This window comes from Manacus candei, unplaced genomic scaffold (assembly GCF_025592945.1).
Source record: "Manacus candei isolate 608988 ecotype Guabito, Panama unplaced genomic scaffold, ASM2559294v1 h1tg000019l, whole genome shotgun sequence".
NCBI lineage: Eukaryota > Metazoa > Chordata > Aves > Passeriformes > Pipridae > Manacus > Manacus candei.
In genome coordinates, this window is record NW_026138067.1 from 5,247,730 (window position 1) to 6,401,162 (window position 1,153,433).

A 1,153,433-nucleotide genomic window follows, 5' to 3' on the forward strand; every position below is an offset into this window, starting at 1 on the left:
CATGAACACATATGTCAAAACAGGCAAACGTAGCCTTTTCTATGATTTCTAAACAGCTATTCAAGAAAAGAACAAAAGCTTCATTTAGGAGGAAAACAAGAGAGCAAAGGGATACATTAGGACTTTTCTCCCCCTTCTCACTTCCCTCCTAATCTATTGTCCATACACTGAACCCTCTATCTAAAGCTATATAAACCAGCTACAGACACTCTTCATTGATAATGCAATGCTACAAATACAGAGCCAGCCCTGTATTTCTCATCATTTTTTTGGATATATGATGCATTGTAACATTCCGTTTCATGAAGGTTTAATGCAGTTTGCCTCTCCTTATGATCTTCCAAGCGTGCTTACTATGTCCTTCTTGTGAAACTCACATTTGAGATGTTCCATTTAGTTCCACAGAAATTTCTCCAGCCTTTTAAATCGGTTTCACCATCTCCATTGCAAACACCTGGAAATTTTTGGCATGTGTTTTCTTCAGGACTATGAGAACTGAAAGAAATATTGTAGATGAAGTTGTCCCATGAATTTATGGGTTGGCATGATGATATGGAGGTTTTTTAAACTCTTTAGTGCAGAATTTTACTTACTTTCCTGTATCTCTTTTTTTCCCATTAAGAGCTAGCTAGATCAATTCCAGTTCTATTAGTGGGAATATTTATAAACTACAGAAATTGCTTAATCATTCTTACTAATGTGCAGTCCTACATATGTGCATGCCCACCCCATGGTTAGTAACTTCTGGGACAGCAGTATTTCACCTATTCAAAGGCTAAACTGGCACACCCTTGGTTACCCTTTCATGATTATTATTGTTGAGGTGGAGTGGAGATAAGAAGCTACAATAATCATTTTGAGGAAACTCACACTGTCAGATCATCCTTCCTTCCAGGAGAAGTCATCCATGCCAACATGTATATGCTCTATCTTCACCTTTAGCAGCCATGAATAGCCATGCCCACCCAAAACTCAAATGGTAAACTTTTAGGTAGGTTTTAGAACCTACCTATACTACTAGCAAAGGGAAGATACATGAAAAGTCCATCATAAATCTGCTTTATAGCCATTCAGAAAGGATATTATTTTTCTTTTCTTTTGTTAAAATGTTACTAGAAATTTAAAATCAAATTACTATTCAATTTGCCAGATTTTAGAACACAAAATATCACAATCACATGACAACCCTTCTAGATACAGGGAAGTTTATACTGAAGTATAAAAATTAATAGATATTTCACTTCAATAACATTTTTGCTTAACTGATATTTTGATAGGACTTGCACACAATTTTTTGTGCTGTAAAATGCCCGCTAATCACCACGGGCCCAAGCCTTCTCCAGAATAATCTGTGAGACTGAGAGATCAGCACCATTTGTATATGTCAGAAACTAATCTCATGTGTCTGGACATTTTGTAACATGTGCTCTTTACAACTGCTTCTGTGGAGAGAGGGGGAATGACTAAGATATAAGCCTTGTAGAAACCTTAGAGTGCTTCACCTTCCTTGGGAGACTGTACTTGGAAGTTCCAAGCTGTCAAGGTAGAATCTGAAATTTTTCCTACATTTAAATTGGGGCAGACAGGACTTACAGCATCAGTACTATTGAAATGTTGGGATTTGAGCACAAAAGGAACAAACTTCTTGGTGTTTTTGTTAGGAAATCACTGTAAGGAATTATTGCAATTTTATGAAATTTTGGATTAAAACTGTGAATGTTTCTTATGTTATTTACCGATCTTGGTAAACTCCCGAATGCCTTGAAATCTTATTAAAATGATGGCAGTTTAGACTTTCTTAGCATGAGTCAGGATCACTTCATACTTTGGCCTGGAAACACAAAGCCGTTTTCATAAAAAACAGCTGGAGCAATCCCAAATATGGTTCTTATGTTGATTATAGCAAGAGTTCAGTCAAAGACTTAATGAAAACCAGTTGGAACAAGTAAAATCTCATATTCAAATATACCATTTCTTTTTCAGAATAAATAAATCTAAAAACCCAATATCACGTATCAGATAGCTATAAGAAAAAAATATCTGAAAACCACCTGCCTGTGCTAAAATGTTAAAAAAAGAGATGCATAACTCACTTTGGATTAGCCACACACTGCTGGGGACTGGGTTGAAATACTAATGAAGGCAACATCCCCTGGCTTTTATTCAGGCGACCATTTCGAGTTTAACCCCAGTCTATACAATATTTTTAATAAGAGCTGTTACCACACGCCAAAAATACCCGCTTCCCTGCCTTCACCATCACCAATCATCTTTGCTGTTGTGCAGTGAGGAATCCCCATTTCAGCAGCAGGCCACATTCATGAGCAGATTGAAATCTTCCAGTAGATCCTGCTTCTAGGTTTGTCCAGAACCCAATGAACATTTTCTATCAGCATTTTAATTCTACTGAAATTCCTTCCAAGGCTTCATGTCCACTCTATCTGAAACAGCAACCAGAAGGGAAAAAATCACAAGGCACCAGCACAAGCTCGTGTGAAACAGCATTTCATCTTTAGCAACCAGGATAAGATATGATCAAGAGCTGCAAAGAGTAAAGGTTAAGACAGGTAGGGAAAAAGTCAAGAAAAGCAGCCGCAGAAGGAAAAAGCTACCCTGCACAGCAGGCACACCAGTTTGCTGTGTGTTGCTTGGGGGAACACAAGGAGAACTGCATGAGCCCCTAACCATGCTGCTGAATATTTTTGCTGCTGGACTTCCCACTCCAAATGTATCCAACACGCTGTCCAGTAAAACTCTGCCTTGCTGGCTTTTGCTATAAACACAATCAGAGTTATGTCTTCATTTTTCTGTTTGGCTGAAGTAGGACTCCAGAGCAGCCTGTTCCTGCAGGCAGGACTCCCAAAAAACATTCTCTACCATCCCTCCCCTTGCATCCTCCATTTGCCACCCACAGCCCCTTCTCTCCCCTCATTCTGTCTCTTGGCAATAAATCATTAACTGTGTCAACCTGTGAAACAGTTTTGTAAAGGCTGAGCAGTAGTACTGTCATGCTGGAAAGTCCTAATTAGCACCATCACCTCCTGCAGACAGCAGGAATGATGCTGGAAGAATTGGTGCTGCTGTGCACTGGTGGGGGGCACAGGGCACTTTTCTCCCCATTTCTGGCTTTCTGATGTGTTGCCATGAGCAGCTCCTGCAGGGGAGGGAAGGTGCCTGACCCTCCACAAACTGCCATCCTGCCCAGAGACAGCCAGAGCTTTCATCATGTTGGAGGTTTGTATAAAATCAGTGGCCAATGACCAGTTCTGTAAAAAGTGCTGGAGGAGAGGCCCAAGGGAACTGGTAAGCAAGCATGGCATGGGCTGCCAGCAACAGATCCCTCAGTGTGTGAAAATCAACAGCCAAAAAAAGAAAAAAAAAAAAAAAAGAACAAACAGATGAAGGAAAGAGGAGAACACCAAGAAATTGTGGGAAATGAAAGACACCAAGACAAACAAGGCAAATGTTAATTTACCAGAGGAAGGCAAGAAGAAAAAGAGAAGAGAACACACACTTGGAAGAGGAGGTTGACAGCATAAATTTTCAGGGGCACACAGAAAAGAGTGGAAAGATATAGCACATAAAGATAGGGAGAAAGGAAGAATGTCGGAGAAAGTAATGGATGGGCAAGTGTGTGGTGCAAAAAGAAAACAGCCTGAGTACAGTAACCCAGGACTAGCACAATGTAAGAACTGGTGCTCCTGCTGGAATAATTTCAGCTCTCCCAGAGACCAAATATTCTGTCATGTATGGCAGGCAGAAAAATCACGTAACAGCAGCAGGTCAGTCTTATTCTAGCTCATGATATTGTAGCCTTGAGAAGCATTTCCAGGCAAAAATTGTGTGGAGTGTAGGAGAGGAATAACTTACGTTTACAAGATCATGACACACGCTGTGAGCCAGGCAGCACAATAAGCAGCTTATCAGAGTAGACATCAGCCTGTTTAATATCTATGCTTCTCTGGTAATTTAGATCCCAATGAGAGCAGGAACTGAGTCCATATTGGGTAGTGCAGTGGAAAACTGACTTCAGTAACCACTGTTTTTTCAGTTACTCAGCAGCACTATGTCTCCAGCAAGTACAATCTTTTCCACAGAGAGGGTTGAGGAAATGCACAACTGAACAGGAATTACAGCCTAGGTCTCCTGAATTCGAAGACTGATCCAGCAGTTAAATTGCAGTGTTTGGTAGCTTCTCAAAATAGAGTTTAGTATCTCTTCCATGGCATGAAAATCTCTCACAGTAGAAGGGCTTTGTGGGCACAAAAGAACCTTGAAAAACATTGGCACCAAATATCAGACCGAGCACAACAGCATTCCAAGATGACAACTGAGTGCCAGGAAACCAAGCAGGAGATTGGCCTGTTCCAAGTGTAACATGTAGGCAATGGTCTTTGCCATCACTACCACTTTGGTTGTTCATCAACAACACTTCCTTGTTCATCAACATCAAACCCATCTTCCATGCAGTGGATGGAAGGGGTCCATAGCTGCATGACCAAGTGGTAGGTGGCAAGGACAGGTAGCTGGGCATTGGGCAGCAGGGCCAAGCAGCAGGAAAGGAGGTGTCAGAGCATACAGTGCTGGGCAGTGGTGAGCATCTGGCCATGGTGCTGTACCTTCAGAGCTTGGTACATGACACGCTAGAGGGCTTTCCAAAAACATGTATCCATGGCAAAGGACAGTTTGGTCTTGCTTGATCTTTGCAGCTTTCCCTTTGGATCAGGGCACAGTGAGCCACTGTATGAGGGCAGAGCCCAGTAATGCTGACAAGAGTTCTGACATTTGCAGTGTTGTCACTGGGGAACAAGACTGGATGGGTCTGTGACAGATCTTTGCCTTACCAGTTATTGACCTGGGAAGGTTGCCTTATGCTACTGACCCACACAGAGGAAGAAACACTGGAGTTGTCCTGTGTTAAGAGCTGGATTTTCTGAGCTCTGGGTCTTCCAGGCAGGCTTGCACATCCTGTTTGCTTATCAAGTGCATTACACAAGGGTTGCTCATCAGGGTGGGGATTTCTGAAAATTTTTTTGCAAAATCCGAGGGCTCCAAGATGTTTATGTGAAGTTCTGCTTGTGTCAGCAGTATTATATCTTTTTTTCTTCTCTCCCCTATCCAATAATCGAGATGGATGAATCTGCCTCAGAGCAGTGAGTGGGGCTATTTATTCCCACAGCACTCTTGTTGTTACATGCACAACAGGCTTCAAAGTAAATAGACAGCTCTAGCAGACAGATCTTAAATCAAGCTCTCCTCAATCTACAGCAGCTCAGATAATAAGCTGCTGCTGATCAGGTTCATCAGCCATATCCGAGAAGAAGAGTTCACACAGGAAGAGGTGCAGGAAAAGGGCTACCAGAATTGTCAGAGGAGATTGAGATGTCCTTGCTCAGCCTATAACTAAGCAAAAGCTGAAAGGTGATAGGATAGCTTTTCATAAATATTCCTCCAGGAAGGGGAATACCAGGGAGTGAAAAGAACTATTCAAACTGGAAGACAGCTTTGGAACAAGAACAAATGGTTATAAATTGGCCTCAAATAGTTCTATGATGGAAATTGAGTTTTTAACCACTGAACCGATGAGGGTCTGGGACTAGTAATCAGTGTACGGAGGCAAAGATAATCTCACAGCCTGCATGTTTAGGAATATCCTTTCTGTCCTTAATTCAAGAGGGGGGAGATGAAGCTCTCCCTCTAAGTCAGTTGAGGAAAAAGTCCAACAGTCCTCAAACAATATAAATTAATCTCTGATAAACCACATGCACTGACAGCTCCTCAAGGCAGAACTGAAGGAGGCGGTGACCATCAGCTCTTCATGCCCATGGGAGCATGAAGAGCCATGAGATGCAGACATTTCCTCAGTGGGCACTGCTGTCCAAAAAAGCTCATCCTGAACCATGTTGAGAGAGCCAAGTACCTTCCACTCGCATTCAAAGCAAAACAAAAACAGCTCTGAAAAATCTGCATGTGAAATGGGAAGCAGGTAATTCTCACTTCCTTTATTCACAGTGCAAAGTCTATGAAAGAGAAAACAACTGCAAGACATCCACAGTACAATTGGCAGACAGACCTCTGGGTTGCCAAGTTGTGTACAGGTTAGCATAGCATGGCCAGAACAACACAATGAGCCCTCATGTTGGCTCAGGACAGACCTGCCTCACCTGCGCTTTCAAAAAGGCACACTGAAATGCCTCTGACATCTGGGGGAATAGCTCACCACAAGGCAAAATAATAAAGTAGAATCAGGCAAACTGTTGCTGTCTGTAAACAAAAGCAACAAATGAATTGCTGGAAGTAAAATGTTGAATAACTAAGACCAGAAAACAAATCTCCCCCAGTCCGTTCTGGCCTCATGGAGAAAGTATCCTGCTTTCTGTCCATCAGCAGTTTTGTCCTCATGATTCCCTAAGAAAGTCTCTTCCTTTCCATCATCTCAGAGGCTGAACTGTGGGTCTGCTCTGCCCCAAAGTCCCCTGATCCATCCACATACTGCGAGTTCCCTGTTAGTTGATTCTCCCCCCTCCTCTCTGCCCTGTCCTAAACTACCTGCACTTTTCCCAGGTGAACCATCTCTTCTGATCCCCAGGCATGGAAACTCAACCTGTTCAGACACTCCTCTTTTCTGAACTGCCATGCCTTTTTAATAAAATGTGTAGCACATGTTGTCCACAGATAGGTGTGAACATTCCTAACCCATTTTTCACTCATGTTTACTAACTCAATGACTTCTCCCTCGGGCACATAATCTTCCTAAACCAAAGAAACTGAAAGGGTAATATTGAATAATGTGACTGCAGATCCAGAAATTGTTTGGCATTTGTTGCATTTAAATCCTTTTTTTCTTCATAGTTACATTCATATTTTCAGGATTAACTATTCTTGCAAAGTCGTTTTTTCAGCCCAAGAATAATAAGCTTGCATGAAGATACTCATTACTGTTTCCAATCCTTCTGCCAACTGCTCTTGAATTTGCCTTCATTCTTTGTAAATATTTGAAGGGCAGCTATCTCTTTGTAAACAAAACACTAGGCTTTCCCTGTTTGCCTTGGCTAGGATATTTGTGTTAATGAATGTAGCTAAACTTCTGCTTTAGGACTATAAAATACCCTCGATATCTTTCTGCTGATAAACTCATTTTTTTATACTGGGAAGTACATAAGAAAGACAATGCAAAACCCCAAATCCAAAGTAGCATCTTTTCATAATATTATAGAATGATTTAAGTTTGAAAAGACCTTTAAGATCATTGAGTACAACTGTTAATCTAACACTGCCAAATCTACCACTAAATCATGTCCCCAGATGCTATAGCCACAGGTTTTTTGAATAACTCCAAGGATAGTGACTCAATGACTTCCCTGGACAGCCTGTTCCAGTGCTTGACAACACTTTCCACGAATAAATTTTTCCCAATATCCAATCTAAACCTTCCCTGGTTTGGGGCCATTTCCTCTTGTCCTATCACTTGTTATCTGGGAGAAGAAACTCATCCCCACCAGACTATAACCTCCTTTCAGGGAGTTGTGGAGGGTGATACGGTCCCCCCTGAACCTCCTTTTCTGCAGGCTAAACACTACCATTTCCCTTAACCTTACTCCTCATAAGTCTGTTCATTCCTCATAAGACTGGTGCTTGAGTCCCTTCACCAGCTCTGTTGGCCTTCTCTGGACTTGCTCCAGCACCTCAATGTCATTCCTCTAGTGAGGAGCCCAGAACTGAACACAAGACTCGAGGTGTGGCCTCACCAGTGTCGAGTACAGAGGGACAATCACTGCCCTGGTCCTGCTGGCCACATTATTTCTGATACAAGGCAGGATGCCACTGTTCTTCTTGGCTACCTGAGCACATTGCTGACCATTTCTCTTTGGATTATGAGGGCTTCAATCTGCTTCCTGTCCCTGTCTTCTGGCTCGGGGAGCTGGTTATCTGGAGAACAACTGGTTTTGTTACTGAAAACTGAGAAAAAGAAGACATCAGTCTTGTAGTAAAGGCAAACATTAACAGATTGATTATATTAATTCTGGATGTTTCTATGGTCTTGAAAAACAAAATTCAGTGTCCCATTAGCTGCAAAACATATGACTGAAAGGTATGAAATCACAATCGTTCAATATTGTGGGACAGAGTTGCAGAAATGGACACATTACAAACATTTTTTAAAGATGCCTCTCAGCACATCCCTCTGTGTATCCATGGACAAGATTATAACAAGAGCATCAGTGACAGATTGATGTTTATTCATGTGAACTCCTGCCAGCCTCCAAAGTGTGATAACTACTGGCTGACTTTTATGATGAACAACGCACCTACAGAGAATGGAACCAGTTTATCTCCAGAGGCTTACTCAGTTAGATGTAGGGTATTTGTGTGTTATTTACATGTTCAACATCTGAATATGCCAAGGCTCTGTGTGAATATGTGACAACCTTAGAAGTTACTCAAATGTGGAATTTAGTATCCATGCTTCTCTTGGTAGGAGCTTGGTTTCCACACACCCCGGGAGCAATCCTTTCCCCACAGAGTTCCTGTCACCTCTGAATTTTTCCCCAGACAGATCATGTCTGTTTCATTCCAGAACAGAGCTATGATTTTATGATGCTCTTTCTGACAGTGTATTGTACTGAGGCAAGAAAGGCTTCCTTGGAAACCAACATCAGATTATTAACACAGTCAGCTGGATAATTCGTTAGGGCACTTTTGTCACCTCTAACAGTGTTCTGCTGCTCAAGACTTGTATTGTCTGATCAAAGACTACAAAATACCAGTGTTTCAAATGGACCTTCTATTTTCAGCCAGTAGTGCACCTGTCAGCCTTCTTTGCATTTATCCTGCCTTCCACCTTCATCAAATTCAGTAGCATCTGCAGCCAACACCCACTGGGTGCTGCACAACCTCTTGGGCAGCATTCCACAGGAAATACTGAATGGAAAATGTCCTTGCAAATATTTTAAAAGTGAAAAAGTAGGGTCTCTGCAAACAGAGATATGGAGCAATAAAGTTTTTTTGTTTGTTTGTTTTATTGGGTTTTTGTGGGTTTGTTGAGTTTTTTTCTGCTTAAACACTACAGTTGCAATTATTTTGTGAGTGCACAGAACAGTCAACATTAGGAGCTAATTTTATATGGAAAAGCCTTTAATCAACAATTTTGGATTCACATTTTTACTAGCAACTGAATGCATATGAGCTAAGACAAAAACCTCACAGACAAGACAGCAGACATTAAATTTTATTGTAGTAGCTTTGACTCATTACCATCTAGGGAAGGGGAGATGCTTAATCTAAGAACTGAAATTAATTTGTTCTATATTAGCCTTCAAACTGGAAAAGTACTTTAGAGTACCGAGATTATTATCACACTCCCAGAGCGCATATAAATGTCACTTTCTGAAAGTCAAAGTTGAAACTGTAAACCACAAAAATCTAATATTGTTACCACAACATTTATTACATACACAGATATTTATATTCTAACTATTACTGTTACAGTATTAGTTTGTTACTTTCTAAGCATCTGCTGTGTGTTCAAGATACAAAAGAAGATGAGGTGTCTGCCTAGGGGGGTGGGGGGAGGCTGTATATTTAGACAGATAATAAATCACACTGGGAATAGAAAGGAAGTGTTTTTAAGTCTTGTTATGAGGGGAAAGAATGCCCTGCTGTATTTTAGCTGTTCGGTTATAACCCACTGGTATAAACACTATTTTGAAATAAAAGTTAACAGAGGAAATTATTCCAGAACGCATTTGAGAAATGGCTATTCATAAAGAGGCAGCATGTCAGTTCACTTCTGCAAGCTGCTTCTCAGTGTCTTTGTGTATCTGCGCGTATTTTAAAGGAGAATGAGACTTCTTTTTTATCCATGGTATCCAGAGAGAATAGATACTGAGAATGGGAGCAAAACCCTGAACTCAAAAGGCCATTAACACCCTGCATGTTCTTTCGCTAAAAGTTGACACATAAATATTTTTAATTCCTGTACCAAATATCAAAGCTCATGTGTGATGACAGGAGATTTAAAATAAGTTTTTGGGCTTGAAGTGTGGAAATGTCACAAGGGCTTTAAAAGCACTGCTCCTCACTGCGAGACAGGTAACAGTTAAATGTTTTTTTCATGTAGTGATTAAGAGCTCTCCCTGTCACCCGTCTTTATGTAATCCTACCACTACACAGGGGTGGGCTGTAGCACAGAAGTACATAAATCACTGCTACAATGCTGGGAGAGTGAATTTGAAGTGTGTGGGAAGAAGTGCTATGGAAAGTGTATCCCACAGACAAGCAGAAGAAGGCAGCACAGGGAGGTAGAGGCAGGCTAATGCTACCAGTGCTCCAGAATCCCAAAGTACACTAGTGAACTGCCATCCCAGCCTCTGCAGCATGAGAAGAGAGAGACAATAAAGCAAAGGGCACTTCCTAATGGTTAAGATCTGCTTTTAATAACAGCTACTTTGTCAAGACAAAAGGGAAGTAAATTGCAAGCAATTTGCTTTAGGCTGGAGTGAGGGGAGAACTTTCATCTACCCAGACAGAGTTACATAAGGCTTCAGGTTTTTTCAGATCACTTGCCAGCTTCAGACAACAAATATTATTTAAAAAGGTCTTACTAGCCCTCACTATTAAATTGAGGGCTTCAGATTCTGGGACCACAGTGCCCCACAGCCCATATCTCTCCCAAGGGTGATGCCCAAGCACTTATCCCCCAGATTAAGTGGGGAAAGAGGTGAGAATGGATGACTGTTCTAGGCACTTAAGGTGGCACACTCTTTAGTTGTGCCACAGCCCCCACACAGATCCCCAGCAGTTTCACTGTTCTCACTTAGTAGCAGGGGGTCTAATCTACCTTGCAGCAAAGGTCCCCTCCTCTTGTTTGCAGCCCCTGGAATGCACCAAGGTGCATCCTCATAAAACTTCAACACATCCACCACGGAGGTTTGCAGCATCACATTTGCTGTGAGAAGGAAGGAGATCCTCCTGCCCAAGCCCATGCCCATGCCCATGCCTACATCCTCCCTTCATTCCCCCAGACCACCTGCACAGTTGTTTCAAGCTCCAGCAGGGAAAGGCTTCACTTGTGAGGATGTTGTTTTCATGGCACTGAAACATTTTTGAGCTGGCAGAGCAGCTGTGTGGTAGTCTTCATTTTCCACTTTCTAAAGCATTCTCTCTGACATTTTCTTTCTACTTTAGAAACAAACTGTGGCTTGTTTCTCAACGAGGCCTTGTGAGGAGGGAAGGCACAGCCAAGGCGAGCAGGTGTGCCCCATCCCTGGCATGAGTTTTGGTGAGGTGGGGATGGTCCACAGCCCTTGTGTTCACCCCAACACCCCATGCATGGAGACTCTCCCTCCCCCTAATGTTTTGCAATAGGAAGAGCTACCACTCGGCTCCTCCCTGTAACTCATATGAGCCTGCTTTCCAGTGGGGATGGGGAAACTGGCCAGCAGCACTGCAGAGAACTATATAACCAAGGAACACTTTAAATCTGGAGCCAAAGCTGACTTCTAAAGGCTTTTGTTGCTGTCTGTGGTGTATTCAGCAGGCTTCAAACCACCATGGGATCTTCTGTGGCTGTTTGTCATGCCTGCTTCTTATGATGGATTTTTGGAGGCCAGATGATGTAATAGACTTAAAGAAGGCAATTTGCATTTCTTTAAATGCTATGGCATAAAATGTAAATACTATTAACATTTCCCATATTAAACTATCATTTTTGCATGAATGTCTTAACACTGTGTGCAGTTTTGGTCACCACAGTATAAGAAAGATATTAAGCTATTAGAAAGTGTCCAAAGGAAGGCAATAGATACAGTGAAGGGCCTTGGGGGGAAGCCATATGAAGAGCAAATGAAGTCACTTGGTCTGTTCAGCTTGGAGGAGACTGAGGGGGAGAGGAGGGGCAAGCACTGATCTCTTCTCTGTGGTGACCAGTGACAGGACTCAAGGGAATGGCTGAAGTCGTGTCAGGGGAGGTTTAGGTTGGACATTAGAAAAAGGTTCTTTACCCAGAGGGTGGTTGGGCACTGAACTGGTTCACCAGGGAAGTGGCCACAGCACCAAGCCTGACAGAGTTCAAGAAGCATTTGGACAATGCTCTCAGGCACATGGTGTGACTCTTGGGGATGGTCCTGTGCAGGGCTAGGAGTTGGATTTGATGATCTTTGTAGGTCCCTTCCAACTCAGGATATTCAGTGATTCTGTTCTGTGATTTGGAGATCTGGCTCTTCCAATGTCATTTCTTGGCTGGGGAGTGTCTATCTGTGGGTTATATGGGTTGTCTCTGCCAGGAACAACAGCAGGTCCTTGAGCTCAGCAGCTGTTTACTGAAGGCAGATCACCTTGGGAAAATCAAGCTGGAAGAAGGGAAGGACAGAAGAAAAGCAGAAAAACTTCCAAGAGCAAAATGAAGAGATTCAAGGACAGGGTGAGAGTAGGAGGTAGGAAGACTGAGGGAAAGGCTGTTAGCACAGAAAAGAGAGAGAAGAGAAAGCAAATCACAATCTGCTTATGTACCTACTCAGAGACAGAGGGGCAGGGACTTCCAAGGGAAGAGCAATACCTGACCCCTCCAGGTCCAGCCTGACCTTCTTCACTATCCTTAGCTTTGGCTTGTTGTGCAAATATAGAAATCTGTCTTAATCCAGAGGCCTGGGACGTTTCTGAGGATACTTTTATCTGTAAAACCCATAGCAAGAGTTCACGCATTAGTGAGACTTCATGGGAAAACTCTCTCTTAGGTTTGTTCCCTATGCATTAATTATAACTGAAATCTACTTCCCTGCTAAGCTTCAAATTACACTTGTCAATAGAGGTTTGTGGGTAGGTAGAGAAAACCATTAAGAGAGGCAGGAGCTACAGAGTATGCAGTTTTTTATATATAAGGAGTGGGCCATGCATGGACAAGTTACAGAGCTGCAGCATAAGCACCCAAACTCTGCATGAAAAGGAAAATTGAAGGTTTATTGAGAAAAAGAGAGAGAAAAAGAGGCCTACAATTTTGGCATAGAGCCCTGTTTTGTCCCTGTTTCTCCCATTCTGAGTGTTCTCTGGGTGGAAGGATGGAGGGGTCAGTGGCATGGCACAATAGCCCCTGTCCTCACTGCACCCCCATCAGCCCCTGAAGAAGTCATGTGAGGAGGATGCTGGAAAGGAAATAATGAGTCTGAGGACATAGAGAACTAATAGTACAGGAAATTTCCTGGAAAGCATGAGGTGATTATTTGAAGAAAAGCACTGAGTTACCTCCCACTCTCAGCAACTCAAGAGCTATAACATGCAGTAATTTACTTCCTCAGCTTCATTTAGGATTCGCATGACAGAGTCTTATCAAAATAGAGCTACTGGGACTGCAAAACAAACAATCAAAGCTGAGTGTTTCTAATTAAATTCTGTGGGATGAACACATTACGATGAATGTCATTTCCAATAGCTTCCCCAGAATGACAAAACAAAGCAGCTGTGAGGGGCATCCACCACAGAGCACCACCACGTGTATTCACATGGTGGTTTTCCTGAGAAACATCTCCAGAAGCTGCTGGCAAACCACGAGCAGCGTGGCCTGCTGGAGCAGCATCCCTGAGCTGTCACTGCAGCACGGTGGCAATGGTCACAGCTGGCACTGTTTTACAAGACAACTGTATGAAGCAAAGAGAAAAAAAAGGGGAAGCAATGTGAGGACACCTTGCAGCTCCAGCTGAATTCAGTAAAGATAACTGCATGTCAGTGGGAACACAGTATGACTCTAGTAATCAAGATGTTTTGGTTAAAGTGGTAGGGAACAACAGTTAAGGTTATCCAAGTGTCCTTGCATGAGTGCTTATTTTCTGGAAGGCTGACCATTTAGACTGTACTTTAGGGCCACACCAGGTACAAAAGTTTATCTTGCATGAAAACTTAGGGCAAAGACCAGAAAATTGTTTGCCCTTATGGAAATTACATAAACTTTTCTGAGATGTTTCATAACTCATTTGAATAACTGTAAGACATTGGTTTCATTTAGGTTGGAAAATACCTCTGAGATCATTGAGTCCAACCATTAGCCCAGCACTGCCAAGTCTACCACTAAACCATATCCCTAAGGTTTTGTCTGTGTGTCTTTTAAATCCCTCGAGGGAAGGTAACTCAACCACTTCCCTGGGCAGTCTGTTCCAATGCTTGACAACCCTTTCAGTGAAGAAATAACCAATCTGAACCTCCCTGGCACAACTTGAGTCTATCTCCTCTTGTCCCATGTTGTTAATAATCTCGTTGTCTGAAAATAAACAATAATATAACAGGATGGTCCCAAAACCTACTTTCAAGAGGTGATTCTTGTTGCCAAACCTGACCAGAGGCTGGTCCCTGACAGCTCATACCTGGCCTTGGCAGCCCTACACACGGGGAGTGCGTGACACTGTCCAAAACAACCACTTCCCAAGTTTAGTAAATTAAATCTCTGCAGCCTGTACTAAGGAAAAATGCAAAACCAGGAGTAAAACAACAAACCTATTTTAGTGCTCTCAGGTGGAACCATATATATACCTTGCTCTCAGAGAGTAGAAGTGTGTTCATAGACTAAAAGAGATCATCACCTGCAGAGATGGGAACAAAGGAAGGTCTTTGAGGGTTTTCCTTCAGGAATCCTTCCAGAAAAATACCTGAAATTATGTTTTCAAAAAAAAAAGTCTGGTTCTGTTTGTGTAGTACCAATGGCTGAGCCAGCATTAGGAGGAATGAGTTAGCAGTGAGTAGCCAGTAACAGCAGGATGGTAATTTCAACTCCCAAACAGGATCTCAACAGAGGGCACTTGAAGCTGCCTCCCTTACCCAGAAAATCACGTATTTAGGAGAAAAACAGCCCAAGGTGCCAGGTGCTCCACTAGGACCAGCATTAGACCACTTGTAATCATGGAGGAACTCATTCTGGGCAGTTTGAACTTCAGATGCTTTTTGTCCTCTGTCCCTGTTGATTTTTGTCTTCTTCATTGTTTTGTGGTGAAAATTCCCCATCCTTTTCTCCTGTTGCAAGGCTTCTTCTGGTAATGGCCAACAGAGAATATGTCCCAACTGCCAAGGCCAGAGCATGTGGTGCAGAGCACTGCCAGTGCTGATGAGAGGAGCCAGATGTCTTAAGAAATGACATCTGTGACATTTGTCCCTAAGACTTATGGCTTGTGAGGTACCAAATATTGAGAGGCATGGCCAGGGGACTGGGAAGGATGGCTGAGGGAAAGGCAAGAAAGCCAAGGCTGGACAGCTTATTTGGAATATTCTTCAAACTTAAAAACCACAGTGACAATGAGTTAAATTATTATTATTATTGTTGTTGTTGTTGTTGTTATTGGGAGGGGGTTGCATTCCTGATGAGAAGAAAGTAAAGGAATTCAAAAATAGTGTGAAGGAAGGCTTGCGCTGGACTGGCTAAAGTGAGACACTGGACTTCACTGCCTGAGATGATGGTGGAATTCAGCACTGGAGACTGGAATATCCTGCCAAGTACAGGCTTGACTATCATGTAAGGATTGACAGAAGTATGATTCATCCTGCCTTAGCCAACAGGAATGACTAAGGTGATCTCTTGAGACCCCTACCAGTCCTATTCTTCCATGCCTCACAATTGTTATTTCCTTCTCTTTTGCCCAATTACAATAATGACAATCCTACTCCTCACTGTTCACCTTAAGCTGCCATATTTCTCTGTGCTGTATCTGAACTCCACTAAAATCAAGCCTCTGCTGATCACAAACCTGCTGGCATACTGATGTATTTGTACTGCAGAAAACACTTGTAGCAAGGTATTATAGGACATCCATATGTACAAGAATATTGTTACTGGAATATTGCACTGGAAACAGATTGCATTCTAGAGTAAAACAAAAATCACAGAGAAACAGTAATTATTCACATAAATTTATATATATATATATAGCATAATCACTCACAAGGCTGTCAAATGAGGCCAAATCCTGTTGCATTTTTGGCAATCAGTAGGCAGTGATGCCATGCATCCCTAGCAGGAAGACAAGATTTGACCTACAACAGCCCTTGGATCAGCATGAGATGAGCCTGATGGGAACTGGGCTACTTTCAACACTTTCCATGACCATTTCCCCAGAATGTGTTGATCCATGACCTTTATCAGCCATGGCAAATCTGGGGGAGTGGTAATGCAGTTTGACCCCACACACACCCATTCCCTCACAGACTCACAGAATGGTTGAGGTGGGAAGGGATCTTAGGAGTCAGCTGGTCCAAGTCCCCCTGCTCAACCAGGACCATCCAGTGCAGGCTGCCCTAACCATGTCCGGATGAGCTCTTCTTTCTCATATCTTTATTAATTAAATATATTTTTTATTATGTTTGAGTAGTATGCTAAGCCAATCAAAGTGTCTGGGGAAAATGTGCAGTGATGAAAACTTAACAAGATTAAAGAGAAAATGGCATAAATACTTTTTCCTATCCAATCACATGGAAAACATCAGAAAACATCTGATAGGCAGCAAATCAAACAAAAAAAGGCACAAACACATATGCAAATACACAAATATATAAAACATGGAGGGGGGAGGAAAGCCTTAAATACAATCCAAACCTGACTTTCATTGGGTAGAAACTGAAAACATCATTGATGAAACACTGGGCCTTGTTTCTCCTCAGGTGGGTTTGACCATTCTCTGACTTTTACCTTGCTTCAGAATACTCTCTTTCAGACTAACATGCTGTTGCTTTATTTGGAAATCAAAAGAGCATCAAGATACTTTCCTGGAGGACGCCTTGTGGACATTATTTTAGGAATTCCTGGCAGGGCTTGGCCCAACCAAGAGATGTTCTCCCAAACATGTTCCCTGACATGGGAATTAGTGTTGTCTGACAAGATGCTCTGGATGCAGCCCCACTCTGGAGGTGAGATGTTAAAACTGCACGTCCAGGCTGCCCTGTACCACTTGATCTCACAGAAGCTGCCCTGGGCACCACCCTGCAGCACCAGTGACTGATTAGTGCTGATGATGTAGCCAAAGCCAAAATTTTACTCACCATATAATTTCCCTTATGAGGTACAAACCTGCTTATAATGAAAATGTAACATTCTGTGACTCACAGCTTCACTGAAGTTTATAGAAATCTTTGTGGTCATGACATTTATTAGCAAAATAACAGGTACACTCTTGGTTATTCAGAGCCAGCTAGAATTATCTTAATGAGTCCTCTTGTTAGGAGTTCTCAAATAATCTTATCTTCTCTACAGAACAAGAGCAGTTCACACTTACAGACCAAAATAGGTCCCAATCAACATACAAATTCCAATTATAGACTTAATGGGTTTGGGCATTGCCTTGAGACTAAGCTATTGAATAATATATTAGCAAATTGCAGTGATAATCCTACAACAGTGTTCAAAGTTATTTCCTTTTATGTATTTCTTTCCCACCATGTTATTTCCTTCAAAATACAAGGTGCAATTTTGTCTCCTCTTTCTCAGTATATTATTGTAGTTCAAGACTGTTTATCTTTCCTGTCATCTATTTGCACCTCAGAACATTACTAAAAACAAAAACCTTTGGGGTTTCTTTAAAAGATGGTAATTGACAGAGAAGATTTTTAATATAACCACAGAATTATTAGTTTTGGGCAAGACAGCATCAACAACAGCATGTTCTTATTCAGAAGGGTTGTTACAGACTCAGTGGAAACTTGGCAAAACCAAGGAAACATAGATTTAATACTATGAAATTGTGTCTAAGGCCCTCCTTACTGAACCTCTCTAAATTTCCTGCAGGCAACTAAAGTTCAGATCAACACTAAACTGTTGAATTGTCTTTCTGGACACTTCTAATATTTTTGCCATATTTTACCAATGACATTACTTTTCAACTAACATAGTTTTACTTTAAAATACTTTTTTTGAGCCTGTTAGTAAGATATTTCAGAAACAACTTAGGCGAAAGGGATAATATAAATAAACATTTTTGCTCAGGTTAACTAAAAGATTTTCCTTTTGGCATATGTTCTTTTGCAAACAAGTCAAAATTCTATGCCTTTTTAAGAAAGATGCTGAAGGGAATTACTTCATACTTTTCTTGTCCCATGGTTTGTGAAATATGTTTCTACACTAACCTCAAAAAGAAGGAACTCTTGGAAGATGAAGCATAACAACTTTGAAATTTGTTTCACGTGAGTAGAAAATTAGTTTGAAGTCTGATGAGAAATTAAATTATGGATGTTAATGCAATTTCTTCTTGTTATCCAGTACACACAGTTCTTTGAAACTTAATCAAGAACAGGTATTGAATTTTTTAAAATGGATGTAATTTGTTAACAACTAAATAGAGATTTTGCTTTAAGTTACAGTGATTTTGCTACCTTAAAACAACCATGAAAAGAACTCTTTGATGTACTTTATTTTATCTAATATATTTTCACATGGCTTAGTCTGTGTGAATGGTAATGAGGATGACCCTAAAAGCAGAACTAAACTGTCTTGTCCCAGCCTAAAGGCACTGAGGAAACAACCAGCTGAGGCAGCCAATTCCTCACTGTTAGAGAAAACTTCCACTTCCCAGAGACCCTTTTCAATTTACTGAAGTAGATACACTCCTGCAAACATCACAATAATGTCAGAATCTTTGTGCCTTCCCATGGTGTCCTCCTAGTGCTTGCTTTGCCAGGCAGCAATATTAGGAGCAAGGAGTGGAGCTGGGAAGGAAAAGGGACATGAAGTGACAGGAAAAACATTGTTTGGAAAAAGGATATTTTAGAGGAAAAGAAGGCACACTGAGACCTAATAACAATCCTCCGAAAATTCAAATACATAACTACAAAGTTGCAGTTTTGTAATATGACCCTGTAGTAGTGTATGTGGTCTTTTAAAAAAACCTGGGGTTGAGTTTTGTTATATGAATGGAAGCTCCACATGGAAGAAATCAGTCCCTTCCAGTAACATCCCCGGCATTCATGACCTTCTTCCCCAGTTTACACTGGTGTAACAAGAGATGATCAGGTCCCAGCTGATATCTCTTATATGCATTTAAATTCTTTTGCAATAGCATACCAACATCTCCACCTTCCAAAGAGGCGGGAGGATGGAGCTTTTTTCCTCTAGATGGATGTGACAATTTGAAATAGGGATAGGTAAATAGTATGTGCCAGTTCCCCTCCCAGCTCCAGAGGAGCAAACCAGAACACAGAAGCCACTGAAAACACTATGCTAAAATGTAGGGAGAAAGATCAAGATTAAGAACTGTTACTAATACCACAGAGTGAGACATGCTTCACACGGGAAAAGATCAGATACACAGTAGGCTTCTTGGTGCTGAAGTCCATGCAAGCTAAAAATAAATCCCCTGAGCACTTTTCACCATGCAGAGGCAAATCTGTCATCCCAAGCAGTGGGCCTGACAGATCAGATAAGGCAGATATGACAGAGCTAATGAATCAAGATATGAAGCAGGTAACTGAGGAGTGAGGCCTGGCCTTGAGTGGCCCAGGTTAGAAAACCAAAAAGAGCTTTCATGGTGCTTTTTTTTCTTCTTTCTTGAAAAGCATCTTTTGTTTTATGAGGCCTGAACAATTATCTGCCTCCCAAGCAAAGCCATGAGATGTCTATAGTAGAAACAGACTTCCCCCAGGTACTACTCCCTGAGAGACGTGAGACTGCATTCAAAATCTGCTAATCCTCAGAAGCAACCTGCAGTTGAGGATCTATCAAGCGTTTGCTCAGCTGTGATAGCTTTGGAATAATCATCATGAACCATTTCTGTTTCTGGAGGAAGCCAATATATTTTAATGCCAGATGTTCATCATCTGCTCCAATTTCCAGGATGATTTAGGACTAAAACTGCACCCCAGAGGTCTCAAATCAAGTCCAGTGTCTTGTGGTTAAACCCGAGTTGTTTCTCAGAAAGCCACCTCCACAGGTCTAGAGGCAAGATTTGATGTTGAGCTAATGCCAGATGCATGGGTGATATGTCCCTATGTATACAGGGGATGAAACAATTTCAAGTACTGTCTTGTAGCCATGCACAGAGTTTAATCATCAGCATGCTCCCCACCATGGATAAAGTCCCTGTTAGCCACACCAGCCCCTTTCTAGCTGGTGCTCTGGTATAGCCCAGGGACCAGCATTGACCAGAGCTGATAGAGACAGACTGATAGAGTCTCTATCTCCTGATAGAGACACACAAATCCTACCAGCATAGTTTGTGGAGGTGCAGGAGAGAAGACTGTAGCCACATGGGCACAAGCTATGTTGTCTCATGACTTCAGAAGAAAAGAAAGAGAATGAACATGCTAAACAAATGACAGGAATGCAGTGGCTACAGAGCAACCATGACTGTAGTTGCCTGTTACCCTTAATACCTACAGATCCTACTCAACAGTGTGCTTGGGAAATATGTTGGGAGCTTTTAGCACAAAAAGTGAATGATTGAACTTCTCCCACCTGCCACTTTGAGGAATGGCAGAAGTTCACCCAGGGGACCCCAAGGACTTTGAAAACTCAATAGTATCTCCTTTCTTCTGGCTTCAGTGTTGGACGACACAGGTCTGGCAGCAAACCCCAGGAGATTTATGGGGTAAAACTTGCTGTGCATCCATCAATGTCCCAGTCTCCATCACATTTTTTGAGGACTTCTTACTTTGGGGCTACAGTCCTGTACAATGCACTTTATTTGGAGCTGCAGTCTGGATGTTAGCCAGAAGCCCAGGAGAAGGATATTGTGTATCCCCAGGGAACATAAGTTAATGAAGTGCAATCTTCTCCTGATTTCTTCACATAACAGGTTCCATGAATTTTATTAATCAACAGCCAAAACTTGTGTGGCTGACACTCTGCGGGTTTGGGAAAGCTTCATGGATGCAAGGAAGGTTTAAATTAAACTAGGTCACATCAAGATTATTCTAATTTACTTCTTCCGGTGCTTGCAGAGTTGGCTTCCACTTCAGTTTCTACCTCAAGCACCCCAGTTCATAGCTTACACTAATTAGGCTCCTAAAGCAAGATTCATGCTAATGTGTAGGTAGAAATACAAATGCAATTTGAGTGCATTACCGTACAGCTGCCCATCAGAGATGGTCCACTCTACCTCATAGCCCAGTGTCCCTGCAAAGCAAAAAGTGGTGCATAAAACACCCCAGTGCAATGGCACCAGCACCCTTCTGTGTCCTCAGGGAGCTGTCCTGGGCAAAAAGCATTTCATTGGCCCCAAAACAGGAAGGGGATGGTCAGTACCCACCCAAGGGGCCATAGGAACACAGGTCTGGTTTCCATCCAGGGCAGGAGCAGAGAGCCCTGCTCAAGGGGATGAAGGGAGGGAAGGAGATGCCAGGTTTCTTGGTGGCATTTCCCTCCCATGGGCACAACTCATCACTGCCCATGCCAGCCTCTGAGCAGGAAGAGCCACTGGCACCCTGGGGCAGCTGGCCTCCACCTCCATATGGGAGGGTGCTGCATCATGCTGGCCATTGGCCTTGGGAAAAATAACTCATCAGTCACTAATGGAGAGTCACAGGAGATGCTCCTACTATGTAGGAGTAGATGCCAAAGAACAGCTGAGCAGGGGGCTGGGGCTTATTTTTAATTTTGTAAAGTATATTTGCTTCCACATGATCCTCTCATTCTTCCTCTCACAGCACATGTAAATAGAGAGACAGTAAATGGCATACTTAGGTCCCAACAGACTGAGCCACAGCACAGAGCTGCTGCAGATCTCACTGCTTGCTGTAGCTGTCTTCACAGATGTGCCTGCATTTCATGGAGACAATATCTTCCTTTTCCTTAAACCCCAGGGCAAGGGCAGCCTGCGCTGCTTATCTCTGCTGACAGATCCATGCACGGTACAATCCCAGACCACCACACATTTGGCCACTGAGAAAAACCTCTGGATGTAAAAACCCTTTGTGGGTGGAATCATGTTTCACTCCTGTAAAGTTTATTGGCTTATCTACAAGGGCTCTCAAATATAGTTTATGAGCCTGTAAATGCTCCCTGCCATGAAATGGCCCCAGGAGCCAAGGGATAACCTATGTGATCTTTACCACAAGCCTTTTAACAGGAGAAGCACCGGGATGTGGTGCAGACTGCTCCAAAGGGGCTGTAGGGAGGGTAGCTGTGAGTGCAGGGAGGCTGAGCACCTTCCTACAAACACCACCACCTGCCTCCAGCCCAAGACTGCCATGGTGGTACTCAGGCCAGCTGGCAGCTGGGCTGCCCTGCAGTTTTGGACATGGCCCTAGAGGTACTTCTGCCCCTGCATCAAAATCTCTCACCCTCTCATGGTCTTATGTTCTTGCCTTTCATTGAAAGTGAATTTTTCATTGCAGTTGTGATAAAATTAGGACAGCTGCTGCTGACAATTAATTAGCTTCAGATAAGGTCTTTAGGGTGGCCATTGGGAAATGAATGAATGCTGTTTAAGCCAGCACTGTAAATTCCCCCTTAGAAATCTCTGCCAACCTTCACCCTGCTAGCAGGCACCAGGCTGTTGAGGAAGGGGCACTGCTGGGCTCTGCTTGTAGGGCTGGATCCCCACCAGCCCAGCACAGCACAGCACAGCACAGCCCAGCCGAGCAGAGCAGAGCAGAGCAGAGCAGAGCAGAGCAGAGCACAGCATTGCTTCTGGGCATGTTCTGTTAATGGACTGCAGCTTCATGTGTTTATGGTTTGGTTTTGTTTTAAATGCGTGTTTGTTCTAGGGTAGTCCGAAACACTGCTGGCCCTCAGGAAAGGTGAATACCTGCCCAGGATGGTGCAAACTCCAACTTCATCCTAACTTATTCTCCACCTCACCTGTGTATAAGTATTACTTCATGCAGAAAGAGCAGAGAATGGGAATTTATAGCTGCTTAGCACACCAAAGCCACACTTCCAGTCTCACATCTATCAGACATTGACAGGGTTCAGTGCTTCCAGTGGCTCCACATGATAATGAAAGAGAGTAGACTTGGATTTGATATTAGGAAGAAATTGTTTACTGTGAGAGTGTTGAGGCACTGAAACTGGTTGCCCAGGGAACAGTGGATGCCACATCCCTGGAAGTGTTCAGGGCCAGGTTGGATGAGGCTTTGAGCCATCTGGTCTAGTGGAAAATGTCCCAGCCCAGAGCAGGGGGTTGGAACTAGATGATCTTTCAGATCCCTCCAAACCCAAACAATTCTGTGATTCTATGCTTCTGTATTTGCCAGCAGCCTGGGTAAGGATCTGCCTTGCCATCTTCAAGGTCTGTGGAAAGTGCTTCTCACCCCAGCCACAGCCCTCACTCTGCACAAGCAGCATTTGTGTTGAACATCCCTGATGCATGTGCAATTGTGGTAACCTTCATTTTTTCAGGCCCACAAGCAAGAGTAAATGTTTGAGGGAAAAATTGCCTTTCCTACTCCCAGGCAAAAATTGACCTTTTTACGCAGTTGATGTGAAAATAACCAGACCCTGTCAATTCAGACCTACGTGTAGCAGCAACAGGGAAATACATCAGCATCCATGACACAAATGAAACAGAAGTGGGAGTGATTGGTCTCTGCTTTACAGGCTTTGGGTAAGACCATTTTAGCTTAAAATACAGCCAGCATGTGCTAATGCTGTCACTTCCATCTGATCGATGTGGGAGAGAAAGAGATTTGCTTAGGCAGGTATCATACCACAAAGTGCAGCAGCACCGAGAGTGCATGTAGGATGTTATAAGCAACAGAAGAGGTTTAACACCCAGCAAGAAACTCAAGTTTTTAATGCGTGCAAATCTAATGGGCCCAAAGTGAATACAGCCAGACAGTGGGGAAAAAAAAATTGAAAAAATCGAGTTAAAAATACAATTATTTTCCAATTATACAGAGGAATTCTTATCCAGTGACTTTGTGTTGCAAACAGACATTGCAGTAGGCCATGTCCTACTGTGACAATGTCTGTGTTTATCTCAGCAGCAGCATGTAATGTTTCTCCATGAGTTTTGTCTGGCCTCAGCACCCTATCGAGAGCCATAAAGCATCCTGCCTGTGCCAGGTGCAGGATATGCACCCCATGGATGTGACTGCTACCTAATAGCTCAAGAGGACTGGGGGGCACAAGGAGGAAAGTTCAGCAGCTCAACCCTCTATCTGGCTGCAGAGTTTGTGGCATTGGCCAGCTGCTGTGCTTTCAAAGTGGCTCTAAAGGCAGGTGACATCCTTGCTCTGCCCTCAAACCATGCTCAGTGCAGGAGAAGGCGGGAAAACATTTTTGGGCCCTAAGCCTTGCTCAGCTAACAAGATAAGTTAAACAGATGGGACCAGATGCATGGAAGGGGCTTGTAACAACAGGAATTGTGGAGAAACGAACCAAGAAATGCTTTTTTCCCAATGTGTTAATCAAAAAACATGCACATAGGGTAGTGGCTATAGGATGGAGTAGCTGCAGTACCCCTCAGGCATGGTCCCATTAACCCACAGAGGGATGACTAAGCACCATGGGTTTTATCACCGCCCTGTGACTCTGCAGCCAGCACTGGAACAGCCTTTACTCACTAACCTGGCTTAAATTCATTAATGAAAACTCTTTTCCACAGCTAGCTAGACAAAAGGAACTCACCAGCTGAGGTAAATTTCAAAGAAACCCTCCTGCTTTCCTGCAGCCTTTATTTAATGCCCATTCTCCCTACAGTTCCAACAACTCAGATTTCCTCCCACCTGCAGAGCTGAGAAGTCTGAGAGATAGGAAGGTGTTGGGAGAGTTTCCATGCTCCAGATGTCCTTAGACTCAGCTCTGGTCTGAAGGAGTTGTCCCACAGCTGCCACTCTCCCAAGGGACACCCCAAGTCCTGCTCCATGCTATGAGGAACAAAGCAAGCCTGTGCTCAGAAAAAGTTAACACAGGAGCAAATAAACCAGTAAAGTCTCATAGAAATGCTTTTAAATGCTAGAGACCTAGTAATGGAACATTCAGTTTGGTAGAAAATTATATTTTTTTCAAAGCTGTAAATTATCCTATCTATGATGGTTTCACTCTAGGCCTTCCTGGAGACCAGCTTGTAACCAGGAAGGAACTAGGAAGGCGATCATGGAAGTATTCCATGCTATTCCTTTACGTAACTTGAGGTATAAATAAAGCCAGCAGGAGGGACCTCGCTCTCTTCCTTTCCGGCGAGGTTCGAGAACGGTGGGTCCCTGTCTCAGTCTGGCTTATCTGGAGCTGAGGCCTGCAGTGACTGCTGTTATCTGCCACGCGTGAGGGGAGAGCGCTGGGCCGTGTCCAGCCATCCTGCTTCTCATCAAGGGAAGTGGTGAGAATTTGGCTAGTTCTTCAGTTTGCTGGTTACTGGGTTTTTAGATTGTGTAGACTTGTTTGGTTTTTGTCCTTTTTGTCCTATTTTGTCCTTTTCCCTTCTCCCTCCTCCTCTTCCCTTTTAGGGAGCTGTTTAGGATTTCTGGAGTTATAGTATATAATATTCTCATTGTATATATCTGTGTTATATGTAAAATATATATATTTTTTGCTATAGCTTTGGCTGCTTAAGTAGTTTGGTTTTTTTTTTTCTTCCCTCTCTGGGAAGCAGGTCCTTGTTGTCAAGTTTCGGGGACTTGGCGGGAAGCCAGCTTGAAACTTGCACACTATCAAAGAGATCTAAGCCTTCTGTGACCTGCCTCTGCCCAGGCTTGCCCACATGCACAGGCCCTGTTTTGGGGAACAAGGGTCTCTCCACTGATGGGGGCTGTAGCTCAGAGCAGAGGGATCTTGGTGCTTTGCATTGATACTACCAAGGTCAGAGTGGCAACAGCCATGGTGGGACTGAAACTCTCCGGCCTCAGGCCTCCTCAGGTCTGCTCTGGGCTCCTTGTGTTGCATGCTAGCAGTAAATCTTCCCAGCACTTGTGATTTTCCAGGCCCCCAAAGCTGCTTCTGCTATGACTTCCAAGAGAGCAGATGGTATCACTGGTGTTACTATTCAGCACTATTATTAGACATTTATTAGCCAATATTTGTGCTACTCACCATCAGGTTCATTTCCCCAGAATTGGGGTGATGGGGCTTTTGCAGGACATAAGTGACCATACGAGTCTGCGTATGATGATCATTTCTGTCACACAACTGCTGGCAAGGAGAAGTGAACCAGCTGCCACTCTCACTGTCACCAGCACATCTTTTGCCTGTCATACTTTTCCCACTCAAAGCATGTCACTGCTTTCAGGATCCCCCAGCCCTTCCCTGGGTGGTCCCAGTTTCCCAGGAGTTGACAGACGTGCCTCAATCTGCATTCAAAGCTGCCTGTGAAGCAGCAAACAACCCAACCCACTCTGGAGAACTCCCATGGCAGAGGCCACTGACGGTGGCCACCATCAGCACACAATGGACCTGGACAGGCTATTTGGTAACAGATCTGCAGACACAGCACAGGTGGAGAGCCTGGACAACCTCCTGCATACTAAGGCCACTGGTTGGGGAAAGGGTTCTTGCATGTCCTCATAAAAAAAACTGAGTATAATCTCTTCTATAAACACATCTGCGGGCTAGGGAACAGTGATGGGGAGACAGACTTTCCCTGTAACTCTCAAGTTCAGCTTAGACTGCAGTGCCAGAGACTTTCATCAGATCAGTAAAACTTACTTGGATGTTAAGACTTGTTCTTAACATTTCTCCTGGATCTGCCAATAGACAAGAAAAAAAAAATTTCACCAACTACTCTGCTGTCTACCCAGAGCCTGCAGTGTGACTTTGGGAGCCTCCTCGCTAAAAAGGAGTGACTTAGGGATGAGCTGCAACAAGACCTTGTTTGAGAGGCTTGAAGAAATCACACCAGCCACATGAGCATGCAGCCTGCTCTGAGCCCAGGCTGGAGCCAGCAAACATGGTTCTTATCAGCATCTGTCCCCAGTTTGTCAGCCCTGTGCTTTGCTGTAGGCCTTTCCTCAGGCACTGGTCCTGCACACAGGGCTCAGTGAGAGCAGTATCTGCTGGTGAGGACCTCCTCTTGCCTCTGCACAGAGACACTCACTGAAGGAACAGGCACCACCAAAGCCCAAAGATGGCCTGTCCCCATGGCAGGAGTCACCACCTCACCCTTGATGCCAGGCTGGTCCACGCAGCTCACTGTGGCAGTTCTCCTAATGCCATTAGAAGCTTACTAGAGATGCTGCAGCAGTTACATGAGGCCATTCCCAGAGTAACATTAACCAAACTGTGGACTACAGCAACAAAAGGGATTGAAGATGTGGATTTGTGAACCCATCAGCAGCCACACTAGAGCCAATGCAGTGATGAATGGTGCTGGCAAAGCAGCGGCAGTCCTGGGGAAGGACTTTTCCCATGTATATCCTTCAAGCAAATTTGTGAAGAAGGATCTGCAGGGCAGGAGCCCCTGGTCAGCAGCACTCCAGTGCGATATTGGCAGCACTGCTGCCTGTCATAGAAATCTCATGCCTGTCACTCACAAATGCTCTTATTTCAATAGAAGGATCAAAATTCAACAGGGAATTCCTGAGCCTGTCCATGTGACTACACTCACACAGCCAAATACCAAAGCTACTGTTGAAAGCAGGCATGTGTGCTCCACACTGGCCAAAAACAACCATTCATTTTACCTTCATTTAAAGTTCAAAAAACTTTAGCTTAAGATTTCGGTTAGCAGAGCACAGTTCTATCCTCAGGGCCTGGTTTCTAGAGCCAGATTACACGCACTGTGGTGAGAGAAGTCTCTGGCTGTGCTGCTGCCATCATCTGTGCCCAAGTAGTGAAGAGCAGGGCAAGGCAGGCATCTGCAGGTAAACCAGGAATACCATCTCATAATAGCAATATTAGAGTGCCCATCTTGCCCTTCTGCTTTAGGGAGAGGGTTTGCTAAAACCTGACGTTTGACAGCCTCTCTCCTCGACTCTGCTGCTGCGTACATGTCGTGCATACACACATCTCTGTGTGCCAGACATGCACACCCGTATGAACGTACATGGTTTGTACCTGCACATGTGTATTTCTGCTCAGTGCAGTGCAGACAGTGGTCCCCAGGCACACAAGCATCCTCCTGGCAAACACATACTCGGCACACATAATATTAACACATCAGCATCTCCGGCGACTGACTCCCAGAAGGAGCTCTACCTAATATAGCGACAGAAACATTAATATTTGCTGACTCAAGGGCTCCACCAGGAGGAAAAAACAGTTCGGATCATCCCCTAGGAAAGGCTTAGAAGGAAGGTGCTCCTCCAGCAGGCTGGGGGGGGTGACTGGCAGGGAGGCCACACTTCCCCTTTCAAAGCTTTCATCATTCAAAGACAAGGATGAGAAATGTGGCTGAAGTGGGTTAGCACAGTGTCAACCGGCCAGGGGCTGGCCACAGATCCAAGGGTGCTGCCACGCACACAGTATCCTCATCTGCTGCTAAAATCTTTACCAATCCAGAAACACTAAGAAAGAGGTTGCTAATTGCCCTGCTTTCACCCACTTTCTTTCCTTTTCCAGCAAGGTCTGGGAGTAGTCACTGACCTACCGCACTCCGCAGTGCTTTCGTGGCCAGAGTGCAGGGCTGGGAGCACACTGTCGGCTTGTGGCTACTGACAATCAAGTCAAATGGCCTCTTGTTTCAATTGGAATTTAAAAGGTGTGACTGTACCCATGAGCCTTGGCTCCTATTGTAGCCCCCAGACAGGTTTCTGCTCATCTGACCATTGCAGATATGTTCTTCACCGTGAGACAACCCCTCCAGAAGCACCTTCTTTGTCCCGTTGACTATAATGGAAGTCACACGTCAGTCTTACTCCAACCCAGAGCACACAGACCACATATACTGAAGCGACAAATCACAACTTCCCTCACACGCCCCCATCAGGCTTTTTTGACTGCGATGGCCACAGCATGAGCCAGACACACAGAGCCAGACCCACCTTGTCCACCAGAGCCCTCACAGGCACATTAGGTTTCTGTCCAAGACCCAGCTCTCCAGACTCTCTCCCACTAGTGGGAGAGGAAGGGATCTTGTGCCCTTCGTGCCTCTGAAGGAGGCACAAAGGGGCAGCAGGAGTAAGACTTTTGACCTGACAGCCTTGAGGGCACCGATACCAGCAGGTGTGAAGTTCTGACAGCTCAGCCCCAGCTGCCCAGTGCTGGGTGCCTAGCCAGCCCCAGCTCAGGGGGCTGAACCCTGCAATGCTGTGCCCAGGCAGTAAGGGTGCCTGCCCCGAGGGCATGATGCCCTTGATATATCAGGGGCCACCCACTCAAAATATATTTTAGCAATCTTTCTTCTTTGAATCTTAGGGACTCCTAGGAGATTTCTCCTTGAGACAAAAAATTTCAGAAAAAAAACCAAACAAACAAAAAACCAACCAACCAACCAAAAAAACCCAACTCAAAACATCTGTTTTCTCTCTGGACTGCAAACCCCATTCCCAGAAACAAGAAATAGCAAGTCAAGAGCTCTCAAACCACAAGACAATGTATGGAGCACTCATAACTTTCTCCCACAACCCAAAAGGTGTGAATACCGACTGTCACAGCCCAATTCTATTTTTGGATTTCACAAGGAAGCATGAAACTTGTAAGTAAAGGCACGGTTCTCTCCACGCTCACATTTTATTGAAACTATACACATATTTTACACACAATTTGAGTGGGAGCTGTTGTACCAGACTTTGGTATCTCATATACATTTACAGAACCTGAGGACATTGCAGTTTCATATTTGAATACTCTCTATACTCTCATCTTAATTAACAACACTCAAAACAAATGCTTTTTAGTACGTTCAGTGACATAACAGGTTCCATTACTCAACAACAGACCCATTTACAATATTTTCTCTTTCTCCCTATCCACACAGTATTTCCAAAAGGCGCTTGATTTTCCTCTCTGAGTCCACAGTTCTCTTGCAGCTGCAGGACATTAGTTAGGGACACTGGTTCCATCTTTTCTCTGTATTCTCCAGGCTGCCCTCTGCCCTCCTCCAAGTAGCTTATGTCAAATGATGCAGGCTCCTCTCTAGGAAAAAAAAAGCTGTCCCATTTCCATGATCAGTATATCCTCCTGATCTTTTACAGAGACCAAACAGAGTCAGTTTTACTGCTTATTTTTACAGCAGGGACAATTGTTCACTAAGAACTATGCTAAGGCAGTGAACCTGTTTATGAAACTCAGGTACCCAGGGCTATGGCTGATGTGGGCTGACAGGGAAATAACACTTAGACCATCCCATCACCGATAACCCTGGGCTGTCAGCTCACCTCATGCCAGGCCTATCGAAAGCAGCAAAAGATGTTTGCAATGATAAGACTTATAAAAGCTCTCACACAAAATGCTGAACATTATGAAAAACTCTTGGGTTTAATAAAGCTTTGTCTAGCTTGTGTAAACACTCACTTCACCTTTGAAAAGAAATGAGCGTGTCTATTCGCAGATAAACCATCTACAACTGAATAGTATTCCTTCCACCCCAAGTATCACTGCAGCACGTGAGCCATTCTTCAGTTGCTCCATTCTCTGCATGTGATGTCAAAAAATTACAAACAGCTTTCAGGCACACACTGGAACACACCAAAAACCAAACAACAGTCCTTCGTAAAATACTGCTAATCCATACTACTTCAAGGTTTGTTTTTGAAAGGTTTAATACCTTCTTCTTCTTCTGTGACAACGGTTCCAATGGTTCACATTAAACCCACAACTTGGTTTACCTTCATACATTATTGGTGCTTCCTTACTGCCCAAGCAGTATGTTTGTAGCACCTCAAGGGAAAATCCCTTGGAGGGATATGTCTTCTCACCCCATCAATGCACAAGTGAAACTGAAGTTTCCCCCAGCATGTCAGAGAAAGATGGACAACACCCAGAGGTGGCTGTTCCAGTGTCAGATGCCGATTACAACTCAGCACAACTACAGACTGCTTAATAAGGCACTTAATCAGTGAAGCAGGGAAAAACAGACTGCACAAGCCAAAGAACTACAGGATGTGGTTTTTCTCCTCTGTTAAGAGGTATGCCTTTTCAAGGATCATTCAAAGTCCACTGACTTGCTCAGTAACAGCTGTAAGACAAATTTTGCATGTATTTGAATTAAACACTTACCAAGACCCATCACCTTTTCAACCAGAGTAAAACTTTTTTCAGACAAAACCCAGGTTAGAGGGGAGATCAAACTTTATTCCTGGGTTTATAGTTCCGACCTGAATAATGTCTTCCCCCATTCAATTATTACTTTATCTGCAGCAGGATGAAAGAGAAGAGCTTTTACTCAAGACCAAATCTATAAACATGAAAATAATTTATTGCAACATTTATACAGAGTGATACCTCATCTGGTTTTCAGATTAAAATACCATAACATGAGGTAAATATGCAGTTTGCTTTCTTAAAACACTACCAAAGTCTTAAAAAAGTAGTAGTATCCAGGTAATTTTTAAAGACAGCAATGACAGCAGATGAGTCAGGGGAATCTTAAAAAGGCCATCTTTTTACAAAGCCATATAAATTCTTTAAAAATGATCCCCCTCCTTTTTTTTTTTTCAAATGACACAGAGAGAAATATATTTACTCCTCTGACAAACAACACGAAAACTCAGAAAAAAAAATCCCAGTAGACTCTGATTCCAGGAGATGAAATTAAGTCAACTTCACAGTAGAAAGGGAAACGAGGAGCAGGAAGCAGTCACTATTTATTTATCAAAAATCTGCATCCAGAGTGAAGACATTGTCCATTGTTTCTGCCATAACAGCAAAACGTTGATATTCCGAAACGCGCTTCTCAAAGAAATTTGTTTTTCCTTCCAGAGAAATATTCTCCATGAAATCAAAAGGATTTTCTGCATGAAAGACCTGGGGAAGGAAAAAACTACTACAGTGCTGATTCTGATAAGGAAATAATGCTTTAAAAATAAAAACAAAAAACCAACAAACAAAACAGTAAAATCCCTTCAAACTAGACCATCCCTGCTGCAATATGCTGTCGGATCTATGGACACCTATCTAAGCAAATTCAGTACTGCCACTCCCAGGGGTTTGGTCTGTGGTGAAGTTCACCAGTACAAGTTGCCTGTTATTCTTTGAGGACTGCAGCACTTGAGCACAGCTTACTCTTTCCATTACAAACCTGCCAAGCAGCTGAAGAGAAACAATGGCCTAAACTGTTCTTATTCTTTTAAACAGTGAAGCAGATATATTAATACCATGGTTTCAGCTGTCACCCACAGAAAGTCCATGTGCTAAATATGACCTGCTCCCAGGCATGATAAGAGAGTGCTTTGTGGTGACAGCTTTCCTGGGCTGCACTGGCAGGCCAGCATTCGGGGCAATTGCTTCTCTTACCTTTGAGAATCCGAGCTCCATTAGTAACCGGTCTGCGACAAATTCAATATATTGCTTCATCAAGGTGCAATTCATTCCAATCAGACCTACAGGTAATGCCTCTGTCAGAAACTCCTAGAAGTTAAAATACAGGTGACATTTAGATAAACGAAATTTAAGAAGAGAAAGGAGAGAAGACAGCTGTGCTTCACAGTAACACAATTTATGATGTCCCAGGCTCCCCAGGCAGTTGTCTTGCATCACTAAATTCAAAAAGTGTCTTCTGTTTTCAGTAGTTGTTTGTATCTTCCTTTATTTTTAGTATGTTGTTCTGGAAAAGGCACAAGGATTTTTATTACTGCTCTCTCATCTGCTTTTCCCCACCCCCCAGCTTAAGCTTCAGTATAAGCTTAAGCTCTAACTTCAATAACACCTACAGACCATAGTAGTGGGACCAGGAATAGATCCAGAAATCACCAGTTTTCCTTGGCTTCCAGACATTAGAGAATGAGAGATCAGAGAAGTAGTGATATACATGTGAGCTGAACCCAGTCATGTATATGTTTAGGCACCTGTCAGTGTTGTTGAGATAAAGCTGGGGAATTTGTCATCATCACAGTAGTTGGATGACAACAGAAAAGAAAGACCAAACTAAAATCCTGCCAAACACTCAGCAGTGCAGAAACTTGTACCTGTGGATGGGTAGCACTTCACATGAAAGAACTCGACATGAGTCTCAGAGGGAGTTAAAACCCAGCATGGTACACATGGCCAGAACAGACCCTGCCTTTTCCCAAGGACAAGCAGAAGAAACAAAGATCCTTAAAGGCCCAAGATAAGCAAACTCTTCTCTAAGAGACAGTTGCAGTTGGACTACATAATTGTTTGTAGGTTCCTTCCAACTGGAACTATTCTATTCAATATCAAATAAGACACCCTTTCTTCCCTACTGTCATTAGGGAAGAAACCAGCTACCAGCTTCAGCTTCTCCCAGTTCCCTGACAACTGAATGACAGAATCACAGAATCAATTTGGTTGGAAAAGACCTCTGAGATCATCAAGTCCAACCTATGACCAAACACCACCCTGTCAACTAGACTATGGTACTGAGTGCCCTGTCCAGTCTTTCCTTAAACACCTCTTGGGAGAGTGACTCCACCACCTCCCCGAGCAGCCCATTCCAACGTCTTATCACCCCTTCTGTGACAAAATTCTTCTTCCTGTTCAACCTAATCATCCCCTGGCACAGCTAAAGACCATGTCCTCTTGTCCTGTTGCTGGTCACCTGTGAGAACAGACTGACCCCCACCAGGCTACAACCTCCTTTCAGGCAGTTGTCGAGAGTGATGAGGTCTCCCCTGAGCCTGCTCTTCTCCAGGCTAAACACCCCCAGCTCCCTCAGCCACTCCTCACAGGACTTGTGCTCCAGACCCTTCACCAGCTTTGTTGCCCTTCTCTGGGCCCACTCCAGCACCTCAATGTCCTTCCTGAAGTGACAGACCCAGAACTGGACACAGGTCTTAAAGTGTGGTCTCACCAGTACCAAGTACAGGAGGACAATAACTGCCCTGGTCCTGCTGGCCACAGTATTCCTGATACAAGACAGGATGCCACTGGCATTCTTGGCCAGCTGGGCACACTGCTGGCTCACGTTCAGAAAGTCTCTGGCTCTTACTGTTACCATTAAGGAAGACAGAAAGTATAGTATGATGCATCAGGGACTCAGGCCTAAGCCAAGGATTAAATATGGAATCCCAAAAGTTGGAAGAGTAATTTATTTATTTTCACACATCAGATTGGTCCTGCACTGCCCATAATGCTGTCATAGTCAGACTTACCTGCTCAATTTCAACAGCATTAATGATGATCTCACGGACTCGCTCTTCTGATGGTCTGTTCACTAAATAATGGAACATTAGACAAGCAAAATCACAGTGTAGACCCTGAAATAAGAGAACAATGAAAAAAATAAGTCAGTTTTACCCTCCTTCTCATAGTTTGCTCTTACCCTGAGGCAGCCTCATTTGGATTGAAGCTTCCTAGCCTCCTGCTTCTTTGACAGTCTTGTTGTTATCACATGTAGTGCATTATTTTCAGTTTACAATTAAGTAACATCTCAAATCCAGTACATGCCACCTACACCAAAATAATGCTCAGCATACATGTTTCTCAGGTAAAATTTTGTTGAGGGCTGCTCTGTTGTGAGGGATCCTACACAGAGCCTTGCTAGGTCTCTGCCTCCCATAAGAGATGATTTTGCAGAAAGACTCCTACATCAAGACCTGCACAACTACCTGCAAGTTAAAATAGACTGTTTACCTACTCTTCGCTTCAAAATACTTGGTTTAAGTTCTTTCAGTATCATTTCTTCCCTTGATTCTCCTAACAGTATTTTAAGAAAGAAAAATTCAGATTAGAGTCACCAAATCCAAGACTAACAAATCATCTCTGCCCCAACTAATCCCACCTTCACGTTTCACTCAGTTATTCTGCACAGAGCCTCATAAACTGTGCTCTTTTCCAGGATTTCCATAAAAGCCTCCAGCCAAGATAAGCTAACATTAGGAGATAAGCAACCCCTCACAATACCAGACAGCTACTCCAAGAGGTGCCTCGGTTGCCATTTGACTTGCACGGCTACAGCTTGAGCCTCTGGCTTCAGCCATATCCACCACTGCCAGACTAAAGGAGCACTGTGCTACTGTCTTTCCTCTCAACAGCAAGGTGGTCATTACAGCCAATAAGCACCATGATGGCACATCCGGAGTGAAAACCAGTCAGAAGGATTTGGTAGACTATGGGCTACGAGACAATCCAGTACTACCATTAACAAGGGTCAAAACAAAACCAAGAAGTGAAAATTTTTTTGAAAAGGCTATAAAACCCTTGTGATTCAGGTCATGAAACAGCCCTGAAATACCACAATTTGGGAAATATCCTGCCTCTAGGGACAGCCTTAGCTGCCTGCTGCTGTCATGTCCAGGGCAACATCACTAGCAGGATGCAGGATATGCCTGGCTTCTCCAATGAACCAATGTGCTCTGCTGACTGGTGCTCCCACCAGCTTTGCACCTTTCAGAATCAGAGATGTACCAGCTCAAGAACAGACTGAGAACAGAGCCTCCAGCTCAAAAAACATACTGAGTGTTAATCATTTATCTGTTCAGGTGCATCAAAAAACAGTTTGTGCAGCTTTCCACTGTGGATTCTTTTTACTGCTATTGCTTTTGTAACAGCATTTCCTGGTTTTCGGCGCAGGTACTGTGTGCACCAAGCCTTGCCCTTCATAACAGCACTGCAGTTGGAATTATGCCAGCAGAGCCCAAGAAAAATTCAGTCTTTTGGTGCTCAACTCCGCAGAGAAGCACAGTTACACTCGTTCACCTGTAAGTGATCCTTCTAACAAACAAGTCCTTCCTCACTCAAATGGATCCGTTCATAATAACTCAAGGAAGGTCAAGGCTGGAGAACTGTTTGGTTTTACTTACTGATCATATCACTTTCTTCAAGTGTCTTTTAAAGACATACTGTAAGATGTCTCCTTTCAAATCAGTTTATCTAACCCATGAAAATTACTTCCATTACGATAAAGTTCTTTACTCTTTCAGACCAACTCTTTTAAGTTACAACCACTAGCATGCTTATACTGCATACAAAACCGGTCTTTCCACTTTTTCAGTGCTGACAGCAATGTCAGTAGTGTGGTGCACAAGCCTCAACCACAAGCAACAGCTGCCAACTGGCAGGAAGCAGAGAAAGAAAGGGGCACTTGTCAGCACACGGCTTGCCATGTTTGGTGTGATCACACGCAGCCCCTCAGACCCCTCACATCTTAAGCTAAGAAGCACTCCCCTCTAAGGCAGATCTGTAGCTGCCCCTTCCCAGGAGATTCTATTGCTGTGCAGCAACACAAGAACATGGAGAGGGTCAGTATCTGCTGCTTCTGCAGCGACCTGCCACAGCTGGCCTAGTGACAGAGGCAGGCGGTTGTCTGCAACCGTCGGAACCCACAACTAGGAGCAAGTGGGGAGTGGTACAAGGAGACCATCTGAACTTGCCTGAAGGTTCAGAGTCATACACTAGCCAGGTTCTTGCTTCAGCCAGCACCCACTACAGTTGGGGACCATGCAATTCCACCCCAGTCCTTGAGCAGCCAGGCCTTTGCCTCCCTTCACAGTAGAGGAAAACAAACATCCCCTTCAATCTAAGAAGTTCACCTTTTTAATAATACTATATGCATTAGTGTGCTGGGTTTGGCTGTGATAGAGTTCGTTTTTATTCACAGGAATTAATTCCTTGTTTTGCTTTCCTTGTGTGCACAGCTTTTGCTTTCCCTGTTAAACTCTCTTCATCTCAACCAACAAGTTTTCCAGCTTTTACCCTTCTGATTCTCTCCCCGATCCTAACAGTGGGGGAAGGGAGTGATGGATGGCCAGGCCAAACAAGTGGTGGTGAATGGAGTTAAACCCAGTTGGTGGCCAGTAACAGGTGGTATTCCCCAGGGCTCAGTTATGTTATGTTATATATGCTATATATATGTTACTGGCCCCAATGGCCAGTCCTGTTTAACATCTTTATCCATAATCTGGGAAAGGGGATCGAGTGCACCCTCAGTCAGTTTGCAGAAGACACCAAGTTTGGTGGGAGTGTTGATCTGCTGGAGGGTAGGAAGGCAGAGGGATATGGACAGGCTGAATCAATGGACTGAGAACAACTGCATGAGGATCAATAAGGCCAAGTGCTGGGTCCTGCACTTGGGTCACAACAAGCCCATGCAATGCTACAGACTTGGGGAACAGTGGCTGGAAAGTGGTCTGGTGGAAAAGGACCTGGGGGTGCTGGTTCAGAGTGGCTGAACAGGAAGCAGCAGAGTGCCCAGCTGACCAAGAAGGCCAATGGAATCCTGGTCTGTGTCAGAAACAGTGTGGCCAGCAGGACCAGGCAGTGACTGTCCCCCTGTACTCAGCACTGGTGAGGCTGTACATTGAATCCTGCGCTCAGTTTTGGGCCTCTCACTACAAGGAGGACATTGAGGTGCTGGAGCATGTCCAGGGAAAGGCAACAAATCCGGTGAAGGGTCTGGAGCAAAAGTCTGATGAGGAGTGGCTAAGGGAGCTGGGGGTGTTCAGCCTGGAGAAAAGGAGGCTCAGGGGTGACCTTATTGCTCTCTACAACCTCTGAAAGGAGGTTGTAGCCAGGTGAGGGTCAGCCTCTCCTCCCAGGTAACAAGCAACAGAACAAGAGGAAATGGCCCCAAGTTCCATCAGACAGGGTGTTAGATCAAAACAACTTCATGGAAATTGCTGTCAAGAATTGGAACAGGCTGTCCAGGGAAGTGGTTGAGTCACCATCCCTGGAGGTATTTAAAAGACATGTGGATGTGGCACTTAGGGACATGGTTTAGAGGTGAACTTGGCAGTGTTAACAGTTAGACTCAGCAATCTTAGAGGTTTTTTCCAACCTAAATGATTTTATGATTCTATAATTATAGCTAGAAGTCTGCTTCTTTCCCCTTTCTCTGTCAACACTATGCATTCTTCATGAATATAATCCTGCCCTTCCCCTGGAAACTCACTTTTCCCAAACAGTATGTAGGACATGCCACATTACCTCATCTCTGCTAATAAGTTCATTGGAGAAAGTCAGTCCAGGCATCAGGCCCCTCTTCTTCAGCCAAAATATAGCAGCAAAGGAACCCGAAAAGAAGATGCCTTCCACTGCAGCAAAGGCAACCACTCTCTCACCTGTTTAACATAACATGGTTTTTGTTAGACACAAATTACTGTATTGCTCATCAGCAAGATACACCCTCAGACAGACTAATGCCAGAGAGGAACAATCCCCTTTGCAGCACTAGGTGCTGTTTTTGAGCACATCCTTCAGTAGATCCCGAGGCATACAGGGTCTACAAACCCAACAGGACTCAACCACAGGCAACCCCAGCAGAACTGAAGAACGAGGGCACCCACTGAAACTGCTGCGGGTCAGAAGTGAAAGAACATAATTGTGGCCAAGACATTAGTACTCCATTATCTCTTTCTCCTAAAAGGCAGGAAAACGGCTGTGTAACTGACAGACAACCTGAGACAAGACCCAATCTCCTATAAATTAAACAAAAAACCTAACACCTTCTGCTTGTTGAGAATCTAGATAAAACCATATTCTTACAAGAGTAGGAGACAGAACATAATTCATCAAGACACAAAAAACTATTTATGTTATCCCACCCTTCATCCAAGGAAAGCATAGCATTTTTGGTTCCAGTTCTCCCTGTTTTCTACAGGTGTGTGTTTCTTCAGACTATAAGACCATCTGACTGCTTAAAGACACACCATTCCATGTACACTACTTTAAAAAACTTCACAAGATCCTTGGGTATATTCTAACATGAAGGGCTTTTGCACTAAGTGCTGGTGCCTTTTCCCAGTGAGAACTGCACAGAATTTTGTGTAAAAAAGAAAATAACTGCAAAATAGCCAGACGTCCCACTTCCTCTATGAGATACATATGCCAACTACTGGTTCATTTGAAGAAAGTTAGGAAAAAAGCATGGAGAGCAACACAAAAGTATCACAGAAGTTATTACAGAAAGAATTTTTCTGGCAACACTAAAAATCTCCCAGTTTACTTCTATAGAGAAGGGGAGAAAGGTTCCTCATACAATATAGTTTAATGATGCACGAGACTGAGTATGAGTGTGGATGGAATGCACGAAGTTTGGGGGCAGGGAGCAGGGGGAGTGTAGTTTTTGAGTTAGGGAATGTTCTGATTCCTGGCACACCCCACACTGCTGGGAGCCAAATGAAGGAGATGATGAAGGAGCTCCACACACAGCAAGCAAAGCGAGACTGAGGAAGGAGTGGGACACTCCAGGACAGGACAATGTACAGCAACAAAAAATAACCCCACTCAAGCAACAGTGTGAACAACAGATGCTGCAAAAGAATGATATTCAGATTTGTTTTGCTTGTCAGGCTGAATCTCTCCATCTCCTATACTTTCTTGAAATACAGAGGATGTTTGGTTTAAAAAATTCACCAGTCCACCCATTATGCATTTCAGCTACAGTTGGCCCTTCAGAGTCGACCTTGTAAGCTGAATGCAGAACACTGGAAAGGATGCCCTGTATTGTGCTGATGGAAGCTGAGCCAGTGTCACAGCTCTGAAATGAGATACAAAAATTAGAAACCTGGTTCCAATAGCAAACCAGAAACACCAGCAACAGATGGTTCTTCAGTCTTTTTGTCCAGCCTCAGTTACAAAAAAAACCCCATGGATTTGTCTATGTGGAATGAACACAGAACACAGAAAATGCCTGGACTTCAGCTGCCCAGTTCTGAACACTGGAGTACAAAATCGGAGCCAAGTGGAAGAAATAATCAAAACTAAAAAATAAGGTCTACAAGGAAAAACTGAAGAAACCAGGGTTGTTCGGTACAAAAAAAAAAAAAAAGACAGAGAATTCCATAAGCATTTTTCATAACACAATTTCAGGGGGTACTGCCACTACTATATTTCATTAGCTGAAGATAAAAACATACATGCTCACTAGAAGTTCCTTCTAGTTCTTTAGTTAAACCAGAGACCCAGAAACCACTACATCTGTGGAGAACTTCATTTCATGTTCCAAGGGTGCAGCTTACTCACAGAGGATTAGTTTGCAATACGCAACGGAAAAAAGTTTTTAAGAAGCTACACACCAAAAGTGGATTCTCGGTCTTCAATCCACTTCAGAGCCCAGTCTGCTTTCTTCTTGATACAGGGCATTGTTTCAATAGCATTAAATAAGAAATCCCTACAGAAGAAAATAGAGGTAAAACATCAAAACAGTGATTTATGCAAATCTGCCCTGGTTGTCCCTTCTGGCTCAACCAGACAGAGGATCCCATTATGCAAGGCTCTGAACTAACCCAAGTTAAGAGATTATTCCCACCCCAAAGGAGTGATGATCTGTCCTGCATTTGGCTAGGATAGAATTAATTTTCTTCCTAGTTGCTGGTACAGTGCTCTGTTTTGGATTTAGGATGAGAATAATGTTGATAACACACTGATGTTTTAGTTGTTGCTAAGCAGTGTTTACACTAAGCCAAGGACTTTACAGCTTCCAACACCACCCCACCAGCAAGTAGGCTGGGGGGCATAAGAAGCTGGGCAGGGACACAGCCAGGACAGCTGACCCCAACTGGCCAGAGGGATATTCCATACCATATGATGTCAAGCTCAGAACATGAACTAAGAGGAAAGCTGGCTGGGAGCTGCTGTTTGGGAACTGGCTGGGTATCAGTCAGCAGGTGATGGACAACTGCATTGTGCATCACTTGTTTTGTACATTATTATTATTTTATTTTTCCATCCTATTGAACTGCCTTTATCTCAAACCATGAATTTTAGCTTTTCCCTCAGTTCTCTCCCCATACCACTGGGTGAGGGCAGGCAGTGTGGTGATTAGCTGTGTGGTGTTTAGCTGCCTGACAGGTTAAATCACGACATGATATCTGACAGCAAGGGCAGAGAGAGGCAGATGTGCAGAAAGAACAAACCCAAGGGCTCAGAGGAGGCGAGATGCAGAGAGGGGAAGGGAACTCAAACCCATCCCAGGAGTGCTCACCCACCATACCACACTGCCTCTCAGACTTGAAGCCAGTCACTTCAAGCCTACCCACTGAGCAAAACCTCATTTTGCCCAGCTTAACAAAAGGAACTGGATTCCCACACACAGAGACTCTGTTCCCACGATGAAGGGAAACTTTACAGTTCTCCCACTGTCACCACACAGGATGCCACCATGGAAAACCAAGCTCTGGCTGACCATCACCATGGTGGAGTCTCTGAGGGAAAGTGTTACTTTTCAAATGTATTACTGTTTGGACTAGCAAGTTCTTCAGACAACAAAGGTGACTGGGCTATCCAAAGAACCCAATCCTTCAAAAATAAGCAGTTCAAGTTGTATGAAAAAGCACCGACAACAAAAATGTCACAAGGATGCAATACATTGATCACAGTATATTACAAACACCAGCTGGATCATGAGCACTCAATTTCCTCAGGCTAATCCTTTGCTGATATGAGAGCAAGAACCACATCAGCATAATAACCATTAGGAGTTTGTCTAACTTTTAACAACATTTCACAGAGTCTGCAATTCTTGCAAAGATTTGTACAAATATTAACTAACCTTGTGACACTCTCACATAAGTCTTTTGGTCAGTAATTCTCCTCTATATTTTGGGGGTCAGGCATGCAGGCCTTGAAAACTTTAAGGAACCTTCCCCAACTCCCCCAGTAAGTCAGTATGAAACAGGAGACAGATGCTGCTGCCCAAATACGGTGCCATTGGCCTAAGTGACAGATTTCCCATGGGTCTGTAACACATTCAGAGGTTTACCTTTTCTTGGGATCTTTGATGTAGGTGTCTATGAGCAAGCTGTACATCTCTGAGTGAACATTCTCAATGAGAATCTGAAAGCCATAGAAACAACGAGCTTCTGGGATCTGCACCTCCTGACTAAAGCGTGCCACCTATCAAAACCAGAAACATGACAATGAGTACAGTAAAACAGTCCTGCATGACACTACTCTGAGCTTAAGGAGAGACAAAAGATCTCTGCCACAAAGACAAGATGGGAGCAGTTCAGTCCTACTTTGTTCAGAGGTATGTCAATAGCACAGGTGTAGTGCAGAGGAAAATAAAGCAAGCTAACTAGAAGTAAATACATCTCTTACATGTATTGGATAGAAAGCTGAAGCATGAGAGCATACATATACAGGAGTAGAATAGCAAAATATTGCAATGCTAAACATTTCATACTGAACAAAGCCTCAGACTTTTTGTTGGTCTTTAAAAAAATAAACAATATGACATAAGACATGTTCGTGCAATATGTGCACGTATATTCTACGCATTATAAACATTCGAGATTTAAACTGGGCCTTTGCAGACAGATACCACTGCTAACCTGTGGTGAGATATTCTCCAGCCCAGAACAGACTGCAGCAGAAAGATTTCCCCACCTTTCTAACAGCACTCACCTGCAGCCCTGAAAGGTCCTAGGATGCCATTCAGTGAGAGCAAAATGGATTTTACCAAAATGGGCCGTACAGATCATGGCACAGCCATGGTCTGTATTCGCTACTTCCCATTTGACATGAGTACAGGAAAAAATGTGGGGTTCTATTAAGTCATTCAGAAATGTGCATCAACACAGACAAGCAGGGGCTGAACCTAAAAACAGTACCCAGAGTAATGTGATTTGGAGTCCTGATGACCCCAGTTGACCCAATTTAAATCAAATACTGCTCCCAGAAGAACAAGCTGCTTGTTCCCCTTGGCAAAGGTGATGTGGAAAGGAAAAAAAGTACACATCTAATAAAGCTATGCATTAATGTGAGAAAGCTAAAATGAAAAGTCAATTTGCCAATAAAATGAGTAAGCATTCAATCCTTCTGTAAATCTTTCTCACCAGGTTTTCATTTACAATTCCATCACTGGCTGCAAAAAATGCCAGAACATGAGAGATAAAGTATTTTTCATCTGCTTTGAGCTTGTTCCAGTGAGGAAGGTCCTTTGACAAATCAACCTAATGAAAAAAAAAGAAAAACATTATTGGACTTCTGACTTTGTCATTCTGTAAGAACAGAAGCAGCCCAGTCAAATAACCGAGGCAGAGTTTTGGCATTTGCTCTCAAATCTTTACATGCAGAGAATTTAAATACATGTGACTGTAAAAGACAACAGACACACTGAAGTACTGCTGTCTCTCTCTGCAACAGTAATATCATGTGCTTGTTTCACAGCTTGTATTTTTGTAACATGGAATAAAAATCAGTGTCTATTAAATAAATAAATCAGATTTTGAAAAATATTACTATCTTTTTGTCATGAGTATGAACATGCACCAATAAGCAGAGCTCACTCTGAGGCATTTAAACTTTACTTGAAATAAATGCTGATACTCCAAGCAAGCTATACCCAAGTGTGCCAAAAGATGGCGGCCTGAGGGGACTTTTGCCTTTGGCAGGTGTTCAGCCTCCATCCTGTTGAAGAACGGCATGGAGCAAAAGCTGTGCAACTGCTCTTGTCTACCAGACCAAACTCTAGACATAGCAGAAAACCACAGCTTCCTTCCCATGGGCCTTTTTTGTTTGTTTGTTTGTTTGAGGGATTTCTGAACCACAGCAACAGTTAAGTAGGGCCAGGTGTGAAAAATACAGAGGCCTAAAAACATATATATATATGTACACATGTGTGAATATAAACATGTACACTTATACATGTGTCTAAAAACACATATAAACCAGTTTTACAGTTAACTTTCCAGTTCGTTTGGAAATGCACTCACAGATGGTAGGACAGTGTAAGAAGGAACCAGTAACATAGTAAAAGGGAAATGCTGGTGAGGCAGGAGTTCAAATGCCTTTTCTTTAATGCTTTAAATCAACGTTTGCTGCAACAGGGCAGCAAGCCTTCCAGGCAGGCAATGGAATAGTACCTCTATGAACCACTGCTCCTCATCATCCCAGGACACTTTCTGGACTATTTAGAGCCTTTCACTTCACTTCTCTGCAGTTGCAGATCACTGCTCACAAACGAGCAAAGGCTGCATAAGCTTAGAGTTACAACAAACAGCTCCCCTTGCAGATAATCTCTCCAAAGCAAAGCAGTGTTCAGAAGTCTCCACTGCTGCAAGGACAGCAAACCAAGTATTGCTAAGGTCTGGCTGACCAGCAGTCTCAGGGAAGAACTTACAGCTGGCATTGTAACACAGGGCAAGCATCTCACCAGAACAATCAGGAGTCATTTTTAGCAAGTGTCTCTGATTAACACAATCTTTCTGGAAATTAGATGCCTAACATTAAAAACCAGAATTCACCTGAAATTGCCCAGAACATCTTACAGGGGAAGGAGTTAGTTGCAGGCTCAGACATCACAGCAGGGTAGGAGCTATGTGACCACAGTTCACAGCTATCCAGCTTAGGGTCACTCTATAACCAGAGGAACAACCCAGGATACAACTCCACCTCATCTTAAACCAAACACCTAAATCAGCTCTGCTGAATTGCCCTGTGGAAGCAGCTTGCTTTCCACTGTCCATGAAGGGAGTTCTGTTTTGGTGCTGGCATCCCTTGTTCTATGCCATTAACTCCAATCCTTACAACACAGAAGCCAGCAGCAGAGCTGGGAAAGGAGCACCAGGACACCAGTGGTCTGAGTGCCTTGTGCCAACCCACTGGGCCCAGGGCTCACCTCTTCTGCTGTCCAAAAGGAGGCCTGAGCCTGCTTATACATCTTCCATATGTCTGGGTACTGGATGGGGAAGATGACAAAGCGGCGGTGATTCTTCCTGAGAAGAGGCTCCTCATCAAGGTCCGAGCCATTTTCAGCAGCACTCGGTGGGGAGCTCTGAAAATAAAGCACAGTTCTGGTTAAAGTTACCATGACCTATTCCTCTTCTTCCCCACATCTCAGAGGTGTGGTTCAAAGGCCACCCGTGTCACACAGACACTCACCTGCCCTGTCCCTGGGGTACCTGCCCCCTTGCCCTCCATCCGTGCTCCTGGGGCAGCAGCACTGCCTGTCCACCGGCTCTTTCCAGCACAGCTCACACCAAACACCCTCTCCCAGCTGTGCCTGTGCCAGGAAGTGCCTGACACCTGTGTGCCAAAGACAAAGCCTTTCTGCAACATGAGGAGGAAACCTGCCCTGGGAGACAACATCAGCTGCAGTGGTACTCACACGTGTGAGGTCACCGCTCAGAGCTGCAGCCCACAGCCAGCACAGCTCCACCAGGCTCATCGCCCAGGGTATCCCACAGACATCTGCTTTACACTGAGCCACTGGGGCCTGGATGGACTTGCTTAAAAATGCCATGAGATCACAGAAACTAATCCCAACTGATAGAGGACAGCCCTGTGCCACGGCGAGTCTCAGCATGGAGGTTTGTGTATGCAACCCTGTAGTGTGCAGAGGGCAGCCCGCACACCGCTGTAGGCTGCTCTGGAGGCTCTCCCTCAAGGGCCAATATGCAGCTATGTGACTCTCTTTCCAACAGCTGGTAGCAGGAAAACCTCTGCCTGGAGTCACTCATCTCCACCCTGATCCTTCTGTGGGCTCCCAGAGAACACATGAGCACAGCTCTTCCTCAGAGAGCTCCCAGCCTGGCCAAAGAGGGGACAGCTGACATTTAGGAGGCAGCACAGAGAGGGCACTCTATGAGCAGGGCCTTCACCTCACCTCCAGCTGAGGACATCTACTGCCAGGACCAATTCCAGGCAGCATTCTACCAGGCACATCAGCAAGCACCTACTGAAGACAACAATTGTGAAGAGCTGTCAGGACAGCATACTGCAACCTCTCCAGAGGGGCTGGTGACTGATCAGAAGTTTAGCCAGCAGGATGCCTTTCTGGGTCAGTTCCAAGATCCCACTGACACTGCTGTAGAGGATAACCAACCACAGGCAGTATATGAAGTATTACACATAATACAGCAGGAAAGGGGAGCTAAAGGTTTTGAATACCATTGTTACTACCCTCCTAGGAGGTGCCAAAGTCTTTTCCCTACCCATCTGCTTGTAACAACTCACATAATAAAAAGTAATCCTGTAGTTCAACTTGGAAAATACTCTACTTACTTTTTTTTTATTTACATAGCTACTTACATTTTAAGAAAACAAATAAAACCCAGACACACATTGCAAAACTGGCATAGGCACCACAGATTCCCAAAGAAAACATATCAGGAAGCATATTCTGGGTTACAATTTTACCACTTTATTATATTTTTAAGTATTATTCAACTACATGAGACAAATTCCCAGCATCATCTTGCCAAGTCTCTGCTGAAGACCATGAGAGTGCAAGACCTTTTGTATTTCCCAGGACACAGAGATGATTTCAGTAACCCACTGGAAGAATTTAGGCTCAGCGGGGATGGCACCTTGTCTTAGCACACACCTTCTCAGGGCCTGCCAGGCAGCCAACATCTCGATCTGCTTCTGCATCTATCATCATCCTTAAAAATGGAAACGCTGCAAAAGTCTTCCTTGTTAGCCCAGCCACTGCTGGCTCATAGACAGCAGTGGTCCACCAGGACCCCCAGATCCTCCTCCACAGTGGCCCCAGCCTGTACTGGTGAAGGGGGTTATTCCTCCCCAGGTGCAGGACCCAGCGCTTGCCTTTGTTGAATTTCAGATAGTTCTGCTCTGCCCATCTCTCCAGCCTGTCGAGGTCCTTCTGAAGGACTGCACAGCCCTCTGGGGAGTCAGCCACTCCTCTCAGTCATGTGATGTCAATGAACTTGCTGGGGAGGCATCTGCCCCTTCATGCAAGTCATTGATGAATAAGTCAAACAATACTGGGCCCAGTATCAACCCTTGGGAGACACTACTAATTATAGGCCTCCAACCCTGTGCCACTGATCACAACCCTTCAAGTTCTGCCATTCAGCCAGTGCTCAATGGCACTCACCATCCACTCATCCAGCTCACGCTTCCTGAGCTTGCCTATGAGGATATCACGGGAGACACTGTCAAAAGCCTCACTGAAGTCTAGGCAGACAAAATCCAATGCTCTCCCCTTGTCTTACAGCCACTTGTCCCATCATAGAAAGCATTCAGGTTGCTTAAGCTTGATTTCCATTTGGTGAATTCCCACTGACTGCTCATGATAACTGTCTTCCACGTGCTTAGAGGTGGCCTGAAGATTCCATCACCTTTCCAGGAATTCAGATCAGGCTGACTGGCCTGTAGTTTTACAAACTGTATAAAAAAATTTTTTTAATTACATGGTTTTAGTTGTTTTGGGCTTTTAATTTTGAAAAAGGACAGATCAGCCACAGAAACTACACCATACTGAAACCTCCCACTCAGCCTACATCTGACCTCCACTATCCCCCTCCGGGGTAGAGAGGAGTTTCACAGGCAGGTTCCAAGTTGGCAGGCTGCTAGTTACAGGACAGTCCCATCTCTCTCCATTTTGGTTTCCATTCCTCTCAGCAAAAGTTTTACCAGAGTAATACTCGTTACCTAGCCTGTTTGTTAACACAGGCATGTACCAACATGTCTTGGCACAACTCAGCTGAAAATTCAGGGAAGATCTTCTCTAACTCGATTTCAGATGCACTGCACATTCTGGTCACTGCTGGGAATTCTGAGCAGCCACCACCTCGTGCTGAAGGAGCAAAATGGTTTCCCAGCCCTGCCTTCCTGGCTCCACAGGGCACTGGCAGGGGTATGAGGAGCAGGAGAAAGTAACAGCCACTAGGTCAACACTGCCCTCAATCTGCACCCCAGATCTTTTACTTAATCCTATGATGGCACATAAAACAGTCAACACTTACCACAGTAACAAAGGGCATCCAGTTTATTATGTGTATGTGCTTCACCCTGTTCAGACAATGTGACTCAAACACATAAAAGAGCTGAAGCTGGTGGGCACAGGCCAACCCACGCTCTAGCAAGATCAGCCACAGCACATTGCTCAGGACCACATCCAGATGAGGTTTCACTATCTCCCCCTTCAGAATAAACAACTCTTTTCTTACATGGAAATGGAACCTCCCGTGTTTCAGTGTGTGACCAATGCCCCTAGTCCCATCATGGGACACCACTGAGAAGCACCTGGCTCTGTTTCCTTTATTCCCTCCATCAGCTATTTACACACTCACAAGAGCCTCTGGAGTCTTTTCTTCTCCAGGCTGAAGAGACCAAGCACTCACAGACTCTCTTCATATGACAGATGCTGCAGTCTCTTAATCATCAGCTCTTTGCTGGACACACTCCAATACGTCATATCCCACTTATTCCGCAACTGCTAGAAACAACTCTTCTGCTGATGTCAATAAAGCAAATGGACAACAAAGACTGCTTAGTGGTACCAAAATTTCTTCCATTAATTTCAGAATCAGCAAACTAGGAAATAATTAACAAATTTACAAACATACAACCATCACCCCACAGCAAGAGCTGTTGGGCTACATGTGCAAGTATCACAGTTACATGCTGCGTATCAGCTGTAGCCAAGGAAAAAGCTAAAGGTGCTGGCAGAGCCAGCACTGTCATGTGGCACATACTATGAACCCTAGTAAGAGACTGCACATACATCCCATGAGCTCCCAAAGCATTCAGGCTAGCTGTAGGCAGTGCAAGCCATGCTAGCAGGGAGACTGGGAAGACCACCAGCATTCGTGAGAGAGACGGCTTGCGCTGTACAGCCTCTGAGGAGCACAACACCCGCTGGTTCCACACATCCAAGGGCATGCACAGGACTGACTGCCATGTGCCTCTCCACTGTGGGTACAGCATGTCACTGTTCAGGGAGAAACATTAAGGGGCTTCTTAGGCTTGTATTTAACATGGTACACCTGTTTTTGGAAATGAGTACTGATGAGACACAAGGGTTTCAGAAGACCACACGGTTTCCCCTGACCGTCGCACACCGCGGCCCGGCTTAGCACGGTTATACTGGGGAGACACCAGAACGGAGCTGAGACACCTCCCAGGGGCAGACCCTCCTGGTACACAGGGCCTGGGAAGCCAGGTCCGCCACCAACATCCACACCTGCCGCCGTGGCAGCTCAGGGCAGAGGGGGCGAGCTCTGCCTTCCCGGCTCCCGGCAGGCGCAGCTCTGCAAGCCCAGACGCTCCGGGGCGGCAGGACCGGCGCTGCCCCGTCCTGTGCCGAGAAACCCGTGGCCTCCCGGGGCAGGTCCGCATCCCCCGCAGATGCTGCCAGCGCTCCCTGCTCCCGATCCCGGCTAGCGGTCCGCATCCCCCGCAGGCGCCGCCAGCGAGGTGCCCGAAGGCTCCGGCCCTCCCGAGCCCGGGCGGGACAAGGGCGCGGGGGCGGCCCCGTGCCCCTTCCAGGGCTGTCCGTGCCAGCAGATCGCCGGGGCGGGCGGGAGTGCCCTGGGTCCCCCCGAGGCGGCCCGGCCCGGCCCTCCCCTGCGGGAGGCAGCGCAGCGCCCGGCGGTGCGGGAGGCCGCGGGCCCGGCTAGGCCGGGCCGGGGCTGTCGCCGCTCCCGGAGCCCCCGCCCGCCCGCGGCCCCGCTCACGGCCCGGCCCGGCCTCACCTGCTCCGGCCCCGCCGGTTCCCGCAGCGCCGCCGGCCCTCGGCACTCGCCCATGGCCGGCGGGACTGCACCACAAGGGGCGGTGGAAGGGGAATGGCCGCGGCCGCTCCGCCCCCGGGGACTGCGTAACACACAGGCAGCTTCTCAAGGGCCTGTGAGCGTGCGTATGATTAATATTTGTTTCTGTCCCTTCTTGCAAGCTGAGAGATCTCATCCAGAGCTGGGAACCATCAGAGTTCCCTGGTTTCCTCTTCCCTCCTCATCCCGAAGGTGGCCAGGCCCTCGGGCACCTTTTTTGTAGACATGTGAGTCCTGTACCAAAATAACCAGTCCTATAGGAGAGAAGAAAGGCCCCACCGAATGGATACAGCAGAGTTTGTCACAGAGACCTGAAATCAAAGATACAAACCTAAAAACAAACACCAGTGAGAACTAAAAGGTTTTCAGCATCAAGACAGGCAGCACATAAGCAGGACTGACCCACTCTTTGGAGGCCAGTCCTCTGGAGCCCAGGGTGGTCCCTTGAAGAGGAGGAGAAGGAAGACATGGAAGCCTGGTGATCCTCAGTGGAAATGAGTCCGTAAAGACTGTTCACTCTCCCTGTGACTGCTGCCCAGTGCTCCCCAGTCCAAGTGTGGGCCAAACATCCTCAGCCCCCCTGCAGCCAGGGAAGGGACACAGTGCACAGGTAGGGACTTCAAGGGATTCTGGTGTCCCTCTCTGCAAAGGTAACCTTTGGTTTTGTTAGTTCTCTGTCATTAGGAATTTGGTTTGCTTTTTGTTGTTTTTTTTGTAAGGGTACCTGGCTGCCACAGTGACTGAGGCCTCCCCTTTCTCCCTTCCCAAGCATGGGAAGTGGGAGTTGGGCCAGCTGGGCTCCTCTGGACTGCATCTGCTTCCTACATGTTTTTTATGCCTTGTGAGAGTAAGTCAAGCCTCACCAGGGCAGGAGATAAGGAAAGTGGTGAAATCTGTGCAGCACACCTGAATAAGCATGAGAACAGCTCTGGTTTTCTTACATGGGAGTTTTCTGAGGTGCAGAAACACCTGCCTAAGCAGCAAGTTACTAAAGAGCGCACCAGAACACAGAAACAGTAAATGACAAAAGGTGGTTTCACACTAACAACATCCGCTGTTACCTGAGTACTGCTCTGAGACAGCCTTTAAGTTTTATTACCCAGAGATACCTGTACAAGTTGTTTAATCTTCGTATCCAAAACCACTCCACTTGTGTATTGAATACCAGAGATTTCAGCTTTTTGTCCAGAGCACAAAATTAGAGGGACACTGATGCAGAGCAAACCTGACTCATTTACACTGGCAAAGTCTACTGGTGTGTGTAATAGAGCACGATGGTGGTAAGAGGGAGAGGCATGAATTTCTGGGCCAAAAACAACAAGCGGCAGACTATTCATATTAAATGACATCAACATGCCTGGCAGTTGTCTTTGTCCCCTAACCTGATTATCTTGGCTGCTGTTTCAGAATTCCCCAAATGATGGAATGTCCTGTTCTAACAAGGTTTAAGCACCACCACAAATTAATATAATTAGCAAAAGATAGGAATTAAATTATTTGGAGATAACTTCTTAAACTCACACCTGCCCTTTTACCAACACACAGCAAAAGTCTATTTACATGGTGTCTAAAGATTCATATACAAAGGAAAAATACTGCAAAGGAAATGTACCTCAAGGATTAACAAAAGAGTAGTTGGCTGTTCTTGCACCTCCACAAAAATTCACCAACTTCTGTTAGCTTTGTTTTATATAAATTAATTAAATCATGTACACAACACTGAAAAGCACTTGAACTATAGAAGAGTTTACAGGCCGAATAAACATACATATGCAATATTGCATTATGCTCAGTTTTGCAAAATTCCACATTACTCAGCTGTACCTACAATGCCCTGTTTAGAACAAGCTCCCTGCTGGGGGCATGGAAGCTGTAGTCCTTCCTTAGCTCCCAAATGCCAGGTGTCATGGCAGTGGTCCTGCCCCGGCCCTCACGGCCCAGTACCTGCACTGATCACAACAAGCACATGTGCTGGGAATTGTGGAGGTGTTTCTGCATGGAGAGGGACTCTGATCCACAGGACCACGTCCACCGTTACGTCCGGAAAGCACGGCACAACTCTTGGAGATGCAGGACACTCCACAGCAGGGAGGGAAGAAGACCCATGAGAACAGGCCCTCCCAAGGGTGGCCTGAGGCTCCACAACAGCTCTCTCACTCCGGTAATTGCAATTAATGAAGGTGCAGCAGCAGCACACATTGTTAGGACACTACTGGACAGACACAGACCTAACAGGCTCACTAGCACAGCTTTGCATGCCCAAAGCTTGCACTTTCACAGAAAGGCTAAGTCCCCAAATTTTATCTAAGGCATTCCAAATGCAGTCATTGCTGCTTTAACTATAATGCCTCTTCCCTTCCTCCCCCAAAAACTGTTACTTTTTTGGGGAATACTTAGCTGCCTTTTAAAAATGGTTTATAAAATTCTTTTTTTTATATGAAAATACCATTTCAGTCAAATTGAAAATTTTTCATTTACAAATTAGAGTCAAATCTGTTTTTCAGCTTAGTACTGTTTACTGTAGGAAAATCAATTTCTGAATAATTTCAGTATGTCTAAAGCATAAAATTCCCCTAAATCTCCTAGCAGAGAAACCTTATCATAGGTTGTGGCAACAAGCTATTTTCCAATAGGTTCACATGACTACAGTATTCAAGCATAGGCATTTGTGTTAGCTGCCACAGCCACTGGACAAAGGGATACTGAAAAGTTTCACCATTATAGAAAAAAAGTCCTGAAACACCTGGGAGCAACCAAGTGCCTTGTTATACTAAAGTCTATTACTATGATAGTAACTCACGGTGATAACAGACAAAAAATACCTTTATATTAAGCCATTGGCAAAGGGAGGAAAATAGTCTTTCACAGGATTGTGTTTCAAGCAAGACATCCTCTCAAGTTATCCTCTTGGACAACTCCACAAAAAAATCCTTAGGAGATATAAAAAATTTAAAAGCCCTTCATGCTTCTCAATTTAGCAAATCTGCTGAGAGCTGCAAAGAACTGCAAAGAGCTGCAAATGAAAACCACGAAAGCAATTTTCAACTAGCAAAGGATGCATCAGAGCTCCTGATGATGCTAAGAAGTCCTGTCAGGCAAGGACTACACTGTGATGGAGGCCAGATTCCAGCTGTGAAGCCTGTTGGCATCCTCCCCACACACACCATGTGGGAACTTCCAGCACTGTGAGTTCAAGGACTGTAGTCACTGAAGCTTTCACATGACCCATTCACCTACCCATTTTAAATGTGTGTGGACATTCATTCCACCTCAGGGTAAGTTAATGCTACAAGTGCTGAAATGCAGTTAATCCAAACTTGCAGAATTTTCTATTTGACTTTGGCAGACCTGTTATTAAACAGGCAAACTGAGGAGTTCAGAAAAAAGGTAAAATCCTACAAAGCTTGAAAAGAGAATCAGAGCTACTGAGCAAGGTATCTGTAGTTTGCCCTACAGAGTGGAAGCCAGAGAAATTCAAGTGTCAGTGAAGCAAGGAGTACAAATGCAGAAGCAGCTCAGAGTGGCATTTACAGATGCGCACACAAGAGACATGGTCCACAGGTCATAGGACACTATAAAAAGGGAGTTAGGGCACAGCAATGAGCATCTGAAGAGGTTACTACAAACCTACTGAACAATTTTTCATGTGGTGTTAAGAGTGACCAAGAGCCATGCTGAATTTGGGCTCCCCTGAGAAACCAACTCATGGGAGGTGGTGGTGGTGACTGGGGAACTTCTCCCACCTGCACAGCAACTACCTGCTCCCTACACACTTCTCTTCAGATCCACATGTGGAAGTAAGCTTTTGAAAAACAGCAGGTCTCTATAATTTGCACAATTGCAAAGATAAACATAGCTTAAGAGATGAGGAAAATTTCCTTTCCTCTGCTTCCCTGAATGCTGCTGTACAAGGGTATTGCTTTGGATTCACAAATTTACCAGTTTACCAGTTATCTAATGACCAAATGACTAACTGGCAGGAAGAAAAGGCACTCCCAAATCAAACAGATGAGAAAGGCCACATGATGTCAAGTAAGTCTATACAATTTTTCACTCCTGGAAAATTATCAAAGCTGGAGCAAGCAATTACCTTCTGTATTGGATACAGCTAAAACCAGAAACCAACGCCCAGAATTAGCCATGGAAGTTAGAACTACAGTGTCAGTTTTCCCTAGATTCAGATTAGGAACTACTCTAGTAGTTGATCATAACATTTTATTAGTAGCTACCTTTATCTCCTCTTTCAGCAGTTATGAACAGCTGGGGATTTAGACTATTAAAAAAGTCTAAACATTACAAAATTTTCCTTTAGCTAGTTTCTTTACCACATTTTAAGTGAACTAACAGAAGGGCTTAAGTCAAAGGGAAAGGAGGTGTATGATTTTAATAAACATTTTTCTTATTAAAATCTTGATATAGTTTAAATATACCATACAGAGGAAAAAAAGCTATTTATAAAGCTACATACACATTTCAAGTCAATGATGACAGCATAAATCATTCTAAATTCCCTCTCTGCTTATCAGAATGCCTTGTGTGTGTATATATGGTGAGCTACTGTGCTATCTGCATAACTTTTGTCTAGCTATACATTACAGGACTTAAAAAATGTTTAAGCTATATACAGAAATATATATACATATAACATATATTTATATGTTATACATACACATACACTTATATACATATACACACAATACATATATATATATACACAGTACTTTACATGTATATATGGCCTTTCATCCAAGGGCATTGGATACTTTTTAGTACATCAAGCCTCACAAAGCTTTGTGAGGGAGGGAGCTTTATTTTACAGACTGTAGATTTGATGCCTATTCTAAACAGTTTCTTTTGTTGCTTTCCACTAAGTTTACACATTTCAGTTAGAGGCGGTTTTGGTAGTAGAAATAATCACACCAGTTTGAAATCCTGGCATAAGGTGTATGTTGCTCTGTACCTTTGTAACTCACCCTCCTTAGTATTAGAGAGCAGCCATACCAAACACCTCTGTCTAGATTTGTGAGGCTGTACTGCTTTTTATTTTTAATTGATACTAACATAGTAAAATCTGATAAGTTTTGAACTTAAGGTACACTGGAAAGGTACAACAGGAAATCTCGAACAGCCTCCAATCCTCATATATTGAAACTATCCTTTTCTAGGATGATTGATTTAGAGGAACTATTAGTACCTGCAGAAATAATTCTACATCTATTTATTTAATTTATCTGCAGTTTAACTACACAAGCCCAAAACAGCCTTACTTAGAAAACAGGATTTTTAGCAACAATTTGGCAACTGGTGATGAGACTGTTGTACTGTACTCCATATCTCTAGCAACTAAATAAATGATGAAAACAGACATTTTTGAAAATCAGATGTAGGTAACTTCTGGTCATCCTCAGACTAGCTGACAGAAAGGAAGACCCAGTGGAGCTCTGGCAAAGGTGAGTTCAACTCGGATTTTGATGAAACATTATTTTAGCTCTTCCCAACAAAAGGAAATAAAAAAACCCACTAACATGGACTCATGGGGTTGGAAAAGCAAGAAAGAGGGAGAACATCAGCACCACAAAAGCTCTTACCCCTTCAATACTTCAGTCTGCTAAGCTTTCAGAAATTTGTTTTGACACAGAAAAAGTATCTCCTTCCTTTATTAATCAGTTCCTATCTCTCAAAAATCTCTCAAGCCTTAGGGAAAAGAAGTCATAGGTCAAAGACTGCCCTCCCCAAAAGCAACCAACCACTTCAAAAGTGAACATAAAATGCAGTTTGAGAATTTTATTCTAACCTAATTACCTTGAGATTTTTCAGAACAAGCCACTTTTCCTTCAAATCAGTTCTGTGAAAAGAAGGGGTTGCCTGGCCCATTTCTTTCAGGATTCTCTGCTAACTGTAAAATGTGGGCTGAATGTCTTCTGCATGTCAATTTTTCAGCTACAAAATTCAGATTTTTAATGAACAACTATGTTTAGTGTATGCTGTTAGCTGAAGTATAAATGGCTAAATAAATAAAAACTATTGTTTCCTCAGTATGACTTGGTATTTTGTCTGTAATTTCTTTATTAAAAAACTGTAACAAGATACTTAAAAAAAGGCTAGATACAAAAGAAGTTAAGCGGCTCACGAACATTGAAGTTTTCCAAAAAAATGTATCTTCAATAATCATGATCTTATAAACATTTTACAGTTACCAGAAAGTGCCCAGGCTGAGTTTACATAGTTAGATAATGGAGTACAAGTGTTGGGTTAGAACTGGTAGTGGAACAATCTCCTGACTGTCTGTTCACTGTAACAAGGATACAAAAATTTTGATTGTGAACTATGAAATACTGTGCATTGGCCTCATCATATATGTACAGGGGAAAAAAAACCCAAAAACACTAAAGGTACAGGTTACATGCAAAATATTAGGGATGGTATCTGATGCGCCAGAGTTCAATGCAATAGAACAAAAATTGCAATGAAAGTGGTTTCATAAGTGAACGATCCCAACTCCAGGATCTGAGCTGTCAGGAACTTTTTACAAGTTCAATATACATGATACACAACTGCAGCCAACCACAAATTAAACACCATAAAAAAAAAGTTAAAAACACAGAACATACTTAATTTTTTATTTTGAAATTCCCTACTCCCTCTATACAAGAACCTTTGCTGAAACACTTTCCACAAAGGCAGCAGTGAATTTTCAGAACATTTTACATATTTTCCCTCAGCAAAAAGATAAATCACAGTGTAAATTATATTGTTCTGCTGTCATCTTTGGCTGGGGTTAGGCAAAGGAGTTATTGACTAGCAAACTGTTGCAATCACAAATTGCTAGTGCTCCTTAGGCCTTTACGTTACAAATTTAGTACAGGAATGTTTGCATTTAAATCTTTGAAGTACCACCAGGGGTATGACAGCATTAACTTTCATAAACTTTTATAGACAAATGGAAAAATCTACAAAACTTAGCTAGTAATATTACACAGCAATACACACTTTTTATACTCTACACAAAACCAAAATTCTTGGTCTTAATGGCGAGTAACAATTTTTGTTTCAAAATCTGCTTAGAGGAATAGAGTGGGACATAAAGGCGAGAAATGCAAGTGTTTGCTGTAGGAAGATGTTGGTCATCTGGTGGCCTTATTGTGATGGATGGCATAGGCTGGAATCCCTCCTCACTGGCAGGCAATGATGGACTTGAGGTCCAAAAGTAAACCTGGAAAAAGAAGATGGCATTTAAAATTATGCTGTACAAGGCTGAAATTCATACTGCCCACATGCTGCGTAGGGAATAGGTTAAAAAAGAACTGCACAGTCACAGCAAGTTTGATCACACTACATTCTCTTCAATATGCCAACTAGACTCCGTAGTCATGCTCCAGGCTTCTGTAGTAGCTTCCTTCACATTCCTTCCTCAACTGCTCATTGTTAAAACTAATAAAAGCAGCACTCAACATTATCCTGTATCAACAAATCCTCAGTAAATGAAATCTCCCCAAATCATCTGGGAAGGGGGTGACTGCCATCCATATAAAATGTATCAGAAATCTCTTGCAAACCAATTAGTGACTACAGAATGTAGTACTGGTACAGACAAAAGGTGGCAACAGGGAGTATTTGGTTTATTGTCTCAGGTGTGAAATACTGACTTGCAGAGCTGAGTCACCACCAAAGAGTAACCACAGATACTCCTTAAAATATATGCTTTAGAGTTTCCAGTTTTCAGAGCAGTCCTTGTTCCTATTTAGTAGACTGTAAGGGAGAGATAGTACTTTAAGTAGTAGAAAGTTAAAATCAAACAGTTTTAGGAAGCGTACAATTAATACAATTTACAGGCAAGTTTTAAAAAATTAAGCTCCCTGAACAGTATCTTGTTCTTTCATGCTTCTCATCAGCCTTTTCCCAGAGGCCTTTGAGAAGGACATAGTGTCATTACTGACATCTTCCAGGGAGGACACACATATTGCCCTTGGGAGACACAGAAGTCAGATGAGTAGATGATCCATAAAGAGAACTCAACCTCAAAACCCTACTAGCCCACAACACAGTTGAGTAACCACAGTTAGTCAGCTTAAGAACAACTGTGCAGACTAAAACTGTGCTTCCATAAGAGACCAATAATTATGGATAAGGACACACCACGCTTACTTCCAGTTGCAAGAAGGTTTAGGATTCACACCTCATTTCCAGGACTAACAGTCTAACCCAACCCTACCACTCTGCTCTGCTAAATTAACTCTTCTTGTAAAAAATCTCTAATTACAGTTAAAAACAGTAATGATGTCACAGTTACTCCAATTTTCCTGCATGTTTCCATTGGGAATGAGCAACTTACTAGATCTTGTCTTTCTGTCATACTCATCTTCTCAACTATGGACCAAAACCAACGCTTGAATTGCAAAAGCTTCTCAGCATTTTCTCCTATGTGAAATAAAAAAGATACAATACACAATTCAGCTGGTACACTGGACAATAACATTAAGAGATACATTTTACATGTGCTGCAAGTTGGATCTCAGCTACAAGCACATTCACAAAGTCCTTATATTGGAGACACTAATAATTTCAAAGCTGATACACATACCTTTGAATGCCAGGCTAACTCTGACATACCTCAGTACAGCTCCCACCTCTCCCTCCCAAAAAGCCTAACTACAGCTAAATGCAGTTTAAAAATTATGTAAGAAATATTAGACTTGCATCCATCCCATTTATAGTCCTAAAGTTAGGTCATAATTTTCACAAGAAAGATATACTACCAATAATACAATCCTTCTATTTAACATCATGTGACAGCAAAGCTGGAAAATGTGCTTTCCCCACCCTCTCCTAATTGACAGTAAATATTTTCAAAGGACTGTTAAAAAAAAAAAAGTAATAATTTTATCACAAGTTTCATTGACTTACTAACTAATGTCAAATTTGAAGAAGTAGTTTAATGCCGGTAACTACTCCACACAGAACAAACAGTGTTAAGTTATCCGTGCAACTCTATTTATGAGTAAGTTATTTCATACCTGACTCATCGTTGAAAGAGGTAAAGCTGATTAGCATTTGCACATTTACTTCACCACAGCCATTTACCAAAAGTCTGAAATCTTCTGCTGTCAGATCTTCTAATGAATTCTTTGGAAGTACATCCAGGAGACCCTTCCTCATTGCCTTAAGTGAAAACCACAGGATGCACGTTGTAAACATATAACTTTAGGACTGACTTCAAATGCATTACTGAAAAGTTTCATGTGAAATCTGCCATTAACTCAAAACTCATTCTCTGAGCTGTTCTTTTCTTTCAAAGCTTTATCATCTGTGATGCAAATTTTCTGAAACAAAGAACTGCACCACTCTGTTAAACCCTATGTACTACAGCAAAAGAAAGCAGTAATGGTTTGAGCTAATATTTCACCAGGAGCAGAAGCACATGCACTCTCTAATGCTAAAAGTTCAGGTATTTTGCTGAGCTGTGCTGAATCTCATAAGAATTCAAAACAAAAATGCATCTTGAATGTCCTTTCTTCTTCAGACCTATATGCCAACTCTGCTTTAAAAATGTTACACACACTTATGTTCTATATTAATAAGTAATATCCTGAAAAGACTGGAAATTCCATTTTCAAAATGGAATATTATGAGTAAATTTGCTTTAGTAAATTCCAAGTTGAATACAGGTGTAATGGTTTCCAACTCTTAAAATAAAAAAAAAGAGTCAAACTATTAATACAGACAGACATGGAAATCAAGTAGCTTAATTCCAGGAACATGTTCTGTCTGTGAAAATTCTGGACCTCAACTGTACAGAGGTAATCTGTTCACTGCACAGAGGCAGTCTGCTCACTTATCTCAGATGTGCAGCAGGAAACCCCAATCAGTACAAGTGACCAAGTTTACATGTAGCATCATAGGACAGACTAGACCTTCATTAACTGTCAACAAAGATGTATTATTCCTTAAGTTTTATTTTAAAGGAGTTTCAAAAAGAAAATTATTTTAATACGGTTTCCTAGCCAATTTTTAGGTTTCCTGCCAGGCTAGTAATATAAGAACAAAGTTGTCTGCATCATAACTGATTTTTGCTTTTAAAACAAAGATGCAAATCAAAAGTTCAAGGCGATTTATGTAAATATTTTGAATTTTAATTTCTATCTTTGTTTATAAGTATAAACAAATCAAAGGTGATACATTATTAGAACAAAGTAGCTGCCAAATACAAAGCCAAAGTTCCAAGAGCATACATGCCATTTGAGCTCAAAAAATGAACATATATACTTAACCAATGAGATCTATCATAAAAGAAATTATCTTTCACTCTATAAGAAAAAGAAATTGCTCAAAGTACTTGGTCTTCACAGTACTCCATAAATAGCTATACAATTAAGAAAAAAATAGGAAATTAAATACTTTTAATCAAGTTGAAAAGACTTCAAAAAAACCTGATTAGCAATACCTAATAAAAATAATTAACTAACTGAAATCTTACAGGGTTTTTTTCTTCTTTTTAAAAACATTCCACCAAAGACTTACATGTAGAGGCTGTTCTGCTACTACCAACATTCGGTGTTCTGCATATTCCCGGACATACTCATATACATTCTGAGGAGTGACTGGTATATTTACACCATTGGAAATAAGTTCAACCTATGGAAAAGAAGCAAGGACCATTTAAAAGGGGGGGGAGGGAAGGAAATGAGATTATTATAACCACCACAGTACACTACACAGTGATTTATTGATTAATATAACTCTAAAAACAAGCAAATTTACTAGTACAGGTTAGTTTTAAAGATTCCTTAGGATTGATTGTGCTAGCCAGGCTTTATGGTAGGCTTTACATCACCTTCAAGAAAAAAACTCCATGCTTCAATGTCTGTGGAGAACACCGTATTTGAATCTAGAAAAAGTGTTGTGACTGCCATCTGAGAAGAGCATGGATCATGTGTACACTGCAGCCTGCATAAACTGTTAAATTCTGAAACTACAGAGACACAGATTTAGCTGTGCTTACCTGCCCTCCACCCTCCTCCTTACACAGGTCTATTGCAAAGGCCAAGTCCATTGCTGCAAACACTGCATCAGCATCTGCACTCTGGGAAGCAAGGATAAGTTGCCGAAGGCTTTCATACATAACCGGATCGAAAAAAGCAAAGTCGTGCCAGTTCACCTGTAGAAAAAAGACAGATGTTTGAAACATATCAGTTGTTTAAGAGTAGATTCAAAATTATGTGATCTGTGCCTGGTTTATGCACTAGCATACAGCAGTGCATAGCCCATGCAACAAAGCATACAAACACACAGAAATAAATGCAGTCAAACTCCTATTTTCAGCCCATTTTAGAATTTACTTTAGAATACTGGAAGGAATATATATTCAACATGAAAAACCTGAAGAAAAGATTTAGAAGGGAATCGCTCTTGGAAGATACAAGGGGATATTCAGAGATCATTTCTGCCATTAACCCTTTTCCATTAAAGATTATACCTGTGTTGTATAACTGATTATGTGATCCAAATTGTTTTTAAGGAAAGACCTGCAGTAATAAATCTTGGTTTAAGTTTGTTACATCAGACAGAATTAACAGTGCCATTGACTAACACATGAGATGTGCAGCACAGTATTAGAGTTTAATGGGGCGGGGAAACATTTTTGTCAAAAGTTTAGGTAATTATTGCTCTGAATTAAATTATACCTACACCTGAGGCAAAATTTTAATTACAAATTAATGAGTTCTCTCAAATATCCAGAAAAATACTTTTCTATAAGCTAAGATACTATTGTCTACTAATGTCTGTCTAACAGTGTCTCTCCTGATTCTCTCAGGAATAGAAAAAGGGAGACAACAAGCAGTTTCTGGAGAGAGTCAAAGGCTAACGTATTACAAGCCATTACATCTTAGTCAAATACCTGAATTCTAGTACATCTACTCTGTTCAAAATCTAGGAAATGAAAGAATTAGTACTCCTCAAATTAAAGACAACTCCTCAAATTAAAGATATCAGTACAGTTCCAGTATCAACTTTGATAGTTAATACATAAGTGGTTAAGGAAAAAAACCCAATTTTTAAAGATGAGATTTTAAGTAACTACAGGAAATTAAAACTTATATGTTCAACTTACCTTTCTGCTAAGTAGAAATTTGATTACGTGTCTATTTAACGTGATGGGACATAGTTCATTCTGCAACAAGCACAGTCCTAGGATTCTGAAAATAAATGTTTGGGATTTGTTTTGAATACAGCAGAAATGACACTAAAGATCTATCAGAAAACTCACATTAAAATGTCCATATATATTTTAAGAATTAAGCTGCAGCTAGCTTTCCAGCCATATCAGTCCACAAAAGAAAATCATGGACATACATAATTAAAAATAAATACATGAAAAATTAAAATTTAACAGGAAAAGAAACCTCAAGTTGATGTATGCAAATTCCCCTATTTAGCTCAGGCTGAGAAATACAGAGCATAAAAAGAAAGTGTTTGCACTTGGACTATTGGTACTCTCCCTGCTCTTGTGTATGTTTGTCTTTTAAATTTTTTCAGACCAGAGAGTTAATAGGAGCATACCTGCCAATGTTTCGGAAACAATTCAGCCTTGCATCTGTGTTTTTACCAGGTCTCGGTGTATAAAACCCTCGTTTTCCAGGCTGGTAGAAAAGTGGTGCATTATCATCCCCATCATCTGTATCATCTAATTCCATATCTACTACACTGCGGCTGGATCCATGTCGCTTTCTGTTTTCCTGGTTTGAAAGTCAGAATGGCAATTAGCAAGCTTACCTCTAGTTACTGACACACATCAACAAGCTATTTGCTACTAGACCCAAAGATTCAAGTTCCATTCGTTAAAAATTTCCATATTTCTCAATGGTAATTTTATACTTTTGACTAATTACTGTTTAATCTTTTCAAAAGAAAATAAAAAAGATAACTCCACAAGATGATTAAACAGAACTTTGTCTTGCATGATAAAGAAAGTTGCTTGCATTTTTAAAATTAACTCATACAACTGAATTGTGTGTAAATTTCATTTGTTGTTACCTGCACTTTATCTGAAGAGTCTAGCAATCCAAGATCCAATATGCTGTCAGCACCATTCTCCCTTGAAAAGGAAATAAAAAGGTAGATTTAATTTCACAGAATCATAGAATCACAGAATGGTCTGGGTTGGAAGGGACCTTAAAGATCATCTATTTCCAACACCCCTGCTGTGGGCAGGGACACTTTCCACTAGACCAGGCTTCTCAGAGCTCCATCCAGCCTGGCCTTGAATGTTTCCAGGTACTGAGCATCCACAACTTCTCTGGGCAACCTGTTCCAGTGCCTCACCACCCTCACAGCAAAGAATTTTTTCCTAATATCTAATCTAAACCTACTCTCTTTCATTTTGAAGCCATTCCCCCTTGTCCTGTCACTGCATGCCCTTGTAGGGTCCCTTCAGGTACTGGAAGGCTGCAATTAGATCACCTCTAAGCCTTCTCTTTTCCAGGCTGTACAATCCAATTCTCTCAGCCTTTCCTTGCAGGAGAGGTGCTCTGTCCCTCTGATCAACTTGGTGGCCCTCCTCTGGACTCAGTCCAACAGGTCAATGTCCTTCCCATGCTGAGGACCCCAGAGTTGGATGCAGCACTCCAGGTAGGGTCTCACCAAGAGAAGGGGCAGAATTTCCTCCCTCGCCCTGCTGGCCACACTGCTTTTGATGCAGCCCAGGACACAACTGGCTTTCTGGGCTGTGAGCACATATTGCTGGGTCATGTCCAGCCTCCCATCCACCAGCACCCTCAAGTCCTTTTTCAGCAGGGCTGCTCTTGAGAAGGAATTGTCGTATTTTGAAACCAGTCACAGTAGATTAAACTGAAGCCAATAAGTTACTCGTCCAAAGAAAAATATGTAGAATATCAAGGAATAAGCTGCATTTATCGGAGTAGATGTAGAACAGTACTGGTTCTTTGGCCACAAAATCAGTTCTCACTTCTTATCTAAATTCTTAATACTTTACCTGCCATGCGCAATAATGAGTTCCATTGCTTCATCAACTCTTGCTCTAAGGGAATCTTCACTAGCTAGTAACAGAAGCAGCTGAGCAGGAGACAATTCCAACAACATTCCTGTGATTTTACTTGCAAATGCCTAGGGATAAAGGAATGATAGGTTTTACTGTTCTCCTCCAATTCTCTCATTTTCAAATACCACTTTACAAAAGTTTGGGTATTTTAAATACAGATTGCATTAAATATAATTCTATTAAATACAGAATGCATTACAAGATACCTTCTAAGCTAAACAACAAATTACAAAACCAAAACCTTAAGAAAATGACAAAGAATATAAAATCAGTCCTATGTGTTCAAATATTTTCAGTTATGTTAAACATTCATGGATAAGGAAATCAACTTTTACATTAAAAGATGACAAGAACAATCATTAAGTGTATTAGAGAAGTCTTACTGGTTGCATTGCTTGCACTCGAGGGTAGAGCCGTTCTCCAAGGGCTTGTCTGTGTGCTGGAAGAGGGTCAGGGTCATCACTAGGATTTCCTTCTGATGCTGGTCTAAAAGGCCGTGTGTCAATGGACAGTTGTCTTCTGAAGTCCCTTAAGAAAATCAGAGCAGTTTGTATTTCAGAGGAAATATGCAAAAATCCTCTGGAACAATATCATTTGCACACAGATTCAGATTAGTGTTAGCTCTAATGCTGGAATAGTAGTGTTGCTCACAGCTGCTTGGAGAGAATGAATCAGAAACACAGAACCAAAATGAACCGGAGATTTTAATATTACTAGTATTTTGGATACAGCAGTCAGACATGCCACCAATGGCAACATTGTTTCTAAACCACCTCACAATTTCATTCTAGTATGCAAGGTTTTGTTATTGTTTTGGCAGTAAAACTGATGGCCTATGGTTAAGACATCATCTATCAATGCTAAAGTAAGCATAATTATTCTTTAAAGAACTAGAAGTATATACTGAATTTCAAGAAATTACCCAGCAAATTGCTCCTGAAAATGAAAAAGGCTCCCTTAACTGGAGGAAGTGAAGTATTTTTCCTGAAGATATCCAAGGCAATTATTCTATTTGACAAAGTATCTTCAACAAATTAAAATTTATCACTTACCTATCCCTATCTCTCCGAGAACCAGTTCGCAAGCCACTACTTCTCCGCATTTCTCTCTCTCGCTCCCTTTCCCGATCTCTCTCTCCCCTATTTCGCAATCTCTGCATCAGACCTGAAGGGCAAAAAACCTCATAAACTTAAACATCTTTATATTTCTCTCCCCTACTTAAGTTTCAGTGTAAGGAAAGTTTCAGTTTTGGAAGAGCTTGACAGACATCAATGAGACAAAACCACTTCACTCGAAGCAGTGATTGGGGTTGAGCCAAACTTAATAAAGGAACCTGAAATGTTTTTACCAACTTAAAAATGACAAAATACTTTGAGAGTTTATATATACTTTCAAAAACATAAAAATATACTTGTGAAAAGTCAGATGGAGCAGCCATATTAAAATGTGTAAGCTCTTAATAGCTAAAATCTTGACAATTATTACCAACTGGAGAAAAAGATGCTCAAAAAAAGCTGAGCGCATCTAAAGCAGACTCTTGTTTTGAGAAAAACAAGAGCTTCCTGTTTCTGAAAGCAGGGGGAAAAAAGCAATTTCCTTGCCTCAGAGACATCTCTGACACAATGCCAAGTATTTCAGTGTAAAAAAGTACCCAAGGCTTGTATGAATGTTTTCTGTAGATTAACTGTTGTGCATCACTTACTTGTATGGGTACCCTTGTTGGCATTCTGAATACAATCTAGATTTGGCAGTTTCTCGTTTGACAGAAAAGCCTGTGCAATAGCAGTATAAAAGCTTCGTGCCACACCGCTGCCTTCTCCGGGCTCATCTTTAAAAGTAACTTTCACCCTGTGTACAGCCATCGGAGTGGTGGCACACCTGCGACCAAAATGATTGTTGAGCTGCCTCATGGTCTGCTGAATTAGAAGGTCTCTGTCTCGATCAACCTAGTAAGAAATCAAAAAAAAATAGTTTTCTTTTCTTTACCAATCATCATAGAGAAAGCATTACAGCTTCATGACAAATTTCTGAACACTTCTGCATAGACTCAGAAAATACCAGTCAGACTGTGAAAAAACACAGAATAATTGGAACACAGCTCCCAAAGTTAGGTTTAAGACACCTCTTTGCAGACTCTGAAATACAACTTTTCCTATCAAGTTACTGCAATAATTCAACTCTTAATGAAAACAAATTCAGAAGATAAACTAACATTTTTTACCTCCAACGTCAAATCCCTTGATTGCTGGTTTCTAAGTTTTTCCATCTCCCTGCGGAATTTCGACTCCTTTACTTCAAAACCACCTAATTCAGTCAAGATCTTAAAATAAAAAAAACAAACAAAACACAAAACCCAAAATCAGAATAATGAGAGAGGATCATAACTTAGCTGCAAGAGGAACTGTCCTTACACAGAGAAGTACATACCGATCCAGGCTCTGCTCCGACATCTTCCATGAATACTCTACCGAACAACTCCAAAGAAAGGCGCCAACGTCCCAGCAACATGTCATGAGATATAACCATGCCCATGAAGCTACACTGCGGCCTGACAGGAGGAGGGAGAAATGACAGACGTGAAATCAAGTCAAATTTCAGACTCATTTTGTGTACTTCACCTTTTTCTTACCCTCTGACTTCAACTAAGTTTTTTTTCCTGATAAACAACACAGTACACTAAGTTTGTGGACAGAAGCATATGAAACTGCTTAGTTTCAGCTGAAACGCATGTTTTGCATCCAAAACTGTTATTGGTCTTCCTTCAATCAAGACTTTAATTTATTTTAAAAAGCTGTAATTCAACATGAGTGCAGTTCAACCCCTAAGTGCATAAAGTTTGGTCAGCCCCATCAGATACAGATGGTTGTCAATTACAAATGTTAAACTTAGCTACCCAGGACATCACAGTAGGTCTGCAGCAGGAAGTCAGGGAGTAAAGGATTTTGTCTACAGTTTCCACAAATCTCTTCGAAGACTGTTCTACTCTTCACTTCAGAAACAATCATCATTTACAAACTACAAATTCAAACTAAATTAAGCTACCCTTTTTAATTTAAAAATACTTTTTCAGAGTCCCAAATATCTGTTTATCAGTTCAGAAATATATTTCATAGATTAATTTCTAACTCAACTACCTGAAAGATGTGAGAGGTGGCCCTTCGCTTTCTGTCAGTCCTATCTCTGCCAACAAGCTGCTTTTCAGTTGTGCTGCAAGGTCATGAGCTGAAGGCCCTGGTTTTGAACTCTCAGATTCTTCTGTAGGCACATTTTGTTCCTCCCCTTCCTTCTTTTGCCGATTTTGCATGCTCATAACATTTTTTAAGTTGGCTGCATAAGACATTTTAGTTGGAAGGACCTAAACAAGAAGAAGTAAAATTTAATTGCACTTTCAAAGCATTCTAGACAGCTTTTTTAGCACATCTATACATACATGTGTATTTTAAACCACACTAAACTGAGCACAGTAATTGACCTGTTAAAACAAAGTAATCTCCGTAATTTCAAAAATTTAAAAAAAATAAAAAAAAAACCCAAAACATTTTCCCCACTTTATGTTTGCATTTAATTTGCTTGCCATTTAATGCTCAGTCTGTAGGCAACTCAAATCTACTGGGCTACAGGGAGATTTAAATCTTTTTATCACAAATAATTATATAATTGGTGTTTCAAAATTAACTCGGGATTGTACCACAGCATTTAAAAAATTACTTGACATTTGCTATAAATCAATGACCATAAAAGTTTCTGTATTTAAAAAAAATAAGCATACTTTACATAAAAAAAAATCCAAGTTTTCACATGCACTGGGCTTTGAAATTATCATTGTGAAAGCTACTTGGAATTCTCTCTGAAAACATTCAAGTGTCTTTTTAAGGAATGAAGGTACTAGTTTAAACTACCATATTGTTTAAAATAAAAAAAGCTTTACATTTACCTCAAGACAGTTTCTATCCACTGTAACTTCCATTAAGCATTTCCCACTATTGGCAGAAGATGAATATAGACCTTGACTGGGTCGGCCAAACAGATCTTCTTTGCGAGCATTTGGCTGAAAAGTAACAAAAGCATTCTGGGTAAATAATATACTTCAGTTAGGAATGAAAAAGCGAACTGCAGCTTTCTTCCAGAACACCCTCTCTGATATCACCTGTAGTAGGTGGGGCTGGTCTGCCAGGGGGATGGCCTCTGCCAGAGGAACCTCAAAAGGATTGGGTGGAATGCAGCCAAGGAACGTCATCGAGTCTGATCGCCTGAAAAATGGATGGTTTTGGCCAGTCTCTGCTGGGAGGGAGTCCTCATCTTTGTCATTGAGCGTAGCACCTAAATATCAGAGAAGATTTCAAATCAGTTTTCACAATTATAAAAGAAAAGGATTTAAAATGCTGAAAATTAATATCCTTCCCTCTTAGCTATCTGACTGGAGGAGTATCTCTGCAAATTTACTTCTACAGGATGCTTCCACAAATGCTGTACCTTTATTAAGTTGTTTAGTCATCACTTTCATCCTTTTTACTATACCTAGCATTACTGAACAGGCACCCTTACACTGCATATACTTCGTTTAGGGTACACATTCTACCATTTTCAGTAGCAGTTTCACCAGATTAAAAGAGATCAGTTTAAATTCAAATTTTAAATTTTGTCATTGTGTAGAATGATAAGTAAGGACACAAATGCTGCAGTTTAGACAGAAAGGAGACAAAAAAAGAGGGCCCTGAACTGAGGGGAAATAAAACAGGCAATGGCAGAAGAAATTCGGGGAAGTAACAAAGGTAAGAAAAATAACTTTGGAAAAAAAACAACTTAAATGTAACATACACAAGTAGCAAAATTTATTCAAAGTCTCAGCTAGGTAAAGGGGAAAAAACACAAAGACAGTCTGGCATTTTGGTATGCTATTCTAGGTGTTTCTGTATACTAACTTTGATTGGTGTCATCATCATTTTCGTGTTCTGAATCTTCATTGTCAAGACCCAGTTCCAAAAGTTCTCGAGTTCTTGAAAAAAAAAATAAAAAAATAAAAAAGAGTCCATCGCCTTGAAGAAATTATTAGCCAAAACATTTACATCTGTAGCATAATCAGGAAGTGTACTTAAAGAATTATAAATAACAAGAACAAACTCATTCTAAAATCGAAGTACTGTAGAGAACTTCTCATTATATACTCACTCACTGTGTCACTAGCACAGTTACCCTTAGAGCCACTTGGCCACCTACCAAGTTTGATCTTAAAGGTTACAGCTTCAGGCAGTGATGGATATGCTTGTTTTCAAAGACTATATCAATATAAAAATCCTAGGAACCCTGCATTAGCAGAAGAAATATGCAAGTGAATACTATTCCAAAATTTAATAATAATGTCATTGATCACATTTCAGCAGGTGAATCTGCAATCTGCACATTAAAAAAATTGACTTCCTTGTATTATTAAAAAGGATCAAGAACTTTAATTAGTATTCATTTCTGGCAGCTTATGCATTGTGAAATGAGTTCTGAAACTTGATGAAGACCAACAAAATTTCATTTGACCCAGACTACTAAAATGTCATGTAACAGAAGCAACTGACTGACTGAACCATTTATTTTTTATTAAAAAGGTCTAGGCCTTCACAGTTTTAGAAGTATTTCATGTGAATTTCACAGTTCTTTGATGATCAGTTATTTGACAGATTTCAATATGTCAGTTTTTTGGGGAAAAGCGGCTTCCAGAAGCATCATATTGCCTGGAAAAGGCTTAAAGCTGTGGCTCTAACAAATTAAGTTGGACAGTACAAAAACTTGGTTATTGTATTATATCATTCTTACTTGTGAGGAAAATCCTGTTGACCACAGCACCCTCTGGTATACATTTTGAGGTCATAACCAACCTTACATTACCAAGATAACACTGAAACTAAAGTAGCAGTCCAATATATATCTAAAATACACCTTGTATTTTAGTTACTAAATCTGTAGAGAAAATTAAAAGTTAAAGTTTGACCTGCAGTATTGAAAATTAGGAACAGGAAGGGGCAAAGAGCTGCATTTATCTAACTGTTGACTAGGACTGTTCAGGTGCATTACCTAAAAGCCCAGTAAGAGATGAGAACAGATGTGGACATTTCTATGATCCTTAATTGCCATTTGAAATTTAAAAGAAATTATAAAAAGAAATCTTAAAACATCTTAAAAATTAATAAATGCACCTCATGAAATGCTGTAGTTGAAGTGCAGAGTTTTTCAACTCAAGGACATTTTCAGTCATTGATTTCCCTACTGTGCTTTAAATACCAGGTAAATCTCAAATACACACAACCAAAAGGAAAACAAAATCACTAAGGCTCATTATACCAGACACTGACATTTTCTCCAATGTCATCTTTAACTTGTCTGACAGACAGCTAAATAAGTTGTTATTATGTCAAATGTTAGGAGCAGATTGCATTTTTCAGCTGAGAAATTTTCCTAAGTATGTCTTTTAGAGGCACTGCCATGGAGTTAAAAATCCAGCTCAAGTTTCAACAGTAAGAAAACCTTTTAAAGCGATGAGCAGAAAAAGATCTGAACAGGGTTCTGCAACAGGCTTATCAAACACAGGCACATTACACACATGCATATTCTTTCTGTAATATGCATGTTTTACACACACACAAAGATTTGTAGATTGATGTATATATTTATATGAGCTGCTGAGTAACAACGCAAATGACTGAAACTAAAGGGCAAACACCACTTTTGCGCAAGTTTTTCTTTCTAGTAGTCAGCCTCAATACCTTTTTCTTTCCAGCTGAGGAGTATCCAATGTTGTCTGTTGATTCATTGCTTTAATCCAATAAATAAGGGCTTGAAAAACATATGCTACATGCTTTAGTGAACAGACATCTAGAACAGGAAGGACATCTGAATGCTCATCATTGTGAGAACGCATCAAGGACAGTGCGTAGTTCAGGAAATCGCCACGTGCTGACATCATTCCCTGACGGGCACTGAGTAAAGTAGCACGTCTAGTGAAAGAAAAGGATTGAATACAGAGAGATCAGGCATCACAGGAGAATGAAACCTTTATGTATTAGTCTCTATATCTGAAATATGGATGTAAAACCTCAGTAAACCACACACAAAAACAGTCTGATAGTTACAATCACACAACAAGCAGTTCAGATGCAGTGTATTGTAAACAACATTGAGAGGAGTTTAGTGCATCCCAATAAACCAAACAGCAGCAATGACACAGGAAGCCTACTTCAATCAAAACAGTAACTACACTGTTGCACTACAAAATCAAATTCATAAAATGTCAGTGAATAAGATTTGACTGTAAAATTGGTAATTCATATTACATGCAATAATCAAACTATTTTTATACCTTCTTCCCTCAAGTGTTCTTAAGCTGGCTTCCTCACGGGCTGTCATCCTTTCCCTTCTAGCTGAGTTCTGAGAAGCATGGAGAGGATGATTTGGATGCCCAGGATCACCAGCAGATGATAACGCAGAACCATAACGCAGCTGAGCTTCAGTAGAGTCCATGATACTAACCATCCAATTCCAAGTAGGAATAAGCTTTTCTTCTACGTAATTCTATAGAAAATGAGATTTAATTAGCTTTGCAAACAATAGAACTAGAAGATGATAATGCAATCTAAACATAAGCAATCTAAACCTGATTCCCTACAAAGAGGTTGAAAACCATGTTCAAGAATGACCAATGATCAGGTTTTGAAAGCTCTTCTGAGACTGTTGATTTACTGTCATGGTATGCAGCTCTCTTCACTTAATATTTTGATATCTGTAAAGCATTCTCACCATCCCCTCTCTCTCTTTTGGGAATCTCTTCTACTCCTCACCTTACGACCACTCAGCATCTCCCAGGTGCACACATCCTGGGGGTTTTAGCTCAGTTCCTGAATTCCTAGTAGCTTTAACACCCCTCATCCTGCTATGGCATTCACCAGCCAGATCTTTCACCATTCTTCATGCCTTGCAACTTACTCAGTGAAGATGACAAAGTTAATACCTGCACAGAGAACTATGTCTGCATACAACTTCTCCTTCTGATCTAGTCTTCTCTTCACGTGTACCCAACACAGGCTCTGCAAACCTGCATTTCTTGTCATTTTTGCTAACTCCATTGACCTGTTAGGTTTTTTGATCCAAATCAGATTGCTTTCTTCATTCCTCTACAAACTGGTCTTCAAAAACAACTCCCACACTCTTAAATGTTCTTGTGTCCGCTAAACTAACAAAATGCTGTCTCAACCCCATTTCTGTATCCAAACAAAACCCCTACTGTCAAACTTTCACATGCTAATAACAAATATCTTGGTGCCTCAGTTGGACAGATCTCCTCTTCACTTTTACTGTTAAGAATCTCCTGAACAGAAAATTATTTTAGCTTTCTCCATAGTAAAATTACACTCCCTTATCTCTTTCCCTGTGTATTTACCCCAGTGTTTGATACCAGAATATCTTTCTAACCTTCCTCTCTCAAATCAGAAGCCTTTTCCTCCCAACACACTGTGAAAATAGAGCCATAAAAATACCATGTGACTCAATTACAAGGAAATATACTGTCATCGGGTTTTCACATCCCAGCACGCAGCACTATTAACAGAAAACAGCATCATTTGATTACTTGGCCCCCCCCGAAGCAGCTATGTTATTCTGACAATTGATTTTTTGTACTAAATTCAGCACAGATTATTTCACTCTATACACACAGCTCACATACAAGTTGATACATATTTCCTGAACACACTGGAGTTCCTCCTGGGTTGTCAAGTCTTTGAAACTTAATCCTCTACACGTCAGACACCAGCCTTCCCCTTCAAGTATTTTCTCTAGAGAGGCATTTTACATATACTTTCAAAAAACTACAGTCAAGAGCACTGTACCAAAAAATATGCACATAACACAGAAAAGATGTATTGAAATTATGTTCCTTTACAAAAACTGGCATGCTCTTACCTGCAAGTTAACTGCATCTTGGTAAGTCAGCTTCACTGCAGCTGGGATCTGGGAGTATACTAAATGATTGTACTTGGGAATCAGACCCATCAGGTCAGATATCTGCCGTATCACAATACTGTATGCTCTTGCCAAACTGCTTGCAGATGTCAAATAGCTGCTTGCATTGCTGGCTTCAAGTGCTGCAGCTGCTGCTGCAGCACTTGTACTGATGGTACCACTTCGACGGAGGTTTGATGGGTCAATATAAATCAAGCCTGCTGAACTTGCTAAACATAAAAGATGATATGATATTAATAAATTCATTTAATCTCTGCTATATGTTTTGTGTATTGACTGATATAATGAAGATTTCCAGAAATAAACTTGTAAATATTACTGACATCCCAACTGTAACTAGCAAAAAATTACTAGCTACAGTAAGTATACACAGATCTTCTTAAGAACTGTAGCAGATCCTTTCCTTTTTTTAAAATTCAAAACTAGAACTGGAACAGTCAAGATAGGTCAGCACTAAGACAAAGAGATAAGATTTCATCCTTGAGAGAATAAACAAAAACAGAGGAAGGAACAAAGCCAGAGCTAACTGACACTCATGCATGCAATTTACTCAGACTTGCCTGCTGGGGTTGATGTACTAGAAGGAGCTGTGCTAGTGGTCCTCTGGTTTTGGGTATTCCGTACAGCCCACTGCATGGAACGGGGAGCCTGGGCAGCACCATTGGCGTGCGAGCTATTTGTGGTTCGTTCCAGAGGCTCATCAAGCATGAAGGTCTCCTGCTCTATGTCGTCACTCTGACTGCTGCTGCTATCAGAGTCACTGGAATCATTTGACTGAGAGTCATCTTCAGAAAAAAAGGCTGGCACACTGCTTGCTCCTGTTGAGAAAATAAGCAATAAACAATAACTGACAACTGCACATCTGTGCACATATACATGTCGGCATTGTAAACTTTTTCCATGAGAAAAAACTACATATACTAAAAGGATTCAAGTACGACTACTGAAAATGTTAAATAAGTTATCCCCCTAACATACTGCTAATTGTCTCCAGGTTTCATGAATAAGCAGACTCCTTACATTTCAAAATATAAATAAAGAAGTAATTTGATTTTAAAATTCTTTGCTGACTCTAACCCCAGGGCAGTGAATTCTAAAAACTATGCTTTCAAACTGGACAATAAAGCAGTTGCTCTCAAAAAGCTGTACAATGTTTGCTCAGGTTTTGTGTATTGTTTTAAACCATAAACCATTGTTTTAAACTTCTATGCTAAAAAGTGAGAACATTTGATTTCATTTCATAAGAGTACAAGGTGACCTCTAACACATGCAGAAGCTCCTTAAGAGCAAGAAAGATAGATCACATCTTAACGCATATCTTGTCCAAAAAGTCTGCATAGTACCTTACTATTACTATCAGAACAAAGGAAAAAGAGGAAATGTGGGGAAGGAGGACAGAACTTAATCCTAATATCTAAATTTAAACAGCTAGATTAAACAAAAAAAGATGTGGTGTACCTGCTTCTGACCCAGCAGTAGCTGCAGTGACAACACTTCTGCGCCCACTGGCATTGTCCTGGTTACTGTGGTTACTCTCACTGTCACTTTCTGTTTCAGCAGCAGCTAACAAATCCAACTCCATATCACTGCCTATAAAAACAATATACAAAACATCCCATGTTTAGAAAGAGAGAAAAATAAGAATTACTATAGTGACTCAGGTAACACATATTAAACAAAACCCAGAGCCTCTCACTATAGCAGAAGTTAACAGACATGCAGGGAGGTCATAAAAGCAGTGCAGAGAGGCAACAACACTTGGAGCATGTTTTCTTATTTTCCAGAAATTAGCGACCCCCAGCCCTCTCACTGTGCACTGCACATGTACATTCAACACACACTGAAAAGAAAGACTTTAAGGATTCAGAATTAGTCACTCAAGCCAAAAGACTCCAAAACTCTTCATACACATGTATTAGGACAATTAACCATATGCTGTTTCAAACGAGTATCTAAGGAATATCTGAAAACTTTAAAAAGATCTGACTAAATATAAAGGTTCTATTCCAGTTTAAGTTTTGAGAATGAAATGTTTAAATACTCAGCAAATAATTAAACAGATTTACTGTACTATAAATGGGTTGACTGGAAACACAAAGCACAGTCAGAAAGAGAAGATAATTTTTTTTTAATCATAGCTTTGGGTTGTCTAATTCCAAACTAAGTAATACAAGTGGTATTACATTTTCATAGAGAATTGAATAATTTTATCTACAAAATATTGAACCATAACTTAATATTCCGTGATTAGTTTAAGAACTAGTTCACATGATTCAGATCCCTTCTGAGAACACATCTACCACAACTACGATTGTATCATCAGCCATACAAGAGCTAGGCTATTTTTTTAGTTCTTCAAGTACTCTATGTCAACATTTTACAGTAGCAAATACACAGAGCAAAATACATATTGTTAACCAAGAACATGGTAACATTTGATGCCTTTGGTTTGTTTAATCCTTTGGGACCTTAATATTTTTTCCTCATGCAGAAAGAGAAAAATAAAAATGTTCTTGTACTTGCCTACTGCAAGTTATCTATAATTTTACCTCCTTCTCTAAGATGTGTAGTCTGAAACCCTTGGAGTCTCTCTACTCATGCAAGTCTCCCAAATTTTATAACTGGTGAATTCAAAGATGCCTTTACTTTTTGATGAAGTTTTCTCATTCAACCAGTAGTGTGTAGGATGTACATTATACATACCATCCTCATCATGCTCATCATGCTGTCCTTCTGCTTCAGCATTTTCTTCACCGCGTTCTTCCTGTTCATCATGATGGTCTTCTTCACCAGCCACCCCCTCAACCACTTCAACCTGGAAAGGGCATTGTAATTTTATGCTAGAATATCTTCCATATCAGAGATAATCTATGTGTTTTCAGAAACACAGTGCAAAATTTAATTTAGAAACTAAGGAACAAAAATCAAGTATTAGAAAGATGACATCAAAACTGAATTGATGAAAATTCAGTTATCATCATGAAATGAAAAAAAATGAACTTACAGTCACAGTAGTTGTACATGGCTGTACAGTCTACAGTGTTGTGGAGAAAAAAAAATCAGATCTACAAATAAAACAGCCTTGAACATTAGATTTTAATGTTGAAAGGGGAGAACTGACTACAAAACCTAGTGTTAGTTTCTAAATACTGAAGAGGTACCATCCTGCTAATAGACTCTTTTGCTCTCCAATAGAACCTACATAAGAGCAGCTGTGTGCTGAAAGACCTTAAAACTTTTTTAACAGGGAGTTATAATAGAAATAGAATAGAAAACAACCATTACAAATGTCTATCAAAAAATGCTTACAGCATAGTAGGATTTCATGAGGTACTACTCAGTATCTTGAGGTCTTGATGCATGGATTTCTGGTTCAGATGTTAAAGGTGTTAAAGATGTGCCATATTGACAAGAAAAACCAAATACAAAAAAAGAAAACTGACCTCTTCCACATCTGCTGAAACAATATCATCTTGTTCTTCATCCCTGCCACGAACTGGTTGGGACTGGCTGATTCGTCTTTGCTGAGGATTCCTTATGATGTAAGATGACTGAGATTGACTAGAACTTAAAAAAAAAAAAAAAAATAAAACTGACCAAAAAAGTAGATTTGGAGCTCTGGATGTCACTTAATGTAAAGCTAACAAAAACTCCAAAATAAAATCACCTTTCAAAGACATTGAGAAAAATGAATAGTGGGCATTAACAAATTTTACCTGCTAGACTGGTCAGACGATGGTCTGGGTGGCAGAGGTTCCACAGAAAACAGTTCTTCACTTCCCTGCATAGCGTCTATACTAGTGCTAGCAAGAGTAAATGGTGCAGTAGGACGTGCAATTCCCATCCTGACTGGAATAATTAGAGATTCTGCTACATTGCACAACTCTTCAACAGCATAGGGCAACAATGCCTGGAATACACGTTTACATTTTCCAATTGGCTGTGGAATAAAATTGCTAGGGGAAAAAAGAAAAATAAAGGTCAAATATGCTTTTTTTTCCAAAAAAAAACTTCATGGTAATATTATTTGTCTTGACTTTTTGAGAAAAAAAATATCTTTAACAGATACATCCATTTGTGTGGATAATAACAATATGCACAGCTATCCATGGTAGTTAAAAAGTTGCATCATTCCGTAATTCAAGACTAAGGTTTGGTATCTAAATCTACTACTGACAAACAACAATAGATTCCAATTTTAGCATGTCAAAAAACCCTACTTCCAAAAATCCTAACACTGTAAACAGAAAGGTTCAGTATGAACATGTAAGTTTAACAAGCATTGCATTAAAAAGCTATATGACATATCATCAGCTATTGTGCCATCCTGAGGTTTGAATCTTTCCACATCTGTCTACAGACCACAAATTAATTCAGATGTTTCTGCCTATTGTTGAATTATATCAACTCATTTAACAAGAGAATAAATATTTAAATAAAGAAAAAAAGGCAAAACCCCACCACCACAATCAATACACACATCTCCACCCCTTACTTTTTCTTTTTGGAGGAAGCCATTTCCACACTAAGAATGACAAACACTCTTGCCACAGAACGCAGAAATCTCATTGTAACAGCAATAGCTTCTTCTCTGCGTCCTGGCGTATACTTGTTTTGTAATTCCTTTACCAGAGTACCCAGCAAAGTATCTAAGAGCTGAAGAAACAGGTCATTACAACCCAGTTTAGATGCATGAAACAAGACAGATTAAGATTCAAAGGGAGATCACAGTCATTGCAGTATGAATTCACAAAACCAAGACTAACTTGAAGTTAGTTTCAAATTAGTCCCCAAGCATATGATCCAAGACACACTATAGCATCATATTATTCAGAAAATCTATGTAAAACATAACTAAGAGTGCTTACCAAAATGTCTGCTGTACACTTGACAATAAGGCAGTGTGTAAAACAGTCCAAGCGAATAGTTCCACTTTGCTGATTAAGGTAAACTTGCTCTTCAGGCAGAAGATGACCTATCCTACTGCTTGCACTAAGACTTGGAAAAAACAAAAGGAAAGGAAATAAATTTATGTAAGTCAGCAGGTCTCATATATCAGATTAAACTTTACAATGACAACTATGTGTAAATACACACGGGTCTTTATTTTCCTGGGAGCCAAACATGATCATGGACTTCAGTGCATTCCAGTCCTGCAAAACACGTTCCAAAGCAAGCTGGGCAAAACGAGGAGGTTCTAAATCATGATCAGGCATATCAGAATCTAAAAAAAACCAAATCAAAACAAAAAAAAAGCAATATAAGAAAGAGGTACTGAAATATGGAATTTGCCATTTATTTCACTGAAATGGCTCTTACCTTCAGGATTTGCAGTTTTACGATTACGATCTTCCCTAATTCTAGGTGGTCTGTACTGGCAATGTTCTACAGTTTGCCTGGCAACTGTCTGTACTAAAAACAACAGCAGATGTTCTCCCCTGCAATGAAAAAATTATTAGTAGCAGTATGATATACCACATATTTAAAAAGAATAAATTTTTTCTGCCCTAGCCATTGCAGATATGAACTTACCTGCTATTTGGCATGGTGACAAGATTTGTGGTGGTAAGCAGGCGGTAAAGGAGATCAAGGCGAGCAGACTTCTGTCCAGCAATTAGTGTTTTACACTTGCACTTCTCCCAGCAATCGCAGTAGGCCGTTGGAGATGTTCGTTTGAGCCTACAAGAAATGGAAAAGGTGAGGTGCAACTCTGTTCAGTAATATACCAATCTTCTCTGAACAAGCTGAGGGGGGTTAAGTGTACACCTTAAGATTCCTGCTGGAGTTTGTTTCTTACAGTAGCAAGATGACAAAACCTAGTTTAAAGGAGAAACAGAGTCTATATGTGGCAGCACTTGACGTTTGCTATTCACGTTTCTTACACTCTTAAGAGGGCAGTTTCACTACAGAGCTTTTCATAGTTCCTTAGTAAAACTCATCCAAGACAATTTATTCTTCTCTCGAATAGCCTCCACTCAAGAAAGTTAAGTTGGAAATACTCATGACATGCAGTAAAATCTCAGTAACTGTTACAGCGCTGAGAATATCTTTATAATTGTATCTTATTGTAGCTTATTATAGCGAGGATATTAATGCTGTAAGATTCACAGCCTGTAACAGCAGCACGAAACATGTGTAGCTTCAAAGTTTTAGGCCAGGTTGATCTGACACTTCTTGATTGCTTGCTCATTTTTCCCTTTATTACAGTTATCTTAAGAGATTAATATGCTACACTTCTTTAAGAAAATTCACAAGAATGATCAGTCATCAGGATTCACTGGCTCCAGAGAACTCCTGGGAGCACCCAAAATGAAAACAGTATTATTTAGATACAATATTCTTAGAACATTAGGCACTTTGTGGGTGTCAGAATTACTCATTTATTCTCAATTCTAAAAAGTGAAAAGTAGAAGACTGCTTCAGGTTACTCTTTTAATTCTGACTCATAAAATAAATCTTACAGAGTAGAATGAAAAGAAGGTATTTGAAGTATTAATCTTCTTTGTCTGAGACTGGAACACTTTGGACAAGGAAAAAACTTATTAACTATCAGTAAACAAAGGGAACAACAAAATATTGCTTTAATTGTAAGAAACAGAACACAAATACTTACTTGCAGTCATGCCCTTTGTGACAGACCCTTGCACATTCTGTGCAACAACAAAGTGATTCCAATAGGCCACATGTTCGGCATTCAAATATATCCTAAAAAAAATTACCAAAAATATTGTGTATAGTTTTCTTCCTACTTGCAATTTCACAGTATTTCAGGATACAATAACATTGCACTTATTCAAACTCATGTCTTTGCTTAGAAGGAGGTCAGTTCTAGAGAGTGAACCTTTGTTGTGAGTTAGAGTGTTCAGTGTTTTCAAAGAGCTGTGTCCACCCAACTTCTTGCCAAAGTTAAGCAGAGGGGGAAAAGCCACACCCGTTAATAGCCATGTTCTGAGGAACTTAATCAGCTTTGAAAGCATAAAGGAATTCAGGGAGGCAGTAACTACACCAGATGTAAAAGTCACAGTAATTTAAACAATGCAATTAATAATTTAAGAGTCGGATTAGTAGACTGACACAATACATGATCTAAACATATTCCTATTTACTTTAAAAGAAAAAAAAACACCCAAACTTACTTGGTTAATATGTTCTGCACCAGTCCAGGTAAAACTGCATGTATCATTACAACACAACACATACAAAGGAGAATCATCTGGATTTGTACCAGAAGGACAAACCATTCCCATGAACACATCATCTTCTTTTTCACTGGAAGCTGCCTCAGCTAAAACGATCAATATAACACCGGTGTTAAAAACAACACCCCAAAAATAACCAAAACCTACCAACAGAATCCATACCCAGCAGATGTTTGCCATTACAAAATCTCATACAGAATTAGAAGTTAAAATAAAATCTGTTACAGCTTTTTGAGAAAACTTTCTGATTGTCACATTATTTCTTATAGAAGCTGCTGAAAACCCCTAACTGAAAATTGCAACAACCATCAACTCTTCCCTAGTTTTAAATTCACTGATACATTAATCAATTCTATCAATTCAGTGAGCCACCATTCTGAAGGATTATGGACAATATTCTTAAAAGGAATGTCCTTGTACCACACATAGTCCTATAGAACTGTGGTGTGACAATGTCAAATCCACTTAAGTTTCTCCTTAAGTTCAATTTCACATATTTCTCTCAAACAATTAAATATCAACATTGAAAAATAGACACAAAACATTTGTTTGTATGTAAGTTTTTTCAGGAACAGGATCTAGCTTGGCATATTGCTTTATCATATCAGGTTTTTTTCAACTCAAAGAAATAAATTCCAGGTGATACCTGGTGATACCAGGTGATACCTATTTTTTGGTGCTACCAAAAAATAGTACCTTAATCCACTGGTTTGAAAAGCAATGAAATGCTGAAAAGACTATAAAGAACACAAAAGCAATAAACTCAAAGAAATCTATTGTAATATACACACTAAAGAGGAAGATACTCCATAACAACAAAATGTCCAAAGCATGAAGCAATATACAGTTTTAATAATGATTCTGCATACATGTTAAACTTCAGAAAACTTTAGGAAACCACATGCTAATAATTACTGAAACTGTTGTACCTTTGGCAATTTTCTGTGCAGTTTCTAGAATTGTAATTGCAGCAGGATATGCCCGGCCACTAACTGCTGACATAAACGGTGTCATGCCTCTTGCATCCCTAGGGGAAAAAAACAACAGACAAGTTAAAACACTGAATTTTTTTGTTATAACAGGCAATGTAGGACACAAATATAGGAAAACTTTGCACTGCTAATCTTGTGCAAACAGAAAAGCCACAGAGTGAATAAGCACTCTTATTTGTTTTACTTCTGTGAAACAGACCTATTTTTAAAGGATGGCAGGACACAAATACAGTTGATATTCTAACTCCTGTCATTTTAACTAACAGGCTTTTAAATAAGTTTTTTAAAAAGGCTTCTACATAATATATTTCAGATGATATAACATTACAAAGGAGAGCAAGAATTCATATGAAAATCCTTACTTAGCTGACAGCAATTCTCGTAGATAAGGTTGCAGAACAACACTATCACACAGCAATTTCAGTATGAAATGAGCATTTGCCTTCCGATCCTTTGATTCTACTACAGATGGTTCGGTAGAAGGACCTGTAATGAGAAAAAAAAAAATTGAAGAGAAACAGTTTTTCCTCAAAAAAATTACTACCTGTTAAAAGTAAATAATTCAATGATTCACTGGGGTGATTAATTAGTAGCTTGACTATTCAGTGCTTTCAGCAATACTTCACTGAAGTATTGTAAATTTCAGTTCCAAATTACATTCTGAAATACACAGAGCAATCCCAATTTCATACTGATTACCACGGCTTTACATATTTTTCATTCCCCAGGTAAAAATAAATTTTTACATAAAACATAACATGGTGCTTCATTTACTTTCTGCACACTTGTGAAATTCTGCTTCAATCCAATCTTCATCTGATAAGAGCCATTTTCATATGCAGAAAGTCTGTGCAAGCAAAGACAGCTTTTGAGATAATTTTCCTTCTAAAGCATAATTAAATAAGCAGTATGTCCTCACCTGGTATTGTGGAGGTGCTAGGTCCTTGGCCGGTGCCAGTCGCTGCTGTGGTAAGAGATCCCACAGCGGGGGCCAGGATAAAATCAATGTCACCATCTTTCAGTAAACAGAACAGCAGGATGTATATCAATACATAAAAACATCCCTAACAACATGCTCTTGCTGCAGTGTCTAACACACTGCAGGTTTTCTGTATTTAACTGGTACTCTTTCCTACAAACGGCCACATTCCTAGATCAGTAATGTAACTCAGCATTACAAAGAGCACTTGCCAGAAGTTTAACACCAGGGTTAGAAAGACACAAACTGGATTTGAAAACAGCTGTTAAGTCTTCAGTAAACTCTTAAAGTTACCTCAATGGCATTAGAGAGACTTCAGAGTGAGACTAAAATAAGTTGTTCACCTTAATAGCCATCAGTTCCTCGATCAACTCTCTCCTTCTACAGTATAATGTGATACATGAGCAGACTTACCTGGATCCATTGCAGGAGGATCTGGAACCCAGCTGGGAGGAGCAATTGGTGGAGAAACTGGGTCCTGGTGATCACTGGATGAAGCACCAGCTTCATGTCTGCCCAATCCAGCAGCTCTCAAGGATCTTCTCATCATTTCCCTTAATCTCAAACTGAATACAAAACCAAGGCAAAAATACTCTCATTTTCATTTATAATTAGAACATTTTAAAACAGAATTTCATACTGGGAAAGGAAACCATTTTATTTCAGCATAAAGTAGAACTACCCTAGAGGTATTTTTCATTACCATATTCATCTGCTGCAACAGAATATAATGGCCTTGGAAGAACAGTCAGCCAGCAATGCATCAAGACAGATTTGAGCCCAGAATGCATCCCAAGTCACCACAGCACTGCCTCTTGTAGGTAGCAGCTGGTGGGCATTATCACCACTATTTGACATTCCTTTCACCCCAAGCTCACTGCCAGGGGTGTTAAGCTTGTGCAAGGATTTGCTGCTGCTTTTTAAAATCTAACTACAAGAGGTTAATGAAAGAATAAAAAAATAGGTCTTGAAAAAACTTATTTTCAGAGGAGTTATTTGTTTATTTAACACAGAAGTACTACTTCACTGAGGACAGTCAGTAAACAATTTCAAGAAATTCTCTATCATCTTCCTAAAGGAAAAGGTGTAGGAATAGGTGGTGGTGTTGGGTTTTTTTACTAAGCACTTCCTCTTAAGATTAATGTCTCCTAAGCACGTCAGAAGGAAGCTTCAACCCTTACCCTTATCCTCCATATCAAAAAGATCATGGTGATGAGGACTGTAGCTTGGGAAGGATTAAGGCATCACTTCATGTCAGTTGTTCTGAATAGAGAGCTAAGTAAAAGAATTGTACTATGCTCTCAGCCAGAGTTCTCTGAACTGACTAGAACTCAGTATTATAGATACTGTCAAATTCCCTCCAAGTGAGCACCACTCAGTTCCATCACAAAAAGAGGAGGAACATAAATGTCATCAGAAATTACAATTCTGTCAGGGTCAGAAACATCCTTTAGAGTACCCTCGATACAAAGGACTCTCACTATGACAATGATTGCTTAGGATAAAAAGAATCAACTTAAGTTCTTCCCCACTGGTGTTGGTCTCAGTATTTATCTGCATAAGTGACCACTTCTCTCAGAAATTCTCTTAAAACAAGCCTGGGCACCCGTACAATACTTCCATGATACTTAATATTCCTTGGTAAAGAACACTAGAGCTTATCCTCAAATTCCCTCTCCCCACAAAAAGGAGCATTTTCACTTCACAACTGAGGAGACAAAGCACCAATCCCAGAAAACAGAATTAATTTAGAAATATCCCACCATTATTTCTCACACCAGAAAAAGCTTAAATAAAACCCACTAGAGTTGTAGTTTGGTGCTTGAAGAAGTGAAATCCAACTTAAGGCTAGTAGTAGAGCCCATTCTTAAACTAAAAGGAAAGAATTAATAACAGATTGGTAATTAATACGGAAATTAGCATACAGAAAACAAGAAGGAAGCATTACTGCATTTACCTTCTGCTGCTTGATGATCCTGCCCTATTTCCTGGACCATTACTTGACACAACAGAGATTGCATTTGCAATAGCTTCCACAGCTGAGAGCCTTTCAGCAAATGTATTCCTTTCAGAGCGCTCTGCTTCTGAAAAATCAAGAAAAGTGTCAGTGCTAAAATTTCGCTTGGGAAAATTATAAGAAAGGAGTATAAAATATGAAATGTCACTAGTCAGAAAATGTTCCCTGTATATTATTATTTTTTTTTTTACATTTAGAGGGACAGAACTTAACAATGATTCTGACTGGGTTTGGATTATAAAAGGCCATTAAGGAAGTAAATTCGAGGCACCCAAGCTCCAGTAGAAGCTTTCAGTTTTCAGTATCAAGAGACAAGGACCTAACATGTAGCTGGTTCTAGATACTTGTTGAGTCGAGGCTTCAAAAACAATGACAACAACAACAACAAGAAAAAAAAAGCCAAAACCAAACCAAACAAAAAAAATCAACCAACCAACCAAAAAAAAACCCAGACCACTATGAGAAAACAAGCATACAAACCACACTTCACAATGAGCATCCATGAACCACAATGCAAAGTTGTAGGCTTGTACGATACACACTGTACATACAAACATGCTTCGGAAAACCCCCCTGATGGTTATGAGTACAATAAGGCAGCACAAACAGTTTGCATGAGAAAGAATGAGCATTTCTTCTAACATCTACAACCCTAAGCACAGTAACACCAAAGGTTTTATTCGTAACGAGGACTCAATTGTGTCAAGTGCAATACAAAAAAAAAAAAGCAAAAGCTTCATTGTACAGTTACAATACAGCTTGAAGCAACCACCTGAATCAAAGACCTAATGTAGATTTATTTATCTGCAAGATAAATACACAGATAAAGCAGTAAAGTCAGATGTATAAGGTTTGCACAGAGTAACAGTCATTGCTTCTTTAGGAACTACTGACAATTAAAGATCGCATAACCACTACACAGCAAATTGAAATGAATCACTAGCACCACGGATCCAGAAACAACTGAAAGAGAAGTCACTTTCAGCACAACACAGGCCAGGAAAGGGATAATTTTCCTTTCAGTGGAGTGAAGGACAATTTTTGGTACAAACTAGAAGGAAAAGCTGTATTTCTGAACACAGAAAAATATTTCCTTAAAGTGACTCTGATAATTCTTTCAGGACACGTTTCAAAGATGCTAGAGCTAGTGCTCACCTTCCACTTAAAGACTTTTCGAACTGGCAGTCATCTTATACACTTATTTTCACACTGACAGCACTAAGAGAATTCCTTTTTTTTTTTTTTTTAAACAGGAAAGTGCCATTAATACCTGTCATTCAAAGAATGAAAAAGACAAACCAATGGTGTTTGTCAGCTTTTACTGTATGTTTGTTCTTTAGATCTTTCTACTCATCACAACCTGAAGGAGCAAAGATCTTAGATTTTGCTTGTTCACAAGCATGTGCAGGCTTCTTAGACAAAAATCACCTACTCCCCACAGCAGACGACCAAGCACTTACAGAATACTATTCATGTGCCCCTGGCTCTACACAAGTTGACCTGTAGCTGACAATGAATTGCCACTGTATTTGTGCTGTACTCCTTTCTCAGATCCACTAGTTCTCCTAACTCATCACTTAGTACTTCTAGACCCCTCACGCAGCAAATCACAGCTCTTGACAGTGATCTCTCCAGCAATACAACCATTCTCTGCAACAGGTTTCACTTGTTCTAGTGAAAGTAAACTGTAACTGAATTTTCGCTGTTCCACTTACACAGTTCATTTTTGGAGACCCATCAATTGTAAATGCTTTGGTCCTAATGGTAATTTGCTGTTCTGTTGGCTAATTAAACCTGTCCCAATTCCCTACACAAAACCCCTCAGATTTCATGTGTTCAGTGATGTTGGCTGAAATTCACATCATAACTCTTCAATGATTTCACATCCTTTGGACACTTCTTTTGGACACGTTTCTTCCAAGATCTTTTCTATTGGCAAGACTGAGGAGATACCAAAACATAGAAACAGAGCAGCCTTCCCCCAGCTTTGTATATCTGGGGCCACTTTTCCTGCAATTCATTTACCCAACATTGCAGGAGCTATGGCAAAACTAGGCACAGGATCTGAGAGAAAAGGCGAAAAAAAGCTTATCCCTGCCCTCAAAATTTCCTGTCACTTAGGGAAGAATCTAAATAAAGAAGAGTGAAGAATCTCAGGCAGGTACTAGCTGGGAAGGGGTACTATGTTCTGAAATTGTTAAGAAACATCATATCTGTAGTCTGGAATTGAAGCCTTTACTCACAAATCAAACTTCTCTTACAGTTTAAGAGATGGCCATATAACTCTCAGACAGTAACATTAGTCACCACTGCCCTCCACATGATGCAACAAAAATAAGCTTGCCCTAATACCCATCACTAACAGTTACAGTAGAAGCTAAATGTGACATGAATCTAAAGATATTAATCCTCTTCAAGAACAAGTTTTATGAGGGGAAAGAGAGAGGCAGAGGAGTGTTACAAGTCTATCAGGTTCATGTTTTTCATTTTTCATAAAGTTAAATTACATCCAAATGAAGATACTGGAAAAAAACCGTCAAGGTTGCAAAGACAAGCACTCAAATTAGGAAAAGTCAGATTAAGTTTGCCTATGCATCCTCATTTCAAATTCGTTGTGTGCTTACAGTAAACCAATCTTCAGTTACATGGTTGGGGTTTGTTTATTTTGGGTTGTTTTTTTGTTTTGAATTTTTTTGTCACGTTACCCACCCTGCCCCAGGCAACAAGACCCCTGCCTCAATCAGTGCACAGGATGGACGACACACTAAAGATGAAGGGTTATACAATGAGCAAGTTGTTTATGCCTTATTTGCTGCAACATTTGGAAGGGGTGAATAAGGCAGCAACAGCTTGACAAGGAGAGGGAGAAACATTGTCTTGTGTTTAATGCCACTGAACATCACTCTGGAGAACTGGAACCTATTTCTGCCACGTCTAACAGCACACAGAACTTTGCAAAACAAGTTTATACAGATGATTGTGATACATTTTACTAATTTCTCGACACCTAAAAGGTGCCTGACTCACAGAAATAATTAATATTCACGAATCAACTAAAACTACTATTATACAGCTCTAGAATAAAGTGTTTTGAAATTATACCTTTTCAAAAAAATGAGATCAGGCCCTAGGCTTCTCAAACAAAACCCTCAAAATTAGTTAATACTTTGAATATAGAAAAACTTCAAGCAAGAGATGAGAAAGCTGCAGCATTACCCCTATTCTATAAATAGGGATATGAGGAACAATTAAGGTCTATAAATGACTAAAATTCAATGACAGCACCATACAAAAATCCCACAAGGAAGTTCATTCATTATTCAGTGCAGGGTTTGTATGGTGTGCAATAGTAAGGAATGGGGCCACACACTGAATGATGAGGATAAAAAGAAATATTGAATAGCTACCCATTCGGTGAGCACCGTCCATCTTGTGCACTGAATGAGGTAGTCCTGTGGAAAAAATAGTATGATGGTGTAATTAAAGACCATTTCACAATGCATACCCATGTATAGCACATGGGTAAACTTAATTCTGGCATTTCCTAATTTTTGAGTGCTTGACTTAGCAACCTTTTTCTGTTAACATGCTTTTTACATATCAGTATTTAATAGATTTTTTAAATGGTGTCAGTAACTGGCATTAATAGGTCATTCTTTTGCATTTCTTGCTACATGTCAATGGCAAGTAGCATTTCTTATTGGAGGCATTAATATACACTATAGCACTTGAAAAATATTAAATACTGTTTCTCATAAAAGTTTATTAGTGATATAATGGGGATACTAGTGATATAACAGTAGAAAAATACTTTCTTCGTCTAAAATTAACATGTGAATGTCAAAAGTTTGTCTTTTATAATCAATCAACTTTTGAATTCTTATAAAACCTTATGAGAGCGATAAAAATGTCTCAGCACCTTTGAAAGGCTAGGACACATTTTAGGTGCTAAATTATAATATACCCAAATATGAAGAGAGCAACCTTTATTTCAGATTTCTTGAAAATGTATAAAAAGTTTATCTTCAGTATATTTTCATGATATTGTTGAGCTCACCCTCTTCCTCTTTTGTTTCTTTGTTGCTGGTTGGAAAGCATACAGATACACAAGCATGCAGAATATTACGGTTTCCGTCACATCTATGGCCAAGGAACGTCTGCAGCATTTGTGGATTCTGATCCAAAACAACTGCTTGTTCAAGATTCATCAGGTATTGTCTGCAAGCTTCATAGTCACATCGAAGAATGTGCTGCATTAATGTTTGTTTCTGTACTCAAAAGAACAAAATATTTTAGAAATGAAAGTACAAACAGCAGGCATATAACCAACCTTCATACATACTTCTAAGTTTCCATTTTTGAAGTTAATAGAAAAGTCTTTATCTAGGATAATGGCTGGAAGTCAGTGCAGGAACCGTTGGAAATATGCATGATCTCAACTATAGCACTGTTAAAAACAACTGCGTGCATTCAGCTACAGACAAGCGAAAGGAACAGAGAGGCTTAAGCAGCAGAAGCTGTGAGGCTCACAAAAGCATTCCTTTGGCTTCACAGCTGGATTCCTAAGGTAGCTTACTTCTATTTCATGGTTACATGTAACATGGGGAAAGTGGTACCATGGAAAAAATCTAAGGGGGCTACATGAACTAGCTCTTACAAATTTCTTTTTAAACAAGTGATATATGCACTGAGAAGTGAATGATTAGAAGCTGTTGAAGGTCTGGGAGGTTCACCCCATATATAAGGAGCTTTTCCACAATTATGGAGTAGTACTACACTCTGCAATCCATCTCAGTCTAACAGGCACACAGTACCTCGGGGTGGCAGCAGAGCAAACGGCAGATCTAACCACAGTGCCCCAAATCACTGAGGAGTTTTTACAAGTATGACATATAGAGGTTCTACAGGCGATTCAAGGGAGAAAACCTTCGCTTGACTCTCATAGTTTCCTAGTGTATGGTCCAAATATATGATTAAAAAAAAAAAAGGCAACTTAAAATGTATTGCATTCTCAAGAAAACACGTTGCTGGATCCCTCAGAAAAACTGTGCACCCATGAGACAAATAAGACTGTACAGTTTTGGTAGACATTTTAAAACAGTAATAATTTTAAAATCAATGCCTGAAAGAAACTTACTAATTAAAAGCCTGATACAGAAATCATGCACCCCAAAATGGATCTTTCATTTTACTTGGTAAACGTGTTTGTGTTTTCATGTTTCTAAGAGAATCTTCTGCTGAAAGTAGCTTGTTCAAAATAGTGAAAATACAAATCAATATCTAAACACAAAACTGCTGTAAGCATAACTTTTTAACACCAAAGGGAAAAAAGCACGTAATTGGGTAGTAAAGAAAATATTTACCTCGACAGCCATAATGATAATAGCAGCTTTCTTTTTGATGGTCGAGTTAGCAGGAAGATTTGTTAAGGAATGAACACCCATTCCAAGACTACTAATAGGTGGAAGATCAAGCCAGTCAGGGTCTCGTATTCCACCCATACAATCTTTTGCCATTGGATAGATTGTACCATTTCCATCTCTAAGAATAATAGGTGATTCCTACATTTGGGAAAAAAAGGTTTTATCAATAAGTCTCCATAGTTTATAAATATTGTCCTTCCAAAAAGGTCCAGTTCTTCTTGACTGCCAACAATGACAAGAGTTTACCTAAGATTCTCATTTATGTCACTGTCTCCTATCATTACAAGTGGTGCAGCATAAGACACAAGATTCCCCTTTACAAATACCCAAAATGTGCTTAATATAGTAAATACTATTAGAAGTATCTTTCTCATCATATACATACATTATGAAATGTTACTAGTGAAATGTATAGTACCTATACTTTCAGCTTACTTAAATGCTCCAAATAAATTTGAATACATTGAAATTCAAATTCAGTTATTTTGACAAAAATGTTTCTTTCAATTATCCTAAACAAAATATATTGTGTTTATGCAAGAGTTGCACAAAACCTTAATATATATTTTTAATGTCAAATACAGGGGTTTTTTCTGTTAATACTTCCATATATTATCAAGAGTGGATCTTTATCTGATCCAGTTCCAAAGCATAGCTAGATAACAAGCTTACACTAACCCAGGAACCATTCTGTCAAGTTTTTTCTCCCTTTTTTTACATTCAAGGTAGAATCTGAGTGAGATGTGCTTAGGTGAATTGATTGCTATTCCCCTTGTGCCTTCAGAATATTAATGGCAGCATCAAGTCTTTCACAACCTGTCTGAAAAACTATTTCTCTGCCAGACTTCAGAAAAGCCTTACAGAAGGCTGTACCATCTCATTCAAAGATGATGGAAGTGAATTGCAATGAGGTTAAATGACTGAGACAGAAAACCACAAACCTGTCCAGCTGTAAAAATAGCAACACTTCTCTCATTCTGACCCAGGAATGCAATGCTGCTGGTAGGGAAATTATTTTCCTGTTCAGCCTTTCCTGTGGCGAGGTCAAATATGCAGTACCGAACCCAGTTCCCAGTTTTCAGCACAGCATGCACTCCTTCAAAAACACACAAAGAAAAAAGTTAGTGTCTTACTGATGGCATCCAGTAAAAGAACTTCTAACTAAAGCACTTTCAAGGAATTACTAATATCAATGGAAACAACTGTGCATGTTCTTTTGACAGTAGGTGTTTTCCACTAGGACAAGAGACAGATAATAAATAATAAACAGAGCTGGACTTATGGGGTAAGTCCTACTTACCTTTTGAATCTACATTTACTGCTAGGATCTCTGTTTTTTCAGGAATACACAGTTTTTTAGGTGTCCTTTGGAAACAGTCAGGAACTTTTGGAGTTCCACCAGTTTTTACAACCTGAAAACATACGTAAAATTTTACACAGCAATTAAGCACACACAGTGCTGACATTTCAAAATACTGATTGCTTCCTCAGTGTTTTACAAACACATACCTGCAGTTCATCTATTCTGAGCAGCCTACAGTCTTGGAGAAGAGAAGAAGGATCGGGGTCTGAATTAGAACTGCTCTGACAGTTTGCATTACTGGAGGTGCCCGGAAATTTCACAGCAACGTATGCACCATCCACTTTTAGCACCTACGGGCAGAACACATTGCAGTTCTATCAAAAGCTTTGAACAGAATCTGATTTGCTTTAAAATAAACTAGACCTTTGTCAGGAAAAAAAAAAACATTTACCATTTAAATTACCATTGTTAAATTCTACAGCTCTTGGTCAGTAGCCTTGTCATTTTGCTAAAATTACTGAAATATTAAAAACTTGGATTTCTTATTGACTACATAAGCACCCTGAATCAGATCAAAGGTCCCTCCATTTCAACATCCTACATCCAACAGGAACCAACATCAACTGACTAGAAAAGCTCCTACTGATACTCCCAGCTTCTGCCTTCTGAAAACAGCAGGACAACTTCATGTTTAATAGCCTGGATAGATCCTTCTCTTAGTAATTTGTCCAATCACATTTGGAAATAAACACCATCCTTGTGGCAATGAAGTCCAAACATCAGTTTACCAAAAAAAAAAATCTACACTGAGCATCTTAGCTCTTATACTACAAGACAAAGGAAATACCTTGGTTTTGGTTGGATTCTTGTTGGCCCCCTGAGACTTTTTAAAGCCTCTGTCACAGAGTCTTAGTGCTTCTTCCTCAAGAGGAATGTGTATAGTGGAAAAAAGAACTGTTGGTTTATGGTCTATTACCTGTTCTGTACACTCAATGATAAAGTTCTCTGCTCAGTCCTTAAAACTGAAGGATACAGACAAGTCTATCCAGACATTCTTCATGCATCTGTGTCTTTCTCTGGCCCCCAAGGAAATGGAAGTTATTCAACCCCACATTCACACAGTCATTTCTAAGACTGTAAGCCTCTCCAAAGAGTTGCTACCATGTATATCTAATCAGAACTGTCAAAACAGGCTTCCTTGATATAGAAACTTCTTATGCTATCAACAAACAGCAAGGCCCTTCAAGTTTCCAGGTGAGACCGTAATTTTCTAAAAAGGAAAACAAAGCTAAGAAAGAAGGGAATGAGGGAAGGATTTACAGTGTTTTAATTTTGAATAGAAATAAGAACTTTGTGTGCTCTCTGTCTTGATCAAAACTAGATATAAGCAACCATCAATCTTGATTAGGCCCCAATTTCAGTAATGTCTACAGAGAAAGTGCTTACCAAGCAATATTAAAGACCTAAATGTAATCAACTTTATCTAAAAAGGCCCCAACAAAAGAAAACATCTCTCAAATTTTCAATATACTGTAATAAAAATTCAGGCATTTCCATGTTTTCTCCCAATTTCTTTATCTAAGTGTACCCTCTCAAGTGCACTAGAGAAAATGATATATTGACAAACATTAAAGCATTAGTAGATTTTTTGTTACAAAAATTACTGTGGATAGGCACAGCTCTTGCTCCTCACATGCTGAAACTTCTCTCTAGAAGCAGAATTACTAGTTCTAGTAGTAGAGCATCACTAATGGTTGTAAGAATACTACTCAAAAATTTCAAAATTCAGACCAGTCAACACATTCACAAGCATTAACTGTCATCTGGACTATAAAAAGACAGATTTCTATTGAGATTGGAACACTAAACAAAAGCTGTGATTTAGTCAGAAAATTTATTCAATGAAAATCTGGCTGTTTTTAAGATAATCAGACTAATGTACAAGCCTGAAATTGCATGCCAATGGTGCAACCACAGCTTCTAGACAACATGTAGAATATTTTTTTTTTTTTAATGACTAAATGTTCCTACAACAGCTTTGTACATTTGGGCTGCTTTCTGAAAGAAACACACCTTAAGAAAAGGCACAATTCCCAAATATTTAACATATCCTATCTCCATAACTGAAAGTTTTTTCCAACATGCTTTCTGGCTGCTCTTAGTGTTATCAACTACATCAATTCTCACATCACTTTTGATGTATTCAATGAAATGCTGGCAGCTTTTAAAGTGCTGGAACTCTGTGGTGACTCTTTCAGAGTCCACATGGCAAATATTTTTTTTCTTTCTCATTCAAGAAGAAAATCATGTATCTTTAAAAAATGATTTGGCTGAGAAGATATTCACAGCATTTGAAGATTCTTCAAAGGGTAACTCAAATCAGTTCTTTAGTTGAAGTTACTACTACTAGGTTACCACTGTTGGCTGGTACACAGGAAGAAAATAAAACTATCCATTGATGTAGCGAGCAAGGAGCTTGAGAGAAGCACTTGACAGCAACTGTACACAGAAAGCTCCAAAGCAGAAATGTGGTATAATGAGCTGGCAGCAAACAAAGTAAATATGCAACAAACATTCCTCTTTAATTGAAATTATGTAAGTCTGAGATAATTGAAAAACTCGTTAACAAAAATAAAATGCAAAAGCTTAAAGGATTTAGATGCTTTAGCTTCCAGAACTAAGGTACTTACACTGTTGATACTGCTGATGCAGAAGTTTCACCAATTAGAAACAAGCATTTTACAGAACTACATATACAATGTTTGCCTTATTAGGCCTTAATTAAAAGAACGGAATCAAATGAATGAAAAAAGCAAGCAACAACATGGAAGTTTAAAGATTTTTTTCTAAAAGCAGAATACCTTTTTAGTGCATTTTCAACTACAGGATAATAAGATCCAATCTTTCTTTTTAATGGAAGAAGAAAAATGATCTGACAAACTGAAAGATGAACATAGTTGTTATCTCCTTTACCCTTACCATCAACCTACTGCCACACTCCTTGACACCACAATGCCACAGGTAATCGTAGAATCTTTCCCTCTCCAGAACCACCACATTCCCTCTCAAGACACAGCAGCAGAAGACATGGGAAAATACACTTTTTATTTCTTATCCAATCTCCTTCTTGGAATGGAAGAAATTTTAACATCACAGAAAAGGCTTCTACCTCTACTCGCAAAGTACAATGAGCACTTTCTAAGAAATACTGAGACAATTTGTAAAATATTCAACTTTGAAGGATTAAAATCAGACTCCTAATAGGGACTGGGTAACTTTTCTGGGACAATAACCAGCCTGACCTCTTTCAATTTATCATTCTCATTGCAAGGCTTCAATCTCAGACAGAAATTAAAAAAAAAAAAAAAATTCAAGTGACTGACTGAAATAATGCAATAGAAAGTATAGGTTAAAGAACAAACTACTCAATCCAAATTAATGTTTCACAAAATACCTAGGAGCTGATAAGCTTTCTGGGCATAGGAACTGCAAAACTGGTAACACACAGGAGTCTCACCTGCTTGAGGACAACTTTGATGACCAGAAGCAGTTTGGGGAGACCTTGGTCACTGCCAGTGGAAAGCCTCAGACCAAAATGAACCACAGCTGCCAAAGAAAAAGGCAGCTCCAACTCAGGTTCCCTACCCCTCTGTTCTAACAGGGGTTCCAGACACCATCTAAGCCATTTCAGAAAAGAGATCCAGAAGCTAATGTGGTTAAGCAGAATATCCCAAAGTGCATGGGATTGACAAAAAAAGCTTCTATTCCTCTGATACCAGTGAGCTGTAAAAAGGCTTATTTTAGTCCATATCTTTTCTTAATGACACTGAAAGACTCCATCAGACCTCTCACTAACACAGACAAGAGACAAGTGCCAGGTTTTTTCATTCCATCAGTCTTCCATTAGGTGGACAATCTTGTAATGACTACCTTCTGCATCTAATGACAGACTTGGATGAATAAAGGCTTAGTTTTGTTCCAAGCCATAAAGGATTTAAACTGAAACAAGATCGGAAGGTAATAAATTCCAAGGAGCAAGATGACTAAACACAAGAGTACATCTAGCAGACATGCTTTCCTAATTTCTTTCAAGACTACCCCAATGTAAGAACTTTTGTTCTCTCTGGTCATTTGCTGCTTTGGCATCATATGTAATACACACTTACAAAGTGTGTGTAAAATGCTGGTTGTAAGATCTACTGGCATCAAGATGATCACAAGCACTCAGGGGAGAGCTGTTACATAATCAATAAGTGCCCAGAGAGAAAAAGGCGTATTAGAAGTTGACACCATCTACATGCCCACCATTGTACAAACAGAACACAGCAGGGGGCTTGGAAGGATTTCAGTCAATCAGTTTTTAGAGACATCATGAAGTTGCTGTGTGTATCTGAAAGCACAGGGATCTAAATTTTGTAAAAACAAAACTATTTCAGGAACACAGGCTGAGCATCAGTAAATTTGAAACTTTTTCCTATCTCTAAATTCCACCTCCTGAAGACTAAATGAAAATTCTTTTATACCCTTGTCATAAACTGTATTTCTTTCTTTAACCTGGACACCACCAGGCAAAATTTGTTATGATTTTATCTGCTGGATTTGATCTAAACACTAAAGTGTTACAAAACTGTAAAAGGAAAAACATGAATGACACTACACATCACTGGAAAAGGACAGCATGCTTTATGAACTAAAAAAAGCATCTCTGCCAATAGATTCAGCAATAGTAACAGAAGACAGACCACTTACTCGTTTTAGCAATTTAATGAAAATATTAAAGTAAAAATTCACGGTCATCTATATTTATGATAGTAGTTCTTGATGCAAAGCACAGATACCTTTGCAACTGTACACAGAAATAGGAGAACAGTCTGCCTTGAAAATCCTGGGGTCTAAAACAGGAAGGACAGAGAAGGACAAGAGGAACTTCCTCAAAGGTGGTATCAGAGGAAACAATGGTTTCAGTGACTTCAACTAGCTCTCAAAACTTCATTTTTTTTGAAGTTTCAATGGATTAAGTTGCTCCATGGTCCCTTCTGCAGAAATGATCTAAACATGATAATGAAAATTCATTGCAGGTCTCCTCCTTTCCAAGATACTGCTCAAGGCAAATCTTTCTTACTCTGCTGCACAAGTAAACCTATTAGGGATGCAAGTAAAAATAACTCTTACTAAACCCAACTGCCTTCTGTTGGACAGTTATTTCTCTTCTGGTAACTTTTTTTTTTTCATTTTTTGTTAATCAAATAGAAAGCAGCCCAATCATTTCCTCTTGTGGAAAACCTTTATTGGCTTTCTTGTTGCTCTTATTTTTGAAAAGCATACCAGAGAACTGTCTAGAGGCCCTAATCTCCCCTAACATGGCACAACAGTGCAAAAGGAGAAATTAAGTATTTTCCTCTATAGGACTCTGAGTCACAGCAAAGCTTTATTAGAGAGAAAATGAAAAAAATTACAAGGACTAAACAGATTTTCTGCAGTAATAAATCAAATAACTTTATAGTCATATTAAGGAAGCATGTAATTTCTAATCAAAATATTTCTGTTCTTTGGTCGCCAGAACCTGAGATTCACCCAAACATTCCACCATGTGTGTGCAAAAGTCAGTCACAACAGGTGAAACTCTTTGCAGTCTCACTGGACACATGGGAGCTATTGCTCAATACACCAGAAATAATATTTCGGATAAAACCACATCTGCTTTTCTTAATGTTGTGGTTCAACTTAAAGTACCAGAATCTTACTGTTTAAGATTCAGCATGTTTTGTTCACAACACATTCATTCTACTATTATCATTGCTTTATGGACAAATAAAAATGCAACAAAAGTCATACTCATGAGAAATACTCTTAAGCATCCCAAAAAGTATGATTCTTTTAACAGTTAGCTTATCTGAAAGAAAAAAACTTTTTTTCTCCTCCCCAAATACAGTGGGACAGTGCATTTTAGACAAACCTTGCCAACGGGAACATTCTTAACATCTTCCACAAACACAACTTCCCTCAGAGACCACTGTTCTTCATTCACTTTCTCCTCCTCTTTTGGGGCAGGAGTAGATCGTCGTCGCTCTGAGACAAAAAAGTTATTACCAAAAAGAAAGACTTTAGATATTTAATCAAAGTATCAAAATGTAAAGTTCAGTAAAATACCAAACTTTTCCCCGCATAATATTATCAAATCTAGAAATCAACAAGAGATTAAGAGATTAAGAGATACCTAACAGTGTATCATGTTTTTCTATGCACTTAGAACTAATAAAGTCTATATGATAAACAAAGCAATTGTTAAGCACATTTAAGCAAAGTAATTAGAGTAAAATAATTTTTTTTAATTTTTAAATTTTAAGTAATGCAATAATAAGAATACAATAAAATTAAAATACAAGAAACAAGCCCTGTTTTCAAAGGGCTCAGATACTGTAAGTAAAACGTCTGACACTGTAAGACCCTTCATTCAGCCCTGCTGCAGTGCTTTATATCAACCTTACAAAAAGTCTGCTTGTCTACCACATATGTATTATTTTGTAAACTTCTAGAAGAATAGCAAATGAAGCAGAAAATAGCCATTTGGGCAAATAGCAATTGCAATACAGTTAGATTCACTGCAAAGACATTATCTGAACTGTAACTGTAGTATACTCAGAATCAAAATTAAATACATAACATGGTTAAATTAACATTGACAAGAACCTTTAATCTTCTGCATTGAATATAGTGTAACTAATACTATAAACACATTTGAAATAAGAAGCAGAGAACTTCCAAGTTAATTGCACAGTTAACTTCAAACACTAGTTCAAAATCCCAAGCAAAGTTGTAGCCAGTGAAAATTACAGTTGAATGAACTGCAAAAAAGATCAGCAGTAAAAGACTAATAGTAAAATTAATTAGTTCTGAAGATCTGAACATACAAGATTCTCAGTCACTGCACGAGGTCATTTAAGTCTTGAACTGAACATGTCTTAAAATTGCAGTATGTGAACAATCAGAAGGAAAAGAGGTAGAGAGAAGATTTCTTCAAATGATGGCACTGTAATTAACACTTTATAAATTTATGTGTTTAAATGGAGAGAAAAAAAATACTTAAGGAGTCCAGTTACATGAATTCTGAGGTAGCCTTTCAGGTTTTTAAACACAACTTGTACCACAAAACTTCTCTGCTTTTATATGTTAGTAAAGAATGCCTAATTTTAGACATTTTTTGTAAGAGATGACAAACTGCTGCTTTATGCATTGAAATTCAACTGCAAGGCAAGCTGTGCAACAACAGCTTAATCTTAAAAGGAGTTTTCCAAAACAAGTTCAAATTCTGGGTTGTAAAGAAACTCATTATCACATTGCAATTAAACATAAACAGCTTTATCTTAAGACTTCCTCTCACCTGCTGAAAAATACTTTTGATTCTGAGAACCATTATGCTTGCACAGATACACCTGACATCAAGTAGTCACTGTTTATACTAATATATTCAAATTTAACACTGACAATTCACTGATTATCCAAAATCTATTACAAAAGCCTTACTCTATATTGTAGACTGAAAGACCGAAGGATTCTGAAATTAGCACAGAATCATTGTAGAACTGCCTTTTATGGAAACTTCCTATCTACACAAATATTTCATGTTACTCTGAGCTACACATCACTTACTATATGGCATTGATGCACTGCTTGCTATTGAAGATGCATCACTACAAGTGGAAGCCGGGGATGGTGGAGGACCCATCTCAGTTTTCACTGGTTCCTGTTTGCTTTCAGGTCTAGAATAAAAGGTAGTACTTAGAATAAAGAAAGAAAAAACTGAAAACTTTTTCTTGACAATAGACAAAGTGTCAGTGTGTCCCAGCCACACTCCTTTAATAATACCTTAATGAAACAACTCCACACTTGCAAACTATCATCCTAACTGACAAGGCTATAAATCTTGATGTTGGGAACAGTGCAATGCTGCTTAATCAGAGATTAACTTTTTAGTATTAACTGAGCATAGATAAAATATTACATAAAATAAACACGATGAGTTTCATTTGAAGACAGGAAGAATTATTAGCTTTATACAGCAATCTGAAACTCCAGAACTGCTAAATGTTTACAAGCTTTACTTGAAATTGTTTAAATGTGTTTTAAGAAACATTTAAATAGCGATTGTCAACCTTTTTTTTTTCCCCAAACTATGGAGGGGCTGAAACAGATTTGCTAATCTCATGAAGGGCTGGAAAACAGTTGGTTCCAGTTTCAGCTACTAAAATATAAAGTCTTGAAAACTTTATGAAATACTGTAGGCAAGTCTCCATTTGATATTCCTTCTGTATTTCACATGTCCATAGTGGTTTCACACAACTGAGACACCTTCCCTGCAGTGAGCATTTCTGCACATTTAGCACAGTTTACAAGGAACACAGTCTCTTATAAAGAAGGCAAAAATTTCAAAATTATAAAAACCTGACCTTCCTTCTTTTCAATTTTTAATCACTCACCAATTCATGAGAACATCAAATAAATGTTCTGTGTGTGTGCATATGTGTGTTCTCCACACTTACTTTGCCTCAGTAGTTTTGCTGGCTTTCTCCATGTTTTTCAAGCTCTCGGGGGACCGAAGCTGAAAGCGACAGCTGTCATTCATGTTCCAAACAGATTCCATTAACACACCCACTTTAGGAATTCCAGCACTGATTGAAAAAGCAACTGCTCCAGCATGATAGAGAGGGTTATTTCTTAAACACACCTACAGACAGAAGCATTTATCTATGAGAACAATGGATTATACTGAGGGAAATCGTATGTACATGCATTTTTTCTTGGTGGAATATGTAGTAGTCAAAACAGAAAATTTATGGAATTAAGTGAAGAGGAAGGTCAGCAAGATGTACGGAAAAAGAGGCTGTCATGCAATTCACAGCTGGAAGCAGTGAAACTGTTTAATATATATTGAGCTGTTCAACCACAAAAGGAAAATTAATCCGGCAACAGAGACTCATCCCAATGTCCATTAGAATGGATTCGGAATCAAAAGAAATGTGCTCCCTGGGAAGGAGCTGCTTTGTCTTATATTAGATCTAGTACTAATCAAAGAAGAGTTCTACACCTCCATATCAGCTATTAGCCTTTCTGGTAAAGGCTTCAAACTAAGGTCTATCCTACTGCATAAATAAACCCAACCAAGACATTAATACTGCAGGTACTTAAATGCTAAATCATTTACAACGCTATGTGTTCTATCAAGAATTGTATTTCTACAGTTACTTTCACTCAAAATGCAGAACCAGTAGGTAAGTTAAAACAGAAGTACTTTGGATGAGTACAGCTTGTTCTTCCATGTGTGCAGCAATAATCAGACTTGTAAAACAATAAAATCACTAACAAGACACATCCATTTACAGCCATATAATTAAAACATACTATGTTAATTCCATGTTATTGATACCACTTTTTTGCATAAGAAGAACAGAACCTAATTCATTTTGTTGTGGGGTTTTTTTTAAGAGTAGGTTGTAAATTCATCATACAGCAGATTAAAAATGCCACTGCTGAGAGCTGCACTTGCCTGGGTTCCAACAGTTATGTTTGGCATAGAGGAGATACCAGCACTGGACTTGGGCTTCTTATTTTTTGCTCTGGCCTTTTCTAGCATTTTCTTCCTTTGGCTGAAAGGAACTACACCCCTGTGGAAAAATGCATATTATTTAAAGAAAGGCTATGAAAGAAAAGCTTTGTTCAGAACTTCAAACAGTTTATTCCTGCTGCTTAATCACGATAAAACATGCAAGTGTCTGTGCCACCTTTTCCAAAATCTCAAAGCACTGTAGAAATGTCATCTTTTTCTATATTGACCCCCACCTTCCAAATTCATCTCAACTGGCCAATTTATTAGGAGGAGAAGAGGCAGAGCACACCAGTTATTTCAAATGGCTTTCCTTCCCATCTGAAGTGCTGCAAGACCTCTGTCCCAAAGTGGTAAGCTCCAGTCACAGCCTCCAAGTCGTGGGTTGTCTCTCCAAACTTCAGGATATCTTTCCCACAACTAGTGATAATTCTCAGAATTTGCAGTCACTGGGGAACAAGATAAGCTTTTTTGTTTCTAAATTCCAAAAACCTCACTTTCTCTCTGGGAATGCAGCTGAAGGAGTCTAAGACTCTTACGACAGACTTCTGCTGCAAGAGGGGGAAAAAAGGACACTTCTTCTGTAATTGGATCCACTCGGTTTAACTGGAAGTAATGCCTACATACACAGTTAGGCATGCTTATTATTTTGATACTTCATGTTTTAATAAGTAGGTTATAGAGTCAGATGCTTTGATTTGGAAAGCTCCCTCAGGTTAAGTGAAACATGAAAAGCATTAGTCCCATGCAACACTGGAAGTTGAAATCCTGCCTGGTGTACTACAGACCACTGTAACTAAGGGTATCAGTAGGAACAGAAGCTTCTGTCTACATCCATCTGGTAACATAAAATTACCACAGCCCATATCTAACCCCTTCCAGAAAGGACATGTTAGTTAATAAATTGCTTCCAAAGACTACATATAAATACTAACAAGTCTTTTTATATATTGCACTGATTATTCTAAAAGCAGTAAAGATGACACGTTGTAATAGCCAGGTATCTCCAACGTTACGGCTTAGTAGGTTCTATATTAAGAGTAATTAAGTGTGGTATGTCAGCTGTGACATAATGAAAGGGCCAAGAACCAGAGAGGTCTAATTTTGAGATCTAGGACTAGAAGTTAAAATAAAATACATCTGTCTTTTTAAGTTTACAAGTCTAGTTATAATTCTACTTAAATATTTTCTAAAGAGTTGATAGAATTTAATGAGAAAGCTGTTTCATAGAATTAATTTTCAATGTTCTGATTTCCAGCTCATCATCAAGTATGTAACTCATCCATGCCTCAAAGGTACTTGAACTTTGGGCATGATATAGAATGCAATGACTCCTGACACACTGAAAAATAATGCATGCCAACAATCCATTAGTATTATTCAATGAATTCACTCAAATTAGAAATTCATTTCAGAGCCTTTAGGGAGTATTATTTTTGAGGGTGTTTTTTTTTTTGCTTGGTTTTGTTTGTTTGTTTTAAACATAGGCTTCTTAATTATCAACTTCCTTGTTAAAATATTTTAACCAGCATTTCATGTTTTGTTTAGAAGTGTTATATTTTAACAACAAACTCCAGAGGGAGTATCTGATGTTATCTCTCTCTTCTTTAAGATTTGGACTACAAACTAACAGATGAGATTTTCTAAGAGCCAGACAGAAGAACATCGACTTCATATGTAAGTTTGTTCCACATTTATAATCTGAAAAGGCCCGAAAGGCATAGATAGAGAAGGTTATTCTCTGACCCCCATTAGTTTTGATACATCTGAGTGCTAAAGCATTTACACACATCTCCTAAAAGAATGACCTTATTCTGTTAAAGATGTTATAATTGGATCCAAAAGCTATAGGCATTAAAAAAGAGAATAAATATACTTTAAAAAGGGAACCTAAGCTCAAGTGCAGTTACAGAACTCAGAGCAATGATGCTTCAGTAGTTTCTCAATGCTTCTCAGAACCAAAGACATGAAGACATCCAGGGTATCTACCCTGTTGTACACAAACACAGTATTTACTTACCACCAATACAAGTTGTTCTCTAGCTGAGCACACGTATAAAGAGCACAACAGTGTAAAGAAACAATCCGTTCTCCCTGAAGCTCCGAGTATGTCTGTGCAGTGTGTTCTAACTTAGAAGCTACAGAGCTTAAAGTTTCATCTACCCATGTAGCAACCTAAGGGAGAAGGGAAGAAAGGAACAGAGAAGGTGGAGGAAAAAAAAGACAAGTTGAACCTCAATTGCACCTTTAATTTTTTACCGGTTTTGAAAGGGAAAAAAAAAAAAAATCACACAGCAAAAACCAATTATTTCCTTGGGAAATTTTTCCCCTACCATCTTTTCTTTCCCCAAAAAAGTTTTTCAGGATTTTTTCCCCCTCTATTTCCAGTCTTCAACATTAACAAAAAGGTTAAAAAAAAAAAAAAGAGAAAGCTGTCATAAAGTATATGGATGTGTTGGTGTCTTTAGCAAGTAAGTTTCAAGTTCACTCTTAACTGGGCAGAAAAGCATATTTAGATAACTTACTTAATATCACTGACAGCTTCAATGCCCTTAGTTTTTCTAGTAAACCTATACAGAACAAACTTCTCTATTCTCAAAACAGTGTCAGTTTCTACTGTAACAGCAAAAAGTCAAATGTTTTAGATAATTAGGTAAACCAAGTATCTTTTCATTGTTTCAGCTGTAAATCTGACAGTTTGGGGTTTTTTTTGTTTTGGTGGTTTTTTTAACTTTTTGCATTTCTAGAAAACACCAGTTGGGGAAGAAAAGAAATGAATGAATACATGAATTAAACACTTTCTACTACAGATGAAGCTGAAAAATCAACTTCTCTATAATATACTGGAATTAACTGAAAGAAACCAGCTTTGTCAAATTCAGCAACCAGCAGACTTCTCATACCTTGTTATTTTCCGTGGCAACAGTTGCTCTAATACTATTTGCAGAAAGGAGCACTATCTTTTCGTTGGTTAACCCCAAGAACATGGCTCGTGGATGATGTAGCGAAGGATTCTTTGGAAACAAAGACATATTTTAGATATTCAAAGCATATAAATGATTCTGAAGGTAAGCATTTAAAGCTGTACAGTACCTGTGCATTTCTGTATGGTTCTGATTCACTCCACTTCCATTGATAGAGTTCTCCTTTACTGCTAACAGCAACAAGCTCAGAATACAGAGCTCCAATACAAATAAACTTTGTTCCATCCTACAAACACAGAAATACAAAGCCTAAGACAGCAATAGTATAAATACATATAGAAAAACATATAAATGCCAAAAAATAAACTTGGAATTGTTGATTTTTTTTTTAGAGCATCCATGAATGTTGAACCTGAAAATAAAGATATATCCAGCTTGTCTGAAGCTCAGCATATCCTCAGACACACAAAGGCACTGTTCTTTCTGACGGAGTGAGGTAAGAAAGAAATAGATATTATTTCCCAGAAGTTTAACAATAGCATATACCTGGCAATTAACTTGGACTGTTTACTAAAAGCTTCCACAGTATTTTAAGAATAAAACACTGCTCATAAAATTAAAGATGAGAAGATCTCTTTGACTTGTGGCATTAAAAAAAAAGTTTCTGCTTAAAATTCTGGCTTTTTGAAATTAACAAAAAAGCAACATAATTCCATTATTCCATTGCTAAGTATACTCAGGAAGGTATCTTCCAGTTACCCAGGAAATTAATTATCAAACTCACTGTCTCATCAATTAAACAGCGCTTAGCTTTCACTTCTGAAGGTAAGTAACTGCAAAGAAGATCAAGTTTTAAAAAAAAAAAAAATTAGTATGCTACATGTGACATTAATGCATCATTATAACCTGATATGCCGAAAAAGACCTGTTTTCCTCCCTCTTAGATTGGGTTTTATATCAACGTTGCAGCAACTACACAATGTTACAATCTCACTTCTGCCAAATTCCCGTTCCCCCTTGCATTGAAATGGGTCTTAAACTACAGAGAATTCGAGTGATTTCACAAAACATCTCACTCTGCTTCCTGAGAAACATTTGTAATGTTTTGCTGCTCCTCAGCAAGTGCAGTTACAGGACAAACATTGTGTTTCTGAGTTCTTTACCAGTAACAACTAAAAGTTTCCTTCCACTTATGGGAGAATCCAGTTTCACCAAAAAAACAAAACAAAACAAAACAAACAAAAAAAATTAAATGCTGTGTTCTATAGCTACAAATCTGAAAGACAGGTACATGATAACCACTACAGAAAGGAATATTTATCTCCCAGATCAACAGGTTTAACTGCCTCTCTCAGATTACAATATAACTCACATTTAAGTACTTCCCCCATCTGAGAGGAAGCTGAACTCTGTCAGCCATGAAGAAAGTCCCATCATCCAGCGCATTTATCTGTCCACTAAATTAACAGATTTTTCTTTCCACCACAGAAGTTTAACAGGATTGACACTTTTTCTACTGTTTCCATACCCAGAAGTGCACATTTCAAAAGGTGTGAGTGTCCTTGAATAACAGAGGATTCAGTACAGCTCTTTACCAATATTTGTGGAAAAAGAGAAAGGTAGCAGCAGCAAAAGACAAAAGCAATCACAAGCAATTCTCTTTTACACCCTGATAACAGACTCCAGAATTAGTTAAATCATTAGAGAACTATTTTGCTCTAGAGGCCATCTACCAACACAGTACAGAAGTAACACAAATGTTAATCCATGTCATGATTAATAGATGCCATGGTGTAAACATTGCATATTCTGAGAAAGAACTGCCATCAGAACCTACTCTAATCTGATGAGATGCATCTCTACTTCATCAGCACAGAAGAACCTTCCAAAGTTATTTGGCCTAATGCCTGAGTCAAGTATGGAAAGCAATTAATTTTTGCTCCAAGACACTCTCATTATCTTTATCACTTTTAATCTTGCTAACATATTTTAAAACTTTTTATAAACAAACAGTTTTGTACCAGAAGCTGAACAGTAGAGAGACCTGTCACTCAAAATTTTTCTCTCTCTTCCATCAAAATATTAGCAGTTGTGGTCAAAATATTCCAGGACCAATACTACATTTACCTCCATGAGACCATTCAATAGACTAACTGCCCAGAGACACCCAAACAAAATGACAGCTCTGCTTCTGTAACCCGAGACTCGTGTGTTTAACTATAAATTCTGATTTCAGACCAGCAAAATTACATACCTGAAGATGATGCAGATTGCTGACAAAATCTTAATATCTCAACAGGTAAACAGAACATAGCTACTCGAACAAACCAAAGGCTTGGCTTGCACCTAACTACAGTCTAGCAGGGAAAAAACAGCTATACTTGTCATGCTACAGTGGCTCTGATACACAATGCTACACAGCAGTGTAGACTAATAGTACAACAATCCAACAGGATTTGAGGTCTCAGCAGAATGTAGTCATTGACTTGGGTTCTGGAGCAGTTGCCGCCTGGTGGGAGAAAACTCAGTACCTGTGCAACATGTTTATACACCAGTCTCAGATTGTGGGTGAAACTGATACATTTGGGAACACTATCAGCTTTCCAAAAGTTTCATCCATTCCTCTCAGGGTGGTACTTCACCTCCCACAAACAAAAGCTAACCATCCTCATCACAAACTACTACAGTTCTGTCTCAAATACAAAAGGTCAAAATAATGAAAAATAAAGAAAAATATTTGCAAACAAGCCTGGTTCTTTTGTAGCAATTTCTCATGTGCTTTGACTTGCCCCCTAGCTTACAGTCTTCAACATTTCAAGACCTCCTTCCATTTTTCAAAATGGAAGAAATGTTTGAACTGGCCTCTCCTCTAGACCATCTCCCTCAGGATTTTCACCTTGAAGAATTTCTGTTGGAAAACACCACCACCAAAACTTCATAGTGGGGCTATAGCAAGAAAGATGCAGAACCATCTTATGAATGTACAGCTGAAACACAGGATGAAAGGTTTAACTACTTTTGGATAAAGATGGAAGGCCTTCACAATAAGACATCTTCATTGATCTGGAAGCTAAGGTTTATATGAGTGCATGTGCAAAGAGGTATCTGAGAAGCAGTTCTGTGAGTGAGTGAATGTTACAAGTCTAAACTACATTTATTCTTTGATGTTAAACCCCTGAAATATCTCTCTACCCAAGCTAGATTCTCTCATTCTAAGCAAGGGGGACTAAAGTTACACCAAAATTTTCACTGACAAATAAGTTCAGTGTTACTGGATGAAACAAACAAACCCAAACAAAAACAAACCAACAACCACCCTAACAAACAATAAAATACTTTGGACATAAAACATCTGGTAGAGAGAGCAACTATTAGACAAATGTTCTTTTTAGGTCTCTTCATGTCTCAGTTTAAATGCCCAAATGAAGATGATAGCAGCTAAAGACATGCTGCTCTAAGCAGAAATAAGTCTCTATATTCACCTCCCTCTTCAATCTATCTATCTAGATTTACTCTGAAATGAACAGACACAGAAAAAGAAGCATTACAGATCAAAACAGCAACCTCACAGATATTGCAGACAGACAGAAATATAGTCTTATTAACACAGATTATCACTTCCTTTCTTAGGAAGCTTTTTAGTTTGTTTGGTTGCTTTGGGGTTCTTTTCGCGTGGGTTTTTCTAAAAGTCATTTCCCTAAGCATCCAGGTAATCCACAAAGACAATGACTACAGACACCCAATCAGCAACATAGAGCTGGTGTTCCTGTTACTTTTACCTCACGTGGGAATTACTTCTTGCCTTGAAAATCAAATTAAGGTTACAAAGAAAACCAGCTAATCAAAGCAAAGGAGACTATGACGGAGCAACCAACACAAGTTATTGATCAACTCAAAACACAACTGCAAATAAATGTCAACTTTCACCGTTGTCATTTAAAAGCCCAATTCACACGAACTGAAAGTATCTCTAGGAATAATAATCCTTATCACAAAAAGGTTTCCTTGATGAAGGATAGTTTAAATTGTTCCATGAGTTTCCTATCTATTAAATGCTTTGAGTGTCTAGGTAAGTAAAAGAAGAAAAAAGAAAAAACACAAACCTTATGATCACCAACAGCATCTTGAAAACACAGAGGAGAAAGTTAAAACAGTAATAACAGAAATGTAGCTTCTAAGGGTGTAATTATGTATAATTTAACTAAGTGCACAATAAAGAATATGCTTTATTACATTATCTCACATAAACTGACATGTGACAGTCAAAAAGGAAACACACAGTATTTATTTGGAAAAAACAAACAGATCAACTGCAGAGCATGCAAATAAAAGATTAAAAAAAATCCATACCTTATCTGGCCACCACTGCAAGTCTTCTCCTAAAGAAACAGGACTTTGAACAGGTGTATTCTTCTTGTCCAGGTTTGGCTCCCCTTCCTTACTTGTAGAGCCTCTTTCATTATCAAATGAGGCTCCATCAAGCCACCTTCGTTCACGCAAACGTAAAACGGACTCACGTTCACGCAACAGCTCAGAGTCTCTCTCTAAGGGAAGAAGGAGAACTGGTATGCAATTGGGTCACACCAGTGGGATAAAAGTAAGCCACTCTCTAGTAAAGACCCTTCAGGATGCAACTAACAGCAGTTAAATCTACTCACACAGATTAAAAATATACTCCTGACATGCAACATTCAATATATTAAACCTTTCAAGCATACGTACTTTAGAATTACTAAACACGAAATAAGCAAAAGTCTTACAGTTTTGTGCACTATAAAAAATTGCTAGAGCATTTGCAATTACATCATAAGAGGCCAAATGCACTTAACATTGCCATTTAAAGTTTTCTAGTACGATATGCAGTTTCGTAGTACTGTTTTATCAATGTCTTTAGTAACAACTACAAAAAAACCCCTTAAGTCTATACAGATTGTCAGATATCTTTATGCAAACCAAAACAGAGTATTTATTAGAGAGTTTCATAACTACTTTCCCAGGAAAACAGTAATTTGAAAAGGTTAAAGAAAGCAAGCATTAAAAAAAGCTCTCATATACATGTTTGATAATCCAACCACTTTTGTTTAAAGCAATATTCCATAGGAGTGGATTTAATAAATTAAAGTGTATCTGCTTTGAGTAGATCAAATGAAAACTTTTCAAGATTCAGACAAGTTTTTAAAAAGATCCTCATAGGAAAATGTTCCTTACCAAAATGCTTCCCCTCCAATTGGCCTACAAACTGTCTAAAGCCAGTACTCTGCAGTTCGCTCATGCAGAAAAATTTTTTAAATCAAGGAATCAAACTAACTTTCCAAGAGTCAACTATGCATGGAAAATAAGGATTATAAAATTCGTGGTAACGTCTTATATAGAATAACCTTAGGAAAGGAAAAAAAAGGAGTAATTCAGAAGGAGTTACGTCAGATGCTGAATATTCGCACATGCACATAAATGCATTTAACCTATGAAGTACCTCACTTAGGCTCACAAAAATCAACAGGAATTACATATATGAGATGACTGCATTATTATATCAGTTTCAATGAATTACACCAAGTCTTGGGTCTTTTGCTGTATTAGACAAATGGGAAAGTTTTTACATAAGCCAAACACAACAGCGTGTCTTACAGATGCATTCCATAAAGTACTGTACTTATTTTCTAGCAAACATCACACTGACCCCTGACTAATAATTTTGAAACAGGAGCTTACATGTTCAGCAATTAATATACTAAAACATGTTCATGAAAGGCAACAAAGCTGTACTAAACAAACAATCACAGCAGAGGTTGGATTAACAGTTTGGAAATACTCTAGGCATTGCACAACAGCTTCAAAAAAGATAGGAAATTGCTGCGTGGTCTGTTATAAATGTTTTAAGTGTAATATGTTTAAAAAAAAATGCCCTAACACTGCTCAAGGAGTTTTTATTATCAGCTGCCAATAGTTCTCCTTATCCAACTATAAATATCCTTTCAAACAATAAAATTTAGATTTCTTCTCCCTCTTTAGTATCTAAAGTTCCTCATTCCATAAAGGTAACTTCTGTCATGGAACAACTAAGGAAACGTGAAGAATAGTGTACAAAGAGCAATCCAAAAGAAAGAAAGAAGGGAAAAAAAAACATTAAGAATGCTGCATGTCATCAATTGTTACTCATTTTTGAGCCAAATTAAATATTTTTAATGCAACCTATGTATTAGTAGGTACATACACTACCGTTTAAAATAAACTTAACATGCAAAATTTTATAACACTTTGCAACACCAATGATCAACAATTAGATTTAAAATAATTGACTACCAAGGTTCTTGCAGAACTTACCTGCTAATAGTCAGAATTCATTAATAATTTTGATGACTAACAGTCTATTTGTCTACTCTATATTTGACAACATATCATAGTCTACTTTTGCATTAAATCAGAATCTAAACCACGAGTGTGTACTATCACTAGCTTTTTCCACAGCAAACTACTTATTACAAAGAAAAAAGGTGCAAAATTACCTCTGGATGAGCCTAGCCTGGAAAGTGATGAGCGCCGAAAGGATGGATAACCAAAGTAACTAATATCTTCTGAAAACATAGCATCAGCATCAATAATGACACTTGGGTGAGCAGAATGTATGTCAGCATCCAGAAGAGACATAAGATCCTCTATAAGAGGAGACAAGGGTCTTAAGTGAATAATCAGCTACTTAAAACATCAGCTAGAGAGACCATCAACTAAACAAATATCAAAACAAAAAAAATATCCTATCTATTAATTGAATTTCTGCTCTTCAGATTCACCAGTGCAAACTCATGTGCCTCCTATACAACCGCATTTGCAATCAGCTTGGCGAACTAGTGAACAAAACCATTTTCCCTACAAGAGCTGCTCTGTCACTTATCTAACCACATTTCCCAAACAAGACTTGCCCAAAACATACTTTTCCGTATCCCAGAAATTCAGATTTTTGCCTATCACTTGAAAGAACAAAGCCCCAGGATAAGATGGATACATATACATACATGTGCACACACACTCATGCATGTAATGCAGAACTCCAAAGATGACCTAGAATGAAGGGAGGACAGAGCCGATGGAGAGAGCCGGCCTTCACACAGCCATGTCTTGGAGCGTTTCTCCATGAACGCTTCCTTCAGAGAATGACATACTTGTTTAATTCATAAGCTAGTAACTTGCAGGTCTCAGTACAAAGCTTTAAATGGTAGCTACATTAAGAACAACAAGTTATCTGGAAAAAGCACAATGTTTTAATACTATGCAGTCAAAAAAAAAAAACAAAACAAACAACCCAAAAGTTCCACGACTGCCCTAGTTTCTATGTTAGAAAACTTGAGTTTCCCTGAAGTAATAACAATCATTAAAGTGTAAAACAATCTCTTTCCACTTACTAAAGCTACTATCCAAATACAAAAGAGGCTACTGGAAATTCAGGTAACTTATTGAAGTCCAGCAATATGGACTGACAAGACAACTGAACCTGACTACCATCTTGCTGCCACAGAAAGGACAGTCCTACTTCCCCCCTTCATCCCTGTGGCAGGCACCTCCTTGGGGCAAGGTGGGATTTCTAAATCTACAACTAGCACATTCACCTGGCTTGAAACAGAAGTTAAAAGAGTATAGAAGTAAGGTGGGAAGGGACCTTCAGACTGACTTAATTGGGTAGTCAGAGCCCCAGAGGCAGTGCCTCACCATATGCAGGAAAGCTGACCATACCCTACTGCTGCCAAAGAAGATAGTTTCGTCCCTTCCCAAACATTCAGGCAACTCTGACTAGTAAAAATCAGGCTCCCCAAATTAGGTTTCACTGGCCCATACAGGCCCACAAACCTCACCACCATGTGAGGGAATGACAGGATAGCACCTTCTGGCAGCAGGACCATCTGCTTAAACCATCCGTGAAGCCAACATGAGGCTGCACACACACACTCCCTTCAGGAAACGTGGAAGGAGCACACAGAATTTCAGCACATCCAGTTCTCAGCCTCTTTCTCATCCCAAGCATAAAACAAAATAGTGGCTAGAAAACAAAGTCTGAAGTCAAATAACAGCACTCATAACAGTAGGAACTGATTATTATGGGTGTTTTGCTCAGTGTCTGGAATAAAAGGAGGGGAGGGAGAAAAACAAAGTAGACACAAAGTAGAAGATATCCAAAAACTGAAAAGGAGCCAAAAGTCCATACTTAGAGCTAGTATTAATTCATGTAAGACTTTGACATCCCTGCATAGCAGATCATTTATCCTTATACATCTAAACTCTCATCTCCAGGAAACGTAACACATACCAAGTACAACCAGCTGTCCCCAGAAAAACAGCACTGTAAGTAGTGAGCGCTGTGGATTTCAAAGCAAGACCCACATGAATGCTTCTTGCATTAATTAAGTAATCCACTCAAGTGTAGACTGTGCTTCTAAAAGCACACCATTTGGGACTCTGTGGTTCACACAGTACATTTTAGGAAGTCATCCTTGACAGACTGCTTGGAAATCCTAGGAAAAAAATTCACATTTGGCAAACAGGTTCTGTCTTACTAAAACAATTCAGATCACTCAGAGTACCCTTACCCGGCCTCATACTTTTCACTGACTTTCCACAGCATCAAAGCTGCAGTACACTTCACCTTCAGAGTGTCAATTTGTACATAACAGACTTCAAGAGCTGGAAACACAGCTGAGATTCTGTTGTATCTCTCAAGATCGACATGCTGCTCCCTTTTCCCTCATCCCACACCACGACGATCTCTTCCTAGGTATGTTCCAACCTCTCTATAGTCTAGTAATTCATTCTGACTTTTTTTTGGTCATTATGCAGGAAAAAACTGCAAAGAACTTTGATCTCTTTGTAGGAAAAGAATTGGTCAGTACAGAAAAGAACTCTGCACCCTTGTTCAAAATGGACAATAATGGTTTTTTTAAGGCAAGCTGAGCAGGAAATCCTCTTGACAGAAAACACACACTACCTTGTGACACACACACATACACACACTTTCCACCATGTCAGGCATCTTGAGTTTAGCTGTGTTTCCAAAAAGGAAAGTAAAAGTTCAAGCCATCAGACTTAAGAACCAAAACATGTTTTTTGCAAAGTATGCATTAAGATGAGTAAGGAAATGAAGCCTTTTCTTACCCTCTTATTTCAGCTTCAAATCAGATTTTAATTTTCTTCCAGTATTTCTGAAAGAGATTCCCCTTCTTCCATTTTCTATACCACCAAAGAAAGGTGCTAAAACCAGTAGGGATAGGACCCAAATCCACTCCCCTTCAAACATCACTGGAATTTTTTTAGCACTGTGAAAACACAGATACTGCAAGGCTACATCCAGTTTAAGAATCATGGGGGGAAAAAAAAAAAAAGACATTCTCTATGACTTTATTTTCCTGCTCTTCAGCTAAATCCCATGGGATTATATCATTCATCTCTTATGCTGCGTTAGACCAAAATTAGACTGCACTCTTCACATTTAGATGTGACAATTCTGACCAACCTATTTAGGTAATGAAATACCCAGGATTCACCAGTAAATACTACAGCAAATTGGAAGGAAAAGGATATCCAGTTCAGAGGAAAGAAACAAAACAAGAAAAATACCAAACCCCCACCAATTAAAAAACCCTAAGTTTCAGTATACACATAAGCAGCAATTTGAGTACTAAGAAAATTTTTGTTTTCAATAGCTCCATGCGTAGCATTATCACTGAATTTATTAACTGAAGGCATTGCTTAGATCAACTCCCATCTCAAGTTGAGCTCACTTTAAATGTTTTCCCTTAAGGGGGCAACCGTAAGTTCTCTCCCCGCTTCTCAGCTGCATATTTTTATGAAATATTCAACATTTCAATGTGTTCAGTATCTCCTCCTCTTTCAAGTTTGGATTAAATTGGCAAAACTGTGACAGTGAAGGGAGAGAAACATGTATTTTGGTTTCCTAGGAAACCAGACTAAAACAGAACTCCAGAATTCATTTAATAGTATTTATTCAAAATATTACCCAACTTGAAGTCCAGAAAAAACCAAAAACAAAAAAACCAACCCAACAACAAAGCAAACCAAACCACAACAACAAAACCACAAAAAACCCAACCCCATTATCTAATTGTTTTCCCCCAAGGCAAGCCATTGCACCGATCCTACGCTATGTTCCAGTTCCCATGACCCCTCACTGCAAGCCAGCACAGTCAGTCCTGCTGTGATACCAGCCCATGTCTCTTCTCTCCAGAGCAGCCTGGATGTTCTCAAACCCACGTTCCACAAGTCCCACTAGCAAGAACCCACTGTACCATGCAAAACTTACTCAGCAAACATGCACACATCGAACTATACAAACAACAAAACATTTTAACTTCTACAGAATCTCTATTCAGAAAATTAACAGAACATAAAGCCCAGAAGAAGGCTCTAATACAACTTGAGATGAGCTGGAAAATTAATCTAGAGGCCCTCAAGTCTTTTCTATGCTAGATGATCATGTTCTATGTAGTTTTTACCTTGATTATTTTCCTTATGTATTTGTTATGAATCAAATGAACCCACGTTCCTCTCTGCTAACTATCATAAAACAAAAGAAACAGGACTAGATTAGAGAAGCCAAAAATCAAAGTACACTAGGGTCCAAAAATAAATATTTAAGAGACAATCGTTGATGGCAATATGTACAGAAAAGTTAAAGTTCTGCTCTTCACTTATGAAATTTTGAAGAATTTAGGAAGAATTGAGACCTGTTTTTTATTACCTCAAAAAAATTCAGATGCATAACCTTCACAGTACTAACTGGAATTATCACAACTGATATATTAATGGAATTATGATGTATTAAACAAGAATTTATTAATTTCACATACTTGGAAAGTATCTTAGCTTTTTAATTATTTTATTATCCTTTTTTAAATTAAATGTAAATTACTCTTAGCACTTTAAAAAAACTTCTTCTGTCTTGGAAGGTTTAGAGAGTAACCCCTAAATTTAAGGGTCACAAAGCATCAGACATGCAGAAGGGAGAAAGAAAAAATTAGCATATGCTTTTAATCAAAATGCAAGAGCCTCAAAAATCCCGAGGCAAAAGCTCTCTTGTCACTTGCTTTTTTTGTGCTTGGAATGAATGAAATCAAAAAGCTTTAAAGCATAATTTGACAATTTAAAAAAAAAAAAAAAAGATTCTCTCTCTTTCAGAATCCTAAAAATAGTCTAACAATTGACCACATATAGCATTTATCAGTTATCTACAGTTTTCCTTTATGAAATTAAATGTTATAGTTCCAAAAGGGCATCCAGAGGCAAGATGAGAAGTGAAAGCAGGAAGAGTGCTAAGTTTCTAGAGCAAAACACTTTCAGAAAGAGCTATATGCAAGTTTCCCTGGCCTCAGGTTTTCCTGAAAATTAGCTTGCATGACCATGTGACAAATGCAAGGACTGGTAATTTTTACTATGTAATGTACCAACAGTAGAGTCATGACAGCACTGACTAGTGTTCAGCAAGACTCCTTCTCATCAGATTCAAATTCATTTCTGTGCAAGACTGATTCTGTCTCGTAAAACTTAAGACGGAGAGAGAAGGCATAGCACATTCTACAATTCATGAATTACATCTTTGAAGACTAGAGCTAAAACACATCAAGTTTCATTTCAGTTGTCATTTCCAGATCTTTTCCCACAAAAACTGGGAAAGAACTGGCGCAATTTCTATGTGGAGTAAAAGAAAATAGGAGAAAAAAACCCTAATATTAGGAGGTTGCAATCCCTTATAGGAAATTTTAGTCTAAACAGGGAAGAAGCTTTAAAAATTAAGCCAAGGACAAAATTGTTTTGTGGACATCTAGTGAGGACAGTGAAATTCTGCATATTACTTGAACCTCTCTCAAGTACACAGGACTCACAGACTGTAATTGGAGGCATCTTCAAATAAAGGTTACCAGTCACAGGTTGTTGGACGGTCCCTATTAACTGATCCTTATGATCACAAGAGGTACTAAGAGAACAGTTAATGCTGTAGAAAGCTGGTTAGTATGGTTAAAAGTAATAATTTACAGCAGAAGTTCCTAACTCTGATTTATCTTCTGAAGGTCAGTTCCAGAGAAATGCATTTGGACATGCTTAAAACTAAGACCTCCTGCACTGAATACTCAGAAAGACTTTAGAGAATTTACTTCCTCCAGTGCATGTCTAATGCTATTAAGCTAAAAAACAAGACTCAGATTAAAGATTTTTCACCCTTCCACCAGAATATTCTTGATTCTACAGCAAAATAAAGATGTTTGACAGATGCAACTAAAACTAGAAGAGGCAAAATGAAACACAAAGCCTTTGTTGCAGAAATTAAAAAAACCTTTTGTCTAATCACATGATTGACAAGATAAAGATGAAGGAAGCCCATGAACCTTCCTGGTGAACCAGATGAGCAGAAAAAAAACCAAAAAACATTTATTAGAAAAATATCAAAACGTCATTTTGACACAAAGAAAGAAAAGCTACTATGTAGTCAGAGTTTAGATGCGCTCTTTTCATGCCGTGCACCTAAGACGAATATTAGATTTGGCTGCTATGTTTCCAAATCTGTTTACTGAGCAAACAAAGATTGCCTAAATTAGTTAGCCAGTGCAAAAGAAGATTCAAAGTCTCTTATAAAAAGCTATTGTGTGGGAGAGACAGTATTTCAAAAATAGCTGCACGTCAATTAAAGCATTTTGCTGGTATAGCCAGAATACTACAGCTTTTATAAGGGGAACTTGAGATGAAGAATAAATTCTCAGTCTAACTGTAACTGCTGTACACTGTTTTGCCCTCAATTGAGGCATTTTGATTTTAAAAAAGCTGTATAATTTTTGCTCTAAGAACTTGAAAAATATTAAGAATATATGTTAGTAGGAAAAAAACATGCAAGTCACTAGAAGGTTTTAGAATTAGCTTTCATGAGCAAGCCACACAGCAGTCTCAGGATATTATTGAGCAGCAAAACAGACTTAAGTAATGCTGATGTTACAAAGCCTGAGATCCTAAAACAAAAAATAACTTTCATGCCACCACAAACAGTATCAACAGTTATTCTTCAATGGCTAACCTAATCCCTCAAGACATTCCAATGCATCTTTTGTTTTTTGCATCTTTAGACTTTGCTTCTATAAGCAAGAATTGTCTTCACTGCATCTCTTGCACAGCACACAGCTCGCTGTCAGTACTTAAATACAGAAAAATAAGAACACATCAGCTTTTTCTTAATCAAAAGTTGCAGGATACAAACCTCCAGGAAGATATGATTCACTTGCTGTGTCATCCCCATCATCCCCATCTTCATCATCACGACTCAATAAATTATTTACAGCAAGGTTTACATCAAGATTTGTTCGCTGGAGTTCCCGAATAATAATACTTCTGGACTTTCCTTGTAAAACGACTTGTGCCTGTAAGAGCAGAGTATCACTGGTTACTGGTCATTCATGAGAAAGAATGCTTAGTTCTAAAAGAAGTCCAGTAAAACCCAAAAGTCAATCACAGTACGTACAGACAAAGGATCATATAAATTTTTCACAGTATTTTGTACTAGATAGGCAGCCTTCTCTCAGTTTCAGTTAGGCTACTGAATTCCAACTTTGGTGCTGAATTTCTTAATGGAATCTTAGAATCTACTGCTTGGAATGCTTAATGCTGTAGTTAAAGGATAAGCGAAATCTACAGAAACATATAGAACACTCTGAAACCCAGGAGTATTTAAACTTAGTATGACAATCAACAGAGTTTGCAATCAAACTGTAGTTTTTGTTCCAAAACTACACCTCAATCCCTGTCTTTTACACTTTTACTTACTGCCTCTATTTTTCTCATCATTCTGCTTCTAAAGGCTTATCTTCAGCAGTTTCTGCAACATTTAAGATTTTACTAACAAAACGCAAATGTTCCAAATGTTAAACAGAGAACCCCAGAGAATTCTGGTCTATTCCACTAAGCCTAGGACTCAGGGCACTTTGTTTTTCCAGATTACCCTCTACTGAAAGTCAGAGAAGATGAGAGTTCTGCAAGATTGCAAACTGTGTGAAGAACATAAGGAACGAGTACTGAGTATTTTCGTAACACAGTAAAAATGAGGTACCAACTAAAATTGTCAGCTGACAAGCCAAAAAAAAAAAAGAAAGGGACATTCTAACAGCACACAAAGGTAAACTTTTTGTCATAACATGCTATGCCAGAAGTTTACAGATATTTGAGACCCCCTAAAATGTATGTCATATAGACCATCTGTAAAGATCTTTCCCATTGACCTGCTTTAGAGTTAACTCAAAAATGTTTTAAACGCTTCCCGTTTTAAAGGTAGACAAAGTACACTATTAAAAAAAAAAAAGGTAAGCAAAACACCACAGCAAGGGAAGCAAAGCTGATTATCTTAGGCCTAGCAACTAACGTCTGTATTTCAAATGTAGACCAGAAACTAGTTTTAAACTAATAGTTAAAATGCATTAACTAGTCACATATTTTGAATATCTCGTTTTCTTCAAATATGGAGAAAAATGTTTTAACAGACTCCATTTAACCACACAATGCAAAGTCCATCAGCTTCTTCAGGCTTTAGTGCATTAAGAGGCAAAAGTGGAGACATTTATATCCAATATTCATCAGTTACATTTATAAAAAATTAAGTAGAGGTGTCTAGGAAGAAAAATTATTAGTATTTTAAAGAGATTAAATATGTTTAATGTCTTCTATTTAAATCTAAAACAGATCACTTCTATCCAACGAGAAAAAAAGAAGTCAACCTGCCCCCCTCTGTTACACTCCTTCAAGAAACTTAACGCTTTTACTTTCTCACTAAATCTCCCATCTGCAACTGAACATGGCCTTCCTCATCCAGATTAAATATATACCTTATCTAGGGGAAGTCTGGGAAATGAAAATTCTAGAATCCAAAAGTCTATCACTCCCACTACATATTTAAGAATAAAACCAATTCATCTAGAGAAAGTCAATCTCTTCAATTATATACCATCACTCCTTGGAGAAAGTGCACTACTACAACACATTCCTGTACATATGCTGTGAGAAGCTATCCAAGTTTTCGGCAACAAGCAGTTTCTAGTTCATGTACCTGTGAAATGAGTTCCTCTGGAATGACTGATGCTGGAATCACTGGTTGTGGTTGACTCCCCAGCAGTCCAGATCCTCTATCACGTCCTGTGCGTATAACTCGGGTCTGCCTTCGAGAATCTCGAGCTCCAGCAGATGATCTACCAGAAGATCCTCCTCCACTTCCACCAACCCCTGAACTCCAGCGACTTCTAGAAGATTTGGATTATTTATCTTATTAATACAGCAGCATCCTTTGGGGACTACTTGAAGAAGTCTTTAGGTTTATTAGTAATAACTTGTAAACAGCCTCTGAAAAACACTGCAGCTTGACTTCATAGACAAAAAGTATCTCTCAAAACCAGTATGAACAAGAGCACCACGCAATTAATAAACTTCTGAAATACAAAGAAGTAATAAAAAAACAGGACTGCAACAGGAAGTTGCACTCTTTCCTACTCATATAGTTGTGTGGATGTATACATACATAAATACATACATGGATCAACTCCCAGATTTTTTAAAAGCAACAGTAGCAGCAGTGTAACATCTAACACTCAGTTGTCAACTCCCTGCTATAAAAGCACACATGCAGCAGCTTCATGGTCAGTGGCCCTGACAGCAGGTCACTCTACTCAGAGGGGTCTTCTAAAGATTCTGATACTTGATTTACATTAAGAAATTCATTAAGATTTCACTGGAAAAATCAAGCAATCTTCTTTACTGCAAAAGAAATCTTACACTAGATAGTTCTCTGATCCTCATGGATGGTTTTCAAGAGATATTCTACTTTGTATCTACTCCTATTTCAGAAATCAACATCAACTCTCTACATTGCAAAAACATGCCTGAACTGACTGAACAGCTTTTTCATTTGTATGAATCAGTATCAAAACAAGGGAGTAAAAAGGTCCTGATTCATAGAAATAGACTACTCACCATCATTACAATTATCCACTAATCTTAATTATCACCACAGAACTGTGTAAACTGAATCTAGTTTGGACTTAAGATACTCTGCTGCAATGAAAGGCAAGAGCCTCTAGTTTATTCTTTAAGGTTAACTTTATCTTGCAATCTGCTTTAAAGGATATTGCATATGGTGTTATTGCTATTTAATAATCAGTATCAGCAGAACTTTCCTGCTACCAATCACTTTAAACCTCAATCTCCTTTCAAGAAAAACATTTCAAATTAGATGTGAAAAAAGTATGTTCTCTGAAACAGTATCTAATAAATTTATGTTAAAAGTCTATCACATCTAGCTATTAAAAGCTAATTAGGTAAGAATACTTGTCTTACATTTTATGGCTTAAGTTGATTACTAACACCCTTCTCTTGTTTGGTTGGGTTTTCTTTTTCCTCCTGGTAAGACCATGCAACCACAGAGTAACTTGAGTGTCTGCCTAAGACAAGGCCCTGTCAGACATATCCACATTTTCAAGATTCTAGCCAGCGACCACACAGACAATGACAAGACAAAAAGCAATTCAACAATGGCTTTAGGAAAAGTCTTGTCTCATGAGTTAGAAAGAGAATTCTAAAAAAAAAGATACTACTGAAAATGGAAAAACCCCTCAAAAATCAAGAGTAATGTGACATTTTAAATAAAATGAGCCAGTTAATCTGTTCTAGAGGTGGGAAGGCGGTTGACGGGAAAAGAATGGGGCTGAGGAGAAATCAGATTCTACCTACAAAGGAATTCTTAATTCAACTCTCAGCAGGGAGGTGTGGGTTTAAAGAAAATGTTCCATATTAGATATTAATACTTACTACAGATGCATTTTCTACTTGAAGTTATAAACTAACAATGACATAGTTTAGACATCTAACAGTTAAAACCATCTCTATTCATATAATAATGAAAATATTCCCAGTGTGTCCTAACTTGGTCTTGTTCTAATAAAGTTGTCTAAACCTAAAATAAATATTAATATAGAATGGAAATCTTTCAGCTCATTTCTGTTTGCCTGCTAGTTTACCACATCTCTCTACTGTCCAGCAGCATGCTAGCAATTTTCCAAATCCAGTTATCTAATCTAAGGGCTCTACAGTTTGAATGTTTTCAGACTCAATTTATTAAGTTAATTATTCCCTTTATTTAACAGACTAGTTATAGTGCCTACTACTTTTCCACTAGTTCAGTGACTTTCAACTACCTAGTTCTGAAACATGCAAGGGAAGACATACCAACTCTTCAGGGTTGGTCTCCTAAGCACATAGCTTCAAACAATTGTAACCAGCTGTACTCAGCTAAAATAACAAGGCAAAAAATGTCTCACACTTCCAACAATAAGTTTTTAAACATGACAATACCAGTTTGCCTTTAACGTTTAACACATGGATTTTTACGTTCAAATGCACAATGTTTGCACAAAAAGTTTGGAGAGGTAATGGGGGTTATTTTTCATTCAAATAAGGCCCAAAGGAAATTAGTTTATTTGGTAATATAAACAACAAATTTGCTATCACGGAAAAGCTATAGTTCCTCCCTCTTAAACCATTCACATGCAGAAACCACAGCTTGTAAACACAGTTCTCCTTGCTATAGTTAGTAACCTTAGGAAGCAGCACAGTTCGACACATCTTACAAAAACAAAGCGATCACTGTGATTATGTAATGAAGATTAATTTACATTTCTACAAAAAGGGACACCATCAATTTTAAAGCTAATGGTAAGAAAACTGAATCTGTACATTTAGCATATGGTACAATTTTAAAGGTTTTGAGCAACGATCTTTTTCAAACGTTCCCTTCCTATCACTATGTATAGGACTCCAGCTATCAAAACACTGGTCATGACTTGGGGAAGGAGGGCACAATGCAGTGGAGCACACAAAGATAATGAAGGTCCTTCCTGTATAAATGCACTCATTTTCTTTATGCTTCTAGCCTACCACAGTTTAAATTGATAGTGTCCCTCTAAAAATCTGCTTTTCAAAAATCAAGGAACTAAAAAAACATTAAAAAAAAGACAACACAGCCAAAACCAGTTATTCTTCACACATATAAGAAAACCCTCTGTATCCTAGATGCTGAAGGGTCACTTAAATGTCTGTTATTTTAAACAAATTAAGTATTTTTTTATTATACCCTACCTAGACAACTGCTGTAATTATACGTTCCCTTATACATACTGCATACAATTTATATATGTGTATACACATATACTCAAATATGGAACAAACAGATTGCAGCCTCAATCCTATCAAAACTTACCCAAGGGTGTTGCCTGCCAGTCTGCCCAGAGTTTCAGAACCAGACAGAAACCATGGGGAGTCACTAGATCTGCCTGGCCTGGATGTCCTTCCTGCCCCTGAGCCACTGCTCAACTTTGAACTGAAAGTAAAAGATGGTAAATCAGTCACAAAACAATCCCAAATGGGTTAAGAACAAAACCTGGAATCCCAGGTTGAAATTCTCAGGGACTTAATCTGGTAACATACCAGCTTAAGCAACACCCTTGGGGAATATTCCAAACTAATCTAACTGTATATTAAGAGGTACACTGGAAAAAGAAAGTGGAAAGCATGCCTAACAGACCTTATGTACATGGGCAATCCATAATAGCACAGTTGCAAATACATATTAAGCTAATTAGTGATTTGAGGTAGCAACTGTGCTAAGTCTTCTGTTAGCATATATGTATAAATTGTAATCAGGTGTTCTATCCATAAACCTGACCCTGAGTACCCTACTTCAGTATTAAGTGGTTTACATTCAAATAGGAATCATTCAATAGTCCTACTAAGGGGGACTTACCTGGACTGAAGACCACAGGTCTAGAAAGTGAGCCTTGCCAGATGGGACCACTTTTAGAGTGGATTCTACATGAAGCTTAATAATTTAAGAGAGCTTCTTTCTTATTTTTGGAGGAATTTGTTTCTTGAAGTTAAAGAGACCCTGTCTCATTTCTTTTAGAATCACATCTACTATTTCTTCCTACGCCAGTTTGTCAAGCTAGGCTGTTTGGCTGCATCACCAATAACCATTGTGTCTCTACTCAAAGTATCCATTCCTAAAGCAATCTACTTTGAAAACAAACAAATAAAAACAAAACCAAAAAAGCAGCCAAGCTGCTTATCAAGTTCAAAAGAATGTTTTAGAAGAAAAGCATTTCTTACCCATCACTATTCTCAGGTTTACCCAATTCCAATCTGTCTGGTTGGACTGAAAAACCAATCCTGCAGACTCTGCCATCCTGTATTTAGAACAAGAAAAGCAAACACTCAAAATTGAAATGTAAGACAAGTTACAAAAAAAATACAAACACAAGTCTTCAGTTACTGAAGAATACTGATCAATTTAATGTTAAAAGAACTAATTTTAACTGTATGGTTTCAAGTTTATTATCTGAGATTTCAGTAATTTACCTCAAGAAGAAATGCAGCGTGATTTGGTCCCACCACACACTGTTTAATAGTGGCCTGTTCCAATACATTCAAAGGAGGGTGGCTGAAAATAAAAAGTGAGAATGTATAACATTTTAAAACATTTGAAATCTGAAAAAAAAAATAAAAACCTAGTTGTATATGAAAGGAAAGATGTGCAGTGATGGTTACCAATATGAAAAACATTCAAGAATGACTAAACACGCATTAGTTGAAGCAACTATAATATATTTTTGATCATTAACCACACAAAATGCAGGGGACAAAAACCTTAAAAGGTGATGTTTTCGTTTAATGTGATCAGCAATAAAAAACAGGTTTATACTTTAAAGTAAGGAGTCATTTCATAAGGAGGATATTTAATAATATATTTTACCATAACTGAAAACCTCCCATTTTCTTCCTGCGTTATCTGAAGCATTTCTGGACTTTAGTATTAGTAGGACTTCAGTATTAGCAGTATTGAGGATTTCTAAGGCTATATCTACAAAACAATCACCTGCTTTGTGTTGCTGTTAGAGAAACTGTACTTTCCCAAATGATTTACAGCAGCATGTGACGTGCCTTACCTGTTTAAATTATATTTGTTCAGCTTCTCTGAAACTTCCCTCAATCTGAAACAAAAAGAAATGAAGTTGTTATATGACAACATATTCCACAGGACATGACAACCACTTATACAGCATATTTATGACATTAGGGGGACAATTAACCACATTCAATGAAGCTTGATATAAATACTACTTGGAGCTGGGAGCCTGTATAAGAACTGGATAGTGTTCAGCTTCAAATCAGGTTTTTGTTCTGGAGGGGTTTTGCTTTGGAGTTTTACCCTTGCCAAAGAACCAACGTTTGATTACATTTCTGTGTGTTTTGCAAGCCACTATCAAAAAACTCTACTCCTGTCTTGTTACAACCATTTACAACTTCACACATAAAATAAGCAGATGATGCAATCAGCATTAACTGTAGATATACTTGAATTTCCTTGTATAAGCTTGAATACAGTATCCCAGAGCAGACAGGATTATCATTTTCTAGGAAATCCAAATATGTGGGATATTAGAGACAAAACTATGACAGTAAGTTCCCCAAAACAGAAAAGACAGGAAAACAGATGCACAAAAGCCAACATCAACAAATGGTGAACAACAAATTCAGGCTAGTAGAAGAAACAATCCAGAGAAACATCACTATTTATAGGGTTATGCAAAACATTACCTTTACTAGAAGGTAAAGAATGTTTCCAAAAGTACTTCCATCTCACTTTCATTGTACCTCACCAAATGGAAGAGAACACAAAAAAAAGTGCCAATCCACAGACCACTCCTGCTTAGAGGATAGTATCCAAAAGTGGAAAGCAACAGAGGTAATTTCTAATTCACTTAGAAAAGATCCTAAAGATCCTCTACAGGTAGCAAAGATTCTCTTGTAATATCAGGTAGGCACTTCAGTTAAAGCTTGGGCTCCTTTGTTCCCAAAGGACACAAACAATCTGAAAAAGACCCCAGAGAGCTTCCAGTTGTATTCAGAGTATTCGCATTGTATCAAGATACAAAATCTAGATGAACCCTGTAAAAATTATGCAAGGTCTTCTGAATTAAGAAAAACCATCTCAGCTTTGGTATCATATTCATCCTAGCATAAATCAGCAACACCTTTCTAAACCTAACAAAAAGACATGCACAACAGCACTGCTTTCCTCTACTTGAATCCATGTCTTTAAATCCTTTATTTTCACTTGCTTCATTTCACTTTCTACACACAGACTATTATGGACAACAGACTTCAGCTACTTGCAAACCCTGAGCATGAGAAAGAATACCAATTAGAGGTACAAACAGTCAAATCTTAACATTATCAAGTGTTTAACTCTAAAGCATTTGTTCTGAGGGAAAACATAGGGAAAAAAATGTATGTCTGCTTGAGAAACAAGGTGATTTATACTGATAGAAATAACTTCCATGCCCAAGAAGAAAGGACCACAGTGAAAAGACAGCAGGAAGGAAGTGAACGTGCTTGGAATTGCCTTTTGCTATCCAAGCCAAGCTGCTGGTTTGTAAGTAGGCGATCTCACACTCCCAATTTCCAGCCACAACTACTTCACACAGGCAAAGAGTACATAGCCAGATAAGGTTTAGGAAGAAAGCCCACAAAAGGAAAAGAGAAAAAGCACACCTCATATGCAATCTGCGTGAAAAGTACCCCACAAGAGTGAACTACTGTGGGAGACTATGGAATGAACCCTGAAGATGAATGGCACACACTCCACAGCTTACCATATGGTTTTACAAAGCCAACAGGGATCTGCTGCGTCATATATGACAAGTTAAACATTCCTGAAGTTTCATGTCTTAAGTGTATCACCTAACAGGTTCCCACAGGAATCCTGAGCAGTTTCCCACTAACATTTCTCCCATGAGTTATAATTCTAGAATAGGAAAACCTGCCTTTAAATTCACTGCACTGACTATAAGAAAAGCTGACATCAAAAAAAGTAGTGCTTTATTGGAGATGGTTACTAAAATAATCTATGAGCAACATTTAAAGCTTCCTTATCTGAGCCTTGTGTCACAAGATCTGAGCACTACCAAAGAAACAGACATCTTTCAATTTGAAAAACACCATCATAAACCTTTTATACCAGTAAAAAAAATAATGACATAATAGGAAAGAAATATGCACAGAAAGCTAAGACTTGAATACTCAGGGAATCCATGAGTAACATCAGCCTCAAGAGAGTAGGTCTATCTGCAACAAGCACAGGTCAAAAGAGATCTAACACTGTCAAAAAAAGGCTGCTGTCAACCTTTAAGGGGAGGGAGCAGAGCAGGACATAAATGACAATGCTGAAAGTACTAAACTCATCTAGGGAAAGAAAAAAAAAAGTAAAAACGATCTCACACCCCAAACATCTCATATGCAGCTGCTGTAACAGCAAAACTACTGAGTACCACCAATAAACTTAAAAGATCCATGAGGAGTGAAAAAGGAGTTGTTCTTTAGCTCCATGTCCCTGTTGGGCTGCTGGTTTCACCCCCTCTCCTCCCATTCCTTGTGCTGGCACCAGCATCCACATGAACACCAGTCACAAAACTAAACCAGCAGGAAAACAAGAACAAGGCAGAAAGATGTGTTTGTATACTCTGTATGGAGAATATGTCTGTGCAAATAAAAACTCTAAATAATTTCACAAAAACATTTCCTGCAGCAATCTAAGCCTTTCTACCTGCACAATTGCAGGGTACTGTAGCATTGACCCTCTGAAGGAAAAACCTTTATTTTAACAATACAATGCAATCATTTCAACTGATGGTGCACTGGAGGAAGAGGTACAGGCAGAGATGATTTAATCAATTCTCACATTAAGGAAGGTCAACATTTCCACTAAGACCTTCCTGTGGTAAAACAATCTCCAATACAAATGGCTCAACAGGCTATGCTTTGAAAAATTCTCATTAAAGGTAGTTAAACTATTTCAAAGGACCAAGTTAGAAGCAACATGTATTTTGATCACAAAGAGATCTTTGGGGAAATCCACTATCTTTGCAATGCTATTAGACAAAAAGGTTAGTGATGATAGCTCCTGTATCAAGACACACATTCTTTAAATATTCTTAATTAATTCTTAATCCAAAAACTCTTGCAAGGAAAACAAAGTCAGTTTGTCCAAGCCAAGTATGGATTTTTTTCATTCTACAAACTAATCAGAATAGAAGGGAACTATGCTCACACTAAGCAACTGAAGCTCTAGGTCAGGACCACAGCAGCTCAGATTTCCCACATGACACTTTTATTCATCACAAGATATTACTTCTTTCAAAGTACATTTCTATTTCCAGACAAGTTTAGCTCAGGACCCATCCTTTCACCAGATCTTGCTTTATAAAACCAAGTTAGGCTCAAAAATGCAAGAGTTGCAGAGAAACTCCATTTTAAAGTACTAAGTATGTGACAGAAAAACTGGACTTCAGTATATTTATAATAACTGTACCCTATTTAAACAATTGCTTAAATCCACATAAGCAAAATACTGTTTTACAATTTGTGCTTCTACTCAATTTCTAATAATAAAAATCTTCTGTTTTAAAGCAGGCAGGTTGTCCCAAGAATTAATTTTCTTAAGACACTACAGACTTCTATAGCACATGTTCACTATACTCAATTCCCTGCACCAGCAACAGCCCTACCTTGCCAGTCATCCTGCAGGAATACTCAACCTTTTTGAGTAATTCCATCATGTCAGCAACAGCTGACCAACAGACAAGACATAAGACATAAGGAGAACCTCCTTATTGCTTTAAGATTTTAGAATAGTTCAATTAATGTATGCTCATCTTTCTCCCTGCATGTTAGGAAACTAAGTTACATCATCTGCAAGACCATCTCAGGTAACTTAACATGAAAAGTGCACTGTAAATAGAAATCATATATAGCAAGATGTAAATAATTTTCCCCTCAAAAACTTACTTGCTGTTGAACAGAAACAGTATTTACAGGTGCTAATATCTACTCTGACATTTTGCAGCTTTGATCAAATAACAGTACATCTAGCACATGTTTTTAAGTATTAAAGCAATTTCTATCATAAGGAAAGCTATTTTTCATTTTTCGCTGCAACTTTAGACTACATTTTTAAATGTCAGCTACGTCCTTAAAGAACACACAGTAAAAATCACTGCAGCTAAGCAATCCAAACAAAGGATTTAACCACAGAGATGTAAAATACAATGTTCACATACTGCCTGTCTCCAGAAGAATGCAAGTCTTTCTGTACTCGGCAATTAACACTCAGAATCCCACACACAATATTCAGAACATTCTCTTGGATTTTTCCTGAAGCTGCACTTTCATAGCTTTAAAAAGTTATTTGTACACTTTAAAGTTAAAATATCAGGCAGGGCCACACAAGAGCTTTCATCACTTCAGCACCACATGGTGACGGTAACAGTTGCAGAGGAAGAAAATAAAAGGTACTTTAAAACAAACAAACAAACCAACCAACAAACAAAAAACACTGTTTGGTATGATGAACAACTTTGAGTAGGGAAATTTTTTCTAAGTATCAGGTCTCTTTAAGACAACTTAATATATTGTCAATGAAGTCTGTAAGGCAACAAACGAGACACACCAGAGCAGACAGAAGGACACAAGTACTGCTCCACTGCTTTTCCAAGGGAAGGCTAATAATAATAATAATAATAATAATAATAATAATAATAATAATAATAATAAGCAGATATCCAAGGGGACATACATATGAAAAATCAATTCAAGCACTGGAAAACAGTACTGAGTAACATACCTATCACCACTTATCGCCATCTCCATCCCTCAGTTGAGCCCCTGAAGTGCTCTGAGCACAGTGAGCCAGACCCAAGGAGGTACCTTCGTGGCCAGTTTGCAGGTTTTGGCCCAGCAGAGTTGCACAGCCTCCAGATCAAAGCCCTCTCACACCTGCCTGTCTTGAATCACATGGAAATGAGCTCCTGTGCCTGTCTATCAGTGTCACGAAAACAGAGTCTCAGAAATGCAGAAAATGAACACCAATGAAAAGCTTAGGCAAATATGTTGCCTTTGTTTCCTAATGCCAGCATGTCCTGGACACCAGACACTGACATGGATGTAAAGTCACATCCAGCTACCTTCCATGACACAATACAGCATGCAAAAGGATCCTGTCCTCGACTGCCACATCAAACATCAGAGAGCAGCCTCCAAAGAGGCAGCCTTCCACAGTTACACCTTTCTCCTACTGGAATTAATGAAATTTAGAGTGTGTTTTAAGTCATTCTGGGTACTAAGGGGGGAGTCCATAAACACCCATATGCTGAAGTACCTTCAAAAGCAAGCAATAAGATTATCTGTACAAAACAAAGTAATGTACATAAGAAAAAAAAAAAAAAAAGACATTCCCAAGGCAAGTACAAAATGACAGGCTCCAAGGTAACCAGTACTACTCAGCAGGAGAGTGGGACAACATGTTTAGACTATAATACACAGATCACTGAAACAAACTAGATGACAAAGAAACTCAGTGCTCCACTCAGTAATCAGGGGTACCAGGGCTTACCCTGTGTCCTTCTCTACCTTTCAAGAAATATAAATTAGGACTATTTGGTTATTACATACTAAACCAACACATACAGCTCAGGAAATCCCTGAGCTGCAAATCCATAGAAGCTAGAAAAGCATCACTGTATGTTTGCCCTGTTCTAACACTTTTCCTGTCACCAAGCACTGTGGTCTGCCACAAAGAGGAGGAAAACAAGGTGGACTTGATTTGAACAGCTTCAACATCTCTTGTATTTCATGGTATCAACCCACACAGGTTGACAGAATATGGCTCCCAAACTTTATTTCCTATTTTGCAGGACTATTAGTTTGGCTGATAAATGTAGTTCTGACCATTTAATAATCCTCTCTGGAACAATGGTAACATGCTGTGCTGGATCAGTAAGCTGCAGCAGAAAGCTAATATGGCAAAGATCAAACAAATTAATCTCTTAAAAACAGCTTTCTGCAATATCACTGAAAAGTCTTCAGATAATACAGTAATTGCAGAACGAAAATTCCCTTAGAGCAGACCATCAGTATTTAATGATATCACAACACTGATGTAGACAAGGACATAAGTCAGGTATAAACTAGCCCACAAGAAGGTTAAAGCAGGACAAGAAAAATTAGCAAAGACAGGATAGAAGCAAAGACATTAGAAGGTTAACAACAGATACCCACCAATATCTAATATTCAGAGTTAAATACGCACTACAGAGGTAGGTAAAATGACTTAAACATCTTCTTCACCTTTATAGAGTGTAAGCATGTATTTTAGTTCTAGTTTTAAGAAAACAAGGCAGATTTCACATCACTGTATAGAAGAAAAAGGGGAGAGCAGTGGATATGGTCTACCTAGAGCCTTTAGCAAGGCTTTTGACAGTCTCCCATAAGGTCCCCACAGAGGAGTTGTTGATGTTCAGGTTGAATGAGCAAACAGTGGGATGAACCGAAAACTGTCTGAACAGCTGGGCCCAGAGGGGGGTGCTCAGTGGCACAAGGTCTGGTTGGAGGCCAGTGACTAGCAGTGTATCCCAGGGGTCAGTGCTGGGTCCACTCCTGCTCAACATCCTCATTAATGATGTGGATGACGGGGCAGTGTGTATCCTTGGCAAGTTTGCTGACGACGCCAGACTGGAAGGAGCCACACTGCCATCCAGAGCACAGCAACCTCATGACCTCCAGCAAGGGAAGGTGCAAAGCTTTGCACCTGGGGAGGAATAACTCCATGCACCAGTACATGATGGGGACTGCCCAGCTGGAAAGCAACTTGGCAGAAAAGGACCTGGGAGTCCTGGTGGACACCAGGTTGAACATGAGCCAACATGCCTTGCATTCTGGCTGCGATAGACAAAGTATTGCCAGTATGCTGAAGGAGGAGAGCCTTCCTTTTATTCAGCACTCGTGAGGCCACATCTGGAGTTCCGGACTCTCCAGCACAAGAGACATGAACATACTGCACAGAGCCCAGCAAAGGGACACAAAGAGGATTAAGGCACTAGAGCACCTCTCAGATGAAGAAAGGCTAAAAGAGCAGAGACTTCACCCTAGGGAAGAGAAGGTTCTGGGGGGATCTTATCAACACATATGAACACCTAATACAAGGGTAGTAAAGGGGACAGACCAGGTTCTTTGCAGTGGCACCCAGTGAAAGGACCAGAGGCAGTGAACACACATTGAAACACAGGAAGTCCTGTCCGAATATGAGGAAACACTTCTTTTGCTGTGAGGGTGACCCAGCACTGGCACAGGTTGCCCAGGGAGGTTGTGGATTCTCCATCCTTGAGAGTTATTCAAAAGCCATCTAAATATAGTTCTGAGCTACAGACGGCCCTGCCTGAGAACAGGAGTTGGACCAGACCATACCCAGAGGTCCCTTCCAACCTCAGCCATCCTGTGATTGATATTGAGCACTTACTGATTTCAGAAGGTGATCTCCACGCATTTGACTTGAAGGCATGGCAACAGAAGGAAGGGTTTTGCCATTGAAATGCTAGGAGTTCATGCTTTGCTATAGAATCCCTGTAAGATCAGTGGCACAGAAAAAAAGTTATGCCACAGAGTGAGGAAAGTGTCTGAGACATTAGACATTCACTAAAAGCATTTGTGGGTATTCAAATACCCAGATGGAAGAACTCTGTTTCTCTAGCAGGAACAGCAAGATGAGGGACAGCCACTAGTAGGACTTGTGAAATGCAGCACTAGATGCCTCTGATTAGCAATGAATTTTTAAGCTGGCTGACTGGTTTCTTTAGCTCAAAATCTACTTACACCCTTTCTTCAGATTTATCATTTAAGTGACACTGAAAACATCCTCTTCTGAATAGAGAAAAACCCCAAAGAGTAACCCCACACCACAGTGCAAAGCACAGCCATAGCCCAGCTCAAGAGAAATACAAAGTCAATTACGTCTTTTAAATAAGCAAACACCACAAGCTATGAAACAGCACAGTCCCTTTTTTGAAAGAAAGCTGTAATGAAAAGTCTGAATATGAACAGAAAGAAACCACAAATGGCATGATCCTGACAGGACTACCACAGAGCAGTTACAGCACACCTACATGTTCTTTAGCACATTACCTAGAGGATTCGGTAGTAATGTACAGCTACAAGTTGCCTAAATGCCTAGTGGTGTTTCTGTGGAAAAAAGAAAAACACTACAGGAGAATGAGTCACTCTCAATCTGATGCCCTTCTATGGCAGCAGACTTCCAAAAGTATGGGTCGCAAATTCAGGCAATACAAGACAGAAATCTGTTCTCTGGTGCAAAATGCATCAAATCGTCATTTTGTGTTCACAGATTCCATTCAACTGTACAGATTCCTTGCAGCTGCAAAAAAATGTTTTGTTTAACATTTAGCAGAAGGCTATTTCTTCAGCCAGAACACCACAACAGCTAAACAACTGCATCAACCAACTCAGTTGGGCGAGAGTTCTGAATCTGAAAACAACTGAGGTTGTAAACTATTTAACTATCCATCACTTCAGTAAGTACATCCTCTTGTGACAATGAAATGTGTATAATGGGAATTTAGAACCCCATGGTTCTAAATTCAAGGATACTTGAAGAACACACATGATAATAACATGAGCCAGCATTACTACATGAACAACACACGTATGTTAGCCACCAAATGTAGCTACGAAGCTGTACACTTGTTTAACTAGAATGAGTAAAACTTAAAGACCACATTTAGGCAAAGAAGGAAAAACATCTTATTTTTTGCTGTCAGAGCATTGCTGTAGTGATTCCACTAAAAAAAATTGCTATCAAAATAAAAATCCAGTCATGGAAAATCTTAAAACCTTTTTGTGTCCCATCATGAAAAGATTGTTAATGCTCCTTCAGGAGTTAATTATGAGCCACGAGGGAGGCTGTGAATCTACCAGCATACCAGCTTAAAACCTGGAGACAGGTTCTGGTCCCAGCTGAGGCTACTGCAAGAACCTACACCATAATCTCTCCACCATTTTCCTTTGCTCTAAGCTTTTGGAAGCCACGACCACTTTGTGCAAAGTTGGAAAATGGCCTTTGATTTGAGCATTCAGATGCTATAAAAATATTTTTAAAAGTAAGAACTGTCACATTATTAAATACTTTGTGTCATGGCTAGAGAAAAGCAACTGTATATTTTGTACAAGTGATTTTATTAAAAACAAAGCACAAACAAGAACTGAATTCTAATTGCTTTGCAATGAAGTCCAATGAGCTTATTCTCATGCTGAATTAGTTTTAGCAACAGGGAAAGATCATTTAGCATGTCCAGTCCTTTACTTGCCAACTCCTCCAATTCCAAGCCTTGAAGTATTCAACAAAAACTCTGACATCACAGTGTCATCTGCATGTCACTTTTTCAAACTTGTTAAAAACTGCCTTTTAAATACCACAGACTCCCCTCCTCACACTGTCTTCCACTAAACACACATCTTCAAAACGCTCCTCTCAAGACACTATATCTTTGATTTAGACAGGAATGGAATGAGGCCTGGCATAAGGAGTAGAGAGCAAGCACCACGCCAGAAAAACAAGCGGCCAAATCACTTTGTCAGATGCACAGTACAGGCAAAATAACTCGAAAGCAAGCCCAGCTTCTGAGGTGCACAGCTCATCACAACACTTTTGTGCACTGCTGAAAAGAGATTCTCTTTCCCATCTGTCCGTACCCCAGCCACGAAACTCCAGGTGCTTCCCCTCAGATTAACCAGTGTTTGGTTCCTCTACAAGACCTCGTGAAGCAGCAGCTTTAGTACCTCCTGCTTCACATTTTGCCTACGGCCATCATATTTCAGGTAACAACCTTGCCAGATACAGATTCTGCACCATGAGAGAAAGAAACAAAGCTTCGGCCATTCCAGCAAACGGCCTGTTATTCCCCAGCCTCCCCATGAGGAGCAGGGCAATAATTGCCAGATTACCTTCTGCCTACCCAATCTGCCCCACAATGACAGGAATATGGGATGATCCCTATCACTGGAACACTTTATTAAGTACCTTTAAATTACTGCTCTAGAGACAGATGCATTTTGTCAAAGTCAGCGAATTGTGTATACAATGCCTTATTAAAAAAAAATATAGAAAATGAGAAAAGAAAAACTGCTGTTACTAATGTATTAAGAGTGGTCAAAGACAAAGGAAAGAGAGTTCCGACAACCTAAGAGGTCTTCATTAAAGGTCAGACAACAATAACTCATTTATATTAAAAAATATACAATAGATTAAAAGCCATAAATCCTCTTTAGAATAACATCTCTTGATATTTACTAGAAAGAGAAAAAAATGCAGCCCTGATCATTTTCAGGCTGCATAGAGTACAGCAAAATTTCATACCATAAATGACAGAATAAACACTGAGAGACACATTCAAGAAAATTAATTTTGCAAAATGAACAAGAGATTAAAATTATGCCACACTTATTGAAGGAAGTGACAGATTCCAATGGCTTCAAATGACAACAGAGTAAGGCCTACATTCAACTTCATTCACATGTGCAAGTATTCATTTTCCAGTCAAGCTTTTGGTAAAGACCCTGCAGCACAAACATTTGTCTATGCTAAGTCAACTCAGATTCCACATTGAAAACTACATAGTGAAATTACAATTTTTAGTATAATCCAGAGATCCCAATCAAAAAACATCTCACTGTATCAGAACTATCTACATATATAGAGATAACCTACTCCAAAGGTGAAAAAGGTGAGTTTAGGGAAACCTAATGGACAATAGATTATGAAGTATAATGTAAGATGGTAAGCAAATTTTTAAAATGCTGTTTTAACACAGGCTTGTCTTAAACTAATCAACTATGACATCTACAGTGCATAGAAAATACGACAAAATTAGCATCCATCTTAACTAGAGATGAGGGCAAACATAGCTGCACAAAGTAACACCACCAAGACCTGGTACAGAGCCCAGAGTTTCTTTCTGGGCTATCTTCTAGGGAACAGGCAAACTACAGTTGCATGGGTATAATCACCCTCAATTACTAGAGATATTTCCAACTGATCCCTTTGACAAACAAAAAAACACACCCTCCTGAATGTGGGTTGTTTTTTGGAGTTTTTGTTTTGCTGAAGACAAATTTCCTTAGATTACTGAAGTCTCCAGCAGCCTTGGTACCTTCATCTGTTGAGTTACACTACTGCTGTCTCAAACTAAACCGGCAGATCTCATGGCTGGCAATAAAACAGTGACAGTGAGAAGTTCCAACACAGTTAATGCTGGCTGTAGCAGTGAGACTCGGGAGATGAAGACAAAATTTTAAAAGACTGCAAATTCTACAGTCACGTTGCTTCTCAAGCGGAACCAAATCAGCAGAGGAGCAGTGCTCCCACCTTACACCTTCTACTCAGTTTTACAATGTCTTTCAACTGTTTAGAATTGTCAAACTTCATACCTTTGTATCACTGAGTACATGTTCTCTCCCAAATAAAACAAAAAACTCTTTAAATTGAAACAAAATGCTAATTTTCCTTGGAGGGGAAGGGTAAGAGAAAAGGAAGAAAGGTTGGTTGACTGCTTTTTTTAAGGACAGAAAGACTTTAAGAAATAGAGTACAGAGTTTATTGTCAAAATAGTTCTATGCCAGAAAGAGAAAATAAGATCTGAAGTCTGGATAATTATTCCTGTAGTGGAATAACTAATGTTGTGCTCATCCTCATTTAAACTGTCAGGCTTACAGTTTCGGAAAAAATACACGTGCACCCTGAAAATTACATTTGCACATTTATTTCAGTATTTTTTTCTCCAAATGATTCCTCTTGATTTACAATCCTCTTGCCACTACAACCAGGCCTTGCCTTCATGTTCTCTCTGGGGCGTATACAGACACCAACCACTGCAATCTTCTATGTGAAGTTGGTTTTCAGAGACAAATTCTTAGTGGACTTCAGTGAATCCAAGCTTAAAAAAAATGCAAAAGCACAAGTAGTTTTTGTTTATTTTTTTTCCTGCATAAGTGGCTGTTGAGTTGATGCAGAGAAAAAACAGCAGCTTTTACAAGAAGCATCTTGCAAATTTAACTACCTAGATTGCTGCTAGTGTAATCACTACAACAAAATACCTCGAACCCCCTTCTCTTCTTTATGTAACTTTCAGATACCTACTACCATCAATTTAAGTCACCAGTGATTAACTGTGCCATAACTGTGAAAAAGCAGGTACAACACACTGCAGAGTTTGCCAAGCTTAGGTACATCCTTGGTTGTTTTTCTTCAACTGTCATTTTTCATGTAGATATAATTGTATATTGAATAGTTATGTACTTTAGACAGTTCAAGAAGGATGTTTTTTACAAACATTCTACATGGCAATTAGAAAATTTAATAAATAATACTATACAAAAAACTACCTCAAATGTATGTTATTGTTTATAGTTTTTAGCTTTTACAAATATATAGCACATAACTGTTTTGACCTTACTGTTGTTAGAATTTTAAAAGTTGTTTTCTGACAGCTCTGACTTTCAGTGCCAACCTTAAAACATGGCTATTGATATCTTAGTCCATTAATCTTACTTTATCATTGGTCTAACAACAGATATGCTCAAACCTCACATATGATTTGAGAACACAAAAAGAAGTAACATTTGTGCCTCAATTACTATTTTACTAAATTCCTTGTGACAGATCACAACTACTCTCAGCCCAGATCACATTCACAGTACAGTTTCACATTACAGTAGCCAAAATAAACTTGCTGCTTTCAAAATGGAAGGAACTCAACCGTGCTTCCTCTTCCCTGTTCTTCATTCCCAACTCTCCCTCTTGCAGCACCTTTTAAAATCTCCCCTTTCTTATGCATCTCTTCTGACGCTCACCCAACCAGAGATAAAGCAGGGCTATCTTTATATCATTTCAGCAAATTCAGTCAGTTTCCTGCGGGATCAGACACTTACAATTAGTGCAAGGTAAGAGATGGGGAAAATAAACCTCCGCCTTCAGAAGGGAGCAATTGCTTTGAATTACAACATCTCAGGAAAGTTTCAGCAAGAACATTCACAGACTATTACATATATACTCTCTAAAAAGCAGCATGTGGGGCATGACAAACAATTGTAACCAGAAGAGGACCTTGGCAGAGCAAAGTCCAAAAAGGCCTAGAATATTGCCCTGCGTATAAGTAACCTTTCATATTCAACCAGACATGAAATGATGCTTATGTGTAAATTCTGATTTACACATAATTTCCCAAATTATTGTTCATAAATAACAATAGTAAAGTAAAATCAAATCTTAATGCGCTGCTGCTGCATGTATGAATCCTATAACACTCTGTATAACCACAGTGGTGGTGCAAACCTTTTGATGCAGCCAGAACAGTTTTTGTAAAAATGTTTTTCCAGCTTAGAGTCTGATGACGATAATAATAATGCCATGACAGTCATACCCTATCCCTCACTCTCTTCTGAAAGAAGTCAATTTAAATTTGGTTATGCTTTAAAGAAATTAATCTTAAAACCAAAGTCAATGCTTCTCTTCTCCCATTAGTAAATTTTCATCAAGCAGCTGTAACTTAGGGAATTCAAGTACAACATCAGTTATGTTTTCCCATTAATTAAACCATCTATTCCTGTTTGTGGCAGGCTACCTGCACTTATGCTAAAGTAGATTAGGAAACAGTTTAAAGCATACCAAAATAAATCACTTGAGCTAAAAGGAGTACTGTATTATCTGCACAAAACTTGCAGATTTTCCATTTAGGAACACATCAGTCAATCCCTTTTTTCCCCCAGCTTTGGGTAGCAATGCAGATCACACATGAGAAACAGCAGAGAAGTTCATGCTGGGGTTGCCTTCCTCTCCCCAAGAGCACAGGTACTCTCCCAGCACACCTGTAGATGTACAAGAGGGAGTTCAAGGCTAAACAAACACTTTCATTATCAGGAGCTCTCTCTCCCTCTCTGTGCACAGCCGAGACATCAGCTCCACATCCCTGCTGGCTCCCTGCACAGCCACACCACACCCTCCACCAGCTCCTGCCAGCAACATCTGCTTGAGATTTTTAACAGATTTGCTCATCAGTAAATGCAAGAGGGGGTGTCTGCCAGAGTAGCAGCCACATATCCACTGATCACTCACAGTACCCTGAAATGATGTACAGACTAAAAAGGTATGTTCTTGCAAAGGACTTTTTTCCACAGAAACAGATTATCAGAGAATGCAAACAACACAGGCAATGCAAAGTACACTACTTCATTTTTCAGTTCAGGCACAGGCCTAAAGTAAGTAATATTCAAATAACAGAGAAAGGCATTGAATATATTAGTAAGGGAAAACAAAGTCACGTAAGAGCCAGATCCCCCTTTCTCCCCCCAAAGATGACTGTGCATAACAGACTCAGTGAAGCTTCAAATGAACTTTTCTTGGCTGCACTAATGGTTTCAAAGACCTTACTGCCAGAAAACCTACTACATGGCACTTCTTCACACTTATTTTAAACTCAGAATACCCTCTATTTAACCAAATTCATTACACCTCATCTTTAAGAGGAGAGAAAAAAGCACATTAACATTGTGTCAATGACCACTTCAAAAATTATATCTTACTCTACATTAGGACTTAAATGGCTTAGCTGACAAGAATTTTCTTAGTACAAGGTAAAGACAAAGTCAAAGCTTTGAGATGAACCTTGTCCCTGAAGGTTAGTTGATGTATGGAGAGCTGTTTATGCAAGGTGAAAGACTCCCCTTCTCCTACAGAGTAGCAAGTTAAACTGCTACTCTGAGGTTTCCTAATAGCCAAGAAAAGGCTATTTGTCATGGTTACACCCACTTCCTAATAAATGTAAAATTAAGAAATATACTAAGAAGAATTTACTGAGATTAACTTATTTACGAAATTGCACCAAACTTCCTTAACAAAGCACAAAGTCTCCTGTCCTAAAAGAGGTGGATTATCCACAAAATATACTTGACACCCAATGCAACAGAAGCTGGACATCTCTTTCTCAAATATTAAAGCCATTAATTATTTACATAGCAAATACTCTATGGAGTTGTTTTTCAAACTGCAGGCCATACCCAATTTTTCTCCCACTAAACTTTTCATATTCAGTTTACAGAGAACAAATTGCTCGGGGGAAAAATTCCAAGTTACCTATCTTCCTAAATAAACTTACCAGAAAAAGCTTAATTACTTCAGTTCATCATAAACAAAAGCTTAGCCTACTATTCATTTCAAAAAATGAATCCTAACACAACTGCAAAATTAAGTATGACCTTGTCCTCTGTGAACTCTCTTCAGTGTCACCAGCTCCCTGACATCTGAGTGAAGAAGCCTACACAGCTTCAGCTTATTTGAGAGAGGACTAATAACTACCATCGAGGTACAATATTAACCAGCATTTGTAAAAACACTAGTTAAGAAGTACTTTCAGATGATGAGTAGGCATGCTCAGGAGTCCTCCAATTATTTGTGGTTCTACAGTTCCTTTTTCTTTTTTTCTTTGAAGTGTTTTACCATTCTCTGAGTTGCTGCATGAATAGGAGGGATAGCAAATTAAACAGAAAACCGAATAAAAGCTGTAGAATAGAATGAGAGAAACTGCACCAAACCACACTGGAAAAAACTACTTGGAGACTACTTAAGAGCAGAGCAATACTACAGGAGAGGACGCTTTCCGAACACACTTCACTCTCTTCACACATCTACACTGATAATGTTAAACATAATGTATCAAATACTTGATTATAAAAATTCCAAAGTGTCCTGTATCCTGAACACACAGGGACTGCACCAATAAATGCCTTGTGCTTTAAGATGCGATTATTCTTTAGATACAGAACACAGATCCATTACTGAAAGCAATCTAATTGATGTTTTACGTACACTAGAGATGAAAGCATATAATGCAGAATTATGATCCCAAAATCAGATTTTGAGAAACAATTATCATTCAGAATACAGACAGGAAAAAAAAACCCTAACTGACCACTGTCAGGGGCTACTGACCACTGTCTGCAGCAGAGACTCAAAAAAGAGAGGAAAGAAAGATCCTAGAGACATGAGACATTTCAAGATCCTAACATCTGTGAGTATGTATACAAGAATTTATTAAGCTATCTGGAGCCTAATCTACATTGACAGAATAGTAATAAGCAGCAACGCTACTGATAAAATTGAACTGGCATTTCCAGCACATATGTGTGTGCCTCAACCCTACTTATGAATCATTCTGATTTCACTGCATTACAAGTTCTGATACACAGCTACTGCATTTTTAGTAAAATTACATTTATGAAGTGGAAATTTCTAACTTGCAGATCAGATCAAGGAGCTGCTTGATTTTTCAGAATAAGTCACTACTTAACAGCACTTCTGCAGCTTTCTCCACATATTAATTACCACACATTAGGAAGCTTCCTCTATCAAATAGTAGTCTTAAGAAGTGCTGCTGTGGTAAGAAGGGAAAAAAAGAAATTAAAAAAAAAAACGAGGAAGCATTAGGAAGACTGAAAGGGCATCATATTTTACATCAATAAGTCAAAAGAACAGGTGACATTAAAGAAAAAACAGATGAGCTCTCTCACTCTGAGCAAAGTGTGATAATTACATGTTAAATATTTTCTAAGGGTCTATCAACATTAAAAAAAAAAAAAAGAAAATCCACTGGAGTCTTTTCAAGTTCAAAGTCCTACATCTTACTCCAAATCAAAACAGTGCAACCAGTAAAAGATCTCCTAGTACAGCATCACCTCTCAGTTTGTCACTAAAGGAAGATGGTGTATGTCAAATTTGAATGTAGTACTGTAGACAAAGCCAATCAATCCCCTAGGAATGCAGAGGCCGCCAAGGAAACAGAATTCTGTAAAATATATTATCAGGTTAAGAGGAAAAAAATACACTCCACACTAAAACACTTCAGGTTTTGGACCTATTTTATCTTTATAAGTTTCTTTTCCTCCTCTAAGGGCATGGATGAGGTAGCTAGGCCAAAATTTTGGTTTTAAAACGACCTATTTTCCTCACTATACACTCTCAAACCTCATCTGTTTCAAGAGGCAGCTCAGCAAAGACTGGTCTAGGAGAAGTGACCTAACTACAAACAACTGTGAAGTGAGCTGGACTCTGGCCTACTCTGAAACCTGGTAGGATCAAAACCAGAACAGTATAACCAAAAGCTCATACTTTTTAAGGCTTATAAATATTTAAATAATGTCTACGTCCATTAAATAACATTTATATGTAGTGTAAAAAATTTAGGTTTCTATCCAGCAACGATTAAAAATATCGATTTACTCACACATAAATTTGAAAGAATTAAAAATTAAGCTTCAGATTTTTTAAGAATCCCTGTATAAAAGAACACAAGTAAAATTTACAAGCTACTACACGTACCATTAGCAGGTGCTATGGAAGAAATATTTGACAGCCACACAGAGCTGTCAAAAATACATGTCAAGCAGTGAAGAAAATTTGGTTCATAGATTCATTTTCTCCCAAGCACTCCAGTTTCTCCCCAGCCTGCAATTTCTCTCCCCCAGTGGTACATAAAGTTGGCTGCGATGTTTTCAGGCAGGCAGCGGTCATTCCCACCTCAGCTAAAGCCGCACAGCACTGCTGATGTGGAGACCGGGCCTGCTTTTGTGCCCAGTCCCGGCCCGCGAGCGGGGCAGGCAGCGCACACCGCGGTGTGTGTGACAGCGCTGCCGCCTTTATCCCGCTCCCGTCACTCCCTCACACACCGCGATCCCCCGCCCGCATTGTCTGCCTCGCTCCATCCCCGATTAACATGGACACGTTCTCGCTCCTCCGCCAGGGATCCCCGGGAACCTACTTCCTCGGCCACGGATCCCCAGGAACCCCCCTGCCGGGCCAGGGATCCCCGGGATTCCCCAGGCCGGCCGGAGCCCTCGTCGGGCCCACGGCGAAGGTCGCGGCCCCTCAGCCCCGCGGGGGGCGAAGCCGCCGCCGGGAGAGGCCGCTCGGGGCGGGCGGGACGCGCGGGGACCCTGTGGGGGGGCCGGGCCGGCCGCGCTGCCCCCGCCGCCCCGGGGCCCCTCCCCACACCCCCGGGGGGCCCCTCCCCTCCCCTCCGCCCCCCGCCGCCCCTCACCGGTCGTTGAGCTGGTCCTCGGTGCCCGGCAGCGGGTGCACCACGAAGTGGATCGAGGTCATGTTCCGCGCCGGTGCCCTCCCCGGCGACGGCGGCGGGAGGCGGGCGGGCGGGGGCCGGGCACACAATGGGGGCGGCGGGGGAGGGGGCGCTTGGCCTCCGTCCCTCCGCCGGGGTGGTTCGCGGCCGCCCCGGCGGGGTCGCGGGCTCTCGGCGGCCGCGGCGCTGCAGGCGCGGGTCGGGGCGGAACGGCCGCAACGGCGGCGCTCGGAGCTGGGCCCGGCCGCGCTCACGCACGCGCCGCCATCTTGGCTCCAGCGGGCCCTTCCCCCCCCGCCCCTCCCCCGCCCTCCGTGCGCCGCGCCGGGCAGAAGGCGGGGCCTGGCCGGCGCGCGGCGGCGGCGCGCGTGCGAGCCCCGCGCTCACTGGCGCGCGCTGCTCCCCCCCCCCCGCCACTAAGCGCGTCGCCGATTGGCTCGGCGCGGGGGCCTCGCGGCGGGGCGCGGTGACGTCATTGCGCGCGAGGGACGTAAAGCACCACGTGCCTCCCCCTCCCCCCCGCGCCGAGCGGGTCCCGCGGACGTCGCGCGCCGCTCCCCTGAGGCGCCGAGCGGGAGGGGCGCCGGGAAGGAAGGAAGGAAGGAAGCGGGGCACGGGTTGTGCTGTGAGGCTGTGCTGGCCCCCGGGGGTACCGTGGGGGGGAACAGGGTTTTACCCCGCTACCCGTAGCTGCTCCAAACCTACCGCCCGTCGGTACCTGCACGCGGGGACTGGCCCTGTCCTTTCCTTTCTACTTGCGTTTATAGTCAGTCCTCCTTGCGCAGCCGGCATTATTCACCTTCCTTTAGGGAGGTTCACAGAATAGCCGGAGTTGGAAGGGACTTCTGGAGATCATCCAGTCCAACCCCCCTGCCAGGGCAGGGTCACCCAGAGCAGGTGACACAGGAATGCGTCCCGGGGGCTTTGGAATGTCCCCAGAGAGGGAGACTTCACAACCTCCCTAGGCAGCCTGTTCCAGTGTGCTGCCACCCTCAACGTAAGGAAGTTCTTCCTCATGTTGAGGTGGGACATGGGTTTTAGTTTATGGCCATTACCCCTCGTCTTATCGTTGGGCTCCGCTGAAAAGAGTCTGGCACCATCCTCTTGGCACCTGCCTGTGAGATCTTTATATGTATTGATGGGATCCCCTCTCGGTCATCTCTTCTCTAGGTTAACCACTAGGTTGGTAGTATATCAAAATAAGAAGGTGTCTGCCCCCGTGGAGCTCTCAATGCCGCAGTCCTGCGCACCTCCCTCGGGACAGGGTTTAACTGAACTGTTCCAAAAGATCACACCTTGCCGATGGAGCTGCTTTTAACAAATTAACATCTCAATGTGCCGAAGGTTGAGTGGCAAAGTCAATAAAACAGCCATTTGTTTCTATAGAAACTGAACACCTTAGCAGAGATTGTACCAAGCCCTGATTTTGATGGTTTCTTCCACCCCCCACCCCGGAATTTGCTGCTTTTGCAGCCTGCTCTTGCCTGTTTTCAGGAAATCAGAAATTTGGAAAACTGGCTTGGAATTTTTTAGCATGTGAGGAATGCTGGCAATCACATGATAACGGTACCAAAAAACCTCTAGAACCTAGTTCAGTGAGTTAGAATTAATTTCTGATGCTGCATAATCATGCACCCTGAAAATCTCAGTTTGTTCCTCCACTTTCAGATCGTAAGGACCTTTGCAACTCCCCATCTTCCATTCCCCCTTCTCCTAAGATCTTTTTCCAGTACAGCCGAAAGGAGCTAATCCAAGAATCAGCTGATGCAGCTGCTTGCTGCCCAGAGATTTGGGGAGTTTCTGCGGGTTTTTTTTCCAACACGACTATCATTAACATGAGGAAATGTAGTAAGAAAAGAAATATTCAATTGGTGCGTTCCAGATTTCTTGTTCTCGGATGAAGTTTCCCTGTTTGTTCTGTTCTCAAGTGACAGGGATATTGAAATGGCTTCAGGAATACAAATAAGTAATTTAGCTTATCCTGGGACGAAAATCCTAACAGGTTTCTGGAAATACACAAGGCATGAAATGGGACTCATTCTGTTTGGTAGTGCAACAGTGCAGTAGCTGTGCTTTTAAAAACTAGTAGGTCCATGAATATCTTTTTTTTTTTCCTGATAGGACAGAGAGTTTCTGGATTACTTAGTTCTGAGTCTGGTTGTACCAAAGTTTGTTAGCTTTGCTCTGCTTTTCCCTTCTCCTTTTTTTGTTCTCAGCATCAGTCTTTATGCTTCCCCTGAAAACATGGTGTTTATTGTAGTGAGAGTCTTCTAAGTTGTCTTGACCTCAGTCATTTTATCAGAATCACTTGAATGTTTTGATAACCACCTGAAAAGTCTTGCTTCTCAGTTCAATTTTTTTTTCCCAGACAAAAAATAGAGGATTTTCCTTTGACAGTCATTCTTCTTTTCCATTGAATAGTAGGAAGACGGGTCACATGAATTCCTGCAGAGCCCTTGAAAATGTTGTCAAGAATTTTTTGTAAGGTTTGGGAAGTTCCAGGTATTTATGTTTGGTTTTGTGTCCAAGATCTAGTTCTCCAAAGCATTTACATTTCCAAATGCTGTAATTTGTGCATTGGAATTCTCTTAAGAACTGGGCATAAAGAAGAGATTTTCATTACTCACTTCCTTCCAACATTAATACACAAACTTTAAAACTTAATGGGTTATGGAAACCTCTTAGATACAGGAAGGGAGCTGGGAAGGCCCAAAGAGGGCACACATCTGTTACACCTCAGCAGTCTGCTGCTGGCATTGCCAGGTAGTCCTTTTCTGTAGCTTTATTTACATTATGTCTGAATCCCAGTTTTAGCCATTGCTTGTGGCTTTGCCAATGCAAACACTCAGCATGAGCAAAAATGAAAAAAAAAATTTAAAATGGATTCCACTGGAACTTGGGTTCAGAGCCAGAATAAACTTGAGTAGTGCAAATGTCAGCTTTTATGCACACTCAGAGTTTGTATTGCTGTCTAAAATGGCAACTAACCTTAAGCATAGGTGAGAGGACACAAACCCAAGTGCTCAGCTGATGATGTTGTTAGTCTAACAGGACTTTGGAACATGGAAGAAGTTCTAGCACACCATCAGAAGCGCCCATACTTCCCTAACAGGGATGTGAGACTGCATCTTGCTGCTTGACTTTTGGAATACCAGGAAGTGGCAGCTCATTGAACGCCTGCCTTGTCTACTGCTGCAGTTCTTGGAAGATAATTTGGCAGGTAACAGCTTGATGGTCCTTTAATTATCTGAAACAGCTCCAAATAGAATTGCTTTCTGATAGCAGAACTGCTCCTTCTTACATCCTGTGTTTTTTAGGAACTTCAAAATAAAAGACTTTTTCTAAGTCCTCTGGATTGTCCCAATCTCTTGGATGACAGCATCTGATACTGCAATGGTATTTAAAAATTCATATTTGCCAAGTCATGAAAATCCCCTCAAGAACCAAACTAGATTTGCTCTCTTTACAAAATGTATCTTTAAGACAACGTTGTTTGTCTTGGCCTAAGTAATTTCACTCCCTGCATTGCACAGTTCTTCGGTGTATAGATGGTGCTATTCTCAGGTCTACTGGTAAAGCAGCACCTTCCTTGTGAAGGTGCAGCTATAAATACACCAACACCCAACCAGCAGAGCAAGTTCCCTGCTGGTATACTTGTCTGTGCGGGAGTTTTTGCCAGCTTGGAAATACCACACAAAATAACTTCTGTGGGATCACTGCTGTCATGTCTGAAATTGAGTTTTGATGAGAGTCAGCATTTCCTGAAGTTTTCAGACTGGTAGAAGTGCATGGATTAGCAGAGACCTCTGGGGATCATCTCATCCAGCCTCCTGCTCCACAAGTGTCCATTTCCAGTAGATCAAGAACTTTCCCATCAGAAACAGCTTGTGAATAATATGCACTGGGACACCGGGACAGATTTGCTCCTGACTGCTCCCTAAATCCACTTGGCAGCTGCAGGCCTGGTGGATTGCATGGGAATTTGTTAGTCCTGGAGGGAGGAGACCTACTGGAGATGGAAGGATTGGGGTAAGAGGACTGCAAGGGACTTTGCTCTGTAAACAGTGTGAGCAGATGCCAGCAGTTGTACCACAGCAGCCATGCCTGCGGCTGGTGGGGCGTGGAGAAGTCAGGGAGGAGGCCCTGAGCAGAAGTAAAGGCTTCAGGCAGTGAAGGAGAGCTCCAGTATGCACTTTCCAGGCTGTTAATTCCAGATGTCAACAGACATGACATCAGGCTGGCAGCATAAGATGGTATTTTGCTGTGGAAGAAATGAGGCCAACATTTCTGGAAATGTCAGCAAGAATGCTGTGCAGAAAACTATAGCTTCTAGATCGTTCCCAAGGCTGAGAAGAACTACAATGAGCAGCAAAGTACATTGCAAGGTTTCCAGCACCTTGTGCCACAAACTGAAGCAATGCAGGTCCCTCATTCTGCTGCAGTCTTTCCCTTAGCTGCAGTACCAGAAAGAGACTCAGATGTCAAAGCTGAGCTTTGACACACTTTGACAGGCAGTCTGCAGATACACTTGCATGACTGAAATGCATACACGTGGACTGAAGTACATCTTTTGAAATCAGGCAGTACTTCAGCTGCCTGATCTCCCTTTCTCTCTCTTGTCTGAGCTACTCTGCATTTTTTCACCTCAGCTCTGCAGTGAAGGAATCCTGGGCCAGAAATGAGGATTCTGCAAGAAATTTGGCCTACAAGAAAGCCGAAGAGGGTCTTTTTACAAAGGCATGTAGTAATAGGATGTACACTGAGAGAGGTTAGATTTAGATAAGATGTAGGGAAGAAATTATTCACTGTGAAGGTAGTGAGGCACTGGAGCAGGTTACCCAGAGAAGCTGTGGATGTTTTATCCCTGGAAGTGTTCAAGACCAGGTTGGGTGGGGCTTTGAGCAAACTGGTATAGTGGAAGGTGTCCCTGCCCATGGCAGGGGGATTGGAGCCTGCTGTGATCTTTAAGGTCCCTTATAACACAAAACATTCAATGAATCTGTGATTTGTTTCTCCGTTCTTTACTATACAGTTAGGTTTACTTTTTCTGTTTAGGGAAGTTGGCACAGTATGTCTGGGATTGAGGTGAAGTGTCCACTGAGTACTTAGTGGAGTTTGTAGATCCACTGGTATCTGGCAGACGGAGATTTTGTTTTGTCACATCCCTCACTTGACTTTGCTCCTCACCTTTGTTGCAGCCCCTTACTTGAGTCCTTCTCTTCCAGCTCCCACAGAGGCACTTATGAACACCTCTTCCTTCTGACTGGGCATCCAGGACATCTCTTCTTGTCCAGTCCCCACCACAAAGTTTACATGATCACTTTTATGTGCGTATACCAGACCTGTCCACTGACAAATGCAGCTGAGCATGGCAAGAGGAGCTCACCAGCCATCCCGGGCACTGTACAGGAGCCAAATGTCCTGGGAAGAGAGGCTGTGGGCAGCCACCTTGTGCAACTGTCCCTGTAAGAAGGTGTGAGCAGAGCTGGTGTGCACAGTGTACACGGTGGGTGCATGGCTGAGACTTTGTGTCACCTGGGCTGGTGTTCTTGTGCACACAGCAGAGTTGTACTGTTTTACGTCAGAGTGGCTTCCTGTTGGTTTCTGGTAAGAAAAGACACAATTTGTTTGAACTTTAGCAACCTAAAAGGTGGGCATGTGTCCCTATCAGGTTGTCTGGGTTCCCTGTGGAATTGCTGTCTCCTTCTTATCTGTCTGCAGGCTGTCAAGGGAGTCCAGATGATTAAGTGGGACGAAAAAAGATTTTTTATTGTCCTGTTGGTTCCATTTGATTGGGTTAGTTACTCTTGTCTTAACCATATTTACCTTCAAAAGTGGCAGTTTGAAAAAAAAAATGCCTTTATAAATTGTGAGGGTGAAATGCATTCACAGCAATAGTTTTGTATGGCCTTGATTCATGTACTGCCATCTGGAATTATTGCTGAGTAAATTTGTTTCTGGCAGGGAAAGGAGTGGAGACCTTCCAGGTCAAAAGCAAGTGAATTATTCCATAGTCTCCAGTGGGGCCAGGATTTACCTTTCAGTGTATGTACTTCCAGCATACTCTTTAACTGCTGTTCCTCTGTCATCAAATAGCCATGTGTCATGGATGGCTATTTATAATACAGAAAGAAATAGTAGATGGCTCTTGCATTTGGCTTTAATTCCCTTTGAAAAAAATACTGAAATTAAGAAATTTCCTGAAGAGTCCAGTGTAGTGCAGAGCAGTTGGTGGTGAGTGTCCAGCCAACCCCCTTTTGAGGGGGGTTGTGTTGGCCAGCTCTGGGTGTGCTCATGGACTGAGCACCCACAGCTTCCCCAAAGATCATGCTGCACTTTGGGAGCGCAGGTTTCCTTTTGATTTCACCCCAAAGGAGCCCAGGGTGTGTGCTCTCAGGCTGCTCCACAAAGTGAACTGGAGGGTGGTGAGGGGGTGATGAGTTTCAAGCCCAAACTGCTGATTTGAACGACAGCACAGGCACACAGAGAAAACTGAGCTGCTCATGAAAGAGCTCCAAAGCAGCCTCCGTTTACAGCTGGCATTTTAAGCAAACCAGAGGCTGTGTCACTTGAGAAGCGATAAACAGTGGCTGTTCAGGAGAAATCTGGCCTGTGCAAAATGAGTGTACGCAGAGGTTGCAAATTCACCACCCCTTCTGAAATAGTTCCTCCACGTTTCAGCAGTCAGGATTACCATCATTAGTGGGCAGGCAGGTTTCAGACACCACCCATTCCTTTTAAATGGTGGTCTTTGCTTTCAGGGAAGATTGCACCATTCTGCTAAAAATCTTGTGAGCTTTTTTCTTCTTTGTTTCCCCTCCTCCTTAAATCACTAAGGGCATTCACACTGAACAGGATGGCTGTTTTTCAGCTGTGTTTCCAAGTCCCTGTAGGATATTCCCAAACTGGGAACATAAATGCAATGGGTCATCAAAACCAGTACTGGAAGTGATTAAATGTAAGAAAAGTAGATGTTGACTTCGTGTGAAGAGAGGCAGCTCTAACAGCTGGAAGTCCCATGAAATAAGGATTTTTATGGTGATGGAGCCTCAGTGCTGAAAGGGAGAAAAAAAAAATTGCAATGGGAATAGTGGTCAATAGGAGATGGAGCACAGGGAGACTGTGCTGGGAACTGCTTTGGTAGTTAACATTTAGCTTTATTGAAACTAATGGAGGAAAAACAATACGAATAGATAGTCTGGGAGGTTTTTTTCCATTGCAGTGTAAGAGAAAAGGGACACAGTTAACTGATGGACGAACATTTTATTGTGAATAACAGCAATTGCAACACTCAGTTGTATATGCCTGCATATGTGTTGGTGAGCATATTTCTATAGATAGGTAGTTAACAAAAAACTGCAGGCAGATTGCAAATTCAGAATTACTTGCTACTAACTGAACATAAAAGTAGTTTCACTTGCAGTGAATGTTGCCTTCTGCTGTGAACTGACACTAATTATTTAGGCTTAAATGTTTAATACTGTGTATCTGCTTTGTCTGGTTTCTAACAGAAGTGTCAAGTTTAGCTGTTTGCAAAATGTGAAGTTAGAAAAAAGATAGCCTTAAGTCATCTTTGAAACATTTTCTTGAAAACTGTAATGCCACTAGAGTCTGAAGGAGGGCAATCAGTATATTATCACTTGCAGGGAACTTCAAAGTTCACCTGAATTTGGGTTATGAGCACTGGGCAAAAGAAAAACTGAGCTAAACAAGCCAGGTAGAAACTTGTTAGCATTTGACAGATCTATTCACTCTGTAAGTGGGATTACCTACTTACACTTGTCCTGTTCCCCATACAGCTTGTACAAGCTACATTTGCCTAAAGCTTTCCCTGTTGGTGCCTTCCCACTGGCAGGGGAGGAGGTGGCAAGCCGTCCTACCCCTTGGCTGCTCCTCTGGGCAGAATGCCTGCCAGGCACGTTGCTGGAGGGGAGCTGGCATGAGTGGGAAATGTCTTCTGATGTCACCTGACTTTTGGGACTACAAAGTGAGGAGCGCAAGTGCATTGGTTTGTGAAGTCCCATTTAGAAATGCTGGACATTTTTATGCACAATTTATGGGTCTTTGCCTGAGGAGTGTACAGAAGTTTATAGTATATGAGTTCAGATAGGCTTCAGTCATAACAACAGGCAATTTATCCATTTGGCTTATTTCCTAGGATTTATTCTGCTGCTCTGATAAGCTATGATTTAAAACACGCTGAAGTGCCAGTGCAGGCTAAGAGCCCCTTCTCCTACACTGAAACACATCACTGAGAGTAGAAGACACTGCGCTTTGTATCTGTCTCCCAAGGAGAGGGAGAGAACAGCTGAGAGCCATGAGACTCAGCCCACAAAGAGCACCTCATGGGCGGGAGCGGGAATCAGATCCAGAAAACAGATCCCTTAATTTAGGCATCTAATCTCCCACACTAGTCAGTGGAGACTTAGTTACAGGAGTCAATGGGCTGGGAACGTGATTCAGCTGATGAAACGTAGATATCTATCCTCTGGTGAACCGAATCCCTCCTGGCAGTAGGAGGTGGGACACTGAGCTGATACCAGTGTGTCCACACCTCTAGGCACACATCTACCATCTACAGCCTGGAAGCCCATCACTGGTAAGGATGTGCTGATGAAAGAGATCCAGTCTCCAGCTGCTGCATTGTTTCTCCAAATGAGAGGGGTGGGCTGGAACCCCGTGGCAAAGGCTGAAGCTGCTGAGCCCTCCGGAGGGTCTGAGCATGCGTAGGGCAGCTTCAGGCTCTCGGTGAGGGGTGTGTGAGCACATTAGACCTTATGTAGGTAGTTAAAATGGCACCAGGAAAGAACACTCAAGGCTCTGCAATAAAGAAACAACATTGCTCTGTTAAAATTATTCTTACAAACTCAATTGACCAGTTCAGACAAATGGACTTAAACGAGCCTTCTTAGGATACGAAACATTAGTATCTACCACTTATATTTGAAGCTATGTTTTAGATTTTATTTTCCAGACAAAAGAGTAATTTAAAATTATGCAAATGAGCTGCCAAAGCAAGGCATAATGCAGATTTGTGGAGGCAGGCAGCGGTGTTAACCCTTGGTGCTGCAGCTCACTGTGGAGGGAGTGCTGCTGCATTGGGTCTGGGTGAATTCCTCCTGAGTTCAGTGCTCCTGAGTCGGGGTCTGAAGTGTGAGACTCACCCTCCTGCACATACCCATTGCCAAGTGTATTGTATTTGCTGCGGTGTTCACCTCACAGCCCTGCCTGGCACAAATTGTACCCAAATCCAGCCTGGACATCTGAGAAAAGACAAGCATCGTGACTGTTGTCCACAGTGTCATACAGTTTGTTTCCAGAGTATTTGAAGTGACTGTCATGGGGGAAATATTAAATTACTTTTCAAATGTCAGCTGTGCAGTAACACTTTATAAACAATTGACGCTGTCAGCTAGAAGTCCTCTAGCTTGCTGGGCTGGCTGGTGTACACAAGATGCAGTGGCATCTTGTGGAGAGGAAGGCTATCAAAAGAACTCCATGTTGTGCTAATTTGAGGGTTCAATAGCTTGTTATCCCACCCAGTGATAAAGGTGGAGGGAATAACTCTTCAGCCAGGAACAGATGGGTTTTGGTAGAAATCCAGGGTCTGATCTGCTCTGGAAGTTTGCCCTGATCTCTGCAACCAATGCCAACAGCTGACATAGCCACACTGTCAGTACTAGTGCTGAGCAAGAAATCCAGTGTTTTATAGCAGTGGAAATGCAAATGGTAGGAGCAGGCAAATCCCCAACATGCTATGAGGGTGTAAGAGCAGATAATCTCTAAGGGAGGTGCGTGATGCTGGGTTAAAATAGTGGCAGCCAAGCCTGGGAAGAGAGGGAGAGAGTTCACGTTGGGTGGTTTGTGCCTCAGTCATGCCCGTGTGGGAAGTCAAGCCGTGTGAGTATGGGGTTTGTTCAGTGTCAGGCGGGAATGGATCCTGCTGAGGGCAGGAAGGACTCTGGCTGCAGCATGGAGGGACTTGAATCCACATTTCCTCCTGCACTTCAGTTCATAGAATAGAACAATACAATCACAGTTGTTCATGGCTCTCTATGAGAGACCTCACAGAGCAGTGCAGGTTCCAAGGAAAACACCAAGGCACTTGGCATTTGCTTTCCAGTTGCTAAATGTGTGTGTGTGAGATTTTTTTTCCCCATCTTTGAAGAAATATATATTTGTGTAGTGAACTACTTTAGTAACAAACAATGTCTCAGTGCTGCTCTAGGAGATGGAGGTAATCCAGGTTTGTCTCTTGCACCCTCTTACACCCAAACCCTTTACAATTTTCTTCACTCACCAAATTACTCCCTCACTTTCTAGTTAAGGGTGTTATTTCAGGCTTCTTGTCAGAAGCTGCCTGTCTGAGCCAGTACACAATACTGAATAAACGCTTCAGTGTGTTCAAACATGGACACTACCAGTGAATTTACAGACTTAAAACCTATGGCCATTTTTAAAATGGATACATATGCGTGCACACAAAGGTTAGCTCTGTTTAGCTGCTTTGGTTTTGCATGTTCTTAAGAGCATTTTTGGCTCAAAAATGTGATGTCTCTCATGTATTTGGAAAGACTTGTCCAAAGCACATGATCAACATCTGTTGGTTTCGATGTGGCAGAGGAGCACAAAACATTGCTGCTGTTTATATTTGATTTTAAATACGGATTTGGAGTTTTACTATTGCTCAGCAATTTGAGAAATGGACTGGTGGTCTCGTTAGTAAAAAAAAAGCAAGAAACCCACCTACATTGGCTCAGGTTTTTGTTAATTTTGAAGGAAATAGCTGAAAAGGATATAAATCAGACACTGCTGCTGTACTGCGCATGCCTGGCCAGCTTAAAAGAACTAAACTAGTTTAAATAGGCAGAAATACTGTTCTATGATGGCCCGCATCTCAAAACAAATTTGAGCACAAAGACCATGGAAGGAAGTTGCTAGGAAACCTCTACAGTGTGCAGGAGAAGTTTTGCAGCGCAGGCACCTGTAAGAGAGTCATCACCACCTGTCAGCCTGGGCATTTCCTAAAAACTGGGGTGTAAAATTGTAGACCACATTGATTTCTATAAATGCAGCATCAGGAAATGCCTTACAGCTCATTTTAAATCAGTGTAGCTCCAGGGGACTGTAAACTATTCCCAGAACCATCCCTGAAGGCTTGACACTAAGGTCCTGTCTACAGTAACACTGAAGCTCTGACTTCTGTGATCAGGCAAGGTCTGCCCAGGCTGCTTTGCTAGCACATGCCTGCGCTCATCCTAATTATGTTCTTAGCAAAGATCTTTGCTTTTGTGGGCTCCAACTTTGCCCATACTGAGATTGCAATAAAGTAACTGTAAACCAGACTAACCCCCTGGAGGCTGCTGTGTCTCTTCTCTTTTGCACGGAGTCTCAGGGTGGTTTTGCCAGCAGAGATTTCCTGAGGGATGCAGGAAACCCACCTTAGGTGGGTTCTCTGTGGGGGGATGCTCCAGAAAGTTGAAGTGCATCAGTCAAAAATGTTACAGCTGCAGGTCCACAGTGTAAACGTGCACATATTAAAGCCCCAATTTCTGTACTAAGTAGTTGTAATTATGATGATGTCTTAATCCTCTTAACACACGATTTCTTTACTATGGCTACTTCATAGCTGAACCTTTTAAGCCCGTTTCTATGAGGAAACTGGTAGCTGAAAGATTGGGGAATCACCAAGGACATGCTTTTCTTTCATCATGAAGTCATCTGTCAGTGCTGCTCATGACTGGGATAAGACAGGTAATGACTATCAGGTGTTGCTAGGATTGCTTGTCTGCACACTTCCTTAGTAGCTTTTTCCAAAAATGGGCAATGTGAGGCACGGGGATGGAGGAGTGGCTGCCATGAGCACAATGAACAGAACATGGTTTAAGAGTGTCCATGAAATTCCCTTTGTGTAGGAACCCCCTGAAGGTGTGTCACCAGCAAATTTCTGCCTGCCACCACTCCTCCCTGTTACACAGCACATTGCCCACTCCTCTCCGCCCACCTGACCCATCACTGATAAAAGCCATTAGCACTCAGAGGGTGGACAATGGGATCTTCCCTCCTTCAAAGATAAGCAATAAATGAAGAGAAACCAGGAATACCTGTTAAGCCTGAGGATGCTTCTTTAAAGAAAGATTCCTTTTAAAACAAAGGGATTCATTCCACAACAAAGAAGGCACTCCAGAGAAGGTGTGATGTTGATATGCAGTGCTGATAACATGAAATGTGGCTCCAACAGGATTTTCCATTCTGGTTTATCTAGTCCCTTGACACATAAAAAAGGTAGGATCCAGATCTTCAGTTTAACTTAAAAAATCCCAAACCTCTTAGGAAATTCTTTTTTACACAACATATAATTAATGTATGGAATCAGCACTGGTTATTCCTGACAGGTTTAGACTAGTTCTGCACTTGATGGTCTAGCAGTGTTTGTGATCTCTGTCCCTGTGAGATGCTGTGGGAGGAAGGGCTCCAAAACAGTCAGTAATGGCAGGAACTCAGTTGTTAATTTAAAGAAAAGCCCTCTCCTCCAGTATAGTTTCTGGAGCAAGAAAACTGTGCAAGAGCTATAGCAACATCTGGAGCTTTCCTGGTTTGGAACAGGTTTTCTGTGTTTCAGAAAGGATTACACACAAGGACAGAAAGCATTTTCAGTGGTGTTGCTGGAATAAGGTCACATTCAAAGACTCTCATATCCCAAGCTTTGTGACTCAGAAAACAGCACCCACCTCACATGCTTTTATAGTGGTGATGCCCACACCTGAGCGAGTTCCCTGCACCTTCCTTATGGCAACTGGGGAGAAACGGGGATCCAGCTGTACAGCTGCTGATGGGAATAGCCATGCCCTGGGAGCACCTCTCTCCTTCAGTGGCTGCAGAGAAAATTTAGAGGGGAGTGGATGTGTTTGCTGTAGAGGTTTGAAGAGAGTGAAGCCCATCGAGGCACCTGCTGGCTGCAGCTGGGGAACATCTGCCCGACCCTGCTCTGAAGGCAGTGCCACCTCAGGTGGGGATGCTGGGAGGCTTGCAGGTCCCACTCGGTGTTGGGTGATGAAGGAGTTGCCTCTTGCGGTTGTCCATCCTGCCCCTTTGGTAGACATAGTTGCCCCAAAGCAAGGATGTGCTCCTCCTGTAAATCATCTCCTCACCCACAGACGTTAACATGTCACTACATGTCTGTTGGTCCCTGCGCTCACCACAGCCATGGGCATGACACTGATGCAGAGCAGAGCAGGGCCCAGGCAGAGCAGCTGAGTAGTGAGGACAAACAGGAAAGGCAAGTTCAAAGGCAGGTGTGACACAAAGGAAAAAGTGATGTTAGTAACACCAAGCCAGCAGCAATAGCAGCTGCTGCACATGGCAGGCACAGCCCCGTGCGGCCCACTCGTGTCCACTGGACAGAACATCAGGATATGCCATGGCAGCACCATATCTCCAGCTGGAAATGAGAAAGGGTCTTCCCCAAAGCAACCAGCACAGGCAGGACTGTTAGAGGCAGGATGTCAGAGTAAACCTAAGCCTTGCTCATGGCCACAACATCCATGTGCCTCTCCCAAAACAGCAGCCCTCAGAGACCTGAGCCCGGGAACTACAAAGCACCTGCCTGATGCATGTGGGCCATCTCAGTGATCAATGCTTCTGAAACAGGGTGTGATCGTTACAGTTCATCAAAACACAGGCTTAATTTTAAACTCCTCAGTAATACCAGAAGTTGCTGTCTGACCCTGTCTCACACCCTCACAGTGCTGCCAAAGGAGGAGGGAAAGAATTGCAAATTTACACGGTGGCATATGGAGCGATTCAGAATTCATCCAAAATGAAGATGATGAGAACAACATTTTTGTCAGGTCTTTGATCCCTTTCAAAAATACAACCCTCTGGATGTGTTTAGAGAGGGCTCATGCTGTGTGCTGGGGTTTTTGTAATCACTGCTGACTAGAAGTGCCTGTCATCTGATTTGTGCATTTTTCCAATCTGTTTTATAGTACAATCAAATTACTGTTCCCACATCGTAAGAGATGCTTCACAAGTTTCTTGGGAGAGGACGACAAGTTCCAAGACTAAGGTTTTTGTCCTCTAGAAAAAGAACTTTTCCATTTTTCCTTCCTAAACCATTTAAGTTGATAATTACCCACAGAGACTGAAAATCAATTCAAACAAATCTTGGCTCATCTCCAGGTATTCCCCAAAACTGGAAACCAGCAGTTCAAAAGAGATAAAAATAGAATGAAAGAAAAGTCCATAAATTGAGGAACTTCATATTTCACAATACTTAAGTGGTGAAAACATTTCTTGTATAGTGGCATGTCAGGATGTACCTGATGCTTAGAGGTATTTCCAGGTAGAGGTTCAAATCCCTGTGACTGGCCCTAAACCACTGCAGGAACAAGATAACAGAAGCCCTTTGATTTTAGCCACCAAGTTATTTACATCTGCTCTGAGGATACTGTAGATAATACCTTTGAGGCCCTAGGATAAACTCACTGAAGAATATAAGGCTGCCACAGCTCCTGTTTCACCACGCTTAGTGCCATGAGGTGGGACCTGTAAGCTGCACAGCTCATCCTTCTAGGCCAGTGCTATGGCTGCACCTTGCCAGGGAGACCCTCATTGCAATCAAGAAGTGCTCATCCTTCTTTAAACAGGAAAGAACGCAAAGGAAGGCAAAATTAGGGTTGGTGTTTTCTTGTCATTCCCAGAACCTGTGCCTTGTTCCATCCGTGTGGAGAGAAGCTGTCACAGAAATGATGGGAGGCTGGCAAAGAGACCTGACTGCCAAAGGAAGACACTGTTAGTAGCCTGGAGTGTGCAGCCAGTGTTGAAGAGTGGTATAAATTTAATTGGTAACTCATTTCTTATTAAAACTGACAGATTTTTTTCTTCCTAGCAGAACAGACAAGAGTGGAAAGGTTTCACATAATCACTGATTTCACTGAAACTTGACAGCATTATCAAGCCCTTTAAATCTTTTTCAATTTTATATGAATCCCGTAAAATATCAAAACACCGGCATGTAAACAAAGGACTTCAATCAGCTTTGTTTGGTATTTCTATTATATTCCAATTTGGAATGAAAGGAGATGTGAAATAATCAACTTTCCCAAGAAAATGTGATATCTGAAACTGTCAAGGAGTCCAGTGACCCCTGCTGATGGACAAGTCACCTCCTGAAAAGTATCCTCCTGCTGCAACAAATCCAGCACACCTGCCACAAAGGGAATTCTTGTTCACATCCTATCGGATGCTCGGGATCACCCTCCAGGGTGGCAGCTCCAATTGCTAATACTGTGTTTTGGAGAGGTACTTTCTGAAGCACACTTATGGAAATGTAGAGGTCTTCACTGATGCTTGAGTAACACAGGCACATCTCTGACAAGTGGGCAGGCCTTAGCTTCATCGTGCAGAAGAGAAAACAAAAGACATATGCAAACTCTTTTCTGCTGAAGAGAACATGGATACTGGAGAAATGAGAGTTCTCATTTAAAAAGTTCTCTCTCACACTGCACTAGCACATTGATTTCTACTCCTGCAGCAAAGCTGGGTTTCATTTGCAGGGGACTGACCTGGACAGAAGCAGATGTCAGACTGAAAACTAACAACATCAAATGCACTTTTTCATACCAAACAACATTCTGTTTATTTACACTTGAGTGGACAAGATACCTGCAACAGAAGAACAAGACCCAGCAAATACACTACATACTGAACTGCACAGGCACCAGTGGCTTTTGGTACTTGTTCTCAGATGGGGGTTTGTACCCCGTGGGTGTTGTGCACAGCTGGATAATACCCACCTCTCCCATTCATCCACCTGAGAGCTGGAAGGCACAGTCTTCAGCTGCTCCACAATTTACATCTCTTCTGAGTGCTCAGTTTGCTGAGCTATTTGAACTAAATGGGAGCAGTAGGAATACAGTAATGTTGGCTGAAAACAAAAGCTGAAGCAAGGGGATTTTCAGAGCAGCTTTAGGGCCTGAAAACTGCTGCAATCCTGTTTGTGGTAGGTGATGTGGAGTCCTGTAAATGACTCTGGTTGTGACAGAGAGAAAAAAAATTCAATTCATCAGCAGGCCGTTCTTTTTAAGCATTCCAACAGCTTTCAGATACTACCTTTGGGAAGAGCGGATTGGCTTGATGGAGGGAGTGAGGAGCTCTGCCATAGCATCACCCCCTCCAAATGTGCATGATAGCAAGCAACCGCTGCAAGTGCATCTTCCAAGTGGTCTGCACAGCCCCACCAGTGTGAGAGCAATGGCAGGGGGCACAGCCAGGCCAGGCCCCCCACATCAGAGGGGCAATGAGCAGGCAAAAAGCCAGATCTAGTGGGGAGAATTTGGAACATTTTGGGGTTAGAAGAGGCTCAAGAAAGGGCAAGCTTGATGAATGAACACAACTGACATGACATGGAAGGCACACCATGGGCTTTTGCTCTCCAAGGCATGATGCTGCAGGATGTTTTGGTCAAGATCCTGTGTACTTATGGGATAAAGCATCTTTAGCAACAGTGCTGAGTACCATGGTGCCCTGAAATGTGCTGGCAAAAGACCTGTCACTGCTTTAATTGTATTCAAACATGCAGAGTTAAAGTGAATAATACCATGAGCAGGTAAGGAATTGATTAACTAGTTTACTATGAAAAGGAGGGGTGACACTCATTTTCTTCCACCTGGACTGTTTAGACAAACCTTGTTATGAAGAAGGACATTTGTTCATTTAGGTGTAAGAAAGCATAGTCCTGCCTCTCAGATCCTTGCCACTATGTGCTAGTGGGAGAGCAGGAGTGGAAGAGAGCCCAGGATGATGAAGGAGAACAAGAAAAAGACAACTTTTTAAAAGTTGACTAGGCATCAGTGTGTCTGAACAGCAGTGTGAGGAGTCAGTGCAAAAACATTCAATGAATCATTTAAATTTGCACTGGAGGAATTCAATCGCTTCATTATGAATTTCAAGTGGAGAAAGGATTCCTTGAAGAAATACATAAAAAGCAGTTATTGATATGACACAAATATTTTTTCCCATGAAGGTTAAAGAGTGTTAAATATGTCAGTAAAACCAAGAGAACATCACAGGATATCTCATTTGCATAAACAGTGTGTTGGCAATCCAGAAATACCATTTCCAGGAGTTAATTCCTCAGGTTTGTATGGGAAGTCAATGCTGCTCCAAGGAGCAGGAGGCTGAGCTGGAGCCTGTCGCCCTGGGTCTGCTCTAAGGCTTTCAGCAATACTTGGCTGGACACCTAGGTGCACAGTTACATGGCTAATTACTTCTGTTCCATATGGAAATTAGGAGAGGGGAAAATGATCATTATTATCCATTTGAGCACGTGGTTACCTGATTGCAGTGTGTGGCTGAAGTGCTCTGTGTGCAATTGCACTCTCATCATTTAAACAGCATCTGACTGGTCCAAACTGGGCTTAAAGTGATATCCTTACACCCTACTTAAGAAGGCATTTGGAGTGTTAAGAGATTCTGGATGATACCTGTAAATCAGTACATCAGACACTGTCAAAACTTGACAGGTATGAAAATATATTGACCAAACTCTGAATTGATCAGTTCTTGCTGAACTTGATCTGTTCTTGCTCAAAAGAAATCAAGAGAAACTTTGAAAGAATGGTCAATTCAGCCGCTATGTCTGAAAGGACAATGAAGGCAGCAGTGCTCCAGCCCTGGGAGTTAGATTTCGGGGGTTTGGGATTGGGTTTTTTGGTTGTGAGGGGCTCTGGAGGGGGTGTTTTTTGTTTTGGGTTGTTTTTTCAAGTTTCAGATCATTGGAGTATCCTAAAGCCCATCTCTATGGACTCCCCTGACAAGGCAGATTCTGAGCAGACAGCTCCCTGGCTCTGCACCATGGGCAAGAAGAGGCAGTCACACCTGACATAAGCAGTGAAGGACATCTTCCAGTTTCCATCTCTTCACTCTGCTTTTACATTTTAGGAGCTTCTCAGCTTCATGGGTTTTGAGAAGACCTTGACAACCACAGATGCTAAAGGGATCAGAAACAATGAGCCAAAGAATCTATACTGTGTTTAACTTGTCTGTGTTGGGATGTTGCCTTTAAGGTCACTGTGGGAGTAGTTTCAAGACAACCTGAGACTGACAAGGACTGGATCAGAGACGGATGCTGTAGTATATGCAGTCCTTCATCCTCCTCCTCATGCCAGGTCAGAGCTGACTGTGCAGGATCCTTAGGAGTGCAGCAGACTTTAAGCAGTAGGATTTCCTATTCCATTGATAAGTAAAGAACATTTCAAAACAGTCCTTGCAAGTTAGGCTTATTAGTGGACTCACTTCCTTGACAGCCCCAAATTTGTTTCATTGCCTGATCTTACTAGAAGTCAAAATTCACCTTGACTTCTCAGGGCAAGGACCTGATTAAGCTGAAGCCTTCATCATACCACAGTGGTTTTACCCTGCTGATTCTCCATGTCCCAGTAATATGGAGCATCCACGCATCAGCATGTCACCAGCAATTCCACATTGCATTTATGGCACCGGCTGACTTGCAGTGAAGGAGAACCACTAAGAGATCCTCTTTGCCTGAGGGAGTACTGGAACTATCCCACCGGCAGCTGGAGTAACACTAGGGCAGAAGTCCCTCCTTCCCCTAGGGAAATGGAGCTGAGTTGGTTCTTGAAATGACGGACAGCATACCTTCAAGGCGGAGTTGATCTGTACTCAAAACAATTCCCATTCATCCACATACCTCCTCAGAAGTGTTTGGTGCCTCTTTCAAGTGAGGCCAGCTAGTCAGACCCACAGAAACGTGAGTGCCACTTCCCCATGCCTGAGAAGTCCCCAGCTCCACAGGGATGACGTTGGCCAAGTCACCTGCACGAGGCTGGTTACTCCTCCAGTGTGTGTCCATAATTACCTCTCCATGCCCAGAAGGGCAGGCAAGCTCTCCCACAGCTCACAGGAAATAATTACAGAACTGCTCATCTTCCTGCAGCATGAAGCTCTTCCTGTTACATCCCAGAGGCACCAGCAACATTACTCATAGTGGGTGATGTTTCCCAGCGTGATTCTCTCACCCCGGGTCAGCCATCCAGCCCACTCCCTCCTGGGGCTAGCCAAGCCCAGGACAGCACACTGATGCAGGGGAGCTGGGGAAGAAGGGGAGTAGAGAACATGGCTCTGGCTGTGGGAAGCAGCCTGTCAATAAATGCTTGTTTAATGCACAGCAGATTAGCCTGCCTCAGGAATGAACTGTTTCTGTAAATCAAATGGCTTCTCATGAGTCAGGAGCCCAACCCTTTATTACAGCGTTGCATATTTTCAGAAACGGATGAAAAAGTAGCAGGCATTTTGGAGAAGCTGTTTCACACTGCTGTGGGTCTACTTCCAATTTATTTGGCTGGTTGCTGTGCCACATCCACAGCTCCCCAGCTTCACGTGTGGAGTAGCTGGAGGTGGTGCAGCATGGTGCTGCCGTGGAAGAGGTACCCTCCCATCCTGATCCTTCCTTGATAAAGGAGTTAAAGGCAAAGGCAGGTGACTTCTTGGGCCAGCTTTGCTGAAGAGATGCCTTCTTAGCAGCTCCACCTGCAGTACTCCTCATTCTCCTGATCTGGAGGTGCCTTGAGTCTCCCTTGTTTTCTGCAGGAGTGAATGTTGGTCTCTGGTGGAGACCCAACAGCCTCAGAAAGTCTTTTTACCTGCTTATGGTGGTGCCTTAAGACAAAATACCTGCCTTCAGGAAGTGGGCCTCACAGCCATGGCAGAGAGCGAGCTTGTGTGTCATTGTGTGTTGTCCTTGTCTGGTGACATATGGTGGTAGCTGAGGGACTACCCTCACCCCAGACCATAGGTAGGCTGGAAGAAGCTGGGAAGTGGGACCCTCATTCTTCACTTCCCTATAACTCTGCTTTGTGGAGAGAGGTGACTCCCCACCACCACCGATGGAGTCTGTGGCCACCATGTCTCTCACAAGGCACCATACAGGCTATTTTTGTTTGGGTAGTTTAGCACAACAAGCACTATGGAGAGTGGAGTGGAGTAGCCCATAGCCTGGAGGCTCGGGAAGACCCTGTGTCCCTGCAAGCTGATGCACTCTCAATGATGAGTCCAGAGTGTGGGCCTAGCAGGCTTTTCGGGGCTGGGAAAGTCTGAATGAGTACTGAGTTGTTCAAAATAGCTTTAGCTGCCTCATCATTCATCTACTCTCAGTGATGTTGCAGACGATACCAAGTATACCATGATCTTTTCAGAAAGAAGCAAGACTATGAGAGAAGGCTGGGAGAAAAGGCAGAGAGAAAATAGAGTGTGGCAAGACAGACATTCTGGATTGTTTGAAGTGTGTAGCCAAAACCTGAAGTCAGTTTATGGATCATCTGTGTACCTCTCTCCCACCAACTGAGCTATGTCAAGCCTGGGCTCAAAAGGATTCACCAGCACAGAGGGGCCCAGGTGGTTGCTTTGGCATCTCTAAGGAAAAAACTTGCTCCATCCAGCCTGTCACTGCTGTGGTATCAATATCAGGCCACACATTTTTCCCCCAAAGGGTGGTGGGTGATAAACCTTGTCTTTATCTACCTGAGCAGGTCTATCACTTCCCCACCTGTCCCCCATTTCTCTCACTGTAAAAGGAGCAGGTAACATCAGTAATTCAGGGATTTTTATTGTTAACATTTGTTGGTTTTTGTGTACCAGGCTGAGGGGGGATCTGAGTTCTCAAAACCTTTAAGACCATGGGTTTCTGTGTAATGCCAGCACCCAAAGGGAGTGAAAGCCTGGAAAGGGATACCAGACAATCCATCCACTGCCATTGTTTGCCAAGAGAACCAAATCAGTCTTTCTCCTCTGAATGCTTTTGAGGTCTATTTCCTAAGAATGACATCCACAGATGTCCTCTGTGGGGGCACTACTGGAAATGATCATGTAGGGCTGAGAATGCTGAAACTAAATTTTTAATACTCAGCTGCTGTAATCTGCAAACAGTGCTAAGTGCTAGAAAGAGGCAGCAGCCGCCCTCCAAAGCTGTTTTCAAGTACCTATGATCAAGAGAGTCACTTGTCAGCCACAGCAGGTGCCCACTTCTGCTCAGACTCAAGGGAGTCATGAGGGTGATCACCATGCAGATCTTTACAGAAATACCATAAAACATGAGATGAAAAATAACTATTGAGTTGTCTAGTCTAGGCACTTATCCATCCCTTATAAGTACAAAGTGAATGATTGGCACCAGAAGACCAAAGGTTTAAAGTAGGGGTGTTTAACTAAAAACAGCAATAAAGGTATGAAGAAAGCAACTCTGCTAGCTGCTAGCATACAATTCTGGCTTAGCTGCTGCAGTAACAGGAAACAAGGCTACAAATTACTTTCATAGCTCTGTATTTCCATTTGGTTTAAAAACTACAGCCCAGTTTTCAGAAAAAATACATTACAAAACTCATTACAAAAATGAGTTTTTATTATTTTTAAGCGCTGATTGCAAATATAAATGCAGGTATGCAGCTGGTGTGAAAGGGCCCCCGGGGATGAACAGCTCCACACAGAAGTGTTTTGGGAAGGCTCTGTAAACAGGTGTTGCTACCCCTGGGTTCACTGATTCCACAGAGGGCACTCACTGACACAGTGTTTCATCCTCCTGCAGGATTTTCTGGGAGGTTTTGGGACATAGTAAGATAAGGCAAAGCCTGTGCTGTTCCCAACACATGGCAGTGGACACCAGGAGCACTATTGGATGCCGTGCTTCTGCCTGTGGTGATGGGATGGGAAACAGGGCAGAGGAGAAGAGCAGCAGCTTGGCAGATATCTGTTTGAGTGATACGTGTCCACAGACACCTAGTTATTCTATGTAAGATGTGTGGTGACACCCTCCAAGGTTATTTTGCCTGCAGGTCCCTCTGCTCAGTGCTCTGCTTGTGGGTCATGCTGATGATCTCCAGGTCTGGGAACAGTCTCCCTGGGTGCGAATGCCTACAGGGAAAAGCTCTCATCCCCCAGTATAAAGATGCAACCCAAAGGAGTCAGCACCCTATGGGCACCCCTGCCTGCAGACCTTTCTCAGTCTCCTGAGGTGCTCGTGGTGAATCCTCAACCCCCCCAGTTTCGCGTGTCAGGAAGGTTTAACTTCAAATTATTTTCAAGCTGTTGTTTTCCCTGCAGAAATTTTGCATTGCTACACATCCTTGTTTTCAGCATCTTTGCTTTGTAGTGGCTCTCGTGGTCCGTACTCTGTCAGGATGCTCAGTTTGAGTGGTTTTCTCCAGACCTCATCTCTTCAGATGAGGCTTGGCAAACAAAACTCCCTCTGGGAAATAAAGGGTTCAGATTCACCAGGCAAGAGAGACCTCCTAAAGGACTCTTTCATGTATAGCCAAAGAAACTAGAGAGTGTCAGATTTCAAGGCAAAACACTGCCATCAGAAAGGTGTACAAGCTCCATACAGAAGGGACCCTTCACAACTTGGCAGCCTTTGAATTCAGCTTTTAAATAAAATCACTGAAAAACTGATGCAAAAGTAATAACACATAAGGAAGGGGATTTTTTTTATGGATGAAACTACATTTCAATATAAAATAAGCTGTCTCTTTTGATTTAATGATAAGCCAAACTCATATTTTGTCTTGGGAAAATAACACATCATCCAGCTCACCACTGGGCAGATGCCTGAGAGACGAGGGTGTTGGTTCTGCTGAGGCTGGGATTAGCTTCTGTATCACTGGCAGATGTGGAGGGAATACGGTTCATGTCTTGGGCTCCAGCACTTCATCAGAGATGATGGGGTGGAAAGCTGATGGTGAATGTAATTCCTGGGAATTGTGGACAGCCACACCGAAGCAACATTGTGCATGAAACCACATCCAAGTTATGCTCCCATGTGGCTCTGTGGCTCTGCTGCCTGGCCACTGTGCACATCCCCCCACTGTGCCCCAACCCCCTGGGCTGTGTCCCTGGGCTCCCCTGGTCCATGGGGGGATGGCAGCAGCAGGTGTGCACAGGCTGGGCTGCAGTTCCCATGGCGACTGTGGAACTGTGACCCTTGATGTCATAGGGTGCCTGCTGGAAGGCTGCAGGAGCACCTGTGGCTCTGCTCACGCGCTCACCACCAAATGAAAGTCTCGAGGCACCTGAGTTCATTCATGCCCTGACACACTTTGCAGCGTGGCAATGTCGGCGCGCGGTTGCTTTCCGGAAGACACCAGCCAGCACCTGAGGCGGATACAGCGGCAGGTGAGGCTGCTGGACCTGCGCCTGCAGCTGCTCCGTGAGAAGCTGCTTGCAGCCCGCCTGCAGAGGATGATGACCCGTCACCGCTGCTGCCTGCAACTGCCCGAACCCCGGCCCCCGGCAAGAAGAGCCCTCCCCGCAAGGCTGGATGTGGAGCGACGGGTCAACAGGTAACAGTTGCCAGCTTTCTGCAAGCATCAGCACCCTTTAAGGTAGGATAAGGGAAGTTTGGCACTGCTATCAGGAGCAAAGGTTGAAACAGATAAGTGGGATGGGAGAGAAATAGCCATTTTGGAGAAGTAAGTTGGAAGGGGAATGGGAAGGTAAAGGCTATCCTCTTCTTTTAATTCCAGAATACAAAGATTTAGCAGGACATTGAATTCGTCTCATAGTCAGTGTCATTTGGCTTTGATCGACATGAAGGATTTTGAGCCCAGGGATGTCAGTGTGGAGGTGAAGGATGGGAAGGTGACGGTGTTAGCAGAGCACAGGGAGGAGCGCAACACCCCAGTATTAAAGACATGTAACTACAGAAAATTCATGAAGGAGTTCAACCTGCCACCAGGGGTGAGCGACGACGAGGTGACCTACTCTCTGGAATCCAACAGCGTCATGAAGATTGAAACGGCACCCAAGGGCTGCCCTCAGCTCCAGGACTACTGAGCTGAACCCAGGCACAGTCATTCCTCTGCCACATCCCTTCTACCCACCAGCTTTAAGTCTGTCCTGCTAACTGTGTGCTAACAACTTCTCTCACCTCTTCCAAAAAAGAAGACAGCACTCTGAGCAGATGTGTGTGAGCCTCATTTGAAGGGGTTTGGTGGGCAAACATAGGGGTGCCAGAAGGGAAACATGAAGATGTTTTTGGACATACGTGGCTGTGGTCACTTGCTGGGCACTGAAGGCAGGGCTGGAGGTGGTAGGTTTAGGGCTTACAATCTCATGGATTTTAAAGGCTGAGAGGCACCACCTATGGTCAGTCACATTTCTGTAAGGACACTTCTCTCAGTCCAACCTCTTCCATTTGAGCTGCAGGATGTTTCTAGAAAGAAAACCTTGATGATAAACACATTGAGGAGAGAAGCCTTCTCCCAAAAAAACCCGACTTGTGCTCTTTGTCCCCTTGGTTTCATTCTTGCAGGGACTGCCTGGCTGGAAAATAACAGCTGATAATAATTTTTAAGCTTTATGGGCTTAGTGTGTAGCTGGGTCAGTAGAGAACCATACAACCATGGAATGATTTTGGTTGGAAGGGACTTTCTGAAGGTCATTTACTCTAGCCTCCCCCCCCTCTCCGTGAGCAGGAACATCTTTCACTAGAGCAGTTTGCTCAAAGCCCCATCCAACCTGGCCTCTGGGCAACCTGTTACAATGTCTCATCACCCTCGATATAAAAAAATCCTTCCTTATGTCCAATTTAAATCTACCCTTTTTCAGTTTAAACCCCCTTGTCCTGTCACTACGGGCCTTAGTAAAAAGTCTCTCTCTTTCTTATATGCTTCCTTCATATATTGAGAGGCTGCCCATGCACGGGTAACCTGATTCTGCTGATGTTGACCAAGGATGTTTAGACCTAACACACCTCACCAGGGAGGCTGCAAGGGAGACTCCTGTGAGAGCAGGTGGCAGGGATGGGGACTGGGGTGCTGCAGAAGACTGTCTTCCTACAAAGCAACCCACTGAGTAATAAAACTGAACCCCTTTTGGGATACGGTCTTCGCACTTTGTAATGATTTCTACAGAAGCTGTCTAAGTGTGCAGAAGGGAAACGTATTTCAACACCTCTCCTTTACCCATGATTTGCAGAATGTATCGAGTGCCACAGCAATCACAGGGCTAGCTATGACTGCTCCTATCTTTATAGCTTATCCTTTAACACATGCTCATCATACTTGTCCCTAAATTAGGCTTCTTAGGCTCCTAACACCAAATTACACTCCTGAGCACTTTACTGACAGATGTGACTTTCTGAAAAAAAATTTGAATTTGTTTTATATCCTGTGAAATGCTAGTCTGGGCTGGTAGGACAACCTTTAGGACTTTTTCCATAACAGAAGCAAATCACTGAATAGTCACTTGGTTTTGTGAATACCTACATGCTGTTAACAACTTGGGCCATACCCCAAAATCTGTACCCTCCAAACACTGCTAACCTGAGACTTTGCAAAGAGAAAATACCTTTGGAAAACCATCGTTAACAAGCAAGCCATGCTCACAGCAGCATCTCTCATAAAACAAATTCATTTGCCACTAGGTGGCAGATACTATTTTTTTTTAAATTTTTCATGGCACAACTATTTTATTCTAAGCAAACCTGCTGAAGGTGGTGTCACAAAATGATAAGTCTGGGACGCACTGCAGCTGGTATTTTTCTTTGTTATGCAAATAGCAAATGAAGAGGAAGGCAAGAGACAGAGCTGTGTTTTGTGATCCTGAATGTGCAGGAGCCCTCAGGACAGACCACCACCACATTAGGTTCCTACACTGGATTATATCGACCTCAGATCCTGCAGCTCTCCCCCTTGGAGTACAGCTCCTAGATAAGGCAACTTTCATTTGCTTCAGCAGCCCAGCTCTACTCCAGTTATCAGCCCAGCAAGGGCTTCCAGGAGTTCATGTATTCTTCAGTGTGTTGCTGCAACAAATTATTTTGGGGGCTAATCTTAACAATTCTCATGTAGCAGATACCCTCTCTGAATTCCCTGGCATGAGGAGGATGCCAGAGATAGTGAATTGGCTCTGTAGTTCTAAATGTTAGTGCATTCTTGAACTCTAGTCTTATGGAGGCATTTATAAATAGCCAAGGAATTTGTAACGAGAGGTCATCTGAGGATGCTAAATCCAGACTTCTCCTCAGTCATCGATTTCTAGGGGATTTCCTGCAGCCAAGCAGTGCTCTGCAAGCTTAGGCTGTGTAGAACTGCTGTTTCTCTCCTAGCTATTGAAAACCTGGAGAGAGCAGTCCCTTCCCGGGAAGGTGCGAAGTGATGCCAATTTTCCTCTCCCAACACTCCTGTGTGCTGCTGCTTGGGCAGGTGGCCAGTGCCAGTCTGGCAGGGTAAGTTGATGCCTGTTGCAGGGGCCAGCTCTGCTTCTCACATCTCCTTTCCCTGTCCTTGGAGCATTGGGGTGGCCAGTCTGTTGGGATCATGCCAGCCAAGTGGGGCCGACACAGCCACCCTCCACTGCACCTCCACATGAGGTGAGAAGCTTCATCCATCCATCCATCCGTCGTGTTTGTGCTTAAAGTTAAATTTAACCATTGTCTCTGTTAAGCTGTTTGGCACCTCAGTCTCTTAGATAAACTTTCCAAGTCTGTTTTCCTTCATCTCCCCTAGAGAAAGCCCTAAGAGTTTAGAAGACAGACCAGGATCCATGGCTTGAAGTCTGCCTCTGTACTGAAAACTCAGTAGATTTGTTGTCATTCTGGACCCTGCACTTGTCACCTCATTAATAATCCTGCACTGAATTTAGGTTATGAGTAAGCTGATCCTTCCAGCATGCTCAGTGTGACTGTCGGGAAGCTGCCACCTCCACGAGCATGGGGTGCTGGCCCGTGTTTCTCCCCTTTTGCCTTGCAAGTCCCTTCGTTGGTCTCTGGAATAAAAAGTTATTTTTTCATCTCCATCTGTCTTCTAATTCCTCCTGGCATCCCATTTGTCCCCCTCCACCTCAGTTGCTGTAGGTTGGACCTTTCTTTTAACAGGCGATGTGTGGGGTTTTCTTATTCTCTTGAAACCTCAGCCAAGGTGAAAAAAGCTTTGCTGTCCCAAAGGTTATCCTCTCAATTGCCCTGTTATGTGTAGATGGTGTGAATCATCCCCATCCTATTGTCCTTCTATATTTCAGCATTAATAATAAATAAATAATAGGAAGTGTCTCAGCTCTTTGGTCCCTTGTGCTAGTCCCTACCTTGGGTGTTGCATGTAGTTTTTAAAGGTCTGCAGGTGACAATAATGTTATAATTAAAAAACTGAAAACCAAAAATCATCATCCCCTGTGCCTCACTAAAACAGTTTTTAACTTGCCAGAAAAATAAAATGCAGCTTCTTTTTGTTTGTTTCTTTTGTTGGTTTTATTTTTGCCATAGCTTTTTGCAGCTACACCTGGATGTGCAGAGAAGCCTGCATAAGGGAGAGCTGCCAGGGCTCTGCCTCACAGTCACACAAGTGCACATGGCACTTTAAAACTTATCAAAAGAGAAAACAAAATCTCCTCCCTGTTGAGATCTGGACCCCAAAGCTTTGGAGGTTCCCAGGTCTGAACTGAGCCAGGGCCCACAGCAGCCAGAGTACAGGACTGGGTGGTGACAGCACTCGCCCCATCCCTCACAGTCCCCCTTGCCCTAGGGTTGTTGGCTGGGGGTCACCGGCCACCACGTGCCCGTGTTTGTGGGGTGTGGGGTTGAGTGCCTGCAAGCACAGAACTGGGAACACCACCCAGAGCATCTGGCTATGGACCAACAAACATTTCAAGAAGGCTTAGAGCCAAAAGTCACGTCAGTGGGAAGACAGAGGGGCTGGAAGTACTCATCAGTGTGCTCACAGCCCAGTGATGAGCAGCCCCACACCAGGCAAAGCACTGGATCCAGCGGGATCCAGCACTTTGGGCTGCCACCGGGACAGACTCTGCCAGAGCCCAACGTTTGTGAGCAGGGAGGGAAAGCAGGACACTGAAAAGAGAGAAATAAATTCTAATTCCAGCACTTGGGCCCCATTCATGGCAGGTCCTGAGCACTTTCTATTCCCTCTAAATTCCCTGGACAACAACTTTACACAGCAGAACTGCACTGTTACTGTGAACAGCTACACAGCTAATCTCCTTGGAGAAACGCAGAGATATTTACATGCCCAGGAGTGTGAGTCACTGTGCAGAGACAAGAGGAAAACTCCATCATCTTGGGGAAAGTGTCAAAAATCCACCTTCCCTGACCAGGTCCCCGTCCCTCCTTGGCTGCTCAGTGTGCCTGGAGAGACAGGCAGTTAGTTTGAAATCCAGGGCTGGCACCCCAAGAGATTTATGCATGTTAGTGCACCAGTGTAATGTAATCCTTGCCCCAATATTTAAAAATAGCCCAAGGGACTGGCCTACATAAACTCCAAGCCATGCAGTCTTGCCTGGGTGCCCAGTTGGCATGATGACATTTCAAACATGGTGCAGCTGACTTCATAGCAGTATCATAGGTTTCATCTGGGAGAGGCATGCAAAGTGTGCACAGGGAATGATACTTCACATTGGATGAAAGCACCTAAACAACCTGGAGGAAGCACTCACTGTTTACTCTCCAGAGCAGCTACTAAATGAGCAGGAGCAACGCCTGTACTGTAATATTATTCAGCCATTTATGTGTGCTTGTTTTTCCTGGAAAACAGAGGAAAAGCAAGCCCTGGCAAAGCAGAGGATTACTGCACACATGAAGGGAGAAGCAGTAAATAGGTCAGTAAACACTGGCCAGACTGGGGCCCTTGGGGCTGGGCATCCTGCTGGCTCCCAAAGCTTTGCACAGGCTGCCTACAATCCCCAGAGGCAGAGATCAGTCCTGCGGCCTTCAGCTTGAGCCCTGTCTTCACGGCAGCTCCTGGAAACTGACCTCTGTCCTCCTGGCTCCCAGCCAGGGACAGTGCAGGGATGCAGGTTTTGCACTCTCAGTGTTGTCAATCTCCTTCAGCGCTGGCCCACCCAGGGGCATTAGTGATGAGAAGAGCAAGTTTCCTTCTCCTGGGTACCCACTTTGTGTGGCTGTAGGATTGGATATCACACCAGACCCCACTTAGCCTCTGCTACCAGAATGCCTGCAGCCTACTGTGGAAGTGGGATAAACTACCTCAATCTCACCAGGCACACCCAGAGCCCTTGCAGAGAGGAACCATCAAGGGCAAATGTGCCCCCATATGTTTGGGAGGAATGTTCCAAAGCGCAGGCAAACCCTTAGAGAGGTTCTCCATCACCCTGACAGCAAACGGAGAGGACTGAGCCAGAAGCCAATGCGGTTCTTGGTGCCAGCACGTGCTTCTGGGAACCACAGCACACTGGGCATAGTGCATGGGATGCAGCCAGATGTTTTGCCACACTTGCTTTGCTTTGCACAAGCCCTTGGGCTGTATAGGAGAAAACACATGCACAGCTCACTAGGGCTGCACACCCACTTCTCAGCCCTGGCCCTGTGCCCTTGGGTGCCACGTGCTGCCAGGGAGCAGGAAAGCCAGAGTAGCAGAGCTTGGCTTCAGCCAGAGGCTCAGTTTGGTAAGATTTACATGCAAGATAAAATCTGGTCTAAAAGAGATTTAAACATGAACTTGTGAAGGACTATGGGGCCGGGAAGTGGAGCAATGCCTTGTCTGTGGGTCTGTCAGTCAGCAACCAAAACTTGCCCTCTAACAGCCTCTGAGACAGGAATTTATCCGTCTGGCCTCTGGGTGCTGGTGACCCCTCAGGAAAAGCTGCACCTTGTTTGCAGCCAGATTATCATGGCCCCTGCTCCATGCCAGGTAGCACCCTGTGCCTGTGCCATTCCACATGCCTGGCTGCTGGAGGCAGGAGTCACCTGAGATGAGGAACCATGACACCCGGGCTGTGCACAGTCATGGGACAATGCTGGGACTTTCCTGCTTTTCTGACTGTCTGTTTGGGAATGTTTTAATGACAGAACAAGGGTAACGTTGCCTAATGGTGTAAGAAAAAGAATTCAGATTAGAATTCCCATAGAAAAGCCAAGCACAGGTTTGAGGATGTTGGAGTCCATGTGTTGGGAGATGCTGCACCCTCAGACTGCCCGAGGACTACATTCAGTACCTAATTGTTTTGGCAAAAGGCTCGTATGTCTGAGACCCAGCATGGCATGGTACAGAGAGGACTCAAGTCTGTATTTCACCTGAATAAAAAAAAACATGGACAAAATATAAAGGAGGAAAGAGTAGAGGTTCCAAACAATGTCAGAAGAAATCATAGTGAGGGACAAATTTAAAGCAAGAACATTAAACTGCATGTTAGGAGGAGAGCTGACTTAGGAACGATGCAAACAGGAAAAGATTGAGCAGGGCTGCACAAATAGCCAAAACAGGGAGAGGCACAGGCATTGGGATACATCTGATGGGCCAACAGATTTGGTGGGATTTTCCCCTGCTGATTGGTATGTCATGGCAGTAGTGGATTCCCCTCAACAAATGCTGGAGTAAAGTACAAAATTTAGGTCAGCTCAAGAATAGCCTTTGAGATGTAATGATCTGAAATACAGTGTATTGAACTGGATGGCCTGACAGTGCCTGCTAGTCTGAAAGGCTCATTAGCTTCTCCAGAGCACCCATCCACTCTGGGGAAGTCTCACTGCAGGGTGTAAGAAGGAGTTCCTATCCCTCTCCCACCAATGAGAGCAGTAGCTCGAATCCCAGCACACTTCATGTTCTGTAAGGGAAATTTTATCTTTCAAACCAGAAATAAACACTCACATTCTTGCACAACAGGAATCTCCACACAAGAAAGCTTAATTGGTTCTTAATTTGAAAATCACCTCAATACATCCTGAGAAAGCCTCTGGTTTCTCCAGGACTTGAATTTCAGTCCCTGAGCTCCTTTCTTCCAGCAATATTGGGTCAGTCCTGGGGCATCCATGTTTTGGAGCAATGTAAATCTGAGGCTTGGGTTCTGTGCAGAAGTGTCTCCTGATGACACCCCAGAGACCTGACTTCATCCCTTCCATCGTGGGGGGCTGGCTTAGAAGAGAAACACTCTGCAGCACCTTTCCATTTCATCCACTTTATTTCACCTCAGGGGGGCCCAGACTTTCCACTTAAATTCAGGTGGCTTTCTAGACCTCAGCTTATTCTTTCTGGCCTACTAACAGCTTTCTAGCCATCAACATCTTTGACTTCCAATTTAGAAATGAAGTTTGCTTCCAATATTTTGTGTGGGAAGACCCATGAGATCTGGCAGAAACAGCAGCTCATAATTCAGGTTCATTACAACCAGAGCAGAATATCACAAATAGCAAGTAGGGAGATGATCTTACCTCTAATAATCTAACATTTTTAGAATATTCCTTTGATTATTACAGAAGGAAAGGTAAGTAAATGTGTTTGAAAAGCCAGAGGCTCTCTCCTTTGCTTAGCATTAGCATCAGTTTCTTTGACATTATTTGTGCTAATTTTCTCCTGGGTGTAGAGGTTTAACTGGACTTCAAACTTTATCAAGAACACTCAAAAGGTAAAGGCTAGATATTTTTATGTTTACTGGCTGAAATGGTTTTTATTCCATCTCCTTGACTGTGATTATAGAGACGCTTCTTGCTCCTTGAAAACAGTGTTAAATTCACGAAGCCATATAAAAGCAATTTATTGCACATCACTGAACACCCTCAAGAGGCCTGAGGCAGCATTAGCATTTTTATTTGGAAGTGCTGGTATATCCTTTTGCACATACCCTACCTTTTTTTTTTCCTACATGATGTCTATGAAAGGCATATAAATGCTTCTAAAGATGTGCCCAGCTTGGTGTAAAAGATAGGAAAGTTTCCACTGGGATGCAGCAGCTGCAGTGAGACATTTTAACTCCATGAAGTGCTGAGAGGTGAAAGCACACGATGACAAATCCATCCACGCTGTCCACATAAGGCTTGTCACTCCTGACCAGACAAGCCTTGACTCATGTGACGTCCGGCTGGGGTGGGGACACCAGGCTGTGGCAGGTGGCACACGGAGGGCCCAAGAGGAGAAGTGACTCAGGCTGCCAAACAGTAGTTTTAAGACACTCACATTTCAGCTGAAATAAAGGTGACCATCACCAGTGTCACTGACTGGACAAAGAAGTAATCTTAAAATATCCAAATAAAGAAAAATAAAGAATAGAAGCAAGCTCATGTGTTCAGCCAGCTACACTGGTAAATGCCACAGTAATTCAAATGTAAAACATCAAGATAGTTGGGCTTTAAAATCAACAAAGCAGTAGTAAAGGAGTTTCATATGAGTTAATACAGATAGTGCAGATTGAAAGTCACTTGGCACCGGAGAAAAGTATGGGAATTGCTCAATTTTTGGCTGCAGTTCTAAGGGGTTGTAAAAGTTATGTGAGCAAATAGCTTTGTTGCTTTATTAGCTGACATTCCTTCTGATCAAGCTTCTTCTTTTTCTCTTCCCCCCTTTTTTTACTTGTTTTTTTAAGGCACTCATTCTAGGTACAGAAGGGCAGCAGATGCTGTTTGTGGACTATTTTTGGCACAGAGAAGCTGCAGTTTGGATCTTGGAAGCAGGTATATTTACAGAGAAGAAGCATTCAAAAACATCTGCAGTACAGGATGATTTTCTGCTTAGTCCATAGGCCTAAAAGAAAAAGAAAAAAAAAAATAATTGTCCTTTGCCTGGGCCACTGCTGCACCTGGCTCCAATTCCAGCTCTGCAGAGAGCCAGACTTTGCAGCAGGCGGCTGCCCACGCGGAAGGGACGTGCTTGCTCAGCACACTGAGGGCACCCACATGTCAGGGAGCACCAAGTTTACCAGGAACTCCTTCATGAATTCCAGCGTTTGCTTACAAAGCGCCATGGTTTGTGATGCTCCGCTCCCAGCTCAGTTCTCCCAGGACTTCAAGATGTCTGGGATAGGGCTGAAATTTGCAGAAAGGCTATTTTAGCCATACCCTGCAGAGCACTGGCCACAGCCAGATAAAGTAAGTTTCTCTCTAAAGCTCTGCTGCAGGTGCTGTCAGGGCTCTTTCTGCAGCAATGCCTCAATATCAGACAGAGAGGAGGTTGCAGATTTGGTCCTAGGTCACCTCCTGCCCCAAAAGGACCAGCCTTGCAGCCCACATTTCTCAGGAAATCTCAGCAGGCAATAGCTGACAGTAGGCAAACCTAGAGCAATTCTTCTCCATGGCAGGAAGGGCAGAGCTGGGCAAGAAAAGCCCATAGCAGGGAATGGGCAATGTGCTCCTGACTGTGTTTGCCATTTAGGAGCATCTGCACCAGATGCAGAGTTGCCATCATTAGGGTGTTCTGGCTAAGTCAGGTTCACTCCCACCCTCCAGAGCTGGCCCTTCCAGGTATAGAGTGACCAATGTGAACAGGAGAGAGCAAGAGTGTATTCCTCATGGCCACTCCTACAGCTTCAATGTTTACCTGGACAATGAAATCCATGGGCTGGGGTTCAGGCATGCGTGGAGCAATGTCCCAGACCCTAGGCAGGGTGTGTCTGTCCCCCATGCTGTTCACTGCTGACCTAGCCCAGCCATCTCCGATCCCAAGTGCCTGACACCAGGGACAAGATTATCCCACACCAGTTCCTGCTGAAGAATCATAGAATGGTTTGGGTTTTAAGGGATCTTAAAGATCATCTAGCTGCAGCTCCCCAACCACAGGCAGGGATGCCACCCACCAGAACAGGTTGATCAGAGCCCCATCCAACACAGCCTTGAACACTTGGAGGAATGGGGCATCCAGAACTTCTCGGGGTAATCTGTTCCAGTGCCTCACCATCCCCAGGCTCAGCATCAGGAGCTGCAAATAGCAAGTGTGGTGACCTGTGTTGTATACTGGGAGAGGGCAGCCCTCCCTGCGGGGGTCTGGGTTTTCCTGGAGATACCCACTGTCCCCACAGGTGGCACCACTTAAAGACCCTTCCTGCTGCTTATGTGCTGCCTTAAATTTGTTCCAGCAGTGCAATGGCAGGGAAGCCAGTGTGTCATTGGGGTGTGTGAAGTTCTGCCTGTTCATCTTTTACTAGCACAGACTTTACTAGAGAACTAACTCCCTAAAATCAGGCTTCCATACAGTTATCAGTGCTCTTCATGCCTCTGGAGGGTCAACCATAGCTTAAAAACTTCCTTTGTAACAAACTTTCCTCAAGGATCTTATTGTGTTTATGATCCTCTAAATGCCCTTGGAAACTCCAGGAGAACGATAAGAATCAGGCCAGAGGCTTTTTGTCAGCTTGACTAATGAAAAACCCACTAAATGAAACAGTGACCTTCTTTCCAAAATACCATGTCAATGTCCCAGACACTAAGGTCTAGGGATGGGTTCATAGTTTATGGCTTTGTTTGCAGATCAGCATATTCATACTCAAAAAGGGCTTTGAGTTGGTTTTGGTTGGTTGGTTGGTTTATTTTTTAAAAAGAATGTATTCTTAGAGCAGCTGCATGGACTGAAAAGTAAAGCTCCCAGATTTCTCAGTAAAGCAGTATTTTTTTAGTTTGCCACCAAGTTACCTCGAGTGCTGCCATCAGCACAGGAACCACTCGGAATTAAATCAGATCAGTCCAATCTGCTGAGGATTGCAATTTGCCTTTCTAATGCCAAAACAAAAATTATTAGAAGCAGATTTTATCTGGTTTTCTTCTAAATTGCAAAAAGGGCCATTACATGGCAAGCAGAAGGCAGAAGGGGAAAAGGGTGGCTGGCTGGTATCCAAGCCCCACACTCAGAGCAGGAGGAGGTCTGAGCACTGGGGAGGCCCCTTCTCCACAAGACATGACAAACACTGTTCTGTCTCACCACAACAGCTCCCAGGGACTAACACGCAGGCAGAGGCAGCTCCAGCAAGGATGGGGAGCAAAGCCTTGGCAGCACAACCTGTCACCTGCTTTGCATGGATACTGTGTGTTACAAAAGCCCCTCTCGGCCCCTCTTTGTTTAATTTTGGGACTACCTGCAGGAGGGGGAATAATTTGGCATTACCTGAGGGGTGGGGGAAGAAAAAAAGAGGGATATAGAAGACATTGCCAAGATGAAATTTCCAGCTGCAGGTTCTGCCTCAAAGCTGGGAGGTAGGAGGTTGCAGGTGATTGTTGCAGGAGCCACAGGCAGCAGCTTTCCATGCTCAGCGAAAGCAGAAAAGAAGCTGCTTGTCTTGCCTTTGTTGTTCTCTGCTTCCTTCTGGACAGGCATATTCAGCCCTTCTTCCCCATCATTCCCTATGCCAAGGACATGCAGATGTTCCTCTTAAAGGGTCTTAGATCCCTGCTGGAAGAGTTCATGCCCTTGATTTCATAACTTGGAGAGGGGGAAAAGGAAGAACAGCTACAAGAAAAACAATCTCTGAACAACGATTCTTTTCTACGCTTCACTCCAGAGTGTGTGATGGGCAGGAGCAGGGATGGGATGGCCCCAAACTGCATCCCTGGAATGCAGTGCCAGCCTTTGCCTCTGCTGAGTGTGGACACGGCAGCGGGACCTCTGCACTGCCAAACTGGAGATGGTGCAGCCCTTGCCCCGGGTCCGGCCCTTGCATGCTCTCTGTCCCAGGGGTCTGAGTCAACGAGAGGAATGTGTGGGGAATGCCAACATGCTGCAGTAGAGGAGGAGAAGAAAACAGCAAAAGAAAAACACTGTTCGGGCTTATGTTTCACAGGAAGCTAATTAAAAATGCTCAAATTAAAGAGGGGAGCAGAGTTACAGCTAAATTTGTCATTTCTGCGTTTTTTGTGCTTTGCATACTCCTCAGGAACCACGTTTTTGTACCCCATGAGGTGCCACTACAAACTATCAGCATGCCTGGAGAAAACTCTCCATAACCACACCGTGCACTCCTCAGGGACCCATTGCAGCTCCTGCCCCCCCTCCACCCCCCCGCCTCACAGTCTTGCCTTCCTCTTTGGGGCAGCAATCCTCCTGCACCACGATTAGACCTCTGGCATTCCCAGAAGCTCCCTGTGGAGCCTCTCCTCCAGAGCAGCTGTTGAGCTGGGGCTGGGGGCTGCTGTGCCCAGCCACCACCACCCAGTGCCCACTACCCACGGCACAGGTGTTGCCCAATGGAACACAGTGCCAAAGTGGTCCTTCTGCAACAGCCTTCTCCTGACTGCTGTCTCCTTCCAGAAGGCCTCCCCTGTTGCTCAACCCTCAGCAGGCCCTGTGGCCCTAAGTGACCCAAAGATGGGGACTATGCTGGGGACAAAGCCCAGAAGGAAACGAGGGGACCTAAGATCTACCACCCCACATTACCTTGCCACTCCACTGGCAAGGAGCCCCAGCTGCAGCCACATGCTCATCAGCATCTCCCAGGGCAGAGTTCAGGCTCCAATCCCCACGTTCCCAGCAGTGGTTAACACAAGCTTGATCTCTTTTAACCCTGCATTAAAAATTGCAAATTCCCTGAAGCTACACCTACAAAGGCAGGTCTGCAAGGTCTTAGAAGACACATAGTGTGACCTACACTGTCATGTAGGAAATCTGCCCCTTTCAGGAACCTCTCAACCAGCAGCTGTGTAAGTGCTTGTTCATAATAAAATATGAGGAACAAACATTTTTGCACATTCTTAAAAAAAAAGAGTGGGGGCACACACACACACAGCTATATGTTTCTCTCTGAAACACTGAAATACAAGGTGTCTCAGTGTGCTGGGAATACAAGAGATTGAGGGATTTAATTTTCTTCCTGTGGCCTTAGGATCAGGAGGGTTTTCCAAGATGTCTTTAGAAATTTGATGCAATGAAAATGGCATGCTGTGGTTGCATTTCCAGCCCTGGCAAGCCAGGAGGCAAACCAAGGCCAGAGAGGTAGGCTGCAGCTGGATGAGCCCAGGTGGCTCCATGGTGGCACATCCTGGGCTGCCTCGAAAATCCCTTGTCAGACAGGTGTTCAGTTTACTACATCAACATCTCAGGCAGCAAGCGCTGGGATCTGGAACACACTGGCATACACCTTGGGGGCAGCAGTTCCTGCTGCCTGGTGGGACCCAGAAGGGTGCCAGAGCAAGGTGGACTTTCTGGAGGAGGTTTTTGCACCAACTACTGTCCTAGCAAAAGCCACAAATCTTCTTTTTGCAGAGTTTCAGGTCACATCCAGTAAATTTTGGTGATTAATTTTGTTGTATCCAACATATCTCTGGGGCTCCCCCCACCCTGCCCAAGCCCCAGGACCTCATTTCAGGTCCCATCTGCAATTAAACAGAAAGCAGTCAACACTGCAGAGCTGCATTGGTTTCTGCAAGAGCAAGGTTTGTGCTGGGTTTTGTATAGGGGTTGTTGCCATGGGAAATATAAGTGTTTGTCAAAACTTCAAAATCCAACCCAGCATATCAAAGCATCCTGCTTCCTCTTGTGCACCCACAAGGCCGGGGACAAATTTCAGTGGTGGCAAAGCAACTGCAGAGAGGATGTGGAATTAAATTTGCTCAATACATATTAAAGAGAGAAAAAAGTAGACAGCAGCAAGGAAAACAGAAAGGAGAGCATCAGTGAGTAAAGAAAAAGTACCAGGAAAAAACAGGCCAAAAGGAAAAAGAATTAATTAACAGCAACATTTTGTTTTAATAAAATTTGGTGACACTTAGAGAGAGTCCTGTGATGTCAAGCCCAACCCTGAAATTACATTGCAAACAGCACTCAGGGTTGCAAAGTGTTCCTGTTACATGGGCATTGCATTAATGACACTCACTAGTGACAAGGCCATGCCTTGACTGTGTAGGTGGGTGTGGGGTTGTGTGTACCTCCTCTCTTCTGCCTGGTTTTCTCCTCCCCAAGCCCTGCTTCTGAGGTACCAGTACCTTCTGTACCAGTACACAGGCTCAGAATGGGAAGGGAAAAGAGCAGCTCCCTCTCCCCAGCTGGTCAACACGTAGCAGAGCGAAAATGAGAGGAAGTGAAAACTACCCTGAGCCCTTGAGCCCGAGTAATGCTTGGCCCTCCTGACTCCCCTCCAACACAGCGCAGGCAATCAGCTCTGCCAGGCACATCCAGCAGAGCTGCCAATAAGACAAGGACCAAAGCTTTCATTCTGTACCAAAAGTTCTGAGCTCCAGACAGGCAGGTGAGAGTCCAGGAGGAAGACGCCCAAAATCACTGCCAGCCAGTAGCGCTTTCAGGAGGCAGGGTCTGTATTTCTCAGGTACAATGTGATGAACCCAAGACAGCACCGTGCCATGCTGCTGAGGAATTCTCTTCCCTAGCAGCAGGGCTGCAAAACTTCAGTTCCTCAATATCACACAAAGAGGAGGTGAAAACGTTGTTGCAAAGTTGCCATTGATGGTGGTGGTAAGAGCCACTGAAATACACTCGCAGGAACACATTTCTTTTTCTTTTCTTGTTACCTACTAACACCAAAAATACTTTAAGCACATCCGAATTGTTTATCTTTTTTTCTTAAAGGTTGTGTGTAATGAAGGCAGACACTTTTCTTGACTTTAGCAAACAAAACTAGTTTTCCTTCAGTGAGGCGCCGCTTCGATTTCCCCCTAGAAACATTCTGATTTGAGTGATTTCTTTAAAGATGCACTAGGTGAGGATCTGTCACCTAGCTCACACTATTCACTCACCGAACTGCTGCCCATTCAAAGCCTGAAGCAGTGTTCAAATAGCACTGACCATTTTTTCCCTTTGTGTACACTCAGTCAAGAGAAATCATCACTTAAATAGCAAAAATCTGTCCTTCTTCCCCAGATCCAGTTTTATGAAACTAGAGCCTAAATAAACTCCTAAAGATGTTAATCTCATTAGGTGTGCAGGTGTCCAACAAACTGGGATGTGTGCTGCACATCAGCACCAAGCTGTGTCTTGGTGAACTGTGACCACTGGATCAAGCCACCAGCACATAATCCGTGCCTAAAGCGATAAAGGAAGCTCATCACCTTCTAGCTCCTCTGTCCTGTTTAAACACCTGTTTGATTGTGCCATGACACAGTTTTGTGACAGGCTTTTGGATTCTGATCCAGTGCTGGAAGTAGGGACAATGTGAGCATACATCAGGAATGTGAGGGCAAAGCAGTGCTGGCCACCCTAGTGACTTGTGCTGAGGACCCCTCTGCATCCCAAGTATCAGATACTGGTGCAGTCTAACCCCTTCTGGCAGATATTGATTACGTTTTGCAGGTGGGACTTTTAAGCCCTCAGGCACTCTTTGCCTTCTTGGCAATGGGTCCTTCCCTCCTCCCATGCCCAACTGCATCCCACAGCAATTATACATAATTAACTGTCAAAACCTGGGGACATGCGTGAATATCTGCTGTGTGAGGAGGCCATGACACACTGCTTGTGTGTGCCCTTGGTGACAGCTCAGGCAGTGCTTGGTGGAGGCGAGGCTTTTGTTGTTTTACACTGCCCAAACCCTATGTCAGGCAGTGGTATCTCCAGTCTGTGGGACCACCTAGGACAGTTTGCACACTCAGTCATGCCCTTGCAGCCATGACAACACTGCACAATTATTGCCAAAGAGCTCTTTAGTTTGTTTGTTCTTCCCATGGCACCTCTGTATCCCACCTTGTGGTACGGTGGTGTGAGCCGGATGAGCCAAGGGGCTGAACCATGGAAAGGGTTCTGTTCAGGGCTCAGTGTATCTGGGCAGAGGAGTTGGCAGAGAGCGAAGTGGAGGAATCCCCTCCATCCACCTCCAGCCACTGCTCCAGCAGAGCCCCACGGCTGTGCCGCCCCCGGCAGTCCATCATACGGCAGTACCTGACCTTGCTGGGATGAGCTGCCTTGGCACACACAGCCAACACTTGTGCCGTGATGGCAGAGAGCTCGGGCTGTCCGACCTCCCCTCCCGGCATGAGGAGCCAGAGCAAAGGCGATGGATGAGGGGGATCCTGGCTGCACGGCCGTGCCCCTCCGAGGACACTGCAGAGCTCTCTGCACAGGGCAGTGGCCAGCAGGCTCTGTGGTGTCTGCTGCTCCACACAATGCCAATGAATCCTTCCTGAAAACCGTGTACGCCCCACTAGCGTCCCCCCCCCCACCTCCTGGGAGGTTTGTTGTCTGGCGCCTGGGAATATGCTATCCCACAAGAGAAGTTGGAGTCACTTTCCAAATCTAACTGCTTCTAGAATGTATTTCCTTTCTTTCTCTTACATTTTATAAATAGTCCAGCCTTCCTGCAGCTTTTTTCCTGGCCTGGTGACTCATCATCGACTCATCATACTTATTGCTTCACTTAAATAGGGCATTGAAAAGCCTTTTGCATAAATAAAAAAAAATTAATAAACAGATCCCCCCCAGCTGCAGATTAGCAACTGACCGCTTCAGATGGGAAGACCTGAAACAATTCCTGCTGTCCCATGGTTGGGAGGGTCATGTTAGGATTAATCAGTGTGAGACAGCAGCAACGCTGTCCAGGCCAGCCAGTCTGTAAGTGCTCGCCCTTTCCACCCGCCCTGCTTCCCTTTGGGTACTTCCAGACCATAACAATTTCTTTCTCTTTCTTAGTTCAATGACGGGTATTTTTGCCTCGTGTACTGCATTGAGAATTTCACAGGGATCCCACAGTTTCCCTTTTATTTCAAAAAATGGCAAGACTCTTTTGCCAGCATGGTTTCCCAGCAAAAGGAGATGGAGGTGACCACACCAAGCAGCCGCCAGCTTTGCTGGCAGCATGGGATGCTTGTGGGTCACCTCAGCTGGAGCTGAGTGAGGAGGTGAGGTCTCAAAGATACTAACAATCTCCCAGGCTCCATGAGAAGAAGAACCCCCATTTTTGGACTGCTGCCAATCAGGGCTGGGGGTTCTGTGAGTGCCAGTGCTGGAAGGGCAGGTGAGCCCATGAGTCAGGGCCAGGGTGTGATGCAGCCAGCAGCATCACAGTTCAAATGCAGGGTTCAAGCTGCTCCAGTGCCCCCAGCAAAGGCTCCCATGCAGCAAGGTTGCTTCTGGTTTTCCATTTCCCAAGCTCTGCTCTGTGCTGCAGAAGGCAGTGAAAAACCAGGAGCAGTGTGGTGCCAGGAGATGGAGTGACAAGGTGACTGTCACCAGGTGACACACCTGGAAGGGCTGTGATGCCAGTGGGAAGCATGTGGCCTAATTCACTGTGGTGGGAGCTCCCAATAAGGCACTGCACAGGCTGAGGGTGTGGGGGAGCCCCTCTCCTGAGGACAGCATGGAGCCTCTTGCAGGTAGGAACAGGTGTTCTCATCTCCAAGAGGGCAGGGACCTTGACATCTCTTTGGACCTCAAAAGCCCCAGAGCAACTACATGGTGCTGCGAAGGCAGGTAATGGTGGGGAGAAGAAAAGGAAATAAAACCACTTATGCTCAACCAAGAGCGTTAAAGGCAACTGCTCCCTAAACCTGCATAGCAACCAGATGCCAGCAGGAGCACAGCACACACATGTGCTCCATGGCAGGAGGAGCTCTCTGGCCATCCCTGCCACCCTCCCGGACCAGAGCTCTGTGCTGCAGCTGAAAAGGGGGAAATCCCTTTGTTTTTCCCAGCCTTTGCTTCTGCCTTTGCAGTCCCTACCCCCTTAGTCAGGATTACCTGGGCAATACTGATTACAGCTGGTAAAGAATTTGGTCTTCATTAAGCTGATTGCATATCTTGTTTGAAGATGGCTTCTCTGTCCTCTTGTGCTGTGGCTCCTAAATGCCTTTTCACTTAGTGGCTGCTCCTCTGGTGTGCAGCAACTGGTGATATTACCTTGTGGCTGAGGGGTGGTCAGGGGACTTGCTTTTTTGTCTGCTGGATGGGGGTTTCATTAACATTTTGACCACTCTGCATTTTAGGCCATTAAGGTACTTTCTGTATCCTGCCAGGGAACTGAACATTAAAAGCTCCCTTTCCCAAGCAGAAGTGTTTAAAGTACCTGAGGCTGCTGTTCACAATAAGTACCCCACACCAGTCTCCCGGCTATCCCTGAGAAAATCTCAGCCTTCACCATTAAATGGTGACTGTATGGCATTCAGCTCAGATGGCACTAATGAGAAGTTTGTGAAGGTTTTTAAAAAAAGGTAGATTTGACAAATGTCAGATCCTCTTTCATGTGTTGGAAGCAGTCAGGAGATGAGCTGGGCAGGGAGGAGACTCTATATGCCTCAGCTATTCAAAGCCATCTAAGTTCTGTTGAGGCTCTGGGGAATATTTAGCCAAGGCAGGGGGTGCTTTTGCCTCTCCACATGTTAGCACATGGGCAGTCCCTGCCACAGCTGCTTCCTTTTTTTTGGGAAGTTGTTTCCATTCAAGTACCTTGACATCTACTGAAACCTTTTGAGTATTTGAAGCCATGGTAACAGCAGATTTTTTTTCCCCCAGACAACTACTTTGACTTTCAGAGAAGAATACACAATCAAGTATAAAGTTTTATCAGAACTGTGTTATCCTAAAAAATCTTCTGAATTATTTAATGCATTTTATATGATGATTACCTGATTTATATTACTGCACACCAAGTGAGTTAGCAAGTTTAGCTCCTGTCTTCTCACAAATGTAATAAGACAGCTAAAGATGTGTTTTGCTCTTGTTTTACTGTTAAAGTATCACATTTTCTTTTGGTGACAACAGAAAACATTCCAGATCCTCATATCCTCAGACATGGAAGCTCTGTGTGACATGTTAAATTACATTGTAAGACATATTCCAAAAACATTTGTTCTAGCTGATTATTACCCCCCCACACTCTCCCCCTGCCCTGTCCACATGCTCCAGGAGAAACAAAGTTTTCTGCAGAAAACTTTGTGATACAGAACTGGAAGCTTGAGCCCTTAATGCACATATTCATTCATCATTTCTCTTGACCTGATTTTGTGCGCTAACTTTTCTGACAGACTGTGTCTCCTTGGTGATCGAAGTTTGTTGCCAAAGCAGACAAATGAATCATCTATTTACAGTAAAAGTGTGGAGCTGCCAGGGGAATACCTGATGCCACCGCATGTGGCGTGCAAGTCTCAGGCCAGCGGATGATCAAGTCCTTCCTCTCATCTCTTTGGGTACAGGCCACATCTGCACTGTGGCACCCACGCCAGCACAGAGGCTGAACAGACCCTCTGCCAGGATCACAGGACTGGCTGGTTAAGGGTATCTTGAAATAGCACTGCTGGATGGTACAGGTCAAGAGGAAAAACCTCAGAAAGCCAAGCTCACCAGGCAGGATGGGTGGAGAGGCTGCCCTGGTTCTTGTCTCAGCTGTGTCTGTGATTCCAGACAAGCTGACCCAGCTCAGGACCCCTCTTCTTTTAAAATACATTCGTTCACTCATAGAGCATCTAAGCCTCCCGCAAATACTCCTGCTGTAATGGAAATCAGTCTTTTCCAAACCATAAGGGAAAATGCTTGCTTTTTCCAACCTTCTCTTCATCCTCTCTGAAGATTAAAATCCCTGAGAACTGGCAGAGTGCTCAGGGCATATGCAGGGTGCACTACAGTTCCCTATCACTGGTCTGTCTGGGTTGAGGCTGAGGGTGGGATAACCAGACCCCAGATGCCCTAACCCACCCAGCTTGGTCCTGCTGCTCCTCCTGTGGCCAGAACGAGCTGCCTGCACCACACCCAGGGCAGGCAGGCACCCTCAGCCTCCCTTTCCTCCTCTCCTCCAGCGCCAAGGTAGGCATACCAAGCATGGGGCTGTATCACTTTACTTTGGACACAGAGGCTTGCTCCCTCCTTTCCCAAGAGAATTTGTTGTGACACCCCAGCTGCTCTTCCCTGCTGCCTGCTAGGATAGGGAATGTCTTTCACTCCAGCTCGTGTAATCTATGTCACCATTGCAGCATTGGCTTTCATGTGCATGCATCACTTCAGAGCACAGTGCTAAGCAGCAAGCTGGAGGGTTTATAGATACTTCAAAAATCTTCTTCCAAGAATATATGCTATCTCTTGGATCCCTTCAGCTCGACCCCCCAGAGCCAGGTGTCTGCACAGCAAATGACAGCAGTGGCCACCCTGGCAAGACCCACTGCAGCCAGCAACAGCCACTGTTGGCATCCAAGTACTAATTGTGGGAGTTGTTGAGAGCGTCTTGGTTTGCATTTCTGTTCGGCTTCACCATTGAACCCAAACAGGAGGACAAAATATGAGGTGTGCCTTTGGTTTATCTACAGGATAGTTCTAAATATTTACAGAAATCTGTAGAAAAATCATAAAAATTAAGCTTTCTACTATGCAGCCAAATTTGATTGCACAATAAAGTCAGCATGGAAAAGATGTCTAATAATGCCCTTTTGACTACATTTTTCAGGTTAGCCTTAGATTAAACCCCAAAATAGCTAATTTAATTTCCAGCTGGCTTCCACGGTTAAGCTTTAAAAATTGTGTATAAGGTAAATTCACAATTATAGCTCTGCCTTTGGCTGGAACCAGTCAAAGTGCACTTCTTGCTGTTAAATTCTGTATTTAGAGGGAGAAGCAGTATTTTATTTAGCTCCCAACAATGCCAGAAACAGGCAGCCTCCTGGCAGTGCAGCCAGTGGGTGCTCCCAGGGCAAACCCCACGCACACCTTGGGAGTGGAATGCTACACAAAAAGCACCAGCAGCTGCTTTTTCTTCAGAAAACACAGGCAGTGGAGACGGCCAAGGCATGGAAACACACTTTCTTCCTCTTCTACTGCATGGCACCATGAGACTGCTCACTTGGAAAGTCAGATTTAAGTTCAGTTCCATGCTGAGCTCGAGGGGCTTTGAAGCCCACTGAATGGGCTGCTGAGGAGAGCCATAGGGTCAGCTCAGCATGGGCAGGATACCGATGGGAGGGGGCACTTTATGCCCTCCTTCTGTAGGGTTGGGGCACTAAAGAGGATTCAAGGTTCAGCATGCCAGGCAGAGCTGGTGAGAGGACCAAAAGAGCTGTTTCCTTGTCCAAAAGCTACTTGCAGATGTGGAAGGGTTTGAGATCCAGAGCTGTTACAATATTTTCTCTCATGCTCGTGAAATGAAAAGTACGTTGAAACAAGATGGTGTGCAGGACTCACATTCCTGGGGAAGAAGCCTCTCTTTTGCATTGGCCTATGACAGTGTATTCCCCGTGGAACAAGAAAGGATCATGACTCAGGTGTTCCCTATGCAGAGCCCTGCGTCAAACAGGATAAGGTAAGGAGTGCTCCTGCCTCAAACGAACGCCTGGCAGGGAAGGGCAGTGAGTCAACACCCACGATTGTGAAATCTGGGGATCCCTGCAGGCAGGGGAGGCAGGAGAGCAGCACTAATGGCCACCCCTGGCACAAAGGGGCAGCAGGCAGAGAAGCCGTGTTGTCTGCCCACTGCAATGAGACACGAGAACCCCAATTCCCTGCCGTCCTCCCAGCAGGGGACTCCCACAGGGACAGCTTTAATGGGGGTGGGCAAACCCCTGGCCTGGAGCCCATCTCCAGCCCATCTCAGTGCCAGCCCTGCCTGCCCACTGGCCCTGTTCAAGGCCATAGGGGACCTGGATCCCACACTGCGGGGGTGGCAGCCAGCTGCCACCACCTCTGCCTGACAGCCGAGCCATCAGGAACAGAGGCTGGGTTCCTTCCTGGGGAAGACAGTGCAATCACCAACAAAAAGGAAATGCTTTTCATCAGTGTTATAATGGCCCACATAAGCATGTTTAGTTTTGGGTGCTGAAGAAAAGGAGGGAGACAAAGAGCTGAAAGAAAAAACCCCAAACCACAACAAAATAGAGATGCAGAGTAGTAAGCGCAGACTTGAAATTCCACTCCTTTATAGTGCTTCAAAAAAATAAAAAATTAGGAGAGGTTCTGCTATGAATTAAAAAAAAAACCAGAGAGGTCTATATTAAAGAAAATTGGTTTATTGTAAACAAAGTAAGAAGTACAACATAAGAAATGTGCAAATCTTTGAAGTAGTCACAAAAAGCATATCTAATACACTATTTTCAAACCATCGCTTTCTGATGTGTCCTCAACATAATATGACAAAATAGAAATAGCAAAAATTGATGCATTGTCACAAAAGCTAGTTTAAATTCTAGGCCGGCGTCTTTGCTGCCTTGTTTTGCTTTTCAAATCACAACTTTCGAATTTAATACAATACACAATATATCCATTTTATTTTTAGCATAAAATGCCTTTCAAAGAATAACAATCAAGAAGCCTAAGATTCTTGGTTTTCTTCCTTAATCAAACCGAGTACTCTACAGTTACCATGTTTCTCTTCAAAGTGCCCTGTATCCGCTCATAAGAAGCGCAGTGAGAAGGTGGAAACTGTAAGCAACACAAAAGCAGAAGCATCGTGCAATGCCCAGGTATAACCAGCTGAAACAATCACAAAGCTTGCCAAAGCAGCTGGGAAAATATTACAAAGCTAATGAGAATTCAGAAACGTTCCTGCCCTTTGGCTGCCCATGTGGTGGCCCCGCACATCCCTCCCAAGCCGCTCTGGACAGCAGTGTAAAGCTGAGTGTGTTAAGCACCCCATGCAGGTGGAGAGGCCTAAAATCTCCAGGACTCTGGCACCAAATCATTAGTTATGATGGGGTTGGATAATGGTTAGGAGGAAAAGATTCCTACCAAGAAAAGGCGGCAGAGGTAGGAAAACCTGTTTAGATTATCTTACGCAGGTGGTTTCTGGGCTTTCGAGACTGTGCCCGTACACTGCCGCTGTCCTAGTCTGCGCCTACGGAAGACTGACAACTGGTAGCTAAAATCAGAGTTGGTCTCAGGTGTCAGCAGCAAACCCTCAGGAATGCTTGTGTTTGACTGATCTAGAGTATACACGAGTAATTTGCAAATTTCAAAACTGGCACAACGTGGCTGCTCTGCTCTAGAACCTTCTCTTTCTCTCTGTCCCTATCAGTGCAAAGGACACCCGCTATTCCAGTCAGCCACTGGTTCTCCCAGCAACTTTTTCTGAGGCTGAGTGCAGGCTGCCTTTCCCTCTCTCCACTGGCCTCAGCAGCCAGCGCAGGAGAACCACAGACCGGGAGCAAAAGCCTTTTTTCAGCCGGCCTATCCCAGCAAAAACAGTTAATTTCACCATCTTCAGAGCAAGTCCTGTCACTGAGCAGTCGCAGACGTTGGTGGCACAGCAACATCGTTCAACTTGCTCACTTCCATCTGCCAGTTCGGTAACTTCTTTGCTGACAAGTGGCGACGCGCGTGCTTCGTTAGGTGGTCGCTGCGCATGAACCGCCGCTCACACATCGGGCAGGCAAACTTCTTCTCCCCAGTGTGTGTTCTGCGGTGGCGAGACAGTTCATCAGACCGCGCAAACCTCCTCTCACAGCCCTTCCAACTGCAACTAAACGGCTTCTCTCCTAAAAGAAAAAAACAACAAAGGGAAAAACACAGTGAATACAAACTGAGCAACAAACACTACTGCCTTGATTGGCAGGACCTGACTTTTTCAAAAGAAAGTTTCTACTATGACAGTTGATCCAAAAATCTACATAAATATTACACACACAAAATGTGGAAAATTGTTTATATACCAATATTTAAATACCTAGATTCCCTATCCTCAAGGCTATGCAGTACAAAGAGTTAAAAATTCCCTGGAACCAAATATTTTGAAATGGTCTTTACATCTCAAGACAGATGATCTTAACTCAGCTCCACATGAACTGCAGATAACGATGACTCAGCGTGCCCAAAACTCCTCTCTGAAGTGCAGCCTGCAGTGATGTTTTATGTAACAAGCTCTGGTACTGCACTGTGAGCCTACGTGAAAATAGAGAGGACTCTTTCTGCTACTCCAATTAAGGGCTGAGGCATGGAAAAGTTACTCTAAAATAACCAAGGTAGGAATAGTTTGGAATGGATCCTTACATTGTTTCATAAAAGAATCTCCGAGTTTTACCCATTTCTGACAAGGGCATTCCTGAGGAGAAGCCCTAATAAGGCATCTTTAACTCTGTATTGGGCAAGGCCTTGCTTCCACAGAGGCATTACTGAACACCTTCTGACACAAAGTGAGTCCAGCACAAACTGCTGAGTCACCTTCCCCTCTGGGAGATTTCCTGTCAGAGATTAGGCAGCATTATAATGCACGCTGGCAAAAAAAAAATATTTCATTGCTGCCCCACAATTTGCTCCATGAACAAATCCAGTAATCACTATAACTATAACAAGCTGTGTACAAAACCACAATTTTTTAAATTAAATTTTAATGTGCAGCAGCAGTGACTGACCTGTGTGTGTTCTGACGTGAGCCTTCAAATGAGAGCTCTTGAAGTATGTTTTCCCACATCCTGGGTAGCTGCAAATGTGACTTCTTATTCTCGAAGAATCAGCCTGAGGAGTGGTTTTTGCTGTGGAAGGTACAAAGCCAGGAGCAGGGGCAATGGGAGAGAGTCTCGTGCCATTTGGACTAACAGTGGGAGCCTTTGTGCCCTGCACGACTGGCTGGGGCACAACAAACATGACAGCACCTTTGGGAACCTGGGTGCCCATGAAGACCATGGGCTGGCAGAAAGCCGGCTGCTGGCTTGGCACGGTGTTGGGCACTACGGCCGTCACAATGTTGTTGTTTGAGGGCAGTGGGACCATCTGGCAAATCACTGGCACGGAGGGGGCTCCGCTGCCTTGGGCAGGGGATGGTGGTGCTGCTGCCTCTGGTTGCTGTGTTGGTTCAGGGACAGGCTCATCCCTGCTGACTGAGGGCACCGGACCAACAGCTGGTTCCATGGTTCTTCCTTCTGCCACCGACAGTCCACCGCCCTCAGCACTGGCTCCACTCGGCATCACAGCGGAACACATGGAGCGCTCTGCTGTGGCCTTCTGTTTACTGTTTCCTTCCCTGGAAGCACCATCCTGGTATTTGAGCACACTGGCTGTTCTCACCGGGCAGGTTTTGTGATCGCAGAGTTGGGCATCGGCCGTGTGGCGGATAACACTCGTCACCTGAGCTTTCAGAGGCCTGGCTGCTGGAGACCTCTCCGCCTCTCTCCGAGGTGTGGCCAGAGGAGGCTTGGTGGCCTCAGACAGTGACTTGCTGAGCGGATGGATCACCTGTGACATCTCGAAGTCGGAAGGGCTGTAGGGCGGTGTCAGGCACTGTGCAGGGGGAGAGACACAGTAAAGGGGGCATGTTAACAACACATCGCCACACTAATCATTAAAAACAGGCACACGCACATATAAATTCAAAAACTTACAAATGCTGGTATCACACTGAAGTCTGCTGCTCCAGGAAGCAAAGCCTCATCACTTTCCTCTGACATGTCAGATGCTGGAGTTATGGGTCTCATTTCTGCATGTTTCTTGAAGTCTGATTTCCAATTGCAACTCATAGAAATAAGGGCTTCTACAGCCTCATAATCACTTTTTTCCGGTGTATTGTTCCAGAAATACCTTGTATCTCTCTGTTTCTCAGTCATCATCTCCATTTCTTACTCCTGTTTCAGTTAAAGGGAAAAAGGAAACTTTAAACTCGATGAGAAGTTCAAGTATTTTGCAGTTACATATATTTTTTGCAATTATATATTTTGCAGTTTGCTTATAAGAAGGCATCGTAAAAAACAAACAGAACAACCTGTGCAAGATAAATATACTTGGTGTGCCTGTATTTCCCTGCCTTCTTTCTTATTTATACAATATTTTTATGAAGTTGTTAGTGGGGAAATCTGGCCATCAGGTGAAAACTACATATTTTCTTGGGACAAAAGAACTCCTTTGAATTTAAGCATGCTAAAGTTATTCCACTTTACAAGAACTGTGTCTGAGATCTTAAGGAAAATCTTTATCCCCTCCAAAAAAAGGAAATCAAAACTTTCCTTCCTTCCATTTTTGCTTTGGACACAGCTTTCAGCACTGTGCTTATTTTGGCATGTGAGAAAGGATTGCATTGGGATTAATTTTGACCAGTCAAACAATCAAATGATGGACATTCTTTTTCAAAAGCTACCAAAAATATTCTGGAAAATACTCAAAGGGTCTCTCTCACACATGCATACATGCAAAGAAATCACCAGCTTGGAGAGATGAAATACATATATATATTTCACAGAATATATATATCTCTCTCACAGAATCACAGAAACAATTAGGTTGGAAAAGACCTCCAAGTCCAATCTGCGCCCTACTGTGTATGTATGTTCTATATGATACTTCCTGTGAATACATAGATATATTCATCTACACACATAAGTGTGTCCCCTCAGAGGGCACAGTGGGCGTGGCTCAGGCGCGAGCCCCGCCCCCGGCTGTTGGGCGCGCACCACCCTCACCTCAGCGCACCCCGCCGACCGCCCCCGCGCGCACCGCCCCCGCCCGCTCCTTATTGGTTGTCCGCGAGCCGCGCTAGGCGCCCATTGGCTGCCGCAGAGAGAGGCGCGGCCCGGGGCGGGGCACGTGAACAAAGCGTGATCGGGCGCCGCCGCGCGCCGACCTTTCCCCCAGTTCCCCCGCGAGGCGCCCCCGCCCCCGGCGCGCGGCGCCGGCCGGCGAGGAGGGCGGGAGGGAGGAGCCGTCACAGCGGGCGGGGGCCGGGCTGGGGTCAGCGCCGCCACACCCGGCGCCTCCCGCAGCGGGGGAAGGGAAGGGAAGAGAAGCGGCGTCCCCGCTGGGAGCGGGTGCGGGGGCGGTAGCCGGCTCTTCCCGCAGCGCCGCTCCGCTTCCCGGCCCCCGCACCGCCCACCCCGCGTGGCGCTGGGATCCCCCCGGCTCCCTCCTTCACCGCCGCCACCTGGCACATGCAGCCGCCGAGCCCGACGCCCACGCCCGGGCGGGCACGCGGGCACAGGGGCTGCACGGCGCCGCACCGGCGCTGCCAACAGGTTCCCGGCGGCTCCTCTCCTTCCCTCCCTCCCCCCCGCGGCTTTCCTCGCCAACCTGCCCCGTGGAGGGCTCTCCCCGCGGGCGGCTCTCCGACATCACCCCCAGCAGCCCCAGCCGCCCGCCGCGGCTCCCTCCGTCCAGCCGCCACCTCAGCCCGGTCTCCCGCCGGTGCCACCGCCCGCGGCCCCTCCTCTCGCCCGGGTCGCCCCAGCACGTGCCCTGGGGATCCCCCTGCCGTGCCATCCCCGGGGACTCCCTCCGCGCCATCCCCGGGACTCCCTCCTTCCCCACCCGCGCAGCCTGCCCGGGGTGCCCAGGTCGCTCACCAGCCGAGCCTGCCCCGCGGTGCCGCCGCTCTCCCGGTTTTCCTCTTTTTGTTCGCCGCTTGCGCTCGGGCGGCGGCGCCCCCGGGCCCGCGCGCGGGGGGGTGGGTGGGGTCCCGGGCCGCCCTCCGCCAATCACCGGCAAAGGTGTGTGGGGCGGCGGCCAATGAGCGCCGGGCGCCCGCGCGTGATCGGCGGCCGCGCGGCGGCGTGTCCGGAGTGTCAGCGCGGCGTGTCCGCGGCGGCTGAGTCAGGGCGGCCCCCCCGGCAGCCCTGTGGGAGCGGCGGGGGCGGCCCGGCGCTTCCTCCCCGCATGAGGTCACACGGCGGCGGGGGAGGGAGCGGGAGCAGCCTCCCCGGCGCGGCCCCCGCTCCCCGCCGGGCTGAGGTGAAGCGGGGCCGCGGGTGGGGGGAGAGGCAGGGGAGGGCGGCGCGGTCCGTCCGACCTCCTCGAGCCTTCTCGGCCCATCCCCTCGGCTGCGCGCCCGGGGACACGCGGCTGTGTCCTGGCAGCACCCCCGGGCTGGGGTGGGGTGTGTGGTCGCTGCCGCGCGTCGGGACACCCCAGGTCTGCACTGGGCTCCCGGCGCTGTCCACGTCAGGCCAAGACACTGTTGCCACCGGGCGCTCCGAGAGAGAGCCCAGCCCGAGGGAGACCTGGGCAGGTCGGACCCGCGGCTCCCCCGCCCGCTCCCGCAGCTGCCGCCAGGCTGGTTCGGGAGCAGCTGCGGCTCCGCCGGGTGACCGCTAATCGCGATACCCCGCCGGGTGACCGCTAATCGCGATACCCCGCCGGGTGACCGCTAATCGCGATACCCCGCCGGCTGCGGCGCGACAGGAGGGCGAGAGCCGTGCGATACATTCTGCTCGGTGCAGGGTTTAAGGCGGGTTCTTTTTCCCGTCGGAAAGTTTTAATGAGAGCAGAAAGGGCGGTGGTGTGTGTCAGGGACCTGGGAAGCCGGATTCGAGCCAGGCTGCAGCTGTGAATGGTGCTCTGCCCTAGAAATGCTACTGATGCTTCGTTATGGTTGAATTCCATTTCTCCTGCTTATTCAGATTCACTTAAGAGATCTCCCCTCCTCCTCCTAGGCAGTTCAGCCTCATTCAATCATTCGGGTTTTTCTTGTTTTTTCTTTTTTTTTCTTTTTTTCAGACACATTCTTTGCCTCAGTCTTCAATAGTAGGACCTGTTATCCTCAGGACAGCTGGCTCTTGAGCTGATGGACAGGGATGGGAGCAGAATGGACCCCCTGTAATCCAGGAGGAAATAGTTAGGGACTTGCTGTGCCACTTAGATTCTCACAAGTCTATGGGACCGGATGGGATCCATCCTAGGGTGATGAGGGAGCTGTCAGAAGAGCTTGCCAAGCCGCTCTGCATCATTTACCATCAGTCCTGGCTGATCAGGGAGGTTCCAGATGATTGGAGGTTGGCCAGTGTGATTCTCATCCACAAGAAGTGCCGGAAGGAGGATGTGGAGAACTACAGGGTTGTCAGCCTGACCTCGGTCCCCGGCAGGGTTATGGAGCAGATCATCTTTAGTGCCATCATGCAGCACATATAGGACAATCAAGAGATCAAACCCAGCCAGGATAGGTTTAGGAAAGGCAGGTCCTGCCTGACCAACCTCATCTCATTTTATGACAGGTGACCTGCCTGGTGGATGAGGGTAAGGCTGTGGATGTGTCTACCTGGACTTCAGCAAAGCCTTTGACACCGTCTCCCACAGCACACTCCTTAGAAAGCTGCAGCCCACAGCTTGGACAGGGACACTCTCTGCTGGGTTAGGAACTGACTGGAGGGCCGGGCCCAGAGAGTGGTGGTGAGTGGAGTTACATCTGGTTGCCAGCCAGTCACTAGTGGTGTCCCCCAGGGATCAGTGTTGGGCCCAGTCCTGTTTAATATCTTTATTGATGATCTGGATGAGGAAATCAAGTAAATTTGCGGATGACACCAAGTTGGGTGCAAGTATTGATCTGCAGAGGGGTAGGAAGGCTCTGCAGAGGGATCTGGACAGACTGGATCTTTGGGCTGAAGCCAGCGGTATGAGGTTCAGTAAGGCAAAGTGCCGGGTCCTACACTTTGGTCACAACAACCCCAGGCAGGACTACAGACTTGGGGAAGAGTGGCTGGAAAGTGGCCTGGTGGAAAAGGACCTGGAGGTGCTGATTGACAGCAGCTGAACATGAGCCAGCAGTGTGCCCAGGTGGCCAAGAAGGCCAATGGCATCCTGGCCTGTGTCAGGAATAGTGTGGCCAGCAGGACCAGGGAAGTGATCGTCCCCCTGTACTCAGCACTGGTGAGGCCACACCTCGAGTGCTGTGTCCAGTTCTGGGCCCCTCAGTTCAGAAAGGATGTTGAGGTGCCGGAGTGAGTCCAGAGAAGGGCAGTGAAGCTGGTGAAAGGTCTAGAGAGTAAATCCTATGAGGAGAGGCTGAGGGAGATGGGGTTGTTTAGCCTGGAGAAGAGGAGGCTCAGGGGAGACCTCATCACTCTCTACAACTACCTGAAAGGAGGTTGTAGCCAGGTGAGGGTGGCCTCCCAGGTAACAAGCAACAGGATGACAGGACACAGCCATAAGCTGTGCCAGAGGAGGTTTAGGTTGGACATTAGGAGGAATTTCTTCTCAGAAAGGGTGATTAGACACTGGAATGGGCTGCCCAGGGAGGTGGTGTTGGAGATGTTTAAGAAAAGACTGGACATGGCACTCAGTGCCATGGTCTAGTTGTCATGGTGATGTTCGGTCATAGGTTGTAATCAATGATCTTAGAGATCTTTTCCAACCTAATTGATTCTGTGACTTCTTGTCCTTCCCCTTTCCAATGGTGTCATGGTCCAGGATTCTTTCATTGTGTTTAATTCTTCCCCTTGTCAACCAATCCCAATTGACAGAAGGAGTCTGACAGCAGGTGATGTCCTCCTACGTGTCCCACTTGCCTGGAAGTCTTCCAGAGTGTTTAATTGTGTTGGAAAGTGGAAAAAAAAAACCTGTAAGAAATGAGCAGTTTCTTCAGCCTAAAGTTAGAATGAGGATATAAACATTGCAAAACATGACCATAAATGTATGTAATTTAAAGTAATACTTAACCAATTCAAAGATGACTATTGACAGAAGAGTGATAATTTTATTCTCAGGAAGACACTTTTTTTTGGTATTGCTTTAATTCCTGTATTTCCACTGATACATTGTACAGCTGAAATCTCTGTTATTTGGCTTCACATTGGTATTCTGGACACATCAGGTGGGATGTGCCTTCCTGCTATGCCCCCTTGCACCAGGCTGCCTGTGGTAGGATCCCTTTCTCCTTACTCCTACAGCTTCCATGATTGTCACCTCTAGGAAAACGTGCCACTTGGCAGAGGGAAATCTGCATCTCCCATCTTTTCTTTCTGTTATGCAGCCTATGGTTATCTGCATGCCTTTTGGACAGATGTCATAAGATCCCTGCAGGCACAGATTGGCTTGACTGCCTTATCTAGAGGGAATTCCCAGAAGAAAATTCACTTCAGGGTGATCCAAATCCCTTTCACTACTAGTAGCAAACAGTTGTTTACAAATTATTCTACTGGATCCCAAATCTCTGGGTGTCTTAACAGGAGAAGGTGTGTTTACTGTGTGTTTCACACTGAAATCAACAGGGAAAAAATGTTGATAAAATGGTTGCTTGGCTCCCAGAACTTGCTGTCGTTTGCCAAAAGGTGTTACTGTCACATGAGGCACGTGAGCTCTTGGCTCACAAGTGCATCTGTCTGCATCCACTCTAGCTGAAATAGAAGTCATGGAACTAATGCACAATACTTCTTGGTGAAATTCTGTATTTTCTGTTTATGGTAAGTTCTATGATGTTTTTTGTGATTATAATTGGTTTTTTTAAAACATTTTGAATTCTCGCTTGAAACATATTATTTCCCCTAAAACTAAATCTGTAAAAGTTGCACCAGCATTACAGTTTAAGCTTGTGTGATAAATTCACTCACAAAACTAATAGCTTCCTCCTGTACATTCAGCAGAAAACTCACCTTTTTCACCCTTACCTGTATGTAATGCAAAGGTTTTACTGATACAGTGAGAACTTTATAGTGTTAAAAATCCAGTTGCCCACATGAACAAATACTGAAATACTGTTGCCATTTTTAGTTTGCTTGCTATGGCAAGGTATTGGAGGTATGTGCCGGACTGTTTGAGGAAGTTATGATGATTCTGCAATAATGTTCCAGAAGTGCTCTTTGGAGGGAATACAATTATTTCATATAAAATGGAAAGATGAAGAAATTAGCATAGCAATGTTTGAGCTGGATCATGTGCCTTTTAGATTTGTCAGAAGGGTGAGTTTCAGGGGACACTGAGCAAAGCTGTTGTAAGTATTTTGGAGTTTTGGCCATATCTCCCCCAGTTTATATGAAGTGAACTAGGATGTGCCCCAATGCTGACAGGTACTTCTGCACTCCACTATAGTGTAACTGTGAGAAAATAAGAAAGGACTGTCTTGCAATAGCAGCTCATGCTTAGGGGGTGGCCTGTTATGTTTTGTCCTTTTCCCATTACTTCTCTCTCCCCCTGTCCTTGCTTTACCTCCTTGTCCATCCTCGCTTTGGCTTCCCAGTAACCCCTATCAGCTTTTCTTTGCTGAGGGTCCTGCAGGATTGCCCTTGCTGCCTGTGGCACTGCTTCCAGCAGCGATTCTCCACAGGTCCTGACAGCTCTTTCCCACTTGCCAATGTCACGTGCCCTAGCACACTTACTGCTTCTTAATACTTCTTAATGCACCTTCCTTCCCATGACATCTCTACTGCTTTTGCTCCATGAAAGCCTCTCCCTGTGGCCATTCCCATAACCTGCACCTGACAGAGCCTGCTCCGCACCACCTATGGCCATTCATATCCTGCCACCTCCTCAGACATTTCTGGATCCTCCCTAATATATTTCTCCTACACGGACACCTCCAGCCACTCCATCCCATGGTGTTCCCAGCCCTGCCTCCCCAACTGCCCTCTTTCTTTGCATCTTTAAACCAGTTTGTTTCAACTTTAATTTCCAGAGCAGCTGTGCCTCTCTTCAGTCTGCAGGTCTGGTTACTCAGGAAGCCTCCTGCTCGTTCTCCCTGTGTGAGAGTCTCCTCTCAGCCCTGGGCTTTGTTTCCACCATGTCAGTGCTTGTCTGCTGCTACTGCTATCCTGGTGCACAGGACCTCCTGTCCCTGCAGGTTTTGCATTTTGCACTGACCAGCTGCAGTCAAAGGGCACAGAAAGGCTGGGGTTGGACTGGTAGGTCAAAATCCTGTTCCATTTCCCCTCCTCAGGACCTTTAGGCCAGATCTTCCGATGAGGTCTGAGTTTGGCAGGAAATATGGGCTCTGTAAAAGGCTGCCTGGTGGTGTGGGGCATCGGGATGCAGGTGGGGTGAGGGATTTCTTGTGAGAGGGTGGAGAGGGGCTTTGCTGTGCCTGTCCTCCATAAGCAGGCTCAACTGTCATCTCGGTGACAGCTGGCCTGGGGTTGGGAAAGAGCAGCCCTTGGAAGTGAGGAGACTTATCTGTTCCTTGACTCCCATAGTCCATGGCAGCTTTGTGTCCCCCCAGAGACCTTCGGTCCCTTCTGAGTGCACTGCCAGGAGCCCTGCATGTTCAACTGCTGTACCTCCCCTCCTCTTCTTCCCCTGCCCTGTGCTCTGCCTGTGAACTGCAGGGCAGAACTGTGAAAACCACCTCTCCCAAAAATAATCTCTTGCTTCAGAGGCTGGAAAATGTGACGGCTCATTTTCATATGCAGAGCAATGCGGTGGGTGTCTGAAAGCAGCTGAAGCTGAGGGGGTGGCCAGGGAAAGGCAGCTCTGAAATGGCAGCTGGGGAACATGAGAGGAAGGACGGAAGGAAGGGAGAAAACGGAGAATGCAGAGGGGGTGGAAGGAGGGCTGGAGGCAGCAGACGGCAAGTCCAGGGCAAGAGAGGGTTGTACAGTGTGGGGCTGTTATCTTTTCCTGGCATGCCTACTACTACTCCTGTTCATTTATTGATAAGTAGGAAAATATCCCTGCTGTTACAGACAGCAGTTGCAGAGCTTTATATATCAAACAACTGGGGAGAGGGAGCGTATAATCAGCAACAAGGTGGATTGTCTCCTTTTTCATCTCCAAGTTCTTTTCCCTTCTTCATGCCCTATTTTCCTCACATATCCCAACCTCAGGGAAAAACTGTTTTGTCCTGGTTCTGCAATTGCTTATTAGAGTACCAAGTGAAAAACAGAACTTTGTCATTAAGATTTCAGGTCATGGGTTTTAGTTTGCTTTGCCAGTCTGATTGATTGCCAGATGGAGCAATTCCTGTTTTCCTGGCAGTGCCATGTTCCTTCCCAGCCATACATGATACTCACCCCAGTTTTTGTGTACGTGCATTTTACACAGTATTGCTCATGGCTCTTTGTCTCTGGAGCATTTGTGGCTGTTCCTGAGTCACCACAGTTCCAGCCCTGCCGTGCCTGCTCAGTGGAAAGCTTCAGAGGCTGTTAGCAGTACTGATGTTTGCACTGCTACCATAGGAGACAGCCTGGTGGGGTGAGGGGAAACCTCAAACACCCCTAATGTTGCCAAGGGCAGGTAAGAGAAACTCCTTTTTGGCAAGTGAGCTGTTTTCAGCGAAGCTGATTTTCTCTGGCAATCACTGGAAGCAGCTAAAGGATCACTGTCAATTCACAAGTATTTTCCATTCAGTTTCCCAGAGAAGCTGGGGATGTGGTTTTATGCTGTCCAGGAGAAAAATGGACGTGTCTGGGTTGTTTGGGTTTTTTTGCGAAGACATTTAGGATTTTGACCATTAAGCACTTTTGGGTTATTTGTGTGTGCTTATTATACTATATCTTAAGTTTAAATTTTCCCCGAAAAACACTTTGTCCAGCCTGCAGGTCATAGGATGATTTGGGTTGGAAGGGACCTTAAAGATCATCTAGTTCCAACCCCCCTGCCATGGACATGGACACCTTCCACTAGACCAGGTTGCTCAAAGCCCCATCCAGTCTGGCGGTGAACACTTTCAGGGATGCAGCATCTTATTCTTCTGATGTGGAAAGCTAAATTGTCATGGGATTAGGACAATAAGTTAGAGAAGAAAATTGGCAACATAGCAGGTAAATTACTGGCCAACTTTGTAACTGCAGTCTAAGGACTGAGGCTAAGTCAGGTGAAACTCCAGTCTGCTGAATTTCACCCTGCTCTTAACAAACACAGCTCTGTTATCTGTGGCTTATCTTGGCTTTGGCACGCGGAACTAAGATGGTGTTTTAAGTTGCTCCTTTATCCTAAACTCTCTGGCTTCTATATACTAGTGAACAAGAGACATGATGTATTTTTAACCTCTAATTTGTACCTGTTTCACGTTAAGACTGTGGGATAGGTGGCTGTTTTATTCAGGGCAGAAAGTGTCTAGGTGAGTAAATGATCACTTCAATACACACTAAAAATTGTGAGAGGTTTTATATTCAGTTCCTTAAGTTAAGAGTTAGGTTGTATGCCAGCTAGAACTTTCCTCAGGTCCTGTGGCTGTGTTTCTTCTCAGGACAGGATGTACAGGATGGTGGTACCAGCTATAGCCCTGCTTCCCATCTGTCTTTCTGGAAGGTCAGCCAGAACAGGTGTCTGGTCAGCTCAAGCCAGCCAAGTCACATACTTATTGCATGTCTTGGTCCAAGAAATCCTGTGAATCCCCTGTAGTGGAAATCAGGAATTAAAATTGGAATGATTTGTTGATTCTTTCAATGTGGAGTATGCTTCCTATTTCACTTCACGTCGTATAACCATGTGTTCACTTTTGTTTAGTATCTTGTGTGGTCTTTCTTCACTTGTGCAATGCTCGTGGTTCTAGTGATACCTCCAGTAAAAGGCAACATTGTTGTGTTATGTGGGGATCGTCATTTCACAACAACATGGATACCTTTGGAGAGCTAAGGAAGAGTGTGGCAAAGTGACAAGTGACATTGTTTGCAGACAGAACTTGGAAAATATCAGAAAACACAACTGAGAATGTTTTCTGCTTGTGAGGATAACATACAGGTCTGTGTGTTCCATCCCTTGGAACGGTGTATTTATTATATTTAGAGTTTTTCTGGTGTTATGATTTATTAAAACTATTCAGTATAAAAACCTAACTGATCAGTTTGAATTTCTGCTATCAAAATCGGCTACTTAGGAGCTGAACTGTCATCCAGTAAGATGAGAAGCAAACAGCCTCTAAGCATTGTAGAATGAGCTTGTGTAGCTAACAAAGGCACCTGTCAAATAAATGTTTTTCCCAATGAAAGCCTTAGAAACACATTTGTGTGCTTTTTCATGCCAGAACAGAATTTGCTTGTTACACAGTGACCTAATGGCTGCTGCATTTCAAAAATTCCTCTGATGGGCTAAATCCTGGAGATATGAAGGAGATGAGATGGTGGTGTTATGTGGCATTATAATATAATGGACAAGTCAGCAGGGACAGCTTTACCTTTCCTCCTAACACAGGTAAAAGCATTTCCATACCTCCCATTAAAGATATTGTCCTGGTTTTGACTGGGATAGAGTTAATTTTCTTACCAGTGGCTGGTACAGTGCTGTGTTATGGATTCAGTATGAGAATAATGTTGATAACACGTTGATGTTTTAGTTGGTGCTAAGTAGTGCTTACCCTAAGTCAAGGACTTTTCAGTTTCCCATGCTCTGCCAGTGAGGAGCTGCACAGAAGCCTGGAGGGAGCACAGCCAGGACAACTGACCAAACTGGCCAAAGGAACATTCCATACTATAGAATGTCATGGTCAGGTCCCCACATAGTGTAGGGAGAAAGTGCTGGTTTTGGTTGGAATAGATTTAGTTTTCTTCATAGTAGCAGAGTTGGGGCTGTGTTTTGGATTTGTGCTGAAAGCAGTGTTGATAACAGAGGGATGTTTTTGTTATCACTGAGCAGCACTAACACAGAGTCAAGACCTTTTCTGCTTCTCCCCTCACCCCACCAGCGAGGGTGCTGGAGGTGCACAAGGAGTTGGGAGGGGACACAGCCAGGACAGCTGACCCCAACTGACCAAAGAGATATTCCAGACCATACAGCATCATGTCCAGCATATGAAACTGGGGGATGAAGAAGAAAAGGAGGATGGTTGAAGTGGTGGCATTTGTCTTCCCAAGTCACCATCACATGGAATGGAACCCTGCTTTCCTGGAGATGGCTGAACACCTGCCTGCCCATGGGGAAGGATGAATGAATTCCTTGTTTTGCTTTGCTTGTGTGCATAGCTTTTGCTTTTCCTATTAGAATGTCTTTATCACAATCTCTGGGCTTTGTCACTTTTCTGATTCTCTTCCCATCCCACTGCTTGGGGATTAAGCAAGCAGCTGTGTGGTGCTTAGTTGCTGGCAGGGTTTAAACCATGACAGGTCTTTTGACAGAAGACCTGTGATTGAAGGTCCTTCTTTTCTTTAAATCTACCTTTAATTATTTTTGACCTATAGACTAGTTTCAGCTCCATATGACAGATGAGACAGAGGTGTTAATAGCTCCTGCAGTGTTAATTTGTTGATACTAATATTTGATCCTACTGCATACCTCTTACAAGCAAACAATTTCTAGATAGGAAAATGAAGGTGAAAAAAATGCAGGTAGAATGTCCTACATATGATACAGACTAAACTGCATCCAGTTGGCTCCCTGTACCCAATACGCTCCTCCTGTATGTGCTGGCAGGCCTTGAGCTCTCCCATATTCCACTGCTGTCTCTTGCCAAATGCCTCTCTCGTATATTACACCCTTGGCATCGTGGTACAAAACACAACACTGGCATGCTGTTAAGCAATCCACTTGCTATTAGTAATTGATTTCTTTAATTTTCTTAAGATTTCACAGGAACTAAGGGCAGGGGACAGACACGCTTGTGGGACCGTGGACATCAAGGCCTTGTGTTTCATTTAGAGACGGAAGAGCCACATGCTGCTCATGTAGTCTCTTGGCAGCAATATAAGGATTAAGCAATTCTACTTTAAATCTTTAAAACGGGAGCCTTCCTGAAAGCCAGCTTTGGTGTTCCTCAGTGCAAGTAACCTCACTGTGTTCTCAGATTGACATGAGGGGCTGCAAGAAGATCTCTGTTTACTCTCTGAATGCACAATGTGCAGGGACGGTGTTGGCTTTGCCAGAAACCATAGAGAGGGAATCCCCGTCAGTGGGGTTGCCCTCATGAGCAGAAAAACTTGCTCAAAGATTTTCATCAAATGTTCCCAACCCCTGGACTTCAAAGATCCCAGCTGTAGCTGTAGATTGTGCAGGTTATGCAATGTGCCATGCATACCAACCACCTGCATGGCAGCATGGTACCAGAATCCAGCTGCTCCCTGAATTCTTCTCTGTGTGTCTCACTTTGCTCTTGCAGCTTGATTTTAGGGACATGCACTTCATTCCTGCAGCTCTCTCTAGGAGACATGCACTTGGGGCTTGAAGCTCACTGTTGGAGAGTCATCTCTGTCCCACAGCTCATCCTTGGTCCTACGGACATTCACTCTGCAGGAGCCACAATGTCCTGGTTTTGGCTGTTATAGTTAATTTTCTTCCCAGTAGCTGGTATAGTGATGTGTTATGGATTTAGGATGAGAATAATGTTGACAACACCCTGATGTTTTAATTGTTGCTAGTAGTTCATACCCAAAATCAAGGGTAGTTCATACCCAAAATCAAGGGTAGTTCATACCCAAAATCCCCTGCCCTGCCAGTGAGGAGCTGCACAAGAAGCTCAAAGGGAGCATAGACAGGACAGCTGTCCTGGACTGGCCAAGGTATGTTCCATACCAGAGGACGTCGTGTTCAGTACATAAACTGTGAGGATTTGGCTGGAAGCTGCCTGGGGATAGTTTGGGCATTGGACAGGGGTCGTGAGAAATTGTATTGTACATCACTTGTCTTTCTTGGGGTTTATTTATAACTCTTTTTGTTCTCTCCCTACAATTATTATTATTGATTTTTTAATTATTATTATTATTAGCATCATCATAATAGTTTACTTTATTTCAATTATTAAACTGTTCTTAACTAACAGGTTTTACCTTTTTTCCTGATTCTCTTCCTCATCCTAGTGGGCAGGGGGAGCAGTGAGCAAGTGTCTGCGTGGTCCTTAGTTGCCAGGTGGGGTTAAACTACGACACACAGTAAGAAGGAGAGAGACAGTGGACTTGTTTGAGGTGATGTGCAGAGTGGCACCCTGACTTCAGGGAATCTCTTCTAGAAGAGGGCTTGTCCATTGTAAACAGGACATGCTTTCCCAATAGAATCTGTGGTGCAGACTGAGCCTGTGTAGCTGGTTATGGTACCCATGATTCCGCAGGGCCTGCCAGCCTCCAAGGGGTGATTCCCTGGTCTGTTGAGATGGGGACCCAGGGAGTGATGTGCTGTAGTTAAAGGGCTGGCAGGTAGCCTTGTAAAGGCCTTATCAATCTGAACCTGCCTCTGACTGCTGCCTCCGTTGTCCAATGTCTCCTCTCCGTGACTGGAAGAAGGGGCAGCGGATGAGGTCAGTGTTCGGAAGGGTGTAAATGTGTAGGCACATGTCTGTTGCAAAATAGCCTTGAAAGGCTGTGGAGCATGATGAGTGCACAGGCATGGGAGGCTGAGGAGGCCTGGGGAGGTGGGCCATGGGCTGACATGCTCCTGTTCATCTTTTCTCTGGGTGCAAATCATCTGCCCCAAAGGACTCCAGCAGGAAATGGAGCCAGTTTGCACTGTTTGACCCTGGGCCCAAGGTTGTTCTTGGGTTCCAACAGCAAAGCATATGTAAATGTAGCCAGAATCACTATGGGTGGAGTTCATTGAAGATTAACACAAACATCTGTTTTTATAGCTCTTCTTATAGTCAGTGAAGTGCTAATAAATGTAAACCACAGGGTTCAAGCATGTTACGTTTTTCCGTGATGTGGAATGAATTGCATTCTGAGCTCTGTTGACTCTTATCTGCCATGCCAGTAATGGGAGCCTGGGCAGCTACCCCAGTGAGGGACTACAAAGCAGGCAAGGTGAGGTGGATTCCACCATGAGTGCCCACAAGGCCCACAAGAACCATCAGCTGGGCAGAGGAGAGTTTCGTGGACGGACAGACAGAGCAAGCTCGGGCCTGCCTGTTTGCTGGCTGCTTGGCATGCAGATGTTCACTGGTGTGTCTGCAGCTCCAACATAGCACAGACTGTCCTTTGCTGCCAGGAGACCTGGGTAAAAACTGCAGGGAGAGAGGAGATACTGTGGTGGGGACTCAAGCTGAAAAAGGCTGAGGGTCTTGCAAGGGCACAAAGGAAGTGGATAAGAAGGTATGCTGTAGCTTTGAGATGGGGGACAGAGAGGACAATTTCAGACCCTGGGAACCAGGCTCTCCCAGAGGAGCTGCCTCAGGGAACAGCTTGGTTGCCTTTATCCTGCAGCTGACTGTTACCATCTCTCAGAGGTTTGCTCTGCGCAGGGGCAGTGGCTCTGTTCCTGTGTACAAGTACAGAAATGTACTTGTCCATCTAGAATCTATTCTTTGGCCCCTGGGTCTGTTTAGTTCTGTGAAATGTTTTTTTCCCTTTCACTTTCAGTATTTTTCTGGTCTCTTCCTGTTGCTGAGTTAGCTTGAGGTGGGTTTTGCAAGTAAGCTCTATTTCTACACAAAGAGGAATGGCTGAAGCTTGACTGATGTGTTCATTTCCATCATGAACTTCCAGGAAGCCTTTTCACAGGTGCTGGTGAAAAAAACCTGTCTGGGTTGCCATAGTGGAAAGATAAAATGATTCTTGCGAAATACTATTTCATCTTCCTTTGTTTAGGGACTGAAAATGCAGATACTGGGCAGAAATAAAAAGAGCGTGATTCTACAGTTGCTGATCCCAGTGCAGTGAGCTGTTTTGAGCAAGGACTGAAAGGCAGAATGGGAGAGAGATGTCTACCAGAAGAAAGTTTGCATCTAGTGGTTCGTTTCAAGAAGTTAACAAGATGCTTCAGTTAAAGATGCTTTAGTTAGTTTTAAGAGGCTTTGAAGACCCTTTTCATTTATTTGATGGCACCAGTTGTAAAAAAAACCACTGGTGGTGTAATGTCTGTGTGTGTACATGTGTTTGTTTTGCAGCTGGAACAGTTTTCACTACCAGAAAACAGCCACGTCCTGCCCTGCACAATCAGGGTTGTGTGCTTACCAGGAACTGTCTTCAGGGCCCTCCCAAAAAAGGACATTTCCAGCATCAGTGTGAGTGTGGGAGAAAGAGAAAGCAGCAAGTGAGGGTTCTTGTGCCTATGAAAGGCTTTTTCAGATAAAGTGGATCATATTTTCCACACTTCTCTTCTGCTTGTGTGTTCAGCCTTCACTGCGCAAACCTGGATGCACTGGTGGTGGATGCCACCCTTGTGGGTCCTGTTCACAATCAGTGAGTACTGGCTGGAACTGGTGTTAGAACATGAGTACAGAAAAAAGGAGGAAGCCTTTGGTTTCCTTTTTCTTCATGAGGCTTTGATGTTCACCTCAAATGCAGGTCAGCCCCATGAGACAGTGTACGATATAAGCTTTAATGTCTAGTGCTCTGGAACACATAACATCTGTAACAATTCTCCAGAAAGCTTTGCCTGCTCCTTGATCAGGCAGAGGACTTCAGGTTCCCAGGACTTCTCACTTCTGGCAAAGTCCTGGGAATTCCTAAAGCTGGTGTGACATCCCCTTCTTCTCCACCCCTATATTTTGTGCTCCATGGGAGCTGCATTATTGTCAACCTGTCACAGTTTGGATCTGTTTCCTTATGAGCAGTGAATTAAAGGCTCCAGTTTCATGTAAGAGCAACTGGAGGTGTTGTGAATGCTTGCAGTCAAAACACAGCGGAGCAACCTGTGCTGAAGGAAGCTTTATGGATCGGAATTAGGATGATGCAGATGATACAGTAAAGTCATGTTTTTTAGGAGCAGATCTGTGTGTGGCCCTGCTTGCTCAGACCCCTCTCCCCTCTTTAGGATGGCTATTATTAGCACAGGGCCTGGCCAGCCCAAACTCAAATGGTGTGTGAGTCCTTTTGATTACTGCAGGGCTATTTGGTAAGTCTGGGTGAATGCCCTTAAATAATCCTGCTGGCACTGGGTGTTGGAGAGCTTGAGACTTTAGAAATTTTTGGGTCAAATTTACTCTTGTTAAATAAACAATGAGTATTGATTAGATCATATGACAGACCAACAGAGCACTCTTTCAAATACCGCAACTCACTGGAGTTAATTTTTATGTATTTATGTTCTCAGAATCCCTTGAAACGGTTGCTTTGGTGAAAGACATGCCAAGTCTTTTACTTGTGCAACTCTGTGTAATTTATAGTGTGGCCCTGTGCACACGGATAGAAGGATTTTTGAGGCTGCTCAAAGGATTTGGGTGCTCACTTTGTTTGTTTTAGTTGGAGACTTGAATCCCTTAGGCAGATTTGAAAATCTCAGCCATAATTCTTTGCTTATTTTAGTACATTGGGGTAAGACCTTTTCCCCGTTAAAATAATTTTAAGTGCTCCTTTCTTGCTGCTATAAAATAAAAATGTGTTTAAGTGGAATTTTAAGAAGCATTTGTTTTTCTAGATATATTAGTTTATTTTACTCATTTGCTGTTTTGTTTACTGAGGAAGCTCTTAAGTCACAGTCTGTCTATACTTTGTACTGAGTAGAGTAGCAAGGAGCTTGTCAGGACAAAACCTGCACATTTAAGAAGGCCTCTTATTATGATTATTTTTACAGCTTAAATGTCCTGGAAAAGTTTTCTCATCTTAAATCTCTCAGCAGCACAGTTACATATCTGGCCTCAAATGTATGTCAGGAGAACACCACATGGCCCTGCCAAGTGCAACACCCGCACACACTCAGGTATTGGTTTGCAGGGGTGGGAAAAAAGCAAGGAGTGAAATCTGTAAACAGAGTTGAGTAGGTGAAAGGCTGCAGGGGCCGTGGGTGCTCTGTTTACGTGCGTCTTGAGCGGGAAGCTCTCGTGTTGCACAGGCAGTTTTGTCCAGGCAGGAAGAGGAAAGCACAGCCTGTCTCATTTTTGCTTCCCAAGGCGGCTTGTTGCGCCACTCTCCATATCTGGCAAGGTGCTGCAGGAAGCCTGGAGGAGCTGCAGCCGTGGGTGTTCCATCCCAGTGCCCTCCCAGCTGCTCTGCTGCAAGTAAACTATCAACCCCCACTGTGGGGGAGGCCAGTGTGAGCAGTGGAAGCAGCTCTGGTCAGGTAGACACTTGCAGCGTTAGCAGGGCTACCCAGCATAGTTCTGGCTGCACAGGGTCAGTGTTGTCTTTCTGAGCTGCCTGAGTGATGGAAGGAGGTGAGCTGATGCACTACCTTGTGCTGGAGCAGGCCTAAGTGTGGGGAAAACAAGCCCATCCTCAGACCTGACTTGGATCTCATTGCCACTCTTTAGGGTTTGACTTCTGGTTTAGGGTAACATTTTTCAGTTTCATTCCTGCCAAGGAGAGGATTTCCTTGGGAATAACATGCTGAAATAAACAGAACTTGAGAATTCGCTTATTCTCAGAGTGAGCAAGGGACAGGCTGTGCTTTAGGCACATACAAAGGAAAATGCTGAAAAGTTTTAGATGGGTTTTTGAACATTACCTTGCATTACTTCTGTGTGTTGAAATGCCATGGACCTCAGATTTTGTTTTGCTTGCAAGTGCTGGAAATGGTGCAGGTGTTTTGTTAAAGAAAATACTCACTCATCCCCAGCAGTTTATTGAAGGTGCTTTCCCCACTGTTTCCTCTTGGCTTCAAAAATGAGAGAAACAGGTCAGACTCCGAGCCCTGGAAGGACCGCTTGCCCCCCAGCTGTCCCTGTGACCAAAGGAGCTGAGTATTCATGAGGAGCACCAGCACCTTCTCCTGCACTCCTTTTTGGTTCTTTAATTGTAGCCAGGCACGTGGCCCCAGTGATGCTCAGGAGAGGAGCCTGTGGCTGTCCCGGATGTCTGTGGTCCCTGCTGTGGGTGTAAGCAGGGCAGGGCTTGCTCTGCCAGGCTGAGGACATGCTCCCGTTGCATGCTCACAGACATGCTCTGGTTTAACTTTAGTTGAACAGAAGTGGCCATGGAGCAGCCTGGAGGCATCATCCCTTCCCCAAGGCCCTGCTCCTTCTGTGCCCACCACAATACCAGCCCTGCATTCTGCCAGAGGAGAGCGTGCAGCAGCTCCACTATGGGTGGGAGAACCCTGGCACTAGCTCAGTTGGTTAGGACAGGGTGCTAATTACAAGGTGGAGGGTTCAATCCCCATATGGGCCATTCACTTAGGAGTTGGACTCGATGATCCTTGTGAGTCCCTTCCAACTTGGAATATTCTGTGATACTGTGACAAGTCTCTGCTGTGGGCTGAAAGCACCTACCGCACATGCAGGGAGGGACAGCTCGTGGCTGCATTCCAGAAGCTGGAATCATTTAACAGGCCTGTCTCTGCTCATCCTATCCTGCCAGTTATAGACAGCATAGACACCCTATGTGAATTACGGACTAGGTACCAAGCCAAATACTGTGCTTCCATCTGGAGCATTACAGTTCTGCTCCTTGTTTTTACCAGTTTGCTGAACCAGGCAAGAGATCCTCGTGCAGAAACTGAATTTCTTTGAAAAGTATTAACAAACTACTTAATGCTGAAACAATGCCTTCTGACTCGGTGTCAGAGCTGGTTTGAGTGAGTTTATTCCAGACCAGGCTGCTTTATATGTCATGGTGCATGTCCTCAGCTTCACCCTTCCATTGTGCACCTTAACTGAAACCCTCCTCCTGGGACTTGCAGTCATTCATTTGGAATTAAAAGTGAAACAAATCATCATCGATCTCATTTGTGGCAACAGTCAGCGTGAAGCTGGAAACTGTACTGGGTAAAGAAATAAGTTATTTATTGAATGTTCTGGACATATGCTGCAGAAGTGTCCCAAAGCCCAGCACTGTGTGTATAAAACACAGGTGCAAATAGAGAGCTTTCAAGATAACATGTTTTAAGGTGAAATTGCTACAGTATGAGACAAACCCCAGGAGCTTGAAGGCACAACATCAGTCTGAGTTTGGTGGATTGTAAGTAGTCACTGGAAAGGCAAAAGAAGCTCACAGATAGAAATAAAATGTGATCATATGGGAACAGGCAGGTGCAGCGAGCCCAGCCCTGCCCTCTCCGTGCCCAGAGCAGCATGCCAGGCAGACAGGTTGTCCATGGCACAGGGAGCCTGCACCAGCTTCTGGGAAACCCAGTGCTGCTGGTGGGGAAGGTGCCATAATGAACTGTGGGAGGCTGTGGTGTGACAGGGTACTCCAGTGGCATCACATCCCCTCTTTCCTCTCCCTGCTGTCCCTGTCACATCCTAAGTGGTCTCCTGCTGTGCCCTGGCAGGTGCATGGCTCTGGCTGGTAGGTGTGGAGGACGTGGGTGCCTGCACGGCTGGGCTGCTTGGCTGTGGCTGCGGTGCTGGGCCCCGGCATGTGGCTGTCTGAATTCCTGCACCATCTCATCCTGGGGGCTTTAGTCTTCAGTGAGTGCATGTTGGGGCCCTTGGCACGTGAGACAGAAGTACCTCCTCTGAAACTTCCCTAGCTCTGGCATCCTCCAGACACAGGGGCCAGGACTTTGTTCCTGCTCAAACTGCATCCACTGTGGATGCCAGTGACTGCTTGGGCCAGGAGCAGCTTTGTATGGCTGTGCAGGGCTGGTGCCCAGAGCCACAGCCCTATGTGCCTGCCCCCAGGGGATTGGCACCTGCAGGTCGAGTCCTGAGCACTGAGGTCTGGAGCCAGACCTATGTGTGAGCAGTGAGCTGCAGGGCTTTATGTGCCTGCCCTTTTGATTCCAGGCTGCAAGTGACTCGTCTTGACTTGCTAACAGCCTTGTTGGAGGTTTGAAATGACTGAACCCCACAGGAATGCCCGAGCAGGTGTCATCCTTCAAGGCCTTTAGGCTCAGTGGACAGCAGCTGCACCCCAACCATGCAGGCAGAGCAGCAGCAGCCCACGGAGGTGAGTGTGTGCCATGGGCACAGCAGGGCTGGGGCTGTGGGCTGCCTGCCACCACTGGAAAGAGGCTCCAGCCGTTTGGCAGCACCAGCAGTGGGAGAGCCCCTGCTCCAGGGAGGTTGCAAAATGGATTTGGCAGAAGCAGAAGCACAGCGTGCTAAATGCGCTAAGCTAAACCAGCTTTGCTCTGCAGATTGGGGGTTTTTTTTAATCACAAGCCACCAAACAAAACGCTGCTTTGGGAGCTGAGCTGAAGCTGGGAATCCCTCTTCTGTTCCTGCCTTTCCCCTGCCTGTGGCAGCCCAGGCACCCCCAACTTGTCCATACCCCTGCAGGATCTCACATGGCCCCCACAGCTGCTGCAGCAGCACTGTGGAAAAATTCATTGTGTCTCCATAGAACTTGGGTCAATGGTCCCAAGGGATGAAGGGCTGAGACTGCCAAGGCAGTAGTGGCCAAGCCAGTGCCCCCAGCCTGACACCCTGGAGCCTCAGGGGCTCTCCCTGTGGGGCTGTCCATGCCGTGGGGACTCCCTAAAGCCTTCTGGAGGGCGTTTTAAAAGCAAACATTACAAAGTGTGTCCTGGTCTTCCTCTAGCTAGTGAGGGAAAAAAGAATACCCTGGAAATCTATTCTGGTCTTGTGTGCGTCTCAAGTGGAAAATTTCAGCTGTACTGATTTCGGCTGGCGGGGTTAAGGGAGGTGAGGCCCAGCTGCCGCTGGCTCTGCAGCAGGGAGGGCCGGCCGGCTCCGCACGCACCCGTGCCTGCCACGCGGGCAGGGCTGGGGCTGGCAACGGCTCCACAGGGAGAAAGGAAACCTGAACTCAGGGGAGCGCAGGGGGTACCCAGCCTTAAAGCAGCGTGGCAGCTGCCGCCGCTGTTACACCTTCCAGTCCCCAGCTATCTGGATGTTGAGGGCTGTCTGTCCCCCGTCCCCTGGCTGCAGTCACTCCTCTCGGTGCAGCCCATGGACGGGGTGTAGCGGCAGGAATGTTGGGTGCGGTGGCTGACGGAGCCAATCCCGGTCCTGCAGGAATAACATGAAGCGTGTCACCAGCCCTGCTGACGGCACAGGCCTTGAGCACTGGCCTTGAAACCGTGCCAGGGCAGCTCACCTCGTGCCAGGGACTGCGGGATGGAGCCGGCGGGAGAGAGCACCTCGGGGTCAGGCACAGCTGGAGAAGGAGGTGGCTCCTCAGCCTTCCCGTCAGTGCCGGTGTCCCAGGGACGTGCACTTTGGGACTGAGAGCTGGCTGGGAAGTTGCCGTTGAGGCGTTTGTTGTTGGCAAATACTAGTATTTTGTTGAAATTGAAACCTTCAATGGGAATGTTCATGTGTCCGTGGGGAGACCGAGTCCCCGGTCATATGTCTCAGAGTCTGTCTCCCACCTCTGCCCCCCCAGCTGGTATTAGAATGGGTAGGTTAATCCCCGTCCCCATCCCCATGTGGAACAGGAAGGTCTTGGATCCCCAGACAGCTCAAAGAGGAATGGCTTTTTCAGCCAGTCCTGCTCATGTCACCTGCTAACAGAGCTCCAGCAGCACCCAGCCAGGGTGGTGGCACAGCTCAAACTGGAAGGAGGGTTTGTGATCCGGTGTCACAGGATCACAGGATAATTCTGTGGGAAAGGGGCCCCGGGAGGCCTCCGGTCCAGCCACTGGCTCCGGGCAGGTTCAGCCATTAGGTCAGACCGGGCTGTCCAGGTCTTCATTCCGTCGGGGCTGGAAAAGCCTGCGGGAAAGGATCCCGACAGCCTGTCTGCACAGGCCTAACGCATCCGGGCGGCTTCCCCCGTCTGCATTTCCAGGGGCATTCGAGGAGCGCGTTGGGCGGTGACGTGGCGGCTCGGGCCGTGTCCCTTGAGGCCGTGAGTCCCCGCGCCGGGACACGGGAGCGGCCGGGACACGGCCCCGGGATGGGGCGGGGAAGGGAGCGGAGAACGGGGCAGGGCTTCCCCTCCGCCCCCGCCGCAGCGGCCTCGGGCGGGCGCTGGAGCTCCCTGCTGGCCGCGGGACCGCCCGGCGCCGCCTGAGGAACCGGGAGCAGCTGAGGCGGCGTCGCTGCTTCCAAGCAGCAATGCCCGCGGTGGGGCTCACTCAGTATTCCTATTCCTGGGAGGAGGGTGTCAGTGTCAGACCACAGCGCTGGAGCCCAGCACTTCTGCTCACACATACGCTGCTGCCCGGCACAGCCTCTGCCGCCTCTGCATTCCCCGAACCGGCTGCAGCGAGCGAGGGACGAGTGTACTGCACAGCTCCCACCTTCACAGCAGGGATTGCCATTGGAGAGGTGTAACAAACTTGTGACACAAAGAGAGGAGTAGTTTTCTTAACGGGATGAAGAAGGGGCATGGTCAGAGGCTGTGCAGTTGAGCAAAATACTACAATTGGGATCTAAAATCATGCAGGTAACTCAGTAAATCAAATTCTCGAGCCTGACAGTGTTCCCTCCCATTTTTGACTGAAACCAAGTAGCTGCCCTAGTTGACACAGTACAGTAGGACACGTTATTACGTGATACACACCACCGGGTGGTCTGCACCACTGCCCACTGCAGCATTTCAATCAGAGAACATTAAAATAAAATACTGTGTTCAACTGAACTTATAGGAAGCAGCAGATCAGATTGAAGGGGGTGGGGACCAGCTCCTGCTGCCACATCCCAGTTCAGGCTGGCTTTGCCCTACAAAGCCAACAGGGTAATCCTATTAATGTCCCTAATTCAGCTCAAAGACTGTGCAGCTGCAAAAAGCTGAAAATGTAGAGAGAAAGCTTGTTACTCCAAGTATAATAGGGCCTGTAATAGGGTAGGTACCCACCAGTCCCACCCCTGCAGAGCAGACAGGTTCTTGGGGAACAGCCCTGGATTAGAGACCTTCACCTGCCTTCCCTGGGCAGCCCCAGTGCCACAGACCCCTCCACTCCCCTCAGCAGCATATCCTGGGGGGTGGGGGCTGCTGGCAGCAATGGATTATGCTTTTCCCTAAACCTCAGGGCAAGTACTTGATGCACACAACACTCATGTTTTAAAGCCATAAATAGTAGTAAACTGTTGTAGTGAATTACGTGCCACTACTTCCTTGAAAGTTTAATAAAGGGAGGAAATAAGAGCTCAGAGAATGAGCTAGAAGCCTGCACTCAGTGCAGTGCTTCCAGCACAAGGAAAAATTAAATGTGTGATGTCTAATACCCTTCTGTAGCACACATAGCAGTCACAGAAACAATTTTTTCCTTTGGTTATGATCAGGTCAGGTAAACTATCTTTGGCACATACCCTGTTTCTTCTCCTGGCTCCTTGCAGCCAGCACCCATGGTGGGTAGAGCACAACAGATCCCCTCCTTTGGGCAGCCCCTGCCAGCCTGCTGCTCCTGAAGGCTGCATTTGCTTTCCAGCTGTTGTCCAAAGCCTTGGCAAAGCCCTAAGAGCATCTCCTCCTCCTCATAGAAGAGGAGACTCAAGGTATAGTCCCTGGTCAGCAAAGGCAGTTACCCAGCTATCAAGGATTAAAAGGTCATGGTTTTTTCCTCACATGGTAAGTTTTGAGGGTTTTTTTAGAAAAGAAAAAAAAAAAAGCAGGCTTCAAACCTGAAACATACTGACAAACATCTCCACCCCATCTAAAAAAAAAAGAACCCACCCAAAAAAACCAAAAACAAAACCCGAAAAAGCAGAATGAAGAATACATAGGAAGTGGCAACACATCCAGTGATGGATCCAGGGCACCCACTTTTATTCTGATCCAAATGCAAGCCAGCTGTGCAGCTGCTCAGGCACAACAAAAAGCTGGAACCATTTTCCCATTCCTGAGGAAGTAACTGACACCACCAGTACCACCAGTCTGGGGCCACAACCCTGGATCTTCCTCGGGAAACAAGGCAGGCTGAAGGGCTGTCTTAGGGAAGCTTTCAGGCCAAAGCAGCTGGGGGGCGTTTGCCATGCACAACCAGCAATGGCAAACAGGAGGGGCTGCAGCTGTCTAGGGAGCACAACAGAGCTACATTAGTTCCAAGTACTACATAGAAATCATCCAGCTTTCATATTTTGTAAAAATTCCGAACTGCAGTTACAATATGAACAGTAGCACTTAGCAAATCAAACTGAAATACATACTGTGTTCAGACTCCAGGTTGGCTTTAATGGCAGACTGTCTTCAAGTACAGCGAGTATTTCTGCTCTGACCACATCATTTAGAGAGAAACTTTTTTCAATTGATCTGTAAGTTAACATAAAATAACTCTCCTTAAGACTGCATGACAGAGTCCTGTTGAGTTCTCATCTTAGGCAACTGTAACTTGTATTTAGTTGAAAACCATGCAGCAGTCTGTCTTGTCTAGAGAAAAACCTCAACAGGTAGACTGCAGTCCATACCACTTTCTTGACACATACTGACAGTTAGTAACCACAGGTTAAAAACAAACAGAAAACCAACCCAAAACACAGGTTTCCCCACTATTATTTACTCCCTTTCCTACTTCCACATTTAAATACAGTAATAAATATTTCTTAGACTGCATCTTCAAAAACATAAGCCATTTTGTACATCTCAGCTGGCCTGTAAACTGTTCTCACAAGTCCAAATTGAGAATTTTCTTTACTTCCAAGTAAAAGCTCATCAAGTTTTATAAAAATCTTTTTAACAGAAGTTAAAGTTTCCTACCAGCTGGCACTTGTGTAAGATACACTTGCAACCCAAGGGCAGAAATTTTTCTTCCAACTAAAAGGTTTTAAAAAGTCTGACCTCAGGATCCAGATCTCAGTGCATCGTTTCTGACAATCCTCCTCCTCCTTCCCCCAGTTTTCAAGAAGGGAAAGTTAAGACAAGAAAGTAAGGACCTTGAGGAAATCAAGAGGCTCCAGTAACACAATACATAAATTATGACCAGTTCATTACTCGATGCAGTTGGCACATGTACTTGCAGCAGTCTGCTCTACCTTTACATTGTGGATGTATCTAAATGAAATCCAGTGCAAGAAAGCATTGAGGTTTCTGAAGACTTGTGCAGCCATTCCTTTAGGAGTCAGCACTATACAGAACTAGCTGAAGTTGAAAGTTAAGATTTTTCAAATAAACACCATTAAAAAAAAGGAGCCAAAGGTTCTGTGACAACGTGCAGAGTTGGACTTACCCATGCTGACTCAGGGCACTGCATGCACACGAGCTAAGAGACTAAACCTCTTCTGTGCACACCCATGCCTAGTGCAGGTTTGCTGTTTGGTGTTAAGAACTGAATCTAAGGTCATGCTCTAAAAACACCACAAATTGCATTTTAGCCTTCCAGCAACTTACATGACTTTCACCTCATACAGATTTATCAATCTTAAAATTTTACTGTTTAACAAAAAGCTGAACCTAGAGAAAAGAAGGCTTCTCAATGCAATCACGTATACATCTATTTTACAGCTACCTGCCTAGTCCCTCCCAAAGTTAGCCTGAAAAACAGTAAAATCTACACAAAGTTTTATTGCAATCATACAAGGGATACATCAAGGGTCAAATACAACAAATACTATGATGCAATTTTACATTTATTAAACTACAGTTCAAAGCACAAATTTACACATTCTAAATACACTAAAACATCTAATGAAGTCACACTGGTCTCCCACTGACATTTGATATATCTGGGCGAAAGACAATAACTTTACAAGACTTTTCTAACAGGAATCCTTAGTATAAAAACTGTGTACTTGTATGTAAACTGTTGAAGAACCCAAGTGATGGGTTTCCATCTCCACTAAGTCATCCATTTTGTTGCATATTTAACGCTCAGGGGTTGAATGAACTTGATTTTAAATTTGGACGCCATTATCTAACCCTCCCACCCCCCACTGAATTGTAGCTGTAGCTTGTTTTGCCTGGTCCCCATTAGCTATTACTATTTTTTCAAGTTTTGAAGAGAATGAATTGAATTCAAGATTGTTCCATTTCTTCCACACTGGAATGTTGACCAGACAAACTACAGACTTGCAACTGCAGGTCTAAATGAAGCGTTAATGCCTGTTTAAGCTGCAGTGGAAAAGCGGTCTTCCAGGCTCAGCTGAATGCAAGAAGGCACAAAGAAGAAATTCTTCATCAATGTGTCTGAAGCAATTCCAGCGTCTTGCATCTCATCCCTGCAGCAGAGAAGGTTGAGAGTTGTAATAACATTTTCAGGTACAACTTCACATCAGAAACCAGCCTCAATACAGCACTTGAAGCCAAGTGCCCCTGCACAGCTTGGCCCGAGCCGTGGCAGGAGGGAGACCAGCTGTGCCAGTGCTTGGCAGAACAGAAATGCCCCCACCCTCCACGGGCACAGCACAGGTTCCTGCCTACCTCAGCACAGAAACAGGCTACCAAACTCACCATCACCACAACAGCATTACTGCCCTTTCTGCCTGCAGCGATGGTGCCAATATCATACACAGGCTGCAGTTACTGGTGCTAGGAAAGCTCAAAGGTTGATGTCAAACAGGAAAAGGCTTTACAGCTACCACTGAACTCACAGGAGATATTAGGTATTTTGCTTTCCTTTGTAATCCTTAAAGCAAAGTGGGTTTTATCACAGCTCTCAGTTTGGTCTTAGGAAAGTCAGAAAATAGAGACAAATCCACAAACTAAAAAGGCACATTCTTGCATTTTCCTACATTTGCCATTAAATGAATTGATATTTGGCTGTAAGTATACACTCCTGAAGGAAGAAAAAGCAATCTCAACACTACCAAGACAGTTTTCTTACCAGTCACTGAAAGACATCATGTAGTAAATCAGTGGCCTCTGATAGTCGTTAAAGGTAGACTGTTCACCTAAGGTACCAGAACCCATATTATCGAAGATCAGCCAATCTCCAACGCTCAACTCAGGAAGAAGACAGTTTTCCACAATTTGATCAAGCTCATCACAGGATGGACCCCAAAGGCTGCTTGCAAAGAGAGGCTCATCGTCCTTGTATTTCTGTATGGAAATGATCAAGTTAATTCAGGCTTCAGTTTATTAAATAAGAAAATTTTCAAATATAGAGAAGGATAATTTAGTAAGTGATATGTAATTATATATGTACAAAGTTTTACATATATATTAAATAGACAAGGATAAGGACCATCTCTGAAGAATATGGAAAGACTCACCTTGTGAACCTCTGGGATAGTATTCAGTTTCTCAGACAATTTACTCGCAAAAGAACCATAAACACCATCATTTATGTAATATGTAAATACTGGTTCATCATCATTCCTGGTTTGCTCCACTGGAAGTAAAAAAAGAAGTTGTCTTGCATGCATAAGTAGTCCTTTTGCAATCTAACTTAAGTCAGCTGCTTTTTCCTGACAAGGGGTTCCATACACACTGGAATGGGAGAATTACAAGTATAATAATCTGTATGAAACTAGATTATAAATTCAGTTATAACTTTAAATGTGAAGCTTAATAAAATTAACACTTTCAGTAATAATCACTGCTAAGAATACAAGCCTAGAGAAGCAGCTTGCTCAGTGACATGGGTTTTCTTATGTTCTTCTAATACACAACCTTCTAACACACCACCTGTGAAGCACCCAATAGAGGTTTAACCACTGAGAAGCCAAACCCAGTAAGAATACAAGTACCACCACATAAAAGTAACAGTGATAAGCACAGATAACATATGGTCAGAACCTGGAAGGCAGAAGGATAAGGGAATGCATTAAATATACGCTGAGACAAACTAGTCTGTCCCAGCTAGTAGTGGGCAGTTACACGTACTGATTCATAACAGACACTGTAAATCCAATAAATCCTTACCTCCAGAAGGAAGAAGTTTATCATACTCAACAGTCTTCTTTGCAATGATGTTCACTGCCAGCGTAAATGCAGATGAAACATAGTAACATCCAGGCTCTGCAATCACATTAACACCAGATTCCTTAGGAAAGTAGACATCCAGCAATGGCCTGATGACATGATTAACCTAGGAAATTGAAGTCAGAGGTAAGACCAATGAACTCAGCTTATGGATATATCAGATACACAACCACTTTCAGTCAGCAACTGTCAGTTCCAGTCAGCACACCAAATGGTTACTCTGGTCCTCTATTCTCTGAGAACTGTCTTTACTGGAGGTCCACAATATATGAAAAAGATTTAAGAAAACTGGTCATTCTGCTAAACACTGAAGATTGAGTGCCATGAGTCTGAGTATGACAGTCCCTCCTCCCCACCAAAGGTCAAGCTGTGGTACACTCAAGACTGCAGCAGTAATTTCAACATCTGTCCAGCACAACAGATAATGTAAAATTACATACGAACCCAGAACAACAAGGAAAGGGTCTTTCCATGATCAGTTCCAAAGAGCGTCACATTAGAAACAGAATTCATTATCTAATACTGATGCTCATATCTTAAGCCACATATTGGAAAATAGGAGGTATTTTAGACAAGTAACAGAACTGTGAGAACTAAGAAAGAAAGGCCCTGTTTGCTGTTAGTAACTTCTCACTGCATCACTTCCACTGTCCTGCCTTCAAGGAGTTGGTCTCTAAGACAACATAGCAGTGAAAACAGGTTATCCTGTTTTATGTGCCACTGCATACTAAAGATGGCATTTAGGCCAAATCAGAGGCTAGCCAAAGCAAAGACAAAACCAAGACCTTTAGCCTTCAGTTCTAAAGCAAAATATCACAAGTTTTCATCCAGTAGAAACAGGGTTTATGATCCAAAGCATGCTAAGCCTCCCTGGTCCAAACCATGCAACAGTCATCAGTTGGACAACCACAGTCAGCTGCCAAAAAACTTGAATTACTACTGCTAAGGTTGCTTTAGATAGTAACTTAATCTGCAACATGCTTAAATCAGCATTAACCCAGTGTGAACAGGATTAAAAGAAATAATCACCTCCAAGGACTGATTACACTATCCACAATAAAGAATACAAACCCAACTATTTGGATCTTATGAAGTACAGTCTAACATGGAATTTAGATTAGGTTTCAGCTATCAATGTTAGTTGCAGTTTGAAGGTAAACACTTCTTCAAAATTAAGAGTTTCAACTTCCAAAATATTGCATACCTCTTCCAGCTGAAGTTCTGAGCCTGTGAAGCCGCCACCAATATCCAACATGTTCATCTTAAAGCCAAATTCTTCCTAAAATGCATAAGCAGAATGTAAGTACATGAACAACTAACTGCAAAAATATTTGTTGCTCCTTACTGTGGTTGTTTTCTATGTATTTATACTTTTGAACATATTTAGCAGATTATGTCTAGTGAGAGAATAAGGGCATAGTACAGCTCCATTAAATCTCATAGCAACAGCATTGGGATGTCAAGAGTGCCTGGTTACACAATTCTCTGCAAGTCCAACAGCAACATCAACTCCCATCTTGTGGCTTTTGTTATATTCAGACAGTATTTGCTGAACAGGGTGGTGCATTCTGACAAAAGACTGTTTTAGGAATTCAGTGTAGCAGTCTTGTCACGTAATCTGTGAATCTGCACAAAGATCAGCAAGATCCTCAATTTCATTGCCCCCATCTGTGCATTACCAGTCACAGCTAATGCACTAACTGCAGTAATAGGAGTAAAAAGACTCCCAGTCTTCTCTGTTTAGTTTACAAGCTTCTCATACCACAGTAAATGCCAGCATACAATTGTTCAATATTTTAGCCTAACAAAAATGTCAGCTACATATTTGCAGGACAGATTCAAATGTTAAAAAGCCTTTACCAAAACTGGGAAACTAATTTTTTATTTGAAAACAGCACACAAGGCTACTGCCTGTCAGTGGGAAGTATTCCTTAACTTTTGTCCACAATTAGTACATAAAATTTGTTTTACCTTTACCACATCTCAAAATGGAGTACGTGGTCCCTTACTGCAAGTTCCATCTCCTACTATGGATTTATTTTGAAAACATTATAGTTGGCTTGCTAATATGATTAGAAGGGGTCTGCTACTGTAGCAATTGCATTTGTGTATAGATCTACTTACAGCCATGTCAAACACACACCGGGCATCAGATATAGCATGAATGTACGTTTGCAGATCCTTGCAAGAGCCTGAAACATGAAATCTGAAAGAAATAAAAACACAATTAATACACTGAACCATATAGCTTTCAGACCAAATTGTTTCACCATGTAAAACAGCAATGGAAGCAACTGATTCCCAAGTGGCTCAAAATAAGCTTGCATGATAATAGAGCAACTGTGCAAAGAATAAGCTCAGGAACTACTGCCTTCTATGCCACTGGATTTCTACTTGAGACCTGTCTCACTCTTAATGTATGAGAATATCCCACAATATTCTCATCTTTAGGAAACAACATTTACTGAACTTTTCAGTCTTCACTACCAAAGTGGCTAAAACTTGTTCTTCAGTGGGTGCCAGTGCCGCAGAGAAGTCCTGATGCCTCCCACAAGCTCCTGAATCCCCTCTGGTTCCATGCCCAAAAGGTTTAAGTACTGCCATACGTAGTTAGTCACTGAGATGCTAAAACTAGTGCCAACATGCCCCATGAGCTTCCTCAAGAGGAACATGGCTAACTGGTTCTTGACAGACCACAAACACATCTGTACCACAATGCTCACTACTCCAAGTCTACTCCTCTAAGGAATACCATTTTTAAGGCAAAGGTCCGTTTTCAAACTTATTTGCATGAATCTACATTTCTTTAAAATAAAAATAACACACAAGAGCCATATGATTTTTGTTAAAGTTGGTTAAGGCATTATAAGAGGCAGCATATTTTCTCAGTAGGATCCTCTAATATTCTAGTTTACATTTGTCATTTGTAATGATTATAGTATGTTTATGCTTTAACATCAATTTCAAGCAGATACACATCAAAACAATTGTGGTTTAAGTCATCAAGATCTGGCTTAAATTTTCTTTTTTTACTGTCTCAATGACCCACCCTGTTTTATTCGTTTGGTTGCTTTCTTAAAACATTCATGAGTATTTGATACATTAGTAGCTGAGGGCAGACAGAACAATGCATGTATTTTTCTTCCATATAGTAAAATATCTGTCAAAATTCCAACTAAAATATCACAGATCATTTGAAAGATCTTGGAACACTAGGATTCATTCCTGCCACGAGCAAGTCAAAAACTTAGCTATTTTGCCTTGATATGGTCAGAGTGACAGAGGACCCTAACTCTTAGAAAATCCAACCCCATGCTGATCTTGTTCAAACTCTGTCCAACCTATTCCATGCTATACTAGCTCTTATCCAATATGCTGTTTATTGCTGGAAAAATACAAATCAAATTACCACAAAAATTCAAGAATACAGTCAGAGAATAGGAGAGGCTTCTAAAGTTAGTTTTCATGCTGACAGAGGATTTCTGATGCGCCATTTAAAATTGCTTTGATGTCTGTAAAAGTTACTTTGTTTAATACTAGTTTTTGCTTTTATATTAGCAAGCAAAAATTCATGATTCAAAGTTAGTTTGTTGTTGTTTGGGGGGTTTGTTGCCTTTTATTTTTAACCCTGGAAAAGTGTCAAAGAGGGAAAAAATTATTTTCTATTCTACATCTTGAGTACATTGTACAAACATCTGCTCAGCCAGCAGAGAACAAAGAAGTTACTCACTTGACACCAATTATTTGGACTCCCAGCTCCTTAGCACATTCCATGAGGTGCCTACAGTTCTTCAGGGTGGTGCCAAACTTCATATTCATCTCCTCATCAGCAGTAATGTCTTCTGTGGCAATGTGCAGTAAGAGCCTAAGAGAAGGGGAAGATGATTGGGGCAGTTGGTTTACATCATCAGCACATGTGAAGCCTGAAGACTGTCAGAAGTGTGTTGATTATGTTGTCAATACTCCAACTCCATCGATGGATGAATCAAGGAAACCTAATAAAAACAATCCTGTACAGAGAAAAAACTAGCAATTAGGGGCTAAAACATGGAGCCAACAAGGACAAGGGATTTCGAAATGCAGCAATTAAGACTCTAGTAGCAGCAAGAGTCTGTTGAGTGCTGTAATAAAAGAGAATGTTACCTTCTAATATAGTTTCTCATAAAATCAGTAAGACTGTAATATGATTTTTTCCCATCTCTGACCTCCTTCCTAGCCAAGAGGAGAATGTGGAGATTACCCTTAGGTCAGCCACGTATCAGATTTAGTTTAAATCAGCATCTGGAGAACACCAGGCTGACAAACTGAAAGCATACCCCAGCCATATCCCTCCACCTCCTCTTCTGACTGAGCACATGGACTGGGGATGGGGTAGGGATGTCAGCCCATTCCCTGCCCCTTCTTCCAGGACACTGTGGAACAGAGAGGAAGCAAGTACCATCTCTTACATTCTTATGCAGTGAGACATCTTCCTCCCTCCAGTGAAAGCCTCATCCTGGGTATATCTGGCAAACTGCAGTGCCAGTGTTGACAGTTTTCTATGTTAAATTAACTCTTGAGTGGCAAAGGCATGTCTGCATCAAAACCTCTAGAGGTATACCCCCAAAACTCACCAATTCAAACTGCTGTCCACTAAGGCAGTCACCCCCACACCCCCAAAAGATCAGTTAGTTAGTCATGCAGTAAAGTGAAGTTGTCACATACATGCACACATGACAGACTGCACAGAGCAGTTAGCCAGCGTGGGGAGCACAAACAAGCAGCAGAAGCTCTGCAGACAAGTGAAATAGCTCTTTTTAAGACATGAAACAAACAGAACTCAGCCTAGTCACTGCAGAACACATGTTGGCCTAACAGCTACCCATGACTTCCACAAGTAGTTTCCAAATGTCTTATAAGGTGTTTAAAATGCATTTTGTAAACAGCAACAAAATCCTAAATTCTCACACTGGTTGCCCAGCAATCCTTGTTAATTTTAATTTATACCATTTCATCTTGGGAAACTGTGACTAGCCTTTCATTTCCTACTTCTCCACTAGCACAGACAATTCAAGTTAAAGAGTTTAACTTCTTGAAATGTAAAAAAAAAAAAAAAAAAGGTCCATAATACTAAGGTTTGTAACCTCACATTAAGATTAGTCAAAATCCCTTTTTAAAAAGACATCCAATGTTAAATTTCATTGATTAATGGTTATGGCAGCACTACAAGTGAATCAAGGTACTTTTTTAGTGCAAACCACTGAAAAAAATGTAATTCTGACTTCTAGAAATCTAGTAGGATTCTTCTTCTTGGGTTTCAGCCAGTCAGAGCAGGGCTAGAAGGGTGATATGTTTAGGGTTTCGGGTTTTTTATTTTTTAAGGAAGCATTTTCTTTTATCAGCTTTGCCTCTACTGAAGCTCTCAGGACAGCAAAAACCTTATCAGTTAAACTTTGCCCGGAAAAACCTAAAGGTATAAAGAAATGCAATGCTAAGCACTCCTTTCTGACATCTCTTCTTCCTTTAAAAAAAAATTGCAATCATTTCAGTGACTAAGACTTCGAAAGGCAGAAACATCAGTTACAAAAGAAGACCCACCCATTTACCAAGTTTAGTGCAAAGTTACAGATTTTAAGAAAGTGAGAAGGAGAATCACATCTTTCCTCAGCCAAAGTGTATTGGCTTCATCTATGCAAGCATAATTCAGCTCTAAGAACCACACACAGGAAGAACAAGGCTATACAGTGGCTTTGACTTCTTGAACTATGCCAAGGAAGAGAAAGAAAACTCATTGTCACTTCAGCATCAACATTAAAATGACCTGAATAAGGTACTTCTAATAAAATGAGAAAAAAGCACTTCTGTCCAGTGAGAAATCAGACTTCTAGGAAATTTATGACAGCAAATTGCAGTTCTTTTGTAGAAATTGAGCTTCTTGTCCTTGTTAAATGGGAATTTTTGCAAGTATTAGACTATAGGCTCCTTGAAAAGAAGTAAAGAGTTTGTTGTTTTTCTGTAGCTTATGAAATTTCTCTGTTCTGTCTCCCCATTTTACAGTTGCTCTGGCTCAAGAAAAGTAGGTATCCTAACTTCTCTTGCTGTGGATGTTACCACAGACAAGGTTGTCTGAAGTCAGCTGTTAGAATCATGGAAATAAATCAACATGAAAGCTAACAAAACACTAAATGCACCAGTGAATAACTGGTAAAGCACTAACAATGTAAGAGTCAGCTTCAGCATTGCCAAGGCTTTCAAATGCACTAAGTATGCCAAGGCCAGCACTTTACAGAAAAAAATATTTATTATACATTTAACATTCTTTGCACAGGAAGTCCTCTCCAGGATGCAAAGCACTGACAGGTTTCCATGAGGTTTAAGTGGAATCACTACCAATAGCAATATTAACAGCAATATTAAATCTTGAGGTAGCCTTGAACAACCGGAACTCCCTCAAATAAACACCCTGTCCTCCCTCCCCCCCCCAAAAACCCACTCCACCCCCCCCCCCGAAAAACAACTAGTGAGATGACCAGAGTCTTCAGATTCTCAATTTAGTAGAATCTTCCCAATTCTACAACTACGGTCTCAGTTTTGGGAGAAGACATAACAGTTTAATAATGACTGTTCAGAACCAAGGGCTTTGTAAAGGATGTCAGGAATTCAGTTTCTCCAATGATATTTGTGGGAAGCTATACCCCATTAATCACTGGAAAGGACTGTAACATTCACTTGGGCTCTGACTCCAAATTACTTAAAGGTATGGTCCATAGCCAAAGTATCCATGTGAGGGATGTGATGTTTAATGACTGGAGTGCCTATCAGTCCAAGAGACCATGACACATCGGCAGCAATAAAATTCTCATATTTAACAACTAGAATATCAGCTTTGATCACTTCTTTACAGAAAACAGCTGAGCTAATACTGAAGTGACTGAAAATAGAACTGGAGTCAAATTTCTCACTGCTTTAGTGGTGCAGAAATACCTGCAGGTGTATTTAATAGACTTGCAGAGTGTACCCAAACCCAAGATAGGATTCAGAGCACATGGGCATTTGCTGATAGTCTCAGCCCTGACTTCAGCTGGAGCCACTACTATCCAAACAGAACTTCCTGAAAAATAACAGTGAAGACACAACAGAGCAGGAGGAAGATGTACCTGCAGATGATGAAATGCCAGACTTCTAAACTTTAATCACTGAAACCTTTACATCAAGGTTGCCCTATGAAATCAGTTTCTCCCAAGATTTCTCCCAAAACAAGGGTCTTACTATTATATGAGGAAGTTGAGACTCAGTAGGGAAAGCTGCAAAAAAGCTACCTTCAAAGGAGACAAAGAGAGGAGAAAACCAGATACAAGTGATTTATATTAAAGAAGCCGTGTACTTGCTTGCAAATCAAACAACCCAGAATGTAGGCAAAATTAAGCCTCCCCCACATTAAAAGCAAAGCCAGAATTGACACTTACTTGGCATTTGGATGATTACGTGAAATTTTCTTCAGCTCAATATCACTGTCACAAGTCATGATGTTTATCCCAGCTTTCGCTGCATACTTGAGCTGAGAAGCTTGCTTGCAAGGATTTGTATATATGATGTTTTCAGGAGAAATGCCCAAGTCTTGTACCAATGCCATTTCAGACTGAAAAAACAGGAGAATACCAGAGCTTGACAAAGTCCAGGGCATTATCTTTCCTGAATTTTTATTCCACAAAGAAAAAACTATCCACTGTTTCTAGGGCAGAAGCATAGATTTTCAACAGCCAGTTACAAAGGAGTTCACAAATTATATTATTTATAATCATGGCACTTAACACCAAAAAGATGATTTTAAAACAGCAGGCATATGGAAGAAAATAAGGCACACAGGTAAGAAAAACTTACTTTACTGGAACATGCAAAACCAATGCCAAGGGTTCCCAGAATTTCGAGTACACCTGGAGTAGAATTGCATCTTACAGGATAAAATGGCTTTATTGGTGCCATCACGTTCTGCCATTGTATGTTATTCCTTACAAGCTTTCCAAGATCACCAACATAAAATGCCTTTTTTCCAGTCTGAAAAAGGAAGATTAGGAAAATAAAATGTCTGAAATTGTGGGTTTGCTGCCAAACAAACAACCCAAAGTCTTAAAGGATTATGTACCTTTTTACCCTGCTCTTAACTTTTAGATTTGACCTTGAATGTTGCTTTTGTTTTTACTTTCACCTAGCAATTTGAACTATTTAAAAAAAAAAGAAAAAAAATCAGAGGGAATACCTACCACTTCAGAGATATTATGAATGCTATTTAGACAATATTCTGAGATTCCTGAATAAAAGATTCTACTTAAATGCCAAATGCTCATTTTATCTAAAAATACAAATCTCTTCCAACTTTTTATTTTCAGAAGTCTGTAACTATTTAGAGGAAAAAAATCCACTGCAATAAAAGCTTCCACAGTCTCAACATAATTTATAGCTTATTATACAAGGAATAAAATCTAATGCACTAACATTATTTTAACATCTAGCTAATAGCTCATTTTCCTGAAAATTTGTTTGGTAGTATTTTAGTTCAGGAAGTCAAGTTTGAGACTGTTCTCCACATCTTGTGAAGCATTTAGTTCCAACAGGATTTTAAGAACTAAACTCACTGTGCTAAAGGTTGCAGAATCAAGTACATAATCTTTAAGAAAATGCACAGATACTCTTCTGGAACTGTTAAGCCCCTCTTGTGCACCTGTTATATCACAGTCTTTCTCAATATCAAGTCATGATGTGTGTATAGTGGATCAAAATCCAAACAGATTACTCTATATTTGTTTATAATGTGCACTCAGTAAAATTCCTGCAAATGAATGGCCTACTGCATATCTATTAAGGACTATTACAAAATATATGATCGATCTGAATTAAGACTGTACATCAAATGTTAATTCTAGCACTTGACTTTCACAGATATGAAACTATGTATGTTGTGGCTTATTGTATACAAAGTCTTTTTCTGTTTAAAAAACACAAATAGAAATTCCATCGGGTGGAAGCATACTGACCCCCTGTACGGGTCACCAGCAGGAATGGGATCTGGAGCTTTAGATCCATGGCACAGGCCTCTACCCCTTGAGCTAAAGGAGTAAATGAAAGCAGCAGGAGGCAGCTATCCTCTGTGAGCCAGCCAGTGGTTGGAGACATGACATGTTGCCAGTAGTTTACCTATTTATTTGCTAGACAGAAAAAGAATATTAGGAATCAGGATTTGGGAATCCTACACCTGAGTTCAGAAGGCCATGGAATTTAGCTATTTGCTGTACTATAGTTGAGCACTTGCACTTGAACATTAGTCCTGATAAACCAAGGGAAAAGTGAACAACTCTAGGTATGGCATACTAAGGATACAGTATTTGCTTAATGAAACTTTTTTTAAAGCTTGCTCTTTCTACAACCTCATCTACAAAACAAAGGCTACATCTGCCTGCCTCCTAAGAAATGAGTGAAGTCTTATTCAATAGAATTATTGTAATCACAGAATTATTCAAATTTCTTTCCAGTTGGTTGCTAAACCTTAGTAGCTTTTAGACTAGTTTGTCTTGAAAGGTAGCACCTCACAATGTGCTCATACCCAAGTTTCCAATGGGGAGAAGGCTAATGGGAAGATGTATAACTATAAACCACAATGGCCCACAGAACTTTTAAACGTGGCTTTAAACTGGCTCAGCACACATATTTGTCTGAACTTTGCCATATTTTCAGGGAAAGAACAAAAACAACAAAAAGGGTTCTAACTCAATATATCCACTTGCCCAATTTCACGTTCCTGGTCTAAAACCCATTGCTATAAAAGCTCTTGAAACAAAGAGATGGGAACCCGTATTTAATTACATCAGCAAGATTACTTTCCTGCTAGCCATGCTCAGGGAGTTGTTGCCCAAGTTTCCCCAACAGAATTCTGCCCAAAGCAAGCAAACAGCAAAGAAGCAGAATTAGAAGAGCAAACCACTTTATAAGGTGAGTGAAGCTTAGCTGACTCTTCCTCTGTTGCTGTCAGTTCACCAGTCCTAAATGCCTTGACCTACTTTGAAGACTTATGGAACTGAACCAGAAAATTTGGAAAGCCAACTTACATGAGTATGTTCATAAATACAGTTGTCAATAACATCTGCAAGAGTTGCTCCTTCATCCAACAGACCAATGGAGTAATTTGCATCCTCAAGAAATCCTTTCATCTCAGCCGTATTCCACAAAGCCGACAGTCATAAACCAAGAAACACAAGGGATGGGCTTCCAAGCCTTAAATCCGGGTCCTTAAATTATGCAACAAACTGTACAAAGAAAACAAAAGTCAGTGGAAAACTAGGCACAAAGCATACTAGGCCACTATTTAAACATTAGAGCTTTCTACATCTGATGTCCCACAAACAGGAACACACACGCCCTCTACAAAAAACCAAATATTTTTTTACTCTGTTCACCCTCCATTTGCCAGGGATAAGGATAAGCCACACACGTTTGGCTTTAAAATAGAATTATTTTTCTAATTAGAAGTGTTGATAGAAACCAGAAACATTAAAGCTGAAAGTCAAAAGCAGTTCATTAGCTAAGAAGAAAATTTTGGCTTCAAATGGTCACAAGGCCACAGTATTAATTCCGTCTCATATTTCATCTACCACCTCCAGGCAGTTAAAAAAATCCACAATTTGTATCATTAAGTTTGGTTAATGTTGTCGGCAATATGAACAAAGTTACTTTTGCTCAAGCTAGTACTAAGATAACTAAGCAGCAGTTGCTCCTGCTTTTTATTACACCAAATAATGGGAAAGGAGCCATCAGGGTTTTATGTGCTTTCTGCACAACTCAAACATGCCCCCTATGTTTCCTAAGTGAGGAATTTACTGCCGGGTGAATTGAATTTAGTGGCAGCAAGAATCTTCAGTTCTACTCAGAAGCTGAATGATAAAGAAAAGTATGCTGGGTAAGAAATACTCGTCTCACAGGTATAATGAGTCATATGCTTATTTAAGTGAATCCTGGAGATCCAAAACAATCACAAAAGAGCAAGATAATTATCACATTGATGTAAGGATTTAATTACAGTTACAAAAACAATGGCTAGGTGGCAGACACTAAAATAACAAGAAAAAATTCTTTAGACGGTCATATCTCAGTGTGAGAGTAACAGCTAAAATTCCTTAAAAATAAGACCACCAAACAAAAGACAAGCTTGTGAACTAAGTTTCACTTAGAATCAGTGAAACAAACATGAGCACTGCAGTCATGTTCATAAAATATCCATGATTTTCAGAAGTAGGTTTAGATAGGTTTAGATATTTTTTTCCCCCCAGGAAAGAAAGGCTGGCATCAGCATTTTACTGATAATTTGGTAGAGCTCTGGAATATTCAAACCATGAAGATACAAAGAAGAATAAAGCCTAACAGCAGAGTTTGATTATTTTTCCATTTTTTTTTACATACTATGACCTAAACAGTCTAATGCTTAAAGATAGTTTAAAGTACTTTATGCACCCTTAGGAACTTGTTGGTTGTGTAATAAACACCTTAAACTTTCCTTCTACAAGAACAATAACAATTCTTTTACTGTCTTGCAAAAATAGTAATACTAAGGAGAGGAATAAGCACAACCATGGTGGACACATGCAAGAGTGAAGTGATTTCTATTTTCAGCAGGTTATTCGAAAGTAGTTGATCTGTTAAACATTCAAAACCCCCAAGTTTTTTAATCCTTTCATGACACAGAGCAATGCTAAAGAAAAATTTTCAAATATGTTTTCTGCTGCATCTAAATCTACAGGATTCTTTCCTCTCCCCACTCACACCTCACCAACATATATTATAAGTATCTGTAACTGTTTGCATGTTAGAAGCCACTGGGCTGGGAGAAGCTTCACATCTGAGCTTTTCATTCAAGTTGGACAATTTCTGTGTTTCTGATCTCTTATTAATAAGCTCTCAATTCCCCAATACATTGTATAAACCTGTCAAAAAGCCTGCAAGCAAAATTAAAGTATTTTAAGGAATTACTGTACATACAAGGGTGCTACTCAGCTGATTTTTTTTTTTTAATGCTATAAGCCACTCCCTACTTTCTAAAGTGTAAAGACAGACAAGAGTCCCTTCCATCCTGATCTACCCTACTGGAAGGTCTCAGAACACCCACTGGAACCAACTGCAGCACTGAATAGATTTTCAGGCTCACCAGACACCCATCCACCCAGCAGGCTAATTGCTTGTACCTTGTATTTCAAATCAAGCAGCTCAATCTAAGCAACTGCATGCACGCTTTTCCTCTGGGTGTTCATCTGAGTTACAGTGGAATAGAGTTAAGCTAATTGTGTAGTATTCTTAAAAGAAAGCTTTTTTTCATAGTTAATGACTGTGGTGTCTATAGCTTTCAGACAGAGATGGTGTAGAAGAATACTCTCCTCCAAAAGCTGCCCTTTTACTTTTGGGGACACTGTGTGGTAAGGACAGGGAGAATTGGTTTAAGTAAAGCATAAGGAGAGAGGCTCTTTACCACTAACTCACCAAATCCAAAAAGAACACTTGTCTAGTAAGTCAGTTTGGATGAAGATTATTTCCTAAACCAGACTTGTCTCCTGCTCATTCATCCAAAAGCATCTTAAGGGTCAAGAGGCAGGGACCAAAGGGAATATATACTAGTAGAAATTTAATGAAATAACTTGCAACAAACCATCAACAATTGGTATAACCTCTCCCAAGCTGCTAAATGGCAATTGCTTTTTCTAAGCACATCCAAGACATAGAAGCTTTTCCATTTAGGGAAATTAATATAGTAAAAAAGCTAACATTAGCCTAATGACTACTATCCAATTTTCCCTTTCTGGAAGAAATTACATTGTCTTGTTGAGAACAGGATAGGAAGAATATTGTACAAAGAAAAAAACGAATTCCTAGGAGCACTGCTACAGCACCACTACAAAAGAGTGGATATTTGAGAAATGTTTTTTTAAGGGGTTAATACCTTACAGCACAATTTGGGACTGTGCTGTCATCTCATTCTGTTCTGACTGGCACCCCTCCTGAAGGGGAGGGAGGAGAATCAGTGATAAAATTCGCAGAAGGAAATCTAAAGGGTGGTTTAGGACTTTTTTTTATGTCTGCAAGATGAGTCAGAAATCATTACAGTACAGAGTTCAGTCCTTGCTGGAAGTGCTGACTTGCTGCAAGTCATTATTTGACAGACTTGGTGTGGTAACACCACCCATTTTCGCACCTGAAATGTTAGTTTGCACAGTGCTCCAGGACATATATTTTAAGGCAAACAAAAGCTGTCAAGTGGTATGAGACTTCTACACAGGCATGTAATTGCTTTCTTTGAAGTAAGCGTTACATCCTCAGGCTCTTTATGGTTTAACACAATGACTTCCCAGATGAAGAACTCTTAAGATAAAAGTGTACATATTTAAACACTGCAATTAATGCAGACATCTGGAATAAAACAAAATGAAAATGCTCTGAAAATAGACTAAACACATGCTTGTCATATGCAAGCATCCATAACACATAACGCATACAATTTTCCTTTTTTCTTTACATTGTCATAACTACATACTCTTTGGCCTAAAAAACACACACAAAAAAAATCCCAAACACCCTTGGGGGTTTGTTTCTTTCATTAAAAATTTCCTCTGCAAATGACAAAGTCTCTGCATCCCAAACAGGCTCCCAGTAGCACCTTTCAACTCCATGTCTTATTAAAGAAAATAAATATTTACAAGATTAACAATTATACTGATGTAAAAATCATAAAGAGGTAAAAATACATTAATCTCACATTCATTACAATAGCAGTTCTTCAGGGGTAGCAGATCAAAGAAGCAGCAGCATTTTGTCACTGACACTGGCAATTAAGTACAGAACAGGTAAATTAGAAAAGTAGAAACATGAGTCCTATGTTCTCAGTGCAGGAAATGCCTATTTATAATGGGAGCATCTTTTTCAAAAAATATTCCAAGATGCCATTTCACCAACTTGCATCCCTATAAGTCAGTTAGCTGAATGAAGCCACTGAGGTCAACTGATGGCAATGCTGAAACAGGTGTCTTTTTGCACTATTCAAGTTACCTGTCAGTAGAAATCCACTGAGGGTCATAGAGTACCTGTACAGTTTAGGTTAGCTGCATCCTACCATTCCCTCAGGAGCATTCCACACAGTTAAACGAGCAATGTAACTGAGCAATTATGCTGAAGTAAGCAAGCAAAGGGGGTAGATACTAAAAATAATGCCCCATCCTATATCTTCTATAGGAACCAAGCTTTCAGGAACCTTCCGTATTCTTGAAGTTTGAATACATTATTCAGAGCCAATAAGCTCACAAAGCTTACAAAAAATGAGTACTCGTGTACATACATTTCCATGGTGTACCAGACCACCACTTCTCTTTCACAACAGTACAGTCACTTCCCTACCCTTTCCTCTTACTTGCTTAGTCAGTATTAGTATTTGGGCTCCCCCACTGCACCCTAACACTCCAAACTCCCAGCTCTCCTGTTCCCCAGTTGCCACCCAGCTTCATTTAAACAAAGTCAAGAGAGCTTTAAAGGTTAGCCAGTCCAGATAGCTACTGCTTCCACTTGGCTCGCTAATAGATCAGATTTCCATGGCTAATTCCCATCATTTCCGATAAACCAGATGTGGCAATACATAAAACAGATTTTTAAAGGAGCAAGACTTCAGGCCACAGTTGCTAGACTGCTCAGGGAGTCAGTGCATGAAGAGCAAGACAGAACTAAACCCCAAGTTCTTCCTTAGCCAGTGTCATACAAGGACAAGAGTGGGATAGAGAAAATTATAAAAAGGAAGCAAGATTAATGGGAATGTAAGTACACCTTTAGACAGAAGATTTTTATTTGAGTTCCATCAGAACATAACATTACAGTTGTATTTAAAAGTTCAATTGACTTTTCTCCCACTAAATCACTTTGCAATTTGAGCAAGACTCAAAAGTACCAATCAGATGGCTAACTTGCATCTTAGCTGCTTTTGGGGCAATTACCTCTGCTTCAGCACACCAAAACAGGTACAGATTCCCTGACAAACGCTACTGCTACCTGCATCACCACTACACTCAATACTGATCTACTCATTTTTGTGTACAGTACATTATTACTGAACACATAATAGATCCAAGTTCAAAATTAACACACATCATCTCAGCATTCAGTTGCAAATACTGCAAATCCAGTGGCATTTCTGTTCTAGGACAAGCTATACCTTGCGCTATTTGCCACAGCACGTGACTACCAGTTAGAGAAGGAATATCTCAATGAAAGTATCAGAACAGTTTCTCTTCCAAGAGTAAAAACTTCTGTCATGGACAAAATTCCCTCCAGAATAGCTTTATAAGTTAAAATGCATTTACAGTACATTAAGATTTTCAACTTTATTCACTCCTTTCTAACAATTCTTCTGCCTTTCCTGTCTAACTACCTTACTTTATTCCCGTTGAAGTGCAAAATGCAAGAGTTCTACCCACATACAAGAGCGAGCCAAAACTCAGAAGTTGAACAGGAGAAAAAAATTTCTCAATATTTTGCTTATAAAAATCACACCTAAAAATTAAGAGCGACATTCAGAAAATTTTCAGTGTTAACTGAATTCACTTGAATAGAGTATTTGACTAAAACCAACCAGATATATGCAGCTAATTCAGTAAGTTCCAAACAAAACAAAAGGAATACACCCTCTGGAGATACAGCGAAAAGTCATGATAAACCAAGCTCATACTTCACCTCTGCTACTGCGGTTTTTTTTCAAAGAGCAAGTTTATCTACATTAAGTACCTTATTAGGAGGCATACTAACACAACTGGCATTTGGAATCCTTGTGGTCTGTAAGAAAAGTACCTGGCCCAGTAGTATGTACTTAACCATCCTCAAATTCTACATTAAAAAGCATTATATAATTTATGGGTACTAAGCCAAATAAAAACGCCTTCAGCTAGACAGGAAAAAAGTAATACTGTACAAATATTGTAAAGTCAGCTTAACTCAAATATTACAAATGCATTTAAGACTATTGTTAAAAACTACATAAAGCTATTTTAACGTAACAGAACATGAAACCACACACATTCCAAAGTCTTCCGTGCTCCTTAAGATCAGCTAAGTGAACTCATTTGTTTTCAGTTATCATGGTCTGGTTCTTCTTTAATAATTATTTGCCACTTCAAAATATAAAGGCATTTGTAATCGGTACACAATTTCCATCCAACTCTAATTTACACATTCTACTATAGCTCAACTAAAACTATTTGTGAAAGTGGATGCTAATTAGCAAATAATAGAGATAAGCACTTGGGAAGGCACACCCTTCATGATCAGCATTAGTTACTGTTTATATGAGCAAATTTTAACTATTTCAGTATAAACTACCCTGAGAAATCATACCATCTTCAGCAAGTCATAATTTGATGTTAACAGTCATACAGTCCAATTCATTACTTCAGAATTACCACTGAGAGACTGAACTTACAGCACTTCATTTTAGGATTTCTGAAGCCAACAGCCCAAATTCAGAAAAGTAACTCTATTCACCTACTTTACTCACATATGGTTAAGTCTCTCAGAACTTTATCAGATAATTATATTGAGAAAAGTGTTAGATTAATAACATTTATAGTCCCCCACCAAATGAAAGCCCCATGTAATTTTGATAATCTACATCCAGACAGTTATCTTGCTTACCAAAAAACCAATACAAGCTGTATTTTTGGAAGTGATTATCCTCCCTGCATACAGACAAAGAGAGACTTACATGGACAAGTTAGGAGATGGAACCCTACTATCATCAGCTAGGTTCCCAAGGTGGCTCAGCGTTGAAGTCGAACTGTTCTCTATAAAGCACTTCTCCTAAGCCCTCTGGATAGTTGTAAACTTGATCAGAGATTTTGCCCTGTAGGAAAAAAAGTGCACACAAAAATAAATTTCACAGCCAGAACAGAATAAAAGCTTTATCTTAAAACATTTAACAAATGCCTTATCAGTGCTTTTAAGAAGGCTTGCAACACCCCATCATGAAAGTTTATAATCACATCAAGCATACATTTTTCGAGTGAATGTAAACTCTGAGCCACAACAAGTCAGATATACTAAGAACTGCTAAAACACATGAAACTGCTTGTTTGTACTAATCTTTCACAGTCTGAACTGGAAAATTTTCAAAATTAATGGCAAAGAGATCCCGCTATAGGGTAGTACATCTTAATACTGGACTATCCTCCCAGAAGTGCTTTTAACGCTGTAACCACTGCATACTTCCCCTCCCCACTTCATTCCTATTTCAGAATTCCCTTGCCACGTTCTTTCTCCCTCTGCTGTGAATGAACACAGCATGTGGGTGAAAAATAGTGCTTTATATAGTGAAACTGAACACCAGGCAGACTAATCCAGAAAGGAGCGAGACCATGAGAAGAAAGAAACTTATGCTTGCCTTCAGGAATGAGGAAACATTTCAGCTGGCCCTTAAAGGCTATTACACACAACACCAAAGCAGCATTTTAAAGTACAAGGCTAGCTCATTCGAATTCAGGTAAAGCAATCACATAAATATGAACATAAAAAGGAAACATTTATTAACCCTGTTGAGAAGTTATTCCTCCTAAAAGGAAAGATAATTTTCATGGAAATAAATACACTACCAAACTGGTACCAAGCTACTGTAAAACTAAACTTTTGCTCATCTCATTACTTAAATACTACATGGACTGACTATAAAAACCTGACTTCTGGGAATCACCTGACCTAAATGATCATCTTCTCAACTGCATCAGTTAAGCAAACTGCTGAAGTGTACTTTTCCACTTATTCTTGCTCTTGGAAAACTAAACTAGCACACTCTATAAAGTACTGAATAACAAACAGAATTAATGCAACTTGAGGGTAACTCTTTCACAGCAACTCCACAGAGCAGTCCTTTCAGCTTCACCACATAAATTAGCATTTGGTAGCACACAGCACTAAAAATAAACCTCAATGCTTCAAAATTAATTGAGATATTAAGAAATTTTGCCAGCTAGAATTAATGTATATGCCTTTTATTCTTCTAAAGCAAGAGTTACTAAATGTTACTACATTTAGTTCTGAGTATGCACACAACAGTTTTACAAAAGGAGAGTGTTGCTAGTTTTTAAAATTAACTAAATAGCTCCACTATTTCCAGTGCTGTTCTGATTATACACAAGAATTTATATAAATTTTCCAATGACTGTGAATTAATTTACCTTCCAAGCCAAACAAGTCATTAAACACAGGTGCTTCTAGGGAGAGCACATGACCTTCAATACAAAACTTAAGAAGCCATGCTTTAGCCAAATATCACCTGCAGTATTATTCCAATAAATATTCTCACATGATCCAAGGAGAAAAGTGTACAGTGAAAGCTCCTGTGGAGCTGGAATGAAAACCAACCATTTTCTGTAGCAACAGACAACTATGAGCTCTGCTGAGTTCTAATTGTCCTTGAGAATTTCTTTTAAATGAGAATTACTTATCTAAAGGATCTACACAAACATATACAAAATAGTCTGACTGCTCTCTTTTGTGCAGGTTTGCCAATTCTAAACATTCAGAGAAAAATAGTGCAATTTGAGCCTTTCCAATCACAGTCATTTCAGTCTGCTTTAACCAGCACAAAGAGGGAGTTTGCTGTACTGTGGCAGAGCAGGGCTACCATTTTAAGTACCAGAAGTGTATTAAATGTCCATAACCCATAAGGACAAAGCCAGCTTTACAAGAATTGCGTGTCATCAGCAACAATGAAGCATCCATTGCTTAAGGGTCTTAAAGTAGGTATAAAAGCATTCTTTGCTAAGCAGTGAGCTTTGAGTTGTAGGAATAATCAGCAAGGCAGCTCTGCCTTTTAATACTCAAGTGACACCTACATGCATGCATTTATCTATCATCTCTTAGTATACTCTACTAGCAAGCACCTCAAGTTTGACTACACCTCAAGCAACAACAATAGTAGTAACCAAGGAAACCCAGGGAAAAAAAATAAATTACCCCCCATTGTCCACAGTGTATAGTTTTGCCAGAACAACTGCATCCCCACAGCAAGCCCTGAGTATTCAAGAGGCCAGCTAGGGCCAGGCTTTTTCCAGTTCACAGGCCCACTCAGCCCCCCTTATCTGATGCTGACCAGCCTACAAAACCAGGCATCAATTTATTTTCTTTGAAAAAAAATGATCACTGCATCCATTTCTGAAAAAGAGACCCTTTGGTGGCCTGAGCTAAAATATCCATGAACTGAACCCTAAAAATCTAGAATTATGATAACCTTGCACATTCACATGAAGTGACAGACTTGGAGGCAACAAAGTTACTCTGGTCCACAAAGAAACCAAACCAGGTATTTTTGCGTTACAGTAAGCCTTTTCCAGATCAGAGACAGGACATTGTGGCTAGGCAATCCCCAGGGGGGAGCAGGTCCTGAAGGAAGAACAGGTCCCCGAGGAATTCTCATCAACCACTCTCTTGCTCCTGCACTACAACAACATTATTTAGAACTGAAATTTACCATCATACTCAAATTAGTACATCACACAATTAAGCCTCGCTTTCAGGAAGGGACAGTCTTAGTTCTCTTCCAGAGCACTCTGTCTCTCCTTTAATTGGAGAGATGGAATCATTTCCAGAGCATACAGCCCAGCATTGCTGCAATGACACACCTGCAGCAGCCTTCCAGCACAGGGAACAAACAGTGAGAGGCACAGGCTGCTGGCCCGGGGGCAGGCTGCAGTGCTGAAAGGCAAGCCTGCCTCTTGCCTCCAGTAAAACTGTCCCCAAAGGAGAAACATTTCCACTGCTGTTCACCACCAAACGACACCCTTTCCCTCCAAGAGCTCCCCCACTCCCCCCTTTTTCTGTGATTTCACAATCTTTCCCTGGAGCTTAAAGCCCAGCAGGAGGGATGGGGGGCAGCAGGCTGGCTGGCTGCAGGGGGGTCTCAGCCCACAGCAGGCAGAGCAGGCAGGGAAGGGAGCTCACCACAGCCCGAGGCACACGGGGAGGGGGCTGCCTTGTCACAAGCATCAGCCACAGCAGCAGCAGCATTGTTCACACGGTGACAGGAAGGAAAGAACTAGACTGGACCAGTCCAGACTGGAACAAACCCCTCCTACCATCACCATTATTCACAACCCCCACCTCTTCCCCAGCTCCACTGCCTCCCACGTTTATCCAGGGAAGAATAGCGGGCAAGTGCAATATCCTCTGAGACAAAAATCCAGCAGCTGGGGAGGGCAGAAGTAGGACAGGTCTCCCCTGCAACCCACAGCCACACAAGACACACAGCCACGCATCTGACTAGGTGTGTAGCCAGGTCGACGTTGCTTTATTGGACGTCACACGGTGTTTTCATTTAGGGTGGCTATAATCGACTGGCACTACACAATCAAATCCTGCTCAGTCACCAGAGACGGCTGCAGAGGTCTGAAACGCAGCGCTTCTCCTGCCTACAGGCATATGTCAGCTGTGCAGGATTTTGCACTGCAGGAGATGCACTTCAGAAAGGCTTGAAAGATGATTCAAGCTCACTTTCTTTTCTCTTCACCACAACCAGGTTCCCCCCAGCAAAGATATACATCTTCTTGGGCTTGGAATAAGCCCAGACTGATGACTGAAAAAGACCTGCAGTGCTGTTTAGTAGAGAGCATTCTCTTCAGCCATGCCAGCTGCCCCATGATCCTGCACTTGCACCATCCCCCTTACACATGCATGAGTCCCCCAGTCTCTCACCGTGCTTTCAGCTCCCCTACCACCAGGAACATACACATATGCTGATCTGTCACCACTATAACCAATTATGGACACCTCTTCTGAGCTCTTACCAAGCAGGGAACAACACTGCAGCAAGCACACACACATACTCAGGATACCCCACTATCCGGTGCACACACTCTAGATATACACAGAGCCAGCAGCTGAGCAATGACTGGACTCTTGTCCATACTTTCCAAAAGCCACTGGTACAGCAGTGGCCAACTGGACGACAAAGTGCTGGCAGAGGCAGCCAAGCCAAGGAGGTTGAGGCTCAACTAAGAGACCTCTCGGACTGGCGGCACCAAACCTGCTACTGCTACACTAACAGACTGGCCAAGGGAAGGGGGAAAGCCCTTGAAATGACCAGCAAACACCCCTGGCAAACGCAGGAGACTGCTAACTGGAAGGAAGGGCTCCACTTTCACATTCCGGGGGACCCCACAGACCCTCTGCGTGAAGGCGACTTGTCCCATCATCCCAGCGTCTGTCCCGGAAAGCGTCACTTGTGCAATGCCCTTACAACTTGCGCGGTGCCCTGACAGCTCCTTGGCTGCCACCCTGGTCCTTGGCGTGCCCCCTTGTCCCCCAGTGCCGAGAGGGACAGGTGAGGCCTCGTGCAGGCGCAGCTCAGGTGAGGGGGGAAGCGGAGGGCGGCAGCGGGAGCCCGGATGGATAATCTCGCTTACAGAAGCACAACATGGCCCCTGAGAAGCAGGCGAGGAGACGCCGCAGCCGTGCCACCAGCACCTCTCCAGCCTATGCCCTCGTCACCCACCGCAGCGCCGAAGCCCGTCACACATACGGCCGCTCTCCCTAGGCCCAGGGGAGCTTCCAGCGTGCGGGTCATCCGCGGGGAAGGGACCCGCCGGCACCCGGGCCGCAGCCTGCGCTCCCCAGCCCGAGCAGCTGCCACAGGGCACCGGGGACTGGGCAGCCCCCTCCCTGAGGGGTTCAGGCGAGGACGCCCCTCGATCCCCGTCCCAGGCAGGGGCGCCCTGCGAGCGGCAGCAGCACCCGGCGGGCGCGGGTCTCCCGCCGCGGGTACTGCCCCGACTGTGAGGGGGAAGACACCGCGCAGCCCCCCTCCGCAGGAATCCGCCATGTTAGGGCGGCCGCCGAGCCCCCGCTGCCCGCGGAGCCGGCGGCCCCGCCGGCCTCCCGCGTCCCGGGGGCTGCGGGAGAAGGGGGCCGGCGGCGCCGCCGTAGCGCTCGCCCCAGTGCCCGGCCCCCGCTGCTACCCCGGCGCCGCTCGCACGCAGCGCTGTCCGCCATGTTAGCGCGCCGGCCGCTGACCCTCCGCCCGCCGCCAACGACACCGTCCGGGGCGCGGGGGTCCCGCTGTCCGCCCGCTGGGCCCCCGCACTGCGGCCCCGCACCGCCCGGCGCTCCGTGGGACAGGGGGAGCTCCGGCTCTGACTCATCCTGCCGCTCTCCATCTGCTGCCGCCGGTCGCAGCCGGTCTCGCCGCACGCCGCCGGGCGGAGAAAGGGCAGCTGCAGGAACCGGCCCCAGCCCCAGCGCTCCCCGCCAGGAACCGCCGAGGCGGCAATGCTGCCCGCCGGGCGCCCCTCTGCCCTCCCCGGGCGCCACGGCCACCGTTCCCCTTCCCTCCCTGCACTGCCCCCAGCCCCAGGTCGCGGGCAGGGGAAAGCCCCTGTTGCTCCCCCCAGTCGCCAGTGTCCAGGGACGCCCCCGCCCGCTCCGGAGCTCAGGGTGGGCGTCGCCGCCGCCCCCTCCCTCCCGCCGCCTTCCCCGCGGCCGGCGAGAGCCCCGGGACCCCCGCTCCGGTACTCACGTGAGATAACGGCCCGAAAGATTTGGTAAATCGTCTTCTCTTTTTAGGCGGAATTTTTAAAGAGGGATGTGGGAACCTACAGCAGAAATACAGGCGGCGGCAGCGGCGCCTTCCAGGGCCATAGGCTGCGGGGGCGGCCGGCGGGGAAAGCGCAGCGCGGCGCTGGGACTGGAGGGCACAGGCGGAGAGAGACAGAGCCGGAGCGGGCCGGGGGCTGCGGCAGCGGCGGGCGGAGGCGGGAGCGCGGTCGGCGAGCGGCGAACGAGCGACGAGACAGGGCGAGAAGAAGGGGACAACGCCGGCAGCGCTTTTATAGAGCGGGAGGGCGAGGCGGGACCAGCGACAGCGTCACCGCACCGGGGGCGGGACCCGCCACCGCCCCCCGCGGCCGCCGGGGCGCGATGGGCGCGGGGTGCGACCGCCCCGCGGGGCAGGTGTGGGTCCCCGGCGCGGCTCTTGGGTCCTCGGCGGCGGCTCGGCCCGGCCGGCACCGAGGCTGCTGCAGGAAAGGCCGGGTCTCTGGGGAGTTCCTGACAGAAGGCGGGGCATGGACACCGCTGGCGTCCCCTCAGGATCCCAGGCAGGCGGTTACCCACACGTGTCTTCATAGGGCATCTGGGGTCTGTGCTTCTGTCATGACTTCCACAAGCCAGAGACCTATCCTGTGTCGCTACGGCTTTGAGCAGGTGTGAAAAGAACCCAAGGCTTAATAGCCAGCCAGAAACCGCCTTCACAGAGTTAACAGCTCGCCCTGGTCCCCTGGGTATTGATAAACTGGTCATAACGCTCACCCGAGCAGACTAACCATGCTCCATAGCTGGCACCCTCAGTCTTCCAGCAATTTCAGGCCTTCAAGAGCCTTGTATGTAAATACATGAACGGAAGGATTTACCTGACCCTTATTATGATTCACACACAGTTTAACTGAAGCTCTGGAATGTCTTCAGCCCACCCCAAAGCCTTTAGTTCTTTCTTAACACCCTTGCGAGGAAGCGCTGCTCAGCTGCAAGTGGAAAAGAGCCATTTGGAGATGAGGTCCCTCAGTTAAAGGTCACAAAACTGTTCCACAGTGGAGCTGAGGATGAACCCTGATCTGCCAGCATGGCTCTGCTGTGTCAATTTTACCAAATCACACAGGGATGCTTTTTTAAAAGCTCATTCCAGTAGTCACAATTCTTTCCAAACACTAAAATATGTAGTTATGCAGTTCACTGAGACCCACCAAAAGATATACTTGTTCTGGAAAGTACTTCTTCCTCTCAGGGCACATTTATTTTCTTTTTAAAAGGTATGTTAGTACAGTTTGGATATTTTTTTCCAAAGGAAATTTGGGTTTGTTTAGTTTTATACCAGAGAGATTTTAGAAAAGCAGTGAATAGATACACACTGGTCATTTCTTTAGAAAAAAATGGGACTGAGGTACCACAAGAAAAAGGATGGAGTTTGTTTACTCTTTTCATCTGCTACACCTTCTTTTTAGCAAATAATTTTAAATTAAGAGGAAGTGAACTGACAAATATATGCAGTCTCATTACAGTGCCTCTTCTTTCCTGATAACAATGCTAGTGAGTTATGGATGCAGTCAGTAAAAGCAGGCACATCGATTAGGAAGTCAGAAGACCCCTTCCATACATTTTCAACAAACACTGTATTGAGGACTAAAAACAGAGTGGTTTACACTGCTGCTTTTTCAGGTGTGTTCAGTGCCACATCCTTTGTAGGTGACTTACCTGTTTGTTTGAGCTCCTATTTCAGAATACAAGTGGAGGAGGAGTCATCAGATTATATTAAAACAACAACAACAAGAAACTCCACAACCCCAAACAAAAACAAAAAATAAACAAACAAAACAAACACATACACCCCAAAACCAAAACAAACCCAAACCAGAAAAAACTGTAGAGAGATAGGAAGAGAAATTTAGACAGAGCTTGGTCATGGCACAATAAATGTGAATCATTAACAGGCAAAGAAAGGAGGAAGGGATAGAGGGGAGGACAAAGGTTGCAATGATATATACAGAAGAGCAATCCAGAAAGCTATATTCTTTGGGAAGGCAGATTTTTCAAATCACATCTTTGGAAGGGGTATAAACTAGGAAAAGGATTTGACTAGTTTGGAGGTGTTACTATGTATTAAATCTATATTCTTAGATATCTCTTGAAGGTAATATCTGAAGATATCCCAGTGATATATGGGTGATCTAAATGGCACATCAGTTACTGCCACCTCATCTACATTCATCTTCCCAGAAGAGTTTTTGTTTTGTGGTAGGTAGGGGATGTTTTTAATATTCTTACTGGGAGTTAGAAAACAGATGGACTATATAAGAGAAGAGAACAGTCACGTAGGACAGGAAAAAGAACTTCAGTCTGATATGCAATTAACTGGAGGCACTGTCAACTCTTTTTAAAATGTATGGAGGGAGGGAGGATTTCCTGCTCATGGAGGAAGCAACACTTGAAAACAGAAACATAAACTCCATCCTCTCAAATCTACTGGAAAAAAAAAAAAAGAGTGGCACACTGTTTGGAAGAGTACAAGACTGAACGATGTAGTTACTTTATACAAAATAGGAAAAAATGATGGATGAATTCTTTATACAGTGTTTCTGCTGCCACAGGTGATATTAATGCAGACCCAGAAAACTGATGCCGTGGCTCAATGTATATATATTTAGTACAGTGCTACACAAAACAGCAGTCCTGTTTCATCTGGAGAGGCAAAATGTAAAAAAGCTAACATCAAATTTCCTTCTGCCTCATTTCTCTCAGTTTTAATATTTGGATTTCTAACCTTGTATGGCTCCATACCCACATTTTGTAGATTACTAGAGTAACAACTCCCATTTTCTGCTCCAAAGATAGAAAAGCAACAGAGCACAAAATGCATCTCCAGCTCTGAGTTCCCCTTCCAAGTGTGAGGCACTTCTACCACATTTTGGATTTTTTTTTGCCTCCATGCTTTTTTTTTCAGCATGGTTCACAGTTGGATGTAGACAAAATCAGGTGTTATCCCTCTGACGCAGATAAACTGGAGCAGGAAAGACACCCTTCCCCCCCCTCCTCTTCTGGAGTGCAAAAAACACTCGCTAGTGAGGCAACGCCGTGGCCAGGAGCTCCAGATGTCTAAAGGCTGCACAGCCCAATGACCTTCCTTGCTGATCCCAAGTATTTCCTTCTCTTTATGTCTTCTAAAGGCTACCTTTTTTCTCCTCTGGTTCTTCAATTTCCTCTCCCTCTCGGATGTACCCTCTATCACCAGGCATCAGCAGCGGAGTCAGATTCCGCTCCTGCAGTGAGAGAATGAGATTATTTCCTCCTCCATCTCCTCTTCCTCTTCCCCTACTGCTGCCAACTCTTGCAGTGGTTAGTGTTTTTTCTTAAAGCCTCAGGTGCAGGAATTATGTGATTACACAAGAATTTCATCTTCCATTGAGAATAAAATGTTCCTAGCTACTGAAAACTCAGCACAACAGAAGAGAAATAAAAATAATGATCCACCTTCTGATGTAGGGAAAATGCTGCTTCAGTTTCTTAATGCTTGAACTCCTTTTATTAAAAGGAGCCCTGTTCTGGCTCCTGTTACATGCAGGGGCACTTGGTATATTAACTATACCTGTGCTAACACTGAGTACAGTTAATAATCTGTAGCCATCTAGCTGCAGCACTCGGCTGTTGGGGTGGGAGGAAAGAATCAGTCCAAACCACATTTTTGTCTGTGCAGCTCAGGGCAGGAATGGCTGTGCAAAGGGCAGAGGCACAACAAAAGGAAATGAAGGCTGTGACAGCTCTGGATCCCTCATGCCCACAATGCCATAGAAATGCTACAACTCCAGTAGTCCCTCTTTTTAGTAAAATAACCTGTATAAGTAAGACCTTGTAGAAGTAGAACCAATTGATACTCTGATCTTCAGACCTTTTTCATCACTGCACACTTGGGAGCTATGACTGCTCCAGGCCAGTTGACAGAAATGCTGATAACCGGCTGGAGGATGATTCAGGATTATTAAAAGCTCAGAGGTGACAGTAGGAAAGACATCTCTGCCTTAACTCACAGGGACCAGTCACCTCTCACCTATATTTACTCACTGTTTTGCTGGATCAAAACAAGTGGGGCAGAAATAAGGTTCCAGCTTTCTAATGTAGATTCCTTTCATTTCAGAAGAATGTAATTTCTGGGGAGAATAGTTATAGACTAGATCTCATACTCACGCCAAGTTGTTTACATGAAGTTAGTGGTAATATCAGCTCAAAATACTTCATAAAGACATCACAAGTAAGTAAAATTAAATTGAGGTTGTTTTACAAAGTCAAAGAAAAAGGAGGAAAGAGCAAGAGAAAAGTCAGTCTTGGTTTAGGAGTATCCAACAATATACCATAAGCTCATTTCAGTCCAATGCTAAAATGATTTCACCTCCAAAAAATCTAGACTGAATTGGCAGAAACTAAAAGAACTGTGAAGAAATGTCTGTTGTGGTTCAACCTCAGCCAGCCACCAAGCCCCATGCAGCCGCTCACTCATCCCCCCACTAGTGGGACTGGGGAGAGAATCAGAAGTGTAAAAGCTAGAAAACTCATGCGTTGAGGTAAAGACAATTTAATAGGAAAAGCAAAAGCCACACATACAAGCAAATCAAAACAAGGAATTAATTCACTGTGTCCCATGGGCAGGCAGGTGTTCAGCCATCTCCAGGAGAGCAGGGCCCGACATGTGTAACAGTTACTTGGGAAGATAAATGCCATCACTCCAGATATCTCCCTCCTCCTCTTTCTTCCCCCTACTTTATATACTGACCATGATGTAATATGATATGGAATATCCTTTTGGTCAGTTTGAATCACGTGTCCTGGTTGTGTCTCCTCTCAGCCACCCATGCACCCACAACTTCCTCGCCAGCATGGCAGTAGGAAAAGCAGAAAAGGCCCTGGCTCTGTGGAAGCACTGTTCAGCAATAACAAAAGCATCACTATATTACCAACCCTGTGTTCAGCACAAATCCAAAACACAGTCCCATACCAGCCACTGTGGAGAAAATTAACTCTACCCCAGCCAAAACCAGCACAATACCTAAGCTACTAAATAAGGACTATTTAAGAGAATATTCAGCTATGAGCATTACTTGAGAGTCTACCTACCTGCATGCCTACTACACATTAACTAGTAAAGAAAACTCAGAAGTTTTAAGTATCTACAACAGGATATGGACTTTTAGGAAATGTGCCCAAATCCAGTTCAGGTTAGAAGTTACTTGGGCTCTTTATGTGATAAATATTGAGTCATGTATTAATTACACCCATTCTAGTTCCTGTTATCCAGGTGCCATGGATCATCACTAATACCTGAAGGGTCAGCTGGAGACCAAAGTTTATGTCTCTGTGGAATTTATCAGTTTTCATTACAAATATCTCTGGATCAGAGAAGAGGCATGGGGTTCCCCTCTGTGGATGAACAGGAGGCAGTTGTTCCCAGAAAAGTGAACTGATCAGGAGTGATAAATCAACTTCTAAACACACAGTCCAAACACTAAAGCAGGAAAAAGTGGTCTGCGTACCATGCAAGGAGGTTAAAAATATGCATGTGCTGTGACTGGTGGTTACTGAATGGGGAAATTCTTTTTTATTAACTCTTTTGGAATGAATACTCCCTCTGTTGTTGGTTGCATTTCCAAGACGTTTTTGTTCCCAGATGTTTATTCTCAGCACTGTAGTTCTTGTGTAAGTAGTCTTCCCCAAATGTGGTCCTGACTTTATGCAATGATTAAGAGTGTTTTCAGGCTGCTTGGCTTGCTAGTTGTTCTTGTCAGTCACCTTCCCGTTTTCTGAACATGCACATGTTCCTCTCATGATTTTTAGACACAGTGTTCCCTGGCAGCCTCCAGTTTTGCTGATCTTCTCATGACTGGTAGGGCATTTTGTCAAGAGTGAAGACTCACAGTCTTCAGGAGAAAGATTTCCAGCTAACCCCTGGGGAAGCACTTCCCACTTGTCAATGTCTTTCATCACCCTCCTGGCTCTAAGAGGTGGTGATGATCTCCTCCTTGTCATCCAAGAGCAGTGAGAAGGGAAGTGGTCTCTTGAGATTGCACTCCGGCACCATCAGAGATGCCTCAAAATGTGTGTCTGCATTTTCTCTCTCATTGACAATGTTACCTCACACCTTTTGGAGCTGAAAGAACCACAAGTCAATGCAGAGGCCTTTCCCACCAGGGTGAAAGGGGCAGGATTGCTAGACAGACAAAACCCTAGCAAACTCTTCCACTGCTTTAAAAGCAAATAATAACATGTTTGAAAAGAAAAATTGACCCATTTTATATGAATCCTGTAACTCCTATTTACTTTGCTTGCATGATTAGAGTTGCTAATGTTAACAAGAGGAAGATGAGTAACATGTGGCACTACTCACTTCCCTCTGCATTTGAATGTTCTTTAATGTATGCATTTTTCACTTAGAAGTTGACTTTTTCAAAAAAGTGGGTTTTTTCCTTCTCCATGAAAAACAGAAAACCCAGAGATACAGGCTGGCAGTAGTGACCAGCATGGAATAATTACCCCTCTAACACTGTTAAGACCATACAGAAGGATCTGCAACATCACCAGAAGAAACAGGCTCTTGACCTGTGCATTTGGTAGTCAGACCACTGCAGTAGTGATGCTGCTGGTACTCAGGGCCTCCAAACAAGTTGTTTGTCAACATGCTTTTGAGTCCCTGTATTGCTCTCAATCAAGTTTAATCTCCAGCTCGAGGAAACTGTGTTCATGTACCTTCCACTCTTTCTCTCTAGGGACTAGGCCTTAACGCTAAGATTTGTAGCTTGCAATTTCTTTTTCCAGGCTCAGGCTTCTGTGTTCCTCAAAAATGAGGAAGGAAATCCCTTTTTAATTTTGCCGCCTTTCAGAACTCTGATCTTGCTTAGCACTTTAGACACTGTTGTTATCAAGAATGTGGGGCTGTGTCCTGGATCAGATGTAACATTGTTGGACATGAAACAGGAGCTATGGATATCATCTGCTCAGGATATTGTATCAGTGCTATCCCCTGGCTTTGCTATTTCCAACCAGATTTGCAGAGGCAAGAGGAAAGTTAGCAGAGCAAAGCAAACAGGGCTGGATTATTTTTATTACAGTCCTCGCAGCTGGTCAAAATAGTCAGTACCTTCCAAACTGACCAGATAGAAATGCAAGTGAAAGCTGAACTTGAGGTGAGCATCAGGCAAGGCTGGGGCAAGTGTCTTGTGTTTAGCACCTGATCCCCTTTGTCATGCCCCATTTCAGCAGCAAGGGCAACTGGCCCAGTGTGCACACTCAAATCAGAAGACAAAGTGCTCACCCAGAAGATCTCATCTAGTTTTGACACCTCCAAAGCCGCAGGACTAGACCCCGAGGAAGACATTGTGCAGGACAGTGGGGTCAAGCAGTCAGGAAGCCACCAGGACAGTGGGGGCTGCAGCTGGGGTCCCACAGGGTGGCTGCAGAGCAGGAGGGCCAAGGGGCAAAGAGCTTCTGAGCTGAGCTGAGCCTTCAGCTCTGGGCAGTGCTCAGGCGTCCCAGCCCTCTCCTTGCCATGGTGTTCTCCCATGCCTGTGCCTTTGCTGTTCACCTCTCCATAGAGAGCTCCCAGGCCAGGGGACAGCAAACTGCCCACCCCTGCAAGATCAATCTCTGCAAGGAGCAGGGAGGTGGTCTTATTTGAGGAGCTATTACTGGTACCAGTAAACACACTGCAGTGGCCACTCCCTGCCTACTTACCCTGCACCTACTCATGAAAAAGTAAACTTGGGCCATTGACTTTGCCTGGTGTTCCTAGACTGCAATTTGGGTTTTTTTATAAAAGACAGTTTTCCAAAGGGGCAGATAATTGCTGTTCCATCTTGAAATTAAAACGAACAAACCAAAAAACCTCAAGCAACTTTCTTGTAATATATAATTTTCTTGCATAATTTAGAATTTGTTTCCCTTCTCTGCTGCTAGAAGGTGTGGGGCGGGGACCCAACAAAGCATCTGGGAAGCTGCTACAGTCCCAAGGCTGAGCAGGATTCCCACATCAGCTCAGGTGCCACTGGAGCTGGTGGGAGAGATGGCTGCCCCTGTGTCATCCATCATGGGAAAGAAATGCCTAAAGCAGCATGTACTTAAGGTTACCACCTCCCAGATGGTCCTTTACTCAGAACATCCTAATATGTTACTAGTTATGGAGCAGGGCTTTGGGCTTAGGCTTACGGTGAGAAACCAAACGCATGTTTACCATTTTCTGTAATAGCAGCAGAGTTTAAAGGAATGATTATAATAGTATCTAGGGAGTGTGTTTCTCAGGTCTTACCACATGAAAACAGAATCATAAGTGTAATCAATGTCAATGACTTCCATTTAATTCTCAGACAAAGTTTGCTTTTAAATACCACACCAGATTTGACATGGCCAATGATAAATGGAATGCAATTAGTTCTACTATTTCCTTTGATGATATGCTAAATTATTTCTTACAACAGACCATTTATTATCCAAAGCTAATGATTATACTCTTCCAGTTAACAAGTGGCAAACTGATAAGTTTCAAATTGAGATTCTACAGTCTGGAAAAAAAGTCATCCCCTGAATGAGTTTCATCTAATAAATCCTTGTCAATGCCCAAGTAATAATTTTCAGAAAGAAATCTTAAACTGTAAGAATTTTGTATGTATTTCTCATAATTACACAAATAAAAAAATAATTATGCTGCCTCTTAGTGATTTACAGTCACTTAGTGAATATTTAATGTAAAGGAAAATGTCAAGATTTAAATATTCTTGTGGTATTTTTGACAAAATGCATCTTCTAATTGTTAACAAGACAATTTTTTTTTTTTTAACCTCCAGAACTTATTAGGATCTTACCATGGTAATTGAAAAAACAATGAACAGAGTGTGGTCCCTGAGAAGACAAAAGCAATTTCCTAATTTTTCACCTGTATTCAAATTTTCTCTTATCATCAAAGGGCAGGTCTGTACACCTTGATTGCTTTTATTCCAGGTTTCAAAATAATGCAGGCACAGTAAATTCTGGGTTTTATTAGAGAAAATTCTTTCATAACATCAGTGGTTACATAAGTAAGCAATTATTTCCCCTTTCTGTGGCTACCTTAATAACAGCGAGCCAGGGTGGTCTGCCACAGTCACTCCCCACACACTTGTTTTCCCCCTCCCAAACCTCCCTTGCTCTCCCAGTCCTTCCTCCCTTCCCATCCACCTCCACCTGGCTACAGCCCCACTAGGCACAGCTCTAAATCTTACACTCTTCTGCCATTTCCCTACTGTTTTTTTTCTTTCTATTTATCTAATTCCTCGGGGATTTTTTTTCCCATCCTAGTCCCCCTTCCCACATTTTCTGAGCTCCATGTTTTCTTGCTCCTTGTTGTGCAGGGGATTCTTCTCAGCAGCTCAATCTCCCTGAAGATGATAGGAAGAGGTGATCACTAGGGATAAAGGCAAACTCAGAAAACATACCAGTGTTTCATGAAATATCATACTATTCTCAGTAAAGTCTTAAAAATTAACAACCATGGATTGTCTCTTCTGCCAAGGATTATGTAGAAATGGAGAGGTGAGAGCATCTTAGCATTTTCCCTGAGGAGAAGAAGAAATACACTAGACATTCAAATCATCCTTCTTATTTTGCTGTCCATATGATGTCACCATAAATCTATCAATCTTAAATAAAAGCAGCTACAACAGAGAGACTTGATATGGGAAATTCCACTTGCAGGACCACAGCTAAGATGCTGCTGTGTTTGGTACCCTTTTCTCTAAGGTTCTGCCTCATTATTTTCACTGTAAACTGTCTGGTTTCTAAATTCTGATCAGAAGAATATTCCCATCATCCAGATTACATCCTGTCCCTTGCCAACCTTTTGGCTGGGATAACATTCCCTTGAGGTTTTCCGTGTAGATAAAAGAGCCCTCAACAAAATCTGCATGACTGGGCTAAGGCTGCCTGAAACAGCAAGCTCTGCTTCTCCCCCGCAAAACCCCAGAGTACATATTCATCACCCCTGCATTTATCACAGCAAGATTCATAAAGATTTTTGACAGATGATACATGACTTCTAAACTTTGGTTTCCCAACAGAAATATCAGAAAGTGGCAGAATGCTACTTCTTTTTCAGTTTGAGGGAAGACTGCAGATACCAATAATAGCAGTCTATCCTTGCAGCAAAGTCAATCCATCACACTCGCTATACCTTCCACTCATCTCTGGTCAGACACAGCTCTGTGATTTTAGCACTCCAAAATTTCTGCATTCTCCAGGGCAGCAGTCGTCTTTTTCTAGGGAGTCATGTTAAAATGACCCACCTGCAGCAGGTCTTCTGCTTTTTCTTCCAAGTAAAAAGGATTTATTTAGTAACTAGAATTGTCTTCTTTTGGGGGAGGGCACTGGGTAAAACTCACATTCTGCTTATAATTTTTTTTCTGCAGCAGGGTGGCTACTTGTACCGAGATGAAGTGTCAGCAGGAGTTCAGTGATCATCTGCTCTGTTCAGCCAAACAGCAATGGCCTGGACCAGCCTCAGCACGCACTGCCTCCTCCCTGGCCAGCCCTTGGCAGGCTACTGTGGGCAAGGGGATATGGAGGGAACCTGGGGCTGCAGAGAAGGAGAGAGATGGGGATGGGATAAGGTGAGATAGGGTTTCTGCAGGGCAAAAAATAAGGCAGAAATCATGGGAAGCAGACGTGGTTACTGCTGCTGTCCGTGGGGCAAATTGTCTCTTCCTACCACACCTCAGAGGAGCTTCCGTGGGACGGTGACACCACAAAGCCATGGGCCCCACATACTGTTACCATTTGCCAGAGTCCCATAAGGGAGATTTAAATCACACGGTCACATGTCATTCTTCATGACCGCATGAGTGAAGTATAAAATAAAGGTAATAATAAAGTGCTGCAGTGCAATCCCTTAGGACAGTGATGAGAAAGCATGCGGCTCTGCTTCCCGCAAGACAGGCACTGATTTCCTCTGATGGCAGTCCCAGGCTGTCACTGCGGCTTCTCCCTCCAGCGCGGGATGCCAGCTGCACGATGCCATTAGCATTCCTCATCAGCCGCAGCTTATGTCTCTCTGTGCACAACGTTGGGAAACCAGGTCATTCTCTTGGCTCATCCTCTGATAACTCCTCTTTTCTTTCACTGCCGGGAAGCTGAGGATGGTGTAATTAGTTTGCACTAATGTTCAGCTCTATGTGCGACTGCTTTTGGCTCAAGCCAAAAATGAAGTTTTCACATAGTTTGGATGCCCTAATAGGAGGGGAACTTGAGACAAATCTGGGAGGTAACTATTTTCCTTGGGTTACAATGATTCAGCTGATATTTTTCGAAATACCACAGAGAATGCAAAGGACATGTTAAACCTCCAGTACTCCAGTACTCACTGAGCAGAGAATACATGAGTGTGATTCCAATGAAAATACAGAGTTATACACCCGCCCATGCCAGGTAACAACTGGTACTGCAAGGCTATCATAACAAGCAACCCGAAATCATGCCCTTGTGTAGAAAAGCTGCCCAAAGTTTTATTTAACTCCTTTGGGTTTGCAGGCAGATCAGAGTTCTGATGTTCCAAAAAAGCTGCAGGGGGAAATAAAAAGGAAAAAGTCAACCCCGAGCCCAGATAAGAAGTTCAGGTTTTCATAATAAGACAGTGGAAGTGATGACTTCTAAACCTGAGAGGAATACATTTTGAGAGGACTGTGTGGAGCATGGTACAGAGAGATAAAGCAACAAACTTTATTAAAGGGTAAGTGATTTTAGTCTCTGAGTGAACACATAAACATAAATGCCCACAAAGAATTATCTGGTTGATATAGTGGTACTTGTATAGCAGTTGAGTAACCATAACGGCAATTAAAGCTGTATTAATGTGTTTGAGTGATGCTCTGTAAGTGTCACTGCAATGGCAGTCACAGCATCAACTGAAGCAGCTAAGCTTTGAGAGGTGGAGCTATGAATTACAGAGGCTCCTTGCCAGGAATGTGCTTGGAATTTGATACGTTGGAACACTATTAAAAATGATATGATTTAAATAATAATACACACAGCCCCACAGTATTTAGTATCCACTGCAATAACTGCAAAATCAACAAATTATATGCAGTATTTCAGGAGAAAAAAATATGTAGCAGAGAATGCATTAGCAGTCATTCATATCCCTTTACAACCAGCTGGGCTCTTCGGAAAAAAGCACACCAGGTTTCAAGGAACTACATAATGTTTTGGTAGGCTGAGAAAGAAATTACAGTTGAATCTGAAATTACAGTTGGAATTGATGACACTAGAAACATTTAAATTTCTCTTTTGCAATGATTTAGGTTAAGAAGTCCTAAACATTGGGTATAAGCTGTCCAGACCTCTGCAAACACAGATCTGTTAATTCAGTTAGATGAGAGTTACAGCTCACTAGGAGAAAAATATCAAACAGAAAAGTTTGCAATTGGATTTAATGGGAATACTTGACTCCTGGAGAGAGAGAAACATTTTCCAAAAAAATTCTTGCTCAAGCTTAGGTGATCCTAGCTGCCCAAATTCAGCAGAATAATTTTACAGAAGCTTCAGGTATATTCATTTTACTATCAACATTATCAAGATAAGATTTGGCCCAAAAGGCTACACATCCTTTAAACTTGTCATAACAACTCCAGGTATAATGGCAGCCCAAGCACAAGGTATGCTTCAGAGGTGTGGTGTTAGTTGCAGATACATTTGTGTAATTTTTCAGCTTCACCTCTTGCAAATCAACAGGTTTCAAATAGACCCTGAATAAATAAATGATTTTGGTAAGTCCAATGACATATTACTTCTTTCCTGAAGTGGTTGATTTAATAAAAGATATTTCAGTGTTATCCACAATCACTACCAATGTGATAATGAGTATCATCTCAATCCTCTATGTTGTGTGAAAACATTGCTTTGATTCACAATGCAGCAATCACAACTTCATATATATACAAGACCAATACTAAGGACTTAATGGTTATGATGATAACCAGCACAAAGAATTAATTCAAAGAACCCCAGGACAGAAATCCTTCCTTGAATTTTTTTCCAGATTTGAGCCTGGAACGTTAATTGTGCTTAAAATGCAATTTGCAGCAATGAGCATTTTACCGTGACTGAGTTTTTCTTATTCATTGCAAAAAGTGAAACAGAGGAAATTCTCTTACACCGTTAGGCGCAGATTCTTTCAGCCTACATACTTTGGTGATATTTAGACTATGGAAATATGGGCAGTATAAGTGGTGATCTTTTGTAAAGTGGCTACTGAGCTGTTAGGAAGAAACCCAAGCCTTGCAATTGCCTCCTTCCATAAATCAAACGGTGCCTTTGTTGGCACTAGAGGCAGAGAGTTATGTAGCCTCTAGTTAGATCTTGTACTGAAGAGAATCACTCTGCACTAGGAATGAACTCTGCAAATAAAAAATACAAGCTGCCACCATTTTTTTATGTTTTAGTACACATCTTCGGGGATGGGGAGAGAAAAAGAGATTTCCATGTTCACAACATATTAGAATAAATACCCCTTTAAAAATATTGCATAATATAGTGTAATAGCTCTGGTTTGATTCATTCATGCCTTAGGATTTTCTTTACAGATGGAGGGACACCTCTTCCTACTGCAAACCCTTGGCCAGCTGCTGCTGCTGGCACTTTGGGCTCATCCTGCAAATGGTTCACATCCGGGTTCTAGCAGGCCATTGATCAGTTCCTAACACTTTCAGTTGAGTAGAGACTTCCATGGCAGGATGAAGTGACAGTAGCAGCGGAGGCAGACTGTAAAAATCCTACCAGTCATTGTAATACACACTTCAGGACAGCTTGAGTTTGCGTAGTAGCTTCTTTCTTTGTCCTTCTCCAACAGACAATACTTCTGTTGCATAGTAAATGAGCAAAACTATTTGATATTCTCTGTATAATTAAAAGCTAAGAAAAAAAGGTTAAATCCTCTTATATTCTTATTTCTTGCAGCCAGTGATCTTAGAGTTTTCACCAAACTGTTGTGCCAACATTGTTGTAGTCACAAAGCAGGAAGTGGGAAAAGTAGGAAACACTAAAACATAGAATCACACAGTATGCTGAGTTGGGAGGGACCCTAGAAGATCATTAAATCCTACTCCTGACTCCACACAGGGCAATCTAGAAGGTAAACCACATATCTAAAAGCATTGTGCAAAGTCTTTGTGACCACTGACAGGCCTGGGGCCATGTCCACATCCCTGGGAACTTGCTCCAGTACAGATCTCTGAGCATTCAGCCCAAAAGTCGTATAAAGAGACCTTTTGTTGACAGCACTGTCATGGAGAGTGCAAACCTTTGCTATGGTTGTGCAACTGTGTTGCAAGGGTATGAGACCATAATAATTAGTTGTGTAGGAAAAGTAGTCTGCGGGACTGAGCTGAGGCCCCAGGCTCTGAACATGAGCCAGCATGGTGGAGCTGCTCAAGCAGAAGTCTGCTTAGAAGCTGGTAGAGACACTACCATGGTAACACCTTTGGTCATTGGATCTGGTCCAAAAGGTTTGGCTCCAGCACCTGTGGCCCATTAATGTTTATGCAGTGTAATGTATGTCAAACGAAAAACAGTTCTCTGGGGGTCCTTTATACTGCTGGTGATGAGGAGGTTACTTCCACAGTTTCATCCATGCTGGCATCTTTTATAGGAAGAATGGTTTCTAGACCATTCATGTCTCATGAAAAATGTTGCTGAAAAAGCCTGTGATCTTCTTTAGGATCCTAAAAATGTAGCTGTAACAGCAAGATCTGCTTTCCTTCATCTGCTTTTTCATTAAGAGAATATTTTGTATGCAGATCAGCTGAATTTGCCTCTGGCTTATCACAGTTATACATCTAAAGCATCACAGCCCTGAATGTTATCCATATATTGTAGTCTTCTACCCAGTTCCACAGGGCATACACAGCACTAACCTCATAGGTATAGCCAAACTGAGAAGGAAAATTCACGGTCTTACTTTTTAATAAAACAAAATTATGATGTCACTTCCCCCTGCCCTGGTATATTAAAAGTAAGAAAACAACCTGATGAAAATATTCTGAAAAATGTCAGAGCAACAAATGACCCAGTAAAGTGCCTGGCTCTTTGGGCAGTAATACTGCTGAGCAAAGAACTATCTTCTCACTGTGCATCATAAATCCTATCTTCAGTTCTTAAAATGTTCACAAATAATCTTTCAAAATAGAACATAAAACCAGTTCCTGCATATTCATGTTATAGGCTACAAACAAGGGCTTCCTCCAGAAGCCCGTTTCACTTCTCCAGCATCACCATAAACTACCATAATCTCCTACCCTTCATGGACCATGCCTGGTGCTGAAAACAAAAATTATTACTGAAAATAATTTTCTGAATATTACTGAAATTATTTTTAAATGCTATCCCAAAATAGTTACATGACATCTAAATATAATCCTAAAACATGTGTGGCTAGTACAAACTGCATGTGCATTTCTGTATTGGTGTGCTTTTAAGAGTGAAAAGGATTTAGACCAGCAGTTGTAAGTTCATTGCTGATTCTTTAAGGACAACGTAGTCCTTACAGAGCAGCTGCTCACAAACTGCTACGCACTTTTCCTCTGAAATTCAGGTCCCTTCAATGTTCCTCAAAGTCTCTTTAATGTTCAGAGATATGGTAATCACGGGTAGGCAGGCATGGAAACGTCACTGAAGCTGCTCATCTTGCAGAAACCTTGTGACGCCTTTGACTAGGGGGTGTTACAGCACAGATAGTTTCAGTCTTTCCTTTTATCTCTCTGACACCAGCATGACAGAGCAAACACTTCCAGGGCATTGGGGAATGTGACACAGAGCAGGACTGATGCTGTGTAGGTTCTTGCAAGTCCCAAATGGCCAGGGAGCTGCAGCCATCTCTGGCCTCCTCGGGCCTCGTGTGCTGCACTGAAGCTTACTACAGCTTTCCATCTTAGCTGGGTTCAAAGAAAGGCCAAGCTGAATACCAAACCAAACAAACAAGCTCTAAGTGCCTCTACAAGCTTATCATCATGGCTGAAGCTTTTCTTTAATTTCTTGTTTGCTTGTTTGCGGAAGAAATCTGCAGTCACTTAACAGGCTTGGCATTGTGTGTGAATCCCTGCATCAACAACTAGGTCAACCAGCAGGGTAAAGCACTGTACATGTGAGAGGCTCTCTCAGCTCAGCCGATGCCTGCTGATTATATTTTGGGAATTAGCTAGGTAGAAGAGAATGTCCTCCCAGGCATGTGCTACCCTGAAATTTTAGTCCATTTGCACAAGTCATTTGAAACCTTTTCTTGGCCCCAGCTGAAAGGAGTGCTAAACCCATGGCAGCTAAAGCAAGACTGAAATAGTGGAAAGTTCAGGGGGTTTGTCTTCTTCTACCCTCTTTCAGCACTTGTAACTACCCAGTAATTAGTTGCAGCACCCAACACTATATAGGGCTTGTGCTGTGTTCAGAGAGTATCAGCTTTCCAAAGTGATGCAGATAACTTTTGGGTAAGATAAAAGTGAGAGGATAAAGACCCAGGATATTTTTACTAAGACTATTTTTATTTACCATACGAACCTAATTCCTCTCACTGCCTTAGGCAAAGACAAATAAAACTGCAAAGATGACAGCTACCCTTAGGTCTAGGCAGGCAGAACTCCCCATCCTGCCAAAGCGTGGGTTTGCTTGCTTCGTCTCTAGTGGAGCTGCCTCTGTTGTAGTGCCATCAACTTGGAAACACTGTTGCAAGAACATATTTTTGGCTGTCACTCAGAAACTCCTGCCAGCCTTCCACAGAGCCTGGGAGACCTTTTGCGCTGTGAGCTTGCCTTTAAGGGAAAGGTCCTTACAGAATAAATGATTTCTACATTCTCTTGTAGCTCAAATGTTCAGAAAATCTGTAAATTACAAAAACCACAACAACCAACAAATAAAACAGATAGTTCTGCAGAGTCCCACCTGGGACATACTACTGCTCTAAAAGCTAAGAAATTACACCCAGCTTCCCTCCAAACTCACCCATACAATAAAATCCCCCTTGAACCAGAACACCAAAGAGTTTGTAGCTGCACAGCAAATGCAGATATGAAAAATGGAGGGACACTTCTGTCCTACCTTCTCCTTTTTATTGCTTTAAATCTAATCTATCATATTTCCCAGAATTTGTGAAATTGCAGCCAAGTAATCTATCCACAACCCTCTCTGCTCTTCCTTTTGCACTGTGCCCAGCCATGCCTACGCACATAATGACAGCACTTCACCCTATTTGAGGAACTATAGAGTCAGAGGGGCTTAAAGAAGGCTTTGGGGGAGGTAATCAACAACTTCCCGGAGAGCCTGCTTGCACAAGAATTGCAGTGAAGCTTGCCAGGGGACATTGTTGTCCTGCCCAGATGGTACAGCTGTGCAGTTGTGCTTCACTCAGCACATCTGCCCTGCCTGTTGAGGTATGGTGGGAAAGGATCTGACCTGTAGGGAGTAAGCTGGCACTTTTGCAACATGCTCCTTGTGTGCAGTAGAAGTAATCTGGAACAAGCCCTCCAAGTGCAGAGCAGGGATGGCCACACAAAAAGCTTGTGCAAAATGGTATCGACCTTCAATTTCACACTTGCTTGACAACAGCTTATTTTCAGGCAGAGAAAATGTGTAGTATGGATTTCCATTCTTCCTCCTGATGCAAGGAGAAATGGGCAGTTGAAGAAATTAAAATGTGACCCATTCAGAAGTAATGTGGAGTTAGGTTGTTTTCTCATGATGGATAGTTCACCTGTGGACTCCCAGATGCTTGATGTTACTGATGGCTAGAACTCTGTAGAGTCAGTAAGGGCATGGACACCAGTGTTCAGAATTGCAACACTTTGCAATTTTGAAAGCAGTCAGGGTTTACCCCAATCCTCAAATGATTAAGATTAGAACATTTCTTGCCCCTTCCTCTGCTGAATAGTGTCAGAGAAAGTATATAGGACCATGTGAGCCCTATGGCTCAGCAAAACAGCTGGTGTGACATGCACATGAATGTGGCATTAAAGAGCGGTGTGACTTTGTAATACTTATAGCCTTGGCGACAGTGGCATTCCTTTTATGGAGTTTCTCAGCCATTTGTGTATTTTACTTCTTGTATAAATCCATTAATAACTTGAAAATGAAAATCCCAAAAATGTCAAATCTAGAGAACAAACTACCTAGTGACTGGGTGGGAGACAGAGGTTCCCAGGAGTGTTTGTTCATTTCCCCTAAAACACAGATACATGTCTTGGATTACAGGTATGTTATGGCCTTAGATATATGCTAATTCTCAATCATAATTAGCTCTGCACACTTCCTTTCCACAAAGGGGCACTTCTAAGAAATCTATTTCTACATATATGACTCTGTAAAAACAGCCTACTTTGAGTAAGAAGTCAAATTTAAAATATAATCACACTAGCAGAAATAGCCAGCAGTCTGTGCACATCTCCAACACAGCAAAGGACATATCAAGTATTAGATCTCACTCCAATACCCCAGTTTCCCTACAAACATCAACTCTTATCAGATCACAAAGTCTGATAGACTGATAGTCCATCAGACTGGCAGCATGACATTAAGACCAACAGGATACACAAGCTACCAAGGCAAAAGGTCCCTCTGCAAACGTGGTGAGACAGACACAGTGTCGCAACGCTTGCTAAGGGATTGCGAGAGCCCCTGATGTTACTTTGGTTTCTGCCCAAATGCTGCAGTAAAGGGATCTGCACGTCCTTTAAAGGAAAGAAATCATGGGCTGTGCAGAAAAACTCAAAGGTGTGGACTGTTAGTGGCATCAGAAAGGAGTGAATATCTCTAAAATGCAATAATACAGGCTTTTAAAAAATTACTTATTTCATAGCTTTTATCAGCAGCAAACCAACATGGCAAAGCAAGCTGATGCACTGTGTGTACTCCAGACAGCAATCCTGGCCTCCTGGATACCTCCTGATGCTGCTGCACTTCTGAGCAGGGCACTGCAAAGCTGATCACCCCTAGGAGGTATAGCTATACCTGTTTATATGACCAGCAGTGGCTGTCTGTGGAGGATAGGGAAGGTAGGAGAGAAGAGCCATCCTACAGAAACACTCGATGGTTTTCCTTGGCCACTTCCCTGCTGAATCCCAAATTTCTACTCTCCTTCCTAACACTAGTTTGCTGCAGAAAATATACATCTCCTCAGGCCCATTGCTGAGGGCCAGATTTTTATGCGTGTTAAGCATTCATATTCCTAAATATGGGAATGGGAGCCATGGATGCTCCAGACATTGGGAAGTGCAATGTTAATCCCTCCCTGTCATAGGGCACCTATAATGGAAAAACTGCCCTACTTTAATTAGATTGATTTGAAAATGTGAGATTTTAATAGTGAGATTTTTGCAACTTGAGTAATTCAGACAAGGCCTCATTTTCCCTGTCTCTACCATATCCGTAAAAAGAAGTGTTTCTATTAAACAGGCCTAACTGTGTGTGAAGCCCCTGGATGAAGGGCACTGAGACCCAAGTGTTCCTGCTGTGTTTTTTACAACGGTGCTTCCTAAATGATTTGTGCAGGTTGCTGAAGGGCCACTGCATTCCAATTCCCACTCTTGGGTTGCAGACCTCCAGCCCCGATCCCCAGACCTCTCACTTCTGCTGCATCTCACCCCATACTGGCTTTGAGGAGGAGTCAGACCAGGGATACACAAAGGTCTCGTCCAACCTAAATTGTTCAGTGTTTCTCTCTGGATAACTGAGTGGGATTCAGAAACCAGGAGTGGAGGTAGGTCCGTGCTGAGCACTTTGGTCTGTGAGGTTAAGGTGGACTCAAAGTGAGACTGCCCTTTTCTTGCCAGGGGTTTCAGTGCAGGTCTGGCCCCTGTGAAACACAACTGCGGCACCTCATCCAGGGATGACCTATAGGCACATCCAGGCTTCCCCAACACACTCTGTCCTCATGGCCATAGCATATAGTAGCTCCTACTAAACTACTGGATAAATACAATTCCAGGTATTAACAGGTAACTCCTCTAAACCCAGCGATGCAACCAGAAGATCAGATCAGGATAAGTTGAACTCTTGCTCATAGTACCCTGGAAACCTGTGAACCTCTGGGCCAAAAGCTCCCAGGAGTCATTGCTATCAAAGAGGAGGGGTGAAAGAAACTCAAGAGCCATCTCCAAATCAGGGCTACCACATCACAGCAACAAGAGGACAGCATTGCCTTGGAGGGCTCATGGTGGAGAGGAGCAGATTGGTGTGCAGCATGGGAGGAAGAATCAGCAAACAGGAAAAGCATATCGAAAAGAAGAAAAGCAGATGAGAGTGAAGAAGTCAAGAGCAATTAACTTGCTCCAAGAAGAAATAAAACATGCATTAAAGAAAGGAAAAAGTAGCTACTTTCCTAATAATAGTTAAAAAATAAAGCAGTTGTTGCAGTTAGCATAGGGATCTCATTCAGTTGCAGAGGAAGGGAAGTGATCCACCAAACACTTCTGTGAGCAAGGCGTGCTCTGCATTGCCAGAAGTACTGTCTGCCAAAATGTCTCTTTTTTCCCGTATATATAATGTGAAGAATAAAGGCTTTCAATAGAATTATTGTCCAGCTAGATGTCCTTCTCCTCCATCATGGCCAAAGACAAGGCTATTTATTTCCCATAGGCAATTTATGTCCTTCCTGAACACATTTTCACCTGAAACACAGGTAAAATACAGCACTTATACAGTTGATTTCAAATATAACGATCCCAAGCTGAATTGTACCGAGTTTGTCCTTTTCGAAGCTCTACTGTGCTCACTTTCTTTACTGGGAAGTGCATCCTTTCAGACAGCCTTTGCATGGTAAGAAACAGCAGTCCTAGCAGTAGAGGTGCATTTCAAATATAGCTCTAGATTTTTGCTGTTGATGAGAAAAGCCTGGAGAAGGCAGCAATTGCCACGGTGGGGCCATTCTCACCCTGGGCTAGGGGCTGGAAGCCTGGGTTCAATCTCTGCTCTAATACTGCTTTAATGGGAGCAAGTCAGATCCCTTCCCAGTGCTCTGTTCTCCTCATCCATAAAATTAAGATACGAGTGACATATATTTGAGATTTATGAGTGAAAGTAGTATTAAAGAGATATTGCTGCTGTTGTTACCATTACTATTCACACTTTTATATCTTCCTTCTCACCTGCAATATGTTAGGCATTACCTCAAGTGAAACTTGCAACTGCATCTACCAAATTTGGTTGTTTGCCATCTAAGTTGTGCTTTAGGCAAGAAAAGATGCCTCCTTATCTTACCGCGGCTTCAAAATCACATAACAAGCATCAACAGTTCTTCCAGCTATCTCTCTTGTTCTCAATGCATGCCTTATCTTAAGAAGGTCATGTTTCACATTGTATTTTCCAAATTCAGGGAACTCAATGCAAGTTCATGTCTATCTTCATTGTTTAATTGAAACACAGTTGATCCCATTACTAATTCACCCAAGCAGAATAAATGTGATTCAAAGGAATTTGACATGGAAGAATCTAGTACCTCATTTAGCCTGAGTCCAGAAGACCCTGGTAAAAGGAGAGACCTTGAATACTTTTAGCTGCAGAACAAACAAAGGGCAAAAAGATGCAAAGGATGGTGATGGAATTAACTGAAAAACGTTTATTGTTTTTCTGTATTCCAAGTGTCAGAGAAAATAAAATGTACTCCTTGTCTGAACTTTAGAATACAATTGTAGAATAGACGCAAAGATAAAATATCCAAAATGCCACTTCTAGCTGGTCACTTATCTTCATAAATAAGGAGTAAGTGCTACAATAAACTCCAGTGCCTCCTGTGAGATCATTTCATTTTGTTAAAGAAATAGGGAATATATTCAAAGATCTAAATTTACCAGCAGGTAAATCACTGCCCTTTTGGTAAATTAAAAATAAACAGGCAGTGATATGTGTCACACAGTCCATGTGGCTGCCTTGGAGGTATGTGTGACAAAGTGAGACTTCAGCTCCCAGGAACCTTGAGTGCAATATTAGCTTTGCTGCACGTCTGTGCAGAGCCAGACATACCGTCCTTTTTAGACTGTGAGAAACCAGGGCAGAAGATAAGCTGTTCTAACATTGCCCTCTATCAGAAATTTTAAGTAAAGACAAAATTGACATGATTTATGAGTTTTGTATTTAGCAGATGTTATTTTTGTTGTTAGCAAAAGAAACATATACATAAACCATAAACATATACATAATTTTATTTATGTGACACCAAGATTCAGTGGAAGTGCAGCATGGATCTGCTGTACAGCTCTGTACAGCTCTTGTACCTTCTGAGCCCCTTGCTCTCCCACCAGGTCTCTCCTTCAAGCACTGACATATTTTCAGCCACTGAGAAGATTAGGTTAAAGAACTGATTTGACTGAAAAATAACAGAGGGGAGAGAAAAAAAGGTCTTTTTTCAGCCACGTGAGTCCACTGTGGTCACAGACTGCTTGTGCTGGGCAAAAGGGGAGGTAATGAAGAGCAGGACCAGCAGGCAAGGAATAGATGGGAGATGATGACATTATAAATCACTTTTGTAATCTGACATCAAGTAGTATCTTACCAGAATATGCCCTAAAGCCTTTTTTAATATAATGCTGTGATGAGGAAAATATTTGGCCAGGATTATAACCAAAGGATTTGAATGACAGGAAACTAAGGATTTATGATAATACAGTAAATTATTCAAAATGGGTTTTAAAAAATAATTTTAAAGGATAAATGTCTAGGAATTTATTGATTCCTAGGATTCAATAAATTCTCAGTTCTCAGTTCTAGGATTGAGACAGGGATATTCCTTTTCCTGTCAAAACCACTGTGGTGGTAGCCTGCATTATCTCTTCTTTAGCCAGTAAATTCTCTGTTCCAAAGTGTCATCTACAAAGGCATAAGGAACATCCTGCTAAGTTAAATGAGTGCTTCCTGAACCGGGTACCAAATATAACAGTTGGTTCTTTATTGTCACTACATCTTCATAATCTGCTATAAAATTTAAGCTGCCAATCCATTATTGCTATTAATGATGTGATTATATATTTCTTCCTTTTTTTTCAGAATATACAGACATATAACTCAATTAAATACTACTCTATGATACTGAAATTGCCTAAATTGAATTTTAATTTGGTGAGGATTCGCAGTGAGGTTCAGGCATTTAACTCCAGTAAAGTGACATCTGTCATTGCTGGTGTCCCCAGATCTTATTTATAGTTTCTCCCACAGCTCCCAAAGCATCTAGCCATTCTCCTGACAGACCCCTCTGGACTCTGAGATTTCTTCCACTGGACAAATTCATAACTGTGCACTGCTTCGCTGTGCACCCCGTGAAGTTCTGCTGTCATAGCCAGGCCAGCTGGGCTCTGCTTTAGAATCAGATGTGCTGGCCAAATCAGTTGCTTTAGAATCAGGTGTGTTGTGTTGCCTGACTTTGTGTTATTTGAGAGTGAGGCTAACATGAGACCTGGATACTGCAGCATGTGGATGGAAGTGCTGTGCAGCTACAAGGCTGAATGTGCTCCCAGGTGTTGCTGACTGTACAGGCTACAGCCTTCCCAGCCCCTTCTGAGCAGTGCAAGCCTGGGACTAGAGTCCCACAGGAAGCCCCCATGGCCTTATCTCTACATCAGAACTCTAAATCAGGGTCTCTGAAACACAGATTCATGAGAACACTGAGCTTCCCAGAGCCCCCTTCCATAAATTAGGTGCTCTTCCAAATATCTCGGCTCAGCTCAGTAGGGTACTTGAGGACTCCCTGTCACGTTTGGAACTGTGGAGGCCGTGATCTCTGCTGTCCATGTGGAGTGTGCAATTGGGATCACAAATGCTGCTCATGATTTCTCTCAGCTTGATTTAGAACAAGGCTTTGGACGTGGATTTCAAGTCTGTCAGAGTACAGCCTGCCCCAAAGCTTTTTAGGCATGATGGTTTAAGTCTTTCTGCACCTGTCCTGAACATGTCACCCATATTGTATAGAATAATTAAATGCTCATATGCATAAATACATACAAATGGGGACTTCAATGTCAATTGCGGTAATTTAGGAATTTAAAAAATTTTGTAAAATTCGAATTTATTATCTGCCTCAAGTCCTTGAAGTGAAGCTGAAAGTCAGAGATGCAGTTTTGAAACAGAAAACCACCTAGGAAAGAAACATTCTGTCTCCTTCACAAAGCTTCACCTGAAAAAAAAAATTTTTGTTACAGTTTGCAAACACTTTTTTTCAAAGACTTACATTTCAATCTTCAGGCTTGTGTCTCCTAGGCAACATCAAGAAAGATTAAAGTGCAATGTGTTTTGATAGGTATCTTTTATTAAAATGCTTCCAAAAAGCTGCCAGGGAAAATAAAAATAAATAACAAAGTAATATAAGTTCGTTTTTTCACTCCACTTTCTTTGAATAACTTTGGGTAAACGATAATATTTTTTCTCTCATTTTCCTATCATCCAAACCGATGGAGGCTGCAGGATGGGGTCTTATATTGCAGTTTACCCATGTTACACAGAACATCATGATCTTACCTAATTGTATTTATTTTTAAGATATTTGAATACCGTGGAACATGATACTGGGATATATATATAGCAATATTATTCTTTCCTTTCTTTTGATTTACAGATATTTTCCAGCTTTAGAAATTATAGCTTTCCAATTTTAGGGCTTTAGTTCTGCAAATTGTATAGAATCTTTATTTTAGAACCTTTATCACTAGAATAAAAAAAATCCCATTGACATACTAATAAAACTGTGAGTAAAATTATGATCATGTTAAAACTAATAATAATATACCCATTGTTTTCAGCAAGTCAGTTTGTCAGCTTTTGTTTGTATAGTATCTGAGGAACTGCAACCGGTCATGCCTGTCTCGTATTGGCCTTTTTAGCCACCAGTGCGCTTGCAACAAACGTGGGTAGAGCCCTTCCCAAATCTTCGTTCGCAAAGCCCAGCCATGATGATGATGATATGAGGAACAGCCTCAGAGGATGCCAAAAATTGAGGGAAATCTGTACCCTCTCTGCCAGTCTGTTTGTGCTGGTTTAAAGGTAAACTGGCAGGGGAAATGAACCCAACTCAAAAGAGAGAGTATAAGTTAGAATAATAATTTAATAAAATAATACAATAAGTACGACTATACAGACAAACAATTGGTTTTAACCCGCAAAACCCAAATGTATAACCCAGCACCCTGGGGCATGAACAGAGTGGTGTTCGTTGGGTCCCCTGAGTCCAAAGTAAAAGGAGAGGGGAAAACCTGTTGGTGAGAGTGCTGGTGCAGTCCGGTTGAGAGTGGTGGTCTGCAGTCTGGTTGAGAGTGGTGGTCTGCAGTCTTCCTCTGGATCTCACGAGTGGTTAAAAAGTCCCAAGACCCCAAGATTATATATCCTCCAGTTCAGGCAGGAATGCCCAGTACCTCCCTCAGGGCGAGGAGTTCCACAGTGGGCATGAGGACAGGAGCATCCTCCTGTCTCACAGGCCTCTTAACACCCAGTTTATAGCCTGAGTCGTCAGGCTGCTCTGGGCAGAGGGTGTAAATGGTCTATTGATACCAGTTTCTGGGAAATGGCATGGAAGGCTATAAAATACACAGTTTTGGGTTACAGCCATACAGTGATGAACTGGTCCCAGCTGTTCTAACTAGGACACTGTTGTATATGTCATCCACATGCCAAAGAACACATAGCTCTGCAGAGATTGTCAAAGAAAATTTGGCTACAAATCAATTATATAAATATAGAATGGGTGAATCACCAGAATTCAAATAAAATCTCTATTTCCCTCAGAAATGCTCAGAGATGTCAAGAGCCACTGCATTAGAATGAAAAACTAAAATCCTTTCACCATGTTCATTTTGGAAACATTTGTTGCTGTGAAAGAATGTGGAATGGCAGTCTTGGCTCACAAGGAGAGGGACTCCATGGGACAGAGTCCTTTGATGGCTCCTGACAGCAGCCTGCAATAGGTTTTTTGGCCAAGGTTCCTGTGCAGCAGGCGTGGATTCCCTCACTGGGGACTCCCCATTGCTGCCTGGGGCAGCACACATGCCTGGGGTCATATAAACCCTGTGGGACCCTTCTAGGCCTGGGTAGAGTTACTTTCATCACCAGGATTTTCAAACAGCAGCAGATACTCCATAGCCCATCTCATATGTTCTTATTTTTGCTCTCCAAATTTAAAAGAGCAACCACTTCATGCAGCTGGTAAAAGATCATATCCAAGGACAACTCTAAGCCCTGCCACCTCTTGCTAACCCCTACGTAAGCTTTCTCAATCCTAAGTAGTTTTACCTCAAACACCTCTGTGCACCCCAGTGTACACTCAAGTCAATCTGTGTTTAGCCTGTGCAGAAGAGTATTCATCAGCAAAGATGAGTCATTCAGATATTCAAAGCTGAATACAGGCCTATGTGGAGAGCTGATCAAAAGTCATCTTTGACATATATTCGGATTGTAGAATGAAACTTCTGTGCAATGATTTTGAGACTATTATTTTTCAAAAATTACAACAGAAAATAATTGAGATAAAAAAGACACATTACAGTTCTCTCCTCCCTGAATGGAATTTTAACAAATAGATTTCTCAAGATATAGGAAAAAAAAAAAACATATACTATTTTTTTTCAGGCTTCAGAGTCTTAATAAAAATATCCCTGTCAGGTCAAATGGGGCAATGGTACAGAAAAGCATGTTTATAAAAATATTAGTGAACATATTTGCTTAATCTACCATATACCCACTCCTATTGTAGCAGCTGTGGTTTTAGGTGTTACTGTTTACAGTTTTCTCCTTGACAGCATTTATTGTTACTGCACACCTGGCTTGAGTTTCTCACCAACTGCTTGCTTAAAGACCATGTTGCAGCTCACTGTTACTGTGCATTTATATCCCAGTTATTTGATTTGTATGTGTGGGGGGTAATTTTTGTTTGTTTTGTGGTGGTTTGTTTGTTTGTTGTTTTCTATTTTCTAGTGAAGAGTTATAGATTGCCTACAGGCCTGATTTGTACCTCATTGATCTCAGTTAACCAAATGGCAAATATCATTATAAAACCAACCACATTAGGCAATGGACTTTAAATGGCAGTTCATAGGTCCTTGTTCTCAGAAGCCCCTTCTGCAGTTCTACAAGCCTGTTGTCATTGTGCAGGTTACAAATGCTTGCTGTTCTTCTCTTAAGTACTGCTTTTATAGTATCATTTACTAACCACTCTGTTTATTTATAGAGGTTGATGCCAAGTTTCTGTCTGATAGCTTGGAGCTACAATGACTCAAAAAAATCTTCTCTTGTTCCAAAAATAACATAGATAATGTCTTGCATTTGCTGGTTAGTGTTGGCATATGGCATATATTGCCACATTTTGAGGAAATAGCTTGCAATAATAATGAGAAAATGTGTCCATTGTGAAGTTTTATAAGAATTTTCATTGAAGACTTACTTAGTAATTCCTCTATTAAGAAATTATTCTTGATGGAATTGTTAATGTGAGTATTTAAAAATAAGTTTGCCCACTTTTAAGGTAGGCAAGTTTCTATTTTACTGAATTCTTTTGGGGTAAGTTTTTTTATACTGATATGAAAAAAGTTTCTCTAACAAAATTGTACCAGTAGGAGCATGTCAAGAGTATTAAAAATGGCTGTGGGCAGTTCAGCAATGGGAACATTTTCAGCAGCCTCTGGTGGTTGAAGGACAACATAAATGGCTGAAGGAAGACTAACCTGTCCCATCAGGTGTTGTTTAACAACATTCATACTTTGAACTTGACTAAGCAGAGTTCAGAGCTTCTAAACCTAAAAATACTTAAGGGGGAGAAAAGCACTGGAGTAGAGGCCTGGAGTTGCTCCCAGAGACCTAAAGCCCCTTTCTTTGCTGGGCTGGAATTATATGAAGCCACCTTTCTGGTATCCCTGATGACATTTGTTCCTCCTCTGTGCTGCAGTTCCCCAGTAGCTGCCTGCAGCTATAAGAGGGCCCCAACTCTTGCGTATTTGAAACCACTCCCCCAAAAAAAGAAACATCAAACAACTAAGAAAAATAGGAACAAACCATTTGGTTCCCCAAAACCAGCAAACTAAAATTGTTTGCTTTTTGTGTACATTTCCTGCTTTCTCCAGATAATGTTGTGAATTAAGATGACGGGCAGTTTCACACAATAAAAACAACTGACTTTGTTAGTAATAGAGCAATTTACAACCGCTCTTTTTCACTCAGCATTTATAGTGCAAAGTAAGACAAATGGGGTTTGGTGCCAAAATAACACTGCAACAGTTTCTTTCCAAGTCCATGTTTTCCCACTCGTCACTTGCACCCTGGTGTCCTTCTCTCCCAAGCCTTTTGCTGCAGACTGACAGCAGTAAAGCATTGCAGCACACATGTTCCCGTAGTTGTGATCCCTGAACTACCTCTGCATATTCCAGCACTGTGTGTTTTCCAAGAGATGATCTTTCCCCCTGTACTTGGCACTGGTGAGGCCACACCTTGAGTCCCGTGTCCAGTTCTGGGCCCCTCAGTTGAGAATGGACACTGTGGTGTTGGAGGGGGCCCAGAGAAGATGTGAAGGGTCTGGAGCACGTCTGACCAGGAGCGGCTGAGGGAGCTGGGGTTGTTTAGCCTAGAGAAGAGACCTTATCGCTCTCTACAACTCCCTGAAAGGAGGATGTAGCCAGGTGGGGTTGGTGCATTCTCCCAGCTAACAAGTGATAGAACAAGAGGATACAGCCTCCAGCTGTGCTGTGGGAGGTTTAGGTTGCACATTAGGAGGAATTTCTTCAAAGGAAGGGTGATTAGATACTGGAATGGGCTGCCCAGGGAGGTGGTGGAGTCACCGTCCCTGGAAGCGTTTAAGGAAGGACTGGACGTGGCACTTTGTGCCATGGTCTAGTTGACATGGTGGTGTTCAGTCATAGGCTGGACTCGATGATCTCAGAGGTCTTTTCCAACCTAATTGATTCTGTGGTTCTGTGATCTGAAGAAAATCTACTGACTGCAGCCAAGAACAAACACACTCTTTCAAACCCGACCATCCTTCTCTGCAGAATCGTACAGAGCCTCCCCAACAACATCTGCTCCCCGCGGTGCGGGGGGCCGCCCTCAGCCGTACGCGGTTTTCACACGAATTCCTTCATCGAGCCCATATTTATTTATCAGAAGTGGGCGGGGCCCGCCGGGCCCTGAGGCAGTCGCTGTCCGCGGCGCAGACAAGAGGAGCGGCGATGACACCGAGCCGCGTCTCGAACCCGCGGCCCCCGCGCCCCCGTCAGTCCCCGCGCGGTCGCGTCACTGCCCCGCCCGCTGCTCCGCCCGCGCGCGCTCGGCGCTGCGGCGGCGTCAGCTGACCGCGGGTCACGTGACCCGCCGGCGGGTGTGCGGGCGGCGCGGCCGGGCCGGGCATGGGGCAGTGACGGTAACGGGGGAGCCGGGAATGGGATGGGGAGTGGGATGGGGAATGGGGATGGGGAATGGGGTGGGGCAGTGACGGTAACGGGGGGGCCGGGAATGGGGATGGGACGGGGGATGGGGCGGTGACGGTAACGGGGGGGCCGGGCCGGGCCGGGCTTAGGATGGAGCAGTGACGGTAACGGCGGGGCGAGGCCGGGAGCGGAAGGGGAACGGGGAAGGAGGGAAGGACAGGTGCCTGCGCTGCCCCGAGCGGCTGCCGCAGCGCCCCGGCCTCCCCCGGCGCCGGGCCTGGCGCGAAGGGCAGCGCCGGCCGGGCCCGGCGGTCCCGCGGCCCCCGAGGCTGTGCCGGGCCTGGGGCCGCCCGGCCGCGGCTCTGCGGGGGTTCACCTCGGGCAGGGCCAAGTGACAGCGCGGCCCCGGGAGCACCGGCGGCTGCGGGGCCAAGGGAACTGACGGCTAATCCCGGTGATCGAGGTCGGCGGCTCCGTGGGCAGCGAGGGCAGCGCCCACAGGCCGGCCCAGATCGCCTCCGCACGAGCGGGGGGACGACTCCTTGTGAAATCTCGAAATCTCCCCGGCTTCCTCGTTGTGGCCGCTTCTGTTTGTGAAACGTGGAGGCTGAGCGTCAGAAGTGATTTCTGAGAGCGAGCTTCACCCTGGGGACCTTAGCTGAGATTCTGTTTTGACATCACTATGTTTTTCCAGTAACGGCACTGAAAAAGCTGTTGAGAGGTTTTCTTTTAGATTGTAGTGTACTGCATGGAAAATTTTTCTTTGGAAGTCCATTTTTCCTAATAACGTAGGGATGAAGCAGTATAAATGATGGGTAGTAATGCAAAATACATTTTAAATAATATTTCAAACTTAGTTCAGGCATTAGAGTAGTGAAGATTCAGGGCCAGGTACTTCAGAGGAAAAGTTCAAGGGATGAAACAGTGCAAGCATTTTGGAGACGAGCAGTGCTTATTTGACTAGTAGAACATCTTGGTGATGTGTTTATGTTACTGAAGTCTCTTTGTAACTGCACATGGAAGAATTGTTAACACTTCAGTGTTACTTTATGGGAAACTCCCCCAAGGGATGGTGCCTAATTGTTGAATCTAAAATGATAAAAGAGCATTGTAATCAATTTCTTAAGCCCTTATAAGTGACAACTTGCATTCTTTAATAGTAGTGAATGAGATAGAGATGGGTTAGAGCACTGCTGGTCTTGCAAGGTTGAATTTATTTTTGTTTTTGAGATATGAAAGTTTTCATCATTCAGTGTTAAAATAGTTCAATGACCTGTAGAACTGTAAATATCAAGGTAGCTATCTCAGTGCTGTCCATAAAGTTGGAATTCTAGAACCTGTCACTGGAAGGCCTGAACTTTGGATCAGCATGGTCTGTAGAGAGATTCTTGTATAAACTTTGTTTCTCATTTTCCTAACTTTTTTTTCGGTTATATAGCAAACTCATTTTGCTGGTGTTGGCCAGAAATTGCTTACAGTGGCCTCTTGGAAGCAATTGCACCCATTAATGGGTGACTTTACCCACATTCAGCAGAACTAGGACCATGGTTTGTACTCAAAATATTTTAGTGTGGTAGGGTATGGAATGGACAATGTTTAGGAAAAAAACACCACCTTGAAAGCATCAGCTTGATTATCTGTACTTGTACTATGATATTGAATGTTTTAAAACTGAGAAATATATGTGTTGTGGGCCATTCCATTTATGTGTGGGGATATCCATTTGTGAATATTTCTAAAGTGTGTATGGCTGAAACAATTGAAACAGCAAAAATAGCGAAGAGCCACAGTGGAACTGTGCTATGACACGTTCTGCTCAGTACATTACAAAAAGGTGCTGGTCATAGAGTTGCATGGTGTGAGCAACAGCTTACTTATCCATTCTTTTCTGTATTTCCTGCTTTATCCTGTGGTCCCTTTCATTAAATTTCTTGGCTTTCATTTTATACTGGGTCTATATGTATTCTTTGTCCAACCAGCATTTGTTTCTGTTTTTCTAACCATTCTGTAGCACTTCTCCTTTCTTCACTTCTTGTTTGGTATTCCCCGTAGTTCTGATTTCAAGCCCTCTCACATAATACAAACACTTAAAACTCTTCTATCAAGCTTTTTTCTTTGTATGTATTTGATAAAACTCCATTGAGTAAGTACCTTGAATGGGAAATCATCTTCCTTTCCATGCCTATTAGAAATGGAGCAGAACTTCAGGAAAACCAATGACGCAGACATGGTGAGGAAGGGAACTTCATTGGGTTAATGATTCCTGGGAGCTACAACTGTTACACCTGTGCCATGTGACTTTAAGCAGGAGAGAAGGACCCTGGTTATTCAGATGAACAATTAATTTTTGCCTCACATATTAAGGAATCATAAAATGCTATAATTCATTGGGATGTTAGCATAAAAAAAAGATTTGCTGCAAGTCTGTTAGGTGTTTGTAACTTCAGGCTTGTTTATGGTAGATTTGGAGTCATCATATGAAGTCTGAAGAGTTGGTCTTGGAAAGCTAACTTTGAAAGGTTGGAAAACTTTACTTATTGAAAGCAATTTTTCTTTGCAATGGGTCTATTAATTTTTTTTTTTTTTCATGGGAAAAGACATTTAAAATTTTAATGGTGAGCTGATTTTCCCAGTCTGTAATGCAGGGAGTGAGACTGTGTCATTGTAAACACATAATTGTTTCCTTAGCCAGTATAATCTCTGGAAATTTTATACATATTCTTTAGAGGGTATTTATGTTTGAGGAAAACATGAGAATGCAGTGTTCCATCTCTCTTACTGAATAGGATTCTGGATTTCTGTGTTATGACTCTTCTGTCTTTTACTTGGTAGCTTGTTGCCCCTACAATGATAACACGGATGAAAGACCTATGTATGGTGTTTTGGGCAAAGTTTGCTACCACATTCTAATTCTTAAAAATGCAATATGTGATTTGTTCTTCCTCAAAAAGATTGAGTGCTGTAGTCTGTGCTCACGAAAGGTAGGTTAATCTCCACTCATTTAAAGCTGCTACAGAAGACATTGCAGATATCAAAATTTGACATTTAGATTCTGTCAAGGTGCACTTTGATTTTGTTCTTCACTCCCTTACTAAAAAAAATCCAGCAGCTGTCAACCAGCAACCTGTGTTTCTTAGTCACAGAACATATATGCTCCTAACTTCTTGAACTTGTCTGCAAAGTAACTCAACATCATTTATGTTTAGTACCAACACTCTCTTGACTAATGCCAGTACGTGTTACTTTACTGATGATCTACAATAGCAACAGAGACATCAAGGCTAGGAAACGTTCCCCTTTTCATTGAAATTTTTAGCTGCCAGGAGAACCTTAGTTGCATGAAAGAATAGACTAAATTTTTTTGCACTTAAGTAATTTTTGGCATTTATTTACTTTAAAAAACTGTCCTAATCTGAAAAATTATTGGAAAAGATATAATGTCAGAGTTGAAATTTGTTTGGTTTTTCCCTTTTTTTCTCTCTGATACATTCAGAAAAAGTTGTTGTACAGAAGCTGGAAAATACATGCAGCTGTGAAAATATGATTTGGGTCCTGTTTTTTGGATTTATTTTCAGTTAGATTGTTTGCTTGTAATCTTTCTGTGAAAGTACAATTGAAAGATGCTAATGTTGCAAACTCAGCCCACCTTAACTTGCAGCATGGGCAGTTTAAAAAGACTTTCCAACTGTGCAGATGTGATTTGGAAGATAGGAAAAATGAATTTGAAACCACATGATACTCTTGGGTAAAATCTCTTAAAGTGATTGGAACTGCACTTTAGTAACATGGAATGAGATATTTTTCTTCAGGCCAAGCTTTGAATGCTGCATTAATGGCAGATATTTTTTCTTCTCTCCCTTGCTTTCCTTTTAATAGTGTCCTGCCTTTATCTTCAGAAGCAGAAAGCATCAAGATAAAGGCAGAAAAATGACCGAGTTTTGGCTGATTTCTGCTCCTGGGGAAAAAACCTGTCAACAGACGTGGGAGAAACTACATGCAGCAACTACAAAACACAACAATCTTTCTACTAATTCCAAGTTCAACATTCCGGACTTGAAGGTATGTAAACCCTGTGTCATCTCCTAAGAAGTGTGTTTGTTTTGCATCATCTTTGTTTCTCTAGACTAAAACTGCAGGTGAGGAGTACTTGCAGATGCTTTAGGGAGTACAGCTGACTTCTTTTGATGTTTATGTGTGGATCTCAAAAAATAATTGAGACAACAGTTACCTTTTTTGTGAACTTTGCTCATTCTGTATGCTTTAAAGGTTCAGCAACCTGAGTTCTTTCAGCTAATACAGCAGTTTTTCCAAGGATGATCTTATGCTACTAGCAGTTAGTTGGGGAAGAAAAATGGAAACTTGTGATCTGAGTACTGAGATGATAGTTTGACTGTTTTGTTTTGCTTTTTTTGTTTTTTCCTTCTGCTTTGTCTGTTCCTTTTCTATCTGAGATGCAGTGGAAAGGCTCAGTTTAAAATACAGGGTAGTCAAACAGCTGCTGCCTTTTCTCTGTCCAGAAGTAACATTCTTCTGTTAAAGTAGTGGTTATCTCTAGCTGAGCATTCCAGTGTGACCTGCCAGTGTGTTATGGAAAATGGGAAAAAAACTGTTTAAATTATTCCTGTGAGAAACAAGTAGGAAGAAAATATTAAAGCAGTTTATTTTGGTTTAATATGATCATCAGCATATGGAAAAGTTACAAGCCAGTGTATTTGTTGAGAAAAGGTCTATCCTGACACCTGAATATTTATTGAACAAGAAGAATTGTGAGCTCAGTTTAGTGGAGTGAAAGTTCATCAAAGTTTATAAAAATGAAGAGAAAAAAAATGGCATTCATCTTTGTCTACATAGTGGATCAAGTTCTGGTGGTGTGATGCCTTCTTCCTGTCTCTGCTATGGAACAAGCCCAGGCACAAAGTGCTTCAGTGTGTCTTTTAAGAGGATCTTCCAACTGCCATGACTTCGGACTGTCCTGAGTTAGAATAGGGACTAAACAAATGTCTGTCTCCTCCCAGGGGATCCTTGGCATAAGTCAGGATGGCTACAGCACTTAGGGGAGTTGTCACTGAAAACTGATGGGGCCCATTAGGGCTAGAAACGATTGATTTTGCTTCTACTCCACTTCCTGTAGGGCAGAAGTTGAATATACCTTATATAAAGTTTGGCTTCTGTGGACCTGATAAAACTGTTTGACTGAGATCCTTTGGCTAAAACTCATTGAAACAGTGATTTAGTCTCCACTGAACAGCAACCTTATTGCTTGAAGACTTACTTGTCCTCTGGCTTGTAAGTGACTAGTTAAAACATGAGCTTCCTTATTCTGCATGTGGCTTAGAAGAAGGTGGGGCATAGAAAGTGATGTGGTTGTGGTGTTTCTTAAATAATTCTGCTCCTTTCTGCTTCAAGGCTAAAGAGAAAAGGAATAATGTGAATCTGAGTGCTCAAATGTATAGAACATAGATTTCTACAAATAATGTTATAGTGTCTTGGCTAGACAGAAGATTCACTTATGCCCTGTAATATTTCAGCAAGAAATGTGTACTCTAGATAACTACTTGAAATTAGGCAAGAAAGTGTTTTCTGGAGGAGAAGGGAAGAAAGAGTGAAAGCCAGACAAGCCAGATGTTCTGTTACCCCAGATGCAAAAAGTCCAGACTCTTGTTGGTCTGACTGCTGCACTACTCTTGTATCGTCAGGGTTTTCAATGTCCTCTGGTGGCCTCCAGCACTGACTCCTGATTAGAGAAATTTCAGATTTGATCTAAACTAGTAAATCAAATGCTGAAGCTAGTGCCTTGTGGGAAATACAGCCAATTCATAAATTAAATTTTGTTTTAACATGTTTTGGATGGCTGGATTGCTGGACTGAAACCATGTACCAAACTAGTGAGTTAATCTGATACTGTAGTGCTTTATGGGAGTCTCTTGAGCAAATGAAACACAGTGTGACTTTGGTAAATCGACAAGTCTGAAGTCTTAGAGTCCAGCATTTCATGTAGTTCTGCAAAGCTGCCTGTTGGGAAGATTTAAGTTTTATTGTTATTTGGTTTTACCTTTTATGTTTATATACAACTACTAATGCATTTTGATCTTTGCTTCTAGGTTGGCACACTGGATGTTTTGGTTGGTTTGTCAGATGAGCTGGCTAAACTGGATGCTTTTGTGGAGAGGTAACAGCTTATTTTGACTAGGATGCAAAATATTAATGATATGATGGTTTGCTGAGTCCTAATAATAGACAGGTTATTTTCAGCATTTTTTGTTCCATAGTGATCCTCTGCAGGCAGTCAGCAAGCTAAGATTTCAGAAAGCTAGGATGCTGGTTTTCCTAGTATCTGTTCTTGAAAAAAGTAAAACAATCTGAACTTCTTGTGGAATATGCATTGATGAAGGATGGTTGTCCCTACAGTAGTGCTATGTGCTGCTGGGTCCTGGAGAATGGTTAAGAATTGAGTCTGGCAGCTTCAGGAAGTGATGGTATAAAGGACTAAAAGCTTATTTTTTTAGCAAGAGTACAATTTACAGACTTTGAGAATGTACCAAATTATTTCCTAATCCACAGAAATGCTTAAACAGCATTAATATTAAAATGCAAGACCTGTTAATTTTGAAGTAACTACTGGCCCTTGGAAAATTATTTTGAGCAAAAGTAACAATATTTCACATAACCAGAACTTGTGGAGCCATCTTCTGTTTCAAGGAGAGAAGTTTTAAGTAGTTGTTTTAAGTAGAATAGGAAACTATTTATCATGGCCCATGTGAGTAATGTTATAAATGGCTTTTCTAGTCAGGTAAGCAGGTCTTGAGTATCGGATTTCCTTGTCAGAGTTGCCTTGTGTTTAATTTAGATTATTGATAATTTCTACCTCACTGTCTATTTTTAGAAAGAGTTAGGATTTTGAAAGTATTACAGACTTCCAAAAAGTTTGGAATTACATTTGAAGTCTACACCAATATGAGGGAGCTCACTTCACCTTGCTGAGAACTGATGAGTAGCAACACTAAAGAAGGTTTTCAATAAAGTTGTGGAATATTTTTGAGAAGTCAGTCTCCTCCAGATACTGAGCCCAGCTTGTGCTCTTGGAATGCTTGTATGTAAAGCAATCATCATTGTCCTTGTTTGACCCAATCACTTTGGATCCATCTCAGGCAATTTAAAATCAGTTTTGTGAATGATATTTTTCAAATGGCATATTTTGTTTTTGTTTTTTTACATATCTTTATCTTTCATTTTTCAGTGTTGTAAAGAAAGTGGCCCAGTATATGGCTGATGTTCTAGAAGACAGTAAAGATAAAGTTCAGGAGAATCTTCTGGCTAATGGAGGTAAAGTGTTAACCATGATTTGTGCATCCTAAAACTGTAGGAGGGAAGGCAGTGATCCTGAAACTTACTGAGGTTCTGTGAAGCCAAGTGCAAGGTGCTACACCTGGGTCAGGGCAACCCTCAAATGAACGGATTGAGAACAGCCCTGCTGAGAAGGATTTCGGGGCGCATTTTATTTTAGTAAAAAGCTGCACTTGTCTCTGAATCAGTACTTTGTTTTCAAAGCCATTTCATAGAATTTAACACAGCTCATATTGATGGAAGAGAGGCTGATATGAGTGATTAGCATGATTCTTAGGTAGGGGCTTGGAGTAGTGTCTCTCGTAAGTAGTTTTACAAAGCTGAGCCTTCAAGTGAGCCATGTAATCACTACCGCCTTTCTTGCCTTCGTAACCCTCCCTCCTCTAACCCATTTTTCTCACAGAGCAAAAAATAATTGCTCCTGTCTGTAGTTCTCCAGCGATCACTGAGTTGGTAGTAAATATCATTTAGGGTCTACAGAGGTGGAGAAACCAATATCTTGAAGGCAGAAGTCATGGATAACCTACAACTTGATTGTTTATTTTCAGATTTCTCTAAGCAACAGGGTCCACACTTGGCAAGGTCCACAAAGACTCTGTTACAGTTCTGTTCTGTTACAGCAATTCTACATGGAATATAATACCTCTATCTTTTTGTTGCCTATCTTAACAAAGTTCATTACAATTTTAGTTGACTTGGTCACCTACATAACAAGGTTCCAGTGGGATATGGCCAAATACCCAATCAAGCAATCCTTGAAGAATATTTCAGAAATTATTACAAAGGTAAGGTAATTTGTTTTATGAAAATTTCATATTTGAACTTGAGATATTTATGCACAACACTTGCTACTCAAAGCTATTTGTCTATTTTAGTCAGATAACAATAGTAGTGAACCTTGTAGCAGTTAGTAACAAAAGACATCCATAGGAGGCAGATAGGGTTTGGAGAGTGCTCCCTGAAAGCCATCACGCTGTCTTTCCTGATTTTTGTTTCCTAAGGTCACTGAGTTAACAAATAAATAGCTAGCAGATGATGTTGCTTACATTCAAATTTTGCTATACTAGCATGCTGTTTGTCTGATGTTCTCAGACCTTGTGGGCTATTAGTGAGCCAGGGAACTTATTTACCTTCTGAAAGCTGTGGCACTCAGTTGTGAGGAGAAAAATAAGCCTTCAGTGTTAGATGTAAGAAAAGCTCATTTGAGAGTTTTCATGCATTTTCCTCATCTTTACCTTGGCAAAATGTTTTGTACTTTGAGGGTTTCATTTGGTTTGTGTTTGCTGTGAGCCTAGACAGGGTCCTCAGCAGTGGCTGACTGTAGTCAAACAGTGAGAGAGTTCTCTGTAAGCAACTCTTGCTTTAATATCTTCACAGCTTTTTCTTTTTTTTTTTTTTGCTTTCCTGTTTTATGTAATCTGCAGACTGGCTCTTGGAATTGTCTGTCACTAGCTGGAAATACATAACCTGGAAAAAAAAAGCGGCTTCTTTGGATACCTATAGAGATAGACTCTGATGATGGCTAAGTAGGGACTATAATTGGGGTTGGGATGGACAGACTTGTGCTTTGCTATAACTGCAGATTCCTGAACCTATTAATTTAATTTTTTTTTTCAGAGATTACAAAATCTTAATATATGGTACAAAACTGAGAATGCAACTAACACTTTTAATTTTTGATATTTTCTTTGGGACTATCACTGCATCTTGAAGTTTTTCCACAAATTACAGTCAGTTACTATTCCTGGAAAACATCTGCAGTGTGGCATTTTGTTGGAGGAAGACTGTCTGTCTCATGGCTCTTAAGATTTGCACATTGAAAATATCTCACAGATATAATAATCTTAATATCTGACACTACTTTAGTACATATTCACTTCAGAAGAAGAAGGTATCAAAAATGAAGTTTCAATCTATTTCCAGCTGTTATAATACAGAGCTTGTTTCTGTTGCAGTTAAACTTCCTGAAAAAGAAACAAAGGACATGAAGGGACATGCCCTTTATTGAAAATTATCAAGGATTCAGTGCATGTTATTCTGTGTCCTGGAGTTTGCTAGATAAATAATCTGCTTGCAGCAAAGTTGAATACCAGAACCTGAAGTTTAAGTGTCTTACATTCTTCATCTGCATCAGGGACCTCATTGAATTATTAGGCAGCATATTGAATGCAGAGAAACAGCTCTGCTGTAGTTAGGCCTGAGTCATCCTGTTGAGGGTTTCCATTCCTCTTCATGTTTAGCTGTACTTGTATTATGTAGGGACAGAGAAGGAAGATGACTGAAGAAGCTGCCTTATGTTCTTGTAGAAGTGACTCTACAAGGAAATCATGTCGTGGGACTTCAAACAGTTTTGTCCCAAGGCAAAGAGAGTCCTGACATAGTTAAGGTCTTCACTTTGGCATGTGATTAACATGGTGATACAGAAAAAATGATAGAGCTACATTAATTAAAATCTATGAAGCCTTTTGACATGTTAAATAATTTGAAAAGCTTGTCACATCATGAGATTCTATTTTTCCTGTATGGTTTATATCCTCACTCACTGTGGCAGCAGGTTCTGATGTCTGCCAAAATGAGTAACAGCAATTGCAGTGGGGAGTTTGTCAGTTGAATAAAAATTACAGCAGTGCTAAAAACATTTGAAATAAAATGAAATCTGCTGAAAATATCCATCAAGTTTTTTCAGCTTATAATGTTCAGAAGTACCATGAACCCCAGTGTCAATAGTGAATACTTCAAAGATGACATCCCTGCCATGTGACAGCTGTCTTAATCTAGTCATTCTTTGAATTTGAAATTAGTCATAAGACTGTTATGCAAGGAGACAACCTTGATAGCCTTGGTGCCCTAATCCAACCGTTTCAGCAGCCCAGGCATCCAGTGATGTACAGTAGCTCAGTTGTATAGTTACAAGAGGACACTTGTGTATTGCCAACAACTTTGTAAGTGGTTTAAACATCTGGGTTTTCTATGTGTAGAAGTAGGCTCACTAAGTTAGATTGATACTTTCTTTAGCAATATCACAAGTCTGCCTCCTTTTGCAATGACCTTTGTGAGTTATTCACCAATTCTACTCCCCAAAGGAAGTTTATATTGTTGTTTCATTTGGTAATTTTACACAATTACATTTTCAAGAGCTCTGCTGTGACACTGAGGTTTGTGGTTCTGCATTCTCTAACATTCAATAGGAAGCAAAGCTGGTTGTTGTTTACAGTAAACTCTAGCCAGTGCCGCAGTAACAGGATTTTGTCTGAACAGTCTTCTTTTAAAAGGCTACTGACTTTACAAATGAGAGAAACTAGAGTGTTGCCAATTAGGAAATGGTGAATGGAATGGGTTTGTAAAGGCAGCGTTTGGTATCAATGGTTTTGGGGTTTTGTCATTAAGTAGTGCATAGTTAGACTGTTGTTGAAAGTCTTGAGCCTTGGAAAAGGCAGAGGGGAAGGTTGTCAGTCTGGGAAAAAGTCCAAGTGCACCAAGGCACTACCTTAGTAGCTTCTGATTAATTTTTCCCCTATGCTGATTTCTAGCTGTACAAAAAAAAAAGTGTTAGTGTTACTTCTTGTAGTGTAAAATAGTTTCCATGAAGGTACATGCCTTGTGTGACACCTGCTGAAATGTTCCACAAGTTTTGCTAAAGGTTATATCAGTCCAAGAATTTAAATAGCCTGAAATACTCATCTGTTTAAATCAATTTTTTTATTTTCAGAGAATTTTGTCTAAAGCATTGCTGTGTCTGTAATGGTGCAAGCTGTTAATGTGTGGCCAAGTAAAACTACCAGAATGGTCAGGATTTTGATGACTTTTTCCTGCTACAGACAAGCCAACTTAGGTGTTACCATAAACAAGGTCGCTATTTAACTAAGTGACCTTGCTTTTAAGAGATATTTATTTTGTGGAAACAAAATCATATCTGGATCTCCCAGATGAAGTGTTTTATACAAACAAAATGTTTTGTCAATGGCATAAATCCATATAAAGCCAGACTCCCTTGACTGTGTTCAGAAATTGTCCCTGGGAATTTTAATGTGCTTATACCTCCATACCATAGTGAGGAGGCAGTGAAGCAGACAGTAGGCAGCATTATTATGCCAGACCAACACTGTGCCACATTCTTTGTTACCCAACTGTTACTGGGTATATTGATTTAAAATACTTCCTTGTATAGGGTACACACAGATATGCGTATGGTCAGCTGTTTAAGACGTACTAATTGCTTCATTTGTTTTGTGTTCTTCCACTTACTGCCAAGTTACTTAGCTGGGAATGAATAGTTTTTGGTAATCATGCTAATTTATCCTGGAGGATGGATTTGAGAAGGATGTCTTGCAGAAATGGCAAGCCAAACATGAGTTCTCTTCTAGTTCTTTAGACACTGTTCCTTTTCTTTTTATCTTTAAGGGAGTAAACCAGATTGACAATGATCTAAAAGCAAGAGCCTCGGCATACAATAATCTGAAAGGGAATCTTCAGAATTTGGAAAGAAAGAATGCGTAAGTTACATTGTTTTTTGCTAATTTAGCACGGGGAAGTTATCTAAGCATGAAAACTTAAAAAATGTGGAGTGATACAGGCTCTAAGCTTAATGTATTTCTGAGGTATTTGTTGACCTTGAATAGCAGCTGTCATAAAAGAACATTTATTACCAGCTGACTGGTTGGTATTAGCTTACTTGTGAATGAAAAGCAATTACGAAATCACAAAAGCATGTACAAATAGTATAAACTGCTGGAGCTTTTGAGAGGAGCTTGCTGTTAGTGGTGTGTAACACTGCTCCGAAGTTGTCTCTCGTCTAAACAAGGAAGTCTTTCCTTCACTCCAATTTATGCTTTAAGCATATTAATATTACTGGGTTTCTTCCCCCATTATTAACCAGCAGAGACAGCAGTTGTGAGCACACAGATAACAAATTAAACAGGGACTGCATGTTGTCTTGTCACGTACGTGTGATGATTATCTGAAATACAGTTGAGGTACAGTAGTTCTTCTGTGCAAATATGGTTGATTAATTTGCCCCAACCCTGCCATTACAGTTAATGGTACAAGCCTGCTGGCTGATTCAGAAATATGGGTCATACTAATGATAATATGTGACAAGCTGTTTTAGGAGTGAGCCATAACTTCTGTGTTAAGCCATGGTAATTTGGGAGCTGAGCCCCATTAAATCTATGTATGTTCTTCGTCTTTTGTGAATATGAGGCAATAGGCTGCTCTGACGTTTTTATTGAGGTTCTATAAGTCTGTACTAGATTACTTGTAACTCTGAGGCTCCATGTAGTAGAATTCACAATTCATGGTTTTAATGCTTCTTGTGGTTTTAAATAACTTTTAAAAAGAAAAGTTGGCTGCCTAAGCATGTGAGGTATTTGGAATATGGAAATGACGCACAGCAGCGGAGCTACTGATAAAAACTTTCAGTGACTTTGGACAGTGCGATATAAAATGCACGTAAGGGCATTTTGTTTGCTCTGCTAATAGCAATTGGTTAGGTAAAATGTATTTTTGAAAATGTTATTATCAAGCACTGTAAACTTATCCAGACAAATTCAGTTCTTAAACATGTAATTGTTCTGGCTGTCTTTGTTTCTCTGCAGGGGAAGCTTGCTAACCAGAAGTCTTGCTGATATTGTAAAGAAAGAGGACTTTGTACTTGATTCAGAATATTTGGTCACATTATTAGTGATTGTACCAAAGTAAGTTTATTTTTCATCTTAAGAGCAGAATAAAATAAGAAATCTAAATCAAATAATAGATCTCACAACCCTATAATACTGTAAGAAAGGACATCTGAATTTGTTTAGGGCTTTCCTGGATGAGCAAACACAAACATTCAGATCCTTAGTAGAGGCAAATGAGCCTGTGTGCCTGTATTCCTTTGTTCATGAGAATTCATCATAAGGAATGCTAAGTGCTCATGAATTTCTTGAAGAAACAGGAGATTAGACTTAAATCTCTTATCTAGTGTCTTCTGTGACTAGTCATGTTGCAGAAGGCATCCTTATGAAAATAGTAAGTGCTGAGTAAAAACATGATTTGTTTTACATTAGAAGGCTTAATAATTAAATTATCCTGGTTAGAAGTATGTTGACTTTCACCACCTAGTGAGTGAACTCATTACTGCTTTGCTCTGTGTGTTTTTGGATTGCCAGAACACAGATTTTTTACTTAGATCTAAGTCTCTACCAATGGAACCCTGCTTATGTCATGCCAATGGCTTGCTGGGGGAACAGATGGTTCCTGTTTGAAATGTTTAAACAACAGAAACCCCATCTTTTCCCCTGGCCAAGGAAAGTGATGATACAGACACCCTCAAAACTCTTGTAAAATGAGTAAATGGCACTAGACTGTCTTTCTGGAGCTGGGAATAGAAAGAGCTTCCAACTTCTAAAAAGCCCACTGGCTTTCTTTCCGAAATGAAGCAGTAGAGTCTGTGGTGTAAAACTCTGGTGAAGGAAAAACAGTTTTGCAGTGACTACAACAGAAAGCAGCTGGTTAGTATATCTCAGCTGTTACTTGTCTTTGATTTTGTTTTTGGTGTTGAAAGGATGGAACCTCTTCACCACCAACTGCAGAAAGGCAGGGCTTCCAAAATTCTCAGTCCTTCAGGCAAGTGCAAGGACCATGGGGAACCTGTTTGTAATTGTGGAAAAAGTAGTCCTATTAGTAACTCAGAAGAGGAGAGTTGCATAAGGAGTTTCTGATCAACCTTGACAGTTAAGTCCATTTGGTGCTCTGAGATCTGTACTTAATGATGACTGATTTAATTTCATAGTTCTTTTATTTCAAAAATTTTACACTTTAAATTTACATGAAGACTGAAAATTTATTATTTTTGCTATCATTTTAGTTTATTTATCAGCAATTATAAAAACAGCAAGAGGAGTACTGTCCCTGATGTCCTGAGTATTTGTGACAACCTACACCTGAGTTGGAAGATGTGATGATTAAATACTTTTAACCCTTTTAAAAACACTTGATCCTTTAATCTCAGATTTCTTACTACAGTGCTAAAAGTCTAACCATAACCTGTGTATTCTCTAGGGTAAATTATAATGACTGGGTTAAGCAGTATGAAACACTAGCAGAGATGGTTGTACCACGTTCCAGCAAGTAAGTCTTTAAATGCTAAGTCTCATATTTGTGTGTGCTGTGTTTTAGGAGTGTTCTTTATCTGGAGTGACTTAGAATTTTAAAGATTGGTCAGAAACTTGTCAAAATGTGTTTATTGATCAAGCCTGATCATGTTGTAGTTGAGGAAAAATTCAAATGACCTCTAACTCTAGGATTAACAAAGTTATCAAACTCAATTTATGTGGGAAGAGTAAGAGAATTGAAAAGTTAATCCATTTCTGGTCAGGCATATTCAGCTTCAAACTGGGGCATTGTGGGGATTAGCAACAAGTACTGGCTGCTGGCCTGTATGCTTTATGTCTGTATTCGGAGGAACTTGAAACAAGTTGTAGATACTCTTCAAAAGCTTCTAAAGAATGAAGAACTGGAAGTGTAAATGGATTTCTTATGTGCAAAGAAAGGTAACTTGCCTCTTTAGATCCTTGGTACCAAGGTAGTGCTTGGTGTCTGCGATGGGCAAATTTGATAATACTGTAAAACCACTTTACCACAGTGAAAATAAAGTCAGTGCGTAGTACAAAGTGTTGATGTGGTTAATTTTAACTGACAGGCTGAGATTTTGATCAGACAGATCTGATATTACCAGCCAGTTACAAAATCTGAACTTGCTCTGGATGACTTCACATTTGAGTTGCATTAATTTAAGCCTAGTGGGAGATCTGCTAATGATTCTTAATTACTGGGAAACCACAACCTAGGGCTACTTGTTAAACTATTGGATAATGGTTGTGTTGAAGACAGTATGACATTGAGGAACAGACTAAATATCTTCAAGCTTTTTTCCTAAGATGAAAACTCAAAATAAGCAGTATTATTTTGAATTCTAAAATACTAAATCTACAGCCTAAGAAACACTTTCTCTTGCCAACCTATATTTTTTTTAATTTGTGTACTTTTCTATTTTAAATCCATTTAATTTTTCTTTAAAATACATACTTCTAATAAATCCCTAGTCCAAACTTTTCAGTACTGAGCCAGTTTCAGTTCCTTTTTTTGTAAAATGATTTTTATTTTGAACAAATATCATATGAAGTGTTTCTGAGTGGAGAAGTCTCTGTGAATTATAAGCTGCCATCCTTTACAAAGGAAGTAATTAAGAGCAGTTGGTTACTTTCTCTATAAGGTGTTTATTTCAGGAACTAAATCCCATAAGATTATCTACATTTATATTCTTGCCTTGTAGCAATAAAGTACAACATATGCTATTGTATGTCAGATCTGTGCTGACTTGAACCTTATTAATTCTGACACTTGGTTTGTTTTTTTCCTATGTAGTGTACTCTTTGAGGACCAAGACAGTTACCTTTGTAATGTCACCTTGTTCAGGAAGGCAGTGGATGACTTCAAGCACAAAGCCAGAGAGTATAAGTAAGGCTTATTTTATGTGTGTTCTGTCTCTCATGCTTTGAAGGATCTCCATAGCCACTTCTGATTTTATCCACTTCCAAACGCAGGTTTTTGGTCCGTGACTTCCAGTATAATGAAGAAGAGATGAAAGCTGATAAAGAAGAAATGAATAGACTGTCAACTGACAAGAAGAAACAGTTTGTAAGTCTTTATAAACTAGTTATTATAGAAATGTGAGAGACATCTAAGACTTGTTATTGGTACATAAAAATTTCATGAACTTGTGATTCTGAGAAAGCATTGCAAGGGTGACATGCTGTATCCAGCCTGCCACCCAGCTAATCTGCTCTAGGATAAGTGAGTATAAGTGCTCCCCACTGCATTGAACCAAGGGCTGGCATCACAGCTGATAATATATGAAGTTTGAAAATGGACAAGTATTTGAATGACATAATCAGATATTAGTAAAATGATCTTTAATATAGTTAGCTCATGAGAGCTGAGATGGTGAACTGAAGAGACAATGGGAAGTCTCATTAAATTTCTCTACTTAGTATCAAATTCCCTTGAGCCATTATGTCTATAGTGTAATCTGCCTTAAACTTGTCTTTATTATCATGGTACAGATATTGAGTAGCTGCTCAAACATGGATAATGGGCTGGATCTTCTTCTGATGTTTGAATAACCTAATTTTTTTTTCCTCTTCCCTTTCACAGGGGCCTCTAGTTCGGTGGCTGAAAGTTAATTTCAGTGAAGCTTTCATTGCATGGATCCATGTGAAAGCATTACGAGTTTTTGTTGAATCTGTTTTAAGGTAAGGAGGCAGATTTGAACAGTGCTTTTCTTCCTAGACTTTGTAGAACTTTATGTTTATCTTGGGATTACCAAGCTGAGGTATGTGAAGCTGCTCTTTTGGGAAGGAGGAAGCAAGAAGTAGAGCAGTAAGAACAGCTGATGGCAATACTCTTGTTGCCAGCTGTGGAATATTTGAGGAAGGTAATAATGTATCTTGTACTGTGGATAGTCTTTCCAATAGTGCTTTAGGAGTTAAACATGCTCTCTAAGTAGCAGGAAGGCATATTTGCTGATTTCTAGCTTGCTTCATGAGCTGCATGTAACAAGAGCCAAGTAGAGTAGTTCAGAGTAAAAAGTATTTGGGCTTTGAGTAAAATAGTTTGACATCATGAAATGTATGCTTTTTCTTGAAAATGTGCTTTTCTAAGAATTTTGTAGTTTAAACTTTTCAGTATTAAACCACTCAATTTTCTAACTGTAATTTTTCTCTGCTTTTTTTCTTCACACCTATCCACAAGTGAAGTTACTAGTTAAGAACAGCTGTAGTTGTTCTGCAGAAGGAAGGACCTTGATTTTTTTTTTTTTTTTAAGAGTTGAAAGGGCTCCTGCCTTAGTCAGGAAAGGGGAAGGTGTTTTTAGCCTTTTTGATAAGTTGTTATAAAGGAAACAACCAGAGGATAAAAAGAAAACAAATCACATTAACTTTCATTCTAGTCCACTAGATAGCTGCTATGGGCTTATTTTGAAGATAAAACTTGAGTAAGGAAGAAAGCTGAACTTGATTGGAATGTTGGCAAATGTTTCAAGCCCTCTAAGAAGGAGGATTGAGTAGAGACTGGATTCTCCACCAAGTGCATAAGCAAAGTCTTTCAAGTAAACTAATTGGAGTGTTCAAAACTTAGTGTGAGAGTTCAGGTAACTTAGAGGATTGTACTAAGTATTCAAAGATTTTAAATTATTTTAAAAGCACTTCTATTTTATTATTTTCAACTTGAAGAAAGAATTTCTGCTTTGGTGATGCCTCATGAATTGTAGAAACAGAATGGTTTTGCAGAAATGGTAATGAGCAGAATTTCCTCTTCAGCAATAGGATCCTTTCTCAAAATAAAATCAGATTTTGCTTTGAAATATAAAAGAAGGTTTATTTCAGCATTTTCATAGTTTTCTACTTGACTTTGTCAGGTATGGTTTGCCAGTTAACTTCCAGGCAATGCTGCTTCAGCCTAATAAGAAAACAATGAAGAAACTGAGGGAGGTTTTGTATGACTTATACAAACACCTTGACAGCAGCGCAGCAGCTATCATTGATGTAAGTATTTTTGTGACTGCTACTCCCCTTCAATATTAGTTTCAGTTTGTTTAAATGGAAAAAAAAGTCTTGGCTTTATTAAAAAGTTATACCTCTCCATATTCTCCATTCTCTCACGGTATAGCGAATTATGTCTCCTTATAAAAAATGTCTCTTCTATTTTACATTTTTGCAAGACAAATGATATTTAAAGTTGCAACCACTGTATTTGATGAGCTGTCTGGTTTAAAAGTCTCATGTAATTTCTTCTTACTATATTCTTTCCTACTACCAATGGACTGCATATTCATGTCCTCAAAGAATTTAAACCAAGTCAACTCTGATCTCAAACTAGGCTTAAGGAACTTGAACATGCTTTGTATCTTTTTTGAGCCCAGAGGAATGCATAAATTGTCCACAGTCTGTGACAACAGTGGCCTTAGTACCAAAACTTTTTGTTTGCATTGCTGTCTTTGTTTTTAAGTTAACATAGTTGTCCTTCTCTGCTGAAGGAGGCTGAATTGATGTCAAAATGGAGTCAGCCTTTCCATCTGTAGAGGTCTCATTTTCATGTTTAAAACTGGTTTGCTGGCAGGCTTATTCTACTAATTTGTTTTGTATTGAAAAGCAGTGATTTTCATAGTTAAAGATGAAATAAATATATATACCACACCATAAGTTTAGCTGGATTAAAAAAGATGAAAAATAATCTTTCTTAATGTAATATTGAATGTAATGTTTTTCCAGAGTATCTCCAGGCCCTTCTGGGGAACAAGGATGTGAGACAATTCAGGTGAAAATTAAAGGTGCTGAACTTTACATAACTTCCTGGATCGTTCAGCACCCTTATAACATTCTTATCAGAAACTGCCAGTGTTTCCACGTAATAAAGTGGGTGTTTACTGTAGCAACGGATACGGAACTACTTCGATGTTGAAAAAACACTTGTATTTAATTCTAAAAATACTGTTATTCATTTGTCAAAGTTCTAACTTTATCTGTTGTTAAACAGTTGCTTGATTGTGAAAATTTAAGCTTGCAGTCTTTGCCTGGCCTGTTTGCTTCAAAAACGTATGAATATTTCATCTGCTTCTGTATAGGAGTCTGAATTGTAAGGCTATAACTGGTTTCAAAACTTTATTTGCAGGCAACTATGGATATTCCTGGTTTAAACCTCAGTCAACAGGAGTACTACCCATACGTGTACTACAAGATCAACTGTAACTTGCTGGAATTCAAGTAAAAGTTCCCTAACATGACAATCTTCTCAGTGTCGATGTTAACAAACAGAAGTGAGGTTAAAGTACAGTAATACTTTTAACACTATACTAATCATATGCTTGCTTCTTATGTTAGGTGAATTTAACACACTGTGGTCCATCTCTAGACATTTTCTTTTTCAAGGACAGTGTAGGTAATCAGCTTTTAATCGACTATGTCTGTAAATGTATATTGAGAGAATTGAAGTATTTATAAACAGAGTGATTTATTTAAGGAAAAGTTTATCCCTCTTTCATATGGTGGTCTGTGTTAATTCAATTTACCATTGTTTATAAAAAAAACTTGTTTACAGAAGAATAGTGTAAATGTTCATGGCCATTTTGTTCATTTGATTTAGTATATACAACTGTGTTAACGTTGTTGAACTGTGATGTAAAGTATGTAAAATTGGTATGAAATTGTGCTTTCTGAATGGTTTAAAATTACAGTTGATGCACTGTAAACACAGGAAAAAATAAACATACCTGTGCAAAAGTGTCACTTTCTTGTACCACATATAACTGCAGGTACCTGTGTCTAAACTGAAGCAATGTATTAAGTCTTAACCAGTGCTGCATCCTGCATGCCCTGGTACAGAAATGAAATTGGCTTCAGCACAAATGCTTTAAAGAGATGCAGGAATTTATTTTGCTTTGTGCAGAAATGCTCAAGTGTGTTGTTTGGCTGCCAAACTTCTGTATGAATGTTTGTCATGTTTATATCTTTTTGACTCTAAAGAAAAGATGTGAGAATTACTGGGAAGATGGTGGTAAGCTGGGTTGTTGGCAAGCTAGGCTGAGCTGGGATTTTTTGATAATTCTTTGTTCTTTTCAATCAGTTGAAGCTTGAGACTACTTTATGGCTTTGAATACTGGGGACTGTTAAATGTGCTTTTTTTTTTTTTTGCAACATCTGTTCTACCACATAGGGAATATAAAATTCCCTTTAATGTGTATAGAGAGGGGCTGTTTAGTAGCAGCTATTACAAGTATTCTACCTATATGAGTAGCTAAATATGCAGTTAAAACTGCAGTACTGTTTAAAACTGACTTGAATCAAGAGTTAGGCTGGAGGAGCACTGATTTGTCAAAATTAGTATTTGAAGTATTTAGTCCCTAACTGAAAATACCGGTGCTGTGGCTCTAAGCAGTGTAGAGCTTTTAGCTGTGGATTCTATAATCATAACCCAGAAGCATTTTTGAGGAATTCACTAACTTTGATAAGACAACATTGAGATCCCTGATTATTAAAAGAGAAGTCTAGCTTTTGAGTGCAAGAGTTGCATCTAGCTCTTGATAGTGAAATGGGGTTTGACATCTATGAAAGTATTTGCTGTGTAAATTCATATTTGCTTTTCTTACTATTTTTACAGATAAAGGGGGAAAGAGTGAGGTCAAGTGTTCAGTTGTGCTCACGCTCCCATGCTCTGTCTCATTTCCTTACAGAAGATATTAGCTGCCTACTATCCAGGTTGCTAAAGTGTGTGACCAGATGGAAGGGGTTTTCCCTTTTATCACCCAGAAACTCCACTCTTTCCACTGTCTTTTGCTATTGCTACACATGAAGATGTGTAGCTAGGTCTTGGTTCTGAGCCCACTGTAACTGAAGTACTCAAAGAGGGGTTTTTGTCCTGCTTCTCTGATCAAAGGAGGAATCAGGCTAAACTGTTGCCTCTGTTCTTCACCTTAGTTCCCTTTTGATTTTGTTTTCAAAGCCTTCCTACAAGCAAGTATAGGTAAAGGCTCAAGTCTCCAGTAAACACTGTGTGAACTGCTTTGCTATGTACTTGGCCATGTTCAGGATAACTGGTGGCTGCTCAGTCAGCCCTTGATCATTCTGAAATGGGTGGATGTGAAGTGCAGGTGAACAGTAGAATGACACCAAGGTGAGGATAACAGTCAATGTGCTAAACATGAAGGGATGTGGGCATGCTGGAGAAATGGGCTGACAGGCACTGTGTGGACTTCAGCCAAGAGAATTGCCAAGTCCAGTGCTGGGGGAGGAATAACCCTCATGCCTCAGTACATGCTGGGGGCTGACTAGCCAGGAAGCAGCACTGCAGAGAAGGAGCTGGGACTGCTTGTGGGAAACTAGTTGCGCTTGTGGCAAAGGCCAGCTGTCTCCTGGGATGTTGTTAGTCAGAGGGTAGCCATCCTTCCCCAATATTGGGCACTTGTAAAGTCACATCTGGGCTCTCTAGTACGAGAAATAGAGTACCATAATGGAGAAACTCCAGTGGAAGCTACCCAAGCTTGTCAGGGGGCTGAAGCATATGACACTGTGGCTGGGAAAATCACATCTCTTCATGCTGGGGAAGAGACAGAGAAAGCAAAGAACAGATTTTACTGGTATTTACAACTGTCTGAGAAGAGGATACAGAGAAGATGGAGCCTTCTGAGGTGCCTGAGCACTTCTCAGAAGTACACGGCAATAAGAGGAGAGGCAAAGGATGCAAGTCTGAATGTGGGAAATTCTCTGGAGGCCGTGGTGGATTGACCTTGGCTGGGGACAGATACCCACCAGCTGCTCTCTCATTACCCCTGTTCAATGGGACAGGAGAGAAAACAAGGTGAATAAGCTCATAAGTTGAGATAAAGACATGGAGATTACTTAGCAGTTACCATCACAGGCACAACAGACTGGACTTGGGGAAGATTCACTTTATTGCCAGTTACAATAGATTTGGATGATGAAAAGCAAACAAAAAGTAAAACATCTTATTCTTTTTTTCTGAGGCCCAACTTCACTCCTTTATCCCTAACCTCTGTGCCCAGCAGCACAGAGGAATGGGGAGTGGGGGATTATGGTTGGTTCTCAACAGTTCTCTGCTTCACCTTCTCCTCACACTTTTCCTCTGCTCCAGCAAGGCTCCTTTCATGGGCTGCAGTCCTTCAGAGTAAACCTAGTCTAGCATGGGTCCTCTGTGGACCAGGTTTCTTTCAAGACATGTCCACCTGATCTGATTTGGGTCTTCCAGAGGCTACAGTGTGTATATGTGCTCTGGCATGGACCTCTCCAAAGGCTGCAGACAGTCCCTGCTCCACTGTGGGCTGCAGGGAAATACCTACAGTGCATTTCCTGTCAGTGATCTATCTAGACTGGAGTTACCTGTGGCTGAGCTGACTTAGAATTGTTGTTTGCATGGAAGGAAGCATTTTAGAGTATTGAATGTTAATGACCAGCCATAGAAGAGCTGACGTCTGATGCCATTGGGCCTTCCTAGTGTTGAAGAGGGATACTTTGGATACAGGGGCTGGGAGCTAGTCTGTGTTAGATTTGATTTACAGGGAAAGGCTAGAAACAGAACCTTCTCTTTTTATAGTTTATTTCTGTGGTTCTTCAAAGATTTCTGGCAAATGGAACAAGGTTAAAACTGTGTAGAAATGGAAAATTTTCATTTTGTTTCTGAGAAGGATGCCAGATGATTAAGTTAGAGAGTAATTTGTGGAAGAAATGAAAAACATAGTATACTCTGGAATGTGAGGAGTATGGGAATTTTATTTTTCTTATAATAAGTAATAGCAGATGATTTATGTCCTAATAGAAAAAGCAGACATAACTGGATTGTCACAGTTTACATGTCTGCAGTCAAAGTCTGAGAAGGGGAGACAGCTTCTGCACAACAGAAGTATCTAAAATAGCAATGTACTAGTATTTTAGTGAATTTAAGATAGATATTGAAATGCTGCTGATGGATGCCATTTGAAAGCTGACAAAATTTAGTAATAAAACTGTGTGAGAAAGCAATACCCGCAGTGGGTTCGAGGATCACCAGGACTGGGGAGAAGAAGGAGCAGAGAGCTGGGCAGAAGCAGAGGGAATGTGGTAGCTGGGAGCTTGTAGAAGGGGCAGTTAAGCAGACTTAGTAACTCGTTACTGAACAGGAAGGGGCACGGGGGAGCATCACCATATCTGAGGTCAGACGGGAGAGGATTTCAGTGAACTTAAGGAAAATGAACCACCACAAACTTGTTGGAAGAAGACAAACATCGCTCTGTCTTGAAGAAGGGCAAGAAGAGGATCTGGGGAAGTACTGTCTGGGCAGCCTGACCTTGATCCCAGGGAAGGATCAAGGAGCAAACTGTATTAAGGACAGGAAGGTGATTAGGGGTAGTCAGTGTGGATTTGTGCCTTACCAACCTGATAGCCTTCTGCAATGAGATGACTAGAGCAGTGGATGAGAGGAGAGCAGTGGGTGGTTGTTTACCTTGGCTCCAGCGAGGTCCTTGATGCTGTCTCCTGTAACATAATGGACATACTGATGGAGTACAAACTGGGTAAATGTACAGTGAGGTGGACTGGAAAGCAGGTGAATTGCTGGGCTCAAAGGCTTGTAATCAGTGGCATGACATCCACCCAGAGGCCCAGGGTAGTGGGGTGCCCCAGGGGTCAGTACTGAGGCCAGTATTTGTTAGCATTTTTATTAATGACTTGGATGGTAGGAACAGTGCAACTTCACCAAGTTTGCTGGTGATACAAAATTAGAAGGAATGGCTTATGTGCCAAATGGTCCCTGATCAGAGGCCCTCGATACACTGCAGAAGTGGGGACACAGGAACCTCCTGAAGTTCAACAGAGGGAAATGTGGAGTCCCACATCTGGGGAAGAATAACTCCACATACCAGTACAAAACTGACTGGGAAGCAGTTTTGCAGAAAAACGACCCAGGACTCCTTTTGGAAATGTTGAGCACAAGGCAGCAATGAGTCCTTGCAGCAGTGAAGGCCAACAGCCTTAGGAAGAACATTGCCAATGGGTTGAGGAGGGTGCTTGGGCTCCTCAGCTTGGCACTGAGAGACATCACAGCTTGGCAGTAGTTGAGATTGGCAGGCACCACTGAAGATTATCTAGTCCCCCCTGTTCAAGCAAGGTCAGGTAGAACAGATTGCTCCGGACTGTCCAGTAAGGTGTTGAAAATCTCCTAGACTGGAGGTTCCACAACGCTCTCTGGGCAACCTTCTCTGGTGTTCAAACACCCAAGTATTAAAACTGTGTTATGTTTAGACAGGATGTGATATATCTTGGTTTGTGCTCATTGGGCACCACTGAGAAGTCAGGTTCCCTCTTTACACCCTCCCAGCAGTTATTTGTAAACATTGATAAGATGCTCCTGAGACTAATTATTTGCTTGAGCAGAGGGTGGTGAGTGCCCCTGCAGTATTCAAGCACCTGCTTCTGGGTCTGCTTTTGTTGTAAGGAATATAGCTGTTAGATGGGGCAATCCACAGGGACCAGCAGATGTGAGATCTTTGCTTTGGTTTTTTGTTTGTTTGTTTTTAATATATAATAATATTTTGAAATGCTCAGTATTTAGACTTCTGTATTAATTCAGTTTTCGTAAAGATATTGATGATTTTGAAAGCTTTCTGGGAGATAAATGTACCTGTGGTCTGCTGAACTATTAGGTACAGAAAACCTTGCACACAGTGACAGAAGTGTTTAGAAAGTAACTTCTTCCCAGATAGCTTTGTATTTTAATTGTGATTTTCTGGCAGAATTCCCACTGTAGAAGGGATGTTTGAATTCTGCTCTATCACTTAATGTCAACAACTGCAATGTTTGTCTTCCACCCAACCAGGACTGGATTCTTAGAGTGAAAGACCCTAATATTTGCCAGCAGCTTAGTAGTTGTCTCCAGGAAGACAGTGTATAGTTTATCTTATACTGACTTAAATATCTTTAAGAGCACAATTGGTGAGATGAGTCATAAGCAAATGGCATCACGCTTCACTTCATGGGGATAGAATCCATGCCTGGGATCTTCTCATGTTTCTTCAGTGTAAACAAATGAACTCAGTCAGCTCTCTGTACTGTGGCATTAAGAGCAAGAATCACGGACAGACTAAATCACGAACGCTTCCTCTTGCCAAGGTCTGTGGGTTGTATTTCACCTAGAAGCTCACTTTCTGTAGGCTCTGGGAATATACAAGTATAATGTTTGAATTCCTGCAACTTCACTGAGTTTAATGTGGTTTTCCTGAGGTTCTTTTGAGCCCATAAGCAGATCATTGCAATGCTGTATTTCCCTGAAAGACTTATGTGAGGTGCTGGCGGGACCTGGGAAGCTGTGGCTCTGTGGGTACTTTTAGAGAGTCTTGCATTGGACAGAGCCAACGGGAAAACTACAGGCCTGTATTAGGCAAAAGTAGATGCTGGAGAGCCAGCTTTGAACAGACAACATCACTTTTATGTTAAAGACTTACAAAAAGCAGTGTGTGCATGCACACTGTTGTGCGCACACCTTTTTTTGGCTCCTGTATCTCTTCTTAAAAGGTGGTGGTTTTAGCTTTTGTCCTCTGTGGGCTTATCAAGGACCTCTCCTTTTTTTACAGTCTGGCCGGGTCTGTGCTTTCTGATGCGTTGTTTTGATTGAATCATCTGAAATGAAATCTGTATTTTCCACCTCTAGAGAGCAACCTCGGGCTGCTCCTGAGTAACTGCCGGGGTAAAGCTCTCCTGAAGCCTTTGCTGAATGATTTGAGTTTGAATTGAAGTGTTTGATCATTGAATGATCTCTTGGTCTCGTAGTACCAAGGAAATTCTTAATATTGTCCATAATTATTATGCTTTGCTCCCCTGTACTCCCTAGAGATTCATGTGATGCCAAGAACATATCCACCCTTTCACTGAAGAGATGAAAGAAGCCTGAAGAGGTCGGCATGTCCCAACAGTAGAATCCTGGTGGACTCAGAATTGCTCCTTAAAATGTTGTATGTCTAATTCAAGGTCCGTTATGGGATTTCAGTTTTTAAAAGTGGGTTCTTTGATTAACTCTTTACTATTTCTGTTGATATTAGCAAATATTGTGAATGAAGGAATTTCAGGGATCATGCATTCTCCATCAAAGTCCCCAGCTTTCAACCTTCTGTACCAATGTACAACCCTGCTTCACACCCATGGCAACAAAGAAAGAAAAGACAATGATCCTGCAGCTGAAGGCTGTAGAACCTTGATGCAGGCCTTTTTATCTTTGTCTCTTTTTAAATAGATTTATGAATTTTTTGATGTGTGAAAATATTCCTGTAGTTCCTGAGCTACCAAGTTTTCTTTCTATCACAAACTTCAATTTTAAGTCAAATGTTAAAATCTAAGGCTTTGATAACTTCTAGTAGAGCCTGGCAGAGGCTTGCCTTTCTCTGTCAGACTCTTCAGGAGGAATTCCAGGTCTCTTGGGACAGAGGCACTGTGGAAATCATTACACAGTTTCTTTATTCTTGTGCATGTCTGTTTTGCTATTCTCTACCTTGTGTCAGCAACAGTGCCAGCCCAAGGCAGATCTGCCATCTGGTCCAGCTGAAATCCACCTGTTTTCCCATGTACTGGTTACCTCCTTTGGCTAAGAGAGAACAGAAGAACTGTTTTCAAATGGACTTCACCTGTAAACATAATGGAGAAAGCAGCTGTAAGAACAAGTGTCCTTCTGGGTTACATGGAACACTCTCACTTGGTAAGGACACGCTTTCCACACCAAGCCCTGCTTGCTTCCCAGTCGTGTTCTGCTCTATCATATTACCCTGGCTAAACACTGTTGTAGGTCACTTACTGAACCTCTTAGTTCTCTGTCTTGCAACTCCAACTTCCTATCTTCCCCTTGCTTACACTCCTTTACATTCTCCCGTTCCTCACTTCCCTTGTTCCTCTTGGATTTGTAAACTGCCCTCTACCAAAGGCTGCAGTCTTTAATGGTTTCATGTTGCTAAGTGATATTCTTCCTCTCTTCTCAACAGCCTGGTTTTCTTAGAAGTATTCAGTGTCTGCAATCCCCATTCGGTTGCCCTGAATTCAGATGCATCCTTGTCTTTCTCTCTCATAGCTAAACAGCAGCTTAACTTGCCCCATTCACCCATGTGAAAGCTTGTAGTCATTAGTAAAACTATTTCCTGGACAATACTGTTTCAAACTGGTAATATTTCACAATGGACTTATTCACTGTATTTTGAGTGTTTTCACAAGAGACTTGTAATCTGCTCCTAAGGGCTTACCTGACCTGAACCAGGGGCTGGAGCACGTGGCTTGAGGCCCATCATGCTGCAGCAATAATCAATGCTCCAAAGCATCATGAAGCAAAGGACTGGTTGACCAATTATTTGGTCAATCTACTTATTATGCTCTATTGATTAAGGGTCTGGAAAAATTAAATTATATATGGATTTTCTATTACCAGTAGTACAGCAAATGTTTGAAAAAGCAAGATGAAAAGACAAAGTTTTCACCAGCTACAGAAGTCAACCTTCTGAAGTCAAATTCCAGCTGCCCCTGGAATTCTGATCTACAGTGAAACTGTGGGTCAGATTTACCTATATGAGTGCTTTTATGGCTCAGTTCAAGGTTAAATAGGTGTCAGAAAAGAACATGAAAACAAGCATCATGAACTTAGAGATGAATGCAATAGGAAATACACAGCAAATGCAACCAGAGAGAGGTTCATCCCAAAGTGTCAGGCCTGACTGCTCCTGGGACCATTGAGAGGTGTTAGTACCAGTATGGCATCACAGAAGCTTTATCCACCTGGCACTAATATACTGGGCATTGAGACAGCTTAGAATGCTTAGCACTTCTAGAGACACTCTAAGGCCTAAATTTAAATTTATTTTTTCAGACCATGATGGGTAATCTATGCACAGAGAGACATGTCTGTGATGCAGAGCCCCAGCCCATAGGAACTCCTTTCCATAGAGTTTGGTCCCACTCAAAAACACCCAGAGTTTCCACCCTGTGGAAAATTGATAATTAAACTATTTAGGAAGAATTAGCCCAGCTGATACCAGAATGGATTATGGTACATGCATTCTGGCATTTTTCTAAAAATTAATGTGATTTGTATGGCAAAGTAGTGGTTTCAAATACTCTTAGATTATTTTCTAATGGAAAATATATCAAGATAATTAATTATGTGAAAATAACTTTATGTTCTTTAAAAAAACTCCACACTTTGAATTCTTAAAAAACCAGCTTTAGATTTATTAAATACTTCAGCTGACCCTGTGAAAAGGTATCACTTAAGACAGGTAGAAAAGGATTCTCCTTTGTTTAGGTGAAAAAAGCTGTTGTAATAATAAAAGTGTATTTCTCATATAGATATTCAAACCCTTCAAACTTAAAAGCCTCAAAACTTGAAGCTAAAATGAGTGGCTTAAATATTGCCCCCATTTCAGTTAACACTGTCTTGCCACTTGTTTCTGTCAGACTTGGATTGCACTCAAAATGCTAAATCAAACCTGTGATTTTCCTGTTGCTCTGCTTTGCTAGAGGACAGTTCAGGCTCCTCATAGAGGCCTTTGTATCTCTTGTTGGCTCTCACACAACTGACCCCAAGGAATGTAATAGTCAAACTGGAATAATAATACAAAATCCATTTTTGTTTAAAATAATTATGTGGGTACATAGTTCAAGGGGAACAATTTTCTAATTAAAAAAAAAAACAAACAAAACCCCCCCACAAACCATATACACATACAAAAAACAAACCCACTCAAAAAACTTCCAAACAAATTAACAAAAAAGACCCTTAAGAAACCCACAGTAAGAAGATCCCCACATCAGTGAAATTTGAGTTTCAGAAGATAGTTGTGAATTCCACAACCCTTAGAAGTGGGTCAGCTGCTTCACAGAACTATTTTTTTTTTCATGTAGTTACTACGTGTCATATCTTAAATAAATCTTCACAAAGGATAATAAAGCAATAGATTTTGAAGTATCCAATCTTTTTGCATAGCATGTCAAAGAAATTAGGATGTATCATCATTTTCTGCAAAAGAATGGAAAGGGCAGAGTTAGCAGACAGAAGGCAGTTTAGCCAGGGTGTGAAATTCAGTTCTAGGCAGCAAAATTGTGTTGTCTGCCTGTAAGCTGGGTGTCTGAGCTCTCACTGGTGACAGCCTGAGCTGTCTTTTGTCACCACTGTGTGAACAGAGGTGTCCAGTGCCATTTCACACACCATAAGGCAGCTGAGATATCCTGGCAGAGTCACAGGATCATTTAGGTTGGAAAAGACTTTTAAGATCATGGAATCCAACAATAGGACTGATAGGTAAGACGTGGGGCGAACAGGAGGCCCATATCCTTCTGGATCCCACCTGGATCAGTAGTTGCTTGCTACCTGACTTGATCCTCTGTGGCTGGGCAGCTGAACTGCTCTCCAAGCTATTCCTTAGATCCCCACGGGCTGTAGTGGGCCACAGGCAGGGTGTGGTGGTTTTGAGCTGGCTCTCTGCCGAGTCTCCTAACCCCACCGCAAGAGCTCCCCCCTGCCAAAACCGAGGGAAAAGAAAAAAAACCAAGAGAACTGAAATAAGAGAGAGAGTGAGCTAGAGCAATATCTATAAATATATTTACACTTATATTACATTTATATACAATTACAAAAACTATATACACATAATAGAAAAAAAAAACCCGACACCCAAAAACAGAAAAGGGAAAGGGGACAAAACAAAAAAACCCACCAAAAATAGGTATACACACTCAATAAAGAACTAGCCAAAGAAAACCTTAATACTTTCTTTGAGGTAGCACAATAGCACAAAACGCCACCGCCACACTACCAGACCCCGGATCGGCAGAAACAACAGGCCCCGTAGGCCCGACCAGGCCTCAGCTGCCCCACAGGAGCGAGACCGACCTGTGGGAGTCTGCTGTCTCCAAACCCCGCCAGAAGGGAAGAGAGAAAGAGGCTTCTCTCCCCATCTATTTATATGCTGGGTTACGTAAAGGAATAGGATGGAATACTTCCTTCCTTCCTTTCTGGCAAACCAGGAAGGAAGGCCTAAACTCAAGAACCATTACAGTAAGGTCAAATATCTTTGTCTCTAACTGAATCCCAAGGGCTTAATTTCCGTACTGTGATGTTTCCAAACTCCTTAAGCTGCAGCTCTTACCTGAAGCTCTCTGCTAATCACTGTTTTGCAGAGCTGCTTTCTTTTTTTGCTGTTGCTTTTTAACTCTTCTTGAAGCTATTTAAATTTATGGGTTTTCTCCCTATCCTTATGATGGATTGCACCCACAGCACGGAACAAAGGTGCTACCATCCTGTCGAGTGTGAACCCAGCTGAACATTGAATGGAATGGTATTAGTGATACAGCTGTGGTCAGACACAGCAGGTCATGGCTTTGTCTCAGCCATCAGGCATGCAAAGAGCAAGCACTGATGCCTCCAGAGTTGTTGGTCTCCTCTCCTCTGAGGACAACTGACTCAGAATGCTTTGCTCGCACAGGTGTAGTACAATATACCCAGCCACAAAGTCAGGCTGCAGACTGAGACTGTGAATAAACACTCTGTGCACTGAAGGGATGTTGTGGATAGACTTTAAGGACAAGTGAGGTAATGCCCTCCAGCAGTGTTTTGGTCTGTAGCACAGCTCCATCTGGAAACAGCAGCTGAGTCAATGAAAAATTCAGGGAATGTTCTAAGCATGAGTGAGCCTATGCCTCCTCAAGAGCAGCTGGGATACTTCTCAGGATAGTAGACCTCTTGGTAGAGGTCTACCTCCTCCTGGTAGACCTCTTTGCTTTTATACCTTATGTCCTAGTTGATGTTCTGACATGGCATCCCATACAGTGTGTGTATATTTACTTTGCCAGTAACACAAAGGTTGGAATATCGCCTTTTTGTGGGTTAGAGAAATAAGGCACAGAGCTAAACTTCCAAATTTCCACACCTGTTGGGATTTGCAAATCCATCCAATCTTGATTTAATTTAAACCTAAACATTCAAGTGCACTTACATGTCACCTACTCACATTTAGACACAAAGTATGGCAGAGCAGAGAGCCACAAAATTCATAATTTAATTTAATTCCTTAAATAAATAAGAATGTATTTAGTTATTTACTATCATTACCAGGTGCTTCTGCAAGACTGAGATAGTGTGGTACCACTGGACAATAACTAGCTATTCTAAAAGAGGATTATCTTAGTTTTCCTTTACCAAATCAACTGACTTCCCACTACAGTTTATTTGACTAAGGTGTTAAAAGCTGTAGCAATTTTAAACTGAGGCAAATGAATCTGTCTCAACTTAAGGAGCCCTTGAGTCGTCTCCATTTACAGACACCACTTACAGACTGGCACATCACAGCAAGCTGAGATCAGTGCTACCTTACATTAATTCCCAGATGAGTCAACTCTTTAAGTTACAAATGAATGGAACTGCTTTTAACAGAGCCAAAAAATCTCAGCTGAAGAGGAAAACCTCCATCATAGGAACAGGGCTTGGTCATTCAATGAAGAGGAAAGATGCATACATTGCATCAGGGCATTTCTGCTCCGTCTGTTAAGCAAGAGGCTGTTGCTTCTGGCAAACTGAGCTGAACCAGCCAGGAGCAGCCACTGACCCTGCTCTGCTTCCGAGCGGAAAACACAAAGCCATGTTCTCGTCATTCAGAGAAGGAGTGGAAGGAAGAAATAAGTAATCTGCTAAGGTGGAAATTGGTAATGGAGATATATTTTGAAACTGATGTAAATCCTGTTTGGTGACGTGCTGGTGAGTCATAAGGGTGGGTGGAAGTGATTTTGCATAACAGTATCATCTGCTTTCTCCTCTTGCACTGACACACAACAGCAAACACAGACTCTGTGCAGCAGCCAGTGAGTCATATGCTGTGTACTAACCTAAAAAGGCTGTGTTACTGTTACTGTGTACTAACCTCAAAATATTTACAGTTGCATTTCACATCTCAGTGCAAAAAGGCATTGGGAGTGGACAAGAATGGTGTACCACTATTTTGGTTTCCCCTGGACTGACCACGTCAAAATCAGGAGTCAAAACTTTGGAGGAGTCTTAGGAAGAAGCTGCTCTAGACTTCACAGTGTTTAGACGGAATAAAAGGGGACAGACATGAACAGGAGGACAGGCTCTTTCAGAATTAACATTTGTAAAGAATGAGGATGAATTCAGAGTAGTTGTACTGAAGTAAGTTTTCAATGTAATTTTCAAATAAGGTCAGCAGAAGCACTGAAGATCAGAGGAAGACTCACGCAAAGGATTGTGCTGAAGTTTAGAAATGTTCAGAAGTACTTATTGAATGGAGATGAAAATTCAGCATGATTGCTCCTAATTGAGCTCTTACACACAGATAACACAAATGTCATCAGATCCTGCCAGTTTCCATCTCCTTTTTTCATCCTCTTGGCACTGTAGGGAACAGAAACAGAGCCTAGCAAAAGAAGAGTACAAAATATTGTATTTTGTCAGGTTGGAGTGGATCCTGTATGTGTAGAATTAGAAATTCCTCAGCTTACAGAGCTTTCCTAACACAGTACACAACTAATGGAGTGTCTGCCTACTTCCTTTTTAGTTGCATTTAGATTTCCCTGCACTGTTGCTTTAGGCTGTTAGAGCATCTAGTCTATAAAAAACAAATGAATCACCTATAAACAATTAAAACATAGCAGTACTTGCTTAATCTTGTAATACCCGCAGAGAGAAGACTGCATCTGAAGGAAAAAGTCAAAGATATTTTAATTAAGATTTAGGTATTAGGGCCATAAATTTCCAAGTCACTCTGCCAGGAACATCTGAAGTGATAAATGTTTACCCAGTGTGATACTTAGTTACATAAAATACTGGTTTCATAACTAGGTTTTATGATTTACCTTCTTAATTAGGGATGAAGTGTAGTCTTAGAACAGAGTCCAAGGTAAACAGATATTATGTGAAGGAGCTCCACAGAGACTGGGGTAAATGAGAATAAATCCATCACCGTTCTGTGTTACTGCTCTGTTTGCCATCTGAGGTTTCCAGAGACATTACAGCTGGTGCCAGTGCCGGCCTCTGCCAGGCAGCAGCGACTGATTTGCACCCTTTTAGGAATAAACCCAGTAGCTCTTTTCTCTGGAGAGTACCACCCAGAAATTCTCTGTGTGAGCAATTTTGAGCCTCTCTCTGCATTATCTTTTCTTACTTACACTTACTTACACTTACACATACACTTAATGCATGTGCTTTAGTCAGGCTCCTTAACCAACAGATATTTGAACACTCCCAAATAAAGCCTGGTGCACAGCTGACAATTTCTTTTCCTCAGAAAATAATTTCATTTCACTAGTTTATTTGGGTAAGTCTGGGACAGCTAAAGGGACTGGAGGAAGACCTTCTACCTTCTTTAAGAAGAAGATCTCAGCTGGGCTGTCATAGGGTAGCAATTCTTTGTAGGGTATGTTTCCATCGGTAGTTTTGGTGCCCTCCAAACACTCTGGTGAAGGGAATGGCTGTTTAGAACAACCAGCAACTCTTGGTGTTGCAAAGTAATATAGCCAAAGCTTCTTTATTGGGGCCATTTTCATACCTCCTTGTCTTCTGATCCTTTGAACTATTTGAATTGACAAGAAGGTACTTGAGAAGATATTTTCCATGATGACAAACACACCAAGCCATTAACAAGAATGCTATACCTGTAGTATCCCACCTTGCTGAAACCCCATTGTCCACCATCACCCAATACCACATCTCTGCTTCTGTGGAGTGGTTGCAATTTACTTTCCATCCCTGACTGCAAATGGAGTAACACTGCATTCTGAGTGCAGCAAAAGGCACTGCCTCAATTGAAAAATGAAGCAAACATTCTCATGTAACTTTGAAATGTTTAAACTCCCAGTGGGTCAGAAGATAGATGGAGGCAAACCTAAGATTTTGTCTTTCTACATACCAATATTGGAAATTTCTTTGCACACAGCACACAGAAAAAACACAATGGACACAGAGCAAACATGTACATCTGGCCCAATTTTCAGTCATAAAGTATCAGTAAGATGCCATGCAGTGAGGGCACTGATGCCTGCTATCTTCACTAGGAAATGTTCGCTATTCACAAGGGAAGGAGGTTGGACCCTGATGAGTACAGGTCAGCATTAAAGTCAAGCTGTGGTTCAAAGGCTGAGAAAGCTGGAAAGAATTGACTGAAATTTTCTTGATAGTTACATCATCACAGAAAACTTCTGTGCTGCCAGGGTACTGTTACTCACGATTAAGAATCTGGTAAACTGTTCCTCTGGGGTTTTTAATCCAATTTGAAACTAAATTAGCAGGCTGGGATGGAGGAATTCAAGGCCTTGCTCTCTATGTTAGAATCTGAGGTTGTGTTTCACAGTCATTTTCAAACATGAAAAAGATGCAGTGAAAGAGTGAGTTAATTAAATTCTTCCTATTTATGAGCTGTTTGGAGACATCTTACCAAACCTTCAACGGTAACTGAGTATCACCTACATATGTCCAGGAAGCTGTGACTGAAACTGAAAACCTTTTGAATGGCCAAGAATGAATGCTATCATTTCCTTGTTGAAAGAAATGCATAAATAATGCAGAGCAATGTGAAAATTAGATGGTATACATTTGAAAACTGTTTAAGAGAAATATTTGAGCAACCAAGGCAAGAAAATTATATTTTCTAAGTGCTCACAACAGTAAAGAGGAATGCTCAGTCATTTACTTGAAGTAAATATCTGCTGGCAGGAGGAGAGCTGACTCAAGTATGCAGTGTGAAAGCTTCAGAAGCAATCTTGCTTCCCGGCGTATTGCAAGCTTGGAGTGATGATGTCAAGTGGGTATAACACAGCTAAATAATTACATTTCTCCTCAGATACACAAAATACCTTACTAGAAAGAGCACATTTTAAACACAAATTCTTCTCTCCTCTCTAATGATGTCATACGGGTCCTGGGTAAGTGACAAAATTACCTCCTGTCTGTTTTCTGGAGTGAAGAGAACAGATTTGCAAAAAAAATCTGGGACCTAAAACCAAATTTAACCGGTGTCTTTGTTAAAACACCATCTAATAGAACAAGCAGAGATGCCAGACAAAAATCCAAAGAGAGGCAGGACATCTTTTCCTAAATAAATCTCCTACTGCATCTCTTGCACTTAGCATTGAAATGATCATTGAGATACAAAAGAATTGTAATCTGTGGGGAAAAATAATAATGGGTCTTACCACAATTTCATATGTGTTTTATGAGGAAAAGTATCTTTTAATTATTTTAACCCCATTTTAGAGAAACTAGATGTAAAATCCTTAAGATCCCCTTCCCTTGACCATCTCATTCCTTTACTTCCTACTCCCATTTTTGAAGTAGCATATCTTGAAAGCAGTATACACAGAGCGGACATCACTGTCAGTGGGAGGGGGAAAAGCATCACTGCACAGTGTGCATCAGACAGCACAAAACCAGAGGAAGCTAAAATGCAGTACAAGTTCCACTAATAGGATCTCTGGGAGGCCACCCTTTTTCTAACAATTAATGGAGAGAGATCAGATTTTACTGCATTAATCATCACCTGGCATGAGGCTAACAGCATGACAAGTTAAATTTGATCCCAAAAATTGCGTTCTTAATCCCTCTCCTGCCAGGCTACACCTCCTCAGGTGCTGAAGTAAAGAAAGAAAAACAAATTGTAAAGTTTCTCCCCTGAAGAGTTCCGCATATTTCAATTCTTCACTCATATATTGTCATCAACATCTTCCTGCCCTACACCAGCTGCTCTCCCCCCAGCTTCACCAGCAGATCAGCTCCCATCTGATTACACTACTGGACAAGATGGAGTCAGGCCAAGGATTCATCTGATCACGGGTATTTTCTGTATTTCTGAAGGCAGATTTCCTTTTCTGTCCACTTTCTTCCCCAATATGATTCTCAATGCACAATTAATATTATTGAATTCATATTCTTGTGTTGTTACCTTGCTGTATCAAAGCTGTCGTCACCTGTTTCATGCCAGCCAACATGCACTTCCCTGACACAGGTTGTGGTACTTTATAGCTACAGCAGATGCCCTCTCACACAATGACTGTGTTCTTCAGAGTTTGCTCTCTGGCTCAGAAGGGAATTAGAAGGGTGCAGATCCATGAACATTATGCCCTGCACACTCGGCAGTGAGAAGTAATTTTCTTAATTAATCAGAATGAATTCTGATACAAAGGTACCCACAATTGATTGCATTTGGCTCTTTTAACAAAACAATTAAAATCTCTTTTTTCCTCCTAGTCTCGTAAATTAATTTTTAACACAACAAAGAATAAAACATGAGTTGTCTCAAACCGAAGATTTAAGCAGGGTATTTTTAGGGTAGATTTAGATTAGGTATAAGGAAGAAATTCCCTACTGTGAGTGTGGTCATGTGCTGGAACAGGTGGTCCAGGGAAGTCATGGATGCCCTCTCCCTGGAAGTGTTCAAGGCCAGTTTGGATGAGTCCTTGAGCAACCTGGTCTAGTGGAACGTGTCCCTGCCCATGGCAGGGGTGTTGAGACTAAATGATCTTTAAGGTCCCTTCCAAACCAAACCACTCTATGATTCTATAAAAGTTCTTCTAGCTGTGGAAAAAAATTTCCCGTTTCAAAAAGTAGTTCTCAGTTCTGCTTGGAATTGATGAAAATAAAGTTAAGCCATTTACTTACAGAGCTAACAAACATCTTTTATTGGTGTTAGTCATATAAAAATTTTTATTTCAAAGTGTTTTTTAAATTCTAAATCACAATTACACCAGCAGCTTAAATACAAAAGCAGTAATAGTTACATTATTGTTTTTCTGCAGTAATTTTCTCCCTGTTCCACCAAAAGCAGAAATTTGAAAGGTGATGCAAAGTACTAGTGCAAAGCAGGCACTTCTGTAGGGCTCAAGGAAAATGAACATGGTTCAATATAATGCTTTAAGACTTCACTTTACATTTATGGTCTACTTCCTCTCTAGTGGTGGTGGTAATAATAGGAAAGAAAGAGAAGCCTTTTGTTCTCTTGCCAGTGGCTTTCAAAGGGTTTGAAAACTGTGCTAGGAAAAATAAGTGTCAGAAGATGAAGCACATCTAGAACTGAAATCGAAGTGATGTGAAAATACACATGCCAGCAGACCCTATCAGAGCCCCTCCAAATTTTAAGGCAAAATGAAACAAAATAAAAAGGCTCCCAAAAGGTTCTGTTCCAGCATGTACTTTGTCTAGTGCTCTCAACCTAGAAAGCTGTTTCACATAATTACAGCATGAGACATTGACTGTGTTGCTGAGGTTTTATTTGGAGTCAGGTATGTCTGGCAGTTTTTTCTGGGCCATGTCCTATGCCTACCCAGGGCACACACAACTCCTGGGAAGTGGGATATGTGTTAGACCTCATCATTGGCTTCAAACAGCACTATATTCTGTTGCTCTGGGGACAATATGCTGGTGGGGCAGTCTGATTGAAATACAATCTCTGTTGAAACCCTCTTTTTATAAATATAACACATTTTTAATCTACAAAACATTACCACAGTGATGAAAAAGCAGCTGCTTCCTTCCAAATCACTGCTCCTCTGATCCTGGGACCTTGGTAGCACAAGTATGGGGGCAATAACTGTCAGCAGCACCCCCATGGGTGAGGGATCTCATTACAGCTGGAAAGTAAGGTTGTTGTGAGTCAGTATTTGACTGGGAAGCTGCTTAGAAACGCTTGAACAGTCGTCTGCTTCAGGAAGCGTAATAAGTGATTCAGCAACTCAGACAGCAGCTTTCAACCTGAATCACTTCAGAACCAGAACACAGGACAGAGCAGCTGCGATGCAGAGCTAAGGCCTATGGGGTCCTCTTAAAAATCGTGTACCAGCCTTTAGAAACAAGATCTTTTAGCTCCAGAGAGTTCATGTTCCTACTTTCAGCTCCAATAACAGGACAGCCTGAGTTTCTCCAGATTTCAATGGATATATCTTTTTTAGCCAAGAGCCACACTGTGTAATGTTATGGAGTGTAGAACATAACTTCTGTATTGTCTTAGGGGACAGTCATTCCTACTGCTCTACTGCAAAATGATTCCAGGAGAGAAACATCCATCTGGGCTAAAGTCTCCTTCTCGTGACATGATCCCACAGTGCCTAGTGTTCATGGAGCTGGCTCGAACCCTGACAGGGACCTTGGCAAGCAGCTATTGCAATACTAATTGCAACCACCATCAGTGACTCAAAAAATCTCTGTGCCTGTTTAGATTACCCTGAGCATAAACCTAAATTATAGTCTGTTCTGCAGATACCTCATATTCTCTGTTGCCTCCCAAAGTGAGTATCCAAGAGGAAAGAGCGGAAGTATTTCTGGAGTTGAGCAGTCAGTATTGCACCTTTATACAGCAGCAAACCAGCTAACGCTAAAGGTGGAAGCAAGGCTCTCCCGGCTAAATCAGGGAAGGACAAATGGCTTAGTGAAACGGAGCACAAGACCCAGTCAGGGTACATGCGCTTGCTGCTAAGCGCAGGCCGGGAGGACTGCTGTGCCTTGCTAGCTGTGGCACGCTGGCATGTGCGAGTAAATCCTGCCCGTACAGATCCATAACCCGGGGAGAAGGGAGCGCTTCCCGCCCGAGGCGTGTCTGTCCCCGGCCGCGGGCAGCCGGAGGAATCTGGCGGGGCAGAGCCAGCGCCGCGGCGGAAGGAGCAATGCCTGCTTTTGGGGGACACCCGGGGATGGGGAGAGATCGGGGCCGAGGCGGGAGGGGGTGCGATGGGAGAGTGAAGCGGGAGGGGAAGGAACGGGGTAACAGCAGGAGAAGGGGAGGGGACAGCCAGGAGGGAGGGGGGGCAGCGGAGATAATAAAGCCGGAGAGAAGGGGGAGAAGGACGAGCGGAGCCGGGGAGAGCCGGACGAGCGGAGATGGGGCGGGGGGCGTGAGCGGGGCCGGCGGTGCCCGGCAGTGCGATGGTGCCCGGCAGTGCGATGGTGCCCGGGCGGCGGCTGTGACTGAGCCTGTGAGCGGGGCCTCGCCATGGGCTGCGGGGGCAGCCGGGCCGACGCCATCGAACCCCGGTACTACGAGAGCTGGACGCGGGAGACTGAGTCCACCTGGCTGACCAACACGGACTCCGAGAGCCCGCAGCAGGAGGGCGGCGGCGCCGAGCCCGGGCGGGAGCAGGGCGGGCCGCGCCCCGGTGAGTGCGGGCGGCGCGGGGGGTCCGCGGGATGGGGAGCGGCCGTGACACACATTGTATAGACACCTCACACACACGTGTGCGTGCACGGGGCTGTGTGTGTGCACCCCCTTCTTCTGCTGCGAGGGGAACGTATTCCGCTCCCGCCGAGAAATGCAGGCGCCCGAGTCTGCGCTAAAGCCGCGGAGCGCTCGGAGCGCCTGCCCTGCCCGGCCGGGAGCGGGCACTGCGCTAACAGAGCTGCTCAGGGTCCAGAGACCCGCTCACGGCCGCGCTCGGCTACGAGCGACAGAATTAAACGCCTGCAGCTGTGGGACAGCGTCACCAGAAGGGAAGAGAACTTGGTCTTGGAGGGTCTTGCTGTGGAATACGTGTCTTTTTCTTCTGCAAAACAAGTCATTTAGGAAATAGGTTTGAATTAAGGAAGAGGTGCGCAGCCTTCTTCCACACTACCTCTGATACCTTCTATCTGCAGAAAACTGGCCAGAGGGTGGGCTGCACAGAAGCTGACCTGCAAGTTTGAATTTCCCAGATCTTGTCAGTGTGACACATCCTGAGCTGTGAACCTGAGGTATTACAGTAGAGACGGATATGGGAAAGGGAATGAGGAGCTCTGATCTGATGTGGAGTCTTAAATGTTTTAAGAATTATTATGTATTGCAGCAATATCTAGAAATCTCAGCCTAGTTCCAGAAATTCATCATGCTTCATATTGTACACAGCGTGAAAGTGGTCACTGCTCCAGGTAGATTATAATTTCCATATGAAGTAGTAAATGCCTATAGGCAGCTTCAGAGGAAAAGCAGTAGCTTTACAGACATTTATAGCAAGTGACAAAGCACCAAAAAGAAATTATGGAAGTGCAGGAGTGAAAATTCACAAAAGTGGGCATCACAGGTCATCTGGAATAGAGAGATCATGACTCTCTGCTGACCAGAATACAACAGGGAGGGAGAAGTCACAAGTGGTCTGTTTTACTCCTGAAGGCTAAAGAAAGACTTTGTAGTAATCACATGTGAAATTATGAGAATTTGAAGGTGAATGGGTCTATAAAATGCCATATTAAAGATCATTTCAGGAATTTAAAGACGTTTAAGACAGTGCTGGCCAGTAAGTTCGAATGACAGGTGTCAGTCTCATCTCCAGCCATGAAGGCTAAACACAGTGAGTGTTACCTGTGTACCCACAATTAGTGTTATCTTAGCCATGTTTACTTTCAATTGGTGCCTGAACATAATAAACAGAAGCCAGAAAGTCCAAGACTTGATATTGAATAGGAAGTAATAAAGAGATAGACCAGTAAGTATTCTTCCCAGAAACATGTGATAGTTGAATTTGTATTTAGAGATGAGAATACCAGCAGTAAGGAGTCGAGGACAACACTCAAGTCCAACACAGATTGATTAGGGTAAGAGAAACTTTACAAGAAAGAAGAGATTAGAGGAAAGTGAATGAGGAGAGGACAGACTAGTAGGAGCAAAGGAACTGTAGGACTTAAGTAAGGGCAAGATTTACTCTTCAGCACAGCTCTGGTGGTGGCAGTTTAAGGAACCTGAGGAACACACACTGCTCCCAATTAGTGCCTTGAAAGTCATAAAGTACTTAATGGAAAGCTATAGTAGGGTAAGGTTTGAAGTAAGAAAGGAAAAGGAATAAGTAGAGGTACTCTAGGGAACTAGAAACAGCATGTTAAGTGAATTTACAGATGAAAGGGAGAAATTGGAGGGGCAAATGAGGTCAAGTATGAGTTTAAGACGTGAAGAGGAAAACATGCCTTTATTGTGAGAACTGAAAACCACCTAAGATTGAGAGACAAAAGGGAAGAGTAAGGGAGGGCACATGAGCAGGATGGGGGTCATGGGGAGATGGGACATGACATTGACATAAATCAAGGTAGGAAGACACTGTAACTAGGACATAGAAAGGGAGGCAGCCAGGGAAGGGGGCACCAAAGGAGGATGGGGAAAAGAGGATGAAGTTATATTTCATTTTTCACTTGGAATATATTGGTGAAATTCTGTGAAGAGAGAAGTAAAGATAAGATCAAAGAAGTATTTTGGGAAAAGGACAAAAACAGTAAGAGGTGGCTGTGATTGTCAACACGTTTCTTTTAAATGGAAAAAACAACAGACACTGGACATCAAAATGTAATGAGGAGTAAATCACTCAGGGATGAAAGAATGTAGTGTATGCAGGGATTAGCAAGTGTATCAATGAGGAAAAGGTAGGAACTATCCTATCTTAGTCTGAGTAATCTCACCCCCACAAATCGCACCACAAATTTCAGCCAGTACATTTAGCTTTCTGTGCCTTATTAGAATTGTACGTATTTCTGTGGCCAAATCTTTGTACCTTAAGCAAAGACATTTGAAAGTTAAAATATTATTCAATTAGGAAGGAAGTATTTTACCATTTCCTTTTCCATTTGCCCCATTTCAATTGATGCTTTCTTAGAATATTTGTTAACTTCCCTACTTGATTTTTTGCATCCATTTTAATAAAGTTTATCGTAATCTCCCTATTTTTTCAGGAATACTTTTAGGACAATGTTAGTTGTTATAATATAGCTAAAATAAAATAGATGGTTTTAAGTTCACAAGAAGTAACTTAGGTCACAAGAAGTCACTAACAGCCACAAATATAGATGGTTGCAACTTGTTGCAGTATGCTGCTGAGGTTTTGGTAATGATGAACAGGATAAATTGATAAAGATGAAGAGGGATAGAAAAGTACTAAATAGCTTCATGAAGCACTGCAGATGGTGAAATTGAAAGATACCTTCTAGAAGACAAGTGTACATACTGTTCATAGGGCAAGTGGCTTCCACAGGAGAGGAAAAAGAGTCACAATGAGCCCCTACAATAGAGCCATTTCTTGTAAGAACATCCATTGCTATGAGAGCAAAGAACTTTTCACAGGATTCAGCTATTGCGTAGGCCATAGCTGGGAAAAATAATGGACTGCATTTCTGCTTAGTAACCGTTCCTTGATCCTTGCAACTCTCAGCACAAATTGCCTTCTCTGTAGAGGGTCTGATTCAGCTAAGTGGAAGTGTTAGCACAAGTAATGACTTTCTGGGGAAGTAAGAATCTGTGGGTACAGGCGAGTTCCCAGGTCAGTCACCATGGGTTACAAGCAAACCACAGGGAAAAGAGTGATTTAACAAAAAACACACAAAAACCTTCAAGTATTTTGGAACACATTTGCACAGCCCTGACATGACATATGTGTAGCCTAGTAATTTAGGATGCACAATTTCCTACAAGAAACCAGTACTGTAAAAGTGTTTTATAAACCCGTTCAAAATCAACTATAAACAAAAATTAATTTCTTTTTTTTTTAAAGAAGGCTTTAAGTCATCATATTTCTATTTCTCTCCATTTTCATTGGCTAAGTTAGCTGCTGTGTTCAATTATTTTTTCCTTATTAGACTTGAAGGTGCTTAGAGTGGGTAAAGCAACATGTTGCTTTGTGGTCAGAGAGCCCTTACAATCAGGCTTTATCTCATAGGCTGCAAACGCCTTAGGACGGGATTTCTCCTTACTATTTTCCCACAGCAACCAGCACAGTAAGACCCCAGTCTTAGCTGGGGATTGTTACTGAAATGCAAATAAAAGTAATTAATTTTGAAATGGTGTACCAACCAAGTGAAAAATAATTCTCTTATATCAGAAATGAAAAGCTGCATAAAGCTCAGGACTCATACAGTTTCTCAACTAGTAAAACATATGTTGAATTTTAATCATTATGTGACTCACAGTATCAGCCAAAAAAAATTGTTTTTTATGCTTTCTACTTTTCACTATTTCTATAGAAAAGTCTTTTTTTCTTGAAGCATATTAAAGAAAAACATTATCCATGTTTGGCACAGACTCACTTCATGAATTCAGGAGAAAAACTTGCTCATGGGCATCAGTAAACATAACTGCAGTCAGTGGACTGTGAGGAATGAAATCTGTCCAGTGAAGATGTTTGGAAAATACCTATGAAATGAAAGAATTGAGTCCTTTGTAAAATAAATAGAGAAAACAAGAGGAATACAGGAGAAATTTTATCACTGTCTAGCAATCTGGCTGGCTAACAGTTTATCTTGTATAATTGCCCTCAATATACTTGAGTGTTTATGAATAATTCTTGCTCTGTTCTCTGAGGCTAAATGACTGGCTCATGCTGCTGCTCCACTGTTTTCTGATCGCTGACAACTGTGGGAAGTTTTATGGATCAGGCCCATATTTGTAGCTAGGCTCTGATCAAGACTCAGTGCGCAGAATATGGTGTTTTGGATGTAACCTTTGGTACAGAAGTTTTGGAAAATCTGTTTTCCGTCCTTTGCAGCAGAGGACTGGGAGCAGCGGCAGCCGAGGGCCGGGCTGTGCGAGCCCAGTTGTCATGACAACAGGGACTGGTGCTGGCTTGGCCCGCCCTGCCGTCATCCGCTCCTTCGTTTACCAGTTTACCCGGTATGCGCTAAGTTAAGAGCTCAACAGAGGTGGATAAGCATCGGTTTGTAAATTAAAAACTTGGTGCAGCAGAGGGTTTCTTGTGAATCGGACTGCAGAGAAGTATTTAATAAACAGTCTATTTTAGGTTAAGAGGGATCATTGTGTTATATGGGTATACCAGGATCTCTTTGTGCTCATGCATTTTTTTTAATGGGTTGGTTCAAAATCTGGTAGGTTTAATAAACAACTAAAGCAGTGACTCTGATGTGATATTTCCAGGAGATGATCTTATTACTGTTTGGAATGACAGTAAAAGTGAATAAATGCAGCCTCTTCCTGGACTGCAGACATATTACAGTAATTCCCTATTCCATATTAGTCCAGACGCTGGATATAGTAATATAATGCATTTGCATGGCGAGGTTTTGTAGCAGGTGACAGGGTACAGGGTTGGCTTCTGTGAGAAGATGGTGGAAGCTTCCCCCATGTCCAGTGGAGTCCATGCCAACCATCTCCAAGACAGACCCACCACTGGCCAAGGCTGAGCTCATCAGCAACAGTGGTAGCACCCCTGGGATAACATATTTAAGAAGTGATGGGGGGAGAACCTGCAGAACAGCAGCTGGAGAGAGGAGTGAGAATACATGAGGGAAACAACTCTACAGACGCCAAGGTTGGTGGAGAAGAAGGGGCAGGAGGTGTTCCAGGAACTAGAGCAAAGATTCCTCAGCAGCTCATGGTGAAAACCATGGAAGGCAGGCTGTCCCCCTGCAGCCCATGGAGGTCCACAGTGGAGCAGAGATCCACCTGCAGCCCCTGAAAAATCCCACACTGGAGCAGGTGGATGCCAAAAGGAGGCTGTCACCCCATGGCTGGAGCAGGCTCCTGGCAGGACCTGCAGACCCATGGGGAAAGGAGCCCATGATGGATCAGGTTTGCTGGCAGGACTTGTGACCCCATGGAGGAATCACACTGGAGCAGTTTGTGAAGAATTGTAGCCCATGGGGAGGACTCATGTTGGAGATGTTCATGGAGAACTGTGTCCTGTGGGAGGAACCCCATGCTGGAGCAGAGGAAGAGTGCAAGGAGTCCTTCTCCTGAGGAGGAAGGGTTGGAACAGACAACATGTGATAAACTGACCACAGCCCCCATTCCCTATCCCCCAGCACCGCTGGTGGGAGGAGGTAGAGAAACAGAGAGTGAAGCTGAGCCCAGGACGAAGGGAGGGGTGGAGGAAAGGTGTTTTAAGGTTTAGGGGTTTATATTTTCTCATTATCCTACTCTGATTTTGATGGGCAGTAAATTAAATTAATTTTCTCGAGTAGATTCTGTTTTGCCCATGATAGTAATTGCTGAGTGATCTCTTCCTGTCCTTATCTCAACCCATGAGCCTTTCATTATGTTTTCTCTCCCATGTCCATCTGAGGAGTAAGGAGAGAAAGCGCTTGCATCTAATTTTTACCATCTAGCTTTCAGAAAACAGCCTTCTTTCTGAAAATGTCTCCCCTACCTTGTACATCAACTTATGTGCTAACATTTATGAGGATCAATTTCTTAAACACAGAAAACACTTCTTGAGTGGTCCTTGAGTGGGTTTGTGTAGGTGGTTCCATTTGTACAACAAGAGGAAGATAAGTGGGTTCAAAGCCCTCTGAATTTCCTGAAAGCACGATTTGGTAGGGTTATTCAAAAGGTTTCCCTCTGAGTGGTACCGACTTCTGTGTCATTCCCCGCTACACCTCTGGAGGACCACAAAAACAGCAAACCTTGCTGTCAGTACTGAAGTACAAACTCAGTACCAAATGTGGAGACAAATCAAGACAACGGAAAAGCCCGGAGCCCCTGCTGCTTCAGAGGAGTTAACCATTCCCACATGCATTAAGGGTGGGAAGTGTTGCAGGACAAAGGGAATTAACATTGATGCACCACCCAGCTGTATGCCTCTCTTAGAAATTAAAAAAAAATTAATTTTGCCATTAAAAAAATAACAATTCTGCACCGGTCTATGGATCAGGAAATTATAAAGAGCACTGGATAGCAATAGAGGGAAATAATAGAATTAAATGGGTAATCTCTGCAATAAATGATTTTTGTCAATGCACTGACCTGAAAACACTCAACATTGACATTTCCCATTCAACACATGTACTTGGGGTTTGCTCAGCATAGAGCCCAGTCAAGGATTACAGTATTGGCCTCAAACAGTATTTATTGCACCACAAAACAGCATTGATATTATTGGAAAAATTGGACTCATATGATAAATAAAAATTTGACTGTATGATAAGTATAATCTTTTGTAATGACCATATTTTTCAGACTAACCCAAGCTGTTAATTCTTCCAATGCACACATTTTAATCTTTGCTGTCACATGAAAGTACAATACTGGCTTAATTTCACTTTTCAGTTAAAAAATATCACTGATACTTATTTGCCCCATTATTATGTACTAAGCAATCTCTCCCACCACCTCTAAAAGTATTTTTAAATTATTTTGTTTTTAATAAGTATCAATTCTCATATAAAAAGCTTGCATCCATAGCAAGTGAAGTTTTAATAAAAGTGTCAAGGATAATTGAGAGATGGGAAATTTTCTTCTATCATGAACCTTCAACTTGCTATTTTGTGAGATGTATCAGACTCAATTGCTCGAACAACTTTGATCTTGTTTAATGGTAGGTGGTTATTGTCATTCAGGTACCGCCTGAATCCTCCTGACAGGTCCTGGTGCCTCAGGTGGGAGCAGCTGCCTCATACTCCTGTGACAGGAGAGGAAGTCAGGAGCTGGGCAGGGTCCTCCAGCTGCCTCTTCTTTCCCCAGCAGGCTCTCTATTGCACTTTCTGACTCAAGAATTGTCTCAAAACACTGCAAAGGCTGTGAAAAAAAAACCCCGAAACAAACTTTTCCACAAAGCCTCTTACTCTTTGCTTCATGCCCATTTAGTTAATGGCCAAAAGTCTTGCTAAACCCCTCTACAATCTAAAGCAAACCTAGTAGGATTGATCACCCACACTTTACCCCATTATAGTAATTTACCCACTGATAAAATAAATTTACTAAAAACATGATGTGCATGAACACTTGAATTACATGAAAGGCTTTCCCAGCTGTCAGAAAGCAGAAAGGTTGTTGAGCATCAACAGAGATGATTTGCAGGAGAGATGACTTGGAACCATCTTTCCAAATTATTTTCCTGTGGAAAAATCTCTTGCAGCATTGAAATCTTAGAGCCAGAGGGCTGTCAGTAACTATGGGAAGAGCCTGCAGCAGGAGTAGGGATGGTGAGAGAGGGAGAGTGTCTGAAAGGATTTAGGCAGGAAATCTGAGTGGTGGCTTTTGTCAGTGACAGATCCTGCCTGCAAGATGCTCAGAAGTAAATTGCTCTGCAAAATTATTGTTCTTGTGGAAAATGCTCTCTCCCCATGACCACTCCCACCCCTTTATATGCTGATTCAGGACATTTAAACATTCATTTTCTTTTCCTTAGGAATGAATTTACACTTTCCAGCCAGTTCTAATCCTGTATTTTTCAGTTTAGGAATGTAGAGTTCACAGCAAACAGATAAAATTTGAATTAGCTTTAAGCAAAGACTCCTGCCAGTCTCAAAGCAGAGGTTCAATATGTTGCATACAGGAAATACAGTTCAGAGTGCAGTTTACCTCATTGCCTGTTGATTAAAATTTCCAAAATTCCCACATTAAGCATAAATTGCAGTAATCCAGCATTGAAGTGATAGAAATCTCTCTTGTCTTTATCTGTAGTCAGTTATAGAAATATATTTCTTCATAGAAGCAGAAATTATATTGCCAGTTCCACTTTTTTCCTCAGGTGTTCCTGTGATTTAAAACAGAAATAAATTGATTGCAGTTAAAAGAAATCTGGGAATGAAAGTTGGGCTTTACCTTAAATCAAAATACAGTAATAGTTAAGGCTCAGAAATGTAATGGTCGAAGCCATGCATTTATCATAAAGGTTTTTCTTTGAGCCACACAAAGCAGCCCTCTTTTCAGGAGTATGCAGATCAGATTTCGAAGGCTGTGTGGTGAGTGTGTACATTTTTCAGCAGTGGTCTCTCATGAAACAAGTGGCTTGGTCCTTTGCTATACACAAATCAATAGTGCAATTTTATTTAGTGATGAATACATGCATAATTGCTTCCCTAGACTGTCACACTGCCTTTTCTGTTTAGGAAAAATATGAGTTAAAAGTAAAACAAACAAGTAGATGGAGTGGTGTTTTACCAGTTAGCGTGGGCAACTGTAGATATGAGGCAGGATTTTACATTTTAAGGTTTTTCCTGGATCCACTGAACCCCTCTGCATTGCTGTTTGCTTAACTGAGCCTAAAATTTTAAGCTGATGAAAAAGAAGTAATGTTGAGCCTCTCATTCCACCTGGAAGAACATGGATTCAGGGTAGCCTGTTTGGGTGGATGCTAGAGATGCTAGAGAAAAATAATCAACCTATTCTTTACTGACTGACTGAAATATTTTGATTACCTTTTTTTTTTACCAGTCTCCTAACAATGTATATGGTTGTGTTTCTCTCTCTGCACATTTCATCTGAATATTGTCCTCATGTTGCAATTGTCATTCTTGTAAACTGCTAGCATTTCCTAGGTGGGCCATCTGAATTGTTTCAAGCACTTGCAGTACTAAAAGAATGAATTTCTACCACTTGCACAATGCTGGTGCCCGAGTGTTTTCTAAGTGCTCACACTGCCTGTGGAAAAGACGGAAAAAATGTCACAGATATATCTAAAGGATTGCTGCTGGCTGATGACATTAGGTTTTAACGTGGCAACGGCCCTCATTTTAGGGCGAACATTAGATGTGAGTGATGACTTTTTCACATGCATACAGATACTTTGAGCCAAAGCACTTTATGACTGTAGTCATAACGTGAGCCACTTAAGTCAGCAGTATCCTTTTGTATATTCATAGACTGTAAGGCTGGAATGTCAGCTGGCCATACAGCCCACTGGTCTGTCCTCTGTTAATTTCCATATGGAGCACATTTTTGGGACATTCAAACAGAATTTACAGCTTTCCAGTGGTTGACATTTTGCCTAAGCCTTTGTAAATTAGGCTACTAGTTAATCACTATTTGTTAAAATAAATGTGCAATGTATTACCTGGAACCTTTAGCTTCAATTTCCAGCAGTTGAACCTTGGTGAGCAAAACTGAAGAGTCCTTTCAGCTCAAATTTCATGTACATTTAAATGCTTTTCATAAGGATTTATGTTTAGTCTGCCTAAATATTTTTGCTGCTCCTCAGTGTAATTAATTGAAATGATACTATCTGCTCATCTTAAAATTCCATGCGTTATTAGCTAGGTAATAAGAATGATAGTAATACTTTCCATGTCTGTGTTGGAAATTAGCCTGAAACATTTTGAGTGATGTTTCATTATAACACATCAAAGAAGAATGAAAGACCATGTAAAGGAGAGGGAAAGGCCACGTGAACACCCACAGCTCTAAGCCACTGTTCAGAACCCATCTCTAAACTGGGTGGGCACCACTGGGGGAAGGATGATTGAGAGGGGCCAGCAGCCTACTGCTTGTTTTCCATTTCACACAGTGCTCTCCTGTGAGGGGAGCTTCTGTCTTGGCATTTTAAGGAGAGGGTCAGACAGGAACTGAGCCAAAAGCCAGCATCTTTGGAAAACAGGTTGATTGGCCGTAATTTGGACACCCATGACGTAAGGTATTGTGTGTGGAGGGTATAATTTTTAAGGTGTATTTTTCATAGGCAGTACTGAAACATAGGCCGTATATTTGCGTGTAGAGAAGCAGATGCCTGCACTGTCTGTCCTTCTAAAATGCAGTACTATGAAAAGCACTTCAGAGGTTTGCTATTTGTGTGTTAGTTTTTCACTGTGGAGGAATGAGTGATCTGTTTCTGGCACATCATGTGGCACTGGTTAGTTGTTTAATCCATTCTGCCTCATTATTTTCCCAGGAAAAAATGTACTCATCCTGCAATGCCTTTCAAAATGTAGCTGATCCGTATTCCACAATGTAGTGAAAATTCAGTTCTTCCATCTTGTTCCAGTTATCAAAACTTGTATCTTCATACATCAAACTCTGTTGTCTGTCTGCCATTAAGTCCTTGCCTAGCACCATGATTACAGTTCTCTTAAGTTAACCTTTCCTATCTTCCCTTCATGGTCAGACCAATTCCCTTTTATTCAGCTTCTGGAGTCTATTTGCCATGTAGAATCCTTTGTCTTGAGCTTTGAAATGATCACACATTGTTAAAGAGTGCTGCAGCATGCTTTTCCTATTTGGAATAAATATAACAATTAACCTTTGTTTCACAGATGTGATTCCAACATTTTTAGATTTGCTTATAAGATAGTTGTACCATGATTCCGAATCACAATTTGAAATCAAAACATACAATATGCAAAGATTTAGCATCGGCCTGTACCTGGAAAATCAGGCCATGTAAGGTTTGCAGCCTGATAGGCTGTTTGTGCTTTAGGGTGAGCTGACTTCAAATAAGCATCCCTGGAAGCAGGGAGGAAGGCACAGAGCTCCCTGCTGCCTCCCCACACCCGTGGTGTGCCTTGGCACAGCTCAGCCCTGCCTGGCTGGGGGCAGCTTCGGAGCCACCTCCAGAATTTGAGGAAGGCATTAATACATTCATTGTATTTTGCTTCACTGTCTAAAATTCATATCATGTTAGAGTTCAGATAAATCATTCTGGATTCTCTGAACATCTGAGCAGCAGATTTATTGCATTATTGTATTTGCTGATCCAAAACATTGTTTCTGATAACATTTCCCTGCTGCAGCAGGTTATCCCTCTGCAGATTTTCTGGATCCTTCATCCTGGCTTATAAACTCACTCTCTGCTATGCCTGAAAGTTTCTAAATTCTGTCTTATTAGGGAAAAGAGCTATTGCAGATTTCCTGAGCATCTGGCCTCATCGTCGAGGCTACTGCTTTGGAGGAAATGACTTAAACCTGACATTTTTCACAGCCTCCACTCCATTCATTTTTTATCAGATCCATGCTATGTGTTGTTTCTGAAGCAGGAGCACAAAGCAACCCTCAGGCCTGTAAACGCATGGCTTTCCCAAAAATATATAGCAATTCAGGAAAACAGCCAGAGGGAACAGGTATTTCTGTACTTACTGACAGTCTATAGCATTAAAAACAAGAAACTCAGTGATGATTACAAACACATATTTCCTCTGGAAGCAACTGCATGTGATGATAACACTCTTCATTTGTCTTCACTATGAGTTTTCTGAGAGTCCATCTTTACAGTGCAGCATCTTATTAGGCAGGCATTTTCTAAACCAGTGTCTTATGCATTATGCATGAGTTAACAGTCACGATAAATAAAAAGGGTGTTGCTGAACCAGAAAATTGAACCTCACTGGTTTGTGTTTGTAGTTGATTCCATAGATATAAACTTAGCGTACTAATCAACAGCTACCCACTTAAACAAATGTGTGCTTGTCATTCCCTAACAGAACACGACAGCACAGGGTCACACACAGTACTGAGTCAGATCTAGAGCATATTTGGGTGGGAATTCATGTCCAGATTTGGTCACTGCCTGTTGCTTTAAACTCAAGTGGGAGAATACCGTAAGAAAAAAACATGGAATAACTTTTTCCACAAAGATCTGATTTTTTGGCTAAGATTAACTTTGTCTCCTTGCTACAAGGCTTCACACCTCTCCCAAACTTCTTGACAGCATTAACTATTGCAGCATTGCTGATTTTGTTTGTCACAGGTCATCTTGAATCTTACTGAGATGTACTCTTTTGATGAAGTCTGGGCAAGAGATCCAGGCAGACCTACCTTTATCTGTGGTTTGAGAAGTTTCCTGTGGTCTTGATATTTAAGGGCTACAAAATCACTCCCCCTAGTTCTCTTTTGTCCCTGTCTCTCTGGGCCAGCTGTCAATCCATGTCACTACTTTGTTTTTTAGACCAGTTTTACTTTTGTAAACTGAATTAATCATGTAATTTCCCCCCTTCACATCATCTTTATTTCCACGCTAACATCAGGTTAGAAAGAGTTAAGAGTAAAAATTTCTTCACCTCTTTTTGAGATACTGTCATTAAGAATAGTTTAAATTCTTAGTTGTAACCAGGCTGTATGAACAACCAGAGCAGCATGTATGCAATGTTTGTCCTTGGTTTTGTGATCACTAGTGTTTTCCTTACAATAAAAGAAATCAGAAGAAATAAAAAATACAGATCTAATGTCTTAAATTTCCATTCCATATTTTACATTCTTTTTTTATTTCTGTGATGAACATCCTGTTTACTAAAAGGATTATTTTAAAAGCTTTCTTCCTCCCTCCCTATGTGAATGTGTGGGGTTTTTTTAGAGTTACATGATTTAACCATTTTGAATGAACATAAGCAGTTTTTCAGACTGCAATTTTGAATATGTATCTCCTAAACTACAAAATAAGGATGGTGCTGTCTGGCAGTTTATGAAAATTCATTCAAAATTTAAAAATTATTGGGAATGTAGACAAAAGAACACATGCTAGCACATGCTGAGAGGTTTCATAGAATATGCTTGGAGATGGGAATTGGTGACTCTTGCTCCTAGAAAACTGAGGTGCAGCCTGGCAGAAGGACAGTTGAGGTGGAGAGGGAAGTTATGATATAAATACACTACAGTCATCAGAGAAAAACAGGCATTATGGACAGAATCCTCTGAATCCATTGGTGAATTTGCATCAGATTTCCAAGTGGCATTAAAGAACTGAAAGGTGCCTTTGCACAATACAGAAGAGTTTACAGCCTACAATTCTGTTATGAAAAAAACTTCTGTTCTTTACAAAATGGCCATGTTCTACCTGGTATTAATACATGACTTAATAGTGTGAAATAAAAAGAATCATTATGATTATATCTATGAATAATTAATAAAGACAATTTTAGAGACTTAAGATAGGAGAAGCATTGATGTGTTCAAGCCTTCCTTCTAAAAACTAATTTTGGTGTTTGCTTGGACACACTGAATTTTTCATCACATTTACAGCAGAGAGAGTAAGAGGTTAATCTGGAAGGACTGGAAAAACTTGGTGTCCCACTGGCAACCTGAATAGTCAATGTTAGGATAAACTATTAATTATGAGTAGCAGCAGTTCTTGGAGAGTTAATTTTATTTATAGTGTTTATATGAGCTATATAAAAATCCCAATGCCTTTTTTTTGTGTTAGTAGTGACAATCAACATGTTCTGTTCTCTTTATCGTCTTCTAGGAGTTTATATTACCTTTAATATACCTGTTGTTCTCCACATAGAATACATATTTCAGACAAAATCATCCTAACTTTCTGATCTTCCTATTTATATTGAGATGCCTCTGATTTTAGGTGGCTTTATGTTCATTACATTTTGACATAATAGTAAAACTGTTCTTATATGTCCTTCTTGTGAACTGTGAAACAGCTAAAACATACCCAGATATCCAGAGGGATGGATTTTTAGTTTTGGTTTGTCAAAGGCAATGACTGGAGTTGATTATTGTGCATATCCAAATTTTCCCAAACTTTCATATTTTGGGAAGCTTGAACAAAATGCCAGTGTTTTAGTCGGGTAAAAAAACAGCCCAAACCCAAACTTGGGCAAATTTGGTTTTTCAAATCTATTCAAATTGTGCATGTGAAAATACACAAAACAAAAACTATTTGAACTGCCATCATTTGGTGTAAATCATCAGACTTTTTAGTGAAAGGTCATGGCTAGGCTTCACGAAGGAAGATTTGGGATTTAGTGAAAGATATTTTAGAAAAAACTCCTTTGTATCAGTCAGTTGTATCACATCCTGATCTGGATCATCGGCTCTGGGACGCTGTTTTTGCTGTAACACAGTGGGAAGCTTTGGTGAATCCAGGCTAAATGGACTAAACAAATACCCATCCCCTGACGTAGGTGTAGCTGGAAGCAATGTGAATATACCTCTGAAGATTTAGACAGCTCAGCAAGGCAGCTCAGTGAGAAGAACAAGTGTGGCTGGATGAGTGGGAGTCAGGTTTGTTTTGTTTTATTGCAGAGCTGCTTGTTTCGATTCCTGTGCTACCTCCCAAGTTGTGCCAGTCTGACTGCTTGCGTCATTCAGAGAAGAATAACTAGGGATTGATTTCAGTTTTAAAATAACCCATTTTTCCCCTGATGCTTCTCAAAAAAAGTTTGTCAAACTGCAGCCTAAAGGATTCTATTGGCCTGGTAAGAAAGGCGGGACTCGGCGCGCCTGTGCAGCCCAACAACCTAGCATAGAGGAAGCTGGCAGCGAGCATTGCCATGGGAGGACAAGTTCTTTTAAACACATTTTGTGCTGCAAAGATGGACTTGGATTTGTGAGCAATGGGGCTGCTGCAGGGGTGTTCTCCCTGCAACCATTGAGAGAGAACTCATGTACGCTCGTTATAAATAAATCTGATTACATGCAATGAAATACCTGCCGCTTGTCATCCATTCTTCTCCGTAGAGGGGACAGTTCCCCAAACGCTGACTAGCCATTCCTGATGGAAGGTTTGCCATCACATTGATGGATATTTAATAATCACCCAGAAACCCTGGTTTTGGGAATGGAGCCATAAGAATATTCTAGCCTTGCCAGTTCATTTGGAAATAAAATACTTGATGAGCATTGAGATGGAATCTGTGGTTTTCCCTGGCCTCAAGAGGCCCACAGACTTTTGGCAGGAGGGTGTTGTGGCAAAGAACATGACAATGAGAACAACATTACTGAACCCGTCCGTTTAAATCTCTACGGTGATTTAACAGCTGGTGTAAACTGAAGTTCTGCAGTGAAAGACCAAAGAGTTCATCGAACCCATGCTGTGAGGATGGCATAAATATCTCAACAGTTTTCTTGTTTTAGATGACACTGAGGCAAGACCCTTAGTATTGCCATCCTGCTGGCTTGTAAATTCCAGATAGTACAAAAGAAGAGAGTTAACTCTTCCATTTTTGTGTACTGTGGCAAACCCTAAATAACAGTGCAAAAGTATTTGCTATTTTAAGAACCACCATGTGTTCCTAATCCTTTCTTAACATCATCTCTGGTTTGCAATCAACATTTTGTGTTATGTATCTAGTCTATAAGAAGGTGCTCTGTAAGAGCAAACCTTGTGCTCTTAACTCCACTGCTCATGCATTCTCACTGTAATTTCTGCTCAGTGCTCATACATATAGAACAAGTCACTGAAATCTTTAAACTCTTCCCCAGTCTCTAAAGCATCTCTTTGCCAATGAAAAAAAATTTAAAATAGTTTCTTAACTTCAGAATAGCAAACATATTTCAAGATAAAATAAAAAAGCTTTTTACTTAGTATTGGTTACCACTAGGTCATCCATATAAAAATATAGTAGTGATAGTGGAAGGATCAGATACTGATACCTGGTTTATTTCTGACAAGTATTGCAAAAAAAGTCTTACCCCTGCAATGCAGAATGCAGCAAGGATGCTCAGGCCACATACTAAAAGAGACAAAAAATTAACCAGATATACCATTTTCAGGATCAAGATTTTCTAGCAGCCCTCAGAAATGGATTCATGCAAGAAAAATTGTTCTGTGTGAGACCAAAAGATGCAACACAGTCTGATAAATGAACAATTGTGTTTAATAACAAAATGGCTTTTCAGCCAACAGCTGTTTCACCAGACAATTTAGTCAGAGGCCAGATGGCCAAAGAGACACACAGTGGAAAGTAAATTCTAGGATGACTCCACAGAAGGATAAAACTCGTAATTCATATATGTTTGAAATGTCAAAGATTCAATTAATGGAATTAGTATGTAATGCCTAGTGCAGTTTGCCTGTTGGAAGCTGTGCTCAAGCTTGTTCTCCCAGCTCCTCTGCAAGGGGAAGCAGTGGACTCCTGGCTTAGAGCTCTGACTCACACATGGCTAATTGCCTTTCCATCTCTCTCCCTGATAACTGGTTTTGTCTACAATACCAGTCTGTATCACTTACTGCTCTGCACCAACTCATTTTTTTGCTTCTCATTTGGCACTGTGGAGTGATAGGAAGAGAGACCTAAAACAGAAGTAGGTGTGGACTCTTGGGAAATGCAGGAAAGGTGAGGTTTACTCTTTTATGGAAGTTGCATCTAAACTTAGATGGGAGAATGAAATTAGATTTTATACCTAGCAGAAAAGTTTCCAAACGCTGAAGTATATTTTAAAATAAACTATAATGTAATATTGTCAAATTTCAGCTCAATTTTTTTTCTATCAAAAACTAGATGACTTAGCATTATTAGTTACCACCACTGCAACTTAACTTGTCTTTGGAAAACTCCGACTCCATCTTCTGACTGCTCAGGGAAATGCAGTGACTAGTTTGTATTTAGACTTCTTAACTCAGAATCATAGAATGGTTTGGATCAGAAGGGACCTTAAAGATGATTTAATTCACAAAACTAAATATTTTCAATATCAAGGCTTTGAATATTTGGTTGAAGCTTTATTGATTTTAGTCATTGCCTTTGCTAGCTGCTACTGATGTTGCTTTCTACTGACAATGCAGCTTTTCTTACAGATTTCTGAGAAAGAATTCAGGACTTTGCTTCCCTTTTAATACCCTTAACACTGTGTTTGAATTCCCACCTGATTCGTGGAAGAAGATTTTGATGATACAATGTCACTTCAAATAGCAATGATTTGTCATTGGTTTTCCAGATAATTTTTTCTCATTTAGTGTCTGTGACCCCTTAATTCTTTCAGGTTTGATACCTGCATTGCCAGTTAGTAAATTTGCCTTTTTTTTTCTCTTTTAACATAAAGCTTTTAATAACTGAGCTTTGACAAAAGCTAAATTGAGAGCTACAGTCATGCATCCCCCTTGCTCTTTGTATTTGTATTTTAGACCCAGTGTTGCAACCAGATGTTTAGTGCTCTGTACTCACCATAAATGACAACTGATTTTTGTTAATGCAATAAGATGAGAAAATTAATTTATGCTGTCCAATATCATGTTGTGCAATGCACGCATATCCACACAGCTAGAGCAGAAAGCAAATCAGTCATTTATTTGATTGCTGATAGTCAAAACAGTAAGAAATTTATTTTTCCTGAATTTCTTTTCTCAACTTCTGATGAAAAAAATGTTCAAGGCCATGAATAGATCAACCTTCCCACCCATATTAGTCTGATTTGTCATCCTCACACCTAACCCCTTCATTTCCACCTAACTCCTTCATTTCCCAGAACTGCAACAGATTTAAGGGGAGCTTCTCCAGGTCCTAAGTTAAACTGTCGGTCATGCAAGGAGCTGTGTGTGTAGAGAAGCCAATGGAGGTCTGCAGATGACAAAAATCTACTGATGTGCTGCACTCATTGATCGTTTTTCCTTGTTTTCTGAGCCAGTGTTTCACAGAGCAGTGGACTATAGGGAAAAGGGCAAATAATGTCAAGTGTGAGGACAAGGGTGACACAAGGAGGTGGACTGTAGTACTGCACCACACCTGGCATCACAGTCTCACAAACACGTGATAAAATAAAGGGAAAGCCAGAGCCAGTTGCAAATTGCTCCTCGGTATTAATTGCCCAATTTCATGTGTCCCTACTAGGTCTTCTGGAGGATGGGAAGTTGGCTCAGACGGGTGTAACTACAGCATCAGCCCCATCTGGAACGCTGAACACTGAGAAGAGGAATAACTGTGGTTCTCAGTGTGCCAACCCCATGGTCCACAGCATGGGAGCCACGACACAGAGGCAGAATGGCTTCAGAACCACAGAGGTAGGAGTATAATTATGTCCCCCGGGTGCTCAGCACTAGCTTCAACCAGGTCTAATTCACTTTTGTGGCAATCTTCCTTGCTGTGGTGAAACTGTGTAAGAGATAAGAGAAAATGGTGCTGGGCTGCACCACAGCCACAACATGGTTGAGCCAAGCACCTCTGACAGTGCCTGAATGGCCACAGAGTTGATATTTTATTTGCCAATCAGAGTAACACACACATTGTTACAGTAAAAAAGCCCCCACACTCATTGCTTTCCAACTCAGTCCAGCTGTGGCATGTATTGTGCAAACTGTTTAGATTAATTACTTGAAAGGGAACAGATTTTTCCTTAATTGCTGTTCTGCTTAAACTACGTGAACTGCATAAACCCTGGTTCATTCAAAGCTGGATGTGAAGCCTGAAAAAGTCAATGAGAGTCTTTTCAATAACTTCAGTAAGTTTTGGATCAGATCCTCCCCCCTCCTCTACCTCACTTATATGTCATATGTTGTAGAAGAGTCATCCAGTGTAACAATAATGTAGGAACACCCAAGAATTTGGGGCTATACCAAAGACCAACTTTCTCCTGTTACACCTGCCTACCTGCCTGCCTCTCCCAGATTTCCACTTGCCCTGTTTGTGTAGCAGCTGCTGAGCTGCTGCAGATTAAAGAAATCCAAAAACTGCTTGGTTTACTGCTTCCTTGGTTTCTCATATGAGAAAGTATTAGGTAAAAATTTAGGAAAGGGAGACCTCCTTGCTTTCTGGCTCATCTGCAGATGTAGCAGATATAGTCCTTTACGTGGTCCTTGGCATTTCTCGGGTGGAATCTCAACTTCTACTTCATGTTGCTGCTTCCCCTACTTTTTCAGGGGAGTCTTCTCCTAACTGAATATCATATAATTTCACATCTAGAGGGAGTGAGACTGTCTGTAAAATTTTGGAAATTACAGATTGTTCAGTCGTGGGTGAATGTTTATACCCCTGTGGGAAGGTACATTGAACTGCCTTCAGGTGAGCACAAAGTTTGCTTTGATGTGTTCCCAGAGTGGAATCATAAATAACATATCTTTTGCATCTAGGTTGCCATCCATGCATAGGACGCTCCCTGAATTTGAGTTACCAGTTCTGCTAAATCTGGCAGAGCAGTAGATAGAGGTGTGATATTGGCTTTCCATCTCCTGCAGACAACAGTGAGCAGCCACTGACCCTTTGTCTTTTTCACCATTCCCCAGGGGATACAAATGCTTTCATTATCTGTACAATGCTGGGTGGATTGGCAGCCCACATAAGCACCATTTCTACCTTTTCTTCCAATTTTTGCTTTATCTCCTTTTCTTCCTGTAATCGTTTCTGCAGCTGCTCAGTTTCCAAAGATAGTAACAATTCAGTTCCTTTCCCGCCTCCTATTTCCTCTCTCAGACCTTGTTTCTCTCTACTGAGGCTCTTCCTACCTAATTTCTCCAATAATTGTCTTTCCCTGGGCTCTGCTGAAGCAAGTAGAATCCTAAAATTATCATTCTCAGTTATAAACTTGTTTCTTTTGGTTCTCAGTCTTTCTTTTATTTCCCTCTCAAAGGCCAATGATGACTTTAATATTTCATTTTCTGATTTTCAAGCAGCATATTCTGTATAGGACATTTTTGGGAAGGAAGGGACTCTCATTTCCTTTTGTGTGATAAGTGAGTCCCCAATATTGCACAAATAATTGCTTTGTCTTTCTAGAATTTTCAGGCCCATTCCTTGTCTGCCTGGGAAGGAGCACATTTATACTTTTGTAACTGTTTATCCATGGCAGTCTTGCTGACTACACCAATTTTTCTGTCACATAAAAATTTAGGGAAGGGAGACCCCCTTGCTTTCTGCATTGTCTGCTGTCCAAGTCCCCATGAGACCTTCACAGATAATATTTCAGAGTGACCAATTTGGCACTGTAAGTCTGGTAAGGTAGCAGAGGCACAGTGTGGTCACAATCGCAATCCCAGATGCACAAATGGCATAAGTTGCACTGTAAGTCTGGGTGAATTCAATAAGACTCCAGATTCACAAATTGTGCAGTTTACTGATTTTGTTGTGACAGAATAAGGTCCACAAATTGCTGTTGCTAAATGCACTGGTATCAGAAAGTACCTACAATAGTATTACCATGGAAAACTTACCTGACAGGTGTCCCTAAGGGGGAGTAGAGGGTACTGCCTGTTGACCAACCCAGGATACAAAGGTAGAGTCTCCTCTGACCTCCCTCCCCTCTTAAGTCATATTTGTATTGTTTTCTTTGAGGGTGGTGAAAAAAAAGTTTCAGTTGATGTAATTTCATGATTAGGTGGAGTTTGAGTGACTTTAATCATACATGTAAAGCATGTACAGGTTTTACATCATTAGCATATGTAGGGAATGAAAAGTAATATGCATTTTGAAGGTCATGATGTGTAATTCAGCTTTTGGTCACCATTTAGGTAATTCCTTTGGTTTAGCTTTCATTAGCTGCATTGTTTTAAACAGAGCGTGACTCCAACACCTCTACACCACCCTTTGTTTCATGCCTTTCTCAGGCATGAAACAAGTTCCCTCTGTGTCCTTGCTCCTCAGGCATGCACACTGTTTCTGGTGAATTACTGCCAAGATGGGCACTCCTCCTCACTGAGTTTTATCTTTTGACGTTTCTCGACAGAAAGTGCCTCAGCACAGCACGTGGTGTAACCATCACACCCTCCCCATATGAGGTGGTCCCATGTCAGGAGTCACATCACTGAGAGAGGCAAAATTAAACCCAAAGGGTCTGAGCAAATGAAAAAGGGAATTTGGATTGAACTTTGCTTTCCATTTGCTAACACACAACACATCAGTACACGTATTTTTATTTTATACCTTCATTGTATTACCTCTGTATTGCTGTACTACAAAGATATTCCCTGGTGACATGGATACTACTGTATTTTTTCACAAGATACTGCACCTCCAGATGTGCAGGGACACGTTCCACAGCAGCTTGATATCTAGAGCTATGAGTTTGTTGCAAATGAAAAACACAAACAGCTGTCATAGCCACTAGCCCGCAGAGAAAAATTAATTGGTGAGGTTGGATATGGTTGAACAGAACTACATAATTATTAATCCAATTTGAAAAAGACTTGGCTAAAATTGAGAATTACGGTGTTTACCCTGCATACTGCTGGAGAAAATGGTTTCCCTAATTTTGTAAGTGATTGGAAAATTACTTCTGCATTGGATTTAGTAGGAAGTATGGGCAAATTCCCACAACATATTAACAATGTGAGTGTTGACTCTGGGACTACTCAGTGAAGTGTGGGTTCCTGCCCTGAGGCCCTATGGCTTTAAAGATTTCCTCCTGCATTTTTTAGCTGAGGTACATTCAGTAACATACATCTGTACAGTTGCAGCTCAGTACAAAGAAAATTTGTGATGATAAGTAAGGCATTTACATTATTCTACACATCTAATGCAGATGCATAAGAAAGGACCATAAGTTGTCTTAAACTTCTTGTACTCAAAATAGAAATATATATTTCTTCAGAGAAAGTATAGTATCTAATTTAGGCTCCAGCTCTGGTTTGCCGCCATGAATCTCTGTTTCTCCACTGAAGGAAGCCTAGGAGGAGCAAGTTTCCAATTGGAACACTTTAAGTTTAGGTGCCTAGAGATGAGAATGTGACTACTGCCCCCCAATTCAAAATGTGCCTATTTTATTTATCTGAACATTCACATTGACTACAATTTTTCTTTTACCTCTACATGCTCTATAATACAATGCAATGCAGCACGCACTTCTCTCAGAGACTTGGGTTGTGCCATGAGCCTGCGAACAAGTAGGAGGTAAATGGCATTACCTCTCTGTTTCTCACTTTCTCCTGCATCAAGCTCTAAAGCAGCCTCCTGCCTTACCCCTCGGTTTTGTGACAATTTGTGTGTCAAAAGGGAAAGAGTTTGACACAGGCTGCATCTGGTAAACTTTGGATCCTCTCATGATGATAATGTCTGAACAACTTGAAAGTAAAAGATGATGATGATGATAAGAGGAGTCCTTACGCCAGTCAAGGCAATATAATTGTTGCAGTTTGTGAGGAAAGGACACAACAACCTTCAGGCTCAAACAGAGTTGAAGGTCTGTTTATTCAAAATGGTTCCCCTATTTATAGAGGGAGCAGAGAAGGTTCTGGAAAAAAGGGAGGAGCATGGGACTGACAGGAGTTACATCCAATTAGGGAGACCCAGGAGAGGAGTTACATAACATGGGGACTCTGCACTGCTGCAGATTTTAACCAATAGGAAAATAAGGAATAAACAGGAGGGAGAGAACATTATGGAATTCAATAAAAACATGGGGGTACAACAGATTTCAACATATATTAACAACAATTATTAACTTCTTCTAGTCAAACAGTCTCTGTGTCAGTAATGTTTTATTGGATCAGTTCACAACATGTTTTCTTCCTCTGCAGCCTCAGTCAGGTCATCCTGTAATTGCTGTTTCCACATTCGAAACTTCCCCTCTTCGCAGTAGATATCTTCCACAATAATGGTCAGGCATGCCAAAAGCAAGAGTTTTATCCAGATTATGTCCCTGACTGATAAGCACCTGCTTTGATTTTCATTATATATGTAGTCTTTGGAGAGTCCTTGCATGAACTGTAGCACTGGGGGAGTAGAAAACAAAAGAGCAGGTGTATTCAGGCTGCAGAAATGTGAAGTAATATACAGCAGCAAATAAATTCCAAGTGTTGCTCTGCAAATATATATGTACCTTCAACTCACGTCAGTGGAAGTTTATGAGACATTATTCTAGCTGGCACTCCTGCCATGTAAACAGTGCCTAATTTATCTGACATTCCTTACACTGACAAATAGTTTCATAGACTACTGGAAATGCAATAATCAGACCCACCTAACTCACCCCTGTGTCTCTATCAGCCCAGTTCTGAGTGCACTTTCTGAGTGCTAGACATATCCAGTTTACTGTGCATATAGTGTGTTGCTCATGGCAACAAGCCCTCTGTTTTAGAACAAGCAGCAGTCACAAGTATTGAGGCCATGTTGCTGAGAACACAGCTGTGCTGGGCAGGGCACGTCTCCAGGATGAAGGACCACCGCCTCCCTAAGATCTTGCTTTATGGTGAACTTGCCTCCAGCTGCTGCAAGAGAGGAGCCCCGAAGAGAAGATACAAGGACTCCCTGAAACAACATCTCAACCTCAGCCACATTGATCATCATAACTGGTCTACTCTGGCCTGGAGACACATCATCTTCAACGCTGCCGTTTCCTTTGAGAACACACGCAGGATCACTGTCAAGGAAAAAAGACAACGCAGAAAGAATTGTATCCTGCTGAATACACCACCTAAGGAGTCTTTCTGCTGTGCCTTTTGCAATCGGACATGTCTATCTCGTATTGGCCTCGTAAGTCACCAGCGTGCTTGTAACAAACGTGGACAGAGCCTTCCTAAATCTTCGTTCGTGAAGCCCAGCCATGACCATGGCAACAAGCAGATAGACAAGGAGATGGAGAAGAATAAATTTAAATTAGGGATGCACTTGGATGCCTCAGATGGACTGACTTTTTTGAATATTAGAAATTATCTGATGAAGCTCTGAAAGGTATATGTGTTGTGTTTGGGTCTTATACGCAGGCAGAAGTAAATGTTACTTTAAAACTGTATTTTCACTTAAGAAACACAAAATCAATTATAGAAAATTCTATCTCAGGCTAGTGATGCACAGCTCCCAGTGACATCAAAAGGAACCTCTAATTTTCAATTCTGGACTGAAACCAGATTTATTTGCTCTGCTTTTAGAGTACACACATGAAGAGATCATAATTATAGTCAAGAGGGTTGATCCAAAGTCTGCTGTCGTCCACAGCCTGTATAGCAGTTATAAAAACTTGTGTCCCTGCTGAATGAGAAAGTTGCTCTGCATCACAGTTCCGTGTGAAGGATGCTGGAGACATTCTGTTTATTAAGTAGAACTGTTTTCATAAGTTAGGAGGTAATTGCCAATGACTCTGCTGTCAGTGTGGAATTCACTGTACTGTTTAAATCTCTTACAGAGTAAATGGAACCCACAGAAAATGTCCACAAAAGAAGTTGCCATTAATGTTACAAAAAACATCAGACAAAGTGACAGAAGGAAAACAAAGAATTGTGCCAATTAACAAAGAAAATTGCAGGTGAGAATGGATTTAACAATGCTTCACTACACTTTAAATGTCATCTGTCGCTGAAGATGTGAAGATCTCCAGATGTTCCAGGTTGAATACAGCAGGCAGCTGCTGTTGAGTGCCTTCAGAAGCAGGTCTTGTGGAAACCAGCTACAGACACTGTAGGATCTTCAGACATCATTTATCTAAAGCAGTGGCACTACACAGACATACAACAAAATTCGTGCCATTTCTTTTTCACTAACTTCTGTGTTATCCCTTGGGTATGTCCTATTCTGCATTGCTATTAAGATCAGGCTGGATAATAAGAGGTACAGCTCATCACAATTAAAATCAGGAAATGAACAAATGAATCTGCATTTTTAGTCATAGAGATTTTTGAGTGTGCACATTCAAACCCATGGAGTTCTTTTAAAGCACTCACTTTCAAAAAACTCAAACCCAGACTTCTCAGAAAGTGACACACAGTTGACTTCCACTAAATCTGTTTTCAACTATATATATTGGTTATGTATAGTCAAGTCATACAGTAACCTTTTTATATATTAAACTTTCAATTACCTAGTTTTAATTTATTGTCTGTATTGACATAATTTTGGTCTTAAAAACAGTAACTTTCATGTTGACCAGCCTTACATGAAGTTCTTAGTCTTAGCTGGCAAGTAGAGCTATGGCTACTTAGTTTTTATATATGGCCCTTTAATTATGTTGAGGCTCAGACTGACTTAGAAAAAGATTGTCATTAACATTTCATGAAAATAACCATAATTCTTAAAGCCATATTGTAATATCAGCTCAAAAAATTAACTTTATTTCAAGATATAATTAATTTGCTCTTCAGAAATTATTTAATTGCATTGTAAGCATCCTGTATCACAGTACTCCACGATTATCATGAATATACATCTAAAAGGAATATAAACATTCATTGTAGTAAAGTCCAGGAATTAATTCAACATATTACTTCTCAATATAGAAATAATAATATATATTCTCAGTGAGTTTGCACGTTTATAAGACAAAAGAGGTAAATTTATTTGCCTCCCCCATAGACATATATATATATATATATATGGGTATCCTTAGAGGGCCATTTAGAAGAACTCTTTAAAAGTTGTTCATAACAAATAGATAGCATTGGGAAGAAAATCCATGTATGAATGGTAAAAAGTCCTTTTCATGAGCAAACAGGTATAAATAGAATTCTGGGACTGACCCCCAACTTATTCCATATTAGGATCATTTTAATGGCTTGCTGCTAGGTGTGTGAGTACTTATTACTTTCCATGTAGTACAAGTCTATGCAATTGGAATTGCTTATTAATTATTCTAACAAAAAGGCAAACTGAAATCCAGAACTAGTGCAAGACTTTTGCAGACCATAGCATATTTTTAAAGGATTTACTGGCAGAGAGAGTGCAGTATAAACCTGCATGATACAGGAAAACTACAGAAAGTGAATAATGATGCTGATGCATTAAAGGGTAGAGGGGATTTTATACACTCTCCTCATGTAATACATTACTGTTCTTATTCATTAGGCTGTAATTGAAATTATATTATTTCCCAGGTGGCTTTTTAGTTCTTAATGTGCAAGCTTCCAATGAGCTTAATAAAACTAAAAGTAGGTTCTAGAAATGTGTATTTATGTTTACTTTCCTTTTATTAGAGATAACCACTAGTAGAAACAAGCAATTTGTTTGTAAAATAATATACTAATCTGTGTAATTGGGGTGACAGGATCTAATCTATATTGCCTAAGACAATTTAAAGTCCTAAAAATAGGTTCCTGTCCTGGTTTTAGTGGAATAGGCAAGCTCAAAGAATCATCTGGGGTGACGGGTGGCCGTCTTGGGAATGAAGTCTTATTTACAGGGTCTGTTCTTTGAGTAGCAAATGGAATATCTTCCAAATATAAAAGGCTCAAATACATAAAATAAAGTAACCATGTTTAAAGACATGGATTTTCAGATAAAGGACCTGCAGGCATTTCTGTCTTCTTATGTGACAGGATTTTTGAAATACAATTTTCTCCCCAAAGACATTATGTCACATAATTTGTTCGAAGTCCCTTGGCTGCACATGAGGATTTCTACAGGTACACTGTAACAACACGCTTTCTGCTGAAATGATTTGCCAAAAGCTGGTGAGTTTTTAGGATTTACCTGAGTTCAGTTTTCAAACAGAAAGGAACTTTGCCATGTTTCCATAATTCCTATACAATGTATATATAGGGTTTTCCTTTGATGTTTGTATACCTGTAAAATACATCTTCTTCCACTATGTGAAAAATGGAATCACTCAAAAGAAAGTAAACATTTCCATTGACTAAAGAAGAGCAAGGATTTCCAGTTACCAATTCATCATTAGGCAAATTAATCTTCTCAAAGACTCAGTGCAATTTTGTCTTGCATTATTCCTTCAACTTCTCCCTTATACTTCCTTAATGTATTTCAGAATTTCAGCATTACTGCAGGACATTGACTGGAAGACACAAAATTTTACTGTGTGACTGAAATGATTTTGTACTGAAAAAATAGGAAAATATAATTATTGTGCAAGCAATATATGAATACTGGGTTAAACATGCATTCTTGTTAGTTAAATGACTGAGATTGCATAAAAAACAGAAAACAGGTATTTTTGATCTTCCTAGTATGTTCATATACATATGTGCATGTCTCTGCATGAGTACATTGTAATGTCTGTAGTGTGTACTTCTGCAGTTCAGGCACATTTTTTTGAGAACCTTTAATTTCTGTTTTAAATTCCGATGGTCAAGTGTGAAATATTTTAATGTATGAACTGAAATCTGTTCTACATGCCTTATGAAAAGAATGAGTTTTATAATTTGTGCACGTAAATGGTATTTGAAAAAAGCAGGCTTAGTTTTATTTGCAAATAATATGTCTAAATTCAAATTAGACTAATGGGAACATTTTTGTACTCTCATTTTAGCTGCATATTATTGAAGATTGACCTTGAACTTGAAAATGAAAATAAACAAAATTTTTAAAGTGTCTGTTTATTACTTCACTCATTTGACATTCCTGTGCTTGTGATTAATTTATCTTCCAGACCTGAGATCAAAGACTGCAAAGGTATAACGAATGGTTCCCACCTCCTCAGGGAATCAGAATATTTCTGTATCTGATGTCCTCATATTGTGACTCATGGACTGTGTGGTCATATCAAAGAAGGTAAAATACATGTATTCCCCATAAGAAATCCGTATATTTGCCAAGGAGGACTTGTGAGGTCAAAATGCAGTTGTACCTCTGTAATTATAGATTGAGAGTTTGTGGTTGCTGTCATAGCTAAAGTGGAAGACACTGGGAATCTGAGACATTTTCTCTAGTAAGATATCATAAGGCAACTATGAGGCAAATAGAATACATAAATAAAAAAATGTTCTTTACTCCTGCCTGAACCGGACAGCACAGGGTAGAAAAGCAGCTACGGTGTTGTTTGACCTGTGCCATAGAAATAAACTCACATCTTTTACACATAGCACTTTTTTTTTTCCAAAATTGCAGTAAATTTACATGATATTTTTCCTTAGTGCCAGAAAGGCTCTTGCTGAAATACCACCCCCATCCTAATTGCCTGTGCCCCGGGTGTTGCCCGACAAGTAGCTTGTTTCTTTGATTCCTGGCCAGGATGCTGACACAGGAACTGGTTTGTTTCCTGTGGAAAAGGAAGAATAGTATCAAAGGAATGGCTTTCAGATGTGCCAAAAGAAAAAGGATCTGGGGACATGAGGAAGCCACAGTCCCTCAGTCAGGCATGTAAGAGCCCATGGGAGCCCTGCAAGTGGGACGATTCCAGGGTCAGACTGTGCCTTAGAAGCAGAACCCTTGTTGGTGCAAGAAGTGACTGGCAGGGTGGGGGGAGGAGGCCTTGTTGCAAGTGAAGCTCCCAAAGCTGAGGTTTAATGGACTTGGTTTCTCTCTGCCTCTGGGAGAGGTGAGGTAGCATTTCTAAAATTAGTGCTTGGGAGGTGCTACATGAGCTACAACAATATGTACACAGTGAGTCCACAGTAGGTTTTCATTTCACAGTGAGGCAAATATTTTGAAGAACTTGATACACTGCAATGTTTCAAGAGTCCTCAGGCCAAGCATCCCCTGTTGCACTGGTGCCTTCCCAGGTGCCTCCTTTCCAGATTGTCTCAGTGAAGCATGTGAAAAAGGTACCAGCAATAAATAAGATGTGGTGGTCTAAGAAGCAGGGATGCCAGATCTCATTCTGTCCTGTTATCACCCTCATGTTTTCAAGTCCTCCAGTCTGATTTTCAGACTTTTTTTCAGGTAGCCTATGCATAATAACCAGAGTTAAAAGCTGTTCTCCTGCCCATCAGTAAACTAATGGCAAAGTTGGATCATTAATATAAGATAAAAAGTTAACTCGTTCACTAGAAAAGACATTTGTTGACATATGCCACTTGAAATAAAATCCAAGTTTATTTGCAACAGCTCCTTGCATAGAAGAACTCAGCAAACACTAAAATCTAGGAAATACTGTAATCTTACTGATAGAAGGGTGTTGATAAGCAAGAAGAAAGAAGGCATAATACAACAGCTTTTCTTTGCTTTCTAGAGGATTCAATATCATTTAAGTCCTGAGTGCAAAAAACTGGGATGCTGCTATAAATCTCTCCTTTCAAGATTGTTTAAAACAAGTAGTTTTAGGCTGCTGTAGGTACCTGCTTAGGGAAAAAATAAGATTGAGGGAGAAAGAAAGAGAGTGGTGTCACAGGCCAGGACTGAGCCATGCTTCCAGTTGTATTAATTAGCCTTGCTTGCACACTCTTGCATTATAGTCAGTATTACTCAGCTTTAATTTAGTTTCCATTAACCTTTGCAAAACATCCACATGTTTGGATATAGGGAAATATGTCATGGGTATTACTGTATCGACAGAAAAAACAGTTTGCTCACAGCAAAAAAAATGCTTAAGGAAAGGCACCATATCTAAGTAGCAGCCAATTCTTTATCAGCTGTGAGGAACTGTCAAATACAAAAGGCATGAAAATATTTATAGTCATCTATATCTGATTTTACAAGGAAATTAAACTATTGGGCTTGTTCATGCAAGGCAGATAGAACTTTCCAGGTCACATACAGTAAGTGGCTTAATGTTCAGTTTGCCTGACTAAAGGGCTGAAAGGTGATTTGAACCTAAAATGTTGGGTTCTGTGGCTTGTCCATGTCTTTAAAATAGACCTTCTGCAGTGCAGTGACATTTCCTTTGCCCTCAAATTAGTCCTCCTGAACAGTTTTTCCACTTCAGACTACTAATATGACATAATTTTTCAGCATGTTATTAGATACGTTACTATATTATTGAGAGCATAATTTTACCAATTCAGACATGGACCCTGTGAAGCTACAGTTCATGATCACAGCTGCTGACAAACTCAGGAGTAAAGTTCTCATTAATTCACTGAGTGGCCACAACTCCACCCAAGTAGTATCACCACCTTTGGGAACTGCTGGGATGTAGGGAGTTCAATATTAATGGCCACACATCATGTTCTATGCAAATGATATTCATTATTCATGTTTCCAATTAAAAAGCATCTTTCAGATGAATTAACATTTAAAATCATTGTGGAGGCAACCATTTTACACCTACTCCTGGAATGCAGTAGTTTACTAATCTAGCTGGGATTTCACACCTAATAAGGATTTTCTGTCCCTTGATCACGCCTGATATCATGGCAATCTTTTGACAATTTAGAAGATTAATTAACGAATACAACGGAACAACTTCCAGAATATATACTGGGCCACATTTTCCACTAGGAAATTGCTGTCATCATTGCTGTTTATCTGTCTGCCTGCTGTCTTTTCTTACAATGTATTAATTACTTGCATCTGTGGTAAGAAAGTAGCTTCTTATGCCTGCACTATACAGATATTTTTCAGTTCTGTCTAATAAGGTCTCACTGGTATTTCATGTTACAAATGCATATTTATCATGGGGTGAATTTCCACTGCCGAATCCCTTAGCTCCAATATTTGCTCCTGGATCCTAGTCCCAGACCATCTGTTCTGCACACAGGGCACACGTGCGTGTTCACTCCTGGTGAACACAAGAACAAAACAACCAGTTCCCTCTACGATAAAATCGAGCTGGCCCAGGAGCTGCTCTTTGCAGACAGCACCATTTTTGTCATGTCTCTGCCCTCTGCCCTACGGAGACCGGAGACCGGTACCACCCCACCGGCATCCCAGCACACCATGGACATGGATGCCTTTGCATTATGTCCCAGGGTACGTCTCACAAAGCAGTGGCATCGTGTTATAAACAGCTTCTGTGATCTGCAGAGCAATCCTTTAAGTGCTCTGGGGAAGGTGTTCTCACACATCGTGAAAGCCATTTCTTACCAGCTCCCCCTTTCCAGCTTTCTGGGCAATACCAACTAGGCAGCCTAACAGCAGCCCAAACCCCTAGATTTTATGTATCCATCCTCCTCCTTCTCCAGACAGAACGATACTGCACACATTCCTCATTCCACCCCTGGCTCAGCCCTCCTGGAACCTGCCATGTTTACCCCTTTCACTGCAATGCACCACTCTTTCCACATTTCTGGCCTTCTACATGCCGGCTGCTGTCCCCTCAGTTACACCGGGCATCGTGCTCAAGTTCAAGTACTTCTCCACTGCATTAGAAGCTACAGTCTGGGTAAAGGAAGTTGGTACCTTGTGTCTTTACTGCAGGCTCAGGTTGTTCACAAAAATGCCACAAGGCTCTCGGAAGGGCTGTCTGTATTGGTGGCTGTACCGAAGTGTAGCTGCCAGACCTCCAGGACAGTCAGTACATTTTACGGGGGCTAAAGAAACACGTTATTATATGCACAGCCAAGAATTTATTATTAGTCTAATAAAAATGCTAACAGTCCAATTAAGTAATTACTATCAGTCTGGTTATACAGCAGTTTACTAATACGGATAGTCCAAATTGTCCAGTTATTACAGCCTATTCCCAGGATGGAGACCCACTGCTCAGCACCCACCCCACTGTCTGGGGCTGTCCTCATCCTGCTTGGCTTCTCTGTGCACTTGGGACACGACTTGCAGAAACAAACCCCAAAACTCACAGAGTATTGAAGCAGGTATGTTTATTTACAGTGCCAGGTGCACAGGGAGTAATCTCGCCAAACATGCACACCTATTGCCTTGGTTCAGCCTTTTTTATGTGACACAATGTTACATATGCATTAGCTGTGTTACATATACATTTTTCATCATGGCTAGGCTTCACCAATGAAGATTTGGGAAGGCTCTATCCACATTTGTTGCAGGCACGCTGGTGGCTTATGAGGCCAATACGTGACAGACATATCCGATTGCAAAAGGCACAGCAGAAAGACTCCTTAGATGGTGTATTCTGCAAAACACGGTTCTTTCTGCGTTACCTTTTCTCCTCAAGGGTGATCCTGCGTGCTTTCTCAAAGGAGACAGCAGCGTTATAGATGGTGTGTCTCCAGGCCTCCCGATTGGAGGCCAGAGTAGACCAGTTATGGTGATCAATATGGCCAAGGCTGAGATGTTGTTTCAGGGAGTCCTTGTATCTTTTCTTCGGGGCTCCTCACATATACATTAGTAGTGTTACATATGCATTAGCTTTGTCAGCAAATTCCTGAAAATTGGGAGGGGAAATCAGTAACATACACCACACCTATAACTCTGCCTCAGAACACCCCTTGGTGTTTTTATGTTTTCCAACACATCTGCTAACTAGCTCCTTCCTCCTTGGTTTGCAATTCCATGATTTGTCTGAATTTGCTATATACAGCATATTTTACTGATTTTGGAGGCTCATTGTTCTCTTTTTTTATCCCTAAAACAGGTTTAATCCAATCCACAGGGTTGTTCTTCTCTAGTGACTGATAACTGACCATGTGTGACTTGTGCTTACAGTCCTGGCATCTTTAATATCCGTCTGCACTCGCACCTTGAAGGCCTCTACTCTTACCCTGCTACAATCTTGTTTCTCTTCAACCACTTTAAAGTTGTAGCCTTCTGATCACCTAATGAATGTTTTATCAGCACAACCTACTTGCATACACACCCTTGCTTTAGAGCCTACACTGTCACTTTCCAACTAGAACAACCCAGCAGAAGACACATAGACACAAACAGACACAGGCAAAATACTCCATATCTACTAGTTGTGGTAATATCACTGGTAAGTCACCAACTTACAAACACACTCAGTACACTTAAGGAGAAACAATCTGGATTATGGCTTCAAATACTTCCATCATGATCAGCAATAAATCAGCAGTCTTAAGGGTGATGAGGTTTCAGAGCACTGTCCTCTGCCATGGGCTTCTGCCAGCCACCTCCATCAACTGTTGGAGATGCTCCCCCATACAAGAACTTGGTATCCAACCCTGATCATCCCAGATGGCCCTAGCACATCTTGGTCCCATCAGCAACACCATTATCCTGGTCATTTGCCATACTTGGGCAGGAAAGTGCCATACACAGCACACCAGCAAAGGGCAGGGGTGAGCTGGTGGAAAGCCTGCTGGATACAGATCAAGCAAGCTCCATGGCTATGCAGTATGGATACAGCTTGCCTTCTCTAGAAGGGATTTTGAAGCATTTTGAAGATAAGCTACAATGGGGCTGATGCCTTCTGAAGTATAGCTGCCAGCTGCCCATGACTGAACTTGGATCTGGACAGAATTTGGACTAAGGAGAGTTCATATGGTACTCCTCACATGAAAGGCAAAGTTTTTCATTTATCTCCACCCCTATAAATTTCTAAAGTCTGAGATGCTTTTAATTGTATGCCTGGGAAAATCAATAATTTAATCCTTCCAGAACTGACCATGTGTTACCCCTTTTTAATCAAAGTGCACAGTTAACATTAATTTCATTTAGGAGGACATTTTGATGACAGATCCAGATATTTCTGAAGTAGTCCTGTTTATTTATAAGCAGCATACAAAGTCAGGTTGCAAGCAAAGGGAGATAATTTCTCAAATGTCTCCAAGCACTTCTGTGACCCACAATTGCTGAAAAGTTTTGTCTCAGCTCTTTTTCCCAGCCATGTCAGCACTGTTTCCCTGACTCAATGCCCTTCAAGTTAAGCATATCTCATGACAGAAGCAAGTGATCCACACTCACTCTATCCTCCATGGAAGATCCTGCAGTGATTCAAATTTGGCTTTTTCATGTATCAGAGAACCTTTCACTGGTGGTTTAAGCCCAGGAGTTACATTGCAAAGCAAGGAGAAGTTACCTCAGAGATGGTCAGTCACCCTCTGTCAGGTGGGGTGTCAATCATTCAAAATCAAGGAATGGTAATTTCTCAAATGCATGTGGTTACTTGTGATTATTCACTCAGATTAACAGAGAAATCTTTCCCACTGTCTCAAGCACATTGTGTCCTGCAAGTCCCTCTCATAGGTGTTAATAACTGAAGGCTTTTATTTTGCGTGCTTTTGAGGCAGCTGGAAGGCTGCTCTCCAAGAGGAGATACTGTTGTTTCTTATCCACCACATTTATCATCACTTTATGGACCTCTCCATTTGTAAATTTATGATCTTTTCTTATTAGCTCAGGATATTCTCTTTCACATCTGCTCAGTTCTTTGAACTGTTCCTCATCAAATTCAAATGGGGTTTATCCCACATACTTGAACAGTCAGTGCTACTGAATTCTTAGATATATTCCTGTCTTTTCAAAAAACCTGTTGGAGATTTGCTTGAGCAAGCCCAGATGACCACTTTTCTGACATGAGTAGTACAATGAAATATATCTTGACACTGCTTTTAGACCGCCTGTCTGACTCTTAGAAGAGTAATAGCACCTTCCATCCCTGCTGGCATGGATGTCTTTGAGGTCAAAAGAAATAATGACTTCCTTCTTCACATGACAGACAAGTTCAAGCTTTGCTTAGTCATACCAGTGCAATTTAGTATAAATTGTTTCTACTCTATGATTTTCTTCCATATATCTGAAATCGCAGTTTATAACTCAGTGGGGATAGGTTTGTGTGACATCTTTCTTCCTCCATTAGCCATTTCAGTTGCACCTACCAAAGGTAAGTTTTGATTCAAGTGACACTAATTTTCACTTCTAAGACCATTGCATAGCACGTTGTCTACTTTGTTAACAGAAAGACTTTAAAATGAGTGTGTGTTGCACATTCTCATTAATCCTTTTATATGAGAAATGTGATATAAAGTGACTTAACTGTGGGCAAAAATCAGTGTTTGTATTTTTGTTTATATAATTTATGCAATATAAAAATTAATTTTATATAATTTATACAATATAAAAAATTACTTTTGTGTGTTCACAAGTGAAAACAGCCTCTTTCTTCATTAAGTCAACATGTATTATGCTGCTGCTGTTCTGCCACAATAGTCCATAATCCAGAAGAAACGGTGCTGCTTTACCACAAATTAGTATGAAAGTAGAAAGCTCCAGTAATGGTTTAATTTTCTTCCCTTTTTATTGCTTTCAAATTCAGAAACAGCTTAAAACCAGCACTTGAACTGACACAGCTAGAGCTCCTGGATATAAAGCAACTTTAGATTCTTCCAAATTTGAGAGTTTGTTCCTTCATTCAACAGCTTCACTAACACAGTTCTCGTAGAGCTCAAACAAAAGCTTAGCTGAATCATTCACTTTACTCCCAGGAGAGTAGAAACCTTGTATTTGCTGGTGGCTGAAGGAAAAACACAACACAATTGGCAGAGATGCAGAAACTTTTATAGCTTGCCAGAAAAGGCACACAGAGAAAAATGGAACAAGGAAAACATATGGATTATGGAATTATGGAACTATGGGATTATCTCAGTCCATTGGATTAAATCCTAATGCTTGTTATATCTGTGTAAATCAATTAATACATTAAAATTTTGGATATGATAACAGAACTTGTTTTTTGTCTTCTATTAAAATTTAGTATCTGTTTTAGTATAAATTACTCCACAACACTTGCTTAAACACCTTCATTTGGGTTTTTCAAAGGAAGTTGAATTAATTTGGTGCAAAATATAATCACGCATGTGTTAGGATAATGCAAGTGCAAAGAGGAGAATAGAAACAAAACACTGTCTTTGTCTGTTATTTATTTTCATTCCCTTTGTGCAGGAGCAAATAACTGCTTGAGTGGTGAAGAGTGAAGTTCCTAGGTACTTATGTGAGCTGTTATGACATTTGATGCACAAAAAAGAGACAGCACAATTGGATTTATGAAGGATTTATGAATCCAAGGGCCAGACTGACAAATCTTAGTTACATTATTCCAATTGCATTTCCAGCAGAAATCGAGTTGGTTGAGTTAAACTGATTTTTATCTTGTCTAGTCTATCCATTTTGTTCTCCTGATATTTTAAAAAGGTCCCATGAGGTGCATTACAGTACCTTTAGTATGGAATTTCCTTCTTTTTTTGACCTCTGTAAACAGGGGTACCATTTGCCATCCCTGGATGGCTCTGTTCCCTTATTTAGAGACTTGGATGGATTTGCTGGCCTCTCCCTTAAGTGCTGTCAGTATCTTTAGGTCTGGAACAGCTCTGAGACATGATCAGCCTCTCCATCTAAATGCCCAGTAGACCTATGGCCTCTACTGTTATGCTGGGATAGTTTTGCTTATTTTCACTTTTCACCATGAAAGTTATCAGTTTTATCAGTTCCACAGCATGTTACCACTGCAAATGTTGGACCAGACTTACAGCCTTGTTCCAAACTTATCACTATATACAACCATGAAAAAGAGTGTTCCAAGAGAATGTGTACTTGCTGCATATTCCCAGCTGAACCTTTCAGATGGCTCTTAGACTGCCTGAAAGTTTGAGTAAAGGATCATCAGTGCATGGGGTGACAGCTGGTGGCACAGGGTGACTCGCAGTGGTCTTTTGTGCCCAGAAGGCCCAGCAGAGGTAGAATGCAACTTATAGCAGTGAAGTACTAAAATTAAAGCCCTGAGTCAGACTTGCAAAACAGTCAAACCTGATAATGAACACTTAGCCATTGCTAAGTCATTGTCCTCTGCTACTGGGAGGCTCTGAGCTGTGTTCTGTTACAGGACAAGGGCATCACACCGTGTACATCAGTGTCTCTGTGGAAGGAGACATGGACATCTCTGTCATTCAAGGACAGTTGGGTCCTCTGAGGACAAAGACAAACAATGGTGATTAGGCTTCTGTTGGCAAGGAAAGCCAGAGAAGTTTCCCATGAACCCCAAGTGTCTTTTTTTTCTCATGGAAGCTCTCCAGGAGCTGATGGTATGAGTGCTTTCCACCTTCCCTTTGTAAGAGGGAATGCTTTATGGATATTTCTCAGCTAAATTCCCAGTTTGCAAAGGAAGACCACAGGCCTTGAAAACCCGGTGCTGTGAGAAGGGTGGGTTAGGATTTCTGTCACAGGCATAAATCTCACATAGCATCAAAGGCTTCCCTTTTGTTGTTGCTTATATGCCACATATATGCTTTGCTTTGCCATTTTGGATGCTTTGTAAGATCCCTCCCCATCCTGAACCAGCAAATAAACTCTTACTCAGCCTCCTGTCCACCCTGCTCAGAGAATCAAAGAGCCTCCTGGCCTTTCTCCTCTGCTTCTCATCCCTTTGCTAGGAATAATCCTGTCCCTCTGTCCCTTCCCCCTTGCATTCTGGCCTTCCTTATCTATTTAAAGCTTTGCTTTTTGTGTTTTGTCCTCCTCTTTCCCGTTCAAGTTGAACACATGCAGTTACATGGCAGAAACTCCAAGAAAGAAAATGAAGGCACAAACATGAAACCAGGACACTTTGTACAAAAATCATGGAAACATACATAATGGAGTGGTGGTTAGCCCCTTCTCTGCCTCCTCCTCTCTTAAATCATCTGTCAGTCATAGTTGATGATATTTGTGAATTATTGAAACTGCTATGCCAGGTGAGAAGACAAATTTGAATGTTAACTAGATGTAGTAAAAAAAATGCATTTTTGTGCTTAGACTCAATCCCTTGCTAATGAAGCAATTTTTTCTGTTTATGACCTACTGAGATTACTACTGACACATCCTAAAACTTTTCCTTTCTCATTCATTATTGGCTTTGTCTGTTTTAATTGTTTTGTCTGACAATATTCCACATTCTCCATCCCTGGAAGTGTTCAAGTCCGGGTTCAGTGGGGGTCTGAGCAACCTGGTCTAGTGGAAGGTGTCCCTGTCCATGGCAGAAGGGTTGGAACTAGATGGTCTTCAAGGACTCCTTCTAACCCAAACCATTCTATGATTCTATGATTTTATTTTTATGCCATAATTTGTATTTGAAATGCTTTCACTCTCACAGAGTTGGCTCCATAATCTGACTATAAATTCCTGAATGGAAAGGCTTCATTTCCAGACATTAACTGGTGATATAATGGTTGATCTTAAACAGCAAGGATAAAAAGACACGGAAGAAGACTAAGAAAATGAGGTTCATATAATTTGGAAGTCTTAACAGTGGTCAGTACTATCTCCCAGAACATGGTATAACTGGTTCCAGAAGCATATATTGCAAATCCTAGTTTAAAACAGTAGAGCTGACACAAATCCTGGAGTGCAGCAGATTTTATTAACCTGAGAAATGAGTTCTTATGTGGTTACATTTACTGTAAGATGTAAAGTGTGACTCATTTTTGTATTCTGCATTGATCCTGGGCAAAACTGTATGTCTCAGCTGAAAACATATTTAGTATTCTGCATGATGCTTCCATTTGTAATAGCTCAGGAGCACCCATGAAGAGGCTTAGAAAAAGCATTATTATCATAAACAGTGACAAAAAAAAAAGACAGAAAACAACTTGCTCTATTTGTAAAGATAATGGATACAGTGATCATGACACTTTGTAAATAATTTCTTACTCTTAACAATAACTTTACTCCATGGGCTTTAAAAGAAATGCTATTAAAGAAATTGTGAAGCAAAGAAAACAAAAAATTTGTGCTTCCTATCTGAACTTCTTACTTCTCATTTTAGCAAATAGTGAACCTGCCACTCCAGAAATCTCAAGAGGAGAAGGTGTTGGGAGGATGTACTTACAGACAGATCTGGGTTTTTTGGTACAAGGTACTCTGTTATGTAGTTCCCAAGAACTTGGGAAGTCCCTGCAGCAGAGGATTGTTATGATGGGAAGAGAATATGCATTAGCTGGGTATGGGATGGGTGTAATTGCTAATACACAAGAACAGTGCTGTGAATGCTCATTACTCTGCCTTTAACAGGTTGACATGAACCACCTCATAGTAGTTAGTGCCTGAGCTTCCAAAACTAGTTTTCTTGTGTCCCCAGAATCCTCATGTTTCAATAAGTATCTTGAATTACCAGCTTAAAAAACTAGTACTTGAAATGTGTGTGAAGTCAATACTGCTTTGGTAATTGCACATAGTATTGACAAGGACAGTTCAACTCAAGTAAATGCATCAATGTTTTGGAGGGAGCAAAAAGCAAAGCTACAGCAGACCTCATCAAGCCAGGACTTTCTGTTTTGCTGTCAGCATCAACTACACCTTGTCTGTCCACTCTAACAGAGTGCTTGGTTTGTACCAGTGTTTTCCATAGGAAATGACTCATGCCCCAAAACACAGATTGCCTTTCCCCCAGCCTTTGTGACATTGCCTAAAGTAAGTACCACTCCAGCCACAGAAATGAGGAGATAGGAGTGAATCTGTCAAGAAGAACACTCGCTGTTGCTGCTACTGCTACTCTCACCGAAGCAGACAGGCTGCAGATTTATCAGAAGTGAAGGCAGCTGCTAAAAGTCCACAAAGAATGAAGTATCCTTGACAATTGTTAGGACACTTTAACCTTTACAAGTGTATTTCCTTTGTAGTTTACATTGTGCTTAATATCCAAGGCTAGGTGAGGTAACCTGTTGGGAAAGAAATACTATTAACATAATCACCATTTTAATTAAGTGATGCTGTGAAGGCACAGTGCTGTCATTTAGAGACAAATGAAAGATGATATCCTTCTAGCATAAAAGAATCAACATCTTATGTGTGGGTGCCACAACCCACACAGCCACAATATTTTGAAGGACTAAAGTCTAAACAGGTCATGCTTTTTTCAGGGAAGAAGATGACATGGGTTCCAAGAACCCAGTAATGCCGTTAGCACAAGGCATTGCATCAACATTCTGGCTTTCTCAATATGATTCCTTCTCCAGGCTTCATTGCTGTAGTGGGTTGAGGTGGGTGGGTTACAGTTTAAAGGCTTTATGGAAAAAATGTGTTAGAAACAAGGTTTAAGCTGACACAGCTGCATGAGACTGGAGAAGTACTCAGAAGGAATTAACTCATAAATGACTGGATTTTCTAAATACCTAGGAAATGACTGTAACACATCTGTGTGTTCTTTCTTGTGGGTTAATGTATTCAATTAAATGGTAGAGTTTTGACTTCGGAAAAACATTCTGTTTACAAACTGATTGCTTTCCCTAACTATTACTGTAAAGTAAAAAGTATAAATTATAACACTGTTTAGTCTAGTTTCTTTCATTTCCAAAATGCATTTGAGAAAAAGTCAAGAATTACACTTTTCAATTTTAAGCCTCACAACAGGATTTATTGGTGCCATCTACTGGCTATTTAGTCCTCTTAAATTTCAACAAATTATGAATAATGTGTTTTAAATGCAGAATACTAAGAACTTTATGAGCCTTACAACTGAATCAGCCAATATCAAACTATGTAATTGGAAAATCTGTAATATTTAAATTACATTAAGTCAAACTTTGGCACAATGTTCCAACAGTGTAACTCAGTTACAAAGCTTTTAGATGTGCCAAGAGGAGAAAGCTCGAGGCAGTGTACAACTGCTTGTATACAGACTCCAAACACGAAAGCCACAGATATACTCCTCGTGTCTCAGAGGAAGGCTTCCTCCTGACAACTGCCAACCATTTCAGATCCCTCCTTCCTAGTGTATGAGTATGTGGGGCACTAGCATGTTCAGGCAGCAGGTAAACATGGTCATATTGCTGTTTGCCTTTGCTGGAGGGATGTCCCCACAAAAATCTGAAGGAAAAAATGGTGCTTCAGCTCATAGCCCAGGCAAGCTGTGAATGTTTCTGCTGAGGATGGGTTTAAGCTAGTTGGAGGGAGCATGGGCACGGAGGGGATGGCACACGGCCTGTTCCACCACACCCATTGCAAGGGTAGCATGAGCAAGCAGAGCTTGGAAGGGACCTGCTGTCCAGGACTGCTGAATCCCCTTCTGCTATATTTGTTCAAAAACATCTGAAGATGACCTAGGCTTTAAATCACTTAAACTCGTTGTAATAAAAATTGCTAAATATTGAAGCAGTGCCAGGGAAAGATCAGTACATTAATATTACATTAACTGAGATGTTTACAATATCTCCAGTGACAGGTGAGAAAAGTACTTACACATCCAAGTAGTTGCATCCCTAATGAGCAATATATTTGAGCACATGCTTAAAATACTTAATCATACTTAAAAGTGCTTTGCTAGATACCAGTGAGAGTGCTCACATTCCCCACTCTCATTAGTCAAGACTTTAACAGAGCCAGAAACAAATGTATTTAGATTATGACTCTGAGAACCAACCTCTGGAATAACTTGCCTAGCAACTAGGTTGTAAGCAAAGAAAGTATATTAATAGTGTGCTTCCTTTTCTCTGTCTTTTCCCATCATCTAACAAAAACATGAAAGTCTTTAGGAAGGAAAAGAATGTTACTTAGCCATATCTGTTTTTCAGAGATTTATGTAAGAAAGTGCTTTCTGATGGAAGCACCTTATATAATGACATATTTATATGGTACTAGTAGAGCTCACAGCTAAGGCTGCAAAACTCCGCACAAGACCCTATTTTCAGGTGCTTGTTACTTCGACAGACTATCTTTGACAAATTTCTGTCGTTTGGCTGAAATTTGCACACCTTGGATTTTTATCTGGTTGTTTCACCAAAATTTCATATTAAGTTTTCTTTAAAATCATGCAAGACATACAGGTTTTCCCATATTAAAATTATAACAGAAGCTTGTCTGAGAATCTTTCAATGCTACATACTGGGAAGTAGAGACTTTTCCTTTGGTATAGATACCCTTGGTATAGATCCCTACATAGTTGTGCTGCCATTTCCATGAAATGGAAATGGCATGGAAATTGACTTAGTCAATGGAACTAGAAAGGAGAGAGTTCATTTGAAATTTGCTGGAGTGTGAATCTGCACTGAACATGTTTTGTTCCTGCAAGTTTTCAGTGTGTCTGATGGTGATTCCAGAGCTGAGAGCAACTCTGCAACTTTATCAAGGGCTGAGCAAGATCTTGAAGACCTTCTGCAGAAGTGGAGCAGGGAGACTTCCCGTTGCACAGTCCTGATGCTCTTGCTGCCAGACTCCTGGAGCTCCTGAAAAGAAAAATATAATATTTCTAGGATGGGAAGAGCTGCAAATTTAATTCCAGCTATCAAGTTACTCCATTTGCTCAAATGGCAAGGCTATGTGGATCTGCAGCAGGTAGGTATAATCCTTCTCATGATTCATAGAAGTGCTAAAATGGTTTTGGTAAGGGAATCTGAAGGAGTTTTGTGTTTCTGTAGAGTGACACCGGCAATGACACATAAAATATCTGCATGAAGAGAGAGCTTCTAGATGCTTGTTGTCTTCTGAATAACCAGGTGCAATTTCACACTCTCCATCATCCATGGATGGATTCTCTGGATAAACGCACCAGCCTGCACAGACTATCTCAGGGCTCATTAGCAGAGAGGCAGCGCTGCCTGAACGTTGTCAAACCATTTCTAAATCTGGTTTGCATGTCTCGGCATCTGGTGTTTCCTGTTCCAGTCCTGGAGCATGGAGCAAGTTGCATGGCTGAACAGCAGCCTGACGAGACCTTGGGTGGCTCCATGCTGAGAAATTTGGTTGCCTCTGCTTAGTAACCTTCAGCATTTCTATAGTTAGGTCTCATTAGCTCAGCTCTGTGTTTGCGAACACGGCTGAGTGCTACTGGACAGTCCTTTTGTGGTGTGTGTGGTCTCAGCCAGCAGATGTGGGTACAGGGGGAAGACAGTTCACACATCCTCGAGCCAGGCCTCTGGAAGATGGTGGTAGCCTGAGCACCACAGTCACTTTGGTTTAACAATCATTTCTCTTTGTTCTCGCCACAGCTTCCCTTTCCTCAGCAAACACTTCAGATCACTTCCCTGTCCTTCATTAAACTGAATCATTAAACATCGATTTCTAATATTAATCTCTTCCTCAGTCGTAACCTCATCTACTGAGTGCCCATACCCATCATGTGAGGATTTGGACCTTTTGCAGGACAGTGGCAGCGTGAGTGGCAGCGAAGGTGGCAGTGAAGGTGGCAGTGAAGGTGGCACTGCGGGTGGCAGTGAAGGTGGCACTGCGGGTGGCACTGAAGGTGGCAGTGAAGGTGGCACTGCGGGTGGCAGTGAAGGTGGCAGTGAAGGTGGCACTGCGGGTGGCACTGAAGGTGGCACTGCGGGTGGCACTGAAGGTGGCACTGCGGGTGGCAGTGAAGGTGGCAGTGCGGGTGGCAGTGCAGGTGGTACTGTGGGTGGCAGCGCAGGGCCGGCCACCCTCTGCCATGGAGCCCTCGCGTCCCCGCGCGTGGCAGCGGCCCCGGTGCGTTTGGAAACAATCCTCGGGATCGCTTCCACCGGCAGGACACGCTCCTGTTCCAACACTTGAAAGTCTGTAAGCTGCCTCAGCATTTATACAGTGCATTGCAGAATTTAATACCGAGATGTTCACGAGAAGCCAAGTGTCGGGTCTGTTTGAGGGGTTTTTCGCGCCATTTGTGTCTGTTCTACAGTCCCGGGGCCCTTCCCGGCCGGGGCTCCACCCGAGGGGGCACGGACCGCCCCGGGGCCGCGGCGGCACAGCCCAGGCGGATCGCTGGGCCCCGCAGCCCCGCGCAGCCCGGACGGGCCCTGCCCGCCGCCACCGGCTCCGGCCCCGCCGGGGCGGGAAGGTGCGGCCGCCCCGCCCCGCCCGTCAGACGCCACATCCTGCAGGTGCCGCGGGGCGGCCATCGCGGAGGGGCCGCCGCCGGTGAGTGCGGCGGGCACCGCGCCGGGCCCCGTCCCGTCCTGTCCCGGGGAGCGGCGGCTCCGACCGGGGGCGGCGCTGCGGGGTGGCCGCCGGGAGGCGGGTCCCGGTGAGGGGGCGGCGGGGGCGCGGCCCGGGCGTGGCGGGGATGTGGCGCCGGGGCCGCTCCCGCCGAGCCCCGGGTCCTGGGCCGACCGCTCCGCCGGGCCCGCGGGCGCCGCTTCCCAGGGCGGGGCTGGGAACGGGACGTTGGGTGCGGCGGTGGCTCCGGGGCCCGGCGGGAGCGGGGCTGTGCCGAGCCGCGGCCGCGCGTGTGTGCGGGGCCGGGCAGGGCTGCGGGAGCACCGGCCCGGCCCGAGCTGCCTCTCCCTGCGGGCCGGCGGGGAGGCCGGGCGGTCGCCCTCGGGTTGTTTCTGCTGTTCACTGCTCTGCTCCGTCTTTGCACGTACAGGCTCGAAGAAGAAGGGATTTAGTAAAATCGCGGTCAGCCAAAATGGGGCAACACCTAAAGCACCTGTGAGGAGTCTGTGTGTGCCTTACTGCCGTGTGCTGGAGCCAGCAGAGGAAGATGTGTGTTTTTATCCCTGTGAAAAGCCGGGCTGTCTAACTGCTGAACAAAGCCATGTACTGAAATTGGAGATCCTGACAAAATGGGAGCACTTGTGTTCTCTGCGACTTGCAGTTTACTTCTAGCCCTCGTGCGAGGGCACAGTTTATTTACATGTGAGCCAGTTACTATCTCCAGATGTTCAGGAATGCCTTACAATATGACTTTTTTCCCAAACATCATGGGACACTATGATCAGGACACAGCTGCTCGCAAAATGGAGGTAAGTTCTCTCCCTCCTACTGTAGTATGTAACAATTTTTTTTGTCGTTAAGAAGTTTTTTGGGATACCTGTTATGCTTAGTGACAAAGCAGATAATGTTTAGTTAGTAACGTTTCTTTAAGTGTTTCAGTGTGTGCTGGAGCTCCTTGGTTGTATAAGCTCTGTGTAAGGGAGCTACAGACTTCCTTCCCTCACCCCGCCTTGGATCCTGTATTAAGAGTGGAAGAGGAATGGGTGTAGCATAGCAATGTGGCTATTCAGAGCATTTTGGCACAGCTGATCACATAAGCCCAGGCACTTACTGTTTAACAGAGCAATTGTTGAAATTCTCTGGGGAAATAGCTAATGATATCCTGGCCTGCCTGAACTCAGTGCAAAAATCATATGTGGAAGTTGCTCATTGCACCTCTCAGCTTATATCTACTAAGGAGAGGCACCTAAACTTATTCTTAGTCCTATTGGCCATTGCAGGTTTTGCATTCTGTTGTCTTCTGATTGGATGCTGAAGCTTCTGACTGAAAGAGCAACTTTACTCTTTTTTTTTTTCCTCTGACTCAAAATAAGCACTTTTCTTACCTGAACTGTAAGTGTGGCTCCCTTGAGAATATGCTACCTTGTGGAAAGGCTTTGCCGATAGCAATACCTGTAAAGGGCAAGAGCCTCTCTGGGTGAGAGGCTTGTAAAACAAGTTTTAAACCTGTTTTAATAATGGCTTTTTCAGTGGTAAGAGAAAGGGGAAAATCTTAACACACATCTTGAAAAGCTCAGTGTCTTCTACTGTGTGGAAAGTGAAACACAAGTGAGTTGAAAATTAGGTTTCTGTTTTTTTTAAAAAAAATTATAGGTGGTATTGGAGGTGATTACAGTTACTAAAATCTTATTTGCATACTCTTTACTGAGCTTGGAGGAGGAGCTTGGTGCAGTTGCCAAAATATGTTTTTAGTGTTGCTTGGGATAATCAGGATTCCCTGTTTGGCCTCCAGCTGCCAGCCTGGAATGGCACAGGCTTTGGTCTTGCATTGGTTTTGTCGGCCTGGTGTAAATGTGTGGGAAATTCTGGTATCGAGTGTTAAGCCATCTGAATTTAGCTACAGATCTCTGACAAACTGTGGGCTTTTAAATTGGTAGTCAGGCTGTAGGCTTCGGTTGTGAACTGTGCAGTGCCTTCTCTAGTTGTCATTTGTCAGGAATGTTTCCTGCAATGTCTGCCACTTTATCTGCTCAGGTATGCTGCTGCTTTTTACTTGGTGTGTCTTAACTGCAACCATTGAGCCAGCATTTGTCAGTATTTGTGCCTTCCAGTCATGCTGTTGTTGGGACAGAGAGACCACAGAGCCATTTTTATTAGGTTGCTGTGACTGACTTTTCTGAACTGTCAGTAACTCATGCCTACTGCATGTGTGGAGCGAGCTCCTTCTGGAAAGGGTTCATGGCTCACCTGTCCTTATATAGCTACTTAATAAAAAGTTGTGAGGTAGTGAGAAGTTTTGTTGTTTTTCCTCTTTTTCCATCTTGTCACCCTTATAACCACTACTGCAGTGGTCAGTCACTGCTTAGCCAACTGACTGGGTGGCTGTGGGGAACAACGGTGTCTATTCGCACTTGATTTCCCTACCCTGTTTCATTTGCTTCCTGTCATTGCTACTACATGACCTCTAATTTGATATTCCTCACTACTGTAGTGCTGTGCAGACATTTCTAAACTGCCTAATGTGTAGTGGTGTGCCTGCCTTTATTTGTGATCCAGCAGTGCTGATGGACTACCTAGTCAAAGTGAATTTTTAAGACAGCTGCTATCCTGGTGAAAGGGTCAGGAAGTTTCCTCCCATTCTGTTTGTAGCTCGTGTTGAATCTGTTGCTAGCAGTTAGATTTGGAATGAAGGTGGTGAGCTTATGGTGGTTCATTGCTGGGCCTTTTTTCTGAGAGACCAGTGTGTACCAATGTCACTTACACATTTTGGTGTGATTCTACGCTGTGTCACTAACAGCACCAGCACAGTTTGTCCCTAGTTGATTGCAACAGAGGACCTTCTCAGGATTGTAACCGTGTTCTGCTTTTCTGGGGACTTGGTGTTGCAACAGGGGGAGAGGAGTTACTGACTTCGGGAATAGTGTTTCATTTCACTTTGCAGCCATAAGGAGGCAGTGGGTTGGGAGGTGGAGGAGACTTCTGTTGTTTCAAGAGCTTGAATTTTTCTATAATTGGCAGTTCAAACTTCATTCATACCAAAGAAAGAATTTTAATAGTACATTGGCTAAAACTTTCTTTTGATCCTCAGTAGGAATGCTTAAAGGCTTTGGTTTTTAGTTCTATCTTGCTCTTCCCCCTCTCCTCCTCTCCCCATGGCCTGTTCTCAAGACTGGGCATTAGACTTATACCTTAGGATGTAAGGTCTCACTGGGTTTTGAGGCTGATGCTTGCAGTATTTTGCTCACCGTATCTTAACTAACTCTGTGTAAGCTGCTTAATCATGCAATCTCAAGGAAAAGGGGAAAAGACTTCTTCAAGAAATCAAAAGTATTTTGTGCAGAAAGAGCTGTGATGTTAGGCCAGTTTATGTTCCTATTCCCTTTGAAAACTTCTGGGGAGTACTTACTCCCAAAAAGGATAAAGATTTGTCAAGGGGACAAGTGTCACCTCAAGGTGAAGTTCACTCTCCAGAACCATGGTAACTCGTGATGTCCCATTCTCAAGGCTCTACAGGTGTGTTCTGCTTCAGAGAGTGTTAGAGAGCACAACCAGGAGAGCTGTGCTTTCCATCTACTGGTGCGCAGAGTCTTCTGTATGGTTTCTCTGCTTTCTGGAAAGGTGTTAAATTGGTATTTCTGGATGGTGTCTTCATAGTAATCTTCCAGGAGAGGATGATGTGGAGCTACTGTCTCAGGTGGTGGTTGCCCTCCAGGAAATCAGCTGATACATGGTCTTTCAATTCTGCCTCATGTATCAGCTGTTTGTAATGATGTGCTATAAATCAGAACACTGAACCACTGAGAGCAGGAAAATTACTAACTCAGTGTTAGGGCCTCTGTTGTGGATGTTTTGGCTAGTGATGATAGTCCCTCTGGGATCTTATTTTCTGTAATAAAAAAGATGTAATTTCCAGTTGCTCCCTCCATTCACATATTTATTTATTTAGTTTAATTCTGAGCTTTCAATTTGGCAGGCTGAGTTTTAGCTTCTTGAGTTTTACTTTATATTTGGATTAGTTCTGTTTACACAACAAGTGGTGATTTTAGTAAAGTAAAACCACATGACTTTGTGGTGTGAAGTTTTGTGTATGTTGGCTAAACAGCTGCATCACAGTGGAATTGTTTGCAGATGTCTACCATATCTGTATCTCAAAGCAGTCTAACAGTAACACTGCTCATGTTACTACTAGTTCAGATTGGGAGGCAGAAGATCTAGGGTTTGTCCGATGAGGCAAATAGATGGACACAGCAGAAGATCTGGTTCATTACAGCTGTACTTAAATAGGTGTTAACTCCCCCTCGTGGTCATCCACAAAATCAAGTCACCTCTAATTCCAGAGTAATTCCTACTTTAACTATCCTGGTTGTCAACATAAGGAATTATTCCAGCAAGGCAAAGAATATTACTGTGTCGTAACTTATGTTCATATCTCTTAATCTGTTCTACTGCAGTTCTGGAATGTGTCCACAGGAGACAAACCCTTAAGATTTCCTGACATGGGTAAGATCCACAGGTCTATAGAAGTACAAAGGGAAAAGGCTTGCCAGTGACTTTTTAAAGCAGACTATGGAAAACACTGGAAACACAGAGAACAACAAAATACCTCAGAGAGACTGGAAAAATGATTCAGGACTGAGTTTTCCATTCACTTCTGAGTTCATGGTCATGTGCCAGAATATGTGTGTATCTATGGAGAATTAAGTGCAACCGGCTGCAGCAGTGGCAGAAATTTGTGTGAGAACTGGGATCAGTTTAAACAAAACCATTTATAGGGGTTTAAGAAGTACCTTCAAAAGCTCAATACTGAAATGGCATGAGTTAAAATTTGTAATGTAATGGCTTAATTTGCTTCCACTAAATACAAATTTACAGTTAATTCAATAAAACAATACTTAAAAAAACCTGAAAAACCGTTGTCTGCAAGCTTAAATTGGTACATGTGTGTGTCTGTGTGTATTTATATATATATACACAGGAAGGAGGAACCTGTCTACCTCTGTAGGTTGGGAATTTTGGGGAAATAAATACTGTTTTGTAAAAAGCTTATTACTGGGATATCCTACAAGGCAGCACAGGTGTGAATTTACTAAATTGTTTTCATTTTTTGTGCTCTCTTGCTCTCAAGTGTTCCCAAGAAACATCCACCATCTTTAGTTCTTACAGTGGTTCTTGCAGCAACACATTCATAAGCAGTTTTTGCTGATTCCTATGGGTGCAGTAAATTACAGCCATTAAAAAAGTGTTTGTTACCTTCAGTACTGAGGCCCATTATCAAGCATGGTTAGCTTGCGCAGATTGTCTGAAACCAGAGAGGTGAATGTGTGTAATCCTATTACACTGGCTTTAAGCGTATCAGTCATTCACAAAGTCTGCTGCTGCTTTCTCTGAGCAGCATTCCTTGTTGCTGGATAGTGTGACTAGCACTGCCTTGCTCTTTGTTCTGAAAGGATGTTGTTTAGAATGCACGGGGGTCCAAAGTGATGCGTGTTTGATGAAGAGATGGTAACTGGGGTTCATGGACATGGTGTTGACAGAGTGATTCCAAGAGCCTCCTCATTATCCATTTTAAGAGGCTATGTCTACACTGGCAAGTAATTTGTGTTACAGGTGTTACAGGAATGAATCACTACTTGAAGTTGTTAGCACATTTCTTACCTGTTGGCTGCATGAGACTGAGGAGTTTTACTCTGGGCTAGATTTAGGCCAGTCCCCCTGTGCAGGAGGTCTGAAGCTGGCCTACAGAAGGCTGTCTTCCAGATCTTTCTCAACACAGGACCTCTGGGAAATACCATGATATCCTGTTGTTGATCTCCTGCGCATGCCTGTCCCTTTCACGGTGCCCTGGCTAGTGTTCACGTGTAGCTGCTGTGATGGTTTCTTAGTCTCCCTGTCCAGACTGCATCTTGGATTCCCCCTGGTCCATACTCTTGTGTGAGATGTGGTCACTGGCTAAACCAAGGCACTCTAAGTGTGGAGTGATGGCCTTAGTCCTGTGGCTGTAACCTACTCCAGGAGGACACCTGTGGATGAATGGAGTCATGCAAGCTTCCCTGAAGCTATTTGTATTGAGAAGGAAAACAGAAACAGAGCTACTGAGTTTGGAATTTCTTTGCCTTCATCAATGGGAGGCGGTTAGGGCTTGGTAGCTGAGCTGATTGGGAGGAACACATCCTCCTTGGAAATGGGAAAAGCCAGCAGTGGGTTTAATTTTCCATATGGAGGATGGATGTGATGTTCAGGGTGACAGCTTGGCTACAAGGTGTTGCCTATGTCTTCACTGATAAAGACCACAAAAAGCAAATGGTCCAGGAAAGGGCCATATGAGATGGGGAATGTGGTCAAATGTCCATGCTTTTTTATTTCTAGTTTGACAGTGCAATGATTAAATACAACAATTTCTAAAACTAGTGTTGTGTCATCCCTTTAGTTCTCTACTCCATTCCAGAGGAGGGGATGGGAATATCTGCACCACAGAACTTGGTGGCTTTTTCTCTCTCTCACTGTTGACTGTTGATTCACCAGCCCTTAGGGGCAAGCATGGTTCCTTTATCCCACTTTGCCTTTTTGGGTCTTTTCTGTGTATTGTGTGCATCTGTGATTGCTGTAACACAGTCTTAATTTGCTTGCCAGAGGAAGAGGTGCATATGTCTGCCCTGTTCTTCTGAACCACGAAGTGGAGATGAGTGGAGACTTGCTTGCTTTCTGCTTAGCCATTAGAAGAAGGGGAGGTGTGCAGGTGTGCATAAGAGTGTGTAAGTAGCTACTGTAAATGGGGGGAGATAGGGCTGGATAATTGGTCTTTAGAGGACAAAAAGGATGTGCTTTTACCAAAGATACCTGCTTCTCTAGATGAGAGCTTCCTGGGAGAAAAAAAGATCACCCATCTTTCCTGTACTTAAACTTCTGGTAGATCAAGTTCTTTCAAAGAATAACCACATCCTTCCAAGTTTGGCCCATGCTGTATTCCCTGGAGGGCCTGCATAACCAGGTTTCTTTAGTCTCAGTAGCTACTGCCACAAAGCACTTAGTGGCCAAACTCTCCACATATTTATCCTGCATGCAGAAACTAAAAGCAGTTCTTTGGAGAGGGACTGTGCCCATCCAGCCTCATGGTGACTTAGCAATACCCATCTGTCCAGGCACCATGTCCCAGCTGCATATTGCTTCACATGAGATAATGCTCTTGCAAGGAAGGTACGAGGTGCACCGTTTTAAGAATCCAGTTGTGTGTGGGACCTCTCTGGGAGTATGAGTAGAGCTTGAAAGTAAACATTATATGCTGAAGGTTAACATAGACCACAGATCATAAGATGAGAGAGAGGAAGAAAAGGTGGCTTTGAGTTTTTAAAATGGGAGAAAGAGGGAAGATAATGGTGGGGAAGGGCACCAAAATAAGTACTGTGGGCTAACAATAAGGGAACACTGTCTAATACAAGCGTTCAGAACTGGGGAATATCTCAGAGTGTGACCAGCTGGAAACAGTGAAAGCAGAAGACAGAGGTAAGAACTGCAGGTGCTGTGGTAGATGACTGCAGCTTCATGGGCTTCAGCATAGTCAGATGACTTGTGCATGCCTGGCTACACATCTCCTACATCACAACAAAGCTGGTATTTTTTAAGGTGGTTTAAATTTTCATTTAAGACTGCTTAAAAATGCATGGAGTAGGCAAGAAAGAAATGGTGCAGGGTTGCTACTCCGGTAAGTTGGGTGGTGCTGTTCTGCTGAAGTGTGTCTCCACATTCACAGAGAGGAGTGGGAAGCATGAATCTGCCCTGACTCTTTTGGAACCAGAGCAGTAATGACTTCTACTGGAATTTATTTTAAATGGGGGGCTTTTTTAAAGATAATGGACAGTCTATAAACATTGTTATGGGAAATCCTCTTCATTGGATTCTGCACAGAAGGTTCAGCAATAAATCCATTTACTCCTGTAATGTATGGCACATAGGTGGAGAATTTAAGATTGACATTCTTCTGCTACCGCAGTCCAGATACAATGAAGCTCTGTCTAGACTTCAGATGTTTGAGGGCCTGCAGTATACTTTCCTTCAGTTAACATGTATTTATTTGTCTGTCTGTTATGCTCTGTATAGTATACTTTCTCATGTTTGTTATGGACTGTAGATTGCAGAGGCTGGAATATCTATAATTTAGGTCAAGCTATAATTTAGGTTAGGACCAAAAAGATGCAGTGAATTTTGGTAATAAGCTATTTTGGAAAGTATTGGGAATTCTTGTACTTTAGTTTGCTTCAGAATAACTTCTTAGTGAGATGTAATATTCCTGTTACATTGTTTATAACCATTTTACAGTTAAAAAAGACACAGATATATGTATTTTTATTTTGCACATGAAAATACTTAGAGGGGAAGCATGGAACTATGTTGTTTTACTACAGAAAGGAATTCTGTAGTTGCTAAATCCCTGTGTGGGCCATTCACTTAGGAGTTGGATCTGATGATCCTGTTGAGTCCCTTCCAACTCAGAATATTCTGACTGTATATAGTTAATGCAAAACAATACAGAGCTTATAAAAGTAAAAAGCAGAATAGCCTTCTTTATATTCCTTTGTCTGTGTTTGTTTATACTGTCAATGGCAAGTTTAGTGCCCAGGTGTGGTGTTGGAGTAGTTTTTTGGAGTTTGCTTAATTTTTTTCCTTAAAGTTCATGAGTGCCTTGCTATCCTACTGACCATTGAAAATCCTTCCCCCACATGTCTTATTCCTTACACTGTTTGGATTTCTGATTAATATTCCCTTCTACTTTGCAAAGCTAGTATGAAAGTTCAGACCTGAATATGTCTGTATATGCATACATATATATGTGTGTGTATATATATATATATATATATATATATATATATGTTTATTGCATGTGTAGGGGTGAAGACTTGCATGGTGAAGACTTTGCAGATACATTTGTTCTTATTGCCAGTACGTTGAACATGTAGGTGATGAGTAATTCAGCTCCCTCAGCAGTTGCACAGCCCGGGATCTGAACTGTTGCCTGGATAGTTCAGCTTGATGAAGTGATGAGGTTGAGGCCCACCAAGCAGGGACACCTGGCTGCTGGCTGGCCAGTCCCCGAGCCTCTGCAGTTTATAGCACAGGGGTTTTTTAAGATCAGCTGCCATCCTACTTTCGCCTTTTAAACAGCGATGCTTCAGGTGCTGACTGGTGGGCAGCTCCTGCCCCACATGGCTGTGGGAGGAGAGGACTGCTGGGAACAGTCTGGCTTATCAGCTGTTGCATGTTGAGCTGCTTTGTTCAGAGCCCTTTGAAAGTCCAAGTACATGTTTGGCCTTTGCTGTTCAGTTGAAGGACAAAAATAGGCTCATATCTTTGCAAACATTGCAGAGCAGCATTGTTTGGCCCACTTGCTTGTTTACTATCTTCTTTCTCTGCGTCATCCTCTGCCAGCTCCTTAAACTCTAGATTTAACTTGAGTAGGAAATTGAACTATTTTTTCTTTTAAACTATGAGGCAACCTACTTTGTACTTTAACAGAATACTTCATTCTTATTTATGTAAACGTTAAATTGCTTACGTCTTAAAAATGTTTGACAAGCTTTTAAATTAAACATGACTTCATATGCCTTTATTCTGTTGTAAAAGCTGCAGAAAGTATTGCTGCTTTGTTTAAAAGCAGCTTATTAAAATAAAAGTCAAATTCATGTGCTTTCAATGGTTTTTTTTTACTTCTGTCAAATTAGGATGCACTAATAATGTATATTAAACTTACATATATATTCAAATTTATAATGCATATATTTTATATATTCATATCTAAAATATTTTGTTCCTGTCAGTGAATTTTAGTCCTGAAAACTTACCCATGTAAAACACACATTATGACTGATACTTGCTGCTACCAGCAGTAGTTGATTATTACCCACAACTCAGGTAGGACATGGAATATATGCCCCCCCCCCCCCCCCGATGAGTTTATACCATGTTCCATGGTAATTTAAAGGATGGTTGACATTGCACTAACTTTCATGAACCGCACCATGTTTCTGTTTTGCAGTTCTGCTGTTAAGTAGCAACTTTTAGCAGACATGTAGCAACAAGACACTGACACTTAAACTGCCTTGGCCTCCTGCAAAATCCTTACATACGAAATTAAAAGTGTCTTTAACTTGCCTTTGATCTAAATCCATCAATGTAACTTCCAATGGGAAGAACCTACTCTTTTCTCAACCTTGCTTTGAATCTAATTGAACTTGAAAATTTCATCCTTCATTTAGTTTCATGTGTTGGGATGGATGTTTATTTATCATGACTTAGTTAATTGTGCATGAACTAGGAGTCAGAGATTCTTGGCAGGTGATTCACTGTGACCATCAGCAAATTGCCACCCTTGCCAGCCCATCTAGGAATACTATATGAAGGCATTAATCTCTCTGGGCATGATGCTAATCTTGTTTGCATCCAGTCCAGAATAACTCTGTTGTAACAACAGTGTAGGATTAAATCAACCGTGCCATACTTGTTCTGCTGTTTTTAATTGAAACAGATTATCATTGTAAAAGTGACTAAGGGTACTGTGAAGATTAATTGTTAGTATAGTTCTGTGAATATAAAGAGTAATTACTGTCTCTTATTCTGAGACCATTTATGTACACTATGATTGACAGTGGCTGTATTTCCTAACTATCACATCTGAAAACATATATGTATACACATATATTTGGGTTGGGGCTTGGGGCTGTACTTCAATTCTATAGTGACACTTCCTAGACAGTAAGCATGTTTGTACTGTAAATTATTAATAATTAATTTTTAATTATTAATCATGAAAGTGTCCTGTGAGGAGCAAAGGAGTTGAACTTGGTGATCCTTATGCATCCCTTCCAATTTGAGATACTCTATGACTCCATTATTTAGGTAGGTGTTATTTCCTGTAAAGCAGATACACAGTTTCATGAATAACAGTGTGTATCTTTAATATAGGTAGGAATCTCGGGTACACAGTGTAGTATAATTGTAGAAATACAGATTTAAGCCTGCCTTTGCTTCAGAGACTGAAATACACAGTTATGTAACCAACAAGGTTGTCATGCTGTTGCTTTAGGTCACAAGATTTGTATGAAACCAAGAAAGAGGTGACACTGCTTAACACTGAGACAGCTGGTGTTTGTCCTTGTTTAACTTAGTAAACCTCAGTGTTGACTGGGTTAACTAAGCTAAATGTTTTAACTTGTAGTTACACCTCAGTAGTTAGGAAAATAGGTTGTTACTCTCTTAGATACCTGGCTCCAGTGGCTGAACTAAGGCTCTAATCCTCTGTATATCTCAGCAATTCAAGATATTTCCTGTCTCTTACAATCAAGGTTTGCTGTGGCTGATTCTAACAAAGACCTTGATATTTCAATCCAATGTTTTCTATATTATCTGAATATCTCTGTGACATTAATCAGCAGAGTACAGAAGAATATTTTCCCTTACTTTTTTGACATATCTTGGTAGTTATTATACATCCCAACCCCAGAGACGTCTCATCATTTCTGGTAATGCTTTTCTCCAGGATAAAACTGAAATGAGGTACAAGAGAGCATTTTCAGTGTCTGCCTGGAATAATGAGCTTGTTTTTCTTGTGTCTTGGAATTGTAAGCCTGCTAAGCACAAAACAGAAGCATCCTGAGTACAAGATCCATGTACAGTTCTAGATTGCAATTTGCTTGTTGGTAAAGCTCGTTTAAGAACACGTTTGCACCTAGACCTTTATTCTGTATTTTGTAACATTTGTTTTTGCTTGTCTTAGTTGTGTCACTGTTTGTAGGACCACACTGGATTTCTGAAGTAATTGGGCTTTGCCTCTGGAGAAGATATAACATAGACACACCTCATAAGGAATCTAGAATTTACTAAGTCAGATGTTGGTGTTTTGTTAGTGGAAAGTTTGCATCCCACAGTCCTCAGTTCTTCACTAATACTGCTTGAGGCAGTGCCCCTCCTGCTGTTAAAGACTACATCATCATTGACTTTACAGTTGCTATTAGTTTGTTGGTTTGGATTTTGGGTCTTTGTTTGTTTGGGGTTTTGGTTGGTTGGTTGGTTTTAGATTGTTACTATATTCTAGTTTGCCTTATGTTTACTGAGTTTTGTTTCCCATTGTTAAGAAGATGAGAATTTTTATTTTAGGACTTACATTAGCCATGTTTCTGGTTTTTAAAGAGTCTGCCTTCACTCTATTTTTAGCATTGCCATCACCAAATCTGCAGATTTTCATCTCTCTTCTTCATATGACAGGGCAGTGGTTGCTAATGCTAGAAATGCCAAGTGCCCTAGTTTCCTGGAAGAGCCTGTGTTGTTTGATTGTGCCACGGGCAGACCCTGAACTTCCTGAAGAGGGGAGGACTATGGTACAAGATTCTGAGTTTAATCCCAGACTTGCATACTCAGGACACCAGTGTGTGCATACGTGCAGCTTACCCAACTAATCACTTGCATAAAAAATGGTTTGTTGTTGGGACGTCCATGGTTCAGATGAAGTGGTCTTGAAGCAACTGAATTTTACTGTCAGTGAGCTTGTGATCTTGGCTCTGCACTTTTTCCTTCCAGACAATGCAGCTGGGGGAGAAAATACTTTGGTTTTGGTAAGATTTTGCTTTTATGGTCCATCAGGAACTGCAGACATGCTATTTTCTCTGATGAAACTTTTCCAAATTGACCAACTGTAAGTGAAGCCCACATTTAAAGATACCTAATTGTTAGCAGAGTTCCAGACACAGTTCCCTACTACTTCTGCTGTTCTTAAATGGTAAAAGTAGGCTGTTGCTGAAAATAAATTTGTATTTTACAAATCCCATTTGTATGTGCTTGAGGCAAAGTTTTACATTTTATAGAGGTTTTTCGGTTGCGGGAACTCATTGGCTGTAAAATCTGTTAAGAGTTTTTTGAGGGACTCAATGTATTTGTTGAAAGGGGTAATTCAGACAGTATGTTATACTTCAGTTTTCAAAAAGGTTTTGACATGGTCATAACCTATGGTTTTTTTTAAAGAAACTGCTGGTAACCCATTGGGGACTTTATTTTCCAATGCCTCCCTGCCTAAGAAGCAAAGTATGAATAAATAAATGTTTTTTCACAGTAAGGGTTATTAAATCATGAACTGATGGTTTCATGCTATACCAAATAAGTAACTAGAGTGGTTCCCCCTACTTATCTGTACAGAAACCTCTGATACACAACTAATTCATAAATGGACCTAGAAGAGGGATAGATAATAAATTTGCTGAGAAAACAAAATCGATGAAAGAATTGCAGATTCTTTCAGCAGTTGAATCTGCTAGTTTCAGCTGGACAATAAAATGGTAGGTGGGATTTAGGGTTGGAAAATGCAGAGTAATGCATATGGGAAAAAAATTACTCCCAGAGTAATAAGTATGAGGAAAAATAACTCCCACTGTCTGTACAAGTGGGTGGGCACAGTATTAAATTGGTTGCTGTCACTCAGAAAGAGTTTTTGCCACTGTACAAATGTGAGGTCAGTGTTTGAATGTAGTCAAGGTAAATAGAAGGCAAAGTATAGTATGAAAGGAATAGAAATCAAAACTGAAAGTATTACTATACTAATGTATAAATATATGGAAAAAGTAGAGTGCAATCTGTTAGCTGTTTGTTAAAACACAAATTAGGTTGCAAAACCAAGAGTTACAATAAACAAAATGCAGTATCTTTCATCTTAAATTATGCAAGATAAGTTATGTAAGATAAGTTATTATATTTTACAAAATGTTTAAGCTTAAATGGTTGAAAAAGGGATTAGATGCATTTCAGGAAGAAAGGTTTGTGAATGTCTTTTCAACACAGTGGTCATGTTATAATCTGCAGCTTGTTTCCTAAACCATTGGTTGTAGGAAACTGGGAGAGATGTCAGATTGGTTACATCCCCCTTGTTACCAGTCAGGGTGAGAATGGGGTGTCCAGCTAAATGGTCTGACTTGTAAGGTTGGCTTGTGTTTTCAGAACATCAGACTTCTTGCTCTTGTGTTCATACTTTCAGGTGTCAAAAGGTAAGTATTTTTAGCTGAAAGAAACATTGTAACAACAATTACTTTTGGCAGCTGAGTCCTTGGAATTCTACTCTGATTACATTACAGGCTAAGCATAGCTTTCTTCCTAAAAATTTGCATTTTTCAACTTATCTGTTAAGGTGGTTTTGGGTTTAAATAAAATATGTTCTTTAAACAACAGTGTTTAGCCAATAACAACATGCTTTAGTAAAAGTCTTGGAAACATTTTATTTTTGCTTGTCATTGTCTACCTCTGATTTACAGTATCATTGTGTAGTGATTCTTGTGATATTTTAGCTTTTAAGTGGCTTTATACAGCAGAAACTCTGTTAAAATGGTAAAGGTTGGTTTTATGCCCTGACTTTCTTTACCACCCAATGATTTCATTATACTCATTTTCTATATCAAAGGAGTGAGCTTACAATACATAGCTGTATTAGTTATGTTGGAAAATTCTATTTAAAAACTGTTAGTTGCTTATCAAAAGAGCTGGTAAAATTGTTTGTATAGATAAAAATATTGTGTTTTTTAAAAATCCTTACTTTTCTAGAGAAGGTATTTCTGTTTTACTGAATTCTGTGAAAGTTTTTGACTGGCAGCCCAAAACTTGCTCTAGAGAATTACTTTTTATCAACTGAGATGAACTATGGGTGACAAAAAGGAAGAATTCAAAACAATCAAGACAATCTGTGCAAGACATAATGTCAAAAGTAAACACAATTTCTATAGGAGTTGAATATGACTACCTAGGCTATTGTCTTTATTTTATCCTAAGTGCCGGGAAGAACAGAGCAAATATAAATTAACAATTGAAAAGAAAAGAAGCATCATAATTATGCAGAGGGAATTTAATTCATTTAGGGTTAGCACCTGACTACTTTTTCCTGTGAAGCCATGCAGTGTTTAGGAAATAATCCAACTTACAGAACTGGAAGACAGTATACCAGGGCAACATTTCTCTCCTTGTCATGAAATACTCAGATCTTGGGTTCCTATACAAAGGCGGCTCCAGAGCAGACGTTCAGAGAGGGGATCAGACTTCTGTGTGCCTGCTGTCATGGTGTCTGCAGATGCAGAACACAGCTGGAGTGCTCTGAAGGGCAGTGCCAACAATTTTTTTGTCTTTTTTCATAAAGCACTTTTATGTCATTCTTGCTCTGCCTGATCTTTTCTTCTCCTCTCCCCACACATTCCTGTGTTTATTACCAAGGTCCTTTGAGGACTTGTAGATACTCCAGTTTGAAAGCGTAAATTTATTTGCCAATGTCTTTTCTTTTAAACTGCATGTTCATTAGTAAGACTTGCTCTTCAGGTAAGTGTATATTTGGGATACTGAAAAGCTGATGGAAGTGAGGATGCTGTTCTGAACTCAGAAGCACTTGCAAAAATGACCACCAACTCCTGGTTTGTCTGAAATTTAACCACATGGTAGTATTTTGCCTAAAACAATTTGCCCTAATAGTAAAACTGATAAAATGTAGAGCAGGAAGGTTGGCTTTTTTTTTTCCTTAAAAACCTCTCTGACTGTGAATAATGAATTGAATGCATTGGGCAGAAAAAGGTTGGGTTAAATTTCATTCTATGAATTCTCTAATAAGAACAGTCATCAGTTACTCACTGCAGTCATGTTGAGAGAGATTTGAAATGAGATGTTTCAAAAATGAGAAATAATGATATTTGGACCTCATTAATCAAAAAAGCCCCAAACTTCTCCAGCATGAGAGAAGATGAGTACAATGCAGCACTTAGGACTGAAAATGTAATCTAACAGGAACTACTGGAACAGACACACCTTTAAAAATCTCAGGGCACTTGTTTAGAAGCTGGCGTACAAAGGAGCTCAGTGTTTTACCCTATTTTTTAAAAATCCTGGGCTTTCGCAATACCTTTTAGATTTCTAACGTTGACAAGTAGGAAAAGTCAGGTTCGAATAGTCACAGATTGGCCAAGATTCCTGGGGCAAGGGCTGGGCTGGAAGTGCTAATGAAGCTTCTTGCTACTCAGACCAGCAGGTTTTGCTTTTTCGCAATTGCTGAACAAACACTATTTTCTAGTATCTTTTCAAACGTACAGGGGATCAAATGTGAGCCATAGTGATGAAAGTTAGTTTTAATGCCTTGAATTATCTTTTTTAGATTGCTAACCAAAGCCTTTTTCTTCCCTGTAGCCTTTTCTTATTCTTATGAATCTTCACTGTTCACCAGACGTCCACACATTTCTGTGTAGAGCCTTTGTCCCTGCCTGCCTGGATCAAATTCATGTGATTCACCCTTGTCGAAGCCTCTGTGAGAAAGTGTATTCCGACTGTAAGCAGTTGATGGACACTTTTGGAATTGCGTGGCCTGAAGAGCTGGAATGTGCCAGGTGGGGTATTTCTTGTATTGACAGGTGGTGGGAGTGATACTTTCATATTTGACCTGGACTGAGTTGAAAATCTGAGGCAGAATGTTAAATATCACCTTGCTGTAACTTCCTTATTACGCTGACCCTGCAGTGCTTATGCATGGGACCATTTCTTCAGTAAAACTTTTTCATTATTCAAATGATCACCTGCATTTTCTGCTTGTGACTTTTTTGGCAACAAAGCTCTGCAACAGTTCAGTATTCAGATCCCTGCAAAAGGAAGCTTTTTTACTGTAAATTTCTGAAAGTTTAAAATATTATATGTTACCGCCTAGATTTTGCTTTGGTTTCTGATCTCTAAACTAGGGATGATCATGCTTACTTGATTAGGGAGTTTAGAAGTAACTGCTCGTAAGATAATGAAATACAGAATATTCTGTATTTGAGCATTAAATAGTAGAAGCCTTATCTCATTCCTAACTGCTTAAATGTGCAAACTTAATCTTGTGTTGCTTTTCCTGTACTGCCTGCCCAAACTCTCTTTTAAAATTTCAGCTATTTCTCAAAGGTGTTCATGTGTCTTTTTCAGATAGATAATAAAATATTTGGTGAAAAGATGTCTATATATTTTAAATAGAAACCACTGAAAGCACCCCAGTGCAATTTTCTTGAGATTCTGACCTTCAACTGTGGATATTTATAAATTATCGAGGCCAGATTTTTTTTTTTAACACACATCAGGTCAAGAGGTACAGGAAAGGAGCAGAGACTGGAAACTCAAATAATTTTTCTAATCCCCATGCAGTTGCTAATCTGTGGTAAGGCTGAGGGAAAGCTGGGACAGTAGTCCTGTGCATGACCTGTGGTAGAAATCAGTATTGGAGTGAATATGACAAGTGGCATTAATGCCATTTCCCGTAATTCTGCAGAAAAATAGAAGTTGTGGGGTTTTAAAACAAGAAGGCATCAACTTTTCCCATCTAGTGTGAGCTTCTGTGCAACAGTACTGCCCTGAAGGGGCACAGCAAATATCTTCAAGGATTGTTTTGAAAAATCAGGAAAATTACAAATGAATCCAGTTACTCAAGATGTGATATTTTAAAATAAATTATGGGTTTTTGCTGGATTTACTACAGCTTTAAATTATTTTATTGCTGCTAGTATTTACTGAAAATGAAGCTTCTCTGTTCATATGTGAAGTGATGTCTCTCTGGTAGCCAATACTGAGAAGTCCGTGAAATGCAGGCTGTTACAGCAGCAGAGATTCTGCTGCTGGAGCCTTCTGGTATGAGGATGGGAAGTAACTGGAATAGTGAGATTCACACTTTTGTATTCTTACAATCATCATGGCTGGGCTTCGTGAACGAAGATTTGGGGGGGGCTCTACCCACGTTTGTTACAAGCACGTTGGTGGCTAAAAAGGCCAAAACTAGACAGGCACGTCTGGTTGCAAAAGGCACAGCAGAAAGACTCCTTAGGTGGTAAATTCTGCAAGGCACGATTCTTTCTGCGTTGTCTTTTCTCCTCGAGAGTGATCCTGTGTGCTTTCTCAAAAGAATCAGCAGCGTTATAGATGGTGTCTCCAGACCTCCCGATTGGAGGCCAGAGTAGACCAGTTATGGTGATCAATATGGCCAAGGCTGAGATGTTGTTTCAGGGAGTCCTTGTATCTTCTCTTCGGGGCTCCTCTCTTGCGGCAGCCAGTGGCAAATTCACCATAAAGCAGGATCATAGGGAGGCAGTGGTCCTTCATCCTTGAGACGTGCCCTGCCCATCGCAGCTGTGTTCTCAGCAACATGGCCTCAATACTTGTGACTGCTGCTTGTTCTAGAACAGATGTATTGGTCACATAATCTGACCAGTGGATGTTTAGGATTGTACGGAGACAGCGTTGATGGAAGTGTTCTAGGAGATGCAGATGACCCATGATTCGGAACCATATAAGAGAGCACTATGGCTCTGTAAACACTGATCTTTGTACTTTTCTTACAGACATACATAATGCCAATTAAGACATGGGTGAATGTGTCCATGCATCATGCTCTGGCCTGTGGTTAATGAAAGAGTCTGCCACAGAATCAGTTTTCTTCATTAGGCTGGATTTACTTGGACAGCATGATAATGCAGAGAAACAAAGAACTGACAGGGTTTTTAGCTCAAGCTGAGCTTGCAAACTGAATTGAGTCTTGTAATAGTGTTTGACAAAGACTGTTGAGATAACAGAATCTTACTTTAAAAGCTAGAATGCAAAACTTGTTCTTTTTAAACGTGCACTTAAGCTTGGAATGCATATGAGCATAAATCCCAGTGTGAGCAAATGCTGACCTGCTTGAGTTATATAATCTAGTCTGAATATAAGTCCAGCACTGCTAATATGATATTATCCATGTAAAAAGATCACCTCTTGTGTCAAATTAAACCGTGGAGCAATTGAGTCTTGAGCAGTTTTTAAAAGAACATCATAGAGCTATAAAATTGCTAAAATATTGTTAATTTTTTACAGTACTTGTATTTTCTGCTTGTATTTTTTTCAGTTGGATATTTTATTGTTGTTGACAATGAGATAGCAGTATAACACAAAAAATTATAATAATGATCACGTACTAGTCATCAATTAATGATGTCAACCTTCTTCCTTGATTGATTGCAGCTTGGGTTTTGACAAGATTTTTTGCTGTCTGCAACAGTCTATTGTTATCCAAATTTAAAAAAAACCCTACTGCATACATTTGATATAAGTATGTAGAAGTTCAGTAGAATTTAAAACTCTAAAAGAATGGTTGCAATTTGAGTAGTGGTTTTATAGCTTATGAAACAACAGCTACAGAGCAACAGTTAAATAAATGTGTTTGAAGTCTTCTGAATTTTAAGTTTGGTTTTTATAGTGCCATCTGATTTATTTTTTTATATAATGCACATTTGCATTATCTGTAAAATTTAACAATGCTTAGAATCAGATTTTTTTCATATTTCTAGAAAGTAATTCTAGTTGAGAATGAGGGGTATTGAGATATTTCCTCTTCTGTTTATTTATTCAGACTAACTAATTGTGATGAGACCGTTCCTGCCACTGTTGCTGTAACCACGAACGTACATGGAACTCGGAAGACCCCAGTCCAGATCCGAAGGGATTATGGATTCTGGTGTCCCCGGCACCTCCACACTACCAATGAACAAGGCTACAAGTTTCTAGGAATTGATCAGTGCGCACCCCCGTGTCCCAATATGTACTTCAAAAATTATGAATTGGATGTGGCAAAAAGCTTCATTGGAATAGTTTCAATCTTTTGTCTTTGTGCTACACTTTTCACATTCCTGACTTTTCTGATTGATGTTAAAAGGTTTAGGTACCCAGAGAGACCGATCATATATTACTCTGTCTGTTACAGCATAGTCTCTCTGATGTACTTTATTGGATTTTTACTTGGGAACAAAACTGCCTGTAATGAGGCAGATGATAAGTTAGAAATTGGTGAAACAGTTGTTCTTGGCTCCCAAAACAAAGCCTGTACTGTCCTTTTCATGGTTTTGTACTTTTTCACTATGGCAGGAACTATTTGGTGGGTGATTCTTACAATCACTTGGTTCCTTGCAGCGGGAAGAAAATGGAGCTGCGAAGCTATTGCACAAAAGGCCATGTGGTTCCATGCAGTTGCCTGGGGAATACCTGGTTTTCTAACCATTATGCTCCTTGCGATGAACAAAGTTGAAGGAGACAATATCAGTGGAGTTTGTTTTGTGGGTCTCTATGATCTGGACGCCTCTCTGTACTTTGTGCTTTTGCCGCTGTGCCTTTGTGTGTTTTTCGGTCTCTCTCTTCTCTTAGCTGGTATTATTTCTTTAAATCACGTGCGCCAAGTCATCCAACACGATGGCAGGAACCAGGAGAAGCTAAAGAAATTCATGATCAGAATTGGAGTTTTTAGTGGTTTGTACTTGGTGCCACTGGTAGCACTTCTTGGATGTTATGTTTATGAACTGGTGAACCGGAAAATCTGGGAAACGACTTGGGTGTTTGACCACTGTGACCAGTACCATATTCCTTGTCCTTATCAGGCAAGTAACAGTTTCCTTTATAAATAATACTGTAAAGTTAACTAACAAAACCCCTTATGCTTCACTGTATCTGCCATGCAATGAGTAAGTTATTTTCACATTAAGTAATCAGTTCAAGAACATAGAGCGATTAATTCTTTTTTAAGTCAAAATCAGTGGAATGATACTTTTGTTTTGAAAATTTTCACTAATTTGAGTTCGTAGCACTCAGCAAATAAATTCCAACTCACAGCTCTAACAGAATATATAACCTTTCTTTGAACTTCATGGTACAAATTTGCCTTGGAGGAGGATCATTCTTCACGATATTTGTTCCTAAATAGTTGCTCAGTACTTGGGTGCCTAGCTCAGTATCAAAGTGCATAAGTTGAATTTTCATCAATTTCCGTTGAAGCTGAAATAGTGATTCGTGAAGATCCAGACTAAATGGAATTTTAAATGCTGCTTATAACCAGAGATTTAAAATCACTTTTGTCTTTTTTTTTCTTCGAACTGTAGAAATGCGTTCAAGAACACTTGAAATTACAGAACAAATTTCCAGTATATTTTTTCCACAATAGTTGTCATTTGCAGACTGATTTTCAGAAATGCAAAGAATTCTTTATGAAAAACAACCAAACAAAAAGCAAATAAAGAAAAAAACCTCAGCAGCACTTTAAATTATGGAGGTGATTGTATTTAATATTTGACTCCTAAAAAACTTCCTTGGAAAAGCTTTTAAATTAAATCTGCCTGTGTTCAGTGCTCTCTGTGGATTAAATCTCTTGCAATTGCAAGGAGTTTTATATTACAAATTACCTACAAGTAATTTGTAATATTACTTACAAGTAATTTGTAGTTTGTTTCCTTCCATTTAAGAACAAACATACAAGCAAACATCCCTAAGAGAAATGCAAGTGTCTTATGTGATCTTTCTTTGCATTACACTTATTGTCTATGTTTTTGCTGCAGTAAAATGTCATTAAAATGAGGAATATAAACACAGGCATTATGAAATTATAAGGGTTGATCTCTTACATCCTTAAACATTATTTATTATCCTCTGGATTGAAGTCAGTGTAAGCTGAGAGTAGCACAGTTCACAGACAACTTGGTTATTTGTGCTTCCAATACTGTTTCTTAACAAGTATATTTTGACTTCAGTGGGTTTTATTCTGATTTCTGTATCAGCCTAAATGGTTTAGAATATACAAGGTTGAAAACAAGACACTTATGTTAAAAAAAATAAATCAACAACATTGTTTTGTAGTGCTTAAATATAAGAGCTTGGCATAATAACACAGGAAAGAGCATGTATTTTCATTGTTTAATTAGCCTATTGGAAAGAAGAAATAGCAACAGGAAATGTTAACAAAGATCTATTTTATGGGATCTGTCCCTATGGTAGACAGTGTGTGCTAATTGTGGAGTAGCTTAAAGTGGCATGCTCAGCATTGGCTTACCTGAGCTGGCTTGTAGACTCTTGTTACATTGGCCAGATCAAAACCAAATGAAAACAAACTTCAGTTTAAGCGGCTAATGTTACCTGCCTAACAAAAATAGTGACTTTCATAGATGGGCTGGCAGATAAGCCAGGTAACATAAATTAAATCTGCAGAATGGGAGCAGAAGATAATGATCTCTTACTGAGTTAAACGTCTCAGCTCCTATGATACAGTTCTGCAAATAGGTGGATTAATTTTGCAGTAAACAGAAAGCTACTGTGTAGTTCCCTGCGGCTCCTTGAAGATGCTGTCTAATCTGATTAACTCCCAACTAATCCTTCCACTACCTGAAGGGAGCCTACAGGAAGGATGGAGAGAGACTTTTTACAAGGGCATGCAGTGACAGGACAAGGTGGAATGGCTTTGAACTGAAAGAGAGTAGGTTTATGTTAGATATTAGGAAGAAATTCTTTACTTTGATGGTGGTGAGGCCCTGGAACAGGTTGCCCAGAGAAGTTGTGGATGCCTCATCCCTGGAAATGTTCAAGGCCAGGCTGGATGGGGCTTTGATCATCCTGGTCTAGTGGAAGGTGTCCCTGCCCATGGCAGGTGGTTGGAAGTAGATGGTGTTTAAGGTCCCCTCCTATCTGAACCATTCTGTGATTCTGTGATCCGCTGGCTGTTTCTTTTAAGTTGAAGGGATAAATCTTATATATACATACTTACCTCTGAAGAACAGGTTTATTAATATTATTGTTCCCCAAATTACCTTTCCTTTCAATTTAAAAGAAAAATATTTCCCTCTGAAAAATCTCTGTGTGTGTTCAGCTGTAGACATGAACCGTGTCTGACTTGACTGTACATGTCTAACATTTGCCCGCAGTACAAGCCTCAGCAAAGAACAACAGCCATAAGGAGAAGGTCTCTCATTTACGTCATTTGTTTTCTGCATTTAAAAAAGTAAATCAACAAGTGTATTTTTTTCTTTGCATTTATTAAACTTTATCTTCTAGGCAAAGGCACTAGCAAGACCAGAAATATTTTTGTTTCTGATGAAATATTTGCTGACATTAATTGTCGGCATATCTCCAGTGTTCTGGGTGGGAAGTAAAAAGACCTGTTCTGAATGGGCCAATTTCTTCAACAGAAACCGCAAAAGAGAGTAAGAAAAATTTTTTTTATTCCTGTTTGTTAAAGTGTATACTTATAAAGTTGGCTTTAAGGCATGTTTCTTTATTTGTAGCTCAGGTAATCAAAATGTTGTCCTGAGACTTCTTTTTCAGACTTTAAATTCTGCCTTTGGGCATCAGCAAAATTCCATTGGAGTCGGGGGAAGGTTTACACATGCAGTGACTTTTTGACATTCTCAGAAGATAGAAATTTTTTTCCTCTGCTGATTTCTCTTTTGTAGAGCAGAAGGCATGTTGCTGTGTTTAGCACTGGCTAATACATCTCTGGTTTCGAGTCGAAGGAGGGAAGATAATTTCAGTCATCAGTTTAGTTCCTTTCATGTGTTGTGACCACTTCATTTGACACAGTACTTTGTGGTGTTTACTGTCATGCAATAATAATATCATCTGCTTTTCTTCTCTGCCAGGCTTATCTTGTTTTAAAATTAATATTCATTGAACTCTCCTTACTATCACTTTTATTGCAAAAATCTAGTGTTCTCTATTTTTTTTCTGAAAGACAAGTATTCAGTTTTATTACTTAATTTTAGTAAATTTATATCTATGGATTTAAGCAGCTTATAAATTTCATCTCCATTTCTTTCATCTCCAATCTCCATTGTTGTAATTTTTCAATTCTTTCTTATTCCTTGATTATTTCTTTTTAGATTATCTTATAAATTATACTTATAAATTATACTGTGGGTTTAGATTGTTTTATTTCTTTGGATTTCCCAAGGCAGTAGTCCTTAAGCTCCTTTTATTTTACATTTACATTCTTCGATGGTCAGCTTATGGCTTCCTTTCCCTCTACCCTCTTTTTCCATTTCCTGCATAATTTTTTCTTGTATTTCAGATGTTAACTGCTTTCAGCTACAAGGATTTAAAAATAATGAAGTAATTTTTATAATGCTTACCTTTCTTCATTTGAATGAGGTTTACTTTATATAAAAAGTTAACTTGATAATGTAGCTGCTTTATGAGCTAATCCTTCTTTCCTCTCTTAGATCATTATTGTACTGAAGTCATTAAGACCAACTTGCAGAAGTAAGATATGTAGAAATCTGCTTTATTTAATTGTTCCACAAACATAATTACTTTGGTGCTATTATGATCAGACTTTTTTTTTCTTCTTTTCACATATAATTTCATTAACATCCGTCTCAGATTGCATCACTGGTTCCTGTTCTGTCAGAGTTTTATGTCTGAGTCTTTATCACATTATGGCCAAGGTTATCCTCTTCATTCAGTTACCTGCTTGTGTTCTCTTTTAGTCCAATAAGTGAGAGTCGAAGAGTGCTGCAAGAGTCATGTGAATTTTTCTTGAGACACAATTCCAAAGTTAAACACAAAAAGAAGCACTACAAGTCAACTTCACACAGACTTAAAGTCATTTCAAAGTCAATGGGTACCAGTACGGGTGGTGCAACAAATCATGGAACTTCTGCAGTAGCAATCACTAATCATGATTACTTAAGCCAAGAAACTGTTGCAGAAATTAAAACCTCTCCAGAGACATCTGAGAAAGAGATAGAGGCAGACGGAACACCAGCCCGGAGGGTCGAGGAAGGTGAAAACAGCGGAGATCAAATGTTATCTGGTTCTAAATTGACCATGGATCAGGTGGAAAGAAGAAACAAAGCAGATAGCACATGTCATATGAGTAGCTTGGCTGAGAGTATGAAGAAAGTAGGTGAAGGAAGGTAAGGCACCTGAACTCAATAATTTGGTTGTTTATGCACATTACCACTATTGTTGTAAGTTTTCTATTCCTTTTCTCTGAAGAATCAGTGTACTCTCAATATGCAGCTAACCCACAGTAGCTGTCAAGAGAACTTACAGGCTGCTCCACCTGGCCATGTATCTTTAGCATATGGGCTATTTTGTATATTTGTAGGATTCTCCTTTTCCATGTAAGTGCTGAGTGCTGGAGCTTCAGCTCCAAAAAATCTATGACTGCACTTCAATGGTGATGGATCTGAAAAACAACAATAGTGACCCTAAGCTTGGAAAAGTTTACAGAACTGTATTGCATTCTCTTGAAAAGAATACAACTGAAAATACATTATGATTTCATTGCTCAATTTTTTGCCATTGTAATGCACTGTGCTTAAAATTTACTGTGTTTTTTTTCATTACTTGCAGAATAATTCCTAAAAATGATTTTAGTGAATCTCCTCCACTACAAAGCAGCTGTTCCCAAATACCTGATGTCTCACACTCAGCTTCCATATCCCTACTTGTCTACTCAGCTTCAGACACCAGAAGAGAGTTGGATTCAGGAAACAGTTCAAATCCTTGAAAGATTGAAATTTTATATGAACATTTGCAGTTTATAAAACTGACATGAATTCTGTGTTACACTGGAAATAATGGATATTCTGTGCCTTATTAAAAAACACACATATCTTGCTTTGCACTTAAAAAATGTATATTTTGTTGTGGAAACAGCTAACAATAATGTACTGTATTTAATCCTATCCAGGAATAATGGAATTTGAAGTTCTGTAGGACATGGCAGTAATGTAAGAAAAAGATGAGAGACAAACATTTTATAATGAATTGCATTAAAGTAATGCTTAGAAAGAACTGTTACTTTTCAAGATACAAAAATTCTATCTGCCTCTTCAATATTTTTTAACACTTGTTAATTTTTTGTCTTTTTACTGTCTCTTAAACAATAATATCACTTAAATAAGGGATACACAAATTTATAAATACTCTCTAAATTGTGTCCTGTTGTATCAATTACAGCACTGGTTTATGGTAGCTTGTACACTGAATATGAAAGGGAATCTGGAATTATAGCAATTTATTTTGTACATAAAAATGAATTTTGTAAATAACTGACTGCATAAGGTCAATCTTTAGAACTGCTGTATTTGTATGTATTGTACAAACTTGGGAAAGTCCACGTGCTTCCATTAGGGGGTTGCTGAAGCCAAGTGTCCCCTGGTGATCAGACAACATGAGTCAGTTCTGAGTAAAGCAGGTTGTACCTCTATCTGTGACATGCACTGTTATCTGGGGTGAGACTGGTCAGGCACCTGTGTGTCCTGTCACAAGGATGGTGCAGCAGGGGCAGCACTGTTTCAGAAAAATGTCTCTTGGAGCCTCTGCTGGCCTGGTGTTCCAGAGCATTGTGCCGAAGGAACACTTCAGACCCCTGGCCTTGGTGGGCAGAATCTGAAGCACACACTTTGGGGTTTTGTACTGAGCAGTGAAAGCTCATTTCATGGTGTTTCTATGAGAGTAACTTAATTTTTTATATATTCTGTAGAGAAATATCTTGCAGAAAATAACGTGTTGCATTATTAATATGCAAACTTGTTTAACAATCTCTTTACTCGGAAGATGGCCTTAATACTTTTTCTACAAAGCTTAGTTTTCTATATGCTACAGCAATGTATTTTCTCTAAATCAAAAAGGCCTTAATACATGTAGCCTTTCTTATGATAGGGTGGTTCTCAAGAGCTACTGATGTGGATAACAATTTCATCATTTGGCTTCAATTGACTCAAGATTTCTTAAGAGCCAATGGGATTCATTACTTGAGATAATTTGGAAACAGGATTGTGCTGTTTTCAAAACATGTCAATGCATTTTGTAAGACTGTCCATCATCTTGCATTTGATAACTAAGAATATTTCTCAATATTTTGATATTATGCAGGGCAATTACTGTGTTTGAGTTTGGGCAGCATTCATGGTGATGCTTTGAACAATGAAAATTGCATGGTACAAAGGGCATGTAAATGCTGAAACAACAGGAACTATAGTTCTGATAAACCAAAGTTACTCATTTTATCCGTCATACATTAAAAATGGAATGTCTTTATATTACAGTGTCTGCATTTTAGCATTTGTAACTTATTGCCTTAAATGGGATATGCTCTTTCTTTTAGACTTTCTCCATTAAAAATACACAGAATTCTTGCTACTGAAAAGTACAAAGAGAAAGATGAAAAATCTCCTGTGAAAATGCACAATAAATACCCTTCATTTTTCTAATTCTGTTTGTAATCAGGTAACTTTATACACATGTTCAGTAGTTTTGTTATTACTGTATTTGTTAGTAATAAAATATACTGTTGTATAGTAAGAGCTTCTGAGTCGGTATTTCATAGTATCTAGGTGTAGATGTTTGTTACTCTACTACTGTAGTATTTTGCACCTAAAACACTAATGTATTTCTTAGTAGAGCTCTGTGGGTTAATAAGTATTGCAGTGCTTTTATTCCTCCTATGTGAGAAACTGAGACAGAACAACGCTGGGAATTGTTCACATGAACACAGAGTTATGAAGGAGTAAGAAACTTGAAGTTGTTCTTTCATCCTAATATTTAGAGCACTCTCTCTTACATGACCTCTAAAGACCTCCTTTAGGTTACATAGAATACATATTTCCACACTGTGCTTGTGCTGCCACCTTCTTTAAATAGTGATTTTTAATTTTTTTAATGTTATTCCCTTTTTTTAGGTAGTTCAGAAAAAAATCTTTTGTGGTCTCTTGCTCTAAAAAAGATAAATGCGAAGTGATTTTGAAGTTAAAGCAATACTGTGGGCTTAAAAATAGATACATTTTCAAAGAAGTGGGAAATGTGAAGCAGTGATCCTAACGTTCACCAGCAGTGAATTGCATCAGTGGTAGATAGAAACTGTAGCACCTTGTGTGCTCCACTGCTGCTGTACCAGAAATAACAGACTGAATTCCCAGGGTGATCCTTATCCTAAAGCGACTGTGATCTCTGGGTGCTTTACCCGTGAAGTACCCCGGCAGTAAATGGGAAGTTAAAGAGCGATTTGAACGCTCTCAGAAATGGTGGGGGGAAAGAAACTGCAAGAAAAGGGGCTCAGAGGAGAGTCAGGGCCCGGCAGACTGACTGCCTTACGGTGATGGGCAGTGGAGAACTCATAAACAGCTTCTCTAACAAAAGATACTGGGATTTTTTGCTTTCCTCTTGTTTTCTGACCAAAGTTAAAACTGAAAATAGACCATTCATATTAAAAGGGCTTTTCTTAACCTGTGACAATTACTTCTCCCTGGGACATCACCAGCTGTAGTCATTGAATCAAGGCTGACAATCTTCTGGAAGATGCACTATAAATCAAACTATTTACATGGCTACAGCTATTTCAGTATTTTTTTCTGCCATTATTTGCAGGATGCTAGAATAAAGGATACTGACAACTTTTGCAAACCTGGAACTGCGTGTGCCAAATGGTCTTTTTCTCTTATTGGAGCTGTCATAAACCACTTCAAACTATGCTTTGCACTGAGTTTTCAAGTTGCATATAAAATCTTTCAAAGGACAAGATAAATTTAATATATCAAATCATATTTGATTTGTGATATAAACAGCACCTGAAATTGGCAGTATGGTAGTTTCATGGTACCTATTGTTTATACTGCATTTTACTGTCCTATTTTGCTAAATGTTTTTAGTGAAAACTGGATAAGATTTACCTGGAGTATAAATCTATGCACAAATTTGAAAAAAAAAAAGTTGTCCAAGCTTGCAAATCTGACCCAGAGCATGGCAAATATAAACAAAATAATGCTTGTAACCTTTAGAAGGTACTATTAATACAGAATCACAGAATATGCTGAGTTGGAAGAGACCCATAAGGATTATCAAGTCCAACTCTGACATGACTCCTTGATAACTGTTCAACAGATTCAAGAGGATTGTATCTCCTTTTTCCTTACAGGATGCAGAATATATTTGGTTTAGAGACAGTCAAATCCAGTCAAAATTCAGAGCAAAATAGAAAAAGAAATCAAATATGAAAAGTTGGGCTTCTTTAATGAAAATAAGTTTAGCATTCTGCAAAACACTGAAAATTGCAGTAGCTGAATAGGATGAAGAATCCTGTTTTCCTGTGAAGTCTGACCACCCAGTCTCAACGTGCAGTTTCAGAAGGCTGCATATCAAAGGAGAAATGCCACATCCCTCCCTTCACACTGCCTGCTTGTTGGATCAGTCTTTGAAGGCATCTGGCGCTCTCTTCACTGGTAAAGTTCACTGCCAGTATTAACCAGTGGTATTTGCAGTAATTGAGGTGGCTGGCACCAAAGGTATTTGAGAGTGTCATGGGAATAAATGTTATTTCCTGGGCATTACCTTTTTTTTTCACTTATTCTTTCACTCTTTGTTGCTTATCATACTTAAATTTTTTAATGGACTAGAGTTTAATTAAAGCAACCTATGCCACATGTTCATGAGCTCTCTGCTTTCTATATCTGGAAGTGAAGCTCAGAGTATACTTCTGATGTACAACTATGAAATCCATTTCTGTTTATTAAGCGGATTTTAATTCCTACTGAAAACCATTTGAGATGCAAAGTATAATTAAAAGATTAAAAACATGCCAGGACATTTATATCCAAGCTCTTCATTAATGTTTATTCCCTGTATTTCAACTTTGTTCACAGAAACAAAATCTAAAATAAAAGTTTGCTTTATTTCAGGTCTTACTTTTCAAAATAAAGTGATGGCCAATGAGATCTTTAAACGCACAGATCTACCTTCATTAAATGGGTCACAGCTGGTTTCTTAGCACAGACAGGAGCTGGAGAGGGGAATAGTTCCTGCTGTTTGGAAGAAGGCAGTTTTTGTGGAAGGGAAGTGCTAAACAGGCCCTTGGTACTGGGTGGAGGGGGTGTGGAGGGACACCGATCTGCCGCCCTCAGGTACAGCAGGACAGTCATGAGAGAACATCAGGTATTTTAAGGGAAGAGGAAAACACTGGTAGTTTGGGCCTCACTATCAACATCCAAGGTGAAGAGAAACAGTAAGAAGCAATTTTACTTCCATTGAGTAGGTTTGTCAGTTACAGAGGTGAGGGTGGGACGATGAGACACAGCCACCCAAGGGGCCTTAACAGGAAAAGCATGTTCCGTGTTGGTCGTATATGAAGGATGATGAAGAGAATGTGCAGTTTATCCTCCTGATGTTTTACCTGATCATATGAAACTGGATCACAAGAAATTGCATGGGTACAAGAGTAAATCACTGCTAGGCAAGGTCCTGGAGGAAATCAGTAATAAATTAGTTGATTAGTTGATGGCTTAAGCTGCATTCTCTCCAGGCCCAACTTCAGTAGTATTATACCTACTATATAAGATTGTGTGCAACTCTTGCATGACTGAAGATGGAGGATTTGAGGATGCTGAAGCAACTGAACAGGTTTCTTGGCACTAGACTTGAGTCCACTGATGTTACCTGCTGGACATAGTCCTCTCTGGGACTTGCTCTCCTTCCAGATTCCTACAGGCATGGCTGTGATCCAGACTTACAACTAAAGAACAAGCAAATGCACTATTGGGATTAATAATCCAGACACATATCATTCCATTAAATGTGAAGAAATGACACTGACAGGTGAGATGTGCCAGTGAGCAGACAAGATGCAAATCTGTTGGGCTGGCTGAAGTCAGGGCTCACCATGGAAATTAATCTGAGTTATTTTTCTTAACATGTGATTTTAGTAGGCAAGATTATTTAGTAGGCAGTGAGAAAGGACACTGAGAGATGCTGATAATTGGGATGAGGTTCCCTACGGAGAGAAATGGAAAGTCACCCAACCAGTGGAAAAAACAAGAAAGCACACCCAAAAAAAAAAAAGAGGGAGGACTCTGCCTTTTAAATTAATATAACCTCAGCAGCATTCGATATTTTTAGGGCACACATTCTGAAAGTTTCTCTACTTGGCAACCAAGAGGTGCTGTAATTACAGCAGAGTTATAAGGATAGAAGGAAGGAAACCACACTAGAAACAAAGTAATGCCTCACAAAAGTGTGGTTAGATGAGCGTCTGCTGTAAAAACATTACTCAAAGAAGGACTCAAAAAGACATTTTTCTTCATAGTAACCTGGTAGGAACATTTTGCAACCTGGCCATAACATTTTGCTGTTATGGCCAAACACAATTTCATCCCCCCGTGAGCCAGGGATTCACATGCTTGATCCTTTCCAGCAGCATTGCGCTAGTCAGTTGTTGATGCAAATTAAATAAGATTCCTATTTTAGCACATAAAACAATTTATTGCAAGAGTTGAAGTATCCTCAGGGCTAAAGGATGCCCCCACTGAACTGCTTGTGGTGAACCACTCTCCTGACCTGGCAGCCTCTGTCCATCCTTTGCTCTTTTGATGACAGTGGGTCATCAGTGACCAGAGGCAGGAGGTGCTGCCCAGAGGCTCCACAGCCCTGCTTGGCATGAGCCGTGGTGCTTCTTTGCCGAGGTCAGTGTGGGTGTGAGAAACCAGATCTCAGGAATGCCATGGGCTTCAAGCTCCACCACTGCATCTAAGAGGCAGAACTGCAGTGACTGTGTGTTCCATCGTCTTTGTTGTTGTGGCTCTGCCCCTCTCTCTCTTCTGAGACAGAAGTTTTGTGCAACTGTTGAGCGTCCTGGACCAGTTAGTTTGCTTCTTGGACCAAAGCTGCTTTCATCCATGGGCTTCTGTGCATTTTGTGTGTGCCTGTTACAGTGGCTACAGACCTCTGGTTTCTGTAAGCCACCTTGAAGGGCTATACAGCCCTGCCTCGGCCCTGCTCACAGCTGCCTTGCTTATCCTGAGGAACTCCTTTTCAAAGGGCTTGTTTGACACAAATAAAATAAAATAAAAAATTTAAAAGTTCGAGTCTATTCCTTTAATTTTAGGATTATCACTAATTCCAAAACCAGAAGGACAGACCTGTGGTAGTGCACTTGATGAATGGTGTAGAAAAAGAGAGATTGTTCCCTTCATTTGAAGAATCCTGTCTGAATGGAGCACTGTATTTCACATCCTAATAACCATTTATTAGCACAGGATTTAAGGAAAGTTAGTTTTTCAGTTCTGCCTTTCTATTCATTGAGGATTCGTGAGGCTGCCAAGTGATTTTTCTACCACTGATTAATTCACAGCCGCTCATTAATGAGCAAATGTTCCTCCTAAGCCTTAGCTCTCTCCTTGCACATGATGACTCACTGGAGGCACAGTGAGTTTAACTTAAAACTGCACTGAATTAATTTTCCCATTCTACCACGTGCACAAGTCTTTGAATAACCCAGTCTAAGCAGACCTGCTTCAACCAGATGTGCTCCAGATGCCCCTTCAGACCCAGAAGTTTCCATGACTGCAGCCGGGATTGCACCAGCTGCTCTTGGGAGCAGACTTGCAGAGGCACAGACCAGACCCCTTCAGAGTCTGAAATTTGCAACCACTAGTCAATGAGAACAGTACAGGCTTTTCATCATAATGTTTACACTATGGAAATGTCTGGGTGTGTGCTGAGTTATCCTTTATCAGTGAGCAGACTGTTCTCCCAAACAGTTTTGTTAAAGTTTATCTCTGTCTGACTGTCTGTGAGTGGTGTTTAGTTTAAGATATTCGGTGCTTCCATTATTATTGTAGTAACAGAGCTGCAGAGAAATGCAACTATAAGTCAGCTGATGACTTGGACAGAAAAAAACAGATCTGCCTGGAACTCCAGCAGGCAATGGAAGGAGCTGTTTCTGTAAGTTGAGCTTCCTGATACTTGACCTATGTCCTCATCTTGACTTGTTGGAGAGAATGTTAAGGATTAATCTTGATAGAAAACTTAATTAATATGAATAATAAAAAGCATTGATCCTCTCTCTAATGTTTTCTATTGTGCAAATATACAATATAACCTCTAGTAACATTAAGATCTGCCATGTGCTTATTCAGAAGTAAAGAATTAACGCTTAACTCCTGGAATTTATTCTCACACTCAGAAAATGCCATCTGTCTGTATATGGATGTAGGAATTCTCCTCAGCAGACAAGCATCTGAAGGGTGAGCACATGCTTTCCTAACAGTTCTGCCCCTCTTGGACAACTCCATTATTATGCTCTCACCTCTGCCTGTCTTTTCAGGCTGGTATTCAGATGATCAGTTATTTTTTCATGGTTTGCATAGGGAACTGTTAGCATGACCTGAGTATCACCTGAAGGTGTAGAGTCTCAACAAAGAGAATATTGATATGATTTACGCTTTTAAGCTTTTCTTACAGGCAGAAACATGACATCACTGAGTATTATAATCCACTAAAAAATTGGCCCCAAAAGAGTTTTTAAGATTCAAATGCTAATATGTATACCTGCAAAGCACTGCTGTGGCTACAGTGCTTACCATTTTATGTAGAAACTACTGGAAGATTTTTTTTAAATAGGTGTATCTGTGCTGGTATAGCAATAAAACAGAGGGAGAGATGTTTTGGATTATTTTAAAATAATAGACATCCTATACTATATCATATGTTTAAATTAAAAGGTGTTAGAAGGGATCAAGGCCACAATCCCACTGATATTCATGCAGTTCCAAAGGCTTTTTGTGGAAGAAACTGGAATCTATTTCTTAAACCTGTAATAAATTACCCGATAGCTCGTTCTTTGGTTTTCTTCTACAGCAGTACAGACGGCTCTTTGTCTCCTCGAACAGACAGGCAGCCTGCAAATAGCCATTCGAGAAATCCAAATTTTCTCTGATCTCAGCCTTTTACACCAACTTACAACTCACCCTAAAATATCAGTAACCGTGAACAAGATCTAAATGATGAACTCCACAATTAAAAGCACTGAGGATAGATCGTCAGAGATCCCAAGTGCTGTGATGCTGAGCACTGCAGTGCTACCCCTGAGCTCTGCTACTTACCCTGGGGTGCATACGTGCTCCCCAAAGCTATGCACAAATTGAGCTGCCAACCAAAGTCAAAATCCCCAGACATCACCAGAACAGGGAAATGCACAAAGCAATGAGAGTTAAAAGCAGACAAAAGGTCCAGGTATTGGCACTTACCTTACTGGGCCTCTTTTGGCTCAGGATCCTCAGCCTTAAACCTCAGGCAATATTTAGACCCCTAAGCCTGGTTTTCCTGGTTCCCAGCAGTTGTTTCACCCCGTGAAGACCAAGGACTGAATAACAATTATTTACTGGTTGAATTCCATCCAGCGCTCTAACAAACGGGATTCATAAACTGGAATAGTTTGCACAGGAAAAGCAGAGAGACCCAATGACCCAGTGGACAGTCCCTTGAATTTAAATATGTGAGGTGAATGGAAACATGTGTGCATATGGGCACATCCTCCTCTCCAGACTTGTGTGTCTGGATTTTTGGGATGGTGAGAGGTTATGTGAAGGGGGAAACAGCTCAAGCTGCAACAGAGAGATTGCACTCATGGCATCAGCCTTGTGGTGTAAACATCTGTTATGTGTGAGGGGCTGACAGTGACCTTGTGTGAGCCTGCCTAGGCTGTGCAGGAGCAGATTGACCATCTGGGAGATTTTAGCAACATTTAAGTGGTAGAAGTAGCAACTCATAATCTTTTCTGATGTGTTTGTAAGGCCACATAAAATATAAAGTCTATATCATATGGCAGTATGGGTAAGATGAAGGAATCACTAGCTGATGTAACATGGATCATGGTCTGAGGATGCTCAGGCAAGTTTATTACCACAGCTCCTTTTATCTGGGAAATAGTTAAGGCAAAGTAGATCAATAGTTCTGACTCAATCTGAATAGCTCACCAGCATTCAGCAATGGTTGGTGTCCTCAGAAGCATTTAAATATATCAAAAGCCCACAGAGCATAAACCTAGCAGATGGCAAGGCTTGCTTGGACTGATGCAGGCTAAGGAGGATGTTGACATTTCTGTTTTCCAGATGGAAATACACGCTGTAAGTCAACTAGGAATTGCACAGTGCTCTCACTGGAGCTCAAAGAAGATGTCCCACATTGTTTGCTAATACATTCTTTTACAGCACTCCTCAGTTTGCTTCCCCTGGCAAAGTAATTTTGATTTCAAAGCTTCTAACCCACACTTGAATTAATGGCTGAGCAAACCCAGGTGGGGAAATGCATACAGATGCACGTGCAAATTTTTTTCTCTAAAATACTGAGCAACTGTCTTGCGAAGGTATGCAGTGCTGCTGTGCTGTGTGCTTCAGCTACTGCAGGCTGCCTGAAGAAATTCATTCTGTAATGCATAGGTTTGGCAGCCTGTGAAGGTACATGCCTTAGCAACAGCCTGTGTTGATGCTGGGGATCCTCAGCCCTTGGTAACAATGCTTGTGTGAACACGCAGGTGCCACAGAAATCAAACATTACCACCTTCACAGTATTGCCACCAGCCCGGGCCAGGAGGGTTTGCTGGCAGCGACTCATGATTGCACAAGGAAGCCTCTGTGTGTGCGTGTTCATGGATGTCGACTGAGGCTGTCACTGAAGCGATTGTTGCAATTATGGATTTACATAATTTTATAAATTTTCCCAGCTGGTTTAGGGAACCATTATTATTTGCCAGCTGTTTTTTGAAGTTGGCTGGGTGTGTTGTTTCCCTTCTTCTCAAGATAGGAGCACTCACCTCAGCAACGTGGCTGATGTCAGTCCCAGTTCTCAGGACACCATGTGACAGGGTTGATGACAGCAGTGTGACTGACCTGGGGTGCAAATCTCACTTCGCTGCTATTGTTCCACCTGTATAGACAAGGAAAGGGAAGAAAGACAAGTAAGTGCAGAGCCATATGAAGGGGTTTAATGTACACAAAAATCTGGTTCTGTGTAGTCTATTGTGAATGACTCAACGTCTTGTGGCATTCTTTCCTGCAGGACAAATGTGTGGTTTTGTTAAATACTCCAGAAAAAAATGTGTTGAAGCTTATCTCCCCCTTCTGGAAACTTACCTCTACAAATCCCACAAGGTTTGCAGCATACAGAAGCTACCTATTAAATATATGTTATTTCTATTTTGAATGCTTGAGGATATACAGCATTCTTTATAGTGCTTTCATTTCTGGTGTGATAAAAAGTAAAGTATAAATTTTAAATTAAAGCAAAATGAGGTGGTTTACGCTGGGTTGCCAAGAACTTTCCTCCTGTTATTAGATTGGCAATGTTCACTCTGACAATACTAGGTTCTTCAATAAAGTCCAAAATCGGCTGCAATTCAGAAGGATTTTGTGTCCTTACCTTGACTTCTGTTACAATGAAATTTGTGATTGATGCCCAGCTGCTGTTTTAACACCATTTCCCCTCACGTACATCAGGCTCTCGCTGCGGCGTTACGCGGTTTCTTACCGAAACAGCTCCTTCATCGGAACGGAGTTACCAGCTGCCGAGCAAATCCCTGAAGACCTGGAAGTGGGCTGCCTGGGGCTCCGGGAGAGCCGGGAGGGTCCCCGCATCCCTCCCGCCGCCTGGCGCGGGGGTCTTCAGCATCGCCCGGGGGCTCCAGCATCTCCCGGGGAAAGCTCGGCGGGGCCGGCCCGAGGGGGCGGGAGCCCCCGGCCCCGTGCCAATGGCTGCGGGGGGATGGCTCTGCCTGGCCGTCCCGCTCCGTTACAGGATGGAAATTCCCGGCCTCCCGGGGAGGGAGCTCGGGCTGCGCGCGCTGAAAGGCTCATTTATCCCCGCGCTGCCACCCAGACGGCGGACACGGGTTCCTGCGCCGCAGCCTCCCCCCGGCCCCGGCGCATCCCCGCCTCCCCTCCCACCCCGCGCCCCCCGCACGATGCCCCGCGCCCCGTTCGCCGCCGCCCCGCCGCTGCTGCTGCCGGCGCTGCTGCTGCTGCTGCTGCTGCTGGCGGCCCCGCCGCCCGCCGGCTCCGACAGCCCCAAGGGGAAGCAGAAGGCGCTTCGCCAGCGGGAGGTGGTGGACGTGGTGAGAGCGGCGGCGCCGGGGGCTGGGAGCGGGGCCGGGAGCGGGGCCGGGATCTCGGCTGACGGAGGTGCTGGGGGCGCCGTGCGGATGGGGGGCGGCGGCCGGAGGATCCGCGCGGACGCTTTTGTTTGCTGCAAAATGTGGGAAAAGAAGCGAAAAATCAGAGGGTTTCGAAAAATCTCGCCGCCGCTCCGGGCTGGGCAGCGCTGGTCCCGCGCCGCTGGACCTCTCTCTTGAGTTCTGTTAATTACGCCCTGGTTGTGCTGAATCAGGAAAATGCCGAGAAGGGATTAGACGGGCTTTGACAGAAACCGCAGGTTTTCGGCGGCCGGGTGCGTGTGTTGGTGTTTTCCCCATCGGGCCAGAGTCGGGGGCTGCGGCTGGAGCCGGCGGAGCCCCCGCTCCCCGCCGTGCCCGGCGCCGGGGGGCATCGCGGCGGGACCCGAGGCAGCGCCGTGGGCTGGACCCTGCCCTCAGCCACTGCGGGGGCAACGTCGAAGTCCTACAGTCCTTCCAACAGAAGCAGTAAATGCTGTTTAGTTCCTAAAGGGTTAGTGCATAAATAATAATGAGAGAAGTACAAAACAAAACGAAAAAAAGGTCTGCTATTCAGCAGACACCCTGAAAACTGTATCTGCATGCTTCCGGAACCCACTTTTCCTTGGAGTTGTGTGAATGCATTACTCGCTTTGGCTGTGGAGACTGCATGACTGTTTGAAATTCCACTGCAACTAGAAACCTGAATGCATTGGGACTATCCTATCTCAGCGATAGTTGAGAGGAGGGAGATTTTCCAGTCCTTGGTATGTAGAAAGCAGATGTGAAGGTATTTCTGTGAACTGCTGGACTGCTGTTCACCTCCTATAGAAAATCAGTGGCATGGCCGTTTTTTTCATGATCTTCAGAGAGATCCCCTAAAGTGATGTGCTGGAAACACCACTTATAGGCAAAGCTCCTTCCCTTTCACACCACTTCATTGCCTTTTCACTTTCATTGTGGAAGTTGAATTGTATTGAGAATAAGGAGTCTGTACACATGGAGGAGCTTACATTTTCTGTTGGAGCAATATTTGAGGGTCTTTCTTTTCTCTGGCATTGCTCCATGCTTTTGGGTGTAACAAAATGAGCAGCAAAACGCAGGTAAATCAATGGCAGCTGACTCAGGCACCCCCCGGTTGTACAGACTGCTTCAGCTAAAGCCATGCCAGGACAGAGTGAAGGTATGCTCAAGAAGGGATCCTGCCTTCAGCAGACATTTTAAAATATGTTTTATGCATCTCCAGCTTAAGAAAGCATGAAAAAGACTTTATTTGGCAAGACAGATGACTTTAGTTGGAATGGAGCCCAAAGCCTGGGTAATTCTTGTGCTCACATCAATTTTTTGGGGTGTGCAATGGCTGAGCTGCTCTCCGTGGAAGGCTGCTGTGCAGCTCTGGCCACCGCGGTGGCAGGCCCTCTGTCAGGGCAGCCCAGCCCCTTGTGGTGTCCCTGGGGATGGGAGGGATAACGGGCCTGAGCCTTGGCCACTCCCCAGCTCTTGCCCATTTCCACATCCAGGACTTCTGTGGTGAGTAACCACATGCAAAAGAAGGAGCCAGTCACTGTTACAAATAGAGTCCAATGGGAAAGCAGCAGCAAAAGCAGATAACCAGTACTGCATGAAATAGAAATGCCGTTCCATCATTCTAATGGCCCCTGGGTCACTGTGTGCTTTACCAACCAGTCTCCTCTTCAGCTAACTTTTCTAAAAAGTGGCCTTCTTGTTTAAAATATTCAACTGTTTCCACTGCTTTTAGCCAACCAGTGTTCTTTGGTGAAGGTAGTAAGGGAAAGCCAGCAACTGTTAGTCCAGCTCTCGTCTTACTTCTTACTAGACCTCTCCATGTAGTCACTGATTTATTTTTGCAGCTCCAGCCAAGCCTGTGATAGCTATGCTGGTTTTTGCACCAAGGCCTGTGAAAAGGCACAACGTCAGACTAAGAAAGTTCACCAGTATGACAAAGGAGAGAGGGCAGGGGCTGTAGTTTACAGCTCCTGCAGTGCAGACAGGGGCATGGCTGGCAGGAGGGGCAATAGTTGCAGCACTCTTTCTTTTTGAAACAGGTGAGGAGGATTAGGTGGTTTAAAGAAGATGAAGATGAAAAAGTGTGAGAAAGTGGAAGAGCAGAGTACGGTTATCTGTGAAGATTTGGGATGAAGGCTAGATCAAGCAGTCAGTCACCAGATGGGAAAGAGCATTTGAAGTAGAAGCCACCACCAGACCCTGCAGGTTCCTGGTCAGCATTTCCGTGCCTGCTGACACCAGTGCTCCTCCCGCATCCCAGCACTCAGGCTGCTGGGGGAAGGAGCCCAAACCTACTCTCTAAGAAGGGCAACCCCAAATTTCATAAAGTAGGAAGGCAACGTGTTAATGTGCAGTTTGGGAGAGCAACACTTGACCTTTCATAATATTGTGATGTTAGGAAGGATGTTACTGTGCATTGTGCATCCTCCCATGTGTGCCTTCCCATTGTTATGGGGGAATCCTGACTTCAGGATTATTCCAGGGTGCAGCTTCCCACATCTGCATCACCACTGATGTGTGTGCATTCTGGAGCCTGACTTGTGGGGCTTGACTATCGTGACGTGATTCTGTCCCAGAGGAGCAGCGACAGAGGAAAGAAAGCCAGCGTTAACCTCTGCACTCTATGGAATGAAAAATTTTCTCTGTTTTAAAAAAAAGGAAAAATAATAATGAAATCTTATTAGCACAGACAATTATACAAGCAATGGTGGGTTAGGAGAAAGAATTAACATATGACTTTTTTTTTCAGTATTGAAATGTTTTGACTCTTCTGATGTGTTCCAACAGGTTTTAATTCTTGGACTAGGTAAAGTTTTAATTCTAGGATTTATGTATCTTTTCATAACAAAATGGCATCTTAATATACAGCAAATTCTGCTGGTGGTGCTTATCTTTGAAAACTCATTTTTCTATTTTCCTCTTCTATGGAATCATTTTCTTGGTGATGCAGAAGTAGCCCATTAACTTGTGGCACGGCAGGGGTTTTGTGTTTTGTTGTTCATTTGCATTTTATTTGGTTTGCCAAGGGAGTCAAGGGATGGAAGCAGCAAGGTCTGTTCTGTGTTTCAGTATAATGGCATGTGCTTGCAAGGCCCCAGTGGCGTTCCTGGACGGGATGGAAACCCAGGAGCCAACGGGATCCCTGGGACACCTGGAATCCCAGGACGGGATGGGCTGAAAGGGGAGAAGGGCGAGTGCATGCGTGAGAGCATCGAGGAGTCCTGGACACCCAACTTCAAACAGTGTTCGTGGAGTGCACTTAACTACGGCATCGACCTTGGGAAGATCGCGGTAAGTTCACTTTGCCCGGGATGCTGCACTGCATCAACCACAGCAGCCTCTAGGTCTGCCTCTGTGAGCTGGGCAGCACCAGCCATATGGATTACCCGTTGGAACCTTTTTCTGCATGTAAGGATGAACTTCTCAAAGGTTTAGCTACTTCAGCTTCCTCTCAGCTGTGTTTCAATATGTGCCCGATTCATTTCTGCAATAGGATTTCAAAAGAATGATGTGGCTGGTGTAGGAGTACATTTAGAAGACCAGATATTTAGTCACACTACTGAAAAAGTGCCTCCAGCTTGCCCAGAACAGGGCAAGGTTTTTACTATTTCCATCCCAAGGAAAGATGTACATCTTTAATCTGTTAATTGTACCTGTCTTTATAACTCCTGCTTCAAAATAGTTGTTCACTGAAACTCAGTTACAGGATGCTATTGCAAAGGATCAGCATTGTTCAGGAGCAGAATGTTAGCCAGACTGACCCAAACAGTCTGTCCTCCACTGCAGCCCTGGGTGTAAAACTTTCAAACACAGTGGTTCAAGCCTAGAAAAAATCCCATCTCAATCCCAGCTATGAAGCAAAGCCCAGAGAGGTTGGAGCAATTTAACTGCTATTGCTGTGGCTAGAGGGAGAATCAACTTTTTTAGCAGACTCTTCTCACTGCCTTGTACTTTCAGAACTATCCCTAGCTTTTTTTTTTTCCCCTCATGATATTCAGCACTTCAAAGACAGGATAACAACCATTTAAAAACCTGAAAATGTTTCTTTTTCAGTTGTGGAGTCTTTATCAGGGTTTAAGCCTCTCAGAAATCTTGTGATAATTGTTAAGGCCAGGATTTATGTTAGCAGAGATAGAAATTGTACTCTCCTCTCATGCAAGGACTTGGGGGTTGGAATAGGTCATCTTCAGAAGTCCCTTCCAACCCTAATGATTCTGTGACTTGACTGGAGCTTTCAGACAGCTCATACCCTTGACATAAACCCCAGAAGGTAACTAGGCTACCAACTTAACAGCAGGTGTTATCTAAATAAAGTTAAGAATTTCCATAATCCGCTTCTTCATTACCATCTAGGAGGTGCTGTTTCTGATTTTCATCTTTGCATTGTATGGCATTTGCCAGGCTCCAATTTTTTTTCTTATTTATTTTTTCCCCCAGAGGGAACTAAAGAGAATAGCAAAAACATTTAGAAATAAATAGATTCCTAAATATATTTCCTAAATATAAGCATATGGAAAATAAATACATTCAAACCCAGAGGTTGCAACTGAAGCACTTTTGTCTCCTCTTAGGAATGTACATTTACCAAGATGCGCTCCAACAGCGCTCTCCGTGTGCTCTTCAGTGGGTCCCTCCGGCTAAAGTGCAAAAACGCCTGTTGTCAGCGCTGGTACTTTACATTTAATGGTGCAGAGTGTGCTGGGCCACTTCCTATTGAAGCCATAATATACTTAGATCAAGGAAGCCCAGAGCTGAATTCTACTATTAATATACACCGAACTTCTTCAGGTATGTATGCAGAGACCACGTGGGCAGAGATGAAGGGGAAGGCAGCAGCAGGTACCAGAGTGCTGCCTGCCTTAGAAAGTTAGAGAACTGAAAGAATAGGCAGAAGAGCAGCCAGCTAACACTTGGTACTCTTACTCTGCTGCCTCAGAACTATCGATAGTAACAGTATAATAATTATTTATTAAGTAGTACTTTCTTGTTGTGGTATTTTTCTCTATGCTGAGATTTAGAAATGGAAGAGATTTCTATCCAGACAGTTCTACTGATCACTGCCACAACATGAATACAGAGACATTCTGTGCTGTATTAGCCTATGGAGAAACAGCCTTACTGCCAAGTAGACAGTATCATCCTGGCTTACAATACTGATATTTGCACATTATCTGTGCATAAAACGAGACTTATTCCTCCTGGAATTTCCACTCTTAATTTCAGGTGGGGCACAGAAGCAAAATATCTGTGGATATTATTCAATTGCTAAGCAAAAGGCAAATTAGTGAAGTCATTCAACATAAAAGGATGTAACACTAGGAAAAGCGAATGAACAAGTCTGTGCTCTTTCTCCACTTTCCTCCCTGTACTGCATGACTGCAGGAACTCTAATGCCTAGAGCTATCATAGGATTTTTTCATTAAGGTGTAGGACCTACCTGTCTTCATGAACCCACCACCTAGTGGTGCTAGTGGGGCAAAAAAAAGGGCAACAGGAATGGAACTTTATACAGAAGCAGTAAATTAGGAGTGGCAAAGCTTGCTGAGTGGCAATCACCTTTACGGGGCTTAGCTGTGGAAGCCAGGTACAGCTGCACCCCCATCTCCCCTCCCCATCATTGTTAAAAAGATGGCTGGAAGGGTATGAAGCCATATCCCAGCTCCCATTTTGTAAATTTGGACGTTTAAAGCAGCAGGTATACCTCCCATTTAGCCATGCTGTGGATTGTGATCTGCTTCAGGTACTGCAGGTACAGGTGTCAAGCAGCAGCATGGACAGAGTGCATGACAGTAACTGATGTTGCCACATCTCTACATAATAGTTTCTATTTCTAAAAATACTGTTCAGGTTTAACTAAATAGCACAAGCTTGCAATGAACTGCTGTTCTTAAGTACTTGTGTCCACCTTCAGTTGTGAAATACAAAGGGATTGTGCCTGCTGAGATAACCTGAATTTTGTCTTTAACCAGTGGAAGGTCTGTGTGAAGGGATCAATGCCGGCTTGGTGGACATTGCCATCTGGGTTGGGACTTGCTCTGATTATCCACGGGGAGATGCTTCTACTGGATGGAATTCAGTCTCCCGAATCATCATTGAAGAACTGCCAAAATAATTCCCCTCCCTTTTTATAATATCTCTTTCTATTTTTTTTTTTATTTTGTATTATTTTCTTCAGAATTTACTTCAATAGACTTGGATGCAAGTACTGGACTGAAAGGCACCCAAGCCTTGCATCTGTAGCCTTTGTCTAGCCTTGTTTTGTCCATTGCAGAGGCTTTTTATAATAATCATTTTAGAATATAAATATCAAACCCAAGTTCATTAACTTTTTAAATTCCTTGTTTGATGTAATACCACCACTGTTCTAAGAATTAACCGTAACTTTTTGTATCAAATAAATAAGACCTTTTACAAAAAAAAAATAATCCAGGCTATTTTATTGAACATTAATCTGCTTGAGGTATTTTACATGGTGCTATGGTACACAATTTTTTTAGAAGACTTTAAAGTTCTAAGAAAGTAAATTCAAGTCTTAGCTTTAGCCTTCAGAAAACACACATAACAACTATTTCTGTAAACCTGACTGCAGAGTAACATGATCTGCTGTTACAGTCTTGTCTCAACAAACTCCTGGTGACGTAACTGTGACCTAGATGATGTGGTAAGCGTTAAATACCTTGTTCTGAATAACGAAGTAAAAATAGACCATCTAAGCTCTCCTTTCCTCTTTTGCTTCTTGATAGACTGGATTTCAGTATAAACATCTGTGACTGGTCTCCATTATTAGGATGAAGACATTAAATAATTTTACAGTTATAAAACTTGATTTCATTGCTCCAATAAAATAATTTTCCTGGATTTAGCCTTTCAGATACATAAAATCACTTCGGTATTCATTAAAAGCTAGATATATTAAATAGTATGGAAGATACAGAAAAAAGGCAGGTTGAAATGCCTTGGCCTTCAGAAAGGGTAGTGGTAAAGGGAAACAACGTCACAGCTGTTTACAAGTGAGTGACAACATCTATCATGCTGGCAGAGCATTAGCTGCAGTGTTTTAAGTACTTTCTTCCAAATTCTGCAAGTGATATACTCAAATATTTTTAAAAATTGTACACATTCTAAAGAGAAACAATAGTCATGTTTGTATTACAAAATCAATTTTACATTAATGAAATAAAAAACCCCAAGAAAAGCATGTACAACATGCAGAAATCTACAGTCTTCCCAAAAATTAAAAGGAAAAAAACATTAAATCTGAAATAATTATTTTATTTCAGCTATTTAGGATTAAATTCAAGCTTCTTTTCTGAAAAAGCTGTAAGATATTCTCCAGGCATGTCTCAGATTGGTAGCTCTTGCCTGGATCTTTTGTTGGGGATGCCAGAGGAGCACACCTGCAGCAAGGGGAGCACTGGGCTTTCCCAACTGCAAGTTTATGTGTGGGATTTGCTGCAAGCCAGCAAATTACAGAGCTGGTATTCTGCCTCTGAAGGGCTGTACTGTTTTCATTGGATTGGACGATGGGTTTTAAGGTACCTGAACACAAACAAGGTACTATGAGCTGAGCTATGGAGTGAATTTACAGAAAGTCAGTTAACATACAGTAACTGATTGTGCACATGCTTGCAGCCTGTGTTTGCAGGCATGAGTAAGCTGTTTTGGGCCTAGAGCACACTGATCCAGCGTAGTACGTGCATAGGTTTTATTCTTTTCTTTATGATTTTTTTAATGTCTTTACGATATTTTTTGGACCCTGCCTGGCAGAGTTAATTCAGCATTCCATTAAATTCATTCTGTGTACCAGAAAACATACAAACCCAAGTAAACACCCTCCAAAGGCAGAAGTTAGTAGCTGTTATGGATCTACATACTAATTGGCATGGTAAACTTCCAGTAAATTTATGTTTAGCTAAGTACACATGGAACCTTCAGTAATAAAAACCAAATTCAGCCATAATGACCCCAGATGAGATTATCAACTGTATCAGTAGAGAGGATGGGAATGTGGAAAAGAAAGTGGAAATTATTAATAAAGTTAGTTACACAAAAAATGTGGTATGTGGCAATAGTATCAACAGAAACAAGCAAGTGGATTGCTGAATTTAGATTTAAAATACTCAGTAGTTTCTGTAGTTTTCCAGATTTTAACTTAAAAGTGAAACCAATTCCCTAATCTGTTAATTTTTTATTAAAAACCCTTCTTTCTGCTTTAAATTAGTCTGGTAAACAGGAAACTTTTTAAAGTGACTATGAAGGATTATTCCGCTCGTTATGTAACTGATTAATTTCCCCCTACCTGTTGAATAATCTTTGCTAATTTATTTCATAGTTAAGTGATACTTTCTAGATATTTCTTAATATCTTCTTACTAACAGCAGAAGGCAGATAATATGGTCAGTAATGTATTTTCTTAAAGAACTACAAAAACCCCAAACCAGTAAACCTAGACTTCCAAAAAGTACATATCCTTGACAGTAATTAGTGGCAAGCAACCAACCATCATTATTATACAAATTTAATGAGAGGTACTGTAATTTAACTTATGACTAAATTAGCAATCAATATATTCTTAACAGTCCTTTCCTTAAGCTTAATCAGAAGGCATTAAAGGATCATTCTGTTTTTTTAAAAGAAAGTCCTGTGCACCAGATTTTTTTAGACTAATTACAGACTTTTTTTCCAGATAATATTACTGGAAATAAGCATGGTCATATTTGTTATTTACAGTGGTTTGAACACTGCATCACTATGGACTACTAGAAAAAAATCCTCATTTTTAAAATGTAAGCCCACTTTCAAATATATATTTGCTTAGTAATATTTGGTCAGATGTATCAGTAATGGAGACAGACTCTGGTATAGAGAGACAGAGATGCAGAGAGAAGGGAAGAGAGAAAATGACTTAAGTAAGTGGTGAGCAATACACACAACATACATTTTGGTCTGGTGCTAAAACCAAGTCAAAACCCACAACGCAAGTCTGTCCTGGTATGAGACAAGAAATGGGTTGCATCAGATTGGCAATTATTCAAACCCAAGAATGGACAGCTGTCTTAAAAAACAATACTGGTTTCCAAACTGCACCCCACTGAGGCAGAATTTTTGTGTTGGATGAGCAACAGAATCTGGAGCATTCCATATCCTAAAATCTGACAAATAACACAGAGGTGGATTCAGAAGACATTGCTCGTTCTTTCATGAGACTCAGATTTTAAAAAGTTTTGACAGGCACCAGAATTGCTTTTACATGAAGTTTTCCACTTAATGCAGGAGTAGAATCTGACCAACTGTTATCTCGAGACTTGTTGAAACAGCTTAGTCGGTTATTCCAGGCAGGCCAGGATGAACTGAGTTGCTGTACAGCTGCCTTCACCCAGTCACAGTGCTATTTTTTCACAGTTGCAGACATCTGTTTCAAGCAGACACAGCTGATACAGAGAGGAAAGCAGCAACACAGGAACGTTCAACAGGAGAGATGCTGGCAGGGTTTTACTGTCTCTGTATTCTTTCCTCAAAATACTAGATCAATTCAGTGTCAAAAAAGACTGCTGAACTAAGTTTTTCCCAGATCATAAATATAAAAAATAATGGATAGATTCCTTATGAACACAAGTTTGTACTTTTAATTATTTTCTTTTCTAAAACCAAGTAAAAAGCCAGACACATTTTCATAAACTACAAAGGTAATACAGCAGGCAGGAGTCACTCTGATCACATTGGGGATAATTCCTTTGTAAAATCCATGAATTCCTTCTTTCCTTTAAAGACAAAGAAAAACATTTGGTTTTAATTAATGTCTTTTAAGAGAAACCAGACATAAAACAAAGCCTGGCATTTTTCTTCTTGAACTCCCACTGAGAGAGGTACTTCAGGTTAGAAATAACAATTTCAGACAGTGTTGTAAGTTTATAAAATATCAACCCATCTTTTTTTTTTCTGAATATATTCTAGAGATCAGCTGTCTAGCCTAGGACTTGGGTGGTGTTCTGTGGGGGTTCTTTTGTATTATCTAAGTAGAGGGCAATTTACTATCTTTCTTCATGCCACAAGAACTGGTTAAAATAAGTTAAAATTTCTGCAGCCTGTTCCAAAACCCACTTACCTATTTAATCTCACTGAAACCAGAAGGGGTGAAAGGCTTGGTGGTTTTAGGTCATGTAAGAACAAGTGAGCTCAGAGTCAACACAACTAAGGAAAGACAGCATTTATTTTTTGAAAATTTAAGCACCTCCTCCAGAATTTTGATTCTCCTGGCAAATAAATGAGAATCTAACTTGTCACAATTTGAATCAGTGTTCATGTTAGGGCTGTTGGGAAGTTTCGAAGACATTTAATAATATTTTCAGGCTTCACAGAGGCCTAGGACACATGGAATGATGAGCACATTTAAGACAGATCCTGGAAAGTGCTTGGGTGTGGTTTACACTACCCTTCCAAGGGCTGTAGGTTGCATTTGTTTCATCATGAGTACAGTAGTGGCCCCAGAATGGCTGTATTACACTTCATCAGAACTAATAAGCCTTCCTACAGACTGCAGCACTGCAGGGCACAGTGCTGAGACATCAGAGCTGTTTTTGCTCTGAGCTGCCTTCAGTCGAAATGGTCGCATTGCCTCTGAGTCAGTGGTGCTCCTGAACAACACAGCCTCAGTCCCTCGTTCAGCTGGCACCTCTTCATACCCCAGGACTTCATTCACATCTGTCCTGCAATATGCTGCAACCCAGAAGCATTGTCCAAAGCAAGATGGATATTGGTTGCACACCGCAAGGTGACCAACCTTAGTAACTACAGAAGTCTGTGTGAAAACTCTCACAGGCACTGTGGAGCTGATGGAAGGTTTGTGAGAAGATATGAATAGGTGTGAGGTCACAGTTCTCTAAAGGTCTTACAGGAAGCTGGGGCAAACTACAAATGCAGTCAGCCCCCAGGGTAACCCAGGGACATCAGTATAAACAGCTCTGGCTAGCTCACTTCACCTTGCCAGGAATTTGGATTAGCCGCAACTCCCATCCGCACAACGCCCCTGTCCTACGTGATAAGCTAAAGCAGTTCAAGTCAGACTTCATTGTTTAAGAGCCCCAAATCAGCCAAGTCAATGTTATTTTTTAACCTGTAAGTGAAATTTGCTTGGGAAGAGAGAAGAGAGACAGGGTAAACAGAAATGTGCAGGCTGGCGTACACCCCCTCCTATCTCCTCCTTTGTCCTCAGCTTATAGCTATTAGTGACATATTGCACAAGATAACTTTGTACAGATAACAATTTGTGTGCTCTGAACTGCCCCAGTTTCACAAGTCATCACAGAAGCCAGTAAAGAAAGTTCTGATTCTGTAAGACTCACTTTCCATGACATAAGCTTTTAATTCTGCATGCCTACCTCCATGTCCTGCGGATCACATCAAACACACCAGAATATGTGTTATGCTGATCTTGAAGACGAGCTCGCACAACTTGATAGGGGTATGTTGCTGACACAGCAAATATTTTGGATACAGCTGCCATCATTATGTATTCCACAGTGTTCTAGAAGCAACAAAAATTACTGGGTTTGCCTTAAGTATGGTTTAAACTAGCCCATTTCCCCAAATCTTGTTCGATTTTTAAAAGTTGAACTAAACAATACTCTAGATTTTTCCCCTTATAATACACATATTAAAAAAATGGCAATGTTTACTATAGGCAGTGCTACAAGTAATTGATCGTAAAATGTGTTGTGCCCTCTCATTCCTATCAAAGGAAACACTTCTTGCAAAAGTAACTACCTTTGCCCAACTTGCACCTGACCAGTTTTGAGGGTTTAATACCACCATCTGAGGTTCCACAAAATAAGACAAAAAACATTCCTCCCTCTAAAATTCTCAAAACATTGCCAAAATAAGTTGATTTCCAAAAGTAGTGCTAACCAGTTGCTTGTTACTGAAAAGTAAAAAGTATTATTTCATTCTATATATTCTACATTCCAGTTATGTATCAATAATTTGCAAATTTGGCTGCTCTATAACCCAGACAAATGGAATAAATTTTTATTTATTTACATGCTGCAACACATTTTTATTCTCAAGCATCATACCAATTTTGTATCTGACACTCTGTTTCTATACTTGTTGTATCTCTCTTTCAAATCCTCATATGCCATGAACTGAAGTGCTCCATGTGAAGTTCCAAATAGACCAGGCACAAATCCCTAAAAAAGGAATAAAACAAGGTTAAAGGGTAAGGCACAAAAACTGTACAACTTGACAGAGCACAGCTTAACAGGCATCACGTGTCCTCCCTTAATTTACAGACCGTGCCTGCATAACTGTTGCTGTGCAGTATGAGATCAGAGCCGACTTTGGGTTGGTATTCCTAATGGCAGGCATCACACAAACACATAAAAATGTTACTTTTCTCCAAATGACATACAGGCTAAAGACACCTACTGAGTCACCAAGATAAAACAAGTGGTCCAGGGCCTCCACCTCACAGAGCACAAGCAGGTAACACGGACAAGGATTGCCAGAACACAAATCAAGCTACAGTCTTGCAAACGTGCCGCTCAGTGCCTGCCCCTTTTCCAGAAACTGGCACTAAGGGGTTTAATTCCCAGCTGAGACTGGTAAGGCAATGAGAGATGCTGACATTTCAGTGAGAAGGGCCACCGGGAGTAGAGGTACAAAATAATTACTGTGATCAAGCCCTGGAAATAGATACAAATGTGTTTGCATGTATGTGTCTCTATATAAATATCTATCTATGATATATATACATTTCTACATTAAAAATGTGTGGGTCTATATAGAATCATAGAATCATTTAGTTTGGAAAAAACCTTTAAGATTATCAAGTCCAAGCACAATCCTAACATTGCCATGTCCACCACTCACCCACGTCCCTGTGGGAGAAGAAAGAGGGTGAGCCACTCCAGCACTGTCTTTCTTACACACACAGACACATAAACACACACACAGGAAAGCTGAAGGGCACAGATGAAAAGCTAACTTATACAAGGACTTATGAGTGATTTACATTAAAGAATTAAATCTAAGAGTCAGATCAGTTTGAGTGCATTCCTCACCCTGCTATGAACAAGGAAGCACAGCAGAAGTGCCCAAAGATGTGACAAAGCAGTCTGGGAAATGTTCCCCATTTGTAAGAGGCAGTATTGGATAGTCAGAGTGTAATACGGAAATATACATCAACCTTTTGTTTCAAAAAAAGTTGAAACGAAAGGGGAAAACAGGTATTTTCTGAAGTGTCTCCACAAGAAAGAAAAGACAGGAGTTCCCTCAGGAACAGGACTACCTCCATTAAAATAAGCTGCCAGCTGCACGGGTTCTGAAAAGCACTAATTCTCTTTTTGAAATGTTGGTCACTTACACTGAAAAAATACAAATAAACAGGGGATTAATCATCTTTGCCAGAAATTACTTAAGGGAGCCAAAAACTTCCTGAAAACTGTTACAAAGAGACAATTATAATGGAGTTAGTGATGCAAATGTGGGTAAAAGGACTCAAAGAACCAAAGTTTCCAAAAAAAAAAAAAAATACTGATATTGAACGGTTTTATCTGATTTCCTATGATTCATTCGGGCAAGAAAAAGAAATTAAAAAAAATGTGTCCAGACTCAAAACATTGTGTTAGACTAAATGGGAAGTCCAGAATGTTGAATTAAGACAATATACTATTAAAAGCCTGAAGAAGAAGAAAAAGAGAAGGGAACCTGGTAGGAGTCCACTGAAATAGTGTTAACAAGACAAAATGATAAACTTCTAAACTGCAGAAAAAATCCAAAACAACTAAAACTACAGCAGGCATAAAAATTGCACAGAGCTTCCATCACTTCAGAGATCAGCTCTCTGCACGCTATAGATTTTTTAAGTTTTTGATATTACAGCCATTCAGGAGGTGATTTTTTAGAATTTCTTTGACAGTTGAGGATAAATTTCTTCTCAGAGCAAAAAATAATGGTCATGAACTCATCATCAGTGACCGTGAACTGATGAAACGCATTAAGGGCTTGTGAAAGTCCCTGAAAAACCACTTCCCCAAACATGGCAACAAGTGGAATTAAACTCTGTTTCTGTATTTTGTCAACTGTGAGTATAACCATACGATTTTGTGAAGTTTGAAGCCAAAGGGCCGCAACAGAGGGAAATGGACAACTGTGGTTTTCACAAAACCTGATCAGAAATGAAAATAAACCAGTATTATAAAAACAGGAGAAGAGAAAAAACAAAATTATAAAAAGCATCAAAGAAAAAATTATCTGGGTCAGGAGAACAAGGAACAGTATGAAATTTATGGATAGTGACAGCAGGGAAAATCTTTGTAAATATTTATCTGTGACGAGACAATAAAACTGTTAAAAGACAGTGAAAGTAATTCCTCTCCACTTGGAAAAAATTAGAATGATGTATTTATATCATAGGAGAATGAGATAATACTTTCCCCACCAACAAAGGAAGAATGTTAAACAATGTTTAAGAGTGCTAAACTCTAAAATTTAAGCCAGCAGATTTGGATAACTTGCTCCCAGGAGTCCTAAAGCATCTATTGATGATAAATAAGTCCCGGCACGCTCTAAGTCTTGTGCTGACGAGGAAAGCTTCCAAAGACTGAGGAACTTTTAATGTTGGGCCAATATTAAAAAATGCAAGAAGGGAGTGAGATAACTGTCAGCCAATGTGTCTCAGTAATAAGAGCTGACCCGGGCTTCTATTGATCATACATAACAATGTGTTCTTATGGAAGAATGTTTGAAAGCAAAACTATTTCTTCATGGTACTGAAATATCTTGGCTGAGGAAGTTTTTGAAACATATTCCTATTCTATTTTCTTATTCTCAGAATAATTTAATACAAAATTCTTTCTTGCCACAAAATGTGATAGAACTGGGTATTTACTTTTCATCTATGTGAAGATCAGTTTTAAATTAATCTCACTTCATGTACTCCTTTGTATTTTTTACTTTAATATTCAAAACTATATCCTTAAAAGATTTTTGCCATGCAGGTTTGACAAGATCAATGGTTTCTCAAAGAAATCCTGTTTGTATTCTCTTTCGGGGGATTAGAACAACAGACAGAATTAAATATATAATTAGAAATTAAAACGGTAAAGCATTTAATCCTGAACAGCAGACAGTGGGAATAAAAAAAGTATTTTAAAGTTGGCTTAAAGAGTTGTAAGTGCTGAAGATCCAGGACAAGAGGAAATTGTCCCATTGGTTAGTATTTCAAAGGTCATCCCTCCCAGTGAAAAGAAACATAGGCAAATATATAAAGTGGAAGGCCTATGTTACTTAGTAAAGTAGGGAACAAGGTTCATTTGGTGATGTGGTACTCACATCACTGCCTGAAGTGTTTGAGAGCACTTAAGCCAAAGCAGCCTCTGCTGTAAAGCCATATGAGGAGGGGCTGGGGTCACTTGGTCTGTTCAGCCTGCGGAAGAGGAGACTGAGGGGAGACCTCACTGCAGTTACAGCTTCCTTGGGAGGGGAGGAGGAGGGGCAGGCACTGATCTCTGCTTTGTGGTGACAACAGTGACAGGACCTGAGGAATGGCCTGAAGTTGTGTCAGGGGAGGTTTAGGTTGGATATTAAAAAAAGGTTCTTCCCCCAGAGGGTGGTTGGGCACTGGAAAAGGCTCTCCAGGGAAGGTGTCACAGCACTAAGCCTGAAAGAGTTCAAGGAGTGTCTGGACGATATTCTCAGGCACATGGTGTGACCCTTGGAGAGGGTTCTGTGCAGGGCCAGGAGTTGGACTTCATGATGCTTGCGGGTCCCTTCCAACCTGGCATATTCTGTGATTCAGAATGCAGTAAATTCCTTTTGTAATCTGCTTAGTGTTGTCTGCATTTGGGTTCTCAGTGTGCTAAAGACCTGTAGTATCAGAGTGCCCTGCTCTAGCAACATGTGCAGAAAGACACTGAAGTATGCCATTATCTTGGATCTTGATTCCTTCATGGTGAAAAATGATACCATCTTTTATATGAAAGTTGCTTATGTCTCTTTGTAGAACCTGAGACTAAATTTGAAGTCAAGATGGCCAAATCTCAATGAATTTTGCTGAGTACAATTACAAAGATGTAAAAAGTCACTTAGCTTACAAGCTTCATATTTGCAAGAAGAAGAAAAATAGTTTAAGCAAAGCATAGCAAAATAAAGAGAATTAAGTGCCTTAGACGTTAAAGGACTGGAAAAAGTACTTAATCTCAGAGTATAGAATCTTGCCTACCAAAGGTGAAATGACAACACAGAAGTGTCCAAATATATTGCACTTGGTAACAAGCACACATTACTGATAAGATTTTTTTGTTCTGTTAATACATACTGCATTAACATTCTCAGTCTTGATGATTCTGGATTTTACTTTAATATCCTTAAATTTTCTGCACTTTCTTTATATTTTACTGTTGTCTATTAAGTACTGCTCTATTTCCAGTTGCTGCTTCTGTATCATCGCTAAAAGAAAATGACACTTAAAATACACATAGAGAAGTATGGAGGCCAGGAAGAATGTTAGTTGCATTCTTGATTGATGCTTTAGCAGTCAGTAGCTCTAGACTATACATCTAGCAGTTTCCCAAGAGCTCAGAGATACTTTATGTTTTCCTAAAAGTGCCAATTCCTTCCATCTTACAATTATTTTACAATGTTTGGTCTCTCCTGCCTTATGCTTGAAAAGAACTACACAGCACTCATAACATGAAGATGGTTGCATGACATTCAACTTCATGACAAAGTAATTTTTAGAGCTCAGATGTCCAACAAATCCACAGGTGTGTTCAAATTACATAACCCCAAACTGATTTTTAATTCAGCCTGGTGTGCAGCATAGCAGCTCTGTCCCCAGTCACCTGGGGGACGGAGACCATAGGACAAAGCCTAATGGACAAAGGGTGTGGAAGATCACAGACTGGATGACTACTGGGATAATCAGTGAAGGAAAGACTTCTGCCTTTTCAAAACCAGGCCAAGTGCAAGAAAAACAACTTACTGAGGAATGCAGATTCAGAAGACTATAGTTCAACGAATGACCAATACCCAGAAGAACTATTAAAGACAGCTTTGATCCCTGCTAAAAAGATTGATGTATCCTGACATTACTAGCCTTGTACCTCAAACAACAGAAAGGATTTGCTCAGACCCGTAACAGCGCTTGTACAATAGAGAGCAAGATATGGAATTGCTCGTACAGAAATGCCATTCTTTAGAAGACCAATCTCCATCAGAAAGAAACTCCTTCCAGATTTTATTTCCAACTTTTGTTGGTACTATCTAAGATCCCCTTATTTGCTATAATTTGCTGAAATTAGGATTATGAGAAAAAAGAAGACGTGTGTGTGTTATACAAAAACTTCAGCTGTCCAATTTCAGATAGAGCAAGAAAGAGAAAAATAAAAACGACCCCAAACACTGAAAATGGAGGAAGGCTAAAGTATGCACAAGCCAAAGAGCCACCTGAAGAAGTGCCTTTTCCCCCAGTATAGACAAGGTTCAGAGAGTCCTGACATCAAATGAAAGTTGCTCAGTGTGCATACTTATGTAGGTCACTCAGGACCTATCTAGGTCACCTTCTTTGCAGATTTAAGCAAGTAATTTGCTCTTTCAAAGGAAGTAGCTGGTTTAGTTCCTCATTTGCAGATTAACACTACAAAGAAGTGTCTAATGCCAAAGGCAACACATGTTATGGAGCACGAATAATCTGAAAAGAAGGGTGGAAGGACATCTTAAACCCTAAGAGATTCGAGAAATTAGAATTTATCTACATGGAACAGAGCAGACATCCAGGCAGGCAAATCAGAAATCCTGACAATTTCAATTTAGGAATAAGTAGGGTGCCTTGTTCCTGGTGTCAGAATTTGGCATTTGTTGCCATGAAGCATACTAGTCTTTCAGCATAGGAAAGATTATATTTTTTTCACTGAAAATAAAAGAACCTAGTGTTGTTTAATCAGGACAATTCCCAAGAGATAGTAGTCTTGTTCCGCATCCCTAGGAGTGTTAAAGGCCAGGCTGGATGGGGCTCTGAGAAACCTGATCTAGTGAAAGGTGTCCCTGCCCATAACAAGGGGGTTGAAACTAGACCATCTTTAAGGTCCCTTCCAACCCAAGCCATTCTATGATTCTATGATTCTATAGCATTACTTGCAGGAGAAGAGCCAGACTGAACTAAAATAGGTTTCTTCACAACTTCCAGGCACTGATGAATGAATCTTGATGTCATGACCTGAAGGAAGGAGGAGGCAAAAAGTCCAAATCCAGTTGCCATCTGTTTCCCTACATTAAAGGGAACAAAAACCCCAGACATATGCAGACCATATTTAGAAGTCTGCAAATTTTATGCATCTCGAGATGACAGATTACAGACGTCAATAACTAGAGGGCAAATAAGCAGTTGTGAAACCATCCATTGTGGAAGAAAAAATTATCAAGTACTTTAGTCATATGTTATCTTCCACAAGATGTCAGAAAGACAGAGATAAGGGATGAAATGGAAGAAAGTACTAGCAGCAAGATAGATTACACTATTGCTGCCCTACTTATCCACATTCTAATTATAGGAAAACTCAAAAAAAATTCAAAGCAGTTTATTCTCTATCACCCAATAGAAGATGGCTTAGTCATAAAGTTTACACTGTATTATTCAGGATTTCCTCTGTCCTCTATCTCAACAGTGTAATAGCTTTTCTTCTGACTAAGCTTTTTTGCTGCAGTTTTCCAGCAGGGATAACTCACAGAATAAAAGTAAGTGAGCTATGACAAAAAATTACTTCTCCCCCCCCCTTTTTTTTTTTGTCTCACCATGCTACTGAGTGGTGCCAGTCAGTTTTGGAATTCTTCTTAAATTTTGTTACCTTATACAAGCCACGAATGCCCTCTGTCTTGTATATCTTTATAAGAGCATCAACCATTCCTCTGTATTGCCGCTTTGATGGATCAACGCCAGCGTTGTATTGCAGCACCAGTCGTGTCTTCGTTACCCATATTGGGTTTGTAATACAGAGAGTCATGGCTCCTGAGAACAGATGTAAGACAGACTGATTGTTATGCCAACTCCAAAGCTTGTCCCAGTTTGTTCAGTCCAATGTAACACAGGCTTCTACGATGACAAAACTACTTATCCTACAAGAGCACTTATATTACTTAAAACAAAATTTATACTCTCCATTGTTCCCCCTCTCTGTCTTCAAAGCTCATAATAAAGTCCAACCTACTCCTGCTGGGGGTACTTCTGCAGAGCACATGGTGCATATTCCTAGTACACCCCCTTTTTGCCTCACCTTTCCACAGTTAGTAGCATAATCATAGTAGATAGGAAATGTAAGCAATTCCTTGATGTAATCCTGATTATCAAAATTACTCTTCAGGTATACATTGCTCAAAATTTAATGGACATCTCAGTCATGAGAAATTTGCTTAATCATACTGACAGGTTAATACAAGCAACCTGTTATAGCATTATTGGTTGTAAAAGAACTCATTACTATTTTTCACATTAAACAATATGCCTTACATTTCAACATTAAATGAATGCTTCAACATCCTAATAGAGCCTTCTCAATTGACTAGATACAACACAGAAGCATGTGCAAGAACTTATGTTAGAAAAAACATATTAAAAGTCTTGCTGATAGAAGTAATTTTATTTCAGATCTTCAGTTTCCAAGAAGACTTGGACCACAGAAAAATATTTTAAAAGACCAATGATCAATTCACTTATTCTACTAACTTAATTGGGACCAGTGTTATTTAATATTTTAATTAATGACATAGACAAAGGCATAAAGTGCATCCTCAGCAAATTTGCCAATGAGACCAAGCTGAGTGGTGCAGATGACACATCTGAAGGATGGGATGCAATTAAGAGGGACCTGGAGAAACCTGAGAAGTGGGCCCATGGGAATCTCATGAGGTTTAACAAGACCAAGTGCAAGGTGCTGCACCTGGGTCAGGGCAACCCCCACTACCAATACAGGCTGGGGCATGAACAGATCAAGAGCAGCTCTGACGAGAAGGACTTGGGGGTGCTGGTGGATGAGGGGCTGGACATGAGCCGACAATGTGCACTTGCAGCTCAGAAAGCCAAACATATCCTGGGCTGCACTAAAAGTGTGGGCAGCAGGTTGAAGGAGGGGATTCTGCCCCTCTACTCTGCTCTGGTGAGACCCCACCTGGAGTGCTGCATCCAGCTCTGGGGTCCTCAGCACAGAAAGGACATCGACCTGTTGGAGCAAGTCTGGAGGAGGGCCACCAAGATGATTAGAGGGATGGAGTACCTCTCCTATGAGGAAAGGCTGAGAGAATTGGGATTGTTCAGACTGGTGAAAAGAAGGCTTCAGTGTGACCTAATTGTGGCCTTCCAGTACATGAAGGGAGCCTACACGAAAACTGGAGAGGGACCGGTAATGTTAAGGGCAGGTAATGTTAAGGCAGGGGTGGATGGCTTCAAACTGAGAGTTTAGGTTAGATATTAGGTAGAAATTAGTCACTGTGAGTGTGGTGAGGCACTGGAACAGGTTGCTTAGAGAAGCTAGGATGCCCTATCCATGACAGGGCTCAAGGCCAGGCTGGATGGGGCTTTGAGCAACCTGGTCTAGCGAAAGGTGTCCCTGTCAATGGCAGGCGGTTGGAACTGGATTATTTTCAAGGTACCTTCCAACTCAAACCATTCTATGAGTCTGTGATTCAAAAGGCCTTGTCTTTTTCAGGTCCAAGTGTTAAACATTTAACAAGTTAACAAGCTGATAGCAGCAGATCTACATAGTTATATTTTGGAACCCAGTATGACACTAAATATGGAAAATGCTTATGCACAATGAAAATGAGGACAAAAGATGTTTTGACAACTCCTAATTCTGTGCAAAACTGAAGAGACCACAGTGATCCATCTTTTAATGTTAGACCTCGCTATTTTATTTACAGACAGTAAATGACTGCATTTGGGCTTGAACACTTACACTTGCCACCTGTAAGCTGCACTGACACAGAAAGGCAGGTAGCAACATACAGAAAGGCTAGAAGTGAACATTAACCTCCGAATTTAAACTCACCAGCCTCTGCAGCTGACACTAGGTGTTCGGTTGCACTGAGACTTTCCATCTTTCCTTCCTTCTTGTAAGCTTTGATGGCATTGTAACTGGAAAACGTAAAATATAATTTGGTAAAGGTGAAAACAGATCTACGTCATAAAAAAAACAACCCCAAAAGAACAAAACACTTCTCTCAAGATCACGGTGGCACACAGCCTTTGAAAAAAAGATACCTAAACTATTTTTGTTTGGTTGATTAGTTGATCTCCGAGTACTTAGATCTTTAAAATGAACCATGGTAATACATATTTAAATTGTATTATTAAACTGTCAGTATCAATGGGACTGCATCTTGAAACAGCTATCAGATCTCAAGAATTAACTTCTAAAAGAACCAATTAGATAGCTACTTGTCAGTGTTGCTCTCAATAAAAAGGAGGCTATCTTCTAGCTCATAAATACACTGAGCTTTCTTCTCCTGTTCTAGTTTGTAGCCTTGAGGATTAAGAAATTGTCAACAGGAGCTGAACCGTCAACAGGAATCTATAGCAAAGCTTAAGGACTAAAGTACAACAATAACAGAGTCTAGACAAATGACAAGTGATGTTTGCATAGCCATACCAGCTAACTATATCCTAGTATGCTTCAATTAATAAGGTTCAGCAGTAAATCAGGTCACACAGAGTTAATAAAGTAGAATATTAAAAAATGAGCTTTATAAGCAAATCCCATCAACTGACAAAAACAATGAAAGAACTGTCACTAAAATGATTAAAAAACAGTTAAACATTTAGTTTTAGTAGAAAGTCTCATCATGTTCTCTAAGTCTTAACACATCAGTTTAAGTTTTTGTTTTTCATGAGGTTTTAAACACAGTGCAGTGGCACTTTTAGAGAATTCTTCATGAATAATATCACCATTCCTCAAGTATTTTTACAGCATCAAGGTGATGCACTGTACCTGACAAAGGAACAAAGTCTCTTAAATTTGAAAACAGCAAACCATAAAAAAGGGTAACAGACCTGGACTAACTAAGAGAATCACAAGTTTGTAAGTCACTTAGCACATTTTTACACACCCCCCCCAAAGAAGAAGCAGTGTATATCTGAACATTACATAGTGCAGGATATGACACATTTTACAGTTCTACTTACAAGAAAAAGTAAAGTCCCCAGGAAGCCCCTGCTCCCACCATGTTTGGAGTTACCCCCTGATATAAGCCTCGTAGTCCTTCATGCTTCCAGACAGTGGTCATGCAGTGGAGAATCCCATTGTATTTTGGCCTCAGCTCCAATCCATCACTTACTATGAAAGAAAGAAATTAAATTGGAAAATATTTCAGCAAACATAAAGTTCAGCTGTGTCAAAGCCACCAGAGAAGTCCACAGCCTCCAAAGCAAGCTGCAAATGAATATGACCTAACTGATCAACTGCATTTTAAAAGTTTTATTTCACAAGCAAGCAAGAGTTGGGGTTTACAGCTTCTTAAGTCTAGAGTTAAAGAACTTTAAAAAAAAAGGAGGGAAGAAGAAAATAAAAAAAAATAAAGAACTCTTTATCTCTGTAAGAAGAAATTCCCCATCAATCTGGACTGCTGTGCATTTATGGTGAGCAGCAGCTTCGACTTTAAGTTTTTTGTGTCTTCTTTTTAGCACCCCTCCAATTTTGTATTATATTTCACATGATACAGGTGGGGCCCTTGACAACACATTTCTAAAAGGAGTCCCCAATAACAATGCTTAAATTCAATCTTCCTCTTTAAAATGTTCTAAAAGGCAATGAGTCATGTCTTCCTGATGATTCCCAAGTCACTTTTTATCAGAATACTCAGAGTTTACTTCCATCAAGAATTCCTGTGCTCTTCTATTCTCATTGAATGCATTTGCAGGGAAACACCAGATGCATTCACTTCTCCCACCTAATAACCTAACAACTGGTGGTCCAAATATTCAGAAAATATCACTGTCAAAAATAGAAAAAACACACAAGTTTTTGTTTGACAGATTTCATGTAGAACACGGATGTCCACACAACTTACAGTGGTAACTACTATTGCTCCTACCATAACAGCAGGGGGGTAAGCTCATTACTGGTGATAGATGTGGTATGGTGCATGGTGAGATGACAAGAGGTAACAGACACAAGCTGTAATATAAGGAATTCTGACCAAAATTTTTTATCCAGCAGAGTGGCCAAATACTTGAACAAGTTGCCTAAAGAACATCTTTGGAGCCACTAAAAACCCCATTAATCTCAAAGTTTTACAATCAATGTAGTTTTTGCATTCCCATTAAGATTAAGTCAAGTAAACAGTTTTCTGTTCAATGACACATTAATTATCCATTTTCCTTGAATTTTGTTTACAGTCTGTACATAGTGACAGACTTCACAAAATGCTTTTTGAGCATATTGTGACAAGGCCTCAACACCTTGACAATCACGCAAAACTAGAAAAAAATTAAAAATCTCTTTTCTCCCCCCTGAATAAGCGCTGCTAAACCTTTCTCAAAGACATTTCTGAATTTTTTTTACCAGGTTTATAAACAAATTAAACAATGTGGGAAATCAGAGATATGAATGCAAGTCTGTCAGTCAACGATGCTGCCAAGAATCTTCACAACATTCATTTCTAATATCAGCTTTTACTCCCTGGTTGAAGATAAAACATAGGAGCTGTTATTTTCAACCCAAAAAAGCATGTGAAAGTAAGTCACCTCCAAAAGCCATCTAATCCAAACCCATGCTCAAAACAGATCTAATTAGATCTGGTTACTTAGGGACATGACCAGTTGACTCCTAAATGTTTCCAAGGCTGAAGAGATTACAGCTTCTCTGGGTAACCTTCTCCATTATCTGACCACTCTCACAGTAAAATAAATAAGTGTAATTTTCCACATTCATGCTTGTGCCCGTTCCTTCTTATCCTATCAACTATTCAGCTCCAAGAAGAATCTGGTTTTACCTTCTCTGAGTCCTCCAATCAGATTGTCATAGATTGTAATTATATCTCTCCTCAGCCTTTCCTGTTTGAGGCCAAATTGATCCTGTTCTCCTATGTCATGTGCTCCAGCCCCTTTATCAGCCTGGTGGTCTCCACTGGAATCACACCAGTATGTCACTGTCTTCCTTCCTTGTACTGGTGAGCCCCAAACTGGACAGAGTACTTCAAATGCAGTCTTACAAGTGGAAAATAGAGAGAAAAAAGCACCTCTGCTAGTTATGCTTTTCATAACACAGCCCAGGATGTGCCCAACTAGGATATGTAAGGAACTGTTTAAATCCAACTTTGTAAAATGTCAGTTTGGAAATGCAATGCTGTAAATTTTGTAAAACCCCTCTGTGACAGTTCTCTGTTTGTTTCTGACATTCTAAAACACCCATGTGTCTAAGATAACAATCCAGAGATACAGCAAAATGTTTCAACCTCTCTAAAAGAGAATATGATAAATGGGGGACGTGTTTGTCACATTAACAGAAAAATTAAGAGAAGCTGCCACGTTCCCCTGTGAAAAAAAAAACAAACTAGTTAAGAGTTTTCTGCAAAACAATACCACTACTGTTAACAACCCAGGTTATTACAAAACTACTGCTACACTCTGAGTGTTGAAAATCCTTGACATAGAGGTGAACTTCGAACGTGGGCTTAGGACAAATCCGCCTGTTAAAGCAGACAGCGCTCCCGTGCCCTCTGGCACCGGTGATCACGAAAGGGAGGGAAGGGCCTGCCCAGCTCTCTGATCTGCCCGTGCTCGAGGCACACGGCACATTTTACAGCCCCTAGAAACGACGGGAAGAGTGAGCTTTGGGACAGCGGGGAAGAGAACCGGAGACCCTTCCTTTCGGCTCCCGGCCAGTTTATCCCAAGCCGCGGGGCTGGGATAAAGCCCCCTGCGCAGGGCTTTGGCAGCACAGCGCGGCGCGTCCCGGGCCGGGCACGGCGAGCCGGGGCACGTGCGTACGCCTGCAGGACGGGACGGCGGGGAGGCGGCGGGTCCGGCCTCACCTGCGAAGCGGATCTTGACGAGGTCGAGGGGGTGCAGCGCCAGGGTGGACAGGACGCCGCCGCTCATTCCCGCCGCCAGGTTCTCCAGCCGCACGTGCCGCAGCAGGGACGGCGCGCGCGGCTCCAGCGCGGGCGGCTCGCGCGCGGCGCACGCGGGACCCGAGGCGCCCATCGCCGGCGGCGCGCGGGCAGGGGGCGGGGCGGGGCTCGCGGCCTCGCGCGAGAGCGGCCCGCGCGCCGCGTCCGGTCACGTGCGCGCGAGCTTCCCGGTGGAGCCGGCTCGGGCTCGGGATCTGGGAGCGGGGCCGAGATGCGCGTGAAGATACTGAGCCGTAACCCCGACGACTACGTGCGCGAGACCAAGTTGGACCTGCAGCGCGGTGAGCGGGACGCCCGGAGCGGGGCTCGGGTCGTGTCGGCCCGGCCGGAAGGGCTGAGGCGGCGGCGGAGGGAAGGAGGGAGGGAAGGAGGAAGGACAGGAAGGATGGCAGGCGCTCGTGCGCCCGCCGGCCGCGATCCGCGCAGCCTCTGGCGGGCCGTGGGCTGCCCTCGCTCCCTCCGTCCCTCCCGTCGTAGGGAGTTTTTCTCCGCAGTGCCGGTCCTGGGCGGCGATTTTCGTGCAGTGCCCATCTGCGGAGAAGAACTTCCTTGGCCGTACCCCGGGGCCGGGCGGCGGCCGACAGTGGCATCTCGGGGTCAGAGCCGGAGTGTGGAGTAGGGCTTTATTACCACTCTGGTACTCCGAGATTACATTCAGTATTACCGAAATTACTTTTAACAGTTTGTTGCACTTACTGCTGTTTCGGTCGCGTTGTGCTTTTTGCATATCCTTTACTAAAACTGACAAAAATCGTTAGATTTTACACATAGAATCACAGAGTCGCTACAGGCCCTGCTAAGGAGTCCCTCCCCAGCTTTCTTGTAGGCCCTCTTTGAGTACTGAAAGGCCACCATAAGGTCTCCTTAGAGCCTTCTCCAGACTGAACAGCCCCAGCTCTCACAGACTTTTCTCATAGGAGAGGTGCTTCATCCCTCTGATCATCTTTGTGTCCCTCTTCTGGACCTGCTCCAACATGAGTTTTTAATGTGTGTGTTCCTCTTATTGCAGTTCCAAGGAACTATGACCCTGCATTGCATCCATTTGAGGTTCCGCGAGAATACACAAGAGCTCTGAATGCAACAAAGCTAGAGCGTGTGTTTGCAAAACCCTTTCTCAGCTCACTTGATGGCCACAGAGATGGAGTTAATTGCATGGCCAAACATCCAAAAAGTTTGTCTACAGTGCTGTCTGGAGCATGTGATGGAGAGGTAAGCTTACAAACCACAACAAACGAGGTACCTTTCTTCCTTATTTTCTATTTTCTTTCTCACTGGTGTTTTGTTTGGTTGTTTTTGTTCCACTTTACTCTTCTTTTATGTCTTTGTTCAGCATAATTTACCTTCACTCAGGAGATTCAGATTTCCCAGTCTGGGGCAGTGTTTCCCAAACTGCGGGTTGTAATCTTCCAGCACACCAAGGCAGAAGCTTTCAGCTGTGCATCAGTGAGCAGAGAGTGTGCCATTCAGTTCCTCAGGATGGAACAGTGAATGTTAATTTATACATTCCATAGTGATTGCTTTTTGCTGCCCACATGATCCCCCTCCTTCCCTTGAAGAAGTTAAACTACTGCAGATTAAGAGATTGCATGAAGTCAGATGAGCTAGGGGGAAGGGGCACACAACCAAAAACTTTTTTGAATACTATTTTATCATATTGCCTAAGAAAGCTAACCTTATATTTGTTTGATTATTTTTCATAGCAAGAAAAAAAAAGCCCAAGGACACTTTAGTTAGCGAAATCTGGAGTTGTAGAAAAAACTAACCTGTCTTCTCTGTCTTTTCTCACTGTTACGGTGTTCATTTGGTGGTGCTTGTATAATTTAAAGGTGTCTTCTGGGTCGCAGGTTTCTTCCTGCTTTTTATAGAAAGTGTGTATGTCATGCACTAGTGTAAGAGTGATTTACCTTTTTAAAGAGAAGGGGAACCAATTTATATAAAACTTTAGCCAGATTTCTTATCTCCTGATAGAGTGAATAAAGTACTGGGTGCTATAAATACCTACAAATATTAAAACTGACCTCTATTTCTTTTTTTTTTTTAATTAGCCCAAATACTTTGAAACCAAAACCTCTCTGAGGGGTGGACATCTGTATAGAGTGTAGTACAGCAATTGGACTGAAAACATTCTGTTTGTTCCAAAGGCTATTTCCTTGTGCTTTTGTCTACTGAGTCTTTTTTCCCCCTTAATTTATGATTGCTGCTTTTTTAGCAAGAATTCTAGTTCGAAAATAGGAGAATACAAAATGCAGAAGGTGTACAGCTTAGGTGGGGGAAAGGGGAAAGAAGGAGAGAGCCTCACTTTTTTTTTTTTTCCAAGAAGGGAATAATAAGTGGTTTTTTACATTATGAAGTTTGACCATTGTTCAAGCCAGCCGTGCCATTTCATTACCTTGTATTTGAATTGTGAACTGCAGTGGTGAGCTGTAGAAGGCTTACAGAATATTTACCTCTCTGTTTTTAACAGGTTAAAATTTGGAACTTGACCAGGCGACAGTGCATTCGTACTATCCAAGCCCATGAAGGCTTTGTTCGAGGCATGTGTGCCCGTTTCTGTGGCACGTCATTCTTCACGGTAAGCACAGCGTGTCTCCTTAGTACAGTGCAGCCGTACAGAGTGCCTGTTCACCATCTGTTTTCCACTGAGAAACTTGCTCCCTGCCATACAATCTTTAAATATTGTATGAATACGCTTATTAAATTTGTCAGTGAACCTGACAGTTCTATTTATGATAAAATTGTTTCTGTGATACGGATACTATTCAAGACAATTGAAAGGATAGAGACCAGAAAATAGCTAGCAGATGGTCGTGTAATTAAAACTTGAATAAACTACTTCTCATTAAAGTAGTAAATAGATTATGTTCATTGAAAGACATAGAAAAGTGTAAAAAGTTAACCATTTGCATATACTATGATTAAAGATAATCTGATTGAGTCAAGATCACTCCATGTGAATTAAGCTTTATTAACTGAAATCAATCCCAGCAGGTTCAGTTGCATGTAAACGGTCTGGAAATAGTATGTCCTCCTGTTTACATTAAAACAGTTCTAAGATGACACAATAAGAAGAACTGTTTTTAAAATCTAGAGTGCCCCGAGATTTTGTTTCTTTTGAACTGGGTATAGAAGAGCCATTTTCACTAGAGGATATTTATCTTTTCTGAAGTATATGCCGGGTCACAAGGACAGTAGTTAGGATATAGGGGAAGTCATAGTAAAAAATTCCAAGTGGCATCAGATTAGAATCCCCTTTTGACAATCCCTCTGCCTGAAAATTGAGGGAGGGAGAGAAGAAACAGTAGTACTGCACTCAGGAAAGAAAGTTAAACTTGTAGACCTAACGTTTTTTTAGGCCTTTTTGCGCAATCCAGGTCACTGCACAGCCATGCAAAAGCTTGTGCTGGCATTAGTGCAAGAGGTAGAATGGCATTTGAAACAGGCAGCTGAGCAACTGAGGTGGAAAGTGCCTTTTAACTGTTTACATGCTCATCAAAGTGACTTCAAGAAAGTGCTTTGCAGTTTAAGGTGCCAGTTGATTAAGAATCGTAAAATGTGTCTTTTGGAAAATAGTCACCACTCCAACTCACCTTTTGCCTATTCAACCCTGGAAATATTTGTTTTGGAAAAGCTTTGTGAATGAGGATAGACAGTTGAATAGGTGGTGGTAGGAAACAGTGACAAACTGGAAATCAGTCACCTGCTTTCACAAGCAGACAGATCCCCAGAAAATCTCTGAGCAGCAGCCACTGTGGAAGCCAGCCCCCACCTCCCCTTTCTGCTTCCACTGTCCCAGTTTTTATTGCTGAGCATGATGTTCTGTGGTAAGGAATACTCCTTTGGCCAATTCAGGACAGCTGTCACACCTGTGTCCCCCCCAGTCTGTTGCCCACACTGAGCCTGTTTGCTGGTGGGGGAGGCGGGGGTGATGACTGACCCAGTGAGAGCAGAGGGAAATGCTCTGTGCCGTGCAAACACTGTTCAGCAATAGCCAAGACTTTGGTGCTTTATCAGCACTGTTTTAGCCACACACCCAAACCACAGTGCCAGATGGGCTACTATGAAGAATGTTAACTCCACTCCAGCCAGACCATGTACATGTTTCTAGCAAAATCTTATGACCAGGAAGGCTAATCTGCAGCTTGGAAGTATAAAACAGAACAGTGACAGGTAGGAGAAAGCACCTGTGTATATCATAGAACATTCTCTTTGAAAGGCTGCCTGTATTTAATTGCAAAGCACATCTAGCAAAATAAACACAATATATTTACATAAAACTGTACATGCTTTCTCCAATATTTCCAGGTTGGTGATGACAAAACTGTGAAGCAGTGGAAAATAGAGAGCCCGGAATATGGAGAAGAAGAAGAACCTATTCATACAATTCTTGGAAAGGTAGTGAATATGAGTTTTGATTTTCCTACATCTCTTCTTTTGAATTAAGTTTGAACCAATTCTTATCTAGCTTTTGGAGGAGAGAGATATAGTTTGATATTACCTGTTATCTTAAGGGTTGTAAGGTGATGGCATCAAATTTTTTTATTACATTTATTTTACGTGTAACCAGAAAGGAATATCTCAAATGCCATCAGAGATGCTGAGCTCTGTCTCTGCTAATCATCCCTCTCCTGCAAACTGGTCAGATCTTTCTGTAGTCTCTTTCTCTTCAGGGCTTAATCTGCATTAAATTTCTTTTCATGGCAGTACCTTGCAGCCATTCAATACAAAATACTAACTTTATGTCTTTCTTTTTGACAAAAGCAGAGGAAAAATATATACTTTGGCACTTTCAATTTACGATCAGCTTATTTTAGAAAAAAAATTAAATACTTTTTGTAAATAGATAGTTTGAAACTCTTTAGTTGTAATGTCTTTGGAATCCATTCAGGTCCCCATTGAAAATTCATAGTCGTACCCTTAACATTTCCATTTGCTTGAAAGTCAACCAGGACTTTGTAAATGTACTTTTAATGCCAGCTCCATTGTAAATTAACAAGAAATGCATGCATGCACCTTAAATGAAAAAGAAAACTTGGCTACTGGTAGAGGCACATCTGATAAGACTTAGTTTCTTCTTTCATTGGTGGCTTGATTTTCAGTAATATAAATGAATAAAAACATGGGAGACTCCATATGCAATGATTTGTTGATCTTTTTGGTAACAGAACATACTTGCGTATTTATACTTACAATTGGTTTTGTAAATTTTTGCTTTTTTGTTTTTTTTTTCTTTAAAGACAGTGTATACAGGAATTGATCACCACTGGAAGGAACCTGTTTTTGCCACCTGTGGCCATCAAGTAGACATTTGGGATGAACAAAGGACAAGTCCCAAGTGTTCTTTGACTTGGGGTTTTGATAGCATTAGCAGTGTAAAATTTAATCCCATTGAGGTAATGTTTATGTTATATATTGGAAATCAGTATTTTTCTTGAGCAGTATAAGATCTAAACTCTATTTACATCATCTTGATTTTTTTTTCCAAATTTAGATTTTGATATATGTTTTAACAGATTATTTGTGGGGGGTATACATAGATTTTTATGGCTATACTGATTTGGAATGTAGTACTGTATGTTTTTATATTTTTGTATTTTATCTCTCTTAGTCAGGGAGAGCAGAAACAAAAGCAGAGCAGTCTCCATTCTACCCACAGCAATACAGATCTGGTACCTCAGTCATGCAGTGTAGGAGTTATGTGGCTGTGGAGCTGTTACCTGTTCCAGTATTGTACTATCTGTGACTGAGACTTCTCACCCTCTCCTTGGCAAAACAATTGCATTTGATCTTTTACAGCACTTCCTGTTACATCTCTTGACTGGACTGTGTTCGTAGCTTAAGTGTTTATGAGGAATTGCTTGTTAGTTCTAAAGTAGAGGGCACTGGGTGGATTCTGAATCTTACAGGGAAAGCTATTTAAAATGTTTGTGCTGGATAATCAGCTGCACAGAAAAAATGATGAATGTATTCCCTTGACTGAAAAAGAAACCGTTTGACTACCAACTATGTGAAATAGCTTAGGTATTTAATTTTAGCTGTTAACTACACTCTAGAAGCATTCAAAGACCATACACACTGGTTTTCTTTTTCTTTTTTTTTTTTTTTTAGACATACCTTTTGGGAAGCTGTGCTTCTGACAGAAATATTGTGCTATATGATATGAGAAAATCAACTCCATTAAAGAAGGTAATATTTTTCTTTTTAAGAATAATTAATGGCACTAATGATAATAGTGGATATGTTAATAGCCTATAACTGTTGATGGCAATAGAGAAAAGGATGCTCTGAGCGGTGAGTTCATTCAGTTTTCATTGTCTGAGTCTTCTGAGTTTAAATTAATGTTGGGATTGAAACAATACAGAGTTAGAAGGGCCCTTTTCTGCATTCAGACAGGCTGTCATGCTCACTCTGTTGTAATTCTTGATCAAGTGCCTGACCTGACAGCAATTTCACAATAAGAACTTTATGTTCCTGTATTGCATTCTGTCTGTGTATGTGTGGGTTTTTTTAAATTTTTTTTTCTCCTCCTTGCCAGAAGGAAGCAAGGTATCTTCTATGGCATTTCCTTTCCACCACTGGAGAGCCTTGCTCTGCATTTGAAAAGGTGTTTTTCCTTTGCAGGGAGATAAACTCTCCCCTATGCACCTACCATAAATATTCAGAAATCCTTTACAGTGTAATCAGAATTGTATCTATATGTGGAACATACTGATGATGTGAAGATTCCTGTTTAACAGAATGTATGTATTTATTTTAAACAAGAAGCCGGTAATTCATACGCACATATTAAACCTCAATCAATTTCATTATTGAGCCTCTGAACTGTTTTAACAATATTCTTCTTGAAATATGTTATTCTGGCTTGTGAATATACATTCAACATCCTTCTGTGCTGCATACTTTCTGAAATGACATTGATCACTAGAACACTGTAATGGTACTTAGTTATAAAATAGGAATGTTGTTGGCATAACAGTATTTCTTTGTCTCCCTGTGCCCCAGCAATTTTTAATAAAGTAAAAATTTATAAACACTGAGACAGTGTTTATAAAAACTTGTCAGTGATGCCAGTTGGAGACCTGAATGTTGACATGAACGCAGCCAATTCTGTAAAGCTGCAGTTACAAACTCAGAGGATGCAGTTTGAGCCTTTGTGAACTAAGTTCTAATCTAACAGAATTTTACATATGTATATATGCTAAAGATATAAAACTCTACATACACCTGCATAATTGCTTGTATGTATATGTGTATCTCATGTAAGCAGTGTGCTCGGGTGCATTTCCTGCTATGGGAGTAAAACACTGATGAGTACTTCCTTGCATCCATGGATACAGTAATGGGTTTTCTCCTGGAATAGAGATGATTCTCCTGTGGAGTGGAAGTGAAATGTCCATTTCTGTATTGAGAGCTAAGAGCTCTGTAACTCTAAGAGAAGGGTGCTTCTTATTAGAGGTACCTTACTTCTGTACAGGCACTTGTTTCCAGCACTGCTGCGTTCTTGGGGTTTGATCAGCAAAGCAGTTGGGATTCAGTGGGAGTCCCTTCATTAATGGCAATAGGAATACAACTTCCCACATCATGAAGTGGTAGCTCTCTTGCCCATTTGTCCTGTCTATGGGTTTCAAAGCCTTAAGTTTCAAAGAGGGAGGGATAAGATGGTGAGATGCTGCCTAAGTGCAAAGTACGAACTAGTCTAAAAAAGCTGGGAAAAGATGAAGGAAAACAATTCTGTTGAAAAACAAGAGGAAGATTTTTACACTTTTACACAAGAGGAAGATTGGTACACTTTAAAAGTCATTTTTGTGCAACCTGTGGAAACAGGAAAGCTTAGGATATTTTAAAGATGGACTTTCGCTGACAGGAACTGTGCTTTCTCTTGCTTGCTGTATTCTTAGCTGTTCATTTCAACCAAATACCTTGTAGGTAGTAAAAGAAGACAGATTATTTTTTTGGGTGAGCAGGTTTTGTGTTAAAGTAGTCTTAACATCTCCAAGCTAAAGCTCTTAGTAAGCAAGTGTTCGTAGTTAAAATAAATAAACCAAGATAGCTAAATCTTCAGGGACTTCACAATTTTGGCTTGTCTTAATAAGGACTTACACTTACTCATTTCGTAAGAAGATCTACGGTAGATTAAAAGTAGTGTCAGAAGATGGCTCCACTACAGGTTTAGATAGTTCTGAAATGCCATTATTAATGTATTTACAGCAACTTAAATCACTTCCAACCCAGGTTGCCTTACATAATCCTAGAACTGTACAGAGAATCCGTTTCTTAGGCACTATTTTAATTCAAAAAGGTACTGCTGAAATGAACTGAATGCTTGTAAATGTCAGTGAAAAAATAGTGATGTGGAGCATGGACTGTGACCAAACTTGACTCCTTTTGAAAGAGCTGGATTTTTCAGCTATAGTGAAGTTATTTTGTGACATGATGGAAAATACTTATACATATAATGGGTTAACATTAATCGTGTGCTCATTTTGCAATGGTTGATAAACTTGTACAGGGAGGAATAAAGAACACTCCTTGATTAATAACTTCCCATATATGTGCAAGGTTTGTAACTAGAACAATATTGAAATCTTGAACAAATTCCAGTTGTCATATTACTGTACACATAGGGCTTTTCAGTGACCACTTTTTAAACTAGACATCACTTTAGACATCTGATGATTACATTCGGTTCTGAATGCACACAGTTTCTGAAAATGAGCAATGTTCTGCAGCACAGACTTTATAACAGGATAACGTCACCTAAGAAATGACTTATGAAGAAGTGAGAATTACGAGAATATGCACACACTCATAAGCTCACAGTCTTTTGGAGAGATGTTGGGTAGAGTCATTCCTGTAAGGGTTATAATTGTACAACTGTATTCTAAAATATGTATGTAAATGTATGGTGTTTGGTGTAGTAAGCCAAGAACAAAAATGAGTTTGGAGTACCATAGCACCAAACACCCAAATTTCAGGATCTTTAAGAAGGATTATAGCTGGCCTGGAGCACTGTAGAAAATCCTGTTTAGAGTTGTTCAGTGTGTTAATAAGTTGCTCTGTAATTACACATCCACTTTGTGTCAGGCATACTGTATAGTTTTTATTTTTAAATATGGCCAAAGCTGCTGTGTATGGTGTGTGCAATGACCTCCTCCCTGCCTTCCCTTCTCCTACAGAGGCCCAGCTGTTACTGCCACAGCTGTCCTCCAAGGTGGGGATGTCTGACATACAGCTTCTTAATGCCTCTTGTCTAGTCTGCAGTTAGCAAAGCAGAAGGGTCTTAGTCTGTTATCAGCTGCCCTCTTCCCACTTCAGGGCCAACTGGCCCCTTTGTTAGCCATATGCTTGCTAGCAGCAAGCAAATCTTATGAATGTGGAGTGAATGACTCAGTGCTGATACTGTGATAGTAGGGAGCAGATTTCAACACAGTAACTTTTGTATACACTGCTTGGCACTTCAACAAGAAATGGCAACTGTCCAGGAGAATTCATGAACTGCAATTTCAGAGATAAAATAAGGAAGGGATAGTAATAACTGGGAGAACATTAAAATGTTATAATTGCTTTGCAAATGCTGATTCACAGCTTCAATTAATGATTATATCCCTTGAAATAACCATTTAATTAGGCGTGTCTCTAGATTACTTAACCAAAGGTTCCTGTAAATATGATAGAGAAGGGAAATTTTTCAGAAGTTCCAGGTTTACTTGTAGACCACTAGTGCGTTGCCATGTTCAGTGACCTCTTAGAAGAATTCTAAGGTGATTAACGAGGAAAATTTAATGTCTGTGTAGCCCAAAGCAGTGGGCATATGATGAGGGACAGGAGGTTCTTGAGTTTGGATTCTAACACTGCTCAGGCAACATTCTGTCATGTCACTGTTTCTCTGGCATGGTTGTGTGTTTAGGAATTTGTCTCCGGTGGTGTATAGGAAGTTTTGAACTATAGTGAATATTTTACTGGTGTAACAAGGTAGCAATGTGTAAATATTTTTCAGGTTATCTTGAACATGAGGACAAATACACTGTGTTGGAACCCCATGGAAGCTTTTGTTTTTACTGCAGCAAATGAAGATTACAAGTAAGTGTGACCTTGCTTTTCAATACTTCTGGACATGTTACATTTTTAATCTGTGTCTTGGTGATTTATGAGCATGCTAAAATGAATTTTTAAAAGACTACTCTAAATTTGAATCACTTAATAGCCTAGAGAATTACAGGCTTACTGATTGTAAGAAATATGATTTGATAGTAGAATACCTTTTTTTCTGCATTTCAGTACTTGAGGGATAAAAAGCAGTGTAACTTAGAAAAAGTGTAGTTGAACCAATGCAAATGTAACTTGCAATGGGACCCAGAGAATAAGTACTATTAGTCCAGTCTGAGGCAATATACGTGTTTATTGTCTTGCTGGCTCTTGCAAAGCTTGATATATTGTACTGATCAGCTATTTTGATAAAAACATTTCTTAAAAAAAGAATTTAATCTTCTCTGAAACAGTTCTGGAGACTGCAATACTTATCCTTTCAATGTCTCGAAGCAGTTTTTTACTTTTGAACAATACTATTCATGTGAACAGCTAATCTGATATTGAAAAAGCTGTCTCTTCAAAACTAGGGCATTGCAAATGTGCTCCATATCCTCTTTTCCAGGAAGTTGGTGATCTAACAATAGATCACTGTTTTCTTCTAGAACATAGGAATTTTATCACTTAAGGCTGTTTTTCAAAGAAAATGTAGTCTGGCTCAGACCTTGAAAGCGGGTTTTATATTCAATGTGCTGTTTTTCTTGTGTTTGGGTTATGATATGATAAAGCCACTAGGCTACCTAATCTGTTTGAAAGTTTGGAGTTTTGTTTATAAATTTGCTTTTTAGTTGTTTTTCTGGTTTTTTGTTTGGTTGGTTTGGGGATTATTAATTTTTTTTTGGTCTTCCCCTTCCTAAACTAAAACCAATAGCTATTACTGTCAGGGGCAACTGTCGTCCTGCAGCCTAAAGCAGTTAATATGCAATGGCAAATGCATATATCAACATATATCAACACTTACACTTGCAAGTGTTCACTGATTATGTGGAACAGCAGTTTTGAATATGATGCTCCATACTTTCTCTTGAATTTAAAAGGAAAAGGCAACAGTTGCCGGTATACTATTCAGTAAGATACATTTAATTTCAGCTATGCATTCACTCGAATAAAGGAGGGTGAGAAACCTGCTGAGTTAAAAATTACAAGGAGTTCACAATATGAGAATATTTAGAAACCTTTCAGAAGTTTCCTCTGCAATATGGATCTATCCTTAAGTGTGTTTTATGTAAAATGTTCTATTTACTTAAGGAGTTTTTATGGTATTAAGCTGTTGATGTATTTATTTTAAAGCTTATATACTTTTGATATGCGCTATCTTGAATCACCTGTGATGGTGCATATGGATCATGTGTCTGCTGTTCTTGATGTGGATTATTCACCCACTGGGAAAGAATTTGTGTCTGCCAGCTTTGATAAGTCTATCCGCATTTTTCCTGTAGACAAAGGTCACAGCAGGTGAGTGGTTTTACACCTTTCTGTCTCGCTGTCATTCATTTCAGTGACTTCCCTCCCAAGTCTTCAAAACTATTAATTCATTCATTAACATCTTCTTTGGAGCATTCACTTCCTGTGAATGTTGAAATCTGACTCTTGATAGCTTGAAACCGGCAGGCCTTGTAGTTGATCTAATTTTGGAGTCTGTATCAAAAGTAGAACCACTCCACAGGTAGCAGTACTTATGCAGTATGGAATTAAAATTACAGTGGATTATTGTGCTTGGATGTAGTCATTTGTATTTTACCAAGGTGAATCCCATTTTATTTCCCTCTGTTCATCTTGAATGTTTTTAGATCACTTTGTACTGTATCTGTCACCACTTAGGTTTGCAGTGTATTACAGCATTGTAGCATTTGGTTTTCTAGGGATTGTCTTCATCCTATATGGATGATTACTAAAGACATTATGTAAATGTATTGCTGTATGAATTCCTGAGAATTAGTTTGGGACACTCTTGTGATCTGTTTCAGTGTGCTTACTACCTTTTATTCACATTTTGTTAACCAGGTTTTGATTCATATGACAGTGCTTTGAATAGAATTCATTTTGATTTAGTTTTCATGTAAGATTTCATAAGGCAGTATATTAAGTATTTTGCTGAAGTTCAGATTGAATATCTACTATGTCTCCATTATTTTTTATTTTTCTTTCAGTTTGATGAAAACTGAAGCAAGTTATCTGATCTGTGTGGTATCAAATGGTCTTCATAAACCTCCCTTCATTATTCTCTGTTGTCAGTTCTTCCTCCTTTTTCTCTTTTCTTAACTTTATTTTACTTCTACTTATCTACCTCTCTCCAACCTCAGTGCCCCAAAAGGTTTTTACTAGGTCAGGTTCTGCGTAGTTTGAGGGTGGAAATATTGAAATGTTGGTGAAGGAGTATATTTTTATTATTGATTGATGAAATTATGTATGCAATGTAACTGTGCTGCATTAAAGAGAGGGGCTGTTTACATTCCCTCTATATCTAATCTACAGATAGATTTCATCTTCTTTTTGTCTTGCAATAATATTTTAAATGTAAATAGGTAGTGCAGTTCCTTTGTAGGTTTGGTTTTTTTCAGATTCTTGCATTATTAAACAATATGGTTAGCAGCTCCTTTATATGGATTAATAATGTTCACAAAAGTGGTGATATGCAAAGCTAAAGCACATCACTGAGGGGAAGTTTGCAGACCCCATAGTGCAACAGTAAAAGGCTTTATTCCACGTTATAGCAGATTGTTGCCAAGACCTGTGGAAGGAATTTTACTCTTTATCCCCATTTTTTTCCCCTTTTGTGTGGTGGCCATAAATCTATTGAGGAGAAGCCTTACAAATGAAGAACTTTGCCTTGTATAGGCTGACTAGAGTGTTCTGGGACACACAAAATTCCTTAGAAGATGGACTTTTTCAGAATTACACACTTGATATTAATCTCATGGAATGGAGAAAAGTCTCTAAATAGATGTGATCCTACTTGGAAAACTGAGAGGGCAGTTAAGAGTATCTGTAAATAAGGATCCTGATGGTATTCCTGTTATGACTTCTGATCTCCTGCCAATACGAAAACTCCTAACTTCAATTGCTTTCTATTTTATTTTTAAATGAAAATTTAAATAATTAAATTCTTTAACCCTAAGAAATAAGATTTATTATCAAGTTGATTAAATTTAATAAATGCTTGGTAAACAGAACTGTATTTCTGTGTGAACTTTTAAATGACAGATCCAGGTTATTTGGCCATGTTTTGTGTTCTCCCTGTCTCTGAAAGTGATATTTAATAGCTTGTGATGACAGCAACAGGAGAGGCAAAGGCTGCAAATTCAGAGTAAGGAAGGGAAAAGTACTGAGTTCCCCAAACAGTGAAGAAAAGCTTTGTTATTGAGTCACATAGTAGAATGAAAGTAAACATAGAAATGCTTGTGAAAGTGCAGATGTGCACACACACCGTTAAACTCAACATCAGTGAAAAGCTGATGTATTTTCTGAAGGTACTTGTGCTCAGTCTTCAGCGTGGTTGTTCTTGTAGAGCATTGCTTGCTAGTGAATTACAAGAGGTGATTAAGCTTATTAAAGCTTATTAAGCTGATATATTGATTACTTTTGTTTTTCTCAAAACCTCTCCAATTAAATTCCAGTCTAGTTTTCCCACAGCTCTTGAATAGGTGTTGTTTTCATGTTTCCTTTACCGTATTGCTTGGTTTTTCCTTATAAAAATAACTGAGTAGAAGAAAGAGAACGGTCTATAAGCTGTAGTGCGTGTCTGATGCACTGAAGAAGTGGCTATTGGTGGTCAATAAGTAGGCCTTATTTTTCTTCACTTTCAGAATGCTAAAAAGTAGCTAAAATTACCAGAAAAGTGTACCTAGTCCTTTATTTTCATAGCAGAAATGAAAGAATAAATTTGTTTGATACATACTTAATGAAAATAAGATAAGAGTTTAATTTAATATTGGTTTAACTGTAGCATGCAGAAACGTTTTTCAACAGGTGTTAGCACTTGTCGAGCAGGAGAAATTCTGATTGGAAGAAATTAGAAAAGAAAGGAAGTCCATCTTTGGGCAAAGGAGGGAAATCACAATGAGGAGTAGCAAATCCATTGCCATATATCATAAATGGATAGGTGTTTATTTGCTGTTCTTTTTCTTATTCGTAATGGTGATGTCAGATTCTTTGGCACCTGTTTTTCTGCATTCCCATTCTGTAATATTCCCAATGCACATTAATCAAAATTATTTCAGGAACAGTATGGATATCATATTGTATACCTATGGCATGTTTTGCAAGAAGAGTTATTTTTTAACTATTTACTGTAGTTTCTATGAAAGCATTTATTTAAAAAGCATCTTATCCGAGATGGTCCTTTATCAGTCTGTTACACTTTACTGGAATCTCTATGTATAGAGAGATAAGATCAGCATAGTGTTAAAAAAGTCAGATTTTTTTTAAAAACAGCAGCAACAAAAAGTAAAAAAAAAATTTACCTTGCACAGAATGCTTTCTGCTATTTGAAAGGTAGTGTTGGTGGGAAGAGTGACAATAGCTCATTTTAAAATGTTTCTCTTTGCTTTAGGGAGGTATATCATACCAAACGAATGCAGCACGTCATCACTGTAAAATGGACTTCAGATAACAAGTATATTCTGTGTGGCTCAGATGAGATGAATATTCGCCTGTGGAAAGCCAATGCTTCTGAAAAACTGGGAGTGGTAAGAGTTGCATTTTGCTTTTTGTTATCACAAGATGTTTGGGGTTTTTTGTTGTTCTTACAGCTGGTTAACCTGTTCAGCCTTAAAAATCTTATTTCTAAAGGGAAACGGTAAAATTGTAGTTTGACATTTGTGTTTAATTTGCAGACTGACATGTGCAGTACAGCTCATTGCATTTACTGTGGTCTGTAGTAATAATTATGAAATTACATACCTCATTGTTACACAGGGTGACTTTTTTTGGTCTTGTTTAACAATAATCATCAGCTCGATCTAAACTAGAGTTGAGTTTTTAACCTGTGTGCTAAAGGTTAGGATTCATCCCTTTGCACTAGAGAAAAGGCAATAAATTCTGCTTTGCCATACTTAAGTAATTCTGTTGAAGTTTTGGGTTACTACGTTTAAAATTTTTGACTGGTATGTGATTGGTTCATATTTGTTCATGAAGTTGGTTTGTTCAAATAAAAAAAAAGATAAAAATTTTAAAAAATCATACTGTGATAAGCCCGTGCATTGTAAAATAAACCATTGGCACTGATGCATAGGTGAGATTGTCATTAGCCTGTATAACTCTCAGATACCAACTGGGCAAACTGGTGTGGTGTCTGAAGTCCACTGGATTCAATGTAAGTCTGTTTGGTTGAAGTGTCCCTAGCAGGAACAGACACCGGTCTAATTAAATAAGTCTTTTCAGTTACACTTGTTCAAATGTTTATGTATAGACAAAGCCAAAATCTTCCTTTATGGTTCCCAGCTGTATATATTCATCTGCACAGTTGGAAGTATTGAGTGACTGTGGGGAATGAATTTGATACTTTGCTGGGAGTGATCCCCTTATGTAGCTTCATATTGTTACAGTGTTTTGGAGGTGCTTACATTGCTTTTTCTGAGCCTATTGGCACAGCTGTCAGATAATGCCTGTGGGGATTTCTACTTGATCTTGTGAAAGATTGTGGGGAAAGGGAAGCTGTAATTCAGGGAAGAACACTGTGCAGTTAAGGGGACATCTATTGCATAGTTATGTCTAGGGCTGCTTGTGATTACCTGAAGCTCCATCAGCTTATAGTATCTGTAGGAGGGAAGTGGAGCAGAGCTGGGAGAGGTGGCAGGTGAATGGGAGTAGTAGAAGTACTTAGAGCTACTCTGTGGAATGGGACAGTTCATGGATTATTGTGCACTGTGAAGCACTGGATATGGAGTAGCATAGATAAAATAACATGTAAATCTTCAGCCATGACCCCACCATAGGTTTTGGGAAGTCCTGTTATTCTCATTTTTGCTATAGAGCTGTAGGTAAAAAACCCACAGCTTTGTGTACTGTGCAGTAATTGTGGTTACAAACTACTATTTAAGTTTGTAAATATGAATTTTTTTAAACGTGGTAACTTCTTTTTTTGAGAATACCTTTTTTTTTTTCCTCTTCTGTGTTGATTCTTGGGATTTTCCCATGTGGTCAAACACAAATATCAGTCCCATACTTGCTAATTCCAGGGGCTCCATAAAGCTCCTTAGAGACTTTACTTTTTGATTTAACTTTTTATGTTGAATTTGTTTAACCAGTGTGGGATTGGGGAGAAATTATTACCTGTTTTCCTTCTGTTGTATCCATATGCTCATGGCAACAAACTTTTCACCTGATTTTACAATATTAACTGAAACTTTCTCTGTTAATTCACTATATTCTTAGTGAGAGATTATGATCTCTAAGATGTTGTTCTGTAACAGAATTGTCTGGTAATCTTGATGTGCATCTTTACTCCATGCCCTCTGTGTGAAGGTCAAGTGGGTAAGAAAAATGTCAGAAATAACATTTTCATATAGAAGGGTTCCTGATATTTTCAGATGTGAACAAAAAATTCACTGTATTGACTACTAGATGGTATTGGCTCATTTTCTTATGAAAGACTGAGGATAATTGGCTCTGGGAAGTAATGGGCAAACCCACCTCCTTCTGCATTATAGAAATACTGTGTGCCAAAAGGACAACTAAACTATTGTTTAAGTATTCAGAATGTAGACTGGTAAACAACATTCTGCTGTTTTCTGCAGTATTTGCATCAGTGAAAACTGGCCATGGATGTGCCTAAAAAAGGCACTACTAATTGTGGCTATTGGCTGTTGGATGTGGTCTGCACATTAATACTTGTGTTCCTTGGCCTGACAGTGAATCCTACATAAAATAGCCTTTTTTGTTTTTCTGTAAGTTCAGTTTTGTCACTTCATATGCCTCTTGGAAGCTGTTGCTACAATTTGGTTCTGCTCTTGTGGGATCAGACCAAACAAGCTTTTGTAACATTCTGTGTGTAAGGGTGTGTAAGCATTTCTGTCAAAGCACTTTGGCTGTTGGCTCCCAAGAGAGCTAAATCAATATCTGTCTGTGACACAGGTCAAGTGACATGTGGTTTATTATTTGATTTTTTTTTTCCCTCCTGTTTTTCGAGTTAGTTTTTTTGGGATTCTTTTTTTGTGGGTTTGTTTGGGGTTTTTTTACTGTCAGAAGTGAAAGTCATCCCATCCTTTAGAATACAAAACTTGTCAAGGTATCTTAGAAAAAACACCCCACAACAACAAAAGACATCTTAAGAAAGCAAAATTATTTAGAAATACAGGAAGAACTTAAAAGGGACAATAGTGTATTATGTAGAAAAACTGCTCTCACTTCTCATGGAGAACATCAATGAACTTGTAAAGAATTACATTATAATGAGCAGAGGTAATGTTTCAGATCCCCGAATCTTGTGTGGAAGTGTGTTCAAGCATGAGGTTGCTGAAGCCTTGAATTTAGCAAGACATGGAATTTGAATGTCTGAAGCTACTATAGTTGTTAAAATTTTTTCTTTAGAAGCACTAAGAAATTTTATTTTTCAGCTATTTAGAGTAATTGTTGCTAATAGGACTCAAGAGTAGAATCCTCATGGCTTATCACAGTCTTGGATATACCTTGGAAATGTTTGGGTTCAGGCAACTGTGCCGTTCCTTGTTTGATCCAATCTGGTAGTTCCTGATATTCTTAACATTGCAATTGTTAATGCTATTTAGCAGGTTCCACTACTTTTCTTCAGTACCTGCTTCTTCTTTTTTTATAGGATTGATGTTCTTATCTTCACAGGCATGTGCTTGCTCCTTTTATAAGTGTCCAGTTCTTCCACAGTCTGTGGCTATTTTTTGAATGTTTTGAATATCCAGAGCTGAGCATTCAGTAATTCTGTCAGAAGTGTCAGAATATGTCTTAAATGCTTAGTTGCTTGGTCTGCTATTTTTCTTTGCTGAGAAGACTTGATTGAATGACTCATCCAAAGGTCACTGTATTTCTGATATAATGCTAAAATCTTGCAATACATTGTATTTTAAGATGGATATTTTTGGGCTCAGGATGAGTGGAAACCAACATCCTGAAAGAGAAAGAAAAATAGTAATCAAACCTTTTTTTTTCTTTGATGAGTACTTAGCCTTAGTTGTTTTTTAGCATTGCTGGGTTCCAGGGAAGTTATAGTGAACATACAGTACTCATGTTGTGGCTGGTGAACATTTATCCAGTTGGAAAGTTGTACTTTCTGAACCGTGGCTGTCCAAGCACTCATCAGTTCTGACATGCATGTTGTCTTTTGGGTTTTAATTTATTTGGCACTGCACTCATTATTCAAAATCATTGAAACATGAAAGAAAGAATAAAAGTCTCTTGAGGAGCCAGAGGCATCTTGTGTCTCTACACCACTGACAATTGAACCTGCATGGGTTTTGCATAGGGGTAACAAAACCCAGATCTCTCTGTTGGAGATACTGCAGAAGTTGCTTTAAAATAATTTGCAATATTTAGTTTTTAATAAAAATTGATTAATTGACAAATATGTATTATTAAATAGGACTTAACAGGTGTTATTTTTAAAGCAGTAAACATCTATCTCTGCATGTCCAGAAGCAAAAGACTCAATTAAACAAGACTTTTGAGAAACTGCAGACTGTTCAAATACTGTACATAAAATATGGCTTGTTAAGTATGTTTGAGGCTTTTTTACCTGTGCTCTTGAAAAAGTTTGGGATTTCTGAAAGGTAAATGATTTTGACTTTTGATGAAAAGAGGAAAATAGAACCTCAATTGAATGAAAAGGCTGGAAAAGCAGCAGTAATAGAGTAGACTTCCATTAATAGTGTACAATTAATGTAATTAATAGAAAGAAAGATAAATTAGATAAAAGGATAGATTAGAAAAGATATATTAGGGGTTTTTTAATTATAGCGAAAACAATGAACCATCAGTAAAACTTTTAAAAGCTGTATTGCTCTTCAGTCTACTGACACACTAAAAAAGAAATTATACCCACAGTTCTTAGCGTATAAATGCTTAGTAACATTACCTCAGAGAGTTACAACTGCAAAATTTGGCTGTGTTACAATTCTGAATTAAAACAGAGCACCGGACAATTGAATAAGATAATCTTCTGCTTAGTATTTCAGTAAAACTAGTGCTGAGCACAGTGCTAGTGGAGCATAGGTTTGCTGCTTTCTTACAAGATGCAGAAATAACAGATTTGAGTAAAGTTCGAAAGAGAGGAGGAAGTGCAGTTACGAGTCTTGGTTTTGATCTAGCAAAGTGCATTAGCAGCAGCACATCAAAACTGTCTGAAGTAATTGTTTATCCTTTCGGTCTGGTTCTAGTATTTCCATTTTCTGAGGTAATGCTGATAACAAGCAGTACCAGATACTGTGTGACATGGCATTCTTTTCATAGTGATTTTGGGCTTGTGATTGATTCAGTGTACCTGTAACTTCAGCCCTTTAGCTATGATTTTGTGCTCTTAACATCCACATTGCCTTACATTACCTTTCTTTTTTTATTTTTGTCATCCATTTAGGTGTAAAGAAGCCAAAATTTTTTGGTTCAGGAAACAGTGAATAATAAACTTAATGGCAACAGATTTAGAAAGGTGTTTTCAGCAGAGCAATGGAAAAATAAATGAAGAGAAGCTATGGTTTAGAAAACTGTTGGGATATGTTTCGATTCTAAAAATATATTACATCAGTGCTCTTGCCTGCCCTAATCTAGAAGGGCAACCTGAAGAGGACTGATAAACATTAATTTCATATTCTTATGCTGAATTATGGAAGTCTAACAGCATGGAGTTTTAAATACTGCACAGTACAAATACAGCTCTTTTGAAAAGGATAATTTTTTTTTTTAAAGGTGGTTTTAGCTCTTCAATCAGGGCTCTGGAAAAATGCTTACCTTCCATTTAGATGTGAAAAATAACCAGCCTCCATCATCAGGAGGGAGGAGAGAGACATGGGCAGTTTATTAGAGGAGGCATTTTCCTATTGCTGGCAACTTGGTTGCATTTAAAGATTTCTTTTTCTCCCTTTTTCACTCTAGGTATTCACTGTGAAGTGGCACAAATCAGTTCTCTTTCTGCCACATAATTTTTACTTTCCTCATGTAGGAAGGAAGTTGCACATTCACTTAAGTATGTATGAAATTGAATGTATGGAAAAAAGAGTCATATGTCATCTTTGAGCATGTCTCATGATGTCATATAAATCCCAATTTATTATATTATACAGTGTTCTAGTCCCTATAAATAAAATCTCTACTCCTGCTAAATCATGCCGTGCATCTTCTCCAGCCCAAAACAGAATGGGGAGTAATGCTGTTCTCTTCAGCTGTTCACATTGACCTTTGTAAAATGACTTGCAAGAGAGAGGTTGGAATTCAGTGGATTATTGCAGTCTGATTTCTTAGCTAGCTGCTATCTCCCATAAACAGAAACTTGTCATTACTGCAAAATTTTAATTTTCTTTTACCATCGTATAGATGAGGGTGCATTTAGCACAGCCTGGTTTTTTTGTCCACTGGCATTTGATAGTTGGATGGAAAGTCACCAACTGTGTGCCTTTTTGTATACCACACTGCACACAGAAATGGAGTCAGACTCAACGACCTCTTGATCTATATTACCTTTTTAAATAAGATAGCCTGGATTTATCTTTAATTTACAGATTCACCTCTTGTCTGTAGAATCATCAAGGTTATACTAAATCGGCAGCAATTTGCTTTTCTTAAATTAAAGGAAAATCATTGCATTTAATTAAAATAAAAGCCCTTTAATTTGGATTACGTTGGCAGTTTTCTGCAGAGTGGGAACACCTGGGATTTATTAAGAGTGAACCAGCTATTCAGGTTGGCTTGCTAGAAGGAATTTCAGTAAAAAGCAGAGGGTGTAGCTTTAGTGGGTTAGGGTTGTAAAATTTACTCTGTTTCACTTCGAGAGGTCACAAAAATATAAGTAAAGCAAAAAGATTTGGGTTTTCCGAACAAGAGGGTAGAGTGAAACAGAGGTTAAGAGCATTATGTATCTCTGATGCCTGAATAAGAATTTTTTGAGCAATGAGCAACTCTGCATATGGTACCTGGTTTCTTTATTGTCCCAAATGAGAAACTCCATTGCTATATATTTTATCAATACTTGCTTTCAGACCATTTATGGTATTCCAAACCAAAATCTTCTGAGCATGATATTTATTTTTTCAGAATTCATTAAATATTTTAACAGAAGTCACTTATAAAAGTGGTCTCCAGAGTGGAGAATAAATAGCCAACTGCTGATTTCAAAGGGGAAAAACACATTCCATTTATAATGTAGGTGGAATTTCCAAACTTTCTGTGTGTAATAAAGTTGTTGGTTTTGTTACTGCTTTTTTTCTCTTAGCATCTGAAACTTGGGTTCTGTCTTTTCTTGAAAATGAGAAATTAGTGAAACTGAGTCATTTTCAAAGCTGAATAAATAAAAAGTTGTCTGAGTTTTTAGTATTTTAGGTGCAGATGGTAGTGTGTGAAATAAATGTGAGAGGGCAAAAGACTTGTTCCACAGCTAGTTTGAAAATGTGTCTGAAACATTGGAGCTATAGAGCGTATTTTGGGCAGGAGGGTAGGAAAAAAAGAGAGTGGGATTATCATCTGTTAATATTTAATATTAACAGATTTTATGTTTATGTGAAAATTCACTAGACTGAAATGCAGCTGAAATTCCTAGAGATCTGAGCAAATCCGAAATACGTAGAGACTGATATTCCTCATGAAGCAGTGAATGCTTTAGGCAAATATACAGCACACACATATTTTTTTCCTTTCGATAAATAAGTATTAGGACCCAAGAAAAAATGCCTAGTTGAAAAAAAATAATATTCTGTAGGTTGGTTGTCAGGAGAAGGCGTTTTTCACTTCCAGGGTTGTTAATGGTGGCTCAGACATAATTTTGAACATGGATAAAAGATTAGTCTTTTGTGGCAGTACTGGCTCACCTGAATTTCATATGTTTGTGCCACTAAGATTTTTTTAGCAGCTTGATGAAAGTGGGAACTCCCGGGTGTCATAAAGTGAAGCTAATACTTGAAATCTGATGTGTGCACCGTGCTTCCTCAGGGATCAAGGTGCTGGGTAAGATTTAGGCCACCTAAAAAGATGTCGGTAAAGCTGTTCATTAAGGCAGTTCATTTACAGCATTTGTACTTGAACTGGCTAGTGATTAAAATGCCTGCAAATCTTTGTTTTACAGGTAAAGTTGATCATCTGAGATTAGGAAAGACTGATCAATGAGCTTTTACTGTCTCCTATTTATATTCCCTCCTGTTTTTCTACAGCACATTAAAATCTGATTTTCAGGAGTTAAATTTGGTTACTTCACTCAACTTTGAAACTGTGAATAAACTTTTGCGTTTGAGCATTGGGATATTGTTGGAATTTTAGTTTTTTTTAATATTTCCCTACCCTAACTCTGAAGATCCTGTGGTTACAACCATTTGCTAGAAGGAAGCCACTTGAATTAAAAGTTAAAAAGATTGACAGTTAAATCCCTGTTCTTTCATAAGGTGCTTGTCTGTGTTTTCGCTGTAGCTTGCACCGCGAGAGAAGGCAGCAATGAATTACAATCAGAAGCTGAAGGAGAAGTTCCAGTTTCACCCCCAGATCAGGCGCATCGCTCAGCACCGGCACTTGCCCAAGAGCATATATTGCCAAATCAAGGAGCAGCGCATCATGAGGGAGGCTCGTCGGCGAAAGTATGTCATCCTCTTCTGGATTTGTTTTCTCTTCATCTTAAACCATGCAGCACTGCAGTGCTGCTGCAGCAGCAATGGATGGGAATGATAGAGATACCATGTGGGAGGAAGGAGTATGAGCTACTTTTAACATCTGAACGAGTGATCACGAACTACTGGGTTGATTATAAGGAAAATGCTTTGTTTAGCATGACGTGATGCCACATGGCAATGGAAGCAGAATGGACTGTGTTTGGTGTGGCGGGTTTTTTGGTTTTGTTTGGTTTTTTGTGGGTCTGTGTTGTTTTGGGTTTTTTGTATAATGTGAGACTCCATGATGATTGTTTGCTGTCACCTAGATCATTGCCATATTGGAATTTCTAGGAGCAGGAGGTGGCATGCTTTGCTGTAGCCAAAGCTAAGCTTAGAAGTGGGTTTTAGTCATCTTTATCTGCTGAAAGACTCTACAGACTTGAGCAGCCAATTCTATCGCATGAAAATCAAGCTGAGTTCCCAAGAAAAGGCTTGATTTGAAACTTTTCTAAATTAGCCAACTTTAAAGTTACTTTTAAAAGGAACAGTATTTGTTCTTGAAATAGGAATACGTGGCTAGTGATTGATAAAAGAAGAGCAGTTCTTTTCTTTTTCACTTGTAGGATGTCTCCATTAATACCTTGAGGAGGAAGCTGTTATTTGTTTAACATTTGTGCTGACTACTGAATTTCATTTTTCTGTTTTATTTTTGTTTCTAGGGAACTGAATCGTCGCAAGCACAGCAAACCGGGATCTGTGCCATTTGTGTCAGAGAGGAAGAAACATATTGTGGCGGTAGTGAAATAATTGTTTTCTCATGTACAAAATGTCACAATGAAAGAAAAATGTCACTATTGAATGAATACACTGTACAAAATATGATGGACGTTGGTAAGACAGCATATGGCTCCAGGAACGTGGCTTTTCTTCAGCTTTATACATCCTCCGACTTCTGAAGTCATCATCTGCTTTGGGTACTTCTGAGAATTAGCACTGTAATCTTTCATTGCCATTTGTCTGTCTGACGTTACTGCCACAACACTGTGTATTGCAGTGGAGTTTGACCCTTTTGATACAAGCAGATAACTTGGTGGAGAATGTCTGTAGTTCCTGTCTTATTCCTTGGTACTGTTACTACAAAAAAAGTATGAAATAGATTCTTATTTATCAAAGCAAAAAACCCCTTGTTCCAAACAGAGTTATAAAATTGATTCTCCTTATGCTGTCTGGTTTTTAATTTTTATTCAAACAAATTTAATAAAGAAAACAAGTGACCTTAAGGCAATGGACTAGATCTTGATTATTCCAACTTAACAAATATCCTGCATTATACTTCTTACATACAATATATTATCTTTCTTTTATCCAAAAGGAATTTCTTAGTATTTTCTGACATCTGTAAACATAATTTTGTTCTGTCTTCTTAACTGTTGTTATATAACTTGACAAAACTTCACACTGTTAAGTTCCTAAAATTGACAATGACGTAGTTGAATAATTTTTTCTCTTTAACTTATTTAAAATTTCTAAAATCTGGATGAAAGATAACATAAATTGTATAAACCACAGAAACTTCTTTAGATGAGATTTATCATAAACCTTCTATTTTAAATTTATAGAAGAAAAACAGAAGTTTCATGCTTCACAAGGTAGGTACCTGTAGCCCAAACTTCCTCTACTGTTTGTCTGGGAAATGTTCTGCTTCTCTTCCTGTGGGATAAACTTAACCTTTTACTGAAGATACTAAGGTGATCAGAAAATGATGCTGGAATTCAACTAGGCTTTCTAGGATGAAAGCTTCTCTTTCAGACAGATGAGATATGTAATAACAATAATTTTGCTTAACATCTTTTGTACAAAAGGATCTTCTTTAGCCTTTGCACTACGGTGCAGTCTGTAACAACACTCTCCCCACCCTGAGTTTATGCACAAAAAATAATTAAAATTATAATAAACTTTATACTTTTAAACTTTTTTTTTTTAGTATGGAAATTAAACACTTTGAGCACTTTCCTTCCTGTAGTATCCTGTTCAGTGTATCTACTGACACTAATCCATATGCATTTCTAGTTCTTACTCTTTCAGTTGTCTCTTGCAGTACTGTTTGGGCAAGATTCCTGAATCATCATAGCAAAATTATGGCTCTTTGGTGATAAGAGGCCATAATGTATCTTTTACTCTCTGGACCACTTACCTTATGGGATGATGCAGGAAGAGAAGGAAATATGAAGAGCTATAAGTAGGATGATGGGAAGGAGTGGAACAGATCAGGGAATAGACTGATGCTGGCTGTGTGCCTGTTGTACTAATATAGTGCACTCTGTGCCAAATACAGTTTATTTCCTTCCTAAAATACTGAAAAAATTGAGGGAGAATATATGGTCCAAAGTATGGCTTGTGACACAGCTGTAGTCAAGTCTTGCACAATTTGCAAAACCAGACTAATCTTCTAAAATGTGATTAAAAATTTTCAACCTTGTCAGTTTAGCTTGAGTTGAAGTAGTTGGTTCTTGATTTGTTGAGTCATGATACCTCTGGTTTGAGCAAGTCCTGTTGCTTGGAATTTATGAGCTTTGGTGCAGAACTCTGAATGTGACGAGAGCTTTCATTTCCAAGGTTTGGTTATGGTGTGGTGTTGATGTGAGCAGTATGGCATGAGCTATGGCCAAAGGATCTCATTATGCTCCAAGACCTTTTTTGCACAGTTGCTTTCAGACAGGACCCAAGTGGTGCAACTCAGAGGAGCAGGGTTGGCTAAAAATTGCTAGAAGGGTTGTAACAGCATGCTGAAAAAAAGGAATTTTAAAGTTAGGAGGGTACTTGGAGTCTGTGCATTTGGTTATGAATTCCTTTTCCAACTTCAGTGGGTGTAGTCATACATAGAGATCTGTCTTGGCATCAAGTGGGGTGCCCTCTTAGCATTTCAGGAAAAAGTCTGTTTTCCAAAATCAAATCTTGCTATGACTTCTAGAAACATACTAGTTGTAAAACCAATGTAGGTCTGAGTTGGGGCTTTCTGGTTGGAAATCAGTCATTTGGAATTTTGCAGGTGGCATTTGCAATCTGTCAGTTCTGAGGATCCCTGGCCATGGATTTTTACACTGTTGGGCTGGCTGCAGTTGCTTTATCCCTTTTGAAAACTCTTTCAGTTTGTCTCTGAAATAATCATTATATGTAAAAAGAATATGGATACATGCATCTGCATGTGTGTGTACCCAAGTGTATGCAGAATAAAATCCTTAGCATCACATAAGATATTGAAAATATAATGAATAATTAAGGAAATAATAATAAGGAATTTTATTTTTGCCTTCAGAATTTTGGTGTCATTGACTGAGGGGAAGAAGGGACATGACGGTTTATTTTCTAAATCAGTGCAGTGCCTACAGACCTGCTGATTAAAAAAAAAAGAATTTCTGTACGTATTCTTTGTGAAGATACTCAAAGAGTATTTTGAAAGAGAAATAGCTTCTTTAATGCAGAAATACTTAAATCAATATTCATAGGATTTGTAAATTTTAGATGTTTCGTGATAGAGCAGCTATGGAGTCATCAGTGTTTTATTCCTGCTTTGTTGTAACCAAGCTATGTAATGAAACAGATAATTTCTTTGACCCTATGTATGTTCTAGATATTTAAAACAAACTAAATGGCCTCTCAGGTATATGGAATATGTAAAAATTTTAGACCAACTAAAAAATTTGACAGGAGTTTTTTTTTCCAGTGTTGGTGTGGGCATTCTTCACTGTGCTCATTGTAGAATTCCCTGGCCTTTAGGACCAGGGCTTTTTTCCCCTCCCAAGCCAAAGGACCCCAGGCTGTTGTGATTCTGTATCAGCAAGCCTGTAACAATACAAAGCAATACCTGTGTGCACACCCCCACGCAATACAAACAACAAACACACTGCCAAGCACAGATCCACAGGGGCAGAGTGCAGTGCCTGTTCCCGCACCTGTGTAAACAGGGCTGTGCTCCGGGGTCGCTGCTGCGCCCTCTTCTCTCCAGCTGGCCAGGACTGAACCTCACCGTGTGCACGAATCTGCCTGTGGTGCCTGGGGGGCTCTGGTACCTGCTGTGTGTGAGGCAGGAGTCCAGGCAGTGACTGCCAATCCAACCCGTGTCTCCCAGTTGCTGGCCCCTGGACCCTCAGGTCCCTCAGACATGTGGTCCTGCTCCAGTGGCTCATACTCCTATTGTCCTGCTTATGGGCTAGTCCCACTTGAAGTTTGCTAACCTTGACAGGTACATGCACACAAGACCAGTTAGAACTAGGGTGCAATGAGAATATGGGATGGACTGCAGCAGTGAAGTGCAAGCCTCGTGCCGTGAAGTGTAATTGGTAAGCTGTCCACATGGGACTGGCCCCCTTTATCCTCTGTCTTTGGGTTCTCCATACCTGGTTGTCTTCAGTCTACCTTAGTCCTTCCCTTTACATACCTTTAGTGGTTCCCTTAAACATCTCAGAGTAAATTTTGCACATTGCTGCAATACCCTAAAAAAACCTGTAATAAATTTTACATAGTCCCTAACTTCTCTCTGTTCTGTCATGGAATTCTTATTCCCCTGTATCTTACACGAGTAAGAAGTCTTATAAGCCTTTGGGTAATGCCTCAGTTTGCTAGGGAGTTTCCTACACTTGTTTTGTGGGTTTTGCACCACGAGCAGTGATCTGGATCATTCCCCTTCCATGTTTTTTAGGACTAGTGAGTCTGTGCACTCAGTTTTCACTAATTGTTCTTCTGATCCTTGCGATGGCTTTGTGTTTAACTGCTTAGCCTAGTCAGATAACCTAACATGGTCTGTTATATGAAAATATCTCTGCAGTACCTTCTGATCCCAGTGAGTGGACCAAGAATGTGGTGGATGCAGTAGAATTCATCTTGCTTAACCTTAGATGTCTGCACTGCAGGCATGGTGAACAGCTTTGCACACCTGATCTATACTCAGTGGACATAATTATTTATTTCAGGAGATGTTTCTCCCATCCTTCAGACATTTATACTATTATTTAAAACCTTGTTTTATTTTATAATTAATATTGTGATACAAAAGGTGGCTAGTTAAGTTGTGAATATCTGCCAAGGCTTACACAGAATTGCACACAGAAGCAATTAGGTTTAAGACGGGCAAAACCAGTGAGAAGTGAATACCTTCTGCACTTCCTGGAAGTTCTTGTCTGCTCCTCAGAACCACAAAAGTCTAAAAATATTTGAAGGGAGATGAATGAGATTTTGTAACTGAGGACAAAGAAATTTCTGGATAATGGTTTTGGGAAATAAGCTCAGTGTTACACTAAGAGAAAGATGGAAAGGGGTTTGAAGAAGAGGGACATTAATTAGAAAGAAAAGACTGTGATGTGCTCACCTAGGACTTCTGGGGCTTTAAAAGGTATGTGAAGAATTCTAGGACAAAATCAAAGATCATAGTTCAAATACCACCAACTAAAAACTGCTGAAAGTGTCATTCCTTACTATGTTAAATGAAAAAAATACATACTTCCTCTCAGTTGAAGATTGTGTTCTTTATACGCAGTTTGAAACAAATTTAAGGACTTATTTTCAAAGGTAATGGGTAATGACTTTTGCTGACTTTAGGCAGAGCTGCTGTTTTTCAGTGCCTTAAAAGTTTGATCTGGGATCTCTGAGGTTTTTAGAATATATAGTGGAAGATCTTGGGGTTTGAAATTTTTCTTATGTTAATAATGATTTCATTTTATCCAAGGCTGGAGCAGTTTCAGCAGATGCAAACAATGTGTGTTCAGTGGGTAGATGGAAATGATCAGGAGTTTATAGCATGTTGCATCGTGTTTTCTACTTTTAGAGCTTATGTGGGCAAAACCAAAGATCTTTCAGCAGACAAAAGAGCATTGCTGATTATTAAGAAGATAAATGGATGGAGATCATATTTTGACTGTCATTGTAAAAATGTGATTAAAAAACATAGTAGGATAGAAACCCACAGATTTAATATAGATTTAGCAGACATGTTGCACTCACGTATTTATTGCAAGACTGACATCTAAGCCTCTAACTGGTATTCAACCAGAGTGGAATTATTTGAAGATGTGGCTTTTTTCTGAGAACCTTATTGTAGAATATGACAATTTTTTTTCAGCAACTTGAGAAATGTCATTAATTTACAAAACAGTGTATGAAAACTGTCATTGCATAAGGTACAAGTAAATGGTGGAATGTAGCAAGGGATAGGGGACCTGTTATATCTTCTAAGAGAGGCCATCGCATCAAACACCTGCATGAAACAAGTCCACTAGTCCATGACAGAGCCGAAGCTTATCAACAGCTGCAGAGTCCCAGTCTGGGTGCTCCTGCTTTTGCTATCTGGGGCAAACATCCCTGGTTAACTAGGCAGCAGCATTTGGTCATTACTCATTTCCCTTTCACTTTGTCCTGCAAGAACAGCTGTTGGCTGTTTTTCTGCACTTTGAGATCTAGGGTAGAGATTGAACAGTACCTGAGGATGAAATCACTTCTTCCTATTTGTAAAACTGTTTTTATTAGAGGGTTACAGATTTTTCAGCATTATGGTTTTCATTCTCTTCTGGGTTTGTTCTCTTCACATCCCTGCCTCCCAAAATAGCTCCTTAGAAGTTCTTGCTTTCTCTGTGGTCATCATTGACTCAGCTGTATCATTTAGCATTTGCTAATCAGAAAATGGAAATACCTCTTACTTGAGGTTATTTCTACCATATAATATCTGCTGGAATATTACCCTGAATCCCTCCAAAAATGAGAATTGTTAGGCTCTTGAAGACCTATGGTTGCTTTAACCATTTGCAGATGCCTACGAACTTACGCTATGGTTTGCATAGTATTTGGGATGTATTAAGGGAAAGGAAACCTGGTCTCAAAAAGGCTTGGAGGATGAGAAGACAGGAGAGCCAAAGAGGAAGGATTATTACCAGAATATAACAATGTTTTGCGAACTGGCCAAACAGGTGGAGTTTGGTGTGGCAGGAGCTGGGGGAGCTGCAAGGCACAGATGGAAAAGAAAGGAGCACATGAACAGTTTTCTCACTCAGTTTGAGTGAAGATGATAGAGAAAATTCAATCTCTCTTATGATATAAGAATGTAAGGTGAAATATCTAAAATGCCTATTTTTTTTCACACAAGTGGGATAATCCAACATTTAAGTCTGAAGGCAAAAGAATCATTGGCTCAGCTGGGTATCTAAAGGTATCATATTTATAGACCAGCTATTTCAGGAATAGAGCCTGTGGTTTTTTGCATCACTGAAGGCAAAATATAACCTTGGCAAACAAAACCACTGGCAATATTTGCAGTTGCGTCATTCTCAAGTGAGTATTTAACATCAGAAAACGTTAGGACATCCGTGATAAGCTGCTGTTTTTACATAATCCTATCAGTTAGGGCTGTCCAGTGGCTGCGGTACAATATCTTGAACAGAAAATGTTTACTATCACAAGTTAAAGCAGCATGGGGTAGGTAACTGGATTATGATATTGATGTCAAACTGTGTAATAAACTTAATACAGTAATTGGGTGTCTAAATGTGGTTTGAAACTAAGGTTTAGTCAAAAGATGGTTTTTTTCCCTCCAGGAATAAAAGGAATAAAACCAGGAATCTGGCTCAGTGACAGTTCTTTAAATTATGGACAATGTGTAATAATTTGCTTCAAAAGACAAATACCTTTATGTGTTTTGTGCCTTATTCTGTGGAGAATCTTTTGTGTGAACAGCCCTAGAGAGAGATTTTTGTCTGAGCTCTCTACATTGAAAAACTGTCATGGTGAATTTGGACTGAGCCAAAATTCAAATGTATGGTCACACTAAGAGATGCAGTCATGGTAGCAGACACAGAAAAATGTGGCAGAACAGATCAGAACTAAATGCTCAAAAAATCTATTAAAATAAGTTTTGTTAAAATGTTTAGTAACCAAATATTTTATTCACAAGACAGGAAAAGCTGAAATAGTGTGCAGTGGGTTGCTAAACTAACCAGTTAAGTATCAGCAAGAGATACCTGAAGGAAGAAACTGCAAGTCAGTCAGGTTCTCATTTTATCCATCTGTCTTAATTCAACCTACTTTTCGTATCACCAGAATAAGACTTCAGCTGTCTTGTAGCTGTACTATCAGAAGCCAATGCTGTCACAGTTTTCCAAATTTTCTTGCAAAACTGCTGCTTTAGTGGGTACTCTGCTGAAAATGTCTCTTTGGTTTTGTTGGCTTTGGGGATGCCAAAATTCAGATGCGTTGGGCCATGATGTAAAGGCGTGTCCAGTCCAAGATCAGGGCCTGCTTTACTCTGTTCAACCATGTCTCTGAGTAACCAAGGGGAATACTAATGCTGACAGGTATATGTTTAATGCATAGCTACAAAATACTCCTAACTTGTTATGTAGGGCATTAGATTTCCCTGCTGGAGGCTGGCCATGGCAAAGCAAAGCTTTCCACTTGAGTCATTTACTCATAGTTGCAATCATGCAAAAGTTGCTGTTTTAGTAGGTGAGCTAATAACACTTCTCAGACTTCCCTCACACTGTTTTTCACCATGTTTGTTTATTGACTTTCAGACTTCAGGACATTTTATTCAGTTCTGACAGTTCTTTAGCAGCACGTTTTTTATCAGTGTCTCCAGGAAGCAGATACCATCAGCAATGTCCAGACCTACATGAGCGTGACCTGACCACAGAATTTCACCGTCTTGAAGATCTGTTAACTCCAAAATACAGGAATTTCAGTATTAACTTCAAGCCAACTGGTTAGAGATCTTGGCCCATTGGGTGTCCTAATGAAAACTGCAACATTTTCTGTAATTGTACAGAATCACAAAAAATTTTCAAGAGATCCTCTTGAAAACTTTCTGAAAGAAAACACAATCCAGACAACCACAATGTGTTTGGTATGTGTCATGTGTTGCTGCTGTGCATTGTTTGTTCAGTGACGGTGCACAGCCTGAAAATATGGTCAGCATAAGATCAGGCTGCCAGAAGTAATCTGTTCTTAAAGTACCTGAAGATGCAGTGATGTTGCAAATTCAATTCAGTGTAAGTATGTAGAAGAATTTTCTGTGGGGAAACTGTGATACTTTGTCAGTCTTAACAGTCACTAAAATTGTCTTTCAGGTCTTTTGAAACTTTTTCTTCTATGTTCTTCTACAGTAGATTCACTCTCCTGTGCTCAGTTCAAGGTTTAGAGTATCATTTTGTGTTCCTTTTTGCTGCCTTATTGGAGCAGATCTGATCTGGTTTATCCTACTCTGTGCCTTCCAAGTCTTCATTTTTAAGTTACTTTCAGCTTAATGCAAGATGATTTTCTCACGGTTATTGTCTCATTTGAATTAGCCAAATTGATTATTTTTCAGGTGATAGGAGAGTTTCAGTATGAGGTGGAAGTCTCCTCTTTAATTTGGGATAGTTTGGGGGTTTTTTTGATGGTAATAGTATTTCCTCCTTTGTTTTTTATTTATATATTCTAGCTATGATTAAAATCTAGAGCCCCCTTTTTGCTGCCTGCCAATGTGATTATCTTTTCTTCATAAACATTTATTCCCTTTTTCCATATTAATGGCATTGTGTCCTGAGTGTTTGGGAAATTCTGCTTTGCTGGTCCCTCTCTCATACTTTCACTCCACAGCATTGCAGTGGCCCAGCCCTCCTATTTCTAGCCACTGAAAAATACCAGGAAATTCTTAGTTCTGCTAACATGTTTTGCTAAAGATACTCAAAATTTTTTTCTGTGAAACCTGAAAGTTATGCCTGTCAGTGGAAAAATTACTTTTTAAAGAATTGACATTTAAACCCCATACATTTGAGTGGTGATTTTCTTACTTGCTTCCTTTGCAAGTATTTGACTTAAATTTATTTTTTCCAAAGGCAGCATATATGTCATACTCATTGTTGGCACCTAAAATTCATATGCCCAAACATTCATTGAACAAACAAAAACTGTTGTGCCCGTGTTTTATTACAACCAGTCTGATGTGATTTTGTGGGCAGAAGACCATGTTCTTGCCATCAGGGGTGACTTAATTATCAAAGTTGGATAAGCTATGTGCTGCTGTGTGAACAAATTCCAGATACCCAAATCCTGTTTAGTCCATAATTAGTTCTCCCTCCTTTCCCATTCATGCCCAGCCATGTCAATGAGGGCGTGCTGCTGCTAATAAGGTTCTGTAAGATGTTTTAGAAAGTGGTTTTGTATCGTGGTAGCATTTGGAGGGTTTTCATCCTCACCTACTTGAACTGTGTACCTGCTGTTTTGCCACTAATTGGTTCCTCGTCTGTCTCACAGGGCTCTTTACATGGTGTCACTCACAATCACTGCAACTCTCTGTTTCCCTCCAGCTGGAGAACCTCAGTAGTTCATGATTTTATTATTGTTCTTCAATTTGATACAATCTGTTCCTGACCATCTGTACCCACTCATGCTGGGAATATCAATACTGTAATTTTCCATCTCCCTCATAACTTGAGCTGATTTTTCCTGCTTGCAGCATTGTATGTACATGCCAGAATCTTCTATATAAGATGGAGTGACTCTGGAGCAGCAGCTACTTCAAGGTTTGAGCTCCTTGCTGAGGCACGATTGGACCGATGCTTGTTGCACATATTTGTTTGGGGCTATCCACTAATCCAAGGAACTGAGATGGAAATTGTCATGGAGACAAAGCAAAGGCTTAGCCAGTAATATTTCTAAAGAGGAAGGTGGTCAGCCTTGCATGCAGCTCCCACGCTTGAAGAATCAAGAGAGAAATTTCTGTCTTCCCTCTATCTTTGATGTACCCAGCCTTGGTAGACCTGTCGTGAGTTTACATAATCCTGCTGACATAACTCTTTGGATCAGAGTCTCCTAAGCAACCCAACACAGCAAGGTACTAGGTTCTGTAATGGGGGGAAAGGTGGCTTTGCCTCTGTGTGGGGTGTGTGTGCCTGCACGCGCATGTGTGTACTTTGCATAATTCTGGCAATTTGTATTCTACTGTACTTAGAAATAAGCAGGTTAATTTAGCTTTTCCTCTATTTGTTCATATCTGGTGCTTAGAGGATTTGGAAAATCCTATTCTCAGCCATCAGTTAATTTCATTTACATAGAAAATACTACAACTGTTATGTGTTGTCTGGTGGACTATTTTATTATTTTTTTTTAAATGTTTTTTTCTTCACATAATGTCTTGATGTAAAATGCTTCTAAATGTCATGTGATTAGAGATTTGATAAATTAAGTCCTTTCAGTATTTAAATAATCCTTCAGGTCCTGCAGACTCCTACATTTGTGTGTGTGTGTGAGAATATGAGGAAAAATAAAGACACATAATGGACTATAACAAGAGGTTCCAGTGATGTTATAAAGCACAAGAGTGAAGTTCAGACAATTTATGGTCCACAGAACAGAAACTCTCAATAGAATAATATTTCTATAAATCAAAATTTGTCCATTGCTTATTTTCTATATGTGATTCTGACTCATGAATCCATGCCCTGTAGAAATTTCTATTCCTTCTTGAGTCATGCAAATGTTGCCTCCTATCACCACAGATCTTCTTTCTCAAGTGATTATCTCTGTTGCACCCTACTCTGTTGTCATGTATTTTTTACTTCATGTAGCATCACTATTTTGGGGAAAAAAAATATTGTGCTGATTTTCCTTCTTTTTCAAAACTAATGTAGAATTCATTGTACCAAAATTGGAGAAGTACAAGAGGCAATCAGTATATACATGATATAGAATCAAGTAGGAAAAAATATGTATACACAAACAGAGTAATTTACGCTACTTTTTTCATGCTACCTTCATACTGCTTCTGTGAAAGAAGGTCTGATGACAAGAAAATGTCATTTTGAGGACATGTGGACATCATCAGGTAGAGACAATGTACTCCTCTCTATGACAAGGTTTATCTGGGGAGTGAACAGGTTTACTTTTTCCTCTTTTTAAGATATTCTGTGACAGAATAAAGCAAAGCTGAGGCATTTTTCCATGTCTTTCTCATCCTATGAACTGATAGAAAAGAAACATGACATAAAACAATGGAGTTAAAAGCTTGCTGGATCTGAAATCATGGACAGTAACACTGTGGACTTCAGGGCAATAGCAGATGAATATATGAAAGCTAAAGATGCTACCTCAGGTGGACAAAGTCGCAGCAGGCAACTTTCTGACTCTAAAGGAGAAGTGGTTCCTTGTGAGAGAAGCAAACAGCTGTGTGTCCAGTATGTCCTCTTTGCTTTCAGGATGGGAGTCAACAGTGCTGTAACTGGCCTGTCATCCTCTGCTACTGGGGGTTAGGTGCTAGGCTAAAAGGCTTTAGTGAAGTCCAGGTAGACAACATCCACAGTCTTTCCCTTGTCCACTAAACGGGTCACACCACCACAGAAGGCAATCAGGTTGGTGAAGCAGGACCTGCCTTTCTAAACCCATGCTGATGAGGCCTGATCCTGTCTTTATTCAAGACAGAAATATAGGAAAGAATGCACCCAGATAACTATAATTTATTTGGGTGCTCACTGTTAACACATTGGTGAAAAGTAAACAAGATTATTAACCTAGCCACTGTTGTGGAGAGAAGTACAGTAATGAGACAAGCATTGTAAGGACAGGACTGCTTTACTGAAGCAACTGTAAACATCTGAGTCTCAGTGCAGCTGGATGCTTTCTTGCTAGAGTGCATGCCACAGGTTTATTGCTCACAGTGTTAGCTCAGTGTTTTACACTTTCTTGGAGTAGTTATTGGTTCTGTTCTTTTCCTTTCCAATTCATAAACGCTAGCTTTTGAAAGTTTCATCCACTAATCTTATAGTGGATGTAGTCCTTTTTATAGGAGACAAGGCAGGCTTTAACAGCTGTCTAAAGTATCGTCTCCCCAAGAGATTCCTTGCACACTGGGAAATAACTCCTTTTACATTCAAAGAAGGAATTTCGCTACACTTTCGTATTATTTGATATACCACTTTGAAATGCAAGATAAAATGTCAAAAATGAGCTCATATTTTATTACCTCTTCTCTTCCATCCCTTCCTTTGCAAGACAATTCTTTGTAGAGAATTTTTTTCCCCCTTCCACTACAAAAACAGACAATGTATCCAAGCTGCTGCTTCTCATACCTCACTATCATCAGTAAAAGCTGGAAATGAAATTATAAAGTTATCATCCAGTAATGTTTTAAATATTTTTACTGTCTGACAGCAGTCCTAACATATTTCTTTGACATCAATTTGTAAGATACCGTAGCCTAGGGAAGATAATAGTTGTACTCAAAGGTTGTATATTTTCTTAGACTAGTATTGCTAATAAAAATAGTCAAGCTTTTGTGCATATGAATTCCTTCTCGGAATGTTTTGATTTCCTACTTACTAGGAACTAATTATGAATATAATTATATTCATGTAGCCAGTGAATTAATCTTGTTTTAATCATACTTTACTTTTAAGAATTCTGGTCTTGAGAGCAGAACACAAAGCAGCCATCATCATGTTACTGTGCATTTACTGACTCTCATTTGGCCTAATGCAATTTCCCCCTCAGCCTAGTAAAATGCCAAAGTTGATTAATGTTGATTAAGACTGTTCATAAACTTTTTATGCTGCACAGTTTGATTTTATCTGAGATATGTCAACTGGCATCTCGTGGGGAGCTTTTTAAGGGAAACAGTACTAGAAAGTGTCAAATAAGTGCTAATGATCTCTATACACAATAAAGAATATTTTTTCCGATCAGAATTCAGCTTTCGTCATTCTAGTGCCTTCTGTCTCTGAAGTATAAAAGGAACTTTTACAAAATACTAGCTCCTTTCTTCATGTACTGGAGCTAAAATTGTACTGAATGTTTACTTGAATTAAAAAAAAAATTAAAAAAAATTGCCTGTACCCTTATGCTTTTGGGAAGAATTTTGCAGTGCTACCACTTCTGCCTTTATGTATTATTTGAATTAATTGAACTTCCTGATCAATTTTCTGGTAATTTTGCAGATGTGAAACCTAGATAGGTAAACTTCTAGATAGAAAATACCATATGCTAAACTTTAACTATCATCCCTTTCAGATATGTTTTCATTATCAAAGCTGCTATATTCCAGGTCTGTGATAATCAACTGTGGTTGAAAATCCAAACACTTAAAGACCTACTGCCTTTGGATTTCGAGGAAAGCCAGTGTTTTCTTTCTCTTGCCAACAGAGGTCAGAATTCAAATGCTTCCAGTAAAGGAAGGACCTTAGTAATGGGCTGGTTTCACATGGATGCATGTTACTTTGAGAACTTCCCACTTAAATGCTACTTTGGGAAAACCTTAAGCAGTTCTACTCCAGCAATGACGCTCCACTTCCCAAACCACATCTCATTTTTCCTCAAAGATCAATTTAACACCATCTTACAATAATGTCCATGAAGAAATAGTCATCTTCCACTTCTCCACTTCTCTACCTTACTGCTGTCTTCTCATTTCAACCCGCTGCATTTATCTGAGCTACCTGTGCATTGTGTTTTGTCTGTGGCTCTCTGAATTTTTTGTAGCTACAGGCTGTTTTCTGTGCTATTTTTTCTATCAATTTCTATGGCACCGGACTCTTCATATATGACTAGGCTTTCTAGGCATGACTGTAATAACATTGATAATGATAATGATGATGATGATGATGGTGATGATAGTTCAGGATGTTATTACTACTTTTAATAATGAATTGGGATAGAAAATCCCATAATACAGTCCATGGGGAAAAAAAAATAGGGCAAACAATCATTTCGATCTTGTGTAAAATCAGGAGTTGGGACTTTGAAGATATCACTACAATAGGAATGAATATATTCCTGAGATCTGGAACAGGATATTCTGTACCAACTCTGAAGGACAGTCTTATGACTGAATGAAAAACACCAAACCATTGCATGTGACTTAAGAATACTGGTTTTTCTTCCAAAGTAGCTTGAGTTTTGGAAATGTGGAAGGGGTCAGGAAAGAGAGATTACAAGGCAGCAAACAGGAAAGGTAATGCTGCAGCCATACCTTGCAGGAACATGTGATAGTGTTCAAAGCACCTACTGTGCTAATGTGAGCCTGTGCTTTATGTATTGAATAATGTCTATATACTCATTGTTTAAAACCCATACAGTATCTGACAACTCAGAACAATTAAAAAGAGACCAAAGTCCACAAGTTGTGGACAATTTTTAATATCAGAGAGGGTATAAACACCAATGAATGGCCCATAAGTGACCAACAGAAATACATGGTATGTATGGTTTTGGTAGGATTCCTGATTCTAGGATTGTTTTAGCTAAACAATTGCTACACTGTTGAAAACAAAATCCTTTACTTATTACTGTCAGGCCTGTTGGAATATAAGAGTTAACTTGCTGCCCAGTTATTTAGAAACATTGCTGGTACAGGTCAAGAATCAGATAGAGATATATATCAAAGCTGAAGAACTCTAACTACGCAGGAATTTTTAGCTTCTTTCAAAATTTCCTCTGAGTTTCAACCAACTAACTGAACAACAATTGAAATTGAACTGTTAAATTCAGACAGAAGATATTGAGTAAGTTTAAGATCCTGTAAAGACTTAAGCCTGCACCTTAAATTCAGCTTGTTATATGTCACACTTATTTCAGACAGAGTATTTCAAACTGAGCATGTAAACAGGATTGCAGGAATGAGACATGATAAAAGTTTTTAGCATTGATCATATTTACAAACTTATGAACTTTATGTCTGTGTATAACTGCTTTGGACAAAACATCCCAAGCTCTATAAACCATGTTTTTAAGTATCCCATTCATAGAATCATAGAATAGTTTGGGTCAGAAGGAACCTTTAAAGGTCATCTAGTCCACTACCTCTCTGAACAATATGTTCCAGTGTTTTACTACCCTTGAGATAAATAAAACCTCTTCCTTCTATTTAGTCTACCCTCCTTCAGCTTAAAACCATTACCCCTTGTCCTACTCCAACAGGACCTACTAAAACACCTATCCCCATCTTTCTTACAGATCCCCTTTTGGTACTGAAAGGTCATGGTAAGGTCTCCCAGAGCCTTCTCTTCTTCAGGCTGAATAAGCCCAACTCTCTCAGCCTTGAACTGGAAAACAATCTAACTGATCTGAGCTTTTCCTCAGTTTTCAGCTTACAGAAAACCTACGTGCCAGGGACTTTCCCATATTGTATTTCAAAATACAACCTGGATACCAGCTCCTTGGTCCATTGAAAGAAGGCAAATCAATCTCTTGCCACCCAAGCTGATTTAGGAATAAGGTTGAGCATCCTCCGTACCCTCAGCAGCTACCATGATACCCATGGTGAGCCCTCAGTCTTCTAATCCAAAAGGCTTTTGTTAATGGTACTCCCTGAGCCAGAAAAGGGTTTGGAAGTGGGTAAGGATTAAATTACACTCTTCAGCACAATTTAAGAACTTTCCCCTTCTTCTGACCATGTGAAGATATTGATCATATGCATGGAGAGGAGGAAAAAGTGGGGGCTCTAGCCGAGAGACCCATATTTTTCTGTCTACTGCAGACAGATCATTGACAGTGAAATTGGGAGGGGCTATTTCATTGAGTATAGCTGACATAGGATTATGGTCAATACCGTGTATACTATGGATAACCCTTTATTATGGGAAATGAGAGTAACAAATGAAGAAAACTAACCTCTACCGATAAATATCTAGCATTCTTCAAATCACTTGTGGGCAAGTATCCAACTAATAGAAATTTACTTGGAGCAGAAAAAAAAAAAGCATACATAGTAAGCAAAATCTTCATGAAAGAAACCAAATGGCAATGTAGGTGACATTATACAATATAATTAGCTTCCTCATGTTAGACAGGAGAAAGCTGGGACAGATCCAAGACTGCACAAGAAAACCAGTCTGTGATGGTTTGATGGCACCTGGGAATCACAAATTCCTACAGTGTAGTTTTGTCCTTCCTCAATGGGAATTTGAAGAGCTCCTTGCAAACTGCTCACAGGAAGTGTCCTACAGGATACATTTCTTGCTGGTTATACATCTGATTTGATTGAGAGTCTGAGTACTGGACATTTTCAACCAAAAATATGTCTTTAGTTTCCTCCACTCACTGATCTGTAATGGAATACTCTAAAGTTCCTTTCATGTCAGCTACATAAAGATGTTTTCCAAGTTTCAACTTGTGACAAAAATAACATAAATAATTAGTTACACTGGATTTCTGCCTTATACAAAACATAATAAAGCAGATGTTAGCATTTCCTTTTCAGGAAAGGACTATGCTTAAATTATGCTTGAATCTACCAACTCATTTGCTCTTGTAGTTGCTATGAGGAAGGAAATGGGAGTAAGTATAATGAGACCCTTAGTGAAAGACGTTTTGTGGTGATACATAAAACCAGGTTTCAATGCCACTGTTTCCTTGGGAACCCCTCATGTCTAGCAGAACTGGAAAGGAACAGACTGAAAAAAGGGTATCAGAAAACTTATATAATTAACTCTGCTGGTGTCAGTACATTTAGATGACTTAGAGAAGCCACCAAAATAAAGTATCATGTGCTTTTAATATACAACTGGAGTGAATTTACATTTGCAGATTTTACAGCAAAGAACAATTTCAGCAGAAGATTGTAAAGCAGTTGTGGGAATCTGCTTTTTCAGAGTGTGGTAGTGAGTTTAGAATGAGAACCGAGATGAACAGGAAGGGCAGGTACCTGGGGACGTGAACATGAAGGTCAAAATTTACAGGTGAGGTAATTGCAAATGAATGCTCCTTAAAAATCAGTTTTGTAAATGATCATACTACATGATAGTAATTTTTATTGTTGGTTGATTGTAGATTATCATTGACACCATTACTCATGCTTTGAGTATGTTTTCATCAATATGTCACCTGGGTCATGTAAATAACAGTAACAACATGAGACAATTCAGTGCAGGCTGACAGGAACATGAGCAAATGATGTTTGATTTTATTTGCAGAAAAATGTGAGGAATGATAGGTGGAAATGATTGGGAGAAAGGAAGGTAGAAGCGCAGAAAGGTTGTGTTGAACCATTTCTTCATTGAGGATGTCATCTGCTCTGAATCTGCTCTCTCTTTTCAAAGCCAATAGCTAAATAATATAGGGATTACAGTTCCTGTCCCTGGCTTTATTTGTTTATAGTTATTCGCTTACTGGTACAGGATTTAGCAGAAACAGAACAAATACCAAGGAGAAAAGAAAGCTCTTGAAATTCTACAGTCATGCTGAGAGCAAGTATTTGTAATTTGTGGGTGAAAAATCATAGGCACAATGAAATTATTACAGAAGCAGTCACTGTAAATCCAGAAAGTTCAGAGGTAAATGTCCATCAGAAAAAAAATTCAGATGAATGAAGCAATGCACATAGGACTGTAGTCATGACTTGCAATCAAACCCACAGCCTGAACACTGTTAGTGTTTATGGTTGAGGCGTGGCATGAAATATTTTTGAACCAACTGTGTAACTTGACAGCGTGGAGAGATTGCTTTCAAGTGGTCTGGTTATTTTTAATCATTCTTAGAAGTGATTGAGTAATTTCTCTTTTTCTCCACTTCCTCAGGATAAAATGTAGTTTCCCAAAGGGGTCAGTGCAGTTAATTCTTCCATTCAACATTCATAGATTGATAAGGACTGTACTATCTTTGGTAATCTGATGACACATGGTGCTACATTTCCTTCTCTTTTTGACTTCAATGCCAAATTTATCTAGTGCCTGGAAGAAACAAAGAATTCAGTGAGAGCCAGCTGGCTGGAATCCAGTCTGAAAGGTGAAGGTGATGTGGACCGAAAGAGCAGAATACTTTCAGGACTGAATGAAAAATCATACAGTTTATTTTACAAGGATATCTGCATCTATATAATTTGCTCAATGTCTTCACAATGGTTTATGTACAATAACAAAAGATCTATTACACATATTTTTACATTAAGAAATGGAACAGGGTCCCTTCAGCTAAGGATGCCAATGACATTTTTTAGACAAAATTAAATTTCGATTAATATATGTGCATGATAATAGGTATGGATTACTGTTAAGACTTGCTTTATCACAGCCAGTCTCTATCCTTCTGGTAATCTGTTCCCCCCGAATTTGTTTCCCCAAAAGAATGGTTTTCAGCCCAATATTACATGTGGAACTCTTTAGCTAGTGGAGCTACATCCTAGAATTTATTCTCTGTGGAAATACAGCTAATGAGGACCATGACAGTTTCAGGAAGATGACTTTTTTCCCCAGGCCTTTGCACCTGGTTATAAGTTGATGTCATGATCCATTACAAATAGCACCAGCTGCAGTAATGTATGATTTTAAACTGTTAAAACTAAACCTTACAAAACCACTTTATTATTGCTGCATATGCTTAGATGTTAACCAACACTGATGTGAGTTACATCTTGTGAGAGAACAGCAAGAACTGTCACTTGTAGATTGAAAACCTACAGATTTGGATTGAATTGTTTCTTCAGCATTCCTGGATAGGGTATTTTCCTTTTATTTGGGCTGGATGGCATTTTGGGTACTGTAGGATACTTTTTCCAGAAATAATTTCTTGCCACCAAAATAACTGCTCAGGTGGGGGACTAGAAGTAGCAAAAGAGTTTTGAGAGCTTTCTTCCACCACTACCTGGTGTCCACATGAGAGGAGGGCTTGCTTCTGCAGACTTCTCTCATGGGTATCACAGTCTTGCTCTTCTGGGTAAGAGGAATCTGTCCAGACAGTCTCAGGGGCAGATTTCACACTGAAGGACACCCCAGCAGGGTGTTTGTGGGCGATGGTGGATCAGCTGCTCTGCTGGGCTGGACCCGCACGGCTGAACAGCGATGCCGCTCCCGGCTCGGGGGAGGGAGGCCGGCCCTGCGCCCATCCCGCCGCTCCCCTTGGCGCTGCTCTCCAGTTCCCAGCCCGAAGTTCGGACTGCGCCGCCGGGCCTTCGAGTGGATGGGGCTATGGGGGCTCTGCCGCCCTACAGAGCCGCTTCCCCCTCGCCCTTCCCGATGCTTCCTCCTCCTCCTGGAGGGGGCCGGCGCTCCCCCCGCCAGCTCCTTCGCTCCGGGGCTGCTCTCGGGGCTGGGCCCCGCCGAGCGGGTGCCGCTCTGGGCCCGCCCCGCGGGCAGCGCCGGCGGCGGGACCGGCGGCCGCGCAGTGTCTCCCTGCCCTCCCCCTCGCCCCCCCGCAGCCGCCGAGCTCGGTCCTCCCAGCGCGTCGCCGGCGCCTTGGCTCCTCCTTGTCCTTCCTCGCGTGATTTTTATCGCGTCCATTTTTCGTGCAGGGATAAATAAATAAATAAGGGCAGCTGCCGCCCGCCGCCCCCCGCCGCCAGCCCGCGCGGCGCCGCTAGGGGCGGCAGCCGGGCCCCGCATCGCCCCGCGCCGCTCGGCTCAGGCGGGGGAGGCGGCGGGGCGATGCGGAGCCCCCTCCCGTGACTCCGGCTCTCCGCCATGCCATGGGTTAGGCGGACTCCATCCCGCAGCCGAGAGGGCACCAGCCAAGCGAGGCGGCGGCAGGAAGCGGCGCGGCCCGGCCGAGGAGCGGCGGCGGGAGGCGGCGGCGGCGGGAGGCGGGCGCGGCGCCCCGCGGCCCCTTCCATGAACGGCGGCGAGGAATTATGAGCCGCGGCCGGCGGCCGGGACTGGCGCTCGCCCGCTGGGGCTTCCCCCGCTGCGCGCCCCGGGGCGCCGGGGCTTCGCTCTCGCACGGCACCCGCCTCGCCCCCCCCGGCAGCCGCTGCCCCCGTCTCCTGAACCCCCGCCGCTGGCTCCGTCCCCCCTGTCCCCGCCGGGCGCTCGGGGCTGGGATAATCTCGCTCGCACCCAAACCACAGCTCTCCCGCCGCTAATCCTGCCCTCTCCTCTCTCCCTCCCTACCCCGCCCCCGGCCCTTCCTCTCTCGGCGCTGCCCTCTCCCCTCCCCACTCCCCCTGCTCGCGCCCCGGGGCCCCTCCGTCCCCGTCCCCCCGCTGCCGCCGGCGGCCGGGCGGGTGGGTGCGAGGTCGGGGCTGACGGGCACCCCGCCCCTCCCCGGCGGGGCCGTCATTAGGCTGCCGGTTGATTACAGGGTATTGATTTGTATGTGCTTCTCCCGGCGCCGGCCGCTCCCGCTGGTGCTGCCGGAGTTCGGGCAGCGCTTCCCGTAGCGGCGGCAGCTCCCACCAAACATGTCGGCTCCCGCCGGGCCCCGGAGCGGCCCCGCCGCTCCTCAGCCTCCTCCGGCCCCGCAGCCCGAGATGCCGGACCTCAGCCACCTCACGGAGGAAGAGCGGAAGATCATCCTGGCCGTCATGGACCGCCAGAAGAAGGAAGAGGAGAAGGAGCAATCCGTGCTCAAGTAAGGGCGGGCGCATCCCTTCCTCGTCCTCCCGGGCCCGCGGCCGCGGAAGTCTCTGCCCCGGCCCCGGGGGGCGGCACGGCCGGGGCGGGAGAGAGGAGCCGGGCGGGCAGGGGCGGGCAGGGGTGCTCGGCGCCGGGCGAGTGTGGGGCACGGCGCAGGGGGGACCCGCGGGAGCGGCAGAGAGGGGACCGGGCTCTCCGCCTGCCTCGGCCGCGCTCCGCGGGGCGGCTGCGGCTCCGCGCGTCCCGCCGCCGGCGGGGCCAGGCGCCCAACATGGCCGCACAGGTGCCGTCCTCACCCGGCGTGTGCCACCGGCAGGACGGGGGTGGGTCGGGGCGGCGGTCGGCGCCGCCGGAGGGGGCGGACCGGCGGCACCGAGCCCCGTCTCGGGGGCGCGGCGGGCTCCACGCTGGCGGCGGCGGCCTTGGCGGGCGGAGCGGGACCGCCGGGGCCTGGGCTCCGGCCGCTTCGCTGGGTGGGTTTGCCACCGCCGCCATCTTCCCCCGACAACGTGTCTGCCGCCCGCCCCCGCCCCGCTGCTCTTTCCAAGCGTGAGCCCCGGCTCCGGGGGAAGCGGGGCACGGCCGTAGGGGCGGCCCCGGCTCTGGCCCCGGCCCCGGGAGCTGTCCACGGCCACTCGGCTCAGCACCGGGAGCTGTCCGCTGTCTCTCGGCTGGGCTCAGCACCGGGAGCTGTCCGCGGTCTCCCGGCTGGGCACGGGGCGGTGTTGGCGGAGCAGAGGGGCCGGGGACGTGCGGTCTCTCCCCGTGCGCGGTGCCCCAGCCCTGGGCGGGCCGCCGGTCTCGGTGGAGCGCGGGGGTCCCGCTCCCGTGCGCGGCGTGGGTCGTGTCCTTCCCTAGCCGGGCTGGGTGGCACTGAGTAAAGTCGACAAAACTGTCCTCCCTCCGTGGCAGAGCAACCACGCTGGCTTCTAATGGCTTAAAAATAAGCAAAGCTACTGCTATCGTGGACGTGACTTTGATGAGTGTGAGAAAGCTGAAGCACTAAGCGGTTTTTTATACCGAAATTAGTGTTGTGCCTTGGGCATGTTAACTGCAGCTGGCCTTTCACACTCAGCACCTGGAAGCTGTCCTCTGGGCTTTAGTTGCTGACTTTGAAGTCTGTTTCCAAGATTCATTGCATTATTGTTAGCATCATACCAAAAGCTTCAAATATCATTTATGTGACAGCTCCTAAATGTCGAGGTGATCTCCTAAAAACATTTCAAAGTCTGTTAAAAGAGGATTTTTTTGAGGTGAACATTTTGAAACATGTTAGTGTAATGTGAGCACTGGAAATAAAGAGCCATACCCTGTTTTGTCACCACCTCTTAGCCTCTTGCTCTACAATTTGTTTGCTATTGTAATACTTTTATTTTAAAACAATTTAGACTCCTTTACATTACTAAATTGTGTGATATATCAAAATAAATTCAAATGTGTTTTCTAAAATTTCTATACTCTTAAAAATCTTTAACAAAGAAGGAAATGGAAGTTCAAGTTGCAAATTGCAGGTCTTCAAGGAATTCAAGTTGCAGTTTAAATATATATTAATAGCATTACTGTTTTAAAGAAGGTTTCTGGCAACTTTTGTTGTGGACAATAATATTTATGATCAAATATAAAGTATGATTTCAGTATGATACTTGAATCAACTTGAACTGGTAAGCTTGCAAATGAATAAACTGTTCTCAAGTAATGGCAAGGTAAAACCAACTTAAGAAATGAAACAGAACTGTTTTCATGTGTAGTTTTCAGAATCTCAGAAGCAGACAATGGACAAAAGAAAGGTCTTCAGCAACTCTAAAGATAAACTTTGTGTGGCATTCAGTTTCTCTTTATGTCTCACTAAAGTGTCCTCTTGAGTTCTGGGTAAGCTGTGGGGGAAATGGCATGGTATAAAGTTTATACAAAAGGGATAGCCTAAAGCAGCTCTCTTAGGAAAACGCTGTTGTCAATAGAATTTGGATAGATAGCCTACAATATTTTAGAGGATACTGAGACGTGGTCTGGTGTCAGATGAATAACTCACCAGTTTAATTTTTCTTAAAATGAAGTGTTTCTTTGAACCACCAAGTACATGTTTATTCTGAAAATATCTACAGATTTATTAAGAACAACTCTCCACCAAAGTAATACCAGAGATTGTTCTGCATCTTTAGGTGAATATTACTGAGTTTAATTCTCTTGATAGATGTTTTCCTTCTGTCAAGAGAAGAGAAAGAAGAAGAAAGAACCCCCCCATATTTATATGAATGAACTGCTGTTATTGCATAGAGATAAATATAGAGCTAAATCCTGCAGTCTTTGTTCAAGTGTAATTCTCCTCGAAGGCAAGCTCCTTTTGAAGTGGAAGGTATTTTTGTCTGTCTAAGCAATAAAATTGTGTCATTTAATTCCATGGAGAAATGTAGCAGGATAAAAAAAATGCTGAAAACAAGAGTTGACATTTAGAGATATTAGCACAAGAACTGTTCAAATGTTGAAGAAAGCAGCAAGCATGTCTTCTCTCTAATTTATTTTTTTTTATTTGTGGTGATTGAGTGTCAGTATGAATGGCTGGTCCCTGGGCTCTACTTCCTTTCTTAATTCTATTTCTATCTTGTGTCTTTCAAACTCTTATGCTGTGCCCATCACTGTGGTATTTGAGCATTTTCCAAAAGAGCATTAAGTAGTGTGACTCACATCTGTAATGTGGACTATTTATTCTTTTCCTTTCGCTCCCTGGGGTAAATATGTGTGGATTTAAAATAGATACATAACTTCTCCTTATGTTTGTTTTACTGTTTTGGGGGAAAGGAAATGCAGATGGTATCGAGTTGTAGTCTGTAGCAACTAATAGTGATCAGGTCAGCATGAATTCTTGCCAGGATTTGCTGGAACATCATGGCATGGAAAGCAGAAGCTTTCCAGATTTGCTCTCTCCTTTGGCCTGGTTTGGTCTGTGAAATACGCTGAGCTACAGTTGTGCACTATGTTCCTGTGGTGGAGCTTCTGCTTTAAAAAGGATGAGTGGCAAACTCTGATGCTTTGACTATCTCTCTTCTGAAATTTTTGGGACACTTGGAGTGCATTTTGAATGTCATGTACTAAGAAGGTGTCTTTTTGACAAGGGTTTTGAATGTATAATTTGCATAATATTTGATATGCATAATATGTGACAGAAAATTTATGTCTGTACTCTGGGTGTAAGTATTTCTCTGCTGTTTTAAGAATATTTACATATTTTCAACTTTTATCTTTTTACTGTCTTGGATGCAGCATAGAACTTTTGGTGATGACTCTTCCTTCACATTATGCGCATCCTTCCTCTTATAAAATCTAGTTTTGTGTGTGTAAGCTTTGTAACAGATTTTAGACAGCACATTTCCTGCATATGGATTGATTTATGGGATCAGTCTTGTACCTTTTTACTTTTCATTTATTCTTTGTTTCTATATCAAAGAACTGTATTGAGAGGATGCACAGAGAAAAAAAAATTAGATGTTAGGATGCTGCCATTATTTATAAAGATTTCTGTTTCAGCCTGTGTGATCTGCATATACACTTTTCTACTTGCAGTATCATGAGTTTCCAGCTCCTTTGCCTAGCAATTCTAAAGATAAAATGCTCTCCTTCTAAAGTCAGACTCACAGCTCTGAAAAGACATGCATTTCAGCTTTTCATGGGCATGGACAGTTTGACCCAGTAGAAGATGAAATTTTTCCAAGAGAAATTTCATTATGAAATGATCCAACTTTTCATGTATTTGCAAAGCATCACAGGTTTACCATGATGTCTCTATAAAACACCTCTTTTAAATGTGTGTGTGGCATTGTCATCTGATTTACCCAAGGAGACGTGTGGAAACACGGTGGGTGTGTGCTAGAGAATGGTGGCTCTCTGTTAGCCACCACTGTCAAGTCCAGAGTGAGTTTTAGGAAGGTACAACTGACTAGAGGCCTGTGTGTGCTCAGTTGCTGTGTCACTGATTGCACAGACATGTAAAAATTGGGTAGCCACACTGACTGAAGCAAAATCTCTGACAAGGAAACCTTAAGGAAGCTGGGCTGTGTGGGCTCTGTATGGCACTCTGAGAGAGTGAGATGTGGGGCAGGAGGCTCACTTGGGAAAGAGGAAGCAATAGATGGATGGCCGTGAGCCATCATAGCAGTGTAAATATCAGCCTCACAAAGCTATTGTGCTATTTTATAAATAATTATCCTCCTTTATAAATAATAAACTCAGATTTACACTGTTTTAAAAGCATTATGTATTTAGTTGGATTTTAGGGCTGGAGGGATGAATTGATTTTGCTTTTTGAAAACAGAGATGAATATAGGAATTCCTAAGTTTATAGGGTCAGGCAAAAAGATTTGCTTTTGACTAAATAGTAAACTAGGACTCCAGGCACTGTTAGTTGTGCTTCCCTAATTTTGCACTGCCTTTTGTCTGAATTTGGAATTCTGATTAGAACAGTTTGTTGCTACACCACTCGTCATTTTGCTTTTGTTTCTATGCATTATAAAATAAAATATGTTCAAGGTGAGTTTAAAAGTAATAACTTTATGCAGTATAAAATAAATGATAGTGGAGGTTATATAAATATATATAGTCAAGGAAGATACCTACCCCTTGCCCCGCCCTGGTCTGTCCTCGTCCCTTCCTACTACCTCATTCTCTGCTCCCTCCTAATATTCTTCATCACCACTCCTTTCTTTTGTTTTAACAATTTGTACTGCTTTTTGGGCCTCTCTCAAAATTGTCATTGTTCCTTGCTCTTCACTCTTATCACATGCTTAGACATTTTATTATGTAGATAATACTTGTCAGGTTGTCACACCTTGTACCATTTGCTCTTCAAGTAGACTCAGTGTTTACGACTGTTCTCTAAAGCATCTATCACTCTTTTAGGCACTGTCTACAAATGATAGCAGTAGTACTTCCTCTTAGTGACTAAGCAGAATGTATTTGGAGATTATACTGAGTGGCAGTTACACTAATTATTTGGCTTGCTAATGTTAAAGTTGAGTAAAATTTTGGAAGACGGCAATAGTGCTGATGTTCTCACATTCAAAAGGTACAATCAGGATGAGTTGGATGTAGAAAGGTTTGACATCATATGGGACTCAAAAATAGTAAAACAGACACAGGATTTAGTTAACAAAGAACCCCCAAAATAGATATTTAACACCAGGCAGTGTGTGCTTTCTGTAATCTTGTCACATAATGATTTTTCTGTGCTTCTTTGGGGAAAAAAAAAAAGAAGAAAATATTTAATTTTACATCTGAAAGAGAAGAGTGGGATCATAACTTAAGGCGCTTGGGCCATATCCTAGAAAGCAGTGCCTGGGTGAAATGCAGTGGTCTCTGGAGGTGAGGTTAGGGGACTGAATGGTCCACTCTGGGTTTTGTTGGCGTGCATCTGTGAGCTGAGTAACATCTAAATAACTGAGAATGTCAAATAATTGATTTTTCCATTGAAACAACAGACTAATTAGTATATATATTGTAAATGTCAAAATACACAGAAGTGAGGCTACTGCAGAACTGGTGTAAAATGTGTTTTTACTCTGCCAATGAAGTACTAAAATACTCACAGGATATTGAAAGTTCCATAAAAGGGAGAAAAAAAGTAAAATAATAGTTTGAATTTTGAAATTTAATCTAGTGGAATGGGAATTTTCTTCAGCTTAATGCCACCTCGCACATTTTTGCTTTAGTGGCTTTCTTAAAGTTTTACTGTCATATTCACAGTCAGTCAGAATGCTAGGGAAGTTTTGAAGACCCTTTTCCAAGAAGGAGTTTTTTGGTGTGATACTATCTTTCCGTTTCCCCAACATCTTCACTGATGGTGCTTTTTTTGACAGAAACTTGGGGACATAAAACACCAAGAACATGTGAAAGTGATGAGTTATGATCTCATCTATACCTGTTTGACTGCGACAGACACGATACATTAGCAATGAGCTTTGAGGTGGGGATGATCTTTTGAGTTAGGTTGAGATGCTGTGGGCTGTCTTAATCATGTGTCTTGCTATATCATGGTTAATAGCTACAAGTTATCATAGATAACCTAATCTCTTTAAACGTGGTCAAGAGTCTTTAAATTTAGACTTACAAGAGGGAAGAATATCTTGAAATACTAATTGTTTAAAAATGGCATTCAAAAGAATTTGTCTTTCAGACAAATTAATTTTTTTATAAATATTAGATTCAAATCAGACCACATTGTTTTCAATGCTTACTGAGTTTAGATTTTGTCTCTTTTGCAGGACTATGTGGTGTAGCAGGAGGAACTGTTACATTCTTGAAATAACTGTCTGTTGAGGGTATGTTATAGTTTATTAACCAGTTTACATCAAATCTGGTGGTGCATTTGTAAACTCAGTAAACTCCAGCAACTTGTCTCATGAGTTATTAAACTCCTGGCGATACCGTAACATTACAAAATCAGTGCTGTGCTGAAAAGATGCTTCTGCATGATATTATGTTGTGACTGTGTCCTCATGTTGTTTCTCCAAGATAGTCTTGAAACTGCAAAGGCATCAGTAAGGCCTGAGACTGGAAGAGTTAATGTAACAGGACAAGATTGTATAGGGGAGCAGTGGTGCATTTAAGAAGTTAATACATGTAATTTTTTGGAGAGTAAGGGTTCAAAGCAGTTTCTGCTGTTCTCTGATGTTTTCACTGAAGGTAGAAGGCAGTTCTTTTATAGTCTTGAATTTAAATATCAGCTATTATCACATTTCTCTGCCTAAACATGCTCGCAGAGTGATCTCAGTTGCATTTTGATAAAGAAATCAAATTTGTGCATTTTGATAGGGGAAGAGTAATGGTTATAACAGTTGGCTTTATGTATCTCCAGGAGTTTTGAAGGTTTGATGTGAGGCCCTAAAGAATGCTTTTGATTTAGACTTTGAACTCCTTTACTAAAAACACAGTGAGATATTCTGTTTGTTCTAAAAGGAGTTAGCAAGAGTTGAACTGGTGTTTCAAGAAAGTGTTTCAAAGTTTCAAAAAAATTTAGAAAATTTGTAAGAAAGTCTTTAAACTTTTAATAACACATTATTTTTTTTTGTTTATTCTCTCTGTGGGGTTGGTTTTTCTTCTTAAATTTCATATGAAGTTGTTTAAATACTTCCTGATTACTTATTCTTTATTTGACATTAATATTTTTAAGGTGAATAGCTTCTTATAGCAAATATAATATTGTGTTTGTACATAGAACATGTAACAGGTCATAGGTATTGCTAGATATTCGATATTATGTGGCATTTTGGTTCTGTGTGTTTGTGAGGGCAGACTTTCTTTAGAATGTGTACTGTCTTAAGCATATGAGGGGCTTCAAATGTTTTGACCTTTAAATAAAATTGTAAGTTAGAATCAGCTGGCCTATTTTGGAAAATACTTTACAACCATCTTTCATATAACTTTTCAGAAATGGGTACTCCAGTGTGTTAGCAAGAAATCTTTTTCCTTATAGTGTTTATCTAAATGTTGGTGCGTTTATATATTTTTCTGTTTACAGAAAGGATGAATGAGAAGCAATGCTTTTAAAGCTGTTTAAAGCCCAGAGAACACATAGAATAATAGAAAACAGGACAAGCTGGGACCTCAAGAGGTCTTCCAATTCATCCTTTGCCTCAAGGCATGACCAACTCTAAGAGAGCAGTTTCTAACGCTTATTTGTCTAACCTAGTGGTTCCCAGTTGTGAGGGCCCACCTAAGGAGTGAAATAAATATGCTTCATGGCTGAGGCAAGGGTACATAGCAGACAACACATTGAATTCAAGCTAATCATCTCTGCAAGAGCTGTGCTGCCTATGTAACAGAAGGTGAGAAGTGGACCAAGCAGATCTCAGGGTAAAGCTCTTGGATTCAGGACGAAAATTTTACATTTTTTCAAATGATGGTTTGCTACTGAAAGGTATGAGAACAATGACTCCAGCTACTGCCCAACCAGGGATGGAGATACCTTGAATTCCCTAGATAATTTCTCTCTGTTACTCAAAGTCATTATCTTTACCATTAGACTTCTCCCCCTACTGTTAAACCTAAATCTCTTTCCTGCCATTTGCTATTTGCTCTGTCCTCAATGGATATGCAATGCAGTCTGTTATTTTTCTGTTTGCAGCAACCTTTCATGTATTTCACAAATGTGATCATATCTCCTCCTGTATATTCTCATCATCTCCTTTCCACAGACTCGACAAGTCATATTTTCTAGACTTCTGATCGCTCTTGTTGCTGATTTTTCTATGCTTAGTAACTGATCTTTTTTTGAAACACAGTGTCCAAACCCAGACAGAGCATTCCAAATAAAAGCGTATAGGGAGAGCATGAGGATAAAAATATGTGTCTTGCACAGAACACTTTCCTTGTACAAACAGTGTCATGGGTGTTTGGGTTTTTTGTTGTAATTTAGCATTTACGGACTCATGGTCAGCTTGAGGTCTACCATACCCTCACCATGCTTTTCTGCAGAACTGTTGTTGAATCAATGGTTCTTCGTTTTGTATTTTGAATTTTGTTACCTCAGCTAATGCACAGTGTTTGTCTTCTTCCCCATTGAGTTGTACTCTGTCTGTATCAGATGCCTCTTATGAATTTTGCATTGGAGTACTTAAATAAAATGCACAAACAGCCCTTGGAGCAAGAATGAGGACTTGCCTCTAGAGGCAAATAACAATAACAGAGTTATTTAGACTTTCTCTTGCCTATCCATACATTCACATTCCTGACTGCCCAGTTGTATGCCTTCACTGTTAGGATGCAGAACAAACTTTTCCAGTTTTGCACATAACTTGTTCATTAGGGCAGCAAGAGCTGATAAAAGATCTAGAACACAGGTCTTGCATGTCCTTGGAAATACAGAAATCCTGCATTGTTTTAAGGGAAACAGTTGTGTCTGCTGCTATATTTATTCAGTTGCTGGAAGCTTTGGTTGACACTTCAGTCTCATTAAACTGAGACAACTTACAAAAAAATTTGACAAAAATTTGAGGGCCCAAAGACACTTAATTACTAAGGGTTTAATGAAAGTAAGTAGGTGGGTAGTGTAAGGGATTTTCCACACTCCTGACTGTGAAAAAGTCTGCTTACACCATTCGATATACCAAGGAGTTCTTCTAGGGGAGAACCAACCTTAACATCAGAATAAATCAATCACAAGGTGTGAGTCCTCACAAAATCAGACTTCTTTAAGTTCAGCGCTCATAGAACTGCTTGGTTAATGAAAATTAATTGGTATTTTTTTCATTCCCATGCTACAACATTTAGAGCTTGGATTGTGCTATTGAGCCCAGAACCCCTTTGGGGTTCTTCTGACCAGATCTGAATACCTGCAGTGGAAGACATCCATGTTTGAAATCACTTAGATTCAATTTGAAGCAAATAGAAATGAAGAGGTGCCTTTAGGATGTGATCCATCTCATTTTAAATTAGACATTTCAAATAGGCCAGATGAATTACAGAGCCTATTTCTGGCTATGGACTTAAAAAGAAGATAGTATGAATATTTCAGATGTAGAAGTCTACCTTGCAGACATCTTGAGCTAGGTAAGTTGAGTCCGATCTGCAGCGTTCTGCCTTTGAGAATAACTCTTCAGTATTTGATCTTATAAGAATGCCATGGACACATTCCCTGCTGGCACTGATTTTTATGGTTCTCTAGATTACTTTAGAACCTTGTTTGTCAATCTGCATCTTTTGCTTATATTTCTATCAATGATTAATTAGGATATGCTCATTTATCCATAACTTTACTATTTGAGACTCACTGCTGGGAACCTGAGTATGTTTCCTTTCTAGTCCAAGGTTATTCTTAGGATTTGGTATATTTTTTATACTAAACTCGGAAAACCATTGAAGAATGAGATCTGAAAGCAGACCTTGGAATACAAAATCGTTCCAACATGTGGGATTAAGCATACCTATCATCAAAAGTACATTGCAAAGAAAACCTTCTCTTTTCATTCATCATTAAGAATGATTAATGGATATCTTAAGTCTGAAGATAGAATCTCATAGATGAAGCTCATCAGATTGCTAGATGGGGGGTTACAAACAAGATTTATCCACTACTTGTAAGCTTAAAACCATATAAGATTACAACCTAAAGAAAACTCTATAAGCTCACACACCCTCTGACTTTTACTATGTATTGTTTGAACAATATTTATTTAGCTACTGTGTACTTACAAATTGATAGGTCACTTTTGATAGTAGTATGTTAAAAACATACTGTTGACTTACTACGCATTCTGAATTCAACACTTTCTTACTTTAAAAATCTGGATAAACAGGTATCTATGGAAGATATTTTGTGGTACCAATATCAAATATATTTTTGCTGAATCAGGCCCTAAGACAGTTTGGGAACATGGGTTTTGATTCAGCATGCCTCCATTAATGTGGTTAGTCATTGCAATTATGATTCATTTCATTCTGTGTAACCGACTGCTGCACAGTATGTGACAGCTGAACCATGTATTATCTAACAGCTAGAAAAATAGCATCACTGTCACGTTTAGAAGGCTGAGGGTTACGCTTTTACTGAACACGTGTTTTGTACTAAAGTTAAAATGCTTCAGGAAATCTTACTTTTTTCAAAGTACTTGTATCATTACAAATATGAAATATCACAGTAAACAGTATGAACTATTTAAAAGTAACCACTTAATTTTAATTTATGAATGGAAGGAAGCTTCTTGTTCTGATTTTTAATAATGGCTTTTTGGGTTGGTTGTAAAATTATGTCTGTGGATGCTTTGCTGATAATCTGATTCACAGATAAGTGGTAGGTTTGAGGAGCTGAATTTAACTGAATGGGAAATATTTCTGAAGTATTGATATTACTTCCATGATAATTTATATCACATCAGAAGACATTTCAAGTGAAGCAGTAATTTTAATTTTTTTACTGAACATTATCAAATAATTCCATCAGGTTGTAAAGTTAAGCAAAACTCCAATATGATTGAAAGAAAACTATTTTATCTAGTTTCCCTATTCCTTTTTAAGAACTGTATCTTCCGTGTTTAAAAATACGTATCAAAAAATCCAAATATATCTTTTTCTGCCCTCTTTATAGTTTATCTGAGAAAATGCTGGAGAGGGTGCTGTGAAGGCACTGGGCCTAGAAAAGGTACTTTCAAGGAAGAGTACTTGTTATTTGACACCTTGAATTCTTCTGTCTGCTTGATATCTGAACATGCAGGTGGCCAAAGCTGAATGTTCGATGGGCTATAGCTGAGTACTGAATTACATTTATACATTTTGAATTTATTTAGACATGGTTGGAAGATAAATGTTTTTAGCTGCTTTGTAGTGTTTACATGAACATGTCTTCTGCAGAATTTGCCAAGTGTTCTTGTCTAACATTTTGTCCGAGTTATATACTCCAAAGCTCTTTATAATACAGATATTCTCATGTATAAATAAAACTTTTATTTGGTGGAAGAAAAAAGAATTTAGTAAGATTTTTAACTGATAGTATGAATGGTCATTTGTCATATTTGTTCTACACAAACAGGAGTGATAAAAGTTATGGAATTAGTCCATAATCACATAGACACTGGTGTCCTAACTTAACTTTCAGACATAAATAACTATTTCTTAACTCAGTGGGACATGTAAGATGTTAATTAATTGAAAGAAATATAGGTTAAAATAGTGCCTTTTTTTGATTTATAATTTTTTCTAATAACACTTTAAAATAATAATTAAAAAACATTCATTGAAACTGGAGTTCCACTATGGAAGCTGAATCATAGTTCAATAGTTAATGATCTCATGCTAATTATAGTAAGTAAAGGTATTGATGTATATTTATTCTGGTTATTACTGAAATAATTGAAAAATATATGTCTTCTATAAGAAAGAGCAGTTTAAAATTTGTAGCATTTTTTGTCACCCTTCATAGCGACAAGGTTTTCTTTGATAAGGGCTTAGGAGTGTTTTATTGTAGTAATCCACAAAAAATTTGTATTTCAAAGGGACTGCTGTTCCTTACACGAGTAAGACTAAGCAGTTCCTTAATAATGATGACCTATTTTAAAACAGCTCCATCCTCCTATTGGCATTGCTGGATTTTCCGTAAAGCTGCCCACAAGAAAGATGTTGGCTTGTGTTAAAAGAGAGAAATTGCCATTAAATATCTTCTATCCTGAACATAAGTATCTTTTATTCGGTATTTATGAAGTTGCTGAATAGTAGTATCATGATGTGGAAGGAGGTTTATACCAGAGCTCTACTGTGCCTTTCCATTGCTTAATATATTTGGTCATCATTAGTATCTTTTGTTGGGATGGTTTGAACATCTGCATAATAGTTTTTGTAATTGCATTACTGAAATGTATTCTAGCCTTAGTTTCAGTGTAATAAATTTTTTCTTCAAAAATTCTCAGTGTGTACAGCAAAGAGAGGAAAGTAGTTATTGAACTCATGCCCATCAGCCCAATTATTCTTTGCCTTTTGAAGAAGGAGGGGGAGGAGGTGCTCCAGGCACCAGAGCAGAGATTGCCCTGCAGACCATGGTGCAGACCATGGTGAGGCAGGTTTTCCCTTGTAGCCCATGGCGGACCTCGTGCCAGAGCAGGTGGATGCACCCTGAAGGAAGCTGGGACCTCATGGAGGGCCCACACTGGAGCAGGCTCCTGGCAGGTACTGCAACCCATGGAGAGAGGAACCTGTGCTGGAGCAGGTTCTCTGGTGGGACTTGTGATTCCGCAGGGAGCCAGCACTGGACCAGCCTGTTCCTGAAGGACTGCACCCCGTGGAAGGGACCTATGGTGTAACAGTTCTTGAAGAACTGTAGGCCATGAGAAGGAACCATTTTGGAGCAGTTCACTAAGGACTATATCCCCTGGGAAAGAACCCCACACTGGAGCAGGGGACAAGCACGATGAGGAAGGAGTCACAGAGATGAAGGGCTATCGACTGACCACAATGTCCCCATCCCATCCACCTGCACTGCTCAGAGTGTAGAGGTAGAAGATTCATAAGTGAAGTTGAGCCTGGGAAGAAGGAATTGGGGAGGGAAGTTGCTTTTAGATTTGTTTTTGTGTCCACTGTCCTACCCTGTTATTAAATGGCAATAATTTGAATTAATCTTCCAAAAGTGGAGTCTGTTTAGCCTGTGACAGTAGCTAATGAGTGATCTCTCCCTGTCCTCATCTTGACCTATTAGATTTTCCATCTTATTCTCTGCCCTGACATGCTGAGTAAAGGGAATGGTAGAGTGGCTTGGTGGGTGTCTGGTCAACCCACCACAGTATTCAACAAGTGCATTTACAAAGGCTGACTTGAGCCTAGTGCCACCACTCGCTCTGGGTCCCTGCGGAATCAATACAGTAAGAAAAAGAGAGGCTTCTCCAGAAGGCAGATCTGAGAGGCTAAATTCAGCTCCAGAGTCCCAGGCAGTTCTATGCTGTAAGTGCAGCACAGGCAGCTCCACTGCCAGCCCAGCTGCTCCTTTGTTCCTCCATGACACCATCACGGCCCCAGTGCAAGTGCCTGCTGAACTCTTTAGTGAAACTGTTTCCGGGAGGTTAAGTTAATGAAAAACATTTTCCTCCTTCATCACTTTGGCAGTGCATCTTTTTAAAGTACAGAAAAGAACTGATCTGATTTACTGTACAGTCCCACAAAATGCTCAGCTAACACAGCTGAGGGGCTGAGAGAGATTAGCTACACTACTTTTGGAGTCTCTGGGAGCAACAGAAGTATTCCACCATTATTTCCACAAAGACTGGTCATGGTGCAGTCATTGAAAAAGCCAACAGTCAAACATGTACAAGCTAATCTCTTATTTTGAAGGTGGTGTTTGAGGTCAGTGCTGCCAAAATTAGTGTTCAGAGCTTTTTTGTGAAGAAAATGAAGAAAATGCTAACAAATTTTTTCTGTTGAATAGCTGGAGTTGGAAAGCCATTACTGGTATTACTTCATATAGAACCAGGTTTTGTGTCTCCACATCAAACAGCAGGTTTTCTTGTTAAACACTTTTGAAACTGATTTTCAGACATGTTAGTTCAGCTCATAGGCTGAAGATAAAAGGGAGAGAGGCAGTACTTCAGATCACTCTGGCTAAGTGAATGGACTCTGTAAAGCTGTGTTGATGCATTTTCCAATGTAATTTGGGATATAAATAATGAAAGTTGTGTAGCGAAGGTCCTAGTTGTAATTGCTGCACACACAAGCTCTTATATTTTTACAGGTGACTGGACACTCCTTTTGTTGTGTGAAATAACAGAAGAGCTGCTTTGCCCTTCGTATTTCAGGTTTTACATGGAGAGAAGATCTGAGAGAAGATCACATACATTATGTGATGACTTTGGCTCTAAGCTTGTTTGCAATTTACTTGAAATGTAGGCTACATCAATATTTTAAAAAAGAGGATGCATAAATAATTTTGTTCTAATTTAATCTGTTACTAAGACATAACTTTAAATAGTGAATCTTGTGGATGACAAAAATTATGGTTGACTTTCAATATGCTGGGGTCATGAATACATTAACTACTGAAAGTTTGTAAGATTACACAGAGGAATACAAAGTGTGAACTTACCATTGCTACTGTCTAATGCCAACACATAAAAAAAATATAGACTTAGCATCAAAGCATTTAATTTTTTTTCTAATTGCAATAAAAGTAATTGATTCTGCTAAGTTACAGACTTGCAGACTTACTTGTGCATCTGATATGTAACCTCATTGACTTAATTGAATTTAAAAAAAAAGTGACTCAGAAATATAGCAATTAAAAATATTGCCATGCTGGTAGCAATTTTCTGAATGCCTACCTAGCAATCTTATTTTTAAGCAACGCTATATTTAGAGGGACATTTCATTCTTTCAGAAGAGAAATGAATCTATTAGGACTAGGACTATTATGTAGGAATATTAAATATTCACATATTTTGTACTACTTGGTTGCTAATATTAGCCCAGTATTCATTAGGAGCTACATTCTACTATTGGTTAGAATTTTTTTTTTTGAATTGCAATAACTGTCATCTTTGATCTGCATTGTATTGCAAAATAAAACAGCTGTCCCCGTTCTTATGCCTCCCCTCTAGAATCCTGGTAAAAATTGCTACAGAAGCAATATTTTAGCATGTTAACGTGTGTTATACCCTCAAATGACTGTGATGGTCCTCCTTTCATAATCAAAGCCCACTCTTCTGGAAGGATTTGCTGCCCACAAATCTGAATAAATTATACATTTTAAAAATCTCATATTCACTTGGAAACCAGTAATTTTATTACAACTATCTTTGTTTTGAACCGTTTTTCTATAAATGTCAGACACTAATTTCTGGAAGGTATAGTGAACTTTTACTTTTTCACAGGTTGATATTCAGACTGTCTCAGTGGCTGGTTAGAAATGTCCAGTGTCTGACTGGGTTACAATGACTCTGTTACTGCCTTGTACTGCTGACTAGAATGCCTGTTTTAGTGTAAAACAAAATACTAAAAGGTCTCTCCTCCTATGTAAAGAAGAAACACTTATATTAGAGGTTCCTCTCTGTAGAAAATAGAGCTTCTATTGAGATCTGTCTGAGATGATAATGGAATTATTCTGAAAAAAGAAAGATATTATGGAGGGCATGTTCATGTTAAACAAGACTTTTTTCATCCAAAAAGTTATGTTTATTCCAGTGGTGCAAATGCGTTTGAAATGATGTAAGTTCTAGTTTAACATTTTTAATTTTACTTGCATTTAATTTATACAAGATAGGATTTTCCAGTTTTTGTCATTTAAAATCCATTTTGTATATAAAAGTGTTCTGGGAGAAGATCATTTAAGTCTATAGATTTTAATACAAACTGATTTTAAGGTATTCACTTCCCCAGCTCATTTTTTGTGGATGGAACCTGTAAGAAAATGTATGGGCTAGACCATATCACAAGCAAATAAAACACTTTATGGCTTTTTAGTTTTGCTTTCTTAAAAATTTTGTTTCTGTAATGAAATAATTGAGCCAAATTTTGGGTTAACTTGCATTCTTTTATTCTGTTACAAGCCTGCTAATGTCATTAGATCACTTCTGATTTAATCTTATTGTGAAAGAAAAAAAATTACACCCATCATTCCTCATCATTTATGTCAAAACTTATAAGGGCCATGTGGGAGTGAAAGACTGCAGACAGCCTCACTCCAACCCTGCAGAATTTAAGCCATGAATTTTTACTTCCTGAACTGTCATTGCTGCCTGCCTGTGGAAGGGTGGAGAGAGCAGCAATCTGAAGTGAGGTGTAGTGCTCCTCCTGGTGAAATCTTGAAACAAATCAAACCACATTCAGTTACATCAGAATTGTATTCTTTGGTCTTGTCAGACTTTTTCTGTTCTCCCTTGATACAAAGGAGCCTTGTCATATTGCCATAATTACTGTACAGTCTTCCAAATTTTCTGTTAGCAGTAAATTAACATTTACTGTTACTACTACTACAGCAGGAGGTGCATATAGTGAAAGAGTGGATTGTAGATTGACTGCTAATATTCTGCTGAAATCTTTTGTCTTTATTTTTCTTACACAGTTAGGTGTTTTCTAGTAATTTCTGTAAAGATTGATGGTGTTTTCTCTTCTAAGATGTGGATAAACATTATAATATCTAGTGTTCCACTGGGTGTAGATAAATAGATAAAATCTGTAAAATAAATGCTGAAAAATGAGACATTTTGCCTGTAAATGTCCTAGCAAGGGAGTAAAATTAGTTATTCATTGTAACTATTGAAGTTGATCCAGCTATTCACTGTACCTGTTAAAAGTGAAAAAGTCAGCAAGCCTTGTAGTGTCAGCACTTATGGTTTTCACTGTTGCTTCTGGAGTTTTTTAACCTTTTTTTTTTTAATATTAATTACTTCATTAATCTCACAGATCTTTGGCTACTCTGCTGCCTCCCAGTATTTTTGTGTAACATCAGTTTGGGCAATACACAGAGTATAAAGGTGAACATTTTAACAAACGGTGAAATTAGTGTACATTCCACAAACATGACAAAGATTTGGGGTTAAAGTTCAAGAATAATCACATATGTAGGAAGTATTGTGCTCACAATAATAAAAAGTAAAGCAGTTGAAGGAAATTGCAAATTGATATTTTCGCTTATGACATCATCTTGTATATAGATACAGCTTTAGGTTTTTATTTGTTTGCAGTAGATAAAGGGGGGACAATAGGGCTTTCAATGGTTCTTGTTCTCTCTCTTTACAACCCTTAACTAGCCTTTAAGAGCACGCTCACTATTTGAGTTACTTGAATCAGTTTTTATATGACTTTTTCTGGAATCAAAAAATATTTGAAGAGTATTTCTGATTTAAAGCTAAAAGAAAGCTATTTAAGTAATAAAATGCAAAGTAGAAATTATGCATGCATTTGCCTAATATTAAAAATCTGAAATGTCCTCTGTATGATCTTAATGGAAAATGGCAATTGTTTTTGAAAAATAAGCAATAGCAAGTCAATATCCTTTGGGGTCTCATTAAGAAAATCTTTCTGATCCAAAGTTTTTTACTGTCTGTGCTACACTGTAAAACATTTTAGCACTCTTTTATCTGTAGTAGGCAACATGTAAATATAGTTGTCTTACTGTCTTGAATGATCTTTGTCCCTATGTCTTTCTTCTAGCTCTTTTTGGTGGCAAATTCCTGCATGTGCATTTCCAAAGGAATGGGTGCTAACAAAACTAACTCCAGTCCTGATAAATGTATCCAGTTTAGTCAAGTAATAATCAAAGTACAGAAATTTGAAAAGGGCATATTTAATTAATGTTATTTCTAACAGTTGGCATGTGATAGCTGAAGCTTTTTTTTGTGCTGTCAGCTGCACCATTTCAAAGTGAAGTGCTGTTTTTAATTTGCTTGTGACAGACAGCCTTGCCAGTCAAAATGCGAGAGCCTGGTTCCTATCAGTTTCTGTTCGTTTGCTTATTCACTCCCTTGCTTTGCTACAACCTACTTGTGCTCTCCCAATCTGTCAGACACACTTAAAGGAAGTTGTAGTCTACATTTCTACACTAGTTTTGTTTTCCCATGTTTCCTTATTTTAATAAGCTGTTTTATCCAATTTTAGTTAGAGCAGATTGATTTGCATTCTTCAGAAGATGGATAGATTGAGTCAAGGCGCTGTAAGAATGACACCAAAATGCCGAACGTACAGTGAAATCACCCAGCCCTGTTTCTGCCTGTGCTGAAGAGGGATACAAAGCCTTTTTCAGGGACAGGAAGGAGGCCTGCTACTTTCCATCTCCAGCAGCTATGTGGGTGTTTCCTGGGCAGAGGTGGAGAGGGAGCTGACCTTAACATTTGTTAGCAAGTTTTCAAATTGTCTGCACTCTCACAAAGAAGGAAGTGATTAGAAACAAGAACAAATCTGACTTAGATTATCCTTTTGCACTCCCAAAATACATTTTTACTGCCTTGAACAAATCTTGCCCCTGAAGCAGCACAAGTAGGTTTTGTTCCTTTCTCTGAGCTTTTGGTAAAAATAGAGCAAAAGCACATCATCCACGAGACTCATATCTTCGTGTGCTCATCTTTGTCTCTCTCTTTCTGCTTCTATATTTTCTGTCCTTGAGGAAGGATGTTATTGCAAAAAGTTTTCAGTGGCAAGTCTAGTAGTTGAAAATAAATACTTGACAAACTTGTGTTTCAAGCTGAGAATACAGTTCTCAATACTGAGAATCCAAGAGCTTCTCACAACACATTTCCCAATATCTGCAGCATGGTACATGTTGCAGTTCTCCAGATCCAGACATGCAACTCAACTTTGAGGTGTTAGTCCAGAATAGCAAAAAATCTAAGTGTGTATCAAGTCTCTCCAATTTCCCTGTGTCTTGGTGTCCACAAAAAGGAAACATCGCTGTGAGAGTTACGGTATACTATAAAAAATAGCTGGTTTGGATGATAGAGAGCTGAGTTTATCTGGGTGCTGATGCACAGTGGAAGATTTGTTTAGGTTTATCCTAGGTCCCCTCCTAAACTCCATCACCTGCAGTGTGCATGGCATTAGAGTATCTACAGTCCATGGAATACAGCAGTATCCACAGCAGAAAACCTGTAGCTTGCCCTGCAGTCATGTTTTTGACTGAAAACATTATGTGGTGAGGTGGGTTCTCCTAGGTTGTTCTTGTTTGCCATGGAGATTGCTGAATTTTATACAAGTTGTGTTTTCTCATCTTTGCTAGAAAAAGTTGAAGTATTCTGATTAGAAAATTATTAAAGCACAAATAAGAGCGACAGTGTCCTCATTTGAAAAGAGAAAGCGAAGCTTCCTGGATACTTAAGATTTTAAAAACACTCTTTGCCATCAGTACAACTGTGCCTCCAGGAGAGACGAGGAATCCAGTATGACCCCATGACTGTGCACTTCATAATCATTTCACTCTTAATAATCTAATCCGTCCATTGTAATGAAGCAATTAGCTTGCTGTGCCCCTAGCTGTAGTCTAAGAGCGAATAATGGCATTTATTCTTATTTTAACAGTTCTTCTGGTGAATGCTAGTAGGTGAGGTTTATTTGACCTGTCCTTTCAGGTCTCATACATACTAGGAAAAAAATCTTTTAATAAATCAGGATATCTGTTGCAAGGACATTTATGATGGATGAATTTAGCCCCTGCCATAAATTTCCTTGGTTCAGAAATAAAGGCAATATAGCATCGGAGGTAAAAAAAGGGAAAAAAATATAAAGAAAAAAAGGGCAAGGGAAGGAGAAACCACAGTTGCTGTTAGTTCCTCAGGTTTCATTTGAAGTGATCAAAGAAGTGATCTATGACAAAGTATTACTCATTCCTGATCTCTTCAGCGACCCTCAGACTCCTCTCTGTATTTTTCAATTTTTTTTTAGTGGTCTAAGTCTCTATTTTAATATATATTATTTTTCTAGGTCTCTGTTTAAAATAGGAACAAAAATTCCTAGTATGTTTTTAAAATAGGATAAATGAGAGATTTTATTTGATATGTAATATTTAAGGATGAAGTATGTCTGTTTTGACTTCGCAAGAATTTGGTAGCACTTGTTTTCCTACTTACATCACTGTCTCTCTTTCAGACTTCCTTTCACTCACTCTTTTTTTTTTCCTTTCCCGAGCAGTTCTCATTCCTTGTAAGAGCTTTGTATGACACAGGAAGGTTTTGTCTAGTCGCAACTGTTACTCCACTCCTACAATGACTTTTTTGTTTGTAGGAATGGCATGCAGCATCAGGTACGGCACTCAAGAGATGTGAGGAGAAGGAAGAAAGAAGGAAGAGTGTTTGGGTTTTGTTTGGTGTAACTGGTGAAAGGCAGATCCAGGAGGAATGTGGCATTAGGAAGTTCTTGAGAGGAGAAAGCACCTTTTATGTGTGTGCAATGTTTTCAAGGTTTTATTTAAGATTTTATTTATTTTCAGACTCTACCAATTGAGTTTACTGCAGTGTATTGTGCATATTCTTCTGGGCACCTTGGGATCTTTTCACATTCTCAGTAAGGTCTTGATGTACTTAAGGCTTTATTAGACCTTCTCAACTTTTTTGGGGGATTTGCATGTTGACTGAGGTAATGAAAGATTATTTTCAATTTTTGCCAGGATTTTCTTTTTGCCAGAACTTTTCATGTGATGCTAAAAACCAGGCAAATTTTGATATCTGGATTGTGATGGAAGAAACTTGAATTTCTGCCAGCTCTTCTCCCCAGCTCCTTGGCAGCCTCACTGTCAGGCTGGTGGAAAGCCATATTTTGCATCCTTTTGAGTTGTTCAGTCCCTGGTTCTTCAGCAACAGAGACAGCTGGGGCTTCCAAGACCCTTAATTCTGGGCAGCATGTCAGGTGGCTTCTTGCAAAACCCAAACTCCCAATTAAACTGGGTCAAAAGAAGTAATTCCACTTTGTGGAAAAGTTCTGAATTTTTGGTATTCATTCTTCCATAAAACAGAATCACTACTAGGTTTAAACCTTGTATCTTCCTTTCCATATGTGGATTTTGAATGTTCTCCTGTCTGGGTTTTTTTGATATCTCAAATGAATATAACTCTTTTCTCTCCTTTACCTTTCTTCCATCAATTACAGAACAATGTTTATACCTTAAGAGTGTTTTCACAAGTAACAATGAAATAATGAAATGTTAAGAATGTGTGATCTGACATGTTTCTCAGATAAGAAAAAAAAAGCGACCCAGGTAATCTGTACAGTGAGAGATTATTGTTAACTTTGACTCTCTATACTGGCGAATGAAGTCTCCAAAATAACTAATGAAACTGCATAAACCAACCAGAATAGGTGTAAAATGTTAAATTTATTTTGTTCTATTAATTTCTTTGATTAAAACAACTTGTTGAACTGATACTTCATTATTATATTAATCTGACAGCATAGTGGGTTAAACCTCTGCTGTGAAAACTTCAATATTGTCTGTACTCCATAGTGTTTAAATATACTTTTCTGTGTATTTAACACATACAACAAAGAAAATGTACTAATTATTGTTATCACTTAACAAATAGCCTTCTGTTGTCTAATTTAGAACAAGAAACTTGTTTAACTCCTCAGAAAACTAAATTAGTCCCATGCTTACGGAATAATAGAGAACAAATTTAATTATCTGCCTTTCCCTATTCTTCCTTTTCTAATTTATATTGTGAACATTTGAGGGCAACTCACAGGAGTTTTTGTTGTTTTGGAAGTTCATGGCTACTGTGGATTATGCTAAAATTTGTGGCAACCATTTTACTTTCATTAAGGTTTTTTTTAAACATAACTGTGATTGACATTCCCCAAAGGAACTGCTCTTAAACAAACCTTTTGCTTGAGCTCATGCTGAAAATATTCAAGAGGCAAGAACAAACATTTGTAAGTGAAATAGGAGAATAGTAATAAACACTTAGAACTAACACAAATTTTAGTCTTAAATTTCTTTGAAGGCTGCATCTTTGTTAATTATTTTCTTTAAATATTATTGGAGTAAATTACTCAGAAACATAGTGGAAATTTTTGTTTTTTCCATTTATCATCAGATATTAATCAAAGATATTAAGATAAAAAGTAAGCAGAGTTTCACACTTTCATCTTTTTTTTGGGTGGTTTCTTTTTGTCTTTCTGTCACCATCAGAATTTGAAAAATTTTGGAACAGTTTTCTAAAAAAGGTTGGGGCCTGAGAATAGCACTCTTGTGTTTCCTGGTTTACAACTTCCTCCACCATCTGAATTTCATGTTGGGCTATTCTCCCAGGAGTCCTTTACTGGCTCACTTCCACAGGCTCAGAGAGCTGCCCTCTTAGTCAGGGGTCAATCTCTGAAAAAAGAATAGGTAGCTGCACGAGGAAAGCCAAGAGAATAAGGGGAAGCTCTCTGAGCTATTTACAGATAAACAGCTTGGAGAAAAATGCAATTTCTTCTATACTGTGTTTGGACTTTGTTCCAAATGATGAAGAGTGAGACTTCTAGTAAGAAAAAAACTTTGGAAGATGCTGAATTATACTAGCTGAGGTTGTGGTCTTACACCTTTATTATGAGACTAAATTGCAGTCTACTTTCCGTTGAGGAAATTATCATGGTATCCTAAGAAAAACTGAAAGATTTTATTTTCATATTTTTTTCCTGAGTTTGTTTAGCATTCCAAGTGAGAAAGCTTGACTTGTGGGTGAAGCAAATCGCTCATCTTCACTTGGAAGAGTACAACTACGTCCCTCTATTTTTCACCATTCTTGATTCAAGTCTGAATGACTCTATGGCATGTTTTTCTAGAATTGTGTTTATTCCCCATTTTAGGCTACATGTGCAAATCTGTGTGAAAGCATGGAGTGCTGTTGCACTGTTAATAAAAAATAGCAAATAAAACCAAATTTTCCAGACTCTTTCTTACGTTTTCTTGAAAGAAATTGTTGGTTTTTTATGAAGATCCTTGAAACTGAGGAGTAATTCTTTATTATCTTAGAGATAATTTGTGGAGTGGTGATCAGTTCTGATGTTCTGAAAATTTTTTGCTTTAGTTTCTGTACCTGATATCCATGGCAGAGTGAAAACATTTGAAGAAATTTTGGATTAAACAGGGCTTTTCACCTTTTAGCATGATACTTAATTCCCATCTGGAACTCCTTGGTCATTCTAAATAAGACTTGGACTTTCTGGGGAGGGCTATGTGCCTGGATTGTGCCTGACCATCAGGAGCTCATTGTCCTCTAAGATGGGAAGTCTGTCAAGAAGATTTTCAGGGCTTCTTTCTGGAGTAGAATGTAGTGATGGAACTGAAATCATGTTCTTTCTGTACTTCAGAAATTTGGGTTGTCTAAATTTTTTTCTTTTCAGTTTCTGTTAGAAAATGGCAGGCCAACCAGTTTAGTCTGAGGGACTAAATGACAGAAGATTAGTCTGAACAAAGAGACATTTGGAGAATTCTGAATAAAGAAAAAATTTGAAACTTCCTTGTGTCCTCATTTGTTGTGATGAGGTGGGAGGTTGTGCCCCTCTTCTCCCAGGCAACGAGTGATAGGACAAGGTGAAATGGCCTCAGGTTGCACCAGGGAAGGTTCAGGTTGGATATTAGAAAAAAATTTCCTTAGTGAAAGAGTGGTTAAGCGCTGGAACAGGCTCCCCAGGGAAGTGGTGGAGTCAACATCCCTGGGAGTGTTCAGAAAACAATTAGAAGTGGCACTTCACGATAGGATTTAGTGGGCATAGTGGTATTCAGTCAGAGGTTGGACTGGATGATCCTGGAAGTCTTTTCCAACCTTAATGATTCTATGATTATGTGATTTTGAAAAGGAGGTCATTTTCACTCCTGTAAAAATTAGAAGGTAAGAGAAGACCAGTGAGAAATCTCTGGCTTTTCACTAAAAAACGTTGCATTTTTAGATGCTAATCTCTGCCCATTTGTTCCAGGCAGAGCATGAAGAAATAGAGGATATCAGATCTTCATCAAATGTTAGCATAATAAAATTTTTAGAGACTTACTTTTTGAGAATGTCGATTGAAATCAAGATTTCTATTTAATTTTGTGTTCATCTGGTGTCTTCTATTTGGTCTACAGAATATTTAGAAAAGAGGCCACTTAAATGGTTATATGACCACCCATCAGGAATATACTGTGCTGTGTTACACACAAATGTTTTAAAGGACTTCTGAGCACTTTTTGAGAGAGTTTTAGAAAGGTTGGTTAGTTGGTTTTTTTGGGTTTGGTTTGGTTTTTTTTTAAATGATACATATCAGAAAGTCTGTTGGTAATATGGCCATGTAAAATCACCAAACATTTTTTATATATTTTTTTTTATTATTTGCTATAGCTATGCCTATATTTAACCCTTGTTTCACCCTTTTCCTTTTCATTAAATTATTGATCCAAAGCTCAACACCTCTCGAGCCTTGGCAGATCATTGCCAGTCGTGTGTGAATGACTGACTCGGTGAGTCTTTCCAAAATGCTATTCTACCACTTCTGGGATCCCTATGGACCTGGCTTCCCTTGTAAACTCCAGCCTTTACAGATGGGGTGTGCTATTGCACCTCTGTCAGATTACAGAGCCAGAAAAGCCATTCTGTCTTTGCCAAATGCAAAATGTGGGATTTGGGATTACTTTTGTAGGCTTGCAATACCTGTAATAAATGAAGCTATTAATTTTTTCCTCGAAAGCTAAAATAACTGTGGATTAAAAGTTTCCAATGCATGAGGCTCAAGTGTCTCAGGAACAGCAGGAATTTCAGTTTGTAATTTTTATAAGTAATCATTTTCCGAAGACCCAAAGACCCAAAGAATTAATAGGTAGAATAGTCACAGATGAGTAAATGCATGCTGAGAAGAAGTTTTCTAATTTTAGACCACTATTTTCACTTCCTACAGGTATATTTACAAGAAGGCTCTACAGCTAAAGGGTTTTCCTAAACCAAATATGTTTTATGCTTTGTAATACCTAACAATAGATCTGTTTACTGGGCATGAGTCATGTAGCTTGCAATAACATTTGGTATCAGGTGTGTAACATTAGGCCCTGTTGTTCCCCTAGTTGGTGAGGAATATCATTAAAAATAATGTGAGACCTTTTGGGTGAAGCTAGGGATATAGATGTTGGATTTTTAAATTATTTTTAAAACACTTAATATCTGAATATTATTTGCTATGGAACGATATTTCATTCAAGAGAAATGTTATAGAATATAGCAGATGTATATGAGAAATTGGGGTTTTGAGGAAGAATCAGATAAGACTTTGTTTTGATTTGGGGCCGAAGTGGGCTTTCGCTAATTCAGTAAATGATACAGTCATGTACCAAGATTAACAACCTTCAACATGTGAGTGTATCCTTAGACTTTTACTATTTTCATCACAAATTGTGGTAAAGAAATAAGTAGTATTTTGCGGTTTCTAGAGGAATATGAGGTACTAAGTTTACCATTCTCTTGAGAAAATTAAGGATGGGCATTAGTAAAATGAGGTTAAGACAGGTGTGATTTAGTATGTTGCTAAGCGTTTACAGTTCTGTACTAAGTAATTATCAATTATTCATTGATAAATGTGCTGGAAAAGAAATGTGGCACTGTGCCTTTCTCAGAGTCTTCTGATGTATAACTCGATGTACATATTGCAAGGGTCAGAGGCATCAGGAGTTGAAATAGTAAGAGAAACCATAGTTTCCCTGATTTTTAATAACCTGACTTAGTAAGAACATACAGTGGAATTCAGGAACTAACCTATAAATACTAGAGGAGATGTGTCTTTCCCCCTGTCTCTCCACAGAACAGGAATAAAAATAATTTTCTTTTTCTGTGGTTTTCTAGGTTTTCTGTAAGATTTGGAACAAAATCTCCTTTGTTCTGTCTTGACAGTTAGGCTGATCTACACTGGTTTTACGGTCCATTGCAGAGTGGGGAGTGATATGGATTACCTGGGCATTGCAAATCTCTTAATTTATTGAATAAATCCCTTGTTTTGTCTCAACTTCTCAATAATACAAAAGACACGCAAAACAATTTTATTTGTGAATAACAGACTAAGTGATTAAAATGTACAAACTACCAAATTGGACCCATATCTAGGCTGATATCTTTGACCGTGACCAGTCGTGAATGTCTAAGAAAGAATGTCTCAACAGGCAGTTTTATAGCCTGTTTTGCTGTGCATGAAAACATATATACCTTGACCACAATCATTGTGTTAAATAGAATTTTTTGTATGCCTCCTCAACTGTTTGTTTTTACAGTTTAGACATTTTCAGTTTATCTCAGTTGGATCTTGGGTTCTTAAAAGGACCATGCATAGATTTTCCAATATGGAAATCATTCTCTGCTTCTGATCACCATTATTGGTCTTCTTGTTAGTTTTTTTTAATAAATTTTCCTCTTTCTCTGGGGCAGTATCTATAACTGAAAGGTTAAATACATGAGCATACCACATATTTATCAAGTGATATAGTAGTATATTGTCTTTCATAATAAACTCCAAAGTTATTGCGTTTGCTTTTTTTGATCACTACTATAAATTGATTTTTCATCCCTGAAACATAATAGCTAATTTGTTAAAGAGCTTTATATCTGTAGCTATGGTTATTTTTGTCACATGCATTACTTTTTACATGCACACACAGTGAATATTATTTGACATTTAGTTGTAAGATTTCAGCAACTTTGCACATTGGGGAATTTTGTCACCAAAGTTTATTTTTTCATATTTGCCTTGCATTTGAATGACAATATCCAAGCTTTGAGAACTGCCCTTTTAAATTGAGAATGCACTAGATACAGGATTAAAGACATATATTTTAATTCAAATTTTTTAATGCTCCACATGAAGGTTTTCACAGATTTGTTTCATCCTAAGTACAGTATGGATGAGGAATTCCTGTAGTTTGCTAATTTTATTAAATTGATAAGATCAGAAGTTGATTTGAATATAACTATTGCTCACTTTCCTCTAATGCCCCAGTTATTGAACTTAAATCTTTTTGGACCTCAGAACTACAAGAGATATTTTTTTTTATTAGGTGTTAGACTGGAGTAGTTATGCATGCAAATGTAAGGGAAATTATGAAAAATGTGGTCTAAACATGAATATGGCTTTATGTAATAACATTTGCTGCCTTTTTTGTTTGGAATTTTTGTAAATAATTTATTTTGCCTTAAAAGGAGTAAAGCTGTACTAACTGGAACATAGAGAATATAGACATACGTGTGTATGGTCATAGTACAAGATTTATTTACTTATCTGGAAATCTTGTTAAAATGATATATGTGACTATAATTTAGATAACAGAACAGATGGAGTACTGTTCTTACCAGGTGTTAAGGGTTTAAAATTTATTTATTTAAACCTATAATAGCCATTGCCATTTCTGAGTTTGTTTTATTTTTTTGGTTTGTCTTGGTAACATTTAGAAAATTTGGTGTTCAGTGTTTTCTGATAGCTTTGGAGAGCTTATAATGCACCTACTGCATTGCATTTGCATTGCGTTCTGTGAAAGCAGTGCTTGAAAAATGTACAAGGCTCCTAGAAGCCAGAGGATTCCACATAACACACAGAAATACTTATTGAAGACTGTTTCCTAAGTCTCACCAGTATCCAAGGCACTTTATAGCTAACTCTTGAAAATGTAGATATTTTTATTTGTGGCACATGTGTACTTATAATTATATGGAAGTGTTTGAGGAAAAGGGGAGAAATGCCAAGTTTCTACTGGCATACACATATTTATACCAAATTAAAACTTCATTGATTCTTTTCCCTTTAAGAGGAAAACTGGTGATTATTCTTCATTCCTATTTTTTAGTATGTAGCTGAATGGAAGATGAGTCCTAGAAAGGATGAATGACTCTTAGGTCATCTAGTCCAAACCCTAGCAGTCTTAATAATCTCTCACTTTTCTTCCTTGAAGGTGTACTAGTATACTATTCTTTTTATAGCTGGAAGCAATCTTCTAATTTCCTGCTTAAACCAGTCACCACCAGTTTATAACTTATCTTTAAAATTTTTCTTCTTTCTCTGATATTTGCCTGTACTTTTACTCCAAATTTTTATTTCTTATTTTACTACAATTTGGATGTCTCATCCTCTTTTATTCTGCAAATAATTCACCATTCCTAGTCATTCTGTGAATTTGGATGATTTTTGTCTATTGGCTTCTTAAATGAATGATCTTGTACTTGGCACAACTGGCTGTAGCAGCCTTAGAAGGAACTGGGATGTGGAGACTCAATCAGCTTCTATACCAGCAGCACACTTAATCACAGATATATTTAACAATACTGAGTGAGGTGACCTCCCTGCTCTGCAGGGTAGATGGCACAGCCTAGGAGCAAAGCTCAGGGTCAGCATTACAGTTGCTTACATGGCCTCCTGTGAGGAGAGATCACAAAATCATAGAATGATTTGGGTTGGAAGGGACCTTAAAAATCACCCCATTCCAACCCTCTTGCCATGAACAGGGTTGCTGCCCACTACATGAGGTTACCCCATCCAACCTGGCCTTGAACACTTCTAGGTGTGGAGCATCCACAACATCTCTGGGCAAGCTATTCCAGTGTCTGACCACCCTCACAGTAAAGAACTTCTTCCTAACATCTTATCTAAATATCTCTTCTTTCACTTTAAAACTGTTCCCCCTTGTCTTATTACTGTCTGCCTATGTAAAAAGTTGTTCTTCTTGCTTCACAAGCTCCCTTTAATACTGAAAGGCTGCACTTAGGGTCTCTCTGGAGCCTTCTCTTCTCCAGGCTGAATAATCCCAACTCTCTCAGCCTGTCTTCATAGGAGAGGTGTTCCAGCCCTCAAATCATCTTTGTGGTCCTCCTCTGGATATGCTCCAGCATGTCCACGTCTTTCCTGTGCTGGTGATCCCAGAGCAGGACACAGTACTACAGGTGGGGTCTCGAGATGAGAGTAGAAGGGCAGAATCCCCTCCCTCAACCTGCTGGCCACGCTGCTTTTGATGCAGCCCAGGATACGATTGGCTTTCTGGGCTGCAAGGGCAGATATTGGGTTGTGTCCAGCTTTTCGCCTCTGAGAACCTCCAAGTCCTTCTCCACAGAGCTGCTCTCAATGAGTTCATCTCCAAGTCTGTACTCATGTCTGGGGTTGCCTCAACCCAGGTGCAGCACCTTGTACTTGGACTCAAACCTCATAAAGTTCATGTGGGCCCACTTCTTGAACTTGTCCGGTTCCTCCTGGATGAAATCCTGTCCTTCTTTTGTCAACTTTATGTTCAAGTATCAACTCAGCTTCCTGTCACCTGAAAACTTGCTGAGGGTGCTCTTGATCCCACTGTCCATGTCACTAATGAGTAGTTCCAGAAGAAGTCAGGATGATGAGGACAGTCTGGATCCAGGGCTGCAGGGTGCCTACACCTCACCCCAGGAGCATAGCTCTGGGAGTGTCCATTGTCCAGAGCCCTCAGTGCTTCCATTGCTACTGCTACTGTTGCTGCCACCTACCCTGTCCCCATGGCCAGGGCTCCTCAGTGTTCCCTGGCCCTGTCACTTCCAGGTGTGGGAGGCAGGCTGGTGGCAGCAGCACTGTGAGGCTGCATGTCCCCAACTGCTCCCGGGGGAGTCACTGTTTCAGTGGTCCCAGTCCCATGTGGCACTGTCAGTCTGGCTCTCATCACACTCTGTTGTGATTTTACCTCAGGTCGGTGAATTTATCCTGCACAAAGTGTTGATTTGCCTTAGTCCTGGTGGCATGGCTACCTTGGCGGTGCCAGCAGGAGCGCGCATTGTGTTCTTACTGTTACAACATTAATGACAAATTTAAAAACAATCATTTCCAAGATTGATTATAGAGGAAATTTGCTGTTTATCTTTCTTCAGATTAATGCTTCATCTTTCAATAGGATACAATGACATATCTTCGGGCCAGTTCCAAACAGGATTGATTCATTTCCCTGTGGCATAGCTGAAAATTTTGCTGAAATCTAGACACATTTCGTTTTGTTTTGTCTGAAGAATCAAGTTTTTGAAGGAAAAGATTATTTTTGCTTACTTTTAAACTTTAATTTACCTGACTTTGTCTTACTGTTGCTAAACAGACTTAAGGCAGAGGTAGATATGAGGTAGGCTCGTCTGCTGAGTGCCTGGTAAACATGGAGTTGCTTTTCCAACCAGAAGGAGAGGTAACTGCACAAAAGTCATCTGAGCATTTGAAAACTCATATCACTGGGACATTTAGGTGAGATTTCTGATAGCATAATGTGGTGGTTTGACCATGGCTGGATGCCAGGTGCCCACCCAGCTGCTCTATCACTTCCCTTCTCAGCCATAAAGGGGAGAGAGTAAGATGAAAACAATTCATGGGCTGGCATAAGGCAGTTTATTAAGGCAAAAGCAAAGAGAAAAATAACAAGGTTTATTCTCTGTTTCCCATCAGCAGCCATGTCTGGCCACTTTCCCGAGCAGCAGGGCTTCAGCACATGTAATGGTTTCTTAGCAGGCAGCCATTGGAGACAATGAATGCCCCCCTTCCTGCTTCTTTCCTTAGCTTTTATATCTGAGCTGACGTCATATGGCATGGAATGTCCCTTTGTTTAGTTTGGGTCAACTGGCCTACTTGTGTCCCCTTCCAGAAGGAATGTTACAGTGCTGATGATGTGCTCAGCAGTATCCAAAACACTGGTGTGTTATCAACACCCTTCTAGCTACCAATGCAAAGTGAGGGCTACTGTGGGGGAATGAACTCCATTTCAGCCAGATCCAATACACATAATTAGCGGCATGAAAGTATAATTAACAACTGACAGAACTGTGAACAGACACTCAAACTTTTTAAGCAGAATAGCATGTTTAGCAGAAAGGCCTATTTTCTTAAAGTATGCTTTTTCTTTTCTAAGAGTTATTTTTTCATGTTGCAGGGTCAAGTGATAGTAAAAAAGGGAAGAAGGTAGCAGCCTGCACAATTTTAGAAGCAAATAAAGGAGAAGTAAAAAAAAAAGTATTCCTAATAAAAATATTTTGGGAATAAGAACTTATTAGTCTATGGAGTAGTCTATTACAGGAATTGCCAGAGCTCTTGTTACTTGATTCTTTTAAAACAAGTCTAAGCATTGTATCTGTAGGTATATGGTAAAGAACTGTACTGATGACTGAGGAAATAGTTATTTCCTTTTAGTTTTTGATTGTGTAGTTCCTAAACCATACAAATCCATGAAGTTCAACAAGACCAAGTGTAAGAGCCTGCACTTGGGTCGGGGCAATCTGAAGCCAAGATGCAGGCTAGGCAGGGAATAGAGGAGACTTCGAAGTGTTGATGGATGAAAAGCTTGACACAACATGGCAATGTGCACTTGCAGCACAGAAAGCCAATCATATCCTGGGCTGCATCAAAAGCAGTGTGGCCAGCAGCACGAGGGAGGTGATTATGACCCTCTGCTCCTCTCCAGTGAGACCCCACCTGGAGTGATTCAGCCAGCTCTGGAGTCCCCAGTATAACAAGGACATGGATGTGTCGGAGCAATTCCAGAGAAGGGCCTCAAAGATGATTAGAGGGCAGGAGCACCTCTCCTATGGAGACAGGCTGAGGGACCTGGCGTAGTTCAAATTGGAGAAGAGAAGGCTCCGGGGACACCTTATAGAACCTTCAGTACTAAAGAGAACGTACAAAAAAGGGAGAGGGACTTTTTACAAGGGCATGTAGTGATAGGGCAAGGGGCAATGGCTTTAAGCTGAAAAAGGGCAGCTTTAGATTGTATATTAAGAAGAAATTCTTTACTGTGAGGGTGGTGAGACACTAGAACAGGTTGCCCAGAAAAGTTGTGGATGCCCCATCCCTGAAAGTGTCCAAGGCCAGGCTTTGAGCAACTTGCTCTAGTGGAAGGTGTCCCTGCCCATGGGAGGAGGATTGGAACTACATGATCTCTAAGGTCCCTTCCAACCCAAATAATTCTGTGATTCTATGATTCTAATATTGACTGAGTGATTTTTATAATGGTTTCAAGAACTTTGTTATCCTTAGTGATTTATGTTCAGCATACTCCTCTTCAGCCCTATACACTTTCCACAGAAATGCAAATAAATGAGACACATCCTGGATGCCATATGTTTAAGCTGGAACAGTTTCTCTTTGTTATGATTGTCTTCTGTGGTTTATTTTTCTGTTTATATTGTTTGTTTCTGTATTTTCTTTCCTTACTTACATTTTATTTACTCTTTTTTCCTTTCCTGGCTGATCATATTTATCAGGAAAGTTAATTTCTTATAACATTTTCCTGGATCTTAGTTTATTTTTTTCACAAATCTGCTTCTTAAAAAATCCTCTGGCTTCAGGCCTTGCTTGGTATGCAGTTCAACATCCTTCTGTCAGACAGCCATTCTTACCTTCTTGGATGTCTGTCTGGGAGAAGACATGTTTGGAAGAATTGCAGTGATTGCCAGACGTTTGAGCTCAGAAAGAGGAAGGAACTGCAAAAAAGTCTCAAAACTACTTGTCTGAGAGTTTCACTAGATATTTTCCAATCTGGCAGTTTAGGTCAATCTAATCAGAATGTCAGAGGGGCTTCTCTCTGGACTTATGTTTGAACAAGAAAGGAATTTTCAAACACATAGTGTGTTTCATCTGCAGAACTGGTCTTTTTAACATAATTTTGACCATATTAGCATGCTCCTTCCTATTGCACAGAGGGACTAGAGGACCATCTTCCTCTTCTGTTTTGGTGGCTTGACCCTGGCCAGCAGAACACAATTGAACACAGCTGCTCACTCCCTCCCCTCTCCTGGGGGATAGGGGGAAAAATAAAGGGAAGGTGAGAAGATTTGTGGATCAAGATAAAGACAGTTTAACAGGTGAAGCAAAAGCTACACTTGCAAGCAATGCAAATGAATTTATTCCCTGCTTTCCACTGGCAGCCAGATATTTAACTAGTTTCTAGTAAGCTTGGCCTCAACACAAACATCATAACCATGACTTTCCCTGCTGCCATGTCCCTTTCTTGAACTTTTATTGGTCAGCAAAAGATCATATGGTATAGAACATCCTTTTGATGGATGTGGATCAGCTGTCCCAGCTGTGAGTCCTCCCAGTTTCTTGCCAGTGCCTGCCTACTTGTGGAGGGACAGACAGGAAAAAGCCTTAGCACTGCACGAGCGCTGTTCAGCAATAACCAGAACTCTGGTGTGGTATGAACACTGTTAGTCACAAATCCAAAAGATCCCATCACCATAAAGGGTGCTGTGACTCCATCCCAGCCAAATAAGATACACCTGCAGAGATCCCATCTAAGAAACTCCGCAACAGAGATATGAGAAGAGGGGATTATTTGGAATCTAGTAATGTTGTGTAGAATGAAGTTGTGTCTTTCACTTGTGATACACAGCTATTCAGGTCATTGGGAGAGTGTAGCAGCATTTCTTTGTTCTACTTCCAGTTCCTCAAATGTTCTTTTTTCCCTATTGTACCCTGAGGTGACCTTTCTCTTCCATTCAGACATTAATAAATGACATCACTGATGGTGATGGCTGATTCATTTGGTGCCCATGTGCTCCACTGTGTTTTATTCTTTGGTTATAAAGTCATTTCTTCAACTCTGAACAAGCACATCTTTTTTTGGTGTTGGCTGCCATTTTTGCCTAAAAAGTAGAGTCTTATGGATGATTCTCTCTAGATGTTTTTCTGAGTAAGATTTCGCTTAGAAAGGGATCCAAGATAAATTCTAAAGTGTTCTTCAAGTTAAGATAATTCTTCCCTTTTTTTAATTGTATATTGTTCCAGAACTGAAACGTTGCTTCACATCCTGGATATCACTTTCCATCCTGGTTGTATAAAATAATTTACATTTTATGTATATTATGTATATTTATATACATAAATATATTTATATACAATTGTATATATTGTCTTTCTGTCTCTGAATCAGAGGCAAACAAAGACCCTCACAGCAAAGGCTATAAAAATTGTTCCTTGAGTGGTATGAAATCACTAAGAAATAGCTGGGTACACTGGGGGAAAAGGAACAACTGCCTGAGGCAGTGAGGAGTGCCAGCTGCAAAGAGAACCTGCAGATCAACAACCCTTGTTAAACATTATGTCTCACTGACCTCCAGATGTGATGTAACATCTGCCAGACAAGTTCTGCTATAAAACTGTGTGAAAGCAGCATGGGAAATAGTGGAATGCATGTGAACTCTCAAGCTAAAAAACTTGAGTGTTTAAATGTGATTCTCACACTTTGTGGAAAACTGTCTGTGGATCGTATATCTTGCAAAAATTACTACTAGTGATAAATAACCCTTCTTTTTTAAAGGTTCAGATTATAGCAGCAAGAATAACTGAAAAGTCCATTGCAAATACTGAATTATATGGTGAGAACAGGATTTGGAAAGTATACATTAAGTTCAACTTGGAGCAAATGAGGAAACAAGAACACAAAATATTAAATATCTACTACTTAGTTGAACTGTGCTGAGACATAAAATCTTTAGTAAAACATGTGTGATCATGTAATTATTGTAACACATGCATAGAATCCAAGTAGAGAACACAGAAACAACATTTTTCTAATTCATTTTCTAACTCTTCAGGTCATCATTTTTATCAACAGAAGTGATGGTGTGCAAAGATAGCACATTGGGTTACCTTGCACTGATCCCTATGAGGGTGGAACCTTTAGAATGACAACTTTTATCTCTGTTAGAGGAGCTAATAAAGTATTAGCAGTGACTCTTCCTTGATTTCTGCCTGAATGCATAGAGAAAGCATAATGGGATATGCTGCCAGTGACTGTCAGCAGAGGAATGCTTGGTAGTTGTGGGTTCTGGTTTTAGCTGAGTTGGGAAATAAGTGTAATACATATTAGGATTTATAGAGGATTATAATGCCTTCCTGTAAGATGCCTGAACCCAACAGGGAGCCCAGGAAAAAGAGCCTTTCTATTCTCATTTTAACTGTCTGGATCAAAACCTGATATGACTCACAGAAGCTCAGAGCTATCATTTTAGATATGGTTGTGTTCAGCCCAGGTTAGAAGATTCTCCTTGCAGATGAAATGTCTGGAGGATTTGGCTTCTAAAATATAAGAATTCTCTTTAGTATGTGTGATCTTAAGTTACCCTCAGAGTTGGGTTTTTTTTTCTGGTTTCCATATGTCCAATGGTACATCCTTTGCCAAATATTAGGACCTTCCTCCAAAGATTGTTGCTCAATATGGTATCATCAGACATTTTTAGCCATTTTTTTTGAAAATAAAGAAGTTTGTTCTCTTGCAGCTTTGTTTATGCATATAGAGACCTATATAGAGATTTTTAAAGGAAAATAACATAAAACCTGTGATGTAGAATGTCAGACCAAATGATTGAAAAGTGACGAAGTTTTCTGAATTGAAAACAGTATTTTCTACTGGGAAGTGCATGATCATCCTTGTCTATTAATAAAAAAGAATATTCATTAACCTATACCCCCATGAATTCCTGTGTGCCTATATACCCTTTTTTCTTTTAAATTGTAGCATCTTAGTTCATTTATTTTGATTTCTTATCATAGAAAAATATTTTATGACAAAGTACGGCACACACATTGCTAAAAATAAAATCCAAAATGTACTCTAAAAACTCAATAGGATTAACTTCACATTTGTTAGGATATAGGAGATAATGCTCTGTGTATGAAATATTGTGTCTTTTGCATAGTGGATGAGAAAAGAAGAGGCTAAAGGCAATCCATCATGATGTTATGTTTGAAGAATGGCTAGGTGAAAATGACAGTATGGGCTTCCATGTACGTGTGGTTGAATCTATTGCCTTTCAGAAAGCAGAAAAAAAGACAAAACAAACCCCCTGAATAAAGGTCTTGGTGCTTCATAGTTGCTAAACTTTAAATCCTGTGGATTTTAAATTAAACTAATGGGTTTTCTTCAACTATGTTCTTGATCATATACAAATTCTTATATCAGGAAATTTCAGTAAATAATTCTCTTAAAAATGAATAGAAATTAAAAGTAACATAAAATATAGCACAGTGAAAAATTATTCAGTAAATTGAAATAAAATTTGTTTCATTCTCAGAAAAATGTTATTTTAGAGATATTAGCGGAGGTGAAAATTCATGAAAATATATTTATTAAAGCAGATATGTGACTTAAAAACACAGAGACATCATATTAGGACAGTAATTTTAACTTTTTAAAAAATTGTATGTACTGTTAACAAAAATTTGCTCTTTTTATAGTCTTTGGCAGCACTGAGAGACCTCTAGAACAACTCTCAAGTGTAACAGAATATTTTTTTTCCACTTTAAATATATTTGTGGGAGAATCAGAAGGCTGTTTTCTGTGGATGTACACTTATACCACAAACATGCTATGCCTCACATATTACAGAATTGATATGTAAAGTCATAAAAAGAGAATTTGAATTTGTTTTCAAGTGTGCATTGAAGACATGCTTTATTGAGAATAGGTAGGAAAGTTTCCTTAACTGTATTCAATACATGAATTGTTTATACTTTATATAACTTTTTTGTATTATTAAGGATTACAAAGCAGAGAAAAAGTGACAAATACAATAGCGAGTTAATTATTTTTAAAATGCCAAGTGAATCAGGTATAATCAGATTTGAAGTTAAGAGAGCAACTAGCTTGACTGGTGTAAACATGGAATAAATAGTTGACTTGCTGACATATTATTTTTAGAACACATGTCAGTGTCATTCTCCAAACAGCCTGTGACTACAGGGGCTCTGTATTACTTGGCCTGTGCTTACATGCACGAGGTACTGAGGAGCTGGAATGTTCACTTCCCATTGGTGGCTCCTGGTGAGGAGGGCAGTGCTGGATCTCACCTGTGATTCACACAGCTGTTTAAAGCACAGAAATAACCTGTATTTCCCTCTATATCTATTTGTAGATTTTCTTTCTAAGATTCTAAATAATCCTAAAATTTTATTGAAAAGTATTTGCAGTATATGAAAGGATATTTTTTTCTAAGATGGAAACACTTATTTAAAAGACTTAACTTTCTGAAGTATACTTAATATTTATATAAAAATTAAATAATATTATGTATTTACTATTTACTCTGTCTTATATCAGTTTGAAAATAAATAATTTGAATATTATGTTAATATTGTAGTGGTTGGTAAAATGGAAGACTTAAATAACTGCAGTTCATGGGCCTTTCTGTCTTTGCAGGAAACCAATAACTTTTCTTGATCACAATGTAACTGATAGGAGAAATAAATTCCAGTTCACTTCTTTGTTCATTAAATCGTGTCAATTTTTCTCAAACATTGTTATGAAACTAATAATTTTGCTGCTTGTTCTTGAGTTAGAAAGCTGTGCTACTGACCCCATCATGGTTACCCACCCTGCCTCTGTATGGTGTTACTAACTTGTATATTGGATTACTTTACCCTGTGTTTTTTTCTGTTTAGTGATTGAAAATTCTGATTCGGTGTAGGAGAGGTCATGCTGTCTTATACTTCATTTACACATACAGCATTTAAGAATCAGGAGGCTGCCAGAGTGCAGATTAGTAGTAATAGACTGGCTGTGCTGTGATAGAGTAGTGATAATCTGTCAGTTTTGAGAGGATAAATGAGTTTAGCAAATAGTTTAACAGTATTGCTTTATATTGCTGGGCTACTAAAAGAAATACAAAGGTTTGAGAAGAGATACCTGGGCCTGTTTAACCCTATGGAAAGGATGACCATTAAAAAATTTCTTAAAATCTCTTGTTTAAGGACAGGAAAAGAATAAAGACAATGGAAACATTTTAAAAAGGTAAAATGCTAAATGAAATTTTTTTCTTAGCAGTACCACTGAATTTTTTCATGCTAGCTAGGGAGCTTTTTAAAAAGAAAGCTCTTCTTCACAACATCTGACATTCTTTAGATGTTCCATTAGGAAAAAGCAGAGAACTAGTCAAGATGAGCTTTAGCTCTGTTAGTTTGATTCTTCTTCCTTTTACTGAAAAACACAGATTAAGGAAGGGAAAAGAAAGCAAGAAAAAGATGTATGTTTGTGCTAATTTTTATTTCAACTCACTGAAATGAAACAGAAGAGACAGAAGTCTTTTTAGCCTGGACCATCAGCTCCTGTCGTACTGAGCGCTGGCTCAGGGGGGTGCTCCAGCCATGAGTCCCGGCCTGGGGGGGAAGGTTCTGATCTGGTGGCAGGGGGAGGTGAAATGAAAGAGGAAGTGAAAGGCAAAGAAGGGAAACACAGATTATGGGTCTTGCCTTCAAAGTTTTTTCTGTGATTTACAAGTGGCTACCTAAGATGCCTTTTATTAAAATTTTGGACTGTCTGGGATATTTCTTAGAATCAATCAAATGAATGCTTGCCACTCTTGCTTTGGTTAGCGGGTCACAGGAGATGAGGGGATGCAATTTGTCTAATGACTAAATAAATATTCTGACATAGCCCAGTCTTCTGTTGGTATTTCCCCATCAGTTAAGGCTACTTTCTGACCTTCTATTTAGTTTACCATGCATCACTGACACACTGTCCTTTGGGGATAGAAATATTTTTTGAAATGAAAGTTTTTTTCAGCTGCTATCTCGCTTTATCTGCTTACTGTATCTTTTCCTGTCAAGATGAATTGTTCTAAGACTTTTGACATTTTTAGAGTCCTTGTAGTAATTCAACATGCAAGATTGCTGATTTATTGCAAAAGTAGGATTCCTTCTTGTTCAGCATCTTTGTGTCCTGAGTTCATTAGGAGTGAAACACAGTGACAGAAAAACTGAGACTTCAAGAAGCACATTTCCAATATAATAATCCAACTGCTTAGGTTGAAATTTAGGTCTTCAAATCTTGACAGATTTGTTTGTAAACTAGTCTTACACTTAGAAAGTTGTAGTGTTTTTTTTATTAACCCCACAGTTATCATTGTGTCAGTTCAGATGTTACATTAACCTCCTGTTCAAGGCAGAGAAAACCACATGCTTGCATTGGTTCAAGATGACCTTTTTCAGCCTTCAGAATTCTTTCTTTTTACTTTTGTACAAGTAAAGGAAGAATAAAAGAATGCATACATTAATTATATATAGTGTAATAATTGCTTACTGAAAGTGGAGTTGTTCAGGTTTTTTTGCCGATTTCCATTTTGTTGCTGTAAAAATTTTAACATAAAATAAACATATTTTAGTGGAACTAAAAACATTAAATAGAAATAAGATAATTCAACCAAATATTTAGAGGGAAATAGTTGTGCTGATTTGCTTATTTATGATAACTACTGAATATTACACTTACCAGTGTCCTTATTTCTAAGTAGTCTTCTGCATAAAATTCATAGTGAAAGATCAGTGTATTTGTATGTCATAACTAAATCATAATGAAAATTAAGAATGACTTGCTATTTTAGGAGAGAATTGATTTTTTTTAATCTTATTTAAAAAAATAATGCTACTGAAATAGCATCATTGTTTGACATAGTTAAAATTTTTTTTAATGTGATACTTTCTCTTCAGAAAGAAACACGAAAGTGCTGTTTCTAGTCAGTTCTACTCAAAAAGTTTGAAACTGTCATTAATGCAGCATGGGTCATAATATTTCATAGTTAAAATGTTCAGTCATCGATTTTACAGCTATGAGAAGCTCCTCCTAAAGAGGTGTCATTATGACCATATGGTCTAACTTTTGTATAGCAGATTGTAGAATTTTTGTAGTAGTCTGTGATAAAAACTTTGGATAGGAGAGCTAGTTAGAAATATATAGCTAGCCTTCTATATCTTCCCCTTATTTTTGGATATTAAAATTTGTGGTTTGCATACTAGCAGAATTCGTCTCATTTTTTTGTAAAACTAAAAAGAAATAAGATAATAACCAGTACTTCTGCTTTTATCAATACATGTCACAGGATCTCCTGTCTTCCAAATATGTATTAGGGTATGCACATAGTTTTAGAAATTTTTGGCCAAGTGGAAAAGTCATGAAACATACCCTTTCATAAATTTTTCCCAGGTGTCCTGAGCATGTTTCATTTGCCTATTTATTTTACTTCCCAGGTTTGAATGATTTTTCATGGTGGGAGAGCTGTTGGAACTGTAAGTCTCTTGTTCTCTATTAGAAAGGAAGACATCTTTTATACATAAATTCATTGAAAGTCCTTAGATAACTTATGTGAACTTCTGTGAACTGAAAAGAGAAATGCCTGTTTGATATCCATGAACCTCAGAATGATTAATTTATCCCTTTGTACAGTGTACTTTGAAAATAAAAATAATCAAAAAATGGTAGTAGCCAGTCCACTTGTTGCCGCTTCCGGTAAATCCTTTGCAAAGCAAATGTTAGGAATGTGGTTTAGTGGTGGACTTGACAGTGTTGGGCTAATGCTTGGAGTGGATGATCTTAAAGGTCTTTTCCAACCTAAATGATTCTAGGAATGTTATGTTCACTTTGTTGCATAGTGACGGCTTGCTGTCTATTAGACAAAGAAGGATGAATGGCATCTGTCAGAACCCACCTGTCATGTTGCTTGATAGAGTTACTTGTTAAATGTATTTTGTTTTAGGTGAGAACAATTAAATGAACTGTGTTTGCACATTTCAGTACAAATATTTATTATCCTATTTAATTTTTTTACAGCTAGTACATTTTGTAATAAGTTTCAACAATCTCAAAAATGGAAAACAGGTAGATTTTGCTGTTTCAGCTTTTCAGATGACAAAGCTAAGGTGATATTTTACCTCTTTCTTTTGGAATGTACTTACTTAAATGAAAATCATAATTAATTTTTTTACACTAGTACTTATCTATCATTTAGCCAAATGGCAAATCTTATCTGTCTAGAAGCTTCTTTGAATCCTCCTTCAAATGTCTGATTTTGTGAACTGCACAGATGTGTCTTAACATGAGGAAACAGAAGACGCAGCTTGTCATAATAAAAAAAGAGTTAGAAAGTTCCTAAACTCTGTTTGAGCATCATCAGACATACAGTAGGCTCACCTTATGAATACCTATGGTGTTGAGTCTGTCATAAAACACATTTTTATGAGGAAATGAAAGAAGGTGGTCAGAATACAAGCCCAACAGAAGATCATTTAATATAATTTAGTGTCATAAGGTCGTGAAAGTTAAAAGGGGTCTCTTGAGGTCATTTAGTGGTCCTGCTCAAAGCAAGATCAAGTAGGTGAAGTTGTTAAAGAACTTGTTGAATTCAGAACATCTCCAAGGGCTTGAGAATCTACATTCTGTCTGGGCAACCTCTTCTGGTATGTTTCGCCCTCAAAAATACAGTACACTTTATTTATGAGTAGTTGAAATTTTCTATGTTCCAAATTGTCTACCACCTCTTGACCTATACCTGTGCACCTCCAAGAACAGTCTGGCTCCATCTTGAGCTCCCCTTGGCCTTATTCTCTTGTTAAGCACTGCTTAGCCTGTCAGTGTCTTTTTGTACATCATGTGCTCCAGACCTGTGACCGTCTTGGTGGCTCTGCTGCACTTACTTCAGTGTGTCAGTGGTTCTCTTTCACTGGTAAGTGCCAAACTGGACACAGCACTCCAGATGTGGTTTCAAAAGTGCTGAGTAGAGGAGAAAAATAATTTCTGTCAACCTGCTGGCTAAACTACTAATAGTGGCTCAGGATATGATTGGCACACTGAGGACTCCTGCTCATCTTCTTCCCTAGGGTTTCCAGGTCTTTTTTCAGTAAAGCTGCTTGCTAACTAGTTGGGCTGTGAGTTGCTTCCAAGTTGCTGTACTTTCAATTTATCTTTTTTTGAAATTCATAATGTTCCTTTTAGCCATTTTTCTAGATCTTTGATATCTTCTGCATATCAGCCCTGCCCTCCTTGACAGATATACTGACAGATTTCCCTTGATTTGGTATCATCCATAAATGATATGCTGCTGATGGATGTCATTCATGTCATTAATAAAGATAATAAACAGTGTTTATTAAACTTCAGGATTGATCCTGGGGAACATCACTAGTTCTGGACTACCAGTTGGACTTCAATGTCTATTCACTATGCCTTGAGCCTGGCAGTACAACCAGTTTTTCATCTGCTTGTCCAGTCCATGTCTATCTAGTTTGTCTAGAAGGATGCCACAGGAGACCAGGTCATTAGTCTTTACATTCACTTTTCCACACAACCGGTCATCTCATCAGGGGTGGCAATCAGGTAATTCAAACATGTTCACCTTTTCCTGGGCTTGGAAATAGCTTCCAGTAGGATGTCCCATAACCTTCCACCTAGGATGTTTGAGAGTCACACCTTCTGCAAGAAGTGGGTGAAAAGTCTGATGGGACATTCATTATCCCAGGTGTCGAACCTATGATATTACACAGGCAATGCAGAAAACCTCAGAGGCTGACAGGAAAACAACCTGGAGAGCCTGGCTCTGTAGTCCTACAAGTACAGACTTCGTCTGAGAGTGTAAAAAAATCTGGATTTCTACCCCATTACTTTAATTTCTGGCCAGACAAGTTATTATCTAAAAGATCAATACCATGTTTATAACATGAATGAATCTGTTCAGTTAGATATTGACTTCTCCAAGAATATCCTATGAAAAGGCAATTCATGGTAATATTGCATGTAATTTCAAACTTCAAATGTGTAGAGAGGCCTCAGCCACATGCCTGAATTCATGGAAGAGACTCAAGTTCAGAAGAGTAGTCTCCTTTTCCATCTGTTGACTGTTTCACTGTCAGATTTTCAGGTGTCTGGATTTGGTTTTGGGGATAATTAACTTCATTAATTGTACTTAGCGCATAATTTACTTTTCTTGGGGTACTTTTTAGGCCTCATAGGAATGCAGCACAGTAGTTGCTAAATCTTGCCATTGGTCCTTGTCCATGCAGACACTTGTGTGAAGTTAGGCATACTCATAAATATTTGCAGTCTTTGAGCATGATCTTCAAATAATTTGGAAACAGAGCTCTCCAGCTCTCTCTGTATCTATGGACTTTAACATAAAAGCGGAGGAAGGGATTTACCTGTGGCTTCTATGTGATATCATAATGCAGAGAAATAATAATTCTTGCTGGAAATCTAACTCTTGTTTCCTGAAGACTGATTTAGCCTTGCCTTGTTTAAGACCTGTGTATTTGGTTGCCTGACATCCATGTCTATATTATGGCCACAGCATATGGATATGTCCCTGATGTAGTAAAAAATCTCAGACGTGTATAAGATAGTGCTGTTATTTTTAAATGAGAAACCTGGAAAATCTAAGGCTGTTGCAATAAGATTTTTGTCTCTGAATGCTAAAAAGCTCTAAGCTATCAATTGCATACAAGGCTAGGAATCCTGGGATATAATTCCTTCCAAGAACAATTATAGGGAATTTGCCCTTCTTTCCTGGGGGATGAATGATAATGAATTTGTGTTTTGTTGGTTTTAAAAATTACTTACAGTATCCATAATCAATTGATTTATGTTTATAGATCTATACAAATTTTAAGTAGTCATTGACATTCCAACCAGAATATATTTTTGTAGAGTTATGATGACAATTTAAGATAAAATACATTAATTATAACGTGTCCTCACAGATGCTACTGTTCTGCTCGATTTTATAGAAAATACCTTACATTTCCTGTCTACTTGAAATTTTGTAACAGAAAAGGCTACACTGACAGTTCCACAGATATGTTTGATATCATGCATTTTTTAAAAAAACTGTTAGTTGACCACCTGCTTTAGTAATTTTCTTAACTTCAAATAGTATTTAGGAGTATGGCTGGCATCTTCAAAATATTTTAATGATATTTAAACCCATTTAAAATTTAAGTGCTCTTTTTAGGGAAGTTTGTGTTACACTCTGAGGTTTTTAAGTAACTGCCAATAAGTACAATTATTGTACAAGTTTTTTAGATGTAGTTTTTAATATTTTTTTTAATTATAGCTTTTTTAAAAGCTAGTGTCAGTGATGCACAGAACAAATATCCTGTTTTGTTTAAGACAATCTGAGTCCACAGTAATTTTGTTCCTTGCTGTAATAATATCTATAATTAATAATACAATGATTATAGGAATTTTTATATTCAGTAACTAGTTTATATAATGTTTTTGATGAAGTCTCCCCATTTATGTCTTGAAACCATACACAGGAACAATACAAGACATCACAAAAAGTATTATTAGTGTCAGTAAGTTTGACCACAGTATTGTGGTGCGTGTGTCATCTGTGGCTTATTTAATGTTCATTTTGAATCATAGTCTTCTGGGGTTTTGACAGGCTTTACAGCAAATTAAAAGTCTGAGGCTTCTTTGTTGGTCATTCTATAGTTTTGGATTTAATTAAATGTGAAAAAGAGAATTGTCTTTGTTTTTATTTTACATCATTCCCTCATTTTAACAATAGATACTGAAGTGCTAATCTCTTTCTTTTCTGCAGAGGTTCTTATGTTGTCATCATCAACATAGTATCTTTAGTCTTTCATTCATGCATTAAATGACATGGCTAACATCTGTTACATTTGGTTTGTTCTCTCACATTCTCTCCCTGGGGGAGGAATTTCATGTGCAGTTCGTGGAGTTTGTATTAACATGGAGGGTTTTTTAAAAAATATATATGTTTCTTAGTGTTCATATTAGAAGAGGTGACACCAGTGCACCTTGCACCTGCAACAAAAGACAGGATGGTTTAGAAGTGTAGTGGAGGATTATTGTAGAAAAGTTGTGTCTCCATTCATGTAGATTAAAAACATTATTTTGTCTGAGGAGTGAAATTGTTGATCATGATCTTTATCTTGGACATGTTGGACACAAGATGCTGAGCATTTTGAAAATAAGAATTAAAAATCAGTACAGAGAATAGAAAACTAGGCTACAGTACTTACAGTGGAAAAATGTAGTTGGGAATTTGATAATGGCTGATGACTTCTTCCTGACGAATTTTGCACTACTGTGGTTGAGATATGTAATGATGATGGCAGCTGATAAATAAAGGCATCCATTAAGATGAAGTGGAATCTCCTGACAAGCTAGGAAAGGAGAAAACTGCTGTAGGTGCTGTGTGGTAGACCATTGCCAGGAGGAATTCCAAGAGAACTTTTAAATATTTGACTGGTTTAATGGTTTGAGGATATATATGTTCGACAAAATAGACGTACAAACATTTTGAGTGGTCTCTTGTGCCCATTCTCTTCTTCTTCAGCTTCCACCAGCTGTTCTTCATTCCTGAGGAGATCTTGTTCAAGTAGTGAAACCCTGTTATCGCTATAAGTGATAAAAATCAGCACATCCAGATGCTAAGCTGGGCTGCGAAGCATTATAGGAAAATTAGGCAAGATTTCTAAAGCCGTGATCAGTGTAACTCTTGTGCTTATTTGCAAAGATATAAATACATTTTATTTATAGAATGCCTTTTTATTGAAATCAAAAGGGCTTGCTATTTTCTCATGAGAACTGTGGAAGACAGCAGAGTACTTCTATCATTGCTTTCTGATCTAAGAGCATTTTGCAAGTCAGTGTTATTCTGCTGCATTGTGTTAGCAGTGAGAAATATTATGTGTAATTAATTAGGTAGTAATTTTATGTGCTTTTTATAGGTCAGTCTAGAGTGCTTATATTTTGTACAGAAAACAGGTGGCTTCCATACTTCCATTTTTTAAGTGTTTCTGTTCCAGGTATGGTCTCTTCTTTAGCTGCATATAAGGCACTGTATACAAGTTCTCCAGAAAGTAAAATAATCTCTTTTCAAATAAGTTGGAAGAATTTGCTATTTTCTCCTTCTGAAGTCCAGTGATTTTGTATTTTTATGGTCTTACTGGTGTTTTTTTGCGCAGTGCTACTGTTTCTTTTCAATGCAGTCAGTGAGATAATATTGCATTTTTTTTGGGGGGGGAGGGGAATTGCTTGTATTACAACTATTATTAGAGATGTTTAAACAAAGTAATTTTAGGCAAACTAAAAAACTGAATTCTATAGTTTTAGCTATGCAAACTACAGAAATTTGTTTGATAATTCATGGACAAAATGAACACAAAACCCTATATATTTTTAGATAACGTTATAAATTTTTACTTAAAAATCATCTATACAGCATACATTTGAAATAACTTTTTTGTGGTGGTACTGCATTAACTTAAAATATGGCTCATGCACAGAATGTAAGCTGTATTTTTTTCAGTGCATGTTGTTATTTATCTTTCTTAAAAAGTTTCATTTGTCTATAATTAGGACATAGATGATGACATATTAGAGGGGGTGGTCAATTGAAAAAGGCTGCATGTTTAGATTCACACAGAAGAAAATTTCTGAGTGCATAGTAAGAGAAGGGAAAAGTGGCTAAGTAGATTTTAAAATCAGAGGAGGGACCATTATGATCTGATTACCTCACATATGTAGTACAATCACATGGAGTAATTATCGCATCAAGCTCAAGAACATGAGATTGAAACAGAACATATTTAGAAACACATCCAATATTAACCTAAAAGTTTTACTACTATTATGAGTAAAGTGTTTCAATATTTAAAAAACCTCAACTTCCTCCCCTCTACCTTTCAAACTTCTCTTCCTTGTTTTTCAGTTTATATCAATGCTATTCTTTTATATATGTTAGCAAAGAAGTCCAAGCTTCCAAGCCATATGGAACTGGTGTTCACTGTGCAGACCAATCTGTATTATCTTCTCATTCACAGCTACTTATTCTGCATCAAGATGACAACTTGCTTCAGTCATAACAGGCCTGGCTACAAACTAATATGTCTACACTTTGGATGATCAAAGGGCTAGAGTGCCAAAGTGGAAGAGAAAACGAACCAATTCACAGTGAAAATGCCTTTTAAAGTGTCTGGGTCCTGTGCACATAGAAATTGATAAGACTGAAATCAAGATATTGATTTTATCACTTTTCCAATGAGGTTAAAAAATCCTGAACTCAGCACTCACATATCTCCAGTTGTCATGTCCTTTTTTAATATCTTTTCTGAACTCTTTAATAGTGATGGTCATTTTTCGGCCCTTTTTTGCTGTACATTGTTTGGAAAGGAAGGTTTAAGTAAAGTTTCGAATTATTATATACACTTTTCATGAATTTTGGGATTCAGCTTAGCTACTTATGTCCTTCTTATAGCTGTTGTCTCTTAAAGGGAAAAAGAAGTGTATTATTTTCTATATGAAAAAATTGAGACTGTAAAGTAAGGCTCGGTTTCAAGACGTGTTGTTTCCGCAGCTGTGACAAGCATGTCCATATCTCTGTGCATCTTCTATTCTTCATCGGGCTCACTTCTTCAAGTAAGAATTCAGCTGGGACTAAGAACACTGAGATTTTGGGGGAATAGTTAAGTTAAAAGAAAAAAGTAAAAGAAAAAGTTAAATAAGAAAGAATCTGGAATGTTTAATACAGGCAAGCAGTGCCACAGACAGGCCTCAAAGGGCTATGACAGATGAACCTTCTCTGTTTTTGTTGAGTAGGGATCATCTCTATTAGTAAAAAACCATTGTGCTTTCCAAAACTCTGTTGCCCAAAAGTATTAAACAGTTTTAAATTTTGTTTATTGGTTAACACAAATGTTTTTGGAAAGAGCATTTAGTACCTACAGAAGACTATTGCATTTTTTTTCAGAAATGGGAATAGAAAAATTTCAAAATTGGTCACAGACATTCTATACTTGTTTTGATCTAGAAGGTCAAGACTAGACTTTGTAATAATAGTTATATTCAGATCAAATGATCTGAATATACAGAGCTTTAGAAAGTAGTTTTCTGTTTCTATTGGCTAAAATTCTAATTAACTGAGATTTTAAGATTGCCTGTAAAATTCTGACTTTAAATGTATTTGTAAGTCATGAAGTAATAATAAAATTACTAATTTGTTAGGTCTCATTCTAAGCTATTCTAAGAGTTCAGAAAATCTGATGGAATGTCTTTTCTGGATACACTCTTCTAGAACACTAGAAAAACCCAAACACAGCATCTCGTTTTAAAAAGTAGGGGTGGCATGAGTGGAAGAAGAGCCAGAGTATTAGCAGTGAATCAACCTACTCTAATTCCAAGAAAAACAGTGGAAGAAATAATCCAAATTCTTGTAGGTATCTAGAAGATAAAAAAAGAAATGAATAGCAGTCAATGTGGATTTATCAAGAACAAATCATGCAAAAAAAATCTAATTTAATTCTGTAATAGATATCAGCTTCTGTAGACAGAGAAGTGGCAATAGATAACGTATCTTGACTTCAGGAAGGCTTTAATATCATCTTGAAAAACATAAACAAGCTGGGGCTCATGATACAGAGAAAACTACTGTAGAATAGTAATATGTACCCATGAGTAATGAGGCAGAAAGTTTTACTTATAATCTATGGATGGTTTTCTGTCTAAACAGAAAGATGTACCAAATGAAACTTTGCTGAAGTTGTCAAGCCCATTCATTAATGTTCAGAATGATTGAATAGAGTGCACTTAAAAGCACGTTACAAGGCAGTTTTAAATGATTTTGAGAAGTTAGAGATATGATCTAAAATTACTGAATGATATTCAACAAGAATATTATTCAGTAAGTGCTAAGCTTCCATGTAATCATACATTTAAACTGAAATCACCTACTGACTGGGTAGCAAATCCCAAGTGCAGTATCTAGGCTCTAAACTGCTGAACATGAACTTTAATTGCCCGTTATGGAAAGAGTATTTGCCATCACAGATTGCATAAACATTACAATGTCCTACAAAACTGTGAAGCAATTATTCAGTTCTAATGAACATCACCGAATGCCCATCTGGAAAGTGTCTATTTTTGAAAATTGCAACTCAAAATAGCAGTGGATAAGTTGACAGTAGTCCAGGTGAGACCTCTAGAAAACATGCCATGCGAACATGCTGAACACATTTGATGTGCTTTAGGACAGAATACTGGGAGGAACTTCAGGATTCCCAAAGAAATGAAAGAGTGTTGGTCTTCGTGCCCAGAGTAGATGATGGGACAAGAATTACTGAGCTTAACTTGCAGTTTGGGAGATTCAGGCAAGATAGAAGTTCTAATTTATTAGACATTAAGCTATTTAATGCACTGTTGTCACATTTGCCTCTCACACAACTGAGTGTATTGAACTTGTGCTTGGGATAGACAGTGACTAATGAGGATAACCATGACTGAAACATAGTAAACTCATCTTTCCATCATTAATTTCTGCAATTTTGAAAAGTCTACTCCTTGTGCTGATTTTGGGTAGATTTTTCATGCATGAAGTACATTTTTTTCTCTCACTCTCTCTTTAAGCAAAAGTGCATATACCTCTTTCCTCAGAAGAAAGGTGTGAGTATATTCTTTACAAAAAAACAGGATAAAAATTCACGTTTATGAACTTGAGAATCACTTTTAAACTTGTTTTCTTTAGATTGCCTTTACCTCTCATTTATACTACTAGTGTAGGTATAAGAAAATACTGAATTTACAAAATTTAATTTCATACTCCCAATTAGAAATTGATGCTGGTGTTTTAGCTCTGCAAAATGTGTTAAGTAGTGAGTTTTTCAAAGATGTTTAGCATGTGCTACATTTTAAATCATAGGACTATTGTTTGAGCTGGTTTTGATGTCACTTTGTGTTTACTAATTATCATTTATATTTAGTGTCTTCATGAATGACAGTTCAGTTCATTTTAAATGTACCCTAATTACAAACAGACACGAATGAATGCTTGTAATTAGCTAGGAATGAGAACAATGAGTGTCTGCATTACAATAAAGACTTAGGAGTTAAATGATCATCCAAAGCTGCTGTGCAGAATTCCGTTATTAAACATTTAGAACTTCTGTTCAGAGAAGAGTTTGAATAACATATGTTTATGAAGAATGATGCTCACAAAGTAAGTGTTTCTATAGGTAGCATTCTGTTTATGCCTCTAGTACAGATGTAGTTTTGCTGAAGGAGGAATATGAGACCTGAGGGACCTGAAGTATTTTTTTTCTCTCTCTGTCTTCCCATGCACTACAGGTGCCTTTAACCTTTTATGGCCAATCCCAAACTTCTGGAATCCCAGACTGATCACTCTTACAAAGAAGTAGTGAGTGTTCCAGATAAAAAGCATCTCAGGGAGAGGATTCTGGGTTCTTAATTGGTTCCTAAGTTTACTCCCAGGAAACAGAAAACAAAGGGGACAAACTTCAGATTCTACTTTTTAATGTCATTCGAGAGACATTGCATCCTTTCAGGAAGTTTAGGTATTGAATCAACATCAAAATGCTAACTGTTGAGAGAATACTTTATTTTTAATTAAAGTATAATGTTTAATTGTACCCTTAAAATTTTCATTGTATTTGGTGAAAAGGTTTAGAGGTTACCAGCCTAGACACTTGAGTTTGTGTCTGACTGTTGAAAGATTTTTTTTGCAGACTGACTAGGAAATTTAATATTAGTAAAAATATAGAAAAAAGTGAAGTCAGACAGAAAACTGTAAGATTGTTACAGTTTCAATGATACTGTATTTGATTTTAGAAATCTATGTTAAAAATAATCACACAATCAAAGTTTTCAGTCATTCTGGGAGAGCATTTTGATTTTTCAGAAATGTATGTAATACTTTCAGGAACCCCTATGATGTATTTTTGAACCAAAAGAAGGGGGACAAAAAAATGTTTCAACAACTTCTATTGGTTTTAACTATAATTTATGTAAGATCTCAGGGCTTAGTTAGTTTGCTCAGAGGAATAGTTATAATTATGTGTGAGTAGTTGTCTTATGAAACCCAATAAAAGAAGTTTAAATAAACACAGAATTTATTAAAGAGCAGTACAGTTTTTGCTTGATTTTGCTCTCACATTTTTGGAGTCCAGAGTTCTTTCCTGGAGCCTATTTAGAGAGTAGATTTTATACTTTCACTGAACAAAGGGGAAGAATAGTTACACAGATCAGATTTGCATATAATTCTTAATTCTGGAGTGTTAAATTTAAGTCTTTTTTTTCACTGGTTATTAAACCAATTTACTGAATAACCTGTAAAAAGACACTGAAGGAAACTAACACCCGAAGTGAAAATAAATGTATGATGTCGCTACAGTTTTGAAATTCAGTACAGCCTGATTCATCAACCTGCATTGTACTCTGAAATGTCAAATCCATTGGACCCAAACCAACAAGATTTCTGTAGGCTCAGTAAAACCACAACTCCCTCGACCAGTAAATGTCTCAGATTCAGCCACTGGCCACTGGAGAGAATCATGTGTGACAGGAGTTAATGAAAATTAATCAAAATTATTATTATAGCTTAATGATTAATATAGTTTTAGCTTTTAAAACTATTGGCATTTTCAGCCAAGACAAGATATTTTGGAGAGGCTAAGAAATTTTGATCAGAGGCCCTTACATCTTAGACTGAAAGAAATAATTTTAATTAATTTTTATAGCAGATCATTGAAATGCTTTTACGCTTCTGCTTAGCTGTGCACAAATTGTGCAATTTGTGATATGGAAACTATCTGAAAGAATTTTAATTCTGGGCCCAAAAAAATAAAAAGTGTTAAAGATTAATTTCACCAACGTGTCCTGCAAAAGTGTTTTTGGATTTTTTTTTTGTAGGTGTTATTTCTTTAGGTACTATTTTTTGAATATCAGTTTTAAAACCTTTAAAGCTGGAGTTTTTAAGTGTAGAGAGTGGAATATATGCAAATTTGTCAGTAGTTTCAGATCTGGTTGTACTCACAGAATTGGATTATGTTCTTCTCCTGAGCCTAAATCCTGCTCACTAGAGCAAGGACAACACTCCAGTTTGATTGGCATCTGTGAGACAGCTCTCGAATCACTCTGGTCACTGTCTGTGAATACATCTGTACAACATAAGAAATAAAAATGTGCACAAAAAATATCAACTTAAATAAACTCCTCAAGCTGGGAGAGCCTTATTCAGGGAATGAGTACAAGGCAAGGACATGCAGAAAAAGAATCAGAAAAAAAATCTAGAAAAAATTGGTGAGTTCAAGTATTATTATCTAACTTTAGTTCACTTCAAAATAAAGGTGAAAATAGCAAACACACCTCAATGGAGTACTGATATAAAGAGACATTTAGACAGAAATAGCAGAGCATCCTGAAAAAAGATACACTGAAATATTTTATTTCTTAGGGGAACATTGATTCAGGGTTATAAAACCAAGGGAAAAGAACATTTCTACTATTGTGAACTGTATTACTATAGCTAGTCATGCAGACATTTTATAATAATATTTTATGTATGGTTCTTGCTCTTCTATGCATCAAATGAATCACAAGACAACATCTGTTTTTAGAGAAAACCACTTGTGCTTTCTTTCAGTAGCGTGTAAACTGAACATTGTATTTACCTCAATTGTCTCATTTAGTCAGAGATACTACCTCACAAATAGATGAGATTATATCACAGCAATTTCCAATGATTTCAGATATAAACTAATAAATTCTGTAGAATATGTGGATAGAAATTCAAAGTGATCTAAAAGTATTCCCATTTATACTTTTATTCAACAAAGTATATTCTCAGGAAAAAACAGTATTTTATGTTTTATTCTCACAGAAGAGTTCTTATTAATAGTATAATACAATAATAATATATTATCTAATATAAAATATGTAATAAATAATATATGATAGTATAATATAGAAATTATTCCCTCAGAAAATACTAAATAAAATTTATTTAATAATATTAAACTCTCAAGATTTATGTGAACAGCAACAGCAAATCAGCAAAAATCAATGATTTCTTCATAAACTGGCTATTTGAAAGCATCGTCACAAAATTTGTATGGAACAATAGACTCTACATTACTGTTGTATTTCTCAGTTATTTTTCTTTTCCTGGTTTTTAATTTCCTATTTAATTCTTTTTTTGTATTTTTCATGTGCTTTAGTAAGCCAGGCCAACAGAGGAAGTATTTGTATGCCAATACCCCGTCTTTTATACAATAGTGATCCAGAGCTTCTTGTGTGAGGAGATGCAGGACATAAGTCTTACCCCAGAAAGGGGCTCTCTGTAAGGCTGCTTTTGAAGAGAACAAGAACAAATTTGTGATATTTGTTGTTTGTGTTCCTGTTGTATGGTCTCTAAGTAGTCCTTCTCTAGGATTGCTGCAGTGTGGAAGAAATTTGAATTCATTTCATGCAAATAAATGTCTGAGAAAAACTAACTTATTGTCTGCTGTGTAGTTTTTAAGCACTTCAGTATATGTTTTTCACCTGGTGGATGACAATAATAGATAGATAGATAGCTAATAATGTTATAAAATTTTTATTTAACAGGCAAAATAACATATCAAATCCAAAGTAATTACCAATGCATTTAAATTAATTACAGAGTTAAAATGAATTTTTATTTAAGTCACCTGCTAGCAGATGAGCCTGGGGTTACATATTTCACTGTAGCAGCTGGTGACAGTACAAGCATCTGTGAAAGCACTTTCTGCAGGAGATGCTTGGAATGCCATCTACTGTTGAAGAAGTAAAAAACCAACCCAAAAGCAATGCAAAACCCTTAGGAAAAACTGCCTTTTTTAGTGATTTATTCTGAAATGACACTCTACTTACATTGTACATCTATACATTTATTACTTGTCAGGCCATCCTTTTTGCAGAATATTTGAAATATATTATGTAGAATTCAACTAATGTTCTGAAAAAGTCTTAATTGTGCTTGATTAGAGAATCTGAGCTTTTGTATCAATTTTAAAATTAGGCTTTCTGCTTTGTTTTATTAATTCCCTGAGAATTTCAGTTATCTGCAAAACAGTGTGAAGCATAAGTAAAAAATAAAGTCTCTTTACAATACAGAAACAATAGAAATTGCATTTAGTAAGGAAAGTTGTGATCCAGACAGTGAAATAAATACCCCTTAAAAATCCTTATTATTAAAATTTTCATTTAAAATATTTAAACTTTTTCCTGGAAAAAAAATTGCCTTTTTTGGATGCTTTTTAAGAAAAACAACCATAGGACAACAACTAATATGGTATTTGATTATCTGTTACTGAAATTCATTCTGGTAAAATTGTGTTTGGAGGTTAGAGATCTACTCAAGTTTGAGTAGTCTTGTACACCTGTATGTTATGTTGGGATGTATTTAGGCTTATGTTATTACTATAATAATGGTAAATGTTTGCATTTTGGTTACGAATAAGATGATATAATTCACAGTCATCTTGTTACAGTCATCCTCCTTTCCAGAAGTAAATTATGGCTCACTGTAATGCAGCTATTGTGGTAGGTTTCACACAGCCTTGTAGGCAAGACCGTAAAACCTTTTCTTTTTCTCTTTACACGACTGATACAAGATTACAGTGGCAGACCTAAGATCTATTTCAGCACTCCTATGGAGAAACCTGACTTTTTAAAAAATAACATGAGCTGTAAGACTATTTTTCTTAATGATTATATTGGAGGAAAATTTTCTTTCCAGTTGACAGTTTGTTAAACTGTTCTTAAAAGTATAGGAAAATACACAAGCAAACCCAAGATCTGGCTAACTTCAAACTAACAACAATAAGAAAGTAAAAGATTATTGGAATGTTCTTCAGTTTTGTTTAAAAATAGATACATTTAAATGAATTCTATCTGTCAAAAATTAATCTTTGTTAGGAGTTTGGGTTGTAGTAGTATCTGTAACTTAAACATTTTCCAACCAAATCTCACCTCAGATTTGCTATAAGGCCCCCATAATTACACAGAATTGCGTTTAGTAAGAAATGCTATGCGACAATTTGACAATTTTGCCTCTGTTTCAACTTGGAAAATGAAAGTGCAGTATTTTTTTTCTGATTTGATGCCTGCTATCTCAGGTTGATTTTTTTTTTTTTAATTCTACATAAATCATCTGCCTGAAATGTCCACATATCTACAGGATTTGGGAGAGTAACACTTATTAAATTGGAGAGAAAAAATTAAATCCAAGTAAAACTATTTTGCACCCCCCAATAAACTGAAATATGCATGTGCTTAAAACTCAACCAGCAAAAATATCCTGAGTAAAGGCAGTTGCTGATTATCTGGAGGCCTTGAAGAAGTGTCAGGGTCCCATGTGAGGCTTTTCAGCCTGTGTATAGTATATATAGTATATGGTGTATATAATTTTTCTGTTTCCAAATTCTTGTACGTGCCTCATTCCCTCAGCAGACACAAGTGGGAAGCAGCTGGCATATTCTACATGGCAACAAATTATAAGGTTGATGGCTTACAAATTCTGGCTTAGAAATTCCCACTTACTCTGTGATAACCAAAATAATCTTTTGCTTGCTAATTATAGAAAAAAGCTGCAGTAGCCCATTTTAAACTATGTGGTAGATTTGGACAAAATCTACCACTGTATTTTTAATATTGAACTTTTAGTATCACCTCCCTGGTCTAGGCCTCCTGCTTGCAATTTTGGATAACCTTCAAAAGAGATCATTGATCCATGAATTAATTATTGGAACTGTATGTAATATAATGGCCACCTTTCAGTGTAGTACTTATTTATTATTACAGTTGTACTACAGTAATTTTCTCATGTGCTGATTTGTGAGTTTGACACTCATTTTTATGGTTTTACTATCAACACCATAACAAACACTAAGGAAAAAGTCTGGCCAAGTTAGAAAATGTGTGAGAAGTGAGGGAGCTTTTATTTGTAGAACACAGTGTCCCTATCTCTTACTCCAGAAACAAATGATAGGAAACGTTTTTGCCCTGAAGAGTTCATATCCTAAGATAAGCAGTGTCTGATTTTTTTTGCTGGATTTGAATTAATCAAAACATGCTGTCAGTGTATTCAGTTTTACAGTTGAAAGTACAGGGCTGTTGAGCACTATGTTCTTGGTTGCAGTGAACCACATTTTAGTATGTATTCTATAGAAATATCGGTGTCAAAATTTTGCTCTGAGAGTTGTTTGTCTGAAACATTAGATAAAACTATCCCACTTCTAATTATCATCTAAATGTTGGAGTAGTCTTAATCTTACAGAATTTGTTATGTTTGTGGGTGATGTTTATCTGAGGTTCCTTCAGGGAGCTCATTCAACCTAGATTATTGTACAGGAGAATGTATGTGCTTGTCTGTGACGTGTGTATGGTGCTTTCTTGTTGTTTGTCTTGTATCTTTAAGATAACTTCAGTTTGGACTTCAGGGATGTCTAACCTCTTCAGTTTGGAGTTAGATAGGTTTTAAATTTATTCTGTGTAACAGGTATTGTTTCTAGCCCAGGTAACCAACTTCACTTTCTTGTTCACTAATAACAAATGTTCAATAGCCTCTCTGCTGCTGATCTTGGAGGTGTTTTTGTGGAAACTGCTGGTACTTTTGTAACAAACAGAACAAAATTAGTCAGGAAAATCACTTGCATACATTTTCAGGAAAATATTCCTTTGGAAAGGCATTACTTTATTGTCCAAAATATGATCATTCTCAATTCAAAAACCTATACTCTCTGAATTAATACAAAACTTGGAGCAGTCATATAAAATAAAGACTTTAATTTTGATCAAAAATAGATAAACTACATATTCTAAGGTATATGTTCTTATAGCCTCGATAGGATAATCAATGCAGAGAATCAACTCAGTTAATGTGTAAATATTTTACAGTTGTGCAATTGGCATGGATTTATGTTTGACCTTATCTCTCTTTTCTTGGAGTTAAACATACTTATATAATTTAACTTAATTAATCTCATAGAGTTGCACTCTTTCAAGAAAATAGTTGATTGTACATGTATTTGACTATATCTGTTAACTCGACTGTTTTGTCAAGAGTGGGTGCAGGCAAAGTTATATATTGTGCATGTGTCACATGTCTTGACTTCCAACGTGGGACTGTAGTCACTGCAGTCACTGCAACTAATCCTTTTTTTTTTTGGCATTTGGTGCAGGGTGTATAATTGAAATACTGTTACAAAGATTTAGAAAAAGAAAAGTAAAAATCTAGGAAAATGAATCAACGGACCTTTAATTCTAAGACAGAGTGGTGGAAACCTTAGAATATAGCTGGAGCTGATGATCTTATCCCTTTTTCAGTTCAGACCCTAGTTTGATGAAGGGAATGGGCAGCCCCACAAGGGTTTGAATATAGTTATGCACTGAATGTCATTTTTTGGTGAGAAAGAATGGGAGCCACACGGAAGGGAGAGGGAAGGGAGGTTAGAGTTTTATCATTGTTTCTTTAAGTCCTATTTTATTTTCAGTGCCATTTTCCAGGGTGTAAATTCAAGGGGAGGAAGTTATTCTATATTAAGAAATATTGGTGATGGAAAATACTTTTAGAGATTATGATGTTTGAATACTTTGAGAATGGGAATATATAAGTTGCAGAGAAAGCCAGTTACATACATTCATTAAAATCTTTTCACTAGTTTTCCATTAAGAAGAGAGTTGCGAATTACCAAAAGATTTTGGAATAGTTGATATCTACTTATAACTTTTTATTCTTGCATATCAGATCTCCTTGTCCTTGTAGGTCCATGGATGGCAAAATTGTGAATCTTGGGTGTTGTTGCATTATATATAGATATTAAGACCTTTATGCCTGCCAAGGATAGCTAATTCCGAAATTTGGATTTCCCCAAACTTCATTTGAGAAGAGCTAGATACCTGTTTTATTTCAGATATCTAGGAGGCGTACAGTGTGTTTTAAGGGTCATTTTCATGGATTGAGGCACCTGAATTCTGCCCCCATGTTTTTGTGGCTATACATCCAAGTATGTAAAAGTACAGATGAGCTCTGGTAACAGAGTGCTCGTTAATTTACCTGTGTGCAACACATCTTTTGGAAAGAATGTTTTATAGTTTTGACGTAGTAGATTTTAGAGAGAACCTTTTATTGGTGGCAGTAGATTGAAAAATAGAAAGGTATTATGAGTTTAAAGGAATAAGAATAATTTTTATGTTGATGTTTTCATTACTTTGTCTCCTGCTTCCATTTTTCTTGTTCTCCTCCCTCTTCTTTCTGTTCTCTTCTTCTATTCATTCTCTGTGCTGGTGGGAATAGCCTTAATCTTTGAGGAAATTTTTAGTACGTGGAGAAGATCTAACATCAAAAAGTGTTCATGAGACTTGAAATCTAACTTAACAATTCTAGCTATTGGAAAAGATCAAAGGGATCTGGCACTGGCACTGTGTAGGCTTACAGAGGAACACAGGAGTAATGGTGCTATGTATGTTTTGAGGGCAGAGATTCCTGATAACAAAGTGCAAGGTGTAAAAATTCCTGTTGGCAAGTAGAAAAATCCTGGCTTGTTTTCAAGTGAAAAAGTGTATGCAGTTATGATCTGTGCAAACAAAAAAGCCTTGACAAAAACTTCAGACTCCTCTAACATTTTAGAATAAGTGGTAAAATATTTAATATTCTACACTGTTAGAATGCGTTGTCTGTCACTGTTGATCCGACACATTGTCTGCAGCCTCTTGTTGGTTTTAGTAAACAGATATCGATCAGAGTTTGTTTTTAATGAATGATGAGAACTGGTATTGTTCTTGGCAGACTTTTGAGCAAATAGAGTTGAAAAGACATAAGAAGGTAAAATGAAGACAGGTAGTCTGGAAGAAGCAGAATGTAGTCATTCTACTTGGGGTCTTTCAGTTGGTCTGTTGAGAAAATGGAGGTTTGGGATTTTTCCAACCTGGCGATGCACTTCTTTTAAGCAATTATTAGTTTCTGATCTTTGAAAGGAGGGGAGAAATCATTGCATAAATATGGGACTACACAATCCAGTGAAACACAAAGAAGTTCTTGTAACCAAAGGAAATAAACTGTATGTGTATATGTAGACAGGGTTCAAGTATCTGGAGTCTCTTCAGACCTTTTCTGTCTGGAAAAAATATTTAAACCACAGCAGTGTTAAAAATACATTCTGTGTGTTTTATCTAATAAATCATTATTTCTATCAGTTATTACAACTTCTGATTTCATCTGAATAAAGAGTCTTTTGGAAAGAAAGCAGAAGAAATTAGTCTGTGGTTTTCTGATTTAGCTTCAGAATCTCTCTCCATTCTCTGACCTTGAAAGATAAATACCTGAGCTGTACACCTGAAAGGTTCAGGCTTGTTGATCCACAAGGTCAATATTTGTTTAATCTCATATGGTAGAATGTATTAAATAGATTTTTTTGTAATTTCTTTTCAAACTGTAATTTGCCTTCCATGCTTGTTATAAAGTCAAGGAAGATCATTGCCTGATCCAGGGACTGAAGGATGTATGGAGGGTGCTCAAGGAATGCGTCACTGTTATATAATAATGGAAGCTCTTGTCCTCACATAACTGCAGTGTTGGAAAGTGTAGAGTGAATGAGACAGAGAATTGTGGGAGGAGAAAAGATTAATTTATAAGAGAGATATTTTGAATTGTAGGGTCAAATTATATACTGGCTTAAAACAGCATGTTCCTATAAAATGCTGAGAAAATAATTTTAAATGCAGGTTTTCAAAGTGTCTGCTTTTGGACAATGTGTTTTATTTAATGGTGCAAAACTAAAAACTTATTGTAAGATTTTCAAAAATACCAAGGGTTTGCAGCTGCATTTGAAGTCATCATATATATACTATTATGTAAAGATTCTAGATCCTGTTGAAAAAAAATACCAAAATTTCAAACTACACACTTAGAATTAGTGTGCAGTATTACAATTTTAATTTTACACTATTCTGATCTCAGTTCTACTTGTGAAGAAATATTAACCATGATCAGTACCCAAAGGAAAGATGTTGGTTGTAATCTGATGATGTGAAGGGCTCAGATTTCCTTTATTTACTTCAACAGAAAAATTCACAATGAAGAAATAACTTAAAAGTGTGCAGTTAGTTTGTCTGGAAGTCATATACGGAGAGGAATATAAGGATTAGTGGTATATTCAGTCTTCTTTGTCCAGTTGTCAGAAAGATCAAATTTACGGTGTTTAGTTCTATGTATGTGACTTAGGAGCTTTGAATTATTGTCTGAGAGTGTTTCCTTCTCACAGCTGACCATATAGAGCTGTAAGGCTATAATTTTGGGGGATCTAAATTAAAAGTCCTGGCCTACATAGTGAAAAAGTATGAAAATGCTTTGATTTCCTACCCTTCCCACTCCTCCAGCTTTGAATTTCTATGTTGGAAAACTAGTGTGGATTCTCTTGATTAAAGACAATATTATGATTAAGATGCATGGTAGAGTGGAATTGCAACTGCATGAGAAATTTTTATTTTCACATTTTTTATTTCTTTGGAATATACCTGCTTGTTTTTGTGGGATTGTTTGTTTACTTATTTGTTTGCTTTGTTTTGGTACTGGAACATTTCTTTGTATAAAATTTCTAACATGCTGAAGAGGCAAAACCACGCTTGAAGACATTTTACTGTGTGTTGAATGTTCAGTTTTCCTTTTGTATAGGAAAAGTTTTGGAAAGATTTTAGTATTTCTTATCATCCATTTATTTAGTTCTTGTTTAGTCACTGAATCCTGTTTATAGAGATATTCCCTGTGGTATCATATAGTGAAGGAGATGTGGAGCTATTTTGATGAGCTTTAATTTTCTGTGCAACCATAAGAATCCACCTAAATTACAAGCCTGCACTTCCTGTTAAATTAGGTGAGAGTATTCTCTTTAGAGACATTCAGAATATCTATTTAGGAGCAGTTTGGGGGTTTTTTAACACACAGGGAAAGTAGATCCTAACTTAATATTTAAGACCAATACCTGCAATTTGAGGATATAAATATTTCTGTGAGTATATGTCTCTATTCTTGGGTTTGGTTTAGAACATCACCTTGATCACTCAAGTTAAAGCATGTATTTCAGATGGAATGTTTTCCTAAATTCAGTGGACAAATATTAATCAATACTAAACAGGCCTACTGTATGTATTATCTACTTATTTCTCTAAGCAAGTCCTAGTAAAGTTCACTCAAGAGTAAAATTCCCTAGCTTTCCTTCCTTAGTTTTTAGAGTTACATTGTCTGCAGGTCTTGATATCACTGTAGTTTATTAAATGTAGTGCAGATTTTCCTTTAATCTATCAGTTTAGGATGTTTTGTTTTAAATGGCATGTTACATGTTACAAATTCACCTTGAACGATGATAGGCAGTTCAGTTGTAAATAAAAATTAAAAATATAGATTGTAGTTTACATAATCAAAACATTTTCCTTTGCATTTATAGCTGAATGTATTCCTGGAAATGTTTTAACATGATATTATGTGCAAAGAATTGAAAGTCAGTTATAGAACATTACCAATTTAATTTTGCAACTATAAGTTTCCTATACTTGGCATTCCCAATTTTTAATCTTAAATGGAAACAAGTCCAGAGTACAATTTAATGTAAACATAAACAAATATTAAAGAAAATCCTTTTAACTCAAAGTGGGAACTTTCCCCAGCCCATTTAATACATATTTTAGAACTTTAGGGTCGTTGTTTTACAACACGTTGCACTCAGTTGTGCAAACTTATCTTTTTAGGGTCAAAGAAGAGCAAAAACCACAGTCGACACAGTAAGTAAAATATCTGAAAGATGCAATAGGCTTGACTTTTCTACCTTTGCCATGTTCTGCTCTCTGCACCTTTGATGGTATTAGCTTTCACTGATACCTGATAGGCTGCAGGTAGTTTGTCATCTGCTTCCTGACTGGCTTGTAAGAGAGCTGCCTGCAGCTTCTTACTCCATCCACATGTTAGCTGGATGTAGGTTCTTGCTGCCTGCTTGTGAACTGGTGAATTGTAAAACTTTACTTCCCTTACATCCTTAGTGGCTGACTTAGTTCTGCAGCTAACATTCCCATTGGCTCTAGCTTTTCCGCCTGTCTATTTCTAATAGTGTTGAATAAGAAAACATTTAAACTAGTGTGGTTTTGTTGGTTATTCAGTCACATTATTTGCTTGTTTAAACAGGTGGTTTCCCTTTAGTGGGATCACTGAGCTGGTAAATAACGTTCTCCAACCACAGCAAAAACAGCAAAATGAAAAGGAGCCCCAGACGTAAGTAAGCTGCTCTCTGTAGACTAAGTAATGTCTGTGTAGCATTAGAACATACTGGAGAGTATGTTTGAAGTAATTGCCATTTAGAACACTCAGCTGAGGGCATTTTATAAGGTGAACACCATTTGCTTTCCAACCCTCATTTGCAAAGGGAAAACGGAAAATCAGGTTTTATTCTCCTTATCAGTAACATAAGAGATTACATTAGAGTACAACTGAAGGAGTTACTGCTGCTTCGTTTGTCTTTTTTTCTGCAAATGTTCCATATATGAAACTCCCAGTGAAGTGATGTGTTTTCTGTGCATGAAGAGCTGGAACGATAAGACGTAGTATTATGTATAGCATGTCTATGCACATGCATGGTATTTGTGATATTGTTTATGCATAGAATGCTATATCAATATACATAATATGTATGAAGAAATTTCCAAGGACCAGGAAAATGTCCTTTCATTTTTTTCATGCTTTTAAAATATCTGTAAAGTTTCAGAACTTTAGCAGATATAAGGTGAAATCTTGGGTCAGTTAAGAGGCCAGTATTTCATCCACAGACCTTGTACTGTTAAGTCATTACTTTTTTTGCTATTTGAAAATTTTAAGATTTAACAGAAACTGGCAAAGCTAGGATATTCGGTCTTAGAGTAGAACTTAAAGCACTGAGCTGAAAATATTCCTTTCATAAAGACAACCCAAAAAATATTTATTATTCTAAATTTTCAAATTCTTAAAATGTTACTTCTGATATTATTTAAGCTTTAAAAAGTTAAGTTGCTGTTTTTCCTTTCTTCTAAAGGTGAATACCTTGTAAGTTCACATGATAAAAGAAATGTTTGCTTTTGAACTTGTGCACAATTGGTTTAAAACTTGCATAAAACTTGTTAATTATTTTCCAAGCAGAATCAGTTTTAGTTTGTTTTTTTAATATGTATATTTAAGTGGGCCTTCATACTTGTGGGTCATGAAAGCTGTGATATTGTCGTGGGTTAAAAAGGGTTTTCCCCTGGAGTTGGAAAGTGGTTAATTGGAAATTGGATTTTCGGGGCTCCCAAACCGTGACAGATATGCTTTTTGAATACACAGTAAGAAATTGTCAAAAATTAAAATGGGAAAATAGAACTCAAAATTGATATTCTGTAAAACAGTGTATTATTCTGAGCTCTGTTTCTGATATTCTCATTTAAGTTCTTATAAAATTGTATACAATATGGATAGTGAATATTTTCTTTATTGGTTATTGTTAGATACTGGCAATATAACATTTTGTTCACAACACCTCAGTACCTCCTTTGTATTCCCAGTTTCCTTAACTCAGCAAAGTTTGTTCTACTTGTACATATGAAGCATATGGCTTTCAAGAAACCAAAAATACTATAAAGGCAGTGTAAACAGTTAAGTTACAGATGACAAAAACTATTTATAAATGGTTACTGTTATTATGGAAGAATTTTTTTTGAACAGTAATCTCTTTGGGAACTGGCTTTTTTCAGTGTTTTTATTATGTAATTAACAAATTAACTAATTTGTGTACTCAATGCACTTGCAGATGGCATAAGACTGGGAGAAGAGTAACATCTAATGGCAGGACTATATTAAAAATTATCCTTAAAAACCAAAGCTATGGTTATGATGTGATGATGCCATTCAAAAGCATAAATGCAAAGTGGTGTAGTTATGTAGGGGTGGTTTGTGTGGTTGACATAGGATTAAGGAAAATGGTGTAGGGAGATATTCTTTGGCAGAGAATCAGAGAGCCATTATAGTATGTAAGTTGAGCTGTAGCCAGTATTGTTAAAGAGATTAATGTCATACAGGAATGTGCAGACAGTAGCCAGGAAGCACCATGCAGAAGCTGCCACACTGCTAAGCTTTGCTAAGATCTCACCTGGAATGACATGCCCTTCTTTGGACAACATTCTTCAAAAGTTATGTGGAGAAGATGAAATTCAGTGGAGAGTAATAAGAATGAGTAATTAAATGTCTATAAACATATGTATTAAGAAAGAATCAAACACATGAGGTGATTGAGCCTCCTGAAGAGGAAATCCCAGGGGATGAAGGATGGACAAATCTTTAATTACGCAGAATGTTGCTGAAACATGAAAGGAAATAATCTCTTCTCCATGCCTCTGGTGGTGCAGAAGAAAGGAGTAGGCTGAAGTTGTCTTAGGGAGAATTGAGCTTGATAGGGAAAACCTTTCATGGAAAGAAAACTTAAAATGCTTGCTTAAAAAGTTTGTCTGGGACTTGTATGGAAGCCGTGAAAATCTTAAGGAGCACGTTTGGCAAATCTGCTAGAAGAGACAAAAGTGTATCTGGTCCTATGCTAGGACAAGAGAATGGACTAAGTGACTTTTGAACGTATCTTAGAAAGACACTTTTGAAAGACACTTTTGAAAGTGTCTTCCAGCACTGCTTATTTGTGGTAATTTCATTAATTTATTAATGATCAGGATTTATTTTTGTGATTATTGTAAACTTGCAGGGAGAAAATTGAACAGAAATACTAATGTCTGAAGAAATTTTTATCACTATCCATACATATCGGGGCATTTTCCACTTGAAATCACTGTCAGTATCTGAGTCTGTAATGGATTTCAAGATGTGTCTGACTGTCCACTTTTGCTCATGAAAATACTTGTCTACAGTGATTCTGGGGAGGACAAAATGTGGTGGGAGGAGGCAGAAAAGGAATCAGTAGTGTCTGAAAACATAAGGTATCATGTTAAAATTTCAGTTTTGCTCTGGAGAAAGTATTTTTGAAAAACCATTGACCAAGTATCCTTATGGACAGAGGCAGGGTTAGTCTGACACTTTTGGACATTAATTCTATACCATAAAATCACAGGATAGTTGAGGTTGGAAGAGACCTCTGGAGGTCATCCTGTCCAACCCACCTTCTCAGGCTGGGTCACCTAGGGCCGGTTGTTTAGATGCATTTTGAATATCTCCAGGGATGGGGATTCTAGAACCTCTGTGGGCAAGAGATACATGTGCTAGTGCTAGAGTGAAAAGTGTTTCCTTCTGTTAAGAGGGAACCTCTTGTGCTTCAGTTTGTGCCTATTGCCTCTGATCCTGTCACTGGACACTGCTGAAAAGAGCCTGATTCCATTCTCTTTGCACCCTTGCTCCAGGTATTTGTATTTACTGATATGATCCCCTCCCTGAACTTTTTCTTCTCTAGGCTAAACAGTTCAAGCTCTCTGTCTGTCCTCATGTGAGAGATGCTTCAGTCTCTTCACCATCTTTTTGGCCTTTTGCTGGACTGTCTCCAGTATGTCCACGTCTCTCTCAAACTGGGGAGCCCAGAAGTGGACACAGAATCCTAGGTTTGACCTCATCAGTGCTGAATAAAGGGAAGGATCTCATTGTTCTTCATTAGGATTTGGTGGTCTTGTGTCTAAGAGTTTGACTTGGAGTTTATATTTTTTTTTGCATGAAGTTTGGAACATTATGTAATGGTATTAGGCTCCAATCAAAAGAAAGGGATTCCCATGCTAGGAGGCACTAAAGATTCAGCTAGTGTAATATTGTGTATTGGCAGTGCCCAGCAATGAATATCTGAGAACACACATAAGGAGAGGGTTATGCCCAGACTAATTCTGATACAGGTATTTTAGTGGCTTCCTGAGGCAATGTCTGCATGCATATTGCTGCATTTATTTCATGGCCACTAGGAACCTAATTGCCATCACTATTTTCAGTCCCATTTTAAACCTATTTATATTTTTGGCTTTAGAACTTGGTGAAAATGAATTCTACAATTTAATTATCTGCTATATCGAGGAGTTGTCACCCTTTGTTTGCTTTAAACCTACTCCCTGATATTTTCATTGGGAAGTGCTAGTCTTGTGTTATGTAATTCCTTATATACTTTGTCTATACTATGTATAACATTCACACATTTCTATTACATTCTGTGCAGTCTATTATATTTCATTCATTTATCCCTTCAAGATGCAGAGTCAGCTTCTGTGAAAGGCACTCTGTGTTTTTGGTCATCCTTATTGCCTTATCTCCTTTTAAAAACCCTAATAGATCTTTCTGAATTGAGGGTGATCAGTGTTCCTCACAGTATTAGATATGAGAGTTCTGTGAATTTATACAGTGGTTGAGGAAAGAAAGTTTCTAAAGTTTGCTGCTTAAAGATATCCAACTATTGAAAAGATGGTGGTTTTTTTCCCTTTTACCATGAACATTTTTGTTTATTTTCAGGCTGGAAGTTTAGTTACTCGTTAAGAACTGTAAGAGATTGATCATTGACGTTGACAGCAGAAATTGAGCCTCTTTTCTTGTGTTGATAGTTATGAGCACATTATTAATAAACAGTAGAATGTTTATATCAATAGAATAGTAGAATGTCAATATCAAAAGTCATTTAGCATAATGCTTTTTGTGTCTAAACTATTTCAAAATAAATAGAACAAAATATTTCATCACCTTTTTTGTTCTTTCACTAGACTAATTCTAGGAGAGATCAAAAAATGCATTGCTTAGCACAACATTGGGATTTTTGCTGCTAAAAATGTCTTTTCAATAAATAAATATTTACATGTGTTTCTGGAAGTTATGTTGTCATTACAAGGAAATGAAGATCAAAAATTATTGTAAAATGATACCAAGTAAAACCTTTTTGTCCATATTTTTTGTAAACTACATTAATTTTTCTACTGGTAGACCAGACCTGCAAAACAGTAAAATTTTCAATAAAATACCTTTTCCTGTAGTCTTGAAGAGACAGATTTTTAAAAAGATGGAATTCTGTAAGCAACTGTAAATGAAAGGAATCATCTTTCAAAAATGCTTGATTTTTACATTTTTACTCCTTTGGTATTTGGAATGTCAAGTAATACCAAGTTTTCACAGTAGTCTCTGTGATCACACACATAGTTTTGTTAACATGCTCTGTTCTGTTGGTATAAAATCACTGTAGACATAATGAAAGTTTTCAGTATTTAAATGTGTGTACTGTAAAGAACAGAGACTGTATTTACAGAGAAGACAGTGTCATTATTCCAAATCTCCTTTAAGACATCGGTGCATAAAGTTGCATAAAAGACCAGAATAAATTCCAAAATGCAATACATACAACATTTTTTTTAATTTATGATGCAAATTCAGTCTTACTAGTCCCCAAATTCAGCATTTGATAAGTAGACTTTCTTTGGTTAGATATGTTATTTTCTTCATGAAATTAGACTTGTCTGATAAGGAAATGTTACTGGATACTTTAGTCAGTGTCTGAATTAAAGCAATCTTTGAAATAGATTGCTCCAATCTCTAATGAATTCTTGTTAAAATAGATTGTCATTTCTCAAATAGTTAACATAAATCAGTGGTTCATGGTTTTCGTATTCTAAATTTACTACATAAAGAATACCTCTGCCAACCACTAGGTAGTTTTAAATGTCTTCAAATTATCTACCCCACATGTGATAGCAAGCCCACATGAGCAATTATTTAATACAGTTTACACTATATATAGTCAGTGGGTTTATTTGCAGTCTGTGCAATTCCTGTTTGGAATGTTTTTTAACAGAACCTGTTGAAAATAACACACTCCACTTGAAGATGTACTTTTCTGAAAAAGAAAAATAGGTCTCTGCAGCCAATAGACTTGTGAAATTGGAGTAATGAGAAGACTAACACTCTATAGTGTTTATTTTCTTGGGCAGTAAGATAGAAAGAAATCAGAGAGTAAATGTGCTAAAAATGAAATTATAATTTGCAGTATAAAAAAATGCAAGGAGATTGTAACTATTTTGAAGTAAAATGTAGATCCACAAATATCTCTTAACAATAAAACTGTTTTTGTCTCCAAGGTACCAAAACAAAATCTGTTGTTTCATTCTGATGACTTATTAGAACTCTTACTGTTACCATTTGCAATATGATATTGTGGTCGTATGGTGGCTGGCCCTGGACCTTTTTCAGACATTTTCCTCAAAATATTTAATACAAGAAAACCTTATTTATGTTGGTTGATTTGTTCACAATGTTAGTGATGTTAACATAGTAGTAATTTCTTCGCTGGAAGGGTGATTAAGCATTGGAATGAGCTGCCCAGGGAAGTGATGGACTCACCATCCCTGGAAGTGTTCAAGAAACGACTGGACACGGCCCATGGTGCTGTGGTTCACTTGACATGCTGGTGTTTGATCAAAGGTTGGACTCAATGATCTTGGAGGTAATTTCCAACCTTATTGATTCTATGAATATGGCGGAGCTCGGTTCTATCAGAAGGCAATAATAAACATTTTGGGAGCAGGTAAATATAATGATCATAAGAAATATACTTTTATATTTAAATCAGAATCCAACAGGTCTGTTTTAATCGTAAAACATACATGGACTTGTAATCTGACAGAGGAACCCACAGAATATGATAGTTGAAAGATAATAGATTTCTCATTTTTGATAAATTAAGAAAACTTATTAATAAGGAATTGAAAAAAAAATGTCAGGGACAACGTGAGAAACATTGTCTCTTTGTGAAAGAAAAAAGTAAATTTTGAAACAAAAATAAAGTAGTATGATACAATGAAGAATTTCTTGAGAATTTGGGGTTAAAAAGCAGACTTTCATATAGAAAGAATACAACCAAAAATACTTAGCTGGCCAGCAGTTAGCATTATGGGCAAGCAGAAAGTGGAAAAAAGTTCCCCAAACTGAGATAATCTATGTTAACATATTTTACTTAAATAAGAAATGGGATAAGATAGTAATAAAGAGAAATAGTTCCACTTATTTATATGATAGAGCTGAATTGGAGCTGTATCTGAACAATTTTGGGTACTAAATTCTCTAGATGTTTTGTTTGATGCAACATAATAAGAAGTAAAAACATGATATGACTGAAGGATGGAATGTTTCCGTATGTATTTACATATAGGTGCAAATGAACCCAATGCTGTATAGAAAATACAGACAGCAATATGTTGTAATGTACAGCAGCTCCTAAAAGCTTTGTGGGAGAGTATTTTCTCTCCAATTTTTGCAGTTCCTCAGAATCTGTGAATGTCACAGGCTGTGGCGCTACTAATATGCTGACAACATCCTGGTTTGAACTGCTTTCCAAAAGAAATAGACAGTACCCCTAGAGGGATGACAGGTTGTCTGAATGAGATAAGCAAATAGATTTAGAAAATGCTGGCTTAAGCTTAACTTAAACAAGACAGAAGTGATACTCTTATGAAAAGAGGAAAGCATGTTAAGCACACAGCTGAATCGATGACCTCAGTTTCCAATGGAACCTGCCTTCAGGACAGTGACAAGAGGGGTTCTTGCAAAATATAGAGGCTATACATTGTTTCTGGCATTACCTGTAGCCATAATGAATGTGTTAATTTTTATTTTCTGAAGAATTGTGCATTTCATTCTGTGAAGAACTGATGATAAAGATCATGCAGTAAGTTCAATTTATATGAAGTTTATCAAATCTTGTCTTAGGAAGGTCAAAACTTCCAGAGAGGATCAAATCACAGCAGCTGCACTTTACTAGCTCTGCGTTATTCATGATGATGTAAAGTCTTTCTCCATAAAATGACAGGGCATATTATATTTTGTGATCAAAAGTGATGTGAACCTCATTTTACTTGCAGTATCATTAGTTCCAAAAGTTTTATTATCAGAAATTATTCCGATTGTTCCAAAAAGTGGCATAAGATGGTTTTGACTTGTCGAATGAAAGTTAAACCTTGCTTTCCCTAGTGTTTGTGATCATTTTAGGCTGCAAATGACCATTTACACTTGTAGTAACATGTGGCTCTTTGAAATAGTTCCTGTCCCACCTCTGGTGCTAAGTGAGCACTTTCTCTCAAACTCCAGTTTGAAGGGTGTGAGTATCTATGCACTCCTTCAAAATGCTTCTACTTTCCCATGCAATTTTCAGTCCATTACAGATACCTCTTTGGTTTTGGTTTTTTGTTTGTTTTTGTTTGTTTGTTTGATTGGTTTTTTATCTGTCAGGGACTAGACCTGCAAAGAATGGCTGTTTTTGCTTAGGCATTCTGATGAAACCATGCTGAAAATATGAAAAAAAGAAATGTAAGTAATTATTAATTGTTTCAAATACAGATGTATATTATAGAGACATCTATTTTTTTATTTTGAAGTGACTATTCAGTGCACCCAAAACTGCTGTTATGTATAGAGCTTTGTTTCATGCATTATGTATAAATTTTTAACCATTCACGGTGTAGAACCTTTTTTATCAATGTCAATTTGAGGGAAATCCAAGTTTGCAGAAGTCACTTTTTAATAACTGTTGGATTTTTTAACCAATGAAATATTGTCATATGCAAAATATTCTTAGGTTTCTTATATGCTTTCTATTTTATTGAAATAATCTCTTAGTGACATTCATGAAGATGACTTGGCAAAGATTAAGAATAAGAAAAGAAAAAGAGAATATCTTCTGGTACTTATGACTTGTTTGCAGGTTGATAGAAACTATTATCAGTTTTTTTATACATCTGCCATACTCTTCAGGCAGGGAACATTTTATCTTTTGATATTTGGATAGAAAATAAAGAATATGGAAATGTTATTACACCAATCAATACTGGCCAGGTTCATGATTCTCATTGTGAACATTACAAATACCAGAATCTGAATTTTCATGGGATTTGTATTATCTGAGTCACTTTTCATAGCATGCTTGAAGTAATTTATTTGCCCTCTGCTAAATTTTTGTTATTGATTCAATATTCCCATTGGGAGTATAGGCCAAGCACAAAAGCTTTCTCCTATGGAAATACAGTTAGGATACTTGAAACTGTAGGGAAGTTTGGGAGCTCAGCAGTTCTGCAGCCTTCCTGTATAGACAGAATCCTAGTCTGAAACCTAAAGGAGAAAAACAGATGGTACAGCCAGGCTGTGCTTGGTCTATGTTATTCTGGGCTCCAGGTAGCTGAGACAATCCCTTATAATAACACAAAAAAGATTTTCATAGACCATCTTTTTCAAACTCAAGATTTCCCTTTTTCTAGTTCAAAGATTTCTGTGTCCAACTCTCTCTGGCAAGCTTTATCTCCCAAAGGTTTTTTTTTTTTTTTTTTCTCCGGGATTTTCCACTCTATTTTCTGGGCTTTTGTCCCCCACACATTATTTTTTGTCAGTATTTTCTGTAATTCTAAACATTTTAAATTTCAGTTAATACTAGTGGATTTGAAGAATAGCTCAACATATTATAGCGCTGTCTGCATTATCTAGTTTAAAAATATGTCAAAATAGATTCTTATAGGTTAGTGTCCTTGTTTTGGTTGAGTTTTCCAAGACAAAATAATGAGCTTAGCAGTCAGATTCATAAAATCAAAGGATGTTGGAACTAGTTAGTGACCTCAGTGGAACTGCTCTCTCTTCCCTAAAGCCATGCTTCTGTGAGTCATGCAGCTGCCCTACTAGTACTGTAAATGTAAGGAATATGTTCAGGGTGCACTCACACAAGACAGCAGAGTTATGAGTGTCTGTTTTCATCACTTGGGAAATATGTTTATGGCACAGTTAATTTGGGCTTGATTTGGCACCACAGCTTCTGTTTCCATGTGAAAACTCCTGAGCTGAGCTCTCTGTTGTGTTCAACACTTGTAAGTAGGCTCTCCTGGTATTATAGGATAAGAGCTAATTTCTCCAAGGAAAGGTCTCTCTAGACCTTTTGTAAGAGGCTGTAGTTCAAAATAGTCCTTCAGTACTTCTCAATTTTGTTCTCCTTATCACTTTCTTTCAATCTCTTTCATCCTCTCAACATTTCACGTGGAAAAACAGAGAATGACTTTAAGCAAAGTGGAATAACTCCCTAAAATATTGCGAATCAGTGAGTAAGGGTAGGACTAAGGTAGGGGTGGTAACTTGTTTGGTTTTTGGACAGCAGTAGCTTTCTCACACAGTAATCCCTGGTTTATTTTGATTTTTTCCCCCTATACTCTGGTAGTTAGAAAGCATGAACAAAAGATACTTTCATAACTTCCTCTGTACATATGAGTGATTGAAAAGTTTCCAAAAATAACTAGGAGATATTTTTTAATTAATGGATGAAATGGGAAGATAGCTGATGAAAAATTTGAAGTCAGAAATGTACAAAAGATTATTTAGTAGTAAAAATAATATTTCCTGAAACAATCAAACTGAGTTTACTGATGATTTTTAATTATTTATATCAAATACATTGAACTTCTTAAATCAGTAGTGATTGGTATAGTAAAAAAGGCCCTCAAAGGGTAGCTTTAATGACTGGTAATTTGATATAAAAATTTTTAAATATTTTTATTTTGAACCACAGTTAGAGATATTAAGACAGGAAAAGAACATAATGAAAAATGTTGAATAATTATTCAAGAAAGAGGAGAGATTTAGTGATCGTGGTTGAATCAATTATAAAACTGCAAATGTATAACTACCCTCAGGAAGTTGGATCAAATTCTTAGAAAAGTAAAAATTAGGTTAATGAACCAATAGCAGTCAGAACCAGGAAGCAAGTTCTAAACCAGTTAATGCCAGTAACTCTAGAAGTGCTGGTGGATACCTTTTACCTCCACTGAGTTTCTTTGCTACAGAAAGATGTTTGGAACTTCACAAAGGCTACCTGTGTCATTTAAGCCCTACATCTTGATGTTTGCTACTGAATGCAAGTACTGAGAGTAGTTTGTACTTCTGAAATGACTTCTAGAAATGACCCAGCACTTCCAGCTGCTACTGATACCAGTGGAAACAGTGGTTGCTTTTCATGCTAAGTTTCACATAGCAGTGGGTATTTCTACTTACTTGCAGGTTGGAAGCAGAACTGGACCTGTCAGTCACCAATATCTGGGGAATTCCTGTCCCCTGAAGTCAGGAAACACAATTAGGCTTACTGGAAATACAATTAAGCTTCCCAGCTGCAGAGCTTTTCAGATGAAAGTTCAGTAATGCTGGTTACATGCTTTTAAAGTCCCAACTCCCTCCAATAACATTTCTGCTTAATTGATAGCTATGAGTCAGTGTTGTGTTTGTCTTTGGGAGGGTTTGTTCTCTCAGCTGTATGCTTTTATTTTGATGTATTTGCAGCGATTGATTGTAATACAAGTTTAAATGAATGAGAGTGAGTAAAGTGTTCTTTTCACTGTTGTCTTGTTTTATCTCTTTGATAAGTAGTTGGAGCATTTTGTAAATTAATTGGATAAAATAAAATTAAATATTCATGCCTTAATTGAGAAGGTGTGGAGAGGCAACAAGGCTAGAGGAAAGAAATGTCTACTTATTCTCCCTTCTTTAAGGCAGGAAAGGACTAGACTGATTTAGAAAGGCTGACTACAGGATGTGGAGCTCTGCCATGTTTACCTAGGGAGGACATACTATATGAGACAATTGTCCTTTATCACCTGGAACAAATTTTTGTGATGTGCTGGCAGTCTTCACTTTAGTTCTGGTTTTAGAGATTTGAGGATGACTGAACAGATAGTCCAAACATTCACGTATGCTCCAAAAGGAGCATGGTCCTTAAGGTATTTATATCATGAAACCCTCCAACAGCTCTTCTATTTTACAGATGAATGTGTCTTTATTTTTTCAACATCATCCTTCCCATTTGCTTTTACTTGCACCCTCATGGGTGGCTTTCTGTGATCATGGTAGAAGTAATACTGATCGTACAGAAGAAGGAAATTCTCTTATCTGTTCCGAAAGATGTTTTCCAGATTATGGTCTGTATAGAGAGAAAGTTGAAGTAAATTCATAGTGATGTGGCTCCTGGAGTATCTTGGACTCAGAACAAACATAGACAGATGGTGCCAGGGTGAGTTGATCAGAAGCCTGGGGTGAGGAGGAATACTACTGGGTACAAAGTCTCATCTATGAATAATATTAACAGACGGTGAAGATTGTCACAGAGCAAAAAAAATGGCACTCTCACAGAAACAAAAATCCGGTTTTTATTGGGGCCTGTTGGAATTCCTATTGGAATTTGGATCTGTCACAAACGTTATTCAATGACTCCAAAATTTGAAAGCTGGTCAGTAATTTTAGTTATGCATTCTACATGTCACCTTTTTCTCATCCTTTAGGAAGCTTTGCCCCCATTTGTATATTCCCTCGTTCCACAGCTGATTACTAGAGGTAGGTTTTTTTAGGAAATGGATTTTCTTGTTTTAGTGCAAGGATATTAAGAAGAGAGAACTTGGGTTTTGTCAGCAGGAACACAGTCAGACTTCTCATCTCAAGTGTACTTTGTCCATACATGCAGACTGTGTCAGAAAACAGTTTTGGAACAGTTGTGGACACCCCCATTTCCCAATTATGTACCTAAGAGCAAAACATGTTTTATTGTTCCTAGTGCAGTGTTCACCAACAGGGTGAAACCCACTAACATTTGTATGAAAAGGATCTGATTAACAGGTAACTTCAGAAACAGCAGAATGTTATCCATTTCAAAATTAAATGTGAATTTAATGTAGCAAATTCACTCTAACCTTATTTCATCATATCTAGTGATGATGCTGCATTCTCCTCTTTACAGTATCTATATTGAATCTCTTAAGAAAATATTATGCTTTCTGTTCTTTTGGACACTGTTATTTAAAAGATTTGTTATTGGATTTGGAACTCTATTGTATATATTTCCTAGCTATTACTTATGTATGCTAATTGAATATTTTTTCTTTCCTTAGACATCTAACATTGATGAGTGGTGATAATCCTAGGATCATAACTTTATCTCCTCTGGTGATTTGTTTAAGTACTGACTGTTATAGCCCAGCCAATGCCTTTACCTCTTTTTTGACTCTTTCTTTAGAGACCAGGGAAAGAGAGAAGTGAGATTTATATATAATAGCTTATTTTTGGGTGCCTATATTTAAAGAAAGCTCTTGTTCCAATGTTGGAAACTTACTGTTACCAAGATCCTATTGGAACAGCTTAGTTACAAAAGCAGAAAGAATTGGAAATATATCAGTATTGATATCGTGTCTTCTTTGAATAGTGATGTCTAGTCAGTCCTAGATACAAAAGACATGTAAAATAAGAATGGCAATTGATTTTGGGCATGATTTATTTTCTATAGGTGGAATTGACCAAGTTCTGCAGTAGGAATGATAATAAATATTTTTTCCCCTCCAAATTGCATTCCACAATATTTATAATTAGGATAGTAGATCTGTTTATATATATTATTTTTCTAAACAGAAGTACTCCAGGAGAAGGCTTTAATAAACCGATATAAGAATCTTGGCAGAGAAAAGTATTCAAGCTTTATAGGAAAACAGATATTCCCAGTGCTGTCTCTGGGATAGCTCCTGTCCTTTGAGTGACAGTGTCCTCACTCCCTCTGCTCATTCACGGGGCCCGCTGTTACTGCATCCTTCCACTCTGCGGGGTTATGGGCAGCAGGCCCACTGGTGGCCTGACTTCATTCTCTTACAACCCTCATTTATACCCAGTAACTCTGAGCTCTTAATGGTTAACTAATAAGATTTAATTAAGAGGTTAAAGGATTTACATATAGGATTAAATTCTGATCTTCTCTCTGATACTGATTCTTTGGCATGGTTTTGTACAACTCCAATTATTAGGAAAATTCGACCATTATCTTCAGAAATAGTATTAGATTAACTATTATTTATGCATTTCTGAGGCAAAAATCTCTTAATTTTTCCATCATTATCAAATATATTTTATCTAAAATGGAGAGATACTACTGCAGCCTAATTCAACATTATATTTTACTTCTGAGAAGCAAAGTTTAAGTTCAGTGCACTTTTTCACTAAAGGGGAGGTACGGAGGCATGGATTTAGATACAATTAGTATGGGGAAGATTGTTACACACCTAGTTCATACACTTACAAAACCACAGTCCTACAGGTGAGAACGTCTTCATTCGTGAGTTCCTTCCTCACAAGAAAAAAAAGAAAAATTACATTAGCACCATGAAAATAATTTGTGTTTTGGCCCTACTTCCTATTACTTTAAAAATATGAACACAGTGGAAAATTACAGGCTTCTGAGAACTGGCAAACTGTTTCAAAAGGCTCTCCCCCTATAGTGCTGCTGGCAATGTAGCTGCACCGGTGCTACTTTTACAGTCAAAATACTGACACAGTCAAAACCAAAATGCACCACAAATAGTTGCAAGCACCACTTCTGGTGGTGATTTTTCAGCAGCAAACATGTTGGTGTAGTTTGCTTAGATGAAGCTGAGACAACTATGGTGAGAACAACTGAGACTTGCTTATGCTCACTTTCCTAGCATTGCTCAAATTTATTTCCTGTTTGTTAAAAAAGGAAAATCATCAAGATAGGAACACTCCTGTCACAGAAGTAAAAAGATAGGGGCTCCTTAATAATTGAAAGTGCTCATGAATGTTGTAAACAATGTGGAATGAACTCGTTCTAATCATGATACTGTAATGTCAGGAGGTGTTACATTTCGGAGCCTGGACACTGTGACCTATTATTTAACATGTATTTATTTTGGCTGTGTGTGTAATTGTCTAATGAAAAAGTAGTTTTGGCTTTCATAGTAAGGATAAAAAAGTTTATCACAGTAGCTTATTTATTTTTGGCATTTCTAAAACTACAGGTGTGAAGTGAATGGCTTCCTATTGTAAGTGAACCAATGATGCAAAAAAGTAACCCGAGTGACTGTGAGAAATACTATCTCTGCTGGAGATGCCCTTTATAACTGTAATAATGTTGCAATGTGCTTAATTGGCAGAACTGAATTAGCCTACCTGTAAAATGAAATTTAGGATAACATAATTAAAAGTATGATTTATGAAAACAAGCCAAATATAATATAAACCGTGAAACTTCCTGTGAGTGAATAATTTGGACAGAACAGTACTTTGTATACTTTTAATAATGAAGTTGTTTAAAAAATAAAGGTCTAGTAATTAAAAGTATATATGTCTGCCTCAGATTTCTTAAAACTGATACTTATTAGAATTCCTAACATAAACAGTATCAGAAAAAATGCAGAAATAGTCAACATGTAGCTATATTTCTAATGTTTTCACATTAATGTCGTGTTTCTGCCTCAAAACATAGCAACCAAGTGAATAAGGAAGAATCATGTAACAGTAACTATAAAAATAAGCATGTTTTTTAAATACAAAATGTAGAATGACAGGATACAAATAGACTGTAAGAGGAAACTATTATGAGAGCCAAGTGTTTTTCTTCAGGTGAGAATTTTTGTATAGGGTGTGAAAGTTTGTGTACATCTGCCTCGACCTTGTATGGAAAAGATCCAAATAGGAATCTTAAGTTTTGCATAAAGCTCATAAAGTAATATGTTATGCTGCAATGTGTTTGCTGCAATAGCTGCAAAATAATCCTAATTCTAGTTTATAGAGTGGTTTTCTGTTAGAAAAAAAAATAGTCATGAGATGTTATTTCCCTTCTGTTTAGCAAGGAGCTCTGACTATTCTCCCTACCTTTTTACCTTGAGATCTTTTGTGGTTGATTGGCTTACAGGTCTAAAGAAATTTTGGTTTTTGGTTGGGATTTTATAATAGCTAGACTACTACATGTGGTGGTAGCTAAGAGTGTCATGATTCTACATGTGTATGATGCTATGTCTGATGTGCCTGTTTTACAGCAATATCCAGGCTACAGATTTTTCCTGTCCTTTGTGCCTTCTCTCACAGAAATTAAAGACAGATACTGGTCATCATCAATATGAGACTGAATTCAGGAAGACTTCTTGTTCCTATGGTTGTTTCTGAAAACTTCATTTCCACTTGTCCAAAGTGCTTAGCAGCAGCCATATGTCATGATATTATGGTATCAGTACAGCTGAAGACTCAAATAGTATCATGTATTTTAAGGTGTCTCTGATTGCATCCTTTCTAATATTCGGCAAATCTTGAGCTCATGTTGCATCATTGCCCTTAGATGCAACAGTTCCAAAAGTTTCTTTCTGTCACTATGACTATTTTTCCAAACTTGAAATGCAATTGTTCTTTCCTACCAGAATTTTCAGAAATTGTTTAAGTGAAGTTGAAGGTGTCTGGACATGTAAAGCACGCAGAGTGACTGCTTACATCTTATTTTTTAATGAAGTAGTTAAAAAAAATGTACCATAATTATCTGCAATTTTTAATCTATAATCCTACCATTTCTTTTACTTACTATATCTGGGATGAAGTATAAATGAAATGACCCAACTTCAAAGATCCTGTTTTTGTGCTTTCTCACATACACTTCCTGGCAGCCTACTTTTACTGTAAATTCAACTGCTTGGTCCTGTTCTTCATTGCCAGCTGAGGTTTAGTTCTTACAGCTTCAGCAATTTATCAAAGCAGCTCCTTTGGGATAGTGTGGAATGCAAACGCAGGGACAAGGCCCGTGGAAGTGGAGATAAAATATTTTTAACTGCATGAATGCAGTTGTGGAATGAACTTGGAAATTTTCCTTGGAGAATCAGGCACTTTTTCAGTTACAACTGGCATGGTTAATCTTACTTTGAATGAGACCTAAAATTACCTGGGAAGTGTTGGTTTTGTCGCAAGGGTAAAGAGCAGAAGGAAAACTACCACTGTCTTGTATAATAGTATGGATTTAGTTTACCCACTTGACACTTAAATATTAAAAACAGAGTCCTACTGATACTTCCACTATAGGTGGAGAAGGTACGGAAGTAGGTGACAAAATTTATTAGAAGAAAAATGAAGAATTTTTATGGAGAAAGAATAAAAAATTTAACTAAGAAAGTTTATTTTAGAATCAAATAAGAAGAACATGGTAGGAATAGACAGACTCATAATGGTTTAAGAAGGGATTTTCTAATTCTTTTTCTAGTGCATGAGCAGCTAATGAGAATGAGATAAAAATACCCCAGTGTAATCACCAAAATATATGAAAGTTGTGGAAACTTCTGTTGTGAGATAGGGTTTAAAATAAGAGTCAGAAAAGGATAACTGGAGCCTTCTTGATTACACTGAAATAGAACACAGAATGGTGTGAAGGTATTCAAAGGTGTAAAGTAATTTCCATATGGAGTTATAAAGGAACCTTCCTTAGTTACAGGAGGTTACTCTCATAACTGTCAGCTATGGAGAGATTAGGGAACTTTGTCTGAATGATTTGGCCATTGCTAAATTCTTGGAGGAATGTGGTATTCTCTTTAATTTTAAATGTCCGTATTACTTATTATAGCAAAAAAGTTTTGGAAAAGATCTAGATAAATTGGATGTTTTAACTATATTCTACCTGTTTAAAACTTAGTCGTGACTTTCTAGCTTTTTCTATATTATATACTGTAAAAGTACAATAAAAAATTCAGTGAGAGATTAATTTTAACAAACAAGGAACAATTACAAAGATACTACTTCTCAATTTAATCTTGCAGTTAGTTTGAACTGTTGAGGAAAAGGTAGGAGCAAGTATCTGTTGTTCCGAGGAAAACTGGAAGTAACAGGTACAAACAGGAGTTACCTACTTCTTTTTTCCTTGATATGCATCTTGACTAACTTTATCTTGATATCATTGAAGCTTCACAGAAATATGATAACATTAATTGGCTCAGCCCTTTATAGTCCATATGTTCATCTTCTCAATGTTCACTTTTTCTTGTAGCCATGCACAGGACTATTGTACTTAGCTATTGTTCTCTGCTCCCTCGTCAACAAAGAGCAGCCTTTCTGCTGCTAATAAGCAAAGTTAATAAACAAAGGCTGCAGTTTTATTCAATACTGAGCATTATAAACAGAAAAAAAAGGTAAAGTAATCCTGTCAGTCCCAGCTAGGCTTTTTGTCTAGCTGGTGTGTTATCTATTGGTTCGTTCACAGAGTCATATCATCCTTGTTTGTTAAAATGGAGCGGCTTTTTTTCCACATCCTTTCTTGTATTTTTTTTACTGGGTTTCTGAATGTGTTAAAATAAACTAGATTCAGTGACATGACTTTATCTGTAGTTACAAATTTATTCAGGGTCATACTAAATTAATTAATTCATTATGCCATCAGGAAGAGTGTAATGGGAGAATATTTTCTATTTTGTGAGGGAGGTCAAATAAACTGAGAAAAAAATGTGGTAAAATATGACCTGGAAACCTTTGTGGAAAACAAGTGGAGAAAAGAGAGAATGGAGCCAGGGCAAGTTGAAGACATCATCATTTTACTTGTAAGAATGGCTAGTATGAGGTTCCCACCAGCAGAGAATATTTGGGTTCATTCCCAAGCATGAGGCAAATGATGTTAAGGTATGACAGACATCTTTACCCTGCTCACTTGCATGGCAAAAAGAGACTGAAACAGATCTGGGTAGTTTTGGATGCCAATTATCTCTGCTGTAGTTGGCTTTTCCCACTTGAGTTACAAGTGAGCAGCAGCACGGGTATAAACCAAGGGCATGATCATTTAACAACCACACTCCTTTCTTCCCATTCTCTTAGCTCTTTTTCTTCTCTTCAGCATTTCAGGCACAATCAGTCTACTTCACTTAGATATAGAGTATATATATTCACTTAGAATATAAATTTATGTCTTTTACAATATTCTTTCATAAAAATTATCCAAAGACATAAAGTTGTATATGTGTGAACTTATTTTAACTGTATCTGTGCAATTCTCATAGTAGAGGCTGTGCATAGATTTCTTGGTTTCAGGGCAAGTAGAAATTCAAATCTAGGTCTCTTGCATTTCAGGCAAACACCCAAATGGATTGAGTTTTATGGTATCTTCTATTTTCTGCATATTATATCTGAGATATAAAAGAAATTGTTAGTGAAAGTTCAGCTAAAACTGGTTCCCTAGCAGGAAATAAAATTAAGTGCCTCTGACTAGCTCTTTTCAATATCTTAGATTTCTCCTAGGTTTTGTAAATTCCAAGGCATAGATTAAAGAGTAGTATTTTTACTCTACAGTTGTGTTTTTTAAGCCCTTTCAATTTGCATTCTCTGAATATATTTTGGTATATATTTTTTTAATCTAAAGTCTAAGCTTAGACATTTCGCTTAGAGAGATGATTCCAAAGTTAAACCTACTAAGAGTAGAAAATAGTTAATTTTTGAGGAAAGCAGACAGAAATAGTATGTCAATTCCAATGACACAGTAGAGATTTTACCAGCAAGAAAGTTAAAGTGCTGTGAGTTGAGTGAATGTTCACAGAGATCTCTGCTGACATCTACCTCCTGCTAATATTTCATTTTCACTGATATGAAAGTTGAAAACTCTATATGAATGTGAATTCACTCTTGTGAGTGGCTTCAGGAATGTAGTTGTGTTATTAGACTGGGTATGATAATCCATTAAACAGAATTGGATATGAGGTTCTTGTTTGAAGTTAGATGTGAGTCTTTAATTGCTTAGTAAGTTTTCCTTATCCGGTAGACTTAAAGCAGAGTCATGGTCTTCTGAAGAGGAATTTTGTGTGATGCCCCTTCTCATTTCAGTGGAATACTGGCAAAACCATCATTTTGCAATTAAGAAAAGTTCTATTTTGCAATGCTGAACTTTGGTTTATTTTGTCTTTTTTCTTTTTTTTTTTTTAAATTTCTGTTTTATAGACCACACATCCATATGAAAACATATACTCAAAATTTTGCTGCCCATTACATTACAAGGGGTTGAAAGTAAATATCAGTTCATTGATCAAACTTTGAGAGAGTTAACTATTCTCACACTAGTTTGTAAAAAGCATGAAAAGGTTCTTTTCTTTTTGTTGGTAAAAGTGGTCACTTTTTTTTCTTCCGGTACTGCTGAAACAAGTAATTGTTGTTGAATAATTTTCCTTATGATTCTGCTTGACTTTATACTTCATATTTCTTGTCTTATTCCACAAAGTCATTGCCAGTTATATAGTAATAGAAATGTTCTTTGAAAAGGATCTCTGAACTGACCTCCTACTCAATGCATTGTTATTGCAAATACTAGGTCAGGGCAATTGGTGCTTTTTCTAGGTGGGTTTTGAAAACCCACAGCCTCTTGGGGCAACCTATTCCAATGGTGCAGTGCCTACCTAATGAACATGCTTCTCCTAATGCCAAACCTGAACCTCCTCTCTATGTGCCATAATAGTGCCTTTTGCCCTTTTATTTGGATTTTTGACTACCGGGAAGAATTTGGCTCTGTAATTTTTCCAGGTAATTTTTAGATTAGATAGCTATTTTCAGGCAAGTGTTAGATCACTTCTTAGTCCATTCTTCTTCACTGGCTTGAACAAACCCAGCTTCTGTATTCCTACCTTGCAGATTACATGCTCTAGGAACATGACCATTTTCTTTTTTCATTGACAAACTGGACATCCCTCTTGAACTGGCAGAGTGCAGTCTGGACACTATATTCCAGGTGCAGCCTTGCCATTGCCCACTAAAGGGAATAAATTCCTTTCTGCTGCTTATACTCTTGCTAATTTGACCCCATGTGTAATTTGTCCAATTTGTCATGTGAGCACACACACCACTGGCTCACCGTGTGGTTTCCACCCTGTTTTCCAGAGTTTCCTATCAGCAGAGCTGCTGTTCAACCTGTTGTTTCCCAGCCTCTACCAATGCATGAAGTTATATATATGTTATATATATATATATATGTGTAAGAAAAGAATTCATTCAGAAGAGAAGTAGGTGTACTAGGTGACAGGTTAGCTGGCACGATGCTAAAAGCAGAAACTTTAAATGTACCGTAGAAGGAGAATGTCATATACTACTAGGCAAAAAATCGTTAAATGAATGGACTTGGCAGAACCTAAAGCACACAAACTCTTTTTGAAGCCTGGATTCCAGCCACATCCCTGCTCTGTGCCTGGGAATAGGAAATGAGGCACGGGCTACATTAGTAATAAAACTTAGAAGTGTAACCAGGAAATAAGCAGTGGCTGTTAGACTTACAGCTGGCCTAAACATCCTGGACACTTACTGAACAGTCACCCTTCTAATGGTAGATTTTAAGCAGCTTTGGAAATTTCAGGCATATTTATGTGAACTTTTGGAAGGCAGGAATAGTTTCAGAACTTCTTGTCAATAATATTTTTTTTTGTTTTGGTAAAATGCTGGAAGTTTTATGGACATTTCTGGAGGATGGGAAAAAATAAAAACTTCTGTACAATAATAAGAAACATCAGACTTCTAAACTTGCTTTTCTTTCTTGCCATTGACATGGATTATGAGAGTCTCACAGTCTACTGCTTTTTGATTGGTACTGGATTTCTCATTCCTGGAAAGGTGTGGGAAAGCAAGAATAAGGAGAATTAAATTAACTCCCTTCCAGAAAAAAACAAGTATTCAAATAGTTTCTATTTCTTGACCTTGACAGAGCAATCCAAGCTCTTACAAACAGTTGCCTTTGACATTGAGAAATCCTCTATGAAGCAGTCTTGGATATGATGTTTTACAGTACAAAGAAAATCTTGATTAGTCATATAAATCTCATGAACTTCACCACTGTAACTTCCAGCAGACACAAGTGTAATTCAGGGAACTTTATCAAGAGATGAAAATGAGCAGAACTTAATTAGCAATTTTTCAGCCTCACTTTTCATTATCAGTCAGTGTTTTCATAAATTCATACCATGTTCTATTTTTCCTCTAAAATTTATAACCATTATTAAAGTACATGTATTTTTGAAACAAATGTAATAAAGGTGAGAGACTTTGCATCATACAACTAGATGGCATGTGCTATTGAGGCCATTGTCAAAATACACATATATAAGGGTTATAGATATGCATTACTGAGTTTTCTACTTAAATGATTTGTTACTGTGTGGTTTGATATAGTTATCTGGGTTTACAACCAAAACAATTTCCCTATCATGCATAGGAATAAGCATTTTCATTACGGATAAGCATTTTGGCCTAGAATGCAACTCCTGTATGGAACCCTTTTTTCACTACAAGAGACATACTGAGGTGCTGGAGTGTGTCCAAAGAAGGACAGTGAAGCTGGTGAAAAATCTGGAGCACAAATCTGATGAGGAGTGGCTGAGGGAGCTGGGGATCTTTAGCCTGGAGCAAAGGAGGCTGAAGGGGAGACCTTATCACTCTCTTCAACTACCTGCAAGGAGGTTGTAGGAGGGTGTTGACCTCTTCTCCCAGGTAACAAGGAACAGGACAAGAGAAAATGGCCTCTAATTGCACCAAGGGAGGTTTACTTTGTATAGTAAGAACAATTTCTTCACAGAAAGGGTTTTCAACCATTGAAACAGGCTGTCCAGGGAAGTATTTAGTCACCATCCCTGGAAGTATTTAAAAGACATATGGACGTGGCACCTGGGGACATAGTTTAGTGGTGGAATTGGCAGTTCTAAGTTAACAGTTGGACTTAATGATCTTAAAGGTCTATTCCAACCTAAACTATTCTATGAATCATGGATGGGTCTTGACCACTTGCATTAACAGACTAACTCACTGGATATAAAGACTGGAAATTGTAGTTTTTGAATACCCTAGTTCAGTTCCAGGCTCTGAAGTTTGCCTTGGTACTGGTTACTTTCTTTCCCTGGTAACTGAACTCCCGAGCCCTTTCAGGCAGCAATGTTAAGAGTTAAAACATGAGTGCAGACAGCTTGAACAAAATGGAGTTTTATTTGCATTATGTTTTCTGAAAAGTATATCTTAAACATTTTTTACTAAATGTATTTCAGATACCATTCTATTCTAAACACCTAATTATTACTGCATGTTATTAGCTTAATTTCTGGCTTAAACCTGTGCAGGCTGGATAAGCAAAAAAATTATTTATCTACAAAATAAACACTTTTTTAACGAACTTCCTAAAATAAATATTTTGTATTTTGTTTCAAGTATGCATATTCATCTCAAGTGGTACTGTTTAGTAAGTAGAACACATATTGTGTGTAAATGAATATTTCATAGATTCTTCTGCATTTTTTCTGATAGCTATCAATACATGTAATATTTTTCTTGGAACAGAAAAAAATATAGTAAAGAACTACTTTGGCAGATGATAAATTGTTTTCTGCTAGAACAAGGATTTTAGAAAACTGCTCTGTACAACCTTGAAAAGTTTATACTTTGAGGGAAAAGTTGTGACCTTTACATAGATTCTTGTGCTCAAGAGGAAACAAAAGTGAAATTATTTCAGTACACGAGGCTTAAGATTTGGCAAAAGGCTTGTGCTTTTTATGCATCAGTGAGACTGGTAAGCAAATAATCATACAAACAAAGGCTGTAGATTATAAGGAAGCCACAAAACTGAATGGAGCCTAAAAATAAACTTGGAGTTCAGCATAGTTAATATGCTTTAAATGAAGAATGCAATGTTAAGCAAAATTAAAAGGCAAGCAAGATCTCAGAGCTTTCATGTGTTATTGATGGAAACAGGCCAGACTACCAACTACCAATTATATACTGTTGTCAGTGTAAAACGCTGAAATGTGCGAGGTTTCCAGATTTCTAAATTTTGGTTTAACTTCATTCAACTCTTGCTTATTAGTAACTTGTGTCCTTCCCCATTCAACACTCAATAGTGAGCTCCGTTGAACCAGTGAGGAGGCAGAGGAAGCCCCTCACCCCTGACTCCCCCAATGGCTTTCAGGGCAATGACATCCTTCACATCCTTCCCGTGGATGCCTCAACAAGCCCCCTGTCCCTGGTGTGCTGCAGGTCAGGAGGCTTGTGCAGGTGGGAAGGGCTGAAGGTGAGAGAAAAGCGTGTCAGTGTTATTCTGAGTCCGTGCTGCTGTACCCTGAGGCCAGCCTGTGCACTCAGAGTTATCTCAAAGTGACAGAAGGAGGTACATTAGATAAATGACACAAAAGCAAGACAAAGCAACCCTGCTTTCCCTCTGTCTGGGAAAGGGTCAGTGGTAGTTGAGGGCTTGAGGCAGAGTTTGGGACACAGAGGAAGAGAAAGGCCTCCAGCCTCCCGTCTTGCCTGATGGAGAGAGGGAGCTGCCTATTTGTTCCTACAATTCCTCTGTAGAGTAATGTGAAGTATGTTCTTAGGGGAGTTTTCCTGAAAAACAAAGCAAATCCCAACAATTCTTGCCATATGTGTGAATATCTGTGGTAAATAACTGCTTAAGTTAATCTTTAAGTGACTCTGTGTAATATTTGTTTTCATAGGAGCCTCTAACACTTCTGATGAAATAGTTTTTCATCATTAATTTATATCTGATCCATATAAAGGATATATTTATGCTTAAGGAAGTTGGTCTTCTGGATTTAATTTTTTTCTAGGAGGTTATTTTTTGTTCTATCCTATGCTTCATGTGTGTTTTTAATGACCTAAACTCAAGAGTCTTTAGAAGGATAATTCTAAGGAAAAATAAATGTCTTTTGCAATTTTAGTATCTTTTTTTAGGTTACCTTTTTAATGTTTCATAGAAAGTACTTCATTCTTGGGGTTTTACTTGATCTTATTCAAGGAACTAATAATCTACTTAAATCAGATTAATAACTTTTAATTTGCTAAAATGTGCAGACTCTATTAGCAAAATTAGTGAGTTGAATTCCGTTGAATTTAAATATCACTGTTCAGACCCCTTTGAATGACAAGGATAAAAGAGAAGACAAAGTTCTTTTTGTTTTCTCTTTGTATTTGAATCTCTTATAATTTGCTGTGTCACATTTTGCATCTTTTTCAGAATCTGGGAGAACTAAAAAATTATGACTTCTTATAATGAAAATTAAATTTCCCATAACATCATTTACCTTCAGAAACAGGGGTTTTGAGAAAAAGCTGCCATTATAGATCATGAAATAAATCTGTAAGTTTGGTCATAGTGAGACACGCCTAATTATCATATATGGAGATTTCATAATTGCAGACTCAGAAATATGAATGACGTAGCATGACTGAAAGATTCATTGCAATTCTGTACACACATGGCCACTGACTATGCATGTGTTTCCAGTTCTACAAATGGAAGGTAAATGTGTGTGTGTGTCTTAAACTACTATTCCTGGATTTTACACCTAAGGTAGTCTTCTACCTTACGTTTTACATAAGATGGTAGTTCCTATCTAATGATATGAATGGCTTAAATGATTTATAATCACTTGTTAAGATGAGGTTACTTATTATGGGCTTGAACCTGGTGATTGAAAAGTCATTGAAAAAGCATTTTAGAATCATTATTCTATGAAGTATTGTTAGATAAATGAAGATAAGCTATATCAAAAGAAGATATCTGCATCTGTCTGGTGGAATTAGGTAAAAGAACACTTGGAAGAATGAATTTGATTTTTTTTTTCCTGCTATTAACCAGTTTATTGTCTAGTGCTATGGGCTCTTTGATCACTCAACCTGTCTCTTACTGTTATATTTTCAGCAAACAGCTGGTCACATCCTAAATCAGAGTTACTTCCCTTTGTAACAGCTGAGTGCTATCAGTGCTGAGCTTCCTCCTAGATTTTAGTTATAATGAAAAAGAAGTAATTCTTGAATGTAACACTTCTGGAGCATCATAAATTAAATGTATTTGCTTTACTACAGTATTTCACTCTGATTTGTATTTTATTTGTATTTGTATGTTCTCTTCTGCAGAAAATTACATCAGCAGTTTGAAATGTATAAGGAGCAAGTGAAGAAGATGGGTGAAGAATCACAGCAGCAGCAGGAGCAGAAGGGTGATGCCCCAACCTGTGGCATCTGCCACAAAACAAAATTTGCTGATGGCTGTGGCCATAACTGTTCATATTGCCAAACTAAATTCTGCGCGCGCTGTGGAGGAAGAGTGTCTTTACGGTCAAATAAGGTATGGAGTTATGAGAGTTTAACAAGCTTCTCCTAAGCTCAGTATCTCTTATTCATTGCTTATGCATACAAATCACATAACTACTGAAACAGATTTCCTTTAAGGAGGTAATGATATCTACTTCAGGGGCTTTTAAAACATCTGTCCTCATTTCATGTAATTTCCAGTTGCAGATGGATTTGTGATTACGACTTTTAAGTTAATATGTATAATTTTTTGACTAACAAGCTCATGAAAGGACAATTCTTTGATTGGAGGGTGAGTCACTATTTAAGACAGGGAAGTATATCTAGTGATCTACTGAGACATTGATTATTACAGGGTAGAGCAAGGCTTTGTTTCTCTCTTGCTTGCCCAGGCGCTTCTGCACAAGATTATGGTAAAAGTAGTGTTAGAATATTATATATAATATAATATTGTGCTTTTAAACCTTTCTTATCTATTATACATATGCACATATATTATGCATATTTATTATATACATACACATGCAAATGTCAAACTATTTTTAGGAAAAAATTAAATGCATTAACATATATTGTTACAACTAGTATATACCTGTGTTTATTGTATAACAATAGGCAAAACACATTCTGAGTTTTTTAAAAAGTTGAATGATAGAGTAAAAAATTCAGCACAACTGAAGTAATCACAGAAAAGTCTTGAGATCAATTTATTCAGCGTTTCAGATATAATGTTCAGATCTGATACACAGAATCTTTCTCAGATTCTGACAGATACTTGTAGAAGATTTATGACAATACTCCAGCTGTATTATGCTAGTCTTTTGTGGAAACACAATTTTCTAAAGCAATACAAGAATGCAATATTTTAATATTTATTATTAAAATATTTTTATATGATTTATTTCCATAAATCCATTTTTTCCCTGTAATATGCTCTTTGCAAATACCATGCAATCAGTAAATATCATCTTTTGGAAGCTAGGAGACAATGGTATGCATGGTACGTATTTCTTTGTCTAATATTGAAAGGTAGGTTTAAATAATGGACTGAAGTTTTTGACTGACAAAGTATATAATAATAAAAAATATAAAAATATACCAAAAGTATAATAATATTTCCTGATTATTAATGTAAATAAGATTATATGTAAGTGTCTCAAATTGCCTTGGATTTCATTAAGATAATTTAACAATTTTGTCTTCAGTAAGTTCACATATTTTTATTTGTTTTTTATAACTAACTAAATTGTTGCCGTTAATAAGAGAGATAATAATTTCTGAAGTAATTTCATCTGATTATGAATACCAGTGAGGACAGATATTTGAGTCATTATGCCTACATACTTGCAAACATAGAAAAAGTGCATTAGGGAGGCGGCTTCATTTCCTAATACACCGTTTAGACTTTCCTTGGGATGGAGCATGTGAACGTGGCAGATATTTGTCTGAAGTCTCTTGACAGATTTGCAACGAGATTCTTCCATGGCCTCTTTGGTAATTTGCTCCACTGCTTCACAGTGCTCACCACAGAAAGATTTCTTTACCATCTAACCTGTCTTTCTGTAAGCTGGCTTCTCTATTCAGTCTATTATGAGTCTGTTCTAAAACTCTTCTCAACTGGCGTTTTTTTCTACTACTGTTGCTAATTTAGTGTGAGGCTTTTCTGTGTCTCATTCATTTTTATTCTAGATAATTCATGAATATGCTGAACAGAGTGACTCTAGACTGATTCCTTGTGAGGCTTCACTGGTGATGCCTTTCCCTCAAAAAAAGCCTGACCATTTAGTCCTGTCTTTTTGTTCTTGTCTTTTCTTTAATTGAGTTTTCTCATGGATGAATTTGTTCCTATTCCATGGCAGCTGAGATTCTTTAGAAGTCTGTAATTTCAACTCAGCAGTAGGAATAAATCCCCTTTTCTCTCTTTCTCTGTGACTTCTTGGAAGAATTCTAATATATGTAACAGACACAAATTCCCTCTACTAAAGCCATTCTTACTTTTCCACATTTTATCATAATTTATTCATATGCTTGCTAATTTTATTCTGTATTTTGGTTTCTACAAATCTGTCTAATGTGGATGTCAGACTCATTTGTCTATTTTTCAGTTGATATAATGCTGAAACTCCTTAAAAATTAGTAAATTGGCATTTTTGCCACCTTTTATACTTCTTGTCAATGAAAGACTGTATTGCAGTTAACAATTATTTTAGACTTGAGATGTTTTACACTGAATATCATCTCATTTAAAAAATTTTTTCCTTTTTTTTGTTGATTCACTATTTACCTTCTCTTTCTGAAATATCAGTTAAAAGTATATATTCCAGTTCATTCTGCAAAAATTATATTCTAGACTAAATATTTTTCTAATCACCATGAATATGAAAATGAAAGATCTAATTCAGAAAGACTGTGGTAGCCTCCTCTTTATGTTCTCTTTTGTGCCTATACTCAATATTCCATTAAAATTATTTAGGTCTACCAGAATTTACCAGGATTCATTCTTCTCTGTTTTCCTTCATGGATACAACTTCAACTTCTTGAAAAATTGCTTCTGATAACTTTCTGTTTTAACTTTGCTGTCTTTGGTGCTTGTATACATTTTTGACAGGTTATATATATGTCTGCTTTGGACATTCTTACATAAGGAGATTCTTACAGTGTCTGAAATGTTCTTTCATGGGTCTGTTTCGTCTGTTCTTCTTCATAATATCAGTTTTCAAGCCAAACTCATGCCTTTTACACCAGATTCAGCTACTAAATAGTTTAGTACAGACCAGTATTAGCAGCATGCACCTCAGATGATGGGGAATTGTAAGAACACTTCTCTTTCAAAGGTCAAAATGCTGACTACTGCTTACAGGGTTCATGGTCATGAGTAGGAGCAGGCCATGGAAATGTCAGAGAATTAGATTAGAATTCTCAGAATGTTTGGGTGATTTATTCTTTTTTCAGTTTAGTTACAGTGCTTGAAATATATAGGCATTAGCATTCAGTTCAAGCTGAAAAATTATCATTATGTGGGAGCTCCTTCTAGATCAAACGAATAAAACTGATAATGGTGGCACTTTTGCTTCTGTACAGCTTTTTATGTTAATGAATGGAATATTTAGCCAGAATGAGGGCTGAAATTTCAAGGGAGTAAGGAACCTTGAACTGTCGTGTTTTATGTTTATGAACAATTTCAGACTGATTAAAACTGAAATAATAAATCACATGACAGCAAGCAGAAATTTTTCTCAGTGAAAAGAGTACCACTGATATATAAAATATACTACTGTTCTTTTTCTTTATTTTATGCTGATTTATATAGGGAAATGCACATTGAATGAGGCAGCTGACAGCAGAATGAGGTTTATACAGGTGAGAAATTTAAATGCTAAAACATTGGAAAAATGCAGCTTCCAGATACATACAACATTGAATATAAACTTCAGTAGCTCAGAATTCCAGTTCAGTAAACCAACATTTCACTTATACAGAAAGAAAAAAATACTTGTCTGAAGACTTAATTAAATGCATGCTGAAAACCTTCTTTCAGGGTGTTTGACAACCTGCTATCACTTGCAGCCACTGAAACATCCTTCTTTTTTTGTCTTTGAAGAACGAAAGCAAGAGATTTTCAGTTTTTTTATAGAATTCAGCAACATCATGGGAAACACATTACGTATAAGTAGGGAACTTCTCTCAGCTCCCTCTGGTTCAGTGAAAGCTTTGCATTTTGATTATTTCTCTGGGGCTATGTTTGATTTACAGCAAAACATGAAGTTCTCTTCTAATTGCAGGACTTGTGATATGACCATCTGTCTGGAGTCACAACACAGAATTTTAGTGTGCCTATGCTAATGCATAATCCATTTCATTCTGTTGAGAATTGTCAGGCACCAAAGAATTAGTCTGTCACAATCAGGTTTTTAAAGTCACTAGGGTTTGAGATAAACTCAATGATTTGCTTACAAATAAGTTGGTCCTTAGAAGACATGGTTTGATTCTTCATTTCTCTACAAGAGACAGGTGAGATTACAAACTTGAGGAAAGGATTTCTCTAACCACGTGTGGTTTTTTTTTCTATTCAGTTTAGTCCGTGTAACGCTTCTAAAATCTGCTAACCTACAACTATATTTGTCTTTCTGGAGTGTCTCAGAACAAGTATCTCTGAAAAAAAGGAAAGTCAGCTGCTAAATTATTTGAAAGACAATCTCTCATTCAGAAGTTGTAAATTCACAATTGGAGGGTGAAAAAGTTATCCCTACCATTAGGATTAGTTTCCCTTCTCAGTCTCCCCATGAATAGAATAGAATTTGTATTATATTGAAGACTTCCAATCTGAAATTTGGTTCTGATTATATTGAAACAATGTTAATGTAATAGTGAATGTCTATGACTGTTAAGATGTCTCTAAACAGTGATTAGCTCCATTTTATTTGAGGTGATCAATCTCTTTATTCTTTTGAAAGTTATACCCAAACTTATCAGGACCACAGTTCAGCTGGTATACCTCATGGTCCTTAGTAGCTTTCCTCACTCATTCCCTAATGACATTTGGCTTCTCTGATGTGGTGCAGCTGTAACCTGGGATCAGCCTTGTGGAAAGAGCTGCGTGAGGATGATCTGCAATAAGCCCTCTTGGGAGCTCCAGCCTGGGAGCTGCTCAGGCACTGAGCCTTGGTCCCTGCCTGAGCTGTGCTGCTGACATGTCTGGTTCCCTTTCTGAGCCAAAGCTGTAGGCTTGGCTTCCTGAATTGCCTCATTGGCTTCCTGAATTGCCTCAGCTCTCTCTCATCACTGTGGACCTGCTGGGGACCTGGATTCTTTGCTGACCTTAGTTACAGTTGTGAGCCCTATCCTGTTTCCCTTGGGTGCATTCTGTGGGACACAACCCTGCAGGGGGGAGCATGGTCTGCCTCACACCACCCCTTGTACTCTGCTCCTGGCCCTGGCCAAGCTGCTGACCCTGCTTCTACCAAGACAGTACAGAAGTAGTGCACTGTCCCAGTATAATACTTCAGTTAAAAACTTCAAATTTAATAATAGGACTAAAAATCTTGCCACGACTACCATTTTCAGCCAGGAGATGTTGCTCCTTTCCAGTCTGTAAACTTTGCATGCCAGCTGATACCTAGCACAACTGATATTCGGAATCTGCATTTCTGTATTGATACCTCGGATTCTCTTGATTATTCAAAAAAGCCCTGTGATTTTAATACAAACTATGTGGATATCATCATTCCCTTCCAATGACAACTGCACAAACTATTTCTGTTATTAATTTTATTTATTTGAAACTATTTACATTGATAGCAGATGATGGTCTCAATTTCAACAGAGGTTACGTGTGTTTTAACTCTTCACTACTTCAAAGCTTTCATAAACCTTAGAGGTTATTATGATACTGAAACAATGAAGAACTCATAATTTCACTGAGATTCATGATTTTAGGCACTTAAGGTGAGGAAAATACTGTCTTAAAGAGTGGCTTTGACTCATGCAGTCAGATGCCAGATTGACCTTCTAAAAGATGTTTTTTAAAAAGGATAAGTTATAGATATTGACTCATTCTAGATTTATTTTGAGTATAGAATGGAATTCCAGTAATTTTGCTAATATTTCTGTGTGTCTGAATTCTCATGGAGATAAGGCCTTTCTCCATAAAACCACTATTAAAACATGCTTCCCTTTTCATGTGGAACAGGACAAATACCACTGAAATCTGACTGATTTGTTGCTTTTGTAGCATCAGTTCTTTGAGAACAGAATTAAATAATTTCTCTAATGTCTTTGCTATTGAAATGACTGGCTAGATTGTCTTTCATATAGTCAGATATGTCATTGTTTGCAGTGTATTGCTATGAACTCAAGAGTGTTTGACAATGTGTGGGGAGGAAGCTGAGAGGCTGAAGGCATTCTTAGATGTTTGGTAAAGTGTAATGGCTTGTCTTGAACTTCACATATCTTTATATTTTGTAGCCTGTTTCTCTAAAAAGATTCTTCATCCTGGAGGTTATTAAATGTAGGTGGGTTGTGTGAACCAAGTCTTGGTTACTGTTATGATCAAAGTGTGAATGACAGGAGTATAATCTTCTTGGATAGTGGAGTATATCTCTTCAGAGGTGAGGATGAGAAACTGTGGCACTAGATGTTTCCGTGTAAAATATCTCTGAGCATTACTGCCACTCTTATTGCAGTGGGACAGGGAGTCCTGCTAGGAAAGTATCAGAGCACCTGGTGCTGAGCAGATAAATGTGTTTCTGCACACAGAGTGATAACAGACATTGCGTGATTTAGTTTCCAATGATATTTGCTGTATCACTGTAAATGATATAGTATTGTTTGCCTGAGAATACCATTAAACCTCATAGCTTCTTTGAAAATACTTTAATCTTTTACCACTGTCCATAGGATGACGGAATAAATTGGGTCAGATGGGATTTATGGAGGTCACCTAGACCAGTCTCCTACTCCACACAGGTTTTAAGGACTCTGTTCAAGTGAATTGTAAAACCCTTCTACGATGGAGAATCTCTAACCTCTTTGGGCAACTTATTTCAGTGATTAACGACTACTGTGATTTTCTTTTTTTTTTTTTATGTTCAATCCAATGCCTTGATTGTTGTATTTTGTCTATTAGCTGTGCATCTTCAAGATTGTCTTTGTGTTCCCTATAGCTAACCTTTAAGGAGTTAAGGAATGCAAGTAGTTCCCCTCTTCCCACGCCCTTCCCTACCCCAGCCTTCTTTAGGCTGAACAATCCTATCTCCCTCAGCTTCTCCTTGTATACTGTATGTTTTATTGCCTGACCGTCTTGTTTGGCCTCTGTTGTATTCTCTCCTGTTTCTTTGTAACTCTAGGATCGGAGGGAACCTAAACCTTCTATAAGAATTACATGTTATAAGTTACATATCATACAGATATCTAAACAACGAAGCTATAAAATAAGTTGTCACCCTTTCTTGGTGTATTTCCAGCAAAACCAATGCTTAATTCCATGCCTAGGTTTAGTCTCTGTATTGGCATGTGAAATTAAGGTACCAGATAAAAATCACCATTACTCATTCACAAAAGCGGAGTTTAGTTTTGAATGAAAACATTTTGAATATTTTTGTTTTCTAAAGTATTATTTAATTTACAATTTTAGGTAACTAAAAAGACAATTCCTTCAAGGAAAATAACTATTAGGAATGTTTTTGTTTAATATTGATGAGTATGAAAAAGAAAGTATAAATATTATAGATCTGACAGCACATGCAGTGAACGCTTGTGACAAATTCTGTCTCTTTGTGCTTTAGAACTCCAGGACTTTAAAGATCTGTCGAGTGGCTAACATGCAGTTATGCCATTATGCACACCCTCTATCTGTCTGTAGTAAACAAACATTTTTAATTTTGCTGAACTCTTTGCAAGGGCAAAGTGTTGATGAATGCTAATTATTTGCCATACTGGGGTCCAAGGAATGTAGGGCAAAATGCTGCATCCTTTTTATAAGATGACCCACCTGTTTTATTAAGGTAATTCTGAAATGAATCCCTAAATTTTTTTTGTATAAATATTTTTTTATATATAAGATTGTCTTAATTTCACCCATGAAAAGATTATGAAAATTATTAAAATTACTTATTTTTCACTAGATCTACTTCACCACTGGGGAAAATAAGAAAGATATATATTAATTCCTTTGCTATTTATTTGTTTATTTTACTAATAAATACTACTGCTTGCTTTCGAAATGAAAGTGACTCTTTCCTTCTTTGTGTTTTTTTTTCTTTTTTTTTTTTCTGTCCTTTCTTTCTTGCTTTCGTGGATGTGAACTCCAGGAGGACAAAGTGGTTAGAGCCTTTTTTCTGTTTAAAGTTATTTTCTTTTATGGTAGACATTTCCTGGCCTACATTTGCTTTCATTTACACAGGTGTAATTCTTACTGAAGGCAAGGGGAATTACTGTCATTAAAATGAAAGCAATGTGTGGCATTAAAGGCTTACCTGTTTTTCAAATAGCTTACTCATAATCTGTGAGTTGTTGTGAACAGTATGCATGGTATTCCTCTCTGTTTGCAGCTTTTGTGAGCATGCCCCTACTTTTCCTTTGCTTTTGCAATATGATATGTGCACAGTTTAAAAAAAATAAATGAGAATTTGTGTAATAGATGTTTTTGTGATAAAATTAATTTGTATTTTTGTAGAAGTGGCATAAAGTAATCATAATAATCGTTGCACTCTGTATCATTGATTTGTATGCACTCAACATTTTAGCTCGTAATATTTTGACATGGTAGTTCAGTTCTGATTTTCAATGACAATACAATTATATATCAGTAAATATTAAGAAAATATGTTTCTTCTAAACATTTAGAAATATGCAAGCAACACCAGTTATCCACTGACATAAATTATTTTCTAAACTGGTTTATAGGCTTTCCTAAAATGTAGTGCACATATTGTGTTGAGCATAATGTTGAAATGTTAGATGTTATGCATGTCACTGACATTCTGTTTGTCTTGATAATATTACACCCACAGTAAATATTTTAATCTGATTTTATTTTAACAATGTTTAGAAAAAGGTAGTTTAAATCTGAATTTGAGAATAAGCCTGGATATGTTTCAATATTTTACTAAATTGTGTGATTTTTTTTAAATAACAGAATTGAGAAAACTACATAAGCTAGTGTAAATCTGTTCTTCCATGAAAATCTCTACTGTATTCTGAAGAACTGAAATTGCAAAAGCAACTTGCCCTGTAGTGTTTGGCAAATAAGTTCCTGTAGTAGATGAAGTAAAGGAATTCTTTAGTGTTCATATGCATAAATGTATACAGAGAAAGACTTTTGCTATAATAAATGCAATTTTTTCTTGCTGATAGCAGTGTCAAGGCTCACATTTGACTTGCCCATGTGGTTTAGAAATACCTTACTTCACACAAGTTGTAAACCACTTGCTGCTGTTACCATTTAGGATGTAACCTTGGTAGTGGGCAAGTGGCACTTGAGGTGGGCCACGTATGGCCCAGTATGTTAGAGGGTTACATAGTTTTCTTTTGGGCTGGACCATCAGAGTTTTTCACAATTAAAAGACCATGAAACAGTGAAGTAGCACCAGTTTGTAGAATACAGAGGTAGCTGTAGAGTACAAAAAGAAGATGAACAAAAGGAACAATTTTCTCCTTGAAGAATTTACCCTTTCAGTATAATCTTGGAAGTAATTGATGTATACCAACAGTATTCCCCCAGTCAATCCAACAACTGATGTCTGTGTGGTACTCATCTATATTGGAGCAGTGTCAAATCCTAAATTCACTTGGAAAATGATAAATAAAAAAAGAAAAGTGTGAAGGTCACAGTAATAAGGTTATATTATTATCATCTAGTTTTACCATGTATGTATGTTAAGGAGGAAAGGGACAGGAATTTCCCTACCTAGTCAACTAGATAGGTTTTTTCCATAAATAATGACAGTGGCTCAAGTTGCTTTACATAATATCTGTTTCTGCTGATTTTGAATTAGATGTTTTAGAAGTTATGAAGGCAGAAAAAACAGTAAGTATTTTAGATCAACTTTTTCTCAACTACAGATATTGTGAAGAAGGGATAGTAGTGGTATTATTCTTGATATTTTAGTGCTAACTGTAAGGTTAAAAGCCCTGGTGTGTTGAATGCAGATGCCATCAAAACAGGTACTTCAATATAGTAGAAAGTGTGTAGAAAGTGTGGATTCCAGTGTTTCTTAAAGGGCCTGTTACATATTTTGTAACCATAGAACAGCAAGTTCACTAGAAAATGCTCCTGGATAAAGCCATGGATACTTTGGTGACTGTTGGTAGTACGTTGATCCAATTAAAAAACATGGATTTGGAAAATGAGATGTATTCAAAGAATCAGTTCTGTGAAGAGTTAGAAACATATTTTTGTGTGTTCCCTGTAGAAATCTTGCTACATCTTTTGATAAAGATTAAGATTCTAGGAAAAAACTGGGACTGCACATGTGTTGAATGATTGGAACTATCATACAGTAGTCTACTGGTGCTATTTAGGGTGGTGGGGAATGGAGTTAGAACATGAATCCTGACTGTGTTGTATGTTGTAGTTGTGCTGTTAAACATACACAGAAGGGAATTTATATTACATGTCCTTCTACTATGCTATATTCTGGAGTGCTGCATCCAGCTCTGGGGTCCTCACCACAAGAAGGATGTGGACCTGTTGGAGCATGTCCTGAGGAGGGCCACTGGAGCAAGTGTGTTATGAGGAAAGGCTAACAGAGTTGGGGCTGTTCAGCCTGGACAAGATTCTGGGGACACCTTAGAGCAGCCTTCCAGTACCTAAAGGGGACCTGTAAGAAAGATGAGGACAAACATTTTAGCAGGGCCTGCTGCAATAGGACAAAGAGTAATGGTTTTCAACTGAACAAGAGTTGATTTATGTTACGTATAAGAGAGAAGGTTTTTACAATGAGGGAGGTAAAACACCAGAACAGGTTGCCCAGAGAGGTGATGGGATGGGGCTCTGAGCAACACAGTCTAGTTGAAGATGTCCCTCCCCATGGCAGAGCATTGGACTAGATGAGTTTTAAAGGTCCATTCCAACACAAACCATTCTATGATTCTTTGACACTAATACCACTTCAGGGTACACAGCTCATGGTGCCTTTTCCCACAGAAAACATGGTAATGACTCATGAATACCTCACACCTTCATTAGTCAGGTATCACAGTATATAAATAAGTACTTTTGCAAAATGGAGACCCCCAATGTGCCAGAAAGGAATAATTTATGTTAAGATTAAAAGACTAAGATCATCTCTGAGAAGGAAACAGTTGATTTTTTTTTTTTAATTGAAATTGTTTCCATTTTCTGGAATTTTTTTTCTTTCAGAAACAAATGTACATTTTAAAGCATTTCCTGCAATTGTTTTACTATTATTCAGTCAAAATGTGCCTGTGAGGTAGAGGTTTCATAGAGAAACCAGAGTCAATTAAGGCTGATAGAAATGAAGATGATTTCAAAAAATGAAGATACACAGGATCGTCTTCCTTTTACTTAGATTTTGACAATTAAATAAATAATCAAATGACTTTATTAAAATGAGCAACACCATTAGCTAGAGTAGTGAAATTGTATGAACATATAATTGAAAATCATGGAAGATGTGATTCGACAGATGAGGAACTAGGAAGTGTGATGTAGTTTTTGCAAAAGTATATCTTCATTGCAAATAGTAGGAAATAAAAAAATAGTAGAATATTTTAATTTTGACTGAATTTTATCCCAAATTTAAATGAGATTTAAATGAAATTATACACTTTGTACTTTTGCTTGGAGGCCATGACTTTAAAGTAACCACTGATATTCTGGAGAAAACACATAAATAAGCAACCTAGGAAGTTTTTGAAACAGTTGAGGGGAGAGAACCTGGTTCCTTCACTTACCAGTCATTATCTTTATTGTTCAAACTGATAAAATTCCTGTACAGTGTTTTCTTATGGACATTTGATATTTAGATACACCATTTCATGTTTTTTAATTGTTTGTTTTCAAGTGACAAGTTTTGAAATGACATGAATTCAGCAGTGGCCTGGCCTTCAGAGGTTCTGATACTTTCTGTGTTCTTTTGTCTCTTTTAGTGGATTCAGGAACTTGTTTTTAGCTAATCTGCTTTAAACTGCTACAGGTCAAAGCCTTCACCAGAATGGTTTATAATTCTATAAAGGATAAACCTGAGGAGCAATGCTAGGAAACTTCTTTTTTATTCTGCCTTTATTTCTTGTGCAAGTAAATAAAACATTTGACACTTACTTGAAGTAAGTATTCTACCTTTCTAGTGTTATGCATTTTGAAATACTTTAGACAAAGACAAATAGCTTTTTAAAAATCAATTCTCCAGTCTTCACCAATTCTAAGGACTTCCAGAATATTTTGTTTTAATAAAACCATCTCAAAAACTCCTTTAAGCAAATTAAAAATTGAATGTCCTTACTGAATATCTTTCTAGGTTAATTTCCCGAATAACTTGACTGACTTTGGGAATTTTATTTTAATTTTAATCATTGAATCAAAGTTTAATAATTTTGGATATTCCATGACAGAGTTCAGAAAATGGCAGTTGTTTTTAGCAAATTGTCTCATAAAACAATTTTATATAAAATTACAGTAGAAGAGATAAAAAGCAATTATCATAGGACATTATTTGCCATCCTTTTATCTTACTGCAGTTAAAACTTCCTATTCCCCATTTTTCCTTCACTATGTTCCAAAGTAATCAATATTATTATTCCAGTCAGGAGACACCTAGGTGTTGATGATAATGTTTCTGTCATTTTTGTGGAAAATTCACTGTTAAAAAAGAGAGAATTTTTTTCCCATTTTGCTTTTGCCATTCTGAACAGGTCCTGGGCCCTACCAAGAGCCTTATTGTTTCTAAGCCATCTGTGTGGTAGGTCTGTACCTCCACAGTGTCTGACAGTTTTCTCACCTGAATTGTAACAAATGTGACAAGGATTTGTAGAAGCCATAGGTTACTTCTCCTACCCCTGCCTTCTTACTACTGGAAAATGTCTCTAAACTCTTACCCTGTTCTTGAAACTTGACTCAAACTGATTTTGTGTCTTATGAAGAAACACACTCTGAGTCTCATCAAGATTTTCATGGGCTTTACATGCTCTAAAGGATATGTGTTTTTTATTTAACAAAGAAATATGTTAATTTCCATATCACTGAAATTTGGAAAAAAACCTTTTTTATAAAAAGACTTACAAAAACAATAGAATATTTCCTATACTTAGAATACCTCCTGTACCAGCTATTATACAGGATCGTTTTCTGAGACATCTCTTCACTCAGGGAAGCTTAATGATTTTCCTCAGCTCTTGAGTATTGTCTTTCAGATTGGGATCTCTAAAAGTCATTTGGACAGTTGGCAACTTAGACCTTCCTGTCTTGGGCCACTTGTCCGAGTCTGTTCTCTGATCCTGTTTCTCATGTATCCATTTGTCTAAGCTGCTCTCCATTATCTCACTGTGTTCAAACCTCACTCTTATTTCCTTCATCACTAACAGAATGCACCTCCAGTTGCAGAAAGTGAACAAATATCTTGGTTGGAATTGGATTGCCAAACATATTTAAATACTAAGTTTATTCTTTTCTCCTGTCAAAATTATCACAAAATTACCATCAAATCACATCTTCTACTCAAAAATGTGTTGCCTAGCTTTATTTTCATTATTTTCAAGACTGTCGTGATGTAACATAATAGAAAGTAGTCAATATATATAGGTCTTTAAATCTGTAAATAGCAGATTTAAACTTGCCTGAAACCCTGATGAAGACCATTCACAGTGATGGTTAAATTAGCATACAAATGTTTTCCCTAGATTGACTCCATGTGCTGTTAACGTTTATGGCCTTGCTCTCATACTAAGATAACTTTGTGTTGGCCATCACAGTCAGAGAACAGGGAGGTTGCACTATGTTGTAGTCCAACTTCATATTAACTTCTGTGAGGTGTGGGAGATGTTGGAAGACATACAGAAGGAATGAGAATTCATCTTTCTTTCTTTTTCTTTTTTTTCTTCACCACAATGCCCATTGGCCCATTTTCTCATGCACAGATCAATGACTTACTCTCCACAGGGTTCAAGGAAAGGGGAATGTGGTCCTAGGAACTGCCAATTTCCTTTTCCAGCTTCTCTTTGAAAGTTAATTGGAAAATAAAAATAAAACAACGTCTTGATATGATGTAGCTTCAGAATGGTCTTAGCTAGTTAAATCTAATGACTACATGGGGATTTTGCTTTTGATGACTACATGGGGACTTTGCTTTTGTTAGCTATGCTCCATGCTTGAAGAACACACAAAGATACGTTTCTTTGTTAAGAAAGAACAGAAAACTGACTAGAAGAGTGAGTCTGAAAACCTTTTTACAATCATATATGTACTTCTGTATTAGATGAGCAAGGGTTTATATGCCCAAAAGCTTGTATTGTATTTTTCACCCATAACAGTCGGTGTAAAAGACATGAGTTCCTCCTATAAACCTTGTCCTTTACCTGTACACTATAGTGTTGCAATTTTACAGTACAGAAATTAGAAGTAGTTGGTTTCATTTTAGATAGTACTGAATTTCTGAAAAGCATTAAAATTGATTTAGAGAGAGTCTGGTGGAATTAGAGGGACTAGTTTTCATTTTGCTAACTATTTTTCCTATGTTGATAGCACTAGAAATTTATATTTTAATTTCAAATTGTACAAAATAGATTCATGTTCCATTGAAATTCTTCTTCAAGCTATCCTAAAATAATCTTGTCTTAAAATGTGTATGAAAACAATGCAATAACTACACAATTTATATCACATCAGTAAACTTTCCCTTTTGTTCAAATTAATAGAGCAATAGCAATTGCAAATAGCAATTCTGGAACCAGAAGATGAAACAGTTCTTGAGCAGTAAGTTATATTTGCCACCTGTTGCAATATTCAGAAACATATCATGTGCTATTAAGTTCCAAGTGTAGACCTTTATCAAAGGTAGCTAAGCAAATTCCTTATTTCAGTCCCAGGTGTGTAACAGCACACCTAGGACTCTTTGGACACAGTTAGACATTATGGCACAGCAGGGGATGGTATAAATGTTTAATTATCTAGATTGAGCTTCAGTGGCTGGAAACCAGTGCCTATATATATAAATAATGAAGACATTGCTAGTAATAGAGTAAAGTGGCAAACCTCCCAAAGCGGTTTTTTTTCCCTCAACTGTTTACTTAGAGCTTTATTTAGCTGTGTCTTCAAGGAACAGTTTAGTGACAGATTGAGGAATTAAATGAAAAATACCTAGCATTTGGGTTAATATCTGTTTACTGTTTAGATCTGCTGTGTGAAAAAAGGAATTTGTATGGCCAGCTTCTGTTGATATCTAAAATATTGTATGCACAGACAAGACAGTTTTTCAGCATAGCAAGAGTGAATTTATATAGACAGTTGCAGCAGATGTTGAACTTCAGTGCATTCATGGAGAAATTTAAATAAATGTGAAAAATCCTATGTTTAAACAAGAAGTCACCTATGAAGTCTAAGTAGGGTATTTGAAAATTAAAACTTCCTTGGTTTGAATTATTATAAAGATGCCTTCATTCAGCATCAAGAAGATCTACGGAAAAGCCTGGATTTCAGGTAGCTAATTCAATTTTAGTCAATTCATGTGTGTTAATGTTTGTGGCTTTTTGAGAATTAGTTTCATGTAGTTCACAAGCCCTTTTTAGCATTTTAGGTCTGTAAGTAATAAAATACTGATACATAAAATACATAAATAAATTAACAGGATTTCTGTTTTATGTTGCTTTCACAAAATAAATCCCTATAGTGTTTTAATACTGATAGGATCATAGATGTACCTTTATTAATTGAAGTTGAAATCTGAGTCATTTAGTTTACTATGTATACATGTACCTCCCATTTATCTTTAAATGTTTAAACTTGGTCAGTGTTAATCACTAGTGTTCATTTAACCTGTTCATCTTTCAGTTTCAGTGTAATTGCTACATAACTTCAGAGTCATGACCTGTTTAATTAAGGTGTTCTTGCTCTCAGATACTTGGTCATGTGATTATGAAAGATGATATTGCTGTTAACGATTTGGATTTCTTACAGTTCTAGGTAGACAATATATGGTATCTTTCTAAGAGATTAGAATAGTTTTACCTCTGTGTTGAAGATAGGTTTCAAATGCCTATTTCTCCCGATGTGTACAATTGTCTAGTGTCTCCTTGCATTCAGTATTAGCTAATTTTTAGATTATAACACCATGATGATTATGTATTTTTTAAAAAATTGTTTTTTCTTGGTACACGTGAAGCAAATTCCTCTTAATTCACTTAAAATTATTTTTTAGTTTCATCTAATCCTTGTTTGGTGTCTTTTTGTCATGGACATCATTGTGAGTGGCCAAAACTTTCACTATAGTGGATGTCTGGCCTCAGTAATTTTGGAGGAGCATAATTGCTTACATTGTTCTTAACATTGCTGTATAGCAAAAAGTGAACATTGGTTCAAAATTTAGCTTATAGATTTGGGCAACAATCTCAAGCGCTCATTAAAAAGGTCTAAAATATCTTCTATTCAAGATAAAATGCTTTATTATTATGGACTAAGTTGCCAAGAGATTTTTTTGGCATAATCTATGCTTCCAGAGTCCTTCTAGATTAAAATTGTTTTTGTTTTATAGCTTATTCATGTATTTATCTTAACTATTTATAAAATATTTTGAAATAAAATAGCTGTGATGCTAGAACATTAGAGTTCTGTAATTTTATTGTACCAAAGCAATAAATTGCCATAGATATATTTAGTATTATGGACAGAATTCTGATACTTCTATTGTAGTTGTGTTATTTAGTAATATTTTCTCCTCATGTTTAGTACAACACTACCAGCAAAGATTATCTAGTTATTACATAAGGAAAACCTTGTGTAAATGAAGCATGTTTTTAGTGATTTTTAGAGAGGTATACTTTTATTTACTGGTTACCGTTCAGATCAGCATGAGGTCTGTTAATTGAAGCCTCCTATAGAGCATAGGGGACATGCTGAACAAAGAAGGCTGTACACTAACTGGCTCCTTTAATGATGAAGAACAGGCTTTAATCAGAAATTACCTCCTGCAATATATTTTAAATAAGTCACTGTTTCAGGTATTTTGATACCTTTGTCAGAAATGCTTCTAAATAAATAAATAAATAAATAATTAAATAATCTAACTAGAGAAGTATGCATTTGATTTCAAAGCATACAGTGTCTAACCAGCTCAGAATACCAGCACCGTAAATCTGGATGTACTCTGCAGTGATGAAATTAGTGAGCATAGGAAACACAACACTAATTCCTTCAAACATGTGGAGATACGACAGGTCCAAACCTGCTCCCCCAGTGTGCTGTCTTGTTCCTGTTGCTGTGATAATGCTCTCAGTCGGTGAGCTGCTGTGTTGATTTACTTTTCTCAAGGCTGTAATAAGCCTGGAAAAGTTTTCTTCAAGTCTGGTGATGTGGAAAAACAGGTGGATGACCTGCACATATTGTAAATGTGTAAGTTCCATTGTAGATACACGTGCACGCTCTTGCCTGTTCTCTCGAGTGAGCAGCAGTTCTCACAGCTGAAGCTGAACTGAAAAGTGTGTCTGTAGGCCAGAAGAAGTGTTCTATGTAAATCTGTGAGTTTCCTCTTACTGACATCCCCCAAACCAATATTTCTCACCTCATTAAGTGCAATCCTGTTTAGTGGTTGTTTACAGAAATGCCAGAACACTTCAAAGGTTTTATTACAGCTTTCTGAAACCCTTTGCTGTTAGTGCATTTTGGTGGTGTTGCTAACCTGGAACACAGGAAAGCCCACTAGAGGGTAGAGGGGGTCAGAAATGTTTTGTGATCTTGCCAAGTCAGTATTTCAAATTATTTTCGTTACTACTTTTTGTCCAACTCTAGGAAAGTGTACTATAATGCCATGGCCTTTATGGCGTGTTCTAATCTGCATGCCATATAGTTGTCATAGGTAAGGGTTTGTTCATGCCCCAAATCCACAGAATAAGCTGCCTGCTGTGTAAGGCAATTATTTGAGGGAGAGCTTGCCATCAGTTACAAGCTTACACTTAACAGCTAGGGAAAAAGGGGATGGCTTTATCAGGGAGAAACAATCTTCACTTTCCATGGAGTTAAATGTGGGTTATGTCAGGTCCAGAACTGGGAATTAAAACATATATAACTTTACTTTCTGGGAAGAATATAAATTCTTTCATAAAGAAACCATTATGTCAGGATTTAATCTCAACTGTTTAATCCCTTTTCTTTTTGAAGCCCCAGACATTTAACCTAGCCCATTTATAAAGGCTGCATGTGGTGTCTTATAGAGCTGACTTGCTTCCCTAAACATTGTCCATAGTGTATACTGAAAAAATGAAGGGAGAAGTAGAAACCATGGAGATGACAATAGTAAAATTCAGTGGCTATCAAGGATAACTAATAAAAGCTTCCAGAGGTGAGTTGGAATGTAATAACTGCCCAGCCTATTTAAAAAGAATTTCTAACAAGCCACATGCTCTTTGTTAGGCAAACTCCATGTCCTTTCTAAGGCACAAACATAGTTTCCAGTATGTACTTCTAGAAAGCCTTTTATTCTGATGAGAGCTTCAGATATTGATGCCAAGTGTTTCAGGACAAAATTGTGTTTTTAATTCAGTAATATTCTTTGAAAAGTCCACTAGTTAGTTGTTATCTGCAAACTGAAATTGTAGTGTGGGCACTTTCTGAAGAGAGATTCAGTTATTGATGTTTCTCAAGACACTCAGTCCATGATTTGTTTGCTGTTCTTACTTCATCTGGATTAACATATTAAGAATTTGGAAGGAAATGAAGGATTTACTAAGGTATGAGTGCTTTGTACTGTCAATTCACATACACAAAATATGTATGTAAAGAGCTTTACCACATTATATTTCTCTTTCCCTGCAACAGGGAATGATGCAACAGAACGATAAAACAGCAAGTGGTCGTTAAATTGTAGATACAATTATCTCAGTGAATGGGAAATATAACTAATTTTAGAGAAGACAGTAATCCTTACTAATAACATTTTCAGAGCGTGCTAATTTAAACTAGCAGAGAAGGGAAAGCATTCACCTAGTAGCAGAAGGACTTTGCATATGTGGAATCTGTAGATATTTTAAAGTAAGTAACAATTATGGAAGTACAGAAAATTGTCAATATATATAAAGTAGAAATGTAGGCAGTTAGCCAGATGGGCTTCCTAACAAAGGGGATTATTTGACACTGGATTTATAAAAAAACCCCAACAACAAAACCCCCTTTATTTCATTGTGTGTAACTTCCTTTTTTTCTTTTGTTAAATATGATTGTTCTCTTCAGCATATTGATAAGTAATATATACCTGACCTCTGCTAGGTGTCACTAAATCTGTTACTTTTTCTACCCTTAGTCTCCTATTCTATTTTTTTTTTTAATTTATTAAAGAGACATAATGACATACATATAGGATATTTTTTTAATCTTAGATTTTCTTACTGTTCTGTCAGGGTTAACTGTGGCTGCAGCTCGTGCAGTCCTAAGCTGTGTAGCTGCTGTAGTGTGCAAGGCAGTGTGGGTTTCCTGGCTGGATAGCACAGCACTGCGAGCCTGTACACTGTGCTGCTGCGGCCTCACCTCAAGGGCTCGGTGGGTTGGGGGCACCACAATGTACAAAGGACATCAAACTGTTAGAGTGAGTCCAGAGGAGGGAGACAGAATTGAAGAAAGCTCTCAAGGGCAAGACTTATGAGAAGTGGCTGAGGTCACTTGCCTTGTCCCGGGTGGAGAAGGGAAGGCAGAGGGATGACTTTGTTGCAGTCTATGGCTTCCTCACGGGGGCAGGACAGTGGGGTGGAGAGCTTCAGGTTGGATATTAGGAGAAGGTTCTTTCCCCGGGGAGTTGTTAGCCTGTGCAACAGACTCTCCAGGGAAGTGGTCATGGCATCACAACTGTTCTGGCAGCATCTGGATGATTCTCATAGTCATATGGTTTAGTTTTAGGCAGTCCTACAAAGAGCAGGGAGTTGGACTTGATGCTCCTTATTGATCCTTTCCAGCTTGAGATAGTCTGTGATTCTGTATGTATTATATTTTGTCTGATCTTTGCAGCTTGCACGGAGAGCTGTGCTGCTGTGACTACATTGTTGGAGTCTAGGCAGCAAGTTCATGTAAAGTTGAAGAATGTTTATGTGGGATTCAATACAGCAGTAACTGTGTGATAAGCATCTCAATTTTTCTATTACCATTCTGTTACATTTCATTAGAGCTGGATCTTTCCTTTTGCTCAGACAATTTCAGTAATGAATGATGACACAGATGATGTAAATGGTGTAATATTATTGATTTCAATTTAATGCCATCTGCATACAGACCCCAGGCTTATTGTGGTCCCGTCACATTTTCTCCCTTTTTGGTCTCTTGTTGATGTTGATATTATGTTTTATATTTCTAAATAGCCTGTGAACACTTAGTGCCATTCATCTTCAGACAGTTTACAAGCGTTAACTAATGAATATACTCAGAATCTCCGAGCTGTAGATCATTTGTTAGTTTTATTAGCTGGTCCCTTAATGAAGCTCTGACACTAGTACAGATTTTTGAACACAAAGAGGTCTAGATATTGAGACTTTCAGGTGACCAAAGTCTCAAAATGAAATCATCGTAAGATATTTGAATATTATTTAACAATGCCTTTGAGAGTAAAAGTCTTGGTAAAATAAAACAACTTGGAAATGTCATTTGGAGGATTTCTTCTATCTTCCAAATTAATAGTTATTAAAATACCTACAAAAGTAAGAAAATATTGGAATAATATTTTATTAAAAAACCTTAATATTTTCAGACATCCTTGATTTGTAGTAGAAACTGTTAACATCAATCACTTTTCTAGAAAACTTTTGAAAATTAGTAATTCTAATTTCTATTTGTATTACCTTACTCCAATAATTTGTATTACCTTACCTTTACAATAATTTGTATTACCTTACCTTACTCTATTTGTATTACCTTACCTTAATACAAACTGCTTATTTGTATTTTTTACCAAAAATATAACTGTCTTTCCTCCATCACAAATTTCTAATCCATCAGTAAAGCTGCTCTAACAACAGTCTTTACAGAGAGAATTATTTTTTTTAGGAATTAGGAGAACAAATAGGCAAAACCAGTTGAAATGATGAGTTCAAGGAACTCATTTTTGTGCAGAGATGGCTAAGAATTGGAGTGTCAAAATTAACTTCTTTTTTAGAAGCTTAAATGATGCTAGACAACATAGACATTACTGGTTAAACTGAAACAGTGAGGACTAATTTAATAAAGAAATGGAGGGGAAAGCTGTAAGCAACTTCCTAGCTGAGTTTCTCAAGCATTAGTACTGGGGAAGATCTTTAATATTTTCACTAGTGGCCTTGGCATAGGTAACAAGAATGCTGTAATTAAATACATCAGTGACACAAAGTTGGATACTTATCAGTACAGGGGAACAATGGGATACTGTACAATAGAGAGCCAGATGACCTTGTGAACTCCAGTAGTAAAAAAAAGGAGTGAGATAAAATAGGATTAAGTGTAAAATCAGGAATTTAAGAACTAATAAGAATTTCTACCTTGACCTACAGGTCAGGGACTCCTTTGGGGCTCAGTCCTGATCAACAATCCTGAATTCTGCTTTCCATAGCAGGGTAACCATGTCCAAGCTGCTTATTAGGACTGTTTCTTGCTCCGTGCTTTTCTCCTTCGCTGTGTGTTGGCATTGTCTGGGAGATGCTGGTTAGCAAAGGCCTGATGGTGCCAGGGAGCATAAGAATTAGCAGGCAGTCCTGGGCCAGCACCTGGCCCTGTGACAGGGTTATGTCTTGCTAGTATAGGCATAGTCTGAAAGAGCAAAAACTATTTGTTCTTGAAACATAAAAGCAGAGAGGGTAAGCGATTGGCCACTTTAAAAACATCAGGCAGCAACTATGAGAAGGGAGCTATTTAAACTTAATGACAACAGCAGTACAAGAGTAAATAGCAATAAACTAGTTTGGAATATACGAGCACTGGAAATTGAAAATCACTCCTTCCATGGTAGCTGTAGGACTTGGAAAAGCGTTTTTACAGATTTTGGGCTCATTATTTATAATTAATTTTAAGATAAAAGTTTATTAAATTATAAAGTTTTTTTAAAAATTATTTTCTCTGAAGCAACAGGCAACTGTAATCAATACCTGAGGTCTTTTTCTATCTAGTATTATTATTTAGTGAGCTTTAGTTTTCTAAAAAAAGCGTAGGAGATGTATGCTCAGTTCTCTTGCTTTCCTAAGACTATTACAAATCTGGAAATTTAGTAAAGGTTTAGCTAAATTGAGTAAAGGTATATTCTGTTCACTTACAGCTGGTTTACTTCATGCCAAACTCACTGCACTTAATAACCCTCATGACCCTGTGGAGTACTTTGAAGGCTTACAAATTCCCTTATGGAAGCAATGCAGCTGTATTTGAAAACACTGACCGTGCAGATCACACCCAATGTCACATTAACCATTTTATCACTGGAACACTGTCTACCATTCTAGTTCTTCATGAAATCACAAAAACTGATGAAGCAGATGAATATGGTCAATATGGCACTGTGTAGGAATTATGAACTATCTTCACTGGCATATTGAGTTGTACCTGTACTGTAATGAAAAAAAAAGCAAATTATCACCTTTACAGATCTTAAAGAATATCAGTTTCTTGTGAAAGCATGTGAACTGCTTCTTTTTATACAGCATACTTTAGGAAGGATATGCTCTGGCTTATATTAACCCACATAGCATAGTGTTCCAACTAACAGTTTCTAGTCCTACTGTGCACGTGGAGGCCTTTTTCACATTTTTGGAACATAAATAATCTGTTTTCCTAGTCAAATGTCTTAACTTGTTAGTTGTACTCTAGGATGGAAAAAATGTATGAACAAAATTACTAGTATGTACCTTATGGATAATAAAAAAGTGATACAAGAGTTACTGTCTCCATTAGGAAGATGAGTACAGCATTAGTACAAAAGAGTGAGTATACCTTTCAAAAATTGTAGTCATACATCTTTCTCTTATACTTGAAAGATAGAACCATGTAAATATACACTGTATACTGCAACTGCATGCACAGGAAGTGATATACTTATTGTATGCTGACTTGGTTGTTTATGGCCATTATAACTTTTCATACAAACTCAAGAGCAAATGTGTAGTATGGTCACTCTCTCAGTGCAAAGAATTTTTCTGTGCAAATACACATATCCCTTAAAATATATGTGGAGATGTTGGTCTCATAGCAGTATTGTAGGCTTTTCCATTTTTGTGAACTGGTATTAAGATTCCTGTGGTATTAAATACAATATTGGGGGATAGGTATTCATGTATCATTACAGAAATAAGGCAAATAAACATTATAGCAGTTTTGGCATTCAGTCAAAGTGATTATAACTTTATTACTTCTATGAAAATGAAAGTCAGTACCATAGCACAGACTAGTGGCATAGCAAAATATTGAAAAAACAGGTAATCTTTATCAACTCTTATAACAGTCACAAACTCAAGGATTATCTTTGTTCCTGTAATATACTTCCTTGAATAAATGCATCAATTTAACTGAAGGAAATTAAAAGGGGAAGGTATCCCACAGGTACAATTCAATAAATCGAGTTTAGTGGATAAATACTAAGATAAAACCTTTGTTTGCTATGGTGTAGTATCAGAATGGAATGGAATGGAATGGAATGGAATAGAATAGAATATTTCAGTTGGCAGGGACTTACAGTGATCATCTAGTCCAACTACCTGACCAATCCAGGGCTTACCAAAATTTAAAGCAAGTTGTCAAGGGAATTGTCCAAATGCCTCTTAAACACAGACAGGCTTGGGGCATCCATGACCTCTCTAGGAAGCCTGTTCCAGGATTTGACCACCCTCTCTGTAAAGAAATGCTTCCTAATGTCCAATCTAATCCTTCATGACCTACAGGCTTCTGATTATAGATGAAGCTACCATGCAATGGTATCAAATAAAAACCTAAACTCTTTAAGGAGAATTTCACATTGCTGTAACCACTGCAAGTGTTTGTTCTCAGGTACTATCAAATAAATCCATAGTTGTTCTGATGACAGTTATTTGGGATTTATTTTTATGTAGAAAAATAGTTACCAATGTGCAGTTACAAATGATCATAGAATCATTCAGTTTGGAAGGGAGCTGGCATTTATCTAGTCCAACCTCCTGCTCAAAGTAGGATTGACACCACAAAAGAAAAAAAAAACCAAACTGCTGGGCAAGTCCTCATGTTAACATGATGATATCTTGTCTGTACAATCAGAGCAGTAAAATGAATTGGAAAAGTTTCTGTTTCATTAAAAATATAACCAGATTCTGCTGTTTACAATGTATGAGCATAAAGTAGATATGATTTATTCTATTCACTACAAAATAATGATTTTTTGTCTTTAAAATATATCTTAGCAGCTACAAATAATGCATCAGTATTCTGGACCCGAACCTCTAGAATGATGTCTCTAAAGATAAATCCTACAGCCAATGTAAAAGCCTCTGTGTTTTCCAAAAATATGAATGTTGGCACATGCTATATTTAAGTCTTCCACAGTTATAGACAGTTGCTTTCATTAGAAAGGAATATCAAAACTAACATTTTTAAAGGAAGAACCTCATGGAAAACAATACAAATTTTCCCTCATCAGTAGTGGAAATCAGTACTTCTAGCTGTAAGAGACAACATAGACTTCAGACGACGGGAGCAAAATGGAATTATTGTTTTTTTAGGACAAATATGAGCCATGTTTTGGTGGTAATATAACCAAATAGATAAAATTTTATGTTTTAGCTAACTTCAAGCAATTTCTATTCTAATTCAAAGAGCTTTGAATTCTAAATATTAAGAAGAGTACTAAAAAGTTTAACTTGTGACAGGGAAAACTAAGTGCTTTTGCTATTTTACTGGAAAACTTTGGCAGATTTTAATGTATTCTGAAACAAACCAATAACCAGAAAAGCAGTTCCATCTCATTTTTTGGGGAGATAATGTTCAAAGTGAATCTCACAGTCTCAAAACCAAGACACTCACTTATTAAATTTATAGTTCTTTGGAAACACCGTTGTATTTCAAATTGGGCAAAATGGGGAAAGATCAGCAGAAATTGGGACTAGAGGTAAGGCATATATACCATTGGCCCCCACTGATACTAGGGCTATATTAGCTAAAGATGCATAGATTTGCTATATAATCTTAATTTCTGTGACTGCACAGAGGAAGCTGACTCACATTCCTGGGTGCCAGCGCTGGTTCTGCAGTGTCTGTTCCACAGCGACATAGTGACTAATGCAGAGATGTACTCCATCCTTGAAGAAATTTCTTTGGTACAGCATGACTTCAAACATTGCTCCATGATGTAATAAAGTTGTTTTGCACTTGGAACAGACTGGAATAAAAGAAAAATAACCCAAAACAGGACTAGGAGCAGTGTGTTAGTAATCTTTATTATTTGCCCTGATGCTGGATCCAAGCAAAGGGTTTTCCTACTCTTCCATTTGTCTCCTCTTTCCTTTCAATGTTGCATTCTTGTTACCTTGTATAATGTTTAAGGAAGCGTATCCTACATAAAATACGAGAACCAAAAAAACACACAAAAAGACATATATATTTAAACCATGTGAAATTTGCTTAAGAATACTACCAGCAAGCACAACAGTTAATATAATGCTAATATATTACATGTTGTTGGCAAGCAGGCGAACTCTAATAGATTTGGTAAAACAATAATACTATAGAAGCCTTCTAGAGTAATTTTTCATCTCAGCACACCTGAGTAGTGTTCTGAAGGCTAATGAGGATTTGGTGTAATTATTCCTTAGGTTGTAGTGTCTAAACTAACAAACTCAAACTGATGTGTAATCAAATATATAAAATATACTGTGCCTTTTAATCTAATCTTAAATACAGTAATATTTCCATTTTATTCGTGGAAGTTAGTGGTAGGCCATCTATCACTCTACTCAGGGGAACAGTGAATGGTGTTTTGTAAGGTAGCTGTCTTTTCACATTATCTAAAATGATTGTCGTATTATATCCTTTTTATTAAATTGCTTTTTTCCCCTTGAAATATCTGCAGATGTAATTTCTTGATGAATATATTTTCCATTTTATTGAATTTAAAGTGGTGTATGAAATGTGTTTTGAAAAATTTTATGTAATAGCAAAAAATTATAATGTCTTATTTAGGGCAAGGCAAGGAAGAGATTTTTTTGTGCATTAATTATTTCTGATGCGTAGATGTGAAATGACTGATTATTGTAGGTTTTGCAGAATTTGTTTTATGGGCCTATGTAAAAAAAGTGTTAATATTATGTGATAAAGCTATTAGCAGAAGTGGGAGCATATTATGAGTAATCTTGTAAAAAATAGTGAAGAAATAGAAAATGAAATAAAATTTGTTTGTTCCCTGTATGGAGCTAACCTTTGTGAATGGAAAGCAGAAGGAAGATTTAAAGTAAACTGTCTAATCCAAATTCGGAATACTTCTTTACAGTGTTGTATAAAAGAAAAGAAATTTGTCTTTAAAAAAAATGGATGTAAGCGTTGATGGGAAAATGTCAGGCTAGATATATTTAGTGCAACTATTTTCACACTTGGGAAGTTGATTTGGACAGAGCTTCAGCAATGCCTATCGTAGGCACTAGATGGTGTTTCAGCCTTTCCTACGGAAATGCACATCCTGTTCCAGTGCCACTACCACTTGAGATTCTAGTTTTGAACTAGTATTTAGCGTTGGAGAGCAGATTTTTGTCCATATTTTCGTTTTCAAATTGGGAGTGTCCCCATGTGAAGAACTGACACCCACAAATTGCAACAATGACGTTTATGTACAAAATGTGTTCACAGCTGCTGAAGTCCTTAGGGTGGTGCTCAGGAGAGTTACAAACGGGTGTAGTAGGTACTGTGCCTGCTCTGGAGTGCAGATTTCTGATGTAAGGGATTAACTCTTTTAATTACTGTTTTAGAAGGGAAAATTCTGTGGTTCTTCACAGGTTTGTAAAAACGCGTGTACTGAACATGCAGTCCACTTGGGTAGCCTCCTCTCCACTTCTCTGCTGTGCTGCCCTCACAGTCCCGTGAAATGCTCTGTCCTGTGGGCACTTGGCAGGGACAGACCTGCTCTGCATGTGTGACCTGCTGAGTGCTCTGTCACAGGCACCTGGGAGCAGGAGAAATCCTGTCCAGGAATATGCCACCTTCCCATCTGTGCTCTTATAATGCTACCTTACAAGCCTGTCTCATTTAATTGAGAGGTCTGCACTAAAAATTACCAGTATTTTTTAAATTGCAAGAATGCTTCCATCACAGCAATAAGATGGAGAAGCAATTTAGCTCAGTACTATTTGAGGGCTTGTAATTTTTGTGCTCACTGAAAGCACATACATTTGTGTCTGTGTGACAGGTGCCATTCTTCTCATTGTGTGTGATTATATGAATCACATTATGATTGTTAGGGTCAACACTATGAAATCCTGCATATTGAAAGTACATTGAAAATAAGGCTTTATCAGAAGTGTTAGCTGTAATTATCATTAGACAGTCTTAGAAAAGCAGAAAAAATCTGCAAAATACATAAATATATGCACTTTTCATGCAATGTGTTTGATTTTTTTTTCAATCTGAAATACTCTAAGTAAATTTTTCAGGAGTCGGGTTATGTCGGGAGTACTCTTCCTGATTCTACTTTTAGATGAGGAGATATGAAATCATATTCATTCACAAGGATCTCTTATTCTGTTGGGTGCAAGAGAATAATACTAATCATCCTGGAGTGCACTGTCTGGGGACAGAATATGGCTGTCAGCCAAGGATATAGTTGCCCAGGTGTTTTGACTATAATATCTAGTTTTCTGATATTATGACATCTACTAATAGAAATAGCGCATGAAAAAATGTTGGGGATTTTATCTCATTATCATTAAAGTTGTTACATATTTGTATACTTCAACAATTATTTTAGATCCGGTCTTTTTATTGTACTGACACATACATGGAAAGTTTAGAACTTCTTTCAGCTGTATACAAACCAAGCAGAAATACTGAAGCCTTTTAATTGCTATTAATAAAAGAGGGCAAAAATACTTCTGTCTTGGGTGCTGAACTTTCATGTTGGCATTTTCATGTACTTTCTAACTTAACTAGTAACGGTAAAACAGGCCTGTTCTTGAATTTGTATTTTAATGGTGGCCAGGCCTGAAGAATACACAGTTTTGACCTCTGAATGTCATCTAAGGATATCTAACCTACCTCAGGGAGCAAGCTGCTACTTAGGGAGTCTCTCTCTTTTTTACCCTCAGTGCTTTGATGATTTATTCTGTCTTGTTGATGCAAGCAGGCATGAGTTCTCATAGATGGTATCAGCCCTATACAAAGATTAGGCAGTGTACCAGGATGGGGCGTATCACCACCATTAAATGGGCAAGAGATGCCTCCTTTTCCTACCCCAACCTGACAGTTTGTGAATGAAGGAGTCAGTGAGTTTAACTTGAGTATGAATCTTGCATCCAGGTAACCCTCTACATGAAGCTCTCATCGAAACATTTTTTGTGAAGTTTGACCAGAGAGCATGGCTGAAATTTTCTACTAGAAAACAACTTGGAGAATAAGACACAGACTGAGGCTTCTGAAACCTTTTCTGGTGGACTGAGCTAGATGTATTAGGGAGGTAGAAACTACATCTTCAACATTATTCAACCATGGAGCCAGCTACATTTAACAGAATAATGAAGAACATTAATGTAAACCTTTGAATTTCCTGAACTGTACACCCTTGAAAAAGAAGCATCTTAGTGTAGGATTAGAACTAGAGACATTATAACTACATTGAAGGTTGAGTGTAGACATTCAAGGAACATGTAGTAAAAATGGTACCATTCTGTCTATGAACTTAGACAAAGATATTTAAGGAGCGAGCAGAAAAAGAAGAATAAAAATAAAAGAAAAAGAAAGCTAAACTAAGGCTAAAGAAAAATGAAGATTAAGGAGTGAAGGATTAAAGTTGCAGTGAAATAATGCTATCTACAATCAAATTTTAAGATAACACAATAATCAGTTTGAATGTACCATTGTGTTCATGACTGGTGTGTTGTATTTGATTCACTACATCCTGATTTATTCTCATATAACATAATAACTGAATAGGAAATTGACTTCCAGATAATTGGTGCTGTCAGTTTGCTGCACTGGCATGGGACTAAGGTGATCAGATACAAAAGCTTCACAAGCAAGTAGATTTTAGATTATTAAAAAACCTCGTTGCTATATGCAGAATCTCACAACTGGGAAGGTGTAATAATTGTAATAATTTAATAAGCATACAATGAAAGGTAAATCTTGGCTATGAAGTAGGGAGATGCACCGTCTTATACATTGCGTTACTTTATTTACAAAATTACTTTAATTTAAAATTGCTCTGAAAATTAAGTCACTTCTTGAAGTCAACTTCTTCATATAAACATAAGATGCGGACCACCGTGGAAGTAAATCAGTGAGCATTTTGGAGAATTATAAAATTACTTGTTTGCAATGGCAGAGGATCTATTCCAAAGTTCCTTACTCAGTGAGAGAATGGATTAAAAGCTTAATGATTTCTTAATTCATTTTTTCTATCATCCTCAAACTATAGTCTTAATTTTTTAGAACTTACATATATTGCCATTGGAACGTCAAGATGTAGAACCTTTTTGTTTATATTGCTTCTATCTGTGGTTTTTCCTTGTGTTTCAAATAATGAAACAAGAAAAGACTAAAATTTATTTTGCTCGTAATTTTTCTAAAACAATTTCCTCCAAGGTTGTACAGACATATTTTATAATGTTGTAGCTAAGCTATTGTAATTTTAATAGAAAGAATTAAAACTGTATTCTTTCTACCTTTGGAAATGGCAACAGTCAGTTGATGTGTGCTTGATGAAGATGTTGTATACAGTGTTTACAAGCTAACAGATTTTACATTTAAATGTCTGAACAGGTAATGTGGGTATGTAACTTGTGCCGAAAACAACAAGAAATCCTCACAAAATCAGGAGCCTGGTTCTATAACAGTGGATCACATGCACCACAGCAGCCTGACCAAGAAGGAATTAGAGCTCTGCGGAACGAGGAAGCACCTCAAGAGAAAAAAGCAAAGCTACAGGAGCATCCTCAGTACCAAGGACCACCAGGTGACATATCCACACAAGCTTTGGACAAAAACAGATCTCAAGGGCTCACAAGACAAGACTCAATTAAGAATGGTTCAGGAGTAAAGCATCAAGTAACAAGTGACACAACATCAGACAGGTAAGAAAGTATTTAATGATTATCCATATAAGATCTCCTGAATTTATGCTACAAATTTTATTTTATCTTTTAAACTTTTATCTTATTTTTATTCTGTAGCCTCTAAAAATACATACTGGGCATTTTGAAGCAACAGTTGAGGAGTCTTTTGTTGGTTTCAGATGGTCATAGCCAATGTGTGGTATTCATTCCTTCTTATTGAAAAAAAAACATGGAACATGGCAGTTGCAGCGTGACAGAGCTTGTCCAGGTGCTTGCAACTTTGTCAAATCGTAGTCATTGTGCTATGTTACCATATTTCTTTTGTGGTCACTAACTTTATAGCAAAAAAACTAATAATCCAGAATAGAACTCAAAAAGGCAGGTTAGTGGAAGATGGTGTCTGTTCAGACTACTGAATTAAAGTGTCTGGTTGTACTTGCAGTAAACAGTATTGAAGATGGTGAAATCTTTGTGTAATGACCTGTTTTTTCAATCCCTTGCTTTTTGTTACTGTCATTAGTATGAAAGTTTTTTCTTCACTTGTTTGTGTTAATGCTACTTGGCATTGGTTGAAGCTGCGACTCTATTGGTACTAATGTGGTAAGATCTGCTTTAACCAGAGGCTGGAGGTGGAATTCCCTCCCTTTTTCTTGAGGTGATTGTACCAAAAGGCACCAGAAGGCTCTCAACCTCTGCAGCTACATTTTACTGGAACATAAAAATAAAAGTTGTTTCATTGAATAAATTTAGTTTCTTCTTAAACAGGACTGTAATAGATCTTTAAATATGGTGAGAAGCAAAAGAAGAGAGCAAGCTTGCTCATGTGTTTCCATACAAATGATACCTTCACGTGCGCATGAGAGAGAGACCTCCAGCTGCCTTGGAATTTGGCCTCCAGAGCAGTGTAGTCTGGCAGCATTCCTCTGCTGCCCAGCTATGACCTCATTACAGTATTTATTCTGCCAGCTTGAAATAAGTTAGGCAGATATCTTTTACAGCTAATATAGTTAAAATAGTTTTCCTTTTTCCTCACCTCTTGTATTTCACCATATTTTATTTCCTACTTTTGGTCTTATATGGGAACAAATTGAATGTAATTAGTCTAATCTTTTTTGTTTAACTTTTTCTGCTTGCTGCCCTTTGCTCTGGTTTCAGCTGATGGGTTCAGTACGTAGTGGCTCTGAGTGCTCCTGAGTTATAGGTGTAGTCTCTGAGAGGTACAGCTGGCACCCTGACTTGATGCTAAGGAGCAGGAGGGAGAGACAGATTCTCTTGTGTTAATAATGTGATGATAAAAAAACTCTTGCTCTTGTTCTCAGCAACAATTTAACTCTAAAAATGTTTTTATATTATGCATGCAGAATTACAGAGTGAGACAGGGATATATGAGTAAAAAATTCATATATGCAAGATGCATTTACCCGAAGTAGAGTTTTATGATAAACAGGACAGTATAAAGTAATAATTGCCAAGAGGAAGAATGTGGACTTTATGCCTGAAATCAGAACTATTCTGCTGATTGTGATCACTTCTACTCAACATATTGTTTAAGTCCAGATCGTTTTTTCAGTAATTATCCTCTTCCTGTTTTATTTGGATAATAATACTGATGTTCCCTAATTAACATATTCAAGTGTGCTTAGAATCTGATCTATGTTACATGCTACTGAAGGATAGAGAGTCTGCTGAATATTTTTTTCCCTAATGTTCCTTACATAAAGTCTTTTTTTTTTCTTTTTCTGGAGATAATGAAAAAGATTCCACCATGATGCCCAATGAACATCTTACTGGTCAAATGGGTTTTTAGAAGAGAACATCAATGTCTCTGAGAGAGGCTATCCCAGAATTCAAAGATGGGGATAAGGCTTAAGTTTGGATCTCTGCATGCTGTTCTCAATAATACTGAAAGACTTACTATTTGTGCTGATTTTGGCTGGGGTAGAGTTAATTTTCTTCACAGAAAATTGGTGGTATGGGGCTGTGTTTTGGGTTTGTGCTGAACACAGGGTTGATGATATAGAAATGTTTTTGTTATTGCTGAGCAGTGCTTACACAGAGCCAAGGCCTCTTCTGCTTTTTGTACTGCCACACTGGCAGTTGGAAATTGGGGTGCATGTGAGGTTGGGAGGAGACACAGCTGGGACACAGCTGGGACAGGTGACCCAAACTGACCAAAGGAATTTTCCATAAACATCATGCTCAGTAAATAAAATGGAGGGAATAAGAAGGAAGGGGGAGTCATTTGTAGTGATGGTGTTTGTCTTCCCAAGTAACCATTGCATGTGATGGGGCCCTGCTCTCTTGAGGTTGGCTGAACACCTGTCTGCCTATGGGAAGCAGCAAATTAATTCCTTGTTTTTCTTTGCCTGTGTGTGGGGCTTTTGCTTTACCTGTTAAACTGTCTTTATCTCACTCCATGAGTTTTCTGCCTTCTATCCTTCCAATTCTCTCTTCCATCTCGCTGGGAGGGAGTAAGCAAGTGGCTGCATGGGGCTAGGACTTAAACCATGGCACAATTTTATTACATACAGCTGCTTGTAAGAGCAGAAGATAATGTATTATTCTCTTTATACCAAAGTAATGCATAGAATATATATATCATAATTTGATATAATTTCAGTATTAAAATTTATAAACCCATGTATGTGCTGCTTAATATTGTTTTAACCATTAGGCTAGTATTCTGTTCCCTTGATGTATACAACAGTCCCATTTGCAATTGATAGATTCCAAACTGTTTAGACAGACAAGTAGGTAGTTGATTATGGATTTTCTTTGAGTGATCTGAAATTTATTGCCTTAAAGAAGTCTGGGATGATTTTGGATTGCACATTCTTCAAGGACATTTTTCTCATATTGTGTCTATTACATAAAAAAATAAAATGTAATTAAATGTCCAGGAGCAAGTTGTACTTACAATCAACAGTTTATAGAATAGAGTCATATAATGTCTTGCATTGAAAGGGACATTAAAGACTGTATAGGTCCACCCCACCTGCCATGGGCAGGGGCACCTTTCACTAGACCAGGTTGCCCATAACCCCATCCAGCCTGGCCTTGACCACTTCCAAGGATGGGGCATCCACAACTTCTATTGGCAACCTGTTCTGGTGCCTCACCACCCTCACAGTAAAGATTTTCTGCCTTATATCTAACCTAAGTCTACCATCTTTCAGTTTAAAGTCTTTACTGTAATATTTACAGTCTGTGCTACAGCGCTTTTGCTGCTTTGTACATAGTGAACCCATGGATAAAGGCAGAGGCAGCAGGCACACCTTAGGATTCAGTAATTGGCCATGGTATATTTGACATTGTTTGAGGTGAGACTGGCAGAGTATACATCACACAGAGGTTTGATGTTAAGCACAGTTGAACTGTAACCATACATAGTGCTTTTCACAGACTTAACCTTTTGTGCAGAATATGGATACTGATACAGTGTAATGCTGCATTCCCTGAAAACTACCAAGTGATGTGAATCAAAGAAATGCAAAATGTTATTCTAAGTAATCCACAGACTCATAAGGTCCATTCTGAGGTCTGCTTTGCACAGATGCTGGATTTATGGCTGCAGTTCTTTGATTTGTAGTATTCAATTTCACATTAATTCTGGATTTTGCAAAAAGGTCTCATTTTATTTTATTTTCATCAAAAAATTTCATGTAGTCTATTGTTCCCAAGACCTACACTACTCATCATTCAATACATTGTGTTTTCTCTCCAGCAGCAAAATTATTTGAGCAGATATAATCTTTTTTTCAGTCATTTTGCAGCAGGCAATCAGTTTGTGAAATGGTTGGTTTCTTCATTCCAAAGCCCAAGCCAAAGCAAATGTTTACGACATCCTATTAAAATGTGTACAATATCCTAGTAATAAAATCTGGGAATCAGGGAACCTTAATGCTGATACAAAGTTTTTTTACATGTCATTCTGTTTGCCTGAATTATTAGACCTTTAGGTAGTGTTGCCATGCTCGACTCATTAAATAATTATTTCTCTTGCTTTTAGCAGGATTCACTGTAAATCCATTTTAGTAGTTTTCCACGTATGAATTCAGTGTTTTAAATTGTAAATATTTTTGACATTCTTCCAGAAGTGTTGCTTCACAAACCTTTTTTCTATATACTTAGCTCTCTTAAAGTAGGAAACAACTCATGCATCTTCCAAAAGTAAGGTTATGATGACATAACTATTAATATATAACTGAAATGATGTTATGTAGTTCAGGAAGATAAGAATTATTTGGGTTTTTAAAATTATTATTATTTTCCCTAGTCGTATTGTATGAATCCAAAATGTTTTTCAAAATTTGAAAATGATAACTTCAGTTTTACAAATATATATTTGTCATGCATTATATTAGTGTAAGAAAAACTTACCCAAAGATATATTTCATGAGATTCAATGAAAAAAGAAAGTCAACTTATTCTTGCTGCATCTATTGGAGAGTAAGCCATGTCACAAAAAGAGAATTGGTTCTTGGTATCTGTAAAGATCATGATCTGTAAGATCACGATTTGAAGCAAGACTAATGAATAAAGCTGCCTGAACCCTTTTCAGATTAACTGCAAGGATATGAGATTAAATCATAAAAACCAGAATGAAAACAACAAATTGAGAGTGAGCAGCTGCAGAGTTGCACAACAGCAGTATTTATTTTCCAGGCCAGCAGATACGGATAAAATATGTCCTCCTTCCCTCTTCCTGGGCTTCTCCTTTCAAAGCTACATTATTTTGCGGTTTATTTTCTATCAACCCTCTTATCTCAGAAAAAAAAGAGGATTTCTGTGGTGGTTTCCATATGCTATAGTGGGCTTGGAGAATGCATTTTGTTCTGAGTAAGAAATGTAAACAAGAATGTTGAGACTAGTTGGGTCTGAAGACGCAGGATTTCTGCATGTATTCCTTATGAAATATGTAAATGTGCTTCCCACATATAAAGGCTTTATTTTGTTGTGCTACCAATGGCAGTAGCATTAAAGTGGTTCCCTGTGTCCCTTTGCTTCTGTTCTTGGAAGGAGTGCCAGTATGAGTTGGCAGTGTAGGGTCTGTCTTTTGGAGGCTGCAGTTTGTGATGTCAGGGAGTGAACAGAGAGAAAAAAGACTGAAATATGAGAGAAGAGGAGGAGAGAGGAAAAAGCAGGCATAAGCTAGACTAGAAACATCAAAGAGCAGTATGAATTAAATAAATGAAAATTTGTGTCCATCTGTTTCATGTTATATCTTTTTCAAACGACTCTTCTTTAATTGCTTCATCATGAACAACTGGTACTGAAGACAGCACTGATGGTAGTTTATTGCAATTTAAAATATGACAATGTAACATTAAAGAGTCAGTCAATTACATTTCTTTCTGAAAAGCTGAAAACTGGCCATTTCTCCAGATTATTGTTATTTTTCTTTTGCAACACTTGTGACACAACACTGTAGTGCAGCCTCTGATTTTGAATGGATTTTTTTTTTTTTGACAACCTCAGTTGATAGAATTTTAGGCCAGATGTGTTAAAAACCCTTTATTTGGGCCTGTGAAAAGTAAGCAAATTTGAAAGCAATCTCAAGTAAAATAGAGGCATTTTAACTTTTTAACCTTTTTTTTACCTACTGACATATTTAAAGAGAGTGAGAAATATTAAAATAATTGTATGGAGACATTGTTTAAAATATGGGCATTGGTATCCAAGAGTCAGACTGATAAAGCTGTGCACAGATGGGTTCATGTCTGGAAGTATCCATTAAGGACAACAGGGTCTGTAAACTTTTTCTTTATGTATGACACAAAAAATAACGTGAATTTTTTTTTAACATTGTTGACCACCAAAGCAGAAACCCCCCCCACAATTGTTGTGAAAGCATAATTATATTCTTTCACTTCATGAATAAATCTAATACTTCAGGCTGAGTTTAAAATTGAATCAGCATTCTTTTCCATGCACGACTGCAAAGAGCTCACACTGACTTTCCATGGTGCTAGAAGAGGATGCAAAGGGCTTTAGAGTGACCCTACAGTATTTTTTAACATATTAACTGAAGATTTACATTTTATGAGTTTTGAACTGCAACTGAATAAGCTTTTATATTCATCTTCCTACTCCTATTCTATCATTTTTTATCACTTTGGTAGTCAGCCCTTGGAGCTATAAGGTAAAATCAATGTCAATCTGAAAACTAGTCTCAGTAGTTTTGCTTTTGTTTCTTGTGCTGTCTGTCTTCCATTTCAGATATGCTTTGTACAATTCTTGAGGTAATAGCTTAGAACAAATAAATTAGTTTCTTCTTCACAGAGCTGCTCTTTTAATTGTTTAATTTATCTACATATAGGTTTAAGGGTGTGGATCAACATTTCTTGGCTCTTCCAGTTTTCAGGTAGAAAGTGAAGTTATGTTTATCTGCTGTCTCAATCTCGAATGGCATAAAAAGAAACTTATAACTATGGCCGGAAGAAGCAATAGAAATTTATGGGAAGGGAGCCAGAGAAATTACAGTATTTAATTATTGAAAAGAAATACCTTGGGTCCAGGAAAATCAGAAATCCTTCAGTGCAGAAATTTTAATGAAATAATTAGACACTTATGACAAGGATTAAGCTACATCTGCTTATGAAGATGAGTAAGGAGTTTGATACCATCTGTAATGCAGGGTCTCTGTAAGGAGTTCCTGAATGATATTTACTTTGTCTGTTAACAGTCCAGACTACCTATAGTGCATATACTGTGTTTCTACCTGTTATTAGTAGGTGACAGTGGATTGTAGCATATCCATTCTGTTTGGATTTCTGGAAAAGAGGTGAAGCTTTTTTTCTTCATTACCTTTTGCAGAATTGTCTGTCTTCTGGGAAACAAAACTGCTTGGATAGTTCTGTTTGTTCCCTAATGTTGGTTTTATGGATCTCCTCCTCACACTAACACAACGTTCAGAACGTGGAATCACATTGTGACTTCAGTGTGGTTTTTCTGAGATGTGTGTTGCTTCCCTCTCTCTACTTTTATATTCCCTAACTGATAATGTTTTGTTAAAAGAAATACCTTTAATTAGTATTTCCAGTTGAGTCTTTATCTAGCTGTAGAACCTGTACCAAGTAGCATTGGGCCTCTGACCAATGGTAGCTACTATTTGGGATCATTTTTTTTAGAGAAAGCTAATCTGTTTGGAGAAGAGAGAAAGAGAAGAGGAACATTCTGTAATTGCAGCAGAACTAACCTACCTTAATAAATAGTCTAAAATATCTGTGTTCCTTTTCAAACACTGAAATATTTTAATTAAGCAAAAAACAAAGAGATTTAATTCCAGCTTTAAGTGACAGTCTGAACTCAGCTGCAATCATTCTCTGCAGTGAGCTAATCTCACATTGATTTTAAGGAATTTAATTTTCACAGTTTACTGTAGAGTGCTTTTTCAAAAATAATTCCTTTGCAACATGATGTTTGCATTTTGCTTACTGTTACTGATTACTAGATTTTTTTCTCAATTATTCATATCTGTCGAATGCTGCTTACTGAAAACTATAATTTACTATTTGACTTTTCTCAGTCTTAGGCAGAATGAGTTCAGTCAGGGAAGTCTTGATATTCAGTGCTGATGTTTGGTATATTTGCAGTCAAGTTTGGCTTTCCATGGCAGTGTTAGGTTTCTATATAGCACAGCTATACCTTTACCTGTGCTGAAAGACAGGTAAGCAAGTCTGTAAGCAAAGATATCAGCTGTATCTGAATACTGAATATTTTTTATTAAGTACTGACTGCAGCTAACATTTATGGAATTAAATGTGGTTTTGCTTTTAGCTAAATTGACCCTGTAAGAAAGCAATATGAGAAAAAAAACTGAGAGTGGTAGCATTTTTAAATTATTTTTTAAGATTAATGAGGCCAATACCTTTCTGAGTTGAGCATGTCTTCTTGAAGTACAGTTTTGTTGACCTTGCACAAACATTAATGTTAGAGCTCACTCTGTGTTTATAATCCTTAGATGTGCTGTGCTCTATTTTTTGGAGGCTAAATTCTCTTCAGAAGTGTAACAGATTTTGTTTAAATTTCATATTTTTCAAAAAATGGTTTGTAAAGGTGAATTAGATACATCTGTGGAGTGCAGCTGAGGGAAATGTCTAACATTTAGTAAAGTCAAATTTGTTGTTTCTGGCAACAAGATGAATCTTGAATTTGCAGTTCAATGACCAGCCTTTTATTTTCATACTTTTTACCATAGCTATATAGACTGAGGTATATAAAAAAAAAGGAGAACGCGTAGTTGTTACAGGTACAAATTCTTTCTTTGGCTCTTTTTGCTTCTAGAAGTCACATATGATAAAGAAATTACTTCTATATTGCAATTAAGTTGTCATTTATTTTTTACATGGCAAGATTCAAAATTTTAGTAACTGTCAATCTATTTTATTAAGTCAGGTCTGAGGAAAAAATGTAACTAAAAATGCATGTAATAGAATCAGGGTGACCATATTGTCATAACTAAAATTTACATTATTAAGCAATACCATTTTGTTTTCTACCTTGTTTTTAGCATGATTATTCTGTTTCTTTTTCTGCCCCTTCTTCAAACCAAATTCTTGTTTGTCCCTTTGCCTACTCTGGAATGTCCTTATATGGTTACTTATTTATTTGTTTAATTTATTAGCTCATTTTCTTTTGTTTGTCACCGTCTCTTTCTCACTGGTGTGAGTTCTTACCAAACTCTGTCTAGACATTGGAAGTGCTTTCAAAAATATGGTATTCTTTCTCTTTAAGATAGGCATTCTTTTCTTCTCTAACCCAGCTCTTTTCCTCACTTTACAACTATCCTGCAACCATTCATAAGTGCTCTTTCAATTTTGCGGTGAAGTAATTGGACACTTCTCTCCAAAGCTTTGAGAAATCCTAATTTTGTGCTTTTCAGTAAAAACAGACCCCTCTGCATTCTTTACTAACCAGAAGGAAGACAGTCACAGACATTTTAAGGGAATAATTCCTTGTTCCAGCAAAGTAGTGCAGTACAATGTCATTTCAATTTAAGCAGAAAATATAGGTGACCTGAAGTCAGTAACTCTTAAAGCAGAGTTTTGAAATCCAAGGTAATACTTATATATGATATGCAGTGGGTTGTGTATAAATGCAACTTGTTCTGACTTCCTGCACTGTGCAGAGCTGTGCCCTGAAATCATGCCCTGGTGTTTTTAGAAAATGACATCATGAAGTGCCCATTTCTGCAGCACTGATCTTCCTGGAAATGTTGTCAGGGACCTCAGTAACTGTATCATCTTCATAGAATAACTAGAGGTTAAGGTGCTCCAAACACAGTTTTCCCAATTTCCGGTCCAGTGTTTTGCCAGCTGATAATATCTGCTTGAATTGACTCCTAGATGTAGTTTATCTGCCAAAGGAAGTTTTTATTATGCAGCGTGTAACAGAACGAGCCATGAACTTTGCTGCAGAAAACCCATTTTCTTTGGTAAAAAGAAAACACCAAGAACGGGAGTTCTTATGGTAATATCATTATAGAAAATAATGTATTTTAGCTGCAAGAGGTTTTATTTGTAATGACTTTGTGATAATGCCGGACTTTAAATGATAGACTTTCTTGATGACCACTTAAAAAAATTTAAAAAATACTCATCAAGGAGATTAAAACAAAAAATATCTGATTTGCTCTGTAATTCCAAATAAACTGGGAAGCTTCAGAGAGACATTGCATTCTGAAGTTCCAAATCAGTGCACAAAACCAATTTTTTTTTTCCAGAGGTAGATTAATTTTAATTGAATTTTGTTGACTCTGGCATGAGGTGCTGGGCTGGCAAAAATTGACCTGCTTCAGTTGTATCTTTATGCTCCAGTTAGAACTGTAAAAAATGTTTAAGCTAGGAGAGGAATCAAAACTGGTTCAACAATCCCAACTCCTGAATATAAAATTTGACAACTTAACAGTTCAGCAATTCCACCTTCTCATGATGCTGAGATAATTGCATTTTACTCCTAAAATGGACATGTAATGATTAATCTTTCTGTACCATTCATTAACAGGGTCTAGAACAAAAAGGTATCCTTGAAAGAAACCAAATTTATCTTAGATATGCATTTCTGATAAAACAACGTATATTTTGGATGCTCCTCATGTCTCATAGCTCAAGTGAATACAATGACTGAAGAATTTACTTTCATTTAGAAAACATGTATCAATATTCAAAGCAAGAAATTTGATCTTCTAAGTAAAATTGAAATAAAAAATAATGTAATTTCTACTCAGCAGATTCTTTTTTTAATGCAGAGATTCTTTCCAAAATTGTAATATCAGTTATAAAGACCCTGAAAACCAGGGTGAAAAGGAAAAGCAGAAGATATGTCACTTAAGTAATGGAAAAGAGAAAAATATTCTGTAGATGGGACTCACTCGAAACAAACTCTGAAGCTTTGGATATTAAGGGCAGTACTTATAGGGTGTCAGTCTCTCAACAAACTTGTTTTGGATGATCACAGACCATGTTGCAGTAATGACTGATGCACTGGCATAGATCTGGACTGTTCATTCTTACCCACTTTACTTCTTTGCTCCTCCTTCAAGTAATTAAGGGCACTTATAAAAGTGTTTCTTCTTTTGATAGATATTCCCAAAAGCTGTCAGATGTTCTTGGAGCTAAGCCTGGTGAAGGTAACCAAACCGGGAGATGTTGCTCAAGACAAGGATTTTAAATTTCATTCTCTATGTGGCTTATGGGTATTTCTTTCAGAAGCATTTTTTTCCTCTGAAAATGAGATTTATTTAGAAATGTATTCTGTGGTATGCCACTGAATATCATGAAGCCTTACAGTTACAACAATCAGTTATGAAATTAACCCTAACTCCCTTCCCAAATGGCCAACACTGTCTTTACTCCACTAAAATAGAACTCCTGCATTCAATGCAAATCTTTCCAAAGTAAAATATTTACACAGCCATAATGCTTATAAAACCCAGGCTTCATGGCACTGTCAAAGGAAATGAATTCCAGAGGTGTGGGATCATCAGGAAAATATTCTTCTGGTATTCCAATCAGCTGAATATAGAAGCAACCCAGGAGACCATAAATCTTATAATGACATGAAAGGAAGATAAATTAGTCTCTTTGAACTCATCCCCAAGATATGGAAAGCTCAAAATTTTATCCAGTATACTGAACAGCAGAAATTAATAAACAATCCAGTGCACAGATATGTTATCTTAGCTTCTGTTTCACAAAATGAAAAGACTGATCTTAACCTTATTGTTATTTGGAGAGTGATCTTTTAGTTTACATATATATTAGTCTTTTTTTCCATCACAGATCACCTGAACATATTGAAACCCAACACAAGTTTGGAGGCCCTTTAAGGTCCAAATCAGTCATCTGAAAGTGGAGACATGGCAATAAATCTCTTAAGATATTTTTCAAGTGACTAAAAGAAATTTCTAAAATTAATTAAACTCCCAAATTCACTGTGAATGAAAGCCAATTTCTGCAATGTATAACCATCATAGATTTCAATATCAATGTAACTGTTACTTTCTTTACATAACAAGGAGCTTTATTATCAACCTGCTCTCCCAAAAAGCATTTATGTAAAGGATCTCATTTAAAAAGGATAACTGTGTATTTCATGAAGAAATCATTCTCTATCTGAGTGTGTATATTGGAATCATTACTATGGTAGGTGCGTTTACATTGTTGGTAGTCATTGGTGGACTGTTGTAGAATTTTACATTTTGCTGAAACTTTTGGGCTAACCATGTCCTTTCTTAAATTTCTATAACTTGGAGAATAAGAGATCTAAGTAGAAACTGTCTGTGAACACTTAGGAAATCAACTTGTACCTTGAATATGTCATCCTGAGGATGAGAGGAACGACTGATACCTGAAAAGTGTTAGTGCATAGATTTTCAGCTTCTGTTTTTAGTATTTTACATTATTAATCATGCATAATACTTTAGTATTTTAAATCACCTTTTAGTTTTTTTGAAAGGTGACAAACGATCACTTTTGATCAAACTGAAGAACAGAAATCTCTTTTGTAGCAGATGAAGTTATCAGTGCATTGTTTCAAAAATCAATCCAATCTCTGTTCTAGGCCAGCAGTTCTTGACTAGTGAGACACATCTCATTGGTGAACCATCCAGAACTGCAAATGAGGCATAAAGCAGGATTCATGTACTGTAATGAGGTGCAAAGAATATCAATTGATTGTAAGTCAGCTGGAGGTAAAATTGGTTGAAATACACTCCTCTAAAGCACGTGTTCTGCAGGGTGCAGCACCTACTGCATAGTGAACCTTTTGTATCAGTGTATTACACGGACTCCTTTGCTTCAACCAGTGTATAGCAGCTTCCTGTTGTTGGATAATGCAGCTATTCCTTTAGTGAGGGCAATGAAGTCTCAGGTTTTTTTTTCTAACTCTGATTGCCTGATTCTTCCACCTCAATAGTATTCCTTTAATACTTCTAGGAATATTTTTATATATTATATACCCCATGTATGAATGTGGACAAATGTATATATTCATACTAGAATTTTAGGATGCCTAGCCATTGCAGTAAACTATCAGACACTCTGAGGAAAATGGAGAACTGATTATGGGATCGTTACTTGACCCAGAATATCCAGCCATTTTTTTGTGGAAAAAACAGATTTATTTCTCCTGTAGGAAGCTGACCAGTCCCACAGACATGAAACAAAATTAGTAGCATGTATGAATTATTTTAGTACAAAATAGAATCATGCTTTTGCAGGTTGAAGAAGTAATTTGTACATTTAGTAGACAAATAGGTTGGCTTTTGGTTTGCCAAATGCAATTTCTGCCCCAGTATCTCTTCATGTAAATTATGCCTTAGGTCAGGGTAGAGATTAAAAAAATTAATATCCCTAGATTTTAGGGCTTCTTTTCTATATGTGATATCTGCCAAAATTCCAATAGGAATTTTGCTAGAAACCATGCAGATCCATAAAATACGTGTGTTATATGTGGGGAAAATGCAAGAGTCAGAAAAGGGGAGAGAATGAGCACACCTGGACTTTTTTCTGATATGGTGTCAGAACACAGCCAAGACAGGAACTGGAAAGTGTTCTCAGATCCAACAATAGAAATGCAACCACAGAGTTATATTTCTACGTCCTAAATAAGGAACTTAGACAAGCATAAGAACACTTCATTAAACCTATTTTTGGGCACTCATGCAATTTTGGGTCACATGACTTTTTCCCCCCACATGTTCCTCTTTCTCTCTATTAATTATACAGGAAGAAAAAGGGGACTAGCCTTTTAAACTACACTCCTTAGTCATCTGTATTTAGGTGGGATGAATCTGAAAGTCTTTGTTATTAAGTTTAAACAATCAAAGTTCAACTTCTAAATTTGCCTAACATCAATAATGTCTTTATTTTTAAGCATAGACTTCCCTAAGCAAGGAATAGTCAGAAATACCCAGATCTAGCAAGTAAGGCAGAACTAGGCACTGGAGTTTTATTGCAGACCAAGCAAGTTGTATATATTGTGTAATATTCAGAAGCATGAGAAGGACAGAGATAAGAGAAACAATTAAAATTAAACATTTCATGTAATTATTTTCAACTATTCTATGTCTTGTCATATTTAAATAAAATTTCCCATGTTGCCTTTCAGCTAATATGTTAAAGAGAATTCCGCAGAGAGGTTTGAGAAGCCATATCTATATTAAGCTAAGGAAATTAACCAATAAGTCAAAGTTATTCATGTTAAAGATAGCTTAAAAATAATTATACTGGGAGGTATACCCTGTTCTGAGGCACACTTACTGATTCATTTTGAGAATTAGTGCTGTTGTGGTATAGTCTATCATAATTAATAACAAAAGGTTTTTATGTTATATTTTTCCTATTTCCCTTGTCCAATTTATTTGTTTTTTCCTCTGTCTTACTCATCCTGAAATGCGCAATTTGTGTGGTCAGTGCCAGTTTCCATATGTGTTCACACCAGGCCTAACAGTAGGATTTCCCAAGTGAACATATGGCACATTTCATATTATCTGCATAAGGAACAAAATCAGACCTACCATTGTGCTATCTGAGTTTTTTATGGCTAAAATTATTTATAGCAAGTCATCTGCCATTTAAATTTCACAAGTCTTCATTGTTTCCTTTCATAGATTTAGAATTTAATTAAGCAGTAACTGGTCAAAAAAAGATAAAATCTCAGTTTCCAAGTATTTAATTTATAAAATGTATTCTTTGCAAACTAGTAAATTTGCCGGCAAAATCTCATGTTTAACTTCCTTGCCACATTTTAGAAAGTTTTAAAGCCATATTGATCCATGGGTCATGATTGTTTCTTAAATTTTCTTACACCATGATGAGATGCAGTGAAATGAGTTGTTTTGTGTCCTCACAGAACTTCAGCAGACCTAATTAAGGACAGTTGGCACTTTTCTGCTTAGAAAGTCCAAAGCTGATCTGGAATTTCCCATCAAGGCTTGGCCTTTTGGGCTGATGTGCTCTGGACTCCTTGACTTTCTTGGGAATCTATACATGTCAAGCTTAATTTTGTCTTTCATTAAAAAGTAGACAGTTGCTTCCCTTTTCTCCCCTCTGTCTTGATGACGCTGCGAATTTTCAGAGAGGGGAATATCCAGATTCTAAGGTGCCAAAGGTATACTCATAGCTTATCTTTGTATTTTATCTAAAGGTATACTCATAGCTTATCTTTGTATTTTATCTAAAGGTATACTCATAGCTTATCTTTGTATTTTATTCTCAATGTAAGTAGATTAATCAGAGCATCCTCAACCTTTTTGAGTGTTGTTGCACTTGCTGGGTGTCTTTGTGACTGAGGAATGGTGCACAGACTGCTGCCACTGGCACCAGAGCAGTTCCAGTATTTGGAAACGTGCTAGAGGCACAGTGTTGAACTGCGCTTTTGGGCCTTGATCCAGGCACTGTTGGCATGCAGTGTTATCCCTGATTTCACTGGAATTAGGCTACTAAACAGTTGATGCTACAAGGAATGTAGCTCAACAGACTTAGGAATGGCAAAACTCTAGCATCCTAAACACAGCAAGTAAGAGAAGGCTTTGGGGTTCACACTTCTTGTGGGGACCACTGACATTATTTTTACCTGCAACCTGAACCAGATCACTTAAGCTTTGTTTCCTAAAATATTTAAGAGATAATATACCTACAAGGTTTGTGATGATTATCTGTTTTTTTGAAGCTCATTCTGAGATAAATTCTTATTATTTCATCACTTTGTATTACTGCTGGTGGAGCAGGAGATGAACTTTTGTGAGTCATTTGTGCGTGGAATACCACTAACAGCAAGTCTAATGGAAACTGAAGAATGAGGGAGTTAAATATAACAGGGAGGTAGTTCCATGAGCTCTAGAATCAATAATGGTGTCTCATGTTTTTCTATCCTACATCTTCTGTGATGTGGTGGTGGATCACAATAAGTTAAACACCTTTTCCTATCACTTTTGATAGTTTGTCAAACTTTAGATGGCAATGGTGTGGCTATTTAGTGACCATATTCTGACTGTCTTTCTACTGTGAAAGTTAATGGGTAATGGCTCAGTTCTACCTCCTCTCCCTCTATGTGCACTGACTTGGGTCTTTCTTCTTCTATGATGATGCTGATTTTCACACAGCTTGCTAGAATTCAACTATTTAAATATGGAATTAACCAGTCTCATCAAGCATATTAGTCATGGTGATAGATGGCAATATGGAACAAAAAATGGATAAACAGACTGTCCAGGTTTCGAAGTCTCATATCGTTGGCTTAAAATGTGTAACTTAGGCTAAAAGGAGAGAAAGATTACTATTAAATGGCTATATGGGAGAAAAATGAAGGAGGACACTGAAAAGATTTATATGAATATGGATTGAATACCTCAAAAATTAAAGCAAAGAAACAAAGACATTATGGAAGATACTCAGAATAAAACACAAGAAAGAAAAAACAGTATTTGATGGTCGAACTTGTGAATGAACCTTTTTTTACTTTACTATACTTTGGTAGTGGGTATTATCTGTAACAAGGTTTGGTCTCTTAGGTGGAATTTCTATATCTTCCATTGTAGATCTGTGACCTGACTACCAGGGAATAAAATCAGTATCACTTTCCCATTCTCAATTAATGTTTAACTCAGTGAATTAAATAGTTCTCTCCATATTTAATATTTTACGGGAGAGAGAACAGCATCAACAGCAAAGACAAAGTCCCTTTGGAATAACCAAGAAGGTATTGATGAGGATATGCTTCATGGTCATATTTTAGGAAGCTAGAAGAGAATCTTGGGACTCAGTTTTGCATGTTCCCTGACACTGTTCTACCTGCCAAACTACCTGTAATAGAAAGAACAATGCATTTTGAATGATGCTCAGGCACCAGCTCAAGGAGAGGATTCATTATTCCAATTCTTAGACAGAGACTGATGCTTACCTGTAGCCTGGATCTAGGTATTTTTATCTTTTTTGGATAGGGACTTTATGTCTCTCTTTATTATTTCCTATATTAGATATTCAGAATGGGCTTCTATGACTGCTATGATTCTTATGTGATTAAATTTACAATTGTAGATTTTGCCTTAGTTGCTAAACTTCTTTTGTGAACATAAACCTTTGAACATTGATGTAAGGAAATACAAATGAGTGTGTACTTTACTTCTAAAGAAAGTCTCGTTGCATTTCACTTGCAGTAGTGAAGTGAAATGTCCATCTTTCAGTGTAATTTGTGTTAGTCCCTTAAAATCATGTCCCACCTTGGAGCATCAGTTTGCTAATCTAAGCCAAAATGAGTAGTCCTGTAAACTGTAATAATATAACATCATCCAATGTGTGAAACCACTGTTGTTTACTTACCTGTCTGGAAATCATTTGTTCAGATGTTTTTTCTTTTCATAATGAATATACTTCAACAGTCAAAATTTTTTCATCATCAATATTGAGCTAAATGCTTTGATGAGGGCATATTGAAGAGCAGTGGTGCTGCATTACAGGTACTTATGTGCTATTAATCACCCAATTTTATTTAGTATCTCGATGAAAAAAACATAGAGGTTTGGCTTTCTGTACATTTAAAAAAATCCCACTATTATCCCCAAACTTCAAGTGACTCATTTTCTTTTGCTTTTCCATCAAGCTATACTTACATACCAGTAGATTAGAATGGAATTGAATCCAAGATTGTTCTTCTTTTGATTGTCAGTTCCATCCTCGTTTTTAAAAGAGATATACTTCAGTGGGCAGAGCCTACTCTGCTCGTGCTCCTTCATTCCATGTACAGCCTCTTCCTGTTAGGTCTCTTTACTTCCTTGTTTCTTCTCAGCCAAACAATTATATTTTGGAAAAGGTGGAAATAACTAAAAATAGGTCTTAGTAAGAAGTCTACATTAATTACAAGAAGGAATTTTCTATTGGCTAAAGGGTCTCTTGGAGAGTGTTAGAAGGGTCAGGAAAGAATGGTAATTATACTTTTTTCTGTACCATTCATTTTTTGGTATAATAATAAAAAACAGCTTTTCTGGTCAAGAGGAAATTCAATCTTGATGAAAATTCTAGGTGTCAAAAAAAAATGTGTATTTGCACAACCCCCCTGCCATTATAGTTGAATTTTCTGCTAGTAGCAAGTATAGAGTTTTTGCCCTTAAATTTATTATTTTATTTTTATTTTTTTCCCTATGAAAGGTTTTATATGCATGAATATCTGCACAGTATTCTTCATTTCTTACCCCAAAATTAAATAAAAAATTAAAAGTTTCAAATATGTATCCCATTTTGTCAGTAGTTTTAGAACAATTTTACAAAAAAAAAAAGATTGTATGCCCCAATTTCCATTTTAAATATCTGAAAATGAAGACATAGAAGGGTGAATGTCAAATTTTCAGAACTTGGCTGCAACTGCAGGAGCATTTAGGCTGTGATGACCATTTGTATGATACACAACAAAATGGTGATGCACTTGAAATATATGATCAAATATTGGTCTTGTACCTACTCCATGGTCAACACTGTCTCTGAACTCTTAAGTGTTGGATATTATACTGATTGGACTGACTTGAATCCTTTGTGATCCTCTGTTTCTTGGAGCAGATACAAAAAATTTGTCTTTTCTGATGGAATAAATGTAAAGGCAAATTTTTTTTGTATGACAAACATGAATTCTCCGTAACATAAGTAATGTGTTTTCCAAGTATTATTTTTTCCATTTTATTATAGCAAGATAACCATAAGTACTGATCCGTTCCTACTCCAGGATCTCAACAGTTACCAGCTTTGACATACATATAGCCTAGTACTTTTTACTGCAAATTGTAATACATTACTCAAAAACAAATGCTTCCATAATGCACAGTATGCTATAGATATAAAAACAGGTATTAAAAACTGTTTTGTTTAGTAATTTTTAGGGTTTCATATGAGATTTGCAAACAGCTTTATTAGTGATATTTTCACAATTAAAAAAAAGTTAAAATAGGTGTTAGTAATGAGTCCTATATGTCTCTTTTAGAGGGGCCTGGAGATTAATTTGTTCTTATTTTTTTTTTTTTTTTGAAAATAGTTGCCATCCTTCTGGCCAAAGAAGCCTGGATGGCTTCTCCCTTCTGAGCACATAAATACAACACTTTAATTAGCTGAAAGGTTGCTTATTCCCACATCATTTGGGATTAAAATTGCTTTCAGTGGAAGAGCTTTAATAATGACCCTCCTTTTATGTTGGTTTATTTGGAGATTTTGTAATTAGTGCTAAGATGTTAAAAGCTGTGGATAGAAAATGAGATATTATAAAGAAAACCTTTTTAATTGTTATTTTTCAATTTGACAGTGATAGAATATATTCTGTACTGTTATATAATGTCATCCTCTGGCACAAGCATTGAAAGAAAAAGAAAGGAAAAATGTTTTGTAGTCAGAACCACTTATTTTCTGTACATTTAGTGGTATTCACAGTGCATATTATGTTGCAAAATCTCTGTGTTCCATTAGACGACTGATTCTGCTTCTTGCTCTTTGACATCCTATACTTTATGTGTACTGGTACACAGGCTCCTAAGATAGTGGGTTTTCCTGGAAGTAGGCAGGTTTGGAACATCCTAAGAAGTGATCGATTTTTCTCGGTTCTATCATGGCTGATTCAGTGCAATAAACTTTTGAAAGACACTGAAGACTTCTCATTTTGAAATGCAGTGCATATGTGTAATGCAGCCACTCCTTTTAGTAACGGTTTAAATTTGTGTAATAAATCATTGCCTTGATGCTGTATGTACAGCACCTGACAGAGTGGTTATGTATAGAATGTATACTGTTTGCTTCAGTCATGAATTCATATTACCTTTAAATGTTTGCAGTGAAAAACCTGTTATCTCATGTGAGGTATATTATAGCTTTTCAGATACGAGGCAAAAGGTCTATTGTTACAGTCTCAGTGCTACATGTTGTTTATTATATGAATAATATTTTTAGAGTGGTCTTTCTGCCCTTTAGAGCTGCCTTTGTATATAAAAAAATAAATTAAAAATTCTACATACATGGTCACGGATATTAGTCATTTTTCCAGGGGAGGGAAGGAGGAGGGGAAGATGCAGAAATCCTCCTCCTCTTAGACAGTAGTAACAGTGTGAGGATGCCTTGTCCTCATTTTTTTTACTTCTGAGATTTTATTGCTGGCAGCCAGATGTGCTGAAACTCCTGACGACAGCATCTATTCACTGCGTGTTTTTAATAGGCTTAGAGAAATATGAGTAGAGTACATGAAAGCAGCTCAGCTTCACACTTCAGCTGGGAATGCCCAAAAAGCTTACTGCTGTTTAGAATTCTTGCTACAGTCGGGAGAAAGCCGCACGGGTACTAAATCTTCTACGACTGAATTAGAAGAATAATGACTGTACAATTAACTATCAGCCCCTGCTCATTTAGGCACAGTTTTTACAGAGATCAGGAGAAATATGGAACTTGATTGGCATATTTGTATTTGATGGTGTGTACAAAATAGATGACTTTTAAGACAGGTGGTGAAGAAAAATAGAAGAGAAAGAAAGAGAGAAAATGCAATTTGAGACACTGCGCCAGGTCTGCAATTCTGTTTTATCTCATTTTCATGGGGTTTTCTCATCCCCTCCAAATATTTTACAAAATGATCTTTTTGGACAAACGTTGAACAACACTAGGTGAGTAGAAATGAAACATTTTTGCTTTATCATTTCTATTCTTATACTGATGGTAATCTATTTGCATGCTTTTCAATGGGGTACTTTTATAATTGCACTCCTAGATATTAACATTTTTATGGTAGCAGTGAGTCTGTTAGTGTTTTTATGTTTTATGTAAGGATTTACGTGAGAACTCAGTCTGCAGAAATAAAACCAGCAAAGATAGAATAAAATATTTAAGATGGTTATGTATCTTCCAAGTACATTAGCTGCCATTAGAAGCTAGCATTATTAGCTGTAATCCTTAAAGCATATTAAATATTCATAAACAAATTTGTCAGATAAAATGATTTCTATGTGGATATGGCAGTGAAAAGATTAAATGCTCAGAGATATCTGTTTAACCATACATAATTTATTGGAAGATGCAAATTAGTAGTTCTGCATACCTTTTGCAAAATAGGCAGAAAGCAGTTCCTTATTTTTAGAAGATTTAGATTCTGCATGTGATGCTTTTCAATAATCTTTTTAACTAGTCAAATTATAGTTGATCAGTGGACGCTTTGCAGCAGGTCAGTCAGCTCTGTAGGCTGTCCTTTTGTGAATAGCTGTTGTTTTGTGGGAATTAGAAATGATAGGGCAAAGTAGTTGTTTATCCGTGTGAGACAGTTATTGAACTGGTTTCTTAGGATTTTTGAGGGGGTAAACTGAATTAATAATACCTCATTTCTGTGGCATTATTCAGTAAACATATATGGTACTGATGTTTAGAACTTTTTCATACTTCTGTTAAATATTAACAGTAAAAATTATTAAGAATTTCATCTGAAAGAGTGGGAGTGCAGGTCAGGGAGAATAAGAATCCTGTAGTTTTCTATAAAGATAGTGCACTGATGGAAACATTCTGGAAAAACAGTGGAAGTAATATTGCAGTGACTATATCCAGCATTTTAATCATCTTCTCTGTATCTGTGGGAGAAATCCCTTTTAAATGGGATATTATTTCTTAAATACAGTGATATTTGCACTTAATACTTCAGAAAACTGTTATAATTTTATTTCCCAGATTTTTTTGGTAAGGATTCCCTCCCTTACTACTGATGTTTCCTTTAAAAATATTTTAATATTTATTTAATGTTACTGTTTTCAAGTTTTGTTATCTTGTTTATGAATTTCTAATTAGGCATGCAAAATTATGGAGGTAGCTTTAGCAATCATAGTTACTGTTATGAATTAAGATATTTTTAGATATATATGAAATCTGTATTCAAGGAGATTTTTCTTATATCCCTTTGCTGTACTGTGAAATCTTTGAAGCTCTACAAAATGGAGCAATAATTTATGTATTATCAGCTGTGATTGTAAAACTGTACATATTTCCAAGTGCATAGTTTCAGGCCTGCAGCAACCAACAAAGCCCTTAGCAACTGTTCTAATCAGCTCCCATCCCAGTCCTGCTTCTCTGCTTCTCTGGATCTGCGTTTGCAGATCAAAGTGCATGCTTTTTGTAGATCAAGGTGCATGTTTTTTGTTAATTATTTTACAGGTAGATGTGCATCGTGCTTTTCGGTGTGTATTTTGCTTGTAGACTCGGGCAAAAGCTGCAGCTTCAAATCAAAAGACATTAGAGAACTGTTTTATTGCATTTGATGTGCCTGAGATTAGAAGTATATTTATCCTAGGAGACTGGCAAACAAGAAAGCATTGTTAGGAAATTGAGCCTCCTACTTAGCATGGGCTGTCTTATTTAGGATGAGAATAGTTCCGTTGTTATAAGGAGCAATATAGTGTTTTTCTAGGTATCAATGCTTTCAGCCTCGAGAAAACTGCAATTTTTAACAATATGCAGCAGTAATCGGGAAAGACTAAGACATGCTTTCTCTGTCTTCTGACACTAAAGTTATGTGAAAGTTTTTTAAGTTATTGAGTAAAAAGATTCCCTCTTCTGAATAAGTAACAGTATTTTAAATTTGAGCTTGATAAAATGATTTTGAAGGAGTCATCTATTAAGTAGTCACTAAAAAGTCTCGCTTGCATTTATTTCAGAAGCTAGTCTTTTTATTGTCTTACTGATTTAAAAAAAATCTGTTGTATTTTTGTAATTAAATCAATGTCCTGTATATTATAGTTAGATTTTTCTCTTAAAGTTTTGCACAATTAATCTAATGCACTTGCTAAAAACTAATTGTTCATGCATTAAGAGTTGATGTTTCAGAACTGTGGTAAAGAAAACATAAATACCTACAGCATGGAAGAGATTCTGCTTTGATGAGGTATAATGCAGTCTGTCTCTTTGGTCTTCAAAGTTCTATATTTTTTCAGACTAAAAAGACATTATTATTTTTTTTTTAAGTTTTTTTTTTTTCTGTTTTTATATCTAAAAGGTACAAGTCATAGTCCAGAAAGATAACAGCTGACATTACACATGGAATGATTAACTGCTGCTTACACAAAGTAATAATGTGAAGAAAACAGGTTAATGGATACAAATAGTACAGTGATAATGGAATGTAAAACAGAAAGTCATAGGAAATGAGGAAGTATACATATAACTGTAACTGTATATACATTCCTCCTAATTTTCACATCGTCTGTTCTTGGAGTTCTTGTTCTTCAGTTCTTCCGAAAGTTTTAGATATGCTGAGATTTTGTTGCAGGAAAAACAGATATCTTGGGCTTCACTTTCTGATATTATACCAAACATTGTCAGGAATTAAACTGTTTTTCATAATTTCCCATAGAAACCACATATGAGTCGGGTTCTTATTTGCATAGTTTTTTCATTGCAGTAACTGATGTGGGAGGATCCAAATAATATTAAGCTCCTTGTGAATTAGATTGATTTTACCATTTAAATGGGTTTAGTTATCCTCTCCAAACAGCTTCTGTTGGAGGAATATTGCACTTGAGTTCTTTTGCCGGGTATAGGGCAGCACTGTCCTGTAAGATACTGTTGAGAGTGTAAAAGAGAGAACTGCTTTACTGGGCCTCCCTCTTGTTCTTACACAGTTCTTTCTGACATTTCAGCTCCAGCCAGCTGAAGCAGTAAGAGCTATGATTTTACCTCAAAATTGTATTTCACCTGTGTTGGTGACTGTGGTGCTATTTCCTGTGTCATAAGTTACTTTCTTTTGAAAAATGCTTAGAATTACCTCATGTTGAGAAGCCATAAGAACTGTTTTTCATTCCTAGCATTTGGCAAATAGCTAGTTAGTGGAATAAATTTTTCATGTGTCTGGGAAAAGAAATCAGGAGACCTCTTCTGAAAACACAGTATATGCTTACATTATATCCGAGTTTCAAAGCAACATCCAAAGGAGCTTCAGCTTCTTGAAGTCTAAAATTGTCTGATAACTTTCAGTGACATACTTTTCTTTCAAATAACAAAAGATTATGAAATATAGTTTAAAAATGTTTTAAAAACCTTTAGTAATGAGATAAGCTGGATTTTCTGATTGCCATTCTTCATTTAGTGTTTAGTGTACAAATACTGTGCTGTCAGATGCTCTATTTGTAGCAGCATGCTTCGAGAAGTCACAATTGCTTTGGGCAATATTCAGATTAACACATCACTGCATAATGGCAAGTATCTTTTGTAACTAAAATTGATAAAACTGTACAGAGGAGTATCAGTCCAATTTTGCCATTGCAGTATATATTAAAAGTTTTTCTCAGAGAATGAAAAACAGTGGATTTACCTAAACTTGGTTTCTCACATAACGTATTGCTACTTTTTTTTGTTATAGCTATGTGAAAGAGAGTTTGTTGTTTAGGTTGGCCACACAGGGGCATAAGATAACTGATATATTCAGCCCAAAAACAGTACAAAGGTTCTTCAAGAATTCTATGTATAACAGAGACTTAGGAATTGTCCACGTTTTGAAATTAGACACACTTAGTTAAAAAAAACCAAATTGTACTTTCTTTCATTAAATTAAACCCCAGTATTTTTAAAGTCTCTTAAGAATTTTTATGTTTTTAATTCCTTGGTAAGCATCTTGTATATAAATATACTGATTTTCAGCAGGTTACTAGAATACCCAGAGCCTGTTTGTGAAACCAGATATATACATTGAAAATATAATTTTAGCAGAAACATATGATTTATTTTAATTATTTAATTTTCTGCTTTCTTTTCTAAATATACCTAGTAGCTATTTACTAACGCTCCATTTTATAATGAAGCCATCACATGATATCAAGAATTACTGGCACAGGCAATTGTTGTTTTTCATGGTGCAAGTAATGATTACTTTGACATTGAAGGGAAAAGATAATATTCTGTTCTTTGTTGGAAAAAAATTTTGTCAAGATATTTCTGTAGAATAGATCTGAGAAGGTTTTTTTTCTGACTCTGTATTGGTTCAACAAAGCAAGAGGTTTGCTAATATTCTAAGAGAATGTTGCATTTTCAAATATTACTAGCCTACTAGCCAAGGAGAAAACACCATAATGATGTTAGAACTGGGAGTATATTGTCCATATTCTGTCATGCAAAACTGAATAATAACTGAAACTGCCTCTCCTCAGTTTCAAAAACTAGCTCATTTATAGCTACCTTTAAAAATTAGATTTGTTGGGATTTTCATGCCTGCTCCTTTTTACCTCCGTACTAGTTTCATAGTATCCTGCTTTAGTGAGTATCTCGCTTTCTCATTAAAAAACATGCAATGTTGGTAAAAAAATCCAGAAATTTTGTTTGTGTTCCTACTTTATATTTTTCCCTTAATGACTTAAAGGCATAGCAAAGCTATTTCCTCCCCTTCTTCTTAACTGTTTGTGTCTTGCCTCAGACCCAATCAGAATTTCAGAACTAAGCTAATTCCAGTCCTAGATCTCTATATTACCTCAGAGAGGTTGTACATGTCAGACGATCCTCTATGTTTTTTAATTCCTAAAATTAGAGGCATAAGTCATATTCAGGTGAATCCCTATGTGCACACACACACACACACACACATATATATAAACTTCCATAAAAACAAGGGGAAGATTGGCAGCTGGGACAGCAAGTTGTATATAATGGGCAAAGGGAAACTCAGGCAGCTGTGCATTTGGTCTTTTCTGCACCTTTGGTATATGTCCCTCATAGAACACTCTGTGTGCTCTTCAGGCCTCACGTAAGTGCATCTAACTCTTGCTTCTCTGCACACTTGCTTCTGTGGGACAAAGTGGGACTAGTAGCATGATTTTCCAAATCTTCTCATGTTTCTATTTCCATTGGAGGAAGCAACTGAACATACTAACTTGCCCCAAAGCTATTTCTTTCTGAGAAGAAGTTCTGTATTCCATCCTGTCTTGGCAGCTGTTGGGTTTTGGGTTTGTTTTTTGTCCCTATTTCTAGGAAAAACCATTCCTGTGACATTCTGTTATAGATATTTTCAGAGACAGAAAAGTAGAAGATTTCCTTATAGAACCATTTCTCTTCCCATCTCTTCCAGCTCTGGAGAGAGATACCTTCTGTTACTTCCACCTCAGTTGCTACAGATTTAATAAGGTGACATATGCTTCCTCCATGAATCTCACAGAGCTGTGGATATTTGCAGCCATAACAGGTTTCTCTCTATTCTCATTGTGCATGAACTGCTGTTATCCGATGATGGCAATAAAATCCTAGCTGGCATATGATCTTAACCTCCCACCAGGAAGAGAAAAGAGGATGGATCAGAGATGGATAATTTATCTCAATTCAGCTAGTATGTTAAATTCACAAATTTAAATAATCCTAAATTTGGAAATGATTAAACATGCCTTAAAACTTGATTTTTTTTTTCCTCACCTGGGTGAGAGCAACAGAAATCTAAGCTATACTTGAGTTACCAAGTACAACATTTTCTATCAGAACATGTAAAAATAATCTCTTTTCAGTCTTGAATAAATCAGATAATTCCTGTCATTCCACATATCATCCACATAAGATGTGGATATTATCTTCTTTTTCTGGAATAAGAAGGAAGAGGCCATGATATTAAAAAATAACTATGATTTTGTGTACTCGAAGTATTTAAGAGATTTATTGAATGAGGAGAACTCAGTACTTTATGCAAACCGCATGTTCCAACATCCAGAAATCAAGGTTGCTCATCTCAACCCTTGACTAGGTAATAGGTATATTTGAGGATAGATTGAGCTGTGGTGACTGGAATAATAACTAGCCCCAGATATCCATTTTACTCTTCTTCAGGGTGCTGTCACTCTGGTAAAACTGGCATGAGTGCTAAGCAAACCTGCTCCATACTGCCTCCACTGAGAGTTTGGTATATTGGTGTTCAACAAAGTCAATACTCCAGACTGTTTACTGTAGCTGGTCAGACTCATATTCAGAAAATATTTCATTTTTCCCACCTGTGTGGTCAAAAGTTCCTGGTAAGAGTCTTCACCAGTCCTGCTTCACTCACTACCAAGGGTGTGAAAAAATCATGGAATCACCGAATATTTTGAGTTAGAAGGGACCCATGAGGATCATTAAAGTCCAGCTCCTGGCCCTGCCTTAGACAGCCCCAAGAATCACACCATGTGCCTGAGAACATTGTTCAAACACTTCTTGAACTCAGACAGGCTTGGTGCTCTGACCACCTTCCCTGGTGAGCCTGTTCTAGTGCCAACCAGCCCCTGGGTGAAGAACCTTTTCTTCATATCTTACTTCAATCTACCCGGACACAACTTCATGCCATTGCCTGTCACTGGTCACCACAGAGAAGAGATCAGTGCCTGCTCATCCTCTCCCTGTCATGAGGAAGTTGTAACTGCAATGAGGTCTCCCCTCAGTCTCTCCAGGATGAACAGACCAAGTGACTTCAGCCGCTCTTCACAGGGCTTCCCCTCCAGGCCCTTCACCATCTTCATTGCCCTTCATTGGATGCTCTCTAAGAGCTTTCTTATATTGTGGGCCCCAAAACTGCACAGAGTAGTGGTTAACAGCACTCAGGTAGTCCCTCACCTTCTTTACACTCCCTTATCTTTTTAGCTCTTGGTCTTTTGGGTCAGTAATCCCATGCACATTTATGGCACAATGTGCCTACTAATGACACTGTTCATTTACCAGTTCAGGAACAGTAATTAGACTGCATTGTAGAAACATGGGGCTTTAAAAAGCAGAACCTTCCTTCTCAGAATCAAGATATATCTTTGCTTTGTTCCTTGATAAGAGGAGTTTTGCTGTTGTCCCTGCCACAGATACTGATTCACTGAAGCAGTGGAATGGAGGAAGACAACTTCTGTTGGTGTGGGTCCTGATGTTTCTTGATTATTTTGTTCCCTTTTTGATCTTTTGGGCATAGTATAATTCTGAGTAGGAAGACAACTGAAAGGGAAAACAATCTTTTTTAAACCTCTACTATCTACTATCACATCTTACAGATGGACAGAATAACACAAATAACATTGGGATATTTGGCTGTGTAGGTCATGTTAAGTTGGGGAGAATGGAAGGAAGGAGTGTTGCAGTTACCCAGCTCCTTTCCTTTCAAGTGTGATGGAGATGCCCTACCAATTCCTAACTGTGAACCCAGCCACCCTTTAGACTTCTCAGGAATATACTCTTGATTTTGCACTATAAAGGCAGAATGAATGTTTAGTCATAGAAAACACTATGTTTTGAAATGGTTCAAGGAAGATTGTTATCTGGGCCTTGGGTGATTTACAGGGTTCTGTAAAAGGAATTAAAAAATATAATATTGGCCTCTGAAAAACTGGGAAATTCAAGATGAGTTTTGGAGGTAACAGCATCATTTTAGCTTTACCCTGAGATAAAAGGTTTGGAATTTGGAAGTATTTCAAGTCCTTGGCTTCACTTCAGCATGTGCTTTGCAATAGGAAGGAAAAGACAGCTTTCTGAAAGTTGTTTTTTGGGTTCTCCCCCTTTTTATTTTTAACCTTACAAGGAATAGTTATGAGATAGACAAATGAAATAAAACAGTTGTGTATTGGAAAAATTTGTCTCAAAGCTGTCTAAGTTTGACAGGGATTACAGATTGAAATGCTGAAACATTAATTGTACTTGTTTAATAATAAGAAATGAGATAGATATCTTGTAATTCAGAGTGAATTTGTATGGTGTCTTTATTTAAAAGAATGAAATACATCTTGATTAATAGACTTTATCCTCCCTGCAATTTCTGAGTTATCTTTCTGATTAAGATATACTTCCAAATCCCCATCTTCTCGTATTCAAGACAATTTTTTATCATGAAACTTCACCAATATTTTGAATAAATAAGTTTTTAGCCCTTGTCTCTTAGATAGTAATAGCCACATATATCATAATAGGAGCAGTAACCTGTAATTGTTAAAAGGTGTATAAAACTAAGTTGACAAGCAAGGTAATGCAATTATAATTGATTTAAGATAGTTTCCCTATTAACCTATAAAATGGTATATAAAGTCACAGAGAAATGGCCTAAACCACAAAATTTTGTATGTGTTTTAACTATTGTGCACCAAAGATGAGACATTTTGACATGTATTATGTACGTGTATGTATTATGTACATGTATAATACATGATTATGTATTATTGTCAGTAAATAACAACACATTTCAATATTAAATAAGCAAAAGAATAATGAAATTAGAATATTTCTGCAAATTTTAGTATTTTTTTCTCTATGTAAGACATTCAAAATATTTTTAAAGTGATTTAAGGAGATGAAGAATAAAACACTACTAAAAGATGGAACCTCAGAATTTCAGGAAGACTTGACACTCCAAATCCAGTATTGATTTATTGTTTGGTCCAACAAAATATGTTTTCAAGTATAAATGTATGCACATAACTAAGATAACATTAAAATTTTTGGCTGAAACAGGAAGTTTAAAATCTCTCCTCCCCACTTACCCTCTCCACTTCTATACACCTCTGTTTCTCTTTCCATTTTTTGATTTTCCTAGTGTTATATTTTAGGCTGTTGCTCCTTTGTCTTCGGACTGCACTCAGAACAAATGCATTTTGCATGGATGTGAGGACCTCAGGGGTAGTCAATGTCTCATTCACTTAAGGACTTAATTTTTTTCACTGCTAATGGTAACATTGTTCTGCTGTAAAATTACAAGAACAATGAGTGTTTTAGAGAAGATTCAATTTTTATAGTTCTTCTGTACCACAATGACTCTAACATTGTTTGATCATTATTCAAATAACCTACAATAAAAGCTTGTAAGTGCCCTGTTCTCAAGAACTCTTCCAGTAGGACGTGCTTCATCTAACTGTCATACTTTTGGAAGTTTTTGAAAAGTGTCAGGGAGGACAGAAAAGATTTCAAAATGCAGAAGAATTACAATATTAAAAACAGAGCAATTCAAATAATTTATGTGCACAAAATCTTGCTTGTGCTTAACACATATCTTTAATGTTAAAGTTGCTCCTTTGTAGGGCACAGAATAATCAGGGTGTACAAGGACTACCTGCAACAGTAATTCAAATCTCTTATTTTAGAATAAAGCATGAGAAGAAAGTACAGTATTGTTCAGTCAAAGAAGTGAGTGGGTACAGAGATCTGAATTCTACACCTGCCACTGTCAACATCTCTGTAGTGCCAGGAAAATCATGTAAACTTCACAGCTGGAGTTTTATGGGACATATGTCACATTTAATACCTCATGGGAGTTTATGAATTTTAATTTATAAATATTTGCAAAGGTCTTCATTATCTTGGGTTTGTAAGTATACATAGGTTAAAGTACAAATCTTTTGGGAATTTAGGTTTCATCTCTAGATATTAGGACATGGGGCAGAGTAACTTAAATATCTTAGAGATACACAAGGATTTTGTGCATTGTTCTTACTTGCACCCTTTGTCATACCAGCTGCAAATTGCTTCATATTACTAACTGGATTGTTTCCTTACATACTGCCAGCCACACAGCTGATGTGTCCCCACTGCAGTGAGATAGTTCTTTCAGAAGTTTTTATTCTTAATATAAGTACTGAACATAATTTCTCAATTATGTATTCATATACAAATAAATGTGTTTGTATTTGCAAAGAAATTCTTAACAAGTGTGAGGATGTGCAGTAAGCATGTTTGATAGTTGTAGAATCAGAGAACGGTTTAGGTTGGAAAAGACCTTCAAGATCATCAAGTGCAACTGTTAATCCACCACTGCCAAGTCCAACACTAAGCCATGTCCCTAATAGACAATGACAATATGATACAAAAATTTAATAAATTACATATATTACACATATTCTAATATAATAAATATTACCTAATATACTGTATAATATAAATTGTAATGGAGATACTAAAAAATTGGGTAGCCACACAAGACTCAGACTATCTCACAAGATTGCAGTAGTGTACAGAAATACCCTGTTTTCCTGTCAAGCACAGACAAAAAACTCCGTTAATTCTGCAGGGGGTGTTGTGTGGCCTTCTGATAGTAAACTGGAGAAAAAAGTATAGATCTGCATTTTTTGTGGATTTTATTGTTGGAGTACTTCCATGCAACTAATGCAAAGGGATTTTTACTGGATTTTGGTCTGTTGATGTAATCAGCTATGAGTAAGTTTGTATTTTGGAGTTAAAGGATGAATATAGACATAAACCCATTTCCTACTTACCTTTAGTTGGGAAATTTTTTAAATAAACACTGGTGTCTAAATACTGTCTCAATAATTAATTTTTTTTAATGGAAACTATGCAAGATACATTAGTCTGTATTTCATTTTGATCATATATGGGTGATATCTGAACTGTACTTGTGTCATAAAGAGAAAAGTCTGTTGCCTATATTCACCCTTGATTGGAGCAAGTCAATATTGAAACAAGAGTTTAGATCAGATTGAGAACTAATCTTAAATCTACTGCTGCTTCAGCTGAAGTGAGATGAGTTAACTAAAGAGAAGAAAGAAAAATATATCTTTCAATAGGTCTTTTGCAATACATCAGCCTTACTTAAACTCTGGGAATTTCATTATAACAATTCCAAATTTGAAGTGATGTGTTATTGATGTGATATGGTTTTGTCTCCAGAAAATAATGTTAACTCATATGAAAATGTGTGGAAAAAGTCCACTGAAATCTAAGGAGTGCAACAGCCTGTGGGTAAGATAAGAAATGGAGTTTACCATATAGACCTATTCACTGAGTTGCAGTTATTTCTGCCTCTTGCTTATCTGTACTATTTCCCTTCTCCAGCTTAAGAGAAAAAATGCTGCAAAATAATAGAATATTTTAATAACTTGTATGTCATGTATCCCCCATGCAATGCAAAATTTAAACTATGGCAATAGAGTGGAATATTTCATTATATCCCTGTACCTAAATAAGACATTGCAGAAACTAATTTCCTTCCTTGTTACTTTATATGGGGTTGAATCTCAATCTGTTGCATAAAAACACATCTTTTCTTGCTCATATCACTAGCTAAAACCAAATAACTTATCTTTGTTTCAGATTGCCAAGTGATTTTGCACTAATGGCCATGGGTGGTTTTTTTTTAATTTTTCAGAGGAGAATGCACTACTTTAAGTTACATAATCAAACCCAAGAGAAAGTAACATGTTCTCAGACCAATAAAATAATTTCAGATTTTTTTATCAGCACTGTACTGAATTAGTCTATGTACTGAGCAGATCTAGAAAGAAAATTTTATTTTATTTGGACAGACTTTGTACTTAATTACTTCTATGCAGTGTATTTTTAGAACATGCTTTAGCAAAGACTGAACTGGCTATGCTGAATAAATGCTACAATAGCTAATTTGAATGCCCTTTATAATGATTGCAAATTGTGTAAGGCCAGTATGAAACTGATTTTATGTTTATGTACCTATATATGTCTATATAAAAAGGAAACAACCATAGTAAGGACCTTTGCGTATAGACTCGGACTCTGCCTGTACTTAAAACATTTCAGGAAACCCAATTTAGAAGCATTACTGAACTTGAAAAAGAGGTTTCTGAGAGCTGCTGTGCTGGAGGATATTGTCAGTACAGCAGAAGTCTGTATCAATTCTGCAGTGAAAGCATAGGCTCCATTTCACATGATTATGTTTTCTGTCTGTGATATACTTTGTGCTGATTAGCTGTACTTTCTGCTGCTGGGCTGCTGCATTTTATTTGTGGTATATAATCATGTATAATAAATAAGACAGTTTGAATATTTAACCAGTAATCATAGTACATTTATTCACTATCCATATATTAGCATGGGTTAATTATGGTTCTATAGTTACTGTAATTTTTTTTTCTTTTGAGGGAGAAAATTTAACTTTGTTACTTGTATTAAGGAGAACAATCTCAAGTATTCCTAACATTCTCTTGAGAAAGTTAGATTTGTCTATCCTGAAGGATATCTAATTCTATAAAATTATCTTTTAAATATGTACATATTGGGTCTCATTTTCTTTAAACTCTGTACAAACAGTACAAGGAATAATGTACTTGTATAGCTTTTTCCAGTGTCTTTGTAGATATATGATCTATACAGCTATATATGATCTAACTAAAAAAGACTACAACTGGCTAATGTTGTTTTCCATTAATCATTAGGGATCTTGATTAGCCAATTGAGTTTTTTTTACTCTGGTGGTTGAATTATTTTAAGTTATATATTCAGAAATGATTTATCTGTTAAAAGAGGATTCAATATCTATTGTTATACAATGATAGAATGGCTTGGGTTGGAAGGGATCTTAAAGATCACCTTGTTCCAATCCCCCCTGCCACAGGCAGGGACACCTGCCACTAGACCAGTTTACTCAGTGCCCCATCCATCGTGGCCTAAATGTTGCTGTCCTCAGTAAATCTAGTACAATAAATAGGTATACATTTTGCCACAAAATCCCTCCATATTTCTCCCAAGCATCCATATATTCTTCTGTAAACCATCTTTCTTTCTATATGTTGATAAGAATTTTGGCTTCTATTGAACTAGCTGGAAAAAGGAGCTTTATATTTGAACTCTTAGTGATTAATATGTGTTGATTGTGTATCACTCAGAAACTGAGCTTGAGATAAAATAGACTTTTAGAAAATAGCAATGAACTTTAGATAAACATCATTTGTAGCATGGAAACTTAATATTTTCCACATAAAGCCCACAGGTGCCTGTTGGGGCTGACCATGCCTGGGGGGTTATCAGCTAGGTAAAAAGTTTTGAAGACTGTCTTAGTTTTGTGCAGTATTTCTAACTGTTAAATACAAGAGGGAACATGCTGCACATCTCTGAGGTGTTGATACTTGGATCACTGTGCATAATTCTGGACATACATTTTTAGCAAATCTGGAAATATGTCCAGCTTGGTTAGCTAGCATTGAAAGGAGACAGATTAGCAGCATATATATGTATCGATTACTTAAACAGCAAGAAGAAAAAAATTAGGAGATTTAAAAAACCCCAAACCACTGTGAAGCGTCGTTTAATGAGTGCAAGGCTCCAACTGAATGCCAGTGCAAATTTCTTAACCTACCACATTATAAAACTAATCCCATAGGAAATGGTATAAGCCTTTAAAAACCAAAAAAATTCTGAAATTAGATTGAGAAAACTTTAGAAAATGTACTGTGGGGAAAGATCCTTCATTGTCATGGAAACTAGATAATCTAATGTTTTCCATCTCCAGCTGTGTTCTATTTCTGCCATTCACTTTCAGGTGAATTTAGAAAAGGGAGGCATTTTTGATTATTTTCATTGTCTGGCACTACAGTATAGTGTACTAACAGCTGAGATTTAAGTACTATCTCGCAAAGTTTATACTTCATTAAGATCAACTACAAATTATTTTTTACAATACATGAATGCCTAATTAAAACTCGTGGACTAAATCACATTATTAATAGAGAAAATACTGCTACTACTATTTCTGTTGTTTTCTGCATCATGTGAGCATCACTTCTATTATGTTTTGCTAGTTCTACTATCTATCAGTCTAATGCAAGGCAAGTCAAAGAACTGACACTAAAATGAATTAATTTTATTTATACTTTATCTAAATTATCCCTTTGACAAGAAAGACCTTGTTTTCAGAAAAACATGTAGGTTGTGTTTGTATTTCACCTTTTACACAAGATCTTATAGAGTAAATTATTTGATTGGAGGATTCTTTAAGGAATAATATTGGGGATGAAATATGTGTTTCTTCCCATGAGGTTAAAAATTACTTGACCTAGCATTGATCCAATATCCTTTCTTTCAAAGAGGCAGTTGTCACCTGATATGAGAAGTTTGTAGTAAAAACATCATCAGAAGTTTCGTTTGCTTAAATTCCAATTATATGTTTAGTCTTTCTTTACACAACTTAATTCAGAAATCAAATATCTATATAAAAAAATAGGAAAAAAATCCAGGGACAGAGTGTATAGGTTCTAGAGGCATTCTTAATGCTTGATGCACTTACCTGCAGTTTCTGAGTTTTCAGCAGAACGGTCTTACCCTTTGCATTGCTAAAATAATTTGCAGTTATGTAAACTTTATGAGTCAGACAGTGTATTTACTAACACATGAAATGGAGCTTCTATTGAAAGCTCAAATTCTAGAAGGAATACTTCAAGAGCTAACACTGCACTTAAGAGTCTGGTATCAGACACCAAGAAGGAAATGAGACTTTTGTCTCACCTGACTTCACATGCTGGTTGGAAGCATTATAGGCCTCCTGTGAAATCGGTGGAGAGACATCAATATTTTAGAGCAGAACCACCTGACGTGTTTTAGGCAGCTACATTAATTTAAGTGTATTGCTGACCAGAAGAGGTGAGGTGGTAGTAGCTTCATTGTTTTGGGGAGCTAGTGTTTACAGAGGGATGTGAGTGCAAAGGATGCAATTGCTATTCCCTGAAAATTTCCTTGTTGCCTAGATCCCTGCTTCATGCTCCCAGCTCACATTGCTGCCTAGCATTTTACATGCTGAAGATAATTAACCAGTTAATGGTAATTATAATGAAACTAAGAGTATTCTGAGAAAAGCAGTGTGAGACAAATATTAATTACCTCCTGTGAATATGATTATTAGATACACCAAGATTTTGAATCAGTTGTCTAAATGAGGTTGGTGTATCCTTGTTACAGGGATTTGAGTGGTTATTTTGGCACTATAATGTATAGAAATATTTAATGATGATAAAAATTCTAAAGAAAAGAGAAGTTGCTAAAGAATAAATAATTTTTTATAACATTAATAATTTCTTTATTTTTCCTTAGGCAAAGGCAGTTCCTTCTACTTAGATTCTAAGATTCATATACAGAAAAGAAATCATGTCTCAAATAGTGTGTTAGAGAAATCCTATACTTTTCTTTTCCTTAGTAGTTGATATGTAATGTCTATAAAAAAAAATCTTATTCTTTAATCTGGATACTATGGTTGTTGATAGGAGCAGCAGTGCTTCTTACAGAATAAACATAATTTTTTTTTAAAATAAATTAAATATGTAATATAAGATTAATGAAATTCATATCACCACAGCCTGAGTCTGCAAAAAGTAAAATGCTGATTGAGGCTACTCAAATAAATCTATTGAAATACAAAAAAATATCTTTGAACCCTCTATTAATGGGGGGTCCAAGCCTGCAGTGACGTTCGCTTATCCTTGTGTGCTTTGACAGCAGTGGAATTTTTCAGAAAGCAAATTTGTCAGATGATTCACTGCAAAAATAATTTAATGTGGTTTGCAAAAAATGTGCTCTGTACTGTATCATTTGCCATAGAAGCAGCTTATTTCCAACCATACTACATATCAATATACTGCTCTCAGAGTTATTTTTTCAAACACCTTCACTGTTTAACACCATTCAAGTTCCTGCACCTTGCAGAGATCGATTTCTAAACTGAAAACTTTAAATATAATCTTACACAAAAAATTCTCAGAAAGTATTGCAGACTCATAAAAAATCATCATATTCCCAAAGAGGGTACCTTTAAAAATAATCTATTTCAGCTTATTGAATTTCACTTAAATGTGTTTTACATCCATGACAGCCTGATGATAGCTACAGTACTGCCTACCTTTGCTTCCCTTAGAGCTCTCAACAGCAGCTGTTGCAACCAAACCACTGAAATGAAAAAAAATCAGCACAAAACATAGTCACGTTTTCCAGAATATTAATTTAATGTGTGCACTGAAAGACAAAAAATAATACTAATTCATTAAAAGTAATAAGCAATGCTTGTCAGATTTATTTGTCTAATAAGATGATTGCATTGATTCTGATTGTGTTTAAAGAATAGCCACAGGAGAAAAATGTAATATAAGCATTTAAAATTAAAATTAGATTTATCATTATCTGTTTATTTCTGTTTTAACTTCATTTCTTGTGCTACAGTCTCCAGAAATTTCTTTTTTTTTTTTTTTTTTTTGTAAAGTAGAAGCCACATAAAATTTAATTGAATAGCTCTGAAATACTGTACAGAGACAATCACAATTAATTCACTCAAGTAAAAAGCATACTTCAACAAATGCTTCAGGACAAATATCCAACTGCAATGTCAGACTGTCTGGTTCCGGATAAGTTTTCTGTTCAGTCATCCAGAGATGCAATGTTAGACTATAAATTATTGTAAAAACATCAAGGATATTTTTCAGAGTATACATACACACAGAGAAAGATATATTTAAAAATATATTTAATAATTAACACAAATTTATGACTGTCCTAAAGAAGAATTGCCCTTTTTTATATTTGGCTTACATTTTGAAAAATAAATCCATGTGCATCTTGTAAATTAAACAGGTCATGGAAATCTGTGGATAAGTACGTAGGTAGCTGATAAATCACGGACACCTACATTTTTATGACTCAATTTGCATACTGTTTGCACTTCTAAGAAATTCCTGCTAGTTCTGGAACGTCTTAGCACCTAAAAAACATGTAGCACTGTATGAGATCCCTGGGTGAAGACCTCTGGTGCAGTAGGTGTGCTCAGAGGCAGAGGACACTCAGAGAGACCCGAAGCCAGCACAAGGCACACTGACCAAAGTCATGCTCACTCAGAAATACTTATAAAACACTCCTAACAGCTTAGTTATGAGAATACACAGCTGCAGCCTGTGTCAGACAAAAGGGATCTTTTGTTCCTCTGTTAGTAAAAGCATAAGAACGTCCTGGAAGGTTGATCATAGTCAAAGGCTCAGAGCTGATCACAGAGACACCAAGCAGAGCACTCCAGGTAGTGGTCACTACTTCCTGGAGTCACCTGGGAGGTGGGGGGTGCCCCAGTCAGAGATGCCATTGAATTAGAGTAAGCAGGAGATGAGGTAATGAGAATGCATACCAAAAATGCCAAAACCTCCAAGGAATTTTCTCTGCTGGTGATGTGACCAGGAATTTGGTGCAGTCTCAGAGGAGGACCATCTATTTGTTGACTTAGGTATCCCATATACTGCTTAGAAACATAGTGAGTCGAATTCTCAGATTGTTAAATCTTCTAATTTGCTATATAAGAGTGGTTAATGATTAACTTTGTGGTTTTTATCCCATGGCATGAACTACTTACTTAGGAAGCAATTGTCCTTGTTCCCATACCCAAGTTCTTGCGAGGAAGCAAGATTATCTTGTGTTCTCATCTTTGACTCTTCACCCTTAGCATAGTCAGCTACTATTTTCTGATTTTATGGTGTTGTTTATTAGAGGGTGGGACAGACAGTTGCACCTTGCTTTTATTCCTTTCACTTAAAAGAATCGATGTTCTCTATTTTCACTTAGAAGCTTAGTTTCTAGATTAGAAAGAAAGTATATCTTGATATATTGTTTTAAACACTCTGAGAACATTTAATTGTAAACATAAGTAAAGTGAAAAATTTCCATGCTACTCTCTATTTTGAATAAAAGTATTTTAATCATCATCATAATAATGATGATGACCAAAAAACATTTTATTATTGCTTTGTCATCCACAAATAGATTACTAATTACTTAATAAATTAGTAGATTATTATTGTATAAGCTTACCAAGCACTACTGTATTTATTGTAGTCTTGTACAGTACTGTAGCTGTAAGATGCTTAAATCCTGACAGAAATAATCACTTACAGGTTTTAGAGGAAAGTAATAAAGCAGATCTTCCAACACAATATACTGTGGAATTGGTTTAATGGTGTCCAGCTGGCTTCAGAACAGTTCAGTCAGTATAATCAACATGATGAATGTAATGAAAGGGGGTAAAAGAGGCAGGGAAGAATCAGTTGGCTCTTTCTCATGGTTTTGGTTTAGGAAGAAGCTCTCTCTGTGGATAAGTGAAGTGCAAAAAAATCTGTCACCTTCTCAGCAGAGTGTGACTTATTATCATCATTATGGTTATTGTGTTAAGTTATTATGGTTATTGTAATTAAATCTTATATGTGAGAAAAGAGAAAGAACTGAGAAGACTCAAGCAGGACTGGAGGTGAGGTATACTTTGGAGCAAGAACATGAGTATCTCAGAACTTGAAAGGATTACTAACATTTCAGGAACTGCTCATGGGAGTGTTGCATTTCCAAAGTTCACTCACGATAGGAATAAAATTCTAGGACAATTAGTTGAGTATAAGACTACTAAAGGAACAATAAGTTTCAAATTGGTGAGTTTGACAATAGGTAATGGCTTGACAAGACAGTACCTTTCTTGGTTTTGTTGACTTTAGGCTTGTGTTTCATGCCTTTTTTTTCCATTTAGACAAAATTCTCTCTTTCAGAGAGATGTGAACATAAATCAAGTATGACCAGATTCACCTATGTGGGAGATAAGTGCAAAAAATATTAATAAGATCATTAACTGTAGCCAATTTTAGGTTCAGGTCTTCCAATGTGATTTTCCCTCCTGGGAAGAATTTAAGAAAGCTTTACAGGGGAGTTCAAAGTCTAGAAAACCTGCCTTAAAGTTTAAGATGCTGCACATTTAAATAAACTGAAATGTCCTCTTGATAATGGTTGATAGGTGCCTACTCCCTGGCAAGTTTTCTTAGGTGCAACAAAATCCATCAGCTGCGAGGAAAACATCATCTCAGACTAGAATAGGGTGGAAGCTTTATTCTAGGATTGGGTGACTTGAAATCAAAATACTCTACAATTGAATTGAATACAATTGAATGTTTCTCAGAGGATTATTTTTCAACTCAAAAGCAATTTATGGTCTTGATGTAAGAAATCTTCTGGTCTTTGTAATCTGAGAGAGCAGATGTGTTGATAAGAATAATGCCTTTACAATTTAATTTATGAACTAACTAAAGGCAAAATGGAGCATATAAATATACAAAAAAATCTATATCCTCAGAGATTTGTGACAAAGGGAGATAAAGAAGGTTGTACTAAACTTAAGGAAGTAAGTGTCTGAGCGGAGATAAAATTATGTTATATAGGAAGAGAGTATAAGTCAACATAGCAGTAATACAATGTGCTTATAGACACACAGCAGGTCAATGCTGTGAATATGTCAGTCAGCAGGGTCATTTTATAGATATTTCCCCCCCCCAGATATTCTCATGTGAAATGGTTTTTAAGTCTTGTGAACATAATATTATTTTAATTTTGTTGCTTTATCTATATACAACTGGCATGTGTTTATCAACAGAAACATAAAAAAGCAGCAACATTAATTGTGCACAAGTAGGTGAACATTATTTCAGTTTCAAAGTAAACTTTCTGTATTAGTTTCAACAATTCATCTTGCTAATAAAATGTGATACACAATGATGTTATTTAATTTTTTTCTCAGACATTTGTTTTGTATGACACTCTTTTTTTCCCCAATGAACCAGATTACTAGATTGTAGAAAATTTGCTTTTTTTGACATCCATTAGTAATGTCTTTTGTAGCTGCAAATGATCAAGAATAAATATTTTAATTCAAGAAAATTTTCCATAGCAAGCATTTCAAGTTTTATTGATTTTTTCATTAATTTTGCTTTAAAACAGGCCTTGAAGGCTTAGCTATCTTACCTGAGAATACAATTTTAAATCTTGTGCATTACTTAAATATGTACTACTGTATATTTTGTATTGTATGCATTACATGCCTTATGTTCAATTTTAGTAGTAGATATGGTTTCTGTGCATTTTGAGAAGCTCACCCAGGTGGTTTGTGTTGCTGTTTCGCCACTCCAACCACAGGCAGCTTTTTTTCTATGGCCCTCACCAAAATATTTATATAGATTCTCATCAGTTTGTCTGTATGGTTATCAGTTCATCTCATAAATGATAAGGCAAAATGGACTCATGACTTTAATATGTATATGACTTGCCTGTTTTGCCTAGCTGTTAAGATTTGCTGTTAAACTGTGCTGCAACAGCACAAAAAATGATTTTTGAAGTTCTTCCTCCCTTTAGTCATTCAGTTAGTGTCATCCTGACAAGTTCATGCTTACTTGGGAGATATGTGAATGTCAGTGTGTAAATAACCATTGGCACAACACCTCCAATGCTTCAGGGTCTAGAAAATCAATGTTAACACATCACCTTGCTTTTGGTGTAGCCCTTTTGAAGCTAACTGGATACAAACTTATAAACTCTGTATTGTATAAAAATGTAAGCCAATTATTATGAACATTACAGATTTCCTTGGCTACTGAGGGAATGGGATGTATGTGAGAATGTTAGAATTCCTGTGCTCTTAATATACTTGCAGAAATACCTCACAAATTTTTGTTCTAATCTCATCTAAGAAGTGATTTTCCTTATATGTTTTTGGTTCCATGGCTAAATTTTTGTTAACTTCTAGCTTTATGTTAGTTATTCTCAGCTTCTCCTTCCCCTCTTTCCACTTGTTATATTTGTGTAGCTACATGCACTTAACACTCAAGTGAAGGATAGCTGCTAAAATGTCCTGAAGAGTACTTGAGCAGAATTTCCACTTTTCAATCCACATTTTTTCTCCTCATTAGTTTTGGCTCCTGATTAAGAGTTGTTTTCAGCTTTGAGACACAGATTACTTTAAAACTCATCATATATACATTATAGGCTTGCACTTGACTGTCATTCATATAACATATACAGAGTAATTGTGATCATTTGTAGAGAATGTTACTCAGATTTAGTTCCAGTTCTTCATCATCCTCGCAGGATAATATCTGTCTTCTGTTGATGAAGTATTTTTTTTCTCACTATTGACAGTTTTCTAAAAAATTCTAGGGACATTTTGACATTAGTAGCTTGATGTGTCCAGTAGGTGTGGCATATATGCTTGTTCTAATGTTTCCTAATGATTAAAAAGGTTTAATTTGGTTGCTCTATAGGTGATAGTCTTAATGAATTTGTCATTTACTTAGCTAGTGTGACTGGATGCTTTGTAGATAGGCTGAAGCTCAACAACCATCCCTGAAAGTGGTACAGCTGATTGATGTCCTGGCATGTGACACAAAGAATGTGCATGATGATGCTCCTGGGTGACTTGGAAATTATAGCAAACTTGTTGTCTGTCTTTTGTTTTTTTATATAAAAACATTTGAGATAATTTCACTGGAAGTTCTGAAAACAGAAGATAGGTAAAGGAACTAAAGGAAAGTCATTTAGTAAAGTGAATTATCTGACCTCCATTAAGCGACATGAATTGTATGAAGAAATGAGTCTTTTTAGATCCATACCTAGGCAAATGCTCTCTTCCAAAATGTGATCAATAATGTCTTCAAAATTAGTCATTAGTTCTTAGTGTTCTGTAATCGTATGTAACCTGCAAAGGGGTTGTATGACAGTGTCATTAATTCTGATATATGTCATTACCAATAGCAGAAGCCCATCAGCCAATAACTACAGCTTGTGTCTTGACTTTAGAAGGCAGTATGGCATCCAGTAGTGTATCTATTTCTCATCGATTTTTTTTTTAAAGTTTTGATTATATTCTATCAACAGAGATCATCAAAGACTGTATCTATCTCTTATTTATTGCTCTCTTTATGGGCATGTTTGTTTATCTTGCTCTTTGGGCTAGGTGACCATTAAAACAAGTATGTGAATAGATGTGGTTACATTCTTTGACAGTTTTCTTTGGACAACCATGGACAACCATGGACAACCATGTCTGACAGTTTAGAGACTTTCAAAATACCTTGCCTAAACTTTTCTACTAGTGAGAAAACCAGCCCCATATTTGAAATTAAACTCAGTGGATCAAAATGCAAAGGCGAGCACCATTTTTTTCTCCAAAGCTTAGTTGCTTTGCACAATTATTACTTAAAGCTGCCTTCTTATAGGTATAATAATATCTGGCAGATATTTTGCAAGACTGAAGCTGCTAGTGTTTTACTACTCGCTACAGGATATATAGATGAAGTGTCCCTTAGGTCACTCTTACTTCCCTAGTATTTGCACACTTTGAAGTCAAAGAGCCTATTTTTCTTTCTGTCCTTTTCCTTTAGGCTGCTGTCTACTCAGGAAAAAAGCCAACAAAGCAACAAACCACCAACCTTTGCATGCCCTTAATGTGAAAAAGAATCCTTTTTTGAGAGAGAGAGAGAAGAAAGACCTTTATAAACCAAAATGAAATGTTTATGCCCTATGGGGAAAAGTGCAAAGGTGATTCCATTTAAAGTTTTCCAAATGAATGAGATCATGTAATAAAACTTACTAGAACACATAAATTCTTACCATATAAAAAGTTCAGTCAAGCAGGGCTGTGGTCACATTTATTTGAGGCACATTCAATGTTGCAGAGTATAGAAGAATTCTTTGTAGCTGAATTCACCCATTTACTAAATATGCATACTCTGTTAATATTACAGTCTTTGGATGAAAACCCTTTGACTCTTCTTAGCTGGGTTGCGCTGCTAATTAGCGTCTTACCTTCAGAAATGTAAAAAATTTCTCTAAGGAGATCATATATCCTCAAATAGAGCACAGGATGAAAGGTACTGCAATTGAGTCCAATCCCTTACGTTGCTGTAAAGGATGCAACTGATACTATTCAAAAGTTTACAAAATACTGTGTGCTACAGCTGTGGGTTTGTCTGTTTGTTTGTGGTTTCTTTTCTTCTTACACTCAAAAAAATGAGATCCATAGTGTGAGACTTCAGGGAAAGAGAAGAAATTACCAAGAACTTTACCAATATCATATATTTTAAAAAACACTCATAGATAAGAATGACAGAATGACCTTAAAAAGTACACCAGACTTTATACTCTAGAGAAAGAGAAAATAAGTCCCTGGCAGTCTGACATACCTAAAATTCATTCTTGACCTCAATTACATCAGTTAGGCTATCCATGAAGGGGTAAGTAAGATGCAACAATAAGACAGCTGAGATTTTTTCATACCATCTGGAGCATGCTTGTCCTCCTCTCAAAAATCTGTTGCTAGATAGAGCCAAATTCTCACACATCAGTGAAAACTAAAGTCTAGCAAACCTAAAATCAAATCATGCTTCTGGAAAACAAGAATGTATGTGTGATCACTGAAAGGCACAAAGCACAGGACTAGTTAAATAAGATGGTAGGGCAAGCAGGATCCAGGCCTTGTTTTTCAACATTTCCTTATGTGTGTTAATTAAATAGACTTCTATGTGCTCGTGTCTCAAGTATTTATTTCTATATCTTGGTCAGATGACACCTTTTTTAAAAGTACTTTTTCTGTTGTAAAACAATGCAGGTTTCATGCTTCTGCTACCATTTGGAATGCAATCATAGAAAAGTACTTCATAGATGATTAGGTAACATTTCAGTTTTCAGTCTTAGTTTATTCATGACTTATTTGTATCTATTTCATCTTGTTACAGCATTATCCTGTAGTTTTTGTTCCTTTCTCTCTGTATTTATCCCTAATTACATAGAGTCCTAATATTCCCTCTTGACTTTCATTTTGCATAGCTAGAGAAGCCAAACTTTTTAATAGCCATACTTTTTAATGAAAATCTCCATTTTCTTAGTCATTCCAGTAGGTTTTCTTTATGTTTACTTTTCTTTGAAGATAAGTTACTAAAAGTATACAAGGTATTCTAAAAGGAGTCTTACAGTGCCTCATATAATGTTACTAATATTTCTTTCTGTTGCCAAAAGTAACTTTTTTATTAGTCCTAGAACCTCGATTGTCTTTTTCACTATATCACACCTTTCTATTATACTACAGTCGTGCTGTGATTGGCCACTGCATGTATCCTGAATTTGATTTAGAAATATCTCCTTACCTCCTCTAACAGCTTCAGCCAAGGACCACGTATTTTGTAGCAAAAGGGTTTGCATTTAAGTAAGATTACATTTTTTAATATTAAAATTCTCTGTTTCTGTTATTGTGTTTGATTTTTAATGTCTAGAAACCCTCAAATTCAGCTGATAAACATGAATGGTTCTGCACTGCACATTTCTGTGTTTAGTTCTGCTATACACTTTATAAAACAGTGCTTGTGCAACCAACTTTTATGAGTAAGACAACCAAAAACTGAAGTTCAAAAGTTCAGTTCAGGCTGGTTGTAAAATCATAGGTTTGGATTTTTTTTTCTTCTGTTCCCAAGAATGGATGTTATAGATGTTCATTTTAGAATCTTTACTACTCAGGATTCTCTGTAACTGAGAGGACTAGAAACTTATTAAAAAATTTTCTTTTTAAATGAGAGAGTTGAGATTCCTTTTTTTCTGCTAAGTACGTAAATCACCTAAGTAATACTTAATTTGCATGTATGTTTGTAAGAAGAAATGACTCTCTCAGTGAAAAGAGGGTAAAACACGGTCAACTGCATCTGATACTTTAGTGAACAAAAAATTAAATTAGATATCCCGCTGGAAAGCAAACATATTATTTGGAGAAAATAGAACAACTCTTTTGGCTGTATAGTTCCACGTATAACAGTGCACCTAGTCTAATGGTATAGGACTGTGATGTATAATGATAAGGAAAAAGTCTGGTTCCTTCTTTGTATTTTCTTTTCTCACTCTACTGACTTTTTCATTATGTAAACAAGGCCATACAAATCAGAGATTTGAGTACTTCAGTGTCCTGTCTCTGACAGTGATGAGCAACAGAGGTTTAGGGAGTAATATGAACAGCAGTAAAAGTGTAGAACAGTTTAGCTACCAAGAAAGAAATTCAGGGAATTTTGGAGGCGTGTTACAGATGGCTTGTCTCTGGTATACCTGTTCTCCCATTTTTAAATAAATTCCTTGATCCTTTAGTGGTTTAGCATGCACAGGCTACTACTGCAACATGTGAATTTTGTCCTTCATGGAAAAAAGTGTTTCCTTTTTGCTTGTTTTAAAATCTGTAATTTGACAGCCTCATCATGTATATTCAGTTTTTGTGACATGCTGTGTTTCCTCTTTATCTTTTCCTTTTAATGCATGATTTTATGAACTAACATCATCATCAACATTTGAAAGCATTGATCTATGCTTTTGACCACTATTGACCACTAAACTGATATTTCAGAAAAGTAGCCATGATGTCTCCAGCTTTTGTGTAGAAAATAGCTTATTTATGGCCTTTTATAAGTTGTGTGATAAGGTTATTTTTCCCTTTTATGTTTTTTTAACATATCAAGCAGCTTATTATCCAAACATTACTGTAAGATCTCTATAGCAATTCTTATTGGTCAGTTTTCATTGTATTCTAAATAACCATGAAAACTGTCATGGCAGTATTTAAGTCTGTTTGGAAGTCATCTGTAAATATACTGAATATTTTCGGCACACGTATTGTGCTCAAGAAGGAGAAATAGGAAACTTGGAACTCAGGTATATATTTTTACAATTCTACAGCCATTATTACCCATCCAAACTTCCCGGGTTCACATTGTAGATTAATTGGTCATAAGGTAACTGATGCACAGTTTGATCAAAAAAGAGCAATCTTTCTCTGATTCTGCTTACTTGCCTTTTCTGTTACTTTTAAGGACCCTTTTTCTCGAGTATTGAGTCTATCTGGTAACCTTCTCCCTACCCTACAAACACTGGCTTTAAGGATGGTATAAAACCCATGTGCAATGTGATGGAAGGGGAGAGAAAGGTAGAGAAACACAGAGTTTTCCTCGTTTTTAAAGTGTTTTCTTCTTCCTTCAAATGTGATCCCCAGATATTTAGTCCCTGGTAACATAAGTGCTGCTTGGAGGTCCATAATGTTTACAATTCTATGTACTCAACTGCCTTTATGTACTTTGATACCCTAATTTAACTTTTACTGACACCACAAGAAAGTCTCACACTGGCTTCACTACGAGATAGATCAGACCCTGTTAATTTTCTTATAAACTATTGCCTTTCTTCAACTTTATTCACTAGTTTGGCAATTTCAAATATCCAAAAGTATTCCAGACTAATTTGCTTAGTTGCCATACCTTGGATTTGCACAGCTTTAAAAAGTTGATAAAAAATATGTAGATAAATGAGATAGGATATGTAGTATGACTCTTCAAAACTCTGGCTTATAAACCTGACAAATTCCATCTCCTACATCCAGCTTCAACTGCTAGTGAAACAATAAAAAGATTAAGGAAGAAGTAAATCTATGCAGGGCCCTACTGTGCTCTGCAGAAGAGTTCAGTGCAATCTCTTAAATTGCCGTACTTCATTTCCAGTCATCTGGGCATTAGTACAGTTGCATTTATTGAAAAGAGATGGAATGACATCACACAATAGCTTAGGATAAATGGTTATGTTCAGGGTGGGAGACGAATAACACATGGATCTGTGTAATCTGATAATATGCTATACTTTTATTAAAGTATCTAGAATTAATATTACGTGAATTAAATACTCTAATGATGCTAACTGAGAGTAGTTGCTAACACCTGAGTTGAAAAAAAAGGGGTAAAATAAGATGAGTCCTAGAAAAATATCTATAATGAACGTGATGAAATAGAGCTTTAAAAATGCAAGCGACTATCTATGTGCAGGGAGATGAGGAAGTGCGTGCCTAACTTTGAATATGTGAGTCATCAATTAGTCTGCTCAGAATACAGTTTAGATGACACGTTGTCTTTGACAGCTGAAGAATTTTTTGGTCCATTCTCATCTGTCCCATATTCTGTCTCACACATTCCCACCTCTAAAGACACAATTTACCATCCCTTTGGGTAGATGTGCTGCAAGTGCTCAGTCATAGCTCCTTCAGTTCAGGCAGTGCATCCTTGAGAAGCATGTTGGATTTTTAGATACTTAATAAATAAACAGTAGTTGAGTCAAAGTGAAAGCGTAGATCCTGGGGACACTGTACTTTGTATTTTCTGTGCTCTCAATAAGGGTTCTGCTGGGCTATAGCTTTCAATTCTGTTATTTGTAATTGGTATTGGATCATTGTAAAGGGAATATCTGAAAGATATTCCTTAAGAAAGGTTACAGATAATGTGTTAGTCTGCTTATACATCACTGGACTTCAATTTATTGCAGTGAAATCATGTTATAAACAGGATTGGGTTTACTCTGTTCTTCCTTCCTTCCATCTTAACTGCGTAGTGCTTGGGAATAATTTGTTAGTTATGCATCTGTACACTATGTATAATTACATATGGACAATATGTAGGAGTTTTTTTACCTTTAAAATAGTTTGGATTAGAGATACTTTACTAGTCGTTCAGACTTCTATTTTTACCCTCAATGCCCTTAAACACCTACACCAACTGTCTTTGAAGCCTGTGTAATTAGCTCCCATAGGCAGCTTGAGTTTTTGTTTGAAGCTTCATTTAGGAGAAAATCCCTTGAGAACCATTGTATTTTTTTTACTTCATTTGCTAGGCTGAATCACAAACTGCTATACATATAATGCTTACACAGCTAAAATAGGTATTTCTTACCTTTGCCTGTTACTTGTCTTCTTTTTTTTTTTCTTTGACTAATGACAGGCTCCTCATACTTATACCTCTTAGGTAAATGTGGCAAAACTGACCTTACTTGCTGAAGCATTATTTTTGGGAAGTAAATTTTTAAATGAAATCATACTGTAAATTAATTAGTTCATTATGTTTTCTGCTTGGTAAGGTATTCATGTAGCCTCTGGCTTGAATTTGGATGTTCCTACATACGAAAATATGGCTTAAAAAGAAATGTATATCTTTTCTCTTATATTTGTTAGTTTTTCCCTTGGCAAGTTCCATTATGAAGGGTAAAAGATATTAAGCATATTTATTGAAGACATCTTATTTTCCTCACATTATTTTTGAATAACTGAATGGTTGAATAGGCTTTCTATGTGAGGCACAAGTATGTTAAACTAAAATATTCATGTGACAGAATATAGAATGTAGTAAAGACTAATATAGCCTAATGGTATAATATTCCACTACCAAAAAGGCAGAGTTTATTCCTTAATGGTAGAAAAAGAGGAATTTTAATCAAGTTTTTACTGTTTGTTTTTTTTTTTCTTCTGTAAATTGCTTTACAGCAAATTAACACACTTAGCAACTTGAAAGAACAAAATGTAAATGCTAAAATTTTAGCTGAAGCTGATTTTATTTTGAGATGAATAGCTGACTAAGGTTGCAGTGAGCTGTGAAAGCACAACCGAGAATGTTGAGAAAGATCAGAATGCAAAATATTTTGGATTTCATTGTACTGTAACTACAAGGTTTTTGTAATTTGGAGTGCCTAGATTATTTGACCAGCTAATCTGGATATACTATATTTAAATTGGGCTATACTTTACTGAAACATCATTTTCCCTCTGAACAAAATTGAATTGTATTACCGGAATGTTCATGTAATATATTTCAAATTTGAAACCATGTCCCTCTTCCCAATAAATAACTTATGAGCCACTGTACATTGTGCAAGTGTTACTAGGAATTGAGCCTTCATTTGCCTTTAAGGAAATAATATGCTCTTAAAACATTCTTATTCCTTATTAGTGTTATCATAAAAGCCTTTTCTTTCCTACACTTGTATTTAATTTTGACACAAGGTGGTTTTTTCCTCTCTTCCTTTTTTTTTTTTTTTTTAGTGGGCTTTAAACGTATATTGTTCTAGGTTCCACAGCTTTTTATGACAAAGGTTAAAAATTGCATTTCTCTATTCTGATTTTAGCATTAAAAAAGAACTGTTATGGAGTTTTAATTTTTGTTTTGGCTTTAGTTCCCATAAAACTGTGAATTACCTTTGACGCATAATATTTCTTTTTTTTTAATGAGGAAAGGAATGTTTACGTAAGCCGTTTCCCAGGTTTCTGAATATTTGCTCTTCTGATCATTATACCTGGTGTGTGTAAAATTAGTTGCTTACATAACTTCCCATTTTCTCTTTAAAAATCTAAATAAATATTTAAATTTGGATTCTGAGGACTTGTAAGATTGCAAGTTTCAATGAAGTCCTTTTGGAACTAGAGTAGTACTGTAATTTCCTAGCATGACAGCGTGTTGAAACCAGGAAAGAAGGTGCTGCAATTTGATTGAGGGGTGAAAAATATGTGGAAGTTTAAAAATTTAAAAACTTTGATCTAAATGATTTGTCTTGATGTACATCAGGTGATAATAAAATTGGTTTTTCCTCTTAGCTGCATGACATACAGAAAGTTTGCAAATGAGTTGCATTGTTTTTCCTTAGTAAATTTTCAAGATATCTCCTCTTACTAAATAACTTGAATAAAGAAGAAAAAAAGGTGACTGAAGATGCTTATTAAGGAGGAGATATAGCAAATTAGATAAGGGAAAATAGCTAATCTTTGATACAGCTGTGAGTCTTATCGGGTGTAATCTCAGTAAACAAAAATTACATGTGGTAATATGAAAATGGTTCCTTAATAACCATGTGTGACTTTCAAGTGTATATTTAAGCACTGCTTATTTAGGAAACATGTTTTTCTTGACTCACCAGCTGAGAATCTCTTAGGAAGTGCAGAAAGCAGTACAGCAATACAGATTCTATTGAAATGAAATTAACTCAAACAAGAATCCCTTTTTCTCTCCTGCCCTCTATAACTATGTGTATTTAACACAGCCCTGCATTTTGACCTTGTGAACATGAGCCAGTTGGTCTGTCAGCTCACATTAATGCCTAAACTCTGTAAAATATCTTAATGAAGGCATCCAAGTTCAGACCCTGTTAGGGAATGGGGTTTTCAAGATCGACTGTAAAAGATGCCTACTCAAGTCAGTTGGTAATGAGCAGTGCCTGAATGTCTCTTAGAAAAATAATAATTTATATTTCACTAGCACTTAAGAAAGTTGTTATACTTGCCAGCATTTACCATTTTGTAAATTGGCTGGATCTGTTCTGTTGTATTGGCTATTGTATTTGGGATAATAATATAGTACTTCAACAAACTATTTCAAAACACATATTGGCAGGAAAATCTCGCATAAAACCCATTAATTTTTAAAGTTTATTTCTCTGTTTTGCTTTGGCATGTCAGTTTAAGAAAACAGGGTGCAGAAGTGTTTAACAAAAATCTAGAATTTCCCATAAAATTTGTTGTAATGGGCTTAACTTATTTGTATCTAAATTAGTATCAATAAATTGTCACAGTAATCTGGATTATTTCATGAGACACCCATACACCTTAGAAATATGTATTTTTTTAGTATTTGAGGCAATGTGTGCTCACAGCCCAGAAAGCCAGTCCTGTTCTGGGCTGCATCACAAGGGGTGTGGCCAAGGGAGGTTTTCATGCCTTTCTACTCTGCTCTCATGAGACCCCACCTGCAGTGCTGTGTCCAGCTCTGGGGGCCTCAGTACAAGAAACACACAGACCTGCTCAAGGGGAGGGCCTGAAAGAGGATCTGTGCACTGCAGCTGGTCCCCTCTGGGGACAGGCTGAGAGAGTTTGTGGTATTTAGCTTAGAAAAGAGAAGGCTCCAGGGAGAACTTACAGCACCTTCCAGTACTTAAAGGGGAGACTACAAGAAAGTTGGAGAGGAACTCTTTATGAGGGAGCGTAGTAATAGTGAGGGGCAGTAGTTGTAAACTGAAAGAGGGTAGATTAGGATAAGATAAAAGGAAAAGAAAAATGACCTTGAGGGCGGTGAGGCACTGGCATAGGTTGTGCAGAGAATTTGTGGATGCTTCATCCCTGAAGGTGTTCAAGGTCAGGCTGGATGGGGCTTTGAGCAACCCGGGCTAGTGGAAGGTGTCTCTGTCCTTTGTGAAGGGGTTGAAAGTAGATGGTCTTTAAGGTCTCTTCCAACCCAAACTATTCTATGATTCTATGATTCACTTTCTATGTCATTTAAGGCTCTGTAACATATCCAGAATGCTAATTGTGACTCAGTTAAAATAACAGTCAAATGGAATCTTTCTTATATTTGTAGGTAGAGCCTTGAGGTACTCATAATTCAGGGTTAGAAAGTGAAAAATTGAGTGAATAATGGAAAATGAATTTAATAAATATCAATTCAAAAATCAGAACCCTCCAGGAACATTTAATCAATACTCAGTTTCTTTCCAGTTTACAAAATATCTTTAGGCTTAGGACCATTTTCCAGTCAAATTTTATGAATATTTGATAAAAAAATATAAAAGAGTATTTACTTACTCAGAAGTCATGAAGTCTTGCTAATATGTACTAAAATGATATATTTTAAATTTAAAAACGTTTACTCAAGACACATCAATCCTATAACAACTGTTTTATTGGTCCTTCAGTGTTTCCTGACATTTAAATTATTCTGTGAAGCCACTAATTAAAATTAATTCAAAGCTCTCTGAGTTATTTTGCAAAAATTCTTTGATACTCTTTTGGAAAATAAGCCAAAACCAGCTGAGGCATTATTAAGGAAAAAGGCCTTGCTTTCAGACCGTGCTTTAAACTTGTTGACGTCTGAGTCAATCCTCTTTTTGTCTCAAAGTTCGTATTGGACATTTGGAGGGCAATGTCATCATCCTGGCTCTCAGTTTTTCAGAAAGAGAAAGAACATTCGTGCCAGATGGTCTCATCCTTTTTATCAGATATGTAATGGTGATAGACAGCATGTGAGTCAGGCAGCAAGAAGAGAATGAGACAGAGGCAAGGAATATAGGTGTCAAACATATCCTTTAAGTCTTCATTTTTTGCAGAATAATGGAATAGATACCAGTGCAGAACAGGTACCCTTTGCATCTCAGAAAGCAATGTGTGTTAGTTCTAGGCTCTACAGCAGACAAAGGCCCAACATGAGGTGATGTAAAAATATACTATATTTTCTCAACTTTAATTCTTATTCTTCAAGAGGTTTTATGATTTTCTAAGACTCTAATTAATCCTGAAGGATTTCAGAGAAATATCAAAGAATGAAGAAGAGAAGGCTCCAGGGAGACCAGATTGTAGCATCCAGTGTATAAATGGGCTTATAAGAAAGATGGACAAAGATTTTTTTTCAGGGCCTGTAGTGACAAGACAAGAGGCAATGTTTTTAAACTGAGAGAGAGTAGATTTAGATTGGACAAAAGGAAAACAAAATATGATGAGAGTGGTGAGGAACTGGCATAGGTTGCCCAGAGACATTGTGGATGCCCCCGCCCTGGAAGTGTTCAAGGCCAGGCTGGTTGGAGTTTTTAGCAACCTGCTCTGATGGAAGATATCCCTGTTCATGGTAGTACAGTTGGAATTAAATAATCTCTAATATCACTTCCAACCTGGACCTTCCCATGTCTCTATGAAATGCTCTCTATACTAGTAGTAAATAAGTTGCTTGTGCAATTCTTGTTACTTAGTGAGAACACCATCAAAAGTAGACCAAGATGCACAGGGGGCCTATTAAAAAAATTATTTTAATATTGTTTAGTATATTTTAACTTTTCATGTCATGACAAGTTGCATAATCATTGGCAGAGTCTTAGAAATAGGCATACTCTTAAACAACACCCAGACCAGGTGTGACGACAGGTAGTATTACTTGTTTAGTTTTAGATCGATATGCCATTGGTCTCAATTCATGGTGCAGAAGCTGCATCACACGTACCCCACCATAATATATATAATACACCATAATATACCATAATAGTCCTAAAGTTAAAGACAAGTTGCTTTTTTTTTTTTCCCCTTGTACTCTGATCCTAACAAAACTTTCTTTTCTGTCACTTATTTTACAGCTTGGAGCATGGCTTTCCTATTCCTATATTCCCTATTTTCCTACATGATTGGTTCGACTTTGCCTTTGTTTGTTTGGGATTTTCTTTTTTCTTTTCCTTTTTTTCTTTTTTTTGGGGGGGATAGTGCTTTTGGCTTTGTTTTGGGATAGTGCTTTTGACTTAATTTTGGCTTCATTTTGGCTTCATTGGATTCATTTCATTTGACTTATAAAAGTGTAGAAGTTTGTATCTTAGCTGTCTAGTCTTCCTTAAGAGGAAAAGGAAAGAAATAAGCAGTGTTAGTGAAAAAAATTAATCTCTTTCCAGGAAAGGCATCTAAAATTTCTTAGATTCTCTAAGTGCCATTTCTTTATGGTTAGTTTAAGGGACTGAATGATGACTTAGGGAGCTTACTCTCGAGTACCTAAAGTACTGGTTTTTTTAAAGGAGGTGAGATCACCCAGTCCCTTGAGTTTGTGGTTTGTTGTTCCATTTGTTTTAATGAAAATTTAATATTTTTTAATATAAAAAAGGCAGCTATTCTATTGATAAGCACATTGATAATGTTTTTAGGCTGCTTTTCTCCTGACTTTTTAAATGAATCTTAATGATGATGATGATGATTGTTAGTTTGGATATCTTAACATGTAATGTTCAGCATCAGGCAAAAGTTTTGATTTCATTTAGTATTTTTGGAAACTGCCTATATAAATGAATGATTCTTCTATTTTTTTACACAAAGCATTGTCCAAAAGACATGTAGATGCCAGTACTTAGCCATGAGGACAATGATAGTTTATTCACACTTTACACAATGCAACAAGTTCAAAAATTTTAGCTTTAGTTTGAAGCTCATCTCCCTCGGCTCTGTTCATAGTCAATGGAGAGAGATGCATTTTCTAGGGGATGATCCAGAGAACCTAAACTTAGTTTTCTGTACTGAACTGCCCACTAGAATCTTCTGCCTCTTTCCACTGACTGTAGAGTTAGCCTTGGGAGAGCACGTTCTCCGATCTGACTTACCGAGTGTTTGAATATCGCTATGTAAGAACACAGCAAATCTAATGCTCTGGAAACACCTGTCAGTCAAGGTGCACCCATTAAGGTATATGTTGAAAATGATGGTTCTTGTCCCATATTGTACAGAGATAGTACACAATTTATTTTCTTTGCAAAGCAGCATCTTTAAAAGCAGATCACAGTGTAGCATGTTAGATCGAGTAAAATCTGTTAATTCTCAGATAAAATATACTAGATTTAATTTTTATTTTAAGGTACAGAATGACATGGTTTTGGGTACCTGTGTTATTTAGTTTTCTAGTTCTGATTTTTTCTATATATGTTGAGTTTCAGATGGGAGATTTCAAATACACATACACTCATTATGTTACAGATCAGATTTCATTGCTACTGAACACCGCAAAAATTTATTTAGTCATGAATTTTGTCTTGCTATTAATTTTATCTTTATGTACTCTTGATAATGTTAGATATAGTATTTATTCAGTTTTTGGTAGGTAAACATGATTTACTTAAATCCATTTAAATACCATTATATTTGTACCTCAGAGTAAAAGAAAAAAGTATAATCCCTGTGTATTTCTGATGTAATTTGGCAGTAAAATAAAAATTAAATTATTTTAAACATATGGGGATAACAGGATTAATGCAATTTAAGGCTCAATAAGAAAAATGGTATAGAAAAGCATTCTTTCTTTGCTAGCAAGACTGAAATTCAATGTCCCTTTGACAGAATTACCTTTATGTTCAAATTTACTTTTGTAGTGAATTTGAGAAGAAAGCAGGTTTATTTGCGACTAGTCCTTTCATCACGTTTATGATGAAGGTTTATGATACCCTGAGTTATAAGCTTGAGTCCTCACTTTCAGGACTGGATTGTAGGTTTTCTTAAAAAGCTCCTCTCTGGGGGTTAATAGGAACATTTATGGAATATTATTCCTTTACAAAGGCTTATAGGTATGCTGCTCATTTTGGCAGAATTGTATGAGTCATTTTTAGATGGACTTGGAACATCTAGATTCTGCATATCAGGTTACTGTTTGTGAGTCAGCAAAAATGAGTTGCTGATGACCTGTCATTTGGAAAAGCAAGCGGATGTCAATACCTGTGGTTCTTTGAGGCATCCTGTTCGTGTGGAGGAACGGGACTTCCTCCCTCCTCACCACTCAGGGATCCCGATTCTGCAGTGGCAAGAGAGCTGCAGGACCTCACATCGCCCTTTTCAAGCCTGGTAGGGAGTAGGGTATGAGCAGTTAGGTACAACCCCAACAAATATTGATGGCCTTAAGATTACATGTTGAGTGCCCGAGGTGTCTGTGCATCAAAGCGATACATCTCACACAACTCCAATTACCGTAAGGTAAGTAATTATTCTCTCTTTTTTTTTTTTTTTCTCTTCTCGTGATTATTCCTGCAAAAAGCCAAACTGATTAAGTCTCTGTATATGAGTAGAAGGGTTTATGTGAGAAAGTGATGACTGCAAAAGCTACCTGTAAATACAAATTTTGAATTTTTTTTTTTTTTTAGCCTTTGCTCTTAAAAATAAACTACCAGAACTCTATCTGCCTCTACCTGTGAAATTTTTATGTATCTCCCTGATCTGCAGTGGCTAAACAATAAGTAGATAAATGAAATGTTTATTACATACGCAGGTGGAAGAAATAAGTGTGTTTTCACATATCCAGACTATTGCATAATATCTGGTGGGTCATAGAATAGTAAAGATAATAGTTTTCAAAAGGTTTCAGTCTCCTTTTGAGGATTTAAATTCTGTGGTCTTCCTAAATGTTCTTGGAATATAATGCTTCTGAATAAGTGTCCCAGTACCTTAATTCTGTAGACATTTCTTCTCCTTTGGTGTCTGCAGTTTGGAAAATAAACAAAAAGCAGGCTGCTTATGTATTACTGTATATTATCACTGGCTTTTCCTGAGAATTCTGCTGAAAACCTCAGTGCAGGGCACTGAATTCTCCGAGAAATCGATCTCTGATTAGATTTTCTGTAGTTTCTTCACCAATTAATTACATTTCTTAAGCACAACCACAAAATGTAGACTGAGACATATCATTTTATGTTTTTTTTCAGTAGACTGCGTTGCATATTTTGAATCGGTTAGCCATGTCCTATTATTAAAAGATGCTGCAAAGGAGCATGTCTTTGTGATACTAGTGTGCAGTTATATTTTGTATATTCAGTGACCCACTATTTTGTAGCATTTCATATGAGCCACAAGAGAAAATGAACAAAGACTAAATGCATGAGTCATTATTTGCTGAAAGGATCTTGTATTCACATTTTTGTTGTGTCCCTCAGAGTGAACATGTATGGTTTTTGTTTTGCAGGGGTTGAAAGCTTTTTCTAGTGAATATCAGAATAAATGTGCAGTTGTCTTCTTTTGCTGTTCTTTCAACTGGAAAGTACAGTGCAGCCCCAGCTTGTACTCTCCAGTATGAAAAGTATGAAGTTTTAGAGAATATTGACTAAATACTTCTGTTATTTTTAAAAACTGTCCCTTTTTGCGAAAAAACCCAACCCTTTAAATGTTCAAAAAAAACATGCATTAGTAGAATATAAAACTACTTTGGCACTAAACTGGTTACTTTATATAATTATTTCATTATATAATTAATATTGGGGAAAGAAGATAAAAATAGTTAACTACTCTATGCTAGAAGGCTGGAAATTTTAATAAAATAATTATTTATTGTAAAATAATTTTTTCTGAATACTAGAAAAATATAATTTATTTGTATCTTGGTATATTTTCTATTCTAAGCTAATAATAAAAGGTGGTCCAACCTCATAGGTTTAGAAGCAAGGGATGCTATGGATTTGAAAATATGTGATGTGTAGAAAGCTCAAATTAATGAACTCACTGAAGTATGATTTTAAGAGAGAAAATATATGTAAAAATTTCCAAGGCTTTCTAAGCCTGAGGATCATACTTCAGGGACATACTGAATTTTGATAGTTGAGAAATTTCCATATAAATGTCTGTAAATGTGACAAATGTAGGTGCAATATTCCAAACTAGATAAGGGAGTATCTTTTCTTCTCTCCCTCTCAGGTTTTTGATCCAGCAGTCATTTTATGCCCTGCTCAAAGTCCTCATTAAATGCTGAGAAGAAAAACAGTTGCACTTTTTAACTACAATAGCATAACATGTTTAATTCTACCTTCATTTATTTCAAAAGTGTTTTACAAGCACTGGTAAATTGTTTTCTATTTCAGAAGTAATGTAATCTGGGATTTAGGAAAAAAAGATTTGAATTCTAAAGGCATTTACTTGCCATGCTTGGTTTTATGTTCATTATGAAAACATAACAGAAATATCTGTTTTACTGATCAGAATGTGGTAAAACAGCAATATTATGATTTATATAAGGGTATAAATCTTGATCTATATAAAGTGGGCCAGAGAGTTCATAAACCTACACTTATTGAGCATTTTCATGTTAGCTGTTTAAGCCCAGAAAACTGACTTACAGAGAAACTGTCTGATGGAATTGTCAACACTCTACTTGTTAAAAGATTTGAAACTTTATTAAACTTATGGCATGATTGCTCATTGTCTCAGCCAGCTTCCATCTCACTGACGGATCTCTGGATGTCTTTTAAAAATTGGCAATATCTGTGGTCATGCCTGGAATTGCAATTAAATTGTAATGTTTGGACATCTTGGTCCATCTAAAAATCAGGCTTCCCACCAATATTTAACTTTAACCACATAAAGTGAAGGCTGCAGTTATCCATATAGACACTTTTTTTCCTGACATTCTGCTTTTCATTAGAAAATCTAGGGTGACATTTAGCAATAAGATCTTTCTTTTTTTTTTGATGGATTATTTCTTTAGATTTAAGGGTCTGGATTTCTTTAGAGGATACCACAGTGTTGTTCATAGTGATATCAGGAGGAGATGACCACAGATAATAAATATCAGATTAAGATTTGTTATAAATGCATCATTTTGCATTTGGCCCAATACTTTTAATTTTTTTTCTTATTTTTATCATAGCAACAGCAAAGAGCAAATGAAAAGTTTTAGTAAAGTCAACTACAATGAAAAAAGTCCGTTGATACGTGCAATAATTATTTCCTGTTGTCAGCTCTCCTTTTGTAAAAATCAGTCTTAAATCTTGTTGAACTCTCTTGAATTCTCTGAATATGACCGAGTATGTGGACTTGATTGCCTGATTTTCATTTTTAAAACTTACTGGCTCCTGACTGGATAACTTTGCGTTATTAACCACCACTACAAAACATGTGACAGGAACATCAGCTTTCAAGGAATGGGTGACTGATTCTTCAAACATGAGGCAATGCATGCTCTGCAGTCACACTACAGAAAATAGCTAGTATTATTAAAATAGTTTTTACTCTTTAGCATAATAAAGTCTTAAAAAGAATTTTTGTTAAGGCCAAATTTTTGTTTCAACTGTTCACTTTTTCATTAAATTTTCTATACTGAATATCTGAAAATAATATTCAGACTTATTGATGTTTTTCCATATTACAATTTACGCAGAAAAAAAATGATCATACTATAGTCAGGGCTTATTATTTTAAGAAATATTTATTTTAAACAGTTTTTCATATAGATTTATGAAGTTCAGAGAGCTATTTTGCTGGGTGTTAAGGAAAAGTTATAAAGAGACTTTAAATCCTCTACAGCAGCATTTCTACGGAGATAAAAATAATAAGAGGAAAATAGTTTTTCTGGTGAAGATTATCTGTCTTAAAGTAATGGTTTTGGGAAAAGCCATGAAATATGGACTGAGGTGTTAGGCATTTTTGAGAATCTCAGACTCCTTCCTGGAGTAAATTTATCGATATCAGAACCACTAAATAGGCCTCCTAATGTAATGAAGTGAACCTCATTTACAGTAGGTGCAAATTAAGCTGACGTGCTCTCTTGCTTCTCTTCCCATTTCTTTTCCCACAGCCTTTTCTTTGAAGTTCCACAGATGTATCCTTCCCTCTTTCTTCTGTCTCTCCATTCCACCTTATGCTGAAGGCATAGAGGAATAATCTGAAGGTGGTCACGTTCTGAATGCTCAGTAGCCCATCCATTGCATAACTACTTGTCTGAAATTTTCGTGAAGATTGAGTCATAAATCCCTCTCCTTCTTTGCATTATCAATCTGAATTTCAAATAAAGGTTTTATCTTTGCCATGGACTTACTTCTTTTTCAAATTCAGAAGAATGAAGTGTTATTTCTAATCAGAGTACATATGCATTGCTCTTATATTCATCATGAATTCCATACAAGAGAACATGGCAATCAGCATTGAAACTTCCTCAGACAGTTGCAGCACTGGAGGCTTTGCTTATGTGTTGTGATTTCACCTGAACTTGTGGTCAAGGCTAGGCAGTTTCCACTCTGCAGTCTGCAATATAGTATTGTGTAGGAATGGTGAAGATAGCATGTTAAATCATTTTAACTGTCAAAGTAATTGTTAATAATTGTAATTGCACCACTATTCCTCAGTGTATTACTGACTGTAAGAAAATTGTGTGGGTCACCTCAAACCAAGAATTCTGGGAGTTTTCTAATTTAAATTGGTGTTTTCAATCTTGCTATTTGCTTATTATCCAATTCTGGTATCAGTGTGCTTCAATTTTATCTCCCATGCTGATCTTGAATCGCTCCTTGAGAAAAGCCTTCGTTAAGTCTTGTTCATATGAAGAGATACTGTTCAATCCAATGCCTGGTTTTTTTTGTTGCCTATCCTCAGAAGGTGTCATAAAAGATGACCTAGAAAGATAGTATAATCTTTCAGGAAAAGGCTCTGAAGATAAATTCTTTAAAAATATGCTTTATTGTAAGGTCTGATGCAGATTCTCTAATGGAAGAGATCTGATTTGCAGTTGGACACAATCACAGCACTGCATCTGAAACCCTCTTGTTAAAAATTGGTACAGGAATATATATGGATCCCTGGTGTTGATAATGTTGTGATTTTGCCATGATCACAAGATGCTTTTGATGGCAAAGAACAGAAATATGTGTGGATTCAGTAAGACTAACTAACATATGAGAAGCATTTCTATATAAGGTGCATTTCTATTTATTTGCTCTTTTGCTACCTGGTATTATTGCCCTCAGTATGCCAGTCAACTATTGAACATATAAGGAATTGGAAAGTTTAAAAAATGCATAAGCAGAAAAAAAGGTTTTGCAATAAAATTGGTGTGCAGGTTATGTTACTGGAAGAAATCTGTATTTGGTTTTTGGACACCAGAACAAATGAACCCTCTGTGTTAGAATATTTGGAGTATTTATGTTTTGCTGTGCTACTGAAACTAGTGTAATTATTGTTAGACAGCAGGTAGCTTGACAATAGAGTGGATCAGGAAAGGAAATCAAGCCTGTGTTGAAGCTTCCTTTAATAGTCAGTGAGCTTAAGAAAGAAGTCCAGAGGATTAATTGTCTCTTGATCTTTGGAAGTAATATATATTAAAAACCCCCTCTTAAGCTGGTGCTTGATCTTGGTCATGGAATCAGGCTATAAAACTGCTTTTCACATGTCCCCATTAAAACTGCTTGTGATTATTCACTTCTGCAAGCTGTTCATATGAGCATTTTTGTAGGGATTCCTAGCACTAATGTACTGACCCTAACTTTACTTGGGCTGTCGTTCCCATTTTTGGTAAGATAATCATCCCAGAGGCATTTTCAGGCACCTTCAAGCTTGCCATAAACAATGAAAGATGGAGACTTGTATTGTTACTTGTTAAACTCTTTTAAGGAGACTTACTGAAAATTAAAGAATTTTGCAGTATATATGATAAGACCCTTGTGATCTTGAATTCCTTATCTTGGCCACCCACTTGTTTTTTGAGAGCAAAAGTGCATTTTTTTTTGGGATGCTTTTTTGTGGGTTTTGTTTGTTTGGTTTTTTTTTTTCTTTCTTTTAAGGTGAGGAGTAAATTATTATTTTCTTGTTGCTAGTCTAAGGTTGATTAGAGCACAAGGTTCTCAGTTAACCCCCTCCTTTCCTTTGAGTTCCTAGACAAGGAGGTATCAAGCACCCCAGGCAAGAAATGTTGTCCCATTCCAGAACGGAAGACTGTTTGGGGCAATATCCACTCTAAGAAGGAAGAATAAGGGGCAAATCATTCCTAATCATATAAAGCCAGAAGAAAGTTTATGAATAAGCAAACAAAATTATATTTGAAAATTTGGGAGGGTGAATGATGAGAAATATCTTGAAAGTGGGAATATTTCTGCGCACGTGTTTAGGCAACTAATAAACTGGAGTATCACTGTTTCTGCCTGTACTTACATCCAATAAATTACAGCTCCTGTACTATGTACAACACTCCCTTCTTATTTCCCACAAGCATTGTTATTACAGAAAATGTATTGACAGAAACTTAGATTAGAAATATCCTGGTTTGTATTTTATTTTCTGCCTGTATATCATAGCACTGATTTTTTTTTTGTTTGATTTCTTTAGGCAGTGTTTGTAAAATCAATTTACAGTTCTATTTTTTCAAATTGTTCATAAGCAAAATGTCATTATCTTTTTGAGTACAACTCCTTTAGACTCAGAATTTATCATATTTGTCATTCCTTGATGAGCTTCTTTGCCCAGCATATCTGCTAGTGATCAATACTGATTGCAAGACTTACAACTTCCATACAAAATAATTAATGAAAGCATTTTAATCCACTTCACTGAAATGCATATGTCTGTGTTTGCTTGCAGCTCCCCTGGATTTTTAAGATTATATTAGAATAGTCCTGAATGAGTTCCCAGTCCAGGTTCTTGCAGTATTTATAAGCTCCTGTGGTAGTCTCTCTGATTATACATAATTTACATAAAATGCCAGTCATCTCACTGTCTCTATTACAATCTTTAATCATTTCATTTTATGTGATGAATAGATTCCTTATCCTTAATAATCTGGAACTGAATTGTTGAGTCCGGATTGCTGTATGCCTGAAAGACTCTTTAAATCCAGAATTTTTTAACTAAAAAAGTACCATTTGCAGGATAACATGGTCCTACCAGTGTTAGGTTGTCCTGACCTGAAAATGTTGAGAAAGAGAGAAAACAGAATTTTGTAGTAAGTTGAATTAGGATGAGTTGCATATTTCCACCCTTTGCCAGCCTTGCAAAGTCCTCAAGTATTTTGCTGGACCAACCTTTTCCTGCGAGTCTATGTCTTTGATGATTCTTGACAAAGAGTTTTCAGAATGTCTGGCAAAATGTTGAATCTCTTGGCTATGAACATGTTTTCCATGTAAAGTTTGCTGTTCGCAGAAATGTGTGCTATTCCTAATGACTTTGGAAGTTTGACTTTTTTCTCATATTTATTCCAGTAGTGTAAAAATTTTCCACTTGACATTTCCTTTATGTCAAAGCAGAGTAGGTGAACATAGGTTGGCACTTGTCTCTAGTGGTCTCTAGGGATTTTGCACTGGGAGGAACTATCCTCTCACAATTAGTGCTGGTGCAGTGTAACTTTTCTGTAGGTAGTTAAATGGTGTAGTGGAACAGAGTTATCACAAGGCTCAAGAGCAGACCTGGAGCAGAATAAACAATCAGGAAGCTAAGGCAGTAATACAGCATGAAGCATAAATTTGGAAAACTACCTGTTGAGCCTCTTTCTAGTGCATACATCTCTAAGAGACGATCAGAGACACAGCAACGGGAAGTTTTTCAGATAGTGTATCTGAAAACCCAGACAGCACAGACATGGTGGGCATCCCTGTCTTCTGTCTGGGATCTAAAGTGAAGGAGTTCTGTCTAGGCAGCCATAACTGTTCTATCCTGCATATTTGGGCTCATGTAATGACTGCGAGTTGTGAGCTGACTGCTTAAATTACTGTGAAGAAAGTTCTTTGGCTTGAAAAACATTGTAGAATCATGTCTTACCAATACATAATATAGGATCTATAGCTTTTTATAGAAATGCAAAAAATTTTTGCGTGTGATCTGCTTCTATGTTGGATAGACCTGTGCTGCTTTAAAATATACACATTTAATTCTTTACCACCAGCATGTTGAGAATGACAGTTGAATAGGAAATTTAATTTTATGTACTGTGGTAATTTCCAAGAGTTATTGAATGCACCTGTCTCACTGCTTAGTGGTCCAGCTGATGCTCCCTGGCACGAACACGTTTAGCCTGACAGTTTTGTCGTGGAGAAGCTGCTGCAGACAGCCTATCATTCACTGATGAACCACCACTGATTTCATTCACAAGATTTAATAATGGGCCTCTGCCTCCCATTACTGAAGGAACTGGACGCTTTCACAGCGGTTATTTTCTGCTTGCTCTTTTGTGGAGGCATCAAAACAGTTTAGTATGATCTATTTAATCTCTTCTAAACTGAAATATGAATCACAGAGATATTTTAAAACTAAAGTTCATTTTATGATGTCACATATATATTGTAATTGTGGACACAATGAAGAGGGAAAAACCACAGAAAAGATGCACTGACTCATGTTCATTAGCAAAATTCCAGTTTTAGGAATTCAATAGTTCAAAACACCTCCAGAGACATTAGTAGGCAAAATAATTTTCAAATGACAGTTCATGTTGCTGATATTTTCTTAGTTTGTTCATTATTGAAGTAGCTATATTTTTTAGGTATTTTAGTAATAATGGAGTTTTTCTTTGAAAGAAAATTCTCCTCTTCATCAGACATATATATTTCCATTTAAGAACCAGGATACTTTCATCTGCTGATAAAAACACCTGCTAAACAATCCCTGCAGTAAGAAACTCATACACTTAAAAAATATTAGATTCAAAATTAGATGAAATGATGTATACATGAAGTGCATTATGATATATTCTCTGTAATGGCTGAAGGAAAAAACTTCATTGGTGTCAGAATGACATTGGTGTCAGAATGCCTTTTCTAGGAGTCTGAAATCACTGTTATTGAGGTAGAGAAAATCTAGATTGCTGCAAAGTCTGTATTTTTTCTCATGTCATGCTACCTTATCATGGCTTAAATTTATTGCAGTGAAATTTGGTTTGTGTATGGTGCTTTATATTAAATGTTATTTGTAAGCTAGTTTGAAAAGATAGAAAATGCTGTGGAGAATGTGTTTTTAATTTATTTAATGCAAATGAGGCTTCTACACATTTGCTTTCTATTATTTTCACATTCTCACAGACATATTTCAAATGTCTGTTCTGGAAATAATTACTCTATTGATTTTCACTCCATTTTTTCTTTAAAATGGAATGTAAGAAAAGGTATTTTTAGTTTTACTGGATGTTCAGCACATCAGGCTGTAGAGGATGCCGCAGCTACTTTAGCCTAATGGTTGAAAATTATGTCAAAATTTGACTTCTTACAAACTAAATATAATAGATATTACATAACTTAATTTGAGGCCTAGAACACAAAGCAAATGCTGAAACTAGAACACAAAGCAAATGCTGGAACTAGTACCACAAAACATGAAATACTGTAACTGCAGAATTTTAAAAATAGTTTAAATGAAATGCCCTGACCAGCATGTACATTTGTAGGCAATAGTACTGTAGCAAGGCACTAATCAGCTAAGTACCATAATCCTCCTTATAGGGTAAATTCTTACTTGACCTCCAGCTATATACAGCACATGGTAACAGCATTAAACTATAACACTCCTCTCATGCTCTCAATAGCTTCCCATTGGGTCAGCTCTCTGACTTGAATTGCTGTTGTTTCATATATTAGACTTTTTATTTTTTTCCTAGATGCCTTATATTTTGTAATTGCATTTTGAGGGAAGGGAAAAGATTGTAAAATATATCTAAAAAATTTTGGCTCAAAATTAAGAGGCTGTTCATATGATTTCGCCAGACCTAGAGGATTAAATGAAAGCACTAGCGAGAACAGAAATTGATGTATTCTCATGAACCCGAGGCTTCCAACTTCCCAGATGTGCAGTGGCTGATCAAAAGGTAAAGCAGGGAAGAAAGATGCTGAATGTGTTGTGTGAAAACAATGTCGAACACTCAGCATTTTTTGTTCTTTTGGGGGATGATTAGGAAGATATTTTTTACTTTTAGCAAAAAAGGTCAATGAAAGTACTGAAAAACTTTTTCTTGTGCATCAGATATATGAGAATATTATCATTAACAAAGTCTTCTTTTAATTAAGTTTCTTAAATTGTATTCTATTTTCTGTGACAGAAATTTCTTGAAAAGCTATATTTCTTTCAATAAAAATAGTATCTGTGGAATTTTGAAATGTCCTTGTATTTTATATTATTTCTCCTTTTTAGTAACAGTTCAGTATTGTATTTACTCCTTCTTATGTTTTAATGTTTCTGTGACCTACTATTCTTTTAACACCATGGGTTTTAAAGTAATTTGAATCCTGCTGTATGACAGCTGTTAATTGATTCCATCCTTCTGCAAATTATTTCTGTGGTGTCAGTACTGATACAGATAATGAGAATGCACATTCTGACCAATTATGCTTGAATACAATTTAATCCATTTGCTATTGTTTTTATGACTAACTGCTTTTTTAACATGAAATTTTTATTGAAATAGATAAGATATTTCTTGTTTATCTATTAAGTGGAAACAATTAACAAAATAATTTGAAAATGTTCAAAAGTAGAAATGAAGAAAAATCTCAGAATGTTTAACCTATTTGTAAAAGGTAAGCATTCATCAATACATCTGAATGAACACTCAGATTAGAAGATAGCTATTTTATTTACCTGTTTGCAGTTCTCTAAAATCAGATTATATGATGTAAGGGTCAGTGAATACTGAGTCAAAGTAAAGGAGGACAAAGTAATTTCCACCATTAGTCCAATTCTCCTATCTGATTTAATGAAATATCTGATTGATTTAATAAAAAAAAGTGAAAAAAAACTTATTACCTAAATACTTGTAGAGTAGCAAGTGATACTTAAAATCACTACTTTTGTTCATCAGTTACTTATTTTTTTCATGTTATAACTCTTTTCCTCACACAAATGGAAATTAGCCCTGCTGCAATGTTGAATATTTGCTGAATTGCTTGTATAGAAAAGTATTGTTTTATATGTCTGTGCAATCATGTCGAATTCAAAGCAAAATTGTTGTCAGTGGTGAATTTATTTATGTTAATATTTTGTTGCTACAGATTTCCTTTCATTCCATTGATACAAGTATTCAATGAATTAATATTTTCACATAAAATCTAATAGAGATCAATGTCTGCACTATCAGTCTCATGCTTCAGTAAATTTTCTAATCATAATTGTAAACTTAATTAATTATTAATTATTATTAATAATAATTAATTATTATTTAACAATATTAATTATTGTTTGGAGATATTTAGCTGAAAGATATTCTAATGGCTCAAAGTATGATTGCTATAAAAAATTACAAGATATGGCTGAAATGGGGAATGGAATATTGTCTCATATGAGCTTTATGAAATGAATTGCTTAGATATCTGAGTTGTAGATGTACTTCAGGGCAATTTGTTTAAAACTGTATTGGCCAAGAAATGCAATAAGCACCTTTTCTTTTTATCAGAGTAGGCTGTTTAAATTAATTAACTTGTGAATTGTACATTGCTTGCTTACATTCTTAATCTTATTTTGAGGGGGTGAGAAACTAAGGAGAGTGAACAGACAGATCAGAAGATTAATCTAGTATAAAACCAGACAGCATACCAACTGCAAAAAGAGATCTTGGTAGGAACTGGGACTGCTCAGAAGCCAGAAAAAGCTTTTTTCAAAGAGCTGGAACCATAGGTGCTTCAGAGAGCAAAATGAATTCTCATGCACAATGTGACTCAGCAAAAGCAAAAGTTATAAGCAGAGAATGAGAAAAGGAGTTAAATCAGTACCAGACAGACTCTTAAAAACGTTGCCAAAAATAGGTAAACATTTTGCTGATTCTTCAGTATGGCAATGGAAATCTGTGGAAGTGTTTTTATAAGTGAGAGGATAGGACCCTCCCTGGAAAAGGCAGCCAGATCTTAATTTTGCACAGCAAGTTTTCTGGGTTCATTGTACTCGTGGGAGTTTTGGTTACAAGGTCCAGAGTGTGTGCAGCTCACCTTCTGGCAGCCTAGAAACCTCTTTGCAAGGCCTCATGATGGTGTTTTATCTGCTCCCTGTCACTGTTGCTTTAAACCAAGTGCCTGACTGTCTGTTGAATACAACACGTAGAAATATAAAAATTTTGAATGGTAGAAGAATTATTCCTAAATAATCACTCAGGAACCAACAAATGCTGTTTCCATGACAGGAACCCTATAGTAATGGAGAGACAAAGCTGAGCTCAGTGTATTTGATGAGGTCTCTAACAGGAAGCCCTGTCTCTTGCATGGTTTTTGTGACAGAGTTCTAGTGGAAAATGTGAATTTTTACGTTCTCTGAATTATTATTTTATGTACTGAAAGATCACATTTTGAAATTGCAATATGTGCAGGAGAAATGTTGTCAGTTTTAATTTTTCAGTCAATTTTATTTCTTGCTAATTTATAGGAAACAGAAAACAAAATATCAAAGTATTGTCTAGTAAATTATGATTAGGTCTTACAAGTAGATGACCAATATTCATTTTTCAAGTAGTAGATGGTGGCTCAGGCCCACTGAGTCCTTACTATTTTTTAATTGACTCAAAACTTCTAATTTATAGAAATTTTCAAGTTAAGCAGAGATTAATTCAATTACCCATATGTTTAAACGTATCTTTAGAATGATATTTTTGTGAAAGTTTTCTCCAGTTCAAAAGTGTCTTCTATTAGTCTGAGAATAGGTTAGTAACAGGAAGGCCTGAGGTCTAGTTTTGACAGTGATATAGATACTTTCCATACTACAATATTTTTTAATATCTGTGACATCTGAAATGTGATAGAAACCCAATTTTTAAAATTTCCATTTCTACAGTACACTTGGGTTAATTTTTTAAAAATCTAAATCAAAGGAGAAGAGAGTTTTCTCTTTAAGGAAGAATACAAATGAATTTCAAAGACTTTCAAGCTATTTAGTTCCATTATGGAAATCGCAGCCATCAAAGCTGAATAACTGTCTTATATTCCTCTATGTCATATTTTAAGCACTTAATTCTATTGTAGTGTGGGGGAGTTGAATAATTTAACTTTATGAGCAGGAGGTCAGGTTACAGTCAAGCTATTTGCTTTTTCATAATATTAGTGATGTCTGTAGTGCACTGTAAATAAGATTTCCATCAGTGTGAGCTTATGGGTTGTTTGTTAAAAGACCAAATGTCATGTCTTGATAAATTACAGTAAAAATAAATATACAGTAATAATTAGGAAAAATTAAGTTTCAGATTCTACATCTGAAAAAATAGTATTTATAAACTGTGCCTGACAAAGAGATTTATGCAGGTTCTAGAATTTTTTAACCATAACAGAGATTTTATTTTATGGTTGTTTCAAACAAGCAGTAATCACAATGGCCTGGAGGATTTTTCAGTGGTGTGGTAACCTTTTCAGGAAGGGTGGTAATCCTTCTGACAGGAGATGTATAGTGCTTAGTTGAGCTGGCAGCTGGAGGGTGTGTGTCACACCCTTAAAGTTCTCTTAACTTTTAAAGTTCCAGGAAAGTCCTGGAAAGGCAGGAGTAGTCATTTTCCATGGGGTATCCAGCTGGAGGTACATGATGAAAGGCTTTTATTAAGGCATCTTTAGGTAGTTAATGGTGAGAAATGGATTAGACAGAGGCTCATGAAGGTGAGTGAGAATTAGCTAGTGATCTAAAAATAACAACAGATTTTTAATAGTAGTGACTGGTCATAAGTTTTCAAAAGTACTGTTCCTCCTGCCATGATGTCATAACTCTGGTTTAAAATATATAGTGTACATTGTACAACTATATTTATGGCAGGTATTGTTAAAATTAAAAAATTGTTGAATATTAAAGGGGAGCTAATTGTGCTATGATGACCAGTAAAGAGAATGACAGGCTTGAGCACTAAGTGGTGTGGTGACTGCAGGGCAGGATGAGCCCTCTCCTGACAGCAAGGTTTCTGGCTGATCAGGTGTACAGATACAGTTAATATATTTCTGATGGATAGGATTAACTTCTGGCATTTGATCCCAGTAGTCAAGCTGGCTGCTTCAACAGGAATGAAATTAATTAGAAAGGGAGTTTGATAGTGCCAGTCAACGTAGACCAGGAATTAAATTAGTTGCTTTTATCTATCAGGCTGCTTTGTCTGAAGAAAAGCACTCCATTTTCAGGTAGGTCCTTTTTCTTGCATGTGGCCTAGCAGTTGCCACATGCAGGGCACCTGTACGAAGCTTTTCCCTTTAGGAAAGGTTGGAATAGATTGAGGATCCAGATGCTCTTTGCATTACTGTTAGCCATGGATGATGTTCCTAAATTCATGTCTTAGCAATAAAATGGAGGATGGAAAATGACTGTTTGTGGTAAATGTAACACACAAGATTGGAAAATGTTTGTGTGAGTGGTGTAAAAATATAATGCTATATTGACACATCCTACTCTCATTAACCTACTTCATGCTAGAAAAAAAGGTGGATTTTTTGTAAATCCCATGCCAGTTCACCAGATACATTTTCCTCAGCAGTACTGTTTTTACTCATACAGAAATCTATGTCTTTAATCCTCTCAGCCTTCCCTCCATGAAATTATAGCAGTAATGTTTCCAGAAGTGATTTCTCTATTTTTCTATGCATCCATATGAGGACACTGTGACATGTAGTCATATATATGCATACAAATAAATGTGGGGAGTGTGTGTATATTTTTATAATCTATTTGTAGCTAAAACAAATCTCCTGTTGTTTTTATTACAGTCAACACAAATATGTAGATATTTAACACTGAAGCATGTGTACACTCAGACTACTCCAAGGCACGTGTGAGATTTGTCAAACTAGATTCTGTACAGTTTTGTGTGTTACACAGTACATCGTGGAGTTGATATTATAAACAATACTTATTAGAGTGTTTTAATGATTTGGAGGATTAAATCTATGCAAAAACCTGTGGTTGTGGATGCAACTTGATCTATAGGTAATATAGACTGAGTATATGTGGTGTGTTAACTGCATAGTATGTGAACATTGCATGTGTATTGGTCTCAATCTTTCAAGGAGATCCACATGAATAAATGCTGTATCTGCTGAGTGACATTTATTTCAACTCGGCTTGACTGGAGATGAAAAGACTTTGCCTATATGGGGTACACAACTGGGGAGGGAAAGTTATGCAAATTTTTATTACAGGCATGGTAGAAATTATCAGGGATTAGATAATTTATTATTGGAACAATTTATTTTGGGATGTGTCATATTTTTCATCAGCTAAAGTATTTAAGTGAAAAATATTTATCTTCCTTAGAGCATTTCTGAACCTAATCTCTGTTGTCTTAATGAAAACTCCAATGTCTTTGCAAACTGTCTGCATTCTGGTAGTTCTGTTGTCCTAATTATCCATTCCCATTGGCCATTCTGGTTTTAGACTTATGAAACTCTGTTTGTGTCACATTAGAGTGATTCAATGTGAGTCTCCAGTAGCAGAATCTGTAGAGACTTTGTTAAACTTACAGAGGTTATGATATGTGCTGGTACTAACATGATGCTGTAATAAGACAGATAGGACATCTAAGCTTCACCATATATGCAAATAGGCATCTGCAAGATGCTTGTACTACTTATCATGCTTTGCAGGAAGAGTTTCATTTTTGCAAGATTGAGTCGGTTTTCTAATTTGTAGATGCCATTGTAAAGCTAAATTACTTTAATATTTACAAGGCAAAACTGGGTCCAATCTTTCAAGCACAGTTTAATGATTCTCTGTGGTACCTAAGACAGTGCAGAATGCCAGTTTGCCAATCCCCACCGCCACACACACTCTGCTCAGACAGTTGTGGGTTTCCCTTACTGAGAAAAGACTGCATTTCCTTTCTGGCTGTGAACATTTTTTCTCCTATTGGCTAAACACAGAGCCCTTTATACTTTCTTGGACACTAAGGGAGAAGCTGTTTCTCTTTCTCCCCTTCACTAAATTGAAGGGTTTCCTTTTTTCTTCTAGGACCATTGTGGCAACAAGAAGACTCTGTATTTGCTCACTTTTTTCCCATCCTTCTAAACACTAGGCAGGATCTCTTGGTTGCTGCCTGCAAGGCTGCCCATCAGGATCACTGGCCATTTTGTGAGGGTAGAAAACATTTTAAATGAGATCTTAATTATAAAAACAGAACTAAATATAAGAAGAAAGGACTGAAAATAAAAATAATTCCTTCATATATGTATTTTCATTACTTAAAGCTTGAGTTATCTGTATTATCACAGAGAAGTCCCACCTCTCAGTGTCTTTTATCCACATCTGGGATCTTGCTTCAGTTTCCTGCAGGTAACTTCTTCACACCCATCAAGGGTGAAAAGCCAAACATGAATCAGAACATGTCTGGAAGTACCATTTTAAATGCTCATTACCCTGTAAGGATTGTTTTTTCCCTGTGAAGAACTACCCCTTATTTAACTGATTCTTTCTAATCACATGGCAAACAATGTTGTATCAGAAAACCAGAACATATAACATTCGTGACATTTTCCAGAAACTAAAATAGTATTCCTTTACTAAAATAATACATACAAAAGAATCAAATGCTTCAATCTATCATTTATCAGTGTCAGGAAAGAATATCTTGATAATTCTTTTTCCACCTTCCTCAGAAGCCTCAGGTGTTGTCTCTGGCCAGCTGGTGCCTATGACAAAGAGTCTCTGCTTTATGTGCTACAGGATCTCCATTCTAGTATTTTGATGTGTCTTACTCAAATCTTTGGACTAATACTGTTACCATCCCTACAGAGATGGGAAGGATTCTTTTGTCAACTCAGAAAGCACTTTGAAGTGCTTTCTTTTCTATACAGCACAAAAAAATGTTTTGTTTTCTGAGTTCAGGACTTCTGAGTTCATCTGATTTAGACATGTGCGGCCATTGGATCTTTGTTTGTTTTCTACCCTTGGCACACATTATAGTTTTGTGGGAATGGAAATGTGTGGTGGTTTCAATAATGGCTGCTAAAAGAGCAAACTAACTGAATGACCCTTCTAACCTTAATTTCTATGGTGATTATAAAGCCCTATGAAATAGAAGGATATGGTCAAGTTATATTGCTGTAAAATGATTACAAAGGATTAATAAAATGTTGGTACTTGTAAAGCTGTTATGACTACAAAGTAACATAAGTATTTGTATTCTATATTTTATAATGTTCTATTAGCATTTTTCCTTCAAAGCTGTTTTTTATTTGAGCTGTGCACCCAGAAGCAGATTTGTAGCATGACATGCTTTCTTTAATTTAGTACAGAAAGTGTGAGAGCACAAAGAAATGCAATGAAATCATTCTATCATTTAATTAGCATTAGCTGTATATTTGTGCTGCATAAAATATTGACAGAATTCTCTTTCTGCTTTCTTGTCATGATTATTTAGGAAAAGAAGCCCATCAATATCAAGAGAACAGAACAGAAGATACGAGCAAAGGGACGAGCGAGACGAATATTCGCAGTATGCTACATCAGACAGTGCGATGCCCAGGTCACCATCAGATTATTCAGATAGACGGTCACAGCGTGGGCCTCAGTTGTATGAAGAACCTGAACTGGGTGATTATAGGGATTCCAACCGAAGGAGCCGCAGACGTTCCAAGGAGTATCCGGTAGAAGAAGAAGATGCACAAAACAGGGAGGAATATGAAAGGCAGCGGAGAGAAGAGGAATACCAGGCACGATACCGAAGTGACCCTAATTTGGCTCGTTACCCAGTCAAGCCACAACCATATGAGGAACAAATGCGTATCCATGCTGAAGTGTCCCGAGCACGTCATGAACGGAGGCATAGTGATGTCTCATTGGCAAATACAGAGTTGGAAGATTCTCGGATGTCTATGCTCAGGATGGAACGGCCATCAAGGCAAAGATCGGTGTCTGAGCGCAGGGCTGCCATGGAAAATCAACGTTCATACTCTATGGAAAGAACTCGAGAGGCTCAGGGGCCAAGTCCCAATCGTCAGAGGACCACAAATCATAGCCCTCCTACACCAAGGAGGAGTCCAATTCCTCTGGAAAGACCAGACATGAGGCGCTCTGATTCATTAAGGAAACAGCACCATTTGGATCCCAATTCTGCTGTACGGAAAACAAAACGTGAAAAAATGGAGACCATGTTACGGAATGATTCACTTAGCTCAGACCAGTCTGAGTCTATCAGACCTCCCCCACCAAAGCCCCATAAAACGAAAAAGGGAGGTAAAATGCGCCAGGTTTCATTAAGTAGCTCAGAAGAAGAATTGGCATCCACTCCAGAATATACAAGTTGTGATGATGTGGAGATTGAAAGTGAAAGTGTTAGTGAAAAAGGTAAGATTTCTAATTTTTGATTTTTTCAATATCTAGATGTGATTTAGATTTCATTACATTGTATATTTATTTTACCTATTTAAATTGATTGCCACCACTTATCTACAGCCCTTCACAGGTGACTGAAATTTTGTTGTGATGGGAGTTGGGCTTTTTTCTGATTTTATGTTTCATTTGCTTAGATCTAAAGTCAATGATTTACACAGAAAAGAACATCACAGCTACTAGAAGCATTAGGATATTTTAAAGGAAAAAGCATGTCTATTGAAAAACCTGTCAATGAAATCTGCAAAGTAGCTAGAGCTGGTCTGTCATATAAGGCCATGGTTTCATGTCCATTAATACCAGATTTGCGTGCTCCTGGATCACAATGAGTGCATATTTGATCTGGATCAAGTGTGGGCCCATGACCACGTTTTTATTGAATTAACTAGAGCACATGACACAGACCTTATGCCAGTTTCATGCTGGCTGCTGCAGGTTGAAGAGTATCTTATCTGCAATAAGACCTGTGTGTATAAAGTTAAGCCATTCAAGTTTTGAAACAAATTTGAAATGACTGATGTGGTTTATACCAATGGAGGTTTCTTTTTCTTCTGGTACTATGGTGCTTTTTGGCTTAGTACTTTTTAGGATTAATGTTGGAGTTACTCCACTGTCAGAAAGAAAAGCTAAGATTGATTGAAATGAATCCCAACCTATACAAAGGTAATCTATGATTTAAATATGAAAGTATTGGGGACAATCGGTTTGAACTCAATCAAATTAATATTATTAGTTTGCTTACTTTCGTGTATGTTGTTGGTCTAAAGTACATTAGTTTTAACCTTTTTTTGAGTTACAAGTCTTATGGTAGTGAACCGTTACTACTCCTCCCAAGTGGTCTTCTGCTGTTGTGGATTGGGAATAGAAGATTTGTTGCTATGTATTATTAATATGGCTATCAAATTGGTTCTGAAGCAAGTAATTAATTAGAGTTAGTAAAATAAGTCTGAGTTTTCATATGTCAATATCAGCAACCGTGTTCTGGTAAGTAAGGAGCAGGCTAGAGTAGAATGGAAGGAAATTTCACCCAGGTCAAAGTAGTAGACAGTTACATGCACAAACAACTGTGCTGAAACCTTGACCTCCTTAGGCTTCCTGATGAGTAGAAAAAACTTCTACCAACTTTATGGTGCTCATGATTTTGTTCTTAGAAGCAACCTTGAGGAAAATAGGACCAATAAATATATGGGAAGTATTAAAAAAGTGTTTATTTATGACCATCCAGCATAGGAAACATAATATACAGAATAATATACAAATTATATTTTTTTTGTACACATAACATACAAAACATACACATTTAAGATTATAAAGGCATGGAATTGTTTAGGTTGGAAAAGATCTGTAAGATTATTGAGTTCAACTGTTAATTTAGCACTTCCATGGTTTCAACACATCAATAACCCTTGTGTCTTTGCTGCTGCGTGGATCTCCATCCCCTACAGCAGACTGAAGGACCTCACTAGCACAATGTCCCTCAGATATTGGCCTGTTGCCTCCAGGTTTACCTGTAGCAAACCTAGTTTTATGCCTTTTCCCCTTCAGACCTAGTTTAAAGCTCTCTCAATAAGCCCTGCTAAGACCTGCCCAAAGGTCCTTTTCCCCTTCTGAGACAGGCACCTCTCCCATTTGTTGTCAGCAGGACTGGTATCATGTGAACTCTAAACATGATCAAAAAACCTCAAAATTCTACTGGTGGCACCAGGCTCAGAGTCAGGTACTGATCTGAAAGGAATCTTCCTTTCTTTCCTCATCATTCCCTTGAATTAGGATAGAGGAGAAGATCATTTGTGCTCCTGATCCCTTAAAGAGTCATCCCAAGGCCCTGAAGTCTCTTCTTAATTGCCCTTGGATTTCTTGCTGCCACTTCTTCTCTGCCTACCTGAAAAATCCATAAAAGCTGAGTGCCATTCTGGGATAGGAAGTTTTCCCTTTACATCTTCGACTGTGGTCCCAGAGCTGCACCAGACTTCGCCAAGAAATGGGTCCAGTCTGCATATTGGTCCTTCTGCTCCCTTCAGACAGTAGTTTAAAACATCCTATATGATGCTAGATTCTCTGTCATAATAATGATCTTACAAAAACTTACAGCTTTCACTTAAATAATTTTGTGTTTTAAGTGTCAAAGAAAACACTTTTATGTATAACAGTAGTTAATGACAATGCCATGTCTGTGCTGATTTCTGAGGCAGTGAATGAATCTCACTACCTGGATCCAGACTTCCCAGCTGCTATAGGTAGACACAGAAAGTCCTACCTCATTCTTTTTGTTTTCATGAATCTTACTGTGTAAACCAGCACATTCAGAGTCCCTATAAGCAAGTGATTTATTTGTGAATACCACCCAAAGGAATCCAGCACATAAACCACCATCAGTCTTCCTTGTATGGCAGTACATTGTTTCCTTAATTAATAAAATACGATTAATTATTTTAAATATATCATATAAAAATTAGTTTCTCCTCCCCCCGGATTAGTTGCTTTCTGGCCTTTAAAAATGCCCCAGATGTGAGGATTTCTGAGATGTCCTTTTGAGTCACATACGAAGTCTGTCTGGCCAAAGATAAAATGCTAAATATAAAACATTTGGCTTTAGAGTGTTGAAGGGTGGCAATGTTAGCTTGAGAATTTGGATGCAGTAATAATGAGCTCTCCAAAAAGAGCAGAATAATGTTTTCTCCATCTCTTTCTCTGTGGAATACCCATATTTTTTCATAGGTAGCGCAAATAAGTATTAACAACTGCTCTGCTGTGTAGAGCAGTCTGGGCCTGAGCTGCAGGAATAGGTGATCACTGGTTTGCATCTGAGATTTTAGAAGGCCCTAATGCTGGTTTTAAGAAACTAGTCTGAAAATTATGCATTTTCCAAAAATAAAGGAAAAAAATATAGTCATATACTCTTAAAAGGACTGAAAGCTTTCCTTTTAACCTTATCTTCAAAAGAAAAAGGGTCAATACATACATAGGTTGGAATATATATATGCACACAAAATGAAGATAGATATTTCGTTCTGTGAGTTCAATGGAGACAGGTACCAGCTGCTGGATTAAGAGCTCTGGGAAGAGCATCAATTATTGTTGAATGCCTGTGACTTTCAGTATTTGGGTCTGATCTCATTTCAATAGCTGTCTGCCTCAAGGTAATGTTTCTTTGAGTTTTAAAAATGTAGTCTAATTGTTTTCAGGGAAGAGACAAGGCAAAATTATTTTTCTGCATGTTTCTGGTGATGGTGAGAGAAACTATTGCCTTGGAATGCTCCTGCCTCTGTGGGGGACAAGGGAAACTGTGAACAGAGAAAGCTGATGAATACTCTGACAGGACTTGAGTACCCCATAGACAGTCATGTGAAACACAAGCAGGTTCAACTGCAGAAAAGAAGACCTAGATTCTTAAGATACTGGGTAGTTTTTGTAATGCAAATATATTTGGACCAGGAAATTTGGGTCATATGCCAGACTGAGAACTGGCATATTGAAATGGGAATCAGGAGGCTTCAGGAGAAGCAGATAAGGGAAGGAAGTTTAGGGATGGCAAAACAAAATGTCATTGGTTGTCTGGAAAATGGTGGATTGATATGGAAAGTGAGGCTGTAGGAGAAGAGGGAAGAGCAAAGCTGGTAGATCAAGAAGGCAAAACCTGTAACCTGTAGTTTGGGAAGAGCAGATAAAGTGAAGGAAATCAGGCTGATAGAGATAACTGGTAAGGTGAGAACAGGAACTTCCTGAAGGGTAGGTTAGAGGATTCTGAGAAGCACAATCAGCATTTTGGGAGAGATGGTGAGTGGCTGGGAAAAGGGCATTCAGAGAGAAGGGCAGGAGGGCTAAACTTGGCTTGGGATTTTTTGCAAAGAGGGACTGGAATGTGGACCTGGCACCATTGACCTGAAGTGCTAGAGGGTGTTTGGTGAGATGAGAAGAGTAAGACTGTGGTGAGGAGAAAACATTGTGACTGAGCAGTTCATTCTTTAAAAGCTCAGGAAATATGTATGGCAACAGTGTTAAATGGACATAGCTGAGATTACAAATGTGTTTACCTGAAACTTAGGTTGTGTTAGAATTAGACATATTTTGCAGGCTGAATTTTGTGCAGCTCTTCATACAAGTTGAAACTGTCCCTAGTGACACAATTGAATACCAATTTACCAGCTGGCCTCTGCCTTTTTCTGTGCACAGGATGAACATTTCTTGCTTATTATGCTATTCAAATTATTCTGAAGCTTCCAACATTTTTTCCACATTATCTAAGGGACCCTTCTTTACTCTTGCTGTGAATACCAGGCTTCTGAAGCTGCAAATACAGTGTCTTCATTTGTAACACTTGTTGCCAGTCCTGGTGATCAGTGTATCAGACAGTTTAAGGCTGCATCTCCACTGCAGGATTCCCTGCCTGTCTTAGGAAATACACTTTGGAGAGAAAAAAACCCAGAAAGTTTTGGACCAAAAACATATGTTTCAGACCAAAATATTAGGTATATTGCTATATCCCCTACTGAAAGATCAAAATTGCTTAAAATGTTAGAGGAAAGCAATTCTTGAAATGCCGGTAATTTAAGAAATTGTAAATTTTAAATGGCAGTAAAATTGATCCTCCATCAATAAACCCAGAGATCATAATGATGTATTTATAAGTGTTCTAGACTGTTCAAGTCACTTATTCTTTCTCAAAACCATCTCAGTTTACATAGTTCAGTTCCAAGGCTCTAAGAAACATGGTTTATACAGCGAGAACAGTTGTGGTGTTAATTGCAGTAAAGTGAACATTGAACTATGTCACCTACAGAACTCCAAATAAAACTGGATTTTGTGCTGCACAAGTTAGGCCGAGCTTTCTACATTGCTTGTCCAATTTAAGTGTCTTCTGTTGCGAGGAAACATTAGAGTATTTTTTGTTTGTATTTTCAGTTAGATGTTTGCCAGTGCAATTGTAAGGAATAGGCCCCGGGGGAGGTTTGAAAGGGCTGCTATAATTTGTCAGCCAGCATGAAGCAGATGTTAAGCAGAGTGCTACAGGCTTGTTCTCTGTGTCCACAGGCTTTATAGGTAGATTTAGAAAATCAAACAGTACCACTGCCCATGTATTCCTTGTGGCAATACTGTCACACCTGCAGTCCACCAAAGGACCAATCTGAAGAGACTTACCACAGCCTCTCAGGAAAGCTAGTGGTCCCTGGGGTTGTCATAGCCCTACTCAGAGCACAGGTACCAAAGAGGTGACCTGCACTGGAACTGGGTTCCTTCTGCACCTTTCCCAAATATTTGAGGGTCTTAGATGTCCTAGAGTTCTTTATAAAACTCACAAACTCAAGGATTCCAGCAAGAGACAATCTCTACATGAGAAAAGAAGGAAATCCAGGTGCATGATAGCTCTAAATACTGCTCTAATTTGTTCTAAATATAAAGTAGGACATAGTAGATTTTCAAATGGTGGTAAACAGTTCAGGCATACACGTGTACCATGCTCCCAGCCACCTTTCAGAGCACCCTGTGAGAGATATCTCTTTGCACAAATGGTGGCTGACATCTGATGTGGGTGGAATCTGTGGTGGGAAAGGCAAATGTGTTTGTGTTTTGTCAGAGGTGCAGTTTTCAAGTTTAGTGTTTTCTTTCACTCTTCTTTTATCAAAACATGATAACTCAATGGATGCCCATTTTTATTATCAAGGAAACTCATGTATAGAAACATAGAAACATGTAGATTGGCAAAGATCTTTGAGATAACATCCAACCATTAACTTAGCAGTGACACATTCACCATTAAACCATGTCCCTTAAGTGTCACATCCACATGTCTTTTAAATATTTTCAGGAACAGTGACTCAACTAGTTCCCTGGGCAACCTATTCCAGTTTGACAACCCTTTCAGTCAAGAATTTTTTCCTAATATCCAATCTAAGCTGCCCCTGTCACAACATGAGACCATTTCCTCTCACCCTATTGCTTGTTACTTGGGGAATAGATTGACCCTCACCTAGCCACAGCCTCCTCTCAGGGAGCTGTAGAGGGCAATAAGGCCACCCCTGAGCCTCCTTTTCTCCATTATAAACACCCTCAGCTCCCTCAGCCACTCCTCATCAGACTTGTGCTCCAGACCCTTCACCAGTTTTTTGTGCCCTTCTCTGGACATGGTCCAGCACCTTAATATCTTTCTGGTAGTGATGGGCCTAAAACTGAACACAGTAGTTGAAGTGCGGCCTCACCAGTGCCGAGTACAGGGGGGGACAATCACTGCTCTGGTCTTGCTGGCCACACTTTTTCTGGTACCAACCAGGATGTGACTGACCTTCTTAGTCACCTGGGCATGCTGCCAGCTCATATTCAGGCAGCTGTTGACCAACACTCCCAACACAACATATGGATAGGTAGGCTCCAGTGATCTTAAAATCTTCAACATCCTTGTGCTGTTGACTGAAAGCTGCAGAGCGCAGGCTGTGTGAGCAGAAATGTGTGTATGCAGAACAAGGTGTTAATACACTGTTCTTTGTCACTAAGTGCATTGAAAACATAGATATATAACCTTCCATTGGCTGTGTTATGGTCATTTACAAACATATGCACTTTTTCACTATAGAAATTAAAATATCCTCATATTTGGAACAGCTTGCAGGACCCACTTGTTTATTGCAGTACAGAAACCAATCTGGTAGAGATACAGTTTGGGTTTTGACAGAGAATAAAGTCTATTTGGAAAGAATATATTTGTCACAAGTTAAAAAAAATATGGTAGCTCATGGTGTGAGGAGCAGGAAGCACATTTCCTGAGTGCTACTGCAAGAACAGGGCATGTCTTACACGAGCAGAGATGCCAAGCGAGTGGATTCCGTCACAGTGCTCTCACTTTTAAATTCAGAGAGATGGGGGACCTGATTTCAATCTTACTTGTGCCAGTTTCATACATCTTCAACAACTTTGGCTTCAAAGTTACACTGAGCTAAATTAGATCAGAATGAGGTCATTGTTTCTAAAATTTGCTTCATTCAGGTTAGAGAGTTCCTGAAAGTCTAACTTCTCTGGAACAAATTATACTAGAAGGCAAAAATTCAGGACTGAGCTGTAGTACTTGAACAAAAAGGCTTTGAAATTGCACACAGTTTCGGTATAGAAATACCTTAGAATTCAAATAATAAAATTTTGAATGATCGTAAGAAGAATAATTGATTATTTAAAATACTGAAAGGTTTGACACGTTTTATTAAAAGCAGATTTGAATGAGTGAAAAAATGTCTTCTTATTATTTCACTTAATATTGGAGCATAGAAGACTTCCTTTTCTATTTAGAATTAAATATTTTTTTCATGGAGATCTCTACAACTTAAGTAGGGCAAATGCAGTTTTAATTTATAAGGAGTTTGATTAAAAATTCAGAATTCTAATATTCTATTTTTTTAAGCTTTCTCCTATGAACTCGCTCCATTTTAAGTGCAAATATAAGAAATACTGAGAGATAAGAAATATTGCATTTTTGTCCTTATGTGTTAAAGCAATAGATGTCACTCTTTCTGAAGTACTTAAAACACTGAATGAGAAGTATCTTACTTTAAAATATTAGTATTGGTTGTGATATCTTTTCTACAAAAATATTTTTCACAGGTGCATAGATGAGAACAGAACTAGAATGTTTCAAGTTGCAGAGAATGTTTTTTTGAATTGTTGCCAAACCTTCTTCTATCTAGACACTTCTATATTTCTTAGAATATAAATGAAAGGGGTGTGATTTTCTCCAGCATTTAGAGGAATCTACTGTATAATATTTTAAATTTGCAGTAATTTAAACTTAACACGAGACAGTAATATCTCTCATAGAAAAAGCCCTGCTTTTTCCCAATTCTTGGCTGCATATTCACATCCTTATTATCACTCCACCTGGCAGAAGCATTTGGGCAGGTACAGATTGCATCAAGCCAGGAAACTTTTGTGGGGTAATTCTAATTAGGCAAAAAGATGGTAAATATTAACATTTGAAGCTGCTTAATAAAATTGTAATGATTGTCCTCTAAGATATCATAATGCATGCTGAAAAGATGGTGTGTAACTGATTATGCCTTGTCAGAATCTGTGGATAGATAGGGATTTGCTGAAGTAACAAAGAAGAAATATTTTTATATGATAATCAGACAAGACAGAATATTTTATCATAAGTAAATGAACATGAATAATTTCACAGTGCTTTGATTCAACCAAAAAAGTCTAATATACAATTTTATTGGTTAAAACCTTTACTAAATTACAGTCTGAACCTTCTGTATACAAATGTACACAAATCATTACAACTGTAATTCTTTAATCATGTTTCCTTTTACTCTGGGATTTTACTGGAACTATGACTATAGAAGAAATGTTGTCTGGGCACAAGATTAGTTATCTCCTGATATACTGCAACAGAAGAACAATGAGTTATTATTAAAGTATTTTAGTGCAATTGTTGTAGTTATCTATGATTCCAGATGAGATTAAGTTTATTGTTAATAAGACATGATTTTTAATACTTTTAACTTGGAGAAAATTTTTATCATTGAAACCTGTCTTCAGTTTATATTTCGAACTCTAACTGCAAGATTTATTTTGCCTTGAAAATTGTGAAAATTTTCTATTCTGAAGGCAAAGATTTTTTCTTCAGTCTAAGATATAAACTATTGAATTATCTGGGTGACCAATCCTAAATATCATAAAAAGTATTATTGCTTTCTCTGCAAACTTTTTTTTAAAATCTTTTCCAAATTTAAATAGAAAACAAAAGAAACTTGTATTATCATTTCAAGATAATTTCCCATTATCCTTTCATATCCTGGCAGGTGAAATATTTGCTGTATAAAATCAATAAATATTCATTAGCCTTTTAATAACAATGAAAGAAATTCCTGTACAAACATGGCTGGAAAGGGCTTCATCCTGAGAAATGCAAGGCTTGCTATGTAGGTAATTCCTGTCTTGTCCAAATTGTCCCACTTATTTCAGATTACTCTTTCAGTTTAACTAAGTTAGAAATTTGGACTTGTCAACCAAGTCTTGCATCAGGGATAAGTGCTATTAATTATGTAGGTTTGGCACAGACAGGACAAAATGAAAACCTGATGGATTCTGTGTAAAACATTTCAGTTCTTTACAATGCCATGATAGAACAAAAACCATCATGGAGTTTTTCTTTGAACTTTTCAGGGTATTTATATAAATACTGCTCTACAATATATGTACTTTTCAAATTATGATTTTCTTCATACTTTGATTCTTCTAGTAATAAAAAACACTCAAACTTATCAGTCACAGATTAGACTGTCATTTTAAATTATGTAGTGCATATTTAAATTGATTTTGCAGGTAGTTTTGTTACTCCTTCGGTTAACTATCAAAAACTAAATGAACCATTGTAAAAAAATTTTATTTAATTAATTAAAAATAATTATTTAGTTGGGAGTATTCTACCAAATATGTGGGGGTTTTTTTTGGTTTTTTTTTTTTTTTACATTTTCTTTAAAAATGTGTCTTTCTTGTTCTGTTGTTATTTTATATCTATTTCATTAAGGATAGGATAATCAGTATGGAAGAAATAGAGAAACCAAAGTAAAGGAGGAGTTAGCAGAATGGGCTGTACATATGTCATTCACCTGAAAACTGAGTTCCTGTCCTTTAGCCCTGTTGTTCCAACCTCCCCTAAATGTGCCATTCAAGACTTTGAGCTAGTCACAGAAGCTACTTTTCATTAAGCTGAATATTGTCAAAGGTCAGAACTGGAAGCATATGTCAGAGCAAAACATATCTTTTTCGTCTTTTCACAGTTCTCACTCCATCCAAACCTCATCCATTACAATTCACAATCTAGTCACTAAAAGAAATATTTGACATGAATAGTCTAGGTAAAGTGGCACCAGTTCTGATGTCCTTCTGTGTCTGGCTGTAATTTCAGCTACAGCTGTTCAGGAGCTGCTATATAACATTGGAGCTGGTCCTCTGGTGAAGGCAACAGCACAAGTGTGAGGGGTGAACCTGGCAGCTTAGGGCAGTCACAGCCCTGCAGAAATCTGTCCCCACTCCCCAGTCAGAGCCCTGAGCAGATGCTGAATGATGAGTGCCTTGAAAACCAGGCCATCTGCCTAGGAATCTTATTATTGATTTAGGAACCCGATTTCACCCTATTTGTGAAAATTTTAGCGAACTTTTTTCAACGGTAATATTTTCCTGAAAGTATATTTAAAACCCTATAAATGTGGTTTTGGTGTCTTTCATTAATTTCAAAAGATGGTTCATAGATTTCTCCTCTGATGATCCACTGTTTTGATACTAAAATCCTAATTTGTGTATAACCCATCAAAGGCTTTACATTACTCAGTGGTTCTTTTTCCCTGTACTGAATTTTTAAGTTTCTCTTACAGTTTTTTCCCCCCTTTTCTCTTTTTTGAAGCCATGTGGTTTAGGCAATGATTTGATTGATCATGCTGCAGCACTTAACAGTCTTTCAGACTTGAAGATACTTTTAAAACAGTTTATTTCAGTTAATGTTTAACTTGCTGAATTGTCAATGTCACGTATATCTGATTACGCCATTTCACCTTGTTGATTAAGTAACTTGTTGCCAAGGAAAGTTTGAGTAGTATTTATGAGGATGGAGAAGTAGATTGTGAATGAAGTGTGTGGTAATGGAGCTTCTGGTTTATATGTCATCTGTTTCAATAGAAAAGTGAACTTTGTAGCCTGTATTCATGCAACATTAGTTTCTAGTTTAAGATATTCATTTGAGATGTGTGAAAATAGATGAACTGAATAAATATGTACATAAAAAAATACCTGTGCCACGCACTGAAGTTTAGACCAGATTGAAAAAAAACCCCAAACCAAAAACCTCAGCAATTCTTATGGAAATGTGCTCAGATCAATGATATTCTAGGGAAACATTCTATAAGAAATAGTTCCGGTGTTTATACTTTCTGCCTTTCTGAACATTTAGATTGTGAATAACTTTTAGTTTCATAGTTATATAATCTGTTTACTTGGAAAATGGAAATATATGGACATTAGTTATATAATCTAAATAGAATCAAATAAAAGTTTTCGTCACAAACTTCCATGACTATTTACTCTTTTGCATATTTTTGTATATGTCTATAACAAGGAAAGGCTTGGCTTGTGACACAGTATGTGAGATGTCTAGATACTACGATGTGATAATTTAACTAAGAAGTGACTTCATGCCGTATTTTTTATTGGATTTCATAATTTCTAATAACTTTACAATTTCTTCTACATATTATAGTTTGGATTTAATTTTTTTCTAAGCTCAGTTCTGAAAATCTGATCATACTGAGAGTTTCTAAAAGCTGACTTCCTTTGAAAAATCTTCATGTACTCTTTTCATCTTGCAATTTTAATACACTTTAAAAATAAAAATGATAACAAAAAGCATTTTTTTAAAGCTAGCATATTGTTGAATTGAAGGAACTGAATTTGTTCTTGAAAGCTTTTCACTGGTGAAGACCACCAGAACTAGGTTTGAACTTTGGACTAATCTGCCAAGTACAATTTAATGTGTTACTTTTGTCTCTGCAGTATAGAAAGGCTGAATGTATGAGGCTGAAAGTTGCTGGTTTTCAGGCGTATGTAATCCATTGTCTCAAGTCAATCACTGTAATCCTTTATAAAAGACAGGACTGGTCAGTAGCTGAAATCTTCATAGATGTAATTCAGTATAACTAAAGGTAACTGGAGCAAGTTTTCTGCTATTTGCTTTGTGTGTGTAGTGTTGCAAAAAAAAAAAGATTAATCCCTTAAAACCCAGGAATTTCATTGTAAAAGTATAAAATCATCATGGAAACTCAGGCCAATAGAGTGGCTGAACCAATTTAAAGACCTCATTAAAAGCAGAGAAGTCACCAAGTACTAGTGTCTCATTTCAAGACACTGAGAGCACAAGGTTTTGTCTTGAAGTGTGACTCAGTAAGGTGAGCTGTGGTGAGCCAGTAGCTCATTGTTATCTGAAATGAAAACCCCATTCACGATCCTCTCATGATTGTTGATCTGGACCGAATCCATTATTTACCTGACTTTTAGTGAACCAGTTTAGGTCACTACACTGGAACGAAACAGAACCACTGCAGCAAATGAACACTTTCCTTTTACCTTAACGAGCTGTAGAATGTCTATGGCATGTTGCACCTTTACCAGCACTGGCATAAAAGAGCACAGTCACACTGCTGGGAGCAGCATGGAGAAGGAGAATGAGGCAGCCTCGTCCAGTGACAAAGAGCTGTTAGATACTCAACTGCATAATGGGTCATGTTTGCACAAAGCAGTAAATAATAGTATGACTTTCAAGCAATACTGGCAACATCATAGGCAAAATTGCAAATTGTAAAGGGTGATGTATGTGACTGCTTGAGAGGTGATAGAGTACGTGAGAGCCTCTTGGTACTCCTATTTTCCTAAAATTGAAACCACATATCTTATCTAAAGATAGGGCTGCATTGCAGTCCAAAGCACGACTGCAGCTCATCTTGACAGATGAGAACTGGTTTTGAGGGCAATAGTTAAAGTGCTGATAGCACTGGAGCTGCAGAGTGCTAACTGCTGAGACCCTGGGTAAATATTCACGTGATGAGTCTGTGCTGAGCTGCTGTGCCTGTGTCCTTGTTACCACGGAGGCTGTACTGGTGCACAGATACCCTGTGAGATAAGCAGCTTTTCAGCCCTGGCCTCTGGAAGAAGATGACTTCTCTAAGCAGTAAGCTTGTGCAAATAAGAATCCTTTATGGCACCTGTGTAAGATGAGAAAAAGCATGTATGAAATGGCAATACTTTGTGTTATTGCTGTAATTTAAGTTCACAGAATGTATGGTTGTGGAAAACTTAGTACCAGAAAAATGTATTATATGCTCAATGCTGTTGCCTTTTCCTCTAATAGTTTTATATAAGAAAGGAAAAGTGCAGCAACAATAGATATACAAGGAGGCATCTTGACATGCTTCTCATTCGACATTCTCTGAACCTGATTTTCTGTTGTTCCCTTCTCCTTTTATCTGTACAAAGTAACTAAAACGTGGGTGTAAAACATTCCCATTCTGATTTGCTAACATTAACACTAACACCTTCCTCATATTCACTCCATAGTAGATCAGATGACTAGACAACATGCATCGCAGGGGAAGATAAAAGCTTTATTTTTCAGAAGTGCTAACTCTCCTTGTGCCTATGAAATTTAATGAGAGTACAGAATACTTAGTCAACAGCTTTGTTCTTTTTAAATGTCTGGGAAGAGACAGTACCCTACCTCTTTGAGCCATTTACATCTGTGTAGTGTGAGTGTGAAATCCCACCACCCTGTGAAGGCAATGACCTGCAGTGAGTCTGCACAGATATGGGTCGCTGAGCATTGTACAGAGCCGAGTGGAACTGAAGTTGGCTTTTTTATTGGAAAATGGTAAAAATGTGCTGTAAGAAGTACTATGAAAGTACATTGTAATTATATAATTTAGTTGCTAATTATAGATAACAATTGCAGGTCGTAGTACTGTCTCAAACTTCCTACTTCATCTGTAGTTTCTATCTCAGTGAAAATTGGCTGTTTGTGCTGCAGTTTTCCTTGCTGGATTTGTGCTGCAGGCTTTTTATTTTTTTTTTAAAACAACCCCAATAACAATTCAGAAAATGTAATTCAATCATTTTGAAGGGTGAGTTCACAGGCAAATGTCTTATTTTGTCCACGTTAAAACACTTAGGACACTAATTTGAAATGGTGCATCACTTTCATTCTACGGGTGTGCATTTTGTCACTATGAAAACTGGCACAAAGTTTATTAAAAACTTCCAAACAAAAATCATAGTTCCCATGGGCTTAGGAGAGAATTGTCAGTGGTGGGTTGCTAATTTCTATGGCTCTTCTGAACTTCTTGAGGCTCCTGTGTATAACTGCAATATATAGGAACATTTCCTAAGGAGTTATTAACTCGTTTTGTCCTGTGTACTCATAGCCACAAGAGTTAACTAGTTTGAACCAAGGCAGTACAGAATTGCAAAAGAAAGACTACATATTTTGTATTCTTGTTATATCTTCCACATCCTGCTCACCCCAGGACTCCTTATATTGTTTGGTGAAAGTTATGTTAAATAATTTCAGATAGTACTTTCTGAAATTCAATTAAGTTCATTATCATAAGTTATTTTGACTTTCAGATATATTTTTCCTTAAGTAAATTCCTACAGTCCAGACCTCTGATACAGATGCACAAAAATACATTATTAAGTGATTTCTATGGCAATAACAAGCCATAGAAACTGTCTCTCCTATTCACTATGACATGGTTCTTGTCAGATTATAACAATGGGATAAACGAGCTCACAAAGCAGAACTTCAGAAACTGCATTTTGTGAAACAAACTTAAATAATTTTTTAGTTTTTAATATATTTCATCATTCTTTTAGCTGCTCTCTACAGTTTTCTGAATATTTGTTGTTGTTTAGATCTTTCTAGCTGGACTTTTTTTTCTCCAACTTCCTTTTGAAAACCCTGCTACTGTAAGAGTAGAAGTAATTAAAGATTTATCTTTGTATGAAAGCAGCTAGTACAGTTGCCAAATCTTTTCTAATCATATTTGTCAAGAGGGATTGTAAATAATTTTCAAATGGATTGTCTAATAGTAAATGACAAAAGGGAATTCAACTCAATTGTAAAAGACTGATGGATTTGAGTTTTTCCCTACATTTTAGACTTTGGATCTGTATTCATTTGTAGATCTTACCTCATCATGTTTGTTTATTTTATATGTAATTGAAGTAATATATACAACAACTCCCTAAAGCTTGACTGTTCTTGGGGGACAGAGTGAATAGGGTCTCAGTGTGACTTATGGTGGACACAGTTGCAGTCTAACGTGACACGACTGTGATTGTCCTGGTGTCCACTGGAAAGGTAGATATATGCTTTGCTTCTCCGGTTTATTCTTTATTAGGTGAGGGTTGCTGGGGTGCAGAAATACTTTGGTTTCACAAGTATATGGCATGTAGCTGGCATTTTCATTTCTATTCTACCCAAAACTTTCTCACACTGGCCAGTTCATCAGATGGCTCTCTAAGCTCACTGCAATGGCTTAGGAGTGCAGAGTAGGTCTTTTTCAAGGCCAGGGATCTGCCCTGTCTATTAGAGGTTTAAATTTGGTATTATGTAGCATAATCCACCAAATGCTTTGGCTATTATATTCCCTTTAAAAATAAAGCAGATTTTGCTGAACTAGGCAGCCCCATTGGATCATGTATTTGTGAACAATTTATGATAAAAACATAAAATTGTGGCTTCATTTCTATATTACAGGCTGAGGAATACTCAAGAGGGCCCTAATCCTTGACTGCTGCTTTTAGGTGCTATTGCAACAGAATCAATATACTGCTGTCTAGAGCCCAACTTGGTCAACAGACAATGTTTTACTGAGCATGAACGCTCTGCTTTAGGGCTTGTAGAATATTTCTGCTGTTTCTTCTGAACTGTTTTTATAGCTTCAAAGAATTTAGAATGAATAATTACCATTACAACATCTAATACAGCCTGCTATTTATCACAGTCCATTCGGTGACATGCTGCTAATTTGTTATTGAACTCAATAACTTGTATGACTGAAGAACATTTTGTGTTTGATCAAAGGGCATTTCTTGAAAGGCATCCAGAATTTGTGTGAAGGAGAGGTGAGAATCTATGATGTCTTTTAACAGTTCATTTCAGTAGATGATTTCTGTTGTCATTTAAGGTGAGGATTTACATTTGAAACATTCACTAGCCTTGCATGTGTTTTAAACCTTCATCTTGAAATATACAGTCTTAATTTTATGCATTCTAAATCATCCTGGTAAAGTCAGGGATATTAATCATAAAGTGCAAGTTTCTGCATTTGCCTAAGACTGTGTGGGAAAAGAAACAGAGAGCAACACTCATACCTGTATGTAATCTGGGCTTCTAGGGTTGCTGCAAATGGTAAAACTTCATCTTATTAAAATTGGGTGCATCTTCATAAGTAATTATAAGGACTCAGCCTAACTAAAAAAGATAAAATAGTCTTAGTTCAATCCCTAAACAGATCTCCTAACTGCTCTTCTCTGGAGTTCGGTTAGATGTCTTTTCCAACTTTTAATATGAGAAGTTTTGAATTTAAAGGATGTGAAGAAATAAGCAGAGAAAATTATATTGTGTTTTAATTATAGAATTTATGTTTAAGCATATACTTTGCTGTGTGCTACATATGAACTGGCTTGTCAACCAAGCCATCTAGATGTTGTGAGCTAGCAAACATGTCAATGGATTAATACTACTTAAAGAAAGATATTAAAATTAAATAAAAATTATTGGAAGAAAATTTCAAACCCAATTGCATTTAGATTAAGTACTTTCCTGATTAAAAGGAGGATCCAAGAAATCAGACAATAATGGTTCCGTCCATCATTACCATTCCAGTAATAAGGGAATAATTTATATGACATAATAATTTAACTATTAATTTTATTAGAAAAATATACTTGGTGAATTTAAAATCAATGATGGGATGCATTTATAAAATTATACGAGGAGAAAATAGAGATAAATTAGACTCAAATTATTCATTAACTATTTGTTATATACTTGAAAACTAGAAATTTACTTGGAATTATTTAATTTATGACTGTTGAATTTCAATGCAATATTTTACTGCATCAAATATAAAAGCTATAATAATTTGATGTAACATGTTCAGGTGATATTTAAAACTGAAAAAGTATTGTATGGTATGGGGCACCCTTTAGGTCAAACTGGGGCCAACTATTTCCCCTCCCAACTTCTTGCATACCCTCAGCACGTCCTCGCCAGTGGGATGGGGTGACAAGTGGGAAAACGGTCTCTTACCAGTTTTTATGTGGCAAACACTGAGCTCTTGGTGGCTGAGGGGGTCCTGTTGCAGGGTGATACCAGGGAGGGTTTGTGCTGAATCCACATACCTTCCTGAAAGTGTGAGCAGGTAGAGGCTGAAGGAGCACAGGTTGAAATGCTTTGTGAAGATACCCTCTGTCCTAAAGTACTTGAAATGAACCAAAGCAAAAATCACAGGTAAACTGTGGATACTCAATAAACTTGGCATCATATAGTCTGCAAGGCCTTTTCATGTAGAAGTATAATATTGAGACTATTAAATAAATGAATTATTTCATATTTGCTAAAAAGAACTGAATTTTCTTTGTCTCTAAGGTTGATGTATTCTGTTACCTGGATTGTCCTGAATTTCTAACAAGGTGCAAATAGGTAAAATTACCTCTTGAATGTATCCTCAAAGCTAAGTGCCAGCCCCTTCTGTGCTCTGAACCAGAGCAGCGTTTGCCAGCAGCCATTTCTACATGTTAGTGTGTGACTGATAATAAGCTCAATACGGTGGCTGGGGTTACTAGCATGACCACAGTTTGCATAAATACAATTATGCCTTTTCCAACTGAGAGCTTGTTTGTGCATCTTTGGCAGAAGTGGTAGAAGAAGTAAGCATGTTGGACTTTGCAGCTGGTTGTGTAGATAATGTCTTGGATGGGTTTCAGGACTAATCTAAGTAGGCAGCAGCTCAGAATAATTAGGGTTGGTGAAGTTGCCCAGCTGATTATTTGGCATGCTGAGCTTGCTGTTGTTGCTGCAAGAGAGGTTAGAGTTTGGTGCAGTGGTTGCTGCTGGAGACAGGGAGAGGGTAAGCTGAACTAATGGGACTGGCCTCCTGCAGAATAGAGTGGATTTAAGTGCAAGTAGATGTCTTTTTAATGAAGTTTATCAGATCATTGTCTAAAACAGCATGCTGACCTTGCTCTCTTTGTCTCTATAGATGATACCTAATATAGATGGAAATAATATATGTAAAGCTACCACTTTACTTTCACTGTTGCAGCAACAAAACAGCTCATTATGATCTGTGGGACTTTGATAAAGGGTTTTCTTTCACTGAAAAATATTTTTTTAAGTTATTGCTATTGACATCTATAACACCTACAGTCAAAACCAGAAAGAATTAAATAACTGGAATATAAACAGGAAATAATGAACAACTCTTTTGTATTCTATAACATCCTCAGACAGAACCCCCCCCACCTGTTAAAGAGACTCTCACTGGTGCTCATTGTCACTCCTGGGGAAAAGGAGAGGCAATAAAATGAGGAGGTTTTGGCTAATTTATATTTGCTAATGTTATTTCTTCAATTTAGGATCATGATACTCATAAAAAAAAAAGGAAAAAATAAATAGGGAAACTTTTTCTCTTGGTGATTACTTTGTTTGGTACAATAGGTACGGGAATATGTAACATATTGTTTGAGAATAGGTAGGCTTAAATCTCCAAACATTCGTTTGGGACTATACTAATTGTTTTGCTTTTCCCCTCCTTTTGCTTTTTTATGAGTCTGGACAATATTGCTTACTCTGTTTGAGTTTCTCATCAAGTTATGACGGTGGTGATAGCATGAAGTCAATTAAAAAACTGGGCAGTTTTGGAACTGTTTATGTAAAAGTCAAGAAAATGACAGAAAAGAAAATTGAATGCGGTGAAGGGAGAAAATGTAATAATGATTGTGACCATATATCCCTGAAGGCTGTTTCAGATTCATCCAGCCAACCACCTCACAGGGTTCTAGTCTGACCCATATAGATAATCAGCAAGAAGAGCTGTGCCATGGGTAGAGGTGATTAAAGCAGTCTGAAAGTAAAGGTTTTGTCACCAGGATGACAAGGTGAGAGCTGCAGATCCCTGATGGCCAGCAGTATCTCCAAATTGCTCTGCAATAGAGAAATCTAGGCTCCTCTGCAGTCAGTGGCAGTTTTGCTCCTGTCTTTGCTCAGTATAAATGCTGAGAGAGGCATTATCATTGATTATAAAGCCATCAAAGTGTCTGATTGAAGTGTGTTTCCAACATTTTATTTTTAAATAAATTTATATTTTTAAATTTATATTTGAAAAGTTTTCTTAAAAACTATACATTGAGATTATTTTTCGTTTAGTTCATCTGGTCAGAATATTTTTGGCTTCCCTGAATTTATTAGGAACTTTCTCATATGTATCAGTTGGAGTGAGGATCTGTTTTAATTACAAAAAAATGAATCTTAGTTAATCTAAGCACCTTCAAGGTAACCTATTTTAACAAATACAAAAGCTCAGACACTTTCTTGTAAAGATTAATGCTTGCAGACTAGGTTTTTCTGTTAGATGTCAATAGAAGATGACTCTGACAGTTTGTCTAAGTTTTAAGTGGTCATTTGACTCAGATTTCTTAAGAAATATTCTTCTCAAGTAAAACAACATAAAATTTAAACTGGCAGAAAATTTTAATATCAGGCACAAGCACGAGTGAAAAAAGATTATTAAGTAATAAAGAAATATTTAAATATCTGAACAGCAAGTCCACATTTATGTGGAAGATCTGTGAAATACCTGGGACTTCTTCTGCTTGGTATATCAAATACTAGAGAAATAAAGAAGAAAATATTCTGCTTGACTGTGCACTTTCAATAACAGTGTATATTTTTTCTAACTTTTCTTTCGAAAAAGTCTTGAAAATCAAACCTGTTTTTTCAGGGAGTCATAATTTTGAATTAAATATTTGTTGCTTTTAAGAAAACTCTAGTTATTTCCTTTAAAAGGAAAACAAAAATCTGATTCATTGATAATAGCATAAATCTTTCTTAAGCAAATGATAACAAATTGCCATAACAGATAAAGTCTGTTCCCAAATGCCTGTACAGGTGTGACTAAGTAAAGCATTTATATATCTGCTGTGAAAATCATCTGCACATAATTATTAATTGTGTCTGTGCCCAGACTGCAGTGTTTTTTAAAAGCTATGCCTCATCATCGAATTTTTTTTTCTTCTTTTCAAATACATGGATACCGTTTGCAAGAGGAAGTGTTTGATTTCCATCTATACAAGTACTCTGATATGAGGGCTGGTGAGTTATCCTTAGGATTTTTTGGACAGTTTCTTTTTGTGAGAATATTTAGAAAACAATATCATCACAAATGTAGCTTCAGCAGCACAAAAGAGAAGTATGCTGGTGGAAGAGTAATATTTGGGCCAGGGAAATTCAAACTGATAGCGGATAGCAGATGGACTTTTGAAGTCCGGGGTTAAAATAACTCTCTGATAAGAAGGTTGTAAGGATTACATCTTTTTATAGCCTCACACATATGACTAAGCAGTAAAAAGAACAACATCTACATTCTTTCTTCTAAACTATGTTATGGCAGAAAACTTGATTTATGTTGTGATGGGATTGTAATACAGTTGACAGTTGTGCATATGACATGTTCTGCTTTCATGATGTGCATTCCTCATGGAACAAAAGGCTCACAGTCTGAATAAATTATATATAAAAAATATAATCATGTTTTGTTTTTAGCCAGACACTTCTAGAAAATAATAAAAAAATGTTTTGGCACAACAAATTCTTATGTATGTTAAAGGTGAGATAATGTTATTGTAGACTTTAAAGTTTTAATTCTATGTTCAGTTAAAGTGTCAATAACATACTGTGTTTAATCTAAATTAATCTCCCAGTTTGCTGTCCCAGAATTTATTTATACTCACAGAGACTTTTATTTTTCCTAATTAGTTTCGTGATTCAACCTATTAGTAAACAACCAACACATTCTTATCTTTTCTTTGACATTACTCACATTTACAGAAAGAGTTCATTTGGGATGGGATGCTCTCCTAAGGCAGTGAGGAGAACAACACAACACATTATTTGTTAAGAATGGAAAGGATGAGAGAACACAAGCATTATAATATAGTGCTTGTGCACTAAGGTGAACTTAGAAGGGCAGACTTGTTAGTTGTGATCTTCTTTCTGTGCTATAATTTCCCTGAGTGTTAATGATTTTCTTGATGAATGCAACTTGTGGAGATTTGCCACACAGGACAGTTGCAGTGCAGTTATAAACTATGGAAAAGAGTTGGGGGATATAACTGAAAAATGAGAAATAAAACTCAGTACATTTGCAAAGTCTGTAGGCAAAACAGAGTTTGTGGAGTGGTTTTGAAGACTGCCTTTATCACTAAGTGTATCTAGGATGTGGAAATCTGTAGTTAGTGAAAAATTATTCATTTTTCTCCTCTGTTTGCTGCGACATCAATAAACAAACATCTGCCCTATGGGAGCCCCATAATCCTCTAACTCAAGTCTTTGGGATTAACCACCTTTTATCTGAATGTATTTCTGTGTCTAATCTTTAGTTTTTTCCATGTTCTGTTTTTTTTTTCCTGCTAGTCTTGGTTTAAACATTGTCCTTAAGAAAAATGATTTTAATGTAACAACTGTGTTGTAAGACCTAAGTACCACTATTAAGAATATTTTATTTTTTCTTCTATGAGTATTTATATTTCTCAGCAAACAGAGAAACTAGAGCTTTTGTTTGTTTGTTTGAGGGGAGGAAGAAGGCTATTTATGACAATTAAATTTCAAAAAATCATTCTGGCATAGGATAAGATTGGATCAAGCAAAGGACTCGTGTTCACAAAAGACATTATATTAGGAAATTAATAACTTGTAACCTTTATTTTATGGACAAAAATTTATGTTGGTTTGCTCACAGTTTGTTCACAATGGATTCATTCCCATGGTATTTTGGCAGTAAAACACTTAGCAAGTTATTTCCTAATGGTGATGCTAGCATGGTGTGAAATTATACGAAATGATATGAAAAAAATGAATAATGAGATAGTCAGAAAGTGTCTGACAACCTGGGGAGTCAGAGTCATACAGCAGAATCAGTCTTTGCTTTTTATGGCACCCTAGTAAAGAAAGGGGGATAAAACATTTGGGAGGGAGAGCAGAGAGAAGAAAAAACTAGTAGTGGTAGCAAGGAAAAGGAAGAAAAATAGAACTGTGTGGCCCTGGGAAGAGGCACTTGCAATACAGAGAAATGGGACACAGGGCTGATCTAGGTCTGCGTAGTAGGATAGGAGGGCAGTAAATCCGGGCTAACACCAGAGATTGGAACGTAAGGCTCCAGAGTTGCAGTGCAGCAAACAGAGCGATTGTGAAGTTAATGCCTGTCATTGACATAAGTCCGGCTGCTAAAATGGCTAAAAGCAGTGCTAATACAAATCCTCCAGGTTCTCTCACGGCTGCTCGCTGAGTGGCCAGTATAAAAGAAAAATTCAAGTGGTCTGATTCTGAAACTTTGAATCTTTTATTGCAATTTCAGCTTCTTAAATACTGTTCCATTTTCCTGAAGCCCAGGGACAGTTTGGTCAACAAATAGGATAGGGTGACATATATTTTTGAAGAGAAAATGAATTGTAGTGGGGATGAGGCGTATTTTCTACTCTGAATATTTATCCTTTTGCTTCTGTGTATCAGATCAAAATAATCCCATCGTCAGCTCAGTGACTAGAATAGGGATAAAAATAAACAGTTCTGCGTACAAAGAAAGTAAATGCATACTTCACTTCCTTCTTTCTTTTTAATATTTGAATGATCAAGTTTTGAGAGAATTTAGGAAGCAAAATTTGCAGTTTATTTCCCTCAAGACTGTTAGATTCTATACTCTTAAATAAATCTATACAAATTCCCACTATTGTGTTCTTCCTTACTTAATCATTCTAATTTGAAATATTTTGTGAATGATATGTGGGATCGAGTGCACCCTCAGCAAGTTTGCAGATGACATGAAACTGGTGTTGTGGCTGACATGCCTGAGGGACAGGATGCCATCCAGAGGGATTTGGACAAGCTGGAGAAGTGGGCTCCTGGGAATCTCATGACATTTACAAGACCAAGTGCAAGATGCTGCACCAGGTTTGGGGCAACCCCCGGTATCAATCCAGGCTGGGGCATGAACAGATTGAGAGCAGCCCTGCCGAGATGGACTCGGGGGTGCTGGTGGATGAGAGGCTGGACATGAGCTGGCAATGTGCACTTGCAGCCCAGAAAGCCAAACGTATTCAGGGCTGCATCAAAAGTAGAGTGGCCAGCAGTCCAGGAAGTGATTCTGCCTCTCTACTCTGCTCTTGTGAGACCCTACCTTGCAGTACTGCATCCAGCTCTGAGGCCCCCAAAGTAAGAAGGTTGGGAGCCTGTTGGAAAAAGTCCAGAGGAGGGGCACAAAGATGATCAGAGGGCTGGGGCACCTTTCCTATGAAGGCAGGCTGAGAGAGTTGGGGCTGTTCAGCCTGGAGAAGAGAAGGTTCTGGGGAGACCTTAGAGCAGCCTTCCAGTACATAAAGGAACCTACAAGAGAGCTAGAGGGGCACTTTTTACAAGGGCATGTAGTGATAGGACAAGGCGAAAGGGCATGTAGTGATAGGACACGGAAGATAGTTTTTACAATAAGTATGGTAAAACACTGGCACAGGTTGCCCAGAGAGGTAGTAGATGCCCCATCCCTGGAAACTTTCAAGATGAGGTGTGCTGGGGCTCTGAGCAACCTAATCTAGTTGAAGATATTCCTGTCCAGAAGATATCCTAAAGATATCCCTGTGGGGGGTTGGACTAGATGAGTTTTAAAGGTCCCTTCCAAGCCCAATTATTCTATGTTGTAATATGTTTGTATTTTTAAACTATTCTGAGATATAAGGGTGAAATTTGCTGTATTGGTGTTAAATGAAGAAAATAGGCAGGTATATAACAGTGGCTCTGATGAATCTGTAAATCCATGTTGAATACTACCAATATTTCAAACCATTTTTTTTATATATGAAATTAGTCCATTATACCAGAGAGATTTTTAGCTGTTAAAGCCCTCATTGCAAACTTTGAAATTGCAATACAAATAATTTTTTTATTATTTCAGAAGGAAAAATGTAGTAAGATCAGTAAAGAACAACCAGAAAAATCCAAAGTTTTACAAATATGATAAAAACTGCTTTTTCCATTTCTTAAGCAGTCAAGTCACTAGAAAAAAGCAGATTGTATACTATGCAAAAATCTAAGCTTGCTAACACTTTGCCTATGTGTTTTTGCTTACATCTCTACAGTCTTAGACAGAATTCACAAGTAAAGAAATAGAAGGTAGAGACAAATCAGAGAACTTGACACCAACAAAGCATTTCCCATTTCTTAGTACTTTGTTTTGTGACCTTCATGATTTATAACAAAATTGTTTTCATATATAACTCATTATGTTCTTTTAGTGGTAACTACTATTATTATTTGATTTATATGTCACATAAGTAAATTAGAATATGGAGAACAGATAAACTCTGAAGTTACTTTCTCATTCAATGTAGAAATTCAGAAAAGAAGCAAAGTGTTCATAAAACTTATGAGATTGTATTCTTAGCACAATTATTCATTTAATATCAGTTGTTTTATATCTTCTTTGGCTACAGCTGAAAGTGTTTTTTTTTTTCCCGTCTGAAAAATAACTTTAAAACTGGCATCTTAGTGAAAACACCTGCCATCCCTGTCAAATCTTTTTTTACTGTGCTTCTTGTAAACACCCCAGAGAATTGGGAGGAGATGGTTTATTTCTCAATCCCAAATACCAGCAAAGTTCTATTTGCAGAGCAAGTTACAGTTGGAGTTGTACAAACTTGAAAAGGCTCTTGAGGAACAAGTTGATTTTCCTGTGAAAACAGTGACAAGAACTGCCTTTTAAAATTGCAGTGTGGGCAGATTTCATCCAGAAATCACTGAGCGTTCAGTGTGGAGCGCCACATTTTATAGTCCCTCTCAGCTGAGCAATGACTGGAAATCTTAGTTCTATTTGTGATGTTCATTGGCAACGTTTGCTTTTTGTCTGGGACAGTCACCTTTGCCTTTTTTTGAGCAAAGGTGACATTCTGAAGACCTTGTTTTGGGAGTAAAAGTTATATGGGTTTCTGCTTATGCCAGCTCCTAAGAAATTAGATGCTGGATGTCTTTTACCCAGCATCCTATTCAGGCATTTACAATACTGCAAAGAAAATGGCTGAAAAATACTACAATTGAAAGTGGAAATCCAGCATGGGAATTGAATGTGATACCTAATGCTGGCTTATTGAAAGCTCATCATTAAAATATAGAACTTGCTTTAGGGAAAGGTTTTAATATATGCACAAAAATACTTTTTGCATGTAGTAGAAAAATATTTCCGGTCATAGAAAAGGATACAAAAATTGAATTTGCTTTTCAACTTGAAATGTTAATGTGTACTGATATCCATTATCCTGAGTCATGAATAATGAACAAGGCAGAGCAAAGAGCAGAATATGCAAGTCATGAATTCAGAAGTCAGCTGAGAATTCCTCTATTTCCTCTGGAGCCATTTGTATGGATTATGGTTATTTTTTAACTAAGTATAATGTTGATGTATAGTCAAAGCTAGAACTTTAGTGAGCCTTTTTATACCTATAATTTACTCCATATTCTTCCAGAAGCTAACAATGTGAAATTATATGGTGGCATGAAATAATATGAAATACATTCCTGGGAATAAGAATTGAAACTGTGTGGCGATATTTTAAAATGCTGACTGTTGATAGTAATGATGAAGCAGACTGATAATACTATCATTTTTCTTTATCAACTACATTGTGTTCTCTGTAGGGTGCATAAAATCGTGGAGATTTTTCAGAAAGTATTAGTGATAAACAGGCTGGGGATTTATGTGCATTGTGTGCAGAAGAGCTAAATAATAACAACATACTCGATGTAGAACTGATTAACAAAGCAGTATTCAATATCTGAAAAATATGTATTGTTTTAAAGTAAGCAGATCTTTTGCATGATGAAGTTCTGGAACAATTCCACTAAATACAGCATTATGTGCTTACAGAAAAACCAAGAGGTTTGTGAATTTTAACATGAGGCTTTTGTAACAATGCTACTTTGCACACTCCAGCTTAGTATAACTCATGTGACACTAGTCACCAAAGGCAAATTGTTTCAAGCTACAAAAATAATGAATCTTGATAGGTGAAAGTGACATATTATAATTTTTATTTTATTTTATAAATTAAAAAATGAGAAATTTGTATGTGAAGAAACCCATTTGCCGTTTTAATTCTGAAAAAAAGAATAAAGTGTTCAGTGTATTTAATGGATATATTTCCATTTGAATCATCATTATTTCTGTGATGTTAGCAGAAGACAAAACAAAAAAACCCCTGTCACATTTATTTAAAAGGGCTATATCTGTATAAAACAAAGCCAAGTACTTTCCTAAGCCAGAAGAAATAAACCACTCCATAAATACAATGTGAGAAATGCTGACCAGATTCTTACTTACATCTGTAGTTGCAATGCAATCTGACAACATTCTGGCTGATGTCAAATATGGACTGAGAACAGTATTTTGATGTTGTTAAATATAATACCTGCTAAGGTATAATGAAGCTTTTTTAATATTGAAATTATTAATATCAAAATTGAGTAAAAAAGTATGTATGTATGTATACCCCCAAACATCATAGCTGAGTTTATTTATTTTTTATTTTATTTATACATAGGCTGAGTAATTTAATTTGCATTTACTTTATGTGAAATACCTGACCTAGGCGAACTTTTAATGTAATTTCTTTCTATTTTCCTACTTATCCTACTAAAATGTAATTTAACTCAAAAGCAAACAAGAACTGTAAATAGGAGCTTTGTAAAAAAATTACTGGTGTGAAAAATTATGGTTACTCTTGAAAACTAAATTCACAGTGTGACAAAATAAGATTCTGCATATCAGCCTGATGAATCTGAACCCTGAGCATTTACCTCTGAGAGGGCATTTGGTCCTTTGTGCATAGAATCAGAGCCCATCTCTCATTACTTCTTCCCTTGAACTGGAATCTGGATGCAACATTGTTGGGTTTCAGAATCATGTGTGAATTTAAAAATTTAAGTAACCAGGTTGCATGGTCAGATATACTTTTGCTTCCTGAAATATTTTCTTTGTACCAGTATCTTTCAGATGATTATCCCAAGGTCCTTTTCCAGCATCTGGCTTTTTCGTTGTAGGGAATGGATGTTATCTGGAGAAATGAGACATATTTATTCTTATTAAAAGAGCCTGGATTGTTTTAACTGTCCAATTTTTAATGGTCTTTTGCAGAACACTCATCACAGTAGTATTTGAATTGCTTACATTCCTTCCTTTATCTCTGTAAGTGGAAGAAAGCTCTATTATCCTGATTTTATGGACTGGAAATCAATGGATCACTGTCAGAACAAAGCTCAGCACTCAGATCCCTTACATTTTAAATTCTTTGCTGGTTTCTTTTTTGGGAAGAACTGAAGATCCACATTTCAGTTAACCTTTGTTATAATTTTTAGATTTCAGTTGGGGGTCACTTGCCAAAATTTCAGTTCTATTCAGACACAAAACATTTAAACAAAGCAAGAGATCTAATTTTTTTCTGCATTCAGTTAACTTTCCTTAACTACCAGGCTTGTTCTTTGACTTTTCGGTATGATAGTCTTCTACCTTTTTCTGGGTCTTGTAAAATTTTGCAAAAATTAGAATCTTCTAAATTCTCAAACTGTGATACCCATTTCACTCTTTTCTATTAGCAGTTTTTCATTCCTGTACATTGACTGTGTAACCCTTTTTCTATGTTCAAAGCTTTTCTAAATTTCATCTTTTTATGATTAATCTCTTCTGGCAGACTAAGTAACTGAGGCATTGTACAAGACCAGGGCTGGGAACAGGGCCTGAAGTCTCCAGTGTGGAATGTCTGCCTTTGTTATACAGTATTTGAGGAAGACCAATCCATACCAGTACTTCCTTCTGCCCGCTGGTTCTCCTGATGGGTGCCTTTAAACCGGGGAAAGGACTTTAGTCATGACATCCACCATTACCCAGTTTGCTGGTTACACAACAGTTCTGAAGTGTTTATTGCTGGAACAGACAGCTTCCACAGAAGCAAAAAAGCGCATGAAACTTGCAGAGTCAAATATTTTATTATGGCTGTCATAGATGAGATAGCTCCCATTCCTCAGTGTACCCAAGCTGCTAAAGCGAGGTCAGTGGTCATTTTGATCTTCTGCTACGCTGTGGGTTGGTAACTCATAACCTATGGATTACTGTGAGGTGTTGCCTGGAATGCTTCCTTGTCTTGTTCAGAGACAAGAGAATTAAGCATGAAAGCTGCATCTGGCAGCGAGAGGACTATGGCATTGCACTACCTTGGGAACTTTTCCCATGGTTTGATACAAGTCAGGACAACTGTTGTAGCTGAGTAAGATCATATCCGGGGTTGTCTTTCTCTAGATTGCATCACCTATTTATTAGCTCCCATATCTGAATACATAATGTTGATTGCATGGGGCAGAGTTTTTGGAGACAAGTAAAAAAGGTTGCAAAGGACACTTAAAGGTTTTGAAGGATCCTATTGAACTTTTCCTATTTTCCCTAGGAACAGGCAAACTCCTACAAAGTTCTTGGTGTGTGCAATACCTGAAATTAAAGAAAAAGAGCAGTGAGTTTTTTACTTTTCCCACATTGGAACAATCTTATACTTGGAAATATATGAAGGTCAGGGAGTAGAAGACTTTTTGTTACCAACGTTTGTTGCTTCTGACTTTACTTCAAGAAATAACAAATTTCTTATTATGCTTTGCTTATAAAAGAATGGATGTTGCAAAAACAAGCAAAGAAGAAATTTACAAGAAACTAATATTAAGAACATAGTCATCTATCAAAATTAGGGGTTGGAACTACCTGATTTTTAAAGTCCTCTCCAATCCAAACCATTCTATGATTCTATGAAATGTAGAAGCCATTTTTTTTTTGCATAAGACCCCATTTGAAATCAAAAGGAAAAAGAAAAATTGCTGAATTGTGGCAGAGAAGCAGTTAAAATCTATAACTGTTTTCATTGAGATGTCTAGTTTGCCAAAGTTGTTATTCCCAAAGCGTATCATACTTGCCAGTTCTTTATCGGATTTGACAGAGGATGATCTAAAAAAAAATAGGCAGGAACAGCAATGTCACCCTAAAAAGTCATTAACTGCTTGTGTTGTTTACAGTGTGTAGCTGTGAGTACAGCCAATTCTACATTTGCTAAATCCTGTGATATCTCTTTATTTCAACAAATTCATCTCTATGTTTGAAAAAACCTGTGTATTTCTTTATTTCAACAAATTCTAGAATGAAAATTACAAAATCACAGTCCATTACAAAATGTATAGTAATAAATGTTAATAGTATCATTATTTGTATTTTCAATATTACTAATCAAAGTTTAATTTTATTTTCTTGAGATAGACACAAATAGTTCAAATTTACTTGCATAATAGTAAGCAGCAACAGAGAAATACTGAGCTTAAAATTATTTCTAATCACAGTAAAATAAATAAAATATTATCGTAGACTTTTTTTAAAAAAAAGGCAGATCCAGGTAATACAATATTCTAATCATAATACATTTATTATAGCTTATTTACGCTTTACTTTTTTATAAAATCTTCACTCTGACAAGGACTGCAGTTCTTACAGTACAGCAAAGATGTTGTATGGTATTTTATCTGTGCTGAGCAGACACATGCAGAAAAGAGTGTTTTGGGGAGTCTAAGAAAAATTTGCTGAGCAAAGTTCCAAGGGACTAATGGGTGCACTTCCAAGCATTCACTGCCAGATTTAACTCAGGAGAATGATCCATCTGTTGTTTACAAGTTCAGCTGGCCATATCTTTTAAGGTCATTGTGTTGACACCTGTGCCAGCTGGATCCTACACCTATTTTTTTCGCATCTGAGTCCTGTACATAGATATCAAGAATGTGTGATGAGAAGATGCTGCCTCTTTGTTTTAGTTTAAAATTAAAACCAAAACCAACCAACCAAACCTCAAAACACAATCAAACAAAAAGAAAATTATTTATATGTAATTTTCCTATTTCTTGCTGTGTTTCCCCATCGAGGACTTTCAGTTTCAAACTGCACGGAGATGAATAAATAGTTCATGAGTGAAGTGCATAAGTCTCTGGACAGGTGACGGAGATAACACAATGCATTTCATTTGCTGCTGGTCTTCTTTAGGTAGAGCAGGTTAGTACAATAGCAATTTATCTGAAGATGAAATTGAAGTGGAGAGTCACATGGCAAATATAAAAAACCCTTTCATTTGAAGGATTGTGGTAATCTGGATAAATTATATTGTCAGGGAAGGTGCACACCTAAGGAAATGAGAAAGGGAGCAAGGGAGAAGAGGATGGTGTAAAAATGGCTGCTCCACAAGTGTCTTACACAATTCTATCTGAAGTCACTTGATGGATTTTGAAACATTTTGCTTTGTTATCCTCGATACATTTGTAACAAGAATAAGTTACTGGCCTCATTGGGAGCGGTATAGTCTCTGTGTTTACATTACAAATGTTCAACTTCTATTCTATGAATGTAGCTCTTCTACCTGGAGAAGAGTGGTCCAGGCTCTGCTGCACAGTTTGTTTGCTTCTGAAAATTTCTTTTGATGTGAGCCACACAAGTTACGCTGGCTGAAGGACTGCTTTGTACAATGAGAACCTTCATAATTTAGGACCTGATCCAATTTATGGGGTGGAATTCTCTGCTGGTTTTGCAGGCATTAAGTATTATGACTTTTTTTCTCCTCTCACCACAACTTCCCAGAAACTTAAAGATGAGCAAGTATAAGATGTGAGGGAATTTTCCTTGAAAAGTAGGGGAAAACAGTGACCTTTTGCTTAAACTCATTCTGGAAATATTTAGCCTCAGGAGATATATTTTTGGGCAATTGTGATCGTATAAAAACAGGATGCTAAGATTAAATCCCTTATGTAACTTTTATTGCAGCTTCAACTACCATGAAGGCTATAATTATGAGTGTAGTTCTTGTTGATTGTGAAAAGGTCCCTGAGCAACGTGCATCTTTATGTATTCAGCAAAATGAAATAATTACAGAGCTAACATCAACTATTTTTCTGTGGAGCCTCTTCCATTGTTCCATATTCTTTTGAAATAATGAAGACACTGAAAATTACAGTTAAGAAATCTACTTTTTATCATTAGGGTTCAAAATTAATTTTTTAATGTTAATTTTGTATATCTCTCTATATATATTACTTTAACAATCTTACTCTTATATCTGCACAACATTTTATTAACCATATTGGTTCATTTTGACCATATTGGTTCATTTTGACCATATTGGTTCATTTTGAAGAACATCCTTAGACAATTTTTGTTCAAAGGAAGTTTCCATCCAGCTTGTATACACAGACATGAGCAGTCCTAGATGGATGTTGGGAAGATGATTTTTTGGTTTGCTTGCTTTGCTTTAATCATATAATAAAATTTAATGTTTATTTGATGAGTAGATTTTTATGAATTCTTGTCATCTAAGAATGAGTATAACAGAGCTAGGAAAAGGCAGAACTACAATGCTAGAAGTTATTAAAGAAAAATCAAGTCCTGTATTTCTAAAGTTTGGCACTGAAAATTGTTTGTAACATTTCACAGTGTTTGATGCTATGTCTGTATGTCAGTAGCTCATTTTAAGAGGGTAATTATAGCATTTCCTTAATTTCGTTATGTGGACAGTCCACAAAGAACAATTCCTTGAATTTAACCCTGACTCCTGCACAACATGCTCAGAGCACCAGAGAAATATTCTAAGGAGATAAATAATTTTGCATTTAGATCTGCATTTAGACTTTCTTCAATAACTAATGAAAGGGGTCATTAACTAAAGAAACAAAGATATTGATTAGTTACTTATTTAATCTTTTTCTACATGCATAGAAGATGATTGTGGGGATCGGGGGCTTTACCATCATATTATGAAAGATTACACATTAATACATTTTATAGGGACTAAATGAATGCTTCATGGTAAGCTTAGTCTCAATCATCCTTACTTTTTAGTATTTAATTTTGCATCCTAACCTTCCTCTTAATGTAACACGTGTGGGAATTTTCCTGCATGTACATTTAAACATATACATGAGCAGAATAACCTTGATGGTGTTAAGGTGTCTTAAAAAACAACCATGGTCATTGGTATTTTGGTTTTGTACATCTGTTCTTTAAACTGTTAACCAGGTGTAACAGGTCATTGCTCTGAACTAATTTGATTACATAGTATCATACTGTCAAGCCCGTGCATAGAAGATATGAAACCAAATTAGACAGTTAATTATGATTGTTACTTCTGCAATCCACTGGAATTCTATTTGTAGGTTTTCTGTTCCTCTTTAAAGAGGTATTTCCTTCAGAGAAGATGGTTTTACAAAAATGACATGTAACCAAACTCAAAACAACAGGTGTTTTTACATATACCGAATTGCTGTCTTCATTGTGACTACTAAAGGGGAGATCAGTAATTAATGATCCAATTACTAGTTTACAAAGGCTTTTATTGCAGTGTCAAGGTGATGAAAAACCCTCTTGCACTTTTTTTTTTGCTGCCACTACAGCTTATTGAATCAGCAGATGCACAGCATGTTTTTAGACCATTTATGGCATGTGTGCTGCCAGGGACAGATGATACTTTGGATTTACTGCTGTGATTAAACTCTTGCTTCTTAAATCAAATCATATCATTTTAACAGTGAAATGAATGTACGTTGTGTTTCCTGCAGTTTAGATTTGAGAAAGTAGCAGGTTAAAAATTACACTTGTTTAGACAATCAGAAAGTTATTGGTATTCCACATGTGAAATGTTAGATCAGGTTAGATATTGTTTTGACTATTTTACAAGATTGTTTCACTTGAAAATTTAATTTTTTAAAAATTTATTATTATCGTTGTTGTTGAACTATTCAATTAGAAAAACAGATACAGTTTTTATATATTGGTTATTTCATACTGAAAAATCACAAGATTAGTACTTGTTAATATCAATTTTTGGTAGCAAGATGTCAGTGACCCTGAGTGGAATTAGTGGAGAGAAAAGAAAAAGATGTGATCAATTGAACAGCTGGCCAATCCTCAGTCATAATATGTGGATGGCTGTTGGGCTGATGATGGAAATTGATTCTAGATAATGGTGTGTCTCTGATAGGAGACATCTCTATGTTAGTAATGTCTCCTTTCATTAGGATTAGGTCTACATGACTTTGGCAATAAAATATAGAAAACTATTATGAATAAATATGTTTCTTTAAAACTAAGCTAAGAAGATTTTCTTTCCTGACATGTTCACTATTTCAGCTTTTCTTATGATTGATTGTTCTCTTGATGAAATTAAGACAGCTCTATCATGAGTACAACTGACATGTTGAGTTTATGTCCACATTTGTGAATTTGACATCATACCTCATGAAGAAACCCTTCCTTTGCTGTATTTCATGGTTTCCCATTGTCTTCATTTTGCAAATTTGAGGCTTACTTAGTAATTAAGTTACTCTAATTCAAGGTAGCTTATGGTTATTTTCTGTAATAATTAGTGTTGACATCAAAACAGTAAAGCTTGAAAGTAAATAAGTACACAATATAAGTTTTTTTTCAGGCGTTTTTTGTTGATTTCTTTTTTCTGTTGCTAATAAATATTAGAAGGAACTATGCATGTAGAAAGCATTACTATAGACTCCCTGTCAGCAAATGTTGATTTCTAAAAGGAGTTTAAATGCACCTGGTTAAACACTGCCCCTCAAAGGCAGAGGGCTCATATGTCTGTCCAAATAGAAATATGTTCACATTCAGGATTCAGTATGTGTCCATTAAATCCTTTGGCCCTGAGACTTCCAGTTGCCAGCCTTGTTGGAGGTACTCTGATAGTCATTTTGGCAAAGTCACAACTTCAGGATGTAAAAAATGTATATATCTGTGCAAAAACTGAGTATAGAGTAAGCCAGCACAAAGTGAACTGCATAATCAAATATGTGTACTAATGCTAAATAGAGTTTCCCTGAAGCTACTTATTTAACCAAGCCTATTTCGGTGGGTATATATAAAATGGTAATGAAAAGTCTGATGGTGATAGGTACCATGAGCACACAAGACCCAAACCTGTTTCCTAAACTGTGAGCTATTTCTCACAAATTTCCATAGTGCTCCAGTTACGAGCCATGTTCACTTCCAGGAGGCTATAAGGCTCCTTTCCAACTGATTTGTCAGGTTTTACTGTTACCTTGCTGTTGGCAGCAAGACAGTTGAATTTGCCTGGACTATTTTCAAAGTTTGAGAAAGGAATTAATTTTGCATGTGCAGATTGGTTCCTAGTTGTGCAACAGCTCCAACACATCATAGAATCACTGGATCTTCTGTGCTTCCTTAGCAGTGGTTTTCCAAGGTGACTCATTTTTCTGAGTCAATGACTGTGGAAATGTAGGGTTTTTTCTCACCTTCCAGACGCCAATTAATTCCTGTATTCATTAGATCCAAGAACTCATTAACTTTTGGTAGATTAATCTATGAAAAGAGATGTGTTCACTGAGCACTGCCCCTACCTGGGCTGTCTGGTTTTAATTGACGAGAATATCATCTCAGTGTTATATAAAACTGAGCTGTTGAAACAAGGGCCAGATATGGGATTCTTTAATAAGATTAACAGGTTTTATTCTCCCCTGCATTACTAGTAGTGCTTGTCTCTTTAATGGGTCCCTCATTCAGATGTAGACAATCTGGTATTGCTGATGCTGGTTCCAAGCCTGAGATGGTAAAGAACTTGCACGAGGCTGTTGGTTGCAACCCTAAGGTGAAGGGATGCATGGTTATTACAGATAAGCAGGGAAGATATGTGAGATCAGCCCACAAGCATATATATCGTCTTTGCAGATGTGAATAGGGAAGAAAAAGAAAAGAAAAGGGCATATTGTAAAAATAATAATAAAAGAGTAGTAAATTGCTTTTGATTACTTACTACTGGGCATGATCCAGAAATAGTCTTATCTAAGCTTTCCAGTATTGTTTTCTTTTGTATTCTCCTGAAAGAATTTCCTTTTTCAGGCCTAGGCTCAAAAGTTCCTGCTGAAAGAAGGAAGTAAAAAAGTGAAAATGCTACAAGTAAGGTCAAAAGTAATTTGACCTAAGGCAAATTACTAACATCTTCCTAAGGCAAAATCTTAAAGACAGTCACACAAGAGAGAAATCCATAGGATATCATGCTTAGTTTGTTCCAGATTTTCCTAATCTTACTAGAAATAGAGTAGCAGGGAATAAATGACAAACGTGTATAAATCTGAAAAACTTGAATAAGATAACAACTGGGACGCCAGTATAAAATTTCTGGCTGTTTCCCATAAATTCTTAACAGTACCAGTCCATTTTCTTGGTGGTTGAGTGTGAGTTTTTGTGCTGGCTCACACGATAGAGGCTGTGTTGTGGCATACAGGGTCACACTCCAGGTATCATATGAGAGACATGGTTGTAAGTGTATAAGGTCATTTATTTTGTGCACTATGCAGTGACTGAAAACATCCCTTCCAGTGGGAGTCTGGTGAGTGTTGGCTTCCATTAAGAAATTACTCCAATAACTTTCTATAGGAAGTGGACAATTTATCATACAAATATATTTGCCATATTGATATGCTTTCTTTCAATTTATTCCAAGGAAAGACATTTATCAAAATATATTTGACTAACAGACTGAGCCTAATTTTGTTTTAGAAAATGTAATTTTGAAGAAAGTCTTTCCTGCAATTTAAATCCTTCCAGCAAAACATACTTCAAAAAATACTTCCAGTAAATATTCTTCTATTAATAGTGATCCTAAGTCTCAGGCCCAGAAAGAGAACCAGAAAGAACTAGACAAGCTGCAACCCTTTCCCCCTTTACATTAGATTAGCCTTTCTGTTAAGAATAATGTGTTTTCTCTTAAGCAGTACCTGTAGTAGTTGAAAGCAAGGTTATATACTTTTTGAAGGTAAACCAGGATCTTCAATTTTAGTAATGTTTTCCCCTAAACAATATCACTTACAAAAAAAAAAATTCAAGATATTTTAAAATTCTTATTGAATAACCCATGTGGACCAGAGATGTTTCTTTGGTAGCAATATCTCTGTTCAGTGCCAGCATGCTCCCAATGTCATCATTCTTTCCACATGGGTATGCATTGTTTTGTGCTCCTGCCTCCCCCAGTCTATTCTCTCACGTGCCTTGTGGGATGCAGCACTCTCCTATTCACAATATTCTTCCAAGTCTGTAGATTGTCTTTTATTTCTTTCTTTCTTGGCCATTAGAAATTCAAGTGTTTATGGATGTTCACCATTAACAAGGGCAGTTATGCAAGATCACAAAAAATTGCTCTTAGACCCTTTATCATGTGTAGGGGTCCTATAAATCTGCAGATTCATATATGAGAGCTGGGATTCCACCTGATTAAATATAAACACCCACAAACTCGGGATCTACACCCAAGCTAATAATGTTGACATATTTTACAGTCATTGAATGCACGTCTTGAATACACTTCTTGAATTCAGGTCAGGCCTAAAGTGGATATATAAAGTAGACCTGATGAATGGAGACAAGAGTAACTGGTTTAGATATAGAAATCCAAAACTACCTGAGGTGATTGTGGGTGTCTCTACTTTTCAGGTGAGGGACACTTTCCTGCTTATTACAACAATCTGCTAGGTATTCTAAGCTCCACATCAGAAGTCTCTGCTAAACTGTGCACAGTGATTTTCTTAGTGCTTATGGCTGTCAAGATCCTGTATAGAAGCATGATTGCACTACTCCATCTTTGACTTCTCTTAAACACTGCAGCACTGAATCTCACTTGCAGGTCATAGTCTGCTTTCTTGGAGATCTGACAAAAGACCTCCCAGATCTTTTGCATTTAGTTACCTGGTTGCCCTGAGACTTCCCTGCCCCTTGTAGTAAGGCTATGCAGGCCTTTACGTACAACTCCTAGCATTGTTGCTACTGATTTACATAGTCAGGGCTAAGTACAAACATCAGAGAATGCTCTACAGTTTCCTTATCACTAGTGAAGATTGATACATTTTCCTCCTAATTGCTGCATTCCTCTGTATTGCACATATTAAAAGTCAAGACTGTATTTCATATCCTTTACATAAAGAACAGCTTCTCTTTTTTTTGTTTTGGTAGGACCAGATCCTTCGGATATTTTCTTAGGCTGTTCCATGTTGAAAGTTGACAAATTCAGGGGAATAATTATTTCCCAATAAGAAATGTTGAAACACATGATAGGAATTTTCAAAGCCTGCTATAAGACCTGCAAGAAGATGCTTCTTTTTGTTATCAGTGCTCAAACTGCATTAGTGACTGTGTTGAAAAATATTTCTATACTTTACATGCACCAGACAGCTTTGCATTTGTTCCTGCACCAAAAGCTAGCATGTCCCTGAAGTGTCCAGAGCTGACAAAGCAATTGTTTAAGCTCTCACATAATCACCTCCAGGCAATTCTGGCTGTGTAGCTCCTCTTTGGAGTCACCCACTGTGTGGCAGTTTAGATGGATAGTACTGCAAGCACAAAAAGTAACCTGCTTAAATGAAAGTTCTTCAATAACTGTAGTCCACTTTTTACTTCTCTCCAGAGCCCTTCTGGTACAGGGCTGCACTGGGAGCCTTTCAGTTAAGAGGAGGATGAAGAGACAGGAATGTGCTCAGCTCACTCTAGTCTTATGCTGAAAATTAGCTTTGAGGGGAAATGTATTAACTCATTTGCAAGGTTAAATTGTTTGTAGTTTTGAGTAATGACATGTGTGTACCATCATTGGCTCAATTAACCAGTATGTAGCATGTGTTCAGTATACAATATGCAGTCAGGTAAGACTTCTCAGGTTGAAGAATTTAAAGTTATATGACCTGGTTTTTTTTGGCAGTGAGATTTGAACTTGAGAAAAGGTTTTTGGTTTATTTGGTTCAAAGCAAGATGATGTTTTCAGTTTACTAAGGTTAGTTAGAAAGGGCTTGGGTCATTCTTATATCCTATGTGAAGATTTTGAACACCCTAGAGCATCAAAATGACTGTATATGTAGAATAGCCAATTAAATTTAGTGGTTTATGTCTAAACTATTTGGAAAATGGGTTTGAACTTGATCATGAACTTAGACAACACTCAAAGAGTAGACACATACCATGTAGATTACATGCAAATTCCTTAATGTCTTATGAAAGATGCTCAATTACCATATTTCTGTGTGGGAAAACCATTCTAAGAAGGAAAAAAAACCCAAACCCAAACCATTAAAATATAGGGGAAACAGAAATTAACTGAAATTCTTTTAAAATATACACTGACATTTCAAGTTCCCATTGCTATAGGAAGGTCCCATTGCTGTGGGTTCCTGGATATAGAGGAAAATATTTTCCTCTGCCTGTTTGGTTTTGTCTAAAGAAAATAAGTAAAACAAACCAAACATCAGTAAGCTTACAAAGGTTTCAGCTTAACACCATTTATACAGAACAGCTAGGCCACTGATGTGATTTTTCTCCCAACCTGATTTGTTCATGCAAACTTTCCACATACAAATAGAGCTCATTGACATTAATAAGAGCAGATCTCACATATGTCCTTTCTGATATCCAGCTGCACTCCTGGACTCATGAAGCATCTGAATGCTTTTATAATGACATTGTCTCAGACTGTATCTTGCTTAGTAATATATTAGTTCCTTTTTCATGAAAGATGGCTTTGATATTATAACTTATATAGTTTATCAGGGAGGTGGTATTTTTTTCCTGGGTGATTACTGCTTCATAACCTAAATGTACATATTCTTAATAATAAGGCATCTTCTACTGTGGAAGAGAAATATCTAAGAGAGCAGCAAGTGCATTCTCTGGTACTCACAATTAAAACTACCGTGTCTTTGTTACAGAAAGATTTTGGTTTAACAATTTTTCTTGTAGGCAAACAAGAAGAAGAACAGGATTTCAAAAATCACTTACCTAGACGAGATTTTAATATTTAACAGACTTGTACTGAAAAATTTATGTCCAGGGATTTTATCAAGCCATTCATTGTAACTCAAAAGGTGTGGTTATACTAAACCATACATACCTCTCATAGAAATGTATTAAGCTACAGGGCTTCCATCCAGCCATCCTTTATTAACTTTTGTACTATTTAGGCCTGTCATTTAGATCACTTAATGCAGTGTTAAGGGCAAAATCTGTAAGATCTACAAGGACTTTGTAATTTCTAATTTCTAGGACAATTTTTTGGAAACATATGAACTACATATTGTAATAGAGAAAATAATACAGATAAAACCAAAAGTCTTTGGATAGAGTTGTTACTTATTTTCATTTAATTTTCATTTTATAGATACCAAATAATTAGTATTTACTCACACTAAATGAGACACAACTAAAATAAAAACAAAGAGCTTTCTGCATATTGATTGAAAAAGAGAAAGGAAAATGTTAGAGCAAGAAGTGGGAGGTTCAACTTTGCGAGTCTTCCTCTGTGTGGGTTTAGGTTAGGGCTTATCATTTGATGAAGAGTAAATGTTTTTGCAAAATAACTGAATTTTTAAAAATATAAGTAATCTCTATATGTTAATGCCTTGGGTGTGCTGGGCTAAATGTGTCTAATCTTTAACACATATAGTGTGTGGATGGACCATACATTAATACCCGTGTGATAGGACTCTTGGCATAAGCAGAAATCAGTTACATCAGAAGATGAGCCTGGGACTAATGTTTAAAGGCCCCAGGTAATATGTAAAATAGGGAATACATAGACTGGAACTCTTGCTATCGTCTGGTTATCTCTAAATGTATATTTATGAGGAAGAGCTAGATCTTCATAAACTCACTGATGATTTCACTCAGTACCCCTGAAGCAATGTCTGGAGGCAGAGGTAAGACTGGAAATTCCACGGAAGAAGTACATTTAGCAAAATGTTATTAGCTTTCAGAAGAATATTTCTTTCCCCTTTAGCAGGATAGCCATGCTTTTATCTATAATACAGTCAAGATGTTAACATGCATGGCAAAGAGGTTTTGCTATGAATTTCCCATTTTTAAATTCCTTTAAAATTCCTTTCAAGAATCAAGAAGCATAGTTAATAGATTTACAGCAGACCTAAGTATTACGTAGAAAATATAAATGAATTAGGGTTTCAAAATAATTTTATGAGGTAACTTTAACAGTGTTTTTATGAAAGAAAAGGCTATTTTATACACTAGAATATTTCTGCTACGCATAAGAGACAAAGTGTTCAGAGTGTCTTTTTGAAAATAAAGCCTTTGTATTCTGAATATTTCCTTTTTAAAATGAAAATGAGAATGAGACTTGATTTTTTTTCTTTTCATATAGCATATGCAAGTCTATATATTAGGAGAAAACAAGTGAAGAAAGAGTATATTTTTTATGGTACATGTATCCCTCCAGGGGACTATATTTTACTTTTCTAAAGACTTGTTAGTTACATTTCACCACCTCAGTGGTGTAGTTCCAAAGGAATAGGTTGAGTAATGTCAAAGTAGGATCTGAAGTAATGGAAATAAAAAAATATTGTTTGTGGTCTGTACTAAAAGAGCAGAGCTACTTTGCTCTAGTGTTGTTTTCGTTATGAAATTTGATAGAAAACTAAACATTTGTTTCCTGCATACAGTATTATAAAAATATTTTGTAGCATATAGTAACAAAATATTTTTCATGTAACATGTAGTAACAATGGTGAGGAAAAAAAGAGAAGTTTAATTATGCAAAATGTGTGGGCATAATTTACAGTTGAAAGTATCTACATGAAAGAGAATGTTTTATTAAAATACGAGTCATTCCCCAATTCTATGGACAGCAGCATTAATTTAGGCCTTTAATTTAAAACTGTTTTTCAAACCTTTCTTTCTACTATGTATCTACCATGTAGGTTAAATTCTGATTCTATAAAATATTTATTAATTTTGTCAAAACGCTACACATTCCCAATACTAGAATTCTTCCTGATATTTAACCAGTAGACAAAGCAAAATTAATATGCTTTTTATTCTAAATATATTTTCTAGATTTGTTTTTCATTTAACCTTCCTTGAAACGTCATCTGCTGTACAGCGAATGCAGAGTGCCATTGCTTTAAGTATTTTAATGAAGTGATTAGAATAAATACTAATTTGTGTTAGAAAAGTAAAGAAATACGTTCCTTAAGACAGAATGGTTCCTTTAGATTGTAATGAAAATTCATTCCATATTCAAATGCTTTCCCTTATGAATATCCCCTTAGAAATACAATACAATTTGCCTTTTCATTTAATTTACTGTAAGTAACTTTGTAGGGATAGTTAAAAACTCTGAATCGATGATGCTTTACACTGCACATAATTTTGTGCACACATAGACACACACAAACTTTTCTCCTTCCTCAATGTTTTCCATATTCCATATACTCTGTTGTTGGAGCTTTAACTTTTTCTTGGAAGCCCTTTGCAAGTCCAGCTGGAAGAGGTTATGAATCAGATAGGATTATCAGAAATCTTTACAGTTTTACTGTGTCTTTGTCTGTCCTTTCTTTCACCTTTCCTTTACTGCACTATCTTGTCTGTCTGATTCTCACAGGAGACATGGATTACAACTGGTTGGACCATACGTCTTGGCATAGCAGTGAGGCCTCCCCAATGTCTTTGGTGAGACATGTGGAGCCTTACCATTTAGTTTCCTTTATCATTTCACATTTCCTTAGTTTTATTTACACCTTTGCATGTTTTCTTTTTTGTATCCTTTTTTTATCCCACACCTATAGGGGACAGTCAAAAGGGAAAAAGAAAAACTAGTGAGCAGGCAGTTTTGTCGGATTCTAACACCTTATCCGAGAGGCAAAAGAAAATGGTGTGCTTTGGTGGCCACTCTTTGGAAGAGGACTTGGAATGGTCTGAGCCTCAGATAAAAGACTCTGGGGTAGATACGTGTAGTAGCACAACTCTAAACGAGGAACATAGCCATAGTGAGAAGGTACTGAGATTTTGGAGCCTGCATTTTAACCTGCTCATTTGGTCTTTGTTTGCTCTCTGTCACTCATTAAAATAGTGCATAAAATAAAAGATAGGGTGTTTCTGGAGATATTATAGCATTTCTTAAGGTGCAGAAAAGAAAAACAAATGAAAAGTCTTTGCATGCTTGCAGCTTTTACTGTTTGGTAGCCTAAGAAAAAAAATTGAGAGGCATAAAGGAATGTTGTTCTTATCATTGCAAAATAGCATATCATGGTATTACCTTAAAGCATAAAGTAATTAACAATAAGGATTCTACCAATTGGCTTATTTGATTTATTATGCTCAAACTCCTGAGGCTGAAATTAAATTAATAGTTTAAAGCCCAGGTGAAAAAGGGAGAAAATTGGGTCTCTCTGCACAGAAAAGTTGTTTTTCTTTTTTCCCTTTCACTGTCATGGTTGTTCATTTGTTTTGTTGCCATGCGATTTTTGTGCAGTATTGTGCAGAATTAAAAGCTTTGCCATCTGCTTTGGTATATTTTATTTTTGCTTTCTGTTTGGTGGAGATTATGATAAATCTTTTTAGAGTTATTAGTTGTAATGGGAGCAGATTTATCTGTGCCTGCTAATTTTGCATGAAATAGAGCATGAAATAGTGTTTTTATGTGAAAAAGTACTATGATTACACAGAAGAAAATCTCAAAAAATTATTAATTATGCCAATATACAAGTATAACTGTGCCCATATGTAGTAACGGAACAATAATGTTCACTGTAGCTGTGCTTCACATGTGAAGTAATTATTCCAAGAAAGAAACAGAATGTTTAAATGAAGTAATGACTATGCCTTTTAGTGTATGTTGTAATTTTCTAAAATACGACTACTGAGAATGTAAGACACTAAATATGTTTGTCAGTCAGATAAAAATTGACACGTTTGTAATAGTGGAAAAAGAAGAAATTTTTTACATCAAAGTTTTGGTTCGAGTTAAACTTCTTTTCCAGTATTACTCTTATACTAGACTTATACAGTTGTTTTTCTCAGAACTCAGGTGTGATTGTCATTGTGTGTAGATAACTATGTATAGTTATATCTGTAAAATCAAGATACAAAGATCATTCTAAATATTCACAAATTGGATTTAGTAAAATAGATAATGTTATTAAATATTAGGCATACATTGTAATGAACTATATATTCAAATAAATATTTTGCAGCACAGTTTTATGTCATCCTATTACATTAAATATTGTTGTAATCATAATACTTTCATGGCATTTGAAAAATATATCAGGAAATGAAAAGTATTACTGAAATATTTTTCATTAAAATCCTATTCACTGTATTTTCCATTAACACCATATGATAGCATCCAGTAACTTGGCAACCATCCAAAGATGGAGATCGTCTCATTGGTCGGATTTTGTTAAATAAGCGACTAAAAGATGGAAGTGTGCCTAGAGATTCAGGAGCAATGCTTGGATTGAAGGTTGGTAATGAATAACTTTGGAACTAACTACTCTCTTGGTTAAACTAACTACCTTTGTAATAAAAATATTCTCATATTATATAGCATATGCATGAAAATAGCAATAATATCTTGTCATTCTCAACATTTAAAGATAGACATTTTATATTCAATTACCTAGAGCAGTTTTACTGGGTCCTTGGCAGGCTCAAAAAATTGTATTTTTCTGAAAGACTAGACGTGTTTTCACAAGTATTCTGAAAATGTGTTCTTAGCAAAGTACTAATTGCATCCTTGCTAGGCAAGCCAAGTCCTGTCTTTGCTCTTCAGTTTTGAGCATTGCACCATGGTACGATGTCTATTCCCCAAAAGAGAGGAGAAAAGTGAAAAATAAATTATCGCTCTTGAAGACCAGGGGGGCATCTGCAAATTAATGACATTTCAATACAGATCAGAGTCTGCCAGTGTAAGGGCCTCTTTCTGGATTTTTCTCTCTTCTGATTGTTTGATTTGCCACATTTTAAAAACGCCATCCAGAAAGTTATCTAGTATTTATTGATTTTTATCATGAAATAATGTATTTACCTCTTTTTCCTATATTCACCTCTTTTTCATGATGCAGTGCTCTTTAAACGTTATGAAGTTATTTCTAGCTCACATTTTGATCTCAGTTTTGTGTGATACTAGTATTTGCAGTTCCAGAAATAGTAGTACAAGAATGAGAATGAATTATACAGAGTGAAAGAAACAAATATATATTTATTTTGATTCCACATCTCTGTTGTGAGAAATTATTAAGAAGTTTTAATTTTCTGTTCTCTATTTAGCACAACTCTTACTTCACTTTGGATATGCAGATTAGGCTATAGTCATATCCTATTAATAGGGATTATATCAGTCTAGTTACTTATAACATATACTAGCATACTTTGGAAATATTTGAATTTTTTATTTAATTGACAGATATTTTTGTTTGAAGTCAGTGGACAAGCCAGCTGGACATCAAATTTTGTGTTTATTTTTGTCTTAATATCAGAAAATGCAAGAGAAGCGACTAACAGTGCCATTAAGAAACACTTTTTGTTTAAACAGTTATATTAAAATTTCTAAAGTCTTGTATTATTAAGATGAATTCTTTACTGAGATTCATTAATAGTTCAGATTTAAGAGTACACTGCTTTTTAATCTCAATAAACATCTGAAAAGAGTGATCAGCAGTTATTCCTGACCTTGATTTTCAAATATTTACATATTGAAAGTAAACTAAACTGAATTTAATATTACAAATTTTAAATCACAATGTGAAGACTGTTCAGAAACTTTAAGAATTTGAAAATTATGCAGTTACGACCGATTCTGAAGTGACTCTCCTGATTCTAAGATAAAAAAGTTAAACCTCCTGAAGTTTCCCATAGAGAAATATTCAGAATGACAAGTATTTTCATCTGACTTGCCCAACCAAAGGGAATTTCAATTATTGAGATGTTTGATGCTTAGTGTGAACATTGTGAGTTCTGTTATATTAATATAACTTTTTCCAGTTAAAGAAATATTGAAGTAAGCAGTCTATTGACCAACACCTTACAATGCTTTGGGTGGCAATTTATAATACAATGAAATACTATGCATGTATTTGCTAAAATTTAAAAGCTTTAGCATTCTGTATTTGCATTGTTTTTAAATTGTTCTAATCTCCAGATTAGTAGCTTGTCATAGCCAAAATTCTGTTGTTTTTACTAAGTGCATCTGCCTTATCTGAGCTACATAAAACCTAAGGAAAAAACTGAATTATTCTTTCTGTTGCCAGAACATTTAAGTAATTTAAAGTAATTTTCATTCTATGAAAATATTTCCTCTTTGAAACAGGTAGTAGGAGGAAAGATGACTGAATCAGGTCGACTCTGCGCATTTATCACCAAAGTTAAGAAAGGAAGCTTAGCTGATACAGTGGGGCATCTTAGACCAGGTATGTATCTACTACAGATCTATACTGCTGATTTGCTTTTCTGAAGGTGATAACAAGTGAGCAAGTTTAATTAGGGATGAAATTATGTTAAATAGGTCTGATGAAATACTGCAGAATTCAACCTGACATTCAATTACTAGACCATTGCTTTTGTGAAATATATATATATATATATTCTGATGTTGTTTAAAAACTATTTTAAAAATTTTACTCATGATAATATTCCATTGATATCCTGCCCAGTCAGTGTGTGATGTATATTTTATTTAGAGCAAACCAAGCTATTACAAATGTCTGAGCAGAACCAGCTTGGCTAGGAAGCTGCTTCTGTGCCAACATGCAAACCATGGATTGCTAGATTGGAGAATGTTCAAGAAATATTAACTATTATCATAAAAACTATCTGAACCCTAAACTTGTAGAAGTAAATGGATCTTTAAAACAGTAAGTTGATGAGATATGCTGTTCTAAAGATGTGAATTTTCTGAAGAGCCACAACTGTCAAAGTGAGTCCGAGCTGTATCTTACTCAAAAGGGGTCCTACTGTCAATATTATTGTTTCACCAAACTTTACATATATAAAGCATAAACCTTTAATACCCAGAATTTTCCTGCATGAAGGAGTTCAAACTTGTTCTACAATACAAGTTTCCCAATCCAGAAAAATGACAGTAGAATGGCTTAAATTGTCATTGTAAATGCATTCCATAACAAACTTCCTAAGCATAGTGTTATTACTGACATTTCAGGTGATGAAGTGTTAGAATGGAATGGAAGGCTACTACAAGGAGCCACTTTTGAGGAGGTATATAACATCATTTTAGAATCCAAACCTGAGCCACAAGTGGAGCTTGTAGTTTCAAGACCAATAGGGTAAGTAATGTCATGATTTTTTGGTATTAAACATGATGAAAGTATTGCTAAATTTCCCTTTTAGGGCAGAGATATGAAACATTCATAAACATTATAAACAGTAAAACTTTTAGGCAGAATTCAGTAAACCAAGAGCATAGCTAGAATGATAGATCATATCAGTGAGTAAAAAGAGCTGGTGTGAAATCCTGTATTCTCTGAAAGAGTCTCAGGCATTATCTGCTGGGGTTCCCTTCTGTGGCTGTTCAGTTGGTGATCCAGCCTATATTGGCTCTTTAACTGTGGTTATACTTGTTGTTGTAATTCTTGACTGTTCATTCTTATTTTTCTATTTTTTATAATATATATATATATAATTATAGGATCATATTTGGTCTGTGGACTGATTATGAACTCTATTTATTGGGAGTCAGCAATGTAGAATTTTCCACAAAATACAGTATGCTAGTGGCATAATCCATATGCCTCAGAAAGTCCTATATCCAAATTTGCATCATCTTCATCTATTGAATCTATTAAATTATTGCTTGTTATCTACTACAGAACATATCTGAATGAATAGCTAGGACTGTTTGGGACTTTTTCTTTGGTGCTTTACATTGACTATTTTTCTTATCCTTCAAACCTATCTCTCAATGTCTAAACTTAAATTTTTCTTGCATAGCAATAGTAGCTTTGTTATATTAGTCTGTGAATACTTTCCCTTCTTCATCTGTTCTTTTTCTTCCAAGTTCCTACATGCTAAGGTCATATCCATCACTTTTTTGCTCCATTGGAAGTTCTATATCTGATCACACCAGGGCTGTGAAGAGGGGAATGTTTATCACTGAATTTGAAGATACTTACAGTTGTTAAGAGTTTTTTTTTTTCCCCCTCAATATTTATTGTGATGTGCATGACACAACTGGACAGGGTGCTAGGTAATCTCACCTAGGCTCCCTTTTCCATGTGAGGTTGGACTAGATGATCTTTCAAGATCACTTCCACCCGGGGCTGGAAGGATTCTCTAATTATATTTTAATAAATATATTTATCCCTTTATTTGTACACGATGCACACAATTATCATACCTTTATATATGAAAGCATGGGTAACATAACAACTAAAAACTGAGAAGTACTAAAAAATCTAGAACCCTATAATATGAGAATGGAATTTCAGTGAGGATAATTTGTTATTGTTTCAGCTATAGTAGGAATTTAATATCTTTGACACGTCAGGAACTTAACATGTAGGGACTTAATTTGGCATGACAACTTTAAACAAACTTGATAATAACAATAACTGTTTTATCTTGTCAGTGATATGAGATTATTTCCCACAAACATATGGAATTGCAACCCCTTTAGGGTAAAGCCTGTATCATCTGTCCTATCCTTAAAAACCTTTGCATAATTTGGGACTTGTAGGTATAATAGTAATGCTAAGGGACAGACCACATTACTAGAAGAATATTGTTACAGAAAAAGAGATCTCAAATTCATAGAGGTGTAAGTCTTTCGTAATATCTCTCAAACAGAAGTTTGTAGGAAAATTTCAAGGAACCTTTCACTCATGTCTTGAAAATACTCAATTTTTTTAGCTTTCTGCATTCTCTTCATTGTGTGAAACCTCCTGCATTCTTTCCTGTGCTTTTATATTTGCTGTCTGTTGTTTACCTTCCTTATCATCATGTCTTCTGTTATGTTACCATGTGCTCCACTTGCTATCACTAGACCAGCTCCTCTATAATTCCTTACACAAAGTGATGTGGGCTCTCAAGATGCCTTCTTCCACACTAATGGCTTGCCTCATAGTCTGAAGAACTGAGAGATCAGTGATCAAGCAGTTGTTCAGTGTATTTGATTCCCAGTGTCTTTTTGCAGTAGATGTAAAAGAGTCTCAGTGATGAATTCTTTGCACAAATTGGTAAGGTTTTAGAATCTGGTTAGGTGTGTGTAACTATTTGGAGTCTGATATTGACAACTTCAGAAATGTCTTTCATGAGGTTCTAGCTGGTGAACTGGAAAGACCATATTCGCTTCTCAGTTTAGAAGATCTCAGTTCATAATCGAATGGACAATAGAAATTAATACCCTGTACTTGCCCAATGAAGCATAGCATCATATGTTTGTGTTCTGCCTGAGGAAATAAAGTTTCAATGTATTTAAAATCATTAAAAGTTTGTATTTGCCAGGTGTCAGAAGTGATATTTATTTCAATTAGAATAATTACTACGTGATTGAAGGATTTCATTTTGCATTGAGATATATCCTATTACTTACAGAGTCTGTTGATGGTCTCATGGTAACACACTAAATCATGCCAGAAGTCTTCAGTTACTGCCAATTAACCTAGCTGAGAACCTGTTGTCACATCCCGATATTCTGAGTACAAAAAAATTCCAGTAAACGCAATTCTTAGTTCTCTTTATCATAGGCTGAGTGCTATGAAAACTGAAAATGACAAGATAAACTGATAAAGGCAGACAAAATGGAAAGCTGTTTTACAAAAACACAACAGCACAAAACATTCCATTTTGCCATGCTATTGACCTCTTTTTGCCATCTTAAATTGATGGCCAAGTTGCTATTAGTGTGAGCCGGCTGTTCCTTATACACAAGAACTTACATATTTTTTGCTTTCTAATTCTCAGAAATCATTAATTTGAAGTGCGTGTTGTTTTCATGGTTTCTACTATTTTTAATTTGGTAGAAATGGTGCACTGTGATTTAATAATTATGCTATACAATCTGCTTGCAGTGAAATGTATCTTAAAATGCAAGATGTCTAAAACTACTTCTGCTTCTCCTACATCTGTTTATCTCAGTGAGAGTTCCTTGTGAGAATACCATTCACACTACCATGAAATATTGGGATCTGTATGCTTTAGCAACAGTGTTCAAAGCTTTCAAGCTTATTGTTTCAGCTATCTATAGAAAACTCATATTCAATCTCTTCACAATGATATTTATATGTTTTCATGGTTTTATTTTCAAACTCATAGGACAGAAATACTTTTTTGAAATTACAAGTTAAGCTAAGGAATGTGTTTCTGATTAAAGTAATAGGCGAGTATTGGATCCCTTTATAAATTCTACACACATCAAATACGCAAAATTAAATCTTTGCTTCTTCAATAGCCCTTGTGAGTTCTGACAAATTTTGTTTACTAAAAACAGAGGTTTATCCTTGTCTGCAGTGGGCACTTAGAGCAGTTGCCTGCCTTCTGATTTGCTTGAATTATTGAATACTGTGCATCAACTCACTCAATCTGCTTAGTACAGGTGTTTTTCTAGTGAGTCTGGAAAAATGTTTGGAAAAGGTATACTAAAGGTATACTGGAAAAGCTATACTAAAGGAAGTAGATAAGTTTTATTTATATATCATACAGACTCTTTTTTCCATTGGATGAGACAGTAGATAGAGATCACTGCAAGCATTTTTCCTTGACCTTTGCGGGGAGTCGATCTTGACTGAACACCAAACACTCACTCTCTCCTTTCCCCTCCACAGATGGACTCCTCAAAGGGAGGAAATAAGATGGAAAAGAATAGGATAGTGAGAAATAAAACCAAAACTGAACCCACCTTATCCTTACCTCCCTTCTTCCCAGGCTCAAATTCACTCCTTTGTTCCTGGTTTTTCTGCCTCCTCCTCCACCCAGCAGTGCAGAGGATGGGGAATGGGAGTTGCGGCCCAGTCCTCCTCCCCCTCCTTCTTCCTTGACCTTGGTGTCTGCAGGGATGTTTCTTTCATGGCTTTTTTTCTCACTATTTTCTCTCACAGCTGCCACACAGCTGTTTTGCTCTTTCTTAAGTATGTTGTCACAGAAGCACAGCTGCCGTGGCCAAGGAGCCACTGGGACTGGCTGTGCCCGGCACGGGGCAGCCGCCGCTGCCAGCGCAGGGCACCGGCACCCAGCGCAGCCTGGAAGGAACCAACTGTGCTGAAACACACCTCCTGATTTTAAATATTGTTGCTGCTGAAACTCTTCATCTTGCTTGGTTTTGCTCAAGTACCTCTGAAATTATTTATTGATCATATTGATAGTTTTTATTAGCACACAGTAACGTTTACCCCTCAGAGGAAGAATATGTTCCTTGGCAGGGTGTGGGTGTGGTTGGGTGCTCATTCATTGCCACTGAATGCTTTAAAATTACATGGCTGTGCACATAATTTAATACAGGTCTTGCAACACGTCCTGTATATTCAAGTAAGCAATTCTGCCAAATGAACTTGTACATTTTATTTAGTAAAGGAAAAAGTAAGATTACTGAAATTTGGGGTTCAAAGACAGTAAAGAAGGTACTAGGAAAACCATTATTGGCAGTTGAGTATATTTGAGTGAGGGTCCAGTAATTTTCATTAATGTATAATGTCATCATAAGATTTACTACTCACAGTTTTACTCTATCATTAACTCTGAGATTGTTCTTTCATTTACTGAATTATTTTGTTTGTGACTGTGCAGCCTTTCTCCTGTGTTCACCAAACCAGGTGTTCTGTGGAATTAAATTTTACACTGAAATTATTTATACTGGGATAAGAGATGAATCATCCCAGTGGCTGAAGACAGCCACCAGATCATACACCTTTCCTGAGGCATTCCATGTTGGATTGAGAAGTGTTATAGTGTAACTGAAATTTGAATATGCTTGTTAGATAAAGGATCAGCCTGTCTTAATTTTCCTGATTTCAGGGACATTCCCAGAATACCTGACAGCACACATGCACAGCTGGAGTCCAGTAAGTTTCAATTGTGGGGTAGGAAAATCTTCTCTCTCTTTTATGTAAGCACAAATAGATTGGAAAATGTCATCTGCAGTCAGTATAGCTCTTGTCTCTTTGTCTGTATTTGTCTCAATATGTCATCTGATTGTATTATCTATCTACCCTTGTTTAATAATAAGCTATCAAAAGTCAGGATATTTTGATTTAGGTTTGACAATTGGTCATAAGTTTACACTGGCTTTGATTGAAAAAAAAAGCATAGTTCTAAGTAATATATAAGAACATTAGTAGCAATTTGTAATTTCCTGTTTTGTTGTTTTGCATTTCAAATGAATCTTATAAATTAAAAATGGGAAAGAAGTATTTCATGTAGGGAAGAATAACTTGTTCTTTGGCTTAAATCTAAGAAGATGGATTTCAGCCTGAAGTTATTTTTTATCATTGGTTTAGAACTCTATTATAATAAAAACCATGAATAAATGAAGTGGCATAATCTTGATTGTAATAATATGAAAAACTCATCCAATGACTTTTTACTCATCAGCCAACTATTAAAATTCATTTTATGTTTTATGAGATGTGGATTGTCTTTTGTATTTATAAAAATACTTTACTTTTGCTCTATGTTTTATACGTCAAAACTTGTCCTCTGACTCTTTGCAGATCTTGTAGATTTGAAGCAAAATACACATGAAACATTACATACATCTTAATATTTTTGTAAAAATCTAATTCAAATTTAGTCTGATTATATAAGATAATAAGTCAGAAGACTGACTTCCTTTGACCACAGTAAAGTGTTTATTATTTAGGAATTTTAGACCTTCAACTTACTGACATAATTGCAGTCAGAAATATCTGAATAAACTATTTTCCATTCTATGAATAAAAGCTTTTGATTGCATTTGAACACTGAAAGACTGAGTATCATTATTTGGTAATTTTAAATAGATTTTAAAAAAGTGATATTTATGTTTGGTTATTTTTCTAAAATTTTTATTTAAAGAATGTTGTGAAAAATGCATAACTGCTACTATTTATAAAATATTTTTGTTTATAATTACAGGTTCAAGTTCATTCGAATCTCAAAAAATGGACCGACCTTCTATTTCAGTGACTTCTCCTATGAGTCCTGGCATGTTAAGGGATGTTCCACAGTTCTTGTCTGGACAACTTTCAGTATGTAAACATTTAATTGATATTAATGTGCTTTCTGCAGCATATACAACTCTAACTGTAGTGCAAGCTACCTCTAACAGAAGTTTTTTGTTAAACTAGCTCAATTTTTTTGTTTAATGCTATATATCTCAGTGTAGGTGGGACCATAATGCCATAAGTGTATTCCATTTTATTAGCTTTTGGAAATTTTATATAAGTTGAATTGGGTGTATACATGTATAATTGTCTGGTAAGCTAGACTGGTAGAGTCAAATTTTCAGAAAGGTCTAATTTTGGCCTCCAGTTATATTTGTACTGTCGAGTGTAAACATTTTTTCAACTATCACACTTACATGTAGATTCAGTAGATTTTATTGCCTGTGTACTTGGACATTAATATTGCTCATTTCTTATGCACTAACTTTCATATATGCCTTCCCCAAGTAACCCTTTGATATTTTACTAATGTTGTATTCTTTGTGCCAGTGTTACTCACTTTTGTTCTACACTCTCATTGACAACAAAGTTCATTGCATGAATGTTTCCTTTTAAAGGGTAATTTTTTGTTCTAAACTGAAAAAGTTGAGTTTTGTACACCTTTCCATGTTATTTACAATTACAAAGTGTGATTTTTCAAAAGTGCTCAGTTGTGGTGCAGCTTACATTGAAAAGGAAAGATAAATGGAATGGAAGCAGTGCAAAACTGGTGTTAAACAAGTTTGGAAATTCCACATTCATTTTACTTCCAAGTTGTATATGTTGAGTGTGCCATAAAAATATGCATAAAATCTAAGCAGACTGTTTATAGGTCTCACAGAAATATTTTTCTGTCTCTTCAGTGACCTGTGTTGGCTCCATTTTGCAGTGCATGAGACATTATTTGTTTGCTCATCAGAACAACCAATACATAATTTTTAATTTTCTGTAACTGTTGTACTTAACTACTTCGAAAGACTCAATCCTTTGGACGAATGGAAAACTAGGAATCTTGACTGTAGAGTGCAGAATGTGTTGCACAAAACACCATGACAAGGGAACACAAACATGAACAGTGAAAATAAACAGACCAAGGTTTCTAAAAACCCTTTTAGCTTTAGAAGACAGCAAAAATTGTTGGTAGTGGAGACAGGGAGGAAAGAAATTTCTTTTGTCTAAACTTTGTAAAAGATTATGCTGTCAAAAAGTTTTGGTGCCTAGTTCCCACCAAGAAATTCAAGGTCCATAGTTAGCTGCTCAGATGACCAATGCATTCACACTGTGAAACGATGGTCCAAATCTGAACCACACAGAACGGACTTTCTCACTTTCTTGATTTCAGATAAAAATCTTCATGAGTTTAAGATTAGGATTTACTAGTAAAATCAGTAAGTTTGTTGATTTAGTGGTTTGATAGGACACTGCAGTATTGGGAAATTTGGAGGTATGTTCTGGTTTACTGAGAATAACAGAAATCCCAAGGTTTCATTTCTCAGAATGGCATATAAATTCATTGTTTAACTCTAGAAGGCACAATTCCTATTTCTATTTATTTTTGTTTGTTTCAACATAAAAGTATCTTTACTAGTAAGTTTAATTCCATCTAAGGAAACCAAATAATGTTAAGAGACATTCAAAGATCTTTCCTACATTTGGTACTTCCTTATGAACTGTTTGCCATTACATACAATACTTCCTACCACATATTATCTGTGTTTCCCTCAGAGAGCAGCTGATAACTGAGAACCAAAGATCTAGCTGACTGACACTGAAGTTAGAAATGCTCTGTAACTCTAATGTTGCAATTTAGGCATCTAAGATTAGTAGACATCTACTAATCAGACATTCTTCAGTATTTTGGTTTTCTCAGTTTTAATCAGTTGTTTTCTAATAGAACGATTGATGGATCACATATTCATTCCAAATAGCTGATTAAGATAGAAATTAAAGGAAATACTAAATTCCAGATGCAATTGTGAATGTACTCTTTATGGTGAGTGCCTAGGCAGGAGAATAACTACAGAATCCTGTCAGTAAAGGGGGACAGGATGCTGTTCTTTGTGGAAGAGGCAGGTCAGTGACATTCTGGGTGATGGTGGCTGAATTCAGACAGGCGTAATGAATCTGAGGGATAAGATTTTGGAAGTGTTTTCTGTATTTTCTGTTCTTTTGGACAATAGCATGTAGTCCTGAAGGGCTGTTAGGGCAGCTGTGGTTAATAGGTTGCAAAATACAAGAGTTTTGGGCAGAAGTGGAGATACTACAGTTTGGATGGAGATCTGAAGTAATAGAATACTTCGATATATGCTTTCTTATTCAGACAGTGCTATAGATCCTTAAAAGATTTTTATATATTAATGGTATTTTGGAATGTGTTTCTTTGTGTTCAGAATGGCTTTAGCGAGTTTAGCTGCAGTGATGCCTCTAGTATTCAAGGATGTCTTTGTCAATTCAATCTTCCATATTTTCCTCTGTATTGGCATTGGTCTGTGTACCTGTTTTCTTCTGCTGAGGTTACAGTGACGCTGACTAATAGGATTGTCAACAAAGTAAGCCATCTCACATAGATAGGGAATTTTCTTTACATTAATGATTATTCTGCTCAAATACATATTTAATTGAACAAACGATGTGCAACTTCAGTAAACTATTGTATGTTATAACTTACTAAGGTATAGAAATAATTTATCCATATTCTCTTCATTTTATGGCACTTTTTATCCACATTGTTCTTTCAGGGGAGTATTTGACTGTTATTGCAATTATAGTTTTATTATTATTTGTTTTGTCTTATTCCTGTTTCTGTGTTTTTTCACTGACTTGTTTTTCCTTTAATATCATTTTGAAAAAGTCAAAAGTATTCTTTGTGTGTTGATGCTCTTAGCTTCATTACTGCATTTTGGCTACTTTTTCATTATTGCATGAAAAGTATAACTTGGAATGCTTTTGCAATAATGAATAACATAACTAGAAGACCATGTAAATTGAACCAAGTATAAAATCACAATACTTAATTTCTGTGCTGGCAGAGATTCTAACAGAAAAAGGATGTTATTTATGAGATTAATCAAGTTTTTTGTACACCTGAACCGTAGGACCACTTCAATAGATTTTCCATATATATTCAGTTTATAAAGCAATAAAAATACAGTTATAGAAATAATAGTTATAATATCTGTAGTATACTGGAAAGTGTTTATTGTACATCGTGAAGGGCATATATGTCAGCTCATTGAGGGGATGAGATTAGTAGGAGACAGACTTCCCTTACTCCTTTTAACTTTTCCCCTTTTCCCTTTTTTTTTCCCCTCCCCTTTCTACCTCTATACAATTAAATTGCTGTTGCTCTAACATCAAAACATGAAAAGTTCTAGGTAATGCACACAAGATGCTTATTGCTCTCCATTTGCAAGGCAGAATATGACAGCTGAGGACCCTTGGTGTGTGGTGGGAGATATGTCATAAGAGATGTCCCTCTTAGGATTGCATAATTCTGGAATATCTGTTTTTCCCTTGTAAAATGGAGCAGAAGCAAGCTGAAGATCTACTTTTATTGTATGTGAGTAGGTCACATTCTAGCACCCATACACCTGACTCTGCAGTCCTGCCCATGCATCGTGGGGGGTACCTCACAGAGCACAGGGAGCGCAACAGACAAAACCTGTGATCCAGACTGTCAAGTTTTCTTATCTATCCTCTTGCTTTGGTGTAAGAACAGATTACTTCACACATTTTATGGAACAGATTTCTCCAGCATCTGTGCGTGCCAAATAAGCAAGGAGGGTGGCAGAAGCATCATCACGCTGCCTATCTCCATGCTTTGGGTACATTTCTTATGGAAGTGAATATTGAATAGGAGCTTCTTTGTATCATTTTGAGTTAGATCAATAATCTCAGGAAAACTGAGCAGGGAGATAAAGAGATTCCAATCTGTCAGATGCTGTCCGTGCTCCTGGTCTCCCACTCGCTGGCCCTCTGAGGTATCAACGTGTGCTCTGGTTCGTGTTTACACCTCATACTTTGTACCAATTCTGTGCCACTCCATTAGCTGTTGCCCTAAACAAAGGATGGAGAGTGGTTGCTTGGAATTAGTATTTTGGAGTGTTTCCTGTGCTAACGTAGTCTTGAGGTAGCCACTGGAAACCACAAGGTCGTATGTGGTCTGAATAGTTACATCACAGAAATAAGAGTTACAAATGTGTCTATCTATGCAGTTTGCTAAATGCTCTAGATGCCATTTCATGCAAGGGTTTTCTGTGTATACCATATGTCATTTCTGTCATGATTGCTACAGAATTGAAATACATAGATTGTACCTTCCCCCAGGTAATGCTAATACCAGAGAGCACTAACTTTCTTTTAATAGTTCTAAAATTATTTAGGAGGGTTTTTTAATAGAGATGCCTTTTAATGTTGCAGAGAAGAGAAAACCTTTTACTTTACTTGCTTTACTTTACAAAGCAACCAAAGCTGTCAATGCATGTACTGTACTTGTTTCTCTCTGAATATGCATCTACAATCTTTCTGAAAGATGTGATTAAGCTTAAATTATGTTTCCAACCCCACTTTTAAATCACACTTTGCTGACCTGTTCTTTTTGTTACATGTTATTTCTAAATCTATTGTAAATGTGAAGAGAAATCCTTGCTCCTGGGGAATCAGTGGTAAAATTCCTGCTGACTTCCCTTAGGCAAGAATTTCCAATACAGGGTTTTGATATGATTTGGTAACAGATTTGCAGATTTAATTTATGCATTGCACTAAAATACTTTGTGTTAGATAAATATGTTGTTGGTGTAAAGCTGTGTTTAAAGTAATAGTTGTGTGTCTTTGTTTTTACTTTTGGTCTTTTAGTTTCCAGCGTGTTGTCCTTTTTGGTTTTGTTTTATTGCTTTTTCTTTAATTTTGCTTACCAGAGCCAAAGCCTTAGTAGAAGAACAACGCCTTTTGTTCCTAGGGTTCAGGTAAAGACTTCGTCTGCCTGACAGAGACTAAAGTTGTGGGTTTTTCTTTTGTTTGTTATGGAAAATGCATAGCAGGAAAACGTTACATTATAGTCCGTTTTCCCATATTTTGAGTGTGTTTCTTTAAATCATATTAACAACTTTCATGTCATCTTGTGAGCAGCCTGTAAAATTCTGCATGGGGGTGAAAATATTAAGTTAAAATTTAAAGAGACAACTAGTTTTTGTTTGATTTCTGCCCAATATTGAACTCATACAGTTTTCAATAGCGACGATGGCTATGCATCCCACATATAAAATCTGTGTACTGTTTAAGCAATAAATAATTTTGTGCTTGAGGTCATTATATAAAGATGAATGTCTCTTTAAATCATTCATTACTTAACACATACATTTTGCATTTTCCAAATAATAGTAGCGCCTCAAGTAGAAGATGGGCAAAAAATTTGTACCTTGTTTAAAGAAACAAATTTCTTATGTATGAAACTTGGTTCTTGCATTTTAAAGTACATCAAAATAATCAAAACCTTACTTGAATAAAAAATGAATTCTCTCATTGTGCTATTGAATTTATTTTGGTTTGATATTCTGTTTAGGTACAAGTTGTTTGCCTTTTTCATTAGGAAGCTCCTAAGGTACTATAGATTAATGCAAAAGTAGGTTTTACTAATATATTACAATGCTTATCTTGCTTTGCTGCATGTTTTTTTGTAAATAGTATATTATCTGCTTTTCTTACAAAATATCTTTATGGAGTTGTTAATCTTTTGTGTGGGAGATGTATAAATGCTTCTCTGGTTTGATCAATTGCTTAAGGAAAAATGTAAAGGATGACCTAAGTGATCAGAATGAGATGACCAAATTTCATATTGAAATGGAAAAGTGATCATACATACATATATTTATAAAGGGATTGGAAATATGAATCTAAATAAGATATCAAATATGACTCGTATTTGATAAAGTTCGTCTTTTTCAGAAAAGTAATCCTTACAACTGCTTAAATATAAATTCAAAAGAAAGAAATCTAAGGGGAAAAAAGAAATTAAAAAAGTAATGTCTTGATAGTATTGTTTAAGGTTAATATATTATTATATGCTATTGCAATAAACTCTCTTTGTATGAAAAATTAAAAATATCCTCTAGCATGATTAAGAAAGTTAGATTCTGCTCATGATAGTGAAGTCAGAGGGGTACAATCACAAGCTGTTAAGTAGTTCATAGAGGTAAATATTGTATATGACATAAGTAGTCTTCAATGTTAATTTTCTTTTTAGATATGTGCTAAATAAATTAAGAAATGATATGACAGTTGATTGTTCAATTTAAAAAGGAAACATCTTCTTGAAACCTGCATGTCCATGAAATACTGTAATGTAGAAATAACATGTAGTAGTGCCTTATTTTAATCATATTATATAAAATAAATTCACATAAAAATTGTCCGTTCTACTTAGACTAATATCCTTTAATGAAAAAAAAATTACCTTGTTCAAATGATTATGGTAGTCATTTGAGAAAATAGAAGAAATATAATGTTTGATGGAGAATATCCAACAAGAACTGAAAGTGTATGAGGCTTACTATCTCACCTCTGGTTGGATTATTTTGATATTGTAGGTAAGAATTGTCTTTAGCCCCAATTTTGCTTCTACACAATGCCCGTGGAGTCCTTGTGGACCTCTCTAATGTTTGTTTTTTTTAAAGCTCAGTAACAGTCAGAGCTAAACGTACGGTTTTTGACAAAAGTTCCTGAAAAACTCAAACTTATGACCTTGGCAATATCTTTACAACTAGATTAAAACAAAAAGTCATCCATTTGTCCACTTTTAGAAGGGATGGTAGGTAGCCTAAAAAGGATTAATGTAAGATATATTAATCATGCAGACTGCAGAGAAGAACAGGAATTCTCCAGTAGTCTTTAAACAAGCAGTCCAGCAGCAGTGCAGAATTCTGGTTACTTTTTGGCATGACAAATTCACTTACTCAGAGCTCTGAGCTGCTGTTTACAGTTGTCAGGAAGTATACATTTCATTGTGGACTGTGGTATAGCTGTGTCTGTAGAATTGCTTACCAGAATGAGGATCTCCAAACTTTCTGTTTATACCTATTTGTTTCATCGCTCTGAACAGGAGATGCACATCTTTATTCTTGCTTGTATCTTCTTTACTTGATGGTCTAAAACTGATCCTTTCTGGCAAAAGTTCCTCTCTCACACTTGTCTCTGTCATTCCATTAGTTTTCAAGCTCTTGTGTCACTGGATGATTTCATAGAATCATCATTTTTTGGGGGGGAAGAAAAACACTCAAATCCTTTTTTTTTCCCTATCATACACCCTTCTCATCTTTTACTAATTTCACAGTACTTGGAAAAGTGAGTATTTATTTCCTGAACTTCTAGATTCAATTTAGCATACCAGCAATTTTCGAACTTGCAAAGTGATGCTTTGTGACATCTTTGCAGGGAACAATCTGTTCTTACATTTGTGTTGTCTATGCAGTATCTCTTGTTTACTTGGTGGAGCCTCTTTTTGAGCCACAGTTGCCATGAGACCACTGTTTTTTTTCTAACTTCAAAAATTTCAGACATCCTTTTTGCTTTAATACAGAACATCATACAGGTTTTTCCATTTGACAGCCTTTTCTTGTACTTTTTCCATCATATCAGATGGCAGCTAAAGCAGATAACAATAATAGTTTGATTTAGCAACCCTCAGTAGTCAGAATTTGTTAGAGGTATGCTTAACAACATCCAGAGCCTATCTCAGCTGTGCTGCTTCCAATCTACATAAGCTTAAGTCCAGTAAAATGATTACTGTATGCATTTTTAAAAATAAACTGAGATTTCTTTTTTTTTTCAACAACATATCCTGCTGGTATATCTCATTTCAGAATAATGTGAGAAAGAATGTAGTATCTCAGTTTCAAAATATTATACTAATAAACAACTATGTAGGTTACATGTAAAATTATAATGAGCAACAGAACAAAAATATCTGGCCAAATCTCTCTCAAACTCAGTGATGTTTGAGCAGGCTGTGGTGGTAAAAATTAAGCTGCAGGGCAGAGTGTCTAATAAACTGAATTTATGTCCTTAATTTATGTAGCTTATACTAGCTTCAAATAAGTCTGAAGTACCTTAAGGAGGATCTTTGACTCGTACAGTTAAAGAGAGGAACTAAGTACCTCAATGCATGCATGAGTGATCAACCCAAATAAAAGGCAACTAACCCCATTAATGCTATTTGAAAGTTAGGCTACTCCAGAGGGTGAGTTGATTCTCCAGGAGGCATTTTCTGAGGCTACAGAGGACCAACCTTTCCTATTCTGTGATTCTGTGAAAAAGGAATACTATATATACTAGATAACTGTATCCTCCCTTCTCAGAATGCAATGCCAGCAGTCAGCTTTTGTATACTGTGGTATGTGTAGTAAGCTCATTCCAGAGACACGACATCTGCTGTTTAAATACTGTTTAGACTGGAGAGATTGAACCTGTCTCTCAGAAGAGTGCCTTTATCATCAAGCTATTCCACATCTCTTTCTTCTCTGGAGTGAGAAGTCTCATCTGAAGCTGAGATACTGTTTGGTTAGGAATATAAGTTTGTGGTGTTATCAAAGCAAGCTTAATTTTAGCATAGCGGGTTCCAGATCTGCTACCCATAATGAGTACTGCTCTTGTATTAGACCACAATGAGTTAAGAAATAGAAAGAATCATATAAAGCTGAGACCAGACCCTCAACTCCATTTCCCCCAATCATCTGACTGCAGAGAAGTTATTTCCTGCCTTCTGTGTGGCAGTTATTACCTGGAAGCCTGTCTCAAGGAGTGCAGCAGATGCACTGCTCTGTGAATAACAGACCATCTCACAGTTTCAGCATGCGTTGAATTTAGATGCCTGTTTGTCTGAATGTAGGTTACAGCAGAAGCTTTAGTGAAGCATTAAGTGCATGTCTGGCTGGCAAAGGAGCCTAGGGGAGGAAAGTATATGAGCATGTGAGTAGCAAATAAATTTCCAGGATCTCACTGCTAAGTGGGAAGATCTTCAGAAAGCATTCAGGTTGGATCACTTTCGAAGTGAATTTTAGCAGCCTACATCCTAAATAATCTAGATAGACGATGTCCTATTCAAGAAGAATTTTTACAGGTGTTAGCCTCCAGATTAGCATTAGCCAGCACAATTTTTTCTGTGGCACATTTTATGTATTGTAAATTTAGCTTTCCCTTTCCTTAGTTTAGATAAGAATTGCTTTGCTTCAGTTTCTTAGATCTTCTAAGCTTCTAAACGTATGTATGTAAAAAATTGCTGAATTGAGGTTATGTAGATTCTGTGCTGTTGGTCAGCTACTTAAGTCTCTCACTGCTGACCATCACACCTGTACATTTTTGTCGGACTTTTACTCTATGTTCTTTACTTTTTGGTGTCAGGCATTTTTTCTACAACTTAACAAAGCTATAAAACAAACAAACAAAAAAATTCTTCATCAACTTTTCTGTTATATGTGTGCTATCCTGTGTTTATTTCACAACGTGAAACATTTATAGCGTACTGTGAGATGTGTTAGGATTGTCCTGTATTTATAGATTAGGAATTGAGAAAATATGATCAGAGTCTGAGACAACCAGGTTCTGTCCAAACATTAGAAACACCTCAAACTTCAATTCCAGTGCTTTACTTAGCACACAAATCAGGGTCCAGGATTTCATACCAAGCTTCTAGACACCAAAGAACATGCAATTGTAAATGCTTTTCAAAATATCTTAAAGGGATGCACCCTTTGATACACAAGAGTTCTGGGAAAGTGGAAGGGATGGAATCCAGTCCTCTTGGACTGCACATGGCTGTCATAAATGGCTGTCCTTTCTCTATGAGTAGAAAGAAGAAGTTCTTATAGGATAATACCATACCATCCAAATATTGTCATAATGTTTATGCACAGGAGAGTCAGAATTAGATCAGTCATATTCTTAAACTCATCTATCATATTCAGTAGGCTAATCTAACTCCTTACTTCTCATTTTCCTTTCCAATTTCCTGCCTTGACTTCTTGTCAGATTTTCCTTCATCCCAGTCTCTCTTTCAACATCTTTTGTGCCAGTTACAGCATGACTGGTTCTTTTGTCACCTCATGCCATTTCTCTCTTTCAGTCTATTTTTGCCCCTCTGTTCTTCTCTGGTCCCTGACATTAGTGGCTCCATTCTTCCTGTGTTTCACCAAGAAGTATTCTGTATATTTTACTTTCTCAGTAATTATAAAGCAGTTTTTGATTTGTCCCGTCTTCCTTCTTCTAACCCCGTGAGAATGCAATCCCATCCTCCCCTCTATGGGGTTCTTTGACCATTCTCTTGCAGTATCTTCCTTTCTTCTCCTTGCACCCTAGTCAAATGACCGTTTGAGTACAAGTGCCTGTAATGTGTATTGGAGTCTAGAAGTATGAATAGAGGAGAGAAAGCCTCTAGTCAAAATTCTGACTCCTGACCTTTCCTGTAACAAGCCAAATTAAAGGGAAATTCAGGGAAAATTTGTCCATTATGTACAAGTGTTTCCCATTTTTTTCTTCTGAACATGAAGAGAAAACTAGAAGGTATAAGTCAATGCAAATTTTGAGCTCTTGTTCCAAAATACAATTTTGAGAGCATCTCAGAAAAATGGTGTGAGTTGATTTCAGTTTCTGCTTAGAGTAATTCTCTAAATATTTTGACTGAAGTTTTCATGCAAAAATTCAGTCAGAAACAAATATAGTGAAGAAATATTTAGTTTGAATATGAACACACAATTCTGGTTGTATTTTTGGCACCTATGTCTAGATTATTTCACATCCCTCAGTCACAGTTTGTGATAGTGTCTGTATCACAAATATATTGCATTCTACTTAAGCAAGCATAATTTTTCCCAAAAAAGCAAATGAAGATTATCTTCACTGCTATTCCCCTTGGGATGTGGGACTAACCAAGTCTGTCTTTTGCCTGAGGACTCCCAAGAAAGCCTGCGGGTGGATACATTTAGTGTCAGAGAACATTTAAGTTGACTTGCACTTCAGAGGTCATTAAAGCTTTGCTTTGGATTTATACTGTGTGTACAAAGCTTTCTGCTTTTGATCTGTAGTTGGTTGGAGACACCTAGATGTCCAGATAATTCACAGTTTAGAAAAAATACTGTCAAAGCCCCTTGCTTTGCAGGAATGTAGGAACAGTGTTTAAAAGTCTCTTAAATCTGACATGTTAAGGATAATTTCTCACAAGGCTTTTTGCTCTAGTATCCACAGAGCATTTTAACTGTTGGTACCAGAAACCTATAAAATCTATAGTAGGGCCAATGACATGATAATAGATGACAGGTGTCCCCTTCTTTTTTAATATCCATACAAACACTTTTGGTTGATGACTACAGGAATTACAAGATCTGAAGGAGTGGGGAGGGAAGACGTACACTCCTACCAATGATTGAGTTGGCGTGTATTAATGTAGTCTCACTTAGTGAAGTATTAGGAATGGCAGAAAGCTAAATCAGCCCCTTCTTTGTGGGTTAGAAGTCTTGAGAATTATATCAAGACCTTTCTTTAAGAGACTGAAATGCTGAAGATGAGGAGCTATGACAGCAGATGGAAATCCTGTCTCTGAGTGCACCTTCCCCTGGTTATGTCTATCTTAGCTAGGGTATATTCTTTCCCTGAAGGTGTATTGCTTGGTTAGGTGTGCAGTTGGGCATTATCTTCTTTGATTCCCTTAGGTTCAGGCAGGGTCTGTGTTTTCTTTAAACGTCCTAGTTTGTCCCCTGTCTCAGGCAAAGTCTGCATGAAGAGAGCCTCCTCTGTAAGGTGTAGTTAATGACTGCAGTGCTACCGCCATGTCATGGCTTCCTGGCTATTTGGAAGGCTTTGTTTTGTTCTAACTGCACCATTTCCCCCTTCTGCAGTGACTGCTCTAAAGTACGTATATTCTTTCCTTGACAGATGTATTTACAGCCATAGAATTCAAACTAAGATAGATAAATAGCAGCTTCTAGTGACTGTAGTGAAAAAGAATAGCAGATCAAGCCTAAGACTGGTTAATAATAATTTCTACAGATGATTAATAGTAGTTTTTACCATGTTGCTTAGTTGGACTATTAAGAGGGTTGGACTCCCTCTCTTACTATTTCTGGAGGGCTTATCTGATGTCAGCATAAATCTATACATCTTGAAAAGCATTTCGTGATATGAAATATTTATGGTCGTATCCCATAGTCTTTTTAGCACAACAGGATGTGAAAAATTAATTCATTCATTGTGCATAAACTCCTCAGAAATATATGTATATGCATATTATACATTAGTAACGCGAGTAATACAATACAAGAGAGAATAATCCTAACCAGAGTACCATGTGAAAAACCATTAGTGTGAAATAATGCACTTATTGTACAGGGGTTTAAAAAAAAGAGTAGCTCCAGGTACATACTGAAGCTCTTACAGTATTAGCTTATTTTTATTCTTTGTTATGAATACAAAGTAGAACATAATATTTTTCTGTTAAAGTAACCAACATAAATAGAAGCTTAGGAGCAAATTTATTTATAAGGACTAATATACTACTTCATTGTAGAAATGAGTTCACTAATTAATATTTTCTCCTTACAGATAAAACTGTGGTATGACAAGGTTGGTCATCAGCTAATAGTGACAATACTGGGAGCAAAGGATCTTCCTTCAAGGGAAGATGGGAGGCCAAGGAATCCTTATGTTAAAATTTACTTTCTTCCAGACAGAAGGTAGGGTGAAAACAAAGACAAGGAACATTTGAATAAGAGTTGGTCTGATACTCAGGTGGCATGCACAGTTGAGTTTATTGGCCATACATGGAAAAACGTACAGTTTGGAGTTCCTGTATTGAACATGCTAGGTTACAGCAAGATGTCTTTGAACACTATGCACAAACTTGCTTTCCCTGGCTATATTGTAAAATACTGAGTAGAAGAGGAAAGGTAAACGTATGTCTTTGAATGAGGATCTGTTATTTGCAAAGAATGTTGTTAGTGTTTTATAATGCCCTTATTTCCTATGAGTGCTATTTCTGTTTAGTGCAAAGAAAATGCAAAGTTCACAGATTTCTGGACTGATGGGTCTGGCAGTTTGGTTTGTCTCACCTTTATACAACAAAGCAGAAACAGATTTGGCATCTGAAACCCACAGATTTCTTATCACAGTATAAGTGATAAGTGATAGGGCTGAAGGGGACTCAGTTGAGATTGCCCATGTGCACCTTGGAAACTTCCCCTAAAGCAAGGGTAAACAAATCCTAAGTATAATAGAAATAATTTTATTAATTTTTTTTAACAGTGTGTCTAAAAATATTATTTCTCAGTTAATATTTTGATCCAGATTCTAAGTAACAGTTCAAAATTACAATGATTATATTAAAGTTGCAAGTATTAAAAAACAGACTGTGTCTGCATTACTTATTAAAAAATCCTCATAAATTAGTATGGCAGCTGCATTATGCAGCAATCAGCAGGTTTAAAATTAGGCATTGTTATGAGAACTTTTGTCAGTATTCTCAGTAGAAGGAATATGGGTGTTTTCCAGCAAAATTTGTTTCCATCAGAAAATATTAATTATTTCAAGTAGAAATATTCTGCAAAAGACTGCTTTCAACAACACCCTGGAGCCAGAGCCAGGACTGCCGTGGTGGCCTGCATGGAGACCTCACCTTGTAGTGGAAGTGCACCTTCATGTGGGTGGTTCCTTGCAGTCATCAAAAGATTTTGGGAGCTGTTTTGCGAACACTGTTCCTTCCAGTGTTGCTGTAAAAGAATATGTAACTCATTTTCAGGGCTTCTGGTTTCCCAGCTGTGGAACTGGGGTCTTTAGTCAGGAAACCCTGCAGAGAAGGCCATGCGCTGCCGCAAGCTCCCTGACCATTCCTTCGTGTGGGCCAGCTGCTCCTTCCTGCTCTGCAGTTGGAGTCAGCTGCTGTAGGACTGGAAGCTTGAGTGAACCAGCTGGCTCATTTTTCTGAAATGCAGATTTTTGCTGTGCCTGATGTTGTCAGCATATATGTTCTGCTATCAGACTGTGCCTTGTGAAAATCCCATTTACAGAAGTACATTTTGCTTTATAGAATACTGTTTTGAAAAAAGCCATGAAAACCCAACAAAAATATTAAAACATTTCTGGTTTTCAGGGAACTTCTTAAAATTTGAATTGGCACGTGAACTCAAAATCACCTAATCTTAGTTTTTAATAGGAAATGATGAATTATCCTCAATATACGCGCTGAACTTTACAATAAAGGAAAATTCCTAATGTAGATTATAGTACCCATGATCCTACAAACTGAACTGCTGATTTAAGATTTCCTATTTTCCATGATATACTTATTACAGTATAATGGTATTTTGAACATATTTAATATTTAACTGTTTTTTTCAGTGATAAAAATAAAAGAAGAACAAAAACAGTGAAGAAAACATTGGAACCAAAGTGGAATCAGACATTTATTTATTCTCCAGTTCATCGGAGAGAGTTTAGAGAACGAATGTTAGAAATCACTCTTTGGGACCAAGCACGAGTTCGAGAGGAAGAAAGTGAATTTTTAGGAGAGGTATACAAGTATTGGTATTTACTATGGAAATACAGTTGCTCACATACTCGTATAGATACAGTATTTTTGAAAAAGTTACTGACTATGCAAAGCAAAATTGTTTTATTGTTATATTTTTCTTTCTTTCACTTAGTAGTAAACAAATAGTGATCTTGCACTTATCACATGCTACTGATATGAGATTCTTTTTGTGTTTGTTCTGTTTTAGTAACAGCATGAACATGGTTTCTCAATTCTAGTTGTTCATTAAAATCCATATTAACCATAGTTGTATTTTACCAAAATTTTGGTATGTGGCTCACTAACTTGCTACAAGATATCTGAATGCTGTAAAGGCTGTCATAAGGTAACAAAGGTTTTGTGAAAGGTTGTTGTTGTATTTGGTGTTGTAAAAGGCACAGGAGCTTCTTTCATATTAAATGCAAGACTTTTATATAACTTCAGAAAAAGTCCTTAACAGTAAGAGAAGAATAGAATAACATGTATGAATATACCTACTTTAAAATATTCCATCATGTAATGCTTTCCTACTTTTAACCATTCTTTCTTTTTTAGATTCTTATTGAGTTAGAAACAGCATTACTAGATGATGAACCTCACTGGTACAAACTTCAAACACACGATGTCTCTTCATTGCCACTTCCCCACCCCTCACCATATTTGCCACGCAGACAACTCCATGGCGAGAGCCCCACACGGAGGTTACAAAGTAGGTTGTTAGTTTTACACTGTGTATAGTTAATTTGAATCAATGTGTAATGAAGCATATTAAATTCTTGCAGATGGAGAAGTGACAGAATTTTTATGTTAATTTAAAACTATTATGAATTAGGCGATATATGATTACTAATGAGAGTGTGACATGCTACAAATGGTAATATTGACCACTGTGCAATACACCAGTTTTTTCTTATGAGACAACTCAATTCAGATCCTCAGCTTGAGTAAATTATCTTGGTCTTTTGCAATGTGCTCGTTTTATCATGAAGTCCTATCTTCTATATTATGTTCATCATTTCACTGTTTAACCTAAAATTAATGTTCTTTACCTCATACTTCTTAAAGTGACCTGTATATAACATCATATGTAGCTAAATTAATATCATGCATTGCTTTGAAGCTATTTTACGTTCACAAATAGAATTTCTTTTAAAATTCTATTTTGTAGATTTTGTTATACTGAATCCAGAGTAATTTGAAGGTATCAGTAGATATTTTGAAAATAGATTATATACAATATGCTGTTTAAAATAGATACATAAGAATAAGACAGTTAACGGTAAAAATCTGTTTCTTTAATATTTAATTGTTTCTCTAGTTTGACTGTTCAGTACTGTCACTGATTTAAAACTGTTCTTCACCGAATTGACTTTATAAAACACCAGTTAGCAGTTATATAAAAAACTCCAAGAAGCCAAATCAACCAACCAACCAAAAAAAGACCCCCAAACCAGCAAACCAGAACAAAAAAACCCACAACCACCACCAAAAAAATCTCCAAAAAACCAACACAAAACTCAACTCCCTTAAAAAAAACAAACAACCATAGAAGAACCTCAACTAACCAAAAACAGTTCCTAAGAATTATTTGGGGTTTCTTTGAGTATGTGAATTTGTGTGCAGGTTTCACACAAACTCACAGAAGCACATGCCTGTGCAGTCACTTAAACAAGGTTGGATATTTCGTATGTTCCATGTGGGGTCTTCATTAAATAATCCATTTTATATAAGTTTTTCAAACAGTTGATCTGTTTTACTTCTGTGCACTGGATGGTGAGAAAGATTAAAATGCTCCATATCGTAATATTCTGAGATAGACACATTATCAGAGACTTACATTGCGTAGCCTTGAAGTTGTAAGATTATACTTGTCCACAAAAGGAAGAAAGAAGTGATAGTTAAAAGGTAAGGAGCAATTCAGTTCTCTTCAGTCTTCTTGTACACCATGACTGTTTCAGCAAAGTTTTTAAATTTTTTTTCATGGTTTCTGCCATCTTTTAAGACATTTTAGGAAGTTAAATTTTCCATGTAAAATGACTTTTACAGACCAGCTGGACATTTCTGTTTGTATGTGAAGTTAGTGAAATTCTGGTTTTCATGAAATATTCAACCCTTCAAACAAACCCTGTTTGTCTATCACGCTTCATATGTGCAATAAATAACTGCCATCAAGAATGAATAAAACAGTAACTGCTTTATTTTTGAGCATATTTTAGTACTGCTTGACTAAAGATCTGTTCAATGATATTGATTCAAAATTTGAAAGTCAATCAGTTTTTTAAAAAAGTAATACTAATATATACTAGTACTAATAAATATTAATAATAATAATGTGCTCAACTGAACAATCTTATATGCCTGTCTGGAAATGTAGATGAAAGGAATTAACAAAACTTCTGGTTTGGTGAAACACTAAGGTTTGGTATAGATGTCTTGCTTTTCCATGAAGACGATTTAGCCTGACTGTTTCCAGGGCACTAGTTCGACAACCTGGGGCTCTAAAAACTTCAGCTGAATAAGCAATTCCAGATGTTCACTGGGATTGCTGGGGAATTCGCATTCTCCCACACTAAATTATTCTATGTCCATTTGTGCTGAGATTGAGATCTGATAAAGGATTTTCTCTAGTGGTCTGGCAATATATTCATGTCTTAAATCCTTGTGTGTCATAAATAATTTTCAGTTTAAACAGATAGTTTTAAATGTACAGAACATGGTCTTCTGGAATTAAAATTTCTTCCTTCTGGGGACTGGAAAGACACACAATAGGAAATTTAGCATCTGGTCTCAGTTCTGCAATGGCAGCAGAATCCATTTAGCAATTAAAAATACAATTTTATTTTACTTTTTTTTATTGCTGTCATGGTTTGAGAGCCTCAAAAAATCTAATGCTCTAGTCAAAACCCCCTTCCCCATCTCAGCCTAGTATAAGATGTGTTTTTTCCAGACAAAACACGAGACTCAGAATGGGGAAAAGGGAATATATTACAATGACTGTACAAATAAATATTATAATACATTATACACACGATCTCAACTATCTCTACCATGACATAAGTATTTACAATGGATCCGATCTCTTGTCCCCTCCGAATAAAAATCCAGGAGGGAAGAAGGACAGATCCCTTCTTCAGAGCAGCAATATCTCTAAGGCAGCAGGTCTCTCTGTCTCTATGCAGCAGCTGTAACTGGATTGTTGTAGCTGGATCTCTTTTCAATACACACAAGGGGGTCTCCAAGCCCCTTGGCCCGTCGTCTCCAAACAAGGGTCTTCAAGACACAAGGGGGTCTCCTTTCACCCCTCTTGGCTCTCCTTCAACTCTAAGCGAAGGCCTCACCTGTGGACTGCCAGCAGGGACTAAACTTGCTTCACCCCAGGCATATCACAAAATGCAGGGGCATCTTCGTTAAAGTCCCTTCCTCAGGGGGGTTCACCCCTGAGTCAGAACATCTTGGGCAGCATTCAGTTGAAAGCCTTTGCCTCAAGAGTTCTACCAGAGCTCCTGTGCTCTGTCTCAGGCTGCCAGGCTTGTCAGCAGCAGCGAGGGGGGGCAAGGTCAACCCCCCTGCATTCCTTCTCCATCCCGGTCCAGCTTCAGGATGTCTTTGAGCTTCTCAGCTCCTTTCTCTCTGGTGCTGCAGCACTCCAAGGCTCCTCTCCATAATAGGAGTCTACCTTCCTCCTTTCTTGGAGGTCTCAGAGGGGTATGAGGTTTTATTCCAGTTCTTACCCCAACTCTGTCTCTCTGCTGATGTCTCTCTTTCTCGGCTCTCCTTCCAGGAGTTCTCTCTCTTGCTGCATGCCGTTTGCTGTTTGGTTCAGTTCTTATCTGTCCTGGCTCTTAGCCACAGTCTCTGGACGCTGCTTCTCTGCTTCTGCTCTGTCTCTGCTCACTCACGGTGGAGAAAACTTTCTTAGCTCTCAGCTGCCGGCACCTAGCCCAGCTTTATGCTGTTCCAGGTCCCCGCAGCCCCCCGCTGGGGGGGCCCAGCCCCCAGTGGGGCTGCTGCTGTCTCTCCTTGTGGCTCCTACAACATGGTTCTCCTACCACCAAACTACAACTAACCTTCTCCTCTGTTTGCTTGTGGTATGTTTATATTTCGCAGAAGCGCTCATTGGATAAAATTTCCAAACTTTCAGGGTCACCACCCCCTGGGGCTTTACCATTTTATAACTGCAGGGGAAAAACTGTTTCCCCCTACCACAATTGCTATCACACCTCTGAAATGGAAATAAAATTACTTCTTGGTGTTCAAAGAGATGGTGGAACATCCTAGTGGAGAGATCCAGTACTCAATTAGACAAGGTTCTAAGCAATTCAATGTAAGTTAGCCAAGCCTGAAACAGGCATTGCACCAGATGGCCTCCAAAAGGCTCTTCCCAATCTAAATGTCATCACCAGGGGACTGGTGAAGGGCAGACAGCATATCTTATGACTGTTTGCCTTCACTATGTAAAATATTTATACTATATTAATAACACATAGAAGTCTGGTTTTTTTACTTTTTTTGGGGGGGTTTCAAAAGAGTATTAAGTTAAACAATATATTAGTTCCTCATGTCTGTAGATGTTTTTGTATCTTTAAATAATACTCTTGTACATGATGAAACAGAAAATGTTATCCAGTGGTACATTATGACAATGCGAAAAAAATTTCCAGAATGAAGACAAGGCTTGTCTAGCATGTTTGTTTATGTTTTTCAATGCACATCTTAGAAAACATACTGGGCTGTTAATACAGTAGGCTGATTTCAATTTCTGGAGCCACAAAATCTGAGCAGTTCAGTCCTCCTACCTTTTGTTCATTTCTGTGATGCCTCTATATGTAGAATTAGTGAGTACAATATGAAGTACTTTATTGAATGCCCCCCAAAATTGTTAGTGTGAGAAATGACAAGAGATATTTTGAATTACAAGGTTGTTTGTTGTTAGTATAAATGCACATCTAAGCTTTCTTCATGATTGCCAAGTAGCGATAAACACATATGTTTGAAGACAATACTTAAATGTTATTCTCTAAAGGTAGTTTAAAAGAACCACCTACACTTACCGCTTACTTCTATTCTCTTTTTAATATCACTAAATTGTAGTGTTTCTGAAGAAGAGCAGACTGTCAGCCCTGAAGAGTGAAGTCCTATTTACAGATTGCCAGTAGCAAAGTGCAAGCTTCCCACACAGCCCCATATGCCATTTTTTTGGAACCAGCTTCCAGAGACAGTAGCTTAGTTTCTGCATATATTTCTCTCTCAATATCTTTGAGTGGGCAGTGTGTTGTACAGACTGATAGTCAGCATCCACCTTCTCTTGCTCAGTCCTCTGATCCATACGGTCCATTAACTTCCTGGTGATGAAGGATCATTACCATACTTTTTCCTTTGTGTTTTTTGAGACATCTACTTAGAAACTGGAACTAATATAGAACATAGGATTATGATTTACTAGGTCTTTCAGCTAATTATATTTCAGATTTTCATAAACTGACAATGTTTATCCAATGGGTATATTTTAAGCTTTTTCTTATGTGAAATGTGCTGGACTTTTGAACTGAATTTTTAAAATTACTTCATTTTCTCTAACATTTAGTATAAAATCAGATATATGTTAAGAATTCTGGACAACATTAACTAGAGTTACAAACAAAGCGAAGTTCTTTTTATATTGCTTCTGAAAAAAGATTGTAAACAGCAAATCAAAAATAATTTTAAAGAATATTTAGGAATTCCTGTTCTTAGAAGGTTACTTTTCCATCTTACATTAGGTAAGAATCTTAATACAGACTACATGGAAAACTGAATGTGGTTTCAATTTTATGTTCATAGTCATTAGGATCACTGGGATGAAAGTTATTTTTAGTATTTCTATTTATTGAGAACTGATACAGAAATCAAACAGGGATTATACCATGAACTTGCAAATCAAAAATTGCTTCCTCTCAAAGTAGCCCAGTATATAAAGATATACATCAAATTGTATCTGAGACATTTTTATTCAACCTTTTACAGCTATGTCCACGTAATATGAGCATTTGTGCACTATGAGCTGGTATCGAGTTATTGTTGAATACAGAGTTACTGTGTATTTTGAAGAACAGTTTTTAGTTTTACATTGACTCTGAATTAGTTTTGGAAGCAGATTTCTTTTTATTCCAGTGCTTTAAGAATTTCCCAATTACTTAGGTTTGAAAAGTAACTGCTGCTAGTTTTCTAAGTCGGATTTTGCAGCTTTAAAACCAAGCTGTCTGAATTATTGATCTGCAGACCACAGCAAGTGGGTGTGCAGTGTGGGTAACAACTAAATGCACCAGGAGAAGAGATGTGCATATAGCAGTAAATCCAGACATTTTCAGATCTCTTGTTGCAGCATAGGTATGTGCAGCAGTTGAAGGAGAGCTTTTAATTACAGTGAGAAGGCACAGTATGGTTTGAAAAAGAAAAGTGAAGTTTTATATTTTGAGCGTCCTCAGTAAGGGAAAAGTAATAAAACTATGGGAGATAAACTGCTGAAAACAAGATCTAAGAAATTTTAGAAATTATATATTTGGAAATCAACATATAGAAGTCCAAAATGGTGGATCAAATTTCAAGAACTGAAAAACAGCCAAATCAATCAGAATTAAAATTATGTAAATAAACAGATTGCGGAGTAGCTTTATTTTAAAGGGAATTTGACTTCCATTACTTTTAGAATGAAATTCATCAATGACTCCATTCACTGAGTTTCATGATTCTTCAGGCACATAAAATAATCTGGAGGAAGAGAAATTACAGTAACAAGTATTTAATCTCTGGGGAAAAAAAATTAAGTATATTATGTTCTACAAAAAACCTGCATAAGGTGTGCAAAAGAACTATATACAACATTTATTTTCCAAATTTTATTTATTTTTTCAGATAGGAATAAAAAGAAATCTATAATGCGGAAACAAAGTGTTTTGAATCACATGGAAAATTTTGTCGTCTTCTTTCAACTTTGTACATTCTCTCCAGTCAGATTGCAGTTTCTGGGGAAATGTTGAGACTTTAACATGATAAAAATATTACATCTAACTAGAATAAAAGCAAACTGATAGACTGAATTCACAAATAAAGAACCTCATAGCTTATTAATTTTTGAAAAACATTTTTAGATTGACCTGTCATTGCTGAGGGTTTTTTTAAATGTTCTGTGGCTGTACCACCAAACCAAAGAGGAGTTGAGTATTATAACTTAATTCAAGCCCTCTCTTCCATTATTTAAATGGTAAAATTGCCAAGTCTATATTATAGAACATCAAGTAGTACCAAAATCATGGAAGTTTAACAATAATTAATTCCAAATATATCTGAAACATTATCCTGTGAAACCTGAGACCCTGTGAAATGATGCCCAATCTTCTTCAATGAAAGCTGTTTACTTCCTTGGAGGTCTGTGGAGTCTCATTTTACTGTAGAATTGTGATTTTGCTGTCTCAGCAATTTCCTTTTAGGTTGTTGTGAGTTTGGTAAGTCAGTGTGATAATTTTCAATGTCACTGAACGTTACTTGAGGAAATTATAATTATGCTGTTTACTAGTAGGTAAGTGAATTGTGCTTAATGGAAACATGCATCAGAGACTTTTTTCAAATTATAATATGGAGCATTTTATGGTCGGTGGCACAGACTATGAATGATTAATTTATTACAAGACTTTTACCCTAGAGAGCAAGAATAACACTTATTTTTCTCTTTCATGCTTCTTCTTTAAAATTTCTCTTTCTTTTATAGAGCACAGGCCTTGGGCATGTTGTCTTTTTTTGCATGCATTGATATTTTTTTGTTAACAGAATATGGATATATATACCAGTATTGTATTTATTTATTTATTTATTTATTTATTTATTGTACCTCTATGGTTTATTAAATACTTTAATTAAAAGGTATTTAACATGATACAGGGGTGTCTAAAAAGGCCTTAAACAATAAAAAAAAATTCTTTTTCTAATAAAAGAAACTCAAGGTGTTAATTTATTAAATTGTAATTAAACTGCAAAAATACTTAAAAACCTATTTTGAAGAAGTTTAAGGGAATTTGATTATTACAATATTGCTCTGATTACTTGATAGAATCATGTTATTAAACTACTCTTCTCTCATGTAATGATGACAGAAAACAATGTTCTTTCAACAAAGAACTCAGTGCACAGAGTAAAGTAACCTTGCTAAGCAGTTAATAAATAGCAAGTTAATGACCTAGTTTCCTTTTTTAGGCTAAAGGTAATTTATATATTTTTTTATTATGAAAGCATTATAAGCTATCATATAAAGTGTGATAGTTTTAATGAAGTTTTCAAATGGTTTTGATGCTATTCCTACTTTTTTCTTTCTGTACTGTAACCATATAGAAACAAACATGACTTCCTTGGTCCTCAATCCCATTAAAACCTCAGTATTTTTGTGCTCTTCCAGAAGCTCTACCATTTACAGAACTTTCAAGCAATTAAATTGAGAAAGGCCATAATTTTTAACTCTGTAAATAATTTCTAGACTGTGTTAATTGATTTTTTTGGGGGCGAGTGTGGCACACTTGAACCTTTGGTGACTTTCTGATGTTGTTGGGATAAACTAGGAAAATTCCCTAACTCCATTTTTCATCATTTTGTAGCCAAATAAGAGTCAGTTTTTAATTAAATTCATAACTGGCAGAGAATAGTACCAAGGGATACAAATATTAAAAGAAGTTACAAGATAAAGATCACATATAAAATGTAAATGATGCTGAAAAAACCTCCTATCATCCACTTCGAAATTATATTGCTGAATGGAATACTGGATCTGGGACATAAAAATTTATTACATTTATCAAGAAAAAATTTGATAATACAAGAGTTAGAAATTGTAAGTAGTAGATGATTTAGTGATGTGATCCACATATTAAAATAGTTAGTACCTAGATGTCAGAAAAAGTGTGACTTGCCAGAAGGTACTTAGTCATCCAGTGAATCCTTTAACAGCACCAGCTGGCAAGAAATTGAAATTTTCATTTTTCCCAAATACTGTCATGTCTTATCATCTGAGGTGCATTATTTACTCACAGGCTGTCACTCTTTTCTATTTAAGATGATGTCTTTGAGCTGTTCAACTACAAGGAATAAAAATATTCATAATGTCTTGCTAATGACAAGATACTATTAATGTTATTCTGACTTCCCAGCTTCTTCATATTATCTGATGAAAGTCATATTTACAAAATCTGCAAATGCAAAGTAGCAATTCACATTTCCATAATTGTTCAGATATTCAAATACTGTTATTCTGTCCAGTTTAGAAAAACTGGTATGATTGTATGGAAAGCTAAAATACATAAACAGTCAGACTTAAGAAACGCAAACAATAAATCAGATGATGCAAGTACTTGATCATTGAGAACACATCAGGACTCTTAAATTCAATGGTAACAATGGTATGCAGATAAGGTTTTTATGTATGTACATATTTACCAAATCAAGACCTAACTGGAGAGAAAAGATTGACTTGAACAGCACTTCTGAGTCTGCTAAATTTAAAGTAGTATTCATAACTACATCTTGGGAAAGTTCTGCTAATGCTGTGGTGACAACAGAACTTTAAGGGTAGCAGCTCATACTGTATGCCTAGGTGAATATACATTTTGCCCTTAAAAAGTTAAATGCTTAGAGTAAAAATGTGCAGTTGTATTTCAGAATTGGAACTTATTGAAATAGCTCTGCTAGTCCTCTGTGACTACTGAGTACAGCCGGTGATCCAGAAGTGATTGACATTTTTGTAGTTTAATTTCTCTTGTATGCTTGAGTTTTATTATTTTGAAGGAATGTGGCCTAAATATCAAAATTTTCAGCATCTGGCAGCAATTATAATGAAGTTTAAGGTTCTAATCATCCCTGTTACATGTATTGATTCATGTATTTTTTCCTGACACTACTTCATTTCAATATTTGTTTTCCAGATAAAGGCTTATATTCATATAATTCAGGTAAATTTTAAGCATGCCAGAAATGCTTATTGCTTCCATATGCGTGCAAATTATAATTTGATATTTTGTTGGTGTGCTTTTGCTACCTTTTGTGCACATGCTAAATTGCTTAAAAGTTCCTTGGCTTTTCTTGTCTGCTTTTCAGTAATAGGTCTTTTGTTGGCTTTCTTTCTCTATTCTTAACATCTCAGTATTGATACTGGAGCAGTATTGTCACACCATACTTGCTTTGCTTGCCTTTATTTTAGGTACAGCTATGGTGGGAAAACTGTAGTGAGCTTTATTAACTATACTAGGAGTTTTGCTAGTTTGCTTAAGCTATATTTAAAGGAACACTTATATTACAGCTGCTTGAGAACTAGTGTAAGTATTTTTAGAATGCAGACATGAGGTAAGTTAAGAACTGGCAAAATCAGTCTTTACACTGATACAAATTTCTGCACTTTCATAGTGTTTTAAATTCCCCATTACAAATCCAGCTGAGAAGTTTGCCTTAATTAAATATAATTAATAATGTGCAGTTTTCACAAACTTAAATTTTGTAGTGTGTTTCATGTGGGACTTTTTGCAGATCCTGAAGTTTTAATTATTAGAATCTCTTTGAGAATTGGTTCAAGTAATTATCTTTTAGTTACGTTTAAAAAATGAAACACACATTGTTATGAAAATAGATTCATAATATGGTGGAAAGAAACAAAACCCCCACAGAGTAATGCTTTATTGAGAACAGTACTAATAAAATCTGGTTTCCATTACATCTAACATCAGTCTCCCGTATTTCTTCCATTCCATTCTCTCCTGAAATTATCCCACATTCTTCTCATTTTTTTACAGTATCTTCTCATGGGAAGAGACCAAGTTTGCTGTGGCATCTGTGTACTTGTGCACATGTGGATTAGAAACAAATTTTAGCTTGATAATGTTTCTTTTTACTTAAGGAGTTCTGATTTGTATCTCTCTCTTCTATCCAGCAATCATTTTCAAAGATCTGTGGGAACTTAATAGAATTTGGTATTTAAACTCCTCTGTCAATGTAGATGACATTGATAAAAAAGTCCAAAACCCACTATTATGTGCAGGAGGATAAAGTGACATATTCACGTGGAGACAGCAGGACTGCATTAGAAATTAGCTCACACTAAGAACCCTCGGGCACAGGCTGGATGAATATCAGAGAGCAAATTCTTAAGACAGTTGTGAGACTGATTTCGGGGTTGCTTATATGTCAGCTTTGTACACAGAACAATTACAGGCAATGCTAAGGGACTTTAAGTGGTTGTGAAGGCCTTCTGTGAGCTTCAGGGAAGGAACTATAAGCATGCTTCACTACCCTTTGTTCTCCCAAGGAGTTTACACAACCTTGAAAAAAAGCTTCCTGCATTGTAAGGGACCGGATCTCCAGCTTGGGAGCTCAGTCTGCTGTCTTCTTCCTTTTAGTTTTATTTTTTTTTCCTCCACAAGGAAAAATAGAGAATTCCTGAGCCATAAATAACTGGCACTTCCTTCTGTATTTAAGCTGACTCACCTTAATTTTATTTCTCATTCTGTCCTCTGTCCTAGTCCATTCTATATTGGTTGGTCCTATGGTTTTAGTAGAGTTTTGAACCTTATGCACTGGTCTTCTCCTGAGGCCTGTAACAGAAATATCAATGGGCAATATATGAAGTACAGAAGGTATTATATCTTGCATTATTACCTCTGTATATTAATAATAGAGTGAAGCAAAACTCTGTGCCAACTTTAATTGTCATGTAGAAGGCAGAGGGTATTTTGAAACCCTTCACAGATTTTGGTTGCTTTGCAAGAAAATATTTGTTCAAATATTGTTTCATTCATCTGGGAAAGTTCCAGCTATTTAGAATGTTGTTATGGATATAAATGTGATTCTGAGGAAATAGAATAGAATATTTCCTTTGGCAGGGGCCTACAATGATCATCTAGTTCAACTGCCTGACCACTCCAGTGCTGACCATATGTTAAAGCATGCCATTAAATGCATTGTTTAAATTTCTATTAGCTTTCATGGCCACCAACACTGCAGCCCGTGAAAAGTTAACACACAAAAAAATATTTAATTCATAAAATTGAAAGAAACACCTGGTTGTTTTCTTTATATTATTACTAGCCATGAAGATGAAAAATGGGAATGTTTTCATACCAAGAAACTACTGTATTATAAATCCTTTTTCTGCCTAGTAGAAAGTAAAAATGTAAATGGTAAAATAGTGAAAACTTAAACAGAAAGTGCTTGCTAAATGGAAACTGAAAATAATGGTCCTAATGGGTTTTAGGTGGTAGGGTTTTTCCCCAGGTCTGCAATGGAAGCTCCAGTGAAAGTGCTGTAAGCTTCCAGTCCTACTATGTTCATGTTCTTGCAGAGCTGTGCTGGTGGGATGGTGGCATGAGCAGCATTGTAGGGAAGGAGTAGGTAGGTGTGGATGGGCAGGAGGATCCTGAGCATTGTCAAGGTCTGATGAATTGGTTTTCCATTGCCCCTGGAAAAATTTTATTGCTAGTTTAACGTTATTGAACCGAAACCTCCTAAAGTGAATAAGAATATATCTTTTGATTTCACTGGGCCTGGGGTTTTGCTGAATTAAGGCATTTTTATGAGGGTTACAGCAGCTAATCATACAGCATGGGGTCTATTTTCCCTTCAGTCTGTAACTGTAATAACTGTTAATCCTGGTGGAAGGAGTTCAGAAGTCCGTATTTACCATCTGTTACCACCCAGCTATCAGACAAAAGGGTAATAATACCTCCAATACAGTTTCATTAATAAGCTAAATACCAGTAGAATGGCAGTGAGACTTAATTAATGCCATTTCTCATGTTTAAAATCCATCAAAGAAAAAGTTAATTATATGCAAACCATTGGCACCCATGCATTTATTTGATGCATCCAGTGTCCTGAGTGTTACATGCTTAAGCTTTTTACTAAACTTTGAATTTATGTTAGAATGGATTTGAATACCCTATTTTATAATATATATGTCAAACAGTTTAAGATATACAGTCAAATGCTAAATAAGAATTTCATTCTCTATATTAATTTGGATTAATGTGTGAGATGCTTCATTGTCACATTTCCCAGAAAAAATATGAATTGCTCTTTCTCATTTTTATGATCAGTGATTCAAATTACTTAGATAATAAAGTAGTATTTTGAAAAGACATGGCTAAGGTGGGACTGATGCCTAGATCTTCAAATTTACATTGTCAATATGTTAAAAAGAAAATTACCTTCTACAATTAATATACAGCAGATGAAATTACTTTTGCAAAAATTATAAGAAATATTAAACTAAGCTGCCAACAATTATATTGACATTTCAAATTCTGTGTTCAATAAAAGATTCTGACCTCTGCCCATTCTAGTTTGTTCCATTTCTGAAGTTAATGGAAGATGTTTTAAATAAATATAATTTGATTCCTTTGCAGAACTTATATATTCCAGATAGTAGTTCTTGACACTACATATTTAATTGACATGCTTTCCTTCCTCTGTCATTCCTGAAAACATTGATTTCCAATGATAAAACCAAGTAATTAATTCTGCTTTGAATTTTTTCTGACTTCTTTACTATCATTTAAATTTACATTTGTAAATAAATGGGAAATATTCCTTAAACATGATTATCATTTTTCAGTCAGTTTATCTGTTAGTAGTTAGAGTTGCGTAAAGTAGCTTGGGGAGATAGAAGAGGTGGTGTGAACGAGCTTCATTTGTCATCTTACAGATGAAGTTTTCATATTTAAGCAATGTCAGCTATTACTAGAGACTCTTGTCTTTGCAGTAAAAAATACAATTTGGGAAAGCGCTGAAATTTGATTCTTCCCTTGTTTTTATTCTTCCTCTACTCCCATCCTTTGGCACATCTCAGTCCTGGGCCGTTCACTTTCCCCATGCCCCAACTCTTCCTGAAGCTTGGATGGGAATAAAGATAGAAGTCTGTACTTAAAAAGAGAAAAGGATCTCTAGATCCTGGACGGTTACTTAGAACTGAGTATTAGGAGATTCTGGAGCAGATGGATCTCACTTGGGGAGACAGAGAGAGAGAGACAGAGAGAGAGAGGGGGGGGGGGAGAGAGAGAGAGAGAGAGAAAGCAAGCCCTGTTTCTTATGCCTGTGGTCTGTTGAAGCTTCTTAATCTCTCTTTTCTGCCAGATGTATCCTGTGACTACAACAACATAATTTTAGCTACACAGCTGGGAAGTCTATAGCCCACTGTGACAACAGCTTGCTATTTTCATCCTCAAAGATGCAAATTTTTCCTTCAGAATACAGAATATTCTAAAAATATGTTTAAGCAGATGTGCTTAGCTGTAAATATAAACATAAATAAAAAGCAACCTCAGTTGTAATTAATTAGATTCATTCATAAGAATGAATTAGATGATGAGTAAATGATATCCATTGAAATCACAGTTGATTCAGCCCTTTTACATCTTTCACGATACAAACCTTTCCAAGTATCCACGTGCTGAGCATCAGCAAACTGTTTGGTTTCCCTCAGCTTCAGGTTCCACAGCCTTCTCTCTGACAGAGCCTGAGTGTTGGTATTGGCATCTCTGCACAGCAGCCACAGACTCGCTGCCAGAGCAGGGGCAGGGGTTCCCGAGGACAAAATCACATTGCTTAGCACTCACTCCGGGGGCTTCTGCCCCCAAAGGCAGAAGCCTTTCAGACCCCAGCCAAATCCCAGCCAGCTGGTATGGCTCTTTTGCTTAATGTTTGGTCACAAATATTGTCCTTTAATGACCTGGTTTTGAATCAGTGGCAAAGGAAAATGGAGACTAATCCTGCTTGCTCCCTGGCATGTATATCAGCACACAAGTAGAAGGCTTTGCTGAAAATGGCAGCAGGAACAGCATCACAGGTGGAATGGATGCTTTCTTTGGGAAGAAAGAAGGATTTTTATTGGGCCTCTGTAATACTATAATTAAGAAAATAATCAGAGGAGGTCAAAATCTTTTCCTTCACTCCTGCCCTCATCTTCTGGGTTTTCTTGAGGGCTAATGGTCATCATTTTCTTGTTAATTTTTTACAGAAAGACTTCCTGTTATTTCTTAGCTCAGACACCGGTCCCCCACCCATTGTAGCATGGCTATTTCTAAAATTTTTTAATAAATTGATCTAATAATTCTACCACATGAGAATTGCATGACTTTCCCTGTACTTATTTTAATTTCCTATTTGTGAGGAAAGCACCAACCTTTGCTACAATTGAATAACCACAATTAACATTTCTTTACTGAAATTGCATAGTGTACTGGCAGACAAGATTGTTCTCTAAGAATTAGCACATATCACACTTATACCATTTTTTAGTTGAATAGTTTTTAAACGGAGAAATTTTACCCCAAAAAAATAGTCTGCAATCTAGTTTATAAATTCATACACCCACATCTTAATTGCTGAAATCACTTCCTATTTCTCATAAGGGGCACAGAGGAACTAGAAAACATACAAACAAATACAGCAAGAACAATCAGAAATATGGAATGGTTTGCATATTCAAAGGAACAAAACAATGTTATTTCAGCTCAAAAAAAAAAAAGAGATGACTATAGGAAAATACAGAATGCTGATTCAAGTTTTCAGAATACAAAGGCTTAGAGGGCATTGTCTGAAATAATCTAATAGAAATAAAATATAGAAAAGTTGATTTCGCACAATGCATAATTGAACTGCAGAATTTATTGACATAGCATATTACAGAGGCCAAGAAAATACTGTGACTCAAAAAGAAATTATATGAATTTGTGGAGAATGAGTAGATTACTTACTTATGGTAAAAAGCTTAGGAGAAGTCTCAGTTGCCAGGATCCCTGCCTGCTAAAAGCTAGAAGGGTGCAACACAGAAAACTTTTTTCATACAGTTCTTGTAAGCACATTCTTTCCACTGAAAAAGGACCTTCCACTATCCCCTGGTGGGTAGACAAATGTTAGACAGTCTTACAAACAACAGTAGTTCTCCTCATTCAAATGATTTCTAACATTTCCTTAAATTGAAACCTTTTAATTTTTGTCAAAAATCCTCTTAATGCTTGCTCTTCCAGTTTTTTATTGGGAAAAGGAGACTACAGATCCTTCTGTGCCAATTACCTAGACAGAGCATTAGTACTGCTTTGTCCTGGGCTTCTTCAGGTTTATTCCCAGTTTTTACTTGTATTTGTGTGTGTGTGTTTCAGAATAAATTGTGCTGTGCCAGGAATAAAAAAAATCTTGCACATAATTGAAATTGTGATGATAATTAAAGTTTCTACCTTCTAGTCTAACCTTCGAGTTACCTATTTTTAGATGGCCAGAAAATTAGAGTAGACACACCATCTTGGTGAAGAACAGGGGTTTTTCACGTTTAAAACAAGCAAATGAATAATTAGAATTAGAATAATTAAATTAGAATAATTAGAATTAGAATTCACATGCCAGTGCTTAATTCTAATCTCAGCAATCAAATGCTGTTTAAAAGATGCCACAGAAGACTGAAGTAAAATTAAGGTAAACACAAACTGATGTATATACTCATCCTACATTTTGGCTCTAATTGTGGTTGTGCAACCAACTACTTTCTCCAACTAAGCTCTAGTTATTTTGCCAGGTGTACTCTTACAGAGCATTTAATAGTTTGCTTGTTTTTAATGGCGCACTATATGTGTGAAGCTGCCTGTTCTGATAATCCTTGCTAAGACCTCAAAGAAAATCCTACATCTATTTAATATTATTGCTATTATTAATTTTTCTGTTATTCAAAGACTCTAGGGAGTGATGGTGCCATTATATGAAAACTTGAAAGATGAACTGTGTGAATCCAGTGTCTATATGGAATTAATACATATAGATATGAAGTACATGAAAATATTTCCTAAAAACAGTGTTGTGGAGATGTATTTCAGCATTTCATTTTATATTGCGTTAAAGATTTAGCTGAAAATAGTTGGTACAAACTAACACATTTGCAATAATGTAACATGAATAATTAACCTTATATACTGATATTAATGATTCATTGTCTAGGATGAAATCTGTACATATTTATGTGTTATTGTCTAAGGATAGTTTTAACTTACAGGAAGACAAATATGCATTTCTTTTTTTTTCCCCCAGGATCCAAAAGAATCAGCGACAGTGAAGTCTCTGATTATGACTGTGATGATGGAATTGGTGTTGTTTCAGGTATTACTGTCTAAATTTACCTATGTTCAGTAGAAATATAACTTATTTATAATTTATTATGAATTTTATGTTTTTCTAGTGAATAAGAAGTGGGGCCTAAATGTATATTTTTTTCAAGAGACAAAAATAAGTATTATGGGTAATATATATTAACCTCAAAAATTACTAACAGAGGGGAAAAAATCAGTGCAAATTTCCTTGTTGCTTTTATAAAATGAAAAAATAGCATAAAAGTACTGTTTTTATTAAATGCCTAGAAATGGTCATTTGATTAATAGGCACTAAGGCTTTCAGATTGCCTGTCCTCCCAAAAATAAGGGCTCCTATATTGCTGTTGATGAGTTAAATTAGAAATGTATCAACTTAACTTTGGAGTGTAATAATAATGGTAGGGAAAAAGGGGGATTGATGGATATATTTCTAGAGTGCCTACTGTGGCATCATTTTAAAGCTGTTATCTTTTTCTTGTCCTGGAAAAAGGTACTGAGTTTTGCCAGGTGCTTGAACATTAGAGAGATTCTTCTGAAACATCTAGATTTAAAATTTTATGATTTGATAAACTTATATTTTGACAACTTGTAAAATTATGGTCTTTACAGTTCAGTGAATAAGTCTACTTCCCTTACCTGAGTTTCTGATGTACCTTTACGATCTTTTAACTTTTGAATTTTTACTGACAATTCTACACCTTAGTTGCATTTTAATTCAGCCTGTCTGTGTGGTAGGAAAGTTTGATGATCTTTTTGGTTTTGAAATATTAATTTATTGCCTTTCTTTTTTTGTGCTGCTGTCTCTGTGTTTGCAAGTCTTTTGGTTTATCCTTGTCTTATCGTCCACTCTCCTTATCATCCCTCTCTCATTTAAGGTTCCTCTACTCATTTGCAGACTCATTGCAATCTTAGTTTAAGTATATGCCTTCTTTGCGTGAAGCCATTTGTCTCTCTTTGTTTTCTTTCTTTCTTATTTACCCCAGTTCTTTCATTTTGTATTTTCAGGTCTTATTTAACATGACACTTCCCTTTGCTCTTTTTCTGTCTGCCATATAAATACTGTATTACATGAAGTATGTTTGCTAAGATCTGTTGAGTACTCTCAGTGATCCTTTCTGTAAAATTAATGCATATTCCAAGTATTGCACCTGTGAATTAAACTCTAGAAATCTTGAAGAAGAACAGGAATTGTGTTTTGGCTCCTCTTTGATTTACTTTTATTCATAATGGTTGACTAGATGTCCTTTAAAGTTCCCTTCGAATGCAAACCATTTTAATATTTAATCATCTCTTGGAAAAATTATTCGCAGAAGCCATCCTTTCTTGTGGCTTGGATCAACCTGCTTAGAAAAATGAAATAAATATCAGTCTCTTGTTTCTGTCAACGGGAAAGGCTTTTAAGAAACCAATGATAAATAGATTGAAAAACTTCTGTGTCTTTTTTTCTGGCTACATGTGTATTCTACACCAGCAACTGTCACAAAGGGTTTTGTGATATTACGTATTTAAAAAGAAATTTTTAGAAGAATTTAAAATAACTCTCTTCAAATATAATGTACATTCATTATAGGATCAGAAAGACTAGAACAGATCTATTATATTTCATCTTTGCTGGATTTAATCAGCAGAGGATAGCAGAAGGAGCAGCATTAACAGTTCTGTGTTTGTCTTTAGATTGCATAGTCCTCAAACCATTTAAAGCATTAGTTTTGGTGTCCTGAATAATAAACTTTGGCCCTCAAAGTTGTCTGTCACCAGCAGCTCTGTGTGGGTGTACATCAGCATTTCCACATGCCCTTTAGGATACTCTTACGTGCTTACTGATAAAAGCAATACAATATTTTTATATTGATTTTTGAAAAATTCCAGAGCACTTTACAAAACATTATTTAGGTTACAACACTAAATACAGTTCAGAAAAAAACAGGGTGGCTTTTTGAGTGTTTTTTTTTTCCTTTCTAGTGTCCAAAATTGAACATTGGGCATTATAGTTAACGAGTTCAATGAATATGGATTATAATTTCTAAATAGTTTTCTTCCCAGATACTTCATAGTTTTATGTTGAACCTGCTGTAACCTACTGAGTACAAGAAACCCACTGAGTCTGACTTTATGAACAGAGACATGTATTGTCAAGACCATTTAATCATAAAATTCTCATCATTCTTGTAAGGCTAAAATATTGAGATATTAATGTTTAAAATTCAGTTCTACACCAATATCTCATCAGCATTACAGTGTATTATGAAATGCTATTAATCTGAGATGTTTCAACAGATGAATTATGGGAGAATGTAAAGCAGTGAATTCTGTATAAACTGCATTGCAGGTCTCTGTAGAGAAGAGCTTTACCAAGTAAAAGAATGCAGTCCACAACCTTGAGACGAAATACATTTATAGTGATAAGTTTTTGTCATTATGCAAAAGATAGCAGTATGTTTCAGGAGCAAATAAGAATACAAATAAGATACTTATTCAGAGGATAGTTAGAACCAAGTAAATTAGAAAAAAACCAGTAACAATCAGTAAAGAAATTATTATTCCTGTGTTTGAAGAAGAATGAAAAGCAATTATCCATTTTTGCTTCACTTCTCAAAACACCTGAGGAGTCCTTTTTTTCAAAAGAATTCTTTCACTGTCAAGTTGCAACCCTCCCTGCAGAGGAAACAAAAATCCTTTTCTCTACTTGCTAATAGTGTGAGCTGAATTTTTATACTTGAATCTTGTTGATAATTGCTTCTCAAAGCAGATACAGAACACACAAACACTTTGGTTCTAGCTTGGGGTCAACTGCCTAGAGAAAGACAACCTTAGCACATAGAGTGTGTGACTTCTATCCTTACTAAAATATGGATTTCATTGTGGATCGCTAGCTAGCCTTAAATGAGAGCCTGCAGTGACCCAAAAGCCCAGTAACTACAGACATAAACACTCACAACCTTCTTCTTTTATTATATGTTAATACCCAATGCCCTGCTCTAAAATCTGTTCTTTCCAGGTTCTCCCTTGAGTTAAAAACAATAGTCTATGTGTCTCAAAAATCCCCCCCAAATTGGAAGGGAAATTCAAGCCATGTTAAAATGGCTGACCCTCTAGGTCAATAGATCTTTAATAATTTTCCTTACTTTTAAATAAATTTATGCTTAGAGTTCTTAACACATTTTTATAATTCAGACCTGTAGTTTTAATTTTATCTGTTTTAAGAGAGAATATTAATACATTTGACTCAAAGTTTTTATCTACACAGTATGGATTTACTATGCAAATATTATTCTATGAAGGGTACATGTTCAAGCTTCTCCTTGCATTTTTAGTTTCATTTCTTAATGTATACTTTTTGTTCTCTTACTATTTGAATTTTTAACTTAGCATTTTTACTATTAAAAAAAATCTTTAGTATCATTTCCTCAGCTGTCATCTTCCTCTTCAAACATCTAAATTCTCTCAATGTTTTTTTTAAAACTAGTTGAAACTAGTTTTAAATGATTTTTAAATATAAGCTATATCACTCTACTATGAAAGTAAAAATGTAATTTAATCAAAGTTTTATTTTCAGATTATTAGTAATTATCAGTAGCATTCTTTTGGAGTGAAGTTAAGCAAGTATGAGCTCAGCATGTTAGTTTTTATTCTATCACAGTCCTAATACCTACAGAGCAACAAAGGCACATAATAGGCAACAGAAATGTGCAATGAAGCTGCATTCCTATCAGAGATGCTCTTGATGGATACTTCTCACAGAAGGGCAAGCCTAGCTGGGGTGAATTACAATTGTGGTGATGAGCACTTCTAAGAAGGAAATACTACATGAAAAGACTGATAAATTCTAATCAACAGTGTGAGGTGGACTAATTTGACTTGTGGGACACATGAAAATATACATAGATGAGTACTTAACTAAGAAGAAACATCTGTATAGTAAGTGGTAGTTTGGTTCCTTTTCCCCCCAGACTTTGCAAGTCTTACTGGGTATAGGGACAGGACTGAAAACACAGTAAGATCTAGTTTATTACTGTGTGGGAATGCTCTTCCATACACCTTAATGATCAAAAGAATTGTCTCAAGTGTGATGGGCCTATAAATATCATCAATGCTGTAGAGCTAAAAATACCTCTAAGGAACTGACTTACTACAGAGGAAGTAACCAGTTGTTCCTACTGTAATATTGTTCCTTTAACTACACATTCATTTTTCCCACATTTGTAGAATAATATTATGATGCAAAAAAATTCCCCAAAGCCATGAATAATGTATCTTCAACTTATAGACTATTCAGATATTAATAATTCAATTTATTTTATCAGTTACTGTCAGCACTTGTTTTAGAGGACATCCAAATTCTTCATTTAGATGTTCAAATCACCATAGAAGCTGAGTATGTTTGTATAAAAGAACTGAACTCTCTCCAAAGTGCCCATGTGTGAAATCTTGCTATGTTAAGCATTTCTGGTAATATGATTATATAATTGCTTTTAATTAGTGCTTGTTCTAAGCCCAACCGCAGTGAGTGTTAAAAAGTTAAATATCTTATATAGAGAAAGCTTGATGCCTCAATCAAGTACAGATGCTAAAGTGCAGAAAACACCACTTAGCATCAGTGTCAGAAAAAAGTCAATTGTGTTGCCTGTGACAAACAAAAATTCTAATATTGTCTTTCTAGAACAATTTTCATACAAGGAGTTTCTTTCAAGTCAACAAAGCAGCAAGGCATCTAAATTAAAATCTTCATTATTACACTTTAGTTAATTTTTTAGGGTTATTTTAGGGCTGTTGACATGAACTTCATACTTGGAAGTTTGTAATTTTCTTCAATTTTGTGCCTGAAAGCTGCAGAATTTGGTAAGAATTCATTAATATCAGTATTTACAGAACATGTACCCTTTGTAGCATAATATTTGGATAGTAAAACCATGCTGTGTGGGTAAATAATTTAAGTCAAATATATTAATAGTCTCCCCTAAAACAAATAAAATTAAAACTTCAGGTCCGAATAAGGTGTATGTAGTGTGCCTTGTAATATCCCTTTTTTGATGTGAATTGGTTTTTAATGAAAACTTCCCATGAAAAGAAAAGGATGGTGGCATTGAGGATATCTTTGTCATGTGCCCATCTTTAGGTGTCTGCAGCTCAAGTTGTTTATCGCTGATTATCTCTATACTGATTATCAGGTTCTGTGTGCTCTCTATGTTGATTTAAGAGGCTTGCTGTAGTTATAAAGCCTTTGATTCTATGGTAATGACTCAATATTTATAGCTGCAAGCAGATTCCAATGTTTATCCTGTTTTTACTACTGCTATAAATAATTATCTGCTTTGCTCAATAGCAACTCGTTGGTCAAGCTGCATTTATGACCTGTTTTCTGTCTATAATTTCCTTCCACAAGAATATATTTTTACCTACTTTAACTAACCTCTTTTCCAGGACATGGAATACTTTTGAAATTGAAGTTAAATCACACCTACAGTACAGGCAGTTAAATCAGCTGCATTAACTCTAGAAAACCAAAAGATGACTTTGGAATTATCTCATGTTAGTGGGTTGCCCTGCTGAAACTGCTACTCTTGAATGCGTGACCTGTTGCCTAAAAAGAAGTTTATAAATATAGAAATTTTTGTTTTGAGTAAATGAGTCATGAATTTCAAAGTTTATTTTCTGGCAACAAAGCATAGAAAATAATCTGTTTCTTTGAACACAGCTAAACAGGTCTAGTTTTGTTGATGCAAAATTACTGGGAATACTGATAGTTTCTGCCTTTTGATATGTCATAAGGAAGCAGGACCAGTGATAGTTACCAGAAAGAAATGCCTATCTGTTTCCAGTTTAATGTAAACCCCAGTTTTGGTCAAGCTTAGACTTAGCAGTTAAATACATAATCATAAACTTTTTTTGCAACAATACTGTGCAAGTGGTCAACTACAATAACAAGTTAGAGCTGGAGGAGGCTTTTTTCCTCAAAGGAATTAATTTGTTTCTATATACAGATTTGTTTCTTTATATAGATTTAATAAATACAATAATTTTGATTTACTAGTTCTCACTTCTAGGAATTTTTCAGACAAAGGAGGTTTTTGTGTTTTGTTAACTGATTACCTTGCCTTTCATTATGTTTATTCAGGTAGAATACCTTATGCTATTATCATTCCTCTTGTACTTCAATGTCTGTACATGCCAAATATTATATATACTGTTGATTTTTTTCTAAAGGATTTTCTTATTTCTTCAGATTACTGCTCTTCATTGTTTTCACTCTCCAAATGCAACAAATTCTCCCTTTGTATCCAGAATACAAAAAACCATCTCTGCTTTTTTTTATCAATAGATATGTGTTATTAGGATAATAAGACAATATTTCTGTCTGTGTACTTGTACTGTAAATCATGTTTTTTATTTCAGTATATTGAAGTTCTTAATAACTTGCTACTCACTTATGTGTGTGGTGGATTGACCCTGACTAGACTCCAGGTGCTCACCAAAGCCACTCCATCACTCCCCTTCTGAATCAAGAGTGTAACAGACTTGTGGGTTGAGATAAGGACAGGGAGAGATCCGTCACCAGTTACTGTCATGGGCAAAACAGACAACTTCAGGAAATTAATCTAGTTTATTACCAATCAAATCAGGGTAGGATAATGAGAAAATACCACCTCCCCCCTTAAATTTTAAAACACTTTCCTCCCACCCCTCTCTTCTCTCTGGGCTCAACTTTACTCCTGATTCTCTACCTCTTCCCCCAGCAACACAGGAGGATGGGGAATGGGGGCTGCAGTCAGTCAAATCACACATCCTCCTCAGGGGGAGGACCCCTCACTCAATTCCTCTGCTCCAGTGGGGTGTTCCTATCATGGGAGACAGTTCTCAATGAAATTCTGACGTGAATCCTTCCCATGGGCTGCAGTTCTTCACGAATTGCTCCAGTGTGGGTCCCTCACATGGGATGCAGTCCTTCAGGAATGAACTGCTTCAGCATGGGTCACAAGTCCTGCCAGCAAACCTGCTCCAATGTGGGCTTCTCTTTTCACATCTTCACATGTCCTACCAGGAGCCTGCTGCAGTGTGGGCTCTCCAGTACTGTTACTTTAGCTATTTTTCTTTTGATTAAAGAATTACAGAATTGCAGAGTCTCTTGATTCTCTACTTTACTGGTGAGTGAATAACAACCTGTTTCAAACAGAGATAGAATTTCCCCGTCTCTCCTTTGGTGATTTCACCCAGAACTATGTTGTGCTGTCCCTTATATGTTTTGTCAGTGCGTATGTTAAGAAGTGAACTTCATACAGATAAAAATCTCTAGTTCATTACTGACTCTCAGCTGAGGCTACACATAACATCATTTGATTGCTGTGTAGTGAGGAAAGACTATCTGATCCTCAACGTCATTATCTTAATGTAATGTAACGGTGATGTCCCTTTTTTCCCCCCTATTTACACACATACCAGATACACACAAAGCAGTTTACACCTTAACATAGGAGGAAAAAGTTATTTATGAATTAGAGTGGTTCATATACATCCTTGGTCCTAAGACCATGCAATAAATATGAATACTCAGTTGAAAGTATTGAACATTGGACTGAATTAATGAGGTTTTGCTTTGGACCTTATTGAACATTTACGAGGAAGAAAAATAACAAGTTATGGAGTAGAAGACCAAATACTATTGTATTCTCAGAAGATTCTCATGGTAAAAGAATAACAGTGTTATGAGCCAGCATTTTTCCAGTCTCTAAATATTCTTTACTTGGTTACTGTCTTTAGAATAAAAGAAGACAGTTATATCAGTTGTCATAGCCACCAGGAACTCTCTGAAGACTTCTTTCTGCAAAACATTGTAATCAGGTTAAGAATTGCAAACCTTCAATTCCTTATCATCATGTTTTAATTTGATCTTCAAAAAAGTTGTGGAAACTTATTTGAAATTGCTGTATATCTGGCATCTTTTTTCCAGAGACTGTGGCACCCTGGGACACTGAATTGAACTTTTTTGAATTAAATGCAGCCACTTCAATAAATCCAGCTTTTAAAAGAATTCTTCTTAAAAACCTGTGTAAAATGTCCATCTGGTAGCCTTTGGAAGACTTCTGCTGAGACCATTTATGCCTTCTGTTATCCTAATTCAAGATTAGGTCCAGGATGCTTGTATATTTGTGAAGGAAATATTGTGTTTTAATTCAGAATCATGAGTGAAATCTGATATCATCGAGTTCTTGTTACTTTAATCATTTCAGATATACAAATCTTTCTTAAACCCAAACTCTTTTTTTAACTCCATAGTAGTTTCCTACCACGAATTTTTAAACTGAACTCTGGATTAATTTTTAATTGTGGACATTTTTGTCTGAGATACATTACAAACAATAGTTGCAATATAATTTTAATTTAAAAAGTAATAATTTTGTTATTCAAAGAAAAAAATGTTTTATTAGTTTCATTATTAATGCATCTTATCAACCACAAATAAATTTAAATTTGGGTATTTTTATTATTATAAATCCCTAGTTTGGTGCATATGTAATTAATTTCTATATTCTTAAAGTATAACTATAGGAACTGTATCGGTACTACAATAAATTGTAACGACAGGAGTCAACTTTAGGTATGTATGTTTTATTATAGAACACAAGAAGACATGATAACATTCTTGATCAAATTCCATCTTTTATTGTGTTTCTCACCACTACAGTTACAGCAGGAAATTAAAAAGTGCAACTTCAGATTCACTGAATATTTGCATTTCTTTTTAGATTATCGACATAATGGGAGAGATCTTCAAAGTTCAACATTATCAGTGCCAGAACAAGTTATGTCATCTAATCATTGTTCTCGATCAGGGTCCCCTCACCGTGGAGATAGTATAGGACGGACTAGATCGTGGTCTCCCAGTGTCCCTCCCCCACAAAGGTAAACTGTTGTTTAACTATGCAGTTATATACATTTTAGTGGTATTGATCCTGTACCAATACTGGAAAGAATCTCCAGACTTTCAAAATGGCAAGGAACTGGTTAGATCTTAAAAAATTATATAAAACCAATAATGTTTGTTCTTATGTTATACTGATGTGCCTAATTTATACCTAGTTTTATCTTGTTTATAGTCTTTATTATTATTTTATTTTTATCATATGATTATATAATTCTATATTTTTATATATAAATATATATGATTATACAATTACTTATGCCTATTTTTGCCTAATTTTTCATCAAAAATCCATGCAGTTCAATCTAAGGAAAGCAAAATATTCTCCATATTTTCATTTTCTAGAGCTATTTAGAAGGTACCATATTTTATAGTATGTGATGGTTTGACATTCCCTTAACATTCATTTGACAATGGATGTTTTCAACCCTTTCAACCCTTCTCAGAGTCAGGGTTCTGGGAGAGCTGCACTTCCTGCCTGCAGTAGCTTGCTTTCTACTAGTTTTTTCATAGTTTTATCAAGCATCAAGAATAAGCTGACACACAATTTTATACTGAAAAATGTCAACTCCTGGTCTTAGAAGGTCTCTAATAGCTGTTTATCTTGTGAAAAAAAGATCAGGAAATTTCCTCCAAAAGCTGTCCCTTTTGGGTAATGACCTCTACATGACTGAATATACTGTTTAAGCAAGAATTAAGAAAACTCCTGCAAAATAAACTTTCTTAAGAGGAAGCAGAAGGATAGATGCAAACAGGAATGAAGCCTGTTTTCCAGCACTTTTGTTGCTATGTATGGATACGTTTCCAAATGGTGTAATTCAGTTGGAATGAAAGGAGAAGTTATTTCTTTTGCCCATGATGTTCACAATTTCCCTTTAATAGTTCAGATCTGGTATCCAATATTTCCTGCCAGGTAAACATGTCTATCCCTTTCTGCTGCAACCATTCTGATTCTCTTGTGCTCTGCTTTTCCTTCTGTTATCTTTGTTCTTTTTGTTAACTTTAAATTCTCTTGACTTCCTACTTTTTAATTTCATTTTTACCTCCCATTTCCTCTAATAAATTTAGACTATATGATATCCTTTTACATTAGTGAGGTATTAGGGTCCCAAAGAATCCCATATCATCTTATACAGCTAACAGGGAGAAACTGTGTGTTTCTGCTTGAAATCTACACCCATATAAAACCACACAGTCTGACTTGAAATGAGACATAAACAGTAGATACAAAGGGACCCATCCTGATTTTTACTATACTGATTTCAGCCCAAGTAATTGCCTATGCTAAATCTTAAGGGTTTATTTGTCTTGGATAAAAATGGAAATGTGAACAAAATCTCTTTTTATGTGTATGTTTGTGTTTTCATGTGTGCATATATACTGTATGCATTTTGGGCCAAACTTTTACCCAAGCTAGCAATTAACACTTGTTTAACACTATTGAAAACACTTTTCATTTTTTTTGTAGTTTTGTATTTCTCTAAGGGTTCAAAGTGTTTCTTGCTTTTGAATTTCCTAAAGCTAAATATTTAAATATAGTTTTAAATTTATTGCAGCTGTTTCCTACAATGTCAGAATCAAATGCATTATTTAGGTAATATTTCCGTGCCAACACACCAAATCTTTTCTTTGAGGACTTGTTGAGCTCAAAGAATTGGGATACCAGAACTTGAGCATTTGTAGAAAAGAAGCATAATCCATGGGTTGCAGGAATGTCTTTTTAAAATCTACGGAAAATGCAGGGGTATAAAGCTATGAGCATTATCAATCACATATGCACCCTCTTTACCTGAGTTTGTTATACACATGCTGCTATACAGATGTCCTAATTGCAGTAAGCGTGCTGCACACCCAGAGATTTCTCATTTAGTGACTGACACCTCTGCAGGCAGGAGCTCTTGGGCCATAGAAGTTATATCTTAGAAGCCACTTTTCAGTCCTCAGTCCTACTGAATTTTTTTAATAAACTCTACCGAAGGCCCATTGCATTATAGCTGACAAGAAATTGATACTGGTCTTGTGGTGTTTTCAGCTAACACATTTAATGGGCTCTTATTCTCTCTGTAGATCAGAATGGAGTTTAGACTGTGGGAGGCATGGAACAACATTGAGTTAAGCTTTTTCTAAACCTATGCATTTGAAAAAGCAAGGTGAAGGTGACTATAAAAAGTAGTTATACTGAAATGGTGTGATAAATCCAGGATGTTTATTATTCTCTATCATCATCACCTGCAATTACAACTTTTCACCTGCGTACTTGTTATCGAGTTGCTCCGTTCGTGTTCTGTCAACTGCAAGAAAGTTCCAAAGGAGTTTCACATGTTGGGAAAGAAACTTTTCTTATAAAACAAGGTTCATTACAGGAAGTATGTCACTTTCTGTTAAATAGTAAATCTGGCTGACAAAGATATCCTCAGCAGAGTGAAACAGGATTGAAATAGTATTAACACTTTGAAACAGAAGAAATACAGTACTGTAAGATGTTAAAAATCAGCATGAAGTCAGAATCTGATAATACAGAAATTTCAAGAAAAAAATTTATTTAGAGAAATAAGCTCATAACGTAATCTTATGGGAAGTGATTTTAGCAGAGAGGATGGTATTGAGTTTTCAGGACTAAGTCTTGTAGTCAGAGTTTTGGCAGGAGTTTTGATTTACTGGCCAGAGAGCTCAGATCTTTGGGAAGTTTTACAAAGAAATGATAGCTTGTGAAAACTGAAATATTAAGTGAAAAGAAGACATAAGTAAGATAAAATAGTTTTTTTGAAACCTGGAACAAAAGAGAGACCCTGGGGAAAAGGGTCGGACAGAAACTAGAGTACAGAAAGGAGGAATGAGAACTAGTTGTTGGGAAAATAAAAGAGTTAACAAAAGACACCAGAAGAACCTTGTCAATGTCCATTTTAAAGTACAAATACACATGAAAGTATTCAATGGCAGGTGAAGGCTATACTGGATTTTCTATCTTTTCAGTATAAATAGGAGGGTTTAAAGACATACAGAAAAGTTCTTGAAAGAAAAGAGTTTTGGACCAGAAGGTAGAAGAATTGTACTCTTAATATGGCAAATATAAAGTTCATTAGCCAGAGTAAACTTTATATTTGGTTTCATGAATGCCAGAGTGGAGAAATGCTTTATAACAAATGAGGTGGAGCTGAAGGAAAAAGTTTATGTGTACTGCAACATCTTCATAGCACTTATATGCAGAAATAAACAACAACATGGCAGCAGCAGTGAAGGATACATATACAGGTTAACACTAATCAGGAATTGGTAAATGACAAAGGATAAGGATGATGGTACCAAAAGGGCAGACAAAATGACAAGAAAGGACACAGGATCTGAGTGATAAAAATCAACAGCAACAAAAACCAAATCAGAGGCTCACATTAGTGCAGATAGCAGTAAAAGACAGGAGACAGAAGAATTTATTGGTCTAAAACTTGAATTTGTGTGGAGGGAAGCATCCAGTCTGTCATTTTCAAATCTATACAAAACAATTATGTTTTAATTATCTAATAATTATTACAATTAACTTGTCTTCTATCTTCCTATTCTTGTGAATTTTTTTTACAGAGCAGAAAAAGTGAAGTTAGTGTGTATCAGTAGGTATCAATAGTTGAACTGAGTAAAGCAATCGATGGGCAAAGCTTTGGTCTCAAATAGTACAAAACTGCAAAGGTTATTGGTGCTATTTAACAAAGCCTGCACTATGGGCACCACTTACTCTAATTAAAACAGTTCTGTCTCTTTCAGATTCTCTATGAGATTATAGAATAAATTTTTCCAGGACAAAACAAGCAGCTATTTTTAATTCAGATGACAATAATTTCAGCAGGTTGCACTCCACTGTAACAGCCAGAAGTCCCCATTGTAACTTACTATATTTTACATCTTTATGGTAGAGCCAAAATCAAGAGCTCATGAAAAATTTTTTACAGTGCATGTTTCAGCTAGAAGGAAATTCTCCTTGAAGGTACTAGTCTGGAAAGACTAATGAAATTTTGTCTGAAATTAACCTTTCTAATTAAAAAAAAAAGTTTTCTTCTCATTTCCAAAACAAATGAATATTGAAACAAAGGAAGAAAACTCTATCCCTATCATGGACTTGGCACCTTTTTCTAAATGAGCAAATTTTTTTGAGTTCTAACGTTATTTCAGAGTAAATTTATGCAAAATCTATGTCAACCAACAGATCTCATTACAAACATGTTTGCTAATACTTGTCTGTACAATCCAGTGAGGGTATACAGTGCAGGCACACTCACAACTCAGAATCTGATCTCTTTTATCCTCAGTCGGAATGTGGATCAGGGACCCCGAGGGCCTCGATCTACGGCTGCGCATTACAACACCCTGAACCGCATGGACAGACACCGAGTCATAGACGACCACTACTCCCCGGACAGAGAGAGGTAAATATCAACCTGCAATTAGGAACATGGGACTTACTCCAGCATGGGAGCTTGATAAAGGAAATAGCAAATTTACTTACCTAATCCCAGAGATTAGCATTTCCCTCTTCATTTATCCACTGGTTACATGACATACGTTAAAAGATACAAAGTGCACATAAGGCTGACAACACCGTCAAGTGAGTCTATCTTTGCCAGGAGGGAATTTGAAAAAAATATATGAGAAAATGTACAGTCTAAAAGACAAATAGTTAATTGTCCTTTTTTATAAAAATATTTTTTTATATTTTTATATTTTATATTTTATTATTAACAAATTCTTTGTACTGAATATCTTTTTAAGAGATTGAGCAGTAGACTTGATGATTTTTGCTGCTGAATAAAGAGGTATAAACCCAGATAATTTTAGCTCCATATTAAGGTAATGCTCCTATTGGATACAGTGCAGTTCACAGGTGTAACAAAAGTGTATTCTAGTACTGTGTTCTGTGTTTGGCTTTGCTCAAACTTCTGAGCAACTCTATTAAAAAAAAAAAACAACTTAGGGCAACATGTATGAAGTCAGGGTCTTTGTGTTTAGAGGCACCTCTGACTGTGACTAACGTTACTAATGTTTTGCCTGATGGAACTTTCCAAAGAGTGAGCAGAGCTTTCTCAAGATCTATGAATTTTAATGCTGTAAAAAAAACCATTTCACCAATAACTGAATAATGTATTTAATTTTGATGAATTAATTGTGGCAATGACTTTGTGACATTAAAAAAAATATTGATCTTTTCCACCTCATTGTCTTCAGGTCAGAAAATCAAAACAGAAAGCATTTATTACCTTTAATTTTTAAAATCTTCCAGCTTCTTATGCACCAAGTTGAAAACCTGCATTTTATAATGAGAGAAATGATTGCCAGATATTGTTTTATTTCACAGTTGCATATAGCAAGGAGTAATGTAGATATATTTTGTAATCTCGAGTGATATATGACTAATATTTGGAGTTAATGCTTTTACAGATTCACATTAGAGGTTGTTCCTCAAGTGACATCAAAGCACATAGTTGGGGTACCCAACTGTAATACAAAGAATTTCAGTGCCTTTTAGTTAGCTATATTGAACAGAAAAGGTTAATATTTCTTAAAAGAACAGCGATGTGGTGGTCAATGATTATATGGAATGCAAGACAATATTCTTCAGAAGATTATAATATTTTTCTTATTTCAGAAGAAAAAAAAAATTAATTATTTCTATTTTGATAAGTTTAAAAAAAAAGAGTACCAAAAGGAATTAAAATAAATAAATCTATTTCAGTGATTTTTAATTTAATTTGTCCAAAAAAAGGTCAAATGAGCAAAAAATAAACATACTGAAAAATGGTCAAGCATTTACAATCCAGGATACTGACTGTATTCCTTACAAGTATGGTAGATAATAAATGAACCTCTTTTTTACAATATATTATTTAATATTTCTATTTAACTTATGGAAAATGCAACCTATTTAGTTGAGTCATGAGACTGTCTGATTTTCACACAGAAGGCAACAAATAACTTGAAGATTCTGAGCTGTTTCCTTAAAAGAAAATTACAGAATGCATTTGGGATATAATATTATGTTGATTTTTAGAGCACTCATCCTTGAAATAGTATCTAAACTTGTCTTCAGAGCCTGCATATGTCTTATGGAATGCTGCTGGGTTTGTTCACTGTGCCAGTTCTCTTGCTGCCTCACAGATGAATGCATAGCAGTGAAAGTTTGCTTGAAGTACAGCACCACAATATTTCCCCATCATTTCAATCAAATCATCCCTATTGGACTGACCTGATTTAGAGAAAAAGAATTCGTTTTTCTAGAATATGTTAGAAAAACAGTGTCAGGAATTTGCTGGTGATGAGATTATTGAATTTTCACATGACCATTCTAGATTAATAGGTATTTGCTTGTTAGGTGTGCTCTGAATCTCTGAACACGTTTATAGGTTGTCTGTGTTTTCCAAAACACACAGAGAAGTTCTCCTCTTCATACCTGGTGAGTTGTTGCCTGTGTAATCAAATTGCTGACTAGTTATAACTCTGTTGCAACATACAGTCTCTGAAATGTACTGGTTTTAGGCAACGCTGAAGAGAACAGGAAGACCGTTCCCAAACTTTATCATGCTTTATATTCATTAGTTTGACACTGGTTTTAGGAATGGAAAAATTATTAGACTTCAAATTTTTTTTAGAGCATATTTGTGATACTGACTCTGTTACATAATAAAAACCCAGTGGTGTCCAGAAAGTAGCTCTTTAATGGTGCTGATCCTGAAAACTCCTGGGACTGCTGGCAGTTTGGAGAATTGGAAAAACTGAACTTCTTTATAGGTTTATAATCTCTCTACATGTCATCCACATTTGGCTCTGAAAACAAATCACATTTTGCTTTCCCACAGCTCTGATGGTTTTCCTCTTTCCATGGTCCATTTGGCCCCTGAAGCTCTTTGCAAAAAGGGTATTTTGAAAAAGTCCCTTGTTATAGATATGCTCAGTTGCTTACTTAAAGTATGAGTAAGAAAATTCTTTTCTTCCTTTTCTACATAATTCAACATAGAGTTCTCTAAGGCACTAAGGAGTTAGTTGAAACCACATACAAAATGCTTAATGACCTCAAGAGTAATAAATGTCAATATTCCTTCAAAACTGAATGCATAGTTAGAACAGAAAATAAAATAAAAATAACAGAAATTAAAAGCTCTGAAAGACACAATTTTTTAAATTTATGTGGAGACACTTTCAGTTTCAGACACAAACCTTTAAATATGTCAAATGTGGCTATTAAATCATATACTTATTTTTGTTGGCAAGGTAATTTTACAATTCAGATTTGTATCTGTTGCTGTATCAACAAAAGTGTCAGAATTGTACTGTGTATACTGCTAACTCAAAGTGAGAAATCATGTTCATTTGTTCCCTGGATATTTAGTATAGACCATCTAGTTAATTTTTGTCAAAATGTAAGGTTTTCTGCAGGTACCCGCACTCCTATGAGATAGCCTAAATTTTTTATGTAAAAAATACGAATGCTTATGACCTAATACAGACCCTAGTTCCTTAAGATCTTTTATCTGTAGTGGGATAACCTTCAGTTTGACATTTTAATAAATTCTCAAAAACTGATTTTATGTCACTTGAGAAACTGAAACTAATCAAACTATAGAGGAAATTTTGGAAGCAGCCAGATTTAACCCGAGTTTAATATTTAAACTATCAGTATTAGCGTAGTTAGAGGAAAAATGTGAGAATCCTAACATAGTTCCAAAAAAATAAAAAAAAAGAAGCGACATCAGTCAAAACTATATCTGTGTATTTCTTTCTGAAAGATCTATCAGCAGTTAACAACAAACATCAAGACTGTAAGGAAATTGTACTCACTCTAACAAGCTTAGATACTATTTAGCAATTATTAATTTAGCTATATTCTTTATCCTAAATGGACTCTCCTAGAGGCATGGAATTGCTAATAGTGAATTAAGCATACATGTAGTAAGCATTCAGAGAATGACTAAAGCATAAAGGTTCTTCTACTGGACACTTAGAAGAAAATGAGAGAAAAGACAAGTTAAATTGAGTCCACTATCTCTTCATCAAAGCTGTTGCACACTTTCCATTTTAAAGCACAAAAGTTACTGTCATTTTAGAGTAATGGGGTAATCATAGGCATGATTATTTAAAGAAATATTCTCCATTATATTTAAATCCTTTCAAAGATGTTATCTGGGTGTGCTGGGACTAACTCGACTTTCTCACCACTATTACTGAGAGGAGATTTCATTCCCAAATTTGAATACACACTTTATTTGTTTCATGCTGTTGAAAGGGGGTGCTTTTTTTAAACATAAAGTAGATGTCAAAATATATGCCAAAAAAATCTGTTTACTATATTTAAGATGGTTAGTCTGCTACATGTTAGCTAAAACACTATTTAATTACCTGCATCTATTATTTAACACAAAACTGAATGTGGGTAAAAGCAATATAAATTCTACATTTCTGTAGAATGTATGTAATTAAATGTCATCTTACACTCTTCAGTTGCTTTACCTATGAGTAGCAGGCTCCTAATCCAATATTGTTATTACGTAGGTGCCAGATTAGGTCAAATTGGGAAAGGAGTTTTTGAGACGTTGCACCATAAAACCTGAAAAGAATAGATTATTTTTTTTTTCACAGTCTTTATTAAATGCACATCTAAATAATATGTAATTAAGTAGTAATTTATTTATTATTTACTTAATATTTTAGTGTAAAATCATTTAAATGTACACTACAGGTACAAAGATATTGCAAAGTATAAAGGGTACCTGATGTTTTTTGTAAAAGTTCTGGGATAATATTTTCAGTTTTTGGTTCAGTGTGTCATGTGGGTACATACCCACATGTGGCTATGCAATGTCATTGCTTTGCTTCTTCAAACACCCAGTAAAGTATAAGAAATACATGGCTGAAAATTTAGTTATAGTTATGTTATAAAACGTTTGCATCAACTGGAATCTCAGTAATTGGAGTGTTTAAGTTTTTCTTCTCCTTTCAAATCACTGTTAAATTGCAGAGTTAGCTGCACCACCCACCAGCCTGGTGCCTCCATGAGTGCTGAAGAATGGTTATCTCCTACAGAAGGATGTGCAGTGGGAAGGTGGCAAGAGAAGTGCAGTGTTTCAAATGTAGCTACATCTGTAAGGACTCATGATTCAGAACCTTTGTGCCAAATTAAACAAAAACAACAACAACAACAACAAGTCATAGACGCATTCCTCAGAATGAAATGCACAAACAAAATTCCCCTGTTAAATATAATGCAGTTCTGATAAAAGACTTCAGTGTTACTGCAGTTCTGATAAAAGACTTTAGTTGCTCCCTTTGGAGCAAGGGCTTAAAATATAGTATGGGGAGCACTGTGATAATGTGATTCTGACTTATTGGGAGTCATCTTGACTGAATATGTGTCAGTTTACAAATTCTCTGCTGATAATTGCTGTTGTTTCACAGCTTAAGTCTTCAAACTGCCAGTTGCAATCCATTGGAATTTTTCTAGGATTTTATTTATCCAAAGGATTAGCAGGAAATTCTATACAATTGATGTAACAAAAAGCATTCATACCATTGTTGATGAAAAAATTGTTCATGTCTATAAGTAAGGAAAACTTGTTTTTTTTTTCTTTTAAAACCCCAAACTACTAAATAAAAATATTCTGTTAATCTTTTTTATGAAATGTACTGGGGAAAATTACATAACCAGTGCTTTATTCTTGAATGGCATTTACTGTTTTCTAAAGGTTAAGAGCTTGACTTCACATTTTATTTACGTACTTTTTAGGTGTGATTTGCCAGGTGTTTATAAAGCAACATGAGAAGTATTGTACCACAGGGCACATTAACTCCTGCTTTATTCAGATGAGAATATAAACTTTTAGGAGAATGTCACTGGACTCACTTCTTTGGAAAGAGTAACCAGTTGTAATAGTTGCTTTCCATTCTTGAAATGAGGAAGCTGCTAATAGGAGATATAGTACACCTTTTACCTGAAGCCACATCATTTTATTAGTTCTAGGCTCCTCTTCCCTTGAGCAATTCTGTACTCAAGCTCCCAGCTAATTTGATCCCAGGCACAGTTTTTTACTTCATTCCTTCTCACAGCACTTTCCCTAAATTTCATATGTCACCCCTCTCCCTTTTCCCTTCTACCACTTTCAGTGGCTTTTTTCCCCCTAAATTCCAGTTAATCCAAAGAACTACCTGCAGTCTGATTAAGCTAATTCCCACTTTGTTACATTGGTAGTTTTTCAGAAAATTGTATCTTGAGAAGTTTGGGAGGGTTTGATTAAAGGCAAATTCATACCAGTAAAAAATTATATTAATTTTTTTTAACAATTTCAGCAGTTTTATACTTGTCATTCATTTAATTTGTTATTTCAGTTGAAAAAGTGTAAAAGAGTCTTACTAAAAATAGAGGATAATACTGTTGCCAATGATACAATATATTACTTTAATTACAATAAGATAATACACCGGAAAAAGCTGACTATTGGAATAAACACTTATAAGATGAGAGAAACTTCTTGTGTCAACTGAGTTTCATTCATGCAGGCTCTAACAGCGGAACAGAAAGTTGTTTTTTTTTCGTTCAGAATTATTTATGGATATTCCAATAAACACAAGACTGTCAGGAAGTAATAGTACTCCAGTACTTCATCCTTTCCACAGAAACACTTGGGAGGCAAGGAGTTCCCCACTCTAGCAGGGAAGCTGGAATGTCAATCAAGTGGTCGCAGGGAATGAAAATTGAAAGGGATAGATTATCTTCTAAATGCCTCATCTTTACTATTGAATAAAATATCCAAAGCAGTAGAGAACAGGTTAAACTTCCCTTGAATACTAAGAACAGAAAGGTATTTATTCCGTCAGGCTCAAGTGAGGCACCCTGTGTGTGTGTGTGTGTGTGTGTGTGTGTGTGTGTGTGTGTGTGTGTGTGTGTTTTCAAGTGTGTTCCTCAAGACTGTTCTGATATGTCAAGTCTGTTCCTCAATACTAAGTAATTCCAATTAGGCAATCTAATCTGTTAGTGTATCTCTGATTTCTGTTTTCTTACCCTCATGGTTCATTGAATTCTAATGAATCTGTAAAGAAATGGACAAATAGGTGAGCAATATCAGAAAAATTTAATTAATTTTCTGTTTACTTTAAAAAATGGAAAGTTACTCTGCCTATATATCTGGAATCTTGTCAGAACAGTGGAAATCTGTTTTCATCTCACACAGGTGTGTGGCAGGGGATTGTGTGTGTGTGTGTGTGTGTGTGTACAGTAATGATCCTATTGCAAGCCTATTGTGCTGCCTTATTAGACCCAATTCATTATTTTAATATAAATGGAATGAGTTGTTGCTGCAATTTTTCTGTCTATGCTATCTGTAACAAAATAGGTGATGTTTCACAAATCTGTGAGGATGCAGGCTAGCATGTTCATTTTACCATACTGTCATTTGACATATTTCTACTATTGATTACTGTCATGTAGCAAGTCAGGAATGTGTGATAAGAGGCTAGAAATCTAAATCAAGGGTGCCAAAAAAGAAAAAATATCTTGGAGTTCTTCTCTTATATTTAAAATCTGACATATCTAAAATTTGTCTCTACGGTCTTCTGAATATTCCCATCTACATGAGCATATGAGATCATGATTTTTATTAACAACTTAAAAGAGATGTTTATTTTAGATGCAGATCTGGAACATTACTGAAGTTCTATTGCACATAGGTGTTGTGAAGCTTAATGTTTTTACTACATTATGATACATTTACTTTATGGTTTTAAGTATTTTACACTGGGTATTAGCCAAATGAAAGTGGTGTATGTTGCAGTGTAGGACATTAAGAATTAGATAAGTCATAGGCATTTTCTTGTTAACATATCTGTAAAAGAAAAAAGAATTTATTTTAACCTAAATACATAAAGTATTAATAATAAAGAAACAACTAATTTAATATTGGCTAGATACTCAGAAGAAAGATGGCATTTAAGCATCTTACTCTGCATGTTGAAATACATAAAGCTCAGGAAAATACACTGTCTCATACTGTGCATACTATCATGTTTTGACCTATGTCATGTCAGTCAGTCTGTCTTTCACACAGGGAAATATGCATATTTTATGGAAAACATTACTGTATTTCAGTAGAATCAATTTTCAGACAGATACACATGCTTAAGTGAATAATATCTCTATACTTATAACGTTTTATTTTTAGAGATTATATGGAAATGCAAAAATGTTGTTAAGCTATATATTCTTGATTTATGATGAATACCTTGTACTCTAGTAAGTGACTGTGTTAATTCATGTACAGAACTGTTTGTTTCTTCTTAATCGAGTCAGACAGACATAATCTTTTTATTTTTAATGCTGCACTTGTAAGAATATTTTATAGTGAATTTATTATCTTCAACTACCTGATAGGAGGTTTGGGTGAGGTGGGGGTTGGCAATGTCAGGCAACTAGTAAGAGGACAAGGGGAAATGGTCTCAAGCTGCACTGAGGAGGTTTGGGTTGGATATTAGGAAAAAGTTCTTCACTGAAAGAGTGGTTAGACATTGCAACAGGCTCCCCAGAGAAGTGGTGGAGTCACCATCCCTGGAAGCGTCCAGAAAATTAGTAGACCTGGCACTTTGCAATATAGTTTAGTGGGCATGGTGCTATTTGGTCAAAGGTTGGACTTGATCTAGTTGGTCTTTTCCAACCTTAATGATTCTATTATTTTATTAAAACTTAGATAGCGTGGTTAACATGGGCTCTGAAAAATAGGGAAAAGTATGAATAGCCACTAATGCCAGAGGATCAGGTCGAGTATAAGCTAAAGCTTACCTCACTCCTCTGTATAGACAAGCAGAGTTCTGAGGAGGAAGAATATTTTAAATCTGTTAAAAGTCATTACATATTAAATTGTATAAGTGATTATCTCCAAATGCTGGCATACTCTGATTCTGTAAACCTGACTGAATTTAAAAAAAAAATAAGGAAAAGTTGAACTGCCTTCCTCAAAACCAAAAGTCTCAGAACTTGATAAGAACACTGGTGTTCTGAGTTTCTAAAACTATTAGAACAAAACTTGATACCAGATCTTGGGCAATTAACATAGTTTGGTGGCAGTATGAAAAGTAGTTAGGACTGAAAATCTGAGCAATATTAATTGATGATGTTTCATTCACATACGTGAAGAGAACAGTCTGGGGTTTTCCTTCTTACCGACAGTAAATAATCTTGCAAATGCCAATTGCATTCCCATGAGATTCATGTTCTGCAACATATGTTCTGCTTGAAGTCCTAGTTTTACTTAAAGCTTTGCTTTTTAAAAAATGGTTGAATATATTGTATTTATTGATGTGTCATATTTTTTAAAGACAACCAAGTAAACTTATTACTGGAAGCATAAAAGTGAAAGTGAATTGTTAAAATGTTATCTACTGTCTGGAAACTCTTAATTGTTTATTAATACTAATTTAATATTTACTAAATTATTGTGGTGTTGATTTCAGGGTTGCATCCGAATCACTTTAAGGTATATTCATATGGATGTAGCCTGGGAATGTCACCATGTATTAGAAAGAATAAACTGGTATTCAGTTGTTCACTACTATCTTACATATCACAGCTACTGCGGGATAGACTCCTACATTTTTACATTGTTCTTCCTGTGGGTGTGCATATATTCTTAAGAACATTTTAAGAACATGGTGGAATTTTTTTTCATGTTTCTTGGCAGCATGCTGACTGCCAGGCTGTTATAGGTAGACTACTTTTGGTACTTAGCTTTGTGCATTAGTTTAAAAACACTAATAGCTTTTTGCAGCCTGCAGTGTAAGCTCTATGATTATTTTCTTAATTGTTAGTCCTTCTTCAAATTTTCGGTGTACCATGTCAAATTTGACCCTGCTGAATTGTGTACAGCTCATCATTCGTGTAATAAACTGCAAAGTTTAAATTGCATAAAGAGGGATTAGAGTAAGAAGTTTTTTATAGTGGTGACTCTGCTTTTGCATTTATTTGACAAGAAGCGAACACAAAGATATACTGTACTATATATAATTCACCTAATATGCTTATAAGGAAAATTTACATGTGACTGATGGTATATTTTATTCTCATGCAAAAGAAACAAATATAATAAGTGTAGGTAATATAGCTACCTGTAACAGTTTGATTACTAGAAAAACGTGATTACTAGAAAAATCATTCTATGCAACTTAAGGTATGAGAAATAAAAATGGAGGATAAACATGAGGTTTTTCATGTTTCTTGTGAAATCAGTATACACTCCCAATGTGGACTCTCGTGATTAGACATTCCTTTGAAATATCCCAACTTCAGTGGAACTGTAGACCAGCAATTTTGCATTCCAATAATTCCTTCCTAGTGGTAAACCCTGCTATTTTCCACCCCCTTTTCCCCTGCATATATTAAAAGAGAAATAACAATCTTCTATTTTTGGTAATTATAAAATACTGAGTGCTCTAACAAATATATTTAAAATATATAAATTTAGTCATATTTTCAAAATACAACCAAAATATAAATACCTTTGGTTTATTATTTTGAAATGCATGTATTTGGGTTTTTTGGCATATTCTGTTACTGGTGTTATATCTCTTCATTAGTTATTTAAATAATGAAAGACTTTAATCTAAATTCACTTTTTATTACAGTCAATCAGTATTAGGAGAACTTACTCTTAGAAATGGGAAGGCTCTGGAGCTAACTGTGTGGAGACAGATTTCCCAATGGTGATAGCCTTTCAGACAGACCAGATAAATGTCTTTATACTAAAGATAAACTTCATACTAAAGTTATAACTGCCTTCAAAGAAGGGAACAGGTAATTTGACTTCATGAGTGGCTTTCAGAGAAAGATTTTTGCATCTTTTCTTCCTAACTGAAATACTGTAGAAAATCCCAAATTTTAGCTATCTGCTTGATCCATGGTCTCCCACTGGCTTCTCAAAATAAATGTGTGAATCATCTAGATAATTTTATCTTTAGAACTGTATATCATATTATTTTGTTAATAAGTTCAGTGCTCTTTAACAATACTTTTGTAGCTCCTGTATTCTCAGATTTTAGTGTTTTTAGTTTTGTGATGTGTATCATTCCTTCTCCATCTCATTGTCTCATATCTGTGTTTTTCTTTCTGCCATCAACTCAGTCATTATGTTACTTTACCTCGTTCCCGGTACACCCAGTCCACAGATCACCATTACAGAGATGTCAGGTATATGTTTTCCTCTGTGTGACTATGTGTGGATAGTGCATGTACTTCTACATACCCACATGTCCACTTCTGTTTTTATTAGTCTGTGTATAATGGTAGAAAACTTAGAAATGTAGAGTTGGTGTCAGCATTAGCTTTCTTAGTACAGTGTTTTCACAAACACTGGGTCATTCTTCATATGTTTCACTTGAATATTTTTTCACTGCCAATAGTCTATAATTGGTAGTCCATGAAGACAATGCTTTATTTACATCACTCTAATGTCTTTTACAAGTAAATAAAGAAAATTATTGAAATCAGCAAACACTAATACCTGCTAATTCTGTGATTTTAATATACAGAATATCATACCTGTATGTCTCTGTTAAACGTTATGATAAAACTGAAGTGTGACACCTTTCTCACAGTCTTTTAGCTCTTATAGCTATGAGCCAATACACTTTAATTTTTAAAAATTCACCAAAGTTCCAACTGTGTTTTTTTCCAGTGTTTTGTTCTGTTGCTGACATCGCTTGCTTTTCATGTTGTTTTGTCCTCATTTCATCTTTTGGTAGCTTTTCATTGTGTTCACCCATTATGTTTTGGCAGCCAGGATCACACAATGTATCCTCTATTTTGTGAAGATGCAATCAGATTACTCCGCTCCCGTAAGATGTGCCGTACCTACTCTGAGGGTGCTTACTATGATCTTGAGAGGTACAATTGATGTGGAGTATATTGTTAGCTCTGCCACATTGACAGTACCATGTTTGATTCCAAACTGAGAATGTGATCTGTGTTTTAAGTGATAAACACATACTGTGAAGATGTTTTAATACTCTGAGTATGTATGCGTATAAAACTGACTACTCAGGGCTATGGGTAAATCCCAAGAGATGCTGAATAGCTTTATAGAAACCAGTTTCATAAATTAGGTTATATGGATATTATATGCCTGTGTCTTTTAAAAATCTTATTTCTGCTGGAATTTTTCAGAGTGCTTATTGCATTTATTATTCTCTTTGAAATAATGAGGAAAAGCCTATCTACTTTAAAGTACATGGAAATTGTGTCTTCCTGAAATCTCATACTTTGCTTAACTGAAAAATAGAGTGAAAAATAAAAGTTTATGCTTATGTAAGCTTATGTTGTATGTATTTGTATACTATGTATTCTGTAATTTAGGAGTGCTTGTATACATTCACAACACTCGGGTGTGATTGCAGAAGATAGTTCCTGTTTATGCAGGAAATATATGACAGAGAGAAGTTGAGCCCATAACAATTTCTATGAAACAATTATCCACTTGAAATACAGTGGCTTTTAAAAGGTGCTCATGTAGTCCTGTGATTAAGATATTTTCAGAAATATTGCAAACCAGGAAAAGGTCTACATAGTTGTCAGTGAATAGAAATAAAGATACCGATTGGATAAACTATGAGCCAATAAAAAGGAAGTGATGGCTTCAGATCAGATATAAAGGTTGATATGAGTATTGCTTTACAAGAGGGACCATGTAAAAATTTCCAAAGCAAAGAACTCTTTCTATATTAACTTCATGGCTGCCCTCTGGGTATGAGTTCCTCTGAGAAATTCATTAAGGTTTGCTCTGGATTCAGATCATATATAACCATATTTTTAGCAAATGTAAAATTACTTTTGGATACAGAAACAAAAAAGTATCCAAAAATTCCTTCCACATAAATACTGCTTTTTAAAAATTCTCCAGAGGGTATAGTATATTAGACATTATAATGTTTAGAACTCAGTTAAATATTTGTTTTGAAATTATGCTGTTTTACATGAAACCTAATATATAGAAAGTGTGTAAATAGTTCAGTCCACATGTAGAAACTTTGATAAGGGGAGGGATTTTGTGTTTGTTTTCTGAAAATATGTGATGACGTGCTCATATGTGTACTATTTCAATAACTAATTATTTTTATATACATGTTTTGCCTTAGATATATACTCATATTTGCACTAATTTATTTGGCCTGTTTCAAATTGTTGCTTATGTCTGTGACTGTTCAGATATTAGTGAAACTTGGAGCTATTCTCAAATTGTCTTACTTTGAGAATCTTGACTTGTAAATTTTAATCTTTCTTTTCTACAGAAATTAATCTCTCAAACATACAGTAAAGTCAATGAAAATAAAGGGCAAAATTACAGTACTGCATACATATGAAAAAGCTGGGATTTAAGCAGAGAGATGGAGTAAATCTTTTCTGGGGCTTTATTGAACAGAAGGCTATTAAAACTAATTCCTCCTGAGGTCAGAAAGGAAAATCCACCATGAAGTGGAATATTTCTAGTTCACTGTTAAAACAGTATCTTCAGATTCCTTGGGCCTAGGAACTGATTCTGGATTCCATGAGCCTGTTGAATCCAGGCTGCCTGGGGTAACATTAGTGTTCAAGTTACCTGAGTCATCTTACCAGGTATGAACTCCTCTGAGCACCTCACAACCACAATCACATTTCCTGGTTTTTCATGCTTTTTTCTTTCCATATTCTGACAGTGATTTAAGGACTATTTATAGCATAACCTTTATCCAGTTTCCCCTTATACTTTGAAAACCACTAGTTTCCTCTTCCTTATTTTTATTGGAAATATAGGAAAATTTACCTTTTGTATAATATTCCCTCATTTTTCTTTACATTTTCCCCCAGTTCAATGCTTACTCTAAAATATGTTATTTTGTAGGTCTAGGGAATCACTCTTGTCTTATTAGTTCCATCTACTTAGTCAATGCCTTGTTGATGTCAAGCAACAACCTCTCTTCCTATCTTTCACTTTATTAAGCATATGAAATAACTTTCCAGTTTCCACTATTCATTAAAATAGTGAACATTGTCTGTACAGTCCAGCATTCAGGGAAGAGTCACTCATCCAGGACAGAGATTTTTATCTTATGCCGCTGTGAATCCACCAGTGTGAGTGTCCTGCAGGCAAATATATAGATACATTAGTTAAAATTACTTGCCTTCTTTGTTACTCATGGCTCTTTTCATTGCTTATCTTGTATTCATTCACAGCCAGTCCATTAAGGCTTGTGATTGCTTCTAGAATTTTTCTTTTTTTTTTTTCCCCCTCTACAGAGCAACTACTTGATTCTCTTTCATCTTTTCTCTACTGAAGTGTGTTTCAGTTACTGTTTATCAGATCATTAGTTCTAGGCCACATTTAAATTATCAAAAACCTTAATTTCTGAGGTCATTCTTAGGCTGTGGCATTCATCATTTTGTCTTTCTGATAGTTCCCCCCTTTTGAAGAAGCCCACCTCTTTCCCTCCCAAAAGGAATGGAGGCAGCATTGACAAGATACTTATTTCAGCATATGCCTAAGGAAGACAATAGGCACACGAGCATCTTCAGTGACTTCACTGTCCTTTGGACTTGGGGTTTTCTCAAGAACATCCTGCTGCTCAGTACTCTGTTCCAAATTTCCTTGACTCTTTAATGTGATAGCACAGTGGCACTACCTGTATCAGTTCACATTGCTGCAGATACTCAGGTTGAACATACGCAAGACGTCATGGCTGGACGTGCTGAGCTTTATTTATGCTTTTATTTATACCCCCAAATTTAGAATCCTCTAGACTTATACAGGCAGAATTTCTGTTGTTTCACTTAAGGAAACAAGATTTTGCTTCAATTTTTTTTCCCTGACATTTTATCAGTCAGAAATTTTCTAACATACATATCCTATTTCTGGTGATTTTTCTCCATTGCTCAAGTACTAGTGTCCTGTCAATGTAACTTTTTACTCCTATGAAATATGTGTGCATTGATCAGGTGTTCTTAATATGTTGTTAAAAATTTCTGAATATAATTTGAAAGTAAAAGGATGAAATTAACACATATATACGAAAATGTATGTTCAGAATATACTGCTGAACTGTAGATCAAAGTGCACTATCTTCATCACATCTTAATAATACAGTAAGGGAAAACATAATGAAAAAAGCACCCTTTAAATTGTCTGAAATATCTGTGCTGTTTATTCCATACTCAGGAGGACTAGACAGGAGAGAAGAGTGCCTATTTCATATTATGATGACACAGCCTATACTCCTGAAAGGTATTTTAATTTATATAATAAAAATAGATAAAGCTGAGTAATACATTTTTTATGAAGTGTAGCCTAAAATTTCTAATTGGCCCAGACTAATGATATCTAAATTTACATTGCACTTTATGCCATATTTCTCTAAATACAGAACAACTAATTTCCATAGTTTTAAGTACCTCATTTTCTTTTAGGTCCCTATTAATATGACTTTGGATTTTTTTAAGCATAATTCTTAACTTGAAAAATTTTTTATTCATTAGATGTGGGAGGAAAACTGAATAGTACAGAGGAGCTTAGGTACAACTGAAGGTTTTTTCTCCACCTAACTGCACCATAATTCTAATGGTTAACCTTTTCAGTCACTAGGAATGATTATAGGACAATGTAGAATCCTTAATTTCATTCTTTTAATAGCCTGAGTCACTTAAAAAGGTGCTCAGCTTTTAACATGTTACTGCTCATATTGACTTAAAAAAGGACTAACCAAATGCCTTCAAATTGATTTTGGGTGTTTACTGTGCCAGGACCCAAAGTAATATTAGTCTTCTTTAATTTTGATATACATAATACAACTAAGATCTGACATGTAATCTGTAACATTTTGAAGTGTCTCTGGAAATAGTTATTTGATCATGCCTTTCATGTTTAAAGGGCTAGGCAAAGTCCAAAAAGAAGAAAATCTGAAAAAACGAATTGGTATTCCTCTCCCTTTGTACAATTAGATATTTTATATTTCTCTGTCCATTTTTAAGTCAATGTCTGATTTTTATCTACAGTATGAAAGTAGCTAAAGCAGAGATTATTTCCTAATAGCAAGAAATTTTGTTTTTATGTGATTACTATGAATAAATACAGTCATATTTAAAGAAAAACAAAGTGCACTGCAATTTTAAAATCATATTTCTGTGTTTTTGGTGTCTACAATAAAGTACTTTTACAAAAAAATCTTACTTTAAATACTGACTAATTGGAGAGACTGGTTTTCATTTTGAGGATATGGATGATCAGGGAGAGTGTAAAGATATATCTGTCATTCTCCAGCTGTGCTCTAATTTAGACTGAACTAAATGTAAATCTAGTCTAAAACTAAATTAGATTAAACTGAAGCGAATTTTGTCCAGCCATTGATCTGGCTACAAACCATGCAAAAAACCCCCCAAAACCATAAAAAGCCATTCCCCTTACCATCCAATTTGACATGGAATAACCTAGGGCAGCTGATTGAATCTCACGTATACTGCACCCCATACGTTCTTCCCTCAACATAATGACCAGGAGATGTGGTGTTATTACCTTTGTAAACATATTGTAAAACCTCAGATTCTGAATATGAGAAGTTTTTTAAAAAATGGAGTAATGCAAAAAATACTGCTGTGATTCCCAGGAATAGATTCATAAAAACTTTTGGATCAGTGTATTAAAGTCATAATAAGTTCATCCTGCAGCCTTTGGCTAGGATTTTCACTACATACAAAGGAATATTTTTGTCCAAATTTATAATAGAGTGTTCCCTTGATATTTTCTGATAATCCCTGCCTTACTTCTCACTCACTGTCGTGAAAATCATTGAGTAGTGAAAGCATAGGAGCTCCAAGGCTTTACCCTAACAAGATCCTGAAAGTACAGAACTCCAGCAATCCAGTTGAAACTCCTTAACCAAATGCTGGATGATTTGTATCTATTTTTAATATACTGGAGTAGTGGCATGTAAACAGTTTATCACCTGATTTCTTAAAGCAGCTTTTTTTTTGTCCCATTATTTTCTTTCTCAATCGTTTTGGTTAAGATAAAATACTACTACATGTATTTTACATTGTCTTCAACTAATTTGCTGAAATGATACTGCAAGTGTTTCAGTAGTCCATGTTCAGTAGCTGGAAGAATAATACAAGAATAAAATTTGATTAGTTATCATTGGTTGATCTGATTGAAGTGAGTTTTCTTCTACTTCTTAAATAACTATAAAAAACCCCTACTATACAAAAAAAAATTGAAAAATTTGTATTTTTGAAGTTAAAAGCAGTATTTTAAACTATTGATGCATGAAATGTTATTTTTGGTAGTGTTATATCTCCACAATTACTTTTAATTATTCCACAAACTCAATAACCATTGAAAACATAAAGACTTTTATGTAGGAAAAGATGAGGGATCAATTAGAATTTATGGAACTGAAATTCATGGCTAAACTACTGAAAAATCTAGAAGCTAAATATAAGAGTTATATTAGGAAAAAAACCCATAATTTTCATAGTGTTTAGCTTTGAAAAAGATTATTTTCTTCATACCTGAGAGAAAATATGAAATGTACAAAATTATTTGGAAATACTTGGAAATTTTCCCATTTTGTTGAGAAATGGTAATGTCATATAAATTAGAGTGCTATTAATAATACATTTGTTTCTTTATAACATTTCTTTATTTTAACTGCATTGTAAAGGTGGTACAATGGTGCAAGTTCATGGGCAGATCATGTAGTCAATGGTTCAGCTGAAAAATATGGGTAAGTAAAGAGTGTAGTGTTACAGATAAAGCTAAAATGTATTTTAAATCTTTATAATAAGAGTTCATTTGTAATTGTACCAAAGTTATTCCTAATAAATGTATTTTTCTGGATGTCTTTCTTGACTCAGAACTAAGGCACTTATGTTCTAGTCTTTTTTTCCAAGATTAAACTATTTTATTCAGTTACAAATAGAAAAAGAACATTGCGTTTGAACTATTTTTAAAGCTTGTTCTCACTATTCTGGGCTGCTTTAGTGAAAAAGTGGTTTTTAATGATAATACCTGCCTACATTCACAGTGTTGGGGAATGTGTCTCTGAGACCTAATACTTTTTACTTTTAGAAATAATCCCAGTTCAAGCTGTCTAACCTATCTTCCTGTGTGATTGATACATAACCCATGCAAAGTGCTGTGTGCCTTATAACCTTTAGTTCTTCCTAGTTGTAGCTGGCTTCTGATCAAGACAGCACACAAATTTTCCTTGCTATTAGTTCTTTTACTTTACTGCTCCCCCCTCATTTTCTTCTTGCTCTTGCAAGGATTTTCTTTTTTTTTTTTGCTTACTTCCTTTGTGAATGTGAACAGGGGAGAACATAATGACTGACAACTTGAAAATGAAAAAAATCTGATAACCCCCAGAATTAATTCTTCAAGATTTTAGTGCACGTTTCTCTGTTCTCTAGAAAGGAGAGGTTTTTGAGGGTCTTTTGACTCAACATTAGTGCAGCTGCAGAGACTTACTTGAGACCATATTTCTTCCCTAGCTTTTTCAACCAGAGTGCCACTGTTTGCTGGCTCTTCAATTTTAAGTGTACACCAAGGGCTGTGCTTATTAGTTCTCCCTGGAAAGTGCACAAGCATGTTGAAAATGAACAGCATTTAAAGCAAGCTGAAAAGTGTTTTGTGTAAATAAAACTTTTGTATTTGCTTTTGATAGTCATATGAACTAGTTCTAGTTAGTAGTCTAGATACTTCTCTTGTATTATAATTAGTACTGAATAGATGCTAATGTAGGTAAATATTAGATTACTATTTAACATAGTAAATATCTAAAAATAGATTTGTAATTTTAAAAGGAATATATTTTTTACTACTCTCTCTTCCCATTTAAATTTAGCTCCAAAATATTTGGAAAAAGAAATAAAAGATAAAATCATTTGTTGTGAACCAGTATGACTTTTAGGCAAACCATAAGGCATAAAACATACGTTAATAGAATAAAGACTACTGAAATGGATCAGAATCTGTTAATATCAATGGATTTAGAGAATGCCTTTAACAGAAACTGAATGCTATTTTGCTCATTTGTAATTTGAGAACTTAAAAGATAATAAAGTCTTACATATCTGCTTCTCTTGGAATGATCTAATTGAAATCCTAAGCTCATCAAATGACAGAATTCTTGTTGCCTTCAGAGAGGTGAGAATTACAGGGCTGTTGCCAAAAGTTAAGAAGGTGGATAAACATACAGCTGTGGTATTTATATACAGTAAACTGCATCGTTGTAGCCCTGGTTGTGATTAAATATCTGCCATATTATTGGTGCTTAAAAATGTCACTGGAGAGAAAAAGGCCAACTATGTATGTGTGCCATCTAGAAATAAAGTTATATTTAAGATCTGGGGGAAAAAAATCCCACAAAAGCCATCAAGAACCAAGCACTTTTCAGACTTTTCATTTAGTACTGCACTGTACAAAAGGATATTTAAGTTCATGCTTAGTTTTAGGCCTACAACTAATTCATCTTATTAGTCTATAATCTAAGTTCTTTGCTGAACTGTATTTGAAGTTCAAACTCTACTAGGAAATTCTTGTTTCTCATTGCTTCCCTCTCAAGCTTCTCTATTCATTGTTTTATATGCCCCTATAGTCATGAAATACATGTTCATTAAAACTCTTGAATGTTCCTGTCATTGCTCATACATTATGATATAACATTCAAGTTCAGTGGATAAAATATTGTGTTTTGAAATGGGAAAATATGTGGAATAAATTTATAATATAGAGCTGAAACTTATATTTTGGAATATTTCCAATACTTTTATGGAAGTTTAGATTATTATCTTGAGAGAACTGCTACAGTATATTCAGTTATAAAACTGACCTGAGGCAAAGAAGGGGAGAGGATTTCAGCTCTCAGCTTTGAGAATTTTGAATTCCCAGCTTTTGAATCCTAATCAACTTTATCATGATCTTAAGTGAATCATCTATGAACATAAAGATATGTGTTCCTGTAGTGTGATTCTTTAATATGTGTCAATTGATGGTCTGTGTAAAAGATGTCAAAAGTTAGAATAGTAGGCAAAATACAAGATACTATATTAGGTAACTGGTTATATAAGTGAAAATGTACATTACAAGTACCAGAAACAATAATGTAAAAAACACCTAACATTTGACATTATAGCAAAAATCTAAGTTTCTCAGACTTTTAAATTAGTAGTGAAGGAATGCCTACAAGTATTTAATGTTGTAGACGCAGAATAAAAAAATGAATAAATGTTAATTTGTTAAAGTTGGTGCAAGCTAAATAAATTGGTAAGACATAGGGCAACATATGTGTTCCTTGCAGCCATTGGTTCACCTCTGTGTAAGGAAATGGTAGTCTGCAAGGTTCATATGTTTTTAGAAATTACTTTTGAGTAAAATAATGGAAACTGATTCTTAAGCTAGTTAAAATTAACTAGTTAAGTGAAATTAGTATTATTATTATTAGCTCATTTTGTTTTTTTTCTCTCATTTGAATGTGGTTGCAAATAGTGTCACCTGGAAGTTAAAAAGCCTCTTTATCAAAAGGATTCAACACTTCTTTTTGTTCAATATTGAGATTTTCTGTGAAGAAGAAATTACATATTTTACTATTTTCCTTTCAAATGTTCAAGTTGTTTTTGAGTTCATCAAAAATACACAAAATTAGTTAGATCTGATTTTACAGATAAAGAGGATCTGAAATATTTCAGCACATCATTTCGGTCTTAGTTGTTCCAGAATTTGCATTCCTTGTTGGTTTTACTGATATTTGATTGTAATAGCTAGTAGAAACCTCTGACTGCATCCATAGAATGATAAACTACTTCAGGTTGGAAAAACCTGTCCTCTAACTCCCTATTTAAAGCAGGGCTTTGCTATTCCTCAGTAAATATATCAATGATGAAACATATTTTGGAGAGTAAATCTTTATAGGTATAGATTTCTGTGCTTTCTGTCAGCATTTTTATAATTGTGCAATGCCACCATGTGTTAGCAGGACTAAATATGTCTACAACAGAGTCACCAAAGTGACTGCAATGCCATGTGCAGATACTTAAGCAAGCTGTAAGCCTCTGACTTTCTGTAGATGTAGCAGTGTGCACACAGGAGTGTGGAGCACAGTGTGCCTGGAATTGCAGCAGAGTTCTCTGCTTTGTCTGCTTAGCTGAGTCAGCTGGTAGAAAACTAGTTCAGACACTGGTATATTACAGTTTAGTTGTGCCTGTCAATGGCACGTAGAGATACTTATAGCTATCACCAGGGTAATGTGCATGTGAATAGATCATGAGTGTATGCATGTATGTGTATATATTACGTATATATATAAATCATGATAGAATATTACTGCAACACAAAAGTCTTTAAATATCTTTCTTTCCTTGTTTTTTTTTTCCTTAACCAGAGTACCTAAAAGCATTACATTCCTGCCTTTTAAAAACTATAGCAGCACATAATTTTATATTAAGTTTCCCTAGAGGTATAGATGAGTGATTTGGTGAGTTATCCCGTCACCAGTTTATGTAGACATTTGACAGTGTACTGCTCCTTCCCATTTTCTATTGCAATATTTATGACTCAAATTTAAGTTTGCTTGGTACTAGAAATCTCAGTTGTTTGTAGACATGCTTATCTATGTTATGCTAACAGAGGATCTTGTGTCTGTGACTAAACAGCAAAGTTCCTATAGCTAGTAGAAGAATAACATGTCCAAGGATTGAAATCCAGCAGCCATCCACAGACACTGACAGGTATTGCCTTGTATATTAGCTGGATATTGAAATTATGATAATTAGAAAGTGTATTGTTGTATTTTGCTTGTTCTGTGCTCAGTGCTTCTAGATGAAAAAATATGAAGTAGGAGCTGGATTTTAGTGTACTGTATTCCTACAGCTATTCTATTTTTATTTCTTCAGTTTTTTGTTACAAGAAAAACCTAATACTAAAATTGTGATTGGCATGGTCTCATAGCTTGTACACAAAAAAAAAAATTAACATGGGCTTTCAAATAAATTGTGTTTTCAGTCATTCTGGGGAAAAAAAATAACTTCTATTTGTTTAGTAAGCTGTTACAATTGCTTACTGTTGGAAAATGTTCAGCTTTTATAAAAACCTTCCTCTATAGATAAGTTTAGATCAATGAGTAAAATAATTTGTTGAAAATTCTTTTTATTTGTTAAGAAAGTAACAAATCTGAAAAATTAAAAATTAGAAATGGTTATTTTCTGCATTGGGAAAAGAGTTAGTGTTTGAAATTTCCAGAATATGAATATAGAACAATGCAGATAAATCAGTAGATCAAATAAAGTGTGGTAGCACCTTTGGTTAGATACTGTACTGTAGTAACTAGAGTTTACAGTGGTACCTAAATACTATGAGATTCTAATTTTAATATTTGATGGGTTTGGAATATAAAGTTAGATTGTGAAAACTCATAAGATTTTCCATGTATTAGTGACTTACAGGGAGCTCAGTCTCATAGGGATAGGTGGGGTTGGCTTAGAAGCAAACACTGCTGTACTCTTTCTTCTGTGTAGGGGAGAGTCAGCTTACAAGACTTGCATACTTTGACAAGGGAATAGACCATCTCACATGCATGTTTTCCTTAGCAAAGGTAGAAGGATGCTACCATAGGCAATACTAAATGAAGGACGTCATTATTTGACATTTCATTAACTGTATTTTCATAATGAAAGGTCTGTTAGCAAAGATAAACAGTGTTAGTGTGCATTAAAATACTATATGGATGTTGAATAGTTTAACTAAGACTATCATATTTACCTCTTTAAAAATTAGGAATTTGTATGATATGATTTATAATGAGAAAAGAGGAAAGTTTCATCTAGATAATTTTTGAGAATGTCTTGGAATGATATCTGAAAATTTAGAGACTTCTGTTTTCAATTTAACTTGCTCTCCATGCTTATGTCTGGATTGTGATATTAATGCATAATTGTATTCAGTGGTAAGGGAGGACCTTCACTACCCAAGCATCTTGTTGGAATGATAGTTTTTCTTTAAAAGGGATAGTTTTTTTCTGAAGACTGGGATCATATTTTACATGTGTTTACTGCTAAAAGAACAAAAGAATAAGTGAGGATGAAGAATAGACAGTAAAATTATCAGTTGAATTGTTCTTTATATGTGTATGGTGTAAAACAACAAAGTGAAACTTTCAAGTGGAAGAAAGTCCACTTGAAATAGCCCTCCATTTGCTATGGTGCTTTTGAAGAGGATTGCAGCATGTAGCCTGGAACTTGAGAGTGACAACTCAGTCACTCTCAGGATTTAACTTAGTCTTCCAATCCTGCAGTCTATAAAACAACGGCAGCGCCAAAGCTTCAAAGCAAAATGTTCACTGCCAAAATTCACGCTCTCCTTCACTTCTGGAACCCCTGATTGTTTTTCCACTTAAAGTAAATGCCAACTGCAGATTGTAGCAAACCGAATATTTATATTAGCTGTTGAAGACAAAATTTTTGAGGCCTATATCTGGTAGCATAGTGATTAGCTACACTGGCTCCGTGATGATCCGCAGAATACAAAACCTGCACACTAAGCCATTAGTATTAATTCTAATGGTAAAAATGCCTCCCTGCCTTCTAATACGGGAAATGGGTCAGATCCCTAACATCCTAAAAATATTTTTTTATACCTAAAGAGCTTTTTATACCTAACGAGGCCTTAAGAGTAACAAGTGAGAGTCTTAACTTCTTATGAAGTGTTTATGAGAATCATGTGGTTGCTACTCACCTTTTCCTCTCTATGTCTCCTACTGGATGTTGGAAGAAGAGAGAAACAGAAAATTAAATAAAACCTCTTACATATTGCCCAGTCGCTGCTGGGGTGGCCTAGCAGTCCTCCACTCACTGACAAGATAAAGAGTATTCTAGCTATGAGTGTGTAGCAGAACCAAAGAAGAAAGTTTCTGTGGGCTTACTAATTTTCTTAAATATGTGGGTAAACAAGATAGAGGTGGGTTTTCTGGACCTTGGCCATATTCTCTTTTGTAACTTTGTTGAATTTAGGAATATTTTTTCTTGAAATTTGCTTCCATAGTTAAAGAATGTATTCTATGGTCATTTTTTTAACCATCATGCAGGTGGCTGACACTTTTCTCACCTTCCATAGCACTGAAAGCTCTCTTAAACAGTTACATAAACTAAAAAACATTCATATTAAAGCTAAGGTTGTGTTTCTTTGTCTATCAACAATGTAAAAGAAGCGAGACAGTGGATGTTTTTGCTGATGAAGCTTCCCATTCAGAAACAGAGCTGATAGAAGAAGAAGTGAGGTAATTTTGTCATGGTTTTGTGCCAGGCTCATTGTACTTTCCCTCCAATCTTTAGTGCCTCAGCTTATAATTACCATTATGTGTCTCACTGTGGTGTGTTCGCTTGTTAGGAGCTTATAGATATAGGTTCATGGTGTGTGGTATTATTCTGAATCTGTCTGTGGCAATTCCTTCGTTTGCTCTGGGAGTCCAATTATGACCTCATGGAAGGCCTGAAGAGACATTGATTGTAATGGCTGTTTTATAAACCCATACAGCAAAGTTAGTCACTATATTGTTTTCAATGTTCTTTAGAAATAAATGCTGTTACTAACATAAAACTCTTCATAATGAGGCTGTGGTATGTCTCTCTCTTTCTTGATACCGATTAAAATTTGACTTCTTGTTACACTTAATCACCATCCAGCCACTCATTGTATTAACTGACTCCATTGTAAAAGGCATGACTTAGCTAAAGGAAAAGTCCTGAAGGGTACACATTCCCCATTTGTATTCTGTAGCCGTTCAGTTACTCAAGGAGAGCTGAGAGGACTGTGAATTTAAGAAATAACTCCATTAGGGTATGGATTTTACTTTTAAAATGCCTTAATTTATTTTTGGATGTTGCTAGTAAACATTACTCCTTTCAAAGAGACCAATTACATTGTAAAAAAAGGTGGGGCTTGATTATTTTCCGAAAGGAATGGTTTGATTAATTGCCTAATAGTAAAAGACCAGACTGCTCGATCAAGAAATTCTTTTTTGCTCAGTCTAATTTCTCCCCATTGCGTCTCTAATGATAACTTTTTCCACTGCTGTTTTAGTACAGTTCCATAGACTGTGGGTTAGGAGATTTTTTTTTTAATTACAAACCAAACTTTTTCTAGTTGTTGGAACCTTTGCAAGTACTAATGATGCAGGTTTTCATTGGATTACAGTCTGAGCACCACATATGAGTCCACCACTATTGTCCAGTCTATATTTTGACAGACGTTCCGAGTTTAGTAATAATTAACAGTGCTACATGATAATTATAACATCTCAAATGTGGAGTTTCCTACAAACAAGAGTGCTACCTCTAGAGATAATGCAATCTAAAAAAACCCCTACTAATATGAGGGATAATGCAAAATTAAACTGCACGATTAAAATTAAACTGCACGATTAAAATTAAACTGCACGATTAAATGAGTCCTAAGCTTTAGCGAGACTTAATATTATGTCAGCTAGTCTTTTCTTCCCAGGTTGATGTATTAATTGACACAAACCAACATTTTAATGTCAGGAAACAGACTATTGCATGGATAGTCATTACCAAGACATTGGAAACATTTCAGCCCATTTATCAAGAGCAAGTTATATGGAGCAAGTCAAATCATACATGTGTAAAAACCTGTATGTTATCAAGAAGTTCTATCAGAAAATTTACTCCCCCCAAAAATATACATAACAAAATGATTTGCTCCAAACCAGTGTCATGCAGCATATTTTATAATTAATAGAAAAGTTTATCTGAGCTGCTTTTTGACTAACATTACAGGAATTGTGAAGCAGCAGATAGACAGCCATATCAAAGATCCAGATCAACAGAGCAACGTCCTATGCTAGAGCGGACCAACTCCCGCTCCCGATCCACAGAGCGTCCTGACTCAAACCTCATCAGGTCGATGCCTTCATTAATGACTGGAAGATCTGCCCCTCCTTCACCTGCCTTACCGAGGTGAAACAGCCAAATCAATCAGACTAATCCCCTCCTGCCCCACCAGCTCACCATTTTATTTTCCCAGTAGCTAATTGGTATCGCCTCATTCTTAGCTGATCACTAGTAGCAATAGATACTAACCCTTTCAGTGCCAACACACTATTTATATTCAACTCTGGATATAATGGTGTGGCAGCCATTGCAAATCATTTGCTAGCTGTATTTAACTACATTTGTTTATGATTTCTCATTTATCAGGAATCCTGGATGGTTTCCCACATAAAGCACTTCATAACTATCATATTCTTCTCTTACAGAATGAGAAATTATTTGTGTTCATCAGACATTGCTTATGGAACAGCCATCATAACATCAAATGAAACTATTTTTTTTTTAAAAAAAAGTTTCTTTAGATGGACTGTACTAACTTTGTCTATTAATTGTCATTTTAACCACCATTTTCTCTGACTACATTTTACTGTGCCATAGTCTGTATTGTTCCTGTTTGAGTACCCCTGATTGATATTTTGAGGATTGCTATGCATTATTCTTAGCTTAAACATAATACAATAAAAAGATGAGTGCATTTTGTTCTAGTTGATGTTCAGTAAAGCCTCTCCTTATTTTAGAACTGCAGAATACATTATTTGTTTTCTCAAAGTTACAGTTATTAACATCAAATCCCCAGTGAGAGTTAGAGTCAAATATCAGTGTCTTTTCTCAGTTTATTACTTTGTTTAGACAAATCCATGTAATCTCATTGCCACTTAAATGTAATTTAAGCAAATACATGCTGAGTAAAGATCATTGAATTTGACTTGTGGATAAATTTATGTGTATATGGGTATTATATTCATATGCCCATGAATATGCACACAACATATTTTCTGGCTTGACTGTACGAACAAGTGTCTTATGGATGTTCAGACCTAGTTTGGCTTCTTTTTCATGGAGGGATTTCTGTTTTTAATCAGGTCTTTTTCTGAAATGAGATAATAGTTTCACTCTGGGACTGCAAGGGCCCCAAGTGATGTAAAGCCTACTTAGTCATGTTATCAGTTCTTGATGATATTTAAGGATGAATTTGTCATTTAAAGGCTGTGGTTTGTTTTGATATGTGTCTCATAGGTCACATCCTCGATCTGGGTCTGTTCAGACAAGTCCATCAAGTACTCCGGTAGTAGGGCGAAGGGGCAGGCAGTTACCGCAGCTCCCACCCAAGGGGACGTTGGAGAGAAGTAAGTGTGTGGTTTTATCCAAATTACTCATGAAGGTTGGTTATATTTATTATTTTTCTTTTGCCATTAGAGTTGAAATCTATTGAGTTTTTGTGTACAGAATTAGGATTTGACAGTAGTATTGTATTTTGTACTGTGTTTTCTTCTATTATGTTTTAATATCTGCAATACTCTTGGCTGAAATGAATCACCAGCAATACACATGAACCAAGGTGGACTATTAGCATGATCCTGTTCCCTCTGAACTCAATAGGACTTTTGTCATTGACTTCAACAGGCACAGGAAATGATCTTGTGTGTTGTTTAGTGATAAAATTCTGGCTCTTTTGGGAGTCGGGAGCATAGTGGATCACTTGTGGGTTCACGTGTAGTGTATTAAAGAACACTAATATAAAATATCTGCTTCTTGAAACAGGAAGAGCAAGAAGAGAGGTAACAATCTTTAAAATGGAAAAGGTCAGAAAGATATTTCGTGATTCATGTTTTACTGGTACTCTGATTGAGCTTATCTTTAATGTCTGTTAAAAGCACTGGTTGATCGAGACATTTTCCAAAATGTTTAGAAACAGGGGTATATAAACACATTTTTGATAGCAAATATATATTCACCTTCATCTTCTAATAATTAGATGTGCTGTGCAAAATCAGTCTAAATGGCCATATACACTCCTTTTTTTAATCCTTCTTAACATGTATATTGTATCTTTTATAAAACTTCTGTTGTTTTTAACCCCTGTGCTTTGGTTCCTTTTTTTTTTGTTTGTTTGTTTTGTTTTTGTGACTTTCCCTAGACAATGGAGACAAGGAGATAGAATCTTATGAAGGTCTGTACATAAAGAAGGGCTTGTTTTTCACCTGAAAGCCTTTTTCAGAGGCTATATAGGGAAAAATAAACCCAACTGCAATTGATGTTACTTGATTACAGTAACATAGTCAGAATTATTGTCATAAATATTTAGTCTTTAGTTTTAGACCTGTGGCTCATGAATTGTACAGGGTTCTACATGAAAAAGGTATAAATAATACTGTCTAAATATGATTGTCATTAGAAAAGTACCTAAACATGTACCCTTTTTAAAGACCAAGAATTTATGCTACAGCAAATAAGGGCATTTCAGCTAACCTGTGTATGTATGTACCTTTCCAGGATTAGCAGATATTCAGGCACATGTTTAAATATAGGCATTTGAAGCTATTTGACATGTGTAATGTTAGCCATACATTTGATCAAAACAATGCTTTTATTGCAAACATATTATAATGTGATACATTTGCTAAATTACAAGGTAATTTTCAAATAATATAGGGAAAAATTTAGTTGAATTAATTATACCTTTCAAAAAGGTATAATATTTTTGCTAAAAATTAAATCCCCTTATATTTTGTAACATTAAAACCATTTAAGTTACTTAATAGCAAACCACAAGATATCAATTGCAGTCCTTGGTTATTCCACTGAGGATCTTTATGTAGTATTACTGAATCTGTCTCATCAGACTTTTTAATTTAATATTTACAATGTTTACAGTATTTATTTCCATTTTGGAAACAAAAACTCCATGAAAAGAAAGCTTTTGTTTTCTCAGATCACCACCCTAGTATATTCATTTCTTTGTCGTCTTATGTGTTGTGAATTGCTTATATGAAATACAGTCTAGATATGCCAGGAAATAATCACATCTAATCACATAATGTTTATTGTCATTGCTGTATATGCTTTTATGTTTTACCATTCTTCCCTGCTCTTTGCTTAGTATATCTATTTAGACTGTGAGCTCCTTAGAGCAGCAATTGTGAAGTACTGCATATTTTTACTGTGTTTGATTAGAGAGGGTAGCAGTCTTATTTATTATTTACTTCATAGGTTCTATAGAGAGAAATATAATAAATACAATAAAATAATTATTTTTTATAGGAGTGCTAGAATTGTTTGCTCTGGTAAGTACTGCTGGGACTTGAGGAACTCTGTTTTTACTTGAAGACTGAGTAATATTTTCCTTTAAGTCTGTCTTTTGAAAAAAAATAGTCTTTTGGAAAATCTGGGTTATGGAAAATTGCCAAATCCAGAGATGCTGAAGTTTTAATGTACAATAAAAGCATCATCAGTGACTCAAGATACAGTAAATAGATAGATTTCATTTTGAATTTACATATATAAAGATGGTAAAACCTGTTAAAAATATATTCCATAGATAAAGTTTTCATACAGAATTCTATACAATTTTCTGTCATGAATTAAGATCTTATATTCTAGTACCAATGAAGTTCTCCTTTGAGGCTTTTTCTCCCCTTCTATAGGATTTTCTAATAATTTTCTTTAAGGGGAGTAATAATTTTCTTTAAAAATAATAGTGCTCTGCAAGAACAGCAGATTACCTAACTTCTGTCAGTGACAAAACGTAATTAAGATTAAAAGCAGTCTTTTTACTGTGGAGAATTGAATTTTACAGGAAGTTATTTTAAGCAAATGAAGTACCAGTTATAAAAACTCAAATGTAATAGAACTGGAAACACTGACTATCGTAGAAGGAGTTTATGTTATTATTTAACAAATAAAGCATCACGTAAATCTGAAAGCTTTGTAGGCATTTGAGCAGATTTTAATGTGTTTTTATATGCCCTTGGATTAATCAAAACGGTTGTGTATTGTTGGGAAAGCCTAATGACCATACCAGAAAATGTCATTGTCACAGAACAGACCTTTCTGCTCTTATAGAAGCAGAGGCATTTCTATATTGCTTGGAAACAAGGTGTGAAGGTTAACCTTTTTGTATTTTGAAATCAATGATTTTATTGTTGACCAGATTAAGTTAAAATCATACTGAAGAAAAGAATTAATAAAAGATACATTATAGACAAAGAGGAATTTGAAGTCATCTCATTTTTTAAAAAGAGAAAAAGAAAAAAGTAAAAAGTTATCTGTTGTTAACTTCTACAGTAGTCTCATTTAGTTTGCATAGATTTGAATAATCCGTATTTGTTACAGGGTTGAAACTGCATACCTTCTCTTAAAATGTAGTAGAAGAAAAGACAGAACTCAAGTAAAAATAAGGGAGTAATTTGCTGTTGGAGATATTTTTTTGCTATAGTGCAGTACTCAGTGGAATGTGGAATACAGTGTGATTATGGCTGCGTGACTAGAAATGGAAGGGAAGGAATCTGTAGGGGAAAAAATACCCCTGTGGGTAATGGCTTTCCTAATTAGGATTAGAATTAAAATACCTTGATTTGGGTTAGATTTAGTTCCATGAACTGTGTTATGTAGTTGCATGATTTTGCTCCAGGGCATGTAGGTATCCCCAGAATACTTTATTTCAAAATTCTGAAATAGCCAGAGAGCTTTGTTCATAAGAAATCGAGCTGTGAGTCGCTGCGAAGGACCATTGCTATCTGTAGTGTATTGTCTCATACATACTCTCCCACGTACTCTCTAGGAGAACATACTTACCTGTATTGCATTTACAGTCTTTTATCATCACGGTATTTTGCCTAATTCCTTAACTTCCCACTGCTGTGTTGCTTCCAGTGTCAGATTTACCTGTTCAAAAGAAAGACTGAGTATTTATGAAATGCATATAATTATCTTATTTACCCAAGGTATACCGTAGCATCTAGGCAGTTTGAGTTTTGCTTTAGCCTTTGTTAGTTTAGTATATTTTCATGTTAGGTGGTTGGAAAGTAGTTCTGAAAAGATGTCTGGGACCACTTAAGTTTTTATTGAATTTTCACTACTGAATCGCCAGAACACTTTTTTTTTCCAGCTGAATATTTGCTTGTATATCTTTAAATTGTGCTAGAGATAGAGCTATCTTGTTTAAATGAACATTTGGAGGAAAACAATTGAAATTGTTTTTAGCATGTGAAATGTTTATTTACTCTTAAGTGTTCTCTATTATTAGCACTACAGACAATAAGTGAATACTGCAATATTTATAGTTCTTAAGGGTTAATGTTATTTTTTTCATTTATATGTGGCTATAATGTATTTCTTTATTCTTACTCGCCTTGGTAGAAGGATGAAATCAATCACTGCTTGTTGCTAATTAAAATGGAACACCATAAAGTGCTCTTGAAAATATTCAGTATTCACCCTTTCAGTTTGTTGTTAATTACTAATCAGAGAGAATTTTTTCCTAATATAGATTTTTCCTTTTCCTCTTAAAAATAAACATAACCCTTTCTTTCTTCATTTCCACAAAAAAATCCCCAAACTCTCCATCCAATCATAAAAACTAGAAATTATGTTAGATAAAGAAATGTAATAAAACCATAAAATATGAAAATAAAGTGCTCAGAAATTTAACAAACAGTAGAGCTCAGTGAGGATTTGCCCTTCTATTTATGCTTTATGGAACAGACTTTAATTACACAATCTCATAATAATCTTGTGTCTTGGGAAAGTTATTTCAGAGGCTGTTAAAGCCTGACATTAATGCTGATTAACTGTCCTCTCTTAACTTCAGGTATGGGTGATCTTGTTCCAGAATAAAATTAGCTATGAATGGAATTAACAGGAATACTTGATTAGGTTTAATCAGGGATAGCTAGCAGCCATAAGTCCAGTTTTTATATCTCTCTAAATACAATTCTGAATCTGTAAAAAGAACAATGTCAAGGTACTGTTGTAACTGATGCAGCATGGAGTGTGAGTTACTGAGGCAGTCCAACAATTAGGAAACACAGATACCCCTGACAGAAATGCTGTTTATTTTAAGGGGTTTTATCTTATTCAGAACATTATTTCTTTGTTAAATGAGACATAGTTTTGCAAAATGAAAAGGAATTTTGTTGTGCATTTTCCAATGCCCTACAGTTTGATGGGAGATAGAGAAAGACTATTTTAATGCAATTGCACAGGACCTGTATTAACACTGGTCATAATTCTATCATCCTCTATCAGCTGTGATTTCACGTGTTTTTAAGACTATATGATATATAGGTACTTTATTTTATAAAAGGTGATTGATCACATGTATATAATATAAGACAGGAGCTTAGATTACCTTCAGCTTGGCTATGAACTTGATGACTTAGTCAAACACAACAGTCTAAGAAATGAAGGCACATAGCTTTGCACCCACCCATTTGTTTGTGTGGACACTTCTGTGGTACTGGCTGTATGATGTTAGACATCTTTGTGCTTGCACAGCATAACTTGCATCATGTGTGCTTGACAGGAAAGTAAAGAGAATAGCTTAGTTAACATCAGTACCAAGGGTTCCTTAGGATACTGCCTGAATCTACCTTGGGTTTTTGACTTCAACAAAGAATTTGCAACAATACAAAAAAACCCTTTGGGTTTTACTTGTGGATGCTTAGTTCACCCTCCTGAGAGGTGGCAGAGACCTCAGCCCCTGAAGAATATTAAAATATCTTATTTGCATTGGTACGATTTCAACAGAAAAACTTGAACAAATTTTACCAAAATGAAGAACTCAAAGTTCTGACCTTTCAAGGAAAGTCATAGTTTATCGTTTTCTCTTGGATTGGCAAAAGGAGGAATTAAACAGCTTTATGAAATTTGAAGATCTTACTATCTAGGTCTGAGACCACAAAGGGCATAAAGAAAAATGACTGAGGAGTCATAAAGCTGTGCTCATAACATCCATTGTTTGTTTATGTTTCAGGGTACCAACATGCCAAAACCACTTTAATTCAATTCTACTGAAATGGATTTTTTTAAAGTCTTAGGCACATCTTCTATACATTTGAGTGTATAGATGATATCCCTGCTGAATATTTTAATTGGGATTTTCAATGTCATGATTTTAATTGGAATTTAAATACCGTGATTTTATCACAGTATTATAGAGCAGAAATCCATGCAGAGGTTAGTTTCCATTGCATTGGCTTTGATTATAGCCTAAATTTCACTCTATTAACAATAACCTGCTAGAACAAGTAGTTTTCAAATTACGATTACATGCTAGCTAAACCTGAAGTCGAGTAATTCGATGAACTATTTAATTGCGCATAAGGTTATACAGGTAATGAGAGAACTGAAAAGAATTCTGGGAACAGCGAACACAAAAATCAATAAGTATTCAAAATCTGAACCTTGAAAAACTGCAATGTACTGCATCATGTCAAAACTGTTTAATGAATAACTGACATTTAAATTAAAGCAAGCATTTGGTACACTGGTTACTCATCTCGACGCTCTTCAGGATCATTAGTGTTGTTACCTTCTTGAGCTTTGTCACAAAAGAAAGTTTGGTTCTTTATTAATGACATAAAAAACATATTTGTGTTTCTTATAGTTAATGGTATCTTTACTGTTATTTCCAACTGTTTCAATGTTCTCTAGTATTTAGATATGCTCTAGGCAACCGTAGATACTGGTGGAAAAGCATCTTCCTTTATGCATTTTAACTACTATGAAATCCAGGTAAAAAGCATATTATCTGGGAAATTGAGGATATTTTTCCAAGCTGGAAAAGCATTTGCATTGTTTCTTCTGCACTTGTTAAGGTACCAAGTGTGTCCACTTGTTTATGATTTATACACAATTTAAAATGTGCTGTTTGAGAATGGAGGCTTAGACTTTTATTCCTAGAAAAACTAAAGTAAAGCCAAGCAGAAGATACTTTTAAACCAATTATCTACAATATCTGTCTGTTTTCTCTGCTTTGGTACTTATTATCTGCTTTCCAGTGCTTCAAAATTTAATAAGAAATTGGCAACAAGGGACAGTAAGGGCTGCATATGAGCATCATTACTTGCAGAAGGATCTCATTGGAGTAAACTAGAGATATTAATGAGAAACAGCACAAAGATTTATTTAATCTTTGATTCACTAAAAAAATAATATCTGCCACAGACTGAGGGTTTGTATGTTATTGCGGATGTCTTTTGTTTGATGTTTATCTTTTATTTGAACAGCTTGTAACAAAGCATGCATGTTTTTGTCTTGCTTTTTTCCCCCTGTCATACCTTGCTTATACAAATGCAGCAGGAGATGAAGAAAACAAGCGTACTGGAGTTCAGGAGTCAGAGGTCGAGGCAGGTCTGTCTGACCACAAGTGCCTATCTCCTCTAGATATGATTTCCCCTGAGCATATAGGGAAGCTTTACCAGCCAGCTTGTCAGTATATTGAAGGAAAAAAAACAGTGAATATTTATACCATTTTATGAAATAACAACACAAGCAAGTTCATTGTAGCATAGTTTATTTACCAGTTGTGAATGCTTAAAATAATACAATCTGAAAAAAAAGTCACTCAAGTTTTTAACTTTTTTATCCTTCTCTATGAAAGTACTCCGTCACTATGCTTAAGTAACACACTTAACAAATCTGGGTGGACATCTTTTAGATGTGGTGCTCTCTAGTTTGCATTTATTATTTTTACAAACAGGGAAATAAATGCTATTGTGTCATGACATGTTTTTTTTCTTCACTCGTGTAGGCAAACAGATTATGATGAAAATAGTAGGAAACTGCATTACATGAAAATCCTTAGACTATTTTGTATAATGTCCCTCATCCTGCTTGGAAGACAGTTCAGTTGGTAGTGGGATGAAAACTGATAGTTCTCAACTCAAATACCATGTGATTAAAACATAAAATTTTAACTTCTAATTTCAGAAAACACCCCATACACATTCAAATATATGCAGAGATCTAGAGATTTTTTTCAATCATTTTTCTGTTCTTAAGTTTCTTTCTCAAAGGAAGATTCATAAGTGCATAAATTTAACTTTTACATGCATTGTTAATAGGTTACATTCTGTTATCCATGTCAATAAATGTCAAAAGTGGTGGAAGCATGGCGTGAAAAATGATGAGCTGAGCAAGAAACACATTTAGTACTAGCTGGTAGGAAAAATTACTAGCATACATATGTATGCCTAAAATGCTAAATGCTGCTTAAAAGTGTAAGTGCCTGAATCTTGTGCCCTGAACCCCACTCCCATTGTTATTTAAGAGAAGAAAATACAGATTACTATTTTCTTCTACAAAACAAAGTCAGGAATAATTACTGTGAAGGACTCATTATTTGTTCAAAAATCTGGATGCTAGAGTAATTTCAAGATTTGGGAAGTGAAAAGAAGGTTTTTTTTTTAATTGTAGTTCTCACTTAAGCATCCTTTAAGATCTTTGCCTTCCCATTTTTCATTATAGTACAATTTACTTTTTTCTTGCTTTTGTTATGGTTTTGTCACTGTGGTGTTCAGTGGTGTGTGTACTGTGCATTCTTCATTCTGTGTGCTTTGTGATAACTCAAGCATAGTGCATGGAGTTGTGCTCATTTAGCTTACAAAACATTTGTGTGTGCTTATAGTTACACTCTTTGTCATAGTAGCCGTTCCAATTGTTAATCATCATTGTCTATTTTTAATGTTGTAAAGATGAGGAAAAACATCAAACCCCACCTGTTAATGGGCGAAAAGGCAAGTTGATTATGATATTGCTTGTGAATTGTGGGTGCTTTAGAAATTTGACTTATTTTTTGCTGCATGTGTGTGTGTTGCTTCGTTCTTCTAGCTCAAATTAGTAAGTTCACATACGTTCAATTTCAGTGTGTTGTTTTACTTCCTCTATATAATTATTTTCAACTACAATTTAAAAATATTTCTTGGGATCAAAACCTCCAGATTTTTATATTTTTACAGCTAACTGTATTGCTGAAGTTATAGTTTACACTACATGTGATCATGTTGGCTATTTAAAACTAGGGGGATAGTTTCTGTATTTCTTCTCATTTTGGAATTTGTGGTCTGCCTTGCCCTAAGAGGCCAAGTAGTTTGTAGACATCTGCAAAATTGTCTGCATTGTCTTCCACTTTTTACCAGGTCTATATTCTTTTACATCCTTTGTGTATATATTTTACAAGTTTGGCACGTTTTAATCTGACTAGCAAAAATGGACCATTTTAATTATCATATGCTGGCAGAGAAAGACTTATGTTATTAGCAATCATTTCTATTGTCTAGTTTGTATTATGTTTGATATCCTCTTCTTTTTGAAATGCTGTAGATATAAGCGTAATTCAAAGCACTGAAATGTTAACATGGAGATTTAGTTTTCTTATCTAAAAAATAGAACAAGAAAGTTGCAATGAACAGCTTACTTTGAAGTTTTATGTGAGTTCATGCTTCTAAATTGCTTTGATTGTTTTGAAGAAATATGTTACTATTTTTCCATGTACTTCTAAAACCATATTACATTTAGACTTTGTCTCATCAATATCTTCTTCCAGTGAACGATGTATAATCTGGACAGTGACTTGGATTTATTAAAATTTGGATATTCATTCTTACACTTCCATCTCTACCAGGAGCCCACATGGGGTACAGACCCAGCTGCACTATTCTGGACTAGTCCTAGCTCTCTACTCCCTAAAACAATTAATTTAGCAGAGAGAATACAGAGCTCAAGAGAGTAGGGATTGAGTTTTGCCTCTGCTACCTCATTCTGTGGGAGGGAAAACAATTTTAATATGTCTTTTATTATCAGGTGTAGACAAGACAGAATGAGGTGCCTTTGCAGAGAGGGTACCATGTCATGAACCCATCACAGCAATGCATGGGGTCACCTCGCTTACTCTGGTGGCTATGCCAGCATAGTCCTGAATGAATTAAAATGCTGGGAGTCTGCTGCTGTAATTGTAACACATGGCAAATTACCAGATAGTTGGTGTCACACTTTTAAGATCTAAATTCCAGTCATAATAAAGTTGTAGACTTTTGCCACTCATTTGACAAGGCTGACAAACCAATAAACTGTGATTTAGTCAGGCTAAAGCTGGTTTTGTTCTCAGTTTATCTTCTACTCCTTCAACAAAACCAATATTTTATAGAATAAATTATAGAACCTGAAAGATGTCCATTGCACAATAAAACAAATTGTACTAACCTGTATTTAAGATAGTTTCTTTTCATATTTTTATTAATTTCTCTAAGGTGTCCATTTCATGCTTTAGAAATTTCTTCTGCAGAGCTCTTTTCTCCAAGAGAATAATCAGTGCCTAATATTTGATTTCAAATATTTCTTACCAAAACCACTATTCCTTTCCAATTTTCCTCAGGTCTTTTGCATTTCTCTTGCATGTATTTTGTATGATATCTTTTGATTATTTGAGTTTGTGAGTGTGGTGGTTTTACCCCCACAAAAATCCAGTCTCCAAGCTTCCCCCCACCTTCCCACAATTTACCTCAACACCAAAGAGAAATTTTCAGGCAGGCACACACCTCTGTATCGGGGAAGGGAAATATATACATTTATTCCTATACAAATAAATACTGTACAAACTAAAAGAAACTATATATATACAATATTAACACACTTCTACCATCCCTTGAGCCCCTCCCTCAATCAGTTCAGGGGAAAACCCTCAGGCTGATAGGTAAACAGTCTTTCTCTCATTGGGGTATCAGGGAGAAGGGTTTCGCTGATCACTCCCCGCCAACCTCCAGCTCTTTTCTGAGGTCTTTTCTTCCTCACAAAGTCCAAGAAGATAGCTCTGAGTCCGTCCTCCTTGGTTCTGTGCCAATCTCTGCTGTGTGACTCTCCCTCTGTTCCGTAGCTGCTGCAGTTCAGCTCAGCTTGTCACGTCCATGTGTCCCGGGAATCATTCCTCCTCCCTCAGTTTTCGGCTGCCCCCAGCCAAACTTCTGCAGGGCACCCTCCAAGCCTCTCTCTGGCCCGTCTCCAATTTTGCCTGGAGTTTTTTCTCCTGGCACCGAGCTGCCTTCTCAGCCTATCCTCTTTGGCTCAGCTTCAAAATACTAAGCCTTACATCCACTCCCACCTACAGTGAGGGGGAAAAGCCCCCACTCAGCTTTCGCTACAGGTGTTCAGTCCAGTTATAACTGTCCCGAGCTGCCCGCAGCCTACCTGCAAAGGGGGGACAGAGGGCTTGGCTGAAGGCCTGCCTCTCTCCCTCTTACCTCAGCGGTTGTGAGTCTCTTCCCTCACAACACATCTGCACTCCAATGCTGCCTCCAGCCCTGGCTTGGCCAGAGCTGTGGGGCCAGGGCCCCTCTTCCCAGGCGGGGAGGGGGAAGGAAGGGGGCCCTGCCACCCCTGGGCCCTCACTCACACACACACTCGGACACAACAGCAGACTGACTGCCAACTCTGCCAACTCTGCCAACTCTGCCAACAGTTTCCGGTTGTTGTGTATATCTAATTTTCCAGGAGCGAACAAGAAGAGCGAACAAGCTGTGATTGGTTCTTCAGGGGGAGCTCTCCTCTATCACCTCTAGGCCCCCCCGGCTCCCAAGGGGGCAAGCTAAGGCAGTGGGAAAAGGATCCAGGCAATTCTGTCCTTTACTGTCTTAATTTAGGGTGCGTAGTAGATGATGTAGCTATCAAATTTTAAGCCTTCAAGTTATCAGTTCCCTCACTCTCTATAATATTTTATGGGATTACATTACAGCTTTGTCTATATTATGGGAATCAAAAATGCCTTCCAGTTCTCATCTCCCAGATAGAGAAGCGTCTGGAGCCTACTTGTGTCTTAAGTCTGTAGCAAGACTAGACTCAAGTCACTGAGTCCTCCCCCTTTTATGCACTCTGGTTTCCACACACATGGGAGCCCCACCACTCTGTGAGCAGTCTGGATGCACGGAGGAGTAGAATTGAAAGTGTGCTGTATTCCAAACCTGTTGAACAGTTTAGACACAATCTAAAGAATTTATGTGACTGAAGCCAAACTAGGCAGAATAAAGGGGCCCCAGTCAAAGAAGTGATGACAGATCAACCTGCTTAACTGACTTGCAGAAGTAGTGTTCGAATACACTTTTTTGGAAAACAAGCATGTAGCTGTCATGCCAGAGGGCACTCTCATCCTGGTGACTGACCCGAGCATCTTCTTCCATCTAAGACCATTTGGATTCCTGGAAATGGGGCCTACACTTTGCCTGAACTACTAAATATGACTGCCGTGAGTCTCTCTTGTGCTTTCTATTCCTCTGGCCGCCTGACTCTAGACTTCACTAAGAGACCACAACAGCTTCTAAATTTTGCATGAGAAATGATACTGAATGTGTTTTATGTGTGCTGTGAGAATACTTAACACATTCATATGTGTTATGAGCACCTAGAGAAATACTACATTTTAATTAAATCCTAGTTCAAGCAAAATAAGGTTTAAATAAGGTATAAATCTGTTCAGGCTGTGGTAGTTGTAGGCAGGCATATAACTGCAATCTGCAGGCTGGGAAAATACTGAAATTAAAAAACCCACAACACAACACCACAAAACAGTAGAACTAAAGTACCCATAAGACGCTCCAGGTAGAAGAACCTACATTCTATTGAAATTCGTTATATCAGCAGCTATTTTACAAATTTAGCTCTAAAACTATCTGGGAAATATGACAGATGATAATGAGTCTAACTAATAACTTGTCAATAAATACCTTCAAATTTGACGTATTTATAAAAATGTGAGGTTGCATCTTTCAAAACTACATCACAATATTGAGTAGCATTTCTAAAACATGGCAATGGGATGTCATTTTGTCTCCTTGTTAAACACAGTTTGGTTACTAATTTAACATTTTAATAAGTAATGCGGAAAAATAAAGCAGGTGTTTCAGTGCAGAGAGTATTTGCATGTAAAGATGCATGTAAAATTTGCATGTAAATTTGAGCAATAAGAAAACTTATATGTTATTAATTATTAGTAATTGATGTTCAGAAGAACCTAGAACCTTCTGAAGAAACAAATCTATATTTTTCATCTTTGTGTAAGCCATTTATTTTATTTTCTTTATTGGTTGGTATTAATGCTTAAAGCTGCTGACTTAGTTTCAGAATAATTTTTTGAACTAAATATTTTCTTGACATTTTAGAATTATGCCATGAGCTTCAGTCTTAACTGCACTGAAAAAGGGTAGAACACCTGTGATTGCTTGCAGAGCTTTTTTTTTTATGTGTGTGTTTGTGTGTGTGTGTGTGTATGAGAGAGATGCAAGATCATATAGCAAAAAATTATCTTTCTGCATTGAAAATGCTTGAAGGTTTGCTATAAGATTGCACCTTTTTCAGTAAATATAAAAATAACATAGAACAAAGATCTCAAACCCTATACCAAGCTAAACCTTACTTCTGCATTCTGCAGAGTGAATTTGTAGGCTGTTCACATTTTCTTGCGTGCACAGAGTACTTGCTGACACCCAGGGAATGGTAATGCAAACTGAGGAGAGATTATGGGAGAGAAGTGTAGAGGAGAAGCTTGTATTTTGCCTCACATTTATTTTGGTCATTACTTGTAATTTTCCTTGTTTGAATTCATTATTCATTAAATTCTGGAGATATTTTGGCTTTCCTTGTGTTTACCTTTTGCAGCAGTATGAGGATAACCATACCAACACTTACTAAAAATCCATCTAGCCCAGTGTCTGGTCTTCAGCAGACCAGGTGTAGGTGCTGGGGGAAAGGGATATAAGTAGGACGAGTAGAGCTGCTCTTCTGGGATGTTCCAAATACTCCTGTTGATAAAAGGGGTCAGCTGTATCGCACCCGTGTCTGACGTGTTTCAGGCATATAACCAGAAGAGGGAGCAAAACTGCCATATTTTAAAAACATGGCAAAAGATATGAAACAAACAAAGAAACCCTCCCCATGCCCCAAATGGTCCTGGGAAAAAAGCCTTGATAGTGGCTTAAAAATAATATCTTTACTTTGTGTTATTTAAATATACTTTACTAAATATTAATGTACACATGTTTAATGTATCATTAACTGACAGTATTTTTTCTTCTATGTAACCTGGAGTATTAATGTTTTTCTGGTCTTTCTTCATGTTTTACAATTCTATTATATTTATAAAAGTCTGATTTTTAGCTAAAGGTAGGCTATGATTTTAATGAGTGCTATTGCAACACATGTTCTGTGAGACCTTGCTTGAGTATATCTACAATTTTTATTAAAAATAAGTAATAGAAGATTCAAATCAATTTATTCCCCATATAGAGGAATCAACTAGTAAAACATTTTAAATATAAATTTAGAACAGAATTGACTAGATTTGCAGGTAGGGAATATGATGAGAAGAGACTGCTATGGGACTAGGCTTAAGTGATTTATAGCTACAAATAATTCATGTAGCCTTGAAGTCAATTTGAAAAAAGCATTTCTGTACTAAAGAGTAAGCTACAGTGCACTTTCATCTTCTTTATACTAATAACAATAATATGAAATGTTGCAGTACCTTTTATTGCTTACCTGATGACTTCCAAAGTGCTTTTAATATATTCCAGCTGCAGTCCCAGGAAATGAAGCTCAAGGTTTAGGGTTTTTTTATTTTTTGTTTGCTTAGGGTTTTTTTGCAGAATGTGTAGTTCTGTAAGGATGATGAAATTGAAACAATAAATAATTAAGATATGTCAGAAATTTTATTGGAATGCTGTATTCATTAAAACAATGATACAAGTGATGCTCAGATAGCCATTTATGAGCAACAATTTATTTAAGGCGTTATAACATTTCCTGGCATTCATTTGTTGATTCTGCATATTATTTTCATGTGAAGGGTGTGTGTGTGTGTATGTATGCACATGAACACACGTGCAAGGTGCTGTCTGTTCCTTTATGTTTTCCATGCTTTGCCAGCATTCAAGGCAATCTTCTAAGAAGCATTTCAGTTTTTGAAGGAAAGATGGATCATCATGTCTCAGATAAATGCCTTGTCCTCTAATGTACAGGATTATTCTGTAAAATATTCTTCTATTGTATGGAGAAAAAAATGTAGATCAACTGTTAATGTGCCAAAAAAGGAAGCTAAAAGATTATGTCCTCAGATTGGCTGTGGGATGTTACTTGGAGGTCTTGGTCTGTATTAGTCAGAAAAAGACTATGTGTGTTGTTACTTTTTTTCAGATATTGGATGAATCTCTGTTACATCGGGGTAGGGGAGTATCAGCACTGTTTTACTGAGGCACCCAAAGGTTTCCCTGATGTAGGAATGACATCAGTTTGGCATAAAGTCTTCGTTGCTGACTTTGTGTCATTTGGAGTTGGCCTTGGTCCCATTAGCAGCTTGCTGGTGGTGCAAGGTGGGACTGGATTCATTCCAGATATAATTTAGTACATCTGAGATGATTCAAATACCATGATTTGAAGCCATTTTCTTTCACCTAGTAGAGGTTTGACACAGCTGAGAGTATTTCTCTCTGTGTGAACGCTAGAAATTGATGGCTCTTTTTAATTTCCTTAGGGACTTTGTTTTGTAAAATAAAACTTGTATGCAGTGAGTTTAGCCTTAACTAATTATTATTCTTCTGTTCTTAATGCATGAGTTAAAGATCTTGAGTATCTGATTCAAAGCAGTTTCTCAGCTTTTGACAGATTATCCCACAGTTTTAATGACTTCTTATTGGGCTGCTTTGTGTTTAAGAAGCACTAACCAAATCCACTTTTGATTTATTTTTATGGTAGTTGTCACCATACATTATTAATAACACAATTTCTTTCTCAGCATTCATTGCATAAAATTAAAAATAGAAAGAAGTTCTGAGGACTTTTCATTTGCAGTAAAAGATGACTAAATTAAGTATGTCCTAATGAAAAAGTGAAGACTTTATGATAACCTAATTAAAAGTCTAAAATGAGATATGCACTGATAAAAATTGGTTCACAGAAATTTGAGGTGCTGAAAAGGAGATAAAAGCTGAGGGGATTTAATGAAAAAAAGAAGACAAATTCCAGTAAAAGAGAAAATATATATAAATGTTTCAAGTAAAGGGTAGATATGAAAAGGGCTATTACTGTTTGTAGTATAGAGAAAACAAGGGAGGAGGGAAGCATTTGCATAGGAAAACTTGTCATCATTAGCATCTGGTGTTTTGCTGCATCATCCTGTACTTCTGCATACTGCTGCACCATTCCAGTTCAAACCCTGAGCAAACTGCAGTTTCTAGGTTCTGAACTGAATCAGGAGTTCTGAAAAGAACTCTGACTGAGAGTCAGAAAGAGGGAAAATCTGCATAAAACTGACATAGAAATCACTGGGCTTCCTGATATTCTTCAGTATTTAGATTATTTGTTATATATCCTGAAAAAATCCCGTGTTGTAGAACACTGTCTGCCTACTTTTTGTGTTATTCTAGTTATCATCTCCACTATTTGACCTAAATTATAGTCTAATGGTATTTTTTTCCTAGGGGTGACTACTCCTTAAATGCAAAGGTAGTTTTACAGAAATCATTGAATTTTTTTAAGAAGACACTTCTGGACTCATTCAAGAAAAGGGAAGAATAAATGACATCAGTAGATATTTTATTGCTAACCATGTATTTTCATAGAGATAAAAGGAAGAATCACATTTTTTCTAGGAAGAATCATAATAAGATTTTATTTCCACAGTTTTGTAACAGAATGTTCCCTTTGAAATTTCTCATTTAGTACTTACTGCACATGGTACTTCAAAGGTGATAGTTTCTGTTTCAGTGTGCATATCTGTGGAGTCATGAAATCATTATAGTGACAATTTTACTGATGCATTACTTAAAGCCTACATCTCCATCCCTTTCAAAAATCAAAGCAGCCTTTTATAGGACAGCAGCCTTTTCTAGGACACAGCCTGTCATGGGCCAGCAACAGCCACAGATAAGAAGGCTGCAGGATGCCTACAGATAACAATTTTACGTGCTTATATTTTGAATGCTAGATATCCATAAGTCTCCTTTAAAAAGTAAAATAGTAAAAAGAGTCGTAGGCTAATATGTCAATTTATTTTTGGAGGTGTAAGATAAAAACTGTTTTCCATATCTATCATATTAGTCTCCATCACTGGCTATTTATGTGACTATAAAAGTGATAACATCTGTGGGCACTGGTTGTGAGGTACTTCACATTGTGGGATCAGCAAAATAAGCAGATTCTTAACAGCCCAAAGCAAAAATGGAGTTTAGGGTATTGAATCTGTCCTGTTAATTGGTCTAGATTTGGTTTTGGCAAGAGATACCAAAAGATTTAAAACTGATTATATTATGTTAACCATCCAGTTGGTTAGAAGATAGAGAATTAAAGTGTAGAAAAAAATGTTTGGCAACCTCAGAAAGACTATCATCTTGCAACTTGAGAGAATGTAGTCTTTCTGGAGCAGTGGACACGCATCTATCCATAGCTTTTTCCCTGAGTAGTTAGATCAGAAATACCAATTTCAGTTACAGGATCCATAATCAGAAAGACAGTTTTTATTGAGTAATTTAATCTGCCTAAATTAAAGACTGAATTTAAATCAAATTCCAGATTTAGAAAGCAAATCCAACTTGGTTTTATCTTAAAAATTAATTCTTAAACATACTTTGTCAACTTTAAGTAAATATGCATTCTTGCTCTTTCAGGTTTGGGTTTTTGTTTGTTTTTGGTTTTTTGTTTGGGTTTTTGTTTGTTTGGTTTGGTTTTGGTGTGTTTTTGTTTTGTTTTGTTTGTTTTTTATGTTTTGGTTTTTTTGTGTTTGGTTGGGGTTTTTTTGGGTTTTTTTTTTTCATGTTTTGGTTGGTTGGTGTCTTTTTTAATTATACCTTTGCAAAGATGTTTTTACCAAAATAGTTCTAACTTCCTTTATAATTTACAGAAACACAGAGATAATGCAAGAAGCTATAGAATGTAGAGTAATAACTTTTAAAAATGGACCAAAATATTTTGTAAACAAGCCTCTGTTTTTTATACCAATTGTTAAATATCAAAGAGAGTAGAATATTTGACAGGTTACATAGATACTAACTTTCATATAAGATGTTCTGTTGCAGAATGTTTAAGATGTGTACTAATTCTATTCACCACAGGCCTCTAAGAATTAATCTGAATTTTTGCCATGTTAATGATAACACATTTGTTTAGATCAAGTTATCCCAAATGATATTAGATGTCCTATAATGTAAGTTACATAATATTTCTGATTTTTTTTTGATTTGTGCTAGAAGTAACATGGGAGGACCAGCAGAAAAAGGTGAATGGTACAATAACTGATGACAAACCATTGCCGAAAAAGAAACACCATTCTGAGACAGGTTTGTCAGGGTTTGGAAAACCACATGAAAGCATGAGACTATAAAAACACATTTCATGCTTTTGTAATGCGTGTGTGCTTGATGTACCTATTTTTTTCACTTTGGTGTGAAATTTTTAGTGTGTAGAGACCATTTAGATTACATAGTTCTGTTTTAGAATAGCCAAAATAGATCTGCTTTTGTAAAAAATTGTGTTAGAATGCACATGCATTAGAAAAGAAGTGTTCTGGCACAATATTAGACTAAGCCTGCTTTTTAGTTTTGAATTTTATTATAACTTATGTGTTTGTAAAAGCCTCAGGGATCCAAGTATGATTTATGCTGATTTTTATTTAGTTGACCAAACCAAGGTATCTACTGCATGTATGGTGGAAAAATTGTCTTCTAAAGACTTGAATCTGAAACTTTATTGCACTATCAGACATGGCAGAAATAATGTTGTGATATAATTTTTTATACAGACTGCATTTGATATCTCCATACAACTGGAGTTCTCAAATCTAAAAGAACTCTTCTTTCCTCCATTTTGAAACTGTCACAAACTTTTTTCACCCCAAACATCAAGTTCAATTATTCAACTATCTTTGTTCCTACAAATGCATAGCAATAAAATTAAACCTAGTAATAGCAATGATGATGATAATTCTGTCTTCTGCATCAGATAATGAAAGGTCTTAATCACATTAATTTATGCACTTTTGAAAGGCAAGCACACCATAAGGTGTAAAGAAAGAAGAGAGAGGAGAGTAGGGAAAGGAAAAGGGAAAGGGATGTTTATATAGCAGGTTTCATCCTATATTTAAAGGTTGATCCACATTTATTTGAGTGAATGGAAATTTTTGAGTTCCAAGAATACCTATATTCGATTTTGGGGTGCAAATATCTCTCTATTGGGCATGTTAGTTGTCTCATTCTGATAACAACATTTATACCAATCACAGAATTTAAAGTTTACAAGATTGGCCACCTGTGTCACCTCCTAAATTAATGCTGTAGTCTCAGTTTTAGGCTCACCTACATACTGATAATTTCCAAGATTTTTGTTGAAACTCAACTACTGTATAGCTGAAAGTGCAAGAGTCAGAACTGAAGAGCAGCAAAATCTGGCTTGACTCTAACGTAGGAATTAGGCAACCTAGCTAAAAGGCCAGATATGCACTTGCATTTCCTGTTCCCTGACTTTTTGATGCATCAGAGGAAGTTACAGGATAAACCAAGAACTGGTCATAAGAATCAGAATCAGAATGTGATGTATCTTCTTTTCCAGCTGTTTGAACTATTGCATGACAGATTCAAAGTACAATGCCTACATATCTTCACTGTTGCCTTTCCAGGTAGAGTTCTGCAGAATAATGCCTCTGCCCAGACTTTTCCCTTACATAATAGCTGAGTAAGAACAATATCTCCATCTCCCAGCTGAGGTGGGCTTAAAACTGTGATCTAGGCAGATACGTATTCATAGTTATTAGCAAAAGCTGTTTGGAGCACCTTCTCCATTTGTTAGAAACAGGAGACGTATTTTCTTAGGTGTCTGCTCTTGAGACATTCTAGATTTTTGAACATGAGTGAAATCTTATAATCATATGACAAAAAAAAACAGGCAGAAGAATAGAAATCAGGAATCAGTTATGGACATTAAAAAGTTTTCACTTTAGAAGTGTTTTGTATATTAAAACAATATTTATCTGATTTTTATCTATTTTTCCCTCTGTAACAGTACCACTGATCTCCAGTGCTGCAGGGCATACACAGAATTGGTTTGGAAAACCACAGTCACAATGCAAAATTCTGGAATGGATCCAAAGTTGAGAAAAAATTGTGTCTTGCATTCTACAGTCCTAGGTCTTTCTTTGATGCTCTTTGACAAGGGCATAAATTCTGCTCTGATTTATGTTATTAGTAATGTCTTCCATGGTATGTTTGCATGGGTCAATGATACATGAGGCAGAAGCATCTGGGGGGTTCTGAACACTCTGCAATGGGCACCAAATAGCACATACCTCTATTCCTCAGATGCTTTTCCAAACTGACTCTGTGTTTGTCAAAAAGCCCTATGTACGTAAGTGGTAGGAGTGGAGGAGTACCAGTGTAACTAATCAATGCAACTTCCAGGACAGACATCATCTGCTATTTGTGGCATGCTACTGTTCCCTATAGACTTCCCTATATCATTACAATCAGTAATTTTAAAGGAATGGTAGTCAGGACATCTAGAAGGAGGTGCCATAATGCTCTATTCACATCTGGATGTTGAGATATATTGTATCTATGACCATGATCTAACAGTGATGCAGCTTGGCAGAATCTACCTAAGGAAGCTTCAAATTCCTTGAACCTTTCCAATATGGGATTTAACCTCTGAACAGGACTGCATTTTCTTTCATCTGAGAATGCTTTAAATATTCTGTTAGCACAGAAAACAGCAAAGTGAATACTAATACAGCTTAGTCCCTGGATGCAGTTGGCAGTGTGCAGAGAAAAGCAAGCAGGAATAGGGCCACCTCATATTGCTGTTGCCATGTTTTGGTTGCCTTTCCACACAATTATTTTTCTACTGTAGCCTGTTATGAAAGCTCATCCTGTCTTCAAGTACAGTTTGATAAGAAATTAACCTAACCAGTCACATAGTAATAACCATAGCAGTATTATAACTAAGAAAATCTATGAGAAAAAATAGATATTGATTACATAAGTACCATGAATGAAGAACTGAGAACTGTGAGCAAATTGTAGACAGAAACATAAATAGATAATAAAAATAATTTCAAAAATCAGAAAAAAGCCCAGTAATACTCTATCAGGTGAAGCATTAATATTCAAGAAATATGCATGACTAGAAATGAGATCAGCAAACTTGTTGGCAGATAATTTAAGGACATTAAATAAAGTAGCAAAATGGTTCTTAATGTTTCAGACTTTTTAATAGAAGATGCTTCCTGAGCATCAGAAATCAACATGTTTTCTTAACAGTACCTGTAATCTCCAAGTTCTGGTGGAATTTGCAGAATCAGTGTTCTGCATATTTCAAAGATTCACTTTTATTTATGCAAAGATTTTGAAGGATTGGAAGGGTAAAACTGCAGAATCATAGGTAAGCAGAGCATAAAAATTCAAGCTGTATTTTGAACGTATGTGCCATTCCTTTAGCCAATGCCAGCACTGTCAGAGAATACTGCATTCTCAGGACACCCCTGAATCAAAAAGCCTGTGGAATAGTTATTTGTTCATATATAAGGTTATTAAGCATTTTTACTTTGAGCACCCACCTCTGCCTCTGAGCTGGCATATGAAAGAAAGCGAATAAAACTCTAGTCCTTTAATCACATTTTCTTTGTCAATGAAAAGAAAAAAAAATAGTAAGAGCACAGCATGCAAACATTTTTACATGGTTTTGCATTTTTATGTGTAAGGTGTGAAAAGAAGTTGAAAAAGAAGCAGACTATGCATAGAGAATGTGTCCTGTACCGATAGAGATAAGGCTAGGCAGGATCCTGTTTTTCTTAAAAAGCAATTCTTTTCATCTAGTGTCATCACTAGTCTCTCTTGAACAGGTCAAGGTAATTTAAAGGGGAAAAAACACAGGGTTTAGTGTACCATGGCAGTGACACCTATTTCTGTTACCTGTCAATTGTTTCTGAAGTGTTCAATTGGTCTCACTGTCCAAAGTTTTGGAAGCTGAATGCAGTCTATCAAACTGTGTCTCCATCCAGAGATAACAAAGGTAATGCAGAAACTGCCTTCATAAGATAGCAATGAAAATTGCTATTGGTTTTCCCCTGTTTTTCCTACACTGAGACAGTAGGTTTGATGGTTATTATCTGGAAACCATTCTGTAATGCTTGCATTATCACTGGCTGTTGAAAAGATTGTAGTGTCATCAAATATCCAACTTTGTCACAGACACTTTGGATTTCTAAGGAGCAGTTGAAGAACAGAACCATAGTAAAGTGCTGACATATTTTAATAAGATTGAACAAAAGTAGACAGAATAGTTGAAATGGTTTTATACATCTCAGAATGGAATGAGGTAAAAATGGACTGTACTTATTTGGAGGGAAAGATATATTTCTGTAATATGGAAGTAAATTAAAGTTTTAAAGGAATCACAGCAATGGTAGCTTAAACATAAGAGAAAATACAAAGTTAATGTGTGCTTTCAAATAGTAAGTCTTTAGATGGATAGACTTGGCTTTCAGTTTAAAGTTGGCTTTCTGTTTTTATCTCTGGAACATTTACATACCTCTCCTGGGTGGAACTATTGTTTGACTATACATAGAAAGAATCTTTCAAAAGTAATTGTAATGTGACTAAAATTTTTAGTTTATCTATTACAAGGAAGTAAGTTTTAGTATTAAAACTGTAGTCAAAAATAATTCAAAATGAAGTGTTTATTTTAAAAGAATTTTGTAGGCAGAATTGAAAGAATGATAGATTGAAAATTATGAAAAGGGATATATGGTTAGAACTGTGAAATAAATGAGGATGGAAAAGGTAATGTAATTGTAGGACAGAGAGAGAGATATAATTTTCTTTTCAGGATTCATAATATTTCCAATCCAATGTGTAACTATAGTTCATTAAGATTTTGAAATATTACTATTTTATTTTTTCTCTCCTTATAAAATTAAAATGTAAACTTTATTCAGAGAAACAAAATCATAAAAGCTCTCTCTCTGAATTCTTCATTTACCTTATCTCTTGAGACTTATGAAAAAATAATGCAGTCTACATGGTTTCATTTGATTTAGAGAGTTCATGCTACTGAGAATATTTACAATTTCTTCTTGTATGTTATTTTCTACCTTCTTCTCTACTATCCTTATCTTTGGGTAGGAATAACACATTTTCCATACTTACTATTTTTATTTATTGTATTTTTTATATAGCTTATATTACATACAGCCTATATTACGTAATTGCATAATTAAATGTATTGCTTTAGTCTTCCTGTATTTTCTTTATTCTCTGACTATATTTTTGAGCAAAAATGTCAGCATACATCCAGTATACTGCTGTGATTTTGTGTATACAGATATATTCTTTAAGATGAAGAACTAATTTAACTAGTAGAGAATTACCTCATTAAAAGAATTTAGAAATGTGGGACAGGCTCTGTATCTGTTGTGGCTTAATGTTATTAAAAAGTATTATATATTACATATACTGATTTTATTCACATCTCAATGTAGTAAAATAGTCTTTCACTCTAAATCTTATTTTAATCAATATTTGTACTCTTAGCTATACTGCTATCTATTCTATTTGTGTCCTTAACATGGCAGAGTTTGAATGGTGTCAGGGAACATCTTTCATGAAAGTTAAATGCATTATGTTGTTCCTCGTGTCTAATCACATCCAGACTAATGGAATATATTTATGCAACATGCAGACTCCATGGAACATGTCTGTCTTAGAGTCTCCTCCATGTTCTAAGAAAATGTCTATTTGACTGTGCTATTGCACATCTCATTTTGTGAAGAGGCCAGAAATGAGGCTTTTTGAATCTGAGACTATATCTGCAGTGAAAGATCTTTGCTTTTTAGGATAAGATGAAACTGAAATTAAGAAAACCCTTGAGGGAAAAACAAGAGTAATTAACTTACATCTCTTTGTCTTATGCTGCTTTAAGAATTTTAAATGGATGCGTTTGCCATGTGAAGTTTTTTCGAACACTGAGTTCCTAAATGCATCTCTTCAATGAGTGACATTACTTACAATGAACAGTTCTGTATCAAAGCACGATAAAAAGATGGGACTGGGGATTTTTCAGACTTACAGTGCAATACCTGTTTTTTATTTACTTTATAAGTTTATTTATTGAGAGTTTCATTTGTGTCTAAATCTGCATATAATACCCTTGTAGGTACTAGTCTCATACATCAAGGTGAACAATTGATCCAAAAAATACTAATTCCACAGCAAAGCAATGACTATTCAAATGAAGACTACCTATTGATATGATGTAAATTTAATAGAATTTCTGTCATTGTTTTATTTCTACATGAAATGTATTTCTATCAACAAAAATCTATTTAGTAGATTAAAAGCTACAGAGATAGAATTTTCTACCTACTATTTGGAATTTATGGCATGGCTTCTTAATTGGGAGAAAATTGATTAAAATAAGTGCTACTGTGTATAAATTAATTACTCTATTAGTACTTCCTTCTTATCATCGTTAATTAAAAAAAGGTGGTGCATTACCATACCAAAACTTCTACTAATTCATTAATATTTCTATCAATTAATGCAAAAAGGTTATAATCCATTTATCTCAAGATGTGTTATCAGCTGATCAGGTATCTACAGTGAGAAGACACCTCTTATCTTATTTTTTTTCCTCTGGCTTCTATTAGAATTATTCTTCTAATATGTTTGATGAGTAAAAACCTAAAACTGAAAAGTCTTTGTTACTAGGAATGATTTTTTTGCCACTTTGATGTGTAAATACTTTTTCCATAACAAATACTTTGCTTTTAAAAATACAATTTTAAAAAAGTGTAGGTATATGTGACTGATTTCTATGCAAATACTGGTCATTTGATTCTAAAATATTCAAAGGGAACTTCCCTACTATTCAGTCTTGTCCCACTGACATTGCTAGAAAACCTGCATATTCCAAATTTGGAAATAATGGGATTCCAAACTTGCTTTGAAAATTTATACAGAAGGATTTGTGTTAATGCACTATATGTCTCAAAGCTGCTCATTCCTATGAATACTGAAAAAAAATAAACAGTAGAAGGGGGTCATGAGAGAGACTTCCTAATAACAGGCTTGCTATAGTAGGAGTGCCACTTCAGGGCTATAGGTATGTAATATAAAACATTTTCAGAACTATTTAAGTACTTTTAGCCATGTTTTGGTGATGCTAATGATGATTTATTTTTTTATTTGACAGTTACAGCAGTTATAGTGAGATAACATTAATATGAGCTGTAACACACCATGGAGTAGTATATCTTTGTATTTGCTTATTTGTATTTCCTACAATGGATTCATTATAGTTGCCCAGATAGAAAGATACTTATATGCCATTATTAGTCAAAACTTGACTCAACCTTAGTCAAAACTGACGGCTGCTATGCTTTCATATTACATATCTCATATATAGCACTTAAGTGTGTTTGTCCTGTAAGAAGATTTAATTGCCTAAAAATGCATTCTAATTATGTATGTTTCAACCTTCTTGTTTTTGCAACAAAGTTTTGGTACAGTCCTGGCATTTAAAAGTAGATGAAAACATAAACTACCAGCTGTAGTATAAAATTGTTTAAGTATAGAACATAATGGTTATCAGATGAAATTTAGTGTTGTCTTTAGCTCTGTTGATTTATATTGATTACTCTAATTTAGCATTTTGTCAATGTTATCTCGATGTTGACTCTAAAATGCAGACACAATTATAGCTGTTTTTTGTGGTGTATGAACTAACCTAGTATCTGCAGCATTAATGAATTATGAGCAGTGTTTGTGACTCATTAACAAACTGCATGCTAAGTTTATAGATTTTTTTCTTCTATTTCTGATGATTTTTGGAAGAAAGCATTTGTTCTCCTGGCAAGAGTAGATTCACAGTTCTTTGTAATTATTCTTACTTTTCAAAATGAATTCTTCCCATTCTTTTACTGCAAATAGATTTTCAGTACAGAGCATGACACTGTCCCTCAGATGTTCTCCATGTCTGAAATAGCAGTGTGTTTTTGAATGTGAAGTAATAAAGTAAGTAATGAGGTAGTTGCTTTGGCATTTAACTTGCATGCATTTGCAGTAACTTAGATGTCTGTGAGATGAGAGTAACATTTGGTTCTGAAAAAGTGTCCTGAATTGACCATGAGAGTTAATAGCTACACAGTCTCTTTTCCCACATTCTGTACTATGGGCTTGATAATTTTGCCTTTGGCAGAGTGTTACAATAATGCAGTCCTTTCCAGAGTGTGTTATGTGGATTCTGAAATTTCTGAGCTTGTACATACTTTTGGAAAAAAAAAAATCTGTCTTTTGTTTTGCATACTTTCAGCATAAATTATGATAATTTAATAATGAAAAATCTAGTAATAGACGTCCCATTGGTGACATTAAACTGAGTGCTCAATACTTGAAAAAGAAAAATAATACTTGCATTAAAATAGATAATATTCAAAAAAGTTGAACAGTCATGAACAAAAGTATTTATTCTAGTTAATATACCTTTTACTATCCAGCTTTTTCTTCAGCTTCATTGCAAGGATTGATTTTGCTGTCAGTTATAACTTTTATTATTTCCTCAGCTCCTCTACTAACTCTGTCTTTACTGTTCTTTTCCAACAACAGTAGTTTAACCACTTCTTCCTCAGCTTTCTTTTTTTCTTCTAGTGTCTGTTATTTTTCTTCCCCACTTACTAACTCTGCTCTGCAGACTTCTCTCTAAAACAATCTTTGGCCCTTTCCCTCAGTGTCAGTTTTAACCTTCTGAATACATCCTCTCACGCCCATCTCCTTTGTCTATGTCTGTACATTACACGATGTGATCACAGAAGAAGCGGAATCATCAAGGAGAAGAAACTCAGGTCTGTCTCTTCTACTGCTTTTCTCTGTGTTATTTTTTTCATTTTACCTTTTCTATGGATTTTATCACAGCTCACCTCACATACTTTTCCCTCTCTTCCCCCTCAATAAATTGGCAAAATATTGGCAAGCTGTAAGAACTTAAGGTTAAGATGCTTATGTAATTTTTATCACCTATAAATTATGTACTCTATAAAAAGCGATAAAAGGTAACCGATGACGCATATGCCATACCTTAAGACTTTAAACTGATTTGATTTCTATCATATCAGTTCTTATTCCTGTCTCAATTATCTATAAATTAGCCTTTAAGCTTCCAACTAGCACATGAAAATAATCTATAATTTGTTTTATCTTTGCATTTGCATCTGCCACAAAAACTGCAGAAACTCTTATATAACTAGTTATTTTTGACCCCGGGGAGGATATAATTTCAAAACTGAATAATTTTAGTAAGTTAAATTCCAGGCACTGAAATTTCAAACTTAGTTTGAAATTAGTTTCTTTGAATAAAAACTATTTGAGTTTTTATGTAAAACATAAGGTTATGATAACGCGAGAGCAAGAAGACCCTAAATACGTTGAAGGAACTCTTATTTAGCTGTATGAGGATTTTATGTCATATTGTACATTATTTCTGATTTCTTCTTTCATATAAAATTTTCATCTGCCATTTTATTGAATTTTCTATGTACTTTATACTACTGGCAGAGAACTAACATCCAGCAAAGCATCCTAGCTCTTAAAATGCAATAGTTGTTCACATTTCCCTGCTCATTCAGTTGGGGTGTGTAGAACAACAATGAAATTCCCCATATTTAAGTTAAATTAAGTTCATCTATAAAATTTAAATCTTACAGTTATTGGGTCAAAGCTTTAAATCATTTCTTGTGCCTCTGCTATTATCCCAACAAATTAGAGAAGCCACTTAAATGCAATTTAGGTTCAAAAATCTGTGGAAGTGTTGGGGTACATTGACTGGTCCATTAAACTTAGGTGACATTTAGTCAAACACTTTTGTCTTTTCCTGCTGTGACTGGCTCCTTCAGAATTCACTTTTACCTTTCATACTAATCTTGTCCTAATCAGAGCCAGAGATTATCTTTACAGAATCTTTCAGATGTTATTTGCTGTGGTTTTCTTATTAAATAAATCTCAAGATAGAAATTGCTTAAATTACAGGGTAAAAAATGTTAAGCATGGATAGAAAAGACAAAGAGTAGTGTGCTCTGGATTTTCTCTTTTGTAAACCACTATTAGGAATTAATAAATTATACTGTAGAAAGACTGTGTTTACTTATCTTGTGCTTATGATCCTTTCTCAGTCCCTGTGCAGTGACTGCAAGTCTCTTTTATTACAAAAATGAAATCAGATGATTGGGTGACCCATTTCGTATCTGTTCATAATAAAAGAAAGGAAAGTTGTTGACCTTCTTATTCAAGAACCTGCCTCTGAGTTATTGATTGAATCAATATATTGAATCAAAACATGGAATCAGTCCATATCTTTCCTGCTGTTGGAAGAAATCAGACCTTATAATAGTATCTAGTGTATCAGAAAAAACCACATATTTTCACCACCTGTGTTTCTTGAACATGTGTGAGTGGGCAATACCTGTGTATGGTTAACTTCTTTTGACATTGAAATTCAGATACTCTTCTGCAAAACACTATTTATTTCAGAGTGTTAAGTAAATGTATGAGGCACTGATGAATTTAATTGTCTAGCACACAAATGCAAAAGCATGATCAGCGCTGCAGTTGCAAAAGTTGTTATTACTGCCCTTAAACTCAGGAGAAAATTGTTTTGTGTATAGTAATATACTTTCAAATGTACATTTGAAATGGGCACTCTTACATGTTTTACCTCAGCAACAAAGTAGCTTACACATTTCAGTACAAGGCACTTTGAGCACAGCTAAAAAGACAGGGTGACATTTCAAAGGCACACCTTTAGAACCAGGTGTTTTCCCATTGCTTTAGAATTTGCTTTAAGAAGTGTTGAACTAGGATTACCCATTTACAGGTTTCATTAGGAAATTCATCATGGCTGGGCTTTGCGAACGAAGATTTTGGAAGGGCTCTACCCATGTTTGTTGCAAGCACGTTGGTGGCTAAAAAGGCCAATACAAGATAGGCATGTCCGGTTGCAAAAGGCATTAGGAAATTAGTTTCACCTTATTTATCATGCTACCAAGCATTCATGTGAATTAAAGGATTAGCTGTTGATTTAAGGTGTTATTACATCAAGTGATGTTGAGAAGGTTAAATATCTGAATATGTGACGATTGTATTGAAAAAAAAAAATTACCATTTCCTCTCTGTGGATATTATAATCTCTAATTACAAAAATGAGAAAATTTTATTTCTTCAAAAATACCTAGGTTCTTACTGAAAAGTTATATGAAAGCACATGCAAAGCTTATGCTGCATATTTCAAGAACAAAAGCAAGTTCAGAAAGCTAACAAGCAAAATATTTTATTATAAATTTTGTTATCTGACAGCAGTAGAGCTTGATATCATCCTTAAAGACAAAACCCCATTTTTCTTGGATAAAGGAGGAGCTTTGCAAAGCAGAGGTTTTTTTAGATTTCTTTTTTAAATCATATGTTGGAAATTATCATGTTTCATAGGTTTAGATATTGTGATATTTACATATAGTGAAAAGTGTTGGGGAGATGTCTGCCTGTTCACCTTCCCATGTATTCAGTATGAGAAATGGAATTAAGACCCTGCCTGAAGAAGACATTTTTATTGTCATCAGTAAGATGGTTCAGACCAACCAGTTATCATTGTGCCAAAAATTACTTGTAATTGCGAGTAATACTGTGTTCTTCAAACATAGGAAATACAGAAAACATTTTTAGCCTTGCAAAATTAATCTAGGCCTAGATATGAGTTGACTCAGACATGAGTAAACTGCCCAAAATTTGATCACCAAAACTATGGAAAGGCTGATCCATGACAGTTTAAAGTAGTCAGTATACATGCAGGAGAAATAGTGCTAGGTAATTAATTCTAGGTTTATCCCAGGATGACAAGGGGTGAAGTAGTGATGCCCAGTCGTTGCTTCTTTCTAAGGTGCATAGGAGTTAGAAGATAAAGTAGTGGGGACAGTTCCACTTCTAAAGGGCCATGAAAGTCAGGGAAATAGATATTAATGTTCTTTTCTGCTACATCTGGAGCCAAACTGTCGTGTTAGGAGCACACAAAGAATTGATTAGAGTTTTTGTTAGCTTTCAGAAGGAAATTCAAATAGACGAGGACTTTGAAGTATGGGGGTTTTTCTGCGCTTTGTTATGAAGTTTTTTTGTAATAACATGATTGCTGGAAATGAAGCCTACAAAACCTAACAAAACCTATCGAAGATGAGTGACCAAATTGGAAGAGCTTGTAGACCTGGACAGTGGAGGACCAAACAGTGAAAAGGTCTGGTAAATAAACTGTTGGGGAAAGCAAAGACAAAAAAAATAGGTACAGTTGAGAGGGTTTAAGAAATCAACTTCAATAGAAAACAAGGAGCACAATTATATGAATTCATTCGTATCTTACGGTACCACAAGAGGCTTTTCAAGCCTTCCAAGAGTGAGTCTACTGTGATATCCTTCACAAACAGAATATGACACCCCTCTGCTTTTGAGTTATTGTTATAATCAGTATTCAGTGACACACTTTCCTTTAAAGAGCAGGATAGTGCTTTGTTCTTGTTTCATCTTCCTTATGTTGAAAAACCATTTCTGGGTGGAATTTGTAACATTTTAGCACAAATATGATTAAATTACTTGTGCATCTCTGAACATGTCTACGATATTTAGTTTGACAGGCACGTTTAAAATCTGATGCCTTAGACTCTGAAAGAGACATTTAAAGCATCTAAATCTGTATTTGGACAACAAAACCCAAAGGGTAAACTCCAAATTCAGTTTAAAGGTATTTAGCATGGTAATAGAGGTATCATACTGGATGGTGGGGAGGTTCTTTGTCCTTATTTTTAATTTTGTTTAAAATTAGAACCAGAAACCAAGGACCTCCAAATCCAACCCTCAAAGTAGCCATCTGTACTAAACCAAATAAATAAAGTCTGATCTTCACTCTTCTGAAGATAAAATAGTAAAAATATCAGATTATGTAATTTTAAATGACAGCATAATTGCACAAAAGACAGAGTAGCACTACATATACAGTTTTTCATTGGTAAAATTTTGGTAGCTTAATTTGTCATTCTCCTGAGTCCTAAATGCAGGTGCACACACCACTGTTGGTTTCGTGTTTTTTGGTTAAAACTTTGACCATCTTTCTAGTTACTAAGGTGCTGATGAAGATGTCTTGCATTCTTAGGATGGCTGAGGGATCTCTATGAATACCTGTTTGCTTTTCTGAAAGCAGAGGCATAGTTATCATCAAGAGTTTATTCCTATGTTTTTAAGTAAGTGGCTGTATCACAATGTGAAATATTCTGTGGTTATGTGGAATATACCAGTGGTGGGAATTCTGAGGAGCTTGCATGCTTGGCAAACAGGATGTTGGAAAGCTTAACAATAAGACTCTGCTCAGGCTTTCGTGAAGACTGCAGCATTTATAGTGTGGCCAATCTGAATGGATTTTTATGAGTACAGGATGTAAGCCTGTACTCATAAGTGGCCTACTGACCACTCAGATATTTTTCTTTTACACTTTCAAAATCCTATCATTCATATAGGGAGGATGCACCAGAATTCTGGGGAAAAGCAAAAGGAAGGGGTTTTTAACTAATTTTTGACTTACTGCTTCTTCCTTCCTTTTACTGTGTGGGGCTCAGTATTTTACAAAGGCCACCAAAATGTATCTACACCTTTGTATGAGCAACATGGAAAAATGTCACAGGCTACCCTCCAAAAATCACTTTGGAAAAGGATCTACGCACCATAGAAAAGAGCTGCTCATAGTTAATCATTAGTGTAAAAAACATGCAAAATAGAACTTCCTGGCTTTCTTCAAATGATCTTTGTCCTTTACCATTTGCACTGATCTATCCTTAGTAATGAAGATCTGAGCTGACCCTGTCAATTCATGAACCCATGATTCTAGAGATTCTTTAACTTCCCAGCTTAGATCACCACACCACCTTATTCAATTCTTTTACTAAACAGTGCCATGTATTCTGCAAATAATCCAAAGTAACATTCTTAACATGCTTTGAGCATTGTGATAAAAATTTGTTTAAGTGGTGAGAAATGTCCCCCCGGGTTTCAGTCTTTGTTTAGTGTGTCAAGCTAGAAACCAACAAGAAAAAAAGCCAAAACAAAGAAGCCATCAAGTCATTCTCAAATGGAAAACATGAATGTGAAGGCATGCTCCCCACTGGGAAGCTGGCTAACTGAAATGATCTTCCTTTGAGCATGCCCTTTTAAGGGCACTAATTGACACTTCAGTCACATTTAAACAATAATACAAAAACACTTCAACAACCTTTAATTATTTTTTCTTGGTCCATGTTTCTGTGGGTGTCAATCATATTCTTTTCATTCAGACTGTGATGTGGATCACAGACTTGGAAAGGCCTTGCTTGCTGCAACAGTAACTTTTTTCTGTTTGCCATACATTGGGCATAAAGCCCTGGAGTGAAGTTCAATAACTACTTGTATCACACACATCACCTGATATTTTGCCTAACCTAGCAGTTAGGCAGTTCTATTTTTCATGCTGTTGACAGCCAGAATGACCAAATTTAGAGCTAAATCCTTAGAGGTAGAATTGGAATTGAATAGCTCATGAAACAGGAGGAAATGTAATCCTTTGAGTACAAGACCTTTAACTAGCAAGTTTTGCTGTTCAAAGCAAATACTTCCACACTTTTTTCATTTTGCTTTTAGGAGACAATCTTCTTTCCTTTGCCTGATTTGATAATGGGGCTACAAAGATGGTGAAGGGACTAGAGGGGAAGCCATAGAAGGAACGACTGAGGTCACTTGATCTGTTCAGCCTGAAGGAGACTGGGGGGAGACCTCATTGTAGTTACAAATTGCTTGTGAGTGGAAGAGGAGAGGCCGGCACCGATCTCTTCTCTGTGGTGATCAGTGACAGAACCCGAGGGAATGGCCTGAAATTGTGTTGAGGAGGTTTGGGTTGGACATTAAAAAAACGTTCTTCCCCAGAAGATGTTTGGGCTCTGGTACAGGCTCCCCAGGGAAGTGGTCACGGCACCAAGCTTGACAGAAAAGTTTGAGCAGTGCTCTCAGGCACATGGTGTGACTCTTGGGGCTGTCCTGGGCAGGGCCAGGGTTTCGATGATCCTTGTGTGTCCCCTCCAGCTCAGAATTTTCTGTGATATTGTTTCAGGGACTTTTTTTTTTTGTATAAAATTAATTTTCCTATATTCTCATGAATAATATTTCAAGAGAAATCTCTAGTGAGAAATTTGACTAGCATTTTTAAAAGCATTTACCGGAAGTTGGGGTCCTATGCGTATATTTGATTTTTAAAATAAAATTTTATTTAACAATTTCCACCACCCTGAAAAATAAGACTCACTTTTCAACAAAACACTTAAGAAGCTAATTTATCCACTCTATAAATATACTTCCTAGTCATATTGCTGATTTTAAGTTTTTGCAAGTATGAAAAATAGAAAGATGTAACCATTTAAGTTGTTGTCTTATCTTCTGCATAAACTCAGAAGCAAATCTGACTGTTGTAATGAGATGCACATCTTCCGCCGCTGGAGGCTGCAATTTCTTTCATTCAAAGCAAGGAAGTCAATATATATTTTAGGCCTCAGTTCAACTGATGCAAATCTCATTCATCTGGATCCCAAGTGAGAGAAGAGAGACAGTTCAAGAGAGAACCAAGCTCTAAGTTTGGGGCAGTCAGATGTGAGAGAAGGAAGAACTTCGGGGAGGAAGACTGTAAAGCTCACCACCTTCCAGCTGTAACCTTAGGGCTGCAGAGTCAGGCTCCTCCTCATCCTCACCGGGAAGTCAGCAATTTTTGAGAAATTGCTCAATGCTGCCATTTTCTATCCTGCTTCTTCTGTGGAGCTGTTGCTCTATTTGGTCATGTACAGAAATGGGCATGCTCTGTTCCAAGGCACTTGGAGTCCCTGCTTTGTGAGAGTTCCTGGAGTGAAGTGAATGAAGTCTGATGATCAAAATATCAGAGCTAATTAAGGCATTTCCAAGAAAATATAGCTTATCAAAGACATTTTAGATCAAGTTTAGTTCTTACTAAGTCAGCTCTTGAATGAGGTTCTTGATTAGCCAGAGTTCTTTCTATTCATTAAATCTTCCAGATACATGTTACATTGTTAGATATCTATCAGATATATTAGGACCAGTTAGAAAGAATAGACCATTTCAAGGGCATGGGAACTTGCCTGTCCCTACTATTTTATAAAATGTCAGTGGTCATTATAATAGCAATGTCTACTATGATGGTGGAAGAAGGTTTTGAGAGAGGATCTTTCAGCATTTCAATCTCTCTGTCTCTAGAGTTCATCTCTATATTTCATCAATATACTTAAATTTATGTGTATTCTGATTAAACTGAAAACATATAGTTATTTTCTGTGATGTACAGAAATGTCTCCTTCATGAAAGCATTGATTTTTTTCTCCAAATTGTTTAGCTCTGAAAAACTTTAGTTCTTAAATTGAGATCATTACACCACAGGATACAGTATATGCTTTTCATTTTGTAAACCAAAGTTAAATTAAGTAATGTAGAAAAATATTGACTAATGTGATGATACTGAAGGCATCATTAAATGAAATCAGATCGAGATTTTTTAGAAATGACTGGTGACTTTGTTATTATTCAGTTTGACACATTTTAAAATAAACTCATAATGATTTATTGGTTTTCAGCAGTTACAAGACATTAAGGCTGTTTAGAGCTTTTTTTGTTTTGAACACATAATAACCAAAAGCATTAATTACTTTAGGATCAACATCCTGAACCTGCTCTGAATTCTTTTAAGAAGTGATGACTAGGTCCATAGCTGCAGTGATCTTTGCTGTTGAGAAGTTAGTATTTTATTTGGTCAATAGACAAAACAGATATCGTTCAGTTCTGCCGCTTCCTATCCAAGTGAGATCCTTCTCAATTCAATCTTCTTTCTAGTGCTTCTTCAGGCAACTCTTCACAATACAACTGAAGCCTCAGTTTGAGAGTAGGATCCACTATGCTGACCTCTCTTTTAAAAATTTAAAGAATTTATTTATTGTAGAGATTTGTCACATCACTTCAATTACTTTTAAAATTCAAGCATCTAATAAAATTTTATGTTTGCTAGTACTGTGATATTCATTTCTACAATTCCATTTGGAAGTATTTTTCTATATACTTTTTAAACACAGAGTAATAATGACTGAAATTTGGACACGTTTCAGCCTTCTTTATTTTAACAATGCATTTATTAAAAGACTCATGTTTGAAAGACATCCAGACATAAGGATGAATGGATTTTTAGGCATCTTAAAAATAATTATCCTATATAGTAGAAGATTTCTGTATTAAGATAATATTTAGGCAAAATAAAGATTTCACTATGCATATGGAATAACTTATTCTCTCTGAGTTCAAGGGTTTTTTAATGACTTATTTCACTTTCACCTATTGTGAATTGGGTTGGATCAATGGTTTTGCTATCGAATTGCTTTCTCTTTAGAAAGTAATGAGGCAGTAGAAGATGTATTTGTGGATTTTATATTGATGAGAGAAACTAAAAAAAAATTTTTAAAAATTGAATGGTTGAAAAGCAAACATAAGTATTACTCTCTTTCTGCTGTTTTCCTAGCATTTTCCACAATTCACATAGGGTAGTATCGGCACTGATTTCCAAAAGTGTAGGTTCATGACTTCCCATATCTCTTTCCCATTAATTTTTCTAATAGTTTCACTAGAAATTGCCAGTAGAACAATAACCTTGATCCCATGCATAATGGGGAGCAAGATCCTGTCAAAGTGTGGCCCATTATTTATGCTCTCTGGAGGAGCACATTTTTCTTTCTTACATTTCTACCTTGCTCCGATATGATTTCTCTCTGAGGATGACTTCATCCTCTGCTTCAATGCTCATTTACGAAATGGTATTTCCTTAAAATACAACACCTATTTCTCTCTTCAGTCTGTGTGCTGTAAAATAGATCATAATTTTGTCAGTTATCCTCCATGACCAATAATTCTGGAAAAATATTTAGTTCTAATAATGCATGCTATTTTTGGTGTGTAGCTTGGAGGCTGTTGCTCCATATTTATGGGGCTGTTTTAATTGAATTTAATATAATTTTGAAAAAATTCCAGAGTCTATCTAAAAGTTAATGTATTTCTAATTAAAGTAAATTTCATTTGGCTTAAAATTCTTTTGCATTAATTACCAAACTTGGATTTCAGATTATTTATGAGCAGCCAAATTATTTGATAGGGATCCAATGTATTTTCATTTCTTTGTGACAGAGGAATGCCCTGAGCGATTTACAACCTTTGATATGCATTCAGAGTATTTGTTGGCATCAGTCAGCTGAATTTAAGTGCATGAACTGAGTTCTGAATATTGATGTTAGTGTCTTTTGGTCTTCATAATTTTTAACTCTAAGACAAGCTGTGGTAATGTCATTATTAAACCTTTTAACCTGTAGAGGCTATGAAAATTGATTAAACCAATGAAGCTTTAAATAATTACTGAAAGCCATTCTGATGCATTCAATTTTTATGCCTGAACCATTAGACTGTATCTCGTGCGTGCACTGTATAAAACATACAGCACAAGCAAATTTTCTGTGTCTATTTTTGTGTCATCCCAATCAAGGAAACTGTAAAGTAGCTATATCTAACACCTTCCTAGCTCCCTCATTGTTGAGTGTGTTAATGATTCTGGAAGTGCACAAAATATCCATGGGTTCCCTTCAGTAAATGCTCAATAAGAGTGCACAAATGTATACACTAGCATGCAGTGAATATCCCTCTGGATGTAGAGCACCATACTTGGTTGGTTGACTAAACTCATTAAGTTAAATTAATTTGATGGGTTTTATTATTTTTCTTTTTTTAATGCATGATTTATATTACTTTTATTATTATTTCTGCATTTTCTCTCTCCCCCTCTTTTTGTTTTACATATTGCTTTCATTTGTTTATAGAAGAAAAGAAAGCAGATCCAGAGAATGGGGATACAGGTAGGGTGACTTATTCAAAATATTTTTTGTGGTTTTACCCTTAAGTTCTTTGATCTATTATGTTTAAACAAATGTGTAGAATAGAGTTGGATCACAATTTTGATGTATTTTTGGGATTTCAAAATAGACAAATTTTGAAATTTTCCCAAATTTTCCCAAATGTATTTCCTTTGCTTTTTTAGTGGAGTCAAATTAGAGTGAGAAATGGGAAGAAGAAACCAGAACCAGCTAAAGAAGGCTGTCATACACTTTAAGACTTCTGTTCTGTTCTTCCCTCTCCAGATATGGTGTGCTCAGCTCCACACCTCCTTTTTCTTCTCTGTTACAGGTTTCTGATTTCCAGAATCTCAGTCTTTATTTTGTCCCTTCATTGCTAGTTTTTTCTCATGCCTGAGTGGCTATGCCTCCCAAATTTTGTATCCCTTTTGTCTATATGTCTCCAAAACTCAATCTATCCTAATACACTCTACTTCCATACACCAGTTTCCCTTTTACCCTCTGTGCCCCAGAAGCCTCACTGTACAGCAAACTCCTCCAAACACATCACTATCATCAGCATCTATAGGAACCAGAATGCTTTAATAACTCCCACCAGAAGGCAATGAAAGAAAGAATGGAAGAACAGAGGTCCCAGCTGTTTTCATTTTTATTTTTTAAATACATAGGTTTGCCTTCAGCTAAGCTGGGGAATAAGGCCAGTTTGTTGTCCCTTTTGTCTCTGCTATGGATCACAGGCTATCAACTGAAGGGTCTTACCTACTCTAGAGAGTAGCCAATATCTTACCTGAAGAACAAATAACAGTCTTTAGCCCCAGGCTGAATTGAGAGATTGCTTATCTCCTTGTAAAACTGTGATCCCTGAGCAGCTGAGGTCAGAAAAAGTTAGGTATGAACCAAATTACTGATTATAGCCCTTTAAAATTTTTAGCATGAAACAAATATTCAGTTTTCAGTTATGAGGAAAGCTTTAATGGTGAAGTAGCTGAATCTTATCTTATTTTCAAGCTAAAACATGAAAATAATGGTTTTTATTTGAAGCTGGAGCAGTGATTCCAGTACCTGCAGGCACCCTTTTTGTCTGTGTCTTGAGACATTTCCCTATCTTTTGTTATAGGATATCCTGTAGCTAAAGTTGTAATTATAATCCTTTGTCTACTGGTTACATTTCCATAGATAAAAACAAAGGTCAAAGTACAATTCATATGGCCTAAGGTTTAATTTACAGTGGTCACTAGAGCTAAGCTCTGGCACAACTAACTTAGTCTCTAACTACAGTTCTTGTGGATCTGAGGGTAGGTTACAGGGCTGCTGTGCACAATATTTGGATGTCTTACTCTGGCATTTCAGGACTGTCTTTACACTGTAGTTATGCTGCTTTCCCTCAGCACACTCTTTTCTGAAAAGACAGAGAATGGCTAATAATGAATCAGCAGCTGGCTCTGTCAGCCAGGAATTTCCCTGTGCCCATGAAAACTCCACTGTACCAACCTTCAGGCCATGGCTCTCTAATGGTGGAGTTATTCAAAATAAACAAAACTCCAATATATTGCCTACAGTGCAATTATCCCAGTTATGTTTGGTGAGCAACACCAGGCTTTTTTCTCCCATTCAGTCTTTTTTATTTTTTGTGTTCCTATGGCTGACATTTGAGTGTCTCATTGGATATTTCTGTTGGAGGTACAGCTACTGTTTAGAAGCAAAATTCCAGAAGGAAGTTAAGGTAGAAATGTACAAATGAACTCATTTTGCCTGGCCAAAATTTATACTTTGGTACATCATGGCAGTAGATCAATACATCAGAAGTAGCTTTACTTTTTCTAGTGTCAGACTCTGTAGTCCTGAAAATGTTGTGCTGGGCTCTAGCTAAGGATCTGAATAACACAAGGGCTCAGTCAGCCCCCGTGTTTTTCAGACATGTGAAAACTTATGCTCCTACATTTTTGCCACTGTGGATACCTAATGGTTAGATTCAGGCTAATTCTGGTTTATCTACACATGCTCTATAAACAGCTCCTGATTACAGTGAAGTCCTTAGGATAGGACTGATGTTCAGTCTTGGCTACTAAACTCATGTTAAAAACTGAAGGTACACAGGGAGTTACTGAAATCTAGAAGAATTTTCTGCTTCTGCTAGACACCCTCACATAGGTTTCAGCAGGTATAGATTTGCCAGCAGAAGTGGAGATGATGACAGCCCTGCATTTGCACCATTTAGTGCAACATGGACCTCGTGAATGGGAAGTGCCATGACATTCGCTCAACCTTTCCTACTGCCATCTGGCTTAAGTTACAGTGAGATCAGCCCGTGGCAGCCCGGAACCCTGCACACTTTCTGCATGGCAGTTCCTTGTACAGCAGAACCAGAGCTGATCTTCTGCATTGTGAACTTTCCACTGCACTCAGGTTTTCCTCTTTTTTGCATATAACTGAATCCACTCACTTGTTAAAGACAGTTTCAAAAATGCAAAGCAAGTTAGATTTTCCTTTAATAAGATTTTATGGGAATAGAACAATGTTTTTTCAAAATTCTTCTGTCTTGTTTTTCTCTTAGACAAAAATAAACCACAAATTTTGCTTGTTTTGCTGCAGAGGTCTCACCAAGCTCTTACGTGTTATGCTCCTCTTTTGAATGGTATATTTCAGAGTGCTGGGTTTTGCATATTGTAGGCAATTGGATTTCTGAAAATCTAGCTTTCACTTTGCCAGCTGAACATAGATAAGAATGGATATTTTCTCAAGTAATTGTGAAATTTCTAATTTACGATCAAGAAGTGCTATTTCATCTCTTCTTGTAATTTCCTGAAATTTAGCAGGATGTTTGGCAAAAAAGAATGCATGCAATGATTTCATAAGAAAACAGAAGAAAAATTGACAATATTTCTATTTTGCAAAAAAATATCTCCTTTCTTTACATTACTGAAAAATGCCAAGTGGATTTGCAGAATGTTATGACAAAATAACAAAAAAAGCAAAAGATGACTTCTTTCTTTGAGCAGACGTAACACCTTATATGTTACTTCTGTCATTGAAAAAAGAAAAAATCTTTTTCCAGTGTAAAGTTTTTTTTCAAGAGGAAAAAATATATCTTTAGAGCTTTTAAAACGACATCCTAAAAAAGTCACTTCATCTTTACAATAAATTGACAAATGCTGCTATGGGGCGTATAATAGTTGAGGAAAATTGTGATAGGAAAAACTAGATGTATTTTATTTGAGGAATTTTCATTTGCTGCTCTCCTTTCTATTTTATTTCTCCCTATAAAATCCCATTTCTTCTTTCTAATTAATTTTTCTTTATTTTAATTTCTCTTAGAATCTTTTCATTCATGTTGTTGTGGGGAATAAGGATGTGGAGTGAGAATACAAAAATCAGAAGCCAGAGGGTTTATAGGGAACAGTAGAATTTAGTCTTTTTGCATTCCCACTTTCTTTCACCTTCTCTCCTTTCAGATTTCCTATGAAGTGCCCCAACATTTACCTGGCAGATCTCATAGTATTTGCTACTACCTTTACTGTTTTCAAGAAAGACAACACAAAGCTCAGAGGCCCTGCGTAGTTCTTGTGCAGAACCCCACTTTACTATTAGATTGTGACTTGCAACGGAGGTTTAGAGTTTAAATCAGTTTTATTTAGTATACTGAAATATAATATTCCCATCTCAGTTCCATATGTACAGTCCAGATTGTTCAATGCATATAATATACAGAAATTTCCATTTATGACTAGTGGGATTCTAAAATTTTAATCCTAAATAAGTTTTGTGTTAAAATTATGAAAAGTTTAAGACAATGTCAGTCAAAATGAGTATGTTTTAGCATTCAGTGCATAATGAACTATTCTTGACTTATACCATGTTAAAATGGAAAAGAATCAAACCTGTGTGTGTATAATCACTACCTATATTTTGTTTGAAAATCTCTTCTGAGTGGTTGCCTTCCTCTTTTTTTTCTACTTCTCAGTTTTCCACCTCAGCTTTGGCACCTCCTGAAATCATTCTTGAAATTGTGTGTCATTAGAACATAATACAATGATGCCACTGGGTGGCTCTTTAAGATTCTTTTAGACATCTTTAAATAGTTTTGAGCATACCAAGAATATGCTCCAATAGTAAACAGAAGGTCTGCTAGTCTGTGTGGTGGTCACTTAACTAGTAATTTGGTATGTCACATTATAGAAAATGCAGAACCAGGATCTGCACCCAAATAAGCAAGTTGTCTTTGCATTCCTTTTTATTAAATGAAAGACTCAATTTCTCTTAATTATTTTTGAAATAATAAAGTTATATTCTGTGGAAGCATTGTGTTCCATTTATATTTAGTTTTCCACAAAGTTGTTTTCATTTGAATTGTGTTGATAATACGACATTTATTAAGACTGCTGAAATACTTATCTGATATTTTCCTCCTGTTACAACTTTTTAGTTTTCTGCAACATCGTACTTCAGAAATTAAAATTATATACACAGAACTTAAGTAAATCAAATTTCATCTCTTTTTGTTAAAACTTCCATAAATATAATTTTAACCTTGGAATTGAGGACTGCTTGTGTATTTATTTTCTTTTTTTTTTTTTTTAACTTAACAGGTGCAATGGATGTAGAAGAAAGGAATCGCCAAATGAAAATGAGCAAGTACAAACAGGTAGCAGGATCAGATTCCAGGCTGGAACAAGATTATCATTCTAAGGCAAGGGAGTTTTGTTTTGAAAAGCGACAAAATATGCTAAACTGAAATATCCAACATCCTTTTAGAAAGTAATAGATGAGTGGCAGGTTTTTTCTTCAGTAAAAGTTTCTTGTGTGTCTATAATAAAATTTTTGGAAATGTGCAGCAAAACAATACACAGAGTTCTTGATTATTAAAATTTAAGAAGGCTAAGTTAAAGCAAATGAAATAGGCAGTGTAATTATCCATTGAAAGGAACAATAGTTCCATGATTTAAAAACTCAAAGAGAAGTAAAAAAGATGTTTATTGAGTGACAGATGGAATGAGCCCTATTGAAACTTGTTCATGACTTTCACATAGTAGAACAAAGAGTTTTCTTGATCTATTGAAAACTGGAAGATGCAGTGTTAGTTACTTGTTACAATTAGCACTTGGAAAGGTATTTTATACACCAACAAAAACTTTCACCCCAACTGTGGCAGTTTTCCAAGAAGCTGAATCTCTGTGTAGTAATATAACCTTAAATATACTGTCCAAAATTTCCTGCTATCTGGAACAGGGTCGTGTCATATAGACTGTGTTAATTAAAATAATCAAGATATTTTCAATTTAAACTTCTATTATGCAAAAATAATTTAGTGTCCTCTGAAAGACTTCATTAATTGAGGTCAGATTGTAAGTGGAAAACACGAGACTTCTGACCTATAAAAGCGGGTTGAGGAAGAGAAGTCTGTTTTAGACTTTTATTTCCAGGGTATAGTTCCTTGCTCCCAGTATTGGCAAAGCTGCTGTAAAATGAGATATTTAATATTTGAAGGCAAAGAAATTGTCAAATTTATTAAGTATTATTGACTTTGAAGAAAATGTGACTAATACCCTTGTTATAATTACTTTTTAGAATATACATTTCAGTGCAGGAAAATAGAGGAAGAATTTAGCAAAGCCCATTTCAAAATGAAAAACCCTGTTAACGAAAATAGAATTGACAAAGAACCCCCAAAACTGTGAAAATGGCTTAAAATACTTTAAAACTCTTTAGATGTGCTCCATGATTTTTTGGGTTTTTACATTTGTAGTTTTCACTATGCAAGGCAGAGGAATGTTTATTAATGCATGGGAGGGACTTGGTATAATGTCGTGTTTAGATGTTTCTTTTGACACCTATAGCAAAATTATTTTCCTGTGTTTCTATATTGTGGGCTTTGAAAGGTGTTACCTTTTAGAGATGAGAATAACACTGTGAGCAGACCTTATCGTAAGTGTTGTGATTGTATGTACCACAAAAATATGACTTTATGTATTGTATGTATAACCAGATTTTAATTTAATCTGCTGATTTTCCTGCTCCCTCTATGCTTGACTGAAATATGAGTCAGAAGTAGGACTGGTGTGGAGAAAATGGGTTCTCATGTGAAGGAGCTGGATAGAATATAACTACCTAAGGAAGTATTTACTATCTTTGTTTTTCCATTTCACCTACACCATATTATTGGGCCTCACTCTACATCTTTTATATTTTTTATTAAAATTTTAACTTCAGTATTATTGGAATGTATTAAAGAGGAAAATTATAAATGGAATTATTTTATGAATATGGTGATTTATTTATTGCACACATCAAACAAAATGTCTCCAGAAATAAACAGTTAATTTACTCTTCTGCCAAAGTGTAGTTTCAGTACTTGAAAATGAGTTATTTATTCTATCAATGAACTTGTGGAACTAGACACTGAGTATTTGTATATATGTATTAAATCAAAATTCATTCTTAAAACTGTGTAGTTTTAGAGTCATATGAGAACCATAACTCTCTTAAGCATATGAGTCTTCACTCTTTTACTACCACTGCTTCAATTCCCCTTAATTAAGTTCTTATATTATCTAGAGTGAGAAAAATGAGTAAGTACTATTTATCTATCTGGGTTCTACAAAAATTCTTCTGGAATCATGAACTGAAACACATATGTCAAATGCTGACTGAAATCTCATGTTTTGTGCAGTATACAGTGACTTTGATTTTTTAAACTTGTCAACTGGCACAAGCAGGCAATGAAGCATGCCACACATGAGAAAAATGTCATTAAGTAGACATTAAGACACATTTAGGAGAACTAGCACATGGAATTTTCTTTACTTTTCTGTGCTATAATTTTTTCTTTAAATGGAAATCAACAGCAACTATATGTCCCTCATGATTACTTTGAGTTAAGAAAAAAATATCCTTCATTGCTGAAAAAGCAAAGGCTATAAAAACAGAATTTGTATTAAATATTAAAATATTAAAGAAGACATCCTGTATTATACCTCTCTAACTTTGTTCTACCTCTAGAAGTCAATACTAGAGGCTTTAGAGGAAGTTACATACCCTTCTGTGGTGCATAGTTATAACAATAAGAAGCTTGTGGGAAAAGTTTACTTCCAGACCTCGGTATTCTTAGAAGCTGCTGAAATAGGAAATTGATTTTCCCCTCATATTTTTTTCCTCATGATTCATAAAATTGCAGGTTGTATTTTTATTATTCTCATACATGCCTCGTTGTATTTGGAACAATGTTATTCTACTTTCATAATATTTTGTATACATTAGCTTGGCAGGTAATACAGTGTGTAAAGGAGTTATTTCTTTAAATAACATCTTTCAGAAGCTGCTGAAGTATGATTTTAGGGCAGATATAGGGAAAGCAGGCAATATATTTATTTTTATATAATGTTTACACCTAAGCAGACATGAGAGGAAAAACATTGTGGGCACTAAGGATTAGGTATTGGAACAACGATTTCTGCTTATTGAGTACCAGGAGACTTGTACTAAATATATATACTAAAGTCTGAATTGTGGCACTGGTAGAAGCTGACACAGAAGTAAACCTGAATTCTGGAAATACAGAAAAAATCACAGTAGCACAAGAGTATTCCACCAGAGACAAAATTAACCATTTACCATGCTGATTTGTGTAATTTTCCTCAAGGACCTTTCAATGTCTGGTTTATTGTTTTGCATAAAAACTGAGCTTCCCAATTCTAAAATGTTTAATGAAGATGCACTGTGAAGAGGAAAGGGCCAGGATGGGAACTGATGAGCCCCATGTTAGATTCACATTGTTCACATTTGGTTGAACTGACTTTTGAAGTCAGTTCTCAAACTACCTCATCAAACCTCTCTGAGCCTCTCTGCCTTGCTGAGCCCTGATAGTGCTATGTTTGGTGGGAATGCCTTCCCCTGGCCATTCCCACTGCTGCTCAGATTCAGGAAACCTTGCTGACAAACGAAGGATGAAGGGTGTGAGAGATCATGCCGCTCCTCTCTCCTTGCCCCATGACTAGAACTTGGCCAGTGGATCATCTGAGGAGAGTTGAAATGCTTTGCTGCTACTGAGAAAAATGAGAGAGGATACTTCTTGTATCCTAGAAGTGTTTGCAAACAGTGTGAAGTTTACAGTCAAATGTAGAATCAAGAGAGAATTCCATCAACTCAGGCTATATTAGCTACTTCAAAAAATCTGAGTCACTACAAGCATAAAATGTTAAACAAAAGGATTTGTGTAGGAGTTGAAATAATGAAAAACCATGGCTTTCTTTAGGAATAAAGGTAAAACAGAGACTGGCTACTAGCTGACACACATTTAAACTTCAAAGTATCTTGAGACTCATTTTATTTGTTTTATTAGGAGAAAATAATGACCTACAAAAAGGCAGAGAAATCCAGTTACTTAATATAGCAATTAGTAATAGTCAGTAATGTAGTAATTAGGAACATAGTATGTTAGAGCAACAAGGAATAAAGTAGGGATAAAAGAGGTAAAAGACCAGATAAAACCTGATATTTTTACTGAACAAGCTTATTTAGGCTTATAAAGAGTACATCAAATAAACAATTATACAGAACATCAAAGAGGATTTCTCAACTCCTCCTCTAATGATTCATATTGATGATAAGACTGAAACTTCCTGCATCATCAGATGCATGTAAAGCTGCAGTTCCTGATAATCAATAACCACAATACAAGTTCAATATAGAAGCATAATTCTCCCTGTTTGGTGTACGAAACTAGTACTATTAGGCATACTAGCATTCTGCTTTATGATCTTCTAAACTGATAACAAAACCAAGACAAATTAAACTGTGGAAAAGAAGAGTCAAGCATGTGCTCAGTTCATTGGAGTAGTGTAGATGCAGCTGAAATGCTCTTGGAGCGTGCAGACACTGAACAGTTGAGTTCTTCAGACTGAGACACTTTGGTTCAGCAGTGAATCAGTAACACCTTGTGGGTTACCTGTGTGAGAGAATGTGCAAAAGGTAAGAGCTGTAACACTGGAGGTGGAAGAGGCTGAATTTGAATACCTCAGAAGCAGATCTCAGTTCTCATTCTTGCAATATGCAAAAGTGTCCAAGAGCTGCCTTCTTCCTCTGAAACCTGCAGTAAATAGTTGTGTCATTGTTACAGCTACATCTGGTATCCTCTGATTGGTGCTGTTGACTGAAACCTTTGATTTGATGATGTTTTGGGAATGCCCTTGTCTTCTCCTTAAAGATCAAAGCAGAGCAGCAAAGATTGCTAGCAGAAGTACTTGTCACTTTTCTTCTTGAAACCTTTGTGGAGTTGAACAAACATCCAAACTAAAGAGATGTTGACATCATTGATAATTTACTGCACATAAGCCGTATTTGATTTATGTTGGGTTTATATTAGCAATTATTTTAGAGTTTGGGAGTTCTGGGAAGATCATGATATGCCCAGTAATAATTTGATAATTTATAATAATTATGAATATACATCTTTGATCCTATAATTGTTTCTTACAACTTCTGTTGTGAAGGATGTAAAGAGAAATATTCAAAATATTGAGTACAAAATGGAGGCTTTGTTAGATATCCATATTCCCTCAAAACAGTGCATAAATTGTTTTGTATACATTTCTATTTAACATACCAGTTAAATTTTAAAAATTTAAATATCTGGATAAAACTTGTAAAGACAAAATAATTAGAATGGACCTTTGCTGAAGAATAATTAAGAAGTCAAGGCTAACATGGACCACACACAAATATTCAATGCAATAAATTTTTATAGAATACCTGTTCAACTAAGGACCTAACTAGTAGAATTTGATAAATTTACAAATGGGAATATCTGTGTGTAGTTTTATGGGTTCCCTTCATCTTCCCCTTGCCCGCTTCTGCTCAAATAAGCTCTTTGCTTCAGGAAGGAAACCAAACACCAATTAGACTAACAAAGAATTTCCCAGGTGAGGAAACTTTTCAGTTATTGACTGTTCCATGTCTTTTGTACTTTCCTATGGAGTAATCAGTATTTGTACTTTTGGGCTGGAAACTTGGTGGCTCAACCAGCTCTCTGGTCTGGAATGACATGTTGTGTCACTCCCAACAGCCTTTGAGTGCTCAGGTTACACAATCAGTCGTGCTCATGTGTGATATGTAAGGAATTTTAATTCTCAATGCAGAGTCTCTCTGCCCCATAGTGCTGATAACATTTATATTTCCAATCAAGTATTTTATTGTATTTTTAATATAAAAAGTTTGTGGAATGAATTGCTGAAGTTTAAGTTCTGGCTGTTGTAAGTACAGGATTTAAAGTTCAATTATAAGACTTAAAAATATAGCTAGATGAAATAAATTCAGAATTTTAGAACTAAACTCTATATACAGGGTAATGTAGAAAGCATATTTTCTTTAATATCTGTTTTATCAGACTGTATTTTGCTGATGTCTTAAAAGTCATTTAGTGACTTTGAATATAGATGTGGATTGCTGTGATTTCTAGTACTTCCTTCTTTAGTCAAAGATGTGCAAATCCTCAGAAAATATTTCTGCTGCTGTCGTTTTTCATTTAACTCAAACTCTCTTTAATTTATCTTGGCTTTGATAATCTTCTAATTTATTTCTTTTAATCTTGAGTATCCGTGTCTCTATTAGAAATTTAATGTATTTTAAATGTAATAGTGTGGTTAACAAAAATAATGCAGTTAACAAAAATACTGCATTCATATATGATATTTGTGACTGAAATATAAACATCTGAAAGACTGATACTGGCTGTCTTTATCTGTCAGCAGGTACTTTCTGTTGTCACCCATTTTCTTAGTTTTTGTGTAAGCTTCTATTGCTAATCATATATTTAGAAAGCTGAGGTTAAATACATTATAGAATGTTCTGAAAGTACCTTATAATTTTACAACAAATCTGAAAGAGAAAAAATGACTCCTGAAAGTAAAAAAATAAACCCATCAGTCTATTTTGACTCTGAATTTTTATTTTTTATTGGAGTCTATTGGAAAAAAAAAGGGCTTTTCAATGGCAGAAAATTATCCTTTTCCATTAAAAAGAAAACACAAAAAACCCTAAGTGTAACACAAGTCTTGTGTTCTACTCTTACAGCAATGAGTTAAATATTCTTTTCCAAAAAGCAAGCTTTATCAAACACATATATATCAAATATACAGCAAGACAAAAAGATATACAAAAAGATTTCTGCCAAAGGCAGATTTGATTGAGTATTCACATTTTAAAATCACTTCTATGGTATTTTGATCAACTTCCAGCCAGAACAATCGCTGCAATTTATTTAAAATCCTTTTATCCTTTTTGTAATAGAAGATATTTTCCTTTCAGAACTGCTTTGTATAGACAAGTGAATTGCTAAACTGTTGGTCTTTTGGTTCAGAGTGGCTGTTTTTTTATATTAAACTCAATATTTCTGTTTACAGTTTTTATCTGCATTAAGCTGTAAAATTCCAAGATGCTACTGAATTGAGTAAGAATTAATGAGTAACAAATACTGTGGCTATGCTTGAATTAACTAAGTTGTTCTGAAACTGATGTTATGCTGATAATAAATGGGACAATCTACAAAAAACAAGACAAAAATTAACTGGGAAATATGTACTAAATATCTGGATGCCAAAGTGTGACATTCAAAAATAGAGAATATATAAATTTAATTGAATTACTGCAACAGTCAGGGAGCTCTAAGAAATGAGAATAGTAATCTGTGATAACACATATCACACCAAACTGCAGCTTGTGCTACTTAATCCTGTGCCAGGCAGAATAGATGCAAAAAGAATATTATTCACATTTGAAATATAACAAGGGTAGAGCAATGGCTCCATGATAGAAACGTTTTTTAGATCAATTTACTAGGCTATTGACCTTGAAACATCAAAGAAAACATGGCACGCACTTAGGATGGACCTGAAGTCTCAGTGCAGCGTCTGTATGGATCCTGCTTAAATGTGTAGGATTCTAAATGAATCATAGAGTCATAGAACTGTAGAATGGTTTGGGTTGGAAGGGTTGTTAAAGATCATCTACTCCCAACCTCCCTGCCATGGGGGTTGACTAGGTCAGGTTGCTCCAAGCCCCATCAAGCCTGACTTTGAACACTTCCAGGGATGGGGCATCCACAACGGTTTCAGTGCTTCATCACCCTCACAGTAAATAATTTCTTCCTTATATCTAAATGTACACTCTTTCAGGGAAAAGCCATTACTCCTTGTCCTATCACTACATGCCCTTGTAAAAAAATCCCTCTCCAGCTTTCTTGTAGGCCTGCTTTAGGCACTGAGTGCTGCTAGAAGGTCTCCCTGGAGCCTTCTTTTCTCCAGGCTGAAGAAGCAGGACCTTTGTCTGTCTGCTTCACAGGGGATGGTTCAGAAGGCACCAGGCACTACCAGACTTAGAAGCAGGAGAGCTGGTTGGCCCCTCACCTCACACACCCCCTGCCCTGCCCTGCTCTCCTGCCCTGCAGCAGCTTGAGGAGGTGCTCCTGGGATGGCCACTGGTGTTGCTCCCCGTGGTTCAGCTGGGCATGCCTTAGATGAAGGATTTGCCCAGAGTTTACTGTTGTTATTTGTAATTCTTACTATAATGTTGAGGCCAGTAAAGTTTTAGCAGTGTGGATGTTTTCTTCACCTCTGGGGGTGCATCTCTTTGTTCAATGGGTTGATTTTCTTTGATAGCACCCCCAAAATTATCAGTACAAATTTTGCCAGTTTATGAACCTTTTTCCCAACAATAGGTATGTGCTTTTGAGGAATTTTTGCCAGTTGTCATGAAATAAAGTTATGTGTGCCTATTAGATTTTCTTGAGACATTGTGGGGTTTTGATTTTTTTTAAGTATCTTAATTAAATAATCTCTTACAGTTAATTTTCATGAATATAATAGTGACTTTAGGCATCTGTTCTGCAGATATTTCATATGAAGGATTTGGGGAGAGGTAGCACACCACCATTATTCTGAAAAAGGTGGTTGTGCACAATGGAGCTAATCAAAGCAGGTTCAGTATCTCGGAGTCTCAGCATAGGAAGGTTTTTTGTAAAGCCTTAATGTCTTCAGCAACACTTCTAGAGAGAATGTAACAAAAACATGAAACTACCTCTGTGCCCTTTCTAACCTCTGGTATTTCTGACTGTCATTTCTGGGAAGTAGACTCTTTGCTTAGAAGAACTAATATTGTTTAGTCTTGGATAATAGAATATTTTCTTTAGTCATATGTCAGAAGGAATACTATCCTCCTTCTGCAGAGAGAAATCATTGTTTTACAAGAGATTTCACTGACTGTCTGGAATTAGTGAATAATAACAGGAAATAACAAGAAAAAACAAGCAGTTAAAAAATTTAATCCTTCCTTCTGAACAGACTAATGATGTATCCAAACCGTGTTCATTTTTGTTATGCAAAGAGTAATAATTACATCAAACTTATTCCATTATTATTTCTAGAGTAGAAAATGTAATTTTAATGAAATTTTAAACAATTTGAAGAAACAAAATATCTTTTTTTTTTAATTTCACTGAAAGAATATCTTGTCCTAAATATTTACCTTGAAAAAAATATATATGCACACACAACTCTCTCTCTCTCTCTCTATATATATATATATTTCATCTAACAACCTCAACTATCATGATGAAAAGATTGGAAATTGTGTTTCTTCCAGAGTCAGATTATGTTGAGAGGAAAAATTAATCTATCATACAGGCAAACATATGCAATTTTGTCCTGAAGTTCAGCTTGTCTTATCACAGTAAAATTTATCTGATATCCTTTTTCTTCAAACTATGTAAAATCTCTAAAGGATATTATATTTGTTGCATTATATAGAACATCTTAGATATGTTAATTTCTGAGAACTAGGATGTGTAATTCTGTTTCTGTTCTCTCTTGAGTGACACATGCAGTCACATAAAGAACAATTCTGATAATTTGTGTACTTCTGCAGTTTAATCTGAAACAACTAGCTAATTAGTAATATCTACAGTTTAGTCAGAATATGATTTCTGAAAACAAAATTCAAAACACTATGACATAGTGTTCTGTATCTAAGAGGCGAAAATGTAAATTCAATTCTGATTAATAGGCTGACTTTCAGTTTCAAGAATTGTGAAAAAGCAACAAACTGTGTTTCCTTTCCCTCATCTCACCTAGTTTCTACTCACATTAGTTTGGGAAATGCAATGCTAATGCTATGCTAAGGAAACATCTGTAAATGAAAATAACTTTAAGGACTTCAATTATTCTAAAAATTCTTAGACATTAAAGATCTTCAAAAATGTTTACAGAAGTTTTTGATCCCAGAATAGTACCTGATATATGTACCTGTCTTATACAGTTTCAACTGAATTTTTTGGTTTGTTTCTTTTCCACAAATGTTACATATTACTATCTTAGTGTTAAAGTGGTTTACATGGTAAAGATGAAGTTGTAAGTAATGTTAATAGGTATTGCATATTTTCTGTAAAATTGAATTCAAATTAACCTTACAAGTAAGAAAAGAGGTAAATCAATATAGTATTTATAATGAGATATGAGAGACATAAGTAATACATGTTTTCTAATTACTCCCTCTTTGAGAACCGAAACTCAATGACTGAAGAGAAAAACAGAGAGTTCAGTTTTTCTGATCTGTAGAAGCATGCTCAGGATCTCCCTGCAGTTTTTTTTCTACTAGTTGCAATATAATGAGGGTAAAGTTGCTGAGGATATACATTTTAGAGAAAATAATGTCTTCTAAGCAGTTTAAATTGCCTATGGATGGATGAGGCAATGGTGGTTTCTATATCTCGCAGATTTATTTTTCCTTTAGCTAGACGTGGATCATTAGAGATCATTAGAGAATTTGCAGAAAAGTTATCAGCTGAGCTGATATGTTTTTTATTGTACAGGGATCTTCCAAGATATATCCTAATAATCAGTGAAAACAAGAGATTAAGAAAAAAACTTATGTGACGTCCCCTCAAATCATGCTTGATTTTGGAGGCTATCCTTTGATATCTATGGATTTAAGGACTTAAAAAGTGGAATCATAAATATATAAAGATATATTTATAACCTGTTCTTGAGCAATTGTGTCCTTAGGCACTTCTGCCTACAGAACTCAGCAGATGGTCATGTATCAATCCAGCTGTTCTCTTCAGCATGAATTCCTTTGAAGGTGCCGTGTACCAGGACAAATTTGGTGAAAAGCGTATTTAAATGTTACATAGCGAAAGTAGGATTAAGGGGAAAGTTCATATCTCTGTTCTCAAGCCATCAGGTATACTGAAATACTTTACAGGCTTTTGGGGTAAAACAAAATGTAATGAAACAGAAATTCTGTGATAAGAAAAGATGGTTGCCTTATTAATTTTTTTCCACTTGTTTTTGTTTTCATGAGACCTAGGGACTGAAAACAAATTATGGAAATGCAATTTTAAATCCAGGTTGATGCATAAAAAATATGCATAAAATGCATATTGTTTGATTTCCTATCTTGCATTTGCAAAGAAGCGTCTCAAAGAAACCCAAACAGGGTAGAACAATCAGAGATACTAGATGATTTTTTAAAACAGAAATCCTGCCTTGTTACTCTCTTTGAAAAATAAGCTGTTGACTGGATGGCAGGACTGTATGAAGTGCAAGAGATTTTGAGAGCAGTGGTAACAGAAATGGCATGTGAATCACTTAAAGAACATAAATACAGGAAACATGCTTTGATTCAGTTTGTCCAATGTAAGTAGGGTGTACTAGAGTTGGAAGATCAAAAAGGAGCAGAAAAAGAAGAGTTATCACTGAAATTGAACCCACTGAACAAGTGAGTTAACTGTAGGCTCACCAATTAGTCCAACAAACATGAGGAAGTTCACCAGGAAATAAAGCACTGGAGATACCATTAAATGCAATTGCACAGTAAATTGTGAAGCCCTGGACACCTGTGTTTTTATAACCACCCTGACTTGAATAGCTCATACTTTGGACATGAACAGTGTCCATGATGCATCTTCAGGAGATTTGACATAGTGTTCTGGATTACTAAGGGATAGTTGATCTCTATTTTAAATACATTTTCTTCCTTCTATATAAGACTGCCAGGAAGTTATATATGGCAATCAAAAAGATGATGGGGAGTTTGTGAGGTACATGTAAGTTTATTACCTGCCATCATATAGCCAGACTGTGGACCCATTTCACTGAAGTGAAACTTGGTGACTGACTTTGCCCTGTTTTAAATAGCAGTTAAAATTCAGGAGGAGATCAGCAGTATGAAAGGGAACTTGGATGGCAAATGTTTCAAATAAACCTTAGAAAGAACTTTGTTTTATTTTCCATTTTGTATACTTTCCTAAATTAATATCAGAAAAGAAGGACTTTTTGTTGGATATCCTTCTACTCTTAATTCTCATTTAAGAGTTCTTCTTTTGAACCTCTTCTTTATTTGCCTTCCTTATGTAGACTCATATTTCTTCAAGATCTTTGCCTTTTTGAAACACTTTTGGGAATATTCTGGCTACAGGAAAACATTCTGTCATTCACCTATAACTTGTTCAGGCATGTTGGAATCATCAGATCTTGTAGTAAGGTGAAGTCTATCCACCGGACACATAAGATTTTCTATTCCTTCCAATTTATATAGTCAATTATAGCTGTTTTTCCCTAGCTGTATGCTATACCTGGATCTTGCTTTTGCCTGTCAGAATCAATTAGAACCATAGAAAAGATTGTCTTACTTTACTAATGGAAAGTAGTTATCTTCACTTTTAAAGATGTCGAGTTATGTCGCACGTGAGGCATACCACCAAAGGACTGGGTGCTGTAACCTCTTGGTACTATGAAATGTCATGTCCCGGTGTCCTGTTTCAGTTATTTGATGATTTGATGTAGAAGCTCTCTCCATTAGTAGTGACTTTAAGGTAGCTTTTGATGAGAAATTATGAGACACCTACTTGGTCAGTATAAACTGTATATTTTCACTCAATGTGTAACACATCTTGGATTGCCGTTTAAGAATTTTTGAGGTGATGCTTATAACTATTCCTCTGTTGGTTTACTTATCTTCATCTTAAACAAGAGGTTTTCACCCGCTGTGTTTTTAATAGAGGAGACGGGATTTTAAACAATGTCAATGTGATTTTGAACAGTCTTTAGAATAATGTGGTAACTCCATATATTGCAGCAGAAAGTTTGCCATGCTCTCTTCTTTCAAAATTTTTAAAATTTGGTCCTGAGGTAAAGTAAGATTAAATAATAATACTTAGTTCCCTAAACTTAATGAAGCTATCTTTGTGAATTAATTCTACATTAATAACAGCTTGATTTCAGTGCAGATGCTAGTGCAGTTGAAATTAGAGGTTGCCTTATATTCCAAAAGTCATATTGTATGAAAAAGAACATCAGAGTAAAAGACTGTCTAGTGACATATGACAGTTTTGAAACCAACTGTAGGAAGATAGTTGTTTTGTAAGAAGAGAAATTTTTTGACAAGCTAATTCTCAAGCTCACTAAATGACCCAAATGCCCAAGAGCTGCCTTACTGCTTCCTAATTTACCAAATATTTACAGGTTCTGTAAGTTCTCTTGATGTAATGTCAGAATATTTTCTAGTGCTGTCCTATATTTATTTAATATGTGCACATTAGGAGTCCTTAAAAAAATGTCACCATATGCCAGCATATGTGAAGTGCATGATTTTTTGTCTTTTGATTTGACTTGCCTCCAGACTACTTCCCTCTAGATTTCCAGTTGTCATGATACATAGACATGATACATTGGTGGCTTCTGCATTACTGCTGCACTTACAGTTTCTTCTTCAGCTCCTGGATTACCCTGACCCATGGGATGACAGACTAATTTGGGTTGGAGGGCACCTCAGGAACTGCTTCTTGCGAGCCCTAGCAGGGGTCAGAAATAAGGTCAGCTGTGAGATCAGTACAAGTTGCTCAGGGCTTTACCCGCTAAGGTCTTGAAAACATTCAAGGAAACTGCACAGCTTCTCTGGGCAACTTGATCCATTGCTTCACTGTACCTGTTGTAAAAATGTGCCTACTTACACTGGTCAGAGCTGCTTGTGAATGGCTCTGTCTTTTTTACATCTTCTCCTGTATGATCTGATAAACTGCTGTTAGATACTCCTATAGCCATCACTTCTCCAGGCAGAACAAGCCCAACTCCCTCAGCCATCTTAGTGGCCTTCCAATAAACTCAATCTAGTTTATTGATGTCATTGTTGTACTTTGGGCCTCAAAACTGGTTTACAATATTGTAGATGTGAGCTCATGACTGCTGAGTAATCACTCTTGATCTACTCGTTATATTCAAGTCAGTATAACCAAGGCTGCCCCTCTTTGCTGTCAAGGCCCACTGCTGACTCAATCTATTTCCTTGTTCAGTTTTCCTTCATTAATTTAGCAGTAGGATGCTGTTTGCTTAATCCCATAGTGAAATCAAGTTTTAGGAACTCCTTTGTAAGACTGCATATGTGAGCACTTGTTAGTGAAATGGATAAAATAGACGGCACATAACCACAAAGATGTGAGAACTTTTGAAGTAGGCTCTTTTCACATGTTCAGTAAAAATATGGATATTCATTTTTGCTGATACGTCAATTGGTGGCCTAACTTTACTGTAAATTATGATGGTTTAGAAGGTGGGTTTTGCAAATCGGGTTTTGCAAATTAGGTTTTGCAAAACAGTCAGTTCTTTTTATCCAGGGTAGAAGTGGATTGGAATGTTCTGACTAATGAGGAAAAAAATTATGTATGATAAGGAATGGGAGTGAGAAATGGATATATAGAGAGTCACTGTACATCCAGCTAGATTTACTGGTCCAGGCACTGTACTGCTCCTAATTAAAAACTTCATATGTAGCTCTCTCTTTTATGTTAATGCAAGACAAGAATGCCAAGAGTGCAATAGAACCAGGCTCAGGAGATCAAAGGGTGTTTAATACAAAGCAAGAACTGGCTGAGAGTTAGAACAGTTCTGGAGAACAGAGTTGCAACATTGCAAATAGGACTCATCAGAAGCAAAATATAGGGTTAAAGAAGCATGACCCAAGATTTAGAAATAAAAAGAAGGAAGATGGGATAGGATGCAGGACTACAAAGCAGAAGCCAGGATCAGCACTCAAGAATGAGTCTAAGGTAGAACTGACTGTAACTCCATGTTGAATAGCTCAAGGCAACTGTGGAGCTCATTATATGCCTCACACAAGAGCAGTTCAAGAATTAATCTCTTCAGGGACAGTCCTTATATCTCCCAGGGGACACCTGTATGCCATGTGATAGCTAACACAGGGCTGGCAGAGGCAGACCTGGCTAGCTGTATCTCAAGTGCCTTGATGGATCTTGACAAGAGTGACAAATGTAAGCACCACAGATTATTGAGTTAGCTAAGGATGAATTATAGGCAAGGGCATCATAGCCTTCATCTTGGTTTGTGTGTATGCAAACTGCAGATATTCTCTCTGTGTATTCATTTGTATACGGTATTTTGTAAAAATGTCTCTGAATGTTTTGCTTTATGTAAATGTAATGTCACTGTTGCAATTATTACTAAGTATTTGGTTTTCCTTTTAATGGCAGACTTTATTAGGCAGCCATTAACAAAGGTTTTAGAAAGAATCAAACAATCAAATAACATTCATTGAAATGATGTGTGGTAACTACAATTTGCAATGCCTTTAGAGGCTGTGAACTTGCACCAAAAGCTACATTTGAAATTATAGAACATTTCATACAATTGGTGTGCTCTGGCTGCTCAAGAGCTTTTGTCAGTGAGGCAAAGAACTATTGAAATAGTCCAGAATGCTTTTTTAATATTCTGGTAGCAGCACAATGGACAATTGTCGGAAACATCTTCCCAACATTTTGATCAGTAAAACACTGACCAGATTTGCATGTCCCTATGTAAATGCTAGCAAATACAAACTAATGAGTAGACTATAAAAAAAAAAAAAAAAAAAGAAAAATGATGATAAGATAGAAAGATGGTTAGAAATCACTGACAATTTCAATTGCCTGGACAACTGCATGACTATATCGTCAAAGATGGAAGACTGGTAACAATTGATTAAAATAACATGAAACACTTTAAAACTCCCTTTGAATTAGAAGTTCCAAAACAGTTTCTTTGCAGAAATAAGAGCATCAGTATCAGAGGATCTGTTGCTCTATGTGGCTTTTCAGCCACATAGACATATTGATAGTTCACCAAGAGGTAAAAATGTTTGCGAGGGTTGTTGTATAAGGAAGCAAAGCAGGTATTTGCTTTTCAGCTTTAATAAGTATGAATTCATCACTACAGGACAGTAATCTCTTGCAGTGAAAAGACACAGGCACTAACACCTAACTATCCTTTTGTTAAGGTCTCCAGCTGATTATTTTACTAATGCAGAGGAAAATGATCTTGGAAACTTTAGAACTTGTTTAATAGAATCCATAATAATGCAATTTTTCTCATTCTTCAACATGGCAAAATAGGACAAAATCATCTTACTATTAAAAATACAAAAGCATCTTTTAATCAACCCCTCTGCTTGCAGCAGACTTCCTATTGTTGAAACAGCTTGGAGACTCTGAGTATTGTTACTGCTTTATGGGTCATAAAGTCCAGAATGCTGCCTATATTGTATGAGTCTTGATTGGGTTGGAAATGAAAATTTAACCTTATTCCAGCATATATTTCCAGCACGAGGAAAGCCAGGAGACAATTTTCCTACTGCTGTGGCTGGTATTTAAAAAACAAAAAAGTGTGAAAGAAACTTTTTAATTAACCTGCGTGATGGGCAGGTACATGTCAACACAGCCTGGGCCTCCTGATTGTCCATACCAGGGGAGCTATGGAGCTCCCTTATTGTCCATGTTTTCTCCTGAGGGAAATGGGAGCACATAGGACAGCTGCTGGAGCTGATGATCCAAATCTGTGGCCATGCTGCAGCCTGAATCCAGCCATGGAGGCTGCAGTTCCCTGGCTGTGTGCATTCAGATGGCATAAACCCTACATCACAGAATGTAGGGATGGCAGTAGAGAGGGATGGTATCAGTGTTTCAGATATAATTGGTGGAGGGCACTTGGTTAAAAATTATATTTTCAATCCAGTAGTTGATCTTCTCATACAGTTGGTGACATTTAGAAAAAAAAAAGTGAAATTTGCAAAAAGAAAGAAAGGAAGTATGTGACATATATGAAGATGTGATGCCTTGGGGCAACTTTAGCCACACAAATACTGAAAAAGCAATAGCACAAAACTGAATAAATTGTTACATTTTACAGTCACAGTATACGACATGAAAGAACTGAATACTTTTTAAAAATCAATTTTTGCACAATGGAAATGCCATTTTACTTTTGAGGCAGGCAGCAAAAGAGCACTTCAGAAATGGCTGTATATAGAATTGCAATTTAAGAAACAGATGCAAAACTGAAATGCCAGCATGGCTTCTGTCAGACAAGCAGTATGATTCCCTTAGTCTCTGTGCTGCAGTTATTGAAACACTAATATGCAATACACTACTGTAATCCATTTCCTAAACAAAATTAAGTCAGATATAAGGTCAAAAGTAGACCTTATCAGCAGAATAAAGAGCAATTTGGAGCAGAACTAATGAATGAATATGAGATAACTGAGCTTCGTCCAGCAAGAAAGACAATTTAATTTCACTTTACTAGATGTTACTGTGGTAGGCAGCTAGCAGATGCCAGACAATGGATAAATAAAATCTTAAAAAAATATTGTATATTCAGATATTCAGATTTAATTAAAGGTTCAATTATAATTCCCAATTTTCAACCTAAAATATCCTGAAACTGTAAGGGTCATATAATATTTCTGTACCATCTGACCCAATTAAAAACATTTGATGGGAAGTACCTCTACATACAACTGAGAAAAAAAGAGACAAGGTAATGATTTGATGATCGTTTTTCACATTATTTTTCTTAAATTATTTACCTTTACGTGTTTTTCTTGCCAAAGCAATTTTCAATCTTCACTTATATATTACTAGATTATTACTATTACATTGGCTTTAAAAAAAAAAAAACCAAACAACCAAACCATGATAAGTTTGTCCTTTTTTAAGGAAAAGTTTGATTTGTTATATACAGCACATTGCTATGAAAAGTATATTTTAAGAACTGACATTCCCCAGGTGTGGAAATGAAACAGAGAAAATCAAAACCATAGGTTTTTGAAACTTTATGTACTGCAGAGTGACTCTGTAGAATAACTTTGTGGAATGCTGATACAGTTTGCCACTTTATGTTGCTTGCATTTATTTCATTCAGAAGGGCTCATTTCCATAGACTGCTGGGCAAGATCAGTGTGGGATCTGCAGGCTGAGGTCTGTTATTCTATGAATCATCACAAGTAATTATCTATCCCCTAATTGCAACAATTCCATCAGTGATTTATGTCTGACACTGTGGCCCATCTTACTTCCCCAAAGGAGGGCCACGCTACACCTGCCGTGCTGGCAATGTACCTGGCCCGGGGTCAGTAACCACTGTCAGCACGACAGATGTTCATACAGGCATTGACATCTCGGCTGTACATGAGCTTGGTGGGAGCCAATGGCAGTGTATCCTTGTCAACAAAGGGCTTGGGATGGAAATTACATCTGCCTGGGAGCCTTGGCCAGTGCTGGAGGCCTGAGGGCAGCTCTGCGTTGCCTTTCCATAGTGTGTGGTGGTAGCCCAGTAAGCCAGGCTGTACTTCCCAGTCTTGGTAGCTTTAGGTTAAATCAACGCAAACTGCATTCACAACTTTGTCTTCAATGCAAAATGATCACAGGGAAGGTTAGGTGGGGGGAATGGAATAGCTACAATCAGTATATACACATTTAACTTGGCATAATTATTTTATTCTTCTCTGAAGGGCTATGTAGCTCTTTTAAAAGGACTTGCTGAAAAAGAACACTGCTTTTATTCTGGTATAATGTTCAACTATCTCTGATGATCAGGATAGCTCCTTAATCATTGCTTTTATGTTCCCAAATGAATATATCAGTTATAATATGTACTGTATCCTTTATCAAGTAAATGGCATCAATAAAACCAGTCAGTAAATATTAAAACTTTTGAACGTTATAATCACAAAGATACTCTGTGAGTTTATGGGTGACTAAGTGCACTTTCACACATAAAGGTTGGGGAGGACTTGAGCGTTTGTTGATGAACACAAATACCATAAATTAGTACAGATCAGGAAAACAGCTGCAGAATGTAAAACCATTTTTGTAAGTGTGGAGTTCAGGCTGTGCTTGGTCACCTTCTGCAGCAGGGGTACAGTCTAACCTGCATGAGCATTTTTTCTTGTTTTTATTTAATTTCCCTGTCTTGAAATGAGCAAAATAATTTACTAGTTCTAACATAAAAATAATTTATGATGAATAGGCACTGAAATGTTATTCTGAAATGCAATTGAGATACTGCACAATCTTTCAGAATATTTCCCAGTTTAACATTCCTTGTAAGAGAACAGAAAAAAATTTTCTGTGTACTTCATGAAAGACAGTTCTAAAACTATAAAAAAGCACCAAATTTCATAGCCAAACCTTGTCTTCTGCAGTACTACACAGATCTTCCACTTTTATTTTCTTCAGATGGCTAAATGATGTTGCTAACCCCAAAATTTCAACAAACCACTGATGTGTTAGGCACATTATTTTCTCCCCTTGTTTTCTATCAGTCCTGTCTGTTCTGCTCTTCATATATTTCCACACTGTCTTATTTCTAAACAATTCATGTTGCAGTACTATTTTTCTGAAAAGATTATCAGTAGTAGCCCATCAGATTTCTGTATACGCAGAAATGTCTGTATATGAAGAGGGAAAAATATCTTTCTGCTATTTATTATATTTGTATATAGTGCAGTGCAGAGTGGCACAGACTTAATTTAGAGTTAACATGTAAGAAGGACAAATAGCCATCATATTTTGTTCAGATCTAACCTGTATACCACTGCACAATACTGTACGTTGTGTGGGCTTACTGATAATCATCAGTCACCTGACAGTTCCATGTTTGGTATTTACTGTTAATAAGCTCAAATACCTTTGTAATCCTTTAGTTTCTGAGGCACATGTACATTTTCCCTACAAATTATCTCTAGTCCTGTCCCATCCTTTCAGGTTTCCCAGCACAGCAGTTCAGTTTGCACAGCTATATCATCGCTTTGTCTTTTGATTTGATATTCTCATCTCCTTATTTACTTGGGGAAAAAAAAATTAGCATTTGTCAATTAGAAGTTCTTGTAAACAGGCTAGGCCCCAAAAGAGACACATACTCTATAGATAGCATGCAGCACATTCTGTCTTGTGTTTAATCTTTCATGAGCTCAGCAATCATAGGCAAGTCACTAATCTCTCTGCTTTCCTTTCTGCACTGGTGAAACGGTTGTGGTAAGAATATTCAATGATGGTTTAGATGTCTTGGCTAAGGTTTGTGAAACTTTTGAATGTGCTGGAAGTTTTGCACAAGTCACTCTATGGTTGAACCTGAGGAGCTAATTACTTGAATGGGATAGCAAAGCAGAGTAAAATTAATAGAAACCAAGACATAACTTATTTTCTGTATCAGTTAAAAACTTCATTATAAAAGTTCAGGCAATGTAGTGACTAAGGCAGTTTAGATAGCATCAGGGACCAGCTCCACAGCTGATTTGTGGTAGCGTGTCCCTGACAACATCTGTATCTTTGTCCCTTCCCTCTTGCAGTATCGGTCAGGGCGGGATCCTCATCGAGGCTCAGACAATGTTTCCAATAAGTCTTCTGACAGCGATGTCAGCGATGTCTCCGCTGTGTCACGGACAAGCAGCGCTTCACGTTTCAGCAGCACAAGCTACATGTCCGTCCAGTCAGAGCGTCCACGAGGAAACAAGAAAATAAGGTGAGCACAGTGAGCTGTAGTGCCAGCTACAGCTGTGTAATTTGTGTAACTGAACACTTATTGATATGTGTATTTGAAATTAACATTTTGCCTAGAAAGAAATTTGCAGGGAATTTCCAAAATACTGGTTTAAACTTCTTTTGCATTTTATGCTTTTTGAAGTCTTCATGGAATTTGTTTTTAGCCAAGTTTTGTCATCTTGGGTTATGTAACATACACTAAAATAACAAAGATATGCTGTCAGCAAGCATTAGACACACTTAGATTTGCACATTCTGAAAACCGTTTTGTAAAATAATATGGCTGAAAACACAGTTTAACTGGAAAACTTGTGCCAGCAGAGGTATCTTGTTTTTCTTTTAAATAGAGCTGCTGAACTTTGATAGACCTGTTCAATTTATTTAATACTTACACTAATCCAATTTAGGTGTACACTGTAAGTGTACAACTATTGAACTGCTCTTCAACAAGACATACATTGTGTATCTGTGACCAAACTACAGTATTTTCTTTGCCTACACCTTGTGTGCACTCACAGGAGTTTTGGCTTTCACTTGGTGCACGAGTGAAAGATAATTTTTCTCGAAGGTGCAACCCACCTCCATCACCTATATTAATTCTCAGAAAATTGTCCTCTTGAGAGAAATAGTGTGTTTGAAAAAATTGTTTAAGTGTCTGCTTATATGAGCATTGTTAGGACCATATTGTTTCTTTCACACAGTTCTGTATACATTTCTAAATGTGATGTGTTGCCATGCTTATTTGTGTTGCTTATTTGAAGAAGGACTTACTTTCTCCTAGGAAAATGTTCTTAGAGCCTAGAAAGATCTCTAGTTTAGGTTGGACCCTTAGCCAGCATGATTTACCTTATGACAGTTTCCATCCTTTAGTTTTTATTTCATTTCTTTTGCGTTTCCTTTTTTCATGCATGCTCTTCTCCATGACCTTAACTTTAATTTATTGTTTTCTTTTTTTTCTTTTTGCATGCCTTTTTCAATTTTTGTTGACCTCAGAAGGACAAGGGATATAGAGGGAAAAAAAGAGGGAGGGCTGGAAGGGGATGAACAAGATGAAGTATTTCCTGAGGAGGAAGAAAAAGTGGAGGAGGAGGAGGAGGCAAAAGCAAAGGAGCAAGAAATTAATGAAAAAGGGGAAGGGCAAGAGGTGACAGAAAACTGTGATAAGGAGGAGATCAAAGAATCAGGGCATGATGAAAAAGCTCAAGAAGACCAAACTGAGGAAGGGAAAGAGGATGACAGGTAAAATATACTTCTGTTTCTATAGACCTATTTTTCTGCCTCCAAGACCCTATTTGTCTTTCCTTTTTATTTCTTTTGCTTGCTTATTGTCTATGCTCTCTGCAGCTTTTTTTTTTGTTTTGCTTTGCTTTCTGTCATGATGCTTTCATATTTAATTAAGTTTCACTCTCAACTTCAATGAGCTTGTTATGCATACCAAATGATGCAGCACACCAACTTGACTCATTAATATGCATGCAACTACAGCATACTATTTTTTAAATTGGTTTAGACCACAATTTGGGTTTGACAATAATAAACACTAGGAATTGTAGAATTCCTTCTTGTATTTCATGCCTGAATTATCATTTCAGGGAAAATCTTTTGTTGAGTGATATCTCATCAATATCAAAATTACTTTCATTTATGGCCATACTAAAGAAGACAATATAGATTTTTAATTTTTTTTACTAATCCTCTTTGGATAGGTTGATAAACTGTGCATAGTGGTTGACAATCAGTGTCAAAGCAGAGTCTTCCTATTTTCTTTCATTTGTTCACTGTGAATAACAGTCAAGCATTGCTGTATGGTGGAGTGGTCATGCACCTCTGCTGCTGTATTGTATCCAGAAACATTTCAGCACAACTAGCTCTGGTTTTATTAGATAATATTCTAGAATTATACGTTTTACAATGAGTCTTTAAAACCATATAAATTTATGACATTTTGTATTGCAAAATCCATGTAAATTGCATTGAGAGAAATACAATATTCCTTCTTTATTCATTAGCAAAAAATGAGTTTCAGATTTGATGAATATTCTTGAAATCCTTCTCACACAAGAATGGCAGAAAATCTCAGAAAAATGTACTTTCTTTTATCTTGCCAATTCTAAACTACCTCTAAATAACTTATGCCTGTAAAACTCTGCTCATATACATTAAGGTAAGCACAGAGCACTCTATGGAAATCCACTCTCTTTCTTTTCTACCAGCTTACATGTGTACATGCGGGGGCTGCTCATAATCACTTCATCATCAAAAATTACCTTGTTAAGGATAAGTCATACCTCTTGATATTACTGTTCTTATATACTTTATGAGTAATGGTAATAGTCACACTAAGGTCTTCAATCTGCTGAGATCATAGTTGGGTTCAATGTAACTTAAATGACCATGAAGACAGATACCCATCACAATTCATCCCATGACTATTTTAAAGAGTACCTCAGCACAATAAACTGCATTAGCTTTTGGAGCACTGGAGCACATTAAATCAATTCATCTTTTTTGGCAGAAGTAGCTGCAACATCAGATTTTTCTTCATTAAACCTTGTAAAACTAAACCTTGGCATATGGTTGACCTATAGGGAAATCATAATTGCATTCCTTCTTGGCAACACATGTTAGTAAACAGAAAGCATCACTCAAGCTTTGCTGTTGAGTATTCAGTATTCACAGTTCCCTGACATTATTTCTTACTCCAACTCCCTGATGATATCAGGGACAAAGAATAATAATTAACAATTTTTACTGCAGGTAGTCTGTTTAAGACTTCCCTAAATCTTAACCTCCATTTTTTTAAATATCAATCCTAAGCATTAATTCTGATACTCACAGTAGTTTTATCGTGTGAGTACACAGCAATTATAATCACAGAGCACGATTTCACTGTTGAAATACTGTAGAAAAACACAATCTCTGTTCCAAGCACATAGTTCTTCTGTGCTTCCCCTTTTGAACTCATACGTTATTTCATGATACAGACTCTAAGAGATGTTCCACATGACAGAAGATAGTTACAACACTGGATTAGGGACATCTTGACAATAGAGAATGCTAAGGGGAGATTGGACCAAAGAAAACAAGATGGTTTTGTGAATGTTTCTAGAGAGGTCTTTTCATGCATTCCAGGCAATGAGGAGAAAACATGAGGTGCTTACTAAAAATATGTCAAGTGGATGATGGGGCAAGTCTGATGAGCAGCAGGAGGTGATCTTTCAGTCTTGAATGAGAGAAAATAAATATGACAAGAAACAAATGCTAAAATACTGGGAAAAAAAGATGAATTATGTAGAACTGGATAAAAGAGAGTATAACTTTTTACTGATGCATGGAGAAAGATGGCACAGCCAAATAGGAAGGCTATGAAACTTAATCTTTCTGCCAGTATCCTAGAAGGGGTTATTGGACAAATTGTCAGGGCTGGAGAAAAGAACTGCAGTAGCTGTCATTTGAAATGGTGAGAATGGACAAAGCAATTATCTGTGTGTGTGGGCAGAAAGGGTAGAAATGTCAAATGCAAAGCATGTGCAAGTCACAAAGTTTTACTGTGTATTGGAAGGAACCAGTAACATCCCATGTGAAGAAAGGAAGTGAATGCTAAAGGACAGTAGAAGGACTAGAGCTGATTAAGTAGGAAGATGATACAATCAAGAAAGGAGAATTTGTAGTGGAAAAAGTCATCTGGGATGTAATTTTGTAGAGTCACTTAAAGATTCAAGAAACAGAGTGCAGGATATAGTTTTAAGTAATGTATTTCTTCAGACACAAACCCTTCCTAATGCTTCATGCCCTTTGTTCCCCTACCATTGTTAGGTAAAAAGATTAATTTCAAATCCACTTTTTATTTCTTTTTTTGTATCATTCAATTTAAAAAAATCTTTAAAAATTTAATTTTTAGGTTTTAAAACTGATTTTTTTAATGAAAAACTTAGTTTTTCATTAAAATTTAATTTTAGTATTGCAGATTTTATGGGTCTTCCACTGTGATTGCAGTTATTAACTGGTAAATGCAGTGTTTTGTAAAACTGTAAGAAAAAGCATGTCAATTCAATTTGGGCAAGCTCCTTCACAGGGGTGGAAGCAATATTCTGATAAAAATATCAAAAACTGTGCAAAAGACAACATCAAGAATCCATTTTCAACATGTATGTGCTCTTTGGTTTCTTAAAGATGTTTCAGAATGATTCCAATTACTGCTTTAACTATATTACTGCATGAAAGAAGTTAATTGTGCCTAACCTTTCTAGCAAAAAAGGCTGTATGTTTGAAGAGAAAACTGCAGCCTGAGACTCTTTCCCCATTGCATGATTGGTCTTCTAGGAAAATTGCAGTACAGGTAGTCTGTGCTCCCAATAGCTATAGATAAAAATATAGATAAATAGATAAATACATAAAGTTCACACGCTGTCATTTCTACCATGGAGGGGGAGAGAACTTGGGCCCAGTTATGTCAATGTTCTTGTAATTTTTCAGGGAAAACAGGCCAGCATGCACTGTCCTGCATTTCTCAACCAAATGTGTTGGCCTAACAATTTTTTCATCATTACAACAAAGTGACCTTGCCATTCCTGGGATGAGAATGGCAGGTTGCAGTGCAATACTTTTCAACTGCAAAACGTTTCATTATTCAGGCATTTTGGGGTGGATGTCATGCACTGGGTCCTTGAGCAAAACCCAGCAACTTTATCTTGTGTCTCTCTAACATAACTCTTCTGCATACTTATGACTAGATTGCCAGTCTGTGTATCTAAAATCAAAGGACCTAAAATAAAGATTTTTTCCGCAAGATTTTGTTAGTATTATTGGGCTGGGTTGAGTCTGTTACTAGTTTATGACAAATTCTTGCCCCATTTGAAGCATAGATTCAAAGCCACTACTTTTTATGCAAGCTTTTTAACTTTAGTATTCTACAGCAAGGCAAATCTTCAAAAGCTATAAATTCATATAGCTAGTGAGTCTCTACCAATATGGTCAATAATTTGGCCATTTTTTTTTTACATTTTCATAGATGACATGCAGAAGAAAATTAACTATAACTTCTGGAGAAATATTATGGAAAAGTATGCAAAAGATCAATGGTTAAGAAAGGAATTATATGAATTCATATATTTGTTGTGAAATCTTTACAGAGAATTGAATACAAATAATTTAAGAAATCTAGCAAAGTCAGCTGTTTCTCAGTTATTTGTCACCATCTATCAAGCCCTTGGAGACCTTTTTTTCTGCTACTTTGGAGTAAGTACAAAACATATATAGGCTTCTTTGCAGCTAGTAAACTCATTTTGATTCCCTGGGAAATAATAAATTAATGAATTTGGAAGTACACATTATTAACAGGTGAATATTAAAAATAGCTCATTTGAAACAGTCTGCAGCTTTGATATATGGTGCCCAGCAGGGAACTCAGGCATTTTATTTTGACAGAAATGCAATATCCTTGAGACTGCTTGCCTCTCCTTGAAATGCAGCCTGCACTTTAACTCTGTTGAACCAGCTCTGACCTGTGATCCATAAAGCACTGATGCACTCCTGTTTCTAAAGGTTTTTTAAAAACAGTGCATCCGTAGTCCAAAAAAAAAAAACAATACAAAGCCAACAAAAACCCAAGAGATGCAGAGGAAGACAAGCATTCATTTTCTGAAAATATTTAAAGCTAGATTGAACAATAAGTTCTTCAATAGACAGATTGTTTAATCTTTATTTGTATGGAATTGAGTACAACAGGTCTGTGGACAAGAATGGCAACAGCAACAATAAAAGTGAGGTAGAAACTTGAAAAAACAAGGAGATCATGAGGCTTTTGTTTCTTTGCTATTATGATTCTGTGGTTCTGTCTTAGTGATGTATGTTTTCACTCTTTTAACCTGAGTATTATTTTAATAGAAAAGTGGCAAAATTCTGTAAAATTATTATATATTCTTCTAAATGTACTTTATTAAAAATAATTAATAAGCTTATCACTTAACTTTCTAAGAAACAAACATAAACTTCTTCATGTTACTTCATCAAAGTATTTCTAAAATGTAGTCACTGGTTTTGTGCCACTGCCTTTGAAAGACATTGCCAGACCCATCAGGCAAGTATTGTATTTGAAATAAGAGTCCCAGTGGTGTTCTTACTATTGTGTACTTGCTAGCTATGGTAAGATGATGCTCCAGTGGTTTACCATTGCCCATATATTGAATTTAATGTTATTTGACCAAGCATTCTCAGTAATAACACTGTACCTGTGTGGTGTTCATACTCCTGTTAAAGTCCATAAGGTGCTACCTAAGCAAGCTGAGAGATCTGTCATCAGGTGACCCCTAGTAGGAAATAAAATTTCCTTACAAATACCACTGGGAGACATAACATGAGCACAATTCCTATGGAAGTCCAAGGTAAACAAGAAGCAAGTTACTCCAAACTGGCACACTTTACAAAGTACACATTGCCTCAGCAGGCAGATATGGTCATAGACCTCTCTTCCTCAGCTCAGAAAAACTGGCTCTTGTTCAGAAAGATGTAAGACACCTTTCCTCACGATGTTTTCTTTTTATGATAGTCTTAAGTTTTCTGTATGCTTTTATAATTTCCCCCAGAGACCAAAAGTGACTCAAAGTCATTTTGTCAAACTAACAGAAGTCAGACAGGCAAGATCATGATGTCCCAGATAATGTCTCTTTGGTTGAGGTAATTATGGCTTCAGAGCTCTTGCTCATGTCTCTTTAGTTCTTAGTCCCAGAAGATCAATTCAGAGATATGCTACGGGTTTGGGAGATGTTAGCAGTGCCTATGCTGACCCTGATTTTTCGGAGTCCTCAAGCAACCTGAATTTACGAGAAATGAAGGAAATGTCAGAGTTATTTTGTTCTTCAGACAGCCACTACCACACATATGCACATAAGCATTAAAACAAGTATGAACATATTCACTTTGTGCAGTACTAATCAAAGCAATACAGTCTCTCATGAGTGAAGTATGGATGCAGCTGTAGTGAAATCCATACTGCTTAAAGCAATTTATTTAAATAAAACCCTTTCAGGACATCTGGCTCTTCCCTGTGTATCATGTGATTTTTTTTTTTTTGTTTGCAATCACACAACACTTATGGGATGGACGAGGGGTCAGACCCAGCCAACATGGGTTTAGGAAAGGCAGGTCCTGTCTGATGAACCTGATCTCCTTTTATGATTAGGTGACCCGCCTGGTCCATGAGGGGAAGGCTGTGGATGTGTCTACCTGTCAAAGCCTTTGACACCGTCTCCCACAGCATACTCCTGAAAAAGCTGCAGCCCACGGCTTGGACAGGGGCACTCTCTGCTGGGTTAGGAACTGGCTGGAGGGTCGGGCCCAGAGAGTGGTGGTGAACGGAGCTGCATCCAGTTGGCAGACGGTCACTGGTGGTGTCCTCCAGGGATCAGTGTTGGGCCCAGTTCTGTTTAATGTCTTTATCGATGATCTGGATGAGGGGAGTGCACTATTACCAAATTTGCAAATGACACCAAGTTGCAGGGCAGTGTTGATCTGCTGGAAGGCAGAAGAGCTCTGCAGAGGGACCTGGACAAACTGGAGAGATGGTCTGATTCCAACGGGATGAGGTTCAACAAGGCCAAGTGCTGGGTCCTGCACTTTGGCCACAACAACCCCCTGCAGTGCCACAGGCTGGGCACAGAGTGGCTGGAGAGCAGCCAGGCAGAAAGGGACCTGGGAGTTTGGACTGACAGGAAGCTGAACATGAGCCAGCAGTGTGCCCAGGTGGCCAAGAAGGCCAATGGCATCCTGGCCTGGATCAGGAACAGTGTGACCAGCAGGTCCAGGGAAGTGATTCTGCCCCTGTACTCAGTGCTGGTGAGGCCACACCTGGAGTGCTGTGTCCAGTTCTGGGCCCCTCAGTTCAGGAAGGATATTGAGGTGCTGGAGCAGGTCCAGAGAAGAGCAACAAGGCTGGTGAAGGGACTGGAGCACAAGTCCTGTGAGGAGAGGCTGAGGGAGCTGGGGTTGTTCAGCCTGGAGAAGAGGAGGCTCAGGGGAGACCTCATCACTCTCTACAACTACCTGAAAGAAGGTTGTAGCCAGGTGGGTACTGGTCTCTTCTCCCAGGCAACCAGCAGTAGGACAAGAGGGCATGATCTTAAGCTCTGCCAGGGGAGGTTTAGATTGGATATTAGGAAGAAATTTTTTACAGAGAGAGTAATCAGACATTGGAATGTGCTGCCCAGGGAAGTGGTGGATTCACTGTCTCTGGAGGTTTTTAAGATGAGACTGGATGTGGCATTTAGTACCATGGTCCAGTAATTACAGCAGTGTTGGATCAAAGGTTGGACTTGATGACCTCAGAGGTCTTTTCCCACCCGGTTGATTCTATGATTCTATAATTCCCCTTAATGTAATCTCAGAAGCAAATCCTGTCCAGTTCCAGCATGTCTATCTTCCAAAGTTTTCTGTCAATGAGTTTTCTAAATAAGAAAATATTCCACATAGTTCATTTCAGTTTAGCAAGATGATACATCATGGTACTTCTTATCCTGAGACAATACATGATGTCTCTTACCTCTATATATTTTTGAGCATTTCAGCCTTCAAGTCTGTAATTTTTCTCACTTTCTTGACTTGATTTTTCATTATTTCTCTGGTGATTTTAGGTCTGGGACACATAGTGGATTTAAGGTCTGGTCTATCAATTCACTGCTTGCTTTTCATTTCATAGAGCTCTAGACAGCCCTTCAAGAAAAAAATCTGAGCAGCATTAAGCAAGTTTGCAGTATAGCTTGTGACTTAGCAGTATTAATACAAAACCTTTCTTCCATCTCTGCTGGAAGACTGTAATTCAACAGTGTGTTGGAACAAGCACTCAACATCTGACTTTCAGATTAGGTACATGCAAGGTGCATTTCTGTAAGACACTCTCAATTAAATCAGGTTGCTCAAGATCAGTTTTAATTTGACAAGCTAGTTGTTATCGGGCTTTTACAAACACAACTGCTGCTTTGCCAGGCTGGGTTAAAGAAGACACTTTCTAAAAACTCAGAGAATTTGGATGTTATTCAAAACTCATTCTGTCCTTGATGGCAATGTGTTTTCTTTATTGCCAAGCCTTTAGAGCTCATATGGACTGCTTGTATTTACCAATGAATATGACAGCTGACTAATGCAAGACTCCTGAACCTCAGCTGATTCTCTTGCTAGACTTCTTTTGCATCCACACAGAGTAAATGGCTGGTTTAGTTCACTGTATCACAGCAAGGGATTTCATTAAAGAGTCACTACTGTTAGCAGGGCAATAAAGCTTTTCTGTAACTTTACAAAGGAAAACTTGAAAATTTATCAACAATAGATGAATATTAATAATTTTCATTATAACTTTAATTTAAATTAAAAAATTGTTATCAGTGGTATTTTTATACAAAAAATATAGCCAAATATTCTATCAGAGATGGTGAGAACTTTTATCAAAAATCTCTGGAGCCCTGTGAATAATTCAACTGCTAGTGTTTGGAAACAGCTGTTACAGTGTTTTTTCTTCATTGCTCATTTGTTGTGGCAATGCTTGGTAAATAATCCACCATCTGACCCAAAATTAGTTTGAAATTTGTTCCTGTTTTAAAAAAAAAGCATGCTAGAGATGATATGTAAAAAGCTATACGTTTATTTTTTATAATAATAAAACAGTGTGTAGAGCTTTATATCTAAGCTCTCTAAGGGAGAGAAGGATACAGTTCAAGTCAACCTATGTACTGTAGCTGGTGAGGTATTTGTATGAAAGAGACCTTTGAAAAAGAAACTTTATTTAAAGATATTGTTACTCTTATTTTGCGATGTGGCCACAAGTTTTCTTTGAATAACAATAGACGTAAGGAAATAGATTATAGTCAGTGCTCTATTTTTTTCCCCCAACTTTCTTGTTATAATTTTAATAAAATAAACCTAATAATTAAGTCAGTCTGGTGCCTATTAGAGATTTATACCAACAATAAGTTAATAGAATAATTTTGACCAAGTGGATCTCCAGGGACTAAGTCATTATAATTTTGAACCTGTAGTGTCTCTCTTTGATGTGAATTGGCAGATGAGTATGTGCATTGGCCGGAAGCACTGTTCCCATGGAAATGTTTTTTCCTACATCACAGCTGTCCCCATAATGCTGTTTTTGTTAAATTTCTTCAGTAAATTAATGAAATGAGAGCCTCTCTGATTGAGTTAAAAGGTCTATTAAGAATGGCATTAAATTCATCTCCTGCTTGTCAAAAGCTGTAAACAAAGTTTTTTTGTGGATCTTCCAGTCTCACAAGAGATATGTATTAGAAAATATCTATTACAACAATTGAAAATATTGTTAAAATCCTTTCCCTAGGACATCACAGCACATAGCTGTACTATGCACTTGGCAAAGTGCAGTTTTGCTGTTGCAATGCCTTATTTTCCTTAGGGATCATTACCAGAGAATGAAGCTGGAAAGTAGTAATATTGACTTTTCTGTGGGAAATAAAGAAACCTGCAAGGTCCACCAACTGACTTAAGACTAATTCTGATTCTCTGATACATACATTTTTGTTAGAGCAATGAGATTACAAGTTTTAATTTCCAATACTGCTGTAAAGACAACTGCAAAGAACCACACAGAGTCCTCAAAAATCCTACCAATATTATACAGTACAATGGATTGTATTGATATTTTTCCTTCACATTTAAAAAAGTATTAATAATATTGTAGATTGTAAAAATGCGTGTGCTTCATAATACTGTTTTTAGTAAAGTGTATTCATTAATAAGTGAAAAAAATAAATCAAGTTTTTCATAATAATTTTACACTACGAGTCATTGAAACATAAAATAACATTTGTTTATTCTTTTTAGAATAAGTGATGTTCTTCATAATTTGTTATGATTATGAAGTCACTGGGTGTAAGGATTCTGTACTGCTCCCTGTGCTGCTTTCTGCCATAGACTGCTATGCTTCAGTGCCAGAGCCTGATTTAGAAGTCAGTTTTATATGGCTTAAGCAGTACATTACTACTGAAGAACTTACCAGGGGGAAGAGGAAGCTAAGCTTCAGGGCTGGGGTTCCTGTCATTGGGACTTATTTTGAGCAGGCAGATGGATTGTGATATTATTTCTCAAGTGGGGGAAAGAGAGGTGTTCACCTTGCAAGTGTCTAATTATCGTTTTGATAAGGAGAGAAAAATGAGATGGTGGCTAAGGCTGTCTGAAGGGGTATGATCTGTGTTTTTTGAATGACCATGGTGTCCTAAAATTTAGGTTTGTTCCTCTTTGTGGTTTGTATTTCTTGCCTACAGAAGAAGACTAAGTCAGTGTACTTTCTTGGTTTAGCCTTTCTCATTCCTGCCTGTTGGTTTGCTTCATGTACAGAAGAATGGGCTATACTGCTCTGTGCAACAACATAGGATGCCTGCAAAAATCTTAATGAGGTTCTTTAACCTGTGGGACTTCATAATTGCTTTTTATAGCAGTAAGAGCTTCCAGGGGAGTCACTGTCTTTAGTCCCTCCTTCCCTCTTCTGGTTAGTTTGCCACATATTGTAAATCTCAAAAGGCATGATAAAGCATAAGGACTCCCGGGTGTCAGTGTGGGTTTGTGTTTTTTTGTTTGTTTGTGGTTTTGTTTGTTTGTTTGTTTGCTTGTTTTGTTTTTGTTTGTTTGTTTGTTTTTAGTTTGTGTTGGTTTGGGTTTCCCAAATCTTTGTTCATCCCAGATCTTTGTTCACGAAGCCTAGCCATGATGATGATGATGATTTGGGTTTTATTTTTGTTTTTCTGGTCTAGACAAAAGATTTCTGAGGAAATTCGGCACTCGCTGTACTAATCAACCACTTTCTATAAAAGATTTCTGTTTCTGTAGACAAGAATCTGACCAAGATGCCTTCCAACTTCGCAACTAATTCAAAAACTGCAGCCAAAGACTGCAGGTTTTTAACTATGGCAACAGGACGAGACTTTCCAATTGGTACATATGAAACAATGAGGATTTATTGTGTCTGCACCTGCTTCATGGAAAATATAACAGTCAACAATATTATCAATTAGTTCTAAAATTAGAATTTTCTTTTAAGATTATGAAACACTTTCAAGTCCATCAGAAACTTTGAGAGTGGATGAAGTTTCTGACTTGTTCTTTAATACCTAACATCAAAAAATGTTGACTAAAACAAGTTTTCATCTGGAATCTATTTATCTATGATCTGAAGCATTTGCCCACAGTGCAGTCCATCTAACAAGACTTAAAATCATATACTGTTACATATAAAGTGTCTTCGAATCAGTTTTTCTGCCTTTAGGGCAGGATCCTTTTGCACTGTGAAATCTTCTCTCTCCTTAACCCAAACCTTACAAACAATTCCTTTCCTTCTTAGGCGGATATAAAGAAAATGGTCTGCCTAAAGCAGGAGATACCAAGACTAAATCAAAGGCAAAGGTCTTCTTGTGAAATCTTCTTCTCTGCTTCTCTTCTATGAGGATTTCCCCAGGCACTTTTTTGTAATCTTTTTGTAATTCAATACAAATATTAACAAACGGGGGAGAAAAACCTGATAGTTTCTGATTATCTGCTGTAGTAGGAGTCTGGAAAACTTTGAAACCCCTTTTTTTCCATAGAGTAATTACACTCTCTGGTTTGAAAACAGGTGAGTATCTGCAAAGAGATCTTGATGAGTAATGGCTTAAGAAATCCAGAAACTTAGCATTGCATTTCCAGAAGGCCATGTATGAATAGCAGTTTTGTAGTTGCTTACTGTTTTTCTTTAAAATCATTCGGAGAAAGCTAATTAGCCCATTGAATATCAGAATTTGAAAACAATCTGAATTTGTAGTATCATCAAGGAATTTAAGATTAAGTTAAGTCTATACCAGTGAGCTCTACAGGGCCAGGACACATTGTTTAGACAGCTTGTGTTCTCTTTGGCATGGCTTTGTGCTGGACATACTGATAAGGTACCTCTGATTCAGTTCAGGGACAAATCAAGAGATAGCATGGCTCAGGGTCAGTTTCCTCTTGTCAGGACGCCTGAGAAAACACTGTTTGGCAAAGAACGTAAGCTAGCTGTGTGTACACAGGCTGTCAAGGTTAGACAACAGGCCTAAGCCATTTTATTAACTGCTATAGTTGTGGCACAGGAATCTTCAACGACTGCAAGGACCATGTTAAATTTCACAGAATCAGAGAATTTCCTGAGTTTGAAGGGACTTACAGGGATCATCAAAGTCCAACTCCTGGCCCTGCCCAGGACAGCCCAAAGAGTCACACCAGGTGCCTGAGAGCATTGTCCAGATGCTTCTTAGATGCTGGCAGGTTTGATGATGTGACCACTTCCCCGGGGAGCCTGTTCCAGTGCTCAGCCACCCTCTGGGTGAAGCACCTTTTCCTAATATCCAACCTAAACCTCCCCTGATATAACTTCATGCCATTCCCTTGGGTCCCATCACTGGTCATCACAGAGAAGAAATCAATGCCTGCCCCTCCACTTCCCCTCATGATGAAGCTGTACACCACTATGATGTCTCCCCACAGTCTCCTCCAGGCTGAACAAGCCAGCTGACCTCAACTGCCATGACTTCCCCTCTAGACCCTTTACCATCTTTGTAGCCCTCCTTTGGATGCTTTCTAATAACTTTATATCTGATGAGGATATTTTTAAGATTAATATCTTATAAGGCACCTTGAGAACCCTGTTTTTAGTGCACATCTATTCATTGACTCATACAATCTCATAAATTTCTTTAATGTCAGTTTTAAAATATTGTTGAACTGGATATGTGTGTGATTGTTTCTATATATGTACATGTAAAGAAAACTTCCAGTAATTTCTGTTTCCTGTTAAGAGAAAAGGTTGTATGATTTACTCTCTAAATTTTACTCTGAAGTCCAACCTTCTGTTACCTCAGAAAGGAACCAAACCTGACATACAACACCCAGTTTTTCTGAAAATTATCCGTTTCTGGCACTGTCAAAAAGCAACCTGGGTAGAAGGATGGCTTCTACTGGTGAGAATATCAAGCATCTATCAAGCATCTACCAAAAATAATTAGTGAATTAGGGTTTGGATGGCCAGAAAGGGTTCAGAGTGTTGGTGAAGGAAGTGCTCATGACCACTGTAGGTTTATTATAAGGAACTATAAACCACTCAGAACTCTCCTTGTGCTTATTTCTCAAAGCTTTTTTGTTGCAAGAGGAATTGAGAAAAAACTAAGCCACTGCTATGTGATGGCTTTCTCCAGGAGTTGTTAGCTAGTTGGGACTGTAACAAAGACGTCTTCTCTGTTGCTTTTAAAGTAGGGGAAAAAAACCCCAAACCTTTAAATATAGAACATAGTTTTAGAACTCTACTGGAGGGAAAAGAAGTTTGTGAATGAACTTTCAGTATTAGCCATTTATAGTAGTATTTGGCATTTTCACATAAATCTAAATATAAATCCCTTTTTTCTCACTTGAATTCCCTTTCCTACTTTTCTCAGTTGGTTGGGAGAAGGTGTCTGAATGAAGTCTACGTCACTGCTGGCAGGTGTACACAGCAAAACTTCATTTTGTGGTACAGAAACCTTTAGCAGTGAAGGAGCAAATTTTTGAAATTCACAGTACTTTCATAGCTAACTGCATAGTGAGATTATAGCAACTTTGTTTGCATGCCAACCTCTTTAAATATATTGATTTCTCTAATAAGGGTAATTATTGTAATCCATTCCACTTAAATAGAATTATACATCTTGGAAAGGGCACACAAAGCACCTCAAAGGCACATTAGACTCAGGAAGTAAATTCCTCCTCAGTGTAACTTTTGTATGAGTCAGCAGAATATTTTTTTCCTTTGCTGTAAGACATTTCTTGAATGTTAATATCATTTCCAAAGAATGCATTGATTACTATTTTCCATATGGAAGGAATCCACTGATTTTCTGGGTATTATTTTTGAAAATTGGATCATAGAAATAGGTTGTTCTGCAAGCAGTAAAAAAGTTATTTCCTTCATCAGCCTGTGCATGTGAATGAGGTGCTACATAAAATAACAGAGATTCAATAATGACTTATACTGCAATCTTTCCCCAAAGAGGTATTTATAAGATCTCTTTCCAGGAGTCTGTTTTCAAAACAGTTTTAGAAACTAAACAACTTTAGTTTTCTACTGCTCTGTCTAATTTGAAAGGATTTTAAAAAATGTTGAAAAGAGAGAGACCTGACTAAAAACGCAGTCATGTTAATCATATTTCCTTTGAGAACTTGAGTTAAAAAAAAGCATTACTGGATAAGGGGCTCTAATTTTCTGATTCTTATTAGAATTTTACTCAAGATAAAGTTGAAGATACTAGCTCTTCCCAGGTTTCTAAACCTCTAGTATTTTTTATATGCAAGGTAGTGTCAAAACTGAGAACTAGTTTCTGTGTCAACTCTTTTTTGTGAATCAATCCCTAAGGTTTTATTTGATAAAAAGTACAGCATGTGATGTTACCATCTGAGAAGTAAGTTATCATAGTACTGAAAAGACACAGAAATACAATTCCTCTTCTATTGTCTTCCTTGCCTTCTTCTTTACCCACATCCTATCATACTCCTTCCTTGGTTATAAATATGCCAATGAGAGTCAGTGTGTACTAATATAACAACAAAGAGAGCTAAAAAAGGGTAAGAAAAATGGTTTCAGGTTACCACTGTGTTCCAGTCTTTTGTTATTGTCTGTCCAGGCAAGGCCACTTTGGCTCTCTCGCAGTTTTGTTTTGTGCTTCTCTATCTGTTGATCCAAACTCTCATTCATATTTTCCCTTGTAACTTCCCTGAGAAGGACACTCAGCATTTTTTTCACTTGATGACAGAGGTCTACTTCTATGAACTAGCTCTTTGCTTTCTCACTGAGTTGTGGTTAAACTACAAGCATTTTGTACCTTCATGCACATGCAGCTGTGAACCAAAGAGCAGAGGAGCACTGTCTGGGTACCTCTCAGATATATTAAAGAGTTGCCTCATCCCAAATTCCCTTGAATCTGTGGGAAGAGACCCAGTGATTCTTTTGCTTTTGAGGGCACTGCATTAATTCCATAGATAAGATATTGACAGAATATATGTTGCAAAAAACTCATAAAGAAGCAATAAAACCTTCCGTTTTTGAAATAGATTCAGGCCATTACAGGTAAGAAAAAAAGGAGTGAGGTTATACCCACTAAAATTTACTCTACAACCACTTTCTGAGCAGTAAAACTCTAAGAACAGCCTCTGCATGTATTCGAAAATCTGTTTAAAGAGCAAAACTAATTTTTTTTTAGCCTTTACATACTGGTGATTTAATTTCCCCTGGTTTCCAAAAGTACTCCACTGTTTTGTGGATTGTTTAAAACTGCATCTCATGGGGACTTTTTAGTGAAATGCACTCTCTGTGGAGAGAGAATGGCCTATTCTCAGGCCCACATGTACTCCAGAGTTTCCAGTTCTGGATATTTGTCCAGACACCTACCAGTTAGATGTTAGGGCAAAATGTGGATAAGTACTGCTGTCATCAGTGTAGATTGCCACTTCTGTGGAAGGGAAAAGTCCCTTAGCCTGGTCCACTAGTAGATCAGATCCCTGTGGGACTTGTGAAATGCTACAGCAGATAATTTAGATGCAGCCACATAGAGCATGTAAAAACAGTCTGTAAATGAGTACAAAAGGTATATTAGAATTAAATTCTATTTTATCAGTAGTGGTGATCTATATCACATAGCAGCCAAGTGTTGTATGAAATACATATCTAAGAGCTGTGTTTGTTGATGAAGAGAGGGAGCAAAAAACCTATTAGTGTTCATTACTGTATGATGACTGAGATAAACCAGATTACTAAAAACTTACTGAAAACATCCTTGAAATGTCTGCATGTTTGGAAACTAACCTTCAGACTGATATCCTTTTCCACTCAGTAATGAATCAAGTGTCTGTTTCCTAGAGGTCATTTTTGTACATATATGTGAGAAGAGAGGCAGAGCATTGACTGCAGAACTTGAATTTCCCAAACAAAAAATGGTTATATGATATACGGATACATTAATTCTTTGATATACTTTTGCTGCTAATATATTTTAAGTCATCAGTAAATAAGAGCTTGTTATTTAAAACACAATTTTGATGAGTCAAGTATTTTTACAGTAGACCAAACAAGAACCTAGAATTAAAGTCGCTCCTTTTTATCTCTCAAAACCAAACCCTACCTGTGTGATTAGCTGCTTTTACCCTCTAGTCTCCCAGAACCTTCCATCTGAAACCTGTCCTTTTCTGTCTTCCCCTTTTTACTCTTTGTCTGCACTGTTTATCCGTCTACTGGCTGACAGTGTCTTTACATCCAAAATGCAAAGCAGACAGATGGGCGTCTCAGGAAAGAACATGACTAAGAGCACCAGCATCAGCGGGGACATGTACACGCTGGAGAAGAACGATGGCAGCCAGTCTGACACAGCAGTGGGCACTGTTGGTGGTGGCAGCAAAAAGAGACGGTCCAGCATCGGTGCGAAGATGGTCGCCATAGTGGGTCTCTCAAGAAAAAGTCGCAGCACGTCACAGCTCAGCCAAACTGGTAGGAACTAGATTGATTTTCTCTCTCACATTACCATTTAAATGTGCATAATATTTGTGTATTACAGTTTAATTTGGAGATCCTGTTGAAGTTGCCTAATCAACAGTGTTCTATGGAATGAAGAAAATGGTCGAACATCTTTTTTCTCTGGGCATTTGCTAAACATTAATTTTTTTTTAGCAAACATCCTTTTCAGGTTGGACTGAAGCTTTTATTTTCTGTTTGCTGGAACTGACTAATGCACCTATTTCTTGCTTCTCAGGAACCAACATGAGCTGTACTTCTGGTTGGGGAAGTCCTTACAGCAGTTTGTCAAGGGGCACTGAAATGTTGCAAAATGCCTTTGCTTTTGTCACACATAATGTTTGCATATTTCAACAGGAGATTTTTTCATATTTGAACATGCAAGCTTTTTTAAACAAAACAATTTTTCTGAACAAAATGATATGTTTTATTACTTTAGTAAAACTGTTTTATTGCTTTTTAATTAATTTCTTTTCAGCTTACAAGTGTTTTCACCATCAGTATAAATTTTTCTCATTTCTGTTTATCTCAATTCAAATTTGACATAGAAATATTCTACCTAGGAAAATGGAGAGTTTTTCTGCTTTGATGCCTAAAGCTTTTAAAATCTTACACACTTTTTCTATTTCTTCCTATTTTGAGGAAAATCCATATAATACACTCTGAAAAGCTCTCATTGTCAATTAAGGAAGCGGTATAGGACAAGTGTCTTTTACATGGAAAAAAGTTACTTTTATTTGAATAACATGTATAAAAAGTGTTTAAGCAATTTATATGGTTATGCATATATATTATATATTTCACAGTATATACACAAGATATATTGTATGTTCAGTATTTAAGTAAAACTGTTGCAATTTTATCATATGGTTCAACATAAGTTTACAGTGTCCAGCTGTGTGAGGTCCCGTCTAAGATCTCCATTGTGCTAACCACCACTCAAACATGGATAAGAGATTTTTCAGTTCTCCTCCAAGTTTGCAGTTTGTATCATGAAACCAAAGTTATGAGAGTTTTAATGTACAACTAAATAGAGTGAAACAGTGATTTGACTTTCAGAAATTGTGTTAAACTTTTAGTGTAAACTTTTGTAGGAGTGGGATTTAAAGTACCTGGAAAGAGTAGAACTTAAAAAGAAAGGAAAAGAAGAGGAATAACAAACAGTGCAGAAGAGGGAGGAGTACCAGAAGAGAGCAGGGAGCTTGAGTGTGTGACTTGAATGCGATATGAGACAAAGGAGTGAAAAAGTGGGGAAAGAACGTCTCTGAATATCATGCAGACACTGATGGTTCCATCAGTAGGCAAGTCTTTGCAGCAGTCTTGTGTTTTACCAGCTCACTTGCAGATTATGGAAATGGCAGTTTCATGTACATTTCTATTTTTGCTGAGTTGGAATGAATGACAGACAAAAGATGAAGTCACCTTTAGACAAATCTGGGAAGTGTCTAGTTGGGCAAAAAAAAAAAAAAATAACCACTTACTTACCTGGAAATCTAAATTTTACTTTTGTTTTAGTATAGAGCTATGTAACTGTATTGATATATTTGATTATAAAATCCAATACAATGCACTACATTACCAATCTAATCTGGTCTCTCATAATATAAGAACTATTAAATGAAAGATGACAGCTCTTTGTACAATGTTCAAGGATGTCTCAGCACCAGAGAGAATCTATATTGTGTGACTGGCCTAGATTTCATTTAAATATCATACTGTCTTAGTTATTCGGTAGTTTCAATCTGAAGTTTTTCTCTCTGTTATATCCAATCAGTTGCCCAACAACTGATTAGATGCTTGTCAGGGAAAAATGTAAAATATAATTTTTTCAAAAGCACTCAAGGTCTTTTGACCCATTGACTGTGAATAGGGTGTTCTGAAAAACTGTTGAACAAGGAGATGTATTTTAGTGCTATTGGAAAAGCAGCAGAAACCAGGGAAGCCTGCATGGCTCTGGTGGGTGTCTCTGCTCCCTCAGCTGCTCCGTGGGATAGGTCTGTGCTCAGGGCTGACCTGTGCCTGGCCCCAATGAGAGCAGCCAGTGCACCTCCTGCTGCTGTCTTCTGAAAAGGTCCCTCGTGTGTTGGTTGGATATGGGGATATGGGTTGTTTTCTAGAGCTGTTACTGCACACCAGTTCCTGCTGCCCTATTTGACAGCACCCCTTAGGGGCCTTTTTTGGCGGCCACATGTGGCTGCACCTAACAGGACAGGCACATGCATCGTTTAAACAGCTGGATCATGCAAGTGCACTGATCATATGGTAAGCAAGCTTGTGGCCACATGTCAGCCCCTGGATGAGGTGTATGTGTAGTACTGTGGCTCTGGTGACACAAGGTGATGGCCTTTTGGGTGGATGGGGGCAAGGTCCTGCCAGGAAGAAATGTCTTGCATGTCTTAAGTTTCCTTCTCAATGAGAGTGGTGAGACACCAGAACAGGCTTCCCAGAGAAGTTGTGGATACTCCATCCCTGGAAGTGTTACAGGTCAGGTGGGATGGGTTTTTGAGCAACCTGATCTAGTGGAAGGTGTCCCTGCCCACAGCAGGGCAGTTGGAACTAAATGGTCATTAAGGTCCCTTCCAACCCAAACCATTCTGTTTCTATCCATTGGTACGTCTTAAAGAAAATGTTGGACACAAGTGCTGTACACTAATGCCAGAAGACTAAAACTTGCACTTTTTTAATGTATTTAGTGAATTTATAAATTTCTCTGGTTTGTCTCATCATGTTCCTGTTTTTGGATGGTAAGTGACTGCACAAGGAATCACGTATTGGTACAAGCTGGGATCAAAACACTAATGTTCTGTAGATGTCCTGTAAGTACAATTTTCTGGAACTGAGAGGCAGGGGATACTCAGGTGGCAGTGGTCCCATGTAGAAATGGGATCTAAGTAGTTTCTTAGGGTTTTAGTTAGTTTCTGAAGAAATTACATCATTCAATGGATCGGCTAAGTATCTCCTTATGTATCAGGTTTGAAAAAGCATACCGATACCAGAAGATAATACTACTTCTATAGAAAGTTGTGATCATATTTATAGCAATTAGGCTTTTATAAACTGTGTGCTCATATGGAAGTCAGTGAAGAAATGCCTATCTGTATCTCTGACAGTTTTTAAAAGTGTTTTGTAAAGTATAGTTTTATTTTGGTGCTTTTCTTCATTCATATTTTATAACTAAAGCTATTCCAGAAGTTTTTTGAAAGTAGGGCACCATAACTGTTTTCAGGACTGTGTATCAGACTTACAGTACATGCCTTAAAAGGTCCATTTTTAATGTCCTTTCAAATTATTTTAATATAATACTTGTTATTTGTCATAGTATTAAGAAATTGACACGCAAAATACATACAACAATGTATTTTTATTCTGATCTGTAATTCTTTTAGTATATTCAGCTAGGAACACTTGTTTTATGGGTAAAGGGTATGTTGATTTCTTGCTATAGGTGGCAGCAAAATGAGTAATTGTAAAATAATGATAATCACAGAATCATCATCGTAATATTTGTTACCTAACAACAGGGTTTAGATTTTGTTCAACTATGGCTAGTGTATGTTCTGCAGAACATATATAGTGTATATTCTATCCAGAGAGAGAACATGAAATATGACAAAAATCTGAATAAGCAATGCTCTTTTCTCCTCAGGCATTTACAGTCTCAAATGCCTAGAAATTGCTAATATGGTGACTCTGCTGACCAAGCCCATCAAGGGTAATGGAGATTAAAAAAAAAAAAAAAAATTAGAAAAATGAGATTAAAATAGCAATTCAAGAAGTTGAAAAGATCTGATCTCCACAGGGGCAGTAGGAACTGATCTTTTCAAATTGTCATAGCAAGGAAATCCAAGTGTGCTTTCATATCCATTACATGAGAAGACCTTCAGTGGTGCTCTTTGGATCACTACTGCCATGGGATAAGAAGGAGTAGAAAGTATGTCAGTCTTAAGAGCATTGGAATGCAGAAAACTTGAATAAAAATAGATGGAGACTCATTCTCTCATATCCATTTGGGCTTGAAAGTGAGTTGCAGTTTATTTTTCCAAAAGTTCATGCTCCATTTAAGGATGTGTGTCAGTGCTGTAATATTTTGTTCATATTATTTGATTTAATGAAAATTTTAAGTGTGAGAATATACAGTATCAGTATTTTGTGAACTGACTTGGCTTATTTCAAAGCAATTTAAAAAAGAGAGCATAGAAATTCTTTAATCTTAGAATCAAACTAATGGTTGGATGACACAAAAGTAGTTTTACTTAAGGTAGCTTTTACTTAAGACTTCAGTAAAAGACAAGACATGGCAGAATAGAGTAGCAAGACAAACTAGAATTTATTTTACTTCTGTTTCTTGAACCTTTTCAGTTCCACAAAAAATAGCTAAAGGTATACTCCCTACTCTTGAGTCAAGCAGTCATTCCTAGAAACTAACATTTGGTGGTTTAGAGTTTGTGTTGTAACCTTCAGGTTCTGATTCCACAGACATTCTTTCTAGTGGAAAAGATGGCTTTCTTTGCAGAGGAAAATAGAATACAATATGCAAATCTTAACGGTGTTGGCTTAGCTATTCATACCTGGAATGCAATCATTTTCCTGCTGGACAGTCCTGAGGAAACTGATAATTGGGCTTCCACAGAGGTGCAGATCTGTAATTCTCAGTTATATTTCATTAATGAGTAAAATCCTTGCCCTCTTCTGATTATACAGTCTTAGACATCCATTTCAACTTCCATGCGCTGTCTCTGGCAGGCAGATACCTGGGTGTCTTGACTTCTGTTATTTAGCTGACATTTCTCCTTTAGCTGGGAAAATGTTTTGTGTTTTCTTTAGTTATTCAAGACCTATTATGTTTGTAGACTGATTATATCCAAAAGCCTAAACACTTTAATTTATGTTTTCAGAATCTGGAGCATTCCATGGATCATACATACTAAAACACTTCCCGGGTGTACACATATTCGGTCACAGTACAGGGTCCAGTGTACTCTTGGAGACTGAGTCCCATGATGTCTTTGGGTATATGATCACAATAGATGAAATCTTTTAAAAGAAATGACAAAAAGCATGTAACAGCATGACTTGAGAGTGATCAGTGCAGTAATGCCTGCAGAGGGGTGTAACCATGTGTTTGTTCAGAAATAAATGCCCTTGTGTGTCTCTGTAGAGCGTTGCTCCAAGGTGCTGTGTTCCAGAGGACCCTCCACATGCACATGTAGCAGATGTTGCTGGGGGGCAACTGAAACTGCCTGAACTGGGGTTTCTCTGTCTCAACATGTTGCTCCTTGTAAGCCAAGTCCTCTTTTTAAGATGCCATATGTGGCATGAAGTTATAGGGCTGTAAAAGTGGAATTTTGAGACAGTGTTGCAAGCTTTCTTGACATCCTGTATAATTTTGCTGGGGTTAAGCTACAACATATATTCTTGAAGTTATAGTTCTCTGTAGAGAAAAGTAAAAAAACCAGTTGATTCAGTGCCAACAAAATGATGATTGGCCTTGAGATAATTAAATAGTGTTCATTAAAAAGAGGCACTTCCATTTTAACAAATTTTGTAGAGGTCCAAAGGGTGACCCCAGTGAAACAAGGTTAAAGTATTTTGAAATCTTGATATTTCATGGGTACATTTTTCTTAGAAAAAATGTAAGAGAATTAGGTCTCTCAGAGCAAAAACCTTGAGATTTTGTTTTCTTTCTGTGTTAAAAGCCAGATTTTGGATTCTATATGGTTTGTAGGGTATTGAAACTGCTGTCTTAAGTGCTGTATTCATAACAGTCTCAGTTATGTCTGTCATGAACCAACGATGTAGCCTATAGAGCAATTTCCTCAATTTATGGAATAATGGAAGGGAATCTATTGGGAACATTAGACTTGGTCTGGTATGGAATTTCACACTTCTCAATTCAAAATGTGATTTATATAAAAACAGTCTTCTACCACCCATACAGTTAATATGGTTCCCATTAAAAAGAGGATGATTAGTCACTTTAAATGGTGGTAACTAAAGGAGAAACTACAATTATTGTCTTTCATTGTCTAAAATGAGACAGGATATAGTAAGTAAACAATTTACTGAACTAAAAGTGTATTTGTTTAAATAATAGACATTGCTGTTTTCTATTCCTAGAATTAATTTATATGGACAAAATGGCAACTAAAATTATCATTCACTACTTTTAATTTGGCCTGTATTTTATTTTTTTTTAAATCATATATATAATTCAGGTGATTGGAAGCAAGCCTTTTGTTTGTGGTTTTATCTCCTCTCCTATTCCAGAGACAGACTGCTACTGTTAATACATTGCTTTAATGTGTAGCATTATACTTGTGTCAGTATTCTTGATGTGTAATCTGATTTATTTTCAAAATCAACACATATTACATTGATAGAAATATAGGATTAGCAGTTGACAAGAGATTAAGACAAATTTCTCCTACTCATTAGCTGAGAATTGTGACCTGAATACTTTACCGAAGAGAAAGTACCATTATAATGAATGCATTACCAAGAGCATTAATCAGCTTTCACTAAATAAACTCTGGAGAGTGTGCTAATAAATAAATAGACTCTAATTACAGACCGAAAAGATCGACTACACAGTCTTTTAAATATACTTACATTCTGTTTTTAAATATTTTTACTCCACATGTAGGAAAAGACTAGAGAAGAAGGCAGTACAAAATCTATGCAGTTCTCCTCAACAGATTTTCTGTAGAGGAAGTAGGTATATATTTGAGTCCTCACACATTCATAAAGATTTTGTGAGAGATGGATGCAGTGAAAAGAAACATAGACCTGAGACAGCAGAACTGAATTCCAGACAGTGATCTTACAGAAGTCCGCTGGAAGACATTTCTCACACACAAAGTGCAGGTGACACCTTACGCCATACATAAGGGGAAATTCCAGGCAGATGAGAAAGAAGTCCTGTGGTGAGACTAGAGAGTAAGAATAAAAGGCTTAATTTTGGGACAAAATATGCAGCTCATGTACACCAACCGAACGATACTGCCCCAGTCACAAATTACTCTAATAACTGTAATACAGTTATCATCTCAGTGAGGTATACGCCTGTAAGATTTCCATCTGCCTGTGGTAGAAGTAAAACTAAACCCCCTGGCTGTAAGCATTTATAATGTTAAAAATCTTTACTTATGTTTCAAAAAATCATTTTCCTTCCTTAAAAAGAAAGTTTCTTATATTACTACTTGATCCCACTAATAAGGGGAAAAAAGGAGAAAGCTCAAAGTGAGATCAGAACATTTAGCTTGACCTTCCACAAGACTTTTTTTCTTTCCATAATTAGAGGTAAAAATAGAGAGAGAAATGTAGGGTGATCTTTCTTGATAAGAATACTGCTAAGCTATCTTTCTTATTGAGAGCAGAAGAATTCTCATAAGATCCCGCTAAAAAATAAAAAATATACATCTCATAAAAAAAACCCCAAACTTTAAAGCTGTTTTATTTCTGTTTTCACAGTAAACATGATTTCTTTTTTCTGTTGTTACATAAGGAAAAATTTAGGCTTTCCTTAAAAAAGTTTCCACTTGAAAACTCCTTTTGGGATTTTATAATCCTTCAGTTAACACGTGATACAATATGTGTGGATTTCTTGTTGATTGTTCTGTGAAAAAGGGCTCTGATTTTATACTACTGAAACTTGAGAGTGAAAAGAACTTTATAGGGCAATCTCATACTTTCACTCTGGCAATTATTCAGTTTAATTTGCCTGAAATATGTGCGGTTCTTACCCATAATCACAGTTCTGTTTATCTTTGTAGTTTATAATTTAGGGAAGAAAGTTCAGTTGGGTTTTTTTCCAGTTTAAATATTTTTTCTAGTGTTGTCAATTTCTTACATAGTCACCTCAATGATTACTGTTTTTATTGTTCCAGAAGGATAATATTCATCTACCCATTGCTCTGTGAACCACCATCACTGAATAACAATTTGCTGTGAAGGGATATTTACTTCAGGTCTCCAAAGTTCAGCAGGAAGAGGGTTGTAGTACTTTGCTGTTGGACAGTTACCAGAGGAATGATTTTAGCACCAGAAAGTAAATAAATATTACATTTATATTTACATATTCATTAGGGCCACATCTTTTTTTTAATTTAACATTTCATAGACAGGCTTTCTTTCCTGTCTGTTTCTTTACTTAGATGGAATGCAATATTAAACATCTTTTAGCAAGTCATATCTCAATATTGAATTTATGTCTTTACCCATGCTATCAGTTATACCAATAATAATCCTTTGATAAATTAAATTCTCTTTCTAAGGGTAGAAGGGAATTTATAAAGTAATTACCTGAAAGTAAAAAAATCATGAAAATAGCCCCAAAAGAGAAGGTGGTAATAGAGGCATGCTGGCAGACTAATTCAGAACAACTCTCTGGCCTTAACTGGTGTGCAACTTACACAGATGTTGTGGTGTTAAAAATTCAGTTTTAGTGCACTCTCTTGTTGCCCATTTCACTGGATGCTGTGTGTCTGTGTTACAAACATGAGCAATCTGTGCTCTCTGTAGGACAAAATGGGGAGGTAAAAGTTACAGAACTTCTGCTTTTAAACACTGCACAGGACATACAGCTCGTGGGAAATCATGCAGATACTGAGAACACAGTTGTGGGAGCTCTTGATACTTTCAGACATTTTGTGATGATGTCCCCTTATAATAAACTGGGCTATGACTCCCAATGCATCTCCAGACCATTTAGACTGCTTTTGTCTTCCATGGAATAAGTGTGATGATGCCATCAGCCAAAACTGATATGTGCCACTAACAGAAAACTCTAACAGAAACTCTTACAGGAGAAATTATATTAACAGAGTAATTTAAAGTTAGGTAAGTGTACCATTGATGATTCCCAGAAAATGCACAAGTAACCATTGGATCAGTAAGCTGAACCCTCTGCTCACAATCAAATTACCCTAACAAGTAGCCTACAGTCAGGGCTCTTTTATCAGTGCTTTATTTTTTCCTGCTGGGTCTTCTTTTTTCTTTTTTTGGGTGCTAGCAATAACTTGCAAAATAGTGCACATCAGGTGTGTGCCAGATGGTGTGTGCCAGGTACTCCCCAAGAAAGTGGGAAATAATTTTTTCTCTTCAGCAAAGGAAGAGCTCTGAACCCAGGTCTCCCTCTGTCATGGATACATATTCTTGGTTGGTTGCAGTGTGACAAAGACATTTGGTTCCTGCTTCTCTAGAGACGTAATTAAAGAAAGCAGTAGCCAAAATTACATTTCTTGAGCTGAGTTCTGCAGCTGCAGTTCGTAAAGCTTCCCAGCTTTGTCCCTGAGGCAGAATGTGCAGACCAGTGGTTTTTGAATGCTGATGTGGAGGATAGGTCCCTGCCATCTCCCTTTTGGCAAGTCAGTTTAGAGGGAAAATTAGGGTAGAAATGCTGAATTTGAGGAACTTAGGCACCACTGGGGCTCTGAGCAGGATTTTTCAGATTTATTACTTTGGAATGAGATGCCAAATTCCTGTGCATCTTAGGCACTTGTATCCAATTTTAAACCATTTTCCATTTATATGTGACCTTTGTGGTCTGTATAAGTGAGACAAACACATGGGAGGATAAGTGAAGAACAGAAAAGAGAATTTACCTGAGACCAGCAGAAGTCAATGAAGAGCCAGAATATAAACCTAAAACTTGTCAAGACCATATTTTCTGCTTTAGCACAAAGAAAAGATATTTATGGAATTATTTTTTCTGTCTTTCTGGATGTACATTGTGCTTCTTAACTATGCTATTGAAGAACTACAGGTTAAATTTTTATTATTTTTTTTTAATGCTATAAAGTAAAACACATCCTTATATTTTTCAGTTACCAAATGCTTTGGCAATGGATAGTGAGGCAATTGATTGAAGACATCACAAGTGCATCTAAATTAAATGGAAACATGAGAATCTAGCTCAAGGAATGCAGTGGTGAACTGTGTATTTTTGCTACTGTATTTTATATTTTAGTAGTTTACAACTGAGGAATTCCTCCAAGATTTTCTTAAATGTCAGCACAGGTTTTGTTATTGCCTTTTGAGTATTGCTTGAACACAGTGATAGGATTTTCTCTAATACTGTCAGGCATATGTAAGTTCACTTAAACTTTCTCTTCCTGCTGAGAGAGTTTATTAAAAAGTAAAAAATTTAATTGAGAACATGTCACAAGAAAAAGAAAATATTCAAATTGTTATTCTCAAGGATTTGTAATGGTGTGTTTCTAGGAAAAGGTGAATTATCCTGTAACAAAAGCAAAAAATATTTTTTCCTGATCACTGAAGTAATTTGTATGTGGTTCTTTATGTATCTGTATAAGATAAACATGTTCTATTTTTAGCAGTCCTGCTTTTTTTTTTTTTGTAAAGCAGTCAAAACATAGTCTCCTTAACATCTACATCTACTTCTAGGAGTTTTTCCTATACTTACAAGTGCTTGTGTAAGTGACATTGAGTCTTTTTACCGTTATAATTTCATTACAATATGAAATGTTAAGCTATATATGTTATCTTATACTAATCAAATCTCTACTCCAAAAGTTACAATCAGATCTGATTCAGTTTTGTAACTATAGTACTATAATATTTTGGGTTTGCCCTTGTCTGGTTTGATTTTGGTGCCAGCAGAAATTATTTTTAGCTTGGTCTATGAAATCACGTTGAGACTTAATTGAAAATATTCACAGTGATAAGTACTGTTCTTGTTACTATTTCCTGCAGTAAGACCTGTCAAGAACAAATTTGTAATGTGAAGGAAAAATTGCTTTCCTGTGATTAACTAAATTAATTAATAGTTATCAACATTACTTATTTTTTTATAAGGTGAATACCTAAAATATTTTTGAAAAATTAAAATTAATGCAGTATTTTTTATATCACCTGCAGTGTTAAGGCAGTGTCATATTTAACAACTATATTAAGTAGAAAAGATAACTTAGTAAAACCTCATAAAATAAAACTGATTTCTATAGAAACTCAGTATCATAGATGTTCTAAAATCTATTAATTATGTGTTTTAGTAAGGTTTTTTAAAAACAGCATAGATTCTATGATACAATAATATCAGAAATATACCACTGAATTTGAAGGCCCAGTAAAAACCTTGTCTATGTTTCACCAAAATGTGCTTTTTCTTGAATAGGACAAAGAACCTCTTCTCGTTGCTACCAGATATTTCCTTTTTCTGTCACTCTTTCTCAGTTGATTTGTCCTCTTTGTTTCACTGGTAGACAAGAACTAGAGAAACCCTTCAGCTGTGTCACTGGTACCACTGCTATGCTTTGTATTTTAACTTCGCTATCTTACCAAGAGCCAAAGTCATGTCTTCATCAGCAAAAGGGCAGAAATGCCAGAAAGCTTAGAAAATGGTTTGCAGTTAAATATGTGAAATACATAAAAGTCTGGAGAGAACTGTTAACTGTGCTGTTCTTATCAACTCCCCAGTGACTGAAGACCACAGTGCCATAGGGGTTACCTCTAAAAGCACCACTTCTCAGCTAGTGGGCAGGCTAAGAGACTCCTCATGTTCTGTTAATGTACTCACAAAGCAGGTACCCATCAGTCAGGCTGCATGGAAATACCAGGATCAATCAGTTCAGCATCTTCCTTATGGAGAGCTCTGTAAGTGCTCAGTGCTCAGTAGAAGTCATTAACTTGCATGCCTTTTGCTATTCCATTTAAACAAGTGCTTTCATGCAGTGCGTTGGCAGATTATAGGAATTGTTGAACAGAACCCCACTGGGAAAAAGATTCTTTGCAATTTTGAAATTGTATTTTTCAGATGGTCCAAGCTGGATCTTGGCTTTTACAACCATGTTTGTCTCCTCTCAGTGGGGACATGAATCTAAACATGTGCCAGTTTTGTCCAGTTTGCATATTCTCAGCTCTTCAGGACTGAGAAAGAAAATTTTTGTCATTTGATTTGACCCTAGTGCCATCCTATACTCATCTGGCATTTGAAGATATACATTATATATGGAAAGGAATCTGAAGGTCTCCTTCTGGAAAGACCTCTAAAGCTCTCAGTTTTACAATCACTTCAGGTTATATTTCTAGAGAGAAATAAAAAAACAAATGACCTCTGTTACTTTAGTACTATAAATATAACCTGAGAAAATTAGTTTCATGTGGTCACCCCTCCATGATGGAGGATTTATTTGTCTGTGTGCACTGTCCATAACTCCTTGCTGGTTTATAATGCCTTGGATAATTTTATCTACATTTGAATGAGTAGATCACAAAGATAATTAAATTCAGGAGGCTATGGCATATAGCAGAGCAATGTGCTCATAATACTTAACCTGCATGTAAATCCTACTGCAACCTCTATCTCCACAATTGTTATTCTGAGTTTTATAGCTTCACGTTTCCTAATTATTTTCTTTTACATATATATCTATGTATACACATAAGTATATATAACTGTAAATATAAATATATATGAATATTTATAAAATATATAAATATAAATAAATATAAATATGTGGAGAGGATAGAAGTGGCTGAAATCACAGACAGTGATTACACAGGTAAAACTCATTAAAATCCTTGAACTTAGTTTCCACTTAAATTTTTGGCATATCACCAAGAATTCTGTTCTCATATGAAAATACTTTGTAGGTTGCTAATTAGCCTTTTTTAGCTAATTTGAGTTCCTTCCCTTTAGTGGAGATAACCGTGTTTTCCAGTTCCACCTTAAGCCCATCAGTTCCTACTTTTTCTCCACCTCTCATCCTGAGTTATGGTATGTCTCTCCAGTGTCTAAATACCAGAGACGTGAAGATATTTGGTTGCTATTTTTGTTTTCGGCACAGAGAGAGTTTGGATCTCACCGAAAGTAAGTATCCTTGACATGCACGTAAACATGAAACCAGTGACTTCCTAGGAATTTTCTAGATTCTAGGAAAACAAAAGACTTCATAATTAAAAATATTAAGAAGAAACTGTTCTACCAACTGTTCTGTGAAAACAGAGTTCTGTAAGACATGGATCTTAAATTAGTCTGAAAGGAAGGTACTACTATCATAGGATAATATTGGTATCAAAGGAAGGTAACGAGGTATATCCAACTAGTAAGAGTGTACAGATCCAGGTTGAAGGGCTCAGTGTCTGTGGCTGGTAACAAGCAACCTGCTTAGAAGACTTTCAACAAAGATGAACTGCAGCCTGAAAGCAGAAGTGATTGGTGAGGATGAACCACAGCAGGGAGCAGCAAGGCAGACTTTAATGTGAGAGAAAGAGTCAAGAGGTGAGGGAAGGGGAGTATGGAGAAATTCAACAATTATATCAGTGAAAGAAGGAGAAGTAGGCACACACAGGAGGGGACTAAATGACAACATGAGTCTGGCTGCATATTAGAATGTGGGAATCAGGAACAAGGAAGTTAGAGGAAGACTAGCAGTTGGGGAAGATTATAGCAAAACAGAAAAGCTTTTGTTAAGGAGAACTGTATTGGACTGCTTGGAGTGACTTGGGCAATCCTTCTGAGAAAGCAGACTACATGAGCAACTCAGACAGCAACCCCTTTTCTTCCGTGTCATGCTTTCTTCTTCCCTATTACTCATAAGACTTAATTAATTTTCTGCTACTGTTTGAGCTCAGTAATTATTTATTGTTAGTGTATTACCAGTTTGTTTTAATTATTAAAAATTAATATTAAAATAAATGTAATATTTTAAAAGTGTTGTGGTTTCTAACAAACAAAAATAGTAATGTAAAATCACTGCTTTGTTGGGGACAGGAAATGAGATTATAGTTTCACAGAAGAAAGTAAGGAAAAAAAGCCATCTGTGTTAAATTCTCTTTTATTTTGAGTTAAAAGTTCATTTGGATTTTTCTGTTCCCTTAAGATGCATCTTAAGATGCCTTTCTGAAGTATCTCTTTTAATTTTGCAATGAAAGATAGAGAGAAAATGTGGTGATTCTTTGAAAAAAATTTAGATTCATCAGTCTCAAATTAAGCAAGCATTACTTAGATATGTATTTGAGAAGTATCCACATCTGTCGAAGATATATGATTATAATATCATGGCTAGGCTTCACGAACAAAGATTTGGGAAGGGCTCTACCCACGTTTGTTACAAGCGCGTTCGTGGCTAAAAAGGCCAATACGAGACAGGCACATCTGGTTGCAAAAGGCACAGCAGAAAGACTCCTTAGGTGGTATATTCTGCAAGACACGATTCTTTCTGTGTTGTCTTTTCTCCTCAAGAGTGATCCTGCGTGCTTTCTCAAAAGCATCAGCAGCATTAAAGATAGTGTGTCTCCAGACCTCCCAATTTGAGACCAGAGTAGACCAGTTATGATGATCAATATGGCCAAGGCTGAGATGTTGTTTCAGGGAGTCCTTGTATCTTCTCTTCGGGGCTCCTCTCTTGCGGCAGCCGGTGGCAAGTTCACCATAAAGCAAGATCTTAGGGAGGTGGTGGTCCTTCATCCTTGAGATGTGTCCTGCCCAACACAGCTGTGTTCTCAGCAACGTGGCCTCAATGCTTGTGACTGCTGCTTGTTCTAGAACAGATGTATTAGTCACATAATCTGACCAGTGGATGTTTAGGATTGTACGGAGACAGCATTGATGGAAGCGTTCTAGGAGTCGCAGGTGGTGGCGGTAGATGACCCATGATTCAGATCCATATAAAAGAGCAGACAGCACAATGGCTCTGTAAACACTGATCTTGGTGCTTTTTTTTCAAGTGTTTATTTCACCAAACTCTTTTATGGAGCTTTCCAAAAGCACTCTATGCCTTTGCTAACCTGTTGTCTATCTCTCTGTCAATCTTACCATCCGAGGAGATGAGGCTACCTAGGTAATTAAACTGCTGGACTGATTTGAGCTCTGATTGACCAGTGGTGATATGGGGATGATGGAAGATTTCCTGAGGTGTCAGTTGATAGAAAACTTCTGTCTTCTTTAAGCTGACTTCCAGCCCAAAAAGCTGAGTAACCTCTGCAAAGCAGGATGTTAAACGCTGCAGAGCTGCTTCTGTGTGGGCAACAAGGGCGGCGTCATCAGCATAAAGCAGCTCCCGGACAAGATGGTTTAAGGTCTTAGTGTGGGCCTTCAGTCGCCTTAGGTTGAAAAGGCTTCCATCAGTATGGTATCGAATGTAGATCCCGTCCTGATCCTCGAGGTCTGCCGCGGCCCTTTGGAGCATCATGCTGAAAAAGACTGTGAATAGGGTTGGTGCAAGAATGCAGCCTTGTTTCACTCCATTAGATATTAGAAAGGGCTCAGAAAGTGCATTGCCATATCTGACTTGGCCGTGCTGATCCTCATGGAGTGAGATGATCATTTTAACTTGGGGGGACAACCTAAACCTTCCAAAATCTGCCATAGACCTTTTCTGCTCACAGTATCGAAAGCCTTGGTGAGGTGTCGATAAGGTTACATAGAGACCTTTGTTCTGTTCCCTACACTTCTCTTGCAGTTGTCTGAGAACAAACACCGTGTCTGTGGTACTCCTGTTGGCTCTGAAACCACACTGACTTTCAGGTAGAATTCCTTCTGCTATAGTGGGTATTAGTCTGTTCAAAAGTATTCTTGCCAGGATTTTTCCAGCAATGGAGAGTAGAGTAATACCACGGTAATTTGAGCAATCTGATTTAATTCCTTTCTTCTTATACAAAGTGATGATGACTGCATCACGAAGGTCTGATGGTAGTTCGCCTAGTTCCCAACAGCGCATCATAAACTCGTGAAATTTAGCATGGAGTGCAAGGCCCCCATGTTTCCAGACTTCGGGTGGAATTCCATCAACCCCAGCTGCTTTGCTGATTTTCACCTGCTGTATGGCCTTAAGAGTTTCTCCCAAAGTGGGGGCAGTATCCAATTCATACTTCAGCGGTTGTTGTGTGATGGACTGAATTGCTGAGTCTTGGACTACATGGTTGGTACTGAAAAGAGTCTGAAAGTGTTCAGACCATCGATTCAGAATGGAGGTTTTATCTGTCAGAAGCGTTTGACCATCAGCTCTGAGTAGAGGGCTTTGTACCTGGTATGTAGGCCTGTATGCTGTTTTCAGGGCCTCATAGAATCCTCTGTGATCACCCGTATCTGCGCATAATTGAGTTTTTTCAGCTAGGTTGATCCACCACTTGTTCTGGATGTCACAGAGTTTCTGTTGGAGCTTGCTGCATGGAAGACAAAAGGCTACTTTTCTTACGTGACAGGAAGGCAGCGCAAGGTGTGCTTGGTGGGTGGTTCTCTTCTTCCTCAACAATTCCTGGATCTCTTGATTGTTTTCATCAAAACAGTTCTTGTTCTTCTTGAAGGAGAACCCTAAGGATTCTTCGGAGGACTGCAGGATGCTGTTTTTAATATGGTGCCAAATTGTTTCAGGAGAGGCATCTGTAGAATCTATTTCATGGTTTTTGAGCCTAGTTTGAAGGTTTGTCTGGAATCTGTCTCTCACTGTGGCTGATTGGAGATTGTTAACTTGGAGTCTTCTCCTTGGGATACTGCCTCTTTTAGGTTTGAATTTAAGATTGAAGTTGAGCATCACGCACTGGGCATCACGCGGGTATGGTGGACATCGCGGACATCTCTCCGTTGCACCAAGACATAATCGATGAGGTGCCAATGCTTAGATCTGGGGTGCATCCAGGTTGTCTTCAGACTATCTTTCTGCTGAAAGATAGTGTTAGTGATGGTGAGCTGTTGCTCCGCACAGAATTCTAGCAGAAGTCAACCATTATCATTGCAGTTTCCAACACCATGCTCGCCTAATATTCCTTTCCAGGCTTCAAAATTCTTACCTACTCTGACATTGAAATCACCAAGGATAATGATCTTATCATCTGTGCACCCTCCTTTGTCTTATAAGTCAAAAAAACCACCCCTTTTTAGTTGTATCCTAAGCAAAACAGTGATGTTTTGATACTTTTCTGAACATTATTCTATTTTACTTCATCTGGTCATAATAAATGCTCAAAATTAACATGTTATGTGTCCAGTAATTACCTAATATGATCTTAATAATGTAGATCAGGACTACTCTGTTTCCTTCTATTTTGTGAAACAATACTCTATTTGTTCATAAAAGTGACAACTTGCAGTAATAGAAATACAATACAGACATACTGTTGGAAAATTATATCAGCATAAAAGCAGGCATAAGCAGAATGGAGCCATTTCACAACACAAGTATTTATGCCAGTGAATGCCATGTGTTCCTTTTAAAACATTTTAATACAATGCCAAAACTGTTAGCATAAAAAGATAATTACAATGTTACTTCTATTTGTTCTGAAAATAAATTACCAGTACAGACAGAGAACCATAAAAGGAACAGGAATGCAGCTTCATTCCACTCTGAGATTTATCATTTAGAAGGTCAGAGCACGTACATTATCTTTTGATTTTGCAGAAGTATTTAATACAGTGTTAAATAATAAATGCATAGTCTTGAGAGTGCAGCTTTTTAAAGAAAGGGTCACTAAAAGTATTTCAGTCAGGAGGAAGAACAGGTATGTTCCTTGTTATTGAATTCCAAAGCTTTTCAGAAATTGGTTAACCTGATTTTTGTATGACTATTTAGCCAGATCATCATATTCAGCACTTATGATGATAATATTATTTTGCATCCACATCATTATTTCTTATCCCAATTAATCTGCATTTAACTGTTTGCTCCCACCACTGAAGATGGTTGATGACTGAAGAAATTGTTTTGTGGTTGGATCCGTATATTCTTATTACAGGACTGTGGCAAAGAAACAGATCCTGAGGCTTAATGCATCTTTGTCACTTCTGTAGAAGTACAAGAAAGTAGGGCAGGTGACACAAAGCATCTAATACGTCTTGATGAGAGACTGAAAAATAAAGATTTTAGTATGGCCACCTGCAAATGCTAAGCCTTTTCAAATTTTATGGGCTCCAAAGTCCTGCAGCAAGGGACCTGCAGCCTCAATGACCCAAGAAGACCCTTCCAGCCATATGTTCTGGACTGACACCCCCTCCACTGCCCTATCAGGGTACTCAGTCAGATTTTTTATTTAAACTGAACATGATATAAACTGAGGCTAAAGAATGCTCTCTAATGAAATAGTTGCTGTATAAATACAAAATCTCTCAGACCAAACTTTATTTAGTACTGTGATCCTCAACACATTTCTTTCATTTTCTTAAAGTATTCTTTTGATATAGTGCTGTTTTTAAAAATTAAATAAGGAAGAAGAAAAGGTTCACAGACTACCCTAAAAGTCAGTGATTTCTAATCTCTAAGCAGACAGTATCTGAAAGTGAAGTATCCTTTTCTAAAACTATCCTGTTCTTACGTCTTTTCTGTTTGATAGCTTAGGTACAGTTGACATTCACTAGTGGGGTAACTACAAAAGGAAGTTGTAGTTGAGGGTAGTTGACACAAAATGCCGAATTCTTCCTAATTTAGAACTGTTTAGGTAGTTTTCATGTGTAAATGTTTGTTTGAGTTTAAACTGTGGATCAAAGATATGATGCCCTCATAAAATGGCCTTCATGTGTATATAAAATAACCTTCTAGCAGTAACCTTGGATGTCAAGATGTAGGCTCATAATGAGAAAGCACAAACAAAGAAAAGAAAATATTAGTTTGATTAATGGAAAATCATAAAATCATATAATGATGGAATATTTTGGGTTGGAAGGGACATTAAAGATCATCTAGTTCCAACACCCCTGCCATGGGCAGAGATACCTGCTAAATCTCAGACCTGCTAAATCTTAGATGCTGAGCAAAAATCCTCTCTTTTGTGGCCTTTGACTCCCTCACAGTGGCTAGAGGTCATGCTTTGCAGTGTTGTTGTTGGGTCTCTGTCCCATGACTAAACTTGAGCTGGCAGGCAGAACTGGTCAGAGAGTACCAGCTGAAAGAACCTGCTGCCTGCACCTCAGAGAGCATATAGGGACTCTGGGCAGTAGGAAAAGCAATAACCACATTACTTGATGCTTTAGTCAGTTGAAAACAAAGTCGAATTTCCTATAATGTCAGTTATGTGTGTTGTCTGGGTGTCTGGTTAGGAGCCCAGAATATAACGAAAGCCTCTATGGTCTCTGAAATAAAAATAGATACATTTCTCTGTTAGTTACACCCAATCCAAAAGGATAAATTCAGTCTGGTCTGAACTCAACAGTGGCTCTTCAAATCTCTCTAGATAATCCTGCCTGCACAATCTCCTGAGCTGCCCCAGACTATCCTCAGTCGGCTTTCCTCTGTCTGTTGCAAATTTCCTCTTGTTCACAATTTTCATATGATCGCTGAAGTTCCCTTTCACAGCTAACTTTTCTGTTTTAAGTTGTCTCTTTTCTATAAGAAATCCCCTCCTTGGTCATACTGAATTCAAAAGGAGAACTACTGGATGAATTATCTGATTTCCAACTGGCCCAATCATGTACTTGCCTATGTCAAAAATTGCAGAATCACAGAGCATTGGAAGGGACATACAAGGATCATTGAGTCTAACTCTTAACCCTGCACAGGTCAAAACATGTGCCTGACAGTGTCTTCCAAATGCTTCTTGAACTCAGACAGGCTTGGTGCTGTGACCACTTCCCTGGGGAGCCTGTTCCAGCGCCCAACCACCCTCTGGGTGAAGAACCTTTTTCTAATATCCAACCCAAACCTCCCCCGACACAACTTCAGGCCATTCCCTCAGGTCCTGTCACTGGTCACCACAGAGTGGAACAGTGCCTGCCATTCCTCTTCTCCTCACAGGGAAGTTGTAACAGCAATGAGGTCTCCCCTCAGTCTCCTCTTCTCCAGGTTGAACAAACCAAGTGACATCAGCCGCTCCTCATATGACTTCCCCTCAAAGTCCTTCACCATCTTTTCATTCACCAATCCTTTTCCTAGGGTGTAGATCCAGTAAATGTCAGTTCAGGAGGCCCTATGTCTCTGCACACTTTCATTAGCATCACCAAGACTCTGCAGGCTTTAGAGTTTGTGTCTACAGCTTCCTTTATGTAACTTGGGCCAAAGATTTTATGGCTGCAGTCATTCTTTTAGTTCATTCTCATCTGCTAGCCTGAACTGCATGAATGGGAGGTTTGTTCTGTTCCAGCTGAAATTTGGCAGTGGTGATCAGTGATTTCTCCTAGTTTAATATAAAAATTAGTTGCACAATTTGCATCAAACCCCAGATTGAGGTGTTTTCTGGTGTCTTCCGGTGTTTTCCAGTTTACATATATATCTTTGACTCTGTCATTTGTTGGGTGTGCCCTAAGAAGCAATTGATCTTATCACTTATTTATATATCATCTTCACCTAATATTTAAGTTCTCTCTCTCTTTAAGTTCTCTCTTCCTCTGACAGATCTCATCACCTGTTTGCTAACACATTGGCCACTAATTTTCCTTAATCCTGTCACACAATTTTACCTACCTTCATAGACTTTCCTAGTTAGGAAGGCAAAAAGAGTTTCCCATTTCTCTCTGTAGTTACATTTTGTGAAATGGACCAAGTTTATAATTTTCAATTATAAACTGTCAATTATACAGGAACTTGAAATGGGATTATCTGATACACTTCAGTCCTTCTGGATATAGCACAAAGCAAGCATAGGACTTGAGTCAAGATCTGTATACTGAAAGGGGCATAAATCCCTGAGTTCAAGCAGTCAGAGTTGGTCACTGTCTGAACACAAATTTTTATGTGTTGAGGCTTTTCAAAAGCAAAGAGAAATATTTTCATCACTCTTTACAACTGAGAAGTTGTTCAAAAAATAAGAAAGTTTATTTCTTATTAAGTCATCTCAAACTGAAGATGTGGTTTAATGTTTTCTCCCCTCTGTTTTGACTCCACACTCAAATTCCTGTTTATTTTTTTCAACAAAATATGAAGCTACAATTGTTAAGAAAATAATATAACAAAGCAACACAGAAAATATAATTATTTGGTTGTATGTATCTCTGGTAGCCCCACAGCCTCAGAAAGGACACAGAGCTAGATAAAGTAGGAAGAGATGCAACCAGGGTGATAAAAAATATGGAATAGAATTTTTTCAGTTCAGAAAAAAAAATGACTGAAGGAGATGATTAAGGCTGTAAAGTCAGGGATACTGTGAAAGAAGTGACTACAGAATAATTTATTCATTGTTTTCACAATGGAAGAACCAGGGCATTGCAGATAATTACCAGGCAAACAAGTAAGAAGTACGTCTTCACAGTACAAATTTGAGGGACCTGTTCTATAGGATGCTGAATGGACTTGATGTATATACTGGCTCAAAGAGAGATTTAAACCAATTGAGTTGAGTTTGACCTAGCAATGGCAATTAAACACAAAAGCCTCTAACTCACACATCCTCTAAACCAGAGGTCAGTGAAACAGCAGTGTTCTTTCCTACATATTTTTTTTCTTATATTTCTTAGCCATTGATATTAGCCATGCTGACAGAGAGGATACTGAATAATTGGATATTTGTTTTTTCCTGATACGGTCATTTTTATTTTCTTATGTTTTGTTCATATTTATCTCTGGTCTGGGAGTTGAAAAAAGCCATCTGATAATTAGACTACACAGATGCTGGAAACCAGAAGTTTGTGTGATTTATCCAGCATGGTAGATTCAGGCCTTTAAAGTAACATCTCTTTTCTCCTCACTCTGAAGACTTCATCTATTGTAAGTTTTGGTTGTCTTTTGGCAAAAGTCTGAGTAGCTCATATCAAAGCTGGATTTCATTATCCCAGTGATATGGTTTGAAGCTGGCTCCCTGCCAAGTCTCCAAACCTTACCACAGGAAGTCCCGTCCCCCCCCCCAAACCTCAGGGAGAAGAGGGAGAAAAACAACTAAGAAAAAAACCCGAAACAAGAGAGAGAGAGCTAAAGTGATATATATAAATATATATAAATATATTTACACTTATGTTACAGTTATATACAATTGAAATATATACAATTTCACAAGGGAAAGGGAAGGGGGAAGGGAAAGGAACAAAACCAAAATAAAATATATATATATATATACCGATTAGTAACCCAATATCTAACAACTAAAAGAGTTAGCAAAGAAATATCTCACTGCTCTCCTTGGGACAACCGAGAGTCGCTCTGGAACGCTCACCAGCAATCTCCATCTCCCAAGGTCGGCAAGGCCCAACCAGGCCTCGCTCCCCAACACGGCAGACCCGACAGCAGGGAACCTGCACCTCCAAGCTGCCGGAAGGAAAGAGAGCGAAGGCCTCTCCTCCTTTCTTCTTATAGCCTGGCTTACGTAAAAATCGTAGGGAATACTGGGTACACCTGGACCCTTCCTTGGTTACAAACTGGTCACCAAGGAAGGCCTAGACCAAACTACCACACCCAGTTAAACAGCTTAACATTTTTTAAGCTTTTTGTCTTTAATCCTGATTAAGAATACTTATCTTTCTCCTAAGAACAATATTCTAGCCATGATCTTAGCTTAATTATAAAAGATTTTAAATCAAATAAGTGCATAACTCAACTGATTCCTGTGCTTACCTGACATACTCCTATGAAACCTCAAATTTAATGATAATCTAGAGAGGTTCATGGAGTAACTACATATTTGCACAGGTATAAACAAAGAAAGGATGTGGCCCCATGTCTTTAGTAGACATTGACACCAATAGATTAACTGCACAGTCTGTACCTTTCTATTACATGTCACATTTCACAGAGTAAAATAAGGTTTAAGTTAAAATTTAAAACATTCTCAAAATATTTACAGGTAAAAAATGTTCTGTTTTACTCATTTGTCACATTCATTCTTAGAGAACATTTTTCCTCTCTTTTTATGCGTACAGAACTGAACTCATCTGTGTATTAAATGACCCTGAATCTACAGATATTCCACAAACTAAACACGAAGATATTAAGATTATTAAACATGGTGGGACTGAATAAGGGTAGCACATAGAGAACATTAGAAGTTTATTAACTAACTAACATTAACTTTATTAACATTTATTAAAAGCCCACATCATAAAATTTAGAAAAGAATCAACTATCTTTGATGCGCGACATAATAGGCAGATGTAAAAAAAATGTATTCAAATAACTCATTTGCTCAACTTAGTGGGTTTCTTCTATTCTAATTGAATTTTGTAGAGCTCTTTAAACAAGAATGCTGGTGCAGAATCCTGGTGAAAGTCTGACATTTGTTAAATCCACAAAGGATTATTTTAGAAAGTAACAATAGCCAGTATTCACACACACAGAAAAAAAAGAAAATGAAAAAAAAAGGAATTTTAATTAACAAAATGTGTATCTGTTTTGTTTCTGAAACAAAAGAAGCTGTAAGAAATAAGCAAAGAATTCTTGGCTTGACTTTTAGGGTTCTGAGAACCCAGAGTTCCTGAAAGATCCCTCCAAATGAAGTGAGAGCAAAAGTTTCTCAGGTCCTCTACAAAATAGTTTATGTGCTATTTAGATGAAATTTATGGAGAAAGACTTAACAAGTATACATTTTTTAATAAAAAGTTGTGTTGATTATTTGGGGGTTATTTTTAACATATCATTTCTATATAAGAATATTTCAAATTAAATATATATTGTCTGTGAGATATGTCAAACACATGGGCTGTTGCCCTGATTGCTTTTATCAGTCCATCATCAACTCCTACACCTTTCCAGTATAAAATATGATATAGGCACAAGTGGGTGTGAATAAACAGAATATAGCATTTTTGTTGGTATGAATATAAATATGCATGTGTATGTAGATCAACACACAAGTGTGTACTGCAAAAGAGCAGTCACAACATAGCTGGGCATCTCTGTCTGGACTGGGGGCTGGGAGGTGACCTGCCCACCTGATCTATTTGTAAATTGGCCCGTGGGCTTCTGCATGGGTGAGTCAGAACAACCTGTGTGTTGTACCACTGTCCACTTCGCTGAGTTCAAAACTTGATGTGCCTTTACTAGTCCAAAAAGGTTTGAGAACCTCTTTTACATAGCTGACAGTCACCAGCAGTATCAGTCTTTTGGGATTCTGTCATCTAGGTTTGGTTCTACCATTTTTGTGGCTGTAGGTAGTTCCTAGTGGAGTCCATAGGTTTTCTATTTTCAGTTAACATTGGCTGTTAAATCCTCTGGGACTGAAAATTCATTCATTTGCCATAGTTGGTACTCTGGCACTGCAATCATATTGTTTTAAATTTTTGTCCATTGAGTACAGAGGGAGCCAAGGAAGCTGGCTTAAACTAGACTCCTAATTTTAATATGCAGAAGTGAAATGAGATTACTCTTGGTGCACTTCACTGTCACACAGCATAGCAGGGTCAAAAATACCTGAGCTGACTCCAAGCAAACAACTGACATAATCTGCAAAACTATTTAGCCTGGCCAAATCTGGCACTGATTTAGTTTCCAGTACCCAAGCTGGGACTAAAGTACCAGCTCCATTGTGCTGCATAAGTAAACACATTATGTCACACAGCATGAACCATTTAGATATTTTTTCCTTTCTTTTCAGTTGAGAGTCTTTTCTTCTCTAACCCAGAGAAACACCTTTGCTCTTAGATGAGTCACTACCCACTAGCAATGGGGACTTCTCTGACCCTTGAAAAAGAATACAATTGCTGACTTTTACACTGTTAAATGGACTGGTCTTTATTAGAATCATACTGGTGCTGCTTTTTATTTAAAATACAAGCCGATGAGGCTCACATTTCACTTTCTCCTCCACTGAAGGAATCAGAATTCTCACTGGGGTGAGCCAACCTGAATTCACACCAGTGAAAAGGAAACTATCTCGTAATATATACCTGTAGGCAAAGATTGGTAGGATGCTATTTGCTAATACATTTGAAATATTGTATGCTGATGGAGATTATTTAGATGGCAGGAAGTTTTTGATGCTGACTTACTGGGGATAATGTAAATTTGGTGCCATTTCTTTCTATTCTGCAGCCTGAGGTTTTTATCTGTTGTGCTGCTTGGATTGGAACTCTTTTGAGCAAAAAGTTTAAACTATGAGTTCATACAGCATTTTCTATATTCAGGTCCAAGCTTGCTTGCCCTTTAGCATTATCATTGTGCAAATATTGAATAAATATGACAACAAAAAGTAGCCAGTTGAAGCTAAAGGAGAAACCTTTTGAAACACAAATATCAAATATAACCCTAGGAAAACTGATCAAAATTGTGAACATTACTGACAGACCTATGCTCATAGGTGGTGCTGCAGATGAACAAAATTATCTTGAGGCTGACATCAATGATATATCTCTCACCCTTTGATTTCCAGTCATTTACACTTTAGGTGACAGGCTAAGTTATACCTGAAAGATACTGAACCACATATCTCAGGGATCTTTGAAAAGTATTTAGATCATCTTGGATGGGGCACCTTACTAGCTAGAGAGGTAAAATTTATTTCTTAAAGATCAATGGAGGCAAAGAAGCTAAAGTTGTTCAGCATTTTGGAGGATCCAACACATGCATTGGGCCAAATTTCTATCAGCGTATCTTGTCTGTAATCTATATTAGTTAGTGTTATTAGTGATAGTAGCAACAGTAATAGTAGTAGTAGAATACTAGTCAATGGAATTTTAGTGCTCTCTGTTATTCTCAGTCCTTAAATACTAAATTTTGAAATGATGTCCAGTGTGGCTTTACATGTAGTCCTATGTGAGTGAAAGGTTTCTAAGAATTCCAGGTTATACACAGCCATTAAAGCTTCAGATATGGTGTTTCAAATCACATTTGAACTCATTAATATAGTAATAGTGTGGCTAACTGGCTTTCAAACAGCTAACTTATGAAATGTTATTTGCAGCATAATGACTCTGAAGCCAAATAAGTTGTTTGCAAGGTAACTTCATATTTTATACCTGCACTCTATATCCTGCCTGGCAGTTTTAGATCTGTAGTAGTGTCATATCTGAGACAAGGTTCTGCTGTATTACAGCATTAAATCACACAGGGTTGTTCTCTGGCACTGAGTTCAGTTGGCACAGTTACCCAAATCCATACTATGATACTCTCTTAGACATCCAAAAGAGCTTTTAGATGTGATTCCTGGTGTATTTGAATTCCTGAAAGACAACATCATTGGAGGTGCTCTAGAACTTTAAGCTGATACTGTGCTAGAGACTCTTTCAAAAATGTACCAGTAAAATGATCCAGTTCCTTACAGCAGTCTTCCAGTACCTGAAGTGAGCCCACAAAACACCTGGAGAGGGTCTTTTGACAAGGGCATGTAGTGATAGGACAAGGGAGAATGGCTTTACATTCAAAGAGGGTTATGTTTAGGTTAGATATTAGGAAGAAATTCTTTATTCAGAGGGTGGTGAGGCCCTGGCACAGGTTGTCCAAAGAGTTGTGGATGCCCCATCCCTGGAAGTGTTCAAAGACAGGCTGGATAGGGCTTGGAGCAACCTGCTCTAGTGGAAGGTGTTAGGGAGGTAGGAACTAGATGAACTTCAAGTCCCTTCCAACCCAAACCATTCTATGATTTCCATGCATCAGAATGTGTCTTGACATTTTATGTGTTCATGTAGACATAACTGTGGATTACCAAAATATAAACAAATGAAAGTGAAAAATAAAATTGTTTTTCATCAGCAGTGACATTTTGGGATTCATTGATTGTGTGATCATGGCTGAAGAGACTGCTATGACTCAAACACCACGGAAATGAGAGCAGTGTAATGACAACAGCACACATCCCTCTGCCAGAAAAACAAAGAGAGTGAAAACTTACAAAATAAAACTGAAATTTGTGACTTTGTCAGATAACCATGACATCAGTAGATAAAAACATATTTAAGTTTTGCTTGAGAGTATTTTTATTGTTATTTCTGGATGGATCCCAGTGCCCACCAATTGACTCAGATTCTAGTCAGTGAGTTTAGTGCTGACCATTAAAATTAAGGTGTTTCATTAGTGAATCGGTTTCTCTAAATATGGTGCCCTTGTAAAATCCTCATTAAGACTTAAAGTATTCACATCCCATACATTTGCACCCATAAAAAGGGAAATTTATGCCCTTGTTAAACTGTCATGGCTTCCATTGACATTCTGGCACTTTCCAAGCATTCAGAGATGCCAACCTACCAGCTAGCAGTAGCCATAAGGATGTAAGTGGAAGCCTGGCTGGCTGATAGGTGGAGCTGATTACACAGTACAGGCAGTTTGAAAGAACATGATTTTGCCTAGCACAAAAAAACAAACCTGCTTGGTTGTTCTGCACTAATGAAATAATCTGAAATAATGCACAAGACTGTGGCATATAGTGTTTTCAATGAATGTAGTCTCTGGTCTCAAGAAAAAAAATAACCTAATAGGCACAGAACTTTGTAAAATTGCACCAGCTTAACATATATTAACCTTCTACAGGTTATTTCAAAATTACCTTACTTACTTGTAAGACAAATGTCTTTTCACAAAGCTGACATTTGGACTCACCAAGGCTCTTGCCACTTGATGGTAACATATTGCTCTTAAAAGGCAAACATATTGAACCAGACCTGCATTGTAATGCAATGTCCCCAGCAAACTGTGTACTCTTTAGGCATTAGAGTCCTTGAGGACAGAGAACAATGTGTGACAGGTACACCCCTTGCTTTTCATCCTATTATTTACATTTATCATTTCACATGTTGTTTGCGAAACATATTTATCTCAGCAGGATTTTTTTGGTACTTTTTTTTGTATGGAAAAATACAAGCATAGAGATCATAGGGTGCTTTTCTACAGTATGTCTTCTTAAGAAACATCAGCAGACTGCTGCATCAACAGAGGGGCAGGACCGCGTGCGCCACAGGCCGCTCAAGTGCCAGTAGTTCTGTCCTAGTTTTGTCCCATCTCTACTGAAGATGGAATTATAAGGGAAATAAATCATGTTTCATGAAGTTACAGTTTCAGAAACTAATTACATTGTCCTCATCTAAGACATTTTGAAAACCTTCAGTGGAGTACACAGGCAGCTGCAGTAATAAGATTTGAGCGTATACATGAATAACTGCAGCTTGTTTCTAAGCTGATGGGTCTGATGAATTATAAAGGTTATTCCCAGAGACAAAAAAGGTGGATTAGGATCTAAACAGAGAAAGCAGTTAGCCTCCATATATGAATTTATAACAAAAGACCCAAACTGAAACAAACAAAAACCCTACCACTTGGTTTTGGGTTTTTTACAGCTTGATATTTTTTCCTGTGGGTTTCTTTCTCAAAAACTTTTTTCCTTAAAAGAGCATGCACCTTTTTTTTTTTCTGTGCTCTTGGTTTCTCACCCTTATGAAGCATTATGAAGCAATATATTTCGCCAAGGTCTAAGAGACCTTGTGGTTTGCAAATTGCCTTGTGATCATGAAAATGTGAAATTATTTTAATAAAAATAGAAATAGTCAGCAGTATAGAGGTTCTCTGCTCCAATTCTGACCTCTTAGTTACTTGTGAGCTATCTACACTGCATTGCTTCATGCTAGCCCACTAGCAGCTCCTTCTGTTATTTAGAAAAATTATGACTTTATTTTGGTTTTGTGATTTTATGGTAAACATTGGAGAGGAAAGTTAAATATATTTTATTTAAATAAGAATAGACAGATTTCACATGTGACTAATATTAGCATTAAAGCAAAAGAGAGAGTTACTTTTACAGATTTCCTTTATGTTCATTAAAGAAGGTTTGATACATAAGAGAAATCCAACTGCAGGACAAGCAATCCTACCATGTCATTTAGGAAACTAAAATTGGTATCTCCATGCATCTGAAAGCATTTTGTGTTTCCAAGAAGAAAAACATTTCCATTTCTGCCTTTTAAAATGATTTTATGTTAAAATTTCCCAATTTAATTTTCAAAAATTGAAATCTGTTGGGTTTTTTTAAATAGATATAAAGAAAGCAGCTTCAAATCTGTATGCTCTGAAAATGTGCAAGACTGAAATTATCTTCACAAGGGCTGAATTGCTTCCAGGTCGAGTCCCACTGGCAGAGACTGTTAAGACGATGAGAACAGTGGAACCATTTTCCCGTGTAGGAATTCTGGAATAGTGTACCAGCAAATGAATCTTAATGCAGGCATGCCAAACAAGCAGTTCTAGGAGAATCCTGTTTTGCTGATATAACTGCACTTGCACTAACAACTAGGGAATTCTCCCAGAACAGGTATGTCAGTCAGCAAAGCTATTTTGGTAGAAATCTGTACTGTGTACCTAGCTTGATGTTTGGGGTGGAGTTGACCTTACAGTAGAAAATGCCAAAAGAATTGAGAGAATGGAAAAATTTACTGTTACCATGTAAACAGACAGAAAAGTGTAGCTGCATTCTCTGTGACTGCTTAGTAGGGGATGCTCAGAAAATTCAAAATGCGTGATCTAAATAAAGTAGAATTTAGAAAACTTATACCAATTGCTGGACATAGAAATTACTTAGGAATTATTTTTATGTCATAAAACTTCGAGAAGAGTGGGAAACCACTGAAGCTCAGTGCTACATGGACTGGGAGCTATTGTCCTGGGATGGAGCTCATGATTATGGCAAAGTTCATGACAAGTCAGGGACCAACTGTTTAGCAGGGCCTGTTGTGACAGAACGAGGGGTGCTGGTTTTAAATTGAAAGAGGGCAGGTTTAGATGATATATAAGGAAAATATTTTTTATATCAAGGTTGGTAAAACTCTGGAGTGGGTTGCCTGGAGAGGTGACCCATCCCTGGAAACATTCATGGTCGGGCTGGGTGGAGCTCTGAGCAGCCTGATCTAGTGGAAGGTGTCCTTGCTCATCACCAGAGCATTGGGCTAGAGGACCTTTAACAGTCCTTTCCAACTCAAGCCATTCTATGATTCTTTGATCATGTTAGTGAGGTAAAAATAGTGAATTTTTATATGATGGGAATGACTAAAAACAGCCATTACTTTGTTAAGGACCTTGCAGCTTTCTGGAATGTGCCCTTTCCAAGTGCTTGGCTAGAAATGGCACATGCTCCTCTGTAGGCATTAAGGACAGCCAGCATAGACCTAACATTTAGCAAATTACAGGCAACAACAGTTACTATTACATGTTACAAATTTTCATACACAAACCCCGTTTTAAACTGAATGGGCCATGCTTTTAATGATCTTTTCAGTGTATTGTTTTAGCCTTACAAAAAGGAAAAAAGTTTAATTCAGTAATAACAGTAGTCATATACGCCAGCGATACTTAATCTGGACAAATTACTGGAAATTGCTTGAGTAATAACTCAGAGAATAACATTTTCTCCAACCAATACTGCCATTTATTTTTTCTGTCTTCCTAGAATTAGATAAATGCTGAGGTTTCAAACTGGTTTATTTTTTGGAGGGGGGAGAAAATTCAGTCCATTCTTTTTCCCTTGTCAAGTGTTTCTTCTCTGTTGACATATTGGTTGTCTCTGCTTAGTGCAGGGTGAGAGTATGAAAGAAGGCCAAAACTCAGTGAAACAGAACACTCTGTGTATTGGCATGTCGGTGGGAGGTGTGGGGGACTGTCCTTCATGTTGTAAGAGGAAGCAATTTGCCCTTCTTGTTGTGACACATTGGATAAAGATTTCTTATATGTGAGAAGGCATTAAGAGTTTGAATTATACTTGTAATAAGTTATGTCTAATAATAATGGTGCAAGTTAAAGATAATTAACCTGTGTAAAAAGCTCAGCAGTGGAATTGTCTTTTCTGAAGACAACCATCAACAAAATAAATCCCTTCTGTAGCAAACAAAATAAATCTGTGGGCAATACTTGACAGAAGACTAGAAAAGGTGACAAAGAAAAGGGCAAAAACTCCTTTCCAGTCCCATTCCTAGAATACTTTCTTTTACTGCAGTTTTAAAAAAGGATGTTCAGAAACTTTAGATCAGCTTTCGACAGTGAGTGCACCAGAGAATCCTCTCCAAAATGTGCATAAGGCCTTAAGAGCTCTTCTATGGCAATGAATGCTCTTATCTGGTGTTCAGAAGCTGGAGGGGCTTTAGGAATTAATCCATAGGCAATAATAAAAAAAAAACTCCATAGATAGTTTTCTCTTCAGTCTAGAGAATTATGACCTCAGGGTTCAGCACACAGAATTAGAAATAGAAAGTAAAGAAATTTCTTTTTTCCTTTTTTTCCCCTCTTTCTTGAAAGAATAATCAGGTCATTATTTTTCCAAAGTATACCCATTTAAATTCAAATGATTTGTGTTTACTTGAAGCATGCTTGCTGAAATATACTCATTTAAAGCCTAAACATGGAAAACCATGAGAAATATATTAATTTCCATATTATTTTTTTAACTGCCACACATTTTAGATCTATATAAAAGGATAAAGATACATTTATTAAATTCAGAATCCTATTACTGGCTGGCTGTATATAGAGTAGGTTGACACGAAAGATCCAGTGCCACAAATTCATGTTACACGACATATTTTAGTAATTTTCAGGGAATACAGCTAGGAAGCAATTGCTTTCCTAGTTTGTTAGATGAGCCACCAAACTATTTCATAATACATCCAACCCTACAAATAGAATTTCCTCAGGACATTTGTAGCAGATGTTTGACCTTGTTCTGTTTGACCTGGATTCCTACAACACACTGCTCTTTCAGCAAACTATCAGAAAATTTTAAAGAAATATGATACCTGAGAATCTCTTGCTTTGTCTTAGTATTTAGCATTGAGATGGGAGTTTGAATGAAGCTCCTTTAATAGGAATTTGATTAACTTCCAACTGGTGACACAAATCAAAGTGTATCAATTAAAATTTAAAAAATCAGCAAAACAACTGGGGAATATTGTTAATGTCAGGGTAGCAAACTTGTTTTCTGCAGTCCAGGCATGTATCTAGATTGCCATCAATTAGATTATTTGTATGATACAATTATTAGAAACTGAGGACAGCTACCTCAAATCCCAGAATCCTGAGAATTGATGGCTTTCTTATCTTGTTCTTTGTGTCTGTTTTCATTTTTCCATTTAAACCTTTATCTTAAAGAAAGAAAATTAGGATGGAAGCATTTTCAGGAAGCTTGGATGGGATCACAGTTCTGTGTTTTGTCACAGATTTTCTGAGTAGGTGCCTAATATCGCAACATCTTGGGGTAATTTGGAATTGACTACAGATTGTGACTGTGAAGGTTTTAAAGTGATTTTCTTGGTAAAGGCTGATTTTATAAATGAAGTAACAGGTTTTTTATGTACTACAAAATGTTAGCAGGAACATCAACTCGTCACATCACCTGTGACTGCCAGGTCTTGTTCAGTGCTGAGGGGCTGAGAGATGTGGGGGCTCTGGCGTTGTGGGACAGCCATACCTGTGGGTGCAGCCAAATTCTCACTGGGCTGCACATCACTAGTGAAGTGCCCCACTAATGTCTTATTTGTCTGGCATGCCAACCACCCCTGGCATGGACATATCCCAGTAGGATGTCAGACCCCTGCGTCCCGTTTCTGCTGAGGTCAGAGCTTAGGGGGAGGCAGCAATGGGGCTTATTCTCTTATTTGGGAAGGAAGACAAGAGCAGACTCCTTGAAAGCTTCTCAGCTCCTAAAAGCAGATATTATTTCTTCTACATGGGATACTCCTAAAGGGACTACTTACACAAGGAGTATTTATGAGTGAAAGTAGATGAAACAATGTTATAAATCAGTTGCTCTTCTTTGAATATGTATTCTACAGTTTGTCCATAGTCTTGTAAAGATCTCCAAGTTGTTTTTTTGCCTTTCTCTGCATCCTCAATGCCTTTTTCAGTGTTATTCAGCTGTTTTCATGAAAGTCAGCAGTAGTTCATCTGAAATGTAGTAAACATTATCTTTTTTTTTAATCCAACTTTTTAAAAGCAATCATGAATTATTATTTAATCAAGCCATGGACATTTACTTTTCTGCCATATTTTACACTGATAAAAATGTTAAAGGAAGTTATTTTGTCTGCTTTAGTGTTTATAGATAGTTTATAGTCACCAAGTGTTTTAAAGATATCTTTAGCAATTACTTCAACATGTTTTATTGGAGTTTGCCAATTACATGATTTTGCATATGATATTTATTAATATTACCATAATTACAATTTATTTTAGAGTTGCTTATAGTATTTTTGTACTGTCTTTCTAGAGTAAACTGTAAACAGAAGTAGTTAATTCTGCAACTTGAATATACTTTAATAGGATGTAATGCTGATATAAACGCAAAAGGTGATTTTAAAGGAAGTGCTGGAGGGACTGCAGGCTAACCAGTACCTCCACCTCAGCAGGTCTCTGCCATCAAGCCTGCCCATGGGTCTGCCTGTGGCATACAAGAGAGATGTCTGTCTGTCTTGGCAGCTAACCTTCTTGTTAATTAGTAAAAAGTCACAGATATGTTGGAAGTTCACAAACTTTGGCATGTGGCCAGAGAAACATGAACTTTTATAGAATGACCAACTAAATATGGAATATGACCTGAATGCAACATCTAAAAGATATCAGAGCCTAGAGAAGTTGCCCTGGGCATGATTTATAGCTAATGCAGAGGAAAAGAGGATTTATGTTGTTCTAAAGTAAGCTTCTATGGTGTCAAATGAAACATGCTTTATTAGATTATAATTATCTAGAAATGAAATTATTGTGCACATTGTAAAAATAGCTGTCAAAACTCACTACTTCCCTGTAGATCAAGTAATGATAGGTTCCATCCCTGAGTGCTAAATTTCTGGCTAGTTTTCATTCCTCAGCAAAGTATGTCAGTAAGAGTTGGCTGTTTGCAATCTCTTGTTATTATCTGGGCACAAATATTCCTTTCCAAGCATCAGCTCAATGAAATACACTTAATGGGTGTGACTTACACACTTTCTTCTGAAGAGTTTTGGTTGCCTTCAAACCAGCGTTCTGTCTGCAAAGTTGGTTAGATCAAACCCTAAATATCATTTAACATTATTTTGGGATAATTTTTTTTAATTTTTTTTTAAGGAAAACTGAAAAAAAACCCTCCACTTTTACCATCATGACTGTTTAAAGGGCCAGTAAGAAAACAACAGCCATGTGCAAAGTTTGATACCACTTTTGCACTGTGGTAAACTATAGTAAAATAAATTACTGATGCTGAAAGAGACTGTTACAGTAGCTAGTACTAGATACTACCAGTAGTTAGTATCCAGCGCTTTAGTTTCTTAGCATATTGGGGGGAAGGTTGCCAATTGCCATATACTCAATTAATATAACATACCGGATAAAAGAAAAGAAAGGTAACATTAAACAGTGGTGAGGAATATATGGAAGGAAGATTGGATAAAACTCCCAAAATTATGTGTTGTAGCTATAAGCAAATCCTGTGAATTCAGAATAGATACACTCATATTTGCCAAGGAGGTAGGTATGCTTTAGAGAAATACAGCTTGGCTTGAAGTGGAGGAGAGGTGAAGGATTTGCCTGTGGCTTGCAGGACAAATTCCTCACCATATGCTGGGCCACTGACAGAAGCAGGAGTGATGGGCACAAGCTCATACAAAGGAGGAAACATTTTTTCACTGTGAGGGTGATTGAGCATTGGCGACCGAGGTTGCCCAGAGAGTCTGTGGAGTATCCATCCTTGAAGATACTCAAAGCCGTCTGGCCCCCGTCAGAGAAGCTGGCTCTAGGTGACCGTGCTAGGTGGCCCTTCCCACCACAGCCTTTCTGTGGTTCAGCGTTTCGTTCCCTTTTCATACAAACAGCACCTGAGATCAGACAGTTGCCCATTGTGTCCCGCCGGCCAGGAGTGCGGGCAGCGGTCCCCAGCTCCAGCTCATCTTTAGTCCTTACCGAATCGCGGGGCCGCCCCTCCTATGGCCTCTTCCCGCCTTCAGCATCCCCATGAGCCCCCGGCCAGACCCGGCGCTCCCCTCCCGCCTCCTGCCGCGCAGGGGCCGCCCGTCGGTCCGTCGGGGGCCGGGCGGGGAGAACAAAGTGTGCGGGCGGTGCCTGCGGGCCGTCCCGCCGCTCCCGGCCGGCGCCGTTCCCTATCCTGCCTCCGGCACGGCCAGTATTTACAGCGGCCGGGCCATCCCGTCCCGTCCCGTCCCGTCGGCGGGACTCGCACCACGGCGCCGTCCCCTCCGCCCGCCCCGGTGACTTGCGCCGCCGGCTGACGGCTCGCCCTGCTGGTAGGCGGCTCCGTGCTGGCTGCGGCGGCCCGCCCCGCCGGGAGCAGCGGCGGAGACAGCGGGGCAGAGCCGGGCACGGCGGGGCAGAGCAGGGCACAGCGGGGCAGAGCCGGGCACAGCGGGGCAGAGCCGGGCACAGCGGAGCTCCGCGGAGCGCAGCCCGCCCAGCGCTCCCCGCCGCCCTCCGCCGCTGCCACCGCTCCCGCTCCGCCGCCAAGACGCCGCGCTTCTTGTACCGCGCCAAAGGCGGGTGCCGCTCGGCCAAGATGGGCCGGCAGACGGCGGCCGGAGGGCGCACCATGCAGCGCTCGCAGAGCCGGAGCAGCCTCTCCGCCTCCTTCGAGGCACTGGCGGTCTACTTTCCCTGCATGAACTCCCTGGAGGAGGAGGACGGAGGTGAGGGGCCGGAGCCGGTGTCAGGGTCGGGAGGAGGGCAGCAGGTGTGCGCGGGACCGCGGGCGCTCCGGGGTGCTCCCGGGATGGGGCGGACTCGGAGGTGGCCGGGGAGGGCCGGGGGTCGGTGCCGAACGAGGAGCTGGATGGGAGGACGCGAGTGACGGAGAATGACTTAGGCTGAGAGAGAAGTTGGTAGCACCGTGCTTGTAGCTGGAGAGTGAGGTGTGATTTAACAGATAATTTTTATCATCACACTCTGAATGAAGTTATAAGCTGAGCTTTAGTAATGTTGGAAAAAGAAACCCAAGAAAAGGGATAGAGGACCTCTCCGTTTTCTGCTCACTCATAAGAAAAACGAACCATGCTTCCTTGCGGGTGGCTTTCTGACACTGCGTGGGCTTGCTCAGGTATCCCTTGTCTGTTACTGTAACATTATTCACACAGAACAGTAGAGTTGAGCAATGAAATACTGTCTCTGTGTAACTTTTTCTTGGGGGCAGCAGTATAGGTAGAAGTCTATGTGTCCAGGTAGACCTTGCAGTTCTCATTCACAGTTATCTCTACTCATAAAAGTAAATCCAACCGGTAAAGCATGTGTGTAATTTTCATATATTTATTGCAGGACCAGAACTTTACATGACAAGAGAAATACAATGGATTTTCTCTATAACCATGCCCCCTAAAAAGGGTGCTATTTGGAATGTGTGTAACAAATGTATAGTCAAGCATGGCACAAAACTCTACCCAGGATAGAACTTGTGTTTCATGAGTTTGTTTTGAGTATACTGGTTTCATAACGAAAATAGTCTGGTGTGTTGAAATATGTTTACATATAGAATGAACTGATGGACTTCGCCTTGTTAATCAGAACTAATTCAAGATTTTTAATTTCATTAGGATTCATGGAGTATGCTGCACCTTCAATAGATTTGAGCAATATAAAACAGAGATACCAATGTCCAGTGCTGCTACACAAACATGTATCAGCTATGTGTGTACACCATTCATGATCTGTATTTAAAATATCTGTATGTGCATGTATCACCTTCCACATCTCAGGCTGAAATTTCAGTGGCAAATACGTGTCCCCAATTTTCACACATCTTGATTTATCTTTTCATGCACAACAGTCCCTGAAGTCTCTTCTCCAAAGCACATTTTGTTTCTGATGTGAATGCTGAGGTGTGGTCCCCCACCTTTCCCCCGCTCCTACTCTCGTGCTGACCAGGTTGCCCCTGTTCGTGGAAAAGAGGGAGTTGCTCCCTGGAACAAAGTGTGAGGTGCTTCAGAACACTCATTTGCTCCCTTCCTTTAACAACAAAGTGAACTGCAAAATATTCCCAGTAGACTTCAGGGTAGGCTCCAGAGGGCATTTTTAATCTTTTGATGTGTTAATAAACATTATGGCTGAAAACACACACCGAAAATATCATAAATTAGGCTACACATGCTTAGGTATTCTTTAAGGATTATTTTTTGTTATCATTCCAGAATAGTTTTCTTTTCAGTCCTGATTTTTAGCTACAATAATTGAATTAATCTGGTGTGAAATCAGAGTATTGATTTGTTTTGTTCTAGTTTGTTTTCTTTACTTCTCTAGGAAACACTTAAGTTATTCCTCGGTTGAATCTGTGTATGTCTAAAACTGTTCACTGGTTCAAAGAAACATGAAATACATGGAAGTCAGTAGAGGAACATCTGTAAATTTAAGTGTAATTGTAATGATTTATTTAGTTTGTGCTGGCAAGTTATTTAAACAGAAGTGTTAAAAGAATGTATACTGATTCACATGTTGTGTTGCTTTATGTTATCTGATCCTATTTAGATGTAGTCTACACTTGAAAATGCATTAAATGTAATTCCCATGAAAAAATAGAGATGTAATTGCTATGCAGTTTTTATGCATCTGAGTTTCTGCTACCTGAGATTTTAGACATTCCAGGTTACAGAGAAAGTGACAGGCATGACAGTTAAGTTCTTTTCCCAAGTGCTCTCACTGGGATTAGGAAGAAAAAAATTGTGATATCTTTTTTTTTTTCATCTCAAGTCACCTCTGCACTCAAATTGGAATTTGTTGTCTTCTGAGTGCTTTATGCAATTATATTAATGTACCACCTTAAGTAGGTGTGGTACATACACTCCCATGTTCATGCAGATAATGCCTGAAAAAAGAAGTTAAACCCACTTCATAAGTTAACTACCTTCAAGGTGTAGTTATTTCTATGTATGAATGGGTTAAAAAAAGATATCCTTCTACAAGAGTGCCTTTTTTTTATTTTTTTACATTTCGCACTCAATCATATTTTTAATACAAATAGGAAATCTGACCTGTTGAGGCATTTTTTTTGTGATACTCTCTTGAAGACTTTTATTCATTAACTGCTGAAATCAATAGACTGGTCCAGAGGTATATCTTTCAGAATGAAGGAATATGAGTACTGTCAAGTTCAGAAATAAGTGAATAGTAAGTATCTCAATACAACTGAATAGTAAGTAACTCATAAAACATATTAAAAAGAATAATTTTAGAAACTATTTTGAATGTGATGATTGAGAAGATCCATTTACATGTCAACTGATTATAGAATGAGACTTCTTAAACCCTGGCGTCCAAGCTCTGATGTACTGAAGAAGTGGGCTTCCATTTTCCAGTTGGTAGCCATGAACTTGAATCATAGAATCATCAAGGTTGGAAGAGACTTTCAGGAACATCTAGTCCAACTGTCCACCCAGCACTACCACTGTAACCCCTAAACCACTAAATCACCCAGCACCAGATCCAGAGGCCTCTTGAACACCTCCAGAGATGGTGACTCCACCACCTCCCTGGGAAACCTATTCCAATGCCTGACCACCCAAACAGTGGAAACTTTTCTCTAGTATCTAATCTGAATCTCCCATCTCAGATTAAGGCTGTTCCTCTAGTCCACTCACTGCAGGCATGGTAGAAGAGACCGACCCCCACCTCACTACGACTTCCTTTCAGGTAGTTGTAGAGAGCGATGAGTTCCCCCCTGAGCCTCCTCTTCTGAAAACTAAACAAACCCAGCTCCCTCAGCCACTCCTTATAAGACATGTTTTTTAGAGCCTTGTTGCCCTTCTCTGGACACGCTGCAGCACCTCAATGTCCTTGAAGTGAGAGACCCAGAACTGAACACGCTGCTCAAGGTGCAGCTTCACCAGTGCAGAGTACAGGGGGAACTTGCCATGGCTAGGCCTGAACTTGCTGTGGTTGTCCAAGTTTGCAGCACAGGGAACTGCTATTCACACTAGCATTTCCTACTTGCTGATTAGTTGAGTCCTTCAAGTTTACGCACTTTGATTATTTTTAAAGGAGTTTATTATTCTTAGCCATGTCTAGTAAAAGGTGTTAAAAAATAGTTCTTTTCATCATCAGTATTTTTCTGGCATGCGTGCACGTGCACACACAGGACTAACATGTCATTTGGTACCAGAACAAATTATGTATGTTATCAAAGTATCAAGGATTTTAAAGAGCATCTTTTGCATTTTTTGTTAGATTCATTGGGGATAAAATGTATAGTCTACATAGTGAAGTGAGAATTAGTGTCAAATAATGCTTGGAACAGACTTAAATTACATGGAAACTGTTGAAGAGGCATGGGACAGAAGACAAATCAGTACCTGTAAGAATGCTCTTGAAACATCCAAAGCCTCACATTTTTTCTTAAATCCTGGCTTTGTTGAAATTAGGGAAATTTTATTATTTTCAAAAGATGAGGGAATTTCCATGTAAATGCATGTGACATCCTTTTAAATGTCTGTGTAGTCATAATGCAAAATCTCATGCACATGATATATTTACAAGTAGTGCATATGAATATACTAATCTTTTCTTTGAACAACTGGAAAAGGTGCTAGAGCAGATTACTGAAGAAGGTTACTGGAGCAGTTTACGGGAGAAGAATTGGAGTTATCCAACATCCAGAGAAAGGAAGAGAGATTCAGACCATATGTAGTCACTAGAAAGCCTACATCTGTTTTTATGAGTGGAACGGTAACTTGATGCTTCCTCAGACTCCAGTGTGTGTATTGTTTGCTGTAATAAATTTCCACTACAGTTTCTGTTTTATACTCTGTTTACATTCACTTCTGATTTGCGTTTGCACTGAGGTGTTGGTATAAACTGTTAAATAGTAGGTTGCCAGGAGTGCAGCTATGGAACTGCTGGTCATGGCAAGATCTGTGTGCAGATTATGCCTGCCAAAAGGGAGTGTACTTCAGTTTAATATCTTCTTTTGCAAAGGTTTTTGGGTGGTAGTGAAGCTATGAGATTGAAGGGGAAAGACAAATGCTTTGCAGGTGCTCAAGACAATTCAAGAGATAATTTATGATAATGTAAGTCATAAATTAATTCAGAAAGAACTGGAAAGCATCTTGGTCTCCCAGTATGTTAGAAAAACAAAAGGCAATTAAAAAAAAAAAGCCACAGAATGTTCTTCAGTCCAAGACAATCATGCTAAAAATAGCAAAAATTAGTTGCATTAGCTAAGAAAAAATTATGTTATGGTTTTGCATATTGATATGTACTGAAAGAAGTATCTGAGTGTTGCTGCAAGAGTTCAGCAGGAATAGAAGCACATTATACGCTCCTGTCACCTGGCTGATAACTAGCTGGGAAACTTGCTGGAGGGGTTGTTCGATCCCACATAGGTATCAGCAGGAGTGCTGCCAGTGAGTGAAGGGTTGGGACTTATTTAAATGTAGGCTGAGCTACTCAGTTGAGTGCTGGAGCTGGCTTCAGTGGCATTTCTCACTGATTAATCATTGCTCATTGGTAGAGCTGGAATAAAGCTTGGCAGTTCCTGGATTCTGTTCCTGTGGTTAGACCACCAGATCACACTGTCCCTCTGGAGGTCCCAGTAGACAATAACAAGCAGACAATAATTTGACCAGAAATAGAAAATGGGGGAAGTAGTAACAATCAATTCATTAGCAAGTAATTATTAAAGTGAAGAGAATTCTGCACATGAAGTAGTTATGCTTTAAAATTATCATCTTAAAAAGAATAAAGTTATATAGGAATATCAGGCAATGAAGAAAATGAGAGTAACTACATCTTCTTAGGGGAACTGGCCTACTTTTTGGCCTTGGTGGTAAAGATGACCTTGTTTATGTGGAATGTTCATAGGCAGAGGCAAGGAGGAATATGAAAGAAGGGTATAATACCCTGTGACAGGTTATCTACTATAAAAGATGAAGCTTTAAAGATCTTGGTTTGATTGGTGCTAACACCCCAGACATCATCTACTGCACATCTCATGCAACAGCGGGGTGGCTCATCTTTTAGATGATAAAATGCACTCTGAATATGCAATAGTAATCGTTCCATACAGAATCTGCATGACATTTAAGTTTACAGTTGATAATTTTTTCTGTTTGCTGTTAGAGCAAGGCTCAGGGGCTGAGCTGAGTCAACCTTTCTGTCAGGATGGTGAGGCCGGGTCTCTCCCACTTCTGCAGCTCCACAGGCTGAGTTCCAGGGTGGAGGCAGTACAGCAGGCATTTCTAGCAATTTGTATCTTTCCTTCCAGTTGCAAATGTTTTTACCAGTTTTTACACTCAGGTACTATACTAATGAAGTAGCTGTAGATGCCAAGATGGGGTGAGACCTTTTGAAAAATAAGCATAGAAAAAAACTATACTGTTGCTCGCAAAGTAAAGAGTGTGACAAAAAAAAAATCACGTGTGTTCTGGGAAACCTCTGGAAAGTTAACAGAAAAGTAGAAGAAACTGCAGAAGGATTAGCATTCAAAGTACAACATACTTCAACCTGCCTTATGATAGAAAGGCCCAGTGGAGTTTTAAAGTTGTGTTTCTCTTATAGTTGTATTACTGCTCTGAGCTTCTAGTTACACTGTACGTACATGTATCTGAATAGCTTACAGATAACTCAAGTATGGCTATAACAGCAGCAGTGAAGCCACAAGTTGCATCTCTGGTGGTACCTACATGAAAGTGAAAAAACCTGTCTCATTTATATCTGTGTACTGTAACTGTCATTTTTCAATGTCAAGGTCAAGTGTAGTCAGAGCAGCAACATGCTGTATTGTTGTTGGAGAAGTAAATGTCTAACAGCAGTAGTTTGAAAATGGGTCATTATGGTGTGAAATTTGCTCAGTTTTTTGTGAACTGTGGTTATTTAAATAATTATATTTGCATAGGATCATTACTCATGTTAGACAAAGCAAAGGAAGAAGAGCTGTTTCTAATTTGTGTAATCTCAGTAGCCATCCAACTCCTTGGCACCATCTATCTCATTAAGCCCTAATAGAGGCTGTTGAATTGTTTCAATACACTTGTTACATCATTCAACAATGCTGCACAGATCTGTCTGATAGCATATGTAATGACCCTTGCTATACTAAAAAGAATCAAGGTTGGATTGAAGAAGTGTTACTGTCATGTTACATGTTTAGAAAGTATCTCTCACTTCATATATAATATAAAAATAAAAAAGCAGTTCTAAACTCCTCAATATATAAACTATTTACTGTTTAAGCAGTTTTAATCTGCTCTTGGCACTGCATGGAGTAATGGTTATTAATAAATGCATAAGAATGGAATACATCCTGAAAACTGAATGTACACATAAACATAAAAACATTAGCTCTCAAAACTGCAGCAATGGTTTCTATTTACTTAATATGATCATCCTTTGTCATTGGCAAAATCAAAGACTGGATGCGAAGATTTCTTGTGATGAAGATGTGCACCTATTTAGTTATTCCTTATATAAATGGTATACAAAATTAGAATGTAACTCCACAAAATTGCTTACTCTATTTTTCAGGACTTTAATAGCTTTGGGATGAGACTGATTTCCCACTGCTTTGCACTTTTTGTAGTTATAGAGGTTGTTGTACAGGATGTACAAAGTAGATATAAAATGCTACCATTCTGTTTTGACACATGCACAAAGTATTCATAGTCAGAACTGTTATATTTGAATGATAAGAACATTTATCTGCATGGAGATTGGAGCTGCTCTAAATGAGGGTTCCTGAAGAACTGTTCATTCAGGTCACTTGCCTCATGGGACATACAGCTGTGGGCTGCAAAGCCACTTGCTTCTTTATTGTTGTATCTCTGTGTTCAGTTCTACAGCAGTTGTGCAAGGCTTTTGTAGGGTGCATCCTTTGACCACACCTCAAAAACTGATGGCCTTCTCAGTAACAGAAACAGAGACTTCTGCAGTAGTGCTGGAAAGGCCTGAGTGGCTTCTATTGCTGATCTGTGTCTCACTGTCAGGTGTTGTGCATTTCTAAATAAAAGTCATTGGGATAGCATATTCATTCTGCATTTGATGTCTGCTGATTTTGTATTGCATCAGAACTAAACATTTTTTATGATCCCATATTTGAGGCATTTAATGTGGAACGGTATTTTTCCAAGTTAGATTCAAACCTTTGTGGATCTCTAGTTGGACTGTCTAGTCCAAGGGTAGTTTATTAACTCAGTAAATCTCAGTATAACAGTTGACTTGCCAATCAACGTGTCTTACACAAACTTGAAGAAAATGTTCCTTCTTGGCTCTGCAGTCATACATTTGAAAAAATAGCATAAATGTAATAGAGATGTCCTGATCTCTCTTGGGCCAAATAGGTGACTAAAATTATAAAAAATAGTTTATTTTCTTAGTGTGTATTATAAGCAAGATCTGTAATCAGCATCTCTAAAACAAAGGATCCAAGCAGACCTGCATAGCCTGTTTGTTGTTAGATAGTCAGAGCCAGGTAACGAAACAAGAAGTGGAAATCACAGCAGGACTAACACATCTCTTCCTTACAGCTGTGGTTATGTAGTTTTGATTCCCTGGGATGGCTGCCAGTCCATTGTTTTGTCTGTTATCATGGGTAAATTCTTTGTCAAGGGTCAAGCATCAAGCCTCTGTGCCATGGTGCTGTATATACTTAATTGGGGTTTCCAGGAGTGTTACCTAGCACAGATATTGAAAACAAACCCTAGGATATCCAAGATGGCCATTTGTCCTTTTTATATGTAGCATGTGATTCTGAATAATAACACCAGGGATACTAGAGTTTAAGGACCGCTAAGTAATTAGTTACTGTGTATGTAGAAATACAGCTCTTTGTTAACATTTCAGTCTTGTAAAAATGTTTCAAAAACCTTTGGGAGACTGTAAGTCTTGAAGAGCTTAAACTGATGGATGCCCCACGGAGGCAAAAGAAGTTTCTGTTGTCTGATGCTTTTAACAATTTGCTGAAGGATCAGTTAAGACTGGAGAATGGACATCAGAAGAGGAATGAAATTAAAGTGGCAGGATAGAGCTTTAAACATATCAAGAGGTGGGAGAGAATAAGGAGCAGGTGCCTGCCTTAAACCACAGCATTGCTTGGAAGCTGTGCGTGGTAAACTGACTTTAAATCACATGACCACAGTGAGCCATGGGGATCTTTTTCAGACTAAACATATGACCAGCCTTGCCATGACAGGGAAATGGAATGCAGACAAAGGATGCTGTAACCTGTCCAGGAAAAACTGAGATTGGTGATGTCTGCCTCTTGGGTCCTGTCTATGGAAATTCATCAATAATGGGATGCCAAAGCTTCTATACCAGCCTTTGACCAGAAGTTCAAGCAACAGTTTTGCACTTGATTATTTCATTCAGTTCTCTCTTTCTTTTATTTAGGTGCTATCTTAATTAATCTTAATTTTAATTAACCATGCTTCCATTATGTCCAGAGGAAAGAACAGCAAGAGAATGAAGAAGGGTTTCTTGATTGAAAATGAAAAACTAGTGAGGCCTCCCAAGAAATTTAAAAGTGTGAACTGAGGCTGTAAGCCCAGACTCAAGCTTTCCAAACCTGGCTGCTCCCTTACTGAAGGCAGCTCTGCTTTGGGCCTATCCAGGCAGGCCATTTCCATCCTATCACAATTTTTCAGTATTTTATGTTCAGGTATTCATGGAGGCAGGAACTAGAACATAGGTCTTCCCTTCTTCCTTACAAGTAAGGGAAAGCCCCTGGTTACAGTTTCTTCCTGTCCCTACAAATGCTCTTTGGGCTTCATAAATGCTGACAGCGTGCACTGTGAAAACCTTCGTTGGAGGGACTGTAGCACAACACTTCATAAGCTGGTTGTTAGCATTGGCCTCTGAGGTCAATGAGGTGTGCTCAAACCCAAGTGACAATGGAATCTGGGTTTCCCAAATCCCGCTTAAATTAGTAGATCCTAATCCATGTCTTCTGCTTGCGGTCTGTGGGTGACACAAAGAAAGAAACAACGTGGTTGTGGTTCCCAGTATTTCAAAAGAAGCTAAAAGCCTTGTTCAATGCAGCCAAAACATGGGCTGTTTCAGACACAGAATGAGGAGCTGCAAGGGAATTTAGACCTACTCGGTCCACCTTTTCTTTAGTAGGTTCAATTGTTGGTAGACTGTCTCTGATGATTTTATCTAGCCCGGTGTTGATATGCCCAGAGCAGATAACAAGATATGTAAAGAGTTTGACTCTTGAAAAATGGTCACTTTAAGGCAGCTTGTTCTTTTTGTGGATCTAACTCCTGAGTTCAAATGAAGATACTGAAGCAGTTTTTATGCAGCCTTTTTGTTGAGGTGGGGAGAGCAGATATGACCCACCTCAAGCACTTGAGTGTGTTTCTGAAGCCACAGCTGCTCTGTGCTCTGTACTCATTACAAGTCCTACCAAGAGATCACGTACAACCTGGGGACTGGCACAGCCCGCCTGCCTCTGCCTGTGCCAGCCACGTTCTCCCTCAGGGCTCTGTGCCTGCTGGGGAGCAGTTGCAGGAAGTTCTTGTTGAGAGCAAGCTGAGAGCTCCCACTCTCCCTATGAGAGGCAGATTTCATCTGGCTAGATCCCAGATGATGGAAGATGATGTGTTGCATTCACTGCATTTTTTGACTTGTCCTCATCTGCTATTGAAGATCATATCAGTAGTTTTGCATCCCTAATTTGCAAGTGATTTGCACTCCAAGTTGTGGGAACAAATAATTCTGCATGTAATTTAGAAAATGTGGCCTGCGGAGTCTATTTGCAGTAACCATATTAGTTAAATTACCAGTATGATTAACCATAAGAATGAATGTGCTTTCATAAATACCAAAGCAATTATTCCTGGTAATTTATTCCACTCCTTACAATATGGCTGCAAGAATCTGAACTAGTGTTTTGAGGATAATGTATTCCATATTTTGTGATGGGGACTTGAGAGAAATTTCATCTTGCTAGGGCAATTAGCTTATACTAATTTGGAGAAAATTTTCAATGTTCTTTATTAGAGTTTAGGAAATTGTGAGTAAAATGATTTTCAGTGTAGGTGGTCAGCAACATATTTAACAAAAAAGTACACTTCTAAACCCTCTTGTTTCCGTGTCCTTTTATTTGGTAAGATTAAAACAGCATGCATAACATGAGTGTATATGTATATATACTTTAGGATTATAAAACCCCCACTTTTACAGTGACACCAGTTACATGTTTATTTCTGTGTTTGTGTCAGATGCATTCCCAAATTATTCATCTAGCTAGAGATTAGCATTACTTCAGTTGGGTTCATTCAACTGTATACTTGTTTTCACAATTTTTTTTTTAAATTATCTGTCTTAAAAGAAAAAGAACAACTTTAATTCGTGTTGTTGGTTTGTTCCTTTTGGTCTGGGTCCAGTACAGAATGCAGCCACATGAGTAGTTGAGTAAACACAAGAGAGGTTTCAACTTCCAGGCAGGAATGAGGGAAACCAGTTTGGATTTACTGGAGTGATAAGATCTTCAACTAGATGTTCTACCAACTACAACCTGGAAGTATGGCACTAAAGGCTATTTCTTTGAGTTGAGTAAATACTTTACATTTTCATTGCTACTCGCAACATTTTAAGTATTTGAATGCTGAATTTATGAAACAAATTATGGATGATACAAATACTGTCTTTGATTTTAAATTGTTTGAGGAATTGTAAGATTATTTTTTATTTATTAACATTTTTCCAGGTATAAATGTATTGCTAGTATTGTGGGCAATCAAGTGGGAGTATTTATCATGTGTATTATTACATATTAGTTTAGCCAAGGTTCATCTGAAAGAATATTCATTTCTCAGGCAGTGGCTCAGGAGTCATGCCTGTGATCTGAGTCTTCTATACCTCTCTTCCAAATTGCCATTTTGCTGTTGAAATCTTCAATTCTTATTTCAAGAAGCATCAAAATCATGATTAGGAGCCTTATTGATCAAAGGTCAGATCTTTGGAGACCATCAGAGAGCACTGACTGTTTCTGTTGAAAGCTGGGAGATAGTTATTCACGTTATTATAGTTATTCCTTTTGGTCCTCCTTAAATTCAGTATTAAGGTCAAAATGACTATCGTTTACAACTCACACTTATACAAAAGTTGGATATATTACATGTGCCTAACATCATGCTGTATAAGAGTTGTATCTTATCAGCTGTGTGCCTGTTGTCATGTGAACCAGAGCACTTATTTCAATTAAAATCAATGTGGGAAAGTAAAACTACTTAAAAATAAGTTTTAGAGGGATGCTGTGAGCAGCTACACATGTGCCTCCATGAAGACTTGAATGGCAGTTGCACTGGTTCTGCCTTGATTTCTCAGTAAATTGATGTGCAATGAACATGTTGATTTTTTATTCTATGAATTTTCTTCTAGAGTAAAGGCATACAGACTTATAATTCTAATTCAGAACAAAAAAATCTGCCTTACAAATTAATAAAAGTTACTATATACTCCTTCGTGTATCACATAATCAAACATATATAGCACCCAAGCCCCAAAATCTTTGAAAGATATTATATGAAGATATTAAAGAATCATGCAAGGTGTAGATATTCTGTTAAATTTGCATAAAAATGAATATTTACAGATCAAAAGAGCTCTTGGAAAGGGAGAGTAATATCCTGTAACAATACAATAACAAGCATGGGGCTTCAGGAGTTGTGTGCCTTTCCTGTGTAGCTATGATACAGTGTACCTTTTCTACAAAACTATAGCACAATATTTTTCTGGTAGTTTTGTGAGAATATTTCTTTGAAATGAGTGCTTGTATTTTAGAACAACTCTGGGCCAATGTTGGAAGTCAGCTGCCAGCTTTCATCGGTTGAATATAAATAATAAAACAGCAGGCGCTTGGAACAGTACAACCCAATAGAAATGAAATTGTTGATTTCTGCCCTTCATTTTTCATATGTCATGTTAGCCTGGTATCTTTTTTATTTGTATTTTTTGCATCAGGTATTGATGGGCATTTTGAGAAGTAGTTTTGATTAGTAGCAAATTTTTTTTCATTCTATTGGGTACTGCATTCATGTGGGCAGCTGAAGTTCTAGAGGAGAATTACTACTTCTGTTATATTTACATACTGATTAAAAGTTATGGTCTTAAGGAATATGTAGAAGGCTTGTAATAACCAACATGATTTGAACCACTCATGATACTGCTATAGAAATGTCTCACTGCTGTTAAATATTGCAGTGTTATTAATCTTTCTTGACAAGGAGCTGGTGGTTTTCAAGGTATTTTTGGTGTCTAGTTCCCACTTCATTTAATTTCCCATGTTCTTTATCTGACCTAATATTCCTCCTGACTTGAGGGGCCTGGGAGACTTCATCCCATGCTGCAGCCTGTAGGACAGTGACACTGAATGCATGTGTTGAAACTGATATCTCTATTCCATTCCCTGAGGGTACAGGTCCTCTTACTCTTAAGTCAGTCCCTGTGCTCACATATTCTCCATGGAGTGTGAGAGTCCTGGTCCCAGGACGATCTCCTCCCTTTGCTCATTTCCATTTTCAAATCCCTAGAGATTCACCAACCACACAGGTCCAGAAATTCTTCTGATCTCTGGTACATGATGAACCAGCAAAGGTGTAGAGGGTAGCAGATGCTACAAACAACTGCAGAAGGAAGTTGAGTCCCTAGATGTCCTAGGATATTGGATATTACTCTACCCTCATTGTGTCAATATTTAAGAATTCTATTATTATTTGGTGTAGCTTACATTTAGAGTTCTTGCTGTTTTATAATATTATCTGTATATCACACATCTGTATATCACTGTGCTGAAGTCAGAGGTGTATAGAACAGATAAAAGAAATTGGTATGCAAAATTACTTGCTCCATTGCAGGGAACAGCATTTAAAATCAGAAATTACATGGAGTGACTGTCTTATTAATGAAAGAAAAACTGAAGCTTCATTCCTACTAATTTCTTTTTTTTTTATGTGTGTGTTGTGTTCAGTATATCTTCCAACTGAGGTTTTGATCAAAATTCCTAAATGTTACTAAAATACTATTATATTGTTTGAGTATTTTTTCCTGTGTCTGATACTCAGATGTCTGTTATGTTGCTGTTTTTACAACTAAAATTAAACTATGCGAGCAGATAGAAAAATCGTTATTCTTGGAGGTGGTGATAAAGTTTCATATTGTGCATAAAAACCAATACTGCATATTTTAAATATAAATTTAAGGTAGCTAGTGAATAGAGAAGAAAGCATGGGAAGGGTTCATGATTTGTGGTTTATGATCCTCACTAATGGATATCTGTAACTTGATTTAGCAGATAATGACCAAATGTTTTAAAATAATTCATCTGCAGGTTTTGACATCATGGTAACATTTTAATTGAATTCCTAAGAGGGATTTATTCACCCAAAGAAAATATATTTTAAACATGCTAGACTATGGATTGTTTAAATCTGGTTACCTCCATGAGCATACTTGCTTTGTGTACATGCTGTCTGACCTTGAAAAGCAGGCAGTGACAGAGCTAAGGTCCTGTAAAAGAGATTTACGATGCTGCTCGACTATTATTAAAAACTTGTTAATTTTTAAATGGAAGTTTTGATACTGGTTGTTAATTTCTGTCTCTGAGTGATCTTGCCCCATGGAGTGGTGGTGTGCTGCCAGCAGGGCTGCCCAGCTGGGACAGCCCAGTGTGATGGGGGCTTCTCTTTTGTTTCCACAGAAGCAGGGGGCAAGAAGCTGCGGAGCACCGTCCAGAGGAGCACTGAGACAGGGCTGGCTGTGGAGATGAGGAACTGGATGACTCGTCAGGCTAGCCGGGAATCGACGGATGGGAGCATGAACAGCTACAGTTCTGAGGGAAAGTAAGTGGTAGTTATAACTCTGGTTTCCTGATGTTTTTGCACGAAACTGATAATTAGAGAGAAGCACAGTGAACGCTGTAGATCCTGTGCAGTCAGAATTCCCTTCACAGGCTAGTGTCATTGATGGACCAAGCCTAAGTCTTCTGCTATGACAGAAAGAGTCTCCCATTGTTGGTGCAGTAAGGATGAGGCTCATTTCTTTTGTGCCATAAGAAGGGCTTCTGGAAGGTCAGAATATCAACATGAGGTGTGTCAGGAGGGGGAAACAGGTGCAGAATGCCAGGTAAAACACAAATAAGGACAAATTCTTTTCCAAAAACTCCTTGCATATGTCAGTGTTTTGCAGAGCAAAGCATTTCCAGAACATTTCTAGGTGTCATTCACTGGGCTCTAGAGTTTTTCAAAGATTCTACTACTTTAATCCTAAAGAAATTATCTGGGCAGAAGTATCACATATCATGCTTTTCATAAGAGCCCAAGTTAAAGACTTATGAGCGGTATACCCAAGACATTGCCCAGGAAAGTCTTATTGTAGGTTGATTTATTAGTGGTATTCACAGCACTGGTGGTATACCTGTACTGCACAATATATCTTACATGTCCAGGTTGATGCACTATGTGCACTTGAGGGGGACGTTTCTTTATGGTTGGTCATTACAAATCTCATTAGTTCTTGTTGCTTTGTAAGGGGCCACAGATAATTTATGGCAAGAATTTGAATTTTAAGTTACTTTGGTCATTTGCCACAGTGGATTCCAGTTCCATTATTGAATAGATGGCATTCTCAAGGACGTTTTTAACAAAATGTATAGAATGAATGCTGATTTTAAAAGGTGATTTTAAAAACAGCAATCAGTATTCAGTCTAATGTCATCATTTCACCGTGTGCACTTGATATTCAGCCATTGAGTTCACAGTGACTGAGAAACGTGAGCAATTTTACCTTCATGTAACTAAATAAGTGGTAAGGATGTGCATTAATGTATTACTGAACTGGTCTCATATGAATACTACAATAATTAACAGAGGTCTTTAATATATTGGAAAAAGAGAGCGTGATGGAAAAATACTAATGGCGAAAGTATTGAGGATTAGTGCTTTTGTTATTTGTTTGTTTATATGCTGGAGGCTGAATTGCTGCTTGTTAAACACTGAAATTTTGAAAATTACAGTAATTGTTTTGCAAGTTCCTTGTGAGCAGGAACACTAAGTGCAAAACATTTAGAAAACAAAAACCAAAAAACAAACAAACAAAATTTCAAATGTTTTTTTTTTTTTAATTTTATTTCTAGTTTGATTTTCCCTGGTGTGAGGTTGGCTGCAGATAGCCAGTTCAGTGATTTTCTGGATGGACTTGGTCCCGCCCAGCTTGTAGGACGACAGACTTTGGCAACACCATCAATGGGTAAGAGTTTATGTCCTATAGATATGATATATTTGATTTGGTCTGGTAATTAGAACATAGAATTTATCTAGATTCCCTTTAAATATGGATTTCCCATGTGGTTTTGAACAACTCAGTTAAGACCAAAGCTATGACTGCAGCCAAAGTAATCATGGATGCTTAATAAGACATTCTAAAGTAGTAAGGTGCTTTGAAAAAAATCAGTCTTTTATGTCTTCTTCGTCAGTTTTCCATCCTTAAAATGGGACTAATAAGACCAGTCTTTTCTCTCAATCCCTTTGATAATGTCGTATAAAAATGGTAATTTAGGTGCAAAGTATTTGTTATTATTGTGCTTACAGACTTTTTTAATATTCACAGGTTCTCTTTTCATATGTGTCTTAAACTAAAGGCATGGTGAAGAGATTTCAAGCATCCTTACAGAGCTCCTTTGTACTAATTCCCTTGATGCCTTTTTTGAATATGAAATTCTTAAGACAAGAAAGGGAAATTAATTTGAAGTAATAGGGGCATGGGAAGTGGGAGTCAAGATCTTTTTGCAGGGTTTTTAAATAGTTTACTAACATAAACAGCAGTGAAGAGGGTAAGTATTAAATTATCTATTAGTGTTAAAATCCAGATCATACTTCCTGAAGGAAAGCAGATGATACAAGTCACTACATATTCATCCTAGAAATTCTCATGACATTTCATATATTTAAGTATTTCTGAATTACAATGCCAGGATTTCTTTCTGTTACCTAGGAGATATTCAGGTGGGAATGATGGACAAGAAAGGACAACTGGAAGTAGAAATAATCCGAGCCCGTGGCCTTGTTGTAAAACCAGGTTCAAAGACACTGCCAGGTGAGGAAGAAAAATCTTAGCAACGATCTTAGTGCAGTGCCAGGAGTTGGACTTGCTGATCTTGATGGGTCCCTTCCAGCTCAGTACATTCTATGATTCTAAGAATAGAGTTCTACCAAAAAAATCCATGTTTTTTCTGTTCAGGGTGGTAAACTCTTAGCAAATTTACCTCTCAGTAAATCACAATATTGTACACTGAAATTCATAACATATTGAAATGATATAAAAAAATCAACCCTACTTCAGGAGGAAATTAAAAATCAGGCTACCAGAAGACACAAAAATATTTCAGCAATAGCAAATGCATCCTTTATTATGGGGTAAAAAGAAAGGTATATACTGAAGATTTTGTGTAGGAATCTTAGGAATGAAGAGGGAATCAAGAGACATGGAATAGGTACCTACTCAAAAAGTAGACCAGTGTTTGATACTTATTTTATAATCTAACGTCCTATAACACTATATGAAAAGGACAATATAATGTTATTTTTAGCAAGCTCTTCTGCCAAAATAGAAATTGTGTCAGAGTCTTTTCTTCACTGATTTTCACCTTGTAGATAATTTTAATTTATTAACAATTTGGAGCATTGATTCAAATCTCACCAAAGTCATTGCAAGTCATTCATTTACTTAATAGGCCTATTTTGCATTTTGTACAGTAAAGGGACACTATATATAGGAATACCTGATTTTTTCAGGTCAAAATCTGAATTGTTTCATGGCAAAAGAGACATATAAAAAGAAGTCAAGAAAAAATATACCAGGGAGAAGAGTAAAGAAAATGCATAGATGCTTCGCATGGGAATAATTATTAATATTGCTTGTGGAGATTTGTTCATATAAGTTATATATCCATTAAAAGGCAGACTTTTATATAGTAATAGAAAGTGCATCTGTTATGCAAAAAATCTAGACTTCTTTACTTACTGTTCTTTATGTTCTTTCTTAAAAGCACCATATGTAAAGGTGTATCTATTAGAAAATGGAGTCTGCATAGCCAAAAAGAAGACAAAGGTAGCAAGAAAAACTCTGGAACCACTTTATCAGCAACTTCTATCTTTTGAAGAAAGTCCCCAAGGGAAAGTTTTACAGGTAATTTGCATCAACGTTCATCTGAACCTGAAAATGTCACCTGTACACTTTTCACTGAATGAGTTTCAAACTTCCTTTCATGCTTCATTTGGCAATAAATTCTGATATTTAAAATACCTGTTGAGCAGATAAATACAACAGTAAAAACTGCTTTTGCAAGTAGAAAGTACTGAGCAAAAGTTAGCTGCAGATTATTTTGCTTCTACTATGTATATGGGCTCCTCTCACTCAGTTTTCTCTGGTATCATGGATAACTGCTCTGTTACTGCCCAGATCATTTCTGTGTCTCCATCATGAATTAGTATGCAAAGAACTGAACTATGTCAACAGTCAAATATTTCATTCCTTACTGTAATTAAATAAGCAGACATTTGACAAAACAGATTGAAGCTTTCATAATTTTTGCTGAAATCTTTCTATTTTCTTGTTTCTTTTCCCAACAGATAATTGTTTGGGGAGACTATGGACGTATGGATCACAAATCCTTTATGGGAGTGGCACAGATACTTTTAGATGAACTGGACCTGTCCAACATGGTGATTGGGTGGTTCAAACTTTTTCCTCCTTCTTCCCTAGTAGACCCAACTTTAGCTCCTCTCACTAGAAGAGCTTCCCAATCATCTCTTGAAAGTTCAACAGGACCTTCATATTCTCGCTCATAGCAGCTGTGAAACTGTTGTCATAGCAACCAGCGTTACAAAAAAATAAAATTACAGGTCGCAAACCCTGGTAACACTGCATGCTTAATGTTGTGTCTTCTGAGCCTGTTTCTAGGGCTGCAACGCGATCCTGTGTTCTCAAGGAAGTTGCACACATTGTGCCCTACAGAAGGCCCTCAGGTGATGGACTGAAATCATGAAGAACTGATAGGTTTGGAGTTCAGGGACTCAGTTTTGGTCCAATCTGAAGCCATGGACTAAACTAAAAAAATCAATCTGTTTCATGCAACAAAAGTCCTTTTCAATAGCATATCTGTTTTGTTGCTCCCGTTGCTTTATTTAACTGCCCTCTACTCCTAAAGCTTGGTTATGCCACAGAAATGGAGTTACCCTCCCACGAAGCCACGTTACAAGTCAGTGGAATAGCAGACAGTGGAAGAAAAGAAGAATGTAAGGATGCTGGAAAAGTCAACTGGCACTTGCAGCAGTTGCTTGAGATCTGAAAAATCTTCATATTGAAAAGGTTCAAGACTTAAAGTGGCAGGCTTCATACCTCCAGCTATTCACACAGTGAAACCCCAGACATGATGGACTCTCTGAAAAATAAAATTCTGTGGATATACTGTACTGTATGAAATTAAGAAACTTTTTTGCATGGACACAGATTTAGCTGAACACTTAAATTATTTTCTTGGGGCTGCAACTTGCAAAAAAAGAAAAAAGAATAAATCAGCCATTTTCAACAGTTTATATTATTTTTAAAAATAAATTTCACTAGTGCATGGTTTTAAAGGAAAGAGAATGCAACAGGGTGATACAAAGACACACCACGTTTATCATTCTTTAAACCAATCATGGTCTGTATTTTTGCAGACTTATATTAAAAATAAAAAATAATTTCTAGCAAATATTTAAAATTCTGTTTATGTGACAAGAAATAAGTGTAATATATTAAATTTATTTAAATGTAAAAGGTACAAGCCTTGTAAAGTTCAACATAATGTGCAAATTGTACACTTCTTTTACCACCTCTTTCTCTATCTCTCCTTCCAGTCTCCCTTCTTCCTTTTGCTCTTTTTCCCCTCTACCTCCCAGGATGATCAGAATATTCTAAAATGGCTACCTTTTGACTTATTACTCTCTTATGCCCCATATTTGGTTCAGGGTTGCAGATTGTTCTGCATTTCTGAATTATTTGAGAAAAATATTGATTAAGAACTTACTTTTTTTCAAGCATGTTGAAAAGGATTTTGCAACATGGCTTGGGAGTACATTAATGTAATTCAGCATGTATTTGATAAAGAAGATATTTGAACTTTTTGCAATTTATTGTACAGTGCATGGTAACTTATTTTCATTTTTTTCTCACCTTCAAATTGAATTCTGCAGCAAAATACTGGAATCATGTGGCCATTGTAAGATATCTTCAATAAATTTGTTTTCAGCACCAGCATCTTTCATTCAAAGACTGAACTATCATTTCTTGAAGGTTTTTGGAAAGAGAAAAAATTAAGTACCTGGTTGATTTTTAGGAAATAAATTTAAGCACTTTTATTTGCACTAAACCAAATTGATTGCTACATTTTTGAGATTACAAAGGCAACACAGGTTACTAATCCAGACAGTTCTTCTGCTGTAAAGTTCAATTTTCATAAATTACATTTGCATTGCAAAAGACATAATTAGGTAATATCAGTCTGGAAAATAACAGTCTTTGGTTTGTAAAATAGCCTTAAAGAAAGCTTATCAGTACCACTCTGACAGCTATTTGACACCATTACCAGAACCTCACTGCAGTTAATGCATCTTCAAAAACCTGGTTTTTGTAGCATACAGTAACTACCATTGGGTGGTGCTGCAAGTTCGAGCTTCTCATTAAATTATGTTGTTTAAAGGGAATGTAACTGGCTAACATTTAATAACAAATATCCTTTTTTTCTGGGTCTTTGTATGCCTTTAATACCTACTTAAGGTTTATTATTGAAACCTTGCAATAATTTTTGAAGTATACATTACATTTACCTTTAAGGCCACACAGAATTATTCTGATTTTATTGAAAAATCTATTGAAGTTTCCCATTAACAAATTGTAAATGCCTCGTAAGAGGGCAAAAGTAATAACAGCATCACTTATAATGCCTTTTACTTTGTGCAATATCATAGAAATCGAGATTGTGTCTTGTCTGCAGAGTTTATATAATGGATTATTGTTAATAGACAGACTGGTAAAATTATATTTATTGAAATAATTTAGACACCTGTCTACCAGCAGCAAATAAATACTACTAACATACAGTCTACAATATCCCCTAGGATATAAACAAAAATACATAACCATTTTCCTGACACTGTGAGATGTGCTCACACATTCTTGTATGCATAGTCCTATATAAATTATTTCAAATTTTAAAATCAAGGAGATGACACATGGAAGGTTTGTACATACTTGTTGTTATGCAGTATTTATTTTAAAAAAATTAATGTATTTTTTTTAATTTTCACACGTCTGCAACTCTACTTATGGTTTAGTCATGTAAATAGCACTATTCCAGTGATCACTGCTGTCTTGTACATAGTACGTTTTAAAAAGCTAAAAGGAATTACAGTTGGGGAAAAAAAAAAAGGGCAGATTAGGCCTGTCATGAACACCAACTAATGTAAATCAAACTCATTCTGGTGATGGTATTTAACACTTTAAATAAAACATTTTCTTTACAGAATTTGTGTGCAGTGCTTTTTTGCTTTTCTCTGAGGTGGGCAGCATCCTTCAGTGGAGCTGGTGACAAGCAGCTCATGCAGCTGAAGAACAGTCAGGCTTTTCTTCTCTCAACGGGGCTGCAGATGAAATGCCATTTTTAAGATGCCACAATCACTGCCAGGCTTGGGGAACAGTGGGAGGCTGGGTCTGCCTGCCCCCCAGCCAGGCATCAGGCTCTGTGCTCCGGGCACCCTCCAACTCTCACATGCCAAAAGAGTGCACAGCTCCCAGGATGGAGCTGGCCCCAAGCTGCCAATCCTGGCAGTGAGGACATGCTCCAACTCCGATATAACCAACATACTAAATGTGCTGAGACTCTGAAGTGCTCCCACCATCTGCTGTGGAGTGGCTGCACCATCCAGTTAAGACTTCCAGCATATCTGTTTGCAGGCTTTCACCCTGTCCCTAGATACCACCTAATATTAGCTGCCTTTTTTGTGAGCAGGGTACAAATGAGGACAGAGTGCCCATCTGACAGTGGTGGCTGCAGGGGCTCATGCATCCTCCACATCAGCGAGCAGGCACCTCTACAGCTGTGTCAGGGGTGGGTGGTGATGGGGGGGAGTGGAGACTTTTATCTCTACCTGACCCCTCAGAGGCAGCATCAGCACAGGCAGTGGTGACTGGGCAAAACACGAGTACTTCATTAAGTCAAATACCTGTGCCTTGGGAATTTACTGAAGAGCGAGAGGTTGCCTAGCAGTTTGTACAGCAAAGTGTGTGTATTTGATTACAGATATGAGGAAAAAGAAGCACTGCAGTACTGTCATCAGACAAAACCACTGAAAAAGCAAGCAAGTGTATTTTGGGCAGAGCACTGGTGGGAACCGTGAAGGTGGGAACTCCATTTGTTGTACTGCATCTGAAAGTGGGGTGCTGGGGGAATAGACCCAGGTTTCTAGTTTGTTAAGTCACTTATATCCCAGCAGGTCCCTCTTCTCTTCTGCTGACACTGACATTGCTCTTGCAAGGGTGCTAGGGCAGGCAGGTACCCATGTAAGAGCTGGGCTGCAAGGTCAGGTGAGACTGCCCTGTGCCCTGGAGTGCATCACCTCCAGCCCTGTGGTGGGGTGGGCAGCAGGGCAGCAAACCCACCTCCATGCTGATACAGCTGTTCAGGCCAAAAAAAGCCACAACATACTAGTTTTGTAAAGGCTCCTGTTCTTCTTTGAGAGAGTTTCTTAAGACTGCTTGCTGTTTCCCCTCATCAATTTCTTCTTGTCTACCTCCACTTAATTTCAAACCAAACAAGTTTAGTTCATTTTAATATTAACAGTACTGCTTTACTCATGACTACTAAACATTGGCTCAGATGACTGATTCATGCTGTTATTCTGGGAAGTGTTTGTGCCAATAAAAAATGCAGTAAAACACCACATCATCCTAATTGTGGGGCTTTTCTGCTTTCATGTCTTTACTTCAGGTCTTTAAGGCTTAAATAGCAGGATGCTCCTGCCATGACGAGGGTGAGAGTGGAGCCAACACATCTTAACCAACACGCCATTGCATTCTCATAGTTTCTCGCTACTATCAAATAGCTGTTCACAATTGTGTAATTAATTAAAACATAACAGTTTTTATATAGAAGTTTAATATGGCATAAAAGTTAACAAAGCAATAGATTTCACAGCTTCCTCACAAAGTTAGATAATGCCGTGAGGGAGTCTAGAGCAGCTCGTACTTATTTCCTTAGCTCATACCTCTGTGCAGTTCTCACCTCCCTGACACCCAAGCAGCAAAGAGCAGACACCAGAGCTGTAGATCTCATAACCATCTTCCAATTGTGACTACCCTCTCTGTCCCTGCCTTGATAAGTATTTACAGAAACCCTTTACCAGGAGAAAGCAGCAAGAAGATGCACATTTGCCCAGCAAAGAATGGTTCACCTTTAGGACAGGTTTATGGGAGCTAGCTTTATGTGGCAAAATACCCAAAAACAAAACCAAAAAACAACTATATGCTACTAATACCAAAGATAAATTAACTTCTGAGATTATTGGCTTAATATCTGCTTATTTTAGATTCTTGTTTAGGATGGGATGAGTCATGCTGGGGAGATCAGATTTTCTCCCTCTCTCTCTATTGGCCACAAAAGCAGAAAGTGATGACTGGGTTGTGTTGTATGTCCAACTTCATGGTAGCTGTGCTTAGGAGAAGTGGATCCAGCCTTAGGAGTCAGAAATAGGAACAAGGATTCCATGGTCCTCCAGTAGCAAGACCTGTCTGAAGTGCCTGTATAATTACCTGGTCTGAGGGCAGCAGTTGGCTGATGACTGATGAAGGAAGAAATAGCTGGGAATTAATTTCCCAGATCTGACACACTGCCATGTCAGGTCACTCCTCAGCCCAGTCCCAGGGAGAAAGAGAAGCAGCCATACTAATTAAACCACAGGGCACTGATGCCCCAAAACATATTTGACATGAGGTCGCATGAAAAGGAAAGTGCATCCTAAATCTTCAGAGAGTGCAGAGCACAGGACTAAGGAAAAGTTTGTCAGAATTGCCTTCCTCTGTGACTGTTCCTGCAACCAAGTACAGTTTATTAACAGTCATCCAAAATGTTATTACTGAGCTGGAGTTTGCATGCAGATGGAATGGGTGAGTGGCACTGGATGCATTAACTTTATGGCCATGGCAGTTTAGGATACCTCAATGAAGTGGGAGCAGGTTTGGCACTGGTAGACTGCTTCAAGATCAAGACTCACAAGCAGTGGCTGAGGTCACTTGGCTTATTCAGCTTGGAGAAGAGAAGGATGAGGTGTGATACCATCACAGTCTAAAGCTTCCTCACAGGGGCCAGTGGAGGGGGAGGTGCTGATCTCCTCTTTGATGACCAGTGATAGGACATGAGAAAATGGAACGGAGCTGCACTGGTGGAAGTTCAGATTGGACATTAGGGAAAGGTTTTTCATCCAGAGGGTGGTCAGTCACTGGAACAGGCTCCCCAGGGAAGCAGTCATGGCACCAAGCCTGTCAGAGTTCAAGGAGTGTCTGGATGATGGTCATATGGTTTAGGTTTAGATAGTCCTGTGAGAAGCAGGAGTTGGACTTGATGCTCCTTATGGATCCCTTCCAATCTGAGATATTCTATAATTTCTCTGGACCACTGTTAGCAGGGCTAGCATAAGAGTTGTTAGACAACGTCCTTCTGTCTAGCTACAGTTTTGGTAGAGGAATGGTCAGTGTTTTGAAAATGATATTTATATGACAGAATATTCTGAGTTCTAAGGCACCCACAAGGACCATCAAGTGCAACTCTTTAGGTGGCACCACTCAATGAAATGAAAACAAAGCAAAACACCAACACTTGCTAGTACAAAATTCAACCAGTAGGTCCTGCTCTGCTGATAGTGCATCTAATGCATGAAGAAAAGGCCAGTACTTGCCAGTTCATTTCAACCTAGTTTGAATACCAATAGTGGTCAAAATTATTATCTCCTTGATGAAAATTAAAAGAAATTTGGGGAAGATTAAGGGATAAAGTAGTAATGTGAAATTATCCAAGTAACAGATATTTTATTGATATCCATTTTGATCCCCCTTTTTGTTTCCGGTTAATTAGTACTTTAGCAGCAACATTCCTGAATACTGGCAGACAGATCCTTGAAGATGAGGAATAGTCATTTGTATCATGTACCATCTCTCAGGGACTAGGATACCAAGAGTTTTGCTTCATGAGAAGAGACTCAGTTAAGGAGCTCGAGGACATTTGAAGTGCCTTCTTACAGTCTACCACAAACTGGAAATGACACAAAGTTTTTCCTTACCTAGGAGTTTCTCAGCCCATATCCTGATTCCATACCAAATTCCAAACTGTGATTTTGTGTTTTGTAGTTTATACTTGAGAACTGCTTACTCTCAGATCTGCTAACCTGGACTTTCAGAAGCCTTGGTTATCATCTGCCAAATGCCTGAAGCATCAGTGCAATTACACAACCTCGTGCATGAACAAATGAATCCTGTCCTTCACTGTGTTTTGGCTGTACAAACACTGTGTTTTGGCCCAACTGTCTAGAAGCCAGCAACTCTAGCTCTCTAGGAACAGCCCTGGAGTAATATGGCACTTCACCAATCAACAACTTTATTCCTCACTGACAAATATACAAGTTGGAGAATTGACATTTTTTTAAATATCCTGATACACTTTGGCCATTGAAATAAAGTGAGAGCTACGAAAAGTAGATCTCAGAGTGAACCAAGAATTGTTTGGGTCACATGAAGGGAAGCAGGCCACCAAATCAGACAAAACCCCACTGCATCTCTAATCTGTCCTCTAAACACCTGAGCCAGGTGCTAGATAAGGAAATGTTGAGTGGAGATAAAGAGGTAACATGTTCCTTAAGATGTCAGCACCTTAAAGAATCTTAAACGAAACAAAACAAAACTTGTTGGCACAGCTCTCAACTCTTAAATTTTCATTAAAAGGAAAAAAAAAGAAAATAAGAATCCCCATTTTGGATTGGTCTGAACTCTGCTGATTTCTAATCCAGGATTTCTTGTTTTCAGTTAGCATGTCAAGGTATCAGTAAAGATCTGTACAGCTGTAGGGCTAGTTTTATTTAGTTAGACATGGGTAACTAAGAACATATTTTTATATAGCAATTGTTTTCTTTACCTATTTAGGCACAATTTTTATTTCTTTGTTTTCTTTAGGAATGATCTGGAACCAAGCTACTTCCCTGTGACTTTTCCACAGCTAATGTGTGTCTGGTTGATACTTAAAATGTGAACAGATGCTTTAGGCAAGAGATTCAGAATAATCTAGCATGTTGTTTTCTCTCACCCTCAGCAACTTTGCTTTCCTAACCAGTTGAGTTACAAACTTAATTGTGACATCTGAGTGTCAACATCACTCATCAAACCACAGTTGCAGTCCAAGATGGATACTCAGGCTATGCTCAGGCTTCAAATTTAGGTGAAACTCAGAAGGCCAAATTTAAAAGTCTATTTAATTGCATTCAGTGGAAAGAGACAGGAGGCCCTCCACGATAATTTTAATTTAGAATCCTCTGGAAAGCCATTTTGAGCAACTTTCATTAACAGCTACATTGGAGTCTAAGGCCATTCAGCTTCCAAGGTAGGCCATGCAAATAGTTCCCAGAATAAGGATGCCACGCTCTGGATAAGACATAGAAGAATAACACGTGCTTATTTGTTCCCACAAAACATCTGGGAAAATCTTCCTTCTGAGACCCAAATGACAATGAATTTGAATATTGTGAAGTCAAAAATGTGGGGAAGGGTAAAATGGACCACTGAAACTTCTCCACTTTCTCATGCAAACCTCAGAACTTCGGACTAACACCATGGATGACCTTGGCCTCAGTGACAGGCCATGGCATGAGGATTGGTTTGTAATAGCACAGTGAGCATGGTACAAGCCAGGGCTTTAAGGCATGGTTTGTCCCTGCTTACTGATGCAGCCTGGCCACCTTTTCATGTGGGGAGGCAGAGCCAGATGGGAATTCAAGTGGATGAGCAAAGGGTAGAGTAGTCCTTTTCAAACTGGAAACACAGCACTTCTCTTGCCAGATTTGAAGGCTGTTCCTTTGCTCCATGTGGTCTTAAATAAATCTGTACATGAATACAAATCTGTTAAGTGAGAAAAACTGAAGTCAACGAGAATTTTGAAATTAAAAGTTATTGTAAGATGGCCAGGCTCCTAGGCCTGAGAGTAAGATTGGAAGTTTTGGTCCCAAGCAGACAAAGAGCTACGAGAGAGAGGGCCCAGTGGAGGCCACAGAGATGATGAGGGGTCTGGAGCATCTCTCTTATGAGGACAAACTGTGGGAGCTGGGCCTGTTTAGTCTAGAGAAGAGAAGATTAAGAGACAATCCCATCAACACATACAAATATCTCAAAGGTCAGTGTCAAGAGGATTATGTCAGACTCTTTTCAGTGGTGCCCAGCAACAGAAAAAGGAGTAATTAAAACACAAGAAGTGCCACCTCAACCAGAGGAAGAATTTTGTTACATTGAGGGTGGCAGAGCACTGGAACAGGTTGCCCATGGGGTCCCCCTCTCTGGAGGTTGTTCAAAACCCACCTGGACACATTCCTGTGTAACCTGCTCTCTGTGACCCTGCCTTGGCAGGGGGTTTGGACTGGATGATCTCCAGAGGTCCTTTCCAACCCTCACTATTCTGTGATTCTGTGAAACATCTGAGTTGTGTTTAAGGACTACAGTGTGCTGCTGTGACCAGAGGAGAGATGGGAGGTGTGGGAGCTGGAGGAGGTACTAAAAAGCACTGCAGCACACACCCTGCTCCCCATCAGCAGAAGGGCAAGAGCCAACAAACTTGCTGAGGAGTTGCTTCAGGAAAAGTAAGAATCCGCATTTCCAGAAATCTGCTCTTCTTGTCAAATATTTACTGTGAAGGAGCAAGATTCAGGATGGGAGTGGTTCCAGGCGTGGAGAAAGACATACAGCAATTGACAGGACTTTATTATATGGACTTTACCGTCATTATGTGGTTTCAGATACGTGTATTGCATTGTATCCACACTACAGGGTGCACAGCCTGGGCGTGTCTGGGCTTGCCACGAGTTTGCCTGCTCCCTGCTTCCCCGCTCCTCCCTCTCATTAGCCGAGAAAGCTGCAGAGAGAAGACAGTTACCATTTGCCCTTTCCGTCCCCGGTTCCTCCCACGTTCCTCCCCCTTTGCCTATGTATGTCCCTACCCCGATTTGTTTCCCCGTTTGTCTGTCTCATGCTCCACCCTATGTCCTAGCCCTTTCTCCGCCTGAACTCATAAAACCCCGGCACACCTCAATAAAGTATTCCATTTGTACCCCTACCTTGGCTCCGGACCCGTCCGTGCTTTGTCACGGCTCCACTCCCATCCCCCCCCTCGGACCGTGGCAATTTACCTTGCTCGAGTTGATCCTACTTGCACAAGTTTGCAAAAGGAGAACAGATTCTTGGCCAGCCAGTTAATCATAATCAATAAGGATAACATGAATGAACCAAGCAAAGTAGTTAAAGCCTGAGGAAAGGGGAAAAAAGCCCAAAACACCTGCTAAGCAATTTAATTATTTCCGCTCCATCCCTTGGCTGCAACCAGGGTGTTGTCTCGTCTAGTCCAGCACTTGTGATACTGTCCCATTATTGTTTCAACAGGTATAATAAACCAACCATCATACAGGTATATTTTCTGACAAAGAGACATCATTAATCTCAATACCACAATCACTCCTAACAAATTTCTGGAAGGGATACAGTTACTTGGGTTTCAGGCTGAAGCTGGTCTCCAAGAGAAGGAAAAGTTCTTTTAGTGGGTCAGATTATCCTGCTTCTATCCAAAGAATATAATGTACTTTCTTGTGAAGCATTTAGTTGGGATACTTGTCAAACCAAAGTGAAACAAGAGGCTGGGATCCAGGATGGTGATTCCCAAAGTCTTTCAAAGTCAGCCTTAATTTTGCTGTGGTCTGTCTTTAAGGATACCAAACAACACTGAAATGAGATGGCACAAAGATGACATGACTTGTTTATCAGTCTCCAATTGACACCTTCTTTCTTTCTCAAGTTTCCTTAACTCAAATGTGATTTTGTTTTTTATTTTACTATCGTATTGTTTACTAACCACATGTATCTAGGTCATAGTTGTTAATACAGCTTGAGTTGTTCAAGACAAATTCTTCTCAGAACAAAAAAAAAAGTGTTTTCTTAAGTAGGGGCCAAGAAGAAAATGACAAATTGGATGGAAACAGCTCACAATTCATGCAGAAAAGGAAAGTTAAGGAATAAGTGCCTGCCTTGCAGGGCTTCACAATGGGCCATTGTCAAATAATGCCAAATCATATACATTATCTCCCCTGGAAATGAACAAAAATGAATTTTTTTAAAGAAGATCTATTACCCAAAGCTCCACAGGGGGAGAATAAGCTGGAAGAAACTGCAATGCAGTCATCTCCCACTGAGCTTTCTCTGGAACTTTCCTTTGTTGGGAGGGGAGCTCAAGCCAACCTCAGAGGAACCACTCATTGGGATTGTGAAACCACACAGATCCCTTGAGATCTTCAGGGATGATGGGCATGGCTGAGTTCGATGGTGATCAGCATATAGCTGTGAGACAGAGCCTGCCCCCTAATTACTGCTCCAGTCAGCACTGAATTATGTTATACCCAGCAAACCCTTTCAGTGCATGGTTTGAGAAGTGCCCTCTGCCAAGTGCTCCACCACTCTAGAAGACTGAGACTTCTTATAGCAGGTAAATAAATTACACATTGGTATCTGCATAAAGGAGGCACATTATCTCCCCCTGATAGGTGTCTCTTTGAGAAAAGACTCTTCAAGCTTTTGCATCTAATGGCACTGGACAGATTTGGTGGTGGTGGATCCCTGTTAGAGATCAGGCTCTCCTGCACTGGCACCAGGCTCTATTCCCTGCTGCATGAGTTTCATAAATGTCTGGTCTGGGGTTATGCATGGTCCGTGTGTTACAACACTAACTGTGTCACCACTTCCCCTGTGTTTTTCAGCACCTTCAATGAAGCTAGAGGGTGCTCTGCTGTCTGGCAAGCCTCTAGGAATAGGACTCATCTCACCTAATTTCAGAGGTTAGTCAGATTGACATATATATTCTGGTCTCTCTATAGACAGTGGAAGCTGTACTTCTAAAACATATTTTAGGCATCTCCTTTAAGAAGAAAATGAGTCATAGCTTAACTGTGCCTATTCTCATCACTGACTATAAAGGGAATAGCTCAACTGCACATCTAGTCCACTGAAACCCATTAATTGAGTCTTGCTATCAACTCAAATGGACTTTTGACTGAAGCCTCATACGTGGCTCTAGCACAGAAGAGACACCACTGTGGAATCCACTCTGAGGCCACCAGAGATATATGTTGAGCACTGTAGGACAGCAGCTGAAATAACCTCAGTGGTTACTGGGAAAGCAGTGCCTTCAGGCAACCAAATAGAGACAGCAAAGACATCTGGATATATTTGAAATTGTAGGGGTTCAGGAGTTGTTTCTGGGGTGCAGAGAAAGAGCAGACAGATGGCTGAACCCTTTTTCTCTCAGGTATCTAATTTTACCTCAGGCTGTTTTTCAAAAGCTTGCAAGGCAGATGGATTGCTCAGTCTTTCCCCTGTAGCATGAGTCCCAGATGCTGGAGTGTGATGGAGTTTCTCCTTACTCCTGAAAGACTTCATACCCACATTCCCACACCTCTTGCTGAGCAGAAAGAGGATGCAGTGAGGCATGCAGTGGAAAAGGGTCTTTCACAGGCTCTGTGAAACTGCGTAGCTGGTCAGCCATGGCAGAGAGGAAAGGATAGGAAGTGCTGGTTGAGCTGAGGAGTTAGGCATGCCTGGATTTTGGGGAACCACTCTGTATTTTGGATTTAAACAGCTGCTGAACAAAATACACAGCAACAACCCTGGGTATGGTCTGTACAACTCTCACAGACCACCTTATTCACAACATAGGAACAAGTTTCAACTCCTTTCATTTCCCCTGCTGCAGACTAAACTCCATGTCTTCACCATGCTGCCTACAAGTGACATGGCTTTCACACATAAGCAGCCTATATCTGCTGTCTGAAAGAATACCTCTTCTTTTAATCTCCCTGTCTTCCATTTTTTTCTTTTCTATACCATCAACTATTATTTTAATCCTAATATAATACAATTTTATCTTTCTGATGCATATTTATTTGGAGATAATGATGTTCAGCAGGAAAACCTCCTTAATTTTTGTCTCAATCACAATTACTATTTAGTCACTTATTCAGAAACCCCCTTCCCTTTTCTAAAGGGACAAGACACATGCTTTTGAAGGAAAACTATCAGATGGAAAGCACTTTGGAGAAGACATAGAAGATAGAAGTAAAGCTATGATACTATTTGACATCTCTAGGGTATATTGATGAAGTTTCTAACCTGATTGTATTTTGAATCTACTGCCTGATGGGCTTCCACTTCTAAATGAGGTACCCAGGCTCTGGATGCAATAGACATGGAGAACACTTGAAATGAGACAAAACACCTAAGTTGTCACCCCATCTGGAGAAATGATGAAGAGCATGATGTCACTTCAGCCAGTCTCCTGACACTGTTGCTCACTTGCAGTTCTCAGCAGCAGTCTGTGTCTTGCACCTGAAGAAAATGCCGTAATGCAAGAAAAACAGGTCCAGAAGAGGCTCACAACAAAGTACAAAGACACACAGCCTGATTACAGAGACACAGCACACACGTCAGCTGGGCCTGGGTTTCTCCTCTTGTTCTGGTAACACCAGTAAGACCTGTGGCTGGGGAAGGTGCTGATACTGCCCAAACTGATGGTCCCAGTGCTATGAGGCTGTCTTATGGTGTTTTGCTAAAGGGGATCTGGTTTGTGCATGGGCTGCAGAAATCAGTGCCACATCTGCAGGCTGAGCCTGATTTTAGTGGACCATTTTTGTAAGACAGACCATAGCCTAAAATATATATATGACATTAGTTGAGAAAACCACGAACATGTAAGAAAGGTTTCTTTGTGAGTCTTATGGACACCAAGAAGTCAGTCCAGTCCAAGAAAGTGACAGTACAACACTAAGAGCGCAGAGCACAGTTAAGAGGAGTGGTGCTTCCTGAAGAAAGCAGGCCAGAACACACTGAGGGAAATACATTATCTGTATTTCCTAAAGTTCTCTCTGTAAGCTACCAATAGCTCCTGGCCTTCCCTTCCAGATTTCAGACCTGGTCTGCTCAGGAACAAAACTTCTGCTAATTGACAGGTCTCCAGCCCACAGAAAAGGCTTAGCAACACCAAAGACAAAGTGCTAAGGCATTTGACATTTTTCCAGTGAGGAAATGGCAACCTTTCTTTTCTTTAACACTGAACAATTATCAGTTAATGATGCTGCTAACCTACAGATATGGTACTTTCAGTATCACTGTTGGTTTTTTAGGTCTGGTTGTACTGAAAGATTGCTTTCAACACGAGAGGAGACTGCTGACTTTATAAAGGAATTTCAGAGGGGGGTTCTTTGGCCTAAATATACTCATCCATTCTCACATTCATCTGTTTCCTTTACACTCAGAGGAAGAGGAAATGATCTTGTGTTCCAAACCAGGTTTGTGCAGGCATGCTGGCAAACAAACATAATTGTTACCTTGGCGAGCAGATTTGTGCAGGTTTATTTTTATTATTAGATATTATCTCTAAAACAGATTAAGTTAAGCTGAATGCCATTATTTCTACCTATGCTACTGTCTCTGGCCGTCTTCTGTCTCTCTTATTAACCTTGGGTTGGACAGGCTACTATTTAACTTACACTTTATTTTGAACCCAAGTTTGCAGAAAAGATGTTGTGTAAAGGCAGGTACTGCAACTTGCAAGTAGCCTCTGTGATTTCAGTACAAGCTGAGAACGTAGAAAACCAACTGAGAAATTGTACTCCCTGTTTTAAAACAATTTATTGTTTAAATTTGAGGAACTCACTCTGGAGATTCTTCTTTCATCAAAGTCAACAACAAAATTCTTGTTGATTGATCCCATTAATAGTGTATCTGATGGATGTCTGTCTATTGACTTTTAAGGACTGGGAACTTAGGAGTGGAAAAAAGTATGCAAAGTTGAGGGGGGTTTAAGATTAGAACACAAAAAGACACTTTCTTGAATATTTTTCCCTCTGATAAAACTCTCACTTCTAAAACTTATCACTGAGGTGTAGCAGAGAAAGGAGAGAAGGACTTGGTACCAGTCAGGTTGAGTAAAGGAGGGGACAGAGCCAGCAGTGGTGTAACATCAGTTTGCTGGCTTCGCTCCAGAGTTTGAAAAGCAGCCCTTAAAGATGCATTTAGGTTAGGGAAGTGCTCTGCAAGGCACTTCCATAAATGTCTTATTACCTTCTAATAAACCAACATTGACAACAGCTGTTGAATATAATATATTGTATCTTCTAAAATGCTGGGTTTCTTCAGAATATAACAATGGTAAATAGTGTTACCCTGGGAAGAGAGACAATTTCCAGGATAGATGAGGACAGAGACCCGGAAAGAAGCAGTCAGCTGAGGGTGACTGATGGGAGGAAGATGTGCAGCCTCTGCTCTGAGTCACTGGGGCCCTGCAGAGTCCGAGGAAACTGGTGGGAGATAAAAGGCTTGCCTTGTGCACTGAAGAGTGGCAGAAAACCAAAATATAAAAGGTTTTATCTCTACTAAAGCCTCTAATTTCCTACATCAAAAGGTTTGTTCCCTGTAACAAATTTCAAATTTAATGGTGGTCTGAATCTTTTTTGCTTTCCCTGGCCCAAAAAAGGAAAAATGGAGTTATCTATCAGTAGTTTGTTCTCTGCTAATTAGTGCTGAGGGCTTTGCCTCACCTGCGGAGAAAGAATTGAAATTTTTCTTCTCATCTTTGTAGAAATTAGTGGGTTTGTACTGGAGGATTAGTTTATTCCACTGCAGATCACAACATACTCAAATAATAATAATAATAATAATAATAAAAGAGAGTTCTACATTAGATGCTCATGTTAAGTGTTACTGGCACATGACAGCAGACCCACTGGCTGGCAGCAACCTCTCCTGGCAGCACATGCACAGCCCTTGCTGACTTGGCTGCCTGTCTGTGGCAGTCTCTGCAGTCACGCTCACAGGCACGTGATGTGCAGGATGGAGATGAACTTCAGGTTGGATTATCTCACTCTTCAAGTGCAAGGCTCCATGGAAAGTGCGGCTGCAACCAGACACTCGGTCATCACAGCACTTCTATGAAAAGCCTTTTGCTGAACTGTTCTATATCCACTGCTTTTTCCAGCTAGAACAGAGCCTTATTTAGCAATAGGCTTTTATGCCTGTCTCTGTGGTTTTTCTATTCTACCATTCCCTGATGTTCAGGTGGTCACGGCACAAAGTCTGGCAGAGTTCAAGAAGTGTTTGGATGATATGCACATGGTGTGATTCTTGGGGATGGTCCTGTGCGGGGTTAAGGGTTGGACTTGTTGATCCTTGTGGGTGCCTTCCAATTCAGCATATTCTGTGATTCTGAGATTCTCTTTATGCATATACTGTGTTTGTCAGAAGCCAGACATGCACACACAGGGACAGTGAAGATGACAGTGTACAGACAGACTATGGAATGAAATAGGTCTGTTCAATGGGGTCCTGACATCTTCTTTTCCATCATCTAACTCTGATGGCATTTTTCCCTTAAGTAAATATAAGATGCATCACTTTCCCCCTTAACCCTGTTATGTGACCACTAAACTACATGGTTTTATATTTTGACCTTTTCCTTGGAAGATAATGCCATATTAACATTTTTTGAAGAATCAATACTTATAAATGATGGCCATGTAATAATGAGATAAAAGAAAGAGGGAAGAAAAATAAGGTAAACTTTTGCAGTCTTCTCAGACTGCATTATTTTCTGCTAAGTTATTAATCTCACACACAGAGCAAACTAAATCCCAAGATCTACAAACCACTGATGCTGAGATGGTGCAGTTGTTTCTCAATCACTGCCCTGTGTTAATTGCAGCAACCAATTTCACTTCTCAGCAGTGTCTCCCTGACCTATGAGACAAGAGTGACTGTGTATAACACATGCAGTACTGGACTGGATTTCATCTCTGTTTTTAACTTCCAAGGATTTGGGTATCAAAAACCTAGAAATGCAGTTGTAGTATGGACATTCAATTTTATATGTGTCAGACTGATAAATATCAGTGGCTGCTTAGCTTTGCTTGGAAAGTAAATGCCAAATCATGACTTTCATCACTGAAAATTGCATGAGTATTTTTACTCACTATGCAGAAGGTTTTGTCCCTTCACCATCTTGTTGGATCATCTTGGATAATGAAAATTCATTTCACAAACTCTTTCCTGTACAAACACTGAACCGAAGCTGCTGAAGACATACTTAGGGCCAGCTCGATATTCCTGGGCATTGAAGTCTTCCTTTCACCCACTAAAGCAGTAGTAATACAAACATCCCCACATGGCCTCTAAATGCTGGTAGACTTTAAACTGCTTGTGCAGTTTCCAAAAAACATCTCATGAGCAGTCTTGCACTATAACTTTGGCTCCAGACATCCTAAATACAACAGAAACTGACAGGACTGTTTGTGCCTGTTGGGGCTTTTTTAGGAACTGAGTGCAATCATGAATTGTAAAGGCAGAGACATGAAACATAGGATTTCTGGATGCAATACACTAACTATAAAAAATATTGTCCACATAGCCAAGAATATATTTTATGGTGTCAATAAAATTAATATAAAGTGAGAAAGTATAAACTTTCACTGAAAGAACTGAAGCTCTGTGTCAAGAGGGAGGAATAACTAGGTCGCTTTTCTGTAAATGGAGAAGTAATTCTATATGGATAGACCATGAGAGGTTTCAGAGCTATCTAACAGGATTGATATGGGGCCTGCAACTGGAAGGACTGTAGTCAGTGACCCTTTCTGGGAAGCCCGCCTTACACAGACTTCTTGTGAAATCATGGAAGTCATATCTAAGTACACTAAACATTTCTGTGGAACTCAGTTCCCAATTTAGAAAATAATAATAATGATAATAATACTGTCACACCTCAGTGCACAGAGCATTTCTGTGTACCTTGCTTTTGTGCTTAGAGGGTACTGCCCAAAACTAGAATCTAATTAAAAAATGTTACACATGCATATATTATTTTCTATCCCTAAAGCCATGATTTATCTCTCGCATACATGTTTTACGTAAAATGTGCCTGGCTTAAGGAATTACTACCACCAGCCTTCCCCAGGGCTGTGAGAGCACCCTGTGCTTGGCACCATGGTGGTGGCAGACAGGCACTGGCATACAGGAGGCGACTCTCAAGGCTGTCAGCTCTCCTTCATGGTCGTGGGAAGGTTTCTGAATAACACAGCATTTCATGCTGTAGGATGGGGACAGCCTCTTGTAATACTGGGTATTATGCATTTACATAACAAAAATAAAGGAATGTAATAACTGAATACACAATATCCTGGTTTTAATAGGAAGGAAAACCACAGCTATGCTTTTCAGCCAAACATGTTCTGCAGCCAGACCAAAAATGTGAAGATTGCCTCTCTGAGCCAGCTATTGTGTTTTAAAGTAAAGAGACAAAGATTCACAATCCCCACTGCGATCTGTGAAAGCTTGTCTTCCTACAGTGTCAGGTCAAATGGAATGCAACACTTCCATAACTGGTGTTTCTCCATAGACTATGAGAAACATATGAAATCAAGTACTTGTCACTGTAATATTTGCCATACCCAACCTTTGACTCATCCGAGACAGATCTGTATCTCCTACCACAGTAGTCATAGCTATCAGCAGAGACATTTTTTAAGTTCCTCTAATTGTGTTATTTGTCAGGCACAACCATTAAGGGATCATTAGCAGATAAATGCTATTCAAAATCATGTTCTGATGCCACTAGAAGGGCTTCCTGGAATTTTTTACCTATATCCTTGTAATTTTATGTTTACCTGAGGAACTGTGCCATACAGGCCTTATTCAGTTCCTTTTAAACTTAAAGCTAAGTTTTACTTATAAGTTAAAGGGAGGAAAATCATCCCAGAAGGGGCCTTATAAAAACCTGAGCAGAGACCTGAGAAAAGGACTGGCAGAGAGAGCTCATATGAGAAATCTGCATATTCCCTTGGTAATTATTTTGGTAGTGTGAAAAGATGAATCCACTTACTATTAATGCAGTGACCCTTTGGAATGATAACACCTTTGCCCACTTTATATTGAGTTTGACATTGGGTTTGAACAACCCTCAAAGCAAAGCGTATGCATCTGAGTGGGATTTCAGGTCAAGTTAGGCTGAGCTGTGTCATACTGCAAATAAAAGTAACCTGTAGCATGCTCAGGAGCAGCTTTCATTAGTTCTCTGAACTACATAAGTCCAGGGCTGGCAGAAGGTGGTGCTGAGAATACATGAGCACAGGGTAAGGGCAGGGAGGAACTGCCTCCCCTGCAAGCAGCTTGGACCCCGGCTTCAGAGATATACTCCTAAGAGCAGGTCTGCCCTGGGATTTCAGTGCTGTTCCAGAGACCTGGCTTCAAGCAACATGCTGGAGCAGCTTGCATGCCCCTCCTTAGCAATACAGCAGAGCCGTGGTGCATGTGTAGCCTTAGTCTCTGCTAACAACCTCTGTAAACACTGAATCCTCCATCTTGCTGCTTACAGTAACACAACTGATTACAGTTCTCCTCACTGATCAGAGGTGTCAAGTTTTAAGCAATAAAGCTGCATTACTATCTGATGATTATTTAAGCCTACTTCCTATTAAGTCCTACCTAGATTCTCTGTCTGCATTTGCAGAGGGGCACAAAATGAGAAGTGTTTTGAGAATATACTACTCATACAGTTAAGTGTCCTCTATAAGGTGCATAAGAATGAGATATTCACTGGCCAGAGAGAAGCACCAGACCAGGGCACTGCTACAAAACCGTGAAGATCCATGCTGTAGTCACTGCTTCCACAAATCCTGGTTACTTCTGCCTCTGCACTTATTTAATTGTTCCCATTCACATCTTCAGCCTCACAGCACACATAATTTCTTGTTCTGTACTTTGTAGTAATACATCTGTAGCTCCTGTTGCCTAGAGCTAAGTCTAGAGAGCAGATGGTCTCCAGCTGTATCATTGTGTACTCTGCCTTCATGCTCCTTTCCTGAGTTGTACTGTGCCTGTTTGAGTGGGGTATCTCAGGGTTGAAAGAAGGCTGGCAGGAAAACTCTGACCAATAGAGACAAGAAGGAGCACTGTAAAAGTAGGATGTGGCCTTTTCCCAGTGAGAGCCACTGAACTGATGCTATGCATGGAGTTGTACACAGCATTCCCCTAAAGGGGTGGGTTGGGTTATGGGTTTGAAGGTGAACCTTTCTGGTCACTGTACTATGTAAGATACATGATGGGAACTCTGCTGTCCCAGGCAATTGTATCTTCCTTACAGAGGGATTCCTGTAGGTTCACCTGGAAAAGGAGTTTTGCATTGCTTGTCTCCATATGAAGAGGTTGGTGTGATTAAGGAGTCACTTATTGCTCTTACTGAGCAAACTCACTGGTACGTAGCTGATTTATGCCCCTGTGTCTGTTGTGTCTCACATATAAAGCACTAGTATAAGCACTTCAGTAAGCTCTGTTAAAAATTAGGTCATAGTATTGGACCTGACATTTCTATAATTTTATACTATATATTTTTCTATATTATTTTTAAAATTGTATAGTTCTCATAGGTCATTATTATATTTTTATGTATCATTTTTATAGTATATTACTAATATACCGTTTATAAAATATATTAGCCTATTATTTTACTATACTATTTCTATATTATATATTTTTCATACATTGTTTTCTATACTTAGTCTTTATGTGAAATTCATTGATTATAACAGACTTAGGATTAGGTGCTGTGAAAGTGAAATCCACACAGAATTTAAAAATCCATGGACATGATCCATTTTGATTTTTGTGCTATTTGCTCTGATTGACTGTAGTATGTTCTCTGCTTGTAGGTGAAGAAAGGAAAAAAACCTCCATTACAGAGTCAGGCAGCATGTCAAGAACACACTAGGAATTTTGTCCACTCTCAGACAAGACCTGAAACAGAAACAAGCCACATCATCTCTGGCTTTGCTGTGGCGTCACAGTGAACACAACTTGGGACCCTTGGTGGTTCAGACGATATTTTTGGATCACTCCTCACAAGCTGCTGTTAAAACCTGCAGTCACTGCAGTCACTGTGCACCCTACAGCTGAATCATTGCAGTTTCCTCTGTGTGTGGGAAACTTCTACTTTCTAAGGGGGTACAACACTGCTGGAGCCTTACCCTGACCCTCAGGTTTTGCAATGCTCAGTGGTTCATACATATTCCAGACAAAAAACACCTAATCTTGCTTCAGTAAATTTAGATATTCTTGAATGTATAGCTTCAGCAACACAAGTACTTTATTACAAGAATAGTCAGAATCTAAGTTTTTCTTAGTAATAATACAGAATGTGTATCTATAGAAGAGCTTATAGAGTGAGGTGCAGAAAAACTGGAATTAGTTTACTTGTTGGTGGTCCCAGATGTGTTAAGGTGGCATTGAAGGAAGACAGCAATGGAAAAAGTGCATCAGAAAGTTATAACTTTATTAAAACTGTTCATTACAAACCTGGAAAATGGTATTTGGATTGTAGCTTGAAATGAATTAACTTGAAATATACTTGAAACATTCAAGCATCCTTACCTCTGCCCTGCAAAGATGAAATCCCAGACCCATACCATTTGTCTTGAGAGGGAGATGGCATTAGCACATCAAGTGTAGAGAGGGAGGAAAAAGAAGAGATAAAGAAATTACAACTCTGAAGCAGCAACTGACCTTTTTTTCTCTTTCTCTCTTTGTTTCCTGGGCAGAAGTGCCTACCTGCAGCTCTGAGGTGCTTCTGTGGGACTGGATTTTGGACGGCCACATTCTTTGGATGGAAATGGCTAGTTTACACTTCTTTCCCTAAAAAGTGAGCTAGAAAGAAGCCATGGTGTGTATCTTTTCCCCAGTGGCTCAGTGGAGGGAGACTTTGTGCCAGTTTCTTGCAGTTAAGGTGATTAAAAGCAATTTTTCTTTTTCTTCCCCATAACACATCTTCACCACTGGGCAACTTGGGGAAGGGCTGAGGAGTGAAGGAGAAGCAATACATTCTGGTGCCCCTGAGGCCTGATCATTACAGCCACAGCAGTAAGAGGCAGAATCACACCTGTGGGTTTTGGACAGTGTGTTGTCAGCGTGTGTCAGATGCTCAGTGCACTGCTAAAAGGAGGCCCCTGAGATGACTTTGATGGGGTGTACTTAATATCTGCTTAGCTGCAGCTCCTTGTAGATCTGCTCCTGCAGCTGCTGGTTTCCACTCTCCCAAGTGAGGATACAACTATTTGGGAAGAAACATAACTCAGTTGAAAAAGTAACCATTTTCAGATGTGTTATTTTCAGCCCAGGTCAGTTCTCTGTTCATCACCTGGACTCTCAAGTGTGATGTCCTCACTTGGCAGTGAAGAATCACTTGAGGATCACAGAAAAAGGAAGATGCATTTTCCTGTGAAAGCATGGAGATGAAGGGATGGATTCATTTGACCCAAGCATTCACCTAGATTGCCTTTACAGCAGATGGAAGGATAGAAGCAGCTGTGCCGTTTCGTTCGAAAGTGTTCAGGGCAAGTTGTACCCTACATATGTACATTGTACATAAAGAGAACTGTGAGTGGCAAGTGCACAAGCAGAGATGTAAAAGCAGATGTGGCCAGTCACATTCCTAAAGCATCTTGGGTTCTTGGGACCACAGGTAGTAAGATCCGCCTAATTGTTCTGAGGTGCCAAAATAATTTTAAACGTTGCCCTAATTTTTTTCTGGACAGAAATTGTGGACTAGAGGTTGACCACGAGCCAGCAGTGTGTCTTTGCAGCAAAGAAACCAATGTATCCTGGGCTGCATTGGGCTTAGTGTTGCCAGCAGGTAGAGGGAAGTGATCCTTCGCCTCTGCTCAGCACTGATGAGGTCCATCTGGAAGGCTATGTGCAGTGCTGGGCTTCCCCAGTACAAGAGAGACAAGGACATACTGGATGCCCAGTGAAGGGTCACAAAGATGATAAAGGGACTGGAGCATCTGTCAAATGAGAAGAGGCTGAGAGAGATGGTGCTGTTCGGGCTGGAGGGGAGATGGTTCAGGGAGATCTCATACACATACATACACAGAGTGTGTGTAAATATATGATGGGGGGTGGGTATAAAGAAGAGGAACCAGACTTTTCCCAGTGGTGCCCACTGCAGGAACAAGAGTCAAGGGAGGCACATTGAAATAAGGGAAATTTCATTTCAACATAAGAAAGAAATAAGTTAACCGTTCAGTTCGTCAAACAGTGGAGCAGATCACCCAGAAAGGTTGTGGACTGTCCATCCTTGGAGGTATTCAGATCCTGACTAGTCATGACCCTGAGCAACCTGCTGTAGCCAACCCTCCTCTGAGAAGGAGGATGGACTAGATTGTTTCCAGAGGTGTCTTCCAGCCTCAAGTACTCTTTAATTCTGTGATTTTTTTTAAAGACCTGCTTTTAAAATACTTTTTCTTTACATTGTCATTGCTGGGAAGCATTAAGCTTTTGTGGATGTCTCAGTGATACATCACTAACAGTCAGCATGGTTCACTTCAGTTAGCTTCACTTTGAATTATCTGGTCTCAGTATAGGTGATTTGGGGTATGTGTTCCATTCTTACCCTTATCTTGCTGATCTGCAGCTTTATCTCCATTTTTGTCTAGAAACGTCTTTGGGATTTAACAGTTAGCAATGAGTTCATAAATAAACACTGAACAACATCCCTCGCTATTTTTAATATTTTGCTGTTATGGAGTCTGGTGGTAAAACCACTCAAATTTTTTCAACTTTTAAGGAGAGATTCAGAACAGACCATAACAGGCAGAGCACACTGGCCAGCAAAACCATGTTTGCATTGCCAGAGCAGCAGAAAACCAGCCAAGCCTTACTTGTTTTTGGTTTCCAAATGTCTCACTTCCTTAGCACACTGTTATAAAGACCAGTATTTTGTGAGGGACGAAATACCCTCTTGTTCACCTGTCCTTGAGTTATTACAGAAAATACAAGCATTGCAGGTTAATGGTAACAGTTAGACAGGAGAAAACTGCCAGCTGTCGACTGCATCTTACAAAACATTCATTGAAACAGCTATTGTTTAGGGTGTTTACAATGTAATGTCTTCCTAAATCTAGTTGACACATAAGATTACTCTGACTTTAAACTCCAGCTAAAGTTTGGATGATCAGTGATTTTGCACTACCAGATTCCTTTGAGGCAGGTTCAGGACAAGGAAGGGACATGTGATGAAGCTCTCAAAGACTGTAGAGTTGATGTGAAAAATGGATTAACAGACCCTCATGGCAGTTCTTAGAAAGCTCAAGCAGTAAGAGCTGACAGAGTCTATGGTCTATTTTCCAAACATTACGTCCTTCAAGTATCAAAGTTAGAATGTGACAGTCTGAATGTATAGATAGTTAGATGGATAAAAAAACTGTCAGGATCACAGGGCAGTGGTTAATGGGCCATAATCCATGGAATTCTGGATGCTGCAGCAGTAGAGTTCACAGGTCAGTCCTGGGACCTGTCAACTTAAACATCTTTACTGATGACCTGGAGGAAGTGGTGGAGTCCCTTCTCAGCAAGTTTGCATTCAACACTAAACCAGGGGACAGGAATCAGCCAGCACGCTCAAGGGCTGTGCTGCCATTCAGAGGCACCTCGTGGGGCTGGGGGCTGGGCCAAGAGGACAAATGTAACAAAGGCAAATGGAAAGTCCTGTACCTGGGAAGGAACAACAGAATCATAACAAGATAATTCAGATTGGATAGGACATAAGCAGGGCTTTAGTCTGGCCTCCTGCTGGAGATATGGGGTGATATGGACGTCAGCGTCCAGGTAATATGACCTGGTGGAGTGAGCTGGGATGGAAGAGTTCTCAGTTTGACACAGCATATGTTTGAGAAACCATGTATCTTTTATGAGATTCAAGTTCTGAAGTGCAAACTGGAGTGAAATTTTAACCTATGGGATTACTACAAAAATCTACGTGGCAGGATTTGATAGTTTGCTATAGGAATTGCACATGTAAAAAACAGGAGTATTTGAAACACTATAGAACAGTAAGGGTTTAGTGGTGGTATTTTTAAGAGAAAGTGCATGCCAGACACTCTAAATAGTCTATTGGCATCATTCTATACCGACTCTTGATGTTAAGTTGGGAAGTTCCTTGGAAAGGTATTTCCAGAGCATTTCTGCAGAAGCAGGCAGCTGCCTGGCATGGGGCATAGACTGCCAGGCATGGGCTGGCACAGCATGGGGCTGGGAGCTCAGGGTGTTGGCAGGATGCTTGCAGGGATGTGGGTGCTGCTTGCCCAGACTCAGGTTAGCTTTTCATCAGGGATCAGCCAAGACTGAAGGCTGGATGTGGATGTGGCAGAAGTGGAAGGCCTGGGGTCTCCAAGGGAGAAATAGGGAGATGGAAAGAACTTGGGGAAGAGCAGGGGCTTGCAGGGTGTGGAGCTGGAGGATGGTCAGGAGGAGAGCTCGGTGGCTGTCTCAATTTCAGAGCCCCATGGAAGTTTGTAAACACAGTGTGAGTGTAAGGGCCATGTCTGTCTCTGTGTCCCAGTAAGCTGGTGGAGATCAAGGAGCACCGTGGAGCTCTCCACCAACCATGGGCAGCTTGTAGATGGCTCCCCATCACTGGGCAGTTATCATTGCCCTGACTCCCACTCTACCACCGGAATCCAGATCTGTCCTGCATTCTCCATGGACCCTAAGAGTGCAGACTGTCTGTACTGTAACTTTTACCTCCACGGGGAGTTGCTGTAAATTGATGGACTTAAACTGACTTCAGAGCTTCTGTCTTGGATGAATGTGGCTTTATCCAGACCCCTTTTACTGCAAAATCCTTGGTTTAGTATCTTACAGATGCCTGTGCCATGCTGCCCTACCAGTTGCATTTGTGCTGGTGAAGGGTCATTCAGTTATTTCCTCTCTGATGGGTGGTAAGTTGCCCTCAGCATCACTGCTCATGTGCTGCAGCCTTGAAGGCTCAGGACAGAGCATCAGCCACTTTTTAAGGCTGAGTCTGTAGTGGATACTTCAAATCCAAAGCAGATAGTATTATGTATGTTTGGATAAAGCCTAAATTCCCTTTTTTGTTACAGTGTAAATTGAGAGTAGTATCCACATTGGCTTCAAGGACAGCAGGACGGCTTGAAAAGTTCTCAAAATATAAACATTTCCAGTGACAGCTGTCAATGATTTGTGAGCCATTCTCCGTCCACATTGACAACTAGCACATGAATAATAAAGAATAAACTTAAGACAAACCATTTTGTACAATTGCTGCTTGCTCAGATGGTCATATTATGTTACCCAGAAATGTAGTCTATTCTGTTGTTTAACTCTGCTCTTGTGTTAACACAAATGACTGCTGTTGCCACCAGTTGGCTAAACTAATGCAGAGCTTGGAAAACACATTTCCTGAGCTAATGGCAGGAACAAATAGCCACAAAAGAGTGAATCATTTACACGTTTCTCCTTTGGGATGCAAAGTCCAGCATAATTACCACAAACACAAAAGATGCTGTGCTAGAGTTTTAATTAAAAACAAAAACAAAATAAAAGATACACAATTATTCTGAGTTTGGGAAACAGAAACAAGTTCTATTCTTCTTTGCCACATAGGCTAATAACTGGTTTTAATATACTGCATTTGTGTCACTGAAGCCATTTACCTCAACCTTTTTCAGTAAAAAACTTTAACTTTGATGGAAAAACATTCATAGTCCATTTTATATGGTCTTTCAAGTATTCCTTTGCAGTTTAAAGGGAGTTAAATAAATAAACTAAGTATTTCATGTCATAATTTCATTCATTTAATAAATAAAATTATAATATTCTGCAAACCCCCCAAATTTTACAGTTATATTAAAAATACTATTTAACCCTGGATTTTGGGCAGAGCATATCCTGGCCAGCTGCCTGAACTTGTGCCTGCACACAGTTTTTAAATCATCTTAATGTCATTTGAGAGCATGTTTTGCAATCACATTAGGGTGAAGGATCACCAGCAAGCTCTGTGGTACCTGCTGAGTAAGCCTGATTTTGGATAGGAAGTACATTGCCATTGGATAACCCAGGAAGACCTTGTCTGCGCACTCAAACACACCTTAGGGCTCTCTCATTAGTGTGAGACATCCACACATTGGTATCCACCATGTCTGATCAACTGAAGAGGTGCTTTGCTGTTCTTATTCCTTATAACACTCTGACAAGTGGATAGAGTCTTATGTTTCTTTGGACACACACCCCCACACAGGCACACCCTGCCACTCTGAAACTGGAAACCAACCCATTAAATGCAAAGACTATGAGAGCGCCATCAAAGAAGAGCCCAGAAGGGTAGGTAGCTATTTTATTGACAAAAGGTCAAGTAAACTTTGAGTGGGCATAGAGTTATTATACAGCTTTACACATGGGTGAGGTAAAATCCTCTGAACCATCCCTTGAAAGACAGGTCTGCATTCCTAGCACAAGCCCAGATGTTGATAGCCAAGGCAGCCTGAGACTTTTAAAAAACAACAAAAATAAACAAACAGAACAAAACAAACAAAAACATTCCCAACAACACAAAGAATCAAAAAAACCACTGCCAAAAACAACCAACCAAAAAAAACCAAAAACAAAAACCCAACAACACACACACAAAAACCCAAAAGAAAAAACAAACCTCCCAAAAAATATACAAAAACCCCCCAAAATCCAAGGAAGAGAGGGAGTGACCATGGTTCTTCCTTCCTTCCCCCCCTCCCTTTTGGCTAGAAGTAGAAAGGGCAACATCTGTGATGAATCTGAAGTCCAGGTGGTCCTCTGCTGCCTGTAACAGCTCTGACCCTGTAGCAGGAAATGTGCTACCATGGCAGATCTGGCCTGGATCATTTCACATTTAGAAATGTTTATTAGAAATGTTAACACAGCTTGTATGACTATGAGACATCATACGTCTTAATCGAAAGCTAGATTTTCTGCTTGAATGGAGGACTAGAGCTGTAGGAAAAGTTCCAAGGTGGACTTTTTGCCAAAAAGAGGACAAACCAATTGACTCAAACCAACTACATCTTACAAAAATTTCACTGACGTTGACTAGGTCTTTTCTCTTGGTAAGGACACTGAGGCTGTGACACTTAGGAAAAAAAGTCTCTCCATTAAAAACATGAAAGGAGGTAATTGTATTTTAAGTGAATGAACATTTAGCAAGCTATAGGAAATATAGAGTTAATACATAGTCTTCAGTAGTTGTTTGTTATACTGGAGCAAGATTAAAGTTTCTATGGCATTGATATTCTGAATAAATGGTATCAAATCAATTTGACTAAAGCTATGACAAGGTTTTTTTCTTTCCAGTAACTTAAATATAAATCTTCTTATGAAACATCAGTGAAACAAGGAGGAAATTCATTGTTACTGAGAAGACTTGGTTGCATTTCCTTTTACAGTCATTTCACCTCATTCATATTTAAAGAGTCTCCATAGATAGGATATAGAAATAAACTAAAAGCTTTCAGTATAATTGTGATGAAGTGGGAAGATCCATTGAGAACTGGTAAATCAAGAAAAAAGAAAAGTAATTACAATGTATTGAGCATCTTCCTTTATTCCCATCCAATTCATTCAAACATTTACAGCATGCCAGAAGCAAAGGAAATGTAATAATTCTGTCATAGCACTGATATTTTCTTTGAGAATATTGAAAAGTACAAAATTGGGCATTTTCCAGTTAGGAGCAAGTTTTTCAGCAAGATTTATTGATTTTAATTATCATATGGTAGAGCTTTTAAAATATAGTATAATCTACATTTCAGATTTCGAGCACATCCCGGGCTAATTCTCTCTTCAGACTCTCTACTGCCACAGGTTCTCACAGTAGATGGAGGAACCAGGCTCTCTTCCTGTCCTGCTTCCAGAAGGTTTGGCTGGTGTGTCTAAACAATCCTTATTAGTGTCATAGCTATTACTGAGCTCTTTCAGCACAGTGTAATTGAGCCCACTAGTAATTACAGTTCAACACAAATATGTCCTCAGGACAGCTACTCTTCCTATAAATCTTTTGGTTAAAATCAGTTTTCAACCATGCTTTCCTGGTGTTGACATATGATCTGTGCTGTTTGAGTACTTGGAGAAAAACTCAGGCTCTGGCTGTCTAACTTCAGCTGGAAAGTTGTCTTCCTCAAAGCCTCCTCACACCCTTGTTTTCTGTCAAATGCCCTATTACCTGAGAAATCTTTCATACTGCAACCTGTTTCCTCTGATTTTTGCCGTATTTACAGAAAGTTTTGTAGTTCCAAAGTGGCTTATCTCATCTTGAACACAATCATTGCCTGATTGCAGGAAAAGAAGTGGCTGATAAGCTGTTTCCTTCCTAACAAAGTACAAATGTTGACAAATGATAATTGAAGTTGTAATTACTGAAGAAAGGATAACATACTGGAAACCCGAATTTTGCTTTTCATAGAAATGCAGAAGGAAGTACATCTGTTAGAACAGAAACTCCTTTTCTTATAAATCATATACTTTACCATTTAGTGTTGGTTTTTATATTTTGCTTCATTAGTTGTATGCTGTGTTCACCCGCAACAACTTAAATAATAAGTTGCTGCAATCATTATACCAGACCTACTTCAAAACTTATAATCAGTTTAAGATTTTTTTTAAAAAATATATAACCACAGAAAATTTCTTTTGTTTTTCACTCGTTGCACACAAATAGTGGTATTGTGCTGTGTCTGCTATCATCAATAAGAAAATGCTTTTCTTTTACTTTTGCACTAACCAGATTTCTTTGAAAATGTCATACAGCTAATCCTCTGATTTTATTCATGAATGTTGGGGTCAAAAAATTTCTGTATAGGTCAGAAGAAAAGCAGGATCCAACCTTTCCATTTTTAACACTGGGAGTTCTCTTTTTACTAATGTTATAACATTATTTATAAATAAACATTTAACTTCTCCATATTTGAGTTATCTTCTTCCTTCTGACCAGAACTGTCATGAGCTGCAACTTCCAGTCGGGTAGACTGTGTAATCTCTCTTTGTTTGTTTCTACAAAGAATAATTTATTTAAAACTGACAGAGGGTAGATTTAGGTTAGCTATTAGGAAGAAAATCTTCACCATGAGGATGGTGAGGCACTGGAACAGGTTGCCCAGAGAAGTTGTGAATGCCTCATCCCTGGAAGTGTTTAAGGCCAGGTTGGATGGGGCTTTTATCAGCCTGGTCTAGTGGAAGGTGTCCCTGCCCATGGCAGAAGACATGGAACTAAATGGTCTTTAGGGTGCCTTCCAACCCAAACCATTCTATTATTTCATGATTATAATTTGCTTCAGTCAGACAAGCCAAATAAACTAAACAAAAAGCCCACCACCACAACTACAAAAACACAAAAACAACAAAAAAATCCCCACAAAAATAAAACACACAAAAAAATTTCCTTACAGAAGTTATAATGTGCTGGTATGAACCTTTACATCTCTCCAGTCTCACTTTGTCATCATCCTTAGTCTGGGTCCTTCCCAGGATAGCTCAGCTTATAATCATCTTCTCTCTGTGCCCTTGGATATCCTGCAATTCAGGGCCCTACTGAGAAAGAAAGAGGAGCATTATTTTAATGGTGGTACTGCTTGGGAGTACTCTCCTTGCAGAGGTTCCCAGGGGTCTACTGGCAGAGAAGGATTGTCACGGGGGGGTCAGACTTAATTTTTCAGACCATGTATACCCTTTTCTGTTCTTTCTCTTTTCTTTCTTCTTCCTGCAAAACAAGAAGGGCCACTACCCCTTTCCACATCCATGCATAACTACAGCTTTTTGCCCTAACTAGCTGGGATAGATAGGCTGCTGGATAATGCATGTTCTCAGTTCCTAGGAGGTTAAGGCTCAAAACTTCTTTTCTTTTACACCTCCAAGGAGATGAACTATGCAGTTAACCATCTAATAGGTAGAGAACTGCCAATTTTTTTGTAGCTAATATGGGCTATGGCTGTCTGGGAAGGTAGCATGTCCTGTAAAGTTACAGGGCAGATGGGAACCCATAACACTGCATATTAATGTCTCATGAAATTCTATTTCCATAATTCTACAAACACGTGTGTTGAGGTTTGTTTTACAATGCTCTGTGGGTTTCATTCTGTGCCTTCCCCTTTGTTTTACTACTTCTTCTTCCTCAAAACACTCTATTTCTGTACTGTTTTTTGTATAATATACTTGCTGTGCACAAGAACTAACTTTGTTGCATTAACCACTTCCCCCCTCATAATTTCTTTTAATTTAAATAAGGCATTCTTTAGTTAAACCATGTGAAAGTAAGAAAACAGAGGACAGAAAATTCAGTCTTTCGTAAGAAGTAGGCAACATAAAGGCTTTGTAAAGAACTCTGGCAAGTATTGTCTTGTAAACCTCAGGCTGCATTATTTTTTCTTCTTCTTTTTCTTTTTTTTCCCCCCCTTTTTTGTCAGAAGGAACTTTCTTATTAATCATTAACAGTTCCCAAGGATCCAAGACTGGAAAATAATACTTTACTGTAAGTTTCAATCAAATAAGCAAAGTTATAAACCCCTTCAAAGTAACTGAGGGGTACAGATGAAAATGCCAGACTTATGTTATATGCTTTGATAGATGCATTATAAATCCTACTTCCATTATTCTAAGATAAGATTGCTATCCAGTTGCTGTTCCTTGGCTACATTATTTTTTTCCTTATCTCCCTGATTCCATTCATAGCATACAGTAAGAAATTTTTTAGTAATGTATCAGATTTCCTGGTAAGATATGGCCCAGCAAATGCTGTTATTATGTTTTTTCTTTTTTTTTTCCATGTAACCTTTTTCCTTCATCACTTTGTCAGTCTTTGCTGTTTGAGCATCTTCACTGAAGCAATGCTGGCTCCAGTTATCTGGAATAGCATATATTATGGAAAAATTAGGTTGGAATTGTTTGATATTTCATTACGGTGTAACTATTTGGGGCAAAACCTTTTTGTGGCACATCCTATTTGTTTTTCATTTCCTTGGACTCTTTTAAAAGAGTCAATTCTTATGTCCAGTGTATTTTTGCTTTGCTGAAAAAGATAATAGGATATTGAGTGAATATTTTGATGAAAACACAAAGGAAAAAAAAAGGAATGAAAATCAGTTACCAGTGCACGAATAGCTTGGGTTCACTTTAAGCTGAAAATTATCTGGAACCCACTTCTGGGAAATGTGCCTTGTGAATATCCCCAGGTGTTCCCCTCACCTGCTGTGAGTGTACACAGCATCTTCAGCCTGAGAACTTGCTGTGCTCTTCCCAGCCCATTCCCATAGTTGTGGCTCAGCAGAGAATATTTCCCCTCTTAGTTTTTCTGGAATAGCCTCTTGTACAATCTCTAGCCAGTCTAAGAGTGTCAAAGTGATACCACATATCTCAGGGGGTTTTAATAGTACATTTTTTCTAAGCAGCATGATTTTGAAATGAGTTAGAGCAGGAATAGATGAGCAGCTGGAGGGTGGGAATGCTCAAATCAGGGACTAACATCAGTCCAAAACAAGGTACATGACTGCACCAGGCAAAACTCCAGCCCAAAAATATGTGTCCATGAATCTGCTCCTCAGTTCAGGCTGTGGAGTGAAGAGCAGGAATCCCACAGGCAGCCATAAGCCCACAAGCATTTATTTCCAAATAAGGTTGTTGTTACAGATCTCTTAATTCAGGATCTCACAGAGGCTGCATCCTGCTTTTTAGAAGAGCTAGTTGGGCAGGTGCAGCTCCTCATTATAATGGTGAAACTGCTACCAGTGCTTTTTTAAACTTTGATTTTATGTTCCTTTTGAAATGCCTATTCTCTGTGCATTTGGAGGTAGCAGCTGTAGCTGGCTGCATAATTTGTTGGAAGTGGCATCTCCTACATGGAAGAGGTTATGAAACATAAACAAAGTAAAGTACCTTATAATAGTGAAGACAGGCATTTCCAGCTTCCATTGAAAGAAGGATGTGATAAATCTGTGCCTTGGGTAGTCACTCCTTGATATCTGTTAGGCACTCAATCAAGACTCCATAGAGAGATATAAAGATCTCATTTTCTTGGGACCAAGTCAGAAGCATTTATGTAGCCATCAATGGAAATTATTCAGCTGAAAATTCCTCTCTAAACTACTTTCCTGGAGACTTTTAGGAACCTTCCCCAGCTCAACTTACGGGAATAGTTCTCTAAAGCAAACATCCCGTAAGTGTTTTCATACAACTCAAACAAAACCTTTGTATCATATAAAGATTAGTTTCAGCTGCCAGCACTACATACAACCTTTACCCAAGCTCAGCAGTGTTTGGATTGGGTTTTTCACTGAGGCCCCTCAGAACAGAGGTTCTGCAACCATGATTCAATGTGAGAACCTTTGACTCATAGCTGCTGTGTTGCTGGCTCCAGACATACTGCCCATCCAGTGGAGCTCTGCTCACTGGGAGTAACAACCCACTGTCATTATTTCATTTCCTCAGATACTTAGAAAATAAAATGCAATTGCCTTATTTTAATCTAAATTTCTGCTGTAGCAGTAAACCAGAAACAATAATTAAAGCCATGACTCAAAAACAAGGGCAAAAATATTTACAAATGCTGATCTTTGTTTCTTTCTTGCCTCTCTGGAAGCCAGTCACAAGGAAAGACTATTAGTTGCTAACAGGTCTTCCTTAGGCAGGAGCAGGCAAAGCAGAATACAGAGTGATTTCAATGCGACACGGGGCTCAGAGCTATGAACTTGCTTTGTTCTTGCCACTCACAGATGCCGCAAAAGGAAGCAACTTTCAGCATCCTAAAGAAAAACCCAAAGAAACATGCATCCAGCGTGCATGTTACAGTAGTTGAAGCACAGTGTTATGCAAACTGCGTTAATCTCAGCATCATTATATGTTGAAATGCATTAAGGAACTAACAGAACAGTAGGATCTCGAGCAGTGACATTTTTAATACTTTTTATGTGCAAGCAAGTTTTGCTAGGCATTCTGTAGGGATTAAGGAAAATGGGAAGAGAGGTCAGAAATGCACTAATTTTGAAACCATCCTTACTTTTTCAGTGCAGGCGGAGGCATCTGTACAGCACTGGCAGACAGCAGAAGAAAGAAACAATAGCCATTACTGTTGTTCAAATATGTAAACTGTCAGTTCCTCCCATTTTACGGTGGCCAGTAGATGACAACAACAGCAGGGAAATCCAGGAACTAGGCAGCCCCAGCAGCTGGTATTAGCTAGAGGTAATATTCCCCCAACAGAGGCTTGTGCTATAGTTTGTGACCCTGTGGCCTCGGCCACCATCAGCCAGCAGGCATCCACCTTGGTCCCAGAAAATGTGGTTGAACAGTTGTACTGACACAACAGTTTAAGAGAGAGTGCGCTATGAGGGGGTCACTAAAATATTCTGCTCTAAAAGAACTGCCCCAAACCCCCCATTGACACCAGCACAAGTGGTTGCAGATACAGTCTGATTGTATACAGATGGGGACAGGAGAGCCAAAGCTCACTTGGAGCTGAATCAGGTGAGGCAGGTGAAAAACAGCACAGAGGTCTGTCAACAGCAAAAGAAATACATGAGGAAATGTAGGCCCACTGTGAATGGCAGAAGGGGTCCTGGTGGTGACAAAGGACACAGAAAAGCCCAAAAAACTAAATATCATCTTCAGTTCTGCCTTTACTTGGAAGACTAGTCTTCAGGAATCCCAAGCCTTTGAGACAAGAGCAAGTCTGGAACAAGGAAGACTTACCCTTGGTGGAGATGGATCAGGTTAGGGAACATTTAACCAAGTAAGTCAATGGGATGTGATGGGAGGCACACAGGGGTGCTGAGGGTGCTGGCTGATGTCACTGTGAAACCACTCTTGATTGTCCTTGAAATGTCATGGGGCCTGGGAAAGGTTCCTGAAGAGTGGAAGAAAGTAAATGTTATTCCCATCTTCAACAAAACTAAGGAGGAGGATCCAGGGAACTGGTCAGCCTCACTTTGATCCCTGGGAAGGTGACAAAGAAACCAATCCTATAAACCATTTGCAGTGAGTATTCAGCATGTATTTACAAAGGGAAATTCATTCTTACTCAGTGTGACAGCCTACAATGAGGTGACTAGCTTGATGGATGAGGGGAGTGCAGTGGATGCTGTTTACCTCACCTTCAGAAAGGCTTTCCACTCTGTCCCTGGTAATATTCTCATAGACAAGCTGACAAACTGTGGGGTAGATATATGGACAAGGAGGTAGATTGGAAACTGGACTACTGGGCCCAGGGATCAGCAACACAAAGTTCAGCTATACAGAGTTCACTAGTGGTGTGTCCCAGGGATTGCTACTGGGGCCAGTCCTGTATAACATCTTCATTAATGACCTGCGAAGAGTGTACCCTCAGGAGCTTTGCTGATGATAGTAACCTAGGAGGAGTGTCTGATACTCCACATAGTTGGGCTGCTATTCAGATTGGCCTCAGAGGTTGGAGAAATGAAAACAGGAATCTCAACTGTCACAGAATGGTTGAGGTCAGAAGGGACCTCTGGAGGTCATCTGCTCTGGAGGCTTGGTCTAACTTAATATGCGCTTACCTGCATCCCTTCACAGAAATTTCCCTTATTTAATAAGATGAAGGATATGTTCTGCTAAAAAATCATTTCATCCATTTCTCCTATACTAGTCAGAGACTTTTTCCCGTTATTGATGGTTCACTGTATCTAATTATACCCTTACATTATGCATAATTTAGATGCTATGAACTTTGTGCTATGTTCATCTTTCTGTCTGCCAGCTTTCTGAATTTGTTCAGTAGCTGCTTTTGAAGGAATAGGATTATGGCTGCTCTGTGGAAGCGAAACCTAGTGTTAGCAGTGAGTCAGTGAGACCTGCTACTTCAGTGCTATCAGTACCTGCTGGAAAACCAGCTGTCTGGAAAATTACATGCAGGGACATTTCAACCAAGGGCAGATAATGCGTGTGCCAGCACTCCGGTAGTTGCTGATTGGACTCTACAAATGCAGAGTCCAAGGGCAGAACTGAGACTGGTGTACAGCTCTGGATCTTCGAAATCAGAGTCTAAATGAAAGTCAGTTTCCAATTTAGAATTTCTTAGGAGTAGTAGGTAGCATCTCTGCAATGGACCCTACCACCTGTGACATTTCTGAGAAAAGCAATAGATACATTTTATTCAAAAAATGCATCTGGAAGGTTAAACATAAACAGTAAAACCATAATTGCGAGTTAGTTCTGAAAGTGCATGAAAAGAGGCAGTTTTTCATGAAGGATATTATTGAAAAGGTATCATAGGTGTGTAACACTCATACTCTTTTTGTTGCTGTTGTCCCTGTGAAGCTGTGTATCAGCATTTAATTCCCTTTGAGTCTGTTGTCCTCTTTATCGGATGATCCTGATGACAACTGAATAAAAGGACTGACTGCTTCAATGGATCAATCCAATAATTGGCAGGATGTATGTGACCCATTTCAAGTAGGGAGTATGGATGTCCAAAATTATCTTTCTCCTCTGTACACAAAAATATGCATGCAAACTGTACTGTCTGCAGAAACAAAGAGTTGATTAAAAATAAAATTTTAAGTGCCAAAGTTAAAGTAAAAGGTGTTCCACATAACAGTTCTACCCTCCTGTATATCACTTATTTTTATTGTACATAATTTGAGTGTCTTTGTTGTATATTTAAGGTAGGTCTTATTCTAAGGGCCATATTCTGACAGATTGTTTAAAAAAATATTTTTACAGATCTCAGTAGGAACATTTGATAGGGTAAAAATGATTAAAGCTTTAAATTTATTTGGGTACTGAATTGCTGCTAGTTTGAATGGGAAGTACCAAAATAGCTAAAATGTTCTAGACCTAAGGCATTATTCAACGTAAAATTAAATCTTTGAAATTTGGGTCCTGAACTCATTTGCTGATATCTATTACTCTGCCAGAAAAAAAGGTGGAAAGTGGCACTTGCAAATTATATACTATTTTGGTCTTGTGCATAAGTTACTTCCTCATGAATCTTTGTCAAACCCAGAACAATTTCAAAATTGTAGTGTGACTGACTCACTGAGGGAGGGTATGGGAAACAAATTACTCATGTGAATTTTTTACTAGTGCCCATCTTGGTTCCTCACCAAAGTCAAGAGACACACAGCGCTGTAAAGAACCTTCAAATGCTTTACAAGAGTGCCTGTAAGTAACACTTTAATATCAAGGAACTTGGGATAGTAATCATGTACTAAGTTAGCTGTTCTAAGGACTTGCTTTATGTTAATTATTGTCACCTGGAGGGTGTATTCTTAAAGTTCATGAAACAATTTAGTCCTAAGCTCTTCCAAAACTATGACTATGCAAAGTTATTCTGTGTAGGAAAAGGGACTGTGTAGTCTCTCATGTTCCCATCCATCCCTCACACTGGAATTTTATGTGTTTTGTAGAGTTGTTTCTGGCAGTAGGGGAACTACCATTTGGGTTTCCTAAACTGTGCCTCCGTTCCTGCTGGTGCTTTAAGGAAAGAATATGCCTGTGAGTTTGTTGCATCACAGCTTTCTAAAACAGCCCATAGTGATGTGAGAAAATTTGATTTCTTGTTCTTTGTCCCTTCCATAACTATCCATTTTCTACAGATGCCCATAACACGTTTTCCGTGTCTTGCTCTTAGTGCCCAGCTTAGACAAATATAACCTGCTAGCAACGAAGAAACAAAGGAAGAGCTTCATCTCACATGGCTTTGGATAGCTTTGTCTGAGCAATCCAGACACTTTTCATAGTTGAGCTAGAGAAAAAGGTCTTCTAAAACGCAATCCATCCGTTGTGGGGGTGGACTTCTAAAACAGGTCTGAAATATGATTCTGGGGGACTGCCCTTTTCTCCTCATTGACATATAGACAGCTCAGATGTGGACATCACAGAATGGCTTGGGTTGGAAGAGCCTTTTAAAGATCATCTTGTCCAACCTCCAGTGCTACAGACATCTGATATTAGATGACATCTAATCAATTTGTAGCATCCTAAAGACTTGTTAATATATTACAGTGTTCACAATTTTCCTGAGCCATCTATTTTCAATACATGAAGAAAAAGAGGTCTCAATCTGTTGCTATTTTTGCTTGTTTGGTTGGTTTTCCCCGTGTATAAATTGTTGTTTTGTTTGCGTTGTTGTGTTATTTAGTATTTCAAGTCCCTATGGATACATATATGATTAGACATTTTAGCCATTGCTTCTGCTTAATGTGTTTTACTTTTCTTCATCCTGCAGTTAAAAGCAAATAATGTGAACATGAGAAATGATGAGGGGATAGTTACAGTAACATTGATGGATTTTTGGTTGGGCTTTTATTTCTCTGTTGAATGTCCTGCATTGACCAAAGGAAACAATGTAAGACTCCCTCCTGTATTTTTTCCTCTTACTAAACTGTAGTTCAGCATTGGATTTTTTGACGGTATCCAAAAAAGGGAAGTAATTCTCTTACATTTCAATGTAACTGATCCAGGCTAGAAAAGAAGACTGCTGAAACTGCCAAAAAAGGAAATACTTGTTTTTGTATTCTTATTGTGTGCTTTCGCTTCTTTAATTCCTGTATAAAATCCCAGCAGGATTTATGAGGCAAAGATCATTGAAGCTTTAGCATCAATGGCATATAAGTTTCCAATTTAACCTAAAGTCTCTCTTAATAAGACTTTATTTTTATATATAAGAATCCTGCACAACATGGAGGGCCAAGGGCCTGCCAAACTGCCATACTCTTCCTGAGATCATTTGTGCAGAGAAAAGTTGTGTCAGACTTTGTGCAAGGGCACAAAAACTGGATGGTACTACTCAGTCCTAATTCAATGGCTTGTAGTCCTACAGCTTTGTCTGAGTCAGGTCAAAATAGAAAGTAGACTTAGGTATCTGACTCTGTTTATCATGCTTTGTGAAATCAGCTGTGCCTCTATTAAAAAGAAGTTAACTATTTAGTAAATCCCATTCTTTTACTCACTATACACTTTTAGGACACACCTGCTTCTTCCATTAATATTAAAAATTGGCAAGGTGTTTGCATGAGTGACTAATTCATACACTAGAAATGTAGGCCTGCTGATCACGTCTAAGCAAGCAGTAGCCTGGGTAGAGAATGTTTCACAGATGTTTCCCACAAATGTTAGGCCTTTTGATCTATCGCAGTTGGACTAGATGATCGCTGTTGGCCCCTTCCAACTCAATTATTCTATTCTATTCTATTCTATTCTATTCTATTCTATTCTATTCTATTCTATTCTATTCTAATGTAGCAAGCCATCAGCAGCTGCAGAGTGAGCAAGGGACTAGGACAGGATCAAACTGGCAGTAAGGACAGCCACAACTTTTTGGACGATGAATACAGAGGAGTATCCATTGAAGGCAGGGAAGAAATCATACATGGTATGTACATATACTGTATAAAAATTACATAGCTCTAGCACAGAACTCATGGCTGAGCTGGAAAGACATTTTCTAGGGACTCCTGATCTTATGCACTTATATTCCATTTACTCAAATCTATAGCCACATCTGACATATTACAAGCAGGATCATAAAAGTGCTTTTAAATTGTTCTCTTTTATTTCAAAATGAAAATAGAAAAATACCTCTTAATTATGTTGCTTTACCTTCAGTACATCACAAGCCTTAAGAATTATGGCCCGATCTCCTTGCTGAAGAGGCTCTTTTTGAGAATTTGTTTTTATGATTACTGCTGCCAGCGTGCCATATGGTAGATTAATACCATGCTTCCAGAGTGGCGTAAGTATTTCCTAGAGAGGGAAACTAAGGCATAGAGAGGTTCTCCTTGGACCTTACAAAAAATCAGATTCAGAAGCAGAACTAGAGCAAAGAGTTTCCAGCTCCCCTCTGTGGGAGTTTCTCATCATGAGAAACTATGGTGGAAAGAAAGTGGTACTTGAGAGCAAGGAACCGCTTTCCAAGAATAATTCTTTCTTTATGCTACGTAAATAATGGTAACAGCCCCCACATTAGTTCATGTTACAGGACAGAAGAAAATGTACCTTGCTTCAGACTGCAATTGAAATGAAGGTTTTGTTCTTGTCAACCTCCTGTTAGAATTTATAACTGCACCTAACAGCTTCAGGAGAGCTTTTGTGATTTATGTTTTTAAGAAGGATCATTCCAGAAAGCTCTCAAAGTTTACTATTTCTTTAAGCACTGAATTAACCTCCTTAGTGGAGCCGAAGATTTATTTCTACCTTTGAGCCACAGTGTCATTTTCCTTTCCCAAGCATTCGCAGCTGTTTAAGTGCCTGCTAATACAAGAAATTTCAGCCTCTACATTTTTTGTATGTTTAGAGTTTTCATCCTTTGAGTGATTCTCCCTTGCTGAATGCTAAATATCTATGCCTGTTGCTGATGTCTTATGTGGGAAAACCTGGGCGTCAGACAAGCCACTGAGATGCACACTTTTACCTGGGAAAGTCTGAGCTCAGAGATGGACTCTGGAGGGGATGGGTATACTTCCTTCCCAATCTTCAGTGAACATACAGAGAAACCTGAGTATCCATGCCACAGGCTTGGAAGTCCACTGGGTCCTTACAATGCCTTTTCTACTTTAAAGCTCTGGATTAGTGCCAGTTAGGGACAAACCTACCATGTATGTTCTGAGTATTGCAGAGATCTCGTGTAACAGCATTGTGTCTGCCCAGTAAATGACACTTTTTGATTCTTTTCAAGTTCTGTCCATATTTTGCAAGTCTCCAGCCTCCCAGTCCAGAAGTATGACTTTTGTTAATTTTAAGGCTTTGTTCTTGACTCTCTCCAATTCTTAGATTCAGTCATGCCGAACTCCCAGTCACATATTGCAGCCATTTACTGAATGGTTATAAGCATTAACCCCAATACACTATACCCATACATAGAAATGCAAAAACTCTGCTTGATAACAACTGCAAAATCGGTGCTGATCAAGAAAACTCAAAATGTGTTATTTTCCCACACGGATGTTTTTGCATAGTATTACAGAAATGCTACCCTTTCTGCATTTTACTCTTTTATGGCTTAAATCAAGAACAGAATGCCAGACGTAATCACTGTACAAAGCAATTTTTCTTAGATCTAGAAAGAAGTTGTGGTGGCACATGCTGTTTAGCGACCCAATCTAGGAACTACAAGATTTGCTGACAGGGTTTGCTGGCTGTTAGATCTGGTTCTGCTTGACTCCAAGATCATGAATATCTCCTTTTTGATTATGTTTCCTAAAAATGTCTTTTACTAGAAAGAGGACAAAGCAGACCATCCACATAAGCAGAGGACATCTCATGGCAAAGCCACCAATGACAAAACTAGTAGCTAATTTCTACTAGGGGAAAATGGTGCCATGAATGCTAGCAGAATTCATAAAGTTAGTAAAATACAATGTATGTACAAAATACAAATACAAAATATGTATAAAATATGTATAAAAGTTTATACAAAATATGTATAAACTACAAATAGTTTAGTTTCTGGCTATCTGCTGTGTTCAAGCTAAGCAAAATTCAAAGTAATATCTTCAGGAGGTATCTTGTGAAGACAACTGTTCTGTATTGAAGATAAACTTACAACTGTTTATTTTATTTAATTAACATCTTATTTGTTCTACTATGTTAAAAGACTGATATGCATATAAATTGAATCTTTGGATAAATAGCACTATTAATATTGTATTGTAAAAGAAGAAGGAATGATGTGAGCACTGGACTGTCTTCAATCAAACTGAATTGAATCACAGAAATATCCTGTAATTTACATAACGGGCATGTTGGTAGTCAGATGAGATGGTGACAAACATAAGCTATTAGGGTTAAAAAGGGTTAAAAGTGTATATGACATAAAATTTCAGAATGTGTAAGATTGGAAGGAACCATAGTGAGTCATCATCTGGTCCAACCTCTCTGTTGAAGCAGGGTCATCCTAGAGCACATTGCGCAGGATTGCATCCAGATGGTTCTTGAGTGTCTCCAGTGAGGGAGACCCCACAGCCTCTCTGGGCAATCTGTTCCAGCGCATGGGCACCTGTAAAGAAGAAATGATTCCTGAGGCACACTTTCTTCTCTCTGTACTAACCTACCTCCGTCTGAAAAAGCAGAGCTTCAGTCCCCATCCCCGGGCAGTGTGCACAGGCTGCTTCACCCATTCTTTCCTCCCTGGCAGCTGCTCTGGCTGCTCCCCATGATTCAAGCCATGTTCTTCTTCATTGGGGTACCAATGGGAAGTTTCCATGCTTCCCTCTTTCCCTTCCTGGTGCCCCTACAAGGCAGGGAGCACTGGGTGCCACAGGAGACTTGCATCCCTCTCATACACGCACACGCGCACACGTAAATATGAACCATTATGTCTATATAGCTAATCAAAGTGTGCAAAATACAAAAGAAAAAAGAAAACCATTTAGAGTCATCTCTTTAGTGTTTATATGTGTGATATCGAGGACAAATATTTGGATTTCACGTGCGGAGGTTCAGCCCCACATAAGTCAGACCTGCATTTTTTGCAGTGTGGAGAAGTACAGTTAAAACTGTGAAGCCAGTTAAAAGCACATTATTGTCAATAGCATGATCCTGTAACTAACAGTATTTTTCTTCTTCTTTCCTTTTAGTTTGAGCTATCGCAGTGTCAGCAACAATCAGGAGAAAATGCGAACATTTGTCTCAATAGCCCAGAACACATGGGAAATTTTTATATCTGAAAGGAAGCCTGGCTGGAAGTCTTGGATGAAGCTTTTTGGAGTTTGCTTTGCAGTTGGCTTCCTCTCCAGCTTTCTTTTTTTCCTTGGCATGCACTTCTCCCTGGCACACCACTCTTTGGGTCCCTTACTGATTTCTGGATTCATCTGGATCTTGTTTTCTATCATGCTCTTCTGTTTCAAGCACCTGCGCTGTTTTAGTGTCCTGTTCCTTTTTTCCTGTGGACTGAAAAATGGCAGGAACGCTCTTATTACTGCTGGCACAGGTGTCATGGTGGCCAACAGCATCCAAAATATTTTTCACAACCTAAAGGTTCTGGCAGACACCATAACCTGTCATTTGAAGCATGAGCAATTTGCCTTGATAAAATATTATGTCGAGGCAGTGAAATGGATTTACGAGTCAGCCAAGCTTTCCACTGTACTACCTAAAGATATAGTGATCTTAAAGCATGAATTCACACCATCTTATTCGATTTCAGATGATGCATTAAAACAAGAGCTAAATGACACAAAGCAAGAAATACAGAGAGTTGCTAACCAGATATATTTTATGCTGACTATACTGCCCTACATAGGCCAGAAAGTGTTGCCTGTCACTGGGATTTTTCTAGTTTCTTTTGGAACTGGCCTCTTTATCAAAAAATTTTTGGGTTCTCACAGTACCAAATTTAAAAATACTTATATCACAAAAGAGTTCATTGCATTTGATGAGCACCAAAAGCAACAGCAAAAACCATGTCTTTTGCCACTTAACAGAAAAGAAAGAAAGGATTATGTGACAATCCCATCTTTCTGCTTCACAAGAAAAGACAGAAAAAAAATGCTGTATTTTTTTCTCCCTGTAATTATTCATCTTTGCATCTGGCTTCTGTTTGCTGCAGTAGACTACTTGTTTTACTGGTTAATTATTTCTGTGAATAAATATCTCCAAGAAGTACCGGATCTAGAGATTCAACTCAGCCTCTCTCAGAATGTAAGTACTTATCAGTACTGTACATTTCTTAGTTTAGTGTTGAAAAATTTCCCTTGATCTTCAGCAGCTGCAAGAGCAGACGTATAGCCAATGAGCCATCAGTTCTTTCATGGAGTATCATTCATTTCAAAAAGGGACATTGCCGTTACAGATACATATGTTGGATGGAACCAGACAGTTTTCTGCACTTTCCAGAGCATCATCAATTTTCTAGAGAATGGTAAATATTAGAAGGACTTTCCTTCTTCCATTTATATATATGAAGAAAACCAGAAGCTTAAAATGGGACACTCGCAATGCTGACATTTCTGAAGCACCACTTTTATAGTCAAAAGTCACTGTGACACTGATGCAATAGATGCCTACCTTTCTTTAGCTGAGTAGTGTGAGGAACTAGTCAGTTGTATGCATGGTGCATGCACACAAAATAATAGCACATTACTGGAATCTCAAGGTTCTTCTAGTAGGAGCAGCAGTGGCATAGAGAATCGTAGAGTAATTAGGTTGTAAGGTAAGTCTGGAGGCCATCTAGACCAACCTCTTTCTCAAAACAAGGACAATTTCAGAGGTAGATCAGGTTGCTCAGGGTCTTGTCTGAATGCTCCTAAAGGTGGAGATTCCGCCACTGCAATGTGTGACCCATGTGGTGCTTTTAGTGCAAAGGAAAGCTGTCCAGTTCGATAGCTTGCAAGATCAGGCTTAAAACACTTTCTAAAAGTATATAACCCTTTGATACTTTCAAGATAAAAAGGTTTCAAGGAAATGCTTGACTGTTAGTGCAATATGAAATATGCTCTTTCTTCTATAATTTTTTCTTACTCAGCATTTTCTGTTACTTCTTAGATCTCATAATAATGAGTATTCATTCCCATTTTTCTCCATCCCCTAAAAATTAATCAGTTTCACAGAGTAAGATTATTAAGGTAAAAAATGCAATAAGTGCATTACTTGAAATCACAAGTATACAGAACAGGACGTACAATATTTGGCAGAGAGATTCTTTGTCACTTTTCCATATGTAACATATTGAACCTCTGAGCTTCTTCAGCCAGGCCACATTTTCTATGACACACTGCTAAACCACTGCAGGTTCAGCTTAGACAGTGTTGTGGCAGATTGGTTGTCCCAGTGTGTCATGGGATGTTCATCTGGTTGGGACTGTGTCATGAAGGGGAGAGGAGATATAGTGCGCAGCATCCTTGAGGAAGGAGAGCACTTCCAACAAATGTGAGCTACAAATGAAACCAGCTGGAATGAAGTCAAGCTGCTGGTGAAATTCTGTCAATATTTTGTATTGTATATCAAAATATCAAACTCTTCCATGGGATAAAAATTAAATTATTGACCAGTTTTACCTTAGCAAAGAACAGAAAAATTTGGTATCTGTATGGCAGTCATAAGCCAAATGTTCACAGATTGTTTCAGTGAAAAAACATCTTTCCTAGGGGATGGAGGCCACAAACTTCTAATTATTACCTTTCTAATTGTTACCTGAACCTTCTTTAAGGAAGGTAGATGTAAAAGCCGTTGGATTCACTGTAACTGTGCAATCTGCACACATATAACAAATCAGATCCATCCTGCAGATTTCAGATTCTTGTGCAAAAGCAAAGAGGATTTAATCATCTGGTCAGTCTGTCTAATGTGAAATATGTTGAGGAGACTGGTTGTTACATGTGCTAAGGGAATTTTATACTTCATGTGAACCCTACTGCTGCACAGCAGCTGTGATCTAACATCAGCAGCCCAGCTTGTGATGTGGTTCTGGTCCCCTGGGGGTCCTTGAGAGAGTAAGGGTTCAGAAGAGCTAGCTGATATTAAAAAATCACCTACTCCAATCTCAAGAATTATTCATCCCAACTAAGTCAAGCAAAGGCAGTGGGATGCCAGCATGGGTGAGCTCCTGAAAAAAGCTCGAACATTAAAAAAGAAGCATAGAGGAGGTGAAAGAAGGGACAGCTGTTCCAGGAGGAATATAGATACACTTTCTATTGCAGAAGGATGGGGGCAGGAGAGCCAAAGCTCACCTGGAGCTGAATCAGGTGAGGCAGGTGAAAGGCAGCACAGAGGGCTTCTACAGGTCCATTAGCAGCAAAAGAGACATGGGGAAATATAGGTCCACTGTGAATAGCAGGAGTCCTGATGGCAATAAAAGACACAGAAAAGCCTAAGGTACTGAATGTCATCTTCAGTTCTTCCTTTACTTGAAATCCCAGGCCTTTGAGATAAGAGCAAATCTGGAGCAAGGAAGACTTACCCTTGGCTGAGAAGGATCAGGTTAGGGAGCATTTAACCAAGTAAATGCATGGGACGTGATGGGAAACACCCATGGGTGCTGAGGATGCTGGATGATATCACTGTGAGACCACTCTTGATTGCCTTTGAAAAGTCATGGGGCCTGAGAAAGGTTCCTGAAAAGTGGAAGAAAGCAAATGTTATTCCCATCTTCAGCAAGAGTAAGAAGGAGGATTCAGGAAACTACAATTGGGTCAGCCTCACCTTGATACCTGGGGAGGTAACATGGAAGCCATTTGCATACACGTGAAGGTCAGGGAACATATTAAGAGTATTAAGAATGGATTTATAAAGGCTAAATCTTCTTGACCAATCTAACAACCTATGATACAAACACTGGGTTGCTGGATGAAGGGAGAACAGTGGATGCTGACTGTGCATTTATGAAGTTTTCCTGTGCTGGAACACTGGATGACGACATCCTTATTGACAAACTGATGAAGTGTGGGATAGGTAAATGGAGAGTGATGTGAACTGAAAATTGGCTGACCTGTTGGACTCAAAAGGTTCTGACTAGTGGTACAACGTCAGTTCTGATGTCCTCCAGTAGACACGGGATCCTGTGTTGTTTAACCTCTTCATTAAAGGTCTGCACAGAGGAACAGATTGTAGTCACACAAGCCTGCAGACAATATAAAACTGGGAAGAGTGTCTGAAACACCAGTGGATTGTGCTGTCATTCAGGGTGACTTGAAAAGGCTATAGAACTGGGCCAAGAGGAACCTCACAATGTTCAGCGAAGCAACATGCCATGTCTTATAGTCCTTAGAGAGAAATAACTCCATGCACTATACATATTGGGGACTAACTGGCTAGGAGGCGGCCTTGCAGAAAAAGGCCCTGAAAGTTCTGATGGACACCAAGTTGACCACAAGTCTGCAATGTGCCCTTATGGCAAAGAAAGTACTGCCTTGGGCTGCATTGGGCAGAGCATTGCCAGCAAGCTCTGGGAGGTGATCCTTCCCTGCTGCTTAGCACTGGTGAGACCCAGTAAAAGAGGGGCATATACTGGAGTGAGAAGTCAAAGAAAGGGTCAAAAAGATGATTAAAGGACTAAAGTATCTGTCACATGAGTTGATGCTGGGGTTGCTCAGTCTGAAGGAGAGGTGGCTCAGGGAGATCTCAGTGTACAAAAATATCTGATGGGGGGTTGGGTGTAAGAAAGAGGAGTCAGACTATGGAAGAATTTCCTCACTGAAAGAGTTGTCAAGAACTGGACCAGGCTGCCCAAGGAAGTAATGGAGTCACCATCCGTTCAAGAAACAACTTGATGTGACATTTAGTGCTATGGTCTAGTTGATATGCTGGTGTTCGGTCACATTGGACTCAGTGATCTTGGAGGTCTTTTCCAACCTTAATGATTCTATGATTCTGTGACCCTTCTCATGTGCTGGGAGAAGAGGAAATTGGCAGAAAATAAAGGAAATAATTTTTTTATTTACTCTTCAGGTGATCAAACAATAGAACAAGTTTCTGAGACAGGGTGTGAAGGCTCTGTCCCTGGAGATATTAAAAACCCAACTGAGCACAACCGTAAGCAACCAGTTGTAACGTCACTATTCGCTGTGTACTGCTGTGTGTGGTTTTGCCTGTGTTTCTATCCTTCGTACCTTGAGGGCAGCCTCTTACCATGGCCTGCCTTGGGTCTGACCCCAGACAGGGCAAAGAAGGAGCTTAGTCCCACTACTCTGCACTTTTACCCTGGAGGAAGGACCCTCCAGCAGAGGATCTGAGCAGAGTCGTGAGAGTCGGAAAATATTAAACCATTATAACCAGATTAATTAAATATTTCTCTATCAGAGCCACTAAGAAGATAAGTTCTTAACAGTCCAAAATATGTGACATTCTCCCAAGAGAAATGGTGAAAATACAGTCTGAAACATTTCTAAATAGCTAATAAATATACTGTTATGAGCACACCATATACAGACGCTAGATGGACTAGATGACTTATGTTCCTTTGTAAATCTGAATGTCCAGTGGCAGAAATATTAAGAAAGGAGGCAATCAGTACTATAATCAACTTTTTTTCCCCCTTTTCTTGTGCAGAGGAATGAGATTATTATTCATATCGCAAAGCATATTGCAAAGACTGATTCTTTCAAGATCCCTTTGTTTAAGCGTGACTGCATCCCTCATCCAGAGCTTGCTCTCTCCACGGCATGGATCCACCTCGGGGTCATCATTTTCTTCTTAATAACTTTTGGATTATTCTCTGGCCTCCTGACCCAACTTAAAATACTCGTGTCAACTTCTTTTTATCCTGATGCTGCGATGAAACGGATACATCATTTGCATGCAAAATTACTCAAGAAAAGAGCAAAGGTACAAGAGAAAACTGTGAAGAACATGTTTGCTAGAAGGGTAAGCCATCAGCTCTAGGGAAAAAATAAATCTTTCTCTTGCAGGGTGGTAGCCAGACCCAGGAAATACTTAAACACTTGTTAACTTCAATTATTTATTAGCACATAATTGACTTTCCCCAGTGGTGTCCTGCTCAGGGGGCAGAGACAAGTTACCTAATACTAAGATTAGATCATCTAATTGTTTTGTTCTGTCCTTCAACACACAGGCCTCAGACATGACATCAGTACACACAAATGACTGTGTGCTGGTAAGAAAATACTTCTCAGTTTCAGAGTTCTCCAGAGAAGAAACTTCATTTTCATGAACATATGAAAAGCACAAAGAGTATTCCTGTGACACAGATAGCAAGTGTTAGGCAGTAAGAGCAGCCTCTAAATGTTGAGAAAGATGTTCACTTAATGCCTAGAAAAACAGAAGGTGATATGTTTCTTTTTAAAACACAGTATGATTGCAAACACCATTAGAAAACAGAACTTTTCTGCCTGCAAGAACATTTATCTTGTATTTATATGTATATATAGACTAGTGGAAATAACAAACACACATTTACCTATGGCAAGTCCAGATAGATAGCTGCAGATACGTATAGTTTCTTTAGGTTTCGTTTTTTTACAGCCTTCAATACTGACTATACAAGATATCAGTGTTTGGGTGATCTCTAACTCAGTAACACTATGATCATATTTCTTTCTTTTCAGGTCAGTTTTTGGTTTCCAATACTCAAGGCAACAGAGGCAGTGAGGAAGAAAGAAAGGAGTGTGGCAAAATGACAACATGGTGTGAAAAAGACAGAGTGAATCTTTGGATATGGCTGAAATGCATTAGCTCCACAGGGACCTGCATTTTGCACCATCTTTCCTATGGAATGTCAATTTTAAAATGTAAAAATATCAAACTCAAAGGCTGAGCATCAGTATTTTTGAAAAGTGTTAAAAAGAAGCCATTGTAGATACTGTGCAGTTCATCACAGATTGCTCTGGATTGCATTAATACTTGTTTTTCAACCTTGGGTCTGCATTGTCTGGTACTTTACGAATTCATGGAGAATCTGCTCTTCTATCTAAAAGCAATCAAACAGTTTGGACCTTTTAGAACTACAGCACAAACTTCTTTGGGTTGAGCTAACAGAAGATGTAATGACAGCAGCAGGTTTGTCTTCTTTATTTTGCCAGAGACTTAAGATAGAAGGCACAGCAGAGACTGTTTATTTCCTTCTGGCATGGACAAGAACCAGGTCTTAGGTGTTTCTAGTAATTTCTATCTATTTCTCAACCCTTAACTGCCACAAATCCTTCAGCCTGGTTCTTTGCCATCCCTAGCTCCCAGTCTCCTACCTAGTCTCCTACCCAGAATTCCTCGCTTGGTCTTAGTCTCCTACTTCCACATATCCATAGACTGTATCACTAATTCAGATTGTACTATGTCTTTGATGATCATGAGAGAGGTGATGTAACATGTAGAAGCGAGAATGCTCACTCACGAGAGCTAGAATACAGAGGAATCAGGTGGTGTGGGTGCAGATGAGATGGCTTTGAAGTGTAGGAGATATGAGCAAAGGTGAATGTTTTGAATCTTGAAATCTGAGGAAGCTTGCATAAGTGGCAAAAATGGGCTTAATTACATTGCCTAAGTCACCATTGCCTTCAGTGAAATAAAACTGAGCCAATACTGAAGTGCAATACTCAGTGCTTCACCTGTTCAACTGACATTGGTGATGCGACCTTCATATGACACAGGAGCAAATATAAAAACCCTAAAGACACAGGAACGACTGACAAAGTACTAGAGATTTAATGTAGAGCTAAATTTAATGTAGAGCTAAAAATCTATCCAGCAGGCAGTGTACTCTTGATTTTCAGCCACAGCCAGCTCCTTTTTTTAGGTTGCATAACAGGAAATTCTACTCTGTTCCTCTATAATACATGCGTGGTGGCAGGACAGCCATTGATCAATGTCTCTGTTATCTGAATGAATAAAGACTGACTTAAAACTGTCTAGCAAGCGCCAGAAGTTATTTTCCACTTAAAAAACTGAAAAACACCAAGTCTGTTTTTCTTTGGGCCTTCCAAAGCTTCACTCTTCCATGGACACAGGTGGTTCAGGTTGCTGGTGTGACAACAGTTTGTCTCTAGAAAATGGTGCTCAATCAAAGCATTACTGAGGGTTGTGCTGAATTTCTCCGAGAGACTTGAGTATATCCTTTTTGAAGGATATACTGAAGTGGGACAGCCCTGGATAATAGTAGGGTGTCTGTTTGTATCTCAGGTACTACCGTCAAGGACCAGTAGCAAGAAGCATTCTGGTGAAAGAGAAGCGATTAGAAGGTTGCTCTAAATTTGGATTTACAGACTAGCTATCCAGGTACTATTGACAAGAGGATATACTCTTGTCATTGCAGATTAAAGGAGAAGAGTTAAATGTCAGCAGGAACTGAGCATTTTAGTCAGAGTTCTGGCAAGTTCATTGCTGGCAGGAGTTAGATGTGCTCCTTTCAGTCCCAAAGGACAGACTGGTGAGAAGCCCAAATCTCCTACTGAACACTATGCCCAAAGGTTGGGGCAAGTCTGAATAAAAGCACTACTACAAAACACCACCTGCTTCACATGGCATCAGGAGGCAAAATTTGTTTTGGAGTCTCTTGCCTTTCCTGTTTGATGGTGTTGCCACCCAGCATAACTTTTCTCTCTATTGTTCCGCAAGGAGCAATCAAAAGCTTTACAGCCCACGAGAATGGTTTATCAAAATGACTCAGATAATGGTCAATAGTTGGGAGAGATGCCTAAATCTGTCAGGACTTTGAGTCTTGGAGAATACTCTCAGGACAATGCCATGTCTGCACTTTTTGTTTACTTAAGAAAATTCAGCCTAGTATGAAGAAGAGCCTTGCAGGATCACAGAACAATGTTGTGTGAATTCTGTGGCTCCCACCACTACCTGACAGGGCAGTTAACTAAGTACTGCTTAGTTTGCCCTTCAAATTGGCAAGACTCATGACAGTGACAAAAGACAATCCTTCTTGGTAAGCTAATTGTAATTCTGTACAATATGTTCAGTTCTGGTAAACATTTTACCTAGATGATTGATCACACTACAAGTGATAGAAGACATGGAAAACCCCAAGGTTTTTCTTGGTCTTAGTCTTTACAGGTAGTACTGGTTTTTAGCCATATCAGGCCCCTCAGACCAGAGAGAAAGGCTGGAGCAAGGAAGACTTACTCCCCATGAAGAATGATATGGCTAGAGAGCAATTAAACAAACAGCTCATACTTAAATCCATATGACATGATTGGAGGTACCCATGGGTGTTGAGGGTGCTGGATGATGTCACTGTGAGGCAACTCTCAATTATCTGTAAAAGGTCATGGCGATCAGGAGAGGTTACTGAGGACTGGAAGAAAGCAAATGACCCTCCCACCTTCTAGCTGGGCAAGAAGGAGGATCTTCTAACTAACAGGTTTGTCAGCCTCATCTCAATCTGTGGGAAGGTGATGGAGCAATTTCCCCTGGAAGCTATTTCCAAACATAAGGGCCAGTAAATGGACAGGTATATCACTGAAACACAAGAAAAACGTTTTTACTGTGAGGTTGGTCAAACGCAGGAACAGGATGCCCAGAGAGGTAATGGAATCTCCATCCTTGGAGATACTCAAAGACATGGCTTTGAGTAACTCAGAGGAGCGGGGCTGGAGCAAATATCTCTAGAGGTGTCTGACAGCTGCAGCCATTCTGTGATTTAGTAACTTTTATGCAAAGCTTTGCAGATAAAATATTGGACATTCACAGCAAAATCTTGTTTTAATTTGTGAATATGCTGTGCCAGCAGCAAGGTGCCACCGGACAAATATTGTTACCATTACACTCATACAAGAGTCACATACTTGAGTGAACTAATGCACTCTGTTTGTGTGACCATGAATGTGCATATCTGTGTGCCGGAGATGAGCTGAATGGCAGACAAAGGAGATAAATTTGCTCTTCCCATCTCCCTCAACCTGGATTATCGGGAAAGTGGCATATTCTGCACTTTTTTTTTTTAAAATTCTAAATCAAATTCACCTTCTATGTCTCAAAGACATTGAGTTTTATCTCAGTGGTAGGAAAATTCTTACCCTTACCTACAGTACTAGTCCTATTTCTTCAGCTGCCCAGTGGTCCTCTTTAGTTGTACAGATGAAAAGGTAGGTCTATCTCTCCCTTGGCATTACACAGAGACATACTTTTCATTCTCTGGAGACCTTATTGGCTTTTTGTTTTCTCCCATTTTTTTCTGTCTTATGAGCAGGGGAAGTCTGGGGATTTGTTTATCTTCAGCTGTCTCCTCTGCAAGTTGTTCAGCTATTTCTTTGGCCTCTCTGTTTACCATAACACTCAACCTCAGGATTACATTGTTCCTTTTTCTTAAAAAAAAAAAAAAAAAAGTCTACGAGTTACAAAAAACCCCCAGCATTCCATTCACAATTATTTCTGTTCCTCTTCTTGTCTACCATCTCCTCAGATTTCTTACATTTTATTTTGGCTCTTTTCCTCTGTCTTTGTCATTCATGGTCTTCTTTCCTCTTTTAGTATGTTTTCTTCAGGTCCATTAGAAAATTATTCTCCATACATAAAAGCATGTATTTCTTTTCTTTCTGCTGAACTAAAGGTGCAGTTGAAATTAGGGACTTTATTTATTCATTTGTTTGTATAATAGAAATTTTTAATATCTTTCATGTTACTGGACATTTTCTCTAAATGCCTCTGCAGAATTTGTCAGAAATGCACTCTGCACTCAGAAGAGTCTGAGGAGAAGTCTGAATTTGGGTTTTGACTCATTCCTCCCTCTCCTTCCCTCAGTTCACAGCAGAGCTCAACTTCCTTTTTAAACGTCCTTCACTAGTGTAGAAGCTGTTTGATTTACTGTGAAAAATCCTCCAATTGGATCAAATCTAGTTTGCAAAATTAATGAAAGGCTGACCTAATTGTCTTGTGAAGATAATTCAGAGAGACATGCTAGTGCTCCTGACCCTTCTGGAGCACAATACAAACAAGGACATTTCCTTTCAGCAACCTTGTTTATGGAACTCTCCTTATCACCACTGCATACCCCCAAACCTGGCTGGCTTCACAGCCAAGCTAAAGGCTTCTTTTCCTTTGTGCTAGTTTTGTTGCAGCATTTTGTGAGAGCAGCTGGGTGTGCAAAGTCAGAGGATGCTGGATTTACAACTGCTTTCTCCCTGACTCCTGCTCTGTCAATATTATCACACTGACTCACTCTGTTTTCATCACAGTTTAAATAGCTCAGAGGTGCAATTAAAGAAGAAATGAATAAGCAAAGCCTTTCCTCTGTTCAGCTTTACATTGCAAAAGTGGAAAGTAAGGATGAAAGGATCACTCTCTGATGATCATGAAATAAAGCCTGAAAATAGCGATGTTATTGTCGACTTTAGGGGCACAGATTCCAAAACACATAAACATGCTTCACAGGTGCTGCTGTACATGAGAGCATCTCCTTCTCGTTTCAGACCTGATACATTGTACCTACCCTGCCCTCCAGTGGCTCAGTACTGCCACATGTCCCAGTACCGCTGCTCTGCAGAGATCCATCTCCTGTACTTTAGGCTGAGGAGAGAAGCACTGCAGATGTAGCTGCACCACAGCCATGAGCTTTCACAGGCAGTGAACTGATAGCTAACAACTGGGTAATAAACACATGCTGTCTATGTGAGGTTTTCTCTGCCAAATGATGAGGATGAAAGCAGTATTATGTATGTAGGGATCAGATCTCCCAAATTCCTTTTCTGCTCCTTCCCCTGGAATCCACATCACCACGGAGAATGGAGTACTAAAGATCCCAAATTTCTGTCTGGCAGCTGTGGAGAATGATAAAAATACGGTTAACAGAGTTTTTTCCTTACTTTAACAATGTGTTTGAATCCTCAACCTTTCCAAACAAGAAATAGGAGGAAACCAGTAGGATCCCAAAGGGAAGACTAAGCAAGGAAAGGCTGTTCTGTGTTTTATGCTTGACAAAACAGGTCCTTGGCTCCTCTATATGGACATGTATTGCTCCAGAGAAAAAGGGGTTTAATGCACCAGTGTCACCTCTCAAAGCAATCAGAGATAGTCTACTCCAGCTGAGCGACCAATAGATTAAAAGAACAATCAAAGAAAGCAAACATTTTTCTCAGTAGGCAGTGGAGAAGCCTGAGGATAATGGCTAAATGAGATAATATTCAAACATCTGGGAAACAATTACTATCTTACTTCCCCATGAAAGGCTCTAGACAACTGTGTGGGCTGCAGAAGTCATCCCTAAGCCACTTTTTCAACCTAGTATGTGGCACCAGTTGTTTTAGCACAACAGTTATAGCACAGACCCAGCAAGAACTTGAGAATGTAATGAGCAAGTGATAGCTGGGATGAGGCTGCAAGATGAATTCAGAAGTCTTGTCAAGTTCTAGAGACTGAGGTAGGACTGGAAGACCACTCATGCTCCTTCCAGTGCTCCAGTTCAGGACCTGTGCTGACACAACTGTAATCCCATTGCATCCCAAACTATATGCCTGCTAAAATAAACCATTCTACTGTATTTGGCTCTGCTGTCATTCACTACTGGTGTTTTGGAATAGGTACCCAGGCAGCCCCAACATTACATCCCTGTGAAGATCCCACCATTACAGCATACCCCATGTAAGTGCAAAAAGAACAAGGACAACAGAGATTTGCAGTCTAACAGTCTCAACTTTAGTAGGAGTGCCTGAATAGCACCACTGAAATGTTTTCGATGTCACACCGTTCCTCAAGGGCTGTTACTTGGCACGGTGTGGCTAAAGGCAGGATTCAGGTACTAGGGTCAGCATGTGTCGAGGCAAAGCAAATATTCATGAATATCACAAACCTGATAGGCTCAATAAATTGTTGCACTAAGGATGTAAAAATATCACAAATGATTTTGTGTAAATCCCAGTTCACAATATACAGGTGATTTCTTTCATGACATCTGCACAATAGTTAAAGAGACATTGGAATTAAAAACATTGGTATTTGTTAAGAACAAAACCAAAGGATAACTCCTACTGGGAGAACAGTCCATAATACAGAGCAGTAAGTACCAACATAGGGATCAGGAATCCTTTGTTAATTATACAGAAAGATGCTTAGTCATTTCTAATCCAATAAAAAACAGTAGGAAACCTAAAGACATCATACATTTTTCCATAGACAACACACATTCATACTTTGGAGATTTCAATTTACAAAATGGGTGTTTATATAACTGATAAAACTACTTGCTGCTAGCACACTGTGAAAACACCTGTTTGTAGAAAAATCACTTTGTTCCTTTCATTATCTGGAATCTTTTGTATCATTTTGATCTTAGTAGGTATCACAAGAGCCCAAAGGACATTTGAAAGGCTCAGGCATACCCACGGTATCCAAAGGACTGTCATCCTTTACGGTATCATTGTCATAAGTGAGTCATTTTGGCCTTGAGCAACTGACTTAAGCCAACACTGGATGTTGAACATAAGGCAACAACATATATTCAACCACTTGAGTGATTTCAGGTCCTTGAGTATCCATAATTCTCACAACTGTAAACTTCTACTAATTATATTTACTTGTCTCACAGGTATATGATGCACTTGCAAGGCTCTAATAATTGTTAGAACCTGAAGTCTCAGATGAAAGACTCCACACAAATATAAATTATTGCTAAAGGTAGAAATGTATCCTTTCTTCTACCCATTTTTCCCCTTACTCTTACCAGATTTCTCCTCTGCTTACAAGGTGGTAAAAGATTAATTAGAAAGAATGGATTCATGGTTGACTTGCACTCTTGATGAGACAAAACATTAAAAAGACAGGCATCCTTCACACAAGAAAGTTACAGTCCTGAGCAGCAAAGGTGGGCTAGGTGGAAGGCAGCTGCAAAGGAGACATCTGCACCATTGGTAGATGTGCTATGCAGTTTTTATAGTCAAAGGAGACAAAGTCACATTGCAAGAAAACTACCCATCTCATCCCAAAGGAGAACAACTCCAGATAGATTCATCTAACCTGTGTTAGATCTTGATGCAGAGATGAATAAAATTCCAGAAGCACCTCTTTCTCTGTTGATTGCAGAGGGACACTGGACAATAAACTGAGATGCAGAACATAGCAGTACAGAAGTCTATACTGAACAGTGAACTGTTTCCTTATAATAGTCATTGTAATAGCACTGGATTCCTGGTTCTGCTGTTCTGCAACCCCAAAGACAACCTGAGAAACAGGAACCTGTGCTAGATTTCTGACCATCCCCATGACTATCTTCAATCATCTTAGAGAGAAAATCCTCCTTTGTTATTTAGAGACACAAGAACTACTGACCTAGTAGGAGTTTGTTTCTCATACAAACTCATACATCACTGGATGCTTATGAATATAGTAGGAACCACAAGTCTGCTTTCCACTATCAAATTAAAAGTTATAGTAATTAGCATATGTTTAATGTGTCTGTCTTAAAATATGCAACACTTTCTGTGTCTGTTTGGTCTGTGAGTTGCACAGTACAGGTTATACTTTTTCTACACATAAGACAATAAACTCATTGTATAGGTGATTTTGTGTTGTCCTCATTTCTTTTTGTGCTGGTTTTGGCTGGGGTAATTTTCTACATGGTGGCTGGTATGTTTTGGATTTGTGCTGGAAACAGTGTTGATAATTCAAGGATACTTTTGTTATTGCTGAGCAGTGCTTAGGGTTCTTCAAGGTCTATAAGACGCTTTCTGCGTCTTATACTGCCCCATCAGAGAAGGGGTTGGGGATGTACAAAAAGTTGGGAGGGTTCACAGCTGGGATAGCTGATCCCAACTGACCCCAGGGATAATCCACACCATGCCCAGGACATAAAGCTGGGGAAAGAAGGAAGGGGGGACATTCAGAGTGCTTTCCCGGGGATGGCTAAACACCTGCCTGCCAGTGGGCAGTGGAGAATGAATTCCTTTTTTGCTTTACTTGTGTGCACAGCTTTTGCTTTACCTATTAAACCAGTTTTGTCTCAAATCACGAGTTGTCTCTCTTTTACTCTTCCAATGCTCTTCCCCATCTCACTGAGGGGGATTGAGCAATTGGCTGTGTCGTGCTTAGCTACCAGCTGGGATTAAACCATGACACTCTCTTAAATATTCTCCAGTGCCAGCTGCTTAAAAAGAACAGCTATTACATATGAAAATGCAACTTTAAACAACATTCAAGTTCTCCAAGACAAAACTTGTCTAGACATGGTAACAGAATCATGCTTCTAAAAACACAATTATGTCTCAAAAGGGAAATCAAATAAATTGAGCAAATGAGATTTTTTTTTTCATCAGGAATTCTATCCTACAAACACCCAAAGTATGAGTTACATTGTGAAAAAACTCGCATTTTCAACAAAAAAAAAAAGGTTTTTGACATTAATACATTATGTTTTTGCTCTGGTGATCCCACTTCATAAGCCTTCAAGTGATGGGTGCATGTCTCTCCATAGAGCCAGAACACAAAACAGTATTGTAGGTTTATGAGTATGGTTAGCATAGGTTTGCCTAGGGTGCAACAAAGGGAATACTTGAACACACCAAGAAATGCTTTGTGGTGTAGTTGGCAGGGAAAAAATATATAAAGTTCTTTAAAGACAGTGACATGGAGATGTGGCACCAGCTCTAAAATAATGAGTGTTCTCCTGAATCAGCATTTCTCTGTACCTGACCCCTTCCAGGAAGGGAAAATTAAAAACTAAAATTCAGCATCTGCTAACAGAACTCATCACATTGCCAAGCACAACAGAGATCTTCCTAATACATGAAAGTAGAGAATTAGGATTCATGTCCTGTGACCCAACAGAGCAATAATTTAGAAAATGCTTAAAGACCATTGTTCATTGCTTTTACTTTACTGGGTAGCTGATACCTTCTAAAGATAAACAGTAAGAAATATCATCCCCAAACTCATTTACTTTTAAGAATGTACAGAGCTGTTGCCACACTATAATTGTAGTTATTATTTTATTATTACTCCATTTTCTAAAAAGAATTTTCCAGTTCTTATAACAAAATTACTTTTACAGAGAAATTGCAATGACAACTTTTATGTAGGAAGCCAAGCATAATGCTTATTGGTTACTGTTGTTTCATCTTGGCTCTTGAGAAGTTGATTGTAGATTGACTGTTGGACCCAGAAGGCACTGCTTTGTTGAGGACAGCAGGGTCATTTTCATTTGCTTTTATCTACAGAGAAAAAAATACAATATGATATAATCTTTCGAAAGAAAATCTCTTCTTTGCAATTTGTCACTCAGAGAGGTAATAATGGAGAAACAGTGCTAGGAGCTAGAAAAAACGATTATTGCTCCCTCACTCTATTGAAGCTTTAGCCTTTAGTCCTCTCTATTAGAAAACCTTTCTCCCTTATGACAGAGAAAACAAATGGGATGCTGCACTCTGTTGCTGCTACTGATGCCCTGGATGAGGTTTAAAGGAATGATACAATAAAATGTGGAAAAGCTAACTTTACCCTCCCACTATAGCAGATTTGTTCCTGTGCCCATATTAATTAACACTAAGAACAGGCCCATTTTATGTGAGGTGCAAGCTGGGGCTTTATATTTTTCTGTTGGAAAGTCATCCCTCAAACTAGCTGGTCTCATTGCTGGTACACACGCGCACCCAAAACCTCAGCCTGGATTTTGTCATGCTTACTGCCACCCACTGTTCCCCCAAAACATATTAACTCCTCTGTTGTAGCAGAAAACATTAAAGCTGCAGTTGGCATACAGCAACATCATGGCTCAACTATGCTTGCTGAAGGTCTTACCGGGTTCTTTTACCTCTTCCTGAAGCATTTCCTCTGCTTGTTGAACTGTTAAAGAGTTAAGTGTTGTCACCTAGGCTTTGTCCCCAGCTGCCTTATCCCATCCATATGTTGCACTGTGCTGATCTCTGCTAGGTTCTTCTAGGAGACACTTGAACTCATCAAGGCAACCAAAAACTAACCCAGAAAAAAGAAGCTATTGGTTTCTGCTCGCTTAGCAAGGAAGTCCAGCTCAAAGGTCTGCCGAGCCCAGGGCATGTACAGGTGAGAGACTGTCCTTAACCGAGCTACACACTGTGAACACTGGAGAGGAGGGAAGGGGAGATGCCAGGTGTTATTGCCTTGTTAGCAGAGATGAGCTTACACTAACTCAGCCAGCCATTAGACCACTGCTGTCATTGACTGCAGCACCACTATTCATGGAATCGTAGAACAGCTTGGCTTGGAAGGAACCTAAAAGATCATCTGGTTCCAACCCACCTGACATGGGAATGGACACCTTCCACTAGACCAGGTTGCTCAGAGCCCCATCTAACTTAGCCTTAAACACTTCCAAGGATGGAACATCCACAATTTCTCTGGGCAACATGTGCCAGGGCCTCACCAACCTCATGGTAAAGAATTTCTTCCTAATATCTAACCTAAACCTACTCTCTGTGTAAAGCTGTTCTCTCTTGTCCTACTACTACATGCTCTTGTAAAAAAAATCCCTCTCCAGCTCTCTCATAGGCTCCCTTTAGGTACTGAAAGGCTGTTCTAAGGTCTCTCTGGAGCCCTCTCTTTTCATAAAGACAGCTTTTGTCCTTGCAAAACAAATCTATCAGCTTAACCCAAACAGCACATTTGTTGGAGGGTTATTGTCTGTAACACAGGGACACCAACAAATTTATTTTTTTACATCAAGTTGTTTTTGTTGGTGGTTCTGTTTTTTTTCTGTAAATTTGCACCCAAACATTCATGCTTTGTTTGTACTCCTGTTCATAACTGAACTCAGGTTTTCTATGGGCCTTTATACCCACGGCTCAGTCTAGCAGTTAAACTCCATCTGTTTCTTTCAGCCTAACTTCTTAAATGATGCTCCAGTCAGAAAGATGCTCTTCATACCTGGACTGCCACACTTTTTCATCAAATTTACAGATACCAGGACAACTCAGCTTCTGCGAGGGCTTATTTCAGACAAGCCTGTCACTGCCTAGGCAGCCTGCTACACTTTTGATTTCTTGAAGTTTCAGAGTAGCATTAAATAAAGTAGTTTTCACTAACCAAAAGAGATGGTTACCTGCAAGAGCCAGAACTGGTGAATGAGCACATTATTTTTGCGTGATGGATATTCCTGAGACCACGCCTGTATATGGTGCTCTCTTGACAGGAGCAGGTTGACAGACCTGCAATAAAATATTTTAAATTTTTTGTTACTTTGTCTTCCCCTTGAAATTGCTAATTGGACACAATTAAAATAGCAGTCCTATGATGACCTAGCTTTTTATGTAATGCATCCCAATACTTTCACCAAACTTCTCTCTGAAAAAGATCCCTTGCACTGGGATTAAACTGTTCAGTTCTCAGCTTTCATCAGGAGCTGGGTGGCTAGATATGTTCGACATTGTAACAATGCAATTCTAAATCCATTTTTTTAAAGAAGCAAATGACCGTGTTCCACCTCATTTTGTGGATGCTTCTCTTTGTTAAAGTATTCACATTTTCCAGTGACGATTTTAATACAGGTAAGAGATGTTAATAAATATCAATGAAACAAAGCAAATTCTGCCTTGTGTGGATATTTACCATCCACTATTCCAGCTGCTGGCTACAGGAGGCCGAGCTAGTTGAAAAATCACTTCTGAAGACATACTGCAATTGATGTTTGGGTTGAGGAAAAATTCTCCTACCTTTGATGGGAAATGGAAACCACTATGTTCATGGAATTCTTACAAATTGTGTAATTATCAAATTTCTTATAAATTTTAGTTTAGTTTTGATACTAGTTATCTACTAATTATGTGTATGAACTTGTAGGCAGCTCATTACCTCCTGAGAAATTGTGGTCTTTAGAGGAAAGCCTCATTCAGCCACTTTTGCATGCTCTTCTCAGTCCATAAAGACAATAGCAGAAAGAAATATACAGAATTATCTTGGAAGCTTTTCACTAGGCCATATCTCACATGGATGTTAGTCTGATTCAACTTTTAGATCCTGCAGTGAATTCCACTGATTAGGTACATTTTAAAATTTACTTACTCTGGGTGCTTTTGAAAATCCTATTCACAGTAAGTAATGGTAAGGACACAAAAGCATCATGAATGCTTGCACAGTAAATAGGCACTGAAAATTCAACCTTCAGGTATTTGCAATATTTCTCTTAAAAAAATAAATAACAAGAGTTTGAACACAGCTATCTTGCTTGGTCCATCAGTGTGCTTTGTACGTGTTCAGCTTTTAACACACTCTTACTGTAACACAGCAAAGTGTTTAATATTCTACAGGGTTTAGCTCCAAAGATCCGATCCATGAAAGAATTAGAAAATTATTGATTTCTTCCTTGGTGCAAGACTTCTTGCCACAGATTTTAAGGTTCTCTGATTTTCAGTGAAATCAGTGATGAAATGCAGCAGCTGGTCAGATTACTCAGGAGCAAAATTTTGTCCACTTTTATTGTAAGTAGGACATGTCTATTTTAGAAAGTACTGAGGCTTATTTCACAAGTTGTACAGACTACCATAAGAGCAGGAACTAGTCTATGATATTTTTGTGTAGATAAAGAGCAATAAACACTGAGTTCTCTAGTTTCATTTCCTCCCACCTTGGCATATTTTGATTAGTAAGGAAAATTACCATTGAATCCCCAAACCTCTCTTCCCAAGAGCTAGTTATCCTCATGTTGTACAAGGCATTACAGAGATTTATTAGTTTAATTAACCTGCTCCCGCTGCCTGACTCGTTTGTAGACATATGGAGGGAACGGTGGACGGGAGACATATTTGCCTTCTCCTGCTGTGACATTGAAAACTCCACCTTCATAAACCACTTTGCCTCTAGAAACTGTCGCAACTGGGACTCCATGGCAGACCATTCCTTCAAATATATTGAAGTTATTTGCCTGGTGGTGCGTCTTTGCAGATATTGTCCTGCGTTTAGAAAACAACACTCAAAATTACTATGATCCTTGCATTTCACTTCATTATAAGCTTTTGATAAATTTATACAGGAAGAAAATTTAGTAACATTATTAAACTATGACACTGCGCAGTACATCATGAAACAGCTTTAAAAATAGGATAGAGAAATAACATTTCATTGAACAGTAATTGCATTTCAAAAGAATAAAGAGGGAGTCAAAAAGACAGAACTTGGCAGCCTTGAAATGCAAAATTTTCCAATAGAAAAGAGATTAGTGGAAAAAAAATCAGGTTGCAATATTTTCTTTGGATAACATGATTTCATTTTGCCTTGTCAAGCAAATATCTATGCACAATTCAGTCAATCTGACCTTTTAGCTGGAATGACTTGCAATTTCAAATTTGAAAAGCATGGTTGCAATATTTCCTGTGTTGAGACTCACAAATAGCACAAAGAACATTCCACTGGAAAGTCAGCAGATGATAATGATTTTTTGGTAACTCTTAGTGTGAATTGGATTGACTCGATGATTGACAGCTCAAATATTTCAATGCTGCTAAATAATAATGACAACACCACACTTCTACATACCTTTCCTTCAAGGGTATTAAGCAAATTATAGTTTCAGACCTCAACAGTACTCATTTGAGTGATGATATTATGGCTTTTGTACATATAGACCTCATTCTATATGATTACCATTTTTCTGTACAACTTCTCCAACCCTAAGTGGCTACATTAAAGGCAGAGTCAGTGCTAGAGCTGACATTAGCATCTGGAAGCGCAGGCTGTGTATACTTCCTTTATTATCTATTATTATTTATTATCTATTCTCCTTACTGAGCTAATGACTGTGTACTGTATCTACAACAGGTCAAACAATTTTGAATTTTAGTTAATTATTTTATTAACTTCCTGTATCCAGTCTACAGAGTTTTTCTATACATATAGTTTGGAGAGTTTATATTTTTATTATTTGTAATTTCTAAAAAGAAGAAAGCTTCATGCTTTTGGCTACCAGTCAGACTTTTTCCAGTATAGGTGCTCACACAATCAAAAACTTATCATGCCTATATTATAATACATATATATGGATTCATATTATTTCAGAGACTACATCTTTTGCAAAGGAATTATCAAAGTCAAAATCAATATGAAATATTAATAGATTAAAGTATTTATCTATTTGGAGAGGAATTTTCTAAAACTTTATTTTGCTTATCAAAATGAGAAAACCACAAAAAAATTCTATATCTTACTTGAATTATAGCCATTTTCAAAAGTTATCACATATTAAATATTTCAAATGATTATTTATACAGAGGAAAAAAAGAATTTGTGGAAGGATACTTAGTTTTCCTTTCATATCATTCTGTTGAACTAAGAGAAATTGGTTTGCTAAAGGCTACATTTAAATCTTATGGCAACTGACTTTTCAAAGGCTGTGTATGTAGAAATACTCTCTATGACCAATCTGCCCATAGGAAGAAAAACTTTTCCTTATTCAGCACACCTTGGACAGAAATCTTATGCATGCCTGCTCACCAGTATCAGCATCACCTTGTAGATTCTTAGTGGAAAGAGTTAAACATCTCATTTTCAATTTCAGTCCTATGAATACTGTCAAACAACATTATCCATGGGTGTTATAATAGCCCTACAAGGCTATTATATGTGAACATATGTGAATAGGTTCCCATATTCCTCCAGCTTATTGCATTACCCTTATGGGTCCAATTGCTAGAACAGTAAATAAGAACAACTGTAGTATAATTATGTTTATAATTCTCTAGGTATACATCATATCTGTTTGCATAATAGCACTGCGACACGAAAAGAAAGATCCAAAAGGTAATTTCAGCAAACAAACATAAAAATAAGTGAGACCCTTCAACTCAACATGTGAGCTGTTTAAATGTTCTAGGGCAGGATCACTAGAGATAAACAGACCTCAGAGATAAGTACATCCTTCATTTAAGGATACAAAATGAATGGAAGTTGGCACATTTAAAAGTAATATCCATTTGTACAGCTAAACCTTACAATATTAAAAGATACATTTCCAGAGCTTGTCTCAACAACAAACCTGGATAGAACTCATTTTTAACTCTTCTGTTGAAACAAGTCTTAGGTCAAGTTGCCTTTTCTGGAGATCAAGTTGCCTGCTGGAGATCACCAAAATCTATCTGTGATTTAACCCTTTGACATTATCAATGGGAGGGAAAGTTTCAGGTAACACGTGAGCAACCAAATAAAACAGAACTAGACGGTGGGCTTGGGTTTGAAGCCTACAACTCAGCAACCTTATGCAACAAACTGTTTACTGCTGTGTCACCAATTTCAGTAGCAGGCAGCTTAGCAACGTGCTAAAGTTTGCTCTCAGCTAATGGCAAGAACAGTTGTAACCTATTAATAACCCAAAAAATCAAGACTGCCACCATAGTGGAGTACAATTTAACAGCTATCTCTAGCATCCTAAATGATGTCTGACATAAAGGATTACTCAGTGTCAGAGAGCAGATTCTGACCCCAGGCTTAAAAATATGTATTTTATTTTTTTAAATAAAATTTGTAAAAATCTCTATTTCTGGTTATAATTTACAGCGGTTCTTGTTTCAAACAACTCTCAAATTGAGACTGAGAACAGAATGATTATTTCGTAATTTAAAAGAACATTCTCTAGAAAGAGGATACTGCAAAGACATCAGGTCCTTTATTGTTCCTACTCACATCAGTGTTTCTGTGCAGTTCACTTCAGCAGCTTTTGATATAGCTGGCTTGCAAAGATATTTGAAGCTACTAATATAAATATTGATATTCCTCTAGTACCAAAGAGGAAGACATGCTTCTGAAGTTGTCTTTTCCTCAACAAAGTGCTTCTGTCAAACTAATTTAGAGTCAAAGAGTAATTTAGTCTAAGAGTAATTACCAGATTTTCTCTGTGGCTAGTAATACTGTCCTTATTTATACTTTAAGTGATAAAGGGCTTTACAGACACTCCTAGAATATTATAACTAAATAAACTACAAACTGCAGCTTGAAAATTTGGAAAAGAGCAGCAGATTAGACTAATGCAGCAATATGTAAAATGAAATTCAAGACTCTACAGGTAGTAAGCTCAAAAGTTATGACCTAAAGTTTTGTTAAGCAGTTAGAGGTACCAGTTTTCATCTCAACAAACATCAATGTCTAATGATTTCCCTTCATCCAGGTCCCCCTCCTGCCCAATTGTAACTCACTATTTAGCATTTTGGTCTCTGACTGAGACATAGAAGTGATCTTCTACCTTTCATAATGCATAGATGATGTAGGAAGCTACATCATCTCTAGAACCTAAACTTTGACTGCCATGAGGATTATCCCTTTATTTTTCAATATGACACAAGCAAATGAAGAATTTCATTACTTCCAATAGAAACTAAGTACATACCTCACCCAGTTTTCTTTAAAATTTCAGGTACTGGAATATGAAGGAAAGCTGTAGATGACAGTCCTTAAGGAAGAACAGCGGCTCAATGCATCAGTAAAGGGAGGACACCTATTTTATAATTAATTAAATAATTCATTTAAAACATAGTAACAAAGCCAGCTAAAATTACATGAGTCCATTACTGAAAACAACTGCTTTGTTGACAGCTGCCTTAGAAAACCAGCTTATGTAAGAGTGACTATTTGAGCTGTAAGCAACTTCTCTCAGTGCTTACAGTGCAATAACTAAGCTTTTCAGAGCTGGGGGTAGGTGAGAAATGCCAGTTTGCTAAGGGTGGTACCAGCCTTTGTGAGTTGCCTTTTCACACCACTTTCAAATGCCTTTGAACTTTCTCTCCTGTTAACCTGCTTTTCTAAAATCTAGAAAAAAAATAAATAGATCTTTCATTTTCTGTGCTTTCTGAGTCATCTGTTATTTATCATGATAACTAAGACTAAGTTTTATTAAAAAGAAAGGCATAGAACAGGGAAAAAAAGAGAAAAATAAGAAAGTCTTAAAATCTGTGCGCAAAACCACTGGCTATAAGCCTATATGAGGGTTAAAAACTCATTTTCTACTTTATATTAAGGAATTGCAATAACTGCACATGCAAATATATTCAGGTAACTATTTGCAAAGTTGTATTCTTAATCTCTTAAAAAACATCTTCAGTAAACATTGCTTTTGAATAACCAAATGAATTAAGAATTGTGGATAAAACAACAGATGCAAGAAAATGCAGGAAGTTAATTTTAGGAGCTTCAAGTCAAAGTGATTTATCTGAGGAATAAGATCTTTATTTCATGTGAGCATATCTTCTAAAATTTGTTATTTTAAGGGAGGTAGAGAATGATAACAATTTTATTTTTTTTTAATTATGGTAAGTAACTCATTTGTCAACAAAATTATCAGTCTGTTCCTACCAATCACTCCAAGCTGATATCAAACTGTGGGCAGAAGAAAAACAGCATTGAGAAATTAAGCTTGTAGAAAATCATACAGAGGAAAACACAGATTAGTCTATTCAATGACTAAAGAAGATCTTGGAGACCAGGGAGAAAAAATCAAAATTATATAAGAGAAACATAAGAAAGATTTAATTTTTTTTCATAACATTTCTCAGATTCAGTTCCCTAAAGAGAACAACTGACATTTTGGAGACGGCAAGTTACTAGAGAGACGTACATCATGTGTTCTCAGAGAGGCTTATCTTGTTACAATTCACAGAACCAGAGCGTCACTGAGGTTAGAAAGCATCTCTGGAGATCATCTATTCCAAACCCTCTGCTCTGATCAGGGTCAGCCAAAGTAGGCTTTTCAGGGCCATGTTAAATCGAGGTTTAAGTGCCTTCAAAGATGGAGATCCACAATCACTTTGGGCAACCTGTGCCAGTGTTTGATCACCCCCACAGCAAAAAAAAATATTTCTTATGTTTAAATGGAATTTCCTACATTTTAATTTCTGCCTATTGTTTCTTTCTCTGTGTTTTCTTAGTTTGAGATAGAGGCCTTTGGCAGGAACACTAATTCTAGTGAATTAGTGTACATTCACGCAAACACAAAGTTTCACTTGTGCAAAAGAATATGGGACTATTGAAAATGCCAGAACATACTTGAGCTATGCATAGATATTTGTATGCCACAGTATTTCATTTTGCCTCATTGTGACTAGATGCAGTTATCCATACACTCAGTATTCAAAATTATGCTCATTCATCAAAAGAGTAAGACAGTTGCAGAATTATTTATTCTAATCTTTTGCTAACATCTTGGTTTCTTCCTCTCTCATGTTACTAAAAATTACAGGCAGTTGGTTGGTAGAGTGCTTAAATGTAGTAACTTGTCCCTACTTAAGCCTCTGAGGTTGAAGACTTGACTACAAATGAGGCAGACATAGGTTGCAGATTTTGGTTCTGATAAATGCAGAAGATTTATCCATGAACATATCTACATGCAAACAAAGGCACTGAGGAAACACATGCCAGCAGACTGGGGAACTCTGACTTCTCACTGATTCACATCCAGTCACTATTTCCCCCAAAATGCATAAACACTGGAATCAGAGTAGAAAACACAGCTTCCTATCATTTCATAGCAGGTAGATTACAGAGTAACCTGTCCTTTTCCTTCCTCCTATCCTTACCTTAGGACTCCTGTATCCCTGCTGACCAGGAACCCTGCTCCAGCAGCTGTTTAGTTGGGGTGCAGCCACCACTGCTGTGCTCAGGGCCTGAGCCCATCTCCACCAGCACACCTGAGGCACACACTGGGCCTGCCAAAGAGGGACACTCCAGCAAAGCTGAAAGAGGATGGTGCTACCTGCACAACCAGCTCAGCTTCCTCAGTCAGAAGTATCTAACTTTTCAGCTATATTTAATGGGGGGGAAAAAAAATGGTGAGTGAGGCTTCCTAAACTGCATATTGTTATAATGAAGTGGCTGGACTTAGAAAGTTAAACTCTGTTTGAGACAAGATTTTTATCTTCCCATTTGATCTTGCCTTTGGGGCTTGATCCAGAATTTATTTGCAAGGCTCCAACAGGCTACAGTGAATTTATTGAGCCCTAATATCTGCTGGGGGCTGAACGTCTCTTATGAGATTTTTGGGATCTTCTGCACCTACTTTACAAGGGATGCTCAGCTCTTTTCACTGCCTGAATTGGGTACTGCAGTATTCAGATTCCTTGCTGAGCATTTCTGAAACAAGCCCTGGAGATTTTGTACTCTTGTTTGCTTTCAAATAGCTAAAGGCATCAGCTATAGAGGACATGGACTTGCTGACAGGTGATATTCCCTTTTCCTTGCTTACTCTGCTCTCTCCTCCTGGAAAAGCCTTTAGAGCTGCTTTTGTTTCACAGACGTGGGGCTGTTACATTATTTGTGGGCAGCTGAAAGAAGCCAATGAACAATTCTTGATCAAAGCACAGATTAAAATAAGATGGTACAGTGAGTACACATTTGCTGCCTACATGCATTTTCCCAAGGAGTTTTCACAGAACAATCCTGTGTGCACAGGCTGTACTTGGGATGCTGAGGGTGTTGAGGTCTGCAAGATGATGTTTGGTGGGACATGGCTTGCAATAAGCCAACAGGTCCATTTAGTGTTTGTGTGATCTTTTACGAATGCAATGAGTATAAGGAAAGTAAGAAATAGACCTCATCTGGCGGGATCCACAACCTGTCTTTTGAAATGCAGTTTCTAACCAACTTGTACATTTAATGTTTCTTACCAATAATGCTTGCTGTCATGTAGACCTGCTAAAACCATTATTTAGATGCTTTTAAATAGAGTAATGAATGTCATAATTGTTCACATAGTCTTTTCTCTAGAAATTACCAGAAACTGCTACAGAAACAGAGCAGTCAGTGAAGCTGACCCTTAAAAGGAAAGCCTCAGCTGAAGTGGCAGAGTGCTGGAAGCAGAACCTTGAATTGCAATTGCTCCCAGCTTGTGTAGCTGTCACATTGAATTCACTAGGTTTTTGCAACCTAGAAAGAGAAAATTCTGAATACCCAAATAGCACCCAACATGCTGTTATTGTGCAATGATGTGGGAGGCGAAATGCAGCCAATTTTGTAGGGATACAAGTGTTTGTATTTTGAAGAGATTCACTACCTTTCTGAATTACTCTAGAATTTTCCCTACAGAATTCCTCTGATTGTGATAATATCAGTTCCTCACAGAAATACTCCAGTAATTATCTAATTCTTTAGGCTAGTATCAGTCAGTATTTTAAGACTATAGCAGCACAACATCAAACCAGAACTGTAAAATTACATTTTTCTCTTACAAGATTTAGATTTGCAAACAAGAAAAAAAGGCATGCACAAAAGAGGAAGGACTAAGCAAGAAAGAGGAACAAGTCTATTGTGAAACTGAAAATCACTCCCCAGAGTCAACAAAGCACATGAAGCTGCACCTTGTGTAACATCTTAAATGGCTGAAGTCCATTAGTGAGATCTCTTTTTTTTCTGCTGGGCTGTTTATGCCCTCTTCAGGATTTGTGGTGAAATGAATAGACAAGCACCAGTGAGATTTATTTACACTTACTCATGTAGTTCACACAATTGTACAAAGCCAAATGGATAAACGATGGGAACAGCGCCAGATTAGGGGGAAAAATACCCCTGTCTGAACTTAAAACCAGCTTGCTCAGTAAGAAAATACAGTTTAATGTTAAAAAAATACTTGAATTAAAACTGCACCTTCACAGCTGCAGTGGGCAAAAAGGCAATTAGAGTACTCAGGAGAGAGTGAAGAGAAGCAGAAGGAATGTTTGGGAGGCAAAAAAGATAACTACAGGAGCTGACAAAGCACCTTGAGAACATTGTCAGAACTCTGCTATCCTTCTAGATTTATTTGTCCCCAGGCAGAGCAGAAGTGAGGTCAGAAAACAATCCTTCAGGGGTTTTTTTTAGTCAGAGTTCATAGCTCCAGTCTCCTGAAATATCTCATTGCTGGTATCTCAAAATATGCTTGCTCAACATGCCAGAGGGCATAATGCACATGAAAATCTCCCTGACCCAGCACTGGGCAGGCCTCTATGTTTATTTGGGTTGTTGAGACTCCTGCAACTTCTTTTGCTGGTGCTGCCAGTTTTTTGTGGGACTTCTGAATAGCAACCTCCACGTCTTCAAACATTGCAGCTTAAGGCAAAGAACACTTTTCTTCACATTCTCACATGTTTTTGGTACTCATTAGTATACTGACATGAGAATTGCTTTATCAAAAATTAAAAAATTAGGAGATTGGTCAAGAAATTTTCGGTTTTGTAAGGTAAATCTAGGATTAGGGTTTTTTTTTAATCTATTTGGTCACCAAAATCAGATATGTCCAGTTATGTTTCAAAACTTTCCTCAACCATGAGCAGAGTCTTCAACATTTTTTTCAAAAAATATGGCTGGAAAGCACCACTGGATGCTCACGCTGCTTCCTGAAGTTGACCCCATGACAAAAGCACCAGCCCAGCACATCTCCTGACCTGCTGCTGCTGCTCTGTGCATGAGTGGTCAGAGGTAAGACTCAGTTGTTAAAGTGCCTGCAGGTTTAAGTTATCCTGCTCAGCACTGGAACAGTGGAGATGCACTCACACAGCCCACAGGCACCTCAGCTAAGAGGGACAACTCCCCAGGTGCTCTGGCTCTGTGACATCCAGCTGCCAGACCATGTCCAGGCAGTTTAAACAAGACCAGAACGGGCACAAGAGCCAGAGCAAAACTCAAGACATATAATTCCTGAAATATTTATAGTGTCCTGAGCAAGGAGCTGGCTGATGCTGTGAATGTACCTTAAGACAGGAATCAGCTGTAATGCACAGTACACTGTGTGAATTAAGGCTCTTAGACACTGCTCTTTCTAGTAAAAATGTACCATGGCATCAAGTCATGCAGGGTGAGACAAAAGGACACCTTTTGTGCATCTGTTCTTGGTGTGACAAACTCTATTTTAGCAGAATTACTGTGCACACAATCAGAAAACTTAAATAAAAGCATAAGCCTGCACAGACTGAGCTTCAGAAATGTTTCCCAGATTTAAATATGTCTGAAGTAGTTGTAAATTCAAACCACAAGCTTTTAATGGGTCATCCTGCAGCAACACAAGCTCTTCTCCCTGCTCTTTGTAGTGGGAGGAAGACAAACATACTCCAGCACTGAACAGAGTTACTCTAAAATCTCAAAATGATTATTTTTACTCTGAGGATATCAAGCCCTGGTTGCATAATGTACAGACTTTTTAATTTTTGCACTTAGTCAGCAATCTAGGAGAATACTTTTTAATCCATCTGGGGATTAAAGATCTCTCCTTACATACACTATTGTAGGAGACAAAAAACTTATAATTAATTCCTGTGAGGTGCTGTTGAAAGACATCATAACCTCACCGAAAGGCTTGTTGTTTTACAAAGGCTTTGAGATATTTTTTTCCTGCAGAAAGGTTGGATAGGGGGAAAATAATTTCCCATACATACCTTGTAGCTTTAGGATCCCAAATTACAATGTCAGCATCAGAACCTACAGCAATTCTCCCCTTTCTTGGGTAAAGGTTAAAGATTTTTGCTGCATTTGTGCTGGTAACAGCTACAAATCTGTTTTCATCCATTTTTCCACTGTACTGCAAAAGAGTACACAAAACCAAACTCATTACTTTTTTAAACAAGGAATGAAAAAACTGTTCCTCTTATTGAAAAAGCTAGAATGAGTGACATCACATCAATTTTTTTTTGATGTCATACTGAAGATTTTAAAAGAAGTAAAAATAACAATTTGTCTCAGATGCCCATACTGCAATGTACTTTCACTGAATACCATAACTTTATCTTACTTTATCCCACAGCAAAGAGAAAAAAAAAAAAAAGACAACTTTAAAGCCAAATGCTCTGTGGATCCAGTCATACGTCAACTGAAATCAAATGTTTTAGTTGGCTTTAAATCCATATTCCTGTTCAGTAGTTTCCTCAGGAAACATGTCCCAGGTATCTAGGTTTTGGAAAATAGTGAGACAGGATAAAGGAGAGTCTAGAAGATGATGAAGAAGAGGCGAGGTACAATGTGTAATATAGGAAAACTGATTTGCAAATTTCTTCAGCAATAACAGAGAGGATAGTTCTGTTCAGTAAATGTTGAAATCAAGTAGTATAAGAAACAGATTTGCTGATGTGATACATCAGTAAAATGGAAAATCATAACGGATATATATGTGTCTTGGGACTGTCCAGTGCTATGTAATTAATTTAATCCAGTGTCCATGACTGTTGTTTGCTTGGAAAGCCATCTACGCTGGCAGTAATATTGTGCATAGTCAGAATGTCTAGGAATCAGAACGTCACAAAAACATGTTTGTATGTCTGTGAGCAGTCATCTGAGAAGAAAAGCATAATGAAAATGCTGAACACTACTCTTCTAAATAATGGTGTGTGGGAAGGGAGGAAGCTCTCAGACAAACATTACACAGTTGTGTAATATTTTACAAGTGAAAAAAGGGAGGATAATACCGATTGAAGAACTTCTTTAAAAACTGTCTTGCCCAACAGGATACACTGTTCAAAAGCCACACTGATGTACATATTCATGTCTCACTTTCCTACGAAGTTAAATTTCAGTTTATGTCATAAAAAATCACACTAGAGCTATGCCACACCTGAACATAGGCATAAATGTGTGTCCTTTGTATAAAACATCCCAAAAACAATAAACAAGAGAGATCATGGAGCAAATGCTTACCAATGTGTGGGGTAGATAATTCTGCTGTGACCAGTGTAATATGCTTCACAGTGCATTATCAACATGACTTCATTACCACAAGAGAACTTAATATTAAATAGAACTAGAGCCTTCAGAACTGAACAGTTTTTTATTAGCCAGAAAAATCATAACACCCAGTATGCAGCAGATCCCTCAACAGATTGCCTCACGTCCCCCAAATCAAACATGGTCCTGAAAAGCACTGAGCATTCTTGTGTTGATGCTGAGAATCTGAAATCAGTGAGATCTGAAAGTGCTCATTTCATCATATCACACAGCTGAGGCACACATTAAAGAAGCATTTCTTAAAACCCAAATTAGAAGTTGAGAGGCACATACCCAGTGAAGAAACTCCTCCAACAGCTAGGTTTGAGAGAGATCAAAGAGGAAAAAATACAGTGCTGATCAAACTGAAACTGTGGGTATATCTTTCTTTTTATTTTCATTTCATCAGTTGAAAAAAATGCTGCAAGGAATTGTACTGTGCACTACCACTGAAACAATAGCAATGCCTTACTGCTGAATGATAGAAATGATTCTTTAGTGATATATTTTAAGCACCAAGAATCTTATTCCATCTTCCAGGACCATAAAATGAGAGTTAGTAATGACTCTGTTACAGTCTTCAATAAAATGAGTTAACCTATGATAAACAAACTTGATAAAAATGGACAGATAAAAACTGCTGAGAGATTATATTTTTTTGGAGAAATCGGCTACCTCCATGTTCTGACATTTTGATATACTTACAACGCCTTTTTCCCATATGACTGACATTCTGTCTTCCACACCATTCACTCCATTAGGGATTTTTGTGAAGTCATCTTTTCCCAGAGCTTTCTGGCACGTGTCAAAGGTGCAATTGTCAGTCCCTGTCGCAGATAGGTCATCACTACAGAGAAACAAAGTTCATTATGAATCAAAGCATGTACCAGACAGTGGCATATAGGAAAATATCCTTCAAGGAAAAAACAATATGCCCTGCCAGCCTGTCTTCAGTTCCATCCTCCAAGAGCAGCTCCACACTAACAGACAGTTCCCCTATGAAGTTTCCTCTTCAGAAACCCCTGGGAAGAAACCAAGCACCAACACTAACATTTTTACTCTGGATATGTCAAAGGTGTCCCACAAGTGGAGTACTGTTCCACTTTGCCCAGAGCAAGCAGCTTAGTTTCATCCTCATTTTGGGCAATTTTAGTCTGTGCCACTCCATATGCCCTGTGAAATTACTACAGATCCACACAACAATCACTGAGTGTTCAGGCACACCTTCACAGGCTCTTTGGTCAAATTCAACCCTTTTGTGGAGTTAACCTTAATTGTTAATGAAATACCAGCAAACCACACATCTTATTAACTGCAGGTGTCTGAAAGATATTTCTTTTTTTACCTCCTTCTGACAGAGATTTTATGAAGTGCATAACTTATATGTACTTTCAGAAGTTAGCAGGCTTATTTTTGTGCGACATTCAAATTTCAAGTGAAAAAGGTAGCTGACAACAAAACCCAGAAAACTTAGATGTGACCTCACTTTTTAAACATTTCCCACTGACTTACAGCCTTACTGTCCTCCTGGGCATGTTGCAATTTTTGCTGCAGTATTAGCAAGGCAAGGCTTATTGAATACAATCACATGGGGACAGAAGGCCACAAGAGTTCAGAGAAACAAAATCTGGAAACAGAAATGTTTTTCTTCTATGGCTTCACCTTCTATTTCTCCTTCCTGATAATGTAACATTCTGTACTTAGAAAATCTCCAGAGCATCAACCAGCTATTATATAATCCAGATAGAATTTGCTGTGCACTTGAGTATCAGCTGTCACTGTTCATCTGCTTACTTGGCCAGTAAGTTCATGAGGAAACCAGGAGTAGATGGATCAGGTCTCAGTGGAGGTCCCATCACATATGCTGCAGCATGAGCCCAGTCTTTATTCCAGTAGTTGGTGCCATCAGTGCCAAGACTAGCAGCAATAGGCTCCCCATAAACCACCTTTCCTGAAAAATGTAAAGCAATGGTGTCATCATCAAACAACATAAAAATGCACACCTTGTATTTTTTCTGTTGAGGATCTTTTTGGGGGCAATGAATTTAAATTTGAATGAGTGTTTCAAATTAAACACCATCATATGGAAGGACATAATAAACTAAGCTATAACACAGAATCTTTGTTCTGAATATTCTGCTGGTGATATTACAATATATTTCCTTATAAGAACATTGCTTGGGCAAGTTTTTTAATTAAATTGTTGACATATATATTATAATGGGTTCTACACATTGTTTACAAGACATGTGATTGAGATTTCAAAAGGAACACCGTTCCAATGTCCTCAGTTGCATTAATTATGTTCAAGATTCATATACTTGGTAGCACCTACTTGGTGCTCTGAAATTACCGACAATATAACAATGTAAGTTAATACATACAACATATAGACTTTGCAAGGTGTTACTTTTAATCATCAGGCTACAATTGTGCCAGGAAGAACAATATGGCACTAGACATAAACTGAAAAGTATAAAAACACTTCCCAAATCAAAAATTATAAATAATTTAATTTTAAAAGTTATGTCCCAAATTTTAATCTTTAATCCTTTGTTGCACAGTATTTTAGTTTCCTAGGAAGAGGACACCAACCCACACTGCCTGTTAGCCCTTGGACAGAGCTAACATATTTTAACTATTTTTTCCTCCTGGGTAAAATGGGTTTGAAACTCGTCAGAACAAGGTGTTTCACTCCCTGAGGAAGTTGTCCAGCCACTTTGCCATTCTGTAGCTGGCAGGTGGCAATGCCCCCAACTGCAATGATCACTACAGAACCAGAGTGAGCTGGGACCTTCCACATCCATTCATAGGCTGCTTGGTTCTGGTTAAAGGCAGCCTGTGCTGGATCCCCACAAGAGTCTTCTCCCTCCCTTGTTCCCTGCAGACTGTGGGCATTTTGCTATGGATCCCAGATTTCACTCCAGGCTCAGTTTTTATTAAAACTACCACTGCATTACCCCAGCAAGGCCTCAGCTGGTAATTGCTTGGTAATACAAGTGACCTTTCTCTATCTTTCTGTGCCTAAGTCACACATTCATGGTACTGTTGGAAAGCGACAAAGCAAACCTTTGCAGATTGTACATTGGACTCTCTTTTAGACTTAAAATCATGATTTAGGCAGTGATTTATTTGTTTTTGCATCTTATGTTCAGGTCTTAAAGCACTGACTATGAAGCCAGGTGTGGAAGTGATATGACCACTCATTCAATGAGGGGGTTTGAGGCAGATCAGTGTTTTCCTAATGCAGAGCTCCTGCAGGAGATCTTGGCCTTCCCTGGGCAACTCCAAGAACTGTATTTGAGGGTAGGTTACCACAAATGGAGGTATAGAGAGAAAAATTCAGGTATATGTAATTACTCTATCATATTTACATATTAGGCTTTTGGCAGATTTTTTATGATCAAAGCCAGGAGAAAGGGAAGAGGGGGGGAAGTGTGTGTGTGTCTCTCCTACTGCATCCAAACAAGCTGAAGAAACTTCTATTCAAAGTAAACCTGTACTATGAATCATTAGGATATATCTATAAATGATTAAAGTTGAAATGGCAGTAAAAGACTGAGTTTTTAGCTTCCATAAATAATTTTCTTATCTCAGTTTCACAACATCAAAGCGAAAGGAAGTTTCCAATCTCCCAGTTGGATATGCTTAGTTGATTCTAACTCATGTACCACAGCTGATTTCTGCAGTCAGAATTTGACTTGACCAGATTCCTTTGTTCCCATGAGTGGGAAGAGTAGAGTTTTTTCCACAAGTGATTTTGAGTCTGAACATTGTAGTTTCAATAGACTACCTCTGGACAGTTCTGCTGACTGAGAAATTTCTCGCATTTAATTTGGACCATGACTAGCCAGACTGAAGGATAAAATAATATCAAGACTCTGCTTTAATCCAAATAACAAGGAAATTCCGCACTGAGACTCTTTTAGCCCGATTGGCAACAAGGATATTCTGCATTAAGGTTATTCAAGCTTGACTGACTTCTGCCTATAGGCATAAAAGTAGAGTAATGCAGCAATAAATCGGGTCTTTCCACTTGTTGTGTTTTCCTGCATTCAAAAAAAAAAAAAAACCCCAAACTGGAAAGTGTTCTGCTGTTTGGTCTTGCTGACATTTCTGAGATGCTGAGAAATAGCTCTGGATGTGGCGACTTCTTCATCAGATGCCCAAACTGGCTAGCAAGATTTATTTTCACATAGATTACTATATAAAAGAGAACATTCAACTGCAATATATTTTACCACCTATCAGAACTCACAAAGAGCTACAATATTGATAAACACCAAAAAACATTTAAAAGCTTGAAAATCTGATCTGTATGTTCTTAGTCCAGTAGAAATTTTAGAAGCACTTAAAGTCATATGGGGCAAGGATACTCACTTACAAGCTATGCTCTGAAAGGTGCAGAACTGCAAGGCAGGGTTTATTAAATCAGGCACAGCATTGCACCAGTTAGGCTTTATACAGTCTGGACCTGAGATGTCCTGCATGAGACAGCTAAAAAGTTGGCATTTTCAGTTGCACTCCTGTGCTCAGAATCAGCTTCAGAGTCTGTATACCCTCAAGTATGGAGATGCCCTTCCTCTCACTAAGAGGAGACCTAATCTGTGACTGACGGTAGGAACTGACCTTGTAAATCTAAGCAAACTTCTTGGAATCTGGCCAAGTACATATTTTTGTATGCAGTTTTTAGAAAAGGAAAAACATTTTTAAAGGTTGACTTTTTTAGCAAGATTTTGCTCTCCACTTCTGATCTTCACTAGAAATTCTCACTTCCCTGGCTGTAACAGCACAGCTAAATGAGCAAAGGGATATAATCTTTAATCATTATACTAGATGATCTTTAAGGTCCCTTCCAACACAAACCATTCTGTGATTCTATGGTCTCCAGCCTTTCATGCACTTAAGACTGAAAGCATTTTTTAGGAGGAGACAGTATAAATCATCTATCCCTAAATCATATTTGATTAGCCTTGCTTTCTGCATAGGCAGTTCTGGTGGAAGGAAAGGGTGACAGGGTCCCATTAAGTTCACCTCACCTAGTCCAAAGAAGAGAAGGAGCTGCACTGCCTGACAAGTGCTCTACAGCCCTCTCTTCTCATTGTAGTGAAGATTTTATACAATAGCAGGATGATGATCCTTTTTGTTTTCCGCTTAAGAGAATAAGACTGTCATGCATACAGATATATCAGACTGCCCTTCTGTAAAAGAATACAGTTCCTCTACCTAATCTATCAAGATTCAAGATCATGTTTCACACATGGATGAAGAAACAGCCCACTGACACAAGCAAGGACAGTTCTCACAGAGAGGCTGTCTTTGCCCTCTCAGTGGAGAACTGATGAACCACTGCTTTTACAAACAGTCTGGTAGGGTGCCCAAGAAAGAACAGGATGGGGTCAGGAGTTAGCCTGTCCCTCTCCAACATAGTCACAGTGTGGGAATTTTGGATTTTCAGTTGAATATTCAGCAGCTACTACTGATGTACATGAAAAACTTGCTGCTACAGTCTGGAGGTTTCCTTCAGTGAGTGGTGTTGCTGGAGATCAGAGCAGACATAGATAATGAAGTTTGGCATGGAGGGGAGAAGGAAAGACTTTCACTCATCTGATTCTCTTAAAGTTTGTTTAATCTAGAATAAGAACTACTATCCCTTTACAGTCTGTATAACTGATTTTAGCCTTTAAGATCTGAACTATAGGTCATAGAAGACAACAGAACTATGCCTACTGTGTTCAGCAAGATGTATCAGGCCTTTGGTCTCTAAAATTATTTCTCACCTTGTGTGTCTAAATGAGAGACAAAGAATTGGGCTCTGACTTACATTTTTGACTAGGAGAATCACCACCCATAGAACTCGAGAAGCAATGCTTCAGTTCTGGTATCACACTGTCACTCAGAAAATAGATTTCACTGACTGAAGACCCTCCTTCTGAGGTCAGTGATGGAATTGGAAAGGGATAGCAATCTTCCTCCAACAAGGGCGGGGATGAATATGCACACACATATTGTTCTTCATGCTAAGTGCTTGGAAAGGACCAAGAAAAATGTCACAATTGTAAATAGCAGGAAGCTAGCATCAAGACATGGAGAAATAATCTTGGAAAGATGAATAAACTCTATTAGAGTTATTTTTTTCAAATGTTTGAGAGCTTTCCAGTATTTTAAGAGTTTGCACAGTTTTCACATTCCTGTGGTTTTAATCTGTCCCAGTTGAATGTCTTTCATCAAAATATTTGAGTTTTGTTTATGTCATTCATATAATAGTTTGAGAATTTTTTTTTTTTTGTCTGGAACTCATTGTTTTCTACTATCACTTTTCACCAAAGAATGGAAAATAACTTCTATTGAAACCAACAATAATGAACTTCTAATTGCCAAAATTTATACAGATCAGTCTCATTAAAAATGATCATTCTTGTAACTACCTTTATTTACCTTTTGAAATTTCTGTTTTTGAGATTTCTGTTTTCTAAACAATACATTTCTATGCAAATAGATATTAACTATGAAGAAATGTTATATGTTGCTGTGCACAAAGGTAAGCATTAATGATTCTGACTACATCAGCCCAGGAAGCTACAAAATACAATTTGCACCACAATAAGCATAAGTTGTCCCAATTTCATCTTCTTACATATCAAAGAATCAGATACCTATCATCAGTTATCAAACTGGCACTGCAGGTTATTCTTATAACACATACTTAAGAGTATTTTACAGTATTTACTGTCAGCATAAAATTCTGTACTTGAATAATGTATTATAAAACACCATCTTCTATCTTATCCCTTTTGTGTTCACAGCCAGTGTTTCATCTTTAAGCCGGGTATTTTAACTGTTGTAACAGCTTCTTGTAGTTAATGTTCACACCATGCCTGTGAACATACAAATAACCATGCACTGATGGATATAATCCACATTCCCAGCAGCACTGTCATCTAGTGGAGGAATCTAATATAGCACAGTACTAAAAAATGTGCTTGTAAAATACATTCTGACGAGTTCTTTTATAAACTTGAATTACTTCTAAGTCTTACTAGAAGTCATAGTTAACACATATTCTGCATAAACATATCCATCTATATGAACACAACGACATCACACTGGCTTTGATTCACCAAGCTCTCATACTCTACATTTTAATATTAATAATCTATGCCCCCTGTGAAGGCACTATCTAAAGTCAAGAAGTAAGGAAAATGAGGTCGGTATGCAATTCATGCTAGGTCAGGTGAAAACAAGTTGTAAATGCAAAAGATGTAAAAATGAAGCAAAAAAGATGTAAAAAGATAATGAGGACAGATATTCCATAAAGTTTTAGGTTTTACAAATCACAGGCTTCTTTCCTGTTCCTTCCACCTCATAGTCTCCTCATGTGCTGTAGTTCCACAGGCTGCTCTGGATGAACTTATAGATAAGGAGATAAAACATCCTAAACATTTACAGCCTTCAGGCTGTTTCTACTCTGTCCAACAGATGGTCAAAAAGGTCAGGCTCCCTTGGCTGACCAGACCTATTTATGAATGCAGCAATGCAAACCTGAGAAACCCTGCACTACAGGCAATTGAGGCTTTCAGGCATTGTCATCATCACCATAACTTCTAAATGACCAGTGAATAGGAGTTGTAGTCATATCATGGCACTGTCTGTAAAAATATGGTATGGTCACTGTCGTAGAATGTCTCAACTAAATAGTGGATAAAGTCTTGCAGACTCAATGGGGGGCAATAGCAGAGCATTTATTGCCTTGGACTGGTGACATAATTTCTAATGCAATAGTGCTGTCCTGGCCCTCACTTTGACCTGGGAGGTACAGTATGAAGAGAAAACAGTTTGCTCTGGAGAGAAAGGAAAGTCTTAATTCCAGTTGCTGTTATTCCACACTGCTCCCCTTGAGCCCAAGAACACACACACAGTTTTGACATCCCACTCCAAGAAATTCACCCATGTTCTGAGGCTATGGCACTCATGACAAGTAGGACACCAATGCTGTGTTTGGTTTTCCATGACCCCTTCTCCAGTGTCACTGTCCAAGCATAAAAGGATTAGGACTTTTACCTTCTCTTCGTGCATTACTTATCACCCTTGCTGAAGATTTACTCATTACATGGACTACATAAAGGGGGCAGTTTACAGCATTTGCTATGGTAATTGCTCTTTGTGTAGCTTCAGCCTCCACCTCTTCAGGACGACACAGCTCGTGACCCTCAGGGCCAGTTATTCCCATTGCCAGCATCTTCTTTGCACCCTGAACACCACACAAAAACATGTAAGAGTCAAATAAAGTGTAGCCATGGATTCATGAACGTGCTGCCAGTCAAATGGATTCTAAACCACCCATTGCAACCAGTTCAAGGGAAAAAAACCAACAAGGCAGTTACAATTTTTTCCTAGATAAATTATTGTTGTTTTATCTGAAATCCAATATATCTCAATAAACGCAGGTCTCAGAATAGCTAAGTAAATTCAGATTCACTAGCTTGCAGGGGTAAATCACCACTTTTGAAAACCCTACTCCTCTCTCAGTATGTGCTCTTCAATGATCACAGCCAGTAACTGTGTTACAGTAGTAACCCCCACAGCTAAAAAAGAAAAAAAAAAAAAAGAAAAAGGAAAAGTCCTTACTAAACACAAAGATACATATTCAGAGCCTCTGAAAACTCCTAGGTTTTAAGAGGCATAAGATTTTGTCCCTACTATATTTCAGTAGCCCAAGATTTGCTGATTTGAGATTATTTAGCAATAACTTAATTTTCATTTTGGGGCCTGGGCCAGAGTCAAAGCACTGTTGACAAGAATAGTTGAAGAAACTATTCTAGTATAGCCACTATAGTTATAACTGGTATCTAGTATAACCAGGACAGTTATACTCTCAGTGCCTCCACATAGCACTGACAGTGGCAAGTGTGAAGTGAGGCTAATTACACATAGAGAGATGTTGAGACTTTCATGCCCTGCCAGTGAAACTTTGTCCTTACTTCTGGATTTGTTCCTGTTAGATAAGCTGACTATGTTTGGAGAGACCTAGGGTTGGGACCATCTATGTTCCTGACTTCGACGAAAGAAATGTCATATGTGCACCTGTGCAATTAGCTCCCCATTCTCGGCATGGACTTGAGCAACTGCTCCAAGCTCCTTGCAGCAGGAAAAGGCTGCAAATAACTCCTCATCATTGACCATGTATATGTCTTTATAGGCCATAAACATCTTGAAGGAGTTGACTCCTTTGTTTTGAACAAGATGTTTCATTTCTTCCTTCACCTGAAAAACAGTCAGCAATTTTCAGAATACAGCAATTATCTTTTACATGTTAGTAACCTTGTATGAAGAAATTGTAAGTGTGAAGGGTGAGCCTTCACTCACTCATCAAACATATGTTCAGTATAAGCAGCCCAAGTCACATAGGTAAAGAATTACTTCTACTATTCTTCTTGTAATAAATTAATTCTCAAAGTATATAAATGAGTAGCATGGCAGTGCAGATATTGGAGGCACAAGCGAATAGCATGAAGGGAATACTTTTTGCAAAAGATACTGAAGCAGAATTTTATTCCAAATAAACCTCCTGATGTTGAAAACACCCAGTCCAATATTACAGTCAATGTATCCAACTCACACAACATATACATTTGTGCAAAACTGATTTTGAAAATTGGATTGTAGTAGGCTTCAGCTTCTGGCAAACAACAGAATGACAGAAAAGATCTCATCTCTTAGAGCTTTGTCCTAACTCTAAACAACACACAGCCTTTTGAAATATTTTGTTGTCAAACAAAATGGTTCCAAAATGCTAAATGCAAGCCTGTTTTGTCTGTTTGTTTTGTTTTTCCTGGAGTGTGTGTGTGTGTTTGTTTGTGGGTTTTGGTTTTTGGTTTGTTTTTTTGCTTGTATGCAGTCCTTGATAATATGCCCTGCTTCTGCTAGGGTTTATGAAGCCCAGCAAAACATTATGTCCCAAAGAAAGAAAGACACAGATTTTAGTCCAAAGGCTTCTTGCTCAGCTGGTTAGCTGTAACAACATTATGTAACTTTGGCTCTCCCTTCCCAGTAAAATGATGGTGACAGTAATTGACATGAATCTGTAATGCTATTACAATTTCCATGGGATTAATTCCTTTCAAAAAGTACTTTTTTTTTTTTTTTTACTTTTCATCTGCTCTTTAATAATCTGGTTGGATCTGCCCAAGAAAGGAGAGATTTATATAAAACTCAAGGAATTTTTTTTAATTTGTCCAGAGAAGGAATGAGAGCATATTTTAAGTGGGAATTATCAAATAAAGGCCCTGCTCTGGCACAAATATAGAGAGGCATGTCATTTGTTCTCTTCTTCCCTATTTACTATAAAAAAGGGAAGGTATTGTAAAGAATGTATGCTTTTAATCAATACTTTAAATCCTGAGGAGATGAGAGCTAATCAGAAGGGCATGAAATATTAGTCTTCTTCACCCAGGTCCTTTACAGCTACAAAATATTAGACCTTTTTATTTCTTTCAATCATGGCCTTTAAAAACATTTAAATTCTTAATATAGACCAGAACATTTAATTGATTTACACTTCTCTAGTTTTATTGGATTTTTCAGTACTTCACTGTTCTCTACCAAGGCTGTTTCAAATGTACATTACTCAAACTTCACTGGAGAATTTATTTTATGTCTTTGCTTTAAGCTAGAAGTTGTGGTCAGCCTATTTTAGCGCTCAGCATACAGAATATCAAAGATGTGTTGTTTGCAGAGTGAAGACTTTGGTACTCTTATTTAAAAATGGAAATGACTTAATATATCCGTGTACTGATGCATAGTTCTCTGAGAATCCAAAGTGATCTTGTAAAACATGGGGCACATTCAGATAGATATCAAGCACCTGAAAAATTAATTAATTCAGTAAAGCTTCCAGGTTATTAGCAAACATTCACTCAACAGGGATGAGTCTCCCATATATAAATTCCAAAAAGGTTTTTTAGATAATCTCACATTCAATTTACTATTTTCTCCAGTCCTGCTTTACTTTAAGGGGATGTTACTGCAGTTACCCAGGAATAGAAATCTTCCTTTACAAATGAAGTAAAGTACCATATTTTTCAGTACCTTATTAAAAAAAACCCAAATACAAACTACCAAGACTCAACAGGAACATAAAATTTCAAGTGTTCAAGTGAAAAAAGGCAAAATTATTGCAGAAACCTTTCCCCCTCTGGTCTGCCTAGTCTTGGTCTTGCACAACTGCTACCTTTACCTTTGCGCAGTATTATCCAAAAATATAGACTATCTGCAGACTTTCTTTAGTTTTTTAAATATGTGCACTTTTAGAATGGTGTGGGCTATTTCAAATGCTGTTTTTACTCACAAAAATGCTAACCATTACACTGCCAGCAAGCTATATTTAGCACATGAGGACTAATTCAAAGCAGGTGTGATACCAATTCATGGAACTGATAATCAGCTCTAGTTTCTACCTTGTTGCTCCACCATGTAACCGCCACGTGCAGTGAATAATCACAGCAGACTTTAGGGTCTGCCCAGCTTTTCCATGTATCAAAGGCCTCAGTAAGAGAACAGCCTTTCTGAGGGATGGCAAAGTCGATGATCATAGTGGTCCCTCCTGCTATAGCAGCCTGAAAAGAAGAAAGTCAATATTTAGCAATCAAGAGAATGCAAATTTCCTCCCACCCTCTCCAACTCCCTGTGCAGCAATTAATCTTGATACACTGGAAAGCCAAAAGCCACTGAAGAGTTTCCCTGAGTGAAGTCTGAACTTGCAAAATGATTGTGGAGATTAATTTCATCTGCTTTGAGAAAGATGTTCTCAAAAGGTATTCAGGAGAATCACAGTGAAATTCTCAGACTGAAAGGAAAAGCTTTCGCACATGTACAAAAACTTATCCTAGATTTGGAGATGAGCCTGTAGCATTCATGCATCACTGAGTTTCCTTAAGTGTGTGGAATCACAGAGAAAGAAGAGCACCAGAAGACCAAGGTCAACTTGAGAAATGCTTCCTCAGAACCTATATAGGCCATAAAGCAAGCCTGTGTGACAGGGAAGTATTAAAGGGCAGATACACAATCAATAAACCAAAACCAATTCAGTTTGAACATATACTGTGAAAATTCCCAAACTCTTGTCTAACACCAACAGGATTGTAAAAGTGTTTTACAGTTATTTTTATTAGTGGCAGGATATCATTTAGTGAAACTGTATAGCAGATTTTTAAATAGAATGAGGTAGTTACATATTTCATATAAATATTTTCAAGTAATTAAATAAATACCCCCCCCCCTTACTTTATGAATGCATGAGAATCAAAAATTGCTTTTAACTAATAATTTTTTACTCTCCTTAATGGAAAATTGAATTATTACTTTTTTTTTACTTTGAAGGATTTTTATCAATTACTCGGAGAAATCAGATTCTTGAATAACAGAAATTGATTCAATATAGAAATTACTTTTCTGAAATTTTTGCTCTCTTGCAAATTAGCAAGGGAAGTTCTCTCTATTGCTCTGAACAATATTCCTTTGCAAACCACTTCAAATCAAAATATACATAGTTTAAATTCATGCTATATTATTACTCTTTCTAGATCAGTCTCTTCCCTCCTGCAGTTCACTTAGTACTCAGAAGCAAAATTGTAAATATGTCAGCATATTTTGCAAAATAAGAGGTTGGGAGAGTGACATAAGTATTTGAAAATCTGTGATGAATTCAGTAAAACATTTTCTCCAAGAAAAGTTCTTCAAACTGTCAAATATTTTTCAACAAGACCATCTAATTTGTTAAACAGGATTTAGAATTAAAGAATATTTATAGACTTCAAGAAAAAAAGATGTCATGGATTCCACAACTCCACTAAAAGACTTTTTTTATCCCCAATATCTTTTCTCCTCTCTTTGTAAAGAGAGGTGCCTTTACTTATTTAACTGAATGAGTAAATCTTAGCTAATCATTGTAGCATATTTTGCAATAGTTTTAACACAACTGTCTCCCTGAATTTCTTGCCAAAATATTTGTCAGATAATGACCTTCAGTGAATAGCTCTGAATGCTTTCCACACTTTGACCTGGATTAAGAAGGTCCACAATATCTAACTAGATATCTGATCACTAAGCTGGATCTAGAATCTTCTTCTTGTAGGCACCAAAGAGACTATCTGGACACTCTGTTTTGTATATGTAGTCTCTTTTTCACAGCTTCCCTGTCCAGTATCTCAAAAAGTTATTCAAAAAACAATTACTTTCTGCTTTTTAGCAAACCCCAGTTCTGCTGTGAAAGGAACAGGATATAAAAGCCCTCTAAAGGTGCTGGCTACCAGACAAGCCAAGCAGGGCAATGTGATCCCTTCTGTGAGCAAAGATTTCAACCTTCACAGCAAAGCTTTTAGAAAAGTGCCTTAAAAATTTTGGGGAGCTCTGTATTTTAACTGTATAGAGATGATGCATAATACTGTTAATGTGAGGAATTGATACTCTGTTCACATGCAGGGAATATAACGAGATCAGCTAAAAAGCTAAAAAAACCCCCAACATACCAAGGGTAAAACTGAGAGAAATTAGGTAACTCCAGAAAGTTTATTTGAACTGGACTTGCACTGAGAGACACACTAAGCTCCAAAGAGAATGACAGAAGAAAAGTGTGCATTCCCCTATGCTAACAGAGGAGAAACAACAGATTACCAGAGAAGTGCTCCAATGATGGTGGGGAATTAAACTGTTGCTTTAGTTAATCTTTGCTCAGAAAAGTATAAAGCTTGATGCATGTACCAATGCACGTTGAGGGTAAATGCCTGCCTTTAACACTTGTCACCCTCAGCCAGATTAGTTTCTGAAGGAACCTAAGTAACATACTAGTTGAAGGTGAACCTCTGAGTACTCCAACTTCTTTCTTATGACAATATCCTGGTCAAGGGACAGTAACAATTGCCTGTGCTTGATTCACACTCTTCTTTCTCATTTAGAAGTAATACCAAATAACCAGCAGACAGATCTGAGAAAGCCCAAATGCATGCACAGACACACATATGTGCACCCACCTTGGTTCCAGTATAGAAGTCATCTTTTGACCTGCTACCCATAAAAGGGAACTCCATGTGTGTGTGAGTATCGATGCCCCCAGGGATCACCAGCTTGTTGGTTGCATCCAGCACAATGAGTCCAGTCGAGGGCTCTGGGTTTAAGTTTGGTCCCACCTGCTGCACCACTCCATCTTCCACATACACATCAGCCACCACAGAGAGGTCATCATTCACGACTTTTCCCCCCTTGATCAAAAGCTTCTGCTGAGCCTGTTTTTGGGGTGGCATGCCAGCCCAGAAGGTGAGAGTGAGGCCTCAACGCAGAAAGTTGCTCTTGCCTGAGAGTATTTCCCTGCCCCCTCTGCTTCCAGAGCACCAGTTATCTCCAAATGGCCCTAAACACACACCACAACGTGCTCTTTAAACAGACACTGGAACTGCCTTCAGTGCCCCTGGCTGCTCCACCTCCCACCTCTCCTGTGGCTCAGTGAGCTGGATGGGGGCAGAGCACTGGCATCAGGCCCCTTCTGCTCTGGACTCTGCCCAGGGAAAGCAGAGCCAGGCTTACAGGGGGGTCTGGCAGGGTTCTCATGGCACTTGCTCCAGGCTGGCCTACGCACCTAGGGGTTTGCAACATGCTGGGATGTTTTGAAAATGTGGCCCTTCATTGCCTTGTGATACCCAAAGGTAACCCAAGCTCTTTGTACCTGCATTTGAGGAAACCAAGTGTGACCTGAGCTCTCCACACAAGAGGCTGGGGAGCCCAAGGGTGACCTGAGCTCCCTACAGCCATGTCCAGGGAGCCTGAGAGTCCTGCCTGTGCAGAGTGGCTGTCAGAGTGCAGCACTTGGTGGTTCAAGTGTCACACTTTCCTCAGTTGAGACAGCAGGGTCAACTCTGGGGTCATGGGGCTGAGCCACCCCCAGAGGACACTGTCCATCAGGAACTGTGCCCGAGCTGTTTCTCAGAATACGATTTGGACACACAGCCCTTAGGATCGAAACAGAGCTCCCCCCACCCCCACAACACCACTTGGAGAGCACTCTGGCCTGAGGAGGAAGCTATGGGTGTGTGTCAAGGTCCATGTGAAGATTTCGGTAGCAGATGCCTTGCTCCATCTGCCCCACTAGGCCTGTGCTCCCACACCTCTGGTACCACTGCCTGCACAACTGCCTTTGGCCCCATCCAGCCCTGGCAGCAGCCCCCAGGTTGGGCTGGCCCCTCATGCCTCCCTGCCCCATAGGGGTCCTTCTGAGGGCCAGGAGAAAGGGAAAATAGGGCCTTCTGCAGTGGGTTTCACACGCAGGGCTGGCGTGACCTCAGCGAGGAGATGCACCTTTTGTGTTTCAGGATATAGACCCAGAAAGAGAGGTGGGAAAGTAAAATGAAGATAACTGGAAAATTAGCTAAAAGCTTGGTGCAGAGGAAGAGAAAAGACCTGCTCTGTACCATCTCAGAGACATGGTTTCTATGGAATTTTCCCACTTCCCCCATAACCCTATGTGTGCATACTCAGCAGTGACATTGCTCAAGCGTGTCCCTAAATCTGCTGAGCGCCTGCAACTTCATTCCCTCACCTCTTCCAGTTCAGTGGCAGCAGCATCAGCAGGCAGAACATTGTCTCTGAGGGCTGTGAGAGAGTGCACATACATGCTACCAAAAAGCCACTTTGACAAATGACATGAGATTTGGAAAAAATTCACCTTCCCATCAGTGTGTCACCTTTGTTCCTTGCCTCATGATGGGTAGGAAAGCAGTACCATATATTTGCCTTTCTATCTGCTCATCCCAAAGTATCTTGTCTTATACCTCATCTCTGTGTGGTGGGACAAAGACCCACTAGGACTCATCACACCACACAGCAACAGAAAACGTCAAAACTCATTTGGAAAAGCAGAGGAGACAATGAGCAAAATGCCTCAATGCTACTGAGGCAGCTGTGCAGTGCTGAGCAGGTAGGAAATGGCAACATGCACCTACCATGTCTGCTGCATTTAAAACTGTTAAACAGACAAGGGTCAAGGTACTGTGATGGGAATTCAGGCAGGAACTCTGGTTTGCTAATTACAATGGCATTGATGAGCCAGGAACAGTTGAGTTTCAACAATATGATTACTCAGATGAAGAGCTGAGGAATAAAGATGCAAGAGGGAAGTCAAAGTAAGAGAGCAATTGCAAACATTAGAGAGTGAGGACAGAAGAGGTCCAGGTGGGCACCAGAATGGGGCTATAATCTGAATCTCTGCTGCTGCTAAGGCAGTGAACCCACTTTTCCCAACATGTAGATAGGCACCTGAATAGCTGGGCTGCCAGGGATCTGAACATGTCTCAGGCGCAAAAGTTTCACTTTGTATAAATGAAGTGACCTTTGTTAAGTGAGGAAAGTGGGTAGCGAAGTCAGAGGTTCATTTGATCGTGTGCAGTCATGGGGGGTAGAGCAGTCAAGTTCACATGCCTACTTCAATGGATATTTAATGATTTGATGTGGAACAGCCTCAACAAAATTTTCAGTATATGTTGACAAAGAGACTTCACTCTGAAGCAGAAGTTCCGGCACCACCTCACTGCCTGAACTGCCAACCTAAAATAGTCACTTTCCTACTGTTTCTCCCTGGCCAATGAATACTTAGTATTTTCTGTGAAAGGAGTTTCTACATGACAGACTTAGTCACCTGCGAGTATGCTCTTGGGCTAGTGGCAGCAGTAGACTGTTCCCGATCAAATCCTTCTGCCAAATTGGTCAGAGGGAGATTTGAAGGTAAGTCAGCCACATCACAGCAGATCATGGTACGTACATACCAGGATATTCAATTCCCTTTTTGTGTATGTTGCACAGGAAAGAGCTGACATGACTTTGATACTTAAATGCATGAAGACTAGCACAGCTCAAAAACCTTCCTATCTGAAACTTCATGCCCAACTCAGATTTGCAGAGCTGCCAACAAATGGGCAATGTAACTGAGTGTCAGGTCTTACAATGCTGTGCCTAGAAAAACTAAATTTATCCCACAGGTGGTTTTGAACACCTGTATTAGCACATAACATTCTGTCTAAGCAGTCCATTTATTTAATCTATTGGCACCAGCAAGATAATCTCACATCAGTTGCATTTACATATATTTGGTAAATATTTAATATTTCGCAGCTCAGCTATCCCTTGAAAAAATGGCCTGAAATACCACAGGTGGGACAGAAACAATTCTTTTAACACTGTGAGAAGACAACTGGCCCCGTATTCTTAATGCTCACTGAATATGTATTGCTGCTGCAACAAAGCTTCTGGCTCCTAATTCACTCCATTTCCAGTGAGATAAAACTAACATAAAGGATAGCAACAATTTTCGGTAATGCTGAATGGATAAAGCACTTCGTTTTGGAGAATTGGTGCAAAGATGTGTCAGCTTGAGGTGAACTCTGGATTTGCAGATGGGAAAGAATAGTTATCTTTTCCCATATTCAGAAAGTCAAAAGGATTGTGAATACTCAAGTAGGCATTTCTCTGCAACTTCTATAAAGAATCCATAATGCCATCTCACCTGGGATTTACTTTCACACTTCTTAGTGTGCATTTAATACTCATTCAATAAAACCAGATGGTCTACACATAATTGCACCTGCAAAGTCTTCATAATTGTGAGACCAGTCAAGGTGCCCCTTGTCAAAACCTCTCAACTATTTTTCAGAACAATCTGGTGCTGACTACTTTCATGATTGATTTGCAGAAACAAATGAGTGGTGATTTTTAAAATCTAATCTCTAAAGCCTTCTTCAGCTGTAAATGTTTTCCAAAACCAGAAAGCACACTCTATTGGTTTTCTATTAAAAAACGAGGCTAAAAAAATGTTATGAAAGGAATTCAATCCTCTAGTTTCACATAAGTGGTACAATTATAAATATGCTCCCCTTAGTACAAGTACTAGGCCACATCCAAGATCCTAATGCCAGTCTTTCCTTAAATACATTGGAAGTGATGGTGCAGCCCATTAGCACTCAGCCTCAGGCTCCACATGTGTGACACAAAGGAAGGCAGCCAAAGCTGTGCATGTGCCATCCTACTTTCTAAAGCAAGAGTAGGTAGTAACTGTTCCTTCTCATTTTCATAAGGCCTAGTGCCTCTTCCTCCTTGAACTTGCTCAACACAAATGATGGACCACAGACAGCAGAACCAACAAAGAGAAAAGAATGACCAGGAACCCAGGAGAGGAACATCTAAGGAACCCTAGTATTGTGCTCTTTGTTCTTTTTACTGATCCTTGGCTCAACAAGGGTCAGTAAAATGTCCACTTTCTAAATATCTGTGAGGCAGTTCAACTCAGGCATTTAAGTTCTAAGTTTCAGGATGTTCTATGAAAAAAGAAGACTCATCATATCTGTCAGTTACTTACTGGTGGACGACATCAAAGAAAGAGTTCATAGGTGGGATTTTTCCAACTCCAAGAAAAATAACGACAAAAGTGGAAATTAGCTATGTTTGGAAACAGAACTATAACTGCTGGCCAACATACTAGGTAAAATAAAGCAAAACCAAACATCTCTGTTCCTTGCCATACCACTGCAGAAAAAAAATGTCTGTTTATGACAGTCCTCACTATCCTGTATATTCCTCCAGACTGTTTTTCCTCTGGTGCACCAGAACCACTTCCTCCAACTGTGGCTGTCAACAGTGGCTGTTAAATAACCACAGGAAAGATGACAAGTTTTAAAAAAATAAATATTACCAATTGTTTTTCCTCAGTTTTATACACCTGGAGAGATGCTAAAATGTTTTCTTAATTTCTGTTGGCATACCTTTAGATGCACAACTATTTGATTGCAAAGGTATGAATGCAATTCTACTAAACCACGAGTCAACAATGCTTAGACAAAATCTGAGATTTCTGCTCTGAATTCAGACACCTGCCTCTGGTAGGTAACATCTACAATGTATGCTTATTTCAGGGGTCAGTTCCTTGTTCCTTAAAATAATTTTATTCCTTTGTCCTTTACATTTTCCATAAGAAATTATTATTTGTTAGAAAGTGCACAGTGAACCAGAACTCCTTTCTTTCTCCAACACATTCCTGATTTGACATGCCCTACATTGTTGGGATGCCATCCTACAACTGCTTACCTAAAAAAAAAAAAAAATAATCCTTTGTGCAATGTAACAGATTATAATTATATTCCTTTAGAGTTTCTAGTCCGTTTTATTACAACCCTTTCATCAGACAAGTTCAAAATTCAGTGACTCATCCTTTTATCTTAGTTGGTTTTGCCTCCTGTGTTTCATCCCTTTCTTTCCTGCACAAGCAGCATACAAGGTAACTGTAATCTGAAAAAAAAAATCTTCCAAATTGAATGCAAGTATTTCAGATTGTATCTTTTCTTTTGTTCTTTGATAGTATGATGCCACTTGCTCACAAGGAGGAATTAATGCTGAAAGCTAAACTGTTCTGCTAGATTTCAGTGTGTGTCTGTGGAAATACCACAAACATTAATTTGTACCTGGATATTCACAATGATTAGCTAAGTTTTGTTAATGCCAAATGCCTTTTCACAAAGCATGACTAGGAATCAGTAACCAAGACTGCTTATAGAGCAACATCTCCCATTAACTCCATCACCGATGTGGGAGTCTTGTCGTTCTGAATTCTCAGACGATACTTCAGTTTAGTGAACACTACATTCTCTTCCCTCAAGTTACTATTCACCAGATAGACCACAGGGAGGTACTGCATGTGAGCGGATGCCTGAACCGGACACACTGACTTGAATGTTCTGCTATAAAACTTCTCTATTTCAAGTCCAGTAATTATGGACTTTAATCTATTTTGATGAGGGAAAGCTAACTACAGTAGTGAAATTCCAATGGAGGACACTAGGGAAAGAGTTGTAACCATCAGTCTGCTTACCTCTCCATACTTTTGGTGAGTTGGCAAAGGGACAAGATAGACTCCTCCCTTGTCCTTTCAGAACATATCCCATTTTGGGCAACTGAGCTGTAGCTGATGTCCTGCAGGAGTTCAGTTACCAATTGCTTATTTGCAGAAACCCACAAGGGAAGAAGGAAAGAGATACAGTCAAAAAACCCCTGCAAACCAACAGAACACACTCCACAAAAAGGTTCATCCCAATTACAGGAAGATTAAAGCTGTTGACTTAAGATTTATGGGAAATGTGCAGCACTTCCTCAGGACAACTGTCACGGTCAAATAGCTGCAGGAGAATGAAACATTCACTTTTCAGAAAGGAAGTAAAAACTCATCTCAAAAGTAAAAGTCGTGATTTGATCTGCTGCGAGCCTTTAAAATAAAGACTCACTGACAAAGTATTTGTGTCTTAACTTGAACTGTGACTTTCTCAGACTGAATGCAAGTTTTGACACAAGTTCTTGCTTTGGCATTTGGATGGGAAGTGGAACACATGATACTGTAACTAATTCCAGTATCCTCTCCAGGAACCTGCTTTGAAAGAAGAGTTATCAGCAATACTTGCTGAACTTGTACTGAAAATGGACTTTACCTTGGAAACAAAACAAACCCTCAGAAACTTAGCCCTAAATGTTTCAGTGCAAATCAAATGACAAAAGAAGTGTGATATGTGAAAAGGAACAATGACAAACTCTTTCCACGCTTAAAAAGCTTTACACGAGGAGAAAACTTGCCTCACAATAACCTGCATTCTTCAAAGCTTTCAGATGAAAGTAATTTATTACAGAAAACAAGGTAATTCCACAGTAAATAATTCTGACTTTTGTTCAAAATGCTCTAGCATTGTAGCACAGCTAAATCAAGGATCAATTAAACAAAACACTAATTCAAGCTCTCTAGAATGAAAAGAAATGGGGTAATAATGACCTATTAGAAGCCTTCATAAAAGCAAACTAAACAAATACAACTCCAACCACTAATACATTACTCAAAGGAAAAAATGATCACTCCTTTTAATATCACCAAGAAAAAAATCACTGCAACAAATTTGCCTCATACAAATATGAATTTTATTTACAATTTTCCAAATTCTCAATCAAATCCAACTTCTCATTTAAATGTGTAGCATTTCTCCTTTAAAACAAATTAAACATTGTGTTCTTTTTACATCTGCAATATGGAGTCCATAGGTACATGTTATTTGGGGCATCTAATGGAACAAATTTAGATCACTATGTGTGTTTAACGCCAAAGGTATTCTGTGAAGACTTTCTTCAAAATTTATCTGCCTCAGGGACAAGCATTTCTGTAACCAGTTTCTAATGACAACTAGTTAGGAAGGTTTAAAAACCCAGTATTTTATACCAGGACATACCGTTCACATATATTTCAGGGTGCGTTACCATGTTCCTATTGCAAAGTTGCCTGCTCTAAAAGCAATGCTACTGAAATCAGACTAAAGATTGCCCACAGATTTAGATATTATTCAATGTGAATAAAAATGGCCATTGATGACTTTTACTCGAGTATGTGTAATTATGGGCCAACCTGTACCTGATCTGGTACCAGTGTGATGTGATCTGTTCTGAAACTTGAAACCGCATGGGTCATTATAATAATAAAATTTTTTACAACTGTATTGCACATAACATTCCTCAAAAGCACAAATCTACATAATTGTGTCCTGAACTCAGAATTTACCTGCTAACTGTCATGAAAAAATCAACCAGATGTTAAAATCGCTTATTTTTCTCATCCCAGTGTCTGTGAATGAAGAGAAGAGGGAGAAGATATGTACACTTTGGAATCCGTTCAATTGTTTGTTTCTTCTGCATGTGATTTGTACTTCAGAGATGAGGATTTAAAAAAATAAAAAGCCAGACAGACCTTGGATTTATCTTTAAAAGTACCTCAGAAACATAACAAAAATTCAATTTAATTTTGATACATATTAAAATTTTAGTCAGTTCTGCCCGACAGCATAACACGACAGAAATGCACAAGACTTTAAACATGCTTTAAAATGACATTCAACAAAGTATTTAAAATTTAATAAATAGCATACAATCACACACAAATACATTTCATACTGGATCTTTAAGCCTACTGAAAACAGACTGGCAAAGAATAAATAAAACAGTAGTTGACATTTTTGTTTTTAAAAGTGTAGTTTCTTGTTGTCACACTAGTAGCCACATATTAACCTGCTTATCACAAAATTGGAAGTTATGAGCTTTTTTTCTCACTGATCTGTTTTGCTCCAACATGTAACATCATAAAAAAATACACAAAAGGGGTTTATTTTTTTTTTAAACAACCAGTCTGCAACCAAGTAAACCAGTTTTTAAATACAACGAATAAATAGGGAATTAGTAAAGCAAATTCAATTGCAACAAAAATGCAACACCCCAAGAAAAGAGCCATGGAAATATATAGCCATTGCAATATTAGACAATAATAGTACTTAAAGTGATAGTGCTTGTGCACTAAGCTCATTAGAGACCTTAATATGATTTTAGTGCAAATCCCTTGAGTCCAAACAAGCTTTATACCCTACAGTATTAGGGAAAGATCTATTACCAGTTGGAACTTATTCTGTAGTGTATTTGTACATATCAGATGTTTAAAGAACTAACACATATTGTAATATCTTCGGCCCTTTTTTACTTCAAATCGAAAAGACTAATGACTGGGGATTTTACATACAATTTGGCTGTACCATATTAGACTGCAGTTTAGGAAAGTCAGTGCTATAAAAGCTTTTGCCATCAGTTTATCTATTATGTCTAAATTTCATATATCATTGCATTTTGTACTTCTGAAAGAAAAAGAATGCTCCTGGAGAAAGTTTCTCCTCCCTTTAAATAAGTTCACATTATGATGAAATTTAAGAATATTTAGACAAAGTGTTGTATAAACTTAAAGAAAAGTACATATTTTACATTAACAATCCTTACCAGTACTTAGTATATTAAGTTACAAGTATGTTGGCAATAATACAACAGAGTCAATTCCTAAATGAAAAGAATTCTGTACAAATTCACCTGTTAATATGGGGTTAAACAGGCAGCCAAATGAGTCTTGAGCAGCCATGTTTCTGGTTTGAACTACAGTACCAGGATAAACTAAATTTGAAACTAACTGGGAAAACTTCGGTTTAAGGAGTAATCTGATTATACTGGATACACACTGTGTATTCAGAGCCATTAAAATGTTCACTCTAATAGTTCCATAATGTCATCCAGTATAAGAAAAGTTTAATCAACCACACAGGCTAAAGTAGTTTTAACATACTGTTGTCCTGGATTTTTTAAAACTAAAAACTAGTTTTAACTGTGAAGTACAAAACAATGACAGATATTGCTCCAACTTGTACACAATCTTTCCTAAACAATCCGTACCTAGCAGAGTAATAATGCCTCATCGTCACTAGTTTCATTTTTCACTGTTGCCTCTAAGCAAGTGTCAGGTATCTGGGCAGTGTGTACGATGCCACAGCTCTCACAGGGGCCATCTCGACTGCATGACCTTACACTGTGATGCGTTGCACTGTAAGGCTGTCTAAGCCCTGGTCCTTGATCTGAGCTGAGATCAAGTAGAGGTCTTGAACAGTCATTCATGTCAAAGTCTGATGCTACATCAGAGACTGGAATTAACATTTCAACATCATCATCCTCTTCTCTTCCACTTACCCCATTATCAAGCTGTCTCAAAGGACTTTGGTTCTGATTCACTGAGCTTGATCTCCCTAAAGTGAAGCGCACCCAGCGCAAGCCTTGAGTCATACGACTGAGTGCGCTCGTGAGCTGGTGACGTGCAGGACTCGTGCTCGGGGGCTCTACACTCGTCACTTCTCTTCCACCATCCGTGTTACTGCCACTGCCACTCTGAGCAGAGGAACTCCCACACGCTCCCACTGTTGCTTCTATTGCTGTTGCAGGAGGGACTTTTTGAGGCAAGGTGGCAGCAACACCACCAACTGCTCCTGCTGTGTCTCTTCTTTCATTTTCTGTGTCTGTATCATCAGATTCAACTGAAAATAAACTTCTGTGAGTATTATTTCTTTCAGTTTCTCTATTAGTACTTTGGTTGGCAACATCATCTCCATCTGCTGAGACCAATGCCAACGATCCAGAATGGCGTGACCTTGCAAAATTAAAAATTCGATTCCAAATATTACTTGATCTGCCAGCAATAGGAAGTCTGATTGAGGTAAATCCAAGCTGAGATCGTACTGCCAGCCTCAGGTTTTCCAGAACTGAAGCCTAAATGGGAAGACAAGCAACAAGCAAGTGTTAATAGTATGTTGGTACTGTTCTAACAAAGAAAGAATGATAATGGTTGTGCGAAACAGCCTATAACCACGAAGTAAAATGTAGAGCCTTAAATATTAAAACATGTTGCACTTTAATAATAAGGATCTGGTAAAGGTAGCAATATGCTATTTTAAAAAAAAGTCGGCATGACAAAAGTCTAGATTTTCTAGAGGAAAAAAATATTATGAACAAGGAAATTAAGTGAAAATACATACGGAAGGGGATAAAATAGCAATGAGGTATATATAAGGTACATTTCTGCCCAAAACAAGGATCTTTAAATAACAGCAAAGTGAAAAGCAAGGCACTATAATCAGGATATGGTACAACCACAGACCCAATACAGCAGGCAAATAGTTACAAATAGTCTTACAAGGAAGGTAAAGTAGTCACTGTAAATTTTAAAGAAAAGCACAAAAAACATGACTCAAAAACTTTAGGATTTGAAAACAAAATCTTTCAGAAAGATTTAACAGAGGTGACCACCTTTTCTTAGCCACTACTATAGGGCTGCCTCAAAGGGACTAAATTAAATATCTTCTCCAGCAGAGCCTTGTAGTTTGTTTTTTTTCCCATTTTGGCATAATCAGTTAATTCCTGTTTCAAAATGTTTTAATGCCTCCGTTTAAATAAAGTTATCTTATGTGTTCTAAATCATACATTTTCCAAATTCAGTATGTATTTTCCAGCCATTCACTTATAGAGGAATGCATGCCTGAATTTTCCTCTTTAAAACTTTGTATAACTTTTCAACTGTAAAGTAACACAAACACATTAACACCTGTGACTTGCAGATCCCTTAGTCAAACTTACACAGAAAACACTGCCTCAGCTGAGTAGCTCAATTCTCAAATAGGGCAGAAGATCTGCCATATGCCCATGATTCTAAAGATATTCATGAATGTGTTTAATTACAGGATAATATTCACAACTTTTAATGAAGATTACAGCAAAAATAAAGAATATTCTTCAGAACAGCCATTTTTCCCCAATCAAACCCTTAACATATATGCACATATTTCCCTTTGTTTACAAACACTTCAGTTGTGTCATGCTGTCACCATCAGCTCCCTACCACCACCCTTCAGACAATACAACACAGTATCCAAACAATACCTCATGCACAACCTACCTCTTCCCTTCCAATAGTTCACAAGATGGCATTTGAATTCAAGCATATAAATACGTGTTCAGCAGCCTTACTTTCAAAAGCTACTGAAGAGATTGCTACTCATCCTCAAAAATCCAGCTCTGAAGGCATGTATCAGATTTAGACGGAAAGCATTACATACAATTTAGAGCACTCAAGATTCCTCTAGATTGAGACTTTGAGAAAACTTGAACTATCTTCAGTCCTACTGAGATTTGCAATCTTAAATGTATATATTGCTCAAAACAAAGTTGAACACGACTTAACATTGACTCCCCCAATACTTAACTGTATTAAAAACTAGAGTTTTATAATTTATAGAATTCCATTTACATTGCCTTGAGCTTTTACTTTTACTGATGTTCTCAGCTCTGAAAAACAAAGTTTTTAAATCGTGCAACTTCATTGGTTAAGTAGAAGTTTTTATCATGGAAGCATCAATGACTCCAGAATGACTTTTTATTACTTTTGAAGATGATGGCATGCTCACTACTATTCCTTATTTTTATGCTAGTTAATTGCCCAGTATAGCTACTTCAGTTTTCAAGGCCACAAGTCTTATCTGAAACACTGGTCTTCATAGTGAGAGTTCAGTAACACTCTTTCATTGTTGAAAACTATTGTATAGGCATCAATATTTTTATGGAGTGTTAAATCATAGTTACAGAGAAAGACAATGAATCTTTTGTTGTGTTTAATTACAAAAGATTGCCATATGATTCCATTATATTGTAATTCTGAAAAATAATTTAAAATATATCCAAAGCAACAGTGGTTAATTCAATTAAAGTCAAACTAAAGATAAAAGAAAATTTTAATAATTGCACAGCTTTTTAACAGATCCAGTACCAAACTCTGACTGCCACTACATGTCTGGATTTTCCAGAAAAATTCTATGAGGAGATTTCATCTTAGTAAAAAACAAGATCTTAGGTCACCTTTGTGAGGTTTCATGATGAAAAATGGGTCTGAGCTAGCCAGGTTTTTCCTGCAAATCTTAATTACTACACATGTTCATGTACATCAAACCTGAAGTGTCCCACACAGGGTAGGGATCTGCAGGAGTTTGTTCCAAGTTACCTGTACTAAAGGACTTGCACATCTGGGCATGACAACTGCACTGCCTTCAGCTAACCCTGCCTAAAGAGACTTGTGAGCACAGATCCGTCACAAACTGGTGAAGCCTAATTTTGGAGAAGAGGACAGCAAGCCAAATTTGAAAAGTACAGAACCATTTTGAAACAGGAACTTATTGATCTTTATTATAACCACAACTACTCATCCAACAAGAATGAGGGATTCCATGGTGTTCATTTTAGGCATTTATTACTAAGTTTGTGAATGAAGTTTAGTGCTAATTTAGCTCCTGAAAAATCTTTACAGTATCTTCTTTCTGACACATTTGCAAAGCCTCTCATGCAAACTTTTCCTCTCCCGAATCCTTTGGGGCAGATCATAGCTGCTTGTGAACATGTATGCATGAAAGAACATGTAATGGTCTTGTAACTATTTTTCTTACATGTTCAGCAATATCTGCTAACAGTAAACTTTGCTGTATTAATTGCAACACATAATACAAGTTAATCCCAACTCTAATACTGCACAGCAGGATTCTTAGACTAGGACTTTTCTTCTGTTTCTCAGAGGAGCTTTGTAACTTTAGTTAATTGAAAATGTCTTTCAAAGTTGTTATGATAGAAACCTCATTCATTAACCAAGTTAAGAATTGTGCTAATCATATATATGAGAATCTGGATGACTAGACACTATTAGTTGCCATTTACTGGCTTTTACTTTGTTACTCGTTCATGTTAATTTTATATGATATTACAGCCTTGCCTTTTCCATCATCTTTTCTATGGGCATGGTTGTACCCAAGCACATGTGGATATCAACTAGCATTCTGCATTAGAAGTTTTAATTCTTCTTTCACAAATTTCCAAGTGCTATCCTGCAGTCTTAACTTACACAACGTTAATAGAGAACATACAATTAGATCTACCAATCTATTACTTTTCATGCAAGAGGGGTTCTATAGTGTGCATTACCGGCATTCATTATCAACAGAAAGGCCTGCAAAAAAACCTGAGTGGTGTTACTGTATTATGATTTTGTCCAATGGTTAATCATTAGTGTAACGTTATTGACTTGAAAGGAAGAAAAGGAAATGCTGTAGAACAAAAGAATGCAGATGAAAGTTAAAAAATCTTTATTTCAGTCTCCTTAAAATTTAGGTCGTCTGCCTGCTATTTTGAAAGCTTACCTGATTTGGTGAACAAACAGGAAAATCTTCAACCGGTGGAATTAAACCCTGGGCAATTAATTGTCCATAGGATGGAGGAGCTTCTCTTCTTAACAGCTCAGCCTCGACCCTTGACAAATGAGTTTCAAATGATCTTTTGAAGAGAAAAGAAATTTCAGAATATATAAGACACTGATTTATACATATTTTAAAGATTAAAAGTACATCAGACTATTATAATCTGAAATAATAAATTTCAGCAGCAGAAGTTTTGCTAATTTAATTGAAATTTAATTGACAAAGAATATACAATATGTCCTTTCAGTCCTATGGGTCTGTCCATGGGTCCTATGTCCCATTGTTATGGGTCTGTCCAGCTGAAATAAGAACAAAAAAAATCAACCCAAAAATAAATTCCTTAAAAAACAAACAAAAAAATCAGCCCAAAAATATGGGTTAAATATAAAAAGCACCATGAGAGATGCTCACATTATTTTATAAAAACTGAAGAATGCATAATCCTGGTATGAGCTAGTCTACAATAGAAAAGAAACATGCTGTCAAATACAGAACTGAAACATTAATTGCAATTTAATTAATTGCAGTTTGTCCCACACTTTCTTTTTGGTAACAACATCTGAAAGCTAACCCTCAATAGATTAGAATATATCCTCTTTTCTTCACTGAGAGAGTGGTCAGTCATTGGAACAAGCTCCCCAGGGAATTGGGTCATGGCACCAAGCTCATCAGGGTTCAACAAGCATCTGGATGATGCTGAGCCACAGGTCTCAGGAAGGTTTAGTTTTAGATGTCCTGCCAGGAGCAGGGAGTCAGATTCTAGGTTCCAACTTGAGATACTCTTATGATTAACTGACCTCTTTTTACTCTCAAAGAAAAAGGAACAATGTCTTTAGAAATCACGCACAACAATGTCTGTATGGTAATAAAACTGCTTCAAGTACAAACAAAAAGGACACAAAACCATTTAATACATTTGAACTCTCAAGACCATCTGTTCTACTTACCTTCGCTCAAACATCCTGAGTGAGTACAATTTACAAGTACATCCCAGTGCAATGACAAGCAGCAATCCACAAATGAGACTCCCAATGACAGCTGCAGTTATCACTCTAGTGGGCACAATGACTGGGCAATTCTCTTCATCGCTGCCATCGCCACAGTCATCTTGAGAATCACAAACCCAGCTCTCAAACACACAGCGGTTATTTTTGCAGTGAAAATTTCCTGGCTGACAGAAGAAACAATTCTTTTCATCCGAACCATTAGGGCAATGGTTCTGGTAGTTGCAGCGATCTGAACGAGGGTAGCAAACACCATTTCGAGAGCAGGGAAACTCATCTCTTTGGCACATGGTGCAGTTGGTTTCATCTCTTCCATTTGGACAGTGCCAGTAGCCATCACAGCGTTGCTGCTCTGTGTAGCAACCCCAATTTCCACCGCATGGGATTTCCCAGGGCAAACAGAAGCCATCTACTTGATACGTTGCATTGAATCCTCTTGCAGCATTCACTTTGTCAGCACAAAAATGCACTCTTATCTGTCCTGAGGATGAAACAACTGTGAGGGGAGCATGAGAGTCAAATGCTGTTAGTACACGCAACAGCCTCCGTGGATTCTCCTCTAATCCATCATATATTTTAACATAGTCTCCATAACCTGTACCATCAAGTTTAAAATCAGTGAATCGCAAGATGACTTTGCGATGATCACCAGTGTCTATCAGCCAGGTGCAGTTGCTGCCAGGTGGGTAGAAGTCAGGATAGTTGGGAGAACTGAAAGTACCATAAAAGTATTTTAACCACTGCCCACATGTTGGCACAGCACAGTCTATTTCATCTCCTAGGTCAAGACAATCAATGTTACCATCACATTTTAAAGACTCTGGAAGGCAAGTGTAAAGCTTGGTGAAGCGGGAAAGACACTGGAACTGATTGGAAGCACAAGATTGAATGGAAGTAGCTGTCGGAGGATTAGCTTTGGCACAGATTTCTTCATCCGAGTTGTCTCCACATTCATCCATATTATTACATTTCCAGCTTTCTGGAATACACTTCCCATTAGCACAATGAAACTGGTCACAATCACAACTTGGTTCATCAGATTTCCCTGAAAGAAAAAAAAAATATCTTAAGAGTTTAGCACTTCCATGGTTTGTGTTGCATACGCATTTGTTGCAGCAGGTACTCCAGAATGGCAAACCAAAACAGCAACTTTCAGTAAATTTCAGGACAGAACAGTTTTTTCAAGTCAAATTTCCATCAGCAAATCTGCATGAACCTTACCCTTAGCTGCTTCCAGTCAATTAACTTTAACCCAATCAAGAAAACAATGCTCATTTATAGCTATTGAGAAATCTGACTTCTAAAGTGCTAAAAATAAGTTAAAAAAATACTGTTTCTCTTCTCTATCACTCAAAATACAGAAACATTTTGTGCTGCAGTACTGGTAACCTCTTCAAATTCCTTTCCATTAAAAGCTTTCTCTCTTCTGCTTTCATAGGTTTCTATTTGGTACCAAAGAATCTATGGCAAGAGAAAAGCTGACAGCTGAAAATTACATATTACTGCAACCAAAGAGGAGTCTCTGTCTTTAAGTCCTCCCACTGTTTGCTCCTGCCTCTCCTCCAGTAACTGAGAGCGCAGCAAATGCAGATGCATACTTGCCTGAACAAAAAACGGTACTTTAAAAGTTAAGAATCCAGGTAATGGTCCAGAAAATGTGGAGGTGAGGGTTTTGTGGGGTTTTCTGGTCTGGTCTCTTTTTTTATTTTTTTTAAATTATTACGGGGAGAAGAATATGTCAAGAGACACCTTTATTGAAGAAAATGTGGTCTACTGTCTACTACTGCACTTACAACATCAAGGATATTTTTCAGGCCTTCACTTATTAAAGTTCCAACCATGTGAAACACAGAAACACAACTGAGAACCAAGTTAATTCACTTCTCCAACATTTAAGCTGAGTCAAATACCACGGTATCATTTTAAATCACTATTATTGCTAAAAAACACAGTACAGACTGTAAAATTGGCTATAAAACAAACTGTCATGGTCAATCCCCAAAAAAATTTAAAAAACCATCTGCAATGAACATGGTTCTACACAGCAGTAATTCGGAAAATAAATTAGACAAATATATACCCATTCTAAGTAACATTATACTTAAGGCTTTAAAAAGAAAACAGGAAAGACAGTATGATGAACTCACTAAAATCCAGACGTTCTCAGGAGAAGCATGTTCTCTCTTTTTTTACAACAGAACAATTCAGATTTGAATGAAGGTTATGTAATCAAATCACTTGCTCAAAGCAAGGCTAACTGAAGTTATTAAGCTCTTAAGGGCCTTCTCCAATCAAGTATTTTTAAAGTTCCAGTGCTTAAACATTCAACATGATAGAAGTCTTCATAGTGAGCCTGAATTTTCCTTGCTGCAACTAATCTGCTCTGATAGGTCAAGTCATATCACACCTCTGTTCCCTTTTTTTCTACTTTAGTGTATATTATAAGGCATTAAGAATAAATACTGTTTCTTAAAATAATTTTTTTTAAAATGTGCAACGCATTTTTAAAATTTCACAAATGTTAAGGTTTTTAAAAAGTGAATGCAGGAAAACAGGAGTGATAAACATTATAAGCACGCTGAAGAGTGTTTAAGTCAACAAATTTGGTGACAAAGAGTGAAAGGAGAGCAAAATGTATGTGCTGGCAGTGATCAATTTACAGAAAATGTTCATTTCACTAACAAACATGGAGAATAGATGTAGTATAAATGATACCATCTTCTTGTTCTCTTACATATATATACATATTTTTAGATACATAGTACACTCACACACAGTTCATAAAATTAGGATGTCAAATAGAACCTTGGCCTCGACTTCAAAACTTGTAAAACTGAACTACTAGACTTGTCCTACCTAAATTAAATGACTATGCTCCATAGGTGGAGGTAATACTAGTAGAATATGTGTCATTAGACCTGTTCAGGTACTGATTACATTCTAACTCAATCCTTCTGCATTGCAAAACCTGGAAGAGGTTGAGAAGAAAGTTATAACATGGAGTTATAAATATTGATGGGAATATTGCAGTATCAAAACATGATTTTTTCCCTCTCTTGCCATATTTATCATACTCAGAAGTCTACCTAACTAATTTAATCAACTAATTTTAGTCCAATGAAAACATTTCAAATCTCAAACTATGTTAAAAAAAACCTTCCAGGTGCCTAGTATTAACAGGTAACTTTTTTTGTTCCCCAAATCATTCACTCTGCTTATTGCTATCATTGATTCCCACTTTGAATATTCAAGTTGTGCATGGGATCAAAATACCTTAACTAACATATATTTTCCCTAATTTCAATAAACCTTGAAGTGACCACAGGTATTTCCTGTAAAGGGAGTTATCCTCCTACATGGAAATACTTCTTGAAAGATGAAACAAAAGGTGAAACCATAAAATTATACTAGGTATCATTTGAAACATACCAGCAAAGTAGGCTAATCTGAAGCCTTTTCTGGAGATGCTATCATCTGAATGAAACCTGATCCAAACATGATCCTGTGAAGAGATGTATGGTGAGGGAATGGAAGAGCCGCATGCTCTGTAGCCTTCAACGTTCTTGTAGCTTCCAATTGTTAACCAGTCTGAGCTGCACCGCCGAGATCCCTGAACATCAAAATCTTGAAAGCTGAAAAACAGAAAAGGTCAAAATTGCTACTGAACTAGATGTTACACAACCAAGCTGATGAATTACTACACATAAAAATGGAAATTAGCTGTACGTTTTTTTAGCATGAAATAAAAGAGCAGTTTCTCTATCCCTGTAAGAATAGGACTTAACCTTGTGGTGATACTTTTATATTATGAGGACAACAAGAATCCATTTAGTTAAACAAAATATTGCATCCACTACTTAAAGAAGCACAGTTTTTCTACAAAAAACAAACATTAAGTCTTCATATAAAAATAAATTCTGTTATTGAAATTGCTCTTCTGTGTCTCATTTAATGACTTTTATATATTAGTAAGTGGTTCTGTTTAACCCAAATTCCATCAGAATTTTAGCTAATTCTACACTTATGACAACGATATGATTTGACATTAAAAATACAGCTAAATTGGTCAAAATTATATTTTCAGGTAAGGCTTTCTCCCAATTGCACTACTCGGCTACCCAAACATTGTATTATGGAATGTCATGGTATGGCTACTGTATCAAGACAGGTTGTCATGGTAATGAAGTGTGAAGGGGAGACAATCTGGGCAAAACAGGTCTGTACAGACAACAGAGAAGTTTATCAGAACTGAAACGTGATATGAATGGAAGAAAACAATGTGAAAGGGAAAAAATTAGTTTTATTAAAAATAAACAGTATGAAAAAGTTTAGAAAGTGTTCTAGTAGCTAAACAGTTTTACCCACTTTACATTGCATTTATGCCAGTTGAATATTTAGTAGAAAGATGGTTTAAATTAAGAAGCAGTACTTTAAATGAATAACTGATGTCACAGCAAGTCTGTACTGGAAATCAAAGTAAATCTGCAGGTAATGCAGTTTCAAGATCAAGTCTATGAAACGGTATTAACTTGTATCTTGATGCTCAAATAAACCAGTAATGGCGAATGAATCGATAAGAACTTCAATCTACGATACAAATTTTTGACATTACTACTATAGAAAAGTGACAAGATTTGTGAAACTATGAGGAGCTCCCTACATCAAAACTCAGCCTTTCCAAAACTGCAGTCATAGCTACTGACTCACTATTTGTCCCTGACATTTTTAAGCACACCATGAGACTTCATAGCAATGAAGCATTACAGAACTTCCTCTACACATTTTTAATGCAAAATTCTTATATTTCAGACACATTGAAAAGAATTCAAATAAATGAGCACATTGAACTTCTTGCTAGGCACCAATTCTCCAGCTGAAAACAAAGGCTACATGGCTGTGTGAGAGTAAATCAGATAACAGGAAAGGCAGAAAACAGACAAAACTGAAATCCTTCACTTACAGGAAAGAAGAGAAAAACAGTATACACAGTTGGCAGCTAAAAATGTCTAGTTAGTACTTCTTTGATCCATGTGGATAAAACAGGAGCACTGTTACCTTATAGTAATGATCTCCCCTGGGTTGGCATGGATGTACCAGCTACAATTAATTCGGGCAGGATACTCAGAGGGCCACCCTGGACTTGTGATTGTTCCACTTGGTGATCGAATTTGTTCTGGAATATCTCCACAAGCTGAAAAATACATATATATTGAAAGTAATTTGATTAATTCCATTTTTTTTAAAGCCAATAGGACAGAAAAAACCTCCAGCCAATCAGCACTAATTAGATTATATACCGATTAAAAAACCCAGCTTCTAAAGGAGTTTGTAATGGAACATGTGAGCCAAAACATGCTTTTCAACATTGCCAGTGCAGCAGTTCTTACTTATATCAATTATTATTACAGATTAAAAAAAACATTATTCTATACAGACTTTGACAACTTTATATTAAAGTGAAAGATTTTGTATTTCATAATTTTATTTTTGGCCTTTACAAAGATTCAGTTCAATTTAACCATGAACTTAACACCTTAAACTGACAAGTGCATTGAAGGTACAAAATAACTTGAAGCTAAATTATCAAGTAGTTGAAATTTCCTGTCTTAGGTAGACCCAGTGTTTGACCACCATTTAAATACCTGCCTCCCAGTTCTTGACATGGAAATGATCTTCACACATGATTCCAAATGCTTGAAAGGCAAAGAGCACTTACTGCAGCACACTTCATTTATAAGTATGAAAAGTTAGGTTCATAAGAGATTATTCTTAAGAGAGACTTGTGTTACTACTTTTCTGATTAAGGACTAGAAAGCTTATATTTATAGGTCTAATTATATGCAACTGAAGTAACTCAGCCATTTGTATTCTTTATTGTAGAGTAGCTTTCTGCATTGGCCTTAACTCAGCTGCTATTCCTCTTACAGGAGTGTTCTCAGCTCTGCTGATTTTATTTCAAGTAATGTATTTACTGAGTTTGTGGTTTTGTTTTCCTAGTTTTTTTCCCCTTAGCAGCCTTATATACAACACCTGTCATGTATCCGATTCACAACCTTCAAGGTAGTATGAAGGCTAGAATACTCTCACTGTAGACCTTCAAATTATGAGGAAGTTTCAGTGGTCAGAAAACACATTAAAAATAATTGCCCTCTGTGTTTTTATTTTTCAATTTTCTTACTGCTAGTCCAAAACCTGCAAGCTCTTAAAGTTTACTGGTAGCACAATCAGTTTACACACAATAGTTTAAACACAAGAACTGTAAGAAATGAGGAAGCATTTTCATTATTGTCTAATCACCAAAAGCTTCTAGAATTTCTATTTGATTAAAATAAATCAGAACTGATACAGTAAGCAAACATGATGAAAAACTAACTGCATTTAGAACAGTGCAAAAGTTGTAATAAAGTAATTTGTAAAGAGGATTTTTTTTCCTATTTTTACAATCAAGCTTTCAAAATAATTTTGCAATACTATAAAGACCTGAAATTATTGTCTGGCTCTAATACAATAAAAAGTTATACTCTTATACTATTATTAGTATTATTATTACTTTAAAATATTTCTGCATGGTATTACAAATACATTTCTAAAAATATGTTTAGAAGTATTAAAAGACAAAAGTGCTGGCAAAATGTTAGAATTTTCTGTGTTAGCTTAAATACAGTAGCAAAAATAAACTCAGTAAGTTTATTGCTTTCCTGTACAGCTGTAAGAGAACATTGCTTTAAATGGTTTTTCACATGCTTCTTTTTAGAGCTTTATTCATGCTGCAAAGTATTAACATTAACTACAGAACATAAGACCTGCCCTTATATCTAGGGACAAAAAAGTCACAAAATACAGAAAGATTGCACTTGAACATGCATCGTTCACTTTCTTTTTAAATTTTGAGCAAACCCTATAGGTGGTGCTCTAAGACCATGATATTTTGGAACACAGCTCCTGTGTAAATGATCTTGTGATACTTTACATTTGTTCAGGCAAGAAACAGAAGGTCAGGAAGGAAAAACTGGTTATTCACTTGTTGAAGTAAAATAGCAGTTTTAACTGTTTCAGAACAAAAATATGCAAAAAACTAGAAGAAGGTATAAAACATTTTGTACCAAGTCTGCAAATGTCGGCAAACATTTCCACATACTACTTGGTTACTACTGAAATAGTGCTCAGCTTAAAATAAGTTACCCGCAGGTGAAATTTATACTACTACAACATTCACCTGATATCAGATATTTACAAACTGACAGACATGATTTTGTTACTGAGAACCTCTAAAGAAACTTTTAAGTTTGCCTGACAAAGGAAACTTTGCACTAAAATACACGAAAATGATCCATCCAATATATATTCATTCAATTTTAGAGAGCTCACCCCCAAAAACTTAAACATGCTAAAAATGTAAGTACAGCATGTGTCTGTTGAATAGGAACCTCCAAACACTGCTAGCAACTGTAAACTACAATGCAACTGGCTGGGCAAGTTCCTGTGCTGGCACAGCACTCCCAACAACTCTCATCTGCTCAATCCGATCCCTGCAGCAGCACAAACAGTAACTTTAATGCAAGTTTGAATGGAAGAAATCCTGCACTAAAATCCTGTATAACCAAGGTGATACTTTGAGAAAACCATGAAAATTCCCAGTTTTACTCAAATTCAGGATTTTTTTTATCCTTTGTTTGCAGAGCCAGACATATCCCTATAGTTTCTATATTCTTTTAATAAGATGGCTTTTTCTCTGTTTCCACTAAAGCTCACATTAAAGAGCTGAGGGCAAAATATGACCAGCTGCAGCACCACCCAATATGGGAAGAGAGAAGCAGACTACAGAGGGCATGAGGAAGCAAGAATGATCGCAGGCACAAAACAGGGGAACAACACAGTGCTAATGCTGTAGAAGAGAGGAAAAAAATATGCATATGACAAAGCGTAGGTTAAAAAAAAAGAGAATGGACTTGAAAAGGGAATTAGAGCTTCCTTAACTTCAGGTTAGCTACATATGCTAAATGCACTTGCATACTTGGTACATATTAATGTAATAAACATCTCTTACTTATAACTCAGGAGACAACAGAAATCTCCCCTTTGCTTAAAAAAATGTTAAAAGGTCAAGATGAACTGTGCAAAAGCCGCACTTCAAAAGTGCCGTCATTTTGAGAGAGAATAATTTCTCAGCAAGATTTTTTAAATCAAGGATAACCTTTTGAAATAGAACAGTTTTAAAGAGAATATACTTGATAAAGATAATAGTGAGTCTTTAAAATCAGTTCCTGTCTCTCTGCCTAACCAAAATGTTTCTCCTAGATTTTTTGGAACTATAATTTAAGATACATTTTATTCATGTGTTTGAAAACATGCAGAATGTGAGCAACATCAAGGACATGGGATTGCAACCAAGGCAGAAGCAGAAGTGAAAGTGAGAAGGTTTTATTGTAGAAAGCAAAGACACCCAGTGATGCGTGTCTCAGATGTTCTCAAGTCTCATGCTGGTGGCTGTAAGATTTGGAGGGAGAACCTTCTACATGGGTGTTGCCTCTGCCTACATTCCTTTCAATGCCCTTTTATTCTTGAGTACAATTCTGCTCATCCATCTCCTACCTGTTTTAAACTCTTTCCTTTGAGAACCTTTATTTTGCTAACAATCTATTTGCAAATTTGTTTGTTACAATACTGCAATTAGGACTGAAGATGTTTCACATACTATAGTGCAAAATAATGGTCAAAAGAGCTGTGCACATCATTTTCTGGCATATGTGGATTTTCCTGTAGATTTTTAAAAATAGGTACAACAGTTTTTCTTATTTCCTTCTTCCTAAAATTTGTTTACCACCCCACATTACAGAACATTACCATAAACTACCTATGGGATGTTAAGTGGTAAACAGAAGAGAGCCAATGAAAACTTTACCAAATTCAATTAGCAAGTTATAACATGCAAATAATTAAGAAACCTATGCAGAAATTCTATAACAAGATCTAGAGAAGTAAAGTACCTGTAGTAAGTAAGAGTGAACAACATGTCAAGGAAAAAAGTCACTTCAGAAAAGCAGGGAGAGGGAGATTAGGGATTTATCTTCACAGTAATGCCAGAAGATTAGTTGAAAAGATAAAAGAATTAGCTTTCAATGTGAACCACATGATGATAAGGTATGCATTATATTGGACATGGTAAGGACATGAATGCAGCTGGATAAATGATCTGAAGGTGTTTAAAACAGCTTAGAGTAAAAAGAGAATAATATTGTGATAAAGTCTAAACCATGAATAGGGAGGGTAATTATTGCATTGTAACTCTCAGGAGCCACTGACAGTCTTATTTGCAGAACTACAGGAAAAAGGTATAGGAATCTTTACCTCCAGGGCAAGCCAAAAAGCATTATAAATTAAAGCCCTTTGCTCAGCAATACAGAGACACACTCAACCAAAAGAAATAGTTTATATATATCTATATAAATAAAAACAATTGTTAATGAACAACTGTTTACACCAGTGCTGAAATTCTTCAAAATTGAGAGTGAGAGGGGGGACTGGGGAGATGGAGGAATTGGTTTCGCAGTTGGCACAATTATGGCTCAACACACCTCAAAGGCAGACCTGAAAATATTTCTGAATTTTTCAGATTTTAAAAGCATAAACACTTTTCTCTACACAAGAGACAACATTTCACTATTGTTGCTGGTAGAGAAAGCATGCTCATATATTAGAGTACCTGTAACTTGGAAGATATAATATACAGCAGAAGCATAAATACCAAAGACCACAGAGGTCTGTGCTATTAAAACTTAATTTAGGAAGGTATGTCACGTAGTCTTACAGCAGCAGCATGACAGAAAATCTACCATTGAGACAATCGTTTCATTTTAAATCCTGTCTCAGTAGCAACCGTCCAAGAAAATCACTTGCTTGGTTTCAACACCAAGTGAAAGTTGGATTTAGAAAGATTAAAGGCCAGATGTCTTTGGTTCTATTTTACAGAAACTCTGCTTGAAACTGTTCTGTTAAATATAAAGCTGTCCAGGTATGCTTGAAAAACATATCATTTACAAGTTCAAAAATATGTTTGGGGCAACGAATTTATTTAAAAGGAACTAAAAAAATCATGTAATTCATCCCCATCTTTTATACTTGGGCCATGCACTTAACATTTAAGATGTACATACAAATAGAAGTAAGGAAAATGCCACTGGGTCGGGCTACATGCTTTCTTTGGGTTGTCGTTAACAGACCATCCCCAGATCCATTATCTGAAAATTCCCCAGCGAAGAATTTGCACTTTATATTCAGACAGAAACTTTAGAGTGTGATATTTATTTTTTCCCATCTGGAAAGCTATTTTGGAACGCAGGAACATCAGAGCTACTTTTATATATATTTTCTTTTTTTTTTTTTAATTTTCTTTTTTATTTATTTTTAAATGGATCTTTCCTCTCAGTAGTTAAAGGTCTATCTACCAGCTGTTGTTATCTTGCGTAGAAAGTACGTTGTGTTCTGCTCTTCTTGGCACTGCCTATTCAAGCATGCTGGCCAAAGCACTGGAAGCAGAGTCAAACATTCCATTCACCTCTTGCCCAGCAGATGCTTTTCTGCCTGTATTGTGACCTGTGACACGACTGTTGCAGTAAACAAAGGGGTGTGAGGTTGTTAAAACATACCCTGAAAGCTGCATAGCTAGATTTTAGGCTGTGTATCTCATACATTCCAATTCCAGCAACAATTGTTCCAGCAGGGGCAAGTAGCTATGCTGATATTTATTATTTACAGTGTGCCATAAATGTACTATATATGATACTTGATGCATTACTACTGTTAAAAAGCAACAACATTTTTCATGATGCAGCACAAGAAAGGATATGAAAGGTCTTCTATAATTAGACTTTTAACAGTGTTTGAGTGGCAAACAATGAAAGGGAAATAGAAAGCAGTAGGGTGTAACAGAGACCATCCACTGACTGTACATTTATCCAAAAACTTAACTGTGAGCACAAGTAGAAATATAATGTTTGAAGCAATACTGCAAGCATAACTACAGTGAGATGTGCAAGCTGTTTTCAAAAAGGACAAGTTTGCATTTTGACTCATTTTAGAAGAAGGGTGTGTGAAAATCAGTTTGATTTCTAGGGATTAGTGCCAGCTTTCCAATGGAAAGAATCAGGCTTGTATTCTTCTACCTGCTGAGGAGTGTTTATCTCCCCATTTGCACATATCCTGAGTGTCTGTATCATAAAACACGCCCAGCAGTTGGCTGATGCTGCACAACATCTGAAGAACAAAGACTGTGCAATGGCCACACAGTCACATCACTAACACAGAGCAGTCCCCACCGTGGCTGCTGCCTGGAAGAGGCCTGAGGCCGACTGACTGGAAGAGAACACAGCAACCTTGGAGCAATGTCTGCTGCTTTTATACCACATATTCTTCCAGCATCTCAGTCTCTCAGTTTCATGAGTTCTAAAATTCTTTTTTTTTCTTGTATTAAGGAAACTGTGCAGTCAAGTGTACAGTAGTTTCAGTTACTGCTTCAATCTAATCAGGTGAAATGCATAACTCTTGGATTTATATTATTTGACAGTAGCAATGTCCAAAATTACATTTCAGCAAATTTCATTTCACAAAAACTTTACTGTGGAAAGAAAATATCAATTCAACTTAAACCAACTTTTCTCTTAGTTCAATGTTTGTATGGAAAAATAATTAAGCAGTCCACTTAGAAAGGCATAATCTGTTCATGAGCATGCAGGTATCAGTTTTATCTTATGAGAATTTTTCCATGTTCCAGTTGCTTCATTCCTTATTACATGCTGCAAAAGGCAGTAATAATTTTTATAGCCAAATATCTCTTCATAAGATACCAGGTGGCTTTCAATATTTACTATTTAAGTCATGCATGAAATTTAAACATTACAAAAAATGACTTACCCGTTGACACTCCTGAAATATGCACATTTTCAGAATGTTCTGCAAGAGCACCATTTCCTAAAATTAAACATAATGAATAAGCTAATTTCCAAGATAAAATTTGTAGAAATTCTTCAGATACCTTTTTACAGAACAGAACGAACAAAAATGAAGTTATTTTAATTAATATTAAACATTAAAGGTCTTACATTAATTTATGATAAAACTTAAAAGAGAAAACGTAGAGAAAAGTTACTATACAATAAAGAAACCTCAAGTATTGCTAGTTTACTAGGAACAATTAAATATACTAGAAAGTTAAGGAACAAGAGACTTGACAGTGGTAGAGTTTTGCAAAACTATGCATTTTAGATAGTAGACTTGTATGATTGTGCATCAAATGCTATTATATTTTCATGAAGGATTTATTTCAATGCATCTTCCTCATCTTCTCCTGGATCAAGATTTGTAAGTTAATGCTACGCAAATCCAGACATCCAGGGGACTACAACCATCTATTTCACAATGAATTGCAGTCTATACCCTTTATCCAGAAAGAGGGTTCAAACATAGCAGGGAACTAGTGACCTTCACCAGTTAACTCCCGTGAGCGTTCAGTAAAACTACGGACACTTGCGAAGATGAGCAACAAGACCCACGTGGTCATCAAGAGTTACAGACAGAAAAGTTACCCCTCCGAATCCAATACTTTGTACTTCTCCAGAGTAAAAGCAGCCTGCTAAAGCAAATACCTTTGCTGATAGGTGGTAGCCCTGGTACATGGGACAGATCAAGTTGTATTTGTGCACATTTCTCCCACTGAACAGATTTCTCCTCTCCTTTATTCACCACCCTTTCTTTTAACCTTTACAATAAATTTTTAATAAAATCTTTCAGGCATTTCAGGAGGAGTCACTTTGATAAATAAGCTCCTCCTTTGAATATAGGCAGTGAATCTAAAATATAAAATACATCACTAAGCAAATCTTAAAACCACAACTCTTAATCCCTCAAAGTTTTGTAATACTGAAGATTTGCCATGTCACACAGATTTTCATGCACGTGAAATCAGTTGTTGCACCAGCATTGCAATGTAAGTGTGGTATGTCTGGGTGACAAAAACCTTAAGTACACAAAGAAAACACAAATTCCTTTTATACCAATTTAAAGACTGTTACGAGTTGACCTAGAACATAATACACCTAAGCAACCACAGCTCAGTGCTCCTCCACTGCAGTGGTTAAAAATAAAATGTTCCAGAAATTGCTCCCAGGGTTGACACCAAATGCACAAAGACATAATTTTTTATTTCTTAAAGACACCATACAGTTAAAAACCTGATGATCAGAATTTGTAGAAATACAGTAAGTGCAATTTATTTATTTTTTAAAAAACTAAATTCCTTGGCTCCTGAAAGTGACATGTTTCCCACCCCTTTTTCAAGGTACAAATTTCACTGCAGATATTTACTTATCAGGTTGCTTTGTCTCAATTTTTTAAAAAAAAAAAATCTACACTGTAACAACTCTCCTCAATGTTCAAAAGCCTGAAGTATTTTAAAACAAGAACTATTTCAAATACTGTATAAGTGAGTAACTATTTTCCAATTAAATTATTTTCTAAGTAAAATATACTTCTAAGTTTTAAAAGCCTGTTCTCCAAATAATCCCTCCATTTTGCATATCACTGACATGCCAAGGAGTGCTGCCACTCTGATTTTGTGCCTACAGTAAACTCAGCTCCCAATTTACAAAATAAGCATCTTTGCTGCAAAGTGATTTTAATTGTAACTGATTCCATAGAAGCACATTTCTGATTGTTTTCTATTATTTCCATCAGCATAAAAAAACATTAACAGATTTCAAGACCTTTTGTTTTAACCTAAAAATAGCTTACTGATATTTCATCTTTCAAATACATTAGGGATTATTAACCTTTTTTTTATTTGCAAAAAGAGGTACTTGTATGTTTAAGTATATCTATAGTTGTTGTCGAACACTGAAAATTAACAGCATGACAAAAAAGAAGGAACTCACAAACATTTAGAAATATGAAAAAAAACCCAAAACCTCAAGTAACTATGCTGAAGACAGTCAATACCTGGGCACTCCACTGATGCTCCCAGAATCTGAATTCCTGACAAGCTCCCTATGCATAACAACCAGGAAAACAAAAACCTCAGAATACTAATGAAATTAGTTCTGATAAAAATATAGAAAGAAAACATGAAAAATACTGACATAACAATGAAGTGATGGAAATCAAAGCAAAGGAGAGAGAGAGAGAGAGAAACTATAAATCAGTAATAATGAGAAGCATACTAAAAAGGGAACTCACATCTAAATCTGGTACACACTGACCCAGAATTAGTGGGTTAAGAAAACTTAAGCCAATAATCAAAGATAGAGCACTTGATTATTTTCCATCTAAATATGCCTTACAATCTAGCAATTAATCTCTTGAGATAAAGTGATGTCACATTTATCGTCAACCTAACTTCAGTGATTAGTCAGAAGCAGCACTAACATGTCATGATGAAGCCTGATTTCAGATCCAATACTATAGTATCAAAATAAGGTGGGGTTTTTTTCAAAATTCTTTCCTTCCCAATAATCTTCCATTACATGAAAAATTAATCTGAGAAATCTGTCAGATTATTACTTCCTTTTTTTATTGGAAACTGTCACTGAAACAGAGTGTGTTCAGATGCCATTTCAGTGTTACTAACTGCTGACAGACACCTTTAGGAATTTTTTAGGCAATGATCCTTATATGATCTCTACAATTATGTCACATATAAAGTGAGACTACTAGAATATCAATATATCAGATAACAGATCAGTAATTTCCATTAAGATATGGGAACATAATTATCTTTGAAATTCCTGTTAGTCTATTTAACACAGCAGAGGATGAGTATGTAAAAAAAATTTCTTAGGTCACCAACAATGTTTAAAGAAATATTTGCTATTGATTTCCATTTCAACACAGTGCTGGAAGACACACAGAGAAGCTCCTGCCTTTCATTCAGCCTGTGAGAAATCAAGATTGTTTTTCTAAAACCAACATATTCATTCCTTTTTTTCTGTTGACTTCTTAGAAGAGACCACTTGTGTAGCCAGGACTACACCCATCTTCTTCACATCCTTTTATAAATATTTAGCAGAAATAGGCCACTTATTTTAAGTTGTATTAAACCAAGAAATGTTTGTCAACTTTAGCCCTGCAGCTTAAGATATGGTCAGCAACGGCATGTAAGTTAAATTCAAATGGAAAAGCTCAAGATAAAAACAAGTACTTAATATGCTTTTTCTAAAGAACAAAAAAAACCCCAAAGAATGTTTCCCAAATAGAATACAAGATATATTAAACTACTGGTAATCTTTCGATTAAACAAAAGCATGGAAAGTACTTTTAATGGATTTCTATTGATGTGCACATGAGTTTGTTGCCACCACTCATAGTAATACCCCTAAAGGTTCCCTGACTGCAATATAAAAAAACCCAGCCAACTGGTTACTAAAAGAGTTAAGACTCTTGATAGAGTGTTTTACAGCATAGAATGACCTTCCAATTTCTGCCTTTCTGTCTTTGATAACTTTAACAATCTCTCAAATGGTCAAAGAATGGTTATGGTCAAAGTTGTTCGTTGATTCTGACAGATGCATCTGTAAAATTTTATTTTACCTTCACAGTACAAAGCTAGTCCTTTTGACCTTCACCAGTTTTTTCTATTCCACTCAAATCCCCTGGGTTGCAATGCCACCTCACCTTACGATCAGGCAGAAACAGACAAGTAGTTCCACAGACACTTGAATTAATTCCTTTTGATTCATGCCTCACAACTGGTTGACTACAGAAGAAAACAAGACAACACTAGGTTTGCCTTCAGGTTTTACAGCAGTTGGGGCATTTCTCCTCTGCAAGTCTATATGAAACAATGGTAAATTCCCCACACCCCACCCTGAAAAGCGAGACACCCTCACATCATCAATTCCCAGCAACCTCGTCCAAAGTCCTACACAGAGTCTGCGGAGGCAAGTAGAATTACACAGAAGGTAAAACCCATAGCCTTGGAAGGTATTTGACTCAGTAACTACTTCTGAGTTTCGTCACAGGCAGGAAATTAAACACAGGCCAGGGGAGTGGGGCTGGTCACAACGAAAAATGTGGCACCAGCAAACACTCCAAACAAACAGCAGAGTAAAACACCTAGAAAACATGACATATTTGGAAAAAGCGGCCACCAGGTTCTATGTATTTGAAACCCAGTCAGCAGCAGTGATGCTCAGCCGCAGTGTAGAGGCTACTATAATGCAGTTGCCTTCATTTTAGGATGTGATCCCCTACATCTGTCCTTCCCCACAGCCTATAACACCACAGCTCTCTCAAAAATGTAATGAGTATCAGACTCAAAGGATTATCTGCATATAACTTTGGAGCACCAAACTATGCCTACAGTCCTGACACAAGCTTCTCCTTTGAGCTTTACTCAAATTCATGCAGTTTTCAAAAAGGCAAACAGACCCCCAGGCTCCCATAATGAAGTGTCCCTCTTAGTCAAAATATTCAGATTAAGAAAGGCAAATTCTGCACTCCAGATACATATATGAACTTGAATGCTTCAGACAAAGAACAAGTTTACCTAAATACTGATATCTGAGATAGCAAATAATAACTCTCAAATGAAGCCTCATTTCGATTTTGACTTGACTAAAATTAGTAATACTAATTTAGTACAGTGAAGTGATGAATATTGCAAAAGTACACACGAAAATGTGGTACATGCAACTTTGTCCACTGTGATTGTAAAATCAAATTTTATAACTGTGGTTTGACAAAACATCATATATCTTGGGACTAAGCTAAATCCAGATTGTGTTTTACAGAAAAATTAACTTAAGTGTTAAAATGAAAAATTAAAAGAAAAAATTCACAGTGGTAAAGGCCAATTTAAGTTACCTTTATTTCTGCTGTTGCACCAAGTAGTTACTGTCCACAAAAAAATAAAACAAAACAAACCAACATGCACACCTATCTCCACTGAAGCTAAATTCTTCTTTATCAAGATTAAGCCTCTGCCATTATCTTTAACAGCTAAATTACAATCCCCCTATAAACAGAACTGTATAAATTGAAGAACTGCTGTAACTGAATGGCTGTGAAGAGAGAGCTTTTTCGACACTACCTTGAGTTAAAAGGTACTGTGGTGCATAATGAATGCTACATAAGCAGACTGGACAGGATATTTTTCTTGCACCACAATTATCAGGGACAAGAGATCAACAACACTTCCTGTATATAATGTGTTTCTAAACACCCTTTATCGCGGTACGTGTTCAACTTGCTTTACTTTAGACAATGTATTCCATGACCAAACTTCCTTTCTTCATCCTACTCCCAAAATTCCTTTGCACTCTGTACCTTATGAAGGGTAAACTTAACTTGTTTACTCTGCCTCTTGTTAGCTGAAGTTACTTTGTAATAATCTTCACCAAATTTTGCTCCTAAATGACCAAATGTGGATGATGACACCAAAAAAAGGTTAACTATATGCTTTCATGAACAATTTGGTGCTGACTTCCATATTCCCTTACTAAAAAGTGATGGCCTAGTTCAAAAATAACAATATCCTTCTTCATCTACAGAAATGGTAGCTGGAAAGATGCATGATGCCTCTGCAACATTCCAGGCTTTTTGGGAATGACTTCTTTTGTTACCACATTTTGTCACAGTCCCAGCCCACTTCCGGCAAACACCTAAGCACAGCTGTGCAGAAACAAGCTCCCCCTGAAGATGCCACTTTGTCACACTGAACCGGTCTGTGGGAGAAAAGCGGGCTACTGCCCACCCATCATACCTACCTTCAATTCATAGTTGTGATGTTACATGCAGCTCAGAGCAGGGCATGCAGAAGACCAACAGAAAAACAAGTACTACCACCGTCCTTCAGATAAACTAAATGATCTTTAAAGGTTCCCCCCCACACAAACCATTCTATGGCAAAAACGTTTATTCGGTGTGTAACCAAAAATACTGTATTGAATTTACATGTAGGTCACATGCAGTTAATGAGCTAAAAAAATTAGGTAGGAGCCTCGTCAGATTTTTTGGCTCATCAATTACAACTTCATCTCCTGAAAACACTTATATTTGTTAAACTACTGTACATTTAGAATTAAATGCATTAGCTGTAGGAATTTAATGCTGTAACAACTGCACAGCTACACATCCATAGGTACATGGCCACACTGCAGCCAAGCTCTCCTGTTCTGCAGAAGGAGCAGTATACTGAGAGTATGCGACTGAGAAAAACCACTTTCTGTAATCTCAGATGAACATGAGGTTACAAAAGGGACTAGACTTGTTTTTTCCTCATTTATAACCTAGAAGACTCTCAGAGAATATGGTTTCTCCTGTATTTTCTTTTCCATCTGTGCAACGTGTTCTCCAACCACTGCTAAACCGTATGACAGAAATTCAGATTTTGCCCTCCTCAGAAGACAGGAAGAGCTGCAGGTGCACTTCAAATTACAAGAGAAAAGGAACTGAAAGTGGAGCAAACAGTGGAGAAAAAAACCAAACCAACCGCAGTCTAATCATTTGAAACTTACCTTCCCAGAACAGCCTGTGAAATAAAGAGAATTATTGCTACAGGGAATGCTTCAAATTAAGGTGCAGCAGAGCTGCACACAGTCCACTGAAGCCAGGTAATTATTTGCTACATCTCTAAATCCAGTAAAAAGGAAAAGCAGCAATATCATTCCCAGATTTCTACAGAAACCAGTCACAGCCTTTACAAGTACCATCATTTTATTATTTTCTGCCTTCTGATGGTTTAGTTTGCAATCACTACATCCCCTCAATTAGAGATATGCACAAAATAAACTTAGTTTATGCACCAATACATATTTAGATCAAGTTCTTGGGGTAAAATTCACAATTCACAGGAATCTCATATTTTCCTGTCTTTTTTTATATAGTGTATTGCACCTTGACCACAAGTTTTTGTCCAACACGCAACTACTGCTACTTCCTTGACAAAAGGTCACACATAATTTGCACAAAAGACAATTTAAAAAGCACCATGAGAAGGGACAGTACTGACTTTTAGGCATTAACTGATCAATAATCTCCAGTTTAGCTGCAGAATCTTCCCAAGAGTTATTGACAAATTTTGTATTATTTATTTTTAAATCAACAGTTTGACCTTACTAGTTAAGTGCAGCTTTTTTTTTTCCCCCCTTATTTCCTTAGAGTTAGGTACTGGAGTCATAGGAATTTCAGGTGCTCACTTGTAAATCATCATTACATTGCACAGCAAGATACAAATTCTCATTTACATAATAGATGGATTAAATAACCATTTCTTTTAACACATACAATACACAGAAACATTGAGAGAAAGCCTTACTGCTGTGCAGACATCAATCAGAACTCTCTACTAAAGGCAAGCAGAGCAACATAGTGACAAGATTTATTCCAAATCCCTAACAGAAGAACATATGCTACAAAAAAAATACAGTAAATATATTTAAAATTTCAAACAGTGAAAGCAAGTGTTCAGAGGAAATGAGAAAGTGTTGTATACTCCAATACTACAATGGCATCATTAATTTCTTTAATTAAGAAAAGAATAAAAATGACTAATAGATGAAACTATACTGAAATAGTGGCTTATTTAAATGTTTAATGATACAAAAGTAAGTAATAACCACAAAATTTAACTGTAAAGGCAGATAAAGCACAGAACTTGTTTACAATACCCAATGCTGTTATTTTATGTGGTACCATTTTTATTTTGGGCCAACTGTGACGTAGCTTTATTTAGTAAACTAAGACAAGAACTAGAGAATCAATTCTGCAATGGAATCATTTTATGTAGGTTTTAGATTTTTATTTTTACCTTTTAGGACAACCAGTACCTACCATTTTGTGCTTAGACAATTATTTCTTGGGTATAAAATAATGGGTATCATACTGCTAAAAGTCTGCACTGTATACTTAAAACATGTTGTTCAGCACTGTTTTCTTTAAATCACTCTCTCGTTCTTATAGAGTCCTTTCCTCCTCACGTAGGGACTTTAAATGACATGCAGCTGTATGACATTTTTGAAAAACAGGTCTTTATTCAGTCTTGGTGAATAAAACAGTCATGAAACTTCCAAATCTACATGCACTGTATAGAGCCTAAACTCAAAGTTAATCACTACTTGAATGAACAACACACTTTCACATTATTAAAAATAGAAATAGGGCCACAAAGATGATCAGAAGGCTGAAACACCTGCCCTATGAGGAAAGGCTGAGAGAGCTGGGGTTATTCAGCCTAGAGAAGGGAAAGGTCTGGTGTGACCTTATTGCAGCCTTTCAGTGCCTAAAGGGGCTTAGATAAGAGAGCTGGAGAGGGACTTTAGACAAAGGCCTGGAGTGATAGGACAAGGGGTAATAGCTTAAAACCAAGAGAGCAGGTTTAGTTTGGATATTAGGAGGAAACTCTTTACTGTGAGGAACAAGCTTCATAGAGAAGTTGTGGATGCCCCATCCCTGGAAATGTTCGAGGTCAGGTTGGATGGGGCTTGGAACAACTTAGTCTAGTGGAAGGTTCCCTGCCCATGTCAGGGGGGTTGGAATTATATGATTTTTCAGGTCCTTTCCAATGCAAACCATTCTATGATTTTATAATCCTGGTAACACTGAATTAAAAATCCCCAAAGAAAAATATCCTACTACTCTTACATTGTTTAGTATTGTAACATTACCCCCACACTAAAAAAGTCTGCATTCTTTCTTCAAAAATTGACTATTAAAATGCATACTCTAAAAAAATCTAAGTTCACTCCATCAGTGAATGCTTTGAATTTGAATATTCAGTGATCAGGTCATTACAGATCTATTAGCTTCTCTAACAAAACATAATACATCCTGTACTCCTGATAACTTTATGGTGTTAACTTAGGACTTGTCCACGTTAGTCATTTGCTTTCTGAATCTCCTGATGCTCTCCACTTCCTGTGCTTTGGTTCACATTACACCATGGCCTTGAAACCATCAAACTGGATTTCTTTTAGATGATATGCTCCTACTTGTAACGGGTACTCAGTTTTTTGGGCCACATGAGAGCTAGTCCAAGGAAAACCCTTAGAAACACACACAGCACAAACATACATCTTCAGGGTAACTTGTTTTGCACCACAAATCTGCTCCTGCCAGGCTGTTGGACGTGCCAATGCAGACACCCCAAGCATGCTCTCTGCTCCCCACAGCTCCAGTGCTTCAAGGGAGGCTCCACCTCAACCTCAGGCGTAAGCTCAGCCTCCGCAGTCACTCAGTGTGAGCAAGACCGGCTCTCATTCTGGATTTATTAAGCACTGCACATGTTACTCAATAATACTACACCAATGGTGAACGCTGTCACAACACACAAAAGAAAATTTCCAAAATTCCCCATCACCTGAGATGTTAGCATGATGCAAATTTGGCACAGATGCTGCCAGCCAGATGATACTGAACTATTGAAACAGAGCCCACAGCACCATCCGGACACATCAAGCAAACATTTGGAAGATGCTGCAGTCTACAACTGAGTCACATTCCTACTCTGTAGCTGTGGCTTCCCGGTCACTGACCACTCTTCCTTGTCCCTGGAGAATGCTGTCATTAAAATACACAATTTTAAAGTAATAACTAAACTAATTTGACTTCAGAAAAGGATTTTTGTGTGAAAGTAAAAACAATTAAAGCTCCTCAGTTGTAGTTTTAAAGGGCAGGGACAGGAAAGAACCTGACATTAGTTTTTATTCTCAATCAAAAATTCCTCAAACTATTTATAGACAGTTCTAATATACTTGGCAGCAAGCAGTGGAAATTGGAAATCGAGCAGAGACACTGGTTCAGCTTCAACAAGATGCCTGAATTTAAGCACATAAGTAGTTCTATTCATGTCAAATCCTACACTTCTGCCTAGCCAGGTACAAAGGAGGTTACCTTACTGACCATTGCCTGCAAGTTGTACATGTTCTCAGGTGGTAATCTAATAGAGCATTTCAGAATAGACAGAGTAGAAAAACCCAGATTACTAAACCAAATTCGACAGTTCAAACAGTAAATACAGTCTCCTAAATTACAGCAAAATCTCAAGTAACTAAAATTAAAAAAAAAGATTAAGGGAAACGAGAAGAAAAATAAGTAGATCAGAAACTAGTGGGGGAAGCCACAGAGACTATGCTGCCTATCCATCCTTAAATGTGCTATGTCCTTAATAAGGCTTAGGTGCCCATTCTTAACTGATTAGACTCTATCATTAATTCAAACCTAACAATTTGCCCTCCTATCTGGAAACTTCCACTGCTATATAACTTGAAAAACCCTAAGTTTCTAGTTATTTTAAACAGCTGTGTTTAAAATATTAAAACTCAATACATTTAACAAAAGACTGTTCCAAGCATTTGTACAGGGTTCAGCTGCAGTAACTATTCTTTTCTTCTGAAATTCCATTTCGGAATTTCAAACTACGTCACATTTCAGAAGTGCCAGACTAGGGGAAAATTTCCATGTGTGGGCTGCACCGTGCTTATACAGTAGGGGGAAGAGCATTGCAGATTTGATTAATACTCTTCATGCTTTGTACTTTTACCTACCAGTTTCTTTAAATCACTGTTGAGTTAAAAAACTGGTTCTGATTTTGCTCCATGCAAGTTTAAATTAATCTTAATTCCTTATAGTTATAGGAACAAATGTCATTTCACAACAGTCTACACAGAGCTGGTATATTATATTAAAAAAATAAAATCAAACCCCCTAACATCTACAAACAACCAGAAGATTTCATGCCTCTATCACAAGTTAGATGGTAACAGCAGAGCTTCAGGTCATATATTTTTAAAACATAATACTGCTGGTTATCCTATCCAGTGATTTGATTCCATACCATCTTGAAAAAGTGCTAACAGAAAAAACAAAATCATTATTAATAAATAACTGCAACCATCATGAATCTATTATAAGCCTGTAGAAATGAAAATATTATCTGCTCTTACCCCATGAATCCCCACTAGGAACCCTCAAAACATCCAAGCTTCTAGTTCCTGATGACAGTATGACTCAGACTTACAACTGACTTTTTTTCCAAAAAAGACTGAAGTAGTGTAGGAGTACTTGATAGTTGAGGGAGAATCACGAGGGTTTTTGAAAAGAAGAAAAACATTGCTCCATTGCTGCACCTTTATTATTGAAACTACATCTCATGTGACCAATGACTCAAAACAGAAGACAAAAACAGTAGTCATGTTAGAAAGAAACAGAGAAGAAAAAAAAAAATGCCTAAGATAAGTCCAGAGACTGGTTTCAAAATGCAGGAAGCTCATTGGATTAATAAAATAAAGTTACAAAATCTATTTAAGTCTTTATTCAGCAGAAGGGCCAAGATGTTACAGTCCAGACAGGGATCAGGGAAGGAGTTTCATACTTCTGATTAAAGCAGGGGATTGAGAAATCAAACCATAATTTCCAGATCTGCTATAGTCTTTCTGGAACATTGGCCTGAGCAAACCAGGCAATACTGGAGTCAACAGAATATACCTGCTGAGCTTCAACTCCACCTTTATGAAGGTAACAACAATAAATTAGAATTAACTGCAACCCATCTCAGCTGCATTCACTGTAGTGACATAACTGAATTGAATGCAAGCAGTTTACTGGGAAAGGCAGTGAATCAACAGTATATTTACAGCACATTTTGCACATACATCAAATATAAAAATCATAAAAGCACTGTATGTTTATTGCATCTAGGAAAAATATTCCCATTTGAAAGATAAAACTGTGTCTTCTTTCCTTCTTACCACTTATTACTAGAAATAAAACTTTGATTTTGACAACTTTTTATACTCTTTAATGTGTTTTGCTTTCTTTCTGATAGAATTAAAAAGCACTGTAGAGTTCCCAAGAAAGCTTGTTTTCTTTAATGCACAAAAAAAGTTCACAGAAACCACAGACCTTGCAAAGACTTATGCAGACTTGTTTATGCAACGTCTGGCAGCTGGAGTTTTTAGACCCTATGCACCTCCTGACACCGAAACTGAACTTACAGAAAATGTCATGGTGACTGCCCAGCTAACTTCCAGTTATGCAAGACATAGTCTGAGTCCCTTATTTATGCTCTACTGAACTAAGGTGTAAAAGTAACCTTGCATAGGGTAAACTTGGCACACCATCATTCACAAGGACTGGAATAACACACTGAAAAGCACTGCCAAAGGAGGGGAGAGCAATGCACTTTTTTTGTCTGTCCCTTCAACATCTGTAAAACAGTGCTTTTTGTTAATCTCACACAAACAACCTTGTGCTAAATAATTTCATTATTTATTATTAATTACTTGATCAAGTTATAGCAGACAGAAGTGGAGATATCACTGAGTTTCAAGGGAGTCAAAATGTGTAGATGCTTCCATTCTCACTACCAAAAAGACATTGAATTGTCACAGTTTTTGGCCTACTGTTATTTGCCAGTTTGAAATTTTCAATTGCTATGATAGTAAAGGCTATTAATCAGTTACACAAATTTTCTAGACTTGCCTAAACTATGCTGTTTATTAAATATCCTCAGGACTTAGGAAGAATAAGAGACGAACTTGCTATAACTTGCTGGTCATAATGTATTGCATTCCTCAAAATGCACTGCGAATTGCTGTTAGTCAAAAAAGACAGACATTAAAAGAAGACAGAGTGCCTGCAAGATTTGAAATCGATTTTACTCAGATTAATAACTTCTTTAAATAAGAAGCAGATCATAAAATTGCTAAAGCATACTCCTGCTTTGAACATGTGTACACACATACCTGCATGGCTACACTCAGCCATGAATTCTGTGTGTGACAGCCTTGATACTTTCAGGTTCTTTTGTTCAAATAGATTTGCTTCATCAAAGCAAACAAATGAGAAGGGAAATATTCAATAAAATTTATAATTTAGTGAAACTTATTTTCTCTCCCTATGTACACTTTGAGAAAACTCTGCTACAGTTACTGCATTGTTTTGAGTCATTGATGACAGGAAATTTCAGAGAGCCCCATAGATATTTTAAAGAAGTCTAGAAGAAGTCTATATGTGTTTATATAATTTAAAAAACAATAGACAAACAGGTGCATATTTTTAAGACCCAAACCCTCTCTCTCTCTCTTTGGAAAGGAGGTCTTTTTTTTCCCCTTTCTCTTCCATGTTATCTGCTGTCAATCTTGTGATTCTTGTCTCACAAAAATAATGCTGGTGCTGTATCTCATGTTAGCATGAGTACACCTGTTTTATTTCAAACATTATGCAGTGTCTTGGAAATAAATTTTCAAAATAAAGTTGTGAAAAATTCGGTCTTCTTTACTTGGCTCATGACACTCAAAATACTACTGCATTGCCTTTTTATTTTTTTCATAACAACTCAAACTAAGCTTTTCTCATGATTATAGCTGCATTGGATCAGGAATTGTACAAACAAAAAAATCAACTCTTATTCCTACTCACTACTTTGTAAAAACTGTATATGATACAGTTTTATCAGGTAAAGGACCATAAAAAAAACCCCACGATACATAAACCAACAGGAAATCCCAGCCCACCACGTGCCAAAACATAATCAACTGGCAGTGCTTTATATGAACCACAGCAGAGTCAGAAAGCAAATATGATGGCTTTTGTGTTTCCCATGGACAGAACTACCCAGGTGGCAGGAAGCACAAAAGAAAGAAAGGCTAAACTGCAGTAATGTTAATAAGTGATAAAGCTATCAGTACTAAAGAAACACTTAAGATCAACAGGATAGTAACATCAAGTGAGACAGAACTTTGACTTACAGCTATCCTATGATAACTCATTGTTCCTCACCTTCCCCCTCTCTCCTCCAAATCATTGAGGACAAAGTTCAAAATTCTGAACATGAAGGGGAAAGGTTTTTCTATTTCCCAAAGTGGGAACTTTGTGAAGCATTTGGGAAAGTCTGAATTACATTGATTGTGTTGGAGATAGTTACAGAGACTGGGGAACTTATGTGAAATCAGTTTTAATACAGTAATTGCAACATAAAGACAGTAAAGACTGCTGCCATCTTTATATGCACTGGAAACAAGAGCACTTCTGGCAGCCAGAATCCTACTTCCCACAGTACTGCAGGGTACTGCAGCCTCTTGCCCTAGGGCTTCCCAGTAGTTAAAAAAGATAAACACAATCTTCTACGCTCAGAAACTACAAACATGAGTGTTGGATAGTACTGTGATTCCACAACTGCAAAATACTGCAAAAAAAATTAATCCTTTCTGTAGAGTTGAATAAGCATTTGACTTGATAGCCAGTTTAGGCAGCTGCAATTCAGCAGAGTACAGTACAACCTCAAGAGAGCCATAGTATATATAACATTGGTCAAAGAGAATACAACAGTTTGCTTCAAAACACATAACTGTGTAATTTCCCTGCTATCAAACTAAATCCTGGAGACACATAAACTAACCCTGGAAAAACTTTAAATGTGTTAAAGTAGACACACAACTAATTTGCTGTATGGATTACAGTTTTGGCTTTTTACAAGGCAAGTATTAGTCACAGAAACTAAGGATCACAATTACTTGAAGATGCCAGCGTACAAAGGCCATTTGTGTGACCCTAAATACACTTTCTGTGCCTACTCTCAGGAGGCAATAAGAAAAAGTCTCACATTGTATGAACCACAAGATCCCAAGTTTTATTACATTACTGTAGCTCTAAGCATGCAAGAAGAGACATCGTGCAATCCTTCAGCTTTATCTCATTCTTTTATGTAACACAAAATTTGAACTACATCCAGCTTTCCTTCTTAAACGTGCACAGATATTCCTGTCTGACCCTCTGTCAACCACATCCATGTAGTCCTGTATAGCAGAACCATCATTTCAATTGAAGTATTTTGCAAGGAATGGGAAATGTCTATAAAATTCATGATATGTGCTTCATTTCTTTATCTCAGGGTCAAATAAACACGAATTTGGTGTCTCATTGCACTCTGAACCTTCATGTTTTCGATGTACTCTCACTGCAATTCAAAAGAGCAAACATTTCCAAGTTAGGTAGTAGAAATGGGCAAATATACAGAGGTGTGAACTGGCCCACTCACTACCCCTTAATGTTACCAACTTAAAGAAAAAGCCCTATGGAGCTGAATGACAAAGAAATAAGCTTCCTCCTTTTACTGAAACAGGGCCATACCTGGAACCATACCCTCTCCCTCAGCCTCAACACAGCCAGCATGAGCCTGCTGATTTCCAACCCCCCTGTCCTCAGGCTTACCCACCTGCCAGTCCAACCAGCAGAACTAAGAAAGGAGGTTCACAGACACGTGTTCCACAGACCCTGGGATGTGCACCAAGAAAACACAGAGAGCTTCACACTGCAGTACTTAAACACCTTACCTAACCACCAGGTCCCCCAGGAAGGGAAAAGCTGATAGCTATTAGTTAATGTGTACACATATACATGCATGTTCACTCCAGGACAGGCTTCCTATGACAAAAGCACAAACAGGAAGAGAGGTTTAAACACAGTTAAGAGGAATGAACACCTTGGACAAGAGAATGTCATCTAACAGGTATTACCAAAATCCTTATCACCATTTACTCTGACATTCATATTTATAATTACCTTCCAGCATGCCATCTCTAAACCTACACCTTATCTCCACTCTTGCCTTGACACAAGCTCTTCTCATCTATGCCTTTCTTGACCAAAAAAACATTCTCACTGCATATTTACATGAGTCATAAACTTCCTTCCTGAGAATAGTTTTAAACAACTTTTTTTTCTTCACTCCAGCTTCCTAAAAAAACTTATTAAATATATGGGGTAACATACAAAAACATGTTTTGACTCTTTCTCTGAGGAAATCCCTGCCAAGAATCATTCAGACAAAAACCAGATGAATGAGGGTCAAGTTACAGAATAACTGCCAACTCCTTTGTCCACCCAGTTGGCAACCCCATACTACAAAAGCCACTTCAGTTGTTTAGTTTGAGCGTATTCACTGTTAACTGGAGATGTGACTACCAATTCAAGCCTTGTTTTTCATGGATTACTCAGCATATGAGCAGTTGTGCACAGCTGTATATTCCCCACAACTTCCAAACACTTTGGACTATTTCTACATTTGGCAAAAGAGTAACAGTCCCAGAAATCCAGTTAATAAGAATTTCAAGAAAAAAAAATTCTACTTGTATTCCAACATAAAGGTTTGATTGTAAATTTCTTATTACTAAGTGTAAGAGATTCCACGCAGAATACAGTAGTCCATGATAAAAATGTTCTACCTCTGCTTCCAATAAAAAGGTAGCTTGTCTGAAGGAGGTCTTTAAGTGGCAGCAGTCGATCATCACTAAACCTTTTAAAGCACTCTGCATCCATTCACTTACACAACAGCTGAAATACACAACAGACCGTGTTTCTAAAGAGCAGAAGAGGACTGGCATTTTGGGGATGAGAGGAAATCAGCTGGTAGTAGCATTTGTAAAAACAGACAAGGATAGGAGCTGGAGTTTTAAATAAAGTAGAACAGACACAGTGCTCTGAAAGTAGCCTACTTCCAGTTCCACAACAAAAACTCAGTAACTGCGTATTTCCCAGAAGGGTGCTGTTCGCATTTGAATAATTTAGGACCTCTCTTCATTCTCTATCTTCCCTCTGAGGGCCAGACTAATCTGCCTACACTGAGAATTGAGACTTCTCTGAAGAGCAGTTCAGATCAGTAAGTCACACTCCCGTTGCCTCACTTCCCTTTAATAAGCCTCTTTTCCCACACTGATTCTGCCTTAAATTAAGCCCAACCAAGACTCCCCACTTCACACTCACACAGGAACAGCATAGGATCAGAAATGTGTAGTAACAAACTCTACTCATGCACAACCATGAAACAGCTATTTATTTTCTGTGCTTCAGCTTCTACCCTGCACAGCATACTGTACAGGAATACTCTCAAGGTGAGGGTTTATTAATATATCTTAATAATTAAACCTCAGATAAAGAGCTTTTAGGTGACTACACAAAGAATATTTTAAAAACAAAAGTATTCATTGAAAGTTTGTTTCCAAGCATGTCACATCAGTAGAGCAAAGTGAATTCAGACACAAGTTAGGTTTATAGTGTTCTTTTGGGATAAGCCTATTTTTAAGAAGAAAGCTCAGCACCAGCCTGGTACACAAGTGCTCTTTTACAAAGATGTCACATGTGAAGTAACAGCCAGCTAGGGAAAGAAACCCAAACAGCAGCTATTTGTTGGGATGGTCAGATTCAACCTGTACACGACTGGGGAAAAAATGGTTCTTTGAAGAAAGGGAGGAAGAATGCTTTAGAAAAATAGCTAAGTGAAAAAAATATTATTTTTTATGTTAATACCATTTACCAAACTTGGCAGGCAGTTGTATTCTTTTGGATGTAGCCTCTTTTCAATAAGCATGAAAAGCATTGTTACACTTGTGCATTGATGAAAGCAGATTACATCCCTTACAATTCCTTACTGGCAACTCTGTCTAATGAATAATAATAAGTCACAGTTTAAGGGCATTGGCTTCACTGTGTGTTGGTTATTTGAGAGAGGAATAGGGTATCACTAGAAGAGGCACAGTCCTAGGAAAGAAGTATAATGGAAGTCTGGAATATTTCATGGTACCAGAGTTTTCCATTCCCCATCTTTTATTAATGGTAGATACCTAAATGACTTTTTAAAATTAGGGAGTACTTTCAAGATGATATACAAAACTGAAGAGTAAGGCTTATCTGTGATAAAGAAGCTACTGTGGAGACAATATACTTGCAAATTTTTTTCTGTTTATACTTCACCACTGATTGTTATGCACTTGACTATTTTCTTGCTCTTCCTTTCTGGATCACCTGCAGAAGTACTCAGAGGCTCAGCACTGACATTACAAGACATACACGGATTCAGTCACTATCAGTGTTGGGGCACAAAAACAGTGTGATTTCTCAAGAGATCTGTGTATTCATTCTTGAAGTATTTTAGCCAGTTCAGTTCCCAGAGGGCAACTGTTAGGCTTGCTGTGGCTAAAAGCAACAGTACAGGTGGGATTCATGTCAGACTTTGTCCTCTCAAAGCAAAACAAACTGTAAAGGTGTTGCAAATAAGTGGTTTCTTTTAAAAAAATAATCGTAATCATGCTACAACAGGTAATACACTTCACCCTATACTGCTTCAGAAAGGTTCTAAAGCTCAAATAGGTATGGGTTTCCTTTTTGAAAAGGAAAACGAGCACATTAGGCTTCAATGCACTAATTCAACTGTAAAATAAAGGAGAAAAAGTACTGATACAGCAGACATTTCACTTTTAAAAGCCAACCTGGTAACAAAATTCAGCACTTGCTCCTACAGCCTTTTTAAAGGGAGGCAGTGAATTTTAAAATAGCAAAAAATGTGACACAGCATGGTGACAAGTACAAGATCAATGTCAGACATAATGCCTACATGTTCGAATTCCTATTTATCTGCTTTTATATAATGAAGTATATCACTAATTTAAGCACACATCCTTCCTGTTAAACAGCAGATTTCCAGACATAAGGAGAAAAGCAGACCCAGGACAATGGAATCCCATAATCTGCAAAATAAATTCTGATTACATGTCTAAATAAATTAAAATATCATCAGACACTTCAAAAATACATCAAAGTACACAATATTTCAGTAGAGGCATGAAGAAGTTGCTTAATAAGAATCTGATGCCATGATCCTTACATTCATAGCAATAATTTATAAACCATATTCAAGAACTCACAAGTTTAAAGCTAGTTCAGACCTCCTTCCCATCAGAGAAACTCTTAAAAAACCCCTGTTTGATGTGATCATTTTAGCTGAATACCACACACGCCTGAGAAACTGTGCATGTTTATTTCAAATTAGGTGCTTTGAGCACTTTATTGGCTCCCAAATGTGCAGTACGGTCAGCAAGCAAGATCTCAGATTAAAAATTTAAATTCAACTTTATTTTGATCATCAATCCTTTCTGAAAGCTTTTTCATTTTATGCTGAATTCCTTCATGCCCAACACTTTAAGCAGCTCTATCTAGACTTCATTTCCACCTCCTTTGTAAAGCCACAAGATAGAGAGAGTTTGAGAAAACAGATGAAAGAAAGTCAAACGTAGACCTGTTCACTTGATTCTCACATACATCTTCCTGGCTTCCATGCTTTTAATTAAGATTTTAAGACAGATGTACAGCTGAATATTTTAAGATATTCATTCAAAAAACCACATTTAGAACACAGGATCTCTTATTCCAGCAAAACTCCTCAGGGACCACAAAGGCACCACATACAAGCTCTGCAGTTCCAACTGACAGTGGGGAAAGCAGACTGTGCTCCTCACTCAGGGCAAGAAAATAAAGGTATAGTCCTTCTCCCAAGCCTTACTGATCTTACAGTGTAAAGGCAAAAGGCCTGTACAGGCAGCACTGTCCTACATTTCCACAATGGATGAAGAAAACCAGAAAGCTACCATTGTGGACTTTAAACAAGATAGTAACATTATCACTCAGCTGTGGTATGGATTGTCATTTACATGAGAACTGTGATATCACTGAAGCTTTGTTACAGGGTGCACAGATGACAGACACAACAGATATTTTGAAATAAGGAATTGAAGTGAGACAAACTAGGGAACAGGCACTGGAGACAGCATTAGCTGGATCACCAACAAAAGGTCAGTAGTAACTGGGCTCTATAAACATGCACCTCCCAGGCACACCCTGCAATAAAGCTGCTAGAGTGCACAAGTGCCAGTATCAGCCAGAAGAGGGATCACAAAAAAGGATGTTTTTGATAAAGCCATATACTGAATCAAAAAGTGTTCAAAGTTCTCCGTTTATCCACTTACTTTGTAAAGCACAGGTAAAATGCAAGACTAATGTTTCTGTAACATCCCTCTGCCTGAGAGGAGGGCCAGAGAGCAAGACCTCAAGCAATTTCCAAGCTCTTCCTGCACTCAAACTCCTTTTCTTGCTTGCCTGTAAGAGTAACCTCTTAGACTTATTAGATGCTCACTCAGCCACCATAGCACCTTTAAAATAAAAGGCTGGTTCCCTTCCTCCCTTCTACGTGCACAGCCTCTTAAACAACAACTGCTCTCGCAGACATCCTGGCCTCCTCTTCCACTCTGAAGAACAGTTCTGCCAGCTTTAGCTGTGAACATGCCTGAACAAGATGTCTCCCATCTTTCCCGCCCTGGCCACCCCAGCTCTCCAGTCTTCATGACTATCTCTAAGCATAGACAACAGCTGTACTTTAGCCATGGAACTGGTTGCTCTTTCAGCACCTTTAGATAGGAAACATGACCAGTGGGAGGTGCTCTGACAAGGGAAGCCATTTCTACTAATTACACAATCACCCCAATCCATCCCAGTCAGTACTTCCAAATGCATGTTGCTATGATCAAAAGTCATGTGTCTGATGATTTTGTCATTCATCTTCCTGACCTATCAATCTCTCTCACATTATTTAAACTGATGTTTAGATCATGGACAGGGTATATATTCTTTTGCCATACTTTTAAAAAAACTAACTGGGAAAAAGTTAAATATGTACTCTTCTAAGACCAGTTAAAAATATTTCCATATGGTTTAGACATACATGTTGAGTTAAATCCCTATGCACTCTCCCTGAGCACTTCTTAAGAGCAAATGGAAAATTGTAATTGCTTAGGAATATGAAGAGCAGGCTGAAGCAAATACAACAGTATTATGAATAAAACAGCACATTAACTAGGACTCTAGAATCAATCTCTCTTTGGAAATTACTCCGTTGAGCTCTATGTGCAGGAAAAAAAGGAGGGGAGGGTTAAAGTCTCCACTTAAAACCATGTGATAAGAGGAACCTATATAAGGATTTGTTTACTGCATGTGGCCTATTCACTATCTCAGTCCCAGTAACTGCAATATCCCTAACTGAAGCTTTTATTTGAGATACTCAAAATACAATTTCATAGAAGGAAAACACCCTACCAAGGTATACTAATTCATTGGATTCTAATACACTTTGTTAAGTGTAGGAAAAAAAAGTAATTAACCGATGTCTTACGAAAATTCATATACAGCTAAAATCTAGAAGTCAGAGTACATGAATATAAGTGTGTGCCTTCCTGCTACAAGGCGTATCAACAAGACTTCCATTTCCTCTTCTAAATTGCTCACCTTCAATTAGTAAAGCGTTCTTTCTAAAGGAGCAGCTCCTTGAATGAGTAGGATCAGTAAATTTTTAAGAGACATTGACTAGAACAAACTTATTTCTTAGTAAAACTGTAAAAACTAGAGGAAAAATAAAATTCTATTTTTTCCATGAAAGAACTATTATCACTATTATTCTGTACTTTCAGAGGGACCTATATGTGTCTCCCAATAGGTGCATACAAAGATGGAGTAATAAACCTAAGTTACAGGACCCTCTAGAGGAATAATTTTTTTCTTAACTTTTAAACACAAGTAACTTCATTATAGACTTCCTCTGCAAGTCAAAGTGTGCTCACACCGCTTGTTAGAGGACCACTCTACCACGCTTTGAAAGTCTGCTCTGGTTACCCAGTCAGTCCCAGGGGCTTCCCCTTAGCAGAGGAAATATCTCAGAGGTCCAGAGGTAGTCATGAATTACACACAATCAGATAGGTCAAACATGCAGTTCACATCCCAATATATAGTTCAAGTGTACTTTCCACTTACAGAGAAACACAACTAGTTCACTTCCATTGCTTTGCGGAATTTCTATTTTACTAAGGGTGGGCAAGTTCAGCTTTCTTGCACAACAAAAATTTCCATAACCAACTGAAGGTATCTGGGAAAGTACTGAAAACTCACAAGATGCTTAAGTGAAAAGAAAGACCATCTTATGACAACTCAAGGTACTAAACTAAATGGTTTTGTGTGACTCCCTTCCCCCCACTTCTAAATATGGTCTACTTGCAAGATTTCTGAATTTTGGGGAGGCTCCTACTTTTGCTTGCTAACTTCCTGACTAGCTCCAAAAAGTTGTTCCTCACAAAACAGTTGAGAAAGCTATACATAAATTCCCTCATAACCTAAAATTCAGAGTATCAAATAGAACAGAAGTGAAAAAAAATCTAACAGATAGCTACTAAGCTAGCGTTGACAAAAAGTCACCATCAAAGTGTTAACAATGTAGCAAAAGTTATAGTACATCCAAATTTAAAGTATCTGTCCAGAGAAATAAGTCTGACCCACAACTGAGATTACCGTTTTTTAAGTACGTGCACTGATCTGTCAATTATGCAGAATTTAGTAGTTTTAACTTAGATACAAGAATCAACACTATATATTTCAATGCAAATGTAAAGCTTCCCGTACTGAAGCATCAGTGAAGTAACAACTGCAGCAAAAAAATCAAGTGTAGGAAACAAAAAAGATCATAGTCAGCACAATACAATTCTTCAGACTATGGTATCATACAGCTGGCTATAAATCACTTTGAGCATTTATTTCTAGTGAGGGGATAAACACAAGGAATCAGATCTACAACCAATTTCCATAGTATCAAATGCACTGGTACCCAGCATTTTCTTACAGCCATGTAAACTACAGAGGTTGAATTCTGCTGACCAAAGGACACCTCAGTAACAACCAGTACTGCAAAATGTTACAGCTAGTAATTTTGAAATACATACAAGCCAAAATCATCCCAGGTTGTCAACAAATCCCACTCTTTCAATTACTGCCTAGCTAGATGTCTCAGCTGTTCCAGCATTTAACATAATCATTAACTATCTGGGACAGTATAAATGGAACACTAAAACTAGAAAATGCAGAGACATCTAAGAAAGCAAAACCACACTTTACACTGTACAAATAAAACTCATGAATTTTTAAAAAACTGTAAGGAAATTAGTGAATTATACTTAATGAGCATGGAAATAATGTCTACAACTTGGGAAACTGAGGTATATGGTAAAAGATAAAAGATGTGAGAAGGAATGTACCAAAGACATTAAGTTTAAAATTCTCAGATCTGTTAACAAACTATAAGAATGACCATAATTAAAGTTTTAGCCAGGTCAAGTATAAAATGATAATATTTAGGGCTTACTTGAAAATAATACCCATACAGTTTACATCTATTTGAGACTGAAACTGGAGTGACTAAAGTAAACAGATTCACCTGTAGGGCCTTTCCAACACTGACAGAACAGAGCTCTTCCTCTCCTAGCAATGACAGAAACAGATGAAAAAGCCATGCTAATTACACGCTTTGCTCTGATGACAGGAATGGAGTCAGATGGCTTTTGTCCTGATTCTAGTTACAAGTAGGTCTTTGCTCTTCCTATGGATGACAAAGTTCTCATTTAGTGCATAGTAACAATCACACCAACTACCTTAGATTCAATTTTCAAATTCTTTTTGCTACAAGGTTGTCTTGGATGTGGGTTTTCTTCTTCTCCCCTCAAAGGAACATTGCTTTGAATATTGTCCATATGATCTCACAGATACTTTGACTACAGACCTAATTGTGGCTCTGAACAGCCAGTTGAATATGCATGTACTTGTAGAGTTGACATATGACCAACTTACATACAGTACAAATTTCTATGCCATTAAAATTAGGACATTTTCACTTCAAGGACTACAAAACTGTTCTACTAAATTAAATGCAGTGGTTTTGCCGACAATATTATTTACAGCTTAGCAAAATAAATCTGTTCACAAAAGTGGCACTAAAGACTGGCATTCAGGAGCTTAAAATACAATAATTTATTAAGCCAAACCATTCCATTAGGACAGTCTGTTCTGACTTCAGAGTTCAACTTCTTTAGAAAATTAAATAAACTGCCTGGTAGACCTTATTTGCTTACATGATTCAGGCTATTATTTCAAACAAGGTGAATGGATCCAAAGAACTATTTATTCTTCCTCATCTCATACCATCATTAGCAAACTGACATGCAAGTAAAATTCAGGTCCTGACCAGTGAACTTTTATGACAATTTTACCTGTCTTACCTAAAACTAAATGAACAATGAATTATATATATATGTTCCTGTTATAATCTCAAATAACATCCGTTCTATGGAAACCTGGAATGATTCTAATCCATAACCAAGTGTTTTAAAGCTTATATAAATGTAGTATTTTTTTTTAAAGGGACGAAATAATGACCGTAGCACTGCTGTCTCAGTAGTCCAACATACAACATAGTTTCCACCACAATTTTTGGGAATAATAATTTTCTGACCTCCCCTGATGTTTCTCAGCCATTAGTCCTTCAAAGGGTACTCACTAAGCCAAAACAACACTGGAGACAAGGACAATTAACACTGATCTCTATCTGCCCCCACTTCTACCCTTGAACTCTTTTAGTCTCCCTGTCCTACTACTGTAAGTATTTCTCTCTGATGCACCTTTACATCTGGCGAAGCCAGAAGCAGGGAGATTTACCTACTGTACCACTGCACTGACTACTGCCAACTGTAGAGAACTCTGTTAAAGTTTCCTGTAGTCTTCTGTTCAGTGGGAAAGAAATTCAAATTAATTATCAGGGCAACAAGTATAGTTAAGACTATAAAAAATTTGAATTTCCAGAAACCTGAAGAAGCCAAATGCCCATGCTTCTAGACTCCATTCCAAAGGAAGGTATGTCCTAGTTTTTGCAGTGTGCCACCTCAGAGATTTTTCATAGCTCAACTTGTGCTCTGGAACACCAATCCCTCCCAAACCAGTCCTCAAAATGCTGCATTACAGTACCAGTAAGATATAAACTATTATTCTGCCAAGAGTGAAATAAAAATCAAACAAAAGGGTAACATCAGAAATTCAGTTCTCTAATCTAAACTCATGTTTTAACAAGAAAACAAGTAAGATAACCATCCTTGAAGTATTTAAAAGATGTGTAGATATGTTGTTTAGGGACATGGTTTACTGACGGATTTAGTAGTGCTAGGATTACAGTTGGACTCAATGATCTTTAAGGTCTTTTCTAACCTACATGATTCTGTGATTCCAAGATTCACTTGATTTCCAATTTTTCAATCATGGAACTTTGGTTTGAAAAACACTGCCCTCAAGAACAGGACTAATTTCTCAAATTACATTTTTCCCCCTAAAAATTACTTTGCAGCACATATGATTCTGTTTTGAACTCAGATAACTGTTAGAGCCTTTGAGACAAGAATAAATATCTTCATATTTGTACCAGTACAAGCTATGCCGGGATTATGTAGAGACATATACAATCAATTATTTCTTGGATATAAAACTCTCAAGCCAACAGGAAAGTCAGAAATATAAAACAAAAAATACCATTACCCAATGCTCTACCAAGCTATAATTCTTGTTAGTCAGTGCTATTCCAATATTTCACTCATCAGTATTCCTCCTTCTCAAATTTTTATAATTATAGTCATCATCAGAAGGAAGGTTTGAAAAATTCACTAACCACAGGGAAACAGAGGAACATTCTCTGGAGAGCTCAATGCCCACATAACAACCTTGGTGAATTTAGTATTTTAATTAGTGGAAAATTCTAGATATTTTAGCTGTGCAACTGCATAATGGAAGGCAACCAAACTGATGCACCATTGCTTTTCCAAGCATGCGTTTACCTTGGGCATTGTCTACAGCATTCAAAGCCTTATCATAATGATATCTGCAAGGCTCTGCTCAGGATCAGCATCACAGTCCAGAGCTCTGCTGACAGTAATGTCTTGTTCAGACTCATGCCAATACTAAATTAGTTTAGTTTCAAGAGCTAAAAGCAGTTGTACAGGAAGGTAAAATGTTTTAATGAGGCATAGTTCCCAGTCCCACTTCCTTCTCCCAAAAGAAATACACAGGAGAAATCAAAATGAAAACTAGGGAAAGGGCAGTACTACATAGTGAATGCTTTTGACGCTCTGGCCTGGGGAGGAGAAAGTTCCTTTCCTTTGAGCAGTGAAACCAGTCAGAACTTCAGACATTTGTAACAAAAAGTGTTAGGAGAAACTAATCCCTCATGAGGATGAGGCAGTATAGCATGCTGATCAAAATCAAAAGCAGCTTGTCTTTCCTGGCAATGGCAATAAAGGATGGTGATGCATTTCTCTGCAAGGCAAAAGAAAATTATAGAGCCTTCTTGGCTGAACTTTGGAAAGTCTTGATTAAAAGTATATCAAAAATGTTATTCAGCAAGAATTTTATTTGGCTGTTTTTTCTCTAACTAAACATTGTGCTTATGATTTAAATTTTTATTAAGGGAAATACCAGCAATAACAGCTAAGTTACAGCATCACAATTTGAAACTATCTACTTAGGTCAGGCTGATGAGGGATATCACAATTATCATTTTGACTTTCTACTTTGATTCAGCAACAAGTATAATAAAGTTAGCACACAAAGTTTGTTAAAAAAAAGTTTGCACAGAAATTAAATTTCTCAAGTACATAAAGTATGCAAACACAAGAACAGCTTAATATATCTAAATGAGATTTTTGCTACCACTTTTTGCTCTACCATTAGCCAATTCCTTTATAGCTGTGCTTGCAATTTAGCTTTTCACATGAAACTCTTTTGCTTCACTTTGTATGCATTTCAAAGACTGGTCAGTATCTTCTGTTGTTCGTGCAAGTAGGCCCCCCAAAAATTAAACTTTCCCAGAGTTGCAGGTACTGGCATATCTGTAGCTCTGTTTGAAGAAGCCTACCTTACTTTTCTACTCACATAAATATAAAATGGGAAATGCTCTTACAAATTTCTGTGGTATGTCTACACTTTGGATTGATTGAGTTTGGATTGATTATTGTAGCACAGGTATGTGCTGGACAAAGCACTTGGCACAGACAAATCTAAAATATCTTGATGTTCCAGACTCAAGTTTGTTTTCCTAAAGAGTAAAAGAGATTCCAATTTCAGATGCTCAATCACGTGTTAAAGGCAAAGGCATCTACTTCAGCAACTGCTGAAGCAGGGCCCACGTCGCTGTCCTGCTCAGGGCAAGGCAGTACCCAGCGCTGTGCCAAAGGCTACTTCTCCCGCCGGAGGCCCATGGACACAACCCACGCTCGACTTCATAAAACAAACACAACTCCCTGAGAAAACATGAAACGACACTCCTTGTCAAGTATCTGCGTTTTGATCTATCATGTGTTACTGGGCCACCAGCATATTGCAAAAACCAACCTCAGTACGTTGCCTAACACATTTGCACAAATATTATTCATTAGCAGCTCTGTTTAAAGACGTGTTTATGCTGGGGGATGAAATGCCATTCCGGTATGAGCTGCAGGCAGGCTGAGCCGAAGCAAAGGTCCCCGGAAGGGCTTCCAGGCCTGTGCTGATGTGTCACAAACTCATCACCCAGCGCCGGCCCCCGGCCCAGACGGGCCGCCCTGCCCCCGACACCAGGCCGGACGTGGAACATCTCCCAAGCATCCAACCCCATTATCCACAGGCAGCGACTACTCGTGACTCAGAGGATTTGGGGCTGGTTTGTTTGCGCGGCCCGGCGCCAACTCCGGAGTTCCCGGCAGCGCACATCTGCGGGAGAGCTGGGCCAAGCCCCGGAACCCCCGTCCCACTTTTGAGGACTTCCCTGAGGAGATTTCCGCCCGCCCCCACAGCTAATAAATAAATAGACAGATAGACAGATAGGTAGATAACACACAAAAACCTCTAAACCAAACAAAACAAAGCAAAAAAACCCCCGAGAGAGTCCTGGAGCAGTTAAGCTCGGAGGGGGAAACGGGGCTGTGCGCGGAGAAGGGGAAGTCTGGCGGACCCCAGCGGTGGTGCCGGGCGGCCCCAGGCCCCCCGCCGAGCCCGGCCGGGAGAAAGGCCGCTTTGTTCCCCCTCCCCGCGGCCGCCTCCCGGCCCACGACACGGAGGCGGGCGGGCGGCGTCACTGCCCGGTACCTACCACAGCAGGAGGCGACGAGGAGCAGGAGCTGCGCTGACCTCCAAGCCGGGGACCCCTCTGCGCTCCCCCAGGGGGCCATAACACCCGCCCGCAGGGAGGCGGCGCGGAGCCGGACCCGCCACCGCCGCGCCCGCGACACGGAGCCGGAGCTGCTGCCACAGGAGGGGCCGGCGCCGCCTCGCCCCTTCACCCGCCGGAGCGGCCTCCTCGGGGAGCGCTAACGGCGCGCACGGCCGGGCCGCCCGGCTGCCCACGGAGCCATGAGCCGCCGCCGCCGCCGCCGCCGCCGGCCTCGGCCGCCCGCCCCCCGCGCCGCTTCCGCCGCCCGGCTGCGCCCGCCGCGCCTGCGCACTGCCCGCACGAGCGCGTGGGGCCGCTCCCGGCAGCCGCGGGCCGGGGCGGAGCGGGGCCCCCAGACGGCGGGGGCGGGCCCGGGGGCGGGCCCGGCTCCGCTCCGCCCCAGTGCCGCCACAGCACCGCCCTGGCACCGCCACAGCACCGTCCCCCAGGTGCCTCCACCTCCTCTGCCGCCACCGCCTCCGTCTCGTTCCTCTCCGTCGCCGCCAGGTTTCGGCACGGCCCGCCCCGTCCCGGCAGCCGCCACCACCAGCCGGGGCTGGGGACACGTCCAGAGCAGGGAGGGTGGATCTCCCGGCGGAGCAGCCGGAATTTCGGGCTTGCACAGGATAACCGAGTGGGTGTTTCAGTGCCCTGGCTCTCCGCCCCGAGTAGAACTGCCTGAAACCAAACCCAGTCTGTAAAGCACAGAGACACGCTGGCAGCTGGCGGCTGTTGTGCTTCTGATCTCCAAATCTGCGTTTCTGCAGTGAGACTGAAAAATTGCCGTGGGAGCGCAAAAGCGTAACTCCTATAGATGGAAAATTATGGACCTCATAGAAATTCCTTGTGACACTTCCTGTTCAATTACGATGGCTCGTCTTTCACCCTTTAATGGCACCGTTTTCCGGTTGCACAATTATCTATTGTCAAAAGCAAGTGGGATTCACAGCACAACTTCTGTATTTAGCTTTAATTTTGCAGTGCCTGTTGCAGACTGTGAGAAGTGTTTATTGCCCCTGTCGTGCTAGAACCATTTGTTTGGAAAAACAGAAGTATTACAGTTCCCTAGAAAAACAAAAGTTACATTGGTAGGGCGCTGTAGCTGCGTCCTGAAAACAGATGTGTTGAATTGGACCAGAGTTCTTGCTCCACAAATGCTGATTGCTATGGAGAGCGCTCTATGCTATTTCTCCTCACTCCTCTCATTTTTTTCATTGAATCATAAAATCATTTAGGTTAGAAAACACTCTTAAAATCGTTGAGTTCAACCATGAACATAACAATGCCAAATCCACTAAATCACGTCCGCAAGGGCCACATCTGTACCTCTTGTAAATACCTCCAGGAATGGTGACTCAACCACTTCCCTGGGCAGCCTGTTCCAGTGGCTGACAATCCTTTCTGTGAGGAAATGTTTCCTAATATCCAGTAACCTCCCCTGTCACAACTTGAGGGCATTTCCTTTCATTTGTTGTCCTCTGATTTATCCCACAGTTATTTCCGATTGCCCATCTATTTGGGAAGAAAGATAAGTATATTGGGAGGGTGTCTCTTTTGGAAGAGAGTAGAGGTTTATTTAAGGATAAGCATCTGGATGAAGATTCAGCATTTATAATAGTCAGAAAAGAAGGACTGTAAACCAGACAAGCATGAATGCTTTCCAGCTCTGGGGAGTTGTAGTCCAGAAACACCCTGTACTAGAGTCACTATCATTAAGTTTAACAATATTCAATGGATTAGTCTTCAGTAAATTTGTCCACTCACAGTTTGAACCTATGAGGGGTGTGACTGTTCACCTCTCCAAAGCCTCTCCAAAATCAACACTTCAAGGAAGAAGAAAACACAACCTTCATTTACATGTTTCTCATGGGTTGAGATTGGCCCCCCTCTGAGAGTCGGGGGGGGACTCAGAGGTGATTGGGTGCCAGGGCAGTGTTCCCTGGAGAGCCAATCACCATTCATATTGTTCGCTTCTGCTCAAAATCATATATATACAGCACTGGAAGCTGTTGGCAGTCTTGGTGTTGTGCTGTTGGTGTCTGCTGCGTGTAGGTGGAGAAGGCCAGGGGGTGGCTGGGCTCCCTCTGCATCCCCTCCGGGCGGGGGGGAGAGAGGAGCCCTGCGGCCCCCCCAACTCTGCCTGGGCCGGAGATGGAGGCAGCATTTGGAGTGTGTGCTGTGAAGGAAGAAATTCACAGCACCTGACGTAAGAGGGAGAAGGATTAGCCCTCTTCTTCCCCCTCCCCCCCCCCTGCACCTGCAGTACGCTTGGGACAGTGTATAACTGGACCAAACTCTGCCAGTGGCCAAGGCTAGGGGGCTTTTTCCCCCCTCACTGCGTTAAGACTGGTGGGAGGTGGATTTTAAGGCTCAGCATTTAAGCAGAGCCAAGTGGATGGGCTGCTGACGAAACAGCTCGGAGCTAGGGAAAGGAATCCCAGGAGAAATTGGAGACAGACCGAAGAGAGGCCCGGAGGATGTCTCTGCCGTGATCTAAATGGAGGACAGCCGAAAACCTGAGGAGGAATCAACATTCCAGGACACAGATGCTTGATAAGCTAAACTACACTGCAGCAGCCTACGAACAGAGGTATGAGACTGGGAGAGAGAGATCATACAGCAGAAATGACACAGAACTGAGGAGAAAGGACTTAAAGCTATCCTCTTGGACTTTGTGAGGAGGAAAAACTGCAACAAACAGCTGGAGCTTGGTGAGGGGGGAGTGTTCAGGCCCAGAACACTCCCACGAGAGAGACTGTGTTACATATCAGCCTTGAAAGGCTGCTCCTGGACTAAAGTTAAAGGGAGGAGCTTAAAAGGACGGATAGAAATGTAATATATATATATATATAGTTGCTTTTAGTTTGTACAGTATATTTATTTGTGTAAATAAATGTATATACTTCCCCCTTCCCCTATAGAAGCTTCTGGCCTGAAAGTTTCTCTCCAGTGTTAGGATAAATTGTGGGAAGGGGTGGGCAAGCCTGGAAATTGGATTTTGGATTTCTAATGTGGCTCAAACTGCCACAACGTTTATACAAATAATTAAAGCTTTCACAACAGCTTAGCCAACAACTTTTTTTCATTTGTTTCTACTTGCAAGACTAACCAACTTCTTCAGTGAAACCTCAGGCGCCCTTTTTTTCATGCACTGGATTCCATTCCTCTTTTTGTTTTTAATTATTAACGATGGGATACCGGAGGAATGCTCAGGAAGTCTTGTCTGTAGCTACTGAGAGAAGCATTACTGGTTATATGACGACACCACATAGAGCCTATGAACACACAGGGACTTCTAACCCTCCCACAGTAATTACAGCTGTAATGGAGAGACGTAAAATGATTCTCTTTCCATAGAGTTTTGTTGCAATACAAAAAAGACAACACTAATTATAATTTCAGATTAAATGCTATTCCAAACAACCCAAATATTTCTATTGGCGAAACTACTTTCAATCACTTGCACAAAGTAGTGGTCACCCTTTACCATGTACCCAGGTTGAGTGTTCATGGCAGAGAGCAAAGCATCAACTCCTGGCATCACAGGCTTAATTTCAACATTCTTCTCAAAGACGAGGAGTGAAGGATGATATGCAAAAGAGTCCTGTTTCAGTACTAAATGAGCTTGGCAAGCAAAAGGTGAGATACTGAAGTGATGATCTAAAGAAAAAAACCTCTGCAGGAGCAGTTTTTCTGCATATGAGATGAGCTGGATCTTGGAAGTCCAGGGAAGAGAATATGTTAGTAGTCTGGATAAGACACTCAGGATGTCAAGCACCGTCTTCTCATGTAACACCCTTAGAAACTTCACCAGATATAGCAAAGTTTCCTGAGTAAAAAGTTGTGGGGGTTTTGGTTTTTTCTTTTTTCTTTTTTTTTTTTTTTGTTTGTTTTTTGGGTTTTTGTTTGTTTGTTTGTTTGTGTTATAGATTAGGAAATCAGGGGAATTTTCCTTCCCCCTGCCCCACTCCAAGGGAGAAGAAACGGAGTGAGTGGGGGGAGGGAGGTTATTAGCATTACCAAAGATGTAGCCGGGTTGGGTTAACGACCGATCTTGGAGAAAGATAAGGAAGAGGCACGGAGGCGGGGCTGGTGGAGACTCTGGCTGGGAGGGGAGAGGCAGTGGGGGTGTGTGGCTGGCTCTCTGGGGTGCAGACAGGCATTTTCGTTGGGGAGGGGGACCGGAGGTCTAGCTTGTTTTGGCTGTTAATCCTGGGGGGGCTCGCCCTCCCATCCTGCTGGCTTCAACCTGTCTGACTGTCCCGCCCGCCGGAGCCGCTGTGTTTCATCGGAGAGTTTTTGCTTGCCCGCGGGAGAGGAGGAGGAGTTTTTGGAGACACTACCACCTGAGACTGCAGTGAGTCTTCGCCACTTGAGACAGCGGTGAGTTCCCGTGGGAGTGTGCTGCCTGCCTTCCTTGTCGCCCCCACGGAGGCGAGGACCCCCCTCATCTCCTTCTCGGCTTCCCCTCGTGGTCCGGGACCTCTCTCTCCGGTCCCCTCTTCCCGCGGGTGACTGACGGAGCCCACAGCGCCCCCTGCCGACCGTGACCAGGTACTGCAGGTCCTACAGCTCCATCAGTCCTACAGCGCCCCCTGCCGACCGTGACCAGGTACTGCAGGTCCTACAGCTCCATCAGTCCTACAGCGCCCCCTGCCGACCGTGACCAGGTACTGCAGGCCCTGCAGCTCCAGCGGCCCAACAGCGCCCCCTGCAGACCGCAATTAGGACTGTGTTAAAGGACAGAGGAGTATTCTTTTAGACTTGTTGTTGTGGTTGTTGTTGCTGGTGTTGTTTTGTTTGGTGTTACTGTTTTTTTTTTCTTTTTTTTTTTTTTTGCCAACATTCATATATTTCTTAATAAAGGGTTGTTATTTCTTCTGTTTTTCCACATTTTCCTCGAGTAAAGCCCCTTAATTTGACATTACAATTGCAGAGAGAGAGGAGTTTGGTCTACCTCACAACTCACCCTCTTTAGCAAACAGTCTAGTCTCTCCAGACTGAGACATTTTTGGCGCCCAACGTGGGGCTCGAAAGAGGAAAGGTGGAAAAAGAATAACTACCCTTTGTGTGATTGACACGCGTTTTTGAATTTGTAGGCACCATGATGTTAGGGGTTGTTGCTCTCCTCTGGCATATGACCATGCCAAGATACCTGTCCCACCTGTCAACGTGTTTCAGTTCGCATACTAGTACTTACATTGCAATAAGTACTTTTGAGTTTGTGCATTGGGTATATGACACGGCAAATTCAGCACCTGTGATTTTCATCCGGAACATATCCTCAAGGATACACTACTGCTCTAGCCTAAGCTGCTTCCTCTGGGGTTTTAAGGATAATAGTACCCATTCTTATGGAGACACACAGGGGAATGCACGCGCCCAACCTTTTATTCAGTTCCCTTTTGGATACGATACAATGGCCTCTGGGAAGTTTAAATCATTTTTAGATGTCCGAGACATTTCAATTGTTGGGCTTTTCATCCTAAATTGTGCCACTATAGCATACCTGATATACCAAGCCAAGGCCAAGAATTACCGAGAAGGCGTTCAGGAGCCTGACCCAGGGGTGGAAAACCTCGAGTGGCGTGGGTTATGGGAGGACATGGGTAAATTCCTAGAAAGTTGCTCAGCTCCCATGACATGGAAACTTACCCTTGAACAACTCCTGAACCCTATAAAAATAATGAAAGCTGTGAGGGAGAGGGGTCGTGATGGATCCATGGAGAAGCAGGTGACAGCTGCATGCGGGGTCTTGGCCATTGCCTACAGGAAGTTGCTTGGTATGGTGCAGCATTCCCAGGGGAAAGGAAAAGACGAGGACAAGATGCCTAATATCAAGGTGACTCAGGATAAGGAAAAAACTAAGGGGCAGACTAAACCAACGGAGGTTGCCACTATCCACAGGAAGAAATGTAAAGCCAAATCAGTTCGCCTAGTTGACGATGATGGAGAGGCAGGGTCCTCACAAGCAGCTGCTCCAGAGACAGAAATCATCACTGAGTCTTTATCGTATAATAACCTCCGGAATCTACGGGCAGATGTTGCTCGTCGTCCGAGTGAGCCCGTTCTGGCCTGGATGATCCGAGTTTGGGACTCTACAGGTGATGCAGTAAACCTTGATGGTGGTGAAGCGAGGTTCCTGAGGTCCATTGCCCAAGATGTGGGTATTGAGGAGGTGTTTGTGAGGGAATCGAAGCCCCTGTCTCTCTGGGCACGGCTCGTGGATGGTGTGAGAGAGAGGTTCATTTACAGAGATTCCTTGCAGGCAGATCATTACACCAAGAGCTGGAAGACCATCGAAGAAGGAATCCTACGGCTGAGAGAAATGGCATTGCTAGAAGTACTGTTTGGGGGGGATGGGCAACCTACCAACGATCCTGACAAGGTTAAGTGTACACCACAGATGTGGTGGAGCTTTACACGTATGGGGCCGTCCATACATAAAGGTTACCTGACATCACTGGAGGCTGGGGAGAAGCGGGAGCCAGTGATGTCTGTAATAAATAAACTCCGGTTGTACGACAGTATGATCGGAGGACCGATACAGGCCCGTATCTCCTCTGTAGAGACAATAGTTAATGAGCTCAAGGAATTAACTACAGGGTTGAAAGAGAAGATTGAGAGAAACAATCTCCATACGGCCCCAGTGAGAACCAGACGCCCCTCAGCTAGAGAGAACAGACAGACTTCACGAACTGAGTTGTGGTACTTCCTAAGTGACCATGGAGAAGACATGAGACGATGGGACAGGAAACCTACCCGGGCCCTAGCAGCCCGAGTACAAGAGTTGAAAGAGAAAGAAAAGGGGAAGTCTGCGAAAGTGAGTGCCGTACCAGTATCCTGCGGGCAGGGATCTGACTCGGTAGAGGGCACCTCCCGTCGACGTTCACAAGAGGAAAACGATGACTGGCAGAATGAAGACGAGTGTTAGAGGGGCCCTGCCTCTAGCCAGGTAGAGGCACGGGACAACCGTGTCTATTGGACTGTGTGGATCAGATGGCCTGGCACGTCAGACCCACAGAAATATCAGGCTTTGGTTGATACTGGCGCTCAATGTACGTTAATGCCCTCAGGACATGTGGGACCAGAGACTATTTCCATTTCGGGGGTGACTGGAGGATCTCAAGAGTTGACCATAGTTGAAGCTGAAGTGAGCTTGACCGGGAAAGACTGGCAGAAACACCCCATTGTGACTGGTCCAGATGCCCCATGTATCCTGGGCATTGACTATCTCAAGAACGGGTACTTCAAGGACCCCAAGGGACATAGATGGGCTTTTGGAATAGCTGCTGTGGAGACCGAGGAGGCTAAACAGTTGAACTCGCTGCCCGGCCTCTCGGAGAGCCCTTCGGCCGTAGGGTTGCTGAAAGTCGAGGAACAGCAAGTGCCAATCGCCACTACAATAGTGCATCGCCGGCAGTACCGGACAAACCGAGACTCTGTGATCCCCATCCATAAGATGATCCGTGAGCTGGAGAGCCAAGGGGTGATCAGCAAGACCCATTCACCTTTCAACAGTCCTATCTGGCCTGTGCGTAAGTCTAACGGAGAATGGAGACTGACTGTGGACTACCGTGGCCTGAATGAAGTCACCCCACCGCTGAGTGCTGCTGTTCCAGACATGTTGGAACTCCAGTATGAACTGGAGTCCAAGACAGCGAAGTGGTATGCTACTATTGACATCGCAAACGCATTCTTCTCCATTCCCTTAGCAGCAGAGTGTAGGCCGCAGTTCGCTTTCACCTGGAGGGGCGTGCAGTACACTTGGAACCGACTGCCCCAGGGGTGGAAACACAGCCCCACCATCTGCCATGGGCTGATCCAAGCCACATTAGAGAAGGGTGAGGCTCCAGAACACCTGCAATACATTGACGACATCATCATATGGGGGGACACAGCAGAGGAGGTTTCCGAGAAAGGGAAGAAAATCATCCAGATCCTCCTGGGAGCTGGTTTTGCCATAAAGAAGAGTAAAGTTAAGGGACCTACCCGAGAAATCCAGTTCCTGGGGGTGAAATGGCAAGATGGGCGTCGTCAGATCCCGACGGAAGTCATCGATAAGATCACAGCCATGGCCCCACCAACCAGCAAGAAAGAAACGCAAGCTTTTCTGGGTGCCATAGGTTTCTGGAGGATGCATATCCCGGAGTACAGTCAAATCGTAAGCCCTCTCTATCTGGTTACCCGAAAAAAGAATGATTTCCAGTGGGGCCCTGAACAGCAACAGGCATTCGAACAGATTAAACGAGAGATTGCACATGCTGTAGCCCTTGGGCCAGTCAGGACGGGGACAGATGTGAAAAATGTACTCTATTCTGCAGCTGGGAATAAAGGTCTCTCCTGGAGCCTCTGGCAAAAGGTGTCTGGTGAGACTCGAGGTCGCCCACTTGGGTTCTGGAGCCGAAGCTACAGGGGATCTGAAGCCAATTACACCCCAACAGAGAAGGAGATCCTAGCGGCTTATGAAGGAGTACAAGCTGCCTCTGAGGTGATTGGCACAGAAGAACAGCTGCTCTTGGCACCTCGACTACCAGTGCTGAACTGGATGTTTAAAGGAAAGGCCCCCACCACACATCATGCCACTGATGCTACATGGAGTAAGTGGATCGCTCTGCTCACACAGCGTGCCCGTATTGGAAATCTGAATCGCCCTGGGATCCTAGAAGTCATCACAAATTGGCTGGAAGGCGAGAGTTTTGGTCTAGCAGATGAGGAAGCAGAAGAGCAGGCGGTACGGGCTGAAGAAGCTCCAGAATTTGATAAACTACCGAAAGAAGAAGCACGCTACGCCCTCTTCACTGACGGTTCCTGTCGCCTTGTAGGAACGAAGCGCAAATGGAAAGCAGCTGTATGGAGCCCCGCCCGACAAGTTTCAGAAGCTACTGAAGGAGAAGGAGAATCGAGCCAATTCGCAGAGCTCAAAGCAGTCCAGCTGGCATTGGACATTGCAGAACGGGAGAAGTGGCCAAAGCTGTACATCTACACTGACTCGTGGATGGTAGCCAATGCTCTGTGGGGATGGCTGGACAGATGGAAGAAGGCCAATTGGAAACGCGGGGGAAAACACATCTGGGCTGCTGATACGTGGCAAGACATCGCTACCCGAACAGAGAAGCTCACTGTGAGGGTCCGCCACGTAGATGCCCATGTGCGCAAAGGCCGAGCCAATGAGGAGCATCGCAACAATGAACAGGCAGACCGAGCCGCACGAGTCAAGGTGTCACAGGTGGACTTGGACTGGCAGCACAAAGGAGAGTTGTTCCTAGCACGGTGGGCCCATGATGCCTCAGGCCATCAGGGCAGAGATGCCACCCATATATGGGCACGAGACCGAGGGGTGGACTTAACCAAGGACATTATTTCCCAGGTTATCCATGACTGTGAGACCTGTGCTGCCATTAAACAGGCTAAGAGACTCAAGCCCCTATGGTATGGTGGACGTTGGAGTAAGTACAGGTATGGGGAGGCCTGGCAAGTCGATTACATCACACTGTCACGAACCCGCCAAGGTAAGCGCTATGTGCTTACTATGGTGGAAGCCACCACTGGATGGCTGGAGACGTACCCGGTGCCTCACGCTACTGCCCGAAATACCATCCTGGGCCTTGAAAAGCAAGTCCTGTGGCGACATGGTACCCCAGAGCGCATTGAATCAGATAACGGAACTCATTTTAAAAACAGCTTAGTTGCCACCTGGGCAGGGGAGCATGGCATCAAGTGGGTGTACCACATCCCATACCACGCAGCAGCCGCAGGGAAAGTTGAACGACATAATGGACTGTTGAAAACCACCCTGAAGGCGTTGGGTGGAGGGACAGACAAGAACTGGGACCAGCATCTAGCAAAGGCTACATGGCTAGTTAACACCAGAGGTTCCATCAACCGAGCCGGCCCTGCCCAGTCAGAGTCCCTCCACACCGTGGATGGAGATAAGGTCCCCGTGATTCACGCGAGGGGTGTGTTAGGAAAAAAGGTTTGGGTTGACCCTACCTCGAGCAAAGACAAACCCATTCGTGGGATTGTTTTTGCCCAAGGGCCCGGCTGCACCTGGTGGGTGATGCAGGAAGATGGAGAAACTCGGTGCATACCTCAGGGAAACCTTACTCTGGGGTGAGCTGGCTGTAACTGTATACTTGTATCTGTATGTAACCCTGCACCTGTATCTGTATGTGTATCTACCTACTAGTGGATGAGTATATAGTTGGAATACTGCATGTACGTATGAGGATCAAAGATTTAACCTAATAAGTGTGGCAGCATGGGGAAGAAAAATTAGGGGTGGATAATGTTATAGATTAGGAAATCAGGGGAATTTTCCTTCCCCCTGCCCCACTCCAAGGGAGAAGAAACGGAGTGAGTGGGGGGAGGGAGGTTATTAGCATTACCAAAGATGTAGCCGGGTTGGGTTAACGACCGATCTTGGAGAAAGATAAGGAAGAGGCACGGAGGCGGGGCTGGTGGAGACTCTGGCTGGGAGGGGAGAGGCAGTGGGGGTGTGTGGCTGGCTCTCTGGGGTGCAGACAGGCATTTTCGTTGGGGAGGGGGACCGGAGGTCTAGCTTGTTTTGGCTGTTAATCCTGGGGGGGCTCGCCCTCCCATCCTGCTGGCTTCAACCTGTCTGACTGTCCCGCCCGCCGGAGCCGCTGTGTTTCATCGGAGAGTTTTTGCTTGCCCGCGGGAGAGGAGGAGGAGTTTTTGGAGACACTACCACCTGAGACTGCAGTGAGTCTTCGCCACTTGAGACAGCGGTGAGTTCCCGTGGGAGTGTGCTGCCTGCCTTCCTTGTCGCCCCCACGGAGGCGAGGACCCCCCTCATCTCCTTCTCGGCTTCCCCTCGTGGTCCGGGACCTCTCTCTCCGGTCCCCTCTTCCCGCGGGTGACTGACGGAGCCCACAGCGCCCCCTGCCGACCGTGACCAGGTACTGCAGGTCCTACAGCTCCATCAGTCCTACAGCGCCCCCTGCCGACCGTGACCAGGTACTGCAGGTCCTACAGCTCCATCAGTCCTACAGCGCCCCCTGCCGACCGTGACCAGGTACTGCAGGCCCTGCAGCTCCAGCGGCCCAACAGCGCCCCCTGCAGACCGCAATTAGGACTGTGTTAAAGGACAGAGGAGTATTCTTTTAGACTTGTTGTTGTGGTTGTTGTTGCTGGTGTTGTTTTGTTTGGTGTTACTGTTTTTTTTTTCTTTTTTTTTTTTTTTGCCAACATTCATATATTTCTTAATAAAGGGTTGTTATTTCTTCTGTTTTTCCACATTTTCCTCGAGTAAAGCCCCTTAATTTGACATTACAATTGCAGAGAGAGAGGAGTTTGGTCTACCTCACAACTCACCCTCTTTAGCAAACAGTCTAGTCTCTCCAGACTGAGACAGTTTGTTCTTTTGTTGTTGTTGTTGTTGTTTATTTGGTTGGGTTTTTTGGTTGATTTTGTTTGTTTGTTTTCTTTTTTTTTTTGCTTCTCCTGTTGGTCTTTGCTGAGAGCTTTCTTAATCTCTTTAGTGTTTGGGGAGGAGAATATTGTTACTACTATGCCTGAATAGTACATTGTAAATCATATACATAATTTTACATACATGAAATTCTAATCATGACTGCATTTTTTGTTTGGTGGTTTTTCTTTACTCTTATCTGAAGATGACTAATAAAACTTTATTAGTAGGAATAATTTTAAAATGACACAGAAGTTGATGGCGTCTTTCTTTTGTATTTGAAGGCAGATGAAGATAAAACATCCTGAAAATGCACACATGCTTCACCTTGAACCAAACCAAGATTGTTGTAACAGTTTGTCGCTCCTCTGTCTGATGCTCAAGGCTGGCACATGAAGTTACTGAAGCAGCTTCAGCAAGAATTATCAGGCACTCAGTGACAATATCAGCATATGATTTTTTTCCTCCTGTGATATTCCTTTCAGCATTGTTTTCTTTTTAATGATCGGTTGATTATTATCACTTCAGCTTTACTTCACTGCCTGCTGCACACATTTTCTTCTTGTCATCCTTGCTCTTCTTTTTTTTCTCTTACTCATCAGTTGTCCCTTTCATCACTTCAGAGTATGCTGTTAGCAAATACCACCCACAGATTTAACAACAATTTTATGGCCCATTGTAAAACTAGTCCACATTTAATTCTTTTCTCATTATTTGTGCTCTGACCATGTGTAAAAGGGGAGACAATCTTACAGTGTCTCTCTGATGCCATGTCCTGGATGGAACCTCTGAGAATCATTTTAATACACAATGAGGATAATTTAAGATGTTGACTAGATCTCACTAAATAAAGTAACAGCATTTTTCCTTTACCAATCTCATTGTTTTCTGTCCCATAACTTCCCTTCACATGAGGTCATAAGAAATGTTACTATATTCAGTACCAGTATTTAATTTTTGGTGAGACCTCTACCACATCTGAATTTACTTGACCTGTTTTTTTGCAGAAGCCAAGTACTTACTTTATCATAAGAAGGCCATCAGTGGAATTCTAAATATTCTTATTTTGTTATATTAGTTTTCAAAATCAATTATTTATAAACATAAAGCATAAATATAGGCAGCAGAGGAGGTAAATTTCTCTTCTAGACTTGCATTTATTTTGCAGCACAACCTATGAAGACTGGGACAAAAATTACTTGTGCCACCTATTGAGTGATTTATTTTTTTTAATAAACAGTTGTTTGCTCAGCAGTTGTCTAAAGGGTGCTAGTAAACTAGATTTTTGTTCTACAGTAATTTTAATACTAGACCCCAGTTACTTCAAATCTAGAGTACCCTACATAATTTTACTTCAAAATGATGAAAGACAGTAGAAGATGTTGTCAGAAATGTCTGGATCAAGGCCATTGTGCTAAAAATACATAGCATACATCAGAATCTGCTTACATTGTGCTGCTGTACATATTAGTATTGCTTTTGCATGCTGGAGGAAATATATCAAATGTGGTAAGTCATCATTTATTTCCTTGGTGTTTATTATTAGTATCTTTGTGCGGTCTAGAGGTCAGTCAAGAGTAGGGTCCCATTTCGCTAAGGAGTGTACAAACATAGGACATGCTGTGCATTGTGCAGTGGAAAACAGTCCAAATATAGCTCGGTTAACTGCAAATGGAATATGCCTGGAGACAGTGGCAGTGTAGCTGCATCCTTGTAGCTTGCGCCTCCAAACTAATTTTGTAGGGCATATTAGTTTAAGCACCATGCTCCACCAGCTGCTTCTGGGATTCACGTTAGTTTCTTCAAACTGCTGCAGAGCCCTTCCAGTAAGTCACTGCTTTTTTTTCCATTCTTTGTCCCCTGAGGACCTATTTGTAGGCAATTTGTAAGCTCTTTGCCTAAATCTAAACAGAATAACTGGTTCCCCAGGAGGAGAAAGGGATTTGTGTACAAACAACTTTTAAAAAGTGCCTACAAAGTTTGTTACCTCAGTTAAAAGTAATTCATATTCAAATGTAATAGTAGTAATTTTTTTAGTCATCCAAATCTGTACTGTCTCAACTCATTTATGTTCATCTGACCGTTCATATTAAATCATGAGTTGTAGTCACAGGCTCAATAGTTTATCTGACAATAACAGCACTTCTGTCATATGCTACATGAATTGCTATTGCCTAATTTTGTAGTTTTAGACATTTCTGGAAATGGTGCCCAAGATTGTTCATTTATTAAAGTACAATGCTGCTCTTCCAAGGACAGTCAAACAGAAGTAACTTCAATTTGGAATAACCAGGTAACAAAAGCGTGCCCTAATTCAGTCTACAATTACACTGTGTAACATGTGGCTTACATAAGTACCTACAACATGATAACACCACTGGTATTAAAGCTGCTTTTGTTCTTTCCTTACTGTTAACTAAAACTGCTTAACCCTTACTGTGGTGATGGGGGCCCAGACGGCAGGCAAAAATCAACAAGTATGGTGATATATTCATTCCTCTGCTTCCTTCCTGAATAACAGCCCCAGAAGTGGCTTAAGAACTGTTATATTAGCAAAATAACTGTTATTTTCCTACAAGATTTACAATGCACTTGATAAACATCAGTGGTTATCTAAAGTGGTTGAACAGTATAAGAGGATAGAAGAGAATCTAAGTCTATAGTCACACTGCATCTCAGAAGAAAATTTAGTCTTGCACTCCAATCATTAGAGACCTATGGCTGCTTTTAGCAGCTGTTCTCTTACTTTTGGATTTATCTTCTCAGAATTAAAGAACAGCATCTTCTTGTTGATACCTGGAAGAAACTTCTATCACTGAAATTCCTATTTTATTTTTACATATTACTATATAAAACATAATAAACCCATAGGAAAAGCCTGAGTCTGTAAAAACAATGTATTTATATGTGAAGGTATTTGTATAAAGCTTTCAAATATTTTTTTACTAATTATCCAATCACAGAAAGAACACAACTGTTCAGGTGATTCATGGATAGAATTAAGAACTAAACTATTATTATATTAATTTTAGAGCAAACCCAAAGACCAAAGGGAAGAGAAAGGCAAAAACCCCTCAATATGCCAAAAGAAAGAAAAAACCAAGACAAAAGACTTCATGATTGCAAAGAAAACAAAAAAATTTCTTCAATACTAATAGAACATTTCATGAGCAGTTTTCTAAACCTAAGAGGCTAATTAGTTAGTGTGGAAGGAGCTATTAAAAAGCCTACAGGGTTTTCTTTTGTGGATTTTTTCATTTTTAAAATTAAATTTATTTTTTCTTACACACAATTTTTGAAGCAATTATCTTTTCAAGCTCCATACTGACACTAGTAATATTCTTGATTTTTAATTAGGTTAAATTAGAACCTCCTTTATCTGGCCTGCACATGCACATTATGTCCCCACTGGTCATTAAGGCAGAAACAGCACAAAGTCTGAAGTAGTGAACTAATTCCAAAGTACAGCAGTTGGGAGTTTACTGGAGTTACTAAAGTTTGAAGCAGCAGAATGTACTTTTATAGCAGTAATTATGTTCTGCATGTCGACAGGTCTGGAGGAAAAGGCAACCAATGTAATGTGTTAATATTTTGCCCAAATAGATTTTTTAATCTTGTTGAGTGCAGCTAATCTTTAATCACAGTTCCAGATCATCTATTTGTACTGTGCACCCATAACTTCCAAGGGGAAGACTTTGAGTCAGAGAGAAGGATTCCAGTCACATGAGTCCTCACCAAAGAAAGCTGCTAGAGTGAGTCCAGGGAAGGAGGATGAAGATGATCAGAGGGCTGGAGCAACTCTCCTATGAAGACAAGCTGAGAGAGTTGAGGTTGTTTAGTCTGGAGAAGAGAAAGCTTCAGGGTGACCTTAGAGCAGCTTTCCAGTACCCAAGTCACAAGAATCATCAAGTGAAACTCTTAAGTGAATGGCCCATACAAGGATGGAATCTGTAACCTTGGTGTTATTAGCACCGTCTCTAACCAACTCCTTCCTTAATGGATGCTAAAACTGATGCCAACAATTCTCCAGGACCAAGAATGAATGCTTTGTTTTTCTTACATGATAGAAATTAGAATATTGCTGTTTTTAAAATTCTTAACAGATTTGTTTGGCTTAGCAGTACCTAATGCCATTTCATAGATGTGATTTACGATTTGAAGAAAACTATGGGGTCTAAACTCGTAGAGGTGATCATGAGTACTCTGTAGGAAAACTGATAGCTTTAAAGGGAGAAACCCCTAGAGGAGCTGGATGTTCAAAGTGGGATTATATTACTTCAGTCTTACTCATCCTTTCCATTGTTCCAACCAGTGGAAACTATCCTTCAAAGTCATAATTTGGCTCTTAATGCATGACTGAACTGGATTTGGCAAGAACTCCAGTCTTAAATCCAAAAGCAGTCATGTCTCATAGGTAAAGATTCATGAGAACTGTGAGTCAGATAATCTAACTAACTATAGTAAAACCTTAACATAAGCCACAGAATAGTCAGGGTTACAAGAGAGGGCTTCTAAGAACTTCTCTCAAGCTGCTAAATGCGGACACAGCAACTGACAGCTACTGGCTTGAGCAAAAGCATTCCAAGGCATACTTCACTTTTCTACCTAAACTTTTGAACATGACAGTTCCTCTGTCAAAGGTCCAAATTTATCGTAGACACATACACACTTGTGTGTGTATATATATATACACACATATATATATTAAAAAAAGACACTCAATAAGACTTTGTATATGACTTAACTCATAAAACTTGGCAATACAGTCATATGCTCACCTATGAAAGCTAAGATATAAATCATGTGGTAATATATCAAGAGTGCCAGGGATTTGCAAAGCTCTGGAAGTCCCCAAGATGAACACAAACTTTTTAGTTCTGAAGTATGTGTAAAATATGCATGTAAATTAGAACTCAAAGCAAATTTAATTTTTTAGTTTGTTTCCATTTACAAAGGTATTTCATAGACCATTCTAGTCTACTCCAACAAAACTGCCTTTATTTGAAATCTAATATACAAACTTCCCCTTATTTGTAGAAGCAAACCTGTATTAAACTGCACAAAAGACAGAGTAAGTGCATTTCAAGACTTTGTGCATACCCCTGAATGTGTACATTAGTAGACTCAAGTAATATAAATTAAAATAAAATTTCCTGAGTTTAATAATTCAGTATTTTAATTGGACTTTGTGTCAGGGTGATATCCTGTAGTGAAGAAAGATGTCTTACATTTTTATTTTAGCATTTGTCCATCTTTTAATAAAATTGCAAGAAAATGTGAAAGGAAAATTAAGATTATGACATTCACATTCTGTCACCTATTCTTCACAGAACATACCAGCAGTACATTTTACATCTAGTCATTAGAGCTACAGGAGTAAATTAAAGCCTGAATGTCTCAATCCCATTTGCATCTTTCAGTGCATCTGCCGTAAGTGACAGTGGGAGATCCACAGCAGAAGAGACATCCTCATATTCCCTGTTCCCCTGTATGTATAGAGATCAGTGGGTTACAATTGGCATGATCATTTGGAGAAGCATTTCAATTTACCAAAAATACATGAGACTAGACTCAGTTGTTTTACATTTTAGTTCTTCACTATGCTGGGCTGTTTTGCACTTCATTTTTCCCTTTCAAGCTTTAGTCCTACTATGTTATGCTGCTTATTTATTGAAATGAAGTTTTCAATATATTCCTGTCAGCCTTGTAGAAGGCTTTGGCACATTCCAAGTGAGCAGTAGCACAATAAAACTGAAATATTTTTGTGGCAATATTCAGAGACTTTTGAGCTACAGGCTGTATCATGAACTGCAGGAATTAGCATTGTTTCTCAAAGCGAATGAAGCTCCACTAATATCAGATTTTTCTGAAATCACTCTTGCATCAAGCTTCAAATTTTCTGTTTCTGAAAAGTTCAAACATTTGATGAAGTTTCACTTGTCTGCAAACAGACATCTGGCTTTTTCTCCCCACTGGAAAAAAGTGATAGCAGCTAACAGACAAAGGCTTTTGTTTGTTTGCTACAGAACAGCTGCTCCTAATCTACCTTGGACTCGCACTGGTATTGCAGTATCAAGGAGGATGTAAGCAAACAAACATGAGGACAATGAGATCCTGAAGGGCAGATTTCCAGCACCAGAAAACCCAGTAGTAGTGGATTCAGATGCAATCTGATGCAATTGCAATGTACTTCACTGCAGTCATTTATTATATTGTCCTTTAGCTCCAAATGTGCAGAATAGTTTTCTACTGAGTCTGCATAATTGCATTGCAGGAGATATCTGGGACTCCTGGAAATGCTGGCAGCTGGGATCATTTTCATCTGAACTAGCATGTGAGGCTCTTAAAATTCAGAAAGACATTTTGTTATTTTTCAGTTACTTGTTTATTCATGACTGTCCAGGGCCAAAAGGTAAAGACACAGGCTCTGCCAGTAATAAACCCTCCATCACTATCTGCAATCCTGTCCCTGATGACTGACCTGTGTCACAGAAAGCCAGCTAGCTGACACTGCAGCACCTGTCTCTCATTTTAGTCCACTGTGTGCCCTCCCCCACCTCCTTATTCATCACAGATCTAGAGCTGGATGGATAAAAATTGAGGGGAAGCCAATATTTCCTTACACTTAATCTGTGTGTCCAGAGACAGTATAGTCTGTGACCATGCTGTTAATCTCTAAATCCCCTACACAGATAAAGCTTTCTAGAGAAGCTGCTGTAGACACCAAGGAGAAGATAAAACTCACTTGGTTGCTTCCTTGGAAGACTTCAACTTCCTAGCCTGAATGTGGACATAAAGTGCAGGAACAAATCCCTGTCTTGGTCTAGTAATTTCTTCCTGTAGGAGGAGATAAAACCTGATGAAAATAGGGACAGAACTATAAAACTTCATTCTAGCAATCTGAGGCATCAAGAAGCCTATCAAGACAAGCTCCAACGCGGCTGCTCTTTGGCTGTTTGCAGCAAACATGCTGGTTTTCCTGGCCAGGCTCAGTACAGACATGGCACTTGTTGCTCTAAAGATTAAAGAGTCCTTGACAAAGGAGAGGTCACTGAAAGCTTCACATATTGCTGCAAATTTTCTGTGGACTCTAAAGCTCTGCTCTTTAGTTACTCATTTCTTGCTCTTCTAACTAGTGGCGCAGAGAAGCGGAACGTATCACATTTATTTCACTTTGCTGACTACTTCAACTACCCATTAAACAGACCTAGACTAAAGTATCACTTTCAGTACAGACAATTCTGCATAGGATAATCCAGCCTAGCTGTAAGATCTGCTTAGGCCTGTGACAATTTGTGACATTTAGGCTTTGCCAGGAAAGAAAAAAAGGAAGGTCAAGAGTAACAGAAGATTGGAGTGCTGCTGACAGGACTTCCATGAGACCTGGCACAAACTGGCATTAAATCAACAGATAACTTTTTAACTCTGCTCCAGTTATCCTCACTGACCTTGTGAAAAAACAAGGCCTTTCTGAGTCTGAGTTTCAAAGGTAAAGAATGAGGTAACACTCCTTTGCCCACCATTTCCTTTAAACTGGGAAGATTTTGATGGTGGATGTCTCATTGCATAAATGTACAGTGCCCATAGTTCAAGGATTCTGATCTGAGTATGCTACGATGTATTTAGTAAACTAAATTAAAAAACTGTGTTTGTAAAAGACAATTATAATTCATGAAATGTACGTTTGGAAATTCAGCAGGCCCTTACTGTAACTCAGCCTATTTATTTGCCTTCTTTTAAAAACACAAGGACAGTGCAAAAGCAAAAGGTGGATCCATGAAGTAGAAATTCACAGAGTAGAGATGTAAAGATAAGGCCTCTGATTAATTTTACTGCAGCCATTAAGTTTCACCAAACATGTGCACCAAACACCTGGAAATCTTTTGAGTGAAATTTATAGCTGTAAATTGCTTGCAAATTAGATTTCATTGGAATATCAAGTCCCTCCATCCCTCCTCTGGCTTTATTTTCCTCCTCCAAAAGTCACATAAGGAATGTACAAACATTTTTTATATGCTTATATATACATGCATAAATAATATGTTGAGAGAAAAAGTACTTTAAAGTGCAGTGCATTCAGAAGTGAATCAATTTTAGCAATGGATGCACGTACAGCCTATGTTCTGTCTTTGTTCTTGTTCATTACATAGCACTCTCCAAAGAGTAAATGGGTATTTATTCTCCTAGTGTTCTTCTTAGGTGTCTAGCAGACAATATTTCCAGCATCAAATGGTTTATTTTTTAAACCTGTTGCTAATCTGTTCAACAGACTGCTCAAAAGCCATATGTGTGGGGTAGAAACCCCTTGACTAATAATTATAATTAAGTAATGAAGATTATGTCACTATATCTGGTGATCTGGCAGGTAAGGGAATACATGAAGAAATAGAATATATAAAGATGAGCCAGTCTAGAAGATATGCATCCTTGTAGTCTTCAGGGTATTCACTAATAAAATTACTGTATGACTTGTAATTATATTTTGTAAGTTAAGGGAGAGCCAGAATCATGTCTAAGGGATTGGAAATGAAAAGATGGATTAATTTTTTTGTTATATATAAAGAAATGGTAGTAATTACAATTTGCTAAACATATCTCGAACAATAGTAAATTTAATTAAGGTAATAAATAAGAAAATCTATAAGTATCCACATCAGTGAGGACTAATAACAAGTCAAAGAATGCAGATGCAAAGGCATATGACACAATATTTTAGGTCAGAATTTGATCAGATAGCTATTAGAGGCATCTATAAAATCTTGTGAGACTCTAGGAGTCATGGAGAGAGGAGCAATTCTATAATAAAGAGCAACATGAGTTTGAGATTCCTCTCTAGTGAAACACTACAATGACAAACAGTAAAATCCAAACTTGCCTAGTTAAATATAGAGCCTTCATTATAAAAAAGAAAAAATACTTTATTCCAAATTTGACAGTACTTTTCTAGAAAACTTTCTAATTAGCTTGAAATAGTATGGGTGGAATTCTACATGAATTTGAAGTAAACAAAAAATTCTGTCTCTCCTGTGGGAGCAGACAGTGTTTAGTACTGTTTTATTCAGCATAACATTTTTACACTGCATTTATTGTTGTACTCTGAATATCTTGGGAGGGACTGTCACCCATGGTTGCTCTGCTGCTCCCTTGGGGCAGAAGTGAATGTGTGCAGGGTGGTGCACTTTTCTCCAGGGGTGAAATGGAAAGATCCTGCCAGATAACTCCAGTGCTTCCTTATGAAAAAAACTGCAGTGGATGTGTATTCAGGAAGTGAAGTATATCTGGAATCAGGCATGTATACTGTGTGGCTACTACGCAGGCATTTGGCTACTGAAAGGAGCTCTGTAATGATGCCAATGTACAGAGGCTACCAGGAAAAAGGTCTAAGCCCATACCCGTACATCTCCAGCTTGACTGTACATGCTCTTTTACCAAGGTCTGAGCAGTGCTAGCAATGAGCAGCTGCAGGGGTAAGGGAATTTGCAGTCACATTTCACTTTCACAGCATTACACTGCCAGTCATTCATCTGTTGGCTTATCTGACCCATATTTCATCCTCTCCAAAGTAGCTTATCTTCTAAGAATCTTCCTCTGTCCACTTTTAATTCAGAAGAGTAGCTTGTACTGATTATCCTACAGGACCTCTGAGTTTTTCCACAGGTGCAATGACTATCTGTGTTTATTTAGCTTGCTCAGCAAACAGTCCTTTAAAGAGTAATTATTGACAAATCAAAAAAAAGTCAACTGTTGCAGAAATACAAAGTGATCACACAGTGTCTTAATGAGGAAAATACTGTTTGAAACAAGACATCATCAAAGACCAGTAAACTGAAAAAATGTAAAAAAATCTGTTTAATAAACCATTTACCTTTTTATCTACTGTCATAATTCTTAAAAAAACCCAACCAAAACAAGAAACCCAAAATGTTGCTGTAGCTGCTCACTGGTGGAATACAGAAGATAGTACAGTAATCAGGTGATACAAAATTGTGGAAATAAATAATTACCCATTTCTTAATTTCAGTAGACTCTAATGGTATCCAAATGAAAACTTCTGAAACTATGTCTTTCTAGTAAATAGTCAGTTTACATAGTGTACTTAGGGATTATATTGCTAGCTCTACAGAGCACCTAAATAGCAGATCAGTCATCCTCTATTTTATACATTTGAAGAGTACCGATAATATATCTGACGTAGCCTTTCCTCAAATGCTGTTCTTCATTGATCCGAGTTCAAAGAAAGCAGATGTGATTTTTTTCCCAGTGTAACAGGCAACATTTTATAAAAGAATTCAAGGCTAAACAATCAACAAAGTCTCATTACAAATGGAAGAAAATTAAACACCATCATATTTTGTTGTTACAGTTATGAAAACGTTCAGCTTGTGTGTCATGCACTCCCTGCACGAAAAAGTTGAAGTTTTCCATAATACTGACAAGCAGAAGTCTCTTTGCTCCCCCAGGGAAATTTCACATTCACACTTCCTTTAAACTTTTCAGTATTTTCTTTTAAATGATCCAATTATGCTTTTTATAAATCTGGATGTATAAGTCTTTTGCATAAAATTAAATAGCCCTCACTTTTATTTCGTATATTTTGTATGCTGGGGAATTCAGAGCTGTTAGCAGTGATGGTCCAGAACAAAACTTCAGCTCTGACACTGGAACATGCACATTTCTTCCCAAACTTGGTATTCATATTCCTTTCTAAATCCACATATGCCAAGGGTCTCCCTTTTCATTTTGAGGGGATATCTTGTGTAATGTGAGCATAAACATATATGAAGAAATTCAATAAACACATCAACTGGAATATGCAGTATCAAACTTTTCTTTTCCTTTTTGCAGGTGCTAACCATAATATGCACAAAATGAAAAAAATATTCCCAAGACCAGATGGCAGGATGGCAGGGCCAGAGCATGGCTGAACCACATGGACCAGCAGACAGACTGACAGCAGGTATGTACATCACTGATCCAAGGCCAAAGGGAAGAAGGACAGGAGAGCAGAGCCATCGTCCCAGAGAAGAGCAACAAGGCTGGTGAAGGGACTGGAGCATAAGTCCTATGGGGAGAGGCTGAGGGAGCTGGGGTTGTTTAGCCTGGAGAAGAGAAGGCTCAGAGGTGACCTCATCACCGTCTATAACTACCTGAAGGGAAGTTCTAGCCAGGTGGGGGTTGGTCTCTTCTCTCAGGCACTCAGCAATAGGACAAGGGGGCACGGGCTTAAGCTCTGCCAGGGGAAATTTAAGTTGGATATCAGGAGAAAATTCTTTACAGAGAGAGTAATCAGGCATTGGAATGGGCTGCCCAGAGAGGTGGTGGACTCACCATCCCTGGAGATTTTTAAACGCAGATTGGACGTGGCACTGAGTGCCATGATCTAGTAAATGGACTGGATTTGGACCAAGGGTTGGACTCGATGATCTCGGAGGTCTTTTCCAACCCAAACGATTCTATGATTCTATGATTCTATGATCCCAAAGACTCATGTTGGCAGCCAAGGAGCATACTGACCTCCCGAAGTGAAACTCACTGGAAAGGACAGCTTGGAAAATGTGAGGAAGTAAACTGGATGCAGCTATTTGGTCTTAGTATGTCCACAGAGGCAGGACGCTGTGTAGATTTCTTTGTAAATAAACTGAATTTCTCTAAAGAAAGACCTTATTGTAAAAATCAATTTCCCTTACCAGGAGACTAATTGAGTGCAGCTCTGAATACTGGCTAAGCACTTGAGTAAAAAACCAACAAGATAAAGCTTTGAGCGTGGTAGAAAAGTTACTGAAAGAATCTTTTCAAGCCTATTCTGGAACATTACACAACTTATTTCTTCTTCAACCTCATCCCCAGTGCTCACTGCCACCATTCTCAGAGGTTCCTTTCTTACTGCCAGCATGTGAAAAGCATAAACACTAGAGATAGTCTCCCTTTCTACAGCAGATTTCTTTCATGCCTCTTCAGGTTACAAAGCAAAGTCCAAATAGAGATGATGTGGGAAAATCACTCCTAAGAAACAGGAAATTGGCAAATAAATAGGTGGAGGCATACAGGGAATGCTTATCTCTTACTAAACTTTATTTATCTTTGCATCACTGTGGAAGGCATATACAGGTCCTGACTGTTTTTAAAGGGGAGGTATTCGAAAGCCTATGTTGGCAGAGAAGGGTGAAGAATTAGGAGACATTCCAGTTGAGCAGTGGCTGGCTAGACTCATTATCAACTTACTTCCTCCAGCTCACAAACCACGAATTGTCCCTCCACAGCTAAATGTCATTATGCAAAAGGATAAGACTTGTCTTTTGTAACACCTCAATACACAATTAGCTTGGGGAACTTAGAAGATGCTATGTACATATATGTGTATATGCTTTTATGATAAAGTCCTAAACTCAGAATACATCATTAAGGAAAGATTATTATTCAATAAGCTCCCATGTCCTTGTGCTTTGTGCCAAGATTAGGCAAACTACTGTACAACAGTCAAAAGAGTTCAATATCACCTGAATGCACGGAGATTTAATAGGAACAAAAGATCTCCCTCATACAGATGTGAACACTGAGCAACTTCACCAGCTGCAGGGAAAGTACTCCCTGTAACTTCAGCAGTTTATGCTTTTAGTGTTTAAATCCATGGATGTGCCTTCAATCTTGAGCCAAGTGTTCAGTAATATAAAACTTCATTTGTGATGTGTATTGTTCATTTGATTACATGTAAGTACATTTTGTTAATGAAAAAATTCCTTTTCTGTAGAATCACATTTTTTCTGTTTTGGGTCATAGGTAAATAAATGACAGTGTATGAAAACTCAATAAAAGTAACATTTGCACTGTGAATTATTTTCTTTTTCCTCTTGTTGAAAACATTCCCTCCCTTCCTGCTAGTAACCATAAATCTTTTTCTGTAATGCTCTGTTAACTTTAATAAGAAGTACAGCACAGTAGCCAGCACTGGCTTTCACTTACTGTAGCTGAATGTTAAGCAGCATTGCAAAATGTTAAGTCGCAAGAAAAAGGAATAGTTTTTTTAAGACTTTGTATTGGGTTTCCATGGCAAGGTTTTGAAAAAGGGAGGGCTACAGGGTAGTCTTCTCCGAGAAGTTGCTAGAAGCTTCCCCCACGTCCAATGGAGCCAATGCCAAGCAGCTCCAAGATGGACCTGCCTTGGCCAAGGCCAAGCTCATCAGTGACAGTGGCAGTGCCTCTGAGGTATCCTATTTAAGAAGGGTAAAAAAACTGTGCAACTACAAGCGGAGCCAGAAGGAGCCTGTGACCCTGTGAGACACTCATGTTGGAGCAGGTTTCTGACCGGACCTGTGGCCTCGTGGAAAGAGGAGCCCACACTGGGGAAGGTTTTCTGGCAGGATTTATGACCCCATGGGGGATCCACACTGGAGCAGTCTGTTCCTGAAGAAATGCAGCCTATGTAAGGGACTCATGCTGGAGCAGTTTGCAAAGAACTGAAGCTTGTGGGAAGGATCCACCTTGGAGAAGTTCATGGAGGACTGTTTCCCATGGAAGGGATCCCACACTGGTGCAGGGAAAGAGTGTAAGGAGACCTCCCCCTGAGGAGGAAACATGGGCAGAGACAATGTGTGGTGAACTGACCACAGCTCCCATTCCCTGTGGGAGATTGAGAATTAACAAAGCTTCTCACCTCCTTCTTCACACGCCAGTCGGAAAATGCTAATTTACTAATAACCTCATCATAGCTGTCTCACATTCCATTTTCTCTGTTTCACAATTCAGACAGGAACATATGCACTGACACCATGTGTCATTGATGGAAAAATACTTGAGTTTCCTTTCGGCAAAGATTCTGCTCACAAAACTTCATCCAAGAGAGGAAGAAAACTTGCAATACTTAGGCATGAAACCCATATATCAGAACTGCAATCCTTTCTCATATGATCTTGTTGATAATGTTCTGATGCTTTGTGGCTAAGGTTCCTAACTACAGATATCTATAACCTGAACTCTTAAAAAACAAAAATTACTTTAGTTTTCTTAACACTGTCAGTGGCAATATGTACTGAGAGGATGTGTTCATACTGTTGGACTGAATTTCCCACAGGAGTTCTAGTCCACAGTCATCCACACTGCCTACATCTTGATCTGTCTGCAAGGGAAAGTCTGGAGGCAGGTAGATAGTTTTGCAGCAACTGCAGGTGGTCACAGCTGATAGGATTCCAGCTTGGATTCCAGTTTGCCTGCCTGTTGCCCCCTGACGTACCCTGCCCCCATCCTTGCTCTGTGCCACCAGGCACAAGGCACAACGTGCCCGATGCTGTGTCAGGCAGTGCTGCAGTGAGCAGCTCTCACCTTCTCACTTCTGCTGTAACAGCAGCAAAGGTGGTGAGGATCAGCACTGTTTTCCCACAAGCGATGGTTCTATTGCAGTGAATCTGTCTCAGGCCTGGTACACACAGATTAGGAAACCATTTCACTTAGAAATAAAACTCCAATGTGGAACATCCTTATTCCCCTAAAACAAATCTTCAGTCTGGAGCAGCTCACCAGATTTACCCTTGTGTCACATGAAAAGGGAAATGTCCTCAACCCTTAGTGTGGGGAGTTTTCCTCGACTCTTAATGTTTTATTTGTCTGCCAGCACCCCAGGAAAGCCGAGACCCTTGTACCCAACCAGTCCATCCTATTATGGGGACCCCTTACTGAACAGTCCTGTTGGATTGGAGGGTGGTTTGACTGACTTATTTAGGGAAATATGCCAACAGCATAAGGGAGACCCCTCAGAGGGTCTTCCCACTTTATTCGAATATGCTCCCCACTGATGGCAACCGTTAGCACCCATGAAGGACTCACACTAATAGTTAACAGAATAACACTCTTTATTAACAGAAAATTGTGACAGCTTAAGGTTTGAGGGTTGCCAGTGATAGTATCTGGCTGCAAAAACATATTCAAAGCAGTATACAGACAAGCTCTAATCCCCAATAAAAGTGTTCAGCACGCATAGAGTCTAGTTCTTACCTAAATAGGTGCCCCTATGGGGGAGATGACAGGTTCAGCCTGTCAACTGATCCCAGCAGTTACAAAGGAGTCTTCCCTAACTTTTCATCCATTCTCAACTTATTTTTATACTGTTCCTTTATGTTTAGTTGGAGCTTGGGTGACTTTAGTCATAAATACCTTTGTTACTGTAAAATTGTCTTGCTGCGCTTTTAAAGATACAATCAAAAAAAATATAGAGTGCATGCCCAGTGGGGGGTGGTCATACCTTGGAGGCAGGTAACTTTGGGATGGAGGTGTGTGTTAATATTACAACTAGGCTATAATGAACCAATTTCATCTAAGGAGAGAGATTTCGCCACAGTTGTCTCAGTGGCAGGACACCTCCCATCTCCCTCGGGTGACACATGCTATGCGGTTTTATCAGCTGTAAAGTACCATCAAGTTCCCCTCCCTGCAAGGATTTCTACAGAGCCTGGCCGTGGTGTCTCTACTCTGTTCCACTCTCCATTCCATCCCTCTTAGCAGGTGCTTACTGTTGTATGGGGAATTCGTGGACCTGCCAACCTCATTCCATCCAGGAAGTACCAGTTGCATTTCAACCTGTAATTTCCATACCTTCTGTTAGGAATATAACTTCTCAGTTTCCTTTAACTTTTCCCCCAGCCGTCTTTCCATGGTGTTTGCAGATTTCTTTCCACACCTTGCTACCACAAGCCAGTCATGATCATTTATAAAGCAGTATGACAAAAATAGATCACCATTACTATAGACGTCCAGTCTATAGTAATTCCCAAGACATAGAGTATTTCTTCCCAAGCCCAGCCTGTGGACAAGACAGTGATACTTTTCCTCACCTCCAGGGTAAGTCAAAGCTAAGTTGGCTAACCCAGCCAGCATCGTGGCATTGCTCTGCAAGCATGCTGGTGCAGGTACGCACGCTGCTGGTGAGGGGAGCAAGGCTGAAGGGCAGACAGTCCTGTCTATGGAGAGGGGACATGCTCTGTATACCCTTGCTTATGGAGGTATACTGGCAGCCAATGGCCAGACCTGAGTGACTGGGGCTAGGAAGACTCTCCAAAGGACTGCTCCCTCTCCCAGTCTCTTCCACATTTTTGCTGTTCTCCCTTCATACACCCAGCAGTAAAGCAGGCACAGTGAAGGGGTTATACATTCTACCAGTTGCAGCTGCAGCTCCTCAGACCTCTACTGCAAATCTAGTCCTCATCTATCAGCTGTGTAAATAGGCAGATTTCAAGCCCTGGTAGTTGCAGGCTGTGGTCAACACTCCAGGCTAGACCACATTTTTCTCTGGTGTGGGTCAATGTGGCATTAAGCAGAGGTACTGTAACCAGAACACACCACTGCTTCACTAGTCTTGAATGCCCATTTTGCTCTCCAAGGACACACTGAAGGAGCCACGGGTTCTCTGGCCACATAGTTGCAGGTCAAACGTGTCAGACAGACAGACAGACATACAGACAGACAGCAGGGTAGTACCATTAGCATGGTGCCTTCAGAGAGACAGCCGTATCTGCCAGGCACCCCGGTGTTGCACCTGTGGCCAGGAATCTTCTCTAGGCAATTCTCCTGGGACAAGGCCTGCAGAGAAATGAGCCCAGCCTTGACAAAGGACTGTGAGTAGTGATCTGGCAGGAGCCTGACTTCTAATGTAGAGTCTGTCCTCTTCTCTTTTCCAACCCATTGGGAGAAAGAGGAGAGTGAAGATTTGCTTCTGGGAGACTTCTTCATGGCTCTAAGTACAGGCTCAAACTGGCAGGATAGGGCAATGAAAAATGGGACATGAACATCAGAGCCACTTCTGAGCCTGATCTTTGCCCATTCCTGTAAACTGCCCATTAGAGAAGATGTGTTACAGCTGCCGTGGCCATGCAGCAGCCTCTGTAGGGGAGAGAACGCAGACCCAGAGGATGGGGAGTAACACAGCATCTGGACTTTTTAAGATGTGAAAGAGGAACAGGACACACTAAGCATACATTTTCAGGCCAAGATGGAGAGAGAAGGATAATGAGATTTTTGCCTTTTGGGTACAGGTACCTCAAAAAGGACAGTAAAAAGCACATGTCTCTGTGGATAGGACTATTCTAAGAGGGACAGATACGTCTTTGCTGTGATATAAAAGACAGAGGTTTTTCTTTTGCTACTCTTTGGCAGAGTTGCCCTGTTTTGCTGAATTGAAAGTATCTGCTCTTTGGTTTTATATGGGAGTCATCTCCTGGTAGGACGAGAGAATGCTTTCCTCCTCTGAGGTTTTGTGCCCACACTGGATTGTGTTGGATGTGGCAGGGCAAGTGGTCACACTAGCATATTTTGGTTTCCCTATCTTAAAACTGCAAAGAGTAGATGGGTCCATCCTTGATTGGAAGTTTTGGCCAAATATTTCTTAAACTGTAAGTGCTTACAGAACTGTAAAATACCTTAGGACTGTTCCAAAATCAAATAACTTTAGTGCCTGCCCACTCATTGCCTGAGCTAAGTGGCCAATAAAGTTGTGGCAATAGCTAAATAAAAAGATACAGATGCTAACATTTATATGCAGAGAGGAAAACATTCTTTATGCATCTAATGGTATGCATTTGGTTCTGCTGTCTGTGCACTCAGAAACAAACAAAACAAAAAGGCTCATATATAATGATGGTTGTTCCTGATGTAGAAGTTGAGTATATAGTCCTATCAGCACTGGCAATGTCTCATTACCCAGTGGCAGTTCAACCCAGGGATGGCTCTCCAGAGCTGATTACTGTGTAGAGAAGGCAGAAGCAGGTTCTTATGTGGCATAACCTTCATTAATTCCCTTTGATATTGAGGAAAAGGAAATGTTGGGGACTGGGAGTAGGCATCATATGGCCTTCCAGTCCCAGGTCTCATATGATTTGTGGTCAGCATGGGAGCATTAGGCAGCGTGGTCATGCAATTGCTTAACAGTCTGGTGAAGGCTAAAATGATATATTAATCATATTTCCCATGTTATCATTTTTATCTGATTATTATTTTTAAAATGCCTACTTTAAATATCTTGGACTGCTGGATCACTGAAGCCAAACAGTAACTTTTAAGCAAAGAATGGAATAATTTTATGTGATGAGAAACAAATGATATTACAGCAGGGCTTCTGCTGTGACTGTAATTCAATCTTTCACTGAGCATGATCAGCTCTTCCTTTCTTGGTGAGGAGTGTGATGGACAGGACCTGCCCTTTGCTTTGTGAACAGATGTAGGACTGGTGGCGCAAATTGTGCCTGATGTCAACTGCTTTGGCTCACCAAAGATATTAGGACACAGAAATCTGCTAATTACAGAAGTGGTGAATTGTTGCACCAACAGTCTTTCTTCCAACATTAGATAGCATGTATCAGTGTCACTACCTCTTGCTAGTTCCCTACATTTTACAGTACTTGTAGATGAAGGCAGCAAAGTTTCCTTTGCCTCAAGCTATGAAATAATTAAATGTGCAAAAATTTAAACCCCTCGGTGCTGGAGTTTGAGAGGTAAAGGCAGTGGAAGGGCCAAAGGTGGGCAGGAGGTGGCTAAGAGGTGGGCAGTCAAGCTGTCTCTTCTCAGTCTCAAAACTCATTCAGTTGTGAATCAGATGACCTTTGTGCTACTTTTCCATTTACTTTTCATGGATAGATTGAGAAAACCCAGTAGCCTAAAGCAAAAGCTTAGCAAGCCAGGCTCTAAGTCAAGGCTTGCTTATCATGACCATTACTTGTGATGACTTTCAGCACTTTCTGAAATGGTTTTCCTGTACCCATGTGGTAGGCATTTTCCAACCAGTGGAGAAACTGAAAAACTTGTCCTAAAAAGCATAAAATTCATGAACAGTAATTGAAAGGAAGCAGTTTACAATAGGCTGCATCTTGATGCCTGAGATTGGCAGGAAGCGATATAAAATGTGAGAGGCATTGTACATGTAAGCCTTCCTTGTAAACACCATCAATGGGATGATGCAAAAAAAATGTAAGGTAAACAAATAAATTGTTTGAAAGGTTCTAGAAGGGAAAACTCAAACTGATAGGATGAAAAGGGAAGCAGCTGCAGATGGATGCAGAGGATGCATTTAGTCTGTGCTGGAGGGAAGACATTTAAGGCTCAAGGAGGCCAAGCTGTAACAAAGCCACCATAGTCAGGATGAGAGATTATGAGTACCTATAAATAAGCTATGATCTAAGAACTGCCTAATAGGATGTGAAGGATGAAGCAACAGCTTGATTCCAATTCAGCTGGAAAACTTTAAGATTCAAGTAATAATTCCAAAATCTACTTTAGAACTGAAGTGCAATGGAGCAATACATTATTAATTTCCCTCTTTTTGTCCATATCTTCTTTCCCTATTGTGCTGCTGCTGTCTGTGAGTTCACTTTAAATGCACCCATCTCTTCCAGAAATGATTCTTCTGTTTCCAACATCTTTCCTCATCTCAGACTCTTTTTTTCCTTCTGCTTTTTCCTAGTTCCTTGCCATTAATTTCTATCTACTTTCCTCTCTTCCCTGGCTTAGTCCCATGTCTCTCTTTACCAGCTCAGTCCTAGTAATTGTTTGCAGTTAAAAACCATATGTTAGATTCATCACAGACTACTCTTGGTTTTAAACGAAAGTCCTGATTTCAGCAGCCTTTTATTGAAATGATGCTGGAAAAATGACACAGGTGGGGAAGGGAATTGGATTCCCATATTTACAGTTGTTAAAACTACATAATCAGTGTTACGACCCGCCCCTGAAGGGTAACTGAGATTCTTGTTAATGGATCCCTTGCGGTGGATTAGAATGAAAAAAAACACTGAACGACTGGTGTTTATATATATATATATATATATATATATACACACACACATATATCTATATGTGTAGGGTTTATTTTAGAACAATTTGGTTGAAATGGAAAGGAGGTATGTAGCTGTTTTTATTATTATTATCTATAGTAATATAACTATATAAAAGTATAAAGATATCCCACAAGAGGATACATAAAGAAAAGAAAGAAAAATAAAGGGTAGGTGCACATAGTGCAAAGATACCACCACCCATGGATCCAGCAATGAGACAATTGTTGCAATTTCAATGTCCGCTGGTTGAAGGGATGGTTGTAGTCTTGATCTGTCAGGTGTGGGGGAAGCCCGTGAAACATAGATTTCAACAGGTTAATACACATTCAGGTTTATGTGGGAACACCCAGGTACCTCCCCTGGTGAGGGGAGAGTCTTACACTGATGCAATGCTGTGGATCTGTTGCAAGACTGTGGACCATGGGCAGTCCTCTGGTAGAAGGCTCCAGAAATGAGTATGGGGACACTTTGAGAGTCTTTGATGGTTTTTGACAATTTCTAAGACATGACAGCTGCCCCTCACATTAGCACAGTTTAGTCAGTTATGCCCCATCAGAAGGGATGAATACCTTCAGGCCTACATGGGAATGTCCTGATACTTCCCTGGAGGGTGGGGAGTTTTACAACTGAGCCAGTTGTGTGAGAAAGGAAATTGGCATGATAAAAAGCATTATCCCACCTAGCAGGATTGCTTCTTATTGGCCTTCTGCCTTATCTGGCTCAAAACCCAGCTTGTTGCTAAACAAATCATGGTTTGCCGTGGTCATGGTCTGGTGATGAGTGCTCACCTGCTCTGTCTTGTGTGGATCAGAGGTTTCACCACCACACACAGAAACATCTCCTCCTCCCCTTAGGTTGTAGGGTGCAAACCTGGCCTCAGCAAAGGACTCTTGCTTTTGCAAATGGCCGATTGTCTGAGTCATTAACCACTAACATTTCAATGTCTCACACTGAGTAAAGTTCAAAAGAAGTTGAAACTCTGCAGTTACTTCTGCATCATGCCTTTATATGTGCAGAGTTGTTTCCTCTCTCAGCACTTGGGGTTAAGGTGCTAGAGGACACTGCAGCTCAAAGTGGGGAGGACATTTATGACACCAAGAGACATCTCTTTTAGAGTGACTGACTTTGCCTCCCACAGCACACGGCAAGCTGCAGCACTGCAGTAGAATTTGAGGGTAAATCAGGACACGCTTGACTGTGAGCAAGGCTACCAAATGTCTGGGGTTTGCATAGACTTGACTTCCAGCTCCCAAAATCTTTCTGGGTGATCATCTGACATATGAAAGCCCTTTGACGATGAAATTTTTGTTCCTATCATGCTTTGTTGTCACAAAGTTACATTGGGCTGATGCTTCTCTTAGTGCTGATACACAGCAAAACCATCATATCCTCTGCATTTGGCAGCATAGATCCTAATCCTGATCCTAAAGACTATAAAAATATTCCCTTGGCCAAAAGACTAAGAGTTGAATGCAGTGGTTAACAAAGAGGAAAACAACAACAGTCCAGTTGTAAACAGTAAATAGGTGTTCCAGTGGCTCAAGGATGACCACAATCTAGCATTTGGATTATCCAATAGCATCAGGCATTGGCACAGCTAATGGCCCTGGTGCAGGGATAACCCTCGAACTCTTCTTAAACTAAATACAGACTGGTAGTCAAAGACTGGTCACTCTGATGACCAGTCACATTTTCATGGATAGTGCAAGTGATAAAAGCGTAAAATCCACTGTGCATGCTCCACACAGTCACAGAACCCCTATGAACATCAAGGAAGGATGAGACAGCCACCCCAGTGGCACAAGGGGTCACACAGTGACAAGGGGCTGCTAGGTAGCTGAAGACTATACCATGCATTAATGTGGAAGGGAAACCCTTGTAAATCTAAAATACAGACAGCCAAATGTTTTGGTTTATTTGGTTTGGTCTGGAAGTTTATTGTTTGGGTTGTTAGGGGTTTTTTGGAGGTTTGTTTGTTGTGTTTTTTGTTTTCTTTTTTTTTTGTTTTGTTTTGGTTGTTTTGGTCTGTTTTAGTTTTTGTGGTGGGTTGACCTTGGCTGCATGACATACCCACCCAGCCTCTCTATCTCTCCCCCTCCCAGCTGGACAGGGGAGAGAGTAAGATGGAAAACAACTCATGGACTGGGATAAGGCAGTTTGTTAAAAGCAGAAGAAAAGCAAAAGCTTTCATGGGCAAAAGTGGAGCAAAAGATAACATAGTTTATTCTCTACTTCCCATCAGCAATGATGGTCAGCCACTCCTGAGCAGCAGGGCTTCAGCACATGTAATGGTTCCCTAGCAGGCAGCCATTGAATGCCTGCCTTACAGCTCCTTGCCTTGGCTTGTATATCTGAGCTGACATCATATGGTATGGAATATCCCTTTGGCCAGTTTGGGTCAGCTGTCCTAATTGTGTCCCCTCCCAGAAGGAATGTTACAGTGCTGATGCTGTACTCAGTAGTAGCCAAAACACTGGTGTGTTATCAACACCCTTCTAGCTACCAATGCAAAGCACAGCACTGTGAGGGCTACTGTGGGGAAATGAACTCCAGCTCAGCCAGACCCAATACAGTTTTCAACATTTTTTTTTTTCAATTTGCATTGCAAGCTGGTTTCTTGGAATGTTTTAGTACCATAACTGTAAGACAACATGTGCCAATACATGTCCTTACACAGTAAGTACTGCTGATAATATAATTTCTACATAAATGCTTCCTCTGGAAAAAGGGGTGATTTTTTCCTCTTCCTTTGTTATGGTCACTTGTGCCGACTGTTAACATTTTTTCAGAACATCTATCTTCTGAGCAATACCTTGTCCTAAACATGACACTGCCAAAAAAGTATGCTTAAATTAGGCACACTATTTTCAAACCTAGCTATTTAAACTTGTATATTTGTAATTGTATAAATAAAACTGTGGTCAGTGAAACTTCTCCCTCGTTCATCAGTTAGCATCAGTAATACTAAGTATCAGTTCTCTAAAAAATTAAGGCTCCATTAGAATCATCTGTCACTAATTAAAAATGCCAATGGTTGTTTTAATGATTTATTTTGATATCTGAATGTTAAAAGCAATGTAAATGAGACATTTGCAGAGCTAATACTTAGTACGTAATGAACACTCAACTGATGTCCATCAGTTTATTTATAATTACCACATGCGTAGTTAGAGTTAAAAATTTAGATTTGCATCTTTATCTTTGCTTTGATAAACTGATTTATAAAAGGCCTGTAGCATAGTATCAGTGTAAAAACATCCTTTGCCCTGAGCTCAGAAAGATTTTTTTTAAACTCTCAAGAGCTTTTGTTGGTTAGCTGTTAGAGCATGTGGGAGGACAGGACCAAATGTACAATTTTGGAGAATACAGCTGCCATTAGTTAAGCACAGAGCATGAATTAAAGTGTCTGTATTGCTGAAAGTGTTCAGAGCCTTAAAAAAAAAAAAAGCCTCCATTTTATGTCAGTCAATTTAAATACATTAGTTCTGAGGGTATTTTTGCAATTTATCATCACAAGAAGTCAAGATTTTTTATGCTCTTTCATATAGAAAAAACGTTGGATTATGTTAAATATTATATATATACATATATATATGCCATATGAAAGCTATCTTCATGATACATAGAGACTGCGAAACCAGTCAAAGTTAATGTGCCTGCACAACCTCTTGCATATTCATTACATGCAGGCTTTTTGAACGTATCCTTTCACAGTACTGTCTAGGGAATACTTTAAACCTGTTTTCCCCAGAAAAACATTCCTGTTCTATAGGAACCATAGCAGCATACCATCCTAAAATAAGCTTTTGGCATTTTTACACAGCAGCCCTACAGACTGCGTGTGCTATCGGATTTCTGGCTCTTTGTTGCCTACTCTTTGCTGTGAGCTGTTGCCATCCCCATTTTGCAGGGGGACACTTCCCTTCTTCACTTGCTGTCAGCATGGCCAGTGGATTCAGTCCACTCAGGGCTCTGGTTTCAATTCATCCAGATGACTCAGAAGTAGTGTCATGATTATTTTAATTTAAAAAGCTGTGGATGGGGACAGTCAAACAATGAGCAGCTTGGGTACAATAATATCTCCAGTCAGTACAGCCAGCTTGGAAAAGGGTGGATGTCCACAGCTTACACCAGCAAAATAGTATTTTTGCTGGTATGTCTGCTACCAGTTCCCCGGAGAGAATTAAGAACTTGTTCATCTGCTTTCTTTTTTCCCCTTTTTAAACTTCATCTCTCAGTGGAGTCTGGATAAACAAAAAAATGACAGTGAAATACCAAGAGATTTTTAGATCTAGACCTTCTGCCTTGAACATTGTCCAAAATTTTGAAAGTGATTACCATATGGATCACAGGTCTTCATGTAATAATCAATCTTTCAAAGAAGCAGTGATTAAGATGTGGATCACTGTTCTGCCTAGGAAATCCTTTTAAAAACCAGAAATCAGCTCCTGAGGCAAAGCTAATGATTTACCTCTGGTACTTGCTTAACTGAAGTTCCAGCTTTGATGTGGTTGTTCAGTTCCCTCTCGTATTGACTCCTGCACACGTCTCCCATGATTACCTCTGTAAAGATATGGTCTGCATAGGCCTTTGGTGTAAGCAGCACCCCAGAAACACTGATGTTCCCATGATTGAAGTTCTCTTAGAAAAATTCTTGGGTCCTGGTTAATATGAGAATCAAAAATCACAAACTTGGAATCACTTTTGTGCTTCAATGACTTGAGTGATTAGCGTTCATAAGAGGAAGGCACACCACAGATCTTGTAATACTTCTAATATTATTGTTCTTTACAGTCAGTAAGTTCACCTTTCACAATTCTCAGTCATTATATTCACCTCTTCACAAAGAATTATTGAAATTACAGAGTATGGTTCTGTAGTTCGATACTTACATTGAGAAGGTAGACAACTCCTGTTCTTCCTTCATAATAATTTTTTATTTCAGACGTGCATTAAATACTTGGAATAAATCTTCAGTTCTTCTCTTCTGACCTTGATTGTAAGACAAAAAAAATTATAACAAGCTACTCCTCAGTGACCCATCATAATAATTTTCAGCTTGGCTGATGTTGGTTGCTCACCTTGAGTGTGTATTTTCACTGTTCTAATAGACACCATATCCACTGGGAATAAAAGCTCTTCTTCAAATAAGACAAAAAAGTCTCATTCAGATTTTCTACAAATTCCCTGACTACCGCAAGAAGTCCTTTCCTCTTGGAAAGCAAATTAGGAGAGCCAGGTCTCCTGCTCCATTCTGCCAACCTTTCAGTCATTTCCATGAAAGACAGAGAAATTTGATCTCTACAATTTATTAACTTTTTGTTCCTTCTTTGGACTTGGCCAGTAAACTGGGTCAATTAACATAAATGGCAAAAGAGGCTGGACATCTGGGTAATGACACCAAATTCATTTTCCGTAAACTTTGAAGTAACCAGATGGCAAATGATTCAAAGTCCTATCTTCAAGAACCAGCTGTATAGTCCATTTACCAGAATAGTGTTAGAAGTCAGCCTTTACAGTAAGAAATTACACCTACAACTTTGCCAATGACCTTGCATAAAAAAATAAAAGTTAAAATAAGAATTGTCACACTACAGGAAATTTATAAGGAGCTTATCTGTAAATTAGGCATAGGCTATCAACAGTTAATTATATAAAGATAGTACTTAACAAGAAACAGGGTACACATCTTACCTATGCAGGCTGTATATTCAAAACAGATTAATGTTAATTAAATGGTCCATCAAGCTGGAGTGTGCAAAATCGATGAGCACTGACAGCAGTATAATAGAGATAAATCTAAGACACTGTCAACTATAGAAGGAAAAGTTTAGACATTACAAATAAGCCACGACACCCAAATTTTGATTGGGACCTCCTCATAGATTTAGTGTTTATTTTGGGTGGGTTTTAGGGTCATTTCACATTATAGATGGGGACCAACTTTCAATGTTAGTGGCTTTCTGACTAAGTACAAATCATCTCTACCAATCTCACATATTTAGGCTGAATTTCCCTCCCTCCACAGAAGCTAGATGAAACATGACTTTTAGAAAGAGAACTAAATCTCATGCAAAAGCTTTTCGTTGAACATTTACACTAAAGTCAAAGTGACATTTGACTAAGCAACATCCATCACTTGGTAATTTATTTCAGCTCTCTTTGTAGAATATGCAAATTTAATTAGGACAGTTTTTATAGCATAACATTGTTCCTAAAGAAGGGATTTTGGTCCTTCTGGAACTCCCTCCCCCTGATCTTTGTATTAGAAATACACTAAAATGACTTCCAGTTCTGAAACAAAGCAAGGTTTTAAATCAAAATGTCATGGAATATTAACTCCATACTTCATGAAGTGCAAGTATTTTACTTGTTTCTATTTAATACCAGTATGACCTAGAAATCTTATCTAACAATCTCATCTCTTTTTCCTCAGAAGACCTTCTTGATAGCAGGATTTCAAAACAAAAAGGGAACAAAGTACAGTTGATAAGCCTCTTTCTATCCAACATCAACTCTTCATGTCAACCCTGTGCCAAGCATAGCACTGTGGCATAAACGGAGACCAGAGCACCCCTTGATCATATATTGATATAGCTACATGACAGAGTGGAGAGAAATAGATTAGCTATACTTAACATGTATTTTTAGTTTCTTTTCTTCCCTTGACACTTTCCAGTCAGGACTCACTTTGGAAAACTGCAGGAACACACACATCTCACTGAAAGACTTTTTGCTGTCAGCTGTCCAATTCAGGTTCAGAAACCTTCCACTTTGAATAAATGATCACCATGGAAGCATCAGGCAGAGAGGAAGAGAAACCTTCTCTTCAAACATTACAAGCACTAAAATGAATGATGCCTGGTTTCTACACCTTGTAAGTGACTTCTGTTTTACTTTTCTAGAAAGATGCAAGCTCATCTGAAACTTCTAAGGCCAGCTAATTTGTATATGATCCCTTTGCTGTTGATTACCTAGAGGATGAGCTCACTTGACATCTTTTCCTGAGGGCATGTATGGTATCTCCTTCCTCTAATCAATCATCTGTTTTCACAGTGCAATTATCTCTGAAGGCTGATTTCTACAAGGGCGGTGAGCTCAAAAGTGATTAAGAAGAGTACCCACATCTGTATATGCTTGCACAAAGGCAGCATTATTTCATTTCCATAATAAGCCAAAACCCAAAGCGCTTTTTAGATATTGGTCATTCTATGGAGTTTGCCCCAGTCAAAATTTGTGAGAAACATTAGCTAGCTACTTTCAATTGACTACTTTTGTCACCAAATAAAATAATAAAAAAAAAAACCTCAAGGAACTCAACTAAATAAAATAATAGCATAGTACAGGAATCAAAGGAGGATTTATGGAGGTACAGCCATATAGAGGAAAAGGAAACAAGTAGGAGCACATCGTAGACAAAAGGCTAAGAAAAGAGCATTTGAGTGACTCAGCTTTGCCATCTCTCATCCTGCTGTACTTTGTGCTGGTGCAGTTTCTCCTTTAGTCTCGTGTCCAGTTTTGGGCACCACAATTTAAGAAAGATATAAAGCTATTAGAGAGTGTCCAAAGGACAGCTATGGAGATGGTGAAGGATCTAGAGGGGAAGCTGTGTGGGGAGTGGTCACTTGTTTTGTTCAGTCTAGAGAATAGAAGACTAAGGGAAGACCTCACAGTGGTCTACAGTTTCTCGCGAGGTGGAGTGGAGGGGCTTCTTCTATTTGGTGACCAGCAGTAGGACCTCAGGTAATGGCAAGAAGTTCTGTCAGGGGAGGTTTTGATTGGGTATTAAGAAAAGTTTCTTCACCCAAGGATGGTCAGACACTGGAACAGGTTCCCCAGGGAAGTGGTCATGGTGCCAAGCCTGGCAGAGTTTAAGAAGAATTTGAACAATGCTCTTGGGCACATGGTATGATTCTTGGGGTCCTTTGAAGGACCAGGAGTTGGACTTCAATGATACATGTCTGTCCCTTCCAACTCAGGATATTCTATGATTCTATGAACTCCACCATGCATGACAAGTAATTCCCACATAAAAGCCTGATCTATTTTATGTACCCAACATTTCATGGTGCCACTACTGTCTTTTGGGAACTCCTCTTTCTTTATTTGTCTTCCACAGCATCTTTTCTTCCTTTTTGGGATCAATTGAGAGACCAATAAACATTCATTCAAATGTTTTCTAAGCGGAAATATTTAGATATTACTTTTGTTCCATGAACAGACTGAATACCAAAATACTCTGAGAAATTATTTGAGTTGTTTTGGAAAAAAACCAAAATATACTTTTCCCCAAATCTAAAAGAAACATTTCAATATTTTCATATCAGCATATTTAATTTTCTTGCATTAAAACTAGCCAAAGAAAAGTTTACTGAAGGCCATATGAAGATGTGACAGCCTCTGAGGTTAAAGTGCTTCATGGGATCTGTCATTCTGGAGTCTTCCCTCCTGTTAAAGAGTTAGGCAGCATTTTCTGCAGTGCATGATTGCCATGACAGTATGCCATAATGCATCATGAAACAGGTGTATAGATAATAAAAAGCTCAGGCCATGGAGTAAGGGAAAGCCAGAAAACATTTGCACAAAGCCATGAAACCATCCGTAACACATAAAGGTTTGAACTGAATTCAGAGAAAAAGTTTTAGTGATGTTCAAAATATTTTAATTTAGATCAAATGAATTCAAGACGAGCTCTTTTCTTTAGTTTTCTCCTTAAAATAAAAACTAATAATAATTTTAAAAAGTAGTGCATTAAAAAAGTTATAATCATAACTTCATTGTTTTGAGCAGAAACTTTTGAGTGAGAAATGGCTTCGAGTGAGTCCAAAGGAGGGTCACAAAGATGATCAGTGGGTTGGAGCACCTCTCCTATGAAGACAGGCACAGGGAGTTGTAGTTGTTCAGCCCAGAGAAGAGAAGGCTTGGCCTTTGAACAGCCTTCCAGTGCCTAAAGGGGGCTACAAGAGAGCTGGAAAGGGACTTTTTACAAGCGCATATGACTCATCACCGTTTGACTCATATGAAAGTAAATGTAAAGTAAATTTCTATAGGAAGAGTTTCAGTTAGTTATAATTACCAGGCAAAATGCTGACAACCTAAACCAATTCTGGGGTGATTTACAAAGACACTGATCCCACACAAAACTCTTAGTTTTCTTTGGAGGTAAGTTTTGCTCTCAGAAATGTTGGCAGTTGTCTGGTAGAGTATAACTTTCTAATCTGTTTCCAAACCAGTTTGAAAGTGTTAATAATGCCCCATAATTTTAAGAATTAATTTCTCTTCCTAAAAGGTAAGAAGATTCAGGTGTCATCCTTTAGGGACCTTTGAAAACATTATTATATTCAGGAAAACTATCCATAATCTTGCACACAGAGAAGAAGCCTTAGAAGGGATTAGAAAAAAACAGTGTTCTTTGTCAGTAAGTACATAATTCATTCAATTTAGTTACTGCTAATCTTTTTTCTTTGCTTTTTTAGAACTGACCTGATGTGTCAAATTTACATACATTTCAATAGAAACACATTTTCTACTCACACAGAAAAGATTAGCTACATATAGCATGGTCCTTAAGAGTTCCAAACTGCTTTTCAATCCTACAAAAAAAATCCTACAAAGCAATAGTTTAAAAGATCACTGTGCTAAGTGATCTTTTTATATAATTGCTAATAACAACATTAGCACTCTTGCCACAGTATCAATTAATATCATATATTAAAGATAATTTAGAGTTAATGTATCATTAGATCAACAATGTTGATTTCAGAAAGTATATATGATGTATATACATTTTAGAAAGATCAGACTATAATAAAATTTGGTTTATAAGTGTCCTTTTCCCTATGCTTATCATTATTAAGCTTTTTAAATGATCCATTCCCCAGTCATACCAGGGGAATGATAGTAAACCAACTAATCACATTGAAGGAAGTGTAATCTGTTACATTCTCTGCAGCAACCACTGTACAAAATATCTCTCTAAAAATTAAAAAGAATATAATAAAGAAAAGGCTTTCTCTTAATGAAAGAACAAATAGAAGAGAGATTGGCTGGATTGCCATGTGATTAAAGGCTTGGGATTACAATTATAAAATCTCGAGTCAATTTTTATATTTACCAATTCACTTCATGTTTCTGTTTCATAAGTCTGCATTTAAGGTCACAGGATGAGGTACAAAGGAGTTTTGGAATCAATGTGCAGGTACCACTTTGAAGCTAGTCATCCTGGCTGTATTTTTTATTTTGGACTGAGATGTGCACCTTCTACTCACTCAGAGAGGAAAGGATCAGCTGCGTAGAAGTTCAAGAGCTGGAAATCACTTCAAATCTCACAAGGCAGCAAGAAACATTTTCTGTTTGTGTTTTTTTCCCCCCATGATTTCCCCCATATGCTTTCTTTGCTTGGATAGATTTCAAGATGGAGGAGTAAGGACGAAACACCCCATGACTACTGACCTTGTGAGAATGGCTGATGTATGTAATTTCCCAGTTCTGTGGGAATTCAACAAACCCCTTCACTACCAGTTGAAAATCATTATGCGCATCCTGTTTTTAGCTCACATGGTATTTGTTTGTGTATTTTATTTTTTTTCCCTGTTTCTTCTTCTTCCCAACAGACTGATTGCAGGCACTGTGGGAAATTCAACTCTTGTTTGATAAATATTAATTTTGTTTAGTTGTAACAAAACCTTCCACATTAAAAGACTAGAATGAACCATGGCCATAATCTTTTTTCTTATAGACAAAGACAAGACTATAGAATATCCTTGAATAAACAACCACTTAAAACCTTGTAGATCTATTAAAATGATTTAGATTTATTAAAAATAATAAAGGTGGTAGACCAGCTGCAGCATTCATTGGTTAATTGCTTGTTCTCATCATTCAAACAATAACAAAGCAATGACAAAGGAAAGTAAGCCTCCGAGTTTCAATTTCTAGGCTGACTTTTATCAAGCATTAACTGCTGGGTGCCAGTCATATCTCCATCTGCAACACCAAAACCCAGACGTTCATCGGTTTTCCATAACAGGCTATAGTTGGGAAATAAGTCAACCCTTAGCTTTTTCTCTGTCACACTGAAGCAAACAGCACACAGAAATCTCTCAGTCAACAAAAGATTAAAGGATGGTTTCCAAACTCTTTAAGCCCTCATTTAGCATGGGGAAGGACACAGCCCTAAGAAAGCTGCATGGCATTTGAGCTGTGTCCTGTGCATCTGGTTCTCCCAGCTCCTGTCTGCTTTCTTCAACCTTTCAAAGAAAACTGAGACCAACTCTTCCAAGGTCTCTTCAATTGCATGCACAGGACCTGCATCTACTCTCCCAAATTTCCTATTTCCATTCTCATCCTCCTGCTTTGCCCTGGAAGGGCTCTGGCAGCCAAGGCCCTCTCCACAGAAAGAGCATCTTTTATGTCAGCTTCCCTTAGGATTGTCATAGCACTTCATTTCCAGATGTGAACTGCATCCATCTTGTAGTGGATGCAGGTAGGATACACTGAACTACAGCACACATAAAAGCAGTTGGAAGAAGCTGTGTGTTCAAAAGTTTTACACAGTTACACCCCCAAGGGCTTGTGCTGTGTTATTTATAGCTTTCTGCTCCCTCTCATTCTACCCCTTTCCAGTTAACAAATCCTAGGTATACTTGGATAAGTACTTCAAAGCTGTATATTCAGAGAACAGTTACAATAGACAGCAAATATTTACAGTTGCCATGGAAAACAACTATACTCTATGCCATGCTCTGACATTTTAAATCTGTTTTAGTCCTGACAGGCTGAGCAACCAAGGTAATTACGTTTAAAATACATCTAACCAGAATCAAGCAGCTATTCTTTCATATACTGCAAAGACATAAAGAAGATGAGATGCAGCACTGATGGTATTAAACTTCGTGATAATTTTAAGGCTAAATGTGCTTCTCCCTTTTCCATTTACATGTTTGTCCTCCAGATGGGCCTTAAAAGCTTCATATCATTTGCTTAGTAATTACTGGCTTAACTGACACCCAGTTGCAAACAATAACAATAAAACCCCCAGATCTCTCAAAGGTATTTCAATACTCTTTGTCTTACCAAGGAGTCGTCAATGATCCTGAGGTGCTGGGCTGTCCTTTCCCTGCTCTCACTGGGTGGTACAGACCTGTCAGCAGCAGCCACTTGTGCTGAGTGGAGCCTTGCTGCCCCTAAGACCAGGCAGAATTTGTCATTAGCTTCCAGAGGCACCAAAATCGTTTCTACGGAACAATCAAAGGGAGGCATGGCTCAGTCAGGTTTCAATTTTCGACATATACCTGAATCTTGCAAGAAAGCAGATTACCCTCATGCAGATGTTCAAGAATTCCAGTAATTGTGGAATTCTACATTTCAGCAGGACCATCTGAAACATCTATACAACTCTTAAATACCCAGTTGTGCAAATGTTTTCCAAAGCTGCAGGATAAAATGATATTACATTAGCTGTCTTGTGTGGCATCTTTTGGTGGCAAGTCATTCATCTATTTTAAGAGGAGAATTTGTAAGTTTAAAATTAATGGTGAAGTGTTGCATTTATCCTCCTGAGAACAAGGTGTTGAAGACGAGTATATTTACTTAGCCTTCTTTGAGAAATAATTAGAAAGCAAACTAATCCCTGAGTTGGCTTTGAGCAAGTATGGACTTTAAGGGCATCTATCTCTGGCTCCAGATCTAGAATTTGGATTTTACATTGAGCCTGTCTCTATTAATAACATGTCAGAATTATGCAGTCATTAACAAATTAGGAGTTAATTAAATTCCTTCCCCACTAACCTTAACAGTTAAGTGAAAAGGCGATTGCATATGCAGTCTAACAATCTTTATAGAAGGGTGAATGGAACAAACATGTCAAATGAGCTAGAATGAATAGTTATAATTATCTAATCATCTGTTGGTTAGTTCTCATTTTCAGATGAAGTACTGTGTTAACTTTTCTACTAGTAACATTATGCAATTCATAACCTAGCTCCTCATACTCATTGAAAGACAGCATATTTTTTTTTTTTTAATTTACAACACCATTTGTCTTTACCCATCAAGATCATAATTTTCAGGATTTTCTATCCTCTGTAATGCAGATAAAAACTGGATACACTGCAGTTTAGTAATCCCTAAAGTGCTGTTTTTCAGGCCAAAGAAGCCATGCAGAAAATTTTGTGAGGTCATCAGCAGAAAAGGCTCTGTGTTGGAGGAGGATAAAAAAGAGATTTTAATCATGAAGTGTGGAGTTGCAAGAGACAGCTTAAGGCTCCTCAGATGCATTAGCAAAATTGAACTTTGTCACTCCAAGGATGGAGGGCCCAGGGCTGTGACCATGGGAAGGGACAGGACCACCATGGGAAGCTTGTGAATGTTCAAAGCTTGCTGGGTTTGCTGCTGTCAGAGAGAAGGACTGGGCACTCCCATGGGACTGGGCTATGCACATGTGCACTCATCCCTGCACAGTAACTCCACTTCAAATAGTGACTTTCCCAATTTTGCCACAGGCAGTGTCAGCAGGAGGGCCATAGCCTTCAGCGGTCTGTCATCCTGAGCAAACACCAACTCTGCCACTGCCCATGGCTGGTGGTAGTCTTTAATTATCAAGATGTCCCCATGGCAGACAAGTTCCAATGTCTAAAAGCAGTGCATGGTATCACCTTTTCAATGTATAAATAAATATTTTTGCAATCACTGAATAAATGAGCACAATAAAAAAAAATAGGATCACGAAACCCCAATGTAGAATGATCCTTAAAAGGATTATCCTTTCTTACTTCCCCTTACTTGCTTGTTTCAAGCAATAAGGGCAGATACTCAGTTTCTACAAATTGCTACATGGTACATTCAGAATTCATTTGAAACCCACAGATCTATGGTAATTTTCATTTTTGAACAAATCACATAGTAGAGCACAATAGAGCATAGTAGAGCTGTAATTATGTTGCTGTGGTGTACATAGATGTCTGGAGCAAGTGGGAGCCATGTTACACAAGTCAACAGGCAGCACCCACTCAGCTTCAAGGCACCACATGTACAGACAGCGTGTGACTACTGGATGAGACCAAATCAGGGCATGATGAAGTTATGTAACAGCAAGAACATGGTTTAGTATCAACTAGTCAGGTGTATATTCTGTATAAAAAAGAAGCCATTAGTAACAGCAAGCACAGTATGAAAGTTACTGCTAGGAAAATAAATATATTTTAGCTGATTTTAGGGTCCTTTTAATTTCCACATTTATTATCAAATTCAATTTCCCTGAATTTGCTCACTCACAGCTATATTTGCTTTCTAAAATAGCTTCCTGAGAATGTCTGGTCCTCTGTTGTCAAATTGGCTATAGAACCAATAATGGACAGTGTTGGAAGTGGAGTTACATAAAGTTTGTATTGGGTTTGTGTGGCCAGGTTTTGGTAGCAGCTGGCATACAGGGTGGCTTCTGTGAGAAGCTGGCAAAAGCTTCCCCCACGTCGGACAGAGCCAATGCCAGCCAGCTCCAGGATGAACCTCCCACTGGCCAAGGCTGAGCCTGTCAGGAATGATAGCAATGCCTCTGTGACAACATAGGAAAAGGAGTTATTGCACTGATGAAATTCCAGATAGAGAAGAGTGGAGTGAGAGCATGTGAACAACTCTGCAGACACCAAGGTCGGTGGAGAAGGATGGAGATGGTGCTCCAGTCGCCAGAGCTGAGGTTCCCCTGCAGACCATGGTGAAGCAGCTGTGTCCCTGCAGCCCATGGAGGTCCAAAGGGGTTCAGAGGTCCACCTGCAGCCCGTGGAGGAGACCCACACTGGAGCAGGTGGATGCCCAAAGCAGGCTGTGATCCTGTGGGATCAGGATCATCAAAGGCCATGCTGGAGCAGGGTCTTTACAGAGACCTGCTGTCTCATGGAGAGGGGCCCACGCTGGAGTAGGTTTTCCTGGTAGGAATTGTGGTCCTGTGGGGGACCCATGCTGGAGCAGCCTGTGTCTGAAAGGCTGCATCTCATTTGCAGCAGCTCATGAAGAACTGTTGCCTGTTGGAGGGACCCCACTCTGGAGCAGAGGAAGAACTCCTTTCCCTGAGCAGCAGCAGAAACAACCTGGGATGACTGTAACCCCCATTCTCTGTCTCCCTGTGCCACTGTGGGGGAGGAGGTAGAACTTGGGAAGGAGGAAGGGGTGGGGGGGGAAGGTAATTTTAAGATTTATTTTCTTGTCATTGTTTATCCAGCTCTGATTTTCTTAGAAATAAATTTAACTAATATTCCCACTTTGTGTCTGTTTTGCCCATGACAGTAACTGGTGAGTGATCTCTTATGCTCCTTATCTCAACTCATAAACCTTTCATTATATTTTCTCTTCTCTGTCCAGTTGCAGAGGTAAATGATGGAACGGTTTTGGTGGGTACCTGACATCCAGGCAGGGTCAGCCTTCTACACTAAGGTATTTGGGCAGCTAACCTGCTAACTTCAAATATATATATTTGCTGTTTAAGTTTCAGCTGATCAGAGATGAGAAGCAATCTGATTTATCAGGACTTGATGAAACCCTATTACCAACACTGAGGAACAAATAGCCAAAGCTGCAGAAGTCTTGAGCTGACATACATGTCTTCCTGCAAAAATTTCTAAGACTTAAATGTGTTTTGTAAATCATTTGCAAACAGAAACAACTGCAGACTTAAAAGATTATTTATGATGGCTTGATGGCATTTTTTTACCACATCAGCTGAAAATAGTTTATTATTTCTAACATTTTAAATAAAATATTTATACTTTTTAAATATGTATTTGTCTTCTACTTATGTCGACTGGAAACATCTCAATCTTTACATAGAAATAGTTATTAATTAACAACACTAATTTTCCAGACTTGTTCAGACTACACTGTTGATTAAACATCCTCAGAACCCAGTAAGAATAAAAAATGAGCATGTTATGACTTGTCAGTTGCAGAAACACAACTTTCAGCTACCGGGAAAGCCTTTGAGCTACATAAATACTTACCACGTTCCTACAAAACACAAACCTCATGGTGAATTGCCTCTACTTAAAAAAAACATGGGCAGTAGAATTGCATGGAACAAGTCATATGCTTGCTTAAATTATAACTTCTTAATAAACAAGAGGAAAAACAGAGATATTGTGAAGCGGTCAACATACATTTGTGCATAGACCTTTCTGCCCACATATTTATGTAAATACAATCAGCATTTGATTTCCACAAGTGTCACTTTTTCCCTTCATTGTTCTAGTTAATTCCTGCACTACTTTCTAAGATAAATAACCAATAGGAAAAGAAACAAATAATAGAGCAGACAAAGAGTGTCTAATTAAATAAGGTATCTACCTCCTCCCTGGTACTCCATTACATCACGCTCCCAGAAAATATTTTCTGAAAATCCATTTGTTCTAGATATCTCTTCCTCTCCAGCTAATACACACAGAGCTTATTCCACTTTGAAAACACTTTAGTCTTACTATTTTAATGTTGGAACATTCATCTGGATCCGTTCACGTAGGTTAGAAATGGCAGATATCCAAGCACAAATCCCTGCAGCACTATGAAGAGTATTCTTGATGGGACAAGAGACCTTTTCTTTTTTTGTGCTAGCCTTTTCTTAACCTAAACCTATTACGTTTCTTTTTTTAGGTGTTGGTCCTGCACTACGTGCATGAAGACAGAGAAGCTTGTAAGAGATCATTTATACCACCTATAAACTCAGGTGCACTGGACTATAGAATGTTCCTATGAGCCACTTCCTCTTCACTGCCCTTAGAAATAAAGCTTCATCTCCTTCTTGACTGCTTCCTTCTCTTTACTACCAAAGAAGTGTGGCAATTTTTTGGTCTTTAGTATGGCACACATCAAGGATTGGACTCCATTGCGTTAGAAATGACACAAACAAGGATGAAAAGAAAATCCTTGTTTTAGAAAGCTTGCTGTTCTGAGAATTATATATGCTAAGTTGCAAAACACTAATTAACTAGATCAATACGGCTTTTACTATGGCTTCCATTGCTTTGGTCCTTATGAAAAACAAGGAATAGACTCAGTTTACTAGCAGCCAAGGTGTAATCAGGGAGCAGTGAGTCACAACTGAGGTAAATCTTGTGGTAGCTTTGAAGAAGGCTGTATCAAAATCTGTGGAGACCACAGAAAAAGCAGAACTATATTTGCAGGGATTGCATGCAATTACCATCAATTAGTCTTCAGATGACAAAGACTGACTGACATAGCTTAAAGACCAGATGATGAACGCTCTCAAAGACCCATTCAAACCCATAGGCCTTATAAGCACTTAGCATTAGGACATGGTAATGGAAGGAGAGAGATGGCTGCCTGTTTGTGTAGCTGCTTGCAGTTTGAAAGCCCAAGAAATGGGTTTCCATTTGCACCAGGACTGATTAAGAAAAGCTCAAGCTGCTCTCTGTAGAGCTGTAACTCAATATATCAGGTTGTCTACCCCCACATCCTGACAGGGTCAGTGGCACAATTAAATCAAGCAACAGCTTTTCTAGCTCATCTCTTCTTCTCTCATTCTATCAAGGCATTTGCCTTCTAGAAGCCACTCAGGCAGGAACACTTACTCCTTGCTGCCCAGCACTTTTGCTACTGCAGACATAAATCAGAGGCAGCTATTACACTCAGATCTCACACTCCAGGGCTCCAGTAGCCCAGCCAGGACAGCAAACCAGATGGCCTCCAGGACATCCCACCCAGCTGACTGCCAGGCTCTGTCTTCCTGTCCTGCTGGATCGTCTGCTCCTCTAGCCTCTGCTTTCCCCATTTTATTGCTACCACATGCAGAGAACTGTAACTGCTCAGCTGCACACATAGTTATTTTCTTGGAGGGGTTTATTTTTTGGTATTGTGTAGCAGGTCGCAGAGCATGACTATAGAGAGGGCAGAAAATGGGGCATAACCAATCCCCATGTGAGGCAACACAAGAAAATGTCCTAGGACAACCCAAAGGAGAAAAGAATTAAATTGGACACACTGGTTTTTGCTGTGTGCCTCAGTACTGCTTTCCTAGGAGGTGATGGTGGCCTACTTGATTGAGAGCCAGAAGTGTGTGTTAATTCTACATCTCTCAACAAAAAAAAACCTTGGAAAATCTTAGTAAAGCAAGCAAACCCCAGTCTTTTTTAAAGGTCTGTTTGAAAAGACTGCTTGGCACAGGCTGTGCAGTGCCTCCACAGTAACTTCATACTGACCCCCACTGTTCACCCACTGCGAGTACAGACATGTCTGGGAGAGCCTGGATTTCCCGTACATGCAGGAAGGTTAATGCACAGCACAGCTGCTTCTTCCCGAAAATGCTAGCAGTCACTCCACAGTGGTGTTGCTCAGGATTTGGAGCACACAGCACACAGGCTGGAATACCTGAGAAATTACTATTTGGGTTGCTGCATGCCAGGAAATCTGGGACACCTGAGAAAAGTTTTCAGACAGGAAAAGAATGCATCTGAGATAACCTAACTATGCAGTAGCTGTAATCTAGAAGACAACCTTTTGACCCATCCAGAGAACCCAAGGATCCCTCAGCATATTGGGAAAGGAGGGTTCAAATCCTTTCAGCTTCCAGCCTTGTCCACATTTCCTGTTTCCACTGCTTGTTTTCTGTGCAATGCCTGCATCCCCAGATTATCCCTGGGATTTACTCACCTGAATTTCTCTGTCTCCCCAGGTGCACAGGCCTCCTCTCTCTTCTCTCTGTGGTGATCCATACTCAACATTTCTGTTCTTTCGGACAACTGAACATTTTCTGAATTTTTCACTGCACACAGTGCAGTTCCACCTTCCCAAATCACTTTCCCCCCCGAATATAAGGAGTTTTATTTCCTCCCCGCTCTCCTCTTTTTTTTTTTTTCCCCCTGATTGTTGCTCCAGTGACCACTGTCTTGGGGTGAGTGTCAGGGACATTTCCATTTTCCTTTGGAAAAAGCTACCCATCTCACAGAAAAACTGTCAGGCAAAAGGTTTTTTAGTCCCTCTGCCTCTCATTGTAGTTAAGGTTTGCAAGTGAAGCTAACAATCTCCTGCTTAGAGGACTTTCCCCTTTATTTTTCCTTATGCTTTTTAGTAAATACCATTCTCCCTGTAGGATAGTGAGTAGCAAGCTTTAGCTGGGGTAAGCTTCAGCCATCAGGAAGCACAATCAAAACATATTTTTATTTCTCTGGGTTCCTGGAAAATCATGACAGAATGTGACAAACCTTAATCAAAGCAATTTTTAGAAGAGGGCTTTATCCCAGAAACCTTTTACTGAAACTGCACCAAATGTGCCTTGCTGCCCGAGGTGTCCTGGGCTGCCCTGGTGCTCAGGCAGCTGTCAACTGTTTCCAGAGCTCTGACCTTTTAGCAAAAGTCTACTGGTGCTGGCATTTTGCCCCAAGATGAGTTGTGATACCAAGGCTGGAGCAAAAGAAGGGAGTGCCTTAAAGGTAAAGAGAAGTCTTTATCTAAAAGTGAAAGGTGTTATCTCATTTTTAGTGACTGGTAGTGACTGGAGGAGCAGCAGTTATACCAGTCTATACTTTCCTTTCTGAAGAGAGGATATAAAATAAACAGAGTGAACAATGCCAGTATATGAATATGGCTTCTGAATATAAGCTCGATCATTCCTGGAAACAAATTTTGGGTTTTCTTTACCTAATTTCTTATAGGATCAAATCTTTCTCTGTGTTTTGCAGAGAAAAGCTCAGGCTGCTGTCTCTCCAATGTGGAGTTCAGGATTATGTTGCAGTTTGGTGTGTTCAAGGTCATCAGTCAGGCAATGACTGAGCCTGTTGGCTCCCGACTAAAAGGAGAGGCTCATGGTGCATAGCAGGTTAGTTTCTTCAAGTAAAGGCCTCTTCTTCAAAAAGATTGCTTGCAACACAAGCAATCGCAAACATTGTCTGCACACCAAATTTATCATAAAAGTTCATGTCTGCTTGTCTATTTGTTTCCAGAAGTTTGTATATAATAAATACTATGATGTTAAATCACAATAAAAGAGAAATTTTTTTTAGTCTTCTTCCAACAGAGCATGTCTGCTCCTTAACTGGAAGCCCACAGGAGGAGAATAGCTCACTGAGCTTCAAATAAAACCAAATGCAGACTGAGAAGTCTTGCACTGAGTAAAGAGAAATACAATACATATATGAAAATCAGCAATTCTATTTCCTATTTGAAAATTTTATGTAATAACTCAGTAATATGGCTGATCTTAAAATTAGACATCTGTTTAGACAGATTACTTAGCACCTTGGCACAGATGTTCTGTGTTTTTTTATTATAGCGCTTTAATTAAAGAGCATTCATCAGCATTCACTCAGCACAGTTAAGTGCCACTTTGAGTGGAGCTGCACAGGGAATGAGTTCTGCACACCATTTGTAACAGCAGCTTTAAATCAGGTGGTGATGGCGAATGATTGCCATGAAGCCAGTCACAACCTTTTTGCTACTACTGAGTGGACATTTTAATTCAGATTTTCTGAGACTAGTGTCATATTCCTGACTTGCTCTGTGTCTTATGGCAGAGTTGTATGTTGCCCGTTTTTCAGATGCTAAACCTGCTCTCCCTCCTGTCTCCATGAGTGGGACCCAATGAACTTCTAGGCGCCTTCCACCTCAGGATATTCTATGATTCTATGAAAAATAAAATGTAAAAATCCCTCAGAAGTATTTGCAACTTGGAAAGGGAGAAGAGGAAGGCCGTAGTCCCCATCATTTTGAATGAGTGTAGAGCAAGTCACAGACAAAGCTCTGTCTGCTTCTCACTCCTAAAAACCAGAATGGTCAGTGAGATAAATGGTGACAGACACTGGAAAGGACATTTGGTGCATAGTTATGTAAACTTCATGGGTCAGGGAACTTACAGACTACCAAAACCAAATGCTGACATGAAGACTTTTTAACAAGCTTGGAGTAGACAAAGAATACAGCAGTCTGCAGTATTTTGAAGACTTTTTTTCCAGTGTGATTTAGTTAGTAATAACATAGAAACAGAAAAAGATACACATCCAAACACCTACTAAGGACTAGGGGTGCTATCTAGCATCAGATACTGTTAGCAACAGTAGTTTTTAAACTGCAAAGAAAAAGCAGTTTCCAAAGCAGAATTCTGAACAGAGACAACTTTAGAAGTAATGAATATCCCTCAGCAGCAACAGAAGGCATCTCAGTGGGCAAACAACATCATGGTCAGCACCTGACCCCAGAAAGAAACAACAGACTGAACAGAAGAGTGTCTGAAAGTTACATGCAGTGGTTTATACAGAATCTTTTTCTACCAATTTTGATGCCATTATGCTAAGCTTCTGACCCACATTTTTTTTTACTGAATAGATTTATGTCATTGCAAATGAAAATTCTGAAAATTAATGGATTTATAAATATATATATAGAGAGAGAGAGAGAGAGAAAGAGAGAATGAGTGAGAGAGAGAGACATATTCAGTTTCACAAAAACAATTTATGGGCTGTTATGGAAAAAAAAAAGAAAGAAGAAAAAAGGTTTATTTGGCTTTTTTATTAGAAAATGTAATTTTGGAGCATTGCTGCACAGAGGCATTAATATGTACTTTTGTGCAGAATTCACATGTGTGTAAATAATCTTAGAAAAATTACTGCTGAGAGAATTTTTGTTTGAAAGTCAGTTTTCATGAGTGTATAAATATAGAGCTGGTTAGGTTCATACATTAGAGCACAAATTAACTATTTTAAAAAGAAACACCACCATGAGTTCGTGCATACAAGGCCTATCAGCCAGACCCTTATGTGCAGGGAGAGAAGACTTTTGCTTGATCAACCTACAGCAAGTCTTCAAAACAGAAGTGTCCAAAAGAGATGTGCAAATATATGTGAATGGAACTGTGCCTATATAACAGGAGTCACTGATTCTTGGGGCACCACAGGGGAAGAAAAGTAATAATCAGGATGCAAGACCTATGTTCCACACATAATAATGAAATCATAGACTTGCAGAATGGTTTGGGTTGGAAGGAACATTTAAAGGTCATCTAGTCCCAAGCCTCCTGCCACAGGCAGGGATACTTGTCATTAGATCAGGCTGCTCAGAGTCCCATCCAACGTGGCCTTGAATGTGTCCAAGAATGGGGCATTTACCACCTCTCTAGGTGACTTTTTCCACTTCTCTCTTATATGCAATCTAAATCGACCCTCCTTCAGTTTAAAAACCATTACTCCTTGTTCTATTGCAACAGGCCCTGCTAAAAAGTCTGTCCCCATCTTTCTTACAGTCCCCCTTCAAGTACTGAGACCACAGTACTGCTCTTGCTGCGTGGGTCCCACCTGTCCATTATGTCGTAAATCGTACACCGGCCTGAAGAAAACGCCACGCTGCCTAAATACCACCGCTTGTTAGAACTGTTCCGTAGGTTATACCTGTAACCCATATTTTTTTGTATCCTACAGAGGGCTGGATCCGGCACTCGGAGTCTGTCGGTGCTCCCGGGCACACCCCCAGCGCTCAGTCCCGCCGGTGATTCCCGCAGCAGCAGCGGCGGGCCCGGGCGGGGCTCAGCGCCGGCCGCACAGCGGCCTCTGGCGGCCACGGAGAAGCCGCAGCTGCTGCCGCCGCCGCCCTGAGCTGGTTTTCTGGCGCTGGGCATTAGAACCGGCTGGAGAACGATTGTCCCCCCGCACCACTGGCTGCGAGCTGCCGTAACCCGGCCGGTGCTGCGTGCTGAGGTCCGCTGCTTGCAAACCGAGACGAAGGAACCGGGCAGGAACGCGAGTGCCGGGGGCCCGGCTCAGACTCTTCACTAGGAGACCTGTCTCCATCAGGTCTAAAAGTCTCATGGTTTTGTCCTCAGTCCAGCAGTCTGTCCCCGTTCAGGCGATTCATGCCAGCCTCCTACTAATTTCATTGTTATAGGCAACAATACCTTGTAAAAACCCTAACGCTCCCCATCCAGAACTTGGCTGTGTGCAGGCAGGTCCTGCTGGGGTGAGCTCACTGAGCAGGCAAAAACAGGAGAAAGGGAAACGGGCTGTGGAAATGAGACAATTTGCTGAGTGGTCTAGCATCATCAGTCAGCTGCCAATCTGCCAACAGGTCACCTCGCAGCTCAGATTAGTGTCCCTTCACTCATGCCAAACAGGTACATCCATATTCATCTGTGAATGAACAGATAAACAATAAAATATGTTCTATGTGTTCTGCCAGAAATCAAGGAAAACTATGTTTTCTCTTTCATTTTTTTTTTTGCATTTATCTTACCAAATTCAGATAATGCCAATAAGTAGATCCATGGATGCTCTGTTTAGTTAGCACTTTGCTTTCATCATTTAAAATTTATTGGACTGTTCAGTAAATATTATTTACACATGCTGGAGCAACCTAGGCTGCAGGAGTGGTCCTTCAGAAGTACATCTTGGAAGCAGATCCTTCAGGTGACAGAGCACATTCTCAGCATACCAATACCATCAATCTCCATGAAAATCCGTGGCAAGTTCTGGATCAAGCCCTTAAGGTATATTTTACAACTAAACTCCTTTGATCATGCCTATTAGCATAGCATCCAGTGGTACTTGATGCTGGAAATGGAATAACTTTTCAGTAAGCATGATATTTTGTCCTTAAGATACAAACAAATTGAAATCAAAGTGTGAGTAACATGTGAGACTAACACCAGAGGCACACAGACTGTAGAAATGACACAGTAGTAACCCCACAGATTAACTAAATGCCATAAAAGTCATACGTCAGACCTACACTGTCAGGATCTAGAACTAGACCACAACCAAAGTTTTATCCCAGATGACAGCCCCCATTTGTGGTGTCTCCTGAACTATTGTGAGAGATCCTCTTTGTTATCTGCTTTGGAAAACAACATCCACGTACCATCCCAGTTCCCAGCCTCAGAGAGAGAGGGTATACAGAGCATGCTTCCCACTCCTACACTTTGGTCACAACAACCCCATGGAGTGCTACACGTTTGTGGAAGAGCGGCTGGGAAGTGAGCCAACAGAAAAGGACCTGGGGTGACAGTTGCTCAGCATTAGTCAGCAGTGTGCCTGGGTGGCCAAGAAGGCCAATGTCATCCTGGCCTGTATCAGAGATGGTGTGACCAGCAGGACCAGGGCAGTGATTTTCCCTCTGTGCTCAGCATCAGCGAGGCCACACCTTGAGTCCTGTGTCCAGTTTTGGGCCCCTCAGTTCAGGAAGGACATTGAGGTGCTGGAGGGTGTCCAGAGAAAGGCAACAGACCTGGGGAAGGGTCTGGAGCGCAAGTCCTATGAGAAGTACTTGAGGGAACTGGGGCTGTTTAGCCTGGAGAAAAGGAGGCTCAGGAGTGATTTTATCTCTGTCTACAGCTACCTGAAAAGAGGTTGTAGAGAGATGGGAGTCAGTCTCTTCTTCCAGGCAACTAGCAATAGGATAAGAGGACATAAACTCAAACTGAGTCGGAGGAGGTTCAGGTTGGACATTAGGATGAATTTCTTCACGAAAAAGGTTACTAGACATTGGAAGGGGCTGCCCAGGGTGGTGGTGGAGTCACCATCCCTGGAAGTGTTCTAAAAATGACTGGACACAGTACTCAGTGCCATGGTCTAGATGACAAGGTAGTGATCAGTCAAAGGTTGGTGTCAATAATCTCAACAGCCTTTTCCAAGCTAAATGATTCTGTGATTCTGTAAACATGGCAGTGAAACTTGGTGGAAACTAGAAGAGGAGCTTGGGATATGTCGTATTCAATAACATGCCTTCAGCACGCTGATATCTGCTTTGCCTGTCACAAATTGACTAATAGTAATTTTTTTCTTGCTTTCTACCAAGCCACTCCTGATAATCCTGTACATTGTATAGGCTGAATCATACAGGCTGAGTAGTGACACAATAAATAAAATGTGTTTATTTGAATGGTTTCCTATTTCATTTCCAATTTTGTTTCTACAGTAAAGGTTGAATATGCCCAACAGGTCCCTATAAAATCTTTGAAACTTAGAAAAATTCTTCAAAGTTCAAGTTCCTGAAGCTGAAGAGCTTCAGTCAAAGTTGTGCAGCCATACTCTGGATACTTATTCTGCCCAAATAATTTTTCCAGAAGTTTCTTTCATATGGCCCTCATTTTCCTGCTGGACTTTTAAAGTTAGTAACAAGTAATTTTTGGTAGTTTCAGCTCATGAGTCTTGGTGTATTTATTCAATAAAGTAAAAGAACTTTTCATCATCCAATTTTGTTAGTGTGTCATAGCTCCAGTCTTGACCTAATTTGAGAATGTTTTATTTATCAACAGCTGGCTATGCAAACAACCTCCTCTTGGGGGGATCCCAAATACAGGATCAGTCCAAGAGGACTCAGCTTCTTGAGGGCATTCCCAGCTCCCCCATTGCTTCCCCTTTTTGTTGTTTTTGTCAGCTACTCCCTACCTCCTAAAGAGTCTTTAAGGCCTCATTTTTCTTTCTCCCATTGAGAAACATTGCCACAACATGCACTTACAATTAATTTCTCCTTTCTCTTATGAACTATTGCTACAAATCATGCACACAAATCTTACAACGTTATTGGGAAGTGTCCATGATGGTATGACTAATTTCTGAGCTGAGACTGTAAGCTGGGGTTTTGCATTTTTCTTGTCTTTCAATAAAAATAACCTAGGAAAAGAGACGGTCTGAAGCATCAAGAAAGGAGGAGAAACAGAAACCCTGAAAGTAAGCTGAGCACATATCAGTAGTTTCAAGATCCACACATAATAATAAATTTGTTACACTGGCCTTTTTGGTGCTTTATGGCACTTCTATTTTAGAAAACAGGACAGAAGTATTAAGTGCAGGAAAAGCTGGACACGAGTCAGCAATGTGCTCTTGCAGCCCAGAAAACCAACCATATCCTGGGCTGCATCAAATGAAGTGTGACTGACAGACCAAGGCAGGTGATTCTGCCCCTTTATTCCATTCTCATAAGACCCCATCCAGAGTACTGCGTCCAGCTGTGGGAATCCCAACTTAAGGAGGACATGGACCTGCTGGAACAAGTCCAGAAAAGGGCCATGAAGTTGATCAGGGGTCTGGAGCACCTCTCCTATGAAGACAAGCTGAGACAGACTGATGAAGAGAAGTCTCCAGGTAGACCTTATAGCAGCCTTTCAGTACCTAAAGGGGTTTATAAGAAAGATTTAGACAGACTTTTTAGCAGGGCCTGTTGCAATAGGACAAGGGGTAATTGTTTTAAACTGAAGGAGAGTCGATTTACACTATATGTAATAAATAAATTTTTTATGATGGGAGTGGTAAAATACTGGTACAGGTTGCCTAGAGAGGTAGTAGATGCTCCATCCCTGAAAACATTCAAGGTCAGATTGGTCTGGGGCTCTGAACAACCTGATATCATAGAAGATGTCCCTGCAAGGGCTTTGGACCAGAAAACCTGTAAAGGTCCCTCCTAATGCAAACTATTCTTGATTCTGTGATTAAAGCCATCATGTCAAATCATCCATCATCCAAAAGACAAAAAAACCCCCCAAAACCCCAAAGAAAACCCCACAGCTAAAGAAAAAACCTATGTAGAGCCATAGATGGATTTTTACCTGTTTGGTTCTAAAACATAACATGACTCTTCCTGGTTGCATATTGAAAAAAACTAGCTTTTATACTGTCTGTCTCTTATTATACCTTTACAAGAAACTCAGGTAGGTGGGCTTCCATCAGATTCTGAAAGTACTTGGACATAAACTGTCTGTTTTCAAGATAGCTGTAATATTGTTTCTAATGCCAGGATAATGCTGTACCAAACAGCCACTGCGTAAGAAAAACAGTATCAAATGTGAGCAAATAGGGATTTCCACTGCAGGAGAAGCTATTTCAAGGGCAAACATAAAAGGCTTCAAATGAAGCAAATTGACTCAGGAGAAGTGAAATTCTCCTGTCTGCAGAATGGCATAGGCTTCCCCTAGAGGGCTACAAAGCCCCATAGGCTCCATGGGGAGGTTCAGGTCACCAACCTGAGACCCTGGGTCAGGCTTGACAGCAGTGGTACCCCAGAGCTCCTTCAACTCTGAAAAACCACCAAAGGATATTGTGGTTGCTACAAATTCTCACAAGAAAAAGAAGCCATGGCAAGAAATGGGCAGAACTTGGGAGTAAGGGTGGAAAAAAGAAGACAATTCCTACCCTTTCTGACCTCTGCACTCATCTCTAACTGGCCGTGGCTATTTTGACTCAGCTCACTCTGTGGCCTCAGAGCAGGTGCTGCCTTCCTCCTCCCCCAGCATATTTACAGATTGAATTTACTTTATTATTTTCTCATCATGTGCCCACAGTCCACCTTCTGGCCAGCTCTTTGTCTCAACCTTTCCCCCAGCTGTTACCTTCTCAGCATCTCATCAGCATATACTTTCAATTCCCTTTGAGACTATTTCTAGAGGTGTGAAGGAACATAAATTCAGTTTTCTCCCAAACACATTAGAGATTTGACTATTTGCAGCATACTAAAACTGGAGTCATAGAAAGAGGCTTTGAAAAGGTCAAATTCTGTGAATATTCAGTTTCTAACTACATTATATTCAGCTGCACTTAACACTCTTTTTGTGTTCATTTTGTCAGACTATACTAACAAATGAGTTTGCTGATATTATTTATGGGATAGTAAATCTTATGTGCAACAACATAAAATTCATACTAATGAGCAGAAATCCATCACTGATCTCTATGTTCAGTCAAAACAAAAATAAATATCTGAGACTGCGAATACCAAATTCTTAATAAGTCCTGAAGATACACAATTTGAGGATTAAATTATTCATAGTTTCCACTGACTTCAAATAGCAAGTGCATATGATAAATTTATAACTCATTTGTGGTTAATTTGTAAAAGGGAAAAGGTAAAAATTGTCATGTATGTGATTCTTGCAGTTTATTTCAAATAATAATATCCTAATTTTAATCATTTTAGACTCTTGAAAGTTTCCTAATGAAGCCCACTTCAATTACTTTCAAGAAGATTTTATCACATTCTGAATTGATTTATACTGATATGATTTCCCTGCAGCCAGTGAACTTAATCTGATTTATTCCTGATGAAGATCTAGCCTGAAACAAGGTACTAGAGATGGCTTGCACAGAAAGTGCCCAGAGCTGGAGGTGCCTGGGGTGGGGGAGCTCTGGTTGCTAGAGATTGTGCAGTTATTTCCATCATACCCTAAGCTGCTGCTCCTCAGGACATCCAGTGAAAGAAGGGTGGGTGTAATCCCAACATGGCACAGAGGTGACACAGCAAAACTCATTGCACCCTTGTTTTATTTTGAGCATCTGAGAGTCACTGAATGGAAATCTGTAGATTTCTCCACACTCCATCCCTTCAGGTACACCATGAGATCTGGAACTTTGCAGTGAATCCAAGATATCAATCCTGTAATACATCTAATATGAACTAGCATACAATTTCATCTTATCAGGCACTTAGTGAGGGATGCTTTTTTTAAATAAACTTTTTAATAAAATCTTTGCAGTCTCAGACAATTAATAGAATTAGAAAGAGAGGGGAGAACAAACAACAAAAAGCAAAACCAGAAAGAGAAATGGAGAAATGACATCCAGGAGGAAAATAACAGAGGAAAAGGAGACAATTAATAACTATAATTAAGTATGACTTGAAGATGTTAATGAATATAGTGGCACTGTGGTCATCAGCAGAAGGCTATAGCATTCAATAGAGAATGTCAGCTTTTGTGATTAAAGTCTCCTGGAAAAGAATTTGTCTTTAGATGTCTGCCCTTGTTCTGCCCTTACATCATCTTGTTTCTTATCCTCAAAGCCCCCAGCCATGCTGCCATTCAATTCTATGTGTGGGGGTTGTCTCTTGTCCTCTTCTATTCTGTACCCTCCCAGCCACATTTCTGCTTCTTTTACCATCCCTGTGGCTTGTGCAGAGGCACAGCTTGCCTAGCCAGGCCTTCTGCACTCAGCAGTCCTGCCTCTCTGTTACTCACAGGTAATAAATATTGAAGGCAGCAGAAGGACAGCTGTAGCACCCTCCTCACTTCAATTCTACGTGAACAGGCCGTCAAAAGAGAGGGCCTTCTCCCATTGCCCAGTAGTTACCCCTGTTGGCTGCAACCCTTTCAGAGGCAAAGGTGGGGAGAGCAGTCAGGTACACAGTGCTCCCCATCACTTTGTGATGGGAAATAATGTGCATCCCTTGGGTATGTCCAGGAGCCACTGCAACCTGTCACACACATTCTTTGCCTTGGAATTTTTGATTAATAGTAGTTTGTGCTGTAAGCAATCTCAAGAGATTGAAACATCTTTTTAACTACATGCTGTATCCCTCCCCCCCAATTTAAATGCATAAAATAAGGAGGGGGCCAGGAGGCAGCAACAGCTGGGGTGGTTTGCCCGGAACAGGTCAGTGGTGGTGGTAGAGGCAGAATGCAGTTCTTCTGCCCTCCTCTGTCTTTTTGCTGAGATTGTCCCCCAGTAAAGCAAATAATTTATACCCTTGCATATTGCTAAGCTATTACAGCACTGGGCTTTTACTCTGGATCATAAAAGTACCTCAGAAGGTTGAATCAATTCTATTAAATGTCATATAATCAGATGTCTTTTGTGTCAATGCTCTCTTCTCTCTCTCTCTCTCCACGCACCCCTGCCAATGACTGATTTCCAAAGTAAGGGAGAGAAAACAAATGAGAAGGGAATAGTAACATTGCTTCTTTAGATATCAATTACTAGTGCAGATCTTGGATTTGTCTAATGGATAGAGTTTGGCTTCTAGCAAAGTTAGTGAGTACTACTGCTCCATGTGGGGGAAATCAGGTTGACTGCACAGATCAATGGCTTGACATAAAAGCCTTCTGCTCGCAGACTAAACAGAGATCTGTTAAAATGAACCATGTAACCCATGTTCAGCATGCTGAAACTCTCAGAAAAAAGCTAGTATTTAAACCAGACTCTCAATATGAATAAATCTCAGTATCTTTAGCTGGAACTGACAGAAAAGATCCAGCGGATTTCCTAGAAAAATGACAGTCTGCTATTCGGGAGCTGCCAGAGAATGAGGATATTTCCTGTATTGATTGATGCTATAAAATACTCACCCACAACCAACTCAAGAGTACTCCTTCCAAGAACACAATGCTTCTGACTTCAGTGGAAATGAGAGATAAGGAGAAGATCCTTCAGGAAGCCTGGAAAGAGAGAAGCATTGAATTCCAAGGGCAAGTGATAACAATTTCTCCAGACTTCAGCTAAAAGATACAAGAAAGAAGGAACTGGTAGAACTTTAAAAAGCTTATGTATATTTAAAATCCAAGGCTGTCATCTTAACTGGGACTTCTACATGAAAATAAAAATTACGTCCTCTGGGATGCAGATTCAGGGAAACAGTTTGTAGTAGATATTGCCCTCATTGTTGCATTGGGCATTCAGATGTTTTAATCCCTTGCGTTTTTCTGGCAGAGCCCAGGTAGTGATTCCCAGCAATGAATGCTCTGTGCAGAGGGTCCCATGGGAATTACAAGCAGCCCAGCAAGTCTACTCCATCATGGGGACTGAGACAGATGGTGCAGCTGCCAAACCTGGCGGGGCCAAACATCTGGTAAATGTGTTGATTTAAAGCAGTTCTCAAGCAGCAGCCGCTGCTGTGGCTGAGACAAACACAGTTCAGAGCTGCTTCCTCATCTGGAGCCTGTGGGGGAGATGGGATGGTATTGCCACAGCCTTTTCTTGGAAGAGAGTACCAAATGTTTTGGAAGATGAAGAAAAGCAGCCTCCCTTTTGGTTGACCTGTCAGGGATTGCTGAAATCAGAGAGGGAGTCAGCACCACGGAAGGTTAATGCTACCACTATTTCACAGTGGTATTTAGATTCCTCTTGGAAGGCTCTGGTCAGGCTTGTATTTTATTTCTTGGCTTTGTCTCTCCCTCTCTCTTTAAAATAAACAGTGTCTGGTTTAAATATAAAACTATATTTCAGCTTCTAACTATTCATAGCCAGAGATGAGTGATGATTTCCTTGGGATACAAAGAGCATATAGGGAGAGTTTACCAGCCCAAAGCTGAGACTACAGCTTTGGTGGCTGCACCCCAGCTAGTTTTAGTCTGGCATTGTAAAGGGCTGCACAAGTTGTTCTCTATTTTTATTTGGAGTCTGAGGCAGCTTTTCTCCTGATTTGTCAATCATTTCATTGGTACCTGGTGACAGCACACTGCTTAAGGGCCAAATAAATACAACCTTAATGATACCAAATCATCAGATGAAGACTGATGGGAGGGGGCTGAGGAAAAGATTACATACTTGCAAAAAGTGCTGCAGATTTTTTAATCTGCATGGACAGCCCCAGAAAAGGTCATGAGCCTACTATTAAATACTGCTGTCATGCCCAAGAAAGACAGCACACATGAGCTGTGAGGAAATATTAGCCCAAATAGCAAAGCCATCCCCGCAGATGCAATGGGAGGCAGCTCCACAAATTCACAGATACTTTTGCAAAGTATACTGCACCACTCTGGAAATGTATTTATTTATAAAAAGAATTAATTTAAGTAGAAAACAAATACTTCCTGTGTGTGTAAAGCCCACAATGTTAGCAAGTTGCTGGTGACAATGCTGTCAGTAAAACTGTCCCTGTGTACCTCACAAAAAAGTCTAAGTGACACAGCATTCTTGGTGATTAGATACTAATGATACTGGAGAATCAATTTATGACTGTAAACCTTGTCAGTTTTTATAGCCAAAAGCTTCTTCTTCACTGAGAAATCCGTATGAAGCTACCACCCTGCCAACAACTGTGAGATCACTCAGCTTCTGCCAAGCCTTTCTTGGATAAAAACTTCGCAAATGAGGCTTGAGTTTGCCTGTGCCTTTTAGTTGTACAGTCTCCACTACCCTACGGGTCCCTTAATTCTGGGACTTTTGCTTTACTCAAAGAATTAATGCTTGACATAGTAGGGCTTGGTTTACACCTTAAGAACCGAGGAAATTCTTGCACACTGATAAAATTTGACATGTTTTATCTGTGCCCCACCATCAGAGTACTAATGGGAATCCAAATGTTTTTAGAACTTTTTAACTGCCACACAAACAGTGAGGAGAGATACCCTATCTTCAAATCAGATAATAGCTTCTTTCTTGCTATCTTACCAAACAGCAGCACGTAGTCCTACAAAAAGTATCCCAGCCGAACTACTAATGAGGATGTGTTTACATACCAGACAGGAAGCTATGAGACCTGATTTGGATAATCATAGGAAATGAGGGAAGCAAAGTGTGGTGAAGAAGCAATTCCAGAACGGAAGAGGAAAGACATTTGGATATGAAGGCTCCTCTTAAAAGCACCAGGAACACGGATAACATGAATATGAGTGAAAAACATGCAATGACCATTGAGAAAGTGATTATTTCACTGGTACATAGAAGATCATGAGAAAGTTATTAATATTCATTTTATTTGTCATTTTGCCATTTCTCCATCATTTATGTTAAACAAAATATTTAACAGTTTATGTAAAAGCAGACAAAGAAAAGCTAAGAATTTGTGAATTAAAGGAAGTAAACATGCTCTGTATATATTTACATGCAATACACTGCTTTACCCTGAGACAGAACAATGGGAAAAGTCAGTAGATTTTGCTTAAATAAATAAAAGAAAAAAGAAATTTCTGGAGATATTTATACTTCTAAGAATCCAAGAATACTGGTGTATAATATAGTATATAATTATATATGAATTTATAATTTTCAAGTTACTCTTTAAAATGTGTAGTTGATTCTTACTTTGATAAAGAAATACAGTATTAATAACAGCTGAAAGCAGGTCTCTGATTCTCAGCCCTTGCTCTTTTGAGGGAGGAAGGCACTTCTCTGCCCCATAAACTGCTTTTCCCTTCTCACCTCCTTTTGCTCTGGTGTTTCTGTCTCTTCAGCTGCTGGGTATTCATCCTCTCTCTTATTCTCCACATTTTACTTTGGTTTTGACATGGTGGATTCCAACCTCCTTCTGCCTCATGAGCTCCAGCTGTTCTTTCCTACTTTTACCCTTTACCAGCAACATCTTGCTTTTTTTCCCACAGTACCCCCAGGCTTGGGAAATGTCTAGGAAATAGTTCCCTTAACACCCATCCCTAAAATGTCTAAAAGAAATGTCTCCTTAACCTTAATTCTTAAAACCCCTTTACCTTGGTGTCTGCAAGAAAATCTGACATTGTTGAGATGACTGGTATGTGGATAACTGTCTGTCACTTGCAATAATTGTCTTGTTCCTTCAAACCTGTCTATATCCATCTGACTAATAGGGCACTTGAGGTTCACTCCTGTTCGTTCTCTTGCATTGTACAGCTCCTGTGACAAGCCCCTGTGCAGAGCTGGGAGGCACTAACTCAGTATCTCTATATATTGCAGCAGAGGTAAGTGGTTTTTGTGAGTAAGAAAGCCCACTCCTAATCTGAAAGTTTAAATATAGAAAGACAGAGTGTTTTATCCTTGCCTTACAGAATATCCACTTGGGTTTAGGAGCCAGCTCAGAGAGCCTTGTTCACTCGCTGAGTTCAGCATGGCTGTAATGTGCTTAGTTACAGTCCTGCTCTTGAAAAATTGATTCCACTTTCAGAAATATTACCAATTCTAGGGGCATTCACTACTGTAAATATAAGAACTATTGTAAAAGCCTGGGAACCAAAATGATCTTAAGTGTCCTTTCCAACCGAAATATTTCTATGATTCTCTGAAATTGTGAAAACCATTGCCAACTTTATAAATGTACTCATCAAGTGCTTCAGTTCACATGAAGAGAAGGAGCACAAGACCCAGGTAGCTCCAGACTCATTTCACCCAGGCTACTCTAGCCCAGGAATATCTCAGAAGAAGAAATTTTTTTACAAATTTTTGTATTCTTGTTACAAACCTGTTGGAAACCATATTAAAACCCAACATATCTTAGCATCTCAGCCTTTTCTGGTTTGTTTTTAAGTGCAACAGGCATCCCACAATGTTCTTCCTCCTTCTTCTTAATTCTGGCCAGCACTGAGGATGTATCAGGACTTCACACCTGAGAGAGACTCTGAGCCATGTAACCAGCAGGGCACCATGCACCCTAAGACCCTTTCATCCAGGACCATAAAATGGAAGAGTGACAACCCTGTGTGTCCCTGGATAAAGAAGACTTTGCAGGGCTCTACCTGGCACTCAGGAAGTGTGGGTCAGTGCTTTTGGATCTAGCTGAGCTAGTGCCAGGCTTGAGCAGTCGAGAGGAGTATGCATCTTCCCTGTGCAATGCTGAGTGAGTCCATGCAGCTGTTTCTTCCCACGCTGTAAGCTAAAGGATGCTGGCTGAGATGTATGTCCTGCATATTGTGAAAAAAAATTAAAATCCTATCCATTTTTCTACCCAAATTGTAGGAAACAGAGGAGAACAAGGAACAAGAATGAGGAGAAAAGCGAGAAATTCCTCCCTTCAACTTTAAAGAGCCTTTTTAAAGAAATTTTTAGTGTGTATTATGGGTTTGGATTAATTTTTTTTTTATTTGCCTGATTTTTGTTCCTGTGTTCATGTCCTTTGCAGGATCAGGTGTGGGAGCATCCCATGCCTATCACACTCTGTGTTAGTCTGGTTATTTCTGTGGTATGGGAATATGTCAAGCCCAAGCAGTAGCAACAGAATCCAGGTTCTCAAACCATGGTACTTGCTGCTGTGAGCACTCAGCAATTCATTCTGATCTTGCTTTTTATGGTAAAAATTCAAAACATTATGTGCATATGCAAAGACAACAACAATAGAAAGCAATTAACAGGAACTCAGTTAGACTTAAAGCTACTCTTCTCAATATAACCCAGTTAAACATCTCCCTAACATAATTTGTTGCTGAAGAGAAGATAGGAGAAAAATACATGAAGTGTCTGTCCTATTACTTACTGTACCCCTTAAAGAGTCTCATAAGCAGTATAAGGAAGGCAGTATAGGGACATGAATAGAATAGGATAGGACAGAAGTGATTTGTGAAGAAAACCAATCAGTGACCAAAAAATGAAAGAAATCCTGGGGTTTTTTTGTTTGTTTGCTTGGGTTTTTTTGAGGTTCGGTTTGGCATTTTGTTTCATTGGTGTATTTTGTTTGCTTGAGAGTGTTTTGTTTTGATTTGTTTTGTTTTGTTTATTAATTTAAAAACCTGCTTTTTAAAAGGATCTGTTAATCTTCCTCTGGACGCTAGATGGGGATCTTGAGTCAGCCATGCCAGAGACTCTTTTATCCTGCTTTTTCTTTATATTAGTCTATTTTATCATTAACAAAGTACATGCAATGCAAGTTTACTCTTCAGGCATTTATATTTTTACTAAGATTTTTTTGGAGGAAGGGTAATCTACAGTAAACAAATATTTACTTTTAAACGTGCAAGTTTAATTAAGGTTCCGTTGCATCTTTCAAAACAGAAGGGAACGCATCTGGAACTGTAGAGCACATGCTCCTCTTCGCCCTAATTATTTGTTTAATTCCAATGGCACATTGCAATTGTTTTCTCACTTTTCAGTGTGGGATGCAGTTTACAGTGACAATTGTCGTACTGCTTTGTAGCAGAGATTATGACAAGGGGAGAGACGGCGGAGTCGCTCACTTGCGGCAGTGCTAATGACCCGAGCATTGTTATTTCCTTAAATGGGATCTTTGTGTGCTAACTAAACCTGAGCAATGCGACTGTGAAAGCTGCTTTCCTTCCATCTTCCCAAAATCTCCATATGACTTGTACATATGATAATAAATTAATCTCTCTTGTTAACACGTTGTTGTTTGTTTAGGAAGTACCTCTTTCTTTCATGCGATGTCAAGCTCAATCTTAAAATGTGAATCATATTTTGAACCATTGTCTCAAATAGTTCCTTTCTTGAAGGATTCTTTCTCTTCCCTTCAGAAAACTGGGCTTTGCAAATTGCTTTGTGAAGAAGAATGTACGGCACCAACCTCAGGCCTTCAGACACTGCTGTGGACTGGCCTTTACTGAAATGAATGTGGCTGTCTCAGCTCATTTCGTAGGGACACACTAGTCCACGCCATGTAACATGCAGTTTGGGATTAGTGCCAGTTTCTTCCCAGAAAATACCCAGAAAGGAATTAGTGAAAGGACTGAATGACTTCTTGAGGCATCAGTAGAGGCAGAGTATATCCAAGGTGAAATGGGATCATTCCTCAGGCAGCAGAAAGGAGCGAAAGTAAAAAGAAACCAACCTTGCAGTGGACCCGTTGTTCTCAGAACCTCATGCCATTATTGTTGGAACACTTTGTACTGAAACACGCTGGTGGAGGAATAATTCGTGCTGCAGAGAAACAAGCTGAACACTGAAACAGCTCTTTTTAAAGGATCAATTTTTAGAATGCATTATAAATAAACAATTGTTTCTTGATATGGAGAATGATTTTATTTGATGGCACACAGTGCTGCTTCTGCAGAGCAGATTGCTCTGCCAGAGCAAAAGGAAAAAATAATATATTAAAGACATGAGATGCATGAAAAATGTCATTAAATAAGTCTTTACTAGCCTTGAAATGGGGATGGTTTGCATAATTGATTAATCGTAAGGGGACATTTTTGGTCACAGAAATTATCATTAGTGGAGCTCCAAAGTTAAATAATCTCTGTACTAATAAAAAATGCCATTTTTCCCTCAGATCTTTCCAAGATCTCTTCTTTCTTTTAGTCTCTCTTGCTTTTAAAGGCCTTAATAATTGAACGATATTTAATTTGAAGTGTGGGTGATGAAACCATTGCAATCCAATTTCTCCCCACGGAACAATGAGAGCAGCAGCACCCAAGCAGCACACTTGGGCACAATACTGCAAGCTTGGCCACAGTGCTTCACCTGCCTGCAGCAGCAGTTTGCATCTGGGCTTTTCCCTCCAAACTCCAGTCAATTGGAGCTCTCTAGATTTTCTTCTTATAAAATAAAAATGTAATCATGCCAAGCTGCATCTCTGTGCACCCTTTTCCATTAAGGTGTTAAAAGGCAAGTCTCCTGATTGTTCTGAAAAATTTCCTCTCCTTGTGAAACTGTGGGCTCGACAAACATGCACACATTCTTTGTGAGACAGTTTGTGGTCCTTTAGGATGAATGTCACTGCATCTAATTCATAGACATAATAAGAATTATTTTTTTATTCCCAAGAATTTAATTAAGGGAAACAGCTTTTGATACACGGTTCTCAGGATTTCCTTTAGCTTGCTTTTTTAAGGCTGTTTTACGTTGAATAAAACAAGGATTGCATGGAGTAAGAATGGGTTAAACAAGACTTGCCATACCTGATTTCATTAATGAAAAATAAATGGTCTATGGGTCCTAGCCTGATCCCACACCACGAACTGGCAATCTTCTCTACTTCCCATTTACTGTTAATCCTTGAGGAGGTACAAACAGTTGAAAATCGCATCCACAACAAAAACAGGAATTGAGATGTTTGACATCATACAAAAGACTTTCCTATTGGTATTTTGCTATGGATAGTTTCATATGTTTTATTTAAACAGGAAATGATCCTTAAATTGAGACATAAAGTACATTCTTATCACAAATGTCCTGAGGAGATCTCTAATCAAGTGTTGCAATACACTACAGACAGGAAAATGTGGTCAAAACCTCATTTATTACTCCATTTTTTTAATGTGAAAATAGGGAAATATTCATATATCTTAGTAACATATTGTAATGACTTCCAAACATGAACATAAAATTGTTGTAAAGGTAATTCCAGTCTGTAAAACTTTCTGATTTGTGTTTATGTATTTATATACAGAACATATCTGTAAACACAAGCTCACTGCTTGTATATGTATTGAGATAATTAAACAGAATTGAATATTGATACATATGAAAAATATATTGTGTAAATATTTAAAGGATGGAACAGACTTAATTATGAGATAATTTTATGCATTTAGATATTAATTGTTGTACAAAATTAAGATTTCCTTCATAAGTGATAATAGTCTTATTAATAACTGTATTGCAATGTGAGGAACTGTTTTCTAAATCTCTAGTTATGGTTAGCCAAATTCAAAGGTGAGTAGGAGGGTTTTGAAACAAACCAGTTTTTTCATTTCTTACCAGTTGTTTTTAGCAGTGTGGAACCAGACCAATGCAGAGATTTACATTTTTTGAGATTTTGTGGAGCAAATTTATATATGCCTTTGCCATTAATGAACACAAATGATGATTGCTGAATATATAACTAGTATTTAAAAAAACTCTTACCATTCTCCTACAAATTTGCTTCTATTCTCTTGATATTTTATCTCAGAGTTGTATATATTTTTTAATTTCTCAAGATTTATTTCAATATCTCATAGCCATGTAACACAAATGCTTTTAAATATATGTTTTAAAAGATCTCTTTCATAAGCAAGGATTAGCAACTTAGGCAAAAAAAATTTTTGTGTACTTTTTATAAAGCTTTAACAATGGCTGTATTGAAGTTCATCTTTTTCTACCTCTGTTTTGGTGCTCTGTTTTTCTGCATCAGCCTGCATTGGCTGTTCAGTATTATCAAATATTTGTATGAACAGGAACACATTACAATGTTGCAACATACTCAGCCAGTGTGACATATATTTATTTTGTGTTTTACATCTGAGGTTTTGTGGTAATTTAACCTTTAGACCTGCAGCTGAGGTGATAGGAGATCTGCAGAGACATCCATTCTTCTGAGTCCACCTGTCACTATGTTTTAATAACAATCCTAATTGCTCCTTGAATGCTGTGAATTAATTTTTCCCTAAAGAAGCTGTTCAAAAGATATATCTTTTCTTCCACTTTACCTTTTCCTTGTGTGGTCTAGCTCAAGAAAGCTTCCCACCTTCTGAATTAAGGCAAGTTTTGAGAAGCGTTCTTTAATTCTGACAAGCTCAAGCATTTTTCTGAAACTGGAAATGAATAAATTTGATATTTACATTATGAATGCATTACAAGGTACATACTATAATGACATTTAAAAGAATCAAATATTTTAAAACACAGTAGTTATTTTTGTCCAGTCCTGAAAGTAACCAGAGTTCAACGTGTATGAGGGGGGGGAATACTTTCTCTTAAAAATATGAGGTTGTCATGGTCTCAACTATGTAGAGTTGAGTTGACCAAAAAATCCATTGGATAGCAATGACTTTCAGTCACAAAAAACAAGTTTCCTTCAGACTTGTGACCTAGATAAAATGGGAACTATATTCTATTATTACTCCCTAAACTGCCTAGTCATGCATAGCACTTTATCACCTTTCATATCCTAGTGCGTTATAATGTGTTGCTAGATCATATAGCACAGCATACTGCATCCTGACGTGTTATTCCTGCATTTATTATGCTTTATATTTACTGTAACTTTATAAAAGAGATGTTTAGCCTACTGATCTTGTTGCGAACTCTAAGAAAAATAAAAATAGAGTAAAACTAACTTTTCCTGAGACAGCCTAATTAAACTCTCAAGAGAATGAGATTTCTCTCCTCAACATGTGGAGCTCCATATAGCAAAACAGGACTGACTCCCATCTACTTCATCATACACATTCTCCCCATGTGCATTAAATGTACATTGACTCAGTCAGTTGTTAATTCAGGAGCCTGAGTAAATTGTACAGTGAAGGAACAGAATAACTCTACATGGAAAGACCAGTGCTGTCCACAACCTACTATGTTACCCTGTTCATAAAAGGCCCACGTTATTTCTGGCACAGTTCTGTTCAAGACAGATACTTTTCATGGAAAATCTGTTTCCAGTATTGTGCACATGCCACTATCCCCTCTCTTGTCGTAGTTGAATGCTGACATAAATCTTTTTCTAATAAAATGAACTATTCAAATTTTTTCTTTACTGAATGATGTCTGAAACAGATGTATTTTAATCTGCTGGGCATAGAAAATGAAATTTACATGTCAGTGAGGTCTTTCTGGTTAATAAATGTTTTAAAAGAGAGAAAGCAGGAAGCTAAATATATGTAAAACTGCACTGCTTTGCATACTGTGCTTTTAGCAGCAAATACAATATTCTAATAATAAATTATATCTTATTTATGAGACAAAAAGTATACATATTTTGTGATAACAAATATCATTCCTGTAGGGGTATCATATAAAATGCCGGAAAGAATTCAGATGTCACCAGCAATACCTTCCTTGTACTACTCCCAGTAATTCTTTTTTTTTCATGTCAGAACAGCATCTGTACAAAGCTTTTTGTTTGTTATCTCTGTGTGTGTGCAATTTTGAACTCATTATTTTCCTGTTATTTTTAGCTGTTAACACAGAACCAGTTTTATTACATTACTGCAGTTTTCTCTTACTCTGAGAGAACTGGACCCAAAGCTCTCTGAGAGAGCTGGAAACCAGCGGAGGGGACCCCATAAGCTGAAGTTGACTTACCCTTGAAGTGGAGATTAAGACAACAAAGAGCTGGATTCAGTGTCCCCCAGAGATTCAGATAGGTTTCCAAATAATCGTGAACACTTCTAAAAATAGCTGAATATGTCGAAGAAATTTTAAATTTCCTACCCCAATAACGTTATTAATTTTATAGCATTATTTGGGAAGGACATAAAGAGAATAGATATTAAAAAATGAAGCTTTAAACCCAAATTACTTTACTGTCTGAACTCTTGCCAAATTTGATAGAGATGCAATTGCAGAGTTAGCCTAAATTTCTTGTACAGAAGACCCACAGACAGCCCCACATGCTTGCTGGGCCATGTGCCGATACCTTCATTCAGGTCCTTCTCCCTCCCTTCCATCCTCCTTGGTCCCTGCTGCTTTCCTCCCAATAATAATACATAATAATAATAAATAAACTTTAATTACATAATTTAATTAATTAATTAATAATTAAATATAAATATAAAACAACCTTCCTGTGCTCAGTACCCAAGGGATTCATCCTCAGCAAATAAAGTGATAGCTGAGGTGAAATGAATTGTATCTCAAGCAGAACAATGCTATGAGAGAGTCTCTTTTCATCAGTCAGTTGTTGGACAATGAAGGAATTCTCTCTTGAACATACTTCTTCTCCCTTAAAAAATTGGGCTTCAGCATCACAATAGAAATCATTTCTTAAGTATCTCAATGAAGAGTTCAGTTGTTATCATACCCTGATTAAAAAGTGCTCGAGTCTATACAAGTTTTCAGCCAGAGAAACTCAGGAATGATGTCCAGGTTCATTTTTTAACAATTAGCAAGCCTGAGCCTCGAACTGACAGATTACTGCCGTTTGGCAGTATCACCAATAGACAGGGAGTTGTGAAATTGTAAGATATTATTGTATTGTTGGTAGCCCGAGTAAATCTAAATCTTTTCAAGCTTTGCTTCAGTGGGTTAATTCCAGGACCTGAATTACAAGTGCAATTTGAATTACATTGCAAAGACTGAACTTACTTCACTTTAGCAAAGTCCTTTTTCTTAAGACTTATGAATTCCAGTTATTTTGAAATCCTGAAATGTTGAAATCTTTTGATACCTTTCTTATTATTTCCAAGACAAGATGGGTAAAGGTTTTCCCTGACTTTCCCTGCCAGCACCTCTTTATTTAGGTAAGTGTGTTTCTTTGACTTTACCTTTATTTTGTGGTATCTCAAATGCTGCTACACCCAGTGTACATCTACAAGGTCATTTTATTCTCCCCATCCTAAACATGAGATATCAAAATAGCAGGAAGAACAAAGCTTACCAGAATCAGAAAATAATAAAAAGAAAATAATCCAAATAAATGTTCTGTGTGTATTTAGGGCAATTGAAGAGACCTGCAGAAAAACCCAGGGACGATTTCAGTTTGTTTCCACATATTTGTCTGGGAATTTTAAGACACTCAACGGATTCTAGCTAATTAAGTCTCAAAGCTTGATGCTGAGCTATATGAGGCAGGGCAGAGGACATCACCCATTCTGTTGGGGAATGAAGTGAGACGTGATTGCATGATTTGCTGGGTACAAAAAATTATTAAATATTGGATTTGTGAGTAGATACATATTCCAGTTACAGTTTAACCATTAGGATTGATTTTTTTCACCAAATAACAACAACAGCACTGACAACAGCGAAAAAGTATTCTCTAATGAAATGTTTTATAATTTGTTTCATCAGTAGTTTGTTGTTAAAAGAAAGCTATATGTGACAATTATACATATAACGTTTTATTTAGAGTAAAAGGGCTATTATTGAACACTGGCTTGAAACTATAGCTTTTCAGGTTGTTGAAGTATTTATTAGGCATTCTCCACAACAGAAATACTTACTGGATAATTGCTGCAGAAGCACAGAAATACAGGTTAATAATAGGAGTTCAAAATCTCAACAATGTTTTTAAGAGAAATAGCTAAATGGGGCTGTGGCCCTGCAGTTGTTTGCAGTAATCAAGGACTTTCAAGAGATAAGTTCTTATTCAGTTTCTAACAACTGTATAGATCTGAATAATCAGACTGGAAATTGTGCACAAACTGTTCAGGTTTCAGCTTGGTTTCTGACAGCTTCAGTTTTCTCCAGTGTAGCATCAGGATTTTAAAAGTCTCATCAGATAAATTATGTCAGTGGAAAGTAATGTTACGTTGTGACGATGCATAATTCTGCATCTCAGTATTTGTCGTGTTAATAAATCAAAAATAATGGGAGATGGAGAAGGTCTGTTGCTAGAAACGTTAATTCTTCCGTATCTACCAATTACAATTTTCACCTCCCAAACTATTTCCTTAATCCAACTTGAAGAGACTGAAGTGATGGAACTTCCTACACTTCTCTTTGGAGAGCATTATAAAGCATAATGCACAATAATGTTCAATGTTTTTCATTGAATTATGGTTATATTTAGCTTTTTGTGTGAATTCTATAAATCTGATATACAATCTTTTATTTACAAGAACTCATTATTCTGGAAAAATATATGATATTAATATTTCCAGCCAGTTATCCTAGTCTCCTTTAAGTATTTTTACTGACATGTATTTCCAATTTATGCTAGGAAAATGTGTCTGAAAAACAACATTTTTGTCAAAATATCTGAGGAGAGTATTTTCACTTCTTCCTGTCTGGAGTTGAATTTAAGATTCGGCTGAAGTTGAATTATAGGCACAATTGCCTTATGTGACTTTGAAGGTTGTGTACCCCTATGGTATTTGGTCTGTTTTTTTCTGTGCTTTTCTCTTCAGGTTCTCAGATTTCTCTCATGGTAAATTCCTGACCATTTTGGGATATAATACAAACAGAGGTATCAACAAAAGAAACAGAGATTCGAATTCACCAAAATTTGGTTTATGTTGTTCATAATCCATAATTTTTCAGTATCTATAACTCTATATACACTGTGTTTCATGTTTATGTCCAAATTTGCTTACTCCCCTGGTTTCTTCTTGTTATACGACATGCCTTAAATCTCTAACAGTAGCACAATGCAGTGACTGATGTACTGCAAGAAATGTCTTCTGCAGACTCTGAAGAATATATTGCCATTGGCTCATAATTGCATTTAAACACATATTGTTAGATCTCCCTCTGAGGTGTGTATATATATATATATATAAACTATCTACTGTAGCCATATGAATCTGTAAAGCCAGAAGGGGGAGACTCCATGTCCACTGATTCTAGTGGGATTCAGATTTCCAGAAACCTAATGTGTACCAGATGTGAAAGGAGGGAGGTTCTGACCAGACTGGCGTGTGGCTGACAGCCCCATTACATAACTACCCAGAATCAGGGAATGTTCATCACACAGGACACTCTCAGTAGGGGAAGGGAGCAGGAAATGGAAGGTGATTTGAAAACTCAGGATTTAGGGTCCACAATGCTACACAAATGCTTAATGCCTATAAATATGTCCTGGAGACAGCATCAAGCCATTTTTTGATGTTTCCCTCAACACAAGCAAGATTTTTTTAGAACTTGTTTCAGAATCTGTTTTTGTCATTAAGGTTTTAAATCCATGGCTTCTTACTTTGATCTTATTGGTTGACATTAATTCTTATATTTTAACCTTCTTGCTGTTTCAGGGGGTTTTCTAGGGGGAGTATTCCTCAATTCAAGACATCCATCACTACTTCATCTGAGTAAACAAGGAACCATTCCCAGGAGAAGGCACAGATAGTTCTGTTTTTCCCCAGACAGGGAGGGAGGAAGATTCAATATCAGACTTAGACACCACTGCCAACATCTGGACACGGCCCTTTTCTTCTGCACTGCATCCTGAATTTTTGAAACTGGATTTACATATAAGACAATAAGTGAATAAGCTCTCTGAACTGCCCAAACCGCAATTGCTTTGGTTGGCTCCACTCAGAACAGCAGCAGATGGGTGGTTTCAGAAGAGAGAGAGAAAGCCCCAATTTTGTGGGCTTTGACTGTTGAATTTTGTATGCGAATGTCACTAAAATTTCACAGCAGGTCATATGTGATCCATGATGCATGTTCTGGTGTAATCCTGGCAAAAGAGAAATACGGCTGAGGATGGTGACATCTGACTCTGTCATGGCTGCAGAACAAAAACCTGTATCTGGTTTTTATTTGGGGAAGTAGATGTAGAATTTATTTGGGAAACTAGATGTAGAATTTATTTAGCATGACCACATATCTGCACATATCCTTATAAATGTACAGGAAGATACTCTTCCTAAATGTAGTGGTTGTAAGTTTTATGTCTTAGCTACTAGGCTTTCCTTTGCCAGAGTTGCCTCCATGCCAGCAAGACCTTTACCTTGCAGTATTTAATTCAGGACCAGGATCTGGAAAAAAAGGAGGCCAAATGAAATATCATCAGCTCTACATTTGCAAATTTGCCCAGTTTTGCTCAAATGACTTTCCTGCTTCTTAGTTTGTCTTCCCCTCAGCACAGTAAAAAGAGGATTAAGGCTGTCAGGGCTGTACTTCAGAGGCAGCCCCAGTAAAGCCCCTAAAGAAGAAAAGCGAATGATCATAACCCATCCTCTGGATCCTCTCCAGCATGAGAAAGGATAAACTAATTTTTTTTTAACACTTATTAGGTTCCACAGTCAAATAAACAACACATGGCAGTTTCTGGAATTGAAGATAGGAGGTCACTGAGACCTGGAGTTATTAGTGAGGACACTGAACATTGTCCCAGTGCCCCAGGGAGGTCTTCAGTTGCTGAAGCTGATGCCCTTCAGATGCCATGTCAAGGTCTGAAACCTGACTGATTGGTGACTAAAAATCAAGAGCAGATGCTGCTAGACACTATTTGCTATTTATCATCTCATCCACAATCTTGTCCAGAAATGGGAGGTTTAGCAATCAGACAATACTTGGCAAGAAAATTAATGTCAGAAGAGGATTTATTAAGGACCAAATAAATGCATGCTTGAAAGCTTCTGGCAGTCTGCCTTTTCTTAAGGAAAAATTACCAATAATAGGTGTTTTCCCCTAATTTTCACCATGGGAAACATATTTCTCATCTGTGGAGTGCTTAAGAAATTTTCCTTAGAGGATCTAGGACTTCTGATTGAAATAGGTGAAAACTGACTTAATTGAATTATCTGGTATCTCTATTTCTTTTTGGTACTTTCACAGTGACAAATCCACACCTGGCATTCAAATATAATGACAGCTTTATACAGCATGAAATAGTACAAGCTTAAACAGTTGGAGGTAATCTTGGCTAATCAGATAGACTAACATGCATAATAGTTTAGTGAGTTTTAAGATTGTTTGATATTTGCAATAGTAAGTCCAGTAAGGACTGGATTTTCATTGGAAGAACACACAACCCAAATTCTGTGGTCCATGCCCTGCAAACTTGCTGTTCATTGTAAGGCCAATGTAATATGCAATAGAAGAAAATGAATGTTAGATGTGCATAATGATAAAGAGGTCACATTCTTTAGCTGATGCCTCATTTGCTGCTTCAGACTTATTTACAATTTCTGGCTCAATGGAGCATAAAAAGAGATTGAGAGGAAGGTACAAATAAAGTTTGGAAGGCTAGACTTTGCATTCATTAGACTTGATGAAAAAGAAAATTCTTTTTTTTATGTCAAAACTGTGATATCTTCTTTTTGTGAGACAGTCAGATGAAATATTTTCTATTAGGTAGTTTGAGTTAATTTTATTTAAAAATAGTAACCCTATTTAGAAATCTACCTATCAAATATAGACCTAGATCATCATTTGGGAGAAGGAAATGCAAATTCTTAAAGTTAATTCCAAGGATCTAAAGTCCCATAGACTTGAGACATATTTTTTGAAGTTTGCAGTCTTAATGTGTCCTGTTGTTTAGATTAGAATTAACCATAACATTTGGGTGCAGAATGAAATAAGAACTCTAAATTTAAATATCTTTGGGCTTATGTTTTTACTCACATTCCTATATAACAAAATCACAGGTTCAGTCTCATTGAGTTTTAAAGGAGTGAGAAGGATGGGGAGAACAACTTAAAATTAGCTTAAAGACCTCTAAGTAACTTATTAAAAAGACTTTATCTCGGTGCCAAATTCTGTACTTTCTTTGTTTCAACAGTAGCAGTTCTTTCTATTTCCTTTCTTCTGTTATTCCACATTAGGCATCCAAGCTTTGTTTTTTCTCATCTAAGTGAAGTTGTATTTCTGGGTATTGCAATAAAGCATGTCTTCTCCAGGTAAAAAATTTGTTAGAATATCTGTATTGGAATTCAAAGACAAAAACCCCATTACTGCAATTGCTTTTCTGAATTCTGAAATGCTGTTACCATTGCTCAGTTTCAAAAGGGCATGTCCATTGTAACTTTTTACTTAAGAAGTCCAATTATTAGTCCTCAAAATAGTCTTTGCCATGACCCACCAAGTGCTCACCAAGAAGTAATGGCTGTAATGGCTCTTCTTAATGTTAGATGTCCTTGCCTTCCCCTAATGTAAACCAAGAAAAGTAAAAATGGATCCAACCTGCCCTTTCACGTTATGATGGGGGACAAGAAGAACAGACTTGTCTGTATAGTTACAAGAAACAGTCCAAAAAAATAGATGTTAGACAATGGGGTTGGAATCAAGCTAACATATCACAAAATAAGATAGTGGAAGATTTCATCAGTACAGGAGTAAAACATTCTCTTGGAGAAAAAGAAAAGATGCAATTTCCTCAAGTAATAATCTGCTCATAGTTTCTCCTACAGTGCCTCTTCAGAAGCTCAAGGCTACAATCACTGCATTACAAAGTGAATTTGAAACGATGATATTATATTTTTTTTTTATGCTACAGGATTTTTTTAAGCCTCCTGGTTAAAGTTTCATCAGCTAATAAGGGCTTGATTGTCTCACATTTTCACTTGTTACACAACTATGTAACTTTGTACATTTCATACTTGTACTTTTTTATTCATGCCTCTGTAAGGGTTTCATCTAAAGACTACTGTATCATTGGAAAAATTTTGATTAACTTCCACAGGCTTCAGATAAGGGCATAAATGAAAGACGAACTCTCCAAATCCCTGTGCTTCATTATTTCTGTTACAACTATGGCCTTGATCATGCTGCTTCTGACATAGGGCATAAAAAGGACACATCCTCCAAACATTTATTCATATGAAACCAATTTGCAGCAAAAGTATTTTAAAAATAATATCAGACCACAAATATTCCAGATCTATGTATTCATTCATCCATTAAATTAATTTCATTAAATTCATATGGGTGTGGATGAGGATTTTCCTTGGTTTTGTTCTACGCCTACTGAAACACTGGAGAGTCTTGGCTGACATTTCAAGCAAAATACCGAAGATAGGATCATCTTTCTTGATGTTGTATTCTGCCAAATTGCATTTGGATTTCAGAGTAGGTATTTAATTTTTACAAGACACACAGGGAATTAGAAGCATTTTCTACTTATAGAAAGTGACTACAGCTGAAGACATGCAAGTTGTCAATTTATCTCATGCAATGTGTATTGCAGTACATAAATTATGCTCTTCTTGGAGGAAAAGGCCTCTTTTAATCTTAGAAACTAATGTACAAGACTCACAAAACCTTTCCATTATACCTATTTGAGGAGCTGAGTCTACAAATCAATAATAAAAAGCAGATTTCTTGTGATAGTCAAACGTAATGGTGAAGAAGGAATTTTGTCGAATCTCCTAAGTATACAGATTCCATAAGTTAAATGTCAAACAACATAAATCCTCCCTGGGCCAAGAAACAGGAAAAAAAAAAGGTTGTGTTTTTATTTTTCTTGTTGACTGTTTTGCTATGTATATATAAATGTATAAGTTAATATGCTATAGTTTTCTATGCCATTTTAACACATCTGATTTTATAATTTAAGTGAATAAGAAAATTTTGTATTTGGGAAGGTATCATAAGAGGAAATTAATTGAAAGGTAAAGTAATGGCTACTTTTGCTAAGAGATATAAGTAGTTTGAGATGTATCTGCTGGAGGCTGTGAACTGAGCAGAACTCAGCTGAGGAATGTGTGCCTGCTCTGAGGTCTCTTCCCTCAACCCTGTTTGTGATGGGCCTGCTCTTTCATGACAACCTATACAAGGAATTTGTTGTGTTGTCTTCTAAGAGAATATATTTTGGTTTTGTAACATACTTATTGGTATGGAACAAGTCAGTGGAAACATAGTACAATTCTTTACTTTATTCAGCCTCTGCTGAAGGGTACACCATTATGATATTGGCCAATTCTGGTAACTAATATTCAGTAAAAAAGAACTGCCATAGGGATTCCTGGGTTGGCGACATTTGGGGACTGCTAGGGAGAAATCAGAAGTAAACTTTACTGAGAAAGTTGGCTGCAGCATTTGACAGTAGGTGAGTTTGTATATAGATTCTCTGAAGTTGCCAAATGGGAACAGAATTTCTTCAGTAATGGTAAACACAGAGTGGCTTCTGTTATGGCACATTTGTATTGCTGTGCAAGTGTCTTGCAAGTTTTGAAGCCTTGCACTTCAGTTTTGTTAGCCTGTTGGAAGAAATCTCATTTAACTGGCATTTTTACATCTACATTAATTCTTTTAAAACACTGAAGTGAGTGTTCTACAGCTATGTAAAGAAACGCATTATCAAAGCATTAAGATATGATTAAACTGACATTTTCTTAAGAAAACGAAAGGAGCAGGAAAAAGCCATTCTAAAAGGACTGAGTGCTACATACTCCAGATATTATCTTCAGTGCTTACTCAGGGATCTTTAAAGAAGCTTATTACCAAGTACCCTAAGAAGACAAGTGTGGATGTGTACAGATCAGAGGAATGCAAGTTAATGCACCTGCCAGATTTTACTATCGTACAAAGCATGTCAATCAGCACTCAGACCTTGCGTTTAAAAATGTGTTCCCTCAGATTTTTTTCAGTGCTGTATCTCACATAGCTAGAATTTCCTAGTCAGTAGCCATACAGTGTTGCAAATGTCATAAATTATGCTACTGACTATATATCACTGAAATGAATGTGAATAGTCCTTCATTAACCTCAGCAATGACTTATACAAATACTAGTAAATATGTTTGCTGTCAATACATATATTTAAATCTTCCTGCTATTCTTGATAGAATAATATTTTTTAAGTAAAAAAAGAAATCAATTCTAAATATGTTTTCTTTAAGAAAGATAAATTAAAATGCATAGTGAGTTGAACAGATTAGGCAGTTTGTAACACATGAAATTACAGTTGTTGGAAGCACAACTACTTGATAGCTACCTACAGTTCATTTCCCACAGGGCCATTTCAAAAGTCATGAGTCGGTTTCGGGTTGGTCTTCATTAGGAAAAAAATATATTCAGAAACTCCTCCTGAGGGCTGAGAGGTCACTGTCTGAAAATACCTATGTCAGGGGAGGGTCCTAATGTACCAGATCATCTCAGGATGGGTGCAGGCTGCCGGAAATCTGCAGCCATGAAGAAGACAAATATGGAAGAGAACCTAAAGGAAATAAAAGGTATGAGGGCCATAGCACACTGTGTTAATAAGGTCTCCTTTGTTGTTTTGTACAAAAGTCTGGTATCTAAAAAAAAATTATCCAAATTGGAAGTGGTGTACAAAGGACTAGCAGTAAGGTGTGGGGTAAAGAAACTCAGAAGAGAAAAAGCTTCCTTGGTGGGTCTACAGTGTTTAGGGAAGTTATGACTACTGCCTATATGGGGTCAGAGAGATATGCCATATAATCTATCAGCCACTGACTGCACAGGAACAAGCAGATCTTTAAAAACAGGTAGGTGAAAACGCTGGTGGAAGCAGTGGGGAGTGTCTTGGTCACCCATCAGGACCTTTAGGCTTCGGTTCCCACCAAAACAAGGAGATCAAACCTTTGGAGGTTCTGTGGTCACCTTCACATGCTCATGCTCTTTCACTTGTAGCTCTCACACAGAGTGGAAGGTGTTGAAACTGCAGAGGGGCTCAGCACCTTGCAAACCTGTCTCTATTTTAATTAGTTTCAGGATTTAGCCCAAATAATACTTTATCCAGTGAGAACCCAATATTTATTGAGTTAAGATGTCAGGTTGTGGTATTAGATGGAAGTCACTTTACAAAGAAACTAGAATAAACATAAAGTGACTGAAGATATTCAAGTGACACTGTTGTACTGGAAATATAGTCATATAAATAAATGGGCTTTATCAGTTTGCTGGTACCTCCAGCAATGTTGACATTTGCATTCTGCTCTCCTACCTCTGACAGACTTTAGTTCTACTAAAATAATGAATTCTTATGCTGATATTCACCTATTAGCATGAGGCATTTGGAACAAGTCAACACATTTTCAGGGAGGAATTTTGGAAGTTTATTAAGATATACAGATTTCAAAAGTGGAAATCTGTACAGATGTCATGTGTTAGAGATGTCTCTTTTTATCAGTCCTCATAAAACATGTCCATATATACTGTGTTTTCCAGTAGGAAAATAAACCACAAATCCTATTGGGATCACCAGCAGAGTCTGATGTCCAAAGGCAGATATTTTATTTAAATGATCTTATACTGCTCAGTGGGAAATACCATTTTCATTATGTTTACAAACATGTTAGCATTCATTAAAATGTTTTTTTGCTGCCTGTAGGATATGTATTTTAAAAGACATACTTCTGAAAACTGTAGAGAGGAGAATTTTTTAAGACTGATCATTTGACAGGTCATACTTCACATTGAAACTCCCACTGCAGAGGACTAGAATCCAGGTCTTCAGAATATCTTTAACAACAGAGAATGACTGGATCATGATATACTTCAAAACAGTTTATGCTTTATAACTGTGGTTACTTTTGAGGTCAGTGTAGTGGTATCTACCTGGGATATGAGATATTGGAGTATGCGTAATCCACAATCTATCCAGTGGTTTCCCCAGCCAGCCCCAAACTCTGCTTGTACTCAACATCTCAACACCATCACTTCCTTTTCATGCACAACTTCAAATGCAAACAGCTTTGGCACCATCAGCTTTTGTAAAAAATACAGTTAGTCCTTTGATAAACTCTGGATATGTCATGCTCTGAAGACTGTTCAACCTCTCATTTTTTTTTCCTATGGGGCAGAGGCACACTTTGTGAAGACAGAGAAATGATTCTAAATGCTCACAAAGGGTAGCATCCCAGTCCCATCTTGAGACATTCTGACCTACTGGCCTATTCAAAAGTCATTGTCTTCACTTTACCTGGCTTTTAATATAAGCCTCTCCCTGCTAAGTGTTCACCAGCTTGGAAGTCAGGAGAATGATACTGCTGTAATAGGTGTGGTAAAGGAAAGTGGGGAGTGAGCAGGAAGAGAAGGCTAAGGCTTATACTGAATGTGAGGGAAAAAACCTTAGCTTGAAGGTTATTTACCTTCAGTCCCTCAGAAAACATCTCTGAGTACTGATTACTTGTATCGTGTTGCTGCCTGCTCGCACTAATCACTGCTTTCAATGCAGAGAGGACACGGTTTACATGGTACAGGGGAACAGAGTGGTCATCTGGCAGCAGCAAGGGAAAGTACTGGGCTGGGTATGGAGGAAGGTGAAGGCAGCTCAAGGGGGTTCACAGGAATAAAAAGGGGCCTTGGAGAAATCCAATGCTTAAGAAAAAATACCTGCCTGAAATCTGACTGAGAATTGCCTTTCCTGATATTTGAAATCAAATTAATGTTTAAACAATAATCCAACTTTGCATAACTTTAGAGGAGTGACATTTTCAGACAAATTTAGTCACAAAATAGAAACTCCAAAGTCATATGTGAAAACTAGGGACAAGGCTACTGATTTCCAAAATTAGAGCTAGCTGAAGAACAGATTTTGTGCCCAATTAGAGTGATATTTTTTGTTTATGGAAAAAATCCAATTTTTTGCAATTTTTGAAAATAAAGTTCCTTTTTAATTTTTTTAATGAGGGGACCATGTTCCAAAATTTCATTAACAGACACTGAGATCCTACTCTTTCAGTAAATTGGAAATATTTAAGGTATCTTTAAAGCATATTTGTATTTTGAAATTAATATATAAGTATCAATCATTACTTTCCAACTAAAACAGTCACAGCAAAAAAAAATCTAACTAGGATTCTTAAATATTTTAAAACATTTTTAACCAACTCTTTTCATTAAATATTTTTAGTCAAATGAGCATCTGACATGGACATACTGTCATATTTCTTGTGACCAATTCTGTCTTCATTTGAAAATTTCAAGCCTCAAAAATTGTTATAATTTTAATATATTCTCAAGACGTTGCATCTCCTACTTCAGATAGTTTAAGCACCCAATTTCAGTTGTTGATAAGTCCATTTTTCAAGAAGTGAGTATTCAGTTCTTTGACACTGTCATAATAGTGATTGGGGATTTCTTTATAGCAGAGAAATTTTGGGATGATATGCAATTTCTTTTCAGACCTACTCCACAGCTGTTTGTTGAGGCAAGGAGGGAATGATAACAGATAGGGAACAGGGAATGGGGTTATTTTGTGTTCCAAATGTGATCCTCTGATATGAGTTTTCCTGTGCATCCCAAAAAGCCAAAAGGTTTCTAACAGAGGCAGGAGGCTGCTTGTGTAACACCACTGAGATATCTTTTTAAAGAACTGGAAAGAACACTTGATGTTCCTCCTCTTCAGGTGCATGAAGGATTGTTAGATATTTCTTTCAGCTTGTAATTGTGGTCCTTTGATCCTCCTGGCAGAAATTGTACAATTTTTTTGCAAAATTACTACCACCAGCATTCTCTCAGTATGGAGAATTTCCACAAGGATTTATTGTTTTCATGGTGTAATGCAAAAAGTACTCATTACTATCTCCCGTGACTTTGCCTGAAATTAGGGGTCTTGCAGAATGTTTAAATAAAGGGGAAAATATACAATTTGGGTATTATTTGTTACAAATTTATAAAGAATATTAACTTTCATATACCCACTTCATGAGGGAGGTCAGGTGATATTACCAACATTATTTTTTCTAATGTTACACCCTGGGAATGCATGAATTGGCCAGCAAATTAAAATAACTTCTTAGATTTAGAAGGATGTTGAAATTATTTCAATACTTAATTTACTTTGAAAATTAATACTTAATTTCAGTTCATAAATATTGCTCTACTGTATTTCCATTACAGCATGCAATGCTTTGGATCCAGTTTTATTGGTATATACATTTGAAGAAACCTGTGCTCTTAGGCATAAGATGCATTTCTTAGCACCTGGCAAAGTGTATATGTACTATATTCTACTTGAATATTGCATGTTTTGCAAGTGATTTTCCTGTTGAGTACCTTAATTGTACACCATAGTTTCTTACTCTGCTTATGTAAAATTGATAGCAAACCTTCAAACACAGGTACACCTAATGACAAATTTTCTATTGTGGTTAAAGAAGTTAGTTATATGACACAACTTCCTTTTTTTTTTTTCTTTTTTTTTTTTTTTTTAATTTTTTTTAATTTTTAATTATCCTTCTGGGTTGCTGGACTACAACATATGACCTTCTAACTGTCAGAGGTGTCCAGCTCTACCAAGACCTCAGACCATCCAGTACTTACTCCACAATGCACTGAAAGGCTGTGATTATATACTGAAGATGTTGAAGGTTTTTTAGCCTTTAGGACAAATGGAGGGGTTTGTATAAAGTCCACTTTGCAGATTGCAAATCAGGTAGAAAACAGTTTAAGCAATGGTTAATGGTTAAGCAATGGTTAATACTTGGCCTGCTGTTGGATGATATTCCTTTGACTTGTTCTGTGAAATCCATAATTTCCTCAACTTTCTTTAAATAATCTTCTTTTTGAAAGGCCTAGTTAATGAGCATGAATAACAATAAATATTCATGACTAGGGAGAACGTTGCATCACTCTTGTTCACACTAGCAAAAAGGTGGGCTTTTTGGATTGATATAGCCATGAGATAGTGGGAGTTTCCAATTTTGAGGCAGTGGTGGTATGCAGTATCAGAGGCAATCACCATTACAAGAAGACCGTAAGCCTGATTAAGTGCTCCTTGTTTGTGAGTTATTACTCCTAAAAGTAGTTCCAGTTGGATTATCACAGTTGTGGATGTGCAGTTATTCTCAAAGTAAGTTCAGTCTACTCATACAACAGAATTTGTGTGTCAGCCTGTCCAGTGAATACCTTTAACTTCTTCCTGGAGCAATTTAAGAATGGATTATTTTATGTAGATAAATTCTTGCAAGATCTTAAATTATTTTGTGCTCTTACCACCAAAATCTATTCCTTACTTAATGACAAAATTACAAAATTTTTAGAGTAAGCTGCATAATCCAACTTTTATGCAAAACTCTCATATTGCCTGTAATTCTAAACTCCTTGAAGATGCAAAAATCTTTATATATGTTACCACCAGTCCAAGATAATAAAAATTTATCCATAATGTGTCAAACTATAGCTACAAATAGAATATTTTTAATTATTTTATTTGGTCTTCCTATCATTCATTCATGAAATAAATGTCAATGTTTCTCTGTATGAATAAAAGTTTTCTTGATCTCCCTCATACCAAATTCATCTTGGTTAGTGGAAAACTCCTTCTTAATTGAATTATCTAACAGAAACCCAAAGAAGCTTGTAAATTTAAAACAAAATGACCACAATGCAAAGCAACAATCCCACAACTCCATTCTCACCGTAGAGAGAGTCAAGCCATGTGAAAAACATAAATTTAATGTACAACTTGAATAATACTGTAATGTGAATGACAGAAAAAGCTAGGTAAAGGTGGTTGTCTTTTATTTTCACTGTCTGTACAGAATAAAAGTGGATATGCTTTAACGTGTTGCATAACATTTTACAAACCCTAACTAATCTTTGAACAACTCTGATTTATGTACACAGTAACTATTTGCATCCTTCTACTTAGCAGAGAATTAAAAAAGAGATTAGGACCAAGGTTCAGGATGAAGTTGCCTAAAGCTAAGTATTTGATTTTGGCTTTAGGAATCTAAATAAAAATGACCTAGTTTTTAGAACTGCTGAGCACAAATACCTCCAAATCAATCTTGTGATAGCTATAGTTCTTAAATGATGTGGAATCTGTCCACTCTTTGAAGTGACTAACATAGGTTAAACTGTCTGGTTGATGTGCTTAATTTTGAAAATGTTGGTCTAAGGTGCTTCCCCCAAAACAGGCTAAGCAGTTAATCGAAGAGAGAAGAAATCCTGCCAGAGGGACAGTGATCTCCCACGCCCATACTGTAGGCAGAAAAACTCCACAGGGCAGGGCAACAGCAAGAGCAACAATTAGTGGGGTTGTTCTTGCCCCTGCATTATCCACTGGAGCTTAATGGACACCTGCACAACACTGTACAACAACACACAGTGAACCCACTTAGCAGTTGGGAACTACCCCTGGCATCAGGAGGCATGATCTTCAAAATCATCTATATTGCTTCTGAGTTCCAAAGTTGTTTTTTCACAGCACTTTTCTGTGTGGGTACACATCCCAGCTCAGACATAACACAGGTGCCTCTAGGATGAGAGCTGTTGTGCCATGGCGTCCTACTCTTGGGTATACTTGGTCTCCTGAGTAGAATATATTTAAAGATAGCATCTTTCCTTGATTTTTCTCTACCTAACTGCAGCCAATTTCAGATTTGCACATGCCACTCATGATTACAGCTGCAGTTTGAAGAAATTTATAACACATATGAGATGAATAAATATTCATAGGCAGTGTTTCCTTCTTCCACTGACTCTTTGCTTTTGCCATATCCACTCACCATTCTGGTGAGGCAGAATCTAGGTAAGGCATCAATCTTTTGCACATTTGCCTTTTTCAGCAGAACTATAATTTGCCCATCTTTGCAAGAAACCATTGCCAGTGACTACTCTAAAAATACAGGCATGTGTGAGGCAATGTTGTGTTTCTCCCACTTCATGGAACACTTAATTGATTGCAAAGCCTACAAGTATGTATCATTTCCAAAACTGATCTTGTTTTACACTGCAGAATGATTTTGCTTTGTTGTGTCGTGGTAATAATATGTGCATTAATAAGCACAAAATCAGGCACAGGGATGGACTTGAATAGGAGGCATACAATTTCAGCTTGATAATGATAGGGATGTTCCCACACACATCAGGAACTAAATTGGTTCCAGTGAGTGCTGGAAAGTTTTAATACCATATAAGTGGTATTAAGGGGAGATTGGGTTTCTTCAGCCTGTCCCAAATATGCTGTTCATTTCTAAACACTACCAACCTCTGCTCTGGTGGAATAGAGGGAAATGAAGAAGAACTTCTGACATGCCAAATGTTACAAGCCTCATATCCTAGTCACCTCTGGCAGTTGGCTTTTGTCTTTATCTACAGGGGACTGCAGCAACATGCTCAGTAATTCCAGATCTCCTTCTAACCTGCACGTCCTGTTCATTTAATCCTGACTGCGCCTCCCATTGTGGTCCTTACCAAATAGACCCAAAAGAGGAAAACAATCTTCCCAGTCTCTTGACTATATCATCTGTCATCCAGAGAGCTCTGCTCTGCAGAGATGTGTGTCACACCAGTGATGGAGGAAAGAAGATTCTAGATGGCCAAGTAGAAATGTAAGACAAGAGGATCAGCCAGCTTCTTGGGGAAGGATTTAGGAAAGTTATAAGCAAAATCCCAGATTTCCAAAGTCTGCATGACACGGACTAAGCAGTTTTTGACTATATACTGATGTAGTCCTACAATTTAGGTACTGCTAACCAACACTAGAGATCGTGGTACTCTGTCTTTGGCACTGCATTTCATTGCAATCCAGGCAAACGTGTTGGGTACCTTGAGGTTAAGGGGATGAAGCTGCCTCTTCATGTTACATATGTGCAGTTCTCCATATCTCAGAGGTAGGGACCATGAGCACATGCACATGATGTTCACAAATTGACCAGGGTATTCCTGGAGCTAGGTATTTTAACACAACCTGTGCAAGCAGGGTTGTGACTCATAGCCATCACTTGAGGGCTCCAGGAGGAGGTTCCACAACTTCCTCTTGTAATTCAGTAATAACAGTTAGCACTTCTCCTGCTTTACAGTCTGCAGAACACAATATAAGTATTGACTAATTAGCCCCCTTGGATCAGGACAATGTTCATCAAGTCTGCTCAGTAACATACAGTGAGGCTGGGATGTTCACATGAGCGTGAGAGACTTCCCTGCCCAAATCACATGATGTGTCACAGGGAGGTGGACGTTAACTCCCTGAGGTACCCTTGAAAAACCAAGCTTTAACAGATCATGTCTACAGTCAATTTAACATACAATTAAGCATTTGCACAAAGCAAATAGCACCAGAACTGTTGAAAATGTAATCCTGCTCCCTTGTTAAAACAGGCTCTGCTGTTTGGCATTATGCAGAATGACTGTCACCACAGCTCTTTGAAGTCACTATCGCTAATACAAACATGTGCAGGTACAAATAATTCAGCAGTAGAACACTGATGTTCTCCAAGTTTCTTATGCCATGTATGATCCTGAAATCTTCAGGATCATATTTTAGTCTATTTATTCTCCACACAAAAGGTACTTTACAAAATCTGCTAAATAGCTGGGCCTACTTACTGGGTCCCAGGAATATGCCCTGCACACATCTCATCAGACACATCTGTTCCTCCGGCTCGTGGCTCCTCTGTTCTCTTTTACCAGCAGCTGGTCTCTGAATGGATGCCGGGGACTGATCTCTTTGCTTTGCTTAGGCTGGGGGATTGTTTCTCTTCTGGTCTGCAGAGATCTGTCAATATTAGCTTAAATGTGGGTTCTTTTCTTCTTGTGAAAAGAAAAGATAATAATTCTTCTTCCTGATGGTAGCTTAGAGCACTTCAGATTATCCCTTGTTATTTCTTTGCAAGAAGAATTGTATATTCTCTTTTCATAAGAATTATAGCAGTTAACAATCCTCTGGCCCAAACTTTGTCCCATGAAGAACTAACATCAATGGGAGTTAGCTATATCTGCTAAGGGTAGTATTAGGATTCTCACAGAAATCTTTAGGTTCAAATAAAACAATCTTCACTGCTGTAACCATAGCAGCTCTCATGTCCTACATAGTACTTTTTAAGGATATCTTGGTCAAACAGAGCTTTCAAAGTAAAACATTTTTTTTCTGACTTTAGGCCATGTGATTTTCTATCTATAGGTCTCTGTTCCACAGAGCACCAAATATTCCTTGAATGTCAGGAGTTCTGAAGGATACATAAGGATTTATTTGTTCCAATGTCAGTCTGATTTTCCAGATTATTTTGCGGATTGTAATTTAACAATTTAGAAAAAAAAAACAAAACAAAACAAGCACCACCCCAGATCAATTCAATTATTAATTATTTGCATTGTGTGCTGTCTTTATAAAATTATTTGTTCTTTGTATAATTAGATGCCTAATTTTCATGCTGAAGTCAGGAGGCTGGTTTTTCTCAGCTTCCAATATAGCTAATGAAGACAGAGTGTTTCCTCTAGTGAAAAGTTTAGGTAGCCCAAGTCAAATTCCTGTCAGAAAGTTTTGCTGAAGAAACCATTGTTGAACCAAAAATTTACAGTTTAGGTACCTAAAGTACCTTGTTTGGTGCTAGGAGAGCATCTTCCTTCTTTTCTGTTTCCTATGTTTCTGATGGCAGTGGGTCACATACCCCCTTGCCTAGGCAATGTGCCCCACTTGTGTAGACAGAGAAAGCCCCTCCACATGACATACCCTGCCATATGGGTTTGCTTCTGACCAGAAGCTACCCATGAACTAGAAAAGTAATGTGCTTAAGGTAGAGCCAGCACTCCACCAGGCTCTCAACCACGGACTTGCAGTCATGGTTTCCAATATGGAAACCAGACTCCTGGTAAAAAGGACGTGGCACATATGATCGTGTTTTTTATCACAACCTCTGTTTGGCCTAATTATCAGATTTTTCACAATTGCAGAAGCACTTTCTACAGAGATTAGTATTTCTGTGGCAGTTTTGAGGACTAATGATGAAGCATCGATCAACACGTGATTAAAAAAGTGGAGGCACTGGAGTTGTTCTACAGCACTGATTTTATTCAGCTTAACAAAGAAAACAGATTTAATTTGGGTTGAATTGAAATTGATAGAGGATACATTGCTAATGAAAATCAGTATTAAGTTTTAATGCAAGTAGGTCACACTGCCAGGGAGAATGGGATAAATACCCATAAAATAAACAGCACAAAAACAGCTTCATCCTTGATTGTTTCACGTATTTTCTAGTTTACAGGACCAGTTGTCCAGTGTGGGAATAAGAAGCTGTTCATTGGACTGCTGAAACAACTATGGTAGCAGTGGGGAGAAAATAGGCAGCAGGGTCAACTTTTCTTCAAAAATTAGAATAAATTACAAGTCTTTTGAACTGGCTGAAGATTTTGCCTGTCATCAGTATTTTCTCCTTGATCTATCATTTACATTACAGAGTCATGGCAATGGTAAAAATTTCTGTTTGCTTTTTTTGAAATGGAGTATTATTCTATTTTTAGCCTGTGAATATGCCAAATATACTTCTGTCATCTAAGTATGTTATGTACTAGGCTGTAGCCTGTCCCTTCGATGCACTGATTTTAACATTTGATGATGTTAATACAGTAAGCATTAACAAATATATTAAATCTTTACTGCATAGGCCAGAAAAGTGAAGCCACCTTTCTAAGTTGGAAATATTCCATAAAGCACCTGGTTATAAAGCATCCATAGGGACACTGTGTGCTTAGGCCATTCTGAGAGCTGAATGCTAGATAGCAATGTGCACTCCCTTCCCTCAAAGATCTGTAGCAAAAAAACAGATATGCACGTGTACAGTACTGTTAAAATGAATAGTACCCAAAATGTAACTGCGTTTAATTGTGGAGTGTATATGTCTTACATATATAGGATCACATTCAGATACATGTGCCTTCCACAATGAAAAATGGATTTGCAATTTTCATTTTCCCTAACTATAAATATTTGTATACCACTTAATTTAAAGATTATACAGACAGATATGGTTTTCGATTAATATGCTGTATTTTACACCGTTTACATTCCATTTCAATATGCTTACCTTCTATAAAATGTATTTCAAGACTCCCTAAAAAAAAAAAAGAGAAAATAGACACACTTTAAGCAGTTTACAGGAGACAGATCATTATCTCCTACAAAGGAAAGGAAACAGGAAAGCTGTAAATAATAAGTTCTGAATGGGAATGACATAAACAGCCTAATCAATGTCTTCCAGAACTGGCAAGTGACACCTCTTTGTTTTTTGCAAATAAAAACCTTCTTAACATCACAATATAAACCATTATCTCTGCAGGCAAGGTATATTTAGAAATGTACAAAATGTACATTTCCTGCCAGCCACTAGATCAGTAGGTGGAGATCTAAAGTCATGCAAATATTACAGTAAATGCAGGCAACCAATTTCTAATTATTCCATATCAGCAGATTTGTGAGGAATATAATTTATTAAAAAAGAACAGTTTATGATCAGCAGACCTTAGTTATGACTGTTTAGGAATTCAGTGCATTTTGATCTAATCACAAAATCAAAATATTCATGAAACACAATGATATCTCCCCAAAGCAGCCGGGTAGCCATTAATTTTGAAATTCGGGTAATTTATTAACACTTATCTGTAGCTGTAAAAGCTTACCTCTGTGTTTGTAATACGGGTAAAAGTGAAAGCAGTTTTAAAACTGATTCCTAATGATTTATAATGGTTTGCTGTAATTTGAGCCAGAAATTCAATTAAAATGTATGTCTAGTTTTGTTTCAAGATCTTTAGTTAAAAATTCTATTAAAATTCTATTTCCTTCTTGCATTAAATGTATCTGTTATCTGCATATATGAGAAATATAAGAAAATTCTATCATTTATGCCCCAGACTCCACAAATGCCTTTAAAAACATTCATTTTTTATTTTATAATTCTGCCAAGGTACTATTTAGAATTTATATACTGCAGAGGAGGAATAAGTGTGCGTGCTATTTTCTTTTGAAGAAAACCAGCCTCTCTACTGAGTGCTCATGCAAATATTCAAGTGACATTTATCAGTTCATCAAAGAAAGGAAAAACAAATAACACCAAATTATCGGATGTTTTAAAAGCTTAATTACATTACCAAGGGTATAGCTTCTTTCTATATATGTTCCCATTATAAATCCCTCTTGTAAAGGATATGCAACTTCACTACCAAAATTTCCTTTTGAGATAACACTTCATACTGTTATTTATAAATAATGAGTAGCAAAACTGGCCATTCTCGGGTTTATTTATAGGGGAACAAAAAAAAGAGAACTTACTGCTGATGTTGTGGAATCTCTCTAGAGTAAACCAGAAGTGAAGGAGTGAATATTACTCACTTTCCCTCTGTGATCGTCTTATCTCAGAATACTTCAGTACATGTAAAGGTAAAGGACTGAGTTTATAGATGAGCACATCTGTTAATGTTAATGAGAGTGATGTGGCCAGTCCTAATTCTCTGTGTTGGGAACTGATCTTTTGTAATGCCGTTAATCAGTAGCTTCTAGATAAAGTGAAAAACATTCAGGCATCTAAAAAAATGTTCTCTTGTGCAATATACTTACTATTTTCAAATTTAGTTATTCAGTATTTGCCATACTGCAGTATAATTGACTGGGAGTAGTGGTGAATCAGGACCATACACCAGAAAAATAAGGATGCAGTTCAGTAGACTGAGTGGCACTAGGAAAGCACTGAGAGCTTTCTTCTTCTGTTTGATCTGGTTCAGTAGCAGCTACTGATCCTATGAAAGTGAGTTTTATAGAACTTTGGGACACTTCATAGTCTCTGTGGTAAAGATAAAGCTGAGAGAAAGAAGGTGTAGATCTCTCACTGTACAATAATTACTGCATTGGATTTACAGGAGAAATTATCCACTAAATTACTTCATTGGCTTTAAGACTCAAGTGCTTTTGACTAGAGAGTAAGGCATCTCCGCAAGTGAGGCAGTTCCAAAATGAAAGGATTTAATAGGAAGAAGGAATATATGCTCTGGGAGATATGGATTAACAGAGACAGAGAGGCAACTCACAGAAGGTAATTGCACGATGCAGGCTTTCACAAGAAGAGCAAAGGATTAACTTTTCTGTCTGCTGTTGATCAAGTGGCAAAGTTAAGGAGGAAGTATTCATGTGTTTTGTTTTACCCAGAAGCAGAAAAGAAAACAACAGCCAGTTGGCACTGGCTAAAAAGAATAAATGGACAGGGTTTCTGAGAATCTTCATTCCCTGGGTGATCTCACCAACACATGGAACATACCATTGTCACCTTTCTGTCCTTCCAGACCATTGCGCTGACAATCAGTGGTTTCTGCCAGATGAGATGAATAAGACTCTCCATAAGGTGTGGCTTTACAGAGAAGGTATTTTGGACACAATCCAGTATGTCTGCCATTCTCTCCTGTGGAGGGCAGTGGTACTCTTAAATAGTAGGTCCAGGCTTTAACAGTGCAAGTAATGATCTTGAGATGAAGCAGCAGCCAGAATGTTAACAGTATTATTGTGTACTAACTGAATCAGAGATACTGCAAGAAACAAGAAATGACACAAAGAATCATAGAGAGGTTAGAAATGTGGGCAAAGAATTAACAAAATTACTTTATCTTTCAGAAAAAATACATGATTTTCTAGTTGTTTCACACTTGTATTAACGGTTCACAACAGACAACAGACAACAGACAACAACAGACTTAAGGAGTGGGTGAAACTTGGAGAAACCTGCTATACCAAGAGATATTTAGGGGTGAGAGAACAAGAGACCTTACAGTGAAAGAACAAGATATATCAGAGCGATAGCATCAGAGACCTTGTGGTTATAGGAGATGGAGGAGTGCTAGAAGAAAGCAAACTGGGTGATAAGTGAAATGCACACAGCATATGGGCCTTGGGATAGAGAAAAGATTCTAGAAGCATTAAATGAAGAAATGTGTTCCTACGGCTAAGCACGTGTGTTTCACTGCCTGTGGGTGAATTAAGCTTTTACTGCTTTACTGCATTCAGTCAAAATGCTAAGAAGTAATTTAGGGAGACTACTGGGAAGAAGAAATCCAAATGTCTATAGTGTGAAGGGACTGCAAAGGAAATCTTGACTCTCAAACTTAGGGCTGTTAGAAAGTATTTACAAAGGACCTTGGCAGACCTACTCAAGACATGAAAAATCAACAAGGGTAAAACACTTCTTTTATTGACATCTGGAGAGGAAATTTCTCCCTTACCCCCATTATTCTCTTAAGAGAATTTTCTGTGCCTGACTGGTGAAGGAGCTGCTTTTTCTTCTGCTGGTGTCATCATCTTTTGGCTTGTCTTCCCTCTTGGAACACCCTCATACTTGCTGCTCCCTGACACCAAATCCCATTGAAAGTATTAGGAGTATCTTCCTTCCATTTTGAGGCAACTGACTGTTTTTTGCAGTTGGCAGAAGGACTGAGATTTTTTGTCTGATTAAATATGATCTTTTTCTGCTCTTTAATTGAAAGACATTTCTAAAGTAAAAAAGTGATATATAAAAAGAGTGAATGAAAAATGTTATTTTAAAAATAGTGAATAAAAAAAATAACGCAGTTCTGATATTGATTTCCAGACAACTGTTGCTTGTACAATAATTTCAGAACTGAAAACATTTTTACAAATACTAGGTGATCATCTGAATACTTGCAAGAAATGAACACCATGTATGAATAAGCATATGATTGATCTGTTAATTTATCTGTTTTCCATTGTTCTTCAATTTCCGTAAAAAACCCACAAAATGCCATCAAGAAATGCTGAGAATTGTCCTTTAGGTTGAGTCAGATTCCTCTGAAAAACAAGTATGTAACCACCATCTTTAATGGCATGCAGTAAATTTAACAGTTTAGCCCCTTTATATAACTAGCATCCTGCCTTCCAACTAGAAATGTGTTTCTACCCAGAATGTATTTATGAAGTATAAGTACAAAATTTTTCATTAGCTTTTATATACTGAAAATTTTGTGAAGATCAGGAAACAGTCTGAATGCAAGAAAAGAGAAGGAGGAGACCCAAAGCCCATTTCTGCAGGGGCATAATCCCATCTAAGTGGGGTGTGTAATATCCTTCCCTTCACAAGCTCTTGGCTGCTTGTTCATAGTCTGTGTGCTGATTCAGAGACTGAACTAATCTGTTAAAAAAAATTATCACTGTTTTATTATCATTCATGTCACTGTTCCCTTTACTCAGTCACCACTGTGAATGGAGTACAAATGGGTGATTCTGGAGGAGACACACACTGTAATTATGGCAGATCTGACTTGGAGAGTCTTAGGCAGTGGCAGGGCTGCTTCTGCAAAAACAATGACAGCTTGGTATTGAGAAAATATCTCTGAAAGATCTCTGGGGAAAGGAACTAGCAAAATGGGGCTTAGAGATATAAACAAAAAAATACTACCTTACAATATTTCTTACAATGTTCAAGGAAATTTGACCTCATATCTTCTTGATAGATAACACCAAAAGTATTATCTATTATCAACTTCTTCCCCCTTCAGCAAAATTTATATGCCCGTGAACTGTGCTGATACATTATTTAGCACTTACAATTGACCTGGGTGTTTCATATATGTAAAACAATTCCATCTCCCTTTCTTTAGAGCATGTTCCCAAAGAGCTTGCAATGTCATCTCCCAGAGGCCTGTGATGTGGCTCTACATCTCACTGACATTAGTGGGCCAATAGCAAATTCCACCTTACTTCCTGAGCCATCCCTCTGCACACGTGTTAGCACTTAACTCTGTCAGTGCCTGAAACCTGTGGGAAATTGGAACTCTTCACCTGATTAAAGTAGGTTTTTAAGCCTTTGTTTGCATCAGTCTAGTGCATTCAGCCTTCCTTGAAAAAATCAGACAGTACCTCACACATAAGAAGAATAAAGAGCTCTCACCTTTGTACTTTTGATCCCTGTTTCTCTCCACCTGATTTCAGTGGGATTTGGAGCAAACTATGAGGAAAGATAAAGGAGATAACTGAATGTGCTTTTGAAGCTTTCATAAATATAGTTTACATAGGAGAATAGAGGTCTAAAATATTTTTTAGGCAGTCCTTTGGATATCCACACCTCTGAAAGAATACTGCTGACTTCATCTCTGAGTTACCCAATATTTTATAAACGTATATATTCTAGTCTCTCTTTACCAGCTGCAGTCAGTCTTTTTTTCCCCATAAAACAGGAGCACAACATTATATATCAGAAAACTCTATTGTTTCCTCATAGAACTCTATCGCCTGTGATGTAATGGCATGCCCTTTTACACTGGAGAACATTTTATATAGTATATTTCCTAATTACTTATGAATTTGCTGCTTTTATTGTTCTATGTCACAGCCTTAACATCCTTTTTAATGCACTTTTGTGTGCAAATTAGAATAGCAAGAGTTAAGAAGTAAGACTTTCTGTACATGGTGGCGAATGTTCAGAGCAATTCAGCATGTCAAGCTGGGGTCAAATGGAAAGGGAATGTCATTACTAAATGGTAACATTTTCTGTGGGTTTTAGAGAAATTCAAATCCTTTTTTAATCTAAATTTATTTTATCTTTTTTTTTCAGGGTTAAGGGTTGGACTTCAAGTTCCTGTCAGACATTTGTATATTAAAATTACTTTACATTTAATTATTTTCTAAACTAACTTTCAAAATAGTTATTCACAGAACTGCCATACCAGAATGCAATCTATTTCACAGGACCTTTTATCCTGACTCACATATATTTTGTATGATATACTTGCCTACTTGTAAGGCATAGATTCACATATCCTCTAATTATTTTTTTAAATCCCATGCCCAGGAAGTATCTACTGTCATTCTGGAAAAATCTGGGACACAATTCTGTATCCAATATGTATACGCCTAAATGTTGTTTAAATGTCACTGGTAGACTCTGAGTATTTGAGTAATAAATTTAAACCACAGTCTATTACTTCGAAATTAGAACAAAAAAAGGTAAGAGGAAGGGTTTCTGTCTGTGACACTCATGACAGTGGTCAGCTGCCTTATTTTTATTTTTCCCCATTCCTGTATTCAGCGTGCAGTTAAAATTCACATTTTCCTTTATTTCTGCAGTAATGTTGGAATGAGTTTGAGATGGAGTAATGTATTCAAAATCATAATGGTTTAGAAAATTACTTTCTATTTTTTAGCTATTACCACAAAGTCTTGTAATACATTATCATGAAAACCAGAAAAGAAAGGACTAGGCATGACAGGTGTGCTGTAACTTGGTCATAACTGTACTAATATGTGTGGGATTGTGTGGCAGTAGATTATCCCATATATCTTCCCCTTTATTGCCAATTTTAGCTAGTCAAGGGCAACTGTCAGCACTAAAACTCTTACTTCTATGCTACCCTTTCATTTTCCTGCCTACCCAGTTTTCCTCTAATTCAGCCTCATGCACCTTGCTATGCACCATGACCAACAAACAGTGCTGAGGTTCTACAGGACCCACTAAACAGTGTGTGACAATGAGAAAAAAGGGGTTGCTTTCTTGTAGTACAATATCTTGCATCATTACAGACCTTCTGGTTTTGTTCCCACCTTCTCCCGTTCTTGCTTCGAATTCTGATTTCTCAGCAAAGCAAGCCCCAGTGGAGTGCTTATTGACACCTAAGTTATAAAAATGTGCTGGCCCAAGAAGCAAGGAGTGGGAGAGAGACCTGAACTGAAAAATAATCTTATCTATGGTACTTTGTAAATAAGAACCTTCCTTAGCTCAATAGGACGCTCAGAACGAAGTCCTGAATGCAGGGTCCAACAGAAAACCTAAATAGGTTGAAAAGCCAGTGGCATATACACATCTATTCCCATGTGTACACAGACATTTATGGAGTTAAGTAAGGGTGCATTGCTGATGCAAGCTACTCTGAAATGTGTTTGAAGTTTTTAGAAGAGTTATGTATAGAAAACTCTCCATTACTATCCGTAAATATTTTATTTTATAAAGCTTGCAATATTTAAGATGTATAGCAGCTTGGCCTTGTAAAAATAAATATATTCATCTGGTCGTTTCCCTGTGGGACTTATATTTATTGATAGTTAGCATTTAATTTATTCATATTGTAGAAATTCCTTGTTCTCTTACCAGTAGAAAAAAAAGAACAAGTTCATGTTGCTGGCATGTTTAAAAATATGTTTAACAAATTAGGTTTTTTGGCTTGCTTTTGCATGTTACAGTTGGAAAAATTTACCTTTTTTGGCATTCTGGGACAGTGACCAAATATAATCAATTGCTTTCAAAATAATTTTTCCACCACTGAAAGGATTTACCAAAGTATCAACATTATTTTTAAAATCCTATGAAGGAACAAAAGGCCTTTTATTTCTCTCATTTTAATAACTGGCATTTAAGGAGTGCTTACTAGAAAGATAAATCCCTTGACAGGGGCTTTTTGGAGCCCAGGTGTTTCTTACTGTATGCAGCCTGTGTTTCTGCACTTCACATCAGTAACCCAGATCTGTAGTGAGAAGTGCTGCTTTGATTTCCTGCAAGAACCCCACCTGATACTCAGACTCCAATACTGTGTACAGTATTGCTGAGATGCAGGCAAGAAAAGACATCAATTTAAAGTCATGAAGATGGCCACGGTGTCATTCTTTAGCTGAAAACGTCTAGTGAAAAAGAAAACATGGGCCAGATTTTGTACTAATCTTCACAGTTGTAAACTCAAACTGACTCCACTTAAGTGAATTCAGATGTCCATTGCACTAATTCTGCAGTTCCCATTAATTAACACACTCTTCCCATTAGTTGATTTCTAGAGTGTAAGTATCAAAGAGAACACAAGAAATTAAACATTCATAAAATGAAAATTTAATTTTTCTATATTTATACAAATTATTAAATTCTTAATACATTCAAACTGAGGACTGATTCCTCTCCCTTGCTGGTGAATCTAGACACATGGAATATACAGACCTGACTCACTAATAGGAGCCTTTGGGCCTAATTCAATAGTTCCTGTCTATGAAGGAAAATTAAGTGTTTTCTTTTAATAGCACAACAGGGTACATTATGCAGGACCTTCTGAGCTTTTCAAATCCCACTGCTACACTGAAGTAGTGAAGCATCTCCCAAGGATCTGTGTGCTATGCGTTGAGAATACCACTGGTTTAAAGAAAAGGAAGTACCACCAGAAAATTTAAGTTCATCTAGCTCAGAATCCTCCTGCTCTCGGTTGACTATACGTGATATAGAGAGAGGAATGTGAGAGACTAAGGAAGATCAGTTTTCATGATTTAAACAGTCTCCCTGTTATACTGTCTTCTCTCTAGCCACAGAGAGAAACAAGGAGGCAAGTCAGACTACTGCACTGAATCACTCTGACATTGCCTGTAACTATTTATTAACTGTAAATGAAAGGGGGACAATCTTTTTGCTTAATTTTCCTTAGGCTTACACTGACTTAAGATTCCTGTTGATTAGGTCCACAAAAATATGATCATCAGTATAAGCAATGATAGTTTGGGTACACAACTATCATATTGTCTGTATTATGTTATTGGTATATAGGGCTTTATCCAGTTTATTCTTGTAGAACGAAAAGGATGGAAACCGCACAGCCTCTCAGCAGGTACTGGCAGAATGGTCTTAGATCCCTGAAATTGTCCCTTCTCCAGGCTGGAGCAGCCCAGCTCCACCAGCCTCTACTTACAGGTCAAGTGCTCCAGCCTGTTCAGCTGGAATTCCTAAGCTGAACTGGTCCAAGTCTGTTGGTGTCCTCCTCACAATGGGTTATCAAAACTGGATGTAGTGTTTCAGATGTCTCACTGAGCTTCACCTCTGCCTGTATGTTTTGAAAAGTATGAATGTGTGAATGTGTAATTGCTTCTCAGTGCATCGTCTTCAACAGATATCTGTCTAATCTGTAGTCTTGTTAAAGAAAGTAAAATGAATCATTTGATATTATGGACAAGTAGAAAGTCTTTTGTCTGAATTTAAATCTAGAAATAATTGTTCAATATTAATTTCAAATTAAAAAAAGGCTAAGCAAACACTATAGTTGTTACATGTTTCCCTTTTTTTTATTCATTCACCAATGGAACAGAATTGCTAGGAAACTGTAGAGGTAAGGAACTGGAAAATCTGCTCCATGGGGGTATATTAGAGAAATTACCTGTTCCTTTGCACAGGAAAGAATCTGCTTCGTTGGGAGGTTCAGTCCTCTGGTTTAATACTCTGTTTTGTATAGGCAGTTCTTTACACAGGGAAATCTGTGACACCTCTGAAATTGTTTTAGTGACATTGTGATGTTTTTTACCATTTCTATTATATATTACATTATTTTTGTAGAGAAAATAAAATATCAGCAGTCTGTACTAGATGGAAGAAAAAGTTCTGTCTTCAGGAAAAATGCCTAAGAGAAACATTTTGGATCTGGTGGATTATTTTTGAGATATTCTATTAGTCAATTTTTTCTCTGCATTTTATAAATGTTTTTCATGTTTTGAGTAATTTGATTCTATAAGTCTATTGTCTTAGCTTTCTCCAGCATATACCACAAGCAAATGTATGTTTCATTTTCTAGTACAGATCATTAAATAAAAAAGAGATATTGAGGTTCTGCAATAATTGTTATATTTTATGTAAGTGTGCATCACTTCCCCCGTGTCAGAATGCCATTGAAGTCCCAGATATATTTTATAGAAAATTTCTAGTGGTTCTAATTTTTTTATCCTTTACACCAATAATTGTATTATGAGCATGAGTAACAAATTTAGTCATATCAAGTGTATCTAACATAAAGTATTCTATCCCTTTAGTTAAGGGTACTGTATTCAGATCTCCATGAATGGAAATGACCCAATGCTGTATTTCATAAAAAAACTGTATTAGGAAAAGAAAATTGGACTTGAATTGCTTGAAATCTTGAAAGGATTTACAATAATATGAATCAGAAAGATCACCTATAAAATTAACACCGCTTACCTTCCAATTCTTGACATCTGAAGTACTGTAGAAGAGTGGTGAAAAAGTGCTTTGCCTCGTAGAATCAGAATACAAGGTCTTCTCCTGGAGAAGAAAGATAGTGCTTCTTGGTTTAGATATTTTCCTGAGGCTAAGAGATGGACTCAGTTCTATGGTGCTAAATTTGGCCCAGATTTCTCCAAGTCATGTATTCCATTTACTGCAGTACCTATGGCCAAAATACTCAGCCTCAGGGGGGAAATTCCTCCCTCTTGAAAGTTTTCTATAGGGAGTTCTGGATCCTTGACCACGTTGATGTGCTGAGCATTAAGTTATGAAGCTGGGGAAAAGTGAAGGGGATAGGCATTGCTTGAAGCCCTCACTCCTCTGCACTGTTCTTTACTGGTGATCAGTGAACTGGGCCTCATTTTTCTAGTGAATGACAGGTACAAATACAACCACAGCTATGTGGAAAGCTTAAAATACTTTCTGAAAAGAAATCTGCTGTTATTTCATATTCAAAAATGATGTGATTGAATGAATGCTTCATGCACCACTAGCTTATACCTTTATATGAATGGCCCACTGCATAGAGCAGCCTGGAGGATGCATTTGTGAACTGGAATTTCTGAAGATTCAATTTCTGTTGGAGCATTTCATCACATACACTTTTATTTTAAACTTGAAATAATGAGTTGACAGCTACGTTTTTTGAGCTTCTTTATACTTGGTTAGAGCAATTTTGGGCGCTCAGGTCCCGTCATGCGGAGTGAAAGTCCACCACCTGCTTGACAATGAGGGACCTTGTCCTATTCATTACCGTGTTAACATAACAGTGTTTCATGAATGGCTAAGTAGCTCTCTTTTCAACAGCACCGTAGCTACGGCGGTACGACACTGATTTCCCTAACATCCACCATTTAATGAAAAGCCACGATTAGCTCTTCTCCCCCGCCCCCGGGTAGGTGTTACACCACCCCCTCCAGCGCCGGGCTGTCGTGCTGCGGCGGGGGTGAGCCCGCAAGGCAGTAGGAAAGCGACACTATTAGTCAGCTCTGTCTTGACTGACCTTAGCGACCAAGGCTGGAGTTAAAAGCAGGGTAGTTGTGTATAAAGCGAAGTGTTACAGACATGTTAATAGCTTCCTCTCCCCACCCACTGTATCAGCGGAGATGCCACGTTCTCTAGTGCTCCAGTCTTAACCTGCTGGCTTTTGACTTTGCTTTGTATGAAATGAAATCCCAAATTAGAGGTTAGTTTAAAGTTAATTCAGTGTCCTCACAGTAAGGGAAAGTTCAAACAGGTTTCAAGAAAGGCTACAACCGTGCTGTTGTTGAGAGAGGTGTTCTGGAGATAAGGAAGGAGCTGTGGAGTATAAATATATCCCATATTTGTGTTTGTGTGTGTGTATCTATATCTCTATGCGAATATATATCTAAATGGGATTCCTATTCAGACCTACATACATAAAAATTATTTACTAATATGCTGTATATGGTTATATGTGATATATATCTCTCCCTTTGTATTTGTTCACTCTATATTTTTATTTTCTTTGTGAAGGCTGTGGCATCCCGTTTGCCCTGTCTTCCAACACAGACCGTAATATAGCATGGAAGAAACCAAAAGGGACTTTTTCCTTTCTTTTTTAACTAATCCTACTGTCCAATAATGCTTAGTGTGAAAATCCATAGGTTAAATACTGCCAGAAGAACTTTAATGGTAGCAGGATTTCCTTCTTGTTTATTTACATGTAGTTTAAATGAAGCATTGGGCACCTGGATTTTGAAGGGTGCTTGTCACTTAACTTTGGAGATGCACACACATTGTGTGCTCTTCTGTTTCTTAGGCAAATGGAAGTAAAACTTAGAAAAAAGCACACTATTGGTCCTATTAAAAATTCCAGATTCTCTTCTTTTTATTCCTGAGGCTGGTTCTTGACTTATACTGTCACTTAAGTTGTGTCCAGGTGTTGTCACAAAGAAAACTACATAACATGAATGAAAATTTTTCTAGGCAGTGCACTGACAATGAAGCAGGATAGGTGCCTGTATTTTAGCACTCCAAACCAGGCTATCACACTGTATTGACCAAGGTGAAGCAGTTCACCTACATCTGGAAGAAGAGTGAACCATCAGAAGAACTGGTAGTGATTAGAGACTGGATTGCAAGTGTATATTTTTCCTTACTTCTTTTCCTTGCTTCTTTTCCTCCTTCCTACAAAAATTATAAAGCTCATGACTATCAAGTGATTCTTGAAAAAAGCCTGAAAATGTGGTCTTGGTCACACTGCAGGCTCCAAACCTAGAAAGTAAATGAAACAAACCTTGTAAAACACTATAAAGCCATATTTTAAAGCTGATTTCATGATTTGGGGGCCTGACCCATGAGTGTTGAGTACTTGGTGTCCCTGTGTGCTGATTTACCAAACCAGGGCTATTCTTCCACTGACATCCTCATGGGATCAGTTCAGCTTTCACTGTCATTAACAAATTTCATGTGATAATGCAACCCTCCCCACTTATGCATACTTAGAGCAAAGCAGTACTTAGTTCACATCCTGGCTCACAGCGCCCTGACTTTGTTTATGCTTAGATATTTATCTGGACATAGGCAGAACAGTTGATAGTCTCTAAGGTTCAGATCCTGTAGTGAATTCCTTCTATTGATCAAACACCACGATATTGGTCTCAGTTGATGTGGTGATTGCTATCAGCTACAAAATCACAGAATTTTATGGCTGTCTAATTCACTCTAATGAGATAGGAGGCTACCAACATAGTGAGCATTGTTTTTTTGTTCATTTTAGCCACTGACTGGTTTACGGTTTGACAAGCAGTCATTTTTCTTCTAAGAAACAAGGTATTTTAGTATTTTCAAGAGAAATGTGTTTATTTCAGTTTTGTGAAGAGTAAATAGGACATCTTGCTCATTTTATCCAGGTGTGTAAACTCATATTATTTATTATTTGAAGAACAAGTTTAGTAAAGATCTTTACTGGGGACATTTGAGCTCTTTAATTTCTGGAACACACAGTACAGTCCACAATGCAGTCATACAAATGACTGTCAAGAAACAGTCTATAGATATATCCCACAATATCCTTTTGTGTGTTTGTGGAATCAATGCTTCATTGTCATGGGAATCAGAGATATATAGGGCTGGAAGGTATCTACAGACATAGGATAATTCATTCCCTATCCTCACTATACATAAAACAAACATGACATATCTCACTTGTTCTTAAAAACTTCAGTGAAAAAAAATCTGCAATCTGCCTCAGTGAACTATTTCAACCCTTAACTGCCCTTTCAATTGGAAACCTTGTAACCAGAATCTCCTATGCTGCAAATTATATGGCTTTCTTTTTGTACAAATCCCACTCAGGCCCTAAGAATAATTGATCACTGCACTCTTTCTAACAAGCTCTATATATTTGAAGCCATTATCATGCCTCCCTTCAGTCTTCCCTTTTCTAGACTAAACAAATCCAACTCCTTCAACCTTTCCTTGCAGGTCACATTTCCAAAGCTCTTATCATTCCTGTTGCTCTTCTCTGGATTCTCTCTAAATTGTCTATATCTGTTCTGAAGTGTGGTGATCGAAATGAGAAACATTACTCCAGCTGAGGTCTGAGCAATACCCAAGGAGAACAGAACATCAAGAACACCACCTCCAATAGCTTATACACAACATTTCTGACTTCCACTTCAGCTCCAAACTTTTTCACAATAGCAAGACACAGTTTAGTTTATGACCCACTATGTTTGTTTGTTTTACATTAATCTTGCTATTTATTCTTTATTTAAAAATCTGCTCATATAACTTCTCTAAGTTTGGTATTCTGCAGGTATATTGACTACCTTTCATGTTCACTTGTTAATGCTTTCTCCAGGACTTGAGGAGTGGTTTGTATTCTGACTGAACTGCCAAAATGCTTTGCAGTTCTTGTTCAGTGTCACTTCAGAAAAATACCATGTATAAAAAATGCAACTGTGTCCTCCATCCCACCACTGAGGTTGTAAGTGGAAACCATGCTAGAACAGAGGCACCAGTAGGGACTCCTCCATAATTTTGTTTGAAATACCCTCCAGTTTGACAGAGAACCTGTACTAATTATTATGTTGGGTGCTGTTTTCCAACTACTTAGTCACACATTTTTCACTGAATCCTCCAGACCACATTTCTCTTGCTTACAAAGAACAGTATGCAGAACTGTGTTGAAAGACCTGCCGAAGTCAGGATTTATCAAACCTCCTGCCTTCTGTTAGGCTGTTACCCAGTCATCCTGTCAAAGAAAGAAATTAGATTGATGTGATCTGTTATTGACAAATCTATGCGGGCTGTTTCTTTTCACCTTCTTATCTTTTTGGTTCTTTTATCTGGATTCTTTAATAATTTGTTGGTGTGTCTTTCTGGCTGTCTTTAACTAGACTATAATTCCAAGCTCTTCTGCTTCTGCTTTTTTTAAAAAGAGCTACTATATTTGCCATTCTCAGTCCTCTGGAACCTCTCTTATAATTGATAAAATTTTGGACACAATCGCTGATGGTCCAGAAATTACTTCATGTAGATCTTTACGACCTGGTGACTGAATACTATTTGGCACTATGAACTTGAGTATATGTAACTTATGTACACAGTGGTTCTTTAAATCGATATAATTAAGATTTTATTGGATTTATTCTCAATATATTGCTATACCATCATATGAATAAGGCATTTTCATGAAAGAAGCATTGTTTTTATGGGGTTTATTTTCTGCCATATTGAAGTATATGTTTGAAAAAATATCTAAAATCTGCTTACATTTTTAAAAGGCCATGTGGTACAAGAACTAGTTTAGAAAACCTTTGGCTCCCAGAAGTATGTCTATGCTCAAGTGACAGTAGTGCTCTAAAACTAGTCAAAAGAAATAGGATGGGGAAACTAAAAAGAGGAAAGTAATGGAATTGCTGAACTGCAAGGCTGAAAGACACTTCAGGAGATTGTGCAGTATAACCATTTTCAAAGAATGAAAGTCACCAGGGACTAGACAAGTACCAGCTGATAGTTCATACTCAGCTCTTAAAACCTCTAGTTATGTGGTTTCCATCAAAACCCAGTATTTCACAATTCTGATTATTGAATGGTTTTGCTGACAACAACCTATTTTTCCCCATGAAAACTAAGGCAATTTCATCATGGATATAAATACCTGAAAGGAGGGTGCAAAGATGGAACCAGGCTCTTTTCGGGAATGCCTGGTGGCAGGACAAGAGGCAATGGGCACAAAATGAAAAACAGCAAGGTCTGTCTGAAAAAAGGGAAACACTTCTTTGCTGTGAGGATGTCTGAGCACTGTTATAGGTTATCTCCCTTCTTAGAGTTATTAAAAAATCACCTACATGTTGTCCTGGACAACTGGCTCTAGATGTCCCTGCTTGAGAAGCTAGGTTGAACTAGACAACCTCTAGAGTTCCCTTCCAATCTCAACCATTCCATGATTCTGTGATCTCATCCTCCTTACAGAAGTCAGGGAGAACATTTGAATATTTCCACATGTATCCACAATTAAGGCTCCTGCAACTGAGTTTTTTCTAATCTAAATAAATCCAAATCTTTCACTTTTTCCTTGTATCTCCTGTTTATTTCTAACCATACATAGATTTGGGCTACTAAGAGAGTTTGGTATTACTATTTCTCTTTTTCAGGAAGGCTTTAAACATTGTCATGTGTGTCATGTTCATATACAATGATAATGTATTTACCATTCACTGCTGGCTAAAAAATCTCATCAGAATTGATCAATTAAATATTGGCAAATTGGGAGGTATTTCAAATGAACACATTGGCAGGCCTTTGGTAGGTCTAGATTTATTCAAAATTCTGTGCAGAAGCTTCTGAAGTTCTACCTGTCTTCACGTCAGCTGAGCTGATACCACAAATAGTGGTATAGCACATCCCTGGATTTACATTCAAGCGAGGTGAGGAGCAGAGAAGATGCAGTCTTTGATAAACAATTCACAAAGGAGTTAAAAAAAGTGAGAGGGTTTTTAAAAGCAGATGTGAGTGAAAAAAAAAAAGCTTTTTTTTATACAGTAAATCTGATGATATGCCTATAATTAAGTCACATAGGTTAAAGGCTTGTTATGCTAGGATTAACATATGGTAAATACATCCATTGAATTACACTGAGATTCATGTGATGATTACATATAAAATTCCATGTAATGAGATATATTTATCATCAAAAGGTCTTTGGCCTTTAAGGAAATGTTACAACAATTATCCTGTGAACGTGAAAAGTCAATAGAGGTATAAATGCATGTCTTAATGCCATTATTGTGACTGGATTAATTTCAACAAGACCAGCCCTGCTGACATTAAGTCATCAAGGGGGAAGCCTAGTGTTACTG

At 38.7% G+C, this 1,153,433-nt stretch overlaps 16 protein-coding genes and 1 long non-coding RNA gene across 73 annotated transcripts; 9 read left to right on the forward strand and 8 right to left on the reverse strand.

Annotated features, from left to right (window-relative positions):
* Positions 1–29,473: 29,473 nt before the first annotated feature.
* RRM2B (ribonucleotide reductase regulatory TP53 inducible subunit M2B) lies at positions 29,474–49,439 on the reverse strand. Of its 3 annotated transcripts, none has more exons than XM_051785349.1 (9): positions 49,273–49,439; positions 44,451–44,606; positions 42,667–42,783; positions 41,592–41,725; positions 39,907–40,001; positions 37,817–37,950; positions 34,045–34,149; positions 32,228–32,341; positions 29,474–31,738 (listed from the first exon to the last, which is right to left on the reverse strand). In XM_051785349.1, the coding sequence occupies exons 1-9, from the start codon at positions 49,324–49,326 to the stop codon at positions 31,586–31,588; spliced, it is 1,062 nt and encodes a 353-aa protein (XP_051641309.1). In that variant the 5' UTR covers positions 49,327–49,439; the 3' UTR covers positions 29,474–31,585. The 3 variants fall into 3 exon arrangements, with proteins under 3 accessions (XP_051641309.1, XP_051641307.1, XP_051641308.1); XM_051785347.1 differs by lacking the exon at positions 49,273–49,439 and adding an exon at positions 44,714–44,847; XM_051785348.1 differs by lacking the exons at positions 42,667–42,783; positions 49,273–49,439 and adding an exon at positions 44,714–45,046.
* A 3,057-nt stretch (positions 49,440–52,496) lies between these two features.
* Positions 52,497–54,976, forward strand: LOC127470152 (uncharacterized). Its single transcript, XR_007904185.1, has 2 exons — positions 52,497–52,625; positions 54,588–54,976. It is a non-coding gene; the product is annotated as an uncharacterized LOC127470152 (long non-coding RNA).
* Positions 54,977–55,955: 979 nt separating this feature from the next.
* On the reverse strand, positions 55,956–141,249 carry UBR5 (ubiquitin protein ligase E3 component n-recognin 5). Of its 10 annotated transcripts, none has more exons than XM_051785331.1 (60): positions 140,914–141,249; positions 122,869–122,913; positions 122,282–122,363; positions 122,033–122,109; positions 121,128–121,247; positions 117,930–118,119; positions 116,094–116,253; positions 109,354–109,503; positions 107,198–107,391; positions 103,017–103,133; positions 102,827–102,937; positions 101,944–102,098; positions 99,867–99,984; positions 98,863–99,047; positions 97,973–98,082; positions 96,279–96,391; positions 90,529–90,672; positions 90,320–90,431; positions 89,961–90,115; positions 88,960–89,157; positions 87,654–87,864; positions 87,004–87,048; positions 83,537–83,663; positions 81,994–82,145; positions 81,520–81,615; positions 80,963–81,086; positions 80,538–80,635; positions 79,546–79,694; positions 79,023–79,114; positions 77,942–78,088; positions 77,729–77,847; positions 77,507–77,633; positions 77,278–77,407; positions 76,905–77,065; positions 76,126–76,365; positions 75,853–75,976; positions 75,113–75,224; positions 73,868–73,999; positions 72,970–73,227; positions 72,350–72,618; positions 70,752–70,963; positions 70,159–70,389; positions 68,329–68,402; positions 67,554–67,726; positions 67,341–67,454; positions 66,541–66,761; positions 65,834–65,954; positions 65,619–65,726; positions 65,109–65,352; positions 64,459–64,570; positions 63,790–63,934; positions 63,341–63,471; positions 62,383–62,443; positions 61,909–62,084; positions 61,460–61,544; positions 60,350–60,505; positions 59,869–59,982; positions 58,365–58,509; positions 57,683–57,768; positions 55,956–56,563 (listed from the first exon to the last, which is right to left on the reverse strand). In XM_051785331.1, exons 1-60 carry the CDS (start codon positions 140,973–140,975, stop codon positions 56,351–56,353), a joined length of 8,433 nt encoding a protein of 2,810 aa, XP_051641291.1. In that variant the 5' UTR covers positions 140,976–141,249; the 3' UTR covers positions 55,956–56,350. The 10 variants fall into 10 exon arrangements, with proteins under 10 accessions (XP_051641291.1, XP_051641293.1, XP_051641289.1 ...); XM_051785333.1 differs by having other exon boundaries at positions 81,520–81,564; positions 107,198–107,409; XM_051785329.1 differs by having other exon boundaries at positions 77,278–77,401; positions 107,198–107,409.
* A 22,678-nt stretch (positions 141,250–163,927) lies between these two features.
* Positions 163,928–164,940, forward strand: ODF1 (outer dense fiber of sperm tails 1). Its single transcript, XM_051785354.1, has 2 exons — positions 163,928–164,303; positions 164,487–164,940. The coding sequence occupies exons 1-2, from the start codon at positions 164,074–164,076 to the stop codon at positions 164,794–164,796; spliced, it is 540 nt and encodes a 179-aa protein (XP_051641314.1). The 5' UTR covers positions 163,928–164,073; the 3' UTR covers positions 164,797–164,940.
* A 21,582-nt stretch (positions 164,941–186,522) lies between these two features.
* Positions 186,523–191,904, reverse strand: KLF10 (KLF transcription factor 10). The gene is made up of 4 exons (XM_051785344.1): positions 191,795–191,904; positions 189,848–190,087; positions 188,882–189,746; positions 186,523–188,008 (listed from the first exon to the last, which is right to left on the reverse strand). The coding sequence occupies exons 2-4, from the start codon at positions 190,076–190,078 to the stop codon at positions 187,749–187,751; spliced, it is 1,356 nt and encodes a 451-aa protein (XP_051641304.1). The 5' UTR covers positions 190,079–190,087; positions 191,795–191,904; the 3' UTR covers positions 186,523–187,748.
* Positions 191,905–215,213: 23,309 nt separating this feature from the next.
* Positions 215,214–240,443, reverse strand: AZIN1 (antizyme inhibitor 1). 2 transcript variants are annotated; one of them, XM_051785346.1, is made up of 13 exons: positions 240,141–240,429; positions 234,342–234,479; positions 227,671–227,868; positions 226,603–226,773; positions 225,452–225,625; positions 225,037–225,209; positions 221,322–221,456; positions 219,716–219,797; positions 218,796–218,870; positions 217,532–217,697; positions 216,880–216,998; positions 216,492–216,706; positions 215,214–215,886 (listed from the first exon to the last, which is right to left on the reverse strand). In XM_051785346.1, the coding sequence occupies exons 5-13, from the start codon at positions 225,551–225,553 to the stop codon at positions 215,775–215,777; spliced, it is 1,179 nt and encodes a 392-aa protein (XP_051641306.1). In that variant the 5' UTR covers positions 225,554–225,625; positions 226,603–226,773; positions 227,671–227,868; positions 234,342–234,479; positions 240,141–240,429; the 3' UTR covers positions 215,214–215,774. The 2 variants fall into 2 exon arrangements, with proteins under 2 accessions (XP_051641306.1, XP_051641305.1); XM_051785345.1 differs by lacking the exon at positions 226,603–226,773 and having other exon boundaries at positions 240,141–240,443.
* A 28,977-nt stretch (positions 240,444–269,420) lies between these two features.
* Positions 269,421–289,199, forward strand: ATP6V1C1 (ATPase H+ transporting V1 subunit C1). The gene is made up of 13 exons (XM_051785182.1): positions 269,421–269,531; positions 273,415–273,597; positions 275,640–275,707; positions 276,776–276,861; positions 277,573–277,667; positions 281,284–281,375; positions 282,477–282,575; positions 283,924–283,992; positions 285,289–285,381; positions 285,468–285,561; positions 286,078–286,175; positions 287,339–287,465; positions 288,592–289,199. The coding sequence occupies exons 2-13, from the start codon at positions 273,466–273,468 to the stop codon at positions 288,685–288,687; spliced, it is 1,149 nt and encodes a 382-aa protein (XP_051641142.1). The 5' UTR covers positions 269,421–269,531; positions 273,415–273,465; the 3' UTR covers positions 288,688–289,199.
* An 18,877-nt stretch (positions 289,200–308,076) lies between these two features.
* Positions 308,077–343,775, forward strand: BAALC (BAALC binder of MAP3K1 and KLF4). 3 transcript variants are annotated; one of them, XM_051785194.1, is made up of 4 exons: positions 308,077–308,579; positions 326,590–326,759; positions 332,807–332,926; positions 340,775–343,775. In XM_051785194.1, the coding sequence occupies exons 1-3, from the start codon at positions 308,417–308,419 to the stop codon at positions 332,909–332,911; spliced, it is 438 nt and encodes a 145-aa protein (XP_051641154.1). In that variant the 5' UTR covers positions 308,077–308,416; the 3' UTR covers positions 332,912–332,926; positions 340,775–343,775. The 3 variants fall into 3 exon arrangements, with proteins under 3 accessions (XP_051641154.1, XP_051641153.1, XP_051641152.1); XM_051785193.1 differs by lacking the exon at positions 340,775–343,775 and adding an exon at positions 335,996–336,145 and having other exon boundaries at positions 308,078–308,579; XM_051785192.1 differs by lacking the exon at positions 340,775–343,775 and having other exon boundaries at positions 308,079–308,579; positions 332,807–333,450.
* Positions 343,776–351,878: 8,103 nt separating this feature from the next.
* FZD6 (frizzled class receptor 6) lies at positions 351,879–379,086 on the forward strand. Of its 2 annotated transcripts, XM_051785173.1 has the most exons (7): positions 351,879–351,957; positions 352,406–352,784; positions 368,161–368,357; positions 371,375–372,392; positions 374,830–374,978; positions 376,260–376,688; positions 377,131–379,086. In XM_051785173.1, the coding sequence occupies exons 2-7, from the start codon at positions 352,605–352,607 to the stop codon at positions 377,285–377,287; spliced, it is 2,130 nt and encodes a 709-aa protein (XP_051641133.1). In that variant the 5' UTR covers positions 351,879–351,957; positions 352,406–352,604; the 3' UTR covers positions 377,288–379,086. The 2 variants fall into 2 exon arrangements, with proteins under 2 accessions (XP_051641133.1, XP_051641134.1); XM_051785174.1 differs by lacking the exons at positions 351,879–351,957; positions 374,830–374,978; positions 377,131–379,086 and having other exon boundaries at positions 352,203–352,784; positions 376,260–376,405.
* A 9,421-nt stretch (positions 379,087–388,507) lies between these two features.
* Positions 388,508–395,140, forward strand: CTHRC1 (collagen triple helix repeat containing 1). Its single transcript, XM_051785186.1, has 4 exons — positions 388,508–388,657; positions 391,790–392,011; positions 393,292–393,508; positions 394,690–395,140. Exons 1-4 carry the CDS (start codon positions 388,508–388,510, stop codon positions 394,830–394,832), a joined length of 732 nt encoding a protein of 243 aa, XP_051641146.1. The 3' UTR covers positions 394,833–395,140.
* Positions 395,141–413,943, reverse strand: SLC25A32 (solute carrier family 25 member 32). The gene is made up of 7 exons (XM_051785184.1): positions 413,741–413,943; positions 410,892–411,042; positions 409,759–409,844; positions 407,563–407,723; positions 400,792–400,905; positions 400,099–400,244; positions 395,141–398,481 (listed from the first exon to the last, which is right to left on the reverse strand). The coding sequence occupies exons 1-7, from the start codon at positions 413,910–413,912 to the stop codon at positions 398,346–398,348; spliced, it is 966 nt and encodes a 321-aa protein (XP_051641144.1). The 5' UTR covers positions 413,913–413,943; the 3' UTR covers positions 395,141–398,345.
* Positions 413,944–413,954: 11 nt separating this feature from the next.
* DCAF13 (DDB1 and CUL4 associated factor 13) lies at positions 413,955–438,633 on the forward strand. Its single transcript, XM_051785180.1, has 11 exons — positions 413,955–414,120; positions 414,849–415,048; positions 416,304–416,411; positions 418,142–418,231; positions 419,074–419,229; positions 419,945–420,022; positions 423,834–423,916; positions 425,213–425,377; positions 428,475–428,610; positions 436,496–436,659; positions 437,391–438,633. Exons 1-11 carry the CDS (start codon positions 414,051–414,053, stop codon positions 437,476–437,478), a joined length of 1,338 nt encoding a protein of 445 aa, XP_051641140.1. The 5' UTR covers positions 413,955–414,050; the 3' UTR covers positions 437,479–438,633.
* Positions 438,634–454,478: 15,845 nt separating this feature from the next.
* LOC127470079 (homeobox protein engrailed-2-like) lies at positions 454,479–457,241 on the reverse strand. Its single transcript, XM_051785191.1, has 2 exons — positions 456,259–457,241; positions 454,479–455,348 (listed from the first exon to the last, which is right to left on the reverse strand). The coding sequence occupies exon 1, from the start codon at positions 456,993–456,995 to the stop codon at positions 456,369–456,371; it is 627 nt and encodes a 208-aa protein (XP_051641151.1). The 5' UTR covers positions 456,996–457,241; the 3' UTR covers positions 454,479–455,348; positions 456,259–456,368.
* Positions 457,242–457,640: 399 nt separating this feature from the next.
* Positions 457,641–907,414, forward strand: RIMS2 (regulating synaptic membrane exocytosis 2). Of its 39 annotated transcripts, none has more exons than XM_051785115.1 (37): positions 457,641–457,959; positions 519,157–519,189; positions 519,587–519,673; positions 545,090–545,300; positions 553,075–553,086; positions 574,854–575,164; positions 647,487–648,412; positions 689,949–690,157; positions 691,508–691,627; positions 693,473–693,572; positions 694,322–694,445; positions 699,127–699,173; positions 700,225–700,337; positions 705,209–705,256; positions 712,878–713,008; positions 714,669–714,840; positions 715,396–715,549; positions 724,782–724,808; positions 731,920–731,988; positions 740,720–740,876; positions 745,194–745,310; positions 760,095–760,160; positions 762,592–762,654; positions 770,717–770,896; positions 772,007–772,116; positions 772,908–772,940; positions 798,600–798,632; positions 808,746–808,781; positions 813,365–813,465; positions 833,439–833,611; positions 834,625–834,870; positions 850,941–851,158; positions 900,551–900,692; positions 901,985–902,097; positions 902,842–902,943; positions 903,896–904,035; positions 904,479–907,414. In XM_051785115.1, the coding sequence occupies exons 1-37, from the start codon at positions 457,790–457,792 to the stop codon at positions 904,695–904,697; spliced, it is 5,313 nt and encodes a 1,770-aa protein (XP_051641075.1). In that variant the 5' UTR covers positions 457,641–457,789; the 3' UTR covers positions 904,698–907,414. The 39 variants fall into 39 exon arrangements, with proteins under 39 accessions (XP_051641075.1, XP_051641076.1, XP_051641077.1 ...); XM_051785116.1 differs by having other exon boundaries at positions 834,628–834,870; XM_051785117.1 differs by lacking the exon at positions 834,625–834,870 and having other exon boundaries at positions 850,917–851,158.
* A 33,543-nt stretch (positions 907,415–940,957) lies between these two features.
* Positions 940,958–953,179, forward strand: DCSTAMP (dendrocyte expressed seven transmembrane protein). The gene is made up of 4 exons (XM_051785178.1): positions 940,958–941,199; positions 946,614–947,676; positions 952,021–952,335; positions 953,037–953,179. Exons 2-4 carry the CDS (start codon positions 946,651–946,653, stop codon positions 953,106–953,108), a joined length of 1,413 nt encoding a protein of 470 aa, XP_051641138.1. The 5' UTR covers positions 940,958–941,199; positions 946,614–946,650; the 3' UTR covers positions 953,109–953,179.
* A 5,383-nt stretch (positions 953,180–958,562) lies between these two features.
* DPYS (dihydropyrimidinase) lies at positions 958,563–991,605 on the reverse strand. 3 transcript variants are annotated; one of them, XR_007904160.1, is made up of 11 exons: positions 991,050–991,601; positions 988,479–988,637; positions 986,107–986,286; positions 985,084–985,273; positions 978,817–978,973; positions 977,728–977,869; positions 975,705–975,847; positions 966,068–966,275; positions 964,430–964,535; positions 963,154–963,453; positions 958,565–962,567 (listed from the first exon to the last, which is right to left on the reverse strand). XR_007904160.1 is itself a non-coding variant. In XM_051785175.1 (10 exons), the coding sequence occupies exons 1-9, from the start codon at positions 991,317–991,319 to the stop codon at positions 964,461–964,463; spliced, it is 1,524 nt and encodes a 507-aa protein (XP_051641135.1). In that variant the 5' UTR covers positions 991,320–991,598; the 3' UTR covers positions 958,570–962,567; positions 964,430–964,460. The 3 variants fall into 3 exon arrangements, 2 of the variants coding, with proteins under 2 accessions (XP_051641136.1, XP_051641135.1); XM_051785175.1 differs by lacking the exon at positions 963,154–963,453 and having other exon boundaries at positions 958,570–962,567; positions 991,050–991,598; XM_051785176.1 differs by lacking the exons at positions 963,154–963,453; positions 986,107–986,286 and having other exon boundaries at positions 958,563–962,567; positions 991,050–991,605.
* Positions 991,606–997,987: 6,382 nt separating this feature from the next.
* On the reverse strand, positions 997,988–1,045,805 carry LRP12 (LDL receptor related protein 12). Of its 2 annotated transcripts, XM_051785171.1 has the most exons (7): positions 1,045,521–1,045,804; positions 1,017,641–1,017,697; positions 1,010,786–1,010,921; positions 1,009,160–1,009,362; positions 1,005,674–1,006,775; positions 1,004,670–1,004,802; positions 997,988–1,001,205 (listed from the first exon to the last, which is right to left on the reverse strand). In XM_051785171.1, the coding sequence occupies exons 1-7, from the start codon at positions 1,045,597–1,045,599 to the stop codon at positions 1,000,342–1,000,344; spliced, it is 2,574 nt and encodes an 857-aa protein (XP_051641131.1). In that variant the 5' UTR covers positions 1,045,600–1,045,804; the 3' UTR covers positions 997,988–1,000,341. The 2 variants fall into 2 exon arrangements, with proteins under 2 accessions (XP_051641131.1, XP_051641132.1); XM_051785172.1 differs by lacking the exon at positions 1,017,641–1,017,697 and having other exon boundaries at positions 1,045,521–1,045,805.
* Positions 1,045,806–1,153,433: the final 107,628 nt, after the last annotated feature.

Coding starts and splice junctions, on each gene's coding strand:
- UBR5 (XM_051785327.1), bottom strand. CDS start 140,975: ATGACCTCGATCCACTTCGTGGTGCACCCGCTGCCGGGCACCGAGGAC. Junction 72,619..72,969: donor TAGTACATCAACCCCAGCAG/GCAAGTCTGAGT, acceptor TTTTATGTTTAG/CAAGTTCAGCAGGCTTGATT. Junction 58,510..59,868: donor TAGCAGAACAGCCTCTACAT/GTAAGTCTTTGG, acceptor TTTTCACTTAAG/GCAATGAGGAAGGGTCTCCT.
- RRM2B (XM_051785348.1), bottom strand. CDS start 44,920: ATGTTGTCTCCCAGGGCAGGTTTCCTCCTCATGTTGCAGAAAGGCTTT. Junction 37,951..39,906: donor AGACCGAGAATCCACTTTTG/GTGTGTAGCTTC, acceptor TATGTTAAACAG/GTGAGAGAGTGGTTGCCTTT. Junction 34,150..37,816: donor AACTTATTAGCAGAGATGAG/GTAATGTGGCAT, acceptor CTCTTATTTCAG/GGTCTACACTGTGATTTTGC.
- CTHRC1 (XM_051785186.1), top strand. CDS start 388,508: ATGCCCCGCGCCCCGTTCGCCGCCGCCCCGCCGCTGCTGCTGCCGGCG. Junction 388,658..391,789: donor AGCGGGAGGTGGTGGACGTG/GTGAGAGCGGCG, acceptor TCTGTGTTTCAG/TATAATGGCATGTGCTTGCA. Junction 393,509..394,689: donor TATACACCGAACTTCTTCAG/GTATGTATGCAG, acceptor GTCTTTAACCAG/TGGAAGGTCTGTGTGAAGGG.
- DCSTAMP (XM_051785178.1), top strand. CDS start 946,651: ATGCGAACATTTGTCTCAATAGCCCAGAACACATGGGAAATTTTTATA. Junction 947,677..952,020: donor AACTCAGCCTCTCTCAGAAT/GTAAGTACTTAT, acceptor TTTCTTGTGCAG/AGGAATGAGATTATTATTCA. Junction 952,336..953,036: donor AGAACATGTTTGCTAGAAGG/GTAAGCCATCAG, acceptor CTTTCTTTTCAG/GTCAGTTTTTGGTTTCCAAT.
- LOC127470079 (XM_051785191.1), bottom strand. CDS start 456,995: ATGCGGGGCCCGGCTGCCGCCCCTAGCGGCGCCGCGCGGGCTGGCGGC.
- SLC25A32 (XM_051785184.1), bottom strand. CDS start 413,912: ATGGGCGCCTCGGGTCCCGCGTGCGCCGCGCGCGAGCCGCCCGCGCTG. Junction 409,845..410,891: donor TGGGGACTTTACTTTTTCTT/GTAAGTAGAACT, acceptor TACGTTTTCCAG/TTACAATGCCATCAAAGCTT. Junction 398,482..400,098: donor GTGATCCGCAGGACATGGAG/GTAGGCATGCAG, acceptor TTGTCTTTAAAG/GAAAGAAGGAATTCATGGAT.
- DCAF13 (XM_051785180.1), top strand. CDS start 414,051: ATGCGCGTGAAGATACTGAGCCGTAACCCCGACGACTACGTGCGCGAG. Junction 414,121..414,848: donor CAAGTTGGACCTGCAGCGCG/GTGAGCGGGACG, acceptor CTCTTATTGCAG/TTCCAAGGAACTATGACCCT. Junction 419,230..419,944: donor TAAAATTTAATCCCATTGAG/GTAATGTTTATG, acceptor TTTTTTTTTTAG/ACATACCTTTTGGGAAGCTG.
- BAALC (XM_051785194.1), top strand. CDS start 308,417: ATGGGCTGCGGGGGCAGCCGGGCCGACGCCATCGAACCCCGGTACTAC. Junction 308,580..326,589: donor GCAGGGCGGGCCGCGCCCCG/GTGAGTGCGGGC, acceptor TGTCCCTACTAG/GTCTTCTGGAGGATGGGAAG. Junction 326,760..332,806: donor ATGGCTTCAGAACCACAGAG/GTAGGAGTATAA, acceptor AATCTCTTACAG/AGTAAATGGAACCCACAGAA.
- KLF10 (XM_051785344.1), bottom strand. CDS start 190,078: ATGGAGATGATGACTGAGAAACAGAGAGATACAAGGTATTTCTGGAAC. Junction 189,747..189,847: donor TCAGTGTGATACCAGCATTT/GTAAGTTTTTGA, acceptor CCCCCTGCACAG/TGCCTGACACCGCCCTACAG. Junction 188,009..188,881: donor TCACGTCAGAACACACACAG/GTCAGTCACTGC, acceptor TTTTTCTTTTAG/GAGAGAAGCCGTTTAGTTGC.
- ATP6V1C1 (XM_051785182.1), top strand. CDS start 273,466: ATGACCGAGTTTTGGCTGATTTCTGCTCCTGGGGAAAAAACCTGTCAA. Junction 273,598..275,639: donor TCAACATTCCGGACTTGAAG/GTATGTAAACCC, acceptor CTTTGCTTCTAG/GTTGGCACACTGGATGTTTT. Junction 275,708..276,775: donor CTGGATGCTTTTGTGGAGAG/GTAACAGCTTAT, acceptor TTCATTTTTCAG/TGTTGTAAAGAAAGTGGCCC.
- AZIN1 (XM_051785345.1), bottom strand. CDS start 227,772: ATGAAAGGATTTCTTGAGGATGCAAATTACTCCATTGGTCTGTTGGAT. Junction 225,626..227,670: donor GTATTTATGAACATACTCAT/GTAAGTTGGCTT, acceptor TTCCTTTTTCAG/ACTGGAAAAAAGGCATTTTA. Junction 225,210..225,451: donor GTTTTGCATGTTCCAGTAAA/GTAAGTTTTTCT, acceptor CTGTTTTTTCAG/TCTGAAATGGCATTGGTACA.
- DPYS (XM_051785175.1), bottom strand. CDS start 991,319: ATGCCACCCCAAAAACAGGCTCAGCAGAAGCTTTTGATCAAGGGGGGA. Junction 985,274..986,106: donor ATGGGGAGCTAATTGCACAG/GTGCACATATGA, acceptor TGTGGTGTTCAG/GGTGCAAAGAAGATGCTGGC. Junction 966,276..975,704: donor TGGGATCCTAAAGCTACAAG/GTATGTATGGGA, acceptor TTCTAAACGCAG/GACAATATCTGCAAAGACGC.
- FZD6 (XM_051785173.1), top strand. CDS start 352,605: ATGGGAGCACTTGTGTTCTCTGCGACTTGCAGTTTACTTCTAGCCCTC. Junction 372,393..374,829: donor ATATTCCTTGTCCTTATCAG/GCAAGTAACAGT, acceptor TTTATCTTCTAG/GCAAAGGCACTAGCAAGACC. Junction 376,689..377,130: donor AAGAAAGTAGGTGAAGGAAG/GTAAGGCACCTG, acceptor CATTACTTGCAG/AATAATTCCTAAAAATGATT.
- RIMS2 (XM_051785115.1), top strand. CDS start 457,790: ATGTCGGCTCCCGCCGGGCCCCGGAGCGGCCCCGCCGCTCCTCAGCCT. Junction 700,338..705,208: donor TCTTGTCTGGACAACTTTCA/GTATGTAAACAT, acceptor TTTGCTTACCAG/AGCCAAAGCCTTAGTAGAAG. Junction 745,311..760,094: donor TACTCCCCGGACAGAGAGAG/GTAAATATCAAC, acceptor TTCCATACTCAG/GAGGACTAGACAGGAGAGAA.
- LRP12 (XM_051785171.1), bottom strand. CDS start 1,045,599: ATGGCCCCCTGGGGGAGCGCAGAGGGGTCCCCGGCTTGGAGGTCAGCG. Junction 1,010,922..1,017,640: donor TATTTCAGGAGTGTCAACGG/GTAAGTCATTTT, acceptor TGTATTTTTCAG/CTTGTGGAGATATTCCAGAA. Junction 1,004,803..1,005,673: donor CTCAGGATGTTTGAGCGAAG/GTAAGTAGAACA, acceptor TCTCTTCAAAAG/ATCATTTGAAACTCATTTGT.
- ODF1 (XM_051785354.1), top strand. CDS start 164,074: ATGTCGGCGCGCGGTTGCTTTCCGGAAGACACCAGCCAGCACCTGAGG. Junction 164,304..164,486: donor GTGGAGCGACGGGTCAACAG/GTAACAGTTGCC, acceptor TTTTAATTCCAG/AATACAAAGATTTAGCAGGA.